Here is a 953,814-nt window from a genome sequence, read left to right as displayed (position 1 = left end):
TTCCAGCCATGTTTCCTGTAATAGGATTATATCAAATTGCTGAAGATACAATAATAATCCTTTATCAGAGGTTTTTGCACCAAAGCTGTTTATGTTCCAGGAGCAAAATTTTAGCATCGAGGAGTTTATTGTATTTTTTTCCATCTGTCAAAGAGCATCAGGTCTGCTGTTTATTGTTCTCGAGATCCAAGGCCAGTCGATTGAAAGTTCCTTTCCTCTTTCGTCCCGACCCTTCGGAACGGTTGCTCTGCTGTATTGTGTACCCTCAACGGAGGAACTTTGTGCTCCTTTGAGCCCGGAGTTTCAGGGACCGGAATCGGCTTTGTTTTTTGTCTTGTTGACTTTAGATTCATGAACCACCCAAGAAGGGGTTCTGGATATCCCACTTCGTGATGAGCATATAATCGAATCCCCCAAGCTTGCATTTGAGGCTCCTCCTTAAGAATTTTCGCTGTTATTTCCTGGTTGACCCAGATAGTTTTGGTTACTTCCTGGTCATGAATAAGAACATTGGAATGTTGTGAGCATGATTGAATGCAATAATCCTGGTATAGGCCTTCTGCTCTAACATTCTGATGTTTGACTTCCTGTTTCTCAGTTTTTAATTTAGAACATTCATCCCTTAGCAGGTGGAAAGTTCTGGACACTATTATAGTCTGTCTGCTTGCGCCTACACCAGTCCCCCTTGTTTTAGGCCCTTGCCTACGTCTCAGGCTGATACCTCAGGTTATGGGCATTTAAGAACCAGCAGTACCCTCCGCAGCTGTCCATAACGCTATATTATATTTGTTAATTAACTTATTGGATAGAAACCTATAGGGTGATTAAGAATGACTGATGCGATATGAATTAATGACATAAAGTAGCACCTCGCATTCGCAAATTCTGTTAAAAGTGTAATTATGTGTTTTTGATCTATAAGTTTTTCACAAAAGCACTTTTAGAAGGAACACCCCTAGGAATTGATATTATAAATATGTGCCATGTTTGTCAATATCAGTAAGTGAATTGTGCGATATGCACTGTGGAGGGAATGGAAACATGTCTCTAACATTGAATAACTAACACTCTAATGCCATTCCCAGCTGCTTGAACTGCTGAACAGTCATCGGAACAAGGATAATCATTTTGAGTGTTACTAGTTAATTCTCAATGTCCCACTTCACCCTATTTCCACAATCCACTTATCTCATATCAATCTCCTCCAACTGCCCCATATTTTTTCCCTGCCTTTTGCACTTCTGGAAGGGTACTTGCTGCCCCTGGTATCAGGGTTCATGAATGTAGTGGGAGAAACAAAAAGCAAACGGGGGTGTAGGAACCCTTATTTACTTTTTTTAAATTTTCTCTTTGCCATGTGTACCCTATAAGCAGCAGATATAAGACTGTTGAGCGGTTATAGATAGGAGAAGAGGTTAGTCATGTGATTTCATGATGATTCTAATGGTGTGTGATATCACCTCTACTACCCCTGTGATTTTGGTCAATTGATGTTTATGCCAAGAGCTTCTCATCTCTCTTTGTGTCCAAACCTTCAGTTCCCTACTCTGTCCATTTTGTCTCAAATGATTCCAACATTTACATCACTTGCATTCCACCCCCTTACATAATTTTACAAATAAGTCTTATTTCCCTGTGACTGTTCACTGCTCTTTAATCATTCTATACTCAAAAAGCCACATACATTTATTGATTTCTTATAACCACCATTCCATTTTGTTCCTATAATTATTCCCTAGGATCCTGAAGAGAACATTAAAAAACAAAAAACAATCTATACGATTTGCTGCAATTCAGATTATTTACAACAGTCTCCACTGCAGCAGTGCGTCGCAATGTTCACATTGCCCAGTATAACCACCCACACTCCATACTGATCTTTCAGAACCATTAAGTAGCATCAACATCGCAGATCCCTACTCTGAACTCAAAATTGCCACATATCACTTTCCTGTCTCTTCTCATCTGTCTGACCAAATCAACTTGTTAACTTCTTGCTTCAGGCAGACTGCAGCTACCCATCTCCCAGGACACAATTACAGGGTCATATAGTTGACCTTTTCTTACTTTGCATGGTACCATGTCTGTCTCAAAAAGAGAGAGAGGGATTTCACAGGCACCAATTTACTGCTCTCACCCTGCCAATCCAAACTCCTGTTACAGACTGCCTGCCAATGATGTGGCATTAATCGACCCAATGTGATCTGATTTTGAGAGAATCTAATACAGGGATAGCTTATTGACCATAGTCATTTCTCACGCCACACCATTCTCCCATAAGTCATTTTCGTCCAGCCACTATGCGTGGAGCCTCATTTAGGCTTTGGCTGACTGGTCACAAAATATGCAGTGGGGTAGAGGCACTGCATCTGCCATATGACATGCCATGTTTTGATTTGCCTAGCAGTTTGGTGTGTATGTTTTCTGAAATGGTTCTTGGATGCATGACCGGAGATGCTTTGGAGGCAAACGCAGTGTGGTGGCATGACAGAACTATTGTAATACATGTCCTGAAAATAAACCCCCAAAGTGGAGGTCCATTTCCTGGTCACACGCTCAGGTAGTTTTCTTCCAGCACATGAGGACACATAAAGATATTTCTGTCTGGGATCATGATTTGTTTATTAGCAGTTCCAACTTATTTCTACTGTGGAAATGGCATCTCATAGGCCACTCTAAAGTGGCTGCCAATCAGATGTCATTCCTTTTGCACATCTGCTACTGATTGGACAGTGAAATACAGAGAACAGATGAGAAAGCCAGCACTTTTAGGGATATGTCTTCCTTTAGGTGACACTCTTGGTATTCAGTTCGATTACTAAACAACACCGACACCCAGATTAATGCATTGCACTTGCGTAATTAGGTTACACCAACAGTTTGAAGGGGCCTAGGACCCACTTTCTATCCCTTCCAACTCCCTCAGTGAAACCTTTTCTATCTTATCATTCTCCATCTGAGCTTTACTGTACCACTGCCACATTTCAACGCACAGCTCTTTCCACTCACAAACTGTTTCAAACTAAGGGCCAGATGTATCAGGTGATTACATTGTCCTTGCATCATGCAGAGTGTCACAAGGACAAGGCAATCCCTAAGTCAAGGACACCATGCATTGCCCTGAGATGCCTGTCAAATCCAAAGTACCTCAAGGCAGCCCAATTTGCTGCCTTGTGTTACTCTGCCCTGGGAAGGCGTTCCATGGGTGGAGTGGGGGTGTTCCTCCGCATCCAACCATGGATTTGCCAACACTCATAAACCTGGGAATGTGTCAAAATGCTGCGCCTTCATAGAGGAGGCTCAACAAGAAGAAATATATTCATTTCTCAGTTTCCTCTTTGTAAGTGTGCCACATTCTGCTACACACTTAGAAAGAGGATTTTGCCTCTGAGGATTGTTTGGTGGCCCTTCATGCATAAAAACAATCCTGCCTGCAATGCAGGCACGCTTGCACCATGGCACAAAAGGTACCTGTGCTGGCACAAGACAGCGCATTGTGTGTCAGTGCACAGATAGGACAGGAATGTGCCAAATAATGTTAAATATAGCACATTCCTGCCCTCTTCCTTTCACGCAGCGCAGCAAGGTGTCTTGCTGCGTTGCGCTGTGTGATAGTATGATAAATCTGGCCCTAAAAGTCCTAACCTGCTCAGCGCCATCAAATAATCCCCAAAGGATGCACCTCCAACTAAAGAAAAACCTACGCAGAGTGACACTTTACTGTTCTCGTCCATGATGACTAGTGAAACTATTGAAGTAAAGATGTTGTCAGGTACCACCAAATCTCTCCTTTGACTCAAGTATCATATCTTCGGTCCTTTCGATTTCGGTTCTGAGAGGGATGTGTAAACAAGCCAATAAATAAAAAATACTGCTGATATGTCAGCATGATTGAACTCTAACGAATGACATGCAGAAGTGGAGAAGTGTGGCTCAGGGGTTAGAGGCGGCAGACCCGGAAGCTGAGATCGTCCCTGGACCAGGGTTCAATTCCCCACCTCGGCGGGTCTTGGGCTCAAAAATTCCACGGACTCGATAATTCTCGCTCCGGTGCCTTCTCGACTCACGGGTTCACACTCTGCGACTCTGGGCAATAGCTTGCTTAATCTCCACAACGGCCCCTCGCGGCGGGATGCCTGGCTTTCACCTTGTGGATACCCTGCTGGGGTTATCTCACAGGGGAATACCAGGACGGGTTCCCTAAGCAAGCGCCGGGAAACCCTTTGTGGGTAGCTGTGCGCTATATAAGCTCAAATACATTTACATTTACAGAAGGAGATGAGGCGGGGGGCTGAGCACAAGGGACAGCAAGAATGACCAGCATCGGCTGCAAGTGTGGAGATCCGCAACCTGTGAGGCAGGGCATCCGGTGTGTAAAAAATCAGGACTGGGAGGCTGGTAAATGCAGCCACTCTGTCTGTGCAGACGAGTTCTGCTGAGTTAACTATATGTGCCGTGACAGTTTCACTAGTAGTAAAGAGGGCGCATGAACGTCTACCATATGAATTATTTATATATAAATTCACGTGATTAACTCAACTTTACACTTTGACATCGTATAAGCATTTGTCCTTGCTAATTTCAATTAATGATTGGATTGTTTTAAAAAAATATATATATATATATATATATATATATATATATATATATATATATATATATATATATATATATATGTGTGTATATATATATGTGTGTATATATATATATATATATATATATATATATGTGTGTGCATATATATATGTGTGTATATATATATATATATTGAAAACCAGTCCAAACTCTTTATCAAGAAAGGCGCTGACTCCGTGAATTATATTCCAGAGAAGATTTATTATCTCAGTTATCTCATATATATATATACGATACACGTTTAACTTGTAACAGGAGCACTGCATTTTGTAGTCTCATTTAAAGGGTGCAGAAGAATTATTACTTGTATGAATATAATAAGTGGGCGGGGTTAGTCAATCAACCAAACACATCAAAAAGTGGGCACTATTCTAAACTTTCATATTACCTTTCAATGATGATAGTACATTTTGATACAGATTTCTGCCATAAAAGTGATGATTTTGGATCGATTTTAATTAACATAGTAGTTTCAAATTTGTTGTTTTCTAAAGCCGACAAATGGACATTAACTACTCATACAACTATGTTAAATGTATTCGCTGCAAGCTCATATTGGCTTCCTTTGTCTTTAAGAATAAATGTATGGCAAATAAACATTGTTCGGAAGAGTGGGTTGTACTGTGTTTATTAAATAAGTAGACGTTTTGGGGCAGATTTACAATATCTGGCGCTTCCCCAGGGATGCGCCAGTTATTGTGCGCCGCAGCTCCGCCACCCATGGTATGTCCGGACTGGGGTTGGGTGCAGGGCCTGCATTCAACCCCAACTGCAATGCTCAGGGCCATGCCCTGCATATTTTATATAATTTTTACATTTTCCCTATAACTTACCCAAAGGAGACTCAACAGCGAGGGCAGAGATTTCTGCATGATAACGTGGAAAATTATAAGAAAAAGTGATTTAGCTCAAAAATAAATATCTCCATTTTAAATATTAATATAGGATATGGTGATGGAAAATAGGAACAAGTTACCAGTATCCAGCTTCATGAAAGTTGTAAGACTTTCATACATGATATCCTGACATAACAGAAGCCCAACTGATGGGATGGCGGCCTGGGCGAGGGAAGGGGCTACTGTCACGAAGCAGGGATGAAAACGCATATTAGGGGGTCATTAGGATGTAGGGCAGATCGTCACTGCCCGCATGGTGGTGGGGCTAGAAAAAATGGTTAGGGGTTCTGCCCACCTCACCCTCCCGTACCTGAGCAGGAGTCATCCACGGATGAAAAAAATAGAAAAAAATGGTACTGAAGGGATCAATCCACTTTTATTTTTCAAACAAGAAACAATTAATTTTCTTGTGAATAGTAAATTAAATCAAAGAAGCATATCCATAAATTCATATATACATATATGGGCGGGCAGCCAGAGAGGCACAACAGAAAACATTATATATACAACACATCACATGTACATTCTATACAAATTTACAACATATATAATACAAAAAACACATTTATGTACCCTAAGGAAAAGAATTATATATATAAGACAAAAATATATATACATACACCAATTTACAAATGTATCTCCTATTACGATCTAACGGAGTATACAAAAAAGGTAGTCCCAACAGACAGGCACAGGGGGTTAACACATATACCCAACCTATATTTGTGTAGGTGCATCATTGAATAAATCAAATCTTTGTTGTATTGAACTAAGGGACTCCGTTCAAAGCCAAAGGTGTCGACGCAGTCGCGGTCGCGTTTTAGCCAGATGACATAGGCTTCATCAGGACATGGGTACTCTCATTTGCACGGCCCTGTCCAAATCTAGGGCAAATATACTCGGTCAACCCACAGCCCACCCTGAAGGGTGGGGTAGGTGCCACCGTCTCGGCTCAAGTCTCGAGAAATCTTAATCTCTACAGTGTGTCCGCCCAACACAGTAAATAGATTCTAAATCGTATGGTTCACAGGGGTGGCTCAAGTCACACGCTCTTCCTGAAGTCTCCAAATGTCGCACTCGCACGAGGAACCGGTGTCCGCTAGCAACGTCTTCTACCGCATGGTGGTGGGGATCCGCCCTACATCCGTCCCCGCCTGCCACCCATTTACCCCCGCCATATTAGTATGGCAGGGGGTACCGCTGCAGATTGGAAGACCATCTGCCACTTTTCCACCTGGTCGTCAAGTCGACCAGGTGGTAAAGGGTTTAATATGGTGGCGATGTCTCTAGACACCGCCAGCCATATTAGGATGGGGGCGGAAACATGCCTTTCCATGGCGGCATTGCTGCTACGAAAGGCATACGGAGTTTCCTTATAGGGGCCCGTTGCAGGCCCCCAGGGACTTTGGGGGGTGCACATGGGGGGGCGGTGACATCCTAAATGTCAGGGTAGGACCGCGACACCACAGGTGGTCAGTCCCAGCTCCACTAGGGTGGCGGGCGGACAGAAGTGTCTAGTCTGGTGTGAGTGGTAGAAAGTAGTACACCGAGGACATCTGCACTGTCACTCAAGTTCCTATCCTGAGATTTGTAATGGGGGACAAAACACAGCATGTACATACCAGGAAGCCGATTTTACATGGCACAACCTATATAGTTGTCAGAGTGCAAAAGTGTACTAGTCATCAATAATAGATAAAATAGTAGAATTGGTGGAAGGACAAGTAAAACCATCTGCCTGGTAATGGAATTAAGTTATCTTTATGAATTCACTGCAACAGGCGGTGCAATAGCAGTAAGGCAAAGGCTGTGAGTGGCACCATAATTAGCCAGTGAGCGATTTGCACCTTATATGGCCGAGATACCCGCCACCCCCTCTCAACACAATCCCCAAAAGGAGGGAAACCGGAAACAGTTCTGGAAGTTTTTGGAAGTGGGATGGAGTGACCATCCCGGCCGTATTTATTGAAACAAAATTAAAACATTAAACGTTTCATGTTATGTACAATTTCATTACCATATTGCGATGTTTGGCTAACCTTAACAGATTCTCTAATACAGAGGTTCTCCTAGCCGAACTAGCATCCTACAAAACATTTCTTGACATATTGAAATTGTACAACCTAACGTTTAAGGGCCAACGGCAAGGTCATAACCGGTGTCAAGATCCCTAACCAGACTTACCCCTCCCACTTGGGCTGGGCGACAGCACGGAGGCGTACCTCAAGTGCAACTATTACCAATTTCCCTTGACTTGACGGGGGCACCTAAAGACTCGACGCCAGTTAAAGGTCGTTCGAATACTCGTGTGAGGTATCTAGAAGGTACCGTAGACCTTATCCCAACCCCACACAACTTACCGCATCTGCCGTCGCAGATGTCACTGGCCCCGGGAAATTCCCCAGGAGGGGGCTGTAACCCCTCCTACAAAGGAAGGGGCCTTGACCGCCTTTCCTTTACTTCCGGCGACCCATCCTTAGAAGGGACCGCCTCCCCATTGAGGGGCCAATGGCCACCTCTCCCGAGCGCTCCCATCCGTGTTGGGTGACGCCCACTCATAGGGATCTACTAATTAGTGCTCACCGATCATGACCTTACCGCCTACCAAAATAAATACGACAGTGCAAATTAACCTACGAATACATTGGCCACTATGACCGAAAGAGCATGCATTCAAAATTCAACACTAAACTGAATATCTTTAATGGCAAACATACTCAAAACGACCATTCTTTATTAACTCAACATCAACATGGCACTACAACCTGTATACGAAAACCGAAGCAAAATTAATCAACTTTATTATACACAACTGGCTGTCTTCAGGGGCTGGTGGGTGGGTCAAAATTGGCTCTTCGTTCTGTCCCGAGCTCACGTGCAGCGAGGAGGTGCAGCTTCAGAGCACAAGAACAAGAGGATGTCTTCTGGTCTTGCGTCCCTTTTTATCCGTCTTCAGGGCGGGCGTATACCCGCCCCTGCCTGCCCCGAGGGCGTGGCTGGCTGCGTCGGTGTCTAGGCCAGCCCACTCTAGGGCGGGAACGAGCGCGCCCCAGCTACGCCGCTTCGGGCATACCAGCTGAGGCGCGCCTCCCGCCCAAAAATGGCTTCCCGGGGGGATCGAGGCACTCGGCCATACGTTTGGGGGGACCGAGTTGGTCGCCCCTTTCCATATGGCCGAGATACCCGCCACCCCCTCTCAACACAATCCCCAAAAGGAGGGAAACCGGAAACAGTTCTGGAAGTTTTTGGAAGTGGGATGGAGTGACCATCCCGGCCGTATTTATTGAAACAAAATTAAAACATTAAACGTTTCATGTTATGTACAATTTCATTACCATATTGCGATGTTTGGCTAACCTTAACAGATTCTCTAATACAGAGGTTCTCCTAGCCGAACTAGCATCCTACAAAACATTTCTTGACATATTGAAATTGTACAACCTAACGTTTAAGGGCCAACGGCAAGGTCATAACCGGTGTCAAGATCCCTAACCAGACTTACCCCTCCCACTTGGGCTGGGCGACAGCACGGAGGCGTACCTCAAGTGCAACTATTACCAATTTCCCTTGACTTGACGGGGGCACCTAAAGACTCGACGCCAGTTAAAGGTCGTTCGAATACTCGTGTGAGGTATCTAGAAGGTACCGTAGACCTTATCCCAACCCCACACAACTTACCGCATCTGCCGTCGCAGATGTCACTGGCCCCGGGAAATTCCCCAGGAGGGGGCTGTAACCCCTCCTACAAAGGAAGGGGCCTTGACCGCCTTTCCTTTACTTCCGGCGACCCATCCTTAGAAGGGACCACCTCCCCATTGAGGGGCCAATGGCCACCTCTCCCGAGCGCTCCCATCCGTGTTGGGTGACGCCCACTCATAGGGATCTACTAATTAGTGCTCACCGATCATGACCTTACCGCCACAGGCCCGGATAGTTGACCGGCTATCCGGGCCCCCCACAAAACTCCTAGCTAAAGGTCATGTTCCAACGTTTTTAACCATGCTAAGAAGTCTCCTATGAGTAACTCATTTCCTACCCGAGACAAATGCACACCATCCCCCAGATACATACTGTCATCATTAATACAACCGTGCGAGATAGAATGCAATGTCCTGGAACGAAACAACCTACTCACTTTGTTATTAAGTTTTCTAACAGAATGGTTCAAAGCAGGGATCGAAATAGCCCCCCGCCACACTTTTCGTGGGATCATATGAGACCACGCAATTATGCACCCCGGAACTTTCCTCGCTAACCAACTTACAGTGGAAAGCATTGCCTCCAGGAGAAGTCGTCTACCGGTGGTGACCAAATCATTGCCCCCTAAATGTACTATGACTATAGACGGCGGTGACCTCGTCCGCCCTAACAAACCCTCAAAGAATGCCTGAAACTGGTCAATACAGAGACCGCCCCTTCCGTAGAAGGACATTCTGTACCCGTATTCCCCAGCTACGTGAATCATGTCACCTGCTTCGAATACGTCTGCGGCACGCCTCACGTATGAGTGGCCCACGACCCACACCTCCTTTCTCACAGCCGGTGATGTCTGACCGCTGGCCTGGTGTTGGGTCGACTGCATAGTCCGCCCCGCCTCGAAGGCTTGCGTAACTGAAAACCAAACAAAAGACAAGAAGCGTGAGTACATTATTACAGCTTCACAACATGTGCAACCGCACATACCTCTTATAACAATTGGAGGACCAACGCCCCACTCGTTTTACTTGTTCCACATTAAGACCCCTGGCTGTAGCTTCAGTGGCAGCCCCTATCCGAAAGGAATGGGTCCCAAACTCACCCGGGTCCAAGCCCACTGCGGTAATTGACATCGCGAGCACCCGCTGAAACTGAAACTTCGTCAGTGGGGTGGCGTCCGCGTGTCTCAACAATGTCCCCCCCCATGATGCCACCCTTCGTGCTAGGTAATCTTCTAAACACTTCACCGGACACATGGAAGACCCTGGGATCCTGCGAATGACTATGCAGTCTCCCACCCCACTTTGATCGGTTTTTGACTTGACAAAGGATACAGTCATCGTCTCACCCCTGATCTGAACGTGTTCCCGGCACAAACCCCCCAGCACATCCCGCTTGCTCCTTGCTACCAGCTCACTTATCCTCATTGCCCCGTGAAATGCAAGCGTAAAAGCAGCTCGGAACAAACAGGCCTCGAACTGAGACGAGCATGTGGCGGGGAGTGCGGCCAGCAACTGGGACAACCTATCCAGACCTATCGGGCGCCTCTCATCTACTTTGCGACCCTCAAGGCGTTGCCACCCACGCAGCGCTTTCTGTACCACAAAAGACGCTGTCGGGTCCTGGATATTATGAGCCCTGGCAACAAAGGAAATGGCAGCACGATGCCTCTGGGCTGTAGCCACCGACTTCCCAGCCTTACGCAAGGACATCAGAAAATGTACTACCCCATCCTCATGCCCCCAAAGTCCCCCTCTCTCAGTCCCCAAAAAGGCTAAATAAGCCCGAAACGCCCCTTCGTATGCCTTCCTCGTCCTTGGTGCTAGACTCTCTCCCACGAGGTAACGAAGTTCGGGGCACCGAGAGACCAGAGAGCTTCGGGAAAGGGTGCTGGCTCTGGGTCCGCTGAGGGAAGGAAACCCGAGAAAGCCTGCATTTGAAAACGAGAGAGTGCATCAGCAGCCTGATTCATCACCCCTGGGACATGTTTTGCTCTGAATACCACGTTCAGTTGCATACACAGTAAGACAATTTCTTTAAGCAGCCTTAAATTCATTTTACAACGTGCTGCCTGACTATTGATGCATTCTACAACGGTCATATTGTCAGACCAAAATATGACAGAGTGATTTTTGAATCCATCGGGCCAGGTTCTGAGGGCCACCAAAATGGGAAACAGTTCAAGGAAAGCAATATTACTCGTCAGCCCCTCTTCATGCCACCATGTTGGCCACCTTTGTGCCGACCATTTTGTGCCGAAGATGGCGCCGAAACCCATGCTTCCCGCTGAATCCGTCCATAGACCAAGTTCTTCAGAGGACAAGGCCGGTTTGTTCCAGACGACTCGACCATTGAAATCCGCCAAAAATGCTAACCAGATACGCATGTCTTGGCGGACCTCGGCCGATAATCTCGTGCGATGATGACCCTCTTTTAGGCCGACCATCGCCTGGGCAATCGAACGGGAGAAGGGGCGGGCCATCGGGATCACCCTTAGGGCAAAATTCAACTTCCCCACCAATTGCTGCAATTGATGCAGCGTAACTTTAGATGCAATAATACACATTTGCAGGGCTGCCCTGAATTTCGACACTTTGGCAGCTGGTAAACGAAAACAACCCTCACTAGAGTCCAACTCGATCCCGAGAAACTCGAGGCAAGTCGTGGGACCCACAGTTTTACCTGGTGCCAATGGCACACCAAATTGATTCATTAAAACACAAAATTCAGTCAAGGCCCGGGCACATTCATCATCCCCAGCGGCCCCAAGGAACAGAAAGTCATCGAGGTAATGCATCACATTTCGAAAACCCGTTTTCTTCGTGTAAACCCATTGTAGAAAACTACTGAATTTCTCGAAATATGCACAAGATATAGAGCACCCCATCGGCATACACCTATCCATGTAATACGAACCTTGAAACATGAATCCCAAAAGACGTTGGTCTTCCGGGTATACCGGGAGCAAACGGAACGCTGACTCGATATCTGATTTCGCCATCAGCGTCCCGGGCCCCAGGCGATTCAAAATGGCTACGGCCTCATCGAATGATGCGTACCGCACCGAACATATCACTGGATCAATTGCGTCGTTTACAGAAAGGCCATGAGGAGCTGATAAATTGTGAATCAATCGAAACTCACCTGGGTCCTTCTTGGGGACCACCCCTAAAGGAGAACAAACAAAATTCTGTACCGGGGGAACACTAAACGGGCCGGCAACCCGACCTCGGGTAACCTCTTTCCGGATCTTATCCTGTACTACAGTCGTATGCTGCAAGACGGAAAGTTGGTTTTTTGCACGTCCCGACACCCTGAAAGTTCCCCACCGGGATGCGGAAACCATATGAAAAACCGTTTCGTAGCACCCCAGCAGAGGTACGATCTGGGTATTCGCTGAGCCAGGGAATCATCGCCAGGGTATCAATCGGGGTTGGTAAAGGCGCCCCTCGGACTATATTAGACCTGTTTGGCGCCCCCTCTACCCCCATTTTCACCCGATTTGGCTCTGCACGAGGACTCAGGATGGGGTGCCCCACAACCACTACATTCGTGTTTGAATTTACAAGATCCTGGGGGCCTAGTACATTTACTTTTGTTAAAATTGAAACAGAAACCCCTCTTCCCTGTATTGCCGGCGGGTCTCGGGTAATCGTCTGTACCCGTACCCGACCGAAAGGGCGTCCCCCCATTTTGGCGGGAGGACTCACCAACAGTACTCCCCACCAACGGCACTTTCAACATCCCCGACTCTTTCATTTTATTCCATGTCAAAGAATCGTAACAGTCCCAGGTTAAACTTTTGTTATGCTCCATCGCTTTCCTGAAAAGGTTGTCATAACAGAACCATTGGTTACCTTGGTGCGATGTCGAGTACCCCATAATTTGTGACTGATATACTGGAAATTCAGGAAGCAATTCAGGCCTACGTTCCCCCAAAATTGACGTAAAAATTCCCCAAGCATTACCCCAGTTGCCAATATTCTCATTCACTTTAAAGGCGGCCATTTTTGCGCGCCAAACACTTGGATGCATCAGATCCTTTTGGCCCTTAACAGTTTCAACCTCATAATGATCCACGAGCAAGGAGAAAATGTTTACGTATTCCCCCGCCCAAATCTTTTCCTTTATTGCCAAAGGAACATGTTGCCCCAACTTTTCTCTACGAGAGGGTGTTGACTCATCTCTTGCGAACGGCAATGGCCGCTTACCTGCACCGGACGCTGCCTCCGCCACTCGTGGCTTGTCTATCACCGCATCCGACGCGGGCACCTTGGCTGTATCACGTTTCTTGCGCAACTGTTTAATGAGTGCTTGCGCCTCGGCAGCCGTGGCGCCCTCGCTACTGTCCCCCAACCACGCCGCTAACTGTGCCGCCAACTCGGGAGGCATATCTTCAGCGGATGTCGGGGTGACTACTACGGGAATCGGATTCCCCTCCTTCGGTACCGGGGCCGGTACCGGGGCTGGCGCCTCGAGCGGGGAACAGGGAACCGGGACGTCTCCCTCGACCGGCCCCCTTCTCGGCCTCTTCGGCTTCCCTCCGGCCGGTGGACGCCCCGATCCCTCCTCGCCGTCTCGCTCCGCCAACCGTTTCTTAATTTCGGACATGTCCTTCATGAGGGCCCGAACCAACTGGTCAGTCGACATTCTCTTCGCGCCTTTCTTGGGCATCTTTACAGACGAAGTATCTAGAAGACAAAAAGAGAGATTAAAACGCTCAAAATTGGCTCTTCGTTCTGTCCCGAGCTCACGTGCAGCGAGGAGGTGCAGCTTCAGAGCACAAGAACAAGAGGATGTCTTCTGGTCTTGCGTCCCTTTTTATCCGTCTTCAGGGCGGGCGTATACCCGCCCCTGCCTGCCCCGAGGGCGTGGCTGGCTGCGTCGGTGTCTAGGCCAGCCCACTCTAGGGCGGGAACGAGCGCGCCCCAGCTACGCCGCTTCGGGCATACCAGCTGAGGCGCGCCTCCCGCCCAAAAATGGCTTCCCGGGGGGATCGAGGCACTCGGCCATACGTTCGGGGGGACCGAGTTGGTCGCCCTTTCCATTCAGCTTGGCTCCACAGAATGAGGATTTGAGGTGTAAATTGTGCATGACTCTGCTTGTTTCACTATCTATGCATTTTCCCACACACCTCCTGGGCCCTTATTTATGAGGCCTTGCGTCAGTTTTGCGCCACCGGTGCGTCACTTTTTGTGACGTACCAGCGGCGTAAAATATGCGCCTTGTTGCGCCATATTTAAAAAGTGACGCATATAGGTAGATGCATCACTTTTTAAACCCCTGCGCCACATTATACCTGCGTCAGGTATAATGTATGCAGAGGGGGCGTTCCCCCGCAAAAAGCCTCGTAATAGTGACGCAGTGAAATCTATGAGATTTCACTGCGTCACTTTTAGGATGCTGTTGCGTCAAAATCTTGTGCCTGCCTCACAGCAGGCGTAAGACTGACGCAAGCCCTTTCACATGGGGCTTTCCCCATGTGAAAGGACGCATTGCTGGAGTTGCGTCACTTTTGTGACACACTCCAGCAATGCGTCACTTTTGTGCTTACAGATACGTCAGAAATACTGACGTATCTGTAAGTCCATGCGACATGATGCGTCATACATTAAATATGACGCATCACTGGTGTCGCAAGGAGTGCGCAGTGAAAAGTGGTTCTGGCCAATTATAGGCCAATTTCTCTTCTTCCGGCCCTCACGAAGATCACGGAAAAACACGTCCACGGTGTCCTGTCGCGCTTTCTGGAAGCTAACAATCTGCTCCATCCATCTCAATCCGGTTTCCGTCCTAATTTTAGTACGGAAACGGCATTGCTAGAGGTCACTGAGATTATCAGGGAGACTCTTGATGTCGGCGGGAGGGTGATGCTGGTCATGTTAGATCTATCGGCGGCCTTCGACACCGTCCCCCACAGGGCGCTCTTAGCGAGGCTTTATGACATCGGCCTTAGGGGGACGGCGCTCAGGTGGTTTACATCCTTCCTTGAAGGCCGCCGCCAGACGGTCTGGGTTTCCCAGAGCTCTGCCGAGATGCCGCCATTGGGAGTTGGGGTTCCACAGGGATCTGTGTTGAGCCCCACGTTGTTTAACATCTTTATGTCCCCTTTGGCGGCCTTGGTGGAAGCATATGGGGCCCAGATCATCTCTTACGCCGACGACACGCAACTCCTCTTCACATGCGGGAAAGACCAGGAGTTTGATGGAGGGAGAATCCGGGACTGTCTTACATTGGTCTTTGACTGGTTCCAACGGAACAGTCTAAGGGCCAACTCGAGCAAGTCCGAGGTTCTGTTTTTTGGTTGCGGTGTCGATCCGGAGTGGCAGCATTGGTGGCCGTCCGACATGAGCCCTCCTGCACAGTCTTCCTTGGTGGCTAAAAACCTGGGTGTCAAGCTGGACAACCAGCTATCGTTGCGAACACACATTCTGGGTCTGGCTGGCACCTGTTATGGAATTTTGAAAATGCTCCGTAAATTCTTGCCCCTGCTGTCTGAGGAGCACAGGCGTATTACTGTGCAGGCTCTCGTCGGTTCGAGGCTTGATTATGCCAATGCCCTCTTCCTTGGCCTCCCTGATTACCTAGTTCAGCGCCTACAGGTGGTACAGAACTCTGCCGCCCGGGCTATCTTTGGCCTGCGTAGACGAGCCCGAGCTTCCGGGCTGCTTCAGGCGCTACATTGGCTGCCTGTCCGGAAGCGGATCCAGTTTAAATCCCTGACTCTGATGCACAAAGCCCTGTTTGGATCAGGGGCTGGATACCTGCGGCGGAGACTAGCTTTCTATCGACCAGTCCGCTCCTTGCGCTCGGAATCCCTTTACAAAGCGGTGGTCCCTCGGGTGAGGAAGGCCCGCACGGGAGGGCGCTCTTTCAGCTGCAAAGCCCCACAGCTGTGGAACTCGCTTCCTCTTTCGCTGCGCAGCACTGTCAATTTGTTCCAGTTCAGGAAGAGCCTGAAGACCTGGCTTTTTAATCTTTAGGCTGTTCTTATTGCTTCAGTTTCAGTTCTTTTCTCATTCTTTTGCTGTGTTGTGTTATTTTTATTCTGAGATGCAGGTGGAAAACGCCGGGACACTCTTTTCGAGTAGCCGTGCGCTATAAAAGAACGCTGTAATATAACATAACATAACAAGTGACGCATCGCTGTTTTCACGCAGCAATGCGTCACTTTTCATAATTGAGGCCCCTGATTTCTGCCAGATTTTATTTACTGTGAGGAATCGTGAAGATAAAGACCTGTTTTAGCACAAATGTATATGTGTGCCAACAACAGAATTAAGCTGACTGATATAATCAGGATATGAAGACTGCTGGGAGACAGAGTGTGATATGCTCCATTTGTACATCCTCAACACATTACTTTTTTGGCCTAACTATTAAAACTACATGTGAGTTACACCACTTGATAATATTATTTAGGGCATGGTATTCTATTGCATGGGCAACACCCTAGACTAGAGCAAAGGTCTTCGAACTGTGGGGCGCGCCCGCAGGGGACATATTAAAAGGGGGCGAGGGGATGCTTCCACATCCACGAAAAATTATATTACTCTCCTTAGAACAAAACGAGCGTGGACATGCAATCAAGCACAACTGCCTATAGAAAAAGAATAAAGCAGGATAAGCCTAAAAACAATTGTGATAAATCTATCAGTCATTGTGTGGTTTAGGGTTGTTATGGAGATCTTTTGATAGGCAGTCGTGATTGTAGTGGGGAAACATCCATGACAAGGGTTGCACAATGCCTGGGGCAAACAGCACTGCATGCTCCAGGAGGTAGTGTTGCAACCATTTCCAAAGAAAAGTACCATACAGTTGTTCAATGTTTAAAATTCTGCAAAGACCGGGGCATGATACACAAATAGAACTTTATGTAAAGGTATTGTTTTTAATTTTTATCATTACCTTTTTATTTTGTTCACTTAAATAATCGGTCTGGGATCATTCATGCAGCTTTAGAACGCATTTTAAAGTATGTTCTTATATTTACTCTTTCAAGTATGTACTGATAAAGGGAAAAAGTACTAACTTTAGGTGATTTTTTTAAATTGCTCCATGCATGGGGTTTTTCAAATATATACTAGCATTTTGCTTCATGGATACGTCACAAAAGTTGTGCATCCATGACGCAAATTGTTAGTAAATCTGCCCCTGACATCAGAAATTTCGGATCAGTTGCAAGCATTTGGGATTTTTTTATTTATTTTGATTGTACTCTGCATCGCCCACTTTTAGCAGTAATAAATGAATTTAACATTTTCAATGTTTTTAGGAGACTTTTGTGGCCACTTTCTGGATTAGATTATTTGGTTGACAAAATGTTCGTCATACCCTTAATTTACCGTATTATTCCCTACAATTCAATCACAGCTACATATTCATGATCACTAGATGGCAGCAGATCCCAAAGATTAACAATCACTGCCTGAGGGTTCTGCGTAGAAAACACTCTAGAATCACAGAAACGATAGTAAGTCAAGAGTTGCAAATACAGGGATTGATATTTTCAGCCCCATGCGGCACGGATTTGTTAAACTTGAACAATAGGAATTGTTTGTTATTCGAATTGCAATAAATCATTGGCTGAGTGTTGGAAATAACATGGAAAGCAGGAAAGAGGAAATAAGCCCTGGTCAGTGAGGGGAGGAATAGTTCAAGACAATTGAAAGAGAGGCTGATCAGGGGAGTTGCAGGGTAGGCACATATGAAGATGTAGGAAATTCACAGAGTAGGAATACATGTACAAACAAGGCTGCTTTAAAGTTGGGATAAAGAGAAATTACAATGTGACCACCCCTTTTAATTGCTGGTGAGAGAAGCAATTTTGAAGACTTTGTGCTGCAGAATGCAGCACATATAGCAAGAGGAAAAACAAGGAGAAAATAACATATTTCTCCTCGTTGCTCCTCATCTGGGGTGAAGTAGCAGTTTTTGCGCATTCCCAGGTTTCCCACTTACGGTAAATCTGGGAATGCGTCAAAATTCATGGGTTTTGTGTGGGAACGCCCAAACATCTTTCATTGAATGCCTCCCTGTGGCACATTAACACAACTCAGCGATTTGCACTGCATTGTGTTACTCTGGCTTTTTCAAGTCACTTAGGGCCGTGCAAGGGGGCCTTGCATGGCTTGATAAACTGCATCTTATGGGTTGCGCTGCTTTTGCTTCCCATTGAGGGGGGCAAAGGTGACACAACACTTTGATAAATATGGCCCTCAGAATTTCATGGCAGCACTACCAAACGAAACTGCGGCAAGATGGCGGCTGCATGAGGTTCTGCAATTCACCACTCATCTGACTCCCAGGAAAACTCTGAGATGACACCAGCTAGATGCATTAGAAAGCATTAGATGGCCAGGTACTGCTTGATACACGGGCTGAGGCGAGTACTGGAGCGATCACACGGCAAAGTGGGCGTCTTGGCTTACCTGCTGATCCGGAATGCAGTGAGTGTACTGTCGGCTACGGGCTGCCAGTTCCGTCACCCTCGAATTAACATGCCGCCAAAAGCACCCAAATCCCTACAGGACCGTGGAGACGTCGGGGCAACAGGCAATGGAGCTGTAGCAGCCGCGAGCCAAAGCAGCCCCCCGGTGACTCGAAAAGCTTCAAGTTGGAAGAAGGCAGGAGACGCTACTTCCACAGCAGCAGGAAGCGCAGAGGCGACCCTCACAAAAGCGAAAGCAGGGGATCAGCGTCCAGGCGAGGAGACGGGCTCTGCATCAGGCAAACTGATTGTGATTCAGGGAATGTTTTCTGGCCGATGGAAGATCCAGGAGAAAGGCGAACAGCGCTCTGAAACTGCTGCAAAGAGTAACATTGAAGCTACACAAGTGACGGCTCCAAGCGGTAAGGGTCTAAAGAAAGGCAAACAGAGCGCTGGAATTGCTGCAAAAAGCAACATTGAAGCTTCACAAGTGACGGCTGCAAGCGGTGAGGGTCTTACAACCACCGCTACTTGTACTGTTTTTACCTACAAACTCAGACCAAGGGGTAACTATACAGAGGGAACCCCAACATGTGGAGGCAACTGGTTGGGGGGGATAACAGGGGAGCATGGAATTGGAGCAGGTCTCTAAGGATGGTTTATTGTGCTAACCCTAGACCTTTCTGGCACAATATTCGACAGTAGTAACCTCTGAAGGTGGCAATAAATGATTTTCCCTCAATGGGGATTCGGAGCCTTCCAATGCTAGTGCAGTGGCGATGAGGTTTCTTTGCTGGAGGAGGCGAATTCGGAAAGCTCTCTTTCTAACCCCAGCACACAAAAGCGTCTTCTCACTCAGACACAAAATAAATGGGGAAAAAAGGAAAGTCTGGGCGCAATGCAATCTGATTCCGATCAAAGTCAATCAGGGCAATTAAAATGGGACTACTCCCCTACGCATTTTGATATTGACAACGGGCCACCTGAGGTTGGCGCTCAAGGGGAAAACAATGTACCTACCGCAACGTCGCCCACTATTGAGGCCTCCCCCTCAATGGATCTTATATATTCAACTCTTAAGCAGATTCAATCTGAGGCTCGACAGGAGCACAAGAGGGCTCACCATGCAACTAAACTGATACATGGGGCCATCTGGAACAGTGGTTCTGGAAGAGCGAGTGTTGACATTAGAGACAGGAGCAGAGAACATTGCCCAACAAGTAACATCGAACGAATCCAGGATGACGGATGTCATGTGGAAGCTCGAAGATTTTGAGAATCGCCAGCGGTGAAATAATCTAAGGTTACTGGGCATTCCTGAAAGCGCAAAGGGGGAAGACATCCGAGGGTTTGTGCTAAGATTGCTGAAGGGCCTCTATCCCGAACTTTCACATTGGGATCAGGATCCAGAATTACAACACATACATAGTTTTCCACTCATTTTGAAGAAAAGGAAGGGTCAAACGGAAGGAGACAACAAACCCAGAGCTACACTAATTTTTGGGGGCAATTTTTTTCAACGACAAGCAATTTTTGACAAAGCGCACCCGGAAGCAAGGTGCTCAGCGGAGGGCCATTTCTTTTTTGTCAGGCCGTACATCTGCCATACTACGGTGGAAAGGAGGTGGAGGTTACATCAGCTTATTGCTCCCTTCCAAAAGGTCTGCTGTGAAGTGTACTTGTTGAGCCCTGCCTGCCTTAAGGTTATTCATCAGGGAAACTCAAAGGTCTTTTCTTCTGAGATACAACTACAACATTTTCTACGAGAGTTATCAGGAGCCTCCGATCATAAGGATTCTTTAGGCTGAAATACTCAGATAATAATTACATTTATTTTCTGGTGTTGGCACAATGGAGTTTGATTGGTGGTGGTGGGAAGCAGTATCATTCAGGAGGCATCTCAAGGGTCTTTGGACCTTTCTTGCCATAAGGTAGGTCGGGGGAGGGAGAGGGGGTGGGGTTTCTTCTTGGGGCATGGCTGGTCCACTGGGTCAAGGTATATGTAATGGCATGGAGATCTTATGGTATGGAAAATGAAATTTATTTAAGACAATTGAGAATGTTGTAAATGGCAAGGAGTATGATAAGACTTGCCTCCGTTAGCATATGTGGCTTGCACTGTCTGTGCAAAAAACGCAGGATTAATGAAGATATTCAACATCTTAATGTAGATATAATATGTCTACAGGTGACATATATTGAAGCGGGAAGCAAAAGGTGACAGAATTAGCAGGCTATCAGCTAATTTCCTCTACAACACAAGGCACACGTACAAAAAGGGTAGCTATCATGGCTCATAGAAAGAGTTTTAATTTTTCACGCTCTAAGGTGGATCACCTGGGAGATAGGCTCTTACTTTATGTAATGCAGATAACTTTTCTTTCACGCTCTGCTTGGGTCAGTGCTCGATGATGCAGCTTTGTTTAATTGGTTAAATATGGAACTTGTTGAGTGGCCGCTGCCGATAATAATTTTTGGGGACTTCAATCTAAATCTGAGAACTAACACAATGAAGCTGGGGCCGAGCCTATACAGAGGATGTAAACCCAAAGTCTTCAAATCACTGTTTGATCTATGTCAAATTCATGGGCTTATTGGTGCTTGGACTTCGCAAGAACCCCATGACTATGGCTTCACCTTTTTTACAACTCACATCAGACACGTGTCCCAGAGTTTTTCGATTAACTGCCAGATTTTAAAATTCCCTCAGGTTATATCTGACCACAATCCGTTAGTCCTTGAGATCCCACTCCAGGCCTTAAAGAGGGGTGTACCATGGTGGACCTTTGATAGAGCACTCCTTTATGATCAAGAGTACATCACGCATATGAGAACATGGATTCCTAGATTTATATCTGAGAATAAGGGTAGCGCCCGGGTGGATATCGTATGGGATGCTCTGAAAGCAGGGATAAGGGGGAAACTTCAAGGTATATCTGGAGGTCTCAAAAATTGGCTAAAATATCTACAGGAACTCTATGATAAATTAGGGGACGCAGACACGCAATTGGTTGCAGATATTATGAATACGGGAGAGGTGGGCCGGGTACAAACTAGGGGGTCTATGAGGACAGTGTCCGTCCGCCACCCCCGAGGTGGAGTGACCGTCCGCAGGGGCAGCGGCGGTCCCTCTGTGCGAATTAGGATGTGACCGCCAACCTGGCGGTCACATCCTGCATGTTTAACCTTGCGGCGGGTGCTGCTTAAAGCAAGGTTAAATATGCATGCTTTCCATTTGCATGCACAAAACAGCAGGTCCTCCCTGGACTGGAAACAAGCATCCTAGGATCGGTTTCGGGGGTTCACCCCTCTACAGCCAGGATAGCTTGATTCCAGTGGCATGGAGAGCACAGGACTTACGTCTGAGCATACCCCTTCCACTCGGGGTGACAAATGCAAAAAGAACTATTGATGGACAGAATGCAGAACAATGTCATACATTCACCCCAGTACAGAGATCTGTAATGTAATGTAAAGGCCCATTTATACTGCGCTAACAATCACTCCAAGGAGCATCTCGGCGCCAATGTGAGGTCAACCTGATGTTAAAGTTGCCTTACTGCTTGAGGAGACCAGGACCGGAGTCACACTAGTGCTCTGGCGGTTATGTCTGGGAGGTTGTAGATCCAGGTTTTTATTTGTTTGCGGAATTCAGATTCCTTGTCCAGTGCTCTTAAGAGTGGGGGGAGGGCATTCCATGCTTTTGCACCTAGCACCGCAAGGGATTTACCCCCACGGGTTTTAAGTCTAAACCCTGGAACGGTCAGTAGGTTGGCATTTGAGGACCGTAGCGCTCGAGTTGGGCAGTATCTTAGAAATTTTTTCCTTAGGTATGGAGGGCCTAAATTGTGGACGGCTCGAAAGGTAATTATCAGTACTTTATACAAGACCCTTTTTGTTATGGGCAGCCAGTGTAGTACATTAAGGGCTTTGGTTGCTGAGGATTTCCTTGGCCATTTTAGAACCAGCCTTGCTGCCGCATGCTGCACCATCTGGGCCTAAATCCATGTTTTTTATGCTCACCATGCTATTCCAGTTTGAACCCAGCCATATGCAAATCAGTCTTGACCCGGTGCCCAATGGAAACAGTCCAGCCCGAACTGCCAGGTCAGGTCCTCCCTGGACTGGAAACAAGAATCCTAGGACCGGTTTCGGGGTTTCACCCCTCTTCAGCTAGGATAGCTTGACTCCAGTGGCATGGGGAGCACAGGACCCGCGTCTGGGCATACCCGTCCCGCTAGGAGTGACAAATGCAAAAATAAAAATTGATAGACAGAAGGCAGAACAATGTCATACATTCACCCCAGTACAGAGATCTAGGCCTAAATCCATCATTTTTTTGCTCACCATGCCATTCCAGTTTGAACCCAGCCATACGCAAATCAGTATTGACCCTGTGCACAATGGAAAAAGTCCAGCCCGAACTGGCAGGCCAGGCCCTCCCTGGACTGGAAGCAAGCATCCTACGACCGGTTTTGGGGTTTCACCCCTCTTCAGCTAATAGCTTGACTCCAGTGGCATTGAGAGCACGGGACCCATGTCTGGCCATACCGGTCCCACACGGGATGACAAATGCAAAAACAAAAATTGATGGACAGAATGCAGAACAATGGTATATATTCACCCCAGTACAGAGATCTGAACATTAATCCATTGTTGTTTTGCTCACCATGCCATTCCAGTGTGAACCCAGCCATATGCAAATCAGTCTTGACCCTGTGCCCAATGGGAACAGTCCGGCCCGAACTGGCAGGCCAGGTCCTCCCTGGACTGGAAAGAAGCATCCTAGCACTGGTTTCAGGGTTTCACCCCTCTGCAGCTAGGATAGCTTGACTCCAGTGGCATGGAGAGCACGGGACCCACGTCTGGGCATACCTGTCCCGCTCGGGGTGACCAATGCAAAAAGAAAAATTGATGGACGGAATGTAGAACAATGTCATACATTCACCCCAGTACAGAGCTCTGGGCCAAATCAATCATTTTTTTGCTCACCATTCCTTTGCAGTTTGAACCCAGCCACATGCAAATCAGTCTTGACCCTGTGCCCAATGGGAAAAGTCCAGCCCGAACAGCCAGACCAGGTCCTCCCTGGACTGGAATCAAGCATCCTAGTACCGGTTTTGGGGTTTCACCCCTCTTCAGCTAGGATAGCTCGACTCGAGTGGCATGGAGACCACAGGACCCACGTCTGGGCATACCCGTCCCACTCGGGGTGACAACTACTCTATACTGAAGATACGACGGGAAGCCAGGAAGAAATTTGGGAATATCTAGCAGAGCTGCCAGGGGAAAGGCTAACCAGGGAGGAAAGAGAAGCATTAGAGGTATCCATTACGGCTGAAGAGGTTGCAATTGTTATTAGCTCCTTGGCCAACGCGAAGGCTGCGCGCTCTGATTATATTTCAGGGGAATTTTATAAAAAAAACTGTCTCCCTGGTTACTAGAAGTATTTGTTGAGGTCTTTCTTAAAGCCCTGTGTGGTCAGAGGGCACCTGACTCTTGGTGATCGGCCAATATGGTGGTCTTTCCCAAAAAAGGAAAACCGGTTAAAGAGTTGGGGTCTTAGAGGCGTATAACGCTAAAAAACAGCGATGTCAAGATCTATGCCAAGATTTTGGCAAAACGGCAAGTTGCAGTGGATAAAAAACTGGTCTCTCCTTTCCAACATGGGTTGTTCCTGGTAGGAGCACAATCGATCATATCCAGAAGGTGACTTCTCTCTTCGATGCGGCTGAGATTACAGGAGACTATCGGGCTAATCTTGCTAGACGCTGTGAAAACCTTTGATATGGTCTCCTGGTCATTCTTATAGGCAACACTCGAGAGTAGAGGGTTCGGTGCTGGCTTCACTAAGGCATTCGCAATAATGTACAACAACCCGGTGGCCAGAATCTCTATTATGGGGGAATTGTCAGGTCCTGTGTCGATTAGCAGGGGAACGCGCCAGGGGTGCCCCTGCTCCCCTCTGCTATTCGCTTTGTACATTGACCCTCTGGTCAGGAAAATGATGGATAACAATCAGATCTTAGCTATACATTGCGATGAGGGGAGATCTTGGCATATGCCGACGATTTAGCCATCATGACCTCTAACCCACTTGGTTCACCAGATGAAATTGAAAGGGAAGCAGAGATTTGTCAACATATCTCGGGTTATCGACTCAACTCCAATAAAACTCTTGTTGTAGATGGTAAGGGACTCCAGGTTAATAACCCACGGGTCATACCGGAAGCAAACTTATCTGGGGGGCGAGATAATGGTAGAAGTGTCTAAGATTGTTGAAATTAACCTGGATCCATTGCTTCCAAAATTTAAAGCAGATTTTCATTGCATAGACAATCTTAAATTAAGTCTTGCGGGGAGGTGCAATGTTATCAAAATGGTGTTTTTACCAAGAATCTTATATTTTTTAAGGCAATTCCGCTGGCTATTAATAATACTTTGTTTAAAATTATGAATCAACTATTTAATACATTTCTCTCAGCTAATTGCCATCCCCGGAGAGTCCTAAAATGTTTGAAGCATCCCAGGGATAGAGGAGGATGTGCGGTTCCTAACCTTCAAATATACCACTGGGCGGCCATATTATTTAAAATAGGCAGCTTAATTGGGGTGGAACCTGATCAAATGCAGGAGGCGGGTCCCGCATCAATCTATGATTTATTGTTGGGGTCAGGGGCTAGGGGCTGTCTCCTACATTATACTGATTTTAAGTACTACAAAAGAGTGAAGTTCAAGACGCTAAGATGTGCTGTTAAAACCTGGGTTCCTGTTCGAAAAAGGCTTGGTATTGGCCTAATTCATGCTTATACCCCATTGTTTGGTAATAAATCATTCCCCAGTATTTTTAATGATGGATTTATGAAAATATGGAATGACAAAGTAGTTAGGATGGTTGGGGACATCATGGATAAAACAGGGGTGATTACCTTTGATATGATTAAAGATACTTTTGGAGTTGATAATAGGCAATTCTTTAAATATCTCCAGATAAGAGATTTCTAAGGGAGGGAAGCTGGAGGCAGAAGCGGCATCGATCGGTTGACGTTGATTGAGATGCTACTCAAAGGGTCTGGTACACTTAGTGGGATCTATGAAAAGTTAATGGAAACAATGGCTTATGATTTACCCTAACATCTGGAACGTTGGCAAGAGCGGCTACAGGATGAAGTGGGGGAGGCAGAAGGTTCCTTAAATATGGCCCAAACCTCTAGTATTGTACGAATCTCCAATTGCAATGTTTCAAGACCTGGTTTAATCTCTACATAACACCAGAGAAGATTTCTAGATGGGGAGGTGGTGTGGGAACAACATGTCCACATTGTAGCTATACAGCAGCAGATACTGTGCACATGTTTGCCTCCTGCCGGGATCTGGGCTTGAATAAAAGGGAAGTCGGTACCATCCTTGAATCCCATCTGGGACAGCGAGTAGAGATGACATCCCAGCTGATAGTATTGGGAGTGAGCAGCTCTCACCTACCAGTTCGGGTACAGACCTTTCTTTTTGTTGCTATGACAGTTTTCCGACTCTGTTTGGCCACTCACTGGCTTCATCCTGTACCCCCTATGTGACAACAATTGCTGGGGAGATTCCTGACTGTTTCAGGTTAGAAACTGCAGTATATGCTAGAAGGGGGCAGAGATTAAGAGTCTAGGGGATGGACATATGGGCTCCTTTGACAAAATGGTTGGAAAATAGCTAAGCTGACGGGATTGGGAAGTAAAGTATATTAGTGTAGTGTAGTTCCTATTTTCCCAATAGGCCCTGCGCATTGGAATAACATAAACAGTAGTATAGATGTAGAAGTGCGGATCTTCCAGGTCGCCACTGACTATGCTAAACTTAATTGGGTTTGTTACCAACTAGCTCAGAGGTCACTGGAAACTTTCTTGACTGAATAGGAAGAGATCAGCTTCCCTGGTACAGACAAGAAGGGATTCAGTTTTCCAACAACCGCATAAACATGACAACTTTGCTCCTTAGAATAAGAGTCAATCTCTAGAGTCGTGTGAAACAATAGACAGTTATTTTACTCAGTCAGTTTTGTGCAGATTACTTTCACCAAAATGCAGAGAATAGAGGGACATGCGTTTTCAATAAAAAGGTATTATTTATTGAACAGTCTTTCTTCTCGTGCAAGAGAAATTAATTGACACAATTGGAAGACTAGTTATTATAAAAAGTGCGTACAGTAAGATGAGTATTGTGAAATAATACTGTAAAAGCATTGATATGGTTTCTTAGCCATACAATGGTTTAAAATGAATAAAACATATATACCGTCATATATACATTTAGCTAACGTACTCAACTGGTGCTTCTAAATACGCCTACCCCAGTGTACCTGACCTATTTATTTATTTATGGGTTTCTATAGCGCTGGAATCGACTCCTACCGGAGTATCTCTGCGCTGTGATACCAGATAGAGTCCAACACTATGCAGATGAAAGAATGGGTCTAGATTTTCTCGGTGAATAGCAAAGTTTTGAGTTGCTTCCTGAACTTTAAATGATCTGTGCAGAGCCTAAGGGTCAAAGGCAGTTTGTTCCACAGTGTAGGCCCCGCAACAGATAGGGCTTTCCCTCCATGTCTAGTTTTTTTCACACGAGGTACAGCCAGCAGAAAATTCTCACTAGACCTCAACGATCTGGAGGGAGTATAGAAGGTAAATTTCTGCTCCAGATATGTAGGGCCATTTCCATTCAGGCATTTATGAATGATGCAACATATCTTGAACTTGGCTCTTTGTCGAATGCTCAACCAGTGTAGTTTCTGCAGCAGAGGTTTTGATGCTGTTCTGGGGGGAGCATTTAGAACAAGGCGGGCTGCCGTGTTCTGGACCACCTGAAGCCTGTCTAGAACTCCTTCATTGGCAGAAAGGAGTAACCCGTTACAATAGTCAATACGACTCAATATAAGGGCTTGCACCAATGTTCTTCTGGAGGAGTCCGGTAGCAGTGGAAAAATTCTACGCATCATGCTTATGATGTGGAAGCATGCGCCAGCTACCATATTGCTGTGCTGTTTGAGAGAAAGGTCCTGATCAAGGCGTATCCCCAGATTTTTGACAATCTGTTTAGGCTCTGGGACGACACCGAGATCAGAGGGCCACCAGTCAGGGGTCCACAGTAATTTGGCGTCTCCAAACAGCATTACTTCCGTCTTGCTGACATTGCACTGTAGGAAGTTGGTGGACATCCACAGTGCGACGGCTTTCATGCCAGCGGAGAAGGAGTTTCTTGTTTCTGTGGTGAGGTTACGGAATGGGAAGAGGAGCTGCGTGTCATCCGCATATGACACGGGGATGAAACCATATTTGCGCATCACTCTTGCCAGGGGTGCCACGTAGATGTTAAAGAGTGTTGGGCTCAGGCAGGAGCCCTGTGGCACCCCTTTCGTAATCCCCACCTCAGTTGATCTGTATTTGCCCATGGTGACAGTCTGGGTTCGATCCGTAAGGAAACTCCTTAGCCAGGCAAGGGCGTTGTTCTTAACCCCTACGTTCGACAACCGGTCAATGAGGATGTTGTGTGACACGGTGTCGAACGCGGCTGAAAGGTCTAATAACACCAAAATTACTGAGTAGCCTTTGTCTTGAAACATGTGCAGATCGTCAGAAACAGACAGGAGGGTGGACTCTGTACTGTGTTTCGGCCTAAACCCAGATTGAGAAAAGTCTAGGCCGCCAGCTTGCTCAATGTAGCTAGATAGCTGACGATTAACATGCTTCTCAGCTAGCTTTCCCAAATATGGCAGCAACGAAATAGGTCTAAGGTTAGACAAGTCAGTCCAAGGAGTTGTGGTGTTTTTCCTGATTGGTCTGACCAAGGCTTGTTTCCACTGCTTAGGGACAGAACCTGTGGAAAGGGATAGGTTAACAAGTTTCTCAATGGTGGGAGATAAGATTCCAAGCAAGGTGGGCATGAGTCTTGCCGGGATGATGTCATCAGGACTTCCACTTTTAATCTGCGCCATGAGCAGGGATACCTCTTTATGAGTGATAGGGGAGAAGAGGTCTAAAGTATGAGGGCCACTATCAAGTTCTGAATCCTGAAAAATCGGGGCTGTGTTTATAGTCAGGATATTATTAGTATTTACTATTTTAGCATAGATAAGATCTATTTTATTGCAGAAGAATTGTGATATATTATCGCAAAGTAATTGCGACGATGTGTCCTCACTCTCACATGCTGTGGGATTGGTGAAGGAGTGAAGGACCTGGTACAGTACTCTGGGAGAGTTATCTGCAGCCATAATAGTGTTAGTAATATGGGTTTTACGCGCCATTCTAATAGCCTTGTGATATATGCTTAGGGCGTCCCAGTAATGTGTCCTATCTGTTACTAGGTGGGTAGATCTCCATATTTTTTCTAGTTTCCTGGCTGCTTTCTTAAGATTTCTGAGCTCTTCAGAGAACCAGATCTCTTGTTTTTTTGCTGGTCGGGGTCTGAATTGCTTTAAAGGAGCAATCTTATCTATGGCAATTTTAGTGTCTTTATTGAACAAGTCAATAGCTTTATCGATGTCATCGGGAATCTCATGGTAGGATTGAACAAACTGTTCAACAAATGAGGCCTCATTAACCTTGTGCCATTGCCGTCGTATTTCGGGGATATTGGTGGTTTTGAGGGCAGTAGTTGTAGGATAGGGGGTATGAAACTCAAGGATAAAATGGTCTGTCCAGCTGACCTGTGTGGGTGGCATGCATGTGACATTAGGGAAGTTGGTTATTACCAGGTCTAAGGTGTGTCCAGCCACATGAGTTGGGCCCACATTGTGTGGTTGAAGACCTAACAATAAAAGATCATTAAGAAAAGCCTGTGCTTCTCTGCAATTTGTGAGTTCACTATGAAAATTAAAATCACCTATTAACAAAAAATCTTTGTCCTTTTGAACATAAGGCGCAAGATTTTCCAGTAATGTATTAACAAAGTTAGAGCTAGGTCCAGGGGGACGATAGACTAAGGCTCCTAATCTGGTTTGTTTGGTGGAAAGAGTGGTTTTAAAAACCAGCAATTCAATGTCTGGAGTGCAGAGTTCTGCCAAGACTGAACAGTCAATATGACTTTTATGAGCAATAGCAATTCCTCCGCCAATTTTCTTAGGTCTATCTAACCGGATGATTTTATATCCAGAAGGGATGGCCAATGTAATGGAAGGAGTAGAATGGGGTTTAAGCCACGTTTCAGTCATGAAACAGTAGTCAGGTGCATTTGTGGAAATAATATCCCATACTTCAGAGGTATGCTTGGGTAGAGAGCGTACATTACAAAGAATGTTTTTATGACCAGTGATTTTAGAAGTTTTAAGTGGCGGTGTATAACTATTCACAGATCTATCAGTAATAAACTGGGATTTGCAGTGTAAACAAGAGAAAGGACCTTCAGTGATTGGTTTAAGGGTTCCATGACAGTCAATAGTCTGTAAATCCTTTAGTACCTGGGCTGAGTATGTGATCCTGGCTGGGAGCGGGACATGCGGGAGAATAGGAGAGACCGCCATGGCCCCTGGCACCGTCCTGGCGCGGACGGGCGCAGACGGGCAGGTCTTTGGCTTGTCTTCGGCGCGACTAGAGGCGCCTCCCTGCGCGCAATCGCTGCGCGCTTGATCCCGACGAGTGGCTAAGTAGCCCCAGTAACAGCAAGGCTAGAGCGCTACCCGCTCTGAGCTGCAGCGGGAAAGCGGAAGTGAGTGACTCAGGCTCGTACCTGTCCCGCCCTCCGCTCAACGGTATTGGATACCTAAGCCTAATACTTGGGAGGGAGTAAGTAAGTAGCTTTAAGTTAAGTTGGTTTTGCCAAGGTTTGCTTCAAGAATTCTCTCTAAGGGTTTAGTCAACACCATACCTCTGAAATAGAATGTTGGAGGTCCGGTATCTCCTTCCAGGGACTCATATCCCAGTCACTCGCAAGAGTAGGCTGGAAACGCCGGAGCTGGATTTCTCAGCAGGAGAAAAGACAGCGTCTCTCTCAGCGCGTCGAGAAAGAGGAGGAGGGGCAGCGTCCGTGGGCAGCTTGCATCTGCTGGGCTCTTGCAGGAGACAGCTGTTCTGCTCCTATGTGCACCACACCATCGTTCGCTGATGCCGTTGAGGCAGCAATAGTATCAGTATCAGCATAGCAGCAATAGTATCGAGGCAGCGTTTGCTTAAGGCAACGTTGGTAATATTTATACCTGAAAGGTGCCTGGTTTGACGTAGGTTTTTGGACATAAGACGTCAATAAAGATGTCACTAGGAAGTGATCGTCTCTTAGTGCTCATTAGAGTTCTATCACTAATCAAAACATAGCAAGCGGGGCTTTCCCAGGTTGCTGAGTTTTTATCTTGTTGAAGAACTCGGAGTGTAATCTAGGAATCTTAGATAGTGGCTTCTGCTGTGTCATTTGCACTAATGAGCTGCAAAGGAAGCTGCAGAGGAAGTGATTCTGAAATGTGGCTCTCTTCGTGTTCGGCCAGAGACGAGTTTCTGAATATTGCAGTTGATCGGTTATGCCATTATAGGGGAATAAATGGATTATAGCCATATAGGGGCATAAGGTCACAGTATTGATCAGGGTCCTAGATTAGAACGCAACACCCACTCCACGAATTTATGTCCATCAAATTACTAAAACTATAGCAAAAAGATGCATGTGTAACATTACCCAACCCAAAATACATATTTGCATTTGAAATGGTGGATTCGTAATACGTGGTCATTTCGGTACTGTACGTCTTTAAGCATAGAAGTCATTCAAAATTATAGCATATGTATTCAATGAATGACTTTGCGAAAAAATTACACATGAAATATCTCTTAATACAGAAAAGAAAGGCGAGATAATTTCATCACATATAAATGCATTGCAGTAAAATGTGCTAGAGGCTGATGTAAAGTTATTATGTCTCTAGATTTACCTAAAAATAGAAGTAGAAGCTTCTGTTCTTTATGAATAGGTCTACTTTAAGCAAAGAATTTCGTGCCAGAAAAAGGTAAATATTTTTTTAAAGTGTTCAATTCAAAAAAAATTCTTGTTGAACGGGGGAATAGAGTTCCAACGCTTTTTTAGCAGTTTTTGTTGATCAAAACTGAAGGCCGAATTCAGAGTTCATGGGAACGCTGTGTGTCGGAATGCTTTTCTAAAATTATTGTTTCTGTTCGGGTGAGAACATCATATCAGACAGGCTCTCAAAGAATTGGTCTACAAAATCAGGTGACAGTTCGACCAAGTTCGATAGTGCTGTAACTTGGCAGGTGTGAGAATGATTGCTGTCATCAAAGTCTGGATCAGCAATGCTCACAGAAGGTCGTACCTGGGTGATGTTGCTTTTATTTCTCGCTCCACTGTCACCACCTTGTCATAGCACAGGAGTCTCAATGAATGCCGTCATCAGGATTGGTAGCCGCTGGGGACAACACAATGCGTGAGCCTTTATCGGACTTAGCAAAGTATCGATATCCATTGGTACTGCTGATGGAAGTGCAAGACAGATGTCCAACACGCACTCATCTCCGCATAGCATACATCGAAGCACAGGTAAGATGCAGGATTGCCATATCGGTCTAAATGAAAGAAACCAGGTCATGTTCAGATCTCTCAGCCTGGCCAATCCAAGGACTCTAGTTATTCTGTCCCGGTAGCGCACTGCTAGGATCGTTTCTTCCATCCTTGTAGGAGTCATGTCTGAGCTTTGGCTTGCCATATCGGAGCAGGAGGGTCAAAAATAAAATGCCTGCTACAAGTCCCAAAAATAGGGGTATGCCGCCAAAGACTGAATGGACAAAATTAGGAATGATTCCCAGAATTGCTTGAAATGGTGTTAGCAGTCCCGTAAAAATCGTCTTAAATATGCCTGGGATGCCTGTGACACTAGACATGTTAAGGAGTTGGCTAAGCATTTCTGTGAAATGCACGGGGCAATTTGTTGAAAAGGTCATGAATCTCTGTAGCCGTCCTTGTGACTAGGAGATCATACGTCTCTTTTGATGACGTGATGGGCACTGTTGTCTGCAAAAGCACAGACTTCATTCTGCTTAAAGTATCAATTCGTATAGAAGAGAAATTCAAACGAGGCCAAATGGGAGTCTCAGTGTCTCCAGGGCCGTTTGGAAACAATGCTTGCATACAGCATTTGACCATGGATGTTACGCTTACGAGATAGGCTTTTCCTGGCAAAAGGCCACAACATCCGTGATCCGTTCTAAGAATGTAACTCCCATTTGCGAGTTGCATAAAGAAAGGCTCTATCTGCGTTGCAGGTGTGACATGCTGGTGGCATGAAAGGTTGTTAGAATTACCTTCACAGGCTCCGTGTAAATTAATACCCTGGCACAAAAGTATACCACTTAGTGAACGTTTACAGTTTTCACCACTAAGAAATACATTTTTGTTGCTGTTACTATAGCATGTGTGTGTATATGGTAATTTCCATGTTGATTTAATGTATCCTTTACCCAATCGTTCATACTGGCCAGTAGGTATGTATTCAAGGCATTTTTTAAATTGGAAAGTTTTTATCGGAATTGTGAAAATCCCGTGTATTATCCATTCAATGACAGGACTTTCTGACATTGTCAAAGGTAATCTCTCAAGTTTTTCGATGCTCAGGATTGTATAGTCTGCTCCTTTCGGTGCCAAGCTGATTTGTTTATCAGTAAGGTTAAAGATGGAAAACAATGACGTTGTGTTGATTAAACGCCAAGGACTATAGCCTGAACGAAGATTTTGCAGCATCCAGCCTAACTGTACAATAGAACGCAATTGCGACTGGCCATGCTGTAACATTAGCAAGTCTTTGTCTATTATATCTATGGCAGATGATACAATACTGTCCAGTGAATATATCTGGAAGACAGAGTCATTAACCCATTGTCCACTACAGAAAGTGATTTTTCCAAATTAATACGATCAATTTCTCGTATTTTTTCAGCTGTTTCAATTTGCGTGACTTTCCAAGCCTCGTTGTATGCAGCATAGATGCTGGCTGCTATGAAGCGTTTTTGATGCTGTTTGCGTGGTCCCATAATAAAATCGCGCAAATCAGCACCATCTTTAAGTAAAGATAAGTGTTGCTTAATTTCAGCCAGTGTGGATGATTCTAGCCATTCAAGGCACAGCTTCCCTACACTGTATGTTGTTACTATCCCTGGATGTGGTCTCTGAGAGTATCTAGGGTCTTGTCTGGACATTGTTAACCCCTGTGTTTTATTCAGGAATCTATCTTGACAGTTGTTTGTGGCAGTAGGCCAGATTAACCACTTTTTCAATCAGGATGTGTTCTGTTTAAATGTAAAATTTTAGATACGTCTATCTCAATATCTGTTGTTGCATTATCAGGTATTGGCTCTGGAATAGACGGTTTGTTAAGGTCCTTGATCTTAGCTAGGCCAAGACAGGTTGTTTGTTGAATTGTTTCATTTAAAAACATTATTTGCTCTGGGATCATGCAGGCTCGAAATAGTGCTTCTAGGCCTTGTACCTGCCTATCTTGTGTACCCCAGATTGTTTTTGTTTCAATCTTATTTTTCCAATAATCAAAACCAAATGTCATAATTTTTTCTTAAAATGCTTCTGAATATATCAATTTAGTATTTGTCAGCATTGTTTTCAATCCTGTTTTATCTAACAGTTTATAATAAAATGTTTCTGCATCACTGGTGTTAAACCCTGAGAAGTACTGACATTTCTCATAGAATGTTTTAGAACTGCTTTTAGGTGGTGTAGCACAATGTTCCCATTGGTTATACTTAAAAACATTTCTAGGCTGTACAGATTTATGCAAGTAATGATCACCATAGTGTGTGTAGCAGAACATCTGTTCATAACTAGACAAACCTTGCAAATAACCATGATCTGTGAATCTAGCTGACATTACTAAATCAGACATCATATTATTAATACTTTCAAAGGCCCAATCATCAGAGAATGTACTAGGTTTTACAAAGTCACTTAAGGAAACCTTGAATTGATGAGGATACTTCAGGATTTCGACCGGACCATATATTTCATAGTCAGTTTTCTCCCATACTACCCCACCGGGTATTGGAATGGCTGTGACATTTACTGTTGACAGTTCTCTTTTCTTCGCGTAGGATGATCTGTGTGGTTTGAGGACTAAGTTGATGTTCTGACTTGCTGTGTCCATTGAACTATATTTTCCCTCAATGAATTTTCCCAAACAAAGTACCATGATGAGCCAAAGCAGGAGGAAAAATACACCTAGACCAAACCAAAACTCTAACCATGGAGAAATAAGGTAAATTTCCTTTAGTTGATGAAAGAGTTACGTTGCTTTTTCTTTAAAAATCTTTTTTGTTTCTGGCATCACTTCGGGGTTACTTTGATCCTCAGAAAAGTTATCGAAGTTGATGAAGTAGCCAGAGGCAGCTCTGTCAATTGTTGGAATTGTTCTTTCAATTTGTCTTTCGGTAGCACATTCAGATGCCACATCATTGTAGACTGGTGTTTCTTGACGAACTGTTTCATATGGCCGGGATGCCCGCCACCCCCTCCCAACACCAATCCCCAAGGATGGGAGAAGTCGGACACAGGTTTGAACTTTTGGAAGGCGGGAGGGAGTCACCCTCCCGGCCGTATTTATTAAAATATGAAACAAAATGTAAAACATTAAATAAAAGTTTCATTATTATGTACAATTTTACATTTATTACATTTCGATGAAGACACGTTCTTTGGCTAACCTTAACAGCTCTCTAATACAAAGGTTTCCTAGCCGAGTCTAACATCCTGAAAATGCATACATTCTAAATTAAAATTGTACATCCTAGCATTAAGGGCCAACGGCAAGGTCTTAACCGGTGTCAGATCCCTACTACCAAAATCTCGCCCTCACGGTGTGAGTGGCGCATGCGCAGAGGACTCTACCCTCATTGCCAACTGTAACTTCCCTTGTTGTGGTGGGGACCCCCTTTCCACTCGACGCCATCTTAAAGGTCGTCCGAGTTCCCGTGTGAGGTATCTGTAGGAAGGACAGCGTGGACTCCCCCCCATCCCCACACTCTCTATCCGCCGTCGCGGATATCCGGCCCCCGGGAAATTAGTAGGAGGGGCATCTAGCCGCCTCCCCCCTGGGAGGGGCCTATGGCCGTCTCCCCCTAGGCGACCCATCCTTAGTGGGTGCCGCCTCCCCATGGAAGGGGCCAATGGCCGCCTCCCCCTGGACGCTCCCATCCATTCTGGGTGGCGCCCCTCTCTAGGGACCTTGAAATTACTGCTCACCGATCATGACCTTACCGCCACAGGCCGGATAGTTGACCGACTATCCGGCCCCCCCTACTCCTCCTAAAGGTCATGCTTCCTCAAACCCCTTAGCCACGCTATGAAGTCTCCTATGAGTAAGTCATTCCCCTCCCTGGACAGATGAACCCCATCATTCAGATACATGTGATCACCCCGAATACACCCGTGAGGAATGCTATGCAACTGCGAAGAGCGGAACAATTTACCAATTTTATTTTTAACCCTTTTCACTGAATGGTTCAGTGCTGACACCGAAAGGCCCCCCCGCCATACCTTCCTTGGGATCATGTGGGACCAGGCAATCGTGCACCCCGGGACTCTTTTAGCCAACCAGCTGACAGCCGACAAAATGTGTTCCAATAACACTCGTCTACCCAGTGTCACCAAGTCATTGCCCCCCAGGTGTACTATGACTACAGATGGCGGTGACCTTTGCCGCCCTAAGAGACCCTCAAAAAACGATTCGAATTGGTCAAAACAGAGCCCGCCCTTCCCATGGAAGGTCACTCTGTACCCGTATTTCCCAGCTGCGTGAGTCGCGTCACCTGCCTTGAATACGTCCCCGGCGCGCCTCACATATGAGTGGCCCACGACCCATACCACTATCTCTCCAGTCGGTGATCCTTGACCGCTAGTCTCCTGGTGCTGGGTCGACTGCAAATTCCGCCCCGCGTGACAGGCTCGCGAAACTGTAAATCAAACAAAAGACAAGAAGCGTGAGTGCATGTCAATTGATCTTTACAACATGTGCAATCGCACATACCTTTTGAAGCAATTCGAGGACCAACGTCCCAACTGTTTTACTTCCTCCGCACTCTGACCCCTGGCTGTAGCCTCAGTGGCAGCCCCTATCCTAAAGGAGTGGGTCCCAAAATCGCACGGGTCCATGCCCGCAGCAGCGATTGACAGTGCTAGCACCCTCTGAAACTGAAATCTCGTCAGTGGGGTGCCATCCTTGTGCCTCAGCAAACTCCCCCCCATGTAGCCGCCCTCAGTGCCAAGTATTCCTCTATACACTTTATCGGGCACGTGGGGGACCCTCGCGCGCGCTGCACGATAACACTATTTCCCATAGCTCCCTGGTCAGTCTTGGACCTGGCTATCGAGATCACCATTGAATCACCCCTAATTTGGACGTGATCCCTGCACAAGCCTCCCTCAACATCTTTCTTGTTCTTTGCGACAAGTTTGCTCACCCGCATAGCCCCATGGAATGCCAATGCGAAAGCTGCCCGGAACAGAACTGCTTCGAAATGGGAGGAGCACGTCTCGTCCAATTTTGCTACGAGTAGAGACAACCTGTCCAAGCCAATCGGGCACCTCGCATCTTGCCTGCGACCCTCAAGGCGCTGCCAGCCGTGAAGGGCTTTCTTAACCAAAAAGGAACCCGTCGGGTCTTTTATGCCATGCACCTGTGCCATGAATGAAATGGCCGCCCTATGTCTACTGGCTGTTGCCGCTGATCGGCCTTCTCTGTGCAGCGCTACCAGGAACCCCAGGAAGGATTCCTCCTGACCCCAGCTCTGTCTCCCTGTTGGGTCCAAAAATGTGCAGTAGGAACGAAACGCTCCTTCGTATGCCTTCCTTGTCCTGGGGGCTAAGCTTGCTGCCACGAGGTCTTGTAATCCGAGGCACCGATTAGCCATAGCGCTTCGGGTAATGGTGCCGCCACTAGATCCGCTGTGGGTAGATAGCCCCTGAATGCCTGCATATGTGAACGAGAGAGTGCATCAGCTGCATGATTCAGTACGCCTGGCACATGTTTCGCCCTGAACTGTACATTCAATCTCATGCAAAGTAGTACAATGTCTTTCAACAATCTCAAGATCCACTTGCAGCGGGCTGCCTGCTGGTTAATGCACTCGACCACCGTCGGACCAAAACACCACTGAGCGGTCCCTGAAGTCATCTGGCCATGCCATCAGAGCAACCCAAATGGGGAATAACTCCAAGAACCCAATGTTACCTGTGAGACCACTGGAGTGCCACCACGTCGGCCATACTTGCGCCGACCATCGGTTGCCAAAGATGGCGCCAAATCCCACGCTCCCAGCTGAGTCAGTCCACAGACCAAGTTCGTCTGAAGACGCTGGTGGCTTGTTCCACACAACTCGACCATTGAAGTCCGCCGGAAATGCCAACCAAATACGCATATCCTGGCGAACCTCCGCCGACAGTCTCGTACGGTGGTGTCCTTCCTTGAGACCCACCATAGCCTGTGCAATAGAGCATGAGAAGGGGCGGGCCATTGGCATCACTCTCAAGGCAAAGTTAAGCTGACCCACTGTTTGCTGCAACTGGTGCAGGGTCACTTTCTCCTTGCCCAGGCATTGTATGAGGGAAGCCCTGAATTTGGCTACCTTTTCCATCGGTAAACGGAAACATCCTTCCACCGAATCGAGCTCAATTCCCAGAAACTCCAGTGAAGTAGATGGTCTGACCGTCTTACCTGGTGCCAGTGGGACTCCGAACTCCCGCATGAGGATGCAGAAGTCCCATAGCGCCTGCGCACAACTCGTATCGCCGGCTGCACCCAAAAACAGGAAGTCATCTAAGTAGTGCATCACATGCTTATGGCCCGTGGCCTCAGTGAAAACCCTCTGTAGAAAACAGCTGAACATTTCAAAATAAGCACAAGAAATGGAGCAACCCATTGGCATGCATTTATCCATATAATAATTCCCTTGAAATGCAAAACCTAGCAAGCGCTGATCCTGTGGGTGTACCGGGAGCAACCAGAACGCCAATTCGATATCTGATTTCGCCATCAGCGCCCCGGGGCCCAGGCGATTTAACATGGCCACGGCATCATCGAACGATGCGTACCGCACTGAACAAACTTCCGGGTCAATGGCTTCGTTCACCGAGGAACCCCTTGGGGCGGACAAGTTATGAATAAGTCTAAACTCCCCAGGGTCTTTCTTCGAGACAACCCCTAACGGGGAACATATGAACTCCGCCACCGGCGGGCGATGAAAAGGCCCTGCCACCCTCCCCAAGCTGACTTCTTTTGCAATTTTCTTTGCTGCAACGCTTGGGTTGTGTTGGACAGATAACTGGTTTTTACAAAAGGAGTCCCCCGAAAATCCCCTGCCGGGATGTGGAAGCCATGTAAGAATCCCTTCCACAACACCCCGGCGGATACATGATCAGGGTATTTGTTCAACCAAGGAGTCAGAGCAATGATATCAATAGGTGTAGGCAATCGGTCAGAAAGTCTTACCTCACTCTTGCTTGGACCCCCCTTTACCTCCCGTCCCGCTATTTTTTGATCTACAGCTACTCTCCGGGTGTGAGGAGTTCCCACAGCCCGCACATGCATGCCTGAACCTACATGTTCCCTGCGGTCTGTTACAGTTGCCTCTATTGAAGCCCCAACAAACCCCACGCTTGCCGCCATTCCCGCCGGTCTTGGGCTGATAGTCCCCACCGGCGCCCGCTCGAAAGGGCACCGCAGGCTTTTGACGGATGAACCCCGACCCGCTCCCGCTCGGCGAGGACGTACCTGCCGCCCCTGGCAAGAGCTGCTTGTGCCATGACACCGAGTCAAGGCAGTCTCAAGTCAAAGTAGCATCAAACTCTTTCGCTTTCCAAAATTTCATCATAACCTTTCCATTCATCCCCCTCATACATGGAATAAAAAATCCATAATCCGATTCTGATAGCAAGTCAACTCGGTCATCAGTTCAGGCTTTCGTTCCCCCATGACTGCAATAAATATGGAAAAGGCCTTAACCCAGTTCGTTACTGTCTCATCAACCCTGAATTCCGCCATCTTGGCGCGCCATACACTCGGATGCCACAAATCTTTCTGGGATTTTGCATATTCCAACTCGTGATGGTCAGTCAATAGTGAAAACATGTTAACATATTTGTCCCCCCATATTAGTTCTTTTGTGGCCAAAGGGATGTGCTGTGCCACCCTTTCCCGCCTCGAGGGTAATGAACCCTCCCCCGCCATTGGCAATGTGTGCTTACCAGGTTCGGCCGTTATTTCTGCCGCCTTTTCCCGACCAATCGCAGGTCCTCCCGGCGCCACTTGTGGGGGAAACAAGAGGAACATTCGCTGTTGCGGCCTCTCTTGACTGCCGCAATTGCTCGATTATTAGTCTGGCCTCCTCGGCAAACCTATATCTGGGTTTGGTACCGGGATGTCCGCCGGCGTGACAGGGGCGACTGGGGGTACCTCAGGAACCGGGACCTCCCCAGAAACCGCCCTCCTCTTGACCCGCTTCCCCCTACCCTCGGGGACGACTCCCGGCAAGGCCGGGCCTATTACCTTCTTAGGGCGACCTGGGTTGCTCAGGGCCGCCAACTGTTTCGTAACCTCCGACAAACCTCGACCGATCGAATCAACTTTTCCGAGCTTTCGGTCCATGCCAGCCATTCGGTTCGACAACAGGCGTAATACTTTCTCCATCTCGGAACCCTTTCCTGCTTTCTTGCCAGCCATGGTTTCGAGTATTCTGCTCCTAGTCGATCAACGAGGTCCTGGATCTTTCGTACTCCAAATAACTGAAAGAGAAACAACAAGATTACAAGTTCTCAAAATTGCTGCTTGTTCCGTCGAGGGCTCACGAGCAACGCGTGGGTCCAGCCTTCAGAGCACAGGAACAAGAGGACGCTTCTTCGGATTCCCGCTCTATTTATCCTTCTGCGGGAGGGCGTGTACCCTCCTCCGGTACGCCTACTGGGCGTGGTCTTCCGTGTAGGTGTCTAGGACAACCCCTCTTGGGCGGGAAAAGGCGCGCCCGGCTACGCCACTTCGGGCATACCAGCCGAGCCACGCCCCCTGCCCAAAATGGTTTCCCGGGGGGATCGGGGCACCCAACCATACGTTCGGGGGGACCGAGTGGTCGCCCCTTTCCAATCGGTGTCTCAAGAGGCACGAGTTCCATGGCATTATTGCATAGTCCCTCTCTGTGCACTGTAGGCTGATCGAATGTGATTAGCCTTTCAGTTTGAACCTCTTGGATTGTTGCAAGTTTGGGTATTCTGTTGTTTCTCGGGAGTCCACTGGGCCTACTGTTGATTATAGGCCACATGCTTGTGCTTTTACCAGGTCGATTGATACAACTCTGTTCTCCTTTTTACCAGCAAGGGGCGGTAGTACTACTGATCTTGTTCCGTTGATAGCTAAGACAGGTACTGCTTTGTAAGAAGGCCCAAATTCCTTCTTCACCGCTATTTTTTCTCTGACTAGATCCCCAATCTTTGGAATCCAAACAGGCCTTGCTGGGGCTGGTGGTGCCTCGTCAGTGATAGCTGGCTGTTGCTTTAACTTTATGTTGCTTAAGGATTTTCTTGTTTCATTCAAGTCCTGTAAAACAGCCAAACGATCTTTGACGTCAAAGTCTATTTTCTTATCTTCTACCACTGATATCTGACTATCTAAGTCCTGAATTCGCATTCTAGTTCCGAACAATAGTTCGTATGGGCTGAAACCTTTTAGAGAATTTCATGGCAAGTTGTTTAGACTTAACTGGACACTTATTAAATGTTTGACCCACCCATCACCCGAACCTAATACCTTCGCTGTTATAAATTGCTTTATGTCCCAGTTTTTTCTTTCTACCACACTGTTCCCTTCGGGGTGTGACGGACAAGAATACCGCAATCCAACGCCCATGCTGGCCATGGCCTCCTTGTAAGCTCGAGAGCTGAAAGCAGGACCCTGTTCAGAAAGAATGGAACATGGCAATTGCGTATGTGCCGATAAAGACTCGCAGATCTTTTATAACCGTTCTGGCGTCAGCCGAGCGCTGGGGACACATTTTTTAAGTGTGTTTAGCCTTAATGATTAATAGGACGCTGGATGGCATGTAGACAGCATTGTGCCTACCATGGCATTAATGCGCTTGACTCATTGCTGCGATCTCTGTCGCAGTCCGGGCAGTTCTTTACATATTTATAGTAGTGCAGGCTCATTCCCGGCCACCAGTATACTGACTGTAATTCGGTCAGAGATTCCTTCATCTGTATGTGCCTAGGACCTTCACCCATGTGTGCGTCTGCTATTAATAACTTTCTCCGGTTCATGTTTGGAATGACCCTATCCCCCACTCCAGGGATTCGAGCAAAAGGAACGGAGTTTGCATCGATCACGTATGCATAATTGAGTGGATAGTTCATGGGTAGTGCTGCACAGTCGCCTTTTACGGACGTTTTGACTGCCAGCATAGTTTCACCGTCTATGTGTTTTTCTGAACGCTTTTTTGTGGCTACGGAAGCCGGTTTAGTTGCATCCGCTGTGGCTGTATTAGCCAATGAATTCCCTGCAACGTGAACGCCATCACGTTGATGACTCAGAGTGTGTATCACGTGAGTCTTTTGTAGTTCTTTCTGTAAAAGAGCTACATGTTTCCAGAGCAATTTATGCTTTATTGTGGCACCTGTGTCATCTTTGTAATCGTTTTCAATCTAGCTCTGCAACTTATTATTGTAAGAGTTGACGCAAAAATGAGAAACGCACACGATTAGTGTCGGGAATTCACGTTCTGCATTTTCAAGCGCCATCTTTAAATATCTGATTTCAGCTCTCTGAGCCGAACAGTACCTCACTGATTCAGTTTTTGTTATTTTCGGTCTGAATTTACTGCACAGCCAACGACCTTTAACAATCGCATATGCTGCATCGTAGGATTTGCTCTCTACGTTGAAATGCTGTACAAATCTATCTGTATAGATTATACAGGCGTACTGTGGGAGAGGCAGAAGTTCGATTGGCAGAAGATATTCTCCTTCATATTCTAAATCATTCAGTTTTTCGAATTGCGGGGCGAAATAGTATTTCACATCTTCCGCTCCAAGAGAATCTACACACTGTATCCATTTCGGATCCAGTGACACTGTAGGCAGGTTTACTGGGCTGAATAGCGCCTCGAAGGAGGATTCCGCTGTGAGGATATTAATCCTTTTACCATGTGCTAGTTCTCGTTCATTCGCTAATGCAGTTTCTACTGCTTTCACAGTATTTTCTGTGAGACTGAATGTTTTTTCCGCTTGTGTGTACAAGTGAGATTTAATCGAAATTGGTACCTTTTCTCCCTCTTTAGAGGTCAGGTACGTGAATCCGCATCTTCCTGGGATGACTCGGATTACAAGATTGCGTGTGTTGTCACGTGTATCTAATTTTGTTTTTGCTAACATGTCTGTTTGCAGTGATCTCAAAATTTCTGTATGTTTTTGACTCCAGTTGATTTGTTTAAAATCAGGTTTAATTAGTTCATAGAGAGGTTTAACCCTCTCCGTGTAATTTAGAATGTAAGTTCTACCGAAATTCAGAAAGCCTAGAATCGATTGTAAATTCTTCAGCGTTTTTGGAGCTTGGAGTACAGCGCACTTCTCTAAGAAGTTGTCCGCTTGATTTTTTCCTTCACTTGATAACTCGTATCCTAAAAATAATACTGTCAGATGGGCAATTCGGGACTTTTTAAAGTTGAATTTGTAACCCTCTGCTGCGAACCCAAGTATAATGGTGTTCACTCTTTTCAAGTGAGTATCCAAGTCGTCGTCTGTGAGATAGATATCATCTACGTAAGATAATGCCTCAACATCATATATTTGTAGTAACTCTGTTACTCTGGCTGAGAATAGTCCTGGGCTGTTCTTGAATCCCTGTGGGAGCCTACAGAAATGTTTCTGAGACCCCATTACTGAGAAAGCGGTCAAGTATCTGCTTTCTGGTGCAATGTTTTGACAAAAGAAACCATTAGATATGTCTAATGTCGTTTTATATTTTTTCCTAACTATGTTATTCATTAGTGCAGCACTATGCGAATTTTGTACTGCAAATGTTTTGCAACATGCATTAAGGTGTCTGTAGTCCAAAACTAGACGATATGAATTGTCTGGCTTGGACACAGGAAACAAAGGATTGTTCATTTAAGAGGTGCATGTTTAAATCACCCCCTGGTATTCAAGTTGATCTAAAATCTCCCTGACTTGTTTTTTAGCTTCTTGCTTAATTGGATACTGCCTTTGGGCAGTTGGTTGACTTTTCAACTGGATTTGGTGAGGAGGAGAGTCCTCATCCCATCCTACATGATTTTTATATAATGCCGGTGCCTGGGCTACTGCCCACTTCCTTGCATAGGTATATTTTTTGTGAATCGGTATGTGATTCGAGAAGGCAGGCATAATCATTTCTTCGCCACGAGGGCACTCCCTGACAAACTCTGGGGGCCAATCTTTTTCAGCTAACAGAATATCATAGCCTTTTGAGAGTTTATCCCAAAATAGACCCCTTATTTTCCTAGTCTTATCACCCTCTATACGCAATGTTATTTCGTATATCTTATGGGGCTCGCTAACTCTGGTGTCGGCAGTTTCAACCTGAATGTATTCATTCGTGTCCAGTGTCTCCAGATGACTCATCAGGATCTTGCGGGCTATACTGATTTCTGCTGCACTGTCTAACATTGTCTGTGCCCACTCCCCGTTTTTTAACTGTGTCCTCAGTATTCTCGGCATGTTCGATTACTCTAATACTGGCTACCTTCTTTTTCGGAAATTGAGATTTTTTACTTTGAGCAGGTTCCTTGTCTTTGGACTTGGTGTGCTCTCCTGGGTCTGACCGTCCTCTTCTTTCCGATTTCTGCGAAAAAGATCGAGAGGGACGTGTATCAATACTTTGATATCTATCAGGCTTCTTCAAGTTATCCCTATTTCTAAGGTTATATCTTTTCTCAGAGGGCTCCCTCTGGGGAGTCTGGTGTTCTCGAGTCAGAGTTCTTTCCCTCCGTCGAGGAGACCTTCCTCTGGACTGGAAAATGTTTTCTTTGGGAGTGGATTGTTTATTTCCATCCCAGCTCTTTTTAGGAGTATTTGAATTATTTTTAATAAATAATTTTTCTGGATTTTTGAGCAGTTGGGGCTTTACTGGTTTTCCACCCAAGCTGTCTCTACCTAGTTCTTCATAGCATTTTTCTATGATTCTGGCAAGCTCAATTGGTTGATTTGTTATATCTGTTTCCTTCAACTTCTGGCGGATCGCCACAGATGCTGCTTCTCCTTTTATGTTGGCTAGTAATATAGCTGAGACCTGCTTGAAGTCTTTCAGTAATTTCATACCAAGAGTTAAAGCAGGATCTGGACCGTATTCATTCTGGATCTGTTTTAGCACATCCGGTATTACCGCCGTTCACGGAACACCATGTGTTTTTGTGTAAATGGAAGCAAAGACTATACCCCAAGTGTCACAGTCCTCCACGTGTGGTGCGACCCCCATTGGAAGGCAGATAGTCAGAATCCTGTGTTTCTCAATGAATGAATGAATGAGGGGTATCTTGTATCGCGCAGACTTAGCCCAGTGGGCGTCAAGGCGCCTAGATTAAATACAGCAGCTTAAGACCCTACCTAGTGATATTTAATCATGAGTAGGCCTTCTTAAAGAGAAAAGTTTTTAGGGCCTTCTTGAAAGAGTCGATGGAGGGGAGAGTTTTAATCTCCATGGGGAGGGAGTTCCACAATTTAGGAGCGACGACGGAAAAGGCTCTGGCTCCCCATCTGACAGATTTGATGCGGGGAACAGCTAGTTGGCAAAGTCCCGCAGAGCGCAAGTTTCTTGTGGGGACATAGCGCGAGAGGAGTGAGCCAATGGCACTAGCAGGACCATCCATCAATGCTCTGTAGGTGAGACAGAGAATTTTGAAGGCGATTCTATGCTGTACCGGAAGCCAATGAAGCTCCTTCCTGGCTAAGGTGGCAGAGGAAGCTTTGGGGAGATTCAGAACAAAGCGTGCTGCAGAATTCTGAAGAGTCTGCAAACGGTGGATCAACCCTTTGTTGACTTCCATATAGAGGGAGTTGCAGTAATCCAGTCTTGAACCCACCAGGGCGACTGCAACCTGTTTACGCGCCTGGGGGGAAAGGTACCCACGGATTTTGTTGAGTACCCGGATCACACCACAGCAGGTAGCAACGGTCCTGTTGACTTGCAGGGACAAAGAGAGTGAGGTGTCAAATATCACTCCCAGATTTTTGGCAGAAAGGGAGGGAGTGGGGCAGATGCCAAGAGAAGAAGGCCACCACTCGCTCGACCACAGATTCTGGTTCTTCCCAAATATTAACACCTCGGTTTTTTCACCATTTAGCTTCAGGGAATTTATAGTCATCCAGTCTGCCACATACTGCATGCAGACCCTGAAGCTGGCGGCAGATGTCTTAACCGAGGTGTGGGCAAGAGAGACCATAATCTGCGTGTCGTCTGCATAGGATACCACCTCCATCCCCTGAGATTTGATAAGTCTTGCAAGGGGGGCCACATAGATGTTAAAAAGGGTCGGACTTAGGGCCGACCCTTGTGGCACCCCACATTGCAGAGACTTGGCAGGGGAGAGGTGGTTCCCAAGCATCACTCTCTGTTCCCTTTCGGTCAGGAAGGAAATTAGGAGACTCAGGGCCGATCCAGTGACACCCGCCTCCCTTAGCCGAGATGACAAGATGGCGGGGGAGAGGGTGTCGAAAGCGGCCGTGAGGTCCAGCAGAACTAGGACTGTGGTTTGGCCAGAGTCCACCTTGCGTCGGATGTTATCGACCACATAGGTAAGGGCGGACTCTGTGCTGTGGTGTTTTCTGAAACCGTGCTGAGTGTTGTCCAGGTATTCAGAAGATTCGAGAAAGGCAGATAGATGGAAGTTCAAATGCGACTCAAGCAACTTCGCGGGTGCAGGAAGAAGCGAAATGGGCCTAAAATTTTTCAGCATGGCCGGGTCCAGAGTCGGCTTCTTAAGTAGCGGCTTGACTATAGCCTTCTTCCAAATAGAAGGGAAAGAGCCTTGCGCGATGGCCTTGTTTAAGACGTCAAGCAAAAGAGGAGAAAGGTGAGTTCTGCACTCTTTCAGTTTCTTAAGGGGTATTGGATCCAGGGGGGAGGCCGATTTAATTTTGTCAAGAAGAGAATTCAGAGATTCAAGGGATAGGGAGGGAAAAGATGTGAATAGGCAGGGGGGGTCCTTGCCTAGTGCATCAAGATTGGATATGAGAGGAGGAGTGTTATGATCAAGAGCAAGACGGTGGGATTCGAGAGCGACGTGAATGTCATGTATTTTACTATGAAAGAAGTCTGAGATATCGTTACAGAGTTGTTGGGAACTGACTACTGGGTCGGGAAGTTGCAGGGAACATAAAGAGTCAGCGATTTTGAAAAGATCTCTTGAAGAAGAAAGAGAGCTGGTCAGATTTGAAAAATATTCCTGTTTCTTGATGGTCACTTGGTATTTGTAGGCACGTAGTGCGGATTTATGGGCCTCTCTATCTTTTAAATCCCAGGATTTCCTCCACTTCCTTTCACTACTCCTGCAACCCTGTCTCATAAGTCTGAGCTGGTCAGAGAACCAGGGTGCAGTAGGTTTAAGGCGTGCTACATAGCATAGGGATGAGGGAGCAAGCTTATCAACTGCTTTGGAGATGGAGTCAGTCAGAGACTGAGCTGCCTCTGAAGCATCCGTGATAGATAGAAGTTCGGAAGTGGAGATCAGGGGGGCAATAGTGTCATCTGAGATATTCCTTAAGTTTCTCCTGAGAATAAAGGGAGTGGTATTATGATTGGAGGAACGGGTGCCGGAGATGTCAAGATCAAATGGTACAGCAAAATGATCGGACCAGACCACCTGTAATGGAACACCAGTGGAAAGCCTATCGTCGTTGGAAAATAGACCATCAAGAATATGTCCTGCCTTATGTGTAGGACTATTTACGTGCTGGACGAAGTCACACGCTTTAAGGGATTCGACGAGAGAGATAGTATCTTTAGAGTTGGTCTCATCTAAGTGAAAATTAAAATCACCCAAGATGGTAAAGGCTGTTTTTCCAATATACGGTTCGAGAATAGTCATAAGTTCAGAAGGAAAGCTGGTCCTGGTACCAGGAGGTCTGTAGATAAGTATCCCAGAGAAAGAAATTGAGGGAGAAGGGGTAATGCAAAAATAGAGTGCTTCCACACGAGATGGGGGTAAAAGTATAGGTTTGATCACACAGAGAGAGGGAGTTTTAACGAGAATGGCGATGCCACCCCCTCTACGTAGTTGTCTGTCCTGCCTGTAAAGGGCATAGCCGTCAGGTATAGCCATAAGTAGATCATGTCCGGAGGAGTCAGAGGCCCAAGTCTCCGTAATGAATACCCAGTCTGGTTGTCGACTGTCGACAAAGTCGTGAAATGCAACATTATGCTTGATCAAAGAGCGAGCATTTATTAGAAAGCCAGATCTCCGCAGTTGGACAGGCAGTGTGCACGGGAGGGGCGCAGAGGGAGAGACATCCTTCGGAAATTTGAGGAAGGCCGAGCAGGCCCAGCACCTGTGGGAATGCAAGATCCCCTCAGGGGAGAAACGGTGGGAGCAGGGCAGGGACGCGGGACGGAGGGCCAGGAGGTCGGAATGAGAATAGCGTCCGTAAGAGCCACTGCTCGCAGATGTGAGATTTGGGTCCAGCCCGACCTGCAGCCCGTCCTCAGCGCGGACGGGCGCAGACGGGCTGGACTCTGGCGTGACTCCGGCGGGCATCCGGCGCGTCCGCAAACGCGTCCGCTACGCGGAGAGACCTGTCCGTATTTTAAGGGCAGCTAGAGCGCGTGAGTGCGTCCCCCACACCCAAGATGGCCGCTGTGATCCCTCGCCTCCCCGGGACCGGCTCTCAGCGTCAATACTCAGCTGAGAGCGGCCCAGGTGGTAGAGGGAGATCAGGAAAGACAGGCAAGTTGCCAGCGAGCAAAAACGCTAAAAATACAGCGTAGTTAAAATGCAGAACAAATACTCGAGGAGCGAGTCTAAAATAGCGCTAAACACACAACAAGCAATCTGTTGTAAAAGCAATTCAGGGATAGCGTTGAGAGACCTCCGGCTTCCGCCTCAGAGGGTGAAGAATGAAGTAATCAGGAAAACGCTGTCCTAAGCCCTCTTTTAAGGGCAGCTAGAGCGCGTGAGTGCGTCCCCCACACCCAAGATGGCCGCTGTGATCCCTCGCCTCCCCGGGACCGGCTCTCAGCGTCAATACTCAGCTGAGAGCGGCCCAGGTGGTAGAGGGAGATCAGGAAAGACAGGCAAGTTGCCAGCGAGCAAAAACGCTAAAAATACAGCGTAGTTAAAATGCAGAACAAATACTCGAGGAGCGAGTCTAAAATAGCGCTAAACACACAACAAGCAATCTGTTGTAAAAGCAATTCAGGGATAGCGTTGAGAGACCTCCGGCTTCCGCCTCAGAGGGTGAAGAATGAAGTAATCAATAGGGGTAGTATTCTGAAATACTGCCTCTATTTGAGTGATTTTCTGCGCTAACCAGAAAGGAATTTGTTCCCGTTTTATGGGTGTTTTACCAAGACATGACTGTATGTTCTGTGGTGTACTTTTATTAGTGTTCCCCTGATGAGGGGTCAGCTGTGGTGTATTAACAGCTGTTTGGACTGCAGCAGTCCGCATTACATATTGGACTAATTGCCTACGCATTTTTATTAATGTTTTTAGCTGTGCTAAAAGTTCTTCTCTAGACATTTTATCAATGTCCGGATGTGGTGTGTAGCTGGCTAGAACCGGCCACGTTGCTCCTGGTCTACCTAGTGGACCGAGCCTGGTAATATGATCATTATGTTTTAGGGCGCCTTTAAACCAGAGCGGGTGCTCTTGGAATTTTAATGGGATTTCAGTCTCCTCAAAAGGAGCGTACTCTTCCGGTGGATCCACTATTTTGTAATAGTGTTTTCTCGTGTGTTGCGCTGAAAATTTTATCCAAGAATAGAATACCTCTGTCTGCCAATATTCGTGTGCCTCTATCACGAAGACGACTGTGCCACCTTGTGTGGTCAGTCCATTTTCTATAAGTTTTGACGTTATAGATTTTCTTAAATGTGCCGGGATGATTATTGCACCCGGTTCAGTAGTCCCTGTATCATCGGGACCCTGCTGAGTCGCATCTACTGCTGGTGCAGCGGTTCCGTTTTCTCCTGGCATTGTATAAATGCAGGTTTTGCAGAGCAGGTCTCCAAGGAGACAAAGATTAGGTGCACAATATTTTGGAAAACTGTATCCTTCAACGTTGAATAAACCAGAGCTTTACATAGGAATCTCTTCCTACTAAAGTCGGGCGGATTTTAACCTTTCACCCACTCCAGACGTCTATTGGAGTATTTACGGGAGAAAGGGGTCTGTGTGAAAAATGCACGACTGAGTTACTCTAACGTCTTGCGTTAGTTTATCGCCTTACCAAACGTTTGGGCGCCATGTGGTGTAGTTCCTATTTTCCCAATAGGCCCAGCGCATTGGAATAACAGTAGTATAGACGTAGAAGTGCGGATCTTCCAGGTCTCCACTGACTATGCTAAACTTAATTGGGTTTGCTACCAACTAGCTCAGAGGTCACTGGAAACTTTCTTGACTGAATAGGAAGTGATCAGCTTCCCTGGTACAGACAAGAAGGGATTCAGTTTTCCAACAACCACATAAACATGACAACTTTGCTCCTTAGAATAAGAGTCAAACTCTAGAGTCGTGTGAAACAATAGACAGTTATTTTACTCAGTCAGTTTTGTGCAGATTACTTTCACCAAAATGCAGAGAATAGAGAGACGGGCGTTTTCAATAAAAAGGTATTATTTATTGAACAGTCTTTCTTCTCGTGCAAGAGAAATTAATTGCCACAATTGCAAGTCTAGTTAATATAAAAAGTGCGTACAGTAAGATGAGTATTGCGAAATAATACTGTAAAAGCGTTGATATGGTTTCTTAGCCATACAATGGTTTAAAATGAATAAAACATATATACAGTCATATATACATTTAGCTAACGTACTCAACTGGTGCTTCTAAATACGCCTACCCCAGTGTACCTGACCTAAGCCTAATACTTGGGAGGGAGTAAGTAAGTAGCTTTAAGTTAAGTTGGTTTTGCCAAGGTTTGCTTCAAGAATTCTCTCTAAGGGTTTAGTCAACACCATACCTCTGAAATATAATGTTGGAGTTCTGGTATCTCCTTCCAGGGACTCGATATCACAGTCACTCGCAAGAGTAGGCTGGAAACGCCGGAGCTGGATTTCTCGGCAAGAGAAAAGACAGCGTCTCTCTCAGCGCGTCGAGGAAGAGGAGGAGGGGCAGCGTCCGTGGGCAGCTTGCATCTGCTGGGCTCTTGCAGGGGACAGCTGTTCTGCTCCTATGTGCACCACACCATCCTTCGCTGATGTCGTTGAGGCAGCAATAGCATCAGTATCAGCGTAGCAGCGATAGTATCGAGGCAGCGTTTGCTTAAGGCAACGTTGATAATATTTATACCTGAAAGGTGCCTGGTTTGACGTAAGTTTTTGGACATAAGACGTCAATAAAGATGTCACTAGGAAGTGATCATCTCTTAGTGCTCATTAGAGTTCTATTACTAATCAAAACATAGCAAGCGGGGCTTTCCCAGGTTGCTGAGTTTTTATCTTGTTGAAGAACTCGGAGTGTAATCTAGGAATCTTAGATAGTGGCTTCTGCTGTGTCATTTGCACTAATGAGCTGCAAAGGAAGCTGCAGAGGAAGTGATTCTGAAATGTGGCTCTGTTCGTGTTAGGCCAGAGACGAGTTTCTGAATATTGCATTTGATCGGTTATGCCATTATAGGGGAATACATGGATTATAGCCGTATAGGGGCATAAGGTCACAGTATTGATCAGGGTCCTAGATTAGAACGCAACATTAGTATTGTTTATATACCAACTTGGCGCTTTAATAAGGGCTTTTTATTGTTTGTCTTAATTTCTGGATTGTGTTTTCTCACTTAATGTGCCTTTTTTCTTCTTTCTTTCCCCTTTTCCATCCCTTTTCTTCTGTCCCTTTCTCATGCCAGAGGTTAAATGCATTTCTTTATTATTGTTTCTCTTATTTTCTTTTGTTTTTTTCTCTCTACACGGACCAGCCAGGGTGGGGTGGGTGGGAAGATCCTCGGGGTGGGAGGGGCTGGGAAATATGATACACCTGTATTTCTTTATATGCTGTATACTCTAGGTCATTAAAACTCAATGAAGAACTTAAAAAAAAAGAATTTCATGGCAGGCAGAATAATAGCTAAGTCTTAGTTACCTTTTTTAGCCTGAACTTTCTGTCGCACGGGGTGACAGGTAAACTTTGAAAAGTCTAGAGCGTCAAGAGCTGGTCTAAAAGAACCAATCAAAGAAGTGAACGCAACTTTCCCTAAGTGAGTTGGTGGGATTCTCCCACACAAGAACATTTTTGAAAACAGGTTCAAAGTATACAAATAAATGGGTTAATAACTAAGGATCAAATCTAATAAAGGCTGTGAGGATTCAGGGGGATGCAAAACCTAAAACGAGATTTACTAAGTCACACAAGGCCACCTTGCGTGGCTTGGTAAATCTAGAGTAATAACAAGGCAGAGCAAATCACTGCCTTGTATTACTCTGCAGGAGGGAGGCATACAATAGGTATAGTGTGGTTATTCCCACGCATCTACCCTTGATTCCCAGATTACCAACACTGGTAGACCTGGCAGTGTGTAAAAATTGTACTCATCCCCATCAGAGGCGCAACAAGGAGAAATATCTTTATTTGTCCTCGTGGTTTCCTATTTCTACGTGAGCTGCATTGTCCAGCACATGTAGACAGAGGAACATGACGCTGAGGATTATGCAGGAATGTGTCCCCTCCTGCACCAAACAATCCTTCATGTAATGCAAGCATGCGTGCGCCATGGTTCATGGGTGCCTGCATTGGCTCTAGGCAGCACATTGTGTGTCAGTGCAGGCAGAGAGAAGGAATACATCAGATACAATAATAAATTGGCACATTCCTGCCTGCACACTTTCACACAGCGCTGCATACCTAGGTGGATTGCTGCATTGGGCTGCATGAAAGTTAGATAAATCTGTCCCCATGGCCTAGATGTACCAAGGGCTTGCACTGCCCTCCCGTCATGCAAGGTGGTGTAAGGCAATGACATCTCTTTAGAGGGCTTTACTAAGCCACGCAGCCAACTTGCTTGGCAATGCGTGGCTTAGTTAATCCAGAGTAATGCAAAGGGTTGCAAATGGCTGCCTTGTGTTACTCTGCCCTGGAAAGGCATTCTATGGGTGGAGCACAGCCTTTCCCATGCATCTACTCATGGATTTTGATGCAATCCCAGATTTACTCAGCCTTTGAGTTTGAACTGTATGCCTTGGGCTATGAGGCTGTGCCTCGATACTTGCAGCCCTGCTGAGCATCCGAGGGTGTGCAGCTACAGGATGCTTATAAGACAAGATGGAGGAAGGAGAAGGCACCAAACTGAGTTGTCACTGGTCATATCCTGCCTTTTTATGTGTCTTATTAAACAAGTCCTTATCTTGACATATAATATGCCAATAAATATGGGGCAATACCAACCTGCGCAAGATTGTAATTCATATGTGCCTATATGGTTATTCTTGTACCTTGGTGCCTCAATAGGCCTAGTATAATTTATGTGCCACTTGAGAATGTGATTGAGCAGCTGAGGCGGTACCAGGGCAATGAAGACTACGGGGCAGATTTACAATTACTGGCGCATCCCTGCAAATTAGCAGGGATGCGCCAGTAATTGTGTGCCGCAGCTCCGCCACCCATGGTGCGCCACATTTACAATGCGGCGCACCATGGGTCCAAAACGGCACAGATGCATCACGCATCTGTGCCATAAAAGCGGCGCATTGCTGGAGTTGCATCGCAAGCGAGACACAACTCCAGCAATGCTCTGGGGGGGCCTATTCTTTCAATGCTGCCTCAAGCCTTTCGTCGCAGGGTTTTGACGCAGCATTGGCCTAAAACTGACTGAGTGAAATCTTGTAGATTTCACTCAGCCAATTTCATGAGGCATTCCTGCGCAGGAACACCACCCCCTGCACAGGAACGCCTCCTTATGGCGCAGGGCTTTACAACGTGACGCATCTCTCAGATGCGTCACGTTGTTAATACCCCGCACCATGGCGCATCTTTTGCGCCGCCGCTGCATCACAAAAGTGATGCAACGGCGGCGCAAAGGAGGCGCAAGGGGCTTGTAAATCTGCCCCTATGTGTACACAGGGGACTCTTATGATTCGGCATGCAATGGTTTTGCATGGGCACATTAGGCCGTATCTTGGCATTTGTGGCGTTGTCTGGGCATTATAGCCTTATGTGGAGTTGGCAGCGCGTTTGAGACTACTGACTCTCCTCCCGACAGCCCTGTAGCCCAAGAGGCCACGCAGATGGTGCTCGCACATTCTATAAGAAGGGCCTAGTGCAATATAACATATATGAAGGGAAAGGTTTGAAACGGTTGCTTCTTGTGAGGTACGTAAATATCCTTCATGCTTTGAACAATGACATCTTCAGACGAACATTTTCTTTTTTGTAATAAATTATCTTTAAACTCTAAGGTACACATTCATAGATTGCAAACATATACCCATTGTGCTAATTCTGGCATTCAGTGTAGCTAAGTCTGCAGTCCCAGACACTGCTGGCCTCTGCTGACATGGCATTACGCCATATTGTGTGGCTTTGCGTGGGTACATAAATATGACTGAGATTTGAGTTGTGCATGTACCATGTTGCTGGGTGCAAGCATAAGACATAGTCCGCATAAATATACCCACGGGGGCATAGTCAAATGTCAGATGAGTGAGACGCATTTTCTGGTCTCTCTGCTTCCCATTGCTGGGTCCAACTGCCTAGAGGCTCTGTGAGCACACTGCCCTACAATGACAGACACTTCGGAGCAGACTTCGGTTCTGCCACACCTTGTCGACTAGTTTCCAGAAGCTGGAGAGGACTGCGATATACTGATCAGGGGACTGACATGGTCACAAAGTCCCCGGTCCGCCTTTTCCCATCTGGCCTTTCAAGGGCCACCTGTATCCTGGTGAGGAAGCTATTCATTAATCTGCCCGGCGCTGATGGTGACCACACCTGGTACTGGCTGGTGTGCCATGGGCAAGCTGCCTGAAGGGCCAAAGGAGCAGGCAAGATAAAGGTTGGGCTACCCCTGAGGGAGCAGTGCTCATGGTGGGGGCCAAGTGCTGTAGTCCATCCACCACTGGCCTTTCTTTCTTTTGGAATGGATGGCAGTACCCAGCTGTAGAGACGGTAAGAGCAGTAAAGGAGAGGCAGGCTGCAGCTTGAAGTGGATCTCAAGACACCCTGGACCCAGACAGGAGACACTATCACAACTCCAAACACGGACAAAACATTTGACGCTGGGGGCCCAGAAGCCCCAGTCACCGCCCCTTCCTTTTTGCTAGATGACCCCCAATCCTTCAAAAAAGAACTCACAGTGAACCTAAGGAGGTTTGACGAGACATAGATGGTCTGACGGACAGGGATTCAACCCTGGAGGATCATGAATCAGGAAGGAACGAGGAAATTGAGCAACTTATACAAGAAATCCTTCATCTTAGAGATAAACATCTCGACTTACAAGCCCATGCTGAAGACCTGGAGAACAGGTCACGCCGCAACAACGTCCGTATCAGAGGCCTTCCTTCCAGGGCAGAGAGATCAGATATCACCTCCTTTGTAATGGATCTCTTTCCACCGATCCTGGAAGAACCCCCAGACCTGGATATCAAGCATAAAGTTGGCTCCAGGAGATTATCTACAGCCCCTCTACCTGACATACTAACATGAGTCCATGATTTTCCCTTTAAAGAACATTTTCTCCAGAAGGCAAGAGATAGGTGCCGAATTCAGTTTCAGGGTCATAATCCGATTCTCTGCCAGCATCAACCCTCCAGAAACTCAAAGCCTTCAGCCCTGTCACCGCTCATCTTAGAGTTGCTGAAGTGCTGTATTCGTGGGGGTCACCCCTTCCATTTGGTCTTCTGCTCCGATCAATGGAGGAGGCGTGTCAACTGTTGGACCTCAAGGATCTCTATCCAGAACGTTCCCAGAGCAAGCAACACATCCATGGTAAACGGAGCCCCTGCAGCTGGAAAAAGGTAAGATCTTCTCCTATCAAACTGTGCCCAGACCCAGAGACTATTGCCAAGGAGCTACAAGCTGTCCTGGTCACGCTAGAGACTTGACTGGCCCAACAGCGACATGAAATCAATGCAATCACTCTCTGAAGAGGAGCTCTATTCTCTCTTATTTAGAACAATCTGGGGCACACATCTGCTACTACAAGAGACAAATCTCCTTACTAAAGATGACAAGAGGCTCTGCTCTATAGCCATTCCCTAACAGTATTTCCCATTCCTCCCTTCTAAAGCAGCAGCTGTGGCGATTTTTGTCACCAAACTTTCCAGGTGTAAATAGGTCTCAAGCAGGCTGAAATAAATGGTAGGTTGCTAGCATATTCATTGACGGTGGGTTCTTGTAATATCACTGTGGGCACCATATACTCCCCCAACGAAGAACAAGAGCCCTTTCTTGAAAGGGTGGTAGTGGAGGTGTTAGGCTCTCTGGACTGACTAGTCCTGATAGGAGGGGATCTGAACCTAGTATTTAACAATGAGATGGATAGATCTGCACAGCACCACGGCCAGTCTGGAGCCCTTTCCCCAGAGGGAATAAGGGGGTAAAGGATATGGGTCTAGTTGATATTTGGAGATTTCCTTATCTGTAGTGTCAAGATTACACGTTTTATTCTTATGCACACAAAACCTGTGCTAGTCTAGCCTACTTCCTTGGCTCACCGGACGTCACCTCTATAGTCCTGAAAGTGAGGATCAAGTATCACTCTCTAACCTATCACTCTGTTGTGACTGTCGCCCTCACAGTCCCACCACTTGGCCCGTTCACTAGAAACTGGCACCTCTGTGAAACCTTACTACAACACCCCGAGAATATTGACCAAATTTCGAAGGTGATAACTGGCTACCTGACCATTAATGACACTCCTGATGTCACAATTACTACCTTGTGGGACACCTTGAAGGCTGTTGTTAGAGGAGGGTTCAATAGGTTCTGTCGGGAGAAGAAGGAACATATATCCCTTTAAATTCTGGAACTTAAAAATATTCATAAGAGACAGGCGTTCCCAGGGTTTCGAGACAACTGGAGGCCGCCCGGGCCCAATTAGCAGGTATCGATGTAGATAGGGAAGAGTGCGCGCCACTCCACCTTTGTCACCGATATTACATCTCAGGTGAGAGGTGAGGGCGTCCTTTTGCGATTTTTATCGCAAACTCTATGCAGCACAGGATCTGCCATCAGAAGCCTCAACTGCATACCTCCTGGAGACTTGCACCTCTGTCCTGATGACGGAACCAGCGGACAAATTAGACCTTCCTATCCGGATAGAGGAGGTCATCTCTAGCATAGTCCGTTAAATAACATCCAAATGCCCAGGCCCTGAGGGCTTTCCTGCCACCTTTTACAAGACCTTCTGAAAGATGATCTTGGCCCCCCTCCTCACTAGATTGTTTAATGTGAAAGAGGACTCTTCGTCACTCTCCTCCTCCATGCTGATGGCGACTATTGTGGAAATTCCCAAACCAGGGAAGGAAAAAACACACTGCTCCTCATATAGGGCTATCTCCCTCTTAATTGCTGACCATAAGCTTTTCACAGGCATTATAGCTGCTCGCCTCAATCCCCTATTGCTGGGCCTTATAGACCCGGACCAGGCCGATTTTGTGCCACAACGGCAATGCAGCAATAACACAAGACGGATTTGCCACCATATTGATAAAGCCCAATGATATGATCAAGAGCGGATGCTACTGGCCAGAGAGGCTGATAAAGCATTTGACAAGATCGATTGGTCATATCTAGCAGCCACTCTTAAGCACTACGGACTCTTGGGCCATTTCAGTGGGTGGATCCTCAGCAACTATAACCAGCCTACGGTGGTGGTTCTGGTCAATGACCACTCCTCCGCCCCATTTCTCATTGGCAGAGGTACATGGCAGAGGTGTAATTAGTCACTCCTGGTGTTTGGTCTCTATATGGAGCCTATGGCACATAGAGTTGGGACTAACCCCAGTGTATGAGGTATTCTATTTGGGGGAGAGCACCACATTATCAGTCTATATGGAAATTAGCAACTCTTGAGGAGCCTTTCACCTCCATGCCTGCCTTTCTTGATATGCAGGAGGCATTTGGCCAGGCAGCGGGTTTTAAAGCGAATATCCATAAATCACAGGCCCTTAATCTGACCAGCCGCCCACATACACTGCACACCTTACAACAGGCCTTTTCCCTTCAATAGGCAATGACATATATTGCCTACCTTGGGCTCCCTATTACCACGATGATCCCAGCAACGGTAGTCGTTAACTATCAAAACCTGACCCGCCAGATCAAGTCTGACCTGCACCTTATTCACTCTCCTGGCTTGGATGAGTTGCGGCTGTGAAGATGGCGATTCTTCCCAGGATTTTGCTCCTTTTTTAGGTTCTCTCAGCCGAGCCACCCCATGGGACACTACGATCCCTCCAGCAGTAGTTCAACCAATTTGTGTGGGCTGACAAAAGACCTCGCCTACGCAGAGATCTTAGTTATAGACACTCAATTCAAGGGGGTCTAGGACTTACAAACCTTTATCGCTACTACCAAGCTACCCAACTTAGGGTCTTCCGAATGGACTCGTAATGAGTCTGAGAAGCATTGACTTTTCATAGACAAGGCCTTAGCAGGGCTGCCCCTGTGGAATATTCCCTTTCTCCCCAAATACTCTTGACCCAAAACCTCTATCTTTCTCCCATTACTAGGTGTTCGTTGGCTGCCTGGGATAGACTGGCGATGCAAGAGGGTCTTATATCCTTTCCTTCCCCATTAACGCATATAGTTGGGAACCCAGACTTCACACCAAGCTTAAAGAATCCCACATTTCACCTCTGGAACCAAGCGGGCAGTAGATCTATTGGCCACCTATTCGACCTGGAGGGGCCTACTACCTTTGAGTTCCTAGGCACAGAACATGCATTGACAGAATCTGAGCACTGGCATTACATCCAGATCTGCCACTGGGTAACACATCCATTCATCTATCCTGGTGCACAGCTTCAGCTCACCCCCTTCAAGCATTGGTTGCTCTCTAGGTCCTCCAATGCCCAACTCATTACGGACTTATATCACTTCACAATCCCTATGGTTATGCTATCCAGATGCACTAGCCAAAAACGCAGGGAGTCAGGAATTGGAAGAGAGCTAACGTTGAAAGAGTGAGGAGACATTTATTATCAAGCGAGGCATACTGCCCATGATATGTCCAACATTGAAACGGCGACAAAGATTGTCACAAATTGGTACCTCACACCCAACTGATTATACAAATGCAACTCATCCAGATCATCGAGTGCTGGCACCAATGTGGCCACTAGGCACCCTGCTACATAGCTTAAGGGAATGCCGAAACGCAGGCCTTACTGGGCAAAGGTTCTTAACGACATTGACACGCACTTTGACACAGAACTTTCCAGATTACCTGCCTATATCCTCCTGGGCCTTCCGAACACACTCACCTTTCCACTTCAATCCTATGTTCTGTGGCCTGTTGGCTTACAAGCCTTGAATCACTCATGTTTAAACTAATGAAGAAATTTAAACCATAAATATACCGCTATGGGCCATTTTTACTAACCTTTCAAGATACGCAGAGTAGCAAGGCAATTTGCTGTGCTGTATTGTATGAAAGGAAGAAAGCAGAAATGCACCACATTGGGCGCACTTCTGCTCTCTCATAGTCATAGGCATTTCATCTAGTCCAACTGGTTGAATCCCCGACTCACATTGGTGGACACCTGCTGGATCCTTTTCTGACAAACATCTCCTCTAATATTAAAGTGCTCCAGCCCAAGCCTATGGCCTGGACTGATCACCACCTGATCGAAACTCATATTGCCATTGACATTCCCTTAGCCAATAACTACTTGCCTAAGACTCTTAAGCGTCCTTGGAGAAACCTGAATTTAGAGCACTTTCACCATCTGCTGCTGCAGCACCATCCTCAACCTCCTGAGGAAGTTTCCCGGGGCTACGACGACTTTTGCAAGTGGCTAGAGCATTCTTTGGATACCCTCATACCAGCAAGGTGGAGCAAAGCTAAATCTGGCTCCCCCAGTCCCTGGTATGACGAATCCCTCCGGGCACTGAAGGCATCTTGTAAAAAAGCAGAACGCGCCTGGCGCAGAAACTATGATACTGATCTTAAAGCAACCTATAGATCTTGCATCAGGATGTATCATAAGGCCATATGTTCAGCCAGGGCTGCTTTTTACTCACAAGAAATAAAAAGCAGCACGAATCCTACTAAAACCATTTTTAGGGTATGTAAAGATCTCACTAACAAAAGAACCGCCTCCACGTTCACTGCTTCTATGACGCATTGTGAAGATCTGGCCTCATTTTTCGTCGAAAAAGTGGAGGCCATATATAGGTCGTTTACCACGCCTTTTGTCAGTGAAACCACCAGTGCCCCTCCGGTCTCTAAACCCTTATTAGTCATTCCAGGTCCCACTCAAGAGGAGTTCCTAAATCTGACGGTTAAAGTTAAATCAGGTTCTCCGGAGGACCCGATGAGACCCATGCAATTTCGTGAGTTCACAGATTGCTGTTATCCGGCGATGCAGAACCTAATAAATCTTTCCTTCAGAACTGGTAGTGTTCCCACTGCTTGGAAGCGGGCTACTATTCTACCAATCCTAAAAAAAACGTCTCTTGACCCTTCCAAATCGGAGCACTACCGTCCTATTTCCCTCCTTCCTTGGATGGCTAAAATAGCTGAAGCTCACGCTAATAAGATCTTATCCCTCCACCTGCAAGAAGCAAACATACTGGATAACTCCCAGAACGGGTTTCGAGCCGGTCATAGTACCGAGACTGCTATTTTGGCGGTGGTGGAACACATCAGGAATATACTTGACCAAGGTCAGACGGCGGCACTGATCCTATTGGATCTAAGTGCCGCGTTTGACACGGTCTCCCACCACATCCTCCTATATCGCCTCGCTGAGGCAGGAGTCGGAGAACAGGCGCTTGAATGGTTCCGATCATTTCTTACGGGTCGAACCTTTAAAGTTTCTACTCCTCCCTATATCTCCGCCCCTCGCCCCATTCTGCAGGGAGTGCCACAGGGCTCAGCCCTCAGCCCCACCCTTTTTAACTTGTATGTTGCTCCGCTGGCGCAGGTAGCTGCTAGCTTTGGGCTTACAATAGTGTCATACGCCGATGACACACAATTGGCGGTGTCACTCAATGGCGATTCTAATATGAACGCCTCCACCTTTCAGGCAGCCCTCAAGGCGGTCGCCGGCTGGATGGCGAACAATCGCCTACAACTCAATGCCACCAAGACGGAGGTTATTCTCTTCGGTAGAGACAGCGAGCTCTGGGGAGACCAATGGTGGCCTTCTGAATTGGGTCCTGTTCCTACTCCTGTAACCGAAGTCAGAAATGTGGGCGTCTGGCTTGACAATCAATTGTCTTTTATTCCCCACATTAAACGTGTTGCAGGAACCTGCTTCGGTGCTCTACAAAGCCTACGGCCTATTTTTAAATTTTTTGACGCGGACACCAGGCAGATCATAGTCCAAGCTCTGGTGTTGACCAGATTGGACTATGCCAGTTCTCTGTTTCTGGGTGTTAACCAAGCTGAGCTTGCCCGTCTTCAGCGGGTACAAAATTCGGCGGCTAGGATGCTGGTCGGCCTCCCCAAATTTGTTTCAGCTCGTAGTACTATCCGTGACCTTCACTGGCTCCCAGTAGGCCAAAGAATTAAGTTCAAGGCTTTGTGCCTCACTTTCAAAATTCTCAAATTGGCCTCCCCCCCCATTCTCTCCCAGACCATCCTCCACTATGTCCCCGCAAGAGCTCTTCGGTCAGCAGGGTCTAATTTGGCCATTGTCCCTCGTTTTAAAAAGTCCAGAATGGGTGGACGCTCTTTTTCGGTGATGGCGGCTACTCTATGGAACTCTTTGCCAGCTTCACTTCGTTCCATCCACGATTTGTTTCAGTTCAGGAAACAACTAAAACCCATCTATTCTCTGCTGTATAGCACTGTGTTTGGTCATCACTGTTGTGTTATGTCTTCTATCTCCAAAAGCGCCGGGACGCCTCTTGGCTGCGGCATCTGCGCGCTATACAAAAAGTTAATAACATAATATAACATAACATAGTGCTGGTGTACTTTAGGCAGCCTAGCACGAATGCAGTCACTCTTGGACCATATAGCAAGAGTGCCTGCGTTACAACGAGAATTGTTTTTGTGCAGGAAGGCATACCTTCCAGCTCAAAAACAGTCCCACAAGTCATGTTCCTCATTCTATGTGTGCTGCAGATTGCAGCACACATAGAAAGAGGAAATATTGAGGAGAAAAAATATTTTTCTTCTCCATCCTCTGGAAGGAGTAGTGATTTCACGCAATCCCAGGTTTACAAACCTTTGTAAATCTGGGATTGTGTGAAATTCCTGGGTGGATGCATGGCAACGTCCATGTTCCACCTATGTAATGCCTCCCAGAATGAAATGTCATGCAATGCAGCCAATGCTGCTGCATTATGTTACACTTTTTTTTAATAAACCAAGCAAGGTGGTGCAAGGTGGTGCAAATCGCCCCAAGCGTGGCTTTGTAAATATCTACTAGCATGTTACATCAGGGATGTGCCACATAAGTGGTGCAACCATGATGCAAAATGCTAGTCACTCTGGCCCTATATTTGACCAAAATCTGCCTCCCTCGATTGAGAATTAAGAAGTAACAGAAAGCAGCACAGCAAGTTGCTGCGCTGAGGTTCACTACGGAAATAGAGAATCTCGGAGCCAAAACTTTTTTTAGGGCATCTTCACAGTGCAAAAAAAATGGTTTGTGCTGGAAAGTAAATATTATCAAAATGTTGTGCCAATATTGATCACTTTGCACCTGCGTTAGATCTTGATAAATTTGCCATGTATGGCACCAGATTCCCCGGGACAGATTTTTTTTTATCATTATAGCTGTGCTTTGTCTCCTGCCAGCTATTGGGTGGCTTTCAATTAATATTTTCATTTTCCTGGGAACATGTGTTTAATGGGGTTTTTCAATAAATAAATTAACCCAAACCCCTCTAACCTTATTTTTGTAAAAGTTGAGGAGTGTACGAAAGTACCTTAAGCAGTGGAATAAATATCCAAGGCCTCATTTATGAAGCCTTACGCTGCTGTTGCAGGACTTTTTTGAGAGGCTGCGTTGGCATAAACAATGCACCACAATGCGTCATATTTACAAAGTGATGCATGTAGGCAGATGCTTCACTTTGTAAACCCCTTCCCTACATAATACCTGCGTTAGGTATAATGTATGCAGGGCGGCGTTCCCCTGTAAAAAAGGCTCATAGAAGTAGCGCAGTGAAATTTATGAGATTTCACTGCGCCACTTCTACGAGTTCCCTGCGTCAAATCCTTCCACCTGCTTCAGAGTAGGCGTAAGGACTGACTCAGGCCCTTTTACATGCGATTTTCCCATGTGTAATGAGACATTTCTGGAATTGCCTCTGTTTTCTGACACACTCCAGCAGTGCGTCATTACTTCGCCACCAGTTATGTCAGGATTCCTGATGTATCTGGTCAATCCTTGCGACATGGAGTTCTGTACTGTAAATACTGCGCATCCCAGGTGTCACAAGGAGGGTGCAATGTAAAGTGTTGCATTGCAGTTTTCAACCAGCGATGCAATACTTTTCATAAATGAGGCCCACAAACTTTAGGGAAATAAAATAATTTTCAAGGGTAAGTCACATATAGCAGTTGTGGAATTTCTGGAGTAATCAAATGTGCAATGCTGGAATATCGACCAAGTGGAAAATATCTGTATTAACGCTTGTAAACGTTTTTTATCCTCATGGAAAAAAAAAATTCAAATGTAGAACACCCTTTCAACATACCCAACTATGCATAGGTGTGTGTCCCCCCTTTCAGTCTGGAAATGCACGTAAGAATGCATTTCACAGGACAAAATTGTATAGTTATTTCCAGAATGCAAATATATGCAATTTTGTACATTTACCTGCTTCTACAAGGTGCCCCAAACAGAACACTCAGAACCATGTCCCTACAGCTAACTTTGCAATTCCATTAATTCTGACGTATTCGGTAATTTTCCAAATTTAAGAATGTGCTCTAGGAATTGAAAATTTCAGTTATTCTCACTATGTGAATCTGAGTGCAGAATTTTCATTCCCAAAATTCTTTTTGTAAACAAAACTATCCCTTCACTATGTGTACAAAAAAGATATTGGGGCAGATTCACAAAAGCATTTAAGAGTATGAGAAATAGTACTGCAGGAGTGCAACTGTAAATACTCCCACATCTGTTTGTGATATGGCCCCTATGAATTTGGCTCATGGATGTTAGATAGTATATGAACGCTGACTTGGAAATCATGTCAATTTCTTGGGGAGTTCAACAACAATTTTAGGACATTATCACTTCTCCTAACACTCCACATCCTTACTCCTAATCCTCAATTTTAACTTAATTTCCATCTTCCTCACATGTTCTGACAATTCTTATCTTTAGTAATACCTCTTCCTTCTTTCTGAGCCCTCACACTACTTCCTACAAAGGGTGATATAAAAGAAGGGGTAAAGAAGAGGAGAGAAGAGAGATGAGGGGGAATAATGCCCGGTTACTTACTGGTAATTTTCATTACTCCAAGCCCATGTCATCCTCGTCACAGTCCTGAGTTCCCACCAGTCTCTCACTGTTCTTCAACTGAATTCTTTCTAAGCTTGATTATTTCATGAAGTCCTGCTAAAGAAGAGATGGATTTGTACTTTTAAGTACGGGGGCCATCTTGGATTGGGAAAGAAAAGTCAAGTTTGGTAATTAGGTTCTGCATGAATGGAGATAAACTCATAAGTAAGGACTGTGTAAGGAAGATGAATGAGGAGGTAATGATATCCTGACTTAGATGCTAGGTTGCATACCTTCTAACAACATTGTTACTGATATTCTTAACTAGCATCTACAAAGCATACAATCTGCAATTAGAATCAGTAGTCCCAAGGTAGGAGGGAAGACTTCGAGTGGGTTCTGAGGTAGGCAAGATAAGGCAGAGTTATTCGACTTGAGAAAATGTGCAGTCAGTGGAGTGAATGCTGATGTTTCTCTGTTGGTGAATGTGTCAGCATTAAAAATATTCAGAGTTTGGTGTTTGAGGCAGGAAGGTTGAAAAGGTGTCGGACTAATGTTTTCTCTAACATTTTTGTAAATATTGTTTAATGGGACCATGGTATGTAATACATTGGAGGATTTATGTAAGGGTGACAGGACATGAGAAAGCATCCAGTATCGCGGGTATGACATTCAAAAATAACTGTTAAGCCTGATTGATCTTCACAGGTTATCTGACTTGTAGAGACTGCATGGACTTTGTCCGTTTTTTGCAATGATTGATTTTTACTTTAGAAAGTGAACACTGAATTCATCATGTGTGTCAAAATCATAGTGTATAAATAGTTTTATTGTAAAGTGCTCCATCACTTACAGGTAAAGTGACTTCAATAATCTTGCTTTCAAGGCTGGGATCCTGTTCCTGCGCCAGAGTGACCTAAGAGCTGAACAGAATAATTCACTAGGTTTGATGGGTTTCCCTTCTGTTGACACTTATGACACATATTAGGGTTCCCTCTGACTCCGACCTGTTCTTAAAAAAGGGCTTTTCAATACTTATGGCTACTACATGATTATGGATCCTTCCCTTGCTGGCCCCTCCTCACAGCTAAGGGTGGGCAATACCCTGGCAGAGTTTTGCAAACTCCGCCCTATGCTTCTCCGCAGAGTATCAACAAAAGTCTGCCAACTGCTGTGTTGCAAAGTTTTTTCTCACTCGCAGCTCACCAACTGTAAATTGGTGAGGGCGAGCGAGGATTGCCGTCCCCATGTGTAATTTTCAGGTACTAGGAAGGCACCCATTTTCCCAATGCAGGCTGTCATAATCATTTGCTGTGAAAAAGCTGATGCTCGAGTGGTAGATCTGCTTGAGTGGCAGCAAAGAAGCAACACTCTGTGGCAACTGCATTAGTGGTTGCAAACAGTCAGATACAGACACCGCAAATGGGCTGGTAGTAGATTGGCAAAGGGGAAGCTGTCCCTGTTAGATACTTTTCACATTGAGAATCATGACAGCAGCCTAATGGAAAGCAGGCATTGGTTCAGAGGACCTCTGTTTGCTTTCCCTGATGTCTAACAAAAAAGGAAGAAAAAAAAACATTCTGCACAAAGGATAGGGTAAACTTTTAATAGAAAAATTTTCCCATTTTGGAAAGAATCTCCAAACTTGCTTTTGCAGCTAATCATCTGGGGGTCACAAACTGTGATCTGACCAATGAGTGTGCATTGAGCAGGTTATTTTGCAATCCCCTGCCAATTTACAATTTGCCATGCAACCTTTTAGGAAACAGGTCGCATTTCAAACTGCATTCCTATTCACCAAAAGATTGGTGTGCAAATTGCACATCCCTGGTTTGTGAATTGGAACAGTAATCACACGCCCTAATTCCTTTTCCTTCCCAAACTCCCTTCATCTCTTAGCTGTTGTAGCCAACCTTTGCACTGTACTTTTGCCTTGGAGATAAGATACCTCAATCCAGATTTCAATTTGAGCTCTTCACAAATGTGTGCCTTGTAAACAGATGTTCCCAAATGTAGAAAAGTGCCCCTTTTGACATTGTCACCCACACTTTTTGCCTTTTCATGTTTGCAATTTTAACAGAACTGCATTAGGTTCTTGCTATCCAGGTTTCCCAATGTCAGATTTCTTTCCCTAAACTGTAAAATTGTTTCCCCAACTGACAATACCTTTAGTCCCTGGTAAGTACAAAAAAGAAGGGTCTGAGGGAGGTTTTAAGTCTTGTAGGAATTCAATCCCCCAAATTCATATAATTCCAACCACAATAAAGAACCTACACGACTACAAAAAATCCCCTCTGGATAATAATCTCGAGAGGATCACAGCTCAAACAGATGCTGTATATACGATAATTGTTTTGAAAGCAAATAAAAAAGATGAAAGAAGGTGTCAAACAGAACTCGGAATCACCTCCGGATCAGAGGTATCCCATCAATACACAAATCTTATGCCCAGTGTCATCATCTGGGTACCCAGACAGCCTTCTTAGAAAATCAGAGAGAGCAACAAAAAAGGTTGCATCCTTCAGTATGATTCTCATTGAAGGAAAAAAACAGAATAAGATTGTGTAGTAAAAAGTAGCTGATATGGATACCTTAAGGAAATAGTGAAACGTGAATTTAAAAAGGATCAACCATAGAGACAGTCAATGTTGCCCTTCTATTCAATGTCTCATATGTTTTCCTACTAAAAAATGTGAAAAGAATACAAAAAAGAGACTGGAGCAGTTACAAGTTGGTCACTGCTCTCCTGGTCGACATGTTTCAGCCATGCAGAGAATGAGATCTTCTAGGCTTTCTTCAGGACCTAATTAACTAAATCACTGCAACTACTACCGTACATTTTATACATACAGTATCGTAACTCTTCTCTTGTGAGTGACATAATCATTGTGCAGCATCTACAAAGAGAGTAAATAAACATCATCAATATCAACAATCCCATGCTTTCAACAATTATGCTAGACAGTTTTACTAGCACGAAAAAATAGGGGAAAGAGCTTACCATTGCTCAACAAGAGGTTAACCTCACCTCACTCGGCACCAGCTAGAGTAAATAGAGGCCCGCTCTAAAAGAAGGGAGAAACAGCATAATCCAACCATCTAAGTTTTTGTAGATAATCAAAAAATCAATGTCAAATGTACACCTGACTTTATGTGTTGAGGTTAAAATTTCTAGAAAAAAGGCAGACAGTGGTTATCATTCTGCATCACGTCACCAAAAGGCGGAAGTGGCTTCTCAGTGGGAAAATCGAGTGATATTCTCAGTGCCACGACGGATTTTAGCGAATAGCTGTCATTTGTAAAGGCTCATTAGTCTTTAAAAAGAATCCGCACGTGAGAGTAACAAAAATATATATAATGTTGGCGCTAGATCATTCTCACGTCGGACCATGTCATAAGGACTAGTCCTAGCTCTTATGTAAGTAAAGTTTGGCAAATGAAATGTCTCAAAGGCTAACGATTTGCGCAATTCAAAAATACATGAGGTGCTATACACGTATGTTTCTTACTACTGTAAACTCCACTCGGGAGAGAATTACAATTAGTTTTAGTGATGGTGCATACAAAAAATATCCCTTGGTCGATGTAATTGTATTAAAAAAAGAGGCTTTGAGGGAGGAGCCAAGATGGCGGCGGAGACGGACGTGTAGTCTCCCGGCTCCCCGAGCCTTTGTTTCCCGCACAGATATCCTGTCTACTTTCCTGTTATTGCGCACCAGCGGGATGTTGAGGAAAGTGCGCTGATGCTGTTGGTGTTCCTCCGGTGTCCCTACCTGCCTGCTGGCCTGAGATTTCGTCGAGCTGATCTGCCGACATCTACCCTAGCCCTGGAACCGGGACCTGCGTTACAGTGCGCCGCCTGTGATTACTGAAGCTGCGGGGGTCGATAGTACTGGAATGGAGCGGACATCCTGCATTGAGCTATGAGCTGTGTGGCCATTTAAACCGGGCACTTGCGTGGAGGGTAAATATTGGCCGGCTGGGAGTCTACTTGACTGCTCTCCATCTGCGGGACGCTGAAGGTGAGCCGCACTTTGTTTCCTCTAGCATCAGCGGTGTTCCGGCCGCCGGGGCTCATTTCTTAGCTCGCCTCTGCCTTGGGCCGAACGGAGGGGGATTTCTCGCTGGGTGCCGCCCACGATCACGGACCCGTACTGACCCGGTGGAATTGACCCCTGCAGCATAGCGCTAACCTCGCCTGGAAGCCTTTGCTAACCCCCTGACGGCATGACCATGGCGGCTGGCTCCTCTGTGGTGATGGCGGATGGCGCCTCGGCTCCTGCCTGGTGTGCCCAGCACGGACCCGAGTGGGGTGTGGACCTGTTTGCCGCGCCCCGCAACGCGGAGGTAATAGAAGACCAATCGACATTAACCTGCGCTTCTGTTATTATCGCTCTTGCTCAACTGAGGGACGAGTGGCGTGAGAGCTCAAGACTGTTGGGAGAGAAGCTGGACGGATTTGCAACCGGATCGGGTTATACTTTGCCAGTCCACTTTCCTCGCTGCGTTGATCAGCCTCCGCTGATCCCTGACTGTGATACATTGTTGCCGCGAGAGTGTGTGACAGAACAGCTTCCTGGCGGTGATACTGTATGTGGACTGCGACCTGACTACCCACGCGCTGCTACAATGTCTTTCTCCCTGATGCACCTTACAACCTCGCCCACGGCATTCATGGAGCCGCTGATGCAACAACTGGTTACCCTGGCTGACTGCGCCTGTCCCGTAACGACATCGATAAATTGTACTTTGCAATGTACTGCCGCTTTGAAAACGCAGCTCCTTTTGATTGTTGGCTCTGTTTGGGACTGGCAACGTCCATCTTGTATTTGGGCATCTCTTCTTTGCCGAGTGCGGCCATTTTGTCTCTTTGTTCTAGTTGGGGCGGGCCCTCCGTGGGAGCCATGCTCAGGGACACGTTTGCGAACTGGCCAGGGCTAGGGGATTTTTTCTCTACGGGAATGTGCCTGAATGGCGGGTGGGGACTCGAGAAGGGGCGCTTTTTCATTGTGTTCTGCTGTTCTGTGAGATGACTCTCCCCAATCTCTCCTGTGCTTAATGATTATTGTGTTTATTTGCCACATGTGGAGGTGGGTGTGTTTTATGGCTGGGGAATCCGGGAGACTCGGGATTTGTCCCTTTTCTGATATCAACAGACGTGTGCGTTATGGCCAGAGCTAGAGGACTTCCCTTGGTGGACTGTGCATTCTTGGCCGATGGAGACTCGTACTGAAGCGCTTCCTTACAGTGTACTGTGGCGGAGCGTAGTGCCTTCCCCGCTTTAGGCTGTACTCGCTACTCACTGTTTTTGCTACAATACATGGGGTGGAGTGACGAAATGTGTTTGATTGGCGGGTGGTGACCCGGGATGGGACACTTCTTCAACGTGTGCTGCTGTGTTATGCGAGGTCTCTCCCTATTTCGCTCCGTATTTGATGCTATCTAACCTTGCTATTGCGTATAGGGAGGGAGATGTTTTATGGCTGGGGAGTCCGGGAGACTTGGTATTTGGTGGGCTCCTCCCCATTTTTCCTTTTTTATGGGAGTTTTAGATTAGATTATTCTTCTCTTACTCTCTATTTCTCAGACGTTGTGATTATTCCTTTTCCTTTTTCTCTTCTTTGTTTCTTGCTCTATATTTCGGGTTTATTGGGCGACAGACACACTGCTGGGGGGGGGGTAGGCCATAGCCTCTGCATGCGTGTAGGGTGGGGGGTTGGGGGATGGGATTTTAGTTTTCTGGTTTCAGTTTCTATGGTGCCTGGTTTTTTCTTCTTTGTTTTCGTTTCTCCCTCTTTACTCTATCTTGGGTCCGTGTCTGAAACTGCTGAGAGGTGGGTGGCGGTGGACACTGGGTGTGTTGTTAGGTATTATACTACTGTTGCACAAATTTCGAGCCGCCATGCCGCCTGTGGGGACTTGACTTTTGGTTAATTTGATTACGAGGTAAAAGTGTCGCTACCGTCACGTCACGCTTGCACGGACTCCCTTTCCTTAATCTATTGTTTACGTAAATGTACCAAAATGTCAAACTTTAATAGCTGCAACAAAAATACAAAACAAACCTTCACTGCTCCTAGACACAGTATCGCGATGATCTACAGTGTAATTCTTAAATGCTTGCTTATCATAACAATGTGTTACTGTTTCGCCGTATTGCATGCTTTGGTGCTTCAAACGTATCCGTGGCCGGCATGCTGGTTGTGGGCCCGTATTTGTCCTTTTATTAATGCACAATAAAGGTTGCCAAAAATTAAAAAAAAAAAAAAAAAAAAAAAGAGGCTTTAACTCACGAGCCTGCAAACAGTCAGACGCGCGTCCTGGTCTAGAATTACATTACGAATCCCCATATTAGCCAAACTCTCACCTCTCCGTCGGTACCTCCCGGTATGACGCTCAGCTGGGATGGAGGTGCCGAGTAAGCGACTGAATAGTTTTTACAAAAAGGAGAACTCAAAGCACTTCTGCGCGTAGAGTGCCGGTCTCGTTTCAATGAGGCTATCGCGTCAGAAACAAATTTCCTACAGGTCCGGTAGGACCATGGGAAGTGTAGTTGAAACCGGGGACATAGGCGATTGGGCCAACGCCCATTTGAATGCTTTATCGTCATGGACTACAAAAACCACTGTGGAGCGCTGGGAGTGGTAGTTTTTGTATAATTATACTTCAGATTCCGTCTGATAATATAGGGCTGAGCCTGATCCTTGTACATATTTGATCTAACTTGTATGGAATCCCAAATCAGACCATTTCCTAGCTCATTTATTATCATGTTGTTAAACAGATTCCTTGAATCTTGAAATGTTAATATTTATAGACTTGTCGAATATAGGGTGGAAGCTGATGGACAGTCTTTATAAAGGGTCTAAAAAACAATACTAAGTTACCAAAGTAAATGTACTCTTATATTTAAAAGCCTGAGATCGCATTGGTACATAATGTAACTTAACTGCATCAAGAAAAAATCCTCTGAAAGTCTACTCTTGCAAATTTCGTAGTCAGGTTCCCTACGTGTTATTTTCTTGTAAGTGTCATCCAAGGGATGGAATCGTTCAAACTCCTGATGTCAGTTTTGAGTTTAAAAATCCATCTTTGTTCTTTCTGAAATAAAAACCTTGCCACATCATTACAAAATAGTGGGACTACAGGTTTCTCTAGCACAGTCCATTCAAAATCCTCTGGTTCCCCTGATCAATCTCTCACTAGCTGAGGGCGTGGTTCCTGCCTCCTGGAAGCAAGCAGTGGTCAGCCCCATTTTGAAGAAGCCTAGTCTCGACCCTCTGTTACCTGAGAATTACCGCCCCATCTCCCTCCTGCCCTGGACCGCCAAGGTCACTGAGGCACACGTGAATTCCATCTTGTCTGCTCACCTCTCTCGCAATAATATTCTTGACGAGAGCCAGAATGGTTTTCGCGCACAACACAGCACCGAAACTGCGCTGCTCTTTATGAGCGAACATCTGCGTTCGGTGCTGGATGCGGGGCAGACAGCGGCGCTCATCTTGTTAGACCTGAGCGCCGCATTTGACACGGTGTCTCATGACATTTTGTTGCGGAGGCTGGAGGAAGTGGGACTTGAGGGGAAAGCTCTTCAATGGTTCCGCTCTTTCCTCTCGGACCGGTTTTTTAAAGTAGCTATCCCACCTGGTCAGTCCTCTTTCCACCCTTTGGGACTAGGAGTACCTCAGGGATCTGCGTTGAGCCCCACTTTGTTCAACTTGTATGTGAAACCGCTGGCTGCTGTCGTCAGACAAAGTGGCTTAACCATGACATCGTATGCCGACGACACGCAGCTGGCGGTGACACTCAGTGGGGACCCTGAGGTGACTGCCCCCAGGTTTCGCGCAGGGCTTTTAGTCGTGGCGAATTGGATGCGTATTAACTGTTTACAGTTAAACGCTAAGAAAACCGAAGTCCTGATCTTAGGAAAGCAAGCTGAATTGTGGGGTGACCAATGGTGGCCTCCTGAATTGGGGGTGACTCCCATCCCAGTTGCCGAAGTGAAGAACCTGGGGGTCTGGCTTGATTCCAATCTCTCTTTTACCAGCCATACTAAGAAGATCGCAGCTACCTGCTATGGTATTCTGCGAGGACTGAGACCAGTCCTCAAATTCTTCGACCCCCCTACTCGGCAACTGGTGGTCCAAGCCTCTATTCTCTCTCGGCTAGACTACGGGAGTGCTCTGCTGCTTGGTGTTAATCAGGCCGAGGCCACCAGACTGCAGAGGGTGCAGAATGCCGCTGCGCGGGCCATTGTGGGCCTCCCGAGACGGTGCTCTGTATCTGCAGTTCTGACCTCCCTTCACTGGCTGCCGGTCAGACAGAGAATCAAATTCAAGGCACTCTGTCTGACATTCAAGATCCTGAAATTTTCGTCACCTCCTGCCCTGACGGGTCTTGTTTCCCCGTATGTCCCCAGGCGGTCTCTCAGGTCGGAATCTCTTCATCTAGCAAGCACGCCTAGATTCAGACTGAGTAGGATGGGAGGTCGTTCATTTCGTGTCATGGCGGCTGGATTATGGAACTCCCTTCCTGTCCATATCCGTGCCCTTAACAGCCTGACTCTCTTTAGACGTGCGATCAAAACCCATTTGTTCACCTCTGTTGACTGATCTTCTCTCTTTTCAGCGGCGATTTGTTGTGTTGTGGTACTTGATCAGGCGCCAGGACGCCCCTTCGCTGGGGCAGCTGTGCGCCGAATAAAAGTTATTAACATAACATAACATAACGTTTGTGATTTTGGTCAACAAAGTGTCTGGTCAGTTTCGTCATTGTTTTAAGACACCTGAAAGTACTCTTGTGCTCCATCATGCGTAACTTGACTTTCCTTGTGGTCATACCAACGTACTTGCTGTTGCATGGGCATGTAATGAGATAAATAAGATTATCGCTATTACAATTGCTGAAAAACCTATGTTCCCAGGTTTTCTCGTGCCCTATGTCAATGAATTTGGACTGCTTAGTTTGAGCACACACCCCACAGGAACCGCAGGGAAAATGTCCTTGTACTTTTGGCAAATTCCATAAAGTTGTATTGGAATCTTGTCTTGTGTTTTTTGGTCTGGTATGTATGACCTTGTCCTTGATGTTCGTACTTCTCTTAAGGGCAAACAAAGGTAGGGGTATTTTATCTGCACAGCTGTTCAGAATGCGCCAATGCCTCCTTATGCTTTTCTGAATGCTATTGGTGAGAACACTGAACGTGTGTACAAATGTCAAACGCCCTACAGGTCGTTTGTTTATTGGCAACTATATGAGTGCTTCTCTGTTGTTGTTCTTGGCACGTTTTTTGCTTTTCTAATCAGGCTTCTAGGGTATTTTTTTGCCTCTAGCTGTTGTTTCAAAATCTCTGAGTGTTCTTCAAATTTCTCCAGATTGGAACAGTTCCTACGTATTCGCAGGAACTGCCTATAGGGCAAGTTTTCTTTAAGCGATTTTGGATGTGAACTATCAAAACAAAGTAGCGAGTTGCGAGTCATTGGTTTTCAATAGATTTCACTTTGTAGTTGACCCTCAGTGTGGTAAATAGACAAATCAAGAAAGGCAATCCTCTCTTTATTCAACTCTACTGTGAACCTAAGGAAAATGTTCCTACTGTTCAACCAGTCCAGTCTTTAAATGCCATAACTGTTTCAGATTAACCTCTCCACACCACCAGGATGTCATCAATATAGCGTTTCCACATGCGTAATGCTGAAAAAAATGGGTTAGGTTAGTGAGTACATGGTGTTGTTCGAAAGTATGGACATATACGTTTGCCAGGCTGGGCACAAAAATGCTGCCCATGCTGGTACCAGACACTTGCAAATACACTGTATCCTCGTACTTAAAGAAATTATCCTTCATGACAATCTGAGCCAGAGACATAATAAAAGGAACTGGAGTTTGCGAATTCAGTTCAGTACTGTTAAGTATCTGGAACACAGTCTCTAACATTTCATCCTGTGGAATTGACGTATAGAGTGACGCCACGTCGAATGACACTAGATAGTCAATTTCAAGTTTAATGTTTATTGCTTGATTAATTAAAATCATCACAAACCCCCCCCCCTACATCAAATGAATGAATTGCATCTACACGGGCAACTAGGGTTGTCTTTATACGAGCGATCGTATTATGTCCGTCCTCTGTCTACCATACAATTCGAGTGTATAAAAATGCTATTTTTATAAAATCATACTAAAACTGTATTAAGCTCAAGTTACAGCAAAGAAATAAAATTTCATGAGCCTCCAAGTGAGAGTGTGGAGAGGTGTTACATATATTTAAGTTTAGACATTGTCCGCTTGTAATAGGCAGCTGTTTACCAATTTCATATACTTGACTCCTCGGCAAGCCAGAATGCAAGACGAACCCTCCAGCCAACTTATCACTGCTTGTCTGCTAGAGCGAATGTTCTTGTTGATTAAAATCGCCTTTAGGTACTGTCTCCTTTGGCTTAACATGGCTGGAAAGGCACACAACAAATGGGTCAGGGTTTCCTTTTGGTATCCGCATAAGCGACAACCTTCTGACTCAAAACGTGTCACCCAAGAGGGGGATAAGTCCTTAGATACGTGCACCCCCATCCTGTACTTTAAGAAGCACATCTTTAAGTGGGAACTAAAGTGGGCGGATAAATAGGCTTGTGGCTTTGTTGTCCTATATGATTTCATAACTGTCCATCTGTGCCGCCTCTTTGTGAGCACCGATTTATCTTTCAGTAAAGATTTCTTTTTGCTCGCGACATTCACAGTTTTATTATAAGACAATCGATCCATCTTTTTCCCCCATACTGGTTGAAGTTCCAAAGTGGCCAGAGATATACTCAGGAAACTCCCCCAAGAGTTTGGAATTTCTTGCTCGTTCTGTGACCTAACTTCTTCCCAGCAAAGTCTGTTTAGAGTGTCTACTTTGGATTGCCGGAGAGTGTGGCAGAATTTAATGAAGTTACTCATTGCCCTGTATTTAAGATCCAGGAGCCCAAATTCCAGTCTTACCTGGGCAGGCGAGGTGCATTTTGGCAAATCAAAACCGATTTGTAGATTTTTGACTGCAGTTCGTTATGAAAATGTGAATCTTTTCCACACCAGGGGACGAGGCCGAAGGACACACTTGGTTGGATTTGGGCAGCCATAACTTTTAACAGATGGAAATAGTTTGGGCAGTCCAGTTTTCTGCGTAAGGATCTGAAAGCGTAGATCAAGGACTGAGTCTTTGTTCTAAGGGCCAGTTTGTGCTCTTTGTGACTTGTGCCCTGCCCAATTATTACGCCCAGATATTTGTATGAGTTTTTTTCTTCCACGTGAGCCCCGTTTACTCTCCATTTAAACTTTAGTTTCCTACTGTCCAGCAAGCGGACGACTTTTAATTTATCTTTGTTTACCTCTAGCTGATCCGAGTCCAAGTAGGATGCCAGGTTATTTATAGATCTTTGTAGCCCCACTGGGGTTTGGCTTAGCAGGACTATATTGTCTGCATATTGGAGGATTGGGATGGGCTCGTTTGGCAGTTTCGGAGGGTGGCAGTCTGGGTTTTCAAAGTGTTGGCTAATATCCGATAAATACAGATTAAAAAGGCTTGGGGCCAAGACACAGCCTTGCTTAAGACCACTTTGTGTAAGAATACTTCCAGTGGTGCTCAACCCATTTCCCAACTTGACTCTTGTCCAGGTGTCAGTGTACAAGTTTTTGATGGCAGTAAGGAGTATGTTTGGTAGGCCCCATCTTTTTAGTTTGCTCCATAAATGATTTTGGCTGACTCTATGAAATGCTGATTTGATATCCACGAAGTAGGCAAAGAGGCTGATAGCTGATAGTCCTGCTCTATATCATAGCCAATATCTGGCAATATGCGTAATACATCTTTGGTGTCTTGTAGAAAAGTGGGCATGGTTCTAACTAAGGGACGTTAAAAATAATCCACAAACGTGGATAATGGTTCCAACAAAAAGCCAATGCCCAATATTATTGGCCTACCAGGAGGTGGCCGCTGGCTTTTGTGGACCTTAGGTAGGCAGTAAAAGTAGGGCATAGTAAGATGGTCCATTTGCAGTAAAACAGCTTCTTGTTCTGTAATCCATTTCTGTTCTAGGCCTTCCTCCACTAGTCTTTTTATTGGCTTTTGTATTCGTTCTGTGGGATCTTCTTTTAGTGGTCGGTAAGACCGGGTGTCTGAAAAGTGACGCAGGAATTCTTCATGATATGCTTCGGTATCCTGAATGACTATTGCGCCACCCTTGTCCGCGGGTTTGATGGTTATGGAACGATCCGCGGACAGGGTGTGAATAGCCAGCTGTTCTTTCCTGGGAAGATTGTGATAAAAGTGACTGCTTCCTGATAGGGGTATGTTTGATATCTCATCTTGTACAGCCCTTTCAAATGCTAGTACCTTCACATGCACAGTGGTAGGAGGAGGGATAAAGGTAGAATGTTTCTTCGGTCCTGTATTCTTATCAGGGGTTGGTTCTGCCACTGGTTCTTTGTCACAGAAAAAATAGTGAAGTCTAATTTTTCCAAAAAATTGAGCCAATTCACAATTTACCCAAAAACCATCACCAGGATTGGTTTCTACAAAACCTAGTCCCCGATTGAGAGCTAGATTTTCATTCGAAATGAGCACTCTTTTACTCAGATTGATTACAAGGTTGGTTCGGTGCTCGTGCTCGCTTGACCGCTCTTTTTCATATGGCTCCTTGTGCCCATGTATGTAGTTGCAGGCTGGTTCTATTGAACCTGAACGTTGTTTCTTCTCCTGCCTCGCGGTCTTCCCAGGCCAAACACTAAAAAAGGCTGATCCTGGAAATTCTGTGGCTGGCCCTGGCACAGTGGCATAGGTGGTTTAAACTGTCCTGGCGGGAAACCCCATGGTGCTGGTGGCCACCACCGTTGGTATTGTCCTGTTGGGGATCCCCCTCGCCAGTTGCCTCTATTGAATCTGCCTTTGGTCCTCCCCCTGAACTCTTGTCTACCTCCTGCTTGTGCCTCTCCTTCATTAGAGCTGTCTCCTGAGCTAGACCCATACCTATTCCCCTGTCAATGGAATTCTGAAGGTGAGTAGTTATCACTTGTGTATGGGTAAATTATGTCAAGCTTAAATTTGTCAAGATCTTTTCTAAATATTTAAATTTTATTTGCAAGTATATTATCTTGAAAGTCTTGATTGATCTTTTTAGACTCTTCATGATGCTTTTTGAAGAGTGTGCCTGAAATGGCAGTCTTGATATGGGATTCCAGGGTTTGGATCTCTATTAGGATAGAGTCCGCTACTCATTTGGCTGTCCTTATTATTAGGATGAGCCAATCTCTTGTACAGCGCCACGCGATCATGGCCCAATCTTTCAAAAAGATTTTGTCTTGAAGAAAAAGACGGGGACTATTAGTGACTATTAACCCTGAGGGGGCACAATGTTCCCTCAGGTATTCTGCCATAATAGCCCCATGTATGAGGGTGCGTAAGTGTGATTTTTTTAAAACCAAAACCTTCGTCCACTCATCTCCTACTGTTGGTGTTGGTTTCAGAAAATTCTCTAGAATACTGGGAGTATTATCCAGAATAGATTGATACATTGCATTGGCGTATGCTAAGCCACTTAGCTCTGCCATTATGACACAAAACAAACAGACAAGCACACTGAGCCTCTACTAGAAAAACTCATAAGATACAATATCTCAGAGAAACCTTTTATATATAGAAAAGACCCACAGCTAAACAGCTGTACAAGAACAAGTACAAAAAAGAAGGGTCTGAGGGAGGTTTTAAGTCTTGTAGGAATGCAATCCCCCAAATTCATATAATTCCAACCACAATAAAGAACCTACACGACAACAAAAAATCCCCTCTGGATAATAATCTCGAGAGGATCACAGCTCAAACAGATGCTGTAAAAACGATAATTGTTTTGAAAGCAAAGGAAAAAGATGAAAGAAGGTGTCGAACAGAACTCAGAATCACCTCCGGATCAGAGGTATCCCATCAATACACAAATCTTTTGCCCAGTGTCATCATCTGGGTACCCAGACAACCTTCTGAAGCCCCTCTTAGAAAATCAGAGGAAGCAACAAAAAAGGTTGCATCAGTCAGTATGATTCTCATTGAAGGAAAAAAAACAGAATAAGATTGTGTAGTAAGAAGTAGCTGATATGGATACCTTAAAGGTGCAGTGCAAAAAGAAACGTGAATTTAAAAAGGATCAACCATAGAGACTGTCAATGTTGCCCTTCTATTCAATGTCTCATATGTTTTCCTACTAAAAAATGTGAAAAGAATACAAAAAAGAGACTGTAGCAGTTACAAGTTGGTCACTGCTCTCCTGGTCGACATGTTTCAGCCATGCAGAGAAAGAGATCTTCCAGGCTTTCTTCAGGACCTAATTGACTAAATCACTGCAACTACTAAAGTACATTATATACATACAGTATCGTAACTCTTCTCTTGTGAGTGACATAATCATTGTGCTGCATCTACAAAGAGAGTAAATAAACATAATCAATATCAACAATCCCATGCTTTCAACAATTATGCTAGACAGTTTTACTAGCATGAAAATATAGGGGAAAGAGCTTACCATTGCTCAACAAGAGGTTAACTTCACCTCACTCGGCACTCACTTTCATCTTTTTCCTTAGCTTTCAAAACAATTATCGTATATACAGTATCTGTTTGAGCTGTGTTCCTCTTGAGATTATTATCCAGAGGGGATTTTTTGTAGTCTTGTAGGTTCTTTATTGTGGTTAGAGTCCTTAGTAAGTACCTTGGGCCAGGAGGCTAAAGAGGGTCCATAAAGGTTCCAGCATGTATTGTACCAAACTAAGGGATCCCTTACCAAACTCATGCAGACTGCCATTGCAGCCTGTGTGTCTTGGTGCAGATAAAAGTGAAAACACAACATGACACACATCCCTTTGTGCCAGACCTACAGACATGGCATGCAGTATAGGTAAGCCACCCCTACAGCAGGCCATAAAGCCCTAAGGCTTTTAGGGGACAAGTGTTGAATCCAGGAGCGAGACGCACTCCTTTGCCCCCATCTTTGCCTGCGCAGCTGCTCAGCACTTAGTGCCAGCTGCTATGTTTAGGCCCTGCATTTGAGATTCACAGCTGCCCAGCAAGTAGTTGGCAGCTGCAACGTTTAGGTTTGAGCAGTGGCGCACCCTCGACTTTCGCTGCCTAGGCAGCAGCCCTGACTTTTTGGACTTAGGGCATTTGAGCCCCTTTTTGAGATGGCCAGTTGGCCAGGGGGATTGTTACCTTTATAGGGCGCCAGGCCCTAATGTGATTTATGTGCTAAATGTGATTTTGGTGCTAGGAAATGGAATTTATGTAGTATGTTTTACGCACCCTGTGTTATACCTCTAAATGTGGTCTTTTAGGATTATGAGGTTGGTTTGCCTATCAATGTTTATGCAAGTGAGATTATGTTTCACTGTGTGAGTTATGCCCCTAATGTGAGTTATGCTTAGGAGGTTAGGGTATAATGTGTTTAGACTTGTGAGAGAATTGCATAATGTGTTTATGCTAGTGGGGTTGGCGCAGAATGTAATTCGCGCCTGAGTTGACTGTGCATAATTTCGTTTACGTTACAGGCTGATGCTAGGTACAATGATTACTAGTGGTTACTGGTTGTAAGTTTTACTGTTACCAAGTTTGCATTGTGATGGTTCTGACAGTGGTCTATGTGGCCCTGTCATGTGTATATAATCCCTTGTGAATATTCCCCGTGCCAAATGGCACAGTGTATGTTATGTGTTTACTATTCTAATGTGTTATGAGAATAGAAAGGCTATTTTTTATATAACCTTGTGTGGAGTTTCTTTTGCAGTGTGCCTGGGATGTTGTTGCTGTGTCTGTGCGCAAATGCTTCACACATTGCCTCCGGGATAAGCCTGACTGCTGGTGTCAAGCTACCAAGGGGGTGAGCAGGGGTTATCTTTGGAGTGTAACTCCCTTGCCCTGACTAGAGTGGTGGTTTCTGCCTGGCTTTGGCGCAAGCCTTAGCCAACTAGAAATCCCATTTCTAACACTGTGGTAATGCCAGGTGGTGGAACTACCATTATTAAGAGGCATTACTACTGTTTTTTTTATAGATTGCATGTAAAGGTGAGGAATAACAAGTAGCAACAACATCAATGCGACTAAATACTCATTTTTAATGAGGTAATTTACTCCAGTCTGTGTTTTTTCCTTTTTTGTCTATAAGAATGTGTCTCTGACTAGCATATTTATACACACAGGTTAAGTCAGACATTCCTAAGATTATGTCAGGAATTCCCATATCAGATAAGACAATATGAAAGGCCTGTCAAGTGACCCCTTAGCAAAAGAGGTCCTTCGCCCCAGATTATCGCACAACATACTGTCAGAAGATCTTGAGAGACACTGCCAGACTTCTGTGATGCTGCAGCACCCAGTTCTGTGCTGAAAGCTGATACCTAGCCAGGTTCAAGAGGAGAGGCATTAATTTGTGTTTTCTTTTCGAGGGAACACTCTCTTCCAGCTATTCACAATTAAAGCTCCCTGCTGTAAACAGGTATGCAGTGTGTTGATTCTCATTAAGAAACTCTGGGCCTTATTTATGAGGCCATGCAACAGTTTTGCACTTCCGTTGCGTAAAATATGCCTACTGTTGCACCTTATTTACAAAGTGACGCACCTAAGCAGATGCGTCACTTTGTAAACCCCTGCACTACATTATACCTGTATCAGGTTTAATGTATGCAGGGTGGGCATTCCTACGGAAGTAAGCCTAGTAGAAGTGACGCAGTGAAATCTACCAGATTTCACTGCGCCACTTCTAGGGTGCAAATGCGTCAATATCTTACGCCTGCCTCACAGCAGGCGTAAGACTGACGCAAGCCCTTTCACATGGGGTTTTCCCCATATGAAAGAACAACATTGCTCGAGTTGCGTCACTTTTGTGACACACTCAAGCAATTCGTCACTTTTGCGCCATACAGATATGTCAGAAATACTGACATATCTGTAACTCCTTGCGACATGATGTGTCATACAGTAAATATGACGCATCAATCATGTCGCAAGGAGGGCGCACTGAGAAGTGACGCATCCCTGCTTTCACGCAGCGATGTGTCACTTCTCCTAAATGATCTCTACCTTTTCTCCATATGGTTTCCGATGAGTCACTTGGGGACAATCTGGAGAGCTCTCATTCGGCCAGTAGGGGGTTCCACAGGAAACCTCATCATTCCTAGCATGCTAACAATACCCACAAAATCATACCTTGCAAATTCTCACCTGCCCCACAACAGATTTTAATTGAGTACTGGTGCATACTTGCTCCCTTTCTTGGATTTTGGTGGTGCTGGAAGAACAGTTGACAATTATCATGTCAGACAATAATTCTGTTTGGAAAGGATTGTGCAAACTCGATGGAGAGCATCTAGGCCCTAACACAATTTTAAGCTGTTTTGAGCATTGCAAAAGATTAAGGGGCAGATTTATGTTAACTGGCGCATCCCCAGGGATGCGCCAGTTAACGTGCGCCACAGTGCGCCACAGCTCCGCCACCCATGGTGCGCTGCATTTATAATGCGGCGCACCATGGTGCAAGAACGGCACAGATGCGTGACGCATCTGTGCCGGAAATGTGGCGCATTGCTGGAGTTGCGTCGCAAGCGCGACGCACCTTCAGCAAGGCTCGGGGTGCCCCATCTACACAATGCTGCATCAAGACCTACGCCTGCTTCAAGCAGGCGCAGGGTTTTGATGCAGCATTGGCCTGAAAGTGACTGAGTGAAATCTCATAGATTTCACTCAGCCACTTTCAGGAGGCGTTCCTGCGCAGGAACGCCTCCTTATGGCGAAGGGCTTTACAACGTGACGCATCTCCTAGATGCGTCACGTTGTAAATAGGGCGCATTGTTTGCGCCGCAGTTGTGTCAAATAAAGTGACGCAATTGCGGCGCAAGGGCATCATAAATCTGCCCCTAAAAGTTTGGTTCTGCTCCGAATCAAAACAGAGAAAGCATTGGGTTGCTTTACAGTTATTTGGGATCTACATTCTGTTGTGGTTCTTATGGTGCTGTGTGGCTCTTGTAGTGCTGTTTTTCACTGCTCTTCAGAGAACTTCATCACTCTTAAGTCACTCTTGGGGAAAATAGAATAGCTCTGTTATGTGTCTCTGTTATTATTGTTTTGGTTCATAATGTTTTGCTGTGCCCGCTTGTTGTTAAATGTTGATATGCTTTTGTCAAATCCCTCAAAAATGCTTTCAATGATATTATGAAATACATTTTCGAAAAACCTCAGACCACCTTTGACTTATGGTTTTGCTCTGTGATTAGAACACCCCTTTGTGAATGAAGTAACTTACCAATTGGCAATTTCTCATTGAAAAAACTTTCAGTAACTAAGTTAAGCAAAAGCGTCTTCAGAAGGCAATAGCAGAACAACCAGTGCTAACAGGAATCTAGCTAGTTGTGTACAATCTGTCTGGGGCACTTTCTGATTTCAGGACCAGGAAACGCTATGGGGTGCTTGCTCTACCCTGGGACAAATCAGGGAAAATCTAGACTGGAATATGGATCAGTAACAAAACTGGAAAACGCAAAGCTTAATATACTGGAAACCTGCACACTAACTATGAAAGGCTTATGCAGTCAGAAAAGGAACACAGAAATACAAGACAAGGAATCTGCATATGCACGACCGGTCTGGATGTGTGCAGTCAGAACTAAGGTCAAGGCAAACTGGGGATCAAAGAGGCAGGATAAAAAAGAGACGGGCAACATGGACCAATAACTGAATAGGATCAGAACCGTAACGGGGAATAAGACAACAAAGAAAACTGAAATCAAATGCAAGCCTGGAATATAGCTGCAGGACTAAACAGAGAGCAAGGATGCACAGCAGCAAGGTCAGTTGTGAGCTGCTGCACTCTGGGCTCACTAGGCAGAAATAGCAAGAGGCTCAGGGGAGGACCACAGATGCAGTGAGAGAATAAATCAGAAGCAAGGAATCAGGGAACCACCAATGACAGGAAGGCAGAATTGAGATTTGGAAAGGGGAAGTCCAGGGAAACCAGAAGACACAGGACAGAGGAAAGCCAGGAGTGCGGGCCAGATCTAACAGAGCAAAAGTCCAAGAGGCAGGTATAAACAAGGCCGTGGGATCCAGGACTCAAGATAGAGAATAGAATACCTCCACCAGGGTATGATCGGGGCAGGGTTTGAGACAGAAAGGACTACAGGCACCATGATGAATCAGGAAGGTAGTGTGGATGTCCACAGGGCCGGCTCTAGGCATGTGCAAGCTGTGCACCTGCACAGGGCCACCAAACTCCAGGGGCCACCACGCTAATATATATCCTTAATATATTAATCCTTTGAGGATGGATACATATTTGCGTGGTGGCCCCTGGCAGGGATTTGGCGGCCTCCGCTCTGTTCCACTACTGAACACCCTGACCCCCTCCCCTCTTTACTGGCCTGCGCGCTCCGCCCCGCCCGGACCACCTCTTCCGGGCCCCCTACCTACGCTCCTTGCCCAGGGCCACCATGAGCCTAGAGCCGGCCCTGATGTCCACCCTGTAATAGGAAGTGTATCTGGCAATGCAAGGTATAGTAGTGTATAATATCATATTCAAGGATAAAGGCAGGACTCCAGAGGGCCTTAATTACCAAGTGATGCCCCCACCTGCACAATATGGCAAGGGACGTCTTGTATCCTACATCCAGGGAGCACGTTCTAAAACACAAATATGTTACTGTCAAAATCCCAGAAATATTAAGTTCACATTAAAAAGACAAAAGGTGCCAAATTAACCAGTAGCATGCAACTCGTTTTGCTCAGGAACAACATTATAAAGTGCAACATGTATAACAGCTTATCACAGTCACCGGGGGATCACTTAGTCAACCTTATTAACAGGTCAAATTTCCCATCTCCCACTTGACCATGCCCAATCATCCTCATATCATCCTCATAATGCGAGCAGTTCTCAGGTAATCTACACGGTCCCTCGTAAGTTAAAAGCATAAAAAAGAGGATTACAAATAACAACAATAACTTTATTTTATTATTATTGTTGGTCAGAATTAGGCGTGGTACTTTAGTTGAAGTATTTTATTGCTTTGGCTACAGTATGTTACTACCTTGCCCCTCCCTACACAATCTCTGCAGCTCCACCGGGGGAACATACATCTCAAGAATAGAGGTGTCCACGATACCATGGGGGCAGTTGCATCTGTAATAGCGGCACAAGCAGTGTTTGCCTTTAAATCAGTTTACTTGTGGGGGAGTTCTAGCCTATAGAGGCTTCCTCAGAGCAGTTTTATGCTTATAAACCACAGCACTGCATGCACATTACAGGACATACCAGTATTTGAAAATCCCTTTAACTTACCAAGAGCAGAGGACTTGGCCTGAAAATATGTCCGACAAGACGTGACCCCTTGAGCTACTGGCCAGCCAACATAAATAATCCTGTTAAATCCTGCCTGCAACCTAAGTGAAATCAGGGATCTGGTGCAGCTGGGCACGAAACATACCCACTACAGAGAAAGTGCTGTGTGAGCCTGATATCAGTCGTCGCTGTTCCCTTAGAGTGACACTGGCTGCAACTGGGCCTGGTCTGAGGCCTACACAGCACACGTGGTCCACTGCTGCATGTGGTGGACGGCAGATATCTTTGCTTAGACCCTTGCAGGTGGTCCCCATGAGCAGAAGTAGCCCTGAAGACGATCTGACCTGCTCCTGGCGGCCCCGGAGCCCTGTTGCCGTAGGATGGCAAGGTGAGCAGGCCAGGCATGTGCGGGGCTGCCTGTTGGGATACTGTTGGTGCCTGTGCTATTGCTGCTGAAGCGGTCTGTCCTCCTTCTACCACACTGCGGCTCTTCAAGGCAAGTAGCAGCCGGTGTATCTCTACAGACTGTCGGCGCCCTGCGATGGGTGCCGGCCAATTGCTGTGGTGCTCTGCGGGAAGCGGGATGGGTCCTCTGCTCCCTCTGTATCAGGCCTGGTGCTGAATCAGATAATTCACCAGTCTAGTGCCTGGGGGCACCCACTAACTCTCTCAGTCTTAGGGGAGCATCTGCTGGACACACCTGCGGTGAGTCCCTCGCCTGCTCCCGAAGGGGACCCTTGGTTAATTTCATTATTGCCCATGGTCAGTCACGGGCCCCCGGGGCAGGGTTTGGGAGCCCGCCCTGTCTTAACTGCAACCTACGGGAAATTGTTTTCCCCCCAGGCCCGGCCTATGTTCTATTGGGGCCCATCTGGGCAGGGGCATTGATGAACATGGGGCCTGTTCCCTCTTGCACCAACTCATCTTTCGGAGCCCATCAGTCTGACTCACCTGGGCTTGTCCTGCAAAGCCTCACGTCTTTCCCCAGGGTGCACAAGGAAATGTTTTTTGAATGCAGCCTCGAAATGCTGGACTGGACTGTTTATGGCCAAAGGGAAAATAGATGTATTTAAATATGAAGTCCAAAATACACGGTTTCAAATAAGATGTGCTTTGCTTCTGTGAAAAAAGAAAAACATTTTAGTTATAGGAATTAGAGCTTGTCGAGGCTACTCTCAGCAAAGCAGAAGAAACAACGGGCTTCTCTGCTATCAGAAATGCAGCTTTCATGAAGGATTAAATAAGACACGGTGGCTATGCTCGTACATTTTAGTAAAACCTGCAATGTTAAACTAACATTGGGCCCTGATTGCCTGTGGAATGTTCACTTGAGTCCATTTAGAATGTTTAGGTTCTGGTTTGCTTTTCTCAATGAGAGTGTCAACGAGCAATGGCTGAACTCAGAAGTGTTGAACGTTTCCCTTGTAATGTTCAGCTAAGGAACACGTGGTTCCCTTGAAATCTGAATGGCCAGTTTTGGTTGACTTTTCATGAAGAAGTTACTAATTAAACAATGGGCTGGAATGAAGCTCTGCAGAGGTTGTCTGTTATGAACGGTGTTATTTCTGCAATGTGTGGTGTTAGAACCGGCTGTCTCTAGTTGGCAGAGGTATACACTTCTGACAAATAGGGACACACCTTTTCTAGTCAGGGCAAGGGGATCACACCCTTTGATAACCCCTGCTCACCCCCTTGGTAGCTTGGCAGAGCAGACAGGCTTATCTCAGAGGCTGTGCGTTAACATTTATGACCACATACAGTAATACAGTGAATACACTACAAATGGACACGACACAGTAGCATTATAAAAATAAGGATTTTTATATAAGGCTTAGCACAAGACCAAATAACGACAAAAATATACACAATCTTAATAAATACTCTTGGAAGGGAAAATAATAGTTCAAATGTAGTTTCTTCTTTAGCACAAAAGTCTTTCGTATCAAAAGCAACTCTTCTTCTTGGAAACACAGTTCTTGGCAACAATGTAACCCACACAGGAGTCACACGACGTCGAGGCAAAGTTAATCCAAAGGTTCGGCGTCGACCGCGAGGAGCGCTACGTCGAGCCCGGAGTCACACAGACCCCCAACAACACAGTACCTTAGGAAAAGGAAGCACCCGATGATCAGCGGCGTCGAGCAATCCGGCGTCGCGTCTTCGGTGTCGGTCAGGCCTCGGTAGTCATCGATGTCGATGATGCTGTTGCAAGAGTGAGCAGCGCTCACGGCGTTCGAGAGGGCACGAAGTCGATGCGTCCAGCAGCGGTGCAGACACGAGGTCCCTTGGAGCTGGAGCCGAACTCACTACTCGCTGGCGTTGCTGCTGGCGTCGATCAGGCCCGGCGGCCGGCGTCAAAGAAGCGGGACACTGGAGCCGTTACTCACGATGTCGAGCTGGATTCGGCGACGTCCGTCGGCGTCGAGATTGCTGGATTCTTTCAGAGGTGCTGGATTCACGGGTTCCAGCAACAAGCACTTTTAGCAGATGAAGTCCTTTAGCCCTGTGACTTCAGCAGGAGACTGGCACTCTTCCAGTCCTTGGAGATTTTCTTAGCAAAGCGTGAGAGTACACACACAGTTCCTCTCTCCGGGTTCCTTGGCAAAAACTAAAGAAGCAATGCAGGATTCCCCCCAGCAAACAGCACACTGGCAGAAGGGGTAGGCAAGTCCTTGGATCAGCAGGCTTCTTGTCCTTGGTTTCAGGGTTCCTTGTCAGAAGTGATCTAAATTCTTGGTTCAGGGGTCCTTCTCTTATACCCCTTTTTGGCTTTGATCCCTTTGTCCATGCAGGGGGATTTCCCAACATCCTGGGTCTGTTGTGGGTGGAGCCAGGCAGAGGCACCTGGCCTATTCACTGAGCAGGGCTGGGTCCTCAGACGCTCAGCAGGAGGTGAAGCCAGCATTGTCACTGGCAGGAGCAGAGCTATCGGCCTCCTGTTAGGAGGTGGGGCCAGGATCGTCCATGGCCGGCACAGAGCCATCAGTCGCCGGCAGGAGGTGGAGCCAGCATTGTATCAGGCAGGGCAGGCTATCAGCAACTACTCTCCCCCTACTCTCAACGCAAATGTCCCACTCATACCACACTGACTCATCCAGACCTCTGGAGCCACCTAGCTCCTGTCACACACACACCAAACCAGCAGAAACCAGAAATGGTTAGACAAGAAAATAGCCACTTTCTAAAAGTGCTATTTTCAAACCCAGAGTTCAAAAACCATCCACACAAACGGATGCGTAATTAAACCCGAGTTCAGGGATACCAAACTCGACATTGCACCATGCTCCCCGAGCCAGCTAGGATCATAGCATTAATAATCCTGGCAGCCCATTCTAACTAATGGAGAGCAGGTTCACTCGCAATAGTGAAAAACGAATATGGCTGTAATTCACTATTAGGACATGCCAACTTGGTCAGGCCTGTCCTACCTTATACTTACAACGCACCCTGCCCGTGGGCCTACCATAGGGGTGACTAACATGAAGTTAAGGGAAGGTTTAGGGACTGGAAAGTAGGTGTCTGGCAATGGCAGACCCTCAGACATACTTTTACTAGGCCGCTCTTGTGGGTGGCACAACAGGTGCTGCAAGCCCACGAGCGGCATTTGTATTTACAAGCCCCGGCACCCGGGTGCACTAGACTAGGGACTGACAGTAAACCAAGTAAGCCAAACATGGAATTCAATCAATACAGTAATTTAACATCGGGAGCATTTGCACTGTGGCACTGATCAGCAGTGGCACAGTGCCCAAAGCATTATCCAGCAAAAACATCGTAAACAGTGGAGGCAAACAGAAAAAATGGAGGAGAGACTCAAGCCAATGATGTCAGGTCTAACATGTGTCCCCTCCAGCTGAAATGTGGGGAGAACTACCCTTGACCTAGGGAGTCCTCATCACTAAGGCGGAAAAATCTGGACAGACCATCAGCATTGGCGTGATCTGTACCAGGGCGGTGTTCCACCGTAAAGTCCATCCCCTGTAGGGAAATGGACCACCTCAACAGTTTTGGATTCTCACCCCTCATCTGCATCAACCATCTGAGGGGCCTGTGGTCGGTCTGAACCCGGAAGTGAGTCCCAAACAGGTAGGGTCTTAGCTTCTTCAGCGCCCAGACCACAGCAAATGCTTCTCTTTCTATCGCACTCCACCTTGTTTCCCTGGGAAGTAACCTCCGACTGATGAAGGCTACAGGCAAGTCTCGGCCCTCTTCATTCACCTGAGCTAGAACAGCCCCCACGCCATGCTCTGAAGCGTCCGTTTGGACAATAAATTCCTTAGAAAAGTCGGGTGCCTGGAGTATAGGTGCGGTGCACATTGCCGTTTTCAGGGTGTCAAAGGCCGTTTGACAGGCATCAGGCCAGATCACATTTCGTGCTGCTTCCTGGAAGTCAGCGAAGTCAAGGGGTGCACAATGTTACCATAATCCTTGACAAACCTCCTGTAGTAACCCGATGAGACCTAAGAAGGCTCTCACCTGAGTTTGGGTTTTGGGCGGTGCCCAAGCCAGATTGGTCTCAATCTTGGGTTGCAGGGGGGCCACCTTGCCGCTCCCTACTTGGTGCCCCAAGTACACCACAGAACCCTGCCCAATCTGGCACTTACTGGCTTTGATTGTGAGGCCTGCTCTGCGCAGGGCCAACAACACTTCCTGGAGGTGGCGCAAGTGTGGTATACAAAGTTTACAACGGAATTTTTACAACGCACTACCATTAGAACGCAGGCATTACCACGCATACCATTACAACGCATTGCGCTGGGGGGCGCTCTAGGATAGGGAATAAGTATAATTTTATATCCAACACCTTCCCTAGTGTCCACGTGGACTGGAGTTGGAATATAAAATTATACTTACCACTATCCAGCACCTCTAAGCGCTATGCGTTGTAACGGTATTCATTGTAAATACCGCGTTGTAAAGGTATGCGTGGTAACAGTATGCGTTGTCACGTCATACATCTCGCAAGTGTTCCTCCCAGCTGGTGCTGAACACTGCGATGTCGTCCAGGTAGGCGGCACTGAAATCCTCCAGTCCAGCCAAGACCTGGTTGACCAACCTCTGGAAGGTGGCAGGGGCATTCTTCATCCCAAAGGGCATTACCCGGAACTGGTATAGCCCATCTGGTGTGGAGAATGCTGACCTCTCCTTTGCCCCATCAGTTAAGGCGATCTGCCAGTACCCAGACGTTAGATCAAACGTGCTAAGGTACCGGGCAGCCCCCAACCGATCGATGAGCTCAACAGCTCTGGGGATGGGGTGCGCGTCAGTCTTCGTGACTGAATTGAGTCCTCGGTAATCCACACAGAACCAAAGTTCTGGTGAAGCACCAGGCGCTGCAGCCTTCGGGACCAAGACCACTGGGCTGGCCCAAGGACTGCTAGGGGACTCAACCACCCCTAAGGCAAACATTTTGGAGACCTCCTCCTTAATGTACGCTCTGACCTTGTCAGTCACCCTGTAAGCCTTGTGCTTCACAGGAGGACTGTCTCCGGTGTCAACATCATGGACACACCAATGAGTGACACCCGGAACCAAGGAAAACAGATCAGGGAATTGTCCCAACAGTTGGCGACAATCCTGCTTCTGCTCAAGGGTCAGTGTGTCAGAGAGGACAACACCATCCACTGACCCATCTTGCTCTTTAGCACACAGGAGGTCAGGAAGAGGCTCACTCTCCTCCTCCACTCCAGCATCTGTAGCTAGGAGCATGCCCACTTCGGACCTTTCTAAGTGGGGCTTCAACCGGTTGACATGCAGGACCCTCAAGGGGTTCCTGGGAGATTTCAAGTTCACCAAGTAGGTGACATCGCTCTTCTTCTCCACAACCTTAAACGGTCCAGTCCACCTGTCCTTGAGCGCACAAGGTTCCACAGGGGACATGACCCAAACTTCCTGACCAGGCTGAAGCTCTACCAGAGTGGCATTCCGGTCGTACCAACGCTTCATCTCCTCCTGGCTGGCCTCCAGATTTGCCTGAGCAAGATCTCTGAGGCGCCGAGTCTGGTTCCTAAAGGCCAGCATGTAACTGTATACATCCTGGGGAGGTTTCCTGGGAGATTGTTCCCAGCCTTCTTTGACCAGACTCAAAGGTCCTCTTACTGGGTGACCATACAAAAGCTCAAAGGGGCTGAACCCTAGAGACTTCTGTGGCACCTCACGGTAAGCAAACAACAGGCATGGCAAGAGGACGTCCCATGATCATGCCTTTAAGGGTCCGGTTGAATCTCTCAACCAGCCCATTTCCTTGAGGGTGGTAAGGAGTGGTGAACTTATAGGTTACCCCACACTCCTTCCACAGAGACTTCATATAGTTGGAAATGAAGTTGGTGCCCCGGTCTGACACCACCTCTCTGGGGAACCCCATTCGGGAAAAAGCACCCATCAGTGCCCATCCCATCACTGTTCGGAGAGAGATGGCTTCCGGGTACCGTGTGGCATGGTCCACCAAGACCAGGATAAACCTGTTGCCCAGGGCTGTCTTGGGGTCCAGGGGCCCAACAATGTCAATCCCCACCCGGTCAAAGGGGGTACTGACCACTGGAAAAGGTTGGAGGGGAGACTTCTGCTTCCTTCCGCTTTTCCCACTTGCCTGGCAAGTGTGACATGTCTTACAATGGATGTCTACATCCCTTCGCATCTGAGGCCAATACAAATGGGTGACAAGCCTGTCATAGGTCTTGTCCTGCCCCAGATGTCCAGCTAACGGAACATCATGAGCCAAACCCAGTAGGAAGGCTCTGAAGCGCTGGGGTACCACCAGCACATGGGCTGACCCAGGCTCAGCAGCCTTAGGCTCGCTATACAGGAGGTCGTTCTCCCAGTAAACAAAATGTGACCCTAACTGATCACCTGAGGTTTGGGCTGAGGCCTGCTGCCTCATACCCACAAGAGAAGAGCACACTTTCTGTTCTGCACAGAATTCCTCCCTGGAGGGACCACCATCCTGCTGCCAGTGGGTCAGCTCGGGCAAGTCTCCCAGTTCGGCCACTTGTTCCCCTGTTAGCTCCAGGGCATCCCCCTCAGGGTCTACCTTCTCCTGGACCACAGGAACTACGGGGCCGGTTTACCGCGCCTCCTGCCTCCTCTCTTCACAGCTGGGTCCTGGGCCATTTTTTAAGGCTCCGGGGCCCCATCGACACCCTTACTCGCTGTCATTGATCGAGTGGTTGCACATACTTACTCTGGCACGCCCTACATTTTCAAGTGTGTCTCCCTCTCCACCTTAGCCCAAGGGGAGTCTTCTAAATCATTGCCCAGGAGACAATCAACAGGCATGGCGGGCCTTACAGCAACTTGAAGAGTACCTGAAACTCCCCCCCATTCAAAGGAAACTTGAGCTACCTCACACTCTTTCTGGGAGTTGTCAGCAGCTATCACGGGGTAGAATGCGTGGGGAACCACCTGCTCCCTGGACACCAAGTGACACTGGACAGCTGTCACACTCGCTCCAGTGTCTCTGAGAGCTTCCACTCTATGGCCATTAATGGTCCCCCACTGCCTATATTTCTTAATGTTACTAGGCAGAGGGGGTGGAGGGACCATTTCCATGTCTCCTAGCGAGACCAGGGACATTTCTGCGGGACCCCTCCCACCAGGGACTACCATCTCTTCCCCTCCCAGGGCTACACTCGCCAACTGACGGGGGTGCACGCGGCGGTGCATTCGAATTCTTCATGGGACACTGGGGGTCATAATACCGGTGTCCCACCTGTCCACAAACGTAGCAAGTCAGGGGGCCCCTATGAATAGGTTTACCCGTCGGGCCCCTGGCTTCTTCTCAGAGGGAGGCTGGGAATCCTTCCCTTGGTTCCCTTGGGGACTACTTTGGGGCCCTTTCTGGGACTCCTTCTGTTTACCCTTGTGCCCACACTCTTCTGCTGGGGACCCTGCCCACCTTTGGCTGAGTCTCCCACTGGACCCTTGTGGACCCTGGTACTGACCCAGCGGTCCGCCTCCTCAGCAAGTTTTCTAGGGTTAGATATCTTGCTATCAATAAGGTGCTGGCGCAGCTCTGGAAAACAGTTATTAGACAAATGCTCCCAAGCAAACAAATCATAAAGAGCGTCATAACTTTCCACTTTGCTGCCCTTTACCCAACCATCCATGGCTCTGCAAAAATAAGACACATATTCAACCCACGTCGTACCAGGCAACTTCTTACATCCTCTAAAAGCTTGTCTGTACTTCTCGGGGGGTTAGGCCATATCGCAACATTAAAGCATCTTTCATATGAGCATACGACATCCTATCCTCAACAGGCATGTCTAACAGGGTATCCCTCCCCGCATTCACAAAGCGACCCCACAACCCCGCTCCCCAATCCTTCTCAGGGACCCGGTGGGCCAACAATGCTAACTCAAATGCTTTAAACCATTGACCAATATCTTCATTCCTATGATAATCTTTTATCACATCTTTAGGGAAATAAAACCTACTTTCTGCAGGCTCAGATGGGATGCTGCCACCAGAGGGATTCAAATCTAACTTCTTAGCCTGGATGTCCAATTCCCTCACTTTGGTATCACGCTCCAAAGCTAACTTCTCTCTTTCAAAATCCAACCTTTTGGTCTCCAAACCAGCTTCTCTCCTACCTCTTGCATTTTCTAACTCCAACTGCCCATTTATCTTAAGCCTTGCCATTTCCATGTTGTATGCTCGCTCTTTCGCCCTTTCTTCTCTTTCTTCAGGGGAAAGACCTTTGGAGGAAACACTGCTACCGGGCGAGGACACGGTTCCATTCACTGGCACCTCCTGAGCCCCTTCCACTGGCGGTACCACCACCGGATCAGTGGGATCTCTGGACTCCAACCAGGCCTTCAATGCTTTGAGATAGTTTTCCTTAATCTTGAGGCCTTTGGTAGGAACTTTAAACTGCTTGCAAAAGGATTTCAGCTGATTTAACGTGTAATCCTCGATCTTGCTTCTATCGAATTCCTCCACAACAGCAACAGGGGTAGTGACTCCGGTGTCCCTCATGGTCAAAACTGGCAGTGTTCGAAAAAATCAAGCTTCAGAAAAGCGGAGAACAAAAAATAGGATCCTTCCAAATTAGATTGTGGCTGCGCTATGGTCTGCTTTCACTATGTAGTGCACACTAACCACTGCACATGGGTCATAAATGCAAAGTTCAAATCCCACCGCTGCCACCAATGTTAGAAGCGGCTGTCTCTAGTTGGCAGAGGTATACACTTCTGACAAATAGGGACACACCTTTTCTAGTCAGGGCAAGGGGATCACACCCTTTGATAACCCCTGCTCACCCCCTTGGTAGCTTGGCAGAGCAGACAGGCTTCTCTCAGAGGCTGTGTGTTAAGCATTTATGACCACATACAGTAATACAGTGAATACACTACAAATGGACACGACACAGTAGTATTATAAGAATAAGGATTTTTATATAAGGCTTAGCACAAGACCAAATAACGACAAAAATATACACAATCTTAACAAATACTCTTGGAAGGGAAAATAATAGTCCAAATGAAGTTTCTTCTTTAGCACAAAAGTCTTTCGTATCAAAAGCAACTCTTCTTCTTGGAAACACAGTTCTTGGCAACAATGTAACCCACACGGGAGTCACACGACGTCGAGGCAAAGTTAATCCAAAGGTTCGGCGTCGACCGCGAGGAGCGCTACGTCGAGCCCGGAGTCACACGGACCCCCAACAACACAGTACCTTAGGAAAATGAAGCACCCGATGATCAGCGGCGTCGAGCAATCTGGCGTCGCGTCTTCGGTGTCGATCAGGCCTCGGCAGTCGTCGATGTCGATGATGCTGTTGCAAGAGTGAGCAGCGCTCACGGCGTCGAGAGGGCACGAAGTCGATGCGATCAGCAGCGGTGCAGACACGAGGTCCCTTGTAGCTGGAGCCGAACTCACTACTCGCTGGCGTTGCTGCTGGCGTCGATCAGGCCCGGCAGCCAGCGTCGAGGAAGCGGGACACTGGAGCCGTTACTCACGATGTTGAGCTGGATTCGGCGACATCCGTCGGCGTCGAGATTGCTGGATTCTTTCAGAGGTGCTGGATTCACGGGTTCCAGCAGCAAGCACTTTTAGCAGATGAAGTCCTTTAGCCCTGTGACTTCAGCAGGAGACTGGCACTCTTGCAGTCCTTGGAGATTTTCTTAGCAAAGCGTGAGAGTACACACACAGTTCCTCTCTCCTGGTTCCTTTGCAAAAATAAAGAAGCAATGCAGGATTCTCCCCAGCAAACAGCACACTGGCAGAAGGGGTAGGCTAGTCCTTGGATCAGCAGGCTTCTTGTCCTTGGTTTCAGGGTTCCTTGTCAGAAGTGATCTAAATTCTTGGTTCAGGGGTCCTTCTCTTATACCCCTTTTTGGCTTTGATCCCTTTGTCCATGCAGGGGGATTTCCCAACATCCTGGGTCTGTTGTGGGTGGAGCCAGGCAGAGGCACCTGGCCTATTCACTGAGCAGGGCTGGATCCTCAGACGCTCAGCAGGAGGTGGAGCCAGCATTGTCACTGGCAGGAGCAGAGCTATCGGCCTCCTGTTAGGAGGTGGGGCCAGGATCGTCCATGGCCGGCACAGAGCCATCAGTCGCCTGGCAGGAGGTGGAGCCAGCATTGTATCAGGCAGGGCAAGCTATCAGCAACTACTCTCCCCCTACTCTCAACGCAAATGTCCCACTCATCCCACACTGACTCATCCAGACCTCTGGAGCCACCCAGCTCCTGTCACACACACACCAAACCAGCAGAAACCAGAAATGGTTAGACAAGAAAATAGCCACTTTCTAAAAGTGCTATTTTCAAACCCAGAGTCCAAAAACCATCCACACAAACGAATGCGTAATTAAACCCCGAGTTCAGGGATACCAAACTCGACATTGCACCATGCTCCCCGAGCCAGCTAGGATCATAGCATTAATAATCCTGGCAGCCCATTCTAACTAATGGAGAGCAGGTTCACTCACAATAGTGAAAAACGAATATGGCTGTAATTCACTATTAGGACATGCCAACTTGGTCAGGCCTGTCCTACCTTATACTTACAACGCACCCTGCCCGTGGGCCTACCATAGGGGTGACTAACATGAAGTTAAGGGATGGTTTAGGGACTGGCAAGTAGGTGTACTTGCGCAGTCAGCGTGACAGTACTAGACTGCACGTGGGTCTGGCAATGGCAGACCCTCAGACATACTTTTACTAGGCCGCTCTTGTGGGTGGCACAACAGCTGCTGCAAGCCCACGAGCGGCATTTGTATTTACAAGCCCCGGCACCCCGGGTGCACTAGACTAGGGACTGACAGTAAACCAAATAAGCCAAACATGGAATTCAATCAATACAGTAATTTAACATCGGGAGCACTTGCACTGTGGCACTGATCAGCTGTGGCACAGTGCCCAAAGCATTATCCAGCAAAAACATCGTAAACAGTGGAGGCAAACAGAAAAAATGGAGGAGAGACTCAAGCCAATGATGTCAGGTCTAACATGCGGTATATATTTTACGAAACCAGTAAAAAGAGCATTCATTTTACAACAGCATGTGCGAGCACTAAAAGCATGCCAGCATGTAACTAAGTATGACAGTTTGAGATGGGGCAGCTACTACGCGTATGTGTGGTTTATAGGCAGGACAACTGAAATTAGGTGATTCTGCGGCAGTTGCCTTTTCCACATAATTCATGATGTGAGCACTTGTGAACTTGCCAGATAAACTACCACCTTTCAACAAAAATACTTGCTCCACAGTTGCCGCATATTTCAGACCGAAGAGATGATACAAGGCTGCAGTAAATCGACGAGGATGTCGCGACCTCCCCTGCCGGTGGCCCCACCAGGCACGACTAGGGGGCAGATGTTAGTGATAGTGATGTGTGTGACGTGTGATTTCATTTCTCGTGCAACAGCGCTGTCGACAAACACCCGTATCCTTTCTAGGTGAACTAAGTACCAACCCCTAATTTTGGCAAACGCATGCGCCCAGAGACATCTATTAGATTAAAAAAAACATCATTCACTTACCAAAACTCAAAAATGTTCCTCCTTTCACAATAAAGCTATTTTCGGTGGGGTCTCGATGACGTACTGCTTCCACGTTGTGCATACACCTAGAAGCAGCGACTGTGGTAAAGCCATTGTTTCAGAGTCTAACCGTTTTCGACTAGTTTAAGGTTTATATAACAGAAATAGAAATTCAAACGTGATTTGCTTTTTTGTCGGAACACCCAACACTTTGGCACTCGGCTCTGTTGGTGAAAGGGAAGGCGGTGGCACAGGTGGACAGGGTAATTCAGCTACATAAACGCGAGTCACAGGGAAGTAGGTGCATGCAGCCATAGGGCAGGGAGGCGTGAGCTTGCAGCCACAGGACAGGAAGTCACACTGAGACAGGGTGGCGCAGCCATAGGACAGGGAGACGGGCATGCAGCCACAGGACAGGGAGTCACACTCACAGAGACAGGGTGGCGCAGCCATTGGACAGGGAGACAGGGCATGCAGCCCCAGGACAGGGAGTCACACTCACAGATGCAGGGTGGTGCAGCCACAACACAGGGAGACAGGGCATTTAGTCACAGGAGGACAGGGAGTCACACTGAGACAGGGTGGCGCTGCTGACCACAAACGGACTGCTCTGGAATTACTCTAGGCAGTCGAGTCGGGAGAAAGGTAATAACATACACAGGTAGAGGACGGTGTCCCTCTCATGTGCCTAGTAGGAAGATAGATTTTACAGAGCAACAGCGCTGTGATCATGTCAGTGATACTCACTAAAAGAAGTAAGAGACAGACTTACTTTGTTGTACTGTCGGTCGGGTCGGGTCTACTAGTGGTGAATGATGATGACGACGAGGAGACGAGACTCGAGGAAAACTAAGCACAGGCTGCCTGGTGATGATGCGCACACACCACGAGTCGCAGGGTTCCAGTTAGAACCGGATCCACCTCAGCAGCGCCGCGCGCCGCCAATGGCTAATCACTGCGTGACTACATGAAGTCAGACACAGTGATTGGCCATTGTGCGGTGCGGCTGACCCACCCACGCGCGGCATCCAATTATGGATTGCCCTGGCCTGCTGTGCGGTGACCGGCCAATCCTGGCGCTGCATGCAGTGCCAGGATTGGCTTGGGGGGCACACAACTGCTGGCCCTGTCGCCCATTTTTAACGCCGGGGACTGCAGCCCACCCCCTGGTCACTAGTTGTAATGGGGGAAAGTTCAGGGAACTTTCATGCGCATGCTCAGGCACGTTGCAGCCCCAAGCAGCACTTGCGCATTATAGGTCTGCCACTGCCAGTCACTAATGTACGTAACGTGGGTGGAGTCAGCACTCATCCACGTCCTGCTGTCACTCAGACCAGCCCCGCCCGTCCCTCTGTGCAGCGCACTCCCGTTTTGGTCGGGTGCTGCCCGGATTCCTGGCGGCGCTCGGATAGCGTTTACATTACAAAACACAGTTATGGTATTTATTTTACTTGCAGCCGCGGGTCCATGGGCTGGTGGGGCTACGCCCCTACGCCTCAATGGACGCACTGCGGCTGCAGTTCAGTAGTGAAGGAAAAGTGATTATTATCTGCACATTGACTGCACGAAAGAGAAGAGATATTGGAAGGGCATTTAAAGACACGTTGAACATTTAAAAGCAATAGGGGTATAAGTGGCATAAGACTCATTTGGAGATCGGGCAAGACCCAGTGTGGTCTCATAGGGCTGAATTGCATTCTGGGATTTTGAGGCCGAAGCTCAGTCGCCCTGAAAATGGGGAAAATACTCAATGCCCGCTCCCCTAAGGTAAAAACTCTGCGGCTTCTGGCTAAAGAAGTGAAAGCGGCAAAAGAGGCAGCCCGCCTAGCTGGAATAGGAAATGCTCCTCCCCTACATGGCCTGGATTCCACTTTCGAGAGCTCAGAAGGGGAGGATGGAAACTCCTCCTCCGCAGGGGCCGTTATGGAACAGTTAGCCCTGGTAGAGGGAACATCGGGGAAGGAAGGAGCCATTATGAGTCCACGGCTGCCAGAAGAAGGTGATCCTGCTTTAAAAAAGGAGCTAGCGCCTCAAAGGAGATTAAAAAATGTTCTTTGTTTATTAAAAAATCAATGCCTCCTAAATCCTCTCCGGGTTGTGGCCCGAAGGTTTCTAGCGTATCTAGCACTAAGGAGCATCCTGATGTAATAAGACCAATTACTGGGATTGATGTACCTGAAACAGGGGGCGAGGCCCTTAAACTGGATAATGCTCAAGTATCACTAAATACTGTCCTTACAACTACTGACTCTGCTATTGACTTTGAACATCTGTCAGGTTCAATTTTCCACCATAATGAAGAAACTGCCTTACTAACTATCCAAAGCGGGTTGAATGAAGCAAATTTGGAAGCCCCGGATGACGAACGAGCATGTGGTCAGGCAGAAGATTCCGTTAAGAATCAAGATAGTGCTACACTACCCCTGAGTAGAGCTCTGGGTAAGGTCACTGCCTCGCAACAGGGAGACTTGGGGCAAGGAATTTCAGCTCCAGTGGTAAATCTCATAAGCCCTAGCCCTACCTCCAATTCTATTCTTAACCCCAACCAAAGTAGTGATTCATAGGGGATTTTAAAATGGGCATCAAAGATATGTTAAATTTGATTTTAGAGGAGGTCCGAGATTTAATGAGAACTCAGAAAGCAGAGCTGGCCTCTCTCAACCCAGGCCTAGAGAAGATCGGAAGCACAATGGGGAGTCTCCCAGTTAAGCTTCAGGAGGCTGAAGAGAGGATATCAGCCTTGGAGGACCAGTTATCATCGGTCTTGCAGGAAGTCCTAGCAAGAATGCTTTGGAAAACAAAGTGGAGGAGTTGGAAAACCACTCCCGAAGATCGAATCTCCGCATAGTAGGAGTTCCAGAGAAACTGGAAGGGTCTCAAATGATGCAATGGGTGAACACTTTTTTGAAACAAAAAGTTATCCCCGAATTCCAAGGTGATCTCACAGTTACAAGGGCTCATTGTGTTCCGGCCCATCCATTTCCCAACTCTACACTTCCACGTACTATACTGGTAAACTTTGCTGATTTCCGTGTAAAGGGAACAATTTTAACCAAAGCGATTCAACAGCGGCAATTTGCAGTGAATGAGACAACTAAGTGTTAAATTTTCTCAGACATGTCAGCAGCAGCAGCCCGTTGTAGGAACGAGTTTGTGAAAATTCTTCACTTGTTCAAGGCAAATGGGGCGCAAGCTTCTATTGCTCAGCAATCGAAGCTGAGAGTTTTGGTGAAGGGAACATTTTTTATGTTCATCGATGTAGATGAAGCCCAGGAATTGTTAAAAGATATTTCTCAAGCTCCGAAGGGCTAAGGAAAAATTATATGTATACATTCTGTTTGATTACTCCCCAAAAAATTATTTTCTTTTTTGAATAGGGGGCTGAATAGAATGTTAGTATGTTCTTCTGCGGCCTTATGAAAAGTTATATTGCTGGTTGGGGGGCAGGATCATTAGGGTGTAAATACATGACACCCGAGTTTCATAAGGGGAGGGGAAAGTGGTGGGTGTGGTGGTGGGAGGAAAGTCCACTTTTTTGGGGGGTTGGGCACGGTATGAAAAGGGAAAATGTGAAGCCAGTAATTTTTCAGATTTGTTTTGAGTATTTGCATCTTCTACCAAATGATTTTCGATATGATTGTAGGTTGGTAGAAATTTTAGCTTTGGTTGTTATATGACTAATAGGCTAATGTTGAAAGTTGTTTTGTTCAATGTCAATGGTCTGAATATTCGTAGAAAGATGCGGGCAATTGAAATGTGGTTAAAAACTGAAAGTCTGGGGGTTATTTTACTGCAAGAAACCCACATTTCAATTGCCAAACTTCCAGAATTTTCGATGTTTAAATCTTGGGCAGCCTATAGGGGGTTTTCCTCGTCCTCCGCCTCCCATAGAGGGACGGCCATATTTTTGAGTAGAAATCTGCATGCTGATTATGTAAATTCTGGTAAAGATCAACAGGGGTGTTGGTGTTGGGTGACCTGTTCATTTAGAGAAAGACACAGGCCGTTGACTTTTGTAAGTTTTTATGCTCCTGTGGAAGACCGCCCTAAAGCATATGAGGAGCTGTGTCAATCGTTGATGCAGGTTCCTGGTGACAAAATAGTAGGGGGGATTTTAATATGTTAATGAATCCCCAGTTAGACTCCTCAGCGCGGGGGAAAAAACAGGCAAAATCTAAGTCTTTCCAGGTCCTGCAAAATTATGTTGCCATATTAGATCTGGGAGATCCTTGGCGCGCAGCATTCCCCTCAGAAGTTAAATATACATGTTGGTCAGGGCGGTTTCGTTCCTCATCTCGGATAGATTTTTTCTTGATTTCTCATTGTTTAAATTTTTCTCAGCAAAAATTTTGTTACAACGTATCTTGCAATGTTGATGCTGGAAATTAATTTTGTTGTAGGGACAAAACTCCCTAATCGTTGGATTTTAAATAAACAATACCTTAATGATGAGGATTGGGTGAAGTCAATTGGCTCAGAGATTAAAGAGTTTTTAGTCCAAAATATCCAGTCTGTCGCCATAAATATTGTTGGGGATTCACTCAAAGCTTTTGTTTGGGGTTTAATGATTGGAAAGGATGCTAAAATCTCAAAAAAAGCGAGATTAAATAAGGGAATATTGGAAGATAATATCCAGGCACTCCATGAGGCATTTTTGTATAGTTCCACTGCTTTAATTAAAACTTAGCTTGATCAGGCCAAACGGGAACTCAGCTCCTTTTGCTATACTCAAAGTGAAACCATCTTTCAACAGTATTGTCAGAAAACGTATGAGGAGAGTAATTTCACTGGTAAGCTCCTGGCGTGGCAGGCCAGAGAGCAAGCAGCAGCAAATCATAATAAAGAATTAACTTGCCCCCTTACTGCCCTGTGTATAGAGGACCCAGTGAAAATTGGGGGTATAACGCTTGATCATTATTCTTCAATCTATGGTAGGCGTCAAACGGTGGACGATCATTCATTAGAAAAAATATTCTATGATAATCCGCCACCAAACCTTCCGGAGACAGAGAAATTATCTATGGCTAAGTCGTTTTCTCTGGGAGAGTTGGAGGAAGTTGTCCGAAGCTTACCTAGTGGTAAAGCCTGTGGCCCAGATGGACTTCCGTCTGAATTTTATAAAGTTTTTTTTTCTTCAGATTTCTTTCTTCAACTGATAAACGCTATGTTAGAGGGAGGGGTAGTTCCAGAATCTTTTAGACAGGAGAACATAGTGAGTTTTGTAAAGAAGAGCAAGGGTAGCAGGGATGCTAATTCCTATCGCCTGATAACATTGCTAAACTCGGACTATAAAATTGTTACCAAACTTTTATCCCTTAGGTTCAATAAGTTTGCGGAGAATTTGATCCATTCGGATCAAAATGGTTTTTATCACTGGTAGAGAGTTGGCTACTAATACTCATTTCTTGACAGAGGCTTTGGATTATTTTGACACACAGAGGATACCAGCCTTAGTTTTATTATTAGACACCGAAAAGACTTTTGACCTCGTGGTTTGGGAGACACTGTTTACAATCTTGCTGCATTTCGGCATTCCATCTCAGATTATATGTTTGATCCGTAATCTGTATGCCAGTGAGGTCACCACCGTAGTTATTAATACAGCTGTGTCAGGGTCGTTGGTAATGAAACAAGGCACAAGGCAAGGTAATTAAACGAGGCACAAGGCAAGGGTGCCCTCTATCGCCAGTTCTGTTTGCTTTTCTTAACGAGCCTCTGGCGATAGCCATTCAGAACTGTGCCGAGATTTGTCCACCAATTCCATCAATGCCAAAATTAAAACTATATGCAGATGACATCATGCTTATAATTACACCAAGAATTGAGGTTCAAGCAAAAGTCTTTGAGCTGTTTGCAGAATTCGAGGCTCTAGGTGGCTACCGGGATGTATGACATTACATTGCGTGCTTTTACCCTGCATGCTTTTACATCGCAACTTTTACAACGCATGCCTTTACAACGCATAGTGTTGAGGGGTGCTGGATAGTGAATAGTTTAATTTACTATTCCAACTCCAGTCCCCGTGGATAGTAGGGAAGGTGTTGGATAGTAAATTAAATCTATTCCCTATCCTAAAGCGCCCCCCAGCGCAATGCGTGGTAATGGTTTGCGTTGTAAAAGTTGCGATGTAAAAGCATTGCGTGGTAAAAGTTGCGTTGTAAAGGATGTTTCCCGGCTACCGTATTAACAAAGGGAAGACCGAAGTTTTGCAATGTGGGAGGGTACCCTTAGATTTGCATCCCGATATCCTTGCTTCTGTCAATATTAGTCCAAAAAGATATTTAGGGGTATTTTTGGGGGAATTTGTCAATGATTTATATATATTACATTTTGTTCCTCTTCTTAAGAAGGTTCAGGGCCAGCTTGCCCGTTGGAGCATACTCCCTCTCTCTATTTTAGGACGAGTCGCCTTAATCAAAATTTCGGTTCTTCCATTATTTAATTTTCTTTTTTCTACTATGCCATGAACTTTATTAGGTTCTTTTTTTTCACAGGTAGAGTCTATGTTTACAGCCTTTATTTGGGCAAGGAAAACACCCTGCATAGCACTTAGCACTTTATATGAAGATGGTGATCAGGGTGGGTTAGCTCTACCCAACCTCAAGGATTATTATTACACGTATTTTGTACAATATTTGTCTAGATTTAAGGTTTCGCCACATTCAAGGCTTTATTGTAATTATTTTATGAATTTACTTTGTATTGATACTCAAATCAATTCCCCCTTGTTGATTTTTAGATCCCCTAAACTGGTTCGTTATAAGTGCCTTCTCTGTTTTTTTAAACAACGACAGGCTTTGCTCAAAAAGTATTCTATTACCGCAATTAATTCAGCTACATTGCTAGATGGAATCCTCTCTTTGGTGGGGGTAAGAGAACCTCTACATCTGGCATCAAAATGGGCAGTGGATGGATTTAGTAGAGTGATGGATTTCTTGCGAAATGGTAAATGGGTTACGGTAGCTGAAATGGTACAATTAATTCCGAATGATTTTATTTTGGCCAACTCTTACAGTACTTTAAATAAATATTTCACAGAATTGGATGTTTCTCTTCTAATTGAGCAGAGCCAGTTGGTAGATGAATTATTGGTGAAGGTATCAGATAAGAAACAGGGTGCTTGGAGGAAACAGCCTCAATCAAGGGAGTTGATCTTGAGCTAAAAGCCATCAAAAAATGGTTGGATCATGAAAATTTTGAAATGTCATCGTATACTTGGTCAACTATTAATAAACATTGGGGCAGATTTATGAGGCCCTTGCGCCACGTTTACGCCGCTGTTGCGTCACGCAAGGCGGCGTAAACGTGGCGCATCCCTACGAACGATTTACAACGTGACGCATCTAGGCAGATGCGTCACGTTGTAAAGCCCTGCGCCGCTTGTGGGCGTTCCGGCGCAGGGTGGGCGTTCCGGGGCAGGTGCGCCTCGCAAAAGTGGCTGAGTGAAATCTATGAGATTTCACTCAGTCACTTTTAAGCCAATGCTGCGTCAAAAGCCTGCGCCTGCTTGAAGCAGGCGTAGGTCTTGACGCAGCATTGTTAAAATGGGGCACACCCGAGCCTTGCTGGAGCTGCGTCGTGCTTGCGACGCAACTCCAGCAATGCGCCACATTTCCGGCACAGATGCGTCACGCATCTGTGCCGTTTTTGCACCATGATGCGCCGCATTATAAATGCGGCGCACCATGGCTGGCGGAGCTGTGGCGCACTGTGGCGCATGTTAACTGGCGCATCCCTGGGGATGCGCCAGTTAACATAAATCTGCCCCTTAATTTTAGTACATTGAGGGGGGCAAATTGGCGTAGGATGTTGTTTTTTAGTAAATCGTTATTATATCGAACTCCCCATTCTTTATTTAAAATATATCCTAACCAGTCCCCCCAATGCTTTCGTTGCACAAACCATCCATTAGCCAATTGGTCTCATATCATGCTAAGTTGTCCCCAAATTCATAAGATTTGGGTAGACCTATTTGGCGTTTTGGGGCGGTTATGCAACATTCAATTTAGAGTGAACGAGAAATTAGTGCTCTGGGGATTTGACCCTGACCTTTCTTTTAAAGATCCAATGATAACATTTTTATACATAGCAATGGCAGTAGACAGGTCACTCCTGTTGCAAAAATGATCCCCTCGGTTTTGGAATGGGGGCAAAAAATTAAATTTGTGAAGAATAGCGAATGCAATTTTTCACTTCGGAGGGGAAGTATTAAGAAATGTAATAAGATTTGGGGCGGCTATTTTGATTAATTGTAGAGGGGGGAATTGGGTTTTTAAGATTTAAGATTGATTCTAGAGATTGGGTTGTGGTTATGAATTTGTACGAGATTCTGATTGGGCAAATGCATTTTATTGATCCTTGTGGTTTGTATTATGATTGTATTATTTCTGTTTTAGGAATTTGGTGGAATGTTGATGCAATATTGATATGTTTTTGATGAAAATGTCTGGCTTCAATAAAAATGTAAAAAATAAAAATACAAATATCATAGTGAGGAGAAAAATATCCCACATGTCACTGAAGACTATTAGTTAAAAAAGGGAAGAAAAGAAAATCAATGTGGCATAAAATGAGATAGAACCGATACCCAAAATAATAAAGACCACCAAGAGAATCGTGAGAGTATGCAGATAGAAAGGTTGTTAATGCCACATGTGTGTGAAGATGAGTCAAGTAGATGTGATAGTACTTGTAACAAAAATAGAACTATTATTAATTCTCCCAGATGGTTAGTTTGTGACTATTAAATCACTGAGATAGTATTACCTGGTAAGATGTAAGATAGCTTCTACCTTAGAAGCGTGGAGTCGAGGCTGATAATACCAGTAGGTCTATTAGTGGCTTCTAAAATGAAAATGAAAAGATGAGAGTCGAGAATACTAGTTAGTGCCACATCAGCAGTTGCTATAAAACGAGAAGAGGATGAGGTTCTGATAATAGATCCATATTCATTATCAAACAGTTACACTTTTAATGGTATAAGCATATAGCTTCATGATTCCGAAGTGCTAACTATTCCATGTATACCGTGCGTTTAGGCTATCCAATAGCGCTAAGAACGATATGCAGAGCTATCAAAGATAATAGCATTCAGAGAGATCCTAAAATGCTCCGTGTTATTACCATAATCATGAAGTCAGATGTCTGATAAAAGTGTCTGATAGTCATTATCTTAGTCAGTATCTTACCTCATATAGTTGCAAAGGGCCATCTCATAAATAGATGGTTATTTCTATAGGAGACTCAGGATGGTGCTCGAGGTGCATATAGAGAATATAATCAAAGCAAAGTAGAAAAAGTGTAATTGGATAGCATGTAATTATAGATAGCTGATCGGTGTGGCACTATAATATGCACTATGTGTGCTGTATTTATGAAATATAAGTTTGATATTTACCTTAAAATAAATAGAAAAAATGGACCAGAATTTAAAGTAACAGCTCAATGCGGCCGTGGAGTTCAAAAGATCCGTGCTTCGATGGACAAAGGACATAAAAATATAGTCCACTTTATATACATTTTGTAAATGTTTATTCACAAATAATACTGCCTTGACCCCTGCCACAAAATACCCTCTGTTGCAATCACAGAAGGCGTGTGGCCTGATTTCAGTGTCAGTGGCTGCAGGAATATGTGTTAGCTCCTTTCAGAGTGTGTGCCTTCTCACCATGAACACTTTGTAATCATTCCATCTGCAGTTTTCTATCCTCCAGCCTTTAGCAAGAGATGCAGGTATCCTTACCTTTTAGCTGGGTAATGCCAAATCAATATATATATATATATATATATATATATATTTATATTTTTCAATTATTGTTATATTTTTTTAAGACCTTGTTATATGCAAGTTCCTTTCAAAGACAAACTAATGTTTGTGGATGTGGTTTATTTATACAAAGGTTCAATCATGAAATACAAAGTGCTCTTTGTCGTCTAATCTTTCCCTGATCAAAGCTCCACTGGAACCAGAGTAAAATATGTCTTTAACAAGACCATCAGATGCTAATTTTCCTTAGTTCTAGAAAAAGCGCGGGCTCCATGTGTTTGAATATCATTCTGTAATCAGATGGTCTACAGTTCCCTACATTGTAACTGGAGTACAGGAGGTCAGTGCTGGGCAGTGAAGTAAAAAAAGAAAAATGTATGACTTTTTGTTTTTCAGGGTTAAGGTTATTGTGTTTTTTTCACTTTCCAAATGAGCAAACCCTCCTGCTCCTTCCTTTCTTAGCAAGTATGAGTAAGTGTTGGAAACTTGCCCTTTCTGCTGGGTCAACTGGGATGTTTTTGCCTTTTTGCCAAACCTTATTTTTGCTGGCTAAAGAACTCTGTGCACTATACACATTCTAACCAATGGTAAAGTGCTTCTGATCCTCTTTTCAGCATGGTAAAATTGGCATACACCTGATTGTATTATTTAATTTGCATATAAGTACCTGGAACCAAGTGTATCCTAAACCTGTAAATGATATGTTACCAGTGGTCTGCAGCTCTCATTGTTACATACGTTGCAGTGTCTCCAGGCCCGCCACTGTAGCCTGGCTCTGCAGTTTTAAACTGTAATATCGACATGCCAAAATAATCCCTTATTGACAGGCCTAAATCTTCCTTTTAAATATTAATGTCACCCCTAAGTAGGCCTCATTGCCCATAAGGCAGGATGCATGGTATTTAAAAGTAGGACATGTGAAAGTTTAATATTAAATGTCTTTACAGTGCCTCTAAAGAGGTGCTAAAAAATGTTAAAGAGCATTCTGCTCAGTTGATGGAGTCGCTGAAATTCATTGATTATAAAGTCCACAAGAACAAAATGTATGCTGAGAGGGATAATGCAGGAAATTACTTGATTGGTTGGAAAAATATAGTCAGAGATTAGATACCTATTTGTGATATCCGTATCTGCCTAATCAGAACAATTGTAAAATAGAAACTGGTATTTTAGTTGTGGGGGGTTGAGAACCCATCCCAAATAATAATCACAGCCCTTGTCAGGGTGAACCCTGAATCCCTAACTAAACCTGTGCTTAAACCTTAGGTAGCTTGGTACAAAGTAGTCAGGCGTACCATAGAGGTAATGTGTAATGTATTTATGTGGCACTCAAACAGTAATAAAGTGAAAACACACACAGGAAAAATCCAAAAGTGATTTAGAAACATAGAGCACACTTCAATAAATAAGATTACACTAAAACTACAGAAATCCAATAGGTAGAACCAGAATTTAAATGTTTTTGGTGTGACTTGAAAATAGACCCCAAAAGCACAAAATGCAGTTATCTGGGAGTGCTAGGCTGGATCAAATATAAAAGTTAAGGCCGACCCTGGTGGAGCAGTGGTCCGATACAAGACCAGGATCATCCCGGTAGAAAGTTTAACTTCGGACTTGAAAAAATGAATGCAGAAAAAGTAGTAATTGTCGAGGCTTGCTGCAAGCTAGATCCAAAGTGGGTTTCAACAACAGCGGGGTGATGAAGGGTGGGGTCCCAGACGGCTCAGTGAAAAAGGCAGTAACGGTCTGAGAGGGTGAAGTCTGGAGTTTGTGCCCTGGAAGGGCTTGACTTCAATTCGGCTTTGGCTCAAGCTTGGTTCAGTCTTAGTGAAGCCTTCTATGTTTGAACTAAGAAACTTTCTGAAGTCAGATTTCCTTAAGCAAGGCAGCCAGAAAGCTGAGACTGACCAGTGATTCAATGTCAATAGCTACTGCTTTGACAGAGAATCCGGTCTCCATCACTTCTCCAGGCAGAAAGTAGGTAAAAGTTTCTAAGATCCACTTTTTGCAGTTTGGGTACAGGAGAAGTACACTTTAACACAAGCCAAGGGTTGAGAACCTGGGAAGCACCACTTGGGGATTAGGACTCACTCTCACAGAGACAAGCATCAGGGTCCAAGGAAGGGTCCAGTTGGAACTGCCCAGTTATGCAGTTGCACGGAAAATCCTCTAAAAGCTTATTTTGTCCCTGTATCTCAAACAAGAGGTTAGCCACTCACCTTTAGAGTCAAGTCTGGGATCCTTGGTTCAAGAAAAGCAATTCCAACCTTCAGGTTCTTTAAATAGCAAGGCAGTCGTTCTTGGGATTCTACATAGGTCCAGTTGTGTTGTGAAGAGGGGCCTGTGGGGTCCACTTTTATGCCTAGTGTCAGCCTGTGGGTAGAGGACAAGCGTTTGCCCAACCTCTAAGCCAGTTCTGGTTGGTCCCTAATCTAACACTGGATTTGTTGCCAGCCTGACTAGGCAGGAGAAGGGGAGACAGGTCTAGCTGGGAGCTTCATCTGCCGATTACGAGGTAGGCATCATTTGACACTCCAGAAGGGGCTGGGCACAGCGTCCAGGCCATCCTGCTTAGGGAAGATATATACCACTATCACCAAAGCTCTTTGTCCTCTGTCTGGATGAAATACACATCTCATCACTGGGGAGTCGTTAGGGGTCAAGTGATAGCTGAACACTGGCAGGAAGCCTTTTGGTTTAGGAAGGAAAATAAAAGCTTTCTAAAAGTGTAATTTCCAAAATAGTCATTTAGAATCTGCCTTGACCTTTAAGTTAGACTTGAAATTACTATGTATTTATTTATTTATAAAGTTTTATATAGCGCGGACCAGACCCCGAAGGATATCAGAGGCCTTTACAGTTGTAGGGAAGGTAACAATCAGATCATGAGTCAAAACATGGGTAGTAAAATAATCATAAGATCAATACTTCACGCATAACAATTCAATTATAGTCCAGAGAGGACAAAGGGGGCTATATGAAGTAGCGTGGTGATAAAGGGTATTAAGTGAATACTCAAACATGAATAGTAGTCAGAACTATAGTAAAATCTAACCATGAGTTATATGGTGCTTATACTAAACGTTGAATCATGTGGTAATCAGCTAATAAAACATTTACAGTCCTAGGTGCACGCGCGCTCGGGAAGAAAATGTAACCATGATTTGAGGGGAGCAAAACACAAAATCCTGTACAGGAAAAAACACTACAAGGTAATCATAAACAGGGGTGAATCATACTATACAGAGACCGGTATATATATTGTACCTCCTATTAAGGTAAGAACTTCTTCACGAAGAATTTCTTTGCTTCCAATTTGAAAGCGGCCTTGGAAGAGATCCTCTGAATTTCAGGTGGAAGAGAGTTGCAGATTTTAGGAGTAGATCCCGAGAAAGCTCAGTGAAAATGAGTCCTTGAGTCCTTTTTCGAGCTATTCCCAAACTGCTTTAGCAGGTAATAAATGTAACAGTGTAAATCAGTGTTAACCTATGGTACAGCCAGCCCTGCCACAGGTAAAATCAAATTCGGAGGTTTTTTACTGCCAGGACATGTAAAACATCAAATATACATGTCTACTTTTTAAATACCCTGCCCTATCGGCTTTTAAGGCCTAACATATGGGTAACTCAAATTGTATTAAAGAGGACAGTTTAGGCCTGGTAAAATGTTCATTTTGCCAGATTAAAATGGCCATTTAAAACTGTCTACTCAGGCTGCAATGGCAGGCCTGGAGACATGTTTTACAGAGCTACTTTAGTGGGTGGCACTATGAGTGTTGCAGCCCACTAGTAGCTTTTGATTTACAGGGCCTTGGTACATGTTGTAACATATACTAGGGGCTTACAAGTAAATTAAGTGTGCAAATTAGAGGTATGTCAATTCTAACATGTTTAGAGGGGAAAGTACAAGCACTGTACCACTGGTTGGCGGGATTAAAGTATGCATAGTCTTCTGGCCAGCAAAAATAAATTCAGTAAAAGAAGGCGAAAGTCTGGGGAATACCACATAAAGGATGGCAATTTCCAACAGCTACACACTTACAATCATCCATTCGCTCTGCCTTTTTTTCTCCCTTTACCTCTCCATATAAAGTCCTGAGGTTTCCTCTGCGCAGTCCCACATTGCCAAGTTCCTGGAGTGACTGACCCTTACAAAGATCCCCACTGAACATGTGGAGTCCATGGAGAGCCTGTTTAAGGAACAGGAGATTCTGTACGCTATACAAGACTTTGCAAATGGTGACTCTTTGCATGGTGCATACATTGAAGTCTTGGTCCTGCGATTGGCAGAATTATACAAACCAGCACTCCAAGAAGGCACTCTAACTCCCTACATAAGAGAAGCTCTTTGGGTTTCCCTTCCCAAGTCTGACCGAGACACCGTGGATGTCTCCTTCTTCAGGCCCCTAGCAATCCATAATAATGATTACAAGATACTAAGCAAAATCCTAGCAGCCATATTTACAGATGGTGATACCTGACTGGGTCTATCCCTTCCAAAATGGATTCATCCCTGGCGTATCAACTTCCCTTAGCATACACTGCCTCCAAAAACTGCTAGAGGAAGCAGCATCAAAATGGCTGTTTGTTACCTGCTGAATGTTAGATCTAGAAAAGGAATTTGACATGCTAAACAGTGACTATATGTTCACAGTACTACAGGATGTGGGACTGCATCACAGGATAACCCGACTGATCCCATTACTATACACACAGCCTTAATTAGGGCAAAAATTGTTACACTCATTTTTGGGATGGACAAGTTCTCTAATATACCTCCATCCCTGCCCTGAGTGCCCAATTGTACTGATTTCTGAATCCATAATGATGATTTTTGTTGTCATATACAAACACGGATCATGTATGTGTGCTATGACATAGGCCTGTCTAATGGATTGTGGTCTTGCTGGACCAGGAGGGGCGCCCAAAGAGCTACCCTCACTGTGGTAGAAGGCCACTGCCATTCCCTGGAATTAAACAGCGCAAGTGTGTTGGTAGCAGCATACTATTTAGTGGTCAGTAGGAGTGAATAGGTCCTTTTTAACCTGTCACTGGAATGAGGCTTACAGACTTATCAACTTTTAAAGTTCATGCTGCTGTGTGCTTAAGAGGGGTTACGTCCTTCCATGCCAAATATAATGTCAATAGTACCCCACTTAAATCAAAAACAGTTGGGAAATTAAACTCCTGGGGTGTGAACCACTCAAGTGTGGGAAAGGAAGCAATTACTTTTTGTTGAGTCACCCTCACACACTCTAGTAGTGTCATGCTTCATCATCTGGTTCACCCTGACTCCTACAGGTCAGGGAGTGCTCAACCATCACTTAGAAGAATATGGAAAGGGGGTTTAAAGATTAAAACTCCTCCTGTGGTTCCTGGTATCTCTTTATTAGTAGAACCTTTGGGGATATTACAATAAGAAAAAGTATATGTGGGTCGTCAGGAGGTGATGGTCCTATGACCCTAGTGTCAACATGTTTCATTCCTTAAAAAATGGCCCAACCGGGTCCCGGACTTTCTCCAGGGAAAAAAGGATGTCCTCCCTGGTTTTTAGTTAGCGTAGGAATGTCCTATGTTTTTAGTTGTAGAGGGCAGAAAGCTGCACCTAAACAAAAAAGGAAAACAGATCACTTATCTTTCTTCCTGTTCCCAAATATTTTCTCTCCATCTGTAAGAAACCATATCAGGAAATTTGTTTATGAGCTTCATTTCCCTATCCACGCTGTGCTCTCATCACATATACTTGCCATTCGGGATGGGTATGATAGTGCGATTAGATTCCGAGGTTATCATACTCATAACAGTGCTTCAAGGTATACATTCAGTTACAGCATGGATTTATATGTAGTGGCAATGTCGATTGCATACTGCCACTCAACCCAAGAATGAAGTGTAATTATACACAGCCGTCTCAAAACAACCATGTGCCTCACCATCCATACCATATTGTTACTTCCATACTGCCCAAGAATCTTAATGTCTCAAACTCATTAATACCACAATCACCATCTTACCTCTACCTGGAGGTATTAAATCGTCTCAAGAGACTGTGGCACTGTGGGAGGTAGCCTGATTCTAAAAACTGAGTCCGGAGTGAAGGGGGAGACAACATTGAAAAGACACCCACAGCATTAGAAGTTAGAGCATTATTGTTTTTTGCTCCTATACTGTGTTGGTAGTACTATTTAATTCCATGCTCATTCCTGCCCCAAACTCACTTCTTCAAAGGTCCTGCCCAACTGCCACACCTACTTGGTCTGTGTCTCCCAGCATTTGCAAAGTCAAGTGCCGGAGACCGGCTTTTTTCAAGCATACTGAGAGCGTTTACGGGTGGCCGGCGGGCGTGACTCCGCCCGCACTCCATGATGACATCATTGAGTAAGTCATGGGATGGACTACAAACCACTTCCTGTATCATGAGGGTTGCAGTATATTCTTCATCTGTAATGGTGTCTGTGTGCACCTCATTGGTAAGGGCGGTTGCATGTCCCTTTGTGCTTCTCATAGTGTTTATGTTATTAGTAATTATCTTGCCAGAATATTGAGATATACTCCGATCTCGGGGATTCAATGAGCCTTTAACCTTTTCTCAGGAGTACCCGGGCAGAGATTGCATGTATTGGATCACTGGGATTGTAGTCAAATGTCTCAATGTCACTGTAAATATTTAAATATTTAAATATCTTTCAATTATTTTAAAAATTACGTTCCAGTACGGGCCAACACCATGTATCCAGTAATTGGTGATCTATTATCAGGGACAAAGAGAGATATATCTTGTAAAGACCATAAGATTGTAATTACCAGGCCAACTGTCTCAATTTTACCTTAGTACTTCAAAATAGTCCTCTCGATAATGGACTAGTAAAATGGTAATGCATACCTTTATTGCAAGGATTTTCTGTGGTCCCCGTATGTGTCTATAGGTATCTCAGATAGTTCCTACATAACACACTGATATTAATAGTTAGCACCCATAGAAGCAGCGTCCCCAGAGTGTGTACTACTCATTTATCTATCATTCAGTTGATTCCATGGAATGGAATCATTCAGTCCTCTTATCTGGGTCTGCATTCTGAAGACCCAGCGTTGTTCCCTTTCCAGTAGTCTCCTCACCACATTAATACCACCTTTGACCCCTTCAATGATGGTCCACTCCAGATCTTTGTCTGTGTGCCTCTCTGTCTGTGTGCCCTTTCTCAAGATAATGGGCTGTCAGTGTAGTGGCTGAGATAGCTTGTCTAATTGTACTCCTGTGCTCACTTATTCACACTTTTGCCTTCCTGGTAGTCATATGCCTATGTACTTTAATTTGTATGGGCATGTGATCATGTACACTATGTTATCCGAGTTGCAGTTCGTATGATCTAGCTGTTCCCAGGGGTAGGCAAGGCCTAGATCTATGTGTAAAGTGTGACTAGTGAACTGACAAACTCTACACAATCCACATGGGTAATGCCCCCTAACCGGGGGTTGGCTCCACAAGGTCACCTGCTTGTTTTGTTTGGATTGGTAGTGCCTTTATGGACCAAATTGTTCCTAAGGCTCTTGTTGTGCTTGAAGGAGGACATGTCAGTTGAATAGAGGTCAATATTTGCCATTTGTTATTGATAATCTTCTTAATGGCATTGGAAGAGTAGTTATATGTAATAACACATATAAGTGCCTTTGTTTCTGTTTTTGTGTTTGTTTCCAGTAGTGCAGACCGCTGTGTTTTGCACTTAAGAGATCCCGCAACGCACCACAGTCCACCCTACTGGAAAGAAACACAAAAAAAGAAACAAAGGCACTTATATGTGCTACTACATATAACTCCCCTTCAAATGCAATTAAGAAGATTATTCATTTCAAAGGATTATATACATTTATTAATTGTGATCTTTAAAAGATCTTTTAAAGATCACAATCAAGAAATGTTCTATATAATCCTTTGAAATGGACTGGATAGTGTTACAGCTAATTCATTTTTATTTGTGTCAAATGTGAAATATTCACACAATTTAATAAATCAATTAATGTTAATTGAGAATCATACAAGTTGAAATTTTGCCTATTTGTGAATATCTTTGGATCATGAGTGAAGTTAAACTCCCGCTGTGCAGCTAGGTATTAGGTGAAGTGTCACCTGTTTGTTTTGACATAAATGCATGTACTGGCCATTTATGTGCCCTTGAATTAGTACAGTAAATGAAGGGTTCAGTGCATGCATGTTAAATGCATGTGCTCAGTGTTTGTGTGCCTGTGAGTGGTGCAATACATGAAGAACACGGTTTGTGCATGTTAAATGCATAGGCTATATTGGACTTGGCCTTTTCTGAAGGGCATCCTCAAACATTTTGCCTTCACCTTCCTGTTTTCTGAACCTGTTTGCGTTGACTTATAGGACTCTGCACACCTACCCCTGCTAATCAGTGCTAAATAGCTTGTGCTCTCTCCCTAAACCATGGTAAAATTGGCCTACACCCAATTGGCACATTTAGTTTACCTGTAAGTCCCTAGTAAAGTGTTTCTACTTCTACCTAGGGCCTGGAAATTAAATGCTACTAGTGGCCCTGCAACACTCATTATGCCACCCACTTAAGTAGCCTTTTAAACATATCTCAGGGCTGCCATTGAAACCTCTGTGTGTAGTTATAAAGCTGCCATTTTAACCAGGTTAAAGAAACCTTTTTTCTTGGCCTAAACCTTTCCTTTAAATACATATAAGTCACTCCTAGGGTTAGGCCCTAAACAGCCCTTAAGGCAGGGCTCGGTGTATTTAAAAAGTGGGGCATCTACTTTTAAGTTTTACATGTCCCAATAGTAAGAAACTCTTGAATGTGTTTTTCACTACTGCAAGGCCTACCACTCCCATAGGATAACATTGGGTTAGCACATTATATTTAAGAAGTGATAACGTTCAGTTGGGAGCAAGAAGAAATTTCAAGTTTGATGTCTAAAGAATTGTAATTGACAGACCCCATTAATGGTGAAGTCAGATTTTAAGTCACAATTCTGAAAATGTCACTTTTGGAAACTTGCTATAGCAGCACAAAAAGATGATGGCTGGAATACTGAACATGCTAGCTTTAATCCAATGCCATAGTGAGCACGGGATCCATGTCTGGGCATACACTTCTCACTTCGGGTGACTATAGCAACACGGACAGATGATGGACGGAATGCTAAACTTTGTCAAACATTCAACCCCAGTACAGAGATCGGGCCTAAATCCTAAAAAGATTTGCTCACCATGCCTTTCCAGTTTAGGCCCAGCCATATACAAATCAGTATTGACCCTGTGCACAATGGAAACAGTCCGGCCCGAACTGGCAGGCCAGGTCCTCCCTGGACTGGAAACAAGCATCCTCCAATCGGTTTTGGGGTTTCACCCCTCTTCAACTAATAGCTTGACTCCAGTGGCATGGAGAGCACGGGACTCACGTCTGGGCAACAATCTTGACTCTGCTCCCCATGGGAACAGCCCAGTCCAAACTCCCAGGCTAGGTCTTCTCTGGACTGGAAAAAAGCATCCTGGGACCGGTTTTGGGGTATCACCCCTCATCAGCCAGGTAACTTGAATCCAATGGCATAGTGAGCACGAGACCCATGTCTGAGTATACCCTTCCCACTTGGAGTGACTATAGCAACACAAAAAGATGATGGAAGGAATGCAGAATATTGTCAAAGATTCACTCCCAGTACAGAGATCCGGGCCTAAATCCGTTGTTTTTTTGCTCACCATGCCATTCTCTTTGAGACCTATTTATATGCAAATCAGTATTGACTCTGCTCCCCATGGGGACAGTCTAGCCGGAACTGCCAAGCTAGGTTCTCCCTGGACTGAAAACAAGTATCCTAATCCTTCCTTATAAAAAAGGCGCTTGTCATGGATATCCGCTCTCATCCCTGTTATATGCGCTAGCAATGAGCCCCAGGCCCGTTGGCTTCGCTAGCTAGCAAAGACTAGGGGATCTCCATGGGCAGGTAAACTCATTTCATGATGTGTTTACATACAGATGACTTCCTGGTACACTTAAGGGAGATTCGTGAGGGAGTAGCAGACGTGGCGAGTGTACTTAGCACCTTTAAGGTGGCCTCTGGCCTTGGGGTGAACTTGTTGAAATCTTCCCTGTTCCCATTAAATCCCAGTTACACAGCACAGGTTATTGAAGTAGACAGGCATCATGTCTGCTAGGAGAGTTCTACCTTCCATTTCTAGATATAAACATTTATTTCACTAATAAATACCTCCTAAATGACAACCTGATGCAAACTGTCTCCACACTTAGAGCTCAGTTTGCATTTTGAAGGCCCGTGCCCCTGACAGTCCCCAGTGGTGTGGCCATCACTAAGACAGTGATACTGTAGAGACTACTTTATTAGTATTCCTGCCAAAATGGGTACCAAGGAGCCTATTCTGAACACTAGGTTGTGTAATGGGAGATCTCATCTAGAGCGGCGAAAGGTGCAGAGTCATGCTGGCTAATCTCAAGCTCTACACAGGAGTTTTGAGCAACCCAGGCTTTGAACACTATTATCCTGCAGCACAGCTACAGTGGCCAATCCAGTGATGAGCTGCCTGGCATGAGGGGAGCCTCCTTCACACAGAGTTAGTGTTATTCATCACCTGTAGATCTTTTCTGCCCAAAGCCCCCTTACCGGAGTCCTCCAATAGACTAATGCACATAGCATTCAACTGTTATCACGGAGACTTAAACATCTCCTCTGTTGTACTGTATGCACCACAGATCCCCCTGAGGAGCCTCTGTTGTTTCGGGCGGGGGTTGTATGTCTGAGCATGCCATGACATGCAAGAATTCATTGATTGGCTGCTTGGGACAGCTGTTCCAGGATGGAGTTTTGGTACCATTTCATACATTGACTGAACAATATGGCCTACCCACAGGTGAATTCCTCATACATAGGCACCTAGTGGTGACACTTGGCACAGTATAAGGCATCACTAACATTGAGCATTCGCCTCACCCATTGCTCCAAACGCTATTAATATTGGATCTGGTCGTAGACTGATTTCTTGGCTTGTTAAGGCGATTTCTGATCCAATTGTTGCTTCCCAACTAGAACCTGATTCCAAATGAGACACTGACATGAGCTACCCTATCACTCAGGAAATTAATCAAACATAGTGCTCTCACTCCACACTAGATTTCACAAAATGCCAGGTTGCAATACATTTAGTACAATATTTTTTACCGTCCATATTTGACCCCAGTATGTGATGGAGCAAGGATTCGCACATTAAGCGACTTGCTTGTAATCATGAACCTCGAATAACCCTAATTAACTAATCAACCTGTTTGTCTCACTAATTTGCCCCTTGAATGACATTTGGGTGTCCGAGTGATGCTTGCCTATGTGTCTATTAACCGTAATATGCTTGCATTCTAAAGATGGCCGCTGCTATGTCGGAATTTAGACTGCGCATGCGTCGGTCATACCCATGTGACGCGACGTACTCGCAGTTCTGGTGGGAAAGTGTTTGCTCATGCGCAATACAGCTACCATGGCCACTCTGTGTTCTCACATGCTTTAAGCTTGCATTGCCGCTTTCTCAAAGCTGTCTGTTCTGCCTACACCATAATGCTATAGTTTATATTACAGTAATGGGTGCAGTACAGTGATTCATGGTATACAGTGTAATCATTTATTTCTATGTTCTAAATTGTTTTCTTTTGCTTTTCATGTATCGTATCCTTTTGGGCCTGGGAGGTGGTTATTACTCCATATTGGAAGTCCCTACTGCGCAGGTCTGGATGCGGAGAGAGAAAAACTCTGCAGTAGTGGAACCCAGCCAGCTGGCAGCCACAGCCAAGATACTCCTGGGAACCGACCTGCGACCTAGCTGAACGAAGCTGAACTGTACAACATTTGATACAATTGTACATGAATATTGTATTCACTATTGTTCACCGAAAAACATATGTCATGGGAAGATGGAAGTTAAGGGGTGGGTACAGAGATTAAATATTAAGCCTGAGAAAGTCTAAATTGTAGGTGGTGTGATGACCTAACCTCCTCCTTTATCCAATCAAACTTGGGGATCCTTACATTTGCAACATTGGGGGGTGGTACACTGACCCGAAAAACAGTATAACTAGCGTAGGTTTAGCTAGAGAATTTGTCCGACTTGTCCGAATAGCTGACCTGTATGACCCAACGCACTCTATAGGTGACTGAACTCAGAGAGCTGCGAAGCACTCTGTTGGGAGGTTCGAGAAACCAATTCGGGGTTTATGCAGACTTAGAAGTGCTGGCAAAGCACTTTGCTGGGAGGTTCGAGAACCCAATCGGGGTTATTGGCAGATTCCTTGCAGAGACGGAGTAGCGCAGGCGTTGGAACCGAAGCTGCAGGTGTTGGTCGTACCTTTTGGTGAACCCGGTCCTGATCCAAATTCTGGGGTTATCCTGTCCTGCCAGTCCATGAGCTGTACCTGCTCGCCTACTGGCACCTAAATCCTCGAGGGTTCCTTCCCGTCTTTTCCAATCTGACCCGTGGCCAGGGTTGGTCTTCACTCTATCCTAGGTAAATATAAGGTCTGTGTTTGTGATTGCTTATCTATATTTGCATTTCTAATTCTCGAATATTGCAAAGCATAATTACATATGTTCCTTTTCTCCCCTATCCTTCATATATAAGATTTTCATGCATTACTCGTTTATTAGCATGTTCCACTTTTTACCTTCCTTTAGTTAATGCTAAATCGGTTCTATCTTAAGTATATGTTCCTTATCTTACCCTCCCTCTAGGAGATAAGCTGAATTGAATAGTATGTTCCAATCTTTAGTATTTGAGCTAAATTAAATCTCGAATTTCAATAAAGTTTCTTTGACTGCTCTAAAGACTTTTTGAATATAGCATGTTCCCTTTCTTTACCCACCTTTAATTAGGTTGCGAGAGGTTGTTATCTAAATATAGCATGTTCCTTGTTTTTACCTATCCTTCAGTTTAAAGTTCTAGATGCTAAGCATACTCTGTCTTATTCATAGCTACATATTGTTTCTGATTTTAGTTATTGATAGCCTTATCACATTTAACTTTCTGCTCATGACATATGATGATGATGATTAGATAAAGCTTTGAACCTTCCCAGAGTCTGTGGTTATTTCATTCATTTAACAAATGTTATTAAATGTTCTTAGATACCTAACTTAAATACTCGACTCCCTGATCCTAGGTGATTAGGGGGCATATTACCAAGCAATAGCGATAATTATCGCTATTGCTTGGTTAGAGACAAAAATTTACCGCTGAGCTGCGGCGATTTTTACCGCAAATGCGATAAAAATCAACGGAATACATGAATATCGCTGAAAAGTCCGCGATATTCATGCTCTTAGCCATGTTATCTACCTCCCATTGGATAACATGGCTAAGAACTGCTCAGGACAGGTGTTAGCTTTTGGAGATATTCGCGCCTAGCGCAAATATCTCCAAATGTTGGTAATAGGAGATAGCGATGTTAGCGACTGTTTCCAGTCGCTAACATCTTGGCACGCCCACTTTGCATGTCATTAGTGATAAATATCACTGACATGCAAAGTGGCGCCCAAGATGGTCGCTATCTCCTACTAGCTGTCGCTAACTGGTGTTAGCGACAGCTAGGTAATAGGGAGATAATTTTAGCTCCGCTTTCTTGGCTTTTAAAGCCAAAAAAGCGGAGATAAACCCCCTTGATAATATGCCCCTGCATTCCTAGTATTTACATTGCTAGGTTGTAGATATGGGAATCAGTGTAGTATAGAGAATCTCAAGATATACTGATAGTAGATCGTGAGTTACCCAAGGTAAATATTGACGTGTGTTTAATGAAATTTATGGGCCCAGGTGAGTATTTAGTGAAAATATCCTAGCCGGGTGACCTGCGCGCTCTATCAGTATTCTTTTCTGGTAGCAGAGGATGGTTAGGGATCAGTTAAAGTTAGGTAGCTAGTTAGTTAGTGGGTTAAGATTCATATTTTCATTGATTGATCAAATGTATTATTATCATATGTATTATTATTGAAATATGGTTTTATTGAAATGTTTATTTTGACGCTGCTATATTGAAGTCTATGTAACTAACTAAATTTGTGCGTACCTGTTATATGGTTTGTCTGGAATCCCCGGGGGGCAGAATAGCGAGTGGTAGAATAGAAGCCACATCGCAGCAAGGTCACTTAGTCAAGGAAAATTAGTGCAAGGTTGGGCAGAACTGGAAGCACTAATTAGGATTTTCTGTATGAGTGATTGAATAAATGATAGCAACGAGTTCGCTAACAAAACTTCTATTGTGATATAACCTAGTAAGGGTCACACGGAAGGAGTAGTAGGTTCGTCGGAGCTTGATTGATACCAAAAGGGTTTGCTGGTGAAACTTTAGACTTAGTATATATCCCATAGTGGATGAGTCAAGGGAGTAGCAGGTTGCTTGTATGAAGGATAGACAGAAGGGATCTATCCGCAGTAGATGAAAGGTAGACAGAAGAAGTTTACTTGCAGTGAAACAAATCTTTCCTTTCTAGACACTCGAGTACAGTGGCGAATGTTTTACGTTGTAAATGAAATAAAGCACTTGCACTTTAAGAAAAACATTGAATTTCAGTTACCTTGTAAAGGAGTGAGTCAGTTGCGGAGCTGCGCTGATGTCACTCTGTGCCGCGCTGGTATTGGTCGAAACAGCGGGCGTGTAGCTGAAATAGTATTGTAAAGGAGGGGTGAGCGCAGGAGCGTGAGAACTTGTCTCACGGGAAAAGCCGCATATTCATTGGTCTTGATTGGCTGTCGAAAAATGAAAGGCGCGCTAGCATTGGAAGAATTTAGTAAACAGAAGAGCATATTTTCGAACAATTTTAGTTTTTGCGAAGTATATGTGGTATCCGAGATATCCAGAAACTATACCTGATCCGAGATACTTAGGGTTTGCTAAGGAACAGATGTTAAAAGGCAGACCTTATGATTTGTATGGAAGCAAAAGAAAAATGACTCTAGACAAAGTTAAAATTTATTTCAAGAAAGACAAGCCGATTAAGACTAGAGAAGGAGTTATTATTCCACCAGCAAACACTCCAGCTACATTTATGCAGTTTGACAGAGGGTATCTTGCTTGTGTATGGTTGGAAAATTGGGTGGAATATACCAAAGATGACGGAATTTTAGCATTCCCTTTACACGGTACTTTCAATGGAAGAATTTTGTTCAATTTGAGAAACCGAATGAATGACTTACATCCCAGACCTAGGTTGACGCAATATGAGGCTTTAGAAGAATGGGAGATTGAGGCCTTTGAGCGAGACAGACCCAGGATTGACAAAGTAAATGGTACCCGAAAATGCACCGAGAAGCAAAAGAGAAAAAAATGAAACAGTGGAGAGAGAATATGATAGTGGAAGGACTTTACCCAGTACTAACCGTAGAGGAGCCTATGGGAGGTAAAAGGACTGAGAAAACTAGACATTAAGGGCCAGATGTAGGTAATTTTTATTTTCCGACCTCTTAAATACCGAGTCATACCGACTCGGTATTTCAGAGGTCGGAAAATAAAAATACCGAGATGTAGGTAATTGCAGATGTGCAATTACCGAATCGGAAACAGTCGGTAATTTCCGATGCGGTAAATACCGACCAGTTGATGCCCATGCATTCCTATGGGTTTTGAAGCCCATAGGAATGAACGGGCATTTACCGGTCGGTATTTACCACATCGGTAAATACCGATAGCCACAAGGGTGCAGGGGGTGTCACTTTGACACCCTCTGGCACCCCCAAAAGAGGCTCGGGTGCCATGTGGCAGGCATACCTGCCCTAAGGACAGGTCTGCCTGTCATATGGCATAGGTGTGCATGCACACATGTGCATGCACACCTGAAACGGTATTTTACCATCAAGTATTATTTGATGGTAAAATACCGATTTTGTACTGCTTGTGGGACTCAGAAGAGTCCCACCTACATACCAATTTACCGGTATCCATGATGTTACCGACTCGGTATTTTACATACTCGGTAAATTTACCTATTGGTAAATTTACCGAGTCTGTAAATTACAGGGACCTACATGTCAAATTGCTTTTACCGGGTGGTAACGGCCGAATTCGGCCGTTACCACCCGGTAAAAGCCTACCTACATCTGGCCCTTAATGACTACTGGTGATTCTGATGATGAATACTTGGAGGATTTATTAATGAAAAATCCACCACCATATAGTGAAGAAACAAGAATAGTAAACCTGAAAAATCCATTCTTTAGGCCTCCCTGTAATGAGGGGTCGAGCACGTCTGATCCGACTATTCCATATTATAGGCCTTTCTGTAATGAGGGGACAAGCACTTCAAATCCAACTGCTCCGTTCTTTAATCCACCTTTAGTGCCGCAAGAGACCTCCCTTGAGAGAGTATTACAAGAAAGAGAAAAGGAAGCTTTAAATAAACAGAGAAGTGTCTTAATTCAGAAAATATCCCAGTTAAATACAAGTCCTGAGACTTCGACAATTCCAGTAACTATTGGCCCAGTTGTTCCATTGTACGGAGATAAACAAACTAGTCCGAAAGCTCCAGTTATAACGACATCAGTAGTACAGCCAAGAAATGAAACCCTGATAGTTGATGATCAGGCAAGCGAATGTGAATCAGTGATTTCCTTAATGGATTTACCAATACGAGAGCCTGAGAGGGGTTCCATGAGAAAACCTACACCAGTACCCGCAAGGGAAGTACAGATAGAGACTTCATCAGGTACAAGAAGTGCCACTGTAGTGACTCCAGAAGAAATAGCGAGATGGACCCGAGAAATAGAGAGACCAAATTCTCAGACCAAGCCATTGGACATATTTAAATTAAGAATTGAAATAGAAGAATTGATGAATGGGCATGTGGGACTGGAAAGATTGAATGTCCTTAGTGAAGATGAATTGCAGTTTGTCTGTAAATGCATCACTAGAAATAGAAGAGTGTTTCCTGAAAAATGTATGGATATGGCAGCTAGCATGGGAATCGACATTGGCAAATCAAAACTGTTGCAGAAACCCTATGGGGTAGAATTCTCTGACAAAGATTTAGAAAACATGAATGGGAAAAAGGTCCAGATTAGAGAGCTGTTAAATTTGATGCAAAAATGGGGTGATCTAGAAAAATGGAGAGCAAGATGGGCAAAGAAAAAGGAAGAGGTGCGGTCAAGACAAATGGCTTCAGAATTTGTCCTAAAAGAAGCAGACAAGGTAGAAAAATTATGTCCTATGAGAGAATTGACAGGTGGGGGATATGTACATGTGCCATGCTCCAGACAAGATATTGTGTCATTTACTAATGACTTTCCAAAATTACGAGAAAAACATGTAGAGTGGTACAGACAGGTTGGGAGGTTTATGAAGGTTTCAAAATGCCTCCTGAAAGATCTAGATGGCTTCTTTGACATTGTAGTTCCTGTGGATCTGTGGACAGAATGTAAAATTGCTGTAGATTGGCCAAATGAGGAATACCCTAGAGACCCAAAGACAGGGGCGCCTTCCGAAGATATGATGAGGAAGTACGATCAGGTAATGTTGTACCTGAAAGGAAAGGTGCCTACAAAAGAGACAGACTGGACTCGAATAGATATCGAGATGAAACTGTACATTCATATTATGAGCGACTGTTACAGGTGTTCAAAACATACAATGGGCTAGATAATATTGAAATGAAGGATATGACCCACTTCATTTATCGATTTGTGTTAGGGTTAAGGCCTGAAATTTCACAATGGATCAAAGATAATAAAATGTGTTGGCAAGCCAAGCCCATTGATGAGGTCCTGAAATATGCTAAATATTGTGAAGATGAGCTAGAAAATAGGAAAAAGGAATTAAAAGAAAAAGTCATGTGGGCACAAGTAAAATTAGCATAGCATCAAGAACAGCAATTAAGTAACATGAAAAAATTCAGAATCAGAGCCCTGGGGGTGGAGGAAAACCAAGGGTAAAAATGAGTCGAGAAGAGGCCAGGAAGAAATTTCCCTGCCACGGGTGCGGAAAGATGGGGCAATGGAGGGACGAGTGTAAGGCTGTGCAGAATGATAATGTGCAAATTAATGATTTAAATCCACAGGCGCAGAATGAGGGACCACGGAAGACACAGCAACAGGTAAAATAGAATCAGTTGCCTCGAGCACCTAGACCAAACTATAGGAGCAAAGCACAACAGGGTGAAGAAGCAGAGGTTTGGGAAGGAAGGGAGGATATAAATGCAGCAACTTCACAATTTCTGTTAAATGATACATTCCTCTGTGACGAACCCTACTGACGGTGTCTGAGGGGGGAGGACGAGGAGTGCGTGCTTGGCACCTCCTTGCCGGTAGAAAAGTCAGGGCCATACATTGAAGGAAAGGTTGAAGGAAATGACGTCACCTTTCTGTTGGACACTGGTGCTACCCGTTCTACTGTGAGAACAGCAGTCGTTCCAAACCTACCCCTCTCGGGAGAAGCGATCCAAGTAGTGGGCGTTTCTAATAAATTAATTAGTACCCCAGTTACAGAACCCATGGAAATTAAAATAGGGAATTTCAAATAGATGCATAGATTTGTTGTTTGTGATTCAAGTCCTGTGAACCTACTAGGGCGAGATTTGCTGTGCAAAATAAACTGTACCATCTTTTGCACACCACTCGCGTCGAAATTCAGACCCCGGATGAAGACGGAATCTACAAATTAATGCTAATAAGACCTGACTCAGAAATTAAAAGACTGACAATACAAGACTTACCTGAAGAGCTCCTACAGACGGTGAAACCAGAGGAATGGGATTTCACTGGGAAAGATGTAAGACTAAGGGCAAATGTTGACCCAATTAAAATTTCCATAAAAGAAGATGCAGTTTACCCGAATACTAAACAGTATAAAATGAGTGCAGAAGCATAGGCAGGGGTTGCTGTTGAAATAAAAAGGTTGTTGGAATCAGACATCATACAGGAGGTATTGAGCAGTCCTTGTAATTCACCCATAATTGGAATAAAGAAACCAAGTGGTAAGTACAGGATAGTACAGACCTGCACAAGGTTAATAAAATCGTTGTTCCTTGCTGTCCTATTGTGCCAAACCTTGCAGTGATCTTGTACCAAATACCATGGAATGCTGGATGGTTTACTGTTATCGATCTGTGCCATGCATTCTTTTCAATTCCATTGCATCCAGACAGCAAATTTCTTTTCTCATTTGAATTCGACAGTCATGTTTGCGTCTGGAATCGTGTCCCTCAGGGGTACACAGAGAGTCCTTCGATTTTCAATCAAATGCTGAAAAAATCCCTTGAATCCTTGGTATTGCCTAGAGAATCAGTCCTGGTGCAATACATAGACGACCTCTTGGTGGCGTCTAAAAGCAGGAAAGACTGTGTCATTGATACCATTGCCTTACTGAACCATTTAGGTGAAGGGGGACATAAAGTGTCACCAGACAAACTACAGCTCTGTACCTCCTCAGTGAAATATCTGGGGCACCAGATAGAGAGAGGTATCAGGAAGGTTACCACAGAAAGGATTAGAATAATTAGAAACATGGAGCTGCCCAATACCCAGAAAGAAATCAGAATGTTTCTTGGAGTTGTAGGATACTGTAGGCAGTGGATTGTGGGATTTGCAGTCCTAGCAAGACCATTGATAAAAATGACAAAGAAAGGAGCAAAAGACCCAGTGTAGTGGGATGATGAAAGCATGACAGCTTTTACGAAATTACGAGAATGTCTGTGTACAGCTCCCGCATTAGGAATGCCTCACTACTCAAAGGAGTTTGCACTGTTTTGTGACACACAAGACAATTGTGCACTTTCAGTCCTGACCCAAATTCATGGTTTAACCAGACGTCCTGTAGCGTATTTTTCCTCTACTTTAGATCCAGTGGCTGCTGGATTACCTGAATGTCTGAAAGCAGTAGCTGCAACTTGCATGAGTCTTGAACAAAGTGAGTCCATTATTATGGGACATCCTGTAACTGTGTATTTTCCACATGCAGTTATATTCTTTTTGACCAGAACCAAAACTCAGTACCTCACACCTAGTCGGCTGACTAAGAGAGAATTCTTTTAGGTGCAGGAAATTTAACCATTGCCGATATAATATCTTGAATCCAGCTACCCTACTACCAAATTCACTCACAGCAGAGGTGAAAGGAGAAGTTGAGCATGACTGCCTTGATCTGATTGAGTATAGTACAAAACCACGCCCAGCTATCAAGGAAGTGCCCCTAACTGATGAAGACTACGAGTTGTTTGTAGATGGCTCATGCATGAGACATGAGGACAGAGGCTTAAGTGCTGCCTATGCAGTATGCACTTTAGGAGGTCCAGTGGTGGCATCCTATTTATATGGAGTCAAGTCTGCACAAATAGCCAAATTGGTTGCATTGGCAAAAGCCTGTAAATTTGGAAGGAACATGAAAATAACCATATACATATATATATAGCCAGTATGGTTATGGGGTTGTGCATGACTTTGGCCAATTGTGGCTGCAAAGAGAGTTTCTGACTTCTTCAGGTACTCCTATCAGAAATGGAAATTTTGTGCAAGAATTACTGGAAGCAATCCAGTTACCAAAAGAATTGGTAGTGGTCAAGTGTGCTGCTCACAAATCGGGCGATGACAAAGTGACAGCAGGTAATTGATATGCTGACCAACTGGCCCAACATTGTGCCAAATACAAAATAGCAATTAATACAAAGATGGGGGTAAACAGAAGCAGCTGCCAACTTATGGTGTTTGAAGGAATAAAAAAATGGGAAGAAGTGAGAGATTTGCAGAATGCAGCAGAACCAAAAGAAAAGGAAAGATGGAGAAAATGTGGTTGTCAAAGAAGGGATTGGGACTTAAAGAATGAACGTCACAAGGTAAAATCTCCACGTGTCAGTGTGAAATTGCACCTCAGCCCTATTCTACCTGTTCTAGCTTTTCTACCTGACTATCATTGGCACTTTTTGCGTCTTGACGCTTTGTCTACTTAAATCTTCAAAAATTAATATTGATGGTTCACCTTATTGGAATTTTGTCATTTTTGCCATTTTGGTATTTACATGTTACTCTATTTTTCTACTTAATTTTGGGATTTTTATTGTTTTGTATTTGAACGTTATTTCTCTTTAAGTACTGCACAAATACTTTCCAGATTTCCTCTAAGTTAAGCCTGTCTGCTAGCAGGGGGTTGAGCTCAGCTTATTTAGTGACTTTATTGGTGCACCCTGACTAAGATTGTGATTACTTGAGGCAGGTAGTTACCCCTCAACTAAAAACCGGGGCCCCATGTATGAGGTTTTGCCGTAGGGAAGCGCAGCAGGCATGCCTGCTGCGCTTCCCTGCGGCTAAAAAAATGGGCAGGAATGCGTTGTATCTATAAGATACGGTGCATTCCTGTCCTTTTCCCCTGTTCCGGTGCACAATGGGCTTCCTGCGCCAATGCAGGAACCTTTGCACAATGGTGCAATGGTGCCTGCATTGCGGGGATGAATATTTTTGAACAGGAAGGGAAATCTTTCTGTACAAAAATAATCACAGGAGGCTTTTCCTCTTTCCTCTTTCTGCATGTGCTGCAGAATGCGGCACACATAGAAAAAGGACAAACAAGGGGAAATAAAGATATTGTCCATGGTTGCGCCTCGCATAAACTTTTGCCACAGTCTTAGATTTATGATTTCTCGTAAATCTGGGGCAGTGTCAAAAGACCATGGATGGGAACGCCACCAGCAACACCCATTGCACACCCCTTTAATGCAGAACACTGAGTTAAAGGGACTGATATTTATCAGGCAGCATTAAGCCAAAAAAGTGGCTTAGTGCTGCCTGATAAATATCACGCAGGCTTCTGCACCACGGAACGTTACAAAAAGTGATGTTCCGATGCCCCATGGGGCCTCATAAATGAGGGCCCTAATTTCTTGCAGCAAAAGAGAAATAAACTCTAAGTTACATTAAGGTCTGAAGGACATCCTGGCACAGCACCTCTCCTAACTGCTGTGCTACTTACTGGTCAGTGTAGTTAGGATTGTATGCCTGGGGCATCCAAAGTGAGAGGGAGCATTAAAAAAGATTTTTGTGGGAGATCTCAAAGCTCAGCAGGAATTTTAGGAAGCAACCGTCATACCGTAAAAGCCTAATTGCTCAAAGAAAATAGTTTTGAGGATTTACCAGTTGTTCAGGTTGAACTGGACGTATAGCTCTTTGGTAACATCATTACTGCCACCATGCCCGAATACTGACTTTAAGTATACTGTGAAGTTAGGAATAGCAAGAAATGACACAACGCAGAGGCAGGGATTGCTGTGTCATCAGATCTGCATAGGTGGGTTAGGGCCTCATTTAAGCAGTCGTGGCTGCTCCCTTGAATTGGCAGGCGGGCGGGAGGGGGAAAGGTAATGAAGGGAGTGATGGAAATAAAAAAATTCACTTACTGCTGCCGCCTCTGTGCTGTCTTCTTCCTGGCTTCTGTTGGAGCAGGAAGCAGGATAGGCTCCCCTAAGCCAATCACAAACCTGCTGCATTGTGATTGGAAAGCACCCAGACTCCCCAGAGCCAATCACAATGCTGATTGGTCTGAGCACCGTGGTTAGGCACTTATGTGGGGAATGGAAACCTGGGCATGTTCTCAAGCAGCCTGGGTTGATAACATGCAAAGTGGGCATGAATGTATGGCTGGCCCTCCTGCGCAGCCTAGACCTGCCCTACAAAACTGCCCCAGCACAGAACAATACAATTAAAATAACATCTTGTTATTATCATTTTATTTTTCCTTTTTTGCCATGCTGAAGAAAGGCAGGGGGGCAACGCTCCTCCACCTTAGCGGAGGAGCTGCCCCTGTAATTAAGATTCAGACAGGTCAGGCACGAAAATGTTGTGAAAGGGGAACAGTAAGTCTGGCTTAGCTAGTCGAACTTGCTATATCTGTGTTGTGGGTGGTACTTCTAGGGAACGAAAGGTTATTTTGTATACACCTCACATGCACCAGTAGTTGCTTGAATATATCTTTTATTATTTCAGCTTTCTGCTGCCATATTAGTTTGTCACCCAGCGTTGCTTTTCCTACAGTTTGTTTTCTTCCTTTCCATTTCACTGATCCCTTTATTTCCATTTCCTTTCAATAACCATTTTAGTCAATGACACTTCTAATAGAACAAATGCCTTAAAGCTAGGCCTGGGCGGAGCACAGAGTTTTGCACCACTGAATTCCGCTGAGTGTCAAGACAACTCTTCGAGATTCCGCTAAACTCCGCAAGCAGGCAGAAGTGCTCAGCTGCCAGTTCACACAGTTTTTTAGATGCCGCTAGGGTGAAGGGAGCTTCTACCCTAAAATGTCAGCACAAACAGCACCACGTAGTTCACATGGGTGTGGCCATTTAGTTTTCCATGCTTTCTGTTCTCTGCAAGGTGCGGGCCTGATTTTTAAACCATCTTCAATCCTCCCCCTACCCCACTTATCCCCCCCATTTACCTTTTTTGATCAGTGTATGTCTTTGTGTTTGGGCATTTTACATTGTTGTGTTTATTTTATATGACTTTTGGCCATTATTTGGTTTTCTGTCTACTTCATCCAGTTCTTCTTTTCTGCTTCAGTAAATTCTGTTCCTTATTTTCCTTCCTACCCATCACCAGGTCGGAGGACCAGGGAGCAGGTGGTGGTGGCAGTGCGGCATCTACAAGCTTCACACCTTGCAGTGGCCGGCACTGCCAAGGGGTGCAGCTCCACTCCATTTTTGAAGGCAGAGATGGCCTCACTACCCTGTATACTGGCAGCAGGCGGCAGGCATAGTACGGGGTATACCCTGCGGAGCGTCGGTTGCTGCGGAGCAGAATGTGGCGGTATGTGTGGCGGGATAGTTGGGTGCAGCGCACAGTGCAGCAGCTGAAACACAGCTGGGCAGACATATTTTACCATGAGCAGGTACTGCTCGAACTGCTGGGTGTTGAGAATGCAGTGCTCAGTGAGTAATTGTTTATTGTTTCTTTTTTTAAATAATTTCTTTTGTTCATATAGCATGCTGCTCACACTCAGAGGTAAGTTAAGTTTTTGACGTAACGTATATCATGTGATCCAGCTTGAGCTAGTCAGGTGTTTGGCGCTACCTAATCGTACTCGGCACTCGCTTAGGCTAAGTATTTTACGAAGTCGTGCAGGCTCCTCTGTGCTGTCACTAAAATAGTGTCAGTACGTGATATCTGTGAATTAGATCTCTCTGTGCCTTTCTATATTTAGCTTATACAGTCCCAATCTACCAATAATGAATATGCATCTATTTATTGAAAAAGGAGCTTGAGTTGGCCCATCAAATGGGGCTGAGAAGCAAACATTATTCATTGAAATACATTAATAGCTTAGGTTTAGGAAATTAGGAATAGGCTTTAGGAAAGGAAATTAGGAATAGCTTAGCATAATACTACACTTACTATAGCTGATCTGATTTAGAAAAGTACAATGCTACTGTGTTTGCATGTCAATATATTTTCGGGGAGATTAACTGCACCACTAATCTATTTTTTTATCTTCTTTATTTCCTATATCAGTACTGTAGGAAGCTGGCTCTGAATATACTATACCAAAATGAGATATAGGGGCATATTATATGGGAAGAGGCGGTGAGAAGCATTAGCCTCCTTGGCTTAACGCCTCTCATCACCACTTCAGAAGCACCAGGCTGCACCCTGTTACCAAGGATATGGTGCAGCCTAGCGTTTCCCCCTGGGATGGCGTTATGTCACATGACTCAACTCCAACGCTGGCACCCTTGCCCCAGAGTGCAAGGGTGTCTGCGAGCAGCGAGGTTTGTTTATGTACAGGAAGGTGTCCCTTTCTGTACATGAAAACAAACCTAAAATGCCAATTTGTAACTTACATGTGTGCTGCTTCATGCAGCACACATGTAAGTTAAAAAATTGCATTTAAAAAAAAGGTTAGTTTATGTACAGGAAGGGACACCTTCTTGTACATAAACAAATCTTGGCACTTTGCTTTTTCCATGTGTGCTGCTCAAGACGGCACACATGGAAAAAGCAAAACCGAGGAGAAATTAAGCATTTCTTCTCATTTTGCCACCTTAAGACCAGGATTTTCCTGGTCTTAATTCGGCTCTGCCACCTATTATCGCCTCTCTTGATAATAGGTGGAAGTGTCGAAGTGAATTGGTGTAACGGTGGAACGCCCACTGCAACACCACCTGTGTTAGTGTGAAAGGGGACCTATAACCAAGGCAGCGTTAAGATAGTTAACGCAGGTTTTAGCCACATTATGTGGTTTAACACTGCCTTGGGAATAGGGCACTGACCCTATTGCCACAACAACGTTATAAAAAGTGACGCTGTGGTGGCGATGGGGGCTTGGTAATATGCCCCTTAGTGTACACAGAGTCCAGTGGAACCCCAAAGGTAGGCAGAGGTAAAAGTAGATAGCACCTTACTCTCTATTTGTGGTAGTGTGGGCGAGCAGTAAGGCTTTATCAGAGTGTAGTGTTAAGCATTTGTTGTACACATGCAATCATCAAATGATGTCACACACTCAAAGACTGAATTCAGAACCAATTTTGTTTGTATAAAAATATTGTTAAGTTATTTTATTTCAAAAACCAAGCCAAGCCTGGCACAGGTAAGTGAAATAAATGTGTTGCAAAATATTATGCAGTGTTTACAAGTGAATGCAAGTTCAAAGGCAGTTGCTCGAAATACAGGTAAGTCAAGGTATTGAAAGTCCCGTACAGTTTACTTTTTTGTTACCTTTTAAAGTTACTTTTTCTAATCGGTGTGATATGCCTAGATATCACACTGGGACATTTCCTAGAGAAAAGGTAAGGAAAATCAGTTTTGCACAATTGTAATTTTTCAGCTTTCCATACAAATCAAATCCACACGTAGAAAATTTTTCTGAGAAAAACAGTCAATAGGTTCATAAGGATAGAAATTAAGTTAACAGTTACTAGGTAAGTACTCGTCTTTGGAGTTGAGTTTCTGGGGTAAGAGCCAGGGTTCCCCCAGGGTCAAGGATGTACTCTTGTTACACCCTCAGCGGCACTAGGGTGGCCGGGTGCAGAGTGCTGAGGCCCAATGTTATCCAATGGGGGATAGGGGGCCTTCGGTTGGTGGCTGCTTACGAGCAGGCCACAGGGTTGTGGGAGCAAAGCTCCTGGTGTTAGTCTCAGGGCAAAGGGGGATCCTGTTTAGCATAAAAAGTGCACTCACAGCAGTGCAGTGGTGGCTGGGTGCAGGGTGCTAGTTTGGCATTGGGTGCTCTTTTGGTTTTAATAGGGATTCTCTGGTTGCAACAAAGACTGCAGGCTCAGCGACAAATTTGGAGAAGAAAGATGGAATGTCTGTGGATGCTGGGACACCATTGGTTGATCCACTCAAGGCCGTAGGGCTTCGAGGGCATCTGGTTTCTCCTACCAGTTCCAGTCGCGGTCAGGGTTATCCTCCAGAAAGAGCCTGCAGGATTCGAGGCAGGTCAGAGATTACCAGATCTCGGGTCAGAATCACTGGGGGGAGACCACCCCATGGTGTTGGGCCACTCAAACTTGGGCTGGGGGCTGGGGGCGACAGGCGCAGGGTGGTGCAGACTCGTGGATTTGGCACGAGCCAGAGCCTGTTGGTGAACAAATCCGGTGTTCACAGAAGACAAAGTATTATATTTGGAAGGCAGGACCGGTCCTTGGGGTTCTTGAGGTTGCTGGCTGCAGGACACACTGGAGTTTCACTTCTGCAGGTTTGAGTTGGGGACAGGCCCGTAGGGCTGGGGCCAAGTGGGTGTCCTCCTCATCTTAGCTTCAGCATGGCTGTTCGGTCCTTCTTCTTCTTTTCTTCTTTGTCGTTTCTTGTCTGGGGAGGCAAGGTTCAGGGGTACCCTTTAATACTAGATTTAGGGGTGTTACAGGTAAGTAAAGGTTGGAAGCAATGGGTCCCTTCCTTGGGGTGGGTACATCCCCTATTATTCCACCCTCCAGTGGGAGGTGGGCATATGCCTCACTCTGGTTGGCTGGGTACCCCCATCTGCAAGATGTTGGGGACTGAGAGTTGTCCCTTCCTCACTTGGTTTTCCCACCGGTTCTCCCTTCCAATGAGGGGATCAGAACCGGTGGGCACCAGTTGCTGGAAGCAGCAAAAGGCCTGGGGAAGCTCACAAAGGTGGCAGGCCTTTGACGCTTCACCTACGTGGACCCTGACCATTGTTGGGGGAGACTTGTCACCTTATCCCAGGATGTGCATTGTTTCAGACCCCCAAGAGCAGCAGGCGCTCGACCCAGGGGTCCATATACATGTCTGGTGGTGGCAGCTGGGGAGCAGCCACTCAACCTGGACACTAGTGTTAGGTAATTTTTCAGGGTGCATCTCCAAGATGCCCTCTGTGTGCCTTTTTCATTAAATCCCACCCTGGCATCAGGGTGGGTTTAATGTGCTGAGATGTTTAATACCAAACTTCTCAATTTTCAGTAAAGCTATTATGGTACTGTGGAGTCCCTAATGACAAACTCCCAGCACCATATACTCTTAATGGCATTACTGCACTTACAATGTCTAAGAATTGTCTTCGACACTGTAGGGGTACAGGGCTCATGCACCTGTACCCTCACCACTGGTATAGCGCACCCAGCTAGAGGGGTGGCTGATCTAGGCCATGGTAGTGGGTTTTAGGCATGGCACACAGGGACCTGCACCATGTTGACTCTTCACTTTGTTCTGCACCAAAACACACAGTCTGCAAATGCAGTGTGTGTGTGTGTGTAAAGGTACAGGGCCTCTAAGGGTGGCACAATGAGTACTGCAGCCCTTAGAGGGCTCCTCTGGTCAAAAAGCCCTGTGTCACCGTTTACCAGAGGCTGACATGTGGCCAGAAAGTGCCAATTGGGTTTTGTTTTTAATGCAGTTTTAGGGAAAGAACATAGGCCCTGGGTACCTGTTTGGCAGGAGTCCAGGGCACACTCAGTCAAAGTGCATCTGCAATTCAGCAAAAAGTGGGGGCAACCATGCAAAAAGAGGGCATTTCTTCCTTTTTTTTTTTTAAAGTTTTATTTTATTTTCACCTGGTACGAGACTTTAATACATTCAAAGTAGTTTCAGTTCATCAATAATGTCACATACATAAACAAACATATATAGATCACTTTTCAAATTACTAAGTATAAACGCTAAGCCATATCAACGAAATCATATAGACAATAAAAAGTGGTCTTTGGATTCATCAGTTCGATTCTAAGTCCCCCCAAATTTTCTCAAATCTCTTTAACGATCGAACACCTCTTAGTTCTGCCAACGTGCACTCAATAATTTTAATTTCATTGACCAAGTACCACCACTCCATAGCATTAGGTGAGTTAGGGCTAATCCAGGCCCTGGCTAAAAAGAGGGCATTTCTTCCAAGCACCCAAAGGCAGGAGGGCCTCTTCCCAGTCGTGCGACGGAGGAGCTGCCATTACCAGTGCCACGGCGGGTGGAACCACCATTAGCACCTTAGTTGATGGTTCTGCTGGCCCCAGTAATTCCTGTTATTAATTATTTCTCAAACTTTAACCTCTCCCCACTATTAGAATAATTTTAATTTTGCCTTGTTTATTTGATTTATTCTATCTCCTTTTGTAAGTTTTTGTCATCCCTGTATTATCTTACTTTTCTATATTTTATGTTTCTGTAGCTGGCTTCCTCCTGTCTGTACTAGTATGTAGCTTTCTTCTGCTTTGTTAGCAAGATTTCCCTCTCCCCTTATATATCTTGTAGCACTGGAAAAGTAAGAGAACAGATTTTTGGTATTCCACCGAGAAGATTGAAGGCCCAAGTAAGCTAGTGCATAATTCGCCATGCATGTTTGTTGAGAAGGTTTATTTTTATGGATTGGTGTCACTACAACGCATGCTTTTACATCGCATGCCTTTACAACGCGGTTTTTACCACGCAGTCCATTACAACGCATAATGCTTTTAGGCGCTGGATAGTGAATTATTTAATTTACTATTCCAACTCCAGTCCCCGTGGATAGCAGGGAAGGTGTTGGATAGTAAATTAAATATATTCCCTATCCTAGAGCGCCCCCCAGCGCAATGCGTTGTAATGGTATGCGTTGTAATGGTTGCGATGTAATGGTAGTGCGTTGTAAAAAATGCGTTGTAAGTGATGTTCCCCATTTTTATTGCTCATGATCATGGTCATAGTCAAGTGGATCCCCCACCCTTCAATACTTTGCTATAATTCATGTTTATGCAAGCAGTTTGCATGGCAGGTAATTATGAAGTCCATATTGTATTTGCCAACCAAGACCATATGTCCTTTATTGACCATTTTCCACCCTTTTATTGTGCTTCAATAACTCAGTCACCATAGCTCTGCCCCTCCATTACAAAAGCGTTTTCGTTGGCTTTACTACCTGGCTTTTCCAACATTGCCAACCAATGAACACAAACCACCCAAAGTGATAGTTTTGATATAAGATAATGCTAACTGGACTGTAGGAAGGTATTGCGGTAGTATTTTGTAAACAAAATAATAATAAGGGGAGGCATATCTAGCCTCTAAAATGTGCATTTTTCTTCTAGTCACACAGACCACCAGTGCAAGGACCAGCCTCAGTGCCAGTGCGCCTGAGGTGGAAGAGGCGGTTGGCGAGAGAGTCTCAGCAGCAGCGGATGTATGTCATCATAATGCATGCTTTTACTACGCATGCCTTTACAATGCAGGTTTTACAACGCAAGTCGTTACAACGACTTGCGTTGGGGGGCGCTGGATTGTGGAATAGTTTAATTTACTATTCCTACTCCAGTCCCCGTGGATAGTAGAGAAGGTTTTGGATAGTAAATTAAACTATTCCCTATCCTTCAGCGCCCCCCAGCGCAATTCGTTGTAATGACTTTCGTTGTTAAACCTGCGTTATGAAGGTACTGCGTAGTGAAAGTTGCATCGTAAAGGATGTTTTCCGCAGCAGCAGGGATGGTTTGCGGTTAGTGACATTCCTTGCTTATTGACAAATTAAGTATACTCACTGTATTTGTTAAGCGATGCAGGTATCCTGCCCATGATCATGCCTAACATCTTTGCCCATGGCATTTTAGCACCTGGCTCACAACCTAACTGCAGCATGTTTCAATTTGGCACTGAAGTGTTGGTTGTGCAATGTGCCACTGATTTAGTTAATACAGCATTTACAAAGTTTTCAATGCATTACAAATCAATAAGGGTGTGTTTCCTAGTGCTCACTCAGTCTCACCTCCTACCAGTGCTTTTCTCCTTTATTCTTTACTAAGTTCTGTCCCAGCCTACCAAAGAAATTGAAAAATCCATTCTTGCCATGTGCCACATTTTTCTGGGCAACTGATTTATGTGCATATAGATATATTTCATGTCTTCAATAAAGAATTTACAGTTACGCCAGTTCAAGTGTTTCCCTTTTGTCATTCGTCAACTACGGCGACTAAGCCAAAGCTCGGCACTGATCAGTGGCACCCCAGTGTTCTATAGTAATACCTCTACTTACCCTAATCCCTTTAATTTACCTTGCAGTAGAGTAAGTTTCCTCACTACCAAGTGAAAGCATTTTTTTAAAATAATTTGTGATGGAGAAAGAGACCAGGGAGTAAAGTGGGACTGCGTGACTGATTTAGAATTTGGCAATGAGCTACTCTGTGATCAATGTGCCAAATAAAAACATTCATGTTCCTTTCCCTGTACTTTAGTTCATACTTTTCCCCACTGTCTACTCACGGCAGACAGAATATCCTTGTTTTATATCTGACATGTGTGACGTACTCTTATTATTCATCAGCCTCTTTGGAATCAAGGTAGAATTGAAAGGCATTCAGAGAAGAGCTGGGTGACTGGAATTAAAGTAAGATAATAAATTGTACATTACAGCTGCCCCAGCTGTAGACTGCAGAGATTAGCAAAGTACCCGACACGCTAGCATGGCTCTATTAATTTAGCACAACAAGAAGAAGAATTGTGCTGCATAGTGCACAATGCCTTTCTCATTATTGAGACGTCATTTATTTTTTGTTTCAGTTTTTTACACACAATGCGTTATTTTGGTCCCAGAGGTGGCAGCAGTGGATGGAGGCAATGCAGAATGAATATTGCCGGCTGGTTGCTCTGGAGGAGGTATCTGCCATCACTGCCCGGGCCCCAGTTCCTCTAGCCAGCTGCCAGCACCGCCACAATGTCAAGAGCGCCACCTGCAGCTGGGACCCTTATCCTGATCCATCACAGATGTCCCCCTCTCCTACCCAGACTGCTTCCATCACCACGTGGTCCGTGAGCTGGCGCAGCTTTGCCAGGGGGTGGCGAACCCTAGCTCCAAAGTTGATGCCGCTTCTGCTCTTTTTTACTTTTTTACTTTGGTGGGAGGGGCTTTTGTTGTAGGTGGAGAGAGTGGGAATTAGGAAGGGAAAGTAGGACATTCTTTCTTTTGGACATTGGTTGGGGACAGGTTGATGTTTGAGGAAAGTAGATGACTTGTTGTGGGTGGAGAGGGTGGGTTTTATACTTTTACTGTTGTGAAAAGTAAAGGGAAATTATTATTTTACTTCTTTATGCCCCAAATCTGTTTTTGATGTTTAGTTATACCCTAGTCCTACTACCCTCTTTAACTATATTTACCACTAAGGGGGATTGCTACTTCCTATATTGTCTACAACAAATTAGATAACCAACTTCTTCAGCGGTAATTAGTTACTCACTAAAATAGTTCACTTCACTCCATAGTCTCCTATCTGAATAGATGAAGCGATGGCTGCTATTTCCCTCAATCTTCTTACTGCAGGGTTTTCCAAGGTGTCTTCTTAATAATGCTGGAAGTAGTACCAGGCTAGCGAGCTAACAGGGAAAGCATCACAAGGAGCTTCCATTCCCTCCTAGGTGACCTCCAACTGTAGGATTAACCAAACGATTATCCATAACAAGCAACTAGATTGAAAGAAACCCAGAGTTAGTGGGTTATATTATATTCATATCATAACTTTAGAAAGACTGAGACCAGACTACCACCATGACACAACAAAGAGGACATGATATTATAACAAAAACTAGCAATATTACATTCTTCTGAGCAATAGGGAGCTAGGATTAACTAAAACTAAACTTACAAAATCTGCGAGTCAGCAGAAGTGTACTCAGAGTCAGGAGTAGACAAGGTTAAGCATTTATGCAACACAAGACCTGAATGATGATGTTGACGAATTATGTTCTTCTATATCTAAAATATGGGCTCCCTTTTATGTGTGGGTGGGCAAGTGGGGCTGGTGTGGGCTATTGCTCAGGTAATAGAAGATCCCGCAGTGAGTTTGTGTCTCTTTCACCACATCCGCCCAACCAAGTCTGTGATCCATGTATGGTAAATTAGGTCACACCCCAATAAATCACATAGCCCGGGGCACGACGGTTAGGGGTTTGATGACTGAATGGGAAAAGAGATTTGGGTAAAGGTGTGCCAAAGACAAACACTACTCAACAACAGTATTCATCAGGGTCATGAGCAGCACATCATCTTCAATCTGTTGTGGAAGGAAATGAAGGAATGAGTATGAAACAGTTCAGTCAAATGTATTTCAAACAGTTCATCAGCCCCAGAGACCCAAGTTATTATGTTCAGGTATCTAGGTTTGAAAACAGTAAAGACAAATTATTGAGGAGTGAAGTGAACCCAAACAGTAAACAGTTCCAATAATTATGATTGTTAAAGATAAAATGATTCTGTATTGCCATCTGCATTCTTCTCAGGATGTACGTCACTCTTGGGTTCCTGGGTGAAATGGTCCAGTAAGGGAAGCGGGAGTGAGACTAATTTCTATGCACAGACATTACAATCAAACAATTGGTAATACAAAAGTATGTTAGGTCAAAACACTGAAATTATTGTCCACATCTTCTCTTTGAGATTTTCTCTTTTTAATGCTCGAGCTACACCGCGCCAGCCGACACGTGTTTCGTCAAAGTATAGGTAGCTTTGACTCTTCAGGGCTGCCTTCTTTTCTAGGTGTATGTTGTAATTCCACTAGACCGGTGATAATTCCAACCCGGTTAGGGTAGTTCTCCAGATGCTTCTGTCGCTCGAGTCTGCCCCAGTAGTTCCACTGTGTAAGTCGCAGGACTTATGTCCGACCGTAAGGGATAAAAGGAGGAACAGGACTCTCAATATTCTGGATCAACTTGATCTAACTATAAATGCGGCCAATCCGCTCCTCCACTTAAGTCGTATTTTCCAATTCTATCTTCGGTATATTTGTGGCATCTCCTGTTCCAACCTGCCGAGAATCCAGCCTCTGTCTCCAACGGTGTGTTCAAAACCGGAACCACTACCTTGAATATTCGAGCCTAACAGGCATCTTTCAGAAAAATAGCAGAGCGCAACACGTCCCCTAGAATAAGAACCCTGCCCTTTGGATGTAAGGGAAGCAGGAGTGTTATGGTGCTTTCGCCTTTTGTGCAGGAGAAGATTAAGGCCTTGGATTGCAAAAAAGAAACAACATTGTAGAGTCAGGAAGAAGGACAGACAGTAAGCTTCATGGGTAGGGTACCAGGGCTTAGAGGCAGAGCAAGGTCATAGGCTATTGCAGTCTTTCATTTTATGTCTCATGAGCAATAGATTAACAGAAAAATTAGGGCCATTTTACAACCAGTCATGGACAAGTACTAGCTGCATATTTCATGCTGATCAATTTCACAACTGTCATCATAATATTTAGCAGAGCGTGCGCATCCTGTAATGATGTGACGTCAAATGTCTGTCTTCAGTTACAACAGGCCTCCCCCGACCACAACCACATAATAGAGGAGTTTTACATTTGAGACCTCTCACACACACTCAGCAGCATTTCCCAAATCAATGCACCTCTCTTCAGTCCACAGAGCTGAGTAGGCCTCTTACAGTCATCATAATGTTGCTTTCCCTGAAGTTGATAATTCCTTCTTCTGGCTGTTGAGGCTAAGGTAGTACATCATCCTGACTCTGAGTAACGAATCAGTCCAACGCTGTCCCGGCCCAAATGAGAAAGCTCGACCTGTAGAGAACCTCTGTTGATGAGCAAGAAGAGAAACATTATTTTGAGTAATTTCGTTCTGTAGATTTGTGTTTAACTAAACCGATTGGCCTGGTCTCTGACATTTAGCTGAGTGTGTACATCATGTGAACTTCCCTCTGTCTTCTGACTATTGACGTAGTCCAACTCTGAGTCCTTCCATTATCCTGACTCTGAGTAACGGATCAGTCCAACTTCGTTCTGATCCAAATTAGAGAAATAGACCTGTAGTGCACTGCTGTTGATGAACGAGAAAAGAAACAACATATGAGTAATTTTTTGTGTAGATTTGTGCATGTTAATTAAACTGACTGGTCTGGTCTGTGAAGACTGAGAACCAGAAAAAAGAAGTGGACAGGCAAGTAAATCAAGCTAGGTGTGACTAGGTCAATCACTGTCAGGAAATATGATTACCCATCAGGCTCTAAACATTGCAGATCATCAAAATCAAATTTACAAATTAGTTGAACATCCTTCCTCACTGCCTACCACCATATGAAACATCAATCAGTACTCATAATCACTCAATAATATATTACTCATTGGTGCAATAGTTACCTGTTCTAATCTAAGTACAGTAGTACACAAGTGTATCTCCTCTTTGATTCAAGCAAAACACATTGGACAGTCTTGTAAATCAAATGATCTGGGGCAGGCCTGATAGGGGATGAAAAAAGGATAGGCATGGGATGGAGTCAATCATTTTCTTTAATGTCTTTGAAGGGAATGGGGAGGCTTCTACACTGTACCCTGGTCCAACTACAATCTGGCCATACATGTGTCTAAAATGGTGAGGCTGCATAAGTCAGTCAGACACAAGCAAACAAAATATAGAATGTTCCCTTAGCAATATCCATTTTCTTTTTTTGACAAAGCAGTTTGATGATAAATAACAATTAAATAGTTATAAGGTAGCCTTCTCTACGTCAAAGAAGTAGATTTTGTCCTCAAACTCAAGTAGTTTACCCAGAAGCAGGTCAGCTAACACACTTGAGTCTTACCAATCACCCACATTCTTCTCCTGTGACTCTTCAGGACTACACTAGGGAGTGTTGGATCATTTCGATCATGGTCAATATTTCACGTTTTGAGGTGAGAGACTAATCCTTCTCATTGCGACAACTGTACCAGCTGCACTGAATACACACTCAGTTTATGCACTAGCTACCAGACAAGACAGATACTTTATTGACAGTCTGTTGAGCTCTGGCCATTGACCCATCTTATCTGAATATTGTAGAACAATCACACTCTTAGGTAAAAGTGGTGAGCCTAAGTAATAAAGATGAGTAGGTGAAACGTGGTTGGCCCTCCTGAGTAAGAGGGTGAAGAATATGCTCAAAACGGCATTATCCCAAACAGTGGACAATGTCACCTAGATGCACTCTGTAAAGAAATTTAAATAATTGTAAACCACAGTTTTTAAAGTTTCTTAATGATTTCATTTATTTTCTTTATAATTCTTTTGTCATTATTATGTTATTCAAAAATGAAACTGTGTATTTTTTTGCAGAAATTACGTCCCCTGAATAAGGGCAGAAAGCCTGAAATGCATTGGGCATACCATTGAGAAACATGATAAATTGAATCATTATTTTGACAAAAGAATTATGAAGAATATAAATAAAATCATTAAGAAACTTTAAAAACTGTGGTTTACAATTATGAAATTTCTTCGCAGAGTGCATCTAGGTGACATTGTCCACTGTTTGAGATAATGCAGTTTTGAGCATTGACCCATCTTCCCATACCAACACACCAATGAGTTTTGATCCACAGATAGTCCTGGAACATCCTTCAAATGATCATTGGTGATGCAACTAGCTCAACATATTTTGCCTTCACCTCTGTACTGGACTTAAGACCCTCCACTTGAAACCAAGCCAATGCAGATGTCTGAGGCGATTTTTCTGTTCCTGTTGTTGTTTCCGCTGGTGTTCATGTACCTGGTGATGGCTGCTGTGAGACAACAGACCTGTCATCTCTGGAAGTTGAAGGCATCACCCCAGAGCTTCTGCCCAGAAGAGGGACTCTAATGTCCAGCCGCTCAACAATCCACATCTTGAATTGTGAAACATCCCCTTCGGAAAAAGGAATGAGAGTTGGCAGTACGTTTTTGCACCATGGATCAAGCATTATGGCACAGATGTACTCTTTGGATAATACAATGTCTCTTTCCAGCTTTAGATTGTCAGCCAAGCAAAGGATTACACCCTCAACCAACTCATGCACATCTTTCTTTTCATTCACACCTGCAAGTGCAAACCTTTCAGACACCTTTTTTAACTGGTCCAGTAGCAGATGCAACAACTGGATGGCGTGGCCCTTCGTACTCTACTCCTTTCTGACTTCCTGTGTGAAAACCTCAAAAGGAAGTAGCATCTCTGTCAGACATTTGACTAGGCCCGATTTGTCCATCTCAACGATCATGCTATTCCTAGTTGCATCCCCTTTTTGCATGACATGCTCATTGATCAGTGTGTACTGCTCAAATAGATATTGCAATATGTAGTAGGTTGAGTTCCAATGTGCTGGCACCTCCTGTATGAGGGCTTTAACTGGTACTCTATTAGCACATTAAATGATCCTCAACTCTTCCGGGCTTTAAAAGAATGGCTGAAATGAGTTCAGATTCTTCTACAGGTGGTTATTAAGTTGCTGACTAGGCCTTCTTTTTTGAGGAAGTTCTGCACAAAGATGTTGATGCAATGCAAAATATTTACCAACTGCCATGAACTTAACTATGTTACTGCCATTGTCCATGGCAACAAATCCAACCTCTGAGTTTAAGACCTTCAAACACCTTGTTGTTAAAGTTTCCCAAGATATTTGTAGCTGTATGGGGTTTCTCCATGGCGAACAAGGCTAATATTATATGCTGCAGAACACCCGTTAAAGTTTCTTCAGTGCTGAGACCTGTAAATAGCTGTTACTAAACCAACACAAAAGCGATCCAGTGTGCTGGGATATACATGCAATCAGTGGCTTGATAATTGGTCCATATGTCTGCAATCAGCTGGATAGAGTGAAAAGCACTCTGCTGCACAGCTTGCCCAACCAATTCCAGCACATCATGTTGGAGCGCTGGAAAAGCATAAAATTCTAAAAAACCCACTCCTAAAAAAAAGAAAAAGGGAGGAGTTTCAACGCTAACATTTTATCCAGCTCCCCATTGTACAAACATGCCATTGGGTGACTGTGTTCATACAGCCTCTCCTACCTAAACATTTTTTTCCTAGGGTCAATGATGCAAGCATCTTCAGAGAAAAGTACCAGCATGTAGGCTCAGTGTGCATCTTGGAATGGTCACTGTATGCTGTTGCTGTGGTGTCTACATCAGACTCTTGTTCCATTTTGAGGTTGTTGTGGCGGTTAATGCTGGTGCACTTGCTAGGGACAGGTCGGCTTTGCGCAAGGAAGATGTCACCCTTTTCTTTCTCATCACCTTCACCTTCCAGCATGATTGGAGGGGATTCCCTGCTCTCATCACCTTCACCATCACCACCTGTAACTCTTTTTTAGGGTGTCCTTCCCAGCTGTCAATGTGATGTTTTTTCACATGGGTTGTTTGGCATCCAGTATCAAAGTGTTCATCAGGCTCACTTCGACAATTGCTGGCCCTGCAAATGGAGCATATTGCAATGTTTCCTCTTTCTTGCTAATCATAAAGATGTCCCAAACTGGGGCAATGAACTTAAAATGAGCGACTGGTACTACTGCCAATGCCCAAAGTACTGGAGGTAGATGGGTGTGTTGATGATTGCCTCTATGCAGCGCTCACTGCTACTCTGGTAGTAGTGGATTCTGGTCTCATTGGGGGCCTTACAAAATTAAAGCTGGTGCTCGCGGTAGTGGTGGTATCAGGGCCACATTCCCCGGAGCATGTTAAATAGGAGGGGTAATGTTATCTCTTTTGGATCAGCTTCCATTACAATGACTGGCTCGTCCTTCTCATCCCCTTCATAATTGTAAGGCTTTCAGGAACTTGTTCTTTTCCCTTGCCTCTCCTGGTGTGTTAGAGACTCAGCCAGGGCCCAATCCATGTCCAGATCATCAGAAGGTGTGCTTGGAGAAGATGGTGGAATACCCTTCCTTTTTCTTTCTGGAGCTCTGGAAGCTAATTGTTCTAAAAGAGGATATTCTTTCTCAGCAGGAAGATCAACCTTCTGTTCTACTCCTACTGCAGGAAGAGCTACTATTGCTTGCTGCAGCTGTTGTCCACTTTGCTTGGCTTTCTGTGATAATTGGGTACTACTTTGCAACAGAGACAAATCGGATTCAATGTCACTGCTTATCATGATAGTTGCACTGGCTGTCTTGCTGACACACATGGGTATAGGTTTAGGTTTCGGTGGTACTGTTGATGCAAGAGTGCTGCTCCCAGCTTGCACCCTAGAGACCGGTGTGGCAAGTTTCCAGAAAAAGGTTCTGGTCAGCACAAAAGTGGTGGAAAGCTGCTTCTTCTCACTGGCCACTTTCTTGGCTGCACCTTTCTTTGGGGCCATCTTGAAGCTGTCAGTTGGTACTGGCACTTAGCTGCACAAGTGGAAGAGAGCGGAGGACTCACGTCACGTGTTGTGTGGTCACGTCACTATATGCATTCCTTCTGTTTGGCAGTACACTGGGTGGGTACTCTTGTGCATATTAAAGCAAACAAGCAAGAAAAACATTTGGTTAAACATGGCATTGTTGCAGTTTGATTTAGTACATACAAAGACAAAATAATTTAGTGTGGTTACTTAAATTATTATTATAAATAATTAGCAACAATACAGTGTATCCATTCCAAAGTGAAATTAAAGAATCCTTAAATAAGGAATGCTGCTGTGTGTGCTGCACACCAATGGCAAGTAGGGGGCCCAGAGTAAAATGGAATAATACTTAAAAATGAATGCTGCTGTAGGGCTATGTCCCTATGGCAGGAAGGGGTAGGCAAATGTATAAAAAATAATAATAAATAGACACAAATTACAAAAATTATAAATTTGAAAATAAATCAAATACTTTTTGGGAACGTATTCCAAATTAAATAATATAAAAATTAAAATAGGTAAAAAAATTATAAGTGAAAACATTACATACACAAAATAATCAATGTTGTACTTGGGGACTATGAGAAACCCATTGGGTACAAGAGGTAGAGGTGAAAAATGCATAGAATATGAAACTGTTCATAATTATAATATACATAAACTACTGTGATGCTCAAGTGTATTATTAAACTGATATCAAGGAAAAGAAAAAATTAACACGAACAAAGAGGCATCTCCCTAGAGAGTGGCTTTGAAAACTAGTAAAAAAAAGTGTGGCTGCTCAAAATGTCCACCGGCCACAAGGTCAACCAACAACAATAAGGAAAGAGGCCTGGCCACAACAAAGAACATGTGTAGGCTTATGGCAAAATTACACTTCCTGGCTACACAAAATGGCCCCGAACCACATGGTCAAGCAAAAACAGCAAGCAAGGAGGCATGGCTATAACAAACTGCGCATGTAGGTCTTTGGCTAAGGCACACTGGCTGGCTACACAAAATGGTTGCCAGCCACATGGTCAACCAACAACAGCAAGCAAGGAGGTATAGCCACAGCAAGGAACACATGTAGGCCTATGGCAAAAGTACACTGCTGGCTTCCCAAAATGGTCGTGGGCAACAGGGTCAAACAACAAGCAAGGAGGCATGGAAGACAAAGAGCACATGTGTCGTGTCTCACATAAGCCTCAGCCTCCAAGGATTGCCTGGACACAAATAATGTCTTCAGTTTCTTAATTATTCCTTATGGTCTTGTGTGCTCGCAGGCATATCCTTCTTCCTCCCTGCTCATCTGGCACTCCCCTAGCCCCTTCCCTGACCAGAACTGGTGTCCAGTAGCTGGCCCCTTCCTTCACTCTGGTGCAGGGTCCTAGTGTCCTTTGCACCACATCACAATATCTCCCCCTTTTGTGGAAAGAAGAAGGAAGAAAAGAAAAGGAGCGAGAAAGAGAGAGAGAGTGAGAGGGAGAGAGAGAGCGAGAGAGAGAGAGAGAAAGAAAAGAAAAGAAACACACTGGCAGGTCACAAGACAGAAAGCACAGCCATCATTGTCCTGCTACATTCTGATCATCCTTGTTTGCTTTGCTGCTGGTGATGCTTGCTTATTACCCCATCACTATATTTCTTTGATTAGTTTCTTTCGCTTTCTGCTCACTCTCTTTGCGCAGGAAATTGCAGTTCCTTCAATCGGTATCCCTTCAATTTGGTCCTGTCTCTCACTGCAATGTGCTGTCTCTTTAGTCCTGTCTATTACTTCCTCTTCGACGGGTTTTGCACAGCTCCTAGCTCTTCTTCTTCCTCATCTGATGTCCTCAGTTCCTTGAAGTGTGAGCTGTTTCTGGTGATCCTGTAGGGACCTGCTGCAGCTATTATCATGGGCCCTTTGACATTTGTTCAGGTTAGCGGTTCACTGGAGAAGATGCTGTCCGACTTCCTTGTTTGACGTTGACGCACCAGCAGTGAGTCTCCTTGCTTCATCTTTGATGGCGTGGCATGTCGTATTGTTTCATTTTTTTCTTAGCCTCTTGATCTTGTGTAACAATGGTGTTGTGCTCTGGTGGCGATTTTGCCTCTAGCTGGGGAAATATCCGTTGTGCTTGTTCTTCCAAAAACTAATTCTGCTGGGCATCGTCCTGTGAAACTGTGTGGGGTGTTTCAGTAGTCTCTTAATATTTGACAGAGTGCCTGAGCCACTGAAATCTGTGCCAGCTTGGCCCGTTGAACCGTTTTCTTGATGTTTCCCATGATTACTTCTACCATGCCATTTGCTTGTGGCAGCAAAAGCATTACCTTCCTGTGTGGTATGCCCAGGTACGCCTTGAATCTGTGGAACTCCTCTCCCGAGAATGGTGGCCTATTGTCTACTTTCATTATTTGTGGGAAGTTCCATGCTGCAAATACGTCATCAAATATTGGCAACGTTGCTGTGGCTGATGTTGATGACACTTGTTGTATGATGGGGAATGTGAAGTATTCATAAATTACTACTAGCAAGTAGTTGCCCATCTCCAGTGGCCCATAGAAATCAGCGGCCAATGTAATCCACACTGCCCGAGGAGGCTGGACATGTATAATTGTTCTGGATTTGCTGGCCTCCCCGTTACTTGACATAGGTGACAGTTCATTATTGTGTCTTCCACTAGTCAATCAAGGCCTGGGAACGATCCTTTTTTCCTCAGCATCTTCTTTGTTGCTACTATGCCTCTGTGGGGCTAATGCGCCAAATTTACAATTTGCTTCCTCTGAGTTTGTGGTATTATTATCCGAACTCCTCTAAGTAGAACTCCTTTGTCAGTTTCCAATGGATCTTCTTGTATATTTTTGAATGCTAGCATTTCTTCCTTTCTTACTCCTTCTCCCATGGGACTGCTGTAGTTTACATGTCTACATCTTTGCTGTTGTATTGTTGTTTTGACTGCTTGTAGTGTGGGATTCCTTGTTGTCTCTTGTTCCAGCTCTTCAATTGTTATTGGAGCGGAGTGTTTTTTCTTAACACAAAGTTTAGGTACTCTTCTGCCACGGACATGTTCTCTGGTGCCTGCGGTAGAGAATGCCGTAATATGAGGTCAGCTGGGAGGTGTTCCTTTCCAGGTTTGTGCACTATCTTGAAATCAAAATCCATCAGTCTTATTCCCCATCTCTCAATGCATGGTGGAATTTTTGAGTTAGGGTTTCCATATATTATTACTAGTGCTTGGTGGTCAATTACAATGGTGAATGGTTATCCATATATGAACATGCGGTAGTGTTCACACCCCCATACTGCTGCTAAGCTTTCCTTCCCTGGTTGTGAGTATGCCCTTTCTATCTAGGCTCCTGCTTGCATATGCAACAACTTGCTGGGGCGAGTCTCTTCCAGGCTTGTGTTGTGCTAGAATTGCTCATAGCCCTTAAGGGCTAGCATCAACAGTGAGCTTGGTGCATTGCGACGGGTTGAAGTATGCAAGGTGATCTACTGCTGTGACTGCGTGTCTGATGGTCTCAAACTCCCTGTTGCATTCGACGGTCCAGGGAAATTTGTGGCTCTGCTTCATTAGTTCTTGAAGTGGGGTTCTCACTGTGACAAGGTCCTTCATGTATCGAGTGCACTATCGGGCTAGTCCAAGAAACTAACTCACTTCTGCTACATCTGCTGAAGGTCTTGTTTTTTTAGCATTTCCAATTTGCTGGGATCTGGCCTCATTCCTTTTTTTTAGAAAGATTTGCCCAAAGAGCACTAGTTCTGCCTTCCCCAGCTCACATTTATCCTCATTTAAATTCAGGTCTGCTTGTTCCACTTGGCTGCAAACCTCTTGTAGGGCTTTGTGGCGCTCCTCATCTGAGCGTCCAAAAACTAAGATATCATCGCTGTAGTTTAAGCTGCTCTTTACAGGCCGGAACACCCATCTCACTTTTTCTTGAAATATTCAGCCGCCGATGATATTCCAAAGCTGAGTCGCTTGTAGCGAAACAGGCACATGTGAGTGGAAATTATCGTGGTGTATTGCGATTGTCCATCAAGCTCCAGTTGATGGTACACTTTGCACAGATCTAGCTTTGAAAGTAGACATGCTCCAGTGAGGCAGCTGATCATGCCATTTAAAGGATTGTCTGGGTGTCTTTCCCTCTCAATTGCTGAATTAGGGATTCGCATGTAAACTGAAATGCACATTTTGGACATGTTCTTTTTGGGTACTGTTACGTGACTATCGGAGATACCCATGGAGTTGGTCTATCAGGCGGCTCCATGATGCCTTGTGCCAGTAAGCTTTTTATCTCCTCTTCCACTTGTGGTTGAAGGTGTATGGGCACTCTTTGGTTATGCTGAGAAATGACCTTGACTGCTTCAGTGATGCGTAACGTTAATTGTGTGTCTATCAGTTTTCTTAGTCCCTGTATAATTACTGGGGGCTCTCTCAGGATGTTGTGTTGTTCTGACGTGATATGCTAGGAGACCTATCATCTGTGTGGTGACGTTGCTTAGTAGACACAGTGCTGAGATGTCTCTGCATAGGACATATACTTCTTCTTTTATCGATCTTTCTTTGTATTTTAGTGTCTCTATGAACTTCCCCATGTTCACCACTTGTTTCGTTTTGCCCCATTGAAGACATCAAAATTGGACGGTGGTAACATTGGTTTCTGTTTCATCTTTTCATGTTCTGACATGCACATGATGTTGCATGAGGCACTATGGTCTAGAACAAAATGTGTGCAGTGATTTCCTATCTTGATGTTCACTGTTGCTGTTTTCTTTATCTGTTGTTATTCTACTAGTTGGATGTGCTCAGGTGTGCGACCCTGTGTTGGTACGTCTGACATCAGATACAGCCGTTCTGCTGCCGCTTGCGAATTTGCTCCATCTGACTCAGCTGATTGACTGTGTTGTTGTGTGCCTCTGTGCCTTGTGTACCTGTGTGTTGTTTTTCACTGTTTTGCTGGTCTCCCTTGCTCAGTTATAAATTGCCCACTCATGCAGGCACTCTCATAGTAGTTTTCTATTTGGCATTTTCGGCACTTGTGACCCATTGCTGGGCAGGCGCCAGCATGTGGGCATTCGAAGCCACAACAATAGCATGTCCTTTCTTGTTTCTGCTTCGGGCGGCAGTGTTTTGTCAAGTTTTGGGAATTCCCCGTCGTGCAATTGGCCTGTTCCACCATCAGTGCTCTCATGTTTTCTATCTGTCTGGCATGAGCTGTTATTCTTGCCAATGCACGGGCCAGTGTTAGTATTTTCTTCAATGTGTAAGATTCTTTTAGTATTCAGGCTCGAAACTCCACTGACTGACAGTCTTCGCTGATGCGTAGTCGTATTGTCTGGTTGTTGTCAAATGTATCAAATTCACAGTATGCAACCAGTTTGTGCCATCTTGTTGTGAAGTCATCGAGGGATTCCTCTGTCAGTTGGCAAGTGGTGTTGACTATGTATCTCTCAAAGTCCACATTTCTCTGAGGGTCGAACTTGTTAGTGAGGCACATCATCAGCTGATATTTGTTCTGGAGGGAACGTTACCAGCTGGTTTTTGACTTCAAGGCCAACAACATTTTAAAACAAGTCTATGGGTTTGCTTATCAGTGTACTCTTGCATGCGCCACCCATGTAGCGTTCAAATTGCCTGACCCATCTCTCCCAGCGAATGCCTTTCGTCTGTGAGTCTAACAGGCTAAACGGTAGTGGTCTGGGGAAAATTATATTAGCGATGGTGCTGTCGTTTTCGTCCTCCGTCATGATTAGTGGTGTGCAGTCCTACTCCTTTTTACTACGCTTGCCTTTCTTTTATTATTTAAATTCCTCTTTATTTGTACTATTTTCCTCTTTATTTGCCATTATTTCCTTTTTATTGTCACTTTCAGTATGTTTTCAGTGTTTTTCAGTGCCTGACTTTAAAATAGCTGCCAGGCCTTCCTCTATGCCTATTGGCCCTTTTGCCTGACTTTAAGATGGCTGCTGGGATCTTGTGAGGAGCAAGATTTTTACTGTTTCTTAGCTTTGCCTAAGTTCAAGATGTCCACTGGTGCTTCCCTGCTTGCATGTGTTCAGAATCATTTTACTAAAAAAAATTCCGAAAAAATGAAATAAATAGACAACACACAAAATGTGAGCATGGGCTATAATACCTAAACAATTGATAAATGCAAATTAGTAGCAAAATATAACAGGTCATTAAATTTCAAGAAATTACAATCAATAATAGGAAAAAAGAAGAGTAGTAGAAGGGGAAGGAAAATGGCAGGCGAAGGAAGGGTACATACTATATCATCTTATCTATAAATTAGAGTTACTAATAACATACAAATAATGCAAATGCAGAAATTGTAATGTTAAACAGAGTAAATAGTGTAAAATACTTTCATAGCAACAAATATGAATCTATAGGTGACCAAAAGGTTTAATAAGAATGTGAGTTATGATTAATTCCATGTAGGAATAATTGAGCACCTCTTCTTGTAAAAATGATCCAGGACCACCAAGTATGAACAGATAGACATGGAGCATCTTTCCCAAAAAAAGTGATTGATTTTAAAGCAGCCGCAATTAAGAAATTAAACAATTTTGCTAATGAGTCATTAAGCTGGTGTACAAGAGCAACCGATTTACAAATTAACAGTTTATATGAAAGAGCATCTTGAATAGGTAATATTTTTAGCATAATATCCCAAACTTCAGACCAAAATTTTGAAATGAAAGGGCAATCAAATAGCATATGTTGTAGGGACACAGGGTGCAATTTGCAATGCCTACACGTTTCAGATGGAAGTAACTTATCACGGAATAGACGTACTGGGGTCCATAAAAGAATTGAATAGGATATACGCATTTGTCTGGTAGAGAGACATCAGTAGCCAACCAGAAATGCTATTAAGCCAAATAACTTATTAGACAGAGAAAGCGAAAGTTCAGTATTTCAAAAGTTTGAAATTACATTAAGATTCGTACCTATAGAAGTAGCTAATATTTTATACAAAATAGAGACTGCATTGGAAGATGCAGATACAGCTTGAATATAAATTATCAAATCTGTTGCAATAGTAGGTGGGCTACCATGTGGAAATGAATACAAAATTGAATTACATAAAGACTGATACTTATTAAAATCAGCATTAGGTAACTGAAACCTTGATTGTAAAATGTCAAAGGGAATAAAGGCATTATCACAAAATAAATCTTTAAGATAAAATATACCAGCCTTAATCCAAGAATTTCAAAAATTCACATTTCTATTCAATTTAATAACAGAACTATGCAAGAGTGATAAATCTGTAGTAGTATTTATAGGAGAAGCAACATTTGAGTCTAAATCATTAAATATTAATTTTGAAGATTTGATAATAACTGAATGGTGGATAACTGTAGACTTATGAGACATAGTAAGCAAGGTGGGTAATGGGAAAGGATTAACAAGCAATTTCTCTATATCAAACCAAATAGGAGGTTTGAAAATAGAGGAAGAATTAAACCATAGAGAACTTTGTTTCAATATAAATGATTTATGATATAAAAGAAAGTCAGGTAACCCAAACCTGCATGACATTTTGGCATTTTTAGTTTTGTGTAATAAATACGAAGTGATTTATTATTCCAGAGAAATTTGGATAACATTTTATCAACATCTTTATAAAATTTTAGTGGAAACATACTACAAAGCAATAACAATTGCCAAAGGGCAGTTCTATGCGGCGCGCATTGAGTCTGCTGGGAGTAACTCTAAAGAGATTTTTTCTATTGTCCAGAATTTTACCTCTCCAGCTGCTCAATTAGGAGTTATGGCCCCTTCCTCAGCCTGGAGCAATATTCTTGCTGGTGCCTTTAGGAGCAAAATCCAGTCAATTCAGGCTTCCCTCTCTCATAGGATAATCTCAAAAGCCACTCCCTGTCTCGACTTCCCGACTGTCTCCTCTGGTAAGCTGTCTAATTTTAGACCTGTTGTGCCGTTGGAAACTTTAAAACCTCTTGCCAGCCTTAAGTCTGGGTCACCACTGGACCCTTATCCGGCTAGATTTCTGGAGGCAGCAGCATCTAGTGTTTATGTTGAGGTTAATACAAGTGTTAACAGGTCCCTCAAGTCAGCTACGGTACCGCTGATCTGGAAGTTGGTGAAAATCCTGCCCCTATTGAAAAAACCCTCTTTGGATCATAGTAATCCAGCGAATTACCGCCCCATCTCTCTTCTCCCTGCTGTTGCCAAAGTCTGAGAAAATCGTTAACAAGCAATTAACAGACTTTGTGGAGAGTGAGGCTTTACTACATCCCGCTCAGTCTGGATTTCGATCCACACAGAGCACTGAAACTGTATTAGTTGAAGTGTCTGAAGGTATTCGGGAGTGCTTGGATACGGGCGGTAGAGTGGCCCTTGTTCTGTTGGACCTCTCTGCAGCGTTCGACACTGTGCCGCATGACCTTCTTCTGGCACGGTTAGCGGGGATTGGTGTCTCTGGCACTGTGTGGGCTTGGCTGAAGTCTTTCTTGGAAGGCCGTACTGAGCAGATCTGGCTTCCCCCGTGTTCTTCCCTTCCCCAACCTGTCACGACCGGGGTTCCACAGGGCTCTGTCCTTTGCCCGCTCCTCTTTAATATCTATGTTCAACCTTTGATATACTTGGCGGAGGAACTAGGAGCTAAGGTTATGGCCTATGCTGACGATACCCAGCTGCTTTTTACCTGGGACAAGAGCTCGCTCTCTGTCTCAGCGGCCCAGCGTTGCCTTGCTACAGTTTTTAGCTGGATGGCGGATGCCCAGTTGAAATGCAATGAACAAAAGTCAGAGATTCTGCTTTTTGGCAGCTTTCCATCTAACTTTCGCCAACTTTTGTGGCCTCCAGACTCATCGCTGCCATTTTCCACGGGTCAGCCAGCTAGAAATTTGGGGGTCTGGTTTGATGAGTCCCTCTCTTTTTCAACACATATCAACAAATTGACTGGCTGCTGTTTTGGCCTCTTTAAAACCTTGAGGTTTTTTTTTCCATTCCTCCCTCAGGCAGCGAAAGAGACAGTCACCTGTGCATTGATATTATCTCGCCTGGATTATGTGAATGCACTTTATGTTGGCATTCCTGCCTACTTGTTGAAGCGACTCCAGGTCGTGCAGAATACAGCAGCTAGATTACTGCTGGGTATCTCATCTAGGACTAGCGTACAATCTCATCTGCACTCTCTCCACTGGCTCCCTGTGGCATGTAGAGTCAGGTTTAAGGCTCTGGTTTTGACCCATTGTGCGCTTCACGGTCTTGGCCCTGTCTATTTGCAGAGACGCTTTGCCTTTTATCTGCCCTCACGTCCCCTCCGTTCTCAGGCCCTTTGCTTGGTCCGAGTCCCTCGCTTCAAGCTTCAGCGGCTGGGAGGTAGCTTTTTACCGTGAAGGCCAGTTCGGCCTGGAATGCACTCCCCCTGGAGCTACACTCCATTCAGGATACAGTACTGTTCAAACAGAAACTGAAGACATACTTGTTTGTTTAATTTGGTTTTTCTGTCTCTCTCCTTTTCAGTCTCCATCTTACCTATGGCTACGCGCCGAGACACTCAAGAATATCCGTGCACGCTATAAATTATAATAACATAACATAAGTAGGGATCATAGCAAAGGAGTAAAAGATTTAGGAGAAATATTCATTTTAATGAATTCCATCCTCACCCACCAAGTGAGATGAAGGGAAGATCATTTAGATGTTTTATTCTTAATATAATCAAGAATAAAATTACTGTTTAATTTTAATGTTTTTGGGATGGAGGGCGAAAACAAAATACCAAGATACTTCAATTTATTTTTTTGCCAAATAATATCTGCCACAGGTAACATATCAGGGGTACAAAAACATTTAAGGGAAACAATTCTGTTTTATTAACATTAGGTTTGTAACCCGAGACTGTGGAATACTTGGTAACAATGTCTAATAAGAACGGGATAGAGGAAATTGGATCACTGATAAATAACAACACATCATCAGCATAGGATAAGGTTTTGATAAGAACATCCTTTATCTTAATACCTTTGATATCATCACAATTTCTTATATGATTAAGAAAATGTTCAATTCCCAGCAGAAATAAAAGTGGGGAAAGGTGACAGCCTTGTCGTGTTCCTCTAAAAAGGGATTTTTTTTAGATATTTAGTCATTGATAAATAACTGAGCAGTGGGAGCAAAATACAAGGCAGAAATCCTACGGATAAACGAGGGACCAAAATTAAATGACAATAAAGTCGGGAATAAAAATTGCCAATGGATTTTATCAAAGGCTTTCTCTGCATCTAGAGCCATAATTCCAGAGGGAGCAAGTAGAGTAGGACTCTGTTCAATTACATGTAATAAGGTTCTCGTGTTGTTAACAGAATATCTATTCTTCATAAATCCAGATTGATCAGGGTGCATAATAGAGTGAAGTACAGGGGCTAATCTAGAGGCAAGAATTTTAGCATATAATTTACAGTCCTGATTAATTAAAGATATAGGGCGTTAATCGGAAACAAGGGTAGGATCTTTATCATGCTTGGGAAGTACAATAATTACCCATATATCTGTCAGAAAATTTCAAACTGGAAAGAGTCAGGTAGTAGGGTCATGAGTATTAATTGAATGTTGAACCTGTTGATCAAGAAATACCCGGTAGCGCAGAGGGTGAAGAGACTTGCCTGAAAAATAGACCAGGATCAGAGTCCAATAGTGTGATGGAAGGTGACTCACATGGCCCTGTCCAGCCCCATATGGTGGTAGCAGGGACTGTGCCATCTTCTTCTGGAGCTACCACCATCTCCCCTATTACTACAGCAATTCCTGTAAGAGCCAGCCAACAGGCGAAAGCCAAGAGGTTGGGGTTTCCTTTGCCTAAGGCACCTCTCCTCCTACCACCATTTCACCCCTCCCTCTATTCATAAAGACAGCACTGGCTTTGAAGGTCTTTCATGCTGGGCAGACTGCATGTAGGTGCAGAAGGTGGACCAAATGGTCTAAATCCCTGAGAACATTTGGTCTGCGCAGGATTCCCAGCGCAGAATGTCATGGGGAGGCAGTATCTCCTCAGCAACAAGGAAAAACACTCCCCTATCCATTCTCAACATTCCCTGAGCAAATAATTTACTCTTCTAGTCTGCATACAACCATCTTTTATAAGCTCAGTACCACCCCCTTCTTCAAGTGTCTGTTATCCACTGTTATTAGTGGAGGGTCCCCACATTTAGGAGGAGGATAATCAGTGTACAATGGCAAGACAAGACATTTGAAAGAGACTTTAAGTTCCATCCGTTTATGTTTTTTATAAAGTAAAACTCATAATTCAATTTTTTTTAAATGTTCTTTAATTAACAGTTGACAAAACTAAATCAGTTAACAATGACACATATGCATTAGCAACATACATACCTACCTAGTTATCTCGCGGCTGGTGCTCGGATGTCTGTAATGCCACGTATCACATCTGATCATGCCCCGGTTGTCATAGACATGCCTTTGTTTAAAATACAGCGTATGCAACGGGCATTTTCATTTAATAAGAAACTTCTCTCGGATGAAACCTATGTGCGCCAAGTTTTAGATTGGGCCCAGCAGTTTTTGGATTGTAATAGGGGCTCTGCCTCTCATGCAATGGTATGGGACTGCTTCAAGGCGGAGTTACATGGGGAAACATGTAGTTATGGGTGGACTTTACAACGTAAACCAAAAAACATTACTGCACAACTTCTGCTTGACTTATCAAATGCAGAGCGGGAATTGATACTGGATATTAGCATGCATCGGGATAGTAGCGTATCACAAGATAAAGTTGCAAGATGTAAGGCAAAGATTAATGGGGTCTGGAGCCACGATAAAGCATGTCAATATAAAATTTATCGCACGGAGAGATATGAGTATGGGGAGACTGTGAGGAGATGTCTAGCCCAAAGAATGCGGGGGCATCAGACTGCGCAGCGTATAGCGTCTATAGAAAATAGCCAAGGCGTTCTAGTTGAGTCATCTGAGGGTATTCTTCAGGTATTTCACGATTATTATATGGAACTTTATACTCAAGAAGACCTTTCTTTAGATTTGATTGATCAGTTTGTCGATAGATTCGACTTACCTCCGCTGGACTCCATATATAAAGAAGAGCTAGAAGCGCCTATTACAATGCAAGAGCTTGAGACTGCACTTAAGGACGTGGCTCTTAGGAAAGCCTCTCGCCCCGATAAACTCCCTTTAGAGACATAGCATTTGCTGTTTCCTATTATTAAATTAGATATGTTGGCGACTTTTATTGCCGCTCAAGCAGGAGACCCCCCTCCATCGTGGGATGATGCAAGTATAATTGTATTTAAAAAGAAAGACAACCCCCTGCATCTCCCAGGGTCTTATCGACCTATTTCACTCATCAATGTAGATGCGGAATTATATTCTAAAATTCTTGCGAACCTGCTGCTTCAGGTCGTACCTACACTAGTTTCTGATCAACAACATGGCTTCCTCCCTGGTCGGGGTACGATCTACCATATACACCGCGTTATCGCAGTTTTGGACTATGCTGCCGCAACTCATAAGAACGTTGGATTGGTGTTTTTAGACGCCGAAAAAGCGTTTGGTCGCGTCGCGTGGGTATTTTTATGGGCAATTATGGTTAAAATGGGGTTTGGACCCCGATTTTTACACGCTATACAAGTTATGTATAGATGCCCCAGGGCTAAAATCTGTTTGTCAGGCCAGGAATCAGCATGTACTCGGGGTACACGGCAGGGCTGCCCATGTTCGCCGTTACTGTTCACTATGTATATTGAACCACTTCTACAGATGCTGGCGACATCTCAGCGTATACAATCTATGGTGTTGCCTGGGGGCAGTATACGTGTGCTAGCATACACCAATGATGTTGCTGTTATATCATCTGATCCAGAATCAGCCCTACTCGAGATTGAAAATCTAACACAAGAGTTTGGTAACGTGTCAGGATACAAACTTAACACATTGAAAACCCAGGTCATCTGCTCTACAGGACTCTGTCACAATGACTGTGGTGTTACTTCCGAGGCTAAATACCTTGGTATTAAAATTAGGCTGTCGCTTCAAGAGCTGGTTATGGTGAATTGGACAGATATACTGCAATCTGTTAAAAATCAGCTAGAAAAACTTGAATGTTTACATTTGTTGTTGGTTGGGAGACGCAATGTTTTAAAAATGTCAATTTTGCCTAAAGTACTTTATTATTTTCGGTCGGTACCATTGGAGTTGTCTGCTATACAATTGAGGAAACTGCAAGCTACAGCTGATAGGTTTTTACGGGGTTGGATATCTCCATGCAGGGCTTCTAAATTTATGACACTTCCACTTTTGCGCGGTGGTTGCATTATATTACCTGGCTTGTCTCCTGCAAAACATTAAATGTTCTGTGATCGGGGGGACTCCACCCGTATTTGAGAGCCCTGATATTTTCTCTCTTTTACTTGGTCCTCAATCACGACAAATGTTGCTTCGTTTTTTAGAACCAAGCTATTATAAAAGAACCAGATTCAAATTAGCATTAACGGCCTTCAAAGGATGGCGCTCGACTCAGAAAATTATCTCTTTGGGACGTATTAATTTTTAGACTCCATGCGACTCTGTAGAATTGCTTCCTCCAATATTTTGGGATTGTAAGATGCGTACATGGGGGGAGAAAGGTATTGTGTGTCTTGGTTCTATGTTTAAAGATGGTATAATGGCCACATTTCATGAGTTGAAAGACAAATACACTGTTTCTCAGCACGACTTTTTTAAGTACTTACAACTACATGATTTCTTTAAACACCAAAGTATCTTACCTCTATGTCCTAATGATTTTCTGGAAATTCTAAAAAAGCAATCACAGATTGGGACTCTATATAATTATCTGTTGAATACACAGCAGGATGATATGGGGGTACAGGAGTCTAAATGGTGTATTAGATTGGGTATTCCTGTAATACCCTTTCAAGATTCTATCAATATGGCGGCTAAAATTATTTTGTCTGCTAATTTACGATCGCAGCACTACAAAACTTTATTTAATCTTTATCACACACCGGCTAAAATGCTGAAATGGGGCAATGGCTATAATGGGAAATGCTTTAGGTGTCAATCTGATATGGCAGATATTGTACACATTTTTTCTGATTGCTCAGTGTTAAAACCATTTTTTACATCTATTGAACAATTTCTATCATATATTTTAAATTGTGATGTGGCAATCTCCAGAGAGTTGATTATGTTTGGTTTATCTAATGACACTGATTTTTTTCTAGGATAATACGAAAATAGATATCTATTATTTATGGATATGACCGTAGCTCGCCTTTGCATTTCTTCAATGTGGCTGAAACCGGAAGCACCGGTATATGAGATGTGGAGGGCAAAGTTTTATAATGTTTTTTATTTAGAATATAACCTGTATCGTATTAAATCCCCTAGGAAAAGGCAAAGGGGATCAAAATTTGGCAGGCAATGATTGATTATTTGGGCCCGTTAGAGTGACTATATGTCCGATCCTTTATGATGGTATTGTATCTTTTATTGTATTACTTTTTCTTTTTTTGTTTATTTGTACAATAAGTCAAAATGTATAGATGTCCCTCTGTGCTCCATCGTATTTTGTATTTGGCTTTGAACTGAACTAATAAAAATGTTTTTTTTTTAAAATGCAATGTACATAGAATTGCAAGGATGATATGACAGTATAGCTTATGTAAAAACAAGATGCCACATCAGGTAAGAGTCCATGCATATAGGTGGAAAGCAGGAGGCCCTCGTCCCAGTCCACCAGAGCCGACAATCGCATTGTGCCCCCTTTGCAAAGATAGCTGCATGGAAATGCAGGCTAAGCTACAACATCCCAAACCATTCTGACAGTGGATTGGGGCAGGGTGTGTCATTGGGTGCACCTTATGGAGTAGTGTTGTGCTCATTGTCTGTACGATGAAGATAGGTGAAAGGCTCCCAAATATCCTGGGAACATGCATTCGAAGTCAACTATTCCCAAAATGTTGAAAGTTGTTCTCGGCAGTGAACTATGTCCTTGATCCAGTCTTTAAATTTAGAGGGCCGTGGCCTACCCCAGTGAATGGCAAGTCTGCGCTTTGCAAGGAGGGGAGTCAAGGCGACCAGGTTACATAACTCACTAGGCACCTCCTTCCCGTAGCCCAACAGGCCAGTGAGTGGAGGGAAGCGAATACCCACACTCACGATCGCTGCTATTTTGAGTAAGACCTCAGTCCAAAACGCAGCGACCATCGGGCAAAGCCATGCAAAATGCATTAAATCTGCCTAAGGCGCATGGCAGCACCCACAGTCAGAGTCAGAAGAGAGCCCCATCCTCCGCAGCTGCGCCAGAGTGCGATAAAGTCTGTGGAGACATTTGAAATGAATGAGACTGAGATGGTAGTGCGGGGATAACACTTCAAGTAAGGAGCAACAGTAAGAACATTGAACATCCACAGGGGGATGGTGAGGTCTGCACTCCAAGCTGCTCGCGCCTTTGGTATACGTGCAGGGGCAAATCATTGCACAAGACAATAGAGGCATGTTATAAACTTTCATGGTGACGGTGTCGTGTTTACGTGTTCCAACGCTACAAGAGACAGCGGGAGGATAGGGAAGGTGTTGTGTAGCGCACAGCATGTGGCATGCAGCTGAAAGTATAGTAGCGTGTCCAGCAAAGTAACAGTGATTGAATCAGTTGATTTTGGATGGTTGGCAAATGGGACCGAGGGGCCATATAGCTGTGTACAACCTATGCGCCTACTGAGCCCAGCCAAGGTCCAACGAACACAATGCACTGTATCAATCTCGGCTCTAATAGGTTTGTAAGGGAAGAAATGGGCCATGGAGAGCGGCCACAGGGAGACTGTCTAATTCGACTGTGACATGAGGCTGGGATGGTGTGGGAAGAATCCAGTAATGTAAAAAGTTTGCCTGAGCACACAATGCAGACAGCTGCAAATCTGGGGCTCTCAATCCACCATGCAATTTTGGTAGAGTGAGCAGTTCATAAGAGTTGTGGGGTTGTTGACCTGCCCATACCAGAAATATCAGGTTTGGCTGCAAGAGTTTGAAAAAACTGGAAGTAGGAGGAATAAGGATATTGATGAATAAATAGAGAAACTTGGGCAATACAATAATGTTTGCGATGGCAATGCGGCCAGCTATATGAGTATTCAACACTCCAGTCTATGGCCTGAGCATAGTTGGACTGCCGGAGCTCGTCCCGGTCTCTGCTGATCTCAATGCCTAAATATTTAACTGAGCTTGAGGTCCATTGCAGAGGGCACGTGAGTGGCCGCCAAATCTTACGACCTCATGGACTAGTGGTGCTACGTAGGCCGGGGGGTACTTCATATAAAGGGTGACATTGTCTGCGTATAAAGAGAAAACAAGGCCTGAGACGTGAAGCCCAGGCCTCTATACGCATGATGTTGGTGAAGGCGTGCCGCCAGAGGTTCCATCACTATAGCGAATAACAAAGGAGATAACGGGCATCAATTCTAGTGCCTCTCGTGACAGGGAATGGGTTTGAGATTAGCCCATTAAGGCAAACACATGTGGTGGATAGGGTATATCTGCGTGTTGAGTCTTTGCAGCAATGGAAAGAGATAAGCACACTCTGCTGCATTAAGCGCTTTGTAGCATCTAATAAGGCATCAGCAACATTTAGAAGCTTGGAAATGTGGGACGATTATGTAGTTTTGGGAGCATATGAGCCAGAGTTCTACCAGGGCGGATGCCTTTGCCAAAACTGCATGTAAGAGGCTTCTACCCAGATAACGAGTCTCCCTCAAAGCTTCGTACTGGTACTAGACAGTTTGCGCCAGATACCATCCATTGTGACCGGATTAGAAGACTGATAGAAGTCTGATTCCAATGCTTAGATTTCAGCCTCTAATCTAGCGAGCATGCCGTGAATATAATTAATTATACCATTCTGTTTCAAAATGCATACGCACCGAATAAACACCTTAAGCGCGTCCCATAGAACTGAATGAGAGTCAACTGAATTAGTTTTCAGCTCGAAATACTCTGAAATAGCCGTTCGGAACTCCTCCTTAAACACCGCATCCGACAGTGTGCTCAGGGGTGGATGCCAGGAGAAAGCATGGGGAAGAGAAAGGGGCAATTGAATAGTTAACTGCACAGGGACATGCTCTGAAACAGTGGGGGATATTCTCAAGAATGTGTGATGGACCTTGCAAATTTAGCTTAACGCAACTCTGCATATCGCAATCCACCGTGACAAAATAACACCGTCTTAACATACAATTTCCAACCCGGCAGCACCACGTGATGGCAGCAGGATAACGCTCAAAATGACCGCGTAAAAATCAATGCAAAGCACAAAAAATGCGAAACACAAACACCCAAAAAGTTGTGATGCCCCAAAGCTCGATACAAAAATTATCGACAACCAGCGACAGGCCTGCAATTCCCACGCTTCATGCGAGAAAATGCACTATAAAAGCAACGAAAAAAACACCAAAACCAAAGCAAAGTGCGTAGCACAATGGGTGCACCCGGACCGAGTGCAGCGGACAACCTGAATGCCACAAGCTCCAGCCAGGAACCATATGTTCGGGGTAGAGCAAGGAGAAGTGGAAAACGGGGTTCAGTCCACAGGAAGACAGGTTCATCGTCACGGAGGTGAGCAAACATTACCAACAACTCATCATCACCTCTACTGTATCATTGGCAACGCAAACGGAAATATGACAGTCCATCGTCAACAATGTCAGTGCAGTCGAAGTGTCGAGGAGGACAATAGAGGAGGTCAAGAGGCACTGGCATGACCTGCAAAGCCAAACCAAACAGAAACCTGCTGCCAACAGGAAGGCAGCAAAGGTGACTGGAGGTGGGAGTCCTGCGCCACAGGAGGAGTTGGATGAGCTGAAGGAAATGGTGGCCACAGTCACCAGTGTGGAGACGGTGCAAGGAGTTGGGGGTCTGGACATGATCTGACCCAACAGCAACAGGGTGAGTAACCACCAGGGACTGTGGGACGGGGTAGATGGGCACAATGGCACACATGCACAAACATGTGTAGCACACTGCAAACACACAATGATATTGGAACATGTCCCTAATACCCGTGGCACACTGCAGTACACACAGAAATACCAATTAGGGCCCCATCCACAATGTGCAAAAATGGGTCACCTCCACATCACCAATACCACAACACACCCATGCAGATGTGCAGAATCCAGAAAAGCAGCGGCTCTGTGAGCCACACTGACTATGCAAGTGACACCGCATGACTGATAGCTTAGCTGCAGTCACAATATTTGACATGGTGCACGATTCGACATTGAGGGGGCCCAGTGTGGATCACATCCGTGATGGAGCAGGTCACACTCTGACACATGCACCTACAACTCATGACGTCCATAACAAATCAGCATAAAAGCAATGCACAAGTCCACAAAACCTGTCCAAGAGTGCAAATGACCCAGGTTTCAAACATCCAAGCCCACGAAAAGCACACAAGTCAAAGGCACACTGCCTCAAAGGGATTAGGCTCCGTGAAATCTCAGCTGCAGGGGCGACTCTTCCACAATGCAGCACACACACATAGGAATCACAGCACATCAACATTGGCTGCAATGTGGTACAAAGTGCAACACCTACACCACAGGACAGAGGACACAACAGGTGCCGCTTGTGCATAGTAACTGGCCACTCACATCTGCCATTGCATGACACTGTGAGATGATAATGTATGAGTCCAACCACACATCCATCATGTAGTCGAAATTTGTGCTGTAAAAAAACAGATGAGTGGCCCTGAGAACACAAGTTCTGGGCGGGAAATCCAATCCAGGGAAAATAAAATAAAGAACACAAGGGAAGACACCCACTATAATTTATATAAATGGGTAATAACTCCAGATATAAAAGTGTCACCCACAGTAAAACTCATTTTACAGTTGTTTATTCCTCATGTTATCAAAATTCATTTCTTTTTTTATATAAATATTTTTTGTATATTGGTGTGGACAAATAATAAATAACAACATTCATGTATACATTAGGCAAATAATAACAACACAGAAACATGAGAGGCCTGAAATAAGGAGAACAGATACTGTCAAAACTATACAAATGACCAACTATTTACACATAGAAAACTACATAAAATGTGCACCACATGTAACAAACACAACTACATTGGTGAAAGCGCCGACGCGCGCTTCGGTATGCCACTGCTTGAGACTTCCTTCATCAGGGCGCAGACTTCCTCAATCTAGTTGGTGGGCATACCATACCGATCCACATTCATAGTACACATTGTATAATGAATAAACAGGGCTCTAAAAACCGTCTATATGGAGAAATAAAAAATTGGGAGCATGAGCTAAATGTGGCTTGTTGATTCAGGAGCAAATTAAGTAATTCCGCACCAGGAAATAAAATACGTCTAAAACAGGAAATCCAAGAGCCTTACAACAGGACCGCTTTATAAATAATATCGATTATAAATATTATCGATGGAAATGGGATATAAATCACTAAAACATCCTGTCCCAGCTGAGTGTGCTAGGATTAATCGATCTCCATATTGTAACTGTGGTCCGGGGAAAAGTGGAATATTCGGTCAAGTCCTCCCCAGAAACCCACTTGCGAGATATTCCAGTATTATTTAAGAAATTAGGTCTTGTGGGCTCCAGTACCAGTAAAACTGGCCGTCAGTCAACTCCCCCACATATCCTGCCTGTCGAAGTTTTTACTGTCTGCCTTCAAATGCCAGCTCCACTAAAACAGTCATAATGTACATTGTCATGCAGTCTGTATGTAAACATCTACAAAGCGTAAACATACATGGGACACTCTGTTAACCTGCATCTCCCTGTTACATTGCAGAGAGACAATCAACACCTACTGCAGAGCAGACAACAAATCTCATCAGTGATGATGAAGAAGACAACCTGTACATATGCTCAGATACCCTCCAACGGCTAATGGACAGCCTCCACACCCCACCCCCAGGAGCAGGGCAGCCCAGCTGCTTTGAGGTGACCCCATCCCCTTCACAGACCATGCAGCAGGAAACACACACCACCACGGCCGTCCAACAGGACCCCCGCCCAATACATGGAATTACAACGCTGTGTGTTGGGTTGCCAGGAGGAGACGGCTGATCAGCTGCGGGTGGGTTTCGAGTGCGTGACAGCCATAATTGGGTGTCTGAGTCCCATCAGGGACCACTGTCCACAACATGCTCCCTAGCAATCCTTGGCTGACATTGCTGGGGCCATTACTCAGATACAAGAACTGTCTAGTCAGACAGGCACCAGCAATGACAATACAGAGTTGACACAAACGCGCAGGACAATGGAGACCATGGAGCTGATGCTTGCTGCAAGTATGGCTGCCACGGCTGAACACCAGCGAGACGTAGCTGGGATGCTCCATGCCTTGCCGTTCCTCATCTTGCCATTGCTGCTACTGAGCCTGTCCCAGATAACTGCAGTGGGAACTTGACACACACATCTATGACCCCTGATGTGTCAGTGGCACACATTGATGCACCCCAATCACCTTTGCACCCTGATGCTTCAGTGGCACACAGTGATGCAGCCATAACACCACCACAGACACCTGATACACCAGACACAGAAGACGTATCAGAGGGGTAAGATGTGGATGTTAATGACTGTGTGATGAAGGAGGTAGTAGCATCCATCCCCGCCATATGGCCTGTCCCTGCCTGGATCAGCCCTCTGCATCATGCCCAGGGACAACACCTCCCACTGTCCCCCGGAACACTCTGCGACATTCACCTGGACCCCGACATGGACTGCCATATCTTCACTGGTTACCAATTCCACAGCAATCTGGCTGCGGACTGCACTCTCCCTCTTCCAATTCATTTTTCATTCCCCAGAGGACTCTGGTTGGCCCACCACTGGCAACCTTGTAATGTGGGCTTGGCATGGCCATTTACAGCTCCAGGTCCGGCATTCACCAGAATGTGAATAAAACATTTGAAATCACACAGATGTGTCATGTCTATGTTCACTTCCGTATGAAAGTATGGATGGGTGTAGGGACATTGATTGCACAAGGAGGTACACCCTGGTGAATGACATCAATGCACATGTTTGACCCTGAGCCACATGGCCAATTTGATGAATGTCATCAGGTGTGAACTAGCCTCATTGCACTTGGACGACAAACTCGCAACACCCCAGCGTAGGCACACATCCATGTATTAAATAGGGCTGTGAGTAGAAATGTCAAAATAAGGAGCAGGCCAGAAGTGGTGTCCTCCATCATATTTGACAACAGAATGTCACTTTGCAAACCTACTCACTGACATCTGTGTGAACACAGTCTGTTTTGATGCATGACATTGCTCTACATGGCCAGCAGTTGAACACCATACTCACATTGCTGAAGACACGTAGGTGTACAGGTCTGCCAGCAGCTATACCGAACACAATGTCTGGCTCACAGAGGTGAAGCAGTCAAAAGAGATCCACCCCCTATGAATGGACAATGCTCATTGAGGCACTCGATTCTTATCAACACTCACCACAGTTGGACAGTAGTGAAGCTGCTTAGACTTTATTAGCATGTGCGTGTCAGAACGGGCAAGGCAAGGGCCACAACATGCAGGGGAATGCTTAAGACACTTACACACAGCATGGACACATGTCGAGGTGTAAGAAATGGGGAGGCAAAAATGAACACAAATCATTGCAGATGGCAACTCGCTCAGCCCGGCTTGCCTTGCTGGACGAGTCATGTGATGTTTGGCGTCTGCTCTTCGCCCCGTGTCAGGGGACACGACTCACAGCCCATGTGATCGGAATAGTGCTGTCCCACCGGACTGCGCTGACTGTCTGCTCTGCTGACAGTGAGCAGGTGAAAGGGTCCTACAAGGTCACATGTCATACTGCATTGCCAACTGTGTACTCTCCACCCAGCAGTATGTCTAAATTGGGAACGTTGCCAAATGACGTTGTGCTGCTCCTCCCATGGGACTGCATCACCTTGCACAGGTGTGTGTACATATGCATAGATGCACGCACATGCATTCAGAGTCCAGGCAAAGCTAGACATATTCACTGTTGTGGAGGGATATGAAAGCATTCCCCAAGATCGACCATGATGTCGCCCCCGTACGGACCAGAAGAGCGCACGGAGCACCCATGTGCTGGGAGAAGCAGGAGAACATGATCCTCACACGTAAGCCCGCACGCCAGTGCCGCGTCCTGCCAGCGGTGGCTCTGCGTGAGAGCACAAGCAGCGGTGGGTCCGTGTGAGGGTGCAAGCAGCTGCCCACCTGGAATCTGTACTCTAGCCGAGGGTGCCTGGCTGCTCTCACCCCCTACTGTGGTGACTGAAAACCTAAGCCGAAAGCAACATATAGAAAACCTGCACTCTGGAATTAAAAAGCGACAAAGACTCCCATCTACCCAGTGGATATTCAGCGCGATAATAATCAGTGCAACTGCCTGCCCGTAGCAGTCAATGCATAGCCCCTGCATGGCACACCGGTAGGAGACCTCTGATGTTGGTGGTTGGGGATTCCCACTGACTCTGAGGGCCCCACCTGACATTGAGAGTGTGTGCCTCGGAAGATACCCTGACTCTGGGGGATTCAGCACAGGCCGACCAGATCCCAGCTGCCTGACCCTGACATGGCGGCCATTGTGCCCAGGGATCATTGTGCCCAGCTACCTGCGACTCAATTTATGACTATGAGACCCCATATAAGCGTGGGGACCGTTTACCCCACCTTCTTGGGCCCCCACAAGTTGTTTTTCACACCCACTGCTGATCTGCCAGCTCTGCCGTTTCACCAATCTGCAACACAGCCCAATAGGGGAGCCCCTCGATGTGATCACTGCACACGAGGAGTTGTGCAATCTCCCAGCACATACGCCAAAGATCAAGGCATCCCATGCACAGGTATCCCGGTGACACTCCTGTTGGTGGACCAACAGGGGGCGAACTGTCAACTCATAATCCAATTCTGCTACAGTTGCGTTGGATAGGCAGACCTCCATGGGCCACTCGAATGTGCATAATCGACAGTGGAACCTGGACGCAGGTGACTTAGCCAAGACGGAAACTCAGATGGAAACTGATTCGCACCATCGCCATTAGCAGTCAGCCCAACAGATGCAGCATTCGCGCACGGTACAGTTCCACATGACAGGGGTTGTGCATTTGCCCGGGAGGCCTGCCATTGCATTTGTTGGCACTGTCCGGGAGCCTTTGTCAGCAATCAAATGCCATATCTTGGTAAAGAATTCAGGGTCGTCCAAATTAGGCCCATATATAGCAGCCAGCATATTGGGATGATTCTATAGTGTACCTGCCAGAATGATGTAACAACCTTCCTTGACACAGATGCAGCCGAATGTCACCCAAGCGAGAGCCTTCTGCATGAGAATATTGACCCCCCATGCCATAATTAAAGTATCTTGAGGAGTACCCCCACCCCGTCACCCCCCACCACCTGGCGAGAGACCCTGGGTGAGGAGATTTGGCCAAATGGGTTTCCTGAAGAATGCAAATGTCAATTTTGTGCCTATTCAGGTAGGCATGGATCAGTCGGGACTTCCTGTCCTCATTTAGTCCACGAACATTCCAAGTTAGGCACATGACCATGGACGTCTGACTACAGGCTGAGGCAAGGACAAAGGGGCATGAGTATGGCAGTGACAAGGACACTGAAAGATTGTGTAGCATCAATATCAGATGTGTAAATACAACTCATACCATAAAAGTCATGCACAGTGAATAGGCAACAACTTTTTAAACAGCCCCAACCCCATCCACCCCCAACTTCAACTAAGAACTTGCGTACTCTAACGCACCCACCTTCCACACCAACCCCCCAATTAGGTTGTGCTAACCCACTTTTTACCATTAAAGAAATGGGAGACATCCTGTGGGGCAATCGGAATGCCGAGCTAACTACCCGCCATAGAGGCTGGGTGGCTAAGTAAAAAGCATCATTCGGGCCTCCCATACAAGGCGTACCCTGCCAGAAAGCATGCAAATACAATATGGTACAATTAGACATAAACAGAGAGAGCGCAGCCGAATGGCCCAACAGCCAAGAGAAGCAAGAATGCTCCAGGTCCTCCTAAGATCCCAAGAAGGAGCAGCAATATGTAACAACTAGGAAGAACCACAAACAAATTACAAGAATTCAGTCATTGTCACTTAGCTGAGCCGCAGCTGAGAAGTGGGGAGAGGTTGCCAGTGTGTGAGTATACTTGGCTGGATGCTTGGCGAGGTTCATGGCCTGTTTAGCTTCTGTGAATTACTGTGACCTGCCGTCCCCGTGACCTTGAGCTTTGCTGGTACAAGAGGGTGTATTGCGTGCCCATCTGTTGCAGCATTCGCTTGGCAGGAAGAAGTTAATGACGAGCAACCTGGACTGCCATAGTGAAGTCAGGGTAAAAAGAGATCACGTCACCCTGATGTTGGAGTCTGCCTTTCTCACGTGTCATTCTGAGGATCGAGTCTCTATCCCTGTAGTTCAACAGGCGAGCTATAATGGGGCGAGTGGCTGCCCCAACCAGAGGCCTAGGCCCAAGCGACGAGTGAGCCCTTTCTATGAGACTTGCAGATGACAATTCAGCACCAAAAAGGTAGTTAAGCAGGTTTTCCACTAAGTCCTCCATTTTGGATTGCACGCTTTGAGATCTTCATTTTTGGCCTTAATGAGTTCCAGTACTTTGTCCATTCTCAATAGCTGGTCTCTAGTCTCAATTTGGCTATCATCAGCATCAGAGACGCCGGCTTCCAGCTGGTCGTGCCTGGTGTAATGCATATCTACTCGTTTTTTACATGGTCAATATGAGCAGATCTACTTTGGAATCAATTGTCTTTAGGTTGGATTTTACCTTCATTAGGATCTCCTTTAAATCTGCATTGTGGCCCCCTGAGTCCTCCCCCATCGATGGTCCCGCCACCTCAGCTTCAGTGCTGTCAGGTTGTCGGGAGCCACGCCACCGCTCAAAGGAGAGCTTGGATTGCTTGGTCTCGTTCTTGCCCATAGTGCACTGCAATCCGAAGGACAGTAGATCGTAGGGGCAGGAATGCTGTGGGGGGACTGTTGTGCTATGTAAGTCCCACTCTAAACCGCCACTCGGGCCCTGGCTGCGTAACGGTAAGTCGCTCAATGCACGGCGAGAGGCTGGGTTATAAAGCATGTATGTTGCTCTTTGCAGAATGTGATGGTGCCAGGAATATACAGGGGAGACAAGAGTGTGACTTGACTACCAAGGAAGGTGATGTGCAGACGAGCAGGACAGCCTCTTTGGCAGCGAGGATAGGCCAGTGGTGGAAGATCTAGCTGAGCCCCACTCTTGTACAAGCAAGTGCTGGCCACAGATAGCATAAGGCGCTCCAACCCAGACCTCAGCAATAACAGAAGGGCAGACAGCAACAAGGTATATCCTGGTTAATGGGGTGACCAGTGCCCACTATGCCATTGTGTGCCGTCTACCCTTGTGGCAAGCATGAGGCTCCCTCAGCACCAAAAAGAAGAGGAGCAGCAGGCCACACGCCTACAACATCCAACAAACAGGGGCTTGGCACACGCGTCCCAGCCACCATACCTGCGGCATCCAAGATTGATGGGGGTGGCTCAGGTCGAGGGGATAGCACACAACCAATGCTCCTCAGTGCGGGGGACAGTCCAAGGGGCAGCGCCCCTCAAAGCACCTAGAACACGCTGGACCCGGCCGGCTTAATCCCCAGATCGCACACCGCCGGGCGCAGCACCAGTTGTCGCCTGGAACGGCCACCAGCAGATGCAACTCCTCACCGGCAGCCACGGCCGGTAGTAGGTGTACCGGCAGAGCGGTGACGTGGGGAGGGGCAGGGTGGGTGGTAGTAATGTATGGATTACGGACTTTAACAGGTAAGTAAACTTATAAAGAAATAAAACGAATTTTGTTGTGTGCACTGCATCACCATATGCGATTCAGTGCACACAACAAAATTCATTTTATTTATTTATATATTTACTTACCTGTTAAAGTCTGTAATCCATACATTACTACCCCCACCCTGCCACTCCCCCTCCCCATGTCACCGCCCTGCAGGTACACCTACTACCGGCCGCGGCGGCTCACCGGTTGTAACTCCCAGACAGGTATATCACAGAATCAGATCCCGGTTGGGCAGCAGCACTCCGCCTCCTGTGTCGCAGCCCAAGGGAGCGGCAGTTGGCCTAGCCAGAAGGATCACCACTGCAGCGCGGGCCTCAGCTGCAACTCAGAGAGGCCACAGCACCTCCACACTGCCGGATCCCGGTCACCACGCAGTCCTGCAATCAATAGGTACCGGGAGGGCAGCAGCAGGCACAGTATTCAGGGCCGGCTCTAGGCTCATGGTGGCCCTGTGCAGGGAGCGTAGGTGGGGGGCCCGGAAGAGGGGGTCCGGACGGGGCGGTGCTCAGGAAGGTGTTTTAATAATACGTCCAGAAAAGTCGTTAGATAATTGACCAGTACCTGCGGCTGCTCCTACCCTTCCGAATTCGTCTCAGAATGATACAATTTAGGAGGAGGACGGCATTATGACACACGACATGAGGGACTGGGCGCACAGACAGCTGCAGTGCCAGGGCCATGACAGGGACACCGGACCCCCACAACCCCCCAGAGAAATAATCGCTGGCTCTTTGCCCGGAAACAGTAATATCGATGCCATATCGAATATGGTGTCTTACGCTTGGCGGATGGCCACGTCCGTTGCAGACACTGCATAGCCACCTCGTGACACAACAAGCGTTTAACTTTTGTCGAAATTTGCTGCTGTGTTTTGCCAGCTTTCGCTGTTTCCACCAGGCACCACGTGGAGGTAGCAGCACTACCCAGCATTTTTTTTTTTTTTAATGTTATGTTTTTTAACTTTTTCTTTTACATTTTTTACTTTTTGTGTTTTACTGTTTGCTATCTCTTCTATATTGTTTCCACTTTTCCATTTTCCTTCTTTCGTTATCTTACCACCTGTTCTTTTCATTTCTGCATACTTGCTGAATAGCAACATAGCGAGTCTGATTAAAACCATGGAAAACATCTTGCGCACTTCTTTATGAAAGGAATGCAACTTTACGAGCCTTCTGTGCTGCAAATTCCCTGATAAGCTGTCCGTAATTCAGAGATCTAGTAATGTCATGTTCAATTGATAACAGGGCCAAATGATTCAGTCTCTCTTGAGTCATTGATGTCCTCAAACAATTTTTTATCAATTTCAGTTTTGAAAAAGTTCTTTCCCCTGATGCCACTGTAACTGGGATTGTCAACGCAATGCGTAAAGCCACTGCAACATTTGGAACTGCAGTATGCAATTTGTTTTCATAAATGAATTGTAATGTTTCCAAAGCTGTTGCATTATTTGCCACCAAGGAGGAGAACATTCGAAGCTCGGTATGTAAATCTCCGGGATCAATTTCTGAGTCAGAACTGTCGGTTAACACGATCCTTAAATCTGCACATCTTTTCATAAATTCATTATCGTTCATGCTAGCAATTTTCCCCCAGTCGTGAAGGAATCCAAAGAAATCATAGTGATGTTTCATCTGAGTGAACCTTTCAGTCATGGACATAATTGCTTGATCCATCAAGACGTTGAAGAACTCAATGCGATATTTCTCTTTTGGTTCTAAGATTCCCTCATCACGACTCTCGTATTGAAATTGTCTCCTAATCGTTCTTCTTCGCAAGCTTGTAGATGCAGGAAAACTTATCTCATCTGAGCTCATCTCCAGTTCTTCCTCCAACTCCTTAGCTGAAACTTGTGCAGATGTCAAACCAGTCTCCTTATAAGTTTCCAGAAATTGGAAAGTCTTTTCAAGGCATTTCAATGCAATGTCAAGTTGCATATCCTTACTTTGCATGATTTTGCTAACAAGATTTATTTGCTGCAAAAGGTCATACCAAATCACCAGCGATACTAGAAATGCATAACTCCTTAATTGCTTAGCCAACCCGGCTGCCTCAGTTTTGGCCTTTGGGTCATTCGCTTCCTCTGATACTTCAACCACGGCATCATAAACGGCGGCCACTTGGAAACGGACAGCCTTGACGCTATCAATACGGCATTCCCATCGAGTTTCGGATATGGGTTTTACTGTCAGATCTTTAACGTGCTTAATTAGTATTTGCCATCTCTGTGTTGAGGCAGAAAACAGTATGTAAATTTGATGCAAGATTCCAAAAAGAGTCACAGCGTGAGTGGATGATTTCGCCATATCACTAAGTACTAAATTCAAGCTATGGCAACCGCATGGAACATAGAACGCTCTTGGATTCATGTCAAGTAAACGTTTCTGAACACCACTCTTGCAGCCTCTCATATTTGCCCCATTATCATGCCCTTGACCTCTGCAATTTTGAAACGGCAATTGCAATTCCTGCAGTTTTTGCAAACATGCTTCTGTGGGACCAGCACCTGCGCTGCTTTCAACAGGCAAGTATCCAACGAAAAATTCACTTATTTTGACTGGCATTGTTTCCACGTTCACAATTCGAAGGACCATCGTCATTTGCTCCTGATGACTTGCATCAGGTGTGCAATCCAAAATGACAGAAAAATATTTACTCTTGTGTATTTTTGCAATAATGTTGTCCAAAACTGAAGCTCCCATAAGATTCATGATTTCATTTTGAATATTCTTGCCCAAGTAATGGGCATGGATTTCAGCGCATTTAATTCTACGCACATGCTCTTGCATATATGGGTCTAAGGGCCATATGTATCATAGTTCCGTTTTGCGAATTCCAAATAGCGAATTTTAAGGAATCGCTATTTGGAATTCGCAAAACGGTATGTATGTACTAAATCGATTTTTTATAGCGATTCCTTACCATTCCTAATTTGCGATTAGCAAATTGCTAATCGCAAATTGCCCCTTCATTCCTATGGGCCTCCTGGCCCATAGAAATGAATGGGTAATTTGCGATTAGCAATTTGCTAATCGCAAATTAGGAATTTTTTCAAGGGTGCAGGGGTGTCTCAAGAACACCCTGCTGCACCCCTGAAAAAGAAATTTGGGGGCATATGGCACACATACATGCCCTAAGGGTGCCATATCGGCGTTTAAAAAAAAGCATTATTAAAAGAATTCGCAACTTACCACCAACTAGAAGTTGGTGGTAAATTGCGATTCCTTAATGGCATTTTTTGCATTTTTTTTCTTTGATACATTGCATTTAAGGAATCGCAAAATGTGCGAATCCCTAAGTGCAATCGCAAAATAAGGAATAGCAAATTTTGCGATTCCTTATTTTGATGCAAAAATGTTTGATACATACCATTTAGGTAATTAGCATTCGCAAAGGCCGAAATTCGCAGAATTTCAGCCTTTGCGAATGCTAATTAGCTTGATACATATGGCCCATACTTGGCTAGCAGCTCAACAAGACCTAGAAAATTGCCATTGTTTTGTTTGAACAAAGTATCAGTTGTACCACGAAAAGCCAAACTTCGGTCTGCTAGAAAATTAACAATGGATATGATCCTTTCCAAGACCTTGCCCCAACGATCACTTTCCACTTGCAGTAACTTCTGCTGTTCTTTATCTATTGTCTGTCCTTTTTTTAACCTTCTTTCTAATTCAACCCAGGCACTGACGGCGCGTATATGTTTTGAAGAGGATTCATGATCAGACAGACAACTGTGCATGTGTGCCCAGTCGTCATTTCCATTATTAGTAAATTTGATCCCTGCGTCAGAAAACAATTTACAGCAAAAACAGAATACTGCACTATTTTTTTTTAATAGACAAGCCAGCGCCTATCTATAATTTCACCATTCCTTAATTTCCGTGAGAACATGGTAACAGAAAAACGACGTTTACTTTTTTGAGTGCTCATCACTTGGATACTTTGTTTTAGAATCTGGGTCTCTGGAGGGACCCCTTTCAACAAGAAGAACACGTTGCGCGTCAGTAAGAGAGTTCGGCCACGAAGCAGGATCACTCCAATCACATAAATCATATTCAGAACACAGGTCTGTAACATGGTCTTGCTCTTTGGCTTCCTTTTCACTACCAGCATCATCCGTCTGTAAACTCTGAACCTCCTCCAGAATGCCAGATGTTGATGGACCGATGAATGATGTTTCAGTTTCTCTGTCTGAGGGTCTATTGTCAGGATCCTCATCCTGAGTTGGTAATTGCTGCATGTTTGTATCAATGTCAGAGTCACCTTGTTCATTTTCATTGGTCTGCTCGTGAGTATCATTCTTCTCATGGATATTATCATCATTTTTTTGTTCTTGTTTATGGTCGTCAGCACCACCTGTTTTACCTAGTGCATCAGCAGTACTCTGGCCAGAGGATTCTCCATCTTTAGGTTTCCCTTGGGTGAGAAAGTTCAGGATTGCTCCTTCCTGTGACGCTACCAAAGCCTGCTGAGCCACCTTTCTCTTTCGTTTCGAAGAACCAGATTCGTGTACTCGAATTCTCTTCATTCTGCTTGCAATACAACGGGCCGGGCTGACAGTGGGTAGGGAAAAAAAGAAGGCAATCAGCAGTGGCCGCTGGTGAAAGATTTTGATGTGTCATTTTCATTTAAACCACTAATTACCAAATCAAAGGATATTTCCTAAAGAAATTAGGACTCTGATAGGTTACGTTGTTGTGTAGTTCCTATATTCCCAATAGGCTCTGCGCATTGGAATAGCATATACTATAGCATTGACGTAGGACTTAAGTCAACTAGGTGTCTATCGAATATACTAGACTTAATTGTGTGTGCCAGCTAGCAGTGTCGGCTTCCTTCTGCAATTACTGTAGCGAGCTCGGAGCTGCGTCGAGCAAGTAGATAGTCGAACTGCTCTAAAGCACTGTGTGTTTGCTAGGGCAAGTGTAGGCATATTTATACCTTGAAGGTGCCGAGTTTGACGTAACGTTGGACATAATAACGTCATTAGAGACTCGCAGTTCTTTGAAAACTCCATGAGTTCTTGGATAAATCAATATTCAAGCAAGGGGAAGTCCCTGACTGCTGAAGACTAGTTTTTCCAAGAAAACGTTACGGATTTTCGGAACTAGTGGAAGTAGCCATGTCGTATTTGGACTGCATGGGCCAAGTCTAAATATGGTTATGATTTCTATGCCTATATACAGTGGCGTCACTAGGGTTGGTGTCACCCGGTGCGGGTAACTCATGGTGTCACCCCCTCACGACTTACCGCATGGACCAAGGATACCAGTAAAAACCCTGGGGCTTATTATTTACAATCCCCTTGCGCCGCCGGTGCGCCACTTTTTCCCATATTAAAAGTGACGCACTGGTCGCGCACGGGGCTTGTAAATAAGCCCCCCGTTCCACTCACTAGTCATAGCTGCCACCAGCTAGCTGCCTGTCTCCCTTAGACTGGTGAGAGGGCACTGTACCAATACCCCAGAGTTCTCGGTTATGCACAGGCACACACTCAAATGTGCATACACACGCGTGCCGTGAACATGCATAATGCAGACAAGCTATTCAGTATTGACTACGCTGCGCATCTGAGACATGTTGCTCAGACATTTCAGTGTGTATGTTGATTTGGCCATCCTAAGACGCCGGGCCAAACAGACATGAACACTGACAGCAGTGCCCACCACTTCTCCTGGCCACTGCTGATTTACTATCACAGAAACTGGGATTGTTTACGCTTCCTCCTGACCCTGCAGCTGTCACAAACAAATTATCTAGTTGATTTACTAGGATATTAAACATAATGGTACATTTCTGGCTTCAGGGAACTGAAATGTAATTGTAAAGTGATAGACACTTCTCAGTGTTGGAGTGCAACATACGTATAAAACTGTTTTTATAACTTGTGGTCCTTTTTTCTACAAACATCTACGTGATGTACAGTCCTTCTCAAAAAGTTTTTAACATTACGATAGCAGGGTGAAAGAATGAGGTTTGCTTGCACAATGCAAATCTAGTGTAAATTCAAAACTCCGCTATACACATGTGAATGGACCTTTGTTCCAAACTGAGGGTTAATCATCAAAAATAACGTATCAATGACAGCGAAGCAAATTTTGCCCCACAATACCGACAGAGGAGCACATGTTCAAACCATAAAGGTTTATTAGCACATTACTAAAGTTACAGTTTCAAATTGGGTCAGTTTAGTTATAAATCAATGTTCACTTGAATACAGCATATGCGATATAGTCCAGGAAAGTCAAAAGGCTTAAGTTAGGTAGGGATAAGTTATTTGAAGATTGGCTAGACACATTTTAGCCGATTCTGTTCTACAGAAAGGAAATTCCCTATTGCTAAATGAGTTGCGGGCAAAGTCGGGCAATTTATAAGCGACACGTGTCTGCAAATATAATATCTCACATACAATGAAATAAAGGTTCCAATCAGGACAAGACGAAATGTGCTTGCACAATGAACTATCTCTACGAGCAGGGCAAACAGGGGCATGGGTTCTCAAGAGCTGGAAACGGGGGGCGTCTGTCTGTAAAGGTGGACAGAAGCAAGTCTAACTATTTAATACCAGAATACCCCCGGCCCATTAAATCATGAAATGCAATGAAAGATACAATTTCCACGGTTCTCTCAAAGTAAGGAACCAATCAAATCAAATCAAATCAAATATCTTTATTCAGTACTTAAAAAGATACCATTAAAGAACAAGAAAATATATACATACAATATTTAAAAAGCATTTTTTTTAAAAAAAGACATATTAAGAGCAATAAAAATAGGTCTAAAAGGGGCGAAGCGAATAATTGGGAATTTTATACAGACATTGATTCAGTCTATAAATTAATGTGAGCCGATATTTCCCTGGTGTTCCTTCATCTCATGGCCACCTTAATAAAACATATTTAACATAACAGGGTATATGGGTCTGAGGCTTTTTGCAAAAAAAGGAGGGCTGCTTTAGCATGTCTCATTTTTTTATTTTTCAAGATCCTTACTAAAAACTTCCGTCTAGGGACTGAGTAAAAAGGACATAATAAAACAAAGTGAAGGGTATCCTGTGGAGACCTAGTGTCGCAGCCGCAGATACACTTCAGCTCTACCGAGCGTGTGAAGCGTGCGGGAACAGCCAGTAAATGGTGAAGGAGATTCAATTGGAACCTAGTCATATAGAATCTTTCCTGTGCATTGTGCATCACCGCTAGGTATGGTTCCATTCCAGGCGTTGTTTTTAGTGAACCATGGGCCACAATAGATATTTTCCCGGTTTCAGCGTGGGCCCTTCTGGCAGATGCCCAGGCAAAAAAAAGTTTTTTGACCAGCGTTTTATTCAGGGTGGTCGTGGCCTCCGGCTCAAAGAACAAATTCTTGCAACCAATTCCTTCCATAGTGTCTTTTACATATTTGAGCCACAGGATCTGTCCCCCTCTGTCCCGGGTCAAGCAATCCTTAATGATCTGTCTGCTGAGGTCGGCCTCTGGATTAGAAGCAAGTCTAACTATTTAATACCAGAATACCCCCGGCCCATTAAATCATGAAATCCAATGAAAGATACAATTTCCACGGTTCTCTCAAAGTAAGGAACCAATCAAAATTACTGTTCAAAATGTGCCTGGTATCTGTCCACTTCTCATGGTCACAAGAGTGCAGAATTTTCCAGTGCTGTGGGTTTCATATGTTAACACTCACATAACTAGGCAGCTCAACTGGAAAGACAGGCGATTACATTATAAATATTTTGTGAGCAGTCTCGTCTCAGAGACACTGGGGTACAGGAACTGCATACCATTTAAACATTTCCCTGAGAAACGTGAAATAATTTCATGAAACTGTTTTCCCCCCCTCCTTCCTGCAACAAATCCTTAGTTTCGAGCTATTTTATGCCTCCACATTTTACCTTGATTTGGAGGTTCAATGCCTTGAGGAAATACATTGGAAGTGCAGTTTTACCACTGAACCTAGAATCTTGTTTCTGAGGGTAATACATTTACAGGTCAACTGAGGGCTACCTCACAGCTTGAATTAAGCCAGTATGAGATACTCTGATTCATCATCAGACTAAGGGCCCGATTTAGATGGTTACTCGTCACAATGGTGACGGATATCCCGTCCACCGAAATATAAATCCCATTCACTGAAATGTAAATCCCAAAGGATACAATGGTATTTATATTTCGGCAGCCAGGATTTCCATCACTGTTTTGACGGAATAACCTGTCCTCCACGATCTAAAACGGACCCTACGTAATGTATACAGTTTCCATCACGTTACAGAATATGTCACACAGTTATCACATAATTAGAAACTCTACATTTTTGTTTTGTTATTTTTGTCTGTTCTAGGTTTTGAAGACACCAATGCTTATTGTCCCACCCCCTTTCTCCTGAGCTTCCATTTCATCTCAATTCCTCTAACAAAATTCAGTGCCTATGTGATTTCCTAAGATTGTGGGCTTCAGTGCCAAGTTCAACCCCACCCACATGGTGCAAAGGAATTTTTGAGTATCTGTCAATCTTCCTGCTTAGGATGAGACATACTCATCGGAATATACGAATTGTGTACATTTCCATGAGTAATTGCAGGATGAATCGTATGATGTGAAGATTTCTGCGTGCCAGCCTGATTATTTGTTAAGGACTCGGGGTGCTGCATGCGCGCCGGTGCTATCCGTAGTACAGGAAGGGCAGCACGAGTGTCTAAGGCCCCTTCTGTGACACCAACGGGCCCCAGGAATACACAAAGCAGGAGCATTCCATAATACGGCCCCAAGTGCTCAGGGTTTCCGCGCTCAGCAGGTCGACTCGATCCCATCCCCGGGTGCCCATGCAGCTCCTGCAGCTGGGACATCAAGGGAGAGGCAGGAGGAACCTTCCAGTCAGATGAGGCTGCTGGGAAGGAGGGGCTGGGGCGGCAGCAGGTAATTATCTCCTAAGCCGGTATTTGTGTCACTGACCCCGAGGTGTTACCCACGGATGTATGACGTTACAACGCATACTTTTACTCCGCATACCATTACAACGCGGTATTCACAACGCATACCATTACAACGCATAGCGCTTTGGGGTGCTGGATAGTGGTAAGTATAATTTACTATTCTAACTCCAGTCCCCGTGGACCCTAGGGAAGGTGTTGGATAGTAAATTAAACTTACCTCTTATCCTAGAGCGCCCCCCAGCGCAATGCGTTGTAATGGTATGCGTTGTAATGCCTGCGTTGTAGTGGTAGTGCGTTGTAAAAAATGCGTTGTAACAGGTGCATACCGTTACCCACTGACATCAGAGCCCAGAGCGCCGCATGTCTCTGGTGGATTTTCAACTGGTGCGAAGCACCGAGAGCAGAAACGAAACCATGTCACAATGTGGCCTATCAACGGTCAGGCAGGACCTAATGACCCCCTATTGCGAATAGATGAGCATGTAATCACATATTATATTAAAAAAAGAAGAAATCCACTTTTTAAAAGGTCTGTGGCAAGCAAATGCTACAATTCTGTTTCTCCCAAGTGAACAATTCACTCACATGTCGGGGATGATGCAGTCACCTATGAATTGAAGACACATTTACAACAGGGATTTATTGTAGAGATGGCTTACTGACAGACAGAGTCAGACTCTCAGCGTTCCAAATTTGAAGGGTCGGACTCGGGGAAGAGTCGTCGAGATAGTGCCGGAGTCGGACAGGTGTTCTCTGTCTGATGATCGGGTGGCGACAACGTAACGTTAATTGTTCTTTATTCTCAATCTCAGTCACACGATGACGACACACCCGCTCACTCACGTCGTCAGGCACTCTCCCTGGGGGGAGCGTGACCACCGCGATGCGTCACTGAGAGCGGCTAAGAGCAGTAGGTGCACAGTTGCGCACTGCACACAGCGCGCGGGGGCTGTCCCAGGGCCGTCACGTCATTGGTATAGTAGGGCTAAGATTGACGGGCCTGGGACCCAAACTGCTGGCTGGCTGCCTGGGCAAGTGAAACTGAGTGAAAACAACAAAGCTCACGCTGCCATTGCCCGGAGGCCACCAAATCCTGCCAGGGGGCCGCCAGTGATCCTTCGGCTTCCGATCCGATCCTCATCGTGGCGGCCAATGGGGTTTGGCGGCCCTGTGCAGGTGCCCACTTTGCACATGCCTAGGGTCGTCCCTGCAGTATTGTGCCCCTGAGAGGCTTCGGGGTACAAGGATGAGTATGGATTCCTGGCTCAGCCGGCAGAGCTCGCCTACAGAGTGGCCATCTTGCTGCTCAGCGAGACCACGCGCCCATAATTCTAATTTTAAATAATTATTTTGGACATCTTGAGGAATATGCCTTATAACATATGTATTTTACTGTTAGGTAAATCATGGTAATGTGAAGTCTATGCATACCCAAACAGTCCCGGACATACTGATTTTTATATGCCAGAATTGAAAATTGAGGGCAAAGTTGATGATTGATGTGACATGGGCATGTGATGATTGATGTGACATGATGTGAGGGGTTAGAGTTCAATAAGGTTTTTGTAAGTAAAAAGTTTCTTAGGGCCAATAGGTTACATTACATTAATAGATGTTTTTTGTGTCTTTTAATATTCTTAGAGATGGAATTTTTGGTAAAGACATAGGGCCTCATTTACAAGAAAGTGTCGCAGTGCGGCACCCCAAGCCCTTTGTCTGTGCCACTCTGTGGCACTTTCAAAACACAGGGATGAGACGTATTTAGAATTGGCTGCCATGTGCCTTGCAGGCACCCTTGCACAATGGTGCTAGGATGCCTACGTCATGGGGATGATTGTTTATCTGCAGGAAAATGTTCCTTCCTGCAAATGAAAAAATCGAAAATAGAGTTTTTCAGCTTTTATGTGTGCTGCTTTGGCACACATAGAATTTACAAACCATCGGGCATATTATCAAGACAGGCGATAAAATGATCACCGTTTTAGCGGCAGAAAACTGCCGCTAAAACAGCGATAATGGGCTTGATAAAATGCTCTATGGAATTCCAATCGAAGCCCATGTTAAATGTGAAGGACATCTAACATGGGCTTCATTTGGAATTCCATAAAGCATATTATCAAGCCCATTATCGCTGTTTTAGCGGCAGTTTTGTGCCTCTAAAATGGCGATAATTTTATCGCCTGTCTTGATAATATGCCCCATCATTTTTCAAATAATTGTTTATGTGCAGAAAGGGCCACCTTCCTGAACATAAACAATCATAAGAGGTGATGCCCTCATTCTATGTGTGCTGCAGAATGCAGCACACATAAAAAGAGGAATAAAAAGGAGGAGAAATGAATACATTTCTTCTTGTTGCGCCTCCCTACGCCTCTCCTGAGGAGGCGTTACATTCAGACGCATTTCCCGGTTTATGATTTCCCATAATTCTGGGAATGTGCCAGGTTCCATGGGTGTTGCGTGGGAACACCCACAGCAACACCCATGGAACGCCCCTTTTATGTAAAGTGTTGCGTGTAAAGGGGCTGTATTTACAAGGACAGGAAAAGACCCGCAGGGTGGCTTTTCCTGTTCTTTTAAATATGGCTCAGAAAAATATGCTTCAGGTGCGTCACAAAAAGTGACGCACCGGCGGCTCAAGGGCCTTGTAAATAAGCCCCTTTATATTTTGGACAGGGGTGGGTAAGGGAATACGGTGATAAGGATATTTTTAGGGATTAGATTTGGGTAAGGGTATACAATATAATTATATTTTTGAGGTTTAGGATTTAGGGGTGGGTAAGGGTATGAGGTTGTAACAGGAATTAAAAAAAGGGAGGAATTAACAGGGTTCCCCCAATAAAGAAAAACAAATTATGATTAATTTTTTAAAAAGTAGGGGTGTTTGAGTGGAGTTCCCCCGAAAAAGGAGAAAAAATATTAATCATAAATTACATGTAGTTTATAAATATATACTCGGTTGCCACTTGGTAGTTACAGTAAGCTCAGCATTTGCCTTTTTTGCTTTGCTAATAATTTTGGTATGGTTTGACAAATCTTCACAAAGCTTTCCAAAAAGGTGCTAATTTTTACCTAGTTAGAGCATGGAAAGTTTCGGAGTGAACCACCAGGTGAGGGCCAAGGAAAAGCGGAGACCGAAAACACAAAATCCCTATGAATTTTCCATAGATTTGTTTGAACAGCGCTACAGCAAAAACTGCTGAACAGAATTAAACTACATTTGGCAGGAAGTTAGATCTTTTTGTGATTTAGTGTAAATCCGTTCAGTACTTTTTGAAAATTAAGGTTCAGAAATATTTGTATATGTGGAAAGTTGGGTTCGAGGGAATCTTGCAAGAGTCCTACGAATCCAATTTAAAAAATAGAGATACCAATTTTGCAGAGTGCCATTTCAGGACTAGGGGAGTTAGTCCCCTGCGCTAAGTTTACACAATAAAAACAGATATATGGGGGCAAGGTAGGGATACTGTGCTTCCCTAGCTCTTCCCAGGCCCCAAATAAAAAAATCTTTGAATGCTGCAATTCAACAGGAGTCCTGCAGGACTCCTGCTGGATCGAAGCATAAAAAAAGAACTCAAGCCATCATTCTTTAAATGTTAATTATTAGTCCCCTGGAGTTGGCCAGGACATGACGCTATTTATTTAGTGATATTTGGGGGGAGGGCATGGGTGGGGCCTTGCTCCCTGAGCCATTTCTGGCCCTGGGGATGCCTTCCCTTGGGGGCAATTTGTAAATAATGGTGAAAGGGCATGCAACCCCTCCCTGTGCAACCATTGGGCCCAGGCCAAATTACTTTAGGAATGGAAGGGGGCCAAAAGCCCCCTCCGCTTGATGGTATCCGCCTGAGGACCCCAACCCCAGGGCGTTATACTACAGTGCCCCAAGGATTACACCCTGGGAAACTGTGGTTCCTTGCCCGGGAGAGTGCGGGAATACCCCAGTGGAAGTAAAGGAAAGGTGTCACCGCCCACTAACATCTAGTATGGTGCTGGTTGGGTAGCCGGCTAATTTTCTGGTGACCTTTGGGGCTGCAAAGGCTCAGTGAGGGGTGCTGCTCACCCCACCTTATAATAAAATACTTTATGGATGTCTTGGGTGGGCACTGGGATACCCAATGTAATTTTGTTTTTTAATTGAATATCAAATAAGTGACAGAGGCCGCTCATGTATTATTCACTGCTCCTAGAATACAGTGCCCGTTAATGCCCTAGGACATTATAATAAACAATCATTTTTGCTTGTGATGTTCCTAAAAGCAGCAGGGGCACCACCAAGCATTTTGGAATGTTGTGGGGGGCTGCAGGAGATGAAGTAACCAGCAACATTAGGGAAAAAAATGTAAGACTCTGGGGTCAATAAAATCAAGACCCCTGGAGAACTTGTCATATTTTTTAAAGGCACTCCTCGCTGGAGCTCTATGCTCTTCAGCTGGAGTGCAAGACACTCTTGTCTTTGTTTTTATGATTGGAATATGTGGGCTGAAAAATGGTAAAGGACAGACTCTGAGACATCTTGGTTATGTTAGTTAATCCTGAACCCAGGACAGGAAAAGACCCAAAGCATATCATGGACAGATCAGATTTTATCCCTCAAACTGACCCTTTATTGCAACATGGCTGGCTTTGATGTTGGTCCCTAGCTCAGCCAGCACTCAGGGACACCTATCAACCCCACACATTTCTGACAACTAGACTCCCTGGCAGTCCATTGAAGCATGACGTGCATTGCTCTGACCAGGTTTTTTATTTAGAAGCGTTTCTGTGAGAGAAAATTTTGGAAAAATTTGGTGAGCCCTACCACCAACTGTTCCCCCAAGTTTCTCAATAAAAATGGTACCTCACTTGCGGAGGTGGGCCTAACGTCCACAATAGGAAAGGATCTGAAATGCAACATGGACCATTCATTTTTTTCCTTTGAAAACCAACACTTTATTTGCAATTTGGGTCACTGTAGATTTTGGCCAGTAGTTTAGCCAAAACCCAGGGAAACTTACCAAAATTGCACATGTCTGAAAAGACACCAGGGGAAGTCCAGGGTGGGATGATGTGTGTGGGTCTCACTAGGTACTTTTTACCTCCAAGCCCTTGCAAACCTCTGACTTCGGCTAACAACATAAATTTTCCTCACATTTCTGTGAGAAAGGTTCTGTAATCTCTGGGGAGCCAAAATCCAGCATTCCTATACGCCTCCCGATAACAACAGTACCCCTTCTGATTTCCTGATTTCAAACATAGAAATATATGGAAATGTGTGTTTTTTGGCAAAGGTTGAGGTTTTCAGTGTGTTGTGGGATACACAAAAGGCACACCTTCATAAAATTCCCTGGATGTCTACTTGTCAAAAATATCTGTGGTTGTTCAATTTCCACTGGTATGGAGTAGAGCCTTTATTAGTCTTTATGGTAATCCTTACACCTTGTGTTTTTTACTACACCTGTTTCCCCTTGTTTGTGGTCTCCAATTGGAAGAGGTAGGTACCTTTGCTCAAGTAGGGACCCTTGTTTCTAGTCAGGGTAATGGGGCTACACACTTAAGACAAACCCTGCCCACTTCCTTGTTAGCTTGACTTATCCCAAAGGCAGTGTGTAAAGTATTTGTACTCAAAGCACACACAATAACACTGTGAAAACACCATTTATGGACACCACACCAGTTTAGAAAAATAAAGTAATTTTATCTAAACCAAAAAAGACCAAAACAACAAAAATCTAACAAACGTATATCAAAATAGCACTTAAAAATAGACATTCACAGAATCCAGGAAAGGGGAAAGTGGCGTTGTTGGCGGTGTCGGTGGTGGGGCGTCAGTTCCTGTGAGGCTATGCAAAGTCGATGAGTTTGTGAAGTCACCCTTGTCAGTTATCAGCTCTGTGAAAACGGGATGCTGGGGCTGGCGGCGATGGCATCGGTGTAAGTTCTGACATTGGGAAGGCCAATAACTGCAGGCGTCAGCAGGCGTTGAAGGGTGTCGGAACTGCGGTGCAGGCGCGGTGGTGCGTTGTGCCCTTCACAATCGGTGCACCTGGCCTCGGTGCAGGTCGCAGCATCACTGGCAATGTCACAGATGGCTTTGGAGCTGTTTTTCTTGCTTTATTTAAGTTTCTTCCAGCTACCAACAGCAGAAATAACCTCCAGAGGCCCAGACCTGGAAAAGGCACCTCCTGGCAGGTCAGTCCTCCCAGCAGTGGAGTTCAGGGGTGCTAGTTGTTAAGTATTTGTATCCCTGAAACTTCGGAACAGGATGCCAGCACACACAAGCCCGTGCAGATTCTACATCAAGCAGGTTCTCAGCAAAGTTCCAGTCTTTGTCTGATTCCTTGGCAGATGTAGCAACTGCAGGCCAACCCAGTAAAGCACACAGCAAGGGGGCAATACTTCTCCTTACAGCTCTTCAGCTCTTCTCCTTGGCAAACAGCTCCTCTTGAGTCCAGAAGTTATCTAATTCTCTAGGGTTTAAGGTCCACTACTTATACCTCATTTTGTCTTTGTGTCTGAGCCCAGTCCAAGCCAGTTAGGCCCTCTATAGTGCAAAATCACTTCAGGAGGTGGAGACAGCATTGTGCAGAGGAGACACTGCCTATTCAGATGTAAGTGAAATTCCTCCCACCACTCTAAATGCAGCCAAGGTCTATTCAGTTCAGCCCTGATTCAGCCAGGAAAGGCAGGACATACCTTAACATTCCCCACCCCCCAATGGCTGTCTACAGTGAATGCACATCTCCAGCCCCTGGCACTCCAAAAACCAGTCAATACACAAACCAGCAGAGGCGCACAGAATTGGTGAATAAGAAAATGCTGACTTTCTAAAAGTGCCATTTTCAAACACACAATTTAAAAACCATCTCCCTAAAAAGATGGGTTATCAATTCGCAGTTCAGAGAGTCTTAACTCCATTTCTCCATCTTGTCCCAATGGAAAGTTATACTTGTAAGATGTTACAAAGTAACTTTCAAGTTAGCCCATGGGACAGATAGCCTTTCTCCAGTGAAAAACTAAATACACAGTATTTCACTATCAGGACATGTCACACACAACAGTACATGTCCTACCTTTTACATACACCACACCCTGCCCATGGGGGCACCTTGGGCCTACCTGAGGGATGCAATACATGCAAGAAAAGATAAGGTGGAGGCCTGGCAAGTGGGTACACTTCCCAGGTCGACATGATGATTAAAACTTAACACTGACACTGCAGTGACAGGTTTGAGATACCTTTACAGGGCTACTCATGTGGGTGGCACATTTAGTGCTGCAGGCCCTCCAGTAGCATTTGATTTGCAGGCCATGGCACACTCAGTGCACTTTACTATGGACTTACCAAAAAATCAAATATGCTAATCATGGATAACCAATCACAATAGTAATGTATACAGGGAGCATAGGCACTTTAACCCTAATCAGCATAGGCAAGGTGCCCAAAGTATCTAAGCCAGCAAAAGCGAAATCCAGCATAGCATCAAAAATATAGAAGGCAGAGGCAAAAAGTCAGAGGAAACCATGCTAAGGATGCCAGTTCTAACATCCCTTATTTTATTTTCCAGGATTTCTTGATGAAGACCTTGTTCACATTACTTTTTATGGTCATGGTCACAATGTTGATGATCTTGTTTGGCTTGCACCTGTAACAAAATGTTGTTGAACAAGGATGCATGTACTGACTGTTCTCATTAGTCTATGTGCTTCTTTTACTCTTGGTTTCAAGTAATCTTGTTTTGTATAAAGCTGCTTATTCTCTCTGTTAATCAGCACTGATTTGTACTGTGTCACTTCAAGTTTTGCCTTTGGGGTACCATACACAGGGATGTATTTGTATTTATAAATGTATAGAAATATAATGAGTTTATTCCCAACTGGACTGGCATTGTATACTTTGGATTCATTCCACTTGATGAACATGTTAACACTCTCACAAGAGCTCTGAGTCTAGTACAAACAAACCTGCATGGAACATTTTTTGAGGGTTATAGGGTTACTCCATCATTGATGGAGTGCCTCTGTCTACAGCACCCACCTGGCCCCTTCCTACAGCACAAAGAGTGCATACAATGCTCCCCTCAGCCAATCCACATCCTTTGCTGTCCTCTGCCACCCTCCCTACCCACACAACTAGCCCTGCACTGACTTCACACTCTCATTTATCATCTGCAGAATGTTGCTCAGAAATAAATGGGATTACGCAGTTATTCTCCATTCCATGGAGATTATCTAGTAAATCCCAATTTACATGCAGGGAGAAGGCCACCCCAGCAGGAGCAACATCTGACACAGCAACAATGACAGCTGCAATCACAGAATGGTATACAACAGCGATGCCACTGGTAATGACACCAGGGGCTGTGGGAGTAAGCAATGTGCAACCACAACAATTTGCAAGGGTGCCTGCAATGCAAGGGCAATTGTTTATGTGCAGGAAGGAACACCTTACTGCATACAAACAATATTAAAAGGAGATTTGCTGTTTCTATGTGTGCTGCAAAATGTGGCACACATAGAAAGAGAAAAATATGAGGAGAAATGAATATGTTCTCCATGTATCGCCATCCTAAGACCAGGTGTTACCTGGCCTTAGTTTTTGGCCCTGCCCCATTCTTAGAAGTATGGGACAGCATCAAAAATCAATGGTTGTTGTGGTAGAACGCCGACTGCAACGCCCATTGCATGCCCTTTCACACTAAGTGAAGTGTAAAAAGTGGTCTAATTTACAGGGCGATGTTAAGCCACATGAAGTGGCTTAACGCCTCTTTGTAAAGGAGAAGGGGATATCGTCAAAGTGACGTTCTGGTTGTGATACCCCCTTGTAAATATGCCCCATACTGTGTTAATAAAGCGGTGGTTAGTAAATTTGATGTTAAAAATTAGCAACTTCTACAAAGTCATTGGACAACACCACTACAAAATGGAAGTAATTATCTACAAATGTTTTTTTGTTTATCTTACTTTATTTAATCAAGCAAACAGTCGTTCAAGTCTGCAATTAAATAACTAGTACCTTTACCTACATTCAGGTGTATTGTAAACAAGTTTTAATGGTGATTCGCTGTGAGTACAGCTTCATCTTGCTAAAAGCTCCACAACAACCCTACCACTCTGCTAAATGTATGTACAACGTGACTGTGGGAAACACATATTGAAAACTGAAAACTTTTTAACACTATAGTATCAAAACAGAACAGGTGCGAATTTTTGTATACAGTCCAGCATTTATCAGCACAAAACATCATCTTTACATTTGGCAGGTTTAAGTCTAGTTGGTATTTTCTTTAAAAAAACAAATAAAAAATATATACACAATATTTAAAAACTCTCCATGAAGGAAGATGTTAAATAATATAAACAAGGTCACACACTACATTCGTAAAGCAAACCATTTTAAGCCTAGCATGAGTAAGTAAGACTATAGGAAGACACCCTTTACACCTTTGCTGATACAGTGTTTTTATATTTTCCCCTCAGTGCAAAGAGAAATATACTGAAATATTGAAGATGTATTGCCCATGTGTTAAGTCATGCTTTCTATTTAAGCGCCATCACATTTTTGTGATGGAAAGCAAATTCAAATTAAGTTGTTTCATTAAAATTTCTTCGACATTCAATTCAAATTATCTGACTTCATACCAAAGGAATATATTGATAATTAAAATACAGTAATCAGGTCCATTTTTATGTGTCCATGTCTTAAAAAGTGGGCCTTTTAAATTACAGTCCTCCTCTCAGAGACAGATAAGGGTCCAAATCAAAATTCGATGATCTTCATTAGGGGCCTGATTACGGTGTTGACCCTGTAACTGGAATGGAACTGCCCGACTAATAGTCAGCAGTTCCATCCACAGTATTAGGATGCAAACACCCTGTGGGCGGTCGGAAACACACATTTTTTTATTGCTGCGCCCAAAAAAGGCCCACAGAACAATCTGAAATAGTGCAGGGCCACATGATGAGAGATGTTTAGGAGGGAAGCATATGTGACCCCCAGGGCCCCATAGCGGATGGCTCTCCTAGCAGCTCCAAAGGCAGTTTTCGCCTGCGTTTTCATGTGAACCAGTTGGAAGTGGAGCAAAATTACCCAGCAGGTTTTCCTCCGACTGCCAGTATCATTATACGGCGGTCGGAAACCCATGATGTCGGGGGAAAAGCCTTCAATGAACTGTCGGATTGCTATCCACCTGACATCATAATAAGGGCCTAGGACGGTGTTCTGGTAATGCATTAAGACTACAGTGGGATATTCCTAAATGGGGCAGTTTGCAATCTTTAGAGGTCGTAAATCCCAAACTAGAAGTCGGGCCCTTCTTTCTCTTCCAATACCATGAGCAGCAGATACCTGTTTCTATCTCCTAAGTGATGCAATGATTTACTCTGCCACTATAGAGGAATGCTGGTGGTCCTCCTGCAACTTGGTAGCAAACTATGCCTCATGTGTGTATATCAACACCTTGACTTGGGAAAATACATAACTTTCCTGAATCCATTGCAATCTCAGTGTCCTCTACCACCCTAGTGGTAGATATTATGTTCTTCCTCAGCTGAGGGATTTATTCTGAAATTGGACTTTCATGCATGTGAAAAATGGGCTGATAGGGAACAAGCACATCTCATTGATGCAGTGGGATCATATGGGAAAAGGGTGACATCACAGTAAATGAAATTTTCTAGAGAATGTAACTTGTACACACTATTACATGATATGATTCACAGCAAGTAGCAATTCTCTAATATCAATTAATGCTCACAAAGAAATATAATTGATTTTTGTTTGGCCTCGTCATCTAATTAATCCATGAATTAGTTACATTAATTGATAATCAAAAGATATATTAGTGTTGAAACGATGTGTCACTCATGACGAGGAAGAGATTCTAGCCCCCGACCTTGATGACACATGAAGGCTTCAGCGGGACACACATTAGAATAACGTGTCAGCACATTTAATCACACTGTATGCACAACTATTAGATTGCACTGACCTGCTCCCCTCCTTGCATCTTTGAGTAGTTATCCCTTCTTATATCCATTCTCTCTGCTGAGTTCTGTGCATTAATTGTAGGAGTTGCTGTGTATGCCTGCCAAGTTATGAGTCACAGTTTGATGTTATTTTTTGTTGCCTCGTGAGTTTATTTCTATGCAGTCTTGGGCTAAGACATTGACTCCCATCAGGGGTGAACAGGGGAAATGCTGATTATTTGTAATGCTTTGAGCTACTGTATCAACGGTTTAGCTATTTGTAAGACTTGATGGGAGTTGGCAATGTTGAATGTCTAATTTACAGCTATTGATTCCTATGCACCCATGATGGGGCTCAGCCCTGAATTGCCACTGTATTTGAAAAAATGTCAATAAAGAAATATTTGTTTTAAATGCACAATATGTAAGAGTATTTTATATACTTTGAAATGCTCACTTGGTTTACACTTACAGGGATGGAACTACTAGTTGCATCTCTGCCTAATAATTGACATGGCAAAAATTGATAAAAGCACAAAAATTGCTTAAAACCGCTTTGTTTAGTATTTGTTAAATTCTAGGATTAGCTCTAAAATCTTATGCAGCACAGAAAAGGGGACTAAAAGGTTGTATATTAGACCTGTTTAGCTCATCTGCACCTTGAGTTTGAGTTTGAGTTTGAGTAGGGATTTGTAGAGCGCATAGCTACCCTCGGGCATCCCAGCGCTAACAAGACCTAGTTAACACCATTGTGTGGTGTTATCATGCCTTCCACTGAGACAAATGCCATTGTCTAAATATGGATTTTCCATCATGTAAACAAAATGATCCTATAACACTAAGGGAATTGGGTGGTTCATGAGGAGTACAGAACAGGCATCACACGTGCTTTTATAGTTACATAGAACATCATTTTATAAAGCACTTCACAGACTGCCCAAAGCTAGGCTGACACAGGAAACCGGACACTAAACTCCCAGAAGTGAAATGAGTGGCTCATAGCTTTGCATATCAAGCCAGAGAAGGTAGTCTGGAGAAGAGTTGAGAAAGAGAAATGGAGGCAAAGGGCCTGAGTCACAAAGGTAAACTTACACTTTTGTATAAGTTTACTACTTTTAGGTATTTACAAACTGAGGGCCTGATTCACAAAGGTGAACTGAGACCAAAAGTCTAAGTTTAGACCTCAGGTCCTTACTAATAGTAAAGTTAGACTTTTGGTCTAAGTTTAGAGAATCCCCCACCAACCTCGACTCATACAGATCCGTCCTTAACAGCTACCACCTCCGTCTCAGAGCAACCAAAAAAGAAGCCCTCAATACACGCATAGAGGTGAGCACCAACCACACCAAGGAACTGTTCAGTATCGTCAGAGCCTTCTCTTGCCTCTCCGCCACTGAGAACATGATCCGCTCTTTCCAAGACCTCTCTGACACTCTAGAAGACTTCTTTCACCACAAAATTGCCGACATCTACCGCAACTTCAACCCCAACCCACTAACCACATCCACCACCGCACCCAAGCCAGTGCCTCCCCCCTCATCAGAGCACCGACTGGAACCAGCTCTCCATTGAGGACATTGTCTCCATTATGGACTCAATACAATCCAAATCACCCATGGACCCCTGCCACATCACATCTACAAACTAGGAAAAGAAGTAATCGCACGCCCCCTTGCAGAAACCTTAACACCTCATCACCACAGCCACCGTACCCTACGCTTGGAATCATGACACACACAGTCAAACCCCTCCTGAAGAAAAACTCAGCCAACCCCAACATACTCAAGAACTACCGCCAGACCTCCCCATCATCGCCAAAGTCTTGGAAAAGGCCATCAACTACCAGCTCACAAACTACCTCAAAACTAACAACCTGCTTGACTCTTCCCAATCTGGCCTCTGCCCCAACCACAGCACCGAGACCACCCTGATCACAGCAACTGATGACACCAGATGTCTTCTCGACCTATGGGGGAACAGCCACCCTCTTCCTCCTCGACCTATCAGCATCATTTAACACCATCTCCCACCACATACTTATCATCAGACTCCACCACATCAGCATCCAGGGAAGCACACTCAACTGGATCTCCTCCTTCCTCTCCAGCTTAACCCAGAGGATCTACTACAACCTTTCTCCTCTGCATCCAAAAACATCATGTGTGGCGTCCTCCAAGGATCCTCTCTCAGCCCACCCTCTTCAACACCTACAAGACACCACTGGCTGACTGCCTTCAACCATGGATTCAACATCATCTCCAACTCTGACGGTACCCAGCTCGTCTAATCCCTCACAGAAGATGTCAACAACACAAGAGCCAACTTTCAAAACACCATGACTGACATCACCACTTGGATGAAGAAAAACTGCCTCAAACTCAACTCAGAATAGACAGAGGTCAACATATTCGGAAAGAAGCCCTCCCCGTAGGATGACTCATGGTGGCCTGCTGCATTCAGCCCCGCCCTCACCCACCCCTACTGGCCATGCTTGCATCTTCAGAATCATCCTGACTCTAATCTGACCATGAAGCAGCAGATCAACTCCGTCTCCTCTGCCTGCTTCTTCACCCTCACCATGCTCGACAAGATTTTCTGATGGATCCCCGCCTCATCCAGGAAGACAGTCATCAGGGCCCTGGTCGCCAGCCGACTTGACTACGGCAATGCACTCTATGTCAGTACCACCAAACAAATCCTTTTTGTGCCTCAATACCTTCCAGAACTTGGCGACGAGACTCAACTTCGACCGCCCCAGAAGAACCAGCATCACCCCTCACCTTAGAACTCTCACTGGTTTCCTGTCCAGGAATGATCCCTATTCGAGGTCCTCATGCATGTCTACAAAGCCCTCCACAAGTCCGGACCCGCCTTTACTATGCCTGACATTCCAACAACCAACCAGAGCTTCTGATCCTTTACCCACACATTGGCCCACATCCCTGCATCTGCCGCAGTCGCTGCAGAGGCCGCTCCTTCTCCTATCTCACCACCAGAGCCTGGGATGAGCTCTCTCTCCACCTGCACACCTCCCTGTCTCTGAAGGACTTCAAGAAGCAGCTCAAGACTTGGCTCTTCGACTGCCACCACCATTCAACCGAGGCTCGTACTGCCCACCAGCAACTGGAGACCCCTTGGGGTGACAAGCCACTCTCTACAAGACTGCCTGATTGATTGATTCAAAACGTTTATTTTAAATCAAAAGTCTAGCGATAGTACTGGTAAAGTTAGACTTTAGGTCTAAACTTAAACTTTAAGTCTAAACTTAGACCAAATTTAGACTTTAGATCTAAAGTTAGACTTCAGGTCTAAACTTATACTTTTGGTCTAAGTTTACCTTTTTGAAACAAGCCCTATGTGTGGAGTTTCATGACTCCACACTCCCTAAAGTTATGTGTGCAGAGTTCTCCACTCTGATTGCTAGAAAATCCTTGTGTGGAGAACTCCGCACAAGCAAGTAAAGTAAAGTTGTACAACTCTGCACATAGTTTATAAACACTGAGAAGTAATTAAATTACAAAAAATGTTTACGTTTATAAATAAGGCCCATAGTTTAATCATTCTTTTGACTAACTGATATTACAATATATTAGGTGTGACTCCCAAAGGTAACTTACACTTCTGAGTAATAAACAGTCGTGAGAAAGTTTAGTACTTTTTGGCTATCCACAAAATCAGAATTTACTCCAAAATGGTAACTTACACTTGCATTTTGTGAATAGTCAAAAAGTAGTAAATTTACATGAAAGTGAAAATTACTCAAAGGTTTTTATCCCCATGCCCTTCTATCTGGTGGAGACAGGCAAGTTACAATTTCGTAGTAAATGACAATTTTTGTGAACAGTCAAAAAACAGCTAACTTACACAAAAGTATAAATTACTAAAAAGTTTAAGTTGCCTTCATGAATCAGGCCATGTGCTCTAACGCAGATTTTATAATGCAGCTCAATTATTTAGCAAAACCATTAGTTTGTATAGGAACGAATTATCTCTATTTAGGAAGTGGAGGAATGAATGGTAATCTATTTGACATCTTTTAATGAAGCATCTCAGCTATGATTTTCTGTATTTCTATCTGCTGTAAAGAGATGATATCTAAATTAGATATCTACTGCTGGATGTATGGTGAACATTTCATAACATCGTTCCTGCCATTAGATCACAAATAGATCCTTGAGGTGCATTGATGCTATAATAAATATAGGGCCACAACACTATTTTTAAAGTAGACGTTACGCTGTTTGTCCGATAACAATAGGCGACGGTCTAGGGATGTTTGGTGTAGGAATATTGCTCCAGAGTCAATAAATATTTATTTTCCAACTAACTAATTAGAAACCCGTTTCCTATATCGAGCCAGTAAATATCTACAGCATACATGAATATATACACTTAGGGGCAGATTTACAAGCCCCTTGTGCCTCTTTTACGCCGCAGTTGCGTCACTTTTGTGACGCAGTGGTGGCGCAAAAGATGCGCCATGGTGCGGAGTATTTACAGCGTGACGCATCTGGGAGATGCGTCACATTGTAAATCCCTGTGCCAGAAGGAGGCGTTCCTGCGCAGGCGGGGGGGGGGGGGGTTCCGGCGCAGGAACACCTCCTAAAAGTGGCTGAGTGAAATCTACAAGATTTCACTCAGTCACTTTGGGGCCCATGCTGCGTCAAAACCCTGCGCCTGCTTGAAGCAGGCGCAATGATTGACGCTGTATTGTAAAGATAGGGCACCCCAGAGCCTTGCTGGAGCGGTGTTGCGCTTGCAACACAACTCCAGCAATGCACTGCCTTTACAGTACAGTTGCGTGACGCATCTGTGCCGTTTTTGCGGTGCATAATTGGTGGGCGGAGGCATGGCGCACAATAAGTGGCGCATCCCTGCTGATATGCAGGGATGCGCCACTTATCGTAAATCTGCCCCTGAAATTCTTAGTCTGGGTTTCTACTGCACTGCTTGAATGAAACAATTAATTATCATAGTTTTCCTCCTAACCTTTTGTTTTTCACTTAATTAAGCATTCTCTTCATCCCACCATGAACAGCTTACCAGACACATAGACACACTACACATGCTTAGACCTATTCCAGAATGTAACATACACATTTCTAAATGTTGTATAACTTATACATTGAATAGTACATCAATAACTCCACGCAATTAGCCAGGGCAGGCAGTCCAAAATCTACCTGTCCATAGGGTCAGCCTTGATCCTATCCATAGGGTCAGCCTTGATCCTAGGCCTGAGCATGGAGTCACTGATATTCCATTTGATGAAAACCCTTGGAGACATTGGTATATAGATTTGATGAACCATTTATGAGAAGGGCTGTATGAACTAACACCTAATCAGTGGTTATTTTTACAAATACATGCAACTATGAGACTGATGATGTCTCAGATTTGCTTTACTTTAAGATTAGGAAAGTCTTTTGTCAGAGGACAAAGTAAATGTCTGTGCAAGTGCACCAAATGGTTCTGATGCACAAAATCAAAATTTACGATCCAGCAAACTGATTCCTTCTGTTTCTACTCTTTCTGCTGTTGATAAGAGCCTTCAGTTTGCCATAGTCCACTTTAGATCTCTGGGTGTCTGATTCAGGACGAGTCCGCTGTCTGCTTTCTTTGCAGTACTGATTGATCAGCTGCATTTCAGAGTGGCTGAAACCTCCAATCACATCCTTTAGGTGGAATTGCAGCCCACTAAGCGAGCTGGCCCAGGACAAGTGCGACTTGTCAGTCATGTAGGCCACCAGTTCCGGGTTCAGCACTTTCAAGTTGATCTTTGCTAGAGTTTGCTTGAAACTGTTCTCTGTGGCAATGCAGTGGTATAGTCCTTGGTCAGCATCCTGGACAGAGCGGATCAGGAGGCCTTGGTCAGTTGCTATTATTCGTTCATTCAGCTTTACCTAAAGAACAACATAAGACAAATAATTATTGGTGAAATGGTGATCGACAACAGCACCACAGTGTAGCAAAACAGCTGCAATTCAACTAACAATCTCTACGCAGCCTGCCAACATTTTATATAAAACCATGTCAACTACTATTTATTGATGGCCTTATTTTTCAGTCCTTAAACATTGACCTGAGAACTGCATATCGTATGGCTGCACTGAAACAGAAGGAACATTATTCTAATAGTAGTATAAATTGCACCTATTTGCACTGGGGAGTGAATTCAAAATTAAAAACATTCAATATATCTGGGTCACTCACATCACAAATCATTTCTGGTCTTGACTGGTACATAACATAAATAACTACAACAAACGGAAGTTGATTAATATGGCATCGTTTACATTGAGTATTTTAGACAAACAACTGTGTAGTACCACACCTTGCATGGCTCTGCATGGCTTAGTAAATCTGGAATAGCTCAAGGCAGTGCAAGTCACTGCCTAGCGTTACTTTGTTTTGGGAAAGCATTTCGTGGGAGGAGTCTGGATGTTTCCGTGCATCAACCCATGGAGTTTGGCACATTGCCAGATTTATTAAGACTAGTAGATTTGGGAATGCATCAAAATGCTACGTCTTCCAAGTTGAATCATAAAGAGGAGACACATCTTTATTTCTCCTCGTTATTTCATCTTTCCAAGTGTGCTGCTGAAAGAGGCTAATGCCTCTGAGGATTGTTTTCTGCACCAAAACAATCCTACCTGTAACTCAAACTCAGACACCCTTGCACCATGGCGCAAGGGTGCCTGCCTTGGTGCTTGGTAGCCACAAGTGTGCCAATGCAGAGAGAGAGCAGGAATGCACCATATGTTACTGCTTATGGCACATTCCAGCTCTTTCCTTTTGACACAGCACAGCAAGTTGTCTTGCTGTGTTGCGCTGCCTTCATTCTTAGTAAATCTGAGCCCAAATCTGTAATTGCTAGCAACGATGTAAGTCAATGTATCAGGTCTGAATGAAGTGTTTCTGAGAATTAAGCTGTAGCAGTTCTTTTTGAATTCTGGTAGTGTGAGTTGGGAACGTTGGCTAGTTAATCTGTTGAGTATTACAGCCTAATTCATGAAGCCTAAATCGGCTCGCAAAGGGCCAGATTCTGAGAATCTGGCCCTTTGCAAGTGCGATTTTTGCATTTGGGATTCAACATCCCAAATGCAAAAATCGCTATTTGCTAATTCGCATATTTGCGAGAAATTACATTTAAGGAATCTCTATTTGAGATTCCTTAAATGTAATTCATCATCCATTTTCCAATTGCGAAATCGCAATTTCGGCCTGCAATTTACCACGAGGTCAAACCTCGTGGTAAATTGCGAAAACTCAGAAAAATGCATTTAAATGCATTTTTCTGAGTTGCATGTTACACACACACATGTCCTTTGGACATGTGTGTGTGCAACACCTGTGTTAATTTCCATTGCAGGGGTGCTACAGGGTGTCCTTTGGACACCCCTGGCACCCTTGTACTCGCAATCTCATTTGCGATTAGCTAATTGCTAATCGCAAATGAGGAATGACTCCCCATGCATTCCTATGGGCTTTTTGGCCCATAGGAATGCATGGGGAGTTATTCCTTATTTGCGATTAGCAATTAGCTAATCGCAAATAAGGAATCAGTGGGAATCGCAATTGAATATTGCGATTCCTACATGAATACCGTTTTGCGAGTCTCAAATAGCGATTCCTTATGATTCACTATTTGAGCCTCGCAAAACGGCCCGTTCATGAATCAGGCTGTTAGTGCTTGTTTTAGGAGCGGTATTGCAAAGTAAGCAAGTATAGTGTGTTGACCACGCTGATAGTCAGAAGAAAGTCTTGAATTGCAGCATTTCAAAATAGAAAGCAACTGAAAGGTTTAAAGTTGCACTGAAATTCTAGAAGCCTTCAGTGAGTACTTGCTGGTAAGAGTTGGGCCAGGTGGAATTGGCCAATCATCATGCAGTATTCACTGAGTGACATCTACTCAAAAAGAGGAGGTAGTGGAAATCGGTGTCAATGATTTCAAAAGCACCTTTTTGATCAGACAAAAATGACATTATTACAAAACAAAAAAAAACCCTGACTTAAATCCGGAAAGTACTCCAAACCAGAAATTAATCCAATACAATTTGTCTAGCCTCTAAAGAACTCTCCTGCTTTCTTTGATGTTCATATCATATAAAATCATACTCAAACAATATAGTTGAGCAGACCTTGCCCCTCCTGCTAAAATCTGTGTTCTATAAATGAATACTTCAAGTCTAGGGTGGCTTTCTGAATTTACCCTTTGTTTGTGAAAACTCTGCATCTTTTATAATAATTAGAAATTTGAAAAAAACCAAGGTCCTTCAGCAGGAGCCACAATCCTAGTCAGGGTAAGTCAGATACACAACCTAAATTAACCTGTGCCCAACCTCTGGTAGTTGGAAGAAGTGGAGGGTCTTTGTTGCTGCCCTACATGTTAGCCAGCATAGCATGCATTAAGTAAGTCAGTTCCATGCCGTCCCTGCAGAAGAAGTCAGAAACTTACTGAGAGTTAATTGCAGTAGTTAGGTACATGCCCCGGTTACTTACCGGTAATCTTCATTAATCCGAGTATAGTCTTCCTCACCACATGACTAACAAAGTGAGCTTCAGCTCCACACCGGAACCCTCCAAAGCAAAAGTCAGCCTCCCCTGCCTCCCATCCCTTGCCAATATGGCCGACCCATTACACCCCTGACCTCTATAAGAGGTGGGCCGGCCCAACCCATCAGCCTTAAACTACCAAGCAAAAACATGAAGCCGATAGCCAGACAGGGCGGGAGGGATGGGAACTCATGTGGCGAGGAATACTATACTCGGAGTAATGAAGATTACCGGTAAGTACCCATGGCATTACCTCCTCATTAGTCTTCCTCGCCACATGACTAACTAAGTGAGCACATACCAAAGCCAAGCGGCTTCATGGAAACACACAAGGATCCACCGGACGCCCACGAAAGAGGGCAAACCCAACAGACCAGACGAGTGGAAGGACCACCCAAGAGAGTCCACCATGAGAAGGAAGAACCAGCCCGGGACAAAAAGACACCGGGAGGGAAGAAAAACCGGACCCCAGAGACACGAAGTGTAGCCAGAACAATCTGCCCAAGCCAAAGGCCAAAGAAGAACAGAGAAGGCCCCGGACCAGACCGCACTGAGCCAAAAGCAACCGCCAACAGGCACAAGAACAGAAAGGGGTAAGTCGGTCCAAACACAACAAGACACCCCAACGGACAGCCCAAAACGGAAGGGGAGCAGAAGCCCAGAGGAACTGAGGAACAGAGGGCATCCCCACCATAGTGACCCAACAAAAAAGCCACAGCAGAAAGGAGACGCAGTCCGATAGAAACACAGCAACACCCCACGGGGGACCACCAACTGCGAGACCACCAGAACGGGGAACGGGGCAGCGGAACCAGACGCCACCAAACAGACAGACAGGAGCCGCAAGAACGGATAGGAGTGCAAAAAGTAACTCACGCCAACCGAACAAACCAACAAAGGTCACCACAACCCCACCAGGAAGGAGAGAAACAGGTGGGACATGGACCACAGTAGCACAAGGGACCCCTGGAAGGGATAGCGACACCAAGGGGAGAATCCAGGCAGTCAAAAGGCAAAAGAGACTCAGGAAGGCGCCGGAAACTACACAGACGAAACCCGGCCACCAAGGGAACCCAACGGCCAACAGGTAAAAACGGAAACCCACAAGGTCTCCCACGGAACCCGAAGAGACCAGGACGAAGGCCAAGGCCCCCCGAAAGAAGCGAACGGCCACCAGAGGCCCCCCAAGCAGGAGAAAGCACATAGCGCCCAGCAAAGAGGGGGGACGCAGCACGGAGGAGCGAGACCGCCCAGCACAGGGTCCAAGCAAACCATCCCAGGAACGTTCCACAAGAAGGAAGCGAGCCGCCGAAGCGAGAGGCAAAATCCACACCGGAGGAGCAAGGTCCCGCCTAGGAGAGGAAAACTAGGAATCCCAGCACACCCGGACACCCAAAAGCACCGCTGGAAACAAAAATCAACAACGGTAAACCAGAAAGCAGGGACCGGACACAACCCGCGTCCATAGAGGCACACCACGGACCCCTGAGCAACAGCTCCAAAGTCCACTGAACGCAGCAGTAGACACGAACGGAGAAGCACCCTGGCGAGCACCACCTACAGGACAAACGCCCTGGCCAGGCCCAACCAACATGGACCACACCCATTCAGGCACAAAAGAGGCTCGACCCGGAGGAACGGCTAAGATCAGACGAGACCATGTACAGCCAGGGTGGTAGAGCAAGGACAGCACAAACGTGCAACAAAGACAAGAGGAGCGAACCCCCCAAACCCCCCGGAGCACAAAGCAGGGTAGAAACCGACCAGGAGAGCAACAAGAAGCCACCGCAGGGGCGATGCAAAATCCAGAAAAGCCAAGGAACGGTCGACAGAAGGCAGATCAAGCGACTCAGCACCGACGGGAACCCATGCACGCCCCAAAGAACGGCAAAGACTGCCACCATCCGGGAAGGGGGACCCAGAACAGAAAGGCCACTGGCCCAATAAGGAAGAATCCGAAGACTGGGAGCCAAAAAAAAACACACAAGACATGGGCCCCACAGGAGAGAGAGCCCACCGCACCAGGGAGACCCAGGCAGGCACCCATCAAGGCGTGCACACTCAGAGTAAACGAGAACAGAAGCATACAGGGCAGTAAGGCCACAGCGCCCTGGCAGCCCACGCACGGGAAGTAGGAGGCGACGCCCAAAGTCAATGCAAAGCACCCCAACACATGTTGTAGCAAGCCACACATCCGATGACAAAGAGATCCGAGAGGGCGCCACAGAGAGGAAGTAAGGAGACACCCAAAAACCTCACCAGATCATCAGAGTGCAACCCAGCCAACAATGGGCGAACGACCCCCGAACACAACCAGAATCCCCCACAATATCAAGAGGGGGACACTAGAAAAAGACGAGGCCACAACGGACCCCACAGGAGAACCAGAGGAAAAGGAATCTCAACGCTGAGGCCACAGTGACCTATAAATAGGAGAAGGCACAACAAGCGACCCGCATGAAAAATGAGCCCAGGGTTGCACAAACAGATACAGGGAACTAACACAGAGGGAGCACGCAAGAAGCCACTGCAACCGAGGCTCCAGAAACAGACCCACTAAATGCCGAAAAACATACTCGGCAACACCGTCAGACGGAAGCATCCACCAGGATGAAGGGGACCCCCCTGCCATGGGGCCACGGAGGCCAAAAACAAGCTGCACAGTGGAGAGCCACACACCTGCGACAACATGAGCAGAAGACGAGGAGGGCAGAAAGAAATCACACTGTGCCTCCGCAGTGTCCCAAGCCCCAATAGGGACTCAGAAAAAGTGAAAGAAACAGACTAGGAAAGAAGGCAACATCCCAGTCCATCAGCGTGCACACAGAAGCAGCCATGGAAAAGTACAGGCGCCAATAGCAGCCCCCCCCCATCAGAAATGCAGAAGCCAACAGCCCGTGCAAACGTATCAAAGCAGTGTTTGAAAACATTGCCACCACAGGACACTGTGACAGCAATAGCAGGAGGTGAACCCCCGCCCATTGAGAACCTTCTCCCACACAAGCACATGACTTACCAATGAGCTAAAGCACCTGTTACGCCAAAGACCTGAAAAATCTGCTCCCATCAGGACGAAAAATACCATCAAAATAAACAGGCGCAAAATAACAGATGTTCATAGTTACCCAACTCAAAGGAACTCATCTTATCGACCTCAGGCAGATGAAAAGCCGAGTAGACCCACCGGGATAAGAAACCATAAGGACGAACACAGGCCCTTTCAGACGCTGCCATACTCCACTGAGCCACCAGAACCTGCAACTCAATGGCCACCCAAGAAGAATCTTAAAATACGACCAGCAGATAAAAAACTGGAAGAATTCACGAACACAAAGCCGTAATGTGGATCACTGGCAGAACACGAACCCACGGCCTGGGAGAGCCGGCGCCACCAGTGGTGCAAGACTGACCACAGTGCCACAGCGCACTGATCTTGAAGGGTCTATTCAGCATGGCGTTTCACGAATGCAGGCGCTGAAAATATGGCTTTTAAAGATCAAGCCAGTATTTTATCTGAAGAGGGTCACTTTCTGAAGAAAAAGCCCGAATTTGAACCTCAGTTATGCACAGGATCAGACTGGCAAACAAGGGCAAAAGGCAGCGCCCAAAGGGCTGGTCTGACAAGTCAGAGAAGGGTCCGATTTCTGTCTGTTTGTGGGCCTACTGTATGGTCTAATGAGCTTTTAATGTCGATTTCCCCGATATTAAAAAAGCATTGCCTGCAGCAAGCACAATTCCTTGTCAATTTCCATACCTAGCAAAATACTGACTGAGTGGGTCTCCGCAAGTGCACACCAGCTTCAGTTTGCAAACATGAGCTGCCTTTTTAGCTATCTTATTCGCTAATGGACGGCCCTTATTTTGGTGCCGTAGATTTTGTTTGCAGATTAGTGATTGCAGTGGAACAGCATCTACATACTTATTGGACCGCCAAGTTGGACACATATGATTGAGGATGCACGCCTGACACACACACCCAGAATCCATAGAACCATTACTACAGCACTGGGAAACCACGTCTCAAAAACATATCAGCGAAACCGCGCAAGTGGGAAAAGTGAACGAAGTAGAAGCAAGAGCCCCCAACAGAATACTTACACAGACACTGTGCTAGTCTGAAACCAGGGAAACAGACCCGCTGCGTAGAGCGCATGCGTGAGTGCAAGACACCCGACAAAAAAAAATATACAGCAAAGAAAGCTACCCTCATCAAGCAAACAAAACAAGGTGCGGCCAACGGACCAAATCCCAACACTATCATGAGCAAAAAAAGATCAGGGACACCCCAAAGGACACAAAACCAGCCGCACATCGATCGGCCCGAGTAATGGTAGAGACTGCGGCTCCCAACGTCGCTGGGAGTGAAACGGTAGCGCTGAAGCCGAACGAGCACGGCCCCGCCCCAAGCATGCCGGACCAGAAAAGCGGCCCCCTAAGGCACCTCGCCCCCTAGTGAGACTCCTAACCGGCCCTGTCGGATACTGGGGGAAGGAAGAGGGGAGGGTCCTAGATCCCACAGGTCCGCTAGAGCAGGACCATCAACCAGGGACCCATGTGCCCACTACAGCAGGAACCACTTACCCGAACGCGCATCTGGAGTGTAATCTTGCGCAGAACAAAATAAACAGGCTGATGGGTTGGGCCGGCCCGCCTCTTATAGAGGTCAGGGGTGTAATGGGTCGGCCATATTGGGAAGGGATGGGAGGCATGGGAGGCTGACTTTTGCTTTGGAGGGTTCTGGTGTGGAGCTGAAGCTTACTTTGTTAGTCATGTGGCGAGGAAGACTAACGAGCAGGTAATGCTTGATATTCCCTGCAGTTGTTAGAATGCAGAACTCATGGATAAGACTTTAATAATAGTTGTTTGAAGAATCTGAGATTCCATATTACAATGACTGTTGCCTAGATGCATCAACCTATTTAGGAAGTGCAAACGGTGCGAATCGCAAAATTCGGCCGTTTGCGATTCCTAAATAGGTGTCTGGGATGCATCAAGCATTTTTGGAAAATCGCTATTTTTAGCGAATTCCAAAAATGCGATTGCTTTTAAGGAATCGCAAATTTGTGATTCCTTAAAAGCAATGCATGATTATTTTTAAAATTGCGATTTCGTAATTAGGGGGTGCAAATTACCACGAGGTAGAACCTCGTGGTAATTTGCAAAAATGTGTCAAAATGCCCAAACATGCATTTTAAAACACGGTCATGTTACAGACACACATGTCCTTAGGACATGTGTGTGTGTAACATGCAATTTAAAATACATTTCAGGGGTGCAGGGGGGGTTCCTTCGGACCCCCCCTGCACCCATGGAATGCATTAACATTTTGCGAGTTCCAAATTGCGAATTCGCAATTCCCATTGATTCCTATGGGCCTTTTGGCCCATAGGAATCAATGGGAATTGCGAAGTCGCAATTTGGAACTCGCAATTTTATTGCGATTCGGTAAAAATTGCGATTTTTACCGAATCAAAATAAAATTGCGAAATTAATGATGCATTGCCATTTGCGATTCCTCTTTTGCGATTCCTTATTTTTCGCAAATAAGGAATCGCAAATGAAAACATTGATGCATCTACCCATGTATCCTTAGAGATTGGAATGAGGCTAAGATGGGAAGAACATGTGTATCAGTCTCTCTGTCTGTATTAACTAATATATGTCAGACCACCATTTGGAGGGTGACGGGGCAAGTGGGGGTTGCTGGGCCCAACTGTGGGACTTAGGCCTTTTACTCCTGATGTCCTGAGGCCTGGTCTGATATGGATTCTGAGCAACCGGGCCAAGTACCGCTTCAGCATTTGACTGTCAGTAATACAGTGGTGCAAGCAGTCCAGGGTTCCCTCGGGGGAGGGGTAGATACAGGAGATAACCCCAGGCTCACAACTCAACATACATGCAGCAGCAATAAATTATTCTCCATCCAAATACTTACTTTTATGGAAAAATAATTATTTTATTTTTCCTCTGTGTAATCACCTGCTCATCACTGCACAAGGGCTATAGCCCAGTCTGCCTGACAATCTATCCACGGATCCCTCCTGGCATACCCGGACGCCAGTCATTCACTGCACATGGGTGATGACCTATTCGGAACATCGATGATCAAAGCCCACTTCATGGTGGCCCCTCACAGCTCTCTTTAAGGTGGCGCTCCTTTGGCATATGAGGGTCTGAAACTTTTTTCTGCATGCAGGCAATGACTAGATCGGTGCAGCATCAATCTCCTCAAACATCACTAAGGGAGTCCACTCAACAGTATTCCCCACTGGACCTCACTCCTTCCAACCCTCTCATCTTCCTGACAGGGCACAGTGATCTTGGTATGCAGGCAGGCACTGGTGCTCCAGGGCAGGTGATCTGGGAAGCCCTGTTTGATGACCCTTCACCCAGCTGGGAGAATAGCAGGTGTTGGCCCCTAGTCCTAGTCACAGACAGAAGTCTTGCAGAGTTGCTCCTCCTCTCACAGCCCGAGTTGCTATGTGTAGTTGCCAATTGTTCAAGTCTCAAGCCCACCTTCTTATAGTACATTAACAGATACCAATTGTGTTCAGAGTGGGTGTCTTTGACATTTATGTTAGGGGTCTGCTTACTTTTGAAGTGCCCACTCCTGCATCCTCTCTTCCTCCAAAAAGAAGTCTGTCACACCAGGGGCGACTCCAAAGCTGATAGCCCCACAACACATCCACAGGAGTGGCTAGAGTTTTCAAGTGAATGTCAGCCTCAGTGAAATGTGTATCAAAAGGTTACTTTTGATTCTCTTATCAGCCCCATCTTCTTCATAGGATGTGCCCAGACAACTTCTTTGTGATCTCACTCTAAATCAAAGAGCACCCTCCTTTGAATGGTGCCTAGGGAGTGTGGATCTCTCTTCTCCAGTGTGTCTCAACCAGCCAGTGGCATAATGAAACTTGAGGGGCCCCCTGCAAAATACATGGAGGGGGCCTCCCATGCTCTGGACCCAGTCAGAAGCTCTTATGCCAGGGGATTGCATACCATGCACAGTGCCAGAGAGCGGCTTGTTGAGCTTTAGGGCCACCTGCACTGCAAGGGCTGCAGGGGCTATTGTTATGCTACTGCACCCAGCTTATAGGAATGCAGCAACACACACATCTGTCTTCGGGGATTCCTCTACCTCCTCATGTTTAACTATGCTGTACTGGGTCTCCCAAAATGGAACCCAGAGTAGGCCATGTACTGTACCATTCACAGGCACAAATACAGCCAGCACATGTATTTACCATACAAGAACTGCATAACACTACATCCTTCATGGATTGTACCACTCACAGGCACACATGCACCCTCCACATGCATATAATATACACCCATTGCACAGTACTGCATTAGCCCTGTATTTTTCCACTCACAAGCACACATGCATATAACATAGATGCACTTCACAGTACTACATTAGCCCTGTTTTGTACTATTCACAGACATGCATACTTCCAGCACATGTACACCACACATGCACCGTGCACTACTACACACCAAACCAATGTATGCTAAGGGTGAGCTCAGCACACCACAGTGTAACTTTAAATAAATGAGCATGTAGCCCTCAATCCAGTGACACAGGTAAAAAGAACCTATTCACTCCTACTAATCACTACACAGCTGCTAACACTATGTTCATGCTGCTTATCTCCTATTAAAGGCAGTACCCTTTCCCCACTATGGGCATACCTCTCAGACCAGCAATGCCACAATCCGTGAGACAGGCCTATGTCATGGTGTACACGGATGATCTGTGTTTGCCTATGAAAACAAAAATCTGCCGTAGGGATCGTGATATCGGTATGGTTTGGCACTTATGGCTGTGGTGCACGTCTTTCACCGTGCAAGGAACTTCCCTTCACAACAATTTACAAAAATCTTGATTGATGTTCCAAATTTAAAAAAGAAAAATACTCCATTTAACACCAAAATATTTCTTATTTTACTGAGAATGATATTTCAAAATGTGTACATTTCTATACACATTGTTGTATTTTCAAGGGGCAACCTAAGATGATAAGGTTGTGAGTAATAGAAGCTGAGATTACACAGCAGCAAAAAATGCATATTGGAATAAGTGTTCCTACTTTGACTAATTCCTAGATTCCAGAACCTCGTCTTGGGTTTCTCTTGCCTTTTTTCTCACTCATCCTAGAACAGCTGAAGGCTGCCTTGTGGCTTTGGCACGAGTTTCTTCCATAAACAGTCACTATATGTAGTCCTTTCATTGGCTTCAAACATTATATTGCATGCTCAGCTAATACTAAGACATGTACCTCTAGCAAAATCTAACGTTTCATTTTCACCAGCTTATCTGTTAACATACGTTAACTATTCAAATGTATACGTAACCGTGCATTTACTTCTCCACTTTGTAGATACTGCTTTCTGGTGCATAGTGGTTGTATTCACAAATTCAAGCCCGTCTTTGCACTTTCACCTAGAAGACGTATCACTGCTTAGCAGGCCTCCCTATACCACAAGCATGGCTGATGTCAGCTTATTTTGAAAAAAACTTCCCCTAAAGTAGAAACCACTTTTTGTGAAAATGATGTTCCTGGAAAGTTTCTATGAATATGCCTGCCTTCTTTGCCTTTGAAACAAATGTTCTATTCACCAGCTACACTGCTTCTTATTGTCCCATACTTCATTAACGGAGTACTTTTGTCTTCCTCTTCTAACCTCTGCTGAACCCAACCCTTATATCGGGTAGTGACTTTGGCAATTTTTATGTTTAGGTACATTTAAATTACTCACTGTGAAAGCGTGGATCTATCTTTAGATTCTATTAAAAACGTCCACATGCATCAATATTAGTGACTATCCACGAGATTATAAATTTCCAAATTTTGTTTTGATTGGGTGGTCGGGCCGTTTCTCCATGATGTTAGTCCGGAGTTTAGACTCCTGCTTTTCTCATCAATCCAGCAGCACAGGTTTGGAGCATAACTATCTTATCAAACTCTGGAATAGACTAGACATCAGGCCTTTCTAAATGTCGCATTGAACATGAGATGCCTCCCAAGGCTAGCTGTTTCTATTTCTTTCCTAGGCATTGTTTACCTAGACCAGTGATCTCACTGAGCCATTGAAATGGCACTTCTGACAGCCTTCAGTGATGTTGAAAGATACTAGTTACTAATTTGCTAATTTACTTCTCCTCTCTCCTTCGGACCATTGTGTAATTTTTTTAGGATGTTAGAAGTATGGTCCAAGACTATACTATTTTAGAGTTAATAGTATAAGGTTTACAAACAGTGGCACAGTATTTTTGTAAACAATAGTAAGAGCCAGGTGTGTTAAACATTTTTAATGTCACAAATGCTTCAATTGGATATTGGCGACTGTAAAAATGATTTTGTAGATGTAGTAATCTTGTTTTAGCTGTCAGAAATACTTTTGAAATGTTTAAAATAGAATAGCGAATACATAAAGATTCGGTATCTCTAAATAGGCATCCCTTCCAAATACCGAAACGGTATGCTATGCATCAATGTTTTGTAGTCCAATAACAAAAAGTTAAAATGTTACCAAGACCAAGTAGGAGGTGTCAGCACATTCCCAAGAGCTAAGGCGCCCTCTTGGCACCCTTCCCCTTTGTAAATAAAATAAAGTATTGTTGGAGAATAAGCAGTAGCACATGGCACCACTGCAAACTCTCCCCAAAAACTAGCTTGACTTTTAAATGCACCCCCAATTTCTTTACGTCACCATCTGTTTGATGGCATCCAATCCTGGTGATCACAGCTTGTGACCTACCACATTAAAATTCATGAGGTCAATTTGCCTCCCACGATGTTTAGAACCATACAAAACACCTCCTAGTAACTAGGTCAGTTTGCAAACTTTATTTCCTGGATGCAAAAAAACTGGTGGCAGTTTGTGACCGTTATTTTTGTGACAAGTTATGTGTACATCTGAATTATAGTAATTTGTTAATTCCGTATATATTAGTCTGATAGATAATCCTAAAGATACGACAGTGTGTCGTGCAAAGCTCAGTGACAAGTTCATGGGTGTTATGTAATGCCGTACTGTTTTGTGTTGAAATTGTGTTGGTATTTTATTATCATACAGGTTTTCCCAAAAAGGAAAGGTATGTTCCCAACCTTGGTGTAGTTAACATGTTACCTATCCAAAACTGACGGTATTTTATTTCTTTAGGGGTGTAAATTGGAAAGCTACTTTTGTAATTAAAGCCTCCTGTCCTGCCTTGCCCATTTTGTGTGGTATATGGAATTGTTACATACACCACCTTACGTGTACATGGTAACATACACCGTCTTATGTGTACATGGTAATATGATTTACACAGCAAGATGCAGTTCTAAAACTCTAAAATAGGTGGTTCAGAAACGCTAAACGTTTCTCTTCTCACTATCAGCAGGCAGCTAGTCGCACAGTGTCAGTCTACAAACAGAGGTGTCAGTTCAGTGCTCATGGCTGCACATGTGCTGTTTTTTGTAGGAAAGATTCTAGTATGCAGAAGACAGTCACAAAGCTGATCTATATGAACTAGAATCTATGCTGGCAGTCCTGGTCAGCGGGGTGAGCCAGGTTTCAATTCTCACCATAAGATTCAGATGCTGAGTACATGGACCACCGTTTGTGATATATAAATGATGAAGCCAGCAATCAATATATACAGGTGTTTCTTGTATTTTTCAATCTGCATAATCGCAATCTTTCTAGTGTTCTAGGGTCTATTTCTATTCTGGGAGTGATGAAGTATGGGGTTAGACTGTTGATATGATAGTGCACATGTGAGTGGGCTATTATAGTGTACTGATCTCAATTATATTCCATTAGGGTCTGCTTTGCTGCTGGTGTGTTGTTATTTGATTTTTAGTTTTGCACCCTTGCTCACTCCTACAGATTTTTTTTTTTTTTGTATGTTCTTATATAGCGCTCGACTACCCGGAGGCATCTCAGCACTTGCCTTGGGAACCCGTCCTGGCTTTTCCCTGTGAGATAGTCCCTAACGGGCATCCCCAAGGTGAAAGCCAGGCATCCCGCCGCGGGGGGCCGTTGTGGAGATTAAGCAAGGTTAATGCCCAGAGTTGCAGAGTATGAACCCATGATTAGGTCAGGCACCAAAGCGAGAATTATCGAGTCCGTGGACATTTGAGCTCAAGACCCTGCCGCGTCGGAATTGAACCCTGGTCCCGGGTCTGACCTCTGCTTCAGGGTCTGCCTGCTCTAACCAGTGAGCCACACTTCTCCACAGATCTCCTTTCCTCATTTGTAATACTGCAAGCCCTCTGTGTGACTCTTCATGCTTTTACATTTTCGTTGGTAAGTGTGCTCATGCTAATACTGTGGTAGTAACTATTGCTCACTTCTTTATTGTCAAATATGCCGATGTATAGTTTAGCTTTGTCACTTTGCCATCCTGTGGCCAAAATGCCTACTTTTCAAAGCAAGTGCTCTTTGGTGACAAATAGATTACCCAGTTTAGTCATCTACATCTTCCATTGATCGGAGCCAGTGTTTCCTGAAGTTGCCAAACCTACATGTTTAGAACTGAGACCTGCTATGATTTCAGACAGATGACAAGGGAGTCATTTAGAAAAGGGCAGGTGACCTGTCAGCCCACCAGGTCAATGGTGGCTTTGACACTATTCACTTGAAAGGGGGCTGTCTGACATATTTAGAGATTCCTGCCTGTCACATGGGGATCTATCAGGCACATGCATCAAAGGATTTTGCGATCGCAAATTGTGCGAATCAAAAAAATCGGCCGTTTACGATCGCAAAATCTGCTTTTGGAATGGATGAATGGTAAAGGCCCTCGCAATTTGAGAATTCGCAAATATTTGCAAATTCTCAAATTGCGATTGCATTTAAGGAATCGCATTTTGCGATTCCTTAAATACAATGCATGAAACTTAAAAAAATTACGATTTCGCAATTAGGGGGAGCAAATTACCATGAGGTTGAACCTCATGGAAATTTGCGAAAACTTTGAAAATTGCACTTTTGTGCATTTTTCAAAGTTTCATGTTGTGCACACACATGCCTTAAGGGCATGTGTGTGCACAACATAAGTGCACAGATTGATTCAGGGGGGCAACAGGACTTTGGACACCCCTGCACCCTTGAAATCGCATTTTCAATGTGCGATTCGCTAATTGCTAATCCCAAATTAAGAATGTCTTCCCATTCATTCCTATGGGCCTCTAGGCCCATAGGAATGAATGGGGAGGTATTCCTTAATTGCGATTCGCAATTTGCGGGTCGCAATTAAGGAATTTTAAGAAATCGCACATTTTTTTGCGAATTCTTCATGCATAGGCTTTTGTGATTTTTTAATTGCAATTCCTTAAAAATCGCAATTAAGAAATCGCAAAAGCCAACACTGATGCATGTGCCTGTATATGCCTTAAGTGCAGCTTTTGCTATAGCTGCCCTATTGAAGGAATCCATCGTTGGCTGAGCGGTCACTATGTGTGATGTGTTTCTTAGCATAAGTAGGTTGTCCTGCAAGAACAACCTTCCAAAGTGGGACTTTGTTCTCGCAGTATTATAAAATAAAAACTTCCCCAAGGAGCAGGAATTGTTTTTTTTCCTGCACATTGAGGCCAATGTGTTGTTTCAGGGTCTGGGACTGCCATGTCTCACATTGCAGTCATGCGTAGGGACACAAACGTCAAGCAGGTGACCACCCCATACTACTAAGTGCAGGGTGACCGCCACTATGATCCAGCAGCTCCATGGGGGATCGACTTCCATGTCAAGGGATTCTATCGGTGGATCTGGCTGAGTGGTTCCTTCATGTCTAAACAGGGAATGGCAGCTTCAAGTCTGTGGTGTTGGGCCTCAGGCCTATGTGATGAGAAAGGATGTACACAGACACAAGTAGTATATTGCGATAACTGGCCACGAGCAGGTGCACCCGGGCCCTTTTATTGGCCGGGGCCACGTCACTAGTGACACCCGTGATGGATGCGTGTGGGGGTGCAAGTGTGTCCAGCCCTCAGGGGAGTGGCTGAGAGTACAGCTTCCGGTCAGACACTAGAACGTGTCCCGCAGGACACTACATTCCTCCTCAACTTTATTGAAGAACAACCAAAACGTTAGTCCAACCTGTGGAGACAAAACAAACGACTAACTAAATACCTCAGGGTCCATCAGTCTTCTGAGACAGGTGCAAGAAGACGTCAGATGTGGGCTGATGGCTCTGCTTGCAGCAGGACCTTCTCAGCTGGCAATCATAGTTTAACTTGAAGGGTTCAGGACACGACCGCTGGCTTGAAGACGTCCGCTGCATACCGTCAGTTCACTTGTGATGACATGTCTTGCAGTCTTGCATGGCTTCCCCTTTGTTGACGTGGGTGATGGTCCGTGGTGAATTCTAACAGTTCTTTCAATGGGAGGCATCATGAGCATGGATGGAGTTCATGGTGATGGTTCTTGGAGGTGTTGCCTGATCAATTGTCCCTGTGGAACCTTTTGGCTGCAACCGATGACCTGTCGGTGGGGCAAAGTCTCTTTTCACTCTCCCACCTGGGGGGACCCGATGTCGGGGTTGCTGCGGGACTGCAGGAGGACTACGCTGGGGCCGCTTGTGTGCCAACTCAAGGCAGCTGCAGGACCACTGAGGAGCTGTTACTTAGTCGCATGCACAACCATCTAGGGTGGAGGTGTCTTGGCCGATACTTGCTCTCGCTGCTACGGTTCAGGGGTATGCCCGGTTCATAGGTAGCCTCTGGTCTCGGCTGGTGTGGCAAGAGTGTGGGACTCCAGTCTATCGATACTCCCGGAAGTGGTGTTTGATGCATGTGCTGATGGCTGGCGTGATGGGGGTTGCCAGCCATGTGGTGACTCAGGATGACATGTGGTGGTGACTTGCTGGGAGAGTTGGATGTCAGGAGAGACTTGGCAGCCATGTGCCTCGCCTTGCTGAGGTTGAGTTTCAGTGCCCATGGCATCTGCAGTCAGGAGCAGGGATGCCATTTGACTTAGACTGCTGACACTCTGGGGATGACGGTGGTCTGGGGAAGCATTGGGATGAGACGCAGTTTGCGCTTACTGCGGCTTATATTCAGTTCTCTCATGAGGTTGTATCCAGTGACGCCGATTGACGCTCACCTGGGGAAGTGTTGGGATGAGACTTAGTTTGCGCTTGCTGCGGCTCTTGTTCGGTTCTCCCATGAGGCTGTATCCACGGACGTTGGTCCACCTTGGTGGATGTCCGGCGTGTCAGGGTGTGCTCTTGGCTTGCTGTGTGAGTCCTCGGTCTTCTCCCTTTGTTGGTCTGTTCAGCCCACCTGTGTTCATCCGGTTTTCAGGGTGATAGGGCTGTCACTCTCTTATTTCTTCAAGGGTGTTGTGCTTGGACCTTGAGGCAGCGCCAGCTTCTGCCTTCTTTTCAGCATGCTTGTTCGGATTGGACAATTGGTGTGATGGGCTCCTTGCTTGCTGGGCGATGTGACATCCGGGCATGTGTCTTCGGGTGTGGGAGCGCCTGCCACTGAGGCGGCCTGCCACATGGAGTGTGTCACTCCGCTCTTGCCTGTCGTGGGTCACTGCCGACTCCGCCCTGAGGTGGTGCGAGGGGGGACACTCTGTGTTGCCTTTGGCCCACTGTGGTGCTTCGTAGGGGTGGTGGAAACGTGGATGCTCTCCTACCTGCGTTCAGCAGTGTTTCTTTGTGGAGATGTCTCTGTCACCTGGGCGCTCACCTGTGCGTCAGGTTCACTGGCCCTGCCTTCTGCGCGCATCTGATGTAGCGCGCTCCGTCTTTTTCTGGGGTACTTTCTTCTGGCATGTGGTGTGCCTGGGGTGTCGTTTGCTGTGATGTTTGTACACCGGGAGGAGCAATTGATGCAATCTCTGCTCTGGCGGTGGCGTTGGGCAGCCACGTGTGGTGAGTACTCTGCACCAGTGTCTTCTTGTGCTGTTGATGGGGTTAGACTCCTTGAGACGTTGCCATCTGTTTCGAACGGCCGGTCTGTGTCTTGGAATGCTTGGGGCTTTTGGGTGTCTTTGTTGCTTTCGCTTGAAGGGTGCAGACGGACACTCTCTGAGCACTCCCTTCTTAGGGCACATCTTACTGTGCCTTGTGCAGTCTGTCTCAGTGACTGGGCATGAGCAAGCAGTCTCTCTCCTAATGGTGGTGTGCTCTCTGGGGTCTGGTGACTGCTGTTGCTAGCTGGTTAGCTGGATGTTGTGCTGTGCTCTAGTACTGTTGTCTGTAGGATGCAGTGCAGCCACCTTTGACACTGGTCTGCTGACATCGGTCGCGGTGAGCAGTCAGTGTGCTGGACCACTCTTCAGATGCGTCAGGGTGGATTCTCCTGCCAAAATCCCATGGCAATTTCTTCTTGCTGATCCTGCCACTTCCGGCAGGGTAGTGGGGAGTCTCTCCTCCGGCCTACTTTGCAGGGTGGCCGCCGGTCGTGGTGGGGCACGGCTGCCTATCTGTCCTGGTGCCTGGTCGGCTTGCTGCCATTGTGAGCCCACGCTGGGATAATGATGCCAGTGCGGGGCTGTGTGCAATGTTGGTCTTCGCAGAATGCTCTCCCCTGTCTGGTTCTCCCTTTCAGTGATTGGTAGTGCCACCTGGATGCCTGCTTCCTTCTTCACTGAGGTTGTGCCCAATTGTGTTGGCTGGTAGCCAGTGTAACGGGGTTCTTGCAGGGACCGTCTGTGGCTACAGTGTGGGAGCTGGGAGCACTGTGCGGTTCGCTTGGTGTTAGGGTGAAGAGGGTTGCACCCTATGCTAGTGTGAGGGTCTGAGGAATTCACACCGCTCGGCCTTGTTCCTAGGCCTGGGGTCCACTGGTTTCAGCAGCTTTGTGGATGCATGGGCCTGGACCTTCTTGCCATGATTTTGCACTGCAGGCTGTTGCTTGCCTGGGGCGGCTGCAGTACAAATGGTGGCCGCTAGGTGGCAGTGCAGCACCTCAGTGTACCGGGCCCGGCAGTTTTTTCTGGAATTTGCAGGCCTCGGTACGGTGCTGTCTTTGACTGGTAGACGATGCAGGCGCTCCTCACGTGGGCGGGTCAGTCTTTCACATGCCGCTGCATTGTGGAGACAGGTAACAGGACACTTCAGGCTGTGTGCGCTGTACGTCAGAAGTGTTTGCTGGAGCAGCGCTTCTGGTGTGGCAGGTATCTGGGGGGTATGTGCAGGGAAAGCAGACTCTTGCCGGGGTTCTGACTGGGCCGGTACAGCTGGGCCCAAATCCCTTACTCTCCCTGGGCTGCAAGGCATTGAGCCACTGTCAGGTGCGCCATAGTAGCTTCATGCATGCAGCCGCAGGGAAGCCGTGATGAGGAGCTCTCTCGTCCCACCAGGCCGCGGCGCTGTGTTACCTTCTACCCTCACGTTACTGGGGCGCCGAGGTGAGTGTCTATTGCCTGGCTGGTACCGGTGCAGGGACCAGGCTTATTGCTCCACCCAGCTGATACTCTCCCTCACCAAGGACCCCCACACCGCCAAAACCAACCTTCACGAAGGAATGAAGGCCGTTGCTGAATGGATGAGGAACAGCCGACTGAAGCTGAACTCGGACAAGACGGAGGTCCTCATCCCCGGATCCAACCCTTCGGCCTGGGACGACTCCTGGTGGCCGACCGCACTGAGAACAACTCCAACACCCACCGACCACGCACGCAACCTAGGGGTCATCCTCGACTCCACCCTCTCCATGACTAAACAGGTCTACGCCGTCTCCTCCTCCTGCTTCAACACCCTCTGCATGCTCCGTAGGATCTACAAGTGGATCCCCACAAGAAACGAGAAGAACAGTCACCCAGGCCCTTGTCTGCAGCTGGAGCGCGGTGACGCGCTCCAGCTGAAGATAAAAGGACTCATTAGGGCGCGTTCGCTTGACTAAAAAGTGCGCTTTTCACCCTCTTGAGGCAACAGCCGGGAGGTCTCTCTTTCCCTTTATTTTAATAGTGATTTCGCGATATTTGTGATACTTGCCATTTTAAAAACTTACACCGTGTTTATTGAACCTGTGTGTTTCGGCTTGATTACAAGCAGTTTTTATTCAGGACACTGTGTGGAGACCTCGTAGAGATCTCTCTCCCCCTCCCCTCGTCACCAGGCCACTCTCAGTTGAGTACCGACGCTGAGAGCTGGTCTCGGGCAGCCAATCCCAAATCAGCGGCCATATTGGGTGTGGGCGAGCGCGGTGACGCGCTCCAGCTGAAGATAAAAGGAAACGGTCATGCCTCCGCGCAGCGGACGCGGTCAGCGGACGCGCCGGACCTGTGCCGGAGTCGTGCCAGAGTCCTGCCCGTCTGCGCCCGTCCGCGGCCGAACGGGGCAAGGGGCCATTACCCCAAGCCCTTTAGACAAAAACCCTAGGAGATATGACAACACTACTTTATATTGTCTTAGACCTACTGAGCTGATGAATTGTCAACATACATTGGATCCTGCCAAGTCTCCTTTATTATGCCAACATTGTCATAGGCATTTTAAAATGCACGATCATCCAGACAGAGACCATACTTCCACCACACCTTATAATCTAGTACTTCAAAATTGTAGATCCTTGCCAAAACATTGCATAGAAATAGGACTCCTAATAGAAGAACTGGAATTGGATGCCATATTCCTGACCGAAACTTGGATCCAAACAGGAAATGAACCAGATATTGTTCGCGCCCTGCCTTCAGGGTACAATATCTGTAGACTAGACCGTAGCACAGGCAGAGGTGGAGGGCTAGCCATTATTTTTAAGGATAAGTATAGCTGTCGCCTCTTGCCATCAATCTTTATAGAAGGAGAAAACCTTCTCTTCTCCCTAGAGCTATCCCCTACAGACTGTCTATCCGGCACTCTGATATATCGCCCCCCAGATACGCTCAAGGACTTTATTCCAAAATTGATTGATATAGCCTCTGAACAAGTGATAACCATGGCCAATTTTACCACTTTAGGAGACTTTAATATTCATCTAGATGATGTCTCTCTGTCCACCACCAATAACCTTCTATCTGGCCTTCAGGCCTTAGGCTTGAATCTAAAATGCCCACTGCCTACTCACGAGAAAGGCCACCTACTGGACCCTGTATTCAGTAACCTGCAAAACCTTACCTCGGGAGATCCTATCCCTCTACCCTGGACTGACCATTTCTTAATTCCTCTGTTCTGGGCCACTAAAAATACGCAAGAAGCACCTCCTCTCAATGTAATACGCGATCGAAAGTGGGGTAAGCTACCTTTGGATAAATGGCAAACCTCTTTAAAAGCCACTCAACCTGTAATAGGAACTAACATTGAAGAAGTGAACACCAACTTTAATATCTGGATCCAAAATACATTAGACTCCATTCTCCCGAAAGTTACTAAACAGAAATGTGACAGGAAAAGCACCGCACCTTGGTATAGTCCTCAACTAAGATCGCAAAAACAAACATGCCGTAGACTTGAAAGAATATGGAGAGCTTCTCCATCGAAAGACACAAAAGACATATACAGACAAGCTATTAGGAGCTACAAAAAGGAGATAAAAGAAACACAGGCCAAATTTTACGAGGAAAAAATAGCCACTGCAGCAAACTCTCTAAAAGAGATCTTTCGAATAGCGAAAACCCTGATTAATCCGACCCAAATACCCCCCATTAAAGAAGGAGCCTTGGAACGCTGTAACAATCTCGCAGCATTCTTTAGAGAAAAAATAGAAACTATATATAACACCTTTCCCCTTACCCAAATTGATACAGATAATCAACATCATATCAACTTAATCGGAGTGCCTATCTTAGACCATCTGGACCCTCTGACGCCAGAGACACTCAATACTATCATTGGCAAAGTAGTCTCAGGATCTCCGACAGATGCTGCACCGCCCAATCAGCTAAAAACAATAATTAAATCTGTTCAAACTACCATAATGGACATATTAAATCTCTCCCTTTCGACCGGTATAGTCCCTTTATTATGGAAGTGCGCAATGGTGAAAGCATTGATTAAAAAGCCTAGTCTGGATCCTTCCATTCTATCCAATTATCAGCCAATTTCTCTCCTGCCTTGGCTTAGTAAATTGGTTGAGAAATATGTAAACAACATTCTCACCAATCATCTCGAATCAAGCAGCCTGTTGGATGATACCCAGACAGGATTTCGAGCTAACCATGATACGGAGACTGCACTGCTGCTAGTAACGGAAGAGGCAAGGAAATTGGTAGACGAAGGAGGAAGGGCAGCTATCATCTTGTTGGACCTCAGTGCAGCGTTCGACACTGTTAAACATTCCATCTTAATTAACAATCTCAGAATGAGCGGGGTGTCGGGCGCTGCACTAAACTGGATCACCTCCTTCCTCAGTGATCGCCATTTCCAAGTCTTTGAGGGAGATACAGTCTCATCTGTTCAGCGGTTAGAATGTGGAGTTCCCCAGGGTTCGGCATTGAGCCCAACATTATTTAATATTTACATGAAGCCGTTAGCAGCTGTGGTACATCCCTTCGGCATTAAGATCGTCAGCTACGCAGACAATACCCAACTGGTGGTATCATTGGGCCAAGATATGGGTTCGTCTGATAAGCTGACACCCTGCCTTGAAGCGGTAGCCGGATGGATGGAGGACTCCTGCCTCCGTCTTAACGGAAACTGAAATCATGTTGTTGGGCAATGCCCCCCCTACCTCCATCATGCCCTTATGGCCCACATGTTTGGGACCAGCCCCACTACCCAAACCACATATAAAGAGTCTGGGAATGTGGCTTGATGATAAATTGACCTTTAATCACCAAGCCACAATACTATCATCAACATGCTACATCCTGTTAAGGATGATGCGAAAAATTCTCCCCCTTCTCCCTTTTGCAGCACGAAGAATCATGATTCAGGCCTTAATTCTGTCCCGGCTGGATTATGGGAACTCTCTATACCTGGGAGCTCCTCTGTCCACTATTAACAAATTACAAGTGGTACAAAACAGTGCAGCCAGACTTCTCCTCCAAGTCCCTAGGAGACAATCGGCCAAACAAGCTCTTCACCAATTACACTGGCTCCCAATGAACGCCAGAATTCAATTTAAAACATTGCGCATAGCTCATAAAGTCATCTGGAAAACAGGCCCTAATATCCTCCACCCATTAATACCACTCTATCTTCCATCTAGGTCGCTCCGATCTAGTAACCAATTTCTAGCTTCCACTAGAAAGATAAAGAAAGTAAGATGGGGACGCCGCTCCTTCTCACATCTAGCAGCAAAATCGTGGAACGCTCTTCCCCAATCTTTAAGAGAGATACACAACCTCACTGCCTTCCGCAAACACCTGAAGACACATCTCTTCAACTAATGTCTTCATTGAACTGTCACTCTTGGTTCTGAAGCGCTACGAGGCCTCCGGGTAGTATGGCGCTATACAAATACTCTTTCAATTCAATTCAATTCAATTCAGTAGGTTGGACTATGGAAACGCCCTCTACGCAGGAGCCTTGGCCAAACTCATGAGACGGCTCCAACGCATCCAGAACGCCTCTGCACGGTTGATCCTCGACATCCCTCGCCACAGCCACATCACACCCAACCTGCGAGACCTGCACTGGCTCCCGTTCAACAAGAGGATAACCTTCAAGCTCCTCACCCACGCACACAAGGCACTCCACAACACCGGACCAACGTACCTCAACAGACAACTGAGCTTCTACACCCCCACCCGCCAGCTCAGCTCCGCCGACCTCGCTACAGTCCCCCGCTGCCGAAGAGCGACCTCAGGTGGCAGATCGTTCTCCCACCTCGCGGCAAAGACCTGGAACATCCTCCCCATCCACCTACGGCAGACCCAAAACCTGCTGACCTTCAGAAAACTCCTCAAGACCTGGCTTTTCAAGCAGTAGCAGTATTCCCCACCCCAGCGCCTTGAGACCCTCACGGGTGTGTAGTGCGCTTTACAAATGATATGATTGATTGATTGATTGATTGATCGTCTCCCAGTGTAGGAGCGGCTGGCAGTGTAGCCCGCGGGTGCTTCGAGGGTCCACAAGCATGGCTGCCTCCTGCGCGGCGCTAGCCGTGGTGCCTCCTTGTGTGTCAGTCAGGCTGGCTGGTACAGGCTGCATCGGCGGTAGTAAGTGGGCATCTGAGGTTCTGGGTCGAGCACCGGGTGACCTCCTCCTTCCCTCTTGGTGCAGCCTCCTCTGACGTGCTGGCAAACATACCTGTGTGAGCCTCCCAGCGGGCTACGCCGATCCTTCGGAGCATAGGGGTGGGGGAGGCAGTCGGGTGGCACAAGGTGCTCATTCCTCTCCGCAGGCGCCGGTGGCCAAGAATGGCACAACAGAGGATGATGAAGCAGAGCAGCAGGCACTTGGGGTAAGCTACCCGCCTCGTCGCCAATGTGGTGTAGGGCCTCAGGTCCACATAATGAAAAAGAACGGACGCAGACAAAAGTAGTATATTGCGATAACTGGTCACGAGCATCGTGCACCCGGGCCCTTTTATTGGCCAGGGCCACGACACTCGTGACGCCCGTGATGGATGAGTGGGGGGGTGCAAGTGTATCCAGCCCTCAGGGGAGTGGCTGGGAGTACAGCTTCCTGCCAGCCACTAGAACGTGTTCCGCAGGACACTACACAAGTCTAACAGAACTGAGCCAATGCCATTTTATGGTGGATGCAAATATCCATCAAACTAAGTGACCACAAGAACGTGTTTCTGTAAATACTGGTGTGATGATGGAGCACGTCGATCTATATACATTAGTAGCTAGTAATCAGTGGCTCTGTAGGGACAGTACTCCTTTCGATCTGCTTTCCAAATGCAACTTTTTCATGCCAAGTTTTCCGGTGGACTTGAACTGGAAGTACTTGGCAGAAAACAGATGCACATCCTGAAAAGTGCGCGCTTCAAAGTATGTTTCCCCTCCAACTTTTCACATCACTCATTCGAGTTTGGACCGCAGACATGTTCCTGTCCGTGACCCATTGCAGTGTCGTGCTTTGTGAAGTTGCGCTTTCATCTCAAGTTCCAGCCTTAAGTTTTTTCTTAAACTTTTGAATGTACCTAAACCTGGATATTCTACCAAATGAGCAACACATCATGGACCAGATGCTGTTCATCAAATGAAGTCTTAGGAATGTCCAAGTACACACACATGAACAACAAAAAACACGGACAAAACAAACTCCGAATGTCTTCATTAGCTGCGTCCAGCACATGTGATCTCAGCGTGGCCTCGCCATGTTAATCAGGACGCATCGGGTCTGCAGATGTTTTCAATCAGCTGAAAGAAGGGGAACCGGCTCTTGCCCTGTCCCTGAATTAACCGGAGAGGCGTGGCTGTGCATCATGAATCAGGGGTGAGGCCGACTGCTCTGGGCAGGTGGGACGGATGGGGATGAGGCGAAGACACAGGAAGTGGCCGGTTCAGATCTCAAGCAGAATCCAACATTGCAATCTGTCATCATTATTTTGGAGAGGGAGGTCTAAAAGCTGGGACTGTGCATCAAACCGCAGGCTGGAATACACAAGTCGAGTTAAATTCATACTTGAGCACCCTCATGAGGGGGGGTGGGGGGGGGGGGGGGGGGATTTGGCATAAAGATGAAAGGGCTGTGCTCAATGGCACTGCACGCTTCCAAGCAGCCTCCATGCTCCTACGTCGCATCCTACGCGGTTGTCTGTCTAGCGTTTGTACACATCTGCTCTCAAAGATTATTCAGTGGTTATTCAATACAATCCTTTCATACTATTGACCCCAATAAAAAGTCAAACTGAAAAGCTGAATATAAAAGTCGTCTAGATTTGGTTTACGGTGCTGCAGCGCAGTAACTCGAACCACCTCGCCCTTTCTTACAGTAAAACGCCATGGTTTAAAGTATAAAACCTTCAAAATTCACTGCTGTTACCTCTTTCCGCCGATCTTTGTCCTTCTGCAGCAGCCACTTGACGGTCGCCTGCGGGGACTTGGCGCTGCATTCCAGGAAGGTGGTGTTATTTTTCACCCCAAACTGGGAGCTCTCCTCTGTGTTTCTGTACGCTGGAAAAATAAGGAAGCTGTGTTCAATAAAGTACAGAAGTTATGTGTCATTGTTACCAGAAGCCAGTGATGTCTGAACTCGCAGCAGATACGGAGTTGGTTTACAATAGCGAGTGAGCGCGCGCCTGAGCACTAATCTCCAGCTCGGCTCGCGGCCCAGGCAGGTACCAGTTCTGAAAACAGCGGCCCCTTTGTTATTGAACAAAGCGCCACTCTGGCAAGGTTATGTTCATACTAAGGTGCAACACACAAAAGAGGAAACGACTTGAGATTTAGTCTTGTTACACAAAAAGTATTCGTTTGCAGAGACAACGTGGGAACTACTTTGCAAATTCGTATTTATATAATCAATAACCTGCAACAATTTATTATAATTGAATGCGGCTGCACACTAAAAACTGTCAGACAAAGGTGACTATCAGATGCCCAGAAGAGTGTTCAGAGAAAAATATGAAGACACTTTTGTGGGAAAAAAAGGTCTGGCATTAGCTCATACACATGGTAATTAGAATGTTGTACATGAAACCCAAAAGACAGTCTTGAGAAGGAATCTGGAATTCTGCAGAATGAAGTGGTATTCTTAATTTAACAGTTCACTGCAAACTTCCATTGCTCAGTGTAACTGATAGTTTCCAATACAGTGTGTCAAAGGAAACACTAAAAAACCGCAGTGGAAATTGTGACTGAGTTTTAGGTTTTGTTGAGAAATTCCTATTTGTTAAACTAATGCGGCCTAAATTATACCAAGAGTAGATAACATGGCAATGAGTCAGGAGGTTAAAGTACAGCACTTTCGAGACAAAAATTCTTATCAGTCACAAATGAATTACATGGTATAGGTCCAAATATACACACTTCATAAACGCAGCCGTGACTCTGAAATATAAGCAGCCACATAACCAAGCATCAGATGGCAATGCATTAATGTTCAACATTCAATAGTAAATGCTTTCAAACCCCCAGCAAAGTGTATTAGAATGAAAGGCCAAGTCTTGCAAAGCAAGATGGCGATCTAACCCAAGCCGAAATAATGTGCAGGTACAGGGAGACCATGAGATCTTTGGTGAAGGAACGCAAAGATCTTGAGGAGAGTACGTGAACCTAACAAGAGAGTTATGTCAAGGTGGTAGGGGCCGATTCACAGAGCTAATCTGAGACAAAATCCTAAACTTACTATTTCTGGTATTCACAAAAGGCACTTACGATTTTTGGTATTCAAAGAAATCACTTACGACTCCTAACTTTACGACCGCACTCGGTTCGAAATTTCCACACCCGGAGCACAATTTTCCACACCTGGAGCGGAAGTCCTGCACTTGTGTCGGAATTTTCACACTCAGGCCGGAATCTCTGCTTCCAGGCCGGAATACCCACATTCTGGTGTTAATGGACTTCATCTGATGCATGGTTGTAGGCACTTGGACTGCTGATTAACATTGAGAAAAATGCTCAATCAGCCAGAATGCAGGTATTCCGGCCCGGAAGCAGAGTTTTTGGCACAAGTACGGGATTTCGGCACCGAGTGCGGAAATTCCGACCCGAGTGCGGACATTAAGTTAGGAGTCCTAAGTGATTTCAGGTGAATACCAGAAGTAGTAAGTTTAGAATTTTGTCTCAGATTAGTTCTGTGAATTGGCCCCATACTTTTTGGAGGACTATGGTGCTAATTACGACATTTAATTGTGGATACTTTAATGGCAATTTAGGTGAACGGTGTGGGCTCAGTGAGCAATTAAAGACAGCAAAGTCGCAAAAGGCCAACACAGTGGTGGCAATGCAGAAAAAAGAAATGCAGAGGTGGCATGCTGATCTCAACGATAGAAATTCAGCTTGGCTCCCTGCAGAGTGAGTGCTAGCGCTTTGTGAAACCGGAACAACTGAGTAAGTAGAGGGTGGAGTTCACTGTCGATTGTAGTCCAAGTGTAAACTATTTTTACAGGGTAAGTTCATTGTGATAGTCTCCTTATCATTATCTTCTCACCTTTAAGAAAATGAAAGTTGGAAAGGAAGACAAAAAGATACACAACGTTTGCTCCAAAGGTCTCATAAAGTGGATGAATAGTTGTTCAAGCTAGTTCGTAGTTTAATCTCATGCTTGGGTTCTTAGAACTGTTTTGTGATTAGAATTTGCAGATCCGGTAAAGCAAGGGCGCAGAGCCAATCTCTTGGAAGAAACTCATCTTGAGCACTGATTTTGCAACTGAGGGGCTATAAAAATTCTAGGTTTGAAGTTGCAAAGGAAAATACTTATATATTGCTCACTTGATGAAGTTTTTGTGATAAGTCAGGTTTTTAAAGCAGCCTAAGTCTTTTACACCCCTCTTTCCTCTTCCTCTATCACTTTCACGGACGTCTCAACGTCTCTAATTCTTTCTCAATTACTCTTTCTTTTTCTCTGCCTGATACACTATTTTCCAGATCCGCAGTGTTATGAAAAGCCATTTTAATGTTACAAGCAGCTAGCATCACAATTTTAAAATGGCATACAATGGATCACCACAGCACAATGAGTCAATCACCACAGCAGACAAATAAAACTGTCTGAACTTTCTACTGACCCAGAGCAGGAAACTAGGAAGAGAACATTTGAACCTTAAAATATTTTGATGTTCTACTGAGTGCAAAGCAACACAATACAGTAACATGCTATGAATCAGTAATGGATGTCATTCACATGATAACGTGTATTTAAACTGACCCTTTTTCTTCCCAGAATCCTGTGCGTTTCTCTGTATTCTGTGCTTATATCCTGCCAGAGGTTGCAGGCCAGCATATAGGTGAAGGTTTGCAACACAAGTGCATTCTGTGATCTACAATGAGGGGTGGACAGAGTCAGCAGTGAAGATGCTGCAGGCCGGAGGTCGATGACAGGTGAATGCCACAGTTCTAACATACTTGGATAAAGCTGCCCCTACCTGCATCACAGGTACTCCAAATGCTCTTGCAGTGCTGTTGCGGTTTGGAGCGGCATAACAGCATGCTCATTTGGTTATTCATAGCAGGGGTTTGCTGTCTCATGGCTCTGATGAGAGCTCTTCTTCCCTCAAGCCAGTGATACACAACAGTGGTAGTGTCCATGCCCTTTCATGATCTTCTTACACTTGTGTTCCTTGTCCTTTTCTTGCAGCTTAACTGTAAGTTTATGCCTCTTCAGAAAGGCTTCAGCACAAATCATGTATAGACCAGTCAGTTCCCAGCAGACTGCAGCATCTCAGCACCTGTCTTGGTTTGTGGCAGGGGGTTGTTCACCAATAGGCTGGGAGCTCAGGATATTTGAGCTGGTTGCTGTTGTTGGGGACTGATTATGATATCCTAGTTTGGGGGATTCCTCACCATTTCCCTATCTCAGCAACACCTGCCCAGCCAGTAGGAATTTCTTGCATATGTAACCTCATTACCTTTCTTTCACCTATGGCCTGCATTATATTCCTAATGGTATCCGGGTACAATTGGTAGCTCAGGGAGCAACAGTCAATGGTGATTTAGCTGGATCTAATCTTGAAGAATCTCAAGAAATAAACATTCAATGAGCAGTGTGTTTCACCCCACAACTCTTCATCGCTTTAGGGTTTTCTGGCCCAGTATCATGTTTGACTTTTCTTGTTGAGTACTCAGTTTTCTTTATAAGAAGAAATGTTTATTTATTGCATCCCAGGAAAGTTGTGAAATGTTACAGATTGGAGGCAAGAAAAGAGAAAAAGAAGAGTGTCCAAAGCACCAAAGCAAAGGGCCATGTCCACATTGTCAGAAGACCACCACCAACCTCCAATAGGTCCCACCACTGATCCATGGCTTATTTGGCTCCCCATGCCTACCTGCTTGTCCTGACTTTATTGGTGCTAGTTTCACTTGCATTGTGGTCACTTTTAAGTTTTTGATTTTTGAGTCCTCCTTTTTTAGGAGTTATGGAACAGACCACCACTGTACAGCATGCCTGAATGTTTTTTTCATTCCCCACTATATTTTCCTAATGTACAGGGTTTCAGCTTGCCCCCATCCACCTTGTGGATTTGTTTCCACCAGGACAGTGATATTTATTGGAAACTTATCATTAGGAAACAGTTGGAACACTGTGGTGTTAACCACAAGTGTTCGGACTCAGCAAGCTAAACCACGCTTGCTTTAACCATGCATATGCCTTAACCACGCATATACGTGGTTACGGCAATGCGCGGTCTAGCTGCTGGCTGCTGGTGACGGAAGCAGGAAGACCTCGCAGGAAGAGATCCACAGTGAGGCAAGTGGGGCTGGGTTGTAGGTTTTTGGGCTGGGGGTCGGGGATAGTTTTCTGGGCCGGGGTTATGGGTTAGATTTCTGGGCTGGGATCAGGGTAGTTTTCTGGGCTAGGGGCAAGGGGAGGTTTTCTGGTCTGGATTGGTGGTAGTTTTGTGGGTTGGGGTCAGGGGAAGTTTTGTGGTCTGAGGGTGGGTTGGGGTAGTTTTCTGGGCTGGGGGTAGGTGGGGAGTAGTTTTCTAGGCTGGGGGTCATGGGTAATTTTCTGGGCTGGGACTTGGGTTAGTTTTGAGGGCTGGGGGTAGGTCGGGCATTTTTCTGGGCTGGAGTGGATCCAGGTAGTTTTCTGTGCTTGGAGGGGAGGTCAGATAGTTTTCTAGGCTGGGAGGTTTGGGGCTAGTTTTCAGGGCTGGGGGATATGGAGCTAGTTTTCAGGGCTGGGGGTTCGGGGTAGTGTTCAGGGCTGGGGGTCAGGGGTAGTTTTTAGAGCTGGGGGTGTGTCGGGTAGCTTTTTAAATTAGAGGATTGGGTATTAGGCTTCAGGGCAGGAAAATGGCTAGTTAGGGTCGATTTTAGGCTTAGGGAAGGGCAGGGTAGATTTTAGGGCTGGGGAAAATATATAAATAAAAGGAGCAGGAAGGGGTTGAGGTAGTGTTTAAGGGTTAGGGACATCGTGGTGGTTGGGCGGGCTAGGGGTATTTGGACCTCAGGGCAGGGAGGGCAGTGGGGGTAGAGTTTGTAGCTTAGGGTGGGGGAAGGGACATTGTGACCTTAGCCACGCATTCCCCTTTACCATTCATGCCTTTACCACAACATTATGTGGTAAAGGCATGCATGATAAAGGAATGTGTGGTAAAGTGCATTCGTGGTTTAGGCTGCATGGTAGAGGCATGCATGGTTTATTCTGTGGTGCCTCTATCATACAACCTTATCATTTAGATTTTTCCCCACTCCCAGTTTTCTACTCACCTTCCCTGCTGCTCCTCATGCATCATTTGTCTATGTGGATTCTTCAATATCTTCCCTGTTTGACCTCTTTGATCATGTACTGATTCCTTGGTAGTTTCCTACCAAATGATCCCTGTACAACTTATACTTGCCACACTGCCCAGTGGGAAATTGCTCAACAAACACCCCACTCACAACTCTGGTATTTGTGTATCATTTTGAACTCTGATTTTAGCATGCCTTCTCCATATCTAGCCTTTATACTTCATCCCTAACTCTGGGCTCATTCCTCAACCTGGCTTTAGTGTCTCTTTCCCGTTTCCCGTTTTTGGCCTTAGTGCTCATTCTACTCGCCTCAGAATTCTCTCATAAGTTTCTTCCCTCCCATCAAACAACCAAAGTCCTTCCATGATGTGAATTCCATGTATATGTACCAAAGTTCCTACTGATCTTTTAACCTCCCCATAACCCCAACATATTCCCTATGTAGTACTGTGTCAGTGTCTAATATTTAAGTATCTTTAGTCTGTTTGGGAAATGCTTCAATGTGCAGCCGATAGAATATTTCAAAATGACTGTATAGTAAGTCAGCATTGTGAATATATATTTTCTCCCTGAGTGGCAATTCTTCCTGACTTATGAATGTTTCATTAATAACAATCAATCCATCAATCAATCAAGCATTTGTAGAGTGCACTACTCACCGTGCAGGTCTCAAGGCGCTAAGGGGGGGGGCTGCTACTGATCGAAAAGCCAGGTCTTGAGAGGTCTCCTGAAGGTCAGCAGGTCCTGGGTCTGTCGCAGGTGGATGTGGAGGGTGTTCAAAGTTTTGGCGGCGAGGTGGGAGAAGGATCTGCCACCAGTGGTCATTCGGTGGATGCGTGGAACGGTGGCGAGGGCGTGGTTAGCGGAGCGAAGCTGTTGGTTGGGAGTGTAGAAGGTGAGTAGTTTGTTGAGGTATGTTGGTCCGGCGTCGTGGAGTGCTTTGTGAGCGTGGGTGAGGAGCTTGAAGGTGATCGTCTTGTTGACCGGGGCCAGTGCAGGTCTCTCAGATGGGCAGTGATATGGCTGTGGCGGGGGATGTCGAGGACGAGGCATGCAGAGGCATTTTATGTGCGTTGAAGTCTGTCCTGGAGTTTGGCCACGGCATAGACTTCGTTGCCGTAGTCCAGCCTGCTGGTGACGAGGGCATGGGTGACCGTCCTTCTGGTTCCGGTGGGGATCCATCTGTAGATCTTGCAAAGCATTCGCTGGGTGTTGAATCAGGAGGAGGAGACGGCGTTGACTTGCTGGGTCCTTGACAGTGATGAGTCCAGGATGAATCCCAGGTTATGTGCGTGGCCGGTTGGTGTCGGTTCAGCTCCCAGCGAGCCCGGCCACCAGGAGTCGTCCCAGGCGGACGGTGTGGAGCCGAGGATGAGGACCTCTGTCTTGTCCGAGTTCAGTTTCAGGGAACTGTTCTTCATCCATTCGGCGATGGCCTTCCTTCCTTCGTGGAAGTTGGTTTTAGCGGTGTCCTTGGGGAAGGAGAGGATCAGCTGGGTGTCGTCGGGGTATGAGACAATGTTGAGGTTGTGCGATAGGGCAATGGTGGCGAGCTGTGCCATGTAGACATTGAAGAGGGTCGGGCTGAGGGATGATCCTTGGGGCACGCCACAGGTGAACTTGGTGGCTTTGGATCGAAATGAAGGGAGGCGGGCTCTCTGGGTTCTGTCGGTGAGGAAGGAGGTGATCCAGTCCAGGGCTTTGTCTTGGATCCCTGCGTCATGGAGGCGTGTGCATAGGGTGTGGTGGAAGACCGTGCCAAAGGTGGCCGAGAGGTCTAGAGGATGAGGGCCACGGTTTTGCCGTTGTCCTGCAGGTTCCTGATGTCGTCCGTGGCAGCGATGAGGGAGGTTTCGGTGCTGTGGTTGCTGCGGAATCTGGATTGGGACGAGTCCAGAGTGCTGTTCTCTTCGAGGAAGCGGGTCAGTTGTCTGTTGACGATCTTCTCGATTACTTTTGCCAGCAACGGGAGAAGGGAGATGGGCCGGAAGTTCTTGAGGTCTTTTGGGTCTGCCTTGGGTTTCTTGAGTAGGGCGTTGATCTCTGCGTCTTCACCATGTTGAAGAGCTCTTTGCTGTTGTGTGCGCTTGATGTCGATGTGTTCCTTGAAGGAAGTCTTTTTGGCAGTTCGAATGAGTTGGTGGTGCTTGCGCTGGCGTTCTTGAAGGCTGAGTGGTTGTCCGGTGTGTGTTCATGGTGCCACTTCTTCTCGAGTCTTCGGCAGATCTGCTTGGATGTCTGGAGGTCGGTGGAGAACCAGATGGCCCTTCTGTCAGTGCATCTGTTTGAGGGTTTCTTGATTGGGGCGAGAGCTTTGGCGCAGTTTCCGATCCATTGCCTGAGATTGGGGGCAGCTGTGTCGGTGTCGGTGTCAGTGTGGTCAATTGGTGGGTCTCGGGCAAGGGTGGCGATTAGTCATCAGTGAGCTTGTTCCAGCTGGGGTGGGGGATTTGTTGTGGGTGGATGTGTGTGGTGTTTTTCTCAAAGGAGAAGTGGATGCAGCAGTGGTTGGTCCAGTGGAGTTTGGTGGTGTGGTTGAAGGTGACATGGCTGCTGGCGGAAAAGATGGGGTCGAGCGTGTGTCCGGAGGAGTCGGTGGGTGTCGTGACGAGCTGTTTGAGTCCGAGGTTGGCGAGGTTACCCAGCAGCGTTGTGAAGTTGCTGTCGTTGGCGTTCTCGGGGTGGAAGTTCAGGTCTCCGAGGAGGATGTAGTTTGTGGTGAGCTGACTATGTCTGTGATGGAGTCGCTGAGCTGTGGCCGGGTCCAGGAGGTCTGTAAATGAGGGTTCCTCTGAAGGTGGTGTTGGCATCAATGTGGATCCGGAAGTGCAGGTGCTGAGGGTGTCTTCGGTGTTGGTCGAGATTCTGAGGGTATTTCTGTGGACGATGGTGATTCCTCCTCCAGTTCTGTTGGTGCGGTCCCTGCTGGTGATCTTGTAGCCATCTGGGATTGCTGTGGCAACGTCGGGTGCCGATGAGGGCTTCATCCAGGTCTCCATCAGGAAAGTGACGTCTGGGGAGGATGAGGTGAGCAGGTCTCAGAGTTCAACGGCGTGCTTAAGGACGGAGCGGGTGGTGAGTAGTATGCATCTGAGGTGGTTGTAGCCTACCCTGGTGGGAGGGGCAGGTCGTGCTGGTGTTCGCTGGCTGGTGAAGCTGCAGTTTTGGCAGGTGAAGGGTCCGTGGGTGTGCCTTGGGGTGGCCTGGAAGCAGGTAGATGAACACCGACATTGAGTTCATGGAGGAGGTTGGTGTCATAGCGGTGTTGGGTGTTGCGTTAGCGGGGGCCAGGGGATCAGCGCTCGGCATGGTCCACGCACTGGTGGGAGCAAACTGGCTTGCCTTCGGCATGACAACATCTTACAGCAGCCACCATTAATAGGGGAGGTAGGAGGGATGAGCGGCTGGGAGGCAGGAGGCGAAGGGCGAATGGGCGAGCGAGGGGGGTGGGGCCCCAGGGGACGCAGCAGCGGGAAGGGGAAGATGCAGGAACAAGAAGCAAACGGAGGAAATAAGCAATCAGAGCAGAATACAAAAAAGGAGGCAATAAGTAATTTGGAGCAGAATAAGCAAGGAAGTGAAAAATAATAAAAGCGACAGTGGAGAGAAACAGCAGAAAGGTGGGAGGGGGAGAGCAGCAGAGGACTGGCACGAACTTGCGGCAGTAGCGAGGACGGGAGCACGGGCACGAATTGGTAGTGCTGTGCAGCATGAGGAGCGACCTGCCTGCAAGCAGGGTCAAGGGTCATTCTCGTCACCGCGCAGCGGCTGCCATTAAAAGGGGAGGTGAGAGGGAGGAGTGGCTGAGAGGCGTGAGGGCAAGGGTGAATGAGCGAACGAAGGGGCCAGCCCACAGTGGCAGGAAGAGGAAGATACAGGAACAACAAGCAAATGGAGGAAATAAGCAATCAGAGCAGAATAAAAAATAAGGAGGCAGTAAGGAATTCGGAATAGAAAAGGAGGTGAAAAATATTAAAAGTGAAAGTGGAGAGAAACGGCAGAAAGGCAGTAGGGGGAGAGCAGCAGAAGACTGGCGGGAGCACAAATATATATATATATATATATATATATATTTTTTTATTACAAAAGACGCCGCCCTCTGTAACTTGAGTTTTTCAGTTTATTGCACAGATCCCAAGTCTGTCACACCGACGCCTTTCTCACAATTATGTGTAATTGAGGTGAGCATGTCAGCTAAATCTTCCCGGTATTTGAAAATTGTAGAAATCACTGTGGTTTAAAACATATACACACTTATGACTGTCACAAAAGGTGTTCTGTATGAAATAACGTTGAAACTACGAATCCCAGAAGTCTATGGGAGGGTGTAATGATATGAAATGCTTTAAAAACAGATGCAAAAAGTAGTGCCACCTACTGTGAGAAAGGCTGCGTCGATGTGACTGAATTGGGATCTGTGCAATAAATTGAAAAACGAAAGTTCCAGAGTGCGGCGTCTTTTGTAATAAAATTGACTTTGGCCTTTGGTTTGGCCCTACACCTGCACCCGCTGCTGAGCGATCCGTTAGGGTAACCACATTGTGCAAAAAAAATTATATCAAAGACACCATTCATAAGGAACTTAAACAATGGAATCACAAGGGTTTACTCAGCAAACAAGAACATGCTTTTTTGAAAAATGATTTCCCTGTGACACCCTTCTTTTATTTAATCCCTAAGATCCATAAGCAAGTTTCCCCTGTTCGGGGGCGACCTATCATCTCCGCCCAGGAGAGCTTATTGGAATCTATTTCCCGATATGTGGATCAGTTTTTGCATGAATATGTGGAAGCCTTACCCTCCTTAATCAAGGACACTGGACATTTCCTCTCTAAAATCAATGGGATTAAATGGGAAAAAGAATTTGTGCTTATAGCCTTAGATATAAATTCCCTTTATACCAGTATTTCTCATGCAGATGGACTGAATGCTGCCAAATATTATTTGGGGAAACGTAGCATTGCCTATAGCCAACACAGCATTATGCTACTCAGAATGTTAGAACTGTGTTTGAATAACAACTACTTTTTGTCCAAAAATAATAATGAGGAAGGGTACATGGCAGCTCAAACCCACTAGGATTTTATCTTTGGACGTAAGGGCATGGCAGCTCACTTGAGGAATACTGGCATCACAAGTACCATCGGGCCACGGGGTGGGCACGCCCACTGAGGCAAGACTTTCAATCATTTATTATTTAAAGTGTGGTGTTTGAAATTGTCATGCCGTTGCCTCTGGATGTCCGTTGCCTTTGAGAAAGTGCGGAAAGAATGAAACGCGTCGGCAGGACAAACCTTGTTACTGCTTTGCATCATTCCTCGCTGCTGCTTCAAATAAAGATCTTGGCTGAATCTTACCTGTTCTGTGGGCGTCTTCCATTGCTGGCAACTTTGTGTGACTTTGAGCGGCTTGCCTGAGCCGCGGAAGAAAGCCCTGGGGCTGCGAGCGGCCCACCAGCGGAGACTCATAATGACGCCTCCGCGATGAAGTACAGTGCTGGTTATTTGAAGAGGATTCACAGCAATGAGGAAGGGTACATGGCAGCTCAAACCCACTAGGGTTTTATTTTGGGACGTAAGGGCATGGCAGCTCACTTGAGGAATACTGGCACCACAAGTACCATCGGGCCACGGGATGCCACGCCCACTGAGGCCGGACTTTCACTCATTTATTATTTAAAGTGTGGTGTTTGAAATTGTCATGCCGTTGCCTCTGGATGTCCGTTGCCTTTGAGAAAGTGCGGAAAGCATGAAACGCCTCGGCAGGACAAACATTGTTACTGCTTTGCATCTTACCTCTCTGCTGCTTCAAATAAAGATCTTGGCTGAATCTTACCTGTTCTGTGGGCGTCTTCCATTGCTGGCAACTTTGTGTGACTGATATTGAGCGGCTTGCCTGAGCCGTGGAAGAAAGCCCTGGGGCTGCGAGCGGCCCACCAGCGGAGACTCATAATGACGCCTCCGCGATGGAGTACAGTGCTGGTTATTTGAAGAGGATTCACAGCAATGAGGAAGGGTACATGGCAGCTCAAACCCACTAGGGTTTTTTTTTGGGACGTAAGGGCATGGCAGCTCACTTGAGGAATACTGGCACCACAAGTACCATCGGGCCACGGGATGCCACGCCCACTGAGGCGGGACTTTCACTCATTTATTATTTAAAGTGTGGTGTTTGAAATTGTCATGCCGTTGCCTCTGGATGTCCGTTGCCTTTGAGAAAGTGTGGAAAGCATGAAACGCCTCGGCAGGACAAACATTGTCACTGCTTTGCATCATTCCTCGCTGCTTCTTCAAATAATGATCTTGGCTGAATCTTACCTGTTCTGTGGGCATCTTCCATTGCTGGCAACTTTGTGTGACTGATATTGAGCGGCTTGCCTGAGCCGCGGAAGGAAGCCCTGGGGCTGCGAGCGGCCCACCAGCGGAGATGCATAATGACGCCTCCGCGATGGAGTACAGTGCTGGTTATTTGAAGAGGATTCAAAGCAATGAGGAAGGGTACATGGCAGCTCAAACCCAATAGGGTTTTCTTTTTGGACGTAAGGGCATGGCAGCTCACTTGAGGAATACTGGCACCACAAGTACCATCGGGCCACAGGGTGGCCACGCCCACTGAGGCGGGACTTTCACTCATTTATTATTTAAAGTGTGGTGTTTGAAATTGTCATGCCGTTGCCTCTGGATGTCCGTTGCCTTTGAGAAAATGCGGAAAGCATGAAACGCGTCGGCAGGACAAACCTTGTTACTGCTTTGCATCATTCCTCGCTGCTGCTTCACATAAAGTTCTTGGCTCAATCTTACCTGTTCTGTGGGCGTCTTCCATTGCATTCAACTTTGTGTGACTGATATTGAGCGGCTTGCCTGAGCCGCGGAAGAAAGCCCTTGGGCTGCGAGCGGCCCACCAGCGGAGACGCATAATGACGCCTCCGCGATGGAGTACAGTGCTGGTTATTTGAAGAGGATTCACAGCAATGAGGAAGGGTAAATGGCAGCTCAAACCCACTAGGGTTTTATTTTTGGACGAAAGGGCATGGCAGCTCACTTGCGGAATACTGGCACCACAAGTACCATCGGGCCACGGGGTGGCCACGCCCACTGAAGCAGGACTTTCACTCATTTATTATTTAAAGTGTGGTGTTTGAAATTGTCATGCCGTTGCCTCTGGATGTCCGTTGCCTTTGAGAAAGTGCGGAAAGCATGAAACGCATCGGCAGGACAAACCTTGTTACTGCTTTGCATTATTCCTCGCTGCTGCTTCAAATAAAGATATTGGCTGAATCTTACCTGTTCTGTGGGCGTCTTCCATTGCAGGCAACTTTGTGTGACTGATATTGAGCGGCTTGCCTGTGCCGCGGAAGAAAGCCCTGGGGCTGGAAGCGGCGCACCAGCGGAGACGCATAATGACCCCTCCGCGATGGAGTACAGTGCTGGTTATTTGAAGAGGCTTCACAGCAATGAGGAAGGGTATCTGGCAGCTCAAACCCACTAGGGTTTTATTTTTGGACGTAAGGGCATGGCAGCTCACTTGAGGAATACTGGCACCACAAGTACCATCGGGCCACGGGGTGGCCACGCCCACTGAGGCAGGACTTTCACTCATTTATTATTTAAAGTGTGGTGTTTGAAATTGTCATGCTGTTGCCTCTGGATGTCCGTTACCTTTGAGAAAGTGCGGAAAGCATGAAACGCGTCGGGAGGACAAACCTTGTTACTGCTTTGCATCATTGCTCGCTGCTGCTTCAAATAAAGATCTTGGCTGAATCTGACCTGTTCTGTGGGCGTCTTCCATTGCAGGCAACTTTGTGTGACTGATATTGAGCGGCTTGCCTGAGCCGCGGAAGAAAGCCCTGGGGCTGCAAGCGGCCCACCAGCGGAGACGCATAATGACCCCTTGGAGATGGAGTACAGTGCTGGTTATTTGAAGAGGCTTCACAGCAATGAGGAAGCGTACATGGCAGCTCAAACCCGCTAGGGTTTTATTTTTGGACGTAAGGGCATGGCAGCTCACTTGAGGAATACTGGCACCACAAGTACCATCGGGCCACGGGGTGGCCACGCCCACTCAGGCAGGACTTTCACTCATTTATTATTTAAAGTGTGGTGTTTGAAATTGTCATGCCATTGCTTCTGGATGTCCGTTGCCTTTAAGAAAGTGCGGAAAGCATGAAACGCGTCGGCAGGACAAACCTTGTTACTGCTTTGCATCATTCTTCGCTGATGCTTCAAATAAAGATCTTGGCTGAATCTTACCTGTTCTGTGTGCGTCTTCCATTGCAGGCAACTTTGTGTGACTGATATATATATTACCTACTGGCGGTCGCCAGTAGGTAGTTATAGTTAGGATTTTTTTCAATGCAAAATCTCAGAATTCTATTGTGAATAACTTTGGCGCCGGTTGACGAATCTGCCTGAAAATGTCCTCAAATTTGCCTCGCGGATCTCCGGTCCTTCCCTGAAAGTTTTGGGAGGATTCGTCAAGCGGGGCTGAGATAAAAGGGGGGTCCCAAAACGTATTTTCCCCATGTTAATTTCCATAGGGCGGTCAAACTCACTTTTAGCCCGAACGGCTGAATGGATTTCCACCGAACTTGGCAAAATTGTAGGGACTGGTAGCCCGATGTGCCTTTGCTATGTCTCAAGATATGTGCTCCAGTGGATTTTGAGTAATTTAGGTTCATTAAAATATATATTGGGCTACATTGGGCTATATATATGTTAGAGCCCAAATGTAGCTCAATGTAGCCCAATGTAGCCTAATGTAGCCCAAAGATGGCCACCCGTGACAAAAAAAACAAATGTAGCCCAAATATCAGCAAGATGTAGCCCAACTATAGCCTAATGACAGAATGTCCCAGAGTGTTCTAAAGAACAACTAGAGCGCTAACAGTCTTACTTATGACAAAAGTATGGCACACCTGAAGTCATCTTGATTGGAATAAAGTGTTAACACTTAAAACATTTAATTTGCAAAGGAACAAAATGAGGGAGTTCATTTTGCCATAGAAATTATGATTAGTGCTGAAGAAAGAAAAATTAGGACACATTTTGAGTGACTTCTCAAATCCTCTTATATTTCATTAAAAGAATTCTGATATGCAGTCTCCCAAGATGGCCACCAGAGACAAAAGAGCCCAAATGTAGCCCAAATATCGCCCAATGACAGAATGTCCCAGAGTGTTCTAAAGAACAACTAGAACGCTAACAGTCTTACTTATGACAAAAGTATGGCACACCTGAAGTCATCTTGATTGGAATAAAGTGGTAACACTTAATATTAATACTTTTAATTTGAAAAGGAACAAATTGAGGGGTTTCATTTTGCCATAGAAATTTTATATATATGTATATATATATATATATATATATATATATATATATATATATATATATATATATATATATATATATATATATATATATATATATATATATATATATATATATATATATATATATATATATATATATATATATATATATATATGTATATATAGATATGTATATGTGTATATATATATATATGTATATGTATATATATATATATATATATATATATATATATATATATATATATATATATATATATATATATACACATATATATTCACTGAGAAAACCATAGGTTTCACACCAATTATAGTTAGGAATTAGCATTTAAAAAACCTATTAAATTCACTGAAAAAACCATAGGTTTCACACCAGTTATAGTTAGGTGGAAATTTTACTCGCATAAAACCATTGAAATTCCCACGTTATAGTTAGTTGGACTCACTATAACTTGCGCGTGCAATGCACTGCTGATGACGTGACATATTACATCACTCATGACATGGTCAGTGACATCACTCATGACATCACTGATGACATCTCAAATGACATCACTGATGACATCATCCAGTGAATGTGTATCTTTCTGAAAAATAAATATTTTTTATATATGTATATCTAAAGGTTGATGGAAGAATAAATGGGTAAATAAATGTCTAAATGGATGTTTTTTTGTGTAAAATTGATTGGTTAACTGACTTATTAAATGTATCTTAGTGAATACATATATTAGCGAGTAATGTTTAAATATTTAAATATCTGTATCTGTGTCTCACTTTGTGTATAAGTGGCTGCATGGGTTGGTGAGTAGCTACATGAGTGTGTATATGGGTTATTAGTTGTGTTTTTTGAGTATCAGTATCAGTGTCTGTATGGTTCGGTGGGGGATATTACTTAGAGCACAGATGCATGACTGACTGACTCACTATTTGTATGTATTTTGAAGACAGCATGTGTGCAAGACTGTATGGGTGGATGATTGTATGTATGGGTGGGTCAGTGAGTATGTGTTTTTATAATTGATTGTTTAAGAGAGTAAATATGTTTCCGTTTCTGTAGAAGTATGTGTAGTGGTGTGTATATAGCAGTATTATCAAGTAAATGTTTTTTTAGTTTTAAATGGTTTTTATTGAGCCAAAAGAAAGCATAGTAAAGCATCGCAGTACAAAGTACATGTAACAGGTAGACCAGTCGCGGATGGTAAGCGCATGTCCATGTAGCGCTAAGGAAGAAATGGCAAAGGAAGTGGTCACTCGATAAGAGCGAGGTGATGCATAAGAGGCAAGTGGCAGGCAATATAGGCCAACAAATTTGAACAAACCAACCCCACAAAACCCCTCCGCCCCCCCAGTCAACCCCCCACCCTCCTCCCCAACCAGTGTGCCGTATGTAGGAGATCCATTGTCTATGGATCAGAAAGATAGTTACCCTGAGCACCCTTGAAGTGTCTAGGTTCCAGTAGCCGGTTCGGGAAGGCGTAGCAGTCTTAAGTATTTCGGACAGGTAATTTCGTTGAATTCTTTGGACAGGAGCGATATGAATGGCTGCCAGACCTTTTGAAATGTGGCCGTAGTTTGGGAGAGAGTAGCCTGAATACGTTCCATGCCCAAGGTGAACCAGAGTTTGTGTAACCACCCTGTGTGAGAGGGTTTGGACGCGGACCCCCAGAGCGAAAGGATATGTTGCGTGGCTGCTTGCATGGCAATGCCCATCTGGCGGCCTCGGACAGATTTCAGGGGGAAGGTAAGTGCGTTGGGTAGCCCCAGGATGGCGTATGCGGGAAATCGAGGGATCTCGGTGTCGAAGGTCGCATCGATGTCGTCTAAAACTGTGTCCCAATAGCCCCGAACTTCCCTGCAGTCCCAAAGGATGTGTGTCAGAGTGCCCTGTTCCCCGCACCCCCTCCAACATAGGTCACTCCTTGATGGGTTCCCCTTGTGAAGCCTGACTGGCGTAAGGTGCCAGTAGGTCGCCAATTTCACGGCCGTTTCCCTGCCTGCTGTATTGCGTTTGGTGTGTGATGCTCTGTAGTACACTTGGCCCCATTCTTTAGGTGATAGTGTTCTGCCTAGTTCGGTTTCCCATCTTTTCTGACCAGCGGTTCTGTTTATCACCGCCGGAGGTGTGAGCATTTTATATATATCAGAGATTAGGTGGCGATCAGTGTCTCTGGTCAGGAGCCATTTCTCGAAAGAGGTCATTGGGCGCCCCATCAAGGTGACAGTCGCAGGGTCAGTAACCTGATGTCGCAATTGAAAATATTGGAAAAGGTGAGGGTCAATGATGTCGTAGTTTTGTTTGATGTTTGAGAGAGTGAGGAAGCCCTGTAGATCAAAGAAATCCCCCAGCGCATCTGCATGCTGTGCCCCGCCATTGTGTAAAGGCCCGGGGGTCGTTACCCGGAGGGAAGTCTGGGTTGTCTAGGAGTGGGGTAAATGGAGAAGGAAAGGTGGTGAGGCCGCGTTTGACGGCCACCGCGCCCCATACTTTGGTGACCGTGCGAGTTATGGGAGAGTTGGTGAGGTAGGTTGGTCTATGCTTCTTGGGCAAAAAGGGAATCGCCCAAAGGGATCGTTGGGCCATGGCTCTGTCTTGGAATAGCCACCTCTTCTCTGACTCGGGTCTATACCATTCCACTAGGTATCTGAGCTGTGTGGCGTGGAAGTATTGTAATAAGTTGGGGACCCCCAGGCCCCCCCATCTATGCCCCTGTGGACCAGTTGTTTGTGAAGTCGCGCCCGTTTGCAGTCGCAAACAAAGTGATGCAGTGCTGCTTGAAGATCTGAGATGGTGCCTTTCGGAGGGAATACTGGGAGGGTCTGAAAGACGTATAGGATTTTTGGCAGGGCCGACATCCTCACCGCCGCCACTCTGCCCACGAGGGATAGAGGCTGTTTGGACCATCGTGTGAGATCCGCCTTAAACTGAGCGGCAAGAGTTTTGTAGTTAAGAGCAACTGTCGATGTCGTCGATTGGGTGAGGGTAATCCCTAAGTAAGGGAGTTCCGTGGTGATCTGGAGGTCACAGCCAGAGGTGGAGGCCGGGACGCGTGGGCGGGCATTACCCCCCAGTGGCAATATTAGGGACTTTCCCCTGTTGATCTTGAAGCCTGCGACCGTACCGAATGTTTCCAGCTCCGTTAGGAAGGCAGGTATCGAGTGGGTGGGTCGGGCAAGAGCAACTATGATGTTATCTGCGTACAGACTGATGGTATGTGGTTCACCACCGAAGGTGACTCCCGTAATGTCAGGGTTGTCTCGAATATTCTGCGCCAAGGGTTCGATGTAGAGGGCAAACAGAAGGGGAGACAGTGGGCAGCCTTGTCTCGTCCCGCGTTGGATATCGAAGGGGTCTGAGCATATCCCGCCTAGTCGGACTCGGGCCTGAGGCCGATGGTAACAGTTGGCTATCCAGGAACGGAAGAGGTCGCCGAGTCCGAAGCGGAGCAGTACCTGTTGTAGGTACGCCCAGTCAACGCGTTCGTAAGCTTTCTCTGCATCTATGGCCACGAGCGCCGCGTCAGAGTCCTGGAAGTGTGGTTTATCTATTAGATGTAACATTCTTTTAGTGTTGTCGCTGCATTGGCGATTGGACACGAAGCCCGATTGGTCAGGTTCCAGGATTCCGGGTAGGAGCGGGCCCAGGCGTGCTGCCAGAACTCCGGTGAAAAGCTTGAGATCTAAATTCAGCAAGGAGATCGGACGGAATGCCGAGCAGTGAGTCGGTTTTTTGCCCGGTTTGGGCAGGACGATCACCTCCGCTGTTAGCATATCAGGAGGAATAGAGCCAGGTCCCTCAAAAGAATTAAAGAGCCGGGTAAGGACAGGGGCCACTAGGTGGCTGAACGATTTGTAAAATCCCGCTGAGAAGCCGTCTGGGCCTGGAGACTTCAGTGGGCGAAGCCTGGATATGGCCGCTGTGACCTCTTCTAATCGAATGGGAGCATCCAGCGCGTCCGCGCTGGACTGGGACAGCTCCGTGATGGCCGTCGAAGACAAGTATGTGTCAATATCTCTGAGAGGTGGTGCGTCAGCTCTATACAGTGAGGCATAGTAGGTCCGGAACTCGTTGGCTATCTGGGGTTCCTCGTGAGGGTGTTCCCAGAGTCGTCAGTGAGGCCTGTAATTTTTGTGCGATGGGATTTAGCTTTGAGGGCGCTGGCCAGTAAGCGTCCAGTTTTGTTGCCCCCAACATAGTATGTGTGTCGAAGGCGAAGTGCAGCAAATTCCGCCCTATCTGTGTCAAGGGAGGCCAGTTGGGCCCTTGCAGCCTTCAGCTGTCGCCAGACACGCGGGCGCCAGGGCGCCTGTGGACTCTCTCCAATTCCTCGACTTGGGTTGTGAGTTCGGACCTTTTCTCCCTGCGATCCCTAGCTTCCCCGGCCGCTATAGCAATTAGCACCCCGCGAACCACCGATTTCAGGGCTCCCCATAGGGCCAACAACGACACTTCTGGCGTGTCATTATTAGTCAGGTAGTCGATGATACAGGTGTTCAGGCGCTCACGGGTCGCTGGCCTTTGCAGCATGGTTTCGCGGAGAAGCCATGTGCCACGAGGACGGGAGCTGACAGGGGCACTGATGGTCAGTTCAATGGCGTCATGATCCGAGAGTGCCGCGGGTACAATGTCAACGTCGACTACGTTAGGCAGTAACTCAGATGATCCTATGAAGTGGTCTAGCCTGGCGTAGGTGCGGTGGACGTGGGAATAGAAGGTGAATTGTGTTGCGGTTGGGTGTACAGTGCGCCATAGGTCCACCAGGTCTCTCTCCCGCAGCCAATCCGCCCCAGCGGCGTTAATAGCGCCTGCGTCACCATAGTGATGTCCTGACCTATCTTTGGTGGTGTCCATGACTAAGTTAAGGTCTCCCCCGACAAGTAGGAGTGTGTTAGATAACTGAAGGGATTCAGAGAGAGCGTTTTTCAAAAAGGTTTCCTGGCCCGTGTTGGGAGCGTAAACTGACCCAATCTTGAGGTTCAGGTCTCCAAGTTGGAAGGAGTGTGCGAGGAGACGGCCCCTAACCTCCCCCGATTTGGTCCCCACCTTTCCTCTAAAGTGTCTAGAAATCAGGATGGCCACACCAGCTTTCTTGGTGGGAAGGGAAGAGAAAAATTGTTGGGGAAAGGCATGTGAGCGCATTCTGTGCCAGTCTTTGGGCAGTAGGTGGGTCTCTTGGAGCAGGCACAGGTCTGCCCCAGAGTGTTCCAGGTAAGAGAGTATCGCCCGTCTCTTAATAGGGTTGTTCAGGCCTTTGACGTTAAGCGTCAATATCTTCAGTGTAGGGCTAGCCATTGTTGTAGGGGAGGGGTCAAAATGTGCTACAGCGTGTGTGTGTTCCCGGCCTAGATGTACAACGATGTAGAAACATCTGTGGTTTGAGGTTGGGCAGTAAGGCAAAGAAGTAGAGTCCCACAAGTCCGTTAATAGCAAATCCCCCCCGGCACACTGGTTCCCCCCACAACTCCCCCCCAACCATCCCCCCAACACCCCCCTTGTACCCACAGCTATTCCCCATGAGACAAGGATACTGTCAACAATCCCCCCAACCCTCACTCCCACCCTGAGCCCCAACTCCCACGTATGAGTGGGTATAGTCCCAGTCCTGTCAGGTCGCACAGGGCTGTGGTGAAGTCTTCCAGTCGGGTCATGTCCCGTGGCGGACACGTCGGCCCCCCGCCCGAAACCCATCCCCCTCTCAGGGAGAAGGCAAGCTAAGAGTGAACTCCCAAGTAGTGCAGCCGTCATCCTGAGGAGGATGTCTCTTTGGCCACCTCCGCAACTGCTGTGGCACGTTCCTGAGTGACAATAGAGGCGTCTGGTCTCAGGTGGTGTGAGGGTGATCGTCTGCGGTGCACAGTTTGCCAGCCACCGTCCCGGGGCCCTCGGGATGGGCTAAGAGCTGGTTCATCCACATCATGCTCAAGGCCCAGGAGGGCACACGTGTCTTTGAGCGAACGCAGTTGGTGTAGCTTTCCTTCCCACTTGAAGATGAGTCGAAACAGGTGACCCCAGGAATACGGAGTTTCCTGCTGCCGTAGGAAATCCGTCACCTTACGGAATTCCTTGCGTTTCTGCAGGGTGATGGCGGATAGGTCCTGATAGAGGGCTATGGAGTGGCCCTGGAACTGGAGCGGCTGGGCTCGTCGTGCTTCTCTGAGGATCCGTTCCTTTAAAGGGAAGTCAGGCAGAAAGGCTAGTATGTCCGGTGGTGGCGCTGAGGACCTTCTGGGCAGCCCCACTCTGTGAGCTCTGTCAATGCGTATCTCGAAGTCCGCCGATTCCCCCAAAACGGACCAAAATAGAGTCTGCAGATAGCCCGTGACATCAGATCTCTCTGATTTCTGAGGGACCACCCGGACCCGTATGTTGTTCCGGCGGGAACGGTTCTCGAGATCTTCCATATGTGCCTGGAGGTCCATCTGCTGGTCAGTGAGACACACAATTTCCTGTTGGAGGTGTGTTATTTCCATGCTCCTGGACTGATCCGCCTCCTCGACCGCTGCTACTCGCTCCCCCAGGCCCTCCACGTCTCGCCGGAGCTCCCGGACCTCACCCGCCACTTCTTGCTTCAGGGATCGGAAGTCGTCCCTTAGGCAGTTAAAAAGTGTTTCTAAGAAAGTTATAGTGATGGGTGATTGGTCCTCCGTTGGTGCAGGCGCCTGTTTCGCAGTCGGGGGAAGGTGGGTCCTTATTGGGCTTGGACTGTGTTTTGGCCAGGAGCTCTGGGAGCGTTTGTGACCCTTTCTTCGACCGCTGCCCACCATCTTGTCTCTGGGGTCGTATCAGTCCCTGGCGTCGGAGTGCGGGTGATGGAGCGAGGGTGCGCGACCTGCGAGCCCCGGTGGTTTGGCCCGTGATGGTATTGGGTGGCGCGGTGGTGTCTACTCTGCCGCAATAAACAAGGCGGTCACCTAAAGGACTTGTTTAGGAAGTCACCTGGCAGTGGGACTATGTGGATGGCGGCTATCGAAATGTGCACTGGAGGGGCTAAGTGCCTAACCCTGTGGTGACGCCCGTCGGCGGAGTCCAGTGTAGTTGTGGATCCGTTCCACTTGTGGCGAGCAATCAGTGGCGAGGCGGACGCAAATGGCAGGCCACATGAAACCAATCACCGGGGGCTCGAGCGTGCCCCCCGAGGTCCGTTTTGATGCCCCCACCGCGCTCCTCACCTGTGCGTGGCAGTGTCGTGTGGTGGTACAGGTGCGGAGTGTCAGCTCAGCTCCGGTCTGATGGCTTTCCCAGGTCTCCTAGCCCACCATGGCAGGAAGCGTTGTCACGATGCCCCCTGCTGGCCCGGGTATTGCACTGCCAGTCCAGCAATGTCACAGTGGCTGCCTCGCTGTCAGGAGCTCCCCAGCCCTCCCGTAGCTCACCCCCCGGACAGCGCCGGTAGGCCCAAAGCCGGGGGCTCGATTTTGAAGACGCCCGGCCAGCACACACCGCAACGCCTGCCAGGCCGTAGGATCGGAGGCGCACCGCAGGTGGTGGGGCTGGGCCTCGGGAGCCTGCTGGGGTCGTACCTGTGGGTGCTCCGGTAGGCCGCAGGAGCTGTGCGGGATTGCAGGGGTAGAGCGCGCCGGCTCTCACAGGGCCAAGGCAGCCGCCATGGTCCGGCCGCAGTGCAGTGTCCTTGGTGGCTCCGGGCTCTCACCTGGCGGAGGCGACGGTGGTCAGGGCCTCGAGAGGTCCGGCAGGGTGCAGGCCGGGGGGATCGCTGCTGTGTTCGGCCGCGCCTCTGTCTGGCGGCGCGCGGCCCCGAGTGGACAGTCCTCCAGGAGGTGCGTGCAGGCCCAAAAGCCGGGGAGTCGATTTTCGTGGCTCCCGGCCGACACACACTGCTCCACCGGGCGTGCCGCTGGATCGGGGGTGCCCCGCAGGTGGGAGCAGGGATCGCACGGGTGTGCCGGGATCTCGTCGGCAGGTGCCCCAACAGGCCGCAGGATTCCCGCAGGGCTTCAGAGATGGAGCACGCCGGCTCTCACAGGTCCGCGGCTCTCGCCATGTTGTGGTCGCGGCGAGTGGTCATCGGCATCTCCAAGCTCCGGCACGGCACCAGCGGCGGTCAACAGGGCACCGGAGAACTCAGCAAGAGATCAGCAACAAGATCAGCCGATCGGAGTGTGTCAGAGAGATCAGGCTATGCAACAGGGCGCAATCGGGTGGGATCGGGCAGGGAGCCTCCGGGACCTGCGACCGATCACGCCGCCATCTTAGCCACGCCCCCAGTAAATGGTTTTTTGATAGTTTATTTGCATGTGTGAATTACTATATGGATGAGTATTAGTGTGTAACAGGATGTATAGGTGTATGAGTACATATGATGAGTAAGTACATGCATGAGTGACTATATAGAACTGTTGGTGAATGAGTGGATGTGTTTGTAGATGTTGGACTTACCTAATAAGTTGTTGTAATTGGTATTGGTTTCTCCTTTTTTAAGAAAATGTTAGTTTCTATTTTTGAATGTGTGTGTCAAAGGTTATTTAATGCTGATAGGAGGTCTGCCACTTTGTCACAAGGATGTTGTCATCAGTGATGTCATTTGAGATGTCATCAGTGATGTCATGAGTGATGTCACTGACCATGTCATGAGTGATGTAATATGTGACGTCATCAGCAGTGCATTGCACGCGCAACTTATAGTGAGTCCAACTAACTATAACGTGGGAATTTCAATGGTTTTATGCGAGTAAAATTTCAACCTAACTATAACTGGTGTGAAACCTATGGTTTTTCAGTGAATATATATATATATATATATATATATATATATATATATATATATATATATATATATATATATATATATATATATATATATATATATATATATATTTCTATTCCCATGGTTTAATGGCACTTCCAAAACAAGACTTTCTATACTAATTTTAATGTATTTTATATATTATACATATATACATATATATATATATATATATATATATATACACACATATATATAATAATGCATACACTGCATACACTGAGCTATATAATATTATGTCATGCTATGTAGTGGTATGTTATGTTAAATATATTTAGCATACAACTTTCATTTATTAAAAATGTAATTTAAAGCAATGTGTTTTATGAATAGCTCCCTTGAAACAGGATAAAAAAATGTAGTTGCCTTTAAGGTGAGGTTGCCATTTTAATTCCACTCTCTCCCATATGTCAACAGTGGTAACTAAGGGTCTGATTTTGAGTTCATAAGATGTGTTACTCATTAGAAACCTGGCGAAAATCCTGTCCACCATATTACAACTGCATTTTATTAAATGGCACGTGTAATACGTGGATGGGATAGCCATCATGTTTATGATGCCATACTGTAAATCAGGCCCTAAGACAACCAGCTTCCTCTAAATATCACTTATTTAATCTAGATCACAGGGTCAGCAGGCAGAATGCACCTTTTATAAGTGAATAAAATTAAATACATATATTGCTATGCTAACTAGCTTTCATAACTTTATATATATAATTTTAGAGTTATTTTTGGTAAAATTACACCAGTGTGATTCCACATGTGGCACCTGTTTCTTGTGAAAAATAGGGGCTCAAATTCAGAACTTCACCTCTATTATCAAAAAACTTTAAAAAGCAGGTTAACCTTCTTTGCACAGTTTATTTTCTCACACTAAAATAAAATCATTTATTTAAAATTATTCAAACAGTTTACCTTTTTAAGTGTGTTAAATATGGGGCATTTTATTTATCCATACGAATAATATAAAGAGAGAGACCAAACCGTTGTGGAGGGTAAGCTCCAGAACCACAGCGCCAACCGGAACACCGCATGCAGCATTGGAAAGGTGAGGCAAAGCAGATGGACATAGGCTTTACACCAGCGGAACATATACTTAGGAAGGGACAAAGCCCGTTGTAGGACAAAGTAGTCCGTTGGAAGTAGCACCAGCTCTGAGGTGGGCGTGTGAATTGTGGTGGGCGTGTGCGTTCTGTAAAGCGTGAGACGCCGCCTGAGAATAGCATTCTGAGAATAGCGTTCTATTCCAGCACTCACGCCCCTGAGAATAGCGTTGTGTAAAGCGTGGGACGCCGCATGAGAATAGTATTGTGTCACAGGCATTGTGGTGGGGCGTGAGACGCCGCCTGAGAATAGCGTTCTGAGAATAGCATTCTATAGCAACACTCACGCCCCCTGAGAATAGCGTTCTGTAAAGCAGGAGAAGCCGCATGAGAATAGCGTTGTATCACAGGCATTGTTGTGGGGCGTGAGACGCCGCCTGAGGATAGCGTTTTGAGAATAGTGTTCTGTAAAGCGTGAGTCGCCGCATGAGAATAGCATTGTGTCACAGGCATTATGGTGGGGTGTGAGACGCCGCATGAGAATAGCGTTCTGAGAATAGCGTTCTATAGCAGCACACACACCCCCTGAGAATAGCGTTCTGTAAAGCATGAGACGCCGCATGAGAATAGCGTTGTGTCACAGGCATTGTGGTGGGGTGTGAGATGCCGCCTGAGAATAGCAATCTGAGAATAGCGTTCTATCGCAGCACTCACGCCCTCTGAAAATAGCGTCCTGTGATTAGCGTCCTATCGCAGCATTGTAAAAGCGTGCAAATAGCGTAATAGCATTCTATCACAGCATTGTAGCACCAGCTATGATGTGGGCGTGTGCATTGTGGTGGGCCTGTGCGTTCTGTAAAGTGTGAGACGCCGCCTGAGAATAGCTTTCTATCGCAGCTCCATACTATCCATACTAATACCTACTCGAACCATTGCAGACATTCTTTTTTATACCCGGACAACGTCGGGACGGGCAGCTATTTTATTTAATAAAGAAAAAAGGGAAAACAATAATATTTTAGACAACGATCTTAAATAAAAATGTTATTTAATTTCATTTAGGATTAGACCACAATCCTAAATGAAATACTTACATATATTCCCTTGATTAGAAAAATGTCTCACAGCTTTATTTTTAAATTACATGTAAGGTACATTATTTTCCAACTCTAAAACATTTGTTTAAGACTCTGACTTAAAGCAAACATTATACTTAGGATGTTTCACCTATTACCCTAGAAAAAGCAAACCAAACTGTATTTTAACAATTTGACTTTTTACGACTTTTAAAACAATTGGGATTGGAATTTTAATTTCCCAATGCAAGAAGAAAAACAAAATAGACTCCGGACAAATTTTAATAGAGTGCCTTGATCTAAATTACTCCCTAAAGGTCCTTTGGCTCGCTTATATCAAACAGTCTTATGTCAGAGCTTTTTGTCCCAGTATATTTTCCTAATCCTGAGCAGGTGTATAAAAATAGCAAATTAAGGATTACAAATTTGTTTTTAAACTAGTATTCAAAGGAGAAGGCAGAAGCAAAGCATGCCAAGAATAGTCTCATATCGTTTCCTTATAACTTCCCTTAGTATAAGACCGTACTTGGCTACCTCAAGTAATCTACGGAATAACGTTTATTGGATTGGCTCTTAGCACTTGGACTTTGTGACAGCCTTCCCCTATCAGAGAGGCTGGTTTGCAAGTCTGCCAAAATGTCCCTGTGAAAACTTGTCTAAGCAAAGTACTACTGGTCTCACATTATTTTGTTCTTTATATAGTACTTTATGTAAACGATTTTTAGTCCCAATCATGCCGGAATTCACTTTCAGATGTCATATGCGAGGCATGTTTTATTAACAACGTCTGGAGAGACAAGAAATAGGATACACATATTAAACTTTATACACTCAGTTTTAGCTGTGAGGAAATGTATGAATTATTGTCATGTTTAACTAATATTTGCAAATGTTATTCTATTTATTTGAACATCGCTGGAGGTGACGTGTTATGACCTGATTTTAAATATCTTGTCTGAGCTATTAGTGGGTGAATTATATTTGTACGTACAAGTTGATTGTATTCTTTTCAAATGATGTATTTTAAATGTAACGTTTATGGTATTTTTCTGAATAAAGTTAATTGACTAACTTTCACCTTACACTTATTTTCTTGGTCTGACAAGAATCCACCGATTTTGTAAAAGGATATACAAATGTTGATCAACTTTTTAAAAAAACAACAGAAACAGAATGTTAGAGGGGTATTGCATTAACGAACTGCAAAACCTTTCTAATTTCATACTCGACATCCAAAATGGCTAATGAGTGTACCATGCAGCTCATTAAGTAAATTGTGCATTCTGTCGGGATTGACCAAAAAAGAATTCTATCAAGTCGATCTAGTTAAAAAATGCATATATTCGTCTCCTAGAAAATGAAATCCAATGTGAAGCAGATCATTCAAAATATTCTTTTCTTAAGCAGTGGTTTGATGTGGGTTACTGGCCAGACAAGTATAAACTATATATTTACAATACAAATCGCAGTCATGCCACTGGTTATAAAGTGTTGTACTTTCAATTTCTGTACCTTACCTTTCAGGTTGAATCCTCTGCATTGTGTCATAGGGTTACCATGTCTCACATCCTGCCTACGACTCCGCCTAAAATAATTGAAACAAGCAAAAATATGATTATGTTTTCCCAGTAACAATCTTATTGCAGCAATACTAAGCATTGCAGAGACATATTTTATATATAAAAATCATATTAATTTCCATACCAGTTGTATACAGTATAGATTTTCAACAAGTAAACAAACTTTACATGTAGGTTAGTGTCTATTGAGGACATACAGCACAATGTGTGCTTTTAGAAATAGATATCACACATATTTTTAATTAATCATACTTATGTGCATGTCAGCCCTATGTTTAATACTATGAAAAACCAACAGAGACATTTCTCTCAGAACAATAGCCAGCAGGCCTCCAGTCAAGTGCCTGAATAAACAATACAATATCTTATCTCAACTAGAAGGAGATAGTCACGTTTCTGGACAAGTTATGATGCTAAAGGTCTAGATTTCCTGAACAGACTGCTCTAGCATCATTTTATTTATTTGTTTCAAGTATTTTTATTAATCAAACAAACAGTTCCAGTCAGATACACATCGTATACTGGGTACTCATATGTTATACTCGTCACATTGAGCTGATAATACTAGCGTGTCCAAGCAATTAAGCGCATGTATCTTAAGCAGTTCAACATAGTACACATAGTTTCGGTTTGTGTTCCCATGTCCACATCCCTCTAATACCCTCCCCTTCTAAGCTCAGTATTTCTCCCAGGAGCACCATATCTTTCCCCCCTTCTTAGGGCAGCCTCTGTTCACATACACCATCATCTCTGGCAGGCGACACCAGTCCAGATCTGCTTTCCAGTCCGACAACCTGGGAGGCCCTCATGCACCCTACAGCCATGCAATGTTGCGTTTAGCGACTCCAGCAGCTGACATTAGCCAGATTTTTGTTTGTGCAGGCCATCTGTCCTCCCCAGTAATGCCCAATAGAAGCCAGCGTCCCTCCGGTTGTATCTGGATCCCCAACATCCCCGACATCACTCCCGACACCTTTGTCCAATATTGTTGCATTATTGGACATTCCCAGAGAATGTGAAAGAACGTACCGGGTAATCCGCAACCCCTAGCACATTGATCTGAGTCTGCCCTCCCAATCTTATGCCGAAGAGTGCGGGGATAGTATGCTCTGTGCAGAATTCTTAACTGGAATAGTAGGAATCTGGCCGTATAGCATTTTCTCTGGGGCTCTGTATAGCCTCCTGCCAGTCGTCATCCTCCAACATACCTATGTCCAATTACAAGTCGCCCGGAGTGTCCCAAGGGGGTCAGGTAAATTATTCATTAGTTTCTTGTATGGGAGGGAGATTGCTTGTCAGGGATTGGGTCTAGTAACATTCGATCTTCTAATAGGGCGTACTCGGGTATAGATTCCCCGTCCTTAATGTGAAACCTTAGTGCATATTTCAGTTGAATATACAGATATTGCTCCATATCTACCAATTGATACTCTTTTTGCAGTTCGCTAAAAGTGATCAGCTGATCCCGCCTCCATATGTCCCCAAGGGTGTCTATACCTATGCGACGCCAGTAGCGGAATCCCCTGAGTCTTCCTTCCTTGCTCAGCCCATCACTGTCCCTCAATGGGGTGTGTTGAGTCAATCTGCCCGTCCAACCTAGCGCCTTGGTGGCAGCATACCATTCTCATAACACCACCTGTGTGTGCGTAGGAAGCAGCCTTCCATCTCTGCTGTGGCATAACACCTAGAGGAGGAGTGTGGCTCAATGGTTAGAGCGCCAAACCCTGATGCAGAGTTCTGGCCAGGGACCAGGGTTCGATTCCCGCCTCGGCGGGGACTCAGGCTCAATTTCCTCGGACCTGTTAATTCTCGCCTCGGTGCCTATTCTAATCACGGGCCCCACGCTGCAACTCTGGGCAATAGCTTGCTTAGCCTCCACACCGGCCCCAACAGCACTAAGGATGCCTGGCTTAACCCTGGGAGTGCCCAGGAGTGGACACTTCATAGGGAAAGCCAGGAGGGTTTCCACAGCGGTATGAGTATCAGCGCCAGGAAGCCGAATAGGCGACACCGCAAGGTGACCGTCTGGTGACAGTGCGCTCTATAAGTACCATGACATTTACATTTACATCGGAGTATCCTGCCGGTCCCATAGCCTGGCGATCTACTCTGTACGCGGGTTCAGATTGTGGCACGAAAATCCAGCAGTTGATATTTATATGTGGAGATGCTAGGTAGTAATTTCTCACATCTGGTATAGCAAGTCCACCCTCGTATACCCCCGTTGAAGTTTGTGGAATGCTATTCGTGGCACCCCGCTGCCCCTTAGCAGGGTACATCGCTCCCATTCGATGGTGCAAAAAAAGGTGTCCAGAAGTTCATATGGCATGTTCTGCCCCACATAAATTAGGGGTGGGAGGGCCATCATTTTAAACAACACAGTTCTACCCATAAGGGTAATGGGGAGCTGTTGCCAGTGGGCAATGTCCTCGCGGAGTCTCGTCAATTGGGCCTGAGTGTTCATGCGCACAAATTCCTCTAAGGAGTGTAAGATCCAGATTCCCAGGTATTTAAATTTGTCCTGCTGTGCCAGAGCCGCACAGTTCGAAGTGAGTGGGGGAAGCACTCCGGTGATGCTCTAAGCTTATTTAAGCAGTACTGTTAAAGAAGAGTGTTATAAAGAAGAGTGTTATAAAGAGGAGGCGAGAAGACAACATCTTTGCAGGAAGTGGTGTACTTGAAAGGAATAAACAGCAAAAGATTACATAGTAAATAATTTTGAGAAAGGGTCAGTATTTTCATAAAACCTACATATGCATGTGTATATACTTTGTGGTGAGGAAAAGCAGTAACTTATTTGAATGGGTGATAGTGAATAGTGCTCCACAAGCTAAGGCACCCAAACAAGAATCACTTGCTAAACAAAAACGACATAAACCAGCAAATGTAAATGCTTTTGCGTCAACAAGGGACATGCATCAAGGAACACATCCTGGGTTAGGCTAGTCTCACAATAGAATTATTTTATTTCCATCACCATAATCTAATAGGAACACAAATGGAAAATTGCAATCATCAACAAAATGCCAGGGCTTTACAGAGAGTTCAACCAAGCAATGGCAATCGATCACACATGAAAACCAATATCTGAAGCTGGCTGACCCAAAGCTCACTCTTTTTATTTACTTCTTACTGGCTTTATCAAAGAGTGTCTGTAGACAGATTTAACATTTAAGAAGCCTATTTGCAAACGTATTCATCTTGCCCGTGCAATATTCAAACAGAAGATAATAAAAGGTTTGCTCTGATTCTCAATGCTCGCATCTACATGTGCATGTGCCTACCTTATGCTGCACACACGGAAGCAGTTTGTGTGCAGAATATGTGCATAAAGGGAGAAGGTTTATATGCACATAAGGATGCCAGTTCATATATGACCCTTGGCACAGATGTTCTCTGTGAAGGAAAAGTGCAACACTGAGAGAAAAGAACGAAGTAAGTATGGCTCACTTGAGACCACTTTCAGTACTGATGGAGGTCAGTACCTCACTGCCTATGCTCACGAGTGTTCATACATGAATTCGGTTTTTACTTTTTGTTCTACATGAACAATTATGTTGAACGTAACTTTGCATAGAAGTAACAACCTCTACCTCAAGATGGCCATGTTTTCACTAAGTCTGACTCCATGCCAGAATCTTGCCACCAGTATTACTTCCATCCATGGTTTAACATTGCCTTTAACATTTATGAACTGCAACACACATTAACCCTTTCGCCGTGGGGCTAATTCCCCTCCGGTGCGGGGGGAAGGGGCGCGCGCAGCGCCACGGTGCTTGGGACGAGCTCAGCTCGTCACGCTGTACCGTGGTGCTGTGCTCATGACCACGCCCGTTTTTGAACGTTCAGCACAGCAGGGAAATGATCCCCGCATGCGAGCGTTGCGGCGGTTATGACAAGCTCAGCTGGTCATGAGCACAGCGCAACCGTGCCTCATGACGAGCTGAAATCGTCATGAGCACGGAAGGTGTTAAATGATATCTTTATTTCAAGACCTAAACTTTAAGTCGGTAATCGATGGTTATCTCAATTTTATTTCACATGAACTTTTGTGGTTTGTGTTTGACTTAAAATACATTCTACCAATGAAAATCAACACCTCTACAATGTGCTGCATACCTATTCAGATATTGGTTTTTAATATCCATGCATCTGCCATCACCTCTTGGCGGTGTCATACCATGAGCATGCCTCAGGTACAAAGCTCTGAGCCACTTGTATCCAATAAGATGAGGTGTATCTCTTCCATGAACTAACTGCCAGAGGGTACTGCTGGAGCTCAACCGTATCATGTTAACCGTGCACTTGCTGTCCCACTCCTTCTGGGACCGTGACTTCCTCATCATCACAGAACCACTGTTCCAGTGTGACTTTTAGCACGCGCTGTATATAAATATCCCAGTTATCATATATCAACTGTGCAATAAAGACTGCAGGACTAGTTGTCAAGTGTAATACATGCCACATCTACTTTAAGCCTGTAGAGAATGAACAAATACTCTTAAGAACCTATGCCATACCTGTTTTAAGTGTATGGAAAAAATTTGAATGATTTTGATTGTTCATGATGCATATTTAATTTTTATGCTGGCTTATTACATACAACACTTACATTTTCCAGTGTCTTTAGTTCCCATATAGGTCAGTGCATGTACAAGTTGAAAAAAATTCCTTTGGTCGGGCTGGTGGGAGTGGAGGGGGTGGAGTATGTACAAAATCAGAACTAAGGGACTGGCCAGGGCCGTGGCTCTTGTGTGTGCAGGTGAATCGGTGAGTCACAAAGAGATGTGCCACCATGGTGTTCACTTTTCTTACAGCAGGTAGGACCTGGCATAGAGGAAGGCATAATGCAAACAGGGGGCATACACTACCTATGTGCTTCATCGTGCATGCAAGGCTATGCTGTGCATCACTTGTGCATTCCACCTGGTACTCCACCAACACAAAGTACCCACGTGTGAATACAGAACCTTCCCTGAAGTGAGAGGACACTCGCCCATTTACCATGTGCAAGCTGCACCGCTGAGGTGAGACCACCTATCTGTGAATTGGGCTCTATGCATGTGTTGTTTGCCTGCTTAGTTAGACGCATTTTATGACACACATCCATAGAAAGGGTCTTTGAGGAACGTGTTTAATCCTTAATTGAACTATACTTTCATATACATTTAAATACATTTTCCAGACCAAGTATTATTTGCAATATGCTATGTTTTAAAGAGGCAAAATCATACATTTAGCTTTCCTTTGACTCCTGAACTGGCCTGATCTGTGCTGAACTAGGAATGTGACAAGGACATCAACTTTGAAAAGACACAGTAGCAGGCACTACTGCTGGCGTCTCTTTGGTGCCCATGGCACTGCCTGTAGGACCCGGGGTTGCACGGAATCATCATGAAGGGAACCACAGGAAGGGATAGTAAACCGCATTCTACAAACAGGTGTACTTTGTTCCACTCTTTGATTTCCTCCTACGCCTTGAACGGCAACAGCTACAGCAACTGCTAAGGAGGGGCGAAGAGCGTAATAATGGCTCAACCCTGTGCTGTTGTCGTGGATCATACGCTGCATGATATGGCATCATAACTTATGACATTCTGGTGACCTTACATCCATGAAGTCCAAATAAATAATGAATGGTTCATTCCAGATACCGGGGTGCAGGCAGATTGAAATACTGGGAGTGGCCCATGGCTACTTTGACTCCCCTGCACTTTCCCACTGGTGTGAGTGAAAAGGTTTCTATTACAATCAGAATAGCATACTTTTTTTATATTACTCAAGGGAGGACACACATCTTCAATTATCCACACCCTAACGCATACGTTGAACCGTAGATCCACCTAACGTCTGGATGTCTATTAAATAATCAGCCTCAGACCTGATGCAAGAAGTTGGTCCTTCAATACCACATCTGGCCAGCTGTAGCAGCAGCAAATGACCAAATATAACTGCATTTGCTTTTCAGCTGAATTTCTCTTCCATTTTCCTCAATAAGCTCCGATCAAGGTAACGTGATGTTCTGTCCTGGTGTCAGGGCTTGCTTTTGTGCCAGCTTGCAGTTCAGAGCTGAGAACAACAGACTGAAGAGGTACCGCATGGGGTTTGGTGACACAAGGAGTAGGATCCTTATGGTGTATGTTGGTGTTAGGGATGCAAAATGCCCTTGGCAAGGCGTGCTGAAACAGCGCCAGATTTAGAAAGGGGGAGGGGCATGATGGGTGTCTTGGGATAATTTTAATTCCCTCAGTTGTCTTTCAGACGACTGGCATACTTTTATTTGCACGCCCCTCGGGTGCTGCACGGTGAAGGGGTTCATCATCGCTGTGAGGGTTTAACTCATCTGCTGGCGACATCAGCAATGTCACTGTATTTCTGTATCTTTCAACTAGCAGAATGTTGCCATAGTATGCGTCGTTTAGCAGGGAATCCCTAGTCTTGCGCAGACAATGATTCCTGGTTTTTTTTTCATGACTAGCTTATTCTGGTGTATTTGGAATTAAGATATAGGGAGTGTTGTGCATTTGCAGGTGAGGGCCGGTGGCAGCGACCACAGTTGCGTGGAATATACAGACTCCTCTGTATTTCTTGGGGAGTTGTAAGTTGAGATGATTCTTTGAAATAAATACGTGCGTTATCACCTGGGTTTTCATTCTTTTTGGGATGGGGGTCCAGTGTGAATGAGCTGGTGTTCCCCATTGTTTGGCTATAAGAAGCGATTTGCTTCTCTCGTATGACATTGTGTGGGCGTGAAGGCTGCCATGGTGGGTAGCCCTGCATCTGTGATACATGACCCACAATTTCCACCCTCTAAGTCATGTATGCCCCCAACCCCCAGCTCTATCTACATGCTTTTGAGCATATTAGGAATTTAGGTTTTGTTACTATTTTTGTCAATAGTCGAATGCACAGTGCACACCCCTGGCCCCATTACCACTCCAAGCAGATGTATAATTGTATGATAAATATGTAAGTAGCGTGTGCTCAAACTAGTGTTCTGCATAAACATGCGGTTCAAGTATTGTATTACTGAATTGAAGCGACTGATAAATGACGTTTAACAATTTCAACGCTTTGCTTCAACAATGACTGCGCCCCTTCTGTTTCTTGTTGTGGGGTTCATGTATCGTTTTGCATGTTAGACTCATGGGGCCTCATTTGTGAAAAGTGACGCATCGCTGCGTGAAAACAGCGATGCGTCACTTTTCAATGCGCTCTCCTTGCGACACCAATGATGCTTCATATTTACAGTATGACGCATCATTGCGCAAGGAGTTACAGATACGTCAGTATTTCTGACATATCTGTATGGCGCAAAAGTGACGCATTGCTGGAGTGTGTCACAAAAGTGACACAACTCCAGCAATGTGTCCTTTCACATGGGGCGAGCTCCATGTGAAAGGGCCTGCACCAGTCTTACGCCTGCTGTGAGGCAGGCGTAAAATATTGACGCATTTGCATCTTAGAAGTGGCGCAGTGAAATCTTATAGATTTCACTGCGTCACTTCTACGACCCTTTCTTGCGTCAATATGCCCCTCTTGCATACATTATATCTGGCGCGGGTATAATGTGGCGCAGGGGTTTACAAAGTGACGCATCTACCTAGATGCGTCACTTTGTAAATATGGCGCAACAAGGCGCATTTTTTACGCCACTCGCCCGTCACAAAAAGTGACGCACCGGCGGCGTAAAAGTGACGCACAGCCTCATAAATGAGGCCCATGGTCTGTACGCACATCCTCAGGCCTGCTAGGGCGTCTCTGGCTTCGCTGTAACCGGTGTGCACCAACGCCAACACACTGACTAACATTTTCCAGTGCTTCCCTGATTTCTTCTTTATGGTGGATGTTTTAATACTTACAGGGGAGGCAGGTGTTCTGAAGACTGACGATGGGGAAGAATCCATAGGGAGAACAAACACTTTGAGCAGCATGATGTAAAGGCCGCTGTCTAGACTTGGAAAGAGACTTGGCTCTAACAGCTGATATTTTATCCACCATGACATACATCTTCAAGAAGAGAAGTTACAGTTCATTTCCAAGCCATACTTTGAATAAAGAGGGCTCCAGCAAAGAAAACATGCAATTGTTCTCTCTCTCCTTTACAGGAGCCTCATATCTAACCTGTAGTAGATGCACCAACGAGACAATCAAATACCACATTGTCCTTGCTAACCTGTATCAGATAAGGCAAAGAATCAAAAAGGCAAATACTGGGGGCCTCATTTATGAAAAGGGACGCATCGCTGCGAGAAAACAGCGATACGTCACTTTTCATTGCGCCCTCCTTGTGACACCAATGATGCGTCATATTTACAGTATGACGCATCAAGTCGCAAGGAGTTACAGATGAGTCAGTATTTCTAATGCATCTGTAGGCGCAAAAATGATGCATTGCTGGAGTGTGTCACAAAAGTGACGCAACTCCAGCAATGAGTCATTACACATAGGCAAGCCCCAAGTGAAATGTGCCTGCGTCAGTCTTATGCCTGTCATGAGGCAGGCGTAAGATATTGACGCATTTGTGTCCTAGAAGTGGGGCAGTGAAATCTTATAGATTTCACTGCGTCACTTCTACGACCCTTTCGTGGATTGGAACGCTCCACCTGCATACATTATACCTGGCGAAGGTATAATGTGGAGCAGGGGTTTACAAAGTGACGCATCTATCTAGATGCGCCACATTGTAAATATGGAGCAACAAGGGTAATTTTTTACGAAGCTGGTGCATCACAAAAAGTGATGCACCGTGGCGCAAAAGTGACGCAAGGGCTCATTAATAATCCCCTGAGTGTCAGGGTAAACCCAAAATTGTCTTCCTATAAAATCAACTCTGAAATGCTAGCATGACAGCGTCCCTGCTTTTCCTTCCAAAAGGTTTTTCTAAGACTAGAAAATTAATTTTACTTACATTCAGCAATTGTTTTATCAAGGTATCCAAAATGTGTTCCTATGGTCTCAGTGCTCTCTACTCTAAAGGTACATATTGGGAATTGGCTGTTCCGGAGCTCAATTTACCAATTTGTGATTTTGGCAGATTTTTCTTTTCCGACCAAATGCAACTCAACAAGGACATCAAGGGGCATGGATGAGGTGGGGTTGGTGATAAGCAGAGGGGCCATTATACTAACTGTGTCACTCTTTCCAAGCCTCCACTCTCCTTCAGCAAAATATATTTACAGATTTTCAGCTTGTGTTCTTAATTAATAGGAAAACTGCTGACATTGCTAGTGAACTGTATTGCATCAGACACCATGTTTCATCGTTGAATGGAGTATGTTCTTTTGTAACACTTTGAAACAGGTGCTTATGGCACCTGACAATATCGAAAAAAGGAAGCAGAGGGCCCTGGAATAAGTATACGCTTCTGGCCTTCCAAAAACTGGCATACACAAACTCCTCCTGTTTACCTTTCAACTCTGGAAAGAATCACATTGTACTCTTAAAAAGGGTGGGTGTAAATCCCCATCCTGGGTGAGCAAGGGAAATGGATCACCCCCAGATTTGATGCCATGTAGGAGAAGGACTTTTTCTATGGGTAAAAATATTTTCTCTGCAGAGATAAAAATGGCCTTTGGATAGGGGATTCTATTCCCCTGCTGCAGAATATTTCAATATGAAGACATGATCCCTTTGGGAATGTCACAATTTCTTCTCAGGGCTATGAATGGAAATCTGCATCTGGCTATTGCTTTCTTTGTGAATCAGGCACTATATGCCTCAATCCTACACATCCGCTTGATCACACCCCGGCATTGACAATCCAGTCTCTACCTGACCCCATACACCTTAAAGGTATTTGTGCTGCAACTGGTTTTTTAGAGGTTCCACTTTCAATCAAACATTTTTTTAGCTGTCTCTTGGAACTAAAATTAGCCTATATAAAACAAAATTAGATAATTAATAAAAATATACTTGACTTTTATGTCAAGTGTTTTCAATAACAATATTATTATGAAAAGCACATTGAAGCTTGAAGTTTGAGAATCTAAGTGAATTACGGAAGTTATCTCAGTTTATTTACAAGATATCCAGGCTCTCTTACCCTTAGTTGTGTTTCATCCATTTTATTCATTTACATGAACTTATAGGAGGTGACAATGGATCACAGAGCAAAATTATGTGACAGCAATGTTTTTACTTTTAACTCTGAGCAGAAAAGGAGCCTTTGAGCGGGCTTCTGAATAGAAGCTGCAGTAAGTGACACTTTTCAGCTGTTACACCCTCTCATATTGTCATATTTAGCTACTTCCAGTCAAGTTACCGTTCATCGTACATTTACATCCTTGCCCTAATACCATTTCAGCCACTAAAAAATAACCTACTGACATGCAAAATTTAATGAGGTACTATCTATGCATATTATTGTAAGGTATTAAAAAAATTACATTTAGTATTTGTGATATGTTTAATTTGTTAGAGTAGGCAATAATTATAGCTTCTAGTTTTATTGTTTTCCATTGCATTTCATTTAACATATTGCACATTAGTATAATTTTTTTTTCTCCCACTGTGACGGTATGCCATTCATTGATTATCTTGTATCCAGGAGGTATTTGTATAGTGCCAACTCACTTCATAGGCAAAGGAGTACTGTCAGCAAGTTGACAATTGACAGGAGGGGGAAGCTGAATTTTGACTGTGAAAGTGGAATTTTACGGCACAGTGATACAGTGTTCCTTAAAGAGGTGTGTTGTCATCTCTTTGCTAGATTGTAGTATGGGTGCAGGTGATTTTGATGGATATGAGAATGTTGGTACAAATTCTGGGAGCATAGATGGTTTTAAAAATGGCGTAGAACAACAATGGAAGCAAATGAAGTCTCATCAGGGTAGAAGAAATGCAGTCATGCTTCTTAAGGCTCTAGATAAGTACCCTTGAATGGGCTCTGGAAAAGCATTGATTCAACTGGGTGCAAAAGTATGTGGGCTTGAAGTGCAATTCAGAAGTCTCTACGAGTGAACGATTTACTTTCTTTAGTAGCAGAGATCTCAGGTGCTTCAAACCTATGAGCTAAAATGTAATCACAAGATAGGAGGCTACCATTATGCATTGCTGTCCCAACATGCAGCTCTTTCGAGAACATCAAAATACATCATAAAGCATTAGAATGTTAAGACAATATATATATATATATATATATCCAAGGCACACAGGGCCATATGTATCAAGCCGTTTTTGAATCGCAAAGGCCGAAATTCGCTGAATTTCGGCCTTTGCGACTCGCAAACGGCCGTTTTGCACGTTTTGGAATGTATGAAACATTCCCAAAATAAGGAATCGCAAAGTTGTGCGATTCCTTATTTTTCCATAGCATTTAGGGAATCACAAATTTGCGATTCCTTAAATGCTATGTATGTAGCAATTTTAGCTTGCGAATTTTGTTTAAGAATTCGCAAATTACCACCAACTTTCAGTTGATGGTAACTTGCGAATTCTTCCAGAATGCACAAATTGGCATTTTTAAAGGTGGCATATGATGCACACACATGCCCATAGGGCATGTATGTGCGCCATATGCACACACATGTTCTTTTCAGGGGTGCAGCAGGGTGTCTTTGAGACACCCCTGCACCCTTGCAATAATTCTCAAATTGCGATTAGCAAATTGCGAATTCGCAAATTGAGAATTATTTTGCATTCATTCTATGGGCCTCCTGGCCCATAGGAATGCATTGGAAATTATTCCTTATTTGCGAATTTGCAAAATGTGAATTCGCAAATAAGGAAGCTTAAGGTATCGCAAATAAAAAGCGATTTTGTTCGTACATACCATTTTGCATTTCCTAAATAGCAATTCCTTAAAATTCACTATTTAGGAAATGCAAAATAGTTTGATGATACATATGGCCCACAGTCTTTATCTTCTTTTATTAGCTGCTCCTATACAGATAAGTTCATGTTTGCTTACATTTCTTCTATTATTGTCTTAATTGTTTGCAGTTTACAGCTGTTTTTATATTTGGTGACTTGTTATATTGGGCGTGGGATTGCCCTTTCTAAATTATGTATGGGCCCGGTAAGTATTTTGTGTAATAATGTAGTCGTTTCATTGTTATATGCTGATTTCTATTTGGTACCTGTTATCTTCTTGGCAGCCTTTACAGAGCAACCGTTGCTTTATTAAGTGGCTTGTTTTTTATCCAAAAGCCATGACTGCCTATGGTTTTCCGACTCAGCGCTTACGCCGTTTCATCAGTTGCTCCCTCCGGTGGAGTGCAGATTGGTGGATCATGCAGCTACATTTTTAAAATTATGGGCAGGAAATCTTTTCATAAGAATATCCACAGTATGTTGAGGGCTGAGTGCCCCAGGCCATCCACTGGAGATAGATATGTACTACATCCAATGTAGACCCAGGACTGATTATCTTATTATAGACGTTTGGAAAGTTTCCCAGGAAGGGGATAGAGAAATTCCTGAAGCAATGTCAGGACAAGGTCCTTTATGTGCTGGGACACTTGACTCTCATACTTGATATGGCCGAGGCGACCAGAAGCAAGAATACCAAGGTCAATGTGGACCTCTCAAGAGGCTGGGCCCAGCGCATTATTTGCATTCCAGGGTACACTAATGCAGATCTGATCATGGAAAGGAGAAAGCAGTGCAGATGACAATGAACCACAAATTAGCTGATTTGTCAACAGAGAGGACAGTCATGACACTGTTAAAATACTGCATTGTAGGTGCACCAAACCTCTGTATGTGAGGGAATAACTGTGGAGCATGGTTCAATCACTAACCTCTGCCAGACTGTAATATTAATACCACTATCCCAAACTAAATGACCCAGAAGACACTTTAAAGGAAGAAGACAGCAATCAGGAGGTGCAGAAAACCCCAGCAGCCATATTGGTTGCAAGGGTATTTAAGTCACGACCCTTAATCGCGTCCTTGCTAGTCAACTTCTTGATGCAAGGAAGGTGGCAATGCTAGTTCCTGCAATCGGACATTGCCAAGTTTCTGCTGCGCTAGCAGTGCTATAGCTGTTCCATTGGGAAGGGCATGTGCACTTGGGATCCTGCCCAGTGATTTCCTGTACTTTCTGCTATTCTTCATGCTGGCTTTTGCAAGTTTTTGCAGCTCCTGGTGGTGGTGTTTACTCCGTGACTCTCGCTGTGCTAATGGCATATCTTGTAAGGCGTACACAAACTACAGGGCTCTGAATGGAGCTATTGGTGAGTGTCCTTGCATGACACTCCTGTTTCGTAGCTTCTGACACCTCTCCATCACACCGCACTTTTCTGTAGTTCATCTATAATCACTATCAGCCACTGGAGGATAATGCTAAGTGTGTATTCAACTTGCATGTACACGCAAATATAGCTCTATCTCTTTTTCTTGACAATATAAAGAGCATATTTCAGTTTCGTTTGCCTGCACAGGTTTTCGCTACATTCTTTCTGGATTTCCTTTGATTGAAGAGAAAGCCTCATGACTACAAAAAGGTTTGATGAGATGTACCATCATTCCATGTGAAGGAATTGAGGAGTAGCAATTATTAAAACTCCTTTCCTGGTTCTACAGTTTCATTAGCAGCCTAACTTTGTATGTGAGTGATTACTTGTGGTGATTAAGTGTATGTGTATAGGTGGAGAGAGTGGTCTGAAGAGCATGATGTTAAAACTGACCCCTATCTTTTCTATATACCAACTGCAGGTAGCATCCTTTGGGGTTGGCACCAAACGAGAAAGCAAGGAAGGCCCTCCGAATTGCAGAGAATCTGTAGGCTGCTGTTTATTTTTTCAACTCCTCCATTCTCTTGGGTGCGCTCCTTGGGAGAGCAGTCACATCTGGTCTCTGGATGGAGCACCAAGGGGGATTGTTGGCCAAACTGCACTTTTTCCATGTCGCCCGCTGGCTGGAATTGTCAGGTTAGTGTTGTAGCAAGTATTGTTTTCGCTCTGTAACTAACCATTCTGACATGGACATGGGTGACCCAAAGGGGCTTCTCTTTTAGCAAGCCATGTTAAATCCCTGGGGGAGTATGTTGCTACTTTTACCACCTTTGGCAAGGTTAGGACCAACAGAAGGTGTGTATTTGGTTCAAGGGCTGTTTTTGGAAGGGCTAACAGGAAGAGACTGGCTGGCAGCGGGCGATCCTCTATGTCCCAATACTACTCACAGAAGCCCAGACACTATGGGAATCATTGTATTGTATTGTAATTGTATTGTAATTGCATTTATATAGCGCTTACTACCCCTGACGAGGCGCCAAAGCACTTTTTCGGCGGGTAGCACGCTACTCCGGGACCCATAGAGGATTAGTGTTGAATTAGTATAGTGAAACATGCAAGTACATTTTAAGTGGTGAATAGGTTAGTCAATTATTTGGATTTGGAATGGTAGCAGAAGGATAGAGGAGGAAAAAAAGGTTTGTATTTATATTGCGCTTGTTACCCCTGATGGGGTGTTGAAACATGCTATTCAGGAACCCCATAAAGGATTAGTGGTAAATTAATATGGTGAAATATGAAAGTAATTTCAGTGGTGGATATTAGTCAGTTATTTTTGAGTGAGAAGGATAGCGGAGGGATAAAAGGGGACGGAAGGTTTGCATTCATATAGCACTTGTTTCCCCTGATGGATGTTGAAGCGCTTTTCTGGCGAGTAGCACGCCACTCCGGAACTCATAAAAGATTAGTGTTGAATATTTTTAAATTAAAATCTGAAGTAATTTGAGTAGTGGATATGTTATTCAGTTATTTGGGTAGGGAAGGGTAGGGGGCAGGAAAGGGAAGGGAAAGATTTTGTATTTATATAGCGCTTGCTACCCTTGATGGGGTTTTGAAGCACAAGTAGCACGCTACTCTGCAACCCACCAGGATTAGTGTTGAATTAGTATGGTGAAACATGAAAGTAATTTTAGTGGTGGATATGTTAGTCAGTTATTTGGATTGAGAAGGGTTGGGGAGGGGTAGACAAGAGGGATGGGTTTAGAAATGTTTGTTTTTGGGGATCGGTTAGTAAAAGAGGTGTAAGATGATGCAAGGAGGGGTAGAGTAGGAGAGAGTCTAGAAAGGGTTATTTTGAGGGTCATAGTTGTGGTTTAAGTTTAGGGTTAAATAAGAGAGTGGATGTAGAGGATATATTGACTGAAGTATAGGCTGAGAAATATGGAAGTGCATTGGAAATGCTAAATTAGAAGAAAGTGATAAATATATAGATCCATAAGTACATTGAAAGTATTTAGATGCATATTGGAGGTATGTCTATTGGGCAGCATTTCTGGCCCTGGCCCTGGTCAGTCTCGAACAGGCTCAATCAGGCTACTGCCCTTGTCCTCTTCGCCCTTGTACTCGATGCCCGGGTTGAGACGCCCTAAGCCTGGTCTTTTATAGCCGTAGTAATCAGGTGACCCCTTCAGCCAATGGGACCCTAGCCCTAACACTATCCAATCACAACACTAGCCCTAAAATCTAGAACCAATAGGAGACCAGGACTTTACAGCCAATCTTAGCCCTATTCCAAGCACCCAATTAGTTCAAAAACTCTAATCTCTATGTACAATAGAGGCCCTACCAGTAGTCCCACCCCAAGTCCAAGCAACCAATGGCACAGGAAGCCCTTGTTCCTACTTCCAATAGAAATCATAACCCTAACCCTAGTCCCAACCCTACATTGATTGAATCACAGACCCAGAAACCAATCAGAACTCTCAAGTACCCGACCAATGAGGACACTAACACTAATCCAATAGAAACATTAGATACAACCACCAATCAGTGTACACATGTACCAAACAATATCAGACCATATAAGGTCCCAGTTATCTCAGACAAGGTTTTCTGGCCAGGGAGTTGGAAGCTGATTTTCCTGTTTAGAATCTCCTAGCTGAGAGACAGGCTCAATCCACACTTTGGACTTCTGCAGGTAAAGGCCTCACTAACTTGAAATCTTACAATACTGTTTGAATAAAACTTTACTCCCCCTACTGGCCAAAAAACGGAGTGCACAGTCCTTAGTAAACACAGTTTAAACAGCTCACAGAAGCACCCTCTGATGTAGAATATCCCTGTTGCTGGGGGGAGGCAGGGGGCTGGTTTCATTGGCTTGTGAACACAAAATGGTGGCAGGGGTGCACTGTTTTAACATACAGGTCTTAGCACAGAGCAAAAGAGAAATTTAGAGGGAAAACTGAAAGTCATCAGCAATGAGAGGGAAATACTACAGAGTTTGGACTGCAAATCCCGCAATTCAACTCGTTAAATGGAAGCAATCATGGGCTGGAAAAAACACAAGTTTAAAACACAAAACAGGTGATAAAATATCCAATCACAGGTAGGTTAAAACTACAATTTTTAAACTGTAACAACCACAGGCAAAGACAGAAATCACAGAAAGGGAAAAGTTGTTTTTAAAAAAAACTTTTGTTTGGGGGAAGAGAGAGCACTAGCCTGTCTCCTTAACACTTCCTGGTAGGTTTTGTATAGAAAGATTAAGACCTCAAGGTACAGGATCTCAAGGTGATCTTAAACTCTACAGTTGGTTCTTCCATTTAAAAGTTGGGGGAAGATTGAGATTCTTCACCCGCATTTGAGAGAAAAGAACAGAAGACGATTGGGTGTTAGAGACCAGAGCTGGTTTCAAGATAGAGTTCTGCGCAACACTTCTACAAAGCAAACAGCCAATGGTGTTGGCCTTGGATCCAGAAACAATGGAATTGATAGTTGCAGAGGCTGCCCAGATGTTAGAAAAGGGGCATTGCTACAAGTAGTAGAATTGGAGGAAGTGGAAGGTTTTTGGAGTATGGCTTTTCCCGTAAAACAGAAAGACAAGGTTGGCGTCCTTTGATAAATGTAAGGGAGCTAAACAAGTTTCTGGTTTTCAGACATTTCAAGATGGAATGAATCCATCTGTTGAGGGATATCATGCAGCAAACAGATTGATTGGTAAAATTGGACTTAAAGGATGCATATATCATGATACCTAGGGCAAAAGACAGTCAGAAGTATTTACGATTCAGGCTGTGAGGTGTCCTATAAAATTTCTTTGCCTATTCTTTGGGCTGTCCTCAGCTCCATGGCTTTTCCCCAAGGTGATGCCACAAGTAGTGTCCTTCCTGAGAGAGAGGCGCCCAGTTCCTAATCTATCCGGATGACATTCTGCTAATGCCCAGAAAGGTTAGATTTGTTGAAACATCTGGGTTGGACAAGCGATCTCCTAGAGAGTTTGGGGTTTATAATACATGTGGAAAAGTCTGTTGTGGTCCCTACATATAACATTGAATTGCTGGGTTTTCAAGTGAATACTTTCATATCCCAACTGATTCACCCGCAAAAAAGGTAACAAAGATAAGGAAACAGAAAATGGTGGTTCTGGCAAGGGATGTGATCACCTCGAGGGACCTAGCTTGGAACTACTGTCCTCTTATATTACAGAGCTCTTCAGAGGCTGAAGGCGTTGGGTCTGAGGAAAGGTTTATGGTATGGAGACCCTATTTCCTTGTCAGTGGATGCTTCAAAGGATCTGGAATGGTGGTTGAAAAATGTAGATGCTTGGAATTTCAAACCCATCTTTGCGAATGCTCCCAAATTTGTTCTAGAGTTGGACGCCTGCAGCTTTGGCTGAGGGTGCATTTGAACAAATTAGACACAGGAAGAAGATGGTCCAGGAAGGGACAATCAGTACACACAAATTGTTTAGAGATGTTAGCGTGCTTAAACGCATTAATGAACGACAATGACCTATTGCCGAACAGTGTGACTCTATTAGTTTAGACAACTTTACAGCAGTTTTTTTATATAAACTATCTGGGCAGCTCGAAATCAAAAGCTTTGGCAAATCTAGTCAAGCAGATATGGTATTTCTGTTGGAATCACAAGATACTTTTGAGAGCAGAATACTTTCCCGGTCAAGAAAATCTAAAGGCAGATTAGAACTCCGTGTGCGTCAGGGACTTCAGCGACTGGAAGTTGAATCCAGAGGTTTTTGGTCTGATTCAGAGGCTATGGGGTCCAGTTTAGATGGACTTATTTGTGAGCAGGTTGCATTATCAGGTACCCAGATACTTCAGTTTGAGACCAGACCCTAATGCAATGATGGTAGACACCTTTCTCCAGGATTGGAGGAGAGAGGGATGTTATGCCTCCCTCTTCTCGATGATTCAGACAATGTTGATGAATGTGAGATCAGAAAGATTCAGTATCATACTACTAACACCCTTTAGGTAGTCTCAGCCATCTTTTTCCAGTTTCTTTACACTGTCTGGTGGATTCACAGAGAAAGGAACACCCTTTGGTTTTAGAAGGTATTATGAACCACTTTGTTTGGAATATTTCAGGGGTACCAGTAGATATTCAGGATTTTCAGGGCAGGCTTAATACCTATTGGATGAGTTCTGGGGCCCGGGCACAAGAACAAGATACAAGAGGGTATGGACGAAGTGGTGTTGTTGGTACATGGAAAGGGGGTTTGATCCTGTGGAAGCCCCTGTAGTTGAGATAGCAATCTATTTAGCGGATTTGTTCAACTTTGGTCTCTCAATTAGGACTATTAACTGATATAGGTCAGATGTCTCCACCAGACATGTTTTAGTTCTTTTGCAATAGGGAGCGTCCCTTTGATTTGAAGTGTAATGAAGGGGGTTCGATTAAGAAGACTCTCTATGGCTCGTTATGAAACATTATGGTACGTAAGTTTAGTTTTCAGGTTATAAAACTTCATGGCTAAGTAATAATTACTTCTCTCTTAGATAGATCTCTTTGAAGTTAGCAACTTTACTTTGTTTAATTTGCTTTAGAAGGGTTTCTGGTGTTAAGTCATTGGAGATTTCCAACAGATGTTATTCTCCTAAAGGGGTGCTTTTTGATGTTTGGAAGAGGACTAAAACCGTGTCTGAGAAAAAATTTTATCCATATTTTCATGAGTGTGATAAGTTATGCATGTTGAAATGTATGAAGTTATATGAGAACAAGTAGCTGAAATTTAGGGCAGATGGAGGAGAACAGTTATTACTGTCTTACGTAACACCTTCAAAAGCAGTGTCAAAATAAAATACATCTAGATGGGTAAGAACAGCAATGAGTGAAGCAAGAATAGATCTTTTGAGGTTTGGTGCTTAGACCTCTAGGAGTGCAATAGCTGACAAAGTGGTTCTCTAACAGAAATGTTTAAAGTGGTAGAGTGGTCTAATGTGAATACTTTCTGAAAATCATATTTGAGACCTGTGGAGCATGTGAGTAGTGTGGCTCTGGATGGCTTCATCCATGTATAATGGTGGCATCCGGTCGTGTAATGAAATGGTAATTCTCCAACTAACATGTGAAGAGAATCTTAATTTTATTAAAGACAACAGAGGCTAACATTATCCCACCCTACTCACCCTTTGAGGAGAAGCATACAAAAAAGAAATTGAAAAGTTAAGTTTAATAGTATGGTTAAAATGGATAATATTAAATCAACAAGTTCTTGTGGATTCATTTTATATTTTTATTTGCAACCAATATGACAGAGCATAAACAATTTGTTGTGTTTCATTGCAGCTTAAAGAGGATGTTGACTTGGTGCCTTGGGTACATATATGGTCTGAACATTCCTATGCTTTATGATTAGGGCTCCCGGTTTTATGGACATTTCGGTCTGTATTTATCCATATTTATTTTTTGCTCATTTTTTCGATGTTTATCCATTTTTATTTTGTGTTTTCTGTATAAATGAAGCCTCAATGGGTATTTTCAACATTTATTTATCTGATAAAAGTATACTCACATTTGAATGTTCTAAAGATTTCAGCGATATACAGTACAATAGCGTTATCTGAAAACACTTCCATTGTAGAACAGCATCAGTAACTGTAGTGAAGCTTAATTATGAAATCCAGCGTCTTTTTTCATCTCCCCTACCTCTAAATTTGTACACCTACTAACCTGGCACTCATGATTGACAGTAGAAAAAATTCACCCACAGAAGGCCTATTTTCTGTATTTTTCTGTATTTAAAAATAAACATAGGCAGGAAAAGAAATAGGTTTCTGTCTGTATTTATCTGTAAAAATCAGTAAAAACTGAAAAATGGGAGCCCTATTTATGATGTATTTTGATATTCTTTGAAGGGCTGCATGTTGGGGCAACAATAAAAAGTTACTGCATATTGTTAGCCTACGCTGTGAAATCAAGTTTCTCTTTGCATGTTAATTGGAGAATCACCATTCTCCCCAAAGCCATAATGCTGAGTCATAAAAATATTTCTCATGGTTGTTCTGTCTTCACCATATTTATATTTTCCATTTTAACTTTCATCAAACATGGGCTTTAAATTTTCAAACAGAATCATCGTATTTCCCCTTACTTGTCCATAAACATATTTCAATTTACGCGGACATATCAACCTAGTTCTTCAGTCACTGCATGAGTAATCCCTGCTGTAATCCCTAAAGCTCTGTTGCCATTGCTCCATTCCTCTGTTGAGCCACATATTGCTGGCTGTGTGCAATACCCACAAAAGTTTAATACGTTGTTTTCTTGTAGACTCTTGTAGACTAGTGAACTTCTTAAAAATGTATGTACCAGGAGAACAAGCTTATACCATCATTCTTGTCAATATGAATAGATAATTTAAACGACTATTTTAACAGCTAAGGTTAAAACGTTAAACATTATTAACAAAATATATCAGTCAGTTCTCCATAGCAGTGCCCTTTCTCAGTACACTTAAGGATTCCATTTTTTTAACATGTTAAGCAGCTGAAAGTTACATATAGAATACTTTGAGGAGATGGTCCATATCCTAAAAGTATTTGCCTCTTGGTCATATACAAAAGGAGCCTGCTAAAGCCTTAGACTGTGATACTAGTGAAAATAGGAATGGCGTGTGGTCAGGACATTGGAGAACTACAATAGCCCCCTGCACAGCGTACGCATTCCAGGCACATGACCCAATCCACCACTACATTCCTTTTGGTGCAATCGTTTCTAAGCGTCAATCCCAATTGTGTTGCAGGGGATCTTCTTTAGCCAATTTACCAAGACTACATACTCCAAAAATCTATTCGAGTAAGACACTCAATAAAACCTCTACTAACCATGTTTGCATGTTGATGGTTTATTTGCTCACCTTTTCCCAGTGGGGTAAAACTTGGAGCAGGATTTGCCATCCCAGGCACAGTAGGGATCCCTTGCAAGGCAGCAATCCGCGCAGGCGGTGCCATAGATGTGACAGCGGTGTAAAGAGATCTGCGTAACACCCTCCTCGGAGCTTACATACAGTTGTTGCTGCAAAAGGTGAAATGACACGTGTTATCTCATTAGGTAGAAAGAAGCAAATGAGAACCTACCTGCCAAACACACTACTGCAATTCAACCTTCAAAATGATGCAAAACTCAAACAATTAAAGTGAACCTTGGGTGCTGGATATTGAGGAAAGTTAACGCTTTGCCGCGAAATCCACTGTGAGACTAAAAACTGAAAATAACCGCAAACCCAAAATAAACATAATTTAAAAATGTTTAGAACAGCTAAATTACTTCTTTCCTTTTTACACATTTTTGGAAATGATGGTGAGGCATTTTAATATATTCAGCGAAATTATAGCTCACTCTGCTCAGCTGGCACGCCAGGATAATATTTTTCCATGTGTGAATTTGATGGTAGTGTTTGCTTAAGAAGATTTTGCAGTATTTTAGGAAGTCGGTCTTAACTTTGTAGCATTTCGGGGTATTTTAATAGGAATGGTCAAGGAAGTGAAAGGGGGATTGATGATGCTAATTTCCACTATATCATGCACTGTAGATGTTCAACAGCTTAGCACTGTAGATCAGGAGAATTCGAGGTGACATTAATTGAGTTGCTGTTAGGATGTGCCCCTGGCTAGCACACTATTATTCCTGTTTAGGGAGGAAAATCAGACGCAATTTAAGAGCCGAGGCACGAGGTTTAGGGAACCAGCCAAAAGCCCACCCGAAACTCCATGAAACCATTTTTACAGCTTTTTAAGACTACTCCTTCCCCCTGCTTAGCAGCTCAAAGTACTCATTCTGAAAGACATTTCAGTACTGTATTTGTGAATCATTTCATTTTGTTTTATTTTATGGCACTTACGCCTAACAACATAAGATTACAAAATAAGATATCAACGAAATATGTTATACATAACCAAATCTCCACGGATACCATGTTGGCAACATTAGAGTATGCAAAATGGACAATGAGCAGAGAAAGCGCAAGACTGTAATCATCTTTGAGAAAGGTGTGTAGACTGCACAGGATTTATCCAGGTGTAAGTAGAACTTTAACCTGGATAATCGTGTAATGTTCACATGCATATGCTGTACTTGCTTTTCAAAGCTGAAAGAACAGAAGGGTGTCTGTGAATTTGAGTTTATAAGTTACTCACATTTTTATAAGCAATGCACTGTAACTTTTTGCCAAAGTTACACTTGTGAGAACTATGGGACCAGAACACTTTTGCCAAAATATAATCATAAATATTGTGCCCCAAATATTGTTTATAAAATTCTCAGGTCATTGTCGTTAATAATAAAACATCTACACCTAAACAGCATTTTTGTAAATAAGTTTTAGAACACAATATTTATGCCAAATTATTTTTCTGACAGTGATGTTCTGACATTCAACCCTGGCATTCGCCAGTAGACAGTTATAGTTACAACCTCGTTTCTATAGGAAAAGCATTTTTTGTTTGCTAATAACTTTGGCGTAGTTTGACGAATCTTCGCGAAATTCTCCCAAAAGAAAGTGTATCCAGGTCAGCTCCTATCCTGAAAGGTAGGGGGAATTTCGTCAAGTGGGGGTGAGAAAAAAAGAGGTCACAAAAAGCATTTCCCCCATGTTAATTTCTATTGGAAATTTTGCGATGAGCTACAGCCTGAACTGCTTAATAGAATTACCCCAAATTTGGCTAAAAGGTAGAGCTTGGTTCAGAAAGCAATTTTTTTTTAAATGGTGTAAATCCGTTCAGCAGTTTTTGAGAAATTAAAAAAATAAGCGTAAACAAATCAATTTCCCATACGAAACTTTGGGCAAGGCTACAGCCGAAACTACTGAACGGAATTACCCCAAATTTGATAAAAAGGTAGTGCTTGGATCAAAAAGCGACCTTTTTTTAAAATGGTCTAAATTCGTTCAGTAGTTGCTGATAAATTAGAAAAATAAAAGTTTTTATGTCTGGGCGGAGCCTAAGTCCAGAGCACGAGCTTCACTGTTATTGGCTGCCAACACTCCGAACCAGGAAGTGCTGGCAGCCATCTTGTGACTCAGTAGAAGCAAGTCACAAGAAAACAGAGACACAAAGATAGAAAATAAGAGAAGGGGCAGGGTTGAAACACTCTGAACCCCTAGGCCTGCTCAGGAACCAAAAGGAACCCCAGGGCCCAAAAAAAAAGATATATATTTTTTTTAATTTCTGCACGTTTGCACAGTGGTGCAGGGAGGGTGCGGGCCTGACATAGCAATTGGGCAAACGCACCCCCTGGCACATTGTAAATTGGGGGATTAAGTCCCCTTCAATGCTGAGGGTCTCTGGGGGTGAACTAGCCCACCAGATACCGCAAGTATGCGCCAGGGAGCTGCATTGCAGAGAGGTGTTGAGAGGCCATGGCCCTTTTTACACCTCTCTGCAAAGCAGCTCTGTGGCGCTTACTGGAGGTACCTGGTGGACTAGTTGGCCCCAGTACCATCAGGATTCAAGGGAATTAATCTCCCAACTTAAAATGCGCCAGAGGGCGTGTTTGCACAGTGTAGAAGGGAGGGGGCGGGCCTGACATAATAAGTGTGCAAACGCACCCCCTGGCACATTGTAAATTGGTAAAGTAAGTCCCCTTCATTCCTGAGGGTGCATGGGGGTGAACTAGCCCACCAGGTACTTCCAGTATGCACCAGGGAGCTATGTGGCAAAAAGGAGTTGAGAGGCCATGCCCCTTTTTAGACCTCCCTGCAACACAGCTCTGTGGCTCTTACTGGAGGTAGCTGGTGGGCTAGTTGGCCCCGAAGGACATACAGGACTCAAGGGTATTTAATCACCCAATTTACAGCGCTCCAGGGGGCGCGTTTGCACAGTGGTGCAGGGAGGGAGCGTGGCCTGATGTGACAAGTGTGCAAACTGTGGCACGTTTTAAGTTGGGGGATTAAGTCGCATTGAATCCTGAGGGTCCCTGGGGGCCAACTAGCCCTCCAGGTACCTCTGTAAGCTCCAGGGAGCTGCGTTGCAGAGAGGTGGTCCAAGGCCAAGCCAGCGTTTTAAGTTGGGGGATTAAGTCCCCTTGAATCCATGCTGAGGGTCCCTGGGGGCCAACTAGCCCACCAGGTACATCCAGTAAGTACCACAGAGTTGCGTTGCAGAGAGGTGTAAAAAGGGGCGTGGCCCCAGACCAGCTCTCGGAAACGCAGCTCTATGGTGCTTTCTGGAGGTACCTGGTGGGCTAGTTAGAACCCAGGCACCCTCAGGATTCAAGGGGAATTAATCTCCAGGGGGCGTGTTTGCACAGTGTAGAAGGGAGGGGGCGGGCCCTGACATAATAAGTGTGCAAATGCACCCCCTGGCACATTATAAATTGGGAGAATAAGTCCCCTTTATTCCAGAGGGTGCCTAGGGGCGAACTAGCCCACCAGGTACTTCCAGTGTGCAACATGGAGCTGTGTTGCAAAAAGGTGTTGAGAGGCCATGCCACTTTTTAGACCTCCCTGCAACACAGCTCTGTGGCTCTTACTGGAGGTAGCTGGTGGGGTCGTTGGCCCCGAGGGACCTACAGGACTCAAGGGTATTTAATCACCCAATTTACAGCGCTCCAGGGGGCGCGTTTCCACAGTGGTGCAGGGAGGGGGCGTGGCCTGATGTGACAAGTGTGCAAACTGTGGCACGGTTTAAGTTGGGGGATTATGTCCCCTTGAATCCTGAGGGTCCCTGGGGGCCAACTAGCCCACCAGGTACCTCCAGTAAGCTCCAGGGAGCTGCGTTGCAGAGAGGTGGCCCAAGGCCAAGCCAGGGTTTTAAGTTAGGGGATTAAGTCCCCTTGAATCCATGCTGAGGGTCCCTGGGGTCCAACTAGCCCACCAGGTACATCCAGTAAGTGCCACAGAGTTGCGTTGCAGAGAGGTGTAAAAAAGGGGCACGGCCCCAGACCAGCTCTCTGAAACGCAGCTCTGTGGCGCTTTCTGGAGGTACCTGGTGGACTAGTTAGCGCCCAGGCACCCTCAGGAATCATGGGGAATTAATCTCCCAACTTAGAACCCGCTAGAGAGTGTGTTTGCACAGTGGTGAAGGGAGGGGGCGGGCCTAATATGACATGTGTGTACTTATGCAATCAGTCCGCCAAAACCCAAGCACTTATAATTTCACCATGCACTCTCCTTGCAGCACTCTAATCATCCAGTCATTACCCATGCACTCATGCAATGACCCATGCAGTAACTCATGCACTGCTACAATACCCTGAGCAGTACCCGTGCAATCCAGCCATCGCCCTGTCACTACCCATGCACTCCTTCAATCACCCAACGAGCATGATGTACTTATCCAATCAATCCGCAAAACCCAGGCACTTATAGATTCACCATGCACTGTCCTAGCAGTAGTCTAATCATCCAATCAGTACCCATGTACTTATGCAATGACCCAGGCACTTACACATGCACAGCTACAATCCTCTGAGCACTACCTATGCAGTCCAGCCATCGCCCTGTCAGTACCCATGCACTCTTTCAATCACCCAGCCCGCATAATGTACTTATCCAATTACTCCACGAAAACCCTAGTACTTATAAATTCACCATGCACACTCCTTGCAGTACTCTTATCTTCCAGTCAGTACCCATTTACTCATAGAATGACCCAGGAACTAAAACATGGCAATTACAGAGGAGGTCATGCTAATTACAGGGGTACCCCAATGCAGAGTGTTCCGTAGTGTATGTAGGTGTTTTCACTGTAATCTATGTGTCTTTTGGCATAGCACTGGATCCAGTTCTGGTTTGTCAGAATCAGTTACCACCAGTACCCATCAGTAAAAAGTTGGGGGCATAGGAGGACTTTCTGCTCCTTTGTTGGTTCTTTTTGCACATCTCTTCTTTTTCCTGCGCTTGTCTTCGTCTTTCTGGACTTCTCTGGACTCTTTCAGCATTTGTCTTGCTTCTTTCTGCGCTTTTTCCCTCTTTCTTCACATGTCCTACCTTTGTAGGCATAGTTAGAAATTAGCATTTAAAAAACCATTGAAACTCACTGATAACACCATAGGTTTCAGGCACGTTATAGTTAGAAATTAGCATTTAAAAAAACCTTAGAAATTCACTGAAAAAAACATAGGTTTCAGGGACGTTATAGTTAGTTGGACATTTCCCTTGTACAAAACCATAGAAATTCCCCCGTTATAGTTAGTTCAGCTAACTATAACTCGCGCCCCCGCAATGCACTGCTGATGACGTCACATATTACATCATTCATGATATGGTCAGTGACATCACTGATGACATCTCAAATGATATCACTGATGACACCACTCGTCAAATGCGTTTCAAGTGTGCTTCAAACACATTGAACACGTTTGACATTGACTGAGAATACATTTATTTGAAACTGCACAAGGCTTCGTTTTCCTTCTGAAAAACAAAAGGAGGTTGGAGAGTATAAATATATATATTTATATACATATATATATATTCACTGAAAACTTAAATGTTAAATAAAGGTTAAAGAAACATTATAGTTAGGTTAGAGACTAAGACCTTAACGTAAGTTAAAACAAAAAAACTCCTAGTTTTTACTGAAAAAACAACAAGTAAGTGACATTAGTTATGTGTTCGAATGAGACAAGAGTTTATGTTTACAACTCCAAAAACGTAGAAATATATTGTAAGAAATTGGGTATAGTTGTGGGGGTGGGGTCAGCCTTTCTCAAGCAACAGCCACAATCCTTGTCAGGGTGAACCACAAAAGTCTCTAAATTAATCTGTGCTTAACCCTCTGGTAGCTTAGCACAGAAGCAGTTAGGCTTAATTTAGAGGCAATGTGTAAAGTATTTCAACAGCACTCAAACAGTAATAATATGAAAACACAACACAAGGGAAAGGCAATAATAATTTAGGAAAATAGAGTATATTTTAACAAATTATTTGACATCAATATGACAAAAATCCAATCAGTAGAACTGGAGATGTGCAATTTTAAAATTATAAGTATAGGACCTAAAAGCAAAAAGAGCAACTAATGGTTATCTGGTCATGTGAGAACGGGGAAAGTCACATGTTTAGGCTGGACGCAATAGAGCATGGGACAGACAAAGGGACCAGATTAGTCCCACTACAAAATTTACCATCTAAAGTCTAGTGAGAAGAGTTCCATTTGCGATGGAGGAGATCAGAAGGACAGCATTCCGGATTGTCATCGCTGTAATGCGAATAGCAAGTCGGGCATCATGGACGTTCATCACCTTATTGCAAAGATCCGGTCGGGCGTTGCAGACAGCCGTTGCTGGAGCTTTGAGTTGGAAGTCAGCGTGAGCTGTCAATGCTGTAGTGTAAAAATCATATCTTCAATAGCCGATCATCGCTTGCAGTCCCAGTAGCGCAGAGTCAGGTTCACAGGTCCTTTACATTGGCGGTCGGCACATGTGGAAAGATCTTGGTGTAAACTGGCCTGTTCATGGTTGCAAAGAGCCCAAAACTCCAGGATTTCTCCTTTTTTTCAATGAGTAGCTCATCTGATGCCACACCAAGGTTCCAGGATCTGGGAGGCACCTGTTGGAGATCCGGAACTCATTTCAGCAGAAGCCAGCAGGGCTCTGGCAGGTGTAATTGCAGGTCCAGTGAAGCAGGTAAGATGGGCAGTTGCAGAGAGGTCTCTGGAGCTTGCTGTGTCTCTGTAGCTCAAAAAAGGAGGCTAGTCAGCTAACCCTTGGAGTCACTTCAGCACAGGATGAAGGGTGCAGGTTCAATCTTTCTTCTCAAACTGCAGGGCAGGCCTCAAGCAGCAGGGTAGTCCTCTGGTAGCAGGGCAGTACTTCTGTAGTGTCCACAGGTGCAGATGTGTACTGAAGAGTTGATCCATAGCTCTAATTTTCATGCTTGGTGCTCACTGCCAGGACACGCAAAACTTAAAATGTATGTGTCCAACGTTTTAAATACAACACACTCTACCCTATGGTCTGTTTAGGGCCTACCCTAGGGGTGACTTTTATTCATTAAAAAGGGAGGTTTAGGCTTGATGAAAGGTTTATTTTTCCCGGTCTAAAAGGCAGTTTAAATCTGCACACACAGACTAGCAAAATAGAGGCATGTTTTGAAGGGCTACTTAATTGGGTGGCACAATAAGTGCTGCAGGCCCACTAGTAGCATTTAATTGACAGGCCCCTGGTACCTGTAGTACTACTTTACTAGGGAATCACAAGTAAAGTAAATAGGCCAGTTGGGTGTAGTGCAATTTAATCACATTTAAAGGGGAGAGTACAAGCACTTTTGCACTGTTTAGAAGTGGTAAAGTGCGTACAGTCCTAAAGCCAATAAAAATGGGTTCAGGAAGCAGGAAGGGTGAAGGCAAAAAGTTTGGGGGTAACATTGCAGAGATGGCCATGTCTAACACAAGTCAATTAGATGCTCCTGAACTAACTATATTGTGTGCCCCTTTCATGCACTGCTTTCGACCTCACATTTTACATCACCCAGGAGTTGATTTGCATTATTGATGACATCACTCATGACATCCAAGTCATAGCCTCCGGCTGTATGAAATTACAAGAAATTGCAGGAAAACTACATGTACATGTACAAAATACAAATCTGCCATTAAGTTCTATATTTTAGATAACCCTAGGCAAAGCACTACGCTACACTTGCGTAGTTTGTGAAGTTTGCTCAACTTCGCACTACGCAAACTGCACGTAGCACAGTGCGAACATGCGTAGCATAGCGTAGCGTAGTGCAGCGGTAATTTTTTGCTTGGTCGCGGTTCTCAACGTCAAGTTGGCGACCGCAAGCAAGCACAATGACATCTTCGCAAGACTTTTTCCTTGTTCGCGATCAGCAACATCAAGTTGCCGATCGCGAGCATGGAAAATAAACCTCCCGGCGAGATTCTCAACGCGGGGAGGTCAGGTTTCTCATTGCGAGTGGTCGCGCATGCTCGCGACCGCTCGCGATGAGAAACTACCAGTCCGCGTTGAGAAAGCTACAGCTCAAGTAAAAGTCTACTCGAGCGGCAGAAAAGTACAGCTCGCACTGTGCAAGATGCCGTTTTCAATGATTGCACAGTGCCGGATGCTTGTCCGCACTGTGCAATCATTGAAAACGACATCTTGCACAGTGCAAACATGCTACTACGCAGTTCGCCTAGTGCTACGCGTAGCTCGCATAGTGCGAAGTGCACTTCGGGTAGCTTCGCGTAGCGCTACTTTGCGAACTACGCCCACCCCTAATTTTAGATTGAAATGCATACACACAAACATTTTTAAAGAGAGGATGGATTGCGCCAGCAGCGGCTCCTTGTTATGGGCGTCGGGGCTCCGCCCTCTTCAATTTTTCCTTCAAATAGTTTAATTTTTTATTACATTTAATAGTGGAGATTTACTAAAAATAATAAAGTCAAACGCTAGCTGAGGGCAGAATATATCTTTCTACAGGTGGCAATGCACAAATTTGCACGTGCAACCAGGTTCCACTTAATCACCATCTACGGGCCGATGATTTCACAGCTCTGAGTTCTGTGAGGTCATCAGCCTGGCATAGCCATTGTGTGCATCGCTAAGGACCACCCCCTACTGACAAGGGTGTAAACTTCGCCCTGGGCGTTTCTAGGTGTTTTGCCACCCTAGGCGAGAATTGAAAAATGCTGCCCACTCCCTTTTACAACCATCACTCTGTCCACCTGTCATCCAGGCCTCTGCAGTTTCTCACTCTCTATACACTTTCATTCTTTCTCTTCCAACAAAATCGTTTAGGACTCTTTGAGAACTTCAACTGCCAGTTACAGTGGCAACTCTGCTCGTCTTGCTGCAGAGTAGACTGGCCTTGGTGACTGGCCCATCCCTATACCAGGCTGTCATTCATCATCTTCCATCTCATCAAGGGGTGAGCTCAGGAGCTTCTCTGACCTCACTCGATCTTGTGACATGATGTGAGAGTACAGAGAAAAATCTAGAAGTGAAAAACGGAACTCTGCGCAGTGAAGACAGACGGATGTCAGCGTTCAGTTACCTGCCTCAGAGCCAGAGCCTGAAAGTAACTGCATGCTGCCTGAGGGCCCAAGCAACAGCAGCTGAGGAGCAGTAGTGGATTGATGCTAGCAGCTGCAGCCAGGAAAGTTGGGGAAAAAACTCTCTATATGTGAGAGAGACAGTGAGTGCATGTGTGTGTGTGTGATTGTGTGCATGTGTGAGAGAGAGAGAGAGAGAGAGAGAGAGAATGTGTGTCTGTGTGAATGTGTGAGCACGTGTGTTTGTGAGTGGAAATGACATATTTCTGGCAATGGCATATGTAAAGTAATTCTTGGCAAAATTCTGGCACTAGCATACTAGATGTAATTGTTAACATAAGGGAACACACCAAATTCATTTTAGTTGCACCAATTGACATACATAGTGTATCCACTGCACATTTTGAATAAATGGGGTCCACGCCTGGGGAGCGTCAGGTTGCACTGGCTTGGCACACCAATGGCTATTGAGCCAATCAGTGTAAACCTTAAGCCCATATCAAAAGTGTTCCCAGTGGAGAATCTCCCTGAGCCCATATAGCAGAAGTCTATGAATATAATTGAAACCTGCACTGCTACCCTCTAAGCTCTTCCTGATCGCTGTGCCTTGCGTGCATAGTTGTGCCTTTTCATGCGGTACTGTTGCTGGTATTGAGGCAGTAACTGGACATTGGGGCTAAAATTCAACAGCATACCACGGTCTTCTGGGTATATATGCCCATGGGTATATGATAGCCACATCCTTGTTATAATTGCACATCTGTTGGAATATGTATAATAACTCAAACAGACTTGTACCTCCTTTAGCATTTTTGTTATTTTTTTGACCAGGGATTTAATTTTGCTCTTCAGACAATAAGTTGCTGCTTATTGCACACCTGCTGCTGAGCCAACATATGCCAGGTCTGATTAATATTTTATGCAGATGTTAGTAGGGAGTTCGTCGAGGCGCTGGGTGTTTATTAAAGAAGGCCATGGCTCCTTAGCCAATGCAGTACATCTTAATTGGAGCGGAACACGTAGTACCGAGTTCAGTTGGCACTTCACTAGGGCCCTGAAAATAGAATTTGAAGCTATTATCGTTATCGAATCCGACGCTGTCTTGATATGGCACCTTTAGTTCCCTCCTGGGAACACTGTTATTTTTTTTCCGATTCCCTCCACTGGAGCCGACCGCCCCCAAATAGCAGCATTTATTCGGAGTGTCAGAGCTGGGATGAGCCCAGCCTAACCATAATTTCAGAGCCGCCAAAGATAAACAACAGCAGCACAAATGGATTGTTGCTCTCCCTTTACTTTAGAAACATCTTTGGGGTGCGTTTAACTTTCTCCTCCATAGCACCCCAAAGCTGTTGCAAGAAAGTGACAGGCGATCTCAAACTCTGTTTTTTTGCCGCCCTTCAGCTTTTGCCGCCCTAGGCAGCCGCCTAGTCTTGCCTAATGGCAGAAACGGGCGCTTCAGTCTGAAGCCCTGTAGAACCAGGGGCTAAGCGTCAATCAAACGCTGGCGCTGTGACACGTCGGCTTCCACAACATTGTCACGGGTCGTGGTGGGGTTAGCAAGCCTCTCTGGCCCTATCCCTCTGCCATGACGATATGCGCAAGCGTCAGATGGAGACTGAGTCCAAACATGCTGCATCGAAAGCTGCGCAACAGTTTTACTCCGTGAGTGTTTATTAAATGCTGCAGGCTCCAATGGTATTAATCTGTGATGTACTTCAAATAAATCACAATAGCAATCAACACTCAGTCACTGTTTCAGTCAAGAAGAGAGAGTAGCGCGCACTGGAGAGTACATGGCAGAGCAGGTCGTTTTATTCATTTACTTTAAACGGAGGTCAACAAATCGCACTTCACCACGGCACAGGCAGTGATTGAACTGCAGGCCCGAGTTCGGACTTTCTTGTATAAGATTGATACCATGAAAATGCTTAAATGCTACGTGTTGTGGGCTTGTGGTGATTGACATGTTTTATGTGCCTGCCAGAAAGTTACTCTGCAGACACAAGCGGAGGAAAAAAGATAAAACGTGTAAAAGAATCTGCTTGTGTATGTTCGGTTTAGTACGGGAGATTCTTTTATGTTTTATCATATTCTTCACTTTGGTATTTGCTAACACCCTGCAATTTAAAAGAAACAACATTAAATTCACAGTTTAAAGGTGCATGAATGATATTTAAAATAAAGAGTAGAATAAACGAAGTGGCAAAATTTTTCCCAAAAACTTGCCCCTCTCAAGCTTATATCGTAACTGCTCTCTGCAGACCTTGTGATGGTTAAAGGAATGTGGGAGGCCTCTTTTGTGGTAGGAGCATCTGGTAGTGCACCTCCTTATTTGGAATCCCTTTATTTCTTTCTAAAGTGCACAGTTTTGTTATAATTATCTTACAAATGTGAAGCTGTGCAATCAGTTACATTTTAATAGATGAGTAAAATTAAAACTTGTCCATTTATTAAAATTAGTGATTGCATCTTTGCCATTATTAACTTTTGCTGATTGTCTAGTCTAACAAATTGCACGTTCCTCCAGGTAACACACCTCTCTGTCTATAAAGGCTTCAGCCTCTACATCTGTCTTTAGCCTTCCACTCCTACGTACAGGTTGTTGTCACAGGGTATATATATATATATATATATCTGTTGTAGTCTCCTTTTATTTATTTCCTTCTTCTTTTTTAGCAACCTACAGCTCCTCAGACATTCCTAATGGGTTATTCACTTGCCCTTTATTTGATCTGCGCAGCTTCTATTTCTGAACTAGACGTATTCCCTGCAGTGCATCATTGTTTTACTATTCCAAGATGGCCACCATGTTTAGAAGCATTATGCTGGCTTACTCCTACAGTGTTGCACTATACACTTTAGAAGTTGAAGATGAATGCCAAATAGGATGTTTACTGAGCGTTACCATAAAATGAATTGTGCATAGTACATCATTATTTGTATTAGGCCTAGGCAAACTTTAAATTAAGATTGCGTAATTTATGTAATTCCAGGAAAATTCCCAAAATGTTGCGATTATGCTGCATCACATAATCATGTCACTGTTCGAGGTAAAATTGTTACATGCGAGATCGGGTACAGCATGAACAACCAGAATGCAAGCAACTGCTGTTTTCAGCATTTATGTTTTTAATGCGCAATCCAGTGGCAGCTGGTGAAGTTTCAAAGTGGTGGGCCTCCAGATGAACCCATACATTTGCCTAGGAGAGTGAACACAGTGAGCGACCGCTATCTCCCTAAAGAGGGGGGGGGAGTTATACCTGCATGGTCTACTTAAGTTAAAAGCATTCTTTCATTGATAGGATTTCTCCTCATGTTTTCACTGCTAAGTACACTGGATCCAGTAGAGCACTGTAAACCTAGCACTGCATGTAACATAATTATCTGAAAAGAGATTGTGTGTTGCGTAAAATGTAATTTTTCATATATTTAAGTCATCAGCCACCAAAGCACCCTGTATATATAGAAAATTACAGTTGTTAAAATAATATGTAATCCCTGCGAAGAGCCTCGAGTTAATGATTATGTTGCAGATGTTCAACTAACAGCATTTGACAGAAAGGGTAACCAACAACCCCTTTCTTACTATGGTATTCTGGTAATCTGTGACATTACAAGAATCAAAAAATGCTTTTCACAGTAAATACGTGATTTAAGGCGCAATAGAACAATTATCTGAGCATGAGCGTCACTGCTTTTAGTATTCCTAGGCTGCGGTTTTACGGGGCAAAAATGGATAAACAGCTCTGGCTTCTAACTTTGTCACTGTATCACAATCACCAAATATCATTTTTTTTAAGTAGCGTTTTTCCTCTCCTCCCATTACTTGCGCGCACCTCTTCTCTCACTGAGGTAGGCAGAACATTTCACGGTTAGCTCTGTATTTATGTATTTTTATATGAGCGTGCCTTGGAATTTGCTTAGAAACAGATGTAGCCCTTTCCATTAAGAGAGTAGGAAAGATATAAAATCACTCACCGACAGAAGTTGTTCTGGTGTGCGTTTTGAAAAATAAACTCGTGAACAGGATTTCCAGGGACGGGAGTGTTGGAGGAAAATCCTGCGCCTGCTGAAATGGAAAGTTTGAGGCCTTGCACCCTTAACGGATAAACACTTTAGTGAATTGTGTTTAGTCTTTTACAGGGTCTCAAATGCATGCTCCACCTATCGCCGGCTATATAATGAGAAAACGAACGTTTTCAAATTCACTGAATTACAGAAGGGTTTAACGTGGCATGGCTTATTACTGCCACACTCTAGCCACATAATTGTGCAAACGTACCTCGTTCCAGTCTACTTTTCACATGAAGCAAGGCACTCTACGCCTCTCTTAAAACTGCAGACGGGACGGTATCACCCAAGGATGAGGGTCACATTTATGTATAATAATATCATAAAACGAAGGTTCATGAAACCTTATGCAACTTATTGTTGATTACTTTTTGTACCTGTAGAAATATAACGTCTACGGTATCCTCGGGAAATAATCCCAACTAGAACTTAGATGTCACTAAACAAAGTCCTATTTCTCTCCAGTAATGTCCTCCTGATGTTCCTGAGACTGACAATAGAAATGCTCTCTATGAAACAAGAGTTGTGCCTCAACACATGGGAGACATTGTTACGGGACTGGACAGAACAAACATGAGGATCTTGTTCCTTCTCAAATGTGAGAAAACTATATGGTAAGTGTGGTCTTTGCAATTTTTTTGTGAACTGTAAAAATCTGAGTAGCTGAGTGCCCTCTAACAATATGTAAAAAGACAAGCATGGCAAAGCCAACAAATTTTGGCTCTAAAAAGCCAAGCTATCGGCTGCACCAATACTTTTGCTAATGAAATACGAACATGAACATCAAGGCTCATGTGCACGCAAGTCTGGCAATGGTAAAATGGGTTTTCTATTTCAAAAAACCCTTTTCAAGATTGACACAGATGCGCCCATGGGCATCGTGTTGCATGCGCACACAGTAGTCTAGATACACGACGTACCTTATTTTAATTACTCTTCTAACATGGCAGATGTCCATGTTGAAATGGTAACTTCTAAAGTGAAAAGTAAGTATGTGTAAAGAGCAAAAAAATAAACAAGTGTCCTGGCAGACCTAAACCTGCTGATCTCTAGAAAAAATAAATTAAAATAATGTAACACAGGGAGTAGGAGGGGGAGAAGGACAGGCAGTGGGTACAGAGCATTAGTGGAGCTGAAAGAGAGAATGTTGAGGGGTGGAAATAGAAAAGGGACAGAGCAAGGAAAAATAATCGCTCCAATTGAGTGCTCAATATCTATTAAAACAAGCACTGGTAAAGCTAATATTGTTGTATTTAAAAAATAAAACATAGGCAAAGAAAATGGGCCTGGCTGACTCAGCCTTTTATCCTTTGGTAGGGTGGAATATGTAGAGCCAATAAATGTGTTGCAAGTAAGGTAGTTAATGAAACACAACAAGGGAAGGCGAACAAAGTGAAGACAGAAAACCTTAACTTAATAACAGTTGAGAACGATTTTACATAAGGGCTTCAAGGAAGCTGTTTGGCTATTTCGTGGAAAATTGTTGCTTTTAAACAACAACTCTAATGAATACCTTCCTGCATACTGTGAGCATCTCTCCCAATTGTACTCGTGAACTCCACCTTGTACAGTGCTCGACTCCTTCTATTTACATTCCTAGAGTATAAATACTTAAACATAGATATATGCATACAGATTGCCAGAGCAGTATTGGTCAGAAATGTGACAGAAGGAAACAGAGACTTATGAATTGATTCTGTGGGCGAAATAGTGAATTTTAAATCCCATTGACAAGACTTGGATATGCTCCAACAACCACTATGTGGTTTGTGGAGGAGCGGGCTTTAGCTCCACTCCCCCTCCCCATGCACCCCACACCTTCGAAATATGAACCCTCGGGGAACTATGTGTAAATCAGAATAGACAAGTAGCATTGATAAAATCAGAATACATTTAAATGCTATTTTTAAACTAGGACTCGCTAAATATCCCCATAATGTAGGTAATCAATACACATACGGGTCAGCTTCCCAGATTGGGGCCCGACTATAAATGCTTCTGGTTCCCTTCTGTCACCTTTATTTGGTCCTAGCTCGTTTGAAATTATCAGACCCAGAACCGCTGTCTGACCTTGAATTTTTTTGTTTGTTTCACTTTGTTTCATTTGTATTGTGCCATATTTATACTCAAATGAAGCTCTTTGCAGCTGTGAATTAGTCTCTATCGAGGTAGAGCGAAGTATGAAAATTGGAGGCCTGGGTTAAATTTCAATTAAGCTGGTGGTGTCATTTGCGTGATTTTTAGAATTTCAAGCGACACTTGGTACATGAATTTCTCCAAATTATACAATTATAGCATGTTAATTAATTACTCCACCGTTCATGGCAAAATGCATGGAAGCAATGGGAACAACCAGAATGCGGGCGGCTGTGTTTGCAGCAATTATGATTTTCACACAATTATTCTAGTGTGAAATTCATACTTGAGTCAGTTGATGCACTTAAGTAATTTGACCTAAAATTTACGCTAAATGAATGATTTCCATTTCTTTCCTGAAATTGTGCATAAATCCACAAAAAAATAGTGCACATTTTTCCCACCTCTGCAATGTCAGAGACTATGCTATGACATCCCAAAGAAAAAGAGAGAAGTTCCATGTTTTAAGATTATTATTATTTTTTTTTAATTAACAATATTTTTATTGGGATTTTTACAGACATTTAATACATTACAGATATGTGTGTCTCACTGTCTGTACAGGGTATGATATTGATAGCCTGGGTTACAATGGTTTGGTATCCCTGTTATCGACATTGTGTGACATTTAACATATAACATATACGAGCGTATTATAAGACCTGTAAAAAAGGATTATTTTTTTTGGGGTGGGCGGTCGCCCACCCCAGGTAATAATAACACCAACTTCTCAGGATGAACCCAACAGTTACTAAATTAATCTGAGCTCGACCCCTTGTAGTGGCTATGGTAAAGAGCAGGCAGACTAACTTAGGGAAAAGTCTAAAGTATTTATTCAGTGCCAAAACAGTACTAAAATCAAAACATCAACCAATAAAAATCCCAGACAAAATTAGAAAAATAGAGAACATTGTAAGAATGACACCACAACAAGAAAAAAGTGGAAACAAAGATATGAGTTTTTGAAGTTGTAAGTGAAATTAACATAAAAAAGCACTAAGCACCAATGGTAGTTTATGGTAGCGGCAGAGCAGTACTTGGGTGCACTTTGAGGCCAACTGCGATAGATCTTGAAGTTGGATACAGCAAGCGGGATGGCCCATCAAGAATTGTACATTTGGACTGAGGCTGGAAAATGGTGGATAAAGTCTTCCAGCGGGACAAGGCAGCAGGCTGTGTTCAGCAAAGTCAATGCAAAGTCGTATGGGAAGTTCGATAGCCAATGGACAGGGTCTCGCTAAAGCCATTGGGCTAGGCGGGAAACACTCAGAGTGGGAGAAAGTTTAATTTCCTGCCCACAGAGGCCCATTAGTAGCCCAGATTATTTCCAAGCCTCATGCCCATGAAGATTTTCTTGTTAGGTCTCTGAAATGGAAGTCCTTTTCTTCCAGCATGCAAAACAACAGGGTATATCCAAAGAAGGCTACATGAGGTTGGATACCTCTCGCCGAGTGTTCATGTAGGGTTCCTTCAAGCAGGCCTAACCTGTTTCTTCAGCCTGGTGAAGTCGCGCCCTTACCGGACCAACTCTTGTGGTTGGTCCTGGTCCTTCGGTAGCTTGAGGTAAAAATGTTTCTCAGTTTCAAACTTTTTACTTAGCTCTTCAACCAACACTCCCAGATTCCAGGGGATGCTCTTAGGACTTTAGGGCTTGATCTAGCAAAGACCTTGAGCATAGTCCAGTGCATGCTGAGTTGGGACTGGACAACAGGGAATCCAGAGAAAAGTGGTAGTTCAGCTTTTGTGTCTCTATAGCCATACAAAAGGTTCATTCACTGACCATTGAAGTCCACTTCTTTGTCCTAAGTACAAAAGATAGCCAATCCAGTCCTTCAGAACCCCTCTCAGGATACAGCAATCTGGCCCGGTCCTCTTCTGATCTTCGGTATGCCCAGAAATTGAGACGGGTTCCATGAGGTGTCATATGTATGGGTTGCGCTAGCTTATTTGGGAGGCTTCTCCCTAAGAAATTGGATAATCGTTCCCAGGGGTAATCCTACCCACGTTTCCAGCAGTTCCTGTTTGCCCTACTGCAAACAATATTACAGTGCACCTTACTCAAATTCAAAATGGGAGAACCCTTCCTCCCTTTTGTACAGCTTTTGGGTCCAACCAGAGGTGTAGCCAGGGAAAATAGCAGTACCCTCCCCATGTCCACTCCAAACTAGTTTTGGGGGCTGTTTTATACCACTGGGTTTAGAGTCAGCCAGGCTATTGTGAACCTGGGGAACAAAGGATTGCCTTCCTCCAGGTCTCACTTTACATGCCACCCACATACCCCCCCCCAAGAGCTTCCATCGCAGTTCATCCTATCCTCCCCAGCACGTCTCCTGACCCTGGCTATAGAATCTCCCCTACACCTTTGATCTCCTCCCACCTAGCACCCCCACCACCTGGGAGACTGGTACGCTCCCAAAGAACCCTGATTCAGAACGAGCTACACCTCTAATGGTTCCCAAAACTGATCACCCTAACCTTCATAGCACGTTCCCTGGCACCTCCAACAGAGTTGCCCCTAGACCTCCGATCACCTCCCCGCCAGCCATCCACCAAAACCGCGAGCTTCGTACGCCTACAAAGACCCATAATTCGACTCAAGCCAACCTTTCTCCCCTTCCACCTATACATGCTACTTGTACAGCTCCTGAACCTCTGCCGCACTACCCACTAGCACCTCCCGCTTATATTCATCTTGAAACTCTGCACTCCAGAGTGGCCAAACTAACCCAGAGCATCCTTAGCTCCATTCTGGACCTTATGAATCTCCTTCACCTTGGCGAACTCTCCCTTGCTAACCTCAAGCCACTGCTGGTATCCATCCCCCCCACAGGTCATAGAGCCTTCCAAGCACCCACTACCGCTACCCTTGAGACATCCTTGCCCGCGCAAGCAATCTTACCACCTTTCAGAGGAGGAATCCCGAGCTTTTGCCTTACAACTCTACCACTGCCACCTCAAATCAACTTGACCTCACAGGAAACAAAATCCCAGCCTTCCTCCAAGACCACAACTCTGTCCAAGTCATCCCTTGTCCACTAGATGCAAGTCCCGAACATTCCATCAGCACGGTCACCATCAACCCCACCAGGCCAGCTACCCACCGTAACAGAAGTGTGGTTAAAAGCAACCTTTTGCCTGTACTCCTGTCCACCCAGACCCCTGACACTCCTCCCTCTGGTCTCTTAATCAATTGCCGATCAGCAGTTAAGCATGCCGCTGATATTGCTGACCTCATCTTAAACAAAAATGTAGACCTAGCTGTACTAGCTGAATCATGGCTCAATGAATACTCTTCCCCTTGTCTGGACCTATTAGTCCCTCGCAACTACAATATTGCTAGACTGGACAGACAATCCAGCAGGAAAGGAGGAGGCATCACCTGCATCTACCGATCTAGCCTCCTTTTCACATAACTCACGGCAGACACCACCGACTCCTGCGAATACCTCGCCCTCTCCAGTTGCAGCAACTCATTACATCTATGCAATTTGCACATCTTTTACCACCCCCCAGGTTTGAAGGACTCTTTCACTGATCACCTTTTGGAAATCATCAGAACTAAGATTGAATGCATTTTTTACACCATATATCAGGGACATATAGGCAAGTTAATCAGGGGTAAGTCAACTGGGCACAGGCACTTCAATCCTGTGTAGCAGGGATGAAGTGTACAGAGTTGCAAATAAAGCAAGACAGATAGGGCAGAAATTGGGGGGAATTTACACCCTAGATTGACATTTTCTTCAAGACCTTTTCCCTTTCCTTACGTAATGGTCATGCCTTGCAGTCATATCACCATCTGAGCAGGTCTTTGGCTTGAAGTTGTGGAAAATAGCGCAGTAGACTAAAGTTACTGACGCTTGAGCTAGAACGCACTGACAGGTAATACCTCCACAGACCACAGAGATTAAGGGCTAGATGTAGGTAATTCCCATTTACAGACTCTTAAATACCGAATTTTACCGAACCGGTATTTAAGAGTCTGTAAATGGGAAGGGGGCAGATTTAGGTAATTCCGAATTTAGGAATACCGAATCGGTAAGATTCGGTATTTACCGATTCGGTAAATACCGAATCGGTATTGCCCATTGATTCCTACGGGCCTTGAAGCCCATAGGAATCAATGGGAAATACTGATTCGGTATTTACCGAATCAGTAAATACCGAATCCTGCAAGGGTGCAGGGGGTGTCACTTTGACACCCTCGAGCACCCCAAGTACAGGCTTGTGTGACATGTGGCACACATACATGCCCTAAGGGCATGTCTGTATGTCACATGGCACAAGTGTGCATGCACAGATGTGCATGCATACCTGAATTCGGTATTTTACCACACAATAGGATTGTGTGGTAAAATACTGACTCTTAAGGGCCTGTGGCACTCTTAGGAGTGTCAGCTACATATGAATTTACCGATTCGGTAAATATACCGATTCAGTATTTTACCGAATCGGTATATTTACCGAATCGGTAAAATTACTGAATCGGTAAAATTACCAATTCGGTAGGCCCCCTACATCTGAAAAGCCTAATACCGGTCGGAAACCGCCGAAATCGTCCGTTTCCGACCGGTATTAGGGCTCCTACATCTGGCACCTAGTGGTTTAATAAAACATCAACCATTCTAGAAATGAAAGCGACAACCACCTGGTAAAACAAAAACAATATAGTCCATAGATTTTGGCAATGGAAGTGCCAACTGCTACTCTTGATCAGCACAGGTCACAGAGTTGCTGCTTGAACCTCTTAGATTGAGGGCAGCGAACCAGAGAGTATTAGGACTCGGAAGGTGCAGCTCAGAGGAGAGACGGTCAGAAAAAAACACTTCACATTTTCCTCCGATTAGCAAAATGTGTATTGAAAGTGCTCTTCTGCAAAGGTTTTATGTAGTATAGTTCCCACTTTCATTGTAGGTAACAGACTAATTTTGCATGAGTGAGGCTAGGCATTCCTGTATGTGGGTGACACCCACAGATTGAGTTGACAGGTCTCTGTGAGAGTACAATGATTATATTGCTGTGCTTCAACAAACATGACTTCAGGAAGGTCCTGGTGTCCTTTCTACAAAAGGAAGAAAAGGTTTGCTGCAGTTTATTACTAAATAATGTTTCTTTGTCACTTCAGATTTAAAACAGACTGAATTTAAGTAAAGTTACCTGGCTTATGATTTTGTTTTCTATTAAAGTTCATCATGAGTGAGCGAAGGTGACAGCCGCGACCGCTTCCTTCCATTTTTCGTTGTATTTATTTATTTGCCTCTTTGAATGCACTCTGATTAGAAGCCCACGCGCACTCAGTGCTCCAGTTCAGCCAGACGAGGGGCTGCCTCCTCCCTGTCTAGCTCAGTTCAGCCAAATGCGAAAAGAGCAGCATCAGGACTGGTTTGTCTGTCTCAGGTGAGGGGAATCAGGGCATGGTAGCAGTGACCTGGAGGTTGTGGTGTCTGTACCTCAGGCTCTCTGACTGAGCACAGGTTGCTTCACATGCACAAGAGTCTGGTTTAGACGCTGATGTTAATTTGGTCCCTCTTAAAGACGAATAACCAAAACCAGTGCTTGGCCAGACATACACAAGCAGAGCAGAGTTGAATGATAATTGATGGCCATGCTTACTCTCCATTTCTTGGGCCAGCGCCACTAGCAATAAAGCAGGATAACTGTACCACATTAAGCAAAAGTAAAATTACTTAATGACCAAAACAATCTAATATCAGCTCAAGATTCAAAGCCTGGCCAATAGAGGTGGGGATTGTGGGATGTAAGGGAAGCAGTAGGATTGGGGTGCAAGTTAGGACAGGAGCATACTTTCATCTATAACTGGTTGTCCTTCTTTGTTGTGTCCTTTTGGAACAAACACAGTATGTGGAGGGGCAGTGAGAGCTGACACGTGACCTCTTGGGGCTTGAATACTACAAGAACCGCCTAGTGGGAGATCAAGCTATAACAGCAGACGAAAGTGAGGATGGAGAGCAAGAGAGGTTTGAATGAAAAATGAGTGAAAGGGCAATCACATATAGCAGTACTCCTTGAAACCCTTAAGAGTAAAGGGGTTCTGTAATCTCCCAAGAAATACAGAAATGCAATTGGCTTGATGAACAGCCCATTCAAGGCATGCCTAATCATGAAAAACACAAGTGAGCAAGTGACTGAATTGGGTTGACCCTTTGTTCACACTTGCTGTACTACATTGTACGGGTCAATACTGTTTATTTTTTCAAGTATTGATAAAATGTGGTCTACTAGACTGCTAAGACCATCTCTAGTTAGACATAAAAAAAATCCCCTCAAGTGAGCAGTGGGAGATGTAGCTCAGCTTATCAGGGCGCTTTGAGACCGAAATACTCAGAACGGAAGAAACACAAGAGTAGGGAGGAAAGTCATTGAATCAAGCATGCAACTAAGACAACAAAACCAACCAATCATGGGCAAGGGGCTGACCTTAAGCCCACTCTAAATAATAGATCTTGCCAAAAGACCATTAAGGGTATCTTTAGCTGAGGACTAATAAAAAGGCAATGCGTTTTTGCAAAAATTGTAGCTTACAAGATGGAGGCGGTAAGTAATTATTTATACTTATTTTTTCAGAGCTCATTGGCAGATAGGTTAAAATGCAAATAGGTTAAGAAAATGAACAGGGTTAAGGGGAGGTAATACAGATATTGAGAGATTTCAGAAACAGCAGAGAAAGATAGACTATCATGTAGAAAGGGGGCTGATACAGGAATATTTTTGAAAGCAGATTTAGTTTTGCTTTGCCTGTAGTTCTGCTTTGTAATGGCACTACAGTGCTATTCACAGCATCATGGCATTACTGCATAATAGAAAAAAGGATATTGAAAAGGGTCAATCAGAGCATGTTATTTTAGAGTAAAGAAGACGTGCAGAGTCCACAACTATGCTCTAATGTTGGGTGGATTTGCGCCTGCCCCTTTTCGTTGAGAGAACCGCCCAACTATAGGTCGGTGGTTCCCCATACCGTATTAGGATGCGACCACACATGGTGCTGTCTCAAACTTCCATTTTACAATGAGAGCTTGTGGGTTGGTCCGAAACCGACCACAGCACATACTCCCATTGTAAAATGGAAGTTTTTGCACATTTCTGCATCATGTAGCATGGTGCAGGGATGTGAATGGTGCCCCCCAGGGCCTCAACCAGAGCGCCAGGGAAGAAGGGGGCCCTGCTAGGGCCCCCAAAGTCACTCTGACAGACATTCCATGTCAGAAAGGCCAATATGGGGAGGCTGTTAGGAACTGACATCATTATCTCAACGGCAGAAACGCCATTTCTTAAGGGATTATGTGCGGCCCCTGACAGGCCTATGGGCTCCTTGAACCCGTCGGAACCCAGTCAATTTCCCCAGCCGGTTTACACTCTGACTGCCGACATTATAATTCGGTAGATGGAATGTAAACCTACCATGTCGTTCGGTAAGCCTCCAATGAGCGGTCAGAGGCTTACCGACCGACATCGTAATTAGGCTCTTAGTGTGTGTGAAAAACAGAGGCACAAATACATCTGTCATAAACCAGTTACACACAAAAAAATGAATAACCTGCTCATATTCTAGGGCCTCTGATGTGTCTGTAGGAGTAACTACATATAATCTGAGGTGACGTAAACATGACTTTAGATAGTGGCTCTGTTGCATGCAGAAAAGTGGTGTAGTATTCCCTATAACAGACGCAGTAGGGAGGGATAATGCAGCAAAGGATGCAGCGCAATGTGGGTTTTAAGTGTCCCTGTGGTGTAATGTAGTTACTAAGTGTTAGACTTGGCACCCCCATTTCTACCAGTAAGTATTCCGAGGCTTCAGTGTAATGTGGTGTGTTCAATAGGATTGTCTTACTGTCCCTAGAATTTGAGTTGCGGTTTGATGATTTAGTGCCTCAAAGTATATAGAGCAGAGTGTGATAGGATAGTATAGATTTGATGCAGCGGAATATTATGAGTTACTAATTCTAGAATGCAATGCAGTGGGAGTGATTTAGAAAGGAAATTATACACTGTAGTATGAGGAGATCTTCGCTTAACTCGAGGCAGTGTAGTATTTTTTTCTAGTGTTCCTAAGATGCAACTACCAGAAACTGAAGCTGAGCACACAGCCTCGTTATAAAAACTGCTTTTGTAAACACTGCAACACAAATACAAGTCCACTGTTGATTCGTTCAGTCTAACCATGCTAGACTTAACATTTCTTTTAAAGCCACGGGAATATGCATCGCCAAAAAGACGTCTTTTTCATATCACATGCAATTCTCAGTCAAGAAGACATGTGCTAAGTGTGTTCTTTACGCACCCACAATCTGGGACTATTTTTAGGATTTGAGGATTTGCTGTAATATCTTTCGTTCTTGGGCGCACTAATTATTTTTGTGCTTGCATGTACAAGCAAAATATAAATATTATCATAAAGTGGATTCTGTAGTTATACCTGGTTCACAGCACGCACTTTAAGACACGAATAACTGAGGATGCGGCCTGTGTTTTCTGGAAACAGGGACTGCTTTGAGTAAAACATAAGCCTAACAGTATAATACGTTAATACTTGTAGGAGTTCTGACCCTGTATAGTTACGTATGCAATTTGACTCATTAGTGTTAACCCTAAACGATGTTTTTTTCCTTGTGCTTATCTATCAACGGCACCCTTGTGTTTGCGCCTCATACCCACACGACTGCATACATAGCACATGTCCTAGTGCTTCTTCCCATATTAAAGGAGCCTTCCACTGAAGAGAAAAGAACAGTTTTCTTTACACATTCCTACATCACTAACTGTCACCAACAATAAACGTTCTAGAATGTTCCTTTGTTTGATGTTCCTTTCTATGACGATGTTAGCTTGGGCTTTGAGTCACATTATGATATCATTCACTGGAAGGTCCCTTTAACGTTTTAAGACAGATTCCCCTTAGTCACCTTTAGTCACACTAGGCTTCGACCTCTAACTCTGAATTGGGCTACTAGATATTCAAAAACACACAGCGAAGCGACAATACACAATTAAAAAACTAGTCAAAGCAAAATATCTTAGAAATATATCTTAATGTGCCTCGTTTGTTTTGGTTTAAACATGGAGAACATAAATTAATATCATAACAGAAAGTTATCTTTACCTTTTTAGATGAAATCTTCAGTGTTGTTATGGGGGCATGATTCTAAAAGAAAAAACAAAAAGTCATTATATAAAAAAAAGGAATAATGTACCATGATTCCGGCTATGACGTTTTACCATTTTCCGTGGCACAGGTATATTTGCCTCTCAACAGGTAGTATTTGAGTGAGATAGCCAGTGAGAAGAAAGTCATTTAATGGTAAATTAGAATTTCAGAGTATGTAACCTGAACAGAATCCATGAAAAATAAACAAAGGGTACTGGTATCAACATGTATTAAATTAATAAAGCACTCGGGTTCAAAACCCCTTGGGCACTGGTAGTCATACGTTGGTCTAGTGTCTACTATTGGATGTGGAAGGAAAAGAATACTTCATGGTGGTGAAACAGTCCTTTTGCATACATGTCCTTTATTTTAAGTACATCCTTAGATGGAGCACGTGTAGGACACAAAATATTACAAGTACGACATAGTATGAATTTGTTTTCAGTACTGTCACCCCGCATGAAAACCTTTGAAATAAAAGTATGGAAAATTAAAAGCAATTTTCACAATGGTGCCATCACCAAACGATCTTCCACTTTAAGCGTGAGTGGAGTTTGACACCCTTCAAATTTTGGAAGAAAAAAGAGAGAAAATTAAGTAAAGATAATAGTGGCAGTTACAGTGTCTTTAGCATCTTAATACCACTATTTTTCAATAAAGATTTTGTGATTGTCTATGTCCGGTTACAGACACCCACCACGTACTTTCGACGAACTTGGGGTTCCTTCATAATTAAATCTATTCCTTAGCCACGTCGTTTGAGCAACGAAAACTCAGAGGAATTAGTTTTAAACAGAGAACCTGAAAATATTAGGCCTTTATCTTTACAAAATGCCATCTTCTTCTGCCAGACGCCTTGTAGGCCTGGCCTGCAGCTCTTCTCTGCTAGTCTATTTGTCAGCATGTGGTGGACGCAGTCGGTGCACTGACAGCCGGCTCACGCCATGAGCCCGACAATGCCTTCATTGCCCTGGTAAGTCAGCCGTCATCAGCACTCACTTTACCAGCAGCTTGAAGGCTCTTGCTGAGGTGCGCTTCGGTAACCTCCCCGAGCCGGGCATTCTACGAACTCTTAAACATTAGCACCCGTGGGGGTGAGCCAGTGTTTACCTGTCAGCCGGGATAATCCGCGAGCATCACCGCACACCTCATATGGGATGAACTTATTATCTGTGAACAAGAACTCCCAGTGCGCCGTCCATAAAAAGACATACACTTCGCTAATCCTCCCAGGCATGCTTAGTTCTTGCGAATTAATCTGGGATATTAGTGTCTACATTAGCTAGGAGATATGGGAGAACAAAGAAATGCCTTTCCACATTAGGCCTTAATTTTCCAATGCATAATTTTTGTTTGTCATTGATTAAAAATCGGTAATTGCTTTATTTTTGTGAATACCATTTTAAAAGTGTTGGACAGTTCTCAGTTTTGGTGGTTACACTGCATCAAGAGACCTCTAAATTTATAAGCCGAGCCACAAAATCTTTTTCCCAGTCTATGATAAGGTGCCTTTTGGGAAGCGACGTGGCGTGCATTGCCAGCACCTGGTGCAAGGCAAGTATTGAGCCCCCTAACACGCACAGGGGCGCAACATTTTAAAAGAAACGAAATCGGCGGCAAGAGAGCTGCCCAATTTTTTTTCTTTTCAAATTTTGCACCCCTCAGAATTTTGCACCCTGGGCAACTGCCACAGTAGCCCTACCCAAGCGACACCGCTGCTTTTGGGCACAGATTTATGCATGTGTGGACAATGCAATTAATGCATGAAAATTGGGTGTACATAGACACCCTGTATAACGTTGTGCTCAGTACATTAGGGGATGTGGATCAAGTAGATTTCAGAGTACACCGTATTGACAGAGAGTTGTAGTGAAAGTTTGACTCATTAGTGTAAATCCTAAACTATGTTTCTTTTCTTTGTGCTTATCTTTCAACGTCAGCCTTGTGTTTGCGCCTCATACCCACTCAACTGTGTATATAGCACATGTTACATGCGTTGTTCCTCTAAGGTTGTCCTGACTTAGAACAGGACCGCAGGGGAATGCACAAAAAAGGCTGGGATGGGCCAGCCTGTAAACTAAAACAATGATGGCAAACCAGCTGGCGGCCATCACTAGAATGGGGCCATACGAGAATGGGTGGGTCATGGCAGCCTGCTCCACTCTGAAAGCAGCTCCCTAACCTACAGCCACTTCGGAAAATGCCAGTGTCCAAATACCCAGTCCGGCCCTGGGCTGGGGAAAGAAATGTCCCTATGTGCAGTTCAGCCCATACTCCACAGTTCACGAAACTCAGGATAATGGGTCATCATGAAACACGTATGCTGGGTACTTGAGGATAGACCAGCCTGCCCCTGAAAGCACAGCCACTTCACCTTATGTTCTCAAAACGCCTTACACTGTAAAATGCCTTTAAATTCCCTTCTGCCTGGGCCCTGACTTCAGGCTGACTTCAGGCAACTGGGAGCCAACTCTTAGTATCTCCAAACTTCTATAAATTACTTTCTCAACCCGGTCAAAATAACATTTTATTTTCCATCCACTGCATTATCTCGATTTACGCTAACACCTTAGCACACCTTAGCACAAATTCATTACTAGCAGATTGCAGCCACCAGGTATAAAAACGCTCTGAGCTGGGCAGAAGGTGAGATGTTTGCCACAATGCATACAGTGCCAGCATTTTAGAAGAGAAAAGCGGGATATTTCAAAAAAAATAATCAGGAGAATGTCTTTCCTCCATTGACTTCTATTGAGGCCTGAATCTGGTTATTGTCATGAATGGGATTTGGAAGTGTGCTGCCACAGGTTTGGCTGTCAGAAATGCAAATATAAGTTTTTGTTTTTCTTAGCTGTCAGGAGCACAGAGCAAGCACTATGGCAGCCAAAGAGAGCATGATAAGACATGTTTTGCAGTGCCCTGCAGGAGCAGGTTACTGGCAGTGCATAGTCCGATACACAAGACTAGTCCCTGTTAACTGAAGCCCGCAGAGGAGTCGGAAGACTAGCCATAAAATCGGCAGTCTACCAATTGAATTGTTAGGGTTGGCATGTATGACTATGGAAAACACAATTGGTACACTCAACTGCTCTGAAGGTAAGGCCGTAGTAAATGTGAAAATATTGCATTCATAGCTTCTCTGCTGCCTCTGTGCACTTTGAATAAAAACTTCAATTTCTCAATTGCAATCGCTCTTAATTTTGGAGCCAATTGCGAGTGCAGATGATGGTTACCAGAATTTTGTCATAAGAATGCTGTTCTATGTCAGAGTTCTTGAGAAAAGGTATGTAAGAGCTGATGCGGGATAGGTTGTGAACCTATGTATTTTCTTAGAAATACTGAAAATAACATTTTGGAGGATTTGGAACTTATCTGTGGTCCAACTTGCTTCAGTAATTCATATAGGATTCTTTTTTTTCATGGTCATTGCCAAAGCCCAAGTAAGGTCTGTGCCAAGTTAGCAAGAAGCTTTTCACAGTATTAAAGTTAGGCCTTGTAGACTTTTAATGTGCTAGTATTAGGTGTTGTAATGCCTGTTGTCACTGTATGCTTCCTTAATAATTTAACTAATCAAAAGTACATTTTAAAAATCCGACCTTTAGAGATGTGACTAAACTAAGGGCAGCAACACCTTCATGATGTGTTCTACCGTTATACCGTGGTCTAAATATTGGCCCTCAAATAGACTGAATCTGCTGCATTGAACATACCATTATATATCATTGTAAGTGGATGTGACCTTAAGAAAGGCAAATACATACTTACCATGGACATATACCAGTAGAGAATGTAGTGGATGCAATATTTTCGTAGGTGGATTAGTTAACCGCAATATAGTTACATAAACCGCCTATATGATGGAAGTTAAAACCTTGGTTAAAGTTAGGTGTACAATATGGCTAGTTTGTCAGAGTTCTACGGTCATTTATTGCTTAGGTGCATCACATTTAATTCTTTGATAAAATCGTTAATGTAATGTCCCTAAGTCGAAGCCAGCAAAAAGTACACCCCAAAGAAATTTAATTTATGCTGACATAAACGTGCAGAATTTTGGATATTTTGTGATAGCCTTGTAACTGGAAATTATATAATATTATGCCACGCTGTGTGTTCCTGGCAAAAGTCTTAGCGCTAACAGATGGCAACAATGGAAACGGCCAGAACACAAGCAGCTTTTGCACACGCCACTTGTGTATTTTGTACTATATTTTAGTGCAAAATCCCTCCTTATATCCAAAATGGACACTAGAATGCATTTCACACTAATGCCGTATTTGATTTTTTTGCGTAATTACAAAAATTTTGCATAACTTTTTTTGCAATTTCATTGAATTATGCAAAAACAAATTACACACATTTCACACACCACTAGCTAAAAGATTAAAATTTCTTAAGACATTTCGGAGCTGAGTGCCTGTGAATCAACAAAATCCAGAAACGCCAATAGCTATTCCTTTCCAAGTATTGGGGTATATGCATAAAAGCAGTGTTCATAAAGTTACTAGGTTCATATGATATTTCAGTTCAATCATTCGAGTGAGACATTTTCCAGAAGGCTAATTTCGCCAGATCTAAGACATACCTCAATGATGGGCAGAATTTTAAATTTGGACTAATATTAAAGACCTGCATGTTGGGACACTTGGAGTGCAACAGGCTTCTTCTCATTATTGGGCATCCTCATAGATAATGATCAGTTAAACACATTATAGACTGGGTGGTGGTGGTGAACGTTTTTAATATTCAGAGCTCTTCTTTGGTAGGTGGTTCTTTGTGAAGAGGGGTTGGATTTTGAAAGAATATTTGCATCTGTTACTTTGCATATGATTGTGCCATGAAATCAACACTCAAGGGTCTCAGTTTCAGTGTAGAAAGTTGCCCATCAGAAAAAAGTGAGACAGTTAGGTCTTTTACTTGTCAAGGACTGAATGCTGAACAGGTTTGCAACGTCGCACTCTTGATCGTCTTAGGAAAGGGTGTCTCCTAGCTGTAACCAAAGTATCATTCTGCACAGAACATTATAAATGAAAGGCATCATTTGTCTCCTTAACGGGGCCTCACTTTGAAGGAAACCCTTACAAGGAGGAAAAAACCTCCTCTGTCAATCTTTTAGCTCTTGATTGAAGATGAAGAGTTAATCTAAACAAATTGGCAGTCATCAGTCTCCCCTGACATTAGGAGGAAGAAAAGAGCCAAGGAAGAATTTTAGGAGAAGAATGCAGAAGAAAATAGAAGAAAGGAGTGAAGAATGTGATGAAAAACAATGCAAAAGAATGTGCAGTTCCTAAGGGGAGAGGGGGAGTGAACAGGTCTCTTATGGATTGCCCTCACACACCCCAAAGGATGTCGTGTATCATCATTGGGATGTGCTCCTCGTTGGGCCGGCGCTGCTATGCCCGAAGGGCTCCCACGTAGCGTCTTTTTGCCGGAGATCTTTAAAGAGACAGCCGTTTGGTGTGTGAGGGTAAGTAGTCAAGATAGTGAAGTGAGTGTGAGTTGGCGATTAAAATAGGTTTAGTACTCCCCTATATGAAACAATGTTTATTCTTGGGGTGTACTAACCTAGCTAAAAATGTATGAACTCTGTCTGGACTTAATGATTCTACAGGGTCTAGTTAGTGTATATGGTTGACATGTTTCTTGCCTTCTGTCTCTAACAGGTCAATCGACAATTCTTCAGGACCTGTGTCTAAAGGAGTAAAATTCTCCTAAACTCTAACACTACCGCAAGGCCGGTGCTGATTACCCTATTTGTCACCAGCGTTGCTTGCGATGATCCAGGATTGAAAACCTGGATAGGTGAGACCTGGAAGAGATACAAACTATTAAAGTTCCAGAACTTAGTCTGGATAACAATAAGTGGTGCAGCAAATTACATGCGGTGGCTTGTTGTTGCCTAGAGAGTTTTTTGGTGGATAAACTATTGGTGAGTGAAAAACAGATATAACAATTTTGACTCAGTGCACATCACGTCATATTCAATAGCAACGCACCATCCGGACGAGTGACCAAATGTGATGGCGTAAACATGCTGGATGGTGTCAAACTATCACAAGGACATAACTTATGAGTTAGATACGTGTCCATGGAGCACAACCACTCACCTCTGGTAATGAGGTCACAAGCTCATGCAGGTTTTTTTTTAAAGTGCTTTTAAATACAACTCCCAAGATGGCCGCCCTCCGCTACGTTCTAGTGTTTTGGCCAGTACGCGATGACGAAACACACTTAACCTTAGCGCAGGAAGGCAGAGCCACAGGAGAAAGGGCCACGGGAGCCAGGGCAGGGGTAGGATCTCCGCTAATTGCATGACACCCCGATGTGAGTACACACAATCAAATGTTTTATAACAAGAAGCCGGTAAGACCGTGCATGTGCTTAAGCTTAGACGCATGCAGCTGCCCGCCCGTCTTTTCATTTGTTTTTCAGAATTGAGCAGGTGAGGTGCTCCAATGAGGTTCTCTTTCGACTATCCCGTCAGCTTGTGACTTCATTACCAGGGGTGAGTGGTTGTGCTTTAAGATGCACTAACGGTATGCAATGTACACTACTACTATTTAGCTAACAACACACTACTGGCATAGGCTTACAACACCGATAAATACAGGGGGTGCAGAAAAAGCCATGCGTTAAAACCCTGCTACATGTTCCAAGTAAATAACCACTGATACCGTGAACACTTTGAAATCGGTCCATGGTCTCTTATCTAACGGCACAAGTTATGTCCATGTGATAGTTTGACATCATCCAGCATGTTTACACCATCAGATGTGTTCACTCGTCCGGATGGTGTGTTGCTATTGAATATGACGTGATGTGCACGAGTCATAATTGTTATATCTGTTTTTCACTCACCAATAGTTTATCCACCAAAAAACTCATAAATGTTATATCTGTTTTTTTACTCACTATTATTTTATCCACCCAAAAACTCTCTAGGCAACAACAAGCCACTGCATGTAAATTACTGCACCACCAGTGAATATTATTGCTATCCAGATTAAGTTCTGGAAATGTATTAGTTTGTATCTCTGTCAGGTCTCACCTATCCATGTGTTCAATCCTAGATGATCACAAGCAACGCTGGTGACAAATACGGTACTCAGCACCGGCCTTGTGGTAGTGTTCGAGTTTAGGAGAATTTTTACTCCTTTAGACACCGGTCCTGAAGAATTGCCGATTAACCCATTAGGGGCAGAAGGCAAGAAACATGTTAACCACATGCACTGACTAGACCCTGTAGGATCATCAATTCCAGACAGGGCTCACACATTTTTAGTTAGGTTAGTACACCCCAAGAATAAAAATAGCTTCATATAGGGCAGTACTAAACCTATTTTAATCCACAACTCACACTCACTTCACTACCATGACCACTTACCCTCACACACCTAACGGCTGTATCTTAAAAGATCTCTGGCAAAGAACCCTTTTGTGGGAGCCCATTGGGCATTGCAGCGCAGGCTCGATGAGGAAAACAGCCCAATGATGACGCATGACATCCTTTGGGCATGTGAGGGCAATCCTTAAGAGACCTGTTCACTCCCCCTCTCCCCATAGGAACTGCATATTCTTTTGACTAACATACTTATTAGGAGCATTGTGCAGGACCTCATCAAAAGCTCCCGGTTCTTCCCCTTTAATTAACATGAAAAACAAGGCATCGTACTCACTTGATAGTCTCCATTGAATGTGATTTAAATAGGAACTGACATCACAGGAAAAGATCATACTTGATCTTCGAGTGGGAACCTCGAATAACTGTGTATGGACACTCCACCTTCTTGGGAAATGATGGTTATAAGGCATGGCCACACTGCTTTGCAGAAAGATGTGCCATTCTTTTGGTAAACAAACTAGGTTTGACATCCTTCATTCCACACTGGGTTCCAGAGTCCCACCACAACCCTTGAAGCCTGGCACTCCAAGGAGATCGCAGAACATCCCTTTGGGTGATCGTGAGGACGAGAACATCACAACCATCCAGACAGCATGGGTGCTTAGCCATATTCTGAGTTCAGTATTCTCAACATACTGACCAGCGTTCCTAACTTGCACTGTGTCAGGTAAGTTCAAGCCACTGTGCTTAGCAAGGATGAAAAGAAAGAAATATACCCTATGGGTTTATCTACTATGCATAATCAGCTTATTAGTAATTGCTTGTCTTAAAAATATCTGTACTAGCTGTCTTTGTGTATCTTCGTTGCTTGAGAAACGCAATGTAAGGCAGGTATTAAATTTATACTTGGGACTGTGTAGACTTCACCATTGGTGCCATCTCACAAAAATCATAAGAGTAGCAGAAGTAACATTCACTTTTGGCCCTTGTATACAATGCCGTTACGCAACCTGCTCCTTGCCCCTGTTGATGGGCTTTGTATGTTTTTCCATAAACTAACAAGTGATAAATCATACATAATCAAACATTTGTAGGTGCACACAAAATCTTCAAGTAGCAACACTTCAATTGCTGTAAAACAACCTTGTGTTAGGTTGTTTTAGAAGAATGATTTTAAAGAAAATAATTTATGGCTCAATTCATTCATTGAAGACATGGTTTACTCCTGGGTACTCAGGATTTCCTTAGGCGAGCATCAGACCTCCTCACAGAAAACTATGATTCAGGCTCTTAATGCTTCTCCTAAAGTGGTTTAGCTAAATTCACATATTAAACATGCTCGCTCACAGATTAAGGAATGTTGGCCTGGGTGTTCATTAATGGATCAATTAAGTAGGAAGTATGAAGTATCAATTATCAAGAATGTATACTTAATTATAAACTATGTGCATCATAGTAGGGCATTCAGTCAGGTACATTGAAATAGAAAGGGTGTTTCCTTAAAGAATTCACTGACAATTATCATTGGTCACATATTCAGACAAGGAAAACTATTTTTTGGAGTTTTTACTCGAATTAGCCAGGGTTTGTGAACTCTTTAATTAATATATGTAACCTACCTGCATCATTTGAAGTTAAACCTGTAAACCACACATCATAGCTATATTACACAAGTTGTATTTGCAAGTGATCTTTGGTTAGTGAATGAGATACAGATTATTGTATTTTGTGTGATGCTGACAAGGACTCACATTTTGGAGAAATATTATTATCAGGCAAAACCATAGTTGCAGATAGTAAAGCATATTAACAAAGTCAATGCTACTAAACAAAGTTTCTTTGATATGTATCAAACAATATACAGATGTACATTTATGTTCACACTTTCACAACAAGGCTGTTTTACTAATACATTTTTTAATTAACTTGGCTTTAGATTAATAAAATAAATTCCACAATTCGTCTGAACTCTTTATACATTTAAAAGTAAAACAGATTAATAGAGCACTTTTACATTTGTCCCTCTATTTAGGTGCGTGGTGATTTCTAATTTCACTGGCAATGTTTTGAGAAGGTGGCCAATTGCACAGCTTTACAAAGTTGTGATATTTTCAGATTCACAAAAAGAAGTCTACAGGCAAAGACGTTTTTCATGTGAAAAAACATTTCCATGTGTACAAATTGTATATAGTACAGTTTTATTCCCACAATGCCTACTTTTTCACTGCCCTTTCATGAAGAAAACTTAAAGAAAGTGCCAAAACACAACTTTGCTAATTTCGCACACTTTTATGAAATAAACTATACGTGAATGAATAGTATATGTTCCTCTAGATATGCAAAGCCATTCCTCTAGAGGAATGAGAAGGAATAAAAGTCATCTTAAATAAGCACACAAGCTCAAAATGTTTAGATATTCAGTGACTTTAAATTACCTGCAAACATATTTTTTTGTAACAGGCTCATCATAAAATGTAATTTTGGGAAGTAATGGGAACGAATAATTTAGAACTAAACAATCTCTATTATGGTCAGAAAATGTTAATGTCAAAAAGTAAAATGTAATAAACAAATAAAATAATCTATTCACTGCGCTACCAGATAAGGAAAAATACACTAACCTACCTTACATTACACTAACCATAGCTTGCATAATATAAGTATGCAAATAAATGGGAAAATAAAGATGTCTCCGTTTTAAAATAGCACTTCACTTTGAGAGAATACACGTCGATCGAGATCAACCAATAGAGGGAATCCGTACTAATTATATCTAGTGTAGCAGTAAGCGATGTATTCAACACATCAAAAGCTCTGGAGAAGTTTAAGAGGTCATTTACACACTTTCTTGAAGTCCGTCAGTCTGTGAGAGAAACAGAGGCTCCAGCTCCCAGGGCAGAGATTTATTCGCCTAAACGAGACATTCCTGCCTACCTGACATGATCAATATGCCTTTAGTGCTCTGAGGGCACCAATGAACGCCCAGAAGTCATCATGGGTTTTTCACCCACTCAGTATTTATTTTTTGTTTTAGTCAGTCAGTCATAAGCTTTTATTCGATATGCAAGATATCTTATAAGCACATTTACAATACAATCATTACAATGTACAAAAAAAAACATCACTTTAAGAAGTCAGTATAAGAACTCATTTAAAAAGGATAAAAGGACATGAGGTGCCCGATAATAATTTAGCTAAAAAAAGTATTAAACCGCTACTGACAATCTCTTACATCGAATAAGCCAAAACTGTTTTAAAAATTTTGCTGTTCCACATACAATAGGGGGGGATGTGTCCGTAGTTAGGATGCGCAATGCTACTAAGTGGCTACGTGTACCCATGTTTCGGCAAAGAGGTTTCAACCAAAAACTCCTAGGCCTTGCATAGTCCGGGCATTCAAATAGAACATGCGCGATGGACTCTACCCTACTCGGGCAACAAGCACAATTGGGGGACGTACGGGCCGCTGATTTCCAATTTGATGTCACAGCACCAAGCGGGAGGGATCCAACTCTAAATTTAAAATAAAGGGCTCGATCAAAGGGGAGGGTAATCAGATCCAGGTAGGGTTCAAAAGCCACAATGTCTTTGACTAATAAGAAGGCAACAGTAGACTTGCAGTGGTTTGAGTTTGTAATTAGTTGCTCCGCAGTCCACTTCCAGAAAAGGGCCTTAACAACTTCTTTCGGAGGGGCTGAACGTGTTGACCAACAGTCCCCCAATCCAATCTTCTCCAGAAGCTTTTTAGTTTCTCTTAACCATCTTATTTTAGCCCAACCCCCCAAACTCATTATTTCCCCCAGGCCATCAGCGTAGGATTTTAGCTCTTCACCCCTCCAGATTCGTGTCCATAAGAGGAGAGGGCGAAGCTGGGCTTGATCTTTAATGTTTTTACAGCCTGTATCCAACAACACTGGTACGGAAGGTGTACTCAGTGGGATAGAAATAAGGGATTTTAATAGCTTGCTCTCCGCTGTCGCCAAGGTGTCCAATCGGCAGTGGCCCCACAGTTCTGCCCCATACAAGGCTGATGTCACTACCTTGGCCTTGTAGATATCGATTACCGGGGTGAGTGATCTCCTCGGTGAGGCCCGGAACTCCCTCATGAGAGCTCCTCCTACTCTACTGTGGTTAAGGACCATTTTGTTGATGTGATTTGCCCAAGACAACCTGTCCGTTATCCGAACACCGAGGTAATCAAATTCGGACACTTTCTCCAAGGCAACAGAGTTAAGCGTTGGTGGGCGGCCCAGTTTCCTTGGTGGGTTTAGGACTAGATATTTTGTTTTGTCCACGTTAATTATTAACCCTTTCGTGGCACAAAACTCCTGGAAACGCGTTAGCAATTTCTGAAGGCCTTGGGGAGTCTTCGAGATCAAAAGCGTGTCGTCCGCAAAAAGCAGAGTGGGGATCCTGACTCCTCCGAGACAGGGGGCGTCAGCTGGTTCTTGTTGGAGATGTTCTACCACCCCATTCACATAGAGTGAAAATAGGGTGGGCGCCAAGACGCAGCCCTGCCTTACGCCCCTGGACACTGGTATCTTCTCGGTGAGTTCTCCGTTTTTACCCCAACGGACCTATGCAAAGGTATGGGCATGGAGGCTAATGAGGAGGGACAAGATGTAAGGGGGTAATCCCAACTCATAAAGCACCCTCCAAAGCTCTTCCCGGGGGACTAGGTCAAAGGCAGTCTTCAGGTCAATAAAGGCCAAGTAAAGACTACCCTTGCCTAGTTCCACCACCTTCCACCCCAGTAGTGCCAACCTAAACACCTGCTCTATTGTCCCCATTGCAGCCCGAAAACCTGCCTGAAAGTCCGATAGGATTTTGTTCTCCTCCACCCAATGGAGGATCCTTCCGAGGAAAGCTTTACCAGCTATCTTTTGGGTGGAGTCTATCAGGCTTATGGGGCGGTAGTTCCCCGGGGCTTCCCTACATCCTTTTTTATAGATCGGGACCACCACCGCCCCTTTCCAGGATTCTGGCACTGCCCCTCCCATCATGATGTTGTTTAGGAGAGCAGCGATAACCCTTCCCCATTCCACTGGGTATGCCCTCATAAGATCCCCCGGGAGGCCGTCTGGGCCTGCTGCCTTACGAGGCTCTACCCACCCTATAACCTTTTCAATCTCTAGGGGAGTGAAGAGATCATAGGCGTGAGGTTCAATTGCTAGTGTAAGGTTCATCCCAACATTCAGTTCCCCATCTGGAGGGAGATATAAAGCCCCAAAATGTTTTACCCAGTTTTGGGGCGGGATGTTGCAGGGTCTCATAGCTGCATCGGGTTTGTTCCGTGTGGCTATGAGATTCCAGAAGGCCCTTGAATCCTTACTTTTACTGGCTTGGAGAAGGTCTTCCCAGAATTTTTCCTCCCACTCCCTCCTAGCAGTTTTGAGGGATTCATTATAGGCCTTCCTTGCTTCCTGTATCACATTTCGGGGTTTGTGCTTTACTGCCTCAACTAGGTTTGCCTTAAGTACCCTACATGTTTGGGTATACCAACCATCATCTAGTTTTTTGAATTCTTTGCTACCCGACGTGCTAGGGTGTGAGGTAAACACATTAGTCAAGGCTTCCACTAAGGAGACAAAAAGCCCACTCACTCTACCCACCCCTTCTAGGGAAGACCCGAGGGTTGTCACCGCATGTTTTAAGAGGGTTAAAATTTCCCCTACCTTTGCCTCAGAGAGGACCAGTTTCGCCCATTTTATTCGTCTACCACATGGGGAGACTTCAGACTCATCCGGGGGTACAGCTACCCGGTTAGTATTGTCCTTCCTTGTGGGACACCACCACTGGTCCATGCTTAAAGAGACTGGATTGTGGTCGCTTTCAGTCGTAGGAACCACCTGCATGTCCCTTACATATGACCATAGGTGTACATCTAATAGTAAATAATCTATCCTAGAGGTGTGTCCTGGCCTGTTGTACGTATGGGTACCCCCCTATCCGAGGTTGTCCTCCCATTTGCTGCCCTTAAGTTAAATTCAAGGGTCAGGGAATATAACTGGAGCACCACTTCTGTCCACCTCCTGATCGGTGGAATTTCCAGTACGGGGATCCCCAGCCTGGTATCCTCCTCGTCTTGGTCAAGGGCAACGTCCGAGTCCAAGGGCTCGTATGTGCAGTTCATGTCGCCCGCAACCAATGTGCGTGTCTTATATGGAGTGTTCTTTAGCAAAGTCTCAAGGAGAGATATTACAGGAGACTTTCTCCCACCCTTGGTCCCCCGGGCATAAACATTATAGACATTTAGGACCAGTCTTCCCCTTTGATCTATTAGGGTGATATTTTGTATGTCCGGGCAGCCTGTGGGAAACTCCTCTACTCTACAGTCTAGAGAGGCTGCGACCCAAATGAGAAGGCCACCCGAAGGTCGCCGTCTCCCTGTTTCCGACACTTGTGCAGGGGAGAAATAGGAAGAAAATCCCACCCTATGAACCGACACCAGGCTCCATGTCTCTTGGAAAATACACAGGGAGTGCTCATCAACGCAAGCAGTAAAGTCTGGTAGAGCCAGTTTTCTTGCAGTCCCTGCGACATTCCAGCTGAAAACCTTAAAGACTAGGTCCGTCACAGCTGGAGTGTCGCTGGGCGCGAGAATGTCCCTGTCTGTGGTCCTCCTCAAGGGTGTCTGAGGGGAGCAGGGGTCTTGGGGGGTGACTTTAGGGGCTACTATCCCACTTTCAAGGTTAGTTTGGGTGGGTGATGCTCCAATTGGGTCTACTCTACTCCCAATTTCCAGTCAGTGGGGCCTTGGTGCCCACAAATGATTCACCCTTGTGCCCCCCGTAGGGCCCTGCCCAGTGTGTCTCCCAGTTTTGACTGAAATCAGGGGGGCTTAAGCCTCCTCCAGTTAAGCTAACAATTTGCCTGGGGTAAAAGTAAGAAAGATCTACCACTTTAACCCCTGGAGCCCCCATGTTTTTAATAGGAGTACAGATCGAGGGCACTACTCTGGGGTCTTGAAAATTTATGATTATGCAATCCCCCTCTTGAGTTTTTTTCCCCTGGCCTACCCACCCTACTCTACGGACACTTAGGATGATACCATCCACACCCAACAGAATTGGCTTGTTTGCCTTCAACCAGTGGATGCACTTATTCTTGAGTGATTGATGGTTTTCCATCTGGCCTTCCTTTAGGGGGGGAACGTTAACCATAACAGCAACAAAAGGTTGACAGTCTGGCGGGAGGTTTACAGGAGGTATCCGGCGTACTGGGTTACTAGGGACCGATAAAGTGGTAGCTGGGTCTATAGGTTGGGGTACAGAACTAGGAGCTTTCCCTGTCACTAATCCATGCGATTTGTTGCGTGTGCCTGATGTTTGGGAGTCTTTCGTTTTTACCACTAGCTGTCTGTGGCTGCTTTTGTGGGAGAGGCTTGGGTTTATTTATAGCAGGTTCTAAGTGTGTTGATGGCCCCTTGTGTATTGGCCCTGCTTTGGGGCGGGGAGGAGATTTGGGAGCTGAGGTTAATGCACTATTAGAGTCAGCCTTATTTAGACAGGTTGGGGGCTTGGAGTCTCTCTGGGGTGGTGGTTTGTTCCCCTTTGCGCCCATGTCCTGATTTTCACTCACTCTGGTTAGTTGTTTAAATGTAGTTTTGAGTGAGTAGAACCCGTCAAGGGTTGATTGCTCTAATTTATCTATCCTCACCCCTAGACCCTTGACCTGAGTTAGTAGCGGCCTCAAGAGACTATCTAGCTTCTCAAGGATGATATCAATTGTTACACAGTCAGTGGTCTCAGAAGCCTTAACGGTGTTAACATCTGAGTGTGGCCCCCTGGGAGAGATCACAACATCCCCTCCTATGTCGGCTCCATTCTCTATAGACCAACCCCTTATGTTTCTCGTACCAGGACCAGAGTGCTTTCTTACTCTTTGATAAAGAGCGGCCTGTCTCACTAGCCTACCCTTTTTAGATTTTCTTGCCTTTTTATTTGAGTGCCTATTCTCCTGCCTGGTTTCGGGAGTTTGGATGTTTAAGGACTACCTATCTATCTCCCCAACTGGTATATCTATGGTGGGGGTGGGCGGTTTTAGAGGCAGAGGATCACTGGTGGCTTCGTTAAGGGGTTTAGGTGATACTGTCGAAGGCAGTTTACTAGGACCACCATCTTCCACAGAGGCAATAGGGAGAAGTGCGGCCAGATTTTCCAGCCTATCTATATTTTGCCCTATTTCATCTAACTCAGGGGGGTCTATAGAGTAGCCGGACACACCAGGTGGAGGAGCAGAGTAATCCCGCTCACTGGCCGGTGTAAGCGACTGAGCAGCAACCCCCAAGGATGAACGTCTTGAAGGGAGGTAAACCTCAGATAGGCGCCTCTCAGACATGGCAATCTCCTTTTCAAATCACCGCCGCCACCCTGGTGATGAAGCGGTCCATAGTTCCTATAACAGGGCTCCCGGCAATGGACCCCCTTTCACCATCACTCCTAAGGATTTTTCCAGAGCGGGTGGACATGATTGCAGGGAACAGCACGGGGTCTCACACAGGCCGTATGTACTCACTGCTGATGATGGAAAGGAAAGGGACGTGGCCCAGCCCAGCCTTGACAGCCCCTGACGGCCACAGACGGCCCGCCCTTTGCTCGGGCTTCGCTCGGCGTCCCGCTCGCGTCCCGCTGAGCGCCTAGCGAGGCGTCAAGGAAGCACGTTGCAGGCGGGGGGCGTGTCTGGTGGTGGGCGCGTCCGCAATTGCACCTGGGAGAGCAGGGACTCCTGGACCTCCGAGTCCCTGCTAAAGCGCTGGCGCAATGTCTTCCCCAAGCGCCTCCAGGAGCCTTTAGGCACAGCACAGCTTCTCACTCCCTGAAGCCGCGAAGCGGCACCCGCGGAGCGGGTGCGGCGAGGGGCAGCGGCAGCAACACAGGAGACTGTCCCAGAAGCGGAGGGACCTTCACAACCTCCACAACACCGCCAAACTCACAGGTGGGTCCCAGGGAAGTCAGGAGACACGCGCCTTTTCACGCTGGTCAGGCGGGGGGCGTGTCTGGTGGAGGGCGCGTCCGCAATTGCACCTGCGAGAGCAGGGACTCCTGGACCTCCGGGTCCCTGCTAAAGCGCTGGCGCAATGTCTTTCCCAAGCGCCTCCAGGAGCCTTTAGGCACAGCACAGCTTCTCACTCCCTGAAGCCGCGAAGCGGCACCCGCGGAGCGGGTGCGGCGAGGGGCAGCGGCAGCAACACAGGAGACTGTCCCAGAAGCGGAGGGACGTTCACAACCTCCACAACACCGCCAAACTCACAGGTGGGTTTTGTTTACTGAAATAAGCACCCAAAGCTGAAGTTTCTTTCAGCAAAACAAAATTAACAATGATCATGATGTGCAGGACAGTATCTCCCTGCAAATCAAAATCTTTCTACGTTTTCCATGCCCTTGACTGCCATCTCTCTCATGGTGATGGTTGGAAGGGAAATCCAGTGCCTATTACCATGCACTAAATTGGATGCTCAGTGGCAGAGGTGGCATCTGGTTAAGGGTTTCTGCTGGTGGGACAAGCTGATGTCCTACCAGGAGAAGCTCAGTTGTTCCCCCACACCTAAATCAAAATGGAGCAGGAGAACTGTGAGATTGGTGGACGTTCTGCATCTGCCCAACATTAAGTGGTCCTTGTTCTTTGTCACCTTTATAAAAAGTATTTCTATAATTCTCAATAAGGCCAATCAGCACAAGTGTATAATGGGCAACAATTTAGCACCTTCTAATACTAAGCATGTACTATCAGGATTAAATTTAAAGAATAGTGCGATCCTAACACCTCATGGTCCTTCGCTGATAACAGATTGTTCCAGAGGACCAAAGCATAACAGACAAGAAATGAGCTTATTGTGACCTTCTCGGCAGGAACAGGCAGAGAAAAACAACTTCTCACTGTGGCTCAAATAGGATGATGTAAAAATCAAATAGCTTCAAAAGTCCAGCTCGAAGTTTACTTTCAATCACACAAACTGTCCCATCTTCTTTCAAGTTTACTGTTGCAATGCAGCTGGAACCATGTGCAGTATCCTGACACAGGAAATGAGGGAAAAGAGAGCTTGCACAAATGATTCACTCTAAAGATAACAAGCATTTGCAATCCAAAAGGCCTCGCATTTACAAGAGTTTAAGCGATTGGCATTGTGAATGACAATGCCTTTTATTTATCTATTTTGACAATTAACACATAAATACAAGTAATGTCATTTACAATGCCAATAGCTCAAACTCTTGCAAAAGCGAGACCTATTCAAAGAACTGGCCGTCATTGTTCCGGTTTGCTAAGAAGGTGAAAGCATGCATGGCGCGTTGAATGTTGCGAGAAAGCACGTTGTGCCTGCAGTAGGAGAAACTCATTAAAGAAAATAGTGCTTACAGACTACAAAAAGACATACCTTAAAAGGGCCAGTCCTCTTGGAAGGTTACAAATGAAGACAAGGCGCTACTAAGGAGGGACTAACAAGCCTATTAACGAATCAGAAGCTAGTACTTACGAAGGGTAATGACACAAGCCAGTGACAAATATGGGCGGAGAGTGGGCTGGGCTTCTATTCCAATACAGCATGCCGCAGAACAGCGCTAGACCTAACAGAATACTTATATACACTGCCGCCTATGCAGGGTGAACCATTGCGCACAGCATCAAATTGTATGTTTCAAACTCAAGATCTTTCAGTGCAGTGAGAGAGCAGATAGCTTTCCAACTCATGCAGAAAGAGAGATAAGACTGTAGAAAAACAACTTGCTTTCATTAACCAAATAAGCATTAAGTTACAGCATGTGAAGTATCAACCCGTTTCATTATTTCTTTACGGTTTTGTGTAAACTAGATTACTAAACATTTGTATATCTGATCTCTTGGAAACAACTTTAAGTATTTGCCAAGCACTGTTAGATCAAAGTTTTGAGTAAACATGTACACTTGATTAACGGACACAGATGCACAAACCTTGAAAACTTCCATTTCCTCCAGGATCAGTTCGCCATTTGCTGAGCTGTTGGTTGGCAGAACTACTACTTTCTGCACAGTTCCAAGGTCTGAAAGAGAAGTTATGCCACAAGATCAATTACTCTAAGAATTACAATGGCAGTGAAAAAAGTATTTTCTTGCAAAGATGTTATTACTTTAGTTTCAAAATATTTGATAGTGGTGTGGTGTACTGCATGAGGGCAGCCACATAGTTTTCAATTAAAATTTGAATATCTATCACATAGTTGGAAGTGATTTAACCAAAGACTTGCACTAGTAAGCACATTTCGAAAAAGCCCTAACAGAATATGTAGCAATAACATAAAGTATCCATCTTTACATTTTTGACGCACTGTATTCTGATTAACCGAAGGGAGTGTTTTGAACCACATCACTCAAAATGCAATAGTTGGAAGAGTGTGAGCACATGAAGCCGTTAATGGGGAAATAGATGTATTTATATAATTAATACATTATTTTACGATGCACCACTGTTACTGTAGGAAGCTGGCTCCTTATATGGAATACTGAAACGAGGTATACCGTGCAGAGAGTCTAGGTTTTCCCTTACCAGTGGACAGGGACTTACTCTAACAACCCCAATGTGCTCTTTTAAGGGGTAGTGTAGTCGAGCAGCCATAAGCTTATCAGAGAGGAGCGTTAGGCATCTGCAAATACACACATTAATCAATAAGTGACGCAAACGGCTCATTAAGGAGATCCACACCAATTTATAAAAATAACCAATATTTTTATATATGTTTAGGCACCAGAATCAATACGATAAGGTAGGTGCAAATGGCTCGAGACAAAGGGGATTGGCTTCTTCTCCCGTGAGAAAACCCAGATTTGCATACCAAACGCAGTAGGCACTTTGAAGCTCCCCTGCCTTTGAATTTTAATCTGCAGGTCATCCCTGGGAAGAGGTGAAAACCCCCCTGCCCAGGCAGGCCTGGTTTATGGCCTCCTGAGACCCTTGGGGAGGTCAGACATTCATCTCTTGTGGTGGTGGGTTGATGAAAATCAGTTAGTCAGCACAAGGGGCTGGCAGGTTTTCAATTGGCACCTCTAAACGAACCCTCTGGGTGCATGTATTACTAAATCTGACATTGGCATTGGTGTGGGTTTATTAATACGAGATGTTTGATACCAAACATCCCTCTTTTCAGTGAAGCCATCATATAGCTGGGGAACTCATTTTTGCCAGTGTCCAGCACATGTTTTAAAATGGCGTCCATGTTCACTTGTATGGCTCTAATGGAACTGACCAACACTGGGGCATATCTGCTCATGCAGATATGCCCTTGCATGTAATATAAGGCTGTAAGGCCTGCTGAAGGGGTGCCTTACAAATATTACATACAGTGTTAGGGGACATGGCACGCAGGGCTGTGTGTCATGTTGTGTTCTTACTTTTGTATGCAACAAGACATGCAGTTTATATGAGCTTGTGAAGCGTCCTGGGTGGGGGGAGGGACAATTTGTACTCCAGCCCTTGGGGACCCTCTTTAGTGCCTCAGGCCCCAGGGGTAACATTTACTTGGGACTTACTGAGGGTACTAAAGATGTTGCCAATTGGAGAAAACACACAGTTTTGGGAAAGACATCTAGCACTGGGGACCTGGTTAGCAGGAACCCAAAGCGCTTCCAGTCAAAATCACATCAAATTCCAGACAAAAAGTGGGGGTGACCATGTCAAACAGGGCACTTTCCTACAGTTACCTTACAGTAAATGATGTGTATCAAGTGGGGGATGAAGAGAGCTACAAAGGTATGAATGATGAAAGCAAATGAAATTGTTCTCTAAATCTATAGTTTGATTGGCTCATTGAAATTATTGTGGGGTCCATTTACCCATCTATCCATTTATTAATCTTCTGTAGTGGAAACATGGTCCATTTTGCTCTCATTCAGTACCGTGTGTAGATTTCACTATGAAAATTATCTCAATATTTAAATCATGTGCTACAATTCCAACTTGTAGAAAACCTGATTAAAAGTGGATGTCAGGTTTTTGATTTTGCCTGTCTGATTCTTCTGGAAGAGCAGGTGTGAAACCCCACATAAGTCATCATTTATGCCCCATGTCCAATTATACCCTCATTTGCTAAAGCTATTTTAGTTGAATTTGCCATGCACACATGATGCTCACCTGCTCCTTGAGCCTTGGTTTTTCTTCCCCTCATCAAACATGCAGACAGCTGTCTTCCCCTCTATCATCTGTGAGCTGACATCCCTCCTCTTCCCCTCACCCGTCTTTCTTCAGCCAATGTCTCTTCACTCACTACCCCAGGGACTTAAACATTTAAACAAAATACTCCAGGCCACCTTAAGGACAACCAGAGAAAACAGGAAATGAGATGGAACCTGTGCCTCACAAGCCAACATGCAAAAGTTTTTTAAAAGATTTAAGGTGGGGGTAGTAATCTGTGGATTATGGAGCTTTACAGGTAAGTAAACATATAAATAAATAAAACGAATTTCGTAGCGCGCACTGCATCGCATTTGGGGATGCAGTGCACGCAACGAAATTCATTTTTATTTATTTATATGTTTATTTACCTGTAAGGCTCCGTAATTCATAGATTACTACCCCCCACCCTGCCCCTCCCACTCCCCACATCACGGCCCTGCAGGAACACCTACTACCGACCGCGGATGGTCAGGTCCTAAACTAACCTGATTGGTCAGTAGCATGCACGCCTGCCCTTAACAGAGTGTTCTGCTAACCACTCAGGGGGACGGGAGGTGGTGAGAGAAGGTGTTGCAGCACTCACAGTCTTCGATCGAAATGATGAGGAGCCATCATGTAAAGACAGTTTGTGCATAAAACATGTTTACAGTGTGCATAGGACCCGAAGTCTCTGTGACGTTAGGTCACATGTCCTCAATCATTCACAGGCAGCATGAGGTAACTCTGCCCTTCACCAACTCTTTACAAAAGATGAGTTGCGAAAGGGTGTTTCCTGCAGCTTGTGAAGTGATTGACAAGCAGCCCCGGGAAATAGGGGGCTGCCGCCTTACACACCCAGGACTGCTTCAAAACGTGACCCTCCTGCGCTTCATAATAGAGTGATCTCTTGAGAACCCTGAGAATTGCAGGCCTTGGCTGACATGAGCGCTTAGCCTAGGTTTAAAAATAATAAAAAGCAAAATGTGATTTGGCACATGGGCACTAGTGCATATGCCTCTTTGGACAGTGCCTGGCTGCAGGGCCGGCGCTAGGCATGGGCAGCTGCCCAGGGTCCCGCGCCTGCTTGCAGCAGTCGGGCCTCGCACCTTTAAAGACTCCAGACTATTGAGGCCCAGGAGGCCCCTACAAGTTTGTATTTTTTCTTTGTTTGAACAATCTCCCCTGCAGGCCTGTCTCTGTGGGCCTAGTGGCTGCATCTCCATGTTGATGGCAGCAGTTAGAGAGTTTATTGAAGTGCCATTGCTGTGAAGGGTGCCCTGCCCCTGCATCAATGAAAAGAAGAATATCCTGCTGGGTGCGGATCAAAAGATTGAATGGCGATGTTGACGCATGCCAAGGAAACTGCTCACCTAGGGCAAGTGGAAAGGGAGCAGAGAGGGAGATTAAAGGGGTAAGACACACTGAATAGAGTGAGGGGGGAGCGGATAGGTGTGTGTACGGCAGTGAGACAAGAGGTGCTCGCAGAGGAGCAGAATCAGCGGGTAACAGTGGATGGAGCAGGTTTAACGTGTGCTGGGTCACTCGATTCTCAGACCCGGCAGTGAATTAAAATGGACATTCAAAAGGGGCCATACATTCATGTCCTCAAGCTTGCCTGAAAAAACATTGATCCAGGATCTGCACAATGAATTAAAGTTCTGAAAAGGAGGTGATGAGACGGGCCCGCTCTCCATTTTTGCCCTCACTCTCAGAATGAGAAAGCAAATCTTAACTCTGCAGCAGTATCCCCCTTCGCTACCTTCAATGAAACTTCAAAGAGACTTGTTATAATTCTTTCACAGTCTTATCATGTCAGAACTGGAGCATTTTCAATATTATATACAAGTAAGCTGTAGATGTTGCTTATTCATCTTATGCAACTAATAACCACGGACAAAGCCAATAGTCCTGGCTTGTTGTGAGTGTAATTTCACTTGTTGCAATATTTTTCTGGAGGCAATGACAGAGGCAGCAAAATACCAGCCAGGCGGCAGACTATGTTAAGCACAGATTTATATAGCTTACAGGTTTTTAAGCCACACCCCTAAATACATCAGAAACTCCCCTTTGAAAGACATCCTCAGTTTTTTTCATCCCACTTAAAGCCCTGCTGTCAGGTCAGTATGTAGGCCGCTTTTTTGGCTAGTTGTTGACCTGCTTTATGCTCTGGTGAGCCAGTTTTTACTATTGATTTTTATGATATTAAAGCAAACATTGCCTGCACCAAACTCAAATCAGTGTAGTCTTCCATAACTTACAAAAAACTTACACAACATATCTTTACAAATGTAAAACTGCCCCAGTTTGCAAACATGTGACACTTGTCTAGCTGACTAACTCACTAATGGGGGCCCCTTTTATTTTGGTACAGGGCCTATTTTCTTTCCCAGTCTGATGCTGCATGTTTGGTAGGGCAATTGGCATTATGCGATTGTGCAGCAGTAGCAATTTCTGCAGAATTATGTATTTGACGCATTTGCCACATAATCGATCAGCTGCTGCATAATCTACAGATTTTAACAACAAAATTGCTTTCTATCTCAAACGGTTCAAAAGTTACTAAATATGCAGCAACATGTCTTGCTGCATGTGGGAAGGTCCTTTGAAAGACTGGAATAGTCAACTTTCTGTTTCCCACTGTTAAATTTGGGTGATAAATTGGTACTAATGGGGTGCAACAGGTGCCCAAACATTGTTACCAAGTTTAAATATGGAAAAAAAATGAAGTAATACTATTTCAAAATGTGCCAGATTATGCCGCATAATTTGCCTTTTCTTGCCACATAATTTACTCACCCTGCCACAAAATGTTGCCCTCTCCTGCCGCATAATTGCAGTGGTCCTGATGTTAGGGTAATCAATGGCAGTGATTTTGTTGCTGTTTATATTTCACATGCTTTACTTAATCTTGCATTCCCCTAGAGTGGTACCTATTTCCAGCATGTGTGATTCTGTATTTCATCTCACAGCATATTACTCTTGGATGATATACCCTTTGTACTTAGTTGCCTTCAGGTGTATATAACAGGCTACAGTTGAGCACCTTGGAGTTGAGGCTGCAGGCAGTACAACTTTCACACTGTGCCTGTCTGTCGGTCAAGAAGGTGTTCAGATTATATGATCATTCAAAATATGGCCTCTCTGCAGAGCACAAAGAGTAATGGTCCTGCATTCCAGTTGTGATTCTATGCAAATGTGTGTGAAGGAGCTACTCATTGGTCAACAAGGGGAAAGTAAAATAATGTATTGTTTTTACTCATTTGGCTTAAACAGCTAACAACCATTGACAAAACCCAGTTGCGGCCAGCATGAGTCGCAGTTTGGGGGTTGCGGGAGTTGGTTTCATTTTAATTATTTAAAAAAAACTTTCCTTAGCCGGCCCGATCTGATTCCACGTCGTCGCTGCTTAGGGGCCTCACATGTTCCTATTTTGCCCGGGGCCCCACTTATCCTAGGACCGGCCCTGCCTGGCTGCCCCACTCACATGCTATGGAGGACAAAAGGCAGCCAGGCACTGAGGGCGGCATGTGGCACAGGTTCATTTAAAGACTTTATTTTACATAAACATGTATGTTATGTGGATGGTAATTGTTCTTTGTAATTACTATCTGCGTAACCATGAAATCTGGTTGGGTGCAGCCCCAATGCCCTGAGCTAGAAGCCTCATCTGGTCGTGGTGCTTCTAGGCACTGTTTAGTTTTTCACTGAATGCACTGTCTTACATAGATACTGTGCACTGACCATTGTGTGAATCTGAACACCCACATGAGACTAGGAACTTGTCGTGGTATACTGATGTGAGCGCCTGTGACAGTCACACTTAATCATCATTTAGATTATGGACTTAATTTCAAACCCCAATTAAATTAGAATAAGCCTAGACAACCACTGAATTCGAATCTGATGGGTTTTAATTAACAGCCTTTAAAATGGGATTACCCACAGGGAGTTGTAACCATTTGTGGCCTATAACTAAGAGTAAATCTGAGACATCAGTAAGCCCTAGTAAAATACATCAAAATACTAGCAGTAGGAGATATTGCTAAAGCGGATACTATGTATGATCTGCAAGTATGGCCGTGGAGTGATATCTGCATTGTTGGGCACATGAGAGTGCCGTAAACTGCTATTGGGTGGGATTGCGGGCCAGTATCCCAGGAGGATGTGTTGACATTAATTCTCAAAACGCTGGCTTTGGTCAGCGATTGCCCTGGTGTCCAGCCAAAGGTCGACGGGTCTCATACAATTACAATTTACTCATCACCGTTCGAGTGCTGGTAAAGATTGCCTTGAAATGTGCTAAAACACGCACAATGTACAGTTGCATGCCTCCTAGGTGGTCTAATGGCATTAGCATATTTGGGTGTTTTATTCGGTATTAGCATCCGTGCGCTCAAGAGCTCTGGAGATCTTACAAGGAAGGAATTGGTCCTGGAAAAGCCATGGTAACTTCTTATCACCAGGGCGGCTACGGAAAGTGTATGTGTGCTTTGTTAGAAAAGTAGAAAAGCAACTTGAAGAATGCTTTACGGGGGCCCCCAGAATGCAAGCCTGGCCTGAAGTTACAGGGGTCATCTGGGGTCATTGATCAGGTTGGCGCTGCGATGACGCTCGTTCTCGTGGCCATCTGTTGAATCAGGCATGTGCTCTGCCTGTGCAATACCTGGGTCTCAACCACGGATTGCATCCGCCAAGTTCAGCTACTTGTGGAAAGACAAAGGCATTCAGAGTCCCTAATTACAGGCTTTTGGCTTTACAGCAGTCATCCAACGGCCCGCAGGCGCTTTCCTTTCAATAATATATGGATTTTATGAAGTTTGAGCCTGCACTGCTGCTAGCAATGCAAATTATTTGTTTACAGGGAAGTAGGTTTTAGAAGTCGGGAGAGTTCAATGTGCAGGAGTCTTTTTATTTATGTTGACGTTATGGAAATATTTCAGTGCTTGTGGCAGGTTCCGACAGATGCGGCATTTCTAGGATATTTTCAAACATTAGTCAAACGGTGGAAATTATTACTGGAAGACTGAAAAGAGGGTGCGTGGTTTTGTGGGAGGGCGTTTCTCACTTCAGGATTTTGAATCCGGATTAAATTGGATCTGCAGTGCTTTAATGACCTGATGAGTCACATCTGCTTTTGGTCAGGTTCCATATCATACAAAAAAATATGACTGTGTCCTAAAAGATCACATTTTAATGAAAAGGGTGCACTTCGAGTCTAGACTAGGCAAACTGTTCTGTTGGGCACAACAAGTGTGATTAGTGTTAATTTGCACTCTTTGTGTCAGAGGTCACACAATGCTTTTTATGTTCAGTTTTATTTAGTTACATTTGTTTTATTTGCTAGATGTATTTTGTTGTCCAGTTGTCAACAAATCACGTGGCAGTGCTCTTGTGGAGAAGTGTGGCTCACTGGTTAGAGGAGGCAGACCTGGAAGCAGAGGTCAGCCCGGGACCAAGGATCAATTCCCGGCTCGGCGGGGTCTTGAGTCCTAAAATGTCCATAGACTTGACAATTCTCGCTCCGGTGCCTACTCGATTCACGGGTTCACACTCTGCGACTCTGGGCAATAGCTTGCTAAATCTCCACAACGGCCCCTCGTGGCGGGATGCCTTTCACCTTGCGGATACCCTGCCAGAGTTATCTCACAGGGGAATATCAGGACGGGTTCCCTAAGCAAGCGCTTAGAGACTGGTTGATGATTTGCGCTATATAAATTCCTGTACATTTACATTTACATTATGGTTCACAAGTCAATTCGCAGATGCCATTCACAACAAACTCATTGTATTCTACACATACTCTAATGGACCTTGATTCAGCCACATTCAGCACTTGGCCTCTTTGCCTCAGGAACCTTCCATCAGCCACTGGCTTTAGTCATTGCCAATCTTGCATCCACACAGGAGTACTTTACTCTCACTTGACTGATCCTTCTTCCATCTGCAGGACAGGCTATCTTATGTTTGAGAGGTACACTCAGTCATCGCACCTTTAATTCTTTATCTCAACCATGCATTGCATATGGGAAGCTGTGAGAACCCATTCAAGGGACCACGGGGCAAGCAAGGGCTATTGGCCTCAACTGTGGGGGTTGAGGTCGTGTATCTCTGATCTCATGGGGTAACTCCAACTATGGCTCTGCAAACTAAGCCAATTACAACCACTTCAAAACTTGATTCTCAGTGGTAGTGACTGCGAGCAGTCACAGGCTTCTCAGGGAGGTAGTGAGGCGTTCCTTGAGCTCAGAGCTCATCAGTCACACAACAGCACAATAAACAAATGTCCAACCCAGTAATTACCTTTCAAGAAAGAAAGTACTTTAATGCATACTAGAACAAAATACTTCACATGAAAACAACAACATATAATTTAGGGCCTGATTTCTAGTTGGGCAGTACGGTACTGCATCACAAACATGCCGGATCTCCTGTCAATCTTATTACAAGTGCCATATGATATAATGCACTTGCAATAAGGCAGGCAGGCTGTTACATTTGTGATGGAGTAACCCACCCATCAAACTCTAAATCAGTCCCTTAGTGTTCCTGGGCACTATCGGGCAGTGCTACACCTCTATCTGCTATCTCCTCCCTTATTCCAATCATCTAGGTGGTCCCTTAGCTAAGGGTAAGAGGTATGTGCAATATTAGAGCTGAGGAGCAGTTCTCACTACTTGATGGATTTGCATTCAAAAATAAGTTTCTTACCAAATGTAAATAAGTCCTCAGGGCAGCTTCTTAGTATCTTCCTCAGTGTGTTCAGCCACTTTTCTCTTCTGAGAGGTGGCACATCACCTGGCAGCTTTGCTGGTGTGTTTTACGATGCCTGCTGGGTCACCCACTCTGCAAACACAGAGTTGTCAGCCATGATTCCTGGCAGGTGATTGGGGTCACTCATGGGCACACTGTAAAAGTCATGCCAAGGCTGATTCTTCTGGTTATGATGCAGCCACGTACACGCCAAGTCTTTGGTAAGGATGCAACCATGCAAACACCGATACTCTGGTGATGATGTAGCCATGCACAGGCCATTATGCTAGTGACATGGCAACCATTATATGGGAGAAATGCTGGTGATGATGCGACCATACACAGGCCAATGCTCTGGTGATGAAGCAGACAAGCACAAGGCAGCTCTCCTGACTGACTGAGCCTTCAGCAATCACGGTCTTAATCTTCATGGTTCATGTCTGGAGCTACGGTGGAGAAACTTCAGGCCTACTGACACCGGGGTCCCCAGATAAGGCTCCTCAATCCCACAGACACTTGGGATATGCTGCTTCATATGCTGATTCAGGACACGTACACAGCTCTCCAGCAAATTATTAGCGTTAGGTGAAGTCCCAGGTGAAGTCCTGTCACCTCTAGGAAGGGACTGTCAAGGAAAATCAGCTCTGCTTGCACAGTCTTCTGAGCACTCTGGGGAGCACTCCCTTCCTTGGCCTTTGGGGACTTTGAACTGGAACAGCATGTGGGGTAGCAAGGTCAAGCAGGAGATACATATCGATTTTCTGTATCTTCAGAATGGGTTTAGGATTGTTCCCTTATCAAGTGTCCTTTCCAGGATGCTCTCCAGACACAGTCTTTCTGTAGAGTGATACTTCTCACACCAGGGTAGTCTCCAGCAACAGAGGTACAAAGAGATTTGAGGTTTATGTTCCTGGCTTTCATCATCCAACTGAAAGTGCAATCAGGGTAAGACAAAGGGCTGGGTGTCACCAAAAGGTTCCCCTCACCTTCCACAACAGAGTCTTGTTTCCTACCTCTCACCCCTACCATCCACCAAATGACAGTGCACAGGATAACTAATCAGCAGTTCAATACCAACGTCTAAAAGAATTCCCAATGGAGCCCTGCCTCCATTTCCATCACTTTAGAATCTAGGGGATATCAGCAATACACTTCCACTGTCTGGGGAAAAAACTCACCTGTCTTGTGCAAATGCCTGGCCTGGGTCACTCACACACCATGCATGCACCACACAAGCTAAACACACTTGACTTGACACACACTTGGAATTTTAGCACTGGGATGTGTAAGCATACAGAAGTTGAACCTTCCATGAGTGTTTTATTAGGCGTCCACTCCAGCTAGATTGTATTTCCAGTTTTTGGACTCTGCACACTGAGACACTGCTGTCCAGTGCTCTGTGTATGTGAGCTGACCCCTAAAAACACAGTGAAATTGGTTACACTCCTAATTGGCATATTTAAATTACCTCTATATCCCTAGTATAGGGTACAAAGTGTACCCAGGGCCTTTAAGTTAAATGTCATACAGGGATGGCAGCACACATTGTGCCACCATTAGTGTGACAGGGCAAAACATGATAACAGGCTTACTACAGTAGAAGGTTTTGGTAGTCTTATAACCTCAAATTCAACCAGTGGTGGCAGCTGCTTAAAGGGGTGGCGGGGCAGGGGAAAGGTGGGCTGGGGAGGGGTAAATGAAAAAAGACCTCACCTGCAGGCTGGCTGCCACCTCTCGGTCCACTTTGGCTCTTCGTTAGACTCCAGGAGCAGAAAGCATGAAGCTGGAACCAAGAACACAGGCACCTAGACTACCCTAATCAATCACAATGCTGGGTTAGAGCAGCATTGTGATTGGTCTGAGTGCCAAGCAACGGCGCTCAGAGAGGAACTGGGAGGCTGTGCATGTTCTCCACGCAGGCTGTGCAATACAGCTGGTAGAGAACAGGCAAAGTGCACATGACTGTTTGGTTAAAAGAGAAAGAGAGTACCCTTCTAGTTAACACCCACAGGAACAGGGTAATAAATGCAAAAAAGAATTGAGTGTTCCCTGGGTTCTTGATTTCAATGGGGAACTAAATCATTCGCTCATCTCAACATGTTCTCATTCAGCCTGTTCACCAATAATATACTATAGTGGAACCACAAAAACATAAACTATTTCATGTACAAAAACATTAACATTTTATTATAAAAACAAATGTTGTTTAAAAAGTGTTTGATGCATTATTAAAACATGAATTCATCACAATGATTAAAAACAATATCAGTCTACTCAGAGGTACCTAAATGTCAGTGTTTTTTTGGATCAGATCTGTAGACACAAAGATACAGAGATCAGCATACTTTTGAGGACATCAATTGCGATAGCACATAATTATAAAATATACAAAATCAATATATCCCCTACGGGGTAGTCGACGCGTTTCGGTGGTTGTGGCAATGTGCCCCACCTTCCTCAGGACAGTTTTGATGTATACATATATCTGTGAACAGCAAATACCAATATAAGAATACATTTATGGTGACATTAACAGTTTTTTGCCTTTTTTATCCCTTCTTCCTTTATCTTTTCTGCGCTTGTACATCAATCTTTGTGGTTCCACTCCGCATTTACAACACTTTGGTGACCCCAGGGTCCACCCCCCTTAATGATCAATATGGACTAGGGTATATAGACTCAAATATTCATACCTCCATTCGTTTCCCTCAACATGAGATAACACGCAATCACTCAAGATTGCATACCTTTAAAGATATCCCTTTCTGCTTAGGATATTTGATTGAAGTAGGACTTCTTAGGCGGCTAATTCTAGTCTCGCTCTACCAACAGAAAGAGGATTTTTTTAGAGTCATTAGTCTAGTTTACAGATATTCAAACCTACTTTGTTTTTCCCATATCCTACCTTTTATGTTTATGCTGGCACTTTCTATTGCTTGCGGTATATCCTTTTCCCAATATTACTGGCAGTTATGTTCAATTCTGCCCTGTGGGGAAGCGAGTAATAATACATTAAGTTCTCACTCCTTGTGTGATATATGGATTATTCTTATTTAATTCTTCTATTTGATTACACATTCATGATAAAATAGTGATATTATACAACTAAAAAAGAACCACTCTAACTCTTTCAGATTAAACAACATCCAAGACACTGAAGTCCCTCCCTTCCCTCCAAACTTTCAGAGCTGCCCTTAAAACACGCCTCTTTGTCCAAGCGTATATGTAAGCGCATGAGTGCCCGCTTTTTGATCTTTTTGTTAGGCGCCTTGACACCTTCGGGTTTTAGTTTGCGCGTTACAAGATGCACAATAAATAAATAAAATAAAATATAAATAAATCGCCAAACAGAAGCCTACACCGATGTAATGATCTAATTACCCTAACGAAGGTGTGTAATCAAATAGAAGGATTAAATAAGAATAATCCATATATCACACAAGCAGTGAGAACTTAATGTATTATTACTCGCTTCCCCACAGGGCAGAATTGAACATAACTGCCAGTAATATTGGGAAAAGGATATACAGCGAGCAATAGAAAGTGCCAGCATAAACATAAAAGGTAGGATATGGGAAAAACAAAGTAGGTTTGAATATCTGTAAACTAGACTAATGACTCTAAAAAAATCCTCTTTCTGTTGGTAGAGCGAGACTAGAATTAGCCGCCTAAGAAGTCCTACTTCAATCAAATATCCTAAGCAGAAAGGGATATCTTTAAAGGTATGCAATCTTGAGTGATTGCGTGTTATCTCATGTTGAGGGAAACGAATGGAGGTATGAATATTTGAGTCTATATACCCTAGTCCATATTGATCATTAAGGGGGGTGGACCCTGGGGTCACCAAAGTGTTGTAAATGCAGAGTGGAACCACAAATATTGATGTACAAGCGCAGAAAAGATAAAGGAAGAAGGGATAAAAAAGACAAAAAACTGTTAATGACACCATAAATGTATTCTTATATTGGTATTTTCTGTTCAAAGATATATGTATACATCAAAACTGTCCTGAGGAAGGTGGGGCACATTGCTACAACCACCGAAACGCGTCGACTAACACGTAGGGGATATATTGCTTTTGTATATTTTATAATTATGTGCTATCGCAATTGATGTCCTCAAAAGTATGCTGATCTCTGTATCTTTGTGTCTACAGATCTGATCCAAAAAAACACTGAAATGTAGGTCCCTCTGAGTAGACTGATATTGTTTTTAATCATTGTGATGAATTCATGTTTTAATAATGTATCAAACACTTTTTAAACAAAATTTGTTTTTATAATAAAATGTTAATGTTTTTGTACATGAAATAGTTTATGTTTTTGTGGTTCCACTATAGTATATTATTGGTGAACAGGCTGAATGAGAACATGTTGCGATGAGCGAATGATTTAGTTCCCCATTGAAATCAAGAACCCAGGGAACACTCAATTCTTTTTTGCACATGACTGTTTGGCCAGCCCAAGATGGCAGGCCAAACCATCATGCACACTTATAGAGTGTGCTCGAGACTCCTTCCACTGGTCCCTGCTCTGGCCAGCCCTATCCTGCTCCACACATAAGCACGAACGGAAAAATAAAATAATAACATTGCATTATTATCATTATATTTTTCCTTTTTAAACTGTTCGCAGATCAGTGGTGCGATGCTCCTCCACCTTAGCGAGGAGCGCTGCTGAATTCAACCTTTAAAAATAATCCTTATGACAGGTCTAAACTCTACTTTTAAATATTAATAAGTGTCCCCTAAGTAGGCCTTAATGGCCAATAAGGCAGGTTGCATGATATTTAAAAGTAGGACATATAAAAGAATTCTGATCTGCTGGTGAAGTTCGCTGACTTTTAATTCTGCAAAACTCTGTGACTATGGATTAGGACTTTGAAACTTTTAAAAGCTTTTAGAATTCCAGATTTTTACTGGGACCCATCCACTTTTTGTACCCAACCAGGGTTTCATTGGGTTCTGCCTCAAATTGTACCTCCATCTCAGTCTACTGGGACTATTGACTACCATGGCCTTTTTGCACTTTTTTATGCTATTTTCACTTACACCTTTAAAAAATCATATTTCTGCTTCCCTTTTTCGACCTTTAGTGAATAGGTGCTATTTTATTCAGCAAATGTTTCTCTTTTTTCGAATTCAGTTTTTTTTGTCTTTTGACTTTATTACTGTTTGTGTACTTCATAAATACTTTACACATTACCCTGAGTCAAGACTGTCTGCTCTGTGCCATAGCTAGCATGGGTTGAGCTTAGGGTAGTTTAGTGACTGAGAGACCACCCTGAGAAGAGTTGGGATTGTTACTTGAGGTGGGCAACCGTTCACCCCAAATAATGATACAATTTTTTACAGAGGGAAACCCATCTAAATAGCAAGTAATGTGTTACACAGGGGTGGAAGTCTTGGCATATGATGCAAGATCATTTCCAGCAAGACGGAATGTTTGGAAGATGTGATTCTGACTTAGATTTAGTACCAAATATGAGTCAATAACACTGCAGTGCCTGTCATTCTGCATCTATTATTTCTTGATTATGTGAAGTAGGCATAGAGGAGCTTTTCTGCACTGAATGATTTACTATATTAAATAGGTGAGACAACCAATTGCTATGTATATAGTAAAGAAAGATCAGCAAGGAAGAAAAAACGACTTTCTATTCTCTATAGAGCAGAGAGAATCTGTTCTACTTGGTGTACAAAAGTTTGGAGTGGCACTTCACTCCCCGCTGAGACATATTGCAGTTGCGGCTGCCTCGAAACATGGGTGGTGGGGTGGAGGGGGAGAATTAAAAAAAAGGAAATTAACTTAACACCGCTGCACGCCTTTCCTCCGTCTACACTAGCAGCAGCTGCACCAGACACCCCCAGACTCTCCCAGCCAATCACGACACTGCAACAGCAGCGTCGTGATTGGTCTGAGTGGCCTCTTTTGTTGCTCAGGCAGTGCCTTGGACCCTGGGCATGTTCTCCACCGGGCTGTGTTACACAGCCAGTTGAAGAACAGGCTAAGTGCGCATGACAGTTTGGCCAGGCCAATAGGGCCGGCCAAACCGGCATGAGCACTTGGAGAGTGCAAACCACTCTTCATTCTGCTCTGGCGAGCACAGCTCTGCCCTGACCTGGTTCAATTCCAGCACAGAAAAATAAAATGATAATAAAGTCTTGATATTATCATTTTATTTTTTTGCACTGGTCAAAGAGCAGTGGGGCGATGCACCTTTGCCTTAGGGGAGGAGCAGCGACTGATAGAATATTGGAAAAATCCTGCACTGCTGCAGTCGGTCTTTCTTCCAGCATATGTCTATTAATATTGTGATAATTACTGCACTACCATGCAGGGAAGTTCTCACTTCCATAAGCATTTATTATTCAAACCAATGCAGCATTACTCTCCAATGAAAAACACAGTGGTGAATCACCAAAAACCCTGGGTTGTTTAAACCAATCTATTCTATGTAACAAGTATAGGTGAAGCGCGCTTACCAGTAGCAACGTCTATGTACTAATTCTGCATCAGTGTATCTTTATACCCTTAGACATGTACACAAATGTATGCATGTTAAGGTCCTTCTTTACTCCAGTCTAGCTGTAACTCACCTATGGAATATTCTGTTAATGACCAACCGTATAGAAGTCAATAATAAAGCCCTCAGTAAAAAGAAGAGAAACCACATACGCCACAATCAACTATCTAGCCAGAAATGCAGGATTCCATATGCAAAGCAGGTCCATCCATCCGTCCGTCCATCCCTTATCAACAAACCATAAAGGCGATTATCTGACAAAACTCTGTAAGCTCTTATGATTTCAATATTCAGAGTCGCATTTCACAAGTAAATAAACAAACACTCTAAGGCCTACTTCCTCTTCACTGTACAGTAATTGAACAGGCTTGCCAAGTATCACACATAAGGTGTGACAGTAACGCATTTCAGTGTGGTGTTCCACATCACTGCACTGAAGTGCATTGTCACGCATTTGACATCTGTGTGTCGGCTTTGCTGCTCCCTAGACTTAACAATCCGCAGGCTCAGTAAAGTTAATCATCCTTCACTGCTGGCTGCTACAATATTACATCTTGCTGCATTGAAATTCTGCCCGCCTCTATCTCTCTCCGGAACTCAAGGGAGACCTCCCAGCGTCCGGTGAGCGTGCAGCATGCAGGGGCGGCCCCTCGCTGTTGCCCTGTACTGAGGCGCGGTGAACCTTAGCGTTTAAGGGGATCATTGCCTCCTTACGGTTTGCAGGGCCCCCGACCATGGGTGCAGGTTTGCCGCCTTCCTCGCTGGCCCATCTACCACATGACGGGCCCGCAGCTCACAGCAAGCTGCGCAGGCTCGTGAGGCTGCGGTCGAGGAGAGATGGCTCCCAGTTGGCCGAAGGGCCCTGCAAAACACCTGAAATTGCGGGAAAGACCGAGGTTGATTCTGGATGTAATCTCCCACACCGGGCAGCTCGCACTCGGTGTATTGAGGCGTGTGGTTGGGCCACCCGAGAGTGCAGACCGGGGGCGGTGGTCAGTCAGGTGGGCCCCAATGCCCCTCTCGAGGTGCTCCTGTTGATGGACTGCACCCGTCCATCTACAAAATGAAGTAAGTGTGCCTAAGCCCTTTACGGGCCATGCGCAGCTATTAGCGGTTAAAAGCTTCTTCTGTATTCGGATATGTTGCCTCATCGCACAGGGCCTCTAATTCTGCAGCACATGCGCCCTCACTTAGCAAGCTGCTTCAGCATGCAGCAGAGAGGTGCAAGTCCCGGTGGTCTTTGTCGTTTCGGTTTGCAATGAACGTTTGCTATACCTGCTTGAATTAACAGCTCAGTTTTTAAAGCTAAGTGGTATCCACAAATGCAGTGCTGCCTCCAATAAAATATACTTACTTCATCGGATGTCTGTAACCGTGCACGACAGACTGCACTATGTTTATTATCCGGTATGAATGTTTCACCCAGGCCTGGAATTTTCTTTGCATTCTAATGTTTGTTGTTATTAATCGTACAAAAATGCAAAAAAACAAAACCAGACCAAGTCGAGACACAGTGAATATGTAGAAAACACTTTATCCCCACCCATTACAAGGCCTTCCAATTCTAGTGGTTTGCAGATGTTTAATGTCTTCTTACAAGTTTTTTGTTGCTCAAATGGGTGTAATTTCTTACATTTATATTTGTCCCTCGTTTTCATTGCTTGATTTTGCTAGTGAGAAAGTGTCACTCCTAGTCCTTGAATTGTCACTCATAATTGCACTGAAATTATGAGAATGTCACACATATTTATTATTTATTTATTTATTTATGCGATTTTATATAGCGCGAACTTTACCCGAAGGTGTCAGAGCGCTTTACATAAGAACCAGTTGAGAAACATAAGGACTTAGGATTACATGCGTTACATAAAGGATACAAACAGAAAAAATTGCAAATGTACAAGATGTAAAGTCACACAAGGAGGAGATACAAATGGATATACTCTAAGAGTCACATAGGAATGGTAGATAGCACAAAGGTCTACTGCATATACTAGTGATTAGAGTTATCTTTATATACATAGGGAAGGGATATGACTGGATATACTCTAAGAGTCACATAGGAATGGTAGGTAGTACAAAGGTCAACCGCATATACTAGTGACTAGAGTTATCTCTATATACATAGGGAAGGTATACGCATGGATATACTCTAAGAGTCACATAGGAATGGTAGAGAGCACAATGGTCTACTGCATATACTAGTGATTAGAGTTATCTCTATATACATAGGTAAGGGATATGACTGGATATACTCTAAGGGTCACATAGGAATGGTAGAGAGCACAGCGGTCTACTGCATATACTAGTGATTAGAGTTATCTCTATATACATAGGGAAGGGATATGACTGGATATACTCTAAGAGTCACATAGGAATGGTAGATGGTACAAAGGTCTACTGCATATACTAGTGATTAGAGTTATCTCGATATACATAGGGAAGGGATATGACTGGATATACTCTAAGAGTCACATAGGAATTATAGGGTACAAAGGTGTACTGCATATACTAGTTATTAGAGTTATCTCTATATACATAGCGAAGGGATACAAATGGATATACTCTAAGTCACATAGGAATGGTAGAGAGTACAATGGTCTACAGCATATACTAGTTATTAGAGTTATCTCTATATACATAGGGAAGGGATACAAATGGATATACTCTAAGTCACATAGGAATGGTAGAGAGTACAATGGTCTACAGCATATACTAGTGATTAGAGTTATCTCTATATACATAGGGAAGGGATACGAATGGATATACTCTGAAACCTTGGCAGCTATGCTTGAAGCTGCTGTCCCTTTAATGGTGCGCCTGTTGGCGTCACATTACTCTGCAGCCCCCGTGGTGCTAAGTTAGGCCCCAAGCCTGGGGGGAGGGAGGTTCAGCACAGTAGACTGACTGGGTCTGGGACCAAAGTGGTAGGTGGTGGACTGTCCGCGCCCCCTCCTCTCCCCCTCCCGCACACAAATCCCCCCCCCTCCCCCCCCCCCCCCCCCCACTGTGTACTTTGCGGTGGGCTCAAGTTTCGTCATACCACTGCTACGCCCTTAATCATGTTGTTTAATAGCGACATTAAAAAAAAAATACCTGTCAGGACAGATATTGGAGAATACTGTCTTTGTCAGCGCATACTGGAAGGACCGAAACCACAGAGCACTGCATCAATTTGTTTGAAGACCGATGCGCAGGCCACTGGCTGAGCTGCAAAGAAGCAGCAAACAGGCCCTGACACCTGGCGCCAATTACAAGCAGACGCTCTCGACGAGCCCCCGCTGCGCGCCCGCGGGGTCTGCCACTGTTGGTGACCTGTCTCCTGCCTCAGCGCCGGGCTGCACGCCTCGCCAGCGGCGGAGCTCGAGCGTATTTAACACTCCCCTCACTTGGTTTCAATAAAGTAAAGATAAATAGAAAGCTCATGCGAAGACGTGCACATTTGGGGACTTTAGAGCTGAAGACGCAAGAACACCCATTTTTTTAAACTCATCTGTGGCATAAAAACACTAGAACGCGGCGGGAATGAGTAGTACACGGCCTTGCAGCGAAGAACAGCGCCGACTCCTTTCTTCTCCCGCCAGCAGTTTAAAGTTCGAGCCAAATAAATACGTGCCAAAATGTTCTATCTTCGTGTTTATTTCTACGTGACTAAGCAGCAAACTTCACCATGGTACAAGGCGCTTCTTGAAACATTTAGGGATGCTTTAATGTTCTAATTCATTGACTTTTGATATTTTACATAGCAATGTGGTCTAGGTAATTGGTCATGAAATAACGTGGTAACATCTCAACGTGGTTCCCTTGAAGCTATTTTGCATGTTTTTAAAAAGTACTATAACTTGTGTTTGAGTTTGTAGATAGGTCCACCGCAGAGTAAATTATTTTAGACACTAAAACCCAGAAAATATTGTCTGATTGCTATTTCGGTTGTCGGTGTTCAACTTTTGCTAAAAGTCAAACCTCAATGACGAGGCACATCGAGGGTGCTCACTGAGAAACACAAACATTTGCAATGGATGAAATGCTTAAATTATTTCATAGTCATTAATATTGCTCTAGTTAGCATGCCTTACTATCATGTTTTCCACACTGTGTTATTAAGATGAGGGAATAGCCACATGCAAATCAGTTTTGGCTCAACACCAAAAATAGAAGCCCATAGTCCTGATCAAAAAGGGAATCTGTTATTTTTTTAAGAGAAAGCTGTCTTCTTGTAAGACAAATTAGAAATTGTCGCTGCAGGCGGTCAGATACCTGCCGCAGGTTCTTCCAGCTAAAGCTTGCGAGATTTTGAAGTTTTTGCTTGAAAACTAAGTCGAATAACAGAAAGCAACATTTTGAGAGATGCTGGAGCCTTTCTGGGGGACAAATCTGAAATTAAATATGGGGCAGTGGAACTGCCAGTTAGTTGGGCACTTTTCCCTGTAGGCCCCCCGTGGCTCTGGAACAAAAATGTTCAGAAGATTCTAAACCTTTTACTGGTGCTCAAGCAACCACAGGAGTACACTTCAAAGTGCCCCATGAACTAGAGGAACACCTAGAGACTCTCAGGTTACTAGGCAAAGAGCAACAGAAAAGTCCAATCAGAGTTCCAATTCCCAGTTCAGCAGGGAATTGTAGGGCAGTGTCGCTACCAGCTTTTTGTGTGCTTATAACCAAGTAGAGGACAGCCAACTGACCCTTGAAATCCACTTCTTTGTCCTTGGTACAAGGGGAATCGGGTCCAGTCCTTCAGAGCTCCTTGCATGCCAAAGACAGCCTGTCCTCTTCTGTTTTTTCACAGATTCAGAAAGTGTTCTGATGAGGTGTTGTGGGGTGCCATGTTAATACATGGCACTAGCTAGTGGGTAGGGGTGACTCCTGGGCACTCCCTAACCAATGGATTAAAAGTTCCTAGGGCAACTGTACCCACTTTTACAGTAGTTGCTGTTTGCGTTACTGCAAACTGTCCCTAAATGCGGAGTGTGATGGCATTTTCAAAATGGCAAAAGTCTTTGGCGATTGTAAACTTGGGCTTTGAGGGTTTTAGGTGTGTAGGGGAGTGCATCTTGATAACTACTAGTCTTCTCCCACATCTAACACTAAAATCTAAATTGAAGTCGGTGCTGTGCCCACAAGCAAACCCACAGACAGAAGGCTGGTAGGACAAAAGTAGGAGACTACTGCAGTCAGACAGGTGATACACAAGAATTGTCCTGGCATCCTGTTCTCTCCCTTTCAAGTGCACTCAAGTGGTACATATGGCTCAGCAGAACTGTTAGGCAGGATTTGACACTGTGATGTTAACAGGATGTTTCACACACAATAGTAAGTGGCAGGAGGACCCTCCTACTTCAACCTCCCACACAACTGACATAAAACGCAAAGAAAAGTAGGAGTAGTAAAAATGTCATTTTTGTAGAAGAGGTTCATGGGCAAAACACCCAGGTTGGATAAACTGCCATCACCTACAACAAATTGTGGCATGCTTTATCATAGCGCTGTTAAACACACCTCCGCGCAAGTCAACAACAAAGGTGGAGCAATAGGGTGGGGGAGACAATACAAACATAAACATAAAAAATCACGGGATCCAAAGCAAAGTGCAGAAAAAACTGTTAAAACTAACTATAGGATATCCTACTACCCCTTTATTTGTGGATTCCCTAGTTAGGCTTAAAATGGTTCTAATTAACCAGTGGATGGTGGTATGCGTGGTCTATAATGGACCTTCTACCCCTCCACTCTGCAAGACTGTCAACATGCTTCAGACGGATATAGTGTCTTTCCCAGCCTTCCTCAGGACTAGATAGATCCCTAAATAGCTCCCTTACCTCCTACCTTAAGGAGTATATGGGAGTCACAGCCTGTGTAAGTGTGCATGTCATGCTGATCTTGTAAACAACCTATGTGCAATTACAGAGTTTCAATTGTCATCATGTTCGACCTGGAGGGGGATTGAGAATGGCTCCCCGTAGTCACACATTTGTCAAGGTGCGTGGCAACAGAATGCCCAAAGGCCCACACTGTATATTCTAATGAACTCTGAGAAGACATCTCTCCCCATTTAGGTCAGCCCATTGTTGTGTGCTCCTGGAAGGAATTTCATACCTCTACCCAGGCTTAGCACAGACTGGAAGTTACTGAAGAGATAACGCAAATTAGCCCCCACGAACTTCAGGGAGGGAAAAGGTAACTTTTAATAAGTTACTTTTCAGTAATATTTATCAAAAATCTGACTTCACCATTGAATTAGATTTTTTTCTTAACTATTAAAAATATTGGTTGAATTATTTTTTAGCTGGCCCCTTTTAGTACTGTAGTCCCCAATCTGTATTTTTGCATATGATATCTAGGCCTGCAACAGTGAAAATAGACTTTTAGCTCTTGTCACTGTAGGGAAATGGAAATATTAGTTTTCTACTTGTCCCACTTTTAAATACAATGCACCTGCCTTGTAGGCTACAAGGCCTACATATGAATGACTGACTAATACTGAAAAGAGAGGGCTTTACCTGTCAAACGGGTAATTTTGACAGGCCACACTGCAGGTTTTACACTGCAGCAGTCAGGCTACACAAGGAAGGCCTGTAGCCTGTAGCTTGTAGTGGATGGCAAAAATGTGCTGCAGTCCACTTCCAAGCCATGAGTGCACTTTCTACACAATATATCATGGACTTAAAGGCAATTTAAATGTGGCAAACAGAAAAGGCAAGTGTAACCATGTTTAAAGGGGAGCAAAGGCAGTGTACACCTGGGTAGCAAGGGTAAAATGTAGCGTTGTAAAACCAGCAGCAAAAGGGTCAAGCAAAGGGCAAACAATCTGGGGTGACCATGAGAAAAGGTGGATTTCCTACAGCCCTACACACGTACTCATCTATACCGAGACTAAGTAGACAGATTACTTCCTGCTATGCCTATTGTACTTAGAAAGTGGGTGGTAGATGTCCTCCATTGTCAGTATAAAAGGTTGGCAACATATCATGGAAAGAAGATATTGCCTAACTATGTTTGTGACCAATGACAACATTTAGTCAGTTAATGAATTTGGTACGACACAGGTACACAAGTACGCAACCCATTTTGAGTTCCCACTTTTTCACACAAGCTAGTTCTAATGCAGCATGAATTGTCACAGGGGGTTGTTCACTTTCAGGAATTGAAGAATACTTTTCATACTTTGCTTTCGTTTTCAGATTATTTGTGCACAATAATGTAAGATCTGTGTACATCTGCTCCAGCAATATATCTACTGTGTTGCTCCAACTGAGCACCCTTTTGTGCCACCACAAAAGAAACATCTCCCAAAAACGGTGGTGCTGAAAGCTGAATACTTTTTCCACTTTACAAATAATGTACCACAAACGCAGTGGCGTAGCAAGGGGGGGTGGAGCGTGGGTGGTCTGCCCTGGGTGGCACACGTTTTGGGGGTGGCCGTTGTGCCCATCATGCTTACCTCTGGCTGTCACAGGGCAGCAAATGCAGGGTCTGTTGTCACCCCAACTCTTACCTTTGGCCGTCGTGTGGTGGCGAATGCCCTGACCATCAGGGGTGTGAAAACGGTCTAGCTACTGCACTGCACAAACGTAAAAATATACTGGTGAGCCTATCATCAACCTAAAAATTAATACATGATAATAACATATCACATAAAGGATACCTTCATTCAATAAGTGATAGCACAGAATGGAGAATGGTTCTAATTTAGCTACAAAGATACATCTTTGACAGAAAGAGAAACATAGTTTTTTCCAGAAATCGTTCTGCTCGTCATGGGCCATATCTGGAGCCTCAGTCTCTCCCTTCCAGTAATCCTGGTTCTTCTAATGATTAAATAACTAGACCGGGGTAACTAGTACATCACAGCAGCTCACTATACTTTTTATCGGATAATTCTGAAGTTGTTGTAGAATGTGTTCCCTCTGCTGGCTACTTTATCCTGCCACCAGTATAAGCCCAATCTGTGGGTTTTAACCCCTTCACTGCGTGGGGATAATCCACCGCTGTGCTGGGGGAGAGGGGGGCGCGCACAGCGCCCGCATGCTCATGACGAGTTGAGCTCGTCATGAGCTACGGCGCTCCTGTGCTCATGACGAGCTTAGCTCGTCACAGGTGTATTGCCTCCCATGGAACGCTCAGCACAGCGGGGGAATTCTCCCCGCACCTGAGCGTTCCACGGGCCATGACGAGCTCAGCTCGTCATGAGCACCGGAGCACCGTGGCTCATGACGAGCATGGGAGGGGTTAAACATTGATTTTGGCCCAGTACAAATGTAGAGGTATGAACTGCCCTTTAATTATGCCTCTGGTCCTGTCTCTGATTATTATTTTGCATCTCGAAAATGACTTCAAACTTCCTACTTCCTTGATCAATATTTATTTCACCAGGAGCTCAAATTGTCCCAACCAACCAACAGTATGAATCCCAGAGAAAGACACTAAAAACTATGGGATAAACAAGCCTTTTTGTCCCAAAGTTATGATGTACATTACCACTGGGAGTAATATGAATGCAGGAATGAGAGTTGGTATCATTTTCCTGTACCTGTGAAATATGAATATGCCCCAAAAAAAACACACGTCACAATTTAATTAATTGTCCAGTTACTATAAACTATCTCTGTACAAGTCACTTTCTATCGCAAAGTTTTTTTTTTAGAGATGTTTACTAGGGCACACAATCTCTAACTGTGTAAATGCACTAACTGAAATTTAAAAGCAATGTTACGTTATTTTGCATAGGGAAATGTACAGGGTTAATTTCTACAATTTTTATGGTCTGGTAGAAGGTTTGGAAACTGAACGCTGTCTCTCAATGGCTCTGGGGTTTGTCATTGTTGGACTTGGTCCTTTTTGCAGGGTCATCTCTGAACTTTTTGCCTTCCTCCTAGCCTTTTTTTCTGACATGGTGTTGGTGGTTCTAAGACTCTGGGCACTTTAGCACTGCTGATTAGTGTAAAGTCTGTGTGCTCTCTATGCTATGCTAAACATGGTTAGATTGGTCTACACCTGCTTGGCATATTTAATTTACTTGTCAGTCCCTTGTAAAGTGGTATCTCAGATACCCAGGGCCGCTAAATTAAATGCTACTGGTGGGCTTGCAGCGCTGATTGCTCCACCCACCAAAGTAGCCTTTAAAACCTGTCTCAGGCCTCTGCCATTGCAGGGCCTGTGCGCGCAGTGTTACTGATGCTGTGACGTGACACCTAAAGTGTGTGCCAGCTCTTTGACCCCCATTTACTGCATTGCAGTCACCCCTAAGGTGGGACCTAGCTTGCCCTATGGGCAGGGTGCATTTTAGGTAAAAGGTAGGATATGTACCTTAAGTGTGTGGCATGTCCTGGTAGTGACAAATAGCCATTTCTAACAGTCATGAATTGCAGTTATAGCAGAGTAAGGCTCTGGCTTCTCAGTGTATTGCTTGTTGATGATTTAATGTGTTTAAGGGTGCTCGTGACAGGAGTGTTTGCTGTTATGTTTTTGCAAAGAGGTTGACTGGCTGCTTATTACTTGAAGAAGTGCTGGTGTTGTTCAATTGAATTGTTTGTTAGTTGTACACTTTCTCAGTAGAGATGTGCATGGACATTAGGATTGGTTTCTGTGTCTTCTCATGGACTTGTATGTTTGGTGTGACAATACTTCAGAGTTGTGGCTTTCATGCCCTACGGGGTTTGTTATAATAAATTGTTATCCTAGTAAGAAGGTCTGCTGTGCCGAGGGACTCTTTACTCGGGGAGGAAGTCCAGTATTAGTTATAGTGGCAACTCTTTGCCCACTACATAGTTTTGGTGGCGGGGTGTGCCCACGAAGGTGATATATAACATATTTTAGAAGATTACATGCTGTGAAAACTGCTAGCCAAGTTAACAATTACAGGCAGGGCTAAATGGACTCCTTCTTTACAAAATGAAAAATAGCATGTTTCCACTTTTTGTGATTAGACAAATGCAAGCTGTATGAAAAAGACAGTGCTTACTATTTTCTCAAGCTCCACCAACACCACAGAAACAGCCTGTGGGAGTTTCAAATGTGTTTTGACTTCTTATTTTTCTGTTTTATACATTTTATGATGCCCATGGACTAAAAGGTGTGTCCATTTCTCATTTACTGAGGTTACTGTTTTCATATTCTGTGTGGTCACCAGCTGGGTTTGATTTTCTGTTACAGATATCGGGAACTTTATTTACCTCTTACTAGGTTTGTACTTTGAAAATGTATTATATACATAGTGTTTGCTCAGGCTCACATTTTATTTGCTTTATGACCCACATTCATTTCTAAGTTCCTTCCTGACAAAAGTGCATGTCACCCACTGTGATACATGGAATGTTTGTGTTATAACTTCTTTTTTCTCACCTACATTTTTCGTACATTTTTCGTCAGTTTCATGGGCAAGACACACACACACACACACTATTATTTACGCTGACCTTCATGGATGATTAATACTTCATGAATGATTAATACGTAGCGATCAATAGTGGCTATTAGTGATAGAATAAACACTCATTGCTGCTGGTAGAGATTTTTACACTAATGTGCCTGACACCTTCTCTTCATTTGTGCTAAAACGAACCAATGAACTGATTGCATTTTGTATGAGGCAGGATTTTTGTGCTGGGCAGTGGTAGACTGTGATTTTCCAAAATGTTGGGATGTAATACGTGTCCAAAATTTAAGCAGGCAAAGACTGACTCTTTTTCAGAGAGGCTCTGGTTTGGGGTCTGTCCTCGAGAAAATGTAAATAAACGTGGGCTCAAACATCACATTTTAAAGCACAATTTCAACATAAATTTGTTAAAAATACTCCGAGAGAGCACTCACTCAAATCATTTGTTTGTGTGACAAATAAGCCTTAACCTCCTTGGGAGTTGACCTCGGTTTTTATTTCTTCAAAATTTGCCACAGGTGTCCTCCAAATGAAAAGAATTACCTCCAATGTGCCTGGGGCAGAATTTTGTCTTGGGTGTCCACGAATTAGTTATAATATATAATTTTACAATTGTCAAAATGACCTTTTATTACCCATTAAGTATTCTAAATTATTGAATTGCCAATATTAATTTGACCATATTTGATGGTGCTGTCACGTTTTAGCATAATGTTTTCTGAACTCTACATGCTTCAAGGGTCACGTATAAACTTTGCCACATTGCTATATGGTATGAAGAGAATTGCCACACAAGTTTGCTAATTTCATGATATGTTACGCTTTCCTGAATTTCTATAGTATGCAACTGCCATTAGTGTGAGATTGTGGCACTCTAAGCCTCAGGGCACAATAATGTACCTTTCAGTACAGGCAGACCTGCATGCTTGTTTGGATAGGAGATTGTGGTTATAGTGCAACCTATGTGGGAAGAGTTATCAATCATTTAGGAAGTGCTTTACTTCAACGTGACAGTTAATATGAGGTGAGTATTGTGCGTTTCACATCAATGAAATGAATTACAACTTAACATGACTGATACTCTCTTTGCCTTTGAATATGGACCATTAAGTACAGCCATCACAGTACTACCTCCACACCTCAAAATGGTATTACTCAGACATGTCCAAAAAGACAGTTTTTGAAATAAAACTAGGTGCACAAACATTCCAATTCAGAGTCAGTGGAGGCAGATGTAACGGAAACAGCTACTCTGTCTCTGATCCATAAGTTATTTGATTTAATCTGTTGAGCTCCAAAGTTTGATAAATCATTACAGTTGCTAAATATAGCAATCTCATTTTGATTGCGGTACACCTTTTATTTTGTTTTTGTATTTGTTCAATAAATGTAAGCCTCATGAGTCTATCAGTGCAGCTTAGACTAGCTCTCCAAACGTACTCGTAGTCCTGCATCACCAGTTTGAAAGAATCAGATCTGCGATGGATCCGCCAATGTGAAATCATTTTTAGATTGACAGCATAAAACTGTACTTATTACACTTTCATAACATGTTGTAAAGCCCACTCTATTCTTATGCTGAAGCAGCAGGACACATTTGGTAACTGTGCACTTTACAAATAACACATGTGCACAAAGAGAAAGTCCTCTTGTGGAAGATCCTCTTCACTTCACGGGCAGAGGCTCTTTGCAAATATAAAGGTCCTTTTTTCCAAGGAAAAGAAGCTTGAGTAGACCAAAGAGCGTTCAAAGTAAGTGACCCCCAGCTCTAGCAACATTCTATACCCATCATCAAATGTATTTCTAGCCAGTAAACTACATGGGTAGTTTAGTGGCTAGAAATACATGGGTCAGCACCCCAACTCTTCATCGGGCTTGGTTAGCTAAATGTAAATGCAAATACAGAAGTCTTCCATTTGAAGTTTCATGGAAAACTTCATGGAAAACAGAAAGGACTGGACATTCATTTAAGAACATCTTTTAGACAAAGGACCTTGAGCAGCTGTGTGCCCAGGTACGAGTTTGATCATGTATCTTCATTGTTCTGGCTCCAGGCATTGGTTTGTCTAACAGAAGGGACCACCCAGAGCAAGGAATGCCCCCTCTCCTAAAACTAACGTTTACTTTAACACTTCGTAATGTAATCCCTGAGAAGGCCATTACACACAAACCACAGGCTCAGCTGAGTAAAATATTTTCTCATAACACACCCTAATTTGCTTTCAGAGCTGAACTAAAAAACAACAGAAATTAAAAGTTAATTGAAATTGAATATAATGCACCTAATTTGTTTCAAATCAGCCTTAACACATTTAAAAATGAGGCTTAATGCTGGTCTCTCTCTCTCTCTCTCTCTCTCTCTCTCTCTCTCTCTCTCTCTCTCTCTCTCTCTCTCTCTTCTTCTTCTTCCTCTTCCTCTTCTTCTCTGTCTCTTTCTCTTACTCGCTGTGTCTGCTGCTGTAAATCCTGTGAGCTGCAGAGACAGGGTGAGAGAGGTGTCTGTGGTCCTTCGAAAAACCACCCACGGGCTCCAGCACCATCAGAGAAATGCATGATAAGCTAAACGAACAGTCCGGCCCTGATATACATAGGCAAGGGCAGTCATATTTGCATATTTTACATTCATTACATTGTTTTTTAATTCTCTTCAAACAGAGGCCACACTTTTTATTAAAGCTTTAGAAGTAAAATGAGACAGAGGTTATCTTAAAACGGAACCTAGAGGATTCAAGCTGCTTTACAAAGATTCAGCATCCTCTCGGGGGTTAGACTGAGGTTTACAAAAAGCAAAACACTTTGAGATTCATCACATTAGATAAGTATCTAAAGTGAATGTGGATTTGCCATAGTCTTTGAAAATATACCATTCTCACAGAGCTGGTTGGGTTTACAATTTTCGTCATTTGTCATTGTTCATGGGATATTATTTATAACCACTCTCTGTTTCTAATCCATGTATGTGTTGGTGATGTGTGTGTGTGTGTGTGTGTTTTCTTTTGTGGCTGGGAATCGACATGCTCTGCAAAACATCACATCACTGTGGGGCTGCAGGGACCTGTTTTACTCTCCTAAGTATTTTACAGTGCTCCAATCAGGATTAACACTATGCGCGCTAGCGGTTTTCCCGCTGTGCACTGACTTTTGCGGAAACCCGCATATCATGACGAGCTCAGCTCGGCTCGTCATGAGCGTACGGCAGGCGTAACTCATGACGAGCTGAGCTGAGCTCGTCATGAGCATCGAAGGGGTTAAATTCCATGGCTCTCTGGTTACAGGCACAGTCATCTGCAGTGCATCGACTAATAGAGGTTTCAGACAGCCGCGGTGGGGCCGGATAAGGGGGGATTTAGAGGGACGATGCAGAGGGATATTTAATTATTTATTTCATTTTCCCTCAGCACCGTCCCTCGAAATCCCCACTTACCCGGCCCCACAGCAACACTGCTATTACTGTGGTATGGTTTACGGCCTACTTTTACATGCATGTTATGTTAGCATGGCTTATTAGAAGTTTAATCGCCATTTTACCTTTTGCTGCTTTTGCACACAACACTGCATAGCTGTGGAGGTCTACACATGAGAAAAGGTTTGTTTTTCGACATCTCTAGACATACATCGTACCCCTAGTCTGCACAGTGAGTGCTGAGCCGTCAAGTTTATCATAACATGTGAGCCTGTTTATCGGCATGTCTGTGTAACACATTCTAGACACAACATTTTGGCAGCTGCGAGCCAAGTAAGATTCTGGCGCCTTTATCATAGCACACTTGCCATGATTTCACACACTTGGAAGATTCCTTTTCCAGGGATGCAGAGAGCCTTGTTGATCCAGATGTAATTTACTCTTACTGAGCGGAAAGGTAATGGATTCCCCCAAAACAAGCCCAAGAGACCTTCTTTAGTTTATAATACATAGTTCCTATATAGGGAGGGTGTTACAACTAGGCGCTATATGATCTGTTTGCACCATCATTGTATTATGATTTCTCCTTTTGTATTTTATGGAGTTGTAACCATGCTGACCATATTATTGTTAATCATATGTCTGCTTATGTTGGTTAAGATACTGCACATAAGATCGCGTTGTTAAAATAAATATTTAAACCTTACCGTGTCTCCTACTTTACTCCTGTTGTGGACTGGTATGAGAGTATAACAAAAGAGTGTTCTCACTTCCCACCATTCCTGAGATGGTTCTAAGTCGCATGTTCTAGGTTGCCTAATCATTGGTTACTTTGATATAAGACAAATAGCGAATGGGACACTGATGCTAGCTGGTTGGGGTTTTCTATGTACTGAGGTGAGTTTCTGGTACACCACAATTCACTAATGTCCTAGGTCTCTGTGCACAGTTCTGTGTATGAGCAGAAATCCTTGCAACAGACCAGACCGCAGCAGGTTTCATAATGCAAGATCGTGCATTTTCCACTGGTTACCTTAACTTGAATTTATTTAACATTTAAACTGTGCGTTCTTTATATGTACATACCTAAAAGTTAAACAGCGAAAATAGTTACAGTATATTTTTTTAAGCCATGCCTTTGACCACACCCGCACATATACTCAGCCTGCCCCCACTGTGCACAGCATCAGAGTTCCCTTTATTTTTTAATGCACTTCGACCAATGACTGATCGTGAACCTCTCGGCAGAGCTTTGGGCAATTGAATTCATTATTTCACAAATGAAGCACTGGCAGTGCTACCTTTAGGAGAAAAGTAAAATCTGACAATATAAAAATATTGCTTGAAGACTCTCAAGCAGGGCACACAGAACAACGTTGGACCTGAAAATTAAACTAAAGCAGAAATCCACACTGACAAATGTTTTAAAGAAGTAATATAATTCAAATAACGTTTGCCAGAGGTTCACACTTTTCCTACAGGTTTCTTGATACGAACCGTAAAGTTATTGCAATTTAGTAAGAATACTATAAAATGATATTAAAACCATGAGTTAAAATGTGCATGCAAATATATTTCCTTCTTACCTGTTCCAAGGAACAAGACATGGTATCGCCCATCAGCTGCATTCACCCTGTCCACAGCTATCTTTGTATAAGTGTAGTCTGTGCCAATTCTGATAAGCAAAGGTCTTTTATTTATTGGGTAGATGGAATTGAACATCAAGGGGTGATTTCTAATGAAGGTGACCACATCATCTGGGAACTCCTTTGTTGTCTTTATGTTGGGTGTAAAGGCTCCCCCGGGGCACTGTAGGGAAACATTCGGGCAGAGTAAAATTCACCGATGAGATATCTATTGCATAGTTTAGTACTTTCAGTGAGGTCAAAGTCACACAAAATGTTGATATGCCAGACGTACAGTTTTTTCTCAGAATTGTTTTCTTTGTCATAATGAACACCACATAAGCCATGAAGGAAGAGCTGGTGTTTAGTGTGTTAAAGATTTCCACAAATACATTAATGTACAATTGGTCCTTTCCTGAATTTAAAATGTGTTCATCCAAGAGGCGGATATTTTGAAACGTTTTTGCAGGTTTGATGATTGTAAAGTAATTATTTCATTTTCACTGTGTAAAAAAATAATAATTTTGTGTGCCTGTGTTTTTTTCTGCTATCACAATTATATCATGTCGGTCTGAAATGACATGTGTTCGTTCAAGCAGCAGATGGAGCATTATTACATATTTTGAAACATTTCCACACGTTTAATAATTGTAAAGTAATTATTTTATTGTCACTCTATAAAACTGCCGTTTTATGTGCCTGTATTTTTTTCTGCCATCACAATTATACAATTGTGGGTCTGAAATGACAGGACCAGGGTTTAATATTTTGACAGGACACATGGGGCCTACACCTTGTCAGCAGGACGAAGATCACATCAGAAGAGGAGAATCAAAAAGTTCAAAAAGTAAAATGCCAGGAAGACGCCTTATAAAACACGAATTCCTCACAGTCTTAAAGAAGGAGCAGCTGTATATATGAAAAGGAGCCGTGGAAGACATCCCAGTATGTGGGTCTCTAGACCTGATCGGTTGAGAATCTGACAGGAAAAAGTCTAATATGAACTGTTGTGAGCAACAGATTGAATGCAGGAAGGGACAATTTGCCAAGAGAAGGCTAAAAATACAAACGGCCCTAAAAACTAAGCACAACCCATCAGAAATTGGCTTTTAGGAAGGACAGTGGCCAAACGTCCCATTGCACAAAATTAAACAGGTTTTACTTAGGATTCCTTGGAGCACCTTGGTAATGAGGCCAGTATGACTACACCATCCTTACAGATAGTTGAAACAACGAAATTCAGTAAACACACTTCTTCAAAGCATTGGACCAAATGATCAAGTTAGTGTTCATTATCAAATGTCCATGAAGAAATCCCAGGTTAGGTCTGTTTCCTTCTTGCTGACTATCCTTTGAATCAAAGTTAGATATGACATATGATACAGATGAAGTATACATCTCAATAGGCCATTTTAGTTGAATCTGTCAGACAATACCTCAAGTCTCAAAAGTGTCAAAACTGAAGTAGGAAAATCAAATGAGGTCTATGGTTTCAGGTCAAATTACATTTGAGATATGATGTTCATTGCTTTTACAAACCTGATGCTAGAATTCATTATGAAGTAAATATGTTTTATTAAAAAATATACCCCTACAAAACGAGTTGAGGAATAAGATAGGAACTGGTGAGAGATTTACAAATTCTCTACTTCTGTGGATTTAAATCCCTTTCAAGCTGTAGACTAACCACAACATTTCGAAGGCTTTTGCTGCACTTTAAACACAAAGGGGCCTATGTACAAGGGCCTAACATCGCCTCAGTGGCACTCGCCATATGTACAAGCTGTCGCTAACCTCTATTAGCAGCAGTTTTCCGGCGAAAACGTCCATTCTAAAGATCGCCACTTCTGTTAGCGATATTGATATGTATGGGAGACGTTCCTGTGCAAAAATGGCCGCTAACCCCACTTTGCGATATTTACAAGGGGATTCCTGAACTTTGGAGAACCCAAAAAACTGCCCCTAACTGCAGGTAGAGGCAGTTTTCTAAGACCAGAAAATAGCTGGTCTTAAAAATGGAGATAACACTGGGGGCCCCTTTCAAACAGGTTTTGGTGCTGGACAGCGCAGAAAGCAATGTTGCAGCGCTGCCCTGCGACAAAATTACATGGCAGGAATGCACACCATCAGTAAGATAGTGCGCATTCCTGGGCCTCAGTCATGAAAAGTGTTGCAGCACTGCGACAAGACAGTGTTGAAACACTTTTCACTACGCCCTTCTTGAGACACGACGGATGCGCAGTATTCACTGGACAGCTCTCCATTACACAAGTAACGACAGATACGTGTGGAAATCTGATGTATCTGTGTGTGATAAAGTCACGCCTTGCTGCAGTTGTGTCACAAGCATGACACAACTCCAGCAATGCATGGGGCCAGCCTATACCTGTAGCACTGCGTCACCCTTACGCCTGACATTAGGCAGGCGTAAGGTACTGACGCAGTGCCGTCTTACAATTGTTGCAGTGAAATCTGAGGGATTTCACTGTGCCACTCCTATGAGGCCTTGTCGTGTGGGAACGCACACCCTGGGTACATCATACCTGATGCAGGCATGATGCAGCACATGGCTTCACAAGGTCACGCATATGCCTATCTGCATCACTTTGCAAATACAGTGCAACGTGGTGCTAGTTTTGCCTGGTCCGTTCTTGAGGGGTGCCAGAGTGTCAGCGCAGTTGGAGATCCATCGGTGGCGGTTGCACGCTGTGAGGTCATTATCTGTAAGCTTTGTTGGAGTGGTGGTGCTGAGGGAGTTGAATAGACGTTCTTCGTGGCCTTGATCCAGCTGCGAGGGGGGGGGCGATGAAAGCGGTGGTGTACGGTGGGCATGTTGAAGACGAGATGTATACTATGATGGTTGGTCCAGGAAAGTCCGGTGTGAGGATGTAGTTGAAGTTCCCGCTGGCTGAGGAGACATACTCAACCGTGTGTCCTGCAATGTGGTGTGCTGCAGTGACTAGCTGCTTGAGTCTGGAGTTGGGGAGCTTCCCCAGGAGGGGCTGGTGTTTTGGTCAATGGGGTTGTCCAGGTGGAACTTGAGTTTGCCAAGTAGGATGTCGTCTGTGGATGGGAGAGCCTGGTGGGCAATGTGGTCTCCGATGGTGTGGCAGATGGGTGTCCATGGCCCAGGGTCCTGCAGATGGATGGGGTTGGTGTTGGTCCGGATCTAGAAGTTGAGGTGTCCATGGACACCGTTGGGTCATTAGAGTGTGTGGTCAGTCGGACTGTGCTTGTGCTCCTGGATGGTCGGGGTGGTCCTGGCGGGTGATTTAGTAGCAGTCAGTGATGGCAATGGCGATGTCCGGTCTGGAGCAGATGTTGGTCCTGGCAGGCGATGTGGGGTCCAGTGTTGATGGCGAGGAGGGTGCTGGTGCCGTAGTGGTGGAATGTTTGAGAGGATGGGTCCTTGGTGCTAAGCGCTGTCCAGGGGCAGACGGATGCAGAAAGCTTGCCTTTGGCACGGGAGACATCCATTACAACGCAGGCATTACATTGTAATGCCTTTACAACGCAACTCCAACAATGCAGGTGCCTTTGCATCGCATTCTATTACAACGCATTGTGAGGTCAGTAATTGGGGTATTTTTAAGTTTTAGGGTTGGTATGGGTTTTGTGTGTCGGAGATGAAATATGGGGTGTCTTATGGGGTAAAATTTAAAAATTGGGGTGTCTTATGGGGTAAAATTTAAAAATTGGTGTGTGTTTTGGGTCAATCATGAAAATTGGGGTGAGCATTTGGGTCAAATATGATTTTTAGGGTGTGTTTTGGGGGCTGAAAGATGAATTTTTGGGTTGAGGGTTTGCTTTGGGGTGCAAGGGTTAGTTTTAGGGATGCACGGACTGAATTGGGAATAGTAATGTTTACATCTCTGAAATCCAACACCGTCCCTACTATTGTAACATGACTAGTATTAGTATGCATTGTAATGGAATGCGATGTAATGGTATGCGTCGTAACTCCATATATACCTTTGGCACAACAGTGGTATGCCCGCTGCGGAGAGCAGCACAGCTGATGTCATTGAGAAATGCTGCGGGGGGGACTGGACAGCTGGGATGTGGGAAATACCAGAAAGAACACTGGATGGTGCATCAACGCGGGTGTGTGTGTGTAAGCGGGTATTGTAAATATTTAAATGAGAGAAATCTTACCTGGAGGCTCGGGTCCCTTGTCTTCCTCGCTCCTGCCCTCCTGAGACTTCTTCCAGGAACAGGAAGTAGGCAGCCAGGCTCCCTCCCCATAGCCAATCACAACGCTGCAATGCGCCATTGGGATTGGTCATTGGCACCTGGACGAGGCGTTCAGCAAGGAGCTGGAGGGGTGGGCATGGTCTCCATGCAGGCTTTAATGCAGCCTGCATTGTGAACAGGACAGTGCGCATGACTGATTTGGGCAGCCTGAGCGGGCCGACCAAACAGCACTAGGCACTTGAGTGGGCATGTCACTCCGCCCCTGTCCTTCTCTATGAGTGGAGCAGCCCTACCCACCCTACCACCCATAATGGAAACATGACACGATCACATCAGGAAGTTGTCATCGTGTGATGATAATTCATTTTCTTGCACTGCTTGAAAGCAGGGGGGTGACGCTCTTCCACCATGGCGGATGAGCCGCCACTGGTGGTGCGTCATCTACACGTGCTTGGCCTGGGTGAATAGACCCTCGGGCCTCCTCCCCTACGTGCCCCATCTTCTGCTTACCTTGACCTTGACACGGTGGTGCCATCCGCTGCACTCTCTCCAAATCTGTGACTCAGCCAGCAGGAGCCTCAACCAGGTGGCATTCCATAAGCCTGGGTAAAGCAGTCGCTGCCAAGTCCGCTAATGAACCTCCCGATGCAGTTGTTGCAGCAGGGCCCCCTTAGGCGTGAAGTTACACTGCTCCCACCACACGGCGTAGCTCAGGGGCCTCACCCTCCACAGTGTCCGGCCAGCGCAACATCATCCGGCCTGTGATGCAGAGAGGCGCCGCCTAGCGTTGGTAATGCCCTCTGTGCACCCCAGTGTAGTGGTGGATAGCAAACAATGTTTTTCCTTGTTTCTTTAATGGCAAGTAGCCACTACCAGGTTTGACTATGCCAGTGGGTTTTAACAGCATCCTGCATTGACAAAGTCAAAAGCGGCGACTAGCATGAAGCATTAAATAGGTGGTGCATGAGGGATAGTAGAGGTGAGCAAATGGGTTCCTAACTGTGAGGGGGTGGCGGGAGTAACTACTGAGCTTGTAGGATAATGATTTGGAAATTTGGAAAAGGAAGAGCAGGGCATGGGAATTAACGGACAAGCTGGAGAAGGGAGCAACATTAAGAGCTTGGGTTGGGGATATGAGGGGGAAGCAGCACATAGAGTGGTGTGGCTCACTGGTTAGAGGTGGCAGACCCGGAAGCAGAGAACGGCCTGGGACCAGGGTCCAATTCCCGACGCGGCAGGGTTGTGGACCAGGGTCAACGGACTCGATAATTCTCGCCTCGGTGCCTACTCTAACCAGGGATCACACTCTGCAACTCTGGGCATTAAGCTTGCCTCATCTCTACTACGGCCCCCCACAGACGCTAGGGATGCCTGGTTTCACCTTGGAGATACCCAGAAGGTAACATCTCACAGGGAAAGCCAGGACGGGTTCCCCAGCGGTCTTCAGCGCCAGGACACCTTGAGATGGGGTAACAGTGCGCTTTACAAGTATCATCATTACATTACATCATTACAAGTATCATCATTACATTACATGGGGAGAGAGCAAGAAAACACATGGATTTCTCTGAAATTATAAATGTAAGCAATATCATCAGTTGGAGCATACAAGTCAACCAAACACTTGGAACAAACATTTGAATAAGGAAGAAAGCCATCACATTGAGGGGTGATAACTGAGACAGAGAATAAAATCAAGTTTTCTGAACACTTTGCAGACAGTGCATAATGCTGACAGGCACAGGGGCATTTTGTTTGTTGCAGTGATATTTTTTAATTAGCACTGGTTATGTGCGTTTCAAAACGTTATGCCTTAACCAAATGCATACGGTTTTAATATATTAATCTAAACATCCTTTAACTGAATTCATGACTGTTTGAATTGGGTTGCATGTTAACTGCCTCACCAGGTAACTTCGGAATAGAAGCCTTGTGCTCAGCCAGTTCCTGAAAAGCTGGTCTTGGTTACACTAAAAATCCATTGTTCTTTCTGTCTGAGTATTGACACTGCAATAAGGTGGGAGGGCAGGTCCAGGGACTGTCTGATGGTCTGGCTTGTAAACTTAAGAAACCACTTGTACCGTTTCACAATTTCTTTTCCAGAGTTTTATATAGTGCGAACTTGACCCGAAGGTAAGAGAGCACTTTACTGAGCAACCGTTGTGTTACAGATGTACGCATTCATTTTTTGTTAGATACCAGGAGATTAAGTGATTTGCTAGAATCACAAGATGTTAAGCATCCCTGCCGAGACTTGAACCCGGTTCCCCATTTTCGAAGTTGACGGCTCTAGCCGTAAGGCTACATCCTCTCCCCAAAAGCTGCAAGGCATCTTTTTCTATCTATGAAATCAAGTTTTTCCCCACAAATCCCTCATTTCATTCTGTTGTGGGCCAATGTTTTTCTCTCAGGAGTCAGCAAGTTAAGTGACAAATGCTTTGCAACCGAGTTAAATTCTTCCATCACTTACATGTTTCTTGTTAGCAGAGACCCCTGTATGATTTGCTTATTCAACTACCATAAGCTCTCTGTATCTATATTAAATACTGACCGGCAGATTTACAAGCCCCTTGCGCCGCTTTTACGCTGCCGTTGCGTCACTTTTGTGATGCAGCGGCGGCGCAAAAGATGCACCATGGTGCGGGGTATTTACAACGTGACGCATCTCCCAGATGCGTCACATTGTAACCAGAAGAGGCGTACCATCGCAGGGGGAGGTGTTCCGGCACAGGAACGCCTCCCAAAAGTGGCTGAGTGAAATCTACAAGATTTCACTCAGTCACTTTTGGGCCCATGCTTGTGTCAAAACCCTGCGCCTGCTTCAAGCAGGCTTAAGGATTGACGCAGCATTGTACACATAGGGCCCCCTGATCATTGCTGGAGCTGCGTTGCGCTTTCGACGCAACTCCAGCAATGCGCCGCTTTTACAGCATAGATGCGTCACGCATCTGTGCCGTTTTTGCCTCATGGTGCGCCGCATTGTAAATGCGGCGCATCGAGGGTGGCGGAGCTGTGGCGCACAATTACTGGGGCATCCTTGCCGATATGCAGGGATGCACCAGTAATTGTAAATCTGCCCCTGAAAGTATACATCTACCTGAAAAGTAGGCTGCTGGCTCATCACTTCTTTCCCCTTGAAAAGCATTCGTATCCCTGCCCTGCTCCCTGCAGAGCCTTCAAGGCTTGCTACGAATTAGTATTCAATCAGGAAAGTTTTTTATAGTGCAAATGACTCCGATTTAAACAACCTGAAAAGAATGCCTTCAAGCAATGTTTCTACTAAAGGCAAAGGAGATAAATCGAAAAGCAGAATAAACTCTCGAAGGACACCAGTGGATACATTTGCAGATCCAGTTACCCCAAGGCCTCGATCCATAAATATTCTCAGAAGTCCAAACCACAGAAACACTGAGCGAGGAGGAGGAACAAAAATAAAGATCTCTCTTGTCTGCCAAACTCGAGTCTGCTACCTCTCTCTTGGTATTAAACAAGAAGAATAACACTTAGCAGCCAGTGCCTCTGAAATATTGTAAGCTTCAAAAGTATTGTGATTGCACACTCACCAACAAAGCCCCTCCCACCTATGCAGGCGTCAATTTGCCTCAATGTGTTTTTAATCAATATTTTAGAAACATCTATGTGACTATATTCTTAGTCATCGCCTGAGTTTCTAGAGCTTTGTCTAGTGCGACTTACAAGACTGGCTCTTCAATAAGGTAGTTAGGTGGATATAAGGGTCTGGATACCAGTAATACCAGGTTCATTTCGGCTTGATTTCCCTTTCTGGGGCAAATATGTCCCGTAACAGCACACGTTTACTACCTGCTTGGAGCAAGTGGTAATTATGTGGAAACCTTTTCTTTCAGTTGAGGTGTGGGAGACGAGAGGAACAGAAGGGCATAGTGGATTTTTATTGAGCTGTTTCTACCCACCTATGCTGCAGTATGGATTATCCGGGCCAGGCAGGGTGCAACAGCACCGAGAGCTCTGCCTCAAAGGCAGAGTGCAGTGTCTCTGGACCCGGAATTATCTGGTGTTTGAGGACCTGCTAATTCTGGGCACAGAGACCCCAGGAAATTCAAAGGTGCCCGGAGTGGTATCGTCTCTCTTCGAGATACTGCTATGGGCAACACACATGGCAAGCCATACTAGTTCTACCAAATTACCGAAAACGGCTAGAAAATAGCTTTTCAGTGTAGGTGGGCATTCTCATGGAAATATTCTTTTTGTTTGGAGTGCCAAAAGCCTGCGCATCATTCCTGGTGTCTTACATAGTTTAGAAAGTTATATTCAAATATTTCTGTTATGTTTTACTTGGTTTGTAGGTCATTCCATAACATGTATGATTAAACAGGACAGTCAAATTCCGACTTGCAGCATATACTTCACTGTTTCTAAATGATATGTAATTCAGTTTTTTTTTAATTATTTCACAGTGATCCTCTTCACAATTGCCTCTGTAACTTGTATGATCCTTATTCTGTATCTACCCTCCATTAGAGGGTGTTCTTCTTCCATAAACAGCTAATCCTGTCTGACTCCTATCAAACCCAAATAAAGCACCTGCCTGTTTCACTCCCGGCAATAAAACACTCTTCCAGACACACTGTCTCTCACTGTCTCTCTTCTCTCTCTCTCTCTCTCTCTCTCTCTCTCTCTCTCTCTCTCTCTCTCTCTCTCTCTCTCTCTCTCTCACACCATTCCCTTTCTCTCTTCTCTACATATCAAAATATATGAACATAAATTCCAGATCCGACAGGGGGATGTACTTTTCCACACTACTCGGAATTCACATTCAATTACACACTATAGTATTATGTCTGTTAGCAGGAGACTCGGGAAGACGAAAGGGACTAGCGGGAGTAACAGAGACACTGGATATCAGCAGCCTGACTCATTCCACTGCTGGGCGCTGGTGTCTGCTCTGAGCCTGCTGATGCCTGCTGGTCCATAGTTGATAGCTAAAGATATCCTTAATATATGATCTGTACATTGAGTCCTCTAACTCAACTGTTGCAAATTAAGTACCTCCAGAATATCTCTATTTCTCAGACTCTCTAGGGTATTCACGACACTCTAGCATTCCTGAACGGAAGCACCAATATATACATAGGTCTTGTCAAAATCCCACATTCATTTCTGATGTGAAAACTGTAGTTCTTTTCGTTTGACTGCATTCTCTCCGGTTCTACTATGCACTTATATACATTTCTTAACCTGCAATATAAATAAACATTCACCAGGATTACGTAATTCACACTAATATCAATGAATAGTCTTTCGCTAAACATATTCCACTACCTTAAATATAACAAATACACTGTGAACATGCTAACAGTATATAATGTGATGAGGATCCTTCCAATCCCTTACATACCATAATATCGAAAGTGCAAAAAAAATAGTTTCTACATCTTAAAGTATTTTTTCTGAAATGTTCTTTAACCAATGAAATTGAGTTTCAAAGTACAATTATTCCTTAGACTACTTGTCAGTATTCAACTTCAACTCCAGACCTTGCTCCAAGGTTTTCATAAAGTCTAGATGCAAGGTCCTGGCTGCAGCGACAAAGTATCTTGACTGTTTAGCATGGACTCTCTGAACCATAAAGAAATGTATATTCAATAACTTCAAAATGGCCACCACCATTTCCAAACAATTTAAGATTTAAGTGGATTTTTGGGAAGTATCATTTTCTATTCTGGTGCCTATATGCAGGGTGTCCTCCAGAAATGGGAAGCCCTTTAGCCAAGCAGCATTGGTGTTCTGGGAGCACTGCCAGACTTTCTTACACTGGTGTGAAGATAGCGCTAATGAGTTCACAGTACCGTGACAAGCCCATGACGTGCATCTATGCCACAGACCATGTTACTCTATCTTTCTTGTTCCGTTCCTCTATCACATTTTCTTTAAAACACCTTGAAAACTTAGGGGGTGATTACGATGGCGGACAGACTTGAGTCCGTCCGCCATTGTCATGGTAATCGGGACGGCCCGTTCATATGGCGGGGTCCCACACATGCAATTATAATGCGACTGCCACATTGGCGGTCGCATTTTGCATGTTTACCATTGCGGCGGATGCTGCTGGCTGCAGTACTTGCCGCAATGGCAAACATTTATACTGTGTATTTTCCTGCACTGTATGGCAGGCACCATGCGGTGCCTGCCACCTGGTGCAGGGAACTGTAGGGGGGCACCATGCGAGCCTCCCCAAGTGCACAGCTGCATTGCCCCTGCACAAGGGGGGGGTGCGCAACGGGCCCCGAAAGTCAATTTGTGCCAACCTTTGAATGGCGGAGGAACTGCCATTCAAAGGTTGGCGGAATGCAGTATCCTAATGTGGCGGATGGTGCTTGCTAGGCACCGCCACCATTGTAGGTATGCTGGCTGGGTCCGACAGGCAATAATAAATCTCGCCCAGTGAAGACTATTCAAAAAATGTTTTCAATTCCGCGTCATATTCCCAAGCGCAAATACGTCTGGAATATAGACTAACAAACCAGAACGGGTCAGACACGGTGTCGGCCAAATATTACTGGCAAATGAGGGCAGCTGAAGACAACACGCTAGCTTTTCACTGTTGGGCGGAGGTTGAAAAACAGGCTAGGCAGAATAATTCCACTTGTAAGATTCTTAAGCAAGTGCTACTTTCGCTAAACCTGGAGGAAGCCTAGCATTCACCAATGTCATACCTCGCTTTTAAACAAATTACTAACAAAGCTATTAAACAAGTATCATTGCAAACCGATAAAGCATTAGTGGCTGGCAAAAGTTACGCCTGGATGGTGATGCCAATGTACAAACAATTGAAACAACAACCCTACTTACAAGAATGCTTCAGAGATCACTATAAGAGGAAACTAAGTATACTGAGATTGGGGTTGTTCCCGACCAAAGACCTTGCCCCAAATTGGCTACGTGCTTGGCCATCTCTGGATTGTCGCCTCTGTGATAAGGGAGAAGAGTCGCTATTACATCTATTATGTACCTGCCTGGCCCTACACAATTTAAGGATGATCCTTCAAAGGCCATTGCGAAGAGAAGCACAAGTAAGGACCTGTAGAGCGGCTGGGATAAAATGCCTCAGCGGCTCTTCGATCCAACTTTCCTGCAAAACAATTACATTTCTGACATTCGCAGTGCAAGAGCTCGAAAAGAAGGCTGCAGTAAAACAGGAACTGGGAAACATGGACATATTGCAGCCGGCCCCAGACCTTTCTTGACGCTATTTGCAGTTTCCTTTCCTCCCTCTTTCCTTTCATTCTATGTCACTTTAAGCACTTTATTTGAGACGGATCTCCGTCAGACTCATGCCCACACCACATCTTCAACAAAGCCAGCACCACCATTGCACCCCATCTCCGGAAAGCCATCAACATTTCCTTCGAGACAGCGACCTTCCCGGAGAGTTGGAAGCATGCCGAGATCAACTCCTTACTCAAAAAACCCAAGGCTGACCCCAAGGACCTCAAGAACTTCCGGCCCATCTCCCTGCTACCGTTCCCAGCGAAGGTCATCGAGAAGACCGTCAACAAACAACTGACCCGCTACCTCGAGGAGAACAGCATCCTGGACCCATCCCAGTCCGGGTTCCGCAGCAACCACAGCAACAAAACTGCCCTCATCGCCGCCACCAACAATATCAGGGCCCTGCTAGACAACCGAGAAACTGGGGCCCTCATCCTCCAGGATCTGTCAGCCACCTTCGACACTGTCTGCCACCGCACCCTACGGACACGGAACTATGATGCTGGGATCCAAGACAAGGCTCTGGACTGTACTACCTCCTTCCTTTCCGGCAGAACCCAGAGCGTCTGCCTCCCCCCTTTCCGCTCCGAAGCCACCGAGATCATCTGTGGCATACCCCAGGGCTCATCCTTCGGTCCAACACTGTTCAACATCTACATGGCACCACTCGCCCACGTCGCCCGACTACATGACCTCAACATCATCTCCTACGCTGACGACACCCAGCAGATCCTGCCCCTCACCAAGGACCCCCTCATCTCTAAAACCAACCTCGACGGAGAAATTAAAGCCGTCGCCGGGTCAATGAAGAACAGCCGACTGAAGCTAAACTTGGACAAGACAGAAGTCCTCATCCTCGGCTCCACCCCCTCAGCCTGGGACGACTCCTGGTGGCCGACCGTACTAGGAACAGCTCCAACACCCACTGACCACGCATGTAACCTAGGGTTCATCCTCGACTCTACTCTCTCCATGACAAAGCAGGTCAACGCTGGCTCGTCCTCCTGCTTCAACACCCTCCACATGCTCCACAAGAGCAACAGGTGGATTCCCACCGAAACAAGAAGAACGGTCACCCAGGCCCTTGTCAGCAGCAGGTTGGACTACGAAGCCCCCAAGATCATCTGTGGCATATCCCAGGGCTCATCTTTCAGTCGAACACTGTTCAACATCTACATGGCACCACTCGCCCACATCGCCCGACTACATGACCTCAACATCATCTCCTACGCTGACGACACCCAGCAGATCCTGTCCCTCACCAAGGACCCCCTCATCTCTAAAACCAACCTCGACAGAGAAATTAAAGCCGTCACCGGGTCAATGAAGAACAGCCGACTGAAGCTAAACTTGGACAAGACAGAAGTCCTCATCCTCGGCTCCACCCCCTCGGCCTGGGACGACTCCTGGTGGCCGACCGTACTAGAAACAGCTCCAACACCCACTGACCACGCATGTAACCTAGGGTTCATCCTCAACTCTACTCTCTCCATGACAAAGCAGGTCAACGCTGGCTCGTCCTCCTGCTTCAACACCCTCCACATGCTCCGCAAGAGCTACAGGTGGATCCCCACCGAAACAAGAAGAACGGTCACCCAGGCCCTTGTCAGCAGCAGGTTGGACTACAGAAATGCCCTCTATGCAGGAGGCTCGACCAACCACTAGCTCCGCTCCGCCGACCTCGCCCTGGCCACTGTCCCCCGCGTCGGAAGAGCAACCTCCGGCGGCAGATCATTCTCCCACCTTGCCGCCAAGACCTGGAACACCATCCCCATCCTCCTACGGCAGACCCATAACCTGCTAACCTTCAGAAGACATCTCAAGACCTGGCTATTCGAGCAGTAGCAGCATTCCCTCACCCAAGAGCCTTTAGACCCTCACGGGTAAGTAGTGCGCTTTACAAATGTTCTGATTGATTGATTGAATTAGATAGAGGGGACAGACACGCTCACACAGCACAAGTTTTAACACATGCTAAATTTTTGTCATAACAGTCATTCGTTGGCATCAATCTTCTCATGCAAAGCTATCCTTACCCTTTTTAAAACAGTTTTCCTGTTTTTTATTTAGCACGTACACCTGCGTAATTTCGCCCATGACACGGGGGCATGTTCTACCTTTTCAAACTGTCTTTCTGATTTCACTCATCATGTACATTTGTGAAATGCTACCCAGCACATAGGGGTATGTTTCACTTTTAGATGACGTTGTCTACCACATGGTGGTATGTTCCACCCTTTTATGATTTTAATAAATAAAAGAATTCCATTGTTTGTCCTTGGCTTTCAGCGTCACTTTGCATGACTAGCTACGGGATATAAAAACAGTCAAGGACTGTTTGCTGCCCATATAGTGTCAATTGACCAATCAATCAGGAGTTTTTAGAGCCCAAGCTACTCACTCGGAACGGGTCTCAAGGCGTTGAGGGTAAGTGGGGTGTTCCGCAGATCCTGGATGTTCACTGAGTTCCACCGATGAGCCAGGTCTTGAGGTCCTTTAGGAACTTTGAGAGCGATGCAGTCTGTCAGAGGTGGAGAGGGAGGGAGTTCCATGCCTTGGAAGCGAGGAGGGAGAAGGAGTGCCCTCCTGTTCTGCTTTTCTTGATCTGAGGTACCATTGTGAGGGAGAGCTGGGCCGAGTAGAGAGAACCCTGGGGGGGGGCGTTGAGCACGAGGTGGTGTTTCAGGTTGGTGGGTCCGGTGTTGTGAAGGGCCTTGTGTGCTTGGGTGAGATGTTTGAATGTGATTCTCTTTTCAATGGGGAGCCAGTGTAGGGTCTGTAGGTGTTGGCTGATGTGGCCCAGTAGGAGGAGGTGATGGCGTTGATCTGGCGGTCCGTTTTGAGTTCGCACCCAGGATGATTCTGAAGTTGCGTGCATGGTGCGTGCATGGTCCGTGGGGGCCTCCGAGGACTGGGGCCACCAGGTGCCGTTCCAGGTTTGGGCCCATGATGTGTACCACGGTTTTGTCCGTGTTGAGTGGAAAGCAGCTGTTCCTCATCCATCTGGCGACGGCTTCCATTCTGTCTTGAAAGTTGAGTTTGGTGCTGTTGGGTTCGTTGGATAGTGAGATGACGAGTTGGGTGTCATCTGCATTTAATGTGAAGTTGAGTCCATGAGCTCTGATGATGGATGTGAGCGGGGCCATGTAGATGTTGAACAGGATCAGACTGATGGAGGATTTTTGTGGAACTGTGCAGGAAATAGTGACGTACTGGGGGCACAAGGGGCTTGTAAATAAGCCCCCTAATATAGCATTTCTAACTGTCCTTTTCTTGGGATATGAACTCATGAGGGAAAGAGTCGTGCCCCTTACCTTTTTGGAGAAATATGCACAGCTGCAGCCTCCAAACACTTTAACTAATTGCTTGCTCGCCCATACACATGATATAGAGAGCAGTAGCTGGAGAAACTCCAAAGAAGTTTACTAGAGAAGATGACCCAGAAGATTTGGAAGAGTGGGCTACAATATTAGAGGAATTAACAGACCACCCAGACACTCGACTGCCATGAACCCAGGAATCCTATAGTTTATATTTTAAGGTGGGAGGAGTATGTACTATTTGTTGAAAAAAAATAAACATATATTTATAAAATATCTTACTTTCGATACCTAAAATACCATATCTAACATATCTACCATGCCTAATCTATTGTACTACCTACTTACCACTGAATTGTACCTACTATTTTATTTATTTATTTAAATTGTTTTGTATAGCGCGAACAAGACCCCGAAGGGCATCAGAGCGCTTCACAATAATGGAAGATGAGAACAAGGTAAAAGGAGAACATTGTAAAGGAAGTAAGAGCAGGGCCGGACTGCCTACCGGGCGTTTTGGCATGCTGCCGAGCTCGAGGCTGATGTCACTGCTGTGGGGCCTAATTTTGTAAATGGAGACCTGCGTGCGCTTTGAAATAAATAAAGCAAAACGAATTTCGTTCAGCACACGCAGATCCCCATCAACGAAATCAGCCCCCAAATCGGCAGCATGCCAAAACGCCCGGTAGCCAGTCCGGCCCTGAGTAAGAGAGGATAACATAGTGAACTAATAAAAATGTACTAGGATGAGCACAAACATTACTTGGTATGGTATGGTAGACAATACTGGGTATTACAGTTACTAGGCCAGGAGTGTTTTACTTCATTTTTTAAAGCAGCCGTGTAGGGAATTCTGTGGATTTCCGGAGGGAGTGAGTTCCAGATCTTTGGTGCCTAGCCAGAGAATGCTTGAAGGCTTGTTCTCTTTTTGCGAAAGATCTGAGGTTTCAGTAATTGAGAATTTGGACTTCTTGATGGTCTGCCCCCACCTGATAGTTCTAGTTTTTGAGCCAGGTAACCAGGGGCTTTGAAGTGGAGGGCTTTGTGCATCAGAGAGGCAATCTTTAGTTGTATTCTTGCTTTGTAGAGTGCTGGAGAGATGTGACCAGTTCTTTTTGTATCAGTGATCAGTCTGACAGCTGCATTCAATGAAGCCCTGAGCGGGGTCTAAGTATGTTTAGGGAGGCCACACAACATCACGCTGGTCGCGTGTGGCCTTGACCACGAGTGCTGGTCAAGGCCATAGGGTGCAATGGTGGGGAATGTGGATATCTTTCCTAAGGAGCTAAGAGAATTGAGCAGGGGCAGATGGTTAAGCGAGAGAGCTAACAGTTCACGGAATTTGTGAGTGAGAAGGTTGACTTGGAGATGTAACTTGTCCAGACATGCTACCAAGTCTGAATGTTGGTTTACGGAAAGGAACTGAGGGGCGGGGTCCTGCAGAGAGGGGGGACCTCGAGTGATAGCCATATGAGGTAAGATGTGGATGAGAAGATGCAGGGGAGCGTATGCATCCTTAAAATCTCCGGGAGCCCTGCTCGATTGGAAGGAGGGGCAGGGGAGGGAAGGTTCGTAAAAGACGAGTAGTGTGGTGTAATGGAGGTGCTCATAAGGTGATTAGGTGTGTTAGGATAAAGATGTAATGTTGATGGCGGTCTTGTGTGCTAAATCGGTGAGGAAGGGTTAGAAAGTGAGGCCAAGGATGAATGAGCAACGGCAGAGAGGGGAGACGCCAAGCATCTAGCTTGCTGACATCAAACTGGGTGGAGCATTAAGTCCGCATCCGGGAGGGACACTTTGGGGTACCCTTGTGGTTGCTAGAGCTAGATCTTATCGCAAAGGAGTTGTATTGTTAGCCAATGAGTTTTTAACCTTCATAAAGAGTTTGTCGAACTGCTCTAAATTTCGATCTGATGATTGAGTGAGAACGATCCCACTGTTGTAAAAGGTAATGGTGAGATCGGCTTTGAAGATTGGAGAGGAATTAATGGAAAGACTAAAACAATGAGGTGTTTTCCTTATCTGTTTGACTTGAAAAAAGGGTATGAGGGTTTTCCTCCAATGGGCTCTTCTGTTCTTGAAGAAGATTAGGTCGTTCACAATGTTGCCTTTAGACATATAGAAATATGTATCTGATATAAGCATTTCTGGGTGTCTTTTGATAATATTGTGTTTGAATTTCATAGCAGCATTTTTAGCAAGGTTAGGGTATAAGTAATCTTAAAGGCATTGAAGCCCACTTGTAAAAGTGAGCCTTTAATAGGGCTGGTGATAGTTGTGGCCATAGTGTGGGGCAAAGCACGGTGCGAGGAGAGGGTGAATTCTTGTGTCAGTTCTGGTCACTAATAAGGTAGGTCTGTTAAATATAGAGACAGTCAAGGACAAGGCATTACTATACTTACTTACTTAGCATACCTACTTACCTACGGTACGTACCTACCATACCTACTTATTATACCTATCTACCACAACTACCAGACATATCTACGATACTTACAGTAGCTTACCTACCATTACTTACTTAAAGTCCATAACTAACCTACTATACTACTATACCTACCCTTCCATACTTACCTTACATACCAGCCTTCCATTTATCATATCTTATCTACCATGCTCTATAATCTGAAACTTTTTCTTTACTGTGTTTGGAAAATAACATAACAAGCTCACACTCAATACTAACATTTGGACATTTGTAGAATAAATACCTGAAATGCACCCATTGACTAGAAGTTGTATGACTAGCTAAATTGAATCTTCAACCGGTCAGTGTTGTGGATAATGCCCTTTTAAGTGAGTGGAAGAACTGGACATTTATTTGAAACCTCTTAAAATGTTTCTCAAAAGACGCAACACACCTATGTCTCCAATTTAACCTAAAAACATTAGAAATGCAAGTAAGTGAATATCTGGTCTTGGAATGAATCATTAACCCCTTCTGTCATAGCAAAGGAACTACACGGTGTCAAAGTAAACAAACAGATCTGCGCACTGTACATCAGTACTGTTGTGCCTAGATCTGCAGGGACATTTTGATGGAATACTTTCTTGGCGTAGAGTTTCCTAAGAGCTACTTAATTTAAAAGGTTTGCCTAACTCGGCCTCCAGAGAATTTGCTTGGAGAATGATGTACAGCCTCTGTACAGAAATACTTCTTCTCTCTTTATGGGCCAGATCATATGACTTTTCTATAGAAGTCTGTTGTTTTTTTTCTTTAAAGTGCAGAAGGTTTATTAGAGCTGTGAGGTAACCGACCTCTACACAAACCTATCCTCTTACCTGGTGATATTTCTCATGTCAGAAGGCAAAGGCCATTAAGCCTCCAGCACAGCAGCGTCCACTGGGAGAATGGTGCTGTTCGGTGGACATGTTTGAAGCACATCATTCCGGGGACAATATTAATAAATAAATGTGCTATCTGAATAATTCTGGTGTCACAGGTGTGCAAACACCCTCAGCTGTTCCAGCGGTTCAAAACAAGACGTTTCAAAGTAACACTCTTCTGGAGACAAAGGCTGGCTTTGATTAAGGACAACTTTTACATCCCATACAAGCATGGCCTACTGTAACACAATGGGGCCGTGGGGGTATTTAAATATGGTGGACTGTATCTGCTTCTTGAAACCAATACTTAGCGTCTACGTCAACAGCCTATTAGACTCGCACTGGCTCCATGTTACAGAAAACAGGTGAGCTCAACAACCAACAAACCTCTTGTTTTATTGGGAACAAAATAAACAAGAATTGGATTTTGGTGATCGTGGTCATTGAATTAATGAAGCTGTTTGGAACTAAAACCCAAACCAACATGAATCAGATCGTGTGGAAACAGTAAAAACAAAAATGTTGAGCCGGATATACACAAAAGATTTCCTTAGAAGAAAGAGTTCCTTTCTAGCTTGTTGCTGCTAGCTTCTCTTCTATTTTGAAATTCAAAAAAAGAATTTTTCAGGCCTACGCCCTAGAAATGCATGGCTATTCTGTATCTGGGCATTTTACCAAGACATAATTAAATGCATAGTTCCATTTGGCATTAGGGAAAGGCACCTGTAATATTCAACAGCACATTCTTTTATTTTTCTCCACAGGGAAAACATTCATCCACGTGTAGAATCGCATTCTTCTGCCTTTCCACGAAGTCTGAATGTTTTGCTTTCCTGTTCCCTCCCTAGAAAGGCATTTAGATCATCTTTTGTCTGTTGTAAATATCTGACCATTTCCTGGGTGGGAGAGGGCATGGGAGGAGTTTAGGAATGCTCACAAACTGACATTTGTGAGGGCAATAAACTCCGAAGGCTCACTCTGCCCTTTATTACTAGCTGCCCGCCTCTTGTGTGCAGTTTACTACCGCGTGAACCTACACTGTGCTGTTTTACACTTATATGGAAGTAAAAGGATTTACGACTGCCTTTCATTCTTTTGTGAACACCTAGCTGGCATAAATCCAGACAGTTACAGCTGTAAAAGTACATTAATGGCCAAAAGGACTTTGGGAATCAACTCCCTCTGTTTGAGCTTCTGCTTTGATAGCATGGACTTTTGTGAGGCAACACTATCAGGCAAGTTTCACAACATTCATCGGCACAGTTCTTTCAGAGATTCATTGCGAAAAAAACACGCCTCCAAACAGATGGCATTTCTCAATGAATACACGGTAATGTCATATTTTGCGACCTACAAATGTGGAGTCAGCTCACGCATGAACAAACTGTACTGAACCCACAATTCCGACTTTATTCCTTGCATTTTCCAAAACTTCTACCCAAAACGGAGATTGGATTAAGACTGTACTAACTAATGTACTCAATGAGAATGATAACTGAACAGTGCTGGGCCCCAACAGTAATGTACACAACAGCAAATGCCTAGTTCAAAGAATGACAGCAATATTACTGTGCTTTTGCTACAACATGAAGACAGCTAAATCAGTTATGGTTATAATCAACATCAGCTGGTAAACTTAACAGGGAGGAGGCGGGGCGAGACACACATACCCACATCCATGCATTCACACACACACACACAGACACACACACACACACACATTCACAAAACTCAGTGACAAATGTATCCACTCAAAAACATAAAACTTACCTGTGCTGCAGCTCTTGGGGGGAGCCTCTGAGGTTCTAGGAGGGTTGGGACTGCTGCCTCCTCTCAAAGGCTGACCAAGAGGGAGAGGGAGTCACTGAGACTGCTGACCCCACCCCGTTCTGTGCCAAGGTGTCACTGATTGGCACTTCAGGGCTTAAAACTGAACTGCCCAGGTTTGAGCCGATCAGTGACGGTCTCCGCTATCACAGTGGAGAAGTGTGGCTCAATGGTTAGAGCGGCAGACCCTGATGCAGAGGTCTAGCCCGGGACCAGGGTTCAATTCACCTCGGCGGGTCTTGGGCTCAAAATTCCACAGACCTGATAATTCTCGCCTCGGTGCCTATTCCAATCATGGAGTCCCACTCTGCAACTCTGGGCAATAGCTTGCTTAATCTCCACAACGGCCCCCACAACGCTAAGGATGCCTGGCCTCCACCTTGGGGGTGCCCAGGAGTGGACGCCTCACAGGGAAAGCCAGGATGGGTTCCACAGCGGTAGTCGTACAAGCGCCTTGAGACCCTTGCTGGTGAGTAGTGCGCTATACAAGTATCAATTTACATTACATTACAAAGGGAGGGCCTCGGGGAACGTTTGCCAGGTAGAGGAGGCCACGCCCAAAGGGCTGTGAAATCCTCAGCCTGATAAAGTTCCGCTCCGGCATTTAGCACATGTACAGTTCTTGGCTGCTTGACCTGAACAAACAGAGTATCTGTCAGGCTGACCTTTGCTCAACCTTACAGACATGGTTCTTGTTCGGGGGCCTAGATGAGGGGGTGGTACCTCTGCCCGTATGGATGGGCTACAGCTGGTTATAACATGTGCCACTAAAATGTGACTACAATGAAAAGACATGCTACACAAAGGGTAGTATTGTAAAAAAACAGAATTGCATGACAAAAGGTGTTTCTCCACGGCAGGGCTTAACTGTCAGGGTGGAAATTGATTACAAAGAGTGTCTCTATCTATCCAGGTGGATGCAAAAATGGCAAAGTGGAGCATTCGGCAGAAATGGTTAGAACTTGTCCCCTTTGCTCCCCTCGGGAGGGTTCTGGCTTCGACCAGGATCCCCCACATGCCAGCAAATCTCAGGATTCTCACCACTTTCCCTGCATACACCACCACATTTAGACCATCAAAAAGCTGATTAAATGTAGGTAGCATATATCCTCACAGGCCCAGCTCAGCCATACTGAGTTAGTAAATGGCGCTGGTATTTTGAGGGGCAAATTAAAATAAATAAATAAACGTACCTTGCCGCCGGCTGGGACCTGTGTCTCTGCTCCTGCTCTCCTCTTGCACATAAAGGAACAGGAAGCAGGCCGCCCTGACCAATCACAATGCAGGCGTTGTAATTAGTAAGCGCCCAGGCTCCTCTAACCAATCAGAATGCTGCAATGCAGCATTGTGAGTGGTTTTGAGCGTCCTGCTGGGAGCTCAACCAGGGAATGGGAGCCTGGGCTTGATCTCCATGAGGTCCGACCAAACAGTCATTGCACACTTAGGAGTGGACAAACCACTCCTCCCCTACCCTGCTCCAAGATCAGAGCAGTCCCACCCACCCACCGGCAAAGCAGTAGTAAGCAGCATAAAATGATCATAATGCAAAGTTATTATCATTTTATGTTTCGGCTTCCCACTGTTTAAAAGCAGGGATGGCGACGCTCCTCTGCAATAGCGGAGGAGCCGCCACTGTCTATGTTTCAAAATATCTAATTTGTCTTATTTCAGCTAATTAACTGTTTTATTGTATTATATTGGCACTTGCATAGTGCTTTCCACCACTTGATGAGGCTCATATTACTGCATCAATCTAAACAAGTCGGTAATTTAATCTGTATAAGTGAAACAAGATGTATTCCCCGACAGCTCCATCACACATACACTTATTGGCATATAGAACACTAATTAAATGTATGAGATCCGCACGTCCTGATTCACTGTATAACTAGACGTACATGTTTGTGAGTTCACTTAGTAATACAAAAGACATCAAAAAGTATAGTTTAATTTACTGATATGAACAAAATTAAAACTCCGTAATCCAAACATTACTACCCCCCACCCTGCCCCTCCCCCTCCCCACCTCACTGCCCTGCAGGTACTCCAACTGCCGGCCGTGGCTGTGTGGAGGTACTAGGGTTGCCATAAGAGAGTGAGGAGCGGTTTGTCGGATGAAAACTAGACCTTGCTTAGGAGGTGCCTTTAACACTGTTTGGAAAAAAGTAGGCAGGTACTTAGTGTGACATGAACAGGTAGTTTATTCCAATTTTGGAGTGTATTACTCAAGAATGACCTATTAATTGCTGGTGTTTCTCTGGAACCTGTAGGTAAGCGTTTGAGTGAGAATTTGCTTCCTGAGAGCTGCTTTCACTAGATTGCTTGAGACTTGATAAGAGATAGGAGGCTATATTAGAAAGAACGTCTTTGATTCTGAGGCCGGGCATTTTGTAGCTGTAGTATGATTCTAGAGGAAACCATTAAAGGGACTCAGAACAGATGTGAGGCAGTCAAATAACCTGGGGGCATATTATCAAAAACGGCGTTAAAATGATTGCAGCTTTAGTGGCAGAAAAATGCAGCTAAATACCTTTTCACATGTGGGTTGTCCCAAATTGTGTGATAAAACAACCCTCTTGGCCATACCATCTTTTACACTTAGGATACGACCCCCTCCCAATCTTAGTGAGAGTAAATATGCTCTTTTCAATATCTTAAGCTGTATTAACTTGGATCTCGAAGAGACAGCAACTTCCTTCGGGGATGCCAATACGTCCTGCCAGTCTTCATTATTTACTTCTCCTATATCGTTTTGCCAATGTTCTCTGAGTTTTAGGAGGAATTATTGATACATTTTTAGTAGGTCTAAGAAATCGTCTTGTAGTCCATATAATCTGTCATCATCCTATCTTCCAGTGGGGAGGTTGCAGGAAGTTTCACTCCCTTGTGGATAGCAGTCTGGAGGGCATGCCTGATTTGTAGATATCGAAATATATCTGTGTCGGATAATTTGTACTCTCGTTGTAGTGTTGTGAATGGAACCATGACACAGTTCGCCCACCCAATTATTGGCTATTAGATCCCATTTTGTCTAAGCCTGGAAGTTTCCTCAGGGTGCCTAGTCATTCCATATCTCATAGCAGGGTGGCCTGTGTTATCTTGTTAGACTATCCCGTCCTTTTGTTAACATTGTGCCAATGCTGGATGGTGTGTTTAGTTGGACCCATGAGCTGGAGGTGTCTGGGAGTAGTGCAAAGTGCCCTTGCATAACCCCCTGCCTGGGACAAATTTGTCGACTCTGTTTGCTTTATGTCTAGGGGTTGATGTAAACAGTGATTTATTACCATTAGTCGTGCAGCCCAGTAATATTTCAGTATGTCGGGCAAACCCATACCGCCATCATACCATCCTAGCACTAACTTCTATGTGGCAATTTGGGGGGTTTCCCATTCCATAGTAGTGCTCTTTCTTCGTTTTCTATAGCTTTAAAGTATGAAGAGGGGACTGGAAATGGTGTATTCTGTAGTTTATACAGAAATCGGGGGAGCGCTATCATTTTAAATAGTGCAGCTCAGCCCAATAAGGAGAGTGGAGGGGTTCTCCAGTGGGGCACATCTCCTTTAAAGGGTAGCAGTGGGGGCTGGAGACTCCAATTTTAAAAGAGGATGGGATGAGTGGTGATGTATACGCCGAGGTAGCCGAAACCCTCCGCCACCACCGTTGCCTCACACTCCTTGGGCAGTGAAGGGATCGCTCTACTCAGTATGTAGATAATGGACTTCGACCAATGCTTATATTCAATATCCTATGTATAGAAGTTCTGGGGAATGCCTCATACAAAGTATGTCATCCATATATAGGGATGTTCTGTCCTCCCTATGTTCTGTTTAGCCTAGGCCCCTTTTTCAGCAGATCTCTACTGATCCAGGTCACCAGGGGTTCAAGCATTAGGGCAAAGATCAGTGATGACTGGGGACAAGCCTGCCACGTCCCCCTCCAGAGGGGGAAGGTTTAGGATGTTCTATTGTTTACTACTACTTGTGCAAGTGGGTCCCAGTACAGGAGTCTCAGCCAGGCCATGAATTTGAGGCCAAATCCCATCCTCTCCACCACTGCAAATAGAGATGGTCTTTCAACGGAATCGAATGCCATTCGAGCATCAAGCGACATGATCACTGCATCGTCTCGCGATGTGCTAATTCTTCCCAGCACCCTGTGGAGCCTGTGTAAATTAAGTGCTGTGTTCCTTTCCAGCATGAAGCCAGATTGGTCGGGGTGTATCAATTTCTGGATGATCTGTTTCAAGCATGAGGCGAGCAATTTGGGCAGAATTTTCATTTCTGCTTTGAGCAGAGAGATGGGGCAATAGGATAAGCAGCTGTCTCTTGGTTTTCCCACTTTGTGATTTAAAACTATTGTGGCAAGCCACTGATCCGCTGGGAGCTTTCCCTTCTTCTGATGTTCTAACTACATGTTTTTCAGTTGGGGAGCTATCTTATCAGTTGCCAAATTATAGAGCTCAATTGGGAGGACATTGGGTCCCATAGCTTTTGCTGAACATTAATCGTCAGAGCCACTCCAACTATGGTTATGTCACTCAATATCAATGCTAGGTCATCAGTAGTTAGAGTGGGTTGGGGTATATCTCCAAACAATTCCCTAGCTGCTGCTCCCATCGATGTCTCAGTCGGGGAGTAGACGCAATAATAATGAGTAGCGAGTGCATCCTCTATCGTTCGTGGCTCCTGGAGTATTTTCCCCACATCCCTCTTGATTTTGGGGACTAGTCTGCTCACCTGTTCACACCTGTCAAGCCTGATGATCAGTTTCCCTGTCTTTTCCCAACTTCATATATTTTATGTTTTGTGGCTAAATATCAGGCTTTATAGTCTTTCTACTTAAGGCTTTAGGCATGTCTGGCACTTTCAGGGTCGTCTCCCAGCGAATCTCTCTCAAACTGTAGGATTTCTTTCTCTAATCTGACTAGCGCAACTCACTTCTGCTTCTTAAAGCCCACCGTTAGAGTGATAGCCTGTCCTTTAATGACTGTGTTAAAGATTTCCCACAGGGTCTGTGCTGACTCTACTGACCCGTCATTTTCTTCAAAGTAGTACTCTATTGCTGTTTCATACCCTCCCTTACCATTGGGATTTTGAAGCACCATGGATTGAGTCACGATATTCTTCTGTGTTGCGGCATGTTTGACGCATAGACTGCCCACATCAGAGAATGATTGGATATTCCCCTCACCAAGTGACATATTTCCTTGAATTGTACCACTTGATCAGCTAGGGTGAGTACAAAGTCTGTTCTTGAGGGACTATTTTGTGTTCCCGGATGGAATGTAAAGTGTTGCATTTCTGGGTTGTAAATCTGCCACACATCAACCAGTCCCATGGCTCCAAGAAAATCAGAAAAACATGAGTTTGTAGGCAGCGGACCCCGAAGGGGCTTGGGGGGGTGTGGGGGGCTAATGGTCTATCCGGTCTGAAAGTGTTGCACTGAAGTCTCCTCCTCTCAGGAGTCTTCCATCTGGAAAGTTTAGGAGCAAGTCCCCTAGGTCTCAGAAGGCCATGTTGTGTAGTTCTGGGGGGGACATACACTGTTAGTATAGAGGTAGTAGGACTCCCATATCCCTGACACCGCCGCATATCTGCCTGTGTACCTATCCAAGTGCAGTTGACTGCCAGGGTGAAAGACTTGAGACCCTGAAGTGAAGCCATCATGAGCGACTAGCCTCTGTATCACCAACGGTTCATGGCCCTACACATGTTTGCGACTAAGTGAGTCTCCTGCAACAGGACTTCATCTGGGGAGTGTTGTTTTATGTACTGGAGCACTGTCTCGCGCTTAGTCTTATCCCCAAGCCCATTGACATTCTAGGAAGTCGCAGTCCCAGGTTTTTTGCGGAGCCCTATCTAGTCTCTTAGTGTTTTCTCCTCCCATCCTATGCCAGGTTGTGAGGTTGGTGTACCAAGTGGTGTATCAATTCTAGACTCTCATATGCTGCAATGCATATTATGACTCATTAACTTTCTCTGTGCCAAACTGCTCACACTTTAATCATGTTACAGGGTGTGGCTTCCTTTCCCTTTGCCACCCACTCACTCTGTGTCATCCAAATATACACATTAGTAACATTAATCAACGTACCCCTCTCCCTTCCTCCCTGCAATCCGGGTTTGAAACTACCCGCTTCTCTAACTATGCAGAGGGGCTGTCGCCCTATCCAAACCCGCATCCCTTCTATAATGTTAGGGTACCAGCACTTTTTAGGTCTTGCGTGACATACTGTGCACATGCACAGTCAAGCTCGCAAGATTTTATGTTTTAGAGTGAGTTTCAATAGTTAGGGTTAAGCCCCGCCCCTCTTCTCCATTGGCTGACCTCCTAAACGGTGGCCAGCCATTGGAGAAGAGGTCGCCATGACGTATTTCTTTCTCTTTAAGTCCTGTCCTTTTCAGACTGGCTGACTTGACTTCCTGCTGGCGTAAAAGCTTTCTTATCTTCATTATGGGGACAATAGATGGCCCCATAAAGAAGATAAGACAGCTTTTATGCCAGCAGGAAGTCGGGCTCTTAAAGAGAAAGCAGCACGTCTTTCCAACAGGACTTGTTTTGGGGGAGTGCATATGCCGTCGTTCAATTTAATTCGGTATTGTGAGGATTAAGAAACATAGGCTCGTACCCAGCGCTAGCCTTTCGAGGCTATTGGCATCCTGCTGTGACCATCTGGAAAATTATGGATTTATTTCTCGCCGGTATATTGATGGGCTATTAGGGTGCCGGCACGGGCTGGGGGATTTGCAGTGTGCAGTAATCCACACAATGTTTATTGACTTCAAAGGCCATCACTTGTCGGAACCATGCCCTCTGTAAACAACAGATGCAGCCGCGTCTCGGTACAGCCTACTGCCCGCTCCCAGGGAATGCTAAACTTATGGCGCACAAGACTTAGAGGTTTATTGTAGATGGAAAATGTGCATATATTACAAATTTTGGAGTAGAGACGTCTACCCAGGACTGCTCAATTTTCCATGGTATACAGAGTACCATGGCAGCAATAGGTACGCGTGCATATGATTGCATATATGATGGTGACTGTAAAACTACAAATCCCATAATGCAGTTTGTTCTTGGCTAAAACGCCGTTATCTGTGGTTTCTAATATATGCTTCTTCACCCAGCGCACTGGGGCCACGTGATAGTAGCCCTCTTGGAGTCTATCCGGGTGGGTCTGTGCTCTCCACCAAGGAGCGACTTTAGTATTCCTCTCAGGTGCTTAGAAGCCTTGTTGATCACACATATGCGGAGTTAAACGCACACGCGTGTAGGACACTGCATGTAAGTAGCAGATCGTGGACAAAGGCCCTTCCCAGTGTTGACCAAGCACAAAGGATACAACCGTTTCGTTACTTAGAAATGCCACTTTTCGAAAGCAATGTTTTTAAGGTGCAAATGTTGTAACTTGCAGGTCCTAAAGCGAGACCACTGAATAAAACATGGGAGGATGCAGTTCGAAGAATGAAGGCCCGACTAGCAAAATGTAAACATTTTGGGAACAAGGTGGGGTGGGCCCTTAGCAGCAGGATGGGTGGCAACCTGATCTGGCCTTGCCACCCCACCGCCCGAGGCCAGCCTGGCCCGCCCCTATTCTCATTCGAGGACCTCCTTCCCAGAAGTACAGCACATCTTCTCACAACACACCATCAAAGTTCACAGGGAGTACTACAGATGAGCACGTGAAAAGGCCCAGCGCACTGCAGCTAGCCACACGTGCTTCGCTGCACTGCAGACCGTTAAATGCAGTCCTCTGGGACACTAGTGGACGTCCCGTGCTACCACAATGCACCCAAGCAGTAATCCTGTCTCCCAGTACAGAGCACTGAACTGTGCATTGTCACCTCCCCTCTACTCTCAGCTGCCAGGGTCGTATGGCGCAACCCATGCACTGGTAAGAATGCAGGCAAACTCATTCTGCACTATTGTGCTGCTTGTGCACCATTAAATGGAGCAATTCTTTATTTCCATCTGGCTCAATATGAACCAAAACTACAATTCCCAGAATGCAGTGGTGTAAAAGCATAGTACAGGAACGGAAAAGTGGTGTTCTGGAGCCATTTTGTCAGTATATGTCTAAGGCCTGGACACTCAAGGGGAATTGGTGAGGGGCGGTCCAGTGCTGGTTTTTAAATTTTACTTTCTGGTACAAGACTTCTTCTTAGGACTGTTTGAGTGAACAGTGCTACAAGCGGTCGCAATCTGCTCCCAACCACGTGGCGGCTCTTAAGTTTCACGCATCCAGGATTTAATCGCCCACCTAGTCCAGATTTTAACTCTGCATTCTGGGACTTGTAGTTGTCTAGAACCAGGTCTAGAGGATAACAAAAATGTATGGGCAATGTATACATAGTCATACAACATAACCCCCTTTAAGTCCCGTTCATTGGGTGGCGTTTATTTCCCCCAGTAGGCATTACGTCTTTAAAGGGGCTGCTTGCAACGCGTGTCTTGGGTTGTAATTTTACCGTGGGCCTCTGCTAAAGTTTGAGTTCGTAACACATGCCGCAGTTTTAGTAAACTGGAAGGCGTCCCACCCACAGCCATCGCGGTGGCAAGTGCCAGCCTGCTGCGCACACTCCTGGCCCTCGCATCCCGCACGCTACAGGAAGGAAGGTTCTCAAAGGCCTGGCACGATGCTGGTACAAGAGATGGGTGCTCCTGTTGCAGAATGCGCCCACCCTCCCAATGCATGCCCGGTGGGACCGCATCCCACCCCCCAAGGCAGCCAGAGTTGCAATAGGACATGGTCTGAAAAAGATGACCAAACTACGGAGGGGCATGCGGGGTCTTATCGGGGCCACGAGCGCCGGGGTCTGGATGCCAGCAGACATGGGGGGTTAGGGGGTGGTCCTGCCCGCTTCCTGCCACCTCCGCTGCGCAGGGCCCTGCATACCCGCTCTTCGCCTCTATAATTAACCCTCTTTTAATTATCAGCTTCGGACACATTACTTCAGGGACTTTCCAAGAGTTGCCGGAGCCAGGCCCATCCTGTTTAACCCGTGCATCGCTGCAGGCGGGGCTGAGCAGGGTGGACCCGGAGAGGGCAAGCAGCAGAACGAGCCGGGGACGACGCTCCTCCACCATCTCCAACCTGCCCTCCACCAAGCTCCCCACTTTCTCTTCATCATCAGCGTTGCACTCCGACCACCCGCAGCGTTGCTCCCCACAGCCCCCCCAACGCAGTACCTCACCTCTCCCTTCTTTTCCAACCCCACTAACTAACCGTCCCCCCTTCCCTCCAACCCACCACAGCTTCTTCGCTCCTCTTACCTGTCTAACCGAGCTCCGAAGATTAGATTCCTCCTCAGCCCTTCGCTCCACCTCACAAACATTTTAAGGAATTATGGGGTATGGACACACAACTATTCTAGGAGTGCTAATTACAATATTTAGCCTTCAGAATTGTTTATAAATTACATAAACAAAGAAGACAGACTGAAAAGTAGCCCACACATGTAGGAGAAGAATGACTAAAATTGGAGCTAAATCTTCGCTGTATTAAATCTGTAACACAATGTCGGTGTGTTTCAGCTCCCGCAGGAATATTGAATGTTAATGATATATTTTATAGACATAGGAAGAGCGGCACTTGAAACTTTATTTTTGTTGTAGAGTTGTTTATGTTTACATATCTGGGCGTGCAAGTTTGTATTGTCGAGACGGGACCCTTGGAACTTTCCAATTTGTTTTCTTTAACTTTGTGAAGTTTGCAAACTTTCTATTTGTTTTAAGAAAACTGGGCAGCCCGTTCTGGTGTCACAGTGCAACCTTTCACTAATGCTTCACCCCCCCCCCCAACCGATACCCCTTGCCTGTACCAAAAGGCCTAAGGTAGGCAACTGCAATTATTCAGGGCTGCGTCTCTTCCACCCTCTGTGTCTCGGGCATAGGGAAATGTAGGAGCGGGTGCGTGGCCGTAGGAAACATATGGAGCCCGCGGACCTTGCTCTGTTTACTCTCATCTGCTTGTCTTAAAGGGGCGGCGTAACGGAGCGAGCGAGCTCGAGCGGGGGCTGCTGGCGTGAATGCTTTTCCCTCCAGATGGAGAGCAGCAGCCAAAGGCAGAGGGGCTGGGAGAATAGCAAGGAAGGCGGCGGGGCAGGCGCCCCTACCTTGTCCTTTGTTATTGTTTTCTTAAAGGGCGCTAGGCTGTTGCGGGCACCGAGAGTTCAATGACTGTAGTAGGCTTAGGGAGTAGGATACTTCAAGTAGTGCTGTGGACGCTAACGTGCGCCAGGTGAGTGTGGCTCTGTGTGTGTGTGGCTGTGTGTGTGTGTATGTCTGTGTGTGTGTGTGTGTGTGGCTCTGTGTGTGGCTGTGTGTGTGTGTGTGTGTGAGTGCAAATGCAATAGGCCTCACCTTTGCGAGAGATTAAGCTATTGGCATTGCTAATAACAATGCCATTTATTTATCTGTTTTCAAAACCAACGCATAAATAAAAATGTTGTCATTTACAATGCCAATAGCTCTAACTTTTGCAAAGGCGAGACCGTTGCATTGTAAATGCTTGTTAACTGTGCAAGAGTACACAATCCTGCTGCTACCGTTCAGTTTAATCTAGCATAGCGTTTATTGGGGCCCTCCTTCCCAGGGCGCCCAACATGTATTCAACTTATCTGCAGCTGGGTATGTCTTCTTAGTCCAGTTTTTCAGTGTCATCTAGATTTGCTGTACTGGCGTTATTGGCTTTCTGCAAATAACGCCATGGTACTGAATGTGTCTAGCTCGCTGTGGTATGGGGCTGTTCACATCCCCCACAGCTCTCCACCCATCCAACCATTTTCAGGCCATCTCTGAACTCTCGAAGAACCAGGTTCGCGCCGCCTCCTCCCCCATTGCGGCAGTAACTCTTCCGATGGCTATGGTCCGGAGTTTTGCAAGTATTTCACTCCTTTGTCATGTAGCACCTTTTTAATTTCGATAAACAATCTTCCTTGTTTCTGAACTTTGACAATAAAATCAGGAAAGAAGAGTAAGGTGCTATTTTTGTACTTTACTGGTGGTGCTCCGAGCTGTTTGTAAAATAGTATCTCAGTTATGAAAGATTAAAAATCTGGCTAACATAAGCCTGGGTGAGTTCCCCTTGGGCGTCGATGTGCCCACTCAATAAAAAAGAACTCTGAAAGGCCTCGTGGTTGTAAGTTGTAAGTATTTTTTCACCAATCCTCCACAAAAAGTTCCACTGATAGCCTTTCTGCACATTCTGGGACTTCTAGTATCCTGTCATTATGGTGCCTTGATCTGTCCTGGTAGTTATCCAATTTTATTTCCAGGATTTGACCATTTGACCAGTGGCTTGCAGCTTCTTGAGCAGTTTGGTTAAGACTTTCGGGTCAAATTGGAGTTCTGCTATGATGATGGCTTCCATAGTTTTGACCATATCACTCATTTTATGGAGGTCTCTGATTAGCGATACCTTGGAAGCGATGGAGTCCATTTGACTTTTCAGTGATCTACACACTCCACTTATTGCAGCCATAACATCTTTCATTGTGCGGTCTTCACTCTACACCACTGGCAGGGCTGAGGTGGCTGATTGAGTCTGTGCAACTGCCTCCGCATCTTGGAGCTTGTGCATTTCGAATTTGTCCAGCTTTCCCTGCTGTTCCTTACTTCCTGACATCACAGTCTGCAAGGGAAAATACAAACATCCTGCCGGTGTCCCCTGACCTCCAGTGTAGTATCCGCCACCTGACCGTGGGGATTAGCCCACTCCACTCTGCCTGTCGAGTTCCCACAGAGGAATCTGGGCCCACTGTCTGCTGTTGTTAGTGGTCTTCTACAAAGGGCCGGGCCGCCTCCTTCCCCCATTGCGGCAGTAACTCTTCCAATGGCTATGGTGGCCTATTTCAGTCAAGATATACTGAAGATCCACCCCGAGAGTGACCTATTCCACCGGGTTGGAGGGAGCTTTCCAGGTGCACCACTGCCTGTCCTGCTGCTTCTCTAGCACCGACATGTGATTTAAGCCTTAATGCCACCCAGGTCAGTTAAATCTACGAGAGTGGGCTCCAGATGTTCCCCTTCGACATTGGGCCCTAGTTACCACTTACGACACGTCTTGATAGGTCTCCGTTGTAAGGGGCGTCGCTTTCACGCGGCTTACTACTGTGGGTCTATGGTCCGATCTCGTTGCCATTCTCAGTGGGCCCTATGCTATGGTACTGTTGGGTGGGAACCGTCAAGGCTGCAGCAGTCCTGCATTAGAGACACGCCTCTGCTCACATTTCCTGCCGGATATGTCCAATGCCCCAATAAGGCAGCCACCTTGCTGGGTCCGATAGTTTGAACACTGTCCTATAGATAGGCCACGTCTGGCTGCCTGCTCTGCCAATCCCAGCTCCGTTCAGTGGGCCGCCACCTGCCCCTCGCATCTGGGCCGTAGCTATCTCCCTCGCGTAGTCTCTCAGGGGCAACCACCATCTTAACCCTCTCTCCCAGCCCTCCGCTACCAATCACAAGAGTAGGGGAAAGGGGTGCAGCCAGCCGCTTTCCCTCAGCCCCCACATCAGCCACTGCACAAGCGCTATGTTTTTGAAGTGGCGCCCCGTCTGCACCACCAGGCCCTCGGCTGGGCTGACAACTCGATGCCCTGGTGTATTACATCCAGTAGGCCACCACCTACAGCGGCAAATCAGCCTTGACCCTGCTCCTCAGGGGAACAGTCTGGACCGAAATGCCAAGCCAGGTCCTCACTGGACCAGAAACAAGCATCCTGGCACCGGTTTTGGGGTTAATCCCTTAAAAAACCAGGCTAGCTTGAATCCAGTGGCATAGTGAGCCCGGGGTCCACATCTGGGCATACCCGGCGCACATAGCGTGAGAAAGCAAAATACATCCAAATGATGGAAGGCCTACAGAACATTCACCCCCAGTCAAGAGATCTGGGTTTCATAGATCAGAACCTCACAGCCAGACCACTGGGTGAGGTCCCGTGTATCAGGGTGAAGACAATGAGCGGCAGGCTTATGTATTCCTTCTCATTCACTAGAGCCAAGTTAACAGTCTAGAACTCTGTGGCTGTAAACCAGGGCCTCAGCACCTCTCCCTCCCCTCTAGGCCTGTTCTTGATAACACAGAATTCACCCCAGGCCTCGTGACATGGGCTTTCCCTGTTTGGAGAGAGAAGGACTGCTTTCGCCTTGGGGACTTCTTCAAGAAAACTCAAGAAAAAACCTTAGAGGGACACAAAAACGATTATGGGATTCCCAAGGCCGAAAGCTACCACTAATTTCAGATCTGCCACTGGGTCTCGCACAGTACCATAAAAACACACTCCACGAGGGCACTCGTGCCCCTTGAGAAATTTCTTCAGCAGCTCACCTCCTTTAAACACTTAGGGCCTCATTATGATGTCGGTCAGAGTTGCCTCCAATCGACACTGTGGCTCCCTGCCATGGCCTGGCCCCACCCAAGACACCATGGCTACATCAAGCTGCTCAGGTATTAATAAATACACATTATAAGAACATTGTTTTATCCTTTTATTTTTCATCTGCTGGCAGTGGAGCGCAGCAGCTTCCTGCAGTCCCAACATGTTCATCTGTTCGGATTTGCTCCTGTGCCTCGAGCCCTGGAGCAAATCCGAGGGCTTGGTAAGGGAGGGAAATCTGTAATTGCCCAGAAAAGGGTATGACCCATAAGAGGCTTTTCCAGGCAACTTGTAACAACGGCCTGAAAGATCAGAGTCATGTTTCAAACTGGTTTCGGTTTTATTGTCACTGATTAGTGCGACTATGAGTCAAGTTTGAGGCATGCCTGAATTTGGCTCACTAAGCCACATTTAAAGTGGTTCTGCCTTACAAACACAACGTTATACTTAAGTAAAAAAGGGCGGCACTACCACAAAAAAAATGGGGGGCACATTTTGTGTGGGCTTTTATTTTCGGTTCTCGATCCGTGTCATCCTGCAAGGTTTCTGCAAGGCAAGGTTTCTGTAGGAGAATGGAGATCTGGATTATTATTCGACACTGCATTCATTTTATAACAAATAATAATGTGCCAATGACAGACAATCTGTTGTTGTTTAGAAACTGGCAGGGATAAAAACTGGTGTTAGGGTTAAGCCTACAATAGGATTCAAATATGTAAACAAATATTGCTGAGTGATCACTCTTGACAACATAATCTATCTCTGTACCTCAAAATGTGGTTTCCAGCACCAAATAATAATTCAAACTAAGAAAAATAAAGGTAATACTCAAAATAAGCAAAATAAAAATGGCTATATTCCAATATTCATTGCCGATTGCACGCTTGTGCTAACGTGTTCCTTTCGTTCTTAAATCCTTAAATAGTTTATGATTTGATCATAGATGGCTCAGCGGATGGTGATTTTCACAGCAGGATATTACGATGTTGAAGATTTCCTTTAGACCATTAGAAAATACAAGATGTAGGTTACAAATAAATGTGTATCGTGTTTATATTGGCACGGAGCAATTTAAAAACGGAACAAATATGGATTGACTGGTCCATCCTATCCAAAAATATAATTTCCGGTTGTATGGCGTGTGATGCCACCTCCGCAAAAATACACTTAAAAGAAATATAAATATAGAACAGAAGGGCGGTATTCAAATGACTAAACATTTGGAAGACTTTGCTAAAAGGAGGTTTGGCTGGACTCAACTGCACAATAAATGTGTCCAGCTGGAGGAGAAAATAGTGTGCCATCTTTGGCTGCCCTTCATAACATGCCAACAGTTTTTTGTTTCGCCCACAAGCTGCTCACGTTATTCATGGGGACACTGGGACATCATTGGCAGACTCCATGAACAAAGTTCAACATTGTTTGGGGAATATTTTCTCAACATGGATTCGCTGCGGCAGACTTTAAAGACATTATCTTCCTTGCAGTCCATTAAACCGATACTCCAAAGGGCTGGTGCTGTTGTTCAGGCGGCTCGTGACATTTGAAACTGGTAGGGCCGCTATTTTCAAACGTCAAAACTTTTGAGTCAAATCTCAGCACTACTTCAGTATTAAATATTTTGGCTTTGTGTTTGGTGTCTCTGTGTTGTGGTTGTTGTTGTAGTTTAATGAAAAAAATACACATATTGGCTGGAATGCTCTAAACACATTTGTAAGGCGCATGTGTTAGGAAAAGCCTCATGGCACATAGAATGGCCACAAAGCAGATTGGGGAGAATGAACCAAAGCTTTCTATCCCTGAGATAGAAACGCTTCCAACTGTTGAAGGGATGGAATTCGTATTTTCCCCTCCAATATCTGAAAGAGCCTCATTTAGAGGTAGGTGGATGTGGGAAGCCTGCCAGAAAAATGGCAGATACCGGTACACCAACCTTGCATTACCACATCGAATTTAAAGGTGGTGGAAACACAGGGTGGCTGGTGGTGAAGCCTCAGCGTGGACCCGCCATCGGAACTCTTGACCTGACAGCATGTCCAAGACAGGGCCATCAAGTCAAAGTGCCAGTCAAAGGTTTCCCCTGTTCCGGCTCTGCCACATAGGCAGTGAAAACAACTAATGCCCCACCCACTGGGAGAAAACACTCTGCATAGCAGGACCTTTGAAAGTTCTCTTCCCATAAATAAATCCCCATCATTTGGGTTTGTTTTTGGAAGTAAAAATAAATGCAGAGCATGCCAAAAAAAAGTTAACGGCATCAGCTCGGTATTTAACAGTGATGAAAGGTTATTTGCAGCACCAGCGAATGAATCACACAGAGGTTCCTACCAGGTAGGCAGACATTTCTAAACATGATTGGAAGTTTTCTGCCATGGGGGTGGCGGGCTGAACTCCTGCTGACCTGGCGGTCGCCGACCAGGGTCTGACATAGTTTCCATGAATTACAATTTTAAATTGCCACAGCTAAATTCAATCGGTGTAGGCTATCGTCATATCAATCAGCATTTTACGTCACCAAAAATGCCTTCGTTAAACATCATCACACTGCAGTATTTTAAGGGTTTTCAACAGTTTAGCTGGGCCTATTTTTTTTTACAAAACGTCCCATCTTTGCAGCAAGTAGCATCACGATCTTGAATGCAACCTCAAGCAATACTTCTGAAGAGTAGGATATTGTTACGTGAAGCAGTTAATTTACCATCGTCTACGTTCGAAGTGCCGGCCATTACTGAGATTTGGAATGACCTGCATTGAAAGAAAAGTTAACGGTCTTCACCGCTGACAGTCTTCTGCAAGTTGGAGTTAAATAAATATAAAAAAGTAAAAACTTACCTTGGCTTCCCAAGTCCGCGCTGACTCCGACTCGAGCCCCGAGACTGCATGCAGACTCCCGCTGTCCTGGATTTGAATGCTGCCGGCGCCGCTGCATCTGACGTGGTGTGGGCTCTCGAAGGCTGCAGGCAGCCTCCCTCCCCTCCATGGCAGCCGGCGCTGATTGGTTCGGCCGGCTGCCCTAAATACGTCATTTCTCCTAGTCTGCATCCTGCAGAACGGAGAATGGGAGGTGGCTTGGGGGGAGTGGCTTGCCCACTGTTGCTAATACTGTCTGTTTGGACAGCCTCTCAGGCTGTCCAAACAGTCCGTATTATCAACAGTGGGCAAGCCACTCCCCCAAGCCACTCCCCCTGAGGCTCGAGTTAGTAACCAGGAAGAAGTTCTGTTGACTGCTTTCTCGCCGTGCGAGAAGGGCAGGCAGAAACAAATGGTAGTCATAAATAAATAACTACCATTTGTTTCTGCCTTCTTCTCGCTCTGCAAGAAAGCAGGGGGGGCGGCGCCCAAACGCCCCCATGGTAGAACCGCCGCTGGCGTCTGGATTGGCCCCACTGATGGCTAAGTGTGTGAGGCACACCCCCTCATGTTACCTGAGATGGTCCCGGACGCTGATGGAAGTCCAGGCCGCCTTCCTTTAAGGAAGGGTATGTTGCAGGGACTAGAATTGCACGGTGTCAGGAATTCACTGTCACATCTTTTTTAAAAAGTAATTCACCGTTCATTTTCAATATAAAGAACTGATTTTTGTTGTATGAACCTTTTGATTGCTTGACTATGACGACTTGCTAAATAGTTGTATATACCATGCAGTGAAAGACCAACACACGTATGCATATTTGCATAAATTGAAGCAAGTATTGGAATTTTTGATCTGCTCCCAGATCTTCAAAAATGGTTCATTCTTATCATTCATCATAGTTGAAGCAACCATTATTGTGTTCTTTTCTTTACTTTTCCAAAGGCACACAACATATAATTATAAACACATAATAAAAGCACATCTCAAATTAAAGAGTGTGACCAATTTGAGGGCTGCTGACGTCGTTAAATGGCTGAAATGCTGTTTGGTGCCTCAGATTGAGAGGGCCGTACCACAGAAGTGTGGAGATGGCACAAAGGCGAAAGGTTTAAATTGGTAGATAAATGGTGCTGAAGGTGCTGGAAAGTTATGCCAATGATGGATGTTGAGCATAGTGGTACAAAGGGTTAAAAGTGCGTTAAGATGAGGTTCATTGAGAGAGTGAGCATGTGTCGCTGACGGGATGAGAGTGTGCTGCTGAGGAGGAAGGCAGTAGTGCATATACTAGAAAGTGTTGAGAGGCAGAGAGAAGTTACTAGGAGGTGGAGAGGATTATGCTAATGAGATATTTTTATGCCCTGGATGATGGTATCATGGTGAGAGGACCATGCTGGGTAGCGCTGCTAATTCACCAACCCATATCAGAGACTCCATTCGCCCTTTCACCCCTTATGACCTCACAGAACGTTACATCACATCACCTTGAAGACAGATTAAATAAAGTAATGTTATTAGTTCTTTTGGCCTCATAACATGACATGAAGGGATGGCATGCGTCTTTTTGTTTTTATAACATAGCCCTAATGAAAAAATACTTACTCTGTATATAATCCTTATTGTTTCATTGACCACTATTACAATTTCTGTGTATATTCCTTGCGCCGATCATGCTGTTCTTTACTTCTTTGTGTCACTGCGCCATCCACTATCACAAGCAGGTTCAGTGCACAATTGTGTTTTTTGGTTACTTTTTCATAAACTGTATTGTAGTGCCGATATAACTACTTACAACAAAGAATTTACTTCCTATCAAATCCTTTTGTGGTCTCCTTTCTTCCCTTCGCTAAGTGATTGTTACTCTCCCTGTACTTGTCCCCATAAATGATTACCAGTTGAGACCTCTCACTTGAGGGCAGCTGATACCAGGTCCAGCCAGGTAAGGCAGAGGACGCACAGGAGTGGTGCCCTCCTGGTCTTCACCTGGTACCTGTGGCTCCCCGTAGCCTGCTTTTGCTTTTCCTCCCCGTGCCATGAGCGGGTGATATGGAAGAGTGACCAACAATTCCCACCTAGTGTCCCTCCTCTAACCTTACAGCAATACCATGAGCTTGTTGCTAGAAATCGATCACAGAATAACCCCAGCCACCCCCACCCCCTCAACAGCCTCCTATTTACTCCTGAGGGTTTATGGGAGGGCCAACGGGAGATAACTGAAAAATGTAAACCTTTAAAGTGCTTTGATCGCATTCTCACCAGGGCAGTCCCTGCAATATGCGAAACACAACAAGCACAGGTGGCACCAAGGGGAACAAAAGAGCAAGCAGCTGCAGCTGGCAATCCTTGATCAGGTTTAATGTCGCTAAGGGGGAGTCTGGAGTTCCAGTCATTGGAATACTGGCTCACGTGACAGCAGTGAAACTGATTGGGCTATACTAGCGAAGTGTGACTCGTCCAGTACTCACAGAAGTTGAAGAGAACCCCCTTAAATTGTGCACAAGTGGCGAGCAGAGGCATCCATCGTACGGGAAACATCATTTACCACGAAGGCATTACCACTACTAACGTTTACCACGTGACACTTACCACGCAAACGTCTTTACAACGAGGGTGCCTTCCACGACGTCTTTACCACGGGCTGGGGGGGAGACGTGGTATTCCTTCAAGTCGTTCTGCGTGGGCTTGGGGGGGCAGAGGGGGGGGGAGGCTCGGAGGGGGGCTGGGGGGGGTCTCCCCCTCCAAAAATAACAAGCAGGTTACTTAAAAAAAAAACGAACATAATTTTAGAAGAAAAAGGAAAGAGCCTCCCCCAAAGACGTGCCGTGTACGTCAAAAAAGCAGTCCTTTTTTTATTTTGGTATACGTGTTTTGACGCTTGTTTCCATGGAGGATGGAAGTAAGGGCTCGTAGAGAAAGACGTGCAGGTAAGACGTTTCTACGCGTAGTAAAATCCTACGTTGTAAATACCAGCGTGGTAAAGCCACTTGCGAAGTAAAATTCGCGTGGTAAAGCCATGCGTGGTAATTGAAATCGTGGTATAATCATATATTCCCATCGTACATTAGTAAGATCACTTTCGTCAGAATAAATTTGACATCCCCACATTAGTATCGAAGTATTTTGTTACACCCCTAAACTGGCTTAAAGTTTTACAATAAGGTTCTGAAAATATGCCGGGTCGTTAATAATCATGTCCCATTCGGTCCATTCCATGTTTTCAATTCGTTCAACAGCAGAACAAAATCACACTCTTGTTCTAAGGCACGGAAATTACACAGACATGACCATAATACCAGCTGAGTTGTTTGACTAATGAGGCCAGAGCAGTGCCATGCCAGACATGAGAGATAATACACGTAGGCGTACTTCCGCTACAGTAGCCAAATAATTAGCCTACAATCAAAAGCCATTTCCTGTTTTCGTAAAAAACAGTAACTTCAATATGAGACTAGACATCAAAGCCAGAAACATCCTATTTTCTTTAATTATTGCTAAACGTCTGTTTGCTGTAAAAAGGCCTGGAAACAGAAGGAATATTATTGCTTGTATTCTTGTAAACAGCTTCAAATAGGTCAAAAATCTGTTTCACTACAGTGTTTTAAAATGGAGAATAAATATTATTATACTGCGCAACTGCTACTCTTTACAGCCGCGGTCGGTAATGGGTGTACGTGCGGGGCGGTGACGTAGGGAGGGCGAGGGGGGGGGGGGGTAGTAATCTATGGATTACGGAGCTTCACAGGTAAGTAAACATTTAAATAAATAAAACGAATTTCGTTGTGTGCACTGCATCCCCAAATGCGATGCAGTGCGCGCAACGAAATACGTTTCATTTATTTAAATGTTTACTTACCTGTAAAGCTCCGTAATCCATAGATTACTACCCCCACCCTGCCCCTCCCCCTTCCTACGTCACCGCCTTGCAGGTACACCCATTACCTACCACGGCTGAGCCGCGGCCCGTGGAGGGGGTTGCGGTCGGGCAGGGAGGCGGGGGAGGGGAAGGGTGAGGGGTGATAAAAACCGGCATATGGATATTTGGTGGTAAGTAAACAATTTAATTAATAAAGCGAATTTCATAGCGCGCGCTGCATCTCATTTTGCGATGCAGGGCACGCTACGAAATTCGTTTTTATTAATTAAATTGTTTACTTACCTTCAAATATCCATATGCCGGTTTTTATCTCCCCCCCACCCTGCCCATCCCCCGCCTCCCTGCCCCACGGCAACTCCCTCCACGGGCCGTGACTGCCGCGGCTGACGCTTTAATGCCACTGTCGAAATGACCAACTCTGAAACCTGCCCACAGCTCTTAAGAAATACTCCTACTAGACTTTATTGGAGGACTTCTAAGCGCCCACTGCCTCATTATCCTTTAGTTCCCTTACAAACAGATATTATCTACTAACCACCTGACACTAAACTTCCCCCAGGCCTCTATTTAAAGAACCAAGATGAATCTGTAACACCAAGAACCTAATAGAACGTAGTCCTGGATGTTTGACCTAACTACTTTAATCTGCTAGATTAGTGTAACTGGTGTCAGGGATGAGCATGGATCTACCACAATGCATGAGGCTGTTACAACCAGCATTTGCATAGCCAATAGGTCTCGCCTTTGGGACCTTATAAGTGTTTAGCCATGCAACAGTGATGTTGTTTGCACCAAGGATATTGTGCTGCATAACTAAATACTAATGCGGTCCCAAAGGCGAGACCTATTGGCTATGCCAATGCTTGTTTTAGAGTGGGGTGTGGTTGTCACAGGCTGGGGTGTCGCTGCACAAGGCCATTTGACATGTTGTGGTGTGATTTCGGTAAATTGCACTGTGGATGTGGCTGTGACCTCATACGGTGAACTGCGGATCTTGAAAACCACTGAAACTTGGCTTCTCTCTACCAGTAACCTCACATGACACTGTGAACATTTGCTTCTAATATTTCATATGTGTAATGTAAACAAGAGTAAGTGTACAGCCTGGTATTACTGACCCAACTAAAGGGTCTCGTCGCACCCTGTCATCTGTAATCTGCTTATAACTCTACAACATTTTACTCCGCCTGAAGCACCTTGTGTTTGAGATGCTGCTTGGACATGTTCATTAAAGTGCTTTTGAATGATCCTTGGCTCTAGGTCTCACTTTAAGGAAGCATAAGCTTGTGGGGACCTCCCGCTTCCTTATCCGCATGGCATTACTGAACCCTGCTCCGAAGACTGACCCTAATAACTGAACCCCGGTCCCCCCCAGACTGACCTCAACAGTTACAGGGTTGTGGATGTCTTCCTTCAGAGCCCACTCTCCTCCGGCCCACTCCCGCACAGGCCCAATCTTAGCTGCAGTGACAGACGGGCGTCCACGAGCATGCAGGAAGTGCCGGACGCCTCTCGTCTCCACCCTTTATGTCCTGCTCCATTAGTCTCCGAGGCGTCTCCTCTGGAGGAGGCCCCATCCGCGGCACCAGCGCCCCATGCAGGAGCAGGGGGCCTTGACAGCAGCCGCGGCGCCGCGGCACAGAGTTCTGAAGAAGAAGATCTGATGGCGGCACTTAGCATTTAATTAAGCCCGCTGAGACCCCGGTCCTCTCCGGCGCCCACGAGGAGGACAACCGGGAGGGAGCCGGGAGAGGCGAGCGGAAGGGGAAGGGTTCAGAGAGAGAGAGGGAAAAGGGCCGTAGGAGGAGAGGGGAAGGAAAGAGATGGTGCAGGCTGAAAGGAGGATGAGAAAGAGCGAGGATGAGGGTGTCGGAGAAATACATTAAAGGAGGAGAGGGGCAAAGAAGGAGGACATGGTGGGGTGAAAGCGTGGTACAGGATTTGATAGAGGAAAACGAAGGAATAAAAAGGGGAGAGAGGAAAAAAGAGGAAAGACAAAGTAAAAGAAAGGGAGAGGCGCAGGATTTCAAAGAAAGATATCAAAGGAGGACCAGGCAAATAAACAGTACGCGGTAGAGTAGAAGAGAGAAAAAGAAAGGTGGCACAGGTTTTAAGCGAGAGGAAAGGAAAAGATGACCCCCTAGCGGCAGAAAGCGTCTAGAAGCCTAGTGCCTGGAAAGAGATGGTGACCCAGCCCTTCTAGAACAAAAGTCCCCTCCCGCCCACTCCAAGCTAACCGTGACAACTACTTCAAGAGGGTGGGCGGTAAGAGGGGAGGGAGTGAAAGCACAAAGCGAAAGCATGCCGCCATGCACGGGTACAGACAAAAAATGCGTGCACGTGTGCACATCCCTACGCTAGTTAAAGTAAACAAAGATGGCGTCAGGCTGTCCACATGCGCATGATTTTTTTATCCATACACGTGCATGTTTAACATTGTGAATTGTGAGAGCAGCCATTTTTGTCCATCGGGACGCACGTGCATTCAGCTTTGGCTAAATTGATCGCAAAATGCCCTATCATGGCGAGGCAGCGCATGCGCTCCTATCGCCAGGTGAGACCTAAAAATGGTCAGGACAGGAGAATTATGGCTTTAGTAACATGGAGGCTTCTGACTGCCTTACCTCTACTGGCTTTGTTAATCATGACTTCTTAACAAATAAAGCTCTTACACGTATTCTCAATGCCCCTTACGCCTGTCTTTTCATCTTTTATCCTTCTGAATACCCAACTTTATTTCTATCTTTGCCTTCTCCGTGGACACCATTTGCACTATGTTCTCTGTTGCAAAGCTCCTTGCTAGCACCATAATTCAGTTTTTCTCCCGCCACAACCTCGTTTTGCTTCTTAAACCGCCACAGGTTGACCTCGAGCTCTAAACATGGGCTACTGTAAATACCGAATTAACAACTGAAATGTTCCACTCTGATATGAGAGTTGTGGTTCAATAAGTTTTGTTAATGCATTATTGTTCCTACATACCATATCATCAACACCTGCAAAGCCCAAATGCTCTGTAACTTACCGTGCCGGGCCTCGGGTAGGGAATTCTGCCCTGGTATGGAATCATCTGGTGGTTCGGACCCTCCTTGTGTGCAAAAGGTCCGTTAAAGACAGTCTGGATGTCAGACATGTGATAAACACACACTGCAGAGCCTTTAAAAACAGAGCTGCAAAAACAAGGTAAACATGAGTGGCACAGGCATACTACTCTCCATTACAAATCAGTTAAAAAGCTTTCATCATTTAAGTTATCCTTTGAAAAGGTACTGTATTAAGAGCAGCAGTATGGTTGGAAATATTAAGAGTCAAGAAATGAAAGTCAGTCAATATCTACATAGCTCAGCTGACTGCATGCAACACTGGAGATCCCACTGGTACCAATGACTTGTGAATCTCCCTCCTGTGTGGTTAGGAAAGGGTTCGAGTGGCAGCATTGGCAGGAAACAGAAAAAAGGAAGTCACCTCAGGGTTAGAGGTCAGGGGCTATGGTTATAGACAGGGCTGGACTAGCTGTATTGGGCATTAGGCGTTTTTCCGGGAGGCTGGGGGCTGATTTTGTTACTGGGGGCTGGTTTTGCAGCATTGCTGCAATATCGGCTCCCAGTAACAAAAGCAGCAAACCAGCCTACCAGCCTCCCGGGGCAGGCAGTGCTTCCCCAGCCAGGCAGCCATCGCAACACTTCCCTCCTCCTCAGACGACTGGTCTAAGAAAATTGCCAGGGCTGCCTTTAGTTCCCAGTCTGGCCCTGTTATAGATGTTCTGAGAAGGGGTAGGCCAACAGAGAGATGAGCATTGGGCATGGATTTCATTGCAAGATCGGAGGCTATCATGCATAAACCTTTTATTGCTTCCCAATCATGCAGAGTTTTAAAGAACATTCAATAAAACATAATAATAAAACATATATTTCAAATTGGAATCTACAAGCAGAGTATATAAGCCCCTGCCGCACAAACACAGTCCTCTTTTAATATTAAAGACACACAGATGATGGGCGGCATGTAGAGCAACTCAAATATTCACCCCAAGTCCACAGATCTGGGTTAAATCCTTCGTTATTTTGCTCACCAAGCCACTCCAGTTTAAACTCAGCCACATGCAAATCAGTCTTGACACTGTGCCTCATGGGAACAGTCCAGCCCGAACTGCCAAGCTAGGTCTTCACTGGACTGGAAACAAAATCCTGGGACCTGTTTTTGGGGCATCATCCCTCACTAGTCAGGCTAGCTTGAATCCATTGACATACTCAGCCCAGGACCCACGTCTGGGCATACTTGGCGCACTTAGGGTTCAAAAGCAAAAGACACAAAGGTGATGGATGGAATCCAGAGCAAATCAAACATTCACCCCCAGCCAATAGATCTGGTTTAACCCCTTCCATGCTGGTGACGAACCCCAGCCGTCATGCACTAAAGTGCTCGTGTGCTGATGACGGCTGGGGTTCGTCATGGCCCGCCCCTGTTCATTTGTTTACCGCACAGGGGCGGAAACCTGCCAGCAGTGAAGGGGTTAAATCCATCGGTCTTTTTGCTCACCATGCCTCCCCAGTTTAAACCCAGCCATATGCAAATCAGTCTTGACACTGCCTCATGAGAACAGTTCAGCCTGAACTGCCAAGCCAGGTCCTCACTGGACCGCATACAAGCATCCTGGGACCGGTTTCGGGGCATCACCCCATATCAGCCAGGGTAGCTTGAATCCAGTGACACAGTGAGCCTGGACCCACATCTGGGCATACCTGGCTCACTTAGGGCGAGAAAGCAAAAGACACACAGATGATGGACAGAGTGCAGAGCAAATCAAACATTATCACCCCCAGTCAATAGATCTGGGTCTAAACTGGTGTGGCATGGTGAGCAAAAGAATTAAGGATTAACCCAGATCTCTCGACTGGTGTTGAATGTTTTGATTTGTTCTGCATTCCGTCCATCAATTGTGTGTCTTTTGCTCTTTTAATGTTGACACAGAATCTCTAATTCTTGACTTGCTTCATTTCTTAGATCCTCATCTCTGCACTTGTCCACTCTCACTCAGCCTACGCCCGATCCTTTTTTGTGAAGACAAGCCTACTATCTGGCTCCTCTTCATTCAACCTTTAACTCATTTATTAGGTCTGGCCTTTGAGACAGCTTTAATCATGTCACTAGACTATTTTCTTTCAACACAATACATAACATATATGTTTGAGGGAAATTTGGTCAGCAGGCTACATCCATTGGTCTGCTAAATTGACATTCACATTTTGATTTCGCCAATCACGGCATACAGCATAAGGCAATGGGCCAGCCCACTTTTTCTATGGACTTCCTTAATTTTCAACTGGCTGCACCAAGCCTGTTCACATCCATCTAAAATAGTTTCTTTATTTTCAGTGGCACAGGTGATTAAAAGAGTGCTTTTTACTTTATGTTCATAAATACCAGGTATTCTTTAAACTTTTTGTTTTTAAGACTTTAAGTGGGATTGTAATATTGTAGTTTCCTGTGATTTGAATCCTTGGTTATGTGGTGATTTATCTTTGCTTTCTTCACAAATAATAATAATAGTAAAATGGAAGGTTTGCTATTTAAAACAAACAGGAATACAACTGAGTCAGAGATTTGTTTTAATTGGCAGCATTTTATTGCAAGCATGTGGCAGACATACTTTGGAGGCAACATGGTTTCCTATTTTTATATATGTGATGCATGCAAGCAATAATATAATAATAACCATTACACTAGCTTGCTAAGGCTGAGCTATTGGCTTTGCCAATTCTTGTTCTTTACTCCATTAGCTGCCTGTAGCCTTGACTCTGGCCCATCGTGCTTTGCATGCCTGCGGCCCTACCTATTTAAGGAAGAGATTCCTGTTCTACGCCCCCGCCAGATGTTTTCATTCATCATCTCAGTTCTTGGCCCATATTCCTCGCTTTTGGCTTACAAGAGTGGAGGGCAGCTCACTTGCTGTTAGAGCTGCCATGGCCTGGAACTCACTTCCTCCGGCTCTCCGCAGTATTCAAGACTTCTGTCTATTAAAAAAAATTAAAGACGTATTTTTTTATCTAACGTAACTCCACTCTATCTGGGCCCATTCTCCCTCTCTTCAGGCTCGCGCCAGGACACACCTTGGAGTATCTGTGCACGTTACAAGTTCAAATAATATAACAATAACATAACAAAAGACTGAATTCATATTTGAATGTAATTTCTAAGGTGCAGCAATTAGCTTTTTGTGTGCCCAGGCATTAACTGCAAAATAAGGCCTGACTAATAGTTACATTGAAAATCCACAATTTGATTTTATTCCTGAAGGCCCTATAATTAGGTTCTGCTCCAAAATGAAGAGGAAGCTTATTCCAGAGTTTACTGGAATGGAAGCAAAAAGACCTCCCTCCACTGTGAGCTTTTCTGGTTCTTGGAACCAAAAATAGAGAATCAGAAGATGAGAAAGAGTCCATGCTGGACAGTAGCATTGAGCAAGAGATTTTGGTCCATTGACCCATCTCAGAGGAGGACTTGTGGCAAATGCAGCCTGCCTTAAAGACCACTGTTCTGTCACCTGGAAGTCAATGTAGACAGTGTAGATGGGATGAAATTGAAATTTGCTACGGTAAACCTAACAGAGGTCTGGGGGCATTGTTTTGAATCAATTGCAGTCTGTACGTTAGAATAACAGGAAGCCCTACATAAAGAGAGGTACAGTATCCCAATCCAGAAATAATCACTACCTGGACACCATTAATAAATCGATTTAAAGATGGGGAGGGCAGGATCTTATGCCACTGGCGTAAACAGTAGAAACAGGTTGAAATAACTTTAATGACTTGGAACCGGACAGATAGCTTGCTGCCAACAATCCCCCCAAGATTATTTACCAAATCCACGGGAGTTGGTAGGTGTGCTTGTTCAGTCGGACACCAACTAAATGACCAAAGGTACACCAAACTACCAAACATTGATACCTCTGTTTTGTCTCAATTTAATTTTAGTTAGTTAGTCGACATCCATAGGGCAACCTCTGACATGTATTGCTTAAAACTGTCCGCCACGGAGTAGGTGCCCTCATTAAAAGAAATAATCATCTGGGAATTGTCCGTATATGATACAAGTTCAAATCCAAAAGAATGTATAAGCTTTGCCACAAGGGCCACATACATCAGATAATGTACGGCTCAAAGATGTCCCCTACGGAAAACCACCTGCGAGAGGTTGAGAGGTTGAACAGTAACAGGAGAGTTGAAGAGCTTGGGCCCTGAACATCTCAAATAAAGTTAGCAATTCAAGAACTTTCTCTAGAATACCACCCAGTACCAGTTGTTTTAAAAGCATATAATGCACTTAGATGCAGTTCAATTAAACCCTATATCTAGTGTTTCACATTGAGACTCAATATCTGATAATAAAGTGAACTCCATACTAGGCAGCTGCTCATTACCGTTTGATCAGCATAGGGCTTCTTCAAGAACGGAATTAGAAGTGCCTGCTTCAAATTAGTATGCAGTATAGTCAAGAACAGAGAGGCACTGCATAAGTTCAAAAGAACAGGATTACGTCAGAGGTTAGTAAATGAAGAATGGGGGGAGGCATGAATCCAATAGGGAACCAGATTTTTTTTGTGCAAAGAAATGTCCAATTGTTTCGCAGAAGAAAGACAGTGCATTTATGGCTTCAATAAGTTAAACAATTCAGGTTGAGATAAATAATTTTAAACATCGGAACTAGAAAAGCGATTATCAAGTTTAGCATCTTTTTCTCAAAGTATAAAGAAAGATTATCACAGAGCTAAAGAGAATTTGTAATGAAGGTAGCTGATTGCATATTACACATTTTTAGGTCGAGTCTAGAGCCAGTGCGCATGCGCTGCTCTGCGAGAATTATTGTAGAGGAGTAGGAAATAAAAGCCCCACCCACTCTCCACCTATATTTGCAATTGCTCAGTATAGAAAACAATGGTCCTTGACTAATTTCCTTAGGCAGGTATTCATTAAATCAAAATCTATGAACATGGTATACATAGAACTCAAGTTACATCCTAAGTGTACCCCAGTAGTTTCTCAATTCAAATAACCCCTTCCATGCTCATGACGAGCTCAGCTCGTCATGCAGAACAGTGCTCGTGTGCTTATGACGAGCTGAGCTCGTCATGACCACACCCGTTTTTATTGCTGTCCAGCACAGCAGAGGAATCTCTCAAGCAGCGATGAGGTTAAGTATATCCTCAAAAAGAAACACAAGCACCATAAATAGCTTCACTAGTTGCTGTTTAATCTCACAGTTATTATAACAGATCACTGTAAGGAACATTTCAAAACAGAAAAGAGGGTTGCTCCAGGGGGAGTGTGGAAAAAGGATTGTGCTCGTGAGAATAGAACCGATATATAGGGAGGGAAATCAGAGAGTAGTTAAAACAATCAATTACAAATAGTAATGTCCTTAGTAAACTGGTCGTGTTTACAGGAGCACCAGTTTTACAATGGGGCCGGTCTCTCATGAATTCGAAAGTACTTTTCTGGTTCTTGATGTTGTGCATAGTATAATCTTCTGTAAAGAGGTAGTGATGGGTGAAGTAGAGTACAGCCCCATTTTGTATCCTCTGTAGGCGGGTCTTTCTCAGAACGGGGATAGGGGGAATAACCTGTATCAAGGTGAAGTCAGGGTTACAGCCCCTCAGGTGGCAGTCCGCATAATTGTTGCTTGACTCGAGGAGTACAGCGCTGATCACCGTGTCTGCGCTTCGGAGGCTTACTAAGATGCCTTAATCCACCAGTGTTAGGATTCAATCGACACTGCTGTTTTGAATACTGCAGATTTAATTTCAATACCTGCTCTAATTCACTGCTACAATTGTGCGGACTGCCACCTGAGGGGCTGAAACCCTGACTTCACCTTGATACAGGTTGTTACACCCCTATCCCCGTCCTGAGGAAGACCCGCCTGCAGAGGATACAAACCACCCTGTATGCGCCTGGGTCGAAACATCGACACTTTCCCCTTGTGGGCCTGTACCCTACTTTACCCCATCCCTACCTCTTCACAGAAGATTATTCCCTGTACAACATCTAGAACCAGAAAAGTACTTTCGAATCCATGAGACGCAGGCCCCATTGTAAAACTGGTGCTACTGTAAACCACGACCAGTTTACTAAGGACATTACTATGTACAATTGAGTGTTTTAACTACTCTCTGATTTCCCTACCTTTATATCTGTTCTATCCTCACGAGCACAATCCTTTTTCCACACTCCCCCTTGAGCAACCCACTTTTCTGTTTTGAAACGTTCCTTACAGTGATCTGTTATAATAACATGGTGTCGGGAGGAGGTACATTTTGAGGCGTTTGTAACGTTTAATCTACAGGCAGTTCGTTCCGGACCAGGGAGAGCTAAAGGAGGCCTTATAATCTTGGTGTCGATTAACAAAAAAATCAGGATTGTAAAATATTTAACTGTGGGACAACATGTGCAGTTATTGTGTCCCCGCAATGATCATGGCCGAAACGTCCTCCTAATCAAATACTATAACAATATTTTTGACGATAGTAGGACATCTGTTGTTAAAAATCTAGCAAGCACTATTGACGACCTAATTGACCAATGTAATGTTTCTTTTGACTTCATATGGTTAGGAGATTTTGACATTTCTTTATGTGAACTGACCATTCAGAAAGCCTGTGGGGTTGTTAACAACGCTGGTGTTGTAGATCTCCAATTTAGGCACAATAGCTATGGGAAAATTTTGTATACATTTATTAGCAATTATGATCTGGAAATCTTGGATTTTGCTAACAATGTAAATGGGTTGACCATCCCTACTTTTAAAAACTGGAGGACAAGCTCGGTGATCGATCATGTTATGGTGTCATCGAGTATTACCCTCTTTTGTGAAATCCCCAGGGTTGAAGTTACTTCTATGAGCGATCATAACTATATTGTTTTAGACTGCTCGCTATGGAGTGAGAGTCCTGTAGCTGTGGGTCATACCATCATCAACGTAGAACCCAACAGACCTAATGGTGTTAGAGTTAAATGGGTTGGGGATAGAGCAGATGAATCTATAGGCTATATCGTTTCTGATTGTTTAACCAACATCACTCTAATCCTTGAAAATAATACTGGGTCTGAATGTATTTTAACCGCTTTTAAAAATATTAACTTATCAATTGATGCTAGGTTTACTAGACCAATTAGAGATAAACGTAGTCATGGACAAGGTTGGTTCGATCACACTTGTACCAGGCTATTAACAGAGCTGAAGAAGGCCTTAGCCATAAAACCTAGGAACACTACTCTAATAATTAAACAAAGAGCAGAGTATCAACATGCATTAAACAAGAGGAAAAGAGAATTACAGCAGGAAGCATGGGAATCACTTCACCAAGCTGCAGAGATACACAATAATACTCTATTCTGGGCTACGGTTAACTCTCCCTTCTTCAGAGAGGATAACACCCCTGTATTGAGCTCTAATGTCCCTAGTTATTGCTGGGTAACGCATTTTTCTAACATTTTTGGTTCAAATTGTGGTTCAGCTACTATCCCATGTAATTGGCCTGTATTACCTTTACATTTTACTGTGGCCGAGGTCGAGTTAGCAATACGTGCAAGCAAGGGGGGAAGGCTCAGGGCCCCAATGGGGTCCCTATAGATATTTACAAAGCAGTCCCGGAGATCTGGAGCCCCCTCCTTGCTAACGTTTTTAATGCAGCTGTTTGCACTGAAGCTCCAACTACCTGGGGGGAATCTATTATCATCCCTATTTTTAAAAAAGGTAACCGGTCTGAAGCAAAGAATTATCGCTCCATCTCCCTCCTGGACTCCTCTGTAAAGGTTATGAGCCGAGTTATGTTGGCCAGGCTCGAGGAGTGGGTTGAGCATAAGGTAATTCTGACGGAAAGTCAGTTTGGTTTTAGGAAAGGCAGGGGCACAATGGACCAATGTTTAAATCTTGACCTTATAATTGGGAAATATGTCGAAGCTAAAGGTGGCGCATTATATTTATGCTTTGCTGATCTAAGCAGCGCCTCCGACATGGTTGATCATGAAATTTTATGGCCCATATTGCTGCAGATGGGTGCCCCTCAGGGTATTATTTTCTTCCTTGCTAGGTTGTACCAAAAACTGCAAACTTGTGAGCGTTTTGGAACCAAGAGAGAATGTACCCCTAAATTTAGCGTACAACAAGGCATAAGACAAGGCTGTGTTCTAGCCCCATTATTGTTTATTTTATTTATTATTGAAATTGATGAAATTTTAAAAGGCGTTCAAGCAGATGCTCCCAGGCTAAAAGGCGTATCACTGCCGGTGTTACTATACGCTGATGACGCCGTGCTTCTTTCTAGGGCCCCTTTGGGCCTGCAACGATTGATGGATAGATTTTCTCTGTTCATTCAGGACAGGAAACTACTCATCAATAAGGATAAGACGCATATTATGACCTGTGGGGCAAAAGGTAAGAAACCCAATGTCTTTTTCATTGACGGTAACAAGGTGCAATCAGTTGATTCTTTCTGTTATCTTGGAATCACTTTTTCCCATGATAGAAAGTGGTCCAACGAATTTAACAACGTTAGTAATAAAATGGCGAAAAGTGCCCATGGCATCTTTAAATTTGCAGCTAAAATTGGGGATAGACGAACAAGAGACATGATGCAAATTTATCAATCGAGATGTGCCACTATTGCATTATATGGGGCGGCTATTTGGGGTCATAGTTGTGACCATAAATTGCAGCTTGAGGAAAATTCTTTCTTAAAAAAACTTTTATGTTTGCCCTCATCTGCCACCACTGTATTGACCCATCGGGAATTAGATATTAATTACTTGAATGATCTTTTAGCCTTAAGACCATGAATGTTATGGCGTTCTATATGGCTCCAGGACGAAAAGACCTTAAACAGATCTATAATTGAAGATTGCCTTTCACTGGACATGTATAGAAAAATTCCATGGATAAAATATGTCTCTGACTGTTATTCACAAATTTTTAATCTTGACGTTCTGGCCGACCCTAAGGCTGCGCTGACTATATCTAAAGCAGAACTGAAAGCGATCTTTTTGGATAATATGGCAAAGAAGAGGGATCTTGCATGTCGGTCTATGCCAACTGTTTCATTTTTCAGTAGATACTCCCTCACTGAAGGCTTTCCACCATACCTTGCACTGGTAACAAGCCAATCGCATTAGTTCGTCCTAACCAGACTTAGGTTCGGAATAGTACATGAGTTGGTGTCTTTGCCTAACATAAAGCAACATCCTAAAGGACCGTGCCAGTGTGATGGTATATCAAAACAGAGCACCCTGCACTTTTTACTTATATGTCAACTGTACCTGAACTATCGAATTTTGTACCTTAAGCCTTTATTTGTTAAATATGGGGTACGTACAGTGGACGAGGCAATGAGTCTAATTTTTAACATGAAATCCACTGATATCTGTTTTTATACTGCAGCGTTTTTAATCAAATCCATCAGTGTACGTAAAAGTATGATATTTTAGAGTATTGGTCTGTATTGTATAGAAACCTATTTTAAAACTAATGATTTATGTAGTATGTATTTTTTATATGTGCTTTTATGGTCATTTCTTTTGTACCGAATAAAGCTTCATGAATTGAATTGAATTGAACTGTGAGATTAAATAGTCACTATTAAAGCTATTTATGGTGCCTGTGTGTCTTTTTGAGGATATCCTTAATTGAGAAACTACTGGGGTACACTTATGATGTAACTTGAGTTCTATGTGTATCATATACATAGATTTTGATTTAATGAATAACCTTACGAAGGAAATGAGTCTAGGACCATTGTTTTCTATACCGATCATTACCCAGGTCCATGGACTAGTATGGGTCACCCCACTATTTTGCAATGGTTATATTTGCAATTGGCTTGTGCCATTGGCCGTCCTAAATGCTGGCTTCTGATTGGTCCATAGGCTTGTTATCCCATCCTTAGTACCGCCTCCTCTTCCTTTGTCACCTCCCATGGCGACTGGCCCCTTTACTTTGGTTGTTAGACAGTACATGTTATTTAGACTCTGAGCACTATTTTCTTTAATGAGGTTCTCCTACTGCAGGCACAATATGCTTTGGTGCCTTCTTTACTACCCCCCTCCCTCCCGTTGTAGTGCCTTCTTCCCCCCCTCCCTCCTGTTGTCCGTGTCTTCTCCCCCCAAAATCACCCGCCCGCCCTCCCGTTGTCCAGGTGTTTTCCCTCCACCAGCCTTCCCTCCCGTGGTCTGTGCCTTCAACCTGCCCGCCCTCTCCCGTTGTCCATGATGCCTACCATTTGCAATGCAATAGGTCTTGCGTAAATGCGAGACCTATGGGTTTGCAAATGCTGGTTGATAAATGTGAAGACTTCCTGTGTGGAATGTTCCTGTTCTATAGCACAAACTGTCGCTCCCTGCCTATGCACAGGCTAGATATCTATGATCTGTTAACAGACAAAAACCCAAGCGCCCTGTTCCTTACGGAAACCTGGCTTCACACGGGGTCTGGCCCTGATGTAGCCATGGCTCTTCCTCCGAACTATGCGATCGTTAGGATGGACAGAGTTCGGAAAACGGGGGGGGGGGAATTGCAATTGTTTATAACAAAAAATACAAATGTTCTCTTGAGGAAATACTAATCCCTGATTGTGAGTCTGCCTTTTTTAAACTCTGCCTCAATCCAAATTTCACAATGTCTGGCATTCTTATATACAGACCGCCTGGAAATAGCAGTAAATGGGCAGCAGAATTGGCTAATCACATTGCCCCTTTCCTTCTGGCAGCCAAAAATTTCTCCATCATTGGAGATCTAAATCTTCATCTCGATGAGAAATCAAATCCAACATGTATTAATTTGCTGGAAGATCTCACAGCACTCAATATTCACCTACTTAACACAGGGCCCACCCATAGGGCAGGACATTTATTGGACCCTTTATTGTCCAATCTCCCCCAACTCATCTGGCTGGATACTATCCCCATCTGTTGGTCTGACCATTTCCTAATTAAGTTTAAGCTAAAGGCACTTAATGCTTCTACTGCTCAAGCCAAGTTGGTGCCCCCGTTAAAGAAAAACTGGAAATCCTTAGATGTCCCTAAACTCAATGCAGAACTTAGTAGGCATCCACCGAGTACCAATCAAACCATGGAATGTATTGCGATGGCCACACAACAATGGCTGACAAATGCAGCTGAGTCCTGCTTATCCATCCCTAATGTCAAAAAGAAATTACATCGTCCCCCGGCCCCTTGGTTCAATGAGTCACTAAAAGAAGAAAAAAAGAAATGCAAGGCCCTCGAAAGAGTGTGGCGGAAGGACTTTGATCCAATTAAAACAAGCATTGGAAATGCAATAGGTCTCGCATTAGGAAAGTTTGAGCAATTGGTATTGTAAATGACACTTTTTTTATTTATGTGTTGGTTTTGAAAATAGCAAAAGTAATAGCTTTGTCAGTTACAATGTCAATAGTTTTAACTTTCGCAAATGTGACACCTATAGCATTTGTAATGCAATGTGTGTTGTGTTTACGTGACTTAGATGTATTGATATTGCAAATAACAATGGCTTTTAATTTTGTAAATAATTAATACTTAAATAAAATGTATTGTAATTTATAAATGGCAATAGCTTAATCGTCTGTAATTTAATTTTGTGAAGATTATGTTCAGTGTATTTTATTGTGACGAAAATCCAAGAACATTGCATTTGCACCTGGTGGTGTATGTGGTGGTGGATGTGGTGGTGGATGTGGAGGTGGTGGATGCGGTGGAAGTGGTGGTGGATGTGGTGGTGGATGTGGTGGTGGTGGTGGATGTGGTGGTGGATGTGGTGGTGGTGGTGGTGGATGTGCGGAGAAATCTAAGGACTCAAACTTACAAATTGAATAAAATATTCGAGGGCCGATCCGGCCTTGGGGTGAAGAGACCCCTTTGCCTCTCTAATAGAAGATCTCCCCAATCGCGCTCCCCACAAAAATAGAACGAAATGCGGGTCAAAGAGTGTCTTCTTTGTCTCTTTCTGCACATTTTCATTAAACGAAGTCTGTAAATACGGAGAAACATCCCCCGGGGGACCGCGAGCGACGGTGACCGAAGATTGCACCCTGTGCAGCAGGACATGTTTGTGGAGTTTAAACAACGTACCACAGTTTAAAATAAATTCCACAATCATGTTATTTTTTTCTGCAAGGGACCACTTCTGGGAAAACGGGAGCACACAAATTAATTTAAAAAAATGCAAAATGTAAATAACACACCGCAAACCAGCTTGCGCATCTAAAACCACAACGCATCCCCCCCCCCCTAAAAAGAAACCCCTAACTGTTTGGCAAAGATAGATATTGTTATTATTTTGAATTATTCTGAAATCTCCGCCCGAGAAATACATGACCGTTTAAGCAAGGTCTGATGGGTGAGGCGACTCGGTCTCCTGGCCGGCGTGGGGCTTGCCTAATGAGTATTTCTGCCTGAGTGCATGCCTAGGACAGAGGGGTTGTAAGCCTGTGATGTCCTTTCAAGTGAGGGATGTGTATGCGCGAGATGCTCTCCCGTGAGTGAGGAGCATGCGTGAGATTCCCTCTTTTGAGTGAAGGGTGTGGAGTCGGACGAGATGCCCTCCTTAGAGTGAGGTCTGTGGGTGAGTTCGTTGCCCTCCATTGAGTGAGGTGTATGCGTGAGATGCCCTCCCGTGAGTGAGGTATGAGGATCATATGCTCTCCCTTGAGTGAGGTGTATGCGTGGGATGCCCTCCCGTGAGTGAGGTGTGAGGATCATATGCTCTCCCTTGAGTGAGGTGTATGCGTGAGATGCCCTCCCGTGAGTGAGGTATGAGGATGATATGCTCTCCCTTGAGTGAGGTGTATGCGTGAGACGCCCTCCCTTGAGTGATGGACGAGGTGTTGGCACGGTGAGGGGCGAGGTGTGTAGCTGGGTCTAGGGCTGCGGATGAAAGATGTGAGCCAGGTGAGGTACGGGGTCTCCATGGCACGACGAGGCGAGTAGCCGTGCCGAGGGCTTCGGGTGAGATGCCTAGGTAAGGTGAGGGATGCGGTGAGGGTTGAGATGCGAGGAGGGTCGCGGGTGAGACGTGTGAGTCAGCCAGGTGAGGTATGAGACGCTGGCACGGCGGGAGCGAGGTGCATAGCCCGATAGAGGGGTGCGGGGGAGAGGTGAGCGCGTGGATGAGGGCAGGAGTGCGCGTGGGGTGCCAGCCCTTACCTCCAGAGCTGGCGGAGGCGCCTAGTTCATTGTTCTGCCGTCTCGGGGAGCCCAGCCCGCTCCTCAAGGTGCTGCCTCCTTCCTCCCTCCAAGAGTGGCATCTCAAGCAGAGTACCCTCCGCGGTGCCAGGGCATATGGCTGGCACGTCACTGGCAACAGCTATCACATGAGAGGGCCTGATTGACATGCGCCCGCATGCCTGCAGCAGTGGCATGTGCATGGAGTACAACATGAGTCTCCTACAAGGGGCATGGTGGTGGAGTCGCGGAGGGGGTGGGTGGGGGGGGGTCGTTTCTGCACAGGATACGGCCAGGGAGATATATGCCTGACCCTAATGAAAAGGAGGGTGAGTCTGTAGGGGTGTTTATGTGTGTGTGGGGGGGGGGGCTCGTGAAAGGGGTGTGTACATGAAGGAGTGTGCTCTGCATGGAATACACCATGGGGCTTCTAGAAGGGGGCATGGTGGATGGGGGCTGAGCCTTCGGGGGAGAGGGGGGATACACGCAGGGAGAAGCCTCGGAACCTCATGCAAACGGCGGTGGAAAGGGAGCAGTGTCGGCACGAGTGGCATGTGCATGAGTACGCCTTCAGGCTCCTGCAAGGGGGGGCATCTAGAAGAGGTGGTCATTTGATAATAAAGCACTGACAGGGCCCGTAGCCACTTGAGGGGAGAGGTTGGGGCAGATAGCAGGAGGGGCCCGAACCTGGAAAAGAAACAGCTGTAGTGAGTGTTGAGGAGAAATGCGACACGGCGGGCAGGGGAGGGGGCGGAGCGGGGAGAGGTGCGACACGGCAGGCAGGGGAGGAGAGTAGGAGGAGGAGGGGGGAGGAGAGTAGGAGGAGGAGGGGGGAGGAGAGTACGGGAAGACGGAGGGCATTTCTGTGGGGAGGGGGGAGGAGAAATGCGACACGGCGTTCAGGTGTCTGGCTGCATTATGCATATGATGCTCTTCAAATGGCAGGGTATATTTTGTGTGTGCCTAAACCAGGCACATGATACAAATAGTGCCGTTGTTACAGTACATCTGTCTGGTTGCCCTACAAAGGCAACACCTAGTGCAATGTTTGCTGCTTGTCTGTCTGCACTTAACATATGAAACACATAGTGCGCTATTTACAGATGTATTTTTGTGTCTGCACTAAACACGATGCAAACAGTGCAGTGTTTATGTGTATGTGTGCTGCTCTAAGCATGACACACATAACTCAGTGTGTGTATCCTGTCTTACTGCACTAAGAACACCCTACGAATGATGCAGTGTTTACAGTTGTGTCTGGCTGCACTGAGCACATGATGCAAACAGTGCAGTGTTTACTATGTGTGCATGTCTAGAGCTCTAAGTGTGATGTGCCAGTGTGTGCAGCCTAAGTCTTACCCATTAAGAACACTCTACGAATGATGCGTTGTTTACAGTTGTGTCCGGCTGCACTGAACACATGATGCAAACCGTTCAGTGTTTGCTATTTGTATATGTCTGGTGCGGTAATGACACATATAGTCCCGTGTGCAACCTAGGTCTGACCGCACTAAGAACACCCTATGAATATTGAGTTGTTTACAGATGTGTCCTGCTGCACTGAGCACATGATCGAAACAGTGCAGTATTTACTATGTGTGTACGTCTAGTGCTCTAAATGTGATGTGCCAGTGTGTGCGGCCTAAGTCTTACCCATTAAGAACACCCTACGAATGATGCAGTGTTTACAGTTGTGTCTGGCTGCACTGAACACATGATGCAAACAGTGCAGTGTTTACTATGTGTGTACGTCTAGTGCTCTAAATGTGATGTGCCAGTGGTTGCAGCCTAAGTCTTACCCATTAAGAACACTCTCGAATGATGCATTGTTTACAGTTGTGTCCAGCTGCACTGAGCACATGATGCAAACCGATCAGTGTTTGCTATTTGTATATGTCTGGTGCGGTAAGCATGACACATATAGTCCCGTGTGCAACCTAGGTCTGACCGCACTAAGAACACCCTATGAATATTGAGTTGTTTACATTTGTGTCCGGCTGCACTGAGCACATGATACAAGTTGCACAGTAATCAGTTTCCACGTGACTACACTAAGCACTTAATGCTTATTACCATCGTAGAACACAGAGACCTGCTGTCTTTGTCTCCTTTACACACGTAAATACAGTGAAAGGTGGAGATGTCACGTGAAATGTCGTGAAATGTTCACAGCGTCCTGAAGAGTAAGAAGGAGCGTGTGTCTTGCGAAAGTGACACACGGGGAAGTAGTGAGATGTGAGAAAGGTTAAGGTGAAGAGGCGGGGAGAAGCATTCCGTGTGTGTTTGCTCATTAATGCCGAGACGGGCGGAGCTAGGCAGTACGCAGGGCAGTTTGCATGAGCCGGGGAGCCGGACATGCCATCAGCTTCTACTCCTAGTGCCATTAGACAATGCCAGACAAGACAGAGGCAGATGGAACGGGGGCATTTTCGGCGTTTTGGTTGTTGTCTCAACAACACCGTGTGACTTGCGTCGCACAGGATGAGTCCCACGTGTCAGCCACCGTTACACGGCGGGTTTTGTGCGTGCTGCAGGGATCGGTGTCCTTCATCCCTGAGGTCGGGCCAGCCTACAATGGCAGTTCCTCACCACCTTTACCAAAAGGAGTAAGCCGGTGACGTGCGAGGAAGATCTTTGGTGCACCCCGTTAGATTCTGCGTCCGAGCTAGGTATTCACTGGGACCAGTGCAAACGATATACTGGCTCTGGTACTTTATACAAGCGTTCGTGCCCCCGGAATGGCCGGCTTCGATGTAGTGCATCGCTGAACGGTCAACATCCATCACACAAATGTATGCGTTTTTACTGCCCATTCTGGCGTTAAACCATGTGCCCCACCTCTCTGAGTGTTGGTCGAGTGAGGTGCTATGTTAACGAAGCTTTTTATTGAACAAAACAGCCGGGAAATTCTGTACATTCGATTCTACTGCCTGTGTGACAGAAACTGAAACAAGACGGAGGGCATTGCTGTGGGGAGGGGGGGGAGGAGAAGTGCGACACGGCCGCAGCAGGGGGCGGAGCGGGGAGAGAAATGTAATTGACACGGCCGGCCGGTCGTGAAACTGAAAGCATGGCCGGCCGGCCGTGAAAGCCTTTGATGCGGCAGGGGGAAATGTGAGACGGCGGGAAGGGGGCGGAGCGGGTAAACAAAGACGGACATGCACGCGCCCGTGACTTTTAAGGTCAATGCGCATGCGCATAAGCTTAATGCGCATGCGCATTGACCTTAAAAGTCACGGGCACTGCAAGGAATCGCCACGATTCCTTGCAGTGCAGATAAAGAGTGGATAACTCGCAATACTCTCGCCTTGCTCGATGCGCATGCGCATCGACAGGCGAGACCTAAAAACCTTATACCACACAGCTAGGAATCTCTATCATACTGCATGCAAAAAAGCACGGGCCTCGTATGTAGCTAACACCATTTTGGGAGCTGCAAATAAAGCAAAAGTACTGTTTAACACTGTAAAAAACCTTGCTGTAGCACAAACTACTGCGCCATCACGCCCCTTGAATGAGAAACAGTGTCAGGAATTAGCTCAATTCTTCTCAGACAAAATCGACAAACTAATCATCGAGATAGATGGGAACAAATCTGACCCATCTAAAGAAGACGGTGAGCATACGCCGACTGTAACCCAGACCCTTCAAAAATGGCCTCCTATTAAAACTGACACCCTTATAGCCATTATGAAAACAATCAAGTCTGGCTCTCCACAGGATCCCATTCCCATTAATATAATTAAAACACTGGATGTACCAGTCCTTAAAATTTTAGCTGACATTCTAAACTCATCTCTGGAGCTCGCCACAGTACCCTCTATATGGAAGCACGCTATTGTGACCCCATTGCTTAAAAAACCGACAGCAGACCCTGACATACTGGCCAATTATAGGCCTATCTCACTTCTACCTGCTTTCTCTAAATGTCTGGAGAGGCATGTGCATTCTGCCTTATCTCTCTTTGTAGAGGAAAATGCCCTTCTTCACCCCACCCAATCAGTTTTCCGCACAGGGTTCTCTACGGAAACCGTTCTACTGGGTATCTCTGAAACAATCAGGAAACGCCTCGATGATGGTCAGACGGTTGCGCTTGTTCTACTCGACCTAAGCGCAGCCTTCGATACCGTGTCGCATACAAAACTAATCACCCAGCTGGAAAAAAATGGAATCGGTGGAATTGCTCTGGAATGGATCAGATCCTTTTTGAGCCAGCGGACATTCCAAATAGCCTCGGCGGATGCATGCTCAGGACATTTCAAATCCCCACATGGAGTACCACAGGGTTCCATCCTCAGTCCCCTCTTCTTCAATCTCTATCTTAGACCTTTGGCAGACCTTGTTGAAGAGGCAGGACTAACCTTTATGTCATATGCTGACGATTCTCAGATTGTCTTCTCACTATCTAAACCTCAGGCGGCATCTTCGTCTCCCTTAAGAGATGGCCTTCTGAAAGTCTTCAATTGGATGGCAACTAACCAATTGAAACTAAATGGGGACAAAATGGAGATTCTCCTTCTGGGCAAACAGCCAGAGCTGTGGGGTACTCCACACTGGCCTGACCAGATGGGCAATCTTCCAACTCCAGTGACTCATGCTAGGAACTTGGGAGTAATACTGGACAATTCCTTGTCCATGAAGCACCAGGCCAACAAAGTAGTGGGCCTCTGCTTTACGATCATGAGGTGGCTCAGGAAGATCCTTTGGATGCTGCCTGTCCCCATGCAAAAAACAGTGGTCAACGCCTTAGTTACATCCCGGCTTGACTACGGGAACATCTTATATTTGGGTGCAAACAAAGCAGTCACAAAGAGGTTGCAGCTTGTGCAAAATGCGGCAGCCCGACTTCTCTGTGTTATACCCAAGAACAACAGCGTGTCTCCTTACCTACGTGAGCTGCACTGGCTAAGGGTTGAAAATCGTATCAGGTTCAAGGCGTTGAACTATATGTTCAAAATCAAAACTGGTACCGCACCCAAATACCTCCAAACTCTGGCCTCTCCCTATATCCCAGAGAGAAATCTACGTTCAAAATCAGCTGAAAATTTTGGCATACCTAGATTCAAACTGGCCAGGATGGGAGGAAGATCATTTGCTTACCTAGGCCCATCTATCTGGAACACCCTCCCTATCCATATTCGAAAGGAGCAAAGTCTCACCAGGTTCCGGAAAGAGATAAAGACCTGGTTGTTTGACCAGTGTCTTTAAAATATCCACTGCTGTTTATCATCATTTTGTCTGTGTTCTTAGGCGCCGGGAAACCCTTTTTGGGTAGCTGTTTGCGCCATATAAGTTCAAAAAATAAATAAATAAATAAATAAATATACATACATATACATATAGTCACCAAATTTGTCCTCAGCGGAGGGGGTGGTTCTCACAGTTGGTGCGAGCTGTAGGGACGGACCTTCCCCAAGTTCAATGAGCCACCAAACAGAATACGCTCACACTCCCAGATAAATTATTTCATTAAAGGTTTTATATTCCGGGTTTCTGCCATCAACAGCTCTCTCCCCACCTACGCGTTTCGACCGGCAGGTCTTGGTCACAGTGTAAAAACCGATATAAAAAATATAAACGATTTTTTATAAAAGGATATAAGAGAGAAACAGAAGAGGGATGGAAGCGCTCATTTGAGGGGTGAATAAAGGACAGATGATGGCGTAATAAGGTCCTCATCATGTGAAGACTCTAATAGGAATGTTTGTGAGACTGGCATAAGCACTGTGGGCCCCCAAGCAGGAAAGTAAACTGTCTAGCAGATGTGTAATTGCAGCATTTACATGTGTGTTAATGTGACACACAGGTAGCATTGCCAATTTTAACATGAATTAAAACGTAAGCGGGGGGTTCTTTTAGAGATAGCACATCCTGACCTAATTTTCGCAATTAAACAAAATCACAAATCGCCGTGCCACACGAAAACATAAACCAGCATCGGGGTTAGACTTCCGCTCTTCTCTCCCTGTGAAGCCGGCCGTGTGTGGTCCTACATGAGGACGCTGGGCTGCTGTTATGCCGTTCATTTCCACTCCGCTTTCTGCATTTTATACATCAGCATGTACTCGCGGTGTTAATGAGAGTGCAGCTCCAAGGCCTGCAGTTCCTTCAGTGTCTCACGCTTTGCAGGTGATAATGCGTCCCATGAAAATGGCGCTGTTTAAACATGGCACGCCTACGGAAGCCCCCAGCGGTCAGCAGATGGCCTCACTTTGGAGCGCTCCTTCTAGTGCAGTTGTGGAAAGAACTGTGCGCAGCGCTTTGTGTTCCTCTGAGTTCCTGTGGCTGGCTTTGTTGCGGGACCTACCTTTGTGATTTCGTTCACAGTTTGCTCTTAGTTAATCAGTAGCTGTGTGTGCATTGTCCACTTGTGAGAAAGTGCAGTAAAGTTTGAGTTCATGCTTTTATATATACAACGTTGTAAATGACCCCCCTCAGCTTCATTCATCCTTTTGCACCTTCTGCTGTTGTCCCTCCCACCGTTCACACACCCACTCACGCACGCCAAGCTCACTAGACACAAAAGTCCCAGAGGCCACCGTAGTTTGGGAATTCATACTTGTTATTATAAAATGATACGCCATGACCTCTTGTCTTTCTAAACCACTCGACACTTTTCACACACTTCTGGACCTACATAGCCATCTATTTGGACAATATTACCACTACAAGGCTCTTTTCTGTATATAATAAAGAATACACAATGCACAATTGGAATAACCGAAGTAGCACTTTAAATAAGCATGTGTACAGCTGCATGTTTTTCGTACTTGTATGCGCAACACCCTATTTTTTACCTTCCAAAAGACACAAAAATGACTTTAAAAGGTTCTAGTAGCTGCAAACTGTACACTTACATATATTCAAACATATCTTCTGTACTAGTCTTTGCCCAGGTTGACTGGTGCGTCATAAAGAGTGGTGAACGCACAAGGATGATCCCAGTGTTTTATGCTTTTTATATGTTTAGCACGCATAGACAAAGGATGCTTTCATATCAGCAACAGTGGCGCTTTATATCAAAGGGTGTACTGGTCAATGCAGACCAGGTGCTGTGCGGCAACGTTCAGTGCAGGAGCACTTTAGCTCGGTATTGTGTATTTAGTGGTAAAGTGCACGGTCTGCTATGTTACATTTGTAGGTCTAACTATCAGAATGTGTGCATGACTTCTTTTGTGATTAGTACTGATACTCCTTTTACTTGATTATTTAAATGTTGCATGTTTATGAAGTTGTTACTGAGTAACAATATGACATATTTTTGCTTTATTCTCAGCTAAGCACACCTTCATAGAATGACCACTAACTCAGATGTCTTTTTTTTAATGTATTTATGCCTTGCATTTTATAGACCACATAATTACCTAAAGGTATCTTGGCTCTGAAAAGAAACAACAGTGAGCAAAACTATCCAGGCTAGGCCAGAATACCAGAAAAAAAGGCCAAATTTGTTAAAGCTTTGCAATAAGGGAGGTTAAGCTCGGTAGAACGACGGTGCACCAGACGATTGTTCATTTGATACTCAAAGGAATCCCCCAAGGTTCCGTGTTGTCTCTTATCATCTTCAACCTCTACAGGGACCCACTGGATGCTGCGCTCACAGATACAGCATCAAAAATTACCAATATGCCAATGATAGACATCTTTACTTGAAAGGCCTCCCTGCTTCAGATAGCCAACACCTCAAACATTGCCTGCATACGATCCAGACCTGTATGTCCCGGCACCTACCTGAATCTCAAACCAACTGAGACAGAATACTTGTTATTTGCCAAGAAAAAACAAACAACAGTACAAATCTGACTCAACGACATGAACCTTAATGACTTTGTACCTCTAGTTTTCACTGAATGTCAAGTCACTTGGATTCACAGTATATACCAAACTCACCCTCAAAGAACACATTGCCAAAAAGCCCAAAAACGACATGCTTCCAGCTCTCTCTTCCAAAGATAGACTAACAGTTATTTCCAGAAAGTGACTTCTGAACTGCTGTTCAAGTACTCTTGCAACTTGACTTTGGTAATTTCCTGGTCCATGGCCTTTCAGAGTTCACATGTGCACTCCTAAAGGACATCCTACACAGCACAGCATCTCATCCCGGACCTGAAGAAATTCAGTCACATCACCCCCATCAGGCTGGAGTTTCATTGGATCCCCTAGCCCGTCCACACATTCTTCAAAACGAGCTATATCCTTTACAAAGTCATGACGACAAGCACCCTCACTCATCGTGCAGACAATCTTGAAATCTCAGGTAAATCTTGGCATCCCCGCATCCAGGACACCATCAGCCTGCAAACTAAGAAGTATGAAAAAGAAAAAACACAAGGCAGCAGGCCTTTCCTACCTGTTAATCATTTGTCAACACCCCCATATGCATTAGGGCTGCTCCAATTTATGAATGAAATGAAGACACACTTCTTCAAACAACAATGCATCATGATGCATTAACAGTTCACAAACCAGCTATCTCTCTTATTGCGAGTTGACTTTGTTTGTCTTTGAATGTGAAGAGCTCACGGTGGCCTTTTGGCAAGGACCAAGATATAATTCTACCACAAACATGCATACAGTACTTTGCAGCAAGAACAGAGAAGAGCTGGCCACATGTATGGGCACAAATCAGCTGAGGGACCAGAAGTAGTTTGGCAGCAGACAATCTCACGAGGCATGATGAGGTGTAATGTAGACATTTGTTTTGGTACTATAGGGGACAAACTTCATGAAAGACCTTGTGGGTCAAGCAAAGGGATTTAAAAGTGATATGTTTTGTGATGGGAAGCCATTGAAGAAACTAAGCAATAGGTGTGATATGATTGTACAGGAGAAGACTGAATATTAATCTCACAGTTGCATTTTTTAGGCATTGCAGACACTGAAAAAAGTCAGAAGGAGAACCAAAGTAAAGTAATTCGCAGAAGAAAATGGGACTGATAAAGTCTGCTTTAACTACCAAGCTTCAAGATGAGCAAGGGAGAAAAGGTAGGATTTTCCTCAGAGGTCCCATTTAGAAAAAAAAGCAGGTGGAGAAAATCCTGAGTGGAGAGAGAAAGAGATCCTGATAGAAATAAATCCCCGCCTACATAAAGAGGTGTAAGGAAGAGAGAAGTGCCAGAAATTTGAAGGCCAAGATCAGAGGGTTGTTCTGGCCACTGATCATCATCACTTGTAAGCTTTACGGAATTGTTGCTCATCAATAAGACAATATAAAGAATGCACTTTTGAAATGTCTTCCTTCCCGCACAGTATTGGTCATCAAGAGTTACCAAAATGTGGGAGTTGTCCAATACTACATGAGGCAGAAAACAAAGGATCAAAGAAGTTGTGCAAATAGATGAAAATGGAGGCTTGCAAGAGTAGGACTCAGGCAATCCCATTGGGAACACATGGAAACATTCCTTAAACTCTGAAAGGTAAGGAGGAGTATAGACTATCTAGGCTCAGTCTTGAAGCATCAAGGAGAGCACGAATGCAGGGAGATGGTCAAGAAGACAGTTGTGAGAGACCATATAGAAGGCCACGAAGATATAGAGCCGGAGATCGAGAACTGAGATAATGAGGACCTGTGCACATGCACAAGCTACAGTTAAGCATATACATGACGGACATGTGGCTTCTTGTGTCTAAATAAAGGTTTAATGCCCTATTTTTTTCACCGCTGCAAAATATTCATAAGCTCCAGAGGTCGTATTATAAACCACTGCTCTAGCTCACAGCACAGCTGAGGAATAGAAATGGGTGAAATTATGGTGCAAAAAGGAAAGAAAAAAACAGGCATTTCACCTGTTTTTTCCACCGGTGCTGATTAGTGGGTGAAGAAAGACTGCAAAAAGTTCAGTTGCCTCTGGAAACACACTGGGCGTTCAGGCAATGTAGTTACCTTATTGCTACCCGCAATGAAGTTGATAGTTTGCCTGGAGCCCTAATGGTGCACTTGAAAACGACTTCCTCAGCTGGAAAGTCTCTGTGCTGCACCAGCCTGCAAGGTCCTCTTGGCGCACTAGCAGGTAGGTGTCACACGCAATCACCCCCTTCTGGCAAAGTTGTTCTGAAGAGCACTGTCAGGGTCCGGTCTTTGTCATAGATGTATTTAATTGTAATTGTATTTATCTAGTTCTTACTACCCCTGGCGAGGCATCGAAGAGCTTTACGCCGGGGATTCACGCTGCTCCGGAACCCAAGGTTAATGGTTAGTTCGTAATGTGATTACCTTTAAGTTGATCAAAATGGCCAGCCCCTTATCTGTGTTGAGTAAAACAAGAATTCCTCGTTCTGTTCATTTCTCAATGTAAGGAACCAGAAATTCGCCTGTATTCCTCCCTGTTTCCAATCCAGGGTAGGCGGATGCGGAAACAGCAGAATTGCGCATAGTTTCGCACTGCTTGCTCCAGATTGAATAAAAGTAACTTCGCTCATCCCTTTATTTCTGTAATGTCTAAAATATGGATTATAACTCTGAATTGTTCCTAGTCAATGCATTAACTGCTGACAGCTGAGCTTAAAAATAGAGAGACAGTCACTGTTTTCAAGCTGTTCTGTCAGCATTGCATGCATTTATCAGTGACATTTTCAGGTATCCGTTGTAGACAATGCAAAAGAGAAAAACGACAGGCTCTGACCTCTCCTCTGTGCCAGTCAGTGCGTGTGATAGGCACCAGGTACTTCAGCTCAATATTTGTTCCTGCATAAAGTCATTTCTCTAGCCTGAATGTGCCTGTTTTTTAGAATAAAAGCTGCCTTTCGAGGATTCTGAGCGTAAATTAAGTGTAAGAAAGGTTAGCATGCATGTTGACCAAAAGTATAACTCCAAAAAGCCCCAGAGGTAAAATGTAAATAAGAGCATGAAACAAGAAAGCATACACCTTTAGTACCGTAAAACCGACTTCCAATACTGTTTTCCATACCTAAAATGTGGAACAGTTGTTTACAGACAGTGTTCTTTCTGCCTATTTCCTGTCGAGCCTTTCGGCAGTTTATGAGATGTGTTTCGCCGTGGGCCTTGTTCCTTTCATACAAGGTGCCTTTGTTCGTTTATGAATCAATTTCTGCCAAAAATGAAGCCCCTGAGTCACAATGAACGATTAGAGTGTGAAAACCAGCGCCTTTGTGATTTCTCACACAATTCTCCCACTACTGCCACTAGCAGGTAATCCGCTTCTGTTGACGCTATTTTTGTATTTCTATAATATCATTTGTTGGTGCTGCAGTGTGTCAACCGCTTCGGAAAAGGTGCTCTGAGAAATTAACACTAAAAGTAATACCAGGGTGGAGACTTTAATGGTGTACTGTGCACTATCTGCGCCCATTCCCCCACCGAGACAATTAACCAGAATAAATAACTTTGACTAATAACTGGAGCATGTCTTCACAGATGAGACATTGAAGGAACATGTGAGTGTGAAAAATATTACATAGCGCATTCAACTGGGGGAGGCGTGTTTTTGATTTGTTAATTTCCTTAGTGTTTATGTTCGTCATGCAGGACCTCACTCTGTCTGGCTACTACATCCTACTCGGAGTATTGGAAAACTGTTTGTGATGTGTAGAAATCAGAGCGGGTTGGTATACATTCATTTCAGGTTGTTTAAACACTTCAGTTGTATGGAGACAGTTAAGAGGCCCTCCTCAAACATTTCTTACGAGTAGGGAGTATACTTGAGTACACGCTCACTTGACAAGGTATGCGATTTGTAATCATTGTTCATGTATGTGGGTGCATGTGATAAACTGTTGTGTGGGTGCATCTCACATGTGTTACATGTTTGTTAAAACTATTCAGTGAGGCCACATAAAGCAGCCTGTATTTCTGAGGTACCACATGTCAAAAGCATTAGAAGAGGGCTCATAAATATAAGAAGCTGTTCACTAATAAGAACAGAGAATATTCATAAAATATAAAATATAAAATTTTGCATGATGTGAATAGTGGCAGCTGGCAAGGAAAGGTGGTGGGTGGGTGGAGAGGTGGGGAGTAGAAAATAAAAAAAGAAAGAAAACGTACGTGCGGGTTGCGCCGCTCCACCATCTCTCCTCCATCGCAGGAAGCACCTGGGCTCCCAGGCTCCCTAAGCCAATGAAGCCAATGACAGTGCCGTTGCAGCACTGTGATTGGTTCCCCTAAGCCAATGACAACACCAAAATGCAGCATTGTGATAAGCCTAAGATCCGTGGTTCGGAGATCAGATGAAGACAGGGAGCCTGTGAATTTTCCCCACCAGGTTGTGTACTGCAGCCTGATGGGAACATGCAAAGTGTGCATGACTATTTGGCTGGTCCAAGACGGCTGGCCAAATAGTCATGCACACTTTAAGTGTGGTCACCACTCCTCCGCCTGGCCCCTGCTCTAGCCACCCCAGTCCCCAACCTAGGAACGGAAAAAAAAATGATAACATTCCATTATTATAATTTTATTTTTCCTCTCCACTGCTTTTAAAGTAGTGGGGCAATGCTCCTCCCCCTTAGCAGAGGAGCCACATCTGGATGTGAAATCAAAAGACATGCCTGGTCTACAAGAACCCATTCAAATTCATTTACAGTGGATGAATTTCTCTGATCTATATATATATATCTGCCTCAAAATTTCCTCAAATTTGCCTCGTCGAGCTCCGGTCCTTCCCTGAAAGTTTGGGGGGGATTCGTGAAGTGGGGGCTGAGAAAAAAGGGGGGTCCCAAAACGTGTTTTCCCCATGTTAATTTCCATAGGACGGTCAAACTCACTTTTAACCCGAACGGCTGAATGGATTTTCGCCAAACTTGGCAAAATTGTAGGGACTGGTAGCCCGATGTGCCTTTGCTATGTCTCAAGATATGTGCTCCAGTGGATTTTGAGTAATTTAAGTCCAAAAAAATATATATATCTATGGCAGCGAGGTGCGCACGGAAAGCTGATTGGCTCTCGGGTGTCTGTAAACATTCGAAACAGTCCGGACCATCCGCCATCTTGTGTCTCGGTAGGATAGAGACACAAGAGGTGGAAAAAAAAGGGGGAAATGACCATAAGGGGGCAGGGATAGACCCCCCCTGATCCCCTAGGTTTGATGTGGGGGCCATAAAAGGGCCCACCGGGGAGCGGACCATGGGAAAAAAAGAATGACAGAGTTTTAAAAAAATGTAGCTTTTTCTTATAAATTGGAGGTAGTTCTAAAAATAACTGTTTTTTTCTTCTTTTTGTTGTTTTATATTTTTTTTATTGTTTTTTTGAACATTTTTTACTTTTTTGGGGTTTTCTGAACAGTTTTATATTTTTTTGTATTTTTCATGGGGAGAAACGAAAAAACAGGGAATTGAAAATGGCTCAACTGGAGCAAAAAAAAAAGAAAAGAAATAATTAGGGTTTATTGGGGCATTTGTGGTTGTCCCCAGCAAGGATGATGAGCTTTTCGCTCTGTTCTCCGTAGGAGATGGTCTTCCCACAATATTTACAGATTATTCGGAAATCCGCAAACCGTGGCTGAATGCAAGGCATCGTCTCTCTTGCCTCTTGTCCCGACGGAGTGTGTTGCTTTCTTTTGGAGGAGGTGCTTGTAGTTTGGGGAGGGTTTCTGGCCAGTTCCCTCATCTCTGCAGCAGAATAGTTGATTGGATGCTTGCGCTGCATGTGTCTAATCATTGTGTTGTTTCCGAATGAATATTTTTTATTAGGGTTCCCCCTAGAAAGTTCCATGCCACAGATTAGGCAAGTCACCTTGGCTGCATTTACTTTTTTCTTCCCCTCTGGGATCGAAAAAAACTCCCATATAATGTGTGGTCTTGGCTGGTATGGGGTATTGTGTTCTTCAAGCCATCTTCTCCTCCCCTCCTCCTCCTCCTCCTCCTCCTCCTCCTCTTTCTCCTCTTGTTGACCACCAATGTAATCTTGTGGTGGTCCTCTTGGTGGTTGTGGTGGGGGTGCAGATGCACCAGCTGCTGCTGCTACTGAAGCCATTATATAGATCAAAAAGGTACAGAGAGGTACAAACAGGTCTTCCTAAGTCAAAGGACAAAGTCAGAATAAGGAAAAAAGGTGGGGTCTTTCATCATTTGGAAAAAAAACTGTCCTGAACCAATGAGAACTGTTATTTTCAGGTCACAAGACCAGGGATTTCATCATTATGAAACCAAAACTGTTCTGCACCAATAAAAAGTGCTATTTTCAGGTCACATGACTGACGCGCTTACGCGGCGCGCCCCGGGTCGCGTCGCGTAAGCATGTCGGATGTTTACGTTGTGCGATCGTATTCGCTCGAGTGCTTCCGGGTGCGCTTACGCCGTGCGTATCACGTGGACGCGGTTACGCGATACGTCACGATCATGTTTTCGTTCGCGACATTGGCGCTAACGGGATGCTTCCCGGTTCGCGCACCGGGGCGCTTCAAACGACTACGCTCTCCGAGGCGCTCACCGGGGCGCGCCCCGGAAGCGCTCCAGTGTCAAAAAAAAATGTTTTAAATAAAAATAAAATATAGGATTCATTGCTTTTCAAAAATATTACATTTCATAGCTATAGACATTTGCTATTAACCAAATTTTGAAATTTAAAAAAAAACCATAGGTTTGGGGCCTTATATATAGTTAGGAATTAGCATTTAAAAAACCTATGAAATTCACTGAAAAAACCATAGGTTTCACATCAGTTATAGTTAGGAATTAGCATTTAAAAAACCTATTAAAATCACTGAAAAAACCATAGGTTTCACACCAGTTATAGTTAGCTGGAAATTTTACTGACATAAAACCATTGAAATTCCACGTTATAGTTAGTTGGACTCACTATAACTTGCGCGTGTAATGCACTGCTGATGACGTCACATATTACATCACTCATGACATGGTCAGTGACATCACTCATGACATCACTGATGACACCATCTTTGTGACAGAGTGACAGACCTCCTTTCAGTGTAAAGTAACCCTTAAAACACATATTCGAAAATAGAAATTAACATTTTCAAAAAAATGGAGATATCCATACCAGTTACAACATCCAATTCAGTAATACCACCATCTATATACACATCCACTCATTCACCAACAGTTCTATATAGCCACTCATACATATACTCACTCATCATATGTAGTGATACACCTATACATCCTGTTACACACCGACAGTCATCCAAAAGTTACTCACACACATACTCACACATGCAAATAAACTATTGAACATCCATTTATTTGCATATACAACTATACACACACTACCACCTTACTTCTAAGGAAACTTACACATACTTACTCTCTTAAAAAATCACTTATAGAAACACTGTTACTTTGTAAATGCGGCGCACCATGGGTGGTGGAGCAGCGGCGCAAAATAACTAGCGCATCCCTGGGGATGCGCCAGTTATCATAAATCTGCCCCCAAGTTTTTGATCAACTTCATAGAATTCCATAGAGTTGTACTCCACCAATTATGCCCACCCCTAATTTACACACTGGCTCTTCGCACAAGATATTTTAAATATTTAACAGATTTGATGTGGTTTCATCAGATTGTAACTTATTACTTACTTACTTATCTCCAGCACACACAAAGGAACCTGACACTAGATGTTTGTCACCCTAGACTTCTTGGGGCCTTGGCAGGGGAGGGGAAGAATATTTCAGAACCTGATATGGAGGTATCATAGAAAATTCACAGGTATAACTATTAGACCTCCAAAGCCACTCTTCAATACATTCCAGGGCTTGAAGACATTATAGAAGATGGACTGCCTTGTCCCCAGAGGACTGCCCTGCTGCTTGTGGCCTGCCATGGTCCAAGGAGGACTACTATGCTTCTTGAGACAAGCCTTGTAGCAGAGGGGACTGTCCTGCTTCTACGAGAGGACTGCCCTGCTGCTGAGGCTTGCTTTGTTCCCCAGAGGACTACCCTGCTGCTTTAGGCCTGCCTTGTTCTTCAGAGAACTGCCCTGGTGCTTGAGGACTGCCCTGCTCTCTGCTCTCTGTTCCCTTCATCCTAGGATACCTGAGTGATTCCAAGGTTCAGTTGGATAACCTACTGTCCTGAGCTGCAGGGACACAACAAGCTCCAGAGGCCTCCATTTAACTGCCCAGCTGACCTGCTGCAACTGGACCTGCCTGGACCAATAACCAGACCTGCCAGAGCCCCTCTGGCCTCTGCTTGATTGAGTCCCTGATCCCAAGAGGTGCCTCTCCATATCCTGGAACCTTGGCTAGCATCAGAGTTCACTGCTCTAGAAGAAAAGGAAACATCCTGAAGTTCTGGACTGTTTGTGCCCAACTTTGAGAAGGTAACTTTTTTAGCTTGACAAGCTTGGTCCCTGTATCCACCCCGCACTCCATTGTGGTCGGCCTGAACTTGTGATTTTCCTCTGTATAGCATGACCAGATTACTGCGAGTGGCACTTTGTGCTGTAAGGTGCTATATTTACCTAAAATGTTTAAATGGCATTTCTCTGGATCTACTGATTGGATTTTTGTAGTGTTGATCTCATTTTATTTATTAAAATGTACTCGAATATTTTAAATTGATGTGGAAATTTGCTTAAGTTAGGACTCCACTTTATTACTGTTTATGTGCTGCATAAATATTTTACACAGTGCCTTTAAGTTTAGCCTGATGGCTTTTGTGCAATGCTACCAAAGGGCTAGGCACAGGATAATTTTGTGACTTTTGTGGTTCACCCTGGCATGGATTGTGGTTGTTGCTTGAGTAGGGCTTTCACCCCCCTCAGTCCAAAACCACATTTCTTACAATGATCCTATGTGACATTTCTCAGCCCGAAGTTCAGCTTTTGCTTGCTGCTTGCTGTCATAACACCACCATTGAAGAAAAGCTGGAAAACTGTACAAAGCACACCCTCCGACTGAGTTGTTCTACAGATCTTTATAGTCTGATTTCCTTTTTTATAACTACATTTTATAATTTGTTTAAATGTTTTTGCACATGTCAGTAGAAAAATTGCTACACAGAATTATACTATAGTATTTTTGAGTGGGCCCTGATGAGGATCTGTTACGTCTGCAGATAGGGAACATTTGATCAAATTTGATGCTAGAATTGTGGCCTTTCTCCCACATTATTACTGCTCATTATGTCTGAGTCTCAGGTTGAATAAGCTCTTTACAACACTCGCCATATAGACTTTGGCTACCTTCTTAGTCTAAATCTTCTAAGATCAACGAAGGTACTTTCTCCGGATATGTTTGCTATTATTCATACATTCTGAATGTTTTCAGCATCGTATCACATGGACTCTCATCTCTGGTCTGTTTTATTATCCTGTATTGCTTAGTCATCAATAAATATTCTAAACAGATATTACTGCATGATCTTACATATGTTTGATTAATCTGAGAAATTTCAGCTTTCGTCCCACATTTAATAATGGACCGTAAGTCACTCCGCGATATAGGACATATTACACATCATGTTACATGTAAAACATATTTTTATGCAATTGTATGGCAATTGAGTGTTTTGTAGACATTTTTGTTTTTCTTAAAAAAATGAAATTATAAAACTTTAAGCCTACATGAGTAAATTTAACTTCAGGTTATCAATATAGTACAAATTCATGTTCAAAATCTTTCCAGTTGAATAATGTTAATATAATGGGTGGAAACACAATTTGTGTCTGTCTTAGCAACAGTGCCTGGGAGAAGCTAAGTAGACATTGTGTTCACTTCTGTGCCTGCTTGGACAAGTGCCACCAGGTCTTTTTAGGTCATACATGGTAGTGATTCCCCTTGCAAGGTAAGCTGGCAATGGTAATCTATGGGTCTGGTGCCGCACAACTTTGCCCACCCTATACATGTCACAAATATGTCAAAACAACATAACAGATTCATGATATAAATGTTAATTTAGGTCATGATTCTTATATGGTCCAACAATATTAAAATTAGTGTTCATTTCACATCAATAGTAAAGTGCATTTACTGTAGGACTAGTGAATTTACTCAAACTATGTGCTTAATCATATTTCATAAGAAATTAATAAGCCATCCTTACTTAGTATACCTGTAGACATTATAAAGATTAAATTTGACTTTCATAATGTAAATTGAATAGCATTTACTGTTTTGATAACTGGATAGAAAACATCCTCAAATGTGTAGAATGTGATTACATTAGAAACTATAAAGAGTTTATGTAATGTGTGCCCTAATGTTTCATATATTTCATTTAAATGTAGTTCTTACACATGATTATCCAAAAGATTTACTGTATGCTTTATGTAACATGAACCTCATGCATTGATCATTCATATTCTTTGGTGTACAAGCAAATTAAATGTGCACTTGTGTGCTTTAAGCGGAGAATTTAAGTCTATAATTCTTCATGCTGCATAAATGCATGCTGGTTTTCATTTTCTGCTAACATGACATTACTTGCAGGTATTCACACTCATTATTAGTTGAAAAAGAGATACATTGCTGTATCAGTGATAAAGAGCCCTGAGAAGAAGACCATGACTAAAGAACATGGGAAGCCAGAGCTTTAGCTGAAAGGCCTAATCAGAAATGTTACAAACAGGGTGGTGCGTAAGAAGACAATGCCACTCCCATGTTCGGTGTGGGACATTTGGAAAATGTAGCAGTCTACAATGTGAGAAGTGGAGAAATACAATAGACCCCTGACCATGCATGCAAAAGGGTGTTGCCCAAGAAGACTCTTGTGTGTTATAACCTAGGGCCTGATTACAAGCTTGGTGGATGGTATACTCTGTCACAAAGTAATCAGGCCCTTAGTGTTCACAACAATGGAGATCATTTTTGAAATCCTTGCAGATCCCTTCAGAGATTTTCCCATGAATACTTAGAGCACTTTTCTCTGGTCTGGGAGAGGTTTAGGCCTCTTTGCTTTCCTTGACTCTTTGCGGAGTATGGCTTAGGCTAACACTTACTTACCTGACCCAAGAAGACCCTTGACCGAGCTTCTGAAATTTTAACACCTTCCTACTTATTTTTCCTTGACAAGTTCCTATTTCCTGTATGGAAATTCCTGAATTTAAAATCCTTTACATACTTTACTTTAGTTCAATTCAATTCAATTCAATAGAGACTTTATTCGGTTATATTTCACACCATAAAAGTGCACATATATACAATGCGATTAAAAACATTATTCATACTATTACAAAAATTCATAGTCACATACAAAAATCATATTACACGTAGCCCATTGTCAATAAAATGATCCCGATACATGGTAAAGTGCAGATAGTAAGTACAACATCATTGGTCTAGGCAATTCCTTAATTTGATGGTTAATTAAAAAAATTCTTTAACCTGTAAAACACTATCGCTGTACAAAAGCTGTAGGTAAAAAAAGGCAGGTTTGATTTGGTTAAAATTAAGTTTCCTTAGGAGTGCAACAAGATAACGTTTGCGGGGATATTCATAAAACCTACATAAAAACATAAAATGCAGCATATCCTGAGGAGACTTCCCATCGCAGCCACAGGGTGCTGTAACCTTATTAAAAATGTCTGACTTTGGTCGAATTAAAAGATGATGGAAGATGTCAAATCTAAACCTAGTCAACAAGAATTTCTCATGAGTGGTGAAATTACTCATTAAATATGGCTCCATGCTTTCACAGGTTTTTAACATCACATATTTCCTAATTCTTGGCTTCATAAGCTCCTCACTTTCCTATTGAGCCAACTTGTCCTTATAGAAGGCTTGTTTGATTGCTAATATATCCCCTTTTACAATTCCGCTAGGATTTTCAAACAAATTCAGGCGGCCTAGCCTGGAAAAGCAAGTTTTCAGATATTTTAACCAGGGGACACGCATGTGTTTGTCCTGAGATACAAGATCTCTTACAATCAAATGGGTAAGGGGTATGTCCTGATTTGTCCACAGTTTCACCCAACAAATCAGAGGCCTTAAGGAAAAAATATCACTTAGATACTGGATTCCCAGTTCTTCATGTACTGTCAGGTTGGGTGTACTGGTGGGGACACAAAGTAGACGTTTTAGGAAATTGTTTTCGACAACCTGCAACTGTTCTCCGGTTACATATCCCCAAAGTTTGCTACCATAGGCAGCTGTAGCAACAGATTTGGCATTGTAAAGCTTAATCATTGCGTTTGTTGGCTTCTTGCCCAGTTTTGTCGCAAAGTTAAAAACAGAAGCATTAGCCCTTGTCAGTTCACCTTTCTTTTTGGCCAGGTGTGGACCCCAGTTAAGCTTGGTGTCAAACAAGACACCAAGATATGAGAATTTTTCTGTGACTGGTATTGGGACATCATGTATGATTTGGAGTTGTTGACCAATAGATTTCGGTCAGACATAAAAGTATTAAAAGCATTTAAAAGGGCCTGGAGTCCCTTCTCCGTTCTAGAGATTAAAACCGCATCATCTGCGTATAAAAGAACTGGAATACCCCGCCTACCGACTCTAGGGCAATCTGCCTGTACGTTCTGTAGATAATCATCTAAATCATTAATATACAAATTAAAAAGGAAGGGGGCAAGAATGCAACCCTGATGCACTCCCTTCTTTATGTCAAAATTACCAGTGGTGTCCCCGTTTACAGAATATCTGACATTAGCACTGGTATTACTGTGCATATCCACCAGAAAGTCGACTAACTCTGGATCCACACCATTCTCCCTCATGGACCTCCACAGCCCCCCCTGTTAACACAGTCGAAGGCTGAAGAGAGGTCCAGGAAGGCAAGATGAACAGTTCCCCTCTGTACAGTGGTGTATTTGCTCAATACAAGGAAGAGGTTAAGGCACTGGGTTATGGTGGAGCGCCCCCCACAGAAACCATACTGAGAAATCGACATGGTGTTATTTGCGGTCGCCCAGCATTTTATTCTCTGTAGTAGAATTCTCTCCATAATTTTGACCATGGAGTCAATTAGTGAGATTGGCCGGTAGCAATGAGGACTGCCCTTATCTCCTTTTTTAAAAACGGGAACAATCGTTGATAGTCCTCAGGAGGTAGGACAGCCCTCTTTGGCAGCTGCGTTAAATACTGCAGCCAGGATGGGCGCCCAAAAGTGTGGGTCAGACTTATACAAGTCTGGGGGGATCTCATCAGGCCCTGGGACCTTTCTGGCAGTAAGACCTTCAATAGCCACCATAACTTCATCATTAGTGAACCTAATAGCACCTCCTCTAGCATCAAGCAATTTCTCAGTTGTAACAGGTAACCCAGAAGAGTATAGTTGTTTGAAGTGAAGTTCCCACTCTTCCTTGGTAATACAACAGTCCAGACCATTACCCGGGTCTTCCACCAGGAATGGTTTTTTAATTATTGTCCAAAATCTGGTGCTGGATTTTAAGGTAGAGGGATCAAGTAACTCATTCCACGCTTCTACTCTTAGCGACTCCTTATGGGATTTAAGAATAGACTTATATTCTCTACGGCACAGTGTGACGTTTTCCTGCACTCTCGGAATAGCTGCCAGTGCTAGCCTAAGGTTACGAGCAGCTTTGGAGCAATCATGATTGAACCATCTTGGCCCACATTTTTCCACACTCATCTTTCCTGGAACCGACATCAGTTCTGACACCTTCTCCGACAGATTTTGATGAGCAGTGAGAACCAGTCGTGGGTCTGCCCCCACCTGAGTGCAGTTCACAATATCCTCAGTATATGTGTCAATAATGTTTTTGTACAGTAAATCTGGGGTCACCATTGACCATTTAAGTCGCCGCCTCCCATCTGTAGTGCCCAGCCTCCCGGTGTTACATATCTGTCTTTCCTTAGTAAACCAAGGTCCCTTCAGACGAATTGTTAAAGGATTATGGTCACTAAATTCGCTTGGTACAATATCAAACGAATCTAAAAAAGGCAGCAGTGTCGCTGACAACAGCATGTGATCAATAAAGGTACCTCTCCCATGCCCCTTAAAGGTGGGAGTATCAAAACATTTCAATGGATCCCTGAGTGTCATAGCCAGGGAGAGGTCCAGGTTATCAAGGAGAGCATTGCATAGTTCCCCAGCCATTGTGTGATCCAGGTGGAGTCCCTCCATGCGCTCACAACTTAAATCATTTATGCATTTGTGCAGAGGATCTCCACATAGGTGTACATTGAGATCCCCCACAATCATGAGGCTATGGTTAAAATCCTTTAGAGAGGAAGTGACAAAAGCATGCAGGACAGATACGAGGTTAGATACTGAGGTGACATTGGCAGCATTATAAAAATTCACTAAACATACTCGGCAGTATTCCCCATTTAAAACCAAACCCATCATACCAGGATCATTTGCATCAATTCTACAAATTTTACAGGTAACAAGGATAGAAACAAAAATCACCAGTCCACCCTTGGGTCTGCCTCTTAATGATGGTGTGGCCGGGACATAGAAGGCTTTATACCCTTCTAAAAAAAGATCACAATCAACCAGCCATGTCTCTTGTAGGCAGATAACTTTAAATTGCTTAACCGCATCGCTGCGGCGGCTTTTCCCGCTGTGCGCGGCAAATTCGAAATTACCGCGTTACGTGACGAGCTGGCCTTGTCATCCGCGCAGGACAGGTAAGCGCGATGACAAGCCCAGCTCGTCAATAGCCTCGAAGGGGTTAATGTAGTTGACCCAATTTATATCTGCCATTTTTGCAGCCAACCCGCAATGTTCCACGATACAATATTGCTTCCACAATTTTTATCCTGTGAGTTCAGAATAGGTACCAGTTCATCTGAGATTGAGATGCCCTGACCCACAGGGGTCTCATGTCAGTCGCACATGTCCAGGCCAGATAAAAGATTGTATCTGTGTGTGTGTGTTGATGTTAGCCCCAAAATGAGGTTGGGCCACAAAATTGAGTCTATTCTGTGTGTTGGTAACGTTTCCAAATCCCCTCTGGTTAACAATATTATACTGGAAGCGGGTGTCCATGACCTGGGTCTGAGTTTCAGCCACTGGACTAAACAACCTTTGTTGGGGGGAGTTATGACAAAGATGAGCATAGAAGTACCCCAGAGGTCGGACACATATACTGCTCTCATTATATGTCAGCGACGAAGCTCTTAAGAGAGCGGTGGACACATGTTGGGGATGTTTGAAGTTCCCAACAATGCAGTCTCCGCTTCCCATTTTTTTCGATGGGCCCACCCAGTTCACCCGTCTGACTGCCACTATCTGATCAGAATATGCAATTGGAAAGCCACAATTTTTATTAAGCCATGACACTGTTCTGTTTTTAAGTGAGGCATGAGACTCGTCATAGGGTGAGGCAGGGTGAGTACCGCAGGGTGGGACATTAGTTAGGACTACCACAAATGGAGCACAGTCAGGTGGTAGGTTAAGATAGCGTTTACTCCTGTGCGGCCTGCTATCTGTTCTCTGTCTTGAAACAGGGTAAGATTGAATCTGTGGATCCATTATTACTTGGGTAGCTGGTGTGGTTGCTTTTGATGGTGCCCCACTCACGGTGGTAGGTACTGCCGTCGTATTAATAGAATTTGACTGAGTTTTTCCCCGCACCATCCGTGCCTGTCTGCCTTCCCCAGAGTTGTCCCTTAATCCAGTAACTGCAGCCTGGTACGAAGCTACCAGGCCACCAAGCCTGGATACCTCAGCTGTTAGAGTGTCTATCTTGGTGGTTAAAGGTCTGATAGCCTCCTCTACCTTAGATTCCAATTTAGACTCGAGGTTTTTTACGAGGGCAACCAGTTGTGCAATGTTAGCATTTAAGTTATTCTCCTTATTCTCCTTGTTTCCAGTAAACACGAAGGGGTTATTAAGTGGGACTTTAACGATAGCAGAATCTACAGTAGTAGTTTTTTTCTTCTGTTTACCACCCCCTTTTATCTGTGTTCGCCTACAGTTGCGTACCGGCCTTATGGCTGGCGGAACTTCCTCCAAATCCTCACTAGAAGTATCATGGTGTTCTAGATGGACCTCAGCCCTAACCACAGTCGGCGTAACCGGGTTTTCTCTAGCAGCACCATTGACGCTGGCCTCTCCCTCAGCGACCATCGCTATCAGAGGCGGCATCTCACCCAGTGATGTAGCAGGGGGCCCTTTCCCTAGAGATGCTCGACGGTCACTGTTGATCTGAGTGACTTTTTTTACCATGTAATTGTCAATGGTACTATGGCCTGTAGCAATTTTATCATTTTTAGCCTTAGACATCCTAAATAGAAACAATACATGAATAAGTAGCAATGCGACTATACATAAATGTTAAAAAGGATTAAAAGATTGAAGTCTCACTTGTTACTTTAAAAAAAAGGGGTCAGTGCAAGAAAACCAGGGTCTCGGGCCCAGCCCAGTCTCTTCAGGCCTCTGAGGGCCACAGAGTGCCCACCCTTGTCCCGGGCTTCTCCCGGGCGCGTCCGCGCGCGTCCCGCGGGACGAGGGACCAGGGAAGCCTTTAAGCGCCTCCTTGCGCCTTCTGTTCCTCGTCAGCGGCGTCCTTGCCGCGCTGGGGCTGCTGGGGTTTGTAGTTTAGCAACAGCCCAGCGGAGCCAAGCCCGGCCAGACCCAGAGCGGAGCTAAGTCCGGCTTGCAAATCACGGAGGATAACAGGAAGCACAGCGGAGCCAAGCCCGGCCGTCAGCAGCACTCCCAAACAGCTGCAGGTGGTTCCCCCTGGACTCAGCACCAGGGAAGCCTTTAAGCGCCTCCTTGCGCCTTCTGTTCGTCGTCAGCGGCGTCCTTGCCGCGCTGGGGCTGCTGGGGTTTGTAGTTTAGCAACGGCCCGGCGGAGCCAAGCCCGGCCAGACCCAGAGCGGAGCTAAGCCCGGCTCGCAAATCACGGAGGATAACAGGAAGCGCAGCGGAGCCAAGCCCGGCCGTCAGCAGCACTCCCAAACAGCTGCAGGTGGTTCCCCCTGGACTCAGCACCAGGGAAGCCTTTAAGCGCCTCCTTGCACCTTCTGTTCGTCGTCAGCGGCGTCCTTGCCACGCTGGGGCTGCTGGGGTTTGTAGTTTAGCAACGGCCCGGTGGAGCCAAGCCCGGCCAGACCCAGAGCGGAGCTAAGCCCGGCACGCAAATCACGGAGGATAACAGGAAGCACAGCGGAGCCAAGCCCGGCCGTCAGCAGCACTCCCAAACAGCTGCAGTTGATTTAGATTTACCCATGTATAGACCACCAAATACGAGACTCTTCTATGAGCATCAGAATCTCTAAATGTTCTTTTGTATTGATGTGACTGAACTGCTCGTTTGCCCAATATCTTTCATAGGTTGGGCCTGCCTGTTATTATTCTGTACCTTTATAGCATGCTGGTAAGAGTCGTACATCTAACTGGATTCTGAAGTTGTAATGAACCTTCTTAACCATAGCTACCGATTCCTGGTCCTCATTATGTAGCCAAATGGTTTGCACTGTTAATTGAATTTGATTGATTTAAATGTTAACTCCTACCACCTCACGAATTATGTTAGCCATGACCACACTGCCTGATAGTCTAAAATAATATATGTATAAAATGTATTGTTTTGAGTTTAAAAATGTATTGTTTGGACTTTATTCTATTATACATGTTTATATTTATAAAACATAACATCATAAATGACATGTTTTATTACATTACATCATTAGGCCATGTATGAATGGATAAGTAAGTGTGAATATTATTAGTAACACACATACATTCATTTGTATACCCAATACATAGGCCAAGATAGAAATAAAAAGTCTATAAAAAATGCTATTGATGTTATATTTCTTGTCTTTTCGTTTATTGTTTAAAATGATTAAAATTCAAAAAATGAATGTTAAAAACAGTTAATTTATAAAAATAATAAAATTATATATTTGATACTTTCTCTTTTCTGGTCACATATTGTCTTTATATACTATAGGTCCACTTTTAATTCATTTCCTAAATAGTTTATTCACATATAGTACTTTGACCCTGATTTAGGGAATTTATTCAGGGGTACCCTTATTTCCACACATAACTCCTACCTCCTCTCAATCTGATAAAAAGGTCAATTGGAGAACCAATGGTGAGCAAGTTGGCCTAGAAAACACCATCTCAGGTCCAACATCAGCAAATACTATTTGCATCCGTTAGTCCCCATTTTTAAACTCAATCTCTAAATCAAGTGCAAATACACAGGAAACACCCAGAACCTATACTATTTCAGGAGGAGCTTTTTGGTGTCTGATCTGATAATGAAGTATAAATTCCCCGGTCCGCTGCATACTAGTTCACTTCATATGCCAAATCTCTTATTTTGCCCTTAGCCTCCAAAACGCTGGAGGATTCATTCCAGGTCAGAATTCTTTGCCGACTCCAGCCACTTGTTCCAGACTGAGATCTCACAATCGAACTGCCTGTTTTTGCATTTCAGATTGAAATATGTAAACAATGATTATCACATGGCCTGTCTACCCACTTTTCAGAGTCAAGGTGGGTCTGAATGTAACAGTGTCTCTATTGTTGGAACGGAGTCATCAAGACCACATTAGTCTTAGCAAAATCACTAGTAAAAGCCCAGCCCTGGCATGAAACACTAAGGTATTTACCAAATTACCTCAGTTTAATAATTATTAAGACAAGGGCAGGAAGCGCTCTGGGTCATGAACTAGAAGTTACTAAGTTCAAGTCAACACAGTATATTGTTCTTGCCAACTCAAATGTTTTAAAGACACACTGTATAATTAATTAAAACATCAGGATGAAATGCTGACTAACTATGCAATATGTAGGCTTTCCCTAATGTATGATGAACGCATGCTATTCGTAGAGGTGGAACAGTGCCATACTACATCCAGTTGTAGTAAAGAAGAAGAGGAAAAGAGAACAGAAGCACCAAAGAGAAACAATACATTAAAATGGAGAGGTATAAGAAGAGAAAGAGAGAAATACAGTGTTAGGAAAAAGAAAGCCCTCTCAAAGGTTTTACTTATTAAGACATATGTGACACTCTTCTAAATCCTCTTTTTTGGATCATTGTAGACGGAGAGGCAGACAGAACACTTTCATCATATTCATCCAATAGAAATTATAGCTACCAGTGCATATTTTACCTTTTAGTGCCCGTCATTTAGGGCCTCATTAGGATGGCGGTGAATCCGCATCCTCCGGGTCGGCGGAAGCCACTGCCGGCCCGGAGAATGCGGATTCACTGCTGCGGCCACAGGAAACACCCACCGCCAGATTAGGATGGTGGTGGGATGGTCGTGGGAACAGCGGCGGACGGCAGGTCCGTCCGCCGCTGATCCGCGGGTTGTTGGGCGCTATTTGGTGGCGGTGTCTGCAAGACACCGTCAGCCAAATTAGGATGTGTGTTGGAACATGCTTTTCCGTGGCGGCTTTTCCACCGTGGAAAAGCATGTGAAACTTTGCTTCTGGGGGCGCCTTGTGGGCCCCCAGGGTGAAGGGTGGGTAGGGGTGCATATGGGGGGTACCTATGGTACCCCCCTGCATTTACATGAACAAAGCGTCAGGCACCGCGCGGTGCCTGCTGCTTTTGCATGTAAATGCAAATCATGCATTTTTAACTTTGCGGCGGGTGCTGCTTCAAGCAGCACCCGCTGCAAGGTTAAATATACGGGATTTGACAGCCAAGGTAGCGGTCACATCCTAATTGCAACGGAGGGACTGCCGCTGCCCCTGCCCCTGCGGACGGTCCCTCCACCTCGGGGGTGGCGGACGAACGCAGGTCCGTCCGCCATCCTAATGAGGCCCTTAGTTCGAACAATACATTCTTCTAGAGAGAATTTATTGATTATTTTATTTTTTTGCATTTGTATGGCGCACAGCTACCCAAAAAGGGTTTCCCGGCGCCTTTGGCATATGGATGAACAAAGGTATATGATGAGCATGGTTTTAGCACAGTTGTTTCTGGAAAAGCCAAGTTTTTATATTCTTTCGGAAGCTGGCGTAGTTTTCTTCTTTCCGGATATGTAAGGGAAGTGTGTTCCACACGATAGGCCCTCTGACAGAGAACGATCTTCCACCAATTCTTTGAAATCTAAACCTGGGAACAGCGAAATTTGCTGCAGTTTGAGAGCATAGGTTTCTTGTTGGCAGGTAGGGAGTGGCTAATGCTTGCAGATAGGTTGGTGCCGTTTTGGATTTGATCTTAAACATATAGCTCAGGGTTTTGAAGCTGATACAGTGTTCTACCCTGAGCCAATGTAGATCATTCAGATGTTTTGACACTCTTGCGGTTTTTGGTATTCTACACAGGAGTCTTGCGGCTGAATTTTGGATCAGCTGAAGTCGTTTGATGACTGCTTGATTTGAACTCAGGTAGAGGATGTTGCCGTAGTCAAGACGCGATATAATTAATGCGTTGACTACGGTCTTTTGTGTGGCGGGGGGTAGCATCCATATAATGTTTTTCAGCCATTTTATTATGGTGAAGCATAGGCCTACAACTTTATTTGCCTGCTGTTTCATTGACAGGGCATTATCAATGATAACTCCTAAGTTTCTTACCTGGGTTGCTGGAGTGGGGAGATTTCCCAACTCGGGGGGCCAGTGAGAGGAGTTCCAGAGTTCTTTATTTTTTCCTAGCAGGAGGATCTCGGTTTTATCACCGTTTAGTTTCAACTGGTTGGTGGTCATCCAGTTGAAGATTTTCTGGAGCCCAATTTTGAGGAGAGAAGGAACTGAGTGATTTGAATCTGACAATGAAAAAATAATTTGGGAGTCATCTGCGTAGGTCATTAGAGTTAGTCCTACGCAGTCCGCTAGGTCAGCCAAGGGTCTGAGATACAGATTAAAAAACAGCGGGCTCAGAATGGAGCCCTGTGATACTCCATGTGGGGCGTGGAAAGTGTCTGAGCAGGCAAGGTTAAATTTGATCTGGAAGGTCCTATCAGTTAGGAAGGACTTAATCCATTTCAGAGTATCACTGCGGATACCGTTTCTCTCTAGTGTGGCCAGGAGTATATTGTGAGAGATGGTATCAAACGCCGCACTCAAATCTAATAGAATGAGTGCGACCGTTTGTCCCTCATCCAGGAGTTTCCTAATGTTTTCCGTAACACCCAGCAGAGCGGTCTCCGTAGAGTATCCTGGTCTGAAACCCGATTGTGTGGGATGGAGGAGGTGGTTTTCCTCGGTGAAGAGGGTGAGAGCAGAATGTATGTGCCTTTCCATGAGCTTGGAAAAAGCTGGGAGCAGAGATATTGGCCAGTAGTTTGATCAGGACAGCGGGGTCAGCTGAGGGTTTTTTCAAGAGTGGGTTTACCATTGTGTGTTTCCGACATGAAGGAACTGTGGAGAGTTTGAGAGATGAATTTAGCGTGTCTGCTATAATGGTCAGGGAGGTGGTGTCAAGCTGTTTTAGGATACTAACGGGTAGTTGACCACGAGGGGAACCTGATGATATGGATTTCAAGGAGGCTTTTAGGGAGTCCACGGTTATAGGGGGCCATTTCTCTAGGGTGTTCAGTTTGTCCGGTAACACGGGGACATCGTCCTCTGGGCCATTTCCATTGGAGATGGAGCTGATGTTAAGGATGATTTTTTCTATTTTTTCATTAAAAAAGAGGCAAGGTCCTGACATTGTTTTTTATTTAAGGGACGAGTCGTAGCAATTGTTTGAGCACCTGCAAGGTCCTTTACTGTGTTGAATAAAATTTTAGCTTTATTTGCAGCATTGTTTATGGTGTTGGCCACATATAGGGCACGGGCCTTAATGCAGGAAGAGTGGTACGCATTTCTGGCCTTGTTATATATTATCTTTTTTTCTTGATTGTTTTCCTTGCGCCATTGCCTTTCTAGGGCTTTACATTTTGATTTTTCGGATTTAAGAAGTTCATTGAACCAGGGGGCTGGGGGGTGATGGGTGTTTCTTTTTGCCTGAGTTTGAGGAAGACATTTATTGGCTGCGTTTTCTAGCCATAAATTGGTGGCTTCGGCTATACTTTCCATATTCTGGTCATGAGTAGGTGTGCTATTTGTTAGGGTTTGGTTCAATTTTTCTTTATCAAGGAGTTTCCAATTTCTCATGGAATTTGCTGGCCATGCTATATTTTTGGGGGGGGAGTTTGTTCGATTGAGGCAGAAGCTAAGGAGATGATGGTCTGACCAACATATGGGGCTGGTTTGAATCCATTTTAGTTCTAGGATATTGGAGAAAATGGGGTCTAATAAGTGTCCTGCCTTATGCGTAGGTCCTGAGTTGAGTAGTGTCATGTTGAGAGCAGCTAGGTCGTCAATTAGGTTACAGCACGCCGCATTTGTAGAGTCCTCAAGATGCAAATTTAGGTCCCCAAGGAGTGTAAAGTTCTTGTAGTCTAAAAGAAAAGGGGTGATATAGTTTGCTAGGTTAGCTGCCCATATGTTGGCATTTCCAGGGGGTCTGTATAGTAGGCGGCCAGAGAAAGTGAAGTTGGGGTTTAAGGTGATTCTAAAAGAAGCGGCTTCACAGTCGGGAATATTGACTGGATGCAGATTGCAGATAAAATCTTTGCGAAAGATAATCGCAATACCTCCACCTACTTGGCCCTGTCTATCTCTTCTTACAATGGCGTAGTTAGATGGGAGGGTGGTTGCTATATCCGGGCCGGAGCTTTCATGTAGCCATGTTTCCGTTAGGAACAGGGCACTAGGTGCTTCGTCTAGCAGGAAGGTGAGGATGTCGAGTTTATGTTGTGGCAGGGATCTGCAGTTTACGCTAAAAAAAGAGTATTTGGAAGAGGTGTGCTTTGAGCGTTGGGATGGTATTTGTGTACAAGTATCGGGATCAGGATGTGGTTGGATATTAGTAATATGAAAATTGCAATTCGTACAGTGTGTGCTACCAGATGGCGAAAGCACGATGCAATCACGATGTAATGCAGGGCGTAAGGCTCTTAATTGATCGGAGCTAATACCTGAGGTAGGTAGGGCGGACTGTTGGAGAATAATTCCCTGCCCCATGTCCCGTACTGTCCCGGACGGGTCCAGACCGGTAGGTCCTAGGCTTGTCTTTGGCGCGGCTATGGCGCGGTTGCTGCGCGTATTCGATGCGCGTCATAGGGCGTATCTGGTTTATGTAGAGGACGGGCTAGTCTTCAGCTCCGCCTCTACACATCCGTTTGCCCAATCAGTGCCTGCCCCAGCCTGAAAGCCGGAAGAAGGTACCGCCCTGCACCCTCCACACAAACAAGCCTAGCGCGTGCGGTGGACCGGGGCTACAGGGGTCACAAAGTGTTTTAAAAGGATGGTCTTACCGAGGTAATTTCACAATATTTACATCACACAGTGCAATTTTTTAAAATCAAATCGACGCGGTGAAGTTTAAAAGGTGAGGTGATATTCGCGCTCAAACATGCATTCGTTTTTCAGTGCTGCTCGGCGCACATTAAGTATTTCTGAAAGTAAAAGCGGCGTAATTTGCAATCAATCACGCAGCTACAGCTTCGGCATATCCTTCGCTCATCGAATGTCAACAGGAGGAATGCAAATATTAAAGGGCTTATGTAGAGGACGGGCTAGTCTTCAGCTCCGCCTCTACACATCCGTTTGCCCAATCAGTGCCTGCCCCAGCCTGGAAGCCGGAAGAAGGTACCGCCCTGCACCCTCCACACAAACAAGCCTAGCGCTTGCGGTGGACCGGGGCAACAGGGGTCACAAAGTGTTTTAAAAGGATGGTCTTACCGAGGTAATTTCACAATATTTACATCACACAGTGCAATTTTTTAAAATCAAATCGACGCGGTGAAGTTTAAAAGGTGAGGTGTTATTCGCGCTCAAACATGCATTCGTTTTTCAGCGCTGCTTGGCTCACATTAAGTATTTCTGAAAGTAAAAACGGCGTAATTTGCAATCAATCACGCAGCTACAGCTTCGGCATATCCTTCGCTCATCGAATGTCAACAGGAGGAATGCAAATATTAAAGGGCTTATGTAGAGGACGGGCTAGTCTTCAGCTCCGCCTCTACACATCCGTTTGCCCAATCAGTGCCTGCCCCAGCCTGGAAGCCGGAAGAAGGTACCGCCCTGCAGAATGAGCCACCCTGTTCCTCATCAGGATCTGCTTCTAGTGGAGGTCAGGAAACAAGAACTCCCCATGAACCTCTGATAAAGAACATGTGGATTCAGACATATTTTTTGCTGCTTTATGGTGAGACACACAGTTTCAAAACATACTGTCATTGGTTGGTGTCTCCTGATGGTCATCACACTCCCCTTGCCTATGTGCTGCTGGATTTTCTTTCTCTGGGCACAGGATGCCATCAGCTGCTGCTGACCCACATGAGGAGGTCTCCAAGCTGAAAATCTTGTGGATTTGTTAAAAAATCATCTAGACTCAGCTAAGCATAAAACCTGTACTAACAATCATGAGGATCAGTATGCTGTGAATGAATGACACAATCTGTCCTATATTTTTACTGATTTAGAAGGCTGCATGATCAGTCTCATAATTTTTCATTCAAATGGTTACTTTTAGAATTATAGGTGAGAAGCATTCAGAATGCATCAATGTGCTAGTTAACAGGTCCTGTTAGTATCTGAGTAATGAAATAGGCAACTTCAAAAAGGCCCCAGTAACATGGGATTGCATTTGACACAAGGGCAATGAATAAACACATTACGCCTCTTTTGATAACTCTCAACCTCTTCCTGATAGAAACTAGAAGCATGTTTAAAATTGTGTAGTCCCTCACAAAGCCCTGCACAAAGTACTTAGCAAAGAAACACGGACTATCTAGCAGTTTTCTCAAAATTACTGATTCCCTCACCTGGAACCGCCCAGGTTCAAGAAAGAAACAATTATCTCCTGGGCATTCTCAGAATTTGCTTCCAAGACACTGGAACTCGATCGCTCCTTCACAAGTAGTGACCCTTAGCACAAAACTTTCAAGAAACACTTAAAATACCAACTAATGCTTCTATATACGAGGGGCCAGATGTAGGAACCCTAATACCGGTCGGTAACGGCCGAATTCGGCCGTTACCGACCGGTATTAGGGTTTCCAGATGTAGGGGGCCTATATGTTACCGATTCTGTAAAGTTACCGAATCGGTAAATTTACAGAATCGGTAAAATACCGAATCGGTATATTTACCGATTCGGAAAAACCATATGTAGGTGGCACTCCTAAGAGTGCCACAGGCCCTTAAAAATCGGTATTTTACCACCCAATCCTATTGGGTGGTAAAATACCGATTTCAGGTGTGCATGCACATCTGTGCATGCACACCTGTGCACTGTGACACACAGACATGCCCTAAGGGCATGTCTGTGTGCCACATTGCACACAAGTCCAGAATTGGGGTGCTAGAGGGTGTCAAAGTGACACCCCCTGCACCCTTGCAGGATTCGGTATTTACCGATTCAGTAAATACCGAATCTGTATTTCACATTGATTCCTATGGGCTTCAAGGCCCATAGGAATCAATAGGAAATACAGAATCGGTATTTACAGAATCTGTAAATACCGACTCTGACAGATTCGGTAATTTTTTACCTACATCTGCCTCCTTCCAATTTACCGACTTTTAAATACCGAATCGGTATGACTCGGTATTTAAAAGTCGGTAAATCGGATTTACCTACATCTGGCCCTAAGATATCTATTACTTGTAGCTTTGTAAATAAGATCTTAGTTTGTTTTTCTCCTTTTTGACTAATTGCCTCGGTTGTAGCCTCTCTGCTGTTATATTTCAAATGTTACTATAAAACACTCAGATACCACTGAATCTTATTTGAGCTATATAAAACTGCATATAAATACACGAATCAAAAAATATGAAAATGGTTTGTCTTCAGATATGCATTTCTCCTCAGATTTTGTGGTGAGTTATACATTATTCCTCAAATGATAAGAACACTTGTTAAAATAGTTCTTGTATCTTCCCTTTTTCTTTAGCGGATGTGTGGTAACCTAAGTATGCATATGTTTGAGATATCAAATCAATTCCATTACAGCAGTCATGAATTATTATATATTACATGAGAATGAGAGCTATGTAAGTTCAGAGTAACATTTAATATTAGAGTAAATCATGTGCACATTTTACAGTGCAATTTAAACATTTGGGAGATGCTTTTAGTCTGGAGATTTGTGTAGATTTGTCCGAAAATCCCATCTGAACTTCACAGATGAGGCCCAATTAGCTGCAAAAGCATGTGTGGTTGCTTTTTATCAGGATCACAGCCTAGCAATTTGGGCGGGGCTTCTCTCTTGAGGGCATAATGAAGAATGATTTGCATATGCTGCTTCCTCCGCTGCATTGGCACAAGAAGTAAGTATACTGAGAAGAGGCTCACAAGCTTAGTTTTGCTTTAGACTCAGACTATACATCATTTATGAGGTTCGATATGTCTGTAATAGGTCAATGGTTGCTTGTGTTGTCATGCAGAGGTATCATGTCCTAGAGGGTCAGGCTACAATTATTTTTGTGGTGTAGTCAGGACATACTTGCACCCATCCATGCTGGCTTAGTGAATTTCCCGTTGTTATGAAATGTAAATGAAAACACAACCATCCATCATTTTGGTTGTCTATTTTTTGGCACTGAAAAGGAACATCCAAACATGAACAATAGGCATTTCTACCACCTTTTGGCTTTCATCGAAAAATCACAACCTAGGCACCCTACTACAATACTGTGTGCCACATGGAGACATCAATTTAACCTAGTTTAATTTGTGAATTATCTCAAACATACTTTTTTATCAGATAGGAGGCATGTTTTTAATGGCATCTTGCATAAAGGGATTCAGGAGCTGTTCCCCAGCATTATCATTTCATCAAGAACATGACCCAGCTGAACATTTGTCAAGTTTAAAATGCCTACACAATGTTGGCTATTGAATTTAAATGTTTAAGTTGCCTTAAATGTTTTAAACAAGATGCAGATAACAATGTAACTTCCTTCAAGTCGGATTTAAGTTTGTACTCTTTTACCTTACATGCCCAGTTTACTTAACAATGGTTAAATCAGAATAACCTACATATTATTTTAATTGTTTCCAAACAAAATTTTAACCATCTGGTTATCAAATACATTTTAAATTATACAACTAATGTAGAACTGTTTCATGTGACTGCTTAGAACGCGTACTAGTTGTTAAAACTGTTTAACTGACTATTAATATTTTATAAGTAGAAGAAGATTTTCAAAAAGCCTAGCTAGAAATTCAAACTTCTAAACACTGCTAAAATTTTTAAAAACATTTAGCTCAAACTGCAACTTTTTTTACACACCTATGCTTTTTATTTTTAAGTATAAAATGTAGCATATATGAAGTCGTTATTACATGAAGTCTGTTCATTCTGAATTTCTGAAAAATGTCTGGAACCTTTACCTAACAATTACAACATATCCAAAACTCCTAATCACTTTAATACTATGGGAAGAAGGTGACTTAGTTTTTTCTCAAAGTTTTTTTTATTAAGTTTTCAATATGCATCACTTAACAAACAACAAACATTTAATGGGGGCCAGTGGTGTATCGACGGGTAAAGCCTTGCTTCCATGAACTTTTAGACCCCACTATCCCCACACCTGAGTGAGATCAATCCTTGGTCCCAACCCATACATATACAACATTATCCCCAACTCTCCTGCATGCCACTCTGTAATAGTTATATCATCTGATGGACAATCTCTCTTTATGTATCAGCTTCAAAAATTCCCATAACTGTCCACTATAGTGGCCATAGGGTGCCATCCCACTATTCAAAACATCCATTGGCAGTCCCAATTTGCTTTCAAAATCAGTACCCATCCCTTCTACATTACTTGTTAGGTGCTCCAGTGTTGCAAGCGACCAGAGCTTGTGATATCACTGTGAGAATGGTGGCATTGTTTTCTTTTTCCAGCTAAAGGCTATGGCCAGTTTCCCAGCTCCCGGGAACTTGAAAATATCATACCATTCCATTTGTCCTAGGTATTTGTATCCTTGCAGCCTCAGGCCGAGAATCAAGACTGCTGCATCATCAGGCAAAGTATAACCCAGTACTTGCTGTAAGGGTTCCCTCAGCTCCATCCACATTTTTACTGGCACTCCTAACACATATGCAGTGTTGCACCTTGTAAACCACATCCCATCTGCAATCTTGGTTTGCATTTGGGTGCATGCACTTTAGGTGAGTAGGCATCTAATACCACCGCCCTCAAAACTCATGCTGCCCAAAGCCCACCCCTGTAATCCCCCTTGCTACGCCACTGCCCAGAATCCACTAACATGCAGTGAGTTGAAGACTATGTTGAAAACATGGTGATTGACATCTTTGGCCCAAAAATCTTTCTGAGATGTTTGTAATTAAGAAAGCACATCGACCCCTAGCACCTCGCCTGGTCACAAGAGCCCTGCCTTGCCCAATCATTGCAGACAACAGGGAAATACAACATGAGAGCTAGTCACTCTCTCTCTATCCAGATTTTACTCAGTCAGCACAAAAAGTCCATAAGAAATTCAGTCTTACCAAGAAGAATCTGTATTCAATACGACATACTATATCTGGCCAGATTAAAGCTCACATTCCTTTTGAAAATATACCCTCATTCAGTATTGGAGTGAAATCAGAATTCCAATGAATCGATGCATAGGTGGAGGTAAAATTGGTCAGCTCTCTCTGCCTTGCTACCTTGTCCCAAATATATTTGGTGCTTTGACCAAAGGAGTACTTATGCATACATTCAGCAGTCTGTGTTTCCTTCCCAGTCAGACAATGTCCCATAATGACCTTCTTGTTTATGCACCTGCTATGAACAACCATGGTTTATAGGTGATGTAATTTTAACCTACATTTTATTACATTTACACATATCCTAAAATATGGCATATAGGACATAACATTCTGAACACAATTGGCCTTATCTGGGGAAAATATTACTGAACATTTTGAAATCACTCGGGGAAAATTTCCCACAGGACTATTCAGTGCTTCAGCACTGATTAGCAGTACAGATCTTTTTATACTATGTGCTAATACCAATGTGCTTACTTCGTACAGAATATAAATGAGACCAAGAATATACTAGGGCTGGTGATGGCAACAGCAGTATTTTTTTTTCCTGGTGTGGTGTTTAGAGAGCTCTATCAAGCACATTGCAATATCATATAACATGTAAACAGATGTTTATAATTTTACACATACATGGCATTGGGATTACTTGACATGTCATTCGTTCATCTCCCATGTCAGTCACCACTAAAATGTGTCAGCTGACATATTATGAACAAGACATGATTCCAAAAACATGCTCTCTATCACCATCCTTATTGTCGAGTTCCTTGCCTAAACTTGGTTATATTGTGCTGTGATATTGTTACTACATTATCCCAGATTTTACACAGGACTGGACATATTCCAAAGATATCTTTGACAGTATTAGCTCTGTTGTGATTAAACATATTCCCTTCATATTAATTTCAACTGATCTCAACACACGATCTTCTAGGTTACTGGTGCCTTCCCAAGCTGCTGTAATTTGGTATCTGAAAGATACAGTTCAGACAGTTGTAACCTGTAGTATATCAACGCCATTATTGAACATGTAATTCTTTCAATCTAGGGAATCCAATAACTCACCAGTACTTGGATTTACAACTGATGTTTTACCTGTTAGCGTTTTACTGCTAAATGGGGCTATTTTTCTGAAAATACAAGCAACATATTTAGTTAGGGCATCATCAAACTGTTCACCAGTGCCAGGTCTACTCCTGCTAAGTAGATTATGACTTGTTTCTATTAGACCAAGGGGCACTAAGTACTACAATGCTAACGAGAGAGATAACTGATGTACCTGAGACTCCAGTGGGTGTCAGATCACACAAGTGACTGTATAATAGAAATGCAGTTTTACTCAGTTAACTTTGCTTGCACTGATCTCTTGGGTATGTGACATTTGCATTGGAGTGTTGCAACCATCTCTTTCCTATTAATTGTCAATTCCTTCAACAGCGCATTTAGGTAAGCCAGATGGCAGGTAATCCAAATTGTATTTGAAGGCATCAAGAAGGCAATTAGGTCACAGGACTGGGAACCGAACTCGGAGACTGCATCTAGCACCGGCCATGGCAACATAATGGAAGAGCCAGTTGACGTGGGTACACTGCCACTGGAAATGAAAGGGATCTTGGCTACTATTGATAATAAAATAGACTTTCACACACAATGCCTTGATGACATGTAGGATCACCTAGACAAGCAGCATGATAGAATGGACATGGCAGATTGCTGAATTTCAGATGTCAAAGGTAATTGCACAATGCAGGTGAAGAACCTTCAGAACGAGCTGAAGCTGGAGATGTGGTGTAGATTTGGAATCTCATAAATCAGTTAATGGGTGGTGGATCACTTGTCCTGCTAACCTGGGTTTTCAGGTCGCGGGTATGTCCCTTGGAAAAAAACCCTCATGCACGTGAATGGATGTTTTTTCTGGTAGCGGTATATTTTGGTTCTCCGCTATAGCACTCTCGTGTCTGCATAATCACTGGGTTAGTTGGTATGCAGCCTCCGCCAGGAGGTAGTTTCCCAAGGTTAAAAGCAGTAGTGTCCAGTGATAAGTGGTGAATGTGAGGTTAAAATAACTCTGACAGCCAGAGTGAAGATTTACTATTCCGGATTCGAGTTAATGGTGAAAATTAGGCAGATATGCGTTAGGAGAGTTGGTATGATTCTCACGCTATCAATTTTCATGAATATTTTAATGTTAGCTGGTTTACTCTAATAGAACAAATGTTTAATCGGTTTATCTGGTCCCATGGTAAAACCAGAAGGGCTCTTAGATTTATGTGACTACCACGGGAGCGTGGGGGTTGGGCTATGCCGGACCTTAAGTTGTATTATTGGGCAGCTGCATTACAACAAATGACAAGTCTTCTGGGAGGGTCTGAAATGGAAGCAGTACACCATACCGGATCCACCGAGACTTATGGATTGGTCTTAGGAGATGAGGTTGAGAATGTGTTACTGAAGCAAACGGAGCCGCTCTTTTTTAAAGATACTAAATCTAAGACAGTGGATGCAGCATATAAGATCTGACAGGCTTTCAAGAAGAGCTTTGGCATGGGCAGATTTAATGCCCACACCAGATTGGCAAATAATCCTACACTACCACAGGATATATTCGGAGACTCAACTTTTGGGGAGTAGGTAAGGCTTGGGATTAGGAACGTGGGGATTTTATAGGCCCCGAGGGTATTTACCAATTTTCAGTATTGCAAGGGAAGTTTGGAATGATCTCAAGAAGCTTTTTCAAATATCTACAAGCAAGAAGCTTCCTTGCAGGCAAGACAGGGGGGGGGAGAGAGGTTTTGAATACAATATAATATTGCAGGTCATCGAGGAGGGGCAAGGTTGTACAATTGGAAGATTGTATGCAGAGCTGATTAACAATAGAGATGATGATTTGGAGAAGGTAGAACTGAAGTGGATCAATAGAATGGGGATAGAGCGGGGGTGTTTGGGAAATCACTAAAGTATGGTTATGAAATTCTCTGCTCCTCAGCCTTGCAAGCACAGCACTATAAAACTCTGTATATGCTGTACTATACACCTGCTAAAATAGCTCAATGGGGGGGGAACACAGGGAATAACATGCCCCAGGTGTGATAGTAATGAGGGCGATACAATGCATATGTTTGTTGCTTGCCCAGTCTTACGGCCACTAATAGAATCTATGGAGGTACTCATGGATAGAACACTTAAATTGCAAATTAAGCTAACCCCAGAACTGGTCATGCTAGGGGTCACAAGTGATGTCTCTTGCCGTAATCATGAATATTTTATATTCGTAGCAATGGCAGTTTTCCGCCTGTGTATTGCGACAGCCTGGAAAGATAAAACACCACCTTTGTTGCAGCAGTGGGTAGCTAGGCTATTGCAAAGCTGCAACTTAGAGAACTCAATTTATGCCAGGCGGGGAAAAAAAGGGAGAGCAAAGGGGCAGCAAATCTGGGCCCCAATTAACAAATGGAGGGAAGGGGTGGGTTAAGAATTTCAGTTATGTTTGTGTTCGTGGAACGTACAGATTATATCCTTATATGAACTTTCTTTCAATTTCATCCCTGCTTCTCTCCCATCCATTTTCCCCTTTTTTGTTTCTTCTTTATTTTCTTTTTCTCTTTTTTTATTTCGTTTCTACTTTTACTATACTTGTCTTTCATATTACTTATGGATTATTAATAACTGTGAATTGTGCAAACAAAGTTTGTTATGTAAAATTTATGGATTGTCTATATGGTTTGCCCCAGGTCCGAACTCATAGGAAACTGTCCTTCGGGGGAGGTGGGAGGGGGGTGAGGGGGTTAAAATGTATGAACATTTTCAATAAATCTTTAAAAAAAAAAAAAAAGAGAAGTTGGGACTTGGTGGGGGAGGAGGGTGGTGGGGGCAATTAATGCAGGTGAAGAACTAGGAACTATTAATATTGCATCCTCACATATACAGTTTATATATCTACACGACATGCACAGCCCAAACAGTAGATATAGTGATTATTTTCACACCAGAACCTGGGCTTCTATGGGAATTCACTAGGGCATATTATCAAGCCCCTTATCGCCGCTTTAGAGGCAGTTTCCTGCCGCTAAAGCGGCGATAATGTTATCGCCATTCTTGATAATATGGCCCCCTTGCTCTAAAAAATGCCTGTAATAGACTCTCACAATTTACCCACGTAAAAAAGACATTAAAAGAAAATAGTATTGAAAATAATAGGTTTAAGGATTATTCAAGTTCATCAGGGCAAGACTACGGAAACAGAGATGGCTCTAACAGGGGCCCCCTCCGAAGGGCTGGGACCCTGGGCCAGAGCTCACTTTGCTCATGCCTTAAAACGTCTCTGGCTATACTGTTACTGACAAATCAAAGACACCCCCTTCCACGGAAAGCCCCGACTAATTCATCTGAAATATGTCCACCGAACATACCCTCCAGCTGCCATGCTGCGCTTTGTTCGGGCTGCAGACTCGAATTGCTGGAGGTGCAAAGCCTCGGATCCAGGCTGCCTGCAAATGCCTGGGCCTACCCGGTGATTAATACGTTCAGGCAGAAACTTATAAGGGAACTGAAAATAATAATTTCTGTTGAATTTACATAACTCCACCCATGGCTCTATTGAGATACGTAAAAGATATTTCTAAGTCATATAGGGAATTGGCTGTGATGGACCTAATGTTGGGGAACTGGAGAGCTTCACTGGAGGAGCGTCAGCTGTGCATTATGGTTACATGGTCTCACTACCTGCTCTATACAGGCTAAAACATATTGGACCTTGGTCCCAGAAACGGCCAGGCCCAGGGACATATGGGGCTCACTGCGCTCCAATCTTGCAACTTACAGTGGACAAATATGATACCCTACTGTGCGCTGATTGATGTATTCGATATGGGTTTAGTGGCATGTACTGATTAATGATTGTTATGTTCATATATGCTGTATCAACTGCACTACTGGATGCTGTAAAGATGTCTCCCTTGGCCTTGTGAGTCACCTGTACTTTACCCAAGGGCCTGATTTAGAGATGGATTGTGGATGAGGTGCTATAGCTAGACGAGAATTTTCCAGTGAAGTTTGCTCCACCATGCTATCTCTGTGGATCATATGAGTCAGAGCAAACAATCAATTCAGCATCAGCAGCTGGCTTTGAGAAATATGGTGGCCCATCTGGGTGGGAGACGCCCATGAAGGTACTGCAGGCAAAGCACATCTCATGAGACAGCACCCCCAGTGCTCGAGGTGAGACTGGCCAGCATCGCTTGTCGCTCCCGAGCTCGTTCCTCTGGCCTACGGCTGGAGTGTTTCTTGCATCTGTTTACTCTCTGCCATGCAAACACCCGGGGCAGGGACCCTGAGTGGAGCAAGATGTAGAGAGAGGGGAGGAGTCCTCCGGGAGGCCGAGTATTGATTGGCATCTGTGAGTGATTTGATTTGATGGAGTTGACCTTCCCAATGAAAGACCAGCCTGAAGGGATGCCCCCAGCTGTAGGACACTTTCTTGGCTTGCGAATAATCAGTAACAGGTTTGAAATGTCTACGGCGCTGTAGTGTGAGGAGGGAGAGGTCTTGAAAGAGGCCGATGGTGTGACCACAGAACTGAATAGGTTGTTTGACTCTCGCTTTCAGAAGAATGTCTTCTATGGTCTGGAAGTCATGCACACAAGCTAGTATATCTGCAGGTTTGAAATTAGGCCTGCCTGAATGGCCAGCTTTATTCACTCTGTCCAGCTGTAAGGATGCATCTTCTCCCCAGCCCAGGATATATTGGATGTCTGAACCCTATGAACACGTGAGGACCCCATATAGGCAGGCGTATGTTGTTTTAGTAGGACCAATTTTTTAAATCCTCAACTTGGACCCTGAGCTTGAAGGGTTGCTCATGAAGGTAGATGATCTCCTGACGTAAATGTTCGACTTCTCCCCTGCATGGTTTCAGAATCCATAAAGCAGGCAACCTGGTCACCCACTGATGTCAAATCGTGTCACATTTCATTCAGGTCCTCAGTGAGATTCTTCTTAAGATCTTGAATGTCCGTGTTATGGAGTGGAAGAGGGAGGCCAAAAGGGCCAGGATTATTGGGGCCTGGTCCAAATCGGAGTATATCTCGGCATCAGACTGTGACAGAAGCAGTGGATTAGGGGCTGAGTCTTTCACATGAGCTGGCGTGGTTTGTGCCACCATTTCTCTCACGACTGGTCATGTTTAATTTAGCTCCAGCTATAGTTGAAGGCCTTACCTTGTGCCGGGGACGCTATTGCTCCAGACCAAATTTGTGGTGTCCCCCCTAAAACCCCTCCCTCAGCCAATATCCCCAGGGAGGCTGGAGAGAAGCTGGCCTGCAAGCGTATGCGCAGGAATGAGGGTGCCATGATGTGATGCAAAAGCAGGGAAGAAATTTGGAACACCTGGAGGCTTTGGGATGAGTCAGCGCATATCCTATGGAGTATATTTCAAGTAATGACCCGGGCAGATGGGGCTCACCTCTTCAGGGCCTGCTTATTGGGTAAAGCAAGGAAGGGCCGGCCAGGTCGTAAAGCTGCCCTCTCCGGGCCCCTCAATGACAAACACTCTCTGCCCACTGGGACCCCACGCAGCCCACCTTGCAGTCCGGGGTCTCAAGAAGTCTCCAAGAGGTCCTTCCAACTGGGGGGAGACCCGGGGGTCTCCCCAGGCCTCAAAGGGTCATGGGTACTTCAAGGATGATACAGCTCACCATAGGCGCTGTGTGCAAAGTGGAGCCCAAGTCCCCAGCACTACCTCTGAAGGCCAGGGTCGGGGGCTCTGCAGGGGACAAAGCACTCCAGTCTACTCCACTGCCAGTGGTTGCTCCGCCCTTTCCTACATCCCTTAGGCAGGGAAATGTAGGAGCATCTGAGGGGGGCTCACATGGGACCAGCCATGAGTGGATGTGCAGCTGCAGCCTCACCTGCACAGTCCCCTTATACCTTGTGTCCAGTTGCTGCACAAATCTGCTGGGACTGTGTAACTCTGGAAGCCTGCTTCATTATGGGGGCATTGGGCACAACCCAGGTGAATTTGGCTCTCAGGTTGCACCTTGAAGTAATAGTGAAAGACCGGAGGCCCTTTGTGAAATGGCAGAGATCTGGGGTCAGGGATCCCTTCCGATCTGCGAGGGACATCTCTTCAGTGGCGGTCCCCTCTGAGGGACTTTCAGTCATCACATGATCGGAAGCTCAGAGAAATACTCTGCCACCCAATGCGGCCCGAGGGACAGCCACAACTGTTTTTTTGTAGAAGTTCAGGCGACCGCCATTTTGTAGTAAGCACTGTCTGCAGCTCCGGGAATCTCGGGTGCTCAAAATCTAGTCTGCCGCTAAAACCAGGCTCTCCATAATTTCGTCATGCCGCTGCATGCCCAGCGGGACTTACCTGCTACAATTGTGTGTCGGGCCACCTCCACTGACCGCTGTAATCAGTATGGGTAACGGAAGAGCGCGAAAGCGCAACCTACTCCACCGTCATCTTGGCCAAAGCATATATGCACTTTCAAACTGTTGAAAGTGTGTGAGTCCAAATATAGAAACCAAAGAAAACAGTACACATTAATGGCATAACTATATGGGTGGCAAAATGTTCTATGAAGGTTAAATGAAAGAAGCCTAAAATGACCGTACTGGGACAACAAGAACTGCAATGTGACCAACTCACAGATGCCAAAGAAACTTCCAGTTCTATTGTTAACCCTTCATTACAACAAAATCACTAAACCCAAGTTGTTAACTTGGCACCCAGAATAACCGATGCCAGGAGGATTGGTAATTCCGGGGAACAATTTTACCACAGTATTACAAACATTGCCCTTTTACACTGGGGAAATGTGTGTTAATCGCAGTGATTTCCATAGTTAATTCCCCAACTCAGGATCTTTTCCTGGGGAGAAAATCAGTCGGTTTGACCTGGCCACTTTGCTCCCAGAAACTCTGCAGTAATAACACATGAGCATTGACCGCTTGTGGTATTCACACATTACTTAGAATACGTTATTGAGATGGTAGCCGGAGTTCCTGGCCTAATCAGAAATTCTGAGGCCTTTTATTTTCTTCCCATTAACCTCTTATGTTGTTCTCCTCACCTAGCCACTAGTTCCATCATCCCGACATCCAGAACCTGACTGCAGCTGGCACGTGTTGCCAAAGAAATCTCAAATAAATAGATACATATTTAAATAAAATAAAAAAATAAAAATAATATATATATATATATATATATATATATATATATATATATATATATATATATATATATATATATATATATATATATATATATATATATATATATATATATATATATATATATATATGCCCAGTACACTAGACAATGAGAGCAAATAATTGCTACTCGTGTTTAATTGGAAATGTGTGCTGCTTTCCAAGTAGCCTTCAAAATCTGAATTTCCGCTGCTTTTGGAATGTATCATAATCTTGCCAGCTACGTCTTAGAGTTGGGAAATGATGCATAGTGTTGCAAATAGCCTGCAGCCACCCACCGTGAATACGCTTTATTCGTGTTTGAAGCAGTTTGGCTGAGGCTCACCATTACAACGAGAAACAAAACAGGCCCTTTAGTGCATGGAAGAAAACAACCATAGACAGCTTTGCCTTAGAATGGAAGCATACTTCAAAAGTTAGGAAAGGATAGGGCATTCTGCAAAAAGTATTGTGAAAATATTAGAGATTCTGTAAAAGAAATGGCCAAAATAAAAGTATTAAAAAAAGGAAAATGCAGAGGTCTTGACTGAAGTACTGCAGAAAGAACACATCTAAGATCATAAAGAATATGACTCTAACAGCAGGATCCCAACAAGCATTATTTCTTAAAGGCAGGTCCTTTAAAGGATAAACAATATACTACATGCAACAGTGTGTAGCTTTATAATCAAGGCAATGTACAGACCAGTGGCAATGTTGGGTGAGGCTACCGAACAGCATATAGATCTATGTCCAAACAGCAAGTCTCCCTCCTAGTCTTAAAATAAACCAGTTAAATGTATTTTAAAAAGTTATTTTGTCCTTTGTGTGACAATGAACCTTTCCAAGCAGTGAACTCTATGGCTAAAAAAGTACAGTATGAATAGGATACAGAAGAATTAACCTATGTAAAAAAGGACTGAAAGGTGAATTAAATTTGGGGTGGGTGGAACTTGTGAAGTTTTACTCTGTGGAATTCTGCGGAGTTACATGAAAACTATGTGAGATACTACTGAGTCCCATCAACAGGCGGAAAATATGCACTTAGTGCTGCTTGCACTGCAATTTATACCCAGGAGTGCGAGTGGCGCTGAGAAATCAACGCAAATAACACCATGCAATTTACAAAAGCACTGGCCATTCAAAGTGATTTTGGTGACCTTCGAAGTGAAAATCTACTCGAGCAGCAGCAAATCTACTCAGTAAGCAGCCTGTGATTTCAACTGCTTGCAAACGTCTGCAGCTGTCCATGTTAGAAAATAGCACTGGGGCGTTTCTGATATTCGTATTTCTGAAGCTTTGCAAGAACCAAATTTCCACCACGCGGCACTACAGTGGCCAAATCCCACCTATTACATTGGTAGAAGGAAATATTCTGCCCACCCTAAATGAAATAAGACAGTAGGCTGCAGCTCAGGAGATCGCCTTGATTAATCAGCTATGAGAGACTTCCACAATATTGCCAATAAGACACTTGCACCTCTTGTTCTAAACTCAGTCTAAATGCAAAATGTCATTGCCATCATGGACTTGTGGCAACACTTCGATGTCCCTGCCTCCATCTATTGTCTGTGGCCTGTGGTTGTTGATGTGGAAGGGGTTTTGCATTTCAGGACAGAACTCATGGACATATGTTTGCCACTGCTCCCATGTTGTCATGATAATGAGAAAGCTCTCTTTTGTTGACTTGTAAGGCAACATGCCCATAGACCTGAACTAAATCACTTTAAAAAAAATGTGAAGTGTGGATAATCATTACCTGTAATGGTTAATTTTGTGTGCCCCTAGTAAACCTGATGCAGCCAGCAACAAAAGTTATTGTGCCCATGTCTAGGTTTCACCTGTGGACTTCAGCTTCTAAAAGTTGCAGGAATCTACAGGAAAATCACCGAGGGTTAGGCGAAATCAACATGGAAACACCAACATGTAATGGAGTGTATTTCTACACTCTCTCACCGATACCCTGGTGTTGACACATAGGTGTGGGGGACTCATATCAGGCCGAAATATGCCTGGCTTGTAATCCAGACCTAATTCACGAACATTCACCTCAGTTTGAATATTAATGATTTACATTTCTTAGTCGATCTACGCCGGCTTAATTTCTCAATATAATTTACTAACCAACTGGTGATTCACAATCGTGTGATCTAATGTAGATCATGATATGGAAAATAGTGAGAAAGAGTCACTACTTCAAAAACGTCAAATGTGTAAAAAAAAGTCCATTAAATGTTTTAAATAAAATGTGAGCATTTTACAGCTGCATTATTCCTTTGTTTCACTAAACTATGAAACGCTGAATTTTAATGCAATCCGTAATATTCTTTATAATTCAATTGCATTTAACTTTTTGGTTTGTTTTAAAATAATTGTTAATCAAATGAACTCTGTGTTTGACAACCTAACCATCAACCTATGTGATTTTAGTGAGCAGATATATAACTTGTGTTTGCCACTAGAGTCTGCTTAACGAAAAAGGGCTTTGGGAATGCCCCTGAATTTCTATTTACTGCATTTAATTTCTAAATGGGGATTATTTTAATTAAACGTAGGCCAGTGAGCATTTAACTCCTTCCTTGAATTACATTTATATGTATTTAAATTTACTGGATATATCACATAGCAAATCTGCAGAGAAGCAGGATTAAGAAGTAGGCAGGAACTCTGTGTTGGATGGTAAGGAGTGTGCCCTGCCTGAAAAACCAGAAGAGAAGATGTGGATTGCAGCCTGATGGAAGATTGACTGCATTTTGACAAAGTGTTACAAGATTTTTGGGTGGTCGAGTGTGCTAAATTTGCAATCAAGGGGAGCGTTAAGGGGTGGCTAGCATATGTTCTATGCAAGGCAAGACACAAGCATGGTCATATTTCAATCCAATATAATTTGATATTCATCTGACACATATTATAATTATCATTGCAATGTGAAAGCATGTGCAGTAGGTTTGAATAGTAAAGCATGGTGCCAGTTCAGCAGAGTGTTAGTAACTCAGGGCAATGTTTCCCTACTCCCACTATATTCTACATCGTTTAAAGAACATTTAATCAATGTATGCAATGAAGATAAAGAAATATGCACCACCCTGGTGTGGCAATAGACTGTTTGATATGAATGTCCTCAGGTCTTATCATATATTTTCCAACTAAACAAAGATATCAGATGAGAATTGTTGATTACGTTCTAGCTTTAAATTGCACATTGGTAGCCAGGGATAACGGGGATTGTTTGTACTAAACGGCTCCTGCTGACTCCCACACTGAGGTTCATATTACCAGTACCGTGGCCTCAGTTCACCTCGCTGCAGTGCACTAATAACACCACAAGGCCTCTTGCAAGAACTATCAACTAAACAGATTGTTGTGCTCAGTATAACATTCAAACAGTGCGAAAGCAATGCTAATGCCTTTTTACCGGTTGTGCAAACTAGGAAATGTCTTATGATGTAAAAACCAATGATCCTTTGTAGTAGCATTCGCGGTAAAATGAAAATACTTTCTGGTTATTTCGGAAAGAGTTGACGCGTGTGGTAAGAACCCCCCTGACCTGCTGTTGTAAGAGAAAGAGTCCTCCTTTCACTTTAGCAGAAAAGGGAAAGATCCTCCTGAGATAAATAGATGGGGTTCTGTTTATATTGGCAAAATATACAAATACAACCTATCATTTCAAACTGTTAGTCAATACTTAAAAGCATACCTTGAAGTTGTGAATACTCCATACACCAATGTAGTCCGGGGGTTGTCTGTTTCTAAGAAAAATACATCCTCTGGTCGGAAAAAAACAAAAAATCAACTCATAGTGCATTTATTAATGTTTTAAAAAAGCATATATACATACACAACATTTTATCATCAAATCTTAAAGAATTCAATTGTTCAATTTAAGGAACTCTTATGACTCACGCGCTAAATAGCTCCCTGTAATGTACTAACAGATGTTTGTAGATGTGCTCCATGGTCACTGGGGCAGGCTTGGGAAGGTTTGCCTTCACGTCCTTACTGGCCACACCTCCCATTCAACCATCCAAGGATCTGCCTCGATTGTTTTTAACTGCAGCTATCAATGGTTTACAGGGTTAATTACAATGAGGCCATGATACCTTCCTTCAGAGCTTTCAAAGAACGAGGTGGATGTTCTCCAAGAGAGTGTTTGCACTGTTGTGGGGTTGATCTCATAGAATCGTAAACCGCCTCATTAACTGATTCTGCTTCTTACAGAGATGTGTAGCGGGGACATGGATTCCTGTCATCTGCTACGACAACTCTTGATAAAGGCAGACTGTACAGTTTACAACATGTTGATATGAATGCTCTGCTGTTTAGTGGTGCTTTGTGGCTGTGATAGGCCCCCTGGAGTACATTTTGGTGATGACACAAATCAGAAGACCCCATGACTCCGGAATGTATTACTTATAACGGTTCTTGAAGATGACTTCTAAAAACTGGCGAAACGTGAGGTGGGCACCGTTCCTCACCATGGATCTATATTGTACTGAGCTACTTTCATTGTTTGATAGGTGTAAAGAACATTTTGTTTGGTACTTTATGGGTTTCAACAAATAGACTGCAATACACTGGTCGATAGGTGACGACATGGGAGTGTATCACTGCAATAGATCTACAAAGTGGATATTTGCATGCCCCAATGCTTGCACTGACACCAGAGCGTTCATCAGCTTGTTCTGCTGTTCAACCTCATAATTGTAGAAATTGTTTTCGCAAGTATTTTAGCCTGGCTCATAGCTGTGCTCCACCTGGTGGCCGTTGCAGGACACCTCTACCTAGGTACATCTCTGATTAATCCTTCCGGTGGTCAGTTGTCTTAGGACACTCAAGTACCCTGCAATCCCAAAGAAACACAGAATCTTAGGGGCAGATGTATCAAGGGAATTTTTAGTCGCAAACGCTGTGATTTGCAAAAAAGCAGCGTTTGCGACTAAAAATTAGCTAAATGGAATGTATGAAGAAAAATGAATAGCAAAAAAAAGGAATCGCAAAATTTGCGATTCCTTAATTTTGCGTAAGCATTTAAGGAATCGCAAATTGCGATTCCTTAAATGCTATGCAACAAGCATTCCAATTTAGCGATTTTTCCTTAAGAAATTGCAAATTACCACCAACTTCAAGTTGGTGGTAATTTGCGAATTCTTACACAAATGCACTTTTTTTGCATTTGTGAAGGTGCCATGTGGCGCAAATACATGCCCTTAGGGCATGTATGTGCGCCATATGCGCACACATGTGAATTTCAGGGGTGCAGCAGGGTGTCCTTAGGACACCCTTGCACCCTTGAAATTATTCTCAATTTGCGATTCTCAAATTGCGAATCGCAAATTGAGAATAACTTTCCATTCATTCCTATGGGCCTCCCGGCCCATAGAAATGAATGAGAAATTATTCCTTAATTGCAAATTTGCAATTTGCTATTCGCGATTAAGGAATAAAAAGAAATCGCAAAAAAAATCGATTTTCTAGATACATTACATTTTGCAATTCTCAAATAGCGATCTCAAAAAATCGCTATTTGAGAATCACAAATAGGTATTTTGTTACATCTGCCCCCTAATCAATACCAAGCAACCTGTATGTTGCCTTTGAAATCCCTACATTTAATTGGAGTGCGATTTTGCATAGACATCAGGGCAGTGCTTTTTTTGATGAACAGGATTCAAGTCTTGCAGGGAACATCTGCATGATTGCAGGCATAGGATGCCACAATATGGTCTCAGCTATGAGCACAACTGCACAATATGGAAGAGGTCTTCTTCCTTAATCAATGTAAAAGATTGTATATTTAGGCTTATTTTGCACAATTGAAGAGTTAAGGGATTTATAACTATTGATTAAGGTGACAGATAGAGTGAGGGCCATTCTGTAGTTTTGACGAAATAGTGGAAACTTTGAAAGGAGACTAGCACTGGAACCTCCTTCTCCAAATACAATCAACATGAATATCAATTCAGCAGGTTAAAGTTGATACTAGAGGATTATTGGGAATCTGGGCGTCAGGTCATTAGACAGGAGAACATTGGAAATTGTCCTGCAGGGGGCTTTTCTTTCCTTCCTGGTCTAAATGAAGAATCACAATATATTATGTGCACAAACAATGCGTTGAATAAAACTTTTATCAACTTGGGCAAATCCATGTTTTTATTGGTGGCCCATAGTATATAGCAGTCAAATAAGTATCTCGTTTCCCTTGTGGTGGTGCATGGTGCAGATAAAAGGAGTGACTAGTCAGACTGCAGATAAGATGAGCCTGAGCTTTCCCCTTTCACAGGACTTTCCATTAGATATTCTTTAGCAAAATCTGTCTGTAGTTTGGGGGCCTAGTGTTGGGCCTGTTTGTTTCTGAGAACAGTAATGTCCTCCCTTTCCTCTGCTTCTAAACTCCCAAACCGTTAGTCCGGAGGCTGAATATTCTGCTGTTTCTCTGGCACTCTGCTTCAGTAGGAAAGATTAACCATTCATTTATCCAGAAGCTCAGTTTAATCATCTGTCTGCTTTATTTGGTACCTGGGATGGATTGGTGGTTGCTATTTGCACGGCACTACTGCCTACAGATGAGCTATTCCGTTCCTTGCAGCCAGAGTAGGGATGTCAGAGTTTCAGTCTGTTTTGCATAAAGATTCCACTTTGAATTTAAAATAAAAAAAGTGTTGCAACAAAAGTCATAGGGTTTTATTACCAACTGTGGTAGCATTTTTTTTCGCTGAAAAAATTGTGTTTATAACTGAACACTTTGATGCACTATCCCTGCTACCACCAGACATTGCAATCGCCATCCCCTACGGCTGCAAGACCACCCAGACCACCTGAAAAGAGGCATTGCCATCGTCCACAAAAACATGCACCGACTAACCACGCACTCCAATGACCGCATGACAAACATGGAACACCTCTACTTCCCGATCGGACCAAACCCAAAACCACCCTCAGCAGCACCCTCGTCTACAGGGCCCACAGCCCCAACCCCCTTTCACCGACTCCAACTTCCACCTTGACAACCGCAGTGACGACCAAAACACAGCCTCCCTCCTGGAGAACCTCGCCAACATCGGACTCATGCAGCTACTCACTACACCGACCCACACAGCCAGACACACGCCCAACCCCGCCGTCTCCGCCAGCGAGATCATCAGATACAGCCATACCACCAAACTCCCTTGGGCCGACCATCACTGCGTACACCTTGCCTTCCACACACCCACCGCACACCACCATCACCATCGCCCACCCAATTGCAGCTTGACTAAGGTCACAGAAGAACTCCTTGTCAACTCCCTCAGCACAACCATTCCACCAACACCACAGCACGCAACCTCCAGCAATGGATCTCCAACTGCACCAACACCCTGGCATCCCTCAAGAGAAGACCAGGCAAACAACAATCCAAGGCAGTCAGCTGGTTCACCAGTGTCCTCCACGAATTCAGACACACCTGCAGACGTCTCAAGAAGTAATAGAGGAGCAACAAAGCTCCGGAGGATAACGCAACCTTCAAATCCGCCGTCAACACACACCACCTCCTCTTTAAACCCACTAAGAAAATGGCCAGAATCAACGCAAACTCCCACAACAGCAAAGAACTCTTCACCATCATGAAGGAATTCACCAGGCCTAACAGTGAGACCTCAGACGTTCCCCCTCTCAAGACCTCTGCAACAAACTTAGCACCTTCTTCCACCACAGGATCAAGAAGATCTATGACAGCTTCAAAACCCTACACCAGGTTGCCACACCTCCTTCTATCACAGACAACCAATCCGCCCCTCAACAGACCATGCTCTGCTGTACCATGCTCATGATTGAGAACAGGCTCAAGACCATGAAGAACATCCACTCAGGGGCCCAACAGACCCATGCCCGTACCACATCTTCCACAGAGCAGCTCCCGCCATGGCCCCCCATCTCAGCCACATCATCAACTGTTACATCGCAATCGCCACCTTCCTCAACGACTGGAAACACGCCAAGATCAACCCCCTGCCGAAGAAGCCATCTGCTGACCCAACAGACCTCAAGAACTTCAGATCAATCTTCTTCCTCCCCTTCCCAGCCTAGGCCATAGAGAAGGCCATCAATAACCAACTCTCCAAGTTAATTGATTAAAAAGCACATCCTGGACACCTTCCAAACCAGTTTCTAAACCAAGAAACAGCACAGTGACGACATTCCTCGTCGCCACAAATGACATATGATCCCTCCGCGATCGGAGCGAGACAGCACCCCTTATCTTACCAGACCTTTCGGCAGCCTTCAACACCATTTCCCGCCACACCCTAATCACCAGACTCCATGGCACCGGCATCCACAACAGGGTTTTGGACTGGATCCAGTCCTTCCTCAGCGGCAGGACCCAGTGATCCAGACTACCACCGTTCCTCTCAGAACCCACAGAGATACGCTGTGGAGTGCACCGGCTCTCCTCCCTAAGCCCTACCCTTTTCAACATCAACATGGCCCCCCTCGATGACACCCAGCTGATTCTCTCCCTACCCAATGAACCCTCAACCACCAGAACCAACTTCCACAGCGGAATGAAGGCTGTCGCAACATGGATGAAAGACAGCAGCCTCAAGCTGAACTCGGACAAGACTGTAGTCCTCATCCTGGGAACCATTGCGCCAGCCTGGGACGACTCCTCGTGGCCAGATGCTCTGGGTGCTCCCTCAACCCTGACAGACCACGCACGCAACCATGGCATCATACTGGACTCTTCACTCAAGATGAACCGCCAACGCAGTTTACTCAGCCTGCTTCAACATACTCCACCTGCTCTGAAAGACTTTCAGATGGATCCCCACAGAATCCAGAAGGACGGTCACCCACATACTCATCACCAGCAACTATGAGAACACACTCTATGCTGGTGCCCCCATAAACAGCTAATTAAACTACAGTAAGTCCAAAATGCCGTATCCAGACTGGTGCTCGACATCCCTGCTGCAGCCACATCACACAACACCTCCAACAACTCCACTGGCTTCCAGTCAACAAAAGAGTCACTTTCAAGCTCCTTACTCACAACTACAAAGCACTACACAACGAAGGACCAGCATACTCGAACAACCGCCTCACGTTCTCACATTCCACTTACCCACCAGGAAATTCCTATCTGCCCAACATGCCCTCGCCGCCATCCCCAGGTTTCACAAGACCAGAACTGGAGGAAGATTGTTCTCCTACTTCACCATCAAGACATGGAACTTCCTACCCCTGCACCACAGGCAATCAGCATCACTGACCCAATTCAGAAAGGACCTCAAGACCTGGCTCTTGGAATGATCCTCCACCCAGTCCGACCAGCGGCCCTCCACCCCCAGTGCCTTGAGATCCTCATGGGTGAGTAGCAGCACTTTATAAGCCCCTGACTGATTGATAGATCAAAGAAAATAAGGAACAGGAGGAAAAGTGAAGAGTTAGTAATGTTTACATTACTTAATAGTAATTCTCTTAAGTGAACTGACTCTTTTTCACCCCATTCCTTCAAGTCTACTTTCACACCGTGAATACATACTACACACGAACCTCTGAGAAAAAGGTTCACAGACATGCAAAAACATGGGTTTTAATAGAAATACATCAAATGCTTCATGTTCACTAGTAATACGTGTATTCTGATATACAAAATCAGAGCTGCAGACCCCTCATGGTGTAAGGCCCTAGCTCTAGAGTCCTTTTGATTAGTCACTAATGACCTACTCTTTTAGGAATGACTTCGAATCAACACTCTACAGACAATCTTCCAAATTGTAACAAGTTATTTCTGGCCCTCTACCTCATCTAAATGAGGCCACATTTCAAACGCCATACACCTGACCTTCTTCCCCAACATGAGATGTGGTACAATGGAATCCTCTTCTAGCCACCACTGTCCCCTTATTAAAAGCAATCTATCCTGACTACATAACACGACTTACTATACTAACCCCTTCTCCCACTATCAGAACACTTAAATTGAAACAACATATGTGTGTATATGATTTGAATGCTAGAACACATTGGTTTAGCTCAAGCCCCAACAAGTTCACGTTTGAAAATATACCTATTATTGCTTTGTTGTAGAACTGGCATTCTTACTGAGTCAAACTTTGCTTTTCCGCACAAATATTTTTACTGAAGTAAGTATACAGTAAAAGATACTGATAAAGAAAGATTGTATAATTAACACATTTCAGAGCATAGATAGTAAATACATCTTATCCACCTTTCTATTACTGGGTCTGATGCTCGCTACTACCTTAGGAACTGTCCTTGAAGCCGAAGAGCAGTAGACCCATTCTAATGACTTTCAGGAAGCTGGAGATGGTGGTCGATGGAGCCTTCTATGGCATCATTGAAACCACTAAAGCACACAATATGGTATTTCAATTCAATGAAGTGCAATTAAAAACTATTTTCATGAAGGAAAATAATGTTTGAAACATAATCTTACCTAACTCATCAAAGTGAGTCTCTGTTCCATCGTCTTCCATCACTGAGCATACCAGTTGTGCCTTCAAAAATGTGGTCCATTTATTGACAAGACTGCGCTGGCCACCAATGTCATTCTAAAAAATTAGGTAGAGTGTCAGAAAAACAACAAGCAATGCTCTTCATCGTTATTCACATTGCTTTAAACAGCTACTCAACAAGGCTGTAAAGTGACTCTGTTTAGCTGGGTTTAATCACGATTGTCCTTAAAACGTATATCCATTATTTGAAATGCCCTTATAAACCCAAAGAATGCTTTTAATGTTATATATAGAAACCTCATTTTTCAACATTAGCCGAAATCATCATTGTTATGGGCCAGCCAATGATAATTGGCACACTCTGTTCTAATTAAGGTTTACCATTAATTCCACTTGATCCTTTTGAGGTCCATGAAAAGGGTGCTGTTTTGGGCCATATTTTTTAATTGATAAATGGTTAACATAAGTGTGAGTGATTTTCTTGTAAAATGTGAAGTATTTAACTCCTGGATGAATAGTTCAGCTACAGCCCTCCAGTCATTCTAGAATTCCTGTCACAGGTGGGTGTAGCAAACCCTCCTTTTCTGCATGGTCACCCCAGGTTTTTTATTCATTTCGGGATCCTATTTTACTGGTTTATAAACTCTGCACACTTTACCACCCCAGAAGTGCATTACCTTGCCTGTGTTCCCATTTGAACATAGTTAAGTTGGCTCACCCCTGATTGACATCTTTAACTTGCCCACAAGTTCCTTGTATGTGGTGTAGAAAATGCACCCAGGACCTGGAAGTTAAATACCACCTGTGGATTGCAGCACCTTCTGTGCCATCCACAGAGTGGACCTATACAACATGGCTTCTTGCTACTATGTGTAGCCTAACTTCACCAGCCTAATAACTTGCTGTCATACCTGTAAAAATAGCCTTTTGACAGACAAGAACCTCTACTTTAAATATGATTATGTAAAGCCTAAGTACAACTTGTTGTCCGTAAAGTAAGGTGCCGAATATTTTTCAATTGAAACATGTGCAAAATAAAATTTAGCATGTTCCTCCGGTGACTAGCCCCCAAAAGCTTGTTTCTCTGGCTGGGCTGTAACTGGATCCTCGAAAATGTGAAAGTACATATTATAAACCTTTTCCAGGAATCAGCTACAAAGTTCATACAAAGTCTATTTGTAATATTTATAAAAAGTCCAATTTAATGTTAAAGATTTATTTTTAATTAATATTTAGGAAACGCAACATTTAGAAAGTTACCGTTTACCTTCCTGACTCTCCAGTAGACTAATAAGCATTAACCAACTGACAGCTTGCCTGCCAGTGCTTGACCCTAATAATGTCTGAAAACTGCTCTCAGAGCAGAAACAATAGCCTGGGTGTGAAAACGTATTTTTCTCCCCTTGCAGGGTGGGCAGGTGCGAAGTATCCAGAAACACATTCCTGTATGTGTGGTGTATAGTCCTCCCATTGCCCAGAGCTGCCCCTCATGTTTTTAAACCTTGACTAGCTGTGCATTTTGTGTAGCCACCAGTAGTTTAAAAACCAAAAGCTGACTTGCAAGCCTTGCGGCTTCCCAAATTCACACACAGCTACCTTGGTTTCAAGTAATTGTTGTTCTGCTATATGTTGTCCTCCATTCACCCCTTCATAAGATAATATTGTTGTGTATGGAAACCGTTCATTGTTCAAATTAAATAAATTAAACAAAATATACATATATGAATATACATATATTTACATATATATGTATATATATATATATATATATATATATATATATATGTTTTGAGTGTGAATTAGGAATATTATCGAGCTTTAAAGTAATTCTGTATAGTTTGCTGACAAAGAATGTCATGATGTGTTAGTTAAACACACAACAAATATTTTTAAAGACTATGCACCTGACCAGCTCTTTTCATGCATATAAAAATATGGACGGAGTTCATAATTGTACGGATGTCAGGATTTAATTCAGACACTAATGCCTTTTTAATGTGCCTCACAAATCCTGCCCGACATTAAGGAACAGGAACCATGCTTCTACTGCCGCCATGCACTGCTTGTACTCTCGTCTTGTTAGGCTAATTAGATGTCCTGAAATAGCAGAGAAACAAATGCTTACTGGGCAGACTCTGGCAATCATTGAATGAATCTGCTTGGTGCTGCCGCTGTTATCTGTCAGCCGCTCTTTGAAGAAGAAATACACTTTGGCATCATTAGGATGTGAACCATCTGGGAGGAGCTGCGCATCCACAAAAATTGGCTCTGAAAGAAATTAATTAAATGGTAGATTCTGACAACACAATGGAAGTTTTCATCTTAAATTAAAAAGTTGTGCTTGACTTACACATTGTTATGAAATACGTGTTTTTTGTGTAAATGTTTCTGGAATGGTCAATGCCATGACTGCTTTTTATTTCCAGTCATCCACATCTATACTTAAGAAGGCCACACAGCCCCAGGCAAAACTCAGTGCTACAATTCTGACTTTTTTTTACAGGGTGCACAAACATGTTTTTAAAACTCCCTACTTTTGTGGGGTGATTCACTGAGCAACAATGTAAAAATGATACGCTACTAACCTGCAAACGTTTTTTAAAGTTAGGACTTTATCATACAGGCATCTTCAAAGAAGTGAGCATCATAAAGCACCTTTACAAAGAAAGTCTCTTTTTCACACCAACTGAGGGGTGCTCTTCATTTAAACAGAAACTATTCTGTAACACTGACAATTGGATAACTTTAATCTTTTATGGCATTTAACTGTCCTCTATCGGTTATCTCAATTTATAAAATACCACAGCACCCGACTTGCACCTCACAGGAAATGACACCTGTAGTCACAAGGCAATTATCCAATATGGAGAAAAAAATGAAGCATCATGTCCAGGGAGAGGGAATGACTTAGAGTGTGAACTCCTTCCTTGGACTCCCGTCTACTTGCTCTGATTCAACTTCCATGTAATTTATACCATCATAGTCCTAGTTATCCACTAGGAAAAACGTTTTAAACTCAGGAAAAGGAGTCCCTGGGAAACAAGGACCTGATCTAAGCCCTATCAAATTTTTGCAGATCTGTGGAATAGGGATTTTTCTATTTCCTTGACCCAACCTTCAACCCCTTTGCTTGTGGGGACTGGAATATGGAGGGATAGATTGGATGGTCAATCCACCCAAATATGGATAACCCTGGGCATGGATAGAGCTATTACTAAATAATAAGTGAGTGATAGTGATTCCTTACAGCCCGTTTCTATGTTGTCAATTCTTGATGAACACAGAGAAAAATACCCACTGCGCATGTTTAGTGGTAAATTTATTATGAAGCCTTTGAAGCTTAGAAACAGTAGAAAATTGAATACAGAATAATTGGATAATGTACAATTACGAGTGTATTGGCTCCTCCGCTAAGGCAGAGGAGCGTCCCCCCACTGCTGCTGTGCAGCAGTAAAAGAAAGGAAAAATAAAATGATAATAACACAATGTTATTATAATTGTATTCTTCTCTGTTGCTGCAGCATGAGGGCGGAGCTGCTCTGCTGACAGAGCAGGGTAGGAGCGGTGGGCACACTAAAGTGCGCATGATGCTTCGACCGGCCTTCTCGGACCAGCCAAATAGTCATGCGCACTGTAGCATGTTCTCCATGCAGGCTGCATCACAACCTACATGGAAAACATGCCCAGACCCCCAGTCCCTGAATCAGCGCCGAACCATGGACCAATCATTGCAGCATTGTGATTGGTTTAGGGAGCCAATCACAACACTGCATTGAATTGTGACTGGCTCAGGGGAGCCTGGCTGCTTCCTGTTCGGCAAAGGAGCGACAATGTGGGACAGAGTGGTGAGGGGGTAAGTGAATTTTCTTTTTTTTTTTTCAATTATGGCTCCTTAACTCCTAGCCCCCACTCTCCACCACCTCAGATCAGTGCTGGCCGCCATTGCCGAAAAGAAAGCTGAGTGAAATATTCGAGCTTCGTTAAATGAAAACATAAAAAGGTACTTTTATAACTAACATAAACACACGTAAACACTTTATCAGCCATGTTTGTTTTTCAAAAGACACAAACAATTCATTTGAGTCTTAAGAAAATAAATAGCCAGATTGATGATGTCTGTTTAAGTCACAATGCAGCAAATTGAATCCACTCAAATCCCAATTCAGACTTAGAGGACTTGTCCTCACTGAGGAAGTAAGAAGATTCACTCAATGAAAGCACTAAGAAAGAACAATAAAATAGTAAGGCATATGGACGAAATATGGACCCCACTTTCTATCTCTTATTACTTATAATCAGCTTTCTGGATGCTTACAACAAAAAAAGAATTAGATGTTAGTTACAGAAATGTAGGATAATGATTGATTGCAAAAGATTTTAGAACAAATTACACAAGAATGAATTATACTTTGAAGTTTAAATTTGTTATTATAAGCTCATAGTAAAGAGCATTCGATTTTTTACATCAATATTATTATCGGTATTATCATTCTTTTATTATTGTCACATATATGGGATTTCATCATATCTCAGTAATACTTTTATTATTATTATTATTCAATATAATGATGTTAAAATAAAAGGAATAGTATTATTGGTATCAGTTAAAATGCTGATGCAGAATAATAATAATAATAATAATAATAATAATAATAATAATAATAATAATAATAATAAGAAGAAGAAGAAGAAGAAGAAGAAGAAGAAGAAGAAGAAGAAGAAGGAGAAGAAGAATGATGCTTCATTCCCTCATATCAAACTAACTAAAGAAAAATCAACCACACTGCGAGCAAAGGCCTGATGATATCCCATTTGACAGATGGATTGGTCTCAGTAACCAAAACATTCGATCACATAACCCTCAAACTAAAAAAAAACTGCATTGGATGTCCATCACAGAAAGAACAACGTTAAAGATGGTGTGCATAAGGTTCAAAGACATCTATTCTGTGTAAATCAATTTTATTTTCTGCATTCGATTTTTTACATCAATATTATTATCAGTATTATCATTCTTTTATTATTGTCACATATATGGGATTTCATCATATCTCAGTAATACTTTTATTATTATTATTATTCAATATAATGATGTTAAAATAATAGGAATAGTATTAATGGTATCAGTTAAAATGCTGATGCAGAATAGTAATAATAATAATAATAATAATAATAATAATAATAATAATAAGAAGAAGAAGAAGAAGAAGAAGAAGAAGGAGAAGAAGAATGATTCCCTCATATCAAACTAACTAAAGAAAAATCAACCAAACTGCGAGCAAAGGCCTGATGATATCCCATTTGACAGATGGATTGGTCTCAGTAACCAAAACATTTGGGGCCCGATGTAGGTACCAAATACCGGTCGGAAACGGCCGATTTTGGCGGTTTCCGACCGGTATTTGGCCTACTGAGATGTAGGGGACCTTTTTTTGTCCGATTCGGTATTTTACCGATTCGGTAAAATTACCGAATCGCAAAAATACCGAATCGGTAATTTTACCGATTTTTTTAATTTGGGATGTAGGTGGGACTACTTTCAGTCCCACAGGCCCTTCAGATTCGGTATTTTAACACCCAATCCAATTGGGTGTTAAAATACCGAATCCAGGTATGCATGCACATGTGTGCATGCACACCTATGCCATGTGACAGACAGACATGCTCTTAGGGCATGTCTGTGTGCCACATGGCTCACATGCCTTTTTTTGGGGTGCTGGAGGGTGTCAAAGTGACACCCCCTGCACCCTTGCACAAATCGGTAATTACCGAATCGGTAACGGTAATGCCCATTGATTCCTATGGGCTTCAAGGCCCATAGGAAGCAATGGGGGATACCGAATCGGTATTTACAGAATCGGTAAATACCGAATCTTACAGATTCGGTATTTACCAAATCTGAAATACCTACATCTCCCCCCTCTAATTTACCACTTCATAAATACCGATTCAGTATGATTCGGTATTTATGAAGTGGTAAATGTAGATTTACCTACATCGGGCCCCAAATCACATAACCCTCAAACTAAAAAAAACTGCATTGGATGTCCATCACAGAAAGAACAACGTTAAAGTTGGTGTGCATAAGGTTCAAAGACATCTATTCTGTGTAAATCAATTTTATTTTCTTCTTCCTACAAAATACAGAAATAAATAAACCTCTAAAGAGCACAGATATACTCAGGCTTGAACCCATCTCAAGAGCAGTATCACCCTTTGGAAAACTCCTTCGAGCTCAAATGAGAGGTCATGAGGATCTCATATTTTGTAAAAAGAAATGTATTTCAAGCAGCACTTAAATTGGCAACCAAACAGATCCTAGATTCTCACTATTATGTACCCACCTCTATATCCCATTCCTCTCCTTAATCCCTTGCCCTTTGTCTATATGCTATCAACTAATTTTTTCTCCAGATCTCTCACTTCCGTGCAGTGCAGCACTATCTTGCGTACATTTTTGCACATCTGGGCCATTGTCTTTACCCTTAAATCCATGAAGATGCATTCTCTAACTCTCCCATCTCTTCCCATTATTCTCCAACTAGTTTCCACCCACTTCTATGCCAACACCATTCATGTTAAGCTCTGTTGACATCAGCTGCTCGAAATTAGATAACATTTATTTGAGGCACTGCATGAAAATGAAATAAAAACAATTTGGAAACAAATATTTCTAGTAACCTTCCTCTTACCACTTAACCACTTAGAATTGTGTTGGTCAGTTCTGACTGCATTCCGCTTGGTTACACTTCGGAAAATGGCTGCATCAGTTCCCATGAAATCGATAAACATTCCTGAGAATAGTTCTTCATCTAGAGAATTACATGAAGATAACAACGAGACATGCATCATTAATATATGAAGGTGGAAGTGCTATGAGCAAGAAATTATTACTGTGTCCTGCAGGAAGATAACCAAAACAGAATATATTCATAAAGCAAACTCCACTAACCAAAAACTACATAAAGGGTTGAGGAGCATGCAATATCAGCATCTATGCTGCTGGCACTGTATGTTGAAGTCACACAAACAATTTAGAATTAAACTATTCACTCCGACAATCATGGGTGTAAAATTTTGGCCACAATTTAGGTTCACACACATTAGAATGTCTCTGGCTTTAAAATACATGATTTCCCTTAGAACCCTAATACTGCATATAGAAAAAATGCTAGTGTAATACAAAAATATTGCATGTGAATTAATGTATTTATATGGTTTTTTTAGAGAACGTGTCAACATACCGTACAATGATGGGCTGTAAATGAAGTATTTTTTAAAATTTCTAATGCATTAGCCAGTGTCCGAGTTACGTCTTAGGCTACGAGCAGGGCCGGCCTCAGGCATGTGCAAGCTGTGCACCTGCACAGGGCCACCAAACCCCAGGGGCCACCACATCAATATATATCCTTAATATAATAATCCTCTGAGGATGGACACATATTTGCGTGGTGGCCCCTGGCAGGGATTTGGCGGCCTCCGGCTCTGTTCCTCTTCCAAACACCCTGACCCCCCCCTCTTCACTGGCCTCCATGCCTATTCCGGGGCCCCCTACCTACGCTCCCTGCACAGGGCCTCCATGAGCCAAGAGCCGCCCCTGCTACGAGGGAGTCTTGTACATAGAAGAGAGAAATGTACCCTAAGGACTTGCAGAACAGGCTGATAGCATTGAGCAGTGCTTAATTTGTGCCAGTGCTTTCCGGTGCATAGCACCAGCACTTACTGATCAGCGCCGGGTCTACCAAGCGTCTGAAACTCTGCACGTCATACGATATTGTGGCATAGGTAGTATATAACATTTCCTCACTGACTCGTGGCAAACAGTATTCTGTTCGTCTCCCGAGTCTCATGTTTTGGCTTTGAGACAGCGAGAGCCAATAAAATATATTCACATCACATGAGATTCATTACTGGGTCCAGACTCAAGACCGTCTGACTCCAACAACCATAATGTATTTATTCCAAAAGAATCTGTTTTCAGTCGTGAGGCTGCGCATTGCGAATTGCCTTGGTTAGACAGCGCCCCTTAGTTCAGTGCTGTTGCCGGTGGGCGTGACACTTGTTGGGCTATATTTGGTTTTGAGGGGCTAGAGCTGTGCGGCGACAGGCAGCGTGCGTTACTTTTTGAAAACAAATGTCATGCCCCGCCCCCAGCACATTCGCACCCCATCACGAGTCATCTGCGGTTCAGCTGGGTAGGGGTAGCCCAACAACATTGAGTGCAGGCAGCAGCAAGCCTATTGTCGTTATCAGTTAATAAAGGCAGGATGGCCAGTGCCCGGGCACCCACAACCACCACCAGCAACCGTAAGTGTAGCAGCAATTGCCAAAAGAACGCTGCTTTTTTCTTTTGTTTTGCGAGTTGGGTGGCTTGGCGTGATGCTATGGTCAACGTGGCAGCTCCGGCTCCAAGTAAAGAAATGACGATGTCCACCCAGTGGGCCCAGGTCTCTGATATGTGCAGTAGAGCAGGTAGGGGCTGACCTAACTTTGCCACTGACAAGTGTGGCAGAGTAAAGTGGGTGTGCATGCAGCACAGACAAAGCTATTGCTGAATACACTAGTAAGGGCTCATTTACATTTACTCTGTGAGGTTGGGAGCGGCCTGTGTCAGCACAGGGTTAAATTGCCCCAGTGCGGTGAACCACAGCCTAGCCGGGCGAGGGTTCAATGTATTTAAAATGTGCAAAACTGTAAAAAAAGAAAAAGCACTTGTAGATAGGGCCTGGCCGGGTTAATTTAAAGGCCCTGCCTGGCACAGGCGACATCAGAACACCCTGGATCTGACTTCCGGTCGGCGGTAACAGAGAACCTAACATTGACGGTGCTTTCTTCCGTGGGAGGATCGCCCCCTTCCCTACTGGTCCACTGGGCGAGCGGCCCACGATGTGGACGAGGATGCTGCCGGTCCGTCAGGACTCGCACCGTACACGGGCTGGTGCCCCCGACCCAGGGTGCTGTGCTCGTTGGCTCTATGATCTCATCTGTGTGTGCTCCCACTGTTCTCCCGGTGCCTCCCCCTGTGTGCTGACCTAGGTTGCCCGGCTGTGTATTATTCTGTGAACAAGAGATCTTTACTGTGATGTATATACAGTGAGCGTGTTACAGTGGCGGACAGCTGTGTGTGTGCCCCCGCGGTGCCCTACCAGCCAGATATTGGTTTGTGCACATGTACCTGTGAGTCTCACGTCCTTGTGTTATGTACCCTTCCTGCCCCAGGATACGTTATCTCCGTGGTGTGTATTCAGCTGTGGTTTTGTCGGCTTCCCAGTACCGTAGCAATGAAGCCATGAGCCCTGGTGCAAGCAAGGAAAATTGTCCATTGACTGCTGCCTGGTTAGTAAAATGCAGAAATTATCAAGGTTCGTTGGGCCCTTTAGGAGCCTTGGGTCAGGTGCCACTGTACTTGCTGCACCAATTATAGCTACGCCCCTGTAACCCCCCGCCATTTAATACCGCTAGCTTGGCATATGCTTCCTCCCAGCTGTGTGCCACCATGATACCGCCAGCTTAGCATATGCGCCCTTGATATAGCGCACCCTTCTTGCTCCAGTGCAGTCCCTGTGCCCCTACACTCCCGGCCTGGTGTACAATATGTATATATGTGTCCCCTTCCGTAATGGAGCTTCATACTTCCAATACATTCACCCGTAGTACAGGCTGCTTGATTTGTGCACCCACTGAGGTGGTACAGACCTCCGAGCTAAGTAGCACACTTTATGTAGTGTCCTTTCTTCCTTTTTACTACGCTTTGTGTGCCCTCCAACACTACTGGGGCTGTTGTGCTGATTTACACCTGTGGGCCCTTTCTTGGTATCATTTGTATATTTCCACATTGGGATGTGGGCGGCGCCTTTCACACTTTGTGCCTTGGGTGATTCTATTGTGAATTCAGAGCATAGGTGGGGTGCCTGTTGATGCCTTCTGGGATGCCCACACTCGTGAGCATGGAGTGAGCCACCCATGTACACATGTGGAGGAGCTCAGTTTGTGCTTACTGCCTGCTCTTCCTGACAGTATGTGTTAAGTGGTTGCTCTTCGTGGGTGAGTGTATGCGGGCTGCTGCCTGTGTTCCCCCCTCGCAGCTTGTTTGCTGTGGAGACCGGCATTGTTCGACTTGTAACAAATCCCTTGGAGGCGACGTAGGACAACTTGTATGATTATAGGGAACATGTAGAAGAGTGGCCCTCAATAGAAGAGAGGTAGAAAGAAAGATAGAGCAAGATCGATGAAGGGCAGAAAGAGGAGATGTTGAGAGAAAAGGGGTGAAACAAAAAGACAGAGGTGAGGAAGTGAAAGAGAGCTGAAGGTGAAACAAAGCTAGAGTGGTTGAGGTAAAGAGGTAGAGAGTAAGAGGTGATTTACAAAAGTTCATAATGAGACATGGAGAAGTAGAGGGATGCCCCTGGGTGTCGTGACAGTGAGGAAAGGAGAGTGGGTTGATACTGGGAAAGGGGCACAGAAAGATGCGAGACGGACAAAAAAAAAAAGAGGTAGAGGAGAGGTGTAGTAAGAAAGAAGCAAGTGAAGGAAGTGGGTGGAGCTGGGGAGAAGTAGGTGTGGCCTCCGACAAAAATTTGAGCACCCGGACTTCATATTTTACAAATTAAGCACTGGCACTGAGATATGTATTTATGGAACTGTAAATTTAAAATAAGACCTATTGGTATTTAATAGCCGGTATATGAACATTCAAATTCTGTGCACTGTTTGACTGACTTTTCTGGATTCAATCTCCTCTGAGTTATATGTGAAGAAAAAGGTCTTACAGTTTTGATTGGTAAAACTGAAATATGTTTAACATGCCACAATATGATACTTGTGCAAAGTAATGGAGTAACAAGTGAAGAACGAAAAATTAGCACACACAAGACAAGAAAGATTGAGAGTGAATATTATTCTCAAAGTAAGTCAAATTTCTACTCACTTTTTCTCAATTAGTCATACATAGGGTTAGTGAGTAACACGACACGTGTAAACGGCTGTCCGGAAATTCATTAGATAAAAACGGCGCATGTGGGCATGATTATAGTGACATAGTGAGTGAAGTGACAAAGTGACAAGATTTGTGTTTTTAAACACAAAGCTGATAAGACACTGTACATATATTTACAATGAAAGCATAGCGAAAAAGATCCAATTTCAAATTCAAATACAATAGCCCGAAGCTTAATAATACTATTAAATTGTTTTATGATAGAAGGGCATCTTGAGACATGGATGTACTGAAAAACCGTTGATGTTTCGAGCCTGACAATCAGCATAAATGAAAGAAGTCAGAAACGGGTCTTCATCAGACAGATTGGTGTATTGGACAGCCAATTCAAGGCACTCCAAGACGGCAATTCAAAAGAAGCCTATAGGCGAGAGAAAACAGAGGGGGCATCCTTCTGGACGTGAAAGTCAGAAGGAATCCGGTATCTGAATACCAAGAACAATGGGGCTGAATGTAGTGCTTGAATAGCAATCAGTGCAAGGGTTGGCACTGATCATCGAATCCTGCCACCGGCCAGAGATCCACAGAGACGGAATGATGCCCTGATGGCTTCCAGAGTAGCGTGCTACTTGCGCTTCAAAACCCCATCAGGGGTAGCAAGCGCTATATAAATGCAAACCTCTTTCCCTTCACTATCCCGCCACCTACCCTGCTCTACCCAAATAACTGAATAACATATCCACTACTAAATTACTTCAGATGTTACTATACTAATTTTCAACACTAGTCCTTTATGAGTTCTGGAGTGGTGTGCTACTCGCCAGAAAAACTTTCATATTTCACCATATTAATTCACCACTAATCCTTTATGGGATTCCTGAATAGCATGTTTCAATACCCCATCAGGGGTAACAAGCGCTATATAAATACAAACCTTTTTTTCCTCCTCTATCCTTCTGCTATCATTCCAAATCCAAATAACTGACTAACCTATCCACCTCTTAAAATGTACTTGCATGTTTCACTATACTAATTCAACACTAATCCTCTATGGGTCCCGGAGTAGCGTGCTACCCGCCGAAAAAGCGCTTTGAGGCCTCGTCAGGGGTAGTAAGCGCTACATAGATGCAATTACAATACAATACAATACATTTATTGCCATGTTTTGCTGTAATTTTTTCCCAGACCAAAACGGAAAACAAGTTGGATGCTTCAACCCCTGCACTGATTGTACTGTAGTGCAAGGAACTCCACAGGCGGGTGAAAAAGATTTTACATTTACACATTTTACCTTAATTAATGTTTCTATATAAAGAAAGTAAAGGAAAACTGATAATTGAGAAAACCAGTTGGCAACCACTTAATGTAGATTCCTCGCAATGTAGAGACTTTGCAATACATGGATATGGGAAGCTCGTGTCAATGTCAGAAGATTCTACAAGTCGTAATTTTCCTAGCTGAAATATTTCTGAATGGTACACACATTAGTCAATCTTTGTAAAAGGTAGGCAGGCACGCACATTCGAGCTGAAGCACCGGTATGTTTTTTTTGATTATGTCACGCATGTGGATTGGCCATATATGCCTTCAAAACATGACTGCTTCTTGCAGTTAGCAGAAAGCAATGATTACGTTCTTTTCCATGCTTAGAATGTCTTCATCATTTTACAGCTTGGTGCAATACCACATGTGAAGTTCATTACATAATTAACTTCTATCAGCTCTCATTTTTAACAAGAAAGAGAACACTGATATTCAGCCTTGTGATATTTTAGGTATGAGCAGAGCTAAAAGAGAATGCATACTCGCTTTAACAGATATAAATATCACACCAATATGTATGATGTACTATCACAATACAGTCAATTCAACATGCAAAAACTTTTTTATTGACAGATTCCTCTCAAATACATTCATGAGATGTCAACACCATTTGCACTTCTCTCCAACTGTACAAGCTCAGCTTTACTATGTTTACTACATACGCAGGCTTGTGCAATTCCATATTGGAGACTTATGAAGCTTTGTACAGTCAATAAAATACATGTTTGATTAGGTTCTTCAGACAAATGCCCTGATATGGACTAAGAGAAAGAAGAGTGCGCTCAAACATGACTGAATGAATATTGCATTTGTAAAGCGCGACTGTCGCTCCCAAAGGAGCATCCTGGCGCTCAGCAGCAAAAGACAAGATTCATGACAGTATGACTGAAAAGAGGACGAAGATCACAGAATAAGAGCGGCTAGGTACATGAAATGGTTCTGCCAGCAGCACAAGGGATTTGTGTTAACTCAGGTAGAAGAATCTCAAATTCTCATAACAATCTATGGCTAGACTTACAGAGGACTATGGATTTTCAAAATGTATGTTCTGCTTCTGTTAACAGATATTTTTGACGCCCAGAATCCAACAGGTAGGTACTTTGCTTTTCACAATTACTGTCAATATTCACTTATCTTTCAATAATTTGGAGAGTAGAACGTTGCTCTACGTTTTCTACACCAGGGGACAACCATGGGGTTGTATTACATTGTTAATTCTTATTTCATTGTAGGCGATGGGAAACGGTTGATATTTCTATGATAATTATATACATCACAGACCAGCAGCTTACCAAGGTGATGGTGACCTCTCTCGAGATGTGTAGGCTAATTTTTCGAGGATCTCCTACACAGCAGGAAAGTGTATAGAAGGTGAGTGTGCCTGCCTTTCTGGCAACATTTTCTTTTGGACCGACTATTTTCCCTGGAACAACATTGTTTTGCATCTTATTTCTTGCAGTAACTTCATGTTAAGCATCCTTGACGCTCTATGTGAGCATTGGTGTCTGTTCTGTAGCCGCATGATTCCCTGCAGACTAGAGTAGTAGGATTCTTTTAGTAATAGCTTGAGTAGAAACTGAACATGGGATATGTTTATGAATCTCATCTGTGTGTACTCCCATGAGATGCAGAAAGTGTAACCAGTCGATCTGATATGTCTTCTCAGAGGCTGGCTGTCAGGTGCAAACATAATTGATCCCTTCCCTCCCTGGTATGGTTGTGGTCTTGCAATGTTGTAACCGACTGTGCCATTTGACCTTTTGTTAATTAAGCAATTATATTTATCTGGATATTCTTGATGAATGGCAAAAGCCTGATTAAGAAAAATCTCTTTAAAAATTCAAAAGAAAAATGCAGCCTTGGACTGGCTGTTGCCAATTCACTCTAGGTTCATGGTTAACTATGCGTAATGGCACTATTATGATGGTCCTTGTGTTTGAATGCTTGGCCATTGATCAATCTCTAATCATACTAGAATGGTTTGACTAATCATGGCATTAACACATTGCCATTCTCTTTTATCTTGCTAAGAAAGACAGCCCTAACTCAGTGTGCCGGGAACTTAAACCTACCTGGGAAATTCCTATGGTTACTGTAGGTGAAGACTGACAATATACTGTCTAAAGTGGGTGTTGCAAGTGGAGTCGCAGTTCACAGGGGCATACGTCCCTTACATCCGAGAAGTAATGTGTATATAGGTTATATGCAGCAGCCATGAAAATTAACTCAGTTGAGCATTAAGGAACAATTTAGGTTTCACAGGCACAAGGGTTCCTACTTCTCCAATGGTACAGGGACCTGGTGAGAAAAGGCCTCTATGGAAGCAAATCAAGAGTTATTGTATTGAAAGCTTTGTGCTGCAAGGTAGTCAACCTGGGTGAAAAATCATGTTACCCAAAAGGTAGAGGAACAGCTAAGAACTTGCAGTAATCCAGGCAGACCGTGGAGCGCTGCAAACTGGCCTTTTTGTGCGCCCTTATCGGGTTCTATGGCTGTGGTGAACCCAAAACATATCTGTCTACCATCCACCCCTTGCAATTCCATCTTAAATCACATTGTGCTCCAACAAGCTGTCTCACCGTGAGTCCCTCAGTCTTTTTACAACCAATGACTAGATAGACAGTGACCTCTACGAATGCTTTCAAGGAACTTGACTTTCTAGCTGCACTAATGTTTTTCAGAAACTCTCATTAAAATAAACAGACACGCACGGCTATATGGGATATTAATAATCTAGGAACAGAATTTGTCTTCCTGCCCTTAGCGCTGCACTTATGTGGACTGAGTTTCTTGAAACCAGGTATATCAAGATCTTTGCACTTTACTTACTGATCATCACAGAAACAGTGTTCACCTTTGGATTGAAGGAGCAGCGTCCCTTGCCAGACTCGCTTTTGAAGTCAATTAAGAAAATATGGTCCTGCAAATAAATAAAAAGTGTTTATTGGTATTTGCAAATAAACTACATTTGAAAGGAATGATTGTCCGGACAGTCACTCTGCCTAAATCCACTATAAGGCAAGTTCTAAGAATTTGAACCATAACATACTAAAATCTGTGATGTTTGGCATATAACATTCGAAGTCCAAAGCAGATTTATCTCTTCTGTTTTTCCTGTCCGCTTTAATACCAAAAGGTTTAGGGCTAGATGTAGGTAAATAGTATTTACCGATTCGTAAATACCGAATTTTACCGATTCGTAAATACCGAATCGGTAAATGCTATGTAGTAAATAACGAATCCTAACATTGGAATAAGCACTCATTTCAGTGCTCCCTACATTAGGAATTCGGTAATTTACTGAATCGATATTTAAGAAATCGATAATTTACCGATTCCTTAAATTACCGATTCGGTAAATTACTGAATCCTTTATTCCGTCCCCCTACATAAGAAAAGCCTATTTGGTCGGTAACGGACAAAATTCGTTAATTTCGGCCGTTACCGACAGGTAATGGGCCACCTACATCTGGCCCTTAATCTTCTAATCAGAGCCCCTAGGATTTTGCCAGTTTGAATTCTGCAACTTGTGTTTTTTTTTTCAAAAGCTCCCATAAAAACTGAAAAATTCAAATAAGGGAACGAGGACTGCATTTATTAGCAGTGCCAATTAAAGTGGTTGGGGCCGACTGCAGGAGAGTTACGTTCTCTGTCCTCCTCCTCTTACTGTCCCATATCACGTATGCCCCCCCCAACCCCCTTTATCTCTCTGGCCCCCCTATCTCCACTGCCCCTGGCTTCTCTGGGCACCATGAGTCCTCTCACTCCCTTCCCCCATGTCTTCCCTGCTCATCTCCCCCATAGCACTGTTTATCCTGTGCCACCCTTCACCCGTACCTTCCTTGATCCAACACCCCAATAACGCAAAAGAGGTTAAGTAGAGAGTTTAAGTTGAAAAAGAGAAGCAGGTCAGGAAATGAAAGCGAGAGAATATGTCAATAGAGAGATCTAGCCAATCACTTTTTCTTTCTTTGCATAATTTGAAGACCTATTAAGTCGTCAGTGCTCCGCAACCTGTATTTGCTCTTTGTGAATTCAACCAGGGCGACTAAACATGAGATGGCCTCCTTAAGAAAAGAGACAAGTAAAAGAGAATGATGTCCAAGGAAAGTTGCCATTGACAAGCGTGAGGAACATGGATGTTGCCTTTACAGGATTATGCTTGACAGATACTATTAACATCTGTTTTACACTTTATATATTCTATACAATGTCCCACAGCACCTTAGACCCCCGCACCAGTGCTGTCCCAATCTAGCCCATAGTTTTCCCACATTATAGTCTGATGTCAATCAATTAATCAAAGGTTTGTTAAGTGCAACTACTCACCTGTGAGGGTTTTAAGGAGCTGGGGGGGAGGGTGTGTGCTGCTCCTAGGCGCTTACGGAGTACTGTCAAGAGGCCAGGTAGCTCCTGAGGTCTTCCCGGGCAGCCAAGTCTTCCAGGGCCCACCAGTGTTCATGCAGTTGCAGTACACTCATGGTAATTTGGCTAAGAGCCAGGTCTTGAGGTTCTTCAGGAACTTGGAGATAGTTGGTGTCTGGCGATGAAGTCTGCGGCTCTGTGGTAGATGTGGTGGGGGCAGAGGTCTGTGGGAGCCACAGAGTGGGAGTTCTTCATAGTCTTTTGTTGTCTGTGTGTTGTCGGACGTGGTGGGTGTGGGTTCCCCTTGGAGGTTGTTTTCGTCGAAGTTCTCATAGATGGCCTTGATTTTGTGATGGAAGAAGGCGCAGAGTTTGTTGCAGAGGTCCTGGAAGGGTAGGATATCGGTGGACTCACTGTTGGGTTGGGCGAACTCTGATGAAGCCGAAGAGATCTTTGCTGTTGTATGCGCGGGTAGAGATTCTGCCCTGCAGATCTTTCTTCCTAGAATGTCTGATGCGTTTGTGGTGGGCGGTGGTGACTGTTTTGTAGTTGTCGAGGTCTGCTGGGGTTTTGGAGTGCCTCCATAGTTTTTTGAGGTGTCTGCAGATTCTTCTGGATTCCCGGAGATCATTGGAGAACCAGCTGGCCTTCTTGGAATGAGGGTTGGAGTATTGCTTGAGGGGGCGACGGTGTTAGCGTAGTCGGTGATTCATTTGTGTAGAGTGCGGGCGGCGGTGGTGGGGTCATCGTCTGAGGTGGTGAGAACGGAGCCACTGAGGGTGGCGGCAAACTGATCTTCGGAGATTTTGTTCCAATTTCTGCGCTGGAGCTGAGGTGGGTGTCAGAGGGTGTTTCCTTCCAAGGTGAAGTGGACACAGCATTTTTATTTATTTATTCGTTTGTATAGCGCCTGAATCGACCCCCGAAGGGGTATCTCTGCGCTTTGGGCGGGCGGCAGAACATGAGGCTGAATTGCAACATCACAGATGGAAAAGAGCGGTTTTAAGCTGCTTTCTAAATTATAGGTGACCTGAACATTGTCTTAGATGCAGAGGAAGTTTGTTCCAGTATAGGGGACCGAGATGGGAAAGAGCCTTCCCACCCAATATGGCTTTCTTGACTCGAAGGACCACAAGAAGAGATTTGGATCCCAAGCGGAGAGACCTAGAAGGCAGATAAGGTGTGAATTTCCCGGAGAGATAAGCAGGACCAAGGTTAAATTAAGCCTTGTGAATGGTACAACAGACTCTGAACTTGAATCGCTCGTGTATAGGAAGCCATTGCAGCTGGCAAAGAAGAGGACGGGAGGCAGTCCTGGGAGGGGCATTGAGGACCAAACATGCTGCAGTGTTCTGGACTACCTGCAGTCTGCTAAGTGAGACCTCATTAGAAGAAATCAACAAGACATTGCAGTAGTTCAGATGACCTAATATAAGTGCCTGGGTCAAGGTGTTCCGCGTTGAGTCAGGAAGCAGAGGAAAGACTCGGCGTTGTAGGCCCATTGTGTAAAAACAGGAATCGGCTGTCTGAGAGGCATGCTCTTTTAAGGTAAGAGCCTGATCAAGACAAATGCCTAGATCTCTGACCAGGGATTTTGGATCAGGGGGACCACAAGGTCAGCCGGCCACCAATCCGGAGTCTATAGTAGGGGAGCCTTCCCAAAGAGCAGAATCTCTGTCTTCGTAACATTACATTGGAGGAAGTTACTCTTCATCCAGTTAGAGATAGCTCTCATACCAGAGGAGAAGATCGCCTGTACTGTTGAAGTAAATTTGTCAAATGGAAAAAGCAGTTGTGTGTCATCGGCGTAAGAGATGGGAATGAACTAGCCCATCCTAAGGAGGTCGGCCAAGGGAGCAACATAGATATTAAACAAGGTAGGGAGGAGACCTGGGGCACTCCCTTGGTTAATTCTATAGGTGCCGAGCGGTACAGGCCAAGGATGACGGTCAAAGAACGAGAAGATAGAAAACTTGTCATCTACTGCAGAGCCGAATATCTAAGTCCACCCACCTTCAGTTTCCTGAGCAATATCTGGTGTGAAACCGTGTCGAATGCGGCTGATAGGTCCGACAGCACCAGAATCATAGATTGGCCATCCTGATGTTATCAGTGACTGCAAACAGAGCTGATTCTGTGCTGTATTTGGGCCTGAAGCCTGACTAAGAGGAGTCTAGACAACTAGCATGTTCAACATGATTGGAGGGGTGTTTATTTATGTGCTTCTCCAAAATCTTGCTCAGGAAGGGAAGGAGCGAAATGGGGCGGAGATTAGAGAGGTCCTTTAGTGAAGCCTTGTTTTTCTTTCGGATAGGCATGACCTGTGCTGCTTTCCATTCTGACGGAACATGACAATCTCTCAGTGAGAGATTGAGAAGACCCTGAATGAGAGGAGACAGATGGCAGGCCGGAGAGGTGACAAATTTGGTCGGAATGGTATCTAGGGGGGAACCTGTTTTGACCATGCGAAGAGGAGAATCTATGTCTGTCAGTGTCACTGGAGGAAAACTCTTTAGCAACCGAGAGGTTGCCTGTACTGGCAGATCAGATGACATGGAGTCTGCAGGCTGGCTCCCTGGTGGGACTATTTTTTGGTAGATGAGCTCTATTTACTGGGAGAAGTATTGGGCGATATCGTTGCAGAATGTTTGCGTAGAGACCTCTAAATTCTTGCAGGCCTTTGGATTGGTAAACGATTGGAGGATACGGTATAACATTTTGGGGGCGTGGGCAACCTGGTCTTGTTGAGATGCAGTTTGGGCTTTACGCACAGCCTTTTATATTTTTGTGGTAGCTGGACAAAGTGGCCAAGAACCGATCCTTATCTTTCTCATGTGTACTGCGCCAACGTCTTTCCTGTTTTCCACTGTCTACGGGTGTAATAAGTGACTGGGTTAGGACCCCTCATCTCCCTTGGACCTTGAACGGAGAATTCAATGGACGCATGGTCTGACCAGGTGAGTTGCTGCGGTGGCGCACAGAGAACACTAGGACAGTTGGAGAACATAACGTCCAATGTGTGGCCTGCTATATGAGTAGGGCCTGTATTGAGTTTAGATAGGCCCAGGAGGGCAAGACCTGACAGGAGTGTTAGTGAGTAAACATTAGAAGTGCATTTACTATGAATACTAAAATCACCCAGTAGCAGAAATTTGCTGGTCGAGATCACACAGGGAGCTATTAATTCTGTGCGTAACAGTGAGAATTCAGCTACAGGGCCTGGAGGTCAGTAGACTAAGGCCCCCTTCCAGCTAAGTTGAGAGGAGAAGTCTATTCAAAATACCATGACTTCCATGATGGCATTGCAACGTTGTTCTAGAGCGGCAACTTTAACCATGTCTCAATCAATCAATCATTTGTAAAGCGCACAACATACCCCCAAGGGTCTCAAGGCGCTGGGGAGGTGGGGCGCGACTGATCGAACCGCCAGGTCTTGAGTATCCTCCTGATTGTCAGCAGGTCTTGGGTCTGTTGAAGGCTCAGTGAGAGGGTGTTCCATGTCTTGGTGGCGAGGTGGGAGAAGGATCTCCCGCCAGTGGTTGTTCTTCGGATGTGCAGGATGGTGGCGAGTGAGAGGTACGTCAAGTATCAGTCGTGCCGAGGCTTTTTGGATGCGTTGTAGTCGTTTGATGAGCTTGGTCGGGGCTCCCGCGTAGAGGGCGTTTCCGTAGTCGAGTCTGCTGCTGACGAGGGCCTGGTTGACTGTCTTTCTTGTATCTGTCAGGATCCATCTGTAGATCTTGGGGAGCATGCGGAGGGTGTTGAAGCAGGAGGAGCAGATGGCGTTGACTTGCTTGGTCATTGAGAGCATTGAGTCGAGGATGATTCCCAGGTTGCGTGCGTGGTCGGTGGGTGTAGGGGCTGCCCCCAGTACTGTCGGCCACCAGGAGTCGTCCCAGGTTGGAGCCGAGGATGAGGACCTCCGTCTTGTCCGAGTTTAACTTCAGACAGCTGATCTTTATCCAGTCGGCGACGGCCTTCATTCCTTCATTGAGGATGGCTTTGGCGGTGATGGGGTCCTTGGTGAGGGAGAGGATCAGTTGAGTGTCATCGGCGTAGGAGATTCTGTTGAGGTTGTGCTGTCGGGCGACAAGGTTTGCGAGCGGGCCAGTGTCGGGCTGAGGGAGAATCCCAGGGGTACGCTGCAGATGATCTTGGAGGCTTTTGAACGGAATGGGGGGAGTCGGACGCTCTGGGTTCTGTCAGAGAGGAAGGAGGTGGTCCATTCCATAGCCTTGTCTTGGATCCCTGCGGCGTGGAGGCCTGCGTACAGTGTGATGTCAGACAGTGTCGAAGGCGGCGGAGAGGTCTAGGAGGATGAGTGCTGCAGTCTCACCGTTGTCCAGCAGGGTCCTGATGACGTTGGTGGTGGCGATGAGGGCAGTCTCGGTGCTGTGATTGCTGCAGAACCCTGACTGGGAAGGGTCCAGCATTCTGTTTTCTTCCAGGTATGTCTCTATGTACAATGGCAATTCCACCCCCTACTTTTTAGTTGTCTGTCCATCCAGCTAAGCCTGTAGCCTTCAGGCAGGGCTAGGGGGATGGATGGTACAGAATGTGGTTTAAGCCATTTTTTTTGGTAAAAAACCTGAGCTCAGGTTGTTCTGAGGAAAGAAGGTACCAAACCTCAGTAGAATGCTTAGGCAGGGATCTAATATTGCATAACAGACTTTTCCACTCCCACTGAGAAATATTGAGGGGTTTACCTGTAACAAATCTGGTGGAGGGGGCAAGATTTGGAACAAGGGAGTGAGTATTAAAGGAGACACAGAAAGGTTCTACGTGGATAAAATCTATTTCGACAGGAGTACTTTGGAACCGACAGACTCGACATGTGAAAGGGCCCTCTGGGTTTGGCCAAATCTCAAGGCGGCAAGGGGTGTGAGGCATATCCTCATTTCCAACTGCTCATTACCAGAGTATGTTAGACGCGGAGTAGGGTCCTGTTTGGGAGTGAAAGGACCAGGCTCTGTGGCTCCTGGCGACGTCAGGGCGCAGACGGGAGATGGGAGATGGGCTTGCCTTTGGCGCGCTGCCGGTGCACCCGCTGCATGCGTCCACTGCGTGCGTCCACTGTGTGGTGGAAAGAACATCCGGTTAAGTAGAGGGGACTGGAGCACTAGAGCGCCAACCTCACTTGTAACCGGAAGTGGATCCAGAAGTGGATCCTGGTCCAGACTCCCTCCACAACAATCAAGCTAGTCTTGTGGTGGACTGGGGAGAATGCCACAGAACAGTGTCAGAACAGATATGGAGCAACAATAAGCAGCAGAAGTAAGTTTTAAAAAGTTATAAAGCTGTGCAGGCAATTAGCATGTACCAGGACACAGTGACAGTCAGCCGAGCAGCCTCTATGTCAGCGTTGGTCTGTCCATGGGAGTTCAGAGGTGTGGCTGAAGGAGATGGATTTTCCTGCTACGAAGATGGGGTTAATGGTGTGTCCTGCTGAGTGTGTGAGTCATGGTAGGATCTGATTGTGTCTGATGATGTGGAGGTTTTCCATGAGGGAAGCGAAGTTGGGTTCTTATAGTCCCAAGTAATAACCCTGATGACCCCATTACCGTCCTCATCTCCCCTAACCACCTCCTTTATTGACTTTGCCCTCCACTCCGTGTATCTCTCACCTGCATGAGCCAATGCCTTTCCACCATTATAGTTCCTGGCACAAGCTATCACACCCTAGAGACATCCTGCATAAGGAACATTTGCATTGCAGTTGGATGGGTGGAGTTACACTGCTTAGGGAAAAGTCATGTTAAGTCAGGAATCTTTCTCTGACTTCATTGATGCAAAGTTTACAACTTCTCACAACTTTTGAAGAGATTATTTTCCCTTCACTCTGGAGCATGGGTGATGACAATGATCCATTGCAGAACATTACAGGACTGGAATTGTGGTGTCCTGGCAACATGGATCAAAGTGGCTGCCCTAATAAGGAGAAATGCACCAGAAGCAGTTATCATCCCATGAGAGGCTGTTTTCTGGATATGCGCTGAGACTTTTTGAATAGTCGATATCTAAATTCTCACTTTATGAAGGCATCATTTCTGAGTAGTGAAACTTGCAAAATTCCACCGCTTAGGATGAATGCGTATTTGAGAACCTTTGCACATCACTAATACAACCCTAAAAAACACCCCACAAGAGCCCTCGGCCACCTCTTGCTACACAACACGGAACACTGCTGCCCCTGTGTGCAGCATCACAGGTTCAAAGTAGGTGTACTTCAGTGACGCTCAGTGGCTTCTGCCCGCCATAACTCAGTCTCATATTGTAGGTGAGTATCAGCTTGAACCCTCTGTTCTTGAATGAGCGCATCATGATCATCAGGAGAAGGATGTTGAAACAAGTCACCAAAAACAAGTACCACACCGTTCTCTTGATGAACACTCTTGCAAATAAAACATGGAAATCCCCTCTCTCATTGTGGGTTTTCTCTGCCAGTCACGCCTGGTAATGTCTGGGTTGGTCACGAACATGGAAGTGAGGATAGCCTTTATGATTTCTCTTTAAAGTAAGACAGCAGACTGGTCATGATACACAAAGGCCAAACTAAATTCGCAGATACCACTCTGAAACAGAAATACATGTATGGGGCATATTAGCAACAAATAGCGATATTTATCGCTAAATGAGCTTAGCAAATTTTTTTTATCGCGGCGCATCGCCGGATATTATGGCTGAGATAACATGCTATTAGCAACGTTTATCTCAAAAGCGATAAAATATCCGGCGATAGCGGCTCAATGCGTGAATATCGCTGGAAATCCAGCGATATTCAGACATTAACGCAAATAGGTTCTTAACCTAAATATCCACCTCCCATTGGATATACAGGTTTAGAAGTGGTCTGAGCAGACATTAGGTTTTAACGATATTCGCGGTTAGAGCAAATTTTTATATTGCTTCGCCTGCCTTGCTAAAAGGCGATAGCTGTGTTAGCGACTGCTTTCAGTCGCTAACAGGTTGGGTACGCCCACTTTGCATGTCATTAGCGATAAATATCTCTGACATGCAAAGCGGGCCCCAAACCGGTCGCTATCGCCTAAAAGCTGTCGCTAACTGTTGTTAGCGACAGCTTGCTAATAGGGCGATAAAATTATCGCCGCTTTAGCGGGAAAAAGTCCCTCTAAAGCGGCGATAATGCCCTTGCTAATATGCCCCTATTTCCCATGGTAGATGTGCCGTTCAGCATCAGAAGGAATGACCAGGGTGTCTAGTGATCTGAAAGGGGCTCTGCAGTTATTGACGTGGGCGGAATGAGCTGTGTGCGCACAAAACGGGCGGGAGCGAGCCTGACAGACTCCAGACAGTGCCAGGCAGCAGTTTGTGTAATCAATTGATTGGAGACAGTGAAGTTCACGGAAGCCACGTCTTCCTTTTTAATGTGTGATTGCCATCAGCTATAATCCCTTTAGCCATGTGTGTCTTCTTCGGTGCTTCAGGCTTGCCAAATGTCAAACTGCACTCAGGAGAGAGTGCGCACTGTTTAATGAATTTGATGTTGCAGCCGGGGTATGCTCCTTGGTGTTTACCGTGCAGACATGGCCAGGAGCACTTACAGTGCGTACCTTCCACTGTCAAAGACGCGCAGTATCGGCAGCCATTTCAGGCTTCTTTTTAGAATACTCGTAAGGTTCAGCTATTTCTTTTCTTTGTAGCTCAGAAACATGCAGGCCTTCGTTTAGCATAGCATGCAAAAATGGTGGGCACGGCTAGATGAGCGTAATCCTGCTATCGCATTCATTTGGTTTATTAAAAGTGGTTCCAGCGCTGCCTAGCGAATCTAGAAAGTAAGAGTGAGATGAAAGACTGAAGATCCGGGAAGAACAGAGAAACAAGACAAATGAATCTTCATTTCCACGTTCCTTCTCGTTTTAACTTTTATGGAGGCATAAAAACAGGAAAAGGGAGAAAGAGGAACGGAAGGTAGAGGAAAAGTAAAAAAGTTAAATAAAAACAGAGTCCATTAATTATTTTTAATTCCATTAAGTCAACATAAAAAAAAATACCATGGCAGCACTGCCTTTCATCTACTTGAACACAAAAATATTATTTTGTGCAATGTTATGTTATGTAATGTTATGTTTGATGTGTTATATTTAGGGACGTACACAAAGATGTAGCCTTACATTTAGAGCGGTCGACCTTGAAACGGGGGAATCAGGTTTGAGTCTCGGCAAAGACGCTCACCATCCAGTGATTCAGTGGTGTAGGGAGGCAGGTGCGTTGGGTGCAGGCCGCCCCGGGTGTCATCACTGAGGGGGGTGACAAAACGGCAAAAATATGTGTTTTAAACACAGATTTTTGCCATTTTGCCAAGGCGGGGGTGACAAGAAATCTTCCGCACTGGGTACCACCCAACCTTGCTATGCCACTGCTGTTCTGGCAAATCACTTAATCTCCCCGTCCCTAAACAAAAAAATGAATGTGTTCATCTGTAACGAAACTGGTGCTTAAGTAAAGCGTTCTGATACCTGGTATCTTCTGGTCTAGTTCGCACTATATAAAACTCTTAACAATTTTTTTTTAAACTCAATGAGGCTGGAATTAAACTGACATGGAACAGGCAGCTGAAGATGAAAGGACATGCATTTCCAGGAAGGTGAAAAAAGAATATGTTTGAAAAGCTTGAAGAATAGGAATTCCGCACACAGAGATTATAATTATATTCAAACTCAGTAGAACAAAAGCTGTTACTGACGATCTGAGGAAATTTTCAAATCCATATAGTCTGGTTTTCTTTGTTTTTAAATTATTCTTTATTGGAAAAGCTGAACACTTCAAGTTGATAAAATCCAAGATTCACAATTCATTAGCCAACGTGTTTCGTCCCTATAGGGACTTCTTAAAGGCTCCAACGTCAGTTGAAGGTTTACATTCACAAAAAGTTAGTTTGTCCACAAATAGTTCTCAGCGTCTGTTTCGGTTGCGTCAATCGTTTGACGCAACCAAAGCAGACGCTGAGACGATCGTTACTGGTTACATGCCATGGTATTGGTAACTATATAGATATGTTACTTACATGTCACAAGAACTATTTGTGGACCAGACATGGCACCAAATGTTTCCACCACCTGCAGAAGGAGGGCGGACTGCTGTCCCAGGCTGTCGTAAATATACAAGTGTGTCATCCACATACATAGACATGACATGCGGGTCCTAAGATATATTTCTAGAGGCTCCACTGCCAGGGCGAATAGTAATGGGGATAGTGGGCCATCCCTGCCTTGTACACCTTGCTATTGTTATAGTGTCAGAGACAATGCTCCCGGTGCGCACTCCAGCCAACAGTGCTGCGTACAATAGTCATACCCAGCGCAAGATCCATAGGTCGAAGCCTATCCAGCTGTGGACCTCCCACAAGTACACTCAGATCAGGGAGTTGAATGCTTTTTGATATCAAGGGCGACAAGAGCCCCCTCCATCCATTCCCCACTGTCCGAGTACAGAAGATGGGAAAGTCACAGCAGACTCATTTGCGTGCCTCTGCCTGGGATAAAGCTGCATTGGTCTTTGTGGACCAAATGCGTTATCACACTGTGCAGCCTAGCAGCCGGGGCCTTTGATAAGATTTTGGTGTCAACATTCAAAATTGACAATGGTCGATATGGCCTCTGGTTATCAGGGTCCGTGTCTGGTTTTGGGAGCGTCACGATCAGCGCCTCCCACATAGACTAGTAACGAGCACCGCGCGTTATGCCTCCTGAAGGGTCTCCAGGAGTCCGGAGATAATTTGTGCCTTTTGTTGCTGCTACAACTCCACCATTAGACCATCCAGTCCCAGGGCTCTGCACCTGAGCATGTTCCCCAGTGCCCCCTCCAATTAATCCCCCTGTATTCCAGTTTCCAGCAGCTTACACTGTTCTCCTATTAATATGGGCACCTCCACCTGCTTGAGAAACTCTTCAACACCTGATAGAGTTACAGGGGTGGAGTCTCCAATGAGAGTCACCATGTGCTCATGAAGCAAGGCATTACTAGTCACACGGGAGGTAGAAGAAGTCCAGCCAGATACATCCCACCCTTTGGGGTTATAAGGCTCAATATTTGGGGGTGGGGGCACTCCCATTTCAGCAGCCAGGCCAGCAGTATCCTGGTCTGTCACCTTTTTGGTATAAGTGCTGTAGACATTTCCACCTCGTGAAGTTGTCTAGGAGGTCCCAGGTACCTTACAGTGCTTGCCTAGAAGCCACCATCGGGGCGTCATCACTTTAACGCTCCTGGGCTTCATGCTGAATTGCCTCCAATGGTTTCTCTTCCTCCCCAAGAGCCGCCTCTAATTGTGTGCCACAGACTTGAGAGAGACACTCCCCGCGGGTCACAACTTTGAGTGCATCTCACTCCAAACCCATTGAGCTGGCAGATTGCAAGTTCACCTTAAAGTACGCCTTCAATTGCCACACCAAGGCCCTCGAAGAGCACACTGTCCGGGAGCACTTCAGTTCAGAGTCTCCAAAATGGGATCGCTAGGTCTCTGCGCCCCACTGTAACAATAACAGAGCATGGTCTGAGAGATAGCACACCAGGTAGTAAGTCTACCCTACCTTCAGTGCCAGCACCCTTGTCACCAGGAACCTATCCAGTCTACTGTATGTGTTATGGACTATCATGTGACAACAGTACTCTCTCATTTCTGGGTGCTGGGGTCTCCAGATCTCTACAATAGCATCCCATGACCCAGCTCCCATCAATGGCTTTGTCCCCAGCAGATATCTCTCCTTTTGGACATCCAGGACACAATTAAGGTCTCCCACCCACAGAATGAGCAAACCTAGGAAAGGTAGCAACAGGGATCGGACTCTGGCTTAAACTCCCTATCATCTGAGTTTGGTTCGTAAATATTTAGCATGCAGATCTCCCTGCCATCTAGAATGTCCTGAAGTAGAGCATACATACCCTCCACATCTGCTTTGCAATAGGTCATCCAAAATGAGACCACAGGGGTTATCCAAATGGCCACACCCCTTGCACTGCTCGAGTATGTGGAGGGGTAAAGTTGGCCAGCCACATCCTCACAGTTTTTGTTTCTCCCCGTCCCGTAGTTGTGTTTCCTGTAGGAAAGCGATGCGGATATTGGGTTGTTTGAGAAATGTATGTGTCCTGTACTGCTTAACTAATGTGTTGAGGCCACATACATTGCATGTAGCCACCATAGGGTACCGCTTTGTAGTCTCAGGGCCCGCCACAGCACAGCCAGAGAGTTATCCCTGTTACCCCATCTCAATGATCAATCCTCTGCCACCTCTATCATGTCCCACCATTCTCTCCACAACACATCTCACCGCCAGAAAACAATCAAACATCCTACCCCTCATCCAGGAACTTTATTCAATTCAAAGGAGCCTCCCCGGTAACAGGCAGATACCATATGACACCTCTAAGACCCATTTCTGGTCCCCCAGTCAGGCAGACTCCAATCTCAATGGGGAGGGAGCTGTCCCCAAACTGGTTTGAAGTTAACAAGGAGGAGGGGTTGCTCATTTCCCCGGCCACACTTCTGGAGTGGATGCGCCGTCTTGGATTTAGGCACAGTTGCAGTGTGACACAAAGAAAATGCAGCAAATGTGGGCAGGCTAACCCCTTGGAATGCTTATCTCATTGGTTATGGAGGAGCCAGGAGTCACCCACCACCCACAAGCTTGTGCCTGGCATAAATGTGGCACTTGCATCACCTTTGGCAGAACACTATTGGAGCTGAGGAAGATCAGAAGAGGAATTAACCTGTTGTCTACAACCTGACACGAACCCTGAAGGACTGGACTGCTTCTCTCCTGTACCCAGGACAAATAAATGAACTCTAAGTGTCATAATGCTGACCTGCTGCTCAAGTTAAATAAAGCATTTCCGAAGATTGCCTAACCAACTATTTCCAGCTAGTCCTGCCAGAGAGCGATGCGTCCAATGTCATGACCATTTGAGGAACTGGCTCTAGAAACGGTCGCCCTTTGGAAAGGTTTTTGGTGTTCCACCATTGCAGAGAACGATGAGTCCGACCATCTACCAACACTAGGTCTGTTAGTTGACCTTGAGCCTGGTTCCATTGGCGTGCTAGGCACTCTTGAAGTGGACGCATTTGCAGTCTTGCGTGAGGTACTACAAATATGCAAGATGCCATCTTTCCTATGAGCTGCATGAATACTCGAGCTGGTAGCGAGTGTTGCGGTTTGAATTTTGTTAGGAGAGTTTGTACACTTGTTATCCCGGCTGGAGAGGGATAAGCTAGTGTTAATTGGATGTTTATTGCAGCGCCGAGATACTGTTGTATGTGCGAGGGTTGCAGATGCAATTTGGTGTGATTTACTGTGAATCCCAAGTTGTGAAGCAGTTGAATAATAGGGTGAGTTTGTTGTACACACTGGCTGTATAGCTGGCTTTTATGAGCCAGTCGTCTAGATATGGTAAGACATGAATATGTTGTCTCCTTAAGTGTGCTGCTACTACTGCTAGGCATTTGGTAAACACCCTTGGCGCTGTTGTGACTCCGAATGGGAGCACTTTGAAATGGTAGTGCTGCCCGTCTAGCACAAATCTGAGATATTTTCTGTGCGCTGTGTGGATGGGAATATGGAAGTAGGTGTCCATGAGGCCAAAAAGCTAATTTTGTAAATCTTCTACTGGAACTCATTGCGCCTTATGTTCTAGGCGCAAATAATTTCATTCTCATAGGAGATTTCAATTATCATGCAGATCTATCACAGGACTCCGATACTGACCAATTGGTAACCTCACTACAGACCTTAGGACTTGTGCAATTGGTAGTAGGTCCTACACATCAGGCCGTTCATACCTTGGATTTACTGTTCACCAACTCAACTAAACTCACAGTTGAGCAACCTCAACCTTTACTTTGGTCGGACCATCATCTGCTAAAATTTGGCTTTTGTATGGATGCTCCAATAACCAGCCAGGATAATAACTGTGCCTTAATTAGGCCCTGGCAAAAAATCACCCCTACATCTTTTGCAACCCATTTTAATGCTGAAACCATACTACATATAGATAATGTAGATCAAGCAACAATAGCCTTTTGAAGAGGCCATAATTCTTGTCTTAAACACCGTAGCACTCATGTCAAGGGTCAAGACTTAAGGAAAATCATATTCATGGTTTAAATTAGCATTAAAAAACAAGAAATTGTTCAGTAAAACGGCCAAGCGGCACTGTAGGAAAACCAAAACCACTGTAGATCGAACCAAATATAAAGAAATCCATTGTACCTATTTAAACAATATTAAACACACCAAAAAGTCTTATTTAACAGCGAGGATTAATAGTGCTGCTAATTCCAGCAAAGAGTTATGTACAATTCTGAAGGCGTTCACCACTCCTCAGGCCAATCAGCGCACCCTTCACCCCACACAAGAAAGGGTTGATAGAGTATCCCCCTTTTTCGATTAAAAGGTTAAAGCTATTTATAGATCCTTCCCCCCAGGACAAAGCTAACAATAGTGATGGCACCCAGCTGTGAAGAGCCTACCATTGTTGTCTCTGCTGGTCGAATTTAAAACTGTGAGCTGCGAACAGGTATTAATCCTGGCTCTTCCTCCGCGCTTTTTCGTGCAATTAACACCCCTGTTGATAATAAAATTAACAGAGATTTATAATTTGTCATTAGACCAAGCAACGGTGCCTACAAGATGGAAAACAGTCAAGCCAGACCTCTCCTGAAGAAGCCTACCTTAGATCCCAGGGAACTAGGCAATTATCGTCCCATTTCGTTGCTGCCTTATTTCGGGAAGACACTTGAATCCCTGGTAAATAAACAACTTACTGCCCATCTGGAAAGTCATGGACTTCTTAATCCATCGCAATCAGGATTCCGGACGGCGCATAGCACCAAAATGGCAGTAGTAGAGATGGTTGATAACATCAGGCTGGCTTTGGATAAAAGAGAATCAGCTATGCTGGTTCTCTTGGACCTGTGAGCTGCCTTCGACACCATCTTTCATGACATTTTAGAACAACGGCTCTGGGAAATGGGGGTCCGAGGGAAAGCTCTGGACTGGTTTAAAAACTATCTAAAGGACCATTCTACCACTGTGCATTTAGATTCCCTGGCTTCATGCAGCAGATCAGTAAGCATTGGAGTTTCCTAGGGGTCAATCCTGAGCCCTATGCTCTTTAATCTTTATGTAACACCGCTGGCCAGGATAATCAGGTCCTGTGGATTTGAGGTAGTGTCATATGCTGATGACACTCAGCTGTTGATCACATTTGACCATGACCCTACAGTTATAATAATCCGGTTTAAAAACTGTCTGCCCCACGTTAACAGCTGGATGGGCAACAACAAATTACAGCTAAACAGCAATAAAACCGAGATCTTTCTGTTCGGCAGGGCCAAAGAGTATTGGTCTAACTGTTGGTGGCCTCAGGTATTGCGCCCATGCCCGTCCCCAAAACAAGCAGTCTGCAACCTTGGAATAATGAATGACAACAAGTTATCCATGAAAAATTATGTCAATCTTGTGCTGCGTACTTGTTACAGTATACTGCGGAAGCTACTTAAAATCTTTAAATGGCTACCCATTGGTCCAGGGCATAATTGTAAGCCGCCTGGTTTACTGGAATGCCTTGTTAGCCTCCTTAAGTGAAGACCTTTTTTCTAAACTGCAAATTTTGCAGAATACTGCTGCCATATTGATCCTAAATCTACCCCCTAGATCTCCCTCAGTCTCTAGTCTGAGGCTTCTCATCTGGCTTCCAGTTAGAAAAAAAGGTTACTTTAAAATCTTGTGATTAACTCATAAAAATATCTATGGCACTGGGCCTGGTTACTTAGCGAAAAAACTCAAAAGATATCAGACAGAAAGAACACTAAGGTCCAGCTCAAAATCTCTTCTCACCCCACTGCGAGTCTGCACCGTACGTAATGGGGGTCGATCTTTTTCTTTTCTCGCCCCTCATCTCTGGAACAAGCTGCCGTTTCATCTTCTGTCTATTGCGGATAACCAGTGTTTCCGCAAAGAATTGAAAACGTGGCTGTTTGACCAGAAATAACGAAATTGGATATGACTCTCAATCTCTGGAATCTTCGCAAACGCCACAAGACCAACCGGTGATATGTGCGTTATACAAGATTCGTTGACTTTGACTTTGAAAGGGATATCATTTATTTTTTTACTGTTCCTCACTGCCAGGGTTTGCAGTGATGGCTCTATGTTCGAGCATCCTAATTTACTTCATCGGGCATAGGTATCCTATATGTTGAGTCCTGTGTTATTCCTTCACAATGCCTTGAAAAATGAAATTTTGTGAGGTAATTCCTACAGAAATAATTTCATCACAATAATGAATATTCTGTGCTTTTGAATCATACGTAGCAAACGGAGAATCAGCAGAATTATGGTTTTACATTTGGTCCCTTAGAACAGCTTTGTTAAGTAGCCAGAGATGACATACAAAGCTATATAAAAACTCTTGAGCAATCAATGAATAAAAACATAAATAGATATATTACATGTCAAACTATATTCTAATCTATTACTGTGTAGAAACAAATGGTATGAAAAGTATTAGAATAATAAATGTTGATATGAAATTGTAAATACTGGCCAGCAGGCACAGTAAGACTTCCTTTGGTAGGATTTCAATGAAATACACAATCAATGACAAATTAAAGTAACTGAAACACTTACTTCAGACCGGCGTCCTCTGTTCACGTAAGTACATACAGGGCTGAAAGCACCACTTCCGCAAATGTACAAGTGTGTCCGGTTGTAACTCTGGATCACACGCACAAAGTTGCCACAGCCGTGCTAACCGGAAGCAAAAAAGACAAGATATAAATGTATGTTGTTTTGGGGCATTAAAATCAAGGACAGATGAGCATAACTTTTCAGAGGCATTACTTAGCAATATTACAATTATGATCATAAGAAATATTCTTATTTCTTACAGGCTTTCTTGATATTTTCTAACGTCTCTTGGTTGGATTTGAGATTATTTCTGATTGCTTCGAAATGTCGTTTTATCACGATTTAATCGACTGTGCTGTTTGAATATTCTAGTGTTGTGATTTTTTCAAACATCTATTTTGTAACTAAACATTGATTTAAACGATGTGAGAATGATGAATTCTTGAAACGATTCCAGGACAGACTTCAGAAGTAAGAATTACGTGTTTTATGTCATATATTTTGAGTTCTTTAAAAGTCTTCCTGAACTATCCTCTTAAATGCACGTGTGAATCATGTGTTACGATGACGGGCAGTTATGAATAGGAAGTTGGGGCATAAACACATTAAATCTCACAGAAATACGTTTTTGGGTGGTAGTGCACCAATACGAAACGACTCCAGCTAGTAATTAGCATAGATGAAGCTACAAAAGCTGGATTTCCATCTCCCGTGCCCACCACCAATTAAACGTGAGATATATGCATGCATTTCCCGCCTAATCTCTGTTCGTTGTGTCTGTGTACACAGCCTGTCTTTCTCGTGCCACCCAAGATTTGCAGAGAGACTGCTGGGGATTAATAGTGCATTTTAGGGACGTGCGGTGTTGCTGATACGAATGGTATCGCCGTTCACCCAAAGGACAAAACACACCATCGGGAACGCCATCTTTCAATTTCAAATGTGCTGTATTTTAACGAATATGTTTTAATCTCCTCGCGCTAGTAAAAACAATTGTCGATGATCTGTAACGTTCCACATACGTTCTCCCTCATAAAGCTGATGAATTGCCATTCCGCGTATAAACCTGCAGCAGGCAGGTCACAGGTGTTTCTTCTCTGGGCCGGCACTTATCTGCTCATCAGTCACTGCCTGATGAGGCGAAGGTCTAAAGCTAACCAGATCCCATGTTTCATTCATCGTTCACATTCTCTCAGCCTCTGCCGTTAATGGCACCTGTTTGAAAATACTAAAGGGGCCTTTCGCCTTTGTTTTAACGAATCTCAAGTATGAGTAATGAGCTGCCAGAAGGAACTTTCTTTGACTCGCACCTTTTTAGTTTTGTTTAAAATGGCGGCGGCTGGGCGTGATCTCTAAGACCTGCGTCTTATCATTCATTACTATTTAATGTAGGACATGATGGCCAAGAGGAAGACAGGGCAAGGGAATTAATTGGATGAAGGTGAGGGAGGGCAGGGGGGCATGCCAGGAGGGTGAAAGGATCACACTTGACGTGCCAGTTTGTGTGTGCAGGCTGTTTGCTAGATTAATAAACATTTGGCTGCAGGTGGGAATTCCTCTTGAGTACTCCTGGCTCTCTCCAATAATTCTGTAGTAAGCCTGAAATACTCCTGTCTTACTCTTCGAGTTCATGAGTAATCCAGGAGTATATTATAGCAACTCTTATCCAAATATTCGTAAATGGGCCCAAAATGTATAACTAAATTAAATAACAAAAGCTCTCAGTACCAGGAACTGCAAAGCTTTGTTTAGACAGGCAACTTTTTAGGTCTGGCCTTGAGACAGCTTCAGTTGTTTCTCCAGACCATTATTTTCATCAAACTGCATACATATTACACATATATAGAGGGGCTTTTGGTTAGCGGTTTTATCCATAGGTCTGTTACATTGTCATTCACATTTTGCTTCCGCCCACTGAAGCATACTGCGTAGGACAGTGGATCAACTGACTTTAGTCATTGACCCCTTCACTTTGAGTGAGTGCACAAGGCATTAATTTCTTTTTCTTCAGTGACAAAGCTGGTTCAAAGAATGTTTTAATGTATTTACAGTTTATAGCAACTTAGATATTGGCTGTGGTTCTTGAATTGCTTTTGGAGCCCAGTTAGATGGTGATTCATTCCGAATCCGTTTCCTTTTTAAAGTTGGTGTAATAAAGTATTTAAGTCACACTGTAACATTGCAGCTGCCTGCAATTTGAGTGTTTGATTTGGTGGTGATTTATTCTTCTAAAACTTCACACAAAAAATGATAGAATGGACAACTGGACAAGTGAAAAGTTTGTAATTTTAAAAAAACGAGTGGATAATTTTCATTTTATTAAGTGGCCTATATTTGCATTAAAACAATAAATGTGGATGTGAGAGCTATTGGAATTTACAGTGCCTGTTGTATTTGAAGTATACTTTCAGATATCAAATGGTAGGCAGGCTAAGAATCACACTCATACTTAAGAAAATCGTTCCTTTATATTTTTAAATTTTTTAGAAAATTATTAGCTGCTGCTGATGGCATCAGAATGCATGCATCTTGATTACAGAAAACACCTTTCCCGTTCCTTCGAAAATAGAGCTAACAAAATGCAACTTGTTAACATAATGGTATACTCGAAAAACAATTAGTACTACATTTGCTACATGTTTTGTTAGCTGAATATGCAACTAGCCATCTGCTGCAAAACCCCTTATTATTTAAACTCTTCGCAAATTGTAATTTCCTTTCCTTACTTTAACTCTCATCATCTCCACACAGCATGTGCAACTTCTATCACTTATCCTGGTTGCTAAGCAATGTGATGTTTTCCTCTCCACAAGGATCTACCTATCTGCCTCTCCTATCACTCTCTTACTTTCTGATAGAACTAACCTTCTCAATGATCCCTTTTTCAACCGTTTGAGATCAGCATGCCCACATTGACTTATAACCAGCCCAAACATCCCAAACATATTGACTATAAAATGTTGCAGGCATTACTGCACTTTGCATATCTTTGTGCTAAATTCCAGGAGAAACTATTATATTAATCTTCTATTCCATAACCCTTTCTAAATCTTAACATTTTTGAGCACCACTCTTCTTTCTCTAAAATGCAGAAAGGCTACACTTTATTCATCCACAGAAATGTTGGGACAATATAGTTGTTCATTGCTTATATGCCCACAGAAGCACTTAAGAGTTCAAGCATATGAAAGAACACATAAATATAAACTTGACTTAATCACCATAATCCAAATTAATACGAAAGAAATCCTCTTCTTTTGAGTGTACCTTAATTCTGTGTTTTAAACAAACACCTTCATAGTCTTTCTCCATTATACATTCAGAGGTTGCTTTCTTACAAATATGAAATAGGACATGATCAAATATTCCATGTTCTGCGTCTCTGTGTTGTCTCTGCTACTTGCCCTTTAGCACATTCAATGATCTGTTTCTCTTCCTGCAAATTTCACTGAGATGAAATCCAGCCATACCCCTTTCTCCAGAAAATTAGAGCTGATATCAGCAGTGACGCTTTAATTAATAGGCAATTACTACAGGGATGTTATCACTTTATACAGCAGGACTTCCCTCATTAGCATGAATGGGACAACAACTCACATACAAAGCAAAGTTTATTATATTTGGAAATGTAGAACTCAATATACAAACAGTATCAGCGAGTTTAGTGAACTGTGTAACATTCTGTGGTACTGGGTGCACGTTTCTAAACATCATTACATTTTTCAAATTAAAATTATTCACATGCCATATAAAATAGAAGACAAATAAAGGCAATTCCAAAACATTATTAGGGATTTGTTCTGGTCCTGGTCCCATGATTACTTTAAATTTGATTGGGGGCTGGAACCTGTCAGGCCATGGCAATACATATCACTCATGGTGATGCCCCGGCACACACAAAGAGCCAAAAGTAAAAAGTAAAGGCCACTACTGTGTGTGTAAATGGTAGTGTACTCACATCAAACCTTAGAGGCTTGAGGGCTTCCACGAGGGCTAAGTGTGTACTGTTCCTTGGTGTATCGCATTGTGTTGAATCTTATTCGTTGCGAGTGAAGCCAATCTTCATGAGCATGAATCCTAGAAATATTTTTGGTGCTATAACACTTGGCAAAATCCTGAATATATTTGAGGTAGGACTCCACCTTTGGAATAACCTTGCCTCAAATATCTACAATTGTACATTCTTCGTGTTCTTCAGGTGCAAAGTAAAACATATCTATTTTAATACCAGAACACATGGCCATCTCTGTCACAACTTGCAATTTGTCGCAATTTGCGAGCTGCAAAATTCAATGGTCATACATTTGGCCTAAGATGTTTAGGTTGCTGCAGCTTGTCCCCTGCGTGTAACATGCATGAGGGTTGGGTGATCTTCAAGCTGTTTTTGCTAGACTAGGCTAGATTAGGCATTGAAGGCATAGGCATTGAAGCACGGTAAAGGCAGCAAGCTGAAATCATAGTGTCACAAGTGTCCAAATCTTTTATTTCATTATAAAAAAAGTGTTGGTTAAAGGTAATTTACTTTCTCTAATTTTTAGAGAACAAGTCATTGCAGTGAGTAAGAAGGTTACCTGACATTTACTGCTACGAGTCTCTTTGGGAAATAATTCCTATTTTATTTTAAATAAAAGGAAGTATAAAAAGTCTTATACAGCATCTGTAACACTAACAGAGGGTTAAGGATTGACTTATAAGAAAGTGGTAGCTATAGATCTGCCCAAAAGTCTTAGTATCTGTTAGCCCTGCTCTTTGATCCCAAGTGTGTTCCGAATGACGCTGACACCACTAGCGCCTCAACAACCATCTGCAACAGTAAATCTAACACAAATGGTGGCAGGCAACTTGCATAAAATATGTTAGCAGGTCTAACCTCATTTTCAACAGTCACCTCCATAATCGTCAGCCATGTAAAACATGGTGCATGGTCATGGGAATTAGCTAATTTCTTTAACCTGCAGGGAGGAAGCTCTTAGCATGCTAGTTGCAAGGCTTAAGTTTGCTGATCTACTATAAAGTTCACAGTGGTTTTGAAAGCATACCTTTAGAGAGGATGCCGAAGCTGCTACTTCAACAAGGTTTGCGAGAGGAAATTGTGGCAGAATAAAAGCAGGAATGCATGAATGGATACACCTACTACATACCTGCTCAGGCATATTGTATCATAATATTGTATTGTGCATATTTATGCTCAATTAAATAAATGCACTGTATCACGTTAACATAGCTAATATGGCCTTAGGTGACTTCAATATGCAAATCACGTTCAATTTTTAAATTTTAGAGGCCATTAAAGCTGCTTGGTATGCCTCTTTACACCAGTTTAGCATTTATTTATCAGGCAGTCAGCTGAGCCTGCTTAAAGAGCGCTTCCAAAGAGGAGAGCGAAGGAGCGCAGCAGAGTGGTGAAGAACAGCAGAAACTGCTGTCTCAAAACACATATTGCTAGCCAACAACCATGACTGCTGTAGTACATTACATAATTCAGGAGCACAGTGCCTACCATAGGAACCCAGAGTGTAAGAGCACAGGATGTTAGCAAAGAATGCTTGAACTTTGCAGTGACGGCTACAGCACAGCAGGCGTGGCCGGAACAGGCAAGCGCAGTGGGGTGGGGAAGTCAACAGACGAAGGAATAGGGAAAATAAAATAAAAAATAAATTACATTCCTTCATCTGTCAACTAACCCAATTTGTTTTATTTATTTATATGTTTACTTACCTGTAATCTTCCGTAATCCATAGATCACTACCCCACACCCTGCCCCTCTCCTTCCCCACATCACCGCCCGGCAGCTACTCCCACCACCGACCACTACTGTTCACAGAACAGCCCCATCTGCGCTTGTGAGGAGCTCAAGGTCCAGCAAGCCCTGTGTTCCCCACCTCACTGTATGAGCTGCCCTGGCCCTCCCATCATGCCCCAGCACAACAACTGCCTTGCAAGCTGCATTCTATCCCATGCGTGTACCAAGGGATAGCAGCTGTCTGCTGTGGTGGACTTACGGTCCAGGAAACAACTTTACAGCACTGGGGAGGGCTGGAAAGGCTGGGAGTGAAGAAAGAAAAAGGAAGGAAAAAGAGAAAACAAAAACAAACATTGGCAACAGGAAAATGAAAGTGAGCTGTGTCACCAAAAGAAGGAGATTAGTGAAAAAACAGCTATAGACAGTGGGACAAAGGTGTAATATGCAGACATAAAGATAAAGAGCAAGAAAGCCTGCTAGCTCAAATGCCCAAAGCTGTGGGCATCAGGCCTACTCATCATGGCAGATGACGCGAAAGCTGCTCCCCAGCAAGACCCACATTGGGGACAGTAAACCCCATAACATACACTCATAGAAGTGCTGCAACCATTCAGCGAGTTTGTTGATCCAGGCACTGCATCACTACGATGGAAGACATAGATTGGAAGGCTGGAAAACTACTTTGTCACATCACGCAGGACTGATGGAGCCATCAAACGCTCCCTCCTGCTTCATTATGCAGGTGAAGAAATCTACAAGTTTTTCGAACATTGACCAAATACAGGCACTATCAACGACTACAACACCACTGTATATGTGCCCAATGCAGACTTCGATCCACAATTGAGCCCGGACTTTGAATGTTTCAAACTCCGCATAGCCCAACAGTGGGAAGGGGAATCCATAGACACATTCTATGCGTGCCTATGAGCACTTGCCAGCACATGCACAGCAGATGACCAACCTAAAGAAATAAGGGTGCAAAACTGCAAATCATTCAAGGCTGCACGAACAAGACCCTCAGAGGCCTCATCCAGAGGTAGCTCAATATCAGCCTCTATGACATCTTTATTATGGCCAGATCCCTCCCTACACAGCACGAGCAGTCAAAATGGACATCGCCATCACGGAACAGTCTGAAAAGACCGCCATGGTGAAAATTGAGCAAGCAGATGCCATCCACACGAAAGGAAGGCCGAACAAGCCCAAGACTCAAATCACCCCTCCACAAGGGCACCCCTGCAGGTATTGTGGACAAGAAGAAAACCCCCTTGAAGGCTGCCCAGCACAGGGTCATACCTGTTCAAACTGTGATAAGCAAAATCATTTTGTAACCATGTGCAGAGGAGGCCCAGAGGACGAGGAACAAGGGGCAGGTGAACCCCTACTAAGGCAATGCGTCAACTGACACTGGATGACTTTGATCAGGAATGCCACCAAGTCATCACAAATTCATAGACATTTTCTGGAAGACTAATCACCAGGCAATGACTTAAAATGACATAAACGGCCACAACCCTCATGCATGGTCCAGATTGCCGGTTCAGACGTCAAGGCCCTTATTGATACAGGCGCCTCAGTTAATGTGATGGGAATCCAGCAATACAGACCCCACCGCCCCTGTACCCGATGAATACCAAAATCTTCACCTACGGCAGCCGGCCCTCACTGCACCTGAATGGGCAGATGACAGTCCAAGTAAAATCAGAAGATCAAGACATCACAACTGCATTCCAAGTGGTCAGCAAAAAAGTCTGACACTCTCATTGTAACAGATTTGGGCCTTGGATCTTTCACACGAAATGTAACAGCCTGCCAGGTCAATGAGTTCCTGAGCCCATGCCCTGAACTCTTCAAAGTACTAGGGTACCTAAAAGCCCCTCTGATCAGATTACACATTGACAAATCTGTCATACCTGTAGCCCTTTGCCTCCAATTTGTGTCTGCAGCCACTGGTTGAATAGGAACTAGACAAGCTTGAGAGTCAAGGCATCACCGATAAACGTGCCTGGGCCAACACCCTGGGTGTCCCCCATGGTTATTTTGGAGAAGCCAAAACAGCCAGGGAAGATACGTCTCAGCATCGACATACGCCTCCCCAATCAGGCCATCAAGAGAGAGACACATAACACCCACAATGGACAACATCATCTCCAACCTCAATGGGTAGAGGGGATTTTCCAAGCTATACCTCAATGCAGGACACTATCAGCTGCTCCTCTCTGAAGAAAGCAGGTACATCACCACATTTTAGACACACTTAGGGCTGTGCCAGTACAAAAGAGTAAACTTTGGGATTTGTTCTGCAGCAGAGGTCTTCGAGGATGCCATCAAGGAGACACTGTTCGGCCTCCAGAGTGTCATGAATGTGAGCTATGGGATACTAATATATTCTGCAACAGCAGAAGAGCACCAAAGACACCTGTGGGGCAAGCCAAGATGCTTGGGGGAGCACAGCATCACTCTGCACCAGGAGAAGTGTTCCTTTTTCTATAACTCAATCGAGTTCTTCGGATATGTGTTCATCCAGGATGGTGTGCAAGTTGGTCCTCGAAAGTCGCAAGCCATACAACAGGCACCATCCCTGATGACCATCTTGGAAGTCTGAAGTTTCCTGGAAATGCCCACCTATTGTGATAGTTTTACCCTAATTTGGCTATCATTGCTGAGCCCCTGAGAACCCTCACCAAGTCTGACGTCCCGAGGAGATGGAACACCACTGAAGAAAGCACCTTTCAAGTGGTGAAGGCAGCCCTGCTAAACAAGACCACCATGGCCTACTTCGATCCAAAGAAACATGCCAAACTGCTAGTCGATACCAGCCCAGTTGGGTTGGGAGCCATGCTCTCCCAGGAGGTGGAGCCAGGGATGTGGGTCCCTCTAGCTTTCACCAGCAAGTCCTGATGCAGACAAAGGCATATTACTCCCTAATCCAGAAGTATGTGCTAGCTATTAAACAGGCCTGTGGACACTTCCACCTGTATCTCAGAGTAGACATTGACCACCAATCAATTGTCTCTCTCTTTTGTGGTTTTGTCCTACACACTCCACCACAGATTGAACGCTGGTACATTCAACTACAACACTACCACATGGAGGTCACCTACCTCCAGGGATCCAAAAACTCAGCAGACTTTCCCTCATGCTAATCACCCTCGTCTGCTAGCAAGAACGAGGATATGTGAACGAGAACACAGAGGCCACCGAAGCATACGTTAGCATAGTGTCCCAAGGGCCTTGCCCACCAGCACTAAGCCTACCTGAAATCAGAGATGCGTCCGCAACAAATCCAGTGCTGGAAAAAATGATCGGTACTCTACAAACCGGCTCATGCCATAATTTCCTACAAGATGTCAATGGGTGGCAAGGCCTGGAGAAGTAAAAACGCACGTAAATGTTGCAAGTGCTCAATAAGGTGAGTGCCACAACAGATGAACTCATCCTGAGTGGACAGCGCTTGTAAGCCTGGAGAGACTGCTACACCAAGTGACAGAACTGGCTCATGGCAGACATCAGGGGACAGTGAAAATGAAGTCCCACATAAGGGAGAAGGTCTGTTTCCTTGGTCTAGAAGCTGCATTCAATGAAATGCCCCTCATGCCAACTTACCAGCTCTCAGAAGAGTCATGCGCCATGCCATGGTCGAAAGTGAATCTTGAACTAGGAATCTTCCTGGACGGGAGAACAATGTGGTCATAGTCGACGGGTACTCAAAGTACCCTCTCATCAAAATTGTTGACATCACAGCTTTCAACAACGTAGCCCCGGTGCTGTAAAGGGCATTCACACTTTTTGGACTACTAGAAGAGATAAAGACAGACAATACACCACCTTTCCAACGTTCTGAGTTCCCTCACCTGTTAAAGTGCTTAGGGATTCAACGTTGCTGAATCACGTCTCAATGGCCGCAAGCAAAAGGAGAGGCGGAGTGGTTTATGCGGACATTAAACAGGACCCTCAGAATCACTGTAGTAGAAGGCACTAACCCCGAAGTCAGCCTCCGGAGGTTCTTGAGGGAATACAGAGGGACGCCGCATTGCACCACTCCATGGTACCTAATTGTTGTATCCTCATTGTATTGTATATAGGCCATGTGGAATGTGGAATGTCATTTGTTGTTCTATGACTCTGTGTTCTTGGGGGAATCAGTTGGAGCCTGACTGAGCTTACTGCCAGTCTCATATGTGGTTGTTAAGCTGTCTTCATTACTTTGGAATAAATCTACAACTTGAACCTACTTATGAGGGCCTGGAGTCTTTATAACAGATTGGAGACAGTGGGAGTTACAGTTCCTTGATCTTGAAGACAGCGTTCACTTCGTGGCTTAAGGTACTGTTTACATTTTAAATGTATTGTGCATGAAAGCACCAGCGGCTGTTTATTACACTGTGCTTTGATTGCACCGGCGGCTGAGTGATTTGGTACTATTTAAATATATATCTGGAATAATTTTAAACGCGTATTTTCAAGTTTGGCATTGATTGTCACTGCGGCAGTTTATTGAGAGCACCTGCGGCTGATAGGAAGCATTTGTTGTGTCTTACTGTCCATTTTAACAAGATCGTGTGGAATATTATTTTAAGAAACTCGCATTTTAATCAAAAAGAAGTCGGACGATCCAACGGCTGTCTTTGGACCGTTGTTCTTCATGAGCGCTTCTTGTTGCAAGGGTGTTGCGCGTCATCTTTCCTTCCTATGTCGATCCTTGAGGATTGTGAGAGCCTACTGCATTGTGGGTTTGACGTCATTACGTCGTCAGACGTTTTCAGCCATCTTAGATTGGGTGATTGATTCTTCGTGCATCACAAGTTTTTCACAGCGATGCACACGCTATTTTTAAATTAACAATAGCGCTATTTAACTTTTTCTACTACAGCGACATACACGCTATTCTGTGTGTATTTTGGCAATAATTTAAGCAAGTTTACACTGCAATTTAGTTTTTTTTTAAATTGTTCATATTAATTTAGTTAAATTTTTTTATTTTTGTTCTAGAATTTCTTCTTACATTTTTTGATTGTGTAAGGTATTAATATATATATATATATATATATATATATATATATATATATATATATATATATATATATATATATATATATATATATATATATATATATATATATATATATATATATATATATATATATATTTATTTACAACATGTCTAACATAATGGTTCCACCTCATTTTTTGCCAACAGCAGGGGAACCAAAAATGGAATGGGACTTATGGTATCCCATGTTTTTAGCATATGTAGATGTGTTAGAAGAGGATGGATGTTCTTCTAAAAGGAAACTTGATTTGCTATGCTTATCTCTAGGAGGTCAAGGTATTAAAGAATTATCTGAATTACCTCCATTAAAAGATTCTGAGGAATCTGATGTTTTTGATGTTGCAATTAAACAATTACTCATCAGATTCGGTAAGAAAATTAATACAGTGATGTAACGTTTCAAATTTTATTCTAGAGCACAAAAGGAAAATGAATCCATTGAAAATTATATTTCAGCTTTGCGTGCTCTAGCTGGATCCTGTGCTTTTGACACCATTAACTACGAGCAAGTTTTAAGGGATCAAATTATGATGAAGACTAAAAGTAAAAGATACAAGAAAGGTTATGGTTAGGGACTGAAACCTCTCTTAAATCTGTAATTAATATTGCAAAAGGAAATGAACAATCTGAAAAGTTTGTTAGTGAGATTAGAGGTCATAGTCAAGCTGTAGCTGTTAAAATACAGGAATCTATACCTGAAGTTTCAGTTATCAAGAGTCAAGCTATTCAAAAGGCAATTGCGTAGCCTTATAAAAAAGATGGGGTTATGAAAGACAATAGGCAAGGCAACAGACGTATATTTATTATTTACTATAGAGGCGGTAGTTTTGACAATGTGGGAAACTTTAAGAATTGCCCAGCTTTAAATAAGATTTGTGTGAAATGTAAAAAGAGTGGACATTTTCGGAAAATGTGCCGTTCTACTCAGAAAGTAAATTGCATCGCCCTGGATACTGAAGATACAACTGGGGAATTCAGTGAATTTAACTGTATTTCTTGCATTTCTTCAGACAATTGTAAAAGTTTTCCGTCGTGTTTGGTTAGCATTGACGGAAAAGAAGTCTCCATGATGGTGGACTCTTGCGCCTGGTATTCTATTATTGGGAAAGATGTTTTTGAGAATTTGTGGCTTAACAGGGAATATTTAAGTCCTGACATTAAACCTGGAAGTTATTCTGGGCATAAGATTGATTTAGAGGGATTTTTTTGGGCTGAACTAAATTTTAAAGGAAGGTATACAAAAGCAAAAGTATACATTGCACGTAAAGGAGAATCCATTTTAGGATGGCCTCATCAAAAAGATATGGGGATGAAATTTTATCCCAATGCTTCACCACCAGTTTACATTGTATCTTCTGATAATGAAGAATTTGTGTCTGATATTAAGAAACTTTTTCCAAACGTTTTTGAAGAAAAATTAGGGGAATATGCTCAATTTAAACATAGAATTGTACTAAAAGAGGATGCTGTACCAGTCAGGCAAAGGGCTAGGAATGTCCCTTTAGCTTATTGTGACAAATCGAAAGATATCCTTAATGATTTGGTGAGGTCTAACATAATTGAGCCCGTAGAATCTTCTCCTTGGGTTTCCCCACTTGTTCTTTCGCTTAAAAGCAATGGCGAGCTCCGCTTATGTTTGGACCTTCGCAGTTTAAATAAAGAAATCTGGACTGACAAACATCCTTTACCAAAAATGAATGAGTTGATTTCAACTCTCTCAGGTACTTGTGTTTTCTCCACATTAGATCTTACAAGTGCCTATCACCAGGTTGTGTTGGAGAATGATTAAAAAAACTTAACAGCTTTTGTCACACCGGATGGCATGTATCGCTACTTGCGTATGCCATTTGGCCTTGCTAGTGCTGCTTCCGTTTTTCAACGGCTAATGACAGAAATGTTAGAAGGGAGTAATGGGGCTATCGCATTTCAGGACGATATACTTGTATATGGAAAAGATGTTGCTGAACAGGACAATAACTTGAAAGCAGTTTTGAGTAATATTCAATCTAAAGGTTTAACACTCTAATTTAAGAAATTTAAGTTCAGACAAGAGAAAGTTGAATACATAGGGCATAAAATATCAAATGAAGGAATTAAACCAACATTTGATCACATTTCAAGTATTTCTAAGGCACCTTCACCAAGCAATAAAGAACAATTGTTTTCTTTTTTAGGTTTGACAGAATATTTTAGCAAATTTGTAAAAAACTACGCATCTAAAATATCTTCTTTGCGATTGTTACTTAAAAAGAATGCTAAATTTGTGTGGGGTAGTGAGCAGCAGTTACAATTTGATGAGTTAAAGAAAGAAATTTGTTCTGCTCCATTCTTGAAACTGTTTTCTATTAGTAAAGAGTGTGTGGTAGCTGTTGACGCTAGTAATACTGGTTTAGGGGCTGTTCTTTTACAAAAAGTTATGGTGAAGAAAACATTGTATCTTATGCTTCAAGAACCTTACTAGGTGCAGAGTATAGCTACTCTACTATTGAAAAAGAGTTGTTAGCATGCACCTGGGCTGCTCAGCATTTCCGCCAGTTTTTGTGGGGGACCAAATTGTTAACTGCAAGATTGGCTAGACTAGCAGCAAAATTACAAGAGTATCAATGTACTGTAGAATATATTCCAGGCAGACTAAATGTACATGAAAATTGTATGTCTAGGTTATCATTGCCTCATGATGATGACGAGTACATTGAAGAATGTGATGTTGCATATACTATGCAAGATATTAATGGTCCGGATGCTGTGGTAATTTCAGAAGAAGTATGGAAGAAGGCAATGTCTGAGGATGATATTTTGTGTTCCGTTATGAATTACTTACAAGATGGATGGCCAGAGGAAAGGAAGTTAACTGGTGAGATTAGTTATTTTTTTTAAATAAGAGATGAGCTGATGTGTACACAGAATATTGTCACAAGAGGAGATAAAATTGTTCCTCCTTTTAGTGTTAGAGAGGACCTTATTAAAATTGCACATGAGGGACATATTGGAATGTCCACTACTAAGAGGCGTTTACGTGAATTCTATTGGTGGCCAAGTATTGACACATTGGTTGATAGATGGGTTAGGGAATGTGTTCCTTGTTCTAACAGTGACAAATCTGTTAAACCTTTGTCTGTACAAGTCTCTCCAATTGAATGTGCTCATGGTCCCTGGAAGAAACTAGGAATTGACATAATTGGACCTTTAAGTATTTCTAGTTCAAAAGAGGTTTATGGTTTGATCTTAGTGGACTATTTTTCAAAATGGCCGGAAATAAAAATGGTAGAAAAAATTACTTCTTCCCAGGTAATTGACTTTCTGAACAATGTTTTCAGTTCTGAAGGTTTACCTTCGGAAATAATCTCTGACAATGGTACGCAGTTTATTAGTAGAAAAATTGAATTGTTTTTTTAAAGAACATGGTATTGTGCATAAGAGAGTTTCTAACTATAACCCACAGGCCAATGGTCAAGTTGAGCGCTCTAATAGGGTTATTAAAGAGGCTATTCAGTTAGCTGTCAAGAGTGGTCTTGATTGGAAAAGAGCTTTACGGGCAACCTTATTAACTTATCGCACTTATCCCAATTCTGTTACTGGTTGCTCTCCTTTTGAACTGTTAAGGGGTAGGAAGGCTGGTTCAAAATTGTTACCATGGGGGTTGAAATCTAATGAGTCTGATAGGTTTAATGTAGGCTTCAACAAGGTTAAAGAACGTGTCAAGAAGTATCAATGTGAAATGTATAACAAACCTCATAAACACAGGACTGTTGGCCATACGGTTCGTGTTGGAGATTTGGTACGTGTAAAATTGGGGCCTTCAACTTCTAATAAATGGGCTAAATGGTCTGATCCATTGAAGGTAATAGAAGTTTTCAGTAAGGCTGTTAGAATTGAAGGAGGCAAGATCTGGAATTTTAGGCGCATTTCTATTTTTAGGTCTGAAACATCTACCTACAATGACAGGAAATCTACACAACCTACTTTTGATGGAGAAGTTGTTCAGCATTTTTTAGATAATTTTGATTCTTTAAAAATAAACAACATTCCAATGTTAATTCTGGGTCTGATAATATTGGAAATGATACTATTGTTATCAATGATCCTTGTGTTGTTACAGGAAATGTTAGCAATGATGATCCTACTGTATCTAATGAATGTTTAACAGGTTCTGCACAGAGTTCCTTGGAACCTGTTAATCGTTTGGAAGAACAAGGAAACGATTTAAGAAGAAGTTCACGTATTGTTCATGCTCCTGTGAGGATGAAAGATTATGTTAGATTCTAGTTTTTCTTTGTTTTTTTTTCTTGGTTTTTTTTTTCAAAGGGGGGAGGTGTGTTGTATCCTCATTTTATTGTATATAGGCCATGTGGAATATGAAATGTCATTTGTTGTTCTATGACTCTGTGTTCTTGGGGGAATCAGTTGGAGCCTGACTGAGCTTACTGCCAGTCTCTTATGTGGTTGTTAAGCTGTCTTCATTACTTTGGAATAAATCTACAACTTGAACCTACTTATGAGGGCCTGGAGTCTTATAACATTAATGCTCAATGGCCATCGAAGGGACACTAGATCCTGGTCCGTTCCGAATAGTCTGCCACAGTATAACCCGATGAGCACCAAGCCCAGCACACTCAGACCAATTTGCGCCTAAGCCTCAAGCGGGAGCAGCCTCTCGAGTGATCTCACCAGGTGACAGTTTACGGTTCAAAGACCGCCGACTGGGATAGAAGTTCCGTACACCCTTTGAGCCTGGTGTGTGGACTTTCACCCAGCCAAATTGGGCCGTGATCACCGCCTGTAAAGGGAATTAATTGGTCACCAGGAACATGTCATGGTTCTGGATGGTAGACTCCGCCAGCTTTTCGGAACCGGATGAAGTGCATAACAATGCAATGTGGGTAAGCCCTCCAAGATCAGAAAGCCAAGCGGAAGAAGAAGCTACCCCCAGTGACAGGACCCCCAGCTGAGACGGTGCTGACACAAATGCTGAGGTCGACTCCCGAAGCAGCCAGGGCCTTGGGGCGGTGATAGGACATTCCCAGCAGCACCTGTATTACCTTAGACCGAAGCTACCACTGAGCCAGAGGCTCAGAGACTTTGCATGCTTAGTTCATTGTCAAGTTGGGAAAGGATGTAATGGATACCTAACCACTCCCCCACAGTAAACAACTTGCCTCTGAAATCCACCGTGTAAATCCTCTGAACAGGCGTGGCCAGAAGCTATATAATAAATGGGCAGAGACCACTCGTGGTCTTCCGGCCCACACCAACTGCCAAGTGTGTGTGTTTGTTTCTTTTCAGCCTATTGGTTTATAGGCATAACCCGCGGTCCCCTCCTTCGTCTGCTGTGGCCCTGCTACATTACACACAAAACACAAAGAACGCACTATGCGTATAACACATGCTTAAACTAAATTTGGCTGAAAAAAAGACAACTAACACAGCCAAATGGCGATCAAGATTAGGATAATAAATAACAAGCTAGAGGTTGAAAGAGGTAGCCCAGACAAAACTAAAAAGTAGAATAAAGCCGAATTTATCAGTGATGTGAGCCTTGTTGAAAACAATATAAACATTATTGTAAACAGCTTACCAATGAGGAAACCTAGAACATATAATTTGCAGAGTTCACTCGCCGTATCAGTGACTTCACAAAATCTGTAATTTCTGTTTTCTGTGAGCTTTTCATCAGTCATTAAAACATCTTCTAACTTATGCTTTGCAACCAAGCGTGCATCATAAATGACGCCATTTGATTTTACAGTTAAAGAACTGTGTTTTTATTACTGAGGCGTATTTGTAATTCAGCGATCATCCATGTACATTTCACTAGGATTATTTCCGTGAAAAGGACAGAAGACTGTCTGGCATACAGCACTACACTGGTAATGTCATCTGCTCGGCAGACTATGTCCTTTGAATGTAATGTGCTTGAAACGTGTTATTGGTTTTACCAATGCTCAGCAGACGTTTCCATTTCAGATTTTATGATGAATAATAAGTAAGGGTTTATTGCTTAGTTACATTTCATTTTGAAGCTTCACCAATAAGGCATTTAGAAAACCAACACCCCTTTTAGATTATGTTTGGCTGAACTCCAGTTGCTCTGCGTCAAGAGGCCAAATTTTCTACGTTTTATTTTTTTGTACTTACTGTAGGATCTTTGCCAGCCATCTTGCACTCTTCAACTTTATTGGCTGATGCAGGCCAGAAAACCTGTTGGAAAATATCAGAAATATTTTTTTTATTTATGTTGTCTTCACCTAATATATTTTCTTCACTTTATATATGGTCAATTGTATTGAATAAACAACGCTTGTACATGAACTGATTTTTTTTTTACCAAACTGATACATATTATGAAACAGGAAATCTTCAGCCTATGGAAGAATACAGAGATATAAATGTGTGGATGAAGGGAGGGAAGGAAGAAAGGATGGAGTGATGATAAGCAGAAAGATAGACAAACAGGCAGACATCGTCAAATTATTTATGTAAATGACACATTCCACCTGAACCTCCTCTCGTCCATCCTTCCTCCTTCCTTTTGTGTGTTCAGTTGTGATTACAAAGGACTGAATTACAGGGTGTCTCTACTAGACCACTGAAAACAGAAACTCTTGCCTCTTCCTGCCTGTCTGGATTATTTTTTATCAAGCTCATTGCTATTTGCTTGAGTTGCGAGACTAAGGGCAAGATTCATTATTTGGAGGATGGCCCATTGTTCCCCCATGGGGATGAAGAAAATTACTCCATCCGTATGGCCCAATGGCAGTCCGTGAAATTTATAAATGACCACCAAGAAGACAGTCATTTATAATGCATTGGCAGGAACCACCGCCATAGCAGTTCCTATCAAAGCATTTCACTGTTTAGCGCAGGGCTGCATCTGCATGACACCCATGGCAGGGGGAGCATTATCATATTTTACTGTTTCTCACGGCGGTGACGGGCAGTAAAAAAATGGCTATATGTCTGCCCATCCTGATTGGGTCACCATTAAAAAAATGGGGTTCCCCAATACCCAATACTGGTCGTGGACCTGGGTTCAATGTAGTGCAAAAGACAATGGTCCTAGACCTTTTATTTTAAACAATATGTATCAAGGCTACACTTATTGTTTAGAAAACAATTTTTTAAGCATGCATAATGTTTAGCTCGCAGTAATAAATACAGTAACCAAACCTCTCTGATGGCCCGACGGAGTAAGGACAGCCAGAGAAATACCTAGATGTCCGCCACCCAATCAGGATGCGATTTTTGAGCATGCACAATGTTTAGCTCGCAGTAACAAATACAGTAAATGTAGACTGAAAAGTGCAATAACCAAGATATAGTTCACCAAGAGTTTTATTCCAAATCATAAGGCTAACAGTTGATTATTTACTGTGTCAAACAAAGAGGGGAAGGGGGAAGGGGTAAAGGTTCCAGTTCTAAGCTTCTGCATTCACTGGATTGGAATCAAGCAAATGGGCCACAAATTATTAACGGATGAATATGCCCACCATGGTAACTAATCAGTGAGGAATCTCCTATGCCCCGCAAGACCCTGTAGGTGTGTGACACAGACATCATATCTACTCAGTTTGCTTCACACACAGTCCTGAGGATGACCCGCAGGCCAAGGTCCTAAATTACCCTCGGAGCCCCAAATTGGGTCGAAATGACGCCCACATAATTAGCCTGCATCACAAGCCCCAAATCTACCGGGCCACACAAGGATACAATTTGTTTATTTATAATTGAATGTAAAGGAACCTTGATTCTCTCAATGTGGCCAGGCGAGAAAACATAAACATGTTTTTAAATGTCCCCTATCACACTTTCTGAAATTCTTTTTCACCGCTTCCACACCAGAGCACCTTCTCTTTTTGCATGTTCCATTGGAGCTACCATTACCCCTTGCCCCTTCCTCTCAGCAGGCCTGAATTTGGACATAGGGCATTTGAGCCCCTTTGAGAAGGCCTGTTGGCCCAGGGGACTGTTAGGTTTATAGGGCGCCAGGCTCTAATGTGTTTATGTGGTGCTAGGAAATGTGATTTATGTAGTATGATTTACGCAACCTGATTCATGCCTCTAAATGTGGTTGTATGATTATTAGGTTATTTGTATACTGTGGTTTATGCTAGTGAGATCATTTCCTAATGCGAGTTATACTTAGGAGGTTATGGTCTAATGTGTTTAGGCTTATGAGGTTGGCGCAGAATATATTTCACGCCTAATGTGATACTGTGCATAATATGATTCATGTTACAGGATGATATTGAGTACAGTGTTTGCCAGTCATTACTGGTTGTGTTCTACGTATTATATGTTCTACATTTATAATCTTTACTAAGTGATGATTCTGACAGTGGTCCACATGGCCCTGTCATGTGTATATAATCCCCTATAAATATTGCCCAGTGCCAGTTGGTACAGTGTATATTGTGTGATTACCATCTAATGTGTTTTTATGATAATACAAAGGCTATTTTTTATATAACCTTGTGTGGAGTTCCTTTTGTGGTGTGCCTAATATGCTGTGTGTGTTGCACAAATGCTTTACACATCGCCTCCGGGATAAGACTGACTGCTCGTGCCAAGGGGGTGAGCAGGGGTTATCTTTGGCGTTTAACTCCCTTGCCCTGACTAGAGTGGTGGTCTCTGCCTGGCTTTGGCGAAAGCCTTAGCCAACCAGAGATCCCATTTCTAACAATTATTAACAGGAACATGGTCTGAAATACCTCATTGAAATATTTAATATTCAAATAGCTTGGAAATTAGGATTCTACTTGGCAAGAATCAGTCTATGTGAGTTTTATTGCCAAGGATACAAGATAGGAAAGTGTATCTTCTAGCCCAAGGATAGAGAATGTGGCATGCATCCAGTAACATATGGTTTGAAAGTAGGTTGTGGATCAAACCTCAGTCATTGACATGCCACATGATCTAGGCAGGCCGACATTTCTAGGATTGGATCTAAAACTGTGTTCCAATTCCCGTCTATTATGATTTTTGTTTTGCCAAATTCAGTAAAAAGCCTAATAAGATTGGTGAAAAATTCAGTCTCAGATCCATTGGGGCATATAAAGAACTGTTGCAGGGATTCCGCTGGGAAGCAGAACTGTGCTTTTGAGAACAGGAAATCAGAATGTAGGGACTGAGTTTCTCTACCACATCAGTACCTGTAGGCCCAAGTCCGACTAGCTCACAGTGCCTCACTTAAACTCCTAACTTCCCAAAGTAACAGGTGATTTTGGCAAACCTAGAACACAAACCTCTAGTCCCCAAAGGAACCGTGGAAATAGATCATCATCTTTTGTTTCTCACTCATGCATGCCCATAGTAAAGAAAACAAAGACGCGAAGGAAGTTTACAATATATTTATTGAAACTATTGTAGTGTATTTTGAAGCAGGTGTGCTTTGATAAGTAAATAAATACAACTGAGCAACATAATCAACATTACTAGAAGGCTGTATACAATGAACAACCCAACCATGGTAACTAATATATCTATCTTGGCCAATCCTCAGAATTCGAGCACAGTGATTTATTAGTGACCTCTGGGATTAGCAACAGACTCCTATACCTGGTGTGTGCAGTTAGGTAGTCCGCATCATAGGTGTAAACTCAGTTTATGCAAGGCTGCTGCCTCTTTTCCAGGATTGGTCTCTCTGCTGGAATTCTCCTCTTTGCCCCCCAAGGGGGTGAGACACAGTTTATATGATAAGAACTACTTTATTGGAAAACTGCATCCATGGTACTATGTTTATGTCTAATAATGTTAGGAGATGTTGTTAACCGTGCACAAGAAAACAGTACACCATGTTGTTCGACCTTGTCCAAGATGTTCAGACTTAATCTCAAGAGGAGTTACTGAATAACAAATAACATGTGCAGTGTATTCCTAAAATAATATCATGGCACAAAAACAAGTGTATTTTATGTGGCTGTGAGTAGCAATGGCAGGCTAAAACAGCTAATACATACAACTGAGGGAGAACCAAAATGGGCCAAAAAGGGAAATCACTATAGAGATAAGGAGTACTTATTATAAAAAAATGTTGTGAATATATTTCAACCTTTCGTGTGGAACCATGTCCTCACAATTTGATAAGAAATTATTTTACGAAAAAGGATAGTTACTCCACCTTTATTTATTTATTTATTATAAAGAAAATGTTGGACCTGGCCCTTTTTGCAGGGTTATCCCCAAACCGTTTGCCTTCTTCTTTCTATTTGTCGGGACCATCTTTTTGTTGGCTTAGGCATTTGGGAACTTTACCACTACTAATTATTGCAAAAGTAAAGGCGCTGTCTCACGTAAGACATGGTATGATTGCTTTGCTCCTGTTTGTCATATGGGTATATGGGATACCACTGTAAAAGACACTTACAAGAAAATTAAATATGCCAAGCAGGAGCAGACCAATCATACCATGTCTTATGGGAGACAGTGGCAGGCGTGACACAGGTTTGAAAGGTTATATCGATAGCATGCACTAGCAATGCTACTAGAGGGCCTGCAACACAGGTGTGTCACCTACTAATGTAACAGTTCAAACATATCTCAGGCCTGCCACTGCAGGGCCTGCATATGCAGTTTACGGCCACCTGAACATGGCATTTAAAACTACTTGTCAAGCCTTAAACTCCCCTTTTACTACATGTAGGCCACCCCTAAGGAAGGCAGTAGGTAGCCCTATGGGCAGAGTGCTGTGCAGGTTATTGTGTGGCATGTCCTGGTAGTAACAAACAGCCTAATTAGCTTCTCACTACTGTGAGGCCTGCTCCTTCCAAATGCTAAAATTAGGAATGTTATATATATATATATATATATATATATATATATATATATATATATATATAAAACTAAATCAGGGCTGCTCCACTCCAAACGAACAAGTCATTACATATAATTCTTAATCGAATAATCCTCGGGTTAAAAAAAGATTTTTTTCTTCTTTATTGTTTTGTTCTTTAAAAGCCACAGCCAACGCGTTTTGTCCTGTTATGCAGGACTTCTTCAGGGCATTCAATATTCACAAAAAGCGAAAGAGAAGGTTGGTAGTAACCATTTGAGATTATCTTCACACCATGCAGACGTCAATCTCATATATTTTAGTATATTCAAGGTTCAAGTCACTTCATAAGTCCATCACAGTTCAAAAGTGAATGAAAGTGGGATGCTAATCACATCTACGGAAACACGTGGTATGATAGTTATGGTATTGAGAGCCAAGTGCTGACAATTTAAAATCAGAACACATTATACCTCATCCTCGTTGTTCAGCCCAACGTCGGAAATTCTTTCAACGCCACTCCTTCCTCTTTTTGCCTTTTGTGAACATTGAATGCCCTGAAGAAGACCTGTGTAACAGGACGCAAAGTTTATGTGTATGGTTCCCCTAAGGTCAAAATAGGGGAGTGTTCCTGGACAGGGGGCACATTCAGGAGTTTGCACACAGGTTAATCCAATTTTTTTTAATTTAATTGGTATAGTTGTTGTTGATTGGTGCCGGATCTTCTTGTAATAGATACCCTGTCCAAGTTGTGTGTTTTCGATTCCCTTATATATGTTTAAGTGGTAATTCCTGATCTGAAAGGAGTAGCGTTGCCATGTGTGATGTGTTTAGAATGGTAGTGAAAAATTCTGCTTACTGGTGTTGGTGGATTCTTTATTACTATTTTAGAAATGCCAAGCAGGCATACACATACATTTGTATAAGCTGTGTCCTGCCCTCACATAAAGGGCTTATTTTTCCCTTACTGATGTCTGGAGCCAGGACTGGATTGAAAGGGACTAGTGTGCCCTTCTAAAGGCTTTGCTAAGTCCCCCCCCTACATCAAAGACATTTTGGAGTATAAGTACACAGGGCATTTTTAGAACTGGGATTGAGCCACTGTCAAAAGGACTGCTGCGCTGCTCAAAGGACTCATCTGGACTGCTCTTTTGCTGTTGCTCTGCTACTTGCTACCTGCAGGGTTGCCTAAAGGGCACACTGAATTGCTTTTCTGTGGTTTGCCCTGCTACCAGCTTATCCCTGACTGTTAGGCCAAGGCACTGTGATGCTGCCAGGAGAGATCACCATTGGAATTACTGGCTTTGTTGTTGTTAAGATGACAAGCACTATGTAGATTTATAGAAAAGTTAAATCCATCCAAAGCACCACCAACAGACGCTGCCAGCTCTCCAGTCTCCAGCTTCTAACTGCCTCAACACAGACAACACCATGGAGACTGAATACAGGAGCGAGCTGAAATTGAATCATAAACACTTCTAACAATTCTAGCTAATACAACACATCCCCTATACTAATAAATGACAAGAAATAAGAAAACAAAAAGAAAACAAAACAAAAGAATAAAACAAAGAAAACATAATTAAGATACATTCATCTCATAATCCTTAACATGTAAAGGAAGGAATACGATGTGATCTTTGAGGAAATCTCCTTGCAGAATTAATATCTGAATTGAACAGTACCAGGAAGACTAGGGTCAGAGCATGAAGAAAATGAGTATCTGTCACCATTAAACCTTACAAGTCTTGACATGTTCCATTTACTACCATTTTGCATCGTCACAACATTTTTCTGAATTGAGGTAATAATAAAAGGACCCATATACTCAGTGACACCCTTCTTTTGCCACCTAGTATTCTTGACCAACAACCACTCTCCCACACTCCACAGTTCAGCCTTTACAGAATTATTCAAATCATACCTCCATTTATATTTCCTTTGATAGGATTGGATTCTAAAATCCACCTCCTCTTTATCCATGGAGATAACTTTTTGGAGTGGCTACCACCCAGGATTCAACTTGGAGTGAGCATGTCTACCTAGTAACACATGGAAAGGAGAACTCTGCATGATATGGTTAATAGTGCTACGATGAGCCCACCAAGCATCACACAGAACATCTTTAAGAGGAGCTTTTCTCTCTAAAGCTCTTTGTACACAACTATTAACAACTCTGTTCATAAGTTCTGCAAGACCATTGGCTTGTGGAGAGTAAAGAGCTGGTGTAAGATGAATTATTCCACGATCCTCTTGAAAATTCTTCATATCACAAGAAATAAATTGTACACCATTGTCTGTAATTAGACATTTAGGAATCCCTTCACAACAAATTCATCCTTGAGGAAATCAAGAATTACTTTAGTGTTGAAGGTGCTCACACACCTGGTAGAGACCCATTTAGAAGTGTAATTAACTAAGAGAATGACACATTTTTCTGAATGTCCCAACAACTCAAATGGACCCATCAAATCCAAACCTAGTTTTTTCCAAGGTTGACATGGAAATTCAACAAGTGACAACAGAGCAGTATTGACAACTCTGGAATTATCAATAGAAGCACATTGATAACTGTTAGAACTGGCTATTTCTGATTGGCTAAGGCTAACGCCAAAGCCATGCAGAAACCACCATTCTAGTCAGGGCAAGGAAGTCCCACGCCAAGATAACCCCTGCTCACCCCCTTGGTAGCTTGGCACGAGCAGTAAAGCTAAACTCGGAGGCAATGTGTAAAGCGTTTGCGCCAGCACACAACAGCAACAACATACTAGGCACACCACAAAAGAGACTCCACACAAGGTTATTATAAAATAACTTTTGTATTGTAAAAACACATCAGATAGTATTACACAAAATACATGGTGCCAACTGGCAGGGGCAATATTCACATGGGATTATGTACAGGACAGGGCCACATGGGCCACTGTCATAATCAGCACTTAGTAGAAATGAAATACTGTCAGAAATTAGAATAAAATAATATAAAATCACTTTAGCACAAAGTAACAGTTATAAATCACAACCAGTAACTACTGGTAACAGGTACCAGGACCTCACTAGGACCACCTGTACTAAAAGAACAACCACCTAAGAATAACATACATTTAGGGGTATAAACAAGAACACATTACCCATGATGCATGAAACACTTTCAGAGGTGTAAGAACAAAGGAAACACATGATGCATAACCTACACATTCAGCGGTGTTCAGAACAGAGCACATGATGCAATAAAATACATTCAGGGGTGCAGCGCAAGAAAACACATGATGCCTAAAACATTCAGAGGTGCAGCGCAGGGAAAAGGAAGACACATATTTTTTTTTTTTTAATTTTTATTTTTTTTTATTTTATCAACTTATATGGCGCAACAGCTACCCAAAAAGGGTTTCCCGGCGCCTAACACACAGCCTGGTATGGAGTGTAGACAGCATAGGTGATCGGATTACTGGTTAAACAACCAGGTTTTTATCTCCTTTCGAAACCTGAGAGGGTTTTGCTCTTTGCGTATTTGAATTGGGAGAGTATTCCAAATGACGGGACCCAGGTAGGCAAAAGATTTGCCTCCCATCCTGGCCAGCTTAAATCTGGGGACACAGAATTTATCAGCTGCTTTGGATCGTAAATTCCTATTAGGGATGTAGGGGGAAGCTAGTGCCTGCAAATATTTAGGAGCGGTACCTGCTTTAATTTTAAACATGTAGTTTAGTGCTTTAAACCTAATGCGGTTCTCCACCCTCAACCAGTGCAGTTCACGCAGGTAAGGGGACACGCTGCTGTTTTTAGGTATGTCACAAAGAAGACGCGCGGCCGCATTTTGTACAAGCTGCAGTCTTTTTGTGACTGCTTTATTTGCACCTAGATACAGGATGTTCCCGTAGTCAAGCCGAGATGTTATTAAGGCATTGACCACCGTTTTCTGCATAGGGCTGGGCAGCATCCACAGGATCTTTCTGAGCCATCTCAAGATGGTAAAACAGGTGCTCACTACTTTGTTGACTTGCTGTATCATGGACAGGGAATTGTCCAGTATTATCCCCAGATTTCTAGCTTGCGGCACTGGTGTCGGGAGATTTCCCATCTGGCCAGGCCAATGCAATGAGTTCCAAAGTTCTGGTTTCCTGCCCAGAAGGAGAATCTCCGTCTTATCTCCATTTAATTTCAACTGGTTAGTTGACATCCAGTTGAAAATGGATAGCAGGCCAGCCTTAAGGAGAGATGGAGAAGAAGTTTGGGGTTCAGATAGTGAGAACACAATCTGAGAATCGTCGGCATACGACATGAAGGTTAGACCCGCTTTTTCCACTAGGTCCGCATGATGCCTAAAAACATTCAGAGGTGCCAGAACAACACAATAGCGCAAAAACACACAGTAGGCAATTACCATCCTAAACATAGCAGGTAACCACATTGCGCAAAACTTACATAAGCCACACCCTGTGGCAGTCCCTAGGCCAACTGGCCTTGTTGGGGCTCAGACGCCCTGTGTCCAATGTCAGGGCGCGCTGCCATGCAGCGCCAGTCCACGCACAAGCCTAAACATAGCAGGTGCCCACTACTTGCTGGGCACCTGTGAACACACAACACCTAAACGGTGCAGCTGCCCACTAATTGCTGGCCAGCTGGGAATCATTACAACTGCGCCATGGCCCTCACTGACCCTTAGGCGCAAACTGCGCTACTGCTGGAGCCACACAGGCTCTTACACCAAACACTGCACACGTTGGAGCCACTCTGGTTCTTAAAACACTGGTGTCCCCCAAGAGCCTCACGGGGCTCTAAACATCATGGGGCAGGGAGCCTTTCAGGGCTCAAAATATCAAATGCCCCTTAATAACAGACAGCAATGCGGGCCCTCAAGAGCCCCTCGCGGGCTCTGTAACCATGGTGGGGCGACCCACTGCCATTCGGGCCGCCCTTACTCAGGGACTCGAAGCGGCACCAACATTCAGCAATGCGGGCCCTCAAGAGCCCCTCGCGGGCTCTGTAACCACGGTGGGGCGACCGGCACCAACATCAGCGTCGCGGAGCCCCCTCAGCCCTTCCTCACTACGGGCGTCACTCACTGGGGGCTCCTCTGTGCAGCAGGCGCAGCTCCTCTCGCTGCAGGGCTCCCTTGGCACACGGGAGCCCTGTTCACCGGCTGCCATGCTTCTTCGGTCTTCGACGTGCGGTGGGGGCGGGCACCGGCAATGTGCCCCGTAACCCCTCCGCTACTCCTCAGCTCCTCATGCCGCTCCCAGAAATTCCGGTCTGCCTCTCCACACGGGAGACCGGCAACGAGGAAGGCAGGCTTCTCCCAGGCAGGGGGAAACGGAAATGGCCTCCTCGATGCCCCGCCCACGTCTCAGAAGAATCTGCCTGGCTTCCTGCACCGAGGGCCGACAATGGCAGCACGGCCCTTGGCAGGGGGGGCGGGCGCAGCTCCTCTCTCTCAATCTCCGGGCTAGCTGCGGTGAAATTAACACGAGGCAATGCCGGGTAGCACCGGCTTCATTAAATATGCAAATGAAAGCGCTACTAAGCGCTTGGGCAAGATAAAGCGCTCCAAAGCGCTAAAGGGAAAGAACACGCGCCCTCAAGCCCAGGAGTTCAAATAAAGCGCTAAGAATCGAACTACAGCGCCCCCAGCGCTATAAGGACATCCAAAGTCCAGTAAAGTCTTTCAGGAGATGCAGCAAAGTCCTGGGGGGATAAGATGGTCCAAAGGATCCCAGGGCAAGTCCATCAAGTGTCCAGGGGCTGGGCAGGGCCCATGGATTCCCCTGGGCCCAAGCAGTAGCAGCCCCTGGCAAGATTCAAGTCAGAAACAAGCACCAATTGGAAGGGGACACAGCCCCTTCTTAAACACAGAAAAGTCTTTGAAGTCTTTGTGTAGGCAGTGTGAGAACCAGCTAGAACTGGTTATAGGGAAGTCCTGTCAGTAGCAGGGACAGAGGTGACAGTCGCCCAGCGGGGGGTGGAGCCAGCATTGTGGTTTGACAGGCACAGCCCTTCACTATCAGGTGCCATCTCCTCCCACTTCCCTGGCAGCAGATGCTGCCTTTCATCTATAGGCTGACTCAGACAACCTCCTGGGCTCTCCAGCCCCTGTCATCCTCAAACCATACAGTCAATCCACAAGCAGGCCCAGGCACTCCTGAACCAGGCTCACCAGCCAATCACACGCCAGACACAAATTACACAAATATGCCAACTTCTAAAAGTGGCATTTCTAGACTAGACACAATCATGCCGCATATACCATTTCGCAGCATTCAGTCTCACGAGTTCTCTCATACCAAACTCGCCCCTGCATTCCCCACACGTCAGGAACTACCATGGGCATACATATTCCCCATTCATTCCTATGGGAGGGCAGGTCACTCACCACACATACACAGAGAGCTCAAGCACTTTACACTGTACCACAGTGAAAAAGTGCGCAGAGGCCTAAAATCACCACCACCAGGTTCCAGAAACAGGCTAGGGAAAAGCAAAATGTTCGGGGTGAACCTGCCAAAAGGGCCGGGTCCAACACAACCCCCTTCCAGCCAAAACGCGGGGTAGACCAATCACTCCAATGATAGGCTTCACTGCTTTGGGCGACAAAACACGGACACGGGCCCGCACGGCAGGGACACCCTCCGGTTTTTCGCCACTCTGAACCTACATGGTTTCCTCCAAACAAGAACTCTCTGACCCAACTAGGATACCCCACTGGTACTCCCTAGTCATCCACAGCCAAGACCAGGCCATAGGCCATCCAAATATCACAGGTCCTAATCAATCCACAGAGCGGGGGTAGTAACCCCTGGCACACAATAGCCATTCTCCACTCTCTCAGTGTAGCTACAACTACCACTGATCCAACAACCTAGGGTCCACACCCTCAGGCTGACCAGAGGTCATGGGCAAGAATGCCCCACCCTACCTCTACTTCTGGGTTTCCGCACCCTCACAGAGAAGCACTCACCCGAACACAATTCTCCTACCAGATCAGGACCGGGCTCCATCACTGGTCTACCACCTGGAAACTATTTCACTTCTGAGGTACAAAGCACACAGCACAGTTCCTCTTGAAGCAGGTGGGGGGACACAGCACGCAGCAAAGTTCCCTTTCCTCTACCTTAGTGGAAACAACAAACTGCAGGTCAGCCCCTGGTCACACAGCAAGGGCTGCCCCCTCAGTCTCTTCAGCTGATCCACTTTGGTAGAGATTCCTCTTGACCTAGAAGTTTCCTAATCTCCCAACCTAAGATCTAAACCCTCAGGTTGCACCGGGGTCAGAAGTAAGGGCACCGTCCCTCTGCACCCCCTTCCAGTTCCATGACTACAGGCCCAGTATGTCTCAGGCTAGACAGAGCACACTCCAGCGGCGTCTCAGCGACACACTCTCCTCCAGTACTCCCTATCACAGGGTAATTCTCAGTATGTCCCAGGCTAGACAGAGCACATGCCAGCGGCGTATCAGTGACACACTTTCCTTCAGTACTCCTTCCAGGTCAGGCCACAACCCCAACATGGCTTTCCCCATCTTCGGGGAACGACCTCCAGAGGCCCCACAAATGGTCAAGCACTCTAGACGGTCAAATGCCAGGACTTCTGCACCCTCCACTTAGGAGCAGTACTGCCCAATACTAGGACCGCCGGAGTTCTGGTTACAGAAACTCCCCATCCTCTAGACACAGGAAGATCCTCCTCAAATGACCTATGTACAGCTTAGGCCCCTGACCTGGCGCTCCCTTAGGGAACCCTCCAGGCCCTGAGATAGGGTTTCGGGCCAACATGGGACACACCGTCCCACATTCACTCCGCCTCCACTGAGACAGGGCGTGAGCCCCTACACCCCTACCATACTACTGGGACCTAGCTGGGTTACACATGAACCTCTTCCCCTTCACAGGATCATCAGATACACAAGTCACTCCTTTTAGAATCACTCCCTAATGCCTCTGCAGGACCTCCTGCACACCACCAGAGGTACACCTCACGTGCAAGCTCCTTAAAAAAAACTCACACCAACTCCTCCAGTTCAAGACACGACTCATCCACACACTCCCCCTCCAGACTGGTGAGACGGTTCTTCACTGCCCCTGACTCTCAACCTGTACCCTCTTACTGAGCACCAGGCACCATACTCTGGGAACTGGGAATGGGACTTCACATGCACTGGACACATTTAATCTGCCACCACTGGATCCACCATACTGGGGAATCCAGGCACACACACTACACTCAGGGGATAACCACCCTCCCAAGCTAGCCATTTCTCCTCCACACTCCCTCTCTTCCATCTACCCACACAGGAACAGGGATTGGGCACTGGACCCAGCAAGGGATTCCTAATCTATGGGAACCTCCCCCTCTACTGGCGTCCCGCCCTGTCACTTTCTCTCATCTGCCACTAAACATAAAGCGCAGGAACACATTTGAAAATGACACTTTGAGGAAAAACCAAAATCCCAAAAAATAATCCCAAACATGTGACTATCTAAAAAAAAATGCAGTTTTGTATTGTAGCCAGTTGTCGCTGTGGCACTGCGCAAACACAAGTCCAAATCCTCACCGCTGACCAACAATGTTAGAACTGGCTATTTCTGGTTGGCTAAGGCTGACGCTAAAGCCAGGCAGAAACCACCATTCTAGTCAGGGCAAGGAAGTCACACGCCAAGATAACCCCTGCTCACCCCCTTGGTAGCTTGGCACGAGCAGTAAGGCTAAACTCGGAGGCAATGTGTAAAGCGTTTGCGCCAGCACACAACAGCAACAACATACTAGGCACACCACAAAAGAGACTCCGCACAAGGTTATTATAAAATAACTTTTGTATTGTAAAAACACATCAGATAGTATCACACAAAATACATGGTGCCAACTGGCACAGGCAATATTCACATGGGATTATGTACAGGACAGGGCCACATGGGCCACTGTCATAATCAGCACTTAGTAGAAATGAAATACTGTCAGAAATTAGAATAAAAGAATATAAAATCACTGTAGCGCAAAGTAACAGTTATAAATCACAACCAGTAACTACTGGTAACAGGTACCAGGACCTCACTAGGACCACCTGTACTAAAAGACAACCACCTAAGAATAAAATACATTTAGGGGTATAAACAAGAACACATTACCCATGATGCATGAAACAGATTCAGAGGAGTAGTAAAGGGAAACACATGATGCCTAAAAACATTCAGAGGTGTAAGAACAAAGGAAACACATGATGCATAACCTACACATTCAGCGGTGTTCAGAACAGAGCACATGATGCAATAAAATACATTCAGGGGTGCAGTGCAAGAAGACACATGATGCCTAAAACATTCAGAGGTGCAGCGCAGGGAAAAGGAAGACACATGATACCTAAAAACATTCAGAGGTGCCAGAACAACACAATAGCGCAAAAACACACAGTAGGCAATTACCATCCTAAACATAGCAGGTAACCACATTGCGCAAAACTTACATAAGCCACACCCCGTGGCAGTCCCTAGGCCAACTGGCCTTGTTGGGGCTCAGACGCCCTGTGTCCAATGTCAGGGCGCGCTGCCATGCAGCGCCAGTCCACGCACAAGCCTAAACGTCGCAGGTGCCCACTACTTGCTGGGCACCTGTGAACATACAAGACCTAAACGGTGCAGCTGCCCACTAATTGCTGGGCAGCTGGGAATCATTAAAACTGCGCCAGGGCCCTCACTGACCCTTAGGCTCAAACTGCGCCACTGCTGGTGCCACACAGGCTCTTACACCAAACACTGCGCACGTTGGAGCCACTCTGGCTCTAAAAATACTGGTGTCCCCCAAGAGCCTCACAGGGCTCTAAACATCATGGGGCAGGGAGCCTCTCAGGGCTCAAAATCTCAAATGCCCCTTAATAACGGACAGCAATGCGGGCCCTCAAGAGCCCCTCGCGGGCTCTGTAACCACGGTGGGGCGACCCACTGCCATTCGGGGCCGCTCTTACTCAGGGCCTCGAAGCGGTACCAGCATTCAGCAATGCGGGCCCTCAAGAGCCCCTCGCGGGCTCTGTAACCACGGTGGGGCGACCCACTGCCATTCGGGGCCACCCTTACTCAGTGCCTCGACCGGCACCAACATCAGCATCGCGGAACCCCCCCAGCCCTTCCTCACTACGGGCGTCACTCACCGGGGACTCCTCTGTGCAGCAGGCGCGGCTCCTCTCGGTGCAGGGCTCCCTCGGCACACGGGAGCCCTGTTCACCGGCCGCCACGCTTCTTCTTCGGTCTTCGACGTGCGGTGGGGGTGGGCACCTGCAATGTGCCCCGTGCCCCCTCCGCTACTCCTCTGCTCCTCATGCCGCTCCCAGCAATTCCGGTCTCCCTCTCCACACGGGAGACCGGCAACGAGGAAGGCAGGCTTCTCCCAGGCAGGGGGAAACGGAAATGGCCGCCTCGAGGCCCCGCCCACGTCTCAGAAGAATCTGCCTGGCTTCCTGCACCGAGGGCGGACAATGGCAGCGCGGCCCTTGGCAGGGGGGGCGGGCGCAGCTCCTCTCTCTCGATCTCCGGGCCAGCGGCAGTGAAATTAACACGAGGCAATGCCAGGTAGCACCGGCTTCATTAAATATGCAAATAAAAGCGCTACTAAACGCTTGGGCAAGATAATGTGATCCAAAGCGCTAAAGGGAAAGAACACGCTCCCTCAAGCCCAGGAGTTCAAATAAAACGCTAAGAATCGAACTACAGCAACCCCAGCGCTATAAGGACATCCAAAGTCCAGTAAAGTCTTTCAGGAGATGCAGCAAAGTCCTGGGGGGATAAGAAGGTCCAAAGGATCCCAGGGCAAGTCCATCAAGTGTCTAGGAGCTGGGCAGGGCCCAGGGATTCCCCTGGGCCCAAGCAGCAGCAAGCCCTGGCAAGATTCAAGTCAGAAACAAGCACCAATTGGAAGGGGACACAGCCCCTTCTTAAACACAGAAAAGTCTTTGAAGTCGTTGTGTAGGCAGTGTGAGAACCAGCTTGAACTGGTTATAGGGAAGTCCTGTCAGTATCAGGGACAGAGGTGACAGTCGCCCAGCGGGGGGTGGAGCCAGCATTGTGGTTTGGCAGGCACAGCCCTTCACTATCAGGTGCCATCTCCTCCCACTTCCCTGGCAGCAGATGCTGCCTTTCATCTATGGGCTGACTCAGACAACCTCCTGGGCTCTCCAGCCCCTGTCATCCTCAAACCAGACAGTCAATCCACAAGCAGGCCCAGGCACTCCTGGACCAGGCTCACCAGCCAATCACACGCCAGACACAAATTACACAAATATGCCAACTTCTAAAAGTGGCACTTCTAGACTAGACACAATCATGCCGCCTATACTATTTCGCAGCATTCAGTCTCACGAGTTCTCTCATACCAAACTCACCCCTGCATTCCCCCCACATCAGGAACTCCCATGGGCATACATATTCCCCATTCATTCCTATGGGAGGGCAGGTCACTCACCACACATACACAGAGAGCTCAAGCACTTTACACTGTACCACAGTGAAAAAGTGCGCAGAGGCCTAAAATCACCACCACCAGGTTCCAGAAACAGGCTAGGGAAAAGCAAAAAGTCTCGGGGTGAACCTGCCAAAAAAGCCGGGTCCAACAATAACAATCTTTGACTACCACCTCGACAGAATGATCCATGCTTGGCCACCAATATCTCTCATGCAACCGTGCATTAGTAAGACTCCTTCCCAAGTGTTCTTCATGCTCAAGATTAATCAGTTTGAATCTCAGATCAAAAGGAGGTATTAACCTTTTTACCACACATCAAATTATCTTGCAGAAGAGTCAATTAATCCTTAACAGACCAAAAAGGCATAAGGTCAGAATTAACAACTTTACTGCATGTCGGCCAACCTTTTATTACAAAATCCCGAACAACAGGTAAAAGAGGATCATGAGATTTGGCTTCAGACCGTTCTTTTTGAGTGATGGCTGGCTCCTTAACCCAACAAACACTCAAAGGTTCAACATCAACATAATCCTCTTGAACCTGAATAGGCAGGCTAGACAGTCAGCAGCTTTGTTAGCAGAACCAGGAAGATACAGTACCTGAAAATGTAATTCTTCAAGACCTTCACTCCAACGTTTTATTCTTGGGGTCAACCTTTCACTTTCCATACAGGAGAACACTTGCACAAGTGGACTATGATCAGATCTGTCAATAAAGGGGATTCCCCACAAATAAAATGTAAAGTGTCTAACTACCCACAGAATTGCAAGTGCTTCTCTTTCTATACATGAATACTGTTGTTCCGCTTTCTTTGATGGTCTAGATGCAAATGCAACAACTTTTTCAACGCCAGCATCAACTTCAGTGAGAACCGCACTCAGACCAGACAAACTTTCATCCGTAGTGAGAAAAGTTTTTTTTTAGAGTCAAAATGACCAAGATTAGGCATCTGACTGGATAACAGAAGCAAAAGCAGCATTGCAGTCATCAATCCATACAAATTGAGTTCCCTTTTTCAGTAAAGTTCTTATTGGTTCAACAACAGTTGCAAATCCCTTGACAAACTTTGCGTACGTTTTGACTGGTCCAAGAAAGGACCTAACTTGCTCTTTGTCAGTAGGTGCAAGCGCATCAATAATGCTCTTAGCAAGCTCAAGTTTAGGTTGCATACCCCCCCCCCCCCGAAATTACATGACCTAGATATGTGACTGAGGACACACCAATTTTACATTTCTGTCTGTTAACAGTGAGTCCTTTGTCAGATAGTTTCATAAGAACATTCCTTAATTGTGACGTCATGTTCATTGCCATCTTTACCATAAACCAGAATGTCATCTTGGAAAAATAATATGTGCGGCATATCACCTAGAACCATCTTCATTACACATTGGAAACAGACTGCGTCTGACACTAAACCGAAATGCATTCTGACAATGCGAAAAGCTCCCAACTGTGTCATGAAGGATGTAAGATGCTTAGAGTCTTGATGAAGTGGCACATGGTGATATCCTGAAGACAAATCAAGTACATAAAAGTTTTTAGCCCCACTGAGCATAGTAATTGACTCAGCAATGTTAGGGAGAGGTTGGCGGTCCACTCATATCCATTTATTGAGACCTCTCAAGTCCACATATATCCTAACGCCTTTTCGTCCATCTTTGAGTGCCAAAACCATTGGGGCCAACCATTCAAATAGCTAAATTTCCTCAATTACATTCAAACTGATTAATCTATCTAGTTCCACTTTCAAAGGACCCATCATCAAATTTGGAACTTTTCTGACTTTCTGTATACATGGCAAAGCATTTTGCTTGAGAATAATACGATGTTCAAAGTCTTTCAACAAACCAAGCTTGTCGGAGAAAACTTGAGGAAATTCTTCAAAGAATTTGTTGGAACTTGAGTTATATTCAACTAACATAACTTGATCAGAAGCCTTGAGTGCGTCAGGATTGAGAATTATACCCAAACCTCTTTGATGCCTCCATTCCAAAAGATTGTCTCCACGATGTGCACATATATTTTCCCAATGGCTTCTCTGCTTTTGAAATGTATTCTCATAACTGTATATCCAGAAACATCAATACGTGCTCCACCATAACTAACAGGGTGGATATCATGAGGAAGTACCTGGATATCAGGAAATGTTTTGTTCCACATTTCATTACCAATCATTGTGAAGGGAGAACCTAACAAATAGAAAAGAAGGCTAAATAGCAAACTCGTTATTACTCTACTGCCCTGATTTATGTACTCACAACATCAAGCGACCTTCAATAATTATTAATTAACACAAAGATGATGTATCAAAATTTGGAGACCATTTTATTTATATTTTTTCTTTTTTTCTCCTTCTGTATTTCTTATCGTTTTTCACTGTTTTGTTTAAGTATATCAGAATATATATTATTTACATACATCACATTTAAATACATACATTACATATATTTACATAACAACATAATCACAGGAAAAAGAAAAAGTAAGGTGTAATGCGATATATTCGGATGATGGAACATGTGAAGAAGGCAATGCAGTGGAAGGGAGAACCTAAACCAGCACAACAACAAACATTTCTACAACAAACAATTTTTCTCCAATATCAGCATCACATTCTAGCATTCTAGCATAAATGTAAGATCAGCATCTAAAACACTATCACTTCTTACATTAGACACAACCATTCTTGGCTTAACAGTAATGATTTCAACACTACCTATTGTGTGGACTTTCCCCCCCAGACCTACAGACTCTAGTATACTGACCCTTAATACCACATTTGAGTCAAGTGGCATTTTTAGCACAAATATCTGGAACATTTGAAGGGTGGTTAAAGCACCCACAATGATAACATTTCATTTTGCCTTGTTCAGTTAGAGCTTTTCCTTTAGAAGTTTGAATAACTTTACAGATATTGTCTCCTGAAGTCTGTTGAGCATCAGCAACTGAAACTTCATGTATATTGCTGGGTGTAAGAGTATTTTCAACTGCTGGTTTACGTTCACTCATTTCTTTAACCCATTCAGAAGTGTTCTCTACACCTTCAATAATAGCAATAGCTTCCTTAAGCGAGGGATTCCTTGATAAGAGTTTCTCTTGAACCCTTGAAGCTGTTTGTGCCTCTGACTAGCTGATCACAAATTAAAGATTCAGTTAAATCATCTAATTCGCAAGTTCAAGCTAATGTTTTCAAAGATGCAACATAAGTTTCAACATTTTTGTTTGGCTCTTGAGTCCTCACGAAGAATTTATGTTGTTCAAGTACAACATTGATACGTGGCCCAAAATAATTCTTCAACATTTTCATAGACATCTCATAAACATCTGCAGGTTCACCATTACCTTCACCAATGGGCAATTAATCAATGCTGTCATAGCTATTGCGGCCATCAATGCCCAAGTTGTGAAGAAGAATAGATTGTTTCCTAAATGCTGAAAATCTTTCCCCACCTATAGCCACCAAAAAAGAATCAAATAGTTTCTTCCATCTCTTCCATGAAAGTAAAGGCTCACCTTTTTCACAGAGGAATGCAGGAGGTTGGCTCATTGAGGTGGTAGACATGTTGATATAAATGTGAGAGTCCCCAATTTAAAGGCTTAAAATAGGAGGCAAATGCAATGTTTTTCTGTGGTTGCAATCGCGTGAAAACTAATCTTTAAAACAATCTCCGTTGTTGATAATCTCTGCCCGTTGTTATGGAAACCTATAAACAAAATGGTGGCACATCATAGCGTAGCGCGATGTGTTACGTGTATGATGACGTGAGGGCATTTGCAGGAAGGCGAAAGCTAGAAACAAGCGTGAGTTGCCGGCGAGCTTGAGGAAAACAAAACCTTTCAAATCCAAGGTAATTTTGGATAAATTACCAATCGAAGAGGCGAGGAAGTGCAGGTACAGTCCGAGTACAGGCTTCTAAGACACAATATAGTAGGAACGCTTACGTCCTTTAAACTGCCGGCAGTAAAACCAAGTCCATTCAAATTTCGTAGGTTCACTGGGGAGTTAGTGGTGGGTAGGCTTGTCCCCCACAAGCTTCTCCTTGTCGCCAGTGTTAAAATGACAAACACTGTGTAGATTTATAGAAAAGTTTAATCCATTCAATGCACCACCAATAGACACTGCCAATTCTCCAGTCTCCATCTTCTAACTGCCTCAACCCTGGCATCACCATGGAGACTGGAATACAGGAGTGAGCTGGAATTTAATCATAAACAGTTCGAACAATTCTAGCTAATACAACAGTTGTGCTGGTCTGTCGGCCCACTGCTGTCTGCATGTGTCCCCCCCAAGTGTCCCCTCAGGAGCACAGCATGTGGTGACCACTGATTGTTGCTCCTGGCCTCTGTAGTCACCAGTGTCTGGGGAAAGCTTTTATTCTACAGTGCAGTGAGTGGCGAGCGCTGGTTGTTGCTAATGTCCTCTTCAAAAAGCATGTGTGGAGCACCTTAGTTCTTATAAAGTATGGGCCCTAGAACAGGCATGTTCCCATCTTGACTCTTGCTACCCGGATCGGGCACGCTGAGCCCTATTTCACGGAGAGCTGTGTTGCGAAGTCACACAAGAATCCAATACAACCTGAGATTCACCTCTACTTTGGACTCCCCCCCCAAGAATGGAATCAAGCATGGTGCGGCTACGTCTATTTATCCTTTGTCAGCAGCCATTCGGATCAGGATGGAGGAGGTACCACATGCAGCCACCTAGTCCATGTACATTTGACCATGGGCCCTAGACTGCCAGCAGTGGCACTGCGTGTTTGCAGGCGGTTGATCTGTGGCCAATCTATATGTGGGAATCCTGTGGGGTCTCCCTGCCACAGTATAGGGCATATGTGCCTCCCCCCGTTCTGGAGAATGTACCTTGGGGGATAGTGCCTTCCTGTCTGCATTGGGGTAAAACCTCAACAGAGGGCCCCGCTTCATTTAATGAGGAATACTACAAAATCACTATAACCTGTGTAATCGGTGCGCCGGCATATCACACAGTGATACAGACAATAACACAGCCATTCAGACAAGATATGTTAGAAATAATATGATTAATTACTAATACAAAAAATAGTAATATAACATGCTGTAGCTTAGAATATATCTTTAAGCCAGAACCGTTTCCAAAAACACTCAATGGATAATGTAATCAGTGATGTCATCAATGATGTCACTGACCATGTCATAAGTGATGTAATATGTGAGATTATAAGCAGTGCATTGCATGGGTGTAAGGTATAGTTAGCTCAGGTTTTGTATGAGTGAAATCTTAGCCAAAGTATAACGTCCCTGTAACCTTTGTTTTTTTCAGTGAATTTCTAAGGTTTAAAAAAAGTGTATTTCCTAACTATAACGTCCCTGTAACCTTTGGTTTTATAAGTGAATTTTAAGCTTTTAAAATTGTATTTCCTAATTGTAACCTGTAATCTTTTAGAGTTAGTGTGTGTCACAGTGGGTGTGTGAGTGAGCGCATGAGTGTCTCAATGTGTGTGAGTGGGTGTGTGGGTGGCTGAGTGAGCCTGGGAGTAGCTGCATAAGTTCTCACTAGACCTGTGAGTGACTGCATGAGTCTCTGAGTGGGTGTTTAAGTCTCGCAGTGGGTTTGTGAGTGGGTGTGTGGGTCTCGCAGTGGGTAGGTAAGTGGCCACATTAGTGTTTCAGTGGATATGTGAGTTGGTGCGTGTCACAGCAAAAATGAAAACAAACAAGCATGGGCTTCCACACTTGTTTAGGAAACGCCCCGAGATGGCTCAGGTACTGGGGGGCATGTACATTTTTTTTAAAATAAGGAGGGGGTGCATGGGCCCCCTTCCATGGGCATTTGTATGCCGCAGGGACCACTACCTCCACAGGACTTATAGATAAATGATTGTGGGGGCCACAAGGACCCTCCTGGTCCCCGAGGACCACCATCTTCCCTGCATAGGGGCCCAGCCATAACTCAAAGGGGAAGGGAGCCATGCGCCCCCCCTCTCTGGTCCGATTTTGGCCCCAGGGACCCCATTCCCTGGGGCCTGGCCTTTAAAACATAATATTTAAATGGGTGAGGGGGACCGCGCAGCCCTGGGCTAATTTTGGCCCAGGGACCCCATCCTCCAGGGCCTGGCCCTAAACAAATGGTGGAGGGGGCCAGGCAGCCCGCTTCCTTAAGCCGATTTCCTGCACGCAGAATTCATCCCCCAGGGCCCAGCCATTAAAAATACCTATATTTAATAGGGGAGGAGGGCTGCATGGCCCCCTTCCCGATTTCAGCCCGAAGAACCCATCCCCCAGGAACCGTCCGTCATTGAATAGTAGAGGGGGAAGGGAAAAGATGTGGCGCCTCGGCTGGATTCTGTGGCTCACGGTTCGATCCCCGGCACCGGCGCATGTCAGCCTATCACCATGTGACTCTGGGCAATAGCTTGCTTAATCTTCCCTATGGCCCCCAGCGCCGGATTGCCTTCGGGTAGCTGTTCACGCTTTATAAATACTGGATTTACTATTTTTTACTGTATAGCCCCATCCCAGGTGATTTTGGCCCCAGGGACCCCATCCCCCTGGGCCCGACCATGTGGGAACCTCAGGGCCTCTTCTGTCCCTGCCAGCTCTTGCTGATGCATGCAGGGAGCTGCCTTAATAGCAGCTGCCTGCTTACAGGATCAGTGTATTTATCTCTTTCCCTGCATGCATATTTACGTGACAGGAAACAAATGAAAACTCTGATTTCTGCAGCTCCCATCAAGCCAAAGCAAACCGCTACTTGCCGTTGTTGGGCACCTCGGTGGGTAGCAGTAGCCAGCCTTGAGTGGGTGGCAGTCCCCAGGACCATACATGGATCCACGATGGGGGGTGCATGGCCACCCTTCATTGTAGTATTTAGCCCTGGGGCAGTGGTGGTCCCTGGGGGAGATTAGGTTTAGGTTTCGGTTTAGGGATTTGTAGAGCGCATGGCTACCCTTAGGCATCCCAGCGCCAGTATGAGGCAAGATAGGGGGAGTGTCAGCAGATATTTAGGGGAAACACAATTTGTTTAGTCTTTTTTTAAAGGTTGTTTTGTTCTCGATCATTCACAGTTCTGGGTCCATACTGTTCCACAGCTTGGGGACCAGGTGTTTGAATGACCTTCCACCCCATCTGGATCTTTTGATTCTTGGGGTGTTCATCAGGAACTTTGATCTTGTCTTGAGATGGCGATGTGGTGAGTACTGGGAGAGACGTGGTGAGCACTGGGAGATCAAGTCTCATACCAGCGTGGGACCTTTCCCGTGCACAGCTCTGAGGGCCAGACAGAGGGACTTGAATTTGATTCTGGCACAGACCGGAAGTCAGTGTAGCTTCCTAAGGGAGGCCCTTACTGACTGGTATTTAGGTATCTTCAGGAGCAGTCGGGCTGCCACATTCTGTATTATTTACAGTCTGTCTGTAACATATTTGGGGGAACCCAGATATAATGAGTTCCTATGGTCAAGCCTTGACACCACTAAGGCTTGAACCACTGTCTACCATCATTTTTCTGGGAGCAGGCTCAATATTTTTCTAATCATTCGGAGCATCCAAAACAGGTGTTCACCAGTTTTTTTGCTTGGACCTCCATCATTAGGTTCTGGTTCAGCCACATTCCTAGGTTTTTTATGAAGGTTTTGGTTGGGGGCACCCCATTTTGCTGGCCAGGGAATTACCGAGCGAGGGCTAAAGTAACTGCCCAGGATCATGAGCTGAGTTTTATCCCCATGTAGCTTAAGGCTGCAATCGGCCATCCAAAATCTGATTTTTTCCAGGCAAGGGGCAAGTTGCCTGTGGTCCGAGTTGATGGATTCTGAAATTGAGACCATTAGTTGTGTGTCATCAACATATGACACGATGGACAGGCCGAACTCCTGTACTAGTGGGCTCAGGTATATACTAAAGAGGGTTGGCTCAGGGAGGATCCCTGAGAAACCCCCCATGGGGCTGAAAAGGCACCTTAGAAGATTCCAGCCTCCATGCATTGGAAAGATCTACTTTTCAGGAAGGAAGCCAGCTACTTGTTGGCTGTGCCTTTGATTCCAATACCCTTGAGCCTATTTACTAGTACTGCGTGGTCAACAGTATCGAAGGCCGCACTAAGATCCAGAAACGCAAGTGCCACGGCGCTTCCCTGATCTAGGAGGCTTTTTAGTTTCTCGGTGACAAGTAGGGCCGATTCTGTGCTATGTTTTGGTCGAAATCCCATCTGTGTTTGGTGTATGATTACATTGTCTTCCAGGAATTGTGAGATAATCTTACTCACGTTTTTCTCCGCGATCTTGCCCAAGATGAGTAGCAGTGAGATCGGATGGTAGTTTGACAGAGAGGCCGGGTCGAGTTGGGCTTTTTTCAGTAGGGGTTTTACACTGCCATGTTTCCACTCTTTGGGTACTGTCCACTTTCGAGGGATAAGATGATGAGGTGGGTTAGAACACTTCTCCCCCTTGAACGAGAAAGTGCGGGCGCGGGGATCCAGAGGTGACCCTGATTTTATATTTAGTAACAGGGAGACAACCTGTTTCTTGCCTTTGATCAAAAACATTTCGCCCTGAAGAAGCCCTTGTTTGGGTGAAACGCATTGGCTGGTCCCATCAATTGCATACCAAGCACATCTGGAAATAAAAGACCAAAAGCGGCACAAAACTAGCGTTGTATTATTGAATGTTTACAACTGTCTGTATCTATATGTTGCCTCTCATCTAACTAGTTCCTCAATCAATTTGAGGAAACAGAGTAGTTCAGAGGGGGAGAGGGCGGTGACAGTTCTACGATCTTGCGAGGTTCTAGGGAGGTGGTGGGGGCTTCGGTGGATGTTGCAGTTGGGCTTGTGTTGTGAGTTGTAAATATTTTCCACCTTACTCTTGAAGAATGAGACTAGCTCATTGTACCTCTCTTTTTAGCATTGGGAAATATTAGCACATGAGTCGATTGCACAGAGGAACTTTACAATTTTAAATAGCTCCTTGGAGGAGTTCTCAATTTTTTTCTCGAAGAAGGACGCTTGCACTTTCCTAATTTTCTTGTAGTATTGCTGGATGGCTAATTTGTAGGCAATTCTGAGCTTGGGGTCATACGTTTTTCTTCAACTTCTTCTGGGCCACCAACTCAGGACTGAACCAGGATGATCTGTTGTTTTTTTAGTATTATTGGGCCTGGCTTCCTGAAGCTCCGGTCTATGGATCCTTTTATCCAAGATAACCAGTTTTTATGGGCTACTTCTAAATCTATGGATTCTGGTGGGGCTGATGACTCCAGGTCTGTGATCCAAGCTTCGGGGGCCTGCCATCGCCATTTACGTCCCAGGACTGAGCTTACATGTTTTGGCTATGTGACATTGGGTTTTAGGAACCAGTTAGGAATGAGGGAGGGGTCTGTCCATGGCACACGGATGGGGTTGAGTGATTCCAGTCTGGTGTTCTTCCTTAAACCCTATTACACAAATATCGTCTGTAGAAAAATAGCTCCTAATGCCACAAAGGAGGCGGAGGTAGGATTTGCAAATTGCCAGAGGCTTTGACCTATGCATTTGAACATTCCTTGTTGATATTACCCCTGGCAGAAGTACCTCGTCACAGTTGTCTCGTGGGAGGCATCATCCACAGGAAAAATATTTGCCCCTAAAGAAAGGTGTGAGTGGTTTTCCCAATGTCATTGTTCTGTTGGAGCATCAAAAGCAGTGTTGTATATATTATTTATTGATAATTTTGAATACTTCTAGAACTGGAACCTTGCCATATGAGCAACAAAGCGTTCTACGGGCACTTCAATACACCAGCTATAACCAAAAACGTTATACCAAAATGAAGCTGAAACAAAGGCACATTATCAACAGTTAATCTGAGCAGGTAAATCTTCAAGTTGTTTGGTGGTTGAGTCATATGTTTTTTTAGAATAGGGTTCCACCATCTGGGCTAAATAAGAGAAGCACGGTTTAGGCATGATCTCACCATTTTAAGAGCTAACCTATCGAAGATGATCCATATGAATTTGCTAATATAAACACTCTATAAACAGACTATTTGTTTTAAACAAAACTATGGTGTTGTGAGGCTACAACCCTGTTTTTGAAATCAACTAAAACTCCTTCAAAAAGCAGAGTTGCTGCTTAAATCTTTGATAGGATTAAATGCAGAACCCGAATTTATTGGCCTTTTACGAGGTACGTGTGACTTCCACTCATGTTTTTCCTTTAGTGTTATACAGGTTACAAAGGGGATTATGGAAATCTCCTAAAAATCAGCCTTGATCTATTAAATCAAGACCTGCAACTTGACTATTAGCGACTGCTCATCAATCATAAATCTTAGAACTGGATTACTATTGCCTCTGTAATGTACTTTCACGTGAGATTTTTAAAGTAAATGTGATGTTGATAAACAAGCTTGTTTCTATGTGTGTATATATGTATTTACTAAAACTAGCATTTTTCTATTTGTGTTTATAATTATTCGTATGTGTTAATATTAAAATGTGAGTCCGGAGTGAAGCTGGAATTCCTATGAGATTTCCTCTTTGGCCCTCTTTTTGTAAAGTGCCAAAACAGTATTTAAAATGCAGTAGTAGGGATTAGACAAGTGTCTAAATGTTAGCACTCGTTCTCAAAAGGAGAGTATATATATATATATATATATATATATATATATATATATATATATATATATATATATATATATATATATATATATATATATATATATATATTTAGGCTAATTTACCGACTCTTGAATCATGAACTGGAAGGTGCCTCATCAGCCTTCTCTTTCACATACTTACATAAATCTCGTGTTTTTATTGTCTTTCCTACCGTGCTTCTTTCCTGCCTTGCACTCCTAAGATCATATTCCCCTTTGGCATTATCTGGAAATCCATGCCTCCGTTGAATTCGTCTGTTAAAAACACAAACTTCTGTTTGTTTGTCATGCACATGGTTACAATCTAACTTGGCCAGTGCAGTTGATAATGTGAAACAAAAGCTGGAAAACTATGCTATGCAATTGATCAGATATTCTCTCTTTCCAGTGTAAAGGGTGTATGCTAGAATAGGAACACACACTGCTTTGCTGTATTGGTAGAGCGAGTCATATTTTCAATAACAAATAAAAGTAAAGGGAAAAGTTAATGCGCCCATTAATATGCAAAGTATTCAACCCCTGATGCGACAAGTGTCCCTGCTACATATCTAATGTTTTTTAATTACTATTTAACTGTTTTGAAATGGTGATACCAGCCAGTAAGATACTGATGCTGCAACGCGTACTATTTAACCGAGTTACTATTAATGGCAAATTTTGTGTTGTGGAGGTCAGAATGAGGTATATCATGCAGTATCTGACTGCTTAAGATTTTGCCTCTCTAGGGACTCCTTTCTTCATGCACATTTCACTAGGTTTTCTCTTGTAATCTTGATTTTGGGGCAAGCCTTCATTTGCTTCACCTTATTGAGTAAAACAAACGAGAGGCTGACGGACTCTCTTGTAAAGCCAGTTGAAATGATTATTCCCAATTTTTTGTCATGTTCTCTCCTTTACAGACGGTAGGCTTAAGGAAGCTTTATTCTCTTTGCTCCAGGTTTTGAAAAAAATAGTTATTTTCATAAAAAAGAGTGGTACTCCTCACCCACACTGGGCGTCATGCTCCTTCATCGGTCCTTGTTCACAGTGGCGTAACATTAGCACCCGCAGCCCCTGTGATGCAGGAAGGCCGCTGAACTCCAGGGGCCCCCTCTGGTATGGTGCATTGGTGGCGGGCCCCAGGCCTGAGAGCTCCTGACTGGCTATAGGTGGGCCCTCCATATACTTTGCAGGGGGGACCTCAAGTTTCATTACATCACTGCTTGTTCACCAGTATCTTATTAGTGAAAGATGGGCTCATCCTGAGATTTTTTGAAAAGTAGAACACTATACAATCATGTATGATGAGGGTGATGTGTCCTATATGCTTCCAAAACATTGTTTTTAATGCTAGAATAGTATTCTATCATCGCTAAATGCAAATTAAGTACGCTGCCCTTTGTTCGGGGCATTTCTTTTCTCATATACTATGCATCGAATTCTGTAGATGCATTGGGTTATGTTAGAGGGATACTATGTTAATGAAAAAGTGCATTAGAAAACATCTATAAATGAAATTGTAAATTAAGTGTGCATGACACAATCTATACTACTATTATAAAGAGAGAACACAAACCTTTTGGCAAGGTAAACTCGGGAACCACAGCGCCAATCCACACACCCGATACATTGTAGAAATTGTCAGGGTGTGCAGATGGACATAGGCTATAAAAAATAAAAATAAAACGTACATTTAAAAATATAACTTTTAAAAAAAGTAGTGCCCTGAAAGTAGCGCCGGCCGCGACGCTGCTCTGGCCGTGACGTAGCGCTGGCCGCGACGTGCGTGATGACGAGGAAGAGAGACATGGAGCTGCGGTGAAGTGAGGAGCGCGGGCGCGTCATGGCGAAGAGGAGCGGCGGTGAAGTGAAGATCGCGGGAAGGAGCGGCAGCTCAGGTAAAGTAAATGCTCATTGAAATCAGGGTGGGAGGGAGTCGGGCCGGGAGGGGGGCGGGAGTGGGTGTGCACAGAGGGACAGGCGGGAGGAGTGGGGGCGGGAGGGGGTCGGGCGGGATCGGGTGTACTGCCCCCAGCCCCTTTCTGCCCCAGGCAACGCTGGGGCGGGCTACTAGTGATATATAAAGTGAACATAAACCGAATTTCAAGTTCCTTGATCCTTAGTTGTATGCAATTTGGACCATAAGAAGGATGACTGGGCCATGTTGGTCTATTTTAAGTGCACTCACGGTCAAAAATAACTACAACTACCCATATTTTAAACAAGATAGCTCTATTATATTGTTCTATGGTTGTTAGGGTCATTCTTGACATTGCTAAATTAGCATGAGCTCTGCTGCCATGATTCTGCTTTTGTGCACGCTACTACGTGACTTTATTTTACGAGACTCTGTTTGTGCCTTTCACATGAGAACTGTCTCCTTTCTGCGTTCTCTGCTGTTCCTGAAGTTTAGTCTGAACATGATGTGCAAGGTCGATAAACATGTTCCTTGTTATTCTGTTATGGTCAGATCCTAGCACCTAGACTAAACATGCTAAACACAGCTGCACTGCTGGAAAGCTCATGCTTTGATATTACGGGGATGCATGTTGTTCACACACACTTGGAGAGAGACCTTTCCTTGGAGAAGAGCTATGCTGTTCCTATGATGTAACCCTACCATCTAGGCTCTAAGGTATGGGGTCTGTTGACAAAGCCCAGAGATCTTCCTTTATATAATAAACTAGCAGCCTGTCCCGACGTTGTCCTGGGCTGAAACAGAATGTGTGCAAAGGGTTGTAATAGGCAAGCAAAATTTATTGTAAGATCTGAAATATAATTTTGTGAAACCTTTGTAATGTCCGCTGCTCCGTTCACTCGCCTTAATCCCCGCTTGAGGCCCTGAGCAATTTGTGCAGTGGTAAATGCGAAGGGTGTGATCCCAGCTGGTAGGCTGAGTAGCTTTATCCCTCGCCTGAGCAGTGGAGCAATAAGCGAATCTTGTGTTCCCCGCTGTTAGTGTGAGTGTGTTGAGCTCCCGCCTGAGCACCGTAGCCATGCAACGGGCCATGAAGCCTTGCCCATTGGTGTTTGGCCATGCTTCTGAAAGCCTTGCCTATTGGTGTTTGGCCACGCCCCTGTGACAACGTCGACGAGGCGCGCCCGTGAATACCGCACTCATTCAAGTTTTGGCACGCCCCTCTGACAACGGGCAGGCCCACAACAGTGTTACGTGAATGTTTTTGTTTACAATAGCGTTTTCTTTTCCCCACTGTTAGTGTGAGTGTGTTGAGCCCCCGCCTGAGCACCGTAGCAATGCCGCGGCCCGTGAAGCGTTGGCCATTGGTGTTTGGCCACGCCCCTGTAAGTCATGCCTATTGGTGTTTGGGCACGCCCCTGTGACAACGTCGACGAGGCGCGCCCCGTGAAAGCTGCGCCCATTCAAGTTTTGCCACGCCCCTCTGACAACGGGCAGGCCCACAACGGTGTTACGTGAATGTTTTTGTTTACAATGCCGTTTTCGCTTGTACCACTAATGACGGGGAATGGCACGCCTCGCGCCCCGTGAATGTTGCGCATATTGCTTACCAGTAATGACGGGGATGGCGCGCCGCGCGCCCCGTGAATGCCGCACATATTGCGGTTTGCTGTTTGTCAACGCCCCTCTCACAACGCCCACGCCCACAAGGGAGTCCTGTGAAGGTTTGCTTGCCGCGCCCATTGCTGACAGCACAACGCCCATGCCCACAAGGGACTACTTTACCCCTAAGGTTCTTTTACCTTTGTAATGTATATGGTGGCCACTTGTATAGCCTATGTCCATCTGCTGCAACTGTCCTTTCCAATGCTGCATTGGGTGTTGTGATTGGTCATGTACTTCTTGAGATTACCCGCCTCAAAGGTTTGGGCTCTCTCTTTATAATAGCAGTATGGACTTCACCTTAACAAGAGGAGGGTGGTTAGGCCTTATAGTCCTTATTCCACTGGCTGTATATGATGACATCCCTCTTTATATTCTATGGTATTGTAACAATACTAACTGTTCTAGGTTTATGCATTTTGCTGCTGGTAATGGCTCGTATACTACATTATATAGCACAATAGTCAAATTAACATTTTGAACTATACAGTGACTCTGACAATCCTTATTGTGGACAAGTACGAGTGCGTGAGCAAAGGGTATGTCTTCCTACCACGATTCCTTGTGTTCTAGGTTGTCTAATCATTTGTAGCTTTGTTACTATGTAGGAGAACGAATAGACACTATAGCTGGTCGGGTTTTGGGATTAAGGGTACTAAGGTGGTAGGAGGGTACAATGCCTATACACCGAGGTCCTGTTTTCCTGCGCAAAGTTCTGTGTATGTGCAGAACCCCCGAAACAATATGGTACACATGCTTTTGTCTCAGTTTATCAAGCATATTAACACAAAAAGTGTTGGTCCTGAGAGTAACTATTTTAATTATTCATACAATAAACTTTATCAAAAGCAACAAGAGTAAATACATTCACGTATAATGGAATACATATATTCAATACATAAAGCTAATTTTTAGAACACACCTCTATGTTATGTGTGCATTTACATAGTTACTGTGGGAGTCCTTTCAGGTGAATCTCATAGATGGTGCTTTTCAGTTATCCTAACATTAATGTGAACTTCTCTTACATATGTACACATTATCTGCAGCAGAGATATGCTCACATAGTTTGTGCGTTGAAAATAATCAACACATGCATAGTTAACCTGTCACCTGTCCTGAGAGTCTCCTCTTCAGTGCCCTAATAAAGCAGGCTTGGGTTTGAATCATGCCCTTCAATTAATATTAGTGGGTGTGGAACTTCTACAAAACATGCTGAATTTGGATTGCCTCAGAGCTCCCTCAAATTGATCAGGTAAGGGATCAAATTGTTTAACCAAAAATTGCAGGATTCAAAAAGAGGTTTGATGCCTCTACCTAGCATCTCCCTAACAGCACTGAAATGTATTGAGGTGTAAATATGGTCGATAATATGACTATCAAAGGATACTCACCATGATTCAGACAGCATGTTTAAGTGGTTTCAATTCTCACAGAATTAGGACAAAGAAAGGCACATTTGACACCACTTGCCTGCATGCCTCTTTTTATCTAGGACTCCATGCAGTTACGCTTCAGAGTGGATGGAGTGTATTTGGATTGCAGCTTGCAACTATCAATATGAAACCCACATTTCCTTCAAATTGATGAAAGATTGGTAGTGCAATAAATTTGCGCTGTGGAAGTACTTGCTTTGAACTTACACTCAGAGGATCTTGGCTTATGTTATTTATGTTCAAAGACAGAATGTGGTCTTTGCTGCCAACATAGATCCGGTCCTGATCTTCATCCATCAACAATATCCTGTAGTCCAAAGGGTTCTGGGATATGCTGTAAAATTCAGAAGTCCTTGTTTCCTTGAGCTCTGGAAAAGGAAACAATAACATTTAGCAGGTCCCAATCACTTTGTTTAAGGTAATAAGTAGAATGCAAAACACAAATGACAGCTGAATATGCAACAGCAAATATTTATAATAACAGTAACAATATAACCGATAAGCATTACATGAAATCACCATTCATACAGACAACTTTCAAATTTAGAAAACGCATTACTAAGCAACAACTAAATTATTAAAGTGTTAACATTCTGCTGTGATTCATATCTGATTCAGATTATGCAAATTCTGTAGTGCTACTACTAAAGTATAAGAGCTCTAAATAAAATCAAAATGCACATTAATAGAAGACCAGTGTGCTTTGGTACTGAAGTGAACACCATAGTCTAGGGGATAGGTGTGCATTATGTTGACCACAAGCCTTTCCATTATTTTGCACTTGGGTTTTCGGCTTAGAAATGTCTGCTCCCACTTTTCCGAGCATACACATCTACGACCCACAAATGTTTTCCTCCTTTTTCCATCACTATCAATGTAATATTATGAGTCCACGCCTGACAATTTGGGAATGGCTAAAATGCAAAGGACAGGGAAAAAAACTCATGAAGTGCCATAAATAATGACTAAGGAAAGACTATTTAATATGATTTCTGTTTTATTATGCTTTCACCCGGAGTGAAAGTATACGTACATTGAGTAACCAGGCTCTATGACTATTCATGGAACCAGTCCCCCGATAAAGAGTTCAGAATGCATAACAACCTTTTGTGTCAATCTTGGGTCTGTTGCATTTTGGCCACCTATTTACTGCTAAATGTGACAGAGGTTGCTAGGATTACCTACCTATGTTGCCAATCCAAGTAAGGGATTGCCAGCTCTCCTCAATATCTTTCTTCCTTATATGGGATTTATTATTATTATTATAGTCGGATTTGTAATGTGCATGGCTGCCCCAGCGACCTGGGGCGTCCCAGCGCCCCCAAAGACAATTGAGAGTGAGCGTGGAGGGAAAAAAAGTTACGCCGGGAAGAGCCAGGTCTTTATGGCTTCACGAAACGCAAAATGATTCTGGATCCCTCTGATAGAGACAGGGAGTGAATTCCATAGTTTTGCCGCAAGACTGCAAAAAGGGCAACCTTTGGCTCTAGCTCTTGAGACTCGAGGAATACAGACCAGAGCTTGGTCGGCAGACCTTAAGGTGCGCCGCGGTGCATTGAACGCTAGCAGATTGGCCAGCCCCAAAGGTGCTTTTTGAGTCCGATTCCTGTGGGACACACAGAGTGTTTTAAACTGGATTCGTTTTACGACTGGCAGCCAGTGCAATTTAGGAAGAAAATGAGAAACCAAGCAAAATTTTGGGAGTGCCACAAGAATGCGTGCCGCTGTGTTCTGAATTCTCTGCAGGTGCCTAATACTGGACTTATTAGCACCAAGATAGAGAGAATTACCATAGTCCAGTCTAGATAGCATTGTCTCCTGGACAATGGTTTGACGCACTTTAGGAGGGAAAAACCAAAGAGAGGTTTTAAACCTCTCAGGAGCCCGAAATAGATCCCTGCCACAGGTTTTGATGGAGTTTCGAAGGTAAGACCACTGTCAATCCACACACCAAGGTTCTTTACTGCCTCTTTGGGCAAAGGAGCCGGTTTGAGGCGATCCGGCCAGCACTGCTCGGACCACATGTTCCGGTCCTTCCCGAGCACCAAAACCTCTGACTTACTGGCATTCAACTGCAAGCAGTTTAAAGCCTGTGTTAGGAAATACAATTTGTAAACTACTCGATTATGGTCTAGAAAGTGCACTTACCAAAGAGAAAGAATTACAAGTAGTTAATAAAGTACAAAAGTTGTTGAAAATCACTTTTTCTCCCTAGGTGAAAGGTGTCTGACAGTACATGATACATCAACTGAATTTATTACATTGGAAAAACAGGATTGTTTTATTGCCTCTAGTACTTTCAACCATGCTTAATACGACAGATACTCCAAAGCGTTTGAAATGTACTGTTAGCAAACAATTAACGTTTGACAGCGAACAAGAGGGTATAGGTGTTATTGTTGAGAAATTACCATATTAGATTGGTGTTATGGTTGTTCTCTGAAGTCAAGATCGTAATTATAGCAGACATTGAACATTTGGTAGTCCATACTTTAGGGAATAATGCTAAATGCACAGGATCCATATTATAACCTTACAGGTATTCACTTTCTTAACTTAACAGTTGTCTGTGCGTGGTGTGAATTGTTACCTATTTAGATATCTACAGCAATTATGTAAATTATTACAATAATATAATGTATTAATTTAGACTAATTTATGATAAATATATTCAATATTTATCGTAGTTCTAATGCCTTAATATGGGTGGTGAATGCCATTGCAGCTCTGGATTCAAAATATAGATGTAATATGTGGAGACAGTGTTGTGAGGTGGCAGGGCCCTCTCCAGTCACCACCATTAAAATGAGGCTAGTCACCAGTGACGATAGGCTGCAGCTGCTTCTGTTGTTGGTTTATCACTGGCAGAAGCCTCGCCTGTCACTGGTGCGCATGCCACAATGTGGTAGAGGTTTTCACCTTGCTAGGGCAGTACCACAAATGGAAATTTATGTAACTCGATCTTATGCTGGCTTTGGTGCTTGACTAACACGATTGTGTGATTCTTGGCAATACACTTATCTCCCAGTGCCTCCACTTGTAATAAAAATGGAATACAAAAATGTAAAACCGCTTCTGATGTACACAATGTCAAATTGTCTGCAAGACATCCCATTGATTTACCCACACAATCAAATATACAAGCACATTCCTTACATAATGTTCATTTGCATTCAACAGTGTAAATTAGGTACCGCAATATTTGTTTGTTTGTTACTTTAGAGTAGAAATATTTTAGCATTTTCATTCAAAAGGGGTATACATAGATGTTAGGATTTTATTGTATGTATGTATACCTCCTTCTGCGATTGTGTACATGAACATCTATTTGATTTTTAATCAGAAGTGCATCTGCAAAGTAACAACTCCAGCCTAAATCCAGAGGCAGAGTTACAGAAGTGTGGCATTTGAGTTATTGGGGAATGCTCGAAATTGAAATGACAGCTTCAACATATCTCGCTTCCTAAAACATTGCAGCCATTTGTCACCAGGGTGTCTCATTACTACGAAATGAGCATAAAATGCAGTCACACATTAATACAGTATTTCTCCAAACTATGTATTGTTGAGAAACTGAATACATTTTCATAGCAGTCCATTGAAAACATTCTGAAACGTGTCTCATGTGCTGTAGGAACACATTGCTTGCAGGATTATGGTTGTCTCTGAACAAAGAACCGACTGTGGGAAGTGTGAGGAACAGAAGAGAAGTGTTAATATAGCCGCAAATTGAGAAGCCGGTTCAATACCAGTTTTCTCCACGGATCCTGGCCCAACCCCCTGGCCTTTGTCAGCCTGCAGGAACAGCAGCTCCATGGTGTGAAAGCTGTTTCAGAGGAGGTTTACATTGTATACATCTGAGTGCCTCCTTACACTGGACTGAACCAACCCTTTTATTGCCTTCCAAAGTTGAAATAAAAGGTCCTTAAGTTACCAAATTTCCTGCTGCTTCGAAAAAGGTCCCCGTCAGAAGTTGTCTTGCTGTCTTGTGGCTTTTCGAGCGTCAGACAAAACTTTTTCTGCTTAGTTTGAGTAAAAAGGCATTACCTTGGCCAAATATGTCACTACTTACATGATGTGCCACGAAAATATTTTACAGAGCTTTTAAGCCTATTCATGCGTGTCTGTCATTCTGTGCAAATGCCAAAAACGCAGACAGAATTACAGTAGCCCCAATGTCGGGCTACAGAATGATTTGCAGAAAAGAAAGCTACGCGTCTAATAAGAACATATGCTTTCGATTTTAGCCGTCCGTGCACTGTTGGAGATCAGTAAATGTAATACATTTCACTACTTGATATTTGACAGACATTGTGGTTGGCGTTAACAATCATTGGCAATATTTTCTGCTAGACTTACATTGCTGCCAGGGACATGAAATAAAGTGATCTAGCCAGCTGACTCCTCCTAGATGTTGGTTATGAATGTGGCAAACTTCACAGATGTGCGGTGTCATAAACAGAATAAATGTCTCAATAATCTTAGATTGAGACAAATGCATACTTCTTCCAAATAATACATTAATAGTCTCTCTGCTCCTTCTTCTATGTCTTTCTTTCTCTAGCCCTCTACCCTTCTCTGTGTTTTGTTTGTGTGCATGTAATTACAGAACGTATCTATATATATTTGCATTTTTCCGTGTAGCCTTTTGTATTTTTTATTTTCAGCAGCTGTCTGTATTGGCGTGGTTCTCTGAAAGTTGCAGGCACATAAACTACAGCACGCCTTTTGATGGGACTATGATATATTTTATTAAGCGGCATACACATACCTAGAGGGACTTTTGAAACAGGCATCTTAACAATTAACACCTTAGAATGTCTGTACCATCCTCTTCATTGCTATGCTTAGGAACAAGCTACATAAAATGCTATGCTTCCAGGCATTTATTAGAACTGATACGACAGTAGTGCAGTGTGTAGCCAGGGGGCACATCTACTATTGGAGAAGTGTGGCTCACCGGTTAGAGGCGGCAGACCCAGAAGCAGAGGTCGGCCCGGGACCAGGGTTCAATTCCCGACGCGGCAGGGTACGGAACCAATGTCAGCGGGCTCGATAAATCCCACCTCGGTGCCTCTCTAACCATGGGTCCCACGCTGCAACTCTGGACAATAGCTTGCTTAATCTCCACAACGGCCCCCTCACTGCCGGGATGCCTGGCTTCACCTTGGGGATGCCCAATAGGGACCATCTCACAGGGAAAGCCAGGACGGGTTCCCCAGCAGTACACAGCGCCAAGAAACCCCAGGGTGAACGTGCGCTCTACAAATTCATACTAACATAACATAACTATTGGTACAGAATGTACAGTGTGGCACAGTGACCCAGAGGTTTGAGGGGCCACCAATACACTGATTATTGCCGTATTTTATAATCCAAACAACAGTCAGGGAGCCCACTTCCTTCCTTGCACAAGGCCAAGACACACTGGCAAAGCCAATGAGTATTGCTGAGCGCATGGGGCATTCCACCTTCAGGAGGGTGCAGTGGAGAGATACCTACCGCCTATACACTTCCTCTGGCATTGTGGCACTCTCTTTTGGGCCTGATCATCTGATCACAGTGCTCGAGTTGAATAGTAAGTCAGCTCCTCACTTACCATGAGGGGAATGTGCCAGCGATAGTACACGGGAGAATGCACATAGATTTAAACATGATTCTAGACATGACTGTGGGGCAATGAAACCATCATAGCACAGGAGTACCTGGGTTTGCAATCCAGCCTAGCGTTTCACACAAATGTATGTGCACATACGAATAATCACTCTGTGATATATATAGACAAAGAACTTTAAAAAAGAACACACTTGTGTCAACGGTACAGTGGGTGAATTAAATTTCTTTGTTGTACCATTAATCCCATTTCCTATTTTGTTTCCATACTGTCAAAAGTATCCACAGATTCGGTGCACCAGCATAATCCCCTAGGAAATACACACATGGTGACTGTCCTTTTTTAAGTGAAAATGTGCCCATCCACTCTAGAGCCTCTTGGTACTGGTGGGCAAACACAAAGGACAACACAAGGAAAAAGACAATTAACAGAACATAAAAGTTATGAGGGCTCTTCTGAAAACACGGTGATTGCCCATTCTATGAATAGGTAATGTGACTGCTCCAGAGATTGGGACCTAGATGGTTTAGTGACCACCCCTGTGCATGCCAGACTCATCCTTTGGCTCTTTATGCAACTCGTAGAATTACTGCCTGTAACTTATCGAGTAGACAATAACTGTCTGGGCAGGCAAGGTCAAGCAGTTTATGCAATCAGCAGTTAGACAATATGCATATTGCATATTTAAAAACTGTTTTCTGAGAATTCTGCTCACAAGTTTCTATAAATATGGGGTGTCCCATGGCGCAAATCCACCGATCACTGGATTTAGGAGCTATTAGGGAATCAGTATAAAAGTTTACTCAGGTTAAACCTTTGATCGAGGTTAGTTGGAAGACCTTCAGTCACTTCTGAAGACAGTTCCTCATGCCATCCAGATGTGCATAGAAATCCTACATGGTGAAGAATCTTTCCCTCTAGGGCAGCTCCTATGGTACATTCACATCACACATTCACCTCACACCCTCTATTCAAGGACTTGGAATCTGTGTGTGTGGCAGTGCAACAACATGCGTTTTTGTTCTGTTTTACTGTGCTAACAGTTGCGAGTACTACCTATTGTAACCTTCTATGTGATGTGAGCAAAGGAAGTGTTAGCTGGCACAGTGGTTATGGTTAGACAGATGACATGGAAAATAAACATGCACAGAGCCTTAGTATAAATGTGAGTTCTCTTTAAACTCCTACATCTTGGACTAGACATTTGGAATCAGCTTTATTTATTGATTAAATAAGGCTTTTGCTGCTCTTTCAAAAGCCTTCCCTTTTGGGCTAAACCAAAATCTTCAGTAGGTCAGTTGGATATTTAGATGACATAATAGACTGAGAGTGGCGCTGTATAATTGTATTTTTGGAAAAACTGTAAATTAATTAGAAAATTTGAAAAATCTGCTGATTCGCCAGGTGCTTCTTTTTCAGGAGTTCATGCCTTTTGTTATAAGAATGTTTTTTCCAAAGGACTAATCAGCTTCTCCCAGGTACAATCATTTTCTTGGAAACCAATTAATGTTGTTCACAAATAACTTTGTTTATGCAATGAAGTAGTTTTGCCACTTGTTTTAGGGAAGTGCATTTGATGAAAGACAGATGAATCGTGGTTCACTGCAAAGCAAATGATGGGCCAAAAAGTACCAATGTTGCCTTTGTGCAAATTATCTTTAACAACTTCTACTCCACTGCGATTATTGCTGTCTGCCACTGTGAAGAGTATTTCAGACATGTAAAGAAAGACATAGGAGCATGAAGGGGTGCAGAAATGTAGATGCAGGGAAAAAGCTGCAAAGTGAATAATGGTTAGATTTAATGAGGATTGTTTTGTGAAAAGCATTTGGGGAAATGGTTAGGTGCTGAGAGGTTATGTTCAAGCGATGAATTAGTTAATAGTACAATGCCCAATATTATTAATGGTAATGCAAGAAGATTGTCATGGATTGAACGTGCCATACTCGTTGTTTCCATACTGAACAAGATTACATTTAAATAATAAAAAAAGTGAAAGTGGCTGGCGCTCAGCTACATTTTGCAAAGAACCCACTAGTAAGATGTGTGCGTTCATTTTCTAGCTACTTTTAGAGAGAATGTCAACCTTCCAACCCTCACTAAGAAAATGTATGACAGAAATTGCTGATCATATACATATCATACAAAGAATGCTAGTGACTATCTTTATTGGCGAGATCACGGCACCAAGGAGCTTGGACAGATGAGTCAAAGTGGGTACTGTTGCATTCTATTTTAGTGCTGATATGCATCCTCCAGTGTGTAGAACAGTTGCCACAAACTATTTCCAAAGAGGATCTGTCAAGAAGTAGAGGTGGTGAATATGTTTTTCAAGAAGAACACAAACATGTGGCCTTCAAAGAACAATTTTTCAATCACAAGCAGCTGCTGCATCAACAACCACGCTAGTGCAAGTGTATCAAACTCCCCATGTCAATCAATCAGGGAATTGTGAAGTGCACTACTCACCTGTGAGGGTTTCAAGGCACTGGGGTGGGTTGCAGCTCCGTGTCAGCCGAAGAGCCAGGTCTTGAAGCTCTTCCTGAAAATGTGCAGAGTGGGGGTGTGGCTGATGTTGAAAGGGAGCTCTTTCCAGGTCTTTGCCACGATGTAGGAGAAGGTTCTTCCACCCGTTCTGGCTCTGCAGATGCACAGAGTTTCGGCAAGGGTGAGGTCGGTGGATCAGAGGTTTCTCTTGGGTACGTGGAAGAAGATTCATTCGATGAGATATAGGGGTCCAGTGTTGTGGAGGCATTTGTAGGCGTGGGTAAGTCTCTTGAAGGTTACTCTCTTCTCGACAAGGAGCCAGTAAAGGTCTCACAGGTGTTGGGTGATGTGTTCATGTCGAAGAATGCAGAGGATGAGTCTGGCTGAGGTGTTCTGTATGGTATGGAGCTTGAGGAGCAGGGGTTTGTTGATTCCGGCATCTAGGGCATTTCCATACTCCAGTCTACTGGTTATGAGTGCGTAGGTGATGGTCTTTTTTGATTCACGGGCCATCCATTTGAAAGTCTTGCGAAGGATGCAGAGGGTGTTGAAGAAGGTGGAGGCAACGGTGTTGATCTGTCAGGTCATGATGAGGGAGAAGTCGAGTGTGATGCTGAGGTTCTGGGAGTGGTCCATCGGGGTGAGGTAGCTACCGAAGGGGGTGGGCCACCAGGTGTTGTCCCATGCAGAGGACCCGCACTTATGTCGTCTCCGAGTTCAGCTTCAGGCAGCTGCTGCTCATCCAGGATGCAACGTCCTACATTCTTCCAGGAAGCTGAGTCTGGTGGTGTGGGGGTCCTTGGTGAGAGAGAGGATGAGCTGGGTGTCATCGGTGTAGGATACTATTCTGATTCCATGTTGTCAGACAATGGCAGTGAGGGGGGCCAGGTAAATGCTGAAGAGCGTGTGGCTGAGCGACGATCGCTAGGGCACTCCGCAGTTGATCTCTGTGGGTTCAGAGAGAAAGGGCATGAGTCGGATTCTTTGGGTTCTGCCGGTGATGAAGGAGCGGAGCTAGTCAAGGGCGGCTCCCTGTATGCCAGCATCATGGAGGCTGGCAGTGAGAGTGAGGAGGGAGATGTGTCGAAGGCTGAATAGAGGTCAAGCAGGATCGGAGCAGCAGTGTGGCCTTGGTTGAGGAGGGTGCGTATGTTGTCTGTGGCGGCGAGTAGGGCAGTCTCAGTGCTGCAATTGCTGATGAATCCTGATTGGAATGGGTCGAGGATGGAGTTCTCTTCAATGAAGTTTGTTAGGTGGGCATTGATGATCATCTCTGTGAATTTGGCAGTGAAAGGGAGGAGAGAGATGGGTCGGTAGTTCTTCAGGTCCGTCGGATCTTCTGAGGGCTTCTTGAGGAGGGACTGAACTTCTGCGTGTTTCCAGTCGTAAGGGAATGTGCCTGCTTCGAAGATGGCGTTGATGGTGCGTCGTAGCTTATGTGCAATGTCGGCTCTGCGGAAGATGTGCAGAGAGCAGGGGTTCATGGGGCATCCTGAGTGAATGCCTTTTATGGACAATGCAGTCTCTTCAGTTGTGACTAGGGTCCAGGAGGAGATGGTAGACTGGCTGTCATTGCTTGGGGGAGGAATGAGTTCGGTGTCTATAGTCTGTTAGCTGAACCTGTCGTCGCAGGATCTTATTTTCAGGTGGAAGTAGGAGCTGAGTTTGTTGCAGAGGTCCTGGGAGGGTGTGACGTCCGTGGCTTCGCTGGGGGGCTTGGTGAATTCCTGAATGATGCTTAAGTGTATGTAGGGATGTTTAACAAGTGGAGGATTTTGACTAAGCCCGGGTGGGTAACTACGGTCTGCCAGCATAGTTTAAGTAGTTTTGCCTACTCCACGCTCTGTTGTGAATGCAGAGTTTAGGCAAAACTACGACTCCGTGGCGGAGCGCAGTTAGCCTTCCCCTCCACCCTCCCAAAGTAATTGTAAAGTAATTCAAAAGGCGCTACCTGCTGTGGCTGCCTCCTCCTTGCCATGACCGCTCTCCTTCCTTGTCATCCTTCTTCACTGATAACCCCTACGTTGTACGTCTTGTGAGTGCTCATGCGCACGCACAAGACGTACAATTTAGGAGGTTATCTAAGGAGAAGGACGGCGAGGACGAGGAAGGGGAGCGGTCATGGGGAGGAGGAGGCAGCCACAGCAGGTAAGTGCCTTTTTAAATACTTTATAATTATTTTGGGTGGGGGGAGGATGCGAAGCGAATTACCATGGAGTTGTTTTCCAGCTCCATGGAACTTCGTGGTGAGGCACTACACCTGCTCCGCCCATGGTTAATTTTGACATCCTCACTGGCTAATGTACTCCTTCTATCTGTTAACATCAGAATGGAACAATTTTGGTTTTCTGCAAATGGCAAAAATGAGGAAGGAGATTTCACTTGAGCAATTCAGTACATTTCTGCCAAGTTATAGGACTTTACGTTCCAAAGAGATTACTTTATTTCTACATCTTTAACCTTCTTCCTGTTTCCTTGCTAGTGTATAAGGCTGGAATTTGGATATTACAATGAGCCCTCCTGCCATGCTGCCGGCAGATTCATAACTCTATGAATAAACACATTAGGCGCTTAATGTGCCGTGACATCAGACTGCAACGTGTGATGGAGTCATAAACATGTCATGAAAAAGCGAGTCTATGTATTCAGGAATTATAAATGTCTTTATTACAGTCTTTCGTTCCATTTAAATAAACTAAGGTAACAGATGTGATTTACACTGTATTGATGTTTTCATTATGACTTACTCCCAAACATTTCCTAGGAGCCTAGGGAGCTATAAAATTAAACCATAGCTTAACTAATTGATTCATACATATTTTGCTTCCATCTCTTTCTTTTCTCAGATATTAACAAGTTATTTTTTTTCATTTCAAGGGCATTTGTAAAAAACGTTATTAAAAGTGTTATACTTGAATAAAGTGCAGAATTATTTTTAATGTTGATAAACTCTATTAGTGGTAATAATAATTTTTCACCTTAATGAAATACCCATGTATACTAATGTATAACCAATACCTCAAATACATGAATTGAACCTTTGTTAATCTGTCCTGGTTAAGTTACACAGATTCACTGTCTTCAAAGCATCTGCCCAAGCATGCATTTTAAAATGATGTTGCATGTGAATTTTTAATCTGATAATTTGTGTGACTTCTGTGTATTTAATCTGAAGATGTGTGTCAATGTGTTTGTGTGGGTCTGTGTTTAACCTGATGTTCTGCATGCATGTGTATGTGTGATTACTCTGAGGATATGTGTGTATATCATTAATGTCTATTGTAAATCAGTACACTATCAAAAATGCTAGTATTGGTTAACTCTTAGTTGGTCACTATTACTTCATTCCATAACAGATGTTTGTGGAAATCACAGAGTTCTAATAAAGAACTAGAATGCTCATCAAGCTCACATATTGTGCATGCACTAGGACACATGTGACTAGAGGAGACTAATTTGGAAATCATTCACATTTCTGTGTAGAAGGCTCTATGTAGATATGAAAATAGTTCTCTTTCTTGGCTGTTACAGGTTTCTCATCTAATTGAGTTCCTGAAGAAATTCCTTTAATTTTGTTTGTATTATATATGTTTAAAGTGGTACATGTCCTTTGTAGTCCATGAAAGGGATTTACAAAGTTTCTTCTTTTAAAATACTTCTATAGTATAAACTCGACTTAAAAAATACCATCATACACAAATATCACACCAAAATAATGCGATATTAAAGATCGAGTTTACTAATTTGCAATGTAAATTCTAAAAATATAATTTCTAAACTACTTAAGTACTATATATCGTGATTATAAAAGGTAAGTATACATTTAACACTATTTAAAAATAATTTACAAAAGATTAACATATATTTATAGATTTAAATGTACATATATATGTATGTGTGTGTGTGCATGTTTATATATATATATATATATGTATGTGATGCAGTGTGCGCAACGAAATTCGTTTTATGTATTTAAATGTTTACTTACCTGTAAAACTCCGTAATCCATACATTATTTCCCCCCACCCTGCCCCTCCTCCTGCCCACGTCACCGCCCTATAGAAACACCTACTGCCGACCGTTACTGATATATATATATATATATATATATATATATATATATATATATATATATATATATATATATTGTTGTTGGTACAAGCTCTGAGTGATCGCCTTATGACGGTAGGAGCATTGATTTGCAGTATATATATATATATATATATATATATATATATATATATATATATATATATATATATATATATATATATATATATATATATATATATATTCCAAAAATAAAGGTAAGATATTGAAAAACGTAAGTAAAAAATATTTATATATACTAGGTAATATATAATTAAATACAGTTAATTTATTACAAATATTAAAACAAATAATAATACAAACTAAAATTGCAACATATATATAACACATTTATAATAACCAATTAAAATCAATCACAATTATACAATTTAAGTAATAATAATTAAAACTTAAAACACAATATTCAAATTAATATTTCTAAGTTACTAAATAAAATTGAAATATTAAATTACAACAAAAATATACTGGAAAATGAAATCACCCAAAAAATATTAAAACATAGCAACAATTTAAATGAAAAGATAGCAAAATTCTAAAATACTTTATAAAAATAGATATATCTCCAGCAGACATGGAAAATGATTTAAACATTACATCCAAAGTAGCAACAATACAAATAAATATCAAACAATTAAACCGCTTTAAAATACAAATTAAACTAAAAAAATAAATAATCATAGTATCATTCTAAATTCAACAAAAAAGTCAAAAAATTTTACATTTTGAAGAATAAAATGTACCACTCCCTCTTCAACCCAAAAACAGTATGGAAAATATTGCACTTTAGAAGAGTAAAAACTATTATTACCACTCTAATGTAGGCAACAAAAGGGCAAGCAACCGAAGTAACAGTAAAGAAAACATCGGGCTTTTGAGGGGTGGCATTTACTACACCCACTCCGACCTAAGCAGCAGTAGGGAAAGAGTTGGACTTTGGAGGGGTCAGCTGTACTAATCCACCCCACTCCAATTTAAGCAAAATTGGTGAAAGTACTGAACTTTGGAATTGTAAGATTTACTATTCCCATTTTAACCTAACCAACAATAGTGAAAGTATTGGACTTTGTAGGGGTCACTTTTACTATTCTGACTTCATTCTAAGGAACAGTAGGAAAAGTGTTGGATTATATTGGAGTCATATACACCATTCTAATTCCACTCTAAGCAATATTGGTGAAAGTATTGGACATTGGAAGGGTAAAATTTAATATTCCCACTATAACCTAACCAACAGTAGATTAAGTGTTTGCCTTTGGAGGGGTCAGGGCTACTATTCCCACTCTAACCTGAGAATCAATACGGAAAAATGTAGATTTGGAAAGGTCAGATTTACTATTCCCTTTCCAACCTAAGCAACAGTAGGGAAAGGGCTGTAATTTAAGGTGAGAAAGGAGTAAGATTTAGCATCTCCACTACAGCCTAAGGGAGGGAAAGTGTTGGGGAATTATTTAATGTTCATTTTAAACTATTTTTTTAAATCATATTTAAATGAATTTAAAAATCAAACAAATTAAATCAGGTTATATTTTCGAAAAGCAATTTCTATAAACAACCAATAACACAAAAAAATTACTTTAAAAAGTAACATTAAAATGTTACTATACGAAATTAGATTATTATTTGGGATGAGTGACAACCCACCTAATAATCACAACTCTTGTCAGGGAAACCCTCAAAGTCTCTTAACCTGAACTCAACACCCTGGTAGCAATGAAAAAGAGAAGAGAGCCTTAACCTAGGTCACTTTGTAAAGTATGTATGCACTACCAACACAATAATAAAGTAAAAATACAAAATAATAAAAATCCCAAACAAAATTTGAAAAAGAATAGTAAAAGTTAATAAACAATTTTGCACAAAAATCCAAGATGGAGAAGTAGAGATATAAATCTTTGATTTTTAAGTAGAAATAGCGCCAAAAAGTACAAGAAGTGCCAATGGTGGTCAATGGTAGCGGTAGACCGGGACCTATCCACAATTTGAGACTAACCGCGATGGACCAACCAGGTTTGTCCTGCCCCCAATCGAACACAGGAGAACACTTTTAAAGCCCCCTAAGACCACAAGGGAGGCACTCAGAGAGTTACAGTCTATCCGGCAGAGGACAAGAGCAGGCTCCAGTCCAGGTCAAGTTGCCACTGGCTAGTTGACCAGTTGAAAGAAAGGCCTCTTGTTGTTTGGTGTTTCTCTGTAGCAGAACAGGAGGTAAGTCTTATGACCCTTGGAGTCCACTTCTTTGTCCAGGGTACAAAAGATACAAGTGGTAGTAGAGCCAGTCCTCCTAGGCTCCTCATAGAGGTCACAGATAGCAGGTCTACTCCTCATCTGTTCTTCCTCAGGTCCAGCAGTGTTCTGACGTGGGTGCCTGGTGGTATCACAATTATGCACAGGCAAGTGGGCATGAATTACTCCTGGGCTCTCCCTTACCAATGGGGTAAAAGTTTTCGGGTCAACCCTACCCACTTTGGGCATATTCAAGACGACAAAGTTCTTTGGCCACACCTAACTTATGATCTCGGGGCTGGAGGTGTGAGTTGGGTGTGTACTATCATAGTCCTAGTGTCCTCCTGCATCTAGCACTAAAATCAAGTTAAAGGCAGCCACTGTACGCACAATAAACTGAGAGATAGAAGTCTTTCAGGACAAAAACAGGATTCTTCAGCAACCAGACATTGGGTTACCACCTCCTTTACAGACTCAGTAAAATATGAATGTTTTGCAACCGTATTCTGGTTGCAAAACATTCATACATGCCCCTGCAACTCTCTATTAGGAGGGGACGCCCCTGAAATGCCCCTTCCTAATACCGACTCGCATACCCTATTTTGGAAGTCAGTAATAGGTTACCGACTCGCAAAATAGGGTTAGTACATGCCAAAAAAACTCTCTAGCAGTCGCAAATGGACCAATTCTCCATTTGCCACTGCTAAATCGTGCCATGCCATGCATATGGCCCAAAATTACAGCAAAATGTCACTGAACAAAGGATCGAAATCTCATTCACCTTTCATGGAACTGTAAGGCCAGCAAAACACCATGGCCGTGAAGATAAAAAACTAAAAATAAATATGTCCCTTCTGTCTGATATTAAACACTACCTCGGATTAATGCTATACATAGGCACGAGGTGTGTTGCAAAGGCCCCCTGAAACTGAAGTGAAGAGAATAGACAAATTCGAATTAAATTACTGACACAGCCGTTTGTTTTATGAAATATTTGTATTACTTTTTACGAAAACATAAAACTAAGATGAAAGTTAACTTTAAAGTCTCTTTAAAACTAAGCCGGATAATTGTACAGCCAAGTCAAAGAGGACAGGGAAGAGTAAATTAGAAAAGGAAATGAGGTGAGAGAAAGAGAAAGGAAAAGAAATCATGTGAATCCAACTTTAAGACTTTCTTCTGATCAAACATAACTTGAATGCTGACATTTTGGGATGTGCTGGCTATTTTGCACCTGAAGTGGGTGGTCTTAAAATAAATAGCTCTTCCACACACAGACATTCACGCACTGTTTAAAGTACATGTACCATAGCCTTTATCAGCCCCATCTTTGTGTTTACACCTAAATGGACAGCTGAAGCATTCGACTACACATTACTCTGGCATAATAAATGGGAAGTGCTCAGATAAGAAACGCATGTTTAGATATCAAATGAATGAGTAAGGAAGAGGGGGGAGGGTGCCTTCTAATTCTAAAGTCAGGCAGCGGCTCACATCAGGGATCCCTCGCGCCGCTAGCGCAGGCGCGCGCAGAGTAAACAGAAGCGCCTATGGTAATTGCCTTCTGGGAACTGAAAATGGCCAAGTGAAACTGTATATGGCAACCAAATTAGAATGGGGAAGGGTTATATAAATAAACCATCCCTCAGTTGAAGGTGGCGCTGTCCTCGGAGACGGGTGTCGGTCGGTATTATGAATATAGCTACACATAAAGCGATCGCTGCACGGCGTGTGCGCTTTGTATGAAATCCAAGCTGCCCGCAGTCGCCTTTCTATGGAATGCTGGCTGTACACATCCAAACCAGTGCACATCTTTGTGGACGCATTGATAATGGTCACAGAAGCCTTTGTAAGAAAAAGTCGACGGCAGAAGCATGGATGTACTTGTGTGAAGGTTATTGCTAATACATTGGCAATATGGAATCCCAAAATATTTCAATGCACTGTGGACAATTGTCTTTCAGTGTAATTTAAGTTTGTGTGCACTAAGAACCATTGCCCTCATTTATGGGGATTTGGAGTAGGGCAGCGCAGCAAGTCAGTGGGGTTCTCAGAACTGAAAATGTAAAGAACCACTGCTCCAAAGCATATAGGGGCATATTATCAAGGGGGTTTATCTCCGCTTTTTTGGCTTTAAAAGCCAAGAAAGCGGAGATAAAATTATCTCCCTATTACCTAGATGTCGCTAACACCAGTTAACAACAGCTAGTAGGAGATAGCGACCATCTTGGGCTCCACTTTGCATGTCAGTGATATTTATCACTAATGACATGCAAAGTGGGCGTGCCAAGATGTTAGCGACTGGAAACAGTCGCTAACATCGCTATCTCCTATTACCAACTTTTGGAGATATTCGCGCTAAGCGCAAATATCTCCAAAAGCTAACACCTGCCCTGAGCAGTTCTTAGCCATGTTATCCAATGGGAGGTGGATAACATGGCTAAGAGCATTAGCTCGGTAATGCATGAATATCGCTGACTTTTCTGCGATATTTATGCATTGCGCCCGTTTTTTATCGCATTTGCGATAAACCTTGGTAATACCAAGGTTTATCTGCGATAAAAATCGCCGCAGCTCAGCGGTAAATTTTTGTCTCTAACCAAGCAATAGCGATAATTATCGCTATTGCTTGGTAATATGCCCCATTGTTCCCCTAGATATTCCGATAGTGGGACTCAGAGTAGCGCTCTAGTTCCCTACGGCCGAACCAGGTACTCGTCGTACTCCACCTACTGAATGTGGCACGAGAGGCAGACGCGCAGCGGTCCCTTTATTATTATGTTTGATTTTATCCTGTTCTCTGTGCTTGCCTTTCCCCCCATCATTTTACTGTGTTTATCAATTCACTTTTCTTTCAAAAAAGTTTTCGCAGTTCTTTACAGAGGAGGCCTTATTGATCACTTTCACAACTAGTACATTTTAAGCCTTAACTTTTAGTTGCACTTTTCCTCTGCACCCCGCCTGTTTAATGAGACATGAAATATAAACACAGTAGATGCAGGAGGCCTCATTTATGAAAAGTGACGCATCGCTGCGAGAAAACAGCGATGCGTCACTTTTCATTGCGCCCTCCTTGCGACCCCAATGATGCATCATATTTACAATATGATGCATCATTGCGCAAGGATTTACAGATACGTCAGTATTTCTGATGTATCTGTAATCGCAAAAGTGACGCATTGCTGGAGTGTGTCACAAAAGTGACGCAACTTTAGCAATGCGTCCTTTCACATGGGGCAAGCCCCATGTGAAAGGGCCTGCGTCAGTCTTACACCTGCTGTGAGGCAGGCGCAAAATTTTGACGCAACGGCGTCCTAGAAGTGACACAGTGAAATCTCATAGATATCACTGCGTCACTTCTACAACCTTTCTTGAGGCAATACGCCCCCCCTTGCATACATTATACCTGGCGCAGGTATAATGTGGCGCAGGGGTTTACAAAGTGACGCATCTACCTAGATGCGTCACTTTGTAAATACTGAGCAACAAGGTGCATTTTTTACGCCACTGGGGCCTTATTTATGAAGGCCTTGCGCCACCAGTGCGTCATTTTTTCCCATGTTAAAAGTGACACACCGGCGGCGTAAAAGTGACGCACAGCCTCATAAATGAGGCCCTTGGAGTGGAGAAGGTGAAACATTCGATTAAACAATGCAGGATAAAACTGTTCTTACAATGCTTTACTTAAACCAACCAAACTCTGTCATATAACTGCTCTTCCAAATCCTTTGGTGCAAGACTTGAATAAATGTCTTCAGGAAAGCTGCATCTTCATATGCCTGCATCAGAGATTTGCTGTGAGCAACATTTACTTTTTTCACACAATGTCACTGGTTCCAGATATACCTATCCTGAATGTTCTGTGTTAATGTATTTTTAGTACTTCACAGCGCTATTCACAACTCTAGGTACTAAAGCATATGTTTAATTAGAATAGAAGATGGACTGAAAGCTGTTACTTGTTTGTATCATATAGCGATATTCCCTACTCGATTCTTAGAACCCACTTTTTTGCATATGTTAAACTGCTCTAATGAAGAACCCATGGTCTCAGTGGTGAGTGCGGAAGCGATACTGTCATGTACTGTAAACTTCCCATTGGTCTTTGCTAAGCTATTTGTATCTAAATGATATCGCAAATGTCTGTGCACATAATGATGCGATTTGTAAAAAAACAAAATGAGTAGAAATGAATCAATGACATTTTAAGAGTAATTTTCACATGATACAACCTGCACCAACATACAACTGCTTCGGCTAAAACGTGCTAAATTCACCAAAAGCTTCTACGTTTTCTCGGTGTCTAGATAATTATTATTTTAATCGGCATGCAAATTTCTGCAATAAATTTAAGCATATGTTCTACTGAACATAGCTTGCAACCACGTGACGTGTGAAAAATCGCTGCCTTCTCACGCGACAGGTGAAGCATTTTCACACACTTCTCTGGTGCTACTCATAAATGTAACACTTGCTATTAAAGGCAACAAAGCAGACACATTAGGCACCGGAAATAAATGTCACTTTTCTAGTGCAATAAAATGGAGTTTGAGTTGAACATAGGTATCTTGCTCCACAGTTCTACAACTGGAGCAAATGCAGCAGGCACGGCTGACTGCAGCTTTTCTGTCGCATTTCGAGGAACTAGTGTTTTTTTCATTTATTTATAATCTCAATGCTGGGTCAGAGGCAACAGCAGGCAGTTAGGTTGTTACATAATGGGGTCTCCAACCTTTTATGTAATAGGAGCTACTTATGTTCAATGAAAATGGTCCAGAGCTACTAATATTATAGGTGTTGTATTAGTGACCACATTAGCCCTCACGCCCTTGTCAGAGAACCCTGATTTTGGCCCCGGTAGAGATGTTCGAGCATTCGCACGCTGGCCCTGCGGGCTGCAGATGCCTCTTTCACGTGTATTCAGGTGATGGTGTGACACCTTTCGAGGAACTCTGGAAGGTCTATGACTTGCCGTAAACAGAGCGCCTTCGGTATCTTCAGGTGCGAAATTGGGCGCTCCAACCCCTAACCCGGGGAGAAGCGAATCGAAAGCTTAGTAAATATGAATATTGGCTCCTTTCGCGCACTGCAGACAAACAACTCATTTCGGACATCTATCAACTACTCTTGGACAGGTACTCACACGTTTCTAATGCAGGACGGGTGAGGTGGGAGAGAGAACTAGGGCAGAACTTGAGTAATAAGGAATGGGACGACATTTACTACCGTGCCAGACACTCGGCTTACCATATGGGGTTGACGGATACCTTTACCAAACTAGTGACCTACTGGTACTATACGCCTGAACGACTGCATGAGATGGACTGCACCAGGGATGCTTCCTGCTGGCGCTGTCCTATTTTGACGATGGCTGGGTTAGCGCTTAGCTTTGCTACACGTTTCTCGCTTAAATTGGCTATACATAGAAACGCCATTTTATATGTACGGCGGCCATTTTAGATCATGAGCGGCCTCGTGGCCAGCGTGCCCTTTAGTCCTTTGTCCGTTCCACTGGCCACTCGAGTCTGCCCAGCAACAGGCTATTTTTAGTATTGGTCAAGCTCACACATGCGCAGCTCACACTGACCAGTCACTCCTTAGGAATGTGCCGCAAACTGACCAGTGGGTTTGAAACCCTCCAATGAGCTGGCAGTTTTCCAAAAAATGCCCTGATATGTACATAATGTTCTGTAACTTTGTGCCGCTTGTTTGTTTTATTACCTGTAGAATTGTATAAAAGAGGGGGTCACACCGATGTTCGGTGTGATACCTCTTGCATTACCGAAGGGTGCTGTATGAGTGTACCACCACCCCATGGGGTCTTAATAAACTTGTTCTTTGACTTTTACAGTTTCCGTGCCAACAGTTCTTGAGTGTAAGTGGGTTATCTACGGAGCATGTAGGCCTTGGGAACCCTGGTTACAACAAATTGGCGACCACGAAGGGACTCATCGGCGACTCGGATGCCCGAAGGAGAGGTCGTGACGAAGGCTTGGACACTCGCCATGGACGCGCGCTGCCACTGAGTGACCCGAGTCTTGGCACCCGTGGTGTTTTTTCCTTTCCTTCTGATCTGACCTTCCAGGTGGCGCCGGTCTCCGACTGAGTTTTCGATCGTCTGCGTTGCTGGGAAAGTGCCATTTGGCTGATTTGATTACAAGACCTTGGCAGTTGGAATCTGGACATTTGAGAATTTGGGTAAGATTTTTGTTCGGTAAGGTAGTCTTCGGACGCTTACTGAAGTTCTATGATTTGTGTTCGGTAAGGTAGTCTTCGGACGCTTACTGAAGTTCTATGATTTGTGATCGGTAAGGTAGTCTTCGGACGCTTGCCGAAGTTCTATGGTCTATGATTTGATTTGAGTTAGCTAACGTTTGTGAATTTGTGACCTTTGAATTTATATGTGTAGTGCACTTCACATAGGCAGGCATGTAGAGATGTTTCTCTAACTTTGTTTTTTCCTCTGAGCGGCACATTTGTGTGAAGTACTGTAAGTGCCATTTTATACGGTGTCACGCTTTCGTGATACTTTTTGAACATGCCTGTTTTCAGCACACTCCGAGGGATGTGCTGTCTTGGAAATGGTACCACAATTAGGTTAGCAGAAGCACAGCCGGCTCCCCCAGAAGGAACACCGAACAGGGAGATGTATATTAAATTTGGCCTTCCCCCTATTATGTATAGCAAATTATGGCATAAGTACACGAAAACTGATCCTGAATTGCAATGGCCTCTACATGGGTCGTTCGATTTACGTAAAGTACAGTTTGTGGAGCAGTGTCTGTTTCAACGCAGGTCTAGACAAAACATGTTTGATTGTGTGCGAATGTGGGAGAAAGCGGTGCGCGAGCGAATGAAACATGAAGTTGCCTTGGCGGACAAAGAGCAGCGCAAGGCTGCTCGGGATAAGGCTTTACAGCTTGAGGAAAAAGAGGCTCAGGAGAAAAGAGAGAGGGAGGAACGGGAACGTAAATTGCAAACGACTGGTCAATTTCCTATTCGTCGACCGCTTTATCCTGTCCTTAATAATGAAATTGATGATTTTTCATTGCTAGATCGGTTACCGCCTCCGTATGTTTCGCCAACGGCTCCAGCTGAAGATTCGGGTGATGGTGGGCAGGATAAGTCGGAAAAGAAGGGTATATCTGCTCTCAGGTTTACCACGGAGAGGTCCGCACATTTACGTAGTTGGGCTCGTAAAGTGAATAAGAATTGTGTTTCTCAGGCTGAGGTGGTCGCGGAAAGGAGTAGATGGACGGATCATGAATTACTGTATTTTCTGTCTAATTTGGCGGATGAAGTTGTTGTTGCGTATCGTCAACTTTCAGATACGTTAGAATCTAAAGCTGTGTCAGTACATCGTGAGAATTTGGATAAAGGTTTATTTGATCTTGCAGATGTTGACGACCTTTTCAAGCAACTGATCCAGCTGCGAGATGAAACAACCAGGTTGCGGGAGGAGCGGAAAAGGAAGCAAAAGGAGTCTGCGCCGGAGAATAGCGAGCAGATTAAGGAGTGTTCTCTCCGGGGTTCAGATAAGAATTCTGCATTGCATGTTATGCCTATGCGTGAAGCCGCACCCTTGTATGTTCCACCAAAAGGGGAAGGTACGGATGATGATAAATTGTCAAAGGATGCGAAAGGATATTTTATATATAACTGGGTATATACGCCTTGGAATAGAGCAGATGTTATGGCGTTGAAAAATTCTCTACCCGACCTTCGGAAAAATCCGGCGGCATTTTATGAAGGGGTGGAAGGGGCTATTTCGTCTTGTGTGATGACTCTTGTTGACATAGATTTGTTTTTTGGGTTGATTCTTCCACCTGATATGTGGAGGCAAATTCGTAAAAATAAGGATGAAAACAATACTTGGGGGGACGTGGAAAGAAATAAATGCTGCCGATTTAGATAGGGAACCGGCATGTAAGCCTTGTCAGTTGATTCTAAACCTTCCGGCGGCTATCTTGATTAAATTAAAAACACTTGTTCCTTCTAAAAAGATCGATTGGACTATGTTAGCTTCGTGCAAACAAAAGCCTGATGAAACGGTTTCAGATTTCTTTACACGCTTCGAGGAGGCATTCCATGATTACAGTGGTCAATCTTTAACAGACGATACGGGTCGGCATTTGTTCGTAGATAAGTATGTGGCTAATCTCCTACCGGAGATTGCAAAACGATTGAAATTGAGTGAAAGTTCCTGGGCCACGACGACCCCTGCGTCTTTGTTAACTATGGCTCAGTATTATGAGCGGCAGGAGTTGGAGGCTAAAGAAAGTGTTGACAAGAAGGCGAAGGAATTGAAAACGAAGGTGATGTTGGCGCAGGTTCGGGGAACACAGGGCAGAGGGAATGATAGAGGTAGGCGAGGTGGAGGGAATACGTCGTATGGTCGTACGGATATAGCGGAGGATCAGTGTGCCTACTGTAAGGAGTTTGGGCATTGGGCTGATGATTGTCCGGTACTTCGTGAGCAGCGTAGTCAGCGTGGTCGAGGAGGTGGTAGGTCGAGAGGAGGTTATACGGGAGCAAGAGGTGGCGGGAGTGATTGTGGAAGGGTTGAGGACAGGGGCCGTGGCCAGGATGAACGAAACACGTTTGATAGACGGAATCAATATCAGATTTCGGAGGGTGAGAATGTGGAACACCAGGATTATGTACATGCATAGGACTGCGTAGGATGGGGTGCGGAACCAATTGAAGTGCCTGTAGATCAGGAGGGTCCATATGTAACAGCGGGTATTTTGGGTTCTACTGATCAATTCCTAGTTGACACCGGAGCTACCCGTAGCGCTTTGTCTAAAAGATTGGTTCCGAGGGCTCCCCTGTCTGGCGAAATGATTACATGTGTAGGGTTTGATGGCACACCCTCCCCTAGCCCATTGTCAAAACCCCTGGCGCTTTGTCTTGACAAATTTTTTAGTTTTGGCCAATTTTTGTATTCACCCTATACACCAGATAATATCCTGGGCATTGATTTGCTTAAATATTTTCGAGCGACGATACGGTGCGCTCCGGAGGGAGTGCGGGTCATTCTCAATGACAATTATCCTGACCCAAATAGGTTTTATACTATACAAGACATTTCAGCTTTGGCCTCTCTCCCGCACACGTTATGGGCGACCTCAGACACGGATGTGGGGGAGATGCGTATTCCACCTATTCACATTACTGTTAAGGAAGGGGTTTCTCTGCCACGTGTGCCACAGTACAAGATCTCGAAGGAAGGAGAAATTGCCATGACACATATAGTCCAAGATCTGATTGCGGCTGGGGTGGTGGAAGAGGTTTCTTACAATGTTTGTAATAGTCCTATTCTTCCGATCCTTAAGAGAGATACAGACGACAAAGTCTATCGGTTTAATATTGACTTGAGAGAGATCAACAAAATTGTCATCCCCCAATACCCGGTGGTGTCCGATATTACGACCTTGCTTACATTGGTACCACCAACGGCCACAACATTTAGTGTTATTGATTTGAAAAACGCGTTCTTTTCCATCCCTGTCCATCCTGATAGCAGATATTTGTTTGGCTTCACGTTAAATAATAAATCGTATAGATTTTGTCGTGTTCCCCAAGGTTATACTGAGAGCCCGAGCGTCTACAGCCAGGCTTTGAAAAGACAGTTAGATTCTTTTGAGTTGCAGACTGGCGTTGTTCTCATCCAGTATGTGGATGACCTTCTGCTTGCCGCAGACTCTTATGCACAATGTGAAGAAAGTACAATTGCGTCGCTTTCCTTTTTGGCACAGAACAATCATAAGGTTTCGAAGAAAAAGCTCCAATACTGTAGACCTCAGGTGACCTACCTCGGTCATCTGTTGTCTAAGGAGGGGCGTGCATTAACGTCTGATCGAATTCAAGCAATTTTAGACACACCAGTCCCCCGCACGCAGAGAGATGTACGTGCCTTCATAGGGTTGACGTCCTTTTGTAGACAGTGGATCATGGGTTTTTCACACATCATAAAACCTTTGCTAGCGTTACTGTCCAAAGCTACACCAATGCCCCTTGAATGGACAGATGAATGTCAGAAGGCTTTTGAACAGTTGAGACAGGCCCTTTGTTCTGCACCCGTGTTAGGCACACCAGACTACACGAAACTGTTCACATTGTACGTGCACGAGAATGAAGGGTGCGCGTTGTCAGTGTTAGTACAAGTACACGGGGACAAGCAGAGACCATGTGCATACTTCTCTGCCATTCTTGATCCTGTAGCACGAGGGTTGCCTGGGTGTTTCCGAGCGGTAGCAGCAACAGCAGTAGCCATACGGCAGAGTGAGGGAATAGTGTTATCACATAAACTGCTGGTGTTAGTTCCTCACGCAGTAGATGCTCTGCTAAATCAAACAAAGACCCAATACCTTACGAGGGCGCGGCTAACAGGATATGAGCTGACACTTTTGGCGCCACATATTACACTGAAAAGATGCGCTACCCTGAACCCTGCCACTTTATTGCCCTATCCGGTCGAGGAGGGTCAGGAAGAAAAACATCACGACTGTGTTTTCCTGACCGAAGAACAGACAAAGGGTCGTGTTGACTTACAGGATGTGCCACTTCCAGATGTGGATGGGGAACTGTGGGTTGATGGATCGTGTTTAAGGCTGCCAGATGGTACGACTTCCGCAGCCTATGCGATCACGACACTTAAGACAGTGGTAGAAACAGCTAGGATACCACAGAAATCGGCTCAGGCAGCAGAGCTGATAGCCTTAACAAGAGCCTGCGAATTGAGTACTGGCCTATGTGTGAACATATACACAGACAGCCGGTACGCCTTCGGAGTAGCACATGACTTCGGGCTACTCTGGAGAGAGCGTGGGTTTTTGACGTCTCAAGGGGAACACATTATGCACGGAGAACTAGTGCGTGATCTCCTAAACGCGTTGCTTTGTCCAAAGAAAGTAGCGATAGTAAAATGCAGTGCCCACAAAAAGATTAAGGATAAAGTGGGCCAAGGAAATGCCTTCGCAGACAGCATAGCGAGACAAACAGCCATGTCCCGGACTAGCTCCCCCATGTATGTGACACAATCGCAGGCTGAGCGATGGAGCGATGCTAGAGCAGAAATATTGGATATTCAAAAATCGGCTACTGAATCAGAACTTGCGGCATGGGCAGCAGATGGGGTACTAGATGATGAGGGTTGTTGGAGAAGCAAGGACATGGAGAAATGGAAATTACCTGCAGCTTACTTGCAGGCGATGGTCCAGATGACACATGGACTGGCGCATGTCGGAGCTCTTGCAATCACTCGACTGTTAACACGAGTTTGGGAACATCCCGAGATTGCTAATACAGCCAAGAGAGTAGTGCAGACCTGCCTGGTATGTTTACAACACAATCCTGGAAAGGGGACCCATACTCCGAAAGGAGGGTTCGTTCCACCCTCTGCACCATTTGAGGTACTCCAAATGGATTACATCCAACTCGAGCGCTGCAACAACCTGAAGTACATCCTAGTGGTGGTATGCGCCTTTAGCAAATGGGTTGAGGCCTTCCCCACGAAAGACAACACAGCCCTAACAACGGCTAAGGTGTTGCTTAAGGAATTCTTTCCTCGCTTTGGAGTTTGCAAATTTTTGTGGAGCGATAATGGGCCTCATTTTGTTGGGAAGATTGTGGAGTATGTACTGAAGGGGTTAGGGATTCAGCAGAAGTTCCACGCTGTGTTTCACCCTCAGTCGGCAGGTCTGGTTGAGCGGTACAATGCTACGTTGAAACTTAAACTGGCCAAAATTGTGGCATCCACGTCGTTGAAGTGGCCAGATGCTTTGCCGCTAGCACTGCTCTCTCTTAGATCAGTACCCCATTCACGAACTGGCCTTACACCATATGAGGTAGTGTTTGGGCACCCCATGAATATCTGGGGGGTGCCCAAGCCGCGATTAATACATGATGTGCCTTGTGCTATGATGAACGACTATTTGGCACGATTAACAAATGACTTGCTTTCTATTCATCAACAGGTTCGAGAAGCGCTCCCTGACAACTCTACTGGAGAGGGCCATGATCTTCGCCCCGGCGACCATGTGATGATCCGATCGTTTGAGAGAGCGAGCAGTTTGGAGCCAAGGTGGAAGGGCCCCGAACAGGTCCTCCTTGCGACCCGGACCGCTGTACGAGTGACCAACAGGAAGTGGTGGGTGCACTCGACACACTGCCGCCGTGTCTCTCCGGATCTGGTGACTCCTGCTGTGTTGACTGACTACAAAGAGATTCTGGAGAAAGAAAAGAGCCCAGCTGTGACGTCGGTCGAAGTTGAGGGAGCCTTCCCGGACCACGCTGTTGCCGGACGAGAGCACTACAACCTGCGTCCCCGATAAGAAGATTTCTTTTTGGTTTTTTGTATATGACTGGTTGGTTACCGCTCCAGGTTTGTGAAACGGAGACCGGGAATTCCAAGGGGGGGGGATCAGTTCTGCCAGTGTAGCGACACCCGTCTTGGCCCGGAGAAGAAAACAACGGCTACCTCGGAGTTCAGCACCATATTTTTCTTTTTTTTAGGTATACACGCATGTGTATTTGAGATTTTGTGACCAATTTGAACTATTTGAGACTCTGCAAGAACTTTTCTGAACTATGGCATCATCAGCATCACGAGATAAGCGAATCTTGGGTGCCATTCTCTTTGTTTTGACTATTGTGGTGATAGCTGTAATAGCCTGGGTAGTTGAACTTGTGGTACCTGCACGCGAACATTTGCTGCCGACTACCCCGGCTCCATCTGAACATTTTCACTTTACCTTACCCTACCATGAAGAACGACATCGGCAAACTTATCTGAATAACAGTTTTATTCAGATTCTTCATCACACGCATAATATGACCAATACTTCCAACTGCTGGGTGTGTGGGATGTTGCCGGGGCACCAGAAGAGAGGGGGCACCCCACTCATTCCACTCCCGTTCTCGCATAATGGATCCTGCAATGCCTGGTACACCCTCCTCTTTAATTTGAGATGGCCAACAAAAGGGGGGGTGCTTTTTCGCTTGAATAAAATATGCTCCCATGACAAGGATGGGTTTCCACGGGCCGAAGGTACTCGGTTTGAATGGGAAGAGTACAGGCCCGACAATGTATCTGCCCCGCGTGTGTACAGCAATCAACGAAATGTCAATGTATCCAGCTCACATGTCATTAATGTCATTGCTACTAAAGCTGATTTGTGTATTAGAAATAAAGGTTCGATTGCGGTAGGGAAAAGTGAATGCAACACCACACTTACTTTTGATAGTCCGAATGGTATCTCGTTTGTAGCATCTCGAAACACGTATTTCATTTGTGGAACGAAGGGTTATCATCAGCTTCCATTGGGATGGTTGGGTACGTGTTATGTATCGTTTGTGCTACCTCCTGTATTCATTGCCCCACCAATGTATCACAATGACTATGTCCTGTATCACGATTTTGTCCTGAATAGAGTCAAGCGGACTGTTGTTTTGGATGATATAGACCAGACTGATACTGCCTTACAACAGTATGTGGACTTCAATTTGGGACTGTTTTCCTTCGTGGGGGCCGCATTGAACAGCCGGAAAATAAGACGATTGACACGTGTTGTCGAGGCTGTAGCGAATGACACTGCCATTGCCCTAGGAAATATCACTGAGGAACTCCAGATTTCTAGAATAGTTACGCTCCAAAATAGGATGGTGTTAGATGTAGTGTTAGCTGACCGTGGGGGGGCATGTAGAATTATCGGAAGTAGCTGCTGTGTCTATATACCTGACAATTCACCATCTGTATACGATGCTATCACAAAGCTACATAAGATAGCCGCTGAAATACATCCGGATAATGGTACTTGGACTCTGTCAGGATGGTTCTGGTCAATACTCACCACCTGGGGATGGAAACTGTTAACGATTCTATGTATCATTGTGGGGATTCTGTTCTTTGTATGCCTATGTATCCAATGTGGCCCAACGTTATGCTCTGTGTGCTTATCAGTTTGTGTACCATCAAGACGAGCTCTTGCTCATGACAAAATGATGCTTCATAAAGAAGTAACACAAATAATGTTAATTGATATCGAGGATGAACACCCTGACTATGTCCACTATGAGGTAGCTTCAGCTAAACGCTAAAAGGGTCGTCTGTCGTATTTTGACGATGGCTGGGTTAGCGCTTAGCTTTGCTACACGTTTCTCGCTTAAATTGGCTATACATAGAAACGCCATTTTATATGTACGGCGGCCATTTTAGATCATGAGCGGCCTCGTGGCCAGCGTGCCCTTTAGTCCTTTGTCCGTTCCACTGGCCACTCGAGTCTGCCCAGCAACAGGCTATTTTTAGTATTGGTCAAGCTCACACATGCGCAGTTCACACTGACCAGTCACTCCTTAGGAATGTGCCGCAAACTGACCAGTGGGTTTGAAACCCTCCAATGAGCTGGCAGTGTTCCAAAACATGCCCTTATATGTACATAATGTTCTGTAACTTTGTGCCGCTTGTTTGTTTTATTACCTGTAGAATTGTATAAAAGAGGGGGTCACACCGATGTTCGGTGTGATACCTCTTGCATTACCGAAGGGTGCTGTATGAGTGTACCACCACCCCATGGGGTCTTAATAAACTTGTTCTTTGACTTTTACAGTTTCCGTGCCAACAGTTCTTGAGTGTAAGTGGGTTATCTACGGAGCATGTAGGCCTTGGGAACCCTGGTTACAACAGCGGGGCTGCGGGGAGAGGGGCACATTGACACACCTACTGTGGGACTGCAGGCACATCCAGGTTTACTAGAAAGCGATCCTGGACGAGGTGGACACTCACTTTGAGACGGAGATCCCACGATTCCCGGCTTATATCCTGTTGGGGCTTCCCAATGCCCTTACCTTCCCCTTGAGATCACGCAGGGGCCGACTAATTGCGATAGCGCTGGGCTCTGCTGTTCAGGTTCTGCTGGCTTTGTAGCGCACTACACAGGTCCCCACCTTCCAGGGCTGGTTGGGTCGGCTCTGGTCTGTCCTGGGTATGAAGAAATTATCCCTAGTGAAGGCAGGGGAGGGGGCTAAATATGCGGAGCTGTGGCAGCCCTTCCTATCCCTCTTGGCCACTGAATTTCGAGAGGTAACTTGCCCAAGGTATTTACGATTACTCCGCTTGTCACACACGGATGATTGAATTGTGTAGGTGTGTATGGTTGAATGTTTGGTACGGGACGTTGGATCCGGAACTAGAGAGGGGGGGTAGGTAGGGGAGAAGTTGTAGGGGGGGCAGGATGAGGGTGGGGTTATTTCTTGTTCTGGCTCTATGGACATGGGGTCGGCTCCAATTGTTGGGCCCGCAGGTTCCGAGGACTATTGAACGATGTGGAGGTACCCTACAGTGGTGTTTCGTTAATATTGCTATGATAATCGGAAGCTTGCCACACGTTTTGTACAACAAAACTTCTCTGCTTTGTGAAAGAGCCTTTCTTTTTTACAATAAAAAAGATTTTATACTAAACCCATTTCCAGGACCTTAAACAGTGAATTTATGTTTCCCTTCCAGAAAAGGAGTATAAAGGTGGGATCCAAATAATACCATGTTGTTCCAGTTCCATGCTGCTTCACTGACCAAAGAAGGGATGCGCCACAGTGCACTGCAAGAGCTGCTGTTAAAACCAGTTCTGGTGTCTGAATGAATAGCATGTGTCCCAGAATTCACAAGACATCATCTGAAGTCTGCATAACTTACTGGAGAAGCACTGGGTCTGGCAGTGCCTAGATGCCTGCCTACTTGCCCAGAGAGGGAAGGAGAGTGCTTAACTCTGCAGGAGCAGACTTGTCAAGAGAAAAAGCACAGCTGTGTTTCCACTGTGTGAAGTACCTAGAAGAAGTTAACTGTTCTCTTTGTGTGAAGCATCTAGACGAATCTGACTGACATCGGAAGAGCGACAGCAGGGCCGGCCTTAGGCATGTGCAAGCTGTGCACCTGCACAGGGCCACCAAATCCCAGGGGCCACCACATCAATATCCTTAATATAATAATCCTCTGAGGATGGATACATATTTGTGTGGGGGCCCCTGGCAGGGATTTGGTGGCCTCTGGCTCTATACAACTTCCAAACACCATGACCCCTCTCTTCACTGGCCTCCGCTCTCCGCCCCACCCGGACCCCCTCTTCCGGGGCCCCCTACCTAGGCTCCCTGCCCAGGGCCACCATGAACCTAGAGCCGCCCCTGGCGACAGTCATCAACTACGAAAATGGTTTACCCAGTGTACCCGTGATGGCAAATTGAATGAACAAAATTGCAAACCTGACCCGACGACATGCTGTCCGGAACTAACAAAGATAATGTGGAGGGTCTTGTGCTACTACTACCGGATCTGCAGCGTGCCCTGTGACTACTGTCTTGGAAGTCATAGTGGAGAACTTGCCCCATGGCCAAAAGGCGGCAGCTGCCTAAGGCAAACACTCGCTGTGAAATAGACACGAGAGGAACAAGTCCGCTATCTACAGTCCTGTGTCCCTTCTGAAGATGTCAGCAGCACATAGTGAACTCACACTTGTGCCTGCTGTTACCTATAACATGTTATTCATACCAGATATCTTTAATATAGGACCCACCTTAGGAAAAGGCAATAGGACATTAGTGGTGATGGGGCTCTCAGCTGAAACCCGTAGACAGGTTCACAGAACCTTATACTGAAACTTCATTAAGATGTGTCATTAAATACTTCTCTTTTTAAAAAGACATGCACTTGATTGGTCGCTCAATTATTGTGTTTATTGTTTCACTGTTGTGTTATGAGTCCTTGATCTTCCGCCCCACACTACTTGTCTGAGAAGCATTAGACGCTCGCTAGCGTGACAGACATGTCAAGAATAGGTGTGCTCGGTCCAGTTTGCTAGCCACAGTAGCATAGATCCCAGAAAACTAGAAGAAAATGACAGTTGTGGTCCAGAAGCCCTTGTCTTCCCTGTGACCCCCTGATTGGTGTCTGACAAGTTCAATGTTGACAACCCAGGAGAAGAGGGAATTAATGGCCCCTTCACAAGTCTTGTGAGGACTGACCAAATCTGATGTCAGCCTCAGAGAGACCTGGCTACTCCTTTTATGCAAGGCACTCAAATGTATTAGAGCAACTTGTTGGTCTGCTTTTGAGTGGTGTGCAAGCTTGAGCAAACTTACCCAATACACATTTGTCAATCACCATGGGCATTGAGAATAAATAGCCATCTTTTGCACTGGGTATTTCACTCTCCATTTTTCAATCCAACAGTGTTAGAGATGGTTACTTACACCAGAGCAAATGCCCGATGCTGAAAATCTAGTGAATTTACATTGAATATGTCTGTGTCTTATAAGAACTTCACAAAGTTACCAATCTCATCACTGTTATTCAGACACTGTTTCGTCCACCTTTCTTGTTTTTTTACTTTTAGGTCTTGACTACATACAGCTTTGAGTTGTCTGTTGATTAAAAACTCCTGGTTTTGTCTGTTTAAAAAAAATGTTTTACACAGCCCAACCAGATCCTCTGTAGATCCCCTCTTGATTCTGTTGGTTGTTGGCACTTAGATATACGACCGCAACACCAATGCTGCCTTCTTCCCCTGTCTTATTTTAAAAAAAATCGTTTTCATCTTAATGTTTTGGAGGGTTGCCTTGAAATTTGCTATTGGGCTGCTCCTTACTAAAATGTGGTTTGATGCAATTTCTATTCTTTTTTAATTCACTGCTCCAAGATGGGTGGGCACCATCTTGGAATGGTAAATTAAATCAAAAAACAAAACAGCCACTGTATCAGCCAGCATGCACATGCATGTTTGGTGATGCTGTAGCTGCTGTAGCGTCATGGCGAATGCATGTATAAGCTTCATCACTTTTTATACCAATCAGGCGTGGCCGGCACAGGTACGAGTGGTAGGGTGGTGGGGCGGGGGTGGGGAGTCGACATACAATCGGATAGGAAAAATAAAATAAATAAATAAAACCACTTAACTTGAGCTTGCCGCATTGCCGACTAGGCCTATGTTTTTGATTATTTTAGTTATTAACCCCTTCCTATCACACTGGTCAAACTCTGTCTACTGGTTGCTCTAGGAAAGCACTACTTATGTAATTCTTTTTATTTTGTTGATCTCATCAGCTATCATGGAATTACAGTGACGTGGGGCCTGCTGTAGCACAGTGACTGGCATTAGTGCAAAATATGAACATATTCAGTCGGTTATTCACTAGTACTACACTAGTGGTTTTTGTATCCTGGAATATTAACACTTCTTCACTAAGTTCCAGAATCAAAGAATCGCAGAATGTGAATTGTGTCTGTGCCTTTCAGTTTAAGGTGATATTTTAGAAACGTTGACCAAGTGGTGTCCTCTGAGAGGGTCTCCGTTAAAATATAATGGTACTATCATAATGGGAGGAATTAATAGACTAAAATAAGTGAGTGAATGATAATTTTGAATAGTAACTTTAATAAACACTGATGATCAAGAATGTGAAGTCAGATCATTACTTTGACTTAATAAAAAGGGAAGAAAAACGGATTGAATAAACACTACTGGGATTCTGGACTTTGACATCCTCTCCAGGTGTTTATGAAGTGTTTATGTTTCTGATATCTTCGATTATCATCCTCATAACATCGAACCTTTATGTTTAAGCAATGTCATATTAATGCACTCAGTAACCCAAGGTGCAACGAAGGAGGGAACTCAAGCAAACACCGGGGAAGGAAAAGACAGCATAGCATAGAACGTGGATGTTCTGGAAATATTGAATCCTTTGCTCTTGTTTACGCCGGGGTACTACATATTCATAACTGCACAGAAGGTGGGGTCCCCTTGTCCTTGGTGCAAGGGTTGGAAGAACCTTTCATGCAGCAGTCAGTGAGTCCTTGGGTTCTCAGAAATAAACGCTATGAAGACTGGAGAGCAGTTTTCCCCTTTGGTGTGCAGCCCTAGACCATGCAATAGTCACTCTTTGGTGGTCAGTCGGGCAGATAATCTCCTGAATCCTCTCAGATAAGAAACGCAGTGTAAATAGCGACAGGGACGGGCACAGCTTGGAGTGGGTCTCATGAATGTCTACACATATAAAAATTATAGGGGCATATTATCAAGAAAGGGCGATACATTATCGCCGCTTTAGCGGCAGGAAAGTGCCGCTAAAGCGGCGATAATGGGTCTGATAATATGCCCTAGTGAATTCCCATAGAAGCCCAGGTTCTGGTGTTAACCGGGGCTTCTATTGGTATTCACAAGGGCAAATTATCAAGCCCATTATCGCAGCTTTAGCGGCAGTTTCCTGCCGATAAATGCGGCGATAATGTATCGCCCTTTCTTGATAATATGGCCCTTGGTTTTTCGTTTGTTCGCCAGTTGGAAACTTCACAGTGTGTTACGTTGGTGCTTTTAAAATGGAACTAAAATCTTATGTATTTAAAGTAGTGTTTTTTCTTTGCTTGATTGGACGTATTCGCCACTGTGCCTGGGGAATATTCAGTGGAAGAAGAGAATAAGGCCCTGGCAGCAGGATCGATCAGCACTTTCTGAAAGTCCTGCTACATTTCACGCCTGACACTTAAAGTGCCTTCTCTTTTACACAGCAAATTGAATTAGGTTCTGGCCATCCATCCAGCTGTCTCTGTATGGCATGGATGACAGTTACAAAGTGGCTGGAATAATGGAAAGGATGAACGACGCAGAAGGGAATGCTGTGCCTCAAAAATCTCGATAGCTGAACATGGTACAAGTGAGATGAAACAATAATGTATTGAAGAAAGGATGGGAATAACCGGGGAAAGGGGAGCGGACAGATAGGGGTGACATTTTCATCTTGGTTTTGGGTGACTGAAATCCTGTTTATTATAGATAAAAGTAGATCAAGACTATCAAACCATTCGTATAGAAACCGTGCTATCAGAAACAAACATGGGCAAAGTCAATATGACTTTTCTTTTCAACCTACAGGTTTTGGCAATGCCTTTTATCATACTGTGTAGAATTGGCAAAAATTAAACAATTTGTGGATGAAAAAAATTAAAAAGTGCTTAATGACGTGCTTATGTGTGCACATGTTATGAGGTTTTAGTAGCCCAGCATACTGATGCAGCCACAATTTAATGTTTTTAATTTACCATTCCCTATACGGCAGATAACACTTGGGAAGGTAAATAAACATAAGAATGTAAATGTGCATGGAAGTGTTTTTTAAAAATGGAGTGGGGAAGCACTGGGGGTGTAGCGGGAGTGAGGTAGAGGTCAACGGGGAGCAGAGGGGAGTGGGCAGGGAATTTTGGGAAAGAGTAATGCAAGTCAAAGCTTTTTTCTATTGCTCAATTATTCTAGAAGATAAGTAAATGTTGCTCTCTGCTGTACACATTGGCTCTCAAGAGGGTACCCGAGCCATGTGCTCAAACTCCGAGCCTTTTCCTTCCTAGTAGTACTATTAGGTGGCTCTCAGCCCAATGACGTGTATGTGAAATGGCTGCCATATGTCAGGAATGCTTCCTCTATTCCATTACTTCTCTCTTTTCGTTCGACTTCCTCTTACATCTCACATTTCAATACATCTCTGACTGCCCCCGCTCCTTTCCCTGCGCTGTCCACTCACTCCAAAAGTCTTTCTTACTTTTCATTTTTATCTGATCACACATTGTCTGTCTGTAACTTTTTTTCTGTTCCCTACATCTTTTTTTTACTGTATTCCTCTACATCATCCTGACTCTCTGCCAAATGTTATATTCACAAATTGTCACTGCAGAATGTGGATAGCGAATACCTTGAAAGGATAGCATGCTGCCTCTGTTCTTTACTCACACAGAAAGTAAGTGCATGCCTTCAGTGCACTTTAACTCTGAGCCAATGGTCATAGTTCACTCTAATTTACTGTGGACGTTAGGTAAGGTGCATCATTTCTTTTTGGAAAATCCTTTCAGAGAGGATCATATGAAATGAGGACTAGCGTAATAATGCAAAAGGTACATTTATATAAACTGCATTACTTGATCTCTGTAGTTTCAAAAGAGGAATTGTGGTGGTTGTCTAGTTAACTTATTTATGAAAATGTAAGATTTCTTTTAGCAATGTCAAGGCGATGTGAGTCAAAATGAAGCCAGGAAAGTACTAGACAATCAACAAGACGTCATAGACTTCTGGATGGCTTCTCCATATTAGGTCTACCCTCGCAATTTGTATCTTTTTTGCCAGGTCAATTTCTGTTTGAAAAATCATCTGCATGGAATGCACACAAAATGCCCACATGTGCCTCTGACAGGGATGGCTTCAGGAACATGGCATGACAGTTTCCGAGCTTTATAAAGGACCCCAAACACAAATGTGCACTTTAAAAGAAAATACTAGATGTTCCTTTGTAAAGTAATCGCTGAGAGGATCTATCAACCTTTAAACACTGACACCTTTCTGTGATGGAACTGATACCATTGTGGGGCCAAGGGCTTCTTGGGGGCTTTCAGGGCGAAGGCAAGGGTAAGATCTGGGTTAGTGGAAGCAAAGAATTAGGAAGGTGTCAGGGAAATGTGAGGATTGAATGAGGGATGGAGACTGAACTTGAAAGCTGAGAGAGTAGGGACTAGCGAGGGATTGAAGGAAAGTTGGGATTCATTTCACAGCATCATAACTTATTGAACACATTATCACACATCATGACTCAACAGAACACTCTTGTCCACCATACCAGAGTGTGCAACAGTTATCTGTACTCGTTGGGAGCTGCTGTCCTGAAGTGTAGTGTTCTATACTCTACCTACTACACCACCACACCTGCAGTTTAGCCAGAGTTACTGGAAATGAGCCTCCGGAAAATATTTGCAGGTGGAATAGGAGAATAGGTGCTACTGGTCTACTTTCCTCTTTTCCTACTTATTTTCATGTGCAGCAGGGTGAACCAGAGTATTGAAAAGTCTATCAGCCTGATTTATCATTGGGCCGTTTTGCCAGTCTGAAATAGCGATTCATTAGGAATCGCTATTCCAGACTCGCAAAACGGTATTCATGTAGGAATCGCAAAAAAATATGCGATTCCTACACATTCCTTATTTGCGATTAGCAATTTGCTAATCGCAAATAAGATAGCGATTTGAAGGGTGCCAGGGGTGTCCAAAGGACACCCTGTAGCACCCCTTAAATGCACATTTGAACAGGTGTTGCGCACACACACGTCCAAAGGACATCTGTGTGTGTAACATGCAAAAGAAAAAAATGCACTAAAGTGCTTTTTACACTTCTTTCGCAATTTACCACCAAGTCAGACTTGGTGGTAAATTGCGACCAAATATTGCGATTTCGCAATTTCTAATTGGTTGATGAATTGCATTTAAGGAATCTCTATTAGAGATTCCTTAAATCCAATTCCTCGCAAATATGCAATTTCGGTAATAGAGATTTTTGCATTTGGGATGATGAATCCCAAATGCAAAAATTGCACTCGCAAAGGGCTAGATTCTCAGAATCTGGTCCTTGCGAGCGCAATTACCTTTGATGAATCAGGCTGCATGATCTTAGATTTTTTGTGAAACTGCATAAGGTTCAGGAGCCTCAAACATGGCACCAGAGGACATGGAGTGGAGAGGAAAACCTAGAAAACCAGGACAGATGTGCAAAAATCCCATAAGGCTGGAAACGGAAACAGTTGGTTAGAACTACGGTGGTACATAAAGTTCTATCCTTAGGAATGAAACAACACAGATATACAGATGAGACTCAAATATTGTGCTCCCGATTGCTCTAGTATTCATCATCCAGAACACTCACATGACATAACATCATACATGCGGTCTAAGGGTAAACAAAAAGCCCATTAGCTTTTTCTGCCCACAGAGAGCCTAAATAGGAAAAACCTAGAAATCATAGATATAAGTCAGGATAACAAAACATAGCTGCTTCCCTTAGTTTCATTGTTGATCTGTTCACTCCTCCTGGTACATCCTGATCTACAATGCTGGTACTGACGCATGGAAAAGGATACTTCCAAAGAGGGATAATGTGTCTTTAGAGAGTCTCACTGACCAGGGTGCTGTGGGACGTTAGCGTTAGCATAAAAGACATGTCCATGGCGTCTTTCAATTCTCAGCCTGTCAAGAGGATTTCTTGGCATTACTGTGATTCTACAAGAAATCTAAAGATATGTGCCTGTGACCTGGTAAAAGAATTTCTCAGGTGATTTTTCAGAGAGAAAACAATTACTCAAAGATTTCACAGAGAGAAAGTGCTGACGGAGCTGGTTGAGGATGCACGTTAATAAGGTAGCATGCACACACTCATTCTCCAAACAGACAGCAACTCTGGAAGGTGGGGAGAAAGAAATAATAAAATGCCACTCCTTAAAATAGGTAGACCCTGCAAGTCAAGGGGAAGAACATGTTGATCATTGGGATGTTGCTTTAAAATGAAATACCTTGAAAAAACAAGAGACGAGAGGTGTTTGAAAAACAGGAACAGTTAGTTTAATTAAACAGTGCGGCTGGGAGAACAGCCACAGGCATAAGGTCTGAAAGCAGTCTCAACTTACAATCGATCTAACATGAGTTTTTATACAATTCATTGAATACCATAAAATAGTTCAGGTGATACATTTTGGTACGGAATGTGAACCGCTGTCTTTGGAGCCATAAAATAATGTATCCGATGAGAAATCCAGTTGTGCCTCAACCATGCATGGGCACAATGCAGCCAGTGGATAATGTGCACAGATGTCCGGCATGGGGAGTGCGTGATCACTGCATGTGTGTGTGTTGTGTGGCCTGATTGGCTATGTGGCATCCGACTTTATGGAGTTATGGGAACGCGGTTACCCTTCCCGCTATGTGAGCTTTATTGTGGCCAAACACCCTGGGCCACTGTGGTGTCACTGCGCCTATCTGGGATTGATCTGGGGTTTCCTATTTGCGCGTTTGTCTGCGGGCTCTGTGCCACCCCACCTGTGACCTTTCAATCAGTGACCTTGGACCTGAGTATCTGAGCCTGCCTATGTATTTCTGAGTCTGGGTTTACATGGAAATCATAAAGGGCGAATTCATCATTTACCCCTTCCATGCTGATGACGGCCGGGAGCCGTCATGGCACACAGTGCTCGTGTGTTGATGACGGCTCCCGGCCGTCATGACCGCACCTGTGATTGGAATGTGCCGCACAGGCGCAGAATCGCGGCAGCGCACAAGGGGTTAAAGATGCAACTTCCTTTTTATACAAGAATGTGCCATTATTCATATTGACATTGACTTTCTCAATATTAACAAGGACAGTCTACTCTTAGGGGAACAAGAAGAAGGGGAAAAAAACAACATAAAGAAAACTTATGCGGTAATGAAATTCCATCGATTCATTTGAGTCCAAATCTTCTGCAGATCAAAGAATATCTATTTCTGTACTAAACCGTTGCTCTGTAATGGCACGTGACTAGTGAACAAAGTAATCGCTTCAGCAAAACAGCACAATTGTTTTTGTAAAACATACCAAAGACGTCTGATTCAACCCAGTGTGTGTAGCCACTGTAAAATAAATGTGTTAGACCGATTAACATCTAATGCAGATGATTCAATGCACATGTCATAGCCGTGACTGGAACCCCCTGTAGTTCTTCTTTGCTAAAACCTTTGACAATAAACAAATCTCAAGTCACTGCCTTTGTGAAGAGGGATTACCATTTCCAGTGGTGGCTGCCTGCTGTGGAGAGTGGCGGGGTGGGCAAACCACCGCTAGGCACCTGTGCCAAGTTACAAAAAACAGAAGCAATCTGGCAAAACCTTCTAGTCTTACCCATCCCAAAAAAATCCGAACTCATTAAAACTAACATTCACCCTATTGACAGCTACACAAAACTGAACGAATCTCTTGTCAGTGGTGAAATTGATTGGAAGGTTAAACCTCTGACTAAGGAAAGGCAATGCGATGGCCAAGCAAAGGTAGACTGTGTGCTTTACGAAGGACAGTCAACAATAACATTGCAACATGAAGCCTGCACCAAAGACACACTTTTGGCATACCATAGGGGCAACTGTGCAAAACTATTAAAAACCATTAACATCCGACCTGTGGTGTTAGTCTGTTGTAAAGCCTCACAACAGCTACCGGTAAGAGGTGTGGCGCAGTGGCCAGGGTGCCTGACTCCAGACCACAGGGTTCACGGTTAGATCCCCGGTTACGGCGGCAGGTTAGCCCAGCAACATGTGACTCGAAGCAATAGCTTGCTTGATCTTCCCGACGGCCCCCAGCACCGGGACACCTCCGTCGGAGGTAGCTGTGTGCTTTACAAATGCTGGCATTTACATCAGAGAGCTAAATGAAAAGACACAACAGATGCAATCTTGGAATCTGTGCTGGACGCAGGCAGGGCAAAAGGCTGCACACAGGGAAAACCATTCTCCTTTCATAACCTGTCTCACGGTTGACGGTCATTCAGACCATGGTAAGTTTGCATCCTGGTGACACATAGTCAAGGTATGTAAAGCTATAAAGTACACAATCTCGTTGCAACACACTCAAGGTAGAGCCTCCCCGTCAGTTAAAGCAGCCACAGAAACAAAAAGCATCTATTGACTCACTACCAGACACAGAATGTGTAAAATCGGGACAGGCAGACCCAAAAAGACAAAGAGGCACAGATACTGCTCCGGCAACATGATACTTAAGATGTTGTCCAGGCTGAAGGCACAAACTTAGCGGCTTGCTTCATTGACTGCTATGGGGTCTCGTGATTAAAGGATATCCCTCAAAGTGCCTAGGCTCAAATCTTCTGAAGTGCTAAACAAAACTGTTTCCAGTGCTCCCACATCTATCTAATGCTCTCTTCTCACTGATTTCCAATATGATCCGAGCCTCATGACAGTCAGAAACGAAATACAGGGAATTTGCAAACAGGACCGTTTACATACATACACAAACAAAATACATAAAAACTAAAAGAAAATAAGTCACTTGCGTGGCTCCACATCCTCGCTTCAGTCCTGATCATCTTCTCACCTGCAGAATAGGCTCCGCCAACTCCCTTAACCAATCCTGGCACTTCTCTCATGCATGAAAGAACCACTAGGATTGGATGGAGTGGGCTGACTGTATGCTCCTTCAGGCCCTGGAGACCTTGCTTGGTCTCCCCCCAGCTGTCTAAGACATCTGGGTGGAGAGCTTCAAAGTGTGCATGCCACTTTGCCGGCGCAAGACAGCCAGCCAAAGTGGCAGGCGCACCTAAAAGTCTGCCAACCACTATCCCAGTCCTCCGTGCTGCCAACCAGGATCAGATAACACACCCCACTCTGGTAGACTGGCTACTACAGTGAGTGCATAGGAAAAATAGAATGGCAATGAAATATTTTTATTGCCATTTTATTGTTTCCTGAACAGCTCACAGCGTTTGGGGTGAGACACTCCCCTACCCTTGTGAAGAAACCGCCGTCAACCCTTTCTCAAAGGTCATGTAATCCGTCCAAGCCAGATGTTTATCTTGGAGCAAATAGGTATGTATTGTGGTTCCAAGAGAAAAAAATATTAGTGTATTTTATATCAAGGAAATTCTAGAGTATCCTGGCTTAGTTTTTTCAGAAATTTTCTGTTCAACTGTGACTGGAACAGTGTCAATTCTTCAAAACTTGTGGTAGCACTTAATATGACAGAAAGTTATCTTTATTGTTTGAATAGTGCCAGAAACCTTGGCTAGATTGTCTTGAAGAGGAAAATATAGCATTGTGTTATGTGTGCTAGTCTTGACATCCAAGGAAAATATTCCAGCTCAAAGAATCATTTAAGGAAATGCAATAAATAGGCATTTAGAAAATAAAGTAGAACTGAACCCCAAACTCCTATTAAAAGTGCAATTGCTTTAAGTGTGCATTGTGTAGTTAATAAATAATCTGGGATTAGGCCTTTTAGGCTCAGTACTGTATGTAAACCCACATACGCTGTCATAGATTAGATGGACGATGCAACCAAAATGCTTCGTCCACATTCCTGTTCATTTTATATCTTTTGTCTACCTTGCTACAAAGTCTACCATGTGACAGCCCCAACAAGTGTAATATTGAGGCATGGGAGAGTACCATGGCGATACATCCCATAAAATGATAATGGGTGGGACAAGGTGTCTAAATGTGATCCCTATTCAAACAAATTCATATTTTGTAACACTCCCTTCAAGATGGACTCTGGATCCAATGTGATCCCAAATAATGCCACCTAAAATGTGGAGACATGATTGGACTTTTGAAAGGTGGTACAAAAGAGAAATTTACAAAGATACTACCTACTATTGCTGAGACGATGCTACAAGCATTTATCTGCTGCTGTGACTTTTGGTCTCATTAATAGTTAAAAGCATCTGCTCTCAATCTTCACTGACCATTAGCCAAACAGTAAGAAAACCTACAGGATGAACAGAGCCCTGGTGACAGATACTGTTAGACCTGTCAGCCTTAAGGTGGCCTTCCCCCAAACCTTTTGCCTCACTCCTCCTTATTTTTCTTACACAGTTTTTGTTGGTCTTAGGATTCCGTGCAATTTACCACTACTAACCACTGCTAAAGTGCACGTACTCACTTCGTAAAACATGGTGACATTGTCTTATCCCAATTGGCACATTTACTTTTCTTTTAAGTCCCTATTAAAGTGGTACTACACATACTCAGGGCCTGTAGATGAAATGCAACTAGTTGGCTTGCAGCACTTATTCTGCCACCCACTTTAATAGCTCTCATGACAGCCTGTGTGTGCAGTTTTAGACTGCCATTTAGACCTGGCAAAATAAACCTTTTCATATCAGAAATGGTAGAATGGAGTCCTAAATATAGGGCGTGCTACCGTGGAACATGCTACGCCCGTTAACGTAATTGTAAAAATATAACAGCTGAAGCCTCATTAGGCTCTCCAACCCAGCATGGACAGCTAATTAGAACAATCCAATAAAGTTTGAATAATATCTTCCTTTTGTAATCAAGTTACAATTATAATTATAATTCAACGTGAAAATGTATAATCCCTATGCATTTCGATCAAGAACTGCCCTTCGTCAGGGGTAAAAATGCTGGAAAAAAGTAAAAAATGAGGACCACGTGTTTCCAGCACAAACTGAAACTTGTTAAATAACCCGAAAACTATGTGCAAGTGTAATGACCCCACATTAGAGACCAAAGCTACAACTATTGTGCACTGTGCATCTAAAACATGTGCTCTCCCACCGCTACAACATGAAAATCCAAAGCTATGAACCCACGGGTCTAACCATTGCTCAATAGATGTCCTCCATGCTTAATACTCATGTTCTCTCCCAAGTCACATTCACATATGGTTCATATAATTATTCTTTCCATTTTTGGTACATGTAAAAGATGTTGCATTTTGTTTTCTGGTTTGGACTCACAGCGGAGTTGCTTTGCATAGACTTTTTTAATGGTGTATGTGAATGTGACTGGGTTGGGGATCCTGACAAGGCTCCAGCTGTTATAATAACATAAACCTTTTGCCAGGCCTAAGCCTTCCTCTTTAATAGATATAGGTCACCCATAGGATAGGTCTCCAACAGCCACAGGGCAGGGTGCAATGTATTTTAAAAAGTGGGGGATAAACTCTTAAGTTTTATATGTCATGGTAGTGAAAAACTCTTAGCTTTGTTTTTTTACTATTGCAAGGCCTACCTCTCCAATTAGATTACATTTAATAAGGATATCTCCAAATGGGATAAGGTTAACAGTTCATGTTGGGTGTCTTTGGAATCCCAATAAAAAAATACTCTTTTATGGTTAGTTCGGATTTTGAATTACAATTTTGAGAATGCCACTTTTAGAAAGTTTCACTTTCCAACCTTAGCCATTTAGTGTTTGCAGCCTGTCTCTCGGTCACATGACTATGTATAGTTGGCAGTAGATCTTTGTGCATTCCTCCTTGACAGCCAAACGCAATAGAGAGCTTAGGTTTGCAAGGAAGGGTCATCACTGGCAGGACGGGAGGGCAGTGCTAAGCACAGCCCCACTTACACTTGAATAGGCTTTCTCCAGCCTTCACACAAAGTATTACATACACCCTGTCGTTAGCTTGTAACCATGTCAGGGAAGGCAGGAAATCAGAGCTTTTCAGTAGGAATCTTCTAGAAGTTTCTCCCGCTTCGAAGAAGGTTCCAGATATAAATATTGGACCTCAGAAACAAACTCTTCAGAACAATACTGGCCCTGTGGAAGACTCTGTCAGAAAGAAGGACTGCTGTGCTGCTGAAAAAAACCGCCACTCTGCTGGACTGCTGCCCTGACGGACTACTGCCTGATGTGCTGACCTGCTGTCTTCTTACCTGGATGAGAAGGGCTGAGCCTGCAACCTGTAAGGTACCACCAGGGTGACTCCAAGGGCCAGTCTCTTTTACCCACTATCTAAACTCTGCAACTGTGAGTTCTACCATGCCATATGGTGCTATCCCAGTCCTGGACCCTGGAAGTGGGCCTGAAGGTGCTCTGTCAGCCGATCTGTAGACCAAGCAGAACAGAAGCATCGCCTCTGCTGCGAGGTTTCTTCCAGCACAAGGACACCACATCAACCTCACAGTCCTCAGCCCCAATGGAGCTGCTGCTGCACGATGCATCCTTGATGCAGGCCCTGCCATCACAAGTCCCTCGTCAATGGCAGCCTTGACAACAATGCAAGAGTCTGCATCACAGACCCCGCAATCTCTTGACACCAGACAGTGTGCAATGCATCTTCGACGTAGGACGTCACATCGCAAGCTTCCCTTCGTAGACGGCCTCCTCATTGATGGCTCGGGTCCTTGCATCGCAGCCTCACAGTTCCCCGGATCCAATGCTGCTCAACGTATCTCCAACCCGGCCTTCTCATCACCTTGGCTGCACAACACATCCTCGATGTGGGACCTTGCAATGTTTCTCAACCAGGAGAGATGGTACTCTTATTCAGCAGGCTTAATGATATCCCTGTAGCTACCCTCACTCTATTGAAGATGACCAAAGCTTGTGTCTTTGTCCTGGTCTGGCGTGATCAGATATCTATAGTTGGCACTCTGTGCTTTTTGGCACTATTTCACAGAACTTTTTTTAATTGCATATCTTTGGTTACACGGATTGGATTTTTGTTGCTTTGTCTTGTTTTATTCATTAGAATTTGCTTTATTTTTCTAATTTGGTATAGGAGCATTACTGTGTGGTGTCTTGACGGTTTTACTGGGCTGCATAAATACTTTAGACATTGCTTCTAAGATAGGCACGAGTGCTCAGTGCTAAATTACCAGAGGGTTGAGCACAGGTTAATTTGGGGTTTGCTTGTGACTTCATCCTGACAAGGATTGTGGTTGCTGCTTGAGTATATTTTCACCCCCTCAGCCAGTAGCCCAGTTTCCGTCAGCTATACATCTTGCTGCCAGAGAAATGTTGATATCAGATGTTACCCTCAACCTCACTTATCACTTCTTGTACTTTTATATCTCCTCACAATCATTACTGTATCAACCAATTAAGATGTCACACATCAATCAATCAATCAGGGGTTTATATTGTGTGGCTACTCACCTGTGAGGGACTCAAGGCACTGAGGGGCGGAGAGGCTGCTGATCCATTTGGGTGCAGGGCTTCAGTCGAAGAGCCAGGTCTTGAGATCTTTGATGCGTACATTAAACTAGTTACATCATTGAAAGAATAAAGTTATATCTGCGATCCAAGTATCTTCCAGTCAGAAAGGCAGCCAATGACAATTGTACACCACCCACCTTCTTACAATTTCTGATTCACATTACACTGACTGCTGGCTATTTCTGATATCACCTCTGATTAGGTCATACACAGGATAATGTTTCTTGGGGAACAGAGAATGCTCAAATGCCTATATCTTACAATGTAGGCGTGGGAGACCATGTGCCAACTGCAGAGACCATTTAAGGTTTATTGTTGTTTGTTCCACCCCCTGCAAGACACCCTTCACTTGCCATATAATCAGGGGGTTGGGGGGGCGAGGCTCAGGTTCGGCAAAGGTACTGAATAGCAGTTAGTCACTTTGAATTCATATAAGTGCTTCTCAATACAGCAACAATAATGTATTGTCTGTTAGGATATACGTTGAATGGAACATGCTAATGGTGAAGTAAGATTAACACTAAACTTTAGCAAATGAACAAGAGAGATAAGGCTAAGGCTCATCGTAGCGGTGTTAATGGTTAATATGGTGGATCAGAAAGAATAATGATTACATAAATATTTCCCCATGTTCTATTAAATAAGCGACCAAACAAGTTTTTGTGGGTGTTTGCATGTTTATGTTTGTGTGTGTGGGGGGGGGGGGGTTATGTACGTGGGCAAAGGTGCATGACTGATAGAGCGCAAGAGACAAAAAGAAACCAAGAATCCAATGAGTTGAGGGAGGAAAGGAGAGTGATATGAAGAACTGGAATGTGGAGCAGAGTTCGTAAAACAGAGAAGGAAGTCAGAGAAACCACAGAGGGTACATACATGTTATAAGCACAATTGTGCATGCAGAACATAGCTTGATGTCCCCTTTCTTGTACAACAGTTTGCTGGAAACTAGGCCCCACAAGCAGCGTCATTATTACTTCAGGGAAGTACCATAGACACTCCCAGGTAATTATTTCACATAAATATTTTAAAATAATATATTAAGTTCTTTGTTCATATCATCACATCTAACTTTTTACATGAACTTGCCACAGGCATTGTTATTACTTTTTTGAGTATACTAGTGTTTGCTTTGTTAAACATAACACTAAGCATATTTTCTATGAGGATGTATTTGCTGCTGAGGCCAAGATAATAAAAGCAAAATAAGGATATCATTATTGAAACCTGCCCGCCCCGTGAGGCTTTTGTTTGGAAAGTGCGGGCAGCCGTGATGGGATTTGGAAAAGCACGAAAAGAAAGGCATAGTTGCAGTGGTTTATTTAACATGTACAGTGCAAACTGTGCAAGAAGCTAGATTTGGGGAGGAGGCTAAAAGCAGAGAAAATCGAATAACTTCGAGTGACCAGGGCAAGGGGAGCTAATACGTTTTAAAAAAAGAATTTTTATTTTTTTTATTTATGGTTTTCATAAAGCATCACATATAATACAAAAACGATGACGCAATCCGGTTACATTACAATAAGACAAGGGATATTGCTTGCAAAATAAAAGAGAAAAACTTGGAAATAAAAACACAGATTTAAAGAGTAGACTCTAGTTGTTACAGTACGAAAACAGCTATACTACATCACTTGCATCAATATTAACAACGTTTATACAGTCACAGTGCTAGCAGTATCAGTCGGAGCAATCAAACTTAAATAATAAATAGTAACGCTGGGCGTAGTTTACGTAGTAGCACTACTTGTAGCTGCACGTAGTATACTTTGAACTACACGTAGTACTGCATAGTGTAGCTGATGGCACTGTCTACTTGTCTGCACTGTGAAATAATTGCAAATGGCATCTTGCACAGTGCTAGTTTTTATAAAATAAGTATCTCTATCTTTATATGCTAAAAAGCATATAGTACTTTCACCAAAGTGAAACTGAAAAATTAGCAGGCATTGAGAGAGGTGATGATTTTGGGATCCTCCCTAACCTAGGGAGAGAACCAAGCAGATGCCTTGAAAACAAAAAGCACATCTTGTTGAACATTTCGGTGGTGGTCCCATCCTCTTAGGACCACCCCAAGCACAGTTATTGGCAAAAAAACACAATCCCAACCAAAGGCCCTGCAAAGCATTATGGGATGAGATTAGTAGTGGGCAATGAATATTATAATATCCAATATCAAAATAACTATACAAAGAGCTGCAGTTCAACTAGTCATTAATAGATGTCCCTCACAAGTCACATGCAAATGCTTGATGAAAGAGTTTCAATGCTTTTGCATTTGACTCGTGAGTAAAGTGTGTAAGGCCAATAATGACGGAGGCTCCATAAGCAACGTCGGGAAGTGTGCCTGCATCACTCGTTTCAGTCTGTGAAGTGTGAACATGAATAATAAGGATTTGTGTTGGATATAATCTGTGTCCTGAGGCGTTAAGAACGTGCCATTGAGAAACAAATCTTGCATTTTATCGATGCCCGCCTGAGCCAATATGCGCATGAGTCTCCCTTCATGCGATACTGAAATGTCCGCATGTTGAGCGATGGGGAGGAGTGGTGAGTACAAATGCAGCTTCCCAGCTACGCACCCCATTGTCTGCCAGGCTGCAATCGTCGAATTAATGGTGTTAATTTCGCCATGGGCATGTTTCGGCGGCTATGTGTGATGATGGCGCTCAGTGGTGTTGGTTGTGCGTCCCAATGTTCCACCGCTACATGGGGTGCATACCAGAAGTGCGCGTACTGAGCCTGCGTGCACAAGTAGTATAAATAAATGTCCGGAACATTAAAGCCCCAGTGCTTATAATCTAGTGAAAGAGTGCGCCAACTTATGCGAGTCTGCTTTCCCCCCCAATCAGGCGGAGGAGTGGTGAGTGTAGTGTTTTTAAAAAGTGGTGAGAAAGTGGGATAGGTACATTGTTAAAAAGATTTAAAAATTTCGACAGCACCACCATCTTTATAATAGCGACGCGGTCCGCGAAGTAGAGGGGTAAATTAATCCATCTTTCTATGTGATGCTCTAGCCATGTTATAGCGGTACCATAGTTCTCCCGAATTACTACATCAGGATTTCGGTGGATCCAGACCCCCAGTTATTTGACCGAGTCTGTCGCCCACACAAGAGGAAATTCTATCTTGTGAGGATGTGTACACGCGGTGATCGGCATAACCACGATTTTGCCCAATTTATAGACAATCCAGAATAGTGAGTACATTGGATGTATTCTCTCAGGACCGGCTCTATATGGGTGCGGGGTTCTCGTATAAAAAGCAACATGTCATCCGCATATAGCGAAATTATGAGCGGACGATGATGTAGGTTATGAGCTGCATGTTTGTGACGTTGTCATATTAGACATGCCAGGGGTTCCAGTGAGAGGGCAAAGAGCAGCGGCGATAGTGGACACCCCTGCAGCGTGCCTCTAATTATGGATATCAGGTCAGAGGTGTGGCCGCCCACCCGGACCCGTGCAGTAGGTTGGGTGTAGAGTAACTTGACCAAGTAGATAAAGAAGGGAGAGAAGCCCATGCATTGGAGGATAAAAAACAAATAACCACACTCAATTGAGTCAAACGCTTTGGCAGCGTCAAGCATGACCGCTACCGCCTGCAATTCCGGAGAAAGAGTGTGCTACAAGGCAAATAAAGTTTGAATGTTATAGAGGGTAGACCGTGTGGGTATGAACCCAGATTGGTCTGCTAGGACCAAGTTCTGCAGCAGTGGCTGAAGTTGAACAGCTAGAATTTGCGCCAGAATTGTAACATCGATGTTAATGAGCGACAACGGTCTGTATGAGTCGCATTTAACAGGTGATTTGTCTTTTTCCACAAGGTTATAATTAAGGCCTCTCGAAGGGATGGGGGAGAATGCCTGAGTCATAGGCTTCTGCATACATTTCCAACAGAAAGGGGGCGAGCTCCTCCGCGTAGGCCTTATAAAATTCAGAGGTAAAGTCATTCGGGTCAGGAGCCTTTTTGTTAGGGAGAGAGGCTATGGCCATACGGACATCCTCCACTGTGACAGGGTGACCCAGATAATCCCTCTGTCCGTTGGACAACCATGCAATGGCTATCTGCGATAAATAGTCGTCAAGTTCCTTCAAGTCAGTCTCACCTTGAGACGTATACAGTGTCTCGTATGTCTGCAGGAATTGCTCCGTAGTGTCTGCAACACTATGGTGGTCGTGCCCCGGTCGCCCACCCTTCCCATAGGAGCGAGCCACGAATCTCTTGGAGAGATAGCGTATTTCCTCCTCTGCCAGTGTCGCATGCTCGAGTATGGCTTCCTTAAGGGACGCCAGAGTCAGCTCACTTGTTGCGCATTCATATTCGCGCTCCAGCCGGGTCAGCGTGGCCAAGACTCTAGCAAGCTGACCCATTATGTCCCTCAATATGCCGGCTGACGTACTGATGCAAATCCTTCGAATGGTGGCTTTAAAACCCTCCCAGAGCATTCCAGCACTGTCCACAGATCCTTTGCTGTTGACAAAGTATTGTGCAATGGCCTCCCGAAAGAGGGTCCAATAAAGACTCAGATCGGAAGGGCCAAGTGAAGGTTCTAGGAATCATCACAGGAACACAGAGGGTGAGTAACACATGGCAGTGATCAGAGAGAGTGCGTGGCAGATTTTCTATGTCAGACACCCAGCCCGCCACCCCCTTGCTCACCAGCTAATAGTCGAGGCGGGACCAAGTGCCATGTGCAGAGAAATGTGTGTGCCTTCAAGAGTTCCTACATGTCTATGCCGTCATATATCCAGCATGTCAAATTTCTCCAGCCCAGAATTGATGACTTGAGCTGCTCCTGGTGAATGGCCCTCTATGCCGCTAGACTTATCTTTACAGAGGTCCAGGTGTGTGTATAGGTTCCCCCCAACCCTCAGAGAATTGCTGCTACTGGCCAGGCCCGCAGGACCGCTAGAAGACTTTCAAACAGGCCAGGGTCATCTATATTTGGACCATGGCAGTTAACAATGATGACCAGTTCGCATGCTAGGGTGTCGTGCACCAGTGCATAGTCAGTATGTGTACGATGAGCTGTGAAAGAGATACCATTTTTGATCAGTGTGTGGACTCCTCGGCTGTAGGAGGAATATGAGGAGGCAAGGCGAAAACTGGCCGAGCGGGCCCCAACTAGTTGATCATTATATTGTGTTAAATGCGTTTCCTGTAAAAGGGCAATGCTAATGTGGTGCCGGTCTAGGTAAGCCAGCACCTGACGGATCTTTTTGGGCGAGTTTAGCCCCGGCACATTCCAGGCAAGAGAGCAACGTACCAGCACTGTGCATAGTGGATAAAGAAGCATGGTGAGTTGGAGATATACCTCATGTCTGGGAGATGAACAAAAATCACAAGCAATATCTAGGGCAATGGGTGAACGTTTGGCCACATGAACAAAGCACAACCCACCCCCTCCCACCACAACACCCTCCACCCACTTCAGCAACCCCAACACGCTAAAGCCATCTCGAACTCCCTGTAAAATACCAAGGAATCAATCAACAACAGGGAACACCCATAAGGGGGGGCTCGAGCACAACTCCCCTTCCGATATACATAGGAGGTGACCGAGCTGTTGCAATTTTCCAGCCCATGTTCCATATCATACATCTGAGCCAAGCATGCCAGAGGACCCTCCTAATAGGATAGCAAAAAACAAGACATTGAAAAAGGTGCCAGAAAGAATATGCATTAATAGTCTATACAGGCACACTATAATCTAGAGCAATGCTCTGCCCCTCAAAGACCTCTCCAGAGAGCACACAGAACAATATGCAATCAGAAATCAACATCACCATCCCATTTCAGTGCAATAGAATCAGAGTTCGCCTTGTCCATTCAACGTGTCTGCAGATGCGCCACGTTCAGCATTCCCGGGAGATCGGTTGTGGCGAGACACAGTCTTAGCATACTCTAAAGCAGATTTCGGGAAAGTGAAAAATTAGCATTTCCCATTGTCGGCAACTCTCAGTCTGGCTGGATAGAGCATGGTGTATGGTATACGTGCAGCAAGTAGGAGTTTCTTGATGGGCTGATACTCTCTATTGGCTTCTTGTACCGCCAGCGTGAAATCGGGGAATAAATCAAAAGTGTTACCTTCATGCATGATAGTGCCCTTTATAAGAGCAAGGCGTAGAACTGCATCCCGATCTCTATCATTGAGAAAGCGGGCGTTAATAGGACGAGGTGGGGCACCTGGGGGGGTCTTGAAGCCTGGTAGCGATGGGCGCGCTCCACAATGAGGACTTGTGATAGCTGTTCCGACCCAAAGATGTCTCGGAGAAGTTTCTCCACATAAGTCTTGAGGCGTCCTGTATTCGTGGATTCCGGCAGGCCCGTTATGCGCACGTTGTTGCGACGCGACCTAGCTTCCAAATCTTCATTACGGGCCTGTATGATGGTGAGAACTTTTCCCATGGACGTTGTCTTAGTGGTAATCTGTTGCAGTCCATTTTCGGCGTCCGAGATGCGCATCTCGGCTTCCCCCAGACGCTGCAGTTGTTTTTCCAGTTTGGAAGCCATGTGATCCATGCGAAGGTTGAGATGGTTTATCTTGCCATCGATTGACGGCATACTGGCCTGCACTGCAAGGAGCGTTTTATCTATGCTAGTAAGATGATCACTGGGAGCATCCACCTCAGAGTCTGAGGCCACGTGCGCAGCCGACCTACTGGTTTTTCGAGGCTCAAAAGTGAGGCGTGGTTGACTCTTCCCCATAGCGGGCACGTAGCCCAGGGCGCCCAACACGCCGGTACAGCAGTGGAACACAAGCTTTCCCAGTACCACAGATAGGGCCCAGTCCCAGTAATTAGAATAGACGTAGCACTCCCCCCTGAGAGTTATTGTAAGGGGGGGCAGAGACCCTATGGCAGTCGCAGTATGTGCTGGTCGCAGCTCCCACAAGGTAGTAAATGCCCAAAGGTCTGAGGCCACAGAGCAGCACCAAGTCTGGATGTGGAAAGCACCACGTGGCAGGTGTTAGAGGTCTCGTACCCCTGGCAGTCACCAGCACCGATGAGACAGGAGGAAAGGAGCAGGCTAGTAGTGACACCAGCAGATCTCCCCCAAAGGCGTCAGACCAGCAGTACTGTCAGCAGGTAATCAGCCCCGAGCGCAGAGCTCAGGGGCAGGTCCGCAGGTCGCAGCAAGACCGCTAGCAGAGTAGGCAGGGACACTCAGTGGATGACAGCAGGGGGGGCCTCTGATGATGATGGAAACTGTATCAGTGTGAGCTGCAGGGTTAGCGAGCGCAGGATTTATTGCTGGCAGGCCGGCATACCGGGCACAGATCGGCGCGCGGTAACTGCCCAGTGCAGGCCCGCCGCCACGCCACAGCCGACCGCGAGGCCAAGGGTCCCAGCGCAACCCCAGTCAGCCTAACGGCGAAGGCCCACACAAGCAGAGTTCCAGAGGCAATGTGGCTTACCACACAATGGGGTATACAGCGGACTGGCACACACCGGCACACCCATGTCCACCGCACAGTCCTCCCCACGTCAGGCCCAAAATGTCGCGCCCGACCCCCAGCAGACTCACCCACCAATAGCGCAGCAGCGGCCTACCTCAGGGGTCTGGTCCGTGTGCAGCCCGAGCCGCCACGTCGTCAGCGCAGGCTCGGCACTTGACAGGTAGCTATCTCTGCAATGGCAACGTTCCCGTCTTCAACACTCAGCCAGAGTGTTCCATAGCAGTCAGGGAGGCTGTAGCGATCTGGATGAAGAGGATTAATGCTGGATTGTGAGCTCGGCTTGCGGAGCAGCTCTACTGAGCAGCCATCCCGCTGTGCGCCCTCTAGCGCCCCCAGCTAATAAGTTAAATGCAAGCAAAAGAAGGACAAAACCCATTGGAGCATACCTTCAGGGAGTAAGTAAGGACTCCTTAAGGGAGGGGCTTGGAGTGATGTTAAGAGGTTGCATGATCAAATTGAAAACATAAAAATGTAAATAGTTAACTAAGAGATGGAGGCGAGGATGAAATGCCCAAAGTGGAAGGGAAGAAGAATACGGGAGGGCTTCAAAATTAAGTTAGAAAAAGTGAAAGTGTGACGTGGGACAAAATATAGCAAAACACATTTGATGAGTGGAACATGCAAGAGGAGACGACCAGTGGAAGGGAGGTGGAGCTATGCAGCCTGGTACATAATGAAACCTAAAGTTAAAAAAGAAACCAAGAACCTTTTGTCAGAAACGTATTAATTCGAATGTTTGAAGCCTCGTCAAAACAAATCTGTCTACTTGGAGTCATCAGGTTTCTACATTCTTTAGCATGACCGCCATGAGAACCCTCCAAAAATTGCAAAAATGTGATGAATGCCCATCAAATATCATAAACATATTCTATTAGATATGTTTACCTATATTATATTTCTCAGTTAATTACTTTTAGAACTGGAGTCTATTTTTTCTTTGGTAATGATCCAGTGCAAATATTCTTCATTTTGCATCTGGCACACCCCTCTGCGATTTGGACTGGAATGGAATGTTCAAATTAATTTGTGCTTCAATCTTTTGATAAGACGATGACTCCGGAAAAATGATACATTAAGTGAATTGTTGATAACTGGCCTGGTTCCGGTCTATCAATCTCCTTTAATTAAACGAATTCAGCAAGCCTTGTCTGGCTACCTTACGTGATAAACCTGTAACATGAGCTGATGAAGTAGGGTAGACAGGAAGACTGCTGGCAACATGGCAACACACAAGAAAATAGGGCCATTGACCCTGTTGTGCAATCTGTAAGCTTCCAATTTTAATAGATAAATGGAAATATCAAATGTTATGAAATTCGCTTCTTGTAACATATTTGCAATTTTTAAGATCAAAGAATGTTTGTTTTTTACTGCAAAGAGGAGGTCATATGGGCCCATTAAAATAGGCATTTTATAAGGCATTATATAGCCTGTACATTGTCCATAGTGGCCTGTAAATGCATGCTGTTTATTGCATAACTGATTATGAGAGCACCAATGCACCAGGCACAAACAACTGCAGCTGTGATGATATGATTCGAAGTGCAGTGGCTCTTTGACTCTTTGTACCACCTTGCACGTCATATGGGAAATATGATGGCACAAGGATACTGTGCAGTGCTTACACTAGTGGTCCTTGTATTGCACAAGCATAACAACCGGGCAGTGGAACTCCTCACACATAGTATTAGATAATTCCAGGCTAAATTAAAAAACACTTTTTGAAGTGTGTATGGTTTGCTCCTGGAACTTCAACACTAAGCCAAAACGAACTCATTGTAAGACTGAAGTAGGCTTGGCTGAATGTTTTTATGGATTTCGAGGATGGGATTTGCTCTGGTGTCACGTTTTCCTCTTGTAAGGCTGAGTTTGTCATTAGGATGCAACAGTAAGTGAAGAGGATGGCTTTGTAAGTCATGTGTAAGATTTAGATGGTGACCCTCTGTCTCCAATGGCATGGATCCAGGCCTCGTGGTCTTACTTTGGTATTGCAACAGTCTACACATTGGGCTCTCAAAAACAATTTTCATGACATAAGGCATCCTGTCCAGGAAGGCGACAATGGGACAGCTATCAAAAAGGCAAAAGTCTCATCCCTACTGCCCTTTCTTCTCCCCTCGCTTTTAGAAAGCAGAAAAATGCAGTATTTTAAGTGGTAGAGCAGCTGATGACTCTGCCATTGGGATTCACCGTTTTGACTGATTTGGCACCAATACAAATTTAGCCAGAAAGGATGCTCAGTTTATGGTGCCTCTCTGACCCCACTTCCACCAGAGACCTTTCAATTCAGGACACCATTGAGGATCAGAACAAAAAGCTCATGAAATGTCTCTATTACATTGGGAAAACTCCTAGAATATGAATGAATATTAGCCTTATAAAGCGCAAACTTTGCCCAGAGGCGTCAAGGTGCTGCTGAAAGGGGCCAACAGACGATAATGTGTAAGTCTCACGGTGATGAATGGGTGAATATGGTAAACATATGTTATTTTAGTGCAGAAGATGGATCAATTGTTTTAGGGGTATTTTCTGTAGCAACATAAATGAAAACTGGTCTGCCATGGACGCATTACATCATGGACCTGCCACTATGCATATTGACTAAAAGCGCACTGGGTATGTAGACGGGGGACAAATGTCTACAAACATGGCAGAAATCTTTAAATTTTGAGGCCCTGGCATAGCTGCTGTGGTGGCTGTGCTATCAGATAAAAATAACTTTAAATAAGAACCTTAGAATGTAAAACAAAAATGAGGGATATGTACAAGGATGTGGCAGAAAGAGGCACTAGCTTTCCTGGCTTAACACCTCGCTCCGCCACTTCTGAAACGCAAGGCTGCACCATATTCACAAGAATGTGTAGTCTTGCTTTTCCCCCTGTGATGGCGCTAAGTTTAGCAACTTAGCGCCAATGTAGGCACCCCTGCACCAAGTGCAAAGGTGTCTGCTGCAAAGGAGGGTTTTTTAGGTGTAGGGAGGCGTCCCTTCCTGCACATAAACAATCCTACAATGCCATTCTATCGCTGTCATGTGTGCTGCTTCCTCTTTTCTAAAGGATTGTTTATGTACCGCAAGGAAACCTTCCTGTACTTAAACAATCCACGTAAAGTGGCTTAACACTGCCTTGTAAATAAGGCGCAGCCCCTATCGCAACCACAAAGTCAATATAAGTGACATTGTGGTGGCAATAGGGGCTTGTACATATGCCCCAAAGTGTCTTGTTTCCATCTGGATCGTAGATGCTTAGACACATTTTAATAAGGGGCATGGGGGCTAAGGAGAATAAAAGCTAAATGCACAAATTGTAAACAGGGCACCATCTTCAGCCAGAGAGAAGATCTTAAGGCATATAAGGGCTGCGTTAAGTTTCCTATTTTTGAACTTTCAGTTCAGTACCCTCTATGGACAATGCATGATGTATTAAGATTAAATTATTTGTCATCTACGATCCAACGAAAGCATGAAGTTGCAAAAAATGAATAATGCCCATGCTGCCACATCTTGGACTCTCTAGAGTACAGCAGCACATTTTGCAAGTCCTAAATATATGATTTTGAACAACTCTGATGTCACAAACACTTTGATGTTCAAGGTTTCACATGGGAATGCGCAGTATGGCAACTCCCTATATACTGTTCAAAGATGGAAGACACGAATGCCACACAGTATGCCATGCCTGCCAAAACATTCTCATTTCAGTAAAAAGAGATTTAGAGCTACATGTCTGTATGATCATTTGCATCATCCTCTGACTGCACTCTCTAACAGTCCAACATGCTTAAATCTATAACAGCCTTTTACTGATGCTCACTACTGATATTATGTTCATGCTTTATTTTGAACCACCAACTGATACTTGAAAAATGGAAGACTAATCTTTTAAAATGATAATTCTACATTTTTGTCCGGGAAACTTTTGTAGACCCCTCACTCACGCCCTGGTCACCAGCAGGCTCGACTACGGAAACTCACTCTTTGCCGGAATAAACAAAAACCTCACCCGCAAGCTATAGAGCATCCAAAATGCCGCCGCAAGATTGGTCCTCAACCTGCCAAGGCACTGCCACATCTCCCAGCACCTGCGCGCACTCCACTGGCTCCCCATTGAAGCTAGAGTCACCTTCAAGATGCTAACCCACGCTCACAAGGCCCTCCACGACACCGGACCAGAATACCTGAACAGCTGACTCAAATTCCACGCACCCCAAAGGACCCTACGATCAGCCCAGCTCTCCTATGCCATGGTCCCCCGTACCAGAAAGACCAGATCGGGAGGCCGCTCCTTCTCCTTCCGCGCGGCCAGTGCCTGGAACGACCTTTCACTCCACCTCAGACAGAAAACATCGCTCCCAATCTTAGCAAGAAACCTCAAAACCTGGCTCTTCGACAGACCCCTTCTTGATGGACTGGAACCTGCGAATCCTCCCCACACCCCCAGCACCTTGAGACCTCTACGTTTGAGTAGTCACGCTTAACCGCATGCGCGCTAGCGGAATTCCGCTCGCACGCTGGGTTTTTTAAAAACGCACTTTATGTGACGAGCTGGGCTCGTCATCAGCGTGCGAGGAGGCTACGCCATGACGAGCCCAGCTCGTCATCAGCGTCGAAGGGGTTAACAAACACCTGACCTGATTTACTCAATTGCCTCTATTATGTCTTAAATGAATATGCCTTTTTACACCTTCAATCCCTCAGGCACATTCGGAATTATGTTATTTAGCCTAAAAATTAAATTAAGCTCAAATCATAACAAAGCTCTTCCTTGTGTCCCTAAAGGCATTCCTAATTTAATCCTTTAGGTTATTTGATCATACTCTGGTTCTTAGATGTGTCATTAGTGCTGGCCTAAGGCTTTTAGATGCCAATGGTTCTCACTGATCAATCCCAGCTGGAGTTACACAGTCCTGCATGGGATACCAAAACCCCTGTAGGTATGTATGTAGTGGCAGAGGCAAAAGTTCTAGTAACTAGCAGTCATTTGTTTCGCCAGGCAACAAGCTAATTCTCGTGATGTATGTATTTGGGACTTCTCCTTGTCTCCAATTTCTTACAGAATTTGAGGCAGTTCAGGGCAGTTTGGATGTCAATTGGTATATTGTTCCTGCTACAACATGGCACTCTTGTTTTCCTGCAGAGTGGGCTCTTCTTCTGTCGCCATGCTCTAGGGGACTCTGAGGGATGCTAAACAATCTCAAATCAAACCTCACCCTAGAACAATTTTGGATATTTCACAAAAAACCTGAAACGACTCCTTTAAATCTCAAAGTAGCTCCCATTTTGGTAAGAGATCAAACACAAAGATGAATCTTAGTAAGAAACACTCATACAAAGATTAAAGATAGTCAGGCATAATTAAGTTTATTTAAGTTGAATAAGGAAATACAATAATGGAATGGTTCAAATATAAGGAATGGCAAAATATTGTAACTACCTTAAAATATTTGAACAAGTATCACGGATGCTTGAAATGATCAATCGAACTAAGGCATTAAAGTGATGACTTGCAATTTGGTAAAAAGTGCAAAGCATTGACCAGAAAAAAACTCTAGTGTGAGCCCATGCAATACTGATTCTTAACTGGCAAGCTTAGAAAGTGCTGGAGAGATTTTGTGGATGACAGGAGTGGTGTCTTAGGCATGAACTGGGCATGCTTAGTGACAACCAGTTCTCATTACCACCTGACTACCTGTGGGTGAGTGTATTCTTCTACTCAGTGTGCTCCAGAGGCATTCACTCAAATGTAAGCCAGTGGTTACAGGTGGGGCCCACCAGCACTTATTTTGGGGACCAGTACTTATTTTTCCTCAACAGATTTTCACCCAGAGCAAGAGAGTGATAAACATGCAAGGGGAAAGAAGGAGGAAGAGAAAGATGGAAAAAAGTGACTAAGGGAGAAAGCAGGAACCTGCAAGAGTGAGATAAGGGGGCAGGAGCTGACTGCCTGGTGTTGGATTAAAGAGGCATTGGGTGAAATCGTGACTATACAGATTTAGTATTTGGCACACTGACCTAAAATGATGCCAGATGCAGGCTTCTGACCAAATCTTTGAGCCTGGCACTTATTTGTTTACAAACTAAGCACTGAGGATAGAAAAGACAACTAAGAAGTTACAACTCTCGTAGGACCATTGTAGAAGCCAACTGAAGCATTCTTTTTGTTGGCTACTGTGTAAGGTATATGGAAAGAAACAAAGCAGTGCAGATTGATTGGTGAAATTGCTACTTCATTAGACTTTCTAACTACTTAATGGTGTTTCCTTCATTGGTGGTGCTCAGGTGGTGATACGTTTTAGGTAACATGTCAGAGTTACAACGCCAGTACTTTTTTTCTTGTTTAGTCTAGGGATTCTGTTACTTATTGGCATAATTGTCAAATTCCATCACTTTCCCATGGTACATACATCTTGACATTGAGATGTGGTGGGGGGAGGTCCCATTAAACTATGTCATCAAAACAGAGAAGAGGCATTTGTATCTTTGTGACCAGCTGGCAGGATTCTATCCTTGCTTGCCCACTAGGTAATATAGATCATTATGGTTCGCCAATATATGGATTTATAGTAGCATAATCCTAAGTAAAGGTAACCTAGCCAAACCAATAGACGGATTTTAGGCACGATAAGTCAACCAATTCTAGGCATAAAGTAAGGGTAGGTAAAACAACAAATAGATAAAAAAAAGTCCTACAGTGATCTATGAATTTAAAGATAGCATAGGTAAAGTGATACACAGGTTAATTTAGAAAGCGGCCACCTCAACTAAAGCCCAGATCTGAAAGTAGCATGGTGACAACCAGTGCATTAGTTTGAAAATGTTAGAGGTAAACTGTTCAATTGATTTAAATAGAGAAACTCTAGATCAATGACATCATATAAAGACAGCATAGACAAAGCAACAATATAATTGTTATACATTTATAGAAAGAATAGGTGTGTTGATATCATGACCTAAGACATTCTTTTTAGGTCTTGTAGGAAAGTGCCCCTTTTTGACATCATCGCCCCAACTTTTTGCCAGGTATTTGATGACATTTTGACTGGAAGTGCACTGGGGTCCTGCTAAATAAGTCCCAAATTCCAGATCTATTTCCCAAAACTGAACAATTGTTTCACGGATTGGCAATACCTTTAGCACTCATGGTAAGTCCTTAGTAAATGGTACCCCTGGTACCTAGGGCAAGGAAGCTAAAGAGGGTCCTTAAGAGCTGCAACATTAATTGTGTCTTCCTAGGGGACTCCTCACCAACCACATACAGACTGCCACTGCTGGCTGCGAGTCTTGGTGTAGACAAAAGTGAAAAAACGACATGGCACACATCCTTGTGTACCATGCCCAGCAGGCCTTGCAGCCCTAAGGCAGGATGCACTATACTACATGTGTGGACATATTGCTTAAGCAGATATGCTCCTATGCTGGTCAGTTCCATTACTGCCAGTGCAAGTTACCAGGGAAGCCATTTTAAGTACATGTGCTGGACACTGGTGAAAGCTAGTTCGTCAGTTACATGATGGCTTCACTGAAACTAGAGATGTTTGGTATCAAACATCTCATATTATTAAGCCCGCGTTGATTCCATTGTTAGATTTATTAAAACATGCATCCAGAGGGCACCTTAGAGGTACCACCTAAAAACCTTCTAACTACTGGAGTGTTCACGGACTGGTCTTAGCCAGTCAGCCATCCCAGATGACTTTCTGACTTCGAAGGTTGATTGCCATTGTTCTCAGGAATGAAGCCTGCTCGAACAGAGGGTTTTTACACCCCCTCCCAGAGGGTGGCCTGAGAATTAGCATTCAAAGGCAGGGAGCTTCAAAGCTCTCGTGCCTTTAATATACAGATCTGGCTTTCCTCACAAGAGAGGATGCTGACCCCCCTTGACCAGGGTCCACTTGGCACCTGGATAAGGTGGGGACATTAGTAGCCAGTGTATGGTCACCTTCAGGCTAGTTCCACCCCTAAATTGGCCTACATGAATTAAAGACATTCAGAGTCTGACATCGTTGTGATGGCAAATTTAGGAACTCTGGGAAAAGGTTATGCCCATTTCCCACAGAAAGTGGTCATATAGGGGTTATACTGATCCCATGGGTAGGTAGCCAATTGGCTACCACCCTACACTCACCTAATTCCCCTAAATCAAGTATGTATGGAAGCACTATAAAATCATATCATGCTGACCTGAACGAAGAAGACGGATGTGAAGAGTCACAAGAAACAAGAACAGAAGACCAGCAACTGACTTTGCACCAACCCTGCTAGCCTGCCTGCTGACTTTGACAATTGCACCAAAGTTGACTTGTTCTCCAGCTGCTGTGTCTCTAAAGCCTGGGAGAATGGTCAGTACTTCAACCATGAACCAGGAACTCTAATACCGCAGCGGAGCTGCTTCGCTGCATCCCGAAGGCAGACCAGGGAGATCTACGGCCCACCAAAATCCTACACTGAAAAGCACCACTGCACCTGTGCTGCCTATCCTGATCTGAAGTGGGCCAACAGTGCCACAGTGGGCCTCTGACCCTCCAGAAACAAAAACCCACCTTGGGCTTGCCCATTTTTGACTCCCCGATGCCGCTGCAGCCTCTGTTTGCAGGCCCCCTTGACTGTGAGTGCTCCATGTGACGAAAACCTGACACCTCAGGACACCTCTGCACCTGTTGCCCCTGGTCCATGGAGAAGAGGACCAAAGGTGCACCAAGTGAGACCTGAGCCACCCAGTTGGTTCAGTTTGACTGGCTTCCTAGTCCAAACCTGTAGTCTCTTTTCACGAAGACCGATCCTCATAGACTAACATTGGGTACCAGAAGATGTATTGCACCTCTGCACCCGGCCGCCCCAGTGCCACCCAATGTGACCTCTAGGTGCTGCTTTGGATCTCACCCCATACTCAACTTAAGTGCAGGAGATTGGTCACGGAAGTCGCTGTACTCTTATCTGTATGCTGTATTTGTTTTTCCTCCCATAGGAAACATAACAGCCTCTGAAATTGCACTGTCGATGTTTGAAAACTTAAAGTATTTTTATCTCGAAACATACTTACCTGATTTTAATGATTCTGGTGCCTAAATATATATAAAGTATGTATAAAGCTATGTGTTATTTTTATAAATTGGTGTGGCTCTTCTAATTAAGTTGTGTGCATCATTTATTGACTGTGTGTGGATTTTGCAGATGTCTGACACTCCTCTCTGATAAGCCTAAGGCTGCTCGACCACACTACCCCCTAGAAGAGCAACTTGTGATTGCTAGAGCAAGCCTCTGTCCACTCAAAAGGCAATACCTGGACTCTTTGCACAGTATTTCTATTTTTGGCATACCATATAAAGAGCTTCCTACAGATCCGGCCAAGAGAAAGCTTTAGCTTTACCATCAGCCTCATGTTTCTTAACAGAAATATATTAACATGCACATACAGAGAGAATATTCGTCAGCCATTTTCATCCACTGTCCTGTTCAAGTGTCACTCTCAAGTTGCTTCTGGACACCAAAGCATGCAGCATTTTGCAAGAGGTCAGTCCAGCTCATCCATTAGCTGTCTTGAACTGAGAGTGATGACTTTTTGCCTGCTCACATGTGCATGGTCGGCTGAAATTTACTGCACTGACAGTGTCGGCTGGAGTGTGTGGACTGTGAGCCATTCTGTAACTTGTTTGCATATTGCGTATATTTGGAAAATTAACGAAGAAAACAAAATTGCACTTCAGTGTTAGACTGGTGTGCCTGGGATGCCGGACCCTTCCTTTATTTTTTTGCATACTGCATTTAAAATAAATAAATAAATATAATTTCTTCTGTCCAGCATAGAGCATGCATGGTGCAACAGGTCAGTCCATTTCAGCCATTGGCTGGCTTGTACTGTGAGTGATCGCATTTTTCCCGCTCACCTGTGCACTGCCACTGAAAGGGAGTGTGCTTTATGCCGGGGCTGGCGTACCCCACTCTTTTATTTTTTTGCATATTGCGATGTTTGCTAGACTCATTGATGTTGGCAATGCTTTTTTACGTAAGTAATCAGTGTTTTTTTTTAAAGAAAAATACTTTGTAACTGTATTTAACAATGGTTACAGATTGGTTTCTGAAATCAATCCTGATTTGTTCCGGGTGTGAGGGGGTATTTCACTGCTCAGACCATAGTGGTCCAGCTACAGCTGAGAACATTTCACAGTCTAATTTCAAGGAAAAACATGTTTCATCCTCACAGAGTAGATTGGAAAATTACTTAAGAACATCACATCCTGATGGAAGGTTCACCCTGCCAAGTGTTTTAAGACATTGCATTATGGCGTAGTTGTACTGTTCAGTCTGCCAAGAAGTCATCACTGGTGCCATGTCATTTTATAAAGGAAAATTATATTCTCTGTCTCTGGAACTATGCTAAAGGGCAAATTCTCTCGGTGACAGGAAAGGAGCATTCCAGTTCTCCAGGCATTCACTGGTAAAGGAGAAAATAACTCAGCAATTTTGATTAAGCTTACAAATATTTTGTAATTACGTCTTCCCTCCTGAACATTATTTTAAAACAAAGAAAAAAAACGTTGTCATGGACAATAATTCTTCAGTGTGGCCACGAAATGCATACATACGCTGCGGACACGACGCATAATATGTTAGTAAGCGCGTGTTCCTTCTTCCTTATGTACGCTTCCTGAAAAAATCATTGCTGGCGTGAGCTCCAGTTCAAACAGAACCTCTGCAGACTACAAATGCGATAAATCCTAGTGCGCTTTATCTGGTGAATGAGAAACTCATTTTCACCCAGCACCGATGTAATTGCAAACGAGACATCTGTCTCGCTTCTCTCACAAACACACACATATCTCTGTTTCCGCCGGAGCCCTCAAAGCAAGTCACCGGCAGCACAAAGACAGGCCCTCTAGGTCACACTCTGGAAGATTCTAGGGAGGCAACGGCTTCATCTCAAGGGCGCTGACGCGCCGCCATGTCCGTCCGACAGCTGCTAAAGAGCAGCCCGGCTGTCATCTGTCAAAGAGAGATGTCCAGCTGCCGTCCCGGGCTAACCTTCCATTGCTGACATTCTACAGTTTATGGTCCGCGCAGCTCCATTGAGAACTGCGTCACAGATTCTCCACAAGCTGAAATTCCTTCACAGAAATGAAGAGAGGTGATATTCAAATGTTACTAAGAATTAACGAGCACCATGACAGGCACAATACAGCTCCTTGAAACTGGTGACTGGCAAAGCCAGTTCATTCCAGTTGCATGGTTGCCTAACCCCTTCACTGCGGCGGCTATTCCGCCGCAGTGCTAAGGGGGCGGGGCGGCCACGCGGCGAGCGCATGCTGGTGACGGAACCGCTCCGTCACCAGCCACGGTTGCGCTGTGCTCATGACGGAGCGGTTCCGTCACGGCCCCGCCCGCTGAATGGAACGTTCAGCGCAGGCGTGGAATCCGTGCCGCGCAGGCGTTCCGAGCGGGCTGTGACGGAACCGCTACGTCATCAGCACAGCGCGACCGCAGCTGATGACGGAGTGGTTCCGTCACCAGCAGGGGAGGGGTTAAGCAACATTTAAGCAGTATGTCAGATCTGTGTGATGAACGGCAAAGCTGCTTTGTAGACATCCATCTGTGAGAAAATGCGATGCGTCGCCTGTTTAGCAGGTGCACTGTTGACTAAAAAACACAGTGGCCCTGGTTGAGTGCTGCTGCTTTTGAACCATATCGCCTTCAATCTGACTAATCTGACATCAGTCATCAGGAAGAGTTTCCATGGTGGTCAGCCGCTTCATTTGCTCTCATTTCCACCCACAATTCTCTTCATTGAATGGGGCAAGATGGCTACATGTGTTAAACACTGACGGCAGACGTCTGCTGTCACCAGTAGGTCACACGTTCAAATCATGTAGCGGTTAACACAGCCTTCCGTTCAAGTAAGGTTGTTGTCATGCCCCGGTTAACACCTTGGCTGCTAGAGGTTTTCCCCTCCTGTGCTGTTACTGAAGATTCTCCATTGTTCATGACGAGCTCAGCTCGTCATCAGCACAGCTCAACTGTGCCTCATGACGAGCTGAGCTCGTCATGAGCATCGAAGGGGTTAATGACCAGTAACCTTCATTACTCCGAGTATTATTTTCCTCTCCACAAGAGTTACAAAGTGAGCTGTAGCTCCACACCATAACCCTCCAAAGCAAAATCAGCATCCCATGCCTCCCATCCCTCCCCAACTTGGCCGGCCACTGTCACCCTTGACCCAGTATAAGGGGAGGGTCGGCTCACCCACTTCCTGTAGAACTACTAAGCCCCAAGAACCACTGAGGTCGTTAAAAAAATAGGGAGGGAGGGATGGGAACTCATGTGGCGAGGAAGTCAATACTTGGAGTAAGGAAGATTACAGGTAAGTAACCGGGCCATTACCTCCTCCTAAGTCTTCCTCGCCACCAGAGTTACAAAGTGAGCACATACCCAATCCCAGCGGCTTCATGGAAACTCACAACAAACCACAGACAATGGGATAATGCATATCAGCAGGCTTAATCCAAAAACTAAAATAATTGGAAAACAACCAAGAAGAAGCACAGAAGGTGGGAACATCAAGAGCCGGAAGAACCGGCCTGAGAACCGCCTCAGCATAACCCCCAGCAGAAGGACCCCTCAAGACCTGGTAGTAGGCGTGGGCGGAAAATCCGTTCCGCTCGCGGATTTTGCGGATTTTCGGGAAATCCGCAATCCGCGAGATTTGCGAATTTCCCGCAAAATCCGCAAATCCGCGAGCAGCGGATTTTGCTCGCACTGCTCGCACTGTTAGCGTGAGTTCGCGCCCCGCGAATAAGTGCGAAATTGCAGAAATACGATCTTGGCAAAACTGAAAGTAACTACTTACCAGGTTCAAAAGTTCAGGCACATCATTAGTAGCCATTTCCTGTAGTGCTTCCTGAGGGGCCCCTCCAGAGTTCAGTTGCCAGTTGAAACTATTATGTGACCCTGCTCTGAACCTCAGAATAGTTACACATATGCCACAAAGGTCCTGAATTACAGCTAAGGGAGACAAGCAGGAGCCAGGCTGGAAGTTAAAATCCATTAATCAGCCCCTAATTCATTATTGTCAGTTGGGGCAGGGCAGGTGTTGTAACTAATTTTGCAACAATGAAAGCACTTAGCAAGTGCAAAAGATCACTAATCAGGGCGCACTAAGGAAGCAGGTGCCAGCTAAAAAAATATTCTGTGACACATTAATCAGCCCCAAATTAATTCAGGTCACTTGAGGCAGGGAAGGTGTGCTTTGCTTTGCCGAAAATAATGTACACTGGACAACCAGAGGGTGTAGTGATGAAACAGAGGGTGGCATGGGTGGGCCAGAGGGTGGCATGAGTAGTCAGAGAGTGGCAGTGGTGACAGAGAGTGGCAGTGATGAAGAAGAGTGTCCCAAACAGGCTGGACACGTAGAAACAACAAGTTCGCAAAACTTGCGACCCGACAGGTAAGTTCGCAAATTGCGAAATTCTAAAAACCCTCGCGAACTGGCAGAAACACGTGCGAACACAAAAAAAAAAAAAATCCGCAAATTCGCGGGAATTCGCGGATTTTGCGGATTGCGAATCCGCAAATCCGCAAAATTCGCGGATTGCCAATCCGCAAAATCCGCCCATGCTTACCTGGTAGTGGTCCATGAACATGTGTGGGGAGGACCAGGTCACGGCCCTACAGATATCTTCAGTAGACACCCCCTTGAACGAGGCCCATGAGACAGACAGACCCCTGGCAGACCAACCCTGCACCCGGGCCGACACCTCAGAACCCTGAGCACCATAGGCCAGCAAGATAGCCTGCTAGATCCACCTACTCAGGGTGGATAGAGAAGGTTTATGATCAGAGCGGACAGGACCAAAAGTGACAAACAAGTTGTCACAACAGCAAAAAGATGCAGTCCATTCCAAATACAGCAACACAGTATGCCGGACATCCAACAGCGAGAGAGCAGAATCCACCCCAGACCAAATGACCAGAGGGAAAGTAGGTAACGCCACCTCACGGGAATGGTTGACAACCAAGAGGACCTTGGGCATAAACTTAGGATGTGGCGCAAAACAATACGGTCCGGCAGGACCCGCAAGCATGAAGGAGAGCGCAGAAAAGATACCATCTCCCCGATCTGGCCAGCAGAGGGGATGGATGCCAAAAATACCACCTTCGTGGTGAGGAATTTGATATTAACGTACCCCAGGGGCTCAAAAGGACCCTCCTGAAGAGCCTGAAACACCAATGGAAGATCCCAGGAAGGTGCAAGACAAATAGCCCTTGGACATTGCAACAAGCAACTCCGAAGCAGCCAGGCTACCAGAGGACCCAACCTGTCCAAAAGAGGACTGCTGAAAGCCCGCAAGGCCGCCCAATGAGCCCAAAGAGTAGAAGGGGCCAGGCCCAAAGCAAAGCCATTGGAAAGGAAATCGAGCACCCTCATTGGAGAGTAGAATCCCTTCCTACCCAGAGACAGCAGGCTCATCCTTTCAAGAGCCAGGCCTGAAGATGAAGTCGACACAGAACCCCCACAGGAAGCGGAGGGCCCGCACCGGTATGGAAGATCCGGGGTCACCCAGTACTCCTGGACAGTCATCTCCCTCAGAAGAGGAAGCCAAGGGCGGCGAACTCAGCCAGGCACCACCAACAGAAAAAGCGCCCTGTCCTTGCCAATCTTGCAAAGAACTTGAGCAATCAAAGGGATCCGAGGAAAGGCGTACAGCAGGAAGCCTGGCCAAAGGAACGACAATGCATCCAGCCACCATGCCCCATGCACAGGGGAGTGATGCAGAAGTGAAGCAGGCGTGCATTATACGCATCCACAAACAGATACACAGTCAGGCACCCAAACTGTTCCTGCAGCAGAAGGAACACAGGCACTGTCAGGGAGATGGAAGCCAAGTGAGGAAAGACCCTGCTCAGGCGATCTGCCATGCAGTTTTCCTTCCCCTGGAGATAAATCGCCCTGAGTGACAACACCGGCAATTCCACCCAGGACAGAATCTCCTGTGCCAGGAGCCAAAGGGTGCAAACCCGGCAACCCCTCTGATGACTGAGGTAGTCCATCACCACCTAATTGTCTGTTCAGACTAGAACAAAATGCCCCCAAAGTGCTGGGGCAAAGCCAGATGGACGGCCTTCATCTCCTGGAAGTTGGACGAGCAACCCGCCTGCAGGCGATCCCACTGACCCTGCACAGACCTGGAATCTAATGTCGCCCCCAGCTCAGGAGGCTGGCATAGGTTGTAACCACCCATGAAGGGGACACCAGAAACTGAAGACCTTTGGAGAGATTGGATTTTAGAAATCGCAACATGATTGCGATTTCTAAAATTGCGAAAAAAACATGATGCATCCCAATTTTGTCAATTGCATTCGCAAACGGCCGAAAATTGCGATTCGCACCATCTGCGAATGCAATTGACAATAATGCATGTGCCCATAAGTTCTAACTTTACTAATTTGTGTCATGCTAACATGTTGTGTTTTGGGTAATTAACCGGCAGCCTTGCCAAGTCTCACTGACCAGGCAAAGAGAAGGTATCTTGACATGGCAAAAGTAAGATGCTCTGGAGTGGCACATATCAAGACCTTCCCAGCCTCCCACAAATGCATTGTGCCTAACAGCCTACACACCGGAATGATATAGCGCTTTCTTTGAGTCGCATAGCCTCGGCAAAAGAACAAGAAATTGTCCTCTGTCTCAGCTATTAACTGCCAAAAGGTACAATCAGCAGTCTAGTTCAAAGATCCATCCCATTTTAATGTGAGGGATTTCAATGGAAGATTACCAATTCTGAACTTAATGTACAAAGATCTATCAAGACTAGGTGTAATCCTGTCTAGATACATTTTACAATTCAAAGCGTGCTAAACACTTATGCAATTAAAACTCTTTTTTACCCTGACCGCTGTTTCCCTAGATAATGCCAATGGAGTAGAACAGACTTCTTCCATTTTAATGAAACTACAAAGGGACTTCATCTTACTGAGCAATGGCGTCTGGGTCTTTCCATCAAGCTATAAAAGCTCTGCTAGAGCATCCCGATCAATATGTAGCTCCTGGGCTGACCAGATGTGTAGCCTGAACTTCAACATCTTTACAGAGGCAACAGCATCGATCTTTTGCAGTGCTATGTCAAAACGAATAGGGACCAAGGGGAGCTGGGGGGCATATTAGGAATTGATCTAATAAACATATTTTTGGCACACACAAGGGGAGAGATGTCAGCGCTTCCCCAAAGCTCTACTCCATAGATCGATTTACAAAAGGGGGTGGTGATGAACAGAGTGTCTGAATTGAGCAGACCACTCTTACCCAGTCCAAAGATCAGGGCTTGACCCATCACCGTTATTTATCTCACTGCCCCATCCCAGCTCAGAACCTGGCTATATGCAAATCAGTCTGTCCCTGGCCCAGTGCATCATGGGAACAGGGCAGACTAAACTACCAAGCCAATTCTTTACCAGAAAGGAGACAAGCTACCGGGGACCGGTTTCTGGCATTTCAGCCTCTTCGGCCCGGCTTGCTTGAATCCTGATGGAGCAGTGAGAAAGGGACTCATGTCTGGGTATACCCTGCCACACCTATAGTGGCCAAAATCGATTTACAAATCCATAGATGGCCCCATTTATGGCTGTATCCCTGTAAACTTTGACCACAGGAGAGATTCCACTGTATGATGTAGCTTTAAATTTCCTTAATATAGAGACACTATGGGGCAGATTTATGACTTCTGGCACATCTCTGCTAATCAGCATTTGAAAGAGTTTAAGCTATTGGCATTGCAAATGACAATGCCTTTTATTTATCTGTTTTTCAAACCAACACATAGATAAAAGGTTTGTCATTTACAATGCCAAGAGATCAAACTTTTGCAAATGCGAGACCCATTGCATTGCAAATGCTTGTTTTTTTATTCCGACCACTCCGAGGTTTTGAGAATAACCAAGCAGATGATAAACCCTTTTGCTGATGGCAGAGCATTAAGGTGCTAATAACATTACGACTAACACACTAACATCATATACTTTTAAACCATAAAAGAGACAGAAAATCACTTGATTTACAAACCCTTTTCCAAGTCTAAGTGCAAACTGTGCCTGAAAAAAATGGCAACTTTTCATATCTAAGCAGGATCCTGAATGATAAACTTAGAATATAAATGATTTTACATCCAGAGATGTAAAATCATTTACAAGATGTCCTGCTTGATGTGCAGATGTTGCCACACTTGCAAGTGGCACCTGTTGTATCAGGGAAGTGCACTGAAAATGAGTGTTAACACAGTGAACGTTTTGTAGATATTGATGAATATTTACAGTGCTTTTTTTACATGCATCTGTCATTTTAAATTTCTACTTATAACCTGCATGTGTAAATTGTACAGTACGTTTGAAAAACACTCATACTTTTGCAGTGAGTAATCTCCTAACAACTTTTTGTTTTATGAACGAGGCCCATTGTGATCAAAAATTAACTGAATGTATGGAAAGGTGGCGGCGCAATGTCATCGATTTCTTGAAGGTTGGGAGAACTAAAGTGTAGTACTTGTCCCTGCTGCCCAGCATAGAATGTGTGATGCAAGAGCCTGTTAGAATGTTCTGTGTGGATGCCTGGCAGTTGAATGTAGGCTGAGTGGCAGGAGGCCGCTCCTGGTGGGGTTCCTCCTTTATATACTTGACTTACCATAAAATGTTGTAAATAAATGCCACGTAGTCCATGTAGTTTTTTGATGCTCCTTTATTCATGTTAGTTGGTAAGTTAAGTATATAAAGGAGGAACCCCACCAGGAGTGGCCTCCTGCCACTCAGCCCACATTCAACTGCCAGACATCCACACAGAACATTCTAACAGGCTCTTGCATCATACATTCTATGCTGGGCAGCAGGAACAAGTACTACATAAAGATTAAAGGAAATCTTGGTCTTACTATACTCTGTAAGAGTAACTCTTCAAATACATTTTGCACATCTCACGGAGGGATAATGTTTGTGCAATACAGTCCATACTGCATTTTTAGCTATTTGCAACAGCTATACATAAAAAGGTGGTACTATTTTCCAGTTTATTGATATTCAATAAATTAACATTGGAAGAATAACAGGCTTATTTGGTCTTGCTGGGATTCCAACCTGTGAGCTTCATAGCGCACCCGAAGCTGGCAGCTAGCACTCGGCTCAGTGACACATCTTGCGAGCTAATGGGCAGAGTTTGACAAAGAGGACTCATCTTATATGCTAACCTAGATATTAAAGTGGTTAAACCAAAGCAAATAACTAAACAGTGGTCTATGGTTGATTCTCAGAATTGTGCTTATAGATCGTATGTCAGACAGTGTCACTTCCATATTAGGCCTTGGAGGAATCATTGAAAAACTCAGCGGAATCCCGTGGAGTTCCACAGGCAGGCGGAGTTCCTGCTATCATGGTCCAATGTAGGATCATCCCTGTCGTTATGAAAGAGGGGGGACGTTCGGGCCTCTTTCTAATTACTTCGCTTGAGTGGCTGAATGCAAATGCACCAGTCATCATTTTTTTCTTAACTGTTAGCCATTCATCCGAGTTGATGGGAATTGCCTATTTGCGTAGTCATTATTATGTGGTACTTTGCTACCTCTTTACTTACAACAGCATGGAAGTTACTCAAGTTAGACATTATTTGTATCCAAACTTTAAATACATTGCTCTATTGGTGACCACAGCCCCTCCCTGTCTCAGTTCTCTTTACCTGAGCTTGCAGCCAGACGCAGGAGCACTGCTGGCAACCCATGACTGCATGGTCCCTGGATGCTGCATGTGCATTGTGCAGCTCTCCAGAGTAGTAGCCACTGTTGTAGCAACCCGGGAGCCGTCCAGCATTGGGAGGCTGGCCGTGGGGCCCAAAGCCCTTGGTAGAAGCCTCTGTAGTCACGCACATTGGGCACCCGAAGCAGAGGCTCCCCCAGGCCAGGGTAAAGCAGCGGACCACCCTGATGCAGCAACACCAAGTCCTTGCCGTAGGGCAGGGGCGGTTCTAGGGTCATGGTTGCCCTGGGCAGGGAGCGTAGGTAGGGGGCCCGAAAGAGGGGGTCAGGGTGGTGCAGAGCGCGGAGGCCACTAAAGAGGGGGGGGGGGTTAGGGTGTTTAGAAGTGGAACTGAGCCGGAGGCCGCCAAATCCCTGCCAGGGGCCGCCACACAAATATGTATCCATCCTCAGAGGATAAATATATTAAGGATATATATTGGTGTGGTGGCCCCTGGGGTTTGGTGGCCCTGTGCAGGTGCACAGCTTGCACGTGCCTAAGGTCGGCCCTGCGTAGGGTCTGGCATCCAGAAAGCATCACCCATAGAGGAGGCTGCCCTGTCACAAGCACACGCGAGCTGTGATTGATGGGCATCTCAAGGGATCATACGTCTCCACTCTCCTCCAACACTTCTCTCCCAGCCCCATGTTAGTCCCACAAAGATGAAAGTGGGCGCAAAATTCTAAGCCCCGCCTCCTTCAAAGAAATTGAAAAAATAACTTTCTCCACCAGTGCACATCTGTCAATCCAGGCATTATGACTTTGTTGTGATTTTTCAATTTTTTTTGATTTTTATTTATGAGCAGGTATGGACCCACTCTAAAAAGAAGTGGAATATATTTTAAATGTATGTGGTTTGCAGTGACTGGTGCATTTCAGTAGGGCGGCTCCTGCGAGTGTACGGACTCATGGATGTACACACTGCTTTGGCAGTGGGTAGAGTTTTTGCCCGAGCTCCACACTCCGGACAGAGCCCGGAGTGACGAAGTCTCAGTGAACTCCGCTGGCAGAGTAGAGTTCACCACCCACCTTTGTTCAATATCCAGCCATTTGCTGAGACTCTGCATCTTCAGGTGAGAGGGTGGAGCCAACTCTCCAGAACTCTCAAGAAATTTGATGATGAAACCAGGAAAACTATAGACAAAATTGCTCCACTAAAACTTTTTAAATCCAGGCCAGTCAGAAAGCAAGAAGTCTGGTTTTCTGACAAATTAAGAACTCTTAAACAAGGAGCCAGGAAATTAGAAAAAATATGGAGAACATCCCATCTTCTAGAAGATAAAGAAAAATATTGGAGTGCATTATCCTCCTACCATAAAGCAATACGTTGTGCGCGTAAAGCACATATTGCCACTCAAATACAAGAAGCTGGAAACTCCCCTCAAGCTCTTTTTCAAATATTACAGACATTTGCTAAACCGACAGCATGTGAAGCTCCTGATACTTCATCCCAGCAGCTGTGTGATGAGATTTCATGTTTCTTCACTAACAAAATTGATAAAATCTACGATAAAATTTTATGTACCAATCAGGCTTCAATTACAATCCCGATGACCCCCTTACCCACTCTTTCTAACTCAATACCGGATTCACAATCCCTGGATACCTTTCCCCCTGTTTCACTTCAAGAAATATTGAGTCTTATAAAAACAGATTAAAAGCGGTAGTCCAGAGGATGCTATACCAGCTAGACTAATACCCACTTTGGATGAACAACTTAGTCCATTGATCACAGAACTAGTGAATCTCTCACTCATCTCAGGCACTGTCCCCAAGGAATGGAAGCGAGCTCTCGTCAGACCTTTGAGGAAAAACACCGCCCTACCATGGTCTGACCTGACAAATTTAAGACCCATCTCTCTGCTACCTTTCTTGGGGAAAGTCATAGAAAAATATGTCAATCGACATCTATCTAGACATATTGAACAAGTACAGGCCTTGGATGAGTCTCAATCAGGATTCCGCCCCAAATACAGTACCGAATCTACTTTGTTGTTGGTTACTGATGATCTCCATGCCTACCAGGACAAGGGCCTATCAGTCATCTTGGTTCTATTAGATCTATCGGCAGCGTTCGACACCGTATCTCATTCCATCTTAATCCAACGGTTGTCAAGCGCTGGCCTTAAGGACAAAGCCCTTGAGTGGCTAAAGAGTTTCCTAGCTGATCGTACCCAGAGAGTCACCATGGGTACATATCGCTCGGCGGAAATTGAGATCTCTAAGGGGGTGCCACAGGGCTCATGCCTGAGCCCCACGCTCTTTAATATCTATGTGGCACCCCTGGCAGAAGTGTTGCGTAGATACGGCTTTGTCCCCGTATCCTACGCAGATGACACACAACTCCTGTTCCCCTTCAAATCTCTTTCCGCCGAAGTTAGGAACTCTTTCTCAGCTGGCATGAAAGCAGTGGCACATTGGATGTCCTCCAACTATCTCCAATGTAATGTCAGCAAAACGGAGATCATGCTATTTGGGGAAGCTAAGATACTCTGGACTCCGGATTGGTGGCCTGCAGAGCTGGGGGCTGTCCCTGAACCCAAGCAGATTGTGAAGAACTTGGGTATTCGGCTTGACCATGACCTGTCTCTTAAACAGCATACCAGTTATATATCAGGGATATGCTTCCATACTATCGGCCTGCTTCGCAAAGTCTTCCCTCTTCTACCTAACTCAGTGAGGAAAACCCTCGTTCAAGCACTTATACTGAGTCGGATAGACTATTGCAACGGTCTGCTAATATCAGCCAATGAAGGAGTGCTAGACAAACTGCAGGTCATTCAGAACACGGCAGCTCGCCTCGTTCTGAATGCCCCTCCGAGAACTCCCTCCAAACCCCTCCTTGAGCAACTGCACTGGCTCCCAGTTAGACAAAGGGCCAAATTTAAAATTTGCTGCTTAATCCACAAGTGTCTGAACGGACAGGGACCTACTTATCTTGAACGGAGATTTGTTCCTTATGTCCCAGCACGGTCCCTCAGATCAAGTACCAATCTCTTACTTGTGGTCCCCCATGTCAAAAAAGCCAGGCATGGAGGTAGAGCTCTATCCACTTTAGGTCCAAAGTTGTGGAACAAACTACCACTGACCTTAAGACAATGCAAAGAACACCTAACATTCCGCAAGCAATTAAAAACTATCCTATTCAAAAATGAAATCTAAACTCATCAGTATATAAACTCAGTATGTTCGCAGATTTACCGGTCAAAAGCGCAGAGATACTCCTGTTGGAGTGATTCTAGCGCTATATAAAACCACAAATAAATAAATAAACTTTCAGCCAAGGGGTAGAAAATTCTAGCAAATATGCAGCATATGGTTACAGAAAGAGATAAGTTCCGAGCAACAAAATGAAGATATGTGTAAAAAAAAAAAAACTAAGGCATGACAAACCGAGGTAAGGAGGAGTTAATTGCTTAAATGGCTAAGAGAGATACACATGCATGTACTGTAATTATAGCACGTCTTACTCTTAATCTAGGGGATAAAGGAATTTAGGATAAAAAATACGTTTTGTGACAACTAAGGGAGGAAGTTAAAGATGAAAAGTGTGTACCATGTTTAAATTTTGAAAAAGCACATGGTGCAAGTAAGACCGTCATTTAAAAGTATATGATCACAGTGCAGAACACCCATAGAGAAAAACCTTGTAACTATCTTCGTGGCAGAGGTTTGAGCATCTCGCAGGAGAGACTTGGACGGGGTCCGGCCAACTCGCGTGTAGCTGGGGTGGTGTTTCTGGGTGAAGGGGCAGTGCAAGCCCAAAGTGGGAGTGCATGACAAGGAACAGCGTGGTTACTCTCACAGTTTTCAAGGAATTTTTTGTCATTATGGATAGTTACTGTCCCTGCTGTTCTGGGGCCCGTATTGCAGGAGACTACCGCATTCAGCATTCTTTGCCACAGGAGACATGCCACTGCTGCTTCACCCCATCAGTTGCTGCAGAGAGCTTAAAAGCGAACCAGGGCTACCGCGGGTTGGAATAGTCACAGGGTCTGTGTTCTAGGGGGCCACATTGCAGGGGACTACCGCATCCATCAACCTTAGCGTCAGGAGAGGTTCCAACTTTGCTTCACCACCGCAATTGGCGCAGAGCGCTTGAAAGCACGCCAGTTCTCCCGCGGCGCGGGACAAGCGTGTGCCACACCTGAACTGTGGTGTTGTCTGCACCCGTTCACAGCCAGACAAGGCTAGGCTGAGCAACGTCTCTTGGCTCTGTGTTCTGTTATTGCCTTCATTTTCAACTGTCGATCGGAGGAGAATTTAAAAGGAATAAAAGTAAGTGGTTATGGTCCTATAGAACCCCCCTGTTTTTTGTATTGTCCCATCTTCTCCTCCGGTGAAGTCTGTGAGAATAGTCCAAGGAATACTATTTTGCTATCTACTTTGCTGGCATTAGGATGCGATTCTAAAAGAAAGGCAACTTGTAACAAGTCACTACCGGGGTAATCCAACCACGATAGATTCATTTCTGGCCAGAGCTGTGAGTATTGTCTAGGATGTGCTGGTATAGCTCCCCCTTCCACATTGGATATCATTTATATGGTGGAGCTGGTGTCGGATTTGCTTAATTTGGATAGTTCTGTTCTGGAATGGGGCAGGGAGCGACCTCTTCCTGCACTATCATCCCCAAGCCCAGTGATGAGCTTTCGGTTTCTATGTCACCTGCAGCCCCGCCAGCCACAAAATGTAAGCACAAGACCCGGAATACTGTGGACAATCTGCTGACAACATCAGCAATGCCAGACATGGCAGATGAACATTTTATGGAGGTCACAGATAATTCTGTCTGGGACTTGGTATTAATAAATAGTTACGGTGTCACTGAAAGAGTGTTTGGGCCATCTGAGGGAGAAGCTAGGCAAATTGGAATCAGCAGTAGGGAAACATTTGAATTTTTGTCAGCAACTGCAGGTGCAACTACAGAAGGTGGTTACGAATGAGCCTAAGACCACAAACACGACCATATCTAGCTGTCCTTCCCCCTCTGTGATTCTTTCCATGCCTACCAGCTGCCTGGCTCGATTTTTAGGCCTGATGCTTTCACAGATGTTTCAGTCAATACATCTGGCCCAATTAGCTCATCTGTGCCCCAGCTATACAATCAATCAATCAATTAGTCATTTGTAGAGCGCACTAAACACCGGTGAGGGTCTCAAGGCACTGGGAGGGGGATGGGAGGGGGGCCGCTAATGGTCAAACAGCCAGGTCTTGAGTAGCCTCCTGAAGGTCAGCAGGTCTGCGGTCTGTCGTACGCTCAGTGGGAGGGTGTTCCAGGTCTCGGCAGCGAGGTGGGAGAAGGATCTTCCACGAGTGGTTATTCGTCGGAAGCGAGGGATGGTGGTGAGTGCGAGGTCGGCGGAGCGGAGCTGGCGGTTGGGGATTTATAAGGTAAGTCGTTTTTTGAGGTAGGCTGGGCCGGTCTTGTGGAGTGCCTTGCGTGCATGGATGAGGAGCTTGAAGGATATCCTCTTGTTGACAGGGAGCCAGTGCAGGTTTCTCAGGTGGGGGTGATGTGGCTGTGGCCTGGTACGTTGAGGATCAGTCGTGCAGAGGTGTTTTGGATGCGTTGCAGTCGTTTGATGAGTTTATTCGGGGCTCCCGCGTAGAGGGCGTTTCTGTAGTCCAGTCTGCTGCTGAGGAGGGCCTGGGTGACTGTTCTTCTTGTATCTGTCAGGATCCACCTGTAGATCTTGCGGAGCATGCGGAGGGTGTTTAAGCAGGAGGAGGAGACGGCGTTGACTTGCCTGTTCATGGAAGGCGTTGAGTCGAGGATGATTCCAAGGTTGCGTGCGTGGTCTGTGAGTGTCGGGTCTGCCTTCAGTGCCATCAGCCACCAGGAGTCGTCCCAGGCTGAAGGGTTGGAGCCAAGGATGAGGACCTCCATCCTCCATCTTGTCTGTGTTCAGCTTCAGTTGGCTGATCTTCATCCAGTCGACGGCGGCCTTCATTCCTTTGTGGAGGTTGGATTTGGCAGTGATGGGGTCTTTGGTGAGGGAGAGGATCAGCTGAGTGTCGTCGGCGTAGGAGATTATGTTGAGGTCGTGCTGTCGGGCGACGTGTGCCATGTAGATGTTGAGAAGTGTCGGACTGAGGGAAGATCCCTGGGGTACGGCGCAGATGATCTCAGAGGCTTTGGATCAGAATGGGGAGGTGGATGCTCTGGGTTCTGCCAGAGAGGAAGGAGGTGGTCCATTCTAGAGCCTTCTCTCGGATCCCTACGGTGTGGAGGCGAGCGCGTAGTGTGTGGTGGCAGACAGAGTGAAAGGCGGCGGAGAGGTCCAGGAGGATGAGGGGTGCGGTCTCACCGTTGTCCAGCAGGGCCCTGATGTCGTCAGTGGCGGCGATGAGGGCAGTCTCGGTGCTATGGTTGCTGTGGAACCCTGACTGGGAAGGGTCCAGGATTCTGTTTCCTTTGAGGTATCGGATTAGCTGTCTGTTGACGATCTTCTCGATGACCATGGCCGGGAACGGGAGCAGAGAGATGGGCTGGAAGTTCTTGAGGTCTCTTGGGTCCGCCTTGGGTTTTTTGAGTAGGGCGTTGATCTCGGTGTGTTTCCAGCTCTCTAGGAAGGTCGCGGTCTCGAGGGAGAGATTGATGATGTTGCGCAGATGGGGCCCTATGGAGCTGCTGGCTTTGTTGAAGATGTGGTACGGGAATGGGTCTGACGGGGAGCTGGAGTGGATTGTGCTAATGGTCTTGATGGTGTCATTGATGCTCACGTTGGCCCAGGCTAGCAGGGGGTCATTGTAAATGGTGCGATGAGAGTCTTTTGTGTTGATGTCTGTTGGGGCTGTCTGGGTGGTGAAGCTGTTGTTGATGTCTGCTATTTTGCAGTGGAAAAAAGTGGCGAGGGAGTCGCACAGGGCTTGCGATGGCGGGATGTCGTTGGTGTTGGAGCTGGGGTTGGAAAGTTCCTTCACGATGTTGAAGAGTTCCTTGCTATTGTGTGCATTGTTGTCGAGGCGGTCTTTGAAGGAGGTCCTCTTGGCAGTCCTGATGAAGTGATGGTGGTTGCGGATGGCATCCTTGTGGGCTGCATGGCTGTCCGGAGTCTGCTCACTGCGCCATTGCTTCTTCAGTTTCCTGCAGGCTTGTTTGGAGGCTAGGAGTTCTGGGGTGAACCAGATGGCCCTCTTGCTAGTGTCTCTGTAGGAGGGTTTCTTCACCAGGGCAAGGGTGTTGGCGCAGTCATCGATCCAGCGTCTGAGGTTGTGGGCAGCGTCATCGGTGTTAGAGGGTTCGATGGGTGGGCTGAGAGCGAGGTTTGCGTGTAGATGGTCTTTGATGATTTTGATCCAGCAGCGGCGGGGGATCTGTTGGGTGCGGTGGTGTGTGGTGTGTTTCTGGAAGGTGAAGTGGATGCAGCGGTCATCGGTCCAGAGGAGTTCGGTGGTGTGGCTAAAGGAGACATGGGAGCTTGAGGAGAAGACGGGGTCGAGCGTGTGGCCGGCAGAGTGGATGGGTTGTAGAAAATAAGAAGTATTGATGTACATAGGCAAAGTTCATTTCCCTTTTCCCACTCCCCTCCCTGCACGCACCATGAATATTGTAAAGCATTGACTGCATCCCTCAGCCCGCAAAGGCCTGTACCCATGCGTACATGACAGCCATTTTTAGGCACCTTGGCCTCTCGCCCACTCATTAGAATCACTGGCTTCCCTCCTGCACGCATTTGAGCACCCCCCCCCCCTCTCCCACTCTCACATACATAGACCATGAAACCCAGCACTCTGCGCGACCCTGCTATGAAAGGCGACCCTCCTGCTTGACCCAGTCACCCCCCCCCCATTTCCCTCTTGAAGAGGCATCCTTCGCCTCAGCTGACATAGCCCCCCAGTTGTATCTGACTGCCCCTGTTCTCTCATATACAGGTCATAAGATCTCTCTCTCTCTCTCTCTCTCTGCGCGACTCTGGCCCTGCATGCACCCTGACCCCCCCCCTCCTCCTCCTCATATGAGCAAGTCATAAACCCTCTTCTTTCGCAAAGCCCTGTCCTTGAGAGTCACGGCCGCGCCTGACCAGCACCTCCCTCCCTTCCATGAATGCCCCTCTATTGACGAGCCCTCCCTCCGCGCTCGATTGTCCACGCAGGCATGAATACCACTCCTTTGATGACCCCTTCCCCCGAGTTCGGCTGACCACACATGTCCGAGGCCATCGCCTAAGCCAGGAGATACCATTTACTGCCCTTATTGTATGCCTAGCCACCCCACCCCCTGGGCCATGATCAGGCGCACACATCCTACGACACACTCAGCTGCATGATTGCCCTCCCCTCTTATCAGCAGGTCAAGGGTCCCCATTGTGAATGTATGTGGAATAGGATCATCACGAGGATTATAGGAATGTTTTCCTTTTGCGACACACTGACCTGATTGTATCATCAAATGTCCTGCAAATGTATAAAAACCAGAGTCTCACGCTCACTTGTTAGAGCACCTCCCGAAAGACACTGTGTTTCGTGTCCGAAATGACTGGCTCTCCTCATGAGAAATAAACTCTGTTCTTGATTCCTGCTCCCAGCGCCCGTCTCTTTATTTGGTAAATTATTTCGGAATGGAAACTAAGAGGCGGTTTGCGCCAGCAGCCTGGGCATTGGTCGAATTATGGGCTCACCTTCAACAATTGGCGTCCCAACGCGGGGTCCATCAGTGACAGAGGGTTCGGTAAGAGAGATCCAGACGAAGAAGTGAACGTCTAAAATGATCGGAGTATACCTGCCTTGAGAGGGCCCTAGCCCGGCTGCCGATCGACAGAACTTCACCAATTCTGAACGGACCTCTCTTGAGTGACCTTTTGTCCTGACTGGAATCCCACAGGAATGCTACATGGAGTAAGAGAACGATCGGGCGCTGGAGGAAGGAGTCGAAGAACTGTCCGTATGGTCCGGTCCGGGTAAGATTAAGTAGGGTGTTTTTACGCCTGATTGGTAGGGTGGCTCTGTCCACCTGATTGATTGATTGTTTGTATTGAAAACCGGTATTTATATACTGGCATTGTTGGTATTGGTTCATTTAGCTTTGAGGGCTACTTGACATATTGGTTCTCTTTTGAGAACGAGACATTCTCTGTTTGCAAACAGCGGCGAATAGGAACGTCGTCCCTCTTTGCAGATAGAGAAGGGTAGGTAATGCAGACTTTTGTCCCCGTTGTAATCCGTCATGCCTACCTTTCTCCCCACTGATTGTTTGAAGTCGATTAATAATCGATTGTTGCTCTTTGAGATCTTCCCTGTCTACAAACTGAGACGAGTAGAAATATTCTGTCTTCCTTTTTGGATAGCGAAGGGCAGGTAATGCAGACATTTGTCCCCGTTGTAATCCGTCATGCCTGTTTTTCTCCCCACTGATTGGTTGGTTGCCTGGACATTGTTGTTCCAGGAATTGTTTCGTTTGAGGTATTTTCTATTTGCAAACAACGTGAAATAGAAACACTCTGTCTAGTCTTTGCAAGTAGAAAAGGGTAGGTTATGCCCCTTTGTGAATTCGTCAGTCCTACCCACTCCCCACTGGTTGGTTATTGTGGGGTAGCTCGCATGGTCCGCCCAGGAGACTACTCTTATGGAGGACATATGCTCTCTACTCATGGGCCATTTAATAGAAATAGACCGACTGGTCCGTCCAGGAGGCTACCCTAGTAAGTGGAAGTACATCGCTCGGTCCGTCCAGGATGATACCCTAATGAAGGAATATATGTTCCCCTTTTGATCGATAATCTCGTTCCACCCCGGACCATTTATTGGAGGGGACTCGTCTGGTCCGTCCAGACGTACCCCCCTAGTGAAAAGGACACATAAAAATATGAAGTGATCACCGTTCCCTACTAACAGAAAGCTTTAGCTCGAAACACGCTAAGGAAGAGAAAGAAAAATAAAAAGAAATCAGGCTAAGTCAGTAACCCCCTGATGAGCTTTTGACTTCACCAAAAATAAGCAACATTAGAAATAATTCGTAATAAGAAATGTAAAATGGCGAAAAGATTTGATATCAGAACATAGCCACGAGGTAGCTAGGCTTCACTGCCTGTTCCTGTTCCCAACATGTCTGCCTCATTGCCCGCCCCGCCCAAATAACGGTCACATGTAATAGAAACAACTCAATAGGTACCTACCCCCATTCCGGAAGCTCCCGAAGTGCAACAGGTCCGCGGTTACGCCCATCCGGAAGGCGAGGCCTGGAGGCACGAGGGACTCGCCTGCCCACGGTCGGGAGGAGATGATGTTGGGCAGGCGGTCCAAAGGATGACAAGGACCTCTCCGTCTTCTCCCTTCTGCCGCCCTGCAGGCCGCGGGGAGAGAGGGGGCTGTCTTGCCTTGGCCACCGACCACCCCTCTCTCTCACCCGATCCGGCTTTTGCCAAAGGCCGACGCCAAGGCGAGAACGGCGGCGAATCAAGTAGTCCCGCCACATTTCAAATTCGCCGCATGCCCTCGCCTGCTGGTCCAGAGCCGAAGCCAAGGCAAGAACGGCGGCAAATCAAGTAGTCCCGCCAGATGCCAAATTCGCCGCCTGCCGCCGCCTTCATAGGTACAGGCAGTCCTGCCACATTTCGGGCTCCCTGGAGAATCAGATAGTCCCGCCACATGTCAAAAAGGGAGGGAGGGGGCTGTCTTGCCTCAGCCGCCGACCACCCCCCCCCCCATCATCAATGGCTGGCACGGCCGATGTCGAAAACGATGGAGCCGGGGAACGGCGCGGGGTCGCTGGAAGGGGGAGGTGCCGCGAACGACCCTCCCCCACCTCCCTCCAGGTGGAGGCTTCCAGCGACACCCCAACACTCTTCGCTTAAAGAGGGTCAACATCAAAAAGAGGTCTTCTGCCCAGGACGGGCACACGCTCCATATCGCCTCTCCTCGACCTTGAAGATTCTATAAGAGCCGGGGGGCCCCCGACCCTCTGCATGGGGCCCCCGCCCCCTTCACTGGGAACCACGACATCGGTGCTACTCCTGCCGGCACCAGACTCGGATCGGAAATGGCTAAAATGCCGCCACGGCACAGGCTTGTTCAGTTCCGGAGGAACACCAGAATGACCCGGTAGGAAAATTGTTGCCGCCCTTCCCACTCTTTTGACTCATGGTCCATATTGTTAGACTGTTAACCACATAGCACAAGACTTTTTGAACTGCCAACGGAAAGTCTGAGCCAACCATGTGAGACTAGAGACACTCCGACTGTACTGGAACTTGCCTGACCCCACCCAAAATGGCGCCGACACAAAATGAGACGTTTTTTAATGAACTTTGTTGCACCCTGATTGCGCAAGCTTTTTGCCCCGAGATATATATAACGTTTGGATAATGAAAGTAGATATGACGGATATTGAGTATGTGCTTGGACAATGAATTGACTTAGGGTGGGTACTGATTATGAGTTGGAAAATGAATTGGTGTAATTTAAGGTAATGAATGATTATTGGATGATGTATTTATGAATGTATTAAAAATGAATTACTGACATGCATCATGCTTGCTCTGTAGGGGAGTTTAATATGATTTTATTGCACTGCCGCACTTTATGCAATGAACTGCCACCAGCTTCGTTCTTCCCATGTACAGTTCCAATCTGCTCCGTGGCTAGCCCACCGGGTTGTAGGCCTGTATTTATGTGTCAACCCTCTTTATTAAAGGTATTTTGGAAACGAAAGCATAGTTGTAGCGGATTGCATTAATGAGTTTTGAATGTATCACTACTATGAGCAACGAGAAAGTATGATGAAGGCTAAAGGTTAAAAAGGACCCGATATTTAGCAGCCACACTATGTGTGACAGGCAGCCGGAAAGGTGCTTTAGAAGCCCTAAAACAACACCACAGAAATGCCACCTGACCGCCACCCTTGTACCCGATCAAAAGAGGTTACGACCAAGTAGCTCATGTCGCACAGATCGTCAATGATTATCTGTCTGACCTTTCTGGTCCATCTGGGCTTAAACGCCGTGATGGTAGGGAAATGCACTACGTGAAAATAGGTCGAGTATGTGGTAGGTAAAGCGTTTCCGGATTACTGCACGTTGATGAGGTTTTTGAATGTTGCCCCCCACCCCTTCTTTCCCCCCCCCTTCTGCAGGTCACGTCGGAACACTGGCTGATGTATGGATGGACGACGACCAAACCGCCGATGAGAGGGGGAAAAAGGGAATATGAGCATGGTCCTTAGGACAAATAAAAGTTTTTAAAAAAGACGTAGACTTAAACATGACTGTTCCTCCTTAGAACATAGCAACGGGAGGATGGACTGACATAGAGACTGGACAAGTACTAAATGACAAAAATTTGACTAGAAACGACGCGTTAAATAATGTAACTGGACGTTTTGACTAGGTAGGGAAAGGACAAAGACAAATTGTACGGGTAAGGGTTGCCACGGCACCACCAGCCTAGGAAGTTAGAAATGTTGCCGATGTTCAAAATGCACTGCCCCCTTTCTCACACTCTTACAGATATAGCCAAGCTGTTCGACTGTTTTCCCGATCAATACTTGCCGTCGCCTCAGCCTGGAGAACTTCCCACCAAAGGAGGGAACAGAAAAATGGTTTAAGATCCAACCATGGGTAACTAGCACGACCAGGTTAATTTCCGATCAACTAAACGGAGGTGTGAGTATTGGTAATTGGGAACGCTCGCAGGCGTGACAAACGAGAAGGAAAAGGGGGGAAGGGCAGAAAGAGCTAAGCACGTAGATAAATAGGATAGTAAAGATACGTAGGATATATATAAAAACAGATGTTGTAGACTAACAATTGTTTCCTGTCTTGTTGTGAATGTCTTGTATATGTGTAATACATGTGCCGTCTTCCCTGTCTGAGTTTGTGTGTGTGTAACGTACGAATATATGTCTCCCCTCTGTCTATATCTGCATGTTACCCGACCTTTGCTGTTCTGTGTTGTGAGCGCACTAAATGACCTATTTTCGTACACGTCTCTCTCTATCTCTCTCCACCCTTTTCTCTCTCTCTCTCTCTACATGTCATACGTGTACCGAATGGCTCGTTTAGATTGCGGACGACTCTCACTCTCTATGAGAGTCTCCCTATTTTCTCTCCCTCTTTTTGGTAAAATTGTGCCCCACCGGCACCAGTCTGATTTGATACATATTGAACACGAAGGTGTTCAGCGAAATTGACCGAAACTAAAATGACTGTATCTCGCCATGTTACTGCCTCTCCTTTCTGCAAAATGAATGAACTTGAATTGGCTGAGAAGGAAAGGACAGGTAAGACGGCTAAGGTCCCCCAATTTGGCCTTTTATAGGGGAACTATATGCCAATGGCATCCTAATTTTTATTGTTAGAGACAAGCGCCAAGGTCCAGATTGACCCCCAATGCCCAGATTGCCCCACCCCTTTGCACCCAAGCACGAATGCCCGAAGCGTCCCCGCCCCACTTGATCGACCCCAGCTACTGTCCCCGATATATATATATGATGACCATGAGTAACTGCCGCCCCTTGAGAAAAACATGTTTGACTCTGTCTTTCAATGATTGCACCCCCGCTCTGTTTGAAAGAGTTAGCCAGCTCTAAAGGGAAATGTAAGACTGTTAAGGCTCGAATTAGAAGGACGAGTCTCTCCTGAATGTTGTCAATCTTGAGGTTTTTGTTGAAGTACGCAGGTGATAAGAGTCCGACCTCTGTCCATATATGTCATGAACGAACGCCGATTAGACTTGGTGCGGACGCAGTAGAAATACCCACCTACTTACTTCATGGTAATGGACTTCTGACTATGACCAATGAGCATAACGCCAGGTGCTAGGATTGCGAGTGGAATTCATATGTAAAAATCTCTTCTCCTGCCAGTTCTCTAAAACTTGTTTTTACCCATTTAAAGATACTCAATCACCGGAGGAGAAGGGCCGGACGTGACGCACAGCGTGGCTGCAGATCATGAGACACATGCGACCTCAACCAAAGGTGGAGCCGCAGGACAACTAGAAACGGGACGAGGCAGCACTCTCAAAGGTGGTAAAAGAAAGAATGAAGGGCTGTCCTGAAGCTCTCTGTCCACCAACCCACGTGTGCCTGGAGCCTCCGTCCCTCTTTTCAAGCCCGATTGATGGGCCTGCTTGCTTGTTACCCATTGCTCCCTTGGTCCCTTTGGTGTGTCCCGAGAAAATCTGCCCCCACTCCGCCCTCTCACTCCCATCGACTAACGAAACCGCACACCCTCTTTTCCATGCGACTCTCTGCGGAAAGGAAGAACAGCATCTAGAAGGAAATGGGGTTACACCACGGAAATATAGGTGCCAAGCTTAAGGCGCCACTCAAAGGATTGGTTAGGGAACAGGACTGTGGTCTAACAGCAGAGGACTGACCGCACCCTGCAACGCGTAAGGATAGAACCGAGCTGGACCTATAGCTCCACCGCGGGTGCTCAACAGCGCCAACGAAAGGACATGGACTAGAGCCTACCAGTGATGGCTCACTGATAAAAGACACTGTGACGAAGAGATCTTGCGTATTGAACTGAATTCCTCCTTTGACTACTTGGTTAAAATGTTCATTGGTCACATTTTTAAGTCAGAAACATTTATGCTATGTAGTGATTTGAAATGATAGGAACTCGACAAATGCCATCCCCTATGTGCTGCGTTCTGCCATACACATCAACTGTCCATGATTATATGACATATGTTAGTATTGACAAATGCAAATTCTTCGATCACACCTGTTTATATGTACCTTCATCGACTGCAAAAAATGAACTTTGCTATGTAAAAAGGGGCGACTGTAGAAAATAAGAAGTATTGATGTACATAGGCAACGTTCATTTCCCTTTTCCCACTCCCCTCCCTGCACGCACCATGAATATTGTAAAGCATTGACTGCATCCCTCAGCCCGCAAAGGCCTGTACCCATGCGTACATGACAGCCATTTTTAGGCACCTTGGCCTCTCGCCCACTCATTAGAATCACTGGCTTCCCTCCTGCACGCATTTGAGCACCCCCCCCCCTCTCCCACTCTCACATACATAGACCATGAAACCCAGCACTCTGCGCGACCCTGCTATGAAAGGCGACCCTCCTGCTTGACCCAGGCACCCCCCCCCCATTTCCCTCTTGAAGAGGCATCCTTCGCCTCAGCTGACATAGCCCCCCAGTTGTATCTGACTGCCCCTGTTCTCTCATATACAGGTCATAAGATCTCTCTCTCTCTCTCTCTCTCTGCGCGACTCTGGCCCTGCATGCACCCTGACCCCCCCCCTCCTCCTCCTCATATGAGCAAGTCATAAACCCTCTTCTTTCGCAAAGCCCTGTCCTTGAGAGTCACGGCCGCGCCTGACCAGCACCTCCCTCCCTTCCATGAATGCCCCTCTATTGACGAGCCCTCCCTCCGCGCTCGATTGTCCACGCAGGCATGAATACCACTCCTTTGATGACCCCTTCCCCCGAGTTCGGCTGACCACACATGTCCGAGGCCATCACCTAAGCCAGGAGATACCATTTACTGCCCTTATTGTATGCCTAGCCACCCCACCCCCTGGGCCATGATCAGGCGCACACATCCTACGACACACTCAGCTGCATGATTGCCCTCCCCTCTTATCAGCAGGTCAAGGGTCCCCATTGTGAATGTATGTGGAATAGGATCATCACGAGGATTATAGGAATGTTTTCCTTTTGCGACACACTGACCTGATTGTATCATCAAATGTCCTGCAAATGTATAAAAACCAGAGTCTCACGCTCACTTGTTAGAGCACCTCCCGAAAGACACTGTGTTTCGTGTCCGAAATGACTGGCTCTCCTCATGAGAAATAAACTCTGTTCTTGATTCCTGCTCCCAGCGCCCGTCTCTTTATTTGGTAAATTATTTCGGAATGGAAACTAAGAGGCGGTTTGCGCCAGCAGCCTGGGCATTGGTCGAATTATGGGCTCACCTTCAACAGGGTGTTGTGACGACTTGCCTCAGTCCGAAGTTGGTGAGGTTATTGATAAGGGTGGTGGAGTTGCTGTCGTTGTTGTTCTCAAGGTGAAAGTTCAGGTCTCCGAGGAGGATGTAGTCATTGGAGGTCAGGGCGTGAGTGCTGATGAAGCCAGCGATGGAGGCGCTGAACTGGGGTCGGGGTCCAGGGGTCTGTAGAAGAGGGTGCCTCTGAGGGTGGAGTTGGGGTCTGTGTGGATCTGGAAATGCATGTGTCCCTACGGTGTGGAGGCGAGCGCGTAGTGTGTGGTGGCAGACAGAGTGAAAGGCGGCGGAGAGGTCCAGGAGGATGAGGGGTGCGGTCTCACCGTTGTCCAGCAGGGCCCTGATGTCGTCAGTGGCGGCGATGAGGGCAGTCTCGGTGCTATGGTTGCTGTGGAACCCTGACTGGGAAGGGTCCAGGATTCTGTTTCCTTTGAGGTATCGGATTAGCTGTCTGTTGATGATCTTCTCGATGACCATGGCCGGGAACGGGAGCAGAGAGATGGGCTGGAAGTTCTTGAGGTCTCTTGGGTCTGCCTTGGGTTTTTTGAGTAGGGCGTTGATCTCGGTGTGTTTCCAGCTCTCTAGGAAGGTCGCGGTCTCGAGGGAGAGATTGATCATGTTGCGTAGATGGGGCCCTATGGAGCTGCTGGCTTTGTTGAAGATGTGGTACGGGAATGGGTCTGACGGGCAGCTGGAGTGGATTGTGCTAATGGTCTTGATGGTGTCATTGATGCTCACGTTGGCCCAGGCTAGCAGGGGGTCATTGTAAATGGTGCGATGAGAGTCTTTTGTGTTGATGTCTGTTGGGGCTGTCTGGGTGGTGAAGCTGTTGTTGATGTCTGCTATTTTGCAGTGGAAAAAAGTGGCGAGGGAGTCGCACAGGGCTTGCGATGGCGGGATGTCGTTGGTGTTGGAGCTGGGGTTGGAAAGTTCCTTCACGATGTTGAAGAGTTCCTTGCTATTGTGTGCATTGTTGTTGAGGCGGTCTTTGAAGGAGGTCCTCTTGGCAGTCCTGATGAAGTGATGGTGGTTGCGGATGGCATCCTTGTGGGCTGCATGGCTGTCCGGAGTCTGCTCACTGCGCCATTGCTTCTTTAGTTTCCTGCAGGCTTGTTTGGAGGCTAGGAGTTCTGGGGTGAACCAGATGGCCCTCTTGCTAGTGTCTCTGTAGGAGGGTTTCTTCACCAGGGCAAGGGTGTTGGCGCAGTCATCAATCCAGCGTCTGAGGTTGTGGGCAGCGCCTCCGGTGTTAGAGGGTTCGATGGGTGGGCTGAGAGCGAGGTTTGCGTGTAGTTGGTCTTTGATGATTTTGATCCAGCAGCGGCGGGGGATCTGTTGGGTGCGTGGTGTGTGGTGTGTTTCTGGAAGGTGAAGTGGATGCAGCTGTCATCGGTCCAGAGGAGTTCGGTGGTGTGGCTAAAGGAGACATGGGAGCTTGAGGAGAAGACGGGGTCGAGCGTGTGGCCGGCAGAGTGGATGGGTGTTGTGACGAGTTGCCTCAGTCCGAAGTTGGTGAGGTTATTGATAAGGGTGGTGGAGTTGCTGTCGTTGTTGTTCTCAAGGTGAAAGTTCAGGTCTCCGAGGAGGATGTAGTCATTGGAGGTCAGGGCGTGAGTGCTGATGAAGCCAGCGATGGAGGCGCTGAACTGGGGTCGGGGTCCGGGGGTCTGTAGACGAGGGTGCCTCTGGGGGTGGAGTTGGGGTCTGTGTGTATCTGGAAATGCATGTGTTCGGCGGTGCTGAGAGTGTCGTCGGTGCTGGTCGAGACTCTCATGCTGTTCTTGTGTACGATGGCGATTCCTCCTCCCACTCCGTTGGGGCGTCTCTGCAGGTGATCTTGTAACCATCTGGGATGGCGATGTTGGGAGCGGAGGAGTTGTTCATCCAGGTCTCTGTCAGGAAGGTGACGTCCGGGGTTGAGGTGTTGAGCAGGTCCCAGAACTCGACGGCATGTTTCAGTGCCGGGCGGGTATTCAGTAGGATGCATCGGAGGTGATTGTAGCCTTTCTTGGTGGGTGGTTCGGCAGCTCTGAGGCTAGTGTAGCTGCAGTTCCGACAAATGAAGGGATCCGGTGTGCGTTTCGGGGCAGCTTTGAAACAGGTGTGGGTCCGTCCGGAGTTGAGAGCGTGAAGTGTTCTGGCATCGTAGCAGCGGCGGTCGTCATGGCGGGCGCCAGGACCAGGGGTTCTGGTGCTGGGCGCGGTCCAGGCGCGGCAGGGCGCAGACGGGCTTGCCTTGGGCGTGCTTTTTGGCACGCCAGCGGCGCGGCCACGCACCGGCCACCATATATAGGGAGATGGGAGGAAGGAGTAGCTGGGAGGCGGGAGGCAGGGAAGGGGCAGCGTATGGGTGGTTAAGGGGCTGGGCCGCAGGGGACGCAGAAGCTGGTCCGGGAGCGGTGAGGGGCGACGAAGGGAGCAGAATTCAAAAGGCCACCAAATTACGGGGGCAACAAGGGAACAGAAGGCAAAAGCGGCACAGATTTACGGGGAAAAAAAGGGAACAGAAGGCAAAAACGGGCACAGAATTGCGGGGCAACGAAGGGAACAGAAGGCAAAAACAGGCAGAGAAATCATGGGGACAGCGAGGGTAACAGAAGGAAAAGAGGGCACAGACCAAATACAGGCACCGGGGGAAAAACAGACAACAGACAGTCACAGACACCAAATAACAATGAAGGCAATACAATAAGATACAGATGGTGATACAAACCTACGACCTACCACTAGCCACCAGGGATGAGGCGCAGGTGGTAGCCTGTGGGTGGAGGTGAGCCTCGAACTTCCTCAGCAGCTGGGGCAGGGACACACAGGGGGTGCTGTGCGGAGGCAGAGAGACCTACCTAGCAGGTTCAAGGGTCGCTATACCACATTCTGTAGTGCGAGAAACTCATTCTGTACCAGAGTTTCCTCAATTTTCCGTGAATAATCTTCGCCCTGCCTGCTGTTCATATGTTGTTGTTTTGGTTGGTGTCTCCCCATTGTTAAACTCTAATCAGTAGTCAATAAATCAGCTTCAAAATAAGGTGTGTGATTAGCTGGTTAATCACTCTAACGTCAACGTACAGGACTATAAAAATATTTTACTGGTACGTCGAGTGGTTTGGCTTGGTCCCTCCACTAAGTCTATTCTAGGGGACTGTATCATTGTTACCTTCAGGTATCCAGAGATTGCAAGGAAAATTCTGTCCCAGCATTATCAGCCCTATGTTACGAAGGTAATGTTAGCATTCTCCCCCTCACCGTAAGCAACACCTAGCCCTATCTCAGGTTCCCCCAGCTCATGATGTATTTGGTGATTGTAATATCACATGTAACAGTCGGTTGGCCCCGTTAATGGTTCTTGATGGTCAGGATTCACAGTTCATCGGCCCCAATATCCGAATTCATACACTAAATATAGTGAACTGATAAAGTGGGTGAGGTTTCTCAGTTACAAATTACTGCCATGATTTTTTATGCTTCCACAGCCGAGGCTGATATGGCTATTTGTGCCCATTTATGTACATCTGGTGTCACTTTGCCTGTTGATGCTCAAGATCCAGGGCAGAATGTCGGGGGGTCAAGTGGTAGCAATTGTTTTGCATTAACAAGTTGAAATGTGGCTGGCCCAAAAATCAAGCTCTCCAATCCTGAGGGGCTGTCTTTGATAAATATGAGTTTGCCATTTTGCAGGAGACTTGGCAGCATCGTCAATTTTATGTAAAGGATTTTCGTGTTACTCCTGTCCTGCTACAGGCTCATCTCACTGGACAGTCAAAGAGGGTCACTCTATCTGGGTTATACTTAATCTCATAATTAAAATCTCCATTATAAATACAGCCAGCGCAGCATACCTGTCCCTGTACATTTATGATTGTTTTAGCTCTTAGCTTCTATTTGGTTAATTTGTTTAACAATGATTTTACCAATTCCCATTGTCGTTTGTTTGATAAGCTATTTAAATTCATCATGGGCTTGAAACCTCTGCCAAAGGGCAAAACCTTTCCACCACAAATTTTAATCCGTGGGCATTTCAGTGTGAAGATGGGTAGCGAGCTCACAGAGCTTCGTTCTCAGAGCTCTGTTCTGATACTGAATTATGCGACGCCAGGGGGTTGGAGCTGAGAGACTCTGTGCCCGGTTCATTCTTGTGGATATAGTTAACTATTTTCAGGGTTGCTGCTTAAATAAGCCAGCATAAAGAGTAGGGGGACAAGCGTCAACCATCAATGATATATTTGCTTCCAAATACTTCCTTTAGCGGTGCCTAAATGGCGCAGTGATTTAAACCCAATGGAGTGATCACAATGCCTTATTAGTTGAGGGAACCTACCCACTTGGTAGGGACAACATACCTCTAATCTGTGATCGTATTAACAAGCACTCCAAAGACGGCTTAAGGGTGGTATGGCACTTAAAAGATCTTACTTCAATACTATATCGCCTTATCAAAAAGAACTTGCTGGTTTTTTTGGGATGCCTAGGTGATGGTTCAGGGGATGTGTTATTTTTTTCAATATCAACAACTGTGTGACGCCATTAAGAATTATTTTTCGATAGCCCGTAAACGTGTTTTTGAACATCTGCAGTGGTTTGATGCAAATTGTTCAGCTGCTAATCGTCACCTGAAAAAGGTGAAGGCTAGGATTCCCAGGGATGTTAAGGCGATCTGGGTAGCCAGACACATCTATAAATGGACTATTAGGGAAAGGAAGCCATTTTTGTTTCTAAAAGATTGGAAACACTTGAGTCAGCTGCCGCTCAAAACTACAGTACAGTATTTTGGGGAACAGTAAATAGGCTTCAGCAGTGAGATGCTCCCTCTAATCAACTTCTATTCTGCAATATCTCAGGCTAGGAATGGGTTAAGCACTTGACCAATATATACCAACTGGAGAAAGATAAAGAGTGTGAAGGTAAACTGCAACAGTATCTTGCTCACCTGACCCTTCTCCAAGTTACTGTTCAGGAAGTAAAGGATGCTATCCGATCCAGTGCAGGTCCAAACAGGATCGCCATGGATCTCCTTAAATGTAATTTGGATCTACGTGGTCCCATACTCACAAACTTATTAAATAACTCTTAACACCTTAGCTGCTTTGGAACGTCCAGCTCTAGTGCTGAACGTTCCATTGCGCAGGGGCAGCTGGAACGTCCAACGGCCGACGGCAGCACTCTCGATGTAGTGGTGCCGTCGGCCGTTGGTATAGGCGCAGCCCTTAGAGGTTAATGTGGTAAGATTCCTGAGTCTTGGTCTCGCTCTACAATCGTGCCAATCTTTAAGAAGGGTGACAGAGGGTTACCTAAATATTATAGACCAATCTCCCTGGTTGACAGCTCTGTGAACGTTCTGGGGAGGGTTACCGACAATAAAATTCCACACCCTTGCCAGTATGATTTTCATCTAGGGTTAGGCATAGTGGAGCAGAGCTTGAATTTACACCTGATAGTGAGTAATACACTATTGCTAAGTGCTGCCCACTGTACCTGGCCTTCATGGACTTGTCAACTGCCTTTAATTGTGTAAATAGGAATACGTTATGGTTGATGTTAAACAAATCAGGGGTAGAAGTCCATTTAGTCAACTTTTTACACAGTTTCCATGAGCAATTAGGTGCTGGGGTGCCCCTGCTTTTTGTTCTGTATATTAACAATCTGAACACGCACATAACGCGTTCCACTGGGGATGGGCAAAAAATTGCCTCCCCTGCACTGCATATTTCAGTAGACTCCTTCGTATCATTTATGAGCACCCTTGAAATGAAAACTAATTTTGGGAAATCACATATAATGGCTAGTGGGCCCGGCAGGCAACCCCTGATAGCTTAGAACTCAACGAGCAACACCTTAGTGCAGTGCAGAACCTTTGCTATTTAGGCATAGTGTTCGACCCAGAAAATTCCTGGCAGCCACAAGTAAACACAGCACGTCTGAGACTTGCAAGAGCCACGCCTGAGACTTGGAAGAGCGTCAGGATCTCTTTTTAATTTAGTCAAGAAGGATGCCAGGTCCACTATCTCCCCCTATCTTAAAGTTTACAAAATGCAGTGTGCTACATACAGAGCATGTGGGGACACCATAATGCTTCTGCTTTACGGATAAAAGAAAATAGAATCTGTGGGCGTTTAATGAATCTCCCGCCTTCTGGTGCTAATTTCATTCTGCACTCTGAATTGAATTTAGAATATATTTCAGATACCATTAAATTGGCAACTCTTCTGCTCTGGGTGAGTGTGTGGAGTAATAATGATGCAAGTTTTAAAAGAGCAGTAATTACGGATTGCCCAGCCGAGAAAAGAGGCTCACCATTCCCTGGGTGAATTAAGTCAACAAATCTTTTGCAGACATTGGTCTCCCTGAACTGTTTAGTACCCTTTGTTTAATTGCTAAAACCGTCCAGGTGTGCCGAACGCACTTCCTCACAGAGAAGCCAAGAAGCTATTAGTAAATATACTATCTGTAATTACTATTTCACTCTCGTGGCAGGAGAAACTTCTCTGTATCTTCCTCTGGGGCTTATGTGTTGGCCGAGGTCCCTTCTTTATAGATTAAGGTGTGAGACGGTCTGGCGCTCAGCATGTTTTTGTGAGGAGGAAAAGGTGTGGGATAGCTGGTTGCTCCCCTGCCCCTGTAATAGTAGGGCGGAGTAATCTCTGTTGTGTTTTATCTTGTTTTGCAGTTTTTATTCAAAAACGTATCACCTCAAATACACACTGAAAAATGTAGCCTTCCATAAATGTCGAGAGGCTTTATCTTATCATCAAATGGTATATAGCCCCGATATCTGTCATATAGTGTGTGCTGTTTTCTTAAAATGGCCGTTCATTGTAGGAAGTCTATGGATGGGAGTTAGATGGGCAGACCCGATGTTTGCTGGGCTAATATATTTTAATCATAGTCCGTTATGTATAAAGAGATGGTCTTTTTATTTGATTCTATGGTTTTAATATGTATAGATGAGAATGCCATTTAATGTATGTTATTTATGATAGCTGTTTTTAAGCTATAATGTATTCTTGTGTTTTATGTGCTTTTATGATCTTTTTTTAAAGATCGAATAAAGATTTTGAACAGAACTATATGAGAATTGCAGCCAATGGGCTAGGGAAGTCCATCAGAAAATGCCATGCCTCCAATTCTAGGGCTGCTAGATTTACTTTAAGAGTTTGAAGGAAGGGAAGATGAGGTGGCAAAAGTGGAACTTTTATTAAAAATAATGAACAAAGATGTCAATTAAGTGAAGTAATCTTATAGTTCATACTATCATTATCCTTCTGTTTTATTTTATTTATTAGTTAATTAATGTATTTATATACAGGATTTTATCGTGTGAACCAGATCTGAGAGATGACAGAGCACTTTACATAGGGTCATATTTTGTGATATTTTAATGCTGAGCCTCAATAAATGGTGAAATGAGCTGTGCCTGAGAACTTGATAACAGAATTATTTTAGCAATATGTAACCCTATATATATATATATATATATATATATATATATATATATACCCAGAAATCACAACTGTTGAGAATAACAGTAACATGTTTGCTTGGAGGTTTCTATTAGACACATACGATTTGTGTTTCTGTGTGTGAATGAGGTCTAATTCGTGAGGCTATATTGAAGCTGTCACAGGACCAGGAATGGAACACTGAAAAACACATATTAGTGCCCAAACAACAAAAGTACTCAATTTATGAATCCAAGAAGGAAGGAACCACTCTTCCAAGAAGTTAATCCGGCTGTCTTGGTATTACACAGATCCGACAGCTGAGTAATTTCATTCATGTATGAAAAACGTATCTTTTCAGGAAGTGGAAATTTGCTCCATTGCTGCTGAATACACAAATGTGCTTTCCAATAGCTTAAGATAATTGCTACTTGCAATTACTGCACTGAGGAAAAACAATTTTCCGGTGCCTTTTCCAAATTGTGAATGGTCCACTAAGCATGATGCACTACATATTAACCATAAGACATAATGCATGCTAACGTTTAACAAATTAAACAAGGAACTCACAGGGAAAATGGATCTTAAATGTACAATTTGTTTCCAATTTGCCTGTGTGCACAGAAAGTATTTAATGCGGAAACAAATTTGTTTCTGCCAAACTGGCCTTAATCTACTCCTAGCAGAGTTAAGTCAACTGAAATGAAAAAAATCACTGAGACCAATTAATTTCTGACGTCAAATAACACATTTATAAACTTCCATTCATGAGCTTCATAAAATAATATAAATTGAAACCGTACACTGTTATTACTTTCCATGAAAATGTCTCATTTTTCACAGCCCGCTATAAATTGAAGTTCTATGCGCTTCATTGCTTAACATTTATGATAGTCTCAAAGCCAATAAAAGGACAAAAGATGGTTCAGCTGTCAAAGTAACACAGCATAAAGTGGCAGCAATTACCCACTGGAAAGAGGTGGGAAAACTACAGAAAACTCAGGAGCAAATGCATAATGTTGAGACTCATTGCAGAAAGTGCAAAAGGTGAGGTCCTTTAACAAGGGAGCAGGCCATTAATGGCTGGTACAGTCCGCTACAGAGGGCTCTAAGATTATTAGAACATTCCGCCTCTAGAGAGCAGAATATTCTAATTTGTAAAACAAAGGCTTCCCAGAGCCCAAGGAGCTGGAAATCCCCTCTGGCTCTGTTGGCCTTTGTTCACAGCAAGAGCTGGGAACAAACATTGGAATGTTGATGCTCCAGGCTTCTACCAGCCCTTTGAATATTCTAATCTAACTTAAAGATATATTTTTTATGGATTCTGCAAAACAAAACGAGGAAAGATAGAGCTCATTTGAAAGAAATTTGAGAGTAGAGAGGCAGCCGGCGCAGTTCAGAATTGAAATATTCTTCTAAGTGCAATTGAATTTATTTTCACAGGAAACTAAAATTGAGAGCGGATTCCAAGGTGAAATCCAAGAATTTCCCCATGAAAGAGTCAAGAGAGATGCAAAGAAGACAACTATGTGTTAAAGAAGATTTAACCAAGAAAGAAAACAAGACAAAGTATATTTTAGTGACATTTCGTTTTCAAAAGCAACAGGACAAGCAGTCTTTGAAGGCACATAGCTCCTCATGCAGTAGACATTTACCAATAATGAACACCTCCTTAAATAGACCTAGGTGTCCTCATGTGTGGGTGAATGGAAACACCCATCCTCCACCTGCTTGCCACAGGCTCCAAGTAAATGTTGGCATGTGGGTTTTTGATATCTAATGAACTGCTTGGAAAACATTACAGCGGCTAGAGTTACCTCTTGAAGTTGGTAACTGGTATAAGCGTGCTGCAGTCGATATTTATATTTCACCAGCATTGCTTTAAAGTGTGTGGAAGTTTACACATTTTAAAGCAGAGGTAGCTTGTTTCCCTTAAAATAAGAAGTGAAGTTTTAAATAAGTTTTGGCTCAAGTACTTCCAATTCAGTTCTCACTCATATCCATAACTTATCATTTGGGTAGGGAACCTCTCAGAAATGTATCTTCCCAGTACCAAGTAGTTCAGCTCTGAAAACCTTGATGAATATGGCCCAGACGCATGTGATTATCCATGGAAAAGGTGTCGTAGCATATGCCGAAGAAGCAGCCACTTAAAAGGGGGCGAATAGCAGAAGTTTCAATAGTTTTTAAAGTCTGGTATATCCGCAGTAAGATATACATGACAAGGCAAGGCTTTCCAAACCGTAGAAGTAAGAACTGAAAAGGGTCCTCTGCCTAGGCGAGCCCTGTAACATTTGGGAAGAATGTCTGACATAATATCGACAGACAGAATATCGAAATACAAAAATATCGGAACAAAAATATCGACATCAAAAATATCGGAATCCTATCTTCATAAAGGTAAGTACAAAAATATCGAAAAAATAATATCGTAGTACAAAAATATCGGAATTAAAAATATCGTTTTTTTAAATGTATTAATAATAATGTAAAAATAATGTTAAAATACATATAATTTTACAAATATTAAATAAAAATATTAAAAGAAAATTAAAACTAATACATATACATTTAAAATAAATAAAACACTTAATAATTTAATGTAATTTTTTTTTTTAATGTTATTACATTGATTTAATGTAAAAAAAATTTGTTTTTACCCTGTACGCCTGTACCCCAAAAACCCAAAACTGACCCTGAACCCTAAAAATATCCCTGTACCCCAAAAACCCAAAACTGACCCTGAACCCTAAAAATACCCCTTTACCCAAAAACTGAAAACTGACCCTGAACCCTAAAAATACCCCTTTACCCAAAAACTGAAAACTGACCCTGAACCCTAAAAATACCCCTTTACCCAAGAACTGAAAACTGACCCTTATCCCTAAAAATACCCCTTTACCCAAAAACTGAAAACTGACCCTGAACCCTAAAAATACCCCTTTACCCAAAAACTGAAAACTGACCCTGAACCCTAAAAATACCCCTTTACCCAAGAACTGAAAACTGACCCTGAACCCTAAACATACCCCTTTACCCAAAAACTGAAAACTGACCCTGAACCCTAAAAATACCCCTTTACCCAAAAACTGAAAACTGACCCAGAACCCTAAAAATACCCCTTTACCCAAGAACTGAAAACTGACCCTGAACCCTAAAAATACCCCTTTACCCAAAAACTGAACACTGACCCTGAACCCTAAAAATACTCCTTTACCCAAAATTAATTAATATTATTTAATTACCAATTAATTATTAATTAACAATAACAATAAAGTAAATATATTAGCACATTAGCTGTAATTAATTTAATTTAATAATTAATATTATTTTTCCCAATTAATTAATTAAGAATAAAAAATATATATATAAAAAATAACCATAATTAATGTAATTAACTAATTAATATTAATTAATTACCAACTAATTAATAATTAAAAATATGTACAAAATTATATTAATTAATTAACTAATTAATATAAATTCATTACCATTTAATTATTAATTAAAATATGTACAAACATATATTAATTAATTAATTATTATTAAATTACTTCCCACCCTATTCCCCTATAAACCCATAACTTGGACAGAACATATTTATCAATTAATCAATGAATTAAAATTAATAAAAAATTAATTCTCAATTAATTAATTAATAATTTCTACTAATTAATAATTAATTTAACACAATTAAATTACTTCCCACCCTATTCCCCTATAAACCCACAACCCGCTACAGTAGTAAAAGACAATATTTAATTAAATTACATTAAAAATAAATAATAAAACATAATAAATACAATATAATATACACTAAATTTATTTAAAAATTGATATTAGTAACATCGAAGTTATTTATTTCGATATTATTGACATCGATATTTAAAACTTCGATATTACTGATATCATACTAATATCGATATTTAGACTGTCGATATTACTTACCTTCGATATTTTGTCCCATCGATATTTAAACTTCCATATTTTTGTATATCGATATTTAAAAATCGATGTTTTGTCTGTGTACCATTTGGGAACAAGCAAAAGACTGGCTACCCCAGAACACAGATTCATAGAGGGCATATAATGAATAAATCATGGATCTTGATGGGGTTTCATGGAGAACCTTATGACGCAACATTACGGCTTTTGAACATCTGTTTGTTAAATCTGCAGTCAGTGCAAAGACTTTAAATGAGACAAAAAACAGAAATGACTTGATTAGTCCAAGAATGAAGCAGCCAAAGCTGGAACAATATGGGTCAATGGATACACCTGACCTTCTAAGAAGGACTCCAGTCATTTCAAAGTCAGAGCTTTAACTTTGAAATGAGAGAGACGGAAATCTCCAATAGCATGGGAGACTGTGTCAAAGGCTGCTCAGAGGTCTAAGAAAATCAAAGCAGCTTTGGGCGTCCATCCATACAAATGTCAATCTATCAATCAGGATTTATAAAGTGCTGCGAAAAACCCGTCAGGGTCTCAAGACGCTGGAGTTGCTAGCTGATTCTCAAGGAAATCAATGAAAAACGAGGCAAAAGCAGGAGAAAGAACATAAAAAATGGAGGAAAAGGACAGAGAAAGCAGTAAAAAATGAGGCAAAAGCAGGAGAAAGCACTCAGAAAAACAGGGGAGAGGAAGAAGAAAGTAGTAAAAAAGCGAGGCAAAAGCCAGTGAAAAACTGTGGTTAGGCAGGTTTCAATGTGTTTCAACTCCCTTGTCCCAGGAGAGGAGCAGTTGTCCGTCATCCGCATAGGAGATCACTTTTGCTCCCAATTCATCTGCTAGTTGAGCCAGAGAGGTGAGATATACATTAAAAAGTGTTGGGCTCAGGGCTGTGGACTAAGAGACACCTGTATCCACCTCACGTGTACTGGTGGAACATAGGAGAATCCAAACTTGCTGGCTCCTATTTGCTAAAAATGACGCTAGCTAGTCCAATGCCTGCCTTGTCCCTCCAATGGCCTGAAGACAATCCGGCAGATTCGTGTGGGGGTCGGTAGCGAATGCTGCTGATATGTCCAGCATAATCAATATGGCCACTCCCCCTGCATCCAGAGTTCCTCTAAGATATACTGATACCTCCACCAATGCAGTTCCTGTTTTATATCGGGCTCTGAACAGGGATGGCTCCTCCACTAAGGCAGAGGAGCATCGCCCAACTGCTTTAAGAGCAGTGAAGAGAAAAAAATAAAATGTAAATCGTTACTATCATTTTATTTTTCCACTCATAGGTGCGGGGAGGGGCGAGGCCGGCCAGAGCAGGGGAGGAGTGGTGAGCACACTCAAAGTGTGCATTAATGTTTGACCTGGCGTCTTGGGCCAGCCAAACATTCATGCGCACTTTGCATGTTCCCCACACGGCCTGGTGGTGAATATGCACAGGCTGCCTGTCCCCGTATGAGTGCTGAACCATGGCTCTCAGACCAATCACAATGCTGCAATGCAGCGTTGAGATTGACGTAGGTGAACTTAGGGGAACCAATCCCAACGCTGCATTCCAACGTTGTCATTGGCTCAGGTAGCCTGGGAGCGCAGGTGCTTCCTGCGACGAGGAGAGGGAGCAGAGAGGTGGTGGCTGGTAACACGACCAGCAGGTACGTCTTCTTTAGTATTTCTTTATTCTTTTATTTTCCACTCCGGTAGCAGTCCAGCGACTTTGTCTCGAAGGCGCTGGGTCAAAAAAACACTCGCATATCTCCCCTGACCTGAAATCCTTGAACTGGCTGCCTTTTGAAGCCAGAATACATCTGAAAATCGCCTGCATGACACACAAGGCTATACACCTGAGCGCTCCCGGATACCTCGCTCAGAAGCTGTCAATCTCTGGCGGCTCTAGAAACACTAGAGGCACAAACAATCTTCTGCTAAAACCGCGAAGATTCCAGAAGGAAAAACTTATAAACGCTCTTTCTCAGGAATGGCGCCCAGGATCTGGAACTCACTCCCTCCTGAAACCAGGCTCATCTCCTCCATCACACTTTTTAAGAAAGAAGTAAAAGCTATTCTCATGACCAAATACACTTGACCTATTACCGTGGACTTGTAAAGACTCTACACCGATCTGTATTATTTTGCTCGAACTCTACGACTATGTGTTTTACCTGTATTATTGATTTACCTGACTATCTATGCACACATTTATCTGTAATACTTGCATTTTTTTTTAGTTCAGTAAGATTTTATTGAATTTTTAAGAATGGAGAAGTACATAAATACATACAAAAAAGTGAAGAAGGAATTCATTAAAAAACAAAGAAGCGAAAAAAGAATGATCATAAAAATACAGTCATCAATAAAATTCATCGCAAGAAAAAATTTGTCATTCAAAGGGAAACATAAGAAGGGGAAAGGAGGGGAAGGGAGAAGGGAAAGGGAAATATACTTTTCATAGCATAAATACTTAAATAAGTAGAGTTACCAATACGATATGAACAATAGTTATAACTGTACATATGAATCTATAGGAGACCAGAAAGATTGAAAAGTTGAAGAATTATGATGTACACCTTGTAATGACAATTGAGCACCTCTTCTTGTAAAGATAATCCAAGACCACCAAGCATGGACTGAAAGGGAAGTAGCATCCTTCCAACAAAAAGTAATGGATTTTAACGCATCCGATACCAAAAAATTAAATAATTTTGCTTCATCATCATCAAGGGGTACACTCAAAGCAACAGATTTACATATAACTAAATTATAAGAGGGTAAATCAGAAATAGGTAACATTTTCTGTATTACATTCCATACTTCAGACCAAAATTTCAAAATAGTCGGACAATCAAATAACATATGACGTAAGGAACCAGGATGCAAATTGCAATGCCAACATACATTAGACGGTAATAAGTGAGCTTTAAATAAACGCAATGGTGTCCATAAGGAATTAAATAAAATATAAGCATTAGTTTGATAAATTGACACTGGTAAACATCCAGAAATAGAATGAGTCCATATTAATGACCAGGAATCGTTTGGCAGAGATAAAGATAACTCATTATTCCAAAAAGTAGAAATTGTATCAACATTGGAACCTAAGGATACAGTGAGTTTCTTATAAAATACAGACACCGCTTTAGAGGATAAAGAGACATTATTAACATATAGCATAAAATCAGCTGTCATTTTAGAAGGAATGCCATTTGGGAAGGAATCTAAAATAGAATTACAGAGAAATTGATATTTTGACAGATCAGATAAAGGCAGAAAAAAGTTTGATTGGAGTTGAATAAATGGAATAAACGCATCATCCATGAAAACATCTCCAAGATAAAAAATACCTTTAGCAATCCAGGAAGACCAAAAGGAAATATTCCTATTTAATTTTAGTAAGGCACTATGCCATAAGGACAAATGTACCGTAGAAAGTAAATGGGATTCAAAATTGGAGTCTAAATCATTAAAAATTAATCGTGATGATTTAATTATGGAGGAAGAATGTACAATTTTAGATATGGGAGACATGGTTAACAAGGATAATAAAGGAAAAGGTTTGACAAGGGAAGTCTCAATATGAAACCAGATAGGGGGAGTAAGCATAGGAGAGATATTAAACCATAACGAACTCTGTTTAAGGATAAACGCCTTATGATACAGAAGGAAATCAGGTAGGGCAAAACCAACATGACATTTGGGAAGTTTTAATTTTTTATAAGCAATACGGGGAGGCTTATTATTCCATAAAAATTTCGAAAAAAGTTTGTCAATATCTTTATAACATTTGAGTGGAAATTGAGTTGGGATCATAGCAAGAGAATAAAATATTTTAGGGGCAATAGTCATTTTAATAGATTCCATTCTTCCCCACCAGGAAAGATGAAGGGAGGACCATTTGGATGTTTTTTGTTTAATATATTCTAGAATGAAGTCACAATTTAATTTTAAAGTAGCATGAAGGGATGATGAAAATAATATTCCAAGGTATTTCAATTTGTTCTTTTGCCAAACGATATCCTGTGAGGGTAGTATATCATGAGTACATAACATATTTAGTGGAAAAAATTCAGTTCTACTAACATTTAACTTATAACCTGATACAGTAGAATACTTAGAAATAATATCAAGCAAAAAAGGAACAGAGGAAACAGGATTACTAATAAATAATAACACATCATCAGCATACGCTAAAGTTTTAACAGTAATATCATTGATAGTAATACCTTGAATGTTATCGCATTTTCGAATACAATTAAGAAATGGCTCTATACCAAGTAAAAACAAAAGAGGGGAGAGGGGACAACCCTGATGAATTCCTCTGAAAAGAGAAAATTGGTTAGAAATCTGGCCATTAATAAATAGTCGAGCTGTGGGAGCATAGTATAAAGCAGAAATCATACGAATAAAGGAGGGGCCAAAATTAAAAGATAATAAAGTTTTAAATGAAAATTGCCAATGGATTTTATCAAAAGCTTTTTCAGCATCCAATGCCATAACACCAGCAGGGCTAAGGAAAGTGGAGCTTTGTTCAATAACATGTAATAACATTCTCGTATTATTAGCAGAATATCGATTTTTCATAAAACCAGATTGGTCAGGGTGAATAATTGAATGAAGGATAGGTGCTAACCTGTAAGCAATAATTTTAGCATATAATTTACAATCTTGATTGATCAAGGAAATGGGACTATAATTAGCAACAAGGGTAGGATCTTTATCAGGTTTGGGAAGGACAACAATTAAGGCTTCAGAAAAAGAACCTGAAATGGTACCTGATGAAGAAAAATGAGAAACAATCTGGTTCAAAAAAGGCAAAAGATGATGTTGAAACTCTTTATAAAATTCTGCAGGGATACCATCAGGACCAGGGGATTTTTTCTTTGGAAGCGATTTAATGGCTGAGAGAATTTCCTCATTAGTAATGGGTAAATCTAACTTAATTTTATCAGAGGAAGAAATGTGAGGTAAATCAGAATGTTGTAAAAAGGAATCAATTATAGAATCATCACAATAATCTGGCTTATTATATAAAGTGGAATAAAAATTCAAAAACTCATTAACAATCTCATTATGGGAAAAAGCAATTTTACCTTGAGGACATTTAATGGAGGTAATCTGAGTTTTGTCTCGTTTAATACCTAAATAATTAGCTAGAAGTCTACCAGACCTATTGGAGTTGAAACGAAATTTAGCATTGGATTTAGAGAGTTGTATCCCAGCTCTAGTGCTGAGAATAGCATTAAATTCATACCTCAGCTTTTGTAATTTTACTTTATATTGGGGATCACTAGACGTAATAAATAAACGCTCAAAATGAGCTATTTGTTTCTCTAAAGATTTAACATGTGAATTAAACTTCTTATTTTCATGAGCCATGATAGAAATAGTGGTACCCCTAATATAGGCTTTAAATGCATCCCATCTGGTGGTAATGGAGGTAGAACCTTCCGGATTGAATGTAAAATAATCCTGAATAGCCTGGAGTAATTTGGGTTTATGAGTGTCGTTAAGGACAATGCCGGAATTCATACGCCATCTCGACTGTTTAGTAAATGAAGATGATACATTTAAAACAAAAGAAATCATAGCGTGATCTGAAATGTCGATGGTACCAATGGTAGGGTCATTTGCAAATTGAATAAGGGAAGGGGAAAGGAAAAAATAATCTATTCTGGAGTGGGAATTATGAGGATTGGAGAAAAAAAGAAAACTCTTTACCAGTTGGATAGTGCAATCGCCAAATATCAGCTAACTTGGTGGTTTGAAGAAAAGTCTTAAAGGCATGAAAAGTCTTGGATGGTCGAAATCGAGATGTAGATAATCTATCCAACAAGGGATCTACAAAAATATTGAAATCACCACCAAAAATCAATGGAGCATTTCCCAACTTTAAAACTTCAGACGTAACAGTGGCCCAGAAAACAGGATCCTCTGACGTAGGGCCATAAACATTAATCAAAAAGAAAATAGAGTCATGAATTTTAACTTTAGCTATAATATATCTGCCATCAGAGTCTGAGATCTTATGCAAGACCTGACAATGCAGCCTTTTGGCAAAGAAAATAGCGACTCCATTCTTTTTACCTGCAGCAGGTGAGGAGACAATAGAGTCTACCCACTTTTTATTCATATAACTTAAAACTTTATCATCAACATGTGTCTCTTGGACAAAACAGATGTCAGCCTTAGAATTACCTAAATAATCTAAAATTTTTAAACGTTTTACTGGATGTCGTAAACCTTTCACATTAAGAGAAACAATTTTAATATTATAAACATTAGCCATTAGGATGGAAGAGAAGGAAAAGAAAGAAATGGGAACAAGAAGAAGGTAGGAGAAGACAGGTTAAGAGAGCAACTCTGATCGAAAAATAGGAAAGGGAGAAACAAAAAAGAGAGATTAAGGCACAAACATGCAACATAAATAAAGAAAAGGAAACGCACACCCATTCCTCAAGCATGGCCAGTTACCGTTGGAGCTCATGAAGAAATTTAGTGATAAACCTGTCATAAGAATCCAGCGAGATGAAGTCAAGAATTAGGATCTTGTGTATCCATTGATGGAGGAGCCTGCTGTTCAAGGAAAAGACGAAGATCTTCTGGACGTTGAAAAGATTTAGAGACATTGTCTTTCCAGACTCGCATTGTAGAAGGATCAAATAGTCCATATTTGAAACCAAGGCTCCTCAGTTGCGGACGAAGAGAAGAAAATTCTTTACGAATAGCCACAGTTTCTTTAGCAAAATCCTGATGGATGAAGATTCACCAGCAATGATGGTATTTCACGGACAGCTTTCCGAATAAGAACCAAGTGATGATGACGCAGGACCTTAAATATCATCTGCCTTGGCTTTGAATGACGAGGATTACGATGTGACGGAACTCTATGCGCTTTATCAATTTCAAATTTTTCTGTGAACTTAATATTCAGGAGACCAGGCAGAAGAGATTCAAGATAAAGCCGACAATTGGTCCCTTCAATTTCTTCAGGCAAATTAAAGATGCACAGATTATATTGCCTATTGCGATTTTCTAAGTCCAACAGCTGAGTATGCATTGGCATAATTCTGGTCATTAAAGGTGTAAAAGCATCCAACGTATTCTTATTATCTTGGATTTTAATGGAATTATCCGACACCTTCATGGACATAGAAGCCATATCTTTACGAACATTTTTAACTTCTGAGGCAATGGAGTCAGTATTCAAACGTAAGGCTTTAATTTCCTCCAAAATCAGAGCCAAAGAAGGTTCTGAGGATTCCACCACTTTAGATTTTGTTGGAGGAGGGGAAACCTGCTGTTTCCTTTTGTTAGTGGGAGGATTTTTTGAATCCATTTTGAGGAGAAAAAATATGCCTTAATATGAAGAAAAATAGAGTGAAACAAAATAACCTCAAAAAGTGAGGAGAAGTGTTGTAAATATGAACAAATGCGTCATAAAACACTGAAAAAACCCAGGTGCAGCAGCTAAACAGAACTGTAGGCGGAGCTAGGCCCAAGCCAGCCTCTTTCTTAAATAACTCTCCGCCCCCAGGCTCACAATCTCGGCAGTAACTCGAGTAGCAGCAGGGAGCAGAAGCATGTGAGGTGAGGAGAAACACTCCCGTCGTCCAAAATCGTCAGAAAAGAACTCACAGGTGAGTAGAGGCTTCAGGAGGCAAGCGCCGGTATTTTCGCTGAGCGTCTGACAGGATTTCGTCGTTAATTTGAGCTAAAAGCTCCGAGGAATCACGGAGCTCCGGTGGCGGCGGCCATCTTGGTTGACGCGCTCGTGCGTCTCAATACTTGCATTTTTTATGTACCTGTTCTACTTTGCTCCCTCACGCATAATTTCGCTATACCTAATGACCTGCTATTCACTCTCTTGTTGGTATTCCCGGCTTTGTAAAGCGCTCTGATATCTGCAAAGATCTTGTTCGCGCTATATAAAACTTTCAAAATAAATAAATAAAAAAATAAATAAAATATCTTAGCAGGGGAGTTCTCACTAGTTTGTTGTGTTCCGGAGTCTACAGCAGGTATACAGCCTACTGACAGGCTGGCTTGAATGCTCAAAATCCTGGTATTAAAAAAGCTTGCAACCTTTTCAAATCATCAGCTGAAGCCGAACGTGAATAGGCGCATGCGGATGGGGCAATAAAACTCTACTATGGAAAAAAATTCGCTCTTGATCAATTTCCTGCCTTTTCAATTTACTCCCCATAATAAGCTTGTTTAGCATTAGTTACAGGGGCATAGTATTCTTTTTGTGCTACTTTAAAAGTCTGTTTATCAGCTGAATTATATTTATTTCTTCATTTCCGTTATAGCAGTTTACAGCGTTTTTTTTCTTTTTTTTTAAGGACAACCGAGAACAATGGACTGCAAGGTGTCTTTCTATGTACTCTACTCTGAAGAGCCGGTGCAAGCTCCTCTGTGGTGTTTCTTATCCAATCATCACATTTTGTGATGTCATCCTCAAGTTCGCCTGACAGGTTGTTTTAAAATATTCATAAATTCCAGCAGATCCATCTTGTTAAAAGCTTTCCCGTTACGGGTAATCCCGCCAGTGCTGGAACTAATTTTGCTGGCACCTGCCAGGAAAGTCTGATTAGATAGTGATCCAACCAAATCCGGGCTTGTGGATCCTCAATTTGTATTGCAACATTGGAGCAAACATGATCTTATGTCTGACCCCGTTGGTGAGTTGGTTTCACAACATATTTCTTTAAGCCAAGATAGTTCATCATTTCTTTAAAAGCTACGGCCTCATTATCAGTAGATTTATCCAGGAGTAGGTTAAAACCACCTAAAAGAATGAAATGTGAGTATCTTAGGGCTAAGTGGGTTAAAGCCTTATCTAGTGTTTTCAGGAACGAGCCAGCTTGTCCCAGTGGCCTATAAGATAGAACTCCTGCTACCGAGTTATGGTGCGATGGAGAAATGCAGAAGCCAATGGCTTCTGCACTCAACAAATCTTTTACCTCTATGCATTGGCAGCCCCATTCTTCTCTGAGAATAACTGCCAGTCCACCACCCCTCCCCACTTGATGATCGTTTTTATAAAAATGTGAAGCCCTTGGAATAGAAGGGTTAGAATCGTCTGAAAGCCAGGTTTCCGTTATACATAAAAAATCAAGAATACCTTCCTCTAGAAGATCATAAATAATATAGGCATCGACGTGCATTAATCAATGCAGCACGGACTGGGTTGGAACCTTTCCAAATTGTCCAAACCGGGACACTGATTTGCTTTCCATTCCCATGGCTCCATTTGACATTTAGTAACCGGGGCAAGGTTCATAAGTGCGTCTCTGCTATTTTTAACGGCATATCTGCGGCGGTTATTTTTGCGCTACGCGGCTTTTTTCTAAAAGCCGCGTTAGATGACGAGCTTAGCTCGTCATCCGCACACGCCCCCGTGGCTGATGACGAGCTGAGCTCAGCATCAGCATCGAAGGGCTTAATATACATCTTACCATCCGAGTGCTCCCAGGCAGCGTGACTGGTGCTGGACGCTTCTGGGATGCTGACAGGCACGGGCGTGCTTGCCTTTGGCACTGTGCGCTCTTGGTGCGTCCGCGCAACATGTCTGCTTTTGAGCATTAGCCCTGGCGATCACTAGAGCATGCACTAACCAAAAAATGACGCCTTTAGTTGTTCGACCCAGAAGGCTCCTTTTTCCTCCACTCCCAGGTTGCAACACAACTCCCAACTCGCAAAGCCAAGAACTAATGAGCAACAAATACAATTTTCGATTCCTAGTAAAATACGTTTTTAAAAAGTTGACAGCAAAATCAGTCTCCAATTGAAATGAATAAAGTGAAATGGGCATAAAAGCACCATGCTGAAACATGGACCGACCTCCTGGTGAGCCATAGGGGAATCAAGTTGATTTTAGCTGTAATTAGAGCATAGGTGTCAGGAAACAGGTAGAAGGAGTGTTGCACAACTGTAGTCCCTCTCACCTCATTGCTGCGTCAGATCTGTAGTGGCAGGGGCACAGGATGAAACACATCGGGATTTTGTTTATTTTAGGTTGGAGAAACATCAGAATGGTCCAAACACATGGCTAGAAAAATGGCGGTCAGTCTATTTTTAGTAACATTAGGATGAACTCAGTTTTTATAGATCGCAAAAACTATTTTACAGTTGACAGCTGATTTGATACTAGATTGGTTTATCTGGCCTGACAAATCTAGTAATTTTCTTGTACCTTCATTACTCCACTATGTATAATAATGTTCCATATGTCAAATATGAGGTGCTCCTGCCCCCGTTTCTTGCAGTGCCTTTAATGCTGTTACCTCAGCCCTAAACCAGGGTGAAGATAGTGCGTGGTAGAGCAACTTAGAACTCTTTAAGGGGATAGTAGAGTCAAGTGCTGTAGCAATTCCCTTAAAATATCGAGGCCCACAAAGAAATGACCAGGGACATCCTAAGGATTTTGGGGGGCCTAGGCCAACGAATTTTTGGGGGACCCTTTTCAGAACAGCATTCAATTTATGATCCAGTTTCAGCTTTTTCATGCACTCTTTGGCCACGTCAAAGACAGTGTATAGGCACACGGGTCCATATTCTAAATGTGTTCACATCTAATATTCAAGGACCACGTGTGGTTTCAATATTCTAACAGCAAGTGCACACTAATATTACTGCAAATAATCTTTGTGACACCCTCCCTTTTCTCATTTGTGAGGTCCTGTTTTGATCTAAAAGAGCTTTTGTATGGATGTTGCATGAATCAAAAACAAAACATTATTTGCAGAATGACTGTAATAGACACTCACACTTCACCCACATTAAAAATAAAATAAATTAAGGGAAAACGGCATTTGAAACCATATGTTTAAGAAATATTTAAGGTCTTCAGGGGAAGACTCTCTGCAGAAGAGCTACCTCTATCAGGGTACCCCGCCCCCCCCCCTCCCCGAAAGGCTGGGGCCCTGAGCCAGAGCCCACTTTGCCCATGCCTTAAAATGTCTCTGGAAATGACAGCTGTAATTTGAGCCAGAGTCAACTGATCAAAGGAGAATCAGTCGACGCAGTAGGCTGTCAGGAATTTGGTGGCAAAAGTGTGAACAATATTGGCTCATAATCTACCCAAGTAAGGACCAAAATAAATGTAAACTGTGCTAACTTAGGGTGTGCAAACAGACGATTCAGCATGTAACCAGTACAGCTTAGGGGCAGCACGCAGAAGATCCAGCATGTGACAGCCACAGTGTTTAATTGATGCAGATTTTAAATGGCGCAAGGGCAAATAAATTCAGCCGCATATGTTGCCGAGCAGTAGAAGGCCTTTTCCTTGGCCACCTTTCTGTTGCTTATTGCTATATTTAGGTATTAAACTGGTGCTTATTAGGTTCACACAATACCCACACAGTGTTAACAAGCGTAAAATGTACAAAATAATGAATTAATACTATTAAAAAATGTGTCACATAAAGCTGCATAATTTGCCTTTTCTTGCCGCATAATTTACTCAACCCTGCCTCATAATTCCAGTGGCCCTGTCTATAACTTTGATATAAGTCCTCTGCTGCGTCACTGTCCTCAGTGTTGCCCACACCTCAAAGTTTTGATGATACAGAACAAACGGCTGGAATTTCCCAGGAGAGCATTAGAACGTTTCACCCTCTTCCTCCATGGGGCTGCTGCAAATGCCTCCTGGCCAGCTTCTTGGTTCATTTAATCATCCACGTTCAGCACAAACCGCATGTGGTCCAGTTGATTTCATTATGAGAAACATGCGCTGACAGGGCAACGCTCCCCAGTGCCTTGAAAGCATTTCAGAGATGCCAGTAGCGAGAGGAATCTCATCTGAGAGCAGGAGGGAGGGCACGCGGGAATGTCTGATAATATCACTCAGGACCTTTATCATAATGACTGGCCATTTGTATTCCATAGGAAGAAACATTTCCAGGAAGACAGACTGCATCAGCCTGGGCTCTAGCAACATGGAAAGATGGTGAGGGAATGAAATCCACGCTGTCAGCATCAATTGTCTTTCCTTTGTACTTTCCCTTTTCTCTTTCAATGTACAAAACAATAACTACATAGAGCTGCAACATGCCTTGAGAAGGCAGCTCCCTCAGAGTACTGTGATCGGGTCTGGGCCGGGGATACCGCTGACCCTACACGATGATGAGGATCAGCAGTGAACTCCATCTGGCAAAAAAGCAAGTTGACGTTCAATGGTCTGGGTCAGATTCTAGCTTGCAGGGATACAGAGAACTACTCCTGACATAAAGACGTGGAATAAGTCCAAAGACTTGTGCATGTCTGCAAATAAATCCTTACATGAGGGAGGTGGACACTGTTAAAAATGGAAGAAGACGAAGTGTTCTTAGGGGATGTGGTAGTATTACAGGAGAAACACTCCTGGCTGAACACATCTTTAAAATAACTCTGGCTCAGATGTGATAAAAATGTTGTTGATAATGTATTCACTGACATGTATATCACTCTGCTTTTGCTCCTCATGCTGACGTTCACACGTGCAACTGTCATTTGTTAATCATTTTATTCACCAATTCCTTTGAGTACTTTTCAAAGGAAAGCACTAAAAATGCTCTACAGCAAAGAAAGGGACCCAACGAGACGCTATCTTTTAACATAGTGCACACAATGTTAGTGCTCAAAGAACACCAATTTTCAGACCTGGTATCTTTAGGCGTGCTTTCTCCTGGCGTTTTGTCTTCTGCCCTCCTTTTTTTTTGACTGTGTGCTGAACTTCATTTTTGTTGGCTTTAGAACTCTGTGCACTTTTTCACTGCTAAAGTGCATGTGCTCTGTGCCTAAATTTAATGGCATCTAGTTTCTCCATGATTGGCATATTTAATTTACTGATAATTCCCTAGAACAGTGCACTACATGTGCCCAGGGCCTGTAAATCAAATGCTATTAGTGGGACTGCAGCACTGACTGTGCCACCCACACAAGTAGTCCTTCAGTCATGTCTCAGGCTTACCACTGCAGAGCCTTTGTGTCCCGTTTTAAACTGCTATTTTTACCTGGCAAGTTCACCTACTTGCCATGCCCAGACATTCCTTTTTATTACACATATATCACCGCTAAGGTAAGCCCGAGATATCCCCATGAGCAGGGTGCAGTGTATTTAAAAGGTAGGACATCAATTTTTGAGTTTTACATGTCCATTGTAATGAAAAACTGCTAAATTTCTTTTCACTACAGCAAAGCCTATCTCTCCGATGCATTAACATTGGAGCTGCCTTGTAACGCTTTACAAGTGTAACTTTCAATTGGGAAAAAATAAGATGAGTATGTTTGGTGTCTCTGGACTCACAGTTTAAAAACACATATTTTAGTGAAGTTGGATATAAAACTGCAGGTCTGATAGCCTCACTTTTAGAAAGTTGGTATTTTTTTTACTTTAACTATTCAGTGCCTCTGTCTGTCTCTGGAATACGTCTGGGTTGGGTGAAAGTTGAGCTTTGTACATTCCCTTTAGACAGTCGCACACAAAGGGAGCTGAGGTGTGCCCTCCATATCCTAATGGCCCATCACCAGGCTGAGCTAGAGTGCGAGGGCAGAGCTGACACTTGCACCTGAATAGGGCTGTGCCTGTCCCCACACACAGAGTTGCATACCCCCTGGGGTATGCAACTCTGTGTGTCTGGGGCCAGGGCCAGAAAGGGACTACAAAGACCTTTCTTTGAAGTCTCCCTACTTGAAATGATAAAATGGGTCTACGTACTGGACCTCTGACGCCATGCACTCAGAACCCTTCTGGAACTGAGGACATTCTACCGGGAGAAAGAACTGTTGTGCTGCCAGGAGGCACTGCCACTTTGCTGCTTGCTTTGCTGTGTTGGCCTGCTGCCTGCTTCTTCATGTCTGGGAGTAAGATGACTTAACTTGACTCTCTACATCCTGCATCTCTAAAGGTTCTCTAAGGGATTGTTGGACTTGCCTCCCTTTTCTGAAGTCTCAGGGATAATCAAGGACTTCACTTACATCTTGTCACCTACATCTTGCTACCAGCACCTGGGCTCCTCTGCTGTGAGTCCTGCTCTGCCAAGTGATGCCAAATTCAGTACTTGGCCCTTGGAAGTGATTGTTCGGTGCTGCAACCCAAGAGACCATCTCATCGAATCCGAAGCGTCGTTCGGAAGTGGCACATTGTTCTGTGATATCAACCCATCGACACTGCCTGCACCGAAGCCGTGGACACCACTTGCTGGCTGCGTGATGCAACAACCTCGACTTGACAACACAGCTCCAACTCTGCCGACACAGCACCTCCAAATCACAGCTGCTGTGTGAGTCTTGGACACCTCATTGCCGATGTCTGCGAAACTCCATCCCAGACACTGATGCATTTCTGGCCCTGCATGGCTTTGTGTCAATGCATTTCCTACAGAACAGTGGTGCGACATTGACACATGCGACTGATGGACGGCACTCTTGACATTGAATGAATGGGGGATTTATAGAGCGCGTAGTTACCCGGAAGCATCCCAGCGCTAAACCAGAACAGAGAGACCAGTGCGAGTACCAGAGAAATAGTTAGAAATGATTAAGGAAAGAGGTGGGTTTTCAAGAGTTTCCGAAACCTCAGATGGCAGGATTCAGCCCGTAGTTTCAAGGGGAGGGAATTCCACAGTTTAGCTGCATTGATGCATCATCGATGTTGCCTGACTGCAAACCCAATGCATTGCCTTCAACAGCAACTCATCCCCTCCATTTTTTAACACTTCGTCTCTGAGCTTCAATGCATTCTAGGTACTGTCAGAGGGTCTGCTTCACTCCTGTATCCTGCTCCATCGTGTTCGGACTGAACTTTTGGATTAGCCCGGTCAAGTGCGACCAGATAACCCTTGGTGGAGCTACTGACTTCAAAGTAGAGCATTTTGATTTAATCTTACAAAATTCATAACTTGACTTGTGTATGTTGGATTTTTGTCATTTTGGTCTTGTTTTACTCGGATGAATATTGGCTATATTGAAACACTGATGTTAAGTATTGTTGTGGTGTTTTACTGTGTGTGTGTGTGTGTGTGGGTGTGTGTGTGTGTGTATATATGTATGTATGTGCACAACTACTTTACACGTTGCTTCTAGATTAACCTGATTGATCTGTACCAAGCTATCAGAGGGTGAGCACACGTAAAACCTTAGTGTGTATTACACTTATCCTCACTAGGATCTTGGTTCCTTCTTGGACAGAGTGCCTACATCTGCCAACCATAAACCCAATTTTTAACACCAATGGAAGGAGCTCTTCCTGCACGCTATCAGCAAGAATCCTTTCATATTTAACTCACTTCTGATGTTGATGCATAAACTTGCCTCTCCTGCTCTTTCAGCATGTGTACATGAGGTCTATAAGTATAGGCTAGGAATCTATCCTTTCTCTCTCCACTTCTGTGTTTGGATGGGAAGGAAGTATAAGGTTCATGAAACAGAAGCAGCAGGCCAGGGAGCCACCTTTGGAGTTGCTACTACCTGGTGGATGAACACAGTAAGTGTATGAAGTGCAGGGGCAGCTCCTCCACTAAGGCATATCCTCAAGGAGCATCTCCCCGCTGCTCGCAGAGCAGAAAAAAATAAAATAAATTGACACCCCGTTCACTGCCAGCCGCGACTGCTCAGGGGTTCAAACATTCACTGACTAGAGTACCCATAATGAAATATTTAACACTGCCTGAACAGTCTGGACATTTTGAGAAGAATGTGAGTTGTTATTGACTATGGGAATTACACCAGACACTGGAACAAGCAATAGTTTGTAACTAGGCAAATACATGTGCTGGAATACCGGGTGAACAAAAGGAAGATTGTATTTTAATTTTCTTGTGGTGAATCATTGATAAAGTACAGAGTTTCCTTTCGCTTCATGAGAAGTTTAGAAGCAAAAGGCTTCTCTGGAACACCATGAACAGCTGGACAGTAACCTGCAGAATTGTGCTGGGAGTTCACTCATGCACAGAAAACAACCTGACGCATTTTCTAGATATTTTGAAAATCTGTGCTCCGCTATAAGTGATGTGCTTTATCTGCCATGTCACTAGCAAAATGGCAGATAGAGCTAAGTGCTCACTAGCCACATCTTTATGTACCCGACAGTTCACAAATGTGACACCCTGCAGGGAAGAGGAAGGCCTTCATCCTTCTGCGGTTGGCAAATTACTTCTATTAAATTGGCTACCTGTTTCGTACAGTGATGCACATTATTAAAATTAAACACCTAACTTTTGGGTAACTGGGACAAACAATGTATTTCTAAGGCAATTTTGATTCAAAACTATTACCTCCACACCGAATCTGGTATTTCAAACAGGATGTTATTGTCCAAATGTACCTACCACAATTTGCTTCTCCTATCACAGCTTTCTACACGACCATGCAACTATGAATGTAATCCTTACACGCTGAAAGTCTCTCATTAGACAATATTGTCATGAAGGGATTGTCGTAGTATTCCGATGTCGAATGACATGAAGGGTTTCTAGCAGGTAAAAGTGTTCCCCGTGACACAGTATGTATGAACCTCCCAGGCTTTGGCTGTTTTTGGGGAAGATTTTTTACTTTTGGAAAGTCTCTTAACAATCACTTCTCTGCTGCCAGCTTTGCTCTTCTGCCTGATTCATTAGCTCTTCTTGTGCTTTTCTCCTTGTGCTTTTCGCCCACGGGACAATTAGTGCTGGCTACTTATCCTCGGAATGCACGTCACAAGGTCGCTCGAGTAACTCGTGTTTCTTCTCGCCATCCAAACCTGAACTGGCCACACAACCCAAAAAAAGTACACTATAGACAGAGCTTAATTTGTAAAATAAAAAGTGCCAGTGCCCTGACCAAGGAGGCCACTGCAGCTTGCTCTACCCATTGCCCTGTCATCCCTGCCACAAACAACTACTAACCATCTCTCTCGTCTGCAAGTGCCACAGCTCAGATTATCCCAGGTCCCCAAAGCTAAAGAAATGGCTGGGGAAGCAGAACTTTAATTTATGTATTATCACGGCTCCGGTTTATGGTATTTATTTTGTAACATTTCCGTCTGTATTTATCCATATTTATTTGTTTGCCATCTTATTAGTATTAATCCATATCTATTTTGTGTTTTAAGAAGAAATGGAACCGTAAAATGGTATATAGCCACATTTATATAACTCATACATGGATGCCTGTCTCGATTTAGTAAATGAAGCAGTCACGTATAACAAAACACTACATCCACAGGTACATATTAGAGTTATGCTACAAATACATGTTAAAATATGCCTTTTAAGGGAATCTCATTCGTTTTTTTTAACTCTCCATGCTGTCTATCTGCTCAGTTATTGCCTATAATTCATGCCTTCTCGACCCCTTCGCCCCCCTTACCATGCCCTCACTCCCATTGTCCGTGCCTTCTCCCCCCTCTCCTCTCCCATACTCCTGTTGTCCGTGCCTTCTCGCCCCTTCTCCCCCGTCCTCCCTCCCATTGTCCGTGATAACTACTGTTTGCAATGCAATAGGTCTTGCGTAAATATGAGTTATATTGCATTGCAAATGCTTGTTTGGTAGGCATACACAAATCTACATTTTTCAGGCCTTTATTAATTGATGGTGGCATTGTTTTCCTTTAACTTTGAGCAATGTCTCGTGTAGCCACCATAAGTGCTAAATTACACAATATTCTTTGGTATCTGTCATTGTGATGTCCCTCAATTGGCCTACGAGTAGTATGTGTCCCAGTAGTCGAAAAATTTAGCCCAGTATCCAAGGCCGGACTGGGAACCCAAAACAGCCTGACAATTTTGTTGGACCAATCCCCGGGTGTAGGGGCGGCTGTGTGGCGTGGGGGTGCAACTCTCTGCTGCTGCTGCTTTTGTTACTGGAGGCCACTATTGCAGCATAACTGAAAAACCAGCTCCAGGAGCAAATACAGCCCCCACTGCTTAAAAACCGGCCCCCATTTTTCCAGCCTCATGGGGAAACACGATGCCCGCTACAGCCAGTCCAGCCCTGCCAGTATACTACCAAAGTTGCTCGTAACTTACACCATAGTTGCCTGCAGGGACAACTAACAAAATTTGAATGCGGGTTCCAGTTTGACAGATTGTCCTCGGGGATTTGTCATCCCGACCTCCTAAATTTCTGTAATTGGACCCAGTGTATTACATGCGTTATTGGGTCTCCAATTGTATGAGTTTAACACCCGCCTTGCTCACTACCTCTCTTGGGTGTCTGAAGACTTTATCCAGTGTTCATCAACAAGGGCACCTAAATCTTGTTCTCAGTTATCCTTTAGAGATATAATTGTGACAAAAAGTGACATAAATGTGACAAATGTTCTTTATATTTGGGGTAAGTGGGCTGCTAGCAATCTATATTCCAGTGATCATTTTTCCTATATATCTTGCAATTGCTGTGCATATAATCAAAGGGCATGCCAAAGCAGTGTGTAGTTGTAATGTTGTGTATTTTACAGTTCAAACTCCTGCTGCAAGGGTTTGAAGTCTTTTATACAATTTGTATCTCAATTATCTCCTATTTCGGAAATACCTCCTTTATATTCCATTTGCGCACAACCTTCCAGATCCTGACCCTCTGGCAATAGGCCCAATTGCTCTAGTGCCATTTTTAGCATGGCTCGCCTCGACAACCTATTTTTAGGTCGAGCTTAGCGCAGCGCGCATGCACTGCTCTAGGAAAACGATTTCTTGAAATCAATCTGTACTTTCACACTTTTATTTTTGCTTTCTTTCTATTGGTCTTTGCGTGCGAAGGCAGCACGCAATTGAGCAAAGGCGGGTGCATGTCCCACCTTTGCCAGGAATTGTAGCCTCCTACGACTTGCTGTTGCGCGCAGCAGCGTGCAGTGTGCCATCTGTTTTCCGCGTGCAGCGGTGGGCACAAGCGAGCGCGCACACCACTCCCGGGCTTGTTCTTATCTTCATGTTCGTTTACTACAGATCTCTCACTCTTCCCTCCACCCAGCCCCCACACAAAGACTCTTGCAATGTCACAATCTCACTGCCCCACTATTCAGACACTTGATTTCTACGCGGCAGCTATTAAACACAAATCTGAATGGGGAGCGGCTGTATATTGTTACACACCAGTAGCAAAACGATAAGAGTACAAACATGTATGAAGGGTACACAGCCGGCAGCTCTGGCTGTTACACCACATTTCAAAAGAAGGGTTTCGAAATTTGGCAACACTGCACAGCAGGTGAGTTCAGATCCCTAATGGAGCCTGGAACTCTTTTACCTTTCACAGCCCAGATCGCGCTGTTTTACTGTCTGCATCATTTACATCATGAGAGTTAATCCTTACGTTCTGGCAGACGCACTGAGCTCATGAGTCTCTCATTTTGGGCTGCTCTTGGCTCAGTCTTTCGGCATCTGCAAAGGAGAAGACGTACAGGATAGGTGGACAGTAAAATGTCCTATCCATCAGTTCCCGGGGTCCGTGCTGGCAGAGGTGCAGCAAATCATAGCCCAACACCCGCTCTATGGTAGTAAACATCTTGCGTACTGTAAGGTACTGCAAGGCTCTCCCGCCCACCATGACCGGGTGCCGGGTACTGGCTATACTGGCCAGGGAAAAGTAGCATGCAGTGGGTCGCCGGGACTGGCTTTGCTTCTCTTGCATCATGGCATCCACAGCATCTTGTAACAAACTCTTGTTACCTCTCTGGCCTCAGTCCACAGGAGCTGTTATCAGGAGCTGATTTAGAGAGACCCCTGATCCCTGTTTTAGATGCTGTTGGCAAAGTTTGGGGCCAGACACGCACTGTAATAGTGACAACCATGACACCTAGCACTGCATAGGCAAGACTGCCTGTGAGGCAACAGGCACAATTCCTTCACTTTCACTAATGCTACATAAACCTGTCAGCCTGAACTTAAAATGTCTGCTAATTGGACCCAACTCCTGCTCCGTTATCCAATAACACAGACCACTGGGTTAATACACATACTAAAGAACTCAGCATGCGGCATGAAGCTTGGGGTTTGTCATGTCGAGGGGGCTAACTGAGCATTTCATCCTTCCCAGTTTGATGGACTGCGCTCCGCCTATCCTTTAGCAAGCATTGGCATAGCCAATAGGTCTCGCTTTTAGGACCTTATAAGTATTTAGCTATGCAGCACAATATCCTTTGTGCAACAACATCAACTGATGCATGGCTAAACACTTATAAGGTCCCAAAGACGAGACCTATTGGCTATGCCAATGTTTGTTTGGTTTGATATCTACTAACTTCTAATCAGGGTCTTTGTATTATCCATCTAGGTATGTGGTATCCACCTGCCATGCAACGCTCTCAGAGATCCCCTGGGACCTAGTTCATGTTGATCAGATTTAGCTGCCACATTTGCTTGCGATCCAAATGATCAATGATCCATTGGCACCTTCTGTGCGGCCAATAGTTTCTTTCGAGCCGGGTAATGTTATTCCCCCATCATATGGTCCTCTGCATAGGATAGTCATAGTTAACCTGGCTGCCGCCCCCCCCCCCCCACCTCAGCCTTCCCACAGAAGGGTTCTAGTATCAGTCTTTATTTGCTGAAAATATGTCTGTTATTAGAAAGGGTTTGTTTTTTAGTAAATATTGACATTTTAGCCAAATTATTTTAAATAGGGCCACTCTGCCCATTAAAGAGGATGGTAATGTTCACCAATGCGCTAGGTTGCTTTTAAATGTATCCATTAGGGGCGTCAGATTTATTTCATTCAAAATATCTCTACCTGTTGTTATATATATTCCCAAAGATTTAAAGCCCTCCTTTGTTATTTGTAGTGCAATAGGATCTCTGACACAGGAATCCATAGGAATACATTCCTTTGGTGGATATATTATCGATTTGGCCTAGTTAATTCAAAATCCAGAATATTCCCAATAACAGTCAAGTATCATGCTCAGTCTCAAAATGGACTGTGCATAATCTCAGAAGATGTGTATAATGAAACAAGGTAAACCTAATTGGGTGACGACCAAAGTCGCATAAGTAATGTCTCTTCCTAAGTCCTACTCACTAGAGGTTCCAGGGCCAGGGCAAACAGGATCAGGAATAATGGGCACCCTACCTAGAGTCCCTCCTCAAAGAGAGTGTTTCCAACATCTGCAATTCACCTTCATTTTGACTATCAGTTTTGCATAAATCAGGGAGACTCAGGACCTAAATGCAGGGCCAAAGCCTATATGTCTTTATATTATGAACAGGAAGGACCATTCTAGGAAATCTAATGTCTTTTGTAAATCTAGTGACATTGTTGTTTCTAGTTCTTGTATCCCCCTAGCTCTATGTAGGCTCACAAAAAAGCATCTTAAGCTATTTTGTGTGAACCTGAACTCAGACAAGACGGAAGTTCTCATCCTTGGACCATCACCCTCTGCCTGGGACGACTCCTGGTGGCCCCCTGCCCTGGGCAGCGCACCCAAACCAACGGAGCACGCACGCAACCTGGGCTTCATCCTGGACTCCTCCCTCTCGATGACCAGACAAGTCAACGCTGTCTCATCATCGTGTTTCAACATCCTACGCATGCTCCAAAATATCTTCCGCTGGATCCCCACCGAAACCAGGAAGACTGTCCCCCAGGCACTCGTCACCAGCCGACTGGACTACGGAAACACCCTCTACACCGGAACCACAGCCAAACTACAGAAAAGACTCCAACGCACCCAGGACGCCTCCGCACGACTCATCCTGGACATCCCCTGTCACAGCCACATCTCTGGACACCTGAGATACCTGCACTGGCTCCCCGTCAGAAAGAGAATCACGTTCCGACTCCTCACCCACGCACTCAAGGCCCTCCACGACCTGGGCCCCAGGTACCTCAACAACCGCATGGCCTTCTACACTCCCACCCACCAGCTACGATCAACCAACCACGCCCTCGCCACCGTTCCGCGCATCCGGAGAGCCACCATGGGAGGAAGATCCTTCTCCTACCTAGCGGCCAAGACTTGGAACTCCCTCCCCATCCACCTCCGCCTTACCCAAGACCACCTCTCCTTCAGGAAGCAACTGAAGACCTGGCTGTTCGAGCAGTAGCGGACCCCCAACCCCCAAGCGCCTTGAGACCCTCCGGGTGAGTAGTGCGCTATACAAATTTCTTGATTGATTGATTGATTCCCGTACAGAACATGAAACCTCGTTGGCCTAGACAGATCAACTTAGTTATGATTGTTTACAAGAGGTTAGCCACTACTGTTCCCCAAATTTTAACCTCCACATTCAGCAGAGAGATGGACTGATGTGAGTCAAAGTCGGTTGCCATAAGCAGCTGAGAACTGTTACTCTTTTCTGGCGCCATGGAACTATCTCTGGTTGGTGGTGCTATTTTGTTAGCTAGGCAGCTAGCCATTTTTATGGAGAAGTCTTCTGGTTCTGGAGTCTTTCTGCTCTCTAATTGTTTTATTGCTTCTGATACTTAATCTACCCTTTTCTCTCCTTCCATTTCCAAAAATGTGTCATGTGCCATTTGAATATTCGGGAAGACTCTCACAGAGCCCTCCTGCTCCACCCCACTAAAGCCCATTTTGGACTCATACACCTTACCAAGCTATCCTGCAAAGGATTGTGCTATCTCCTCTGGAGTGTCTGCCTCATACCCTCTCTAGTAGATTTTCCACGGATCCATCTATGTCTTTCTCCTATTCTGCCACGAGCATACCTGCGCTATAGTTTATTTTATACTGTGTGCTACGATATTGTGCTCTGTTGTGTTCTGTCACCTGTATGTGCCTCTCTTTCAATATATGCACATGTTGTATGTGACCTATTTAATTTATACTGTTTGCTACGATATTGTGCTCTGACTTCCTGTGCTTTCAGCTGTCTGAAACCTCTTTTAATAAATCCACCAATTTTGTGTGACCTACATGGGATTGAGCCTCCCTGGTCACACTCTAATTACACCAACAGTCACTCAATTGCCCCAGCCGTTTGCCACCCTCTGTCTAAATTATCGCATGGCCGCTCAACACCACACTATATGATCCCAAATCTGTACCTCTGATTGCATGAAGCCCTTATTCTCCTCAAAGTACCATTCTGTGATATCGACTAAGATTTTCAGACCTCTGGGTTTTCTAACTCCCAATGGAGAAGTTTCCATCCCTGGGCTTGCCTTTGGAGCGGGACACTCTGGGGTGCTACCATGAGGCAGGGATCTGGAATCCCCTTCGCCAGGAACTGTGTCCCCTCATATCTCCAACTGTGTATTATGGGGACCAATGTTCTAGTTTTTTAAGGATGTTAAATATATAATTTTATTAAAGTCACAGGTAAACTCAAATCTAACGCCATATCTAGAAATGCCCTTTGGCACACCACCTTTTCACATAAAATACCACAAACATCTTCCTAGATCAAAATAATTTTACTTGCTCATTTATCTATCTATTAACCACTCACAAACACACACCAAAACACAACATATTTTATCAAACTATTGTGCATTCAGTTCGATTGAGGGTGTTCCCAGGTCCATATGAGAGGGAGCGCAAGTGCAGAGTGCGACACAGTGTCATGGAAATGTTGGATGGTTCTAGAGAGATGTATAACCACGACACAGGTGCTGCGGATGAATGGCAGACACAGATCCACTCAGATCATTGTCCCTACCACTCGCGCGACAGCTTGACTACCCACCTGGAGGTCACCAAAGGAGGCAGGGATTCTCAAGGATTCTGCAGATGCCATCTTTTTCTCCAATATTTTGCTTACGTATGGCAATTGTAGATTATGTTTATGTAATTGCTTGATACATGGCTTTGATTTGAAAATAATAGAATGCAGGTCACTTGCCTGAGCTTCGGATACATGTCCCCTGCCCTATTTATATAAACTCTAGAAAAGCTGTTTATCAAGTGCTGGAATAATAAACAGAAAGACTGGGCGCGTCCACAATGATATCCAACAGTGTAGCCTTATTTTAAAAGACTTTCAGAGTGATGTATGCATTGGTAGAACCAACAAAGGATTTTTATAAGCTCAAAACAAGCTTGGGGAATGGTGTTGTCTATTTATTTCAATTAAACAATGTTTCATTTGCTAATATTTGAGGATTACATCTTGCAGATTCAACAATGTCAGCAATATTATTTAGCATGCTACTTTTTCCAAGTTGAAGCGCTGGCAAAAGCGATTTCACAATACTTTGTGTCTATAAATCAAGCATTGACTCCTTATTACTGAAATGCACTCCAGGCGCTCTTCCATCTTCAGTGGAGGGTGCCTCGCTTGTTTTTACAAGTGAACGGATTACTAACTAGTCATCAAAGTTATCTGCCAAAAAAAAATCGTGAAGCTCGACTAAGGTCAAAACAAGTGGGGCATTGAGTCATGTAAGGACACAAATTGTAGACAAACCCAGCAGACACCTAGAAAAACATCTCAGGGTTTTTTGTTTCATCGATCCTGCCCTCACAAGGATCTTCATGGCAATAATCGAGAGTCGTAGATCCACCTGCCCTGGGCGCAAACGTTAAATGGCAAAATAATGCTATATTAAGGGCTCTGTATTGCAACTCTTAAGAGTTTCTTACAGAGAGATGAACTGAACTGCATGATGCAAGTAACTGCACTAAAAAACACAGTAAGGTAAATGTAAAACATAGACATAACACATAAGAACAAAAAAGGTACATGAAGAACAATTAGTGACATCTGCTACACAAAAGGCCCGATTACGAGTTTGGCGGTGCGGGAGCAGACCACCATGCCAGCGCCCACTCCCACTCTGCCAAACCCGTGGTCACACCGCCCGCCAGATTACAAGTTTCCTTGTGTCTGGTGGGCTTTTTTGGCGTTCCCACGGCGGTGCCTCTAAAAATGGACACCACACTGGGAACACCAAAAACAGTCCTGCACGGCATGGTCTCTAAAGTCCATGCTGTACAGGAACTGGATGCATCCCCATGAACATGGGCAACAGGGGGCCCTGTAGGCCCACCTTTGTTTCAGGAAAACCAGCCAGCCTTTGCATGAAGGAAAGACCTCCATGACACCGCTGGCGGTCCTGAAACTCATAGTGTGCATGGCGGCGCCGCAGTAGCAGCACCAGCATATAAGCCCCTGACAGCCGCACCTCCACCAGGGAATGGCGGTTCCCTGGCAACTGCGGCGGAGCAATGGCGGTTTGACCATCAAGGTTGTAATTTTGAAGTCGGACCGCTGGTGCTGTGCCAGCTGGACCACCACCACCATGCCCCGTGACTCGTGCTTTGGCCCAAAGAGTTTTACAATGGAGGTGTTTACCCCCAGCTACCGTATGCATTGGCAGGAGCATCAGCTTCAGACTTCCACCTCCATCTAAAAAATTATCATTTCTGTTACCTCATAGCAATACTGCATTGCCTGGCATGCATCCTAATGTGAGTCTTCAAAAGGTGAACACACTGAAATGAAGTATATATTGGTGTATATTGGTGCACACACTGAAATGAAGGTTCAGGTCAAGGCGTAACATTCCAGGGTCACCCCAACAGTGAAAATGGATACATACATAGCTTCAGATTCAACATGGATAGGGTGGTGGCTCCTCCGCTAAGGTGGAGGGGCGTTACCCCACTGCAATGCAGCAGTGAAATAAAGGAGAAATAAAATGATAATAACTCAAGGTTATTATCATTTTATTTTGTCCTGCTGTAGCAGCTTTGCGGGGCAGGTGGGGCTGCTCAGATGACAGGAGCATTGGGGGAGTGGTGAGCACATTTTGTAAGTGCGCATGAATGTTTGGTAGGCCGCCTCGGGCCGGCCAAACAATCATGCACACTTTGCATGTTCTCCATCCAGGCTGCATTACGGATGGAGAACATGCCCAGGTTTCCATTCCCTGGCTGAGCTCTAAACCATGGCGTTCAGCCCATTAACAACATTGCATGCAGCGTACCGTTTGGCTTAGGGGAGCCTGGATGTACTTCCTGTTACGGCGGTGAGAAGGGACGAAGAGGAGAGATGTGATGGTAGGGTAAGGTTTTTTTCTTCTTAACCCCTTCGATGCTCATGACGAGCTCAGCTCGTCATGAGGCACAGTTGAGCTGTGCTTATGACGAGCTGAGCTCGTCATGAATAGAGGAATTCATAAAATGTTAGCACAGGAGGGGAAAACCATTAGCAGCCAAGGTGATAATTTATCCCCTTACTCCCCCCCCCCCCAACCCATTACCCCCAATCCGTGCAACTGCAGGGATATCGTAAATGACCTGTTGCTCATCAGGTTCCATGTTGCTCCAAGTATCTGCCAAACAAGCGCAGGCAGCTACCCTTCAGCTGTTCTTTCCAAAGAGCCTATAGCCCAAGCATATTTGATTCTAGTCCTAAACCTGCCAATGCAGGGAAAGTGAATGCCCTTTCTTGATTCTTTACTTGCCCCACACACCACCTGTGGCACAGATACGTTAGAAGTATTTCCTTCGCTCAAGCTTACAGGGAAACTGAAATGCATATCACTTCTGGGAAAGCACACCTTACATCCCGGCACCCTGCTGGCACTAAAGGTACCATGGGATTTCTGTTGAGTCACTCAGTCACAATCCTCTTGCCATCCACCTGTACTACTTACCACCAGGTAACAGTCAGCATCAGGGACCTCTGCCAAGAAGCAGCAGCTATTTGTATCTGGCAAATCCTCACAGAGGCCTTGCAAACTGGGCCCCCCTTTTGTCTTCAAACTTCAGCCCTGGACTCCTCTGAGGCATTCAAATCCTGAGAGGTAGCCAGACAGTGCTTTCAAGTTATGATCTATGTTGTCATTCTAGGTCTTGTATGAAGGACTCTTGAGCGATGTCTGACAGGACAAACTTCTCGTTTCCTATTCTTCTTGCTTCTTACACCAAATGCCCTCTAGTGGTTTGTTGAATGCTACCTGTGTGCTTCCCAGCACACAGGTTTCTTAGAATTCAGAATGTCTTACTAAGGTTCCTTGTGGTGGGTTCTATGTGAATCAGTTGGAGCCTGACTGCGCTTGTTGCCAGTCCCTGTGGATGTTAAGCTGTTTCTTATTTACAATAAATCCTTTTCCTGCAACCTACAAACCTTGAGGACCTCTTCTCTTTACAACATGGTTCTTTATAAGAATTTCAAACTAGCCTTAGCATTCTACTCATGATGTCACAGAAGCTGCCCTGTGGGCATAGGTCACATGATCAGAGACAGCAATCACTCTCTTAATCATGACCTAGAAAAACCTAATAAAAGGAACCCAGACCTGATGTAACCAATATAAACAAAGCACTGCCGCACGTCTGTTGGTTAGACTTACATATTTATTGCAACAGGGTGGATAGGACATGTAGTACATGCTATTGTTTCACCACTTCACGTGTGTTCAGAAACAAAAATCCTCAAACTTCACGGTTATTTAAAATGACATATCAATTATCCACTGCTGCTGCATCAATAGAATAGTGGCCAGCCATCATGTTACAAGCACAATTGATGTGTTGAAGGCTCCCTTTGACATTACAAGATACATTGCAGTACATTAATCCTACAGTATCTAGATAACAGCCACAACAGACAGGTTTGGTTGTTTCTGCTTCAAATAATGGTGATATGCGTTATGTCAATAGCACAGCATTTTTACAATCTCGTTGGTCCACAAAAGATCATATTTTATATGTAGTGTGCTTAAATTAACTGGCTTTTGACAACATTCATCTTCATTTATTTTGCCTTGAACATTTCATATTGGGAATGAACAACCAGTTAATATCAATTAGGTCCTATTGTATTACGCCCCATTAACTTATACAAACTCGCTGCTGTAAGCATAAATTATAGCAAAGCTGCTGGTGACACACTGACTTTCAAGCCTGAGTCGTTGCCAAGAAATAACCTCGCCTACAGCAGCTTCTTTGAATACCAACTAACGATTAGTGGAGCAAAGGGTTTGATGTATGTGGTACTCTTAGTCGAAATTACTAGGCATTTTTGCTGAACGAGGAATGCCAATAAAATCAGATCCTTATTTTCTTTCACTTCTTCCATAGGTTGTAAATGAACACTTAAGTGTAGCCTCCCACTGAAGCTGGAGCACTGTGAACCTTTGGCCTCCATAGACCTGCGTGCACCACTGAAGTCAGAGAAGAGAAGTAAAGCAAACCTCAGGACAACACATCCATGATTAGGCTACAAATTGATGCAATAGGAGGAAGATAAAACCAACAGGGAAAATGGTCTCTCGTCGCAGTGGGAGCAACAGTCAGAGAAAAGCTACTGCTGGATACCACAGTCTCTTGCTTCAGGGTCATGATCAGCAAACAAGCTAATGTTGGCAACAATCCAACAAGGATTCATGAGGAGGACTCAATAGATCAGTGTGTCCCTGTCATCACTTCCAAAAAGGGCCATAATACTCTTTTGCACAGACTTCTAAATGATGTTCTGCTGAGCACGATCCTACTTGCAGACTACTGCATGATGCTGCTGCTATGCTCTCAGCAGGATACTGCCAGTGTGACATACTTTGTGTGATGCAGCCCAATATCCATTGTGATAGTTTCACTTCCTATGTGCTAAAAATTAAGTCTAATTCTCTTTTATGAATGTTATGAAATTCGAATAAAGGTCTTTTGAATTGAAAATTGAATTGAAAGTCTAATTCTCACCAGACTTTGTGTGTTGCCCAGGTTATGGACTTTGGCTTCTGGTACACAGGTGACGTCTGAACGAGAGTGATAGGGGTTTACTTACAACTATTTTTTACATGTCAGTCATAGCATTTCTTCCAGAAATGTCACATAAGCATGCACTCAAGCGTCTACCTCAAAGGCTCTAGTTATATATCCACCTGGAATTACCGAGAGATCAGGCGCTTCCCATCACATTAATGACACCATCACCTTCACAATGCATGCATGGTCTTACTGAGAAAACCCTACTAAAGTGTCTGTGACTGGGTTGACTCACACATTATGATAATTATCACACCTGGGTACAGTCACTTTACATGTTGGTTGCAAGATGGAATTATGAAAGTTCATACCTATAGTGCATGTGGTAAGCTTTATGTTAGTGCATGTGGAAACATCTAAATATTTCCATTCTAAGACTTAAAAAAATGTATGATTGCCATGTCAAAAAAGAAAGGAAACAAATAGTTACATTTCTTGAATGAATCTTCCTGCTTTCAGTCTATCAGCTCGTGGCACAAATCAGAAAACAAAGCACCGTGGCAGGTATCATGAACTGACAGATTGGCTCAGTGACCAGCAGAGTGTATGTTTGTAGGTCTCAATGAAGACAGTGCATGCTTTGTCTCTTCCAAAAACCTTTTGTTGTCTTTCATGGGACTTAGAGGTCTCCCATTGATAATTAATGTTTGGCTCGATTGTCACTTTCATTTGCTTGCTTGTTATTGGTCAGTTTCTGAGAGTGTCTTTACTCTCCATGTGTGTGTCCTCACCCTGGAGCATATATGCATTCCTTGTGTCTTTTTTGTTTAAGCACTCTACAAGAGTGTGTGTTTTTCAGCTGTCTCCCCTCCATGTTCCTTACCCGGTGCTTCCATCCTCCTGCTTGCACCCAGTCCTTCTCGCCTAACTTCTGTGTGCATGTGCTTGCGCCAGCCCCTCCTGCACACCCTTGTCTTGGTGCTCCCCAATTGAGTCCTTGCCTCTCACCCTATGTGCTGTCCCCCATCCTCCCTCTGTGATTCCTACCTTCCTCTGTGTTGCCTCAGGATGCTATAAACAAGCATTTACAATGCAATGGTCTCGGCATCATTAAAGGTAGAGCTATTGGCAATGCTCATGACATTTCTTTTTTTTCTTTAAATCATAAATAAATGGCATTGTCATTTACATTGCCAATACACAGCACTCTGCACTCAACAGTACACAGCACTCTGCACTCAACAGCACACAGCACTCTGCACTCAACAGCACACAGCACTCTGCACTCAAAAGCACACAGCACTCTGCACTCAAAAGCACACAGCACTCTGCACTGCACTCACTACTCTGCACTGCACTCACTACTCTGCACTGCACTCACTACTCTGCACTGCACTCACCACTCTGCACTGCACTCACTACTCTGCACTGCACTCACTACTCTGCACACTGCACTCACTACTCTGCACACTGCACTCACTACTCTGCACTGCACTCACTACTCTGCACACTGCACTCACTACTCTGCTCTGCACTCACTGCTCTGCACTCACTGCTCACACACACACACAACAGAGCGCCACACACACACACACACACACAACAGAGAGCCACACGCACACACACCCAGAGCCACACGCACACACACACCCAGAGCCAGGCACAAACCCACCCACCCAGAGCCAGGCACACACCCACCCACCCAGAGCCAGACACACACCCACCCACCCAGAGACAGACACACTCCCACCCACCCAGAGCCAGACACACACCCACCCAGAGCCAGACACACACCCACCCGACACACACCAACCCACCCAGAGCCAGACACACACCCACCCACCCAGAGCCAGACACATACCCACCCAGAGGCAGACACACACACACACACACACACACACACACAGAGGCAGACACACACACCCACCCACCCAGAGGCAGACACACACACACCCACCCAGAGCCAGACACACACACACCCACCCAGAGCCAGACACACACACCCACCCAGAGCCAGACTCACACACACACCCACCCAGAGCCAGACACACACACACACACCCACCCAGAGCCAGACACACACACACACGCACACACACCCAGAGCCAGACACACACACACACCCAGAGCCAGACAAACCCACCCACCCAGAGCCAGACACACACACACCCACCCAGAGCCAGACACACACACACACCCACCCAGAGCCAGACACACACACACACACACACACACGCACACACACCCAGAGCCAGACACACACACACACCCAGAGCCAGACACACACACCCACCCAGAGCCAGACACACACACACACCCAGAGCCACACACAGAGCCACACACCGACCCAGAGCCAGACACACACACACACCCACCCAGAGCCAGACACACACACACCCACCCACCCAGGACAAGATTATTAGTTACAGTTCTTGAGCTCACACTCCCCCCCCTTATCTACCAAGACAAACACAAAGCTGTGTCCCTGCGCGCACACCCTCATCCAGCCAAGTGTCACTTATTTAACTTGTCCCAAAAGATTTCCACCCACACCTAAAAATAAAAAAAAGTAAGCGTGCTAATTAGCATATAGGTGTGACATAGCTTATTTCCAGTCCATCACTGCCTGGTGTGCAGTGTATTCACCTAGGAACCTTTAGGACTGGGCTGCTAGAATTGAACAGGTGTATTAATCGCGTGCTGGTTGCCACGTGCACATATGATCTTGCCACGGAAGACAGCATGCTTATTTCAAACCAACTAGGAGGGTTCTTGGCCCACCACTAAGATGTGACCTGCAGGTCAGCAGAGTTTCAGATCCCGGCCAGGTCAATTCAGCCTTTCTTACTAACTCGATGAATGCCAAACATTAAACAGTACTATTTTCACACAAATAAAGTTCCAAGTAAAGGGCTACAAATAAATCGCCACAGAACGAATTTTAAAATTCCCTGCCTCAACCATTAGCTGAGAAAGCAGAATGCTTTTATTTGACAGTTTTTTTCTCAAAGCACAAAGGCCAACCATTCGAGTCATTATTTCCTCTGAACCCCGACTGCAACAAAAGGTGAAATTGTGAGCAGTTTCTTGTTCAGAGAAAAAGTGACACCCAGGTCCCCTCAGGCTCGACCTGTGGGCGGAAAGCAGAGGTAATAAAAAGCATCGTGTGAATGCCCTTTGGGAAGACTCGACAGTAAACACTGCAGATATGATAACTGGTGGTGAAGTAAAATGTGACTACGTCTGACGCCTGGTAAGGGCGCATCCCTTCAGCCTGAGTCGGTGTGGGTGCGTCACGCACCCACACCGACTCAGGCTGAGGGGATGCGCCCTTACCAGGCGTCAGACGTAGTCACATTTTACTTCACCACCAGTTTGTCTCTTCCGAATTCTGCACCATTGTTGCAGATGAACACACACACACAAACATATCCTGTTCCCACTCACCTAACAGCCATATCCCCGACTCTCTATGAGAGCGCAACTACCCAGAGACACCCACAGAGACAGGTCTTTTCCAGTCCCCTAGACATACTTTACTCCCACACTCACACCCACCACCTTTAATGGAACCCCCACGCCCCCAACACAGCCACTTCCTCCAGGCTACCCACACTAGCTCACGTGGACCAAGGTAGGCAGAGCCATACCGAGGTAAGTCAACACGTGTGCTAGGCACAGATGCCACTAATTTGGTTCCATGTCTCAGACGGCAATGGCAGGCACAAAACAATGGAATGTAATGCAGCCCCGACTAATTATTAGCGGCTGAGATTATTTCAGACAGTCAACTCCCACCCGTCACTTTTTAATTTCGTTTGATCAATCAGCTACTTCGGATTTGTCCTTTGGATCCCCTGGAAAGGACCTTGCTATCTCGGGTGTCAGGGGTGACGAAGGCAGCGCAATTAGGAAGTAAATGCGGTTCTCTGATCCCTCTGTAGATGCTATGGCTTCCAGTCCTTGCCCATCCGGTAACCTGGCCCCTCGACCGTAAACACGAGGCTATTCAAGGGATAGAGGTGGGACAAAGGGTCAAGCAGATGACGCCATTGGCTGTCTGATGGTCCCTGATGTAAATTTGTGTTACCCCCAACTTGCGCTACCCCCGACATTTGGACGCATTGATATGCCACATGAACAACCCCGTGAAAGGAGGGTGTGGGGGGGAGAGGTATTGCCCGGCACTCACCCTGCCCAGGTACAGCTCGTCCAGCCGGTCGTCGATCCACTTCTCAACGTCCAGCCTCTTCTGCAGCTCCTTGCGGTCATATTTAACCGCCACTCGGGCTTGGCGCTTCTGGATGCCCCTGTGGCCCCCGGGGGACCGGTTACCCCTGCACAGGGAGGAGTGCAGCTTGCACAGCCCCCGCTTCCCCAGCTTCTTGTCTGCCATTGGATGGAGGAGACCACCCACTAAGGATCCTGCATATTCACTTTCACACAATCACAGATTCTCTGTGGCACCCGTGACCATTGGGGATCATCTCCGATATGTCCCGCACCCAAAAAAGCAAGTTACCTTCTAACGTCGCCTGTTCACTTTTCTCTCATCCATGGAAGACCTGACCTACATCCGCAATTACTGACTGGCTAGTTCCAATTCCAAAAAAAAAACCCTCAAGTCCTGTTCCGAAGATTCTCCCCAGGTTAAACTATCTCCTCCTTATGTATAGTCAGCCTTATTTCCAATACGTAAGAAATCAGCAAAGACCGGGCCCCTTACCTGTGTAAACAAATATGGCCTAATAGGATTCGACCCCCTGCAAACAGGACCTGTGCCTTCTCCTGAACTCCTTCCTTAGTGATCTGCTGCCCAACCTTCGGCGATCTTATAGTTTTTTAAGACCCCCCCCCCGAGTTGCCCTGTATCCTTCGTGGTATTTATTTATTTATTTATTTATGCATGCATTTTTATAAAGCGCGGACTTTACCCGAAAGTGTCACAGCGCTATACAATAGAACTCATGCAATACTCCGTATCCTAAACATCCCGCTGACCCCTCCAAGGACCCTCTTAAGCCCGAACCTATTCTCATCCAAGGGCATTCTCAGATCTGCTCTAGCCTTCTACAAGGATCAATTGTGATTCACTCGCATCCTCTGGCAGTAATACTGCACGCTTGCACCACTCTCCACTGGGATCCTCTGTGGCCTGCTCCCTTCTCAGGGACCATTCCCGACTATGCAGAAGAATAGCTAACGGTCCTCCCCCGTTACTTCTTTGCACCAGATAGCTGTACTCACCACACCAAATCGCCTTGCCGCAGACTTAGCCCCGCCACCGTAGCAGCCATTTTACCGATCCTTGGTCTGCGTGAGACTAGCCACGCGTAGCATCTCGGGATCCGGAAGCCACGCCTCCTCACGTCCGCCAAACAGAACAGCGACGAAATCGAAATGAAAAAAGCCAAAAACAGCAAAGTACAAGGAAATAGAGAAAGGACACGCATGGACTAACAAAGAGCTAGAGTGCTAACATTACTAATGATAGCACAGACCGATATTCTTAGGCGACATGAATTCTTTCTTTTTATATTTGTAAATAGCGCAAACAATACCCGATGTTGCCAAAACGCTTTACAGTCGAGCTATTTCCTTACATGGATAGTTACAGAGAGTTAAAAAATTACCAATTTTTCAGAATTGTATATTTGAACAGTGCTTGCTCCCCGGACTCCACTTCCAGCGGGGGGGCAGGAAAAAGACACGGCTGAAGAGCCGGTTCACGGAGCCACTGCACAAGTAGCACCTTGACCCACAAAACACAAGAGGACAGCGAGGCTCACCTTCATTGAATGGCGGCCGGCAAGCTCCGTCTTTTCGGATTTGGGGGCGTGTTCGGTGGGCGTGCCTAAAAAGTGGAAAGAAGCACACCGAACACACCTCCAAGTCCGAAAAGGACGGAGCCTATTTGGAGTGACGGCTCTCTCCTGCAATGGCTGGCCTCCATTTAGGAAGCCAGCCAATGGGAGAGAGCCAAAATTAGAGGCAGGATGAAGAGCCCCTCTAAGAAAGATAAGATCTTGCTACTTCCGGTTCTGCGAACCGGATAGTACCGAGACCTAAAAAAGTACAATGACATTGTCAGCACTAGCTGTTATTATTGCATTTTTTTCAATTCTGTCCCCACCCACCTCCTTGCCTCCCATCGCCCTCCTTCATGTTGCCTCGGGAAGCATCATAATGCTTTTAAAATTCTTTTAGCCATGCTGAACAATAGGCGTGGAGCTATACAACGTAGATACAAAACATTAAAAAAGCCAATTGCTCTCGTAGACAAGACCTATTGGCTTGCTTGCTATTTGCTTAACTCAGATTTTGTACGAGTTAGTGTGTCCAATGTTCGTAAACAGTGAGCAGTGATTTACCTCTTCCTGTTCGCAAGCTTTGCTGTCCCCGGCACATGCACTTACTCCAGAAATTAGGTTTTATATGTACACCCTTTAGACGCTGCAACCACAGAAAGCAGACTACCAGCTCTGCTCTGAGTCTGCGCAGATGTTCATTATAAACCAATAAAGGACTAATTGAAGCAATGTCTGGAAAGTGTTGGCTGAATGATACATGGTTGACTACAAATATCTGATATTGTGTCTGAATTGAATAGCGGTGCATCTGACTTCAGGATGTCTTGTGTGTTGCACAATCAAGTCAGCAAACCACGCAGTTCCAACCCGTTTACACAGCCCAACCATTTGTTTTTGGAAACTCAGCAGCAGTCAGCCACTTAGTCAAGTAGTTATCTTTGTTGTGGACCAAGGCACACAGCAATCAAAAAGTTTAGAACAGCCCATCTAGTAATGGTAGCTTAGATATCTTAAATCATGCAGGTCAAAAAATGCGGGATTTCAGAAAAACGGAAATTAAAAGCTTGGTATGCTTTTTATTTATATATATTTTTAGAACATGTTCTACGCTATTATCATTGTCACAAATTGTGGTTGTGTGAAAGAAAATGCATAAGCAATATTGCCTTTGACATCTTTGCACATTGAACTTAAAATCTTCCTTGGGTCCTAATCCCACTCGGTTTAAAATAAGGCAGCCTTGCGATGCTCAGTAGTTGTCGGGCCGAAGCATATTAGTTACTGGCTAAAGGATTCCAATTGCCAAGGCAGTTGAGGCTCTGCTATCAGAAACCATATACCCATTTCTACATTAGGGTGGACAGTGACTGGACTGGTGGAAGGACATCAGACAATTTTCGGCCAATGTCCTGTATCCACCAGGCCCTTAATGAGGTCTCATGTTTATGATATGAGAAATGTTATTCGTGTTAGATCAATGAATAACACGTTCATAGTCATAAGGGGCCATCGTAGCCTAGGCAGAGCATGTTATTGTCTATGCCTTCCGTGTACGCCTGTAAGACCTGAAAGAGTCATGCTGTTGAAGATGACTGCAGAGCCAAAAACTGAGTACACAATTCCGCCGTTTACATTTTATTTACATGTGAGTGAATTAGGACTTCTGAGTCTTCACAACTCTGCAGCACATATGATGCCACCACAATACCTTAACGCCACACAGAAATACCACGAATATGCTACCCTTTTGCTATGCTTAAAATGCTGTCAGATTTCAGTAAAAAATCTGTCATAGCCCATGTGAGACTTGGCCCTTTCCCCAAAATTTTTCGCCTTTTTATTTCCCTTTTAAATCAGAATGCCCCCATGGTAACAACAATGTATAGGCCTTGTGTAGTGAGGAAAGCCCTGTGTACTGTGAAACTGATGTTAAGATGCAGGTGTCTTATACCCCTAACATGGCTGCCACTGACCACTGCTGCTGCAGCGGGGTTTAGTGGGTGCATTCTAGTGGCTAGGGCCTGGCTGGAACCCTCCATACAATGTATCAACTTAGCCAGCCAGCCTGCCCACAGGTAGAATGGTGGAACCTCCTGGAAGCCTCTGGAATCTTCTGGAAGAGGTGAGGTGACACCAACTGCCCCCACCAACTGTCAACTGGCAGTATATAAGGAAAGGGAGGGAAACTTTCCTGTCAGAGTGACTGAGGGGAGACCTGGGGGAGGAACCTACGCAGGAGTTTAGGCAGAGGGGGCTAGTCAGGGACTATGATACTGGAAGTGACAGGGCTTAGAGAGCTGCCTTACAAGTATTGAGGACTCCTGTAAATCCCCCCTGACCTAGCCCAGCGGAAGGGAACCCCCAGGGACCACTTGAAGGGATTGGCTGAAGAGAATTTTATTGACAGCCAGCAACTTAACCCCCCCTTCAAGGAACCAAGAAACTAAGCCTCTATTTACAAGGGCGCAAGAAACCTAAAGCGCTAAGAAGAAATTAAATCATCACAGGACTTTTGAAGAAGCAATCAGGTATTGGCGCTGTACTCACCCTGCGTTTCCTGATGTCACCTGGGGTCTCCTTTGCTAACCTGCTACTGGGGTGTCACCTGTCCTGTATATCTAGCGCTGCCCTTGCTGACCCTGTGAAGAGCACTGAAGTAATGGAGGGGGTTGCTGCCTTCTGAAGCGCTATATTTGCCTGAACTGCAGCACCCTGAACTGAATGTTATTAGACCTGCTGGTCTTGCCCCCACCTCGTGTGGGCCAAAGCGCTATATTTGAAAAACAACAACCTAGGCAACTAATATTTAAAACACAATAACAATACAAATGAAAATGAACAATTGGCTACAACTGGCTACAAAACTTGGTATTTTATTAAGTAAAAAATAGACAAATCAGTGGTATAACACAATAATAAAGTTAAAATTTTACAAAACACATTATCGTAAAAACAATTTACACAAGTTAATGAAAACACAAGTTAAAAATTATCTATAGTAGATAGGTGGCACAATGAGTCTCACCCTGCTGTCTGTGAAGCGCTAGAATCCTGGGCATGATTCCTACCTGAAGCGCTATATTCTGTGGTGCCCTTCAGCAGCGCTACCTGGAATGAACTGTCTGCCGAGCGCTACCTCTGCTGTGAATTGCCTGCTATATCGTAGCGCTGTGAATCCTGAAAAGCGCTATCCCCCTGAAGCGCTGTGTCACCAAGAACTACTGTGGCTCTAGAAGTTGCTGCCTTCTGAAGCGCTGACTCCCTGCTCCCCCAACGCTCCCTTGCTGTCCCTGTGAAGAGCGCTGAGGTACTGAAGGGGGGTGCTGCCTTGTGAAGTGCTGTACCTGCAGGCTGCTATTATCTAAACCTGATTGCCTGCTGAAGCGCTGTCCCCAGCATTGCCTGTGGCCAAGCGCTGTCATGTGAGGAACTGAGGTAGTGCCCAGGGAAGAGCTGTAATTTCGCTCCAAGCGCTTTCTTGAATGTCCCATAGAAGCGCTGTAATTGTGCCTCCAAGCGCTCTCTTGTAGGCCCCAGACAAACGCTGTATTTTTGACCTTAAGTGCTCACCTGTTGGCCCCTATGTGCCTCTAGTGACGTGGAGGCCATTAAGTTACTGTTTATGCCTAAGGACAGGCTTGCCATTCATTAACTGTGTGGGCCCTGGTTCCGGCATAGGCCTAAAGACATACTGAGTTCACCTGCGATGGCTTAGCCCTGCATAGGGGAGTCCAAGGCATAGTAAAATGCTCATTGAGAATGCTTTACTGAATTGCTTATTGAAATGTTCTCCTTAATTAACAGAAATGTTTTACTAGTCTAAAGCAAGGCCTGTGCTTGCTTAATGAGATGTTGCTCTCTAGCAATGAGTAATGTTCCATTTATAAAAACGCAAAATGAAATGCTTATAGGAGCCTAGTGAGATACTTGGGGGGCTGAGTACTGGAATGAGGGTAATCTCCCAATAAAAAGCTGATTCCTAAACAAGGTACTGGTTATTGTTACCTAAAGGAAATGGGTACCCTTGCCTAGTGAATTGGGGCCCGAGCTCTAATTAGATGTTTTGCCTTTATAAGGGGTACTACCCTGATGGAATGCTTGGTTTATTGTAGATGTTACTCCGGTTCCTTCCCTGTAATGTTTACTCCTGATGAGGGGGATGTTACCTATGCTTGGGGAAGAGTTTTGAAGTGGTTATTCCTGCTTGAAGCCAGGATTATTCTGAACTATAGAAGTTTTATTACACCCCTGCCCCAGTGTTCTAACCTCTACTTATTTACAGGGTTACTCTTGGGTGCTGAAAGGGTTATGCCTGCTTAATGTAGGTATTAGAATGTTGATTCTGACCTGGGAGGTGGAAACGCCAACAGCTGCATAATGAACTGTGTCTGCTGACTAATGAAACATTTATTCATGTTGGTTGAAAGGTGGAGCACATGCCCACAGTTATGGAGTGAGGTGCTCCTTGCTTTAAAGAAATGTTTTCATTTACTAAAAGGTTTTACATGCATATGCTAAGTCCACTAAACTCAGGCTGGTTTGCTAAAATGCTTAATGTTGTGCAAGGGGATGTTAACTCATAATGAAATGTTTGATCTACACTTAATGCCCTGTTTATTCCTGCACAAGGAGATGTTACTGTTTTGGAACTGTGTAGCCCTGATCTAGGGAATGTCTACTCCTACTGGGAGAGATGCATAAATTGGTCATTCCTGATTAAGGAGATGGATATACTTACACTAGGGGATGTTTATTCTAATGACATCTTTTCTCCTATACAGTGCTATATTTACTGAAACTTATGGTTATTTATTCACCTATTTATGGTTGGTGAAACATGGGTGAAATACCTGCAGGAACAAATGCCATGTTATTTGGTTGTCTCCTTAATGCATTTTTACAGGTGCTGTCAAGAAGCAAGGCGAAGGATAGGCCTGTGGTTTTCTGAAAATGTATTTATCTAATATCTGATATTTATTGAATATTTACTATTTATCTAACTAATATTTATTGATCCAATATTAATTAGCTATTGATTATTTAATATCTATTCATTCAATATTGATTGCAAGTTTTGAGACATATGTATTTTAAATGAACTTGTGATTTCCCTGATACTGCTCTATCTATCTGACTATTTATCTTAATACAAATTACTTGTTTTTATACAAGCTTTGGAGTGGAGTCATTTATTGCGTGCCCATGTTTCTGTCTCAGTGTGAGTGTGTGCTGCATGATCGCTTTACACATGTGCTTTCGGATGCCTACCCGCTCGTGCCATGCTACCGTAGGGGACTGGTGACCCTAGTTCCAACAGCCCATGTTTAGGGTTTGATGTGCAAGCCATGTGTAATACGATGGGTGAGATCCTACTTAGAGATGGGTGAAATTCTTTATTTACATCCATAGTAAGTTCATGTGAAATTTGGGGCACTTCCACTGTTCCTATTGTTTTTACAACCCCTTGCCCAGAATTGAAAAAAGCTGTAGGAAGGTGAAATGTCTTTCAGAGAGTGGCGGCTCCCCCATTGGGGCGTGGGTGCGTCGCCTCACTGCTTTCTCACGGTGCGAGAAGGTAGACACATAAATGGTAAAAACTACCATTTATGTTTCTTCCTTCTCGCAATGCGAGAAAGCAGAAATGCCTCTGTGCCTGGTTGGGAGCGGGCGGGCGGTCCTACTCGAGGGCACGAGGGGAGTGGCATACCCACTGTTGTGGGTACTGACTGTTTGGACGGCTCCAGGGACGACCAAACAGTCAGTACCCACAACAGTGGGTAAGCCACTCCCCCCCTGCCCTCGAGCAGGACCGCCCACAATCCCTTTTCCTCTAAGTCGAGAAAATGTCCCGGCTGGGGCGCTCTCCTGCTGCGCCTACAATCACAACAATTGGCTTGCGTATGGGGAGGGAAGCTGCCTGCTGGCTGCTTCTGGTTCCTGCAGCAGGAACATGCCGACCGAGCTGCTGCCGCTGCACCAGTACAGTGTGACCGGCCACTCAGGTACGTTTTATTGTCTGTCTTTAATTGTTTTATTCCCCACCTGCGAGTTGCGACCTCCCCCTCCCTCTGGCATGCAGGCCGCTGTTGGACACAAGCTTTATCTGAAGCATCTAATTAACTTGTTAGATCCTTGAATTTGTTGCGCACTCACATATTTCAAATACCTCAGCTCTTCCAATCATCTCTCTGGTGCTGGGTCTCTGTAATTAGGTATTTGTAAGGTATTGTTTGGAAGTGGCTACATATATCTGTTAGGCAAGGGTACCACAGCATGCTTGAGGCTTGTGTGCGAGGGAGAATTGTAAGTGGATTTCCATCACCAGATAGCCGGATTCCGCCGAAAACACTTCCACAAAAGTTCACAGGGAGAGAGGATGAAGGGAGATGAAGCGCGCATGACGCGTCCCCCAGGTTAAAGGCGCGAGCTTCAATCACCGCACAAGCAACATAACAAGGAGCTTTAACCTTCCTGGTTCCCTAGGATTAGTGGGATTAGGCAGGTTAAATTTCCCTTCATTCTCGTTTGTGCAATGCCTCCTCCTCTCATGAAATCTGAACTACCTGCCGAACCTGTTTGTCATCAGAGATCCGAGAAGCAGACGAGTGGCACATACGTGTCTCTCTCTCTATCCCTTCCGCAATTACCCCCAATAATCTCCGACTGTTGTGTGTGTGTGCGTCTGCGTGTGTGTGTGTGTTTGTGTGTCAACAGAGAGTGAGTGGAAGGTTTGAGATTCTCGAGGGCATTGACAGAGTGCCATCAGACTCTCACCCCCCCACCCCACCACCCCCACTGCAACAGAATATAGATAGGGGCATTGGTAAAGGGACCTGTCCCATAGAGAAAGTGATAAATCCTGAGTTTTGATAGGGACAACGCCATTGGTGTGGGATTACACGGACTGCCCTGCTATCATCCACTTTCACTTGCTGCCCCTTTCTTTCTCCCTTTACCGTCAGTCACTCCAGCCTTTGAAATGCCCGCTGCGTTTTGCAACTTCTGTTCACTGTCTCTTGGCATAATGCTCATCACTGTCATCGCACTACATCTTGCTGACAAGCGTCTGTCCCTCATCACCTTCTGCAATCTGCTGCACTTCCCTCTCTGCTATCCTCCCCTCACTTTTATTGTCTTCTTCATGTTTTGCTAGCCAGGCTGTCTCATTCTTAATGCCACACTGCACCCCAATGTACTTAAACTACCCGTCTGTTTCATTCCACTTCTGTCATCTGTTGCCCCCACTGCCCTCCACTTCAGTCACTGATAACCACTGCTTTACATTCCATTCATTGGAAGCATCGCCACCAAGCACTACTCATTATTGTCCTAATCTGCCCAATGCAGTCATCCATGGCTTCTTGATTTGCTCTGTCATGCCTTGTACCTCACTTTCACACTGGTGTCTGGTAGATCAAAAGATGATGATTTACTAATTTGTGAGTTAGAGAAAAGTGTAATACAGTATAAAGGCAGAGAGAGGTGAAGTAGAGAAAGATGAGGCAGAAAGAGAGGGGAAAGGTAGAGCGTAAGCAGTGGAAGACAGCAGGAGGTAAGAGTAAGCTGCAGTGAGGTAGAGAAGGTGTGCAATATAAAGAGGGTGAGCACTGTAGGGAGACTAAGATGATAAAACAAGGGATACCTGAGGTATAGAAAGAGATATAGGTAGGGAGTAGAGAGCGTTGTTGACAGAGAAAGAGATATACAAGAGAGAGAGATAACATTCCTGCTTTTTGAAAATGCACCATTTGGCTGTTCTTTTTCCAAAATGCCCTTGATATGTGCGGGCTTGCTTGTCACAGTGTACCGCATACAACTTTTACCCCTCACCACTTTGAAATGTCACCAGCCACCACTGCTTTCAGAACAAAAAATTCCTCATTCTATGCAATGACAAATGCTGGGAGCATGGAATTCTTGTGGCATCCAGAATTGCCGAAGGCTGCGCAATTCCATTCCCGTAATGTAAATACATTAGGTTATTTACAAAGACTGTCGCCTGACAGTGCTCTTCAAAGAAACTTTGCCAGCACGAACCTGTGAGTGGCTCTTGTTTGCTATATGCAGCACACAGACTTAACAACTGGTGAAGCCCCTCCAAGTTTCACTGTCAGGGTTCTTGACAATGTATTTACCTTAATGCACCTAGCATTAAGGTAAATATATTGCCTGGCGCTTCACAGTACTTCTAAAAGAAACAGTGCTGTTGTATTTGGGCTTTTTCCCACCTGCAGAGCAGTTGATTCCAATTCTGTTCCACAGCCGAAAACAAAATCCGTTAATTTTATTTTCAGATTTGCCCAAAATTTTTATCTATAGCTTTTTCCCATTTGAGAACAGTGGTAAAACCACTATTGCTGCTGATTATAACTTCTGCACTTCAAAACTGGATGTAGCTTGGACTGTTAAGATGTCTGCTGGATGTCTGTCAGAGACATAGCAAGAGTGGAGTGTCATGACTTTCTGTTCCATCAACCACTTTGTTCATCCCATCGCACTCTCAATCACAGAAGACATAAGCCAGTGTAAATGCATCTGTGTTTCACAATACCATCCCTCGAGTAAAAAAAGCTAACTGGGGTGGAAGGAGCTTCACGATCAATGCGGCTAAATCGTGGAACACACTACCACTGAGCATTAGAAACATCCCCAACCTTCTGCCATTCAGAAAGGCACTGAAAACATGGCTTTTGCAATCTAACTGGTTATCCCTACGCCCAGCTCTTTACAGTTCTTCTCTTAGCGCCAGGACACTTTCGGGTATCAATTTGCGCTTTACAAATACATATAACATTAACATTAACAATACGATTTGTGTTTGAAGAGAATAACTGCAAAGGAAACTGTTTGGTAATGTAATACATGTGCTAATTTCAATTCAGGAGATAAGTCACTTGTGAGAGTTTGGACCTTGTACGTTCAGGGTGAGTCACAATTTTGGTGGTCGATTGCTGTTTAAGCACCCAGGTGTGATTGCGTCTACACAGAACACTAAGGTGAGAACGGTGATGAGTGCTCTCAAAATGGAATGGGAGAGTGACTGCGGCCGTAAGGTTTCCCCACCTCACGAGCTATCTTCACATGTGACTGCCTCTTGTGATTCTCCAATATCAATCAAAGAACAGCATGGCCTTCCCTCTTATTTTCGAAATATGAAAGGCCTTCTTGAGGAAGCAGGCAGCAACATGTCCTTTCCCCACACAAGCCCCCTAATCCTGGGCTCTGTCATGAATGAACCAATAGACAAAATGTGCAGATTGCTCTAGAGATCATCTGCCAGACCAGAGGCAGGAGCAAGAACACTCTGAGACTGTCTTAGATCTCCAGGTTGATTAAAAGCACATGTCATCGTCTGAACATCTGGGGTGGTGAAGACAACATAGACTGAAGAGGTACAAATTCAAAACTCACCACGCATCCACTTCTGATGGGGAGCCCCAGCATTCACCCAATCACAGCACAAGCTGAAGCACCCCATCACATTTTCTTCTGGGTAAAAAGTGCAGCTCCCGCCAAGCCTGGAGAAATTAAACCCCTCAACTAGCAGTTTATTGTTGAAGTACATCGATGCAAGGCCTCCCTCTAGACACAGTGATCTAAAATAGGCAGGCCGAAGGCACACATTACTTAATTGCTCCCACAATTTATTGTAAGTAACTATAACAAAGACTGCCCTTGTACACGTGATGCATAAAACGCTGTTTATATATGAATGTCCGTGAGAAGTGTGGCTCACCGGTTAGAGGCGGCAGACCCAGAAGCAGAGGTCGGCCCGGGACCAGGGTTCAATTCCCGACGTGGCAGGGTACGGAACCAATGTCAGTGGGCTCGATAAATCTCGCCTCAGTGCCTCTCTAACCATGGGTCCCACGCTGCAACTCTGGGCAATAGCTTGCTTTATCTCCACAACGGCCCCCTCGCTGCCGGGGATGCCTGGCTTCACCTTGGGGATACCCAATAGGGACCATCTCTCAGGGAAAGCCAGGATGGGTTCCCCAGCGGCACACAGCGCCAAGAAACCCTGGGGTGAGCGTGCGCTCTACAAATTCATACTAACATAACATAACATGACAAAAAATTACCTACGAAGTTGCTGTTTTTACACGATATTAATCTACCTGCTGACTTTCCGGACTCTCCAATAAAATTACAATCATTTATAATAGGTACGATCTGAAGTGGATGAACAAGAGAAAAACGAATGGGGCAGAAAGTCATAGATGTAGAGTGAGGAAAAACAGTGCACAGAACAGAACATTTAGCACAACAAGCTGTAAGTATAAATATATAAAAAAAAATGACTGACACTCTGAGACTATTGTATCATGTCCTGATAGACATATCACAAATTAAACAGTGGGCTGTTTTAGATCTACAGAAAAATCAATCTTGTAAACACACAGGGTGTGTGTGTGTGCACGCGTGTGTTTGTGGGCGGGTGGGTGGTTGTGTGTATGTGGGTGGGTGTGCATGCTTATGTTTGTGTGCGTGTGTTTTTAATCAAAAATGTTTTATGTATAAATTAAGTTACTAAACCCATAGTGCTAAAATCAACCGGAACACTGTTGTAATCTATGTGTCTGAGTGATGAATGGTAAGTAAATTGTTTCATGGAAAATCGTTTCATGGAATTCTATCGAAGCACTTACATACAGTGCCTTGTGGCCCTACTGTTAGTGGAGAGTCAAATACCATAGTATACTATCTGCAATAAGATTAATGAGCACACTAATAGCACTGCCACCTGGAGTGTGCATTATGCAAACCAGCATTTGTCTTTCTTCCTTTCCCCACTAGCACAGTTCATAACATAAAGCTGAAATAGTCAAAGCACCTTGGTGATAAAACGAGGAGGGTTAAATAAAGCTGAATAAAATACTCTGAAATGCAGAAGTGATCAACAAACTCAAGGGGTTCTTGAGTTTATTATTTCAAGCAACAGTAATGTCTTCAAATAGTGAAAAGAGTGATGAAAGCCTTTGTGACAGTGATGCGGTTTGGAAGCTGTATAATCAGGTGGAAGATATGAGGCTGTGATACGTGGTCTCTATAATGGCATTTAACATTCTTAATTCAAACCCCCTTCACACTCTCATACTGTCCTATAGTGTGTTGGTCATCCCATTGCCTTTGTGAAGACAGAGCAGAGTCAGGGGCTAATCCTGCTAGGAAATATGGGTGTCCCCAGGAAACATGGGTGTCCCCTCCTAAGTCAAACCTGTCACTAATGTGAGATATTGTTCCCACAGCAGCGTAGTACATTTCCACTCCTTCACCTTCTCAGATGTAATTCTCATTTGGCCTGGCTTTTTGTAATATAAATGATTTCCCCAAAAATCAAAATGATACTAACAAATTAATTAATGCCCCTACAAAAACGAGATCGCTCTTATTGCTGGTCTTCATTTCTGAAAGGTTAACAGTAAATAAAAAAGTATACAAAAGGTTAGACTTGATTGAGGCATACTCATATTAATATTAACACTCGTTTTGTCCTCTGCATTTATTGTTAGCCTATGGAATCTTTGATCACCACTTGCTTGTCGGATGGATGACCATATATTCAAAGTCAGATTGCAGGAGTTAAACATTTTTTTTTTAGACTTGACACGACAAGAGCTTCATAGGAAGGGATGAACCTTTGAGCATTTGGATATGGCACAATGGGGAGCTTGTGGTTGACATGGCTTTGCTTATTTGTCACCATGAAGATATGTCCTTTAGAATGTCGAGATAATAGATTTTTTACCTGGAGGTCTTGGATTGAAAGTGCATCTGTCGTATTTTATATTGACGAATACAATTTACATGCGTCATTCATTTTTTTGTTAGAGTCATTGTTTGAATGAATAAAACATACATCTTAAAGATTGCATTATTTTCAGCAGTTAGGACCTGCAGAACTTACTTTAAGATGGGCGGTGGTTGCAGCCTCTGCTGAGATTTCATTATGTACATTGTCAATGTCAGCTGACTGACTTCAGTTATTCATTTGGTTATGGAATGACCTGGTTGTAAAATGCAAGCGTTAGATTGCATCTTGCTGCGATCCAGGAAGCATTTTCTAAATTTTTCAAGAAATGGTAAACGTTTTGCTTTTGGAGTTTTTGGGAAATTCCCCACGAGATATAAAAAATGAACACTTTATCCAAGCGCCTCATTGTGATCTCTTCCCAGAAACCCATAACTTTCACAAGAGTTGCCAGTTATTGTTTAATGAGTACAGCGTGTCTCGGGCCGCTGAGACTGCAGCTTTAGCAGTGAGATGTTATGGAGACTGACACAGTGCCCGCCATTGTTGCCTGTCCTGCTCACGTCAGCCTGCCATGGAGTGCAGTTCATGACCTGTACTGTTCCTATTGCCTTTTCCATGTTATTCCATTTCTGTCAAACAGAAAAGACCTCCGGTTCTATGGGGTTTATGATATATTGGGAAAGAAACCAAGCCAAACGTGCAGCCAATCAACAGAGAGAAAGGGGGACTTCAGCAGAGCAAATACAGGTCTGGACAATGATGCAGGCACTTGCTAGAACATACTCACTGGTAATGCTGATGGAGCCTCATCAACATTAAAGGCAATAGTAAACATATAAATTGCCTTTCAAGTATTCCTTTTGATATGTTACATTATGTATAAAACTATTACATTTTAATGCAATTCTTGAAAGAAAGAACACAATAAATCGCAGTACCTTGATAGTGTTAGAGGGAATGTAGTATGTAAGCAACATCATGTGGACGTGGGACTAACCGCAAACCGCAACCACGGATAGAAACAACACTATCCTGGAACTTATTGGCCGCTGTTGCTGTTGCACTACACATGCTAGAAGTATCCCACATAAAACTCAGAACGTAAGGGCATTTTTATAGCAGCATAAGGGGCTGAAATGTACATGAAGTGAGGGCGCACTTCATATCAGAGCCTACAAATAAGAATGGCGGACCTCTGTCTCCAGCATAAAACAAAACGCACGTCTACATCTCCATCCCAGAGTTTCATATTTCCTCATCCAAGCAAATCTCTCGCACCCAAATGCCAAAACAGCCTGCACAGAAGTGAAAAAAGAATCAGGAGAATTAAAATCCTATAATATTAGTGGAAAGAGTGAAATAAAAAATGGCAACCCACAGGTAACGTCTAAATCTGAACACGTGCTTTATAAATACACCAGCACAATGATTCGAAGTGACTCAAGCCATCAAGACAACAAAAATGGAGATATTCAAGGTATTGAAGAGATTGGTTATGGCACAGAAGACATGTTCTGAGGTGTAGGTTGACAAATTTTACATGGCTTAGAAATGTTTGGTCAGTAGAAGAGTCCCTCTTCTTGGAAAAGTAGTTCAAACACTCCCTAAAGAAAAGAATGAATACAGCTGTCAAGACATTTTAGCAGCACTGCAATCAATGAGTTTAACCCCTTGGGTGCTCATGACGGCGTGGAGCCGTTATGCTGCTGTCGCTCCGCCCACGTGACACCAATTCCACACCTGTTCAGGCGAATTAATGATCGGGCCGGGTCACGACAGGACCACGCCGTCATGAGCACACGCAGCCCGTGACTCGTCATGATCAACGAAGCGCCACTCCCACCCTCTAGCTTCCCCCGCGCCGGAATTCGCAGGGCAGGGAGGGGGTTAATATAAAACTTAACGACAATGCAACTTATTTTCTGATATTATTGAACTCGTAAGTATTTTGCCAGGATTAAATGACCCAAGCCATAACAAACTACGCCTGCTAAGTCTTAATACTAGACTCCCTGATCTTAAAATGTTCTCGGTCTCGTGACCACACAAAGCTCTTAATACTTATTTCCTTACTCTTCTCTTGGAGCATAAATGTCAGCAATGAGTTACTATTTCAACATCTGCATACAGAAATACATTTAGTAGGGAAAATAACACGAGATCTACTCCTCTAGATCTCTGTCCATTTAAGGCTATTCTGTTGTATACAGATGTATACAGATGTTATTGGAAAAGTAACTGCAACTTTAAATGGCAACACCCCAAAGGGAAAAAAGAAGGTTGATCAAGGAATTAACAGAACAGTTAGTTTAACAATGCTATCAGGACTGCAGAAATCGTAAGACAACCCTTACAGTACGCACATTTGTATAAATGACCATAATAGGATGGCGTACACAAATATTGAGATCATATTACAGGAAAGATGTTTTGTGTGCTACTAGACATTTTGTGAAAGTCTTGACAAAATGTCAGCGAGAAATGAGTCAGGACAGAGGCACAGAGCATAATCTGCACCCAGTCGTTGGCTGGTTTTCTATCAGATTATTTCTAACAAAAGTTGACATGATTAGGCACGAAACAGCTAGTGAATGTTGTGGAAATTAGTCACCCTTCGCGAATGAAAATAACAACTTTGCTTTGCTAACAGTTCACAACGTTGTTTCTATAGTCAGAAAAATTAAAGAACCCCATCTTCAGAAAATATCTGCCCACACTTACTGGAGGATAATAATCAGTAAGTGGTTGAACATCGGCATACAGTCATATCTTCTTCACTGCAATTTAACTGAGCACCAGATGAAAGGAAACAAGCAGTGATCACTCTTTTAAATGGCCAAAGACCAATTGTGATGCTCAGTCAAAGCTATATTGAAGAACCTGGTCTTCCCTGAACAATGAAAATAATGAAAGCAGGTATTATGACCTCAATTTGAAACTTCTGAGAAGTAAATGAAGAACATTTCCCAAGATTTAATCTAAGTGACAACCCTGCATCTATGGTGCTGCTTTGGCAAGAATAATCAGATCTACAAGACGACTCAAAGCATAGTGCAATGAAATGACTAGATCTGGCATCTACATTTGGCACCGTGGACCCTACCATTCCAATGCAATGCCTTAAACAGTACATGGGAACACAATGAACTCCCCTAATGTGAACTGGGTCATATTTATCCAACAGAGGCAGTGTTAAGTGTAGACTATTTTTGTTATTTTTCAGTCTCATGTGAAGCTGCCTTTTACCCAATGTTATCACATACTATATTAAATAGTGTACACTTCCTGCTGGTGCAGATCATTACACTACAAGAGGTGTGTTACTAACACCCCAATTCTTCTGAAAAAAAATCTACTTTGGGTAAGGGATGCATCAGCCCTGGTCTTTTGTCTAGAAAGAGTGTAGAGATGCAGGAAGAAACATTACATCTACCTTAATGTCAGCAGTATGGAGGTGCTGATAGTTTGTTATCCTTCTCAGAAACATTGGCGCTCAGCTCAGGTGGTCTGTAATTTCATTGGCCTATTTCTGTGGAAATAAATTTGTCCTAGCACCTTCGATTGAAAACCCTGAATGGGAAGGCTGCTAAACATCTTTCAGGCAAGTAAAAGGCAAAATATAATTCCGTATAGAAGGAGGATGGGAGCACACTGACTTACATCCCAGCAGTCAGTTTGCCCCAATGCATCATGGTAAATACAGTGCATGATAACACCTACTTCAGTTGTAGTCTTTAATTTTTCACCTTTGTTGGTGGTGCTGTGTAACTCTAGGTGCGTATTTCTGGTTTAATTCCTTCATCAATAGAGAGCAAAAAGTCATTTTTTGGGGTCCTGGTAATGGTACTCAAAGTATTCTCAGGTCTCTGTACCACTCACTGGGCACAGATGCATTAAGCTCATCAGTTAGTAGCTCAAAGGAGCCTCGCATCCAAGCACTCAATTTGTTCTAAAGCATCATGGGACTTGAAGTGCATGATAACAGTTACTTCAGTGGTAGTCTTTAATTTTTCACCCTTGCTGATGCAAACTGTTCTATGTATATCTAGACAATTAAGTCTGGATTCATTCCTTCAACGGTAGAGAGCAACAACTCAGAATACTTAGAACAACCTCTCTGAGATCGGTCCTGATTATTCAGGCCAAGGAAAACATAAAAGTGGTTGGCAGAAATCTTGCAAAAATGTCCCAGCTACTGGCAATTGGTCGTACTGCATTCCAGTAATTTGTTTTTTGCGAACTATACCACCTCAAACATGGACGAGGTATATGTAAATCAGCTTTAGTCCTGCGCCAATTGGAACAGTCCAATGGGCACTGACAGGCCAGGATCTCTTTGAATGGGAACACAAGCCACGCCACACCACTTTTTGTCTATTAAGTCCTATTAAATCAGACATAGATTGAGTCTTGTGGCACAGTCATTTTCCAGGCTGCAAGATGTCCATAGTTAAATACAACATAGGAAGATATATCAGGATTACTAATAATAACAAAAGTAGCACCACAAGGTGGTACAAATCATTTTGGAGAAGGTACTAATAAACAATCATTTAACTCGAATTTTACAAGGTACAACACTTTCTTACTGGGCAGAGTGCTTCATAGACAACCACAATAAATCATCATGAATGAATGAATAATCAGAATTTCTGGAGCGCAACAGCTGCTCCAACAGGAGCGTCCCTGCACAGAGTTGTACCAAGATGCAAGAAAGAAAAAACCTTGGTCTATAGAGGACAGGACCTTATTAAATTGAAGAGATGTGTCTTCAACTTGGCCTCCGATGTTAAACTCCTAATATGTGTGAGGAGAAGATTCCAGTTTAATCTTTGGCTAATACGAAGGGGAGGGTTTTCAAGCCATTCTGTATTGATTGACGTTTTGCGATGTTCAGAACGAATCTGGCTGCTGCATTCTGAACCAGCTGTAATCTGTTGTTCAGTGTTTGAGGAGATTCGAGCAATAGCACCTATGCATAATCAAGTGTTGATGCATTAAAGCTTGGGGGATGATTTTTCAAGTGTGTTCAGGCAAAAAAAGGAAGTGTCTTTCTTAGAAAGTTAAACAGAGAATAACTGACTCCTGATAGTGCAGTTCTGTAGACCATAGATAGGACAGGGCAAGTATAGAGGATGTACCAAATATTAAAACCTGAGACTTTTCTGAGTTCTAGCAGAGACAGCTTTTGTGCATCCACTCCACAACTGCTGATGAGCAACCTTGGAAGTTAGCTGTGACAGAGAAATCCAGGGGTTTGAAGGCATACATCAACTGAGTATCATCTGCATAATACACCATGTTGAAGCCTCATAATTGTGCGATGGCTGTGAGGGGAGCCAAATAGATGTTAAAGAGAATGGTGCTAAGTGCAGAGCCCTTTGGTATTCCACAATTGACCTCTCTGTAACCCGAGGTGAAAGAGGGAAGATGTACTGCTTGCTTTTAATTGGAAATGAAAGATTTTAATCATATAATTAAAACAATATCTCTACATGAAGAGGTAAATTTGTGGAGGATGAAGTTGAATCACATATGAAGAGTGTATGTCAATGTCACCAGGAGACAGAAGTCAATCTACTCTAGTAAATATCAGAGCAACTCTTAAATAAGGGACAATAAGGTAATTCAACCAACTGGAACATTTGATTTGAGCAATCGTTTTACACATTTCCAAACTGAAGCTAACGTTAAGAAAACAAGCACTAATTCCTGTCTGATTGCTAAGTGGCCACAAACCAGCACCTGCCGCCACTGAAATTGAATCTCTTTATAATGCTTGTTCTGCATGAGCTTTGGAGCAGCTCAACGCACTGTTCTCTCTTGCTTATTACCAGTCACTCAATGACTGTAAAAGAAGATCCATTCCAATCGCACCAGCTGCAAATATGTACATAAGGATCTAAAATCTCCGAGCCCATTGGCATTCCAGAGGCAATCGCATAAGGATCATATACCATGTAATGCTCCCGAAATTAAATCAAGCACAGGCGTAGTGTGGCATCAACTCAGCCTAATGTGGATGGGTTACACACTATCAATTGAAATCGTATGCCTCACAGGCACTTGCGATATTCTGCTCCTAATGTTAATAATATTATTATTACCAAAATCCTAATTACAAATACTTTATTTTAAAAAAAAGTTCTGGCTCTCGTCATGTCCTTCCCAATGCCTGTTTTCTGAAATCATCCTGGAATTCAGAAGCAACATTGACATGATAACAGAATAGTAATTTGGGAGGACAAAAATAGAAGGTTAAGGTTAATTACAACACACATATCATAATATGGGTAAACAACGTAGAGAAACAACTATGCTCATTTGAGACTATGCAGAAGCATGCTTACATAACTTTGGTTTTTTGAGGATATGCGTTTATTTATGACTTTCTATGAATATATGTGTCCTTTTCAATGATCCCCCCGCCAAATCTCCAGTTCATTGCCACGAAGAATAAGCACGTTTCTAAAATGCTGACCCAGAGTCATATGCTCACTCTTCCTGCAGCGCTAGTGTTAAACAGCAGTTGTCTGGAATAATAGTAAAAAAATGAAGGCGCTCACATTGGCTTGAGTTACACAAATAAACTGAACAACATTTGCATTTGGATTAGCCGCAAACATTTGAAAAGGTCATTTAAAGGGCATTGGGTAGTAGACATTTGGAGCTGTAATCATGTACACGTTCTTAAAAGTATTTTAATGAGGCTTTATTTGTACAAAAGGGAAGGAAGACGCTTAATATTCTTGTTACTCTAGAAAATCACTACTCATATATTGTGCACCAAAATGACTATGGAGAAATATTTTGATTTGCATAAAGAGAAAGAACAATGACAAGATATGTTTCAAGAGTCTGATACACACATTAGTGAAGTTGTCTCTTGATGGGATTTGAGAGGGATTACAACCGCGAGAAAGCCAACATCAAGGCGCTACGAAAATGCACAACCAGCTAGCCCCTATGCAGTAATAAAGTCAGATGTTAAACCACGATGAAAGAGCAAGTCATTGATTGTTCTCCAAATAATCAGAAGTTGTTCTATATCTTGGAGGCATTGAGTGAAATAGCCTTCAGTTGCATAGTATCCCTTGATACTACCTTGTCCATCAATCCAAATACATTTTGCCCCAGAGTCTAATAGGAGGAGCAATCTATTGGTAACAAACTTTCTCCTTAACTGCATATTTAATAAAAATGATCTGATGACGGTCCATCAGCCCCATGAGGAGCATAGCGTCCACTAGTACAACTTCTGGTGCGTTAGAAACGTATCTGGGAAGGTGTAATTTATGATCTACCTGCTATGTGCAAGTAAATGCCAAGTGTGCTATGTTATATGTAGGAATTCTGCTATAGCAAAGAGCGACCGGGGCGGTTATGTATTCAGTACTTTGTGCATGCATTAGGAGACAGATCTGACTAAGATGTTGGTATATAACTTGCTCCAACTGTTGTCCAATTTCCAGAAAAAACATACCTCCATATCATTACTATCCCCCCACCATGTTTCGATACCTGTTGCAGAATTCTGTATACTTTCAGGATGGCATTTTCAAGATCATGAATTGAACTATCCTGCAAATATATCTTTATAAGCACCATAGTTTATCCTAATATCAACCTACTGCATACCACTTGGCCTTTGGCCACACAGACTATGTTTTTTTCCACAGAAAACCTTTATCACATTTTTGCAACAAAGTTTAAAATTATTCTCAATGCATACTGAATTTATGCACAGTGCTAAATGGCATATAGTCAAATTCAATGCAAATTCCAACTTACACAGTTATATTTGACCCATTAAAATATCAATCCTTTCTACATAGCCTACCCATGCCTACTTTATTCTTCAAAGGTATCCAGTATGGCCATCCAGGTAAGGGGTGGAGCCGTGCTTTATTTGTAAAATAAATAATTGTCAGGGCCCATCTAGGGAGGCCATTGCAGCCTGCACCACCCATTGCCCCTCCAGTACTGCCAATCGCCAGTAATCTGCTGTTGTTTCTCTCTGAGGCGGAAGCCGGAGGTCTGTTTGTGCTTCCTTGCACCTTTTGTTACAATCTCACTGCTAAAACGACTGAAGACACAAATTGTTTTAACCTTTGTATAATATTTTAATAGGTGCGTTTTTATAGTACTGTCTGCCCCTAAGGCGAGATTACTTCGCCGAGGCTAGAACTTCCCTTCCCACAGCGCCGCTGTATTTAGGCGCAGGGAAGCTTTGTACTTTACTTGGCCGCCATCTTCCATTGGGAAGGCTGGCCGAGAGCTCTGCGCCCCTCCCACCCTCCTCACGTCCCGCCCAATGTATGTATAAAAACAACAATATCGCCCGTCCGCGCAGCGGGCGGGCGCAGCGGGCGGGCGCAGCGGGCGCTCCGGCGGCGCGCCGAAGGCGCGCCAAAGGCAAGCCCGTCTGCGCCCGTCCGCGCCGGGACCGGGCCCAGGGCCACAACCCCTGCCCCTCTCCTCTCCTATACCCGTAACGCACTTCTGGAGATTTGCCCATTTCACGCCCCGCTGTGCACCAAACTTGATTTATCCCTCATGCAGTTGGGGTCACATACACAATGTTCACACTGTAACATTTCCCCCGTGTTTGTTAACCCAACTATGGATGCTATATCTTTAGCTACTGAGGTTGATACGCATGTCTCCATGGCACTCATTAACGCGCGCTCCTTGAGCAAACATTGCCAGGAAATAGCTGACCTTATTACTGACTTTAACCTAGATGTGCTCTACATCACTGAGACATGGACCGACGAGGCATCTGCCCCTGACTATGTCACAGCTGTCCCTCCAGGCCACAGTGCCTACCGGCAGGACAGGCCCATAGGAAAAGGAGGTGGGATAGCCATCATAGCGAGAGACCAATTTGAAGTCCGTTGCTCGCCGATTCCTATTACCTCATGCGAAGTCATGCATTTCAATATAAAACTGTCCCCCACCTATAACATTCAAGGGAATATTAATTTATAGACCCCCTGGGACTAGATCTGCATTCCTCGCAAATCTTAGCATTATCACTGAGTCCATAGCTACAGAAGACTCCACTACGATTATGGGAGACTTTAATTTTTATCTGGAGCTACTCAATGATAGGGATACCACAACCCTTGTATCAGATCTAGACACAATGGGCCTCAGACAATTGGTCACTACTCCTACCCATCAGGCAGGCCACACGCTGGATGGAATTTTTACAAATGTGGAAGGACTGTGTATCACCTCAGCTCTCCCTATGACCTGGACAGACCACTCAGCCATTTTTAGCAGACTCACCATCAAAGGCCCGCAGAGGAAAAAAGTGGTCCCTGCGAAAAAGGGTACGTTCAAAGCATGGAAGGACATCAATCCCAATGACCTAACGTTGCTTCTTAATACCACAACCCCGGAACTATCCACTGATCCCAACACCGCAACCAATCAATTCCATAAGTGGTTGGGTGAAGCTACGACCCAGCTGGCACCTACTAAATCAGTCTCTAAAAATAGAAATGCGCCCAAAGCTCAGTGGTATACAACAGAACTAAAAATTCAAAAACAATTAACCAGGAACAGGGAAAGACACTGGCGAAGAACTTATGATAGTGAAAATAAGGAAAAATATAAAAAAGCCCTTGCCACTTACAAAGCTATGATAATAGCAGCAAAGAAAGATTTTTTCACACGCCACATAGAAACTGCGAAAAATTCCAGCAAACAGGTATATAACATTGCCAAAACCCTCGCTGGAAATTCCCCGGATCTTAATCCACACCCATCGCAAACATTATGTGATGCCTTATCGGAGTTCTTTTTTACAAAGGTCAATGATATTTATCAAGCCTTCAACTCAGACCAGGTTAGCAGCAGTGCTACAACCTCCATGAGTACTTCCATAAGTACCATGACCTGTTTTAGTCCCCTCACCATTGACCAAATCAAGAGCATAATTAAATCGATTAAAGCTGGCTCAGCTTTGGATCCATGCCCAACTTCTGTGCTCGCTACTGTATCAGATACAGTTACCCCCATTATCACCGCTGTCTGTAATACAATACTCACAACAGAGTACCAGAGGGTCAGTAAAAAGACAGGCTAGTTAAAGAAGACAGAACAGGTGTAGCGCTCCCACTGTCCATATGATTACGGGGCAAATGCTAAAAAATATATATATATATCTATGCCAGATCAAGATCAGTATCTGGTCTCTGGCTCCCATCAGTCACCACTCGGAACCGCCCTTCATCATTTGGGGCCCCGAGGACCAACACTGTACCAGATCTTGGTATATTAACAGAAAGAGAGGATCTTCCTGTTAGTCTGTATGTGTTGGTGTTATGGTTGAAACCATATGTGTTGGTGAAGTAACTGATGGGGTTGGAGAGAAATCTAATGTGCAGTGCAAGAAAAAACCAGCAAACCTGGCTATTAGCCTTGCTTTCTTCAGGTCCTGAAGAAAGCAAGGCTAATAGCCAGGTTTGCTGAAACATGTCGACCACGTCACACCACTAGGCAGGTTATAAATTCACCCTGTCTGAGCTATTTTTTAACATTGGTGCTAGGAGTTATACCCCATTAAATTATTTTCTGCTCCTCAAACCAATTTTATTCACCCTCATTCTTTTTCTGGTTTTTTCTTGCACTGCACATTAGATTTCTCTCCAACCCCATCAGTTACTTCACCAACACATATGGTTTCAACCATAACACCAACACATACAGACTAACAGGAAGATCCTCTCTTTCTGTTAATATACCAAGATCTGGTACAGTGTTGGTCCTCGGGGCCCCAAATGATGAAGGGCGGTTCCGAGTGGTGACTGATGGGAGCCAGAGACCAGATACTGATCTTGATCTGGCATAGATATATATATATATTTTTTAGCATTTGCCCCGTAATCATATGGACAGTGGGAGCGCTACACCTGTTCTGTCTTCTTTAACTAGCCTGTCTTTTTACTGACCCTCTGGTACTCTGTTGTGAATACTGTTAGTTGGGCTTGTATTCGGAGCTGGTCATTAAACTGCCCATGGGTCCCCCTTACTGTATGTGTTTTGGATGTAATACAATACTGACATCTGGAATCTACCCGGACTCATTAAAAAACACGTTGATCAAACCCCTGCTCAAAAAGCCCGGCCTAGATAAAGGCGAATTAAAAAACTACCGCCCTATAGCGAGCCTTCCTTTCCTAGCCAAGGTTATAGAAAAGGCTATGAATCAGCAGCTATCAGCCTACATAGAAAACCACAATCTGCTGGATGATACGCAGTTCGGTTTCCGCAAACATCATGGTACCGAAACCGCTCTCATCAAAGCAGCTGATGACATAAGAGTCATCCGCGATCAAGGAGGAACTGCCCTGCTAGTTCTCTTGGATCTTTCAGCAGCTTTCGACACGGTTGACCACAAGATCTTGGTCGACCGTGTCGAGAGGATGGGTATTCAGCTCACTGCCAGGGACCTACTTGCTTCCTTTCTGGCCAACAGAACCCAGGCGGTTACACTGGGCCCCTTCCAGTCAGCTGACCTGTCGTTACCGTGTGGGGTTCCCCAAGGCTCATCCCTAAGTCCGACACTATTTAAAATATACGTGTCGGACCTTGCTACTGTCATCAAAGCACATGGGATGAGCCTAACCTCATACACTGACGACACCCAGCTGGTGCTGGCAATAAAGGGTGATGGACAGAGGGTGGCAGAAAGATTCCAAACTGGGATGATTGCTATCGGCGAGTGGATGGCAAGGAATTGCCTGAAGCTTAACTCCGATAAAATGGAGGTGGTTATCTTTGGTAATCTTTCGCCAGCCTGGTCTGCAGCCTAGTGGCCATCGGCCTTAGGTACACCTCCCTGCCCCACGGTCAAAGTTAGAAACCTAGGTGTTACTTTTGATGACCAGCTTAACTTCATGGCCCATGCAAATAAGGTGGCAGCTAACGCCCATTTCAAGCTTAAAATTGTAAGAAAAATTATACCTTATCTACCAGATTCAGCAGCCAAAACGTTAGTCACCACCCTAGTTCTTACATCGCTAGATTACTGCAACGGTCTGCTGCTCAATGCACAGAGCAGAGTTACCAAAAAACTACAGACCGTGCAGAATGCTGCTGCTCGCGTACTGTCAAAAAAAACCAAATTTGCACCTATCTCAGATACTTTGAAAAACTACCACTGGCTGTCTATCCACAACAGGGTAAAATTCAAATCCTTGTGTACAGTCTACAAGACACTACAAGATCAAGGACCTCGCTTTCTCAAAAATCAACTGATTCCCTACAACCCGCCAAGAACTCTCCGTTCCACCTCACTTAACCAACTAGTGGTTCAACGTAGCCGAACAGCTTCTTGGGGTGATCGCCGCTTCTCAATTGCGGCCCCTAGACTGTGGAACACCCTACCAAATCACATAAAAACATGTCCCTCACTTCTTCAGTTCAGAAAAAAACTAAAAACGTGGTTATTCAATCAGTAATTCACATCTCCGTACCTTCTGATCATGGTGAGACATCAATGCATTTTAGCGCCGAGACGCCCACGGGTAATTGTATGCGCTGTATAAATGTCATTAAATAAATAAATAAATAAATAAATAAATACATAAATGACAGTGTCTCAATGGTTAGAGCGGCAGACCCTGATGCAGAGTTCTGGCCTGGGACCAGGGTTCAATTTCCGCCTCAGCGGGTCTTGGGCTCAATTTCCTCGGACATGACAATTTTCTCCTCTGTGCCTATTCTAATCATGGGCCCCACGCTGCAACTCTGGGCAATAGCTTGCTCAACTTCCACACCGGCCCCAACAGCGCTAGGATGCCTGGCTGGCTTCACCCTGGGGGTGTCCAGGAGTGGACACATCACAGGGAAAGCCAGGAAGGGTTCCACAGCGGTATGAGTAATAGCACCAGGAAACCGCTTGGTGACAGTGCGCTCTACAAATACCTTGACATTTACATTTACATTTAATGCCAGTACAAACACAACTGCTAACCACTGCATTGCTAAAAGTGTGACAATTCAGACTATGCAAGGCCACCCAAAGTTATAATAATGGTGAGAGCTGCAGGTATTATCCATTTCATAATGTATATTGACTTATCAAACACTGTTGTTGTGCTCATATCAAAATTAGACAGACAGTGCCACTATGTGGTGAACTGTCACTAGAGGTGGTGCTGACAATTAAGTGCTGGTGCCAGCACCGGAAACCACAGGTTCAAATTAATCACTGGGATAGAGACATGAAAGACATTTTATTGTGGGTTCTTTCCTATTTGGTTTTGTGAGAGTCTTGGGGGTAGATTTTCCAATATTTTAAACTGGGTTAGTCTCTCAAAAGGGTTGCTAACCAGAATAAAATGTTTTTTTACAAAACTTGTTTTCTGTTGGAAAGTACCCTACAAGTAACGCAAAGCAGCGCAAAGCATTGCTTTGCGTTACTTAGAGCTAAGGGGGTGTTACATGGGTGGTACATGGGCATTCCCATACAACCACCCATGCTTTTTGACACAAAACCCTTTCTACAAACAATTGTAGACAGGGTTTAGTGTCAAAAGTTAACGCCATGTGAAAGGAGGCTTTAAGAAGAGAAATGTTTTCATTTCTCCTTTCTTTTTCCTACTTTGCATGCATGCTGCACTGTACAATAAACATGCAAAGTGGGAAAAGTGTATGAACCTGTCTAGGCATAGTATTGGCATAGTATTTCCCTTCCTGTATAAAACCTATGCTAGACTCAGGCACGCACACACTAGCGCTATGGTGCTAAGGTGTTTGCCTGGCGCACGGCAGCTGAAATCAGCGCTGGCGCTAGGGAGAGGGATAGAGAGAGCCATATCTTTGTAGATGTGGTGCTCATCTGCTCTGTCCCTGTCACACCGCACAGCATGTTTGGCTGCTGCGCTCCGTTGAGCGACTTCCTTGAAAATCTGCCCCAATGGTTCATAAACCCTGCTCTTTTTAGCGTTCTCCCTTTAAATTCTCCCCTTTCTCTTTAATGCAAATGCATTCCTTCCTCAAGTTTATCAAAGATGACCACACCAGTGGGTTGCATGTTCATGCCTCCTGGGCAGTACACTATATTCCTTCCACTCATGTGTCTGTGTATTTTCTTGGGTTGTATATTCACCTCTTCTGGGAACTAAACCCTAGATCCCCTGTGCATTTATTCACTGAGTCCTTTTCCTCCATTTCCACTACCCCACTACAAATACCCCCTGTGGAACTAGAGTGCAGACACATTCATTCACATTCAGTTGTTCCCTATGCCAATTAAAAAAAGACCTGCTGTATCCACCCCTTAGTCTATTTTAGAACTGATGGTTATGGCAGCACGGCAGCCTTGGGATTAGCCAATATAGACCACCCAGGGATGGATTACAAAAGACACTGCCATGGTGGGTGTCCTTCAAAGAGGCCAGAGGGGTTCGTCACAAGCCAGGCTGAAGGTCTACTGTTAAAAGGTATGAATGGGATGCTAAACCACACAGACAAGTAGTGATTGCACTGTACGTTTATGCACCTACTCTTACTAAATGTCTGCGAGGGATGCAGCATAAAGTCCTTACGAAGGGCAATGCCTGTGGCTGGGGCACTACTATCTAATTCAAGTTCCTATCAACAATTCAGGTCAAATGTAATCTGCAACTGGTTAGGATGACTCGATCATCAGGCCACAGACGACTGAAGTTTCCATAACTAAAACTCTCCAACACTCTTTGCATGCTTTAGAGGTGAGCCTCTTATTTCGAAATAAAGAAGAATTAAACAAACATTAAAACAAGAAAAAAACATGTCTGCAGAAGAGAGTTACAATTATAAACATGAATGTGACTTGTAGAACAGAGAGTATACTTCAGAAAGGGTAACAATAAAGAAACCTCTTTTAGAAGTTGGTTTTAATGTCTATGCCCCATGCGATGGGAATACTTTACTATTTAAAGATAAGTTATAAAACACGTTTGCATGCAATAAATATATTATCAAGTAACGGCTCACACGCTTCAAAATTTGGAGTTATTGATGCACCGCTTGGTCTCCTTCAATTAATAAGCTCAGATAGCAAGATGACATGGCTATTAAACAAACCAGGCCACACAGTGTAAATACCCAGGCAGCTGCCAAACATATCTTGGCATAGTAGTAAGACATTCGGGCCAATAAAATGCACTTCCATCCCTTTGTGATGAGGGTTAATGCTGCTTAAAATATTAAGATATTTCTGGTCTTACAAGTGCAAGCGATTACTGTACAGCCTGTTTAGGAAACCGCAAGTATGAGCCATTATCAAGCCAGGAAACAGGGAGGCACAGTGAATTAATAATTCAAAATGACTGTTCTTCTCAGCCTATCTTCAGTCTAAAGGCACATTTCGACAGTTCACCAAAATCCCCTTATTTTTATTCTACTATGCCCAGAATGTTAGGACTGTGCTGCGCAAACCCACATCACACAGCTGGGCTCCATTTTTACAAATCCCATTTCAGCAAACAATTTACCACCATGTTTCATGTGTCCTCCTCTGAACAATTTTCCGACTAGAATGTACCCCTTCCTTACAACCCTCTTTTTTAAGAGTTCAATTAATCAATCAATAAGATTAATTTTGGGACTTACTCTTGAAGCTCCAGGACTTTAAAATATTGCCAACAGGAGGAACATATCATCTGAATGTAGGGCCTAGTACAATGTCGGGCAGACTTAAGTCTGCCCGACACCGTATCGGTCCTGTGACCGACTGACATCTGGTCGGTGGTACCGACTGCCGAATTAGGATGCGAATGAACACTGTTCGGTCGCATTTCTACATTTTCCTATGGGAGCATATATTACGGCAGTAAACCAGCGTAATACATGCTCCTATAGGGAAATGGGAGGTGCTGTTCATCCCTGCACCCTGTGGCAGGCAAATCTAGGTGCCTGCCACGGGGTGCAGGGATCAATAGGGGGGCTCGGCCCCCAACCGGAGGCTGCACACATAGGCAGGCCCCCAAACACGCTTTCCGATATGGTTTCCGTGTTGGACAGGCCAGCATGGAAACCATGCCAGAAACCGGGAATTGTAATCCCAAGGGCGGAAAGGCCCGCCCTTTGGGATTTCAAGCCAGTTCCTAATGGCCGACAGGCTTCTTGAGCCTGTCGGAAGCCAGCCGGAATGACCGTCTGGTTTAGTAAACCGAGGGACCGATTAAAAAGCGAATCGGAAGGCTCGGTTGGAGCCTTTCCGAGTCGCATCGTAATTGGCCCCTTAATGTTGGTAGAAGTGTAAGAAAAAAGAGTTTCTTCCTGGAAGAAAAAAGTTACAAAAAAGATCTACCCTGGTATGAAGGCTTTTTTTTTACACCCACAATAATGTTTTCATTAGAACTGCAAGTGTTGCAGATTTAAAAGCTTATTTTTATAAGCTTCTGTGAATTCCAAAAATAAATATACCTGCTTCCATGCGCGTGAGTAATCCTACTGAGCAGATACATACATTGTGCTGAGAATCAGGAGAAGTTTGTAGACCAAGTCTTGATTGGACATAATTAAACACGGTATGTAATTAACCTACGACACACTTCGCCCTACTTGCGAATTTATCTCTATGTGGCAGTGAGCAAGGCTTGTGAGTGTTATTTACATTTTGTGTGGAGAAGTGGAACTCTTCTATAGTAAGAAGAGAGCACAGAAAGCTGTAGGAAATGGATGACCGCCTACTGACTGTTTTTGCAGCTGCATGAATGATTTGAAAACCTCTGATAAAACAGATAGAATTCCACCTTAACCTCATTAGTATGTACCTATCACAAGTAAAAATACATTCCATTTTGGCTCCATATCTTCACGATTCATGTTATTATACCTTAATAACCAGCCATTCACAAATTACACATCTGCATGAGGTAACGGGATCCCCTCAAGAGAGTGCCCAGGGTAAAATATGCATTGATCTCTGGCTAGGTAGGCCACGGTAGTATACAGCACCCAGCCTGCAGTATTCAGCAGCAGGATTTTGAGTTCAGATTCTTCTTGATTCTACTACAAACTGCTACTTCTTTAAAAATAAAGACTGGGGGCAGTAAAGCACATTCGACTAAAAGTAAATGTTTAAATAGCTGCTCATATTTGCTTTGCAAAAGTAGCCATTGGGCTACTAAGTGGCAAACAAACACCCCTCCGGAAATCCAGGGTTTAACCTTTAGAATGTGGATGTACTTGAAATATCCCTTCCTGTACACAGAGCGCAGTAGCGGCCCGTGGAGGGAGTTCCTTGGGGGTGGAAAGGCAGGGCGGGGGAGGGGCAGGGTGGGGGGTAGTTAACACTGGAATATGGATGATCGGAGGGAAGTAAACAATTAAATATATAAAACGAATTTCGTTGTGCGCGCTGCATCGCAAAATACGAAGCAGCGTGCGCTACAAAATTTGTTTTATTTATTTTATATTTTTTACTTACCTCCGATCATCCATATTCCGGTGTTTACTACCCCCCACATTGCTCCGCCCGCGCCCTTCCTTACCGCCCCACGGAACTCCCTCTACAGGCCGCTACTGCACTCAGGAAAGAACTGACTTGTGAGTTTGTGTTGTTTCTTGTGTTGATTGTAGTGAATGAGATCTGAGGGCTGTGTAGTATGCATGCTTTGTCAGGAATACCAGTGGCGGTCGATAATTGCAACAGGAACGAGGGTCATGCACACATACACACTTTCTCAAACCCATGCATTCACACATGCGCACACACACACCTATTAACAACACGCACTCACATACATACACACATACACTCATACATACATGCATGCACCAAACATCAAAAAGCATGAATCATACCATAAATACAGCTCTCCAGGAGGGAAGCCTCGGAGGTCTCAGGAGGGTTGGGATTATAGGTCAGCCACTGAGGGAAGGCAGCTGTCCTTCACTCATCACAGGGTCGGATCGGGTCTGTGAGATTGCTAACCCCACCCCCTCGGTGCTACTGATTGACACTCCGCCCGGGGCACTTCAGGGCTTAAAACAGAAGCACCCAGGTTCAAGAATATCAGTGGCACTCACCCTCGTCATGAGGGGAGGGCCTTAAGACCCTTTTGCCAGACTGAGAAGGTCACACCCATAGGGCTGTGAAATCCTGATCCTGGTATAGTTCAGTGCAGGCAGCCAGGCGCCTGCACATTTAGCGCATCTCTAACTCCTGGCTGCCTGACCTGACAAATAAGAGTGTCTGTTAGGTCGACCTTTGTTCAGCTGGACAGACACTCTTCATGTCAGGAAAAAAGGTGGGGATGTGGACCCTCCATCTGGAAGGATTAGCCGCGAATGAGGAATAGATTAAAAAAGGAGTATAAGCCCCGAATATGAAAATAGACGCCATCTCTAAATAAATCTTTGTGTAGTGAAGTTCTTCTCTACTCGGTATTCAATAATATGGTTTTCTAATTAACTACTTGCATCGAAAGAATGAGAGAACTATACTTCATAATGAAGCACCCATTTTTAAATCACAATGCATGCTTGTATGGGCATTTGCAAGCTCTATTATGCAGACTTGTGTAGTTCATCCAGCAGAATTGGATTTTAAGTTTCCAATAATCAATACAGTTGCTAGAATTTACAGTAGAGAGTCAAAAGACACTCTAGGCTGCAAAGGACTTTGATCTCCCTTGTTGAATCATTTCATGAAATCGAAGGTTCTCATATTATTAATACAATTGTATTGCTCACTGACTCCCCCTATTGGCTTCACTGGGAGGAATTTATCAATCACGGGTGCTGTTTTCCAGACAGTGCTTGACAAAGTAACAGCCCCTAATGACACAAGGAGCTTAGATTGCAATACATCAGTAGTCTTTTATGCCTCGGTTGCTCTCACAATGGAGCACTGATTGCCATTGCAACTCCATTCAATATGAGCAGAGATGCAGCACTTTCCTTGCTTAAGATTAGCATAGATCTTTTTCTGACCGGGGTCCAAAGTGAGAATTCTATTTTTAGGAAGGGGTATTTGTAAGGAAGAATGTTGACTTTAGAAATCAGAAGAACAGTTTTGAATTATTGGCTCTGTATGATGTCACCTGAGCCCTCTTACACTTTGATTCTGAACTCTTCTAAATGAACTAGAGCATTTCTAACAATTTGCCATCAACTTCTGTCAGTATTGATACGATGCTTATAGGATGTTTTAATAATATTCAGAAGGTGCTACATGTGTGCTGCTTTTCCCGGGGGAGTTACACAACATAGTGTGCGCATTTCATGGCCATTTAAAGTAATATAGAATGTTTCACTCTGAATGGGCTTCAATAATGCATGTGACACCACTCTTTTGGAATGGTCTCTATAGATGGACTTCATGCTCGCTGACTTTATCAGACTCAGTGCAGAACCTCTGCCTTCTTTGCATTACAACGAAGCCTTAAACCTCTCAAATGACTTGTGTTCTTAATTTTCTATTAGAATTTACAAGTATAGCGTGCATTATGCACAATGTAGCGTAATAACAGGAATTGTGTATAATAAGACGAACATGAAATTATCAAAATGATGCTACATTACGACAGGTGAACAGTCACAATATCGAAAAAAAATATCGGATTGACAGAATATCAAGTTTTTTATGTAGAATTGACAGAATATCGAATTGCCAAAATATAGTGGTGCAGAATATCGAAATTCAGGTACGAAATATCGATTTACATAATATCGAAGTTAGTAATATCGACAGTCATAATATAGTTGTTAAAAATATCTAATTTTTTATAGTGTTTTAAGTGTTAGTATATGTGTTAAAAGTATGTATCATTTTTGTAATGTATGTTTGAATTTTTTTAAAGTAATGAATTTTATGTTATTTAATTTTTGCGTAATTTTATTCTGTAGCGGGTTGTGGGTTTATAGGGGAATAGGGTGGGCAGTAATTTAATTATAGTAAATTAAATATTAATTTTTAGGAAGTATTATTTATTTGTAATTTAATTTTGTGTTTTAGTTCTGAAACGGATTGTGGGTTTATAGGGGAGTAGGGTGGGAAGGAATTTAATTGTTACGTAATTATTTACTGTTATTTATTGGTATTGATGATTATTTTATTGTTAATTATTAATTGGTAGTTCATTTTTATTGATTTATTAATTGATAATTATATTAATTGTATTAGTTTAATATTCATAGCGGGTTGTGGGTTTATAGGGGTATAGGGTGGGAAGCAATTTAATTGTAATTAAGTAAATATTTAAATCATTTTTGTGTATTGATAATTAATTTACTATCAAATAATTATCAATTGGTAAAAAAATGTATTACTTATTATTTTTTGGTATTGAAAAGTAATTTGTTTTAATTAATTATTATTACATAATTAATTTTACATAAATAATATTTATTGGTATTTATAATTAATTCATTTTTAAATATGTTATTGGTAATTAATTTTAATTACTTTTTTATTGGTATTTTTATTTAAATATTAAATCATACCTTTCCCTACTGCTGCACTCACTGGAGTGGGAATAGTAATTTTTACCCCTACGCTATCCAACACTTTCCGTACTGTTGCACTCTCAGGAGTGGGAATAGTAATTTTTACCCTCCCACTATCCAACACTTTCCCTACTGTTGCACTCTCTGGAGTCGGAATAGTAATTTTTACCCCTACACTATCCAACACTTTCCGTACTGTTGCACTCACTGGAGTGGGAATAGTAATTTTTACACCTACCCTATCCAACACTTTCCCTACTGTTGCACTCTCTGGATTGGGAATAGTAATTTTTACCCCTACGCTATCCAACACTTTCTCTACTGTTGCACTATCTGGAGTGAGAATAGTAATTTTTACCCTTCCGCTATCCAATGCTTTCCCTACTGTTGCACTCTTTGGAGTGGGAATAGTAATTTTTACCCTTCCGCTATTCAACGCTTTCCTTACTGTTGCACTCACTGGAGTGGGAATAGTAATTTTTACCCTCCTGCTAGTTAACACTTTCCCTACTGTTGCACTCAGTGGAGTGGCAATAGTAATTTTTACCCTCTCGCTATCCCACGCTTTCGCTGCTGTTGCAGACACTGGAGTGGGAATAGTAAATTTTACCCTCCCGCTATCCTATGCTAAAAATATTGAATATTTTTTATTAATATTAAGGTAATATATATATATGTATTAAAAAATAAAAATGCATGTTTATTTTTTTTACGCACATTAATTATTTATTAATTTTAAGGTTATTTAAGTATTTTTAAGTATGTTTTAGTTAATTATATTTATTATATCGTTCATTTAATTATTTTTACATTACTTTTAAGACATTTTTAAAATTCGATATTTTGACTAACTATATTATTTACAACAATATTATGGATTCAATATTTTTGTACTTACCTGCTTGTAGATAGGAATTCGATATTCTGGCATTATATATTTTTTCCTCGATATTTTGGCTGGTCGATATTTTGCTCCTCGATATTCTGTCAGTGATCCATTATGACATTGTAACGTAAATCTCATATGAGTCCAATGATAAATGCAGGTAAAGTAAAACATCTTATTTAGAAATCAGTTAGCTTAGTTATTGAGAGTTGAAGAGTATTAATCTCAAATTTCCCAACTAAAAAGGAAGTGGGCCGGAAGGTGGAGGAGTGAGATGACCATTGTTTGGGATGGACTTCTTTCAGGAGGAACAGGGTCAGTACTAATTTACATTAAGTAGTCCTCTGTTTACAGTGGCACAATGATGAAAAGCAATGAGTTGGAATGCAGCCCTGAGCGATTGACAGCCGTTAGACGATTTGCAAACATTTATCCTATTACCTGTTGAGTGTTTGGTTGTCAGTAGTATGCCTGGAAAGATGCCTGGAAAGTTTATGATGCAGCTTTCCAAGTTTCCTACTGCCAATGTTGGAAATTCCAAAAAGTAGTACATTTGCACCTATTTCAGGAGTACGTCTATGTGTCGAAATGAACTACTTTTTGGGTAAACCAGTAACTAAATAAATGTAGATTCCAGTTCCAAAAAATGAGCAAGCAAAAACCTCTTAATGAATTAAGAACAATGAGAGAAACCAACACAGACATTACAGACTCAACTCAGGGCCCCAAACAACCAAGCCCCGAGCACATTTATTTGGGGGGTGTCACACCCTAAACATCTCCCTTGAAACTAGGCCCCTCACAACAAGAGTGTTATCAGCACAGCATAGAAAAGTCCTCCTTCCCTCATGTTATTAGTCAATGCATCTTCATGTACACAGGGTGATTCCAAGTGTCAGGATAACACAACAATAGAGGGCTACAATAGAATGAAAGCCCTGCAGGTGGTCCTTGAACCTGGCGGTGACAGGTTGTTTAACAGGGGCCCACGATTAAGGATAGAAAGCACCCTGTGCCCCATGCCAGGCTCCCTTGAGTTGACGCCCAACACCCGACGAATTGAAGTAGTTACGCTTTTGAATTTCACTGTGGACCATTTATTGGTTTGGTATTTTTCCTTTTATCAGCACGGTATATGAGCAAAAGCGATCTAGAGGGCCACATCAAATGCCAATTCACCTCTTCTGACGATCACATTGCCAGAAACATGTTGGCTTATATTCAGTAACACATGTAAGCAGGGCCAATTACCCACTGCAGTGTTCCTTCTCTATTTTTAATCCTGACCCAGGCATGCATGAATAAAATGTGTACACACACCTTGGAGTCAGTTTTAATCACTTTTCCACTTATTGCACGCTCTGTGAGCCTCAAGACCTTTTAGTTCACCATAGAGTTTCTACCAACTCTCTCAAAACATCCTAAGAACTCCTTACTCTAAGAGAGGGAGTTGTAGCCCATTCCATGCTCAGCTGTTGCAGTGTAAAGAGACTCTCAATGATGAAGCATGCCACTTCTGGTGGGTGAAGGAATTATTTCTAGAAGGAACATTCCCAATCAGCTAGGTTTCTCCCAGACCCAGGTGTTTCTGTGTGTTTGATTCCAAGTGTCACAAGTTGTGCAGAATGTGCTTTAATATTCTATGTATATTTACAAAACAATAAGGGAATCGGGTCCTATGCTACATTGGGTGAACACTCCTTGAATCCACGATTACATGCTCCATTCGAACAAATGCTGTGTCCCACCAGCATTTGGGCCTACCCAGCTCCTAATCCACTCTCCCGGTGCATACATGCTATCCCCTCCACGTTACTAGGTCTGTTCTACACATTTTTTACACATAATTGGACAAACACCGTGTCCCCCTCCCCCACCACCCAGTTGCCAAATTCTACAATGGCCCAAACACGACACTCCGCCGTCCACATTGTTCAGTAGGCTGCCTTGATGCATGTTTCTCTCTTCCCATTTGGCAGGCATCCTTCTCAGGCCTTATTTACCATGTCCTGGTGATTACCCCATAATTATGAAAGGGGTTAAAAATGCCGTCGACTTCAGCACCTTGACACTGAGTCATTCAACTAACCATTGAAAACATGTGCAATGGTGCTTCCTCTATGCTTGTGGCCTAAACTGTATTTTGGCTACGCACTGTTATGCCTGATTTTGTTGAAACGCTCTTCTTGAATACTGTCCTTCATTCTATGTCCTATTTATTCATGACATAAATAAAAGTATATTTTCCTATTGGGACCTTTATAATAGTCATCATTTTATCTCTGCGTTGATCATTGCCTTTTACTTATGGTGTGAGGGACCACTGTTCCTGTAAAATTCATATTCTATGTAGCGAATCATTTGAAATTTCTTGGATGAGTCGGTGTTCTCTTCCAAATTGCTCTGACTAAATAGTCCTAAAATGCAGTGTTATTGAAAATGAAGTGCTAATACTTGACTTGTCCCTCAAGTGCTTATTATTTGGGTGGTCTTTGGACATTTGTCTTCTTCACATTAATTATTCCGTAAACAGATGAACATCAATGAAAACATAATAATTACTTGTAGAAAAACATGAAGAAGAGACTGAGCTTTAAATTCAGTCCGTGCTTACTGAATGTGACAGTCAGACTAAAACAACAATTGTGCACTTATCAGAGATGCCCAGCTTTTGCACAGTCGTATGTATGTGAAAACCTAGCATATATAGTAAAGTATGAACGGCTGTCCCGTTAAGTATCAATGAAAGACATAATAAATGAAGTAACAGCTGTGGTCGGTAGTGGGTGCACCTGCCGGGCAGTGATGTGGAGAGGGGGAGGGGCAGGGTGGGGGGAGTAGTGTATGGATTACGGAGCTTTACAGGTAAGTAAACATATAAATAAATAAAACAAATTTTGTGCACGCACTGCATCGCATTTGGGGATGGAGTGCACGCAAAACCGACAATGTAGGGATTGGAGGGGGAAGAAACAACACCGATAAGAGGTGGGCGGAAGGGTGAAGAAATAACATGGACAAGGTGGAGTGGGAGGGTAAAGGAAAATAGTACCTCAATCACAGTGTGAGTAGTGAACAGGTGCTATTGTTGGAGAAGCAATGTGTACTTGGTCTATGTTCCACAGAAAGAAAAGGAAGTGACGGCTGACACGCACTGGCCAATTAGGAGGAAAAAAAGAAGAGTAACAATGAACAATATGAATGACAAGAAATGGGTAGGCTCCAAACCTCTATTTTTAAACAATACACTTTGCAGTGATAGCACATGTGCTGTCAATAGGTGAGACCTAAATAGCAAATGCTTTTCTGAACACTCTAAACTGTAATACATTTTATGATCAATCAATATGAAGTTTATTTGATTTTAAAACGTTAAAATCATGAAAGTGCGTTAATACTTCATCAGTTCATTACATCTTAAGAACATTTACTGCATACTTTAATTTAATGACATCATAAAACCAGAGTGTAGATATAAACAAAAAATGAAAGCTTACAATCCAGTCTTGGTAATATAGATAGCTTGTCTAATTTGCAACACCACTTAGAATTAATGCCGTCATAGAACAGGACTGCACATATAAACCAAAATAAAACAATCCATCCAGTTTCTTTCTGATATAAAAAAGCTTGTCTAAAATATGACATTACAAGAGCACAGACCTCCTCTCTAAGTAGGTTTTGCAAAAATACCAATACAGCGCTGCAGTGTCTTAACTGATATTTCTTTAGCACCTGCTTTAGGAACGAACATCTAGGCACATATAAATAATAAAAATAAAATAGTGCCTCCCTTGAGTAGAAATTTAATCACAAGGTCATTTCTCTACTTTTTGTGACCAATCAGTTTGATGTGGAAAGTCACAATGCGATACATAATGTTTAACCTAAATCTTACTAGTAGATATCACTGATAGCTACCATTGATATGAACCAACTAAGATTGCATTCCCTCATCAAACAGTGTGGAAAATGATATATTGCGTATCCTTTGCCTGATAGCTGCAGATCCAAATGCTGGAATATTAAACTCTGTAATTTTCTCCTTCCCATCCTTTCCAACCTACTAGAATCCTCAAACAAATTAGGAAGTTCCAACATATCACCGAAGTTTCTAATATATCTTAACCAGGGTTTGCGACCTGATTGGTCGAGACATAAAAAGTCCTGATTTATCATTCTATTTAGTGTTGCCTTAGTCCATACCCAGAGTTGGTAAAAGAGGTTGTACCTTAATAAGATCTTCAACAAATATTACTTCAAGTTCACTTCGGCACTGAGTGGACAGGCAACTAGGGGGCACAGAGAGCAATCTCTTTAGGCACGCATCTTCTGATTGTTGTAGTCAACTTTTTTTTTAAAGAGTTTTATATAGCACAAACTCGAATTGAAGGTATCAGAATGCTTTACATGAGCATCAGTTGCAGACGGACACATTCATTTTGTGGGGCACAGGGAGATTAAGGGCCTTATTAAGAGTTTGGCAGTGTAGTAGCTGGATCGCCCCACTCCTGCACCGCCAAACCCTTGTACATGCCACCCGCCAGATCAGGAGTTTTCTCCTGCCTGGAGGGCGGTATTTTGGCGTTCCCAGAGCAGTGCCTAATAAATAGGCACCAAAACTGGAACATCAAAGGCAGAACCTTCACAGCATGGACTGTTGCAGTCCATGACGTGCAGATACTGGTGTGCATGAACGTAGGAGGGCACATGTTGTGCCCCATGTGCGCATCTACATGGCGAATTTGCACCACCATTAAACGTGTGGTGGTGAGGAAACTCAAAATATGCTAGGTACGGCTGAAGCAGCCCCGCCAAGCACATTGCAGAATCAATACCATAGGGAATCTCTTATACCTGGTGGTTGTGGTGGTCCCAGGGTGGCCCTCCGGCCTGTCCTGGTCATAATGGGGAGGTCTGTGGACCACCAGACTCATAACAAAGCCTCATTTATTTGCCTAGAATCACATTATGTTGAGCTTCCTTGCCTAGACTTGAACCTGGTTCCCCAACTTCAAAATCAACTGCTCTAGCCGTTAGGTCACATCCTCTCTTCTTACATTCATGTGTCCCCAAATGGCTTCACCATACATTGCCGCATATATACATTTAGCTTGATATATCATATATTATTCACTCAATTGCTTCATGCCTGTCCTATGAGAAAATGCAAAAGGGAATTTGGAGACCATCATAAATTGGTCCTTTCTAGATGTTATCTGTAGTTCCCAGAACCCCCATGAGTCAAAGAGCACTCCCAGATAAGAGAAAGTCTTAATCTGTGTTAATTGTGTATCCTTCAAATTGAAAGAGTGAGAGGTAGCCCTATGTGAGTCACAAGACATGATGAATAGAAAGATTGATCTTGAGGTCCAAATCTGTAATGAATACCTTAAAGCTATCCGATAATAATCGAAGGGCTACTGGAGTCTGGACCATTAAAACCACGTCATCCACGTAAAGAGGAATGGGGATAGGACAAGAGCCAACATAGAGCATGTCCCTGCACCCCTCCACCAGCACTTTGTGCAAGTCGTTAAAATGAATTCTAAAGATAAATGTTGCAAGGACAGATCCTCATCTAACACCTCTTTGATACCAAATTGCAACCTTCCTGTAGTCTCAGAGTAGATATCTCTGAGTTTATGTAAGATAGACACATCCACAACCATGTCCTGCATCACTGAAATACAGTTGGGAGCACTTAACAGGTCCATGAAGGTTATGTAGTTACTTTAATATAATAACAATCATTCTGAGTTACGAAGAATTCATGAAAGTCCTGTTACAGAAAATGTAAAAGAAACATTAGAAACTGGTATTTTCATCTCACATTTTTCATGGCTCTTGCATTAGTTTATGTAAAAATATTGCTTCTGTGACATTATGCCAAAACTGGCTGAGAAGGATTGTGCAAAAATTGTACCAGAGTTTTTCTTGTCTGGATTTGAAATGGGATGGAACCCTGCACTTGGAAATGTTATGGTAGCATCTTTTCATATGGTCTATTGTGGAGGCTTTCGTTTATTCTGCTACCATTGACACACCAGAAGACCATTTAGTAAAATACATAATCCCAGAGAAAGACAAAACTATTTTGTTAGTACTATTTATAACCTTACATTTTTCCAGGATAATGTCATGAAACAAAATGGTAGTTGGTAGCCTCCCAAGTGATACCTCGTAATACTTCCAAAGGCATTGTTTGAAAGCAAATGTAAAATAATTTTCAATGTGTTGCAATACACCATAAAAGTGCGTTCTCTATTTTAGAGCTAATACAAACTTTAAAATCCTTACCACTTGAGAAGAAAATATATCTGCCAAGTTGCCAAAATCATCTGTCAATCAAAGTATCTTATATAGAAATCAGGGGCGGCTCCTCCACTAGGGCAGAGGAGCGTCGCCCCGCTGCTTTTTGCAGTGCGAGAAGAGGGAACATAAAATGCCAATAACTCTCCGTTGTTACCATTTTATGTTTGGTTCCGAGTGAGCGGGTCAGCAGGGCTGCTCTGAGAGCAGCGGAGGGGAGGAGTGGTGTGCCTGCCCACTCCAGAGTGCACAAATAATGTTTAGAGGGCCCCCTGGGGCAGCCCAAACCAGTCATGCGCATTCTGCGTTTTCTTCATGTAGGCTGCATGAACCCTATATGGAGAAAATGGCCTCCCCATTAAACCCTGGCTGGTCGGCGTCTCGACCAATCACAGCGCTGCTTGAGCAGCATTGTGATTGGCTTAGGGGAGGGAGGGAGGGAGCCTAGCTGCCTCCTTCTGCTTCCTATTCTTGGAGAGCAGGAGAGCAGAGAAGACGCAGGATCCTGGCGTCGAAAAGGTGAGTTTAATTATCTATCTATATACATATTTTTTAATTAAATGAACCTCCCCAACGCGAAAAAATTCAAATGGTACGTATATATAGATTTTCTATATCTCACTCCACATCTGTGTATCATGGCTATGTATATTTTGTCAAGGTACCTAAATGTGGACTTGAGAATAGTAACTCTATACTTTCCTCAATGCACTTACCTTTCAATATTTTGGTCATCAATATTTTGCCTACGGTGATAAGGTATCACAATATTCTGTTATTCTATATTCCAGACTACAACCCCCAGAAGTTGAGGGATTTTATTTCATTAAGTAGGGGGTGAATGGCTGAAGCAACTGAATTGGATTTCATTTAGACACTCCTCACTAAATTTGTATCCCTGGTCCCTCTGAAAAAGAATAATTCAGTGTCATCTAATTTAGTATTTTAAGAACTGTACTTAGTTTTTTTGCCCATTACTAAAGAATCACAGAGGGTTGTTTAGAACGTTTGTAAGAGACAGAATTATCACAAAACCTCCTCTGAATATTATTTGCTCAGGCCAATAGTTAGCCCACACAATGGAGTGCTAGCCTTTTTCCAATAAGAGATTCTTAGTGAACCCAGGGGTGTACATTATCATATCCTGGATATTTTTGGCCTGATTTCTAGAATGAAATGTATCCTGCAAGCACAAAATGCACATTAAGGCTGAAGTAGGTGCATGGCTGAATTCACAAGGCAAATGTGAACAATCTGTGCTGTATGTGCACAGTTTATTATTTGAACAGACTTATTAAATTATTCCATAAGGTCGTGGCTAGGGTTGTAGCAGGGAACTATGGTGGCATGAGCCTCTTCTCAAAGGTATGGGCATGTTCTTCCACCCACGTTGGCCTTTACCGCCCCTCCTTTGCCGGGCATGCGGCAGAAAAATGCTAGGAATTTTCTTAGTCTACATTGTAATGCTTCTTACACCAATATCCATGCAGTTAATGCATAAAAGAAGTAATCTCAACTCGTTTTGTTAGGATTAGGAATTAAACTCGTTGCATTACTTTGGACGGGTCCTACAAATCTCGTCCACAGAAATACACTGCCCCACACTGGTGCCTACAGCCAATGCAGTGTGTGGTAAAGTAAAAGGCCCACAAATCCAATACTTGTGCATAGAGAACCAGTCTCCACAACAGTTGTGCAACCACTTCTGACCTCTTGCAACAAATACCTTTTATTTTTTAATCAAGAACCTATACTTTTTGACAAGGGAGCTGGGCACCTTCTGGTACAGGGAAACAACTTCAAAATGTGAAAAAAATAAAAATAAAGACATTAAAATACAAATATGTTCTCTTACATTAACAAATAAAAAGTTATTGGCGAACAAGCAACATGCAAAAATAATCATGTGAAAATCATTTCCATCAGTTATTAGCTGTCTTTTAATCGATCTTTTCTTGGCACTGGCCAGCTGCCCCCACATTATTCTCTCTCAGAAACATAATTACAAAACCAATATGTGTCTGCTTTGTAAAACAATAAGATTTTGTTCAGCCCATATCGAAAACAAAGTTATGAAATGAATCTGGAATTTCACATTTGTTGTCCTGGGCTGAGAAACAGCTGTTCCTAATAAGCACAACATTTTTCTGGCCTGTCAAACTATTACATCAACATTTTTTACATACAAATGCTGCCCCTCCCTGCCGGCAGGATGGGCCACACTGGAGCAAGAACACAACAGATGGGCGGTAAACTGCACTTTGCGGTGTGCATGCGTCATTAGCAAATGAAGGATGTTTACATTCAATGTGGAAGATGAGAAGATACCGTACATAGTGAACGTATTTGAGTGAATACCACGTGAATTTTAGTGTTCAGCTTGCACTGCTAGCGCTCAGTGTGATTGTGCAAGGCTCCATTTCCTTCTGCGCCAAAGCCACCCCACCCATCTTTGTAAGGAGGAGTGTGCATTGTTGGCGGGAGAGGGCAGAGCATCACGTGTGGGTATGTCAGCTGTAATGTTAATGACAGTTGCTGAAAGCAGGTGGAAAGGAGAGCTCAGGATAAGGCAGAGGAAGAGATTGCAAGGTTACGAGAAAAAGGAAGAAATGAAAGATATCATTGGAGTCACAAGGTGTGGTCGCGGGAGTCTATTGAGGACGGTGGAAGGATAAAAAGACGGTGAATGTATGATGAAACTGGAAACACGTTTGCTTCATTACAGGTGTTGGAAGGGGACTTTCCCTAAAGCGGGATGTGAGAACTTGAGGAGTGGGTTAAATGTGGGGGTGGGGTCGTAGAATGCTATTGTTAGAACCTGCGATTGGGAGTTTAGAATGTGCAGCTAAAAGAAGGCCTTTATTTAAAGGTGTGAGCTCTGGTTGAGTCCACTAAAGTGTCCTTTTCCACAATAGACAAGTGCGTCATTGAGGGGTCCCTTTGCCAATAATTGATGGCTAGAGCAGTGGTTTCCCTCACTTGCGGCCATATAAAAGCTACAAATCAAATTCTCTAAAGCCGCAATAGAAAGAGGCCCTGATCAAACATGTGGCTGGAAACCAATCAAATCTTACTCATCGGGTACCTTGAGGTATACTAAGGTGCTGGGCTGTGCAGAGAGCCTGTGAAGGGTGGGGAGCGGGTACCCTGCAATGTAGCCTAGCCACATGTAAGATGCACTTGCCCTAGTGCCATTACTTTATAAGCATGCATATTTATGATAACTATATTTCAAAAGGATGAAAAGTTCTATAGTCATGATACACAGGTGCAGTTTCACTGATGTTGCTTAAGTGGATTAACTACCATAATCCCATTGTATTTAGTAATGGTTTCAGGGTTGAAGCTTCGTTTTGGTAACTTTAGGCACTAAGTCCAAATTGGTGTCTATGCAACCGGGATTCCAGTATTCAAAACTTGGCATATCTGCTCAGTTCTACTGTGTGATCCTGAACAAATATCAGTAATGCATCTTATTTTGCTTCATTAAACAACTCGCCTACAAAAACCAGGTATGCATAAAAAATGGATGTACTAACACAGTGTGCTCCAAAGCTGAAAACATAACTGAGTTTTTACTTCTAAAACCTCACACATACTCTGAGCTAAGATATGAACAGTTGTAGGGTTCTCAAAATGTTTTTATTTCAGTGAATGCCGCTTACTTGTGCCCTGATTACGAGTTATGTGGAATTCCGTGCAAAGATTCCCAGTAGTCAGAATTACAGAGGTCTTGAGGACCTCAGGACCCCAAGACCTGGCTCTTTGACTGATACGGAGCCGCCACCCGCCCACCCCCAGCGCCTTGAGACCCTCATGGGTGAGTAGTGCGCTATATAAACCCCCTGATTGATTGATTGAGGTTGGTATTGCTTCATGGAATTCTTCCTATTATGAGTTACATCCCTCAGAATGAGAACTAAAACAAAATATGGAATTACTGTGTGGAATTCTATACAGGATTCCCTATTCCGAGGGGTTATCGCTCACATTTACTATGTGCCTTGAGTAGCTGGTAAATTGAAGCAGGGTTAGATGGAAAGGGCTGGCAGGATCAAGTATGGAAAGACAAGAATGGTGTTGGCTGCCAAAGAAAAAGCTTCTCAGGGACTGCTGGACAAGGCCTGGCTGCTCTTCCATGCAAAGTCGGGTCCAGAAAACTATGTCACTCATTATCAGGCGGAACAGAATTGCGTACTGTCATTGCACCACATCTAACTGGTAAACAGGGCTTTAACTAAAAGAATGGGTTGATGAGTGCCTACATTCTTAATTAGGGACATCAGGTTGGAGGCTGGCTTATACTTGGAGGGTGGAAGCATTGATTGACTAATACAAACTTACTACGGTGACAGAGATTTGAAGGGTTCAAGAGTTGAACAACCAGTACATTCCTACTACAGTGACATTGTCATCATAACAAAGGTCTATTTTGGAGTTCTACACCGATAAAGGCGTTCACAATTTTGCATATTCCAGGATCTTCCAGTTCCCTTCTCTGTCTACATGTAGTGTCTGCTTAGTCTTGTTAAAATATAATCTACAGACGTCAACATCGCCGGCGCCATCTTGCCTAACAACAGCCACTGTATGCACGTAAACGGCACCCATTTTAGATACCGGGGCCATTTCGTGCGTTGCCGATCACCAGCGCGTCACCCTGACCTCGCAATCCTCCCCCACGCTCTGCCAACCCCCAAGCACACATGCGAGAGTCATAAAGCATCCTCAGCGCGACCCAGCTCCGGAGCCACTTCCCGTGCCTAACGCCCATGCCCTTTCATCCCACTCGCACGAACAGGCCCATCGATAACCTCCTCCCCTGCACCTGGCTGTTCGATCTGGTCCCAGGCAATAACCCACCCCTGCCGATACAGTTTATTACCCCCGTACAGTAGAAACTCGCTCCCCATCAAAGTGGTCGGAATTAATCAATGACACAACCCTCTTAGATTTGACCGATTCTGCATACTTCAGACCCTGCCGCAATGCCCAGCTGCGCGATAACAATCACCTGCTGAGACTAGGGTGGGGGACATTTGCTGGTGGGTATGTGTGGGAACAAGTTGGAAGCGGGGATTCAGGGGATGTAATAAACCACTTTCAGGAATGTGTTACCCTGCAATAAAGATTCAAGATTGTGTATAAAAGGCTATGCCACAGAGGTACAGTTAGAGCACCTCGAGAAGACATTTCGTTTGTCCGAATTGACGTGTTCCCCTCCTGAGAAATAAACCTGTTCCATTGCCAGCGCCTTCCTCTTTATTTGATTAGCTAATAATCGAGTAGATCAGAGGTGATTAATGCCAAAGCAGTGATTGATGATAACTAGAGAAAATCTGCTTTTCTACAGTCTTTGTTTTAATGGGACTAGTCCAGGGGCTAAAGAAATGTATCCAAATAGAGCACAAATGCAGCAAAGGCTCCTCCGCTAAGGCGTAGGAGCGTCACCCTACTGCTCGCTATGAGCAGTGTAAAGGAAAAATAAAATACGGATTGGAGCCAGATTAGGGTAAGGCGGGGCTGGGCTCCTATCAGAAGGAGGAGTGGATGGTGCGTCTATGTGCGCATAAAGGTTTGGTTGGCCGTCTTGGGCTGGCTAAAGCATCATGTGTGCTTAGCATGTTCTCCACCCACGCTGTATTACACCCTGGGAGGAGAGCATGCACAGGCTCCAACTACCTGTCTGAGTGCAGAACCATGGCACTCAGACCAATTTCGACGCTGCTGTCATGCTGACAGCAGCATCATGATTGGCTTGGGGAGGGGTCCTGGAAGCCTGGGTGCTGCCGCGATCAAGGAAGAGCAAAGATGGAGGAGAGGCGGCGGCTCCTTTCCACCTCCACCTCCTTTCCACCATTCCCTGCCTGCCGCCACTGCACACATACCTGATAAATTCACATTATCACAAGTATAATATTAAAAATGTCTAAACTTTCTTGTAGCCATAAGGCTCCCGCTATAACAATGTTCAAGTGGTGGTAACTAACTCCAGGGGTAAGAGTCTCTTCCTCTCTGTCACATTTTGCTTGAAAGGCAGTGCCTCGAAGATCCTTATGGGTGGTAATAGGTGGGCCATCATCTCCCTTCAACTGCTGTCAGTACTTCACCCTCATAACCTCTATTCAATGACAAATAGACACGAAACCCTGCCATATTGACAGTTTTCAAAAAACATTTTAGGGCAATAAAATTAGCTTTTTTGTCAGGCCAACCCCATGTAATAAACAAAATCAAGAGAAAAATACATGCACACTTCCAAAATAGAGGGGCTTTTAGTCAGCCCTCTTCCTCCAAGGGTCAGTTGAAGTGTGAATCACATTTTACTTTTGCAGCATACAACAAGGAATGACAGTATTTTGCTTGTGTACATGTGCATATCTGCATAATATGTGGTGTACTTCAGTACCATGACTGGTGGGCTAACCTATGCTTTCATTTAATATTTTCTTTTATTTTTGCGATGGGTAATTTTTTATTACATATGTATGTAAACGCTTTCAATTTTGTTCTCGTTTTACATTTTATTACTTTGAAACTTTTAATGATTATTGCAAATGTTAGCAAATTTTCGGAAAACAATTGCAGGCTTGCATTGTGCTTTTGGTCCTTGTTTGAATCCGCATCACACATTTGCATAGGCGTTGCTGTCAGACCAGTTTAACTCAAGGACAGTTAGGCGATCCCTGTTACAAGTATTGCTCCTGTCAATTGAAACACAGGAACCTGGTGACACTTTAAGCTCAGTGAACTGTCAAGTACCTCTTTTCTGGACTTTGACTCTCAAAGGACAGTCAGGTTGAACAGTCTATGGTTACTTTCAGACGGTGCTGTGGGGTCGAACATCTAACTCAGGTGCACATGAATTACTCACAATACATCTAACGTCCAGTCAATGTTTTTTGTTAAATTGTATAAGACTTTTATTATTGATAAGGATGAGGCTAAGTAACTTTAATAGTTTTTCTGGCCGTATCTCATATTTGAGTGCATATCCAGGTGCCTCTGTAACCATGTGCTATACTTACATACACAGACGCATACAAGGGATGCAGAAAGATGATTCCCAACTAATAGAGCAGTTGTTTCATTCGTGCACAGTTTGATATCTGATGTTATTTGTAGTTACCCGTGAGTAATGCACTGGGGCTGCACACAGGGTGAGCTGTTGGACAGCAGTCACACAGTTCTTGGGGACTCTGATCATGAGGTGGTGAAAGCTAACGTCAGGGCCACGCAGGACAGGCAGCCACATGGGTGGGTGCAGGACTCCATCCATTGGGGCCAGAAGGCCACAGGTTGAAGAAGAGGGGACAGTGAAGCTGCAAGAGGAGGAGCACCGGCATTGCAACAAATGTGGTGAATGAAGACTGGAACACATTGGTTCCTAATGGTCAGAGTTACTTGAAAAGTATGGTGAAGTATGGTGCAGGCCTAAGTGCATCTAATACTCATTTGGGACTGGTAGAAATATATCAATAAAGGGTGAAGACACGTCTCTCACGAACTCTTGGCGTGGGGCAGGATGGAGCAATGCAGGGCGCAGACATAATGGTTCTCAATCCAGTTACAGAACAAGGCATGCTGGCTTCAGGGAGCTCACACAAGGAAAATGTAAGGCAGACAGATCAGCAGTTTGCAGGCCACATCACTGCAGTCCCCGTTAATCCAACCTCTTCCTGCCATTGCACCCGCTCTGGGAGGATGGGTTCATTGCCTAGCTTGACTGGCAAAAGCTGTTTTTTCTCAGCACCTTCAGTATGATCTGTAACCCTGTAATAGGAGACAGTCAATGATTCTACCACTGGTATTCACCTTCCTCTACACTAATGAGTGCCTTGATGAGTGCCCAGAGACCCTCATGGTGATCCGCAACGCTATATAAAGGATTGATTGATTGAGAGTTTCTCAATATAAAGGGGTACACTGAATATGCTAGAGGGGCCATCTGATATCGATTCCTGGGAACAGGTGGCTTGGCTGGGGACAGGTGACCCAAGCCACGTCTCAAAACAATTCTTCCCAAAGGCCCCAAGCCCTTGGGTTGAATCAGTCAACTCAGAGTGCATTTCTCTTTGTGTGTGTCAGATCTCCATAACAACTCGTTTATGGTGATACTGCATTTCCTTACCAGTAGCTCAATGCAGCACAGTATGGGTCAAACTGCTCTGCCTTTTACGAGGGTTGTGCAACTGGGTTTTGCTTCCAGGTCACTGATATCGGATTGCTCTAGCTAGGTCACACTCTGACCTACTGGAACTGATTTGGTTTGATCCCAGTGCAACAAAAATGCCTATCGTAGAATGATGCTTTGAGCTAGAAAGTCCACTGCCTTCACAAAGAATTTGGTAAGGAGACAACCTACTCTGAATACAAAACCTGTAGAGCAACATATTGGGAGGTCTCCAACATAGGTATCCCAACTCACATATTACCCAAGCACGCAAACACACTACTTCACACTCAATTAGGGGGAATCAGGACCCAGTCATAACAAGCTATGCAAGTCTATCTGTGAGATGAAGTATGTCACCTCTTGACTGGGGTTGAGGATGAATAGGTTTGTACTCTTCTACTACAATTGGCTAACACCAGTCACTGTAGTGCAATGAGCTCATCAGGGAGACCGTAGTCACCCATCTTAAAAGGAGTGTGATGTTGAGTGGGCCACAAGCATCAAATAGAGCCTTTGTCCGGAGTTTTGCAACATATGTGTACTGCACTAAAAAACATACAATCTCTTACAGAACAATACAATCAGGTGCAGGTTGTCTTGTTGGACCCTGCACTTTCAACTCTACAACTGATTTTGGACACAATATATAGCCCATTTCTTACAGTTTTCTACATTTCTGACTGACTTTATAGAATTAACTACATTAATCACATCCGTGCACTAAAAAGAGGCAACTACCAGAAACTACCAGAGCAGGAACTCCAAGAAACTGAAGCATACAATAACAAGCATTTGCAATTTAATAGGTCTTGCATTTGCAAGAGTTTAAGCTATTGGCATTATAAATGACAATGCCTTTTATTTATCTGTTTTGATAATGAACCCATTAATAAAAGGCATTGTCATTTACAATGCCAATAGCTGAAACTCTGGTAAATGCAAAACCTTTTTCACTTTTCAAATAAGCGCCCGCCATTGTCCAGGGCTGCTTGGAAAGAGAAAGCACACATGGTGCGCTGAATGTTGCGGGAAAGCATGTTGTGGCTGCTGTAGGAGAAATTCATTAAAGAAAATAGTGCTCACAGACTAAATAAGAATTATGGTGTAACAACAGAAGTAAAAGGGGCAGGTTACTAATGAAGACAAGCTGGTTTTAAGGAGGGACTAACAAGCCTATTAACGAATCAGAAGTCAGCATTTACAAAGGAAAATGACACAAGCCAATGAAAAATATGGGCGGGGAGTGGGCGGAGCCTCACAGAGCATAGCATGTGCTGCTCAGGCTTGACCTTAAAACAGGTGCAACTGCAAGAGCAGGCAAATGTCAGTAAGAGACAGAGACACTGAGGCCTAGATTTCTCAAGGGTTGTACAGGCGCTTATGTGGATCTTGAAAATTGTGTGCTGCAGTCACAAGCATTTTTAGTGCTAAGTAAATTGATGCAATTCTTTGGATCACTTTCTACTGTGCAAGCACAACAGGTTAACATACATCCGCCTTAGTGAAATAACGTTTTAGGAAGGAAAAGCAGCATTTAAAGCTAGTTCAGTATATAAACTGCAATGACAACTTTGCATGCCTGAGTACAGAGAGTATTTTACTTCTTCTCAAATGCCCGAGCATGTACCAAGGATAGTCTGAATGGCAGATAAGAATGACCTACAACAAATGTCATTTCCACCTGAAGTGAATTTAAGCATGATACAGCCACAGATGACCTACTGAGGCCAAGATCAGTACAATGTACTTTGCTGCAGCAGGACTTTCAATGCTGTGTCTGCCTGGGAAACTCAATGCCTTAGCTCAGTAAGCTAAACGTTTTTAGGTTGCTCTCCACAAAAAGGATACAAATGAAAATAGCGGTGTCTTTCTCACTGATTTTAGGACTCTGCATTTTCGCAGCATATATATGACCGACACCATCCCATAGACTGATGATGCATCCAAATGTAAGCAGCGTGGGTCACACCCTGCTTGGCACTTGCAGGAGCATCTGGAAAGGGATCTGAGTGCTGTTTGGGATTCCACAAGGAGACACACCCACATGTTACTTTAGGCAGGGACACTATCAACACCGATGTGCATTCCAGGGAGCGGAGAAGGTCCCACGTGTACCCTGACTCTCAATGTTCAACAACATACCAGTCGGTCCTCACAAGAGATCCTGTATCTTGAATGTTAACAGCTGAAAGCATGCGCGCTGGACGGTCATGCAAACAGCATTCCAGCCCAGGCAGATGTTATCAGAGTGTTTTACTGTTTTCACCAGTAAAGTCGAAATGTTTTCTTTAAAGCTCTGCTTAAATCTCACACATGTTTAAGACCACCTGTCAGTAATGGTGTTCTTTCGCCTCGAAAATCCACACAATACGATAACAACAAGTGTAACTGCATCTTTTGCTAGAGTTCAGCAGACTTTCTATGGATTATGAATGCAATTGACATATGGCTTACTGATTAATCAGACATAGCCATTATGCAGTTGTGATTACTATAGAAATATCAAACCTGGCAGTGTAGAGGTCTTAAAGAAAAGTAAACATTGTTCATATCAAGTTAAGGTTCCCTTTTAATTATGAAAAATAATACACAGTATTTTTGCAACCACTTCACATTATATACGCTCAACATCAGATGTTTTTTCCAACGTTATTTCTGCCTGCAAGAACAAAATCAACTCAAGTCAAGTCAAGTCAAATAATGCTTTATTCGAGATTTCACTCATAAAAGCATGAACAATCAAGAATATAAAATCAGATGAACGATCATTTCTGTTACAAGATAAAACTTTCAGTTAAAAAAAGGACTTGATTACTATAAAACAGATTAAAACTGGATACAGATGCAGAGTAAAATTTTATATTTTCTGTCCAAGTCGTGCCTAAGAGGCAACAGTGGGGTGCTCTTAGGGACACCGGTAATAGCCCAAAATAACTTGTTTTCCGAAGTTTTAAGTGCCACTACCATCTCAAATCCCCACAGCTCAGCGCCATAAAGCGCAGAGCCGAGAGCCTTCGCTTCGTATACCTGCAGTGCTGGCTTTATTGGTTTCATCAAAGATTTTCTGTGTTCCGAACCAAGAGCTCCAGCCAATTGCCTATGCCTTAATGTGGCAATATCTATGTGCTGGGACCATTTGAGATCATTAGATACATGGATTTCCAAATATGTAAAGGCATTCACTACTTCTAAAGAACGACCGTTCATAGTTAACTTAGATTTGAAGCTACAGTGGGGGTTAAACACCATAAGTTTTGTTTTAGCCACGTTCACTTCTAGGCCATGCTCCCCGCAAAATTGGTCGAAACTAGACAGAGCACATTGTAGTCCACTCGGGGTCTTAGATAAAATCAGCATGTCGTCTGCGAACATTAAAATAGGTATTTTAGTGCCAACTAATGAGGGAGCATCCATATTCGAAGACAACATACGAGCCACAACCCCGTTGATATATAGCGTAAAAAGTGTGGGCGCCATCGAGCACCCTTGTCGGATGCCCCGCTCCACCGGGAAGTCTGCAGTCACCTCTCCCTTGCCCCCCCACTGGATCTTAGTGAAGTTAGCTTCGTGGAGCCTCATGATCATTGTCAGCAACTCTCCTGGTAGACCCTGGTTCCTCAGCACCTGCCACAGCTTGGACCTAGGTACTAGGTCGAAGGCAGCCCGCAAGTCGACAAAAGCCGTGTACAGGCTGCCCCACCCAGCAACACCGTCCTCCACTGCAGTAAGGTGAAACGGAACACCTGATCCACCGTACTAGTAGACCTACGAAATCCCGCTTGGAATGGGGACAGAGCATTGTTCTCCTCAGCCCAGTCAAGGAGCCTGTTTACAACCAATCGACCAACTACCTTTTGAATGGTGTCGAAAAGGCTTATGGGCCTATAGTTGCCCGGGTGGGATCGGTCACCTTTCTTGTATACAGGTATTATTACTGCACCCTGCCAGGATGTCGGAATGGATGCACCCTGAGCTATTGCATTGGTAAGGAGATATATATACTTGCACCAACGCTCTTTGTCGTTTATGAAGACGTCTGCTGGCACGCCATCTAAACCTGGAGCTCTACCACTGGGCACTGTACTGAGGGCCATCATCACCTCACTGGTACTAAAAGAGTTGTCTTTATAGTAAACATGACTTAAGTCGACCGCCACGGTGGCAGGCTGTGTCTCGGCATACTGGGGATTAAAATAATTCACCCAATCCTCCTCAGGTACGTTATTATTAGGAGGGTCGGGTACTCCCTCTCTGCCTCACTTTACGATGTTCCAAAAGAACCTGGAGTCTTTCCTATCGCTAGCTGCTTTTAACTCCAACCAATGGAGCTCGTCCCACAGTTTCTTTGCCTTTGTTATACTATCTTTATATTCTTTCCTGGCAGAACGAATAGCCATAGGTTGTCTGCCTTTGATAGCAATTCCTAGGGCTAATCGTGCCTCCCTACATTGGGCGTTGTACCATTTTGCCCGCTTGCGGGTTCCCCCTCTGTTGTTTTTCGCAGGTTTCAAAAAACAATTCCTGATGGCACCAAACAGGGTATCATGGATTACAGTGACACAGCTCGTTTCTGGATTGGACAGATTAATTTGTTTGATGGCCAGTATTGCTTTGTCAGCTTCAGTATTAATAGTAGCAATGGCCTGTTGATTGGTTTCAACGTGTGCCCATCTTAACCTGCGCATGTTGTTTGTAGGGACAATCGAAGGTGGGACAACTCCCTCAGTGTTTGTGATCACATTAACAGGTGTCCACCATTTGTGCTCTACGCACAATGGGTTGTGGTCACTTTCGATCCTCCATTTAACCTCCATTTCACAAACCAGGGTCCATATTTTTAAACTGCATAAAACATAATCAATTCTACTACTGTGCCGCCCATTATCGAATGTACTGGTCCCAGTCTTATCACTCAGAGTCCTCCCGTTTAATGCTCTTAGACCCCTTTCATAGCATATGGCATTCAGACAAATGACATCCTCAGACCAGCGAGAAACTGGTTTCAGGTCAAATTTGGGGACGCCCCATTGTCTGTCCTCTTCGTCCCCAAGGAAATCGTTGTCAATTGCCAGGGGTTCAAAGGTTCGATTTAGATCACCAGCAATCACAATATTATTATCTTGGGAGTGGGTTTCAAGGAGGAGACCCAGAGCCGCTAAACCTTCTGACCTCCCACCCCTACTACCCCTTGCGTAGATATTGTAGCCATCGAACTGACCTAGAATACCTGAGTCTAATCTAATAAGTTGGATGTCTCTGTTTCTGGTGTCTATCACCTTAATAGTTAACGGAAGGCACTGGCGGACCCAAATTGTTAGGCCACCCATAGGTCTTCCCTTTGTACCCTTGGATGCTGGCACAGAGTAGTTTAAGTATCCCTGGACAAAAGATGGTTAACATAGCCATGTCTCCTGAAAAATACGCATATCAAAATTGTTAACAAACTTTAGCCAATCCTGGGAATCTTGTTATGAACGCAACCCAGCAACGTTCCATGAGACTAAGTTCCCCACACCATCCTTGATACCAACAGACGGCTTTGACATAGTAATTACAGGGGTATCTGTAGTTTGCCCTTGTTCTAATTTGCATGGCATCCCTTGGTACTGGTTGATTTTAAAACCAGCCCTGCATCTAGTATTAGCCTCTAGATTGTGGCTCAATGGAAGGGCAGCATCCCATGGTACAATCCCCGCTACCTCTGTTGTTTCTGGTACTTCCAAACATACCCCACCATTCGGGACCACCAAGTTTCCACTTCCTGCTATCGGGGAGACAGATGTTTGTCAATCATTGTTGTCTAACCCAGAGCAGTTCCTCGCACTTACTCTTCCTGTGGCGTTAGAAGTGGGCACCAAAATATGGGAACATGTTTTCCTTAATTGGATCTGTGATTGGGATGGAGCACTGGATCTAAACTCCAGTGTAAAGAGATTATCAACAAGGAATGCAGATTTCAAAGTTAACTCTATAGAGTCACATGTTAAATGTGGAGAACTCAACCTTTTTGCATCTAAAATATCCTCCCTAATCACAGAGCGGCATCCTCTAACATGGCGCAGCCAATGAATGGCTTTGTTAGTTAGAGAATCTGGGTGCTCGCTATTACCAGATTTCACATTCCTTAATTTAGGAACATTGGTCATGTATATTTTGTTCCTTTGGGGGAGAGTTTTATTGGAAATGATATTCCCCGTCAAACCCGTGGCCACCCCAGTTGCTTTTATCTGTTGTCCCGCTAGACCAGTGTTTTTTGTCTTGACTCTTGCCCACTTCCCTCTCCTCTAGATTGTTTGGTAAGCAGCCCTTCCTTTCTGGCTTTCAGAGGTGGGAGGCCAGGGCTAAGAACAGCAGCTTTCACCGTCAAATGATCACTATGCTTGATCAAGGCTTTGGCTAGATGTACTCTGCTTACTTCATGAGTTTTTGTAGGGAAGAAATTACGTGCTGCAGTTGTCACATTAAATGTGGACCTTATAAAGCCCTCGCATTTATCATTGACCGAGGAAGTTAGATTAATGATCAATGCCCTCAGTGACTCTATTTTGTCCCGTAATAGAATAACAAGATTAGTCAAAGCACCAACTTCCTCGGCCATTGCCTTGTCCATGCTATTATTGATAATTAAGGGGGCGGGGAGCTCATTATGGATTTCAGCCAGGACCGCGAACCTGTTACCAAGAAGTACATGGAGGGCAGGTGGCGATAACAGGTTCACACTCTCGGGATCAAGGTGGATAATCCGACCTTCATTGTTAAGAGACTCGTTAGATGTAGTTAGGCAGTCCCCAATGGAATTAACCATACCATCCTTACATTTCCTTTTTGCTTTAAACATATCTGGGATTGTTGGAGGTTCGACAGGATCTTTTGCTGGCTTTAAGGGAACCCCACCCATATCACTCGTGGCAACCTCGCTGATATGACCTTGATCAGTCACAAGGATCTCCCTGCACTCGTCCACAAGAGTATTAATACGATCCATTACACTGATACCAGCTGACTGGGTTGACCTCTTTGATGCTTTTTTCCTTTTGCGGAGCTTCGAGGGATTACCAGTTCCGTTCCCCTCTCCATTGATTTGCGTTTCACCATGGAGCCTGGATATAAACAGTTATAGCTAATACAAACAACGTGACAGTTAAACCTCAACCGCTAACAGTCACAAGGAAAATAACAAGATCCTCTTACAGTTTTTAGCGAGGGAAGTCTTTTTAGGCAGATGTTAGGGATGGGGCCCTGCCCGGCCTCGTCTGGCCCTAGACGGCCACAGACGGCCCACCCTTTGCCCGGGCTTTGCTCGGCGTCCCGCTCGCGTCCCGCGACGCGGGGGTGTTCGCTGTTTAATGCTCCTCCTGGCGCTCTCCTGGCGTCTCAGGTGCACGCCGCCGCTATTGCTGCCGGGAGATGTAGTCCCGGGGCGGCGGCGCGGTAGTTGGTGTTGTCCGGTGGCGTCTGGACAAGGAATGACTGGCCAGGTATGGTACCCCCCCTGCGCTGTCTCCAAAGGGTCCTCTGGCGTCTTACAAGCAGCGTTAGCCTCCCAACCACTCTGCCGGGGTGTTCGCTGTTTAATGCGCCTACTGGCGCTTTCCTCGCGCCTCAGGTGAGTGCCGCCCCTATTGCTGCCGGGAGATGTAGTCCCAGGGCGGCGGCGTGGTAGTTGGTGGTGTCAGGTGCCGTCGGGACAAGGAATGACTGGCCAGGTATGGTACCCCCCTGCGCTGTCTCCAAAGGGTCCTCTGGTGTCTTACAAGCAGCGTTAGCCTCCCCACCGCTCTGCCGGGGTGTTCGCTGTTTAATGCGCCTCCTGGCGCTCTCCTCGCGTCTCAGGTGCGCGCCGCCGCTATTGCTACCGGGAGATGTAGTCCCGGGGCGGCGGCGTGGTAGTTGGTGGTGTCCGGTGGCGTCGGGACAAGGAATGACTGGCCAGGTATGGTACCCCCCTGCGCTGTCCCCAAAGGGTCCTCTGGCGTCTTACAAGCAGCGTTAGCCTCCCCCAAAATCAACTCTAACGGAGCTGTTTCAGGGGAAGTAGAACATTGTTTGGATGAAAAACGTGGAGGAAGACGTGAAACTATTTGCTACGCCTGAAGCAGACTTGCCATGTGATTGCATAAGCAGTGAAATTAACGTGTTTTTCAAAGCCACCCTATAGACTTGTTGAATGCATCTTATAAGGCACAAATAACAATGGTACAATTCATTCAGAGAATTGGGTATTATCCCCCATGGCTCTTGTGAATGGAATTTTGAACAAGCGAAATAAGTAACTCTGTTCGACTGTTTCTCTGTGCCAGATAACTGAGCACACAAAAACCTAGCATCTGCTTTCCAAAAATGACATGTTGCATTCTCTGAGACAATAAAGAGGAAAATATCTGTGTGTGTGTGTGTATACGTGCATGCGTGTCTGCTTGTGTGCGTGCGGGAACGACGACCGCCTCGGAGGCACACGCGATCAGCCCATGGGGGATAGTTGATGGTGACAATGTGAATAGCCCCTACAACTGAAATTAATGCCAGTGGGACTACATGCTGCATGCTGTATAACGCTCTGCCCCCAATGTGACTTGAGTGGAGATTAGAGAACACAGTCAGCGCGAGTGCGTAGCCACTGTCGGGGGATACAGAAGGAGCGAAGTAATCACTTGGGCAGTGACGGATCCTGTGCACGGTGCTGATCGCCGGTCCCGCATGGTCGGGCGCAGTAAGAGTGCCGGGCACAATGAGAAGCCCCTGTTAATAGTGGCGCAAAGGGTCACAACAATATCAATGTAGGCAAACCTCGCAGATTTGGCAAAAAAGTACGGCGATTATACACTATTCACACGCAGGAGATCGCAGCAGTTGGGCTTCCTGCCAGACCGGAAGTAAGGCACAGAAGTGCCACGAGACCCGGTGTGAGGATTTCTGACGCCCACCTGAAGGCAACTGAAGGTACAGCAGAAACGCCTTATCATCTAGTGGCGTAAAGGAGTGGTGGGTGCTGTCCCGGTCTGCACAAAAGGTTGTGGGTGACCCTTCCCATACCCTTCTACTTCATCACGCCCAAAAAAAAAAGAAAAGAAGTGAGTGGCAATGGAAGGAATAGGACGCTGCGGAAGCAAGAATGGCGGGCAAGGGCTCAAAAGGTGGCACCACGCAGACGCGCATTGATAGGTATGCGTGCGACAGAGGCACCTCCTCCCCAACGGACGGTAAGAACCCTGCCGGTAAGCCCACGGATGGCGCAGGTGGCAAGAAGCAGACACTGGAAGACGTTATGCGGGCTTTGACGCAAGTGCAAGCGACAGTGGGCTCGATTTCTGCGGAGATCACTCTAATCAGAGCAGACTTCCATAAAATGTCCGAGAAGGTGAGCTCCATGGAGGGGGTCGCGAAATCGCTAGTAGAGGATGTTTCGGAGCTGCAGACGGCAATGGAGCGGATGGCGGCGGAGAACAAGACATTGCGTGAGAGACTGGATGGCCAGGAAGGGCGCTCCAGGAGGAACAACGTCAGGATCCTTGGGGTTCCAGAATCGGAGGGAACCAGAGCAACGGACCTGTATGTGGAGGAACTGATTAAAACGAAACTTCAGCCAAAGGGCCTGTCCACCTTCTTTTCAGTTGAAAGAGCACATTGAGTCCCGGGGGGTCGGCCCAAACCAGGGGCACCCCCGCAACCTATCCTAGCCCGGCTGTTCAATTTTCGGGACAGAGACGCCATCCTGCAGGCGGCGAGAGTGTCCCCTCCTGTCAAACTCCAGAACTCCACCCTGGCCTTTTTTCCAGACTATACGGCGGAGGTCGCTCGTCGCAGAAAGACTTTCTTCGATGTGAAAAAGGAACTTAGGGCGAGAGAAATTCCGTACTCAATGCTGTTCCTGGCTAGACTGAGAATAGTGGCGGACAACAAGACATGGGTCTTCGACACTCCTGAGGTCGCTCGGGATTGGCTGGATGGATGGAGGCCGGCCTCTCAATCTCACCGTTCGAATAGGACGCATAAGAACCAGAACATAGGCAATCATTTCGACTCTCAAACATCAGCACGTAGAACGGAGGAACATTTGCCAGTAAGGGAATGTGTGGACGAGGAGGCTGACGAGGAGCAGTGGCCACCCGGTGAATATAGGACATTGAATTGGTTATGATGGCTGCCTAACGAACCGCCGATGGACACTCGGCTGAGGGCATCCGAGGAGGGCATGAGAGGCCGCCGACTCCGGAGAATCCTTCACCCCAGCGAGCAAGTATCATGTGTGGGGAATGGGTTACGCACTCTGCGAAGTTGGGGGGGCGGGCGGTTCCATGTCCGTACAGCAGGGGGGCAGAGAGGGGGGGAGTTCATCAAGAGTTTATTTTTTGTTGTTTGTATCGTTTGACTCATAAAGCTAGGGTAGCACAAGAAGGCATTTTTGATAATTGTTTGACTCGCAAAGGATGGGTATGGCATGCAGGTAACGGCACCTGGATCAGCAAACACACATGACACGACAGCGTAAGCACATAACACTCCTATGTCTTTCGCCCCAGGATGGTAATGGCGCACAACACACAGGACGGAACCATAGATGGGGGATATAGTACAGGGCCGGTAGCACCACTGCAATTGATGTCCTGGAATGTACGGGGATTGGCAGACAAGATTAAGCGGGGGCTGGTCCTGCAGAGTATTAGGAGGTTAAGTCCCGCAGTGGTTCTGCTGCAAGAAACGCACTTGGTGGGTACAGCTTTTCGGGCACTGGACAGGCGGGGATACCACATGATAGCGCACTCCGAATTCTCCTCAGGGTCACGAGGGACAGGTATATTGCTGCGAAGGTCATCTCGGTTCATACTGCAGACCACTAAAACAGACGACCAAGGCCGCTTTGCTGCGGCGCACGGACAATGGGAGGGTAGGAAGCCGCTAACTATAGTATCGGTCTACATTCCGCCAGCGCTTCATGCTGTCGCCCTTCCTGACTTGGGGAAATTCCTTTTAGAACTCCCAGTGGGGGACCTTATAATAGGAAGAGACTTTAATGCAGTGGCACACAACGTGCAGGATAGGTTCCCGGTCCGAATACAGAATCCTGGTCCCTCCCGATTTGGTGACTTTCTGCTAGCGCAGGGACTGGTGGACCTGTAGAGACAGTTTCATCCTGAGGACCAACAGTACACATACTACTCTGCCGTCCATGGTAGCCTGTCTCGTATCGACTACTTTATTGCACTGGGGGGCGGTCTCCTCACCATAAGTGACATACAAATTAGACCCAGGGGCATATCAGATCACTCACCACTATCACTGACATTATCGTGCCCGGAAAAAGTTCGCAAACGAATCTTCCCGATCTTTCCAGGCTATCTCAAGATATCGCATATACAAAGGGAGCTAAAAAAGGCAACCCAATACTATTTCACGGAAAACGCGACCTCGGTGACGTCACCTTCGGTCCTGTGAGAAGCCTAAAAGACGGTTTTGAGGGGGCAAGCAATTACGTCCATAACGGGACACAAGCGCGTTCAAAAGAAGAGAACTGCTAGAGCTAGAATTAGAACTTCACAAAGCGAATTTAGCCCACATGATAGACCCAACTGAGAATACACTGCATATGCAACAGCTTCGTCAGCGGCTCCATGACGACCATCTTCGTCGAAAGACGGTCGAGAGCATCACAGTGAAGTAGTGTGGCTCACTGGTTAGAGGCGGCAGACCCGAGAGCAGAGGACGGCCCGGGACCAGGGTTCGATTCCCGGCGCGGCAGGTTTCTGGACCAGGGTCAGCGGACTCGATAATTCTCTCGCCTCGGTGCCCACTCTGATCAGCGATCACACTCGGCAACTCTGGGCATTAGCTTGCCTCATCTTCACTAACGGCCCCACCAGACCGCCGGGGATGCCTGGTCTCACCCTGGAGATACCCATTAAGGGACCATCTCTCAGGGAAGCCAGGAAGGGTTTCGCAGCGGTCAAAGCGCCTTGGGACCCTACGGGTAAGTAGTGCGCTATATAAATGCCAATACATTTACAGCGACAGCGACAGCGCATAGAGTCTATGATATTGGTGATAAGGCAAGTAAGCTCTTGGCCTGGTTAGACAAGAAAAAGGGAGGTAATATAAATATACTGCAACTGAAAGGCTCCGACGGGGAGTTGTATGCACGTCCGTCAGAGATAGTGGAAGTCTTGGCTGACCACTATCAAGAAGTATATACCCCTGAGGTGGACATAACATTAGAGGCGGCGGCGGCGGCTCTCCACGAGGTGCCAACACAGACTCTGTCACAAGAGGCAATGAAGGAGCTGGATGCGGATCTGTCATCGGAAGAGATTCAGCTAGCCATTAATGCACTGCATTCCGGTAAAGCAATGGGCCCCAATGGGATTCCAATAGAGTGGTATAAGGCTATGTCAGAGGCGCTGAGTACACCCCTACTGGACATGTACACAGAAAGCTTGGTACTGGGGGTTTTGCCCCTCGACCAGCGTATAGCAACTATTGTAGCGATCCCGAAACCAGGTAAGCCGCCCGCTGAGTGCGCGTCGTATCGCCCAATATCCCTCCTCAATGCTGAAGCCAAAATTCTAGCGAAATTGTTGGCTAATAGGCTGATGCCTCATCTCGCACAGTTAATCCACCCAGATCAGTCGGGCTTTATGCCACACAGGAGCACAGCACTAAACCTCCGTAGAATACACGGAGCGTAGGCACGGGCCCCGTCGCTGACGGAAGAGGCGACCATTCTGTCATTGGATGTCAGGATGGCGTTCGATATGGTGGAGTGGCAGTATCTTTTTGCAGTCCTAGACCACATGGGCTTCTGCCCTAAATTTATCTCTTGGATTCGGCTCCTGTACGCGGATCCAGTGGCACACTTGGCGGCGAACGGCCATATCTCCCGTGACATATAATTAGCTAGGGGAACGAGGCAAGGATGCCCACTCTCACCTTTATTGTTTGCCTTAGTATTGGAACCGCTGGCCACAGTTATTAGAACGTCCCAATTACTAAGGGGAATACAGTGGAGAGACGACTGGGAAGACAGAGACTCCCTATACGCCGACGATATGTTAATCTATTTATCAGATCCTGAGAGGGGCATTCCGGTATTAGTAGCACTGTGTGATCAGCACGGGCGCACCTCAGGTTACAAGATTAACTGGACAAAGTCGGTCATTTATGTGCTTAAAGGCCCCTCTCCGAATCTTCCTGCCGACTGTACGTTGACTGTGGCGGACACCTCCTTCAAGTATTTAGGGATTCACAATACTTGTGACGATAAGGCTTTTTATGAACTAAATTTAGTACCACCGCTCACTCGGCTGCAATCTGATGTGAGACATTGGAAGGCTCTTCCGCTGGCGCTGCTGGGGAGGGCGGCGCTGTTCAAAATGATGGCGCTGCCTCGTTTCCTGTATGTGTTGGAAAATACGCCGGCTTTAGTGCCGCCCTCCTAATTCCGCAGAGTGACGGTGGTGGTAGCTGGATTGCTATGGGGGGACCGCCCGGCTCGGGTGGCACACATGAAGCTTGTCAGGGACTGGTACGACGGTGGGATAGCCCTGCCAAATGTACTATTGTACTACTGGGTGGCACACCTCAAGGTAATCAACCAATGGCTGCATGCCCCACAGGACGACCCGGCCTATCTTGCGGATAGAGCACAACTGGGCACACACAGCTTATTGGCCCCACTGTACAACAAGGGACTAGCAGCGAAACTCATGGGCCCAACTAAGCACACAGTGGCACTATGGCACAAAGCGCAGGCGAAACTAAAATGGGGGGGTGTCATAACAAAGCTTACACCTCTGTGGGACACCAAGGCACTGGGTCAATTAAGACATAGTAAAGGATTCACACAATGGGATAACATCGGTATTTCCACGGTGGGAGACATGTGGACGAAAGATGGGGTGGTCCCTTCTGAGTATCTACAACAACAGTATAACTTGGGCCCCAATGAGACATACCGGTATATCCAAATAAGGCATGCACTGATGACAGCGATAGAGGCACGTACTGAGGTCCCGGAATCTTCCCCGTTGGAAGTCCGCTTATTAACAGACTATATGCAGACTAGCGCCACTTCCCTCACATACCGGAAACTGCTAAACAATCTACCGGACCCCTTGCAGAAACTGAGGGAAAAATGGGAGAGTGAGATAGCGGAGATGGATGAGACGGATTGGAACGCTGCGATGGCATCCCCTAGAGAAGCCGGCATCTCAGCGTGATTTCAACTGGTGCAGTTTAAGATACTGCACAGGGTCTACTATACGAGGACCACCTTGCACAAATTCCACAGGGCTGACCATCCATTTTGTCTCAGGGGCTGTGGAGAGGAAGGTACACTGCTGCATACACTTTGGGAGTGCCCAATATTAGCTGAATACTGGCGACAGAAAATGCGCACTATCTCACAAACTCTTGATGTCTCCATTACACCTGATCCGCGAGTGTGCCTGCTGAATGTGTGGGGGCCGAATGACCTGACGCGCCAGGGACAGCAATGGGCCACTATAGGTATTATGGTGGTCAAACAGGATATAGCACAGAAATGGGGGGTGGCAGAGGCGCCAACCCGGGCGCAATGGTTTAGGAATATGGATATGCTGCTGGTGATGAAGCAGGCAGTATACAAACAGAGGACCAATCCTCGGAAGTGGAATGGGGTCTGGCTGCCATGGAATAGCTATCGGGGGGATCTGTGTGAACCGTTACCAGAGGAAGATGTGGACAGTTCAGAAGATGAGGAAGATGTGGACTAGATGACCGAGAAGTGGGTTAGCGGTACTGTTAGGGTAATAACACGAGGGTGGGCGTAGAGCTCAGCCGACCTTACGGGGCCCTGAAGACTGGGAGACACAAAGGAAGTGCCAAAATTGACTTGCCGCTATAGAGACTAGAACCTGGAGTGCTGAAAAGTATGTCACATATTGATCTATTGAGTCATAAGTTGAATTAAGTTTATAAAATATAAAAGTAAGATGGACTTAGTTTCTTTCAATAAATTTTGTCCTGATTTCTGCTGTATAGTGGGTAACTTCCTGCCGGACCGTAAGTGGTCGGCTAACTAGATGTGTATTTTATTTAAAAAGTACCGAACATGTGGCAGCCGGCCTCCGGGTTGTAGGCAAATGCTGTGTACAATGAGCAGATGTTAATAAAGTCTTACGTCAAAAAAAAAAAAAAAGAAATGCAAAAACGTGTATTACTTTAAAATTCCCAAATCACATAAAGATACACCTGAAACCAATATGGTGCAAAAGTACAAATTGCTAATAATTGCAAATCATGTTTCCACAGTTACAATTGTGTTCAAAATGAAATAAAATATGGCACGTTATAAACACATTCCTTATTCATTAGGGTATTTATTGCTATACGCATCACAACTTGAAGAAACTATTTCAGTTCAGGCTGCAATCAGAAGTTTGCAGAGAAAGCATAAGGAATCATTCTAGAAGAAAACCGCTCTGATCTTAAATGTGCTCAGTTTCAGATAAAGATTTCCATCTCTCTGCTCTGGTTACAAGCACAGAGAGGCAATCTAAGCATATGTGCAGACCTTTATTGGCTCCATTACTAGAGATGGAGCCTGATGTCGCCAGCAGGTTCCCATCCCCACTGGTGGGCTTCCTGGTGAGATCTATGAATATGCAAAAGCAGGGCAATCACCAGGCTCCTCCATATTCATTACAGAGTGTCAGTGCACAACATGTGGTGCGCAGTCAGACACCTTTAAACTCAGCTATCACAATGGTGAATCAGAGACACTGGCAGAAACGTGACTCACATAACTCAAATGATTAATAATTCAGCCTGAAAATTGTAAGCATTTTATTTTGTCTTAATACTGCATATACGTGGATTAGAGTTCACACACCTAGATTGGTTTTAATAAAAACAAAGAGGCTAACATCATATTTTTCTGCGTTTTCTAATATTTACAGCTCGGCATTAACAGAATAAAATATGAAAAATATGTAAAACGTTGAATAGGCTAAAACATAAGGATGTATGACGTTACAACGCATACTTTTACCACGCATGCCTTTACAACGTGGTTTTTACAACGCATGCCTTTACAACGCATAGCGCTTTGGGGTGCTGGATAGTGAAAAGTTTAATTTACTATTCCAACTCCAGTCCCCGTGGACACTAGGGAAGGTGTTGGATAGTAAATTAAACTTATTCCCTATCCTAGAGCGCCCCCCAGCGCAATGCGTTGTAATGGTTTGCGTTGTAATGACTGCGTTGTAATGGTAGTGTGTTGTAAATGTTTCGTTGTAAAGGTTGTATACCAAAACATAAGTATACGTATTCAAATATAAAACAAATGGCACAAGATACGTTTTATTCATTGATCCTATCCAGCATCTTTTGCCACCCAAAAAAACTGCTGAATTTCGATAGATCAAATAAAGCCAAAATGCAAGATGATTGTTAAGCCCGATGTCTTACAATGATAAACACCTATCCTTCAAAATCCTGGAAGTGCCATCTCCACAGAGGTCAGAACCATATAGGTTCACTCTTCATCATATTTCTATGAGATGTAATTGATATGCACGTGATATGTGATAGTGGATGCATAAAAATTCAAATAAACTTCAACCCAGTGAAAAAAGAAAAACACTGTACAATAGCAGATTGTGTGCCAACATATGTGCTGCCAAAGTAGCTCAAGTTTCTGAACATCTACCTGTCATCTGTCATTTCACTAACTTGTCCCTAAGCCATGTTTCTGAGAATTAAACCCTATAAACATGTTTCCTTGGCACGTGAACACATCTGTTAAATAATTCATTGCCCGTGACAGTAGTTCCTAAATAGACTGGCATCATTGTAATAACATGTTGCAGCAGGACAGAGGGAGGTGTGAAATATCTATGTCTTTATTTAACGAAATTGAAGAAGCGAGGTAAAGAAACACCTGTTATCTTTCAAGACTCGAACTTTGGGACTTTATCTATAATTACTGCACAAGGTCTGCTTTTCATAATGTATAACAAGTATAACGCCGACTTTAACCCCTTCCCTGCGCCACGAATTCCACCGCGGCGACGGGGAAGCTAGAGGGTGGGAGTGGCGCTTTGGTGCTCATGACGGCTCCACGCCGTCATGAGTCACGGGCCGCGTGTGCTCATGACTGCGTGGTGCCGTCATGACCCCGCCCGTTCATTAATTTGCCTGCACAGGCGGGGAATTGGTGCCACGTGGGTGGAACGGCAGTAGCATGACGGCTCCACGCCGTCATGAGAACACGCCACCCGTGACTCATGACGACGTGGAGCCGTCATGAGCACCCAAGGGGTTAAAGAAGCTGCAACAACGTTTATATAAAAATACACAAGAAAAATATTTCAAGCTAAGAAGTTGGGCTCAATGCAAATTTGCATAGTTTTTAAAGAAGTCTGGTTTAAAACTTCAAATGAATATATTCGAGCAAACAACATATAAATATTTATAATGTGCTCATTGGTTTCCTTGAGCGTGAGAGTTTCTTTGTGGAGAAATGATTTGTTTTATGATAGACAATTTCTTAAACATGTATAGCTCACAGAGGAGTCCATATTGAGCCCAGATCATAGAATAAATGGCCATAGGATTCACAATCAGCTTCCCGTCCACCTTTCTTTTTCTCGTTCACTTTATCTCTTTCCTGTTCTCCTTTTCATCCTCCCACTTTCCTCCTTCCACCCTCCTACTTTCTTAATTCCCTCCTTTGCCCTTTCGTTGATCTTTCTCTTGATCGTTACATTCCTTCCTTCCTTGCTCACTATCCTCTCTGGAACAAGAGGAAGACAGAGAGAATTCCTCAAGTAGGGGCATGATATAAATAAATAGAAATTTTATAGACGATAGTCATTTGTATTTAAGCCAAGACATTTCTAACAATCCATTTTGGTAAGATCCGTGGCAACAAAAATAAAGCTACCACACCCGTAAAATATGTGTTTATGCTGCACTTTCACATTTACAGCACAATACAGATTCCACTTGTGAAACTGGAAAAAGTATATCCCCGAGTTAGTGTTGTATTAACATGCGTCTGCAAGAAGACCTATTATTACAACCGAATGCATGAAATTCAAATAAACATCAACCAGATGTAGCCATGCAAAGTGAAAATCTCATAAAAAACTTTAGAACTTTATTGTGAAAATGTATCCAAGTGTGGTGCTTGTTAATTTTCAAATCGATTGTAGTTCACCATGAAAGGAATTGGGGAGCAATTCAAAATGTTGAACAAAACAACACTCCAACTATTTTAACCAATTATCAGGGTTTTCTGGTTTCACTTTGTACAATTCAGCCACTAAATGGGCATCCATTTGTCTTACCTCGTATTAAGGCTTTGTTTTTTACCTCTTTGCGCATTTTCTGCAGTTTTTATATAACACAAACTCAACTTGGGAAGATTAAATGCTTTGCCCTGAATCATTGGATGTAGAGACCATGCCAAGACTCGAACCTGATTTCCCAGGTTCAAAGCTGACAACTCCAGCCATAACGCCACATCTGAGGTATTGATAGGAGGCATGTAGAAGCCACATAAAAGCTCAACTCTTTGTGGGCTTGAGGATCCAACGGAACCTCAAGCTGAGCTCGAGCTAGGCTTTAGTGCCTCTCCCACCTGTATTGCTGTTATACCATATCTTCCATTATCCTACAGGGAATTGTTAGGGTGCACGCATATGAAATAAAAAGATAATAAGTATGCATGTTGGATTCATTGTCATGTCCAAATTTCATAATGTGATAAATATTTAAAGGAAAATTAGGAGCCAAACAAATCGTGGCAGCAGGGTCACATAGAAGGAGTAAAAGCAGCATATCATCTAAGTAAGACATTTTGGGAAAAAATATAGTTTTCATCACCTGAATTATAGGTCCAGATGCACAGAGCGTTTTTGTGGTAGCTATGCAACGATTCAAAATTTGAGACTGAAAAACTGCTTTACACATCATACTAAACCCATTTTAGGAGTTGGTTATTTTTTCTAACTCCTAAAATGGGTTTAGAATTATAAAGCAATATCTAGTTGGAAGGAGTGCGTTGTAGGTGTCCCTTTAAAATAGCAAGTCCTATTCATATATATTAATGGTTTAGGATCAAAATAGCGGTTGTAAACCACTGGAATGCTATTCAACCCTAGATTGGAGTGGTAACTGATTCACAAAAGATCCCCAAACCACCTGCATGACCGAAGTTGCTAAATGGATGTAGGCCAACTGTCTAAAAATCAACAACAAGGTAGAAGCAGTGATCTTCAGCAAGAACATCTCACCAGGGGACTCCAACTAGTGGCCAACTAAACTCAGACCCACACCCAGTCCTGGATGCTGCCGGCATGACTAATGGGTGGGGATGTTGCGCAGAGAGGGGGTGTAGCATGGGGTTAATTTATTAATTGAAAAAAATTAAACATACCTTCCCGCCAGCCGGGTCTTGCGTCGTCTCTGCTCATCTCCTGCTCTCCTGCCTCATCTTCTTCATGTAGGGCACATTGCATCCTACTTGGAAAAGAGTCGAGTGCGCATGACTGGTTTGGTCGGCCCTAGGGGGCCGACCAAACCAGTCATGCGTTCTCAGGAGTGGGCACACCACTCCTCCCCTTCCCAGCCCTGCTCGCAGAGCAGCCCCACCCACCCACCCACAACCAAACCGTTCTGCTTTCTCGCAGTGCCAGAAGCAGAAACATGAAATGGTGGTTATCAGCATTTTATGTTTCTACTCCCCGCACTGCAAGAAAGCAGCGGGGAGACGCTCCTCTTCCCTAGTGGAGGAGCCGCCCCTGCACAACACCCATGCCAGAATCTTCAGAATAATTATTGACAGCAGGGGTATGCTCAGACGTGAGTCCCTTGCTCACTTTGCCACTGGATTCAACCAAGCCGGGCAGAAGACGGCTGAAATGCCAGAAACCGGTCCTCGGAAGCTTGTTTCCGGTCCAGGGAAGGCATGGCTTGGAAGTTCGGGCTGGACTGTTCCCATGAGGCACAGGGTCAGACTGATTTGCATATGGCCATGTCTGACCTGGGGTGGCAGAGTGGGCTAAAGAACGGTGATGGATTCAACCCAGATCTGTTGACTGGGTGTGAGTGTTTGATTGGTTAGGATGCTCCGTTCATCACCACCCCCTACTGTACCGCTTTGTTCGCCATAAGTTGGCAGGGTATGCTCAGACGTGAGTCCCTTGCTCCCTTTGCCACTGGATTCAAGCAAGCCGGGCTGAAGATGGCTGAAATGCCAGAAACTGGACCTTGGAAGCTTGTTTCCGGTCCTGGATAGGCATGGCTTGGCAGATCGGGCTGGACTGTTCCCATGAGGCACAGGGTCAGACTGATTTGCATATGGCCATGTCTGAACTGGGGTGGCAGAGTGGGCTAAATAACAGTGATGGATTAAACCCAGATCTGTTGACTGGGTGTGAGTGTTTGATTGGTTCAGATGCTCCGTCCATCACCATCCCCTTCTGTACCGCTTTGTTCATCATAAGTTGGCAGGGTATGCTCAGACGTGAGTCCCTTGCTCACTTTGCCACTGGATTCAAGCAAGCTGGGCTGAAGACGGCTGAAATGCCAGAAACCGATCCTCGGAAGCTTGTTTCCCGTCCAGGGAAGGCATGGCTTGGCAGTTCGGGCTGGACTGTTCCCATGAGGCACAGGGTCAGACGGATTTGCATATGGCCATGTCTGAACTGGGGTGGCAGAGTGGGCTAAAGAACGGTGATGGATTCAACCCAGATTTGTTGACTGGGTGTGAGTTTTTGATTGGTTCAGATGCTCCGTCCATCACCACCCCCTTTTGTACCGACCTGAAGCAAAAGGCAGCACAATGCACTCTATTGCTTTACTTTTTCTTACAAAGCCATGCAAAAATCAACATTTGTGTGGCTTTGTTAATACCAAAAAGGATTTTGCATTGGGGCTGCATCAAAAAAGAAACACAATACAGACGCAAAACCTTTGTAAATCAGGGTCCATGTAATAATGAGTTAGTGCCAAAATCAATGGGTTGATGCACATTACCCCCAGGTCCCTCAGTCCTCGACATCTTCATACTAACAAGTGGAGATAACCATCTCCTGACAGAAAAAAAAACAAGAGGAATGCTGGGACACTAATACTGCCCCTCCCCCGGGAGTACATAAGCAGTACTTACCCAGCAGACCTCCTGTTCTTTTTTTCTGTCTTCAACAGAATTGTTGGTGTGCTGGTGCTGCTCCTGCTGGGCTTGAGTGGCGGTGCTTCTCTTCTCCCTCCCGCCCTGCTGCCTGGCTGTGTGGGCGTGGGGTTCCCTGGACTGCCTCCTGGCCTGCCGGGCTTGCTTGGAGTCAGTCTTTTTCTGGTGCCGGTGTTTGGTTTGCGGGGCTCCCGGCTTTGCTAAGTGCTGCCTGCGCCTACCGGCCCTTTGTGGCTGGTGCTGGAGTTCCCGGTTGCTTCCGGGTTGCGGGCTCGGCTCCCCGAGCCTGGCCGGGGAGGCGTGCCTCGCTGGATGTGCTCCTGCCGGTTTCCTGGATTGCCTGCTGTTGGAGTGGGGGCCTTGTTCCTGGGGTTGGCCCCCGCTCCGGGTGAGTCCCGCTTGTGGGGTTTTCTGTTTCTTTTCCCTTGCGCTGCTTCTTGGCGCCATGTTTCCATGTAGACTTGCTGGTGCTGCCCGGTCCTGGGGACGGCGGCTCCGGCCGCGTTTGCACTCTGTGCTCGATGCGGGGCAGGGACTGGCCACGGATGACTTTGCTGGTTCCCCACTGCCTGTTGGGGTTTGAGACTTGCACAGGTCGCGAGCGCGCCACCCGGGTCCGGGCGTCTGCCGCGCTCCCGGTTCTGGTTTCCTTGCCGGTATAGTGTGTGCATTGTTTGGCCTCGCTTTTGCCTGCTGTGTCCGTGTTTTCTCTCCTTTGCAGGTTCCTTGCTCCCCTGTCTACGGAGCGGCGGCGCCACAGTTCTTCCCGGCGGTTCGAGGAGCTGCTGCAGGACGGAGTTCTGCTATGGGTGTAACTCTGTCATCTTGTTGCCGGTTGCTGGACATACACGGTGACGCGCCAGGATTGTAGGGATGGGAGAGCCCGATTTTCTTTGGGTTTCTGACATGGGGCCACATGGGATGACGTGTGTGCCTTTGTGTTGGGTATCAATGTGCATCTCTTATTTCTGCGCCCTGATGCCCCGCTGCTGGTGTGGCCATACGCTTGCCGCTTGCTATTGTTTTTTGCCCTTGCACTGCTGTGGTCTCGTGCGCTGGGGTTCCGTTTTCTTTCCTGCTTTGTCACGGGAGGACGGTGGTGTTTGTGCAGTTTTTTTCCACAGGGTTGCGGTGGGGGCCTTGTTGAGCTGGTTGGCCCCCGCTCTGGCTGTTTTCTTTCCCTTTTTTTCTACTAGGGGATCCTGTTGCCCTGATGGTGTCTGGCCTGCTGTGGTGGCGGGCGGCCCTTCTTCCCTTCTTCCTTTGGGATGTCTGCTGCTGCCTTTGGGTGCCCCGCACTGCTTCCTTCCTGTGGGGGCTTGGTGGGGGGTGCTTCTGTGTGCCTTTGGTCGCTCTGCTGTCCTGGTGGTATCGGTGTTCAGCCTGCCCTTGCTGGTGTGTCTTTACTTCTTTCTGTATTTGCGTGTCCGACCCTCCATGTGCCTATTGTCTTATGCTCATGTTGTGCCGTCTTGTCCGGGCGGGCCCCCTGCTCCTTCCTGAGACTTGCATGGTTGTGCTATTGGTGGATGCTTCTGGGTTGGTTCTGCTGGTCGCAATCCCTCTCGCACGTGTCTGTAGCCATCTCTGTCTCTTTTCGTCCCTTTTTGGACCTGGCCTTTCCACGCTCGGCCTGTTGGGTTTCGGGGGTTGGCGTCCCTGGGATGCCGTTCTTTTTTGACGGGCTGCAGGTGGGTCTTGTGGCTGTTGGTCTCGGGCACTGGGGTGCCGTGTTCCTTTCCCTGTCCCTCGCCTGTCTGTAGGTGTTCTGGGTTGGCTTTGGCTGCTCGTGCACCTGCGCCCTTCTGTGCTGCTTTGTCCATGTGCCTGTGCGGGCCTTGTTTTGCTGTTGGTCCCCGCTCTGGCTGTTTCGCCCCATTTTTCTCTTCGTGGGCTGGTCCTGGTTGTGGGAACTGGCTGCCCTGGCTTTGCGGTGTTCCGGCCTCTTGATCGCCTGGGGGTGCCGTGGTTTGTGGAGGGACCTCCTCCTTGGGGTGCATGCATTCGGCGCTATGCTTCGTCCCCTCTTCTTTTTTGGCTGATCTTCCTGCTGCTTCCAGTGCCCCCGCTGCTTGCTTCCTGTGGGTGCTCGGTGGGAGTTGTTCTGTATACTGTGTTGCCCCCCCGCGCGGTGGTCTGGTGGGTGCTGGTTGGCCTTGCCCTCTGCTGCTCGTCTGTTTGGGGGTGGCTTCTTCGGCGTCCTTCTCTGTGGGTGGCCTTCTCTCCTCGGAGGGCTGGCTGTGGTGGCCTTGCTCCGGTGGTGTGCCCTGGCTCTTCACCTCCGCTTCCTGGCTTCTTTCAGCTTGGTCGGCTGTGCCTGGTTCCTGTCCTTGGTTGCTTGCCGGTGTCGTGCCAGGGGGTCTCTCGGGTGCTTTGTCCCCTCTGCCTGCGCTTGGGTGGCTTGTGCTGCCTTGGGTGCGGCTGTTCTGTTTCAGCCCTGCCTGCTCCTGTGATCGTCTGTTCCCTGCTTGGTGCCTGTTTGTGGCGGCTGCCTGGGGCTTCCTGTTGGTGTGGGCTTCCCTTGCTCCCGCTTGGGGCTTCTCTATGTGCCTGGCTTGGCTGCTTCGGCGTTGGCTCCCCCGGGGCTGGCATTTGGCTGTCTGCCCCTCCGTTTTCTGTCGGGGTGCCTGCCTGGTTTGTTCTTGGCTGGGGCCTCCGGGCTGCTGCCGGTTCCTGTCTTGCCTCCTGTTCACCGGGTTGGTGTGCTGTCCCCGTGCTCCGCTGTCTGCTCTGTGTTGGGCTTGGTCGGGCCGGGTTGGTCCCTGCCTGGCCTTCTGGGGCTGCTGGGGGCTGTTGTCTTCCGGGTCCGTCTCCTGTTTGGGGGTGTTTGCTCCCTGGGTTGTTCTGGTCTCGTCTGGTTCCCTTGGTGGGTGCCTGGCTGTGGTTTCTGCTGCGGCTACCCGCTCCTGCTTGTGGTGCTCCTTTTTGGGCTCTGCTTCCCTGCTGGTGTCCCTTTGGGCCCTGGCGGGGTGTTCTGAGTTGGGGCCGCTTCCTGGTGGTTCCTTCTGGGCTTCTCCTGCTGTTGGTTCTCTTCCCGGGCTTGTTTACCGGTGTTGTGGGCCTGTGTGGGGTTCTGTGGCTTCGGTTCTGCCGGCTTCTTGCTGGCTGTGTGTGTGGCTTCGGGCTGTGCCTTCTGGGTTTTCGGGCTGTGCTGACCCTTTTTGGCCTGCTCTGGGGGTGGTTGCCGGCCTTTTCCGGGTTCTTCCTGGTTCCGTGGTCCTGGCTCGCTCCTTCCTCCCTTGCTTTCCCGGGCTTTGTTCCCTGTGTGGCTCTGTTTGGCCGCCCCTCCCTCTCTGGTTGGGGTGCTGTTCTGTGGTGCTCGTGCCTCTGCGGGTTCCTCCCTCCGGGCTGCGGGTTGTCTGAGGTTTCCTGCTGCTTGGTCCTCTGCTCTCCTTCGGGGTTTGCTTGGCCTGCTGTTTCTCCTGCGTGGTCGGGTTGCTTGGCTCTGGTCCGGGCTTCCCGGTTCTGTTGGGGTTTGTTGGCCTCTTTTTTTGCGGTTTGCTTGGCTCCTCTCCGGCGTTGCTGGGTTGGGGCCTTGTGTTTGTGGTCTGGGTGCTGTGCTGCCTGGGCTTTCTTTTTCCCGCTGCTCCTGCCCTTGATGCTTGCCTGGCCTGGGTGTGGGGTTCCTGTGTCTTTTGGGCGCCTTCTTTGTGCTGCCCTCTGTGCCTCGTTGGCCGGCTGCTGGGGTTTCCCGGTTGCTCTGTGCTCCCCTCCTGCCTTGTGTTCCATCCCTTTGGGGTTGGGGTTTTCTGGGCTTGAGGTCGGTTTCTCTGTTCCCGGCCTGGTTGTGTTTTCTTTGTTGCTGGTTTCCGGTCTTGTTGGCCTCTCCTTGTTTGGTGGGCTTTCGGCTGGGTTCTGGGGTTCCTTCCTGTCCCTGTCTTTTGGGTCGGGTTCTCGGTCCTGTTCGGCTCCTGGGTGCTTGTTGCCTCCTGAGCCTCCTTGTTGGGGTTTCCTCCTCGGTTCTCTTGGGCTCGAGTCCTTTCTTTTGCGAGTTTGGCCGTGTTTCTGGCCTGTGCTTCTCCTTCCTTTTTGGGCTGGGTGATTGTGCCTGCGCTCTGTTGGCCGTTCCTTCTTTGGCTTTCTTCCGGGTTGTCTCGTCTTCCTGGTGGGTCTGCCTGGCCCTGTGTGCCTTCCTGCTGGTTCTGGCCTGGGCGGTCTTCTCCGGTGGGTTGTTTTGGCTGGTCTTGGTGTCCTGGTCCTGGTCCTGGTCCCGGTCCCGATTGCCGGTTTCTCGGAGCCCTGGCCTTTTTTCTTTTTCTCCGGTCCTTGTCCTTGCTGTCCTGTTCTGGGTTGCGGGCCGGCCTGTTCCTGCGGTCTTCCTTTCCTCCTTCTCGGTGTTCCCTTGGGTGACTGCTTTGTTGTGGTTTCCTGGGTGTGCTTGTGCGTGCGGAAGGCCGGGTTTTCTGCTTTGGTATTCTCCACTTGTTAGTATGAAGGTGTCGAGGACGGAGGGACCTGGGGGTAATGTCCTATTACTTACCGGTAATCTTCATTACTCCGGGTCCCGTAGTCCTCGACACCTTCATGCGCCCCTCCCTCCCTCCCGGACGACCGGCCTTCCTGTCTAGGCTTGTTAGTACAGGAGGTCTGCTGGGTAAGTACTGCTTATGTACTCCCGGGGGGAGGGGCAGTATTAGTGTCCCAGCATTCCTCTTGTTTTTTTTTCTGTCAGGAGATGGTTATCTCCACTTGTTAGTATGAAGGTGTCGAGGACTACGGGACCCGGAGTAATGAAGATTACCGGTAAGTAATAGGACATGAATGCCCATACACTACCCATGTAAAGCCTAACTGACACAAAGTAATGCAAAGCAGCATAATGCTCTGTGTTGTATTTATTTTCCTTACAAAGCCAGGCAAATTGACATTTTTGTAGCTTTGTAGATACCAAAAAAGGATTTTGCATAGGAGCTGCATCCAAAAAGTGACACATACCCAAAGCAAAATCTTTGTAAGTATAAGCCTAAATATATATTAAAGTTTCTGATCAAACAAATTAACAATTTAATCTGAGTGGAGTGAGGATGACAAGAAAACCCGAAACAGACATAGCTGATCCGACTCAGGGTCCTCAGACCTAACTACCAAGCCAAAAATGTATTTATTTGGCATAGTCACTTCCCAAACACTAGTCTGCCCCCCCCCCCCCCCCCCCCCAGGCCCCCAAAGCTACTCCCCTGCCCACGACAGGTCACTTGTAAGTGAAAGCAGCCAATGAACTGTGGTCTTTATTTTTCCAAACAAATAAGTGTTGCCCACATCAGTGGAACTTGGGTGGGCAACTGTGTTGGGGTATGACCTTAAGTCATGCTCCAGTGAGTCCTAGACAAGAAAAAACATTGGCTGGAGGTTTATGTTTATCACAACCTAAATAACCAAAAGATGACTAAAAAACTTAAGAACCACCTCCAGGGCTCGTTAACTTATTTAAGGGTACAGTGGAAGCAGTGGAGGTAAAATATTTTGAGATAGCAGATTTAACATTATGAACTATCCTGAGAACATTTTCTTGTGCCTTTAAATGTGAAAGTGAATATAATTTTACAATGAAAAGAGCGGTTTGCTTCATCCTTATTGTGAGTCAAATATTTACAGCAAATGATGGGTTTTGCTGATTCCTGCCGTGTTTCTTTATTTATAAATAAAATGATTGTGCATATTATTAAGCCTCGAAGGCAAAACCACATTAAGGACTCCGGTTTTAACTTGTCTTAATGTATGGATGTGTTCTTTAATGCATGAGTGGAGTGCTAAAAGGTGTCAGATTTACAAGACTTTCAAGGAAGCAGTCAAGATCTCTTCATGCAAAACGAACATAAAGTCCTTTTGTAACGCAAGCTGGCACATTCGGTCCCAAATAAAGGTCACATTGTTGCAGACTTGCCTAAACTCATTTTAATATTTTTTTTTTAATTAGAAAGTATCCTGGAAATCTTTTCTCTCTTTACAGAGTTTCGGATATTCTGGCACATAGAATTGTCAAAATGCAGCATTTCTCTTTTAAAAATGCAGCATTTCTCTTTTAGAAATTCCTTTAAATAGAAAAAATAGCCAAACAACAAAACTTTACTCATGGAATTTGTCCTTTCAGAACATGTCCACTAGTACTCAGATCTTGCCATTTTGTGAGGCTGGCTGAATTATGTTTTTTAGTCGCAGCCCTTGCAGATGGTATCTGTGGCTTTAGAACAATCACTCGATTTATGATTATAAAGCTCACGCAGCGCCAGCGAGGAGTCCATTGAGAAAAAAAAAACAATCGCACTTGATATACGGCTACCCTTACACACAAGGCAGTGGCCTTTTGACCTGGGGTCAACGGCTCCTCTGTATGTTGAAAAGATGAACGCCCCTACGAGCCCTTCTAAGGCTCGTTCAAAGACATACCACAGCTCAACCACTACAGATCGCAATTATCGAAAATGCGGAAATTTAACATTTCAACAACAAAACCACGCGTGACGCAGGCCGCCTTTGGGAAAAGCAACAGGAAGAACCCAGGGGCAAAGGGAAATGCTGTCTCTTTTCTCGTCCTGCTTTCGTTGTCATTCGAATTAAGGAGACAACTGCACTTTGTCCAGCGGCTACTTGGCGGCGGCCAGCCTATGTATTGGTATTTCTTCGAATTTTCTCGATCTACACACATACATTAACTCAGAAAATCTTCGCGTTAATGCATAAGATGAAGACAACAAAGGTGGGAAGCAGGTTCACCTGTTGCTTTTCTGTGCGTTCGAGCTGCGCTGTCTGCATTCATGCATTAATGCATAGATTTTGAAGTTAATGTATATACTCTAGAGAGCGCATTTTCTGCAAAAGGAAATGGCGGGATCCGCTCTGCACCTGTGCAGCGCTAAGATCAGGATCATGACGTGGCCACTATCAAGGAGCGTGCTAATATTCGACGAATAAGTGCTCTGCATTTTTATTCATACCATGCAGTGCTACATGCTCCAGCCTAGTACTTTAACATGAACAAGTTCAATAGCACTCAGTACCCGTGGGTGCCATTGGTCCCAAAAACATATAGTGGAAGCTGAGCCTACTAAATTGCTTGTAATACGGCTCTAGAGTGAAATCAAAAACGACTTACAATCTTTTCTGGCTGTTTTTATATGAAATCAAATAATGTTGGTGTTTTAGAGATAGTATTCTTTAATATCCTATAAACACCAGGACCCTGTATAATAAGTCTCATGTACTCATCCAGTGGAGGCTCTTTATCTTATGCCGTCAGGTGACAGGGACTTGAAAACATGTTAAAACTATCTTGGTATATCAGCATAGGGACATTTAAGCAGCCACTTTTTCCAGCAAGATTATTTTTTAGTCACCACATTTTTTTAGGTCAAGGAGGACTACCAACGAATATTAGCATCACCCATAGTTTGAAAAGAAATACATGACCTACCATATAAATATTAAGTTTTAAATATAAAATTAATGCAAAACTCTCTTCTCAGTCAATGATAAATCATTGAAAATCATAATTTCAAGGAATATTGAGGTGTACTTTCTGTTTTGTTTTTTAATAATGACTATACTTTATATAAGAGGTCCCGGTTTTATGGTATTTATTTTTTTAACATTTTGGTCTGTATTTATCCATATGTATTATTTGGCTTTATCTAACACTTGACGTAGTTTGTGTAGTAGCGCTACGCGTAGCTACGCAAAGTGCACTTCGCACTACAAAAGCTACGCAATCTGCGTTGTGCGGTAGGGAAAATGCTGTTCCCACTGATTGCACAGTGCAGGATGCTTGTCCGCACTGTGCAATCATTGCAAACCGCATCTTGCACAGTGCAAGCAGTCCTTTTCTGCCGCTCGAGCAGATTTGAACTCGAGCGGCAGCTTTCTCAATGTGGACTGGTAGTTTCTCATCGCGAGTGGTCGCGAGCATACACAACCACTTGCAATGAGAAACCTGACCTCCCTGCGTTGAGAATCTCACCGGGATGTTTATTTTTCATGCTCGCGATCGTCAACTTGATGATGCTGATTACGAACGAAGAAAAAGTCTCGCTGGGATGTTATTTTGCTTGCTCGCTGTCGCCAACTTGACGTTTAGGGCTGCGAGCAAGCAAAAAATACCCGCTACGCTATGTATTTTTGCACTGTGCTACGTGCAATTCGCATAGCGCGTAGTTATGCAAACTATGCACGCTCCCTGAGCGTAGCGTAGTCCTACACCCAGGGTTATATTTATCCATATTTAATTTGAATTTTGCGTATGAATGTAGTTGTAAAACTGTACATTTCTATATTTCTTTAAATGATAGACACGCACTTATACTTTGATGTCTGTCAAGTATTAGGTATTTAAGTTGCCAAATATTACATAACAGTACCTTCACTGGCAAATATTAGCATTATGCCACAAATGTATATTGATACATGCAGTTATTTAAAGAAATGTCATCCTGTTTTTTAATTTCCTATGCTGTCCATCTGCTCAGCTGTTGGGTTATAATTCATGAAAGACATTACGTAGAGCCACTTAAAAGAAGCACATTTTCTGTATTTATCCACTTTTAAAAATAAATGCAGACAGAAAACACATTGTTTTCTGCTTCATTTATCTGTAAAAATCTGTAAAAATGGAAAACAGGGAGCCTTATTTATATAACACAATCAATCAATCAATCAGTGGCACTTATAAAGCGCGCTACATACCCATAGGGTCTCAAGGCGCTGGGGGGGGGGGGGTGCCGCTACTGCTCGAACAGCCAGGTCTTCAGCTTCTTCCTGAAGGAGAGGTGGTCTTGGGTCAGGCGCAGGTCGGACGGGAGGCAGTTCCAGGTCTTGGCGGCCAGGTAGGAGAAGGACCTTCCTCCTGTAGTCGCTCTTCGGATGCGGGGGACGGCGGCGAGGGCGTGGTTGGCTGATCGGAGGTGGCGTTTGGGAGCGTAGAAGTTGACTCGGCTGTTGAGGTAGCTCGGGCCTTGGTCGTGTAGGGCTTTGTGTGCGTGGGTGAGGAGGCGGAAGGTGATTCTCTTGTTGATGGGGAGCCAGTGAAGGTCTCTCAGATGTCCGGAGATGTGGCTGGATCGTGGGATGTCGAGGATGAGTCTGGCTGAGGCGTTTTGGATCCGCTGGAGTCTCTTCTGGAGCTTGGCGGTGGTCCCGGCGTAGAGGGCGTTGCCGTAGTCCAGTCGGCTGGTGACGAGGGCCTGGGTGACGGTCTTCCTGGTCTCTGTGGGGATCCACCAGAAGATCTTCCGTAGCATGCGTAGGATGTTGAAGCACGCCGAGGAGACGCTGCTGACTTGCCTGGTCATGGAGAGGGAGGAGTCCAGGATGAAGCCCAGGTTTCGTGCATGGTCTGTCGGTTTGGGTCCGGTGCCCAGGGCGGGAGGCCACCAGGAGTCGTCCCAGGCGGAGGGAGAGGAGCCCAGGATGAGGACCTCCGTCTTGTCCGAGTTCAGTTTCAGGCGGCTGGTCGTCATCCACTCGGCTACCTCTTTCATCCCTTCGTGTAGGTTGGCTCTGGCGGCGGCGGGGTTGTTGGTCAGGGAGAGGATCAGCTGGGTGTCGTCGGCGTAGGAGATGATGCTGAGGTGGTGTTTGCGTACGATGGCCGCGAGGGGGCTCATGTAGACGTTGAAGAGGGTGGGGCTCAGGGATGATCCTTGGGGGACGCCGCAGATGACTTCGGAGGCCTCTGACTTGTACGGTGGTAGGCGGACTCGCTGTGTTCTTCCGTCGAGGAAGGAGATGATCCATTCCAGCGCCTTGTCCTGGATGCCGATGTTGCTGAGGCGTCGTACTAGGGTGCGGTGGCAGACCGTGTCGAATGCCGCGGAGAGGTCTAGGAGGATGAGGGCCGCTGTTTCTCCATTGTCCATCAGGGCTCGGATGTCATCGGTGGCGGCGATGAGGGCGGTCTCGGTGCTGTGTTTGGCTCGGAAGCCGGACTGTGAGGGGTCGAGGGATCCGTTCGTCTCGAGGAAGGCGGCCATCTGCTTGTTGACGGTCTTCTCGATGACTTTGGCTGGAAACGGGAGAAGCGAGATGGGGCGGTAATTCTTGAGGTCGGTGGGGTCCGCTGTTGGTTTCTTGAGTAGAGCGCTGAGTTCGGCGTGTTTCCAGCTCTCGGGGAAGATGGCGGTGTCGAAGGAAGTGTTGATGATGTCTCGCAGGTGGGGTGCGATGACAGCGTCGGCCTTGTTGAAGATGTGGTGAGGGCAGGGGTCGGTTGGTGATCCGGAGTGGATTGAGTTCATCGTGCGGATGGTGTCTTCGGTGCTGATCGGGGTCCAGGCATGGAGGGTGGTGGTGGGGGGGGGTGGCTGGTCGGTCGTGGTGTGCGTTGGTTGGTTGTTGAAGCTGCTGTGTATGTCTGTGATCTTGTTGTGGAAGTAGGAGGCGAGGGAGTTGCAGAGGTCTTGCGATGGGGTGATGTCGTTGTTTCCTGCGTTGGGGTTGGAAAGCTCTTTCACGATGTTGAAGAGTTCCTTGCTGTTGTGTGCGTTGTTGTCCAACCGGTCCTTGAATGCTGTTCTCTTGGCGGCGCGGATCAGCTGGTGGTGTTTCCGGGTGGCAAGTTTGTAGGAGGTCCTGTTGTCCGGTGTCGGATTCCTTTTCCAGACTTTCTCGAGGGCTCGGCAGTTCTTCTTGGAGCTCTTGAGTTCGTCGGTGAACCATGGGGCCTTCTTGCTGCCGGGTCTGCTAGGCGGGGTCCTCAGCGGGGCGAGTTCGTCCGCGCAGTTGCTGATCCACTTCTTGATGTTATCGGCGGCCTGGCTGGGGTTCGCTGAGCTGGCAGGAGGGTGTTGGCTCAGGGAGGTGGCGAGCTGGTCTGCTGTGATCTTGTTCCAGCTTCTGCGGGCGGTGTGTTGCTGGTGTTGGTGGGTCGTCGTTCTCTTGAAGGTGAAGTGGACGCAGCTGTGGTCCGTCCATTGAAGCTCTGTGGCGTGGCTGAAGTCGATGTCTGTGCTGGATGAGAAGACGGCGTCGAGTGTGTGTCCGGCGAGGTGGGTGGGGGTGGACACCAGTTGCTTGAGTCCCAGGTTGGCGAGGTTGTCGAGCAGGGTGCTGGTGTTGTGGTCGTTGTTGTTCTCCAGATGGAAGTTGAGGTCTCCGAGGAGGATGTAGTCAGCGGAGGGGAGGGCATGCGGGCTGACGAAGTCGGCGATGTCCTCGCTGAATTGCGTGCGTGGTCCAGGGGGTCGGTAGATCAGGGTGCCTCTGAGGGTGGTGTTCGGGTTGGTGTGGATCTGGAAATGCAGGTGTTCGGCGCTGGTCAGGGTGTTGTCGGTGCTGGTCGTGACACGGATGGTGTTCCTGTGGATGATGGCGATGCCTCCTCCCATCTGGTTGGCGTTTCGGTCCCTCCGGACGATCTTGTAGCCCTCTGGGATAGCGATGGCGATGTCGGGAGCTGAAGAGGCGTTCATCCAGGTCTCCGTGAGGAAGGCAACGTCAGGGGCTGTGGCGTCTAGAAGGTTCCAGAGTTCGATGGCGTGTCTGTGGACGGAGCGGGTGTTGAGCAGGATGCACTTGAGGTGGGTGCTGCTGGTGTTCGACTTGGCGGGTGCTGGTGCGGGGCTGGTCCGGATGCAGGTGAATTTGCAGGCGTGGCAGCTGAAAGGTCCGTGGGTATGTCTTGGAGTGGCTTGAAGGCATTCCGGTAGTCGGCCGGTGTTGAGAGCGAAGAGGGTAGCGGCGGAGTACGTCTGGCGGGTCGGTCGGGGTCTTCGGGGGCCAGGGGTCCTGGCGCTGGTCGCGATCCGGTCGCGGACGGGCGCAGACGGGCTTACCTTTGGCGCGCCTTCGGCGCACAACCGGTGCGCCCGCTGCGCGTGACCGCTGCGCGTTCGCACGGTCGCCATTTAAAGGCGAAGTGCGCGGGTGGGCGGAGCAGCTGGGAGGCGGGAGCGGGGAGGGAACAGAAGAGAAAAGGGGCGGGGCTGATGGCGGTGGCGGGAAGCGGGAGCGGGGAGGGAGAGCGGAGGGCGGCGAGGTAGGCGGGCACACAGGAAGGAGACAGGCACAAATGAAAAAACACGAAGAAAAACGGGGCACTGGGTACAGGCAACAATGCAGGTCAAAAACAGAGGCAAAACAGTAGACAAACGCTCTTACGGCAACCAAAAAAAAACAAGCACAAATTTCCGACAGAAATCGGCAAAAACCAAGGGGAGCGCTCAAGGCGGCAGCGAGGCCGGCGCTGGGGCAGAGGCAGGCACAGGAGCACACGCAGCAGCTGGTGGCCGTGCGGCGCGGGGGTGTCAACACAACAGAGAGAGTTCAAGAACTGTCAAGAGCAGCAAACTCACACAATCAAATGCATACATGCATTTAATCGGCAACACATATATCCATCCATCCCACACATGTAGGTAGCCGATAGATCGACTGAATTAAATTCTCCATAGGATAATAGGAACCTCAGCTCTGAAGGTTCCAAGTCGGATATGTCCGATAATCAGCAGATAGTGGAAGACCTAAACGAGACAAGTTTAAGTGAGACTACAGAGCCGGAGAGAAAAGACAAGCAACAAAATACTGGATAAGAGACTCTCGTCTCTGAGAAAAAGCAAGAGGTCAAAAATTCTAGACATGCTCCGCTTTTTGTTAAAAAGAACCTGCTACCTTTATCCCCTCAAGTTGCTTTGCAGTCAAACCAAAGTGTATCAGGCGTTACAACTGCTGAGTTCGCAGTAAATACACTATCACTATCTAATCAACCGTCTCCCCATCTACTTTCTCTATAACTAAGTCATCTTCACCTCCATCTTCCTTCCCTACCGACGGGTTAAAACAAGTTTCTACAATTGGAGATCTATGGTTGGATAAAAACGGCCCCACTCTTATTCAAACTAGTCCATGGGCTGTGGTAGTTCAGTCATCCTCGCACTTTAATGGTAAAACTCCAACTTTAACTTCAACTTCAACTCTTCACCAGTGTGCAGGATCTTTGCAGGCGCTGCCTCAGCTTCAGACACAGATACAAGATTCCCCAATAACTCAGATTAAGGTCACGGCTCCACCAGCTTCAACTAAGAAGAACATTGAAGACAAAGATAGTATAGAGCAAACAGAGTCATCAGCGCTAAATGGCAAACATGGGGGGTTGCCAAGAACGGGGGAGCCTGATGCAGAAAATCAAAGTGAAATCAATAATACCCGCCAGATTGACATCAAGACCATGCTTAATCTAATACTTGAAGAAATCCGTGATGTGAAGCAGTCTCAAGAAGTTGAGATAGCAGCACTGCATATTCATCTGGGAAAAATTTAAGAGGTGGTGGCAAGCTTTCCCATCAGAACTCAAGAAGCACAATCCAGGATATCACACCTCGACAATCAAATGAATGTTATGCTACAGCAAGTAAAGTAAATTCTGCCGCTCATGATAAAATAAGTTTGGAAAACAAAAACTTGAAAATCATTCATGCTGCGCTAACCTGCAAATCGTTGGGGTCCCGGAAGGGTCCGAAGGAGCCCATACACTGCAAAGGGTGGATACATTTCTCAATCAAAAAGTGATTCCAGAGTTCTCCAGAGATTTAACTGTGACCCGGGCACATTATGTACCAGCTCATCTTTAACCCAACATGAAGTTTCCTCGCACAATTCTAATCAATTTTAGAAGATATTGTCTAAAGCAATCCAGTTGAGACAATTCGACATAAACGATGGGACTAAATGCAGAATTGTTTCGGACATATCTGTTGCCGCAGCATGTAGATGCAAGGAGTTTGTAAAATTACTATATTTTTTAAGGCTCATGGAGCCCAAGCCTGCATTGCGCAGAAGTCCAAACTAAAAGTTCTAGCGCAGGGAAAGTTTCACATGTGTACACGAATAGAGGAAGCCCAGGTATTGCTGTAAGTGATTTCAGTAGGGAAGTGATCCTAGATGTCTTTTTCTTCTTTGGCAGTGTAGGTCACCCCAGGTGTAGTACCAAGTCATCACTAAGTTAATTTAGCGAGGAGGAAATGTGGATAACAGGGCAGGACACATGGGGTGGTGGACGCCTTGGGGTGGGAGCCCTTGGCTTCGGGGTGAGAGGTTGGGGAGCGGGGTTTATTAAAAAAGCAAACAGAGGAATCAAATATTGAGCAGAAATCTTGAATGGGAAAATTGTTGTTCTCTACCGGCAGAATGAGTACAATTAGAAAAAGTCAGATAGTTTCATTAAATGTTAACGGGATATTGAATAGGCAGAAGTATGGAGGTTTAATTAGGTGTCTTGTTACGTTAAAACCTCAAATTCTTTTCATCCAAGAAACTCATTTGAAAACCAACTCACCAAAATTATTTATACCGTGCTTTTTTATCCAAAACTTTTTTTGCTTCAGCGGGGTCAGCGGTCAGAGGGGTCGCAATCTAAGTTTTGCGCGATCCCCAAGGGAGGTGGGTCTGGGTTCAGGTTAAAATTAATAATAAGGTGCTCAATTTTATCAACTACTACGGGCCTATAGCAGATGAGGTATGCACACTCCTGACTATTTATAAGCTATTGATAGGGGTCCCTGGCCAAATCGTGTTAGAGGGAGATTTTAATTTTATACAGAATCTCAATACTGATACTTCCAACAAGAATAGGAAACAAGTAAAACCCAAGACAAAACAAGTCTTAGACGCTGTGATTGAAGACCTTCAGGTAATTGACTTAAGGTGTTTGTTAAATCAGAATGATCGGGAATACACTTGCCGTTCCCGCCAAAATCAGGGTGCCTCACAAATCGATTTTTTATTAACTTCACGTTCTTTGGTCCTCAGTGCTGCAGTAATTGGTACAAATGCCTTCTCCGATCACTCTTATGTTCAGACCAACGTAGAAATTGGGGTTCAGAAGAGGAGTAGGTCCAGGTGGCAAGATCCTCTGTGGCTTGAACAGTTAAGGGCATGGATTCTAGAATATTTCAACATTAATGAAGGAACAGCGGATATTTTTTCTGTTTGGGGTGGTTTTAAAGCGGCTGCCAGAGGGCAGATGATAGCTGTATCAGCGGGAAAAGCTAGGCACGACTAGAAAAAATTGCAGAACTGCAGCGATCTCTCCAATGTGTTCTAAATGGTTTACTTCCTCATCACGAGCGCAGTGGGAGGAGGCAAAAAAGACATTGATAGATTACTTTGTTCTTGAAGAAATTAATAGTTCCCAGACCTACTTACAAAAGTTGTACGAATAAAAATCAAATGGTGGGGAAAATGTTGGCTTGGTCAACAAAGGCTCAACAGGAATCAGCTTGTATTTTGGAAATAATTGATTCATAAACTAATTTTTTGGTAACTGAGGTGATATTACCCAGGTTTTTGATGAACACTACCAACAATTATACACTACAAAAATATTCTACTAGTATGGAAGCGAACCATGAATATTTTACTGAAATACAACTACCTAAAATATCACAAAATGCAATTACCCTGTTCCAAAATTAAATTACTGGATCAGAGATTACGGCAGTGATAAAATCATTGGCAGGGGCTAAAGTTTGCGGGGAAGATGCAATTGCCATCAAAGTTTATAAAATTTTGCTAAAGAGCTGACCCCATTTCTCAAGAAACTTTTTAATTATATCAAGGCTGGTGGCTTGGTATCCTCGGAGTTCAAGATTGCGATCGTAGTCAGCTTTATAAAAAAGGGTAAACCATTAAAAATTGTGAACTCATTTAGACCGATTAGCCTGTTGAACGCCGACTATGAAATTATGATGATGATTGGGGCACAGCAATGTACTTCTTTAGCAAAGTAATACATACCGACCAAACAGGTTCTATGTCCTCAAATACAGGCTACTTGATACAAGCTCTTGATTATTTTAACAATAATAAGCCACAAGCCTGCATAATGATGGTTGATGCAGAAAAAGCCTTTGATTTAGTTAACTGGGACGCTTTATTTTTTGGGCTTCAAAGGTTTGGGATCCCGGCTCTAATTATTTTAATGTTGCAAATATCTATCAAGGGGCGCAGGCTCAGCGACTAATTAATGGTGATCAAATAGGGTCAGTTGATAACAATCGGGGACCAGGCAAGGCTGCCCCCTCTCACCCCTTTTGTTCACTTTTGTTTTATAGAACCATTAGCAATTAAAATACATGCTAATCTGGGTATTAAAGGTCCAATTAGTGGCATGGCAAAATTAAAACTCTTTGCTGATGATGCCATTTTGTACCTGTCTCCTGATAAATCAAATATAAAATTGATTCTTGCTTAATTTAAAAAATACGAATCAATTGGGGGCTATTATTATTATTATTATATTTAAGTTTGTAGTGCGCTCAGCTACCCGTAGGTTTCCCGGCGCTAAAACCAAAAATGAGAGGGGAGAGTCTGAAGAAAGCTGTTACATGTTGAATAACCACGTTTTTACCTGTCTGCGAAATTTAAGATAACTGGGTTGAGTTCGTAACTGAAGAGGAAGAGAATTCCAGCGTGAAGGGGCCAGCCAGGCGAAGGAGCGGCCACCCATTCTGGCTTTTTTGATTCTGGGAACTGAGAATAAGTGTTGGTTAGATGATCGCAGAGTGCTGTACCAAGGATTTAAGATAGGGTGGGGCCAGGCCAGTGTTTATTCTGTGCATGATGCAGAGGGCCTTAAATTTTGTGCGGTTTTCAATGCGAAGCCAGTGCAGAGTGCGTAGGGAATTGGAGGTAGGGGAAGTATTGGGTAATTTGCAGAGCAGTCGCGCTGCCATATTCTGGACTGTCGCAATTTGCGCGTCACCTCTTTACAGGCTCCCAGGAGAAGGATGTCCCCGTAGCCCAGTCTAGAGGGGATTAGAGCCTGGACCACGGTTTTCTGAGTATCCTGGGGAAGCATCCAGATGATCTTACTCAACCACTTAATGATAGTAATGCAAGTGGAGGATGTTTTAACCACGTGGTTCTTCATGGTTAACTGGTCGTCAAAAATGACGCTGAGGTTGCGTGCTGTTTTAGAAGGGGTGGGTGGAGTGCCCATTTGAGAGGGCCAGTGTTGGGGTCCCCATAGGGTGGTATTATGGCCAAACAGAAGAAGTTCTGTTTTCCTCCCGTTCAGTTGTAGTTTGTTGTCTAACATCCAGGCTGCGATGTTGCTCAGTACTGCACAGAGGGAAGATGTAGGGGAGTGAGAGTCTGAGGAAAGAGAGTAGATGACCTGGGCATCATCGGCGTACTTGTAGATAGTGAGCCCAGCTTGCTCCGCAATAGCAGCCAGAGGTCTGACGTACAAATTGAAGAGCAAGGGGCTCAAGATGGAACCCTGCGGGACACCTTACGCCGATGTAAAAGTTTGGGAAGCGGATGAGGAAGAGAAAACTTGGAAGGTGCGGTCTGATAGGCTATAACATCAATCACAGCAAAACCGAGAATATAATTATAAATACGGGGCCGAGTTTTTGTCTGAGAATTTGAAACAGCAGGCTTTAACAACTGACCCCATTCGAAACTTGGGGATTTTCGTCACAGCTCAATATGGCCAGTTGGCAAAACTGAATTATGAGGCCACCAGTATCAAAATTAAGAAATGACTTGAAAAATGGGCTAGCCTTCCGTTAGCTCTGATAGGTTGAGTGGTGCTCATTAAGATGTCTATATTACGTTTATTGATATTTCTTTTTTCTAATATCCCAATCAAAATGAATCTTAGTTATTTTAAAGGAATCGATTCGATGATTAGATCCTTTATTTGGAACAAAAATGCCGCTAGAGTTAAATTCCCGGTGCTACAATTAGATACTCAATTGGTTGCCTTAGTACTGCCGACTATTCATTTATATTATGAATCTGCTTTTCTGGACTGCATAGCCCGTTTATTATCAAAAACTAAACTGATAGACAATTTTTTTATAAACAAGATGGTCCAAGAAGAAGGAACACAAATCCCCACATTTCTAAAAACTGCCAAACTTCCAAAAAAGAACAAGGTATAAAACACTTTTGGATTATTTGAACAGTCTTCGCTCTGCGTTTAAACAGAATGGATGTGCCTACTTTTATTCCTTAAAACTTAATGAATGTAGAGAGTTGGGCCTCCTTTTGCATTCTGCTCAGTTGAAAACTGGGCATGATGCCGGCTTTGGGGTAGTCAATCAGTTTATTATTCAGGGGAGGATGATTACGTGGGCAGAAGTTCAGGCCAGATGTAATGGGAGTAATAAGCCCACATTCTTTGAATGTATTCAAATAGTTCATTTCTTTAAGAAACATAATTTGTCATTTAACAGCTCCCCCTCAAAGGCTGCTATCGCTCTGTTTACCTCCAATATGAGTGGGGTCGGTAATTGGCATCGTTTAATGCGAACACAAGACGAATCTTCTCTCGTTTTAAAGTATTTGGAGAAAGTTGCTTCTGAAACTCAAAGTGCCTTTTCCCACCAATAATGGCTTAAAATATCTACCACAGCAAACAAGACTCTTAGAGCTTCCAATTATAAAAGAATGGCTTTTCTTTCACACTGGACCTGAGGCCCTAAATAAAATGTATCCAGAGGTGGAATATAGGTGTTTTCGTTGTTTTACCCCATTCGAAGGGGGCTGGAGGCATATATTTTTCTCGTGTCCTAAATTAAGAGTATTTTGGGAGAACATATTTGGATATTTTAGTCAGGCGATTCAAAAACCATTTGATCCATTAGCAGAAGCAGTCCTGTTTGGGATTACCATTAGGGAGATTTTATTATCTAAAACTGAAGGGTCTTTTCTTGCTATTTCTATGCTGGTTGCTCGCTCTTTAGTTTTACAAAATTTGAGATCACAGGAAGCACCTGTGTTTGAGAAATGATTAAATAAAATGGTACGTACAAATAAATTGGAAAAAGCCTGTGCTAAATGAACGGGGGCAACGAGGCAACCAAATTTTTTTCATGGAAATGGAAATATCTTGCAGAATGATTAGAAACTTTTTTAACTTTGTTTTATAAGCTGTGAAATGAGAAATGTTAATGATGGATTTTTGTAATGTATCAACATGGAATGTTTTCTCTGAAAGCTCTGCTCAATAAAACAAAATGGATAATAGGAACCTTATGCTGGTTTAACAATATCCTGTATCCAACAGTTTTGCTCTTGAGGGTAACAGTGCCTAATGCGCTGGTGAACACTTTATACACTCCTAATTGTTCACCATGCAGTAATGGGTCTGACTGAAAGACAGTAGCTGCCGGCACGGCTCGTGGGTGGGGAGGTGGGTGCGGGGGGCATATGGGGAGGCGGGCGTCACTTGCAAAGGGGGAAATCATAATAAAACATTTTTTTAAGTAAAACCTACCTTTCTGTCAGTTCCCACTTCTTCACTGCTCCTGCTCCTTTGCTTGCAGGCAGCCAGGCTCTCTCCCCTAAGCCAATCACAACAATGGTCAGGACGACGCCCAGCCAGGGGCTTGTGGGGTGGACATGTAGAAGGGCAGAGTGTGCATGACTGGCTTGGGCAGCCGGAGAGGGCTGACCAAACAATAAACCTGAGCGTAGTTTGCAGAGTTTTGCTACGCGGAACTCCGCAAAGTGACAAAAAAACTCAGCAGAGTTCCGCAAGTGGCGGAGTGCAGTGCGAACTGCCATTCGGCTGATCTTCTTGCCGCTCGGATAAAAATTCTACCCGAGCGGCAGTTCGCACTCGCCAACTTACCGAGTGCGAGCGACGAAAAAACTCTGCTGCACTACGAAGAGCGGAGTTTTCTGCACTCTCTGTGGATCCCGGAGTGCAACAACCTCCGCTAACTCCGTCAACAGAGTGCAGTTAACCGCCCAGGCCTGCCAAAAAGTCTTTGAGCACTCAGGAGTGGGCAAACCACTCCTCCTCTGTCCTGCTCAAGGAGCAGAGCAGCACCGCCCAACCGCAATGCGCAAAGTACACATAAAATGGTAATAACTAAAAGTTATTACCATTTTATGTATTGGCTTTCTCGCACTGCGAGAAAGCAGTGGGGTGATGCTCTTCTGCCCTAGAAGATGAGCCGCCCCAGCCCAAAGGCAAAGCAGAGGCAAGCTGCATCCAGAATCCGTTTCTAAATTTCTAAATTATATTACATCAGTCTCTGTAATGAAGAAGTGAATTACACTGCTGACTAACATTTGAAGATCTTCTTGGTTAATTCTTCATCCACCTAACATTTTACATCACCCACAGTAAGCGGGATGTGTGCTATTACTTGAATGTTCCTGTACAGCATCTAGAGAAGGAGATTTAATCTTTTGCAGCAACACATATATTACCACAAAAGAGGGTGTTTGGAACGGTTCATGTATTATGTGTAGTCAGCTAGAAAATTGGGAACCAGCACAATTAATTACAACACGCAGTATAAATTAAAAAATATATATATTTATTATTACATAGTTTAATCAACACACAGAAAGACAACTGTGTGGTGCATACAAATGAAGGAAAGTTTATAAATGGCTAGAGATCAGAATGGCTCAAGGTTTTGTTTAGGGCTCTAAAACGAGTTTTCATTTTTTATTAGGGAAGAGCAGGAAAAATAATTGTAATTTAGGGATCTTTTGCGAAACATATTTTGCACCCTAGACATGTGTAGGCTTGAGAGGTAAACTGACCTCTTATTTATGGTGCAGAAAATTCACTTTTTACAATTAAAGCGTAGGCAAGGAAATACATGACTATTGACAAGATTTTGCCTGAAAACCCTTTTCATCTTCCTTTAGAGAGGGATAAAGAGATGCTAAAATTGTTGATAAGGATCCTATCAACAAAGCTTGATATTCTTGTTTATGTGCCATATGCATATTTACATTCGGTGTCTGCTTGTATGTCATCGTGGCATGTTTTCTAGTGCCAGTGATCTATTCTTCAGTCAAAAAGTCATAGTTGCCATATTATGGGTAAGAGGATGACCCTACTCACAAACATTAGTGATAAACATTGGACCATTGATTCCATGGGCCCATCCCACTTGCTCAGAACTGAGGTTAAAAGCAAGCCATGATTTTCACAGTGATTGAAAACCCCTAGCAGTAAGTAAAGAAAGCTAGATATACTTGAAAGTTATTTAATGACATTCTTTTTTGGAACATAATAGTGGCATGACACACATATCACTGCGAAATGAATGACAAGGATGTCTACAAATCTTATATTAAATTAGATGACACTTACTAATTTGATCTTGAACATGAGTTTGTATTGCCTTAATTTGGATATATCGGTATATATTGACTCGGTTTCTGATACAGCATCATCCTTGTTGAGCTCTCTTGGATTCTGTTTTATTTCCTGAGCACAGCGGCCTGCCAAGCATTTAGGGATAGCTGAATGTGCTGTGAAGATCCCTGGGATTTGAAATTGCTTTGCCCAGCTTTACAGAAGCTTTATTAAGCTTTGCATTATATTCAAAGTGCATGTTCAGGTCACTCCCATTAAAACTGTCAGGCTGAACAAGAACCACCTTTAGAAGTTGAAAGGGTCTACAAAGTGCATGCTTGTTATTTAGAATGAAAAACTGAATTTTAGTTATAGCAATTCATGCATTAGAGCTACCACCTTTGTTGCATACCACCCCGGGAAAATAACAGTGTTTGGAGAGTCATTATTCACATTTCCCAGTAGGTTTCCCCACAAGTCTATTCATTCTCTTTACAAGGTGTTACTAAGTATTATCTGTCTATGACCATGTATATATGTATTACATCTGTGCGCAGAAATGTGAAAATAGTTACTTTTTATGTTTCTCCCCACACACAGTATACTACATTATCCCCTGCATGCTAATATTTCCCAACAAAGGGCTCATTTTACAAAGTGTTATTCAATGAGTAAGTGTAATTTACTTCAGAATTTTTAGCAGTAAGCCACTTTCCAGTATAAAAACACTTGTTAATTGGGGCCTAGCAATACATAGTTAAAATCAATAGCTTCGTTGCTTCACACATTTTTCATGCTGAACTATGAATTTTTACTACAAGCAGAACTCAATTTAAGTCTATTGGCCTTATTTGGAGTTTGGCAGATAACATTCTCCATCACAATTGTGGTGGATGTCTTTTCTGCTGTATCACAAGAGAAATATAATGCAGAAATGGCATCTGACCTCTTGTAGCCCTGCCTGGCTACATCTTCTAGCCTTGGCATGCTGGAGGATTTTGAGGACCAAAAAAGTGACTACATCTGAAGGTAAAATCTTGCACTGCTGCAATGCAGCATATTCATGCCAGCAGCAAAGCATCACCGGAAGCTATGATTTATACAACTTCAGGAGACACTCGCTTGCTTCAGCCTTGGACCGTTCCCCAATAGAAGACCTGCCCCCCACAAAAAAGACCAGGCCAGCAGATAAAAACATTCATCAAATTGACCGGATTTGTGTAGCCAACTTCCACTTCACCTGAAATCTTGACTAGGTCTCGGTCAACCACAAACTGTTAGTTTTCATTGGCACTTTTCTTTTTCAAGGCTCCTATGCCATAAAACTTAAAACATTCATACCTCCAGTTCCACTAAATCCAATTTTGTTAATTTTCATGTTTTTACTCATTACATTTTCCTCTCTTTTTCAAAATTCGTTTGAGAAAGTTATCCTGTTTTTTTTTACTTGACAGTTCTTGATACTGTTTGAAATTAACACACACTTCTCTGGGATTGCGGCTTCTAATGCCATAACTACTAGGGGTTCATCAGAGATTCTCTAAGACATGTGTTTTTTCCTAATTTTTCCTAATTGTGTTCAATCAGTTGGCAAGAGCCCCCTTCCCAAAATTATTAACCCATTTTTTGACAGTTACTTAGAATGCTTTTGCAAAATAATATTATTTCTTATTTTAAATATTTGCTATCTGAATAGTAACTCGAAAGGTCAAATACTGGAATTCTGGAAAAACGACATAGGAAATGTCTGCTGCCCATGCTGTTACTGAATGCATTCCTATTTTGGTCCTTTATGCTTCCAAATGCTAACAAAAAAATATTGTCACTGTATGCAATGTGTAAAAAGTAATTTCCCTTCCCCTCAAGTGCAGCTACTGTAGCATTCCTCTGACACCAAGTTAGGATAGCAGGGCAAAATTGGGAGGTGAAGGTGTGAATAACTAACATATTTTATTGTTAATAAAATATTGTAAGTTAACTGTGGCAGTGAGATGGCCCTTTTAGCCTGCAAAGGTGTTCCCTCAAATGGGCAAATGTAAAGTACCTGGGAGGCAGTCAGGAAGATAAGATTCACGACATAAAAGTAATCTTGCCCAAAAAATGCCAATCAAAAAAGAACATTTGAAAATCTGTTTACTTTTTGAAGCATGGGCATTTGATGTTTTAAGATTTTTCTCAGCCAGAAGTAAAATACTAGGAGACTTTCAAGTCCATGGCAGTGGTACATTTAGTTAGCTTATGTCAGTAGCCCTACTGTGAGGTCTGCCAGTGCAAAAGTTCAAAGGTGTCCTTTGATAAGAGGATCGATAAGGGGCAGTACTGAAAAAGATTAGCCTGATTCAGCCAAGAACACATTAATAGAACTTTTGTCTAGTTTCCTCACAGAGAATCAGGGCTCCCTTCCACCCTGACGTAGCACTCTGTGGGAAATCATGCCTGTTGGGTGGACTGTGAGATAGGAATGCCTCTGTTCTCTTGGCAGGCTTAGCTGAGTGAAGAGGGGATTGAAGTTTTACATAGAGCAAGAGAGATCCTACAGAAATTTAGCGGAATTAAAATGCTGGGAAATGGAATAGGGAGGTGGTATGAAATAGTGCAGAATAAACGTTATATGGACAGTGAAACCAGAAGAGTCTACTGACCAATCGAGGAGGTCCAGCGAATTGGACTTGTAAAGAATTGTGAGTGGGCCATTAGCAGTTTCGGCATCATGGCCTACAGTGGACTTCTGGTGCCACTATGGAACTTTCTTACTCATGCTTTGAGTACTTGGAAAACGAGAAGAACGAAGCAACACGGGGAATGTATGGTCACTGGGAGGAATTACAATAAACCATTGCTCTTGCAAACATCTGTAGATTTGGTTCCAGAGCAGGCAATCACACCATCAGCTTTACCTTGAATGATTGGGCCATTAGGGACCAGCCCTGCGGATTTGAAAACGCACCACTCGAGAGCCTTAAAGTCAGCAACATCATCTCAGGAATCTGTGGTGCTACACCCTGAAAGTACACTTCAGTCCTGGATTACTGGCCTTTGAGAATGACCCTTGGGCTGAGGGTGTGTGACCAATCCTCTTGGTGCTCTGCTGACCTCTAGTGATTGCTTCTGATAACGCTGTTTAGTAACAGTGCTGCTGCTGCTGCTCTCTTTTCCCTTCAGCCACTCAGTAGAATTGCTGCTGCTGCCCACGCCAGGATATCAAAGCTTAGCCACAGTTGCTCCTGTTGACACCTGTTTCCTCTCTGTTTTGTTCTGTTGGGGCTGCGTGGGAGTTCAGCTAAAGCGTGTGAACAGATTGAGAACTCTTCCCTCGTACATATACATTTCATCCTCACAGGGCGAGGGAAATAATTACATTTGAGGTAGGCTTGGCAGCGGGCTTATTTCTGTACAAAGGCATTATTATTGTTAGTAATAATAATAATAACAACAATAATAATAACTTTAACAATAAGTATTGTTATTGTTATTATTATTATTATTATTGCTATTGTTGTTACTATAGGATTATGAATATTTGTATTATTATTATCATCACCAATATCTAATTTATATTTTCAGAGGGAGACGGAATGCAAAACATTATGAAAATTGGCCAGGTTAATTATCCTGTACATACCAGCAAATAAGAGAATTAACTTATATAAAGGTACCCCCCCATGTGCACCCCCCACCCCCAAGTCCCTGGGGGCCCGCAACGGGCCCCCGCAGGGATTCTCCACATGCCTTTCCCATGGAAAGGCATTCAAAATTGCCCATCATAATATGGCTAGCGGTGTCTGATAGACATCGCCACCATATTATACCTTTTCCGCTCCGGTCTTACCATCCGACGCTGTCCCCCCCCCCACCATACTAATATGGCGGGGGTCTTTAGAGCAAGGATGGCGGGCAAATCCCCACCGCCAGCTGGCAGGGGCGATCTGCCCGCCATCCTAATGGGCCCCTTAGTATTTGTTCTCGCAGTTCTCTTCCATCTGGGTAACACCAAGGTATAAGTAGTTGCTAAATTATTTAATAAAATCGAAACAATGACTTTCATACGCTGACACAAGTACATTCAGGCGTGCATACATTCTACCCTCATGCGCTAGAGCATAAAAGCGAGAACTACTGGGTTAGCCCGTGCTTCGATCTTGAATTTCATTTACACTGAGCAACAAAAATAACACAGCCAAATGCTTTGCGAGCTTAACAACGTGAAATGCGATATGAGTGTAGAGGTCTTTTAGTACATATTTGGCACTGCACGGTTATTTTATCTCCTATAAGTAAAAAGAAGGAAATCCCATTTAAAAAGCTCAGTCTACACCTTACAATCTGTAAACCCCAGACACTGTATACAAGTAGACGCTTGGTATTGTTAAGCAGAATGTGTTGTTATTTAGAGTGCCTCATGAAGAGAGAAAGGCTGCTGCTTCATTTACAGTGTATGTGTTTATATGAGTGATATTTACTACACCACAGAGGTAAGGTGGCATGATAACATATGTGTAGATGCATCTGTTAACTAACCACAATGTGGCTGCAATGCTGCACTTTGGGACAGGGGATAATGTGGACACATCAGTATGTCAGAAGAAGAGCATGTAAGCAATTGTGGGCTGGGATGTTGTACACAGAAGTGTGCTGCTAAGGAATGTAGCTTTGTCAATGGGAGTACAACTCAGCTTCCTCCCCGTTCCCCGTTCCCCAATCTCCTCTCCTCTTCACAGTGTACACGAAGACCCGCTGAACACTGGCACGAGAAGTCCGGCTTTGCAAACCACTTTCCTAAGGCACTCAAAATGGAAAAGTTAGCAATGTCTCAGATGGAAGCTGGCACGCAAATCTGGCTAATGCAGGGGGAGAAGTTTGCAGGCCAGAGCAAACTCACACCATGGGTAGAGAAGCCTGAAACAAGGGCAACACACCTTGACGAGAAAGTCAAAATAGGGCCAATCCACAACAGACTCATTTCCCACTAGAAAAGTCCCAAATAAGCACAAAGCTGCATGTAAACAAACCTCACAAATATAGTGCATTTACATCCTTCAAGTAACCATTTGCTTATCACTCTGAATGCTCCTTTAAATGTTGATTTCAATGGGAGACACCTTCTTTTCAAGAAGGCTTCAGCATCCTCCAAAGAGTCCCTGCCCTCTTTTGGGCAGGGACAGTTTGGTGCACCTCATGCACTGAAAAGGAAGGTGGATTCGTCAGTGTAACAGCCAATAGTGTGATGCTGAGAAATAAATACTTCTTTGGGCTGGTAAAAGATATACATTTCAAATCAATGGCTGATGGAAGATGTTGAAGGCAACTGCCAGGTGTATGGGGGCTGACCCAAGGCGCACTCTCTCTGAATGCGTTCAATTAAAGATTCCCTGGCTATGTCAAGCTTAAAATATCAATTTGAAATTAAATGCGTATTATGCATGAATTATCACAGCAAGCGCTTGCAATTAATATGTAGGTAACAGCCTGCCATTTAGTTTTCACTTCAAGCATAGCTGATAAACCGACTTTCAAAAAAAACTGGAAACAAAAGGTCTATTCTTCATGTTATTCATCTCTCAAAACCACAGAAACCGCATACTTAACTCACAGAATATAAAGCAATTGAAAATTGTTTATGCATTTGAACATTCCTCAGATTACGTAGCATTCATTAATTGATGAGGGAGCAGAGATGTCGCTCAGGCTACTCCCCTCCAATTAAAGCTTTAATCCCTGGAGCTATTCTTCAGGTTGGTCAGACTTTAGCAACTTCTTTTGCAGTAGAGATATGGAGTAAGTTACATAGTACTCATTAACTCTTACAATAGTAGCATTGGAGGCTGGCATAGTTTGCGGGGGCGGGTACGCGCGGAGTGAGGGGGTGGAGGGTGGGGGGGAATGCTGCACAATTTTGAAGAAAAAAATATAATAAAAAATACTTACCTTGTTGAGCAGGGTCCCACGTCTCTGGTCTCCTCCTCAGACAGGCACAGGAAGTACAGCCAGGCTCCCCTGACCAATCAAAATACAGCGTTGTGATTGGTTCTGAGCGTCCTGGTTCGTGGCTCAGCCAGGGAATGGGGGCCTGGAGTTTTTCTCCATGCAGGCTATAATGCAGTCTGCATGGAGAATGGGGAAAGTGTGCATGACTGGCTTGGGCGGCCCAAGAGGGTTGACCAAACAGCCATTGCGCACTTAGAAGTGGGTTGACCACTCCTCCACTGCCCTGCTCCGACAGAAGAGCAGCCCTGAGCAAATAGGCAGGAAACATAAAATAACTCTAAGTTAATATCATTTTATGATTCTTCTTCCTCGCTCTGCTTACAAGCAGTGGGGCGACACTCCTCTGCCATATGGGTAAAGCCGCCCCTGAATAGTAGATGGTTTATCTGGGGCAACACTGCCCTGAGAGATGTATTAAAGAACAAACGTAAATGAGTCGCCTGCACTTAGTAATGCCTTTCTCAATTTAAGAGACATGCCAAGAATAGATTTCCGAGTATGGGCTGAGAAACAATGCATTGGCTTGTGTGACACATCTCTCAATAGTTCCAATAAATAGTGCCTATCCTTGGAGTCAGTAGTATGTGACTTGAAACACAACCTCACATTTCGTTGCAATATCAGTACTTGCTCTTGTCTATGCACCACCTCAACATATGTTTTTAAGGTCTGGCACCTTGCTCCTCAAGCTGTGGTCCTCAGGGTCACTACTCTAGATTACAGCCTTGTGTAGAGCTCCTCCCCAGTTTAGATCTCAGCTGGAGAGTAGGGCTTTCTATGTTCTTTGTTCTTGCATCTCAGCTGTGGAACTGCTTACAATTTGCTCCCAAATTTGGGCAGGAGGGTATTAATGTGATTTCCTCAAAACCTGGAGTAATCCCTCTCCCCCAGATACTACTGCCCAGTTATGTTGGATTTATTATTTTATGGAGTTTTAAGGGGATATGGACCTTTAAATAAGAATTTCTCCACAGAGGCTCACAAACAAATCAGATTTCATGAATTTTGACAATTTCAATTGATGATTATTACAATATATTTGCATTAAAATATCGACTGTTTCCTAGTAAACGACTACTATGCAATCTCAGAAACTTCATGATAGCCAAATGCATCAAGAAATGATTCTCAAAAGCATTATAATGTCACACCATGTTCATTAGAAAAGAGACACTTCATGGTTGCATATCCCTCTCTGTAACACTTTATCGTGGGAGCGACAACAGTGTGCGTTTTCAGTACAGCCACAGCAGAAGGTCAGTGCTCCATGCAAGCACACAGACACACGCATACAGACACACACTTAAAATGAGTCCATTACACCATTTTAAATTACTCGAATGGACCTCTGTTAAAGGATTGAACCTTTGAAAAACACCAATGCAAACATATTATTCTGGTGTGAGTTCATCTGAAAGTTCTTGATAGTTTGAACCCACAATGAATACAGACAAGAGCAGTGCCTTTTTTTGCTTACTACTCACCCATTTTTCAGTTCAGGAGGTTACAATAAGGTATTGATTTGAGGTTCACATGTATGCAGACGTGAATGTCTCAGTGAACTTCTTCATGCATGTATTATAATAAAGGTTTATGGTGACGTGAGGTCTTCATACTAGGCTATTTTATTGACTGAAGTCACTTTATTGACTGAAGTGATTAAATGATACAGGCCCAGAAAAGTTCAGCAAATAATTAACACCACCACCCAAAAGGCAAACTATGAGAGAGGTTTGCTATTGTTGAGTCATATCAGCTATGTTAAATACCGATGCATAAATCATCGATGTGTATTCAACACCTACTCAATGATGGATGGGCAAGCTAAATATGCAACGAAGATTGCTAATGACTTTGCTCTTGCAGTGTTTGAGAATACATAAATGAGTGAACGTAATTAAAAGAAAAACGAGCTTGATTATAATCTTATGTTCAACAGAAAGACAATTCAGAGTTAAGACTTTTCCATTCTGTGTTGTTCTATTTTCATGAAAATATTGTAAAGCTTGCATTTTGAGCACGTGACAGTCACTGCGGATGGACATCTGCTATTCCTGCAATCACCACAATTTACAGACACAGATTGGCCCAATTTTGCTAGGATGTGCCGTGACTTGCTAGAACAACAACATTCTGACTGTCGCACACTATGTAATTCAGCAAATGTGGTAACTGGCAGGTCTCAGAAGAAAAAGTGAACGCAAAATGAAAGATCAATGCAGAGGTGACATGAAAGACACATTGATTTACGTTGCTTAGCTGTTGATGCCTAAATGAGTACATTATCAGACAGTCATGAAAGTCACGCGAACACCTTGGAAATCGATACCCTAACTACATGTGGAAAGCTGTGCACCACTAGAATTAACCTCTACTGCCAATCCATTTCCCCTCAAGGACAATTCAACAAACCAAAGACAATTTGAAAAGAAGCAAGGGAAATCCTTAGTGTGGTATTTCCTCAAACCACAGAAGAATGTGGAGTGAAAACTGAATTTCTTATACGTTTCTCTTTTGTGCAGCATAACTCCTACAATTAAGCAAATACATAATAGCCTAAGTCTACAAAGAGGGTGTAGGGCTCTTAAAATAGCATACTCACATGGGTTTAGTCACATTAACAGCAGGTGTCAAGTGTAGGATCTTGTAAGGAGTGTTTGACTTACACTTATGAGAAACAATAAAAGAGTAAACCAATCACATGTGTTAGGACAGTTGATAATCTGTTTGACCTATGAACATCCAGGAAATGCTAGCTAGAGCAACAAATGGGTTCAGCCTATATAGGCTAATGCTAAATGGTGCAGCGACAACAGTCCTTCAAGTACCAGTAGTGATTGTCAAAGAGTTAAACTATCAAGATAAATGTTGGAAGATGCTCAGGCCAGTGTTTCTATCACAGACAATGGTCAACAATGAGCTACCAGATATCATATCATGCTTATGTTAGTAAAGCCTCCTTAGGCATGCCTTAATTGTCGACAGCAGTGGCAAAATGGTTGCACCTATATAAACATACCCAGCACACCGAACCAAGACCTAACCTTAGAGAGATTCATTTGTAGTATGCACTAAGAAATTCATGACATGAATTAATAAACTGAGCATTCTTAAAGGGTGATAGCTGTGTTAAGAATTGGAGTAAAAAGATGGAGTAAGGAGCATCTGCTAATCTTAGATAGTGTAAAACATTCTCAGTTAATGGACTGGGCCATAGCTTTTCTGCCTCAATAAACAATTAGCTTACATATAAAGTCACACTTGCTAATTTTTTACATCACAGACACTACTTTAAAAGGAGCAGATGTTTCAAGAGATTGCTAAGGCTTTAGAAGGATCCAACAGATATTGCAAATTTTTAAGGTGTCATTTCTTGAATCATAAAATATGTTCTGGTGAGTTGCTTTGTCTGTTTTCTAACTAGCAGATGTGCTTCCAAAGTCCCTGTTGTGTCTTTCTTAAGAAACAGAGGGAATTGTATAGCACAGCACTGGAATTCCTTTTCTACAACTGTGTTAAAACGGCATAATAGCTACAGAAAATGGCATGCACTTGGTAACACAATTTGCCTTTTATTACATAATATACCACATAATTTGCCTTTCCTTGACGCATAATTAACTTATTAGACTGTGCTACATAACACAGGTAGTCCTGCATATGGCTTACAACTTGGAGCCCCCAAGTTTCTTAATCCCATGCATGAGTAGATCATTCTGTTGAGGATTTGCCTATGAATTCTTACACTTTAATCCAGTTCAGTAAATAATGAATTCAGGATTACCAGTACTAGAACACATAAATAATTGGATGAGCTACACATTAATGAAATAATGCAACTCCAGAGATTTGACAAACTGGTTCTGCAGAATGCCCATTAAACCACTGGGCTCTTGCACCACAATGTCAATTTTTGGTGCGGTCACATTCAATGTAAATATTTGAGATAATAAGTGAGGATCCAAGATGGAGGTAATGTAGAAAAGCTTTCTTTGGGCTTCACCATTTGGGAGAAACATGCTGACCCAATGATATAGTCAGGGATCAGCCTCCTCCCTGCTTGACTTTACTGTTTTTAATCTGTCCCTGGCACACAAGACTAAAGGTCGAGGGTGTGACCTAGAAACAGTTTTATTATTCACAACACCTTGCTTCTTGCACTCTGATTTGCTAACCCACACCCTAGACTCTCATAGGGTGGTTGAACATCAAAGAGCTTCTCATCTCAGCAGTTGTAGACCGCACCACAACAAGTAGTTGTGGTCTGAGGAACCCAATGATGCGTGTCACTTCAGGGTGGGTGAGAGTTCATGACCTAAAAAAGCTTGCTTTTCCTTTTTCTTTTTGTCAGAATCATTGATTTGTAGTGCGTTTTTCTACATCCAACCCAGATTTGGCTATCAGACCCAGTTACATTGTTGTGATTGTTCATGCTTTTTGACCACCTCTCCTTCTTACCTACACAGCTCGAGACAGGTTCAGGTCTCCGAGAGTGCCTAAAAACTCACTGGAAGATCGCCATGATCACATGATACAGGGAACATTGTTCAGTGTCTGATCCATGGCATCTTGTGGTGGCATCTGTATCCTATACGTATACAGTGCATTTGTCATTTTACATTTTTATTTTTTATGCTCCTCTAAGGAAGTGTGTTAGAACCGACTGTCTCTAGTTGGCAGAGGTATGCACTTCTGACAAATAGGGACACACCTTTTCTAGTCAGGGCAAGGGGATCACACCCTTTGATAACCCCTGCTCACCCCCTTGGTAGCTTGGCAGAGCAGACAGGCTTATCTAAGAGGCTGTGTGTTAAGCATTTATGACCACATACAGTAATAAAGTGAATACACTACAAATGGACACGACACAGAAGTATTATAAAAATAAGTATTTTTATATAAGGCTTAGCACAAGACCAAATAACGACAAAAATGTACACAATCTTAATAAATACTCTGGGAAGGGGAAAAGGATAGTTCAAAGGTAGGTTCTTCTTTAGCACAAAAGTCTTTAGTATCAAAGCAAATCTTCTTCTTGGCAATACAGTTCTTAGCAACAGGGTAACCCACACGGGGGCTACACGACGTCGAGGCAAAGTTAATCCAAAGGTTCGGCGTCGACCGCGAGGAGCGCTACGTCGAGCCCGGAGTCACACGGACCCCCAACAACACAGTACCTTTGGAAAATGAAGCACACGATGATCAGCGGCGTCGAGCAATCCAGCGTCGCGTCTTCGGTGTCGATCAGGCCTCAGCAGGCGTCGTCGATGATGCGGTTGCACAGAGTGAGCAGCGCTCACGGCGTCGAGAGGGCACACAGTTGATGCGATCAGCAGCGGTGCAGACACGAGGTCCTCTGGAGCTAGAGCCGTACTCCCACTCACTGGCGTTGCTGCTGGCGTCGGTCGGGCCCGGCGGCCGGTCGTCGAGGAAGCGGGACACTGGGGCCGTTACCCACTACGTCGAGCTGGATTCGGCGACGTCCATCGGCGTCGAGATTGCTGGTTCTTTCAGAGGTGCCGGATTCACAGGTTCCAGCAAATAGCACTTTAAGCAGATGAAGTCTTTTAGCCCTGTGACTTCAGCAGGAGACTGGCACTCTTCCAGTCCTTGGAGATTTTCTTAGCAAGCGTGAGAGTACACACAAAGTTCCTTCCTCCTGGTTCCTTGGCAAAAATAAAGAAGCACTGCAGGATTCCCCCCAGCAAACAGCACACTGGCAGAAGGGGTAGGCAAGTCCTCAGATCTGCAGGCCTCTTGTCCTTGGTTACAGGGTTCCTTGTCAGAAGTGATCTGATTTCTTAGTTCAGGGGTCCTTCTCTTATACCCCTTTCCGGCTTTGATCCCTTTGTCCATGCCGGGGGCTTTCCCAACATCCTGGGTCTGTTGTGGGTGGAGCCAGGCAGAAGCACCTGGCCTATTCACTGAGCAGGGCTGGGTCCTCAGATGCCCAGCAGGAGGTGGAGCCAGCATTGACACTGGCAGGAGCAGATCCATCGGCCTCCTGGCAGGAGGTGGGGCTAGGATCGTCCATGGCAGGCACAGAGACATCAGCCGCTTGGCAGGAGGTGGAGCCAGCATTGTATCAGGCAGGGCAGGCTATCAACAACTACTCTCCCCCTACTCTCAATGCAAATGTCCCACTCATCCCACACTGACTCATCCAGACCTCTGGGGCCACCCAGCTCCTGTCACACACACGCAAGACCAGCAGAAACCAGAAATGGTTAGACAAGAAAATAGACACTTTCTAAAAGTGCTATTTTCAAACCCAGAGTCCAAAAACCATCCATACCAACGGATGCGTAATTAAACCCCGAGTTCAGGGATACCAAACTCGACATTGCACCATGCTCCCCGAGCCAACGAGGATCATAGCGTTAATAATCCCGGCGGCCCATTCTACCCAACGGAGAGCAGGCTACCTCGCAATAGTGAAGAACGAAGATGGCGGTAATTCACTATTAGGACATGCCAACTTGGTCAGGCGTGTCCTACCTTATACTTACAATGCACCCTGCCAGCGGGCCTACCATAGAGGTGACTAACATGAAGTCAAGGAAAGGTTCAAGGGGCTGGCAGGTAGGTATACCTGCGCAGCCTGCGTGACAGCACGAGGCTGCACGTGGGTCTCGCAATGACCGACCCGTAGACATTCTTTTACGAGGCCGGTCCTGTGGGTGGCACAACACGTGCTGCAAGCCCACGAGCGGCATTTGTATTTACAAGCCCCGGCACTCCTGGTGCACTAGACTAGGGACTGACAGTAAACCAAATAAGCCAAACATGGATACACTAGATACAACAATTTAACATAGGGAGCACTTGCGCTGTGGCACTGATCAGCAGTGACACCGCGCCCAAAGCATATACCAGCAAAACATCGTAAAACAGTGGAGGCAAACAGAAAAAATGGAGGAGAGACTCAAGCCAATGATGTCAGGTCTAACAAAGTGAATCCAGCATCATCTCCCCAATGTTAGAGTCTTTTAATGTCAAGAGCTCTTGGTCCTTCTGGTGTCAATGTAGGCCCTTTTTTCTTATGTTTTGCATGACAAATTCTCCTGAATTGGGTGGAAGCCTATTAACAGACCCGTTGTACTCCTGATTTGCACTGTTCAAAATAGGCTTGTGCATGTTCAAAGGTTGTAAGACTTCTGTAGTGAGCAGGTGAGCAGGGAGCAACCTGAAGTTTTGTTGACCACTTGTGGCTTGTGGAACTTAAAGTTCTTGTTAGGTGAGTGATGTGTTCGCTATTACAGTTCAAATAAAGAATAAACTCACAGTTTTCAAGCCTATTCCTTTTTTAAGTGAACACCACGAGTGGTATTTCCTACCCGCACTTTGGTGATGGCCTTGTTGTTATAGACACCATATACAGTATGTTTGACACTCTCTGAGGTCATTTGTGTGAGTTCGATCTTGGTGGTGTGTCTTCCCTTTATCCTCACCCCACGACCTGAGTCACTTGACCTTTCTGTCACTGCATGGTCACTGAGGGGATAGTGGAATCTTGGTAGCATGATAGATTTATTTATATATAGATTTAAGTGTACATTATTATTATTGTAGAGGTACTGATCCCCCTGTCCTGATGAAGCCGAAAGGAAGCATTGGCTGAAACGCGACCGCGCCTGCGTCAACGCGACCGCGCCTGCGTCGACATTTTCAGAGGAGTCCCATCACTTTGAGTTGTCTTGAATAATGAAAGCGCCCCACAAATAATTTTGAGGTGTTATCCCTCAGGCGCAAATAGGGACTACCTTACAGTGTACTACTCTGAATTAAGAGTGTACATCATGATTGTTTTGTTCTCAGTAGGGGAATTACTTTTTCTGGGAATTTTATTTGTATGTTTTATATATGTTGTAAATGTTGTATATATTGTATATATGTAGTATATAATATATATGAATGTGATTTAAATGTATTTGTAATGATTGTTTATGTCTTGTACATATGAGGTTTATATATGTATTTTTGTTTTGATCAAATTGTGCTCTTCCCCGTCATATGACACATATATAAGTTTGAATGGTGGAAATTAGTTTGTTGTAAATAAGAATTGGGATCATCAGGGTAATTAACTGTACTCTGAATGAAAATAAATGTTTGATTGGTCCCTCTACACCTTCTTTCTTTGGATATACATCGTTGATGTCTTTTAGCTCTGGTATATGAGGGTGATTTGGGCAAAACCCCTTACTTGTATGTACCTATTCCTTTTTTATAACATTGCTATTGTGCTCATAAATTCATCCTGGCAATATTTAAATAAGTGAATACACCTGATCTTTCCCCTCAATGTTATCCTAGTTTTGTTAGTTCCAGTAATTATTAGTCCTGGGGGGAATTTAATTTACGTTGGTGTAATCTTGTGTACGTTTTTGGCGTTTTGCATTAAGATGGTTAAGCAAAATTCCAGAGATTACACCTTTACACCATGTTTCATAAATAAGATTTCAGTCAGGGGAAAATCCTATTGCAGGAGCAATGTGAAAAAAGTGAATGAACAGAACTCGAGCAGCTGTTATTCATTTCGTATATGATATTGAGATTTTCTCTTTAAGAGCGGAGTTTGTCCTCGTGCCCTACAAAAGCCCAACATGCCACACCGGCACTCCACTTGATTTCACATAATATTTTCCCATTTCATGTAATTTTCACAAAGTAAAGTATGCACATTTCACCCAGGGTTAGCAGTAACCTCCTGTTGTTAACCTGTAATGCTATTGTTATCACACAAGTTTTCAATGATGTCTTTTTTGATTGGATACTTATCACTGGCCTGGGGTCGATCCTCTGCAGTGGTAAAAGCAATGAGTGTGCACCACAGGGGAGAGGCAGCCATGTGATGCTTTGCTTAGCACATTTGAAACCTCTTCAGACTCTCCATCCTTGAATACCTCCAGCAGTTCTCATCCGCCCAGGATCCCAGCCCCACTCAAGGCTGGGAAAAATATATTGCTTAGTCGCTTCAGTTAGATTAATAGATAAAATTGCAATTAAGAGTGCTGGTGATAGCGCTTTATGGGCCCCGTAATCGTTAGTCATCACTGGTACATGATCCTTGCACATAAAAGTGTAGCCATGTATTTAGTAGAAATATGTCAGACCTATAATATTGTCTGAGGCTGATCACCCAATCTTAAAGTGTCTGTATGCCATTGCTGTATTTCTTGAAAGCAAACATATACTAAACAGATATATGGTGTGGCATTCGCATTTTCATGGCGACCCCTTTTCCAAAACATTTTACTAAAATGTAGGACAATGGTATCATATAATTTTTCCTGCTTGCAAGGCATTGTATCCCTTCATGGTCATGTGGGGCCAATCAGAGGCTCCTTTGTATTTTTCTTACAACAACATTTTGTGTCATATTGGACCTTGTTCTATTCATAAGATGTTTCAAAATCAGTGCCTCGGAGCAGCTCACCAAACGCCCACGACAGCTGCCCTGGTTGGTACACTCCAACAAAGAATCTAGCATGCTAAGCACCAACCTGCCCTGACCAAGGCCGCGTTGCTGATGAAAGACGCAGACACTAACCCTTGCAAGAATCCCAAAGGCCCCAGCTCTCGCTCGCATTTCCCTCTGCAGCATGCGCGCGCACGCTCGCGCCTCCTCCGGTATTCTCCACACGGCTGCATATAGCGGCGATGCATATATTCATGAGGCTAGAACTTTTCAAGCATGTGTAACAAACACAGGGATAATCCCCCTGTAATGTAAAGTACACATTCAACACAGCAGAGTGAGGACAGCCCTTGAGCAAATTAACATTTTTCTTCATAAATTATGTTTTATAAAACTGCATCGGGATTTGCTCTTTATAATTATATTTTTCAGCATTTTTTCTAATATTTGAAAGACAAAAATCCGAACGCGATCAGATGCTTCGTGCATTTCCGAGCTGCGCGTGTGTCGTTGATGGCAAACAAGGGGGGATTATATGCTGGCTGGAATCCTCTGGGGTCGCTGCTGGGATGTGAAGAGCAGAAAGTGAACTTGTCCTGGGGGTTCGCCTTGATATCTGCTTTGTAATTCTACCCCTCACCCGGCCACAATTGGCCTTTCTGCGAACTGTGTTTACAAGAGAACAACGTGAGCGCAATCCGCGCATGTGCCCTGCTCTGTAGAGTCGCCTGCTTCTGCGCTGCACTATTTTAAACACAGAAATGTGGACCAACTCTTATTTTGCCGCTCTCTTTCACAAACAGGTGGAAGGAAACAATTCACATATTTTTCAAATCAGAGAGGGGTCTTTGGGTCACTGCTGATGACTTCCGTCCACATTCCAGCCACGTGCAAACACTGCTGTGCAAAACATGCTATCAGCCTTCCCCTGAGGAAAGCTATTTACAACGAGCATTCCCGAAATCGAATAGAGGAAAATGCGGAAAGCAAAGCCAGTCACGCAGTTTTGTGCAAACCGTGCAGTTTTCTTATTCCATATTTCCATTGTAATTAAAAATAAGGGGGGGGGGGGGGTCAGGGGGTGTAGGAGTCGGCATATTAGTTTTTCGATGCACCTGACTAACCCTTACAGAGAAGTATTTATTATTATTTTTTGATGCAATTGGCCATTAACTACAATTGCAGCGTAGTGTAGAGGTATAATCCAATGCGGCGGGGGTGAGGAGGCGGGGTATTTTATCATTATCTCCTTAGCCTGTAACACACTGATTTGCAATGTTTAAACTTTTATGTAGATAAGGTAGGGTGTCTGGGGTGGTTCAACCTATGCTGTAAAGAGTAAATGCAATAATAAAATAAAAGGTGCGCCCAGCTTTACGACTGGATGAAGTTAGTGAGCTAGCTTTCTTACAACAGGTCCGTGCGCTCATCATGCTGTGTGCATTGACACTCCTTATGTGTGCTAGTGCGCTAACGCTGTGCCCCGCGGCCATGATGCTCCAGGCCAGGGTGGGATGGGCCAGTTTACTCGTACGGCCCTTGCAGGCCGGGCTTTGAAGGTCCGTGGGGACCAGCGGCACCTCTGCTACTTTCTCCAGGACCCCTGGGTTTAGTGCAGCTGTCACTGGGTGGGGGTGCATGATAAGAGAAAGGAAAAGCAGACAGTGACAGCAGAAAGAAAGCGAGGGAGAGGATGCAGAGAGATCCGAAAGGGAGGGAGGAGAGATGAGCGAGACAAAGGACGGATAGAAAGAGAGGGGTGGGGGGGGGGGGGGAGGTAAGTGGGCTGCTTTGAACATTTGTACCAGGGTTGCCTTCGGTTTGCAATCCGGCCCTGCTAGACTCTACCACTGAAATGTCAGGGGCGTGTGCTAAGGCACACACCATCAGATTAGTGGCCAGCACTTTAAAGAGAAGCTTGGGATTGAATGAACACTTCAGTGCACATGACTCGTGGGATCAGTCCTGTCTGTGTGCTGTAGTAAGCCTCTACTGACGACCCTGAACATGACCCTGTCAGGGGCGAGAGGAAGCTTCAGGGACCCCAGCAATGCATGCGCTTTAGTCTATGGTCAATGGGCGAGGTGTGGGCCCCACAGCGCACCCTAGCAATGGGAACTGCACGAGTGGAAACCTGCGCTCTCTTGTTGCAATAGGACTCTCGTACAAATGGAGCCCTCCTGCTGTCAAATATGCCGGAGATTCCCGTGTACCCACCACCTCCGCCCCCCCCCCCCCCACCCCCGTGCAGATGCACCTGCTCAATAGAGGATTGCACCCATTTTGCACGTGTTTGACTTCAAATGCACTTCTTGAAGTAAGGTGCAAACTCTCCTCAATCATTTTGAATGTGCCAAACTTTATTTCTGCAGAGTGAAGTGTAGATGTCATTCACTTAAATCGTGAATTTAACGAATTAGTTGATTAGAATGGAAAATCTTACACTAAATGTACGATTAGAATATATTTATGACGCCGAACTTTAAAAGGTGTTCCTGGAATGTTGAATGCACATAGACAGAGGGAGGAAACACTTTCAAAACTGTATAGGACTGGAATGATGACATTGTGAGTTAGGTTTTCATTGCTGACATATTGGTCTGCTCTTACCCTGCAGGTCACAAGTTCGAACCCCGAAAGACTCCGAAAAAAACAAATAAACACTACATGTCTGCTATCTGCAGCTGCTCTGTGATTGGTCTGAGCGCCATGGATCAGCGCTCAGCAAGAGAATGAGAGGCTGGGCATGTTCTCCATGCAGGCTGTAACGCAGCCTGCATGGAGAACATGCAAAGTGCGCATGACGGTTTGACCGGCCCGAGACGGCTGGCCAAAAGAGTCCTGAAACTTGAAGTGGGCAACCCACTCATCCCGACCTGCTCTGTGAGCAGAGCAGCCCACCCCCACCCAGCTGAGCAAGGGGACAAATACAATTATAATAACAATGAGCTATTATCATTTGATCTTTTCCTCTTTGACCTGCTCAGTGAGGCAACGCTCTTCCGCCTCAGCGGAGGAGCCGCCACGGACAGGCCCTTTTTTTTGCTATTAACGACAAAACTGCTGCTGGGAACCCCTTTTAAAGGTTGCAAATGGCCCATGTCAGGTAGAAGGTGTACAAATGGCGATATCTTGGTGCATGTGCTACAACTAAAGTCCCACAAACATCTTGCCAGAGGAAACCTTCACAGGGGGATGAAATACCTCAAACAGGTATCCTTGCTACACTCGTTGTGAGTGTAGGGTTAGGTGCAGATTCTCCCCGCACTTTAGTTAGTTGGGTATGTTGACATGAGACTGTGTCCTACAGACACCATGAAACATGATATGTATAGCGTGGAAGGGCCATTGCTAAATATCAACCACATGTGAAAGAGTCACTGAATTTAACCAAAATATACAGTACCATGTCTGAAACTGCAGTAGATCCAGGATCAGCACACATCAGTAAACTCTCCCCAAAAGGTGTGCTTTACCCGGTACATTGTGAGGTAAACAATGAATGTCAAAGACTTTTAGAACTCTCCCTTCCTCTGGATTCTCTTGCTGTTCCAATGTTTTTTTTTTCTTCTGCTGTCCAATTCTCTTTCTATTTTACTATACTTGCGTCGTTCTGTAGGTCTTATTATTATAATGTTTTAAAGCAATTAAATGTGCTCCAATAAATTATTGTAGCACGTTTAATGCTTCAAAACATTTTAACTTTCACTCTCTGTTCGAATCGACTGTCCTGCATTCAGCATTAGGTCTCTGGGCATTTTGTACTCCATTACAAAGGTAATTGAAAGAATGACATTTATCTACTGAAAGCACATACATTTGCTTTACCCCGAGAGGAAACTCAAAATAGTTTTTGAATGTATGGATTATAACTTCTACAATATATTCATCAGGAAGTATGGGCAAAGTGGGATTCTTACGTTGTGACACCGGGAGAAGAAACCTCCAGAACCCCCCCTTATGCCATTGGGGCTCCTAAGGTGCACTTGCTCACCACCAGGAGCGGCCTTAGGCATGTGCAAGCTGTGCTCCTGCACAGAGCTGCCAGACCCCAGGGGCCTCCACGCGAAATATATATCCTTAATATAATAATCCTCTGAGGATGGATACATATTTGCGTGGCGGCCCCTGGCAGGGATTTGGCGGCCTCCGGCTCTGTTCCACTTTCAAACACCCTGACCCCCCCCCCTCTTCACTGGCCTCCCGTTCCGCCCGCTTCCGGGGCCCCCTACCTACGCTCCTTGCCTAGGGCCGCCATGAGACTAGAGCCGCCCCTGTCACCACACTGCTCTCCTCCACAAGTTTTACTCCCCACATCTTTTAAATATCACCAACCGCCACTGTTTTAGACTTAATATAAGGTATATTCAGAGGTAATTTGAGCACCGTGATAGCGTGCAGTTGAGAAAATGCAAAGCCATGCCTACATAACAGATAGAAAAAAATGTCAAACAGCGACCGAAAATGTACATCTTGACTTCAGCTATGACGATAAGCATGATTGCTCTTCCCATATCGCTAAACATACCCCTGCTTGCTTTCTCGTCTCTAACTTTTGAGAATAATATTGTCAACTTTGTCTGCTAACGCATGGTTCTCAGGTATTTGTACTATAGCTGGTTCTAGGCTCAATTTTTGTAGTGCATTATTTCTGCCATTAAGTCATCTATAACAATAACATTTCTTTTGTGCGTTTTCTCTCCTCCTTTCCTAGCTGGTGCGTCATGCTTGACTTCCACTTGTCGCCTGGTCCTGCGTAATATTTGCAGACATACAAAGGGTGCTCGCTCCTATTCTTATTGTTGAAAAATAAGATGGAATCCTCAGACTTGTCGTTTGTGTATCAACCCGAATCATGTGACATTTAGGACATCTTTAAAAACTTGGTTGCCCTCCAACTGATTATTGCTCTTGGTGACATGTATTGGTTAGTAGTGGTTAGCTCTAGAAAGCTCTAGTCTAGAAGGTAACTGCGTGCTCTAAAACACTCATAAACAAATATATGTCCAGTACTGGGGAAGGAAAGGCAAATTCTTACACAGGGTTAGGGCAGGAGATACAACAAAGAGATCTGTCACTACAAAGAGAACAGACAGAAAAATGATAAAAGGAAGAAAAAAACCAGAAAAAGAATAAACAATTCAACTATTCAATATACAGAGATTTCAAATGGAAGTCTCAAAGAAGCTGAAGCGATGACAATGTAATAGGAAGCAGCAACACTAGCTATACTAAAAACACAGCAGCAAAGGTAGATCAAGGATTCAAATCAAATCATAGACAGTAGATGCACAGAGGAACAAAAAAAATGATATAGCTGTAAACTAAGATGCAGGATTCAAGGAGAGTGTACGCAGACTTACCTGACTTTCCCAGAACCCTGCCTCACAGATGTGACTTCTTCCGAGCATGATATGCTATTGCACTTGTAATAAGTCAGATGAGATATCCGTCACATTTGTGATGCAGCATCCGTCCTCAAAAGTCTAAATCAGGCCTTAGGGCACTGATGGTGAGATAAAGTCTGATATCTTGGTAGTTGGCTCTCTTTGATGACAGTGTGGACTTTTAAATTGGGATGCTTGCATGGCAGCTAAGCATATGCAAAATTTCAAAGACGACTGACTAATTCACATACATTTTTAAAACGTTTTTAAACTTCAAGAGCTACAGAAAGTGTAGGACTTGCTAAATTTTCAAACAGAAACTGGAACAACTTTAAAAGCCCATTTTAATTATAATTGCATTTACATAGCGCTTACTACCCCAGACAAGGTGCCAAAGTGCCTTACAGCAAGTAGCACAGTACCCCAGAACCCAGAAAGGATTACTGGTGAATTAGTACATGGAAATATGAAATTTATTAGAGCGATGGACATGTGAGTCTGTTATTTGGGTTGGAAATTATAGTGGTGGGATAGAAGAGGGAGGGGTTTGCATTTATGTAGCACTTGGTACCCCTGTTAAGGCATCAAAGCACTTTTCAAAGAGCAACATGCTTATCTGTAACCCAAACAGGTTTAGTGGTGAATTAATATAGGGAAATATGAGATTAATTTGAGCTGTGGACATGTGAGTCTGTTAGCTGGATTGACAAGGATAGTGGAGGGATAGAAGAGGGAAGTGTGTAGAAAGTGTTTATTTGGAGGTCAGAGCAGCTGGAACAGGTTTGGGATGAGTGGGGGGAAAGTCAGAGGGAAGGATTCAGAAAGGTTTGTTTGGGAGAGCGGAATAATAAAAGCGGTTTGAGATGATGCAAGTGAGGGTAGAAGAGGGAAGAGTCAAAAAGGTTTCTTTTGGGGGATCATAGCCAGGGTAGAGTAGGGTACAGCCATGAAAGGGGTATTTTGGAGATCATAGTAGTCAGAGAGTAGAGGTGGAGGATATATTGAGAGATGTGTAGGGTGAGAAATCGGGTAGTGCATTTGAGAGACTAGTAGACTGAGGTTTGCAATGAGTCAGAGAGTTGAGGTAGAGGACATATTGAGAGAGGTATGGGGTGAGATATAGGGTAGTGCATTGGAGATGCTGAATTAGGAGTGAAGTAATAAATATAAAGATACATAAGTACATGGAAGGTATGTATATATAAATAATGCAATATATGTAGATTTCAGTTGTAGTAAATAAACTCCGACTTTCAAGTGTTGCTGTACTTTAAGCTAATTTATTTGTGTGTGGGTGTGTATATATATTACCCTAATAGTAAAGCAATTGCAGATGAATAGCTACTAAGTTATTATAACAATGTAATTATGTATGCAGCTACCTATATACATGTTAATCATAGAAAAATAGAAAACACAAGGAATATGTACATTTGTTAAGCAGAACTAATGAAAATCTATATATTTACAAACAAGATAAATATACACATTTATACAAACGAATACATATATCTAGGTACAGATATATATAAACCAAATAACTGCTTATATACACAGGGATATACTGTATATTTATGTTTGAGTATGGTGGTTATCTGGGAAAGGGCCAACTATTGAATAGTCTTCTTCTTGTGGTAGGAACTGTTCCCACTGCTTCTCAATGACATAATGAGCTGGTACTGTGCGAACCTTTGCTGCCTGCTTGCAGCTGCAACTACATGCCAAGCAAAAGGCCTTTCCCTAAATTGGTTAACCATCCTAGGCGACTAATTTCTTGCCTCAGTATGTTCCCCATGTGTTGTGCAGGTTCTCCTGCAGAATGAAATCGGCGACATGAGTATATGTTGAGTGTTTCAGCTAAAACGGCATACAGGACTACAATAGTCTAAAAACAAGTATTTGTAATGTGATCGGTCTCGCATCAGTGAAAGTTAGAGCTATTGGCATGCTAAATTACGCTTTTTACTTACGTATTTTGTTGGTGGTGGAGTTGATGTATGATGTTTGTAGTGAAATTTAGTGCTTTATATTAGAATTGTTAGTTGTGAAGTGTGGGGTGAAACTGTGTGGTGCGTAGTGTATTTGTGATTGAAATGTGTGGTATGGTGAATAAATAGGGGTGAGAGCTGTAATAATCAGATAGAGCAAGATTGAATGTGATAGGTAGTTTGTGTATGAAGTGGTGAATGAACTCTAGATACTATAGGAGAAAGAGTGTGTGAGAAAGAGAGAATGAATGGGAAGGTTATACACGCATAAATAGGTTGCACTTGTGTATGCAGAAGACACCAAAAGAAGTGGAGGAGAGTGTGTGCTTGAGTTTTTTTTTATTATGGTATATAAGCTGTGCTGAAAGACCTGAAGTGAATCTTGTTAAGTGTATTCATGTGTTTTAGTGCTGTGCGTATAGATGTGCAGTATAATTATGTGGTGTGAAGTGTAAAAATGTAGATTAGAGTGTAAATATATGTAGTGGAATTATCTGGAGTTATGTGTAGTGGAATTATCTGGAGTTAAATTGTGTTGCTTGGAGTGTAATTATGTGCATGCAGTAGCATTATGTGAAGAGGAATTATGTGACATGGAGCAGAGTGTAAATTTGTGAAGTGAAATGTGATGTATTGTTGTTATGGTGCATATAGTGGAATGATGTGGAATCCAATTGTGTGGTGTGGAGTTATGGGATGTTGAAATATGTTCTGCAGTGGAATTATGCGGTATACATTTGTGTGTTGTGGAATTGCGGTGCACTTAAATGTGTGGCAGTGTTTTGAATTATGTGGAATTGAATGATTGTTGTATTCATAAGCCAGTTGAGAGCGGGGCACAGTCTGCATCATTTGGCAGCAACATGGAGAAGTGGTGGATGGGAGAGGCATGAAGGAACAGGGACAACTAATTAAAAAAGCAAGAACGAGAGGTATAGGCAAACAAAGATGGGGTACAGGGTGGGGCAAAGGGGACAGCACCGTGAGAAACAGTGGTGAGACACTTGAATCCAGGAGCTCCCTCCCGAAATCACAAGGGGAATTAACTCTATTCCCTCAACCCCTGCCTGTGTGGGAATCTGCAAGTGCAGAAATCATACAGAATAATGCTTCTGGCGCCCCTGCACCCTTCCAATGCTAAATCCATCCTCTGACCAAAGAGGTGAAGCGCCGAGCAGCCGCAAGAGAACAGGAGTGGCGTGCAAGCAGGCAACCATGATAAGCTCGGAGTCCAAGCCCTGACTTCACAAGGCAGCCGCAGCACTGAAAACCCTCTCCTCAACAAGCGCAGCTCCTGAGTCACTTCCAGTGGCAAAACCACAACACCGAAGCAGTCACACCTACACAGAGCATGGGGCCCAAGTAGCTGCCTAAGGGAAAGGGCACAAAAGAACGACTCGTCTCCCATGCACATAAAGAGGCACGGCAGCACACGCACTTATAGAAGTGCCTGTTGTCAACATGCAGGCTGCAAACAGAAGAAGCCACAAAAACAAGTACAAATCACTATGTGGGCGACGTGCTAATAAAAGGTTCATGGCTGCACAAGTCCACTGACATAAGAGCAGCATCTTTGAGGCCATTTGCTAGCACTACTGTGATAACAAAGGGAAACTCCAACATGGATTCCTGGAGGCAGAGGAAGTGGTGCAGCAGTCAGAGCTGCAGACTCGGGAGCTGAGGATCAGTGTTCGACCCTCAGCGTCAGTTCAACTTTCTGTGAATCTGGGCAAATAACTTAATCTCCCCCATGCCCCCACTATATAAATCTAATGCAATTTTTTTTTTTTAATGCAGCGATCTCAGAGGGGTGGTGGGGATGGGTAAGCTGCATTGTGGGAGGGTTGAGGGAGTGGGGAGAGATGAACCAGGGTTATTAAGTATAAGAAGCAGTAATTTAAATTAATCAAAAGAAAAGACAAGCAGCCAATTCAGAGGGGTTATGTGTTATGTTATGCTAAAAATACTTGTTACCGCGCACGGTCACCAATTGGTTTCATGGCGCTCAGAGACAAGTGGAGAGAGGGAGCAGGTGAGGAAAGGACTAATCGTGAGCTAGTTGGAACAGATGAGTTTTCAAGTGTTTACGGAAGGTGATGTAGTCAGGAGTGAGCCGGATTGAAAGAGGAAAGGAGTTCCAGGTAGAAGGCGCGAGGAAGGAAAAGCAGGCACCGCCATGTTTCTTCCGTTTGAACCTGGGAGTGATCAAGAGATTGTGAGCGGAAGACCTGAGGTGCCGTGAGGGAACGTGACGGTGAAGGCAGAGAGAAATAAAGACAGGGGCAGAAGCAGATAGAGATTTGAAAACAGTACATCCCATTTTGAAAATACAGCGGTACGCTGATGGGGAATTGGCAAGCAGTGTTGTGGGAGGGGTGAGGGGTTGGGGGGATGGCACAGGGAGATTAAGTGACAGCAGGGCAAATGAAGCTGCCGAAATGAAGTACACAGAACACTTAACGAGCAGAGGGAGGCCAACAAAAAAAAGAGGGCTCTTAAAGCTCTATAAATAACCTGAGTAAGAGCACATGTAACAGGGATAGTCCTCATGGGAGGATACAAAATTTCAAAAGTATTGACTACTAAGCGCATTCACCAAGCAAAAGCCGGCATTTCCAAAGGACAGAAAGAGGAATCAATTAAAAAGATGGGTGATGCTCCAAGCCTATATTCTAGATACAGCATGTCTCGAAGAGACAGCGCATGTACTGCCTAGGCGACACCTAACAAGTAATACACAACACATAAAATACAACAGGAAATTAGCACACCAGGGGAACCAAGTGGACTAAACTACAATCAACTTTGTGGGCAAAGTCCAAACTTTGCTTAATGCTGACTACCACTACTAATGCGGGAAGTCTGTCACTTAAAAAAAGAATGCTCGATAGAGTCAGAGTGTCAGGATTTAGGATGGTCCGAAATGAACAAGTCGGGCATACCACAATTCCATTAAGGCACATTCATGCATTTTGTATGCAACCAGCCACCACAATGAGGGCGCACAGCATTCAAATGTGCTGGAGTTTTCCTTGCAGTGATCATTCCTATTTTTCCTTGGGTCCAGCAGCTAACAAACCACACAGTTTTACGGAAACTGAAGTCTTCATATTAACTGGCAGGACATAGAAATGTAAATGTAAATGTATGAAGCTTATATAGCGCATGACTTACCCTGGGGCATCTCCGCGCTTGCTTAGGGAACCCGTCCTGGTATTCCCCTGTGAGATAACCCTGGCAGGGTATCCACAAGGTGAAAGCCAGGCATCCCACCGCGAGGGGCCGATGTGGAGATTAAGCAAGCTATTGCCCAGAGTCGCAGAGTGTGAACCCGTGAGTCGAGAAGGCACTGGAGCGAGAATTATCGAGTCCGTGGAATTATTGAGCCCAAGACCCGCCGAGGCGGGGAATTGAACCCTGGTCCAGGGCCAAACTCAAGCTCCAGGTCTGCCGCCCCTAACCCCTGAGCCACACTTCACATAGAAGCAAGCAGAACTCCAAAATGGTGGTAGAAACAGGTTTAGGAGCTGGTTTTCTTGGTTCTGACAGCTTATAGACTACACATGGCTCAAAGCAGTATAGTCTTCACATCAGCTGGTGGCACATAAAAGCAAATAGAGCATCACAGTGGTGGTAGAAGCAGGACTTGGGAGCTGGCTTGTCCACTCTGGTGAACAGGTTAATTGCAAAAGAGCCTTTTGACTAAGAGAACAGGCTTTCTCTTTTCCTTGAGACATCAGGAACAAATTCCAGGCTCCAGAACTTCTACAAATGTCAGTGAGCACCAGCATGGTAGTGTAAGAAAAATCTGGATTTTAGCAAAGAAATTTTTAAATCTAGCTTCCACCACTGCCAGGATGTCCTTAAACTAATATATGACCTCTTCTTTTAAAACAAATAGCCATAAAGAAAATATCGTGAGTGTTATTATCTGGTCACTCAGATCTCAAGTGGGCTTTCATGTAATTCCAACTCGACAGAGAAAAAAAGTTGCGGGCAAGATTTCTTCTGCTCTTTTATTCTCATTTCAAGTAATGTCATGAAACAGACCAGAGGGAGTAGCTTTCATAGAAGGCTTTAGGTTTGCAGGGGTGGCCTGCTGCCAGTCAGAACAATGATACCTCACAGCCTAATCAGGATGAAGATCCCTTCCTGTGTATGGTCAGAAGCATGAAGCACACGGTGTCCATCCCACAGTGGTATATCAGCGTAGGATTACCATTTCCCAAACAATCCTGCAAAGCCAAAGCTGAAGGACACAGCTGTTTGCAAACCTGACGGGGATTGATAACATTTTATGAAGTGATGTTCTGTAAGCAAGCCCTTGTGTATGATTAATATTAAATGGGTTAGCTTCGCTAAAATTATCAATTTTCATCAATTTATTAATTACTACCAAACAAATACCAATTTATGTTTTAAGTAATAATATGGACTACCAAACATACTGGCCTGTAGCCTTTCTCTTTATCCATGAGCTTGACAAGCGCAAAGCTACAGAGATATAAACATTTCTATGAAGTCAATTTTAAACATAAGATACTGTTTTGTAGGGCAAATTAACAAGCACATATTTAATAGTTATATTGTAAAAAAATATTCAAAGTGCTTCTTTTAAAAAGCTATTTCCACATATATCTATGTTTACAAGTGTCAATTTTTCTTTGGTATTCACAAAATATGACTGTTGTTTAATTTAAGGCATCTCTCTTCACAGAGGCAGAGAGTGGGTGTTTCAGAAAAGGCACACCTCAGTGGTATCTGAACATCCAAAAATTCACAAGTTATGGGAATACCCACGCTGAATGCAATCCTCCATGAGTCACAGGCAGGACTACATCCAGTGCTTAATTTGAGCCATCGGTTGCATGTGGGGCCTTACTTTTGGGCACCAGGACTTATTTTTCCTCATCTTTTTCACTTATTCCTCCTCATCAGACTTTGACCCAGGAGAAGACTGAGAAAACCATAAAAGGAGGAAGAAGGAGAGAGAGAGAGAGAGAGAGAGAGTAAAGAGAGAGAGGGGGGGAGAGAGAGAGAGAGAGAGAGAGAGAGAGAGAGAGAGAGAGAGAGAGAGAGAGAGAGAGAGAGAGAGAGAGAGAGAGAGAGACTGAAAACCAGTGCTTCATGTGAGCCGGTGGTTTCTGGTGCTCGGCAACAGCTCTTATGAAAGCATCCACTGGCCTGACATAAGCCACGCATGTTTAACAGGTTTGACTGTATGCCTCAACCATGGTGTATTATTCCACCTGCAATCAGGCGCTCATCAGGTGTTCGTTCTTCTTTTGATCTTTCCTGGGCTCCCATCACAGTTGCCCTTGTTGTAGGTCTCAGAGCCCCAGCCTGAACAATAAATTTGCGTTTTCTGCTTCCAGCTGCGAGAACATACAAAGTCTATGTATGCACCCATAATATACATAGAAATGAACAAGCCATTGCCCTAAAGCATACGTCTAGCATGGTATGATTTAAATGATGTATCTGCTAATTCTGTTAACTCCACAGTGAGCCATTGTAGAGCAATCCAATCAGAGCGCAACAGAAGAGGCAAAACCTGCCACACTCACAATCCGCTGCACCCAGTGATAGAAATGGAAATATTTGTTTGGGAAATCCATAAATTAGGTTAGATGAAAAAAGGGGGTTCTTTCTAATTGTACGGTGCTAGCAAACTCAGCAGTGCCCCTACCTCTGCTGGCTTCTACTGGCCAGTAGAATATATCATTACTGCAAGGGTGCTACCAGCAGCACAGGCAGTCTAAGGAAATAACCTTGCAAGCAGCTTATGTAAATAACATTGCAAACAATCTATGTAAATAACCTTGCAAAAAGTCTATGTAATAATCTTGCAGGCTGTCTATGTAAATAACCTTGCGTGCAACCTGTGTTAATAGCCTTGCAGGCAGTCTCTTTAGATAACTTTGCAAGCCGTCTATGTAAAAAAAGCCTCGCAGGCTGTCTTTGTAGATAACTTTGCAAGCAGTCTATGCAAATAAACCTCCAGGCAATCTATGCCAATAAACGTGCAGGCAGTCTTTGTGAATAACCTTGCATGCAGCATTTACAAAAGGACAGGCAGTGCAAGGTGCTAAAATAGCTACTTGTCCGAATGTCACCTCAAGCCAGAAACGCCTCACAGGCAGCATGAATCACACTCGCATCGGAAATCCCCCTCACAGATAAAATATCACCTTCAACGTGGCATGTGTTACTGAAAGGGAAATCAGCGCGCGCTCGAAAATCAAAAAAGCCAAAATCACTGATGAGAGAAGGGGAATCTGGCCTGTCCCGATCTCCGCCCTCCACATTATTGACGGATGGCTGTGATGTTACTGCTGAGAAATCCAACAGCAGCAGGAAGTGGTGTTGTCCACTGTCACTATCCTTCACAATGAGTAGTATATGCATTATTGCTTCTTTTTGAGGGCAACGTTGGTAAGGAGTAGCTGCAAAGTCACCAAGATCGTGTACCAGTGCTTGGTGGAAGGTTATTTTAACCGACAGGATTCGTCGGTATCCCTTTCGTAGCATTTAAGAACCAGTGCAAGAAAAAAAGGGTTTTCTAATCCTGGCTTTTTATTTTATCACAGGTTCCTTGAGTGCACCCGGGCATGCAGTCTGATTCTGTGGTGTCATTCAGACCTGACACTGATTTTTGTCCACTCTAGAATAGACGAATGTCAAGCGAAAGAAGAAGGAAGGACAAAGGCTGTTTGTGAAAAGCAGTTCTAGTTTTTAATTTTCGGGAACTCAAATTTATCTTCCCAGGTGTGGACTCAAATGAATGAATGAATTTCACACTGGAAAAACAATCCAGTTAATGGAAAATAATGGACATAAATCCATAAATATTTTGAATATACTGTTGTAAGATACAATTAATGAGGTGGTGGGTGGTGAATAGCTCTAAATCCAAGAAGTGACATGCTGTATGCGCCCAACAAGGCCAGGCTGGTTCCCATAATCAACCCTGGCTACAATATTCAAACCAAACTTGGTCACCCATATTTCTCTCTCTCAGTTTTTCGCTTTCTTTTTCTCTTTTTGCCGCATAAATGACATGGAGGTCAAGACGGCTATAGCGCCCAGACTTCAAAAGGCGGCTCCAATTGCCCCAGAGAAGTGCTAGGTGGGATAAATGGCCAGAGGAGCCCTGCACCAAACACAGACAAAGTAGAATTACTGCCACGGAAAACTGATGTGAAGCTTTCCTGCTGCCCAGACATAAATATCATTAAATAGAGAAAGAGGTTAATGGCTTTGTGTAAAGATGGCATTCACTGTCATGATGATTCACTCATCGTGCAGAATAGCGGAAGCCACTCTGATCTACTGCACTAGATGACGGAGACACCTGCCTCTGAGCGGATCAATGCAGGCTTGAACCTGAGACCCTGTTTAATGTAACCGGTCAGGTGAAGCGCTCTCGGGCCTGTCTGGGAGAGGGTTTCAATAGGGATCCTCGAGGCACAAGGCTCACAGAGAGGAATCTTGGAGCATTGAATTACTGTGACAGACAACCTCATGAATGTGGCACAATGTATGTATTCTAAACACGGCCTCAGCCACCAGCAAGGCCTGGAAACGGAATATAGCGTGAGATCAGATTGAGGCAAAGAGTGCCAAGGCGAGTTACTATTTCCAGCTCAGCTCGAGTGACAGAAGGAGTTACTGCTCTTACAAATAAACCAAGGGAGAAAACTCTCGTGATTTTAATTCAAGACATACAACAGGAGCACTCTAGCCTTACAGGAAGCACAGACATGATTCAATCACTATCAGATGAGTTGCATACCGCAAGCACTACAGGGTATAAGCGGGATGACTTGGGTAGGGTAAGCGTGTGGCCTTGTCCACTTGTTCTACCACGGACTGAAGACCCTCGTGTATGTGCTGGCATGGGAACTATGCGCACTGCATGCATGGTTTGATTACTGCACATTACAAGCTACCTTTGGAAAGATTCCAGTATCTCGCTCTGGTGTCACCACAGGAAGTTGTCAAGATTTCATCAGTCAACTTTAGAAAAGACAATTGTTGCTTGAGATATCCTGTGCAAGCTTGAAAGAACTTTTAAAGTTTGTTGCTTTTCAAAAAAGCTGTCTATGGCACAATCATCTCAACATCTAACAAGCAAAAAAAGTCAGCCTTCTGTGAGTGACCTTTTATACCATTGCAGCAGCCAGGAGTCTATAGACCCATCATGCTGTGTGCTTATTCACCACCTTCAAACCTACAATTCCCACTAAAGTAATAGCAGTAAAATTCAACTTGTATAGACATAAACTCTGAGTCTTAAACGGATATTGTGTCAGATGTATACGGCGTGTCCATTATTGTCATACATGCAATACATAGAGGGATGCTAACAGGGGACACTAGGACACATGAGACATCAATGGGACCCTAACATGGGGAATCTGCCAAGGGGTACAGGGATGGGGACAATAAGAATACCACTTGGACATTTTAATACACAGATATAAACATATGAAACACATTTTAGCAACAGTGACTCCTCGTCATTATAAATATAGTATTTTTAAAATAATAACTATCAACAGCACACACATACAGCCTTAAAATACAATTTCCAGGAACACAATATCACACATGCCTTTCACAAAATTTACCTTTAGTCAATGTTTTAAGTAAAATTAAAAAGGTGTGTGGGGGGCACGGCCAAAGAAGAGCAACTACAAATTACTTCCAAATATATCACACAGTGCCAAATATGCACCTAAAACAAGCCAGACCTGTTAGTTTTGCCAATGCTTGCTGTCAGTATCATAGAAATTAGTAACCACACGGATTTGGTTGCTAATAATTACAGTTCAAAATGTTTCTGCTCTGAAGATGGGAGACTGTGATTTGACACATATATGAGCATCCTCTGCAGCATTTACTCTCCGCAGACTGGCCACGGATTCAATGAGCACACGCTCTGAAGACCGCTTTAACCAGAAAGAGGAACCAAAAGACACTCACACTGCCTTCAGGCTCCCCTCCAGAGTTCTCAATAGTGCCCCACCTTGAAAACTCACCGACAACCTGAACTCACCCAGACACCCAGAGGTCACTCAGTTTTCCATATGTGCTACACAACATGTCTGTGTTGCATTGCAAAAAACTGCACAAACACAGCAACTAGTAAAACAAAGACACTTACAGAATGCAGGATGTATTCAAATAAGCAATAGAAGGAGGGACTCCGGCACTGATATGGATTACTTTTAAGGTTTTTACAGGCATTTTTGAGTTATTGATCAATGTTTAGCCTGTCAATTTAAGGAAATAACTACTGGGCCAGTAGGGATCTGTTTCAAAATTATTGTTTACGTACTGCTTGATCTCAGTCCCGGCAGGAGCCGCCCTGTTTAAAGCCCTGCCTTTAGTAGTTTTATTTCTTGTGCAGTCTCTATGACAGTCTTAGACCAATGATAAAACATACCCATTTAATAGAGGATAACTATGTGTGAGTGAACCTTGAACGAGAGTTACCCATGGTCCCATGGTGATGCTGGTGGCTGCAGGGGTTGGGGAAGAACTTCTCTTCACTTCGCTATTCTCTAACTACATAGTCAAAGTAGGCAAAGTAATGTTCCACCAAACATTAGGCTGTACTATAAGCAAGTGTTTACATCGCTCCAGTGTGGAAAACTGGTAACAAGTTTTGTCCCATTCACAATTTTTTTGTGTGTGTGCTTTTAGCACAGATCTGAACTCATGAGTGCACGTGTGGAAGGTTCTGGAGGAGGAGCTGAAGCTTATTCTGTATTGACCACGGCGAGGAAGATTTGTACTCGGAGTAATGAAGATTACCGGTGAGTAACCAGAGCATTTCCGTATGAAAAGGAGAGCTTTGCCTTACCATCAAATGTCAGGTAGACCCTTGCCTGCGGCTGGTACATCCCATTCACGCTAGCACTGCAAAGAAGAGTCCACATCAAGAGGAGGGGTACAGAGAAGGCCATCTCTTCCGATTGGTGATCTGCAGTTTATTGAGTAGGCCTATAAAAAAGAAAATAACTCACACTCAGATTTCCATTCAAATAGATCAATCACATGGAACAAGGAGTTTCTTCAATAAGAAGCCTGATCTAACTGAGCGATATTGTAACTAGTGTGGTGGCATGGGCTCAAGGCGAAGGAAGAAAAATTGACCCTTCTAACTCGAGTTAGGTAGCTATGTATGGGAATAGAGCCATATTCAATGTGTAGAAGGCGGCAAGGCCAACACCCTTGGTTCCAGGTGGCATTCCAACTGCTGCACTATTGATACAACGGGCTCCAGTTTTCAAGTTACAAATGGTGCCTTCTTGGATCTGTTTTGTGCACTGGGCTCTCCAGGAGCAGTGGCAGATGTTACTACTTAAACAATATACCAACTGATATTAACAAACGTAGCAAGCCATCAAGAACTAGTGACCACCCTGACAATCTTCAGAAAAGGACAGAAGGTGATGGTAACTCATATTTAGCTAGAAACTATTTGAAACTTGTCAACTGAAATGTCAGCCGCGGCTTTCCCACGTAAACTATTGGAATCATTTACTTTTTGTGATGAGACGTATTTCATGAGGAAAACTAACTGCATACCCTCATGAAAGTATAATTATTCTTAAGACCCTGAATGGAATGCTAAGATTGGCTTAGCTTTCGCTGCCTGCTGTTATTTGCCTGCACTCTTTGACTTCAAGGAGTGTGACTCTGGTACATGAGGCAGACAGACAGTTGACATGGTTATCTGCCTGTGTGGCTGCGATTAGGGGGACACTCGCTAAGAGCTTCATTGCAGACATGCTATCAGGCGTTAACACCTATTATTTGCCCTGAACTTCAACATGTGCCTGCTTCTTCAGCTCGGGCCCGTATTGAGAGCAATTAACGCATTTGGAGGGCATTATTGGCCATTAAAGTCCTGACCAGCTGGCAATGAAAAATATAATGACAAGTAAATAATCTACGTTTTAACAGCTCGGACTGCTGTGGCCAAAAGTAAAAACAAAATTCACGGCTAGAAACTAGTCAAATTACGGGATAAAATGTAGTTCCTAAATATATAGGCGTATGTATGCCGTATTCTTTGATGTGAAATCATATACACCGGCTGGAATTGGAGCTGGGGTGAGAATGCTCGGGTTGCAGAGGGCATGCTTGCCGCCCAAGTATGCTGCATCTGCCTTCACCATATCATGGTATCAGCTGGCGCTGACAAATAATTAGGGCATCGGGTAACTTTGTTGCCACACAAACCGACAAAATCAACGCTGCTGGCAATGAACCGGATACAAGATGTGCCGGCAGGATTAATGCATTCACTCTGGGCCCACTGCCGCTTCAAGGGGCTGCTCTCCACAGCCCCGGAGCCCTGGCCTGCACTGCAGCAGCCGCACTCCGCTCTGAAGCAGGTTTCCTAAACTGCAGTCAAAAGGCACCCTGTCAGCCAGGGTGAAAGCTGTTACTAGCACATAGGGCTCGTTTCTGCACAGTCCCCCTCAGAAGAAGCACCCGCATTGCACACTGAACAGATTGCACTGTCAAGCAAAAGCAAATGTGCGAAGAAGCGAACATGTGGCTCTAACAGATGCGGCCGGATTAGTATTCCACGCTAGTTGCAGTACCGCATGCCTCATTTGCAAGAATTAAGAGGGGAGAAAGCCCCTTTTCATCTGACTGAAATGCACATTTCATGCAATTGTATGGAAAATGGTAACGGTTCCTTTTAATTGAATTTGGGGAGATCGGACTCATTTAGAAGCCGGGGACAGTTCCCCCGCCCTGTGTGCATTAACTGCCTTAACAAAAATCTATATTCTCGGCTAAACCGGCTACCTATCCCAGCATTAGTTCTGTGAATTATTCATGCGTGTTATTGCTTGGAGTCTATGCCATGACATTAAGTCGACATGACAGCAGCAACTTACACAGGCACATATCTCTAGTCCATCCCCATTTAAAGGCAGTCCGTCCATGCAACGCTCGGATCAATCTGCCGTGAATGTGCTTTGTTAAATCCAGCTCCGTTAATTGTGGGCGAGGGGTCAGAGCGCGCTGCTAGCCCCGAGTTAATTTCAACACATTTAATCAGTAGGAAGGAACGCGGCAGAAAACTCCGCTCCGCTTCTGAGGAACCCGCGCCCCAGCAGCATGGCTCGCTTTTTTTTCTATAAATGGTAATAAAAGTGCCAACATGTTCTAAAACGAAAGTTACAAGTCGTTTTCAGATGAAATGACTTGTGAAGAGTCACAGTGTCTGCCGCGTTGTTTAAGTTTTGTACATATGCAACGCTGCCTCTGGCAGGTGCCGTGCCAAGAAGTAAGAGTGCACATTTGCTTCTCGTTTTTCAAGAGCCAGACTATGTGCAGCAAGTTTTCCCTCATGCCTTCCCTGGCAGCCCCAGAACAAAATATAATCTACTGCAGAGTGTGTACAATATGTGCATGCTTGATTTGTGCAAGAAAATAACTTTAAGGTAACCTTACCAACTTGTAGAAAACAGCAACACGGAGGTATTCGCGGGCATCTGGCTTGAATCACAGTACAAACTCCATTCGCGTGAAGAACATCTTTTAAATCCGACGCCGGGACATTATGATAAACTTGACTTCTTTGCTTCCAAGCATTAACTTCCAGTTTCCTTTAAAATAATATCCTTTCCTGGGTTTCTTAAAAGCCGTCAGTTCTTCCCCCTGCCTTGATTCCCGTATCAAGTGCCTGGGAGGGGATCGAAAGTAGCCGAGCCTTGACAGCAGGCTGGGGTTTCTAGTTACAGCTGCCGCACACTCACTTCTCGCCGCCCTCCCTCCACCGCCACTGCCTTACAGAGACCGCAGGCCGAGCCGCGCGCACACCGGTAGCCTGGCGTATCCGCGCAGTGCGCGTGATACCTAATACTGGAGCCCCGCCCACTTTCCCTAAGACAGTGAAGGCGGCGTGCGCGAGGAGAAGAAGGGAGCCGGTTCTTTCAAGCAGGAGACGCACGCACAGCTACATGGGTACAACGAGATTTATTTATAACAGCCTGGTAAAGAACTATCCCAAGGAGGACCTCACAGTGCAGAAGATTTCTAGCATCCCACTAACAGAATGGCCATTGTGCAACAAGCAGGACTAGAGCTGTGTGTTGTCCCGCTGTTGGAAAATATGCTGGCCATGAAATTAAAGCGCGCAAGCTACCGTGGAAAAAGTGAGTGAGTCCTTTTATGGAAGAGAGCTCTGCTTTTGTTCTGAAGTTGAAAGCCAGAGCCAGCTATTGTATTCTTCTCGTTAACCATTTGAAATACTATTAGCAGCTCCCGAAGCTTGAAAACGCTTAGTGTAGAAGATCGTCATGTAACTGCTTCCTGCTTCTCATTTTAGGCGGGCTGCAGGTATCACAGAAACCCACAACAGTTTAGTTCTGCAGGGAGTTGCAAGCTAGGGGCATTTTTGCCAAGATGGGATGTTTAAATCTCGTTCATTGTAATATTTTTAGGTGACTTGCAAATCTTCAATAAATTGTGTGGTCATTTAATCATGAACGCACAAAGGGGCCTATTACAAAGGTGGGCGGAATTTACCATAACAGAATACGGGACAGTCCGCAAGGGGTGCACACCTAACATTAGGATGCCACCGTGGTGGTGGTAAACCCTATTCTCAGCATTGTGGCGGGCAGAATTCGGGGAATACAGGTCGTGCATTTACATGCACAACGAGACAGGCCCCGCGCAGTGCCTGCCACCTTGTGCATGCAAATGCAGGGGGGGTCCCATAGGTACCCCCCATGTGCACACCCACTCCCCCCCCCCAACATCCTTGGGGCTCACTACGGGCCCCGCAGGCCAAGATCACATGCCTTTCCATGGCTGCAACGCTGCCATGGAAAGGCAGATCTCCACAGGCATTGTAATATGGAAGGCAGTGACTTGCAGACACCTCCACCATATTAACCTTGTTTTCGGGTGGAAAATTGGTAGACGGTCATTCCGTCCGCCGCGGACCCCTCTGCCATCATAATATGGCGGGGGTGTCTTTGCTGTGTGGATGGAGGGTGGATCGCCCTCGCCAGGCCGGCGGTGACTACCGCCAACCAGGCGGGGGCGATCCGCCCGCCATCCTAATAGGCCCCTAAGTTCAATGACCCTGATTCTGAAAATACAGCACATAAAGTAGAATGACTCACTCACTCATGAGGCTCAGAACAAAATAACACTGCTTATGAACTAATGTTAAGTTAAGCAAATCATTTCTACATTTACATTGATATATACATCTATATATCCAGGTATATATATGCAATCAAGGCTACTTTGTGACCGAAACGCGTTAGGACTGTGAGGTGAAGAACAATAAAAAATACACCCGCAACAAGTGGAGTTTGTGACCTTCTTTTTGGCCTTAGAGAGGAGGAGGAGGAGGGTTGCATATGGTGTTATATCTATCTATCTATCTATCTATCTATCTATCTATCTATCTATCTATCTATCTATCTATCTATCTATCTATCTATCTATCTATCTATCTATCTATCTATCTATCTATCTATCTATCTATCTATCTATATATATTCACTGAAAAAAACATATGTTTCAGAGACGTTATAGTTAGGAATTAGCATTTAAAAAACCTTTGAAATTCACAAAAAAACCATAGGTTTTAGTTACCATAGTGTTATAGTTAACTGGACATTTCACTCGTACAAAACCATAGAAATTCATCCGTTACAGTTAGTTGTGCTAACTATAACTCGCGCGCCCGCAATGCACTGCTGATGATGCCACATATTACATCATTCATGACATGGTCAGTGACATCACTGATGACAGTCGGAAATCACTCCGGCCGAGCCGGATCCGGGGTGTTTTTCGACCGATCTGGACTCCTGCAGTCCGACCGAGCAAGTACGATGCGGCCTAATGCTGTCGGACTCGTTTCGGTCGGACTCCCATTGAAGTCAATGGGAGCCGGTCGTACAATGGGTACATGGGCTCCCATTGACTGAATTACAGCGTGTATGTATAAACATCTGCGGACCATTCACCCGAAGAATCTGGCACAAGAAGAATGGAGGCGTGCAGCAAAAAATCCACCACCAGGCATTGCTAGCACCTTCAGAGTGTCCACTTCAGCACCACCAGTAGACATTCACCCAGAACTTGCTTTTCTGCAGCAGCACTGCACTAAGTGCAAAACCATCATCTGTTATGGTGAACAGTCAGTGGACGCTATTTGTGCAGCTCAATGCAACCACAAATGCAAATTTTTTAATTTTTTGTTTTTGGAATGATGTTGAATTCCAAAAGCTAACTGTTTACTTAGTTCCTTTTTTGTTCCATTTTTAAAAAACACAAAAAAAGTACAACATTGTTAAAAGTTTGAAAAAAAATAGAAAACAAAAAACAGAAGAAAAAAAAAAGTTTAGAACTGTCTTCTCAGGTTTAAAAAAAGAACTATAATTGCATGGTAATGTCTGAATGTTTGGTTGAATGCATGTGTAGAGTATGACTGACTGAAAGAATGCATTAGTACTGTATGGTGAATTTATAGGGGCAGATCTATGAGGAAGTGCTGCAGCGTGACACTGCAAGCCCTTTAGCTGCACTGCGCTGCGGCACGTCTGAAGCACAGGGATGTGGCATATTTACATGAATATGTCGCAATCCTGTGCGCCCTCTGCACTAGCCCACAAACTGCAGCCATGCAGTGACGCAGGCACCCTTGCACCATGGCGCAAGGATATCTGTGTCGTCGGGAGATTGTTTTTGTGCAGGAAGGGACTACTTCCTGCACAAAAAGAATCACTAAAGGCATTTTCCTCCTTCAATGTGTGCGGTGGAATGCAGCATGCATTGAAAGAGGAAGAAATAAGGAGAAATCAAAACATTTCTCCTTGTTGTGCCTCGCTACACCACCTCTAGGGTGGCACACCATTCACACGTATCTAAAGATTTACACTTTCTCGTAAGTCTTGAGATGTGTTATTCCATGGGTGTTGTGTGGGAACAGACACAGCCATGGAACGCCCTTTCAACGCAAAATGCTGCGTTTGAATGCGTCGTATTTCCAAGGAGAGGGAAAGCCACGCAGGGTGCTTTAGAGCCAGAGAACCAGGCCAGCAGAGCTGCTCTAGAGCCAGAGAACCAAGTCAGCAGTACTGCTTTAGAGCCATAGAACCGGGTCAGCAGTGCTGCTTTAAAGCAAGAGAACCAGGTCAGCAGAGCTGCCCTAGAGCCAGAGAACCAAGTCAACAGAACTGCTTTAGAGCCATAGAACCGGGTCAGCAGAGCTGCTTTTGAGCCAGAGAACCAGGTCAGCAGAGCTGTGGTAGAGCCAGAGAACCAGGTCAGCAGAGCTGCTCTAGAGCCAGAGAAGCAAGTCAGCAGAGCTGCTGTAGAGCCAAAGAAACCAGGTCAGCGGAGCTGCTTTAGAGGGGGAGATCCAGGTCAGCATAGCGGCTTTAGAGCCAGAGAACTAGGCCAGCAGAGCTGCCTTAGAGCGAGAGAACCAAGTCAGCAGAGCTGCTTTGGACCCATAGAACCAGGTCAGCAGAGATGCTTTAGAGCCAGAGAACCAGGTCAGCAGAGCTGCTATAGAGCCAGAGAACCAGGTCAGAAGAGCTGCTTTAGAGCCACGGAACCAAGTCAGCAGAGCTGCTTTAGAGCCAGAGAACCAGGACAGCAGAGCTGCTCTAGAGGCGGCAGAGAACCAGGTCAGCAGAGCTCCTTTAGAGCCAGAGAACCAGGTAATCGGAGCTGCTCTAGAGCCAGAGAACCAGGTCAGCAGAGCTGATTTAGAGCCAGAGAACCAGGCCAACAAAACTGCTCTAGAGCCTAAGAACCAGGTCAGCAGAGCTGCTCTAGAGCCAGAGAACCAGGTCAGCGGAGCTGCTTTAGAGCTAGAGAACAAGGTCAGCGGAGCTGCTTTAGAGCCAAGGGGCCAGGTCAGCAGAGCTGTTTTAGAGCCAGAGAACTAGGTCAGCAGAGCTGCTCTAGAGCCAGAGAACCAGGTCAGCAGAACTGCTTTAGAGCCATAGGACCGGGTCAGCAGAGCTGTTTAAGAGCCAGATAACCAGGTCAGCAGAGCTGTTGTAGAGCAATAGAACTGGGTCAGCAGAGCTGTTTGTTGTAGACCCAAGGAACCAGGTCAGCAGAGCTGCTTTAGAGGGAGAGAACCGGGTCAGCAGAGCTGCTTCAGAACCAGAGAACCAGGCCAGCAGAGCTGCTCTAGAGCCAGAGAACCAAGTCAGCAAAACTGCTTTAGAGCCATAGAACCGGGTCAGCAGAGCTGCTTTAGAGCAAGAGAACCAGGTCAGCAGAGCTGCTCTAGAGCCAGAGAACCAAGTCAACAGAACCGCTTTAGAGCCATAGAACCGGGTCATCAGAGCTGCTTTTGAGCCAGAGAACCAGGTCAGCAGAGCTGTGGTAGAGCCAGAGAACCAGGTCAGCAGAGCTGCTCTAGAGCCAGAGAAGCAAGTCAGCAGAGCTGCTGTAGAGCCAGAGAAACCAGGTCAGCAGAGCTGCTTTAGAGGGAGAGAACCAGGTCAGCATAGCGGCTTTAGAGCCAGAGAACTAGGCCGGCAGAGCTGCTTTAGAGCCAGAGAACCAAGTCAGCAGAGCCTCATTGGACCCATAGAACCAGGTCAGCAGAGATGCTTCAGAGCCAGAGAACCAGGTCATCAGAGCTGCTATAGAGCCAGAGAACCAGGTCATAAGAGCTGCTTTAGAGCCACAGAACCAGGTCAGCAGAGCTGCTTTAGAGCCAGAGAACCAGGACAGCAGAGCTGCTCTAGAGGCGGCAGAGAACCAGGTCGGCAGATCTGCTTTGGAAGGAGAGAACCAGGTCAGCAGATTTCCTTTAGAGCCAGAGAACCAGGTAATCAGAGCTGCTCTAGCGCCAGAGAACCAGGTCAGCAGAGCTGATTTAGAGACAGAGAACCAGGCCAGCAAAGCTGCTCTAGAGCCTAAGAACCAGGTCAGCAGAGCTGCTCATGAGCCAGAGAACCAGGTCAGCGGAGCTGCTTTAGAGCTAGAGAACAAGGTCAGCGGAGCTGCTTTAGAGCCAAGGGGCCAGGTCAGCAGAGCTGTTTTAGAGCCAGAGAACCAGGTAAACAGAGCTGCTCTAGAGCCAGAGAATCAGGTCAGCAGAACTGCTTTAGAGCCATAGGACCGGGTCAGCAGAGCTGTTTAAGAGACAGATAACCAGGTCAGCAGAGCTGTTGTAGAGCAATAGAACTGGGTCAGCAGAGCTGTTTTAGAGCCAGAGAACCAGGTCAGCAGAGCTGTCGTAGAGCCAGGGAACCAGGTCAGCAGAGCTGCTTTAGAGCCTAAGAAATAGGTCATCAGAGCTGCTTTAGAGGGAGAGAACCGGGTTAGCAGAGCTGCTTCAGAACCAGAGAACCAGGTCAGCAGAGCTGCTCTAGAGCCAGAGAACCAAGTCAGCAGAGCGGCTTTAGAGGCATAAAACCAGGCCAGCAGAGCTGCTTTAGAGCCATATACCCAGGTCAGCAGAGCTGCTGTAGAGCCAGAGAACCAGGCCAGCAGAGCTGCTTTAGAGCCATGGAACCAGGTCAGCAGAGCTGCTCTAGAGGCAGAGAACCAGATAAGCAGAGCTGATTTAGAGGGAGAGAACCATGTTAGCAGAGCTGCTTTAGAGCCAGAGAACCAGGTCAGCAGAGCTGCTTTAGAGGGAGAGAACCAGACCAGCAGAGCTGCTTTAGAACCAAGGGACCAGGTCAGCAGAGCTGCTCTAGAGCCAGAGAACCAGGTCAGCAGAAATGCTTTAGAGCCAGAGTACCCGGTCAGCAGAGCTGCTTTAGAGCCAGAGAACCCGGTCAGCAGAGCTGCTCTAGAGAATAACAACTAGGTCATTAGAGCTGCTCTAGAGCCGCCAGAGAACCAGGTCAGCAGAGTTGCTGTAGAGCCAGAGAAACCAGGTCAGCAGAATGGCTTTAAAGGGAGAGAATCCGGTCAGCAGAGCTGCTTTAGAGCCAGAGAACCAGGCCAGCAGAGCTGCTTTAGAGCCAGAGAACCAAAGCAGCAACACTGCTTTAGAGCCAGAGAACCAGGTCAGCGGAGATGCTGTAGAGGAAGAGAACCAGATCATCAGAGCTGCTTAAGAACCAAGGGACCAGGTCAGCAGAGCTGCTTCAGAGCCATAGAACCAGGTCAGCAGAAATGCTTTAGAGCCATAGAACCGGGTCAGCAAAGCTGCTTTAGAGCCAGAGAACCAGGTCAGCAGAGCTGCTCTAGAGCCTAACAACTAGGTCATTAGAGCTGCTCTAGAGCCAGAGAACCAGGTCAGCAGAGCTGCTGTAGAGCCAGAGCAACCAGGTCAGCAGAGTTGCTTTAGAGGGAGAGAACCGGGTCAGCAGAGCTGCTTTAGAGCCAGAGAACCAGGCCAGCAGAGCTGCTTTAGAGCCAGAGAACCAGGTCAGCAGATTTGCTCTAGAGGCCGAGAACCAGGTCAGTGGAGATGCTGCAGAGCCAGAGAAACCAGGTCAGCAAAGCTGCTTTGTAAGGAGAGAACCAGGTCAGCAGAACTGCTTTAGAGCCAGAGAACCAGGTCAGCAGAGCTGCTCTAGAGCCAGAGAACCAGGCCAGAAGAGCTGCTTTAGAGCCATAGAACCAGGTCAGCAGAGCTGCTTTAGAGCCAGAGAACCAGGACAGCCGAGCTGCTCTAGAGATAGAGAACCAGGTCAGCAGACCTGCATTAGAAAGAGAGAACCAGGTCAGCAGAGCTGCTTTAGGGGGAAAGAACCAGGGCAGCAGAGCTGCCTTAGAGCCAGAGAACCAAGTCCGCATAACTGCTTTAGGGTCATATAACCGGGTCAGCAGAGCTGCTTTAGAGCCAGAGAATCAGGTCAGCAGAGTTGTAGAGCCAGAAAACCAGGTCAGCAGAGCTGCTTTAGAGGGAGAGAACCGGGTCAGCAGAGCTGCTTTAGAGCCAGAGAACCAGGCCAGCAGAGCTGCTCTAGAGCCTAAGAACCATGGTCAGCAGAGCTGCTCTAGAGCCAGAGAATCAGGTCAGCAGAGCTTCTGTAGAGCCAGAGAAACCAGGTCAGTAGAGCTGCTTTAGAGCGAGAGAACCAGGTCAACAGAGCTGCTTTAGGGGGAAAGAACCAGGTCAGTAGAGCTGCTTTAGAGCCAAGGGACCAGGTCAGCAGAGCTGCTCTAGAGCCAGAGAACCAAGTCAGCATAACTGCTTTAGGGTCATATAACCAGGTCAGCAGAGCTGCTTTAGAGCCAGAGAATCAGGTCAGCAGAGCTGCTTTAGAGGGAGAGAACCGGGTCAGCAGAGCTGCTTTAGAGCCAGAGAACCAGGCCAGCAGAGCTGCTCTAGAGCCAGAGAACCAAGTCAGCAGAACTGCTTTAGAGCCATAGAATCGGGTCAGCAGAGCTGCTTCAGAGCCAGAGAACCAGGTCAGCAGAGCTGCTCTAGAGCCAGAGAACCAAGTCAGCAGAACTGCTTTAGAGCCATAGAACCGGGTCAGCAGAGCTGCTTTAGAGCCAGAGAACCAGGTCAGCAGAGCTGTTGTAGAGCCAGAGAACCAGGTCAGCAGAGATGCTCTAGAGCCAGAGAAGCAAGTCAGCAGAGCTGCTGTAGAGCCAGAGAAACCAGGTCAGCAGAGCTGCTTTAGAGGGAGAGAACAAGGTCAGCATAGCGGCTTTAAAACCAGAGAACTAGGCCAGCAGAGCTGCTTTAGAGCCAGTGAACCAGGTCAGCAGAGCTGCTTTTGAGCCAGAGAACCAGGTCAGCAGAGCTGCTCTAGAGCCAGAGAACCAAATCAACAGAACCGCTTTAGAGCCATAGAACCGGGTCAGCAGAGCTGCTTTTGAGCCAGAGAACCAGGTCAGCAGAGCTGTGGTAGAGCCAGAGAACCAGGTCAGCAGAGCTGCTCTAGAGCCAGAGAAGCAAGTCAGCAGAGCTGCTGTAGAGCCAGAGAAACCAGGTCAGCAGAGCTGCTTTAGAGGGAGAGAACCAGGTCAGCATAGCGGCTTTAGAGCCAGAGAACTAGGCCGGCAGAGCTGCTTTAGAGCCAGAGAACCAAGTCAGCAGAGCTGCATTGGACCCATAGAACCAGGTCAGCAGAGATGCTTTAGAGCCAGAGAACCAGGTCAGCAGAGCTGCTATAGAGCCAGAGAACCAGGTCATAAGAGCTGCTTTAGAGCCACAGAACCAGGTCAGCAGAGCTGCTTTAGAGCCAGAGAACCAGGACAGCAGAGCTGCTCTAGAGGCGGCAGAGAACCAGGTCGGCAGATCTGCTTTGGAAGGAGAGAACCAGGTCAGCAGATTTCCTTTAGAGCCAGAGAACCAGGTAATCAGAGCTGCTCTAGCGCCAGAGAACCAGGTCAGCAGAGCTGATTTAGAGACAGAGAACCAGGCCAGCAATGCTGCTCTAGAGCCTAAGAACCAGGTCAGCAGAGCTGCTCCTGAGCCAGAGAACCAGGTCAGCGGAGCTGCTTTAGAGCTAGAGAACAAGGTCAGCGGAGCTGCTTTAGAGCCAAGGGGCCAGGTCAGCAGAGCTGTTTTAGAGCCAGAGAACCAGGTAAACAGAGCTGCTCTAGAGCCAGAGAATCAGGTCAGCAGAACTGCTTTAGAGCCATAGGACCGGGTCAGCAGAGCTGTTTAAGAGACAGATAACCAGGTCAGAAGAGCTGTTGTAGAGCAATAGAACTGGGTCAGCAGAGCTGTTTTAGAGCCAGAGAACCAGGTCAGCAGAGCTGTCGTAGAGCCAGGGAACCAGGTCAGCAGAGCTGCTTTAGAGCCTAAGAAATAGGTCATCAGAGCTGCTTTAGAGGGAGAGAACCGGGTTAGCAGAGCTGCTTCAGAACCAGAGAACCAGGTCAGCAGAGCTGCTCTAGAGCCAGAGAACCAAGTCAGCAGAGCGGCTTTAGAGGCATAAAACCAGGCCAGCAGAGCTGCTTTAGAGCCATATACCCAGGTCAGCAGAGCTGCTGTAGAGCCAGAGAACCAGGCCAGCAGAGCTGCTTTAGAGCCATGGAACCAGGTCAGCAGAGCTGCTCTAGAGGCAGAGAACCAGATAAGCAGAGCTGATTTAGAGGGAGAGAACCATCTTAGCAGAGCTGCTTTAGAGCCAGAGAACCAGGTCAGCAGAGCTGCTTTAGAGGGAGAGAACCAGACCAGCAGAGCTGCTTTAGAACCAAGGGACCAGGTCAGCAGAGCTGCTCTAGAGCCAGAGAACCAGGTCAGCAGAAATGCTTTAGAGCCAGAGTACCCGGTCAGCAGAGCTGCTTTAGAGCCAGAGAACCCGGTCAGCAGAGCTGCTCTAGAGAATAACAACTAGGTCATTAGAGCTGCTCTAGAGCCGCCAGAGAACCAGGTCAGCAGAGTTGCTGTAGAGCCAGAGAAACCAGGTCAGCAGAATGGCTTTAAAGGGAGAGAATCCGGTCAGCAGAGCTGCTTTAGAGCCAGAGAACCAGGCCAGCAGAGCTGCTTTAGAGCCAGAGAACCAAAGCAGCAACACTGCTTTAGAGCCCGAGAACCAGGTCAGCGGAGATGCTGTAGAGGAAGAGAACCAGATCATCAGAGCTGCTTAAGAACCAAGGGACCAGGTCAGCAGAGCTGCTTCAGAGCCATAGAACCAGGTCAGCAGAAATGCTTTAGAGCCATAGAACCGGGTCAGCAAAGCTGCTTTAGAGCCAGAGAACCAGGTCAGCAGAGCTGCTCTAGAGCCTAACAACTAGGTCATTAGAGCTGCTCTAGAGCCAGAGAACCAGGTCAGCAGAGCTGCTGTAGAGCCAGAGCAACCAGGTCAGCAGAGTTGCTTTAGAGGGAGAGAACCGGGTCAGCAGAGCTGCTTTAGAGCCAGAGAACCAGGCCAGCAGAGCTGCTTTAGAGCCAGAGAACCAGGTCAGCAGATTTGCTCTAGAGGCCGAGAACCAGGTCAGTGGAGATGCTGCAGAGCCAGAGAAACCAGGTCAGCAAAGCTGCTTTGTAAGGAGAGAACCAGGTCAGCAGAACTGCTTTAGAGCCAGAGAACCAGGTCAGCAGAGCTGCTTTAGAGCCAGAGAACCAGGCCAGAATAGCTGCTTTAGAGCCATAGAACCAGGTCAGCAGAGCTGCTTTAGAGCCAGAGAACCAGGACAGCCGAGCTGCTCTAGAGATAGAGAACCAGGTCAGCAGACCTGCATTAGAAAGAGAGAACCAGGTCAGCAGAGCTGCTTTAGGGGGAAAGAACCAGGGCAGCAGAGCTGCCTTAGAGCCAGAGAACCAAGTCCGCATAACTGCTTTAGGGTCATATAACCGGGTCAGCAGAGCTGCTTTAGAGCCAGAGAATCAGGTCAGCAGAGTTGTAGAGCCAGAAAACCAGGTCAGCAGAGCTGCTTTAGAGGGAGAGAACCAGGTCAGCAGAGCTGCTTTAGAGCCAGAGAACCAGGCCAGCAGAGCTGCTCTAGAGCCTAAGAACCATGGTCAGCAGAGCTGCTCTAGAGCCAGAGAATCAGGTCAGCAGAGCTTCTGTAGAGCCAGAGAAACCAGGTCAGTAGAGCTGCTTTAGAGCGAGAGAACAAGGTCAACAGAGCTGCTTTAGGGGGAAAGAACCAGGTCAGTAGAGCTGCTTTAGAGCCAAGGGACCAGGTCAGCAGAGCTGCTCTAGAGCCAGAGAACCAAGTCAGCATAACTGCTTTAGGGTCATATAACCAGGTCAGCAGAGCTGCTTTAGAGCCAGAGAATCAGGTCAGCAGAGCTGCTTTAGAGGGAGAGAACCGGGTCAGCAGAGCTGCTTTAGAGCCAGAGAACCAGGCCAGCAGAGCTGCTCTAGAGCCAGAGAACCAAGTCAGCAGAACTGCTTTAGAGCCATAGAATCGGGTCAGCAGAGCTGCTTCAGAGCCAGAGAACCAGGTCAGCAGAGCTGCTCTAGAGCCAGAGAACCAAGTCAGCAGAACTGCTTTAGAGCCATAGAACCGGGTCAGCAGAGCTGCTTTAGAGCCAGAGAACCAGGTCAGCAGAGCTGTTGTAGAGCCAGAGAACCAGGTCAGCAGAGATGCTCTAGAGCCAGAGAAGCAAGTCAGCAGAGCTGCTGTAGAGCCAGAGAAACCAGGTCAGCAGAGCTGCTTTAGAGGGAGAGAACAAGGTCAGCATAGCGGCTTTAGAGCCAGAGAACTAGGCCAGCAGAGCTGCTTTAGAGCCAGTGAACCAGGTCAGCAGAGCTGCTTTTGAGCCAGAGAACCAGGTCAGCAGAGCTGTCGTAGAGCCAGGGAACCAGGTCAGCAGAGCTGCTTTAGAGCCTAAGAAATAGGTCAGCAGAGCTGCTTTAGAGAGAGAGTACAGGGTCAGCAGAGCTGCTTCAGAACCAGAGAACCAGGTCAGCAGAGCTGCTCTAGAGCCAGAGAACCAAGTCAGCAGAGCTGCTTTAGAGCCATAGAACCAGGTCAGCAGAGCTGCTCTAGAGGCAGAGAACCAGATCAGCAGAGCTGATTTAGAGGGAGAGAACCATGTTAGCAGAGTTGCTTTAGAGCCAGAGAACCAGGTCAGCAGAGCTGCTTTAGAGGGAGAGAACCAGATCAGCAGAGCTGCTTTAGAACCAAGGGACCAGGCCAGTAGAGCTGCTCTAGAGCCAGAGAACCAGGTCAGCAGAAATGCTTTAGAGCCATAGAACCGGGTCAGCAGAGCTGCTGTAGAGCCAGAGAAACCAGGTCAGCAGAGCTGCTTTAGAGCCAGAGAACCAGGACAGCCGAGCTGCTCTAGAGATAGAGAACCAGGTCAGCAGACCTGCATTAGAAAGAGAGAACCAGGTCAGCAGAGCTGCTTTAGGGGGAAAGAACCAGGGCAGCAGAGCTGCCTTAGAGCCAGAGAACCAAGTCCGCATAACTGCTTTAGGGTCATATAACCGGGTCAGCAGAGCTGCTTTAGAGCCAGAGAATCAGGTCAGCAGAGTTGTAGAGCCAGAAAACCAGGTCAGCAGAGCTGCTTTAGAGGGAGAGAACCAGGTCAGCAGAGCTGCTTTAGAGCCAGAGAACCAGGCCAGCAGAGCTGCTCTAGAGCCTAAGAACCATGGTCAGCAGAGCTGCTCTAGAGCCAGAGAATCAGGTCAGCAGAGCTTCTGTAGAGCCAGAGAAACCAGGTCAGTAGAGCTGCTTTAGAGCGAGAGAACAAGGTCAACAGAGCTGCTTTAGGGGGAAAGAACCAGGTCAGTAGAGCTGCTTTAGAGCCAAGGGACCAGGTCAGCAGAGCTGCTCTAGAGCCAGAGAACCAAGTCAGCATAACTGCTTTAGGGTCATATAACCAGGTCAGCAGAGCTGCTTTAGAGCCAGAGAATCAGGTCAGCAGAGCTGCTTTAGAGGGAGAGAACCGGGTCAGCAGAGCTGCTTTAGAGCCAGAGAACCAGGCCAGCAGAGCTGCTCTAGAGCCAGAGAACCAAGTCAGCAGAACTGCTTTAGAGCCATAGAATCGGGTCAGCAGAGCTGCTTCAGAGCCAGAGAACCAGGTCAGCAGAGCTGCTCTAGAGCCAGAGAACCAAGTCAGCAGAACTGCTTTAGAGCCATAGAACCGGGTCAGCAGAGCTGCTTTAGAGCCAGAGAACCAGGTCAGCAGAGCTGTTGTAGAGCCAGAGAACCAGGTCAGCAGAGATGCTCTAGAGCCAGAGAAGCAAGTCAGCAGAGCTGCTGTAGAGCCAGAGAAACCAGGTCAGCAGAGCTGCTTTAGAGGGAGAGAACAAGGTCAGCATAGCGGCTTTAGAGCCAGAGAACTAGGCCAGCAGAGCTGCTTTAGAGCCAGTGAACCAGGTCAGCAGAGCTGCTTTTGAGCCAGAGAACCAGGTCAGCAGAGCTGTCGTAGAGCCAGGGAACCAGGTCAGCAGAGCTGCTTTAGAGCATAAGAAATAGGTCAGCAGAGCTGCTTTAGAGAGAGAGTACAGGGTCAGCAGAGCTGCTTCAGAACCAGAGAACCAGGTCAGCAGAGCTGCTCTAGAGCCAGAGAACCAAGTCAGCAGAGCTGCTTTAGAGCCATAGAACCAGGTCAGCAGAGCTGCTCTAGAGGCAGAGAACCAGATCAGCAGAGCTGATTTAGAGGGAGAGAACCATGTTAGCAGAGTTGCTTTAGAGCCAGAGAACCAGGTCAGCAGAGCTGCTTTAGAGGGAGAGAACCAGATCAGCAGAGCTGCTTTAGAACCAAGGGACCAGGCCAGTAGAGCTGCTCTAGAGCCAGAGAACCAGGTCAGCAGAAATGCTTTAGAGCCATAGAACCGGGTCAGCAGAGCTGCTGTAGAGCCAGAGAAACCAGGTCAGCAGAGCTGCTTTAGAGCCAGATAACCAGGCCAGCAGAGCTGCTTTAGAGCCATATAATCCAGGTCAGCAGAGCTGTTGTAGAGCCAGAGAACCAGGCCAGCAGAGCTGCTTTAGAGCCATAGAACCACGTCAGCAGAGCTGCTCTAGAGGCAGAGAACCAGATCAGCAGAGCTGATTTAGAGGGAGAGAACCATGTTAGCAGAGTTGCTTTAGAGCCAGAGAACCAGGTCAGCAGAGCTGCTTTAGAGGGAGAGAACCAGATCAGCAGAGCTGCTTTAGAACCAAGGAACCAGGTCAGTAGAGCTGCTCTAGAGCCAGAGAACCAGGTCAGCAGAAATGCTTTAGAGCCAGAGAACCCGGTCAGCAGAGCTGCTCTAGAGCCTAACAACTAGGTCATTAGAGCTGCTCTAGAGCCGCTAGAGAACCAGGTCAGCAGAGCTGCTGTAGAGCCAGAGAAACCAGGTCAGCAGAATTGCTTTAGAGGGATAGAATCGGGTCAGCAGAGCTGGTTTAGAGCCAGAGACCCAGGCCAGCAGAGCTGCTTTAGAGCCAGAGAACCAGGGCAGCAACACTGCTTTAGAACCCGAGAACCAGGTCAGCGGAGATGCTGTAGAGGAAGAGAACCAGATCATCAGAGCTGCTTTAGAACCAAGGGACCAGGTCAGCAGATCTGCTCTAGAGCCATAGAACCAGGTCAGCAGAAATGCTTTAGAGCCATAGAACCGGGTCAGCAGAGCTGTTTTAGAGCCAGAGAACCAGGCCAGCAGAGCTGCTCTATAGCCTAACAACTAGGTCATTAGAGCTGCTCTAGAGCCAGAGAACCAGGTCAGAAGAGCTGCTGTAGAGCCAGAGAAACCAGGTCAGCAGAGCTGCTTTAGAGCCAGATAACTAGGCCAGCAGAGCTGCTTTAGAGCCAGAGAACCAGGTCAGCAGAGCTGCTCTAGAGGCCGAGAACCAGGTCAGCGGAGATGCTGCAGAGCCAGAGAAACCAGGTCAGCAGAGCTGCTTTATAAGGAGAGAACCAGGTCAGCAGAACTGCTTTAGAGCCAGAGAACTCGGTCAGCAGAGCTGCTCTAGAGCCAGAGAACCAGGCCAGAAGAGCTGCTTTAGAGCCATATAACCAGGTCAGCAGAGCTGCTTTAGAGCCAGAGAACCAGGACAGCAGAGCTGCTCTAGAGATAGAGAACCAGGTCAGCAGACCTGCTTTAGAAAGATAGAACCAGGTCAGCAGAGCTGCTTTAGGGGGAAAGAACCAGGTCAGCAGAGCTGCTTTAAAGCCAAGGGACCAGGTCAGCAGAGCTGCTCTAGAGCCAGAGAATTAAGTCAGCATAACTGCTTTAGGGTCATATAATTGGGTCAGCAGAGCTGCTTTAGAGCCAGAGAATCAGGTCAGCAGAGTTGTAGAGCCAGAAAACCAGGTCAGCAGAGCTGCTTTAGAGGGAGAGAACCGGGTCAGCAGAGCTGCTTTAGAGCCAGAGAACCAGGCCAGCAGAGCTGCTCTAGAGCCAGGGAACCAAGTCAGCAGAACTGCTTTAGAGCCATAGAACCAGGTCAGCAGAGCTGCTTCAGAGCCAGAGAACCAGGTCAGCAGAGCTGCTCTAGAGCCAGAGAACCAAGTCAGCAGAACTGCTTTAGAGCCATAGAACCCGGTCAGCATAGCTGCTTTAGAGCCAGAGAACCAGGTCATCAGAGCTGTTGTAGAGCCAGAGAACCAGGTCAGCAGAGATGCTCTAGAGCCAGAGAAGCAAGTCAGCAGAGGTGCTGTAGAGCCAGAGAAACCAGGTCAGCAGAGCTGCTTTAGAGGGAGAGAACAAGGTCAGAATAGTGGCTTTAGAGCCAGAGAACTACGGTCAGCAGAGCTGCTTTAGAGGGAGAGAACAAGGTCAGCATAGTGGCTTTAGAGCCAGAGAACTAGGCCAGCAGAGCTATTTTAGAGCCAGCGAACCAGGTCAGCAGAGCTGCTTTTGAGCCAGAGTACCAGGTCAGCAGAGCTGCTCTAGAGCCAGAGAACCAAGTCAGCAGAGGTGCTTTGAACCCATAGAACCTGGTCACAGAGCTGCTGTAGAGCCAGAGACCCAGGCCAGCAGAGCTGCTTTTGAGCCATTGAACCAGGTCAGGAGAGCTGATTTATAGACAGAGAACCAGGTCAGCAGAGTGGCTTTAGAGCCAGAGAACCTGGTCAGCAGAGCTGCTCTGGAGCCAGAGAAACCAGGTCAGCATAGCTGCTTTAGTGGTAAAGAACCAGGTAAGCATAGCGGCTATAGAGCCAGAGAACCAGGTCAGCAGAGTGGCTTTAGAGCCAGAGAACCTGGTCAGCAGAGCTGCTCTGGAGCCAGAGAAACCAGGTCAGCATAGCTGCTTTAGTGGTAAAGAACCAGGTAAGCATAGCGGCTATAGAGCCAGAGAACCAGGTCAGCAGAGCTGCTTTAGAGCCAGAGAACCAGGTCAGCAGAGCTGCTCTAACTGATACTGACTGACTGACACTGTCTGACTGACACTGACTTATTGACACTAACCAACACTGATTGACTGACACTGACTGACTGACACTGACTGACTGACTGACACTGATTGACTGACACTGACTGACTGACATCGACTGACTGACTGACACTGATTGACTGACACTGACTGACACTGATTGACTGACACTGACTGACACGGATTGACTGACACTGACTGACTGACACTGACTGACTGACACTGACTGACAGGCTGACACTGACTGACTGACACTGACTGACTACTCTCTACTGCTCTACTACTCACTCTCTACTACTCTCTCTCTACTACTCACTCTCTACTACTCACTTTCTACTATGCTACTACTCTCTACTAGTCTCTACTACTGACTCTCTTCTACTCACTCTCTACTTCTCTACTACTCTCTACTACTCACTCTCTACTACTACTCTCTACTACTATCTCTCAACTACTCATCCTCCACTACTCTCTACTATTCACTCTCTACTACTCACTCTCTACTACTCTCTCTGTACTACTCCCTCTCTGCTACTCTCTACTACTCACTCTTCACTACTCACTCTCTACTACTTGCTTTCTACTACTTTCTACTACTCACTCTACTACTCACTCTCTACCACACTCTACTACTCTCTCTACTACTCACTCTCTACTACTCTCTCTACTACTCACTCGCTACTACTCTCTATTACTCACTCTCTGCTACACACTCTCTACTACTTGCTCTCTACTACTCACTCTCTACTACTCTCTCCTACTCACTCTCTACTACTCACTCTCTACTACTTCGCTACTCTCTACTTCTCACTCTCTACTACTCCACTACTCTCTACTACTCTCTCTCTATTACGCACTCGCTACTACTCTACTAATCTCTACTACTCTCTCTCTACTATTTACACTCTACTATTCTCTACTACTCACTCTCTACTACTGTCTCTCTGCTAGTCACTCTCTACTACTCAAGTTCAAGTTCAAGTTCAAAAGACCTTTATTCGAATTTCATAAACTTCATAAAAGTACCACATAAAAACAACAATTCATTTACATTACACATTATTACAGAATTATCAAGTTTAAAAATATATATGATACAGTACGATGCAGTTCTAGTGAGGCAAATTTCAAGGATTTTCCATCATTTTACGCACTCGCGTTAACAGTCTCAGTAAAGTGCTAGTGTGAAAAGTTAGTTCATCTGAGTCCAAGGAAACCAACATCAAATAAGACTTTTCCAGCGAAAGGGGTCGATATTTCCTAAAATATGGAGTTATAAACCAGTTAATATATCTTAAATAAAATTTACAGAAGAATAGGAAGTGTAAATCATTCTGTGTGCTAACACCATCACACGGGCATGGGTTGAAGTCAGTGCTATGTCGATATCCCAGAGGGAAGGACAACAAAAATGTCGCTGAGCCCGCTCTTAAATGAAACAGAAGTGATCTCTCCCAGTTGGTCATGGGTAGAGTGAGGTAGGGCGGGAGTGGATATCTGCACAATTCATTTCCCATATATTTTGCAACAGTTGATTTTATTGATTCTCTTCCCATCCTTTCAGATTTAAAAAGTGCATACAGTGCATGTTTAACCTCTGTTTTATCCTTAGGCTCAATATTGGAGGGGTCGGAAAAAAGATCACCTTTGCCCACGGCACTTAGTGTTTTAAAAACTCCTAAGAGCCATGGGATCTTCATGCCCCGGTCACAGTTTAAGCAATCTTTTATAATATTTTGTGTGAGGGTGGCTGAATTATTCCTCCAGACCTTAACCCAAAATAATGCTGGTCTAGCCCTGATAAAATCACATACATAGGGGAGGTTTAATTCATTATGGGAAATAAAATCAGAGGATGAGATTGGGACGCCCAATACTTTTCTGCAAAAGCAGCTTTCTTCCCTCTGAATGCATGCGCTATCTCCCAACCCCCAAACCTCTGCTCCATAAGAAGCTACTGGTGAGCACTGTAATCTAAATATTTTTTAAATGGCTCTAGTGGCACCTATTTTATTCGGGCGGGGCAAGCTCAGAATAGAATTGGTGGCTTTCGAGAACTTGTTCGTGGCGTGGGCCAAATGCCCACTCCACGAGCTGTTCGCAGCGAAAACCAACCCTAAATAGGGAAACGTATGGACAGATTCGAGTTTGTCTGTCCCTATGTGTATAGTATTGAGCTTCCGCTTCCCAGGGCCGCATGACATGATAAAAGACTTTTTGAAATTTACACGCAGCTCTAGTCCCTCCATATGTTTAACAAAACTTTCGACAAATAGACGGAGGGCATTTGGTGTGCGAGTCATAAGCACCACGTCATCCGCGTATAATAAAACTGAAAGAGGTTTCCCCATAATTATTGGTACATCGCTGGTGACTTGTTTGAGGGTTCCGGATAGGCCGTTAATATAGATGATAAACAACAGGGGTGCTAAAACGCACCTCTGTCTCACCCCCCTACCAATGTCAATGGCTCCAGAAACCTCTACGACTCTACTAATCTCTACTACTCTCTCTACTACTCACTCTTTACTACTCTCTACTACTTACACTCTACTACTCTCTACTACTCACTCTCTACTACTGTCTCTCTGCTAGTCACTCTCTACTACTCATTCTCTGCTACTCTCTACTTCTCACTCTGTACTACTCTCTCTGTACTACTCTCTACTACTCACTCTCTACTACTCACTCTACTACTCACTCTACTACTCACTCTACTACTCACTCTCTACTACTCACTCACTAGTACTCTCTACTAGCCACTCTCTACTACTCTCTCTCTCTCTGCTACTCACTCTCTACTACTCACTCTCTACTACTCACTCTCTTCTACTGACTCTCTACTACTCTCTACTACTCACTCTACTACTCACTCTCTTCTGCTCTCTACTACTCACTGTCTACTACTCACTGTCTACTACTCACTGTCTACTACTCACTCTACTAGTCTCTATTTCTCACTCTGATTCTCTCTCTCCTACTCTCTACTACTCACTCTCTACTCTCCACTCTCTATTACTCACTCTCTACTCTCTACCTCTCTACCTCTCTCTACTACTCTCTACCTCTCTACCTCTCTACCTCTAATTCTCTACCTTTACAACTCTACCTCTACACCTCTAGCCTCTCTACCTCTCTCTAAATGCACGCATATGCACAGATATATATATATATATGCATATATACGCAGTTATATATATGTATGTCTATATATATGTTATGTTATGTTATGTTATGTTATCCGGATTTATTACGCGCGCAGACGCCCCAGCAAAGGGGCGTCCTGGCGCAAGAACAGAACAAAAAAAAACGGACAAAAAAGAGAAAACACAACACAACAACAGCAGAGTTAAGGTGCTAAGGGAAAGAGGAAGGTCTTAACAGCCTTCCTAAAAGCGAAGAGCCCCTCGATGGCACGAATATGAACAGGCAAGGAATTCCATAACTTGGCGGCAAGGACTCGGAAGGAGCGTCCGCCAATTCTAGATCTCTTAAAACGAGGAACTGTGGCAAGATGGAGAACAGAGGACCTCAGAGTGCGAGCTCGAACGTAGGGAGAGATAAGTTGCTGGAGAATCTGAGGGGAAGAAAGTGTAAGAATTTTGAAGGTCAGAATCAAAGATTTAAACTTTATTCTCTGTGCCACCGGGAGCCAATGGAGATTGTAAATGGTTTTCCTAGCTGAGCAAAATTTGGGCAAGCCAACCAGGGCCCTGGCGGCAGCGTTCTGGACGCGTTGAAGACGAGAGAGCTCAGCCTGATTGACTCCGAGAAAAAGAGAGCTAGCATAATCCAATTTAGACAGGATCATGGCTTGCACGATAAGTTGACGGGTGGGAGCGTCGAAGTATTTAAAGGTGGACCGAAGCTGACGCAAAATCCCAAAGCAATAAGCAGCAGTCTTTTTAGTATGGGTGGAGAAGCTCAATTGGGAGTCAAACCAGACCCCAAGATTTTTTACTTCAGTAACGGGGGTAGGAGTAGGGCCGAGCTCTTGAGGCCACCAGCTATCGCCCCACAGATGAGTTTGTTTCCCCACAATGAGCACCTCGGTTTTCTTAGCGTTCAATTGCAGGAAATTGTCATTCATCCAGTGGGCCACGGATATAAGTCCCTCACGGAACTTAGCTGCCTCGAGATCGGAAGCCCCACTAATCGCAACCGCCAGCTGAGTGTCGTCTGCGTAGGACACGATGGAGAGGTTCCCACGCATGGCGACATCAGCTAGCGGCTGGACATAAAGATTAAATAAGGTGGGGCTTAAAGCCGATCCCTGTGGAACTCCCTGGGCAATCGCATGTGGTTTAGATTCGAAGGGGGGGAGTGATGACCCTGAAGGAGCGATCAGATAGAAAAGATCTGAACCATCAAGAGCCAACTTATCCACCCCAGCCTCGAACAGACGTTGGAGTAAAATGTCATGGGAGACAGTGTCGAAGGCGGCACTTAGATAGAGAAGCACAAGTGCCTCCGCGTGACCCGAATCCTCCAGCATGCGAAGGTGTTCAGCCATGTACAGGAGCGCAGTCTCAGTGCTGTGACCGGGCCTAAAGCCATTCTGCGTGGGATCTAAGATATTCGCAGAATGGAGATGGTTTGCTAGAATGGTATTAACGTGAGCCTCAGTCAATTTGGCAGCCCACGGGAGGAGAGAGATGGGACGATAGTTTTCAGCTTTTTTGGGGTCTAAAGCAGGTTTCTTCAGAATAGGAACTACCTGCGCCTGTTTCCAGGCACAAGGTACAGAACCCGAAGTCAGAGACAAATTAATAAGCTCACAAAGTGGGGGGAGGCAAAAGGAGGGAGATTCTCTGAATTGTTAGGGCCGCAGAGGATCTTTCGGAGAGCCTGATTTCACTCTGATAACAAGTTTGTCAAACTCCTCCATAGAGAGCTCCGTAAGATAGGATAATGACATGGAGGTTTTAGGAGTGGCTGTGATACACTGCCGAAGGCCAGTAGGGTTGGGAAAAGCACGATAAATACCTTCCACTTTATTAATAAAAAAAGCAGCCAAATCCTCGCAGTGGGAGGAAGAACAGATCGCAGTAGTAGAAGTTCTACAGGTGGCAAGATCTTTCAATGCTTTCAAAATAAGTTTGCTAGGGTTGTTGCTAGCGCTGAACTCACGAGAGAAGTAAGAGGCCCGGGCCCTACAGATGGCTCTGTGATATTTCTTGGTGGTAGCGCGGTACAAAGCTTTCCTGACCGGGTCATATGACTTGCGCCAAAGTCTTTCGGCTTGTTTGCAAGATTTTTTTAATAGCCGAAGGGCGTCATCATACCAGGGACTGGAATGGATGCGCTGTTGTTTAGTCAGGGTGAGAGGAATAAGCTTGCCCAACGCATTGGTGAGCCAGCTACAATAAAGATTGTAGCCGGATTCCACATCTGTGAAAGGGGCCAGAGGGACCTCGCCTAACAGCTGATGAAAATCATTGAGTTTCAACTTTTTCCAAGTGCGCCTGAGAATGGCAGGAGTGGAGGCGACTACAGGAGGATCTTCAAGTAAAAGATGGCATTCAATTAGGTGGTGGTCGGTCCAGGCCATGGGTCTAGGGGGCAATACTTTGGCCGATGTTATAGAAGTAAAAAAAGGATCTAGGATATGACCACCAATGTGTGTATCATGTTGAACTAATTGAAAGAGTTGGAGATCCTCCAAGTCAGCACAGGTGCTACTGGCCAGCGAAGGACAAGGAGAGTCAAAATGCAGGTTGAGATCCCCGATTATATTGAAATTAGCAGTTTTCAAGACCAAAAAGCTAACTACATCGGGAAGGGCGGCCCTGAAGGCAGCATCGGGGCCCGGAGGCCGGTAAATGAGTGAGCCAGAGAAAGTGAAGTGCGGATTAACAGAAACTGAAAAATAGGCACTTTCGCATCCCGCAATATCCATGGCCTTCCATGTACATGGATACCTAGTTTTAATAGCGGCTGCGATGCCGCCCCCTCTAGAGTCACGATTAAGAGTAAAAATAGTATACTCTGGGGGGAGTGCAGAATTAATGGCAACTGATGCGTTGTTATGGAGCCAAGTTTCTGACATAAAAAGAATGTCAGGGGCCTCATCGAGTAAGTCATGGACATCAAGATGGTGTTTGACCAAGGATCTAACATTAAGATGATAGATCTTAAAAGTTGTAGGCTCTGATGACACACGAAGGGCAGGGCAAAGAGTAGAAATAGGGGTGGGTGTAGATAGCGTAAAAGCGCAATCGGGACATCTAAAAGGGCCTTGCAAAGGATGAAGAGAGTGGTCCGAACAAGGGGCAGAGGTTGGACGAAAGTGAAATTGGTCGGTTCTCGAGTACATGACTGGAATAGTGGTAAAATTATACAGATGTACGTACCGACCAAGAGCAGAGCCCTGCCCTAGCGCCTCCTTAGCGCTGACGGGCGCAGACGGGCAGGACTCTGGCGCGACTCAGGCGCAGAGAAGGCGCGGCCCGCTGCGCGTCACTGCTGCGCTCTAGGGCAGAGCTTAAGTAGGGCGGGCGGAGGAGGGCCGCAAGGCTAGAGCGCTCGGTCCGGCGCCTCTAGGACGGCACGTGTATACATACATATATAAACATATATATAATCTTCAACTCTGTATAAATACAAATATAAATGCCTGCATACATTAACATATATGCATACATATTCATGTTATGTACATGAAAGTTTGAAAAACACTAATAAAAACAAAGCTAAAAAGCCACCTAATTACAAACAGAATGGTTTTAACTTAAACAAGGGTTAGACCTATTGCATTTTCAATGCTTGTTTACTTTGGTTCCGTCAAGAGGGCATTCAGATGTGCCATACATTCTGAATGTTAGCACTCTAGTTGCTCATTAGATCACTGTAGTATAGTTACTACCCACAAGGGAAGACTGCTGCGGTTATTCAAAGTGCACGTTTCAGTCTGCATGTTAGAATTTTTTTATGAAATAGAAGAGGATTTGAGAAGTCAAAATGTGCCCTAATTTTTCTTTCTGCAGCACTAATCATAATTTCTGTGGCAAAATTAAGCCCCTCATTTTGTTCCTTTGCAAATTAAATGGTTTAAGTGTTACGACTTTATTCCAATCAAGATGGCTTCAGGTGTTCCATACTTTTGTCATAAGTAAGACTGTTAGCGCTCTAGTTGTTCTTTAAAACACCCTGGGACATTCTGCCATTGGGCTATACTTGGGCTACATCTGGGTGATATTTGTGCTACATTTGGGCTCTTTTGTCTCTGGCGGCCATCTTGGGAGACCTATTTGTTATGAAGTTTCCTAATTTCCTCATTAACTACAGTCTCCTCAGTAGGAAATATTTTCAGTGTTTTACTTTGGTTCCATCAAGAAGGCATTCAGATGTTTCAGACATTTGCAATAAATGAGAAATTTCCTAGGTATCACAAAGGAAAGTTTCAACTCTATTAAGGACGCGGAGGCGAGGATTTTGTATGTCCTTTCTCCATTTATTAGACAGCAAGTTAAAAGAACAAGAAAAAAACAGCCATGAACTACATAGCTAATGAGGCTCAGCGGTAGTCATGGCAACCAGGCAACCAATCATAGTGGAGCCAAGAGCATATAGGGAATCCCACGTCGTAGTCCTTCTTCTTCTCTGTTGCTGCTGGAAGTTAAGACCTCTATCCTCTAGTCCGTTTTCTGATCGGAACCTAGGGAAGAGAGAATAAAATAATATCTTGTCCAAAATAATTAGAAAAAAACAAGTAACACATGGTAATGTTTAAACCATAGCAAAAACAGCCTTGAAATAAGACGTAAGTCATATAAGACAATATGTATAATATATTAAATGAGGAAACATTTCATAAGCACATAAATGCATTACTTTTCTGATACGAAGAAATAGTCCTTAATACAGACAAAACCAAGGGAGGGAGGCTAGATAAAGCCAGGGAGGGATAATCCTCACCTCCGCGTCCCTAATAGAATTGAAACTTTCCTTTGTGATAACTAGGAAATTTCTCATTCTATGTCTGGAAGCGGAGGCGAGGATTATGCAAGTTCAAAGCTTACTCACTACAAGAGTAGCCGCCTCATGAATGGGCTTGAAATAAAACTTTTTAAAAGTTGATTTAGAAGACCAATCAGCCGCATTCATAATGTCTTCCAATATTCCCCCAACTTGAACCGCCTTGGAAGCCATAGCTTCTCTAGTGGAGTTAGCTCCAAAGTTATTGATATTAATATCTGCCTCAGACATGATCCATTTAACCCATCGAGCAATGGTGAGAGAGGAAACCGCTCGAAAAGGTTTCTTGATGGCAATGAGTAGTTGTCTCTCACCAGGAGTACGAACCTTCAGAGTCATGTTCTCATAAGCTTTAAGGCATCGAACAACACACAATTTAGGTGAATCTGGAAAAGCAGGATAGGATACTGACCTTGTATTACATTTTGTCCTTCTGGAAATCATAAAAGTAACACCCTCGGGCGTAAAAACTCTGGCAGAAATTCCTGGAGCCCGAACATCAGAAGCTCTCTTACAAGAGATAAGGCAGAGGTGAATAGCCAGCTTAGCAGAAATCTCCTTACGGGACAGGTGATCATTATCTTGCCCGGGTAAAATATGACGGAGAACCACGTTAACGTCCCAAAGGCCTGAATAGCGGGGCTCGGGGGGACGGGAGAGACGAATAGTCATACAGTATTCTTTATATAGACTTAACACAAGTCCACAAATGACAAAAATCCACAATACTACACTTAAGATTGCTTCAAAGATGATAAATGTAAATGTAAATGTATAGGCATTTATATAGCGCACTACTTACCCGGAGGGTCCCAAGGCGCTTCGACCGCTGCGAAACCCTTCCTGGCTTCCCTGAGAGATGGTCCCTTAATGGGTATCTCCAGGGTGAGACCAGGCATCCCCGGCGGTCTGGTGGGGCCGTTAGTGAGGATGAGGCAAGCTAATGCCCAGAGTTGCCGAGTGTGATCGCTGATCAGAGTGGGCACCGAGGCGAGAGAATTATCGAGTCCGCTGACCCTGGTCCAGAAACCTTCAGCGCCGGGAATCGAACCCTGGTCCCGGGCCGTCCTCTGCTCTCGGGTCTGCCGCCTCTAACCAGTGAGCCACACTACCTGAATGTACCTGGATGCGTAACGCAAAGTGTGGATAGATAGTAATGCCCGTATCATTCTGTTAGACCTGGCACCTTGGCGTGAGTTTCCCTTCCACTTTTTGCTGGTGTGCCTCCGATGTTTTGCTGGTTTTCCGCTACTCAGGGCACTGCGCCACGGCTAACCCGTGCCGCAGTGCAAGTGCTCCCTACTGTAAATTGTACATGTGATTGATGTCCATGATTGGTGCATTGGATTTACTGTTAGTCCCTAGTAAAGTGCACTGGGAGTGCCAGGGCTTGTAAATGCCAATACTGCTAGTGGGCCTGCAGCGCTGGTTGCGCCACCCACAGAAGCAGCCTTAAGATGTGTCTAGGAACTGCCATTGCAGAACCTGCGTGCAGTCTGGTACTGTCATGCTGGCTGGGCAAGTGCACCCACTTGCCAGCCTCTAAAACCTTCCCTTAACTTCATATCAGTCACCCCTATGGTAGGCCTGAGGGCAGGGTGCATTGTAAGTGTAAGGTAGGACAAGCCCTGATGTGTGTGGCATGTCCTAGTAGTGACTTACAACCAAATTCGTATTTCACTATTGTAAGGCGGCCTGCTTCCCTTAGGCCAGAATGGGCTGCTGGAATTATTACACTCTATAATCCCAGCAGGCTCAGGGAGCATGGTAGAGAGTCATGTTTAGTATGCCTGAACTCAGAATAATAAAATATTTCTTTTAGTAAAGTTTATTTTAATATCCTGTGTTTGCAAATGCTACTTTTAGAAAGTTAGCATTTGCTTGCCTAACCATTTCAGCCCGCCTCTGCTGGTATGTGTATCTGACTGTCTGGGTTGTGTGAGTGACAGGGCTGGGGGATGACAGGTGGTGAATGCGAAGATTACACCTTAGTGGGAGGTAGGAGTGGCTCTTGACTCTGAATCTAGCTGTGCTCTGCCACCACGATGCTGGCTCCACCCTCCTGGGGAGCGACTGATGACTCAGCCGACACCTGGCCCAGGAAGGGCGAAGCCCCATCAACAAGGTACTCCTGGCTGCCCCTGTCCACACAATGCTGGCTCCACCTCCTGTGGAGCGTCTGATGTGTCTGCCCCTCACACTGAAAGCAGAAGCCGGATTGCACCCAACAAAGTACTCAGAGACTGAAAGTGGCTATGCAAAGGCCCCCCTGGCCTGCAAGAACAAAAGAAACTGGGTATAAAAGTAGGAGCCCTGCTCCTTGTAAATTAGATCCTGTTTGTGCTACAGAAGAAACTCTGCCCGAAGAGAAGGACCTGGAAGGACAAGGAGGAGTGCTGTCTCTGGCCTGTGTCTGGTGCCTTGCTGCAGAAGGAGAGGAAAGAAAAGACTACAAGAGACTTTTGTTTTTATTGAACTTTGTGCCAAACTCTGCTGAAAGATCTCCAAGGGCTTGCCTGTGAACTTGCCCCCTGACCAGCGCCCCAGGAACAGTGGGCGCTACAACCTGACAGAGGAACCCCTGCGAGACGCTGTCTCCCCTCTGCAAGCCTCTCCAGGAAAAGCGGAGCGCGCTGTGACCATCGCGCTCTTCAGCAACGCTCTGGGAGCTGCCCTCTCTCTAAACAAAGTGACTGCCGCCTGCCTGGCCCAGAAGCATCGTAAAGATCAGCCCAACTGATCCGAGCACAGTGACTGACCCCGAGCTGCAGCTCGCAACGTGACGAGAAGGGGCGCCCGGTGCCTGCTTGCCCCCTTCGTGTCTTGTGCCCCTGAACGCGCCGCCGCTGTCCGTGAAACAGCTGTTGCGTGAGGTGCCTGAACGTCGCCTGGATCAATAGAGGCCTGCGCCGAGGAGCGCTGTCCCCTGAGTGCGCCCTCCTGATCAGGAACCCCGAGGCGCTGGCCCCGTGCAACCCGGCCCGCACAGCAACGTCGACCCACGAGCCAGAGCCGAGCCGCCGCTCGCTCCAAGCCAGACGGAAGACAACGCGACGCGGACTGCCGCATTGACCTACGCCTCACCAAGTCTCCCCCAAGGTACTGTGTTCTTTGTCCTCCCGGTGCGAGCGTCCTGCGACCTGAGCTCGCACCGCGCTGCCTGTTCCTCAACGCGAGCCGCCTCTGAAACCGAGGCTCGCACTACTCCTGGTACTCGAGGCCCACGCGGGAAGCGTGAACTTTGGCCGGCCGGGCCCGATCTCCTCTCTGAAGCGAGCGGAGACAGCGGAACGCGCATTGAGGCGCTACAAGACACTGAACCTTGTTGAACCTGGGCAGAAGGCCCAAAAGATTGCTTATTGCTAAGAAAGAACTGTGGCAACTTGAAACTAAGTAACCTGGAACCGCTATTGAATGTTTGATAACTGTATTTACAAACCTGCTTGAAATTTATATAAAGATATATATTTTTACAAATACAGTTTGGTGTCATTGTGTGGTGGGTTGGTTGTGATGGTGTAATATGGCAAATGTTTAACCCTATGTGCCCCAGAGTTAGCCTAAGACTGCTTAAGCCACACTACCTAGAGGGTAAGCAGAGGTTGTCTTGAAGGTAGCCCTCAGCCCTGACGAGGAAGAGAGAGTCCCTGCTTGTCGCCAGTGCCGCACTGCGCCAACTAGAGACTCCCCCTTCCTACATTGGACGCAGCGGTGAGGATTTTCGAATTTACATTTGCGGTGTTTATACCTTAACTTCTGACCATTGCACAGTGATTACAGTCCAGTAACTTAGCCACAGACTTTGTTTTTAATTTTGCCAAGAAAAGATCCCTAGTGCAGAAACCATGCCGGGCGCGAAGAGCCTTGTTGGAGCGGAATCCACGACCTCTGAGATGTTGGAGGTGGAATGGGATGCAGCAAAACTGGATAATTACACAAGAGGTGAATTGAAGTTTTTTTGCAAGAAGCTCAAGGTTCCACACGCCGGGTGTAGAAACAAACCAGAACTCTACAAAGCCCTGAAGGCCTGGATAGAGTCCAGAAAGGCCCCTGAGGAGCAGAATGCACCTGAGGATCAGAATGCACCTGTGGATCTGGTGGATCTCGAAAAACCAGACAGCGTGCACAGCTTTGGCAGAGGCCTGTCGCCAGAGGAGCTGGCAGACAGGAAGGAAACCAGGGATCATGAAAGGAAGCTGGCAGAATTAAAAATCCAACTGGAGCTCGAGACCAAAAGAATGGCTCTGGAAGAGCGAAAGCACCAAATGGATTATGAATTGAAAATGAGGGAGATGACTCTAAAGGAGAGAAGCTTGGAGAATCCTCCCTCTGGTGGCAGCACAACGCCGGTGCAGGTAGAGTCAAGAGTGCACATCCCCAAAGACGTAGTTAAAGAGTTCTTTAAGGGGGATGACATAGGACAGTGGTTTAGGGCATATGAGGTAGCCATGTCATCCCACCGGGTCCCTGACAAGGATTGGGGAGCGGGTTGTGGGGAAGGTTCCTTAGCGAAGGGCGGGACACCCTGCTAGATTTGCCCACTGAAAACCAAAGATCCTATTCCCACATGAAAGAAGCTTTAATGAACAGGTATGGGCTTACCCCTGAAATGTATAGACAGAAGTTTAGGGGGTGTACTAAGCGGCCTGGGAATACGTATGTGGAGTATGTGACTTTTTTTTGCAGAGCACTGGATGGTTGGGTGAAGGGTAGCAACGTGAATGATTTTCAAGGTCTCTTTGATTTAATTGCATGGGAGCACTTGTCTGATCACTGTTTTCCTGAGCTACGCCAGCACCTGATTGATAGCAAGCTGTCCAACCCGAGGAAGCTTGCTGAGGAGGCGGACCGCTGGCTCAGCACCAGGGTCCACAAGGGTCCAGTGGGAGACTCCGCCAAGGGTGGGCAGGGTCCCCAGCAGAAGAGTGGGGGGGACAAGGGAAGACAGAAAGGGTTCCAAAAAGGCCCCCAAAGTAATCCCCAAGGAGACCAGCAGAAAGGTTCTCAGCCTCCCCCACCCCCAAAGCAGAATGGGGCCCGACAGGTAAACCTGTTCCAAAGGGGCCCTTCTATTGTTTCAAATGTGGTGAGCCGGGGCACATATCCAGTGACCCCAAGTGTCGCCTGTTTGGAAAACCAGCACCCACTGGTGCTCCGCCCCGTCAAGTGACTAGTGTTCACTTAGGAGAAGAAGTGATGGTCCCGGGGGGTGGAGATCCCGTTCAGATGACCCTAGTCTCGCTAGGAGACAGTGAGATGGTCCCTACAAACTACCTGCCCTCTAACACTAAGAAATATGGGCAGGTGGTGGTCATCAATGGTAAGGAAGCTGAGGCTCTTAGAGACACAGGAGCCAGTGTGACTGCAGTGAGGCAGCACCTGGTGTCTCAAGAGCAGGTTGTACCCCATGCCTACTGTAGGGTTATCAATGCTGATAATTCAGAGAGTCAGTGTCCGATGGCTCAAGTTCCCTTCGAGTGGGGGGGGGGTCTCTGGTACTCTGCAGGTCTGTGTGAGGAAAACCATGCCTGTTGACTGTTTGCTAGGGAATGACTTGGAGCACTCCCCTTGGGAAAAGGTGGAGAAGACGACTCACCCGAAGATGGTGGGTCTACCTGACTGGGCGTGCGTGACCACCCGGTCAATGGCAGCCAGTAGGGGTGATCAAGAGATCCTGGGGCCTGAAGGAGAGGCCCAAGAACCGGCCTTAGCGAGAAGGCGCAGGGGGCGCGGGAAACCGGCCCCTGAAGTTCCCACGGTCCAGGAGGAAGCAGACCTTGAGGGGGATGCCCTGGAGCCTACAGGGGAACAGATCGCCGAACTCGGGGACCTGCCTGAGCAGACCCATTGGCAGCAAGAAGGAGGACCCTACAGGGAGGAATTCTGCAGGGAGCAGAAAGAATGCCCTTCTCTCGTGGGTATGCGGCAGCAGGCTGCAGACCAGGCCAATGGTGTTCAGGCCAAAACACAATATGTGTACTGGGAGAATGACCTCCTGTATTCAGAGCCTAAGGCTGCTGAACCTGGGTCAGCCCGTGTGCTGGTGGTACCCCAGAAGTTCAGAGCCTTCCTACTGGGGCTGGCTCACGATGTGCCTTTAGCAGGACATTTGGGGATCGACAAGACCTATGACAGGCTTGTCACCCACTTTTACTGGCCCCAAATGCACAAGAGCTCAGATGCTCATTGTAGGACCTGTCCGACTTGCCAGGCAAGTGGGAAGAGCGGAGGGAAGAACAAGGCTCCCCTCCAACCCTTCCCTGTGGTCGGTACGCCATTCCAGCGAGTGGGTATTGACATTGTTGGGCCTCTGGACCCCAAGACAGCCATGGGCAACAGGTTCATCCTGGTCTTGGTGGATCATGCCACCCGGTACCCTGAAGCCATCCCTATGAGGACAGTGACGGCCCCCGTGGTGGGACGTGCACTGATGGGAATTTTCTCACGAGTAGGATTCCCTCTAGAGGTGGTGAGCGACAGGGGGACCAACTTCATATCCAAGTATATGAAGTCCCTTTGGCAAGAGTGTGGTGTAACCTACAAGTTCACCACCCCTTACCATCCCCAAGGAAACAGGTTGGTTGAGAGATTCAACCGAACCCTGAAGGGCATGATCATGGGCCTGGAAGGTCCAATGAGGCGTAAGTGGGACGTCCTCTTACCATGCCTGCTCTTTGCATATCGCGAAGTACCACAGAAGTCCCTAGGGTTCAGCCCCTTTGAACTGCTGTACGGTCACCCCGTGAGAGGACCACTGAGTTTGGTAAAGGAAGGCTGGGAGCAATCTCCCAGGAAACCTCCCCAGAATGTATATAGCTACATGCTGGCCTTCAGAAACCAAACCAGGCGCTTCAGACAACTTGCCGAGGCAAATCTGAAAGCCAGCCAGGAAGAGATGAAGCGGTGGTACGACCAGAATGCCACTCTGGTCGAGCTTCAGCCTGGACAAGAGGTGTATGTCCTGGCCCCAGTGGAGCCCTGTGCCCTTCAGGATAAGTGGACAGGCCCATTCGAGGTTGTGGAGCGCAAGAGCCCCGTGACATACTTGGTGGACATGAAGACGCCCAGGAACCCTTTGAGGGTCCTACATGTCAACCGCCTCAAGCCCCACTTAAGAAGGTCCGAAGTGGGCATGTTGTTGGCAACTGATGATGGAATGGAGGAGGAGTCTGAGCCTCTTCCTGACCTCTTAGTGGCCTGTGAGAAAGATGGGTCAGTGGATGGAGTTAACCTCTCACCCACCCTGACCCCCGAACAACAGGAAGACTGCCGCCAGTTGCTGGGGCAGTTTCCAGATCTGTTCTCCCTGGTTCCTAGTGTCACAGATTGGTGCGTCCATGATGTGGACACAGGAGACAGCTTACCTGTGAAGCATAAGGCTTACAGAGTGACTGACAGGGTCAGGGCCTGCATCAAGGAGGAGGTCTCCAAGATGCTTGCCCTTGGGGTGGTTGAGTCTTCCAGCAGTCCTTGGTCCAGTCCCGTGGTCTTGGTCCCAAAGGCTGCTGCGCCGGGAGCCACACCTGAACTCCGGTTCTGTGTGGACTACAGAGTACTCAATTCAGTCACCAAGACTGACGCGCACCCCATCCCCAGAGCTGATGAGCTCATTGATCGGCTAGGGGCTGCCCGGTTCCTCAGCATATTTGATTTAACGTCTGGGTACTGGCAGATCGCCTTGACCGATGGGGCAAAGGAGAGGTCAGCATTTTCTACACCAGATGGGCATTTCCAGTTCCGGGTTATGCCATTTGGAATGAAGAATGCCCCTGCCACCTTTCAGAGATTGGTCAACCAGGTGTTGGCTGGGCTGGACGAGTTCAGTGCCGCCTACCTGGATGACATCGCGGTGTTCAGTGGCACCTGGCCAGAACACCTGCGACACCTCTGGGAAGTGTTGATGGCCCTGCGCAGAGCAGGCCTCACAATCAAGGCAAGCAAGTGCCAGATTGGGCAGGGTTCCGTGGTGTACTTGGGACACCAAGTGGAGAGTGGCAAGGTGGCACCCTTGCAACCCAAAATCGAGACCATCCTGGCTTGGGAACCCCCCAAGACCCAGACTGCAGTGAGAGCCTTCCTGGGGCTCACTGGGTATTACAGGAGGTTTGTCAAGGGCTATGGCACGATTGTGACCCCCTTGACAGAGCTGACTTCGAAGAAGCAGCCCAGGAATGTGATTTGGACTGACACCTGTCAGAAGGCTTTTGACACCCTGAAGACAGCCAAGTGCACGGCGCCCGTGCTCCTGGCTCCTGATTTCTCCAAGGAATTCATAGTGCAAACAGACGCTTCAGAGCATGGTGTAGGGGCTGTTCTTTCACAGATGACTGAGGAGGGCTTTGACCAAGTAGGTGGAGTGCAATAGAGCGAGAAGCATTTGCTGAGGTCTGAGCGCTGAAGAAGCTAAGACCCTACTTGTTTGGGTCTCATTTCCGAGTTCAGACGGACCACAGGCCCCTCAGATGGTTGATGCAAATGAGGGGTGAGAACCCGAAACTGTTGAGGTGGTCCATTTCTCTACAGAGTATGGACTTTACGGTGGAACACCGCCCTGGCACAGATCACGCCAATGCTGATGGTCTGTCCAGATTTTTCCGCCTTAGTGATGTGGAACTCCCTGGGGAAGGGTAGTTCCCCCCACATTTCAGCTGGAGGGGACAGATGTTAGACCTGGCACCTTGGCGTGAGTTTCCCTTCCACTTTTTGCTGGTGTGCCTCCGATGTTTTGCTGGTTTTCGCTACTCAGGGCACTGCGCCACGGCTAACCCATGCCGCAGTGCAAGTGCTCCCTACTGTAAATTGTACATGTGATTGATGTCCATGTTTGGTGCATTGGATTTACTGTTAGTCCCTAGTAAAGTGCACTGGGAGTGCCAGGGCTTGTAAATGCCAATACTGCTAGTGGGCCTGCAGCGCTGGTTGCGCCACCCACAGAAGCAGCCTTAAGATGTGTCTAGGAACTGCCATTGCAGAACCTGCGTGCAGTCTGGTACTGTCATGCTGGCTGGGCAAGTGCACCCACTTGCCAGCCTCTAAAACCTTCCCTTAACTTCATATCAGTCACCCCTATGGTAGGCCTGAGGGCAGGGTGCATTGTAAGTGTAAGGTAGGACAAGCCCTGATGTGTGTGGCATGTCCTAGTAGTGACTTACAACCAAATTCGTATTTCACTATTGTAAGGCGGCCTGCTTCCCTTAGGCCAGAATGGGCTGCTGGAATTATTACACTCTATAATCCCAGCAGGCTCAGGGAGCATGGTAGAGAGTCATGTTTAGTATGCCTGAACTCAGAATAATAAAATATTTCTTTTAGTAAAGTTTATTTTAATATCCTGTGTTTGCAAATGCTACTTTTAGAAAGTTAGCATTAGCTTGCCTAACCATTTCAGCCCGCCTCTGCTGGTATGTGTATCTGACTGTCTGGGTTGTGTGAGTGACAGGGCTGGGGGATGACAGGTGGTGAATGCGAAGATTACACCTTAGTGGGAGGTAGGAGTGGCTCTTGACTCTGAATCTAGCTGTGCTCTGCCACCACAATGCTGGCTCCACCCTCCTGGGGAGCGACTGATGACTCAGCCGACACCTGGCCCAGGAAGGGCGATGCCCCATCAACAAGGTACTTCTGGCTGCCCCTGTCCACACAATGCTGGCTCCACCTCCTGTGGAGCGTCTGATGTGCCTGCCCCTCACACTGAAAGCAGAAGCCGGATTGCACCCAACAAAGTACTCAGAGACTGAAAGTGGCTATGCAAAGGCCCCCCTGGCCTGCAAGAACAAAAGAAACTGGGTATGAAAGTAGGAGCCCTGCTCCTTGTAAATTAGATCCTGTTTGTGCTACAGAAGAAACTCTGCCCGAAGAGAAGGACCTGGAAGGACAAGGAGGAGTGCTGTCTCTGGCCTGTGTCTGGTGCCTTGCTGCAGAAGGAGAGGAAAGAAAAGACTACAAGAGACTTTTGCTTTTATTGAACTTTGTGCCAAAATCTGCTGAAAGATCTCCAAGGGCTTGCCTGTGAACTTGCCCCCTGACCAGCGCCCCAGGAACAGTGGGCGCTACCCCCTGACAGAGGAACCCCTGCGAGATGCTGTCTCCCCTCTGCAAGCCTCTCCAGGAAAAGCGGAGCGCGCTGTGACCATCGCGCTCTTCAGCAACGCTCTGGGAGCTGCCCTCTCTCTAAACAAAGTGACTGTCGCCTGCCTGGCCCAGAAGCATCGTAAAGATCAGCCCAACTGATCCGAGCACAGTGACTGACCCTGAGCTGCAGCTCGCAACGTGAAGAGAAGGGGCGCCCGGTGCCTGCTTGCCCCCTTCGTGTCTTGTGCCCCTGAACGCGCCGCCGCTGTCTGAGAAACAGCTGTTGCGTGGGGTGCCTGAACGTCGCCGGGATCAATAGAGGCCTGCGCTGAGGAGCGCTGTCCCCTGAGTGCGCCCTCCTGATCAGGAACCCCGAGGCGCTGGCCCCGTGCAACCCGGCCCGCACAGCAACGTTGACCCACGAGCCAGAGCCGAGCCGCCGCTCGCTCCAAGCCAGACGGAAGACAACGCGACACGGACTGCCGCATCGACCTACGCCTCACCAAGTCTCCCTCAAGGTACTGTGTTCTTTGTCCTCCCGGTGCGAGCGTCCTGCGACCTGAGCTCGCACCGCGCTGCCTGTTCCTCAACGCGAGCCGCCTCTGAAACCGAGGCTCGCACTACTCCTGGTCCTCGAGGCCCACGCGGGAAGCGTGAGCTTTGGCCGGCCGGGCCCGATCTCCTCTCTGAAGCGAGCGGAGACAGCGGAACGCGCATTGAGGCGCTACGAGACACTGAACCTTGTTGAACCTGGGCAGAAGGCCCAAAAGATTGCTTATTGCTAAGAAAGAACTGTGGCAACTTGAAACTAAGTAACCTGGAACCGCTATTGAAAGTTTGATAACTGTATTTACAAACCTGCTTGAAATTTATATAAAGATATATATTTTTACAAATACAGTTTGGTGTCATTGTGTGGTGGGTTGGTTGTGATGGTGTAATATGGCAAATGTTTAACCCTATGTGCCCCAGAGATTAGCCTAAGACTGCTTAAGCCACACTACCTAGAGGGTAAGCAGAGGTTGTCTTGAAGGTAGCCCTCAGCCCTGACGAGGAAGAGAGAGTCCCTGCTTGTCGCCAGTGCCGCACTGCGCCAACTAGAGACTCCCCCTTCCTACACATTCCAACCTCCCAACAAACCCACATTTCAAATGATGCAGCATGTGCACCGACCAACACGAGATAGACACGAGTCACAATCTCGTGCTATCTCGTGCTATACAACACAAAGTAAACAAAAGGCTCGCAAAAGGGAAAATGCGTTGGATCCATGATCTGGAGGAGATGATGCGTCGTGCCTCAATGCTTGCGCAGAGTAGGGGATGCGTCGTAATCCTTACCGGTGCGGAGGTGATGCATAGATTCTTGGTCTGCGGGCTCGTTGCTGTGCGCAAGATGGCGCCTTGATGCGATGCGATGATCCGGATGCGATTCGATAAGATGTCGCCCTTGATGCGGCTATGCGATGACGATGCGTAGACGCCCTGGCAGCCTTGCGACGACTCTGTACTTTGGAGCAGCAACAAGCCTTGCGACACGCTTCTCCGGTGATGCGATGGCGACTCTCTCGATGGCGTCATGCTTCTCCGGTGATGCGACAGCAGGCAGCTTAGATGAACACACGCTTCCAGGGGGATGCGGCGAAGGCTCGCTTCTCCGGCGATGCGGCGATTTCAGCTGCGGCGGCTACACGCTTCCTCTTGATGTGTCGCGCTTCCAGCTCCCAGCGACACGCAAATGTCTGGAATTGAGAATTTCCTGCAAGGAAATTCAAAGGGGAGCTGGAAACTTCAGTCAGCAGGAGGCAAGCACAGTTCAAGCCCTTGGAGAATATTCTGTAAATTATGAAAGTCCTAAAAAAGTTCCGTCTCCTTTTCTTGGCAATGAAGCAACGACTGCAGGCCAACCCAGCAAACAGCAAACTGGCAGAGGGGCAGTCAAACTCCTGCAGCTTCCTTGATTCTTCTCTTTGGCAAAAGGTTTCTTGTTCCAAAAGTGATCTAATTTCTTGGGATCAGGGTCCCAATATTTATACCCCAAAATCCTTTGTTCTCTGAAGGCAGAGAGGCCTCTGCCTAGTCCAAACCAGTTCCTGAGCATTCTGTTTATATGACTCTCTTCTACCTTTCGCTGTGCAGGGCAGAGCCTTCAGCCGCCCCGCAGGAGGTGGAGCCAGCACATGGGAGGGAAGATACAGCTCTGGAGCACTTTGTTGACAAGATTCCTTGTCTCCTTTCACAGTGCAGGGCAGAGACATCAGACAAGCCACAGGAGGTGGAGCCAGCATTGTAGAGCGAAGGCCCAGCCCTATTCAGGCCCCAGGTGCAACTCCTTCCTCCCATCTAGATGCAGGTCTCTCTATTCACCACGGGGCTGCCCCAGCCTGTCTCCTGGAATCCCCCAGCCCTGTCAATCACACACCCAGACAAGGAATACACAACCTAGCAGAGGCAGGCATGAACAGTTAGGCAAGAAAATACCTACTTTCTAAAAGTGGTATTTTCAAACACAGAATATTAAAACGAAAATGGCTGTAACTCCCTATTAGGACATGCTACACACACCAGAGCATGTCCTACCTTATACTTACAATGCACCCTGCCCTTGGGCCTACCATAGGGGTGTATATTATGAAGCAAAGGGAAGTCTTAGGGTCTGGCAAGTGGGTGCACTTGCCAAGTCGACATGGCAGTCACAGACTGCATACAGGCATGGCAATGGCAGACCTGAGACACACTTTACAAGCTGCTTCTGTGGGTGGCACAACCAGTGCTGCAAGCCCACCAACAACATTTGATTTACAAGCCCTGGGTCCACATGGTGCACTGTACTAGGGGCTGACAGGTAAATCAAATAACCCAATCATGAATCAACAGTTAGTACATCAGTTTAACATAGTGCACTGTGGCACTGAATAGCAGTGGCACGGTGCCCAAAGCATAAAACCAGCAATAACATATCAAAACAGAGGAGGCAATCCGTTAAAAGGATGGATGGATTTGACTCGCCAGCGTTGATTAGAAGCGTTGGGGTTATTGACCAAAAATAACTTTTTAATACTTGTATATATTTTAATAGGTGGCGATTTTAATTATAGCCCCTACCTTAGCGAGATTTACATCGCTAGGACACTCTTCGTGGGTGACGCAGCGCCGCTGTTGCTAGGCGCTGGTCACTTCCCCCAGTAACTGGAGCCGCCATCTTGGGCCGGGGAAGGCTCGCGTTGGAGATCGCAGCCCCTCCCGCCCTCCCAGGTACTTAAGGGCGTTTTTACTAGCTGTGAGGACATTTGCTGAACTCACCCTTGAGGCGGAAATCCGGGGGTATCTTGCGCTTCCTTGCGCTCTACTTTGACTCGCCAGCGTTGATTAGAAGCGTTGGGGTTATTGACCAAAAATAACTTTTTAATACTTGTATATATTTTAATAGGTGGCGATTTTAATTATAGCCCCTACCTTAGCGAGATTTACATCGCTAGGACACTCTTCGTGGGTGACGCAGCGCCGCTGTTGCTAGGCGCTGGTCACTTCCCCCAGTAACTGGAGCCGCCATCTTGGGCCGGGGAAGGCTCGCGTTGGCGATCGCAGCCCCTCCCACCCTCCTCCCACCTATTGGGATGTATTTAGGTCAAGGGTCGTCCCGTCCGCGCAGCGGGCGGGCGCAGCGGGCGCGCCGACGGCGCGCCGAAGGCGCACCTAAGGCAAGCCCATCTGCGCCCGTCCGCGCCGGATCCGGGCCCAGGGCCACGCCCCCTGGCCCTTTTCCATTATCATGCTTCAGAACATATACCTCCTGCCAACTTAGGAGCTACCGACCGTCACAGGATCCCCTATGTTCCACATTTGACCCGCATTCATTGGTGGGAAATGCTCATCAATGCTCAAACTGTGATGCTGTAATTGCAACCTATCATACCCTCCCTCACCGGAAACCCAATAAGACTCTTTGTGACTATCTTATGGCTCTCATCAATGTCCGCTCACTGGGTAAACATCGACATGAGATAGCTGAGCTCATGGAAGAAAAACAATTAGACATTTTGTTTTTAACTGAGACCTGGTTGGACAATGCTTCGGAACCGGACCTGGTTATTGCCGTTCCCCATGGGTTCTCAATCCATAGATTGGATAGACAACGTCAGAGAGGGGAAGGTATAGCCATAATTGCACGGGACACATATGTGGTCAGAATTGACGAGATACCGCTTTTGTCTTGTGAGGCTCTTCAATTCTCTATCAAACTCACTCCCTCCATAAATTTTAAAGGTATCCTTCTCTACCGTCCACCAGGACAAAGGTCGGCTTTCATTTCTGACATCAGTCACATTCTTGAAGTATCTGCCTTGGATGGTTCATTAACCATACTAGGCGACTTCAATTTTCACTTCGACAAAACTGAAGACAGTGACACAGTCGCCCTCCAGGCATGCCTATCCACATTCGGGCTTTCCCAACTAGTGAAAGCCCCAACTCATGAAGGTGGCCATATTCTGGATGGTATTTTTTCCAATTTAGACAACCTTCGGGTTTCTGCAATTTTCCCCATTATATGGTCAGATCACTTTGTTATAACAGCCACTTTAACCAGCCATGCCTCAGGAATAGCTATGGACAATGATAATAACCGTCAGACCTTCTTGGACTGGAAAAATATTGACAGCAATAGCTTACAATCAGCTCTGATTAAAACTAGCCCGATTTTATCACTTGATTCTAATCTTGCTACTACCCAATATAATGAATGGGTTGCATCTGCTGCCACTCGCCTGGTCCAGTCAAAACAAAGCTCTCGAAACAGATCAACTCCATCTGCCCCTTGGTTCTCGGATACACTAAGGACACAGAAGCAGCTGTGTCGGAAGAATGAGAGGAATTGGCGCAGGCACTATTCTGAAGAGGCCAAAATAATTTACAAGCACTCGGTTATCATATACAAAAATATGATCCTAGATGCCAAGAAGAAGTACTTCTCGGAAAAAATTGAACTTTCTAAAAATTCAAATAAAGCATTGTTTGAGACAACTAAACAATTGGCTGGTTGTTTACCTAACCTCCAACCTCCCTCCTCCCAACTGTTCTGTGATGCTTTGGCCAACTACTTTTATGACAAAGTTAATGATATTTATGCGGTCTTTGCTAGCTCCGCAAAAACGCCTGTAAATATTACTTCTGAGAAGGCGAATCCCTCCACAACTGGTCCTTCTTTATCTCAGTTTAGGGAGGTCTCTATTACTCAGGTCAGGGATTTTTTGTCACCTATTAAATCAGGCTCTGCCCTTGACCCATGCCCTTTTAAAGTATTGCTACCAGTTTTGGAAGTTTTGCTTCCAGCAATTACTAATATATGTAATACTGTGATTACCACTGGAGTCTATCCCGCTGACCTAAAAAAGACTTTACTGAAGCCACTGCTGAAAAAACCAAATTTAGACAGGATTGAGCTCAAGAACTATCGACCGATTGCCAATTTGCCCATCTTGGCCAAAGTTGTCGAAAAGGCCTTAAACGCCCAACTGTCAGCCTTTATAGAACACCATCATTTATTGGATGATTCTCAGTTTGGTTTTCGCCAACATCATGGGACAGAGACGGCCCTGATCAAGGCCACAGAGGATATCCGAATCATTCGTGATGCGGGTGGCACTGCGGTCTTGATATTGTTGGACCTTTCAGCAGCATTCGACACGGTCGATCATGCTATTTTGATCGACCGTGTCGAAGATCTGGGGATTAAGCATAAGGCTAAGGCCCTACTGGCATCCTTCCTTGCCGGAAGGACTCAGGTGGTCACCATAGGGCCTTTTCAATCTACCACCCTGTCCCTGCCATGCGGAGTCCCCCAAGGCTCATCCCTGAGTCCGACACTTTTTAATATATAAGTGTCGGACCTTGCCAACACCATCAGAGCTCATGGGATGAGCCTTACTTCCTATGCTGACGATACCCAGTTGGTCTTGGCCATCAGAAATGACGGACAAAAAGTGGCTGACAACTTCAATCTGGGCATGCAGGCTATAGGAAGTTGGATGGCCGCCAACTGCCTCAAATTGAACTCGGATAAGTCCGAGGTGGTCATCTTTGGACACTTATCCCCAGATTGGTCTTCTCGCTGGTGGCCACAGTCCATGGGCTCACCGCCTACTCCAGTCAGCAAGGTAAGGAACCTGGGTGTTATGGTTGATGACAGGCTTACTTTTCTTCCTCATGCAAATCAGATTGCCTCCTCCGCATTTTATAAACTACGAATCATCAAAAAAATCCTCCCTTTTCTCCCTACCTCAGCTGACAAGACCTTGATCACGTCCTTGGTCTTATCTACCTTGGACTACTGTAATGCTCTATTTTTGAATGCCCAAGAGAGAGTCCTTAACAAGCTGCAGACTATTCAAAATGCCGCTGCCCGACTGCTGGGCAACATCCCCAAATTCCAATCAGTCTCGAGCACCATCAGAGAGTTGCATTGGCTTACCATTAGGAACAGAGCTAAGTTTAAGGCTCTGTGCATTGTCTATAAGGCACTGCACAACCAGGGACCGGCCTTTCTGACTCAACAACTCATCCCCTACCGGCCCGCTAGGTCCCTGCGGTCCTCTGATCTCTTCCAGCTGGAAGTACCTCGTACCAGACTGGTCTCATGGGGTGACAGAAGATTTCTTGTTTCCGCACCCAAGCTCTGGAACTCTTTGCCGCTAATCATAAAGAACAGTCCTTCTTTGTGGTCCTTTCGGAAACAACTCAAAACTTGGTTATTTGACCAATAAGTAGATCCTCCTTTAGGGCTGAATTTAGCAGATTTCAGCGCCGAGATGCCCAAGGGCCTTTGTAGCGCTTTACAAATGTTTAAATAAAAAAATAAAATAAAAAATAAAAGTAGAAGAGAGACTTACACCAGTGATGCCAGGTCTAACAATTTGTGAGGCCCCTAGGGCAAAACATATACTGTGCTAGTTACAGTGTGCTATTTAAGGTTCTTGTATTGTACTTTGCCTCTAGCCTCATAAAGAGACTAGAGGGGTTGTGTTTAGAATAAATACATATATTTTATGTATATACCTTGTGTGGTGTACTTTCATTTGATCATTCAAGAGATTATAGACTGGTAAAACAAGCTGCTTTACATTCCTTCAAGACTTAGCCCGAAGGCGCTCTCCACAGCTACCACTAGGATAGCTTTCTATGAAGGTTGTCTTAAACCTACCATCAATAAGGGTCATTTGGACTGGTGTAAGGTGCCCACTAGAATAGTGGACATCGTATGCCAGGCTAACTTCTCACATTGATGTGCAGCTTGTGGGATTCCAGCTTGTATTGTTTTACCAGATAATCTTGCGAAAATCATTTGAAAAATCACTAAAGGTACCATAGGTACATATAAATTAAGCTTAGAATACAGTACGTTTGACTGAACTTAGAGTTGTCTGTCAAGGGCCTAGCACACCCTTTCTGCAACACTAGAGAGGTTTAGTAGGAAACCAAGTAGTGTAGGTAGGTGCACAACCCACATCTCACTAGTCATGTCTTCAAATGAGGGACCCAGTGGGTCTGTTCCAGGTGCCAGTCAAGGACAGGTAACTAAGTATGACACATTTCCTTTCCAAGAGTTAAGGACTTTGTGTGCCGTGAGAAAATTGAAGCCAGGACTGAACCCCAATACTCAACGCCTTATAAAGGTGTTGATGCTTGATGACTTTAAGAAGGCATCAGATCCTGACAATGGAAGCAATGGGATGGACACATCAGAAGAAGAGAACCCTAGTGGGGTGCCCCACCAGGACTCTGATGATGATGTAGACCAGGTTGATGTCAGTGACCTAAACCGGGGGAACCCAGATCTACCTGGAGATGAGGAAGGCCAGAATGGGCCTCCCCTTGTCTTCCCAAGTAGACCTGGTGGTGTGCCTAGAAGGATCAGATCACCTTTAGTGGAATCTAACCATTCTGGTACATCTATAGGGTCTTCTACCGCTTCTCATAGGAGGGGTACCTCCCTTGAGAAGAGGGAGCATGAAGCTAGGATGAGAAAAGCCAAGCTTAGGATAAGGAGACAAGAAGTAGCCTTAGAAAAAATAGACCCTAGCTCGTGAAAGAGAGAGAAAAAAGATGGGACTAGAGTCCCATGGTGGCAGCAATATCCCTAGTGGTAGGGATAGGTCTAATGACCATAGAAACCTCAACAAGATTGTCCCTCCCTATCAGAATGGAGATGACATTCACAAATGGATTACTGCACTGGAGAGGGCCTGCAAAGTACAGAAGGTACCCCAGGAGTAGTGGGCAGCAATCTCGTGGCTCTCCTTTGCAGACAAAGGCAGACATAAGCTCCTCACTGTAAGAGAAGAGGGGTCCTGAAGAGTGCTCTGATAGATGGCTTTGGCTTAACCACTGAACAGTACAGGTTGCAGTTCAGAGACACCAAAAAGGCACAGACTTAGGACTGGGTTGACTTTGTTGATTGTGCTACTAAGGCTCTGGAGCACTGGTTACTGGGCAGTAAAGTGTGTGACTATACAGGATTGTATAATCTGATCATGAGAGAACACATTCTTAATAACTGTCAGAACCAGCTGTTGCATCAGCACCTGGTAGACTCTGATCTGACCTCTCCCCAAGAATTGGGAAAGAAGGCAGACAAATGGGTCAGAACCAGGGAGAAGCAGAAGGTACAGAACCAAGGTGGTGACCAAAAGAAGCAAGATCAAAAGGGTGGGGAGAAAGGTAAAGACCAGAAGTCTTCACAAGCTTCTAATGGTGGGAGTCCCCAATCTAAAAAGAAAGAAGGCCCAAAGAAACCATGGTGCAAAGTTTGTAAGAATAATAGTCACTGGATTAGTGATTGCATCAAAAAGGAGATAGCTCCAGCCACCATTGCCCCTAAGGTAAATGTTCCCCTAGTACAGCTACAAGTGGTGGTTCCCAGCAAAAGGGTGTAGTAGGGTTAACCCTGGGATCTTAGATGGACTCTGGCCTAGTCAGAGTGCCAACTCAAGCTGTTGTGATCTGTGATGGAGGCATGGATATGACCTCCTCTGTGAGTACCAGTAATCTGGGAAAGTACAGACAAATTCCTTTGATTAATGAAAAAAGGCTGAGGCCTACAGGGACACAGGTGTAAGTGTCACAATGGTGACACCAGACTTTGTGGACACTGGACTAGTCATACTTGGTGAGACTTACCAAGTGATCAAAGCCAGCAATGTCAGGACAATCCATGCCATGGCAGTTGTTGATTTCTCCTGGGGAGGGGTAACTGGCCTTAAGAAAGTTGTGATCAGTACAGACCATCGCTGTAGAATGCTTGCTTGGCAATGATGTAGAAACTTTAGACTGGTCTGAAGTGGAGGTAAGAACCCATGCAGCAATGCTTAGAATTTCTGCATGTGTTTGCTGTGACTAGGTCACAGGTCAGAAAGTCTAACACTGGACAGGCACTGGATTCTGGAATAATGGACCAGTTGCCTACCAGAAAAGGAGCAGTAGGGTTACGGCAGTACCTTCCCCCCTGACTCAGAGTGAGGATCAGCCTACTGAGGAAGCTGATTGTGAGCCTGAAGAAGGAACTGTCCCAGAGGAGCTTGAGCCTGATCTGGTTGAGTTCTTAGGGACAGGGGGCCCTTCCAGGGCAGATCTGAGTCAGGTGCAGTTGAGCTGCCCTTCTCTTGAACCCCTCAGTCAGCAAGCTGCTGCTGAGGCTGCTGGGAATGCTAGTGGCACCCATAAAATTTACTAGTATTATGTACTCCTGTATTCAGAGAGTAGATACCCCAAGCCTGGTGCATCCAGGAGGTTGGCCATACCTTTGGAATTCAGGGGCTTCCTTTTGACACTAGCCCATGATATTCTCTTAGAGGACACCTGGGCCAGAACAAGACTTGGGACAGAATTGGCCTTCACTGTCACTGGCCCCACATGTCTGAAGACACCAAGGAGTTTTGTCGCTTCTGTGTAACCTGCCAAGCTACTGGCAAAGCAGGTGGCACTTCAAAGGCCCCCCAGATACCTCTACCGGTGGTGGGGGTTCCCTTTGAACATGTAAGGATTGACATTGTTGGACCAATGGATCCCCAAACTGCATCTGGGCAAAGGTTTATCCTAGTGGTAGTAGATCATGCCACGAGGTACCCAGAGGCAATTCCCCTTAGAACCACTACAGCACCTGTTGTCGCAAGAGCGCTCTTGGGAGTTTTCTAAAGAGTGGGCTTCCCTAAGGAGGTAGTATCTGACAGAGGTGTAAACTTTATGTCTAGCTACTTGACTGCAATGTGGAAGGAGTGTGAAGTGATCTACAAGTTCACCACACCCTATCATCAACAATGCAATGGTTTAGTTGAAAGGTGCAACAAAACCTTAAAGGGTATGATTAAGGGTCTCCCAGAAAAGCGCAGGTGGATATGGGATATCCTGCTACCTTGCCTTTTGTTTGCATACAGGGAGGTTCCACAGAAGGGGGTTGGCTACAGCCCATTTGAACTTCTGTTTGGGCACCTTGTCAGAGGACCACTTTGTCTGGTGAAGGAGGGATGGGAGTTACCTCTCAAACCCCCTAAACAGGATATTGTGGACTACGTACTTCGTCTCCGCTCCCGGATGACTAGGGATGAAAAAGGCAACTAAAAACCTTGAGGCTAGCCAGGAATTACAGAAAGCCTGGCATGACCAAAAGGTTGTAGTGACTGTTAACCAACCAGGACAGAAAGTGTGGGTGTTTGAGCCTGTTGCCCCAGCAACTCTCCAAGACAAGTGGAGTGGGCCCCACACTATTGTTCAACAGAAGGAAGAGGTTACCTATTTGGTAGATCTTGGAACTCTCAGGAGCCCCCATAGGGTGCTTCATGTCAACAGACTCAAAGCATATGTTGACAGGGCAGACATGGTCTTGCTCATGGCTACTGATGAAGGATAGGAGGAAGAGAGTAACCCTCTCCCAGACCTGATTGCAGACAAGTTCTACCACAGTTCAGACATATGTTTTCATTGACTACCTGGTGCACTAATGAAGTGGACACTGGGGACAGTCTGCCTGTTAAAATAAGATTTACAGGCAACCTGATCATGTCAAGGACTGTATCAGGACAGAAGTCCAGAACATGTTGGATTTAGGAGGGATTTAACCTTCAGATAGCCCTTGTGCTGGTCCAGTAGTCCTAGTACCCAAACCTTACACCCAGGGTGGTAAGAGAGAGATAAGGTTTTGTGTAGACTACAGAGGTCTCAATGCAGTCACCAAGACTGATGCCCATCCAATTCCTAGAGCAGATGAGCTCATAGATATGTTGGCATCTGCCAAATTTCTGAGCACATTTGATCTGCCAGCTGGCTACTGGCAAATCAGACTAGCTGAGGAGGCCAAGCCTAAAGCAGCATTTTCAACCCCTAGTGGACCTTATCAATTTGTGTTAATGCCCTTTAGTGTGAAAAATGCACCTGACACATTTCAAAGGTTGGTGAATAAAGTCTTAACAGGGCTGGAAGACTATAGTGCAGCTTATCTTGATGATAATGATGTATTTAGCTCCACCTGGGAAGATCACCTGATCCACCTCAAACATTTTTTTGGAGGCCCTGCAGAAGGCAGGCCTAATCATCACGGCTACTAAGTGCCAGATAGGGCAGAGTCAGGTTGCGTACCTGGGCCACCTTGTAGGTGGAGGCCAGGTTCAACCATTGCAGAGCAAAATCCAGACCATAATGAACTGGGTTGCTCCAACCACCCAGACTCAGGTCAGAGTATTCCTGGGCCTGACTAGGTACTAGTCAAGGGGTATGGTTCCATAGCGACACCCCCGAATGACTTAACTTTTAAAAAAATGCCTAAGGAAGTTCAGTGGGCAGTCAGCTGTCAAAAGGCATTTGATGACCTGAAGCAGGCCATGTGCACTGCTCCAATTCTGCAAAGTCCTAACTACTCCAAATAATTCATTGTCCAAACAGATGCATCTGAGTTGGGGGTAGGGGCTGTGCTGTCACAATTGAATGATGAAGGCCAGGACCAGCCAGTAGCTTTTATTAGCAGAAGGGTAACCCCTAGAGAGAAACGTTGGTCAGCTACTGAGAGGGAGCCCTTTGCTGTGGTTTGGGCTCTGAAGAAGCTGAGGCCATCCTTGTTTGGCACTTACTTCACAGTTCAGACAGACCATACACCCCTCTTATGGCTAAAACAGATGAAGGGTGAAAATCCCAAACTGCTCAGGAGGTCCATTTCCCTACAGGGGATGGACTATACAGTGGAACATGGACCTGGGAGTAACCATCACAATGCAGATGGACTCTCCAGACATTTCCACTTAGAACATGAAGACTCAACTGATCAAGGTTAGTGTAATCTCCCTGCGTTTTGGGGAGGGGGGTTGTAGGAGAGTAGGATCTGCTTCCTATGTTTACCCCCACTTTTTGCTGTGTTTCACTGTTTTTTTTACTTTAGTCTGGCTGTGGCCCTGCTAATCGGGACCACAGCCTAGCTGTTCTCTCTCTAAATTGATTGCATGTACTTTAGGTGCATACCAGATTGTTTACTGGATCACCCTTATGAGTCCCTAATATATGGTACCTTAGGTACCAAGGGCATAGGTACCTCAGAGGCCTACAAGGGGCTGAAGCATGTATTATGCTATCCCTGGGAAGCCTTCCAAAATGGCACCACAGGTATTTACTTGCAGCCTGGGTAAGGTGGTGTTAGCACCCCTTACTTAGATATAGTATACCTATGTCTACCTATATATATAGACACATATTAACCTATAAGTCACTCCTATGGCTGGCCTTGACAATCCTGAAGGCAGAGTGCTTGGTTTTGTGTGAGAGGGTGCCATATCATGAGCTGAGCCCCTCTACAGCTTTCGAAATCCCTTCCTTATAGCTGTTCTATGATATAGCCATACCATATATCAACATGGATGCTGCTGCCACACACATGAGTCTGACCTCCTGCTGCTGGATGAAACTCCGGCAGGGGAGGCCTGGTCAATAGGTTTCCTGTCCAGGGCGGTGCCACCACCTCCCCAGACAGGCTTTAGTGTATTGGGGCAGTGAATGCTTTTCAGACACTGCCTGGGGCACACACGGTGCTCCATGCTTTTCCCAGTTCAAACCGGTTGCTGGGGCACTCAGCCCCAGCTCTGGCGTGAAACTGGACAAAGGGGAAGGGGTATAACCACCCCCTCCCCAGGTCCTCCCATAGGTGGGACCTTAGAGTTAGTCCCCATCCACTAAACTTAGTATAAGTATAGGACCCCAGTCGCTAGGACTTTAGATTACTCTGGGTGAAACTCTAAAGACAAAATCTTGGACCTTCGACATTCTATATTGACTGGAAGATGGAAGAATTCTCCCTTGGGGTCAAGGAGTGACCCCCTGTTCAAACAGGCACCTAAGCGCCTCTTGCCTGTCTGCATTTTTGAGGCTCCCGCCGAAACCCTAAGAATCTGTGACACAGGACATGGACTTCCAGACATCTCTGAGGCTGACACGTGATCCCAGCAAAGCGGAGACCCACAGCCAACACAAGAGATGTGGGATCGGAACTCCTGGACATTCTACAATTTTGCAACTGCACCTACGTCCTGAAGTTTCCCAAAGTTTTCTGAAGTTTCCTGAAGTTGTGCATTGGGTTATTTGTTGCCCTTCCCCCGATCACATTTCCTACCGAAGCTGAGAGGCCTGAGTGTTCCGTGAGTCCACTTTCTTCACCGCAGCTTAAAGCTCTTTTGCGATCTCTAGTCTGTTGGCTAGTGGGTCCCCACAAAGGACAATTCTTTGTTTCTTGGACTTTTCTGGTTGTGCCAGAAGTGCCCCGACTCCCCTCCAAAGGATGAGTCCCTCAGACCTTGCTGGTCTGCATTGAAGCCAATCTTGTCATCTTGCGTGGTTTGCTGTTGCCAAAGCTTGTTGGGTCCAATCCGGATACCAACACTGCAGCACTCGACATCCAACATGGGACAGCTTGAATCCAGCTCCTGGTTGTCATCGACACCTCCTGGACCTCGTGGCTGAAGAGTCAAGCTTCACCTACTTCACTTGAAAGCACCCAACATCAGCTGGCATCTTCCTGTCGCCATCCTGGTCACTGGCTAGTGACCCAGACTCTGTACCCTCTGCTTTCATGTTCCTCAGATCTCCGATCCACCAGGACACTTTTCCTCTGGTCGCCTGCAGCACTTCTTCACAGCTCTCCATTGGAGTCGAAGACGAAACCCGACACTAAAAAACACCTATGCACCCGGCTTCCCTGGGTGAGGTAACATGTGTACTCCGGTGCTCCAGTGGGTCTTGACTCTCAAAGTGTCTAAGTCTAAAGGGGTTCCATCCTAGTTCACTCCGAAGTGTCCTTAATCTTTAAAATTGTAACTTAAACTTTCCTCATAAAAGTCTATGGTGATTCTTGGCTGCGTTTAGACACAGCACACGTCCCCCGTGGGTCTCCTGCGTCCCTACCTTGGGTGGTTCCTGGTTGCCCTAGCAGTTCTACAGGCCCTAGGTCTAACTTCTATCCCTCACGTGGTTCTTATACCACTATTTTAGTATATAGTTTGCGAGGCCCCTAGGGTAAAACGTATACTGTGCTACTTACTGCGTGCTATTTAAAGTTCTTGTATTGTACTTTTGCCTCTAGCCTCATAAAGAGAGTAGAGGGGTTGTGTTTAGAATAAATACATATATTTTATATATATACCTTGTGTGGTGTCATTCAAGAGATTATAGACTGGTAAAACAAGCTGCTTTATATTCCTTCAAGACTTAGCCTGAAGTCTGCCCTCCACAGCTACCATTAGGATAGCTTTCTATAAAGGTTGTCTTAAACCTACCATTAATAAGGGTCCCTTGGACTGGTGCAAGGTGCCCTGACTAACTTATTGTTGTAGGACCTCCCAATACGTTGCGCCGGGTTCACCCGGCTTCAGATCCCCGCAAGAGCTATCTGCTTTGTGGGCCATACGGCCCATTCGGCTCCATCACGGTAAGCTGTTCTGCAACCACCGCAGTCCTTGCATGGTTGCTAGATTTAGTCCACGGCTTTCACTTACCTCTCCGCCTTGCTCTCTCTTACTCACTTTACACCCCTTATCTCTGCCTGTGAAGATGCCAGAATCACATCACGGCCATTTTCACATCGTACGAAGACTAGGCTCTCTCACATTATAAATTAAGGCTCACTGGTTTATTAACTCCTTCTTCTAGATCTGCATAATTCTCCTTTTCCAAAGTGGTTGATCCCGTAATACCAGATTGCTGATGATTATTATTGCCTTCCTGTCTCTCCTTTTCCATATCTGAACTTGAATAGCAGCCTTAAGTGTGTCTGACTTAAGTTATCACCTAATTAGTGGGTACTCCTCATTTTTTTCTGAAGTTTTATGCACTTTCAGCTGCTTTTCTTAATGCTTCTATACTGTATTTTCCTTCCCTTTTCTTCGCCATAGGCAAATGAGGCTCTCTAATGTTAGGCATAAATCCTATGTCCTGATGATGATCCGCATATCATTTTAAACGGATCGAAACGCAGTTGACAACTTTATACACCTTATACATTTGTAAAAACCTATAAGTCCTTTAAGTGTAAAGGTGAAAGTAATGTTCTGTTGTACTTTTGACATTGTGCAATTACCAGTACAACAAACTCTAAGCTTTTGACTAAAAGCCCTTTGTTTCATGTTCTGTTCCCTCTTGTATATGTTGTAAATGTGTGGGCATAGGCTTGTGCCCCACCCTGTATATTATTTTGTAAATACTCCTTTTATTACTTATGAGTAAATATCTGACCTCTGTCCGGCTGGGCATGTCAAATCAATACAGAAACAACTGAGTCTATATTTATTGGTCCTATCTCTCCTTTTTGTAAGGGGCCACTGTTGTCTTAAATGGGTTCCCTTGTTGTTCTTAAATATACCCAATAGAAAAGTGGGCATCATATGCCAGGCCAACTTCTCACAGCCCCTGCAAGCAAATCTTGCTAAGTGTTAAAGTGCCGAACACCTTCAGGAAAAATGATCACCCTTCAGACCCCAATTATCGCAAATCATCGAAATCTAATTTGCTAATTAGTTGAAAACTCTTCCTCACTGTCTGCCACCACATGAGTCATCTCTCACAATCACTCAATAATATATCATTAATTGGGATAATAGTTACTTGTTCCAATCCAAGCATAGAGGTGCACAATGTTATCTCCTCTTTACTGCAATCAACACATTACCAGTCTTGTAAATCAAATGATCTTTACTGGGGCAGCCCTGGTAGGGGATTAAAAAAAAGAAGGAAATGCATGGGACAGAGGCATGCATTGTCTGGGGATGAATCTTATTTGCACACTTGTCTGGCCATCCCTGTACCTTCAAATGGCGGGGTTGAATAAGTCATACACAAATCTTTTTTATATTTTTCCTCTGGCTATATCCATTTTTTAGGGAGCAAAGCACTAAGCACTTCAATGATAAATAATAAAAAATGTCTATGGTAACCTACTCATTCAAGGAAGTAGACTTCATCTGCACACTCAGGTGGCTCGCCCAGAAGTTGGTCAGCTAACACACTTGAGTCTGACCAATCTCCTCATCCTCCTCCTCCTCTTGTGGTATTTTAGGAGATATGTAATTGTGTGGTGTAAAGTGTTCATTTTGATCATGGCCAATTTCTCAATGTTTTAAGGTGAGAAACTGGTCCTTCTCACTGTGACAATTGTGACAACTGCACTGAACACATGCTCAGCAGACACACTGGCTACCGGACAAAGCAGAAACTTTATCGTCAGCCTGCTGAGCTCTGGCCATTGGCACATCTTTCATGCCCACGGATGAATGTGTTGTGATCTTTGTAGACCTCTTCTCGTCATCCAGATCATCCTGGAACATCCTCTTAATGGTCTCTGCGGCTGCCACTTGCTCGACCTCTTTTGCCTTCGCCTCTGCACTTGACTTAAACCCTGCCACTTGAAACAAAGCCAATCCATAGGTTGGGTCCAATTCTTCTGATCCTGTAGTTGTTGTTGTCAGGGTTCTAGTTGCTGGTGCTGGATGCTCCGGGACACATCTGTGATTTATTTCACTTTTGCCTTCTTTTGGTAAGATGGCTGCAAAACACATTAACAGATGTCTCTCTGACTTTTTGGAGGCTAGCTCTTGCTTGCATTAAACACAGACTGACATCTGCCCAAGACACAATACCAAGAGGCTAAACTGAAATTAGATTCTGGGAGCATGATTTTTTTTTAATCTTAGTGTGGCCTTCGACACTGTTGCCCATTCTATACATTTGCAAAGAGTTGTTAAAGCTGGTGTTACAAAGAAAGACTTAGCTTGGGTTGGTTCTTTTCCAACTGAGCAAACATTCCAAATCTTTGACAAGTGCCACACTTCGAATATCTTGCCTGTCACCTGTGAGGTCCCGCAGGGGTCCTCTCTCAGCCCAAAGTTATTTAACATCAATCTTCAACCATTGGCGGACATTGAGTTCCTTTTGGGATGTCCATAGTCTCCTACAGGGATGACATCCAGGTGGTGATGTCACTTATATCTTGTTCTGACTCACTCCCATTTAATCTGGGAACACGTTGTAAACAAAAAGCCAGCTGGATGAATCAATCCCGTCTTCAGCTCAATGGATCCAAAACTGAATTAATGATACTTGGCAATACATCCCCCGTCCAATATGATCCGGTGTAGCCTACTCGCTTGGGTCTTCCCAAACTAATAAACCAACTATAAAAAGTCTGGGCATGTGGATTGATGATTCCTTGACTATGGCAGCACCGGCCATTAAAACATCAGTCTGCTGCTTTGGTCTGAAGCGGATGATGAGTTAAGGTTTGCTGCTTCTTCCCCAGACTGCGAGGCATTAATCCTTTCCTGCCCGGACTATGGGAATCCACCTTACCTGGTATGTCCAAGAGTGCCGTCCAGAAACTGCCAGGGCTGCAAAATGCAGCTGCTCGTATGTTACTGGGTATTCTCAGCCAAATGGGGTTGATGGCATTGCACTGGCTTCCTGTAGCTTAAAGAGTTGAATTCAAGTCCTTGTTCATTACCTATGGAATTCTTCATCGGAAAGGCCTACCCATCCTTCAACTCTCTTTGTCCCCAATAGTGCTCTTCCCTCATCTAGCCATATTCGGACACTGTTCCTGGAGTTAAAAGTGCCAGAAAGGGAGGGCACTCCTTTCAATTTAATGTTGCTAAGCTCTGGAATTCTCTCCCCTTAGCCATGTCTGGACAATGAGCTGTGTTTTCAGACAGCCATTGTATACTGGCTCTTTCGACTGTGGTCTTTTTATGATTAACTACGTTAAATCTTAGGCTCACTGTGTTTCCTCTGCCTCCTAGATCTGGGATGCCTCCAGGTCACCATGCACTCTGTAAATTCCATAGCCTAACATAGCATAGCATAGCATGGTCAGTGCAAATTTTGAATACCCCGCCCCCCCAAACATATAACAAGAACCATTCCACTGCCCATGTAGTTGCCAGTAGCTCTTTCTCAATGACTGAAAAATTACGTTTCAACTGAGACAATGTACGGATGCATATGCCACTATTGATTCAATCCTTTTTTTAGAAATACTGCACCAACCCTGTACCCACTGGGGTCCAAGGATATTATACAGTTCACCCCCATGACGAATAATGGTAAGCAAGCAGGTGCATGCATTATTTAATTCTTAATTGCAATGAAACTCTTAGTTTGATCTTGGGTAGGCCTGGGCGGAGATCTCCCTTCCGCCCAGAGCGTGTGTGGAGATTTACCTTCTCCGCGTTCCACGGAGAAGGCAAACCTCCACGCACTCTGCAGCATAGTGGAGTTGGCAAGCCCCTGCCTCCACCCTCCCTATATTAACAATTAATTTTAGTCTCGAAAAATAACTTAAAACCCACTTACCTGTATTGAGGTGTCCCCTGGCTGTGCTCTCTCTTCTTCATCACGATTTCTTCTAATACTTGCGAAAACTGCGCATACACGCAGGCCGTGCATGTGCATTTCCTGTGAGAAATGTGCATGCGTGGGCACGCGCACATGCGCAGTTTTAGCAAAGATTAGAAAAAATGGCAACCAAGAGAATGAGGGCAGTCCTGGGACGCCGCAGTACAGGTAAGTGGGTTTTAATGTATTTTTCAGTAGTAAAATTCATTGTTAAAATGTGGGTGGAGGCCGGTGGCGTAGTGGGGCTACAAGGAGGGCTAAGGAGTTTGTTTGTACCTTCGTGCCCCATCGCATAGCCCCCCTACGCCCATCATGCACACAGCACTTTTTTTTCAATAAAGATCATAGCTGCTCTACTTTAGAAGCATAGTTCTTCAAGAATGTGGATAAAATTCTGTTAGCCCTAGAAAGAACATTCATTTTGCCTTGTTTTTTTGGTTCTAGTGCATTTATAATTGCTTCAACATGGCTTACTTTAGGATGAATACACTCATTAGATATTACATGGCCTAAATATTCAACTTGCTGCTTCCCAAAGATACACTTTTCTCTCTATACAAGTAAGCCATTTTCGATAAGAACCAATAAGACTAGTCTTATATTCACTTGTTGATCTTTACCAAAAGTTAATATGTTATCCTGAAATACCTTCGCACCTTTTACACCTTGCAAAATCCAAGACATTTCTGACAGAAAGGCAGCAGTAGCACTCGCAAGACCATAAAACATTCTTTTGAATTAGAGTATTCCTTCTGGCGTTATGAAAGCTGTGCAGTATTGATTCTTCTTCCAGTTCAATTTGGTGATATGCCCTTATGAGGCAAATGTGGAAAGAGTGTTTGAATCACCAATTACAGATATCAACTTTTGCAAAATAGTTAGGGCAAAAGTGTCCACTCAAATAGCTTTGTTGAAGCACCTCAAGTCTACAAAAAGCCTTAACTCACCATTTGCCTTGAGTGAAATCAAAACTGGCAAAAACAAATCGGAACTTTCAACAGGTTCTATTATCTCTTTTTTACATACATCTTGTAGTATCCCTTTAAATTCCAATGATACATTTCTCAACTTCTGTCTAATTGGCACAGCGGAATTATACAACACAATTTTATTTTTGAACCCTTTCAGTTTCCCCAAACCATCACTGAATGCAATTGATATTCATCCTTCAAATTCTTGAATTCCTCTTTCGTCACATTCGTTACTTGTGCTACCTCACATACAGAATACACCAGGGGATTGGCACTGGGATTCATTCTTGTGCTCAGCTCCATTATGTGAGGCCAACGCAAAATGTTAGCACCTTTGATAGCTCATAAACCTTAGCACCTTTGATATCTCATAAACCTTGCCACAACACTGTCTGGAACTAACTTTGATAAAAGCCCACATGAATCCTTGCAAGGGAATCCTATGGCCTGATAAACTATCTAGGCTAGCATCAGATTCATACAATTGTCTACCAGGCCAAAATCTGTCAAACATATGCTTGTTCATGATAGTATACCATGCACACAAATCAAACATCATTTCGATTTGTTCTGTTATATAATGTACCTTCATGTCAATGGTTTTGCATACTCTGCTAAAATGTCCCTTCTTTTTGCACATACTGCATAAATTTACTTACAGCAGGACACATTTTAAAATTTGCAAAGTGACTACTTAATCCACATCTATAACAAGCCAACCCCTTTCTTCCAGTTTTCGTTGTTTCATTACTTTTTGCTTCATAACTCTTTCCTTTACATTTTGCAACTTTCTCCCGTCCAACCGCAGATATTGATACAGCATATTCACTTTCATTTATCACAGCTTTATACATTTTTATGACACCTCTTTATTTCTAGCAACATTCACAGCTGCCTTAAAAAATACTTTCCCCAAATGACCAAAATTCCTCTTGGATTTTCTTAGATTTTGTCTCCATCAGTATCTGATCTATTAAAACCTGGTCCTAGGACATATGCACGAAGTCCCTTGCTACAGCGAAACCTCTTAAAACTGCAAAAAATTATCAATGGTTTCATTCCAGGACAACTTTAGCTTTCCTACCTACAATACCTCTCTTGAATCTGTTTGATAGCATGCTCATACACATACACATTATTGACAAGTAGATAATTACTTAAACTCCCGTAAACCTATGGCACCCAATCTATGTTTGAGTAGGGATAACTGTCTTTCTGCTGTGTATTCACCCTATTCTATCTCATCCACATAACCTTCCAACATATCAAGCCACAGAACCAATTGTAGAGGACGTTCCCCCAGTTCAGATAGGAAAAATGGAGGAGGCTGTATGCTTGAAATTGCCCTAAATATACTAACATTGGTATAACAGTTGCTTAGTAAAAACAATGCCTAAATTGGTTTGGAACTGCAGTGGATAATAATTAACGCAATATAGACACCAAGAAAACAATATTATTGTTGCACACACACCAGCTATTATTCCTAGTGTGCCAATCACTAACCTATGCCTGACACAGTTTCATCACACAGAGTAAACCACAATAAAAATATCTCTGGTGTGCCAGTCACTGAGAGGATTATTTCCATGGTACATGCAGAATCAACAGTCACAGTACATGCAGGAATGATACACAATTGCCAGGTGTGCCTGTCACTGAGATGATGACTGCCACAATACCATACAGAATTGACAGCCACAGTAAATGCAGGAATAATAACAGATAACAGTTGTGTCAATCACCAAGAAGATGACTGCCACAATACCAATTTACCTTCACAGCTCCGCCAACTGTAGCATTGCCCAGATAATCATACTCATTGCCGCACCGCGTACTAGGACATCATTCGCTGAGTAAGGCCATGCACAGGAAAAAGCCTCACTGCATAACCTCTGATCCAAGAAATGTCTGCTGCTCGATGAAATGGCCTCCAGCTGCCAAGGTAATGCTTCCTTCAAGAAATGGCTGCTAGCATCAACAATAATGTGAATCTGCGCCACCATAAAATCCGGCCAGACCAACAACAAATTCCCAGTTCATCACCAACGTGCTCACGGCTCCTTGTCTGGTCACCAGGATCCAGGAAATATGAATTCTCCAAATGTTAGAACACCTCCACTTGGAAATCGTTAATCGTCAAACGACAACTCAATTCCTGTACTCATGGACCGTCAACACTGCTCCATCCCACCCTTGTCGCCATTGTTAGGAAGATAAAGTCCACGTAGGTAAGTATATATACTGTTTGTTATTTTACGATCCATACAAGGAAGGAGAGGTGCAGGCACTTCCTGCAGTGATCCATGGATCAACTGTCTGCCAACTGGCACACAAAGAGTCCTTTTACGAATCAAAAGGAGAGGGAGGAAAGGTACTGGAGCCAGTTCACTTCCTCTGGTATATATTTTTTATCAAAGAGAACTAGCTCTGGAGATGGTGCTCCTAGGGTATTTTTGTTTTGGAAAGAAAACACATTATGTTTATAGTAAAGCCCCCACTCACCAACCTAGTTGGTGACATGCTTCATCATCGGGCTCCACGCAAGGTACTGAGTGCACCTTGGGTGTGCTACAACGCCTGGATGTAGCGGAGCTGGTATTGTGCCGTGAGAGTGCAGTGACAAGGAGTGAGTGAATGTTAAAAGAGCTGTCTTAAGAGTCCCTGGCCTGAAAAAGGCTATTCTAATCAATGAGCCCTTGGCAGGTGATAAAAACGAGAGGTGGATATTTAAGGAGATGTTAGGTAACTCCAATACCCTAGTCGTCAACATGTTTCAGCCATGCTATCTTAGTGGCATGGCTTTCTTCAGGACCTATGTGTAGTGCAGAGTGAATGGCCTAAAAACGTGTTATTGGAAGACCATAAATGTGACCCATGCGCTAAGGTGTAGTATGTGGTAGAGGAGGATTTCCTCTAATGGTGCTTTCCTGTGGGGAAGGAAAATGACAAACAAACATACATAGAAACATTTAACATACTGGTATAGTTGTTGCGGTAGAGGAGTGTCCGTGCGCTTATGCGGTCTAAAGGCACTGTGAGGATGGAGTGCAGCGTAATTGGTTAAAGTAGACGCCTGGTAATTTATGCGTTACCCATCAATCAATCAATCAAAGACATTTATAGAGCGCACTACCTACCCATAGGGTCTCGAGGCGCTTGGGGGGGGGGGTGCTGCTACTGCTCGAACAGCCAGGTCTTGAGCTTCTTCCTGAAGGAGAGGTGGTCTTGGGTCAGGTGCAGGTCGGCTGGGAGGGAGTTCCAGGTCTTGGCGGCCAGGTAGGAGAAGGACCTTCCTCCTGTAGTGGCTCTACAGATGCGTGGGACGTCGGCGAGGGCGTGGCTGGTGGATCGGAGGTGGCGTTTGGGAGCGTAGAAGTTGATTCGGTTGTTGAGGTAGCTCGGGCCTTGGTCGTGGAGAGCTTTGTGTGCGTGGGTAAGGAGGCGGAAGGTGATTCTCTTGTTGACCGGGAGCCAGTGCAGGTCTCTTAGGTGTCCGGAGATGTGGCTGTGTCGTGGGATGTCGAGGATGAGTCTGGCTGAGGCGTTCTGGATGCGCTGGAGTCTCTTCTGGATCTTGGCAGTGGTGCCGGCGTAGAGTGCGTTGCCGTAGTCTAGTCGGCTGGTGACGAGGGCCTGGGTGACGGTCTTCCTGGTCTCTGTGGGGATCCACCAGAAGATCTTCCGAAGCATGCGCAGGATGTTGAAGCACGACGAGGAGACGGCATTGACTTGCCTGGTCATGGAGAGGGAGGAGTCCAGGATGAAACCCAGGTTGCGTGCGTGGTCCGTCGGTTTGGGTGCGGTGCCCAGGGTGGGGGGCCACCAGGAGTCGTCCCAGGCGGAGGGCGAGGAGCCCAGGATGAGGACCTCCGTCTTATCTGAGTTCAGCTTCAGGCGGCTCGTCGTCATCCATTTGGCTACCTCTCTCATCCCTTCGTGCAGGTTGGCTCTGGCGGCGGCGGGGTCGTTGGTCAGGGAGAGGATCAGCTGGGTGTCGTCGGCGTAGGAGATTATGTTGAGGTTGTGTTGGCGTGCGATGGCCGCGAGGGGGCTCATGTAGACGTTGAAGAGAGTCGGGCTCAGTGAGGATCCTTGAGGGACGCCGCAGATGACTTTGGTGGCCTCTGACGTGTACGGTGGTAGGCGGACTCTTTGTGTTCTTCCGTCGAGAAAGGAGACGATCCATTCTAGCGCCTTCTCCTGGATTCCGACGTTGCTGAGGCGCTGCACTAGGGTACGGTGGCAGACCGTGTCGAAAGCCGCGGAGAGGTCTAGGAGGATGAGGGCCGCTGTTTCCCCGTTGTCCATCAGGGCTCGGATGTCGTCAGTGGCGGCGATGAGGGCGGTCTCGGTGCTGTGGTTGGCACGGAATCCGGACTGCGATGGGTCGAGGGATCCATTCGTCTCGAGGAAGTTGGCCAGCTGTTTGTTGACGGTCTTCTCGATGACTTTGGCTGGAAACGGGAGTAGAGAGATGGGGCGGTAATTCTTGAGTTCGGTGGGGTCTGCTGTAGGTTTCTTCAGTAGAGCGCTGAGTTCGGCGTGCTTCCAGCTCTCGGGGAAGTTGGCGGTGTCGAATGAGGTGTTGATGATGTCCCGCAGGTGGGGTGCGATGACAGCGTCGGCTTTGTTGAAGACATGGTGGGGGCAGGGGTCGGTCGGAGATCCGGAGTGGACGGAGTTCATCGTGTGGACAGTCTCTTCGGTGTTGACCGGGGTCCAGGCGCGGAGGGTGGTGGTGGGTGGCGTTGCTGCGGTCGTGGCGTGCGTCGGTTGAGTGCTGAAGCTGTAGTGTATGTCTGTGATCTTGTTGTGGAAGTAGGAGGCGAGGGAGTTGCAGAGGTCTTGCGAAGGGGTGATGTCGTTGTTTCCGGCGTTGGGGTTGGAGAGCTCTTTCACGATGTTGAATAGCTCCTTGCAGTTGTGTGCGTTGTTGTCCAGTCGGTTTTTGAAAGCCGTTTTCTTGGCGATGCGGATCAGTTGGTGGTGTTTCCGGGTGGCGAGCTTGAGGGTGGTCCTGTTGTCCGGCGTGGGTTCCCTTCTCCAGGCTTTCTCGAGTGATAATCAAGGATGCGCATAGCGTGGTGCATTATGTGACTTCAACCAATGGTGAGAAAAACAAAATATCTTACTCAGACAATATCTGGAAAAAGCCCCATGATTTCCATGCGGGAGCCCGGCCTCTAGTCACACTTTTTGTGACTAAAGTTAAAAGAGAAGACAAAAGAGATTTAAAAACGTACCAGCATGCTAGGCTATGAGAGTCTGCCAGCAGCGTGTTGGAAGGACAGTGTTAGAGCGTACCCCACTTAGGAAGGTCCCACTTACTTTGACAAGGTCCAGGACCCTCCTCCATACCTGCTTCAGCTGCCATGGAGCTCCGTGGTAGAATGTGTGGAGCTGAACGGTGGTTTAAATACTCTACTGGTTTCAACAAGTGTCAGTGAGTTTGATTAATTGGGAACAGATCTGACTGGTTCAATGAGTTTCAGGTGTTGGTTTAGGCTGTCTTCCGTTGAGTCTGCAGGAGAGAATAGACATAGAGGAAAGCCACGCCCCTGTGGGAGTGTAGACAGAAAAAAGACACCTCCCTGTGGGAGTGTCGAGAGCATGTGTGTGCAAAAAAAAAAAAAGCTAACATTTAAATTTATAAAAGACCTGGAGGCACCACTAAATTCAGCAGGAATTTTTATTATCAGTTCCAGTGTGCCTTCCTAAAATGGCTGGTGAATTTGTATTTTTAATTTGGAACATATCACAAAAAAAGAGAAGAAAGTTGGGTGTAGTATAGATGTACACTTGCAATCACACTGTAGTGTGGTAAGAGGGTCTTTCAGTCTATAGGTCAAGTGGTGCTCTTGGCACTCAGGTGGTAATGTGGTTCCTAATGGCCAACTGGGGGAAAAGACAAGGGGTATTATAGTGTTATTCTCACAGTGGTGATGGTTTGATGTCCAGATTTGGCCTCTTTGGAAGTAGGAAGTTCCAATGCGCATCATGCTGTGGTTTCAGGTAGGATTCAGGGTATGTTGTCATTTAACCCTGTGACATTTGTAGAAAGTCAATAGATCCGAGGCTGCTCCTTAAGTAGTAGAGTCCTGTCGTTTGGCTGGGTCTGGCTGTCCATATGTTCAATTACAGTCCAGCTTAGGTCATTTGGGGTATGGTTTGCTTGGATGAAGTGGTCTGTTAGATTGCTTGTGTTTTTTCTACATCGGATGGTGCTTCGATGTTCCACAATGCCGGTTCTGACTTTGCGGCTCGTCATGCCTACATACCGTAGGCCCCATGTGCAGGTAATCAGGTAGATGACATTGTTGGAGTTGCAGTTAGTATGATGAAGCTGTTGCCATGTCTCCAGATCCAAGTTTCTGATTACTTTTGTAAGGTGGCAGACACTGCAGTCACTGCAGGGGTAGTGACCTATGATGCCTGGGAGCCTCCACGCATTAAGAACAGTGTTAGGTGCTAGAGTTCTAGGTATAGGTGGTCTGATGGAGACCAGACGGTCTCGAAGGCTCCCCGCTTTTTTTGCACTCCATTCATGTTTTTTTTAACTTCAAAACCTTTTTTTGTTTGGCGTTATTTACACCACGGATATTTCTTTCTTTTCAGTGCCAGTTCTTGTTAAGTATCTTGGCTACTTGATTAGAAGCCATGTTGTAGGTGGTGACGCAGGTCAAGCGTGTCATGGTGTTGTCCCGTGTGTTGTCCTCTAGGAGGGCGTCCCTTTTTTGGTTGCGGGCCCTCTTCTTGGTGGTGTTAATTATCTTCTCCGGGTACCTGTGTGCTCGTAGTTTGTCCAATAGTTCAGAGGATTGTTGTTTGTAGTCTCCGGTGAGACTGCAGTTACTGCGTATTCGTAGAAATTGGCCGTATGGCAGGTTTTCTTTGAGGAGCCTCGGGTGGAAACTACCGAACTGCAGTAAGGAATTGTGCGATGTAGGTTTGTGATATGTGGTAGTCTGTAGTTTACCCTCGATTGCCTCAATGTGTAGGTCCAGAAAGACTATTGTGGAGTTGCTGGCACTACCAGTGAACCGTAGGAAGGTGTCCCACTGGTTTAGCCACATCAGGAAATTGTCGAGAATGTCGATCGGCCATGTCTGTATTATAGGGATATCGTCAATGTAGCGTTGGATATTGGTGCTGTATGGGTTGGAAGCTGCCAGCATGTGTTGTTTCTCAAACTGGTATACATAGAGGCCAGCTACGCTGGGGGCAAAAATACTGCCCATAGCCGTCTCATTCATATGCAAGTAGAACTCTTCTTCGAATATGAAATAATAATGTTTAAGTGCTAGGGTGGCGCACTGCAGAATGAATTCCCTCTGTGTCATGCGCTCCCAGGTGGTTTCATGGAGCATGTTTCTGAGCATTTGTAAGGTATCATCCTGTGGAACGCTTGGATAGAGGCTCTCGATATCCAATCCTACTAGGAGTTGGATAGTAGGGTCAAAATCAGTATCCTTGATGAAGTTCAGGAGATGTTTTGTGTCCTTAATGTAGGTGGAGGACACTTGAACCTTATGAAGTTCAGGAGATGTTTTGTGTCCTTAATGTAGGTGGAGGACGCTTGAACCTTAGGGTTTAAGAAAAAAATCACATAACCTACATAGCGGTTCAAGGAGGAAATTGATCCCTGATACTATCGGGCATCCAGGTGGTGGTATTGTCTCCTTATGAATTTTAGGGACCGAATAAAAATACGGTACCTTTGCCTTCTTAGCACAGAGGTAATCAGCCTCTTGTTCGGAAATCTGGATGTTGGTCTCCGCAGTTTCTACCAGAGAGATGATGGTGCCCTTCAGGGTGGTAATTGGATCTTCTTTCAGGCGCTTGTAGTTACGAGGGCCGTTTAGGAGCCTCTTACACTCAAGAATGTAGTCAGTCTTATTCTGGAGGACTATCCCTCCACCCTTGTCACCTGGTTTTATGACAATGAGGAGGTTTTCTTGGAGGCTGTGTATGGCCTCTCTTTCTTTAGTGGGCAGGTTGTTGAAGGACTTAGGTGGGTCAAGGTTTTCAATTTGGTGATAGACTGCCTGTTCAAAGGTTGTGATTGCCACAGGGATGTTGGAGGGGAGTGGGCAAAAAGAGGATTTTATTTCATTCCTGTCTCATTGGTGTGTACATTGGATTCCGTTGGCGGTTGTTTTTCAAAAAACACCTTGAGTTTCAGCTTATGGAAGAATTCAGTTAATTTCACGTGGAGATGGAATTTGTCCAGGTGTGTAGTCGGTACAAAGGAAAGGCCTTTGTTGAGGACATCTTCTTCTGTGGCAGACAACTGTGGGAGACAAAGTGATGCTGGATAGGTTGAAAACCAGTGACTGTGAATTCTGGTTGTTGCTGATTATCTAATTCCACTCGTTAGTGGTAAGGGTTCCCTGGTCTTGCTCCTCGTGTGGGTGCCTACTGGTCCCTCGTCGTCTGACCCTTTCACCTGTTGATTATTCCATCTCCTTGCTTGTGCATGGTGGCCTCGTCCTAAAAAAGGCGGCCTCTGGTTTAGTTGGAAAAAGGTTTGTTGTCCATGGGGGTACAACGGTGGCCATCCGCAGAAGGGGTTTTGTTGGGGATGATTGAACACTGATGGGCCATAATTGAGGATCGGGTGTTGGTAATTACCCCAGGGTTGTTGCTGCCATTTAGGTGCTCTACCCCTGCCTTTTCATTTGTATGTGCTGCCAGATATGAAGCCGCTATGTGTGTGAGCTGTCATCCCCACTTGTGTCAGAAAAAGTGTCTTGCCAGCTTGGAACAGTATAGTTGTCATTCGCATACGGGGAACACTTTGTCATAGGCAAATCTTTTTAGGTCTTTTTGGAATTTGTTAATTTTGGGCTGTGTCAAATATTCCTTATATTCAGCTAGGTCTTTGTTTGATTCATTCAGTTTGTTCTTAAAGGATGTGATTGTTGTCTTGAAGTAGCTCTCAGTCGTCTGGATGTCTATGATCATTGTGTGGGAGAGGCGCTTGGCGGTTCTGATAATGAGCACCAACCTATCCCTGGGGCAGCGTCATGCAATTTGAGCCCAATCCTTCCTGAAAAAAAGCATCCTCCAGGAAGATTCTGGGAGCATTGCTCACTAAGAGGCCCCTGGGAGCGGTGTTTTTGCGGAGGTATTCGGTTAGGATCACACCATGTAGTATGGTGCGGATCCGGTTGCTTTTCTTCGCAGTGAGTTTATCCCAAACGGTGGTCTGGGCTATTGTTTGTGATATGTTCCAAATTAACAAAAAAATATTTTTTCACCAGCCATACTAAGAAGGCACAGTCGAACTGATAATAACAACACCTGCTGACTTTAGTGGCGCCTCTAGGTATTTTATTAATTTAAATGTTGTCTTTATTTTTTTTCACACACATGCTCTCGGCACTCCCACAGGGACGTGTCTTTTTTCTTTGTCTACACTCCCACAGGGGCATGTCTTTTCTCTATGTCTATTCTCTCCTGCAGATTCACTGGAAGACAGCATAAACCAACACCTGAAACCCATTGAACCTGTCAGAGCGGTTCCCAATTAACCGAACTAGCTTACACCTGTTGAAGCAGCAGAGTATTTAAACCACCGCTCAGCTCCACTCATTCTACCAGGGAGCTCCATGGCGGCAGAAGCAGGTATCGAGGAGGGTGCTAGACCTTGACAAAGTAATTGGGAACTTCCTAAGGGGAGTACGCTCTAACACTGTCCTTCCACCCCACTGCTGGCAGACTCTCATAGCCTAGCATGTGGGTCAGTTTTTAAATCGCTTTTGTCTTCTCTTTTAACTTTGGTCACAAAAAGTGTGACTACAGGTCAGGCCCCCCATGGAAATCATGGGGCATTTTCCATATATTGTCTGAGTAAGCTATTTAGCGTTTCTTGCCTTTGGTTCAAGTCACACGATGCACCACGCTATACGCATCCTTGATTATCACTCGGTACCGCATACGTTGCGAGGCATCTACTTTAACCAATTACGCCACACTCCGTCCTCACTGTGCCTTTGACCACATAAGAGCACGGACACTCCTCTCCCATAACACCTATACCAGTATGTTAAATGTTTCTCTGTACGTTTGATTGTCCTTTTCCTCCCCCTCAGGAAAGCGCCCTTCGAGGAAATTCTCCTCTACCACATACCACACCTTAGCGCATGTGTCACATTTATGGTCTTCCAATAACACGTTTTTAGGCCATTCACTCTGCACTACTGATAGGTCCTGAAGAAAGCCATACCAATAAGAGAGCATGGCTGAAACATGTTGACCGACTAGGATATTGCAGTTACTTAACATCCCCTTAAATATCCGCCTCTCGTTTTTATCAACTGCCAAGGGCTCATTGATTAAAATAGTCTTTTTCATCCCAGGGACAGCTTTTTTAACATTCACTCACTCCTTCTCACTGCACTCTCACCGCACAATACCAGCTCAGCTGTATCCAGGCGTTGTAGCACATCCAAAGCTACACGTTGCCTTGGGTGGGGCCCGATAATGAAGCATGTCACCAACTAGGTTGTTAAGTGAGGGCTTTACTATAAATATAACGTGTTTATTTTCCAAATCAAACATACGCAAGGAGCACCCACTCCAGAGCTAGTTCTCTTTGATAAAACACAAAAAGAGTCCTAACAGCATTTCACCCATATCAAATATGTTTCCCACAGTACCTCCAAAGGTTTAAACTGTATAGATTGCAACTTGCATCTGACTCAAATATACTTGAAGGGATAGCAGACAGGAACACTGCCATATACAACACGGGAAGCTATAATAACTACTCGTTAAACTGGGCTGCAATCCACTTGATGCAAATCGTATAGACTACTCTCACTGTTAAATGCATCAAATAAGATCTGAACCAAAATGATTATGAATTGAGAGGGTGTACATCCGTAAAACAAGATAGAAAGAAACGTCATACTCTAACAGCACTAAAACACAAGTAGCAGACTTTTCCAGAAGCTCCCTTGCTGGGATATCTGACCTGCTGAGAGCTGCCTTCTTCTGTGTTGGACCACTGGAGGTTGTCCTGCTGCTGGGAGCTGAGAAAAGAGAAGCAACTAGAGAAGCGTGATGCATCCGCACCCGTTTTCGAAGCAACACCGCTGTGCAGGAAGAGTTTCTGCGGATCACCGCTGTGCCTCTGAAGAAACCGACATAGCGTCTGCCTGCAGCTGGAGAAATCACTGCACACTGAGTCTTGTACACCGATCTACGAAGTCGTAGATCACTGCACACACTCTGATGCAGGCTCAGCTGTGCGACTGCAAGAACCAATGCATCAGGGGACTGCTGCTGGAGAGATAGACGCAACACCGTTGCTGCCCGCCGCACCAGGAGGCTACCCCTACTGAATCCCCGCCCATTGCACCGGGGAGCCAAATCTATAGCAATGATGGGGCCACAGTAAGAAACCGACTCATAACCTCCCAGCACAGTAAGAAACCAACGCATTACCTCCTCTTCAGTAAGGAACGGATGCATCACCTCCCCTGCAATGCAGTAAGGAACCAACGCATCGCCTTCCCTGGAGAAAGAACCAACGCATCACCTTCCCTGGGCGTAAGGAACCAACACATCACTTTTCCTGCTGCTTTTTTTGCTTCGAGTTTGATGCATCCAAGGTACTTTGTGCTGAAAGTGTTGCATCTATAGCTTGCTATGGACAGAACTGTTTTTACACTGTAAAAGTCATATCTTGATAACTGTATTTTAGATTTTTGTTGTTTTGGTCTTGTTTGGTTTAAATAAAGAGTACTTATTCTTATAAACTGGAGTAGTGTCCATTTGTAGTGTTTTCCCTGTATTACTGTAGTGTGCACACATTTTTTACGCACTGCCTCAGAAATAAGCCTGTTTGCTTGTGCCAAGCTGCTACCAGGGGTTGAGCAGGGGTTGTCTAAGGGCGTAACTCCCTTACCCTGACTAGAGCAAAGGTCCCTATTTGAACAAAGGTGCAAACCATTGCCAATGAGAGACCCCCATTTCTAACAGTTATGTTATAAAATCGTTTATTAAGAGTTAGGCAACTTTGTGTGAGTTTCTCACAGCTATCAGAGTAAGAATGTGTTATACTTGTCCCTGCTGCCCAGCTTAAAATGTGTGATGCAAGAGCCTGTTAGAATGTTCTGTGTGGATGTCTGGCAGTTGAATGTGGGCTGAGTGGCAGGAGGCCACTCCTGGTGGGGTTTCCCCTTTATATATCTTACCTAACATCTTACCTGAATAAAGGAGCATCAAGAAAGCATATGGACTACCTGGCGTTATTTGGGAACTTGGAGTTCCACTTTCAAATATTTTTTTGTATGGAGTTTGAGGGAACTTGGAGTTCCACTATCAAATATTTTTATGGAAATTGAGGGAACTTGGAGTTCCACTTTCAAATTTTTTTTTGTATGGAGTTTGAGGGAACTTGGAGTTCCACTTTTAAGTATTTTTATGCAGTTTGAGGAAGCTTGGAGTTCCACTCTTAATATTTTTTTTTATGGAGTTTGTGGGAACTTGGAGTTCCACTTTTGAATATTTTAATAGAGTTTGAGGGAACTTAGAGTTCCACTTTTAGATATTTCCATGGAGTTTGATGGAGCTTGGAGTTCCACTTTTTAATACTCTCATGGAGTTTGAGGGAGCTTGGAGTTCCACTGTACTGTTACGCCGTGAGTTGGGACCTTTTTGCCTCTTACTGACCTGGCCAGTCGGTTTGTTTGGTTTCTGGGTTGAGTATGTGATGTGTGGGCGTGATAGTGTGTTGGTTATTTCGTTGTGTGAGTAATGTTTGTTTAAGGAAGAGAGAAGGTGGTGTGAATGTTATTTATTAGTTTGCGAGATTGGTTTGTGAAGTTGTTAATTGCCAATCTTATCTGATTTTACATTTATGTTGAAATTGCGTGATGTGACTTGTTATCTCACTTACTCTCTGCAATTTCTATTCCTCTCTCTTGTTCATCAAATTAAAGAAGGGAGATGTGATATATTTGTCCCTGCTGCCCAGCTTAGAATGTGTGATGCAAGAGCCTGTTAGAATGTTCTGTGTGGATGTCTGGCAGTTGAATGTGGGCTAAGTGGCAGGAGGCCACTCCTGGTGGGTTTTCCCCTTTATATATCTTACCTAACATCTTACCTGAATAAAGGAGCATCAAGAAAGCATATGGACTACCTGGTGTTATTTACAACATAATATAACACTACAAAGCCCCCCTTTGGGCTCCAAAACATGGAAGGGAAGGAAAACATCCCTTGTTTAGCAGTCTGCACTAGTACAATAAAGTTGTACCCTCAAAGACAGTGTCTTTAAAAGAGTCAGGATATGAATTTTGTTTTGTTAGTGGCAAACATAAAAGGCAGATACAACAAAAATTGCATTGAAGGTACTTTGGCATTGGAACAATATTTTAGGTGCAGCTGTAAAAAAGGATTTACACATGAACAAAAAAGCTGTAAACCTAACAACATTTTATTGCAATAATAAAATGAAACAAATGAGCTTGCTGGCATGATTATTAATCGCAAAACCACTGGGTATGGGCTCCCAAGCAGCAAGGCCAAGCCACAGCCTAATGTATCAAAGAACAAAGAACGCCAATGCTGCCGTTTTGACAAAATTCACACTACCTTGAAATCTCACAATCGATTTAAACACAAAGTGAGGGGATCAATGTCTCATGAATAAATCTTCAATTTTATTAGTTTTATTTTTTCATTGAGAAGTTTTTTTCATCTCTGATTATTAATTATTTTTCCAGTTGAAAGACACTTATAACATATGAAAATTGGAACACATTTTATATATTTAAAACACTCCCCACCCTCTATCACATTGTGAATTACAAACAAACACAGTCAACCATTCTCACACACTCTCTATAAAACAAAACAACAAATACTTAGATACAGTTCAGTATAAATTCAATCTTAAATGGTGCCATAGACAATTTTTCAACCTATTTGTAAATCTTTTGTGAACAATGAAACACTTTTTACAACTTTTTATGGCATCCTACTAAGCAAGGTCTACGCGTTTCGAACTTCTCCTATTTGTTGAGTTCTCATCAGGACCACACTGAAAAATAAGTGGGGGGAGATCTCGATTAGATTCTACTTGTGACCATATCTCAAAACTACCAAACGGCTCAACGCCCGTCTTCTACCTCTTACCTCTCGTATAGCGTGTCTTAATCATTGAGACTTATTCCTCTTGGTACCCGGCGTGGAACCACCTAAATAACAATAATATAACAGAGCTCAGCAGAGCTTTTGCAAAAAAGGGGGTTCAGTTTTCACTACACTGTTTCTCATTCATATCAACTCACTCACCGGTATGTTGTTTAATGTGTCGCCTTTCTGAAAATGGATCAAGAGTTGCTGTTAGGCACTGAGCGTGTCAGTAAGTGGCTAAGTGCTACTGATGGAAACCGCTCTTACCTTAGTACGGTCTGTTATAGGCGGGGGATAGTGCAGAATGAATAGGTTCCTGTAATGAAAGGGGTCCTATTACTATTGTCTACTATACATTTTTTCACAATGCCTATCATGAACCGGGTGGTCGCCTTACCTCACGTATGAGGAGTCCTTTGTTTGAGCCGGATTTACTCAGTTTGCGGAGTCCTAAAATGACAAAAGTGGGGTGTTGCCTATTAATCCTTTTTGCTCGATCATAATGCAGAAAGCGTGTCATTATGCATTGAATCCATTGGAAGTATTACCGTTACTCAGGACTTCATGTTTCCGTTGACCGGCTCAGGGGGGTTCATGCGTTCTCCTGTGTCAGTGCAGTGAGATTGATCTCCACGGTGTTTTTATTTTACTTCCGGGTTGCGCCATCTTGGAATGGGTATGTATTCGTGTATTTACAAAAGACCTGTTTAATTTCAATAAACATTTGTAGTATGGTAAACAGGTCTAGCAAAATTCGTTGGGCATTGTAGATGTCGTCTGGTTCAAAATCTTGGCGGAATTCACATATTGGAGGTGGTGTATGTCTTGCGATGAGTTATATATGATGTGTGGTGGGGTCGCCATCTTTAAATAGGTATCAAGGTAATGGATGTCATTCAAAACAACCTGTCATCTTTCTGCTCAATTCCCTCTGATTTTATTCTTTAGGAAAGTTTAAATATCTCGGAAATTTCATTCAATCCTTCCATTGCCGAGTTGAATTTCACAATCATCATCGCCTCGTAGCGTGATAATTTGGCTTCGAGGTCTCCTCCTCTTCTGTCTTGTTCAACTTTTGTAATCACAGTCCAGTGAAGATCAGTTTCCACATGGTTTTTAGCCATCCAATGTTGTACCAACGGTGCATTGGGTACCTTGCGTTTTATTCTCGATTTGTGTTGTTGGATCCGCGTTTTTATCTCCTGATTGGTTTTTCCCACATACAGTAGGTCACATGGGCATTTTATTCCACAAATCACGTAACGTGATTTACAGTTTGTGAATGTTTCATGTCTCCACGTGGTTGTTTTGTGTTTGAAAATGATCCCTTCTTCTGTAGTTGCGCAACAGTTGCATTGGCCGCATTTATGATGTCCTTGGATTGGTGGTAGGCCTACCATGGTTCGTAAAGTGACTTCTTCTTTAGCAGGCATTGATGCTCTTATCAATTTGTTTGCTATGCTAGCTTCTTTACGAAATGCAAATAAGGGAACTTTGGAGAATTCTGCATTCAGATTTTTTATCAAGTGCCAGTTGTTTTTAATTGCTTTTTTTTTTAGTTTTTTGACCTCCTGTGTGTATAGTTGGCGGTCCCACACAACAATTGATCCCCCCTTATCTGCTTGCTTGATAATTACAGATGTATCCTTTTTCAAATTGGCTAGAGCATTGGATTCAGGTTTGGTAATATTGTATTTTATCCATTTTTTCTTTTTCTCCATCTCAGTGATTGTGGACAGAATCGTTCTCTCAAAGGTTATGACTTCTTTGGGTATTTTATAATTGGGCGGGCAGAATGTGGATTTATTTCTTAATCCAGTGGTTTCCGTTTCTTGTATTAAAGGGTTGTCTGAAAAGAAAGTCTTCAGTCTGATTTTACGAAAGAATTCGATCGTTTCAGTTTTAAGTTTTAAAAACAATTAAGCGATACCAACTGCTATAGGAAGATAAACAAAGACCCCACATCTGATTTGAAAAATTTACTACACTCAATGATTGACGAAGCATCAAAACTAGGCTTTCTGGGCAAAAAAGAAACAGAATAGTTAAAGATCAAACACCCAAGAATCCCGGTATTTTACATCTTGCCCAAGGTTCATAAAAATGAAAAAACCCCTCCCGGACGTCCCATCGTTTCGGGATGTGAGTCATTAATGGAGCCCATTTCCAAGTTTGTGGATTTCTTCCTGAAACCTTTCTTACCAAGTGTCAAATCATACATCAGGGACACTACGGATTTTATCATCAAACTGAGTGAGATTGAATTTGATAGGGACAACCATTATATGGTCACGATGGACATCACATCATTATATACTCAAATCCCTCAGGAGGAAGGATTGGAAATCCTAAGACAAACACTTGAGAATAGAGAAAAACCACACAAAATCCCTACAGAATTCATCATCCAAATGGCTGAATTCGCATTGAAAAGAAATTATTTCAACTTTGAAGGAGACTTCTATTTTCAAATAGGAGGTGTAGCCATGGGCTGCCCCTTTGCCCCGGAGCTGGCTATCCTTTACATGTCTGCCTACGAAGAGAAATTCATTTATAATCAGAATCCCTTTGCCCATTGGATAAAGAATTGGAATCGTTTTATTGACGACATTTTCTTTGTATGGACTGGCCCCGAAAAAGAACTGACAAATTTCTTGAATTGGTTGAACAACAAAACAAAAGAAATCAAATTTACCTTGAACTATTCTAAAATGAACATGCCATTCCTAGATGTTGAAATATATCCTTCAGAAGAAGGAGGTTTGTTCACAACTCTATATAGGAAAGACACTGATCGTAATAGATCCTTACATTTTTCAAGCAACCACCCACGCAGTCTAAAAGAAAATCTCTCCCACGGGCAGTTTTTACGGATTCGTAGAAATTGCCAAAACAAAGATGAGTTTACCAAACACGCCACCAAATTAACATCTAACTTGATGGAACGCGGATACCCAAAGAAACTACTAAAAAGAAGCATGAATAGAGCATGGTGGACACCGCGTGAATGTCTTTTAGAAAAAAAGACTAAACAGGAGACGGACCGTATGGTACTAGTGAGCACATATTGCCCAAATTCCAACATGCTAAAAAAAGCAATTAAAAACAACTGGCACTTGATAAAAAATCTGAATGCAGAATTCTCCAAAGTTCCCTTATTTGCATTTCGTAAAGAAGCTAGCATAGCAAACAAATTGATAAGAGCATCAATGCCTGCTAAAGAAGAAGTCACTTTACGAACCATGGTAGGCCTACCACCAATCCAAGGACAGCATAAATGCGGCCAATGCAACTGTTGCGCAACTACAGAAGAAGGGATCATTTTCAAACACAAAACAACCACGTGGAGACATGAAACATTCACAAACTGTAAATCACGTTACGTGATTTATGGAATAAAATGCCCATGTGACCTACTGTATGTGGGAAAAACCAATCAGGAGATAAAAACGCGGATCCAACAACACAAATCGAGAATAAAACGCAAGGTACCCAATGCACCGTTGGTACAACATTGGATGGCTAAAAACCATGTGGAAACTGATCTTCACTGGACTGTGATTACAAAAGTTGAACAAGACAGAAGAGGAGGAGACCTCGAAGCCAAATTATCACGCTACGAGGCGATGATGATTGTGAAATTCAACTCGGCAATGGAAGGATTGAATGAAATTTCCGAGATATTTAAACTTTCCTAAAGAATAAAATCCGAGGGAATTGAGCAGAAAGATGACAGGTTGTTTTGAATGACATCCATTACCTTGATACCCATTTAAAGATGGCGACCCCACCACACATCATATATAACTCATCGCAAGACATACACCACCTCCAATATGTGAATTCCGCCAAGATTTTGAACCAGACGACATCTATAATGCCCATCGAATTTTGCTAGACCTGTTTACATACTACAAATGTTTATTGAAATTAAACAGGTCTTTTGTAAATACACGAATACATACCCATTCCAAGATGGCGCAACCCGGAAGTAAAATAAAAACACCGTGGAGATCGATCTCACTGCACTGACACAGGAGAACGCATGAACCCCCCTGAGCCGGTCAACGGAAACATGAAGTCCTGAGTAACGGTAATACTTCCAATGGATTCAATGCGTAATGACACGCTTTCTGCATTACGATCGAGCAAAAAGGATTAATAGGCAACACCCCGCTTTTGTCATTTTAGGACTCCGCAAACTGAGTAAATCCGGCTCAAACAAAGGACTCCTCATACGTGAGGTAAGGCGACCACCCGGTTCATGATAGGCATTGTGAAAAAATGTATAGTAGACAATAGTAATAGGACCCCTTTCATTACAGGAACCTATTCATTCTGCACTATTCCCCGCCTATAACAGACCGTACTAAGGTAAGAGCGGTTTCCATCAGTAGCACTTAGCCACTTACTGACACGCTCAGTGCCTAACAACAACTCTTGATTCATTTTCAGAAAGGCGACACATTAAACAACATACCGGTGAGTGAGTTGATATGAATGAGAAACAGTGTAGTGAAAACTGAACCTCCTTTTTTGCAAAGCTCGGCTGAGCTCTGTTATATTATTGTTATTTAGGTGGTTCCACGCCGGGTACCAAGAGGAATAAGTCTCAATGATTAAGACACGCTATACGGGAGGTAAGAGGTAGAAGACGGGCGTTGAGCCGTTTGGTAGTTTTGAGATATGGTCACAAGTAGAATCTAATCGAGATCTCCCCCCACTTATTTTTCAGTGTGGTCCTGATGAGAACTCAACAAATAGGAGAAGTTCGAAACGCGTAGACCTTGCTTAGTAAGATGCCATAAAAAGTTGTAAAAAGTGTTTCATTGTTCACAAAAGATTTACAAATAGGTTGAAAAATTGTCTATGGCACCATTTAAGATTGAATTTATACTGAACTGTATCTAAGTATTTGTTGTTTTGTTTTATAGAGAGTGTGTGAGAATGGTTGACTGTGTTTGTTTGTAATTCACAATGTGATAGAGGGTGGGGAGTGTTTTAAATATATAAAATGTGTTCCAATTTTCATATGTTATAAGTGTCTTTCAACTGGAAAAATAATTAATAATCAGAGATGAAAAAAACTTCTCAATGAAAAAATAAAACTAATAAAATTGAAGATTTATTCATGAGACATTGATCCCCTCACTTTGTGTTTAAATCGATTGTGAGATTTCAAGGTAGTGTGAATTTTGTCAAAACGGCAGCATTGGCATGATAATTAAAGCAACTTTTTCCTGTCACAAAGGCAAATAAAAATCCATAAAGAAGCTATTAAAATGCCATCATGTTAGTAGAGTAAATACATCAAAGTGCACACACTGGCTCTTGACGTCTGCTTTTTAACAAAATGACTTCTTAGGCACCATTATTATTGGAAAACATGTAGGACAACAATGCACCCATCTTCAACATGTCATGGACTTGCTAGATGGCCCATCTAAGCAATGGCAAGCCATGGAAAACTAATAGAGGATAATGGGTGAAGGGGTCTGACTCAGTGCCCATTCTCTAAGTACTAATTGTTGCACATTTTCTTAAGTTTTGGAAACAAGAGTTCTTCAAAAATCCAAAGCTGTCTGTAGGGATCCAGCGCGGCTCCAGAAATTACCTGCAAAACCATCACCATACTCCTAAGGAGCTATTCTCACATTACTCATTAGTGGGGCCCATAACACTGCGAGTCATTTATACACACATTCACCCTGCTCCAAGGATTGTTGAAGACTAGAGGAGAGCTGCTGGTTTTTTAGCGGAGTGTCTTATTTCATACTAAAATTTATACACTATATACATCTGCAGTTTATCGATATTACCATGGTTTTAATTTCAAGAAGCATAAAAACACCCCACCATTATTGTCAATAGATCTGCTAGTAAAAGTTAACTAATGGACAACAAGACCAGCTTTATTCTCCATTTTTTGATTTTTTATTTCAGATTTTAAATCTCCTAGCATGACCTTACTTTTATTCACTCTGTTTCAATAATCATTTAAAACATTAATAACGTAAAGAGAAAGAAAAGTTACATTCAAACATTTGTATTTATTAGTACAACAGTTCAGGAAAGTAAGCAAAATTATATTACCAAGATTTCAGGACATGGACATCAGCATAATGACAGTTCCCAAAACCACCTCTCTATTCTTTCTTGGTGTTCACCTCCCATCAGGACTCCGCACCCATTCGAAAAGTTCAAGTCCTGAAAAATTTCAAAGTCCTCGCACCATAAAAATTCAACAATCCGACAGCATGTCGTGGTCCAAAATAAAATCGGAAAACAAGATTTTTTCTTACTTCCAAGCGTCCTCTTTTATACCCTTTTCCCCTAACTTATATATCTAAAACTTGTAACTTTTGGGGTCTTTCTTTATTCTGATTGGTTAATTCAAGGGGTGGATGAGCATAACCTCATCTCCTCATTGTCTACATTTCCGTAAAGTCATCATTATAATCAAAAAAATAAAGTCTCTATTGTCCTTTAGCAGTCCTTTCCGCTTGTGTCCTTTAATTTGCAATATCTTCCAACTTTCTGAGGCTTACGATGCGGACATTCAAATTTGTTGGCACCAGTTCGAACATCTAGGCCACACTGTCCTTGACCCATGCTGTACAGGCACAGGCTACTTGCACTCCTCTCAAATTCAGTCTTGCATGCGTACATCATCTCAAACTCCGAGTCGCAGAAAACTTCCATTTTGGATTAGGCCCCATAGGCCACAATGGGAACTATTATAGAGACAAACACAAATAAACGTTAATTTTCGAAATATAGCCCTTCTGTTTACCCCCCCCCCCCCATTCTAAGGTAACCCAGTTAGTTATTACCTAGCAGATATAACAACAAATAAGCAGGGTTTACTCACCATTCTCCATCATTTATGCCACAATTAGACATACATAAAGCATCTACATACAGATTTTGGTTAGAATACGACATTTGCGCCCAAGATTAGTATGACAACTTCACTTAATTAGTAAATTATGGTTCGCAACATAAGCAAATTAGTATCCCACGTGTATTTGTGTGTGCACTCTATTCTATGTTGGTTATTTTCAAAACCACAAAATTAATACATGTTACTGTTATGGAGAAGAAACTTCATGAGGGGTATACAAAAATGTTTGTTTCCATCCTCGCTCCATCAGTAGCTAGACCTAATAAGTTCAGAAAAGAAAGCTGGATACAAGTGAAAACCATGAGTGTATATCAACGGAAAATTTGAATGCATGCTGAGAACATGATGAAATGCCTCAGGCATTTGTAAAACACTAATGCCACATTTGATGTATTGTTTAAATACTTAAAGCATATTGAGCCAACTAGGCGGGTTTGAAATCATTCCAAACGACTACTGACTTATTGAAGAGGATGATGTACGTAAGAGCCTTCGTTTCACAACTAACGCATTAGCTAATTTTATACGTTTTGTGCAGAAAGGATCTATTGTAACAGCTGACTTCAACGCAACTGGCTTTTCGTGTGCAGTGTATGGCTCCGATTGTTCATTTTGAGATTAAGTTAAGGTATATCTTCAGCCATGTATTAAAATTACCAAAATGACGTGAGAGTGAGCAGTTCGTAAGTTAGGACTTATTTTGTTGACAATAGAGGCCTCATATAGCACCGGCATTTCAAAACTGAAATAAAAGTTATTTTATGTGTCGACCAACAGAGATTTGTATCAAAACTATTATGCAAAATTCAACTGTACATGTTTCTCTGGGCATGGAAAATGTGCAACCTTCATTATGTTCTTGTCTTTCCTTGGGGTAGCTGATTTGTATATTTCCAGTTGTTCATCTTCAGGGGTGATGTATGCAAAAATATTCGTAATTACTGTTTTCTTTAATTATTTCTCATTTGATCCGATGACTTCTAATTGCTTGTTTCTCTTCTTTTTTTTCCTGGAAGGATCAACGCCTGTCTCTTTAAAGGCATTTTTAAATATCTATTGTTAAGTAATGGATGATTTGACTGCCAATAAAAAAGTCCTCTGCCGCAAAGTCAGAAGGTGATAGCAATAATAGTTATGTTGACACTATGTTTTTATTTTTGAAAGAATTGTTTATTAGCAATATATAAAATAATAAAACAATTATGCACCAGCAACAAAGTGAACAGAGCATAAAACAGTGAAAAGGTAATAATTTAGGCATACTTGCGCCTCCCCACCGAAGCCATGGTACCTCGACCAGGACCACAGAGTACAGACAGAACAGCTGAAGTAGAGGTGTACTGAGTGGCAGGGAGATGGCAATGGGGCAAGGCCAATGCAGAGGTAAGGAAGGAGCAGAAAGTGACAGGGTTCAAACGGGAATTATATACACAAATATGTCAGCTATTGCCATAATCATTGGATGCTAAATTTAAATCCCATCTTAGAGCGTTATCCAACCTTTATCAACTATTGTGAAACTGTGTTTTGTGTTTTTTATATACAGCACTGCATGCCAAAGTGGTAATAAAATACATGTAAATAAATGTAAGAGTCGCAATCGCCATATAGTTTCGAGAACCATTGCCAGATTCTATTAAAAACTGGCCGTTTTCCATCCTGTTACTTTGTTTCTTCCGTGTAGCTTGAGGGCAATTCCATGGTATGGAATAGCGGCAGTTCTTCGCTGCTTCAATATGCAAACCTTCGTGGAGAGCCATATTCACCATTTTTTTTTAAAACGCGTTTCTATATTGAATTTTTTCAACAAGTATACAATAAAGATTGGCACATTTGGAAGACCATACCGCTTTGATATTTATACAGAGCGGTCATGATTGTTCAGTGTTTCCATTTTTCAGAGTAGTCCCGTGGTTAGTGGGTCTAAAGCTCCTCTTGTACTGCTAGGACATCGGGTTGGTATGGGGATAGGGCAGATGTGAAAAGGATCAAGATGTGTGTCTCATGCGTCAGGGAAATGTTTGGGTCTTAGGGAGCAGGGGTATGCCTGTAGAAAGGGGGTGGTTACTCGCGCTGTATGGTAGCCCTTAGGAGTGTGAGCCGGGGAGTTTTTGGAAGACTCCAACAATGGATTAATCTGTTAGAGAATAGTGCTTCCCATCTGGGGGTCAGCGGACATCAGTGTAGTCCTATGGCGTCCTCACCATGTAATGCCACTGCTTCAGCCTTTGCCCACCAAGGGAACTGGGCCACTGCCAGCCATTGTTCAGGGTTCTGGGTGATTTCGAGCGAGTAGTGATCATTTTCTTTGCCAGTATGATGGCCATGTCAAGGAAACATGCTGCCACTCTGCATTTACGCCTCCCAGGGCGCTCCACTCCCAGGTAGAGTTGTTCGATATGTCAGTTAGCAATTCCAGCTGTGAGTGACTATTGGTCCAGTATGTTTGAATCTGTGGGCAGTCCCACAAGATGTGCTTCAGGCCAGCCACTGGAGTGTTATATATGGTGCAGGTATCAGCTGGAAAAAGCATGCCAATTGTTTTGGGGATAAGTATGCCTAGTGAAGTATGTAATATTGGATGGGTTTTGGGCAGGCATTATGAGATACCCTCCTCGGGTATGCTAATGCCTTCTCCCATTCCTTATGATGAAGTGATCTGCCAAGCTCCATCTCTCAAACCTACTGCAAGGGTTGAAGTGATATCTGTGTATATGCAAGTATGGGTTTAGTGAGCCATGTGATAAGCCTGCAACCCAAGCCCATAGCGTGCAGCGTGTTTCAAAGCTGGTGTGTTACTGGTTCAGACCCCTACTTGCCCGTGTATCCTCTATTGCTCTCTTCAGGGAAGCATAGGAAGAGAAACTGAAACTGAGTGAGTGCATACTGTTCAGTCAGCATATCCAACACCATCAGGCGCCCATGTGAGTGAATGTCACCCATGCAGATGATTTCATCATCCTCCCACCTCTGTAGTCAGCTGCTAGCAAGGAGGCCCCTCCGTGTAGGGTATCTGAGTAACGCTATTGCTGGAGCATATGGTAGAACATGCCTAGTGAGAGGAAGCGCTTGTGTCAGACAAGTGAGATACACTCGTGAGAGGAGGGCAAGCCCCTGTAGGGGCAATGATGTTGATATGTGTTCAAGGGGGGAAGAACGATTTCATTTGAGAGAGGAGGATTGATTGACCCTGCCTGTGTCTTCTAAAAACCAGCCTGCCAGCCAGTAGGAGAGTCATTGCAGTTGGGCACCAGGTAAACATTATCACATTTCTGCAGCACACGGCCCACTGCTCCAGGGAAAGTTGGAGTTTTGCCAAGATCACCCATCTGCACGAGTTGTACCAGCATAAATCACCCAAAAGGACGTGAAGATCCCAAAATAGTGAACTAGGTCGTGAGAGTGGAAGATTCACTAAGTAATGCAGAAGGCGGGAGAGGATTTTAATCTTAGAGTTCTCCAGTTGGCCCACTACTAACAACGAGAGCCATGTCCTGAATGGGATCTGTGACTTAATGGAGGTGACTGCTGCTACCACATTACCTTTATGACATTATTTTTTTTAAAGTTTTTCTAGACCCCGAGCTTGTCTTTAGGGTTTCAGAGCACTGGACAAGCTACAAGTTTCACTAATACAAAGGTTTACAAATGTCGCTTTTACTTGCATTATGATTGAAAGAGTGTATCAGTGCATTGCCTGGGGAGAGTTTCAATATTCCAAGTGTCAGTATTAGATGTCTGGTAATGAGTCTGCCTGTGACATATATGTGTCAGACATTATTTTATAGTTATTGAGAAACTGGAAAGGAAAAGAGAAAGATTAAGTCAGTTTGATGGTCAGTAAACAGGGGCAGTTAGCCCCAGGTTCTTTGAGTGAACATCACTGTCATATCATTTTATGTCGAGTTTTTGTCGGGGTAGGACTAGTTTGGCAGATTTCCTGAAGAATTGTGTATTTGGTGGTCCCTCTGTGTCCAGCTCGTTTTGGTGTGTTGAGGTCTCATAGATGTTTTGCAAGTTTGGCTGATGGTTGGAATCATTTGATTTTGCCATTGTACCCTGAACATCATCCCAATATTAGTTACTTGCACAAATCCCATGCATAAGGAAAAGTAGATTTAGTGGGAGAGCCTTCTCCTACATTGCTTCTAAAGCATGGAAAACCTGTCCCCACACATAAGAGCCTCCTCCATAATTCTTGAATTCCATAAGAATCTGGGGACCTGGCTTTTCGAGTAGTTCCACTAGGCCATCGGTGTGCCCAGACTCACACCTGATCAGCACCAGGATACCTTCCTGGGTGATATTGCACTCTACAAATCTAATCTACAAAACAAAGTGTAACAAAACAAGGAGTGGGCATCAACACAGAATGTAGAGTAGGCTGCACCTTACTCACCGCAGCACCATCAGGTGTCATCAGTTCATAGAACTGATAACATCAACGTGTTTTCTACCTTATATCTCAAAGTTCCACTCCTGCCTCACTATCTTGAGTTCCATTACTCACTAACTGATCATGGTAAGGCCATAATCACACACAGACTCTTTCAGGTAATCACAATTACAATGCAACAGCACATGGTACGGTCACAAACTCCCATTTCTTCATGGGTGCTTGTGCTGTGGTCGGAAACCGGCCGCAGCACAAGCTCCGTAGAGAAATGGGAGTTTCTGTAAATCCCTGCACGGTGTGGTAGACACCATACGGTGCAGGGATTTACAGGGGGGGCAGCGACGGCTCGTGGAGGGAGTTACGGTGGGGCAGGAGGGTGGGGAGGGGGAGGGGTAGGGTGGAGGTTGCTAAAAACCGGCATATGGATAATTGCAGGTAAGTAAACAATTTAATTAATAAAACGAATTTCGTAGTGCGCCTTGCATCGCAAAATGCAATGCAGTGCGAGCTACGAAATTCGTTTTATTAATTAAATTGTTTACTTACCTGCAATTATCCATATGCCAGTTTTTAGCAACCTCCGCCCTGCCCCTCCCCCTCCCCACCCTCCTGCCCCACCGTAACTCCCTCCACGGGCCGTCGCTGAGGGGGGGTCCACAACCATAGGCCCAGGGGACAAAGGGGCACTGCTAGGTTCCCCAAATTCACTTTCAAACAGGCTTCCCATGTCGGAAAGCCTAACATGGAAATCCTGTCAGAAATCAACACCATAATCCTGACGGCGGAAACACCGTCCGTTAGGAATTATGTGTGGCAGGAAAGCGAAAGGCAGAGGCTGTGTTGCAGGGCACACCAATTCCCCCTCCCTCCTCCCTGTCTCAGAGTGTTTTGAGCGACGGAAGGAGGGAGGGGGAATGCTGCTCAGCTCCTGGGTCTGGCTATCTCATTGGCACTTAGGTGGTTTTAGCAAATATTGGATCTAAGCATAGCAAGTTGGACGTGAGGTGAATGGCATATACTTCCACATGCAGTGCAAATGGTGATTATGGCCCATTATGTATTGTTTGGCAATGTGCACACATTTCACAAGTTTGTGGATTTCCTGTCAATTCTTAAATGAGGGCATTGTCCTCGACCCAATTTCTAAAATAATAACATTATAAGTAAGATAGATCGTGAGAACATACCATTGGACGTATACCATTGGACGAACTAATTAGTCGCAAACATATTTATAATATTTGAATCAAGGCATCGCTGGTTATGTGTGTTAACATGTTACAATTTAAAATATGATTTCAGAACATTTAATTTGTTTTCATGTTAAGTTTATATTGTAATGTGCCTTAAATCTTATTTGTGACTGCATTGTATTTTTAAGCACTATGAATTTTAGTTTAGCCAGAAAATATGCACAATAGAAAATGAAATTGCAAAGGCATGAAATGGAAACGTCTTAGTGGAACTCACAACAAACATCTGGAGTAAGAAAATAACGTGGAACATGTGGCGATTCGCGTGCCTTCAGGACTTTTCCTCGCAACTACTGTTTAACAGCAGCAAAAACCACTTTAAAAAACATTAGACAGAAGGGCATCCCTTAATCGTCCCTCCAGCACCAGCGCTTCTCAGAGAATCCATTCAAGTGACCTATAAAATATAACTCTAAAAGTAAAAGGAGAACCTGTAACTAATGTGATGTAACTTATAAAAGTATTAACCAAAGAAATCTGTTTCCTGTCTGGTGCGTAACCAATTAAATTATAACATACTGTTCATAAAAGCGTACTTGGGGCCAGATGTACAAAGCATTTTCCCGAATTGGGTTTGCAACCGGAAAAATGCTTTTACAAATGTACAAAGTGCAAAATGCGATTCAGTAACTTGTTACCGAATTGCATTTTGCCTTTGCCATTCAGTATTTGGAAGGGACGTGTTTAGGGCATCCCTTCCCAATCTCAAATCAATATGGTATGTATTACTGTTTGAAACCAGATTCCAGTTACAAAACATTAGTACTTTAACACCAGTTTAAAACTGGTGGTAACCCATTTCTAAAGGGGAAGGGGTCCCCAAGGGACCCCTTCCCCTTTGAGAATGTAAATAATAATGGGCCAGAAGTACGAAGATTAGGAATAGAGATTTCCCAATAGCGATTTCCTTCAAATCGCAATCAGGAAATCGCTATTCCTAATGTATGAACCTCTTTTGACTTTTGTTAGTGATTCCAAGAGGTTGCAAATAGACCTACCTCATGACTATTAATGAGGTAGGTCGCAATTTCCACCCACTAGGATTCTCTGCCATCACAGGGATGCATTTAAAATGAAAACAAGGAAGCATTTAAGTTACATTTTTTAAGAGTAAGCAGTTTTCTATGGAACCGCTGCCTGTTCTTTAAAAATATTGTTTCAACATTATCAAAGGGGAAGGGGTCCATATATATATATGTATAATGTAGTACAATTATTTAAAATATCTATTTTGCGATGCACAATTCTTTTTTTTGTTTAATTTTAGGGCAGGAAATTCTAAGCACCTCTGGGGGTGAAAACCTCCAGAACCTTCTCCTACTTCAAAGTGGACACCATGGGCCATATTGCAGAAACTGACATGAGGCACAACGTGCACGTGTGGCTGTTTTGTGAACCGCCGAGGCACTATGGTAGTACAGAAGAGAACGAAGATGCTTGTGCGTCCCCTTCTGCATTACCGATAGTGCTTGTGCATATTTAGACCCAGCACTAACTTAAGAGATCATTCCCTCATATTCATGAGGGCGTGGTCGCATGAAAAGGAAGGAATAACTTTAGCTCCTGCCCTGCATTATGGATATTAGCACAGAGGCAAATATGCATTTAGGAGGCGCACAGAAAGTGGCATCCTTTATGATTACTTAGGACTCTGCATCGCAGCACCGCAGCTTCCTTTGAACTGCTGGTGCATAATGCATCTTCAAGGAAGGGATCTGCATCACAAAGCCCTCGTTGATGGCATCCTTAACAATGACACAGGACCTTGCAGCACAGCTTCACAGCTCCTCTAACCCACCGCTGCATGACGCATCCTTGATGTGGAATATTACAACTCCTTGCAAACAGGATTTAAGGTACTTCAAGGTACTTTGTTCAGCATTCCTAACCTGGTCTCTGTATCCGGACAGTGTCAACCTGTACTTGTGACTTTGTCTCAGTCCGGTGAGATCAGATAACTACAGATGGTGCTTTGTGGTTCTAGGCACTGTTTTTAGTTACAACTTTGAAATAGCGCTCTCTAGTTCTACTGAATTGATTCTTGTTGTTTTGGTGTCAAAAATTTATAATATTTTACTCTGTTTTTCCAAATTGGTATGAGATTATGTTTTGACTTTATTAACTGTTTGAAGTGCTGGTTAAAGGCTTGACTGCTTTTGTGCAAAGCTACCAGAGTGTTAAGCCCAGGTTAATTTGGAGTTTGGTTGAATTTCAAAATGCTTGTGTAGGGTTTCCTACAGAAATAAAGTGAAAATACAATACAAGAAAAGTCCCACACCAATTTAGAAAAATAGAGTCTATTTTTATCAATTAGTTAACACCAAAATGACAACAATCCAATTAGGAGAACCACAGTCATGTATTTTTAAGTTTGAGGAAAAACAAACTCTTGAAAGGATCCTGTGAATGAGCAAAGAAGTCCTCTGACAGATGTCCAAAACAAAATAGTTATTGCTAAGGCTGCCACTTTTTCTGCTAACTGTTTCTGTCCACTCTCTGATAGCTGATACCTGCGAAGTGCTCAGTAGTTAACACCTGTTTGTTCTTCCTGGCCTAGTGGCAGGCAATTGTCCTCTGTGCCAGAACTGTTAATCTTTGAGCCAAGGAAATATATTTCAGCTTTGGCAAAACTGCGTGGCAAAATTGGTTTTAGGCCATACTGAGTTCAGGCATCCTACATAGTGAAATCGAGTTTCGGTTTAATTTCATGCAGAAAGGGATTCTTCTACAGCAACCTTTGTACAAAATTCCTGTCTGAGCAACAACACAACCATGTGAACTGTCAAAAGAGAGGTTGTGTTTCATCCTCTTTTCATCCTTTGCACTAGCTCAAATATCATTGTGTTGCAGGTACAAGTTTGTGCTGAAGCATGTTCTGCAATGCTTGGAAATATTACCACATTAGCAAGTGTCTATATACATCGATGCATGAGCAGAATTTTCCCCAGTTCATAAACATTATTCTGAAAGTGGGAATGAGCTAATAGCAGAAACGTTTAAGAGCCAAGGGTATAGCTATCAGCGGAATACCGAGTGCAGCGGCAAAGGGACTAAGAAGCAGGAGGGGGCCGAATGTGTTGACTATTATGCTCTTCAGTATTTTGATGGCAGCCCTTATGTGCACATCATATTTCTCTCATGCTGCTTGCAGTGGCGTAACGAAACTTGAGGGGCCCCCCTGCAAACTACATGGAGGGCCCCCCCCCCCAGACTCCGTGCCATTCTAGAGCTCTCAGGCCTGCGACCCGCCATACTGCAGGGGATGCGGGGCTATTGTTACGCCACTGTCACCAATACAGCTGTTGTAAGTAACACTGGATGGTGGAGTTAAAGGTTGCGCTTAGTCTGCCAGCTGGCTATCATAGGTGGTGGTCCATTCATTACAGGTCCCTGCCATCAGTAGGCCGGGGAAGTTTGCCCAATTTTAGTTGGGTTTCCTGAAGCAGACTCCTGTCATGATATACATCGGGCCCACTCATCGTTCAGTTTTGACAAAAGTGCATCCACTGCTCCTTCTCATTTCCGTTTTAAAACATTAGACAATGCGACAATGCAGTATTTCAAAAGCAGATGAAACTACAAAGAGCACATTTTGAGAATACATTTTTATTAGTAGACAATAGCAATCTTAAGAGACATTGCATGGCTTCATACACACTTTGACCCCAATTCCATCACAGTCTCTTTCTCTCTCTCTCGCTCTCTCTCTCTCTTTCTCTCTCTGTGTCAGTCAGTCTCTCTCTCTCAGTCAGCCAGTCTCTCTTAGTCAGCCAGTCTCTCTCTCTCAGTCAGCCAGTCTCTCTCTCTCTCAGCCAGTCTCTCTCTCTCTCAGTCAGTCTCTCTCTCTCAGTCAATCAGTCTCTCTCTCTCAGTCAATCAGTCTATCTCGCAGTCAGCCTCTCTCTCAGTCAGTCTCTCGCAGTCAATCAGTCTATTTCTCTCAGTCAGTCAGTCTCTGCCTCTCTCTCTGTTTCTCTCTGTCAGTCATTATCTCTCTACCTCAGTCAGTCAGTCTGTCAGTCAGTCAGTCTCTCTCAGTCAGCCAGTCTCTATCTCTCTCTCTCAGTTTCTCAGCCAGTCAGTCTCTCGGTCAGTGAGTATTCAGTCTCTGAGTCAGTCAGTCAGTCTCTACTCTCCACTCTCTCTCTCTCTCTCTCTCAACTCTGTCTCCACTGTCTCTCTCCACTGTCTCTCCCCACTTTCTCTCTCTACTCTCTCTCCACTCTCCCTCCACTCTCTCTCTACTCTCTCTCTACACTCTCCCCCTTCTCTCGACTCTCTCCACTGTCTCTCTCCACTCTTTCTCCACTGCCTCACTCTCTCTCCACCCTCTCTCTCCACTCTCCCTCTCTCCACTCTCCTCTCTCCACTGTCCCTCTCTCCACTGTCCCTCTCTCCACTGTCCCTCTCTCCACTCTCTCCCTCTCCACTCTCTCCCTCTCCACTCTCCCTCCACACTCTCCCTCCACTCTCTCTCCCTCCACTCTCTCTCCCTCCACTCTCTCTCCCTCCACTCTCTTCTCTCTCCACTCTCTTCTCTCTCCACTCTCTCTCTCCCCACTCTCTCCACTCTCTCTCTCCAGTTTAACTCTCTCTCCACTCTCTCTCTCTCTCTCTCTCTCTCTCTTCTCCCTCCACTCTCTCCCTCCATTTTCTCCCTCCATTCTCTCCCTCCACTCTCTCTCTGCACTCTCTCTCTCTCCACTCTCTCTCTCCCCTCTCTCTACATTTCCACTTTTTCTGCGTCATCACCTGCTCTCGGGGTCTGTTAGGAGCTCTTCTGGAGCAAGGATGTACAATTGTATTTTTCTAGCACACAACAAAATGTAGATGCCTGTAAATGAACAGTTTAACTATTGCAGAATAAATCAGAAATAGGAAAGAACAAAAAAATAGCCAGCAAAATAGGGCTCATAAAAAGGAAAAAAAAGACAACGTGGGGTGACCTTAAAGAAAGGACAAAGTTCCAACAAAGAACTTTACATTTGAAGCGATCAAATCCTCTAAATATTCAGCACACCAGATTTCTAGCAGTGCATTAGCCTTCTCTTGCCTTTACATATATGAAATAGTCCCTAAGGTCATTCGAATCGGGTATTGTCTTCATTGTGACAGCATTGTTTAGCACTTTCGGCCCTTATCATGACGCTGCTGCAGGTACACAATCTGGGTGTCCCTTGGACACAGTTATGGGATTTTCATGGTTCTGCATGGGTGCTTACTTGTGTTTTGCTGAGAGAGAGTTGTTAAATAGCCAGTTTAGTGTTGGTTCATAAAGGTGATGTGAGGTTAAAATACATTTAAACCTCCTAAGGTTTCCAAAGGCCATTTGTGAGTAGTACAAACAGACCAGGTTTACTTTTGGTATTCAGTTACTTGTAGTCCTGATTTTGTAGTGAAATAAAACAGAACTACAAATCCCAAAAGATCAAGAAAGACCTGTCCTGGTTTTTTCTTGAAAACATGGGAAACTCGAACGCTCTGTTTCCCAGGTCATTGCTCGAGTAGCTCACCCGGTGCAGGTTTTTTTCTTTTCAATCTGGTGTTTGTAGTCCTGAGTTTTTTTAATGGTATAAAACTTAACTACATGTCCCACGATGCAACCTTAAATTCTAGACTGGATGAGTTACCCACGCCTGTACCCGAGAAACTTGAAAGCTCAGACCTCGTTGCTGTGTGTATTTACTATACGTAATTCACTACTCCCAAAAACAAAGGATGTTCCACGTCTGTATTGTAGCTCTGCACCCGTATGGCCATGCGAACGGGTGCAATATATATTTGGTAGCTTTAAATACCCACGTCCAAGGCAGTTAAGTGTTGGAATATTAAATATAAATTAAAACCTAACACGATTTATGGACTAGGTCTTACAATCCCTCAGATGACCCTGGCTCGTGCTACGACACCCCGACCTTCGCCCCACCACCTGCCCCCAGGGTTTCGTCGACGTTTGCACACGGAATACCTGTGGTACCGTCCCGGTCTGCTCACAGTCACTGCCAACCTCAAGGGAGGTAGGCACTTCGCTGCGGCACTGTCAGTGTGCACTGCTCTGGGGCAGTGTGTATGTGTTTTGAAAAGTGAAAACACTATTGCAGACTAAGCCTTAGTTTGTCCGAAGCCGACCTAAGTGCTTGGTTCAGACAAGTCTCTGTCGTCGTGCTCGCCAGCCTATGGGTTGATTGGAGCATTACACTGTGTATTGATCAGGAATGGTATGCGCGCGCGCCAATACCAAACCACCACCACCACCCAGAATCAGACGGTCCTCGCCCCCCCATGACTCAGATGGTCCTCGCCGCCCCACTCAGACGGTCCTCACCCCACCCCCGAACCACTCCACTCCTCCTACCTACTAGGCTCGCTCGGACTGTCGGATGGGATGCAGACTCACTCACCTGACCAGGGCCTGTCCTGCAGCTCAGAGTTAGGCGCCCGCGCATTTTTAATTACATGTCCTGACAAATGTAATCACGGCATTCCCCCCACCCCCCACCCTGTACAATGCGTGTACACGGGGCAACTCCTGCAAGTAAACAACCCACCCCGTCCCGGTGCCATTTAATAGAAAGAGTGCCTCAGGGGCCCCGGCCAGGGCCCGCAAACCATCTCTGAAGGGGGCCCTGGCCGGGGCCCGCGCAGCATTTATAAGAGCCTCAGGAGCCCCGCAACATTTCTGAAGACGAGCCCCAAGGGGCCCCGGCCAGGACCCACTCACCATTTCTGAATAGCCTTAGGGTCCCCGACCAGGGCCCGTGCAACAATTTATTAAGAGGACGATCACTGCTTAGCTAAGCTGCAAAAGAATGGTACACCGGGCGAGCGGCGTGCCGTGCGCACAGCGCACCATTAAAATCATGCATGTGTAAGTCAAATTAGTGGGCTGGCCCGGGCCCCCCTGGAGAGCGTGGCCCCCCGCAACGTGGGGGCTACGGGGGCCTGTGTTCGCCCCTGGTTACAGCCTCTGCAGCAGGTTCAAATCCTCTACTGACAGTTTTTAACTCGTAAGAGTAGAAAAGGATGGCGATGCAGGGATTTACACGGAGTGCACTTCTGAAGGAAACCTGAAACTTGCTGTTCGTTTTGTGATCTGGCATTTGTGCATTATTGTTGCCAGTGTTCCAACAAGACGTCTTAGAACAGATATTGTGAGACACAAATATTTTGTCATGCATATCACAATTCTCAAATACAAAAAATTTGGGGGAGGGTCAGAGGGGAACGTTTTACGACCTGTCTGCTCAATCCCCTATACACAAGATACATCACACAACAGAACAGAACAGGTCTGGAAATGGTGTATTGCTATACCAGACTGTGATGCAGTGGGCTGAGTGCATGAAAAGTATTGCTGAAAAAAAGGGAATGCGATTCAAAACACAGTGTTGTTGAGAAACACACGCTAGAATGATTCCCATCAGACCACCTATTATGGTGGAGATTGCGTCATGTGGGAATTACTGATCATACAAGAACGCAACCGACCTTGTAGTGCCGGTGCGGAAAAGGACGTCAGTAATCTAGCTCTGGTGTTGATCCTAGGCTAGTGTAAATAAAGTGCAGTGCTCAAATGATAGTGAAAGTTAAAATTGACTACATAGACTCTCGAGACATTGAGGCAGAAATCTGTGTGTCAAAGTTAAAACCACGCTGGGTAGTAAGACTACCCTGTCGCGCTGTGCAGAACGGTCAACATGTTTCAGCCATAGGGGTATTACCCCGGCTTTCTTCAGGACCTTTAGACTTGAAATAGCTACTGCAAATACACGTAGTAAATTAAGTGAAAAAATAATGTGTGTGAAAAAGTAATCAAATCATGTACTGGACAAAGTTACATATCTACCAGGAACCTTGAACACTTGGTTATGTCCACTGGAGGGAGAGAAACAAATCTTCTTCCTAATGTAAAGACAAAGGGTCTTATTATTTACAACAACACTAACATCCACACACACAGCTGCCTAAATACACAAGAACTCGTATAGAAATTACACCTGCATGAATAATTTACATTCTGCATATCAAAAAGCATATTAGCTAAATCACAAGGAGGCATTTCCTCCTAGTGATACTCACCCAGCTTTGTGTGGGTGAAGACCTCACCTCACCCGGCGACCGCTCGGGAGTATGAGGCCCGCTCTGTAGTGTAGAGAAAAGGGCACACTCAGCACAAAACTGTAAGGTACCCAACCTGATTAATCTACACATAAACCCAACAGACGTGTGTCAGAACCCCACTAGTCCAACCACCAAGCCAATCTTCCTAGGGACTGTCATAGGCTGTTTAGGGAGTCCCTCACACTGTGACATATATTCATGTCCTGAGATGCAATATAGACATATAAATGTGCCTCTGCAGATAAGCTCTTTAAGTTATTACCGGGAAAAAAACTTTTTTTATATTCAAAATCACAGCATACTGGGGGGAGGGTGCTCAAAGGTAGTACACTGGGACACCCAGACATATGTTACTTGAATACATAAGGACTTGTAACCCCAGAGTCCCAATCCAGAAAGGTTAATGGTAAAGAAGCCTTATCAAGGCTTATGTTAACACAAGTGGGTCACAATCTGCCCCTCACCAGGAACTAAATGGTCCCTTTATGGAGATCACGTTTTTGGTAAACATCTCACCTTAGCAGGAGTAGACTGAACTATCCCCTCAATGGAAACTAACTAATGTGCATGAGAATCATGATTTTTATTATTTTTCTCTAGCTAACAGTGCATAAACAGGGGCATAGTCACTCCTGTATGTACAACTTGATGTAGATTCATTTCAGTAAGGATGTGCCTTTGACCATTACCACCCAAAGACTGGTGAAAATGCTGTTTCCTACATGCTTCAATCTGAGCATGCTTATATTGAAAATGCCCAGGTATTAGTCTATCAATCCAGGTTCAAATACTAGTCACCGGGCGCATGTTTAAGTGATTAGTGTCTCCCTGTGGGCTATGGCCAGGAGTGGAGCCCGTATATCCAATTTAAAACACAGCATGCTCGTATGCCTGCGTGGACGAGCAGAAAAAGGTTCTTGCAAACCCGCTCGAATTTCCTTTTACGAGAGCTTGTAGACGGGTTCCCCTCTCATTACCGATAGCCGAATAAACAACGCGCCTACAGGTCGCTTTTCGTAGCAACTGCGCATGCGCTAGAGAATAGTGTTGTTTCTCGCGCCTTCCTCCGCGATTTGTTCATGTATACATCGTAGATGGTTTACTATCCAATTACCGGCTACTATATATAGAGCCAAGGCGGTATGACACTCACCTCCACTTCCGCTTGGTTCTACATCAGAGGCACCGACGGACAGGTGAGCCACTTCAGGCTTTTCTACACTCGTTTTTGTACGTTCTCATGCACATTAGTTAGTTTCCATTGAGGGGATAGTTCAGTCTACTCCTGCTAAGGTGAGATGTTTAACAAAAACGTGATCTCCATAAAGGGACCATTTAGTTCCTGGTGAGGGGCAGATTGTGACCCACTTGTGTTAACATAAGCCTTGATAAGGCTTCTTTACCATTAACCTTTCTGGATTGGGACTCTGGGGTTACAAGTCCTTATATATTCAAGTAACATATGTCTGGGTGTCCCAGCGTACTACCTTTGAGCACCCTCCCCCCAGTATGCTGTGATTTTGAATATAAAAAAAGTTTTTTTCCCGGTAATAACTTAAAGAGCTTATCTGCAGAGGCACATTTATATGTCTATATTGCATCTCAGGACATGAATATATGTCACAGTGTGAGGGACTCCCTAAACAGCCTATGACAGTCCCTAGGAAGATTGGCTTGGTGGTTGGACTAGTGGGGTTCTGACACACGTCTGTTGGGTTTATGTGTAGATTAATCAGGTTGGGTACCTTACAGTTTTGTGCTGAGTGTGCCCTTTTCTCTACACTACAGAGCGGGGCCTCATACTCCCGAGCGGTCGCCGGGTGAGGTGAGGTCTTCACCCACACAAAGCTGGGTGAGTATCACTAGGAGGAAATGCCTCCTTGTGATTTAGCTAATATGCTTTTTGATATGCAGAATGTAAATTATTCATGCAGGTGTAATTTCTATACGAGTTCTTGTGTATTTAGGCAGCTGTGTGTGTGGATGTTAGTGTTGTTGTAAATAATAAGACCCTTTGTCTTTACATTAGGAAGAAGATTTGTTTCTCTCCCTCCAGTGGACATAACCAAGTGTTCAAGGTTCCTGGTAGATATGTAACTTTGTCCAGTACATGATTTGATTACTTTTTCACACACATTATTTTTTCACTTAATTTACTACGTGTATTTGCAGTAGCTATTTCAAGTCTAAAGGTCCTGAAGAAAGCCGGGGTAATACCCCTTTGGCTGAAACATGTTGACCGTTCTGCACAGCGCGACAGGGTAGTCTTACTACCCAGCGTGGTTTTAACTTTGACACACAGATTTCTGCCTCAATGTCTCGAGAGTCTATGTAGTCAATTTTAACTTTCACTATCATTTGAGCACTGCACTTTATTTACACTAGCCTAGGATCAACACCAGAGCTAGATTACTGACGACCTTTTCCGCACCGGCACTACAAGGTCGGTTGCGTTCTTGTATGATCAGTAATTCCCACATGACGCAATCTCCACCATAATAGGTGGTCTGATGGGAATCATTCTAGCGTGTGTTTCTCAACAACACTGTGTTTTGAATCGCATTCCCTTTTTTTCAACAATAGTTTTCATGCACTCAGCCCACTGCATCACAGTCTGGTATAGCAATACACCATTTCCAGACCTGTTCTGTTCTGTTGTGTGATGTATGCATATCACAATGTCAAAAATATCATGGGTCAGAATATTGCAGCTACAATAATAACTTTTTTGCTATATTGTATTATAGTTGTTGGAAATATGTTTTATATCATTGCAATGTATATAGCATAGGCATTAATATATTGTCTTTGCTTTGAAAATATTTGTATTATTTGTATAATAATCTTTTTAATGGAAAGTTTGTTTTCTAGAAGAATAGGGTGGAAAGTAAAATAAAAGTTTACATTTTTTAAGTTAGTTTGGTTTATAATTGCTGTTGTGGGATTTTCAAAATATTGAAATGTTTTAATAGAAATTATTTTAATGAAATTATATGTGTAATTTTATATGTTTTGCTTTTTAATTAGGTAAAGTAACATGCTTGAAATATATTGTTTTTAACAATTTAAAAAAAATGTATTTTAATAGTTCTATTTTTTTAATTTGTGAGAAATATATTTTTTGTGTATTATTTTATCAAAAGGTTTTTGTTACCTGGTATTTAAAAATTATTTTTAATACTTTTCAATTAAATATATATTTATATTAAATTATTTCTAATATATATTTTGATTCTAAATAAGGATAGATTTGTATTTATTATTGAGAGTTAAAAAATATGCAATTTTGTTTTAAAATTTAATATACTGTTACTTTTATATTTATGTCTTAAAATTTTAAATAATTATTTTTTAAATCAATAATAGATATAAATTATTGAGTTATAATAAATATTTGTGAATTCTTTTTTTGGTACTACTAATCTACCTTATTTCTCTTGTGTAGTTTATTTTTTGGGTAGTCAAAATGACTTATCGTAATATATTATTTTTAGTATAATGTCTATTAAAATGTTATGAAAACTGATCATTTTGAACCCAAAGTACAACATTTTCTGCAATGTGGTTTAGTGTGAAGTGTCAATAGTAAATCTGAACTCTCCCAAAGTTCAATACTTACCCCAGTGTCTTTTGGTTTCAAGTGGAAATAGCAAATCTGACTAATTCAAAGTCAAATTCAAACAGTTTCTCAAAGTGGTTTAGATTGATTTGGGACACAATAGTAAAACTGAACTATCCAAAGTCGGAAACTTTCCCCAACAAAACAAAGTTTGTATTTCGAACAATAAATCTGACTTCCCCACCACCAGTGTCCAACACTTTTCTCAATGTAGTTAAATGAGTAGTAGTAGTAAATCTGAATTCCCCAAAGTCCAACACTTTACCCAAAGTGGGTATGTTTGAATTAGGATTAGTATATATAAAATCCGTAAAGTTCAACTCATTCACCAATGTTGTTACGTTTGGAGAGGGACTTGTAACTCTGAACCTCCTTGTAGTAAAAGAGTCCCACCCAGCAGGATCCATAAAGTTTTTATTATGTTTCCCCATGGGCTACCAACCTATTATCGAGAATCTGGTTTGCCCATGTCAGAACCCAGGTAAACAAACACTAATGCATTTTTTGTTCTTCTGCTACCTACCAGGACACCCCACGAGCAGCGGAGCTAGCGCTGCATCACGGGATAAACTGGTAAAGGGCCGCCATCGCTGCTTCGCGAGGCCACGCCCATCTCTCTGGCCACGCCCACTCCCCCGCCTATAACTAAGCGCCGATTGAAAGCGCTGGGGACTACCTGCTACACCTCTGAGGCGGAAGCCGGAGGCTACATGCACTCGTTTTTTTAATAATTGTATCTTGTGTTTCTATTGTTTTAAAAACCTACCTAACCCTCCCCTGAGGCTGACTGCACCTTAAACCTACCAGGACACCCCAAGAGCAGCGGAACTAGCGCTGCATCGCGGGATAAACTGGTAAAGGGCCGCCATCGCTGCTTCGCGAGGCCACGCCCATCTCTCTGGCCACGCCCACTCCCCCTGCCTATAACTAAGCGCCGATTGAAAGCGCTGGGGACTACCTGCTACACCTCTGAGACGGAAGCCGGAGGCTACATGCACTCGTTTTTTTAATAATTGTATCTTGTGTTTCTACTGTTTTAAAAACCTACCTAACCCTCCCCTGAGGCTGACTGCACCTTAAACCTACCAGGACACCCCATGAGCAGCGGAGCTAGCGCTGCATAGCGGGATAAACTGGTAAAGGGCCTCCATCGCTGCTTCGCGAGGCAACGCCCATCTCTCTGGCCACGCCCACTCCCCCGCCTATAACTAAGCGCCGATTGAAAGCGCTGGGGACTACCTGCTACACCTCTGAGACGGAAGCTGGAGGCTACATGCCCTCGTTTTTTTAATAATTGTATCTTGTGTTTCTACTGTTTTAAAAACCTACCTAACCCTCCCCTGAGGCTGACTGCACCTTAAACCTACCAGGACACCCCACGAGCAGCGGAGCTAGCGCTGCATCGCGGGATAAACTGGTAAAGGGCCGCCATCGCTGCTTCGCGAGGCCACGCCCATCTCTCTGGCCACACCCACCCTCTCCCCAAATGTGCCATCCACGCAAGCGCAGCGAATGAGCGCAGCGGGAGCGCCTAAGGCAAGCCCGTCTGCGCCCGTCCGCGACCATCAGCGGCCCAGGCCCCGTCCCCCTGGCCAAACCATCCCACTCCAACATGGGATTGTAACGTATACGAGGCAGGCACTACTCCAGCTCCGCAGGAGGCTGCCTCCGGAATGCTATCACAAGCTGCAGGCGGAACAATGGCCCCTGAAATGTGCGGGCTGCGGCCATACTATCCACAGAGACCAAGCGATGAGTAAGGAAGGTGAGGAACTATCTGCCTTATTACTGAACTGCCGATCTATGAAACGGCATAGCCTGAACATCTATGACTTACTGATTGACGACAAACCCGACTTAGTCTTCTTGACGGATATCGTTGAGGCCCTCCCTCCCGGCTTCAACATTCTTCACATCAATAGAGAGGACCAAAGAGGGGGGGGGATAGCTATTCTTCACAAAAGCGACCTACCAGTCTCTCTTGAATCAACTTCCATTAATAAATGTGAAGCAGGACTCTTTTCTATCACGGTCAGCCCCAACTGTACCATTAAGGGCTACCTTATATATCGTCCTCCGGGTGTGGCAACTGCGTTCATTGAAAGCCTCCTGGATGTTCTAACGCAATCTGCTTTACGCCATAATAAGTTCATGATTGTAGGAGACCTCAACGTGCATTTGGAGGATATCTACTGCAGAGAGGCCATTTCCTTAATCAATGAACTCAGAGCTCTTATGTTTGACTTAGCTGACAATAGAGCCACCCATCAAGCAGGACATCTACTGGACCCAATTTTTACTAACTGGGACGACATAAGTGTCTCTGCTCCGATTAAGATCCTATGGTCAGATCATTATCTGATACCATTTCAACTTAGAAAACTGCCCAACAGGGGGCCATTAAAGAAACCTCCCGCTATTAGACGCAGGGACTGGAGGAAATTCAGTCACGATGCCTTCAGTCAAGCCCTAGCACAGGACCCCCCAAAGCTTAGCGCCAATTTGGTGGAGGCGTACAAGACGTATGAAGAATGGGTTCAAGGTGCGCTGGACAATGTAGCCCCGTGGACTCACAAACCCATGGCACGGAGCACGAAATCCGCTCCGTGGTTCACCGCTGAGCTACGCGCCGCAAAAACCAAATGCAAAACCTTGGAGCGTAGATGGAGAGTGGATTACGCCCCCTCACTACGCGAAGTCTATAAGAGCGAACTCAGAATCTACCACAGCCAGATCAGGAAGTCTAAAAGAGAGTACTATAACAACAGGATAGGCTGTGCAGAGAATACATCGAAAGAGCTCTTTACGATCCTGAAGGAACTCTCCTCCCAGCCCGCAAGTTCAGGGGAAGTCCCACCCACGACCGACTCATGCAACGAGATCGCAGACTTCTTTATAGGGAAGGTAGAAAAGATCTATGCTTCGTTTCAGACTAATTCAGTTGCTACCAATCTGCCCGACCATAACTACGGTAATAAGGTCAGAAAACAACTTAGGAAATTTATGGTTCCCCAAACTGAGGAGTTTATCAATATCCTATCGGACATTCACTCGGGCTCTCCCCTAGACGCAGTACCAGCGAGAATTCTTCGTAGTCATCTTCCCCAGGTGGCGAAGCATATAGGAAATATGGCCTCACTCTCCTTCCATGAATGTCTAGTTCCGGAGAGCTGGAAACTGGCCCAAGTCGTCCCAATAAAAAAGAAATCCCACATAAGCATAGCGCAATTAGACAACCTAAGACCAATCTCCCTTCTCCCCTACTGCGCGAAGGTAGTTGAAAAACTGGCTAATCGACAGCTGGTAAACTTTATGGAGGAAAATATGCTCCTGCACACGTCTCAATCGGGTTTCAGAGCTAAACACTCGACTGAGACCGCCCTCCTACTATCAACAGAATTGCTGCGGAGCAAGGCGGATGAAGGTCACACGGCCGCACTGGTCCTATTGGACTTAAGTGCGGCGTTTGATACCGTATCACATCCCGTACTACTGGACCGACTGAGGGAAAAGGGAATAACCGGACCTGCTCTTGAGTGGCTGGTCTCTTTTCTCAAGAACAGGAGATTTCAAGTGCATTGCCCACCATGCAAATCCAGTGTAAGATGTCTCAGGCAAGGGGTTCCACAGGGCTCGATTTTGAGCCCTACATTATTCAATCTGTACATGGAACCCCATGCCAAACTGGTGGAGTCATATGGTGTGGCAATAGTCTCCTATGCAGACGACACACAACTGGTGATCAATTTGTCCCGTGACCCAGTTGTGGATGCTGAGAACTTCTCGGCTTGCCTTGTGGCACTTGACGGCTGGATGAAACAGAACTGTCTCTGCCTTAATGGCAACAAGACGGAAGTTCTTATTGTAGGTCCATGCCCTTCCATCTGGACCTCTGCCTGGTGGCCCACTGAACTGGGCTCTGTCCCCATCCCAGTAGACACAGTTAAGAACCTTGGCTTTCTTCTGGACTCTAATCTAGCCTACACCAATCATGTGGGTAAGGTCGCAGGAAAATGCTATGGACTCTTGAAGATCCTAAGGAAAATCCTGGACCTATTGCCCCCCAGCTCCAGAAAAACTATGGTACACGCCTTGGTCACCTCCCAGTTAGATTATGGGAACTCCGTCCTGTGTGGACTTAGTAAAAAGGGCCTAACACAGCTACAACGCGTCCAGAACGCAGCTGCGAGGCTGGTCCTTAACCTCCCTAGGAGAGCCTCTGGGAAACAGGCATTACGCTCCCTTCATTGGCTCCCAATAAGGGAGAGAATTAAATTTAAAACTATGTGCATCACCCACCGTATAGCTCACAAAAAAGCACCTCCATATCTGCAGGACTTGTTCCCAGTCTATCGTCCTTCACGTCCTTTGAGGTCGATGGGTAGCATGCTATTAGTGGTGCCTCGGATCCATAGAGCAAGAATGGGAGGACGTTCATTCAGACACCATGCAAGCAATGAATGGAATAACCTGCCTATCGAACTGAGGATGGAGCCGTCTGAAACCAGGTTCAGACAGAGGCTGAAAACCCATCTTTTCCCCATGATAAACTCAGCATAGTTCACCCGTTTCCCTGTGCTCACCCTCTGTGAGCTAAGCTGAAGAGTTGTAGGTAGGTTTGTCAGCGCGGGGACGCACTGTTCTCTGTGCAACCAAGCGCTTAACAAATGTCATAAACTAAACTAAACTAAACTGCTCTTGCTATCAAAGATATTGTAAGTTCCTCCTGATACTGTTTTTTAGAGCTAAAGGCATAAAGGATATTAAAGTTACATGTAAAGACTGTGCTTCACCTTAGAGATGATGAATTAATATACCGTGTGTGTACTTTTTTTTAAATGGCTACCCGATCCCGTTCCTCTATGACTTAATATTCATTCAACTAGACCAATGTGATTAATATGCACTTGGAAGAGGCCTATTTGCACTTTGCACTTTGCACATCGACATTCTAATTTACGCTGCTATCTGTAAATATATGAATCAAAATAATTCGAGAACTAATGCCTATCTGGCCAAAATGTTTTATTGGTATCCAAAGATGTTATTTATTTTCTACTTGTATATATTGAGTTGTAGAATTCTGTCTACTTTTAATGATCATCGGTTGACATTGTACTTTGCACTTTATCAAGATGGTCTACCAACTAGGGGCCTCATTTATGAGGCCTTGCGTCAGTTTTGCGCTGCTGATGCGTCACTGTTTGTGACGCATCAGCGGCGTAAAACATGCGCCTTGTTGCGCCATATTTAAAAAGTGACGTATCTAGTTAGATACGTCACTTTTTAAACCCCTGCGTCACATTATACCTGCGTCAGGTATAATGTATGCAGAGGGGGCGTTCCCCTGCAAAAAGCCTCGTGATAGTGACGCAGTGAAATCTATGAGATTTCACTGCGTCACTTTTAGGACGCTGTTGCGTCAAAATCTTGCGCCTGCCTCACAGCAGGCGAAGAATTCTGTCTACTTTTAATGATCATCGGTTGACATTGTACTTTGCACTTTATCAAGATGGTCTACCAACTAGGGGCCTCATTTATGAGGCCTTGCGTCAGTTTTGCGCTGCTGATGCGTCACTTTTTGTGACGCATCAGCGGCGTAAAACATGCGCCTTTTTGCGCCATATTTAAAAAGTGACGCATCTAGTTAGATGCGTCACTTTTTAAACCCCAAGGGAAGTCCCTGGTATATGTACTGACTTTGGAACCTAAGTGTAGTTCGTATGTACCAAAAAAAACTATATCCCAGTACTAAAGTATAAATTCATAATGACACTGTAGTACACCAAATTTATATAAATTTTAAAACAGAATTGAGAAAATAAGAAATTAAGAACCTTAGAGTTTGTTGTTTTATCAAATAAATGTACAGTTTATTACAATGTTCACAAGGTTAAAAACAATCATATGCACAAATAAAAATTAATAAAATATCACAATGAGTTAAAAACAATGGGTTTCAGAAGTCACAGTTTGTTTTCGTTGTCGACGCTGCGTTTCGGTGAGTCTGTGATACCACCTTCATCAGGACAAACAAATTTCTATAAAAAGACATTACAATTAGAGGACATCCTTTTTTTGTGCAAATAGAGCGTCTAGAGCTCTCCTTTTTTTTAACAAGCATTAATTAGACATATTAAACCTTCTATCTTCCATTAACAACAAACTAAACATCAAGCTAAAAATCATGATACTTGATGGGAATATCAATTGCATACTAAGGTTCTAAAGGGTGTATGTGTGGGAGCAATTTTGGTACAAAGGACTATCACTATGGTCTCCATAGTACTGTTGGCTAGGCAACACGTGTGTCAGGCTGCTTCTGAATGGGAATGAGTCTGAAGCGTACCTGTGTGTGAATTCTTCACAAGTCCTCTTCCGTTCAAGTGCGAGGAACTTCTCATGTATCAATTTCACGAAAATGGCTTCCTGTTTCTTAATTTACAGGGTGCTCTTTCTATAACAGAATGTAATGAACGTCAATACTTCATTTTTTGTCCATTACATTATGTTTTTTTTCAAAAAAATGCTCTATATAAGCGGGAGTTTAACAGTTACTCTGGTTACCTGTTTTGAATAAAATGCTCTGGATTGTAGAGGTTACCGGAGGGGTGCCACCGATTGTAAATTAGGGGACTGTTAGGAGTAAAAAGACAGGAAAAGAGGGGCCTCAGTATTCATATTTGGACCAGTGAATATGTCCTGTCTATACTGAAGGGGTTAATTGCCTAGATATGAAAACTCACCAAACATAAGGATTATGAATGATCCTTCTTTCCTGAGTTCAACCGCGCTACTGGATGCCTTCAATCATATCCAAAGCGTTGGGTAAAGAACACTTGTGGTTGGTTTAGCATTCAACCTAATGGGAACATGTAATATATATCATGATAAGTACTCCCTGGGGTTATAGTAAAAAAAAAAACCTTGAAAGAAGTTTTTAGTTATCACTGGTTTTAATTCTATCTTTTCCGTTAAGGAGCACTTGACGGGGGAGACAAGGTGCCCGAAGTAAGTATAGTTCCGCATATTATTGCGCTAAAGGCGCCTCGAGTTAGAGAGATGCCGCAGGTCGACTTGCAGTTGTCGGCATTACGAGGATAAAAATGGCCAGACTCGCGCTCACCTTCTGGCTTTGTGTCGGCCTCCTTGCTCCCCTCACGGTCCTTCCTGCATCTGTCAAAACTGCTCGATCTGCCAAAGATAAACAGGGTCTTCCGACTCCTGTTTAAAAAGAGTTCAGTTTCCCGGGAAAACGTCCAATTAGTGACGTCGCGGGTGGTTAGCCAATCGGAACGGTCTAACGAACGAAACTACAATTGTAGTTTCACTCGTCCGTAGACACGTGGCAGACAGTTCATTGGTTGCCGTACTTAGTTTCTGTTGGTTAGCAGTAACTAGGGACGCAATGTTGCTGCATGGGAGAGGACCCTGTTGTTAATTCTGTTTTTGATAGGTTGGCGGTAACCAAGAGCACAATGGGTTCGCTTGTTTACAAGTGTAATCCGGAATATTGGCTAACCGGAGGAGACCTTAATCCGCGTTCATGTTGACATATTAAATGTTGCTATCTGCGAGTAGTTATTGGGAATTTACAGACAACAGGGACGGACTTTGGAATGGATTTACTGTAAAATCCTTTCCCAGTCTTCCTTGGAGTTTAGTCCATTATTTACGGAGTTAAAACGGGACATATAAAATTGTTCCCGTTTTTTCCGTTTTAAGTTGATGTCTCCTCCTCTGTTGGTCTGGGTAATAATTTCAAGGCCACACCATTTCAGTTCATTAAGTTTGTGGTTGGCCGCTTGCCAGTGCTCAGTGAGCGGTGCTCCTAACTTCTTGCATCTTATGGCGGACTTATGTTCATTCAATCTCAGTCTTATTTCTCGCGACGTTTCTCCTACATAAACTAATTCACATGGGCATTTAATTAGGTATATTATATTTTTAGATCTGCAGTTAATGAATGTTAAAGCCATTTTCGTGAAATTGATACATGAGAAGTTCCTCGCACTTGAACGGAAGAGGACTTGTGAAGAATTCACACACAGGTACGCTTCAGACTCATTCCCATTCAGAAGCAGCCTGACACACGTGTTGCCTAGCCAACAGTACTATGGAGACCATAGTGATAGTCCTTTGTACCAAAATTGCTCCCACACATACACCCTTTAGAACCTTAGTATGCAATTGATATTCCCATCAAGTATCATGATTTTTAGCTTGATGTTTAGTTTGTTGTTAATGGAAGATAGAAGGTTTAATATGTCTAATTAATGCTTGTTAAAAAAAAGGAGAGCTCTAGACGCTCTATTTGCACAAAAAAAGGATGTCCTCTAATTGTAATGTCTTTTTATAGAAATTTGTTTGTCCTGATGAAGGTGGTATCACAGACTCACCGAAACGCAGCGTCGACAACGAAAACAAACTGTGACTTCTGAAACCCATTGTTTTTAACTCATTGTGATATTTTATTAATTTTTATTTGTGCATATGATTGTTTTTAACCTTGTGAACATTGTAATAAACTGTACATTTATTTGATAAAACAACAAACTCTAAGGTTCTTAATTTCTTATTTTCTCAATTCTGTTTTAAAATTTATATAAATTTGGTGTACTACAGTGTCATTATGAATTTATACTTTAGTACTGGGATATAGTTTTTTTTGGTACATACGAACTACACTTAGGTTCCAAAGTCAGTACATATACCAGGGACTTCCCTTGTGTTTTTCCTACTTAGTCCTCCTTGTCCCTTATACCCATATTAAGGAGGCCTCCCTTCTCTTTTTTACTTTTTAAACCCCTGCATCACATTATACCTGCGTCAGGTATAATGTATGCAGAGGGGGCATTCCCCTGCAAAAAGCCTCGTGATAGTGACGCAGTAAAATCTATGAGATTTCACTGCGTCACTTTTAGGACGCTGTTGCGTCAAAATCTTGCGCCTGCCTCACAGCAGGCGAAAGACTGACGCAAGCCCTTTCACATGGGGCTTTCCCCATGTGAAAGGACGCATTGCTGGAGTTGCGTCACTTTTGCGATTACAGATAGTTCAGAAAAACTGACGTATCTGTAACTCCTAGCGACATGATGCGCCATACATTAAATATGACGCATCAGGAATGTCGTAAGGAGTGCGCAGTGAAAAGTGACGCATCGCTGTTTTCACGCAGCGATGCGTCACTTTTCATAAATGAGGCCCTAGGATTTATGCTCTATGCACTTTATAAAACCTGCATCTTAAATAGTGCTGCTAAATGACCTAGCAAGCTCTCACTCTAATTGATGCATGAAACATGTGTTCTGTGTATATATTGTGTCACTTTAAAGGGCAATTCTTGAATATGTACTTTATTTTTTGATAATGCCAAAGAAAAAGACATGAATTGGAGGATCTGGATAATAATGACAACTTGCACTTTTTTGCGGTTATCATTTTTAATAAGGAAATATTCAGCAATGCTACCCCATTTTAATGTGATTATTTTTTTTATCTTGACCATGTATGTAATTATGTGTGTACTTTTATGGATAATGTAATATCCGAATAAAGATTATTGACTTGACTTGACTTGAGTCCCACCCAATAATGTCCCATTCATTTTACCATTCTTTTACTAGGTTTTGTACAGTTACTGTGAGTGAGTTTCGATAAATGGAGTCGCAGTCACACTAAATTGGGAAGAAATGGATTTAGAGTGCTACCTGCCATTACCAGCCTGTTAAGATATGTTGCACTACTGCGCAGGTGTTATAAAAGGCTCTGCATGTGTGAGGCCACTGCCTAGCTCAGCCTGAAATTTGTGCACAGGGAGCTTGTCGCAGAAGGGATCCTTCAGGAATTGGTGCTGACGTGGTCTTATAATGTGAGTGGGCATTCATAGTGTGTGTTGGACTTGGCCCTTTATGCAGGGTCATCCCAGAACTTTTTGCCTTCCCCCTGTATTTTTTTAACATGTTTTTGTTAGTTTTATGACTCTGGGCACCTTACCATTGCTGATCAGTGCTTCAGGGCATGTGCTCTCTCTTGTAAACTTGGTAAGATTGGTCTACACCTGTTTGGCTTATTTAATTTACCTGTAAGTCCCCTGTACAGTGGTATCTCATATACTCAGGGCCTGGATATTACATTCTACTAGTGGGCCTGCAGCACTATTTGCCCCACCCACCAAAGTGGACTTTTAAACCTCTCTCAGGCCTCTGCCGTTGCAGGGCCTGCTTGTGTAGTTTTCTGCCACAATGACGTGGCATGTAAAGTGGTTGCCACATCAGAAACTCCTCTTTTGCTACATATAAGTTACCCCTAAGGAAGGACCAAGCTAGACTTATGGGCAGGGTGCTGAGTAGGTGAAAGGTAGGACTTGTTCCTTTGCTTTGTGGCATGTCCTGGTAGAAACAAACAGCCTATTTGGTACTCACTGCTGTGAGGCTGCCCTCTCATAGTTTTGCATTGGGAATTTCCAGATATTTGCTTCAGTGGTGATTTCTGATATGAACGTGGTAGCGTACGTTTGGTATGTTTGGAATAGTGGTTATAAATCCTGCCTATTGGTGAAAGCACATTTGTCATTACTATTTTAGAAATGCCACTTTTAGAAGTGGCCATTTCTGTGTGCTTAGGAGTCTTTGTGCCCGGTCTGCATTTGTATTCACTGTCTGGTTTAGATTGACAGGAGCGAGGGAATGTGCATTCACTCTAGACAGCCACAAGGGGGCTGAACTGTGTCCTGTAACCCTGGGCAGAACACTACACTACGCTCGCGGAGTGTGCGTAGTTTGCGCAACTACCCGCTACACGAATTGCACGTACAACAGTGCAAAAAAGTGTAGCGGGCATTTTTTGCTTGTTCGCGGAACTCAACGTCGAGTTGGCGACCGAGAGCAAGCAAAATCACCATACCTGCAAGACTTTTTCCTCATTTGTGATCAGCAACATCAGGTTGCCGATTGTCAACTCGGGGAGTCCAGGTTTCTCATTGCGAGTGGTCGCCTTATGCTCACGACTGCTCGCGATGAGAAACTACCAGTTCGCGTTTAGAAAGCTGCCGCTCGAGTACAAATCAACTTGAGTTGCAGAAAGTGACCCCATGCACTGTGCAAGATGCCGTTTGCAATGATTGCACAGTGCGGACAAGCATCCAGCACTGTACAATCAGTACGAACAGCAGTTTCCTTACCGCACTACGCAGGTCGCATAGCTACGCGTAGCTTGTGTAGTGCGAAGTACACTTCGCGTAGCTACACGTAGTGCTACTCCGTGAACTACGCCATGGGTTAGTGTCCTGCCTTTCCTGGGTGACTCAGTGCTAAGCTGAATAGACCTTGCCTGCATTTAGAGTGGCGGGAGTCGTTTCCCTTGCACCTGAATAGGACTGGTCTGCATTTACAGTGGTAGGAGGAGATGCATCAGCTCCTGAACAGGTCTGTGCCTGACTTTTATAATGCTGTCTCCTCCCCCCTGTAGTGCCACTGGGGCCAGGGCTTGGGATTTGAAAAGAGGTGTTGCACACTGCTTAAAAGTGCTTGAAGTGCCATCAAAACAAGTACTTTTGCAGTATAAGTACAGTTGCTGTGACCCCATGATTTGAGACACTGCTATGGACTTGTACCCAGCCGCTGCAGACTCTACAGACTGTACCAGAGGAAAAGCTTTTAGGCTACCAGGAGATACTGCCACTTTGATTTTGCTCTGTTGTGCTGACCTGCTGGAAGGACAGCCTCCTCGCTTGCAAGGACCCTGTGTACTGGCCTGTTGCCTGCATCCTGCCTGTGTGCCCTCAGTGATCTCACAGGGATGAGTGGCTTGCCCCATGTATTGGAAAATATAGCGCATGTTGAGCTCTTAGGTGACTTGCAGGAAACGCGAGTAGCGCTCCCTTTTTCCCCTTTGCTTTTGGGGAAAGAGTGTGGAGAGCGCTCTTGTGTGCTGGCAGCGTGTGCAGCGCTGCCTGGTCCAAGTGGTTCTGGAGGGGCGGAAGGAGAGAGCTGAGAAGCAAGAAGCCCTCTCCCCCCTCCCTGCTTGTGTCAGCCCTGTGGTGAGCGAAGGGGTTGCCTACACAAAGGAGCTGACTCTGTGACTTCTGCCTGCAGCACGCCATGGAGGTTGCTTGGCAACCTACTGAAGCTGAGAGTGTCTCTGTCAAATTTTCGGCAGCCCAAGAGTACAGGGTCAGAGCTGATTTGCATATCGCCATTGTCTAACCCAGGGTGGTGTGGAGTGCAAAAAAACAATGGATTTGGGCCCAGATCTTTGGACTGGGGTGAATGTGTGACATTGATCCACATTCTGTCCATCACCTGCTTTGTTTGCAATTGCCACCATAAGTGCGCTGGGGATGCTCAGACGTGGGTCCCAGGCACTCCACACCACTGGAGTCAAGCTAGCCGGGCTGATGAGAGGTGTTACCTCAAAACCGGTCCGGTCCTCGGATGCTTGATTCCGTTCTGGGAAGGACATGGCTTTTGTAGTTCGGACTGGACTGTTCCCATGGGGCACAGGGTCAGAGCTGATTGGCATATCGCCATTGTCTAACCCAGGGTGGTGTGGAGTGCAAAAAAACGATGGATTTGGGCCAAGATCTTTGGACTGGGGTGAATGTGTGACATTGATCCACATTCTGTCCATCACCTGTTTTGTTTGCAGCTTGAGAGTGACGGCCGCTGTGGAGTCCCAGAAGAGGCTTGTGGTGAGCGGGGCCTAGCGAACCGAAGGAGACCGCACCAGGAAGGGGTGTTCCCTCGAGTCTGAAGTAGGAACTTCACCACCCCACCAGCTGCACAGGACCACCTGATCGCCCTCCTCTGCAAGGAGCCAGCGCTCCCGTGTCTCCAACCTCGGAGACCTAAGGGAGGGCTTCCAGTGAGGCAGTTGTGTTTTGCCTGGAGCTAAGTGAGGTGTTCCACGTTCCTGACATACTGGGAGGGGGACTGAGGGGGCGCAACTACCTTTCGGGTTTTCAGGGGCCATAATTATGGCATATATATGTGCCCCCTCCGCACAAAGTAACTTGCTGTAATTCCTTGTGGAGGTGTGCAGGTATTCCTGTCACCGGGGAATTGTGGGAACAACCGCACACCGTGGAATAGGAGAGCAGGAATGCTGTGCCCTAGGTTTTCACTGCCATGATGGTGAACACGTTTTTTTATCATAACCTGCTGCCTTTCGTGACCTGAATATCTTGATTCATCCTTTATTTCATGAGTTGCATTTATATGAGCAGTAATGGTATGTGGGTAACAAGCATATGAACCTTCATTTTATTTGCACGAATTGTGATGTTGTGTCCGTTGCCTAGTGGCAAAGTGATTTTATAAATCTATGTGACCTCATGACACGTGCCTAGTGGCACAGTGATATATGTGATTGTGGTCTAATGTGTTTTATGAACAATACAAAGGATATTTTTATATAACTCTCTGTGCAGTCTCTTTTTATGGTGTGCCTATTGTGTCACTGGTGTGTGTGCGTGTGTTACACAAACGCTTTACACAGTGCCTCTAGGTTAAGCTGACTGCTCTTCCACACTACCAAAGGGGTGAGAAAGGTTATTTATGGGTGTATAACTCCCTTGCCCTGACTACAGTGGTGGTTCTGCCTGGCATTGGTGCATACCCTAACCAACCAGAAACCCAATTTCTAACAGTGTGCATCTGTAATGATCACTGCAAAGTCTGTGTGCTTTACAGATTTACACATTATGGGCAAAAACTGAGCAAGAGCACAGTTTAGCCCCCCTTTGACATGGAGATACTGGTCAGGTGTCAATCCTAGGGTAAATATGAACCCCATGGTCAGATCCTCCCTGGTTCATCATAACTGTCTTCCTTATGGCACTTGGAGAATTTAGAGAATCTTAGATGGTCCTTCTCTAACTTCTGTGACTGGTTATTCAGATTGGTGACTTCCAGCAAGAGGGGACCACAGACTCCACTAACATACAAATGCCATGGAAGATGGCTACTGCCATGATGCCTGGGGACGATTCTGCTAGCAGGCTGTAAAGGGTCTGCTTAGGAAGCCCCTGGGTGCCAACAGGTGCTAGGAACACAGAAAGTAGACTGGCACTGCTGCAGGGGCAGACAATCAAGCCCCAGAAGTTAAAGTACAGCTTGGAGGCCAGGAAGCCTTATACAAAAGCCCATGGTGTCTCAAGCTTGCCACAAGGAGCAAACAACATCTTCTCATCCGAACTGGGGCACCAGAGCTGGAGAAAATGAGGAAGAAAGAGTGTTCCCCCAGGGGGATCCGGCGGTAAAAGGAGAACTTATCATTACGTTGCAGATTCTTCATATTACCCCAAGGTTCGGCGCACCTATTTGACAAGTTTTAATGGGGAAAAGGTATGTGTGAAGCCCCCTTAGACAATACCTTGCCCCCAGGACCTCCATCCCCAGAAACTCCATTCACTGGGGGCTGATCCAAAGAGCAATTGTCCTACAGATCCCACCCTTCGGGACAGAGGAATAATGAGCACCACTGCCCTACCTACAGGGAGGCAGTGTGTCTGCCCCGTTCCTCATACCCAAGTTTAGGGGGAATGGGAAGCACACGCCCAGCACCATCCCACCACTAAAAACCCTGGTGGGCAAAGACAGTCCTGCTGACTTGTTCCAGCACAGGAGTAGTGTTGGTCAGGTGGGGAGTGAGCCAGGCAACACAGGAGTGGGGTCTCAGCACTTCTTAGATTTATGTACACACTAGGTGCCTCAGGAGAGGGTAAACAGCACCCGACGTGATGAGGAGAAATGCAACACAAGGCCACATAGCTAACACAACTTCAAAGTCTTTGTTTCTTTTCAAAGTAGCAAAGTCACTAATACAATATTTATGACTGGGACTGAGGAGAACTCCATAAACAAACGCAAGTGCATTCAAAATTGCCTACTAGCTTTTTTGGTGCCCAAGGAGGGACAGGGGAATCACCACCATTGTTTGTAGAGTGTTTTGTGGAGGTGCCAGAGGAGCAGCAGCCCTCCCCACCAAGAAATGGGCTACAAAAAGTGGACCTCATTATCAACATCATCAAAAGACTTTTATTCGGCCAATTGACATCAAAAGATTGTCACATAAAAGAGTTTACAAGAAAAACAAACACAGTGTGAATGAAATAAGTTACAATATAAAAACGATCCAATTACTATTTGAAGTACTTCCAAAAATATTGGACAATCCAGCAAAACATTTTAGGCTTAAGTAAATTTCTCTCTAGAGACTAGGCTTAAGTATCTAAATATTTCCTGATTCTAAGTGCCTTACTAATGTAACATATTACAGCAGAATAGGTAGGCAGAGTATCTAAAAGCTGTAAAATGTGCAAACTTGCCATTCACATTGTTGGGTGGTAATCAGGAAGTAAAGGGCTAAAAATCTTTTCCACAGTATTATGTAAATACAAAAAAAATGGATTGAGGTGAAGAACTATTAGTGGGGCATCATGGCAGGTAGGAAAACCACGTACGGCACTGAGGAAAAGCCCCCAAAAAGTGCAATGTGCAAAGTCTGATTCGAGTCAGGTAAAATCTTTGTTCTTAGTCGGCTGTCCAGAGTAAGTAAGGCTCTGTCCCACGTGCAGAGGTTATCACCAAATAGTGAGTAAAGGAATTCGTTTTTACCAGTGTTGAGTATCTGTTGGCATTTCTATGCTCTTGGAATAAGACGTTGACTGCTGTCTTAGATGGAGTCCTTACAATCTTATTTTTGATAATCCTCTAGTACTAGAAGAGAGAACCTAAGTCTCCTATGGGTTTTTACTGATGCCCCTGGGTGAGATTTCGTGTGTTTCTCAGAGCACTGGGAGCTGGTGTGCTGGAATGTGAGAATCTTGTTGGTTTATTATATGGCTGCAGTGGCAGCTTATTAAAATTAAAAGAAAGACTTTTGCAGCCATTGAATGGTTTAATAATGTTTTAATGACGCTCAGAGACTGGTGTGGAGATATGGACGAAGCTATGTTGGCGAAAAGGGTTGTATACACTCACCGAGGATGCCCCCAAATTGGGAGAAGATATGGGGAGCATGGAACACATTCAGGGGCTCTATCTATGACCTACCTATACATGAAAAGGAAGACATGTCTGAGTGAAGGGGTTGGGATTAAAGCGATATAACAATAGCAATATGCAAACAGTAATGACTGAAGTGCAACGTGTATTAGAAATGTGTGTAGTACTGACGATATTTGTTTTGATATGTACTGAACAATGCAGTAACCATGTAATTTCAAAATGCCCTCTTTTCTTTCTTATAATAAAAAGTTTTAAAATAATGTTTTAATGACAATTAGGTTATTGAGAATGCAATGCTACATGTTTTAATGTAGATTATTAAAAGATGGCACCATCCATATCCATAGTGAGTTTAATGATTTTGCATCGGTTTAAGTGATATATTTTGCGTTTTATTACAGTGATGACAAGTTGAAAAACAATAAGGCTGCCTACAAGTTGAAAATACCAATAAGGCTGCCATTTTGATAATTGCACCATCTAGTCATTTAGCACCTTGAGACCCTCACAGGTGAGTAGCGAGATTTATAAACCCCTGATTGATTGGTTGATCTTTTAATGTGTCTAGGACAGGTGAAGGGATTGTGATTATAGGGTTCAGGACTTCCTAAGAGTATGAACTGTTCCGAGAATTTCACCATCAGAACCCCTCTCAACCCAAAGTCCAACAGTTTCCTCATTGTAGTTAAGTTTGTATCAGAAATAGTAAATCTGAACACCCCAATGTCCAAAACGTTCCCCCATGTGGCTACATTTGAAGTAAATATGAAATCCCCTAAGTCCAATACTTTTCTCTGTGTGGTTGTGCTTGATATGGGAATATGAAATCTGCCCCCCTCAAAGTCCAACACATTCCCTTTTGTGGTTACATTTGGAGTGGGAATGGTAAATATGACCCCCTCTTTTCTCCCATCTCACCAAAGTCCAATACCTTGCCCAATGTGGTTACGTGTGGAATAGGAATAATAAATCTGAACTCCACAAAGTCCAATACTTTTTCCTGTGTGGTTACGAGTGGAGTAGTTATCAAACATATGAATCTTCCATAGTCCAACACTTTCCCAATGTGGTAAAATTTGAAGCTGGATTACTAATGTGGAATCCCTCCACAATACAATGCTTTCCCCAATATGGTAAGGTTTAGCGAGAGATCAGCAAATATGCCCCTCTCCCCAAAATCCAACACTTTCCCCTATGTGGTTTAGTTTGGTGTTGAATTGTAAATCTGTCCCTCCCCCACAATTAATTTTCCCCAATCAGAGTACGTTTTTATTGTGAATAGTGAATGTGATATCCATAAAGTGTTAGCATGTGTTTGTATTTTCTTTTCACATTAACAATATAGTGTAATTTATAGTGGAAATTGTTTGTTTTTTTACAGCGTGTGGCTATATACATGTTCAGAACAACTCTTTTATACTGTGTATTTTTTCAAAACGTGAAACAAGTGTTTTGGAATATGTTTCTATTTACTAGAAAACATACTTTTTAAACTTCAGAATACTTAACTTTACACATATGATATAGTTGTAGTGTGCATTCATTCATTGTTTGCTGTAGAGAGCTCAGGTGAGGTCAGGAAATCAGTGACACCGTGAAATTGCCTGCCCCTCTTCTTGCCCCTCTGCTCACTGCTTTGCGCTTCTCGCTTCCCCTGCCCCCATGTTTGTGCAGTGTAGGATTGGGCTGTTTGAGGTCGGCAATTGTCTTCCAGTGGTCTCTTCCCTGATTTCTCCCTATTTCTGTTGCAGGTTGGGTTGCAGTTCAGAATGTGCCCTGGGTAAACCTCACAGGAGGAGAGATTACACACAGCAACCATAAAACTTTGCACTGACAGCTGTAATTAAACAACGCTAAACCACTGGGGCAGACATTAGGCTGACATTGGCAACAGCTGGAAGTTGTTGTTGGTACTTTGGACATCAAGATGTTACTAACCTCTCTCTGGTGTAAAGGGCCTAGGCCTTGTATGCGGCCAGATAGCAAGGCGTAGGCAGCATTGTCTCTTGACAGTGTGATACAGCTCTTGTCATTGAGCTTTGTTACTAAAGCTGACTTACGAGTTTGTCAGGTCTAGGTCTGGCTAATTGCCTAACTGATAGATGCCAAAACCACAGTTGATGGACAGAATGCAGAACAATGTCATACATTCACCCCAGTACAGAGATCCGGGCCTAAATCCATCGTTTTTTGCACTCCACACCACCCCAGTTCAGACATGGCCATATGCAAATCAGTCTGACACTGTGTCTCATGGGAACAGTCCAGCCCGAACTGCCAAGCCATGCCTTCCCTGGACCGGAAACAAGCTTCCGAGGACCAGTTTCTGGCATTCCAGACGTCTTCAGCCCAGCTTGCTTGAATCCAGTGGTGTGGAGAGCATGGGACTCATGGCTGAGCATACCCATCCCACTCGGGGTGACAAATGCAAAAACCACAGTTGATGGACAGAATGCAGAACAATGTCATACATTCACCCCAGTACAGAGATCTGGGCCTAAATCCATCGTTTTTTTTTATAGATGCCATCTTAAAAGCTGCTTCTAGAACATTACTCTAGAGAATAGTACAGATCCTGAGGTGCTCTGAGGAGCTGTAAGAAGTTACAAGACTTTCAATGTTGTTGAGACTGTGTAATTAGCAAGTACGTCATCTTTCTTGTCCCCAGCTCAACACTGGCTTGCCTTCCAAACAGAAGGAAATGTAAGCACCAAAATGTATCTTTCTCTATACAAAATACTATTTCAAAATACTAAAAAGTCACAGACCCAGTGAGTGATTGACACCCCATTCTATGGTTAATCCATTGCTGCATCTGCATCTGAGATAGCAAGTGTCACATTAGATACGTCCCCTATTTTGTTGAGTGTCAGACCAACAATACAATCTTACCTTCTTAATCGCATGGTTGAGTTTCACAGAGAAGGTATGGACCAACTTCCCAGTACCTTACCTTATAACCAGTGTGTTCTAACTGCCTCTAGAGCTATGCCGGATACTGGACGCTGAAAGTCGCTTGTTGTCGATCTGCGAGGCAACAAGAATGGACTATCAATATTACCCTCTCTTTATTTTGTAGAGTTAGTCCCTCCCTTCATACTATACAATCCCTTATGTTGGTCGTCTCTCCTACCTGCGAACTAAAGATTTTGGGCACAGCGTTCTAGTAGTCTTGTGATGGTGTGATTCTCAATGCGGTGTTATATGGGGCTTGTTTTTGGAGCATGATGAACTTCTGTCCTCTTCTTCTTATGATAATACCTAAGATATAAACATTAAAAATTACTCTTATTATCAATAACAAAATTGAATATATCACAATAATCTTTTGTCACTTCTTCTACATATTACTTACTATAATATGTCGCTCTTTACATGTTCCATCACTAAACAAGCATTTACAATGCAATGGTCTCGTCTTTTTTAAAGTTAGAGCTATTGGCATTGCTCATGACATTTGTTTTGTTTTGAAAGCATAAATAAATGGCATTGTCATTTACAATCTTAGAATGGGGGTAGAAGATAGAATATCATCACTTAACCAAACGCACCACTTTGTATTGGTTTACTACTGTTCATATATATTCAAAAGAAATTCTGATACTTTAGTTGCTTAGCAATAATCTCTTTTTATTTTTCTATTGAATCATTTCATTGATTCTTTAATTGATTTTTTAGAACTCTTTTGTTTTTTGTTGTTGTTATTATTTCTTTTCATAACAACCTTTTTGATTTGTTACTTCTATTCAATATTTCACATATACATTGCATTTCATACATAGTCAATACATAATATGGTAAACGGCGATTGCTGTTTGTGATTGTCCCGATGCATTTCGGGACCGGTGTCCCTTCTTCAGGGGCCACTGTAAAAAGTAACAAAAACTTTGTGTCATTTATATTATTTACATAGTTTACATACATTGTTTTTCACACCATCATCTTATTTTCTGTGCCACTATGGTTTTGAGTCTGCCATCCTGTTCTGCAGTCTGAATTCATATGACCGCTAATATTCCACATACCGACAATTAAAATTATCTACAACTGTTATATACATATATCCTATATTACTCCATTTTAATAACAGAGCCTATTTATGTCAGTTTCTTTTTTAGAGCCTGTATGTCTATTGTACCTAATTCTGTTCAGATATTGTTATGAAATCCAAAATAGATTGACTTCCTTTGAAGTTACAAACTCTGAATGTCACGAATGTTCTGTTTATTGATCTAACTTTATCTGACCAGCTTAAACTATGGTGAACTTTAATAGTTGTATACTGAGGGTAAAAGCAATGAATTGTGTCAATTACCGTAATGAAGCTGTCCGTTTAAACTTGTGAGGAGATTATTAAACGAGCGTGTTCTGTAGAGAAAATAATAGTACGAATCGGATGAGAAAAACTATTACTTCTTCTGTTATTATGAAGAGACCTACTAGTTTACGGTTAGAATCAATAATGGTACCTTATGTATAGACAGTGATCCGAAAACTACAAAAGATGAAGAAAGGCCAGTCAATGTGATAAGCATTACTACATGCTATCATTACAGGTAACATTACGAATGAATAATACCTCTAATACTGAAACAAAGGACGGTACCTTGAGCCAAATTTTTCTTCAGTTTTCTGAAAAATATACATGAAATTAAAGTCAGAACTAAATGCAAAGTACTTAAAACTTAAAAGTTACTTCGTTTGGATACAATGTTCCGAGTTCGGTCGCATGTTGTAGCTCACCTGAGGCGTTGATATGGTTTTCCGTGTACTAGTTCTAACTCGGGAGGAGATTTCCGCTATCACTGAAGTGACATAACGCGGGAATATATCATGCATTGCGGTGAAGTAATATTAGATGACGGACTCGGGTTCACAGAATCGTTATGTCGGCCATCTTGGAATGGTCATTTAAATGAACTCTGCAGTTTCAAAAGTAATTATTTAGCGTTTAATCGCTTTATGTCACTCAGCTGAGCAGTATTCAAATTTTACATATACTGGTTCCAACTAAAATAAAGGGTTTCACTCACACTGAGGTGATTAAACGTGGGGATGTTTAATGCGTTACGGTAAGGTGATATACAATAACGGACTAGGGTTCCCAGGATTGTTTGGTCGTCCATCTTGAAACGGAGGATACTATTAGTCAGAATGCTTAGAGAGTAGTGGATTCAAAAAGGCTTCTAATATTATACTGAGTATATAAGAAAATTTAATGATCCTAGTGTGTCTACTTAATAAACAATTCCGAACCGTGTCTAAAATTTATTAAAAAAAAAAAACGACTGATTCTACTGTGTGGATCACCTCTTAGTTCTACCTTAGTTTGTATTATGGTCTTCACGATTCTCTTCCTAATGTTATTATACTCCATTGTTTAGACACTAAATGTAGTCATATATGTTTGACCATGAGAATCCACATTGTCTGTTCACATATGTAACATTGCATATTTTCATTCATCCTCATTTAAGACAATCATTTCAGAGATCATGTTTTACATTGCATTTCCATAATTCTAAATTCTATGACATTACAGTTATAACATTGTTGAATGAAGCTTATTCTTTTGAACAGAGTTACAAAAAACAGATTAGGTCCAGTTTGTCATTGAAACCTAGGGGTTCCATTGTTTGAAATTTTTTGATTAGCATGACTTCCCTCTGTGATAAGAACTTGTGACAATCTACCCCTTCTTTATTTTCAATTTTTTCTATCACCAGGGATTTTACTTGGGAGATATTGCGCTTGTGTGTTAGCCAATGGGCTGATAAGTTGTAATTTGTGTTCGAATTCCGAATCATGCTTTTGTGTTATGCTATTCTTATTTTTATTTTTCTCTCAGTCTTCCCTATATACATCAATCCGCATGGGTATTTGATACTGTATATTACGAAGCTTGTATTACAATCTGCTGTAAATTTTAGCATAGTTTTTTCTCCTGTCCTTGGGTGTCACAAAATTTTGCTGCATCACGTTGTTACAATGGGTACAGTTATTACATTTTCTCATTCCGCTGTGTTGAGTTTTGTCATATAGCTCTTTGTGTTTAAGTTGTTTTTTGAGATTCCGACTTCTAGTGTAGGCAAAAATGGGTTTATCTGAGAAAATGTTTTTAAGGTCATCATCATTCTGGAGTAACTCCCATCTCTTCAAGATTATTTTCTTTATGCTGAATGCTTTGGTTGAAAACTTCGATACGAATACATTTCGTGTGGTCGTTGTCGTTCTGGTTTTACTGATGAGTAAATTCTTTCTGTCAATTGTTTTAACCCTTTCTGCTGCTTTGTCAATGCATGCAGTTGGATATCCTCGTTTCTTAACTATATCTTTTTCGTATGTTTCTTTAGTGGAACATACCCTTTTGCTTCTTAGCATTTGTGAAAAGGAAAGATTTTGATCAATTGAGGTGAATGGAAGCTGTGATACAGGAAGGTGTTGTTCCGATCTGTCGGTTTCACAAATGTCTCTGTTTGAATTCTTGATTCTTTCTTCACAATTTTTACATCTAGAAAGGATATGGCCTCCTCATCCATTTGGTAAGTGAATTTAATTCTGGGATTTTTTCCGTTTAGAAGTCTGATGTTTTCTTCCAATATTGTTTTAGGACCATTCCATATTAGGAAGATGTCGTCGATGAATCGACGGTACATTATCAATGCTTCTTGCCATTTGTTGTCTGTTAGAATATGTTGTTCCTCAAAGAGCGCCATGAATATATTAGCGTTTGTTGGGGCTCCTCCAAATCCCATACTTGTTCCACTGATTTGCAGAAAGAAATCTTCTTCAAATCCGAAATAACTGTGTTGTAAGCTGAATAACAGTAATTCAATTAGAAGAATTTTGTTTTCTCCTACATTTTCCATTTGCAGTAATGCCCATTCTTTGGCTTCGATTCCTTCCTTTAGAGGAATTGATGTATACAATGAGGTCACATCGATGGTGCACATGATCCATTGGTGGCTTTCCGATGTGTCCAGATTATTGATGTGGTTTAAAAAATCAGTAGTGTCTTTAATGTTGGTCTTCCATTGGGTCACAAATTTTTGTAGGAAAAAATCAATGTACTTGCCGACTGGTTCAAATATTGATCCTAATACTGAAACAATCGGTCTGAAGGGGGTTCCATCAGATTTTTATGTACTTTCGGTAACATATATATATATGCGGTCGTTTGGGGTTATGCTTCATCAGAAATTGTTCTGTCTTCGTTGAGATCCAATCCATAGTACGAGCATGCTCTAGAATTTGTTTGAGTGTTTTTGTTATTTCTTCTGTTGGATCGGTGTCTAATAGCAGATATGTAGATTCATCTGCTAGATGTTCTCTCACTTTCTTTGGATAGAAAGCTGTGTCCATTATTATCAAAGCTCCCCCCTTGTCTGCCCATTGGTAAGTCAAATCTTTTCTATTGGCCAATTGCTGTAAGGTTCTTCTTTCAGTTCTTGAGAAATTGGATTTTTTCTTAGCTGAGAAATCTAATTTTTGAAAATCGTTTAGAACTAGTTTCTCGAATAAATCAATGGTTTTGTGTGACGCAGGAGCAGTGAATGTGCTTTTAGGTTTGAACTCTACGTATTCTTGAAGTTCAGGTGTTGGTATGTCCGGTAGGATATTAGTGAAAAAATTCTTTAATCTGATGTTTCTCATAAACTTGTAGAACCCTATTTCAGTTTCTGGTAGATTTGAATTGTATGTGGGTACGAATGATGTACCTTTGTTGAGGACTTCTGTTTCTTGTTTAGAAAGTTGTGCTAAGGAAATGTTAATCACAAGCAGGGAACAGAGGCAAGAAAAAACGATCACAAGCAGGGAACAGAGGCAAGAAAAAACTATCACAAGCAGGGAACAGAGGCAAGAAAAAACTGTAACAAGCAGGGAACAGATGGAAGAAAAAATTATCACAAGCGTGGCAGAGGCAAGAAAAAACAATCACAAACAGGGACAGAGGCAAGAAAAAAAACGATCATAAGCAGGGAACAGAGGCAAGAAAAGCGAGCACAACCAGGGAACAGAGGCAAGAAAAGCGAGCACAAGCAGGGGCAGAGGCAAGAAAAGTGAGCACAAGCAGGGAACAGAGGCAAGAAAATCGAGCACAAGCAGGGAACAGAGGCAACAAAACCGAGCAAAAAGCAGGGAACAGAGGAAAGGAAAAAAACGAGCACAAGCAGGAAACAGAGGCAAGAAAAGCGAGCACAACCAGGAAATAGAGGCAAGAAAAACAATCACAACCAGGGAACAGAGGCAAGAAAAACGATCACAACCAGGGAACAGAGACAAGAAAAGTGAGCACAAGAGGCAAGAAAAGCGAGCACAAGCAGGGAACAGAGGCAAGAAAATCGAGCACAAGCAGGGAACAGAGGCAAGAAAAGATACAGTGACAGTATTCAGGGCTTTTGCACGTCATGATCCCTGGCCACTCAAATGCCGGATTTAGCTAATTTGTGGAGGCAGACCAGAACAAAAAAAACACCACACAGAGGCGGCGACAGGACAGAGCACTGCCTTAAAAATGGGCATAAGAAAGATTAAAAAAAAACGACAAAATGCTCTTCTGCTGCTACTTACCATCTGGGACCGTGAATGGGGTGATGTGGCTGCATGCGACAGTCCCGCGGGGGAGGGGCGCAGCGTATATTTAGTATTTTTGTGCGGAGAGGTCATGTGTCCGTGACTACAGCCACACACCAGAGCGCAAAGCGTAACTGAATGACAAAGGAGCCCATCACTGATGCAGCACAAACCAAGTGTGGGGGGTGGGGGAAGCCGAGCCCACAGCAACAATATATACAGAGAAAAGGCAAACAGGGTTTATGTTTGGGTGTTCTCACATGCTCCTATTTCTGCTCACGTTCCTGTTGCGAAATGTTTCTATTTTAGAACATAGAATTCTGTTGAAGTGGAGGACAGACCCAGATCTCCTGACCCCACATTTGGACAGTCTTTCCATCATTTCTGTCCCCCTGCCCGGGGTTCAATGGAGACAGAAGAGATAATAACAGCGGCATCAGCAGAGAAGGGCCTGGTCTGGTTTACGGACCAATTGGGATGTGAAGGGAGAAAATACCATAGTCGAAAAAAAAACTAAATGCAGAACTTACTGAGGTGACGTATTGCCTACGTAGGGGAGGTTTGTGAAAGGCACACTAGTGAATGAGGGTAGATTCAGAGGGTGGACAGGGAAGATCTTGCGGTTCGAACGGCTCATCAATGAATAATTCCTTCTGTGTGCAGGTCGTGAATATTTGGTCCTACTTCTTGTGGTGGAGGTTGTCCCATGGACTCAACAAGTAGTATACTGTGATCAGCAGCTTCCTTTTGTGTTCATACGCCCCCTCACAGACCCAATAATCAGCCACCTTCCCTAGTCTGTGTTCACTGAAATTACTTCAAATGCACATCTTCTCCCAATAAAGGGCGCCACAGACTCGGGTTTACATTTAAACCCAGACGGATCTTGACACACAAGGTGAAGAGAGAACATAAAGCAACATGTCAGCAAGGAAACAGATGGATGTGCTGTGAGCCGGTGTAAACCAGACACACAGCTATTTCTTTCAGCTCTGTTTTGTCTTAGCTTGCTTCTTTTAAGTACTGGGCCACAATGTGGAAGTTCCCCTAGGGCAAATCTGGCTCTTGAGCCGAGCAGGGCGCCTGCTTGCTTGGTTGTGATTCATTGTTCTAGGAGTCTTCATTCACATGGCATCTTAGACTTCTCTGGCAGGTTCCAGTCTGCTTGTCGGGACCAGCTATGCATCGGTTCACTAGCAGCCCTGCTCCTAAAATCACCCCACTGTCACAGCTACCGAGGCAGGAACATTAAAAAAAATGCACGAAGTGCCAGTGTGTACCCGTGACGGCTTTCCACATACACTTTAACGATGTGTGTACCCTCAAACATGCTGAAAGCAGCATTCCTACCCTCCAAAGTAGCTCATCCACTAAATCTCTTACTCACATGAAGGTGGTGTTTTCAGCCGCACCAACCTTGGAGCATACCCTCTGCTCCCATGGCTGTAGCTGTGGCCTGGTCTGGAAAGTTTCCACCTTAGGCCTATCCTCCTTTGCCCCTGCAGTAAGCAGGTTCGGAAAGCCATATCTGACCGGTAATCTGATCTGAAGTTACCTGGAAGTCACCGAGCAGCCGCGCACACGTACTACCCAAATATCTCACCGTTACACAGAGCCTGGAGGTTCAAGCGCCTCTCGGGTTGAAACAGTCTGAAGCAGGGGGTAGCGCGGACAATTGGTAAACTCTCCAGGCGGCAGGGGCACACATTTGTACGGCAGAATCTGCACCAGCTGGCACTGGGGATTTACAGGGTAAATTACCCTTAAAATCCGATTCCACACAGCTTCAACTTTATAACAAGGGGGAAAGGACCACCATGTTTCTCCGAGGTCCAGTAGAAATGCCTCGGAAAAGCACCACGTGATTTTCAGACTGGGGGCATGTTTTTCTTTCTCTCCTCTTCCCATTGGCTGGAATGTAAAATTCCAGCCAATGGGAAGAGGAGAGAAAGAACATGAAAAAACACGTCCCTCAATCCGAAAAAGACAGGGCTTAAATGGACAGACGCCCCTCTTCTCCAATGGCTGGCCTCCGTTTAGGAAGCCAGCCAATGGAGAAGAGGGGCGGGTTCAAGCCCCACTCTGGAAGACATAAAATCTCGCCAGCGAGACTGCGCAAGCGCAGCCTACGCAGGCCAAGACCTAAAAATCTCACAAGCGCAGCCATCGCAGGCCGAGACCTAAAAAGAAACAAAGGAAGAAAACAAACTTTCTACAGTTCAAATTCTTCACAAATATTGTTGATTTAGTCTTTAAAAGAGTCTTTGTGCTGAAATGGTCTTTCTTTACTGAAGAAAAACGTTCAATAAATTGGCTATAGTTTGTTTTACGAAACGCTTAAGCAGGCATTGCTGTCTTGCGATGGGTGCCATAAAATAAATAGATGCACTTAGCTTTCTTTTGTTTTTTCCCACAGGTTTGCAGCCACAGTGAAGCCGAGATGCCACTTGTAGTGAAAACGGGAGCTGAAGAAAAGCTGCGTCGATTTCCAGGTAAGCGTTCCTGGATACCACCTCTCTTCCTGGTAACGGGCGGAAGGCTTAAGCACCTTCCAGAAACTGGGTGTGGAATTAAATAACACTGCCACACCCAAGATGGCTGATATGCTGATGCATGCTCTGCGTATGCGGCGTTGCTCGGTTCTTTTCTCTGTTTGTGCATCAGCTGATGAGCGAACGCAAAGCTGCACTCGGTCCGAGACTCAGCCTTTCTTTTGACTCACAATGTGACACAGCCTTTCTTTTATCTCGTGCTCATTGGCCCATTTCTAAAACACTTGTGCTCAGACAATATAAAGGGCATGACTTTACAAAACATGATGTACCATGTATAAACAGTCACAAAAGATGTTAAACACCAAACATAACTTATACATACGGTCGTGCTGGTTGCACGGGATAGGGGGGGGCTTTTTATATACCAATCACTCTGCGACTTATTGAGTAGCAGGGAACTCATGACATTGAGTGATATTCAAAGTTTTCCTGATGATGGCAGTTGCTCTATGATCTTCTTCCTATACAGAATTTGACTCAATCACTGGATGTTGGACTTGGTCTCTGCTGCGACTATCTGTCATATTTCGCCCAATCTTTCCCTAAATCGCACCTAGAAATAAGCCCAGAGTGCCACCATGCATATATGGTGTTTCTTTGTGACCTTGAAAATCCCACCCCTTTCCCGTGCACCCTGGACGCATCAAAATCAGTGTGATTTGGTGTAACAGTACTTTGACTCATCATGAATTTGCACTTTCACTATGTCAATCGATAAACACTCCTTGCTGTACTTTTGTTTTTTCTTTCACGTTTTATTTTGGGCCAAGCATGATCTGTTGTTTAAGTTTCCAAATAATTCATTGCCTGAAGAGAGGCCGAGCCGGGCAGAGACAAACCTTACCTACAGGTTCTGTGTATGTTTATTGGCGCGGCGTTAAACGTGCGCACGTTTCCTTGTGTGTGGCTGGGTGCGGTCGCCTATTTAAACCGCACCCAGCCTTCCAGAAGACGCTTTGCCTTCTGCCTTGGCTCAGAGAGGGATCACGTCTGGAAGCTCTGTTGGAATCGTTCCTGTTGGAGGAAATCCTGCAGTCAGCATTCTTTCCAGATGCTACTCCTCGCTACAGAATCCTGTAAAACAAAGAAGGAAAAGAGATAAGTACATTTTAGATTTACAAACAGGTGCCCGACGCAAGAAAGGCCTAGGAAAAGTTTTGGAAACATTTCTTTCTTCATAAACAAGGGGAAATAATATCACAAAAACGTTTTACTGAGAGACATTATTGTGGAAGGCAATACTAGATATTATTTGTGTTTTTTCCCAAAATGCTGCATTGCAAGAATCTATTGTAATGTACCAAGTTCACAGATTGTTATAACAGCTTTATTGCATTACTAGGATATTGTGTGATGTGAAGGGCTCTCAAGTTGTTACAGCCTTAAATAGAAACTTAGAAGTCTTGATGTGATGCAAGAAAGATATCTGGCAAAGGGTTTGGAAATTGCATAAGAAATTCTTTTCTTGCGTTTACAACTTGGACAACTCACAGGAATAGAAAAGGAACCCACTTTCAGAGATTAGAGAAGCAAATGCGAGTAAGTGACAGATTTTATGGTTTCAATTAAAAGGAAGGTTTAAGAATGAACAGTCTTTATTTTGAACTTTTTGTATTGTAGTTATCAGTTCAAAGACCCACTTACAGCCGCTTCTAGAACAACTACCAGAAAGCTATCTGACGACTTGAACATCAAGACAAGACAAAAAATATTGGACGTTTGACAAGACCACACTGATCGCAGGTAGGCGTTAAATAAGAACTACTACACACACAGACCAAGAAGCTAGGTTAGGGGATGTCAATGTCTAGTAGGGTAGTCTGGAGATATTCGCTTGGTTTCTAAGTAAACCCTTGGTACTTGTTGTTTCGCAGGTCGACAGCAAGAACAAGCCAATCATCCAACGTCCAGAACTGGCCCTCCTCCGCTATTTCTAGTTTTATTCTTGCTGTGAATTAAAATCACTAAGTATATAGTTAGTCATTTGGGAAGTTGGTCCCTTGCGTCTCTGCGAAATCATCTACGTCATCCAAGAGGCTTCAGTGACAGGACAAGGTAAAGGACGACGTAGCCTGGTTTGACAGAAGGCAAAGCCCATGAGAATCCTTTCACCCAGATGCAATGGACCATACAGGATATTGCAGTCATCCTGAATGACTTAAAAGAAGAAAATGCTGCCTTACGCAGAGATATGTCAACGTTACAGAACGTAATACAACACAAGCCAATTCTGAAACCTGCAACCTTTCAAGGTTCTTCCTCTGAGTCTGGGCCCGAAACTCAGATCCAAGTGGTCACTCCTGTTCCCACTCCCATAGCTCAACCAGAGAGATTTTATGGAGACAGTAACAAGTTCTCCATATTCCTGCAGCAGTGTCATTTACACTTTCTAGCCAAGACTTCCGCATTTCCTGATGACTCCTCCAAGGTAGCTTTTATGTTATCTTACTTAGGAGGAGACGCTGCTCTTTGGTCAGTTCCTTTAGTTGAGAATAATGACCCTATTTTGTATAACTTTAGGAATTTCGAACGTGCTTTAAAAATGATGTCTGCTAAGCATGTTTTTGTACAATCAGCAGACAATGAGCTTCTTAGTTTAAAACAGGGATCCTCTGATCTGCTTCATTACATCTCCCTCTTTAACCGTCTGGTTCTTGAAGCAGATTGGCCATATAATAAGAGAGTCTCAATTTTTTACAGAGGGTTAAAGGACGAGTTAAAAGACATGGTAACCCAAATTCTGGAGCCTCCTGATGACATCAATGAATTCATTGATTTGGTGGTTAAATTAAACCATAGGATAACAGAAAGAAGAGGAGGAGAGAAGGGAAAATCGGAACATAAATTGGTATTCTTAAAAGAGAAGTCTACAACTTCTCGAGAGGTCAGTCCCAAACATGATTCTGTAGAACCAATGCAAATATGTTCGATACGAGGTCCTTTGTCAAAGGACGAAAAAGAGAAAAGACGAAAACTAAATCAATGCCTCTATTGTGGTCAGACTGGTCATTTCGTAAAAGAATGTCCAACACGGCCAAACAAAATTAAATAAAGTCCTCTGAAGTGGCCATCACCCAGGAACGATCGGAAAACTAGAAAACTCGATGAAAGATGAGGTCAGTTTATCGAGTGTGTATTCTAGTTTGGCCTCTACTGTTCCACCCATTGGGTGTAAGCATTTTTGTATCATAGTAGAATTAAGGGGGCTGTTTCCAACCTCTCACTCAAAGAAAGTAGAAGCAATTATTGATTCTGGAGCAACAGACTTCTTCCTTCAATTAGGCTTCAACTCGATCCTTAAGAGTCATCCAGAAACTGTGAGGGCAGTAGACGGTAAAGAACTGACTTTGGGTCCTATTGACAGACAAACTGAATTATTAGAAATGGACTGTTCTCCAATTCATAGAGAAAGAATCCATTTTGACATCATAGATGCCCCTCAATTTAAGTTGATTCTAGGGATTCCGTGGTTGATTCAACACAACCCGAACATAGATTGGGTATCCAAAACAATAACGTTTAAATCGTCTCACTGCTCAAACCATTGTTTTCTCTTAAAGAGAACAGAGGATGTAATTCAAGGATTTGACTTTAAGGCTGAATCTACTAGTGTTGTGGTTTTAGACGGGGTTCCTTCTGTTTTGGACGTTTTTGCAAAAAAAGGGCAAACACTCTTCCACCACCCAGGGACTTTGACGGCAGAATAGATCTTACTCCTGGAGCCACCTTACCCTGTAGTAGGATTTATGCTCTTACAGAGAATGAGAATGTGCACCTCAGGGAATATCTTGATGAATACCTTGCAAATGGCTTCATCCGACATTCTAAATCACCAGTGTCATCTTCTCTTTTTTTCATTCCGAAAAAAGGAGGGGAGTTGCGTTCATGCATGGATTACAGAGCCCTGAATAATATAACCATTAAGAACAGGTATCCCCTGCCTCTTATTCCAACTCTGCTAGACCAGATTAAAAAGGCCACCATTTAACAAAATTGGACTTACGCGGAGCATACCATCTGGTAAGAGTCCGGAAAGGCGATGAGTGGAAAACTGCTTTTCGCACAAAGTTTGGCCTCTTTGAGTACCAAGTATTGCCTTTTGGATTATGTAACGCTCCAACAGCTTTCCAATTTTTTATAAATGAAGTGTTGCACGAATTTATTGATGTATGCTGTGTTGTCTATATTGACAATATTCTCATCTACTCCAACTCGGAAGAGGAACATGTACAGCAAGTCCGTGCCATTCTTAAAAAATTGCTTTCAAATTCTCTATATGATAAACTGGAGAAAAGTCTGTTTCATGTATCTAAGGTGGAGTTCCTCGGATATGGCATTAGTCCCAAGGGAATCGAGATGGATCCTAAAAAAGTAGACGCTGTCAGCTCTTAGCCAAGCCCTACTACAGTAAAGCAGGTACAAAGCTTTTTAGGCTTTGCAAATTTTTATCACCGCTTTATCCAAGACTTTTCTCAGATCATTACTCCCATCACAAAATTGTTGCGAAAAGGCGTGAAATTTGTCTGGTCAGATCTGTCAGAAAAGGCTTTTCTGGAATTAAAAAAAGGTTCACATCTGCTCCAATATTATGCCATCCAGATCCCAGCCAGCCTTTTAGAGTGGAAGATAACGCTTCACAGTTTGCCTTGGGTGGCATTTTGTCACAATGGAATGCAGACACGGGTCAAATGCACCCAATAGACTTTTATTCTAGGAAGTTATCTGAAGCAGAACTAAATTATGCAATTGCAGATAAGGAGCTTTTGGCCATAAAAGCAGTTTTTGAGGAATGACATCACTACTTGCTAGGAGCTTGTCATCCTGTAACAATTTATACTGACCACAGAAACCTTCAAGCTTTAAGATCTGTAAAAGCTTTATCAGCAAGGCAATTGCGATGGTCAATGTTTTTTAATGACTATAATTTTGTGATCACATATCGACCTGGGAAATAAAACTTAAAAACAGATGCTTTATCTAGAATCGGGGACAAAATTCCTGACCAGCCTGAAATTGTTGATCCTGTAATCCCAACTTCTTGTTTTCAGGCTAGTTTATCGGTTGATGATGTAATCATTAATATAAAAAAAGAATTAGAAAAAAGAAGCATTGATCAATGGAAAAAAGATTATCCTTTCCTTCAGGAAAGAGACAAACTGATGCTGGTTCATAATCTTGTTTTGGTACCTACAGATCAGATTCAGAAGTCCGTTATTCATCTTCACCACAACACTCCTTTATCTGCTCATCCAAGCATCATGAAAACATACGAGCTCATTAAAAGAAGCTTTTGGTGGCCTTCAATGTATAAAGACGTACAACAATATGTAGAGACATGTAGTGTTTGTGTTCAAAACAAATCCTCTCATCAGGCTCCAAGTGGTTTGTTAATGCCTCCCCCAATTCCACCTCAACCATGGCATACAATATCTTTAGATTTTATTGTTGAACTACCTGAAACCAAGAAGGGATTTACAACTATTTTAACTATAGTGGACCAATTCTCACGCATGACTACTTTCAACCCTCTAAAGAAACTTCCTACAGCCATGGAACTTGCACGTCTAATGATGATACATATAATCCGTTTACATGGCATTCCATCAGTGGTAATTTCGGAGAGGGGTTCCTAATTTATTTCTCATGTTTGGCGTAATCTAAGCTCTCTTTTAAACATGGAAATTCGATTGTCATCCAGTTACCATCCCCAGACTGATGGTTTGACAGAACGAACCAACCAGACCATTGAACAATTTCTTTGTTGTATGTTAACAAGTGTAACTGAGGAATGGTCGAATCTTTTAAGTCCTTTAGAATTTGCTAACAACAAAACAGAAGATACTTCAATAAACATGTCCCCATTCTTCTGTAACTATGGATTCCATCCTAAAACCATTCCAAAAGACTTTAACAATACAAATTCTGTTCCTGCCATTACTGATTATGTTTCCAAATTATCTTCCATCCAAGAAAAAGCAACATACAATTTAGCTAAAGCAAAGGAGAACCAAAAGAAGGCAACAGATAAACATAGGACAGAACAACCGGAATACAAACCTGGAGATAAGGCTTGGTTGAGTACCAAACATTTAAAGATAAAAGGGAATAAAAAATGTAATACTAGATTCATAGGTCCCTTTTCTATAGAAAAAGTTATCAATCCTGTTTGTGTAAAATTGGTTCTCCCTCAAAAATATCAGATACATCTGGTCTTCCATGTATCTTTGACTTAGCCATTCCTTTCTCGAACCCGTATTCTTCGACCACCTCCTTCCATTGTTATTGAAGGACAGCCTGAGTATGAAGTTAAAACAATTTTAAATTCCAAGAGAGTCAGGGAAAACCTTTTTTATCTAGTGGATTGGAAAGGGTACGGTCCTGATGAAAGATCTTGGGAACATTTAGAACACCTAAAAAATGCTCCTAAAATGGTAAGGACTTTTCATTTACGGCACCCAGATAAGCCAAAACCCATTTCAACAGTCTTAGGGGGGATCTTGAGGAGGGAGTACTGTCATATTTCGCCCAATCTTTCCCTAAATCGCAGCTAGAAATAAGCCCAGAGTGCCACCATGCATATATGGTGTTTCTTTGTGACCTTGAAAATCCCACCCCTTTCCCGTGCACCCTGCACGCATCAAAATCAGTGTGATCTGGTGTAACAGTACTTTGACTCATCATGTATTTGCACTTTCACTATGTCAATCGATAAACACTCCATGCTGCAGTTTTGTTTTTTACTTTCACGTTTTATTTTGGGCCAAGCATGATCTGTTGTTTAAGTTTCCAAATAAGTCATTGCCTAAAGAGAAGAGATGCCGAGCAGAGACAAACCCTACCTACAGGTTCTGTGTATGCTTATCGACGAGGCGTTAAACGTGCGCACGTTTCCTTGTGTGCGGCTGGGTGCAGTTGCCTATTTAAACCGCACCCAGCCTTCTAGAAGATTCTTTGCCTTCCGCCTTGGCTCAGAAAAGGATCGGGTCTGGAAGCTCTGTTGGAATCGTTCCTGTTGGAGGAAATCCTACAGCCAGCATTCCTTCCAGCGGCTACTCCTCGCTACAGAATCCTGTAAAACAAAGAAGGAAAAGAGATAAGTACATTTTAGATTTACAAACAGGCGCCCGATGCAAGAAAGGCCTAGTACAATTTTTGGAAACATTTCTTTCTTCATAAACAAGGGGAAAGAATATTACAAAGACGTTTTACTGAGAGACATTATTGTGGAAGGCAATACTGAGACATTATTTGTGTTTTTTCCCAAAATGCTGCATTGCAAGAATCTATTGTAATGTAACAAGTTCACAGATTGTTATAACAGCTTTATTGCATTACTAGGATATTGTGTGATGTGAAGGGCTCTCAAGTTGTTACAACCTTAAATAGAAACTTAGAAGTCTTGATGTGATGCAAGAAAGATATCTGGTAAAGGGTTTGGAAATTGCATAAGAAATAATTTTCTTGCGTTTAAAACTTGAACATCTCACAGGAATACAAAAGGAACCCACTTTCAGAGATTAGAGAAGCAAATGCGAGTAAGTGACAGATTTTATGGTTTCAATTAAAAGGAAGGTTTAAGAATGAACAGTCTTTAATTTTAACCTTTTGTATTGTAGTTATCCGTGCAAAGACCCACTTACAGCCGCTTCTAGAACAACTACCAGAAAGCTATCTGATGACTTGAACATCAAGACAAGACAAAGAAATATTGGACGTTTGACAAGACAACACTGATCGCAGGTAGGCGTTAAATAAGAACTACTATACACACAGACCAAGAAGCTAGGTTAGGGGATGTCAATGTCTAGTAGAGTAGTCTGGAGATATTCGCTTGGTTTCTAAGTAAACCCTTGGTACTTGTTGTTTCGCAGGTCGACAGCAAGAACAAGCCAATCATCCAACGTCCAGTACCTCCCCTTCCCCTATTTCTAGTTTTATTCTTGCTGTGAACTAAAACCAGTAAGTATATAGTTAGTCATTTGCGAACTTGGTCCCTTGCGTCTCTGCAAAATCATCTACGTCATCCAAGAGGCTTCAGTGACAAGACAAGGTAAGGGACGACGTAGCCTGGTTTGACACTATCATCCTCTCCTATTTCTAACCAACAACTATTGGCCCACCAAAAGCAGCAACAGAATCTGGGCCTTCTACCTGACCCAGGAGAAAGTGATCATGAGCTAGCTCTGACAATAGTGTACTTTCTTCAAGCAAACCTATTGGGACTAAAAGCATGACTAAACCTGTTTCAAAATTTACTTTCTGGAATAGAGGGCATTGAGCTCTCTAATTGTATTGAACACAGTTTGCTAAAACTTGAAGTTACCATGAAATTGTTGCTACTAAATGTACTATCAGTGATGCAGGTGTCATTTGAGGGCATGCTTGGAGCACCGGTGTTACTGGTGTCATTCATTGCAAGACCTACCTGCCTAGAAATGAACAGTGCAAGATACGTTCAGGCACCAAGGCAGGCAGGGCAGGGGTCAGTATCAGCTAAATGAGCAGTCAACAAGCTTAGGCCTCTTGGTTTGGAATGGTCATGGATTTAATTCCATTGACAACAGGCCTGCTGGGTGACAGTATAAATAGATTTGAGGTCTTACTACTTCATGAAATGTTGCTTGTGGCTAATTCCCTTTCTGAAGGCTGCACTGGGTTCTAAAGATGTAGTTACTAGAGGGCAAGGTTGACCATCAGGGGGCTATTGACGGTTGATATGTCAGTTATGAAAAGTGCTACGATTATAGGCACCGATTGTTCCTGAATTTTGGCAATCATTTGGGAGTCTGTTCAAGGATGGTTAAAAACAGGTTGATGATATGTATTAACATATATATTGCTCCACCAGCAGGCAATATCCAAAAGAAAGCCAAAACAACCGGCCATGATCAGACCAAATTAAATTCTATGCACCCTTTCTGGACTGTTGTCTTAGAAGGTGATTTGAACCTAAGATTCCCTCTTATTCAGTTGGAAGATGCATATTCAGATGCGTTAATGTCTCCTGAGATCCTGCAAGTACAATGGTACAACTGTAGAGGCAAGGCAGAACACTAAAGGGCTGATTATGAGTTTGGTAGTCTGGGGACTGCTGTGGCATCAGCAGTGGAAACACCGTCGCTGAGTGGGTGGTCCGACCGCCATGTTGCAAACATGACAGTTGGACCACCACAAGACCACCACCATTGCCAGGATCCTGGATCCCACTGTGCCAGTGGTGGGAAAGGCAGGGGGTGTAAGGCGGTGCAGTTGCCGGTACTGCTGTGCCAATTATGAGTCACATTTCCGCTGACCTTTTCATGGCAGGGACACTGCCATGAAAAGGTCAGCCGAAAGGTAGGGAAATGGCCCCAAAAAAGGGCCCCAGGGTGCTTTTGACTATAGGGCATTGTGGTAGGGGCTTCCTGCACTGTCTTGTGCGCACTGTGTGTCATGCACAAAATGGGGCTTGGCGACAGTGCGCACAAGACAATGCAGGAGCTGCAGTGTAGCGGAAGTGCCTTCAGGCTCCCACTGTGAGCCAAAGCTTGACGCCGCATCAAGGCCGCCGTTGGCTCACCAACTGCCCGTCTGGTTACTTGTAATGCACCCGTTGGGATGCCACCAGCTTGATGGTGTTCTCTCGACCACCGCAATGGCGGTCCAGCAGTCGGACCGCCACAATCATAATCCGGCCCTTAATGTTTATTCTGGCACAAATTGACCGAATTAATTTAAATTGCCATTTTATATCTGACAGCCCTGTAACACCCACCCTTAATATCGGAAAATATCTTCTTCCGAATGAGATTGAATTTATTTCAATGGATGTGCAATTCATAGGGTAATCATTTTACTAAAGAGTGGTTATATGGCATTAGAAACATCAGACGGCGGTCCTGCCTGCCTATATTTAGAAAAGTACATCAGGACAACAGATTTTTCTAGCATTCACAGGCACCGCTGTCAAGGCAGTTCCTGTGAATTCACTGTAACTTTGATGTATGGCTCCGTCACACATGACAGAGTTGTACAGCAAAGTTAGAATGTTTTTTATTTTCAAAAACATAACCCCAAGAGGGATTTTCTTTTTGAAAATAAAGAAAACAGTGCTCCACCCCTGCATCCTGGCCTTGGGAGTCATCTCCAAGCATCCATAGCGCTGCAGCGCGAGTGCTGCTACACTTAATTGGGACATTTTTAAAAAGCTTCTGGGAGAGTGCTGACTCGGCGCTCATAGATCTATAAATAGGAACACTTTGGGGGCATTGTATTCACGGCGCTTTATCTTTTAACGCTAATTTAAACAGCGCGATTCAGCTGCAAGCGTAGTCAGTTACCTGAGCCCCAGCCTACCGCAAGTTGCGTTTTTCCCTACGCTGCCGCCATCTTACGCTTGTTGTTGTTGTTGGTGCCTCAGAGCCCGGCCCCCACAGCCCGCCCCGCCTCCCTGCTGACCCTCCCCCTCCTCCATCCATCCATTTATGACAGATGCATTCTCGCGCAGCGTTCACGCGCAGCGGTCGCGCCCCAGTTGCGCCGTAGGTGCGCCAAAGGTAAGCCCGTCTACGCGCGTCCGCGCCAAGCCCGCGCCCAGCGCCAGACCCCCTGGCCCCCGTACCACCCACCCCACCCGCATTACATACGCCGCCTCTACCCTCTTAGCCCTAAACCCCGGTCGACTCCCCAACTGCGCCCAAGCCGCCCCTGGACACACCCATGGACCCTTCACATGCAACTCCTGCAAGTATGACGGCACCAAGACCAACTCCTCATCCACTAACACCAAACAGAGACCAGACACCAACCACCTTAAATGCATCCTGCTCAACACCCGCTCAGTCCACAGACACGCAATCGACCTTTGGAATCTACTAGACACCATCTCTCCGGACGTCGCCTTCCTAACAGAAACATGGATGAACGCCTCCTCAGCCCCAGACATCACCATTGCCATCCCGGAAGGCTACAAGATCATCCAGAAAGACCGCACCAAGCAATCAGGAGGAGGCATCGCTATCGTTCATAAGAACTCCATCCGCACCTCAACCAGCTCAGACATCAACCTCGCTAGCGCCGAGCACCTTCACTTCCAGATCCACACCGACCCCAAGACCACACTCAGAGGCACCCTCCTCTACAGGCCACCAGGACCCCGTGCACAATTCAGTGAAGACATCACTGACTTTATCACCCCACACGCCCTCCCCTCCGAGGACTACATTCTATTGGGAGACCTTAATTTTCACCTGGAAAAAAGCAACGACAGCAACACCACCACCCTTCTGGACAATCTCGCCAACCTCGGACTCAAACAACTTGTTAATTCCCCCACTCACTACGCAGGTCACACACTCGACCCTATCTTCACCTCCAGCAAACATATCTCTCTCAGTCACACCACAGCTCTCCATTGTACGGACCACAGCTGCGTTCACTTTATCTACAAAAAGACCACAACCCACAACCATCCTCAACCTACTCTGCGAAGAAACTGGAACAAAATCACCATCGACCAGATCTCCTCATCGCTTCTTCAAAACCCCCCTGCCCACTCTTCGAACCCCAACCAAGCAGCCATTAACCTCACTCAATGGCTAACCAACAGCGCCAACAACCTAGCTCCCCTGAAAAAACGTCAAATCAAACTAGGCAGAAAAAATGCCCCCTGGTTCAATGATGATCTTAAGAAATCCAAGAAACTCTGTCACTCCCTTGAGAAGGCATGGAAAAAAGACCCAAACACCAGCACCAGGGACGCCTTCAAAAACGCCACCCGCATACACCACCAACTGATCCGGACTGCCAAGAAAGCCGCTTTCAAAGACCGACTTGACAACAACGCCCACAACAGCAAGGAATTATTCAATATCGTCAAAGAGTTTACCAACCCCACTGCCAACTCCAACGACATCACTCCCTCTCAAGCCCTTTGCGACTCCCTAGCTTCATTCTTCCACGACAAAATCGCAGACATCCACAACAGCTTTGACAACCAACCCGGAGACCAACCCACCCAACCTTCTGCCGTACCTTCACCCCCCTTGAACATCCTTAATGACTGGAACCCAATCTCCACTGAGGACACCATCCGCCTGATGAACTCCATCCACTCAGGATCCCCCACAGACCCATGCCCTCACCACATCTTCAACAAAGCAGATTCCATCATAGCACCTCACCTCCGAGACGTCATCAACTGCTCCCACAACTCCGCCACCTTCCCGTAAAGCTGGAAACACGCCAAACTCAGCGCCCTTCTGAAAAAACCCACAGCTGACCCCACCGAACTCAAAAACTACCGCCCCATCTCACTCCTTCCATTCCAGGCCAAAGTCATCGAGAAAGCTGTCAACAACCAGCTCGCCACCTTCCTCGAAACCAACAAATCCCTCGACTCCTCACAGTCCGGCTTCCGAGCCAAACACAGCACTGAGACCGCACTCATCGCAGCAACAGACGACATTCGAACTCTACTGGACAATGGAGACACAGTCGCCCTCATCCTCCTCGACCTCTCCGCAGCCTTTGACACAGTCTGTCATAGCACCCTGTTACAACGCCTCAGAAACATCGGAATCCAAGGAAAAGCATTGGAATGGATCACCTCGTTCCTTGCCGGAAGAACCCAGAGAGTCCGCCTCCCACCATTCAAATCAGAGGCCACTGAAGTCATTTACGGCGTGCCACAAGGATCCTCACTCAGTCCCACCCTCTTCAACGTATACATGAGCCCCCTCGCGGCCATCGCACGCCAACACAACCTCAACATCATCTCCTACGCTCATGACACTCAACTGATCCTCTCACTCACCAAAGACCCAAACACCGCCAAAACCAACCTACATAAAGGAATGAGAGAAGTAGCCGAGTGGATGAAGCACAGCCGTCTGAAACTGAATTCCGACAAAACAGAAGTCCTTATCTTAGGTACCTCCCCTTCTGCCTGGGACGACTCCTGGTGGCCAGAGTCCCTTGGAAAAGCACCCATCCCGACAGACCACGCACGGAACCTGGGCGTCATTCTGTACTCCTCACTCTCGATGACCAGACAAGTCAACACCGTTTCATCATCTTGCTTCAACATTCTTTGCATGCTCAAAAAAACATTTCGCTGGATCCCCACCGAAACTAGAAAAACGGTCACCCACGCACTGGTTACAAGCGGCCTGGACTACGGAAACACCCTATACGCCGGTACCACCGCAAAACTTCAGAAAAAACTCCAACGCATCCAGAACGCATCATCCAGACTCATACTAGACATTCCGCGCAAAGACCACATTTCTGGTCACCTGAAAAACCTCCACTGGCTCCCCGTCAATAAGAGGATAACATTCCGCCTCCTAACCCACGCACACAAAGCACTTTACGAACATGGACCCGAATGCCTCAACACACGACTTTCCTTCTACACCCCCTCCCGCCAGCTACGCTCCTCCCACCAAGCCCTTGCTGCTGTACCTCGCATCAACAAAACCACCATGGGAGGAAGATCCTTCTCCTACCTGGCAGCTAAAACCTGGAACTCACTTCCCATTCACCTTCGCCTCACTCAGAACCACCTAGCATTCAGAAAGCAACTTAAAACCTGGATATTCGACAAGTAATTCCCCACCCTTCTCCAAGCGCCTTGAGACCCTCTGGGTATGTAGCGCGCTATATAAATTAATTGAATTGAATTGAATTGAATCTCCTATGACAAGGTGTAAATCTTTATGTTTTTACTGCCTGGGTTTTAAGTGCAGTGAGAAGCAGACAAATGGCTTTATGTCTACCATTTTAATTGGGTGGATTTATAGCCAATTCTCAGATGGTTCCTAATCTGTTGTGCCATCTGAGTCATTTGGCATTGGTGGAGTTGTCTCTGTCATCGCCAAACTGTGGTCTTCTGTCTTTTAAATTTGCCAGGTAGCCCATTATGTATGTGGGAAGTGTACTTCATCACCATTGTGATGGAGTATCCTTTTTGCCAACATAAAAAGTGGGCCATTTATCCGAATAAGACCTCTAGTGAAGTCTTTAAGAATGAAAGATGCAAAGATTGTCAAATTAGCAATTTGGGGGAACATGTTCTATACATTAGTATGGGAAACTCATAGTCCATGAAATGAAGTGCTTTCAATATAATTGTATTCATTTTAATAAATGTGTGTTAAAAAATTCATTCTTATAGTGGGTAGTTTGATGCTGATTGCCAGGAAGTTTGCAAGAGCCTCAATAGACTTCAGCAGAAGTCAAAAAAGGAAGGAAGTGATTCAACCCATCAACCTCTGAAACACTTAAAAAATACATAGGACTATTCTCATAAAAAAAATGATTTTAGAAATCTTGGAAGAAGATGCTCTTGGTGCTTTTGAGGAGGAATTCAAATGAATTTTAGGTCCTAGTAAATTGGAGATCTGCAGTCTAATAAGTAATTTCTGAAAGTATTATTCTCGTAGAAACCTGAAAAGATAAATCCATTATATTTAAAGTTAACTCCAACATTCTGATCTACTGTGTTTTTGCAGAAAGCACTTACTTCCTGATCAAGAACTTCTAGAATTAGTAGAAGTGGGCCTTTTACTCAATATTCTCAAAGATTTCAAAATCTTATGAGCAGATAGCCCAGATTTCCTACATGAAATTCCATTAAAAGCTGATGCCTTTTGGTGGGCCTCTATTCTAAGTTTTAAGATGTTCTTCAGAGAAAGGGGAGATTCCTGACTCTGGGCATGGGGTGACTTTAAAACCATCTTAAAGTGGGGGGATATATTGCTACCACCTAATTACAGATTGATTCCCCTATTTGGTATAATAGGTAGATTTAAGATAAGGTACTTTTAAAAATGTTAACCATTTGGACACCCAAAGACAACCTGATCCCATTGGAGCAGGGTGGCTTTTGCCCACGCGATTCTATGATCTATCACTGTTTGGTTTTATGGTGATTAGGCAAAATAGTGATGAAGTCTACAGACAAACTGTGCTATTTCTGTTGACTTCCACTCTGTATTTGACCTGAATAAAACTATGGGTCTCCTGTATATGATCCAGAACGTTCATTTAAACAATTGGGTGCAGGTGAATCTAAATGGCAAAAGGTTTCTGACTGGAAGGTTCGCTATAAAAAATGACGTATGCCAAGGGTGCATCCTCACATCTCCTTTATTTCATTTTTTCTCTGCAGACTTTCCTGATGCACTTTAAGTCAGCAATTGTGTTTAACCCTTAAGTGGTTATTACCATGTGGCATATTTAATGTGTATTGGTGAACTCACTATGTAGGATTACACCTGATTGGTTTGTGACCCAAATTATGGTTTGCGATTCAAAATGACTGTGCTGGAGGATTATTGCAGTCAGAACAAATTGATTAATGTTGTCTACAAAACTAAAGCACTGCTTTTCTCTGCAAAGTAGACTAAATTCTAGTGGTATTTAAATATTCAAGCAATTTAACAGGTCCTTTAAATAGTTGAAACTGAAATTGAACAAAAAATTGCCTTGGTCATCACATTTCCATTTTTAAGGAGACACTATTGAGCACAGTCAATGCCCTGAAAAGGTCTGATACAATGGATGGTAGCTACTTCCTTGACCTGCTCCTAAGAGCAGTCCCTAATAAACTATTGTCCGAAGCCCTATATAGAGCAGAACTGTTTGCACCTGCCCAACATTGTGTGTGGAAGTTCCCTTGAAGGGCTGGGTATAACATGATTGTTGGATCTCTCTGCAAACACAGTGATTGATGCTATCCGCTTAGACTGTCACTTTTATGCAAAGAACTTACTCTCTAATGCTGGAGCAGTCTGGTGTGTCTACAAATTGGAGCAAACTGCAAATAAGGGAAATTTGGCTTTTTTATTCAGGGAAGCCCTCTTTAGACACAAGTTGTTAAGTTACCTGCAATTTTGTAAACACTGATTACTCCCCTCAATCTGGATTCCTCTTTGTCAGATGATTATTGGCCTTTATGCCTATGTAAACTGTAACATTGACTAAAAGAAAAGGTGCAATGAGCAGGTTTTGACCTTGATTCCTCTTATTTAGCTACTAAGAGCTCTGTAAAAATTTTTGCTGAGTTGATAGGTTAAAAGGACATATACTCCCTTCTAGTAGCAGCCCTGTGTAGACAGACGCTAAAAAAGCTCTTGTCCATGCACAGTTAAATGACAAACATTCCATGTTGCTTATTTTGATCGATTGTCTCTTTTTTATTTGTTTTGTTAAGAGGGCTAGACGAATCTTCACCCCCTCTTTCTTATAACGGATGCCAGAGGACCAGGCTACTGCGTTAAATGTTTCCCTTCCTTTCGTCAAAATAAAATTTGCTATTGGCTAATTAATTCTTTTTTAAAGGTGTCTTTTACAAAATTATCCTTGTTAAACGCCACTACACTGCTGGCAGATTATTATCATTTGATATATTACTAGTTTTCTGGTTGTAAACAGTTTTTCATGATTATCTCCCCCCCATAAATATTGAGGAAGGAAGTTGATTTAACAACTAGGTAAAATGGGCTATGATTTGTGTTGCCTTTAAGCAGCTTTCAAATTTATGGCTGTTGCTTTTCCTTACTTCTCTATTTTTACTTGTGGGATCATTGGAAGCAAGGTAATCCATCGAAAAGGACGCTTCTCCAACGAGTAGCTCTGGCTGCCTGTAAGTAGCTCTCCTGTGTGCAGGCCAACCTCCTAAATTAGAAGCTTTTGCTGGACTCAATTAATATAGGTGCACCAAAGCTGAAAAGTGTGTATTTTTAAGAACTCATAATCTGATGTTTAGAAAAAATTGTGGAATTTCCTGAATATATTTAAAACTGATATCTGAGTAGTAAGTCATGGGGCATTGGAGAGACTAAGTACTCCTAGTGGCCGATTTACTTGATGCATTGAGGTGAATACTCATGATAATCTTGCATAGGGTGGCCACTAATATAATTGCTTCTGCTGTGGTCATTATTACCAATAATATTAGTTGCTCGGAATCGTTTTACTGTAATAAAAGTAGCTCTTGTCATAGAAAATGTTGGATACCCCTGCTTTAATTTATTATTCTGAGAAGCCGACCATGTGTTTTATGTGGCCAAAATATTTTGTTTACTCACTAATGTCTCTCTTTTACTATATAGAATGCACACCGTAATTCACAACATCCACTCTGTTTTGCTCTTTTTAGTCACATTTTTTCCTGTGCTATTGGCAAAATGCTGTATTCAGCATGGCGGGCAGTGAGTTGTGGCATGTGTTCTGTGCATTGCAAATTAAAACTGATGAATTTCAGCTGATCTTTCGGTTTGAATTAGCTGGAACATAATTAACGTTTAATCGTTTTTTCTACTAATTTCTGCATTTTTCTATGATTGCCTTCAATAACCTGCAATATGGCAATTATATGCTGTGCTCTGCCCTGTCTTGTACTGAATCCCAAAAGCCAGGCTCTGCATCCAACATGATGCCAGTGCCATCCCAACTGTGTGTGGCCATTGGTCATGCCCAGGGAAGTTTGGCCACAGAGCCTGCCCTTTGACCAGACTTATAGCATCTTCCTGTGCACCCTACTCTGGTGTTTTGTGAACCATAAAACTTAGATTTTTGCAAAAAACACAATTTTCATGAAAATGTGTTTTTTTCCCACAAAAGAGTATCCTTTTTCCACTACAAAAAGGGTGGCAGCATGATCATGATTTTCATGAAAATCATGATTTTATAGTAGCTTTCTTATTTCCATAGGAGTATAAGGAGTGACCACAAGCATTTCCCTGGAGGCAGGCATCTCTCACAGTGCCCCCTCTCTGCTGTGGAATTGTCTTTTCTACAGCAAGAATATTGTGATTTTTCCTAATAACCTAATTTTTAAGATAGTGGACATAAACAACACGTTTCCTTCATCAGCCAGTCATATTTATCAACATATTCGAATGTGATTGACAGGATTTTCAAAATCATGCTTTTAAGTGTCAGAGATATAGAAAAGAGAAAGCAGTCTTTTGAAAATGCTTATATCTCCAAATATGCTAAATGGATTTACACCAAACAAATAAAACTACACTTTTTGAGTAAATTTCTTATTTCAAAGCAAGTGCATATTGGATGTTTCCTTGCATTGATTTTTGTCTCCCTACCATCTCATTGCAATTTTCATTATTTAATATTAGCCATGTCCCCTTACCTTTACACGGTTAATCTATCATCCCTTTCCCGTTACAACTTACCCTTAAACCCGACTCTTAACTGTGCAACCCTTCCCCTTACCCTTTTACCTGTACCTTCTGGCTCTTAAACTTACCCCAACCTTAATCTCTTATCTTTATACCCAAAACCATTTACCCCTTACCTTAAACTCCTTACCCCTTATCATCTCCCCTTTAAAGCTCTATTCCCTTGTCATTACCCCAACTCCTTACATTTACCTCCCAAATCCATTACCCCTACTTTCGTACCCCAACTCTTTTCCTCTTAACCATCCTCAAATCCCCTTATGCCTGTATCCATTAACCCCATACCCTAACTCCTTAACTTAATCACAATGCTCCCCATTAAACTACCCTTTACCTTTGTTCTTATCCTTCACCCTTACCATTAATCCCTTACTTTTACATCATTAATCCACCACAGTTATCACCTCAGGCTCCTACTCCTCCATTTAACGCATTATCACTATGCTCTTACTATTACCCATTTACCCATAACCCCTTACCCTTTACTCTACCCCATATATTCCTTACAACGAAATGACAAACAATGGGGTAGTCTATGATAAAATTAGAGTCCATAAGTCAATTCCAATAAGGAAATGTGATAACAATGAAATGGATGCAAACAAATGTTATGCTCCCATTTAAAACAGTTCTGCGTTTTTTGCTGTAGGCATGAACAAAACTTCCGATGGGATGTAAATTGGAAAAGTTATGTTTTCACCTGCATAATTTTTTATCCCCTGCACAGAAATACATGAAAAAATGGCGTGTAAAACCTTAGCTGAATATGTTAAGGGCCATGACTCATGAGAGGTGAAACTCTATATAAGTTATAGAAGTGTAACTTGGACTGCTATAGATTTCAGTTGTAATCAGTTCTGTATGTGAGTTCATAAGTGGTGCATCACAGGGGTGCAAAGTATACTTTTGTCAGTTATGTATAACTGGGCTTATTCAGGTTATTTTGTTGTAGTGAATGTTCTGTGAATTTCTATGGTTTATTTAACATAGGTTAAAATCTTACTACCTTCCTCATGTATAGCTCCACTTTACACTTTGTTTTTTCAGTGGATTTCTAAGTTTTTTTCAGCAGGAAGTAATATTTTATTGCGATATGACCAACACCCTTTGGGTGGCCAACCAGCCACAGACTCCCACCCTACATTTACAATTTTTTGTTTGTTACATTTTGTGGCCCCAAACATGCCTCGATATGATTGTTTTTCTGGACTCGGGCACCATGTACCTGAGTCCTGCAATGGGAGCTGCAACATTTTGTTTCATGTTGTACCCCCCACTCTCATTACTCTGTCCCGTGGGACTCGTACCATCCAACCAATAAGAATGAAGATAAATATCACTCAGACATATTCTCAGACGGTCTACAAACAAAGCCAAATGGTGGGTAAGATGCTTGCCCGGTCTACCAGGGCTCAACAAGAATCCACCTGTATCGTAGGAATAATAGATCCCTAATCAAATACAGTAGTTACTGATAGAGCTGAAATTCCCAGAATCTTCTTTAATCATTTTCAACAAATATACACCACTAGATATTTGGTTAATGCGGATATGATTCAGGAGTATTTCGCTCCAGTTCAAGTACATAGAGTATCTCAGAATTTAGCGACGATGTTGCAGATGAAAATTACACAGGCCGAGATTTTGGCATTTAAGTCTTTGTCTGGAGCTAAAGCCTGTGGTGAGGATGGAATCCCGAGTGAATTGTATAAATGTTTCGTGAAGGAGTTGACCCCTTTTTTGGAAAAGTTATTTGATTATATTAAAATGGGGGGTGGGCGGTTTCTTCTGAAATTAAAAAAGCGATAGTTTTGTAAAAAAGGGTAAACCGTCTAATAATCTGAATTCTTATCGACCCATCAGTCAATTAAATACCGACTATAACATTTTCATGACGATCTGGGCACAGCGTATTACTACAGCAGCTAAGGAAGTGAATAATGGCGATCAAACGGGGTTCATTTTGAGCTGTATGATGATGACAGCTTTTTGATTCAACTTCTATAAGACACCTGCCTGCATCATGATGGCAGACGCAGAAAAGGCCTTTGATTTAGTTAATTGGGATTCATTATTTTATGCACTTTCTAGGTTTGGTTTTCCATCTTCAGTAATAACTATGATTAAAAATATTTATCCGGGGGCAAAGGCACAGATAATAGTCAATGGGAACCAAGCTGGGTTACTAGAAATAAATCGTGGGACTAGGCAAGGCTGCCCTTCATCACCCCTTTTGTTCAATTTTTTTATTGAACCTCTTGCAATTAGATTATGAACTAATAGGAAAATTAGAGCCCCACTCAATGGAATGGCGAAATTGAAACTTTTCGCTGATGTTTCTATTTTATATTTAGATCCAGAAAAGTTAAATCTCCAGTCAACAATGGCAGAATTTAAGAAATTTGAACACATAGGGGGCTATAAAATGAATCCCTCTAAAACTGAGCATGCCTCCCAGAAGAATTAAGACAACAAGAAAAAAAACCGACACTATTCGGTATTTGGGATGTTGCGTGCTTATCTAGGTTCCTGATCGATACTGTGACCTTATGCCCCTATTCGGCTATAAACCCATTTATCCCCTATATTGGCATAACCGTTCAAGTACGATTTTCTGAAAAGTCATCTCTGGCCTCACACGAACAGAGCCACATTCCAGCATGACTCTCTGCTACTTCCTTTGCGACCAATTAGTGCAATGACAGAGCAGCAGTCACTATCTGATATTCCTAGATAACACTCCGAGTTCTTCAACAAGATAAAAACTTAGCAAACCTGGAAATCCCCGCTTGCTATGTTTTGATTAGTAATGGAACTCTAATGAGCAACTGATAACTGTCACTTCCTAGTGACATCTTTAATTGACGTCTTATGTCCAGCAAACTTGCGTCAAACCCGGCACCTGTCAGGTATAAATATTACCAACGCTGCCTTAAGCAATGCGAAGCTGTGAGCTGTTAAGCTGTGAGCGAACCTGTTGCTGATGCCAGCTGCCTGCATGACCCCGTGTTGGTAACAACTAGCACTCTGTCGCTGCAGCCTGCTATCCTGTGGTGGTGAAGCTACTGATTACCATTATCGCCGCTACAGCGCGAACTGTGGTTCAGTACGCTTGAGGAGCCGTGCAGCCGTCCTCTGCGAAGACATCCAGCCCAGCTGCCCGCGGACGCTGTCACCCCTCCTTCCTCGATGCGCTGAGAGAAGCCGCTGCATTTCTCGTGCAGAGAAATCCAGTCCCGGCGCTTCCGGTTTACCCTCGCGGGTGACTGGGATATCGAGAGAGACCCCTGAAGGAGATACCAATCCTCCATCATTCTATTCAGAGGTATGGTGTTGACTAAACCCTTAGACGAGAATTCTTGAAACAAACCTTGGCAAAACCAACCTAACTTAAAGCTACTTACTTGCTCCCCTTCTCACGTGTTAGGCTTAGGTCAGGCACACTGGGGTAGGCTTAGTTAGAAGCACCAGTTGAGTATGTTAGCCTAATGTATATATGACTGTATATATGTTTTATTACTTTTAAACCATTGTATGGCTAAGAAAACCATATCAATGCTTTTACAGTTCTATTTCGCAATACTTATCTTACTGTACGTACTTTTTATAATAACAGTTATTGCAATTGTGGCAATACATTTCTCTTGTACGAGAAGAAAGACTGTTCAATAAATGTTAACCTTTATTGATACACGCCCGTCTCTCTATTCTCTACATACTGTGAAAGTAAACTGCACTAGACTGACTGAGTGAAATCTGTGTCTATTGTTTCACACGACCCTAGAGATCGACTCTTGATCTGAGGAGCAAAGTTGTCATGTTGCACGGTTGTTGGAAAACTGAATCCCTTCTTGTCTGTGCCAAGGAAGCTGATCACTTCCTATGCAGAGAAGAAAGTTTCCAGTGACCTCTGAGCTAGTTGGTAACACAACCCAATTAAGTTTAGCATAGTCAGTGGAGGCCTGGAATATCCGCAGTTCCACGTCGATACTACTGTTTATGTTATTCCAATGCGCAGGGCCTAGTGGGAAACTAGGAACTACACTACATGGCGCCCAACGTTTTGGTAAGGCGATAAACTAATGCAAGACTTGTAGAGTAACTCAGTCGTGCATATTTCACACCCCTTTCGCCCGTAAAAACTCCAATAGACGTCTGGAGTGGGTGAAAGGTTAAAATCCGCCCGACCTTAGTAGGAAGAGATTCCTATGTAAAGCTCCGGTTTATTCAACGTTGAAGGATACAGTGTTCCAAAATATTGTGCACCTAATCTTTGTCTCCTTGGAGACCTACTCTGCAAAGCCTGCATTTATAAAAAATGTCAGTAGAAACCAACGGAACCTCTGGGGCCGCAGTAGACGCGACTCAGCAAGGTCCCGAACAAGCAGACCCGGATGCTATTATCATCCCGGTCCAGCTAAGAAGATCTATAACTTTAAAACTTATAGAAAACGGACTGACACCTCAAGGTGGTACAGTAATTTTCGTGATAGAGGCTCACGAGTATCGGCAGACAGAGGTATTCTATTCATGGATAAACTTTCCAGCGGTAAACGCTATAACACAAGAGTTTCACTATTACAAAATAGAGGAACCTCCGGATGAGTACGCCCCTTTCGAGGAGGTTGAAATTCCACTTAAATCTCAAGAGCACCTGCTCTGGTTTAATGGCGCCCTAAAACACAATAATCACATAACTAGGCTCGGTCCTCTAGGTAGACCAGGAGCCACGTGGCCGGTTCTAGCCAGCTACACACCACATCCTGACATTGTAAAAATGTCTAGAGAAGAGCTGTTAGCACAGCTAAACACATTAATAAAAATACATAGGCAATTAGTCCAATATGTAATACGGACTGCAACAGTCCAGCCAGCTGTTAATACACCACAGCTGACCCCTCATCAGGGGAACACAAATAAAATTACACCACAGAACATACAGTCATGTCTTGGTAAAACACCCGTAAAACGGGAACAAATTCCTTTCTGGTTAGCCCAGAAAATAACTCAAATAGAGGCAGTATTTCCTGATACTACCCCTATTGAGAAACACAGAATCTTGACCATCTGCCTTCCTATGACACGTGGAGGACTGTGACACTTGGGGTACAGTCTTTGCTTCCATTTACACAAAAACACACGGTGTTCCGTCTATGGCGGTAATACCAGACGTGCTAAAACAGATTCAAAATGAATTCGGTCCAGAGCCCGCTTTAAATCTAGGTATGAAATTACTGAAAGACTTCAAGCAGGTCACGGCTATATTATTAGCCAACGTAAAGGGAGAAGCAGCATCTGTGGCGATCCGCCAGAAGTTGAAGGAAACAGATATAAAAGATCCTGTTGAGCTTGCAAAAATCATAGAAAAATGCTATGAAGAATTAGGTAGAGACAGCTTGGGTGGAAAACCAGTTAAGCCCCAACTGCTCGAAAATCCTGAAAAATTATTTATTAAAAATAATTCAAACACTCCTAAAAAGAGCTGGGATGGAAATAAACAATCCACTCCCAAGGAAAAAGTTTTCCAGTCCAGAGGAAGGTCTCCTCGACGGAGGGAAAGAACTCCGACTCGAGAACGCCAGTCTCCCCAGAGGGAGCCCTCTGAGAAAAGATATAACCTTAGAAATAGGGATAATATAAAAAAACCTGATAGATATCAAAGTATTGATACACGTCCCTCTCGATCTTTTCCACAGAATTCGGAAAGAAGAGGACGGTCAGACCCAGGAGAGCACACCAAGTCCAAAGACAAGGAACCTGCTCAAAATAAGAAATCTCAATTTCAGAAAAAGAAGGTAGCCAGTATTAGAATAATCAACCATGCCGAAAATACTGAGGACACAGTTGAAAAACGGGGAGTGGGCATTGACAATGTTGGACAGTGCAGCAGAAATCAGTATAGCGCGCAAGATCTTGATGAGTCATCTGGAGACAGTGGACACGAATGAATACATTCAGGTTGAAACTGCCGACACCAGACTTAGCGAGCCCCATAAAATATACGAAATAACATTGCGTATAGAGGGTGATAAGACTAGGAAAATAAGAGGTCTATTTTGGGATAAGCTCTCAAAAGGCTATGATATTCTGTTAGCTGAAAAAGATTGGCCCCCAGAGTTTGTCAGGGAGTGCCCTCGTGGCGAAGAAGTGATTATGCCTGCCTTCTCGAATCACATACCGATTCACAAAAAATACACATATGCAAGGAAATGGGCAGTAGCCCAGGCACCTGCATTGTATAAAAATCATGTAGGATGGGATGAGGATTCTCCGCCTCACAAAATCCAACTAAAAAGTGAACCAACTGCCCAACGGCAGTATCCCATAAAGCAAGAAGCTAAAAAACAGGTCAGGGAGATCTTAGATCAACTTGAGTATCAGGGGGTGATTGAAACATGCACCTCTCCAATGAACAATCCTTTGTTTCCTGTCTCCAAGCCAGACAATTCATATCGTCTAGTTTTGGACTACAGACATCTTAATACATGTTGCAAAACTTTTGCAGTACAAAACTCGCATAGTGCAGCCCTAATGAATAACATAGTTAGGAAAAAATATAAAACGACATTAGACATTTCTAATGGTTTCTTTTGTCAAAACATTGCACCAGAAAGCAGATACTTGACCGCTTTCTCCGCATTTGGGTCACAGAAAAAATTCTGTCGACTCCCACAGGGGTTCAAGAACAGCCCAGGACTATTCTCAGCTAGGGTAACAGAGTTACTACAAATCTATGATGATGAAGCATTATCTTACGTAGATGATATTTATCTCACAGACGACGACTTGGATACTCACTTGAAAAGAGTGAACACCATTATACTTGGGTTCGCAGCAGAGGGTTACAAATTCAACTTTAAAAAGTCCCGAATTGCCCATCTGACAGTACTGTTCTTAGGGTACGAATTGTCAAGTGAAGGGAAAAGCCTAGCGGACAACTTCTTAGAGAAGTGCGCTGTACTCCAAGCTCCAAAAAAGCTGAAGAATTTACAATCAATACTAGGTTTTCTGAATTTCGGAAGAACTTACATTCTAAATTACGCGGAGAGGGTTAAACCTCTCAACGAACTAATAAAACCTGATTTAAAACAAATCAATTGGACTCAAAAACACACAGAAATTTTGAGATCACTGCAAACAGACATGTTAGCAAAAACAAAATTAGATACACGTGACAAAACACGTGATCTTGTAATCCGAGTCATCCCAGGAAGATGCGGATTCACATACCTAACCTCTAATGAGGGAGAAAAGGTACCAATTTCAATTAAATCTCACTTGTACACACAAACAGAAAAAGCATTCAGTCACACAGAAAAAACTGTGAACGCAGTGCAAATCGCATTAGCAAATGAAAGAGAACTAGCACACGGCAAACGGATTAATATCCTTACAGCAGAATCCGCCTTCGAGGCGCTATTCAGCCCAGTAAACATGCCTACAGTGTCACTGGATCCAAAATGGATACAGTGCATAGATTCTCTAGGAGCGGAGGACGTGAAATACTATTTCGCCCCGCAATACGAAGAACTGAATGATTTAGAGTATGAAGAAGAATATCCTCTGCCAATGGAAATACTGCCTCTCCCACAATATGCCTGTATAATCTATACAGATAGCTTTGTACAGCATTTTAATGTAGAGAGTAAATCCTACAATGCAGCATGTGCGATCATTAAAGGTCGTTGGCTGTGCGGTAAATTCAGACCGAAAGTAACAAAAACTGAATCTGTAAGAAACTGTTCGGTTCAAAGAACTGAAATCAGATCTTTAAAGATGGCGCTCGAAAATGCAGAACGCGAATTCCCCACACTCATCGTGTGCGATTCTCATTTTTGCGTCAACTCTTACAACAATAAACTGCAGAGTTGGATCGAAAACGACTACAAAGATGACACAGGTGCCACAATAAAGCATAAATTGCTCTGGAACGAGGTAGCTCTTTTAAGTAAAGAACTACAAAAGACTCACGTGATTCACGCACAGAGTCTTCAACGTGATGGCGTTCACGTTGCAGGGAATTCATTGGCTAATACAGCCACCGCGGAAGCAACTAACGCGGCTTCCGTAGCCACAAAAAAGCGTACAGATAAGTACATAGACGGGGAAACCATGCTGGCAGTAAAAACGACCGTAAAAGGCGACTGTGCAGCACTACCCGTAAACTATCCACTCAATTATGCATACACCATCGATGCAAACTCCGTTCCTTTTGCTCGAATCCCTGGAGTGGGGGATAGAGTAATTCCAAACACGAACAGGAGAATATTTTTAATAGCAGACGCACATATGGGTTTGGGTCTTAGGCACAAAAAGATCAAGGAATCACTGACTGAATTACAATCAGTATTCTGGTGGCCGGGAATGAGTGTAGAACACCAAATATATGCAAACAACTGTGAAAACTGTAATAGGGATCGCAGTAGCGAACCTTGCTACCGGCTACCAATCAGAAAGAGCGTAACGCTGCCTACACCCCATCCTGCGTCCTATTAATAGTTAAGACGAAATGCACTTAAATAATGAGGCCACCAGCGCTCGGCTGACGCTAGAACGGTTATAAAAGATTTGCGAGTCCTTATCGGCACATGCGCAATTACCACGTTCCATTCTGACCAGGGTCCTGCTTTCAGCTCTCGAGCTTGTAAGGAGGCCATGGCTAGCATGGGAATTGGGTTGCGATATTCTTGTCCATCGCACAAGTGTGGTAGAAAGAAAAAACCGGGACATAAAGCAATCTATAACAGCGAAGGTACTAGGTACAGGCGCTGGGTGGGTCAAACATTTAATAAGTGTCCAGACTAGTCTTAACAACATGCCAAGAAATTCTCTAAAAGGTTTCAGCCCATACGAACTATTGTTCGGAATTAGAATGAACGTTCAGGACCTCGATAGTCAGATGTCAGTGGTACAAGCAGAAACAAAGCAGTTGGAAGTAAAAGACCGTTTGGCTGTTTTACAGGAACTGAATGAAACAAGAAAATCATTAAGCAACATAAAGTTAAAGCAACAGCCAAGTACCACTGACGAGGCACCACCCGCAACAGCCCCAGCAAGGCCTGTCTGGATTCCAAAGATTGGGGATCTAGTCAGAGAAAAGATCGCGGTGAAGAAGGAATTTGGGCCTTCTTACAGAAAAGCAGTACCTGTCTTAGCAGTCACCGGAACAAGATCAGTTGTGCTACCGCCCCTTGCTGGTAAAAAGGAGAACAGAGTCGTGTCTATCGATCTGGTAAAACCACAAGCATGTGGCCTATAATCAACAGTAGGCCCAGTGGACTCCCAAGAAACAACAGAATACCCAAACTTGCAACAATCCAAGAGGTTCAAACTGAAAGACTAATCACATTCGATCAGCCTGCAGTGCACAATGAAGGACTATGCAATAATGCCATGGAACTCGTGCCTCTTGAAACACAGATTGAAACAGTTCGTCAAGAAACAACACCAGTCTACACTAATGTGGCATCAGAAAGTGCTACCGAGAGACAGATTGAAAGAACAATCCCATCAATTGACAGAACTGCCTCTGGTTATTTCATCAACTTCGACAACTTCTCTGAAGATTTAAATGACCCCGAAGTGATGCCAGAAACAAAAAAGATTTCTAAAAAAAATGAAACAGGACTCCTTCAACAAATCAAAGAACTATATCTGGATTCACCGTTGATTGAGCATTGGATTATCTCAGGGGTATTCATACTCCTACTATGCCTAATTTTAGTTTTAATTTTAGGGAAGTTCATTACAATTGAATGGACACAGCAAGTCAGAACATCAACCTAGTCCTGAAACCACACAGATCATCCCACGTGAAGAAAAGAGAACTGTCAACAGTAAATGTCACAGCAATTCCAATACCTGGTGGGGTAGTATGGGAGAAAACAGACTATGAGATCTATGGTCCGGTCGAAATCCTGAAGTATCCTCATCAACTAAAGGTTTCCTTAAGTGACTTTGTGACTCCTAGTACATTCTCTGATGATTGGGACTTTAACAGTATTAATGACATGATGTCTGATTTAGTAATGTCAGCTAGATTCACAGATCATGATTATTTACAAGGTTCATCTAGTTATGAGCAGTTATTCTGTTACACCCACTATGGGGATCATTACTTGCATAAATCTGCACAGCCTAGAAATGTTTTTATGTATAATCAATGGGAACATTGTTCTACACCACCTAAAAGCAGTTCTAAAGCATTTTTTGAGAAATTCAAATATTTTTCAGGGTTTAACACCAGTGATGCAGAAACGTTTTATTACAAACTGTTAGATAAAACAGGAATGAAAACGATGCTGACAAATTCTAAATTGATATATTCAGAAGCATTTTATGACAAAATGATGACATTTGGTTTTGATTATTGGAGAAATAATATTGAAACGAAAACAATTTGGAGTACAAAAGATTGGCAGGTGCAAGGCATAGAAGCACTGTTTAGAACCTGCATGATACCAGAACAAATGTTATTTTTAAATGACCCTGTACACCAAACATCTTGTCTTGGCCTAGCTAAGAACAAAGACCTTAAAACACCGTCTATACCAAAGCCAATACCTGAAAATACAACAGCTGATATTGAGTTAGACGTGTCACAAATTTTACATTTCAACAGAACACATCCTGATTGGAAAAAGTGGTTAATCTGGCCTACAGACACAAATAGCTGTCAAGATAGGTTCCTGAATAAAACACAGGGGTTAAAAATGACCAGATTAGACCCTAGATACTCCCAGAGACAACATCCAGGGATTATAACAACATACAGTGTAGGGAAACTCTGCCTAGAATGGCTAGCTACATCCACACTGGCTGAAATTAAGCAACACTTGTCTTTATTAAAAGATGGTGCTGATTTGCGCAATTTCATTCTTGGACCACGCAAACAGCGTCAAAAGCGTTTCATAGCGACCAGCATCTATGCTGCTTACAACGAGGCTTGGAAAGTAAAGCAAATTGAAACTGCTGAAAAAATACGAGAAATTGATCGTATTAATTTGGAGAAATCACTTTCTGTAGTAGACAATGGGTTAATGACTCTGTCTTCCAGAATATATTCTCTGGACAATATTGTATCCTCTGCCTTTGATGTGATAGACAGAGATTTGCTAATGTTACAACATGGCCAGTCTCAATTACGCTCTATTATAGAACTAGGCTGGACGCTGCAAAATCTTCGTTCAGGCTATGTGCCTTGGCGTTTAATCAACACGACGTCATTATTTTCCATTTTTAACCTTACTGATAAACAGATCAGTTTGGCACAGAAAGGAGCAGACTATACAATCTTGAGCATCGAGAAACTTGAGAGATTACCATTGACAATGTCAGAGAGTCCTGTCATTGAATGGATAATACACGGAATTATCACAATTCCGATAACAACTTTCCGATTTCATAAATGCCTTGAGTACATACCTGCTGGCCAGTATGAACAATTGGGTAAGGGATATGTTAAATCCGAATGGAAATTACCATACACTCATTCTTGCTATAGTGACAGCGACAAAAATGTATTTCTTAGTGGTGACAACTGTAAACACTCACTAAGCGGTATACTTTTGTGTCAGGGTATTAATTTACACGGAGCGTGTGATGGAAATTCAAACAACCTCTCATGCCACCAGCTAGTCACACCTGCAACTCAGATAGAGCCCTTCTTTATGCAACTCGCAAACGGGAGTTACATTCTTAGAACGGATCACAGGTGCTGTGGCCTCGCGCCCGGAAAAAGTTATCTAGTACAAGTAACGTCCATGGTCAAATGTTGTATGCAAGCATTGTTCCCGAGCGGGCCTCCAGACATAGTGACTCCCCTCTGGCCTCGTCTGAATCTCTATTCTATACGAATTGATACATTAAGCAAAATGAAATCTGTGCTTTTACAGACAACAGTGCCTATAACGTCATCTAAAGAGACGTATGATCTTCTAGTCGCAAGGACGGCTACTGAGGTCCATGACCTTTTATCAACAAATTGCCCCGTGCATTTCGTAGAAATGTTTAGCCAACTCCTTAACATGTCTAGTGCAACAAGCATCCCAGGCATATTTAAGACAGTCTTTACGGGACTGCTAACACCCTTCCAGGCAATTTTGGGAATCTTTCCTAATTTTGTGCACTCCATCTTTGGTGGTATTCCACTATTTTTTGGACTCATTGCAGGGATTCTATTTTTGACCATCCTGCTTCGTTATGGCAAGCCTCGGCTCAGACATAGCTCCCATGGGAATGGAAGAGACAATCCTAGCAATGCGCTACAGGGACAGGATAACTAACGTCCTCGGATTGGCCAGGCTAAGAGATCTAAACATGACGTGGTTCCTTTCATTCAGACCAATATGGCAAAATTGCATTTTACCTGTGCTACGGTGTATGCTTTGCGGCGAGGAATGCGTGTTGGACATCTGTCTTTCACTTCCATCAGCAGTACCAATGGACGTCGATACTTTGCTCAGTCCAATAACGGCTCACGCATTGTGTTGTCCCCAGCGGCTACCAATCCTGATGACGGCATTCGTGGAGACTCCTGTACTACAGCCAAGTGGTAACAGTGGAGCGAGTGACAAAAGCAACATCATCCAGGTACAACGTTCTGTGAGCATTGCTGGTCCTGCCTTCGATGACAGCAATCATTCTCACACCTGCCAAGTTACAGCGCTATCTAATTTGGTTGAACTATCACCTGATTTTGTAGACCAATTCTTTGCGAGCCTGTCTGATACGATGTTCTCACCCATAGAGAAACAATAACTTTTGAGAAGCTTTCCGACACACAGCGTTCCCATGAACCCTGAATTCGGCCTTCAGTTTTGATCAACAAAAACTGCCAGGAGCTTTGGAAATCTATTTTCTTTGAATTGGACAATTTTTCTAATATTGACCCTTTTTGGCACGAACAATTCTTTGCTTAACGTAAAAACTATTCTTAGAGAACAGAAGCTTCACACTTCTTTTTCTAAACACATATAGAGACATAACAACATAACACCAGCCTCTAGCACACATGTTATTACAATGCATTTTTATGTGATGATTTATCTCGCATTTCTTCTGTCAGAGATACTTCATGTGTAATTCCTTTTGCATAATCGTTCATTGATTTCATATGCAATACCTTTTGAATGATTACTATGCTTTAAAAAACGTACAGTACCTAAATTCCATGTATTACAAGTACGCCTATTTCGAATGCATTTATGTATTTTGGGGTGGGCAATGTTACACATGCATCTAATTGCTTTAGTTTTAGTAATTTTGATGGACATGTATACGTGGAGTGGGTGTTGCGTGCTTATCTAGGTTCCTGATCGATACTGTGACCTTATGCCCCTATTCGGCTATAAACCCATTTATCCCCTATATTGGCATAACCGTTCAAGTACGATTTTCTGAAAAGTCATCTCTGGCCTCACACGAACAGAGCCACATTCCAGCATGACTCTCTGCTACTTCCTTTGCGACCAATTAGTGCAATGACAGAGCAGCAGTCACTATCTGATATTCCTAGATAACACTCCGAGTTCTTCAACAAGATAAAAACTTAGCAAACCTGGAAATCCCCGCTTGCTATGTTTTGATTAGTAATGGAACTCTAATGAGCAACTGATAACTGTCACTTCCTAGTGACATCTTTAATTGACGTCTTATGTCCAGCAAACTTGCGTCAAACCCGGCACCTGTCAGGTATAAATATTACCAACGTTGCCTTAAGCAATGCGAAGCTGTGAGCTGTTAAGCTGTGAGCGAACCTGTTGCTGATGCCAGCTGCCTGCATGACCCCGTGTTGGTAACAACTAGCACTCTGTCGCTGCAGCCTGCTATCCTGTGGTGGTGAAGCTACTGATTACCATTATCGCCGCTACAGCGCGAACTGTGGTTCAGTACGCTTGAGGAGCCGTGCAGCCGTCCTCTGCAAAGACATCCAGCCCAGCTGCCCGCGGACGCTGTCACCCCTCCTTCCTCGACGCGCTGAGAGAAGCCGCTGCATTTCTCGTGCAGAGAAATCCAGTCCCGGCGCTTCCGGTTTACCCTCGCGGGTGACTGGGATATCGAGAGAGACCCCTGAAGGAGATACCAATCCTCCATCATTCTATTCAGAGGTATGGTGTTGACTAAACCCTTAGACGAGAATTCTTGAAACAAACCTTGGCAAAACCAACTTAACTTAAAGCTACTTACTTGCTCCCCTTCTCACGTGTTAGGCTTAGGTCAGGCACACTGGGGTAGGCTTAGTTAGAAGCACCAGTTGAGTATGTTAGCCTAATGTATATATGACTGTATATATGTTTTATTACTTTTAAACCATTGTATGGCTAAGAAACCATATCAATGCTTTTACAGTTCTATTTCGCAATACTTATCTTACTGTACGTACTTTTTATAATAACAGTTATTGCAATTGTGGCAATACATTTCTCTTGTACGAGAAGAAAGACTGTTCAATAAATGTTAACCTTTATTGATACACGCCCGTCTCTCTATTCTCTACATACTGTGAAAGTAAACTGCACTAGACTGACTGAGTGAAATCTGTGTCTATTGTTTCACACGACCCTAGAGATCGACTCTTGATCTGAGGAGCAAAGTTGTCATGTTGCACGGTTGTTGGAAAACTGAATCCCTTCTTGTCTGTGCCAAGGAAGCTGATCACTTCCTATGCAGAGAAGAAAGTTTCCAGTGACCTCTGAGCTAGTTGGTAACACAACCCAATTAAGTTTAGCATAGTCAGTGGAGGCCTGGAATATCCGCAGTTCCACGTCGATACTACTGTTTATGTTATTCCAATGCGCAGGGCCTAGTGGGAAACTAGGAACTACACTACAGGGAATTTACGTTTCAGGTCAGTGTGGGGAATTGGTTAAGAATAATTATGAAGCCACCAGTATTAAAAACCAGAAACTGCTGGATAAATGGTCTAATCTTCCTTTGACTTTGATAGGACGAGTGGCATTGATTAAGATGTCTATCTTACCCCTTTTGAACATTTTGTTTACTAACATTCCGGTAAAGGTTAACGTTATGTTGATTGCAAAACTGGAGATCATCGGAAATACCTTTGCTTGAGAAATGGTTGATAAAGATGAAACGGACAAAGCGCTTTGAAGAAGCTTATGCCAAAAGGGTGGGGGCAACTAAGAAATTCTCGAGGGTCTGGGATTATTTTGTTGATTTTTAATTTGATGCTATCTGCACTTATTAAGTGTTGAATATGGATTGTGTTTGCTTACTGTTTAAGGTTTTGTTACATGTAAATAATGGCTGCTTTCTGTTGGCTCTGCTCAATAAAAAAAATGCATTTTGTCGTTTTTTTCTTGTAGGACTGCTGCAGGAGTCTCTCAGCAACAGATATCTATACATTTTGAACCTTAATTTTTTTAAATGGTTGAAAATAATTACACAAAAAAATAATCAGCACTCTTTCTAGACAGATTTGGTGTAATTCTTTTCAACTGTTTTTTCTGTATCGTTGTCAAATTTTGCCTATGGAAATCGGATGGGGAAAAACATGATTTTTCTCAGCTCCAGCTTGATTGATCACTCAGAACCTTTTCAGGAAACATCAGAGGTAGATTCATTTTTAGTTTTGCTAATGACTTGGCTGGCATTTGACAAATCGTGACAAAACTTTCTTTAAAAAAAATGTTTCTACAACTCGACTTCTGAATGGAAGGTTGCACACCAAAACTTAAAATGACATTAAAAGTTAGATGATGAAATAAGATACAAACTAACATTTAAAACCCCAAAACACACTGAAATTCACCTGTTATAATTAATGAGCTGACTATAACTTGCACATCTCACAAATTACATTATTCATGACTTTGAATTATATCACTGTTGAGGTCTTATAATGTCATTCATGATGACATCACGGATTATTTCATTGATAACACCATAGTCATCTACAACATTGAGTTGCTGAGTATACAACTGTGGGTTCATAGCATTTAAATAGCATATGCACTGGAAGAGCCAGGTTGTCTGCCCATGGACACAGCGTGCACCAGATGGAGAGAGAGCATAGTGCTAAATGAGAAAGCTCTGGGACTAATCCAGTGCAAATGTTATCAATGGTGCAGCTGCGGCAGTGACACCATAACTCAGAGGCGAGAAGAGGGTGCAGAGTACATTGCACCATCTGTAGTTTATTTAAGAGACAATCCCTTCAATTAGAATTGTTTGTTCATTGACTCTTTCTGGGGACAGGGGGAGATTGGAAGATAGTGGTGTAGAACGAGATAGACATAGTGCCTCGCACCACTGGAGAAGGCAGAGTATGGGACTCAGCATGAAAAAGACAGAAAGAGGTATTTTGTATAGAGCTAAGGAGACACTATCTATAGAAGAGGTAAAAGGGGAGGATTGCAGGAAGCAGTGGTGGGAAAGAAAAGGTAAACCACGAGAAATAATGAAGGAGATACCTGCATAACGAAAGAGGTCACAAGGTGCTACATAGTCAAGGGAAGCTGGAAAGGTGATAGAGAAGAGTGGGTGAAGATAAAAAGGTGCAAAGGAATGGAGATAGTGAGAAAATAGACAAAGGGAATACAAACAAGATAGCATAAATGAAGAATAAGAAGAGCAAGAGCAATAGAGCAAAGGAAATCAAAAAAGGATAAAGGATTCCAATATAAGTATGACAGAGAAAAGTAGACAGTATGAATGATAGCAAGAGTGGGAAAAAACGGAAAGGTCAAGAGAGGAATGCTACAAAGCATAGGATGATCAGAAATAATGGAAAGAAAGAGATAGCAAGGAAAGACATATGAAAGAGAAAGAGCAATGGAAAGGGCAAATGTAAGTGTTTAGAGAGAATGTGAGTGCATAAATGGGTAGGGCAAAAAGAAAAAAATGAGATGGGAGAGGACAGAAAAGGAAAAATAAATTATAGTGGAATGAGAGAATGGATGGAAACGGGTGAAGGGATTGTAGAGGAAAAGAAAACAAACACAAAGGACACATTAAGGAAAGAAGAGGATGGGAAGTGAGAGATAGGAATAAGATATGGTGTAAGAATAAGGGAGAGGAGAGATTTAAACAGAGAGTAAGTGTATGCAGAAAATGAGTGGGTAGGCAGAAAGAAATGAAGATCATCTTTGGAGTTGAAGTAGAAAGGGGGAGGGACAAAGGCAGGAAGAGCCTAAGGATATATATGATGGACGGTGGGGAACAGAGAGTGTGGAAGGAGAGAAGGTGAAAGGAGATAAAGAATTCAGATTGAAATTGACAAACCTGCAAGCATAGTCGTGCATTGGTTGCACTGGTCCTCAAAGCAGTTAGAGATTCACTACCCAAATTATGCATGCCTTTAGTACTGACCTTAGGTGCAAGCTGGACCATTATCTTTGCTTTCACTAGGTCTTGGCATGACACCCTTGCTACACAACTGTTTTACACTGCAAGCACATAACACCTTCTCATTAGTGGAGACAACGTCTTGATCTCATCTGGGCTATATGCGCACAGTGTGAATTTAGACAGAAATTAATTACATGCTGTCGGATAAGCATGTGCCACAAGATTTAAAGCACAAGAATTAACAACCTAGCCTGTAGTAAAACTCAGAGATGACATAAGCTCAACTTGTAGGGTAAATATGAAGGGTGGGTCCCTGAGTAAGCATCTCTTGGATACAAAGGGAGCTTTGCTCTCTAACTTCATCTCTCAGAATCATAATATCTGGCATCACTGTTAAGGTCTACCACCTCAAACTGATTTATAGGCATGAGGTTCCAGGAAAATGTGTCAAGGTGCAAAAACAAATAATACGCCTGCCAACAAGAGGCCCTAGGGTGAAAGAAATCAGAAAATATGTCACATTCAACAGTGTAAGCACCTTGGAAGGAGTAGCAGGGAGGCCACTTGCATCTGAGACAGACTGACCTTTATCGACACTGATCACTCCTGAGGCACAGCCGGGAGAAAGCGCTCGACATTTGTTTTTAAAACCACTGTATTTGTTGTTATTTTATCTAAACTGCTACTCACTTCTGGGCACTCTTCCCCTGTACTCCTGCCAAAATTCCCCCACGCAGCGGATCTTAGCGCTGCCGCGGGTTGAGATAGCCACTGACGCCATTTTGCTCCAAAACCCCGTCCACGCCCACTCTTGCGAGGTCACGCCCACTCCGCCCCGCCTATATAAGCCGCACTGATAACTAGCGCGCCATAGGACACTGATCACTCCTGAGGCACAGCCGGGAGAAAGCGCTCGACATTTGTTTTTAAAACCACTGTATTTGTTGTTATTTTATCTAAAGTGCTACTCACTTCTGGGCACTCTTCCCCTGTACTCCTGCCAAAATTCCCCCGCACAGCGGATCTTAGCGCTGCCGCGGGTTGAGTTAGCCACTGACGCCATTTTGCGCCAAGACCTCGGCCACGCCCGCTCTTGGGAGGCCATGCCCATTACACCCTACATCAATGTGCATTCCCCGGACGTGCAGCGGGTGAGCGCAGTGGGCGTGCCGTCAGCCCGCCGAAGGCGCGCCAAAGGTAAGCCCGTCTGCGCCCGTCTGCGCCCGTCTGCGCCAGACCCGGGCCAAGGGCCAGCCAAGCCGGCTACTCTATCTCTTACTCGGCTGACTCCCTGAGGGATCTACAACTCCCCAACCTCACACCCTCCCCCTCCATCAGATGCATCTCCATGACCGGTATCACTTCGTCCGATCGGCGCCCCACCAGTTGGAGCACGCCCCCCACCCAACCTACCGAGAGCGATACTACCATCAGGGTTCTTTATCTGAACACCCGCTCCCTGGTAAAACATCATGCCGACATCTTCATCCTTCTTTCCACCGAGAAACCGGACGTTCTTCTGCTCACCGAAACATGGTTGACTGCAGACTCTCTCTGTGACATCCTGGCGGCCCTCCCCCCAGACTATTACATCCTCCGTGCCCATCGGCCAGGCTATCGGCACGGGAGTAGCGGCCATAATATCCAAACGCCTCAACTTCATCTCCACTCTGTCCATCTCCCTCTTGGGAGTAGATAATCTTATCTTCAGCCTTAAGACGGACAGCGGGGCCTTATCACTCCTTCTCCTCAATCGACCCCCCCAATCGATGCCCTCCTTCGCGGCCACCCTGACCGATCAGCTGATCAACCTTCTCACCTCTAACCCCAGATTCGCCCTCTTCGGTGACCTTAATTATTGGTTCAACAACATCAACGCTGGGCCCCATGACTTGGAGGTCTTCGAGGCTCTCACTAGCCTCAACCTGACCCAACAAATCACCTCGCCAACTCACATTAAGGGCCACATTCTGGACCAAATATGGACCCAAAATCTAACTCTCACTCCCCATCCGTCTCACCCTGCACCTGGTCAGACCACCACTTAATAGATACCACCCTCACGGTCAATGGCAGAACTTCTACCCCACTGATGGCTGGCGGCCTCTCTCGCAAATGAAGTGCCTATGACTCCGAAGGATTTCTTGCGACCCTCTCAGATACCCGGCCTGCCCTCGAGTCGTGAACCAACATTGACAAACTAGAAAGTGACATAGGCACCTGGCTGCAGTCAGCCAGCGACCAATTTGCCCCCTTAATCAAACTCCCCCTGACCAGACACCACAACTCCCACAGATGGTTCTCGGACGGCCTCAAAAAACTCAAACTGAAGGTACGTCAGCTGGAAAGGACATGAAGACGCAACTACTCGGAATCAGACAGATTGCAATACACCTCAGGCCACAGAGACTACAAAATCGCAATCGCCTCAGCTAAATCAGCCCACTACTCTAACCGAATCCCTTCCTCCAAATCTAAAGGAATTTTTAAAATTATGAACAAACTCACATCTGATGACAGACCCCTTCCAGGCCAAACCCCCACCCAAGAAACTTGTGACGCTCTCAATCTCTTTTTCATTGAAAAAATTAATAAAATCAAAGCATCGATCCCCACCGTCCCTCAGACCATCACTCCTGATACTCCCCTCAACAATTCTTCCGTCTTCACCGAATTCCCCCCATCAATCCTGTCTCCCTAGCACAGCTTGCGTCCCGGATAAAATCAGGCTCCCCGAATGATGGCTGCCCACCCTCAGTCCTACGAAGCGTCTGTCACTCCCTACCCGAATGCATCTTACCTCTACTGAACGGCTCGCTCAGCACAGGTACTGTCCCCATCTCCTTCAAACAGGCCATCCTAGTCCCGCTACTGAAGAAACCTGGCGCTGACCCCGCTGAACTCTCCAACTACCGCCCCATATCGCTTCTGCCCTATCTTTCCAAACTACTCGAAGCGCATCCCACTAGATGCCTCTCCAACTTTATTGAGACCTCTTGCTACCTGGAGCCTAATCAGGCCGGCTTCAGGCCCTCCTTTTCCACGGAAACTGTCATCCTAGCTGTTCTCGACACGCTGAGGAGAAACGCCGACTCGGGGACCCCCCAGGCACTCGTTCTCCTGGACCTATCGGCCGCGTTCGACACGGTTGACCATAACATCTTGCTTCACCCTGTTGAACAGGCTGGCATACAGGACCCCGCCCTCAGCTGGATTCGGTCTTTCTTGTCTGGTAGAACTCAAGCCGTCCGGCTGGGCCCCTACACAGCTCCCAAGACCCCCACGTCATGTGGAGTTCCCCAGGGCTCCTCCCTGTCACCTTTACTGTTCAACCTTTACCTCTGGCCCCTACTCCACTCACTCCGTAACTGGGACATCGCAGTCTATAACTACGCTGATGATCTGCAGATCATGTTTCCACTCAACGCTTCCAATGCGGTAGACAACTTCCATTCCGTTATGGTTCACATCCAAGATTGGATGAACTCCAACCAACTGAAGCTGAACCCCGGGAAAACCGAGCTTCTTCTCCCGGGCTCCAGCCCCTCTTTTTGGGGAATCAAGTTCTGGCCCACTGAACTAGGCTTTCCACCGACCCCTTCGAATTCTGTAAAGAGCCTCAGCGTGACCATCGACGCCGAACTCTCCCTCCGACCCCATGTCGGCTCCGTGATTTCATCCTGCTCCTTCCAACTCAGAAAGATGCGGAAGGTTAGCCACTTGCTTCCCCCACCTGCTCTGATCCAAGTAATCATTTCTCTTGTGCTCTCCCGCTTGGACTTTTCCAACTCTATCTATCACGGACTTCCTAAAACACTTCTCTGCCGCCTTCAGGTAGTCCAGAACCAGGCAGCCCGCATCATTTTCAAATCTCCAAAATGGCAATCGGCCAAACCCCTGATCCACAAATTGCACTGGCTGTCTATAGAACAGAGGGTGGCCTTCAAGCTGGGCTGCCTCACGTTCAAAGCTCTCCACTGCACCAGCCCCACCTTCTTGACCTCACTCATCACTCCCTACCGCCCAAATCGCAATCTACGCTCTGCTCATCTTCAGTCGCTTGTTGTACCCAAAACCAGAACCAATAAATTCGGTGGACGAAGGTTTGCCCTCTTGGCCCCGAAGTTTTGGAACTCTCTCCCCCTGATCATCAAATCAAGCAGCTCCCTCCTCCATTTTAGGAAGCTGCTCAAAACCTTCCTCTTTCCCCCACCCTGCTAACCCGGCAAAACCCCCAGCCTGTGTATCACCTCTGTCCTATAGCGCCAGGAAACCCATGGTGTCAGCGCGCTCTACAAATTTCATTTAATAATAATTATAATAATATTAATATGGAATTCCAGAGGTTTTTGACAGCATGCTGGTATCTATGAAGGGCCACACTGTTGGCGTCGAGTCCATCAAGTCTAGTAGATTCTTCCTACATAAATCTTATCTTGCTCCAGCCCTACCAACATTTTAAAGACACCAAATTTGCTTATTTTCACAAAACCTGCTGGAGATTAACCAATAGCACTACAGTTGAGTATGGAATACAACAGCAAAAAGCATGCCTACCACCAAACTTCGAGATATGCCAAACCTCTCTATCACCAATCTTTGTATGCTTTCCAGTTGTTCTTCAATAACTTTAGGAAAGTGAGTACAAGACCTGCTAACACTTTTAACATCGCTACCCCAGGTCTACAGACAGATGGTAATGGTAAACTCTTGA

General features: G+C 44.5%; 1 protein-coding gene across 1 annotated transcript; it reads right to left on the bottom strand.

Annotated features, from left to right (window-relative positions):
* Positions 1-196,043: 196,043 nt before the first annotated feature.
* Positions 196,044-794,543, bottom strand: SEMA3C (semaphorin 3C). Its single transcript, XM_086919828.1, has 18 exons — positions 793,878-794,543; positions 791,263-791,402; positions 536,187-536,347; positions 504,302-504,364; positions 487,368-487,487; positions 470,191-470,281; positions 461,795-461,914; positions 457,228-457,370; positions 455,084-455,198; positions 448,343-448,412; positions 386,970-387,114; positions 343,887-344,109; positions 313,057-313,145; positions 294,741-294,782; positions 270,331-270,488; positions 249,214-249,281; positions 222,128-222,258; positions 196,044-196,652 (listed from the first exon to the last, which is right to left on the bottom strand). Exons 2-18 carry the CDS (start codon positions 791,363-791,365, stop codon positions 196,242-196,244), a joined length of 2,253 nt encoding a protein of 750 aa, XP_086775954.1. The 5' UTR covers positions 791,366-791,402; positions 793,878-794,543; the 3' UTR covers positions 196,044-196,241.
* Positions 794,544-953,814: the final 159,271 nt, after the last annotated feature.

Source organism: Lissotriton vulgaris, chromosome 1_1 (genome assembly GCF_964263255.1).
Source record: "Lissotriton vulgaris chromosome 1_1, aLisVul1.2, whole genome shotgun sequence".
NCBI lineage: Eukaryota > Metazoa > Chordata > Amphibia > Caudata > Salamandridae > Lissotriton > Lissotriton vulgaris.
Note: the sequence above shows the minus strand (reverse complement) of the source record. Positions and strands in the feature narration are given on the sequence as shown.

Coding starts and splice junctions, on each gene's coding strand:
- SEMA3C (XM_086919828.1), bottom strand. CDS start 791,365: ATGGCCTTCTCTGTACCCCTCCTCTTGATGTGGACTCTTCTTTGCAGT. Junction 344,110..386,969: donor CCTACCCGAGGCCCGGCACG/GTAAGTTACAGA, acceptor GTTTCCCTACAG/TGCCCCGGGGGAGCCTTTAC. Junction 196,653..222,127: donor ACAAAGATCGGCGGAAAGAG/GTAACAGCAGTG, acceptor GTTGTTCTTTAG/GTAAAGCTGAATGAACGAAT.